This window comes from Anser cygnoides, chromosome 5 (assembly GCF_040182565.1).
Source record: "Anser cygnoides isolate HZ-2024a breed goose chromosome 5, Taihu_goose_T2T_genome, whole genome shotgun sequence".
In the NCBI taxonomy this organism is placed as follows: domain Eukaryota; kingdom Metazoa; phylum Chordata; class Aves; order Anseriformes; family Anatidae; genus Anser; species Anser cygnoides.
Window position 1 is genome coordinate 38611990 of NC_089877.1, and position 1016950 is coordinate 39628939.

Genomic DNA, 1016950 nt, shown 5'->3' on the forward strand with positions numbered 1-1016950 from the left:
GGGAGGCTTTCACCCCCCAGCCACCCTCGGCAGTTGCAGGGCTGTGCCGGCAGAGGATCACAGCAGATCACAGTTCCCATTTCACCAGACCTCGCAGGCTTCATCTCCCCGTCCCCTCCCTCCGTCTCCCTTTGGCAGGCATCCCATGCTGCAGAGCGTGCCCGCCGGTGTGCCTGGCAGCGCGGGCACCCCCTTTCTCCCAGCCTGTAGGAGCAGAGGAAGCCTTTAGGAGCTGCAGGGCAGGCGATATTTTTGGCCTGGGTCGCAGATCGATTCCTGTCCACTCTTTCCCTGCCACTTGCAGGAAAGGGTCCCCCAGCGAGGATGTAGAGAAGAGCTTTAAAAGACGCGGAGCACGGCGCTGCAGCCTCCCATGCACCAGGTAACGTGCATGAGCAAAAATCCCCTTCTGCAGCTTGTGCTTTCTGGCTGGCCGGTAGCTTATCCCCTCACCTGCCTCCTGAAACCCAGCTTGAGGCGATGCTCTTGTTACTCACTGGGTGGGAAGAGGACGGTGCAGCCAGGTTTGCACCATCCTAGAGCTGGATGGGTGGCAGAGCTACTCTGGGTGCCAGGGAACGCGGGGCCGGACCAGGCGTCACAGCCTTTTCTCTCCCCAGCCCCAGCTCCCTGAAAGTACCAACAGAGCAGAGCAGCTTTCAGGCTGCATTTTGGGCATCATTCAGCATTTTTGCCATCTTCCACTGGCTCGGTTTCATCAGCACTCCACCGGCTGGGCACGTCTCCAAGAAATACTGTATTTGCCCAAACGAGCAGCAGAGTGGAAATGTACCAGAGGGGAGTCCCCTGCCTATTTCCCCTTTTATGTTTGCCTTCAGGTCTGTTTGGCAGAGGTCTTCCCCAGCCTCCTTCACCTGCCTGTCCTTCATAGATTGTCCTTGCTGCTGATGGGACATCTCAGCTCAGATGCCCCAAACCAACAGGTGTTGGCAGAGCCATGCAAAGGGCAAAATAGGTGTTGACACAGGTTACAGGAGGGACAGACAGGTAGCCTGCTCTTTTGACCTGCTGCAGCTCTTTGCTTTCCATGGTATTGCTCATGTGTAGGCATCTGGTCTCGGTGCCCTGTTTTATAGGGCACAGCATCCTGGGGATGGAGATGCAGGAGACAGTCTGCTGCCTCTGACAGAAAATCAACCAGATGCAAACATTGCTCCCTGCAGCATCCCCTTAGCTCCCACATGCACATGTCTGTGCTGAGCTCCATTCCTGATCTGGACAAGTTGCTCCAGACTAACTCTCATCGTGGTGTAACGCAGCATTTCCATGCTCTGTCTTCCCCCCACCTGGCTGCTCAGTACTGTCCTCGGGTTGCCTCCATTGGGAGCACTCATGTCCATGTCCCATGTCTCGTTCAGGCTGCCCTGAGCTGGGCGTTGTGTTTCCAGTCCCAGCTGGTCTGGCTCTCTCTTCCCACTGGAGCAGGGGACCTGTGCCATCCCTCGGAAAGGTGGCTTGTCTGATGCACACATCCTTTCTTTGCTTTGCCATCATCTGCCTCACAAGCAAGGCTTGTTCCCCATAGCCCACTCCAATGCTTTGCCTTTTCTTCCCTTTGTGGGTCTCTCCATCAGCTTTAGCGCATAACCATAATCCTCTCCAGCATTTGTTTCACGCCTTAGCCACACACCCCTTGCTACCCACACAAACCATATACGCCTCATCCTTTACTCACCTCTTGATGCCATACACCAGTTCCACCCACAGCCCACGACATTTCTATTGCCAGCTTTGCCTTGGTTTACTGCAGATCCTCCTGCCCCAGGATATGCACTTCACACATCATCTCTGAGCATCTTCTCCCTGCACCAGCAGCAAAAAGCACGTGTGCCTTTGAGCTGCTGCCATGCAGCCACGCCAGCAAAGAAACCACCACCACCTGCCTCATGTTCCCTACTCTCAGCATCAACCCGACAAGGGAGAAATGACTGCTCAAGTCCAGCTGTATCCTCATTTCTACCCAAACCTACTGATGTTGCTGGGTGAGGGTGCAGTGAGCACCTCTCTTTAGAGAACCCCCTCTCACCCACCAGGCAGCACCCAGGCTAGGAGACAGCACTGAGGCCACGCAGAGCAGGTCACAGGCATGAACCAAGGGCTCAAAGTGCACCAAACCCCATCCATCTGCTGACCACAAGCCAGAGCCTGACGTGCTTTTACGGTGACAGCATCTCCACCTGGGAGAGGATACAAAAAAAACAGTGTTCCTCCTCAGGTAGGGACCAGAGGCTGGGACAGAGACCTGGAGAAGTTTCCATGAGGAAACCTACCCAAATATCACATTTCTTTTGGGTAGGTAGGAGCACCCAGGCTGGTTACTTGAGACAGGCCACAGGAATACGCAGCATAGCAGGGCCGCTTGCACGAGAGCTGAAATCAGCCCTTCTCATCTTTTGTGGCTGTTGGCTGACCTATTGCAGCGGCCCCAGGCACTCGGAGGGGGGAGAGATCCCAGGGCCCCTCATACACTTCAACATGCTCGTGCATGCACACTAGCCCCGATAACTTTACAGCTCTCAGAAAGGCTCACGGCTCAGCCAAACGCTTGCATCTTTCCTTAATCCTGCCAGCCCCCGTGCTCCTTGCGCATCGGTCAACGGGCAGCTGCACGTTCATTAGGGACTGCAGAGTTTGCAAACAAAGTCAGCCACATCCTTCCTATGAAACAGGTAATTGCACAGGAGAGACCTAACTCCTGAAATTAATCTCTTATTCACCAGCTGCTGACCCTGAGCAAAGTGATCCAGTATCAAAGCTGATCCCGCTTGGCCAGAGGATCTCCCGAGGTCCTTCCCAAGCCAAGCTGGCCCCTGGTTCTGCACTTGCACCCTCACGCTGCAGCTGCAGAGGACCTTGCAGGGACACGTTCATTCATCCAGAATGGGTTGTTACCCAAAGTGAAACTGCTTGCAAGGAAAATGGGTTTTACTTGCGTGCTTCTATCATTCGCAGTCTGAATGTTTCTTTGGTGGGTTTAGTTTTCCCCCCTGAAGTCCTATCTGAATATTTTCAAACCAAAATATTTAGATTTTTTTTTCCATTTTTGGCACACTTGTCCACTTACACAGGCACTGTAGCACTTAAAGTTATCCAGGAAAACCTGTAGATCTGACTGGGGAAGGGGTGAGAAGTTTGTTTTTCTGGTTGGCGACACTTGCAATTATCAACCTTTTACCATGGTTTAAGGCAGGTGAGAAACGGGAGTCAGAAAAGTGGGACGGAAAACTAAATTCTTATCCAGGTTTCCTCCCTTTCTTCTTTCTCACACCCTCAAGAAAGCATTTCTGCACGGGGCTTTGATCAGCAGCTCAAGGTTACAGTAGGTGCCCTGTATGCATGAAACACTCTTTCCAATTTAATTGAAGTAGCTGCCAATAAAAAGGCAGATCAGATAGAGACTAAGTAAGTAGCCTCAGAGGAAGGACAGAATATATATATATAATTAATTATTTTCTGTTCCTGGGTAAAATCCAGTAACCTGTTTTGCGCAGCAGGTCAAGCAGAGATCAGAATAGCCTTAAACTTTAAAATTGCCTCCTCTATTTAAGTCTCAGCAGACCGCTGCCATTTTACTGGCGATGACGGGATCCTGGGGAATGTGAAACACAACTCAGAGGGAATAAACAAAGACCAGGCTCCCCCGGGCTCGTCTAACACCCATGCTTGGTGTTTGGGGTCGGGATCTCAGTAGTCGATGTTTGGTTGCTTGTCTCTCCTTTATCCTAGCCAGAAAGGCCTTGGGGCAGTGCTCTTGACTCTTGAGGAATCCATTCCAATACCCAGCCCTTTCCACAGCCATGCCCAAACCCCATCCCAAGTGTCTCAGAGAGAAGTCATTCAGATCTGTTTCTGCAGGAGAAGCGAAAGTGAAGATAGAGCTGAGAGCAGAGATCCAGAGGCCAGCCCCCAAATCCCACCTGATACTTTCATCTAGGAGGAGTGACTGTAGCAGTCAGGAAAGCACAAGGATGAGGGCAGCATCTTTATGTGGTGTGAGGGAGGTTTCAGGCTACAGGAACTCATGAGCGTTCACACAAAACAAGGGCCTTCCTTAAGAGAAGATGGAACAAGTATTTGCAATGGCATGGGTTCACCTACCTGAATCCTGGAGGGTGGCTGCAGGCTGCCAACACCTTCTCCTGATGGTAGCTCCATAACATCTCTATGTCTCCAGGGTATGAAAAGGAGAATAAAAGGCAAAAAAACTATCTCATATTAATGAGCAAACTACCTATGTATGTCTGCATCCATCTTCCTGATACCACGGTTTTCCCTGCAGCATCAGGAGGGAGAGATTCAACCAACACTTCCATAGAGGACACCAGCGTGTCATCCCCTCTGCAAAACCCCATCAGTAGGAGAATCTGCCCCATCTTATCCCCCCTCTAAGCCTGCCAGAGAGGGAAACTCTGCAGGCTTGCAAAATAAATAGGGATGAATCCAAAGACCTCTTACTTCAGCATCAGATGCAAATGCAAACCAACCTTGCGCATTGTCCATACGGTGCCTGCTGTGAATGCACTCATTAGGGTCATCTGGTTTCAGTGGTGACAGTAGCAGAGCACGGTACAACATGTCCTTAGGCATTTTTAAATTCTATTTAAGTTTTCTTATTCATAAAGTGTTTTTTGTTGATTTTTGTTGTTGTTTTGTTTGTTTGTTTTCCTAAGTTTCCAGTTGGATTGCCTCTGGTTGTTATTGGTTTTCTCATTTGTTTGTTTTTCCTAGCAATATTTTCAGTGTTAGAGATGCACAAAGTCATTAGCATTCCTAAAAGACAGTAGCAGTTTTGAGATGTTAAAGTTGTCAGCCAAGGAGGAATTAAGTGCATTAGGGTATTTGCATACAGGACTGAGCATCCACCCCAAATCCTTCCATGGGTCAGAGCAGAGCCAGGCACGATTTCACCGTTCATTAGAGAGGTAGAGATGGAAAATGCAAATGGAGAGCTCACCTCCAACAAGAGAGGAGCCAGCCTGGGCCACAGCTTTCCGAGTCCATGTGATGTTTGATCCTATTCACCAACAAGCACCTTCAACACCTGCAGAAGTGTCAGGGTTGAAAGTGGCTCTTAAGGACTGGCTTAACCCCAAATCTGTGTTGATACAGCTGATACAAGTGACAGAAAAGCTCCCCTAGTCCTGCAACCAAAATTCATTGCTGCCTGCCCAATCCACCAACTCCAAACCACCTCTCCTCCGCTCCCAGCACTGCACTTTCCATGCTTGCACCCCTTAATACAGCACAAATCATGCCAGGATCAAGGGCGGACATAGCCACGATTCATGCTCTCCCTCTCCAGGCACGGTAACAATCAAAGCACAGCTTCAAATTTGCATTTTGCAACCCTGACTTTTGCAAAACTGTGAATCTGACCAGCAAACTTGAAAAACCTCCAACTGGTTTCACTGCCTGGAGCTATCCTGCTAGAATATCTATCCTGGCACCATCACCATCATCTGCCCTTCACCTCTCTGGTGCCTCCGATGCCAAACTTCGCAGATCCAAAGCTGGAAGCATGCAATGGTGTTACTCGATAGCCCATCTTCATGCTTATTTTAGGCAATGGAACCTTTCATGCTTTCAAAAAGGACTAATTTTATTTTTGAGAAACCTCCTGTACTTATTGGCTACTGTAAATACTCTTTTCATATGATGTTTTGAACTTACTTACAGGGCTCTGAAAATTGCAAGAAGACAGCACCTGAAATGATCTTGAAGGAATGATGACCTGTTAGTCCTGTACACCAAACATGAGGCACCCAACATGCAAGTGATTGCAGATGGAAAAAAGTTACACATCAGTAAGTACTGAATTTCATCTCTCCTCACGTAATGTTGATTCCCAATTTTTGCAGCAATCTGTTGTTCCATCACTCAGCTGTTTGCTCTGGGAGGTGTGCTCACTCCGTCTGCTTTGGACACCCCTGTTGGATTCAGTAGATCCTCCATGCATGCCCTAAAGCCAGGCTAGATGTCTTTCTGAAGACAAAGAAAGAGGCTGGGCAATTTGAGACATATCCGGGGTCTTGGTTTCAGGATATTTACCCTTAAGTGGAGGAGGCAGTCTGATTGCAAGGATGAGGCCCAAGCAGCAGGGTGAGGGCCAGGACCAGCGCCTGCAGCTGCTGTTTTGGGCCATCCCTAGAGGAGGCAAGCGAGACTCCCATCCCAGCCAAGCACCTTCAGTTTAGTAATTACACTCACACTTTGCTGCTTTCATGCTTTAAAGCGCTTACTCACAGAAATCCAATTAAATTTTCCCCTGAGGTATTTCCAGCCTCCCTCTGTTCTTCCCCTCACTCCTGAAAGCCCCAAGTCTTTCTTTGAAGGACAAAAAGTGCACATTGTTAGCATCACTAAACCACTGTCACTTCAAGTTATGAAGAGATTAAGCGCTTTCCAGCACCTTTCCGAAATTTATGATCTAAAACAAACTGCTCTGCTACAACCAAAACCCTCTGGGGACCCAATGCAAAAATCACAGGGAAATCACCCGTGGTCTGTCTTGTTAACATCATCAGGATCCTTGTAGGAGGTCCATCATTTTTAAGCAAGTGCTAAATCTAATTGATTTTGTCACTGTCAGATCCATTCTTTATTTACTTAAAAAAAAAAAAAGGCATTAGGGAAAGTGTGTTGAGCTGGCAAGAGATAGGAATAAGCCACCTCAGAGTCTTTTTCCGCAGCCGATCAGCTGCCACCTCATTATTTATAGACGCCCTGCTCTTCGGGCTTGTTTATTTCCCTTCCCCAAGGTGGTGGTGGGAGGTAAAGCTCTGACATTCAGGCCCAGGTGCCTCGGACCCTGACCTTTCCTTCAGAGAGCAGGCACATTTCAAAGAAACTTTAGACCCTGGTGTCCACCACCTCACCGGGAGCCCAATGCAGAGCTGCAAGCAAGTGGTGAGCAGAGATCTGTTAACTAGCCGGCATATACTCATAAGGACAGTCATAAAACCAGCCTATGATTATCTTATACCTGGAAAGAGAAGCAGAAGTAGTCAAGCCTCTGGTTTCGAGGCAGAACAAGCACAATGAAGATATTACGTCCAAAAGAGACTTCAGTTTTCCATCAGCTAAGCTTTCCCCAAGTTCAAATGCTGCAGGAAATAGGCATCGCAACGGTTATGGGTAGTGCTTTTCAGTCCCATCTCTCATGCAGAATCATCTGGTAAAGCAAACTGAAAAAAAGCAGCCCTGAAGCCTGCTGCAGAACAAGACAAGTAGCACATTGCTGCAGCTTCATTTGAGAGCGATCTCACACAAGCACACTCCAGGGCTTTTCCACACTCTCCACACTGGCAGAAGAATCAGTTTCTGGCTGTTCTTCCCTCCTGCCAGCTGCAGGATGGAGTCAAAACAAAATGCTGTGAGCCCTTTGCACCCCAGCAGGCCGCACAGGGCTGCTTTCACCTCAGGCGGGGACATCTTCATACCCCACACTGCTACTGCTCTGGCCTCGCTTGGAAATCACAGCTCAGCAGAGGATGTGTGGAAGGAACGAAGATGTGGCCAGACGCTGGCCATGGCTCCTCAAATTTCTGCCTCCCTGAGGAGCTGAAGCAGAGGACAGAGGGGGATGGGGGATATCAGTAGGCAACAAGGTGACAGCAAGAAGAAAGCTTTCTTGTATGGAAAAAAAAAACTTAAAGAAGTGAAGGCAGGGACCTTTCCTGCTCTAAACATTTTCAGAAAGCACAGGCAAGGGTAGTGCAGGCTATGCACTGTCCCTACATGACAGAAGTGCTATTACCTAGAAGGTCACCTCCGTAAAAGGTTTTTCATTAGATGGTTGCAGATAGGGCAGGCAGCTCACTGAAGGGCTGAGCGCCCACGCAGACAGCTACATCGGCTGCATCTCAGCCATGTGAGCAGGCTGTAGAGGATTTTTATAGCTGACTTCTCCGGTGACTTTGGTTGAAGCCTGATTTCTCAGGTCTATTAGCTGGGCAGCTGAGCTTTCTGCTTCTCCTTGCTGATGGCTCTGGAAAGCCTTCTGCATGCCACTCCACCTCTCACCCAAACACCACTCATCCCAGCCTGTCATCCCCCCCAGTAATAGGGAAAACAGCAAGACAAGAATCCCTTAAACAGAACAGGCCTAGGAAAAGCATGTTTTTCCAGCATATATCAAGCTCATTTCATCTTGTTACTCAGCCTGATGTTTCTTTTCCTCCAATTTCTGCTCAGGCAGGGAGTTGCAGGGCTTTTTGAGACCAGCTTTGCTGCAGGAATTCCTACATCAACAAAATCCTCAGAGTTACCATTGTTACAACATCTTCCTCAAATTTTATTAAATGCTTACAAAAAAAATAATCCAGGAAACGCCATGAATTTAAGCAGAAAGCAAACTGATGCAGGAGGAGAGGCTGCCCTTCCTCCAGGAGGGCAGAAGCAAATTGCAAAGTTATGTTGAGAGCCTTTGTGAGAAGAGGACAGGAATAAGACTTTAAAGAAGGGGTCAGGGGCATGCTAACACCATGAAGTATGAAGACATGGGAGAGCTCAGGAGCTGGCTTACAGAGCTGTGGCCTGGAAATCAGAGTGCCACGCTTCAGGGGCGTGTTTTCCCCACATCTACAGCAAGCCCGGACCTCTGCCAACAACTCGCGAGGATGCCATTTCACCTTGGTGGCCCCCAGCATAAGAGAAGCTGTCATTTCCCATATCTCCTGCCCACCCACAGGAGGACAACGTGCAGGTTATCAGTGTGCCTGACACCTTTGACATTCAGAAGAAAGATTTCAGTTGTTTGTTCCCTAACTTGGGGGCTCAAGCAAATCCTTTTCCGAGAGGAGGGAGATGATGCCAGCAACCAACGCTCCTCACCTGGACAAGGAGACCTCACACCCATGACAGACATGGAGAGAAGGCTCAGCTTTTTGAGACAAAGCTGCTATTGCCCCTGTTGAGGTGGAAAAGTGGCAGGAACATTGCAGCATGGCTACTTAACTGTGATTAAAGGACAATCTTAAAAAAAGGATTAAGTCAAATATAATTTGACATACACACAGATGGAAGATCTTCGAAGCAGATGTTGCAGAGGCTGTGCTGTAAACGGGGGAAAGCTTCACCCATGGGGTGACATGGGGTCCTCACCCATCAAAAGCCTTTCAAGCACCAGTTCTCACTGGGTTTCTCGTGAGCTCCCCCCTCTCTCCCAGCACCCAGCCACCAAGAGTCAGAAGTGGTTCACCATACAGCAGGAGCCTTGCCGGCTGGGCAGGACAGCAGCTCCTCCTCTTCCAGCATGTGAGAAAGAGGGAGCAGAGCCACAGCCTCCTTTCTCCATAGGGGAGCCAGATTTAACAATAACAAAAATAAAAAAAGCCAAAGAGTCATGTAGGAGGTTAAAACAGGGATTAGGTTTTGCCAGCTGATCTCGTTCCTTGCACCCAGCCGGAGGCAGCACAGGGCATTGCTCACACCCCAAGAGGAGAGTCAGGCTATACCGAGGCAGACTGACATCAGGCAGGAGAAGAGAAACATCCTTTCATTATCTTCTGTGGAGCAGAGGAAATAGTGGCGTTGAGGATTGCATCGAGCCAGGACCAAGCTCAGCTGTAAGACAAGAGAACAAAAAGTTTAAGCATACTTGTGGCAGGGCAAGAAGTAATACCCTGGGCTGTGTTTTGTCTAGCAATTGAAGGTGGCTTTCTCCCACTTGTTTTCAGAGCCCTGTGAACCACTTCGCTGCCCATACAAGCTTTTGCACTGCAGGGCAGCCAGCTGTACTACACAGCAGGGCAGGAGCTGAGCAGGGTGGCAGAGCTGCAGCCCTGAGCATCCCTGCATCCAGGGCTTGGCCGCCCCAGCTGATGCCCGGCAGAGGTCACAACTGCCCAGGCAGAGGGAAGGACACGCTCCCACCAGCCTCCTCCACCCCAGGAGGCCATTAGCAGGTTCCCTTCCAAGCCCAAAGCCAGTGGAGCACGGAGCATGTTCCTGCAGCCCCTGGCAGCCGCAGCTCCGCCCAGGACCATCTGTGGCCATATCGGGTTCCTGCAGCTCCCGGTCTGCTCCACGTGGGACAGCTGGCGCTGCCGAGGGACCCGGCACACAAATGCCTTGTCTGCCAGTGATGGATGGCTCCTCCACTCCGAGACACCCCCTTCTGATCCCAAGTTGGGGTCCCAGGGTGGGTGACCAAGAGCAGACCAGCTTAACCCTTTAAAAGCCTCTTGACTCAGTTTCCAACTCTGTTTCTTCCCAGCTCATCACAAGCCCACCCAAGCTGCTCAAGCAGTGTTTCCCCTCCGTCCCCAGGTTTTCAGCTCCGGCCTTTCTGCTGGCAAGAAAGCAAAGCTGTCTTTCCCTTCGCATTTGCTTCATTGTGCAGCCAGGGGGAAGCCGCTCACAAGCCTTGCTGGTTGCAGGATTTCTCCCTAGCGCACAAAGCTCTGAAGGAGACTCAGACAAAGCCAAGCATGACAGGAGAGGCAAACAAATTAAGAGCTGGCTTACTTCTGCTGCCTCATCACATCTCGCTGCTTCTCTATCCAAACACACAGACATGCCATGGACATTACCAACCATTAGGGCACTCTAATACCCACAGCACAGCAGGTGCCAAGCCAGAGGGATGCTGAGACAGGAGCAAGAGTGATCTTAAGAGCACAGACCACAGATTCTGAGGTCACAGGGCACAAACGAGTCTAACTTCTAACAGAGGAAGAGTTTTCCCGGTGCATGCAGACTACACCTAAGTTTCTCTACAACCTTCCCCTCCCCGCCCTGCCCCATGCCTTCCTCTGTAGGATATGGCACAGTTTGCAGCAAGACCCAGATTCTGCCCTTTTACCCTTGTGGGAAGCCACATTTTTCTGGGATGCAGCAGTCCATAGGACAAGAGCACTCGGAGCTGATTAGTTATTGGGAACTTCATCGCCCTACCTCTTTAGTATTCACAACACAATGAGCCTGAGCAGTTCAACCTTAAAATTCTGGCTCAGCAATGCTGCTAGATCACAGATCATCTTGTAATGTATGCTGTCCGTGGGACCACATTAACCTGGGATGGATGAAATCATTCCACAATCAATCCTAACATCAGGCAAGTGTACTAGTTCACGCTGCAGCAGATAAAAATGACCCAAGCAGTTTTCAATTCCTGTGCAAACAGAACCAGAATAGCATTGAATAGCAAGTACGTCCTCTCCAACTGAGGCTTTTTGGCTTTCTGATCCAGAAAAAAAACAGTGCATTCCTACAGTGCTGGGAAAAACAGCAGGTATATGATAGAGTGGGCTCTCAGTGGTTTTTTTTGGGGCCATCACACACTTGTTTCCAGGAGTAGCTCTTGGAATAGAGCAGGTCCTAATCCCAGCCTTGTGCCTAAGGCACAAAGCTGATAAGCTGCTGGGAATGCTCAACAGTTGTCACCCCAGCTCGCCCAAATCCCCTCGAGCCCCCTCGCCAAAATGCTGGGAGGTTTCTCATAGCTGCAGCTGAAATAAACGCACCAGCTGGGAGCAGCGCACCACTTGCTAGGCACTGCCCAGACCATGCCCAGCACAACTTCTGCTTTGGATGGCAGCTCACCCACGTGACACCTCTTTGGTGCTGCTCTTCCCCTTTTTTCCCCTCCCTCATTCTTTTTTTTTTTTTTTTGGAAGAGTCATCCTCCTTTCACCTCCTCCATGAACAGTTGGCAAATACACTGTCTGCTCAGTGTGGACGAGCTTCCATGAGCCCAACGGCAATGCCAGGTGCTCAAGCACAAATATCCGTTCTGCTCTTCTGAGAGCTTTATTTAGGGGTAGTTCTCCTGCACTGTGGTATCATGCTACACCCCTTGCCTCCGGATTGATGCTCGGGCTGAAATCCCACTAAGCAGAGCACATGCAATAGCCCTCTGGGCAACCCTGACATCACCCCGTCTCCTCTTCCTCGCCCCATCTCCTCTTCCTCGTTTCAGGATGCTCGGCTGCATCCAGCGCTGGGGATTAGGGGGCTCAGTGATTTATGCCTCATTTCACAGCAAAACTCAGCAACTCTACACTGAGCGAGAGCCAGGGCAGAGTCACATTTCTTTCTGGGAGCTGCCAAATAGTTGTGGCTTGGTGGTTGGTGTTCCCCAGCCTTGCTGAGGAGGAGAAAGAGGAGAACTGGGACTAGGTTTACCTTGCTGCCCCCGGCACAGGGAGTCTGCACAGGGCTCAGCAGAAAGGGATTGGTGGCAGCAGCAGAGTGCTGCTCCAGTGAGCTGGTGGCAGAAAGCTGGGAGAGCCGCTGTGCATCCTGCCATGAGCAGCAGTTTCAGCTGAAGGGGTTCTAGGTGTGATTGCCACTGGAAAGGAGACCCTGTCCAGACCACAGCCTATTTCTGTTTTGCTGGAGAATGTGTTGTACTGGGACAACAGCAGCAGTGCTCCTTAACAGAAAGGGAAAACTAGGTTTTGTCTTGAAGACTAACGAGTGCAAATAAAGGAGGCTGCCACTGAGCTTGACACAGAAAGGCAACACCAGAGCTAGCATTACGACAACGACAAGGCACTTTACCACCAGATAAGCACAGCTTTTTAAATCCTGCCTTTCGCAGGGATGCCCTTCTGCCAGCTGAAATCAAAGCTGGTATTGACTTGGCCTCAAGTGACACACGCAGTTTATGGCTGCCCTGCTGCACACAGCACCGTGTCAGAGTATTAATAGCTGGAATTTGGAAAACTATGAGACATTCCTAACTTGCACCCTTGGAAGCGTTAGCCCAGGGGTGAGCCCACATCTACCCTAAGCTTTGTGCTTCCTTCCAGGAGATGACAATGCTGATCACGGTCTCATCCTCCGTCCAGCCCGCTCCCACCCACCACCACCTCTCCCCCCCTCCCACACTCCCAAAGCCCCGCAAGGACAACCTGAGGCTCCAGCAGCTGCTGAAGAAGGCAGCCAAGAAGAACGCCGTGCTAGCTGCAGAGCAAGCCAAGTCCTTTCGGTCCAGCCTCTCCCCCGTGAACGAGGCCAGCTCTGACCTGGAGCACAATGAGAGCCTTCCCCCTACAGAGACACCCAAAGCTGCAGCTCCCGCATGTGCCAGCCTCACAGGCCACCTCTCTGTCAGGCCCGTCACCCAGCACCGCGTCCCCTCCCCGATCCGGAGGGGCAAGCCTTTTGCCCTGAAGGTCACCGAGCAGAGGCGCATCGCTGAGCACCTCAGGTTCACAACCCCGCCAGCCGAGCCCCCTCCACACAGGCCAGGTGCTCCCCAGACCCCACAGCAGCCCGGAGGCCCAGATGCCCGCCTTCCTGCCCCAGAAAACCCTTCGATACTCATTGTCCCCCAGCCTCCTCCTTCCAGCACACCCAGCAAAGAAAGGGCACCAGAGGTTACCTACATCACCAAGGTGCACACTTATTTCCGCAGCGTCAAGGCGCCCAGGGCCAAGACACCAACAAGCCAGACCCAAGCAACCACCAGCAGTGAAGAAAAAAGATCTTCTCCAGCACCTGAACCATCTCCAGGGCAGATACCTGCACCACTTGATGACAGCAAGGCCCCAGCTCCCACACCGGAGCCTCCCCTTCCTTCTGCTGTAGAGGCAGAGCCCCCTAACCACACTCCCAGGCCTGCCTCTCCTCAAGAGCCCACCACAGCCCCCTTGCCCAAACCCAGCACCTCTGATGCCCACTCCCATAAAGTTACAGCCCATGGAAGTGACACAGAAATACCCGGATCAGAGAGAGCTCCTGAATTGCCCGAGGCAAATGGTGAGAGCTTAAAACCACCAACACCCAGCACTCCCTGGAGGCCAGCACACCCAGAAACAGCAAGCCCTGCCCAAGCTGACAGCACAGGGGCCATGTCTGCAGACATGAAGGCAGAACACGTCATGCACCCTCAGCCAGACCCCAGCTTACCAAACACCAGCCCTCCCCTCAAAACAGAGCCAGCAGTAGCATCAGGGGAAGCAGCAAGACCTGGGGCTGATGGCTGGCATCGCCTTCGGAAGCACTTGATGGTGCAGCCAGAAACACCCAGCTTCCCTGAGCCTGAGCCAGAAAAGCAGGGGCAGGACGAAGGGAACAAGAAGGACAGCTCTCAAGAAGTCATCAGTCGAGACATCAGACCATTTAAATCGAGGGCCACAAGGATGTGGGATGCTATTTTATACCAGATGACAGTCAACAAGGAGAAGAAGCAGAAAACAGACGAGAAGAAAGCGCAGAAGGAAGCAAGCTTCTTCCTTCCCCGCCGCCTGCCCATCCTTCTACACAAACCACGCTTCGATGCCCGGAAACTGAGAGAGCTGGCTGCCAAACCCATGGCGAGGATCGGCACCATGTTCGAGGTGGGCCGGTATGGACCCCAAGCAGCCAAGGAGCACACCAGGAGCTTTAACCGAACAGCATCGGGGTGGTCAGTCAACTGAAGGCAAGCTGCTTGACCAGAGCCATCCTCCGGAGGTTCCTGTGGGGTGCCAAGCACAAGAGCACCTACCAGTAAAGAGAGCACCTACCGCTAGGTTTTCTGCCTGACAGAGCCTAGTATCAGGAAAAAATAAAAATAAAATAAAACCCCTCCAAGCCAGCAGCCTCACACTGAGGGTTTAAGGGTTATTCTGTACATGTACATAAGCTCAAATGCCTAACATACCACATCCACAGGTCATGAGTCAGGAAAATAAGCACACTTGGTTTAGAAAGAGACAACAACAAACACTATGCAGTAATATGTGGCAGGGAGAGGTGACACAGCAAAGAGGAGGAATTGCCTGTAGAAAAAGTCTGTTTTGGAGGATTTTAGAGGAGGAGGATGGAATCTAAATTTATTTTACTCTGCTTAAGAGCAAGAAAAATCCTAGAAACAAGAGTTGTGGTAGATGAGATGACATGAAGGAATCTGCATTGCTCCACATCTTGCCTAGGGAGTCTTAGAAACTGAACTCTAAGAGCAAACACCTCCTTAGCCTCTCTACTACAAACACTGCACCCTGCAGCAATACACTAAAGCAAGGTGGAAACACAACCCTTCACCTGAGACACAAGAAAGGGACAGCATGAAGTCTAATCCATCCTACTCTCACACAGCAGTTCCACTGCAAAAATAATTGGGCATTATCATTTCACACCCTTCTAGGTCAGTCTAGTAAGTTGCAGCACACAGAAGACCAGCTTCTTTGCAATAATCAAGTTCTACTATGTATTTTACTTTTTTTTTTTTTTAAGTACAGCTGGGTTTGGTGTTTTCATGATAATCAGCAAGAGCCTGCTTCAGCATGTGAGTATCCAAGTTGGTGTATTTAACAAGGTGCTGTTTTCTGGGGGATCCTGCTAAGCCCATGTAGTCTTGTTTTCAGGGGCCATATTATGACAGTTGCAAACTTACTGGTGCCTGATGTCCTGAAAAAGAGCTAATTAAAACAAATTCCCTGACACCAGCCATCCACAGAGACAACTGTCCTATCCAGCATTATAGCCACCCCTTTGCATCTCCATCACCACCAGGCTTATAAGCAAGAAAGCTGGTGACCAGCTATTTCTGTCTCTCAAGGGACTTTGTCATATGCTGGGATGTTCCTACACAGCTGATATAGGATTGCTATGTTTAGCCCTATAGGAAATTGGATACAGGGCTCTTGACATTCTCTTCGCATACAGAGGATATGGAGCTGAGCACAATTTCCCCAAGCCTCACTGGAAATAGACGTGGGGGGGGGGGGGAGGGGGAATAAAAGCCCTTTTTACTGCTTTGCAGACTTCCAATTTTGTGATGATGCTATCAGGAGAGCTCAGTGAAGTTTTCACTCTGCTAGTCTTATCCTCTGTTTTGTATCGTCTTCCTTATTTCAAGAGGAAAAATAGAAGAAAGCAAAAGCCCAGGTATCTAAAGCTTAGATTTCTCCTCCCTCTGACCTCCAGTTTCACAAGAAAAAGCTGAAAAGAGGTAGTTTGGAAACACCTCTGTAATCACAAGTGGATCCTAGATCAGCTTTGCAGGATAATTCGACGTGCTGCAAGACAAGATTATAGAGAAAGATTCACATAGGAACAGAAATCAAACAGACCACAGCTTAAAACACGTAAAATGCTTAACGTTAAAGGCAGATAAAGATGACCTTATCACAGTGATGAAGTGGCACCTTGCTGTAGCGCAAATAGATGGACACCTATGCACAAGTCTGCATTCAAAGGCAAAACAAACATTGATTAGAGTTGGGAGATTAACTGTATTGGGACAGAGAACACTATTTCAGAAGCAGCTATGCTTTAACCCGCTTTATCCTACAGCACCAGTGACCCAGAACAATCCAGAACAATGAGCAGCTCTCACACAAGGCAAAGAGGAGAGGCTTGTGCCCTACATCTGCTGGGCTTCCCACCAGGCTGCATCTGCAGCCCAACCTCGGTGCACAAGGATGGAGAACCTCTGCTTCTACAGGGAATTAGAGGTAGGCAAGTCTGATTCCTGAACATTTGGTCCTTCCTCCCTGAGAGAAAAGGGCCCTGCAGAGACAAACCCTGGCACAAGAGCATTGCAGACAGGAGAACAGATGCCCAGAGGCAACAGGAGATCTCCACCACCTCCTATTTCGGAGCCTTTACAGCACATCACAGCCTGAGCTGCCGTCATGAGCGAGGGAAGGGGAGCACCACTGGGCATGAAGTTCAGCGTCAATGTCAAACAGCCTCAGGCTGTTGGTAAGAGCCCAGATTGCCGCTTAGAGAAAAGCTCTTACTCGGCAGCTGGCTCAGAGGTCCCGCAGCTCAGGAGAGTAGAGGAAAAACTGTACCTGCACTCAAGTGACTAGGAAGCTGATGAGATAGTGTTGAGTGAGGGATATGCAGGTAGAACAGAAAGGTTTGGGAGCAGAAAGTCATGAGGGGATCATGCAGTAGGGAAAAAAAGGATGAACATAGTCATGGGGAAGAGAATCTGAGGAGCAGGGACCTCTCAGCACATAAAATAACCAGCTAAAAGCTCAAGAACATCAACTAGCCAAGATCCTTCAGCTGCTGCAGTCCTTTTGCTATTCATAGAGAAGAAAAAAAAAATCAAAAAACCACATTTATGCAAGTAAGCCCATAGGACAGCAGTGCTGCTCAGTGGCTGTTCAAATGGATCCTAGAGGACTTACCAAGACAGTCACCAACCTTTTAAGAAAGGCTGCTGGAAGAAAGTGAACCTGAGGGCACCTTCCTTTGAACTGCTTGCAGAAACTCAGGTGCGGCAAATAAAACCTGCCAAGATGTTGCTGTTAAAAATTGAAGCCCAGTAGGATCTACCTGGGGCATCAAAAGAGACTTCAGGAGAAAGACGACAGATCAAAGAGGAGACCTTAATGGGTTTCTGGAAGCCATGGGCAGAGAAGCAAGTAGAGGACACAAGTCCTGTGGGCTCCTTCTCCCTTATAAAGGAAAAGGTAGCTATGGGCAGGCTTGGGTTTGTACTACTGCCCACCTCAAATTGGCATTCAAGAGAGGTTCTCTTCTAAATGGGCACCACAAAAGCAGGGAAAACCACAAAAGTAGGGGAAAAAAGCAACATTCAGAAGTCAGCTCCTTGAAGAAGGAAAAAAAAATAGCAACCCCCCCGAGCAGAACTCAGAAACAAAGGTGTTTTGTAGCAGACAGTGCTATTTATAAGCTTGGCTATGAAATAAAGCTTCTTTTTCATAGTAGAAGGAAAAAATGAGCTTGTTTTCACCCCCAGCAACATCCTCTCCATTCAATGCCAGATGCTGCCTGGTTGGATCCAGCCAGTTATCACCTCCTTCTGTGCCATCCCTCCTTATTGCCACATCCCTCTACCATCATCCACTCAAGATAACACCAGGAGATCTATTACCAAACACAACATGAGCAAGAATTCCTGAGCAGCAAACACCATTTCAAGAAGTCACACATCCCAGCTCTGTCCCCCCTGCTTGCTGCACACCCAAGGACAGTCTGCTCTGTTGGTCTACCCAGCAGAGCAGATGTTCATGTCCTCCCCACCACAACCCTACCATGGGCTGGTTCCAAGAGGTCACTGAAATCATTGCAAGTTCCCCCACCCCACCCCAGTAAATAACTGGAATTAAAGCCCAGAATCATTTGAATTATTTGAATCTCAGGACTATCAGTCCCCATGCTCAGTCAGAGTGACCTCCAGCTATGTATTTCTCCTTGCAACAGAAGAGAGTGTAAATAAATCCAGCAGGGATACTCCATTTGAGCTTGCAAAGGCAAACACCTTCACCAGAACAACAAATAGCTAAGAGACTTGTTTTGCAGGTTAAACACAGGTACCCAGCTCCCTAGAAGCATCAGGAAAAATCAGAAAAAAAGCACACGCTCCTGCTGTGCTCCTTCCAGCCCAAAGCCAGGCATTTGCCCAAGAAGCAAGGCTCCAGCTGTTATTGCATTTTATCTTCCAACTTGCCCAAAGTTTAGCTGGCAGAAATAACCCAAGTGTCCCACCAAAGCAGCACCAGGAGTTGGTTGTGCAGAGCAAGGTCACACCCCACCTACCTGGTTAAGGAGTCCTCCAGGCATGCTATTGCTCTGCAGCATCGTCTATCAACACCTTCTTGTACTGGCCATGGCCTGTTGCAACAAATTTGTACTTCTTGCCAGAAGGAGTGGACTGGACAGGAGAGAAAGAAATAGCCAGAGTCAGCAGCTTTCTCCCTCAAATAACCAAAGCTAGAGGAACGTGATAGCTGTCTGTAATCCCAGAGGGCTTAGGGATCCTGGTGCTCTGCAGGGTTGGTTTCACCCATGGCAAAAGCCATTTTCATTCCCTGCACACTGGCAGCAATACAGATCCAGGAACAGACAACATACTTCCATCTTCTCTCAGGCTGGACAGTTTGAACAGCAGCTGCTTGCTGAATTTAATAGCCCTTCCCACAGAGGTACCAGTAGGCACAACACCCCAGATCCATCTACAAGTATTGATAATACTTTAGGCCTAACTGCAGATGTTTTTCTTTACTCTCAGGCCTAAAAAGCATAACAAGAGCTAAGTAACTCATGTTTGCAGTTCAATTTTAGCTTAGAAGGCTTGAGCTATCAGCCCATTGTCTAAGAAGAACAAGCCATTCAGAAGACCCGTCAGTATTACTGGTTATCGTGGATTTTTTGCCCACATTTTTGCTAGGACTGGAGCTATAAGAGCTCTTCCTAACAGTGACCTCATGCATGCAATTGCATTGATAGTTACAGGCAGCCTTTGTCTCTATGTGTCACTGTCTTCTCAGTGCTTCCAACCCAGTTAAGAGCCCTTTCCCTGCTCTGAAAAGGAAAGGACTCCTGCCCCCACACAGGTACCAACTTACCTTGATATTGGTCTCAGGTTTGGGATTGCCTTTCTGTTCCCAAAGGCTTCTTTTACTCACGATGTCCCCAGCCACGATATCCTGAGAAGATGAGGTTCTCATTACCCTCCACCACCAGTGGTGCTGGACGTGCCTGTGTTCACATCTCCAGCCCCACGTATCTGACCTCCTTTTACAGCTACAGTATCACATTGTCTGACCTACAGCAGCTGCAGCTAAAACCCAAGACTATGAAAACTTCTTCCTATTCCCTGTATATCCTGTGTTTTCCTCTCTCTCACTGTCTCCAACAAGAGCCTGGACCAGAGATCCCAGATGTTTATTTTCTTAAGTTTGTTAACTATTTAAGACATGTTAACATCAAGGCTTTTTTGGGCGGAAGGAATTTTACTCATATAAACACAGGCTTACAACCCATGTGTTACAGAACCACCCTTGCTCACAACAACCAAGAAGTAAGGTTATTAAGAGCAATCCATAATATCCATTGCATTTTCCAAATTTACAAGATTTATCATCACAGTGATAGACCCAATATTGCTCTCAACAACTGGAGTTGAGCCCTATCTCCTGCAGAATAGATGTATGGTTTCCCCCCCAGTGAATTTACCCCTATTTCAAAGGAGGGCCTCAACCAGCATCACAGAGGCTTTCCTAGCTGCACCACTGAGGAACAATTCGGCACCCTAGCAGAGTTTCTCTCCTGCACAAAGCACGACACATCCCACAGTTGCCTTACCTTACAGGCCGGGGTCTTCACAGCAGACTGAGCTGCAACCTCTCCAGTCTCCCAGAGGCTTTTCGTGCTGGCCACCATCATGCTGGTGGTGGGAAGGTCGAGAGAGGGCTGTCGGACAGGCTTTGGAGCCTTTGTGGATATCTAGAAGAGAGATGAAAAGAGATCACAACTGGGGAACTTAACAGCTCTGAGCATGTTGTTTTTTGTTTTTTCCCCTCTAATTGGAGGTTCTCAGGGATGAAGGGCTTTAAAAGGAGATGATGGTGGTTCCTGCCGGAGGCTCTCACCCCACAAACAGGGAACACGAGGAAACAAGGATAGGGCAGCTCACTAAAGAAGCTTTCATGCTCTGGAAGGAGACAGACAGGAGAAACAGCTGCTCCTATCCAAGGGGAGAAGTCTCAGTTGCCACCTCCCAGAAGGTGAGGCTGAGACACGGTGGTAGAGCTACACACTGCATGGGGGGCTCCTTGTAGGCCACGGACAGAGAGCGCAGCACCTCACCTCGATGGCTTGCGTGTACTGCTCCAGCCTGTCATCAATCTTCGACACGGGGAGGGGAGGCTGGCTCTTCTTGATGCTGTTACTGGAGAGAGGAGAAGAAGAATGAGGCGATGCCCTGGTGCCTCAGGGCGGCGGGAGGAGATGAGGGCCACGAGCAGCCTGCTCCTGCCCACCCTGGCAGCAGGGCCCTCTGGCACCCCCCAAGCAGAACAGGGACCTGCTTCACCCTGAGCCTCACACAACCCTAGAAGTACCTTTTCTTTATCGAGCGGTTCAGAGACTCGGTTCTGTCCGTAATCTAAAGGGGGAGAGAACAGACAAATATTAGGTTTCTATATGGGCCTCAGGTGGATGTAGGTCACCTTGGCTGACCGTATTTCAAACATTCCCCTTCCCTGCTCTCTCCCCCAGATTTGGGGCACTCAATCCCACATTCTCATGATGCTCAGAAACAGCAAGCATCCCTTCTCCTTACTCCCTCTGCTCGAGGACTTATCTTTCTCAGGCACTTGGTTTCCTTGCCAGGAAAGCGGGTGGCAAGCACAGAAAGAGAGGGGGAAATTGCAGTTATCACCAGCCACTGCTGCAGAAGAGGAGCCAAGCACCACAGCAGCATAGCCACGAGTGACACTAGCTCATCCATACCAGAGAAGCACACAGACAGGGCAGTTCAGCACATGGAGCCACCTGCAAGGCAACCCTTCAGGTCAGGCCATCAGGGAAGAGAGCTTTGCACAAGAGCCTCCTGTGCAAGAGCGCTTTGGCTAAGACAGGAAGGCAAGCAAACACTTCAGACACGGAATAAAGGAAAAGAGTATTGCTAAACTTCCCAGCTCTTTTGTGCCCCAGAAAACAAGAATGGAGACAATCACTTTCAAGTCAAAGGGTAGTTCTTACAGCAAGGAGCAGCAACCAGATAACAAGAAGCCAAACCCTGTATGCTGCCTGCAGGAAACATCACCTACCAAGGCAGCAGGTAAAAAGCAGCATTAAGTGCTTGCTTCAAAGATACTAGTGCTAAGTTTTAACTAACCAGAAGACATTATCACAGGAAGGACACACTTAACACCCATACCGAAGAGCTCAGCCACCAATAAATAGCACAACCCTTGCTAATAGAGATGTACCGAAGAGTCACCCTGCAGGGTTCCAGCACAGCAGCATGACAAATATCCCAGCAGCTCCTTCTGTTCAGGCTGTCCGCTTGCTGCCAGCTTGCTTCTCAGCTCAGTGCTGGAGGAATTGAAGCTTGCCTCCAAGCCACAGCTTCAAAAGATTGTCTTGCCCATCCGTCTGGGACACTGGTAGGCAAGGTGGCACCTCATGGGGCACAACAGCACCTAAATGGGCACTCAGATTCCCTTCCCATGTCTCAGCTTCTTGATCACAAGTATTTATCAGCAGGAAAAACCTGGCCAGCCCTTCCACAGAGGAGCTGTGCAGATGCAAGTCATCCACAGGTCAAAACCAAGCACCAACTTAAACACAGAGGGGCCTAGGAACAGGCTGCAGGTGACAGGAGATCTCAGCATGACAGATGAGGGAAGGCTTGTTTCCATCTAGACTATTTGTGGACCATCTCCCTCTGCCCATTCGGGCAATTCCTTGCAACAAGAGCCATGCATTTCTCTAGTTCCAATCACTTTCTAAAGGCCAGAAGAAACCACACTTGCTCACTTACCAACCTCAAAAATTCAGCTCACAAGCAGCCTGGGGCTAAATGGTGCTGGTACAAGGCTTCCACCTTGCTCCCACACACCCACTTCAGCCCTCTGAGCCCCGAACACCCCGCTATACTGCACCCCAACATCCAGCTGTCCCAGACTTGTCCCTGGCCACCACCAGCCACTGCTGGCAGGGGAGCTCCCAGCCCACTGGGAATGTTCTCATCCTATAACCAGGATCTCTGCTGAGCAACCCTATGCCAAAACACCTTCTTGGTGGTCAATCTGTGCAATTCTTAGGATTCACATAAAACTCTGCTAGCTGGGGTGTAAAGATCCTCCTTCCTTTGAAAAGATCCCAAGCTCTTATTTTTCCAAAACAGCTTTATTTTCGGCTTTGTGTATTGGTGAGCTCTGACATCGCCAATATAAAAAACAGCAACTAGATTTCTAAACCTTTCCCTGGGCTAATCCTAGCAACAGCAGTGAAGCTCAGGTCAGGAAGCTGCGTGTTTGGAGGTTGCAGAGAGAGGACTTTCAGCACGTAACAGGCACTGAAGTGCTTCTTACATTTCCCCACTGGTCCCACTCTTGGTATCCACCTAGGCCACCCCCAGCCCACTTTTCAAACCTGACATTATCACATGGCCTGCACCGAAACCCACTTTTCCTCCTCTTTTTTTTTTTTTTATTTGATTTTAAAAGGTTTCTCTGCAAACAGCAAGAATCTGATGATTGTAGATGATGAAATCTTCCACTTGCTGCTATTTACTGTTGCAAGAGGAAGTGCTCGTACAATCCTCCCTGCCCAGGAAATATTGACTAAGAAGCAAACAGCACAGATCTGAATGCCAAACTGAAAAGCAAGGATAACACCAACAGCAGGTTAATAGGCTACCCAGGCTCCCCACCACTTCCCTAAGAGCAATAATCAGCAAGCCCAGGGCTTAGAGAGACAAAAAGCCCATTGCTACAGAAACCACTTATCTGTGTCTATTGTATGTAAGAGCACACACACCAAACTGAGGATTTGTGCTAAATGCAACACAAGCCACGAGATCGATTCGAGCGGCATTAGAAATGGAAGTTTCACAAGAGCATCAATTCACATAGATGGGAACAGGGCAAGGCAAGGTGTTTCAGAGATCAGGAATCCCAGATTGCTTTAAAAGAGTTAACTTTAGAATGGTTAAGCGATATTTTCTATTTTATTGTAAGATAGGGAAATTCCAGTGCTTCAATGCTTTAAGTTTCCCTTTTTTTTTTTTAAAATGGAAATTTTATTTTCTGATTAAGTTAATGTGTTATTTTTAAAGAGGTCTGCTTTAAGCTTTGGTTATTTGTTTTACTCTGTTCCCTGGCATCCTCAATGAAGACTTAAAGATTCACACTGATTGGCAAAGCATACACAGGAAGGTACAGTTACAGCCTCCAACAGCATAAGCAGACAAAGCAGGAGGTCAACAACCAAAGATGAGGGAAACAGATGAAGTGATTTGCCCCAGCCCGTAGCAGAATTCACACCCTGTTTTGCCATAAGCCCTGGGACATTTTTCCCTGTCACTAGGTGCCAGAGGGGTCCCAAACATAGACCTTAGTGGAGCACACTGTGGTGTGGTCAGAGCACAGCTCCTCCTCCTCCAGGCTGGTGGGGCTTGGGGCCTTCTGGCGTTTTTCTGGTGCTTCTTCCTCTTCATTTCTCCTTCTCTTCTTTTCCTGAGTGCAGAAAATGAGCAAGCCAGGAAGCAAGCTGGTCAAAATGCTTAGAATGCAAAAAAATGATTTTTTTCCCACCACCCCCCGTCTCCCAGGCTTCCTGCTTTACACTAAATGAATACTCTGACACAGAAACTATGCTAACATTACCTCATTCTGGAACATCCAGGAAGAGGCTTGTGTGCATTTGAAAAAAATAAACAAATTCAGAGGACTTTTGCAGGTTCAAGGTTCCAGAATGATGCAAAAAGGGGCCCTTGCATCAGTTAAGGGTTTCTTACTACTACTGAGATAGGAGAACAGGAGTTTCTCATTTCAGGCCATCGGGAGGGAGAGCATCTGCCTTTATTCTAAATTGCAATTCTCAGGCCCCAGAAAGGCAACTTGGCAAAGACAGCTCCATCCCACATTGTGCCGGGCCAGCACCACCTACATGGGCTGGCACAGGAGCAAGGCCTGGCACAGACTAGCCAGAGGCTGCTGAGTTTCCCTCCTTGGGGATCTTCAAAGCCACGTGGACGTGGCCCTGGGCACCCTGTTGGAGCAGGGCTGGGACCAGATGGACCCAGGGGTCCCTCCCCACCTCAGCCATCCCATCAGAGCCCAGATCCTCCTGATCTCACCTCCTGCTCAACTCTCTCCTCCTCATGCTGCTCTCGGATATGTTCTTCCTCCTGGCACAGCCTCTCTTCCTCCCTAATAGCCACATTCTCCTCCTGGGTCTCCTCCAGGCTTTCCCGGTCCAGCTGGATCTGCTCCAGTTTGACCTCTGCTTCCCTCACACCGCTGTCCTCTTCTTCATACGACTGCCGCGGGGACCTAGGGGCAGGGGGAGAGGTTAAAGAAGCAACATGTTGTTACGAGCCTACAGACGCCATCAGGCGCCTTCGCAGGCAGCAGTAAATCTGTGTCAGTCCCAAACCTCAGTTTTACCCAAGCGAATAAATGACACCTCTACTCATGTCTCTACGGAGAGCCCAGCAAACCAAAGCAGTCCCAAAGCAACCAGGGGTTAAAAAAAATAAAAATAGTAAATAAAACAGTAAATCATAGCAGTTTCACGTGAGGATTCCTACAGCTCTCAGGGGCTGCAGAGAAGAGACCCAGCAGTGTTTGAGCAACCCATTTTGCCAAAGCAGAGCAGCCCACGCTGAGTGCACAGAGCCAGCAGGAGCACTTAAACCCCTGAGCCCTCACAGACACACGCCAAGGTGCTATTGCCATCTTATGGCCCCGGGCTGGAGGCCAGCTTTCTCCTCCCACCTATTTCTTAGAAAATTGCCTGGGTTGCAGGCTAGAGAGCTGGCTAGCAGGCTGCTGCCAGAGCCCAGGGTGACTCACTGCTCCTGCCTCGCTGGCCAGCGGCTCCAGCTCGGCATTTCCACCCACCTCCCTGCAGCTGGGAAGGCAGCTCGCAGAACAGCCACCTTCCAGCACTCCTCGCTGACCCCTCTGGAAAAAAGGCTGATGCGTATGCTGGCTCGCTACTGATCATCCTCCCACGACTGCACGGTCACCACCAACAAACAGGCTCTAAAGGTTTTGCAGCCCAGGCGACTAGTTTTTAGCCAAGATGCCTCAGCCAACAACAGCTCCAGCTAAAGAGCAAGCTCGTTTTAAGAATTTTATGCCACTAGACACAATACAGCATACTGGATGCTTCTTGCACAGAGCAATTTTGTATGGGAGGCAGCGAGCCTGACCCCACTGCACCACAGCAGAGGGGCATCCAGCTCTCACCCTCCTGTATGGCTGGCTAGGGCACAGATCTCCCCTGCAAAGTGGGAAACCTGACCCCAAAAGAAACTACAGGCTTGCACAAGCCCTCAGGGGATGCACAAGCTGTTTAGCTCCATCCACCAGAGAACAACCATCTCCCCTCCCTTGTTTGGGGACCAGAGCCTAAATATTCTTCAGATGGAAAAAATATGGCTTGCTCCACATTCAGTTAAGAAAAAGAGAAGGTTTGGGAAACCCCGCAGCACCACTTGACTCAGCACAGGGCATTCTGGCCAGACACACCTCCTACCTTCACTTGCACTCCAAGCCTGTCCTCAGGCAAGGCAGACGACCCAGGAGGAAAGACAAAGCAGCTGAACAGACTTTATAGGGCACAGACACCAGCTAGGAAGCCCACCTTTTACAGAGACCCCCTCCAGCCAACAGCAGCAGCCTCTCCCTAAGGACAAACTGTTTACAAGGGGGGAAAAAATAGGGAGGGGAGGGTGCAGAAAAGCAGCTGGGGCTGATTTCTCATTGCTCCCCCAGCTGTGATCATCAGCTCTGCTGGGAGGTGCTCATGGGGCTGCGGAGGGGAAGGTGCAGCTTGCAGTGTTTGGGTAAAGGAAGAGGTGATTTGTTTGCGCAGCAGTAAATATTAATATTATGCCTTTTTTTTTTTTTTTCAATCCCACGGGTAAAGAAGGGGTTGTGTCATCGCGGGACAAAGTTCCCCATAAAACCACGCTGCTGGGGCAGCTGAGTCACAGAGTTCACGTGCAGGTACACGGTGTCCAGGGCAGGAGTTAATCAGGAGCACTGCTCAGCTCAGCCAGGGGAGAGGGATGGAAGATGGATCTGGCCCTCAGCTCTTGGGCAGGGACACAAGCGTCCATCTGGGCTCTGTTTTCCACCACTGAGAGAGGAGTCGAGCACGAGGTGGGCTGGGGCCACGACACCCACTCTGCTGACATGAGCCAGGAAGCAGCAATAACTTAGAGCAGCTTTTTTAGGCTGCCTGCATTATGTTAGGGGCCGTTTCAGCCCCTGCAGCAGCTCAGGTGGCTTAGATCCGCTGTTGTCACTCCTCCAAGCCCAGGCGTCCTGGCTGGCTGCCATTGCTCGGAGCGCGAAGCTGAAGCCAAACATCCCCAAAGCCCGGGGCAGCCCCGCATCCCTTCCTCCCAGGTAGCCCAAATCACAGGCAGAGAGCATCTGTCCCCATCCCACCAATGCTCCAGCCTCCCGTCTTGGCATGTACGGCAGGACCTGGCCTTGGTCACCTCATCCTGGGGACGTTGGTGGCTCCAGCTCTGCCCTACCCACCTCTGTTTGCGCTGCTCAAGCTTCTGGGACCAGTCGCTGAACCCCTCATCCTCCTCCAGCTCTGAGGGCCCGGAGGGCTTAAAGTCATAGCTGAAACATAGCAAGGAGGAAAATCAGGATGAAAGTGACACAAAGGACCCGGCCAGCTCAGTGTGTCCAGCAGAAGCACCCTGCTGCCCGGTCTCTGGGACAGGTGAGCAGAAATAAGAGGCACAGCAAAATGAAGAAGTCTCATGGTTTTCTTCTGCACTGGAGCTCATTTGGACCAGAGGTGTTTCAGGTGTGGTTCCTGCTTGCCCTGTGCCTGCACGCGGCCCCCAGCAAAAGGAACCAGCAGGAGGCAGCCTGAGCAGAGCGCTGCGTTAGGAGGGCAGGAAAACTCAGCGTTTGGGCACAGGCTCGAGTCCTGGGCTGATCCTCACGTTCCCATAGAGCTTTGAAGCAGTCAAATGTGCTTCCAAGACGCTGGCTCCGCATCTGTGAAATACCAGTGCTGGTCCTGCCCCATCTGAAAGCGTCATGAAATAAAGGGTGAGGATGAGTGCTGCAGGCGTGGCTTTGAAACTGGGGCCCTGCCTTGCTGCACACCCAAATATCTAGGTGGGCATTCCTCAAGCTGATGATTCGGGGTTGAGCAGGGGACCACAGCCCAGCCTTGCTCCACCTCACATCCTCCCCAGCCCCTCTCTGCTGGCTGCAGTTCAAGCTATCAGCATGCTCAGCAGCCCCCCATGGGCCAGGCTGAAACCCGACTGCATCAAAAGCCGCTTTGCTCCCTGCTCAGAGGGAATGGCTCTGTGTGCTGGAGGGGAAAACTACCCCCATCTTTCCTAAATAGGAAAGGAGAGAGGAGGAAACATGTCCATCCTGCAGCCTGCTGCCCTCCGGCCCTGGGAGCGCGTTCCCAGGCTGTGATGACAGCCCTCTGCTAGCACACAGCCCCGGCCCACAGACAGACAGACAGACGGACAGATGGAGCAGCAGCCCTCTGGGGTCACACAGCTGCCAGCACCAGCTGGGCACGGGGATTGTTGGGGTTTTCCTATTTCTTTCCTTGCATTCACAACAAGAACTGCCACCCAGGTGGGGCTGCAGGGTGGGTGCCCACGTAGCAAGCATCAGCTGGAGGAGGTGGCTTCACGGGACACAGGGTGGTCACATCCCCTGGGAATGGCAAGTAGGGTGTGGAGCCCACGGATTAGTCTAAAATTCACAGATTTGAAATGCACAATAGGCATGAACAAGCCTTTATTATTACTATTATTTTCTTTGCCTTTCTGGGCTCTTAGGAGGTGTCAGGATATGCTTTGCCTTCTCCATAACCCTTGTGGCTTTAGACACGTGTCGTTAGTGGTGGGACTCAGTAGGTCAGGCTGATGATCCTGAAGGCCTTTCCCAACCCCAAAGCTCCTATGATTCTGTGATTTCTGTGAGATTCAGGAGTCAACTGACCACAGGAACTGAAGTTCTCCAAAAAACACGCAAAAAACATGCCAGGCTCACCCGGAAGGGTAGCAGGGAGTGGGCACCCAAAACTGCTGCTCAGCCCCAGCAGTTTGCTGGTTATTTCCTTTTATTTTATTTTTTAATGGGGGGAAGGGAAGAGAGCAGCGATGCAGATGGGGTGAGTCCCGGTGCGGGAAGCTCCAGGGGAAGGAGGGGACGGTGTTTATATGGGAGAGAGCGCAGATTGCCAGCAGGCTGACCCTGGCTGCCTGAGCAAGCCCAGGTGGCTGTCAGCAGCTGCAGAAGGAACCAGGGGACAGCCGGAGAGGCAGCAGCATCCTCCCCACTGACACCAAAGGTACACATGCGGCTAAGGCAGGCGCTCGGGCACTCAATTAAATTCAGGCACTGCCAGCACTTTGTGTCTGGGGCCGCTCACAGCACCCCCCAGTAAATCAGAGCATCTTATCAGCTGCTTCAAAGACCTCCACAAACTGTTTTCCAGCCCCTGTGTGAAAGGGGCCTGGGCTGGGGGGTGGGGAGAGTGAATAATAATTATTACTTTCCAGACATGTTGTTTGCTTTTAGGGCAGATCACAGTGGTTTTGCCTGCAGAACATCACTGGGTGCATTGCCATAAAAGATTTTGAAGCTTCTGTACAAGAACAACAACAACAAAAGTCCTGAATAATTTGCAAAATACCTGAGGAAAAAAAGAAAACAACAAATCTTTTCATGGGGAAAAAAAAATGTGCTTTTTTACTGGTTTCCTAGTGAAATGAAGTTGTTGCTCCTCTTTGGTGGGTGCTTTGTGATCACAAACCCTGCCCTCTTGCAGATGCTCTCCCACTGCCGGCGCAGCATCCTCGATGGAAGAGCAGGGACCCGGCCAGGGGAGGCCCTCGCCCCCAGCCCATGAGCTACCGAGGGGCTGTGCATCACACCTTCAGCCATTTGGCTTTCACTGCCCAAACTGGAAGCACGATCCTTGTTTAACCTGGGCTAAATCCCCCCAGACCTGCTCAGGAGCCCCTCCAGCCCCCAAACTGCTTCAAACAACAGATGCCCACCCCGTGGCTGGAGGGTTTTGCTGCCGGGATGTATATATGGGGGTATTTCTTACTGGTTTTCCTGCGCTGAGCCTGCGCTCTCTGAGCAGGAGCCAGTGCCGTTGAAGCCTTCCTCTGCCTGGGACCTCAGCTGCTTCTCCCGCTCCCGCCGCCGCCGCTCTCTGGCTGCTTCCTCCTCGTCTTCCACGCTCCACTGCGCCGTCAGCCTTGCCAAAACAGAGGGAAACCCATCTCAGTGCCACTGTGAGAGCTTGAACATACTGGTGATAACCCCCCAAGCTGCTCAGACACCCCTCTGTGCGGGCCAGGGGCTTCGCTGGGTGAGTGCTCCCAGCATGGCTGTGACGGTGGCCATCCCGCTGCAGCCTTTGTGCTCCTTTTCCAAGGAGAACAATTCCAGGAGCACACCAGACCCTTGGTGGAAAGGACTGGGTGCCTGGAACAGACTGGTGTGCAAGTTATGGGATGCACAGGAAGAGACAGCATCATGCCTATGGGCAGCAGCCTTGGTGCGGGGCACTGCAAAATGATGCCTGCGAGCGGCAGGTCTGTGCCGGGGCACCCACTCCTGATGCTGCTCACCCCGTCCCACTCACCCAGGTCCACAGCAGACTGGGAGGGCTATTTCCCCATGTCTGCAAGCCTGCTTGCCAAGATGCTCCTGTACAAGGTGTGCAGACGGCAGCAAGGATGGAGATCTGCAGCCTCCTGCCCGGTGCGGGCACACCAGGGGGCTGCTCTCCCTGTAGGACAAACCCATTCGGTAGGACACAATGTCAGCGATGTCAATTCGGACCGGGGCAAAAATCTAATGGAAAGGAATTTTTTTTTTTTAAAGGCCCATCTTGAGTGACTGTGGGGCATTTTCCAGCTGAGCCCAGCTCTGACAGCCTGAGCAGGGCAGCGTGATGGGGGGAACACAGTGAGGATGCCACGGTTGCCCCTCGAGAGCAGAAAACTTGCCCTTGCCTCACTCATCTTGGGTGGGGTCTTCTCCTAAATGCCATCAGGTGCCTCCGGCCACACTTTCCTCTCCCCCCCACATTGCCCCTCTCCCTCGATGGGAACAAAGAGCCCGAAGCCACCCGAGGGGCGGCCAGGTCCCCTCTGCCCCTCCTCGTCCCCCACTCATATTTATTGTTTTCCCCCCTCTGTTCCCATAGAAACCCTTGTCTGTGGGCCTGGCAGGAAGCCACCGTGTTGTTGTTTTATTTTTTTGTGTGCACGCTTTTTTTTTTTTAATATCTAAATGAAGTCATTCATTAAACTCTGCCACGATCTCCCTCCCCTGTATGACAGCTCCAGAGAGTCTCCGATTCCGAAAGGCCCTTAACCCCCTCTCGCCTGGATCGCCCCGCTTACGAGAAGCGAGGCCCACGTTTCTCCCCGAGCAAACCAGATTTTCATGCAATTCCAACTCCCCAGAAAGCTGTTGTAGGGGATTGTGGTGACCTGGGGGGGTCCCATCTGCATCACGCCAGCTTCCCACACCAGCATTGGTCTGCAGCCCTCTGCGTTTCCCACTTGGATGTGACTAATTCTCTCCCCATGACCTCACCGGCTCGCTATTCTGTCGCTGCATCTTCTGAACGGGCCAAGGACAACGCCGGGGCGACTGTTTCGGGGAGATGCAGTTTTCTGCAGGGTGGGGGAATGTCTCAGCTCCCAATGCCAAACAGCAAGCTGGCATCCGAGTGCCCACAGCCATAGGGCACGCGGCTCGGACACGAGGACACTGGGTGCTTCTCATACACTTCGGGCACAAACAAGTCCCCACCGAGCCCCTCCTTGCCCTGGGTTCAGAAATGCCAGCAAACACCTAAAACCACTTTATCAGCAGATTCAGAGCTCTCTTTTGTGCTCAAACAGGCTGGCACCAGAGCAAGGTTTAGAAAGTGATGCTCTGGGGCTCAGTGCTCAAGCCAACAAGGAGAGGGAAAGTGATTACTCCTTTCCAACTGACCTAGCAGCACAAATATTTGTTTTCAATGAAAAATAAGCAAACAAGTTAACAAACAAAACCTTGGCGAAGTGCTCACGTTCGGGTCAGCTACAGCGGTTTGCTGAGCTGCAAACTGACCGTGCCATCTCAGCTTGGACAAGCCCATGCCTTCATCAGCCCCCTCTGTGCGGAGGGGGTTGGCTGTGAAATTTCCTCTCAAAGCAAGAAGGTGGAAAGATTTCATTTCAAAACGGTTCGGTTTTCTTCACGAGGAGGCATGGTCTCCTGTTTTTTTCTCCTTGTTACACAACCATCTTTGCCATTTCTAGAAGCCATCACCCAGTGCTTCGGGAGGCCTGGACAGGCTGGCGGCGCGTAGCTCTGCTCCAGATGGCATTTCCCCAAAATTGGGCGGATATGGGAAGAACCAGGCTGATAGCTGCTGGTGGGACTAAGAGCTGCCCTTGTCATTTCACCTGACACGGGACAAGGAAACCGACAGTGCTGGGCTCACAAGGTGAATTTACAGTGTGCTCCAACCCAAGCAAACTGCCTAAGTAGAGGGGGATTTCTCTTCCTGGGCAGGCGAGGAAAGCCTGCAGACCTAGGGCCGGGCTCAAAGCACCCAGGTCCAGGTCTGGCCACACAGCCACAGCTGGCCAAACCTCTGGGATGCTCAGAGTCCTCTGCCTGGGGCTGGCTGCCCGGTTCAGATCCAGCTCTTGACCTCACCTCCCGCTGGACCCCCAGCCCAGGGAGGAGTTTTGATTCCATTCGCCCTACCAAACACCTCCTGCAGAACAGATACAGGCATCCATGCTCCACGTGGCCACTAACGCCTGCTCCAGACAAGCCAGCATCTCTAGGAAGGTCACATTTCCTCTGGGCCATTCCTCATGGGCACTCGAGGAGCTGATAATACACAGGCGAGGGAAATTTCTGGCACCAGCCGAGCTCTGTTTAAGGGAAATGCTGCAGACTCGAGGAGTCTTTTGCACGGCTCGCAGCTCAGAGGAAGTTTTGCTGGCCCCAAACCAACCTTCAGCACTAAAGCTAATTCCAGAAAGGAAAGCGAAATGCCTCCCGGAGCCTTTAGGCTTTGCAGACCTGTGCCAGAACCCAGCAACCCTCCACCAGCACACTCGACATTCCTGTCTCCTGAGCTCGCCAGGTCCCAGGCCAGGCCACTGTTGACTTTGGTGGGTGCCCCTGTCGCGCCGGCTGCCCCCGCATACCCAGGGTTCGTGGGGAAAGAGGCTTTGGGAAAGGGATTTAGGAGGAGTCATGTCCAACCCCTGACACTTCTCAAAGGGCAACTCGGCGCAAGCCCTACTGCTGCCAAGGGTAACACCACCATCACCTGCAAAAGCTGCTGTGCTTTCACCTCTGGAAATGTCCTGTGTGAGAAATAGGGCTGCATTAAGGGGAGAAGGTGCCCTGCGTCCCCCAGCAGCCATCACATCATCCTCTTCTGTTGAATTTCAAGGAAAGGGAGAGGAAGATGCAGAAACCTACGCAAGGGCCCTTTCCCTTCCCACATCATCCATTTCAGCCCCTGTTGCCCTGTCACGGGGCCAGCCACAACCTCGGTGCCCCGTGGCCCATCATGGGGAGAGGATGGCATGCTCAAAGCAAAACTACTTCACTACCATCTGGCAAACACCTACAGAAGCTGCCCACCCTTATAAAACTGAACATGGGCTAGGACTGTCCCCAGGTTCATCCTGCTGCCAGGTAGAGCTGCTGGGCTTCATTTCATATCGCATTTATCTGCGGTTTGGAAAGCATCCAGGCGTGACTGCAGGGGTCCCAAAGTGTACAGCTCACCCTTGTCACCTGAAATGGAAGAGGACACCCTCAAGAGGCTACAGAGGAGCAACACGGAGTTCAGCATCTCTGCCCTTTCCAAAGACCTAGGACCCAGGTTTATTTCCATGTACCAAGACACCTTCAGAAATCTGTCCCCAAGCCCAAGGGCTCATCCAAGGTTGCCACGAAGATGCTGGGAACTCAGCAGAGGTCCAAGCAGCATCCTGACCTCCCCTCCAAGGGGCTGCTGCTGATCACCCGCAAGCACAAGTGGCCTCTGTGACACAAGGCTCACTTTCAGGCTGGCCAAATGTCTGTGATGTGGAAATCCCCCAGTCAGATGGCAAACAGCAGTTCGGTTTCTTGATGGACATGTTTCTGGGGCTTAGAGGTAATGTGGCTTGATAGCAAAAAGGGGGTAATCATCCATCTGCCTGGGTAAGGAAGGGGGTGTGGATATCGGCACGATACGAGGGGACTGGGAAAGAAATAAAACCAGAAGCTACGATGTCACAGCCTGTAGTTTATTTCAGCCCAGTCCCGGGGGATATGGTGATTCCATCTCTGAAGGATCGCCGTGTCATCCGAAGGCAGCCCGCGACGCTGCACGAGCCTCTCCCTCCCAAACATTCATGTAATTCCTCAGCTGCATCGCTCCGGCCAGAGCCCAGGCTGCAGGGTTTGAGCAAGAGAGGGGGTGCAGCGAGGGGAGAAGAGAGGCGAAAAATGCATAGATGCTTCACCCTAAGCCTTTTTCTCATACCAAGCCTCCCCGCCCCATCCGCAGCCCCGCAGCCTCAGCGCTTCCCACTCCTGTAAATCACGGCAGGCAGCTCGGCTCCCGTCCCCGCTGACCCGCGGGAGCTGGGGTGCGGAAAGGCGTCACGCAGGGGCTGATAAGGACACGCCAAGGCATCTGAGCCGAGTAAGATACAGCCTGCGCTTTCATGAAGCAGAAATGGAAGAAAACCCTAGCCAGCATGGCAGAGACCTAGCTTCCCCTTGAAAATTAAAGCAACTCTTTTTTTTTTTTTTTCTTAAGTGAATCCGGATCTTTCCTCGCAGCAGCATACCTGTTTTCTGCCCAAAGTAAAAAATATGCAGCTACACAGCCACACGTGCCAGGTATTCCTGGCGCCACCCAGAAGGTGCAGGTGGGACCAGCCCCAGCGTGCAAGGTCCCTGGGAGGGAAAAAGCCTGCACAAAGATGGACCATACAGAAGACAGGAGCAGAAATAGATGCTGCTGTTGGAGTTACAGCATCTCATCACCAACACCCCAAACCTGGACACACAGCCACGCCACGGAGAAGCAGTGGGTCCCTCCCCTACCTATGCCACGGGCTGGGAAGCATCCCACCAGCAGCGCTCCAAGCCTGATGGAGCAAGCCTGAGGCCAGCACCTTTAATAACCCATTTTTATGTATTTTTTAATCGTTTTTAACCACAGCAGACAGACTCCCAACAACTCCTTTACAAGATGATGGATTGCACCCCCAGGACCGTGGGTCCTTAGCACACAGATATGCTGGTGCGGTAATGCATTAACATCACCGGTCTGGAATTTGGAGGCGGAGGGGGGAGAGAAAGGGCTGGGGCTGGAGCCCTCCCAGCACCCTGCGCAGGCTGCAGCGCTCAAGAGGTGTGAGAAATCGGTGCCGCGTACGACCCCGAACTGTGGCCTTTTCTCACGCTCCCTCTATCTCAGCTGCAAGGTTCGAGAAATCGCCGTCTGCCTAAAGAGGAGGAAGTCTGGGCTCTGTTTTTGGAAGGGAGAGGCACGCCAGAGGAGAAAGCAGGCTTGTCAGGGAGGGTCAGATTGGCTTACTAAGCCTGTGTATTTTTTTTGTCTCTCGATGAGGAAAGCAAGCCTCCCCAGCCTCGCTGCCTTGGCTACCTCCTCTATACACTCATGCTGCAAAGGATGGAGGATAACAATGCTTTGCCCCTGCTTGAAGCTGTGATTTCGAGCAAGATTCATACCAGGCGTGCTGCTGCTTACAGCGGGGCTGAGCCTCGAGGACCCACCGGTTCGACCACAAGGCATTTGTTGTAGGGTCCTCGGGGCGATGCGATTCCCCTGAAGCCCTGCCGCCCAGAGCAGCAGGAGGGAGTTTCCTGACGGAGCAGTGACAGGAGGCAGCAGGGAGGCCGTGGGAACGCGCTGTGCAGTTCCATGGGAGAGCTGAGGCTCAATTTGTTTATGGCTAGTGCTGATGAGTTGAGCTGCAACAGGAACCAGGGCCCTCAACAAGCCCTCAGCCTCTGCTGTGCCTTCGAGAAAAAACAACAGGTTTTGCCCCAAAACACTGATTGCAACTCTTGTTCTTAGCCAAGACACGAAAGGTGGGAGAAAGGGGGAAAAAAAGCCTTGGGAAGTGGGAAGTCTGTTGTCACACAGCACCCCAGCATCCCACCCATGGCCCTTGCTGGCCGAACCACCTGCAGATACGCATGGTGGGGCTTCACCCCACCTTCACCCCCTGCAGCTCCCCAAAAATTCCATCACCTCAAGGTCAGGCCCTAAACATCCACTTGCTTTTGGGTGAGGAGAAGCCAGAGACAAGTGAGGCACAATTGGTCTAAAAAGAAGCAAAAAGCATCAGCTGGGCTGCCAAGCTCCTCTTTCCTTCCAGAAAAGGAACATTACACCGCATGGCAGATGTGGTGCTCCTGGCAAAGCAAGCCCCAGGGCCAGGAAAAGCTGGGAAAGCATCCCCATGGTATGCAGGGGGCTGGCTCAGCCACTGCCATGGAGAGGGAAGGATCTGCTCCCCACGTCTACCCAGGGAACACAGAGGTCAACATGAGCCCAGAGAAGCTGCAATAGCCCCCATGATACCACCACCTCCCTTTCAATGAACTGTGGCCTGGCATCAACCCCCCCAAAAAAATCTCCTTCCCCTTCCAAGCGCCATCCAGCCCTTGCTCTTTCCCAAGCCCTTTGAGCTCCTCATTCCCAGCTCAGCCCCAGCCAGCTCCTTGCTCTGGAGGTCAAGCAGAAATAGACACCAGAGCAGCATCTTCCCTGCTGAGACACATCCTGGCCACCTCCAGGAGACATCACGCACGGACAGAAGGGAAAGCAAACGCCCGGATTCCCATTGCACCGAGCATTACAGTCACGACATACATGGAAATTCAAGGAGCTGAGGGTATTTTAAAGCTGCCCCACACCCAGCGTGGCTATGGGATCGTGACCATGTCCAGCACGCTGCACGCACGGAGCCCGCATCGCCCAGTTTCGGGGAGTGGCGCAGCCGCCGCTGCCGATTTACAAAGAGGCTGATTTGTGGGTTAATTAAACAGCCATCTTCTTTTGTGAAACACTTGAGACTCGATAAATAGAGGGAGAGAAATTCCGGCAGGAACTGATAATGAACTGAATGGATCGACATGACAGGCGCTGGATCCCTATCTTATTTATAGGAATTCATTAGAAGGATAAGGGGAGAACAGACCGCGATAACGAGATAGGGAGGCTTGTGTTTGTAGAGGACTTCAAAAATATAAAGTCTCTGGCAAGCACGAGGGGTTGGTGCCATTACCTTGCTACAAAGGGACAAATATTTCCCCAGGGAGGTCCCAGCAGAGAGATTACGTCTGAGGGGGGGACGTGCAGGGGAAGGAGGGAGGCAGATAGCACTGCACGGCCCATCCCTGCCAAGCACCCCCTGCAAAGCCACCCGTACCCTGTGCCTGGGAGGAACCAAGGCACAGGACGGGTTCATTTTTTTTTCCAGCCTGCCGAGAGGTGAAGGATGCTCCCAGGGTACTGTCACAGCACTTTGTCCCGCTTGGCTCTCCAGCACATCGACCCACCCCAAAGCAAGCCTCAGGGAAGGCAAGTCCCTGGTTAGCCCTGACAGACCCACGGCTCCCTGTAAGCAACACAAAAGGCATGTCCTCCCGAATTTTGGTGAGCACAGTGCAAGCCAACAGGTCACCCCAGCAAAGATGCTGGAGAGCCTCGCACCAGGCTCAGAAGGGAGCACGATGCTTGGCATGGAGGAGCGAAGGGTACATCTGGCACCGCAGGGAAATCCCTGATGCTCCAAACAGCCTTTTGTACTCATCTCCAGGTCAGCTACGCACTCCTGCACGTCAGAAGAGCTTCAGACCTATGAAGCATAACCACGCAGCCTGCGGTCACCTTGGGACAGATAAAAGCAGAGCAGGAGCACAGTCTTCACAGGGATGTGTCTTGAAGCCAGGAGCCTCGAGGCAATCACAGACTGAAGGAGCTTGCACAAGGGTACAAGCTCCCTGGACAGCTTAAGAGGGAGAAAATACAGCTGCAAGACAGGCTGTGAGCGGAGCAGAGCCTGCCTGCTCTCCTGTTGATTCCTGCGAGTGTTAGTGGAGTTATTTGGGCGTAAACAGCGGGTTAAATCCCTTGCACATCTTCACGCCCTAGCTCCTTCCTCCTCCTCTATAAACAGGACTGGAATACACAGCCCCAGAGCCAGACCTAGCCAGATGAAGCATAGAAACCCCGCTCACGACAAAAGCCATCCCAAAGTTCCTCTGGTAAAAGCCCCTGTGCGTCTCCGGGACACAAAAAAGTCCCTACTTGAAGCAGGAGGAACTCGGGGACACGGTTACAGAGGGGAAAACACCTCTGGTTGGGCTGTGCCAACTTTGGATGCCCCTTGTGCATGTACGAAGCATGCACGCCTCCCTCCTCATGCCCCTTTCGCACCCCAGGGGACAGCAGTTTCCCTGCCACCACCCCTGTGCCCAGACCAGGAGGTGGCAGGGACGGGGTGCGGTGGCTCTTGGTCCCAACCTCCCCCACACAGCAAGGAATTCACTTGGAGGGTGAGGTTCGCAGCCTGCATTACCAGGGAAATCCCAAACCGCCTGGGAACATCTGTCCCACCAGCCCCGTCTTCCACCAGCAGCAGCATGAGGGAGCCTGGAGGTGCCCAGCACGCGGGATGTGAGCCCGGCGCTCCCTAATTCCACCCTCCCCTCGCTCGGAGGCTCAGTTAAATATAAAGAAGGGAGCAGCTTTCTCCTGCCAGGGAGGGACGCAAGGGACAGCGCGAGCTGCCCCAGCACCAGCTGCTGCTGGTCTCGGGGGGGTATTTCCAGCCCCGGCTCAAAACCAGAGTGAGCGCATGAGAGGGAATCCCAGCACCAGCAGACAATGTGGCCATGCTCCTCCGCTCAGCCTGGGCTGAGAAAAGGAAAAAAAGCCAACCCTGCCATCCTCCTCCCTGCCCCGGTAAGGAAGAAAGGTTCCAAGCACTATCGCGATTAATTGAATCAAGGGCACAGCGCCAGCTCGCAGCCCCGGGAGGACCTGGCCCCTCGCAGAATTAAGAATGCACATCACACCAGGCACGGCACAATGCACATTTAGGGGGGCGGGGGGGGGGGGGGGGGGGGAAAAAAAAGCAGCCGGCTCAGGTGAGTGTCACAGCCTGGCCGCGCTTAGTTATTCCAGTTGTGTGCTCCTGGAAAAGCCATCAGTAAGTTCAGATCTGCTTTTCTCATATTGCTCGGGAAGGGGGGGGGGGGGGGGGGGGGGGGATCCATTTGCCTTCCCTCCAGCGCACCGCGAGCGGTCGGGGCTGGGGACCAAACCCAGCTGATTTCGAGGGGCGCGGAGACGGCTCCCGGCACAGGCGTCCCCTCCGCCCGCCCCGCGCCCACCCGGCCCCCCGGGCCGCGGGCAGGTGGGCGCTCACCTGATGAGGTTCTGCAGGCCCTGCTTGCTGGAGTTCCTCCTCAGGATCGCGCTGGTCATGGTGGCCAAGGCTGGCGGCTCCCCTTCCCGCAGCTCCCGCCCGGCGCCGCACGCCCTCGCTTCTCCCCCCGGCCCCGTCTTCAGGAAGTTCTGCAGCTGGTTTCCTTTTGTTTCTGCGAGCCCCCCCCGGCCCACCCCCTCTTGTCTCCTCCACCTCCACCTCCTCCTCCTCTGCCTGCTGGAAATGTCAGGGAGAAAGCTTGCCGGGAGCAGCGCTGGATGCGAGGCTGGATGCTGCCTGCGAGCGCAGCACAAAGCCCAGCGCTCCCCCCCGGGCTGCTTCCCTCTCACTTCTATCCCTCCCTCGTTCGTCTTCTCCAGCTCTTCTCCCTCCCCATTTACCCCTTTTTCCTTTTTTTTTTTCTTTTTTTTCCCCTTTTTTCATTTCCTTTTTTTCTTTTTCCTTTTTTTCCTTTTCCTTTTTTTCTTTTCATTTTTTTTCCTTTTCATTTTTTTCCTTTCCCCCCCCTTACCTCCAGCACTGCTTTCCCTATTACAAAAATTGGGAACAAAGCCAGCCTGGGTTTGTGCCCTCGGGTTGCAGCTTGCACTCAGGCAGCCCCGCTCCGTTCACATCGGGAGAAGTCTCACCTCCCCAAAGTCCCCATGTGCCCAAAGACAGACCCAGAGCCAGGTTAATGCCAGAGGGGCTTTAGCACTGGGAAACTCTGCGCCAGGGGAAGCTCTTCTCAGGAGATGAGGCTAGCAGCTGGATTTTGGGGGCTGCCATCAGGCAGCAGGGGGCACGCACCCTGCTTCTGCACTCGCCACTCCTTGCCTGCTCAAGTGACCGACTCTGCCGTGCCTCAGTTTCCCCAAGCATCAACCAGACGGAGAGCAAAAAATAACCTGGCTTGCCTTCACGAAGCACCAGCACTTCAGGAGGATAAAGAAGCACGTGAGTGGCCGGTGAAGGACTGGGAACGATGTCACCTGCCAACACCGCCTGCCCGCCTGCCAAGCCGTCAGATACAGGTGACCGCTCGCGCCTTAACGCTGCCTCATCATGGGAGCTATGTTGGAAAAAATAACAATCAGCCTTTAGTCCCTCACCTGCATCCCCTGGTCCATGTGTGACTTTGGGGGGAAGTTTCTTCTATACCAGAGCAGCGGGTACCTGGACTGCACCTACCAAGTCCCAGCCCTATGTTAGCCCCACAGGCAGCGGTGCGCATGGCACAGCCTGCCCACCTCCTCCTCCTCATGTCTGTCAGGGGGGACCCCCCTGCTCTCACCCTCACCTTCCTTCTGCTCTCAGCCCCCTCTCACCTTACTTAAACATTTCAATCACTTCTGCAGAAGTGCTTCTTGAAATGGGGAAGCTGCCCGTGAAATACACCCAGAAATCTCAATAAAAAGGAAGTGCGTTGAGCCCAGATCAGAAAGATGTGCCTCTCCTCGGCTTCATTTCGAAACAGTTCATTATTTTTTTCTGCAGGTATTTACCAAACTTCCCCTAAGCGATCACAAACCAAGTGAGCACAGACACTGATCCCGGCCTCACTCTGTGGCCCCTCTGACGCTGTCACACTGCGTTTGCTATTTCCGAGCTCGGGGCTGGGGAGACGATGCAAGAGATTCACCACAAAAGGCCTCTGTTGCTCAAAAGGAGCACGTCCCAGCCCTGCAAGTACTTACAGGGTAATTAGGTTCAAGCCAGAGGATGTTCCTCTGGGCTTCATCGCCACTGCCCCCACACTCCGAATGGCACACGCACCTCAGGGCTTTGCTTTTCAGGACAGGACCCGTCTGCTGGGAAACACCAAGAGGGAAGCAAGGAAGAGCCCCCCACATCGCAGCTGGAGGAAGAGCAGTCCCACAGCACCATCCTGCAGAACAGAGGCACTTCTGTCCCCTCTCCTCCCGCGCTCGCCGCCCAGCCCAGGTGCAGCAGCCTGCATCCCACCACACCGCCAAGAACAGCCCCAACCCCACAGCTGCACGCCTCCTTTCGCAGCAGCAAACCTCCTGGTCCCACCAGGAAGCGGGCAGGAGTGCAGCGGACACAGGAAGAAAAACAAGGAATTAATTCATCTCCTTTTTTATTACTTTTCGGTGGGGGTGCGTGGCAAGCGCTTAGGAGAACCACCACAAATCCCCGCAGCAAACCCGCACCCCAATATGGGAACTGGGATGCCCCAAGCACCCCGACAGCCGCTGACAGCCACCAGGGAGCTTCCCAGGGCTGCTCCCAGCAGCAGGGTCAGCGGAGAGGTGAGAGGCCAGGAGGGAGCAAGGCGGGCCAGGCTGCTGCGGGAAGGAGGCGGGAGTCCCCAGGAGATAGCGCCGCACCAGTTCCCGTTAATTACACAACCACTCTGCTATGTAGGGCTGGTTGCAAAATCAGTCAGAGGATAACACATGGTCTGGTGGGGGTGGAGGAAAAACTAGGAGAAAAGACTCCATTGCTAACAAAGAAATGCACCCAAAGCAGTTTTCCCCAAATACTCGGCGATGCAAAGCGGTACCAGCCAGGCCAAGCAGCAGCATGGGCTCCAACAGGCAGCCGTGCTGAGGACTGGCCCTTTGTAGGGCCAGCATGGTCCCCAGCAGCCATGCCCGTATGTCAGAGGGGGGATCCCACCCAGAGCAGACCCCCTTGCAGGAACAGCCTCTGCTGCTCCAGCGTGGGCTAAGCCCTGCCCCAGCAAGGGCGGCTTTAGGGCCTGAAACCCCGCAGCCTTCTCCCTGCCACCCAACCCTCTCTGCCCATCCTGACACCTCCCAGACCTCTTCACCATGGGCACTTTGAAACCAGCACCTGCCCAGCCTCCCAGGAGCCCCATTTCAGCGAGAAGGGGCCACCAGCTGGTGCAGACAGCCCAACAGCCTGATGGAGAGGGTTTGCCTGTGTCCCCTCCATCCCCAGTTCCCACTCGGCACGCTCCGTCAGCACTCGTTTTCGGGCAGCCAAGCGCAGAGGCCAGAACAGGCAGGCAGAGATAATCCCAAGGAAATTGGGCGTCTAGCAGCCAAGAGCAGCACATTATCTCCTTCTCAGCAGGAGCAGCCAGTTGCAAGCTCCAGAAGCGTGCTGTCAAGAGGGCCGCGCGTCTCGTCGGCACGGTTAGCTGGGGTGCTGCTATTTCTGCGGAGGGAAGAGCAGGGTCGGAGCGCTGAGGACCTGCCAGGTCTGGCGGCACTAGAAAACGCCCTGGGGTGAAGCAGGGGATGTACAGCCATGCTGAAGGTGCCACCAGAAGGCAGAGCAAGCCCTTGGAGGTGGGATCAACCTGCCCTGCCTGCACCCGCAGCCGCCCCTGGCAGCGGCACGAGGATGCTCCCGAGCCAAGGCGTGACCCCAGGGGCAGGCAGGGAGGGGATGCAGCGGGCAGGGGCTGCCCTGGCAAGGGGCTTTCTCCCAGCCCACGTACCCCAAGGGGCAGCGGGGCAGAGGAGGCAGGAGGCGCTCGGGAAGGGCTCCGCAGCAGGGCGCCTGGCCCTGGGCTCACCCCGCAGCCACATGGGGCGGCACCGCAGGCGAGAGATGTCGGGGGCTGCAGGGGGTCTGGCTCCCAAGGAGGAGCACGTATGATTGTGGGCCGAGTCCAAAGAGTCAACAAACACCATGTCAGGAGTCTGAGGAGCTTGGCTCGGGAACAATGATGACTTTCTTCCTATGACATCCAGAGAAGCAGAAACAAAAAGGAGAGAGAGCTGGAGCTGGAAGGAGCAGCCCTCATCCCTCATCCCACCGCTGCCCTCTCACCCCCATGCAGGACAGAGGAGCGACCCATCCTGTTCTGTCCCCTTGGAGCATTTTATGGGCAGATCATAAGCCCAAAATCCCACGGCTTTTCTTCATCTCCCAGTGAGAGGGGATATGGGAGCCTGCAAGCATGGTGAGAGACGGTGTGATGCTCCAGGAACAATACAAATGAGGAAAAGGAATGAGGGGGCTGAGGGAGAAGGGCACAAAAGGAAAATGAAAGATGTGTTTAAAAAGGGAGAAGGAGGGCAGCAAGCACTGGGGGTGCAAGCATGAGCCAGGGCAGCACCATTAAGAGCAGAGGTGGCCAAGCGACCATCCCATGGTGTGGCGCTGCCCTGTGCAACACAGGCACTTCTAGCAGTCACTAATCCCTGCCTTACACTGCCAGGCTGGTTCTCCTGCTAGGGTTAGCTGGGCTAAGGGATAGGAAGGAAGCCCCAAGCATCATCTGGCAATTCCCACTTCCAAGCCTCACGGGAAGACAGCTTATCCCAGCTTGCAGAAAGCCAGCATCCATCCATGCCTCCCCTGCTGGAGCCAGGCAAAAAGATGGGAGCCGCCATGGAGGGGCAGGGAAAAGTGCTGGGGTGCATCCAAAAAGCCTGAAGGCCAGCACATGCCTCCACCAAGTGGGAAAATGGTGATTAATTCTGCAGAGCCAGACCTCACACGGAGCTGAAAGGAGCCTTTCTGCCATTAAAGATGGATGGATCCAGAAAGATGGATCGGGGCAAACACAAGCTGAAGCTGTATGCAGGACCACGTCAACTGGAGAGGAAAAGAGGAGCGAGAAGTGCCAGCCTGAGCAAGGAGAAGCCCCTCAGAGCAGGGGAGCACACAGTGGATAACACACGAGCCTTTCCTCGGGCATAGCTGAGCTCGGGCCCGCTGCTGTCAGCTCCCTTACGGAAGGTAAGTGGCAACTGCAAGGAGGCGCCTGCTTTGAAACCGTTCCAGCAGCTGGTTCAATTATTGCTTCCGATTTTATTGCGGGGGGGGGGAACTTCGCCCTTCACAAATGGATGGCAGTTGTGGTTGCTTGGGATGTGTCAATAGCTCAGGGTTTGTCAATGTTAATGGCTCCAGAGCAACCTTTCGTTGGAAAGGAAACTGCTTTTGCAGCAGAAAAAAGCACATGCATGCGCATGCACCGAAGGAGAGATCATATTTTCCACCCCGTCTGGCAGGAGCTTGATAAAACAAATTGCACATAGTGTCTATTTAGCAGCAGCAAGCAACAGATACCTAGGGCTGGGAGAGGGGTTGCTTGGTAATGCAGAAAAAATCCCTAGCAAAGGGTTCGTTTGCAAAATGAGCTTGTAAGGGAAAGAACCGAAGACTTCCAGCTGATGCAAACTGGCACAGCTTCACCGCAGACAGTGGGGTGGTGCTGATGCACGCTAACCAAAACATCGGGCCTGTATTTCCGTGCAATAACAAGAGAAATCCAAATAAATCCAGCTCCAAGTGAACCAACTCTTGCACATCTCAGACCAGGTGCTCCTGGGTGGCTGCAAGCTTTCAGCCCCCCGGTGCCAGTGGGTCACCAGTCCCTGAATGGGGTTCCCTTTGGGTTCGTTAATAAATTCAGCCCACGTATTTCTCTGCCCACGTAGTCCCTGGACAGCTCTCAGACACGGGGCTGGTGTGAAGCTCCTCTGCAGCAGGGCAAATCCACGTAGCTCCATCTCCAGACGCCGCTGCTCATCCCATACAACCCAATATTGCACCGTCAGCACCAGCCCTGCCTCCATGCCAGCAGCACACCCCGCAGGTGACTGAACACAGCCGATAGCAGAAGATGCCCAGCCCGGCAGAGGATGAGGATGGGTGCTGCCAGCCACCCTGCCCGCGTGCTGCGAGCCCCCAGAGACCCCGCTGCGGACCTGCCCGTGAGAAAGGCAGCCCCGAGTGCCGAAACCTGGGATTAAGGCACTCCGGCAGCTGCCTCGCACATCTGGTGCGTGTTAGGAGAGATACATGGCAAGGAAAGCACACACGGGCGCCAAGCAGAGCTGGTTAACCCCTTGGTAGCTGAGCCTCCTCGGAGCACCCAGGCAGCCCAAGGACAGGGATACCTACTAAGCCTCAACCCAGATCTCAGCAGTGGTCCATGCTCGCTAGGTGATTTGGGAACTCAGCAATTCAGGTGCCTAAACGTATGTGCAGTGCCATCGGAGATGCCTCAAGCTGTGTAAAGCACCTGCTCAAGGCCTGGCAGGTGTCACACGGGTCCGATAAGAAACTACCTGTAGCTGGCACCCAACAGAGGGCAAATCTCATGGTTAAGGCACCTCTTTCCCTTCCCAAGCAAATGGCATCCTTCAAAGGATGCCGAAACACCTCCCCAGGGGGTCCAAAGCCTCAGTCCTGGGAGGAGCATGTCAGACTCAGGTTAAGAGAGCAGAAACCTCAGCCACAGCTATGGGAGGCCAAAGCTCAGCCCAGACTCCTGGTGCTCCTCGTGGCACGGAGGGACGTGCTTTAGTGATGCTGGACAAAGGCCGAGCAGAGCTCACCCCCTCCTGGGGTGCGGCCACAGGATGCTGGAGGGGCTGGGTGACCCCATGGCATGGCTCCAGCACCAGCCAGCAGTAGGGGGGCTGGCAAAACCTCCTGGATTGGCCCCAGGACACCCAGCCCCACAGCAAGCTGCCTCCAGAACCCACAGAGAAGGGAATCCCACAGGCTTCAGAGCCAGATTTCACCCCAAGAGTTTTTAAACTGTTTTAAAATACACAGTTGTATTTTTTGTTTGTTTGTTTTTGGCAGTCCATGCTCAGCTAACCCGCTGGCTAGCACATCCTTCAGTGGTTAAAAAAAATCAAATAAAAGCTCCTGGGCAATCCCCTATTAACACTCACACCCCTAAACCCCTAGCTTTACATTGCAAAATAGGCAAGACAAGCCAGGGTTTCCTGCAAGGAGAAAGGGGCAGCGAAGGCACCTGATACATCCCTATATTTAGAGGCAGCTCTTCATCCCTTATGCCCCTGCCAGAGAACCTACATCTAATATGGAAATGCTGCAATATTGCCCAGCTTCATTAGAGCCTCCAGCTGGAGTCTGCTGGCCCTCCCCTGTGTGTTCCCCTACTCTTCTTCACTCCGATGCTCCCAGCTGGGTCAAACTCGGAGCGGTCACCCCGTGCGGGGCTCAGCCATCCCAAACCCAAGGAATCCCATGTGCCGAGGGCTCTCCCCATATCAGCTTTCCCGGCCAACCTCCTTCCAGCCACGGGTATACTTAGCAACAAGACTCATCTTTGCAGGGACCCTCGAGACTCCTCTAAGGATCTGGAGAATTTGAGACAGCTGGGGACAGACATGGCCGAGCAAAGCCCGGGGCTTGGTGGCGCGGTGGAGCCCTTCCCTGGGTGCTGACCATACAAGGGCTGCTGAGGGCTTCCTGCAGCTCCCGGGAGGGCAGCCCCACAGGGAAGGTGGCAGGGGACTCGGGAGAAGCTGGCTTCTCATCTCTGAGCCCCTTGCTCTGCAGCTGGACCTGCTTCGTGAGCCACGCTCAGGTGGCCATGTCCTGCAGGGCAGGCTTCATGTCAGGCGCACAGCCCCGAGCCTCCCCAGAGAGCAAGGGCAGCTCATGGAAAAGTGTAACTCCAGCTGGCTTTTGGTGGTGTTACACCAGCACAAGCAAGGTTCTGCCAGCATGCCTCCAGTCACACGGGGACAAGGGGTAAACTGCATCCAGGCTGGGATTGCCTCAACAGTTATACAAGTATAAGCCTTCCCTACTGTAAATTCCTCCTCTATATACGCTGGGCAGATGTCAAGGCTCATTAAGCAAACCCAACGTCTTTTTTCCTCCCCCATATCTCCAATGTATTCATACATTGCCACCAGAAAGCCTTGGGACTGGCCTCCCTGGCAGCTCCATCCCACTGCTCCCTCCTCCAGCACTCCTCACGCTGTCTTAGGTGCACTGCCCTGACTCCATCTATCCATCCATACACTGATGGCCTTGAGAAGAGCTCCTGCCTGAGGTGAGGAGAGCAGAGAGCTGAGCTAACCACAGGCAGAGAAGAGGTAGCCCCAGGCAGCAAACACACACTTCCTTCCTCCATTTGGGGGGTGGAAATTTTGAGAGCTTGGCAAACATGTAAATAGCGCAAGCAAAAGGAGTTCAGAGCTGCACATGAAACCAGTACACAAATCAGGAGGGAAAGCGATTCTCCATTTTCTTAAACCAAAAACTACTTTTGTTCTCTATTTTTTTTCCATCCATTTAATATGTCATTAAAATTCATCTGAAGGGAAAGGGCTGCACCACCTTTAATCAACATCCATGCACACACTTTATCAGCAAGTTTCAAGAAGAGTTTCAATGCTATAAAACAGGTGCCTTCGTATCTTGTTTATCTGAAGCTCCAGGAGAAAACAGAGAAAGGAAACACCTAGCCCTGCCCCACCAGGGACTCCTGCTGCATGGCCCTGGCTGAGCCAATATACATGCACCCATTGAAGGGGCTCGGCCACCCCAAAAAGGCTCCTTCCCCTGCAAGGCAAATGAGCACTGCCTGGAATTACACCTCAGCACCCCCCAGCAGTAAAGCTTTCCCCTTTGTTTCTGCAGGCAGCCATGCACTGAGGCTCCAGCACCTTTTTGAAGCCTCCAGTCAAGCCTTCAGCCAGGGCTAATTGCTGTCAGGTGTCAGCCCAAACACTCAGTGCAGCCGTTAGCAATAGGAGATGACACACCTTTCCCCTCTCCTTGTCACTCAGGGCTGTTTTTTTCTCTCGCCGTGAAGTGTGCTGCCTTTCAGCAGCCTTGCGGAGAAATGCTAATGTGAGCTTTGAAGCTGGAGGAGAAAATCAGGCAACCCCCAAGCTCCAGGGATGCTCAGCCTGAACCTGGCTGCATCCAAATCTGAATATTTCTGTGGGATTCCTCGGCCAAGACTATCACTGCCTCCCCCTATTGCAGACAGCTGCAGTATGGTCTCTGCTGCTGGTCTTTTTCCCCTTATCCCCTATGTAAAACTGCCTGCTGTGGAGTGACCAGAGTACGAATTTTACAATCTGTTGATAAAGCAACAAAGCAGACCGGAGGAACGGGGAGATGTGTAAGCTGACAAAAGACAGCAGCCAGCCTGAAAAATGTCCAGGTTAATTCAGTTTAGAGGTGTAGTGGACACAAAAAGAAGTCAGACCGCCAAGGCAGCGCCACCTCCCAGCCCCATCCCACAGCCACGTTAGCTCCTGGTGTCACAGATCCTGAGCATGGTCCTCCAAGCGGCGGCAAAGGCAGCAGGTGAGAGAAAAAGGGGTCTGGATATCCCTCCTACGAGGGGTCTGGGCATTCCTCCTGCCTCCCATCTCCTTCCCACCAAAGTAACCCACCAGTGCACACACAGAGAGGACACATTCTGCAGCAGGGTCTGCCCCAATTCACCTTAAAGACAGGGCTGATTTCAGCTGTGGAGCACCATGCAGGCCCAGGTCTTGGAGCCAGACCCCTCGCTGAGCTTGCATGGGGCTGGAGTCCAGGTTTCCTGCTGGATCAACCCCCCCAGTGGCTTTGAAGTTCGAAGGAGATAGGTAGGACCTTTAAGAAATCTAAGGCTCTCCCTAGCTGGAGGGCCTCACCAAAGCCCTGCCAGGGCATCTGATCACCTTCATGTCCCATGGATCCTCTTCATATCGGCCCCACTATCCTTCTTTCCCCCCAACACCTCCCCTCCCAGCTCCCCATCCTCCCAGATTCATTGCCGCTGGGCTCCCCAGTCCCCAGGCTTCACCTCTCGCTCTCCTGGTGGGATTCATCTCCCACTTGGTCCTCTCCTCCTGCACCCTGGTGGCACTCCTCCGAGTCCGACATCTCCCTCCCGGCCAGCACAGTGTCCCCGGGGACGGCTAGGGGCTGGGGGCACGGCGCGCGAGGGTGCCGCCACCGCCGCCGCTTCTCTCTTCCTGCGCTGGGCAGAAGTGAGCTGTGCCGGAAACTTTGTGGGTTTAGGGGGGATGGGAGAAGGCAAATTATTATTTTTTTAAAAAAAGTTCAGATTATTTTAAGGTTTCGCCTCTGTCGGCAGCCTCGAAAGAGGGAAGCACTAAGAAAAACTGAAGGGAAAGGGAGGAGCATGGACATCCCCCCCAGCAGGGAGAAGGGCAACCCGCTGCTCCCCAGAGCCACCCCTGGTGCTGGCACGGCTCATATGGGGACATCCTGCAGCCCTGAACCGCAGCGCCCCGTGGTGCATGGGGCACCATCGTCATGACACGGAGGTGGTCTGGATTTGACACCTCTCATAGCAATAGCCTGCTCCTCTCCGGGTGCTGAGCGTCTGCTGCCCCTCCTGGGCCCTGCAGCCCTGGGGATGGCTGCTTTGCACCACCAATGCAGGCTGCATGTCCCCGGTGCCTGAGCTTAAAGCTCCTGCCCCCCATCCATCACCCCACACGGAGAGGAGCCACAGCACAGCACCACAGCCGTGAACACCGGTGCAAGGACTGACCAGAGCCACCAAGAGGCTACCAAGAAACACCCAGCACAGGGCTACCACCTCCTGACCCCCACTCGTCCCCCGCTGGGGAAGCAGCAGAAGCAGGAGGAGGTAGAGCAGGCGATGGTATCATGCTGTGGCCTCACCCGCTTCCTTCCTCTGGCGGATGGTTCCTCACCACCCCAAAATCTCCAGCCCTCTCCTCTGCCTGCCCAAGCAGTGCCCAGGCATGGCAGCTCCTGTGACAGGGCAGGCCACGGGTCAGAGGACGGAGCATAGAAGAAATGCCCCATCAGGTCCTACCCCATCACCACGAGATGGAGGCCAAGAGGAGGGTGGCAGAGGAGCATCCCGTGCTGCTGCCCACCGAGCACACCAGGCCAAGGCAGCCTCCTGCTGGAGATGAGCGTCCCCAGGGTGGTCCCACCATCACCACAGCACGGAGCCTCCCCGTCCCTAGCACGGCAGGTGACATCCCCCTCTCCCACCAAAGCTTTATTTACACCGCTGCTTCCAGACTGCAGCTCTGCACAAAACCAGGGAAACAGCACCCGGCCAGTGGGCTCGATGCGTGGCAAGGACGTGTTGGGGCCAGGAGTAGGGGAAGGTGGCCATGGCCATGGCCGTGTCAGGAGGGGGTGGAGGAGGGTGGGAACGGCAGGCGTGGAGAGAGCAGTGCTTAGGACTCGCCGGCCTCGAACATCTTCTTCCTGCCCTCCATGCCAGACTTCTCCTCGATGTTCTTCCTCCAGTCGCCCACATCGCGGAGGTCCTTCTCCTGCAGGAGGGATGGGCACATGGTGGGATGGCTCCGCGGGGTGAAATATCCCCCAAGCACAGCCCCTTCACCCTTCCGGCCATGGAAACCTCACCACAGGTTCTCTAACATTTCATCTCCCCTGGAGAACCCCATGTCAGCTAGAGGAGCCCAATTCCACCCCTTCTGTATGTCTTTTGGGGCCACATGCCACATTTTTACACTGGGAGCTGGAGGAGGAATTATGGAGCAGGAAGGACCCTCACCCCCCCACCTTGTCTATCACACAAGGAGGCGTCAGTCCCCAAAATCAGGGGCTGATGCCTGTGTGGGAGAGGGAAGGGATACCTTCTCCGTGTCCTCCTTCTTGACTTGCTTGAGGTTGGCCCGGAGGTCCATGCAGACCTTGTGCTTGGAGCCCAGCAGGGCGCGCAGCATGGCATCTGCCGACATGCGCACCCGACGCAGGGGTGGCCTCTTGAACTTGCCCCTCAGGTCAAACAGCTTCTGGCTCAAGTCCTCCAGCTGCGGGGAGGAGAAGAAGGGGCAGAGACAGCCCGGTGTGAGTTTCATGCACCGGCAAGAGGCACGGGGAGGAACGAAGGATGAGCCGGAGGCTCTGCCAAGGCAGCTGCGGGATGGCCCCGGGGGACGCTCACCTCCTTGGTAGTCTTCTGTAGCTTCACCTCTGTGTCGTACCTTTCCTCATCCACTGACTCTATCTTGGCATGCAGCTTTTTGCACAGCTCCTGGGAGGAAAAACAGAGAGGGATGTTGAGTACTAGGACATGCAGGTTGTTCGTCTCCCCAGACCTCTTCCTTCTCCTCTGTCTCTGAAAGACCCCTCTGCCTCCGAAAATCCCAAAGGCTGGAGGAGGACCAGGCCATCATTCAAGACCATCTGATCCCGGATGGTGAAGGGTGGCCTGCAGGTGTAAGGGTGAAAGAGGTGTTTACCTGAAGTTCCTGCATGGATCCTGGGAGGGACAGAGGAGGGCAATGCTCTGCCAGGTAGTTTTGCTTTTCCACTTCCTTAGCAGCTGCTTCTTTTTCTATTTCGGTGGCAGCGAGCTGGAGCATAGCACTCTGCAAAGCAGCAGGAAGGTGAGCATGGGGTTGAGGCAAAAGGGAGCTCCCCATGGCCAAACCACCTACATCTCCACGCAGTGGGGATTTAGGGGGACTTCTGAGAAGTTCAGGGGGATGCTGGCTCCAGCCTTCCCCAGCACCAGAGTCCCACTGTGCAGAAGGCTCCCTGTTAAGGGGCAGAAAAGTGCACAGGGGACCCCACGTCGTGCATCATGGCCTTTCCCAGGCAGGAGAGCGCCAAGGGGAGCTGGCTCAGGGTAGGAGATGGGACAGTCAGGACACAGCTCGCCCAGCTCAGCAGTGTCACCTACCTTCAGGTGCTGCCGCCGGGCAGTGGCTGCCCTCCTCTTTTTCTGCGGGAGGGAAAAATGATAGAAAAGAAGGTTACAGTGCGTACATTCCCCCATGAGTTTCCTTTCCCCATACAACCCCGCAGCTTGACACATATTTGGTCCCCAAACCAGCTTCATCTTCCCTGTGATACCGGGTAAGAAATACAATGCACTCTCAGCTGCATGAAACCCTCACGATTTGGTGAGCCTGGGAGAGCTCTCCTGCCTTTCTGCACCCGCGGTGCAGTAGATCAGCATCAGCAGTTCTCCTGCTCAGAGAAGAAACCGCAGCCTCGGTCCACCACGGCACTGCAGCTGTGTCCTCAGCCCTTCAGCCAGAGGAGAGCGAGCCTGCGTGTGGCCGGGGCAGGGGAAACGCACCCTGCATCCGACGTGCAGATGTGGGCGAGTAGAAAGCAGCGCTTGGGTGTCAGTCTGCTACGTACAGGAGGAAGTGGATAAGGATCTGTGGAGCGAACTGTAACCAAATCTGACAGGTTTTGCATGTACAGATGGTGCTAAGGCCCTCCTGACAGAAGCCAAGGGCTCTGCAAATAAAAGGCATCCAGTGCAGAGAGGCAATGCACCATGGACAGCAGGACCTTGCTCATAAGGTTCTGGGCATGGGCCACAGGAGATCAGAGCCCTTGAGGACTCCAAGCGCAGGCCTTATATTCCATCTGAAAAGTGCTACCTTAGCAAAGAGTGCCCTCCTGGCCTTCCCACTGGGCTTAGTGGGCAATCAGAGCACCTGCTGGACATCAGCACCGTGGCACAGGGTTTGTGTGCTGCCCTGAAATCCTCTTCTCTAGGTGAGGACAAGCTCTACCTCGTGCTGTTTTGGATGTGTGGGGAGATGGAGGATGGAGCAGCTTGCTCAGAGGAGCTATGGAGCCATGCTGGGTGACCCAGCACCTGGTCTTCATTGCTATGGCTCCTGCAGCAACCTGAGGGGAGTTTGGGGTCTAGTGCTGACTTGGAGGCAGCCTGGTGCAGGAACCCCTCCTTCTGCCATGACAAAGCCCTTGCCCTGCGTTTCCACGGCCATCCCCGGACTTCAAGGCCATCCCTGCCCCAGTGACCCCTCGGCATCCTCCTGCTGGCGGAGGAGTTGCAGCTGCCTTCCCGGTGGAGGATCTGCAAGGCAAGGGCTGCAGGGGTGAGCACTGCTGAAGGCAAAGCCCCAGCAGGATGCACTTACCTCTTCACTAGTCGGGTAGGGCAGGCAGACAAGGACAGGGAGGAAGAGAAAGGGGAGAAAAGGCAGTTAGCATCCCAATCGGAAACAAGCAGAGGAATCTTAACAAGTGTAAAAAGCTGGCAGCTGGATGAAAGTGTTTAAAGGCCAGCGACACAGTAGAGAGAGAAAACGGGAACTTACTCAGACATCTTGCTTTAGATGGTTGTGAGCCTGCAACGAAAACCAAAAAATAATTTACAATTATTCATGCTGGTGTTCGCTTTCTTGGGTTGAGAAACAAAGCAAGATTACCCGAGACAAAGAAAGAAAAAGAGGAAGGGGTTTGCTCGCATGTCCCAACTTCTCCAAATTCCCATCTCAAGGGGAACTAGGCTGAGGTTTGTAGACGAGAGGCAAGCACGTGCCAGCTCACGGCCACATTTGCACTGGGACAAATGGTGCCAGGTCAGAAAAAGAGATTGTGACAGTGAGCCCTGCAGGGGTGATTCTTCCTTGGACCCCAAGATGCCACTTTATGCAATGCAGGAAGAGGGGAAAAAACTATTTTATGTCTGCCGCTTGACTCTGTCATACAGTTCTCATCGCATAGGGCTGTAGCAAACTAAATGCAAATATTCTGAGCTTCAACCTCCCTGTCTACAAATGGGGAAAACAGCACTGCCACGCTTCATGGAGGAGACATACCCCAAAGACCATGAAGGCTTTGGGCACTGGGAATGGAGCCAGGCAGCAGCCGCAGGTGACAAGGAAGTCGGAGGATGCTGCTGCCAGCACACATATGCATTGGATGATGAAACATGCACAGATAATGGGACACAGGGCTGAGAGCTCTTGCTGAGCTGGTGAAGGTATGAACAGCTTCATCAGATGATTTTTTGTATTTGCTGGAAGTGGAAATTTTACAGGCACAACTCAGCATCTTAGGGAAGAGAGGGAAAAGCACCTTTGAACGTCGTGCTGTCATTTTTTCCCCGTAAATGCAATTGTCCCTTTCTATCAGGGCAATATTTCCTGCTTTTGTCTGCTGAGGGAAGGACGCAGGAGCACTGGCCAAGCCCAAATGAAGCTGCTCCCTTGCAGAGGGACAATCCCCCAAAACACTGCAATCTGCAGGCCTGGGAGGTGAAGCGTTAACGGGGTCGGTGCCCGAGGGAGGAGGTACAGGCTGCAGGGCCAAGCTCCCCCAGGAAACTTTATCCTGGAAAATGTGCGGGCCCATCACATTACTGGGAAGGGGCGGAGGGGGGAGAGAAAAGTGCTTCTAAAAATGGCTGGGGAGCTGCACAAGGAGCTGCAGCTGTCTCCTCAGACGGCAGCCTGGCCCCGGTGCCAGGCCCCGTGACTCGGGGAGGTCGGGGCGACGCAGGGCGACAGCCACCGCCGCAGGTGGACGAGGAGCAGGAGCTATTTTTGCCGACGTTCCTGCACCCCGCGCTGTGAGCACCAAGGACGGGAGGAGGCAACGCCAGGCTGGGCTGAAATCACCCACATGGCGCTGCCAGTCTGGATGACAGTCCATGTTTTGGGGGTCTCCCAGTGGCGAGGGTGATTTTGGGGGAGAAAAGAGCTGCACGGAGCGGAGGGGTGTGAGTGGGGATTGTTGCGGGGTGCCGCAGCCGAGGATGCTTTATCCTATGGTCCCAGGGAAGTCATTGTTAGGGGGCTTAGGGCAGAGAGCAAAACCAAGTGAGGATGAAAGCAAAAAGAAAAGGCAGCTGGGAAAGACAGAGGGAGGCTCCCCGCTGCCAGACCCTCTCCAACAGGCAGAGGACGGAGATGGCTTTGTCAGCACCCCTAATCCCCCCAGCAGGTCACCCCCCCCGGCCTTCACCTCCCCAAAACTCAGGTGAGTGAACCTGCTTCCCCATCACCCCTTGAAGAGCAAGCCGGTCAGTAAGAGACATGCAAAGCAGCTCACCCAAATCCGCAGGAGAAAGACAGAGAGCCCCGCTGGCCGGCCAGGACTGACTGGCGAGCCGAAGCAGCTGGCTGAGTAAGGAGGTATAAAAGGGCTTCTCGGGTGGCTCAGCAGAAAATCCACCTTCTCTTTAAGGGCATGGAGACCTTCTCAGACCAATGATGTGCAAGAGTCCCCGGTGCACCTCCCTTGGCCGGGGCAGGCGAGGCAGCCCCGCGGGAGAGGAGTAGCTCTGCCTGCCCTTGGGGAACGTCGCAGGAAGGAGGCTGCGGATCGTGCATCGCCCCCCCAGAAACCAACCAGTGGCAGTGTGTGGAAGAGCCATCCCTGAGGGAGCCATCCAGCACTGGCATCTTCTTTTAGACTACCACACAGGGAAATGTTTGCAGCTCCTCCCTGTGAGAAATATTTCAACACAACTACGTATTTATTTAAAAACAAAACCCAAAATCTGCTGCAGCACGTGGGGAGCAGCCTCACGCTACCAGCAAGAAAGGCAACCCCAAGTCTGCTGAGGGGCACCCCACACCCACATCTCCACGGCCCAAGCAAGAAGCAGATGGAAATGGCACTGGAAATATTCACCAGCCCCATCCAGAGCACATGTTGTCTGTGTGTGTGTGTGTAGGGGATCCCATGGAGACAAGAGCCCAAATAGCTCCTGCCCTCCTCCCACAGACCAGGCGCTCCCTCCCCTGTCAGCCAAGGGATTTTGAGCTGATTCAGACACGGTCAGGACAAATTTTCCTCTCAGACATTGTACAAATAGCAGCAAATCTGCTGCTGCAGCCTTCCTGTAGCATCACACGAGCAGTGCTGCAGGTGCTGCCAAAGAAGACCAAGTTCTTGAGATGGGGCTGGGGTCTTGCTTCGGGGTCCTGTGTGGGCAAGGATGGGTCTGCTCAGGATTAGTCCCTCAAACATGGAGAGCTAGATGGCTCGGGTAGTGAAATCGTCACAACCCTGACACGGGGCAGGAGTCTCGGTGTCACTTCGTGCTGGCCTGTAGCTGGGAGATACCTGCAAGCCCTCCTGGGGTGTCTGCTTGGCCCAGCTCAAGCCGGCTTCTCAGAAAAAAATAAAGAACAGAGACTACAGTGAGTGCATTTGGGAAACAGACAGCAGCCACCCCAAACATTCAGCAGCAGAGGTCACCCAGCGAGGCACAGCTTAGCCACTTCACTTTTCCTTCAGTACTTACTCCAGGACAGCCACGTGTGACCCTAAAAAGTTAAACCAACTCTTTATTACTCTTTCCAAAGCGTCTGCAGCCATTTTCTTCAGCTCCCCACAGAACTATGTCCTCGCCCCTGCTGGCCCACCAGACAGCAGCTCTTGGAGGAGAGATCAAAGCCAGGGGGTGATGGGTTCAAGAAGTCCCCATGCCCAAGGAGCTGGGTTGTCTCCTCTTCAGCACCCTGGCACCATCAAGTGGGCAGGGGCCATGCGGTGACTTGGCTGGCATGACACCAGGGGACATTAAGCCTTGTTTCCAAGGATGATATTGTCAGGAAAAAAAAAGAAAGAAAAAAAAAGAAAAAAACACTAGCAGCCCAACAGCAGTAGTGCTCACGGTAAAAGCTCAGCAGGATGACTGAGGAATGGGGTGGCTGACTGCCTTTTCCCCAGATCCCATCAGACCAAGGCACATAGCTCCCACCCTGCCCAGGACATCCCCTCTCCCTCTGGCGTGTCCCCAGGAGCTCCCCAAGCTCTACTTCTGCCAGCACCAGCCTCTAGGAGCTGCTGCAAAGCTAAGCCATCACCTTTGCATCCTGTGCCAGCACTGTCCTACACACACCCCAGCTACAGTTTTCTCTTTCCCCAGGAGATGGGGTTCAGGTTATTTTCCTTTTGTCTCCTCTTCTTCGGGGCTGCTGGCAAACAGCACAGCCACCGTGCCCCTTTTAGCTCCACGCCACCTTCCTTGACAGGGAGTGCTTCAGGCACACCAAGCTGGCAGTGCCAGGCTGCAGGGACATCTCCAAAGCCACCAGCAGGTCCTGATGGTGCTCCTGGATGTTCAGCGGGTACCGTGCCCTCACAAACCCGTAGGCTGCCATGAGTCCCATGCTGTGCTTGACCATCAGGTACTGGATGACACAAGTAGGACCTAAAGAGTAACCATCCCTGCAGTGGATGAGGACACGCTTCCCTTTCTCCATCGAGGCTTCGATGCACTCATTGATGTCCAGGAAGCAGGGCTGCCCTATTTCGTGATGACCCCCGTGCAGGGAAGCCCTGATGTCAACCCTGAGCCGTGGCCAGCTGTGCCTGAAGCCTGCCCGGCCACAGGTGCAGGGGATGATGCTCAGGCTGTGGTCCCTGGGCAGGGAGCTCACGTCGATGATGCTGTCGATGCCATTCGTGCACAGCGCCCGCCCGCTGTAGGCGGCGTTGAGGTTCCCCAGGTAGATGCAGTCAGTTATCCGAGCGATGATGGGTCCTGCGAAGGGGAAACATGCAGGTTCCTCTGGGTTGGGGCCAGGGTGCTCTTTGGGATTCAGGTTCTTCTTCTTCCAGCTCCCTCTCTGAGTTTTCTTGGGGCCAGCGCAGGGCAGAGGGATGGAGCCAGGCTTGGAGCCCTGTGACAGCGGTGAGAAGAGGGGGAAGCAGCTGGCAAGCTTGGCCTCAGAAGGAGAGGGTAATGGATGAGGCAGGAGAGGAGGAGGGGAGGGACCAGGTCTGAGGGCACAAGGAAGGGACACCAACACCGGGGAGCCCAAGCTGTGCGCTGGTCCTCTGCTGTCAGCCTCCTCCACCTGCAGGACAGGGAAGGACCGGTGAGAGTGCAGAAACTCAGCTCTCGGCTGCTCGAGCGAGGAGACGCGAGCAGGCATTGGGACCCCAACCCGCCCACAGATACTAGAGCCCCCGAGGGCCTTGCACGTCCCCAGTACCCAAACACCCACCCCATTGCCCCGCACAGAGGTACGGGTGTGCGGCAGGTGCCCACCTGGACCCCCAGACCACTCCTCCAGCCCTGGTATGCTGTGCTTTTGGGGCCATCCCTTCCTGCTGACGGTGACCAGCGGGGTGACTGGGGCATCCTGCCAGGCTGTGGGGCTGCAGACACCTCCTCCCCGGGCTTCTCTCCTCGTGCCTCACTGCTACACGTCATCAGGTTTGGGCAAGAGCCTGGAGGAACAGAACAAGTCAGCACAGGCACACAAGTACTGACACACAAGGGCTTTCATGAGCAGCAGCGACATCTGCCCTCTGAACCTGCCTCCAGCGATGGAGAGGACACATTGAGAGCCAAAGCGAGGGGCCCTGAGCTCAGGGCTCACTCCTCGCTGGAGCTTTTCCCACTGCCAACACGTGCACTTCGGCAGAAGGTGCCTTAGCCCCTGCCCTTGGAAAAGCCGACAGCCAACCCCTTGGACCAGCGCTAGTGTACCCAGGAGGTGATCCATCCGGCATTCCCACCGAGCCTGCCCCGGGGTAGAATTACTGCAGCGACCTGACACCTGGGCACAGTCCTCTGTGTGGCTGCACGACCTCAGACCCTGCTAGAGACCAGAGCAGGAACCAGGACGTGTCTGGAGAGCAGACCGAGACCTCCGTGTGATTAAATGAGTAAGGTTTCAGCATGCCTCTGCAACCAAAATGTTTTTCAGGCTCTCCATGCCAAAATGAGGCTGCAGAGAGAATACTTTTTTAGAGTGAAAATAATAACTTAATGAGAAGTGGCAACTGAGATCAAAAACAAAGCCGATAAAGCGCAAAGCACTTCCCTCCCCAAGGTTAGTGACTGCCCTGCATCCAGTGGCCACATCGGTTACGATCCTTTAGAAATTATCCATTTCAACCCCACCGTTGTTTTTTACATGTAGTTTTGTTACTGTTTGGTGTTTTTTATTTTTTTCCCCCAAGTACCACGTGAGCCAAGAAATCACATTTTAGAAAAACCAGTAGTGGTGAAGCCCCTCGGCGGCCTCACCCACCTGTGCAGCACTGCGGGAGAGCCATGGGAGAAGTCAGCCGCCAGGAGATGGGCCTCTGCAAGGTCCTCTGGAGGTGCTCCATGATTCGGCCTGGGGAGGGAAGGGATGAGCACAGACTGCTGAAAGACTCCGCACCCAGCTGAGTGCCCAGCTGAGCAATGCCCACCCTGCCGGCCTGCGAGAAGTCACCGGAGGCAGGCACCCACTCACCCGTGACGCCCTTCTTCTTCGGGGGGCACTTTGTGCCCTCCAGCATGACAGCCACAGAGTCTTTGTGCTGCTTCTCCAGCGGCTCCATGCTGCCAAGCCTGAAATATGGAGAAGCAGGAGGTTTGGGTTTCTTTCTGTCTGCCTACAAAGCTGAGATAGAAGGAGCTGCTGAGGAGCTGGGGTTATCTCTGCACCCCCGTTATCAGCCCTGGGGTGTTCAGGATGGAGTCATCCTGTGGTGGCAGTGCTCCTGGGGACACCTCTGTGCCATGAGCGATCCAGGAGCAACGTGAGCCCAGGCTGGGGCAGGAGTAGCCCCAGATACCAGAGCCCCAGCAGCAGGTAGTAAGAGTGGGAAAAAGAGTGGGAGTAGGGATAGGAGAAGGGGCAGGGGATAGGAGACTTAAAAAACCTTCATTATCTGCAATTTAAAAGCAAGTATTTCTGTAAGTGGGATGAGAAGGTGACAGCTTACAGAAGCCAGCAGAACAGTGATTATTCAGCACCTCTGAAGAGGTTAGTTTTATTAACACAAATATTTGCTGTCCCGGCACTCAGTCTTTTAATTCCCTTGAATGTAGAACCTTAGAGAAACCTTTGCACGTGAGCCAAGCTAGCTGTCCCCCAGAATCTGGGCGTAAAACCTTTACAGCTCACAGATCCCTTTCTTCAGATACCTGCTTGCCTCGAGGCACAAACTACAAGCCACAACAGGGTGCCGGCAGCACAGCACCCAGCTATCGGAAGCACCCGGAAGGGAAGGGGATGAGGAAACGGCAGAGGATGGGAAAAAGTGAAGGGGGTCAGGAAAAGGCTCCTTGCCCCTCTGAGAAACCAGCAGCCTCACCCACGGCAGGCCCGCTCCCCCCGCTTGCAGTCCAGCACAAAGACCCCCGCTCCTTCCTGTGCCCCCCTAGCCCTTCCCAATCCCCCTTCCCCACAGCAACCGCCCCACACGGTTTGGGACCCTGCCCTAAAACATCCCCCCACACCCAGCCCTGGGGATTTACCGTGGGCAGGGGCACAATGCCAGCGCCTGTGGGGCCGGGACCCCCGTCTCGCACCCCAGGGAGCAGCAGCAGCGGGGCAGCCTGGGAGATGTAGTTTCGGGAAGCATCCCGCTCTCGGCACTTTTATTTATTTATTTATTTTTAAATCAACTTTCTTTCCCCCTGAAACCACATAAAAAATGTACACTGTAAAAGAAAAAAAGCTACAGCCTGCATAAGGCCCTGTAAACCCAGGAGCTCTGGAGTTTCAGAAGAGGAATGCTTTGCATGGCAAAGTTTCACCATAGGATTGTGAGATAAATATTCATTAAGTAACATCATTATAAAATGTGCACACTCCTTGTGAGAGAAGCTTAGATAGTCTCCAGTGCACAAAAACTGTGAGACCAGCCAAAAAAAAATCTGAGGCTGGAGGACAGCCAGCACATAGCCAGGCTGAACGATGACAGCCCATAATCATTTTTGTCTCACGGCAGACGAATGGTGACAAGCATGTATAATGCTCAGCATTCGCCTGGTGCAGCTCTCCAGGCTGGTTTCCTGAAGCACAGGGACAAGTAATCATAAAATCACTGAGCGAGAGAATAATTCACTTGGGAGGGACTCCTGGAGGTCGCCTGCTGCAGCCCCAGCCCAGGGCAGGGCCACCAGTGGGGTTAGGTCCAGAGCGAGGTCCTGCTCAGAGCCAGGGGCAGCATCTCTTCGAGGTGTGAACATCCTCGGGGATGGAGATCCCACACCCCTCCCAAGGTTTGACCCCTCAGGGTGATTGCCCCCTCATAACTAATTTTATTTCCCTTATAATTTGGGTCCACAGCCTCCCGACCTGCCACCCCACAGGCTGAGCCTCCTGGCTTCGGATCTCTTCCTTCCTCCCCCAAACCCACCAGCAAAACCCCCTCTGCCCCGGCAGTGCAGGACCAGGCCGTTCTGCCCCGCACCCGTGCTCGTTTGTAGAGGAAGGAGACCTCGTGAGGAGGCAGAGCTCCGGCTGGGAGCACAGATGACACAGAGACCCAGATCACAGCACGTACCTGCCCTGCCCTCTAGATGCAGACACGGGAATCCAGCGCAGACACGAGCTGAGGCTGGTTTCGCTCTCACCCAACAGCGCTTCCCATTGCACCTTCCAGCAGGGCACCCTGCTCGTGAGGCTCATTTCCACACTCAGCCCCCCAAGGAACATCGCTTGGACAGGAGACGCGGGGCGGGCAGGGGGACAGCGGGCCGTGGGGACGTGCTGGTGGGGATACAAGGAGAGCGAAAAGCAACACCAGAGCTAGAAAACAGCCCTGGCAGGGCATTAAAAGCCAGAGCTGGGTGGATACTATCCCCAGCCAGGCACCTTTCCCTCTTGAGCAAACCCCTCAGCCGGCAGCTCTATACCTCCCCGAGGCTCACCTGGGGCAGCACGGAGCCTGCCCAGCTGGGTGCTCACGCCTGGGGTCCCCAGCTGTCCCAAAAATCTCCCCTAGAGCTGCTCCCTTTTGCACAGCCCCTCCTAGCTTGGTTTAAGGCTGACGGTTTAATTCACCCAGCGTCCTTTTGCAAGCATTTCTCAGGTGACTGATTTCCTCCTCCATTTCCTTAAGGGCAGCCAGCTGATGCTGTTTTCCCAGTAGAAGCCCCCCTCTCCTTGTCATAGCCATCCCAAAACAACACTGTCATCTCTCCCCTCACCACGGCCGTAGCGAAGCCCGGGTAACATTTATTAAACAGCAGACATGGCGGCTTTTTATAGTTAAGCTCAGGTCATTAATCTCTATCAAGAGCTTCCATAATCTTCTCCAGCATCACCGTATTTGCTTAACTCTCTCATAGTCACTCTGTGGAGCTGGGGATAATTGCAGATTAACCGCTTTTCAATATTAATGGCTCTTCATTAATGCTTGGGGCTCTCCCCCTTCAGAGCCCATGGCTTCCCACAGGCTGCTCAGTGCAAATTACTTTCCTTTTGTCTTTCGAGGCCACATACGGTGATACAAGCCCAAATCTCCACCGTGCTGTGGCTGCTTTGATGCAGAAGGCCAGGAGAGAGAAGGTTTTTTCCAAGCGCATTTCAGAGCAGGAGCAATCCCCTCCGGTGTGCTGGTGCTCGGGTGGGAACGGGAAGGGGTCAGGCAGTATCTGAGCCAATCTGGCTTAACTCTTCTCATCTGAAGCAAAGAGGCTCTTCCTTATTAGCTCCTTGAAATACTAATTCGGGGAGCTAGGAGGCTCCTGGGCTTTGGAGTTAGGCCAACGCAGGGAGCTTCCACCTGCAGGGGGCTCAGAGGAGTCACCCTGTCCCAGCAGGGATCTTTCCTTCCATATCCCCCGTGTATCTCAAGGCCCCACGAGGCAGGACAGGGTGGCACAAGCGGACTGTGTGAAACCCACCCTGAACTGAGATGAGGGCTGCAGCCCAGCCTTCATCAGTGTAGGGTGCTCAAAGCATGAAAGCAAGAGGACAAGGTGCACGCTCAGCACCACCCCACCCCAGCAGCACCTCCAGGTTTGGGGTTAAAACCCCATGGACTTGGCTCTGTAGGACCACATGGGGTGGATGGAGCCAGCACTGCAGCTCCATCTGCAGGGTCCATAGGGATGGTTGCTGGTGAGTCCCACCCCTGGGACACACCTCAGGGTGCACAACCCAGCACAGGCCAAAATGAGGCCAGGAAGAGGCTAAGAGTGAAGCTGTATGGACAGCTAGGGGCTGATTTTGCTGTTTCTTTTAGCCGCTTGCCAGGACACAAAGTGTACTTATCACAGAATCAGTAAAGAGTTAGTCCCATGTCTCCAATGCTTTCCTCACCAGCCCATCCTCTTCCTCTCCCCGCAAGCCTCTTAGGGTGCTTCAAGATCTTGGTCTCAGTTAAAAACACTCAAAATTTAAGTTAAAAACTTCAAAAATGCCAAGGGACTCAGTGTTTTTCCATGAGTCTTTCTGTATTTGTCCCCCTAGCCTGAGAGGGGCTGGGACAAGCTGGATCCGCATCCACACCATCCCCTCCAGCATCCCCCCGGTGCAGAGCTGCCCTGCTCTGGCATTGCCCAGGGCATGAGCTGCACCAGCAGCCAGCTCCCCTCTTGGCCAAGAAGAGCCCTCAACCCATTTGGGGCTCTCACCCCCTCTATCTGGTGGCCAGGGGCAGCTTGAGGTGGGACTTCAGCCCCAGGGCTTTGTCCACCACGTCGGCGGGCTGCAGGCTGTGCCACTGGGCCAGGGGCCGGCGGGGGTTGGCCAGCATGTCAGACCAGTGCCGCAGCTGGTTGCCCGTGGCCCGGCAGCCCAGGAAGAGTTTGCCGATGGGCTCGTTCTTGGTCACTCTGTCGTAGTCCCAGACGGAGATGACAACATCCACGTTCTGGTGGGGACAGAAGAAAGAGCATCAGTTGGACCCGCATCTGCCCAGGGACCTGCTCAGAGATAGGTGCTGCAGGGAAACCCACCTGAATCTGATTGAAAGGCACCTCAAAGACAAACACCTCATTGAAGTAAGGGGTCAAGGTGTTTTTCTTCACACTTGTTGTCTTCTTCTTCCATTTCTTCCTGTTCAGAATGAGATGCACCTTGACAAAGGGATCTGAGGAGAGAGAGGACACAGTTCCACACCAAGATCTGCAAAGCCCTGAGAGCTCTCGGTGCTATCATTAGCACCAGGTAGGGAGCCGTGAGCACGAGCAGCTCCTGCCAACCTGCCAGCCCATGGGAGTCCATCCGTTTCAGCTTCTTGGCTTCCAGTACGAGCACCGTCAGCTTGCCGGTGCTGGGGACGTAGCGCAGCGAGAAGCAGATGTCTCCCAGCTGCTCTTGCTGATGGAGACATGGGCAATGAGCGGGGGTAGCAGGCACAGGAGGTGCTCTTGAGGCGGACGAGACCCAAAGCTTTACCTCCTTAGAGGTTGGCAAGAGAAACAACAACGTGTCCCTCCCAGGGGCTTTTCCCACCAACCTCAACTTTGCTGGCCACTGCCAGGTCGCTCCACTGCTCGATGACATGCTGCAGGTTGACGCTGGCCAGTGGCAGGCGGACCTCGCCGATGGTGTCGTGCTTGGCAAAGCGGTTGAAGTCATGGATCTGCATCACCAGCGTGGACTCGGACACCTCCGCCTGGGGCAGCTGCAGGGGAGGACCCACGCAGGATGGGGTGACAGACACAATGACAGCAAAGGTATCTCCCTGCCTGGAGAGCAGCACCCATGCCCTGCTCCCGATGGGATGAAGGAACCATCATCAGCCAGGGCATCCTACCTGGAAAGTGAAGCTCTCATTGAAGACAGGGCTCAGGGTCTTGCGGTAAACCTTGGTCTCATACTTCTTCCTCATATCAGACGTCAGGTAGACGATAACATAAGGGTCAGACGTGCCCCCGTTGTCCATGGCCTTCAGATCAGTTGCTTGCTTCACGCCGACCTTCAGCTTGAAAGGAACGACGCACGAGGTCACCGCGTGGAGGAGGATGGGGACAGGTGAAAAGCAAGCAAGCGCACAGGGAAGATGTCACCACGCCATGTCAGCGTGAAAGCCAGCAGGGTAGGGACAGAAGGTACAGCAGGGATGGATGTCTGGGTCCTGATGGGCCACGGAAGTACCATGCAAGAGCCCAGCCTCACAGCAGCCCCACCTCCTGTGCGTGGAAGTTGTACTCCAGCGAGTACTGCAGCTTTCCTCGCCCCATCTGCTCCGGGCCCAGCTCCAGGTCCTCCATCTCGGGCTGGACCTGCGGCAGAGAGCAGCACAACCCTCAGGGTGGGGCCTCGAATGCCCAGGTGTGTCCCCATGCATGGATGGGACCCCCAGCTCTGTTCCCAGCCCATGGGGACCAGGCTGAGTGCTTACGTCCCCGCTGTCTGTCCAGGCACAATGCACTGTGCAGACCAAGATGCTCCAAAGATGAGGTTTAAAGGAGCCATACCCCCAGGAAATCCCATCTACAACCAGTCCCACTGCTCTGGGGACCAGGGGGAGAGACGGGCAGTGCAGGGCAAACCTCCCTGCTGGGAGGGTGGTGGGGAAGAGGGGAAAGCAGGACGCACAAGGCTGGCTGTGGTGGAGCTGCTGAGGGCATGCAGGGTGACTTTCTCCTTCTTCTTGGGCTTCTTCTTGGCACAGCAGCACCTGATGATGCAGATGAGGAAGAGGAGGAGGAGAACAGCCACCGCCAGCGCCACGGCAATGAGCGCCCATCTGGGTACTGGTGCAACGAGGCGGACAGAAGAGTTAAAACCAAACAAAAACATGCAGAGTGCATTTATATTCCCCTCCTGGTGTTACAGCATTACAAAGTTGCATTTGGGGGGCTTGACCCTAAAATTCTGAAAAGGCCCAGCGCTAGGAAGCTGCAGGTAGAGACCATGCCTGACACGGGTAACAAGGATCTCTCTTCGGCAGGTGTGGGGCTGCTCTGCAGCATGCCTGGCCATGGTGGGCTTCACACCCCTTTGGAAAAAAGGATTTGGAAGGGGGGAGAAGAAGGGATGAAACCTGGGACAGAGGCAGGGCCCCTAGGATAACACTTCTGAAGGGAGTAGGGCAAGAGCAGCCCCAGCTGTACTCACATGGGATGTGGCCAACGAAGCCACTGAGGAAGCCCGGCGGAGCCGTGGTGGCCACAGGGCTACCGGAGAGTGGGGAGGCTGTGGCCCCACTGATCCTCGATGCCTTGGCCATGGAGAAGTGCGGGTGACCTGGGGAGGCAAACAAAATGAACAGGGTGGGGATTTCCTTTCCAGAAGCACATGTGCTGCTGGTGGCGCAGAGATTTAATGAGTAAACACAATTAAAATCCTAAGATAAAGACCAGAGTAAGCATTTAGGGCTCGGCTGCTTTGGAAATGAGATGTGAAATGGAGCAGAGCAGCCTCCACAGGCAGGACAGTCTCTGCTCGAGCTGGTTTTTCATTTAATCCCCATCTCCCCTCCGTGGCCAATTCCTTTACTTCATTGCAGCCCTTCCCTCCCCTCTCGCAGGGCTCGGGGTTTGCTCCGTCGCTCGCAGCTGGTGGCCACACGATGGGTGCCAGCAGTGCCACCATGCCAGCTTGGAAACTGCGTCAGCCTGGCTGGTGCACATGGCAACGCTGACGTGCATTAAGGGCAGGCTTCACGTTTAAACCAGAACTGGTGTTGTTTTTTTATTATTATTATTTTAATTGATGGGCTCTCCTCACATGAACGTTTCATTGTAACCTAAGCTTTCTTCTCTCCCTGCTTTGGATGATGAGCAGCAGCAGGGCTGCTACGACTTGGGGTTGAAGGAGCCAGCCGAAGAGCACATCTCATGCTAGAAGCCTCCAAAGGGACCAGAAAACACTCTCCACAGCCTCCTGGAGGCCAGCCTCTAAGGAACCGTGGCCCGGGGCGTGTTCCTCCCAGTACGGTGACGAGGGCCGGCAAGTATGCATGTGTTTACCTTGGCCACACCAGCACTGCAGGGCTCCTTGCACAGGGATGCTCTTTAATTTTATTTTATTATTTTTTAAGACAATAGGGCTCTTCTGCTTGCTGGCAGAGGGGTGAAGAAGAGCTCTTTATCCCTGCTGGGGCACCGGGATGCAGGTTAAATGACTTGCCCAGGACCATCTGGGACATCAGTGTCATTGGAAACTCACGCTCAGCTCACAGCCTCCCCATCAAGTTTTAGTGGTCTTTTTCTCCTGTCCCCACATGCAGAAAGTAGCAGCAGCCTGGTGATACACCTTCGTTATTCAGGAGGCTCCAGCTTTGGGTAGTGGCAGCGTTGGCAAGCAGATGCCCACCCCGCATGGGTTGAGATGTTTCATCACGTTTTTCCCAACAGAGCCCCATGCTGTCTGGTTTCAGTCCCAGTTAAAAGGAAAAAGCTCAGCCCAGCCCTGTGAGGTGACCTAAGCCGCTGTTTTGGGGACAATTGGGACAACCCAGCCACCCCCTGGGAGCACCAAGCATTCCTGCTTCTGCAAAAGGACTTGGGGAGCCCTGCCCTTCTCCCCCATCCCATGCTGACCAGGGTCCCAAAACCAAACTTACCGCAGTGTCTCCTTCCCAGCCTCAGTCTCCCTTCCCCTCTGCTTGGGCTCCTGGTCCAGCCACGGCATGTGGCAGGGACATGCTGTGGGACAAGACGGGTCCCTGACAGGCACGGGGCTGGGGGCACAGCAGGGACGGTGACTTCCCCACGCACAGCACAGCCGAAACTGGAAAGTCTGCTTTGCCAGCCCAGGAACCGAGCTCCTCGGCCAGCCCCACCTTGCCGCTGACCCAAGCGGTGCTCACGCAGGCGAAAAGCCAGCGGGGAACTCCCTGCCCAAGCAGGAAGCACAACCTGCGCTCCTGGCTGCAGCGAGCCGCCCAGCATCGCTGCTGGGGACAAATCCAAACCTCCAGGCCAGCCTGGCAGCAGTGCCAGGACGGGGCACAGCACGAGGCTCCGTGCACTTAGTGCAAGGGGATGGGTCAGGGGTGATTTCAGCAGCATCCCCCCCTCAAACCAATCCTTGTTTCTTCCCCAGCTGTCAATTCAGCCTAAAAACTGCCTTGTCCCTGCAGATATTTAGGGCTGCTGTTGGAAGTGGGGAGCAATATCATGAGCGCCCAATGCCCAAAAGCAGCAGCACACCCAAAAAGTAAGGAGAGGCCCCAGAAACCATGCTGGGTCACCCGTCCCTCTGGATTTTCCTGAAGCCACCAAGGCATTGCCACACCCTAGAGAGGTGCTAGGGATATCCTTAGCCCCCACAACACAACCCTGCTCACAAGCACCCTGAGATCCTGCTGCATGGAGAAACATCATCTCCAGGAGCAACAGATGCTGCAGGAGCGATGCTGCAGCAAGATTTTGGAGAGGGGACACACAGATGCCAAAATACCTTTTTTCCTGAATTGGCAGACCTGGAGGATGTACAGGAGAAACATATAGAGGAAACTGAGGGGGGGGAAAGGGAACACATCCAGTAAAATTACTCAGGGAAAGGGGGTTCACACGCACATGCTGAATGCTGAGCTCATCGCCAGCACTTTCAGCTGGCTGTCTGCTGAAGTCAAGCATCTCAGAGAAAGAGCTGCATGGCAGCAGGACCCTGCTTGCAGCCTGTGATGTGGGAGGAGATCTGGTAACGCATGGCAATAACCCCAGCTTTCAGAAAAGAAAGGAAAAAGGACCCAAAATTGGTGCAGTAAAATTACAAATGTGAAGAGGCTGCCCTGTGCACACTCTTGAAGAGGTACTCCTGTATTTTTGGTCAAAAGCATGACAGCTATGCAAGCGAGGGCTAGGAAATGAGAGGTCCAGAGGCACATTTCAAATAACCCACCTACAAAAATAAACTGAATTACAGTGCTTGCAAGCAGAAGTTGAGAAAAAAAAGCTCCCCGGGAGGCCGTCCGGGGCTGATTCGGGAAATGCCGCCCAGGCTGGGCACGAAGCCAGCCCGCGGGGCTGCCTACAAATCCCAGCACGCCGGCAGCAGGGCTGAGCCCCAGCACAGCTCCTGCCTGCTTCCTGCCAGCTCCAGGGAGATATCAACAGCAGCATCTCGGGTGAAGCTGGGCAGAGGTTTGGACACCACACCGGGGAAGGGAGGCAGCGCTAGAGGTAAGTTTGGGCTTTTGTCTCTAGCAAAGCCTCGACATTCTTTCCCAGCTGGAGGTATGCGGTGCACACTCTTTGCTAAGCTGTGGGGTCCAGCAAGCATCTGCCTTAACTATTTGTGTGTATGGCATTGCGTGCATGTGTGGTGCTTGCAGGAGCTGTGTGCACATGTAGGTGTATGTGTTACATACGTGTCTGTGTAAGGGCTGTATGTAAACAACGCTTCAATTACTATAGGAAGAGAGAGGGGGGAGAATCAGGCTTGATTTGCCAGGTTTCAAGGGACAGAGCAGAAATTAAAAAGGTTGCTCTCCCTCTGCGAAGCGGATCTCGACTCCTGTCACCTCTTTCACTTTCGCTTTAAGAAAAGAGGCCCCAAAATATTGCATATTTTAAGCGCTCCTGCCTGGGTGAAATCCCTTCAGGGGAATTCTCCCTGGTCAGACAGGCTGGCAGCTGTCACCCCGAGGGCTTGGCAGGATGAGGTCCTTCCCCACGCAGGGTGCAAGTGGAAGAAGCATAGAGATACTCAGCACCTCCTAGGGGAGCAGCCCTGCTGATGGGATTTGCACCCCAGGGAGAAATGGGGGAGCACATATGCAAGAGCATGCCCCTATATAGATTATATATGAAGTCCTTTCATCCGTACCTCCAAAGGGACCACTAGATGAGTATCTGAAGTCCTCCAGCAGCAAGCATGGCAGGACAGCAAGGAGAGTGAAGTCCCCGGCAATAAGATATTTGTCAGTGAGATTTTCCCCATGCAGACCCAGACTCTTCACCCTGTATGCTCTTTCTGGTCTATGCTAGCCCAGCCTCTCACCCCATTAATCAGGCAGCACATTAAAGGGGGAACAAAGTTTTAATTCCCTTGCCATTCCCAGCACTTCCAGGCAGAGCCGTCCTTGCCTCATCTGCTCTCCAGAGAAACCCCACAGCATATTTTTAGGAGCTGTGGGATGGAAATAACCCCTGTGGGAACCCGAGCCAGCCCCATCCCACAGGCTGAATCCCGATGTCCACTTATAGCACTAACTAGTACAGAGAGATGAAGTGTACAGCAAGGTGGTTATGGAAACCACAGGACCTGGGCATGCAAAAGTGGAATTTCTTCCTTGGCTACTAGGCACAGGCAGACCATACAACTCCCCAGGACTTTGGTCTGCCTGCACATATGCCTGCGGCTTATGGCATCCTGCACCGAAGCATTCACCACACATCTCGACTTACTTAGGCCTTTTACACCCGCAAATGAGCTCCTCATGCAGTGAATTTGCTTATCCGGGGATAGGAATTCTCTATTCGGACAAAAAGTAGCAAGAATTGCAGTAAGAATGCAAGCTAGAAGCCTACCTGTAAGATCTTTTACAGGCTTTTTAGATTCACTCAATCCCCAAGCCTCATTTAGGGTACATAAAGATCTAGTTTGCTGAGAAAAAAAGTTTGCTGAGAAAAGAGCTCCACAAACTCCTTCAGAAATTCCCAAGGGAAAAATATTCTTTGGGAGGGGGGGAAAGGTGATCACTGCTTGAAAAGCCACTCTTCCATTATATTTAATTAGAACTCTCAGGCCAGGTTTTCTCACAGCAAAGCTGTTGTCAGCAGAAGCAGGCTCATTTTGTTTGGGCAGGATACTCAACCCTCTTTGCCATTTTTCTTCTCTATTCTTCCCCCTTTAGACTGGTTGTATTATAATGCATCGATTTAATTGTACATTTTCTCTTGTTTGATGCTGAAACTGGAAGATGGCAGAGCCTGAAAGCACGGTTATAAACCCCAGTGTGAAACAGGTAAGAGTTGCTTGTTTCAAAATGCAGATCCTCAGTCTCAAGTACATTTTGAAATGTCACTGTAGGAGATGACACCACAGCCTGGAACTGTGGTGGCCCAAATTGTTGGTGCCTCAGTTGCATGGACAGGACTAATGCATTTGCTCACACTTAATTTTGGAGTGGCCAAGGAGAAAGCAGCAGTTTCTACTTCATCAGTCTCTCCAGAAGAGAGATAAAGAAAGAATAAAGACACCAGGACATGCCCAGCTCAGCCCAAGCAGTTGACTACAGCTGTGCTGTGCCCACAGATGCACAAATGATGAAGCAATCCCCTCCTGTGTGGGCTGTCCTTGGAGCATATTGCGCTTACCAAACAGGTTGGGGTTTCACAACTGCTTGCTTCCATCCTCAGTGACCTGAAGATGAAGATCAAGCTTGATACCTCTCCTTCAAAGGCTCTCTGGCATCAGCAGAGCCAAGAAGCATGACGCATGGGTGATGCCTCCAATGCCCAGCCCCACTACCCCATGCTTACCCCACCACCCCAAACTCCTCCGTTGTGTTCCCCCAACCCTTCTTTTCCTCTTTCCCCTGCAGAGAGACCCCAGCAAGGCACTGGTCATTGCAGTGACCACCAGAGCCATCTTCAACCTGGAGGAGGAGCACCAGCTCTACCTGGAGAAGGGCAAGGAGGAGTACGTGAGGCATCAGCAGGCCAACCAGGACAGGCCCCTGCCACCAGGCACAGCCTTTGCCTTCATCCAGGTGAGCCCCGCACGGGGCTGGGGGCATATGTCAGCACTCACAGGGCAGGCTGAAGGCTCAGCCTTCCTGGCTGTAGGTCTCAAACCCTACCCCAGGGTGCAGGTACAACACTTCTGAGACCTGTGCTCCTCACCAGTCCCACATCTCCACCTCCTTGCTGGTGCCCTGCTCCCTGCCCTCCCAGCCGTGCTTTGCACAGGATGGCTGCTCTCCACCCCATGCTTGTCCTGCCATAGGTGGCAGCTGCAGCGCAATGTCCGCACTGCTCACATCCTCCCCCCAGCCACTAACCACAGGATTGCAGAATAACCCTCACAGTCATGCCCCTTGCAGAAGAGTCTCCTCTGTTCCTCTCAGGCAGTGCAGTATGTGAACAAGAAGATCCTGGAGAGCAACCCAGCAGAGGAGGACCTCTTTGACATCCTGCTGCTCTCCAACAACAGCCCAGAGAGCGGTGTGCGCATCATTAACAGTGCTAAGCACTACGGTAAGGGGGCACACCCCTGAGGGTGGGTATCCTCTCCCCACGGGGGCTGAGGAGCAGATAAGGCAGTGGTGGTGCATCAGGGGCAGAGACAGGGCCAGGGGAAAGCACACAAAAACCTGGGGAGGTGAAAGGGGTTCATAAAGACAAATTAGCCCTGTAACAGACTTTGCTTACATTCCCTGACCCAAAGGCCTAGAGATTTCCAAGTTCTGCTTCGTCAGTGATGAGGACTCCACGCAGTACCTGAAGTCCCATGGGGTCAAGCTCTTCCTCTCAGCTGACAGGACAGATGTCTGCAATGCCCTCCGGAGAGGTGCGTCTCCCCCTCCATCCCACCTCCCCAAGCACACCACACTTTTCCCAAGCAGCAGTGCCAGAGCTCATTCTGTCATGGGTGAGAGGGGATGAATGGCACCCTGGCCACCACTGTAGTCCTGAATCCCTCTGTCCCCACCGGTAGCCCTCAAAGAGCAGGGGTTTACAGACTGCTTCACAACGGAATGTTTTGTGTGTAAATCTGGCTGCAGCTCTGCTATGCACTTGTCCTTCCCTGCAGAACATTTAAACCTTTCTAACCCAAAATGCTGCTCCCTGGATCAGTGAGGGAGCATCATCAACTTCCAGGGCTTTGTGAGGATGCTGTGGAAACTTGCTTTCTTGGTACATGCAGTGACCTTAATGATAAATGTAAGCACATGCTTGACCTGGATTTGAGTGCATGCAGCCCCTGACAGTTCTAATGGGGTTAATCTCCTCCTTGTTAATTTGCTTGGGTATGAGCACATCAGCTGGCCAAGGTCCTTCAGGTCAGGAGCAAGCCAGCCACAGCCCAGACTTCCCTCAGCTACAAAGCCCAATCCTGAAGTCTCCCTGAAGATCATCACTGCTCTAACAAGTGTCTCATCTGGGGGCCCCAACCCATGGATGAGAGCAGGCAGGGAGCAGCTTGTAGGAAAAGACCTGTAATTAAGCCAATTACCCCAATCAAGCGGAGGTGCCAGGCCCTATTACTCACAGCACAGAGTGCTAAGTCTGGGCATTAACACCAGGCTTGGCAGAGGGACCGGGCACCAGGAGGAGTGCTGCCCATGCATTAACAACAACCCAGCAGTTCTCCTAGCAGCCCTCAGTGTCCATCCAGTCCCTGATCAGCAGCATTGCCTTGTGCTCCCCAAACAATCCAGCCTTAGAAAGGCCGGGATGACCTCCATGGAAACCCTCCTTGCTTGGAGAGCCCAACAACAGACAGTGCCTTTTCTGGAGACTTTTTTTTTTCTGGAGATATTTGTAGTGTTGGATGGGGCCGTGGAGGCATGGAGAGGAGCTGCCCATGCACAAGGTGCCCCCAGGACATGGTGGTTCCCTCATTCCCCCACCAAACCCATCTTGTTCCACCCCACAGGGGTCTCGGCAGCGCTCGTCTTCCAGCAGGAGGTGCAGGCCCCCAGCACCCCGCTGCGCGTGGCCTTCGATGGGGACGCTGTGCTCTTCTCTGACGAGACCGACCAGGTCTTCCGGGAGCAGGGCCTGGAGGGAGCGATGCAGTACGAGCGGGCGATGGAGGCCGTGCCCATGGGAGAGGTGAGCGAGGCGGCTGCAGGCCCCATGCCCACCATCAGCATCACCCCTGCTAGAGCTTTGCTGTGGGTGGCCAAAAACGCACAAATTTTTATGGGTTCCCTTTGCATTTAGCACTGCTCTGTCCCGGGGGGGCTGATCTGGAGTCCCTCCGGAGATGGACCTGGCATGCTGTCTTCTGTAAGCAAGCATCTGCTCCCAAAATTTGGGGCTATGGTTACCCAGAGTGTTCCTGTGGCCTTTTGTAGGCTGGGACAGCTTGCTGTGCCGATACCCTCTCCCAGGGGTGCTGCACCTTCTTGGTTCCCTCAGAATTAGCATGAGCACCAAAAGGCTCACCTTCCTGCTGTGCACCCCAGGGCATGTGTGTGGCCAGTACACAGCACCAGTCCCAGCACTGCCCAAACCTACACCCAACAGGCATTTCTGTGCACTGCAGAGGCCTAGAAGACCTTGAAAGGGGAAAAAGTGGATTGAACAGATGCTTCCTACCCACTCTCAAGTGTCTTGCTGTGCTTCCAGGGTCCCATGAAAGCCTTTGCCATGCACCTGGGGAAGATACACAAGAAGTTCAACCGTGAGGAGTGCCCCATCCGCACCTACCTGGTGACCGCCCGCAGCGGCCGGGACATGGGCATCCGAGCCATCAAGACACTCCGAGAATGGGGTCTGGCCATTGACGAGGCCTTCTTCATGGATGGGGCTCCCAAAGGCCCAATCCTCGCCCAGATCCAGCCCCATATTTTCTTTGATGATGGTCTTCATAACATCCAGGGGGCTCAAGATGTGGGGGTGCCCTCTGCCTGGGTCCCCTCGTGCTGCTGATGGACTAAGGACCAGCAGCTCTCAGGACTGGTCCAGCTGAAGGCCAGCTTGGTGGAATAGGAAAGACTTATTAACTTGCAGCAAGCAAACCTCAGGGAAACAGCGTGAGGGCATTGCCTGAGAGCACTGACCACCAAGCAAGACTGAATGCTTCTGAGACAAGGTCCTTTAGGCCAAAGATGTAGCTTCTCTAGGAAAGACAGACACCTCTGCTGTGACTCCAGGGACTGCCACCTACCTGTCTTGTAGGGCCTGGGGGCTTCCTTCTTCTACAAGGATAAACAAAGCTACTGCCCCACACATGTAGGGAAGGAAGCATGGAAGTAAGCACTAAAAATGCAAAGCTCAGTGGTACTTAGCCTCCAAGATTTAATCTCAGGAGCTCTGCTCAAAGCAAGCCCCCAAGACCCTGTCTTGGTGGACACACTCAGCACAGCTTCCTAAGAAGAATGACACGTCACCAAGCCCCTCATGCAGCTCTGACCAACAAATTCAGCACAAGGATAGACCCCAAAGCTGTAAAGCACCTATAAGCTTTTAGAAACCAATGAGTAGGTTGAGGAAAGAAAGCCCAAACTGTAGCCCCATATGTATTAGAGCACAAATACCCTTTTTTAGGCATTGCTCACAGAGAGTGCCCTTAGGAGGCCCAGATCTGTAGGACACAGCTCCTGGAGCAGCAGGAGATGGACCAGAGATGAGGACAAGGCTGCAAGATAGGTCCATCCAGGAGACGGATGTAGCTCTGGGGTTCCTCCAGGTGAGGGCACTAGAGGCGGCCACCTGCAGCACAAGCCATGCAGGGGGACAGGGCTCAGGGCTGCAGACCATCACCCAAACCTCTAAACAGCCCTGGGTGCCAAAGCCTGAGCTTAAATAGGGCTGAGAGTGGAGGGTGTGGGTGGGGGCCCCAGGTGAAGCTGCTCAGGGCAGATGTGGTCCTGAGCAAGCCCAGGACCACCGTCCCTACCCGGTTCAAAGCCACCCCTATGCAGGGATGCCCCTCCTCTGGCCCTTTATGACTCTGCTCCTAATTTTACCAGGCAGAAAACAGCCCCAAAACTTCACTTGGAGGTTTCTCTCCCCAGGGCTGGATGTCAGTGATTGCCACTAGAGGCCACTGTGCTGCCCTGCTGCCACCCATGCTGTGGGGGAACAGGACCATTCCCCCAAATCTAACACGTAAAAGCAGCCATGAAAAACACTCTTGTCCCCAGCCCATCCTGAAACTACAAGTTCTCTTTGCTGCATTAATTTTCCATTTTTTTAAATAAAAAAAAAAAGAAGAAGAAAAAAAAAAGAATGAAATGCAAATTTTATGGCAGAACAGAGAGAAATAATCAGATTTTTTTTAAGGTTTCATCACTCTCACCAATGCTTTTTCCCCCAATAAATAAGTAAAAGACACTTGGTGTGATTTGCTGGTGCCCCTGGTTGAGTGTGCTTGGGAAGAGGGGTGCAATATCTTGGAGCTGCTTTGCAGACATGGAGGTTTTTTATCCAGGCCTTACTGGATAGTAAGCATGTCAGGCTGGGCTTGATGCTGCTGTGAGCACAGGAAACCTTCAGTGGGTTTTGGATTAGCTCCTTGCAGAGCAAAGGCCATCAAAATCCACACACAAACCTCAGAAAATGCCAAAATCTTTAATTTAAAGCAGTTTTCCCCCCACCCCACAAAGCTCCATGCTAGCTCCCACACGCACCCACCCAGGGGATTTTCTCCACCCAGAGCACGGGACCGTGGGTGAGGCAGCTGTCCCCATCGTGGGATATGGGGTGGGTGCCGTGTTCCCATGTAGGTCCCTACTGTCCCGGTTTTGGGGCAGGTCTCGCCCCGGCAAGGGGATCTTCCAGAGGGAACCACCTCCAAAAAAAAACCTTTCTGCCAAGTCCAGGTGCTGAAATGAGATGTCTAAAAGTAGTGACATCAACAACATCAGCTCCTAATGATTTGCTAATAACGCTAAGTACCTGTCAGCCTCAGTCACTGAGCAAACATTAATTATGGGATGCTCCAAACAAGCGGGGGCAGATGTTCGTCCCACTTGTATGGAGGTCAGATATTTTGGGGCTTGGCAGCCGAGTGCCTGCATCCAGCCTGGTGGCACCTCACGGTGGGGACCTGCAGGTGGTCGCAGATATCCCGGCCACCCTGAGCTGCTCTGACCTTTGCCAATGGCCATGAGGCAATCCCTCACCCCGAGATGAAGCTACATTTAAGGCTGGCTCGGTCAATGCCTTGGGTGAGGGGGATTAGCTGAGTCAAGACGGCTGGGGACAGGAGCACGTGAGCGGTGGCAGGCCGCGAGGTGCTGAGGCAAGGGGAATGGGCCGCGTGCCTTCCTCCAGCACTGTCAGCACGGCAGGAGGGGGGTGACAAGGCAACATGTGCCCAAAATGGGGAAAAAAGGAAGGAAGCACGGGGTTCGGGGGATTGCTTCACGCAGAACCAAGTGCTGCTGCTTCAGGCTTGTCACCCTGTGGCTTTCCCTGCCCTGCTCCGAAGGTGGAGCGTCAGAAACAGCCTCCAGCAAGCACTGCTGCAGCTTAGCCACCTGTCGTGTGGGGAAACTTCTTGCTTCCATCTTACAGACACCTGCAATAAATTCATTAAAGGTTGGGACAATAACGCCATCATCATTGCTTGGGACCTTCCTTGGGTCTTGACTTTCCAAGGCATTTGCAAGGGTGCAAGGGGTGCAGAGGGGTGCAGAAGGAGGTTCCTGCACTTAATTTTGGCTGTTGCTTTCCAGCAAGTGCTTTGGCACCCCACATAGCCCCAGCCAGAGCTGCTTCATGTTACTGTCCCCCCAGTCACTGACCCGACACTGCTTGGGACACCCCTGGGACCCTAACTCTAAGCCAGCGACTCAGCTCCCTCCATGCTGATGTAGCTCCAATCAGCCACGCAAACCCCCAGAAAAGGAGAAAGCTATCAACAGCGTCTTCCACTTTTTCTTTTATTTCCACCCGTATCCCTCCCAAGCGACCCTCACCCTTCCAAGCCTCCCTCCAAAAAGGATTCCCCAAAACCAAAGGGATTTAGTGTTTTGTCACACAAAGGTGCTCTAATTGCATAACCTATGGGCTTTTAGGGGACTGACTGGGTTAGAAATTAAAGGAAATCATTAAAAATAATGCTGGTGAGAAAAATCAGAGGGATAACCCTCGTTATGCCTGCTTGGAGGCACGTCTCATTTGGGTTGGGGCTTCCTGTCTGGGGTCAGGGGGTGCCCATGCTGATTGCACCCCTGCCCGGCTCTGTCCCACGGCAGCTTTTCTCACCAGGTGCCCGCAGGGGCATTGCTCAAGGTATGCAATGCGGGCGCACGGGGTGCCCATCGCTTCCTGGCGTGGGAGGCAATGAATCGACTCCATCATTGCCGCTGCCACCCATCCCGTCAGCTGCCCGCCGGGCTTCTTGTCACCCGTACACACACGCAGCTCCTGCCAAAATAAATAAATAAAAAAAATCGGGGCGAGGCAAATACAGCGAGCTCCCTGCCCCGAGGAGAGGATGCGTCCCCATGGTGGGTGCCAGGCGTGGCCCCGGAGCTGGTGGCTGCGGGGGCGGTGGGACAGGGGTGGGGAAGGATGCTCGAGCCCCCGCGGGGGTGGAGGGGCTTTGGGCAGGGCCACGGACATGGAGGAAATGGGGACAGGAGATGCGAGGTTTGGCTGCAGCCCAGCATGGGTGAAGGCACCAGGGTCGCTCATGGGCTCGAAGACAGGCATTTCCCTAAGCATTTTGCAGCATAAAACCATTTTTTCAGGGGAAATAACTCAGGGAAGGCATGCAAAAGCTCAAGTCTCCCAGCTGTGGCCACTAGTGAACTATCTTCACCTACCACCGGGATTAGGGTTTGCAGCAAGACACCAAAGGAACAACTGCCACCCAGGCTAGCTCTGTGGCAGCCATACTTAGCATCTCCCCTGGGTCACCGCAGCCCCTGCTGGCAGCAGAAGGGTGTTAATGTGTGTGCCCTGCAGCCAAAGCAGCCCCAGCCAGTCAGCACCGATGGCACAGGGATACCCATCAGCCAGCTCCATCATGGGTGGTTCTTCCTCAGCCCTTCTCCCTCGCCTTTGTGTCAAAAAGTGAATTTTTGTGGGTTTCCCACAGGTTTAGGAGATGGCGCTGGGGACGGGCGAGGTCCTGGCACCGTGCCGGGAAAAAGTTACCATGGCTCCTCTCTGTGCTTGGGGCTGGTGAATCAGGCGCTGCTAATTAGCAGCATCCATTAACATTGGCACCCGCTGATGTGGAGGCACGGTGTTTTTAACCGTTTCGCCCCACGCCTGCCCAAAGCACAAGACCCACCCGGTCTTGCCGGTGTCACCTGTGGAGGGGACCCCGGTGCGCAGGAGCAGGCGCTCCTCCATCCCGCGCCGGGGCTGAGTCATTTGACTTGGGAATCGCAAAAGGTTGCAAAATGGTGGCCCGCTGCCAGGGGCGCGTCACCCGCCACCCACGTCCCGCGGCGGTGCCTGCACACCGCTCGCTTTCGGACGGCATCGAGAAGGGAAACGTCGCGGGGGGAGCAAAACCTTTCACATTTGCACCCCTCGTAGAGATGCTGAGTGGCACCAAAGTGACACCGGGGACAGGTGCATGTGGGTGCAGCCGTGGCAACTCTGAACCCATGGGTGCCGAGGCCTGGAGCTGGATTAAACGCCGCGGGGACACCCCAAAAAACACTTGGTGCAGCCCCAGCATCGTTGTACCCCCAGTCCACAGCCACGCGATGCAGGGCCGGGCCGGTTGGATGGGAAACGCATGCAGAGGAGCATGCGGGGCGCCAGCGCCTTTCCCCTCCAGCTCCACAGGAGGGTTTGTGCCTCTCCCACTCGTCACAAGACGCTGGGAGCGCCCCAAGGGGCTGCAGCCCAGTGCCACCCCTGTGTTGTGAGCGATCAGGATCAGGCCCTTCACCCACCCACCCCGTGACAGGCAGCAGGCCGTGGGGGGCAGGCGCGACACCTCCCGCTGCCTCGGGGCCCACGCAACAGGGACCGGGGCCACCGGGACCCTCAGCCCCAGGTCCCCAAATCCTATCCGAGCAGGGTTTGCTGAGTCACGGGTGCTGGCTCTGCTGACTCATGGTCAGCCGCTCGCCCCGGCCACGTGCCCGCGGGGCAGGAGGGAAGCGGGCCCTGGCCAGCGCCCAGGCCGGACTAACGGGACCTCGTGGCCAGGCTCGCGGGAGGATTTGCTGGGAGCAGCTTTGTTTTATTTTTGGCCCCGAGACGCCATCCTGGCCCCTTTTGTTTTCTCCAAAAGGAGCTTATGGAGTTTTTTTTGTTTGTTTGTTTGTTTTTTTTTGGGGGGGGGAGGCAATGGTGTGATTTAGTGCCCCAAAAAGTTAAGCCATCTGGGTGTGGGGCTGCGGTGGGTGCTCCTGGATGAGAAGCTTTTGGTGGCACTTGTGGCACAAACCCAAACTGGGGACGGCAGTGGTGGGGAGGGAGAGCAGGAGGGGTCCCAGGGGGGCACTTCCCAAAATCACTTCCCAAAAGTGGCACGGAGCGATGGGGGCAAGCTGGGGATGGAGCATCCGGCACAAAACCCGGGGGGGAGGCGGCGTTTTGGGGAGGAACACGCAAATTTGGGGGGTTTCCTTCTGGGTGGGTGATCCAGGGCGTGAAAGGACCCCGTGAACCCCCCTCTGAACTAAAACAACGTAAAATGAAATTAAGTAAAACAACATAAGATGAAGTAAAAAAAAGTAAAATGAAGTAAAATGAAACGGAATGAAGTAAAGCTAAACATGACAAAATGAAGTAAAACAAAGCAAAATAAATTAAAAGTAAATAAAAGCAAAATAAAATAAAAACAAATTAAAAACTAATAAATGAAAATAAAAACAAATAAATGAAAATAAATCAGAATATAATGTAAAATTAAAATATTTTAAAAAAATAAAATTAAAGCAGCCTGGAGGGATGGGCGGACCCAGTGCAAGGTGTCAGGGGGTGCTCTGTGTGCTGGGGGACGGGGGGGGGTCAGGAGCAAAAACACGGAAGGAAAATAAAAACTGGGGGAAAAAAATAGAAAAATGGGGGTAAAAAAAAAAAAAAAGAACAAAATGGGGAAAAAAAAAAAAAAAGCAGTAAAACCAAGATCAGGCCGCTCGTGACAGCCTCCCGGTGTTTATTCCCCTTTTCCGTGCGGGCTGAGTCACGGGGGGGGGGGAGCAGACAGCGAGGGGGGGGGCCGGGGCTGTGCCCCCCCCCCGTCACGTGACACGTGCGCAGCCCCTCCCCGTCAGCTGACCGGGCCCGGGGCCGCGGCTACAAAGGGGGGGGCGCGGGCGGGGTGGGGCGGGCGCCGCGGCTCTGTGAGGGGACGGCTCCGTGCTGCGGCCGCCATGGGGCCCCGCGTCCTGCTGCTGCTGCTGCTCCTCGCCGCCCTGCTGGGGCCCTGCGCCGCCCTCATACGGTGAGGGGCCGCGGGGGGCCGGGGGAAGGGGGGCTGCGAGGGGGCGGAGGGCTGCGGAGTGCTCCCGTGAGGGGGGGGCACGCGTGGGGCGGGGGGTGCTGGTTCGTGTTGGAGTGGGGTGGGGGCCCTGGTTCGTGCTGTTGTGGGATGGGAGTCGGGGTCCTGCCTGGGCTTGTGCTGGGGGATCCGAATAGTGGAGCTGGGGGCTGCTGCTATTGGGGTTTCTGCCCCCTGGGGGGTGCCCCCATTGGGGTTCCCCCCCCACGTGTATCTGGTTGTGAGTGGGGTTTTAGGGCTCCCCACCTCCCCTCTGGTTTTGGGGTGGGTGAGGGAGAGAGAGGAGAGGGCTGTAGGGGCTTGGGGGTCTCTGTGTTGTGTGTGCACCCTGCACTTGGGTGGTGTTCCCAAGGGGGCTATAGGGAGGGAGGCAGTGTGAGTGTGTAAATCCCATAATCACCCTGTTATAGAAGCCCCTGTTAACCAGCTGTCTCATCCTGCAGGATCCCCCTGACCAAATTTCCCTCTATGCGCCGTGTCCTGACTGAGGTGGGCAGTGAGATCCCTGACATGAACGCTGTCACTCAGTTCCTCAAGTTTAAGCTGGGCTTTGCTGACCTGGCTGAGCCCACACCGGAGATCCTGAAGAACTACATGGATGTGAGTACCCCAGCAGGGTGCCTGGCCTTGCCGAAAGCTGAAGGAGGGAGAGAAACTTCGTGCACAGAGCTTTATCCTCTTGCTTTGACTTGTAGGGCCACTCCAAGCCTTTTGCAGTTGCTTAACATCATTAAGAAGTTAAAAATAATAAGCTTGGTGCCATGGAGCTGCTGTGTTTGCAGCTCCTGTGACCTATTTTCTTTTCCTTTTTCCCTAATTGCTGTGTATAATGGTTGTAAGTAGGGGCCTGTGTGCTTGCTGGTGTTCCTAGCCTCTTCTGGCTGGTTTTGGCAATGCCACACTGTGCATTGTCACGTGGAGGTGTAAAATCTGTCCCCCCCATCCTCTTCTGCATGGAAAATCATCCATCCCATAATACCCAGGTAATAAAGATGAGATTTTCCCCACGGCGCAGGTGCTGCTGCCTGGGCAGGCGTCCCACGCACAGCCCTTGCCTGGGGAAAGGGAAGGTGCTGGCCCTGCTCCTTGTGCTCGTCATGTGGCTGGCCTTGTCCCCACCGGGCACCTTGCTGGGGAAGGGCTGCGAGTGTTTAACCAGCGATGTCGAAAGCCTGTTGCACCACGGCGTGGGGCTGCCGAGCCCCGTGCTGTTGGAGCTGGGATGTTTGCCTTGCACTCTGGCGTGCCGGAGATGCTCCAGGTGAGGGCTGCTGGGGAACCTTGCCAAAAATTCAGGTGCTGCCCCAGAGCATGCCCAGCAAAAATGCTGTCTCCTAAGTGTAGGAGGGATGGGAAAGCTCCCACGCCGAAGTAGGGCATCCTGAAATGTTGCTGGCAACAAAGTGAGCCTGTGACATGAGATAAGGGACTGCTGGGACCCTGCACACCCAGCAAAGCCTGAGGAGCCCTCCTAGTTAGAGAAAAGGCACAGCTACACCTTGCCCACCCCATATGTTCCCCAACAGGTCTATATATGGGATTTATGGGGCCACTGCAGCCTGGCCATGCAATGGTTTGGCCATTTTTGTTTGGCAGCAGCCTGTGAGTTTAAACATCCCGTCACTTGGAAGGGGTTTGACCTTGATGGTAGCTGTTGGTGGCGGAGTGGAAACTTGTAGCGGGTTATTTTTAGGTGGGGTGACTCCAGAGGTAGTGGAAGCAAGCGCTGGCTCCCTGTTGCGGTTAATGGCAATGGGTTATTAATTACTCAGGGAGCAACCCCAAAGGGCTAACCGTTCAGGAGGTGAGCTCCGAGCAGGCAGCTCTGATAATCCTGTCTTGGGATTTTTCCCCTTTAACTGAGTACACCCAGACAAAAACTCAGTTCCCACACACCCCAGGGGCTCACCAGCCAGCACTGAAAACCCCTGTAGCTGTGGCAGGCCCAGCTGCTTGTGACTTGCAGTTCTTCCCCCAGACTTGCCAGCACAGCAGCTTCCCGGCAAGCTTGTGCTGTTCTGGCTTTTCAACAATGCAGGTGCTTTGCCCTGGCCTCCTCCTGTCTTGTTCTTCCCTGCTGTGAACCATGTTTCTGCCTGCCCACCTTCCTATTTCTGCTGTGTCTTCATGCCCTAAAAGTGTTCCCTACAAATGCCTGTCCTGCTTCTCCCTGATTATCCTTTTCCCACCTGCTGTAATCAGATTTGAACATCTGAGGGAGCCTCCCTTATGGATCATGTCACTGCCATGGGTGAGAGGAGGACAATGTTTACGTAAGAAGCAATCCCCATTTTTGTTCCAAAAAGCTCTGGGAGACATCTGTGACTTTTCCTCTTGCTGTTACATGCTTTTGTGTTCCCTGGGAGCCTCCAAACCACCAGGACACCCACCGCCCTTGTGTGTGGGTACTGGCTGGGGCTCCTGGTGCCTGTCCCTTGCCACCGCAGCGGTTATCTCCCTAGCTCAGAGCAGCTCTGCAAGGCACGCCCTGTTATCAGTGGGCACCTCTGCTCACAGGCCCCTTTCTCTTTTTTGCAGGCCCAGTATTATGGCGAGATTGGCATCGGGACCCCTCCGCAGAAGTTCACTGTGGTCTTCGACACTGGCTCCTCCAACCTGTGGGTGCCGTCTGTGCACTGTCACCTGCTGGACATTGCCTGCTGTAAGTGGGATGGCTTATCCTTCCATGCACGATGTAGGCATCAACATCAGGACCAAAATGCAGATCCCACACCCCAATGATTAGCTGAAAGCCCCTGGCTTGCATCGTTATCATGCCTGCCTGTTGAGGGGACAGCTTGGCTAGTGCAGAGTAGCTTGTGCAGATGGTAGACCCTGCTGATCCACCTGGAGGGAGGATCTGTACTGGGAGGAGAGGTTTGAGATGGTGCCAAGCCCTCCCTGTCTCTCCGGTTCACGCCCTGTCTCCAAAAGCTTCTCTTCTCCTCTCATCATCACCCACGCACAAGCTCCAGCCTTCCTGAGCAGCCTCAGTCCTGCAGCCAGGAACCAATGAGCACTTCCACAGGTCGCAGGGTTTCTCCCCAAATTATAGACTGTTGTCCCATTGCGCAATGCTGGGGGAAAAAAAATCAGCTTCTTGCCAGATCTGATAGAAACTGTCCTAGTTTCTGTTTTATTGCTGCATGGAGCATGTGCCTACATGTTCATGGATTTTATAATTAATGAGAACCAGGTAGATGCTCTTTTCTGGGATGAGAACATCTAAGGAATCACATGCTTTCTCTCTTTTCCCCTTCTGTGGTGTTACTATGTGATAAACCTCCACAGATGCAGGTGTCAAATGTGGCTATGGCAAAGTGCCCCTTAAAAGCCCCCAGCTGTGCAGCTTAAGCAGAGTGGAGAACCCTGTGGAGCCAACAAATGTGAGCAGGAGAGGTGACCTCTGGCGGCTGTCAAGGGCAGGGAGGAAACCTGGACCTGTGCCCTCCTTGTACAGCTCTATCATGCCTTGCCAGGCCCCAAAACAGGGATATGTTAGTTTCCACCCCCTTCACAGGGACAGGCCCCCTGGGCAGGGGGAAGCCCCAGCTCTCTGAGAAAATATTTTGTGTTGTGTGCAGAAAAGCAATGACTGTATAAAAATTCTAGCTAGCCTTAGCCAAAAAAAAAAACCACAAATCCATAAACTGAAGATGTTTGTGTGTGTGGAGCAGACTGTTTGAAGCCCCCCAGCTCTCCATGGCGTTGTGGGCAGCCATGGGGACATCTGCCTCTCTGCTGCCTGATGTGCCCTGATGCACTAGCCACATATACTCCAAGCTCTTAACGTGCTGTGGCTAAATCCTATTGAAGTGCCAAATTAGATCTCCCCACCTGATCCCCAGACCTTCTCGTTGCAGACAAACCTGCTTTCTTATTGCTAAGCCTCTGCTTGTCCTGGTGCCCCAGGCGGGTTGTGGGGCTGGGTACTGAGGAGCAAAAGTTTTGTGGCTGGTGTGGGGAAGGCAAACAGCAGTGCAGGTGTTTCCAGTGTTACTTCTGGGGTTGGCTTTCACTTGTGACTGATGCTCATTTGATGTGTAAAGGAGAATTAATGCCATATGTCCATCTTTCCCACTCCCGGGCTGCAGTGCTACACCACAAGTACGATGCCTCCAAATCCAGCACCTACGTGGAGAACGGCACGGAGTTTGCCATCCACTATGGGACAGGGAGCCTCTCAGGATACCTGAGCCAGGACACGGTCACGGTGAGTAATGGCTGCATTTCTCCCAGCCGCCCCGGCCAGCTTTTGGTAAAAGCACTCAAAGCAGTTTGACTTCAATGGGTCTCACTTCTGGAGTGCCCCACTCCTATCAAGCATGCTTCAGCCCAGTGTTTTTAAGTGCTTTGAAGTGAGGAGGTGACTACAGCAAAGGCAGGCAGGGAAGGGATTAACCGGAGGGTCAGAAAAAGCAGAACTGAGCCTGAGCCATACATACAGTGTACTGCAGATGTGCTCTGGCTGTCCTCTTCTTCCTGACCCTGGAAAGTTCCCAGCCTCAGTGCATGTCAACCCTGTGGGTTGCTGGGGATGCCCACCTTGCTGCTGGCTGCTGTCAAGGCAGCAGACATCCCTGTGGGCAGCTGATGGCCACACCAAGCAGAAATGGGCTCTGCCACCGTGGAGCCAGCCCCATCCTCGTTCCACATGGAGTGGTGCTCATATGTTCAGATGTCTTGGGCGTTCTCTTTGCTGGACTGGCTGGTGGTAGCTGGTTTGCTGGTAGTTTCTTGTCTCAATTTCCTTTTCAGTGAGCGAGGCTGAACTTTCTGCCCTGTGAAGGGTGGGTACCCTGCCCGTGGGACTCTGGGTATTCCCAGGGACAAGTGAACTCAAGTGTGTCAGCTGCTGAAAGTGCATGGCATGTGCTCCAAGGTTACTTGGCGCTCCTTGCTGGGATAATAAAAGCCTGTTTGTTTAGGGTGGGGAGACCAAGCATTTTGAGTAGGCACAGAAATCTAGGTATTTCTGGTTTTGTTAGTTTCAGCTGGAAAGTGTAGGCTTACCGATTTCATACGGATTGGAGGAAAAGCATCCAAGCTAAAGAAGAGCCTGGAGCTGGGGGCAAGCAAGGAGCAAGCACTCTATAGCTTGTCCTTAGAGCAGGAAAACTTGAAGCTAGCCTTGAAACACCGGATGTGGCTCGTGTGTTGCATATGAAGTTGCCACCAGCTTGAAAGTTACCACCTTTGGTGCAGGTCCATCTCTGGGGGAGAGGATTTTTCATGGGCTCACTGAATCTTGAAAATCAGTGGGGGCTGTGAGGGAGAGCCATGGGGGCCACCAGTAGCTTTTCACGCCTGCTCTCTACCTCCTGCAGCCCTCCCAGTTTGAAACCCTTTCAGTTTCACCTTGTGCAATTTGTTTCCTGCATTCTTTGTTTAACTTAGCGAAAAACAAGACAATGGCCTTCCGCCCAAGCTTTTTCATGCCTCTTGCTGCACAAAGACATTTTGCAAGTAGCAGTAATGGTTTCTTATGCCAGCCTTATAAAACACAGGCAGAGATGTTGCCTTGGGCCCTGTGCTGCTGGCTGTTGCCAGCAGGGTTGGTGGTAGAGTGGCTGGGTGCTCTGGGACGAGGTCTGGAAGCTGCTCCTGCGGTCATGGAGCGGGGCAGCGAGGCGAACAGCAGGCTTTATTGTCCTGTGAAAGTGTGGGCTGGTTTAGGCACTTTCCGGCTTAATGCAGGGGCTGAAGTGAGTCAGAAGGAAAATTGCAGCTTTTTTTCTGTAATTATCACCCTAATGCCTGCCTGCTAATTAGCTCTCTGCTTCCCAGCAGCACAGAGGAAGGATTTTGTGCCTGAGCTTGTTAGGGGGAGTGGGGACGGCTGTCGGCAAACAGCACGGCTGGTAGCATTTGTTTTCTGTCTGGGCAGGAGCAAAAGAAACCTCTTGCATGGGTCATGGGCAGCATCACTCTTCTGGTGCAGGGGAGCAAGGTGGGTTCAGGGACCTTCAGCTTGGATGCCAAGATGTTTCCAGTGCTGGCTCCTTGCTTTCCTTTCCATAGGCAAGTTCACAGTCTGGTGGAGTTCTGAAGTGCAGACACTTTGAAACAACCTTTGGGGTTGCTGTCCAGATGGGTAGAAAGAGCTGCAGAAGCATGTGGTAGCACTGCCACCCTGCTGAAAGGCACTGCTTGGTGGGTGGCCCTGAGTCCCTCTGCCACTCAGCCCTGACTTTTGTTCAAAGATGGTGCTGAGCTCCAGCTCTGTGGAGGAGTGATGCTCCATGGCACTGCTCTGCTTGCCCGCCCACGAAGAGCAGGTCCAGTCAGACCTCTGCTGACGGGGAGTCTTGGCTGTGGTTGAAGCCCAACCTTAGGGTGTCCTTCAAGGACAGCAGAGGTAACGCCCATGGGTGCAGGAGGAGCCCTCTCCACCTCTCTTAGTGCCTCTGGGTGCCTTCACCTTCATCTGTCTTCACTGCTCACCTCATGCTTCAACTGATTAAAAACTTGTGGCCACTCTGTGTCTGGCTGAGAGCCAGCTGAGCGATGGAGACAGCAGATCTGTCATCTGGCACCAGCACTCCACTTATTATGCACTTGGATTTCAGTCCTGCTCAGGACTGAGCATGGGCAGAGTTTAAACAAGCCTGCTGAGACCTCACTGCCAGGCTGTTATTTGCCTCCCTCTTCAATTTCTCTGCATTCTTGAGGAGGACTTCAAACAAACCCAGTCTTATCGTCTATTTTCCTTCAGTGGAAGCCTTATTGAGCTTTCTGAGCTGCTGCAGGACCAGCTTTGAGTGGCTGCCCTAGGTAGAGAGTGGTCTCTCTGCATTTCAGCTTCAAGAGGCAGAACCTTTTGAAACAGCTTTTGAGATCTCTAGGACTTGTGAGCGGATGTATTACTGTGAGCTGTTCTGGACCACATCCTGCCGTGTGGCTTTAGCTATTGCAAGGCTGAATTGCCCTTTCGAAGCTGCAGATACCATTAAAGCCAGCGCTGCCTGCCTGGTCACAGGCTGTCAAACCCTGAGGGGATGTTTGTCATTTACAGGGATCGTTATCTGCCATCAGGTGGGAGAGACCAAGCTTTTCAGTCCAGCCTTGTTTACTACAGGGCCAATTGCTGGAGTCCTAGCACAGATGCTAAAATTGCCTGTGGTGAGCCAGAAGCTGGGTGGCTTTGCCAACAGGACAGCTTTCTGCAATTTCCTTCTTCCTGGGGATCTGCCCCCAGTGAGGGGGGAGAGGTGTTTCAGCTTTCCAGTGGAGAACATCAGTCCTTCTCGTGGCTGGTGACAGACACAACCTTTGCATTCACCTTGTTCTGATTACTGCTTTTGTGCCAACCTCACTTTCTGGGCTGGGTCTTCCCTTGCCATGGGAGGTCTCTGCAAGTTGGTCATCTTTCTGGAAATAAAGTAATACCCTGAGAATATTTATTATACTGGGATGGTTGTGTGTCTGGCAGAGGTGAGGAGAACTTGTGGTCCCAACTAGGTATGGATGTGGCACCCAAGGAGGTGGGACACAGATGAGTTAGAAAAAGCCCAGGTTGAGGAATGATGCAGCACAAGAGCTGCTCAAATTGGGGGGAAAGGATGCAGTAGCCAATAAGGGAAGGGCTGCAGGGAAACGTGAGGTGATACAGTGCCATCTGTGCAACGAGGAAGAGCTGCAAAATGGCATGGCCAATGCCAGGACCCAGCAGGAGGCTGGAAGGGCTGACTGAGGTGGACAGTGAGCAGAGTTCCTGCCTGTGGGGACATGCTGGACTTTGCAGGGACTCAAGGTGCCACTGGGTGACCAGAGTGGACTCTCCCCACCAAGCAGAGTGGCACCAGGATGTCTGCTTTTGATGCAAGGGCATCAGATGCAAGGGCAAAAGCATGGTGGTGTGTTGCGCTTGTGTTCAGCAAGGCCCCGTTTCCACCCTGGTCCAGTGGATCAGGTTTTTTCATGTTTCTTTTTCTGTCCCCATCTCCATGCAGCTCGGGAACTTGAAAATCAAGAACCAGATCTTCGGGGAGGCTGTGAAGCAGCCGGGCATCACCTTCATTGCTGCCAAGTTCGATGGCATCCTTGGCATGGCATTCCCCAGGATCTCTGTGGACAAGGTCACTCCTTTTTTTGATAACGTCATGCAGCAGAAGCTGATTGAGAAAAACATCTTCTCCTTCTACCTGAACAGGTACTGTTGGGTTTGGTTGTACCACATCCCATTGCCAGGACAAGCCCCACCTGTGCCAGCACTGTTGGGGAGGTGTCAGTCAGCCAGTCAGTCGTTGGAGCAGGAGGGCCAAACCCTTTTCTGTGTCAGTGTGAAGTAAGGAAAAGGAGCAGAAAAGCAGCCATTCTACTGATCAAAAAGCTGGGTAGATCTGCTACCTGATTGCTGCTTCTGATGAAGAGAGGGAGGATCTTTCCAGAGGAAATAAAAACAAAGAGGGTTGTGATCACAAGATTGCGTGCAGCTAAAGCAGCACGAGTTAGAGGGTTGAATGCAGTCCTAGCCTGCAGCCAAAATCCACAAGCAACGTGGCCTTGTCTTCTCATACAAACACTGTTGATGGGGCTGATCCTTCTTCCTGCCCTGGGAAAGCTCTGTAGTGCCTTCCCCTAGTGCTGCCCACCCCAGGGCACTCTGAGCACCCACTTCAGCCAAAAAAGTAGCAGATCTGGAGAGGGGAGGACAGAGGGCTGCTTTTGGCAGCTCCAGCGCCATCCCTCCCCTATCACCATATTTCTTCCCATCTGCTCAGCAGCAATCTTTTATCTGACAGCAACCTTGAGGATCCGTCTCTGAGGCCGCTGGCTGCAGCAGAGTTGGGCACAGTTAACCTATGCAGTGTGCTTTGGAAAATATTCCAGTTTCCCCTTCCTCACCTCAGCCTATCTCAGAGTACCTGTCCTTACACTGATACAACACAGTTCAATACCAGTTGTCTCTCTCCAACACTATGAGCACAGTACTATAAACCCCCAAATGTCCTGGTATGTATTTCAGGGACACCTGGAGGGGTTTTCCTCACCTTGCCTCTGATGTTGGTGATTTTTCGGTTTTTCTTTCAGAGACCCCACAGCTCAGCCAGGCGGCGAGCTGCTGCTTGGGGGCACTGACCCCAAATACTACAGCGGCGACTTCAGCTGGGTGAACGTCACACGCAAAGCCTACTGGCAGGTCCACATGGATGCGTAAGTCCTGTTGTGTGTGCAGACAGCCCTGCGTTCCTCATGCCTGGTGCAGGGCTGAAGGCCTCCCATGTGTTAAATGTTGCTGAGCTGCTTGCCAGCAGCTGCGGAGGAGCAGGATGAGGCCCCAGGAAGGCAGCCCTTGCCTGAAGGGCACGGCGCAGCAATCAGCATGCATTGTTGGAGGCAGGGGGAAGGGGAGCGGGCTGCCGGCCGGCGAGCCCCGCTGTCTATTCTGAGCTCTCCCACGTGATGGGAGCTGAGAAGCAGCCTGTGATCAGTGCGTGCCTCTTTCCCAAGGACTGCTGCCCTTCCTGGCGCAGGGTCTTAGTTCTCATCTTCCCCAAGCCATGCTGTGTTGGCAATGTCTGCAGAGATCAAGGCTGGAGGGCTTTATCTGTCTGCACTGCTGTGAAATGTGATGCAGGCAAGGAAGCCAAGCAGCTCCTCTCCTGCCTTTTTAATGTATGTGAATCCTTCCCTTGCCCACAACCCCCCAAGCTGTCTCAGCACCTGGTTAACCCTTTGCTTTTAGCAGTAGCACAAACTTATGAGAAGCACCAGGATTTGAGAGCCCCTAATGCATCACCCTTAGCTTGTCCGTGTGCCCATCAGCTGCGGTGCTTGCACCAGCATGCAGATAGCAGTCCCAGGGTGTCTGCAGAAACACAGTCATGTAGCAAGGCCTCTGTTTAATTGGAGGCACGGAGGGGCTGTGCACGGTAGAGAAACAAACATGCTGCATCAAAATTCTGAGCGCTCATCCTTCCCCTGGACCTTCCATAAGTATCTGGTGCAGCCTTCCATGTGTGTCCCTTCTGCCCAGGCTCAGTTTTCCCCTTTTCAGCTCTTCTTTTGCTGCCACTTTTGCTGGGACATCTCTAAGGGTTGTCTCCTCTCTGGGCATCTCTCCCTAGGGTGGATGTTGCCAATGGGCTGACTCTGTGTAAGGGGGGCTGTGAGGCCATCGTGGACACGGGCACCTCGCTCATCACCGGCCCCACCAAGGAAGTGAAGGAGCTGCAGACAGCAATTGGTGCGAAACCACTCATCAAGGGCCAGGTGAGGCTGGGGAGGGGCACAGCATGAGTCTGTGGCCATTGTGGCATCTGCAAACTCCCTGCTTTTTGGGTGTCTTGCACCCAGGTGCTTCTAGAGACACTGGTCTCCTGCTTCCCCTGGTTTCTGATCCCAGCCTGTACTCCTGGAAAAGCTCCCTGCATAGCAGGGACTCCTCTGTCCTTTGGGATGGAGATAAGACAAATAGCAGGGCCTGGGTCTTGTGAACCTTGGGAGGCTTTGGGTCACCTCTGCCACCCCTCTGGAAGGTGGGGGAGAGGGGTGCAAGTTGTGGCTGAGGCCAAGGATTCATGTTAATGAGAGTCCAGAGGCACTTTAATACAAATGCATTTGATGCAAATGACAGCCCTTCCCTGCCAAGTTTTTAACTGTCGTAGTTAATCTCCCAAGGTCGTCTCTCCTCCCTGAAATCCTGGAGGGACAGGGAGCCCCTAGGAAGGATCCTAGGGACTCAGCAGAGCTGGGAGCTGAACCTGGCATCCTATGGCTCCATCCCCACAGCCCTGAACTGTCCTTAAAACCCTCTGTCCTCTGCTTGGAGCCTGGAGTGGGAGCAGTGTGCTTGCCCTGGCTCAAGCTTTTTCTGCACCCTGAGATGAGTATTTGGGGAGGATGGGAAAGATGTGGTTCTGCCTGGGGAAGATCGTTCTGTTTCCTGAGGACTTGGGAGCTGCCATCTGAAGCCTTTGCTGTTTCTATTTCAGTATGTGATCCCCTGTGAGAAGGTGTCATCTCTGCCTGTCGTCACGCTCACGTTAGGAGGGAAGCCCTACCAGCTCACCGGAGAGCAGTATGTCTTCAAGGTGCGTCCAGGGCAAATTCTGCCAGCCTGTTCTTCTCCCCAAGGCCTAACTTTTGCCTTCTTTGCTTGGAACTAAACCAAGAAATCTAAAACCCAAAAGCAAAGCCAGAACAGGCACTTAATGGCAGGGAGGGGAAAGCATGAAAGATTGTGGTTGTGGCAGTGGCTGCTGGGTCCAGGAAACCTACGTAAGGTCCTGCAGGATCAAGATCCCCTGCATGATGCAATCTCTGCAGGGAGGAAAGAAGGGCAGGCAGTTACGGAGCTTTCTACAAACCCTCTGCCCTTTTCTGTTGAGTTCTGGTAGCATTAGGCTAGCCTTCTCACAGGGGCTACTGGTCTGGCATGTCAGCCATCAGATGATATGGGATCGACTTCTAGCGCAGAATTTCAGCAGTGTCTCGTAGATTTCACAGCTTTCACAAGCTACAGATCCTGGGCTGTGCAGCTGAAAAGCAGCTGGGGTTGGTAGGTGTTATTCCCAAGCTACTGAGGTTGGGGAGAGGTGGGGATCTTTGGCTGAAGCTCTCATTCTTCTCCCCAGGTTTCTGCACAAGGAGAGACCATCTGCCTGAGTGGGTTTTCAGGCCTGGACGTCCCACCTCCTGGTGGCCCGCTCTGGATCCTGGGGGATGTCTTCATTGGTCCCTACTACACTGTCTTTGACCGTGATAATGACTCTGTTGGCTTCGCCAAATGTGTTTAAGCGCCTGACCCCCCCCCCCACTGCCTCCACCATACACACACTTGCACACACAGGAGCTGTAGAGAAAGCTTACCAGGATTAGAAACCCAGTCAGTGGAAGAGAAAAAATTGAACTAGATTTAAAGTTATCAGGAAAATAGTCATTGTTAGTGCCCTGCTAGCTACTTTTCCCCCTCTGAGTAAGTGGTGCTGGGACATCTTGAGTTGATAATGTCAGCTGGAGTAGCCCCTCTCCTTACTGTTGTATCTCCCGGTATTTAAGATTGAGAAAAATTGTTCAGCTTTAAGAATCAATGTCTCCCAGCACTGGTCTTGCTCCTGGGGAGGCAGCTGGCTGGCCCTGCTCCTGCAGAGGAGCTGTGGGGTTTTTCACTGGGGGAGAAGGATGGAGACAGCTATCCCACATGTTAGGTTGTACTTCTGGTTTGTCACTGAAGTGGGGGAGTGGAAGGGGAAGGAGTCCCTCACCCTTCTGACAGGTGAGGAAGCAATCGCTAGACCTCTTCTCAATGAGTTGGTGCTGGCTTGGTCCTGAGAGAGCTTGTCCTGGGCTGGAGCAGTGGGGGATCATGTAGCATGCACAGGAGTTGAGTTTTGGAGCCCAGGGGCTCTGTTAGTGTGTCTTTTGTGTTGTGATGACACTAGCAAGAGCTGGGGATGTGATGCGAGCATGCCTGGCTCGAGCCTATTAGACCTAACAGGGCAGGGATTTGTAGGGGGGCTCCAGCCAATGGGACTCTTCAGGGAGTAAGAATACAAGGGGGGGGGTCACAGTAGTATTTAATAAAAGTCACTTGATTTCATGTCACTGAAAGCTCAGCTTTCTTCTGGAGGCTGAGCGAAACCACTTGACCCAAGTTCTCTTGGGTCTGGTGAATTTCTACCAGTTTTTCCTCCTTAACTTCATCTGGAGCCAGCGAGCTGAAGGTAATGTTTCCCAAAGCAGCTAAGTGATCTACAAGCTTAAATCACATGAGACTTGGAAACATTATCCTCAGTGTTTTGAACTGCCCCAGACTTGAGAGACAGTTGGCAGAGGCAGCGAGGCTTCCAGGCAGGAGGGTGCCATGGAGGCTGTGGGCTTGCATTTGCTCCTTCTTCCACTGCCCGGTTCCAAAACCCAGGGTTTAACACCCCCGTACCTGGTATGTCACTCCCATGTAACTAATAGTGAGAGCTCTGTTCATTTACCTTCTGTGCTGCAGACCAAGTGAGGTGCGTTCCTGCTTTGGAGAGGTGGGAGCTGAAGCTGCGCTCATGTTCATGCCTTCCTTCTTATGGAGATCCAAGATCTGCATGTATAGAGCGGCTTGCTTCACAGGGCTGGCATCAGTAGGCATACATTGGGTGAGCAAGGAGACAAGTAGCTGTGAAGATGATCGGGTGTCCTAAGTCACAGAGAGCAGAACAGAGCTTCACAAGGCTCCCAGTCCATGCTGAGGGAGAGAACGTAGTCATGTTGGTTTCCCAGTGCTTTGGATCAGGTCCTGAGGTTAGGGAGGTGAGAGAAAGCTGAGGGTTGCAAGAGAACCAGATCACCACAAGAGATGACCCCAGACTGGACAGAACAGCTGGTGAAATCCCCTAGCTAGGGGGACCTAGCCTGCAAATGTCCCTTGTCCCCACCTGCTGCAGCTGGTTGGTTTGGCTTTATAACCAGAGCTCATGATAACCAGAGCTCATGCTGTGGAGGGGTCTGGCATGGGCAGTAGGGACAGACCTGAGCACACTCCTAATGCATCCGTTGTCCCATGTAACCCTGGGTGTGATGTCTGCTGCTTCCAAAGCTTGCTTTCGCCTGCTCTTAGACCTGTAACCCTGGATTTGGATGCCTGAGGACATCTGTTGCAGACTGAGAACAGCGTGCTACTGGAAAAAAAAGATAGATGCTGTAAAATCTACAGCTATTCTGGCACTTCTCCAGAGAGCACACTCTTCACATTAAGTGCCCTGAGCACCTCGAGGTCCTGCTGAATAATCCCCGAGCTGCAGGATTTATCCAGCACAGTGAGATGGCATCTGGGTACCTGTTAATCAGAGCTGATGTGGTGTGGGCGGTGGGTTTGGGATGTGTTCCGCATCAGATCCCAGCGGGAAGTGCAGAATGTGCCAGCAGTCCTGGGGGGTGTGCAATGCCTCGTGCTGCCCACAGGGTAGCCTCCAGGGGAACCTGGCTCTGGGCTGGTGTCTGTCCTCAGCCACGGTGACTGCCTGAGGGAGGAGTGTGGCCCAAAACCATGCCGGGGGTGGCATATCATAGGGTAGGCTGGAGGAGCAGTTCATTTGATGCGACTGCGTTTGCTGTACAAATCATAGCCTTCACTGAGCTGGGTCTCCTCCCCTTGTTCTTTTATCTGCATTTTAAAACCAAACTGTAACTGTGTGACTTTTTTTAATCTAATTTGCTGTCAGAATTACTGTCTCATCCTAGGAAATTGAAAAGGAAATACAGTATTTTCCCCCTTAACTCAGTCTGGTCTTTCCTTGAGTAATTGGAGGGGCCAAATCCTTTCTTGATGTCAGGGGCCTGCCTCCCCAGTTCTGTTGGGTCAGTATGTCTGGTGCCTCTCTTGGGTGGACTTCTATATATCCTTTCCTTCTCTTTGACCAGGGAACATGCTGGGAGGCTGTTGGAGTTCTCTGTTTCAAAGTGATGAAAGCAGCCCAGCATCTGTAGGGTGATGTGACAACTCCACTGGCTGCTTCCCTGGTCGTCTGGGGCAGCTAGGACAAGCTCCTGCTGAGCTTGGGACAACATGTGGCCCTAAAGGGGGCAAAGCAGGAACCCAGTTTCTCATTCCAGCCTGAAACACACTAGGATGTGGAGTTCACACTCCGAGAGTCTGGGATGACAAACAGGGTTGTTTCGTGGTGTTTTTTTTTTTCAAAACACAGCAAAAATCCCTTCCTCTTGTCTGAGTGATTTTTGAGTCCTAGTGCTGCTGTATGGGATCTGGAGTCTCTAATGCAGAACGAAGGCCCCATATGCCAGGTGCAAGATAAGAGCTAATCCCTGCTCTGAAAAAAAACATCATCTACATAAGCAAGGCAGATGCAGCCAAGTACCATCCTATTTTCTGAGCGCAGATCTAAGCATGCGGAGAGCTTAACTGATTTCCTTACTGACAGTCCCAAGCCTCTATTCCCCCAGGATGCCTTAATACCCCAATCAGTCATTGTCCTATGTTAAAGGGATGGATCTAACCCCAAAGGGGCTAGCTGGGTCCCGAAAACCAATCGTGCTGTCTGCTGTTCCTCAGTAGCCCAAGGGGTGGAGATGTCACTGATAGAAATAGGAGGATGGGGATTGTGCCTATGCCTTTAATCACACCGTGAGTGTTGAATGTTGCACCTCAGCAGGAACAATCACAGGCTCGATCTTGGCCAAGAGCTGGAGAAGCCAAGAGCCAGGACTGTCCTCCTGTGCTTTTCCAGCAGGGCACACAACCCCACAGGCAGCCCGGCCTCAGCCCTGTGTTATCTTGCCCAGCCAATGCTCGGGTTTTCATCAGCCCCCCCTCGGTTACTGCAACATCCCTGCAGAAAGCCATCTCTGACAACTTGATAGCTTGCTCCCACGGGACCTGCCCTCACCGCAGACCATGAGGAAAGGAAGGATTGGGCCCCTTGTTGGTGGAGGTAATGTGCTCCTCTGGCTGGCACAGCAATTTGTTGCTTTTAGAAACTATTTTAATAACTGCGAATGACTAAGCACGTTGTTTGGGACTGGTGACTTTTCCTTTTTATGCTCTTTTTTTTGATCTGTTTATTTTTAGGTTCCTTTGGGAGGGGAAAAGGAATGCAGCACAGACTGAAACCAGAGGACAGGAGAGAGAAATCAAGGGAGAGCAGGGAGATGGGATTCACCCTCCCAGGCTGCAGACCACCTTGCTGCTGCTGAGGCTCAGCAACCCACTGAGGAATATCCTAGGGAGGGTAGGAATGAGTCCTGAGGGGCTCGATTACAGGAGAACTATTTTGGGGACAGGAAACATCTTTCTGTTGCAGAGCCCTTAAGGTGGAGGGCTTGTACATGTGAACTTTAAAGACCCATAGAAAATAGGAGCAGTGTTCAAATAATGCAGAATTATATATATATATATTTATTCTTCACATCATTTTTTTAAAGCATCCCATTCACATCAGGACATGCCACATTCCCCAGCACCACCCTGCCACCTCCTCCCACCTCCTCCAGGTCCCCTCTTTGACGTCTCCTCCTGTCCTCGCCCTCCGTCCCTGCGTGACGCTAAGAAGAGGAGCAGTACACAACGCTGGCAAGACAAATAAACAACAGGCTCATCTTCAGCTGATGCAAACCTGTTGTTTGCAGGTGGAGGAGCCGATGAGGGAGGAGGACCGGAGACACAGGTGGGGCTGTGCCCCATCCGGGCCGGCAGTCCTGCCAGTGGCGCTGCACACTTCAGGGGAAAGCCATGAATGGAATTTGAGGTTCGGGGGATCACGGAGCGAAAGGAAGCTTTGTTCCTTCCTTCTGATCAATGCTGGGAGTCACCCACACTGAGGTCCTGCCCCTTAGCCACCTGGCTTTGACCTCGCTGATGTCCCCACAGCCTTCTCCAGGCTTGACTACACCAAATAAATGCCATCCGCTGATGTTTTCCCTTCATCATTTACCTTATTTTCCAGTTCATTAGTGACTGTTAAAGACACTAATTTTCTGGGGGACCTCATGGCTCCCTGATGATCATTTTTCACCGTGCTGAAGATTGACTTTTCACTCTGGGGCCCTGAATGGTTAGCCAATACCCAGGACCTTGCAATTCATTACCATTAGGAGGGGAATTAATGGTACAATCTGAAATTCAGTGCAATCCCGCTCATTTAAAGGGTTTATCCCCAAGTTCACAGCCAGGACTGCTTCTCAGGATGTTGGCTTTCCAGCTGGTTTCTCCTCTGACACACACACACAGCAGCGTGGTGTTTAGGACCTTCTCCTTGCTTGCATGGGGCAGCAGCATCTCCTCGGGCAGTCAGCAATCTGCCTGCCAGGGGTTTCACCATTCCTCCTGGAGGAAGGATGCTTTGCACAGCTGCAGGTTGCAAAAAGCCAAGTGAATCAGTTACTATTTCTTAGCTCAGCACTTTGAGGGTAGGCTTAAAGCACTTACAGAGGATTTCCCTTTGCCTGCAGGTAATGCTCATGTAGACTTTTATTTTACCCGGCTTCTTTACAAGCCTTGCAAAATCCTGCAAAAAAAAAAAAAAATCCATTTGTAGGATTTCTCTGGGATTTCTCTGCCGCCCTTCCCTGGCACCCTAGCTGCCACCGCAAATCCACCTGCACAGGGCTGGGCTGTGGGGTGGCACGTTGTGTCCCTGTGCCACCACCACGTCCTCCCGATGTCCTGCACGCCGTCCCTGCACCACACTCGCTGCTCTCCGACACCGCATCCCCAGGGGAAGCAGCCTCAGCACCCCAGGTTTTGGCTCCTGGGACGGTTGGCAACTGGAGGCAGAAACCCTTTTGCTGATCCCGTGCCAAGCCCGGGCACGGCCAGGTCCTCCTGGGCGACTCCGGTCTTCGTGGCATCCCCACCGCCCTCCCCTAACGCGGCCACGCGCCCTGCATCCCGCAGCCAACACCATGAGGTGCTCGGTGCCTGCAGGATTTATCCCTTCTCCATCCACCCAAGGGCACGGATGGCACTTTTTGCCCCACCTCGCTTCTGCCACGCCACGTCCTCGTCGCCCTACCACATGGAGCACATTTGGGGGTGCTGCCCGTTGACCCCCCCACCCCTGCATGCCCCCCCTTGCTGGGGAGCCCCCCCGGCGCTGCCGTCCCCTCCTCCCCTGGCTCCAGCAGCGAGGAAGAGGCAGTGCTGAGCCGGATATGCTGCGGCTCCCCGCATCCCTCCCCGTGAGTATCCCTGCCTCTCCTCCCCATGCCTTCCGAGGAGACGGATGGACGGACGGACGGGTGGCGAGAGGTGGACTGCTCTCTCCTAATTGCACGGCTACAAGGGGGCTTAGAGGGGCGGGTAACCTCTTCCCACCCCCCCCCCTCCCCATTCTCTGTCCTCGTCCCCTCTTCCCCTTCTTCCTCCTCCTCTTCCTCCTCGTCTCCGGCCACGATATTCTCCAAAAGGGAGGGGGGGGGGGGGGGGGGGGGAACTGCTGGCAGGTGAAAGGGATTGGGAAACGCAACCCCATCAGGAATCCCACAGAGATGAGGGCTCAGCAAATAATAATAACAATTAATAGTAATAATAATAATAAAACCAAAGCAGGAGAGAGCGAGGGGGAGCAGGGAGGACGCGGCTGCTGTGCCGCACCGAGCCAGCTCCGCCGCACAGCCTGGCAAAGCCCCGCGGCGGCCTCCAGCAACCCGCTCCCATCCCGGCATGGGACGGGGAGCAGAAGGCCTGGACGGACGGACGGACAGACAGCCGGACAGCTGGAGGGCTGCGGGCAGGAGCGGGGGGCTGCGCGGCTGTCTGGCAACTCTCCCTGCAGCACCGCCACCCCCCCACTCTTCCCGAGCGCTTCCCCGTGCCTCGATTTGTTCCCTTCTTTCTGTGCTGCCCCGTAATTTTCCCCTCTCCCCTCACCAATTTCTCCCTTTCTGAGATGCAGCCACAGCTCTGTGGTCCCCTGCTCTCCCCTCCCCTTCCTCCTGCCCTCCCCATCCTCTCCTCTGCCCGCTCCCTCGCTCCTCTGCCCGCTCTCTCCTCCGCCACCCGCTCCCTCTCTCTGCCTCCCGCCTCCCCCCCACGTCCCCCCTTTCTGTCCCCCCCTCCGCTCTGCCCCCCGCACCCCGTCACCCCGTCTCCCCTTCCCCTCACCCCCCTTTTTCCCTCCGCCAGGGCAGAGCGCGGTGACGCCGCGGCGGCCGCCACCACGGAGAGGACGCAGGACCCCCCCCTGGGCCCCCCGTGCCCCTTCGAGGGGGCGGCCTGGCCCCCCCGGCCCCCCCAGGGTCCCCCCCAGGGCTGCTTCGCCTGCATCGCCAAGCCCCCGGCTCTCCGGCAGGCGTCCCCCGTCCTGTCCCCTTCGTCCGCCGCGCAGCTGATGGAGAGCAAGGGCTGCAAAGGGGACAGCCTGCGGCCGGCGGTCCCGTGCAAGCACTCGGTGGAGAAGAAGACCATGACCAACCCCACCACCGTCATCGAGATCTACCCCGACACCACCGAGGTCAACGACTACTATCTCTGGTCCATCTTCAACTTTGTGTACCTCAACTTCTGCTGCCTCGGCTTCATCGCCCTGGCCTATTCGCTCAAAGTGAGTGCCGAGCGCCCCGGGGAGGGGGGACGGGGAGCGGGGGGGGGAAGCGCTTTGGGATGTCCCTCACATCCCTGCCACCAACGGGAGGGGATGCTCCCTCTGGGTGCTGGGATGGGGATGTGTGTTGGAGCTGGGGGTGTTGGTTTGGGTGGGGAAGGGGTGTTTGGGCCGGCCCCAGTGTCCCCAGGGGCACCTAAAGCTGCAGGGGGCTCCCTGCAGGGGGGCTCCGCTCGTGCTGGATGTGCTCGGTCCCCTCTTGGGGGGGGTCAGAGAGCTCAGCAGGACGGGCCCCGGTCCGGCAGCATCGTGTCGTGGGGCAGGAGGGGAAGCTGCTGGCCAGCATCACCCAGCTGCCAGCAAGCGGCAGGGGGACAGGTTGGCAAAGCACAGAGTAACCCTGCCTCGTTGCTTCCTGCCCTTTCTCTTGTTAAAAAACCCCAAAAGAGGAAAGCTGCAGGGGGAGCAGCCCGGCCGGGATGTGGGATTGGGGCACCAGAGCACCCGGTGGCTATGGGAAAGGGCCCGGGGCTGCCCTGCCCTGCCCTGCCCTGCCCCAAACCACCCGAATGTGCACACAGAGCCCGGGGGCTGCGGGGCGGCCCCGCTCGTGTCAGCTCGGGGACAGCGGCTAGCTGGTGCCTGCTGGCAGCAGCACTTAGTGGGAGGCCAGCGTGCAGGGCGGCCTCGCCACAGAAACAGATCGATTCACCCCAAAGTGAGCCCAGAAGTAAGCCGGGGCTGGAGCATCGCGCCGGGACAGAGCATCGGTATGCAAAAAGTCTAGAGGGCATAAAAATCTGGTGTGAAAATAAATAACTGGTGAAAGGGAACAGAAATGGGCAAGTTTGCCCTGAATCGGGGAGAGAAAAATAGAAGATGGCTGTGGCAGGCTCTTTTGGGAAGCGGTAACTGCGGGGTGGACGTGGTGGTCCCCGCACGGACATGGCACGGAGCCGAGCTGAGCATGTAGAAGCTGTCCTGCTCTGCTCTGGGAGCTCTCCAGCGGCTGGGACTCCTTGCCAGAGGGGAAAACACCAGGAAAATGTCCCTCGGGGACACAGGTCAGAGCTGGCACATGGCAGGAGGGCTGGCGAGAGCTTGGTGCCTCTCAGGCTGCTGCGGGGCTGGGACGAAATGGGGACACGGAGGTGGCAGCAAAAGGTTTGGGCTGGGGAGCCCCTGGGGTGCTGGGGAAGGCATCGGGGACCTTCCCGTAATGCTGTCCCCACCAGGTGGGATGTTAGGGGCACTTCTCCTGAAGCCTGTTTTCATCTCTTCTGCAGCCAGCCAGGCTTTGCGGGTCCCTCTGCAGCCAGGTGCGAGGGCGGTGGGGCAGCAGCGAGCTGCACCCCAGCTCCTGGGGATTTCTGTGCTTCGTAGGGCCCGAGCAGGGTGCTGATAGGGCTTCCCCTCCCCGAGCCCTCCCTGGGACCTTCGAAGGAAGAGCCCTTGGCCAGCAAAGCCCATGTTTCCTGGTCGAGCTGCAGTCTGTACGCTGGTGGCACTGCACGGCTCCCCGGTGAGGGCTTTTCCATTTCCCTTAAATAACTCACACATCTAGAGACCTCAGGAGCGACTGCTTTTGTTATCGCAAACAGCACGCTGCCATGAACGTCACCTGCTCTTGCCAGGCTGATGCTGCTAATAAATCAGGGGCTCCTCTGTGCCCCAGGCCCCAGAGGTGTTCCAGCGGGTGCCTCAGCACGCAGCCGCCTTCCCACCTGTTTCAGCACACTCTGGAAGCAGATCAGGGAGCTTCGCTTGGGCTGTGAGGAGATCAAGGCAGCGAGAAGCTCTCGCGGCCCCTTCAGCCCGTGAAGCTGCTCTTGGAGCTTTCCTGCCACCAGGAGATGCAGGGTGGCCCGGCACAGCCCCCTGAGCTCTCCTTGCCTGCCCCTCAGCACCCTGCCTTGGGTGCTGCTGTTTGCTGCCCCCTCTTGCTGCCCGCTGACCTTCTCGAGTGGAAGCGGACCGGCAGAAATCCCCGGTGTTTATTAACCCCGAGGAGCAGGGAGTGCCTCCCAGGCGGGCTCTCAGTCCGCTCTTCAGGAGGAGCAAAGGTTTTTTGGTGGGGAGAAACTGATGGCAAGAGCCAGGTGATGGATGGCACAAGGGCGAAACGTGGGCTGGAGAGGTCCCAGGCAATCTACAGAGCAAACAAACCTGAGGGTGCCCTCCGGAGCAAGAAGCTCCTGATGCAGAGGGAAGCAGAGCCCTGCTTGGGAATGGGTTTACAGGCAAGCCAGCCTCTTCCCAAAGCATCCATCCAACCAGCTGCTGGCTGAATACTAAGCGCCAGGCTGCCTTAAATACGGCCTCTTTAGACTCGTTATCAACAAACCATTTGTCTCCTCCGGGAAGCTGACGCAGCACTTTGCACCCACCCGGCAAGCTCTCAGCTCCTAAAAATGAGAGGGGCTGAGCCTGGGAGCAGGAAAGGAGGTGGAAAGGGAGCGGGAAGCAGCAGGGATGGAAAAGGGGCCTTGCACATCGCATGCAGTGGAAGAGAGGTGGGTGGGTGCAAGCATGGAGTGGGGTTGAAGGAGCTGAGGTGAGAAGCGGGGTGGTGGGAGCCGAGGAGAGCGCTTGGAGAGGGAGGTGAAGGCAAAACTCCAAGGGGATGAAGGGCAGGGGATGCAGGTGGGAGAGCAGAGAGAAAGAGCCCTTGGGGACCAGCCTGCTGGAGGTGGAGGAAGAGAAGGTGAGCAGCAGGGAGGTGGTAGGCGAGCAGGGGTGGAGGAAAGGCCACCGCCAGCTTGTGCTGGTGACATGGAGGAGGGAAGTAGAAATTGCCAAGCTGGGTCAGAGCTAAGCTCTACCTTGGCGGTGTCTCCAGAAAGCCACCGTGCAGTGCTCTGGGGGAGCGTGCAGTGCTCTGAGGTCAGCAGGTGCAGGATAAGCATCCCAAGCCTTCTCCGAAATTAGTATTACGTGGGCCGAAATCCCCTAATAATTTCGGGCAAGGTGGTAAGGTCAAAATGACAATGAGAAAAGTAACTGTGACTAAGGAAACACCACATCTGGGCTCAGAGAGGAGGGGTTGTGACCCTGGGGACCTGTCCCCACCTTGAGAAGGGAGGAGACAGCTTCCAGGCTTTGACCACGAGCAATTTGGAGCAAGAAACACCTCTTCTTTATGCTCGTGTGCTGCAGGGGCTCTGGCACTCGTCTGGAGCTGGTAGGAGGAGCTGGTCCCACAGCAAGGGGGCCAGCAGCAGGCACCGTCCGCACCACTCCGCGGGGTTTGTCTTTGGGTTCCCCGGCGGGACGCAGAGCAAGGTTCCCCGAGGCTGCCCTGCACCACAGGGCCTGCTGCCCCAAGGCAGAGCCCCACGTCTCCCAGCATCTCCCCAGGCTTCCAGGAGGATGCGAAATCCCCAGAAATGTTCCCAAGGCGAGTCATCCCGGACACACGGCTGCCAAAAAGGGGCCGCCACGGGCTTGCTGCTGTCCCTCGGGCCATCTCCATCGCTGGAAGCACCGTCTTGAGGACTCGGTCCCTCGAAGCAGCACGGCCCAGCGGGACTGAGGGGCTCTGCTGCCCGTCCCCATGCTGGGCAAGCGGCACCAGGCTTTCAGGACAGCACTGCGGGAGGGAGGGAGAAAAAAAAAAAAAAAAAGTGGCTGAGACGTGGTCTGAATGCATCGCAGGATGTTTTCAGAAAGCTCCCGGTCGATAAAAGGCTTTCAATGTTTCTAGGAGGACTCTGGGGCTGGCTGCGGGATTTCACAGCCTGCCACCGACACCTAGCGTTCAGCTCGCTCCTGCTCCACACCAAGCGCGGGCTGTGAGAGCAGCACGGCCCTGGGGCCTCTGAGCACGCAGCGAGGCACAGCCCTGCACAGTCCTGAGGATGCTCCCACCCTGCTGCGGGAAAGGCAAAACGGGGCAAAAGGCCCTGGTCCTTCCACCCCACGGCCTCTGGGCTCCAGCTGCCGAGGGCCGGCTGCGGGTTTGGAGAGGGGCACAGAGCCCTGCTAGGAAGGCATGGACAGCACCCCTGGTCTGGGGTCTGCTGCTGGGCATCTCCATCCCCTGCCTGGTGGTGCCATCCCCTGCCTGGTGACCCCGTCCCCTGCCTGGTGACACCATCCCCTGCCTGCCAGTGCCACTGCTGCTGCCTGGCAGCCCGGAGGAGGTGTGGACACACGCAAACTCCTGACCCAGCTGGAGACCCACCCCAAGAAGAGCCCACGGGTGTCCCAGCCTGCAGGATAATTAGACAGCACCCGTGCTTTAGGGCTGGAAGTCAACAGTGGAGATGCCCCCAGCTGCAGGAGAGCTGCAGAAGGAGCTTGGTACCCCAGGGCTGCCAGCCCAGCCCTCGAGCTGTGGTCGGATCCTGCACCGGCTTTGCACGCTGGGTGCCTTGGTGCAGCAGGGGGCACCCAAACACCCCAAGACACCAGCCTTACGGCCCAGATGATGCAAGTCCCAGAGCTGCTAGGATGGCATGGCACGATGAGGAGGATGCGGCAGCACCCAGCTCTCCCTGGGGATGCACTATTATTTTTTAGTACTTTAATTCATGTATTACATAGTAGCACAATACATCTCCCAATTACTTCTCTTTTTTTTTCCTGTCTCAGGTCCGGGATAAGAAGCTCCTCAACGACTTAAACGGGGCAGTGGAAGATGCCAAGACTGCCCGGCTTTTTAACATCACCAGCTCAGCCCTCGCCACCTTCTGCATCATCCTCATCTTCATCTTCCTGCGGTACCCCCTCACTGACTACTAGCGCCAGGCCAGCAGCAGTGGCCGCCGCCAGGATGCCTCTATGCCAGAAGTGTCTGCAGTTGTTTCCTGTAGCAAGGACGCAAAAAAATAAAACAACTCCACCTTGATAAAAAAAAAAAAAAAAAGTAAACACATAAATAAAAGTTAAATGAGTTTATCAGCCCAGCTGAGCCTACTCTTCCTGGCCGTAGACAGTATTTGGGCTGTTGTAGGAAAGGGTTTCACTTGTACAGCAGTGCAGGGAGGAAGGCAGACCAAGAAAAGCTTATTTTATGGCAAATAAAGCTATGTGACGAGGGCATGCGGAGCTGAGAGCTGAGTGTGACTCGCAGCTGCAAGTATGGCCCTGGGGGTCTGTGGGGTGCAGCCGGGGCTGGGGGCATGGTTGGGGTGCGGGGTGGTAGGAGGAAAGCAACGTGCCTGAGACCCTGAGGCCAGTGGGATGGCAAGGCTCAGAGCACGTCAGGTGTGATCAGGCCGCCCACCACCCTTCCACACACCTTTTATTTTCCTTTTCTGATGCATTTCTGTTGAATTTCACCCGCCAGTTGAAATAACTTACCGTCCCCGGAGAGCGCCAAAGCCTCCAGATGAACCCCAGTGTGTTAAAGGGCAGATTTCTCCTCGGGATGGCCCAGCAGTGCTGAGAAGGAAGGCACCTTCTGGGGAAGTCACACCCCCCCCCCCCAAACCGAGTGCTGCTGTATTTCTGTAAGACGGTCAATAAAGATACCTCTGATGTCTGGTCTGCTGCGCTGACTCTTCGGGTTGTCCTCCGCTCTCCCACTCTGTGCATGAAGAGAAAGAGAAAAATGCCTCAAATGCATGGCAAGAATTGGCCTAAAACCCAAAATGTGTGGGGCAGATTTAGATGTCACCACAGGACTGAAGTGGGAGGCACCTCCTGAACTACCAAAAATCCGGGAAGCACATCACCCTCTGTGAGCCCACTCACCTCGCGGCCACCCTGCGGGTGGTATTCCGGGGAGCCAGCCCCAACTTCTCACCCTGCTCAGAACACACACAAAAAAAATAAAAAATTATATATATATAAAAAATCAGAGCTGGCAAAAATCAGGAGCAACCCAAAGGCAGCCTCTCCTGCCTTTAACCGGCGTGACAAATGGGCTGCCAGCATCTTCCCCCAACGGACTGCCTCTTTAATGAACCAGGGGGAACACTGCACTGACTCCGCAGCATTTCTGCATGCACAAACTGTCAGGGACAGACAGGGTGGACTATTATCAGCAACCCTCACGTTTATTATTTGTTGCTGGCAACACCCACCTTGTACGAGGCATCTCCGTGCCAAGGCTGAAGTGTGCTGTGGAGGGGCTGAGGTGCACAGCAACCCTGCAAATTGATCGGGCGCATCTCTATTTTATTTTATTTTATTTTATTTTATTTTATTTTATTTTATTTTATTTTATTTTATTTTATTTTATTTTATTTTATTTTATTTTATTTTATTTTCTGATTTTATTTTATTTTAATCTTTGAGGGAACAAAGGAAAGAAAAGCAGCAGCCAAATACAACAGGTACTCTCATCGCTTTTTTTTTTTCTTTTTTCCCAATTGTACAGGAAAATTCTGGAATTTCAGGGTTTGCCAAGGCTGCCACCCAACATAACAGAAGGGAGGATTTCAAGGGCTGCTTCTCTGCCTTTTCACTTCTGCCACTCACAACTTCACTGGGCGCTCTCCAGCTCGCACCTTTTTTTGGCTGCGAAGCCGCAGCCTCTGTTGCATTCAGCAGCAGGAGCGAAAACCGAGCGGAGGGGGTGGAAGAGAGGAACCGTCTTGGCTTGGGAAGCCATTTGATATCGGGAGTGATGGTCGCATTGCCACATGAAGATTTAATTGTATTCCTCCAGGAAATTTAGCTTGGCAGGTTGATGAGGATTTCTTTTTTTTTCTTTTTCTTTAGCTCCAGAGGGGGGAAACGGGAAGGCGGGGGGGGTGGGGATTATTTGCCACTAGTCAGTATCGTTAGGTGGTGTCTAAAATATTGCTCCTGGTTTGGGGCCCCCATACGTGACAGGCTTTTGGTGGGGGCTCAGGAAAGGCTGCCAAGGCTGGTGATGGGAGGAGAGGCTGAGCCTGGAGAAGAAACGGCTTCGGGGGGGACCTCGGAGCATCAGCAGAGGCTGATGGAGACACGGAGCTGAATTTTTACACATCACGAGGTCCTTCCCGGACCAACATCTGCTCTTTGTGGTCTCTGCAGACCGACGGCCCCGCCAGCAGCTCGAGGAGCTGCAGCTCCTGCCCGCCTGCAGCCGTGCTGCGGGATGCAGGCAGAGGGCCCCCGCACACCGCTCCGCCGTGGTCCCTGCTGCCCAGCACCACCAGCAAGCCGAGGAGGACAAGAAGGTGGCTTTGGGCACAGGAACCTCTCGAAATCACCTTGCGAGGCCGTGCAGAGCAGAGGGGTGTGGGTGCCCTGGCGTGTGAGCAAACACCGCCGTGCTTACGCAAGCCCCAGGCTGGGTGATGCCACCTCCGTGCGAAGGCTGCCGAGCCAGTTTGCAGGCAAATCCCAGCTGGGTTAAACTGGTTTGGATTTCCTCCCGGCAGCAAACGTGACCCCGTGGCTCTCCTACGTCTACACGGGTTGGCTGTGATAAATAGGGCAAGCTGCAGCGCGGCGCTGGCGGCTAATTCGGGTAGCGACCTCCCAGCCCGGCCCAGCAGCTCCGCGGTCCCACAGGGGGAGAGCTGCCAGCCCCCGATTTTGCATCGATACCCAAATTACAGTACAAAGGGGGGGCCTTCCCGAAGTCCCTTCACCACTGTATTTTCAAAGGTGTCTCATCGGGCCTTGCGGAGCTGCAGCCTTGCCAAGTGCCACTGGGTCCTGGTCTGGCATGGGAGCTGGGCACCGCAGCACCGCTGGAGCTGCAGACCTGCAGATGCAGGGGGAGAAGTGGGGTGCTGATGGAGCTGCCTCTGCCCCACTCTCTGTGCCGGTATTCGGGGCAGGATCGGGCTGCACAGATCCTGCGGCGCCCAGCTCGCCGCCCGGACCGGTGCGGGGAAGGAGGGGGAGGCACAGATGGCAGCAGATGCTCTCATCAGTGAAAACGATTTAAGCGACGTAGGAAACAACAACAACAAAATCCTAGCAACTGGTGAGCAGCTGAACAAAAACCTGCAGAGGGGCAGGGAAAAAGGGTCTGGAGCTGACAGAGCCCTCACCCCTGCGCTGAGCCGGGCTGGTTCATATGCAGCAAGGAGCAGTGGGAGAAGAAAGAGGGAAGACCATGCCTTGCCCCCAAGAAGCATGGGGCAAGGATCCTTTTTTAAGGCCTGGCTGTACAGAAACCAAACCGTTTAGCACCTCTCTCCTTCCCCTGGCCCCGTCCTCTCCCTCCTGCTGCCCTTAGAGGTGTGAGCGTGACCCCAGGCAGCTTCTGGCACACCAAAAAGTGAATTCCTCACTCAGCCTCGCTTTCCAGGGCAAAGCCACGTGCATGACCACAGCATTTCAGCCTGCAGGGAGAAAGGCCAGCTGTGCTAAGGGTTGTCACCGCAAAGCCTCTAGGAGAGCTAGCTGCCACCACCGGCTTTGCATCCCGCAGTGTGCTCGCTCCGTGCCCGGTACAAAGGTCCCGCTCCTCCCATCCCCTGCCTTTGACCTGTGCTCCGTGCCAAGGGAATTTACTCAATGCACGACTTTGTGCTGCTTTCCCCTTCTCCCTTTGGCAGGAACGCCTGGCAGCACAGAGCCAGGGCTGCAGAAGGAGCGCTGCTGCAGCACGAAGAGGAGCGGCACGGCGTGCAGACCCCCAGCCTCGCACTGCTGCAGTCAACCCGCTGCGCGCTCGCTGCTTCTGCTACATGCACGCGCTGCAGCTGGAAGTGCTGAGCCACGCCGGGTGTGTGCAGATATTTTTCTTCTCAGGGAAACCAAGAAAGAGAGATATGCTGTGCAGCCCTCCCTGCGAGAAACGAGGCTGCCTCGTGATGCTGCTTGGGGCTTTCTCCTGCTCACGCACTGTACAGAGCGCGGTGACACCATTTGGGGCTTTGCGGGAGGCAGGCAGCGAGCAGGGCTCCCCCAGGCAGCGCTCCTCCTCACAGGCTGCACCAATAGCCCGGCACAGAGCACCAGCCGAGAGTAAAAAATACACATATTTGTGCATTTAAAGCAATTGCAGGTTGGTGAACAAGTCTCTCCTTTTTGATGGACTCGTCGGTTTGGCAGCAGTTTCTTTCTCTCGGTTTTTAGTTTCTCACTAGGCCTGCGATGGCAATTACGGGTCTTGGAAAACGTTTTAGCAAAAACTATTACGTGTGCTAGCGCAACTTGCATTCAAACCACGTAGCTGGGATGCAATCAATCTTCAGATGCGCCTGAAATCTGGGGAAGAGGAAAAAGCAGAGTGAGGCGAAGAGGGCGAATTCTTTTTGAAGTGCTTTTTATCCGAAATAAAGCACTCCCCGTGAGCAACGAGCAACTGGCTGCAGTGTTTTTGCTCATTCCGAGCGTGCTGGGGAGGGGGGACCCGGCCCCTGGCGGTGACAATGGCTTCACATCTGGTACATGGGAGCCGGGAGCACGACGCTGCTTTGTTCTGCCCGTGTGACCATCACAGCACCATCCCAGCTCTCCCTGCTTCGTTTCCCATGTGTAACGTAGGGATGCTGAGGGTCTGGTGAGCGTGGATGAGCACCCACGAGCCCTGCCCTCGGCTGAACGCCGTGCTGATAGCACCGCAGAGAGCGGGGAGCCCTTCTCGGCATAGCCAGAACCACGACTTTCAGGTCGGACGGGGTCGGGATCTAAATCGGGTTCGCTTGAGGCTTTGAGAGTCAGGTGAAGTTTTGCAAGCCTCCCTCGCCACCTGCTCCTGGCCCCTGCAATCCTGGCAGTGGTTTAGTGCCCGTGAATCATTTGTTTTGCTTTCTCCCCCCAGCCCGGCACAGCAGCAGTGGGTGTGGGAGAGCTGCCCAGCTGTGGGCCTGAGCATCCCGTGAGAGCCACGTCCCCCCCATCCCCTGGCTGGAGGAACATCTCCCCCTCTCCTCCTGTTTGCTGCTTGCTCTGCAGGTCAGATCTCAGCGGGAGTTAGCAGCTCAACCTATCCCTTCTTTTTCCTTCTTTTGCCCCTGAAAAGGGGTCTTTCTTATTTTTTTTAGCCCACGAGTGCTCCAGAGCAGGTAGAGAAGCAAGGCCCCGTGCTAGCACAGCACCTTCCCACCAGTTATGCTACCAGGACCTAAACCCACACAGTTTAGAGGCACGTGGTGGAGTAACCCTGGTTTTGCAGAATTTTCCCCACCAACACGCTTTGGACTGATTTTTGTGCCAGCAGAAGAGAAGACAGCGAGATTTTTAGCATCACGGTGTGTCCCAGCAGCTGGGGCTCTACACCCTTGGTGCTCTACAAAAAAAAAATGACACTGTGTGTTTGGAGAGAAGAGAGTTAATTCCAAAACACCCGGCATCCGTATCAGCAGCAGGGAGGAAGGTTCCCTTGATTTCCTAAGCGCCAGCAAAGCTTCTAAACCCTAATCCCTCGCTAAGCTGGAGCTGCCGGGCCACTTCCAAGGACAAACCCCCAGCTCCGTCCTCCACCTGCACATGGGCCGCGTGGCCTCCACGTCCTGCTGAGGTGTGGGATGACGGAGGCCGGGCTGAGGCCGAAGCCTTCACACCATATCGGCCTCCATCCTCGTGCCTCCATCGGCCTCGTGTTGTGTTGGTCTCCATCGAGTCCGCCTTTGGTGGCCACCAGCGGAGTGCTGGGTGAGGCTGGCAGCGGGGACCGGAGGCCGGACCCCGAAAAAGCCTGCGGGGTGGATGTTAACACCCAGATTTCGGCAGCGGGAAGGCCGGCCTCCCTCAAAGCACCTCCACCTGCCCTCCACTTTGGGGGGTGGGGGCACCCCACCTCCGCGCACCCCCCTCAGCATCCTCTCCGCGCCTCTCCGCGCCCGCGGGGCTGCCGTCACCCTGCCCAGCTCCTCCCGCGCTGATTGGCTGCGGGTGACGTCAACGCTTTTTTTTTTCTTTTTTTTTTTCCTTTTTTTTTTTTTCCTTCCCCCCCCCCCCCCCCCCCTCCTCCCTCCCTCCCGAGGCATGACCTCATCGCCGGCGCATTCCCGGCGGCGCGGAGCGGCGCGGAGCAGCGCGGAGCTGTGCGCACCCGGTGCGCGCCCCGGTGCGGGATGCGGGCCCCGCGGCACCGCCAGCGGCCGCGCCAGCGGAAAACCCGCGGAGCGGCGCGGCTGGCCCCGCCAGGGTCAGTGCGGGCCGGGGGGGGCGGCCGGGGGGGGGGGGGGGCTCTCCATCCCCTCTGGGTGCCCGGAGGGGAAAAACGGGGAGGGGTGTTTGCGCGCAAGGAAAAAAAAATGAGGTCGGAAAGCATCGAAATGGGGAGTCTGGGGGGGTTTGGGGGGCAGCATTGTAGGGGGAGAGGGTGGGGAGGTGGGGAGGTGGGTGTCCCCAAGGGTATGGGGTGGGTGGGGAGGTGTTAGGGTGGCATGGGGTGGGAGGGGATGGGGTGGGAAGGTGTTTCTGCTTGGTGCTGGGGGGAGCGTCTGGGTTTGGGGAGGATGAAGGAGCTCGGAGGGGCACCCCGTGTCCTTGGCTTTGAAACGCGGCCGGCGTGGGTTCGGCACCGCTTCGCTGCTGCGGCTCCGAGCGACTGACGAGTTGAGCTGCCCCTTGGAAATTATCCCCTTGACCTCCCCTGATGTGCGGGGAGCAGTTGACCTTCCCCCCAAGTTATCACATAGTGATAAACGTTGGTTTCTGTGTGCAGCGCTGGTTGTTTTTACAAGATCCGTGATTATTTCCCTTATTGATAAATAAGTTCCTTCTCCTTCCTGCTCTGCCCCCCACCCCTTTCTCCTCCCCCAGAATTAAATTCCTGAGCAACAGCAAAAGCTGATGTCAGTGCTTCAGCTCACATTGGGGGAGCTCTGTGCACAGGTCAGTAATTTGCGGTTTTGGTGGAGGGAAGGACGCGGTGCGGTGCTGTTTTGTTAAGGATATTTGGATTTTCAGGGCACAGATGCGTTTGTTGTTTGCACTGCGGCGGTGTCAGCAGCTCCCCGATGGGCAGCGCAGCTCCGCATGAGCATGTGTCAAAGAGCCCGTCCCTGTCCCAAGCAGCTAGCAGGGACGAGTGACCCCCTCTAACTTGGGGTGCAAAGACAGGGACCCCTCAGGGAATGGTCGAGAAGCCTAGGGAGCAGCAGGCAATGCTGAGGATAGTGCCTGGCAGCCCAGGGGCCATGTTAACCTTGAAAGCAGCCTGCCTGTGGAGCAGTGTCTGAGGCTGGCTCGTATTGTCTGGTCCTCCGCGAGGGCGAAAGGCTCAGGGCATGGCAGAAGCGGGGCTGCAGGGAGCTTTGTTTTCCAAAGGGCTGGATGCTCTCTGGATGCTCTGGGGCTGGATGCTCGGGGGCTGGATGCTCGATGCTCGGGGGCTGGATGCTCGGGGGCTGGCGCATACAGGTTCGGCCTCTGTCAGCTGGTGGAGGGCAGCTGTGCCGGGAGGATGCTCCGCGCTGCAGAAGAGACTTTGTTGGCTTTGGCTTGCTTTGTTTTTCCTTGCGATGGCTCCCAAAGCAAAATGAGCTGCTGCAGCAAGAAAACCCACCTACCTATAGCTGGATGGATGGGGGATTTCTGGCTAGAATAGCCACGAGGGCTATGCGGATGTCTTCTCCCCGGCTGTGACGGGCACAGCCATGCTGGCAGGGTGTGTTTGGGGAGGGCTGCCCGAGCGGCTGGGACCAGAGGGGACATTTGGGGCTGCCGAGCAGCAGCTGGATGCTGGGATGCCTCTCTGCAATGGCAGAGCCTCTGAATCGCTCTTGAATTGTGCTGCTTGCATCGCTCGGAATTGGTTCGAACAGCACAAACCTGGCTGCGGGTGGTCTGCGAGCGCTGCTGCCGAGATGGCAGCGGTGCACACCAAAGGGGTTTTCACGCGGAGCTTCAGCCCACCCTGGCTTGCGGCTGTCCCTGCCTTGACGCAAGGTAAGGGAACAGGGGAGGAAGCCCTGGATCCAGCACTGCTTTTTGGAATCCAGCTTCAGCTAGGATTGGGAGACCCGAGCAAGCTGGCCGAGCTCCTCAAAAGCATTCACAGCGGGAGACTCACTGCGTGGAGATTATGGCAAATATAGCACAGGGTTTGTATGCCCTGCATGTTTTTGCTGGGTGCCAGGCACCTTGCCGAGAAAGCCACTGAGGTGCCTGCATTTGGAGAGTTTGTCCTCTAAAATTCAGCACAACGCAATTATGATTGCCCAAAAGCCTGAGAGGGCCGGGTAAGGCTTCTCATAGCGTGTGGCCCACAGAAAACCGGGGTTCCCCCTGCGACCTCCTGCCCAAAAAAACCTCCCCAAAGGGGGCTGCGGCTCAGCAGGATTTCTCCAAATGACTTCTCTCAGCACGGGGATGGATTGAACAAGGTCCTACTCCATCCATCGCTACCCCTTCTCCCTGCACCAGCTGTGTTAATCCACGTAACAAACACGGGGTATGCTAAAGGTGCCTTCCTCTTCTGCTTTGTTCCATTGCCCGTAAGTGAGGCTGCTGGTAGGGATCAGAGGTTAGTTTCTCTGTGGCGCAGCTCTGTTCAGGCTCGGATCCCAAAGCCCTGGCTGTGCGCAGGTGCAGAGCACGTTCACAGTATCTGGGATGGGAGCAGGAAAAGGAGGTGCTCCAGTGCTTGGCAGCCTTAATTTATGGCCCTGGCTTGTAGGACACCGCCGTCATCCTCAAACAGCTACAGCAAACTCAATCTGCTGGGGTGATAAAAGAAAAGCAGCTTGCAAATGCCGGCACCTCTGCCTGGCGGGGCAGCTGGAAGACCAGCCTAGGAGGTGTGGGTCCTTTTCCCCTCCGCTGTGGGATGAATGGCAGCATCTGGGAGAGCTGGCTGCGGGGACCTGCTCCCGTTCCTCTTCTCACCCTGCTCCTCTCCTTGCTGCTATGCAGAGGGAGCTCCTGCAGCCAGACCTTCAGCGCCGTCCTCACCCAGCGGGGAAAGCTGGCGAGCGCTCCTCGGCATCCTGCTGCCCTCTGGGTTTTAAAACCTGTTTTTCAAGCCTTAAAATTTCGTCTCTGAAGATACACCTGTCCCACCTGAAGCCGAGTGGGAAGGAGGCACCTGACATGCTTGGGGAAGGCAGGCGAGTGGCCTGGGATCGTCCATCAGATAAGGAGCTAAACAAGCTCTCTGCTCAAGATTTTTCTCAAGCTTGCTCGGGGAGCCCTGCGCATGCGTGGCGAGCAAGCTTACAGCACAGCCGAGGGAACGGGGGGGTTGTAAAACCCACCGTGCCAATGGGAAATGGAGGCTGAGGCTGCCCGCAGAGCCAGGCAGAGCAGGGAGAGGAGAATCCCCTGCATGGAGGGAGCCTGTGGGTGCTGCAAGGAACGCTCCCGGGGGTTTTGCTGCTGCTCAGGACCTCTGGTTTCCATCAGTGCCAAGTGGTGCTTATTTGTAGGACTGGCATTTCAGCAGATAGGTGCAGTGTGAGCCCAGGGACTGGGGGAGAACCTGGAGGTGCTCACGGGAAGCTGGTTCCCTGCATGCAGAGTCTGGTAGTGCAAGCAGTGGTGCAGGGGCTGTGCTGTATGAAATAAGCGATGTGCTTTGCACTGACTTCATTTAATTAAGAGCATACCAGCAATGTATACAGGGCTAGAAACCTTTCCTCGATTCTCTCTTTTTGTCCTATTTCTCTCATGTCTTTATTCCATGCTGCTTGGTGTGCATGGAAAGCCCTCGTGATCCCCATTCGCCCACCTTGGCGTGCATGTGCACGACTTGCCTGCATTCGTTGTAACTTTCCTTTTAAACCAAGCCTTCGGGTTTCTCAGGGCAGAGACCTTGTGTCGTTCAGGAATTTCTCTGGAGCACTTCAGGGTGCCCTCACAATTTGCAGAGAAGGTTTGCCGGGTGGCATTTCTGTAGGGTGAGTTATGGGGAGCCTCCTTTCTGAGCCTGCTGATGACTGGGAACGGGTCATTTGGTGACCAGAAGGACAAGACGACCCATTCTGGTGTTGAAGTCAGGCCTGCTTTGAGGGACAGAGGTTGGACTGGGTTTGCTCCTGAGGCCTTTTCCAACCTAAATGATGCTATGACTGTTCCGTAGCTGCCTGCCTTCCTGCTGCTCCCAGGCTGTTGTAAAATGCCTGTGGTTAGGCGGTGATGGCAAGGGGACCTGAAACGCGGCAGACCACTGCTTTGATCCCGTATGGAGATTGCAGTGACAGCACGGCCCTGGCATCCAGCCCCCATAGCCTGTCCTCCCGCGCTGCTAAAGCCGCGCTAAAGCCGCGCTTCTGCTCTGTCCCTGCCTCCCGGCCTTACTCAGCTGGCACATAGCTGCGCGGTGTGCCCACATCCACAGCTTTTCATCTGCCTGTTTTTTTTTTTTTTTTTTTTTTTTTCTTTTATATAGCAGGGGATTTAGTTCTTTGAGGAGCACTGCTGTCTAAAGCGAGCAAGCGGTAATTCAGCTGATGCAGCAGAAGCCCTGGTGGGAACAGACTGCTTATTAGGTGCTTGCAGGTATTTTTCTACAAGCAAGTCAAGCCATCCCCACGCATTAAACCTGTATCAGCTTCAATTACACACCTCCCCTTGAAACCCAGCCTCTGCTGGGTAAATCCAGGCCATCCAAACACTGAGGGTCCCTCGTTCTCCTTCTTTTGAAATGCAGCATCCCCAACCGTTTTCACCTTGCCATCAACAACCCCAGACTCCGAGCTTGTGATGGCAGCCTGGTCCTGCTCGAGCTGTATCTCGAGTGGAGTTATTCATGCCATCTCCTGCTGCTTGGCTGCGAGCCCTGCATGGGGATCAGGCGGGCGCATCCCCAGCCTCGCTTGGCACCGGCGGCTGATGAGCGGAGAGCTGGTGCCGAGAGGGTGCCAGCACTGCTGACAGGCGAGCTGGCCCATGGAAAATACATTCACTGCATGTACGTGGGGCAGGAAAGCTGAGCAGTGAATGGCCATCCCCATCTAACGCCTATCTAATGCTCAGCAGACCCTGTAGGGATGTCCCAGGTGGCACTCCGAATTATTCTGCAGGGTGCTAGAGGGACAAAGCGCCTCCAGCACGCCGAGTGAAGTTGGCTGATGGAAAAAAAGAAAAAAAAAATGAGGGGGAAAAAAAAAATGCAAATCTCTGACCGGGCAGAATCTCCCTAGACACATCCTTTTGTCGAGCATTTGCATTGTACCATTAAAAATAGATCGGTGCATTCTCCGCTTGCTTGCTGAATGCTGATGCCTGTAATTCTGTGTCATCCTCGCAATCCCTCCTGCTTTGAGCTTGGCTGCCTCTTTGTCTGGCACCTGAGCAGGGTTCATTCAGCAGTAACTGATACAGAGATAAGTGCGAGCTCCGCTGGAGTCGTGCCAGGCAGGTGGGAAGGTGAGGAGGGCTGAGCTGGTGGCACCTCGCTGGGGTCAGCCCTACGCGGGCAAGGCTGGGTGTGCTCACACACACTTACAGTCGTGGGAGCCCCACCAGTGATCAGTTGGATCTTCTGGTGTGGAAGCTGGCAGGAGGATGGGGGAGCTTTGGGTTTATGTCCTGATGCATCACTTTATTTATTTATTCATTTTGAAACTGAGAAAATCCCGTGGTACACAACGCCGTGATGCCCAGCCCAACAGGCTGGCCTGTGGGACTTCTCGCACCAGGAGCTGTAGGGGCTGCAGGGCAATGTGGTCAATAGGCTCGTGCTTGTCTGGTGTGGTGAGGATGGAGGGAGAGCTGCCAAACCCTTTGTCTGACCCCCGTGTCACCTCAGATTAAACAAACGAAACCAGCTGGTGACAAACCACAGCCCCCAGGGCAGGAGGAGGGAGTGGGGTAGGGATGCTAGCTTGGTCATTGCCTGTCCTGGGTGTCTTTTCTTGATGAAGGTAATCCTTTTCAACCCCAAGTTGGTGCTTTCTCATTGTGTCTTGACAAGACGTAGAGCCCCAGCTGACAAGTGCTAATTCATCCCAAACAATTCAGCTATTGTGTGCGTGTAGGAAATTTAGCAAGCCTTGGGCCAGGTCAGGAAAGCCTTGCAAAGCACGTGTTACCGCCCTAGTGGATGTGTCACCCCACGGAAAATCAGCATTTTGGTTGAATTTTGGGTCTCCTAAGAAGAGCCAGAGTTTCAGTGGGCACAGAGTGGCATAGCTGCTGATGTTTTGACCTGCTTCCTTGAAGAACCACAGCCCGACCCTGTCTTTCTTCCCCTCAGCATGTAGGGGTTGTGGGAAATAGTGGGAAGCCTTTCTCCAGGAAACCCAACCTGCACACAGCAGGTATTTATGGTGTCTGCTGTCCTGGGACAAGGCAGCCGGACCAGCCCTCCTGAAGCATCCAGCTGCATACCTTTCTGGGCTGCCTCGGTCTGTTCTTATTGCAAAAAGGCAAACAAGCTACTGGAGATCCCAAGATAAGCCCACGGAGCAGTCTCTGCTGGCCTTATCCAGCGGAGATGCAGCGAAGGTGGGGATATCAGGCGGTGGGGATCGAGGGCCCTTAAAGCATCACTGGGACTGGGTTCCCCTCATCCTACACCTCGTGTCCTCCGCCTTCCAGCCCGACGTGATGTGTGCCAGGCTGCTCAAAGGGGAAGGTGCTTTCGGCTCGGAGGCATGAGCCTGGCCGCCTCTCAGCTTGGCAGGAGGAGCGTGGAAATGGGATAGCTTTGGTATTAGAAAGCAGCATGCCTGGGCACTCCGTCCTCAGCATGGGCAAATGGCTGGCTGGTCAGGGATAACCTTCAGTCTTGGCTGTTGTAGGCTTTAAAATGGAAGCTTGTGCTTATGCTATGGGGGAAAAACACATAAATCATCTTAAAAGTACGAGTCTAAGAGGAGGAGATGGTGGCTTTGTCACCTAGACTCTGGCAGTTTAGCCTGCTGTGCTTCCCCATTGGCTTTTCCTGACCCAGCGGCACTCAGATCTCCAGAAATCGTTCTGGGAGCAGAACCCAAGCCCACCCAAGGTTGCTGGTACAACTTTCAGCCACGTCCTCTGATGGAGGAGCTCCTTCCTTCCAGCATCCTCCGTGCGGAGGCTGCCCCTTCCCAAAGCTGCTCTGCACGGAGGGGTTGTGCGGGGGCTCTCCTCCGGGGAGGGCCTCTTGTCCTGGGGAGAAGGCGCCCGTGGTGTGTAAGAAGTGGAGAACGGGGAAGCGAGATGAGTGTCGATGAGGCTGTGTGGTGCTGGTCTGTCCTGGGAAAGCCACTGTGGGTCTCAGAGGGTGAGAAGAGGGCAGCAGCCACGGACGGACAACCCAGTGCTGCTGTCTCGTCTTCATGCTCCTTGGGGGTCATGAAATGTCCTTCCTCCCCACCCTTTAGCTTCTCCGGGGAGAGGTGGGCAAGCAGACTTTGTGTCTGGCTTAGTGAATGTGGTTAGCGGTGTTTTTTAACCTCGTTTGGAGGAGGAGGAGGAAAAAAACACTCCATTTTCCCATCTCCAGCAGAGAAATCTTTTGTGCTGCTTTTTAAAGGGATCTTGATCAGCTGCTAAGGGATTGGCAGTGGTTACATCACTTCCAATGCGGCTACTGCAGGCACCTCACGGCTTTGTCCCGCTGCCACCCCAGGGGATCATTTGTGCTCCAAATCCCCCTCCGTGGGAGAAATCCCGCACCCCTCACTAGGAGGGAGAGGCGGCTGCGCCGTTCAGGATGCGCTGTGCGAAGCAGAAGGGCGTCGATGGGTGGGCCGAGCTTAGAAGCAGATGGGATGGAGCAAGGGGAGGCACCCCAGGGTTTCCTAAAGGCTGGTCGTGCCCCGTCCCGCTGAGCTGGAGGCACACGGAGCGAGCATCCCTCTGGGGCTGGGACAGAGCCGAAGGCACCGCGGTGGCATCGCCTCGGGCCGGAGCCGCAGCCGTTGCCTGGCAGCTGCGGGTTTCCAGGGAAACCAGAGGTGCTAACTTGTTAATGAGCCCCGCGTCCCTGATTGCTGCTGCGAAATAATAATAATTAGCCGTAGGCCCGTGATTTAGGAATCCCTCAAACGGCACGAGCCTGCCGAGGGGAGCTTGCTAAGTGCTGAAGGACTTGGAAAAAATGGGGATGGGGATGGAGAAAGGCTGGAGAGCTTGGCAGAGGTGCCACGTTTCACACTGGAAATGGGACTGAGAAGGGTTTGGGTTGGAAGGGACCTTACAGCCCACCCAGTCCCAACCCCTGCCACGGGCAGAGACACCTCCCACCAGCCCAGGCTGCCCCCAGACCCATCCAGCCTGGCCTTGGGCACCTCCAGGCACGGGGCACCCACAGCTCCTTGGGAGGTTGGTGGGCTCGCAGCTGCCTGTCCCCAGGGCATCACTGATCCCTTAGCTCTGTGCTCAGGCATGTGGGTGCTTCTTCCAGCACCCCCGTTGCCAGATTTGACCCTTCCCATGTCTTCACCTCTGTGCAGGCCGGCTCGTGGGGCAGATCGCAGCACCTCTGCATCCTCCACGAGCAGTCAGCCCTACCCTACTTCTGCTCTTCAGCTTCTTCATTTTGCAAGTTCTTCTTTGCTAGAAGCAGGTCCAGGTCTCCAAAATACCTTGGGAGATGAGCAGCAGTGCATCTGAGGTCCTTTGCTGCGTGTCCCTGCAGGCTGGGAAACACCGCTGAATTGTTGTCTGCACTGTGGCTGTTCTCCTGGAGATGTTTTTCCCTTTCCTCTTCACTTTGGTCACTTCTGCCCCTATTTATTTTGAATGGAAATGGAAAACAGCAGTGAAAAGAAGTGGGAAAGGGCTAGGAGAAGAGGAAAGCGTGGAAGAGTAGGAAGCTAGGAGCAGCTCCTGAACTGGACCACGGGTGGAGGGTAGAGATCTCCAGGACACAGCTATGAGCTTGGTGAGACGAGTAGACGCACCGGTTGGTGAGGTTTATGGTTGCTTCAGAAATGTGCTGGCCTTCCTGTTAACATCTCTGGTACAAGAGAAACCAGATCCGTGCCCATCCCATAACCACGTACCTCTGCTGGGGCCTTATGCAAGAGAAGTAATTGAGGAAGTGGCCTCCCCCTCGTGACTGCTGGGCCTGCGCAGGGCCGAGCTCCCGTGGTCCGTCCTGCCACAGGGCCAGACTCAGGTCAGGGTGTGTTTGGGGTTTTCTTCCTTCTGGCTGACCAGAAGAGGATGGAGAGGGCGTTTGCCCTTAGCCTGGCTCACAGCACCCATCTGTGCCAAGCTCCTGGTGGCACCCTTCACAAAGCACGTGTGTTCGTGGAGGTAAGAGCAGGGACAGAGTGCCGGTGGTTGCCCAGGCTGTGTGTTAGGCTCTCTGCCCATCCTTCCACCCAGCGTGGCCCCTCCTGCCTTGCTGTCCCCATTCAGCTAAGCCTTGCGCCCATCTCCCTCATTACAGGCACTCCAGGGAGAGGTGGGATTAAAGGATTATGGTAATGTTCTTCGGGAACACTCAAGAAGATTAAGATGGCTTTAATAAACTGATAAGCGAGGGACACAGCTATGCTTCTGAAACCCCAATTTAGGTCCCAGGTTAACCTTTTCCCCTGTGCTGGAGACAAGTCCCCGGTCACCGCGGTGGGGTGGCAGGAGACCTCCTACTTCGTGGTGCTCCCTGTCCGTGCCTCCTCCTTCCCAATCCCTTGGCATTTGCATTTGGGTTGGCCTACAAGGGGGTGACGTGCAAGCTTGGAAGGACCCGGTTCCTTCTCAATCTTGGGTCTACCACCAAGGTTACAGCTGCCTATGGCCACACTCTGTCGGACATCTCCCCCCCTGGGAAAGGCTCCAGGAAGGGGCGGGGGGGGGCAGCATGGGCCTGCCTTGCTCTGCATCTCCCTGCTGGAGCTGGATGTCAGAGCAGGCTCGCTTGCGTCGCCTGTCTCTGCCACGAGCTCTAACTGGCCGTGCTGGAGCAAACGGACGTCTGTGCAGTTGTTTGGGTGGCTGTTAGCGGAGGTGGGGAACCTCTTGTGCCTTCCCTGACTTCATCCCCCTGATCTGCCGGTCACCTGTCAGAACTCGGTGCGTGGAAAGCCTCTTCCAAACAGGCTTCTCCCAGACCTGTTGGGAGATCAGGGATCTTCTGGCTTTCCCAAGCCCCTCTAATTGTGTCTGACCCCCCCAAGGTTCACCCTCACTCGTTATCTGGGGAGCAGATATCCTGTTATCTTGCAGATACTGTGCGACGTGTCCGATGCATCGGATCATTCCTTCCTCCCACTTCAGCCTCTCATTCTTATCCCTCTGCCTCGGCATTATCCCCATCTTTTTGTCTGTCGCCTCCCTCTGCTCCCTTTTATTTCTTGGATGTAATTGGAAGAGCTGAGAAGAATTCGCAGCCTGGTGTCCTGATGGGGATGGGAAGCAGAAAGCGATTTGGGGAGTGGGGTGTGAAAGAAAGACGGAGGGGAAAAGCTGGCTAATTTGCATCCTTTCTGAGTGCCCTGGCTCTATAGCCAAGGTACAGCAGGGGGTCTTCTGGCAAGGCGGCAGCGACGTAATGAGGTGTGTCATATCCCAGCAGGAGCCAGCCTCGCTCCCCCTATCACCCCCTAATTAGAACTGTTTCAATTTTTAAGCCCCCCCTGGAGGAGTGCTGCAGGGAGGGGAGAGGCGAGGGGGGACCGCGAGCCGCCCGCCGTGGGGCCGGGGGCAGCGGCGCCGCCGTGCAACGGGGCTGTGAAGGACTTTGTGCCAGGAGGGGCCAGCGCTGTCGCAGCATTTAGGGGATTTTTTTTTTTCCCCTTAAGTTGAATAGATGTGCAAACAGCATGCGTGTGGTGCAGGGACATCTACCCCCTGCTTTGGGGAGCTGTCCAGGGACGTGGCGGGGCTGCTAATGCCAGGGTCGTGGGCCAGAGACCTGCGGATGCTGAAGCCCCCATCCTCATATTCTGCAGCCCTGTGTCCTTTCCCTGCGAGCTGGCTCAGTCCTCCAGGTCTGGTGATGGGGAGCAGAGGTCCCTGTCATTTCACACAGAGATATGGTGCAGTAGAAATGAGTGTTGGGCTTGGGGTAAGGACCTTTTGTTTCCTTGGTGTAAAAGTCCTCATGAGGCTGAGGCATGCAGCACCTTTCCCTGTACAAGAGGGACGGCACCAGGCACCGTGTAGCCTTGTTGCTGCAGTACCGTGCCCTCCACCGGCATCTCCGTGGCCTCCTTTGGGGCCTGCACCACAAGGGCTAACAGTGTGGGAGCTTCCAAGAACTGCTGGCTTACACTGATCAGGGTGCCTCATAAGCCTCCTCCAGTCCATAGACCAAATCCCAGTCCTGCAGAAGCCAATGAAGGTCTTTACGCTAGCCTTTTCAGGCACGGTAGTCATAGTCCTCCTAATTCAGATGCATTAAAGCTCCCATGCAACAGCTTGTGGGTTCGCTCTAAAACACCGCCTGGCAGGAACAAGAGGAGCCTGGTAATAGCCCTGCTTATTTTCTGAATGGCCGCCGCAGCATTAAAACCTAATGCCATTAAAACTGGCCTGCAATGACGTGTGCCATTAAAACATAAGGACTGCCAAAAGGTACCTGTGTGAGGAGCGGCTCTGCGGGTGCTGTGACCCAAGGGGCTTCCGAGTTGTGAGGTGCACGGGGAGGGCAAATACGGAGCAGGCATGGGTGGCTTCTCCCAGCAGAAGAGACCAGGGTCCCCTGGAGGAGCCCTGAGCCAGCAGGCTTGGGGAAAAACAGGAAAAAGGCTGCTCCCTGCCTGTTAAATCTGACATGGCTTCCAGAAGCTATTAGACAAATTCTTGGAGGAAAGCTCCACCGAGGGCTATTAAACACAAAGAGAAAACCTTTGGCCTGGGAAGCTCTTGAGCCACAGATGCGAGGACATGCCTGGGAAGTGTGTCTGCATCCTTGTGCCCTCCTGAGGTCCTCCTCAAGGACTCAGCCCCAGGTGAGCACCTGGTTTTCCTGCCACCTGACCGCCGTTTTCCCCCTTCCCTCTCCCTCCAGGTTCAGCACAATGAGTCGGCACCCTGGGCATTAGCAGCGTGAAGAGCCCGGGACAGGAGCTGCCCTGCTCGCACCTCGCCCCACCGCTGCTTCCCCTCGGGGAGACGGGTGCCGGCCCCTGCCCTGCCCTCGCGCCCCTTGCCCCCGCTCACTGCAGAGGGGACGGGCCCGGTATGGCCGGGGACAGGCTCCCACGCAAAGTGATGGATCCGAAGAAGCTGGCCAGCCTCCTGAGGAACGGGGCAGAGGGCACCCTGGTCATCGACAGCCGCTCCTTCGTGGAGTACAACTCCTGGCACGTCCTCAGCTCCGTCAACATCTGCTGCTCCAAGCTGGTCAAGAGGCGGCTCCAGCAGGACAAGGTCTCCATCACGGAGCTCATCCAGCCCGCCTCCAAGATGAAGGTACGGGGTCTGGCCCTCGCCTGTCCTTGTGGAAACCTCTCCCCCAGTAGAAAGATACAGGGTGGGGGGATGCATTTCCATCCGGCCATGCCTGGTTCATGCGACCCGCTCCTCCCTCCCTGCACCCCGTTACCTGCCGGCTTCCCTCTGGCACCCCATCCACCCCTCTGGGAGCTGGAGCACAAGCCCACAGGGCTGTCCTCGGGGACCTGCTCATTGCCCCCACCCCAGTGATGCAGGACCCCCCTCCCCAGGCCAGTCGAACAGGTATGTCAGCCTCAGGGCTTGCCCTGCACTGGCAAACAGCCCCCCAAAGCCTTCCTGGAGCTGTAAGCTTAATCCCTTGCTAAAAAGTCTTCCCCTCCCCTCTGTCATCTCTAACTCCATTCAGGGACATGTAATCCTCCTCCCTTGTGACGCCAGGAGCTCTTATCCGGTGTCATGGCATATTATCTCTCCCGGGCTCCTCTCTCTATCTCTCCTGGTTAAATAATAGAGGTGGCTCCGAGCCATGGCTGGCTGGCCGAAATAGTGCTGGGTGCCCCCGCGGTGGCTCAGGCAGGGTCCTGCCCTCTGTCAGTGACCATGGGGAGGGTGGCCTGGCCCCTCTCCTCTCCTGGCTCCCCAGGGACCCGTCACCCCATCCGCCACGCATCCCCGAAGTGTCACATCCCCTCCGCAGCACGGTTTTGGCAAGGGGACCCCCTGCCTCCCCCTGCCTCGCATTTTGGGGTGCTGCACCCCTGCGGCAACCCGCTCCTTTGCCGATGCTCTCCTGCTTTTACCATTCCCCGGCACCCCCCCCCATCCCCGTAATTTTATGGCAAAACGAGGGTAATTCAGGCGATTAATCAAATGCTGGGCCCAGCTGGAGCCATCTGCGGCGTGTCCCCCCCCCCCCGCCACCCCGCGAAGCCACCGCGGCCCGCATTGGCTGCCAGTGACATCACCCTGCCGGGATCAAGGAGCCGGGGAGGGGGGGCCCAGCCTTGCTCCAAGCTGCTCCAGCCATGCTGCGGGCTGGGCACTTCGGAGGGGATTGCGGGAAACGATTCCCCAGCGGCTTGAGCCCTTCGTCAATCCCCTGAGTGAATAAAGCAAAGAATAATCAGTTTTGGCGAGCCGGGAGCCGGCGCAGCACGGCCGCCCTCCTCCCGGCCAGGGTCACCTCTGCAGTGGCCGCCGTCACGTGGAGCAGCAGCAGCAGCAGCAGCAGCAGCACAAGCGATGCGACTTTGGGGTGGGGGGAGGAAGAGGAGGATGGGGAGCGCCAAGAGTTAACGTCAGCTGATGCAGGTCCGCCTGCAGCGCTGCAGCTCGCAGCCGCAGAGATGCCGCAGCGGGCGGCAGCGGCTCCCAAAGGATGTTCCTGCGCCAGCACAGGTGGCTCCCGCCCCTGCTCTGCCCTGCTAAAGGTTGTCCCCAACCTTCACGGTCACCTGGGGGCTGCTGGCGTCCCCGTGCAAGGAGCAGTCACCTCCTCCCGGTCCCGCGTCATTAAGCAGTGCTCCGGGTACCAAGCAGGGATGCAACGCGAACCCCACGGGTTTTTTGGGGACGCTCAGCCCAGGAATTAATTAAGCTTCAGGGTGTTCTTATGAGGTTAAGCCAATTGCCCCCGGGAAGCTGGGGGGAAAAGGAGGGGGGTCACAGCCATATCCTCAGCTGGCACAAAGCAGGGTGCTGGCTGTGGTTTGGGGTGTTCAAGCCTTTTGTGCCGCTGTCCCCATGTGGTGGGTGGCAGGAGGCTGAGCGGTGGCAGCGGGAGGACGGAGACATGGGCATATCCCCTGGGGCAAGAGGGCGGGTCAGGATCTGGGGAAAAACGTGCTGCTTTGGGCAACGTGGAGAGGGGGAGCCTTTATTTTCAGGGCTCGCCAGCGCACCTGCCAAAGGGTGATCAGCAAAGTGGTGGGGACAGGGGGGGACAGGGGCACGGCTGGCGCTAGGAGCAGATGGCAGGAAGGGTGACATCAGTGGCGCGATTGTCCAGCCCCATTATTCCTCCTGACGGGCCTCCCGCCCTCCTCCCGCTTCCTGCTCCCGGCCGGGGCTGCCGAGACAAAGGCGGCCGGGAGCACCGCGGTGCTGCCCAGAAGGAAGGGGCACTGCTGGCAGCCCACCTCAACGCGCTCCCGCCTCACTTGCATTGCCCAAAAAAACCCAGACCTGCGCATCCCGGCCCACACCAGGCACCAGTCATGTTTTGCCTGTCGCCTGGCTGGGCAGAGGGTAACGCAGGGCAGTCTTCCGCCCCAATGTGAAGGGAGGGCACCACTGGCAATCCTCCTAGGTGTGCTGCTTTGGGGTAATGCTGCGGGATAACAGCAAGTCTTGGTCAAGGACCTTTTGCTGGGAAAGAAGAAATGGGGAAAAATATATCACCTTTTCTTCTTTTGTCGCAATCTGCCTTTCATGTGCCCTGGAAATGTGGGCACAGCTAAGCCACCTCTCCCCGAGCCCTCTTGTGCACTGCATCTCCGCTGGGCACAGAGATGCTGAACTCCATCGCTGCCCATGATCCGGGCTAGGAAACTGCAGCAGTAATCCATTTTCCAACAGATTGCTTTTATTTTATTCCCAGGAATTCCAATTATTACAGCAATAGTTGCCCTCAGCACAAAAATGTGCTGTGCTACCTGCTCCATCTTTGTTTTTAAGCCTTTCTCCCGCTATCAGCTGGAATAATTCAGCTCCTTGGTGCCGTTTCAGGGGAAGAGGTTGTGGGAAATTCCTGCTTGGGGGTTTATTTTGATTTCTGGAGGGAAATGCTGAGAAGCTCACTTTTTTAAGATCTCTTTGGAAAGTCTTCCCACATCTTGACCTGTTCTCATTTCCTGAAATGCAGCTGTCTCTGGGAATGGCTACAGCAGCAGCTAGAGGCATGACAACGTTCTACTGGGGCTGTGGGGACATTTATTTATTTACTGGAGGAACCTGGCCCTGGAAGCAGCTGCCTTGCTCAAGGGATAGCCGGGGCTTAGTTCTGAGCCATGTGCCCGGCTGCTCTTGATGTTTATGGAAGCGATGTTATTTCAGTGGGGTGATTCACCGTGTTTTGAAACAAAATGTGGCTGCGATGTCCGGGGTAATTGGGAAAATAAGAATACTTCACTCTTATCTTAGCCCAGATCACCTGGAGGGCTCAGAGCACTTCACACAAGTGGCATCATCCCCGCTTAGCAGCCGGGGAGCGCGGAGCAGGCAGAGCCAACACCGGGGTGTATCAAACCACCCGGTGCCCAGGACAAAATGTCCATGGGGAGATACCTCCGGGGGGGTGATGGGCCCCCCAGCAATGTCCCATGGGCTCCCCAAGGATGCTCCTGCAAGGCTTGGGGGCAGAGACATGGGTGTCTTGGTGGGACCATAACACCTGAAGCAGAATCCTCTAGGTTGGAAAAGACTTTCAAGATCATCAAGTCCAAAGTAGCACCATCAAGGCCAGCTGTGCCTCGTGGCAAGCTGTGTGTCATCCTTTCCAAATGCTGCATCCCACCAGCAGCCCTTCAGCATCCTTCCTTTCTTGTGCAGTGGCTCATGGAGGTGTTCACAGGTGGGGCTCGGGCAGCAGAGGAGGGAAATGTTTGGGGATGGGACTTGATGATTGGACTTGGCGATGGTTGGACTTGATGATGTTGGTTGGACTTTATGATGATGGTTGGACTTGATGACGATGGTTGGACTGGATGATCTTGAAGGTCTTTTCCAACCAAGGTGTTTCTAGGGTTGGATGAAATCCCTGCTGTCCCTGCTCCATCTGACCCGTGGGACTGGGAATGCCAGCACTGCCACGTGTGATGTGCCACTAGAAAAATGAACCCTTCCCATGCAAAGTGTATTTTTCTTCAAGCCTCTCTCTCCTCTCAGCCCATTTCCGCAGCCCTTGCCCCACCGAGCAGGATATTTATTTTCTGCAGCCGGGCCACGCAAGGCCAGTGCTTGTTTGGCATTTACATTGAGTGAAACCTTATAACTTTAATAAGATGTAAACCGTGTCACACATATCTGCCGTTGCTCAGCAACCCTGCAGTAATGGCCAAAACAAAGCCTCCCCGTGCAGAGGGAACACTAAATCCTATTGTGGGATAATTCTGCTTGGCCAGAACTGTTATCTCCCCTGCTTGCCCCTCTGGCTGAGGTGCGAGCCCCTGCTCAGTCCCCTCCTTGCCTTGCTTTTGGGGAGATGCTTCAGGCTGGGTTTTCAGGACGCTGTGCCTCACTGGATGGCAGGAGCAGAGGTTTTCTTGGGATGAGATGTTCCTAAAGGTATGTCCTTGGCTGGTTCACCCCCAGGTAGCTTCCCTGGGTCACCTCTGCTTCTCGTGAGGAGTTTCACCCACGCTGAGCTACCCTTATAAAAACAGCATGGCTTATTATTAATAATGTAAAGAATATTGATGACGCTTAGAGAAACGGCCGCTGATTTTACCCAGGGCACCTTGGGCAATTCTCAATGCCTTATTTTAAAATTCCCCCATCCTTTCCTCCTCCCTCTCCTCTTGACGCTTCCTTTTCTTCCCTCCCTTCATCCCACTGACCTGCATGGCCAAACTCACTTCCCAGTGCCCCGTGAAGGCAGCAGTGACTTCCGAGGGCACGAGGCTGTCCTCAGCCCTGCGGTGAGCGGCCGCAATGACCTCAGCTAAATCCGTGCATGCTGCAGTTTTATTGGGATGTAGCTCACGTTTCAGAGCAGGGAAGCACCTGCAGCGGGGTGTCAAAGCAGCCCAGCTGCTGCTTCGCTGTGCCTTGGGCTGGATCTGCCTTGGGAAGACGTCTGCACACCTCTGGCTGCTGCGGAAACCTTCTCAAGGGATGGGGGGATTGATTCCAAGCGTTGCGTTTGTGGTTGCTTTAATATCTATAGTAACCCAAGGGTGGTGAGATAGGGCATGCAAGTGCAAGAGCAAAAGGAGGAGAGTGTCTATGAGTGGTGCTTAGCTTGAGGAGTCTCCTAACGAGGTTTCAGTCCCTGCTGATCAGGTATGCATGGGAAAGGTTGCACTGATCACCACGATGGGAGGCAGCAGCTCCAACCCTCGCATTTTAATGGGAGCACAGCACGTGGCAGGGCATTGCACCAGAAGGACTCCCTGTGCCCGCAGGGCTGGGCATTATCCAGCTGCTGGATCCCCCTGGCTTTCCAGCCACTGCCCACTTCTCCCGCAGCGTGATGGACGTGTTTGCCATCCGTCAGGCTGCTCAGTGGGTGTGCTGAGCCGTGCCTTCCCAGGGGGGGTCTTTTCTTCTCCTGCATGGACCTGCCCATCGGACAGGATGGTGGATGAGCACGGCTGATGGGATGGCTGCACAGGGTGGGGGCATGGGTGACTTCTGGATAAATAATGGCAAACCGATGGTGGGCGCTGTGCGGGAGCAGGATTTTAGGTAAGGCACTCAGATTTGCTCGCTGTTGGCATGGCTGCTGCAACTGGCGTTGGTGCTGAAATACCCATTTGTACCTGCGGGGCAGTCTCGGCCATGTAGTACCCCGACCAGTCCTCTGGCTGTGGTCGATGGAAATGCTCCATGGGCAGAAGCAAGTCCTCAGTTTCTCCAGCGCTCGTTTTTTTGCCGTTCCCTGCAGGTGGAGGCAGAGGAGCACCAGGACGTCGTGGTCTATGACCAGAGCACGCGGGACGTGACCGGCTTGGCTGCCGACAGTTTCCTCTCCATCCTCCTGGGCAAGCTGGACAGCTGTTTCCACAGCGTCTCCATCCTCACAGGTAGGAGCGGAGCTGCTCGAGGGCAGGCAGTGGTGACGATGATGGTGGTGGTGATGGTGATGATGACTGTGGTGGTGATGGTGCTGCTGCTGGCACCAGAAGTGTTGTAGGGTGATGGGCCCCGTGGTGCATCCAGACCACTTCCTACAGCTATCTGGGGCTCTGGGTTACCATTTCACTTGGTGCTTGTGCAATTATTCTGGATTTATGGTGTTGTGGCCATGCAGCGCGTGTAATGAGCACATCACCTTGAAGGGAAAGTGAAAGCTGCTTTTAATTCCCGGCAGCTGGGACAGCTGCCTGGCCGGCTGTCCACCTCCCAGCTTTGAACTGGAGCTGTGATGGGGAGAGCAGAGAAATAATGGGAATAAAGCACCCAGGTCTGACAGGGTGAGGGTTTCAAAAGCAAGCAAGGACTACTTGAAGTCACGATAAAGAGAATTAGCGTGGAGCTCTGCTGAGGCCACCGCTTGGGGAAGATGCTGTGAGCTTGCCCAAGGTCTTCGTGGCATAACCAAGGGCACAGCTTGGTGCATGATGCCGAAAAGGTGAAGGCAGACTGGGTCACCGGGATGGGTCAGAAAGCAGCCATTGCAGTGGACCTGAAAAAAAACCCACACTCTGGTGTGTTGTTAGGATGGTGTCACCGTCACTGCCACCAATGCCCAGCCCATGCAAGCAAACAAGCACCCTCATTTTTTGGCTACCATCTCCATCCTCCCCAGCCGCTGCACCAAAGACCCCCAGGCAGGAGCACATCTGCCTGCACAAGGTGCTAGGTGATGTTTTAAACCCCCCCAGTTAAAACCTGTTAACAGGTTTCTCAGCCCTTCCCTTCCACCCTGCCTTTTCCCTGCAGAAGTCCTCAAAGAGCCGCGTTCCCGGCTGGTAATTGCTGAGGTTTTGGCAAAGCATCCCCTGCTCCTTGTGCCGCGGCGTCGTGAGCCGCGCGGCCCGGAGCCTGCTAATGGGGAACACAGGCTGCTAATGCGTGGAGAGAAAAAAAAAAAAAGGGGAACTGAAATGTAGCACACTGGGTCATGGCTGCTGAGTTTTATATGGAAATCATGACTCAAAAACACTGCTGAAAGCATCCAGAGGGAGGCTGGGTGCGCTTTCTGACACACGCAGTTTCCTCCTTCCTGTAATGTGGGCAGCAGCCGGGTTATTTTTGACCCGGGTTTGCGGCGCTTGGGAGGTCTGAGGAGAGGATGTGTACACGGGGCTGGATCCCAATCCCTTGCCAGGACCCTCCCTGCCTCGCGAGCACGGTGCGCCAGCCTGGGAGGGTTTGCTGAGGACCCCAGCACCCCACCAGGGCATCAGGTCCGACCTCAACCCGACCCATCCTGGCCCAGGCACCTCATCCCGCCCAGGCTGCTCCCAGTGCCACCCTTTCTGCCCCACCCCCTCCATGGCATCAGGTGTGACGTACGTGCACATGGAGGAATCCAGAGACCTCTTCATTGCTCTGGGTCCAGTGCAAGCGGACTATGTATTTATGGGCTAACGAGCTGATCTCTGTCCCTCACTTCATACTGTGGTTTTAGACCATTATCACAAATTTTGTTGCTAAAAATCAACCTTAAGTTTGGCTTCACTCCTTTTCCGCATACAAATATTAGATCTGCTACCTACAAGCCTTCATTACCCCCACAGATGGGGTTCCCAATGCTAAAAGGTGCTGCGAACTGACTCCTGAGCATCCCCAGACCAGTGTGCCCACCCCAATCACCCTCAAAACTGAGCCATTCAGGTCCCCATCTCACATCATCCCCAGCAGGGTCAGGACCTAGGAGTCCCAACCAGCTTGCTTTAGGCGCATCGTTTTTAGTTTTTCATGCCTCAGTGTCCCCAAACTTCATGCTTGGCCCTTGCTTGTTTCTGCGCCGTTTTTCAGATGAACCTGCCCCAGAACAGTTGGTGGAGGCTGGAGGCCAGAGCCCGGGTTGCTGGGGGTGGCAGGAGCGAGGGCAGGGGCTCCTCAAGGGTTAACAACCCCGGAGCAGCAATTCCAGCGGGGGCTCGGAAGGAGGAATCTGAGTCAATTATTCCCAGTCTTGCAAATCATCATCATCTCTCCCCCCCCCCCTTTACATTTTTTTTTTTTAATCGTGTAAGTATAAATAGTGCTGCTTGCTGCCCTCCATCCGTGGGAGCAGAAAGCCTGTTGATTTATATGGTTTTCCTGACATCACATGAAGTGGTGGAAAACTGAATGGAGCCAACATTTTTCCTGCATTACGTAATGCCCCCTCCCTCCCTCCAGCCCAGCTTTGCTATTCCTTCAGGAGCCTGACTGTTCTTTAACCTTTGTTTATTTCAGCACAAACCCTTGCTTTTTTTTTTTCCTTTTTTTTTTTTTTTGCTTTGCTTTTTTTTTTTTTTTCCCTTTGCGAGCTCCCACTTTGTTTTTATTAACAGCCATTATCTGTTTATGAAGCGGCAGCAGTCTGGCTCCATCGGCCACTGATGGCTCCAGAGATGCCAGCTCTTGTGCTGGAGCCCAGCCAGAGCCGCGGCACGGTGCTGAGCTGCCGGGTGCTGAGCATCCCCAGCTCCTTGCTGAATGGCAGCAAGCAGAGCCAAATCTCCCCGGCCTCTTCCACAGCCGAGTGAAGCGGTGGGCGAGGGATGCTCCTCGGGATGATGCTGGGACCAAGCAGGGCTCTGGAGATGGTGGAGCTCTTTGCTGCGCTGCTTAGCCACGTGCAGCTACTGGTCCCAGTACGGAGCAAGGAGGAAACTGGTGGGGAGCCCTCAGCTGCTCACCTGGAGGGTGGGGGCAGTGCCGGTCCCACCGCATTGCGTGGGCTCTCTTCGGTCCAGGTTTATCCGTGCTTTATCCATGCAGTGTCGCGCACCGACCTGAAACAGGCCCCTTGCTTGCTTTCTGAGCTCCAGTCATGAGCTTTTCATCTGGCTCGGGAGCGCGTGTGAGATCATCTTCAGCCCCCCGCCCCCCTCGCCGTTTGTACCAATTCTTCAAGGAATGTTTAAATTTTCCAGCCCTGTTCTTTCTAAATTTGGAGCGGCTGTTTACTCCCAGGATTCGGAAAGAATGTAACAATATCATCAGTGAGAAATCCCTCCCAGCCCTCCGCTCTCCATCCTCCTCCCGCCAGGCTCCTTGGCCATGCTGGCCCTGGCCCAGGTCTTCTCCAGCCCAGCAGTGCCATGGCCAGGAACAGTGGTGGCGTTTGGTTTCAACCCATTGGTCTTCCCTGCTGGAGGAGGTCTCTTGAAGAACCTCTCCAGTGGAGCTAAAAGCTTGTGGGTGTCCGATTTTTGCCCAAGGTTGGGGAGATGGCTCAACTGGGAGAAGCAGTTGGAAATTGGAAATTTTGCTGTCAGGGAGACGGTGGAGTTGGGAGCACGATGGGATGAGTTATACTGGAAACTCCATCTGCTTTTTGGTGAGGTCCCTCCTCTTCCTATGGGGTAAGCCCTGCCCTCCCCAGGGAGCTGGGGAGCAGAGAGGAGAGAAGGCTCACTCCCATCATCATCATCATCATCATTATCAAGACTGAAGGACAACAGTGGCCACAGAGTTGTAACCATTCAGTGGGCTTGATCTGGAGGAGGCTGATCTCATTTGCAAACCTGGAGCAGTTATTTATGAGATTTGAGAATCGGGGAATTTCAAGGGAATCTTCCAAAGCCAGGTGACTTCAGAGCAGATGAAACAAGTAGTGAAAAAGAAAAGGGAATTTCCATTGCAAGAGCTGAGCTGCTCAGTACTGACTGGGCTCAGCGCTGGCTAGAATTACTCTAGGAACAAGGACGTGGGGGAAGATGATTAAAGAGAAAAAAAAACACACTTCTTTATTTTTTTTTTTTTTTTTTTTCTGCGTAGGGACAGTCCTGAAAAGGAGCTCGAAAAACATAGTCTAAAATCCAAAGAAAAAAAGTACCCCAAACACCCATACTTTTGAGTTTAGTTCAGATGACAAAATGTGGCAGGAGCAGCTCCCTGCTGCGGAAAGTGCTTTATTCCGTGCTAGCTGATGGATTTGGTCCTTGGGCTCCAGCAGAGCCTCTGCGGGGTACACAGGGCTGAGGATGCTCATGGAGGTGAAGTATGAGGCTGTCTGTAAATGCCCAGATACTCAGAGGGATGGACGTAGAGTGTGATCCGTGGGGGACCGCAGTGGCCGGGGCAGGGCAGGGATGCTGCGGTGCTGGCTGCCTTTGGGATGCTGCCACACCGCACTCTCGCCCTCCAGCCCCATCCCGGCAGGTACCGGAGTTCAGCCCTGGCCACCCAGCCCAGATGTGGCCCTGCATCTCTGCAGAGGAGCAAGGTGGCCTCTTCCCACCCCTCCACCATGGCCAGGAGATGTCTGCGAGGGTTTCAGCCCCAGAGGAACCAGTGGCTGCATCCCTGGGAGGGGTTAAGCCAGGTCACGTATGTGTGAGCTGATTGTATTCCAGACCTATGCTCTAAACCTCCCTGTTTAGCAACGCTGTCGTCAGACAACTTGTTTTCCCGATTCTATAATTACCCCGTGGAGCTTCCCTTCCCCCTCCCCAGCCGCGTTTTTAACAATCGGACCCAGAAAAGGCGAGCGAAACGGCACAGAGGGATGGGGCAGAGGGAGGAGATGGGGGCCGTGGAAGAGCAGCCTGCCAGTTGCCAAGGCTTCAAAAGTCATCGTGTAATTTAATTTCCCATTTCTGGAAAGCAGGAGGGAGGGAGGAAGGAAACTTCCCCAGGAGGAGATCGTGATGGGCAGGAACCCATGCCCAGTTATGATTTCCTTCCTTTGGAGAAACCTGCCTCCCCTTTTCCTGAGGCCCTGGCCTACCATGTGTGAAGGCCGGCGATCGCGATTCTGGCAAGGTCCTGGTGCTGGGTGGGGAGAGGAAACGCTGGCCACTGCCCAGAAGACCATAGGCAGGAGGGAACAGGGAGGAAGGCTCTGCCTGGGGAAAGGTGGCTGCAGGTGGCATCTCCACGTGGTTGACTACCTCCTCCTGGAAGTGCCATGCTCAGCTCCCTGGCTGGGGCTCCCAGCAGCTCTGTGCAGAAAACTGGGTCCAAACACAACCTGAAGGCATCTGCCCATGCCAAAATAACTTGTGCCTTGGGCTTCTGCAAGCCTGAGTGAGTCAGTTCCCACCGGCAACCAGAGGGGAGCAAGGGAAGGCAGATACATGCCTGTGGGCTGCTAGGGGGTCAGGTTGAGGACGACACTCCCGATTTCACCACCTGCTTCCTGCATCACCTCCCCTGCGTGGTCTGTTGATGGTTTCCACCCCAGAAGAGCTCCAAAAGCAATGGGTCAGAGCCAAACTGCCCACTGGCATAGAGGTGCCAGTGGAGATGGTAATGGAGATGGCGATGGAGATGGTGATGGAGATGGCGATGGAGATGGTGGTGGAGATGGTGATGGAAATAGTGGTGGGGATGGCAAAGGAGTTGTCGATGGGGATGATGATGGAAATGGTGATGGAGATGGCAATGGAGTTGACTTTGGAGATGGCGATGGAGTTGGCTATGGAGATGACGATGCAGTTGGCGATGGAGATGGCGATGGAGTTGGCTATGGAGATGGTGATGGTGATTGTGACAGAAATGCCTCCACTGCTGTGGCCCAGCAGTAGCAAAGGCATCTCCAGCACCGGTAGCCGTCCACGCTGCCCACCAGCATCTCACATTGCCCTCTGCATCCTCCACTGCGAGGACGGGGGTGGCATACACGGGGCCACCACCGAGAGTGGTGGCACCCTGCACACCCAGGGGAGCTGCGGCAGGAGCCGATCACCCGGTGTTGCTTTGGGGGGAACGCGGCTCCCCTCTCTCCCAGTCCTGCTGGAGCATGCTTCAAATTTTCCCCAACCTCTGCCCCACATCTGATAATCATCAAACCGTATTTGTTACAACAACAAGGCTCGTTAGGAGGCTGGCTCGTTAGGAGGCTGGCTCCGCGCGGGGTGGGAAGGCGGGTGGGGGGGAGGGGAGAGCTCTTAGTTAATGCCGATGACCTCATCTCATGTGATGTCATTCAAAGGAAAAACACTGAAGTCACTCACATATGGCTCAGCCTGGGCTTTTTCAGCCCGTAAAGCTGCAGATTTTCAAAGGCACAATGCGTGCCCCCCCGCCTCCTCCGCTTACTATAATCCTGAATGATTTTCTGGAGGCCTGGGCTCAGACCCATAAACTTGCAAGGAGCAGCGTGGAGACATATTAAGGGGTCCCACAGGTGGGAAAAGCGGGTGTAAGTAATTTTCCCCCTGTACACATGCAGAGCAGAGCACTCACCAGCCCTCACCTGCTTATGAAGTCGCCGTGCGGGGACAGACCCCAGTGCGACTGGGGAAGGCCATTCATAAATGCCTCCTCTCATACTTTTGGACGGGAGGGTGCATCTCCTCCAACCCATGCTCTTGCTCCTCCAGGACCAGGCAGATAGGTCTGGGTGGGATGGAGCCATGAGCAACCCATCGCAAGAACCTTTCACCTCCAGTTGTTGAGGCTCGAGGGTCTCCAGCTGTTTGAGACCACTCCAGGACTGGTGTCCACCGAGGGTGCCACGCTTGGTGGAGACACCACCAAGGTCTGAGGATAAGGATGAGCTGACGGTCAGGTCCCAGGCTGCGCCCTGCTCCATCTCCTGGTATACACCGGAGAAGTAGTTTTAACCTTTCTGCCTCAGTTTCCCCCTTGGTACGGAGGTGGGAGCATTTTCCTTCCTTGTGTTGGGGTTCAGAGCTGACTGCCCCCGTGGGACCATGTTGTGCCCGCAGCACGGGGAAGGGGCACAGCCATGGGGTGCCCATCACCTGCGGGGTCCCGCAGGGATGTCGAGGGGCAGCACGGCCACCCTGTTGACATGTCCCTTTTGTCACTAGCCCCAGCGCTTCCTCCTTCCAACCCCCTGTCCCCAAATTAACCCGACGGGACCTAATCCAGCGGGACGCACAGGTCCTCCCGCAGCAGCTGGGGGTGTGGGGGGGGGGGGAAGCATGGCCGCATCCTGCCGCTCTCCATCAGCCTTTCCATCGGCCAGGGCAGGAGGGAAAAGAGCTGTTGTGCCTTTAAGCAGCGAGCGAAGCATATGTCAGGCGCGCAGCCCCTGAGTTATCCTGCGTGTCTGTGTGCTGAGTAAGGAATGCGGTTGCATGCCTGACCCGTTAGCTATGAGCCGCCGTGGTGGATGGATCAGCAGGGCTGCTGCTCATGTGCTGAGCTCATTCAGGCTGGAGCGGGAGCCGCACGCGCAGGGAGCCAGCGCAGAGCAGGCAGGGGAAGGGGCAAAGCCGTCCCCCCCCCTAGCCCCACTCCCATCTTTTTAGTTTTTTTTTTTTGTGTGTGTGTTTTTTTTTTTTTCCGAAAACTGGCGCAGGGGGGAGGCTTTCAGTGCTTTGCTGCGGGGGCTGCTTTTTTGGCGAGGTGGCTTCAGGGTTTTTTTTGCCCGCCAGCTGTTGTTTTGCTAGGGCGAGAGGTGCCCCTACGAGCCGCAGCCCAGCTGCCTGGATGCCTGTGGATGTAATGCTCGCCCCGGCCGAGGACCAGTTCTGGACAGACATGCACGAGGGGCAGATGAAGCTGAAAATAAGGGTGCGGAGGATGAAGGAGAGCAGGGACATGCGAGGTTTGTCAGCCGGCCGGCTCCTTTCCTTCCGATGGGGACGGAGGGGGAAGAGGGGGGACACGCAGCCTGTCCCTGCTTCACCCGGGGGACGGAGAGTGGCCGACGGGGAGCGGAGCGCGATGGCTGGCCATACAAAGAGAGCAGGCGGCCGGCGAGCAGGGAGATGGAGGCGATCGGCGAGCGTTCGGAGGGGGCGAGAGCACGCACTTCCAGCCACGGGCGATGGGCAGGAGCCATTTGGGAGGCAGCTGGAGGCGAGCAGGATGCGGGCGCCACGTCCGGGCGCTGCGCGGTGCTGCTCCGCGGGCACCGGGGCAGGCTCTGTCCCGCGGCACCTCCTCGGCAGGGCTCACCAAGGGTGCTGCATCCTCATCCCCGGAGGAGGGCACCGGTGCGAGGGGAGCGCGCGGGGACGAGGATGGGCGAGGGCAGAGAGGTGTGCGAGGAGCAATTGAATAAAACAGCGCTGCGGCGCTGCGGCTGCCCAACGGAGCCATTTCGCTTCACTAGCGCGATTGCTGCATGCCCGGCTGCAGAGGGATTGCTTTCGGAGACGGGCTCGGCAACATTTTGCAGTGCCAGGGTGAAGGGCAAGCGGAAGAAGGAGATATTAACTGGAGCGGCTTAAAAATACGCCGAGCCTGGGATGACCTAGATTACCGAATGGTTGAATCAAGAAACTTCCCCTCCATCACCACTTAAAATGGGAGCCTGCTAAAAGTGCTTGACAGGTTTTTGTGGCACGAACCACATAACCCAGTGATGGTGTCATTAGTAATAAGTCACTCCTGGAAATGACACGTTTTCCTTTACTTAGAACGAGTAAGGCTGGTCCAAAGCAGACACAGTCACCGGAGGAAAATCAAGCCCAGCAGCTCTGGGAGCGTGTCTGTGTTTGTGTGGGTGGAGGGCTTCCTTTCTGCCTTTCTGCCATTTTTCCTTTTTTTTAAGGAAGTTCTCCACTCGTTTGGGAGCAAGGAGAGGGACAGGCAGTGGGAGCGGGCAGGGTGGGGGTCTGGGACCGGTCTGTGAGGTCACCCCAAAGCTGCTGGGGGTGACGCTTCAGGAAATGGGGAATTCACGTGAATCAGGAACAGGGCTGATTCATCGGCTCTCTCATCCCAACCGCTTGGGGAAAAAAAAAAAAGAAAAAAAAAAAAAAGGAAAAAGAAAGAAGGAGCTGGCAATGGGGGTGATGAAATTCGGTGCCAAATGAAGGGAGGGTGAAAGCAGAGCCCAGGCACAAAGGCTGAGCAGGATGGAGAGGAGGAAGCAGGGGGATGCAGTGTGAGCAGGGAGATGGATGAGCAGGGGGTGTCTCCCTCCATTGCATGGAGTTGGGTGGAAGCAGAAAAAGCTGGAGAGGGCCCTTGCTCATGGCTGGCTGGAGTAGACATAGGGGGACGTTGCAGAATTTGGCTTAGCAGTGATTAGTGCAGAAAGCCTGCTTTGCACTGACGGAGCGTGTAACAGGGAGGTAGTTTATCCCTTGCTGCAGCCAGGAGAGCATCAGCCAGGAGAGGGCGAGTTGACCAGGCTGCAGAACACCGGGATTTCACCCGGTGGGACCGCACTGGGCATCGCCAGTGGGGGAAACAGCAAGACGACAGCAGAGGGAAAACTCAGTATTTCCTAAGCATTGGGAAGCTCTGAGAAAACCCAGGAGCTTCCTGGAGTGCGGTGAGTAAGGGTGACAGTAAGCAGCATTGCATCATGCCGCCGGCGTGAGCAGGCTCCCACCCAGCATGAGAGGCAGGGAGCCGGCGTTTTGCAGAGAGGGATTTTCCCATCAGCTCTGGGGATGACGTGTGCAGTGCCTGGCCCCGCCACCACCCTTCCTTCCATTTAACCTGCCGCCAAGATGCCGGGCACAACGCGGTCAAGGGCTGGGGTTCTGCATTCCCCCCCCCAGTCCTCATCATCCCCTGCCATGCTTCGGTCCAATGAGGCACGTTAATGCATCACTTTAGGTGTACGTCCTCGCCTTCAGGAGCAGTCACAGCAGCTGAACAAAAACCACGGAGGAGAGCAGCCACCTCCGTGTCGCTCCAGAAATCCTTAATGCCCCCAGCTCTTGGAAACCCTCTCCAGAAGCCCCCTGCCCACCTCTGGGGCTGCTCAGCAGCTTAGCAGCCCGGCTGCCGAGCCGGCACGGCCGGGGGGGAGCCGGCGCCGCTGGAGCAGCCGAGACGCGTGCTGGCTCGCGTGCCCGCTGCCCCTCGCCACGTGCCGCCCTGGCAGCGGCTGCCAGCCACCGCAGGCATTTTAATGAGAGCCGGGCAGAGGCCAGCCTCTCTCAGCCTCCTCTCAGGAGGTTTAAGGGGGACAAGCTGGCGGGGGGGGGGGGGGGTGGTGGCTCCAGCATGGGGATGGCAGCATCCCTGGACTTGCTGGGTTTTTATCTGGCAGGCTCTTGGGGCTGTGCCAGGCTGCTGAGAAAGCTCCAGCACCTGCCCGGAAAGCCTCACGCAGCTTCTTAACACCCGTTGAGGGAACAACGAGGGTGGGCTATAAAGCACCTCTTTAATGGGTTTTGCAGCTCTGGCTGTGCCTGCTTCCCTCCTCCTTGCTGATGAAGGCTGGTGGCACAGCAGGGTGACGTGTCACCTCTCCCCCTTCCTTATGGGGAGCCTTCAGGCTGGCCGTGCGCACGGGAGGCTGGTGGCAAGGACATGTCCCAGAGGCTCAGTGGGGCACTGCACATGCAGAGCTTGCTCTCTGAGAGGTATTGAGAAGACTTGTGGGGCTGGGGACACTCCATGGGGCTGGGGACACTCCGTGGGGCTGGGCACCTGCAGGTGAGGGGCAATGTCTGTGGCGTTGCCCATTACATGAGCTGGATATCCCCAGAGACCACCAGAAGGTGACAGCCAAGGCAGCGGAGGGGTCCCCAGTGCCTCTCCCACCTTCTGGTCACATTCCATGTCCCAGGCAGGTCCCCAACAAATCCGGTTTCATCACTGACGTGCCCTGGGGGGAGCCTGGTGAAGGGGAGGATGGAAGTGGGAAGATGGGGTTTTCCCCCTCCTCTGTTTGCCACCAGGGACCACCTCATCCCCAGGGCTGTGCAGAGCAAGGCTGGGGGTGATGCTGCTAAGGGTTATTTCTCCAGGGGCTTTGCTGAATGAGCCCCCAAAATTTGGGGGGTTGTTTTCATCCCCCAGCCTTCCCCAGCACCTGCCTAATGCTGTTTTTTGGCTCCTTCCTTCATCTCCAGCAGGAGCATCTGCACCCAGACATCTCCCACTTGTCCTATTGTCCCTATCCCTCACCTCCACCTGACACGTGTGACTGTAGGAGACACAGAAATGCCGAGTTTTGCCAAGAAAACACTGTTTTCTTTTGCTGGGAATTGTTTTCGAAGCCCTGAGGAGCCACCAGCAGCCTGTGTGTCCGTGCTGCACTGGAAGCAGCTCCTCACCAGCAAGCCAGGCTGGAGGGGAGCATCAGGAAGGTACTGGAGACCCTTAAGCACCCACTTCACCTCTGGAAATCCTTCCTGAGCCTAATTCCCAACGTGCCCAGAGAAAGGAAGACCTCTGGGCGCTGCTGCTCTCTCCGAACAAAGCCGTGGCCCAGGCTATGGAGGGGAAAGCCCAGGTATCGGTGGGAGCCCTGCCAGGGACACTCACCGCCTTTGGGATTGTTTGGGAGAGCTGCTTCGCTTTCTAAAAATGCGAGGCATGCTGGAGCAGCCGGCGCGGGTGGGGTGAGAGCCGCGGCGAGGTTGGACCGGCGGCAGGCGCCTGACTCTAGGGTTTCCCCCAAGCAGCTGCCAGCAGCGGGGTGGTGAGCGTGGGGGAAATGAGGACAGGAGGGACGGGGGCAGGGCCCGGGGAGGTTTGCTTGGGGCCAGCAAGCCCCTGTGCCCCTGCTGGTGCTTCCCTGGGCAGAGGCGGGCGAGGGGGAGACGGCGACGCCAGCAAGCGGCAGCATGTCCTGGCCTGCTGCAGCTATGATGTCACCCCACTCCTGGCTTTGGAAGAGGGATTTGAAGCCGTAGGCAGCCCCAGGCAGCTCTTGATGGGTATGAATGAGGGCGAGAGGCTGGGGAACAGAGGAGGCACCGTTCTCAGGCTGTACGTGCACCCCGCTCCCCATGAGCACGTTGGATTTCTTTTCCAAACCCTCCACGTTGTTGTGTGCAAGTCAAATGTGCATCCCATTAGACCCCTTCCCCACCATGCAAACCTTCCTGCCCCTGCTTCCCCATCCTGCAGTCTGCCCCAGCAGCTCCACGTGTGGCAGCTCGAGCTGGGATGTCACCCAAATGTGTGTGGGGTGGTGATTTACACTCCTTGGCCACGGGGACGCGGCACAGGGGCGAGCGGTAACCGGAGCTGCACTGCACCTGCGCTGGGCCTCCTTCCTTTGCTCTGATTTAATGCCTCAATTGAGAGGTGATGTCATTTCGGAGGGAGCCAGGGAAAAGGAAGTGCTGGAGAAGATGATAAGGTGCTTTAACTCTTTGCCGCCTGGCTGGGCCAGGTTCGGATGCTGCGGCTGGTGTTAGCCACCAGGAAGACGTAAGCGAGGGAGGAAGAGGTCGGTTGGAGGACATCTTCTCCTGGGGCTGACACAGGAGCTGCTCCCCTGGAGGAGGCTGTGGCTTGCAAGATGCAAAGAGATTGTGATGGAGGATGGCATGAGCATGATTTCGTACACTGCTCTGGCCTCTCCATCACCTTCACCTCCCAAATGTGGCGGGTAGGTTGTCTGCAGGGCCAGACCCTGCCCGAGCCTGGGCGCCACAGCAGCAGCCAGGGAGGTGCTCCAGGAGGGTCAGCAGAAATGCTGCAAGGGCCTGGAGAAGGTAAACTGAGTGTGCCAAGGCTCATCTGTCTCCAAGGGGAGAGACTGAATGGAAAGGTCGTTAGTGAAGGCTTGTTAAAAGGTCTTGTTCAGCTGCAGAGATGGGCAGGGATTCCTGTGGTGCTGGATCCTGAGGCTGGGACTTTCAGAAGGATCTCACAGAGGTATCCAGGTCCCTATAACAGTTGAAGGCAGTCAAACCCCAAAGTCTTCTCTGGCCTCTGTCCAGCTGCATCTACTCACCTGTGTGACAGGGAAAACCTCTGGGGAGGCTGCCTGGGCTGATACAACCCAGGTGCTCTCCATTGCACCAAGCTGCCACCCACTGCTTGGTGTAGTACATTGGGTGAGTCTTGCTGTCACGTTCAGTAAGGTCAGACCATGAAAAACGACAAGGAAATCTGTTCAAGAAAAATTAAATTTCTCCCCTTCTGGCAAAACCTACGCCGCGTCCCCCTCTCCGTTTTTTCAGGCTTCCTTTTCTAATTAGCGCCACTGTACAAAGCAGGCCAGCATTTGGCCATTAGAAAGGCAGGAAATCTGTGAGCGGTGTCGCTGCCAGATTGCGTGAGGGTGATATTCCCAGCTCGAGTGCAATGGCCTGCAGGTCCCCATGTGGTGGTCTGCTCAGAAGTCCCAGGCTTGGGCTTGCTCAGCACAAGCTCAGCAAGTCATCCTGTCTTGGTGGGTTTTGCTATCCAAAAGTGATCCTCATTGTCCTCAAGGACTTTCTGTCTTTGTCATTTGTCTGGATGAAGTCATGAAGAGCAGGAGGTGGTACAAGACAGCCTCAAGTTGCACCAGGGGAGGTTTTAATGGGGCATGAGGAAGAAATTTTTCATGGAGAGGTTCGCCAAGCATTGGAATGGAGTGCCTATCAAAGTGGTGGAGTCCCCAGGGTAATGATGGTTGTTGGCTTTTTGCTCTGCAAAGCTCTGCTCTCGTTGTAAGGGATTATCACCATTTCACCCCCAGCCCTCTGGGTGCAGGTCCTGATGGTCCCAGCCTGGCTGCTGCAAGCTCAATGTCCCTGTTTTCTCTGCAGGAGGCTTTGCCACCTTCTCGTCCTGCTTCCCGGGGCTCTGCGAGGGGAAGCCCGCTGCCATCCTGCCGATGAGCATCTCCCAGCCGTGCTTGCCCGTGGCCAATGTCGGCCCCACGCGCATCCTGCCGCATCTCTACCTGGGCTCCCAGAAGGACGTCCTGAACAAGGTACAGCCCCACTGAGGGGACACATCTGGGAGAGGGCTCTGTTCGGGGACCCAAAAGTGGGCAACGTTTGGCCACGGGGAGAGAGAAGAACAGAGGGACGCTGCCCTTTTAACAGTGCTGGAAGGGCAGCGCTGTGATGGCATGGCAGGGAAGGAATTTTGTTTAGAGGAAAAATAGTAACAGTGAGAAGAAAGGAGAAATCATAGTTAAAATGCCACTGGGCACCTACTGCAGGCAGGAGGGAGCCAGGCAGGCGTCCTCACCCCAGGCAGGAGCAGGGAGAGGGACCGGGGCAATGGAGGGGGGTGGAAAGAGAAAGGAAGGAGAGAGAAATCATATACAGGGAGCAGAAGGAAATGAAAGAGAAAAATGCCAAGAATGTGAGCCTGGGAGCTGGGCTGGCTCCATCGAGCTGAGGTTGGGCTCTTCAGAGCCTGCTGGGGACGGCCCCACCGCGAGCTGGGGCGGGCAGGGACTGGCCACCAGAGAGCTGCAGCCGAAATATCCTGAGGAGCCAACGTTAGGCAAGAAAATTGATGGTTTCCTTTCCTCCCCAACTCCTCAGAGGGTTCTGTTCATCTTTTGGAGCCGTGTTTTCTGCCAGCTTGGCAGTGAGGTGGCCAGAAGATGCTCCGTCAATAGGCAGCAGAGCAGGGTCAAGTGCAGATGGTGACATGGGCGACGCTTCTCCTCTCCAGCATGTCGCAAGGCAGAGGTCCCAGGTGGCAGCTCCACGCACTCCCCTGACGTGTGGAAGGACTCCTTCATCCCCATATTTCTTTCCTCCTCCTGTTTAATTCTGGGTCTTCCCTGAAGTAGTGCAGGCCAGGCAGCTGGCACAGATTTTTATGTGCAATCTGACCTTGGTTATACAGATGATAAGTGATCTGATGGGAAGGGGGAGGACAGCTATGAATTTTCTGTCAGCAACACATACAGGCAAAGCTGGCGTTGCCCCAGGAGGGAAGGAACTGAGTTTGGTGTGGGTGCAGCACCCCACAAGTCAGTTCCCTGAGGGGTGGTCCGTGGGTCACCCCCTCCTTGCAATTTTTTGTCTGATCCTCATTATCTAACATCTCGCCTGTGCCATGGCATTTTATTGAGTCAAAAACAAGGGAAGTGATGGTGGCCATTGAGTGGTTGAAGCAGAAAAGTCACAGAAAACGGGTCTGGGTTCACTCCAGAGTCAGAAAGAGGGAAAAGTCAGTTCCTCCTGTGAACCAGAGAAGAGCGTGTGTTCTGAGTTATCGGTGGCTAGAGCCTGAAGTCAGTGGTTTATGTGAGCCTCTTCTGAGCCGAATTCAGCATGAGTTAGTGAAGAACTGTGAACATCTAGCAAACCTGTGAGAACTCCCGATATGTTTCTGTACGGGTCAAGAGCAAAGAAATGGGTCAACATTTGTTAACATAGGGTGCCACCGATAACTCACCCCACTCTGCTGGTGAGGTGCCTCCTCTCTCTCTGAACTGATACTTCCTGAGCTTTCAGTGAGAGTTTTCATTGGTTCTTTCTCTCATACTGGGGTGCTTGGGCTTTCCCCTCCAGGACCCTCTTCCAAGGCTCTTTGGTCATGCCAATGGGCCAAAGTAAAGATCTACTGAGTTTCATCTAAATGGGCACTGAGTGTCATCTAAATGGGCACATCCTTCTTATCCAGTCTGTGCTGAGCATCAGCCAGGTAGCATCAACGGGCTGATGCTGCTTCAGGTAGGCCAAGAAGCAGCAGGAGACACAGGGGAAAAAATATTGGGATGGGTAACAGCAGGGAGTGTGTGGAGAGACAGATATGCAGCACTCTGTGGCAGCTGAACTCAGCCAATTGTTCAATCCCCTCTTTCTCACCAGGACCTGATGACGCAGAACGGGATAAGCTATGTCCTCAATGCCAGCAACTCCTGTCCCAAGCCAGACTTCATCTGTGATAGTCACTTCATGCGCATTCCTGTCAATGACAACTACTGTGAGAAGCTGCTTCCCTGGCTGGACAAATCCATTGAATTCATTGGTGAGCTTTCATTATAATGCTTACAGACCCTTCAGTTGGCCCTCAAAACCTGGGCTTTTCTTCCGGCCTCCTCCACGGTCTTATTCCCAGCAACCCTTGTCCTTTCACACACGGGGGGTTGAGAGCTGGGAAGAGAGGCTAGAGCCATTTTGCTCACCCCATCAACACTTTTCTCTCTGTTTCCTCTGCCTTGCTCCAGACAAGGCCAAGGTGTCGAGCTGCCAGGTGATTGTGCACTGCTTGGCAGGGATCTCCCGGTCAGCCACCATTGCCATCGCCTACATCATGAAGACCATGGGTATGTCGTCAGACGATGCTTACAGGTGAGCGTTCCCTGGAGGACGGGGAGGGGTTGTGCTGGTGTGCTTCAGCCCAGGGAAGGAAAGCCATCTCAGCCCAGAAGAAGAGGGTGGGAGCTCCCTGATGTTTTGTCTTGCCTTGGCTGTGTCTTGGTGAAACCAAACCAAACCTTCCCTTCACATAGTGCATGCATGGGGGAAGGTTGGGAGCAGTAAAATGAGGTGGGGAGGAGTAAAACCCCCAGAGTCTGAGCGGTGCCAGCTTTACGCTAGATCATCCCGAGGCCCAAGGGCTAAAGGTTCCCCAAAAGTCCTTTCTTCGGGGGGTCTGGTAGAAGGTCCTGGATGATGCCCCAAAGAGACCGAGAGGGTAGGGGTGACCCGCTGAAGGACCAAACACCAACCAGGGTTGTCTGCACCTCTTGGCAGGTTCGTTAAGGACCGCCGCCCATCGATCTCACCCAACTTTAACTTCCTGGGCCAGCTCCTGGAGTACGAGAGGAGCCTGAAGCTCCTCAAGGCCCTGAAAGCCCAGGGTGACCGGGGCGAGGGAGAGACTCTGCAGGACCCAGCCGAGGTGTCCGAGGGCGGCAGGCACCCCGCACCGTCTACCTCAGAGAAGGTCGAGGAGGCACCAAGAAGCACAACCTCCGCACCCCCACCCAGTGACCCTGAGAGGCAAGGTGGGCCTCCCAAGATCTTGTCGCCCACAGCGCTGCAGCAGGGACTCAACGGCTTGCACCTCTCCTCGGAGCGCATCCAGGACACCAACCGCCTGAAACGCTCCTTCTCCCTGGACATCAAATCCGCCTACTCCCCTGGCCTGCGGCAGGACCCCCCGGGCCCTCCCAGCACCGGGGAGGCCCCCAAGCTCTGCAAGCTGGACAGCCCCTCGGGGCCAAACGGCCAGTTCTCCCCGGTGCCCGACAGCCCCGACCGGCCCAGCGGGCCCGACCTCCTGCTGGAGGCCAAGGTGAGGCAGCGGCGCAAACACCGGCACACGGCGGGCTCGCCGGCCCACGGGCTCAGCCTCAACGTCGGCACGGCCCGCAAGAGCCCTGGGACAGAGGACAGCCTCCAGCAGCCGCCGAGGCTCAGCCTTCCTGGCCCACCGCCATCCTCCAACGGCTCCTGGGGGGGCGTCCACCTGGAGTCCCCCAGCACCCCGTCCTCCGAGGGAGGCTGGTACTTTGGCACGGACTCAGCCGGTGGTGGCGGCGGTGGTGGCGGCGGTAGCACCAGCGGTGGGACGTTGTTCACCGGCGCCAGCCCATATCCCCCGTTCGGGTGCAATGGGGTGCCGGGGGGCTGCGAGATCAGACTGAGGGACAAGCAGCGGGCAGAGGCGCGGGACGGGAGGCACAGCTGGCACGAGGAGGCCGGTGCTGAGAAGCAGTTCAAGAGGAGGAGCTGCCAGATGGAGTTCGAGGAGACCATGTCCGAGGGCAGGTCCCGGGAAGAGCTGGGCAAAATAGGCAAACAGTCAAGCTTTTCGGGCAGCATGGAGATCATCGAGGTGTCCTGACACCCATCACGGGTGCTTGGAGAGCAACGGGGGGGGGGGGATATTTAAGATGGGGAGAGATGTGGGAAGGGCGGGTGGGGAGTATTTATACCCGTGTGTGCATTTTCGGGAGCGCACATGCCAAAACGAAAGCAAAGAGGAATGAATCCACAGTCAGGAAACATCATGGTGAATGCTTAGTGTCCCCCCCATGCCCATCCTGGTCCCTCTCCCCTGCCCCAGCCCCTGGGGACATCACCCTGGGCTTTTGCACATGGAGCGGTGACAGGAGAGCAGCCCTCAGAGCCCCGTGCTCAAATTTGGGGTGTAAAATTCAAGAGGGAAGGGGCAGGAATTACAATTTGGGGTCTGGAGGGTGAGCAGAGCCTGCTCCTGACTTGGGGGGGGGACGTGGTCCCATGGGGACAGGGCACAGCACCGCTCCGTCGAGGTGGGGAAGGGGCACCCCAGCCACCCCCTCCCTGCACCCCGGTGCACTAAGCATGCGCCCCCGTGTTTCTCTGGCTGAGTATCCTAAAGATGCTGCACTAGAGCAGCCCTATACATATATAAATATATATTATATATAATATAAAGAAAACACACACACACACACAAAGAAAAAAAAAGGTAAATGGTTTTACTGCGATTTTTATTGAGACGTAAATAATATTTCAATTTTTTTGTTTTGTTTTTAATTTATTGAAGCTGTTTCATTCTGGCAATGATTTGCAGACAATGTGGGGCGGTACTTTCAGCTCTATTTTTACTGTGTATGGTATTTAAATCTGAAATACGAGTTTCTAAGCAATATCTGAGGCCTGTGGCTCCTTCTATAGCTCATGTCGACGACAAAGATTTTCCCCCATTCCCTCTGGGTGCAGCGAAAAGGGGACAGAAAACTCTTCTGAGCACTTTTTCTAGAAATGAACAAGTGAACAAGCAAGCCGTAAAATCTTCTTGCAACACAAACTGAGCCAGAAAATGTCCCTTTCTGGAAGCTGCTGCTGCTTCTTCCCCTCTCCTTAGTCCCTGTTTGCTTCTCCCCATCCCCATCCCGGCCATCGTTCCCATCCCAGACATCGTTCCCATCCTGACCATCGTCCCCATCCCAGCCATCGTCCCCATCCCAGCTGCCACCCCCTTCCCTCCCCTGGGCTGCCCTTCCTGGCAGGAGAGGAAGAGGAGGGAGTCACCCGAAATGGAGGGAAGGGCACTGGGCATCCCTGGGGATGCACGGGGAAGGGGAAGGCATCCAATGCCACCGCAGCATCAGGAGGGGAGGTCACTGATGGTTGGGATTTCATGGTGGGGGTGTTTTGCCTGCTGTCCCCAGCCCTGAAACTCCTGGGCTGAGTTTTTCTCGGGGAATGTGTTTGCGGGTGCTTCCCCCCTTCCCAGCTGCCCATACCCGTGGGGAGCCAAGCCCTTGCCCCTCCAAAGCCCGACTTCAGGCTTGCTGAGAAGCTGCTTTCTGGAGCTGTAGGCACTGAGCTGCCTCTGCTGCAAAGCACATCTCTCCCTGTGGCTGTCTTTGCTTTCTCCCTTGTCTCACGCTAGTTTGCAAAGCTAATACCTCAGGGGTCTCCGTTTGTGCGTGTCCATGTCCTGTGTCATCCTTTGAGCAATTTTTCTTTTCTGCATCCACACAGTTTTTTTCTCCCTTCCCCTGGTTCCTCCTCTCGTTGTTCATTTCTCTCTCTAGATCAAGCTACACATGACAAAAACAAGCAATCTCAGGTTTAAAAGTGAACACAGCCCAGAAGCGCACGGGGCTGCAATGACGTGCAGAGGGGCAGCTCGCTCCAGCTGTCTGCTCCCCGACCTCCTCTGCCTCTGTGTGCATGTCCACAGCTGAGGTGAGCCTCCCTGGAGGCTCCTTGCTGTCCTCGGCTTGGCTTTATTTTTCCTGTTTTTTCAATGGGGCTGTGCTGGGGAGCCCCTATGTGCTCCCGCCTGGTCCCCCGAGCTCCCTTGAGAGCACACCACCATCCATCATTGACTCCAGCAAACGCCTCAAACCAGCTCAGTCTTGCTGACCTGAACCATGGAGTAAGTAGAAAGAGCGTTCCTCCTCCCGGCCGTGTGGCCACAAGTTAGCCTGATGGCTTGAGAGAATGACGATGCTGGAAAGGTAGTGCCAGGGCTTTTCAGCCTTCGCCTGCTCAGTTTTCAGCCCCTCACACCCTGCTAGTTGTTGCCTGCTCTGCCAACCTCATCCTGATGACAACCTCATCAACCTCATTTACAATCTACCCTTTCTGCCCGTCATTTGTGCTGTGTTCTCATTGGAACTTAAAAAATTTCTCCCTCCTGGCCACAAAAGGTACATGAAGTCATTCTCTGCCCATCACCTCCTGCTGCCCTGGGTGGTGGCACCTCTTCCCAAGCACAGCGGGGCTGTTGCTCGCTGCTCTGCATCGCCCAGTTCCTGCCCATCCTGTGGTCCTTGAGGGTCAGTACCAGCTCAGGTCAGACAAATTGTTGGCAGGAATCCGTTAGGTGGAGCTTTGGCCGGTGAAGGGAGGAGTAAGGGACTTCTCAAGTGATTTAATAGGAAAAGGAGGACAGGTTGGCACGGCCAGGTGGGAGGATGACAGGAGGCAGCAGCAACTCATCCCGTTAGCAGACTTGGTGTGCTACAGGAGCAAAAAAGCAGCTGGACTAAGTCAAGGAGGAAGGGGAGAGTGCTGTAGATGAGACACTGAATGTCTGCAAAGAAGCAGATATGTGATTCGCGTTTTGTCATCTCCACCCTGCCGTACCCCTGGATGCTCCTCAGCTGCGTTTGAGGCTTTAGGCACTGTGGGCTGCTCTCTCCTCAGAAACCAGAGCACAGAGAAACCTTTTAAGACTCATAGATAGATCATAGCTGCCAGGAGACATTCACCACCCACCTCTGCAGCCTTCCTTTGACGTATTTCATATTCATTCTTCCCCTTGATGCTGGGTGTGTGCGCCAGAAGCCCTCTCATGTGCAATATTTTAAGGCTGCATCCAGAAAACACCCCTTGAAGGGGCAGCTCTGCCTGATCGTCTAGTGCCAGTGCTGACCCAAAGCCATGAGGGTCACCAAGGGGCTTGCAATTAACTTCAATGTTTTTTTAAATCAGGCTCTGCCTGGTGGACCACTTTGTCCATGAACCAGAGAGTTACTGTGAGGATGGACGTGCGGGCTGGTCGCCCGCCCCATCATCTTGTGGCCAAGCCTTTTTACGGGCGCTCCACCCCGATCCGATGAGGGTGGATGCTCTTGCGGTGGCAGGAGTGAGGGCAGAGGAGAGGAAAGGTCCCTCCGGACCAACCCTCAGCTTTCCTTTAGGCTAGGAGGGACATGGCTCCCTTCCCTCCAGCCCCAGCCTGCCCCCGGGGCTGAGCTCCATGGCAGGACCCTTCCCACCCGCAGCTTGAAGGCTGAGCACAGATGGAAGGAGGGCAGAGACCAGGTCGGCAACACCGAGCCAGAGGCTTGGGTTGGAGCAGGCTCGTCCCTAGCCTCGGCAGCAGTGTCCCCAGCCCCTGCTGCCTTCCCAGCCCTTCTCTTTTTTTCTTTGGACCTTCATCCCCGTTACGTCTGCCCCTTAGGAGACTGTGCCCCACAGAACCCCCTCCCGCTGTCCTGTTCCCCCTACCACTCTTAATACTAATGATAATAAGCTATCAGTGTTGTCATTGCAATCTATGAATGATAGATTTGAGTATTTATGATTATTATTATGATTATTACGGTTATGATTCTGTACTTTTTTGCTTCTTACTCTTTGTATGTTGCTCCTTGTTTCTCTGTTGTGAATAAACGCAAGGCCCCATCACACCTTCTCTCTGCTCCCAAGCCAGAGGAGGCAAACGCTGCCCCGACAGACCCTCGTCGGAGGGTTTGGAGCAGGATGCGTCCCAAGGGTATACAGACACCCAAACCCAGGGCAGACCCATTCTCTTAACTCTTCCCTTCCCTCCCGCGGCTCCTCTCCCCCACTCTGCTGCCTGTCTGCAAGGGGCAGGAACCCGCCGGCACCAAGGACGGGGAGTTACCTGGTGAAATGGTTCAAGTGTTAGCTTCGAGGAGCATCCAGCTCACCGAGGCAGCTCCCTCCAGCTCGTGGTCCTCTCGCCTTCTTCTCTGGCTGCACCTCAAGGCTGCAGCTTCACCCGGAGGGGTGCGGGGTGTGGGTCAGAGGGTTTGCCAAGGCCCCGCTCAGCTCTGGTGCTCTGTCCCAGCAAGGTGCCCTGGGTCTTTCTGTCTCAAGTGGCCTCCCTCCGCCTGGGACTGATAAACCAGGGTGCCGCAAGCAGGCAGAGCCCAGTCCTTGTTTTTTTATCCCCATCCTTACACAGCTTAGAAATTTTGGGGTGACTGGAAGGGGAACATTGTGCCAGGAGGAGACATGAGGGGAAGGGAAGAGGAACCCCGTCTGCACCACGGTGTGAAACACGCCCTGTACCATGCGCCCCGGGAGGGTCAGCCTAGTCCCAGGGGCTTAACGCTGCCCTTCCCCAGGAGCCCAGACACCGTCTGCTGCCTCCGTCGCGACTTCGCCTCGTCGTGGGCTGGGCTCCTTCCCATCACCCCGTGCTGGACTCATCCCTGGGGCTGCTCCAAGACCATGCCAGAGCTCAGGTCTCGCCCCACTCTCCGGATCCCATGGGGAACCCCTGGGGTCCCGCTCCGGTGTCACCGTTCCTACCTCACCCGCGCTCGGGGTGGACGGGGAGGGAGCAGGAAGGTGCCCCTGCGGCTTAGCTCCCGCCAGCATCCCCACAGGATCGGGCCCTTCCCCAGAGAGCACAGCATGGGGACGGGGTCTGCATCCACTGCGGGGGTCCTGAGCAGGGAAGAGATGCTCTGGCCACCAGCCACACCACGTTCCCTCCGCCACTGTTGGTGTGACCAAAGGTGGCTCCGTTCTTCCCCCTCGGACCCAGAGAGACACCCAGCCCCTGCTCCCTCTTTATTTATTTCCAGCAGCTGCTAGCAGCAGGGCTTTTCTACCCTCTCTTTCTTTTCCTTTCTTTTTGTATTTTGGAACAGCGTGTTGTAATAAATACCCAAATAGGTGTTTTAACAGCTGGTGTCGGCCTTGGTTTATGGGGGGGCTTTTTGGGATGGGGTTGGAGGGTCCTGTTTTGGGGAGGGCGAGAGATTTTTGGCTGCATCCACCAGACCCGGTGGAGAGCTGGACACACAGCCAGACCCACACGTATTTATAGGGCCCCATGGCTGGAGCTGGATTAATTCGAAGCAGAAATAAGCGTCACGGCTGAGCGAGCAGGGGGATAAAAACTAATTGGGGCGTTTGTGGACCCACAGACAGGCGAACAACCAGGCTGAGGGTGTATAATGGTCCGTGGCTCCCACCATGCTGGCGGCACCGTTTCAGCAGAGACTCGCAAGAGCGTTTCCTCGCGTCCCCTGCCAGGAGTTTACATTGGAGGGAGGCGAAGCCGTAAGCAGGCTCCCCGCAGTGCTGGCTCCAGAAAGCTGTGGCACTCATTGAGCCACACGATTATTATTATGGAGCACAGAGGGGATACTCAGCCCCCAGCAGATGCCGAGGCTGCACCCCAGCTAGATCCCCTTGCCTCCTACGAACCCACTCCCCTCACCCCGCTGCAGCCGCTGAGCACTTTCCTCCCCCTGCCCCTCCTTGCGGTTTGCACGGCACAAACCATTACTGCAACGAGAAACCCAGGAACGTCCTTTTTCCAGCTCTCGGGCTTTTATTGACTCGGAATGGCTGCCAAGCCTATAAATAAATGTTCCTTGCACTAAATATAGCAGCCACTGGAATAGGGCTGCCGTCTATTTATTTAGCTTGTGGCCTCTTTGAAAGCTCGCCAGCCAGCGCTGCCTCTACCTTCGCTGCGTCCCACCCGGGGCTGCGGCCACCCACTGCGGGGGCATGGCTGAGTCAGCATGGGGAGAAGGGGTCACCCAAAGCCAGTGCTGTCCCCAAAGGTCCCTGCGGCTGGGATGTCCCCAGTGTGGCAGCAGAGGGTGCAGCGGACCCCCTGGCCCTTCCCATAGTGCTGGGGTTAACGGGGTGTTTGCTGGGGCTGAACCACAAGGCGTTTTCATCTCCTGGGAGGACTCAGGACCGCAGATGTGAGGACTGCTTTTGCGCTGCAGACACTGCCCCAGCAGCAGAAGGATGACACTTACCTTGGGATGCGATGATTCCCTTGCAGCCCCATGCCAGCAAAGGGGAAAAAAAACGTCACTCCCTGGAAAGCCACATTTGCTCCTGCAGCAATCCAAGACATTAATAATGCTTAGCACTTAGAGCGAGTTTTGCTAAACATGAGCTAATCCTTACAACACCCATGGGAAGGAGAAAAGTAATTATTGTTGTTGGGCTTGATTTTTCCTTTCCCATGTACCCCTGCAGATGAGGATCGGCTCTACCAGTCCCAGATTGCTCTGCAAATCAGAGGAGGATCACACTCAGCCCAGTTTTTGCAAATAGGAAACCTGGAGCAAAGACGGCAGGCTATTTGCCAGAGGCCACACAAGAAGGCAGTGTGCCTGGGGGAAGTCCCGGCCCCTAATCCCGTCCTGTCAAAGGGTCCTGGTCCCCTTGCAGGTCCTCTCCTGTGGGATGCCAGGGGGATGCTTCGTATGGCTGCTTGCCTTCCTCTCTTCCACAGTGCCACGGCACGAGGCGGTGAGACACCCTGCTCTCAGCGGCAGCAGATGCAGATAACATTCACGATGCACCACGCTGCCTGGTTTTAACCCTGGCAGAGCTGAGACGCTGCCGGGGTCCCTGCTGGGTGCAGAGGGCTTGGGTTCGGTTGGGGAGCCCCAGGTAAGAGTGGAGGTAGGCACCCAAGTGATGGGCATCACCCTACGAGGGTGACTTGCGGGCAGAAAGGGGGAGAGGAGGCAAGACAAGCTTGGGGACAGCATTGAGGTGGACTGCAGAGCCAGGCAGCTTGGGCCAGCGTCCTAGGGAACACCAGCCTGACCGGGAGAGGGGTGCAAGCTGCTTCCCACCACAAACCAAGCAGAAGGCACCCCAGCACGAGGGATGTCCCTGCCATTTGGAGGGGCCATTTTATGGACACAGGTGGCATGGGAGAAAGGAGGGGATGCTAGTGGCAGGCTAGAGCCTGCCTGGCAGGCAGAGCTAGTGGCTCTGCAGTAACAGGGGGTACCCCAAAACTGGAGATGTTTTTCAACGCCTTCATTTTGCTCCCCAGCCACGCTCTTCTCTTTGGCTGAGAGCCCTGCGCTCGGTGTCTGAGTGGAAATACCGTCTGTCAGCGGTACCCAGATGATGTCATTTAGTTTTCCAGGCTTCTGGGCTGAGCCAGCAGCTCGAGCCAGTATGACTGGATGGCCTTTATTTAGCAGGAGCCCAAGCGCAGCCGAGCCTGGGTCTCGGTGGCACCTGGCAGCGGGTTGCACCCTCCACCACGTCTCCACCGCTGATGCAACTCTGGCTGCGGCGGGGATGGCAGAGTGCCCTGAGAAGGTCGCTTTGGGGAGGCTTAGCCTGGGACCAGGGAGCTGGGCGGGTGGCAGGGGGATGCTCTGGGGAGCAGGGGGGGCACCGCTCATCCATGCTGCCCACCGGCCCCGAGACCCGACCTGCAGCAGGGTGGGAGGCGGGATGGGCACCCACCAGGCATTCTTCTCCCCCTTCAGCCGTGCCCTGCCAACCTGCAGGTCCCTCTGGGCAATGTGTGTGACCGAGGAGCTACCAGAGCCCCGGGTGTTTTATTTCCCTTGAGAAACTCCATCGGAGCGTGGCAGCATCCTCATCCCTGCATTTGCCATCTCCAGGCTGGGTTGCCGTAAACAAGCAAGCGGGCTGGCCCTGGGTGCTTTTTAGCTGGAAAGCAAATGGTTTCACCCCTCCTCCTTCCACTAACACCCCCTAACCTGCCTCTTCTCCCTCAGCAGCAGCTCCTGACAGGCGAGTGGCTAAGAATAGCCCTGCTGCTGGCTCCAGGCTGGTGCTGTTTGCTCAGTGACTCAGAGCTGGCCGGGCAGGCACTTACTCAAAGGGCCCCATTACTCATCCGTCTGCATCGCCCCAAGGATGGGGTTTGTGTCTCTCGCTCGCCTCTCCTTTAAAGATGCTTTATTTATTTCTTTTTAATCAAGCTGTCTTCTGCAAAGAGAGGTCATTACCCTGCCATGGATTTACCGCTAAATATGTTTGCCCCGATCCCAAATGCTGCAACCCCCATTTATCATGTTCCCACGCTGATGGCCCCACGGTGTTGCTCCTGCTCAGTGGCCTGCCAGGGGGAAGCTGCGTGGGCAAGAGAAAATGCCTCCCAAAAATCGCATTTTGGGGCATCCATGCTGAATGCTGGCATGGAGCTGGCCGTGCCCAAATCCAGCCAGACCCTTGGATGTTCCCATCCTGCCACAGCCCCCGTTAATTGCAGCCCTCCCTCCTCTCCGCCTCACTGTCCAGGGGATGCTGTTGTGTCTGCAGAACACCTTGGCAAATTACAACAGGCCTCCTCCGCTTCAAACAGTGGCTCCAGTGACCAGAACCGAAAAAGACACCATCTTCCCCATCTGGTTTGCTCCCCGGAGGCGCTCTCTGAGTCACAGCCAGCTGTGCTGGGAACAGAGCTGCATACTGCCCGGCTGGTGTGCGCCTGCCGTGACGTGATGGCCATCATTTTCTTCTCCTGCCGCTGTTTCACCCCCACGGTCTCCACTTTTTTTTTTCTCTCCTCCAGGCTCTAGCCCTCTCCCTACCCTATTGCTTCACGGCATCGCTCTTCCCCCGTTCCACCGTCGGGGCAGGACCTACTGCACCCACTGGCTCCTTGGCATGCGTAATAGGCTGACATTATCTCCCCGGGTCACTCCGCTTTGGAGGATTACCTCACTGAGAAAACAGGCACCGGCATGCACACTCGTGCACACCCATCTCATGCAAACAGACCCACCCGCACGGGAACAGGCAGCAGCACAGGAAGGTGCACCACAGGCCAGGCAATAAAGGGGTGAACCGGACCGGGTGAGGACTTTGTGGCCCCCATGTGCTGATGGCAGGGAGGTGGTGGCACAGGGTGGTGAAGAAAGAGGCTGCTTTAATCCACAGGTGAGAGAGAAGTGCTAAGATCTGCCCCAGCTACAGCCCTATGGCTCCGTGCAGCCCTGTTGGGTGGAGTTTGTGGTCCCCAGCATCCCTCTGCCAGGTGGGCCTGTGCAAGCAGTCTGGCTGGATTCAGGACGGGGTACCTCTCCTCACCGCCCTGCCCTCTGCACAGATGCTAAGAGCCTGATCCTGTGCTGCTAATGTGGGGAGAGCTTCTCCATCCATCCATCCATCCATCCATCCAAAATGAGCTAGCCACCCCGCAAAGCCCTGCACGGGAGAGCTGGGGACTTGTGCCCCGGTGTCCCCAGCTCTGCAGCACCAAGCCCAGCAGCTGGGGACATGGGACAGAGGGAAGCAGGACCCCAGAGCCCTCCGGGACAGCTTTCCCCAGCACCTGCCTCAAAGCTGGGCCCCGAGCGGGGTCCCAGCCGTGCCAGGAGCTGTGTCCTCACCCTGCAGAGCCCCGCAGCCCCGGCAGGGACCAGCCTGCGAGCAGCCTCTAGTGGCAGCTCCTGGCAGCTCTCAGGGTTCGTTAAACCACCAAAATTTTGTCCGTGCAACACCAGGTGATGGGAAAGGAAGTTCACCCTCATTTCGGATCCTCCAGGAGCGCTGCTCAGTGTCTCACTGTGCATGCGTCCCAGCCTGTCCCCTTCATTGTCCCCATGGGGTGGAGGGTCCCCGTTGCCTTCCAGATCCAAGCACCAGGAGCTCAGCAGTCCTCCCTGGCTCAGCCCATCATTTATGGTGTGACCCATAATGCTGCAGCTCTCAGCACCCACAGACCTGACTTCAAGGCTTGGCTTCAGCTTCATGTACATCACAAAGTCAAAGCACTGCCTCTTGCTGCGGTGTGACCAAGGGAACAGTGGGTTCAGCCCTGGGTGCTGTGAGGGGAGGGAAAAGCTGCTTCCCCCAGTGCCTTGCACCCCTCCAAAGCCAGGCAGCCAGGAATCAGCACTGAGATCTCTTAGGTAGCAGAATAACCTCTTATGGCATGGGAAATCTCCTCCTTCTGGTTATTTAATGGGGTGTTTTAAGAGCTATTTAAGAGACAGAGTTATTTAAGAGGCATGAATGTGGCCCTAAGGGACATGGTTTAGTCCTGGAACTCATCAGGTCAGGCTGATGGTTGGACTTGGTGATCTTGAAGGTCTTTTCCAACCTAACTGATTTTATGATTTTATATCAAAGTGGATTGAAAGGGAGGCAGCCAGCAAGATAACCCAGGGAACTGTAAGGAGTCATCTGGCTCACGTAACCTCTGTGCTTTCACCTGCTCCACCTCTGACAGCCGCTCAGCTGCACGTCTGACAGCACCTGGCCAAAGACCAAGCCTTGATCCCCCTCCTCACTAGAAGATTGCTCCATGTGCTGAGAAGCGATGAAAAAGGATCCTCCTGGCCCTGCACTCCGCCTTGCCACAGCCCAGGGCTGCGCCAGGCAGACCTGCTGACAGATGCAGAGACAGCATCAAGTCTTCCTCCCGCCCGGACTGCCTGCCCTTGGCTCTTGCACCCACCAAAGCTCTTAGCAATGAGCTCACTCCTCTATTATCGCTGATCCAGGAGTCTGGAGGCTCTCGGAAGTGCAGTATCGATCCCTGCATGACCCCCCAGGGCTGCAGTTTCAGGAAAGCTCTTTGCCTCTCCCTGCTCTGCCTCTCCTTTGTGGCCTCCAGGAACATGCTTCCAGGGGGAGCTTGGAGCTGGGGGCCAGGACTGTGGTGAGAAGGATGGGGGCTAAGCCTGGCCTCTGTGCTTTGGCTGTCCGTGTGCTGGGAAAAGCCACAGTGGGCATTTCACAAACTCGAAGGAAGGTGCAATCTCCCCTTCCCAGGGGGTTACGGGTGGAGGACCCCTGGTGCCCTGCACGGGACCCAGCCCCATGTGGTCTCTGCTCATCCACGGCACGGACTTTGTGAAGGCGATGTGCCCAGGGCCTCTTCTCTGTCCTCCCTCTCCCAAGCTCACAGAGGTGCTGGCGTGACTTGTGCCAGCCGGGAAGCAGGTGGCAGCAGCGTCCCTGTGCAAACTCACCTGGCGGCGCTCACAGATAAGCCAGCTCATCTGCCAGGCAGCACTCGCTTATGGTAATGGTCAACTCAGCAGCGTTCTACTGCCTCTGAAGGGAAACGCTTCTGAGGTGAGGGGGAGGCAGCAGGGCAGGGGATGCTGCTACTTCTCGTCCTACCTGGGCACTCTCCCTTGGAGAACAGACAGGGGCCCAGCCTTGCCCTGTTTGCGGGGACTTTTGCCTTGCACACAGGAGTTTTGTGAATGCTGCCAGCACTGTGCCAGAGTAAATAACCCCACTCTGCACCCCAAAGGCTGTTTCTCCCATCTGTTCAGGTCCACCTTGCACAAGCAGCCAGGTGGCACCATGAGGAACAACAAGGTGGTCAAAAGAGGCTGGTAGAGCTACAGCCAGGAACCAGGGCTCCTTGCCTTGGTATGACACAAACAGTTTGCAGCCTGGCCCCTTACCAAATGGGCTACCTCACTCCCCCCGCATCCCCAGGAAGACTTTCAGGTGCCTGGGTATGCTTCATAAATGACTAATGAGCCTTGCAAACATTAGTGCTCTGCCAGCTGCCAGAAGCAGACTGAGATCAAGCCCTCCCTTGCATCCATCAGCTCCACCCAGGAAGCAGACTTTGACAACAACCACAATAAGAAGCAGGCGGCCAAAGAAGCCCACAGTGCCCTGAGCAGGAGAGCTGTGATGCTTGCATCATGGCAAGGCGCAACTGCCCACAAGGGAGAAAACCTCCCGGGAAGGGGTGACTGTCCACGAGGGAGAAAACCTCGTACCTGGCACCAGTCACCTTCACACTGCTCCTTGAATCATAGCTGTGGTTTCTCCCTGGAGGCAGGTTTGGGCTCGCATGGGGAAGTCTCTCATTTTTGGGGTGGACTTGTAGACAACAGCCTGCGGAGTGGACAGAGGAAATCTCCATGCTCAAAACCAGAGTTTTTCCTTTAAAAATTGCTCCCACGGCTCTGGTTTGCAGATGGGATGCAGGAGCAGATGCTTGATCTTCCAGAAGGACCAACAGGTGGATTTCTGTACCCCTGTGAAGATAAACTCCAAGGACTTATTTCAGCTGATCTCACATGTACGAATGACAGCCCTAAGGCAATGACCCGTGGCATCTGCTCTAGGTGGCAATTCTCTCATGGCACCACTGGATCTCATTACATCTGAGGAACTTGCCCTGGACAAAGGGGTCTTGCCGTCATCCTACCCGCCTGCATTTCATGCACATTAGCACATAATTGCATGCGGGGGCCAGAATTTAGCTGACTCCTGGCACTTATTGCCCTCACAGCTCTGAGTCCAAGGAGGAAGAGGACAGGTCACCTTCCATTGCTGATGCTACAAACTAGACATGAAATAAACCTGACCTTCATGTACTGCATTTGCTGGAGAAATCAACACTTCCTATACATAGAAAAATCAATGAAATGTGACTTACCAAACGAATCCCTGCCGGTCTTGGCCCAGGACAAAACCACCTGCATGAAGAGGGCCTCACACAGCCACCTTCCAAACACCAAACCCTCCTCACCCCTCCCAAATCCTGAACTTCCCTCTGCCAGGCCCACCGCCCCATCTGCCCCAGCTAGAAACCGTGCTATTGCTTGAGAGCGACCCTGGCAGAAATCTTCCTCCCGCGGCTGCAGGAAGGGCTCCTGCTCTTCTGATGGCCATCAGATGGTGCCATTGAGTCTTCTGTGGAAGCCAAGCCCTGAGGAGCGCAGGTTTGCACCAGGGACCACGCTGTCTTCTTGCTCCATCTCGCCCACTTCCAAAAAAGACCAAGTGAAGAGATTTTTCTAGCATAGTAAAGCAAATGTGGCTTTTCTGTTGTTGCCAATGATGTTAGCAAGCACCCGTGTCACTGTTTTTAGTGGGTTTTGCACCAGTCTTGCAAGACAGCGTGTACTCTTGCAGCTGGACTCCAGTAATACCAGTATAGGAGCAAGTGATAGCAGTCTAGGAGCATTTCGGCCTCAGTTTCCCCAAAACAGGTGTTTGCTACTGGAAAGATTTAGAAAAGAGGAACTGAGATCAAGCCGGGCAGAAATGAAAGAGTAGCAGCGTTAGCAAAAGCTCCCTTTCTCAGCAATGTGGGATGCGGGATGTGCTCAGACAGTCCTAGAGAGCTCCTGTTCGGGGTGAGCTCCCGGCCACCTCCCCCTGCTTCTTCCCTTTTTGTTTTTAGCATGGCATACAGTACAAGGAGAGGAGGGTTGTGCATCAGGGCACGCTGCTCACAATGCTCTCATCACGTCTGACATCTCCCCTCCAGACATGGGGCCAGCATGTCCCAGGGTTCTGAATTAATAATTCTCTTTGAGGCAGGCTGTGGTTTGCAACGGCCAGAGCCTGGCACTGCCGTCCAGCTGAGGTCTTTACCTGGCATTGCAAATATGCACAGATAATAACTGATTACTGCTTTTCCTGGGTTGGCTTTGTGTTTTAATTGCGCAAGATGAGAGAGGAGAAAAATGCCAGCAAGATGAGGAAGGCTGGGGAGGAGGGCAAGGAGAAATCATTACAATTGCATTTAGTCAGTGATACACGTGGCTGCTGAGCCGGGCTGGGTGCTTTCCAAGCACGGTGGGAGACAGCTTCAATTTCACAGCATAATCTTTCCTGTGGCCTTAAAATAACTTCTCCCTGCCCCCAGGGTGTCAGAGGAGCTGAAGAGCCATGTGTGCCCCTTCCCTGAGCAGCCCCATGCTCGGCGCTGCCTTATCATCACCTGGGGGCTGCTTTGAGAACGGTCACATCACACATGTCACACTGAGGCACCGAGCTCTGGAGCAGAAAGGGAACATTTTGCAGACCTATGGTCTCCCCAGGAGGGTGGCAGGCTGGGGACAGTTGGCTGTTTGAGCTCGTCTTCAATGCCAGCAAAAGAGCAGTTTCCCTGAACCGCTCGGCAGAGATGGGACCTCGTCACTGTCGGGGCTAATTGCTCATGTGAGACGTATTTACAGAAGCAACTGTTTGTGCAGAGCAAGGCAGACAAACAGACTCCTGTTCTGCCAGGCACCCTTTGTAATCGCTGGGGGCTGGGAATCTTTCCATGCGGGCATGGGAGGCCTCATTTGTACCGCGGGCACCAATCCTGCACTGGGCTGGATGGCACTGGCAGGATGCTGAGCCCCCATCCTGACTCTCAGACCACCAGGAACGAAGGCCAGGTTCCGGCACAGGAGCTTTGCTGTCCCCACAGCTTGCAAATCTGGGGCTTCTGCAGGGATAAATCTTACCCTGCAGAAGAAGCAGGTGCAGATGGGGGGGACACAGCACCAGCCCTCGCACCGTGCTCCTTCGAGGAGCCAGAAAGTTGTCCTGTGCCTCTGCAAATAATAGCTAAGGATGCTTGCTTAAAAGCATCCAAATAACAGACTTAAATAAATTCTTCAGCCCATTCCTCTGCTGCCTGCTGGGTTTGTTTTGTTGTGTTCATGGTTTTTTGGTTGGTTGGTTGGTTGGTTTTTATGAGGTAGAGGCCTAGGGGGAATTTTGCCATGTGGGAGAGAGATGCAGCATTAGGAAAGTAATGCGATTTTTGGCAGCGTCTCCATCTTCCTGCACAACCAGTGGGGATGGGTGATCCCTGCCTTCCACTTCTGTGCACCACCTTGTCCTTGCAGGCAGCCCACAAGTGGATATTCTCCTCCCAGTATGAAAACGGATCCCCTGTTCCCCTCCTCCTGCCCCTTTCTCTGCCCTGAGACAGGCAGGTGGTTAGGATACACTTAGGGAAGAGCTTATCAGTGAGGAAAAGCAACATCACCTACAGCGAGATGTATGGGATCTGATGTGCCAATCCTGCTGCTCCTTTCCGAGTGAATATTCAATTTGGTTGATGCTGGTCGGGCTAAATGAGAGCGTGGCATGGTTTGCCCACAACGCTGTGGTAGCACCAGCACAGGGCCAAGAGGAAACCTGTGCTCATCAGGCTTACAGAGCTCTCCCCAAACCGTGGTCCAGAGCAGCCTCATGGTGGGCATCGGGATTTACCAAGCTTCATAGCTGCAATTCAAACTTTTAGCTACCATTCACTTCAACATAATTTTGTTTTCTCACAAATGGCCATTATCCCTCAGTAGGAAGAACAGTGATACCTACTTAATTTTGAGCATTCCTAAGCAATGAAGGTTTCAGAGCATTTACCATCATTTCTCACAAGACTTTTGATGTAGAGGGAAGTATTTCTTTTATTTTCCAGATGTGGAAACTGAGGCATGAGGAAGGTATTGCTCAATAATACTCAATTAGTGTGTGTGGGGGAAATAAAGCTCAGTCACCACTAGTCTCGTGCTTTAACATCCACTCATAAGTTGTTCAGTAAAAGAGGAAACATCCAATATTTCTTTTCTCCTGTGACTGGGAGATTGAGAACATTTTTATCTGGAGATTTACTCTCGTCAGCATCTCTGGAAATGCAGACACCCAAGCACAGATTTTCAGCACGCCTCCCCAGAGCTTCAGCCCTCTCTTAGGCATCTAAACACAAGCTGTGTTTCCTAGCTAGTTGGGTTCAATATACCTTTTTTTTTTTTTTTCAGTCTGGTCCTCAGCATGGTTGATAGCCTAGTTGCAAGACAATATCTAAAATGTCTTACTATTATTGGCAGCAATCAATATTTATAACCACTCACGGTGTTTATTTATGAAAAAATCAAATGTTCCAACCAAGAAGAGATGCTGTTATTAATATCCAGCATGATTAACGATCACATTGCAGGCAGGCCCACGCTGTCAGACTCATGCACTTTGCTTTTTCTAGTGGCTCTGCAGGAATTTGAACCATAACATGTTTCATGCACAGGGACAAAGACATTTTGTTCCAGGGAAGGAATATGTGGATGTTTTTGACTTAAAGAGCCAGTGCTGCATTTAGAACTTCACAAACACACCATTTTGATCCCAAGTCCATCGGTCTGTCACATCTTTCACTGAATGTGTAGTTCCTTCTGTAGCTGAAGGTCTGGATCTGAGCAGCAGATTTCCAGCCTGCTGAAGGATGCTTTGCTCCCTCTGTGTCAGGGCAGCCATCACCTTCTCTGATTCTCTTCTGCACAGCATCCCTGTGCGCTAGAAACCCTTCAGCCAGGCAAATCAATTCACATTTCTCTGCTTGCCGAGGCTTCTCAGCTGCCCAGAATAAGCTGAGCTCCCTGGGAATGATGTTGCCTCAAATCAAGAAGAGAAAAACTGATACATCAATGCTTTCTCCTGCTCCTTAACCATAACCACAGCCACACTTAGGGAGAGAAAAGGGACCGTGCAAAGCTCCTGAAACCATTTGGCTTCTTTGCTCTGTTGCTCTTGTCGAGGTATCAGCTCTGAGGCCCCTTGGCCCCACACCAAATAGTGGGATGTGGAGGAGGGACAGGTGTTTCTGATGCAATATGCCAGCAAGGGCGCAAAGTTCACTTCCACTCCTTAGTGCTCTGCAGCCTAAGTCGATGTTTGCCCACCTGTGCCTTGCGCTGTTCCTGCTGCAGGAGGCAATGTCAATAAAATCCGAGGCAGTAAAGACAGTTGCAGAGAGCCTGGTGCCTTGATTACTTCCTCAAAGCCATTTGTCCCTTGCAGCACTGCTTTATTACTGGCTGGGCAAAGAAGCCAACTGGAAAGACAATATGAATATCGGCTATATACGACAGACTTTGTCTGCACTACTATCAGATGTACTGTTTTGTACAAATCTGGTCATGAGAACTGCGTGAGGGAACAATAAGGAAGGAAACGTTCAGAGTGACTATTCCAAGGCAGCTCTCAGACACCCAGAGCCAGGTTGGGGACTGCAGGACCTCTCTTCAGGGGTTATGGGACCTAAAAGAGCTCTCTGGTAGACCGGGATAGCCCTACATCCATGCTATCCTGTAACTACCCTTCCTATCACATCTGTATGACAAGCATTGTCTCTTGTAAAGCATCTTATATTCAAGACATGCAGACTCTTGCAAGCCTGTTGCCCTGAAAAGGACCAACCTTTTGCTAAAACGTGCATAGGGTCTGGCACAAAAGAGCCCTACAGCCTGCTAGGCTTGCTATTGTCAAACAAATAAAGGCTGCAATGCATTTTTCAGAGGGTTTAGAAACAGAAGGAGAATTACAGGACAACCACTGGAGACTGCTATTGGATTGACACATCCTCTGCTCTTCAGAGATGCTGATGGAGAGATGTCTCAGCAGGGAAGAATGTGAAATAGTGGCTCTGCCAGAGGGATTTCTAAGGTTTCCAATGGCTGAGGGGAGAAGGCAAAAAGCAGTAGCTATATTGTCTGCAGTATCAACTTGACAACTGAAATTATAAAATAATCATTTTAAGAGAGATATACATAAATGCCTTGTGACACTGCAAAGTACGTTACAAAATATTAATAAAATAGCTGTCAGTTTCCTGAGTTGCTTTTGCACCAGTAATTCTCCCAGTGCCAGTTGCTGTATGTTTTTCTTGATACAATCAGGAGGAAAACAGCTAATGTGACATGACAAACTCATTGTATTAGAAGTCATCTCTGCTTTAAGATGTGTGTCATATGACTGAACACCCTACCCTGGGTACAATGCACCCCACAGTAAAATTGGATAGAGCTCATCCTTAAATGCCCTGCCAAAAGTGCTCCTAACAAAGGGCAACAAGAAAACATAATTCAAATGAGGGACATCTGTTCTCTAATGTTTGCAGATAATGACTGGATCAAGTGTCTGCATAAAGGATAATTATTTTCTGCAGATGGTTTGATCTGGTGTTTTAAACATTGTAAAAAATCTTTGTCCCAAAAACTCCGTAAAGTGTGTGGGGCTTTGCTAGTGTGAGACCTCTTTCCTGCTCTCTGGTACATTCTGTATGTGCAAGGGTAGCTAAAAGTATAAAGGATTAAAAAGTGTAGGTGTTAAAGAAAAATATTCAACCTGAACACATACAACACGTATTTTTAAGTTCTGGTCTTCTGTTTTCTTTTATATTACATTACTGGATACCCAAATAATTCTCAGTGTGAAGTTGTATTATAGGAGAGTGGCAAAATAAAACACGTATGTGCTGTGAAAAGGGATTCCCAGCAAATTTCACTGGGGAGTTCATTCCAAAATACAGTGTCACAGTATTGTTGATTCTCAAGCAGCCTCCAAAAGATGGTGCTTCCCTCAGAAACCTGGTGATCTCAAGCACGAATGAGCTTGCAGAGAGTCCTAGGATGTAACTATCAACCACCCGTAACACAGTTTTTTGGTAACAGGTGTCCAAAGCGTGTGGACACCCCCAGCAGATCTGTCCAGAGCAGGACATCCTTCCCATTTTGCAAATGGCTTGGGGGGGGGGGGGGGGGGAGCGGGACTACATTTCCCAGCGTGCCCCCGGGGGGGGCGGGCTGGAGGCAAAAAATGGAGGAGGGGGCGCTTCCGGGTTGGCGGCGGGGCGGTGCCAGCGCCGTGTGTTTACTTCCGGCCGCCCCGGTGCGCGAGTGGCGGCGCGGAGGGGACGCGGGCGCCGCGGGACGGAGCCGGAGCGCGGCCGGGAGCCAGCGCCGAGGGCGGCCCCGAGCCGCGGCCAGGCCCCGCGGGGACCTCATGAGCCGGCGGTGAGAGGGAGGCGGCGGCCCAGGGGAGCCTCCCGGGGCGGCGGGACCCAGCCATGGACTGGCTCATGGGGTGAGTGGGGCGAGGGCGAGGCGCGGGGAGGATCCCCCTCCTTTTTGGGGTACACCCCTCTTTTTTTGGGGGGGGGCACCCCCTTTGGGGACGGCCCCCTTTTGGGCACCCCATTTTGGGCACCCCCTTTGGGGAAACCCACTTTTTGGGGCACCCCCCACTTGGGACCGCTTTTGGGGGGGGGCACCCCGTTTGGGAAGCCCTTTGGGGGCACCCCCCTTTTGGGCTCCCCCTCTGGGGACAGCCTCGCCGCGCGCCCCCTCTGGACGCCCCCCGAGGAGGCTGCCAGGACGGCGGGGCGGGGAGCGGAGCGGCTGCCGGGCGGGCTGCGTGCGGTGGGGGTGGCAGCCGGGGCTGCGTCCTGCCGGGGCGCGGGGAGGGAGCGTGAGAAGGCGCCGCCGGAGCAGGGGCAGGGCGGCTTCTCCGGGGTAGCCCCGCGGAGCTTGAGGGGAGGAAGAGGTGTGGAGGAGACCTCACCTCGTCTCTCGAGTGGTTGCTGGCTGAAAGAGTGACTTTTCATCCCTTTTTCGGGGGGAGTAGGAAGGCCAGGCGTCGCGGGTCTCCCTGCTTCCTACCGGTTCAGCGATTGCCGCAGCATAAGGTTGTTTTCAGCCTAGAGGCTTGCCAAGGTTTAAGTGGCTTTCTGTGGGGAGGAAGAAGAGACCTCAGCGGAGATTAAAGCCAAATCAGAGCCACGCCAGGGGGCTCGGATGGCCTGGGATTAATGGTGCTAATTGCTTAGAGACAGGAGGTAGAAAGCACTTTGCTGCCGGTTTTAGGATTGAAAACCTCAGTACGGGAGAGGGTGGTGCAGCTGCTGAGAGTGACCCAATGCACTATCAGTGTATAAGGGAGGATAAACTTGGTTGCTGGTGACCTGTGCTTGGGTGAACTGTGAATAATTTCGCTCCAAAATTGCATGAGCAGCAAGTTTATGCTTCAGCAAAAGTAGCATTTCGGCGGAGCTCACTGCCCTTCGTTCTTTCTTTACGGTAGTTTGATCCTGTGCCCGAAAGTGGTCTTTATGGCCTAGGTTATGTGATGTGCCTGCAATAGGAGGTAAAAACCTATTTTGTCACAGTTGCTAGGCCTGGCGTGTTAGGAAGATGGTGTGTGTTGGCTCTTGCCTGCAGCTGAACACCAGTGAAAGTACGGCACTCGTTAATTACCTTCAAACGAGATGTGACCGGCTCTTGAGGCAGCAATACCAGCTAGGCTTTACTGGAAGTGCGTTCCCCCCAGTTTAATGGGGTGAGCGCTCGGTGTCAGCGGGGTAGATGTTGATGGCAGGGCTGTCCTCCGGCCCGCAGAGCAGCAGAAATGCAGCATTTGAGATGTGTGAGAGGCTCGGCATGCCGTACACCGCAGCGCTTGTGTCGCGGCCCTCTGGCCTACGCTATTTTTACGTGGTCTTAGTGAAAATATTCGTGTAAATGACGAGCTTGTTTTGCTATTTTTGATAACTAACACACGGCATAGGTGGTCTGTTTCATTTACTTTGTAAAAGTAAAAGCTGAAGTGTCAAAGGTCCGCTGCAATTACAGAGGAGTTGAACGCAGTACTTGTGCAAGACATTTGGATGACTCAAACTGTCTCAGTTACGCGGTCTACTTACTCTGTGTCAATTACATTGTAAAGCAGAAAAGAATCAAAACCGACTTGAGCCAAACTGTCAATAAAATATGTTTCCTTATGAGAAATACTGTGGGCTTCTTGAAGCTGCTGTGAAAAAATTGGCATTTATGCCGTGTTTTTTTTTTTTACCCAGAGTGGGTGGATCCATCCACGTGTGGAAAAAGGCTTGCCTGTTTTCCCCATTGTAATGGGAATGGATCCTGAGTCACTTGTACATTACGCGCTTGTTCTCAGCTATTTCCTGGTATGTTTCTTGCCTCACCAAAGCAAGTGCAGTGCTTGAGGTTTTCTCCTTTAAATCTGAGATGTATTTGTGGGGATTTTTTGCGGAGGGACATAGCAGGAAAGCAAAGCCTTGATATTTTGAAGGGGAGAGGGGAGGGAGGCCTGACAGACCTTTTCTTACCCTGCCCAAATTAGTGCTGCTGGTAGCACGTGTGTCTAAATGCAAACATCCTTCTGTTGTTTGTGGAGAAAAACTGAGGGCATTACTCTATCCTGGCTGAAGCTTGGGTCATGTTGCTCGCTCAGCCTTTCTTCAGCGAAAACTTCAACTGTTCCCGGCCCTTGCGTGGGAAGGGAAGGGCTGCAGAAAAACCTGCAGGGATCGCAGGAAAACAGGTTGCTCCCAGTAACCTCTCAGTCTGTGGCCGTTTCTTGCTGTTCCTCTGGAGAGCAAATTGCATTGGTCTGCTCCTTGGGCTTGTCACTCTCTCCTGGATGAGTATTGTCACTAACGAAGTACCTTGATCTTTATTGTTTTGTACTGCTCTGGTAACGTGCTGCTTTGTGATTACAGCTTCATGTGTGCTTGCTCACAAGAACCCTCCTTGTATGCCTCACGTTATCAGCTGGGCTTTCTTAGCATTCAGTATGAGAAACACCCTCTGTATTTTAACTGCATATTACTGACACCTTAACCTCCAAGTGCAAGTGTGTTAAATTAGGCAACAGTAACAGTTGCTTCTGTTCTAGATCTCTACCCTTCAAGCTCGTGTCACATTTATCCTATAGAAGATTTAGAGTGCGATCTGCTTTAGTCCTTGCTGGTCCTCCCCTTCGCTTGTGCCCTCTTGGGGAGGGGGAAGGGTAAGTCCTAATCATACTGCTAAGGGCAGCAGCCCAAGTGTTTCTGATTGCCTCTGAGTGCTTAATACACAAAAACGGAAGCTGGAGCTTATGAACAATGGTGAATTTATTGGGGATTAACAAACAGCTATAGGCTTACGTGGTCACACAGCAAAACTTCTCTGGGTGCTGCCTTCTGCTCGGCCAAGTGCTTCAAAATCCGGTCAAGTTGTAGGGAAGGAAGCTGAACAAGCCGAGCCGTTGGCACGTCACAGTACGTCCTCAGCTTAGCATCAAAATAAACCCCAAGTCTTCTCCGTGGTTGGTTAGTGTCTTTTACCCTTCTCCTGAGCACGGCCTTAATACTGCTGCTGAGGAAAGCCCATGGTCTCTTCAGTGCATTCTCAATTGAAAAAAAAAAAAGAGCCTTTTTTATTTTTCTACTTTTGTTGTACATAGAAAATATTTTCTAATGCAATTTAGCCTGAAAATCACTGTTGCTTAGTTGTTTTGGTCACCAGCATCTGAAAGGTCTATGTTACACTTTGAAATTCCGAAGTTTGTGTTACAAATAGCATTGATCTGCTCTTGAAGTTCACTGGAGCAACAAAGACAGGCATTGTTCCTTCAGCTATGAAACTGAAATCTCATAATTTGGTTTTAAATTTCACAATTACAAAGGAAAAGTATATTAATGGTACTAGTAAACCTGATGTGGCCTTAGTTAATCTTCAACTGTTATGTCTAATGCTATAACACGCTTTTCCTAATCAAAGAAAGATTGTGTACTGTAGTCTTTTTTTTTGAACTTTTATAACAGAGGAGAGAGGCAGGGTATTTTACTAACAATTGTCTGTTAAACATGAGACATTTTGGGCTACATCTGTACTATAACTGCAACCATGAGAACTGTAAGAGGTCAGCATAGTTGTGATGGCAAAAGAGTTTAATAGATGCATCTTAAACTGCAGAAGACACTCTCTTCCGGTTTAGGCTACTGGAAAAGCCTTCAGCATTTAGACCAGCCCTACGGAAAGGGACTGTTGGTGAAGAAAACGTGGAGGGGAGAATGATCTTGCATTTTTTGCTTTGCAAGCCAGCTTCTGTTTCAAAAAGCTGATGGCATTCCTTCTCAATCCTTACCTGAACACCTCTGAGCACAAGGCAACCTGTGCATCCTCCAGAAGTGAAATGTTGCCCCTCTGAACTCTTTAGCGCAGGTTATTTTGTGTTGTTGGTATATCACTATTTCACCTGCATCAGAGGACTGTGTTATTCTGGGATCAGAGTAAGATCTTTTGTACTCGTGGGCTGCAGTGTCCAGTGCTTTTACAGGTGGTTCTGGTACCAGTAAGTGCCAGCATCTTTATCCGTATGGCTTGGTTTCACTGTGGTACTCAGGACTTTCTGAGGTAGCTGCAGCACCTAGCAGCTTACTAAAAATAGCTGAACTTCTATTGTATAACAACTATTTTAACAGTAACTTTTTTCTTTTGGACAGCAGGGTGTCCAGCTCTGGGGGAAGGGGATTTAAGACACTAAGAAAATAAATTGTAAAGTTAGCATGCTCCCACTCCAGTGCATTATCTGTCTGCCTTTCTGTGCTTTATGGTGACTTGACAATGACCCACAGCTCCTTCCCCCTTACTTAGTGGGGAGTGGAGTAAAAGGGAAGGGGCTGTATGCAACAGGGATTTGTCCTGTCTTTGGTTTTTAAGCTGTAGCCCGTGCTACCCATGCTGTCAGCTACCCATAGTGTCATACCATTCACTGCACAGTTATCTGTTCCTCCATATGTTGTCCTGGTGACTTGGAAAGGAGGGCTTAAAAATGATTGAGGGTTATCTTTTTCTCATATCCTGGCCAAACTGCTCCCATATCTTTAGCTTTGAGCACAGTAAGAAAAGCAATGGCCTAGGAAGATCAGAAAAATGCAGATGGAAGAAGGAAGCAAACTCCTGGTGGGAATATTTGTGCCTGAAGACAGCACAAGCATCTTCAGTCTGCTCAGGTGCTCTGTCCAGCGAATGGATGCAGCTGTTTACTGAAAAATGTTTAATTCAATATAATAACGGCCTTCACACTTGCAAATTTATGTTGTCATGTCAGTCAATCCATTGCAAACGCCACAGATATGCTACCTAGTATAGCCTTCATCTCACCAGGACAGGTAACTGGGAAGTGTGTTCTGTAGAGACTGTACCGTAGCTGTGCAAATTGAATCTTTTAGAGTATGTGCTATGCTAAAGATTTTTAACAACACAAGAGAAGTTCTTTAGGTCTGCACACTGGCAGATTCTTCTTGTACAGAAGGCCTGTGTGTCATTGCATTTATTTCATTTAGGTGTAATTGTCAGGTCCCTAAAATAAAACTAGCGGATTTTCCACTCTTTTTTTGGATACAGGATTTTGCAGCATTATCCCAACAATGATTTTGAAGGGTAGAAGAAAAACAACACGAACACTGCTGTTTTGCTGTCTCCCATACTGCTTTTATGGCAGTGTCTTTAAGAAACTTCCTCATAAGGCCTTAGGACACTGTCCAGTTCAAGACACACGCCGGTGAAATATGAGTGATATTGTTATGCAGAGAAGTCCTAGCACTGAGCTGAAACAGCTGAGGACTAGAGGAGAAAAAACACACTAGTGTTGTAGTTCTGAGACAGAAAAAAAAAATCCCATATGCTAATTTACAGCTGTTAGGCTAAATCTTTGTTGTTTTTGAACGGGATGTATTAATTGTAAGGAATGAATCTTGTAGCGGGAGCAGTGAGAAATTAGGCTGTTTGCATAGCTGCTAGCTTGGCTGCTATGTAATGCAGTTGAAGCAAGAAGAGCGCTGCTGTCTGTGCCTAACAGACCTTTATATATGAAGGTAGCTGATCATTTTCATTCTAGGTACTGCTTGAAACTTCCTAATTATAGCAAATGTTGCTATAAAAAGGAAGAATGCTGGAAGTTCTTCAGCTGCTGCAGCCATGAGGAATGCTTCCCCCTTCGGTCCTCTCCAGTAAGAAGGTCTCCTGCCTTTATAAGGCAGTCTTTTCCCCTAGAAACTCTGCTGCAACCTCCCACCTATCCCAGCTGCACTGTGTAAAGCTATTCTGCTGTTCCACTGACCTCACGACAGGTGTTTCCCCTGCTTTGCATGCCCTGCAAATTCCTGGCTTTGTGGGCTGTTTTCCCTGCTTTGAAAGAGCTGAAAGTAGCTCGGAACCAGTAAAACAGACGTGTCCAGTCCCATTGGGCAGGAAATGTTCACATGTTCCTTATTTACTCCTATTTATAGGTGTAACCTCGTTACCTGTGGGATTCCAGGTTGTTTTCCCTAGATAAGTCTTAGGTCTGTCTGTGAGCAGTTCATGCTCAGCTCACTGCCAATGAGACTTCAATATTATTTCATGTACTCTTATCAGCCACGAGCCATACGTCTGCTAAACCAGTAGTTACCTGTCAAAACAACTAGCATAACATAGTCCACAGGTAAAAGAGTTTCTCTGTTAAATATTAACCTGTCAAATTCATACAGTGTATGTATAGTAGTGGAAAGGTGCTGTTTGTTTGATATCCCTGGAGACTCATATTCTTCAGTTGTAGAAGAGGCATCAGTACTGGCCAAGAGCCATTAAAACTGCTCACATCTGTTGCACCCTTATGGGTCTCTGGTTCTGAAAGGGCTTTGGTGTATTACTAAGAGTGTTGCTTTTCTGCCATGGTTATCTTTTGGTATTTGTTTTATGCTGCAGAGCCCTATTTGTGGAAGTGTCCTAGCATATTTAATTATTGAAATCTTGCATTTGTTGGAGAAAATGCCAAAGAAATCCTGCATTTTGAAACCTGTGTTACTTTAGCAAACCACAGAACTTGCATCACTTAGGCAGTTACTTGCCTTTGGTCAGTACAACGCACATAAATCCTGGTTTGATTTTGAGAGCATCCTTTTTCCAGCAAGGGTTTTATTTAGGGGGAAGAAGAATAGATCAGTCTCAAGGTTCCTAAAGTAAAATAAACAATTGACTTCCTTGGAAAAAGAGTTGAGTGTTCACAAAGGGTAGCAGTAGTTCTTCCTCATATATATCTCCATGTTACCTTCTCTGATTTTATGCTGGCATCATTATTCATGAAGGCTGGTAGGGTAAGATGCTCATCTGTCTGAAAACTAATCTGTTTTGTTTTTTTCCTCTTCCCGTTTTTCCTCTCCAGATTAGTTTTCAGCTAAATGAGTTCCTGTAGCCTGTTTGTGTAGCTGCGTGAGTAACGTTAATGGCACTAGGGAGCTGGTGGGAGCACAAACCTTTGGGAAGAAGAGGGATGCTCTTCTGGTGGCGGCAAGGCTTTAAATTAATTGAATGTAATCATGAAGTAATGTGATTATTAGTGGTAATTACTCTAAATAAGTAGTGATTTTCTGATGTATCCTTCTGCTTGAACTGTATGGAGGAACTGCAGAATATGTGAAAATGAGATGCTCTGCCTATGCTGGTGCCTTGGAGCAAGCAAGGAGCTCAGAGCTCCATCAGAGTGGCAGTCCTACGTTGGCACATTCACTTTATGGCTAAATTATAAAGACAGTGAACTGGATAGTTATATATAACTCAGCATTTATTATCTACTCCTCAGGTAGAAGAACCCCAATTTGAAGAGCACTAGCTCTCCCATGGGGTGAAGGTAGTGGAAGTTTGGGTGTCGGGCTGAATCCAGCAGTCTGCTTCAAGGCAATTTTCAGGAAGCCTGGTTCTCACACGCAGGCCTATGTAGCTTTGCCATATTTCACTGGCAGCTTCCATCTGTTACATCTACTGGATGTGGGCCCGGAGCAAGCATACTTGAAAGAGTAATAATAAGGGGCTGCAGTTTTTAGATAGCTGTGTATACAAGTTTGAACTCGGTCTTGTCAGATCTGCATATTCTGCAGTCACTGCTGACCTATTAAAGAACTTTAATGCGGTTCTCTGCTCGTGGAATGCTGTTGAAGGAATCTCGTGCATCGCTTTTAACCCATGTTCTGCCTTCTAAAAACAGGGATAAAGCTGCGAAATCTGCTTACTGGGTTCAGTTTCTAAATGCCTGCCTTAGCAGTTTTTCCACTGATCTTATTCTGCAATAAAAATGAAATTTTGCCTGTCTCCTTCAACGTAGGAAACTTTATAATGAATTATTTTGTTTTTGCAATCATGTTGTTGATAGCATTACTGAAGGCTGTTATATCAATGGGGCTACTTAAGGAAGAGCTGTTGTTTCATCACTGGCTGCTTCAGAAAGTTGCACTCTAGGAGCTTTCCTGCTCCTGAGGCTACGTGCGATAATTTAAGGTAATTTAATTTTGGAGTTAGAATGATGAGTGTAACTGTAAATGGCTGAACAGCAGAGCTATTATTTTAGCATTTGGAGGAAAAAAAATGGAAGTTCTGTCTGAAGTCATTATTTTTATTCTGTCAACCAAGAGAAACCAGTCACGGTGTGGGTTCTTCATCCAATTCACAAAACTGTTCATGACTGTGGAAAGAGGGACTACGTGGGCATTGGGCGCACTGAAAAATATGAAATGTATAAATTCTGATGCCTATAATTTGTCAAAGACCTGAAGAATGTTAGTCTTTCAACTGGAATCAAGACAGGGATGACTGTCATAGATCAAATTCTTCCTCTGAACACCGAGTACATCCATTAAGCTAAAAGGCAAGCATGCAGAAGAGTGTGTTTTTAACAACTGTCCCACGGCTTTGGGGGATAGGGCAGAGGCAGAGGGAGCCAGGCGCCTGAACTCAAGCTCTTTAGAAGTTCTGCTGCATATTTTCACTGTGCAGGTTAGAAAGGGGTGCGCTGAGAATTGTTGGCTTCGGTGGATCATTGCTGTTTCTTCTCTGTGCTGAAATGTATAGATAGCTGGCACTTTCACCTGGGAAGTTTCCTGGTTATTTATACATAGAGCACAGATTGTGTGTGAAGCAGGCTGTGTAGAGGCAGTCTTGAGATTGATTTTAAGGTTTTGTGTGCTTTTTTTTTTTGAACTCCATAATTTCACAATTTTAATCCCCCAGTATAGAATTCCTTTTGTATTGTGCCTCCTAAACCAGCAGAGAGTTGTTCAGGAAAGACTTTGTTCCGTAGAATGTATCTTAGCAGGCTATATAAAACTGGAGAGAGTTGTTTTTTTGCAACAAGGTGTTTTGTGTCTGCTTTCTGGATGAGACTACTTGGGCTCAGGTTGCAGGGTTAACTCCACGGTTTCAAGTTTGTGTCAGGTGTGATAAATAAGTAGCTCTCTTTCCAGTAAATCTTGCCTCTGATGATATGCAGGTGTTGCTGGGACTCTGGTCTGTAGCCTTCATGATTGCTGGGGCTTACAGAGTACTAGTGTGCGACTGCTTCTCATGGCTTATAAGAGGAACAAGCCCATATTGAGGGTTAGGAACTTCTGTTAGACCAGGAGATGTCCTGTGGGAAGGAAGAAGCAGCATCGGGGTATGCTTGTATTGCTTCTTTATGTTAATAGACTGTCTTGAGCAAAACCAGGTTAATGCTAAGCTCTGTGTTGGCTGGGGAAGTCTTGCCTGCTGATGTAGCAAGGACTGGTATCTTTAAGGAGCTGACCAGCCTACAGTCAGAAAGCCACAGGTGGGCTCTGCCATTGCCACTACTAAGGTCATGTAAATCTCTTCTAGGATAGCAACGAGATTACAAATTGGAGTATTCGCATGTTCTGGTTTATCTAAAATCCTCAGATATGCCTTATCCCTCCCATGTCTTAGTTTTTGTTCTGCGAGCCACCCTTTCTTGGTTTATTTGTAATCTCTGGCTGGGGTGCGTGTGCTAACCTGCAGCCCTGGCACACTTACTGGTCTCGTTGCGTCTCTTTTTTGTTTGTCAAGGCAGTGACGTTTCCTCAAACCAGCATCAACTGATCTTGAAGGTTTGAAAGAAGTTCGGCTGGTAAAAGATGAAAAGAAGCAGCAAAAATGATAGGAAAGCCTAATTGCACTTGCTGGATCTTGCCCAATTGTAGTCTTAATCTTGCAAGGCAGAGGGTTTGTTGGGTGCCCCTATGCTGCTGGCTTTTCAGGCATGAAGTATTGTTTCTTTCTGCAGTGTTCCTCTTGTGGATGGGCATGTAGCAGTAGTTCTTATTCTGCTCCTTTCTCATTTGGTTATCATGATGTTGTTGATTTTGAGCAATTTTTGAAGGCCATCCTGACATTTCAGTTATTTCTGATATATTTATTAATGTTTCTCTTTAAGTATATGATGGGCTTTTACTACAAGGTCTGGCAGAGCACAGGCTTTTGCTTAGATTCATTGGTGCTATTCAAAATGCTGCCTTGGGTTTGCATTCTGATAGCCCCAGAGTGTCTGCGGTGTGGGTTTCTCTCCTGCCCCACCCTGCTGAGTGTGGCACGAGTCGCTTGAGCCTGTTGAGGCTTGAGCAGGTGGTGTGAACTGCGATGGAAACTCCTCTTTGAAAGGGGAGATGCTCTGTTAGAGCCTGTAATGCTCTGCTAGGTATTTGGCTTCAAGCTTATAGGCAGTGTGCTTGGCTTACTTTTTAGAAGGGTGGCCTTCTGGTTTTTGCATTGCTCTGTAAGGGTATTTTTGTTGTTTTTAAAATGCTTGTGTTTCAGGCAGGATGTGCCTAGTCATCTACTGAAATGCACACAGCTGTTGCTGTATGAGGTATAACCTTCCAGGTGGGTACAATATTATTCACATGTGCACAGGCTTGCTTTTTCTCCTCATTGTTAAGAGAATCAAGGCTCTTGTTTAAGTCAAGTACATCTTGGTTTCAGGTGGAGTGAAAGCTTATTAGGTTGGCTGGTTAGGAATACTTAAAATTAATTAATCATCTTGTTAAGGGAGGCTTATTTTCTGTAGTTCTTGAAACACAGGCAGTAAAACCACTGCCTTGAAGGATGAAGTCACTTGCTGGTTTGCTTTTTCAGCAGAAATGTGAGTAGACTTTTTTTTTTAAGTAAATAGAATAAGAAACATTATTACTTAGATGTGTTAAATTCCTGTTTTCATACATTGTGTTCTAAAAAAATGGTCTCTTATTTTCCAGTTGACAAAAATGTCCTGAGAAGGAAGTATCTTTGTAACAAAACCAGCCTCAATGCAACACGTTGGTTCTACTTGTTAAGGGTGTGGTGGCTATCCTGAGTGTTTCTGAGCCAAGTCAGAAAAGTCAAATAAAAGGATGTTGAAGATTTCTTTGGGCATCGCAAATTAAGCTAGCATGGAGGTTGCTTAACTTCTGAATTACAACTTCCATGAAGGTTTTAATGTGTTTTAACAGCTACAGTTCAAATTCATTCTTTACACTTAATTTGACTTTCTGTATAGAAGAGCATTTGTACAACCAGAAACAGTAAAAAGGAAGCAAGCCTGAGAGTGCATGAGGGATATCACCAGAGTAATGGTTCACGGTGTGAAGAACAACAGCACTTGCTTTTAGAGCAAGCACATAGAATCTGAGTAAAGAGGAAGCAAATACAGGAAGAAAAGTGCTTGTGTGTATAAGGCTTTGCTAGCATGCACATCATCGCTTCTTAGATGGGTATAATAAAGGAATAGTAATGAGTTTCTATTATCACAAAGACCTTGATAGCTTTGTAAAAATGCTGCGTACAGTAGCATCGTACACAGAATCATTACCTGTAATTGAACTGTAGCACAAAACTTGGATCCTGGGAATTCATACATGCCTGGATCGCTGACCTAAAGGAGCAATTTATCGTTCCTCCAGATAAATGTCTGTGTCCAGATTTGTCACAGGTGCCCATTTTAGAATTGATGCTTGCAGCATGCTACCTGAGTTTCACAGAGTGCTGTCTGCATTGGTGTCTGGTGTGGCTCCTTAGTTGCCTGTGGCGGTGAACTTTATTGCCTTCCCTTTAATCCTAATGCCAATAGTTCCTGTCCCATGGTTTGTATATAATGCATTTGTCTAATCATGGGCTTAGTGTGCTTTTATTTTAACATGTGGATATGGTTTCAGCCTGTCGCTTTACAGACAAAGGTTCTAGTCCTAGGTGTGCCAAAAATCAATATATGCAATTTGATGGTATCACAAGTCAGGCTGAGAGATATTGCTGATCAGTCTCAAGAGCTAAGAAAGATGGAGAAGCACAGGTGTCTTGTAAATGCTGTGAGATTTGAACCTGAGGGCACCCAACCACCAAGTCAGTCAACGTGCCCTTTGTGGACTGCACAATATGTGAGAGGGGAATAAAGCTTTTATTTTTTTCCTCGAGGGCTTGATTTGATAGTGTGATGGAAAAGTAAATGTGATTGAGCTGAAGTGTGCAACTTTGTGCTGAATTGTACTCTGCTGTTTCCTTGGAAGTTAGAATTTAGTAACTGCTCTATGCTTGCTCTCATTCTTATGTTGATTGTAGAATGATTTGGGTTGGAAAGGACCTTACAGCGCATCTAATTCCAGCCCCCTGCCATGGGCAGGGACACCTCCCACCAGCCCAGGCTGCCCCCAGTCCCATCCAGCCTGGCCTTGGGCACATTCAGGGATGGGGCACCCACAGCTTCCCTGGGCAATCTGTGCCAGGGCCTCACTGCCCTCTGAGTGAAGAACTTCCTCCTAACATCCAATCTAAATCTGATAAAGTACTCTAGAAATCCAGCTGTGTGTCTGTTAAACGAGCTATGGAATAGTACGTGAGTCTTGAAGGAGGTCAGAGGCTCTCGTAATGGAGGAGCCAGGCTGCGTGTGCAAACCAAACTACCTGCAGCTTTCTGTTCCTAGCAGAGGGAAATGTGAAGGTGCAATTCTTTTTCCTTAATCCTCTTAATTCTGCTATCCGCTATTCTAAATCCCGTATTTTTTAAAAATGGTGCATGCAATGTTACTAGCTAGATGGGGGGGATAGTTAACTTTGCCTGCTTGGTATTGCTGAACAAACAAAGTAGATTCTGTATTAGCTAAAATAAGAAGGGTAATGCATCTTTGCTTTGGTGTTAGAGGCAAAATATTGCATTGTTGCAAAAGGACGTTGCCAAGATAGAGTTTCTCAGAGTCAGCGGCTGACTTTCCCCTTGTTCTTTTGCTAGCGTATGCCCAAGTATATACACTTTTTATATTGAAAAAAAAAAAAAAAAGGCAGGACCAAACAACTGTGGGAACAAGTAATCCAAACTGTATCCGTGTTTCCACTGAAATAATAATGTGGCTGCTTACAGGAACTATCCCCTGGCTCTTTTCTCTACAATCCCTGGAGACCAGTGAAGTGGGTGGAGTGCACAGGACACAAAGCAAAAGTATTGTAAGATAAACCTGTCCAAAAAGAAGCTTAATCTCCAAGGAAGACAATGGTTATCATAGAGTCACGGGCTACTCATTAACTGGGGGTTGCTAAAACAAATATTATTCTAAGGTGACAGCCATCCACAGACTTGAAACTGTTACTTTCCTTTTTAATCTCACTTTGGATTTGTTTCTCTGCACCAAGATTTTGGAGTCTAGGGGAAGAATGACAGTGTGAGTATCACAGCAGGCACTGTCTCAGACCTCTAAAGAAAGAATGAATTCTCCAATATGCTCTGGTTACAAAATCAAATCCAGAAGAACTTCAGTTTAACTAGGTTCCAAATAAATTCTTGTTCTGCTTCATCATGTGGAAAAGCAAGTTCAAAAATGGGGGGAGAATCAAGGCAGAAGTGACTTTACAAGGCAATTGACTTGGCAGCATACTTTTACAATAAAGAGCAATTTTGATGTCTTGCATAACAATAGAAGGTTGGAATACTAATGCTAGGAGGAATTCTTGTGTACAGCGCCATGTTACACTGCAGGATTTAAATTATGAGATTGAGGTAAGTAGTACAGCTCTGTAAAGATTAACGACATTAGCAAGGGTATCAGGAGCTGTACGAGCTAGGACAATACTGGTTTTTAGTCTATGCATCAAAGCTGAGCAGTCAAGAGCTGGGAAGAAATTTCTCTTGGGATATGGTGTTGGGCAATTAGCTTTGTTTTGAGAGATTTATAGAGTCTTCTGAATCGCTCCAGTGTTGGCTGTTGTCAGAAATGGAATACTGGGCTTGCGAGGCTGTTGTTTTGCATTATGTATGGTTCCGATGCAGAGGTGGATAACCAGAATGTATTGACAAAATAGCATGGTAAAGATTTATCTGTTCTTCTGTTTGCAAATACCTCCCTTCAGCTTCAACAGGAAGTTGAAATGCTTCATAAGAATCTGATCGTTACAAAGGGACAAAAAATAAAACTTCCTTTTACAATAAGTTCTCTAACGCTCATTTCTAATACCTGTTCTTTCTACAGAAATACTAAATATGTTAATTGGTGATTTGATTTTAAGTTTGAAAAACTTCAGGAGGTACAAGTGGAATGCTTTTGCTCCTCCTTTTTCAGTCTGCTTTTTTGCATTTGTACTTCCATGTTACCTCTTACAGAAAAAAAGAGATCAATTTCTTCATCTTTTTTAAGTGAATGCTCTTTGGGCTAAAGTGAACGTTGTCTGATTTATTTTTCATGAAGTCAGCCATCTCTTAAGCATGTTTCATCCTTCTGTTTATTTAGAGGCCCTGGCTTGCAGCATCTAGTTCCTAAGGATGCTGAAGTCACGCTCTTTCTGGTATTTACTGTTCCCTATTGTTGAAATGTCACCTTTGGGACCTTGGCTGTCATTAGACATATGTTAATCGTTGTACCGACTTATAATGATATTGATAATGCAGTGATAATGAGGGGAAAAAGACAAAATTGGTTCTTGGGGGGAAAAGACATGAAATTCTACAGAATGAGAAGCATCCCAGGATGCTAACATTGAATCGCTGTGGTGCTCTCCCTTTATTACTAGCTTTTTAGAGGTGAAAACACACCAGCTTTTTTCCTCATGCCAGAGAAAGAAGCAAGAATTAAGACAGAGTCTGTTTTTAACATTGGCAAGAATGGAATGTAAACACAGAAACAAGACCACTTGGATATACATATATATATGAGCTACATTATCGATCTGCTGTGTTTTTTCTAATCTGTAACTGCATGCTTTTTTATTATAGCTCTTTCTGAAAAGCACGGCCGCTTGGATTGGGGTTGTGTTTTCAGAGATGCCAGATGGTACATTGACCTTCGTCTTCCCCACTTGAATCTGTAGTGCTTCCTGAACAGTTGAAATACTTAAAGCTTGTATGCTCCTCTTGGGTATTCTGAGCTGAAGCTTTAATAAACTTCTGTCAGAATTTGAAGGGTTGAATTCAGTCTATGGTAATTTTGAGATTTTTTATTTAAGATTTCAATATAACATTAATGTTTAAGCAGAGTTTCTAATTTTAATCCTTCAGTAGGAATTACTTTAGCATCTGGAAGCATGGAACAAAAAGGTCGTGGATTGAAGGTGCTTTTCCTAAATATAATTGCCGCTTAAAATTCACTTTTAAACACTAAAGTGAATTTTCTCCCCCACAGAAGGGGAGGATCCATGGTAGAAAAGAATCATAATTGCTGTTTTTTGTCTTATTAGGTGCATGTTTTACTTTTTTTTGTGTATGTGCAAGAGAAATGTAAGCATGTGATCTAAATATACCTTGTATTTTTAAAGCTTTATGGCTAGTAACTTGCTGGTTTAGTAATTCCAGCTTTATTTTATTTATGTGGCGTTAATGCAGGAGAAAAGTCTTGTTTGGGAGACATAAATAGTATCTAAGTAGATGAAGAAAATACAATTCTGCTGGGTACTCCAAAGAGTGATTGATAACAAAGCCAGTTCAAACAGCTGATCAGCCGAACGTTACCTCTGATTTGTTGGTACCATGCTGAGGATAAATCAGGTTTGTTTAGTGGCTGGAAATGACCTTTTTGTGTTCCTTGGAACCATTTTCACTCAAGGCTTTTGAAAAACCACTGCTCTTCCTAGGCTTCGTTCTTTAGTTTTAAATCAAAATGTTGCAAAACCATTGTGTACACATTAGTGTATGCATAGGTTTTAGCTAATCCGATGCAAATTCTCCTAACTCTGTTCAAAATGTAACTGCAAAGTATGACGGTGGCCAACACTCATCTTACACTGCAGCTCTGTCCGGTGGGGTCCCTTTTTCTTAATACAGCAGAACTTGACTAGTTTAGGTATTGTATTCTCCAAAATCTCTTGGAGAAGATTAAGCGCTTTATCTTGCAATTAGATTCTTCTAAAGAATGACCTCATCATATGCCACGGGAGCAAATGAGGCTGTAGCAGCTCGTACGAGCCTGTATTATGAAAAGCTCCACGGCTTTTATAAGTGCTGCCTCTCCTTCATCCTTTTTCTTCTAGCAAGTTTAACTTCTACCAAAACAAGTCAATGAAGAAGTTGCTGATAAATTCTTTGGATAATTTGGAAAATAGTTTACATGTGGGAATGGAAGGAAAAAAAATAAAGTTGAAAATAATGCCTGCTTCCTCAGATGCACTGTGGCAGCAACATGTTTGTAACCTCCATGTCAGATTTCAGTGTGATACATTCTGTTAAAAGAAAAATAAGATTATCTGGATTTTTAGCACAGCTATGTCAAAAGAAGGGAATGTGACTTTCATCGGGGAGAACTATAGCTTTCTATTGCTCCAGTTTCTTCCTCCAGTAAGTTTACTGAGGACAACACTTTTCTCTCTACACATTGCAATATTTAAAAAGTATAACTGATATTTCTATGGGCTGTGAGCCTTTCTAAAGGCTGATCTTAAAAAGTTGATATGTCTATCTGCGTTAAATTATAGCTGAGTGTTCTTAGTGTTTTAGGTGCTGCAGTAATTAAATTTTTGTGTTAAAGTTGGTATGATTGTGCATATGCCACAGTAGCCTCTGGTTCCTTCAGTTCTCATTACCCTACCTGTGAGGGAGATATTTTTACCCCGCGTCTGACAAGCGAATACAAATTTATTGTGTGTGTCATTGTCATAGCTTCTTTGTCGAAGCTTGATATGAAGAGAACAAAAGAAGGCTAGGGACCCTAGTGAGAATGCTAGAGAGGGATTAGCAGAGCCTTGTAGCTATGGAGTTAAGCTGGGCTTCTGTTTTCACTGCCAATGACATCTTGATTTATGCATACTGGGGATGTTTTTAAACAGAGAACCAGTGGGAAATAAGGCAGTCTGCTTCTAACCCTTGTTTCCTGCGGGGCTTCTTGGCTTTGCCTTCCGGTTAGACAACAGCATCAGGAGCATACTGTTGTCATTCTTCCTCTTACTGCTGGTTGTTTGGTTTGGCAGTTATGTAAAGCTCCAGGCTTGTGCCTGCTCTCCCCTTTCCCAAATCTTCCTTGAAGATGGAAGTTGGGAATGTGCCTGCAAAAAAACCTACTGTGCACGTCCTGTTTGCAAGTGGGGGTGTCTGCTTTGCTCTTGCGCACCTGATGGAGTTGGAGGATGCTAAGGGCAGACTTGTGCATCTTCAGAAATGGCACAAGAGGTTAGCAACCAGCAAGATAATTCCATCTCAGCTATGAATGTGTAGCTCTCTAGAAGTGTTTTGTGTTATATCTAAGTTATCTCAGTTGTGGGTCTGTGTCCTGTCGTTCCCCCCGGACGCGTATTTAGAGAAAGGCAGTCCGAAAGTGGTTTGAATATTCAAGCTGTCATTATGAAAAACTCCAACCACCGATCAATTTGCACAAACACAGAGAGCAAGCAGCAGCCTGGAACAGAAATTTAAATTTCTCCCTTCCTCCTGCTTTGCTTCAGTGTTTGAAATGTGCAGAAGGCCGAGGTGAGCTGCCCAGCCGAGCTGAGAAGGGTTGGCCTTGCTACTCGGTGCACCTAACGTGAAGGCAAGGCAGCTTCCAGCACCGAGGGAGCGTTTCTGAGCAGCCTCTGCCCGGTCACCTGCTAAAACAAGGGTGTACTTTGTGATTGCAATAGCATAGCATCCCTTTGCTGACACGCTGAAAGAGGTTTCAAGTATTTCAACATCTGTTCGCTAAAAATATGTTCATGATTTTGCTTATGGGTTCAATACGAAAGCGGGATGATTGATGGAAGCGAAGTATTACAAAAGAATGGAAATAAAGTATTACAAAAGAAGGAGCTTTTAAGCTGTATTGATGGTGTTTTACTAGGAAGATGACTAGAATTAACATCTAGCCCAGTCTCAGTGGTCTCTGGTAGTAAATTGCTAATACAAGCTACTGATTAGGATCTTCCTTTTCAGCAAAACAGTATTGCTTCATCTTCTTTCGTAGACTACTGTAAAACAACCTGTTAGCCTAGTGTAGTTCCAGTGCTGATAAAAAGTAAAAAATGCTTTCATCTGTGGAAAAAGCATGCGAGCATAGAAGCTTTCCTGGCCCTAAAGTGGTCTAAAACAATAAGGTTATTTTTTGCTGAATCTAGCTGCAGTTCTGCAGTGAAGTATGGATTTCATCATTTGGCCCTTCCATGGTGTTTGTGTTGCACATTTTTAATACTTTACCTCAAATTTGTTCTGTATTGCCTGGAAGCTGTGATTTCTGTTCTGGTTGAGATATGCTGAAATTTAGATAGTATTTTTTTTCCTTCAACAGTGCTTGAGGTTGGATGTACTGAATTATATTGCGAATTTATAACGTTGCCTATTTTTTTTGCTTAACTGCCTTTTTTTTTTCTGTTAGAAGATCCTATTGAGAATATTTTCCATCATTACACGGGAGAAGTGGTGCTAATGTTTGTTTTGTCACATAATGAATAACTCTGCTTTGGAAAGTTCCTCTCCCTAATTCCCATCTTTAAAGCCTTTGTTATGGTTCTAATTAGTAGGTATTAGCATATGTATCAAAATGCAGGATGTTCAAGTACTTATTTGGAAAATTAAATGCTAGGTTTAGCTCGTCATTCTGTATCATTTGGATTTATATTGAACAAAACATTAGCATGCTGAATTATGAAAGCTATAAAATTATGGCATCAAGTCAACATCAATAAAAACCTGTCTCCTACATGGCTATTCCTCTCATAGTATCCATGAAACTGGGCAAAAAAAAAAAAAAGTAATATAACAGAGTAATATTAAAAAAAAAAAGAGTAGTATAACAGCTATTCTTCGTGACTGAGGGTGGAGGAGGTAAATGTGGAATTATCAGTGTGGAGTTGGAAGTGTGAAAACACCCAAGTGCTCCTGGGGTGTTGAGAGGGAGGAGATGGGTTCCTAGAGATGTGCTCTTCTCACTGCCCCAGCTGCCTGCTCCCCTCTATTTGGGCAGCTCACGTGCTTGAGGGCTCTCATTAGGATCCTGGGATTGATGCAGGTTACAACGGATGGGAAGAAAATAGCGTTGAGGTTTAACTGGGATGTGTTCCTGATGCAGTTCGCGGTGGTGCTGCACAAATCCCTCTGCCTGGCGGAGGGGATGGTGTCGGGGGGACCGAGTGACTGGGGTGGTGCACAAAGGGGGCTCGCCTAATGGCTGGCTGGGTTACAATTTTTCTGTTTTGTTAATATGGCCACCCTGCTTGGGTAAATAGAGTAAAAGTGCCAGGGTAATTCCTGAAGCAAAGCCGGCTTTCGGCTTGCCAGGTATCCCACTAATTGCTGCAGGTCCCATGAGGGTTTGTGGTGGTGATTTGTACGTACGTGTGTGAAATTTTTTTCTGGAACTGCTAATTAGGTTAATATGTTTTAACAGATGCTATAGCACACTTTTCATAAATGTAGTTTTTAGCTGAGATCTGGCCTTTCTAACCTGATTATCATTGTTGGAGCTGTCATTTGTATGTCAGCTTATTTTCTGCTAAAATTAGACTAGCTCTCTTTTATGTTCAAGTTGCTTTGCTACAGTAAAATGAATGCAAATCAGACACATTCTGTATCGTGTCTTTTGTGTTCCGTCACCCTCTGTGGTAACAGCCAGCAAAGAGCTCAACTCCAAGTTATGTTTCTCGTGTTAATTTTTCTGCTGGCATAACGTTTCCGAACTGGGATGTGTGTATCCTGGGAGTGGACAGGAATGGGTTCCCTTTGTGGGTAGTCAGATGCTATCTTTTGGTAAAGGACTGACTTTGATAAACAATGCGCACAGCCCATTGCTGAATGCAGCTGTTATGCACAAGATTTGGTTTATTAAATCTGTGGTTATAGAAGAATAATGGTAAATGTCCTCCCTCTCAGAGCCACAGATGGCAAATCCGTGCTGGTCTGGGGACTGAAGAGAAGTTAGGATGCGCATCACTTTCTACCTATTACCACGTGCTCCCAGCCAGGCGTTTTGTGATGTGAAAATCCAGCATGGAACTTACAAACCAAAAATGCCCTTTACTGATAGAAAATGACACAAAGTTCTTAACTAAAACCAATTATACCAGAAAGTTCTCAGTTCGCTTTCTTTGTCAGTTATGCTTTGGTTCACGTGTGACTCACTGAGGATGACTATCACTGCGTTCAACCTGAAGTTACCTAGCTGCTGTTCAGCATATATTCGCTCCTGTGACTCAGTGACTCTATTCACTCTTAAAACTTCTGGTTTGCTTGCTGTTTTTGGTAATGCTTGCTCTTGCAGGGCGCGAGAGGCAGTGTGTCGATACCCTTGTTACAGGAGCAGCCATGCAGTGCCTGGCCCCAGCGCTTTAAGGTCCCTGCGAAATGCAGCCGTGGAGGTTTATCAGCAGCAGCTGCTTTTGTGCCCTGGACGGATCCATCTCGGGTGGGGGGAGAGAGCGGGTGGCTTTTAGAGATTAGCTGGTGACAGTTTTGCCTGGGAAGTGTACCAAGCGCCAGCAGAGCTGCTGCAACAGAGATAGGAGGGGGAAAGGGACGGGTGCGAAAAACACGAGCTCTACTAATCTTTGTGTCAGAAGAAGCCTTCAGGATTTGGTTATCTGCGTGTGGGTCTAATTGCTGCCTTGATTAGAGGAGTGCCTAACACTTCCTACAGCTGTAAAGATCTGGCTGAGCTGTTACAGCCGTTTGGACGTGGAAGGCCTAGATGAGGAGTCGGAGCAGCTGTGCCCTTGCGGCGGTGAGAAGGAGGCTGTCTGGTTTATTGGATTACCTCTTGTCAGATCATGGCCATGCGTGCTTCTTAAATCCCTTGGGATATGGAGGGAGTGCCATGGAAGGGATGGCTTATTTCGGGTAAACTGATTTAGACGACAGTCCGTTTGCATCATGGCTTTTCTGCCGAGAAATGGTGGGATGCTTCATGAGAGGGTAGCATGAAATGGTCACGTCAGGTGTTGCGGTTTTTTGTGGGCAGATGCTGCGTGGCAGGTATGAGGTGGGCAGGGGGCCTCCAACAGCTTGGCTAACTTCTTCACCTGTTGTTTAACTTCAGGAGTGGTGGGGGAGTGCTCCCTTTTGCTGCTGTTCCCACTCCTGCCTCTCCACTCGTCCTTTTTCCTAAGCTGGTGCTAAGGGTTGACAGTCGGCCTTCGTTCAGCTCGCTAATTCCCTTTGTAGTAAAGGGTAACTGGGAAACCTCTCCATGGCAAAAGAGCAGTGAAAGGCTTTTGGCTTTAATTATTGGCTCTTTGAACCTTATGTTTTTGTAGAAAGTGGTACAGGTTTTGTGGGTCTTCATCTCCTGTTGTCTATTACAGAACCACTAGCTGCTCAGGCCTTGTATCAGTTCCTTAATGTATTAAGGCAAACACTTTGGTCTCCAGCTGAGCAGGAGGGACTTGAGAATAATGCCTTTCAAACGAGTACCGCATCGTGGTTGATTATCTTTGTCTTGGAAGGGACAGGTGGGCTCCTGTGCTTCAGGCTGCAGTTCTCTATGGCCTCGTGCTGTGCTTGGAGAACTTCCAGTTGCTGCACAGGGACAGACTCCTCTTCCCTGGCGAGGAAAGTCTCCTGCCTCTTGCAGTTTAGACCCTGCTGATAAAGTGCAGGCTGCTCTGAGAGGTGTGGGAATGATAGGTATTCCTCAGGACTGTAAGTTAGACATAAGTGGCAATTCAGCAAAGGTGATCTCTGCAGAGGAAAGCATGCTATGCTTGAATTGCTTGGTAGATGTAGTGTGTGTGTTGCAAATGAATAAGATCCTGTTTGCAAATACACTGTGTGGCCATGCCAGTCAGCTTTGTGTCCAGAGTTGTGCAGGTGTTACAACTGGAGCTCTTAATCTTATCTTTTAAACACAACGGGCACTTGCTTGGAACTGTTATTAAGCACGACTTGTCACCCCTTTAGAGCACAGTCATAAAAAGGTTGACTTAGGCTGTGATACCGCCGAGGGAAAGGAGGATAGCATTCTTCTGAATCAGCTCTGCCACTAGCAGAATGTTGCTGCTCGGTCAGATTATCGTCTGCAGGAGGCTGCGAGATGCCACGCCAACAATTCGTGTGACTGTACACAGTGGCTGGGGGACAAGTGCGCTGTGGGACGAGGGAAAGAAGAGTTGATGGGGACAAAGAGATCCAGGCGTGCCTTTTAATGTTTGTGGTAACAAACAGCTGTCATTTGTAGATGCTGATAATTAATAATCAGCTATGACTGAGTAGTCCTGGATGTAAACAAACTGTAGAGTTTTAGAAGCTGCTCAAAATGGGTTTGAAGATTATCGCTAATGAAGAGGTCGGTAGCATTTTGATGATTTTTTCATTTAACAAAAAAGTCATTGAAAAACTTGGAAGAAATATTTTGAACTGATCTGTGTGGATTTGAGCTCTTAGGAGCAATGTGCGCTATTCAGCTGTCTCACCTGCTTCCTAAAAAGCACGAAGGCTCACGAAGTCCTGTAGCTTAATTGCAAACTTTGCTTTCTTCTTCCTCCTCCTCCTCACCGTACAGCGCTCTGCCCGCTGTAATTTGGAACATTTTATAATGGTAATGAACTTGGCAAGGGGAGAGCCCTTTGCCTGCTGCCAAAGTAAAGCAAACAAACAAAATACGGACAACAAAAGCAGCTCCCTCCCGGTCCCTTTGCGGGCTGACCGGCGCGGCTGGCACCGCTGGCCGTGCCGCGGAGGGAAGGGAGGGATGTCCTGCCGGCCATGCCTCGCAGCTGGCCTGGAACCCGGCCACCCCAGCGGAGCAGCCAGTGCCCAGCTCTCATCTCAGCCGGGCCACTCGTGATTTAATTGGAAGCTGAGCGGACTTAAAAGGGTAGCGCACTGTAAATTCACACTGTGTTTCCAAACTTTATGCAATGGGTTGGGTCTCCCGAGGATTGGCTCTGACCTGTTGTTTGCTCAGGAGAACGTGAATTTTTCTGCCAGACAAGCCTTAGTTATCTTAACGCCTTTCCTCTTTGGGGAATCTTCTCAGAAAGGCTCAGTATCCCCATCGGAAGGGAGCACAGACAAGAGTGTCATTCTGCAGTCACCTCTTCAGACTCTTAGCTGAGTGTTGACCTTCTGTTTTCAGGGATGATGAAACGATGCTTCCCTTGTGGCAGATACCAGCTTTGTTTCTTGGGAGCATTCAGGACAGCTGATTGTACTTCCAGGTGGATTTGTATTTATAGCTGTGATACCAATACTCGCTGCTGCTATAAAATACTCAGATCCCAGTTCAGAGTTTGTGACTGCAAGTTTCTGCAAGAGTACTGCCAGCTGCGTTCACTTCTGTTTTGTGTGTGAAGATGGACTGCAGAAGGAAGGTGCTGATTTGTGCAAGAGCAGCTTCTCATTCGAGTGTGTCTCGCACATGGCTCTCAATACCACTGACTTCAATAACAGCTTTGTATCATTAATCACATCTGCAGGTAGCAAGAGAGGAGCGGCTCCCTTCCTGTAGCCTACGTATTGTTTGGTCAGTCACCATGAAGGAAGCTAAAGCACCGTAACCTTAATTAAAGGATGCAATAATGGTGCTTTGTAGTTATTTAGCAGGCAAAATCCAATGCCATTAAGGAAGTAGAACACCCTGTCCTTAATTGAGGGATATGCTAATGATGCTTTGTAGATGTTTAATAGGCAAAATTTGTGATTAGTGTCACGTATTGTTTCAGAATCTGGAGAAAGCGTACATCATGTGTTTGTGGAATTAAATAATTTTAGGAAGAAGGTGGAAAATGACATCACCTAATTCTACAGTGCTGTGAAATGCTGGCTGGTAGTTTCGTGCTTCCTGATGCTCGGTAAGAAACTGTTCCTCACAACTGGCGGAAATATAAACTGGGGCAGGGCTTCCCCCCACAGCTTAACAGCTGGGAAGACAGCGCTGTTTAGAAAAGTAAGTTCAAGTCCTGTTTCTTGTAAAATGTCAAGAATGCTATGCAAATCTGTATGTTAGAATAACAAAGCACAAATCAGTTGGTTTTGCTAGAGGTCAATGGCAGCTTAAGGCTAATGCTACCTAGACAGCCAAAGAAAGCCTTGTGAAGCAGGGATGCAGAGGGAAAGGTTAAACTCCTCCAGTATTCTTTGGCTTGCAAGATTGCACAGTGGCTTGATGTTTGCGGGGACTGCAGATTTGAAAGAAATGGAATGAGCTGGAAGCATTCCCTCGTGATTTAAAAACAAAAAAAAAAGCCAGCAACTGTTGGACCTCTCTCTTCAGTGTCTCTACCTGAGCTTGATCCAAGTTTGAGCATCACAGCATGGACCAGTTGGCAATCTCGGCATTGTACTGGGACATTTCCAGGTTGCAGATGAGTGCCTTGCAATTACAGCTGCGTTACTGTCATGCTGAAGATGAAAATGAAGAAAAGCTCTCCAAAACCAGCAGTATATAAGACATGGATGTGGTTGCTTTTCCAATATTCTCACTACAACCTGAAGTTACAAAGTTAGTTTTGATGGCCTTTTACAAACCTTCACAAGAGTGACTGTTGCATAGATCCGTTTGTTTTGCTTTTGCATAAACGTGTTTTAATTGCACAAGTTTCATGCTGGTGTTGGCTATGACTATGCTAGGTTTCTAATTTAATATGAAATGTCTTTTCATCAGTTTAACGTTGCTTTCAGATCCAGACAGGAGGATAACTTACTTGCATTGCCAGATAAATGTGTACTTGGCTGCCTGATGAAAAGCTGTATTTTTCATATTTTTCTTCTGTGTATATTTCATAATGTGGTGTTCAAAAGTCTCCAAAATGCAATTACCAAAAAGAAATTAATGCTGGATAATTATAAGAGAAATGTATTGCCTGGAGCCTCTTATTCTAATATCACCTTCCTGCTAACTACAGTTAAAAGAAAAAGATTACATTAATCACTTGAAAAGGGCAGCAATCATGTTTAGCAAACCATGTAGCTTTTTCCACTGCTCTCAGCATCCTGCTCAGTGAAGGAAAGAAGGAAACCTAAAAGCGCACTGCACGTTGTGTCGTGAGTCGCTGCGTCTTCGTTTGCCAGACTTCTTCCCAGGATTTGCAGTCATGGTGTGCTGAATCTATTGAATGATGAGCTTTAATATCTTGAGTTTAGCTGTTCTTCTTGATGATGAATCAATTCGTCTGCCGGCGTGGTTTGGAGGAACATCTGTGCCCCTACACCTTCAAGACCCCCCAATATAAACCAGCGTCCTCCTTCCCAGGCCCAATACCTGCTGGGTGAAGGATGCTTCATCCCCCAGCTTCAGGCTGGCCAGTGGAGAGCATGTGCACACGTGTATTTGAGAGGGCATAGCTTGCTTCAAAATGTCTTAGTTTTCAATAGTCTTCTATTATAAAATTTAACAATTCATTTTCCTGACAAATGAAGGGTCTGAGTTCTTGAAGCAGCTCCTCTGTGTGAATTAACTAAGTGGAGGGTATTCCAGAAGAGTATTTTCATTAGGGTTGTGTTATAAAAATCTGTAAAATGAGTAGTAACATAAAATAGGGAAGGTCTGGGTTTGGCTTTTTTTACTTCTGAAGTGCAGGTTTCTTCTTTCAGCCCTCCTCTTAAATAGCTGAGCATAACTTGTAGAGTAGGAAATGCGTGCAGGCAGGACTCCAGCAATGTGTGGTATGTCTGCTGGGGATGAAATACTGAGTAAGAGAAGGTAACAAAGTATTTTGTAGAATATTGGATAGAATTTAAGTAGTTTGTTCAGCATGATTAAAACAGCAACAACAAACTTTGTTCTTGGAAGTTCTTAAATAGCCTGAATCAGGTACAAAGCAGGTACTGTGTAGGTGGCAAAAAATGCCACACATCCTAACACGCCACACATACCAACACTAACAAGTCCTGCACTAAACCATATCACTAAGCTCTACATCTAAACATCTTTTTAAAGACCTCCAGGGATGGTGACTGAACCTTTTCCCTGGGCATCCCCTTCCAATGTCTAACAACCCTTTCCCTAAAGAATTTTTTCCTAATATCCAACCTAAACTTCCCCTGGCCCAACTTTAGCCCATTCCCCCTCGTCCTGTCACTAGGTACGTGGGAGAATAGACTAACCCTCACCTCCCTACAGCCCTCTTTAAGGTACCTGTAGAGAGCAATAAGGTTGCCCCTGAGCCTTCTCTTCTCCAGACTGAACAACCACAGTTCCCCCAGCTGCTCCTCATAAGACTTGTTTTCCAGCTTTGTTGCCCTTCTCTGGATACCCTCAAGCACCTCACTGTCCTTCGTGTAGCGGGGGGACCAAAACTGAACACAGTACTTGAGGTGTGGCCTACAGGGGGACAATCACTTCCCTAGCCCTGCTGGCCACCTTGTTTCTTATACAAGCCAGGATGCTGTTGGCCACCTGAGCACACTGCTGGCTCATATTCAGCCGACTATCAACCAATACTCCCAGGTCCTTCTCTGCCAGGCAGCTTTCTAACCACTCATCTCCCAGCCTGTAACGCTGCTTGGGGTTGTTCTGCCACAGCTGCAGGACCTGGCACTTGGCCTTGTTGAACTTCATACAGTTGGCCTCAGCCCATCGCTCAAGCCTATCCAGATCCTCCTGCAGAGCCTTCTTGAGCAGATCGACACACGCACCTAACTTGGTGTCGTCTGCAAACTTACTGAGGGTGCACTCGATCCCCTCATCCAGATCATCGATAAAGATATTAAAGAGAACTGGCCCTAGTACTGGGCCCTGGGGGACTCCACTAGTGACTGGCCTTCAATGGGATTTAACTCCATTCACCATGACTCTTCGGGCCCAGCTACCCAGCCAGTTTCTAACCCAACGAAGTGTAAGCCAGTCCAAGCCAAGAGCAGCCAGTTTCTCAAGGAGAATGCTGTGGGAAACGGTGTCAAAAGCCTTACTGAAGTCAAGGTAGACCACATCCACAGCCTTCCCCTCATCCACCAAGTGCGTCACTTGGTCATAGAAGGAGATCGGGTTAGTCAAGCAGGACCTGCCTTTCATAAACCCATGCTGACTGGGCCTGATCGCCTGGTTGCCTTGCAAGTGCTGCGTGATGACACTCTAGATAATCTGCTCCATGAGCTTCCCTGGCACTGAGGTCAAACTAACAGGACTATAGTTTCCTGGGTCTACCCACCAGCCCTTCTTGTAGATGGGCGTCACATTTGCTAGCTGCCAGTCGACTGTGACCTCCCCTGTTAGCCAGGACTGCTGATAAATGGTGGAAAGTGGCTTGGCCAGCTCCTCCGCCAGTTCGCTCAGTACCCTCGGGTGGATCCCATCCGGCCCCATTGACTTGTGTACATCTAAGTGCTGTAGCAGGTTGCCAGCCATTTCCTCATGGGTTGTGAGGGCCACATCCTGCTCCCCATCCCCTTCCACTAGCTTAGGGTACTGGGTATCCAGAGAACAACTGGTCTTGCTGCTAAAGACTGAGGCAAAGAAGGCATTAAGCACCTTAGTCTTTTCCTCATCTCTTGTCACTAAGTTTACTCCCGCATCCAGTAAAGGATGGAGATTCTCTGTAGTCCTCCTTTTTGTGTTTATAAAAATGTTTTTTGCTATCTTTAACAGCAGTAGCCAGATTGAGCTCCAGATGAGCTCCCATGTAAGCCTTAGAGATCTTCAGTAAAATTACTAATGCAAGACTTGGATATGACTATGTCCTTGAAATACTTAGTCTGTGTTTTATTAAGCTGGTAAGAAGGCTGGAACACTAGTGGCTATGATAAATCTAGATAAGGAGAGGGACAAATGAGCTTTTTTTTCCTCCCAGGATGACATTTAGATTAACATGGACCGTGGTACCAATAAATGCAGCACGCCTTTCCTGTCGGGAAAGTGATGTAAAAGTCAGCCCAGCCTGTGGTAGAATGAATGCAGAACAGGCTGAAAGTGATTTGCAGGCTCAAGAAGACCTTTACCAAGTGGCAATCTTACAGCAAATAAGTGGTCTTGTGTTGAAAACTACACCTTCTTCAAGAAACAAGCATAATTCTGTCCTCTGCGTGTTGAATTTTGTACTGTGCATCTTCCCTGCCCAGTTCAAGACCAGGCTACATGGGTTGCAGTTTATTTTCAAAGGGTCGGTGTGGGTATAGTTATCTGTATGAACTTTGCTCTTACCTATTGATTTTGAAGGAACTTTGTGAGTGCAGGTTTCTTCAAATCTTGGTTACTATATCGCTGAAAGGCAGCTTTTCCTCCCTTCTTCCCTTTCATGCTGGCAGGGTTGTGACCTTCATTCTACTAATACCGAGGAGCACGCAACCTACTCTGACCTGTATGGACATACAGACCTGTGCACCACAAGACTGTGAAACTAATTTGCCTTCTTCCAAAGCTAGAAGTGGACTCAGGTTCAGGAATAGTAACTTCTGGCTTTTGGTATTTCATGTATGAGGCCGTTCTGTATTTAGCCTTCTCTTCTACTTAGTGCATGCTGTTTTTTAATGGCGATGGTGAATCTAATTTAGATTGGCTTTGTGGTTGATGTCTTTCTGTTGGCCTGTGAAGCTGTCACTCAGTGAGCTCCTGAAAAGATTTATTTGCAAGTTGTTCCTTAGTGCTTCACTTTAAATATTTGTTCAGTAGGCACGACGTGTTTACATCTGTAAGATATGCTTGAGAACATGCAGAAGACAAAAATTACTTCCTATCAGCACTTTGTTGATGTCAACAGTTGGGTTGCTTTTCATTTGTTCTGAATTAGCTTGCTGTCCACCTGCTCTGTGTTTTACTGATCCATTCCACCCATTGGTTACTGGTAGATCTAGAGAAACTCCAGGCAAAACGGTCCTGGAGGAAGAACCAAGGCTCACCATCTGAAGTATGCTGAAACTGGCCCCGTGCTTCTCCAGCAAGCTTGTTCGATGGCTGTCCACTAAATACCTATTTATTGAGGATGGTCACACGTACCTACTCAGTGTATGTATTCATTCTCTCTCTAGCATCTGGGCTTCACAGAAATACTTTGAGCCTATTTCTGACAGATGGAGTTCAGTTAAAAAAAAATAAATTAATCAGCACAATGTGTTGAGATAATTCCAGTCTGTATTTAAACGGGGGGGGGGGGGGGGGGAAACAAAGCCTGAAGTTTATTTTGTGCAAACACTGCCTGTAGAGGGAGAAAGGCGTTCTTTTGTTCTTCTGGTTTAATAGAGGAGCAGTGAACTCAAATCTCCCAGTGACTGCTAGCAGAACACCTGAGTGATGGGTATTAACCTGCATGTACCTTTCCGGCAGCACTTCCAAAGAAGGAGCAGAAGTCAACAGACAGAACTTCTCACCTGCTAGAATCTTGCAAGTAGAATGAAAAGGATATTTTAAAGGTGGCTATTCTGTGTACAACTTGTACTCTTCAGTCTAATAGATCATTTTGCTAAGGTAATAGTTTAATTTGCAGAAGCAATACTGTACATAGTAATGAAGAATCCAAGCACTCTTTGATTCCACCTAAGAAAAAAAATAAAAAATCAGCAAACCATTGGAAGAAACAAGCTGAAATTTGTATGCTCTGCAGATGTCTCTGAGTGGGTTTCTGGAAAACTGGACTTGTACAAATGGAATCTTTTCCCTGTAATCATGAAATTGACTTTCTTGTAAGCCATCCTGTCAAAAACGCTTATTTTGATTAACTGAGTATTAAGAAATAACTGTTCTGTTGTAGCCCATGGAATAACTGATAGTGAGGAAGATGTTTTGAAACATAATGATTTCAATTCAGCTTGGCTTGTTTATTCACTAAAAAAGTAAGTAAGAGTTGGCAATAGAGGTAGTGTTGTATTTTGTTTCTAAGTTATCTGTGAAACACTACCAGGAATTTAAGATACATCTGGCATTACAATAAGCTGAATGAGTTCTGGCAGCATTTACAGTTGAAAGCTCTAAACAGTGTTTTGAGGACCCTGCTTTTCAGGGTAGATAAATCTCCTCCTCTTTGCACCACATTTTCAAGGGAGCCTCGGAAAAGGCAGTGATGCAGCAGGTTTGTCAAGGAAGTATACTTTACCATCTTGGCTGTTGTTTTTTTTTGTTTGTTTGTTTGTTTTTGCCTAGAATGTCTCCAGGCCTGAGGCAGAGGGAAGGAAATGTGACACTCCCAGGTTCTGTGGCTTCAGCTTAGATTTCCATCTAAGTTGTTACTCAGGCTTTGAGTTTCTTATCGCTGCTTTGCTGGTAACACAGTAACAATGAGCACATTTTTCACTAATAATTTTTCCACCATGGTGTGGGTGATGGCTCTCTGACAAGAATATAACAGCAAACACCTTCTTTAAAAGTTCGTTTGATGTTGCTTGTATTTAGTTATCTTCAGAAAACTTTCATTATTAGGAGGTTGGTTTTCATTTTTTAAAAAAAATGCATCTTCTCTATCAACTTCTAAATCTGCATTGCACATTAGCCTGTTAGATAACACATGATTTAAAAAAGCTGAGGGCTTCCAAGGGTGATTTCCCTCTGCTGTGGACTGCTGAATCTTCGCAAAGCTTTTTTGCAATCCCCAAGAAGGTATTTCTTTGAAAGATTCTAGTATCTAAAGAAACAGTTTTTCAGAAAGAAAATAATTTCACGCTGGGAACTTTCTTTACGTGAAATATTGCTACTGACAGGAAGGATCTGAAATATTAATCCATCTCTGCCTGACTTCTAGGTTAATTGTACTTTGCTTTTCAAACTTAGAGCCACATTTCTGCGTGCTATGTGAGAGCAGCACCTGATGTACGAGGTGCATCTCATTAGAAAGTGAGATTTCTGTGAGATCTGAGACCTTTACGGAGTGGAAACTCTTCTCTTGCCTTTTGCTTTGCCTCTCCCTGTCTTTAAGCTGCTGCCCTAAATTAATAGCCATGCAGAGCTGTACAGCTACTTAAGTTTACCAAGTTATAAATGGTATTCCTCCTAACAACCCCGGGGGGGTGAATGTGGTGGTTCCTGGACATGCACCGAGAGATGGAAAGTGTTGTGCTTTCATCTCCTTGTGGGTAGGTGTCAGCTTTGGTTTTGTAAATCAGAAACATAAACCTTAGTGCATATTTCCAAAGGAGTATTATGCAGCCCCAAGCACATGAAGAAGATGCATGTTTACACGCAGGATGTTGCTGCTTCTATCGCTAGTGTAATTCTGGAAGTGTAACGAGAAGGAGAGGAAGTGGAGGACTTCCTGCATTAGTTTTTGTGGTTGCGCGAAGGGGCTCTGTAAACTGCAGCTGAGTTACACAACCGATAAAAGTTTTGTTGGACTGAGATAACTCTTGAGATGTGAGCTAATATACCTCGTCATGCTGCATGCATCGTGGTTAAATTTGGAAGTGGTTAAAATGGAAGTTAGAAGAGCAGTTATAATGGCTGAGTATGCTGTCTGTCATCTTTTTTTTTTTTTTTCCATGGCGTACATTACTTTCCCACATATGTATTCATGGTAGGCTGTGTCCTTAAAATATGACTCACCCTTTTGGGAAAAGCTTCCTGTGTAAACCAAGTACAAGAATGCAAGTAGGTCTGTGTAAGGTGGGAGAAAGAAGGGATTAATGGGGAACCTTTAAGATGGTGATCTATTCCCCTTACAAGTCTCTGAATGAGAAAGGGATAAACGCTAAATGGGAAAGGATTCACGGGTTTGGGGAGAAGCTCAGGATGGATGTGATGTGGTGTGCTAGAGAGAATCTCAGTTACTTACTATCCTTGAAACACCCAAGCTACTTTCATGGATCTGATTTCTACATTTTGGGTTGCACTTGTGCAATGCTGTGCTAGATCGGATTTCCTGAATAGTGATTGCATTTGACTTGTACACTGTGGGTTTATAAACTGAGTTGATGAAATGTTAGTAAATGTCACTACCAAAAAAATTAGACAACTGTTAAAGTGTTAATTGTGTTTGTTCAATATTTGGTTTTACAATATCTTTGCAGTGGCTTTCATGGATATTTTTCTATTTATTCAACATAGTGTTATGAATTTCTTTGTGCACTTACAAGTTTGTCTGTGTGACTCTCCTTTAATAAAAGGCCTAGGACCTCGACAAACTTCACTGTAGGGCTGAAGGGTGATTTTGAGGCCAGTGCAAGACATTATTTAAGGTGCAAGGAGAAATAGAGACCATTTCTCTTCTGCTTCCGACCTCGGTGCTTTTGTGGGGGTGTGCTTTTGTAGCACGTACAGAGCAGGGGAAGTGCTTGCAGGTTTTGGAAAGTGCTCTTCTGTGTATGTGGATGAGAAGTACACTGTGCTGGTCAGTGAGAGCTTTGCAGAAACAGCAAAGCATGCCAGACATAATTAGCTTAGCCTCGCTGTCTGACATTGATTTTTTTGTTGTTGTTGTTGAGTGTTCATAATGGTCACTCAAATGAAATAATTGACAGAATCAAATATTCTGTAGTCATGGTAGGAAAAAAATGTGGGTGAAAATGGCTTGTTGCTGTAGGTGGTTTTTTCAGGGAAAATAGTACCTTCTGCAAATGGACTAGATTTTCCTGTAATTGTGTTAGGTGGATATCCCAGATTAAACCGGGCAAAGCAGGACAGTACAGGTTGCTGTCTTCCCAAAACCCAAGGGCTGTGTGTTTGCCTGCAGTAACAGCACTTTAACATCGCGTGACCCAAGATAACTGGGATGGGGTCCTCTGCTTTCACTGCAGACTGGCTGGATTAGGTCGTTCTCTGTTAAGGATGTAATGCTGACATTGCCAATTAGCTAGACATGAAAGATTTTATGATGAGGTAATGATCTAGTGTTTTAGATTATTGTAATAAAAAATATTAAAGTGGAGACTAAAGACAAGGATGGCAGTTGCACTGGAAATGCTCATCCAATATGAAGAAACATAAGCTGAAAACCAGCAGGAGAAGCTGAATTTGTGGAGTCCAACTGCTTTCCCGTGTGCAATCCTGCAGATAATGCAGGAGATAATTAATATAAATGCATGTTCAAAACAGTGCTTAAATTTCCAGGTGCATAGAAAGGCTGGACATTTTAACTTCTCTATATGCTTTGCAGGCCACATGTTTATTTTTTCCCTGTTGATGTCTTTCTCAACAGTGTAATGCAGAGAACCAAAACACAGATTTTTCTCTTAAGAGGCTCATTCAGGAGTTGACCCTTCCCCACAGACTATATCAGGTGGGACAACTAAGTTTGCTATTGGTTCTTCTTTGGATGGGTTTTGAGTTTTAGTTATTTTAGCTGTGAAGGTCTGGAAATTCAAAACTAGTCTGCCAGCTCAACTGCAAGTGTTATAATTCTTTGGTAGCATTGGGGGAAGACAATGTTCCAAAAAATGTTGGTCTTTTTAGGCTTCAGAAAACAATATCTCCATGGTCAGGTGGAGTGAATGTGCTAATTAGGAAGATAAATTCATATATCCCCAGTAAATTTTAAAATTTTCATCACTTTTATTGTAATTTCTATTTATTGCACCAATACCACTTTCCAAGAAAGTGGCTGAAATTATTTAGTACTTTCTGCAGAGTTTTTTTTCCTTATGAGGAACCTTATGCTAGTTGGATATTTTAAACTGTAGTGGTCAGATGTTCTCACAGTATTGCAAACAAGGGTTTGTTCTTTTTAACTGTTTAACCTCTTCTGCCAGAGTGGTGTTTGGTTCACATCTTCATCCTTTTTTTATAGCTGAGGGCTGCAGGCACAATAAGCGTAGCTGCACATTGCGTGAAGTCTCAGGCAGGGGCAGTCAGGATACTGGCAATAGAATAGTGAAGCATCTTTGGTTATTAAATAGAAAAAAAGTATGTAGGGAAATACATAGGAGAACTAGCCAGTGAGCCATGTAATCTGTCATTGCAGTCCACACTTCTAACTCCATTTTAAACATAGAGGAGAGGCTTACATGGATTAAAGGTCACGGTACGTATTGCTGTCAGAGTGCATCACTATGGCAAACTGATGCGTTTTAGTCTGTGCCCTCGGTCGCTATAGGTTGTAATTTGTATGAAAGTTGGAGACAAATATATGTTTCTTTTTGTTATTGTAGGGTGAAACAAACATGAGTTTTCTGTGGTTCCTAGCTTTCTGGCCAATTCTTGTAGTTTGAGTGAATTATCTGTCTGTTCTTGTAATAATACTGTTTGCATGTGGCGCTCTGTGCAGCCCAGCAGTCCGAGTTCAACCTTCTATTTATAAAGTTTTGCTCTTTAACTTTTCATGATGGAGAGGGCGTGCTCAAAAGTGGATTTAGAATATGCTTCTGTTCACAAACAGCTCTCTCCTGCGGGTTCCTCAGAAGGATCTTGGGAATTTAATGAATTCTTATTCCTTAGGATAGTAAATCTAATAGAACATTGGGAAGCTGTAGGTTTTAAAAATCACGCATCGGTTCCTGCTAGCCCTTTCACGCGATGGATGCTTTCCTTACGTGTGCAGACTAAGTGGTTCAGCAGGCATAATATCTCCCAGCTGAAGAAACTAAGCATCTGGCAGCTGAAGTAAGAGTGATAAAGCATGGTGAGGCTGCCAAGCAGAAAGATACCACTGTAGGGACAAAGCATGTGGCAGCACTCAGGCTTTTCAGATACATAATCTAGCTACGACGCTTCTGGTTTCTGAAAGGAAGAAATTGTTAAAACGTTCCTTACTCTACTCTTATCTCACCAATATGGACTTGCTAGGACTAGCTAGGTATGTTGGTGCTTCTACTGCTGCAGGAACAATTTGGCTGCATCTGTTTTTAAAAGTGCAATTTACATACCTCCATCCTTCCCTTGTAATAAATACTACAAAAGTTGCTTCTTTCTTTTTCAGCTTTTACACGTTCCTTCAGTTTCATTGTGGTGAGACATACCTTTCCACGGATGACGTGGTCTGTCTAGTTTTGAGTGAAGTGATTTGTACTGCAAGTCAACTAAGGCAAAAAAAAAAAAAAAGAAAAAAAAATTTGTGTGCATATGAGCATAGCCGGAGGAAAGCAGGGGGCAAAAGGAGTTGATCCTTTAAAAACCAGTAGTTTGAGTAGCCTTTTTATTGGGTTCATATGGGGGTCAGAGAGAACAGTGACTTTGAAACTCATGGATTAGATGTCATTTTTGGACTGAAGCTTTGATTTCATGACAAAGAATTATCAAAGTGTGGTTTAAACAAGGGATTTTCACATTCTAAGGATGACTGATACTTTTACTTTGGCATGCCATTTTTTAAAGTCTTTACTCTGTCAGTGTTAAGACACAAAGAGGCTTTTGACCTCCATCCATACACAGTTTTTATATTGTCAATGATTTTGGTCCTGCTCTGTGAACTATAAAAGCTAAGACAAGCTTTTATACTTTGCAGTAAACTGTTTGAGGTGGGGTGTTTTGTGTGTGTGGTTTGCTTTGGCTTTGTTTTGAATAAAGACTTTGTAGTTTCATATTAAAAACTATAGTGTGGGAAGGTAAATTGCTTCACTTTATGTGCTAGGATATATTTAATCTCCAATTGCTTTTTTTAAAAAATTAATCATAAATTTCCAGCACTCTGTCACCCTCGCAATAAAGAAGTGTGTTCTCATATTCAGCTTGGAACACCCTGTGTTTCAGTTTGTGCCCCTTGCCTCTTGTCCTGTCACTGGGCAGGACAATGTAGTTACTGCTAATATTCAGTTACTAATTATGACATATTTACTAACTCAAACTATTAAATCAATATGGATGTATGTTCTTTAAGTGTCTTGGTTTTACTACACAAAAATCTCATGACACTGTCATGACTGTTGTATTGCAGAAGATAAAGGAAAGGTTTAAATTAGTTTCTCTGGGGTTATTTTTCTACACCTCAATTTAGTTTCCTTTATTTGCTCTTACACTGTTTGAAAACAGGAACTGCATGTGCAGTGCTTTAGTACAGCGTCTCTTTGATCTCCGGAGTCCATACGTGCTGACATGGTATTGTAGTATGTAAGCTTGTAAACCTATTTGTAGCCTTCATAGCCCTCATGGGGAGGAAGAAGCAGTGTAAAAAAAAAAAAAAAAAAAAAGTGATAAAACAGAATGCTGAGTAATGTAAAGGCTTACAGAGAAGAAGAAAAAACAAGGTATGTACGTGAAACAAAACTAGAATGGTATGAAAGTTGCTATAGTTTTCACGTGCAGGGTCCTTTTTCAGCAGAGGGCAGTACTGGTTCAGTTTCTTTCCAAGTCAGGGAGATGCACGGTCATGGGGAAACACCGGCTTTTAGGAATAGCTGGATGTGGATGTTATAATTTAAGTTTGTTCCTAATAGGTGGCTGGAGAAGGCTTGGGAATAGCTTTCGGAGTACCTGTGTAAAACCAGGGTCAATGTAGTACCAGATTAAGCTCTGTTAATCATTTGTGTGTTCTTAACAGCAGGGTTGCTCCATTCTTTGGTCATTGACCCATCAGCCAGGTAACTGCAGCAGATCTGTCTGTGGCTGCCTGTTTTCCTGCTCACAGGCAGGTAAGTCCAGAGCCAGCGTATATGGTGAAAGCAAGACCTGCTCTGGACTGCTGCATGTGCTGTCTGCTGGTAGATACAGCCTGGCTGCTCTATGTCCACAGAGAGCTTTTTATTTTATTTGTAATCCTCCACTGCTTGTTTTCGTGCTGGAGTAGAATGTATTTAAGAGACTATGGTACTGCTTGGCTGATGACAAAGTAAGTGTCAAACGTTATTAATTGCAAGTCCTGTTTTTCCTCTGGAGCCCATTGGTATATCTATTATAAGCATCTTCCACAAGGTGGAGCTTTAAAGCTCTGCAGCTGGGAATTTTTCTTCTCTTTGACTAATAAACAGCAGGATGAATGGAGTTTATGAAATCTTTTAGAGCAGGTATAAAGTGACCGTTTCATTTCTTTTCAAGAAAGTGGGTGGGTTTTAGAAAAACAAAACAAAAACAGACTCAAAAGATATTTTGGGCTTGGTAACATGAGTCTCTGAAATTAATGTTATAAAAGAGGATAGGAAGGACTGGAAAAAATCGCTTCATTACTTATTTATTCTTTTGGAATTACTCTTTTCTTCCAAGCTGATTTGAGAAGTAGCAGAACTAGATAGAGAAAAGCACTAGCAAAAGACTTGCTAAATCTTCCTTTATTGGGAGGAGTGTTTTTCTTTTTTTTTTTTTTTAGACAGTCCTACCCTAAAAGAAGAGGAGGAAACTTTAGATAACAGCTATTCTGACAGATAAAAGAAAGGCAGAAAACAATTTCTTTCGGACAGCTGTCTTTTTGAGAATGAGCCGTGCGTGCATACACTTTCTCTGGAGGAGAACCTTTTTTGTTTCCCACGATACTTGGTAGAAGTTGCATCTTGCTGAATTCTGGAGAAGTGCTACCAGCATTTCAGGCTGTACTTCAGTAATCAGCTATCTTGTGCATCCCGTATTTCTTTGAGTATCCTAACTGTGTTTTACTCTGCCATCTTGTTGGAAATCCCCCGCTGTTAATTTTGCTGGAATGGAATTCATCATCTGCTCATTGTGCTGCTGTTGGTAAGACAATTTTGTACATTAACTAGCGCAGGCATGTGTGAACATGAGGTGGTACTCTGTGCAGGCAAAAGCTGGAAGAGAACTTACTGGTGGCGAGGAAGAAGCACTGGATGGGTAGCAGCAGAGAGGGAGAAACTCAAGTCTTGTGTGTCTCCTGCCTGGCTTTTCTGTCTCAAGCTAACACTTGTTATTATCAGAAAAGGCTAATAATGTACCTCTGCCGTAACTATATGACACAAAACTTGAAGCAATTTACAGAGTACTCTACAAATACTCTTTCCCTGTTGACTTTATTCAGTAAATTCCTCTGTTACTCAATATGTTTGAACCAATTGATTAGTGTTTTCTGCAGGGTCTCTGCTGTCGCTTCATGCTTGATCTGAGGAGTTGCAGATGGAAGTTGAAAAACTTTTTCTCGAAGTAAATTATTTGTGTTGTTTCTTTATCCTTTGCAGGTGGCAAGCTAGTGGGCAAGAGATAAGAAATTGGTTATGACTTCATTTGGTGTTTCAGAGAGGCTGTCTAGGTTAACAAGTAGAACCCTGAAGAACTTGGAACAGGAACTGCACGTCAGAAATCCACTTTCTCCTTTTCTAAAATTGCTACCCCCTACTTGATGGCCCTTCCATCTCCAATTTTAAGCACAGGAAATAGCATATGGCAAATGCAATGAAAAGCAGGGGTTCTTATGCCTAATTACAGTGAGTTGAGAGGCTCTCCAGACAGACCGACTACTACTGATTTAGGCTTTGTCGAGGCCGATGGCTGGACCAGTTTGTAATGCTACTGTATCTGCTGCAGATCCAAGATAAGAACTCTTCTTTAAAATTCAGTTTCCTTCAGATGCTGTCTTTAGAACTATAATTTTTTTCTTTTAGTTCCGCCTCTTATTTCTTTGAAACATCCTTGTCATGCAAATTTGTTTAAATGCCAGTCCATTGCTAGCTGATGAGATGTATCTGTTGGTATGGAAGATGTGGTAGGCAATTTGGACAGTTTTATGAAGAGCTCTGCCCTGTAATATAATGTTAGGTTAGATTTCTGAACCACAACCTCAGAATAGAAATTTAGTGTGTGTAAAAAAAAAAAAAGAAAAAAAGTAATATAAGCAGGGTGGTGGAGCGAGCTTGGAATTATGATTTTTTTGTTTTATGGGAAGTGTGGTTGTTTACAGGCAAGAATTTTTGCCCTTCCCTCCCACTGCTGCTGCCAACGTGGATGTCCAGTACTCTCAGAGTACTCCACCCCTCTTGATTTCTAGCACTAATGGCAAATTCCGTTCTTTTCTGAAAGCAATAGTAATGTCAATTACCTAAAAAATATTCCAGATACAACCTTTTGCATGATTCTTAAGTTTTGTAACAGTGAGTGGTTCTATCGCAGTCCGTTCCAAATTGCAATGGCTGTCTACAGAGTTGGATAAAGCATTACTCATTTTTCACACAGACTTACAGAAGCTGGGTGATTTTGGCAGGAAGCTTTGTGGTGACTGGAGATAATGAAGCTAAGGATACTGAAGGTATGTTTTCTAGGGATAAATATTTATTTTTTCTATTACTCAGGCCAGTGCACTATTGACAAAAATGCTTTCAGCAGACAGTTTGGAGGCATTCCTCTGTTGGTAATAGAATACAGTTGTCTTGGAGCAAAGACTTTCTTAACACTTCTTAGCCAAGCTTAATTTAAACAAACTTTGGTATGAAGATATCAAAATAGCAACCCTAAAACATGCTTCCACAGAGTGTGTGTAGAGAGGGGCTAAACATAGCATAACCAGCCTTTGGATTTGAATAGGCAGTTGGTGACTATTTAGCTGGATTTCTTTATTGTCCCTTTTCTTTGCAAGACACATATTCAGAACAGAAGGTGAAAGAACTGCTGCATAGTCACTTATTTAGCTTCAAATCAGTGTGAAAATCCCTCTGCAAATTACAAAGAGAGAAGGGTGACACAGTAAGTTTTTAGAATAATAGTGGAAGATGTGATTGGGAAGATAGATGCTGGCCATAATAAAGCCACCTGTGCCTTCAGCATCTGCTTTTTTCAAATATTCCAGTCTATAGCATTACTGCCCCATCGTCTGGATAATTATTGCCTTATTTCTCGTTTCACTGGTAGACCTAGATGCTTGTAAAACTGAGCAACTATGTAAATTTTACACTTCTGTTCCTGCTCTTGTGTGTTCTTGTCCTGGCCAGTGAAACAGCTGCTGTTAAAGCTGTACGTGTTGAACGCAAAGATAATTTGTTGAAGTGATGCAAGGAGAGTGGCCCTTACGTATGAAGTGGGAACACCCATTGCTAGGCTGATCTTAGCCTTAAAACCAGAGCCGAATACAGGTATGTGGAAGTAATGCTTAAATTCCAGTGCAGCAAACTCTTGTCTCTGCTGCTACCGTGCCAAAAATAGTTGCTGCAAAATTATTGGTCTATTCACTCACTGCTAAGGCTATTACAGCCTAGCTGTAATTGCTTGACCCAGCATGTGCACTTCCCTCCCTACTTTAAAAGCTGCACCATGTAGAATTTAAAGATAAAACAGTTGTCACTTCCATTAATCATAATACGTTTTCATTCATATTTGTTCTTTCTCTCTGTTGATGTATCCTGATATATGATTAAGCGTCTTTTCAGGTATTACTGAAGTCTTTTTGCACCCACTTTCCCTCAGTCATTTTGCTTGGCCTTCTTTATGTACTTAACTGTATTTTTTTTTCAAGCTTTTTTTTCAAAGCATGTCTAACTGCAAAAGTTTTAAAACGATTATCATCTCTCTTTTACCATTCATCTCTTTTATAATCTTAGCAAGTTTTTCAAACACATCCTGGCTAGGGAGCCAACAAGTGAAAGGTCTCTATGAAAGCTCAGCAGCATGGGCATTATCAGATGGCATGGCTTTGGATCAGATGCCACACTTCTCATGCCGTACTTGCTGGATTTGTCAGTTTTCTTTCCGTGAACAACACTGGGAAGTCTCTAGCTTTCACCTAAGTGTCTGGGTAGCAAACTGTTGACTTAAGAGAGCCCAACTTTCCTGTGGTAAGGGGATGTCAAATCACAAAGGGATGGTTTACTCCATTTATGCTGTAGGACTCTGTAGTTGATGGACTTAATTTTCTGTGATTTTAGTACCTGGCTCACTCGGCCTATTTTTTATTAGATAGCTACTATTAACTAAGGTTTGGAAGTGGTCTGTAACTGATTTCAGTTTCAAATACCATAACTTCTGTATTGAATTTTCTGTTCCTGATATTAGGTAATGTTCTAATAGGAGATACCTATTGGTTCTGGATGTATAGTTAGACTGAGAAATCACTTCTGCTGATGCTACACCTCTTATAATCAGTTGAGAAACTTTAAAAGGGAGGAGATAAAACAGGAACTTAAAACCAGTTTATCAGCTACAGCTATTAGACAGTAAATGACTGTAAATCACACAGTAGACATTTCATAAGAGCAGATAAATCCCAATTAGACAATCCCAAATGTTTTTGGGAGGAGCTATGGGTGCTATCATGTAGTTAGTATATTACCCTAATCAGCAAATAGATCACACCCCTTAAATGAAGGAGTTATCTGAGAAGTGTTTGAGTTTGAACTATCTGAAATTAGTTAAGAGTCTTTTATGTGTCTCTCTGATATCTCTTTGTCAGAGAGGATTGAATGATAAAGATTGCTTTCTAACAATGTACAAATTTTAAGGAAGATAAAAAAGTGGTATACATGATTTTTAAAAAAAAAAAGGCCAGAGTTTCTAATAGCATTAATAGCATCTGTTTTTCAAGCTGTCCCAAGTGATAGATTTTCTTCAGCATACTCCTTGTATGATTTTTGGTCAAAATGAGTCTGAAGATATCCTCACTGTGTTATGATAAATGTAAATGATAAGAGATAGAAGGAGGTAGTGTTTTTTAGCCAAAATCTTGTTCCTTAGACTTGTCATTGATTTTTAAGAGGTAGTCAATGTCTGAAGAAAAACAAGTGTGATAGTGGCATTGCAGTACATAATATTGCCTCTAGATTGTATTGATTTTTTTCTGCAGGGGAAAACAGATGTTTTTGGTTTTGTTTTCTTTAACTTTCAAAGGACAAGGCCATGTTTTGCCTAATTTTCCTATTGCTTCACAGTTTTCATCAATTTCTTTGAGATGCTGTATTTTTAAAGTTCTGTCTGAAACTGGGAAATTTTCTATGCTGGGGCAGTTCCTGTGATGTCTCCTTTCCTACTCCAACCTTAGGTGGGTTTTGTTCTGCAGCGTGTTCTTTCCCTTGCAGTTTTTTTCTTAAATTAATTTTTCTAGCCAAGAGCTACATCAGAGTCCTCTGATGACTCTAGTCTTTAAATAGGGAACTGGCTTTGCCTACTGCATTTGATTTTAGAATAGTTTATTTAAATGTATTCTAATCTATAGCATCCAGGTTTGTTTATTTGGGGTTTAAACCTTCTTAGATCTTGGAAGCATTGTTTCATTTGTATCTATAATAAGTCAGATAATGTCACGGCCTTTGATTTGTACAGAGTTAAAAGAATCCTGAGTAAATCTTACTAAAACTTTTTTTTCTTTTTGCAACCATTGTTCAGTGGAGCTTTTGCTGTACCTAAAGGATTTTTTTGGTGAGAATTTGGACACTTTCAAACAAGATTTATATAGAAGTCATTCCCTGAAGCTTGTATGTGAACGTATAGTGTCGGTCGTAACTGGAGGCATCTCTGTCAGTGGTAACGAGGTCCAGGACAGTCCATGGCAGGGGGATGATGATTTAGGCCTTGCTGAATCTGACTGCAAACTGCTGCGTTCCTATTCCATTTCAGAACACCTTCTGCAGATGACAGGGATCAAGAGGACAGAAACCTATCACCTACCTTTGTATTCTGCATCTGCTTGTCAGAATAGCGTCTGCTTTGTGTGTAGTAAAAGCAGAGACTCTGGTTGTCCATTATAGTGTTGTTTAAGGCCCCCTTCCATTGCCCTTTTATTGGCTTTCTGCAGCTTTGTAGGGAGTAGATTGTATAAAGCATGCCCCTGGAAAGCAGAGGCCGCTAAAAGGTTTAAGGCAAATTTGTTTGGGGACAAAGAGGGCATTGAGGAGAACTTGAGAGAGAGATTGAAGGGCTTCTGCAGCGCAACAGAGCCTTGTCTGTGCAAGACTCAGCCTGCCTCTAAGTTCCAGCAGGCTGCTGAGAAGCAGGCCAAGAAAAGACTCTCCAAGACCCCGTTCCCTTCATCTGAAGTCTGCCATCTGGACAGAGGATGGCTAGAGGGTTCCTGGAACATATAGAAAGGAATCTTGAGGGCTGAAAATAAATGCCAGTGGAGACAGGAAGCGTCTGAGACATAGGGTTGGAGGAGGGGAGCTGCTTAGCATGACTGCTCCATGGGTCACGGTGGTGGCGAGGAGGAGAGGGGTGAGTAAAGCCTCTGTGCGCAGGCCTTCCTCCGAGGCCTAAACCTGCCCTCCGCTCACCGCTCTGTGTGAGGGCATTTTAGTTGTTTGCTGCAGAAGTTCATCCGAGTGATTTGGACTTTTCCCTTGTAGAAAGGGGTGCGTATGTTGGTAGCCCTTGGCACACCAGGCATTTTAAGATAGAAGGGTACCAGCTCTGAGACAAGTTTTCTCTCAGCGCTGCCATGCCTGAGTTGTCACAAGGCTGTGTGTGGTGGGGTTGAGGCAGGCGATGTTCTGAGCAGACTATGCTGCTCTTGGTAATTTCTCTCACCTGGAAAAGCTAATGATCAGGGGTATTTTATTCCTTTGATGTGCTTTAATAAGTGTTATAATACTGGAGAACAGTAGCCTTCCTTTGTGGGTTATGAAGATGGTACAGTCTTTGTACTCCTCTTGGAGCAGAAATGTCAGCTAATCACATCACCCATCTTTTCTTCCTATAAGAGCCTCTTATATGTCCAGAGAAACCTTACACTGAACTTCTTTTTTGCATCACCCGTTGTGCATTTTGAAGGATAACCAGCTGAATAATGAATGTTTTTGCTCTGTGGGCTGTCCTGTAAGTATTAAGTTGAAATAAGGTAAGTTCATTTCTCAAGCTATTTCAAAGAATGTGGTCATGAAACAGCTCCTATCCTACTAGTAGGCTTCTCAGTGCCTGCCATAAGCAATCCTACACAAGATTTCTGGGCTATTATCATCTAAGGAATGGAGGTAACTGGCTCTTAGAAGGCCAAGGCACTGATTCTTGAGAAAGTTAGACTGTAAAAAACAGAGCTCTTTTCCTTCACTTAATGCTTCTGACAGAAAAAAAAAAAAAGTGTTCTCAAATAGTTAGTGTATATCCCATGTGAAGTTGGTGGTACATTTCTTATTCCTGAGCTTGCAATTGGAGTGTGCATTAAGAGGCAGCAACACTGGCCTACTTGAATTGAGCAGCAACAGAAAGTGGTTTTGATGTGAGAAAAAACATTTCCAGAGCAACTATTTTATCAGGCACATTGTAGTCGCAGCCTTCTCAGTGAGATCACCAAGGATTGTTTATGGTTTGATTGTAACTAAATGTGGTAATAAGGGCATGATATATAAGAGTAGAAGGCACGAGTTTGGAATGAGGATCCTTAAATGTCTTAGGATTGAACAGCAGTAAGCTGGATTTATAGATAACTTTTAGGGGAGTGTCTCATGTTTTTCTTTCTTCCAAGCTTCTTCCTGAATTTCATTAGTCCTTTATTAGATCATTAGCTTGCCAGAAGAGAAATTTCACTAATTTGTTGGTGTTTAAATGAGTCATCACTGATTCTTTGCTGAAAGTCTTCATTTTTTGTATTGTGACCATTTTTTTGGCTGCTGTTGCTGTAAATTACCAGCATTTTAGATTGCTGTCACTTCTGCAGCAGTAAGTTCAGAAGTTCTGTAATCCCTCTTGGCTTGTGGTGTGTGTAATTGGAGCACAGTGCAGTGTGACAAGGACCAGGCAAATCTCTCTTTGCATATGAGGAAATAGCATGGAAGTCGTTTAGTATAATTTTGAGCTAGGCTTGGAAAATATCCTGTCTTAAGGAGCTTGTTGAATTCATGGCAGTTGTTTTCACTTTTCTGTCATGACAAAAAAAAAATATGGAAAAGACCTTTTAAATTGAATGTCTTTGCACTGTCTACGGAAAGGGACAAACCAAAGCTTAAAGAGATTGTGACAATTGTTTCTATGACAATTGTTTCTAATACACTTAGCCAGTCTCTTTTCCTCTTTGAACATTTGCTGTTGTTTTTTCATGGAGTTTGTGAAATTTGTCACAAATTTCTTGTGGTACAGAATTGTAGGATTTTAAAATAGCTGCAGGTGAAGGATGGAATTTTGTATTAAAATATTCATGTAGAAATACATGCATGTGCTCTCCTTGTGGCACATGGTTGCTTTGTGCTCACCCCTAGCACGAACCATCTTTGTCATGGACTCTGCGATAAGCAGGGTTGCTGCTCGGTAGCTACAGATAAGGGAAGCAATTCTTTTGTGTGGGATTGTGGTCGACGTGCATTGGGAGTAGAAAAGATGGCCTTTAAAGTAAGCTTGTGTCAAATGTGTGTGGGGGGGAAAACTTGCAATATGTAAACTTGAAGTAATCTTGGTCAATAAAGTAGTCAGAAATGGTGACCCATATTAACAAATGTCCAAGTGTTGCAGTGACATTCCCCAAATGCAGCTGTGAATATAAAATATCACCCTTTAGGAGACTGGGGAAGATGAAAGAGAGAGATTGAAGGGATGGGGCAAGGACTCTGGCCCTGGCTTTGTGCTTGCATAATTGTTCATTGGGCATTTGCAGCTTCAGAGGTAGAGATAAGGCAACTTGCACATGATTATCCAAATTCTTTGGTATATAGTGCTGCATAACGGTGGTGTATGAGGAGGGTAAGTGCTGTCACCCTGTAACAAAGCTTTGTAAGAACTCCAACTCCTTACCTCTGGTATAGGATGAAAACTGGCTAGTGCTCTGGTAATGATTCACAAATAGCTGAAAATACTCAGTTTTTCAACACAGAAGTTTTTTGTCATTTAAATTTGAAATGAGTATGTTTATGAAGGTCAATAGCAAATGTGCAATAATATCCCTCTCTAGCTTCCACTGCTCAGAGCTGAGCTTTATCGTACATTATGGCAATGTGTTGAGGTTTTTTGATTCTAAAACAAGCAGATAATTCAATGCTGTACTAGGATGTGGGGAGCCCAGTGGTATTTATCAACAGAGTATAATTTTTCCATTGAACTAGTTGTCAGAAGGAAAAGAAATGAAACAGGAATGATCTTCTGAATGACAATCTAGATGAAGTTTTAAAATAAGAAACGGGGTTTGGGGCTGTTGGTGTGCAAGGTGATTTGTAAATAGTGTGTGGGGTTAAAGCACGATGCTCATAGGTGCTATCAGTACAAACGTGAGTAGCCTTGCTGGGAATGCAGTGGTCACTGCTATGGTGACTCTTTGGGGTCTGAATTGAATCAGAAGTAGAGGGCTGTGCTGAGCTTTTTCAGGATTTTTCTTAAGACGTTTGGAGTAGCTGGAAAAAAAGATGAGGATCTGTACGTGCTCTGTTGGAGACGGACAGATTTCCACTTAGAGCATTCCTCCTTTCATCACCTGGAGCTGAACCCAGCAGTCCTCTTTGCCTAGCTTGCTTGTCGAGGCTAGCAGAGCAAATGCCATGGCAGAGATGCTGGCATTTCACACTGAAACAGCGTAGTAGCAGTGCCAGCTCAGGTGGCAGGGGTCCATCATAGATCACTAAATTGTATGTGCTCCCAGGATTTGTGGACATTAGGGTTTTGCAACACAGAAGTTACTTTTCAATGTTACTCACAGGAAACATACCAAATCTCTCTTTTGGAGGGAAGAAAATGGTATGATAATGTAGCACGGAAAAACTGGCTCACAATCTGTATGTTCAGCAAGGCTGACTTAAAGGCTGCGGTCTAACTGTTGCGTTTTGGAACTTGAGCTGCTTGATGGTGCATGCTCAAAATATCTTTAACGTACATCTTTTTGGAGGTGTAACGTGGCTGAAAATGCAGGGAAAAGTCTTAGTTATTACACTGGTGATACCCCTTAAAAGTTGTTCTGACTACTACAGTAAACATACTGTTTAAGGTTTTGTGAATTGAATTAGAAGAGAATTAGGACAGCTTCTGTGTGTATTTTTTTTGCTTTTGCTTCTAGACATGACAGGTATAGCTGGTGATTATGCTTTTACTTATTTTTAAATGATGTGAATGCCAAGATCCAGCCATATACATTCTGTTAATTGGTCTTTTACTTTTTTTTTGAAGGTAAAGAGAGGAGATGTAGTCACAGTATATGTAAATGCTGATATTTCTTGGTGGAGAAGCTTGTTCTGTCTCCTTAAACATCTGACAGAAGTTAAGTATCAGCTGGGCAAGGGCAGTGTGGAAACGCTGCGTTAGGAGCTGCTCAGGCTTCTGCCCAACTAAACTCTTATTCAGCAAGACACTGTGCTATGTGGCCTCAAGCAATTTAATCAATTTTTATCCCTTTTCACTTTCTAAAATTGGAGAATATTCCACATTGCAGAGATGTAAATGGCTTTGCTAATGATGAGATAATTGACCTTTGAAAATCGTTTGCTAATTAGTGTAGCTTTTTATTGTATCCTGTTCACAGCAGTATAGGCAAGGCTGTGCTTATTACTGTAGTTTAATAACTTTAATTACAAAACAATAAACTAAAAAAAAAAGAGCCTAATAAATAATAGCATATAGATAATATAATAATAGATATTCCAGAATAGCATATAAGGATAATTTTTTCCCTCTTACCTTCTCTCAATTTGCTGGCCAGGCTTCCTTTTGCCCTTTTTTGACCATATCAAGAAATTCTGTTTAGAGTAGGTTTAATGACTGGCTTTTGAATTCATTCTTCTGCTAAACTATGAATGCAAACTAATAGCTCTGTTCCTGTGACCCTAACAGTGCGCTTTATAAAGCCAAGATCTAGGTTAAATCTCCAGTGTGCAAGCTGAAATCCTTATAAAAGGGCACGTGCATGGCAGGAACTGCTCACCCAGGTACTGGTCCTCATCTTCAAAGTATGTGCCTAGTCAGGTCTGTGTTTCACCCGCAGTCGTTAATGAAGCTGTGTTATAGTTGTGTTTCAGTTCCTCCATGTTTTTTTTTTTTTTTGTTTGTTTGTTTTTTTTGTTTTTTTTTTTTTTGCCAGTTCTCTCATCTAACCTGGGTCTTTGCAGGAAGCTCAGCCACTCTTAAGTTGCTGACGGCTGTTGTCCTTCTGGGCAGTGGTGCAGTAAAAGGATAAAAATTCTGGTGATAGTTTAGAATTTCTGCTTTTCCCATTAGAGTTGCTTTATCTTTTGCCAGGAAGAAGATATTTTATTCGCCAAAGAGGATTACTTTGCTTTGTTCTCCCAGATCAACTGTTGGCTACTGAAGTAGTGTGCTGTCATATCTTCAAAGACACGTAAGGTCTAGATTCTGAGACATGTGTGTAAGGATGTGATGCTGTGTTACTCAAGACTGAGGGATTGCTTTGTGTTACAGGTTTTCCTGCTGCATAAAATAGGTGGGTTACTTCTCAGGGGAAGTCTATAAAATCAGAAATGTGACCAGGCAGCAGCTGTGCAGTTTTGATGGAATTTAATGGTGACAGTAATTCTTATATTTTACCATTCTCATGTCTCAAAATAAAAAGCAAGAATCTAGTGATAAGGCTATGAATTTGTGTCCCCAACTGAGTTCCTTGGTCAATGAAATCTTTAAAGAAAGTACATGCCTGTGCACAGATGACAGAAGGGCGGCTGTTCAGAACTGACGTGTAGCTTCTGCCATGTACGAGGTGTTTTGAAAGGCACCAGGCCTAAGCAGTGAGGTTTGAATCGGGAGCTGGGGTCTTCTGAATTATGTTATTCTTTCATTTGGTGCTTGGCTGTCCATGAATCGCTTCAACTAGTAAAACTTTGTGTCTTTTCAGTTCCTGGCTGTCAGAGTGGTTCCCAAAGCATAGTTGTTGCTGTTTTACATGTTGGGAATCTGCAATGCCAAAGCTGAAGACTGTCTTTCACTGAAATCTTCTGTAAAATGTCGTTCCCCTGGAATCTGACCTCGTGTGGAAGATGAGGCAGCTTTGACCTGATTTAGATGCAGGCAGACTCTTAATTCGTGGTCTTGACCTGTATGTTGGGGAGCATAGCATTTAAAGCTCCCAGGCCTCTGAAGCTGAAACTCCAGTATTGTATCCTGGTCTTACTAGTTTTATTTCACATTCACTGCTGTGCCTTAGCTAATACGATGAAAATGCACAGTACAGATAGTACCCTGTATGTCCCTGTATGTCTTGTCCTTGGTAATGTAGAAGGACAGAAACAGCAGTGAGATTTTCATTCCCTTTCCAAACTGTTTCCTTTTATTTGCTCCACTTTTTAGCTGTTTCCTCCTGTTTTTGTCCGATCTTATGGCTGTAACAATCACTGAGGGGACCCAGGTAACAGGGATTGAACACTTTTTTCCAACGTGCTGTGTAGATCTTAGTTAATGCTCACCTCATAGAATCATAGAATATCCCGAGTTGGAAGGGACCCATAAGGATCATCAAGTCCAACTCCTGGCACCACACAGGTCTGCCCAAAAGTTTAGACCATGTGACTGAGTGCACAGTCCAATCTCTTCTTAAATTCAGACAGGCTTGGTGCAGTGACTACTTCACTGGGGAGCCTGTTCCAGTGTGCGACCACCCTCTCGGTGAAGAAACCTCTTCCTGATGTCCAGCCTAAACTTCCCCTGCCTCAGCTTCACACCGTTCCCACGGATCCTGTCACTGGTGATAACAGAGAATAGGTCAGTGCCTGCCTGTCCACTCCCTCTCGCGAGGAAGTTGTAGACTGCGATGAGGTCCCCCCTCAGCCTCCTCTTCTCCAGGCTGAACAGGCCCAATGACCTCAGCCGCTCCTCATACGTCTTACCCTCTAGGCCCTTCACCACCTTCGTCGCCCAGATATCCTCAACTATGAGGTACAGACTGTCTTGAGTGAAGTAGTCTTTCCTTTCCCTGACGGATGGATGACTAAGGTTATGCGTATGTCTACAAGGACTCTTTTTGTTGAACATTTAGGATCTTGTGAAAGTATGAATAATAGCAGCTGAAGTCCATTTTGGCTAGGACTTTGCTAGAATTGCCTAAAAAGCCAGTGTTTAAGTGATTTATGTTGCTGACTTCACCATTGACATGCGGGTTATTTTTTCACTGTGCATGTAATTTCTGAGAGGCCATTTCAGTACGTGCATTAATTTAGAAGTACAGAAGAATCTGAACACAAAGCTGCTTCTATTTGTTCTGAGGTGGTCGATTAATTCTCTTCTCTCTGAAAGTATGTCATCTAAAGCGTGTCTGATAAGTGACTCTGGTAATGCAGGATGATGTTTTTATGATCAGAATTTATTCTGCAATGCTTGGTTTTCCACTTCTCTTTTCTTTCCATACCAGTCAGTAACTGAAGGATTAGATTAAAGCTTCTGGTCATAGTTGTCTCCTGTGCTATGTGTTTGGCTTTACAGTTTTTGTGGTTTATCTTTGGTTCCCTGTTTTGGGGGAGCACATAACTCACATTTGGCCAAGGCTGAGTATGTCGCATGGTTTCAGAGGCATTCATTTGTTTAGGTTTGTGCTTGATAACCTGTTTTTCCTGAGAAAGACACAAATTCTAATCTCTGTGAGTTCTAAAGTAATGCTTTCGGTGTTTTCAGGTTTAAATGAGTTTACTGCAAGTTTGTGAGTAAGCACAAACTCAGAGCTAGACTGTTGGATTCACTTAAATAATAGCTAAATCTGAAATGTCAGTGGTGACAATGTGATTAACATTCTGCTGGTGCTGGTAGAAGCAACTTCCCTGCAGGAACCTACCTCCAGCACACAATTTAGAACAGGTATGGCCATTGTCTTTGGTATTTGATGCAGCTCAAATGCCATTCTAGATCCCGTTAGTCCACGAAGCAGCAAGGACAGTAATAAAAGAGATGAATGACTCTTTGAGGACACTGGGGAGGATGTGCAAAGCAAGTTCATAATCAAATTTAAAATGAGATTCGGAGAGAAAGGGCCTGATAATTTTGATTTGTTTCAAATAAACATTTCAGTGTCTGAGCATACAACTGTGTACATACCTGTTGTATTCACTAATCCATGTATGGCATGCGGTGTCTCTAATAAATTTTGTCCCTGTTATTTGATTGTAGTTCCTGATAACTCTTACTTATAATTGTTCTATATTCGATGAAAATTACAGCCCTTTCGTAATATTTAAAGAATTTTACTTCCTTTCCTTTGTTAAAGGATCTATGTACTAATAGTGTTACTTGTGAAATAGCAGCCGTTTGTATTGGAATTTGGGTAGTTTCCTTATTAACAAAAACAATCCAGTGTTAAACTTCTTTTAATAGAAAAATTGCTTGCAGAGTTTAGCACCTTAGTGTGAGACCACTTAGCTAAATTAAAGAGAAAAAGAAAAGGAAAGAGGTGAGGAATGCAGTAGAAAACTTACTATTTTTCTTTCTGCTTGTTTTATAGGCTTCAGGGATTCGTACGTGTCTGATCTGGTGTAGTTAATTTTAGCTAAAGCCTCTTTCTCAGAAATTTCTCTCCTGTTCTCCCTCTGTGGTGCTTCCAGACTTCTCCTGGATTGTATCATTAGCTAAATTTTGCAGCAGAGGCTTTTATACCGGCTGGGACTTCTTGGGTGGGGCGTTTGGTAAGTCACACAGTTGTTTCCTGTTCTTGGGCTGAAGGGGCAGTGCCTGCTCTAAATTACCTGCTCACGGCTTTTGCCAAGAACATCAATCTTCTCGTGCTATTTATTTTGCTCCATGAGCCTTCCTTTGAGATGGACGAGGTCTGTGGACTGATCTGAATGGGGGTCTTCATGCTCTCAAGCCATTTGCCACAGTTGTATGAATGGCTCTTGTCCCTGTGGCTGGTCTTCATGCCCATCTGCACAAAGCAGGGCAACTTTCACTCAAAAATTCATTTGGCCACGGTATTTTATGATAACCCTGTGCAAGGACCTCTCATTAACACAAACTTAGTATTAAATTCTATCAAGCTGCATCCGTTTTTAAAAACCAGGTATCATTTAAAAGGTTAAAAACAACGCAATTAAGCACCGTGCAGTCTGATACCAAACTTGCATTTCATTAACTCTTCTGGACAGCCCTTCCAAAGAGCGCTGTGTCAATGTTCATTTGCTCCAAACCTGCCTCCAGGAAACTGCCCAAAAGGGGGATCAAAGCAGGCGGCGTGCCAAAGGTTTGTGTTTCAGACAGTTTGGCACACGCTGAAAGCTTGTTCTTTCCTGTATTAAGCCATGGGCAGATGTCCATTAAGAATGATTAGGCAAAATTTATATAAAAGCCTTGTAAAATGTCTTTTTTTTTATCCTCTTACTTGAGAGGTTTTGTGTGGGCGTGTATTTTTTCTAAATTTATAAACCCTGGCTTTTGCCCTCGTCCGGTAGAGACTGCTCACCCACCCTTTTCCGTTTCCAGGCGGATTGCTTTTCTGTTATTTCAGTTCTGTAACTTTCTCCAACACTGTCCTGTTTGGCATATTATGAAGGGCTTGCAATAACCCTTTCAGTGCCACTGTCATCTTTGTCTTAATTCGGGACTGGCTGTTGTATTCACTAAAAATACAAATCTCTTCTTCGAAGTAAATTGAAGACTCCTCCTGTTATGGCTTTCTGTTTGCATGCAGGGAACGTGATGTGGCTTTCATTTGTTTATTGACCATTGTAATAGCCTCACACTGGGCTTATTCTTCAATACTAAACCAAAACCCCCACTGAAATCAGATTTCTTAACAGCTTTGGCAAAGGAGTACCTTCAGCTCTGAAGCTGAGGCAGCGCTATCTGCATGTGCAGGATGAGTTAGCAGAATTTGGGAAAAATGTTTCCAGCTATGTCTTAGAGTAAACTTCCCTGTTCTTCTTCTCTTAGTAAAGGTTGCTTACTTCTTCATTCCCTATCTAACAGCAATTGATGTTTGCTTGCTTCTCTAATAATAGTGTTTAAATTAAGCCTGAATTAGCTCAGTAGTGAAGTACAAGTGAAATGAGCCTAACTGACCCGCTGTTTGGTGCCCCGTATGATACATGAACTAATACAAAGTGTTGCAAGTGTACAGTCAGACCAGAAATGTAGACTCAAACCTGCTTCTTCTAACAATTCAGCGTTTTACCGTTTCTCTCACGAATTGATTTGGCCAGCCCTTAGGTGCAAATTGCGATGCAGGACAGCAGGAGATAAAGACGAAATATTAGGTTGGTAGGTCTTTTCCAGATGGGGTAAGTTATTCTCTTTAATAGTGGGCTGTATGCCAAATTCAAATAGAATTCCTCAAAAACATTGGGTGGGATGTGTCAAGGATACATGTATAAAATAACACTCCATGCTGTGCAAGTAACTTTAACACACATGAAAAAGCCATGACCCTGGAAAACAGGGTACATATGGGCACACTGTCTCCTCTCTTTCCTGACCAGATGTGGATAACTGAGGTTGCTACTGAGTGTTTCTTTTTTAGATGTAGAAAGATGTTTCATTCATATGCAGAACGTCTCCCAGATGAATAATTAAGCTCTGAGTGTACCGTAATCCTTTCCAAGTAGTAGCGGGCTAGCTATTCTCTTCTGTACCCAGCTTTTTATTTGACATGTACATTTCCTTATTAAATGGAGAATTTTTTCATAGTAATTGAAACAGAGGCCTTTCAATGCTGTTTGCAAAGTAGCAAGTGGCTGGGAGACGGCTGAACATGGTAAATCATCCATACTAATTTCTCTTATCTAAAGAACTGTATTTGAGCTAACTTCTAGAACAACTGGGCCAAATGGTCCAGTTGAAATTCCCCACAGAAGCAGAGCAGTAATGGGATGAATGTTTAGCCTGGGAGCAAATAATCCATGATAAGATTGATAGATGCTGCTTGGAGAAAGGAATAAAAAAGAAGTGGACTGTTAAGAATGTTTTATTTGTCAGAAGGGACCTTGAGGAGATGTGAAGATACTTTCCCTCCTCCCATATGTTTTTGCAGCAGTAATGGTGATTCAGCTTGTGTGTGTTTTCTGGAATGTGTACGTGTAGAGAGAGGGGAGAAAAGTATTACTTTAGGTGCAGCTAATTGAAAATACTGTAGGAGATAATGTGTGTAGCGTATTGCTTCACCATAGAGTGGCCAACTTCAGCAAGTTTATTGTCCTGATTTTTTATGGTGACCAAAAATAAGTTTTTTCATCTTTGTTAACCAACTGCATTTCTCCAGAAGACCTCTCTGAAGCAGGAATTCATTGTTTCTGAAGCCGTTCTGTTGGCAAGTAGACTTTTGCTGTGTTTCTGTGGTAAGTGCTTTTGTCCATGATAGCATTTTGGGATCCCAGCATCAGTGTGGCTGGCTCAGGCTCTGATTGGAGGGTTTATATTTAGTTGCTGGTTTCTTATAATAGTTTTCAGATGGAGATGTTAAAGAACACATACCCTTGTGCTGCTGTAATCCTTGAAAGAGCATGGGGGAGTGAAAAAGGAAAAAGCATTGATGTGTTTGGGCAGAAGCAGACTTTGGAAAAAACAGCAGCTACTTGCAGCAACAGAACACTGAAATTTATTTTTAAGAAATCGGGTAGCCAGTAAAAACAACATGCTCATAAAATCAGCGGGTAAATCATTTGCATTGTGCATCCAGACAGGGGCTTAAAAGGCAATAACACTGGGGAAAGGTCCCTTTTTAATTACAAAAGTTGTGATATTCCAGTTTACAAGTAGCACTCAATTGCTATTACTTAATAGTCATCGGATACCCCCTTCTGTTAACTCCTGTGTTCTGTATTGCTAGAGCACTTCCAATGCAAATTAGCATGCATCCAAAAACCAGTGGCATATAACTTTTAATTGTACTGTCAGATGCACCTTCTGAGCAGGGCATGATCTTTTCCATCCAAACCTGAAGACCCTATTCTGAGCCTGGGTTTAAAAGCCCCTCTCCAAAGGGCTTCCCCAGGAATCTTTGCTTCCAAAAAGAAAACTGAAGTTGAAGTTTTGGGTTGACTTTTAGAATTTATAAAAGATTTTAACATAATTATTTTGACTTTTTAACTTTAACTATTTTTTCTTGTCCAAATTATTAATGAAGTAAATCATCCTAGTTCTCTTTGATATGCTTCCCAGAACATGTCTCCGCTTCATCCAGCACCGGTAGGTAGGTAGCTGCCTGCAGGCGTCGAACTTCTTGGTCCTCTGCAGCCACGCTGCATCTTCGCTCCCTGGTGAGGGACAGCAGGGCCTGGCCACCATGACGTGAGGAATCAGGTCTTGGTTCCAGCCGAGACAAGGGTAGGAGCTCTGCAAAGCTGCTGGTTGGGAAGGATGTGAAGTGCAACGCTTTCCCATGATGTATGGTAAAAGCAGAGTGCTGCTACTGCTGTGGTGGTAATGCATTGCACGTCTTGGCAGTCCTGGACAGTATAATTTTTTTTTTGAGGGGGAAAAAAAAGTCTGAAGCATGCTGTAGTCTGCTTTGACTTGAGCTAGTTTGCCTCATGTGGTTACACAGCACAATTTTCTTTCTTTCTTCCATCCAGTAATAGGAGCAAATCATAGAAAGCTAGGGCTGAGTGAGACCTGTAGAGGTCACCTAGTTAATCCCCAGCTCTGGAGCGACATCATCTCAAGGGCCTGCAATAATGGAAACTCTGGATCTATTCCTGTATTTAAAAGAAAAACAACATTGTAACACTAACCTGGTTTGTTTCTTGTTTAATTCAAGTCCCTGTATGATGGATAGAGCAGGAAGAACATTTTGTTTCCTTTCTCTTATTGTTTTACATTCCTGGGAGGAGGAGTTACATTGTTTTCCTCCATTGGTTTTCTCATCTTTGGGGTGGATAAATTCCATATTGGTGCCCCTGGGCTCCAGCTAATTCTACATCTGTCTTCAACTAGGGTGCCAAGGGTTGGACCTGGTGCTCTAGATGAGGCCAGATAGATGCTGAGAATTGCTTTCTATCTTGCAAAATTAGCATGCTTGTACAGCTCAGTCTCATTGTCTTGTTAGCAAGGTATGATATTGTTGATTCCTTCTCCAAGCCTGTAATCCCTTGTAACCTTGTTTTCTGTCAGCATTTGTGATCTAATCAGTCCCTATATTGGTACGGATCAACACTCCTGCCTGTATGGTATCTGGCATCTAGAAAGAAATGGAGCACTTCTACTTTTTAGGCTGCCTTTTTTTAAAACCTGTGTTTTCAAATGACAGCTCTGAAAGGACAGCGCAAAGACAGGATCAGGATGAAAATTCACAGTTCGATAAACACAGTGTCTTGAGTCATTTGGGCAAAATCAAGTACCATTGTACTCAGGTTGGAGTTTTTTGTGCCCCTACACATTGCTTCCCCCTGTTTAGGTAGTAAATATTCAGTCTTTACATTTGGCTAGCATGTTGTTTGCCCACTATCCTAGAGTAGTTTTATCCAGGCCACAAGTGAATCATCTCAATTTTCATTTTTAAAAACATTTTTCATGCGATTTATTACTTGAGTGTTGATTTGCTCACAGCACCTGATCAATAATGACCTGGATGAATTTGTGCCCCGTGGGGTAGGTCCGTACCTCTGGCCCAGGCGTGGAGCTGCACAGCTGCTTTGTTCCCAGCTATCTGGGATCGGTAGGTGGAACAGAAAAGGGAGCGAAACAGCCTGATCGGAGACAGCGTGACCGGGTGATTTATGCAGAGCAGCCTGCCCAGGACTACACTGGGCTGCTAGAGGATATTTTTCTCTGCAGTGTTCGAGTGTGACTTCAGATGTGCTGGTTTTACCTTTCTATGGGGGGGGTGGGGGGTGGGGGAAGAGCCTTTAACCACGGGCGGTGTGTCCGTTTCCACGTGTGTAGCGTCCAGCTTGGTATTGGGGGGGGGGGGGGGGGGGGGGGAGCAGAAGGCTGAATGTTTGTTATTTAGGGCTGGCTTAGGTGCATTGTGCTGTGAAGGTAGTGATGAATACTGGAGCGATAGTCGCAGCTGGGCTTGTGAGGAGGAGGGATTTTTGTCTGAAGCTGCTCTCAGACTAATTGGAAGAGCGGCTCACCAATAAAACACAGTTTTTACGAGGTTTATTGTTGCAAAAGCAGGGTGGTTACATACCTTGTATTTAAAAAAAAAAAAAAACAAAAAAAAAAAAACACTTTTCTCCATGTCTCTGCTGCTTTTTCCTGGTGGAGATGCTGTGGGAGGTGGGCTGGGGCCGCTTTACACCTCCAGACCCTCGATGGGTTGCGGGCAGTTTCCTCTGGGCTTCCTGCTAATTGGCTCCAATGGCAGTTTCTCATTGTTCCTTGCTGATGACTCAGAGAAACAGGAAAGAGATCCCCTGATTAGCAAAAGGCACAGCCACCAAACAGGTGCCTGTATTCTGCTCCAGCAGAGGACAAACCTCCTCAGTCTGGATTTTTTCCTAAGATTCTTATCTGCAAGTATGAGGCTCAAGAGGAATGGTTCATACACGCTGAACGGGTAAGAAAAAGCCTGCATCCTCTTTTTGAATCTTCCTCATTAAAGCTGCACGAAAACGGAAGCCTTTTATTTTTCTTTCTAGTGATGGGGTCTGTGAAATAGCAACCAAGTGTTCCGCTTCAGAAATGACAAAGGATTGCAGTGTATGAAATGTGCAGCTTGTTTAGCTTGCTTTTTGTAGCTTTTGGTTAGATTTGCTATTAAAGTGTGTGTTGGGAGGGGGGCTAGGGCTGCCTGTGTGGTGATGATATGAGAGGGATCTGATCTAAGAGTGGGAGAAGCTTCTGCTCGGTAAAAGCACCAAAGCACTAGGAACTGTGTGATTCCTGAAGCGATGCCCATGGTAATTAGTTTAAGTGCTTGCCAGCAAGCAGCCCAGGCTCTTGATACAAACAAGGGCTACGCTCATTAAATGTGATGCTCCCTTGATACTGAACACAGGTGACTTTAAATTTAGTCTCTCTAGAAATCAGTTTAAGTAGCTTCAAGTACTCAAAAGCACTCTGAGATAACATTATGAGTTTTGTAGTTTTAAAAATCCGGCTTTTCTCTGCTGTTAAATCCCTTCAATAACAGAGAATATAACGTTCTTGTAAAGAACAAATTAGTTATTTCTTGTTTGAGGAATCTTAACTTTTTTGTAATAACTGAAATCAGAATTTTTAGGTGAAAATATTTTTTATAATTGCATTTGATGCTACTGATGCAGCTACTGATGCAGAAGCATGTTATGTGTTCAGATGATGCAGGCTTTATTCCTCAGCACAGCATACCTGATCCAAAGGGGACTTGTACTTCACACCGCTGTGTTAACTGTCTGGCTGGTAACCTGACAAATGAAGAACGGTGTTAGTCCTCGAGTGGCGTTTCACTTTGCTGCTTTTAACCACCCGTAATGGGTAAGCGCTGTGATAAATGCTTCATGGTGCAACTGGCTTAGTGCTTCATCCCTGAGGAGCCCAGGTATACTCCAGCGCACAGCGTGGAGCCGAGCACAGAAGTGCCTGCTGGCTGGAAACTCATCACCCCTTGCACGGCAGGTTGGCAGCCTCTGCACAAGAGATGTAGGTGTGCAAGCAGATCAGGTCAGAAATATTTGGTAGTGGTGTTCAGCTAGTCTGCACTGTTTTTGCCAGCACTGGCTTGCAGAAGGCCACTTAAAAAGGACCTTTGCTGATACGTGCTTAAATTTGATTTTTAAGAAAATAGAAGCCTGTTAGTTTTTTAATAGCAAAGTAGATGGATACTAACATTTTCTTGACTTATCCTTAACATTTTTAATAACTGTAATAATTCCACTATCTGTATACAAAGTCAAACATAATTGAAAGTTACTGTCTTGCAGTCTTTGGTTTTACGCTGTAAGCTGAGCTTGTCACTCAGTGGGGCTGAGTTTGCAGTAGATGAAGGTTAACAATATACTGGTATTTGTTAGTGTTTTGTTGTGGCGTAGGTTTTTGACCCTCTGAGAGATTATCTTAATTTAGAGAGTTACTTAATTAAAGTTGCTGAAATGCAAAATTTAGGGTATATAGTGTTTGTTCAAGGCATTTTTTAGGTTTTAGTTGCACACAGGAAGCACAGTCTTTAATTGATTTGAGGTTTATTAAAAATGGATGCATGCATGGTATAGAACCTACGGGAAATAAGTTGTGCAAGATCACCCTGTGCATCTGTTGGGCCTTGTTCTAACTTGCAAGATGCTGCATAATCATTTTAAGGAATTTCACTTGTGGCCCAGTGCATACCTGGCATTACATTTTATGGCAATCATTTAACTGGAAGCGTTGTATTACAGTGAGTGAAAACCAGTGGCACCCAAATGTTTGCATGAAAAAGAAGCTTCAACCGTGAGTTTGTGGGATACTGCAATATTATCTGATTCTAACATGCTGATGTACTTTGCTCTGTTAAACAGCAGATGCTGAGGAGTGAATTTATCTAATTAAAGAAATTCCTTTTATGTTTATCTCTTGCCTAGATAGTTTAATAATGCAAGGTAATGGAAAAAAAGAGCTTCAAATGTGTTTTCCTGTTCAGCCTCGACTTTTGGCACGTCAGCAGAAAGGCTTGTTTTGATCTTTAGATTTTTTGTTTGGGACAGCGCGTTCCTCTTGCCAGGTGGAGCGGCACCCTGTCGCGCAGGTCACGCCGGGCGAGGGGAGCTCAGTGCTTTGGAATGCTGCAGGGCCGACACGCGACGGCTGCCCCAGGTATCTGCGCACGGCAGGGGCATAGGGGCAGCGGGGCGGCTGTTTGCAATATACAGCATGAGAACCGCCAGCTTCTGTTAGTTAAGAAGGAGAAGAGCAGGTGGTTTGTACAGCCAAACGGGAGTACCTTGAAGCAATCAGATTTACCTGCAGAATGTAGGGCGAAACGTCCCGTGCATGCTGCACATCAGACAAGGGTGGTGTCGTGCTAAGCGTTTAGTAATGTTAAATCATAGAAGCTGTACATTTAATCTTCTCTATCAAATGTGACCAGGTTTGGGTTTTAATCTTCTTGTTGCTGGGAGATGTGATGCTGGTATCTTGGGTGAGGCAACCAGATGGGTGACTGGAGAAGCCCAGTTTCTGGGATGGAGGGGTTAAGTGAAAACCCTTGCATCGTTTGCAATAAAGATGCTTGCTTTTCCGTTTAATAGTATTGTCTTAGATGTCATAAGGACATCACAAGACATCATAGACCTCAAAACTGCAGACACTTGGTCCAGTTTTCAGAAAAACACAACTCTTTTAATTTTTCTTGTGGATGAGCAAGAGTCATCACAATAATTAGTCTTTTCTTTGGGTATAATTCGGTCAGGCACTGATTGCACTTTGTGAACTCACAAGAAGGATGAAGACTGCAAGGGAAGCGAAGATATTTGAAAACGTTTTCAAATCCAGTGCCAGCCAAAAGCTCCCCCTGCCTCACCTTGCTCCTATTTCATTGCACCTTGGTTGATGCTAGTGTTAGAGCTGTACGTGTGTGAATTGGAAACTCATACAAAGTCCAGACTTTCACTTAGGGGTGGTGATTTGTAGGTTTTCCTTGTGTTGCTGTCACTGGATGTGGACAAGTTTGCTTTTGCTTTTTTAAGCAGGTGATGGTTATGTGTGTTTGTGGAGAGACACCTCTGGTGGGTGAGACCACCTACACCATCTTGCTGAGACTGAAGTAGGAACCTTTACCTGCCAGCTTCTTTCTGGCAATGTTAAGTCAGCTTTGCTGTTACAAGCTAGCCTGGAGTATGCTGGTTCTATTTCTTCGCGTTGCAATATCTCTTTTTAAACAATTTCTTTTGAAGGTCATCTTAAGTTGGATGATATCCCTTTATTTGCTCGGTGCTGTGTTTATTGGCAGCGGAAAATGCACTGGTGCTATAACTATTTCAGTATGTTTTCTCTTGGCAAATGCTGTGTTTTGGTGTTTTTTTAAACTTCTGTCCTGTTCCTTTAGCATTTGGAATTGGTGGCAGCCGAAGTCTTTGCACACTGGTAAGGTGTCAGATAGCGAGTGCTGGTTATTGCCCATCTACTTCCGCTATCTCCTCTCCTAATGACTTAAGGAAGGGTGTAAATCCAAGCATGCATCTTACAAGATATGACCTCAACCCACCCGAAGCAAGTATGCAGCTTGAACATTGGTGGGGTGACCTAAGTTTAGTGTGCCTTTCAAAAGCATTATGTATGGGCCTATGCCTTCCTTCACAGGTGGGGACAGAGCTGTGTCCGTGCCAGTGTACTTTCACTCTGCCTGCAGTTTTCTGCAATTACAGAAGTGGAGAGCTCCCTTGGGCAGCTGGCAACTTGCTGACCTTGCTTTAAACATCCCAGGATACCCTGAGAAACAGTCTGCTAAGTACAGTCGCACCCGAATTGGGATTTCTGGGGGCACTGCTCTGCGATGCCTCATCACTCTGCTGATTGGCCCAGTTATTTTGGCAAGGGGCACTTGGTCTGCAATATTTTCTAAACCTCTGAAGGTTTAGAGACTTGAGAACAGCCTGAAGATGACTGTTAAGACTGTGAGCAATTATCTCTGCAACTCATGCATAGCAGCCATCCCAAACGGCTGGTAATGGAAACCAAACAGCATGTAAAAGAGGTTATTCACTGAAACAAACGTGTAGCAAAAAGTAAAATGTTTAAATGTTAATTGAATTATTTGACCTTCCCTCCTTTCCATTACCAGATTCTGTGCTGCTGAATATTGTCTGTGTGGCAGTGTTTACCTGGGATGCTTTCGGTGCAAAGGGAGCATAGCTAGATTGTGCGTTCGGAAATCTGCAGGGAGGAAGACTTGAAAATGACGTGTTTGCAGCTAGCTTCAGTGCTGTCACTGCTGAGGAGCACTTGCTCAGCTTTCTGGAAAGTTTGTGTTCAGCTTGTCATACCAGGGTCTAACTGAGAAGTCAAATAGCTTGACATCTCCCTGCCCTGTGCTGTCCTGGGTCCTTCTGAAAATGCTCGCTGAGTCCTGGTCTCCAAAAAAAGCAGACCTGGAACAGAACAGTGGAGATGCTTTTTGCCACCTTCATCTCAGGACTGTGTGTACTTGAAGGTGATTTTATGTAATCAAAGGCAGAAGTAAGCGATGTCTTGAAACAAATCCTGGTTGGACAGGGAAGAAATATTTAGGAATTCCTTAAAGATTAATGGATGTTCAACCAACTCTGATAAAATATTGTTGGCCTCAAGATCTGTTTCCTCTGCTCCGAGCCACTGATTTAAACTAATGACTCTTGATTTTGAGCCAAGCACTGAAATTGAAAAGGAATTTATTTTTCTCGTATGCTTCCCTCTTGTACTGACGCAAAACAAGCCAGGGAGAAAAAGTAGTGTCTTGCATTTCTTTTGCCCAAAAATGTAGAAACAAGAAAGAGCAAAGTAAGTCTATTTCAGAGAGCTTTTTTTTAAGGGTCATTGCAACTGCAGGAAAACCGGTATTAAAGGATGTGACAAGCAGCTCGTGAAAGCCTGTTAAAATAGTTCATCTGGCAGACAGAAGTAATACGAACACCCAAATATCTTATCTGAGGAGAAGCAGCTGTTTGAACTGTTTTACAATCCTCCCAAATTACTGCAGTTCCTACCCTTGAAAAAGGGAAAATGTAAGGGTAGTAACACAGGCTGTTATCCTTGGAAAGCATAGCAAACGTTTGTCAGCCTAAGGCCAAAAAATGTGCATTATCCACTTTGCTTTTTGTTGCACTGGCAATCCGTTTTTGGAGAGTCTTCTTTAAAATGCTTTCTGGTGTCAAACAAGCGTAAGCCGAGATGTCACGCCAGCACCGGTGACTTGAGGGGACCTCATGCTCTCTTGGTCAGCCACAGCTCTTCGTGCTCCCTTGTCGAGGAGCTCCAGGTTTGCTCTTCCATTCTCTGAAGCTGGCAGTGGTTCTTCTCGAACCGTAACGCCGAGATGACGGAGTATTCCCCACCTTCAGCGACGGGAGAGCTTTTGTAAGGATTGTGGGTACTGATTTTGTGGCAGCTGTCCTCTGGCTGCTCCGGTAGCGTTTGTCCTACAGCGCAAGATTTATGATCTCACATGTGTTTTCTTTTGGGATTTTTTTTCTTGCATGTTTGAGCAGGCGAAAGTAGTTTAAGCACTTTTATTTTCATTAACGATGTATGTGTAAAGATTTCGACTTTAGGCCTTATATGGGGAAAGTATTATAAACTCAATGCTTCTAAATAGGAGATTTCATTAGAAGTTGCACTGTGAGTCATTGTTGTTATATTAATAGAGCTATTCCCAAATATGGGTTTGGAACTGAGCCTTCTTCATGGCGAATGCTGCAGATGACTGGGGAAAATATACATTTAACTATAAAATAGTTTTTAGGTAGCCTCTCAATCAACCAGTTACTCGGATCAGTGGACCATACAGCGTAGACTGATACTGTCATGTAATTCTGAAGCTGAAACACTTGCCAGATGATATTGTAGCTGGAAAAATCTTTGTTGCTTTTATGTGGAAAAGTGATTAAGAAATAAAAAATTTCAGGCTATAACATACGAAGATGCTCATTTTAATGCTTACCCTTAACTCTGGCCTCTTCAGTTAGTTTCCTGCAGTTTGAAGCAGTTAAATCAAACAACAGCCTTTAGGACTATATATTCATTCCCATAGGTTAGCTCTGTGCAGCTAACAGCAACACCTCTGAAGAACCAGAAACATCTCCAGGATGTGTTGTGGCATGTGTGTATTCCTGATTTTTTTTTCCCCTATGGTGTGTGCGCTTACTAACTGGAAACGTCTTGCCTTTTGACATAAAACAATGCTGTGGCACAAATTCAGCGAAGCTGTCATCTCTTACACAGAATCTCACACGGTGATAAATGCTCATATTAGGATCTGAGTGCTACAAAGGGCTTGTTACAACCTTGGGCCAGGACGAGAAACAACAAAACACGTAATTGACACTTGACTTCTGTGTTTGTTTTGGTTTTTGGCACCTTCTGTGTTTTTCTGCCCTCCCTTACTCTAAACAGCCTCAGAGCGTGTAGTGTGGTCAGGGCTTATAATGAAGGCAGTATACACGCAGGGCAAGAAGTGCCTACTAAAAGTAGCCATGTAATTGATCTCTTCTACACCAGAACTATTAAGGTCCCCATTTATAGCCCCTTAATAATAATTAGAGGCTGTAAATTAACTCTAAACTTTTACACCAGTTGCTGTGAATCGCAGGTTCCGCAGTTTGAGCTGCGGCAGGCAGTTTGTTTCTGCTTCTTCCCTCTGAGATGCTGAGAACCAGAGCTTTTAACTGGAATATAGTTACGTGAGATCGTAATGGACAAATGTATTAAATATAGCCATTTTAATTGCTTTTTCAGTGAATTCAAGCTTTCCATTGCGATACAATGGGAACTTGTTTTCTTCCTTTACCAGCTGTCACCCTGTACCTACAGTAATGATGATGTAAGTTGAGGTTTCTTCCCTCATAGCTGTATGAAGGGGATTCTTGAGTATGGTCCACTCTAAAGCCAAAAAAGAAAAAGCAGAACTTGCGAATGGAAGATAAAAATCATTAACAAAGCTCCATCCTGCCAAGCATGTAAGACGAAACATCACTCATTTCATTTTGCTGCTAACTCTGCTAAAAGAAAATGTGGCTTCTTTACGATGTGTGGGAGAGAAGAGCAGCAATGCCGAAGGATGCTAAAGATAAAGAAGCATCTGCATTGGCAGGAGGGATACTAATGCCGAATGTTAGGTGGCTGACAGCTCCACGCTGGCTTTCTGTGTGTCAGGTTTATTGGCTTGTAGCTTTATTTCATGGCCATCATAAAGCTACTGCAGTACTCCAAAGAGCTAAACCTGTTCTTTTTGCAGACAAGTCTTTGCTTTCCTACTCTGTTCTAGTTACGAGTATATTCTTGGCACAGTAGTACTGTAGTTTTCTGAGGGGAATCTAAACATTTTTTTGTTATAATTTGATTTCGTAGAGCCTGTTTTGAGGGATTTTTGTAGTGGTTGATGCTCAGAGAATGCTTTGAAGAGGAACTATATTGATCACATTTAAATATTTTTATAGGGGTTAAATGATGTGCTCTGTAGTATGCTCAGTATTCTTACTGTACTTAAGTTTATGAAAAAGTCTTTTTTTGGTTCTAAAGGCTATTTGGACCTCAGCAAACAAAAAATGAGGTAGCTATTCAGCAGCTGGAACAAGTTAGATGTTTTTTACAGGTTCATTCCATCTTTGTCAAATGCAAATTGATTTCTCAGTGGTTGGAATATGGCTTTCTGAGATTGACTCCCCTCTGGGTTAGCGCTGTAAGCAGTTTGAACACAGGAAGCCTTGTGTGCAGGTAGATAACACAGCCATCCCAGTGCGTGGTGCGATGGAGTGGGGAGCCATGGCTTCAGAGGAGGACAGATGCAGACGTGAGCCATACCTCAGCTCGCACAGCTCCAAAATTACTGAGGTCTCCGGAGGTACCTGAGCACGTACTGCACTTTTACATTAACTGTGGTGCCAGAGGAGCGTTGCCCTTTGTTGGTGCTGGTTGTACTGACCCCTTATTTCATGAGGGACCTGTCTCTTTGCGTTGCAGTGTATGGTTTTAAAAAGCGCTGTTTAAAAAATGCGATTTTTCTGGGTCTGTAGCACCTCTTTAACAGAAGAGTACTATTTACTGGCTTCGTTTGTCTCCCTCCTGTCATCCATCATGGCAGGGACTGGACAGATTTACGTATCGGCTGGCTGTTGTTTTAGAGACGTCTTCATGATCTGAAAACTATCTTATAGTAGCTTCGGGTATGAAATGCCTTCTGGGAATGTCTTGAACTCTGAAACCAATGCCGATGCCGTTTGGAGGTGACCTGGGAGCCAAGAGCAGTGCAGGCAGAGCCATTCCACGCAGGACCCTGTGCCATGAGTGGTTTGTTTCTGGCAGAGCTTCTCTGCCCCGAGCTCCTGACAGTCCCCTTTCTTGGGTGAACCGACCACATGGCGTGCTCCTTCCCACTGTCTCTGCAGAGACCAGGAGATAGAGAAGAAAAGGTAGGCAGCGACGGCAAAGGACAAGGCAGGAGAGCTTGTTGGCCAGAGACTAGAAGCTGGAGAGATAGTTGAGTCTTCTTTTTGCGCTTAGAGCTACCTGGAACAGGTGGGGAGCTGGGAATTTGTGCGTGAGGGAAGGGGGACAAACTGGTGGAGGGGATGGATGCATGGACCACACTGGTGTAAGCCGGAGCTCGTGGTAGGTATGCTGTGATGGAGGAATATGTGATTTGGACATAGGTAAATTCATGTTGGAGGCATATGCTAGGGAAGAAAAACGTGATTTAAACCACTTTGAGAACTGCTGATTAATTGCAGCCTGTGCACATTGGAGCTGTTCTCAATATAGGCAGGGTAAACTGAAAGAGCTGGATACTGAGCACACTTAAATTTATTTTCTTCATTTTGCAAGATATCTGGTTTGAGATAGTAATTATATAAAACTTTTTTTTAAATCCAAATTGTGCCTCCCCGTATGATGAAAAGCTTTTAAAAAGTTCTAAACCTAGAACTAATTCAGAGTATATTACGAAAACTGATCTCATACAAACTTCTGTGTTTAAAAGTAGGGGTAGGACATCCCATGTAGAAGCAAAGGCCAACTGAGCTTTGTTCTTAGTACTTGCAGGAATTTTTTGGGTAGCTCATGCAAACACAGTGTCAACCCAGCATCTCAGGATCTTTCACTGGAGAGTCTTCTGTCTGATCCTGCCAACTCCTCTCCTGTTATTGGTTCTTAATGTAAGACCCTGGAATACATCCGACCAGTGGGAAGATCTCTCTCAGACCTTCCAGCCACCAGAAGTTAACAGCTATCAAGTAACTGACATTCCTAGAAAATCCGCATACTTTTCTGTCCTAACGATTTTCTTTCCCCCTTGAGCTAAAGACAGTATTGCTGCTCATTTATGGCTGCTGAAGTGGAGGTGTGGAACTTTCTGCATGCTCTGGGGAGCGATATTCTGCACTTGAAACAGTACAGCCTCATTTATAAAATGGGGATAAAATGTCTAGCCACTTTATAAGGAGCTTGTGAACTAATTAACTTGTACAGTTATTTAGGCAGGCATATTTCTTTGCTTTGGTTGCCTTTATGTATAGGTACATAAAGTCTCTGCAAGAGTCTAACCACCTGAAAACTTGGGTAAAAATAAATGATTTTGTACATTTATAAGCAAGTCTGCTTGAAATATAAATAAATTTGAAAACAGCAGCACCGGAGTGGGTAAACACCGGTAAGCCCAGCCATCCTGTCGCTTACCTTAGAATAATTACTGGTCTGCATTTGAAGAACAAATCTTAATGTTGCCAAACTCCACCTTTTTCCTGCCCTGTCTGTATGTGGGAGAGCCTTTATAAGAATCTATTTCCTGTTTCCCAGACGAGGGAGGGGAAAAAATGTGTTTTCTCCTTGTTCTGAAAAACAAAAGACAGGCAGTGACTCCATGCCTGCATCGGCTGCTGCTGTGGCAGCCTGAAAGCGAGCGTGCAAACAGCGGAAGGCTGCAGCCAGGTCCTCGGCTCAACCCTTGGCAAGGTGGCAGGCAGTCTGGCTCATGGGGGCTCACCCTGAGAGTTTTATGGGATAGAGAATGTACGAAAGGTGATAAAGAGCTGGAAGCATCTTTTTATTATGGCACTTCGACCTAATCTCCAAAGCATAAAAGAAATTCTTAATCTTCCTTTTTTTTTGTGGGATGTCATCTTAATCCTGCTGTTTGCAGTTTTACAGGCTGGGTTTTGTCACAGATTATTGAACTTTGAAGGTTTGACTTTTGCAAGGCCCAGAGAAGATAGCAGCGGGGAGGAGTGCTTGCTTAAGCCACTCACAAAATAGTCGTGGCCCTTTCCAAGTGCAGCACTAATCAACAGCAATAAAATGGACAGGATAAGAAGAGCAGAATGAGTTTTCTTCTGACTTAGAGCACTGGCTGCGTCTCATCTTTATGTTTTCCATGTAAGGAAAAAAATCATACTTAACATTTGCTCTCTTTGGGAGAATTCTGCAGTCGATACTGAGCAAACATGAGTAACAGAGGCATTGCGGTGCTCAGACACGTTAATTTATAGAGTAGCACGTCACTGGGTATTAGAAAGGTCTATGAATTAGTAACAGCTCCCCTAAATATTGCTCGAGGACTAAAAGCGAGGTTTGGGGCTTTTTTAGAGGGCGGTTGTGGACTTCGTAGTTCCCTTTCCTCTGTGGTGTTCCTACAAGGATCGGAGTGCATATTTGCTGCTTCTGCTCTGTCCATCAGCTTGCAGCCCGACTGTAGTGGTTCTGTAGGGAATAGGATTGAGGGAGAGTTTCTTACTGTTGCAGAGGAATTAGCAGACTGGATAAATAATTTGAACTTTTGATATTTGACATGCATTGAAAGTCTAGATAGGTTAATCATATAGGTTTTCAGCCTCGTTACTGTGACTTTCTTGATAGGAGGTAAAAAGTGTCTCCTGTGTGCATCGCATAGTTTATCGTAAGTCTGCTCTATAGTATGGTAATGTCTCTAACATAAATGGATTCAAGCTATATTACAATGCAGGTAAAATGTTGTCATTGTCTTGAAAAATAATTGCAGTTTCTGTTTTCCAGTAAGCACATTGGAGTACAGCGGTGTAATTTCAACATAGATCCATCTGTATCTGAGGGAGGCTTTTAAAACGTTTATAAACTATTTGTTTCTTTAAGCATGTTTCGTCTTGTCCTTAGGAGAGTAATGCTCTGTTCAGAATTAGGTTCAGACATAATGCTCGTGCTTGACTCTTTTTCTCTTATTGTTACCACTTGGACCACTTGGAGCGATCCTTTAGTTTCTGGCTTGTACCAAGGGTGGTGACACTTTTTGTCAGAAAACTGCAAGACTGGGAGGAGATGAGTGTCTTCTGGGAATCTGGTGTGCTTCTCCAGCTGTTCCAACACAGTGTGCTGAGCAGCTCCACTGGATTGCCCCTCTCAAGTCCAAGTCTCCTGTTTCTCCAAGTATTTTCCTATGTTCCGGAGCAGCTTTGACTTCCTCCTACAGTGATATTTAACACAACATCCTTGTAGCATGGAACAATGGATCAAGGAGCTGCGTGTAATTTTTCTCTGTTCAGTCTTATCACTCTCGTTTATAGGAACTGATGTAGTTGTACACATTGGGAATTGTTCTTTGTTTTGTTCGCAAGCACGTGTGTGGAGCTATTAGCACAGGCATGCAGTTTGACAGCACAGTGGCAAACCTCCCCTGACTTGACTTCCTATCCCTAGGTGTGTTTCTGCTGTTTGTCTACAGACCAAGCAACTGCAGTCACCCCACGGTGAGCTGGTTCCTGGGCTAGCAGGAAGCCGTCGCTGTGAAAATGCAGTTTCCAGTTGGGTTGAGCAGGAAGGAAGGAATGGGAAGCGGTTTGGCTCTAGCACCAAAAGATGCCTCGCTGGGTTTCAGAGATCCCAATGAGCATTTTGTGTTGGTAGACTACTGAAGAACACTCTTAAGAGAGGGATCAGTGATACTTTTATTGACTACATAAGCCCTATTGAAATATTAGTTTACTGTTACTGTGGTTTTAGGAATTAAAAAGTTCCATTTAAGTGTCTGAATGATGGTCTGGTAAGGTTTCTCTGTATCCATTCAGCCAATTTTTGAACAACATTGCATCTTTTGGATTCTCTAATATTTATATTTGCACATAGCAGATGTTTGTTGCTTTCATTGCAATGCAGGGCTGTTTCTGAAAGGTTGCACAAGTAGAACAAATGCCAAGCTGCTGATCTGTTTCTCATTGCCAATATGTTTTTCTTAATCAACAGTCTGCTAATAGGAGTTGTGGTACAAAAGCAGATGTGTGCTGTACGGGAGGATGATCTGGTTTCCTTTGTTGCATGGTGAGACAGCGTGGGCTTTCAAGTTCTGTTGGCAGTTGATTGTCTGGAGTGGAAATGAGCAATAAACGAAGCGGGGGAAACTGCAGCTTTTGCTCGCGGTAGAGGCTCAAGGTGTGGAAGCTGGAAACCTGTGCACGTCCTGACTCGCACGATGGCGGTCTGGTGTGCCCTTTGTTTCTCACCCACCAGGCAGCCCAGCAAGCCTTGAAGTGTGCCGAGTGTGGTGTGGGTAATGCTTTTCAGCGAGCTCAGGGATGGATATGTTTTTCTCCCAAGTTCTGCAGGTTCAGAATAGCCTTGGTCAAGTGTGACAAGGATGGTATCGAGGGAACGGGGGGCACAACTTGTTTTGGAGATTCTCTTGCTGCTGCTCGAGTGTGTTCCTTGTAAAGGGTGGCAGAACCCATCTCCTCTTTGAGCCCGAGGGGAGGATGAGGAAGGCGTTGGGACAGCAGGCAGGAAAGTGGAACTGAGCAGCTTTCCATGTTAATGGCTGTATTAGCAGATGATAAGATGCACTCATTCAAGTTTCTGGCTGGATCATCTTCCCCCCTCCCTTCTACAGAGTCCCTCGGGTCAGATAGTTTGCCTTGAATCAGTACTGCTCCTTTGCTCGAGGGTATTCAAGGACTGCAGCGGAACCAAGCAGTGATAAAGAGCTATTTCTACCTGGAAGAGGGCAGAACTTTTTTGCAATGTGCTCTCCCTTTGTTTCTTGCAACCTGATTTCCAATGATCGTGCTGCAGCTTTTTCCCCCTTCCATGACTCTGAATGAGAGAGTGAAGAAAATGGATTTATAAGAAAAAACTTTTTTTTTTTCTCCTTGAGTTTTTTAATCAAAGGTAGCACAACCCGTGTGGGGTGAGATGGTCTTAATTGTTACTAAGCTGATTAAATATTTATAAAACAAGGACTATTTTACATTTATAGCTCTTTTGTCTGGAGAATGAAAGTAAATTGACTTCATAGATTTTTCTTTGCTTGCTCAAATAATGAGTACTAGCATTTTTCCTGGTGCCTTAGGATGTAAGTATTTTCTGAATTTGTAAATGTTAGGAACTTAAACGTTTTAACCTTGCAGCATTATTAAATGAAGTAATGTTCTTTTAATCTGTTGGGGAATGAAGATCCAGATAAAGTTCTGTGTGCTTGTTCATCCCTATTAAGATTCAAAGAATAGCTTCAAATCTTTTGATCAGTCATGCTCACGTTGCCTTGAGTAGGCACTTGGATCCCTTCTAAGTTAGAAAGGCGGAAAGGAGCTGCAGTATTTAAAGATTGGAAAAAAAGATTTCTAATAATGAGGCATAAGGAGATTTATTTTTTTTTTTAAAAAAAAAGAAGGTTAAGAGGTGAATGTGATATCTAGCTAATAAAGTTTAAAAAAAAGCTATAATCTATTTGTAATTGGTAACAAAAGGATGCTAAAGATAGGATGCTTCAAATACTCAAAGGGTGTGCGTTTTAACAATGGATGTGATCAGCTATTCAAACAAATCACGGAACTGAACTGATTTTTCCTTATTGTCAGAGTAGAAGTTGAGCCCAGATGCCTTTCTGGAAGGTGTGCTTCAGCTAACGAAGCCTTAGGTTCATTACAGAGGTAAAGAGATGGAAGGCAGAGAAGAACTGGAGGCTTGTCCTGGCCCTGAAGCGTACTGATCTGGTGACTGTGGTGTACCCGAGCGTCTGGGAGCTCATTCAATGGCCCACTCTGAATTGTCCCTGCTTCCCCAAGGGCCCCTGGAAACAAGTTATGGACAGAAGATGTCCTGTCTGGGGCAGCCGCCCTGTCTTGGCTGCTATCTTCTGTGGGCTCCCAAACAGGAGGTAGGTGGCTGCACCGTCCCCTGCACGTGCAGCGTGTGCGACTTGCGCAACCCCAGTAAATCAGGCTTTTCGGGGAAGCGCCCGGCAGGTGCCCTGTGTGCTGCTGGAGGAAATGCGTGAGTCATCCGGGGAAAAGCTGGGCGTTACCTGCCTGCATCTTGTCTGTGCTCCAAATGTCTGCTGGCGGCTGTTGGCTGGGCTGTGAAGAAGACTTGAGCGTACACCTGCACTGGAAGAAAGTCAAGCGTAGTTACAGGCAAAATATATTTTTTAACCAGTATAGCTTGTTTTACTTGGACAGCTCAGAGGCATGGGTGAAGGGTGACTTTCAAAATCCTTGTGCAAAGCACAGATTTCATGGGAAGTGCTGTCTACAGTAGCAGCTGCTCTTTGCTAGCGTATTTATATTTGTATAGGCAGAATATCTTCTCGGATCAAAAAAGCACATTTTCAGTGTGAAACAATTAGAATATGTAAGCTACAAAAACCATGGTGGGGACATAACTACTTAGTTTGTCTACAAGATTACAACAGTTGAAGTCAACCCCAGGAATGGATGTGCAATGCTGATTGTACCTACCTCACAGATCTGGTCACTATTAAATTTTAAGTTGTGATAAGTATTGTGTATTTCAACTTCTCTTTTAAAGCCACTTTACAAGCCATTATCAGAGAAGATGAAGCAAAAGATGAAAGGAGCTGTGCGTTGTATGTGTGTTGCATCCATGCCAATTTATTCCTTCTTCAGCTGTCTCTTTAAAAGGTTAAAATTTTATCTGAGGTTTGGCTCCAAAAGAACTTACTGAATCCTCAAACGGCAAAGTACCATTCCTTGTTGCTTTTCTTTCAGTGTAGGAAGTTAACCATCTTTGTTTAGGGGTCTCCCTCCCCTATGCCTTCCCTCCTGTGTTGAGCAGAGCAGAAGGATTTCATGGTCTGCAGTACTGAGCATGTTTGGAAGGTCTGGGAGTAGGGGGCAATGGGCATCCATCACAGTTCAGCAGATAAATGGCAGAGCTTCACTGCCCAGTGGTGGTATTTCAAGTTCTGCACTATATTTTGCCATGCACCCAAGTTGTGATGGATGCAGATACTGCTTCAGTTAGGTGGCCTTTTATTAGGCTCTTTATAAACTTGGTCGCTGGGAAAGGCAAGCAGGAAGATACTTTGTACGAGAACTGCTGGTCAGAGGTGTGCAGGTAGTGTAGCAGTGTAGCCGTGGTCAGGCCCCAAACATACGTGACCGTTCACATGTGCAAAAAAAACAAAGCTTAATTTGTGGAGTAAAGTAACTTTATTGCTTTCAAAAGGAGCAGCAGCAACATGTTCTGAATGTTTTCTCATTAAAAGCCACAACTGTACTTTTTTATGGTAAAAGGAGGCTTCTTTTCAAAACTTGAATTTAGTTGTCCGTGTGTTCTTTATATAAACGTAGAACATGAATTGGGAAGCAAATGAAGGTTTTGTTCCACCCCGTAGAGTTAAAATGCCTTGTCCTTCTCCTCACTCCTCCCTGGCCCTTTGAAGAAGCTGCACCGTGTTGACTGTGATTTTTCAATTAGGTTAGGATCCCCACTTTTAATTTCCAGTTTAATATACCACTGGAACACAAAGGTAAGTTCTTTTGAAGCTGATAGTTTTATATGCGTATCTAACAGCCTGGATGTATGGAGAAGACTGGAACTGGATCCTTAGCAACATTCATATGCTTTTTTAGATCTAACGCTGAATGTGTAGGAGAGCAATAGTGAGCAGAATCTATATTCTACCATTTTCCAGCCAAATAAATGAAAAACTGGATTTTGAAGTATTACCAAAAGCTTGAATGTGGAGTGCAAATCCATATACCAAGGTTAGTTTATGAGGGCATAATTTCTTCTTAGCTGTTCTGTGTCGTCTTTTAATGTGCTGCTGCTCAGGTGTGGTTACCCTGAGCTGGCTGACTCTTTGATAGAGGTGTGTGCAAGGAAAATGATAGAGGGATGCATGTGTTCAGAAGAACTTTGCGTGTTTCATACTTCTGGCTGAAGTATGGAAAAGCTTGCAAGGTTTAGATGGTATCTTCAAAAATCTGCTACATTTTGTTCTTGGTGCTTCTGGGGAACTTGTGTAAACTGGAAATACATCCTGTTTCTTCCTTCGTCAGGTCTGCAGCTATTCATTTTATGAAAACAGGAGAAATTCCTGGACAGCCCCCTCTTATGAATACACATCTAGAAGTGAATTATTTTCCTGAAGTTTTAAGGATATTTTGGAATTGATGCCTGTTTTTTATTCCTGTTTTATAGTCTCACTTTCTGGAAAGTTAAGACAATGGTGGTAAAGACAAGGGAAGAATAATCGTGCAAGAAGCTAATCAGAAAAGTTACTACCTGTTTTAAAGCACTAGCAAAAATAAAGCTATTGAAATGAAAGATAACTGTTCCTTTTCTACTTTTCAAGTAAAAACAATGAGGAGACTGATGGTGCTGCCCATATGCGGGTGTGTACGTGTTTATGTAACGTGGGAAAAATTTTGTACCAAACTAAGAATAGTGGTTAAATGTTTGTCCTCTTAGTTGCATCCTAGTCATGATGCAATTCTCGGCAAGATGTACTATAATTACACAGGGAAGTTGCTATTTGCATAGTGGAACACAATGTATTTTCCTTAGTTTCCAATATTTTCTAGAACAGAATGTCAAAAGAGAAAGGTTCACATACTGTACTGGAGCGTTTGTCAGGTGCATATAACGCACCTTCAAAATGCAGAAGTAGCTCAAGGTGCAGGATGAATACATTTATTTGCTTTCACCTCCCTGATAAGAGACCTACAAAAGTACTGAAATACTTCAGGTAATGTGTATCGCTTGCATGTCAAACTTTATCTGCGTTCATTTATCTCTGCTTTAGAGAGAGAATCATGCTTTCACTCCCACCTCGGGCTTCTCAAATATCCACTAATTCCTCCGGAGTTCCCCTCTTCTGTTATTGCAAAGTGTTTCTCTCTCTCCGGTCACTTGCCTGCCCATGTATCCTAGCAGTAATGCTTCTATTTGAGGGCCTTTTCCTAGTCATAAAGCATTTTTCATCGAACATTTAAAAAAAAGTGGCTTTGCCACGTTTGTGATAATGGTATTTCTCTGTAGTGAAGTAGGAATCATTGTATTTGACATTATCACTCATTTATCCTAGTCTCTGTACTTAGGAACAAAGTCCTGAAAGCAAGTGTTTAGATAACGTATGTAAAATGAGGCATCCAACAAGTAGTTTGTAGTAATTTCTTTTTTGTGGGGTGGGGCAGTGAAACTGGGATGGAGACAGATTTAGTGACGTTCATACAGAATAGTCTTGGGAGATGCAGTAGTTTACTGTCCTGAACTTTGGTCCTGTACCTTAAATGCTCCTTCTTGTACCTTCTTGCTCCTTAAATGTACCTTCTGCTCCTGAGAGCAGGCATGGCTCATTTTCTTATTGCATTACTAAAACATGACAAATGACAATCTTGTCTAACCAGAACAGCCAAGCTCTTCTGTCAGCCATTGCTTTCGTTTGCTTCCTAGTAAATAAACATCAATTCAAGAGCTGTAAGGGATTGTGAGGGGAAAAAGGTGTAAATCTAGCTATGGAACAAATTGTAGGCAAATTGAAGATTTTTGGGCAAGACTGCACAGCTTTATATACAGCACAGCTGTTAAACAATTCATATGTGCTTAATGGTGTTATTTTTAAGCCCACGGTTTTTTTTTCCTCTCCATGCTTGGCTTAATATAGTTTTGAAATTCGGGGGTCATCTGATGCGTGTTCTACCATTTCTCTTCTTTTTCCTTGATCAGATGAAGTTTGGGTTCATAGGAGCTTCCTTTATTTTATGGTGTTTCTCTCTTGATTTAATCCATGCTTACCTCTTAACCAAGGTTTACAGCAGTGCAAGCACATGCCACCATAATAAAATGTGTCCTCTGTGATAATTCAGCCATAATTCAGAAGGCAATCTGTCGTAAGTAGACCTTTTTGTGACCTCTGTAAGTTTCCAGGAGGATTTTTTTTCTTTTTAGATTACTTTCAAATATTCTGATCCAGAAAATGATACCTCTGATAGTTTGCAGTAATTCAAGTAATTAAGTGCTTTATTATTTTTGAGTGGAGAAGTGATTATTTTCCTTATATTTTATTTTTTTGGACGTTCTTTCTTTTACTACCAGCATGATTTTGCTCAGTGGCTAGCTTGACTTGATTTTGGAGAAATGTTGTTCAAAACCAACAAACGTGATACAAAAGCGACAATCCTATGTGTACCATTTTTAATCCACCAGTTCCACATTGAACCAGTGAGTTTCCAGGATGTGGTAGTGCAGTGCCTCAACGTTGGGGGGGGGGGGGGGGGGAAGGCAGGGGCAGAAAAAAAGCTAATCTTAGTGTGCTATCCCACTGCTTCTTGTCCAGACCTGTCCTGAATTTCTATGAGGGGCTTGATCGCAAAGGTCATCAGATCACGTGAGGTTTCGTAAAGTGCTTGAGGTTTTATACCTGCCGAGTGTGGGATTCAGATCAAATGGGTAAGTGAATGCACTTAAGCCAATTGATCAGAAAGTAAAAGCATGAAAACTGACTCTGTTTTTGTAAGAAGCTTTAGAAAAATTATAGGCGGGTTATCTCGGCTCGGCAGCATGGTGTGGCCACGCCTCTGTAGGTGGACTTTGCAGGTACAGGGGAGCTCTCTGGCAGGCAGACCTGGTGGGCACAGCCAAGATCCCAGAGCATTGTGTGAGCACATCTTGTGTGCAGCACCTTGACTGTAATGAAGCATCAAGAGTTGCCCTGTAAAGCTTCATTTTTTTTTTCCAGAGAACTTGCAAATCTCTCTTTTTGCATGCCGAGAAAGAGCTGATAACTTTTCTGAGTGTCTGAAAAAGCTTAAATCAGCAGTCCGTTCGGTTTGAATCCTCAAAGGGAAGGATGTCCCTGCCTCTGCTCTCCAGATTGTTTGAAATGCAGCCTTGTCACTTCAGCAGAGGTGAGTCTGTGCTGAGCTACTCATTACAGCAGCCCTGTGTCCATCCAAGAGGCACGTGGGTGCACACACACCAACCCAACAGGTCCGGCTTCGAAGCTGGGAAGCGGCCTCTCCTCAGGGCTGAGCAACGCCAGCAGCACTTGCACAGCTGGGCTGCTGCTGGAAAGCTTTCATTTGTTTTCTAAATCTGAACTATTTCAGGTTTTAAGTTGGGTGGTTCATGGTGTGGTTTGTGTGCCAGAAGCTGTTGCCGGCCTCCTGTGGCTCTGGTCTGTGCTGGGTGTTAGGAAATCCAATTGCAGTGTTTGTGTGTCTTGAATCGTATGTAGAATGCAAACGTGCACTGGTGTGGGCGTGAACCAAGTCAGTTTGGTGACTTCTGGATTTTGTGGCCCTGCTCTTTAGAAGTAGTAGCTAAGGGATTATTTTGTAAGTGCCAGGAATTACAATGAATAGTTTCCCGTGTTTAATCTTACATAATGTAGGCTGTGTGCTTCATATTTTATAATGCATGCCTGGAGAAAAACCTCCTAGAATAAATTTCACGCTTATTTCCTGAATTGTTTTTCCCCCTATGCTGTCATCTAAATGTGACATTACCAGATAAAATCATTTGCTGTATTGAAAAGAGGCCTTTCTTAGCACCAAGATGGAGAGAAACTTGTATTTCCTTTGCGGCTCTCCGTCTGTCTGGGAAAACTCTCCGAGTTCACTCCCAGCATCTCCCCTTTTTCCTTTCCCTTGCCTTTCCCACCCAAGCACAGATAGTCCTGACCAATAACCATGCTCACACAGATAGCCTCCTTTCCTGTGCTGATTGCAACTTTTACTCCTTAGTCTAGAGTTTCGTGCCAATTTGCAATTAGGGTTTTGTTTTCCATGCCATATTTACATAAGTCCGTGAAAACAGTAGTTGTGTTGTAACACTTACAGGGAGACTTCTGTGTATGTGTAGCAAGTAGGTCCGAATATGTTAAACAGTCCCCAGGGAGAATTTGTTAGCCAAGTTTTAGAAGTTTTGCCTCTTTATATGAAGCTGGAGGTCCAGCATATTTGGGGGAGGGAAGGAGAAGAACAGGAGTCTTTCATTTTAGCTTTGCTGTATCAAATGCATATTGCACTAATGCTTCCCTGGAGTACAGCCTATTCAAACTTCAAAATCGGGGAAAGAAAATAGAAGGAAGAGTAAAATCCACGATGAAATTCTTTCTTATCTATTACAAGAAAGCAACAGTGGCTACTGTGGCATAACTTGAGCATCTCACACTTTACAGTGTGCTGTGAGCCCCCCATGAAGCCTACCTGCAGGTACTCTGTTTGACACGATTTTTGCCTCTGACTCTGCGAGTTGTGTGTGTCAAAAGGCATCCTTTTGGGCACTCGTAATGATAAATGCATTAGCTTCCCAGCTCCAGTGGCACATCTCCACTTTTTTGTGTTTTCTTCTCTCCTCCTACCCCTCTGAAAGAAAAAGAAAAGGTTTTCATCCTCACATACAGACTTTGCCCTGCTCCTTGAGCCTCAGTGTCACCTGGAGCTATCGCTAGGCTTTTGCCTAGCAAACTTCATCTCTTTGGAAGACAGTTTTGCAAGGTTTGAGCTGCCAATCTGCAAGTATTTTCCAGCTTATTGTTCCTCTATTGAGTCATGCCAAGCATACTGCTTTGCAAACTAGTAAGAGGAAAGCTCTGCCTCGTGAGGCCCCGTCATTGTGGTGTTTGCTGTTTTGGAATGAACTGCTTAACAAAGGTGTAGGGGCTGCCTCATCCGTCCCTGAAATGGGGTGCTGTGCAGTGGGGTACCTCAGCTCAGCACAGAAAGCAAAGAACACTTTTTGTTGAAAGCAGGGAAACTTTAAGCAGAATGCAGTAATCTTGGGACTTGCCCAGGGTTTGGGTTATTCACTTTTTAAAACAAATTATTGTTATAGCAGTGCTAAGTGTTCAGCGATGCTCCATGCTAAGGCCTGGACCTGCTGCATGTCCCCAGCTCCATGACAATTCACTGACTCAGAGTCCCCTTGCTACAGACGTGCCTGGAAGAGCTGCTCAGGAAACAAGTGTCCTGACTGCAGGTTTTGCAGAGTGGCCTCTGTCACTTGGGGCAGGCTAACTCAGGAGGGCTGACTGGACTGCAGGTGATAAAAATCCGCTCTGCCCTCTATTTCACATCACTTCACTGGGGAGTCTGAGTGCAAGCATCCTCACTTCATAGCTCTTGGGTACTTGCTCAGTGCAGGCAGAGTTTAATACCTCCTGCTGAGCTGCTGTTAATGCTGCTTCCTTCAACACTTTCATGTTCTTCACATCTCATCTTTGTACACTTCTTGATGAACCTGGGTTAACTTGACATTTGAGGGGATTTCAGAACAATAGATGTGCCTACACACATGCCAGAAATACAGTACCTTTGAGATCACGATTTCTCTGTTTGGTGCATACAGCAGCATTCACTTTCCTTTTTCTTCTCTCTCTTTTTAATAGAGTCATACTTCTGTTGATCCGAACCCTCCATTCTTCTCATTTTGTGCATCCTTTCTGAAATGCCATTGTATAAACTTGTAGGAGTTCCTGGTGAAGCTTTACTGATACTTTGAGGTATTTGGTGTTCTTGCTGTGACTGACTGCTTGTTTCTCAGGTTATCGATAAGTTGAGAATATCGTGTACCATTTTTCTTCTCCACCTGTTGCTGGAAAAAACCTACAGCACTGATGAGGCCGAAGGTGTTTTTTTGCAGGATGATGGTCGCTGACCTGTCATGTTACCAGAACTTTCAATAAAGCACCAGATGTAGGCATCTTGTCGCTTATAAATGTGCTTCTCTTAAGCTCACTCTCTTATGCACGAACTTTCTGACACGTGTGTGGCCATTGCTGATAAGGCTTTTATCACAGCACTCTGTGTGGTCCGGAAGAGCAATTTCTCATGCTATCATCTCAAGAGTGGAGCTGAAGGCATACCCTTGAAATCTTTTATTTTCCCCTCTGCTATGACCACCTCCAAACCACTTTTTGAAACTGAGGGGACTGATTTCAGTCTGTCTTCTGTCCAAAAATCTGTGTCTTTGCCGCCTATACAGAGTAGAGCTGCTTGTGCCATCTTTGCTGCTGTGGGAGGATTGCAGAATGGAGAGCAGATGTGATTGTGGTTTAAATATTGCTTAGCTAGAGGATAACGTGTTTTCATGGCTAATACTGAGTGGTTCCAGAGGACTGGGGATGCACTGCGAGGTAAGTGGAAAGGGTGCTTGGCCAGGTAGTGGCAGGGGCACTGAAGTTGAACATAAGGCTAATTAGCTAGCAAAACCGAAATGTTGTATGTCAGGCAGGGACACACAATAAATTGCGGTTTAATTTAAAACAGAACTTTACAGTCTGATGTTACAAGGCCTCATTTCTTACATATAGATGCTGAGTACTTCAATCACAATAATGGCTGCGATTTTTTTTGCCCCTGACATTGTTTGCTTGTCTGGGTTGATACAACTTGCTTTCTTTGCCAAACCTCTGGATGCTAGCACGCGGCCCTGCGGTGGCTGCTTTACACTTAATTTTTATGGAAGCCTAAAAGAGGCAAATAAATATATAATTGTGCAACAGCTGCTTATAAAATCGTTATATATACAAAGCATTATTCATAAAATTTCTAAATACCATTCCTTGACTTGGTTTAAGCTTTAACAAGAAGTTTGAGTGGCATTGACCACAAAGCTTTTTCTCTCTATCCTGTCCTGATAGTGTTAGGATTGGTGTAGAAAACTTTCCAGGCATGTGCAATAAGCGTATGTATTGTGTAAATGGTGGGGAATGGGGTCTGCTCTTCCCACCAAAGTGCATTGTGCCATTGATTCACCAGGGTGGGTGGTGATGGTGCTATTCTGCTTCAGCTAAAGCAGCTGCAGGTCCACTCAGAGGTACTTGCAGTAGGGTTTCCTTGATGACTTCAGTACGTGGCCCCATGGTCTTTCAAGCCCAGCAAGGATGTGTAAGAAGCACTTTGCTGCTGTTGAAACCCACTTGTTCCTAAGGTTGGACCCAGCAGTCGCTATGTGCAGGGGTGTTGAGGAAGCAAGTGAGAAAGAAGCTAGTGATGACTGTAAATAGCCCGACTATCGGGTAGCTCTAAGACACACCCTTGAGGAAATGCAGATATGCTCCCTTCAGAATATGCATGCATGGAGATCATACCAGTGGTTGTGTTCAAATAAATGCATTGCTTTTAGATAGAGTACTGCTCTTTCTGGCTGCAGCAGCTTTCAAGTAAATCCGTCTGTGTCTGCACATGTGCTCTAAATCCTTTTAAAATGTGAGAATCCGCGCTGCACGTGTTTTAAATTACTGTGTGTTGATGCCCTATAAATAAAGCATACGTGGTTAAGTTGTGCTTCCTATAATAAACTTGTTTCAGTTTTATTGTTTTGGAGCACTTAAAGTTGACTATGAGATACTGAATTGTCCCACAACTTGCAAAAAATCTAGTGATGCAGGTGAAGTGGCATGCAGTTGATCCCAAAAGGGAGTGCTGCTTGAAAGGAGGGATCCTGAGAGGTGGAGGAAGGACTATAGAATGGGTGCAGCAGGGCTGTACTGGTGAGCAGAGCAAAGTAAGCGTTGGCTTGATGCAGGAGCTAACAGAGCAGAGAAGTGGGTCACTTATCTAGGTCAAAGTGACAAGATTAACAGCTTTAAAAACTTAATTTCAGCCGATCTATTGGTCCTGATGGCAAAACATCGGTCCCTAAACTTGGGCCCCCATGCGAGGTCATTGAAGCTCCGTTTTTGGAGAGATGTGCAGCCCTCAGAGTCACGGGGAGGCCAGCTTTCCTAACAACCGTACACCGCAGAGCTGTGTTTATTTTGGTTTGACCCCTGGATTTTTCTTGAATTTACTTTGGATAGACAGAATTTCATTAGAACTTAAGCTGCTTTATGTCCCAGGCTTGTTGTTTTTAGGGTGGTTTTTTAACAAACAAAATTCTCTCTGTGCAGATCTCACTGGTGAACAAACAGAAAGAGGGCAACTTCCCTCTTGGCAGGTGTCCTTCCTGGGTTTGCCAGGACTGCTGCCCAACAGTGGGGCTGTGACAAGCCGGTGTTACTGGGGGAGAAGCCTGAGTGGGCACTGGATTTTTTGGAGATTGGGTAATCTTCTGTACAAGGCACAGGACTGCAGAGTTGGAAAGCTGAGCTCTGTTCTCCGTTCAGCTGTGGGCTTTGTGTGTGCTATCAGTGAAGTCGTTAGGACCCCGTCTTAAATGGGATGCTTGGAGGGTGGGAATAAAAATACCTCCTGCTTCACAGGGAGGTGTTGGAGGCCTGGCCGTGTGACTTGCAGTCAGCAGCACGTCAATGAGAAATACTGCTGCCTGCGTGGGTGCTTTGGGACAGAGTAGCACATATTTCTCCGAGTTGCATCATGTGGCTGTAGTTTCTTGGGTTTGTGCAAAGAGCAGCCACGCTCCTGTCTGCGCTCAGCGAGTGAGGGAGGTGCTGGCGGTGGTAGTGGTGCTGTTTGTGCTGGGTTTAACAGAGAGGAGACTCAACCTTCTGTTTACGGAGGTGCCAGTTTAGCACACGGACAGAAGAGCTTGGCCGTGTTCCCTTGGGGAACAGTGCTGTCCCGTGCAGCTGGTGTTGTGGGTGTACACAGAGTGGCAAAGCCATGGCGTGTTCGCCAAGACATCCCAGGTTGGTCTTGGCATGTCAGAATGAGCAGCACCCTCAGGGCTTCTTGTTCTAGGCGGCGTCACACCACGTCTGTTGTGTTTTTGTCACAATTTGGCTCTAAATGCCGCGTTGGCCAGCAGTGGGCACAGCTGCCTTCTAGAAAAGTCTGTGCTGGGTGGCATGGCCGAGGAGCTGGCCGCGTGGCGCCCCTCGAGTCTTTGTGCCTGCAGGTGAGGCGGTTTCGTGGTGCGAAGGCAATGTTGTGTGGTGACAGGCCTCGTGTTCGGGGACCCTGCTTCCTCACGGGCTGGCACCGAGCGCCTGCCCCTCACGCCCACCTTCACAGCCAGGTGCCTCGTGCTGGCTGCACTTAGACCCCTCCGCAGCTGATCCCCCCACAGCGGAGCTCCCCGCCCGCTCTCCAGCCCCTTCGGCCGGCGCGGAGCCGAGCCAGGCGGCCGGGCCCTTCCCTCCCCACCGCCGCCCCCTCAGCCCCAGGCTGGGCCGGGCCGGGCCGGGCGGAGGAGCCGCGGTGCCGCCCGCCCCCGGCCGCCCATTGGCGGCTCCTGGGCGGGGGCCGGGCCGGGCCCGGGGCGGAGAGCGGCGGAGAGGCCGAGCCGAGCGGAGCCGTGCCGTGCCGTGCCGAGCCCCGCCGCCGGACCATGGTCGGGGATCACTGCAGCCTCCCCGGCGAACGGCCCGTCCGAGCCCCGAGCCCCAAGGCCGGGCTGAGCTGCAAGATGGTCCTGCAGGCGGTGGGCAAGGTGCTGCGGTAAGGAGAGGGCTGGGGAGAGCCGGGGCTGGGGGCCGGGGGGGCCGGAGCCCGTCCTGCAGCTTCCCCGTGGCTCAGGGCTGGCCGGGGACTGCAGCGCCGCGACCCCAGGGAGCCTCGTCCCTGCCCCGGCTTGATTTTGGTCGTCCCCGTTCCCTGCTGCTAAATGTTTGTCAGCAGGAGCGCTAGCCCTTCCCCTGGGGCTCGCAGCTCTCCTTGCCCCCAAAAGAGTAGGGGAGCCGGTTATTGAGGCCGAGAGGAGGAGGGCACCATCCTCATCTCAAGGCGGCTTGGTGAGAGCCGCTCGGAGCTGCTCCTGACGTAACTCGCGCTTCTTTCCCTGTAGAAAACATCGCTTTAAGGAATTCAGGTTTCTTTCTCAGCTTTTAACGAGTTTAACATCCCTCCTTTCTGTATTTTTTTGGGGGGGTGGCACCATTCAATACGGTGTTACGCAGCTGGCCATATCATAAAACCCCTTGGCTGGCAGCTTGCTATTCATGCCGTGAACCTTTTGAAGTTTTTGGTAGCTGCTCTGCTGGCATCGCTCCCAGATGTAAATAGATGGGTGCCTCTGCAGGGAAGTGGTGCCAAACCTTTTGTTCAGCATCCGTGGCCGTCTATCTGTAAGTATAGGTAACTTCCTGCAGCTTAGCAGGGAAACATCGCTTTGATTTGTTCAGTGTGCATTTTTTCAAATGTATAACAAAAGCTCTTCCTGTCTCCTCCAACTGGAGGACGTGCAGAAATTGTGCAGAATTTATTTGCTTTTTTTCCCCCAAGGTTTCTTTTCTACATATGCTATAAAACTTGTGAAAGCAGGAAAAAGTTGCTGTTGTACGTGACATATTTCGGCCTCGGGAATTAATAGCAAACCTTTGTCTTGCTGAAGCTGTTACTAGACGGTAGTGATTAGTATTTTGGAGTTTTGTTTACTTTCATGTCTTTTCATGCTGGATTATCTCCATTTAGGGAGTTCTCTAGAGTTAGAAATGTGAACTCACAAAAACTTTCTTTAGATGCCGGACTGGTTCTCTTATTTCTCTTCTAGAATATACTTCAGCTGCCTCATCTGACCTCGTGTGCGTTGCTTAATTTTGCTTTTCTTCAGTTTTTGTTCTGTAAAATAAAAACTCATCATATTTTGCAAAGAGCTCAGACAGCATAAGAGCGCAGGTACTGGCTAGGAGCCCAGGTAAATACTGAGTCTAATCAAAGCTTCCTTATTGCAGAAATCAGGTGCTTAAGAAAGGGGGAGCCTAGAGATCGTGAAAGAAAACAAGTGGGACCTGGCTCAGGAAAGCTGTGGAGGGATTTCTCTGAAGGCAGACATCCACAACTGAGCTTTGTGCACTTTGTTTCTGGTAGAGAAAAGCGGGGAGCTTGAAGACGTGGCTGAATGCAGAGCTGCATTGCCAGCCTGGTAAAGAGTGTGACTAGTGTGCACTTGGTGTGGATGTTGTAGCTGTAAAGTCAGATGAATCTCGCACTTAATGTAGTGGCTGACCCTCTATTCCAGAGTAAGTGGAGGATAACGTGTATCAAGTACTGCTTCTAAGCCTGCCCTCCTGGAGCACTGAGTCTCTTGTAGTCTATGCAGACGGTGAATGAACGCTAAACTTTGGATGAAGTGATTTTTTTCTGTTTATCAGGGCTTCGGGTGACTTGGGGATGACATTAAAGGGCACCTTGCTTGTGCATAGCCAGCATTTTAGTCTTGTTTCATGGGTGAAACCGTGAACCTTCACCACTCCTTGCCCCTTCTCCACAGGCCACCAAGCACTTGTAGAACTTAACAGTGGACAAGGGATAGAGTGCCTGTCTTTTTCCCTAACTTGTCCTATATTTCTGTCTCTTTAGGGGTTTAATGGTTGTGACTTATAAAGCTCACTTGTTCCAGTGAGGTGCTTAGCCAGGATGACTTTCCTCCATGGCAAACCCATTGCACAGTAATTAAGTGAGTTGTGTGTGCCTGTAAGTAAGTTCTCTGGAAACTTTCGACATCCCTGTTGCTTTCACTAGCTGGTGGTGTAGATCCAGGCCCTCCTAGCTGCTGATGCCAAATCACGCATGTGTCGCACTCGGGGAGTAACAGTTGCCAAAGGAGAACTTGGCACTGGGAGGAAGCAAGAAGGGAAACAAAGGGATTCACGAGAAGCAGCAGCAGACTTGAGCACCTGGGAAGTGTTGAAAAGAGTGCGGGGAAAGACGACTGAACTAGAAAGGGCAAAAAACGTAACAAAAGCAACAGATGTGCTCTCAGCCTTTCTAATTAATTTTTTATGAAAGCTACTGTTAGGTTTAATACTCTTTTAAATTATTAGTGATTCAACTATGAAGAACTCTGGAGATGTTAGTATCTTTCATCACACGGGCTAGCAAACTGTATTTAACTTTTAAGGGATGGGACTGAGACTACACGCTTCTAATGATTTAAAGAAATTAAAATACCATTAGAAAAGTGTCATCTCCCCTTTTAAATTAATAGCATAGCTGAGATGAAGTTATGTGTGTTCCTCAGCCCAGTGCTTAATTAGGGCTTTCGTTTCACTTCAGATGTTTTTGAAATATGTTGATCTCATTTTTTCCCTCTCCTGTAATGAATTATATGTAATTATTCAGCCTATGGTTGGGGAGGAAGAAAAAACATGACAAAATGGATGCAATTGTTCTGTTTTTTGTTTTCTGCAAGTTGGTGGTTCTAGAGAGGCGGAAGGGGTAAAGTGAAAAAGAACAATGCAAAAAAAAAACCCGAATATTATTCTATTTTAAAAAACTAATTGTTCCAGCTTTTTGTGAAGTGGCTGATTATTGTTAGCTTCCTTGCAGTGGTGTGCTTTTTACTGACTTTGAACAGCAGAAGTGGAAGGAAAACTCAAAATTCAGCTATGTGGGAAATCTTCCCTTTTTCGTCCCTGGCTATGTGCACTCACAACTCCTCAGATCTGCGTGCTTGTGACATGTGGACATGGTTTTCGCTGCCCATGTCTGAGCCTGAGTCCTGGTTCAGACGCTCAAGTGCAGCTCAGAACTTCAGCGTTTGTGTTGTGGCACTGCAGGTCCTGCACGAATGATTTTCAGAAAATACTCATCGTGCAGCTTCATTGTCAGTGCTCATCCCTTTAAGCTTCCAGTGGAACCTAGTCCCTGTGGGATAGCTGACTAACAGTCGGTGATATGGTGTCATGGAAGAGGAATGATGAGGGCTGCAGAGTTGTGATGTCATGGTCTAATGACTTCTGATGAAGTACAGTACATTTTACATGTATACATAGTCCAGGACGAGTGTGGGAATAGGTAACTTAAACTCCTCCTCGTGAGAGAGCTTCCCTTTTTAGAGCAATGTGCAGGGATTGATTTGGAAACCAACCCAGAATCAAGGCATCCTTCCTGTGTAGATGTGCCTATTGTGGGCAGCACTAATTATGTGGAATTTTTACAGTCACTTTTCAAGAATTTGTCTTCAGTGATAGTGTGATAAGATTGCTTCCATCACAGATAAGTGGACACGTTTGTGTTGGCATCCTGGATGGTGCTATCTGTTGTTACATCCAACACTTTGAAATTAAACAAAAAAAAACCCTAAGTGTTAAGCATGTTCATGAAACAGGACACATGTGGACAGAAGCAGAGCAGGTTTACTGTGGCTGCCACTTTTCCACTGGCTCGCATGGCCCAGGACAGCTGCAGCTGGTTGTCAGTGACACTAAGGTGTATCAGCAGGGCTGAGGCAAATATTTAAAAAATAAATCCTGTTTTATCCTTTTTTAGGTTGAAATGTCTTCCAACAGTTTAGTCTGGCCTACACCATTAACAAGTAATTAGTGAGGGCTGTGTTTAGTGTTACTAATCTGATTAATGCACAAATCTGAGCAGGGTAGGGAGTAGAGAGGGAGGGGAAGGCAGCGTGCAGGGAAGGGGCTCACAGGCAAAACTATTCAGAACCACGTCAGCTATTTTTATCCTGTTCTTGTCCTTTCTCCCTCCCACAACTTTCCATTGTACCAAAATAGTTCAAAATGTTTATGGTTCAGGGCAACTGACATCAGAAACTGACCTGCTGTGCCTCACCGAATATTTCTGTAGCAGGAGATGGCTTCCTGTCAGCGGCAGCCACTGGGCTCGCGCTGAGCGGCTCAGAAAGGGCAAAAGAGCATCTCGTGCTCTGGCAAAGCGTGGCTGGGCACTAGGGGCCTTGTGGAAGCTCTGCTGTGCACAAGAAAGCACAGATGGGCTTTTGGAGATGGTTCTTTGACCCAAGTGTCCTGTCATGGTGACAGAGCAGGTCCTGACGAAGGTAGGCCCCGCGGCCTCACCAGGCCCTTCAGAGGGCCCGTCCCCCGGCGCCATGCGCAGGTAGCGAAGTCGCTGCGAAATTCGTGATGTTGTGCTTGAAAATCTGCCCCGCTACAAGCTGTAGGTACCTCTGTAGAAGGCATCTAACAGCCTCATCTCCTTCTGGAGTTTGGGACTTGAAGCTGTGTCCTGGGAGGAGGCTGTGTCTCATCAGACCTGTGTGCCAGGCACTCCTCCATTTCTTTGGAATCATTGTCACTGGTGTTTACTTCAGGAGTGTCACAATCCCGGTGCGTTTACGAAGCTTGGTAAGCCACGTACAGTGTACTAGCTTAATGAAGGAGCCAGTCTTTGTTCATTCAGAGGTATTTTACAACATCGAGCTGTATTTTGGTTGTGTGTTCTACATCCGGTGAACAGATAGCCAGAGGGAGATGACTGCTGAAATTCCTCTGTGTGTTGAAATAACCCTCTAAGGTGTCTCCAGAGCTAGTATAAGTTAGTGGAGCCTATTAACACTGAAGCTAGGCTGTTTGAACTTGTCTGAAAATGTTTATTTTCCAAGTTTATTTCTGTTTAGTGCTCCTACACTTGTTTCAATAACAAAAGTGTAGGAGATGACGGGGATTGGTTATAGCAGATGCTCCCCGGGTGAAAGGAACATTGTAGATGTCTCTAATTCCTTTTAATTTAAAAAAAAAAAAAAAAGAAAAAGAAAAGAATTGTCAGTGAGTGCAGCTGGCTGTGCTCAGAAAGACAGGTAGTGACAGAACATAACTCTTAAAACAGCTTAATACCCAAAAAAAAAAAAATCCCATCATGCCATACAAAGCTGATAGAATTAATGAAGAAAGGTACCTTGGGCTTCTTCATGGTAACTTCAATGCCAGAAAAGATATTACATGTCCTTCGTAGCTCCTCTCACATTAGCCACTTACCCAAATTTGCTGTTCAGGCCAATGTGGCCATGTATCCCAGATTCAGAACAGCAGAGGGTTACAGGGACATATGCTGACAATCAGCAGGGTGCATTTGGCAAGACAGGAGAAAGGAAATTTGTGCTGAACTAGGTCTTCCTGACTCCTCATTATACAAAGTCCTCGGTTACAACGTGACTGCCTTTTTTTATTTTCTTCAGAACTGACCTGCTCAGGGAAAAGATAGACCATCTTGACCATCTTTATGGGACAGGGGAAATTGCATTGTCTCAGTTGAAATACTTAATTTTTCTGTTGTTTTTCAACATGCAAAACCTGTCTTGTTACATCATTCAAATGCATCAAAATGAGTGTTTTTTTCCACATCTTATTTAGCAGGTGAGCTAACTGTATCTGTTAACTGACTTGAGTTACAAGCTTTCTGAAAGGGATTCATATTGATTTTTGAAGTAGGGATTTAAGTGTTGAGACTGGATCACCCAGTGATGATATTTAGCTGCTCTCTTGAGAGAGACTTCCTCCTTTATAGGAGATCATCTTTCATTTCTTCGCGGTGAGATGGCTAACGCAGCTGTGCACCAGTAGGCATGGCTACATCCCTGTGAAACCACTGTGAACTGCCCCTCGCTGCCAGGAACTGAAATGGGGCTTCTCAGGCAAGCACACAGCCTTGTTTAAAAAGGGTTAGTCATGACCACCCCTTGTTTTGAGGTGTGATGCTGGGTTAGAAAAGCTGCTGTAAAGCACGACTTCACGTTGTGTTTTGAGCAAGAAGCTTAAATACTAGTCTCTGCTTGTGTGAAGTGATTAATTTTAAGTCCCTGTGAGCAGCTAAAGGTATTGCTTGCCATTTGCACGTGCAGCCAAGGGAACGAAACTAATTCAGCACACAACCGTTCATCTAATTCTAATATTTGGTTTGGAAAATTACTAGTCTTCCTTAACCAATTCCTTGCCTGTGCTTTCAGTGCTTAATTAAAAGAATAAGCAAGCAAGCTCTTGAAGGTAATGCTACAAGTTTGAATGCATCTATATTATTGTGTTTTTTTCTGGTTGCTAATGGATCAGTATGTGTCTACACAAAACTGTTTCTTCTGAAGCTTTTCAGTCTCCCTTGGAGTATCCTGAAAAGTAATAAATTAGAGTCAGGAATCACTACTGTCTCATAAGCTAATTAACAGTGGTTGATCTAACTGTACCAGTAATTAAACTATTATCCACCCTACTATTTTTTTCAATCATTCATTCAAATATAATTTTCTTTGACCCATAATTCTGTAGAGTTTATATTTTAAATAGATTAGTCTTCCTCTGCTGTACATAAAGCAAAATTTTGATCTTCTAGGAACTATTGAAAGGACTATAGTATTGATGACAAAACTGAACAGACAGCATTGCATCATTCTTTTGCAAAGCAGTTTAAAAATTAACTAATGGTTAGATTAGTGAATGCTTTGTACATATTATTTGTTAATGAAAGCTATCGAATTACGATAATGCTTTAATTCCTTTTACCTTCAACTCTCTCCTACCTTGTGAGAGGAGACAGTTTGTATCTTCTGTGATTTTTTTTTTTTAATAAGACAATTCATATTAAGACTGAAAGGTACTGTTTTTATTGCAAAATCTCATCAGAGGTATGCCAGGAGAGGTGGGATTTCCCTGAACTAACTTTAATTTACATTTAAAGCAAAAATAGTAAGAAAAAAAGATCAATAATAGTTGTTTTTTTTTTTTTTGCAAAGCTACCATTGAGTGACTGTGACTGTGGTAACTTTTAGCAATTAAATGTTCTTTCTAATAAAAATGCTGTAGTTCACTTCAAATGTAAGAGATAAGTTTGTCAAGCTTGACAAACAGTGGATCTGAATTTCACATGGGGCTTCTTCACATTGGTATTTCTGTGCCCAACCTGTTCAATAACTAATGACTCTGTAGGTAAATGAACTCTCAACTGTGTGCCAGTACAAATGCTTTGCAAATAAGTTCATGGGTGCAGGCATGCAAAATTGCTTGTGAATCCTGAAGACAACCTATAATTTTTTCCCTGCTCTATATCAATAGACTTTATATTGTTTACCTAAGATCCTACACAAAGACTAAGATACTTGAAATAATAGTTAGGTTGCCAGCTGTGTTTCTATGTATGCTCTCACTTGTGGTGCACTAGTGCTCTTCTGGCCTAGTAAATCCTTTTACAGTTTTTTAGATGTGAAACAGTTTATCTGAAGGATTCAGCTGCTGAAATCCTGCCTACTGCGTGATTACATAGAGATGATGTTTTCAAAGGTGGAACTGTATATGTAAGGAAGTAGCAAAACAGAGGGAAGAACTTGTTTTCACTCTTCCCAACCAAAGCAGCCAACGTAGCCTTCCAATGCAAGTCACGTTTTATGCCTAAATAATCACAACTTGCCCTGTCCTGCCGGAAGTAAAAAGACAGCCCTTCAGTGTTCCTCGCCTCTGGGACTGTGCTCAGCTGCCAGCTGACATGTTGCACCACGCTGAAATGGATTTATCTGTGGAGAGCACTGACTGGGAGTGAGTATTCCCATTAACTGTTTGGGGACTGCATCACGCAGCCTGTATTGCTGCCCTTCGTACTGCACACTGTAGTTACAAAACATATCATAAAACACTTTTGTACTTGTAAGAGTTCAGAATTATTTCAGATTACAAGTACATTAGATATTACCGTGCTTTGCAGGACAGGTAAGGTGGTGAGCGAGGCTCACACCTCTAACATACCTCCTTTGTAGGTTTTATTTAGACTGTGGTGGTACCTAAAGCTAGTTAGTACTGGTAGGTGAGTATTTTTGTGGGAAAAGGGCAGAGAGGAAAGTAAAACCGTACAAAGACAAACCTGTCTGCACCCTGGTGCTCTGAGCAGAGTACGCTGTCTGCAGTTGTGTGTCTTGGGCTGTATAGCAAGAAGTCTGTGTGCTAAGGCCAGGTTGCCATGGTGAAATAATTCCTAGCTATTAAAGCACAGTTTTACCCTGAAAAGCAGCTCTGTGCAAGCTTCATTGTGAAATCCCACGTTTACGAGGTCGTGAGGTTTCCAAATCAAATTTGCTCAGTTTGGAAATAAAAAGATAGCTTTGCGATCTGCCAGCTCTACAAACTGCCTTTGGCTTGGAAGATAACAAGCAGCGTCTTCAGTGGCTCCTGTGCGCTGGTGGTGAGCTCCCTCCCTGCAAAGGTGGACCCAAGTGTACTGCATGTGCTCTCCTGGAAAGATAGCAGGGCTGCCTCGGAATGGCTGGGAGGAGTGGCTGCTGCCAGAACTTGAATTTAACCATAATGCAGAAGTCAAAATAGCTCTTATTTAAGTGTATTCCAGTGGAAGATTGCAGGAGAGAAAGTAACAACAAAAAAAACCTGCATAAGTTAATAGACATGTCTGAAAGCACACAGGTAATAGATATGTTAATTAAGTTTCCACGGTTTTACTTCAGTACGTCTTACATCCTGCAAGTTGAAAGAAAATGTAAAACCTTGAGAGGTACGGATTTTTTCATTGTTGTTGATAATTGGGTTGGTTTTACTTTTTCCTTGTTCTCGCAAACAGTTGTGCTGGCCTCCAGAATTCCAAATCATGTTGAATAAAACACAACAACAAACCTGGTAGGCCTATATTTGCCTTCTCCATAGTGTAAAAGGGTAAAGCCACCCTAAAACTTGCTTGTGTTCAAGTCTTGGTGCACATCACTTGTTCTTGTGGTTCCTTCTCACAGCTCCTGCTGTGAGAGCTTTCCCCTCTGCAGCATACAGCCTCTGAACAGCAGTAGGCTCTGGATCTCAGCTCTTCTCTGCTCTGAGCTCGGTGCTCCTCCTTCCCCCGTGTGTTTTAATTAACGAACTTCAAGCCATGCTACGGATCTCTGCCTTGGACTGAGATGTTTTCCAGTATACAGAAAAAGCTATTAATCTCCGCTGACTTTAAAAGGGTTTGAGAGAACCAATTCACATGTAAACATTTACATACGGAGCTATCTGTTTGGTGAGATGAGTCCTGTTCCTGCTGTCCAGCTGCAGTACGGGGTATATTTAGCACGCCCCTCGGAGGAGGGCAAGGAAGTGTTTGTGTTGCTATAACACAAATGGTGTTTTCCTCTAAGGGAGGCGAGGATACGGGAGCATCCTTATCTTGGGGCTGACAGCTTCGGAGCGTGTGCCTGGGAACTAAAATGAACTGCATGTTAACGAGACAAACCCCAGAGCCCGGCACTCCGGCCCCTGTTCTCAGCTGGAAAGCTTGTGAAAGGGCTGGGTGGAGATGCTGCTGGAGAGAGTCACGGCAGCAGCGACTCTCTTGTCCCTTCGTGCCCCGTGCTGGGCTCTGCTCGGGGCAGGAGGCATCGCATGGGGCAGAGCACCCCGAGTGCCACCTTCTCCAGCAGCCCTTTGCTCCCTCCTGCTCAGGTTTTGCTTTGCCTCCAGAGCTCGCCTGCAGCTGGAGAGCTAAAAACACCACCACAACGAGAAGAAACACCACCCCGAGCCTGTCATATGCTCGGGCCTCTGGCACCTCTGACGCAGTATTGTGCTCTGTAGCTTGTTCTGAGCGCTGGGTAAATTAATTGTTGCAACACTCTGACTCTGTGACCTGCTGCATCTCTTACAACAGCCCTGATCTGGCTTCACGTAGAGCTCTTGAGAATAAACATTAGGAAAGATGTGTCCTTTTACTTTCCTAATCCTCAGATTACCAAAAACCCGGCCCGTGCTAAGTCTCTTGGGAAAAGGACCTTGCTGAGTTTTCCCGTTGGCACCTCCTGGTTTGGCTACATGGGGGCTTTTTGGCACGGAGGTAGAACAACAGTTCAAAAGGAAGAACAGGGTGGTTGCTTGGGTAGGATAATTTTCTGCGTTCCTGCTGGTGTGAGTGGTTCCTTCTAACTCACGTCACGAGTAAATACTCTGCTCTTCTGCCACGTCTCGTTGGGGCTCTGCCCTCTCCCTTGCTGCCTGGGGGGGCCAGGACCAACGCAAGCAGTGCCCACCCCAAGGCCCCCGTGGAGGCAGCGGGGAGGTCAGAGGCACCCTCTCCTGGTCGGGGAGGAGTTCTGGCAGGTACACACGGAGAAGAAAGGAAGCCCTAGTGCAGTGTGCGTTACCACAAGAATGCACGCTGCGCATTTTTGCAGCATTAGCTGAGCCCTTCGCAAGCCCGGCCTTGCCTCCGTAGCCGTTCTTCCCAGAGCTGCGCTTTGGAGAAAAGGGGGGTCCTGCGGCCACCAGCACCTCCCAGGGAGTTGGTGGCTTTCAGAAGGCAAATGACACGTAGCTGCCATCGCAGGGGGGGCAGGCACCAAGTTAGCAGGGGCTGGACGGGCAGAGGAGAGAGGTGTTGGGTGGTGGGAGACCTGGGAAAGGGAAGGGAAGCCGGAGGCACAGCGTGGGCAGGTGCCCCGTGTTCCCCTCGCTTTGCCAGCAGCACCAGCTGGAGCTCGGTTTGGCCCCGCAGAAGTGTTTTGGGCTTTGTGCTGAGAAGCAGCATTATGAAATAAGGTTATGGCACTTGTCGTCCTTAACATGCCTGCCATGCCTTGGCACCGGCTGCGCAGCGCAGCATCCGGAGGCCGAGCAAAGATTCCCTTTTAAGGCAAAGAGCCACTCTGAGAATCCAGGAGAAAAAGTTTCCCTGGCATGGAGGGTACATTCTTCTTTCCTCCTCCCCTTAAGTAAACTATTAGTAACTTTGAAAAACAGAACAAAAATGAAGGAGCAGGGCCAGAAATGCTGCCCAAGACATTTTATTCGGCGCGGCCCCCTTAGAGCTGCGCCATAACCTGGCCCTGGAACTGACCCAGGGCAGGAGCTGGGAGGAACGGAGCTGGGGTCCCGGGGTCTGTCAGAGACCTGGGGCGAGAGGAAACGAGAGCGGAGATGGTCTGGAAGCGCGCAGTCTCCTTCCTATCCCCAGGCCCTGGAGAAACAGTCTGACCACAGCAATCCATGAGCAATTGTCTTGCAGGATGCAGTGGGTTTGGGCTTGCGTCCTAATACCTTGCAGTCTCCCTTCCCCTGCTGACGGTCTTTTCTTTCCCAGCCCTGAATGCGTGCATGGACGTCCAGGATTCGTGGTCTGGGCGTGCTGTCACGTGGCGTTTTCAGCTGAAGGCTTAGCGCTGGTCTTGGTTAAAACAGGACCTGTGACTGCAGAAAACTCTCCACAGGGATACTAAATCTGTATGGTTTTAGAGGAAGTCCCTCACTTTCAACTTCAGTGAAGTTCAAACAAGGCTTTTAATTGCGCCTTTTGTGCCTGCTGTACAGACAAATAAAGGCACTGAGTTCCCAGAAGGTGACTTTAAGGTGACTGCGGCCTTTAAGCCACCAGTCCTTGCGCCTCTCAGAGGGCAAAAGACTACGGACTGCTGTGGGAGGTGGGGTGGCTGGGGTAGGAAAACAGCATTTGAGAGTTTGTGGCTGGTGTGACCTGCTGCTTCGCTGCTCGTGCTGGGAGGTTGTTGCTGGGAATGACATTTTAGCTCATAAAACTGTTTCCTTCCTGCCATGAATAGGTTCTGGTGTCCCATACTTGGGCAGAGCGTTTCTGACCAGAATTTAACTGATAACTTCTTTCCGGTAAAGGGCTATGGAAAAAATAGAAGATAAGCAAAGCTGGGAGCAGTTAGCCTGCTTTTCCTTGCAAAGCTGCAGCCTTCAGGATGGCTGAGAGCTTTGTTTCTTTCCTTTCTGCAAAGGGGGAGTGCGTTAGAGGGAAAGAGCATGAGGATTCAGAGTTTTTACTTTCAGATATTTTGTTTGCTCTCCTGTTCCACACACTGACTGTGATTCCTTACCCCGAGAAGGGAAGGGGAGAGAAACTGCAGTGAAAGCCTCCAGCATGCTTTTAATTTTGAATTACAACCCCCTATTCACTGCAAGATGTAAAAACGTGAAAGTGGTCATAAGGATTGGCCTAAGAGACACCGTTAAAATGTTGGCTCGCTGCCTCACTAATTCTGCGTTGGCTTGTGTTTTAAGAAGCTAACCCCCATCCTCAGATTACCAAGAAAGTAGGTTTTGGCAAGAGTACTTTGTAATACTTCATCTGTGGAGGATGTTTTAAAACATGGTATTTCAGAAAGAAAGGAAAAAATTACAGGATGAAAATCAAAGGCAGAGATAGTTTGATACATGCAGTAATGTGGTAGTCTGGAGGAACACCTGGGCGAGGTGTGATACGGTGTCGCTGTTGGAGACTGTCATTCTCAGAAGGCTGTTTCCCATGACTGTTTTGGTCAGGAATGCAACAATTCAACCCTAAAATTTTCCTGCTTGTGAACCATATAAATTGTAAAGCATAAACTAGATTCTTGAAAATAGCCCCCTAAAGCCTTAGGTATATTTTTTTATATTTTGTAATATTCTGTGGGCATCTTGTTTTTGATCTTCCTTAAAACAAACTTTTCCTTTTGCGCTGCTTCTGTAGGCATTGCTATGAACCTCAGGCTCTCACGCTCCTCTCACCAGCACTGAATACATCAGCTAGATTGTCACACCTGAGAAATCTTCTTTTCTAAATTTGCTGGTGATTCCTGGAATTATACCAGTTAACCTTGGGTAATAAATAATAGCAGTTATTAAAAAATATTAACCACAAAGTAAGCGTCTTTGTGTTGCAAGGTTCATAATCTGTGGCAATTTTCATCCCCGCAGACTTGAGGTGCCTTGTGAGTTTTGAAGTTTGCAAGCAGGGAGAAATTCGCCACTTAAGGCCTGCTGGTCTTGCTCTGTTGATTTTCAAAGAGAAACCAGCATCGTTGGGACCTGGCTGGGACCTGAAACTGGTGCAGGATCCACAGGGCACAATGTTTTGCCTACAGCTCTGTTTCCTTGCCATTATGTTTTTTGGTAGGATACATATATATATATATAGGATATATATATGTATCCTACCAAAAACCATAATGGATATATATATATATATAGGATATATATATATATATATTACTTTTTAAAAGTCACTTCAAAGTGACTTTAAAGTCTTTCTAAAGTCACTCTCCCATGTGGTGTTTGTTTTTGGAAACAAACAAACAAAATAACCTTGGATTTGCCACATTAAAAAAAGAAGAAACTGGTGACTTGTATTTTAAAAAGAAAAACTAAATGGCCGTTCACCCCAGGGTGTAGAGAGTTGGGTGTGAAAGGTGTAGGAGATGGCGACTGAAGCCTCGTGGTTTGACCCTGAGAAGGCTGCAGTTTTCAAACTGGTGTCAGAAACTGCCCAGCTTGCTGGAGACAGCAAGATACGGTTAGAGCAGTGCTGGGCAGCTGGTTCCCTCTGGGAAAAAGGAATCCTGAATTGGTAAAGATCTTAAAATGCATGATCAGTTTAGTGAAGTTTGGCATTTCATAAACCACAGGTGTCCCATGTGTGATCAAACTTGTAATAAATGCGGCTCACATACCAAAACCGTGGACGCCTGGTACAATTCCAAAGCGATGTGAACCAAATCAGGTTAAGGAGCATGACCATGCTGTGGACGCTGTGTCCCTGACACGTCTTCAGCTAAATCAGATTGCTTCCCATGTGCTTCTTTTGAAACAAACCGTATCAGTTGTAATGGAAGCACGTCCTTAGTGTTTGTACAATGAATAAACTTTGAACCTTACAGCCAGTTTCTGGTATGAAAGGGGAATAATACTTTCCTCTTATGGTTTTAAAACTAAATACCTGGATGGTGCTTTGAAGATGCTCCAAAGAAGGTTTTTTAGACCAAGAAACTACTGGGCATCTGATCAAGAAGGAAATGAGAGAGAGAGATTAGAGGAGAATCTTGATTAACTGAGACAGGCTAACAGAGCAACCTGGGAAATTGGCATTTGTGCTCGATCTTAACGAGGCAGTTAGTCCAGGAAAAAGATCATCGTGGCCCAGCGGGCCTGTTACTCGGTGGTGTTGTCTTACACGTCTCTTTCTCCAGTGAGATCCAGGCAAGCTTCCAGCCGCTGTGTTTTCTCAGGTGAACACGAGGCTGAGTACGGGATGCAGCAGGAGCAGCAAGGAGCGTTCTCTCTGGCTGGAGCCGGTTCGTGTAACCTGTTGTTAAGACACTTCACGTGAGCAACCTCTCGTGTGCCATCTCCCATCCCTTCTCCCTCTCTGAAACTTCTTCCTGGGTGTGACTTGGCCTGTGGCATCATACTCAACCGAGTGCCTAACACCAACCACACACAAACCTATCCTGGGACTTATCTGAAGGATTAGTTCGTACTCTGGTTTACCTGTCAATGAAAGCTGCTCAGTGCTGTCTCCATAGTTTCCCTAAAGATGTCTTTTCCCTTAATTAGTAGCCAAGCACTGATAGGCAGGCTTTGGGCTAACCTTGGCAGACCTCCACCATGGTGCTGCATAGCAGTTCTTCCTCCAGCTGCTTTGGAGTTGCATTGATCTGACACATAAGTGCTAAGATACATTGAACAGAATTCTCTCTCTCTCTTTTTAAGAAAAACACAGATAAACAGGAATCAGGACTTCTGTTGGCTTCAGTAATGTTTTGAAAGATACTGCCCTTTTTGTGGTCTTGCATGACATTTAGTTACGTTTTCCAGTAAATAATCTGTAGGTGATGGATTGTGGTGTTTCCTGGACAGAACAGTAGGTCTCCACAGCTCTTGACGCTTTTCCTTTCCCTGAAAGCAGGCTGAATGAGCTGGTTTCGAACATGCTGCTTTATGAGCTGCTGTAGTCTTCGCTTACAAGGGAGTTCTGGGACACCTCAGAAACAGCAACACGTAATTTTTCATATTTGTGTGCTTCAAAATGAAAAACTGAGGAAGGCCTCTTGCATGTAAACACGGCAGCACGAAGGGAGTAACGGATGGTTCTCTTTGCGCGCTGGGAGTTGGCTCCACGTAGGTGGTGTTTTCTTACAGGCCTTTGAAACAACAGGAGTTTGGAGGGAGGGGAGAGCAGAAGCAAGGAAGCAGACTTCTGAGCTTTAGGCTTTCTGGTACTTCTGTTAATTTTGAACGTCTGAGCCTTGGTTTATCTGGAACACAGAGCTGTTACTTGTTGACTTTTCATCATACAGAATCGTGTTTCTTGAACTGTTTTCTCCATACTGCTGTATGCTCCAGCTTTGTAAGTCTATAAAGAAAATGTTTTAGTATCGACCACTATTGACAGTTTCTAACCTAAACCTACGGTTTTGCAACCCAGGCTGAGCATGATTAAATTAATACTACAAAGTCTGATTTTACAACCTGAGTCGTGCCTGAGGGAAGATGTGTGGTCCAATTTAAAACCTGGCGATGTTAAGACTGGAATTTATTTTGTTTGTACTTAAAACATTTGAGCCGTGTAATATCCCAAGCAGGTCATGAAGATCTGCTGGTAGAAACAATTTTCTGGGGTCTTGTGTTAGTCCTCAGCAGCTGCAAAAGGTTAAAAAGAAGTTTGTGCTGCAGATGATACTCGGACATTCAGGTTTCAGTGGTGTGAGTAAAACCCACTGGGTATCGGTGACAGTTGTGATTAGGGGCCTCATTGCAGGCTCAGTGATGGTATTCACGAGTCCGGCTCTTTCTTAAATCCAGGCAGAGCGTTGGGAAGCTTCTGTTTGAGGCGATCCAGTTCCAGACTGAGGCAGTTGTGGAAAGCCTTGCAGCCTGTTGAGAAGTTCCTGCATGTACTAATGTGTGGGAATGAGTAGGCTTTGTAAAAGGACCACGTATAATCAGCACATTTGTGAACTCTATCTAGCATAGAACGTTTGTTGGGTTTCTTGGAGAGAAGGTGCTGAAGGGAGGACAAGGTAAAGGTGATGCACGTGCTCTTGCTGGAAGGCCTGCCTCGGCCTCCCATGCCTGCCCTGCGTGCTTTTCCTCCAAGGCCTGGCTCCGTCACCTCCCCATCCCTCCGTGTTTGATCCCCGTCCCCTAACCCCTCCTCTCAGAAGCTGCTCTAAGCTGATGTGGTGCAGCCCTGACCCGGGGACCTTGGTTTATCCTGGAGTAAAGCAAAGATACAAACTCTGTTCTGTCCGCACTGCTTAGCACCGATAGCTTTCCTCCCCAGGTGGTTAACGCGGTTTGTCAAACCAGTCTTACATTGAAGGTATTTTCTGCCTCAGTGTTACTGAACTATAACTCTCTTTAGAGTTTCTTTTTCTCTTAAAAAATGAACTTATCCTTCAGTGTCAGAATCCTGTTCCTCCCCCCTAGATAAACGACCAAAATGGCAAACCACCCAGCTGAAAAAAAACACCACAGCCTAAGAGTATATTCTGGGTTGACCTTCGTATTGTCTGTCAAAGGCCCAATGAAGGTACGGCAGGGAGCGTGCCAGGCCTGGCTTTAGCAGCCTAGGAGTAAGGCAGCCTGTGCTTGGAATTAAGCAAATTAGTGGCCTCAAGTATTTTTGGCTAGCTCAGGGCCAAGTGCATAGTATCAACTGGATTTATGGTGTTTGCTGTCAGGGTAGGGTGGTTTCAAGTCTTAACATGGTATTCCTGCAGAAGGAAGAGGACAAACATGTTGCTTCATCTGTGATAAAGTCGGGTTACAGGCTATCCAGCAAGACTGTTCCTTCATGCCATTATGTTTTCCTTGAGTATTATCAAGTTCTGTGAAAACCTGCAGCCTCACGCCCAAGCATAAATGAAGGACACAGAATCATACCTTTAAATACCTTCAATGCCTTCCTGCAATTCTTTCATGGTCGTTTCTTTCTTATCTACAGGTCATTTTTACATGGTGAGGTTCAAAAGCAATCTTGCAAACGTAAGGGTTTGAAGACAAGAATACTTAGCTAAGAACCAGGATCTAAGACATCCCTTTGGGCACCAGCTGTGAGAATTAGTCCAGGTTGCTTCATTAAATCAACCCAAGGGACATATCTTGCCGGCTTCCTTTGAATTGAAGGGCATTCCAGTGGAAAAAGGAGATGGCAGGGAAATGTGCAAGAGAAGTAGCTACACAGTAAACTAACTGGTCTCTGTAAATACTGGTTTTAGTTTATTCTCCTACTGTATATGTAGTCTTTAAAAGGATATTCATGTCACAGGCACCCTCTTTCTAATGGTGACATTACACGTGTGGAAATGCAGCAGGACCGTCTTTTCCCTGCTGGAGAACTCTTTGCGATGGTTCCTGCGCATCTGTGGCTTGTGAATACATTGTGAGGGTGTAAGTGTGTATCGTACTGCCATCATGAAGCTTTCCTTGATTTCTCCTTGCAGATGGCCTTCCTTCCTGGTCATAAAGTCCCTCCAGTCGCAGGTTACTGCTTAGAGGGAAGTATGACAAGGCTCAACCCAAGTTCTAGGCAGTAACCAGTGGCAGTCCCGGTAACTGAGCTGTAGTAAGCTATGGCAGGCATTCCTCTCTTGTAGAAGGCAAATCAAGGTCTCTCCCTACTACTGCAGTGTTGAAGATGTGAACCATGAGTCATTCTGAAGATAGGTTTAATGTACAGATCAGTAAAGAGCCCATAAAGAGAGAAATACAAAGAATTATTCTTTCTTTGGGGAAAGCACTGACGCGTGAAACACCATTCCAGGAAAAATGTGCATCCCAACCTCATAGCAAAAATCAAGCACTTATCTTAGGGGCGCAGGTGGAAGATTTTTTGAAGTGTTCTAAGAGCCAAAATGTGAGGTCAATTTCCTTTGGATGGGATCCAGATGAGTTTCAGCAGCAAACTTAACACACTCATCTGCAAAGTTGGGCTTGTCTTGACTTCACAGACCCTTAAAAACCTGCTCTTTAACCAAGGAAATCTGGCATTAAAAAAAACCAACATCTCCTTGTGTGTATGTGATAATGCACAGTGAGTATTGCTTACTGCACGTGTCCCTCACCATGAAATACATCTTCTGTTTCTGGTTAGCTGGAATTTGTAACTAGAAGTGTATGGATTTGCAGCTGTTTGACCACACAGCCTAAAAAAGCCAAAGTGCTGACCCACTGTCCTACCTCAAATGTCCGTACTGAGCCCCCACCCCAGGAATATTGGTTGGGTACAACAAACGCTTTAGAAAATGGAGAAGAAATGTCACAATATGCTGTGGAGGTAAATGCACTTTATGGGATTCTGGAATGCCCTTTGTCGGCTTTTATAAACACAAGCAGAGGGTTATTTCATGATGCAGCTCTGCCAGTAGCTTTTTGCATTGGATTTTGCAGGATTTTCAGGGAAAAAAAAAAACTGAACTAGGATCAGATATAATGGGAGTTGAGAAAGGAGGTTATTTTGTAGTTGTCAGTGCTTCTAGCTGAAGTCACAAATGCACGCTTCCAGAAGATGTGTGGAATACCAGAGAATGTAGTGCCACAGCACCAAGGAACACTGTGGCTCTGAATAAGCAGTGCCAGCACATCGTGTGGAAAGAGCGTTTTTCCAAATGAGAGCTATCTTCTTGCAGCAGTCTGCTTTTACTGTCCCTCAAGCTCCCGTTCTGCAGGTGACAGCTACCTGTGATGCAGCAGCTTGTTGGTATACTCACATCAGAGCAGCTCCTTTGGGCACAGTGCCATGCTGCTGTCACGACTGTTCACAGGTGTACGGAGAGACTGTCACTCTCCCAAATGATTTGCAATCTAAACTTACAAAAGGACAATGGAGACGGAATGGCTCAGTCTCAAGTTTCTTAACCATTCAAAACTTTCCTAGTAACGTGAAAACAGTGACTGAATCAAATGCACTTTCTAAAAAACTATCTTTTGCTTTAATAAACAACAACAAAAAAGGTTAAGTTGATGGGAAGGAAGGCAGGAGGAGCACTATAAACAGGAATAAATATAATATAAATACAAATGTATTATAATTTTTTAAAATATAAATACAGGATTTTGTATAAACCAACTTCTTTCAGGTTTCTATAGCTGTTCATCAGCAGTAGAGGTAACCCTTCTTTTCTTTTTAATCTCTTGCAGGAAGTCCAAGGGAAAGCCAAACGGTAAAAAGCCAGCACCGGAAGAGAAGAAGCTTTACCTAGAGCCAGAATACACAAAATCCAGAATTACTGACTTCGAATTTAAGGAGCTAGTGATGTTACCACGAGAAATAGACCTCAACGAGTGGCTAGCCAGCAACAGTGAGTATTGCGATCGTATAGCTCTGAGGTTGCTGTCCACGCCCAAGAAGGCACTCATTCACTGTTTCTTTTTACTGATTTCAGTGCTTAGAAAAACACGCAATGACTATTTATGCGTACTGCATAATGCATGCCATTATACCTTGCATAGTAATTAAGCTGTCTTAACATACAAACCAGCTGTGCTCAGCAGCAGGGGATGCTTGATGCGTTTCTTCCTTCCAACTCACCCACAGTGGCACTGAGGGCATTAGGGCTTCTGATGCTCTTTTGAGGACCATTGCTTCGTCTTCGACTGCTCTGCTAAACCTGCTGGTTCAGCAGGTTTCTGACTCAAGCTATTGGCTTTCCAAAAACACTGTAAAAATGCTTCTTTAGTAAAACTTATATGCAAGGCAGTTATGCTTAAAACCAGACGTTTTGATGTCTTTTGGTTAGATTTCTGTTCTCCGTTCCTTCCAAGCTTTGGAGGAATTACTGTGAATTTAAACCATAGTCAGGCCGGAACTCGAAGAAGTGACTGAGTACTGTGACTGAATGCTGTATCTGTGCATCTCAGTTCTGACGTACGATACTTTTATGTGCTGCTGCTTCATCTGCCAGTTCTAACCTGCAGCCTCGACCCAGTCTTGTTTGTATTTTCAACAGTATGTGGTAGTAGCAAGAAAGTTCTTTAAACTGCACCAGGAAAGTTTATAGAGGCTCATTAAGAAAACTGAGGTGCCCCAGAGGAGTAGCAAAATGTTAAATATCTTAGGAGATTTTTAAAAAGTAGAATTGTACTAGTTTTCATGCTTTTTTTTTTTTTAAGATATATCATTAGGATTGTTAATGTTGTTTTGTAGCCACTGTGCATTTTATGTCTGACTTCAAAATAATGTAGCAAATCGTTTGCCTTCAGCTTGGAGTAGAGTATTCTGCTGTAAAGGTAAGGCTGATGATGACAGAGACACTTTCCAGTCTTGCTGCTTAGTGAGTAATAACAGCTGATGCATCATGGCGCTTTCATCTTAAATCAAAACAAGAGCTTTCATTCTCTGTACCTCTTTGTTTTGCAGTTCATCATTAGACTCGTTTAACTAAATCATGTTTAAATATATACGCAAGCTCCAAGACACTGAGGTCACTTCACTTGATCTATTTAAATAATTGTCTGGAGGACAAGCAGTGTTTGAAAGTACTTTACTTCTGAATTTCTTTTCCTTTGTGTTTATTTTTCAGCAACAACTTTCTTTCATCACATCAACTTACAATATAGTACAATCTCAGAATTCTGTACAGGAGAGTCGTGTCAGACCATGGCAGTGTGCAATACGTAAGTCAGTATTTACTATTACGGGCTTTCCGTGAAGTCTTGAGTGTGGCCTGGGGGAGAATTTTGGTGTTAGTTGGCACTGGGCAAGCACATCTCTTCAATCAATCAGGATGTGGAAGCTGTGTATCCTTTTCCCTCCCCTCAGTAGCGAAGTGTGGTGGCAATGTGTTTTTGTGAAGGAGTAGGAGGACCAGATCTTTGACTGTTCTGAGCTGGTTTTATAAGGTCAGATCAGAGAGGCAAATTGCCATGTGTTTAGCTTGGAGGGAGGAGAAGCAGAAAAAAGGCAAAACTGTCCTTACTGGTACCACTGCTGGGATTCCAGAGGAGGCAGGGAAGGATAAATGAATTGTGAAAACCTCAGTGGGTGCTTTTGATATCCAGAGTACTGACAGAGCACCAGGCTGCTGATGGATAACCTCGAGCCTGACGTGAGCTGCTGGCTTTCTGCCTGAGCCCCTGGGCACAGAGGGCACAAGTGGCAGCTTTGCAAAGAGCACAGAAAACGTTTTGGTTTGGCGCTCTCCCTGTGTAGGGCTTAGTGGACTTTTTAAACATTGACTAACTGTCACTTATGAAAGAAGGCTTTGTAGTTTTGCTGTACATGGTGAATATAAGAAAAAGTTACCATAAACTCCTGCTCTTGATTAGCACAGTCCAACATGATGGAAAATGAGATCCACTTGAGTATGAATAAGCCTGTTGTGTTTTTTTCTCCAGCACATGTGTTGATAGTCCCATTCTTCCCTCCTCTTGCATTTCCTGGGATTAATTTTGTTAAGATGGATTTTAAAACAGAAGACTGAGCTGTTAATGTTACAGTACATCAAACAGGCATCCTAGGAAATGTATGGAACAGAACCAGAGCTTTGTATTGTATCTAATGATAATTACTTAGTGCTTAAAAGGAATCCTTGCTTAATGTGCTAGGCTATCTAGTACACTTGAAATTAATATCAGGGGCCTTCTTTGAGAATGCTCTGAAGAATGCAAAGTGTACAGAGGATATTTTTGCATGTAAAAGTTGGAAAGATAACTGTCAGTAGAGAATTAAAGGCTGTGCTAGGGGCTTTGAAAGCAGGCTGGAACAGAAAGTAATAAATCTCTGCTGGACTCAGATTTTATCAAAAGTAGACAGTATGTCTCTAAATGAGAAATGGTGATCAGTAAAATGAGTGTTTTGTTGACTCTTGCTCCCAAGCTTTCTCATGTTTTAATTCCTGATGTAGCACTGGCTGTCCAAAGGACTAAGCTTAACTGTTGATTGGCTTGTCTGATGGGAAATGTTGGCTAAAAGGAGATGGTGAGAGGCTAGTCAGCGTTGCTCCATTCTGCTGTATTGACTCTTAAACAAGAGTTCTCTGTAAGCAGCTTGTGCTGCAGAATAAAGAAAGGAAGTGTCTGTAGGTGGCTCCAGCTGCAGTCTGTATTTTTAGTGGTGAGGACCAATAGCTGAATGTTCCTATCCTTTGTTTTGGAAAACTGAAAATTGCACTACTTGGGAATAACAGGAAACATGGCTACACTTGTGTGAAACGCTTGAAATGGTTTGTGTTTAACTAAATCAGAACAACTTCAGTTATCTTCCTGTACTTGGGGGGCTGATGACTGATTCATGTTGCATATTTCATTCTGCTGTTCATCTAACTCTATGCCTCAGTGCAGTTCAGTTTTGAAGACCCTGTTCATAATTGTGTTCTCCAAATATCTCCAATGACAATTCTGGATATTCCTTATCTTTATGTTCTGCCTTTCCTCATTCTTCTTTTTTGGAAGAGAGATGCCTAAACACGGAGAACTGCCTCAAAGATGCATGCTTGTTTATGTCCAACTGTGACTATTACAAAGCTATACGTTCCCCCTGACTTTTTAATTTTAAAATCTTGTCCTAATGAAGTAAGGTTAAATGGGTGCTTGTTGTGTAGGAGAAACACCAGTTGATGTGATTTGTCCTGCCTCTGACCTGTCTGTAGTACATGAAGAACATCACCTAAGCATTAGAGTCAGTTGCTTATTAGCCTGACAAGACAGCCCTGGTCTGACCTTCTGTGACTGTGATGTGTGTGCGTTCAGCAGCAGCAGCTACCTGTGTTAGGTTGCCACAGCATGCCAGTATTTTGGAATAAGGGTGATGTTGGCTGTTTTTTGCAGTGTTGATTTCTTTAGCTCAGTGTGAAGTTCTGCATTTGTTCCTCCTATGTGCTTTCCTTGCCCAGTTCCCCGAGGCGTGTTTTGGATCACACCCTTCTGGTCGTACCTAAGGAAGGCTTTCTGTATTTATGGCTGGGATGTTGAATTAACAATGCAGAACAGGTTGCTTGTCTAGTTCCTTTGCATTCAAACTCACTGCAAATACTCAATCCTAAGTTCAGAGGACTTACTGGCAAAATAAACACAAGTTGCAATTTAACATTCGAGGTAAGGTTTTAACATCTCAAAAGTTCCAGCCAAGTGACAAACTGCAGACAGATGCAGCTTTCAGCTCTCTGTCAGATATATGAGATAACACAGCCATCTGCACACAGTGAGAAAGAGAATTTCTGCCTAGGGTCACAAAGAGACATCTGACCAAAGCTTAGTCTCCTTGTAGGACAGATGGAAGCATTTGCTGGCAAGGTGGGATAATGCCAAGAAAAATAAGGGAATGGCCACTTATCTTTGAAATTTAGGGAGGGTCACCCAAATGTAACTTGGGAAGTCACTTAATTTTGTTCATTAATAAGTTTATCGCTTGCTGTAAAGCAGGTACTATATACATTATAGATTATTATTATTAGGCAAGCTAAGGTTCCCCACCATGGCCTGTAAACTGGTTCTCTATAGCTGACATGGGGGCAAAATTTCTAAAAAGTGCTGAAGAGAGTGGATAACTAAGAGCCTGTGTGAGTGCTGTTCACTAGGTTGAGATTACAAAACTCTCCAGGCAGAAATTAAGAAGTGATACAAATTTCTAAGCAGCCTACAGATAAGAGTGAGAAGTCTCATTTTGGTCCATTAAAACCCCTTAAGGAATAAGGAATAAATTCCTTATTACTCATTTTTTTCCCTAATCTTGCAATCTATCTCCTGTCTGTGTTATCCTTAGTGTCCCTGACTACAGAAGTTCTTTGCAACTCAAACTTGCATGTTCTGTAGTGTCTTATTCTTCAGTTCCCTGAGCTTCTACACAGTGGCTCTTTTTTCCTTTTTTTTTTTTTTCCATCTAAATGTTGTTTTGCCCCGTCAAACCATCAAAGCTATTCCAAGTTGCTGCCAAGCACTGTATTACAGCCCTTGCACTTTATACAATTTGCTATCCTTCCTTCTTCATAACCTGTCTTCTGGCATTTATAGCAGGACTGTCTCACCCTCCTTTCCAGACATCGTACCTCTAGTGCATTTGCCTCTCCCTCCTTACAGAAGCTTTTCCTATATACTAAAGTAGCCTCTGGTCTGCCATGGCTTCTCTGTGTGCAGTAACAGCTGTATGGTCCTCCTTAAACTCACCAGCACAAAACCAGAATGTTTTGTAGGGAAAGGGATAAAATATGTACACATATTAAGACATGGCACTGTGACTGACTCCATATTTGTTTTACTTTGTTATTTGTATAACAGGCTTTTCTACGTTAAACCCATTAGTAATTGTTCCCTGGGACTTAGAATGGGAGCTGCAAACTCCTTGTGCTCTCCATACTGGGAAAGTTTAAGTTGCCAAAATTTTACATATGGAATGGAATCAAAATCTGTATCATGTAAGCACTTTTCGAGAAGTGCCTTTAAGTGTCTGTCTTCATGTCCTGTTTGCTCCCCATCCCTTGCCTAATATGGGGCTGTGCTGTCACAGAGCCAGTGGTGGAATGCACTCAGACTTCTGTGCCCAGCTGAGCCCCTCGATGGCCCCAACCTGGAGATAACTCCAGCGCAGTGGGAGCTGCTCCCTGCCTGAGATGTTTGTGGCACGCCAGGGGCTCCTTCCTTTCTTTCTTCAAGACACGTGAAGACTTTGTTCACAGAGCTTGAAACACAGGGAAGACAAATGGTTCTTATCAAACAGGACAATCCCTGTAGTTATCCCCTTACTCTTAATGATTTTTCTGAATTCCCATTTTGCATAATCAGCTTAACTGTTAAGGAAAGGCAAAAGGGATGTACAGTGGGATGTTGTAGCAGATTTATTCACTTACATTTTTGTGTAAGTGAACTTGCACAGTTGCCAAATTGTTTCTTTTAACTAAAATCCAATTATCCAGATTTGGGTTTGTGCCTAAGGGCAACTCCAAACTGTTCTGTTTTGTAGCTGAGGATTTCTGCAGCATGTAGGAACTGCTGAGGAGCAGACAGTCCAGTCTGCTGCTGCTCTGGTCTTAAGACCCAAAATAAGTCAAGAGTTGCCTAGAACTGCCTTCCTCCAGCTTAACACAGGGCTAGACAAAGGAGGGACCATGGCTTGGGTTTGCACACCACGTTGTGCAATTCCCTACATGTGGATTGTATAAAGGAAGTGAGCAGCAATGAGCAGAGCCCACCCCTAAGGCCCTAAATTCTAGTGTTGATGCCTGGCATAGCTCTGCAAAGACCTTTTAACTCCTGCTGTTTCCATTCACTTACCTTTTTGTGCCCTTTTGCAGGCCGTCCTGCTACCTCCAGTAAACAATGGAGTGACCAAGCACCACATGCTGAAAATGCACTGAAAGACAAATTCTAAACCTTAGGCGTCTGCAGAACTAGTTTTCAATTGTCTTTCCTCTCTTTAAAGTCTGAGCTGACTTCTGTACTGTTTCCTCTTGTCTTCATATGGCTTGGGGCATGAACTGTTCCTTACTGTCATCGCATCACCCCCCTCAGGTCCCTGAAGAATCTTTCCGGGCAATGAAAACAAGCTGTCAATTAGAACTTTTCAGTTGCTACATACCATTTTTCTTCAGTTGCTTCAGGACTATTCTGCTGGTCAGTATACGTAAAACTCCACTTCCCAAGTGGCACCTGTCGGTCCTTCTAGTTTAACAGTCTAGTCCTGTTAGATACAGAAAAAAAACAACATTGAATCTTTATTTCCTTGCCAAAAAAAAGTGTCCAAAAGTGGCTAAACTTCCCACTGAAGAAAGAAAAATGTTATCAAGCAACTGAGAAGTCCAATACAATGGATTTCTTATCAGTCTCATAATGGCCAGCACCTGGAGCTTACACTGTTTGAAGGAAGAGTTCAGGAATTGGAACTCAGATAACTCTAATGTGACATAGATCAAAAAAAAAAAGTTTTTCAGATAAAGAAATCAGCAAAACCATTTCTTACAGTGGATAGCTGCTCTTGGTAACAGCAGTGTGCTTTCTGAGAATCACAGAATGGCTTAGGACATCCACAGCTTCTCTGGGCAGCCTGTTGCAGTGCCTCACCACCCTCAAATTAAGCATCCTTTAATTAACCATGATTTAAAGAAACAAAAAAAGAAAGGAACAAAAGTTTGAGTTCTTTTACAGCCTTCAGATTCCTCTCTCAGGTGACTGCAATAGTTATTAGGGAATGTTTCTGTTTTATTTCAGTGGCTGCAGCTGATCAAGATGATGATTACAGTTGCTTTTGAAAAGCCTCACAATATGCTAATTTTTCCTGTTCCTTTAAAATCCAACAGGATTATTCCCTGGTGGCAGTGTAAAATGTAAATTCCACTCGTTTAGGGTGTTTGGAAACAAAGGAGCAGGCTTTTGAGGCACATATAGGTAGGGATGTCCAAAAGGGCCATGAAAACATTCCCCAGATAGGATTTTGGAACAGGTTTTGTACTGTTCAAAAACACTACAAGTATCTCAGAGCACCAGCTTTGAAAAAGCTGGTGTTTTGGAGCCACCTTCTGTCTATTTAATAATACTACACTACAAGACTAATTTTTGTGTGATGATGTATGATGTTAAACATTAGAAGTTTTATCACTTTTTAAAAGGCAGCAGTGTTACAATAGTTATATAATGCCTTCCTGTACAGTTTTATGGACTGTAAACCCTCAGTCTGTCACGGATAGGTAGCTGTCACTGCCCCTCCTGGGAGACTTCAGCAGCCTTTCTGTGCTTGGTATTACTTGGCAGTGGCAAGTGATGATCTATTTCAGTAATGTTGCAGTTGTTGTTTTATATTATTTAGACACTAACCTCTTAGGAGTTGAGCTGAGGATCCGAGGTACAACATGGTGACGCTGTCGATTCTCTCCACAGACAGTACTACTGGTATGATGAGCGGGGAAAGAAGATCAAGTGCACTGCTCCTCAGTATGTTGACTTCGTCATGAGTTCTGTGCAGAAACTAGTGACAGATGAGGACGTCTTTCCAACAAAATACGGTAGGCTTACCTTTGGGCAGGTGCTTCCTGGGGCTTTTTGCAGATGCCATAAGTAAGGTGGAAGTTGGCATATATGCATTCAGCATACATATTAATACCAGACAACTTCACACTTGTTTTTCGAAGGGAGATTTTAATTTTGGTTCATTTGTACAGTAACAAAGACTTGTGCTGTTGGCATAGGAACTGGGGTGAAAGACTCCCCATCCTGTCCCCTTGGCTTACATTTCATCAGGACATCTTTTTCTTGAAGTGCTTCAAGATCGTCTAGGAAAAAGCCTGTATTCAGAGAGGAGAAAAACTGTCAGTATGTGGGTTTTTAACATGGTGCGTTGCTAGTAAAATTTAGCCTTGTTGGTTTTTTATTATATCCTTTAGAGCCCTAATGTATTAAGGGGGAAATAAATTGCATTGTCAGGAATGTGGCTAGTCTTCCTTGCCTAACAGATTGTTTAGAATCTCCTTTCCCCTCCAGAAATTAAATAAGAACATGATTTTTAAGGACTGAAAAGAAACAAAAGTAATTTTAACTCAATTTATAACTTAACAAGATAGCTACTTGCAATGCCTTTGATTAAGGGGAAAAACACAGAGACTTGTTGAGCAGAAGTTATTGTAGATAGGCTTAATCTGGACTAAAAGCATCTGGCTTCTTGAGTCCCTTCACCAGATAGCTGGGGAACTAGGATGTTACAGTATCATGCATGTTCAGCAGACAGCATTTACCTATAAAAGGAGGCAATGCCCAGTCAGTGATGTTGTTATTTTTGTTATTATTGTTTTAAATATGCTAATTCAAAAGGCAACAAGGCCTTTCATGTAAGTCACTGTGTCCAGGGTGTACTGTAGACCAGTAACATACTTCCTGTTGTGCATCACGCTTAGGATGGCAGGTTTTTCTTTTTTGCTTGCCTCAGTTTCACTTTCAGCATCACCAGCAGTGGTTGTCCAACCGTTGTCTTTTACAATGAGGGCAGAGTAATGCTCCAGCAAGAATCACAGAATTGTAGGGGTTGGAAGGGACCTCGAGACATCATCGGGTCCAACCCCCCTGCCAAAGCAGGTTCCCTAGAGCAAATTGCACAGGTAGGCAAGCATCATTTGGATCGCACCTGAGAGAAGGCAGCCAGTATTTCCTTCCATTTCTTCGGCCATTTGATAGAATTTCAATAATGAAATGAGGGAAGTCTGCCAAGTACTTTAGTTTCCATTTCGTGATCTGTTAAATGGTCTCATAACTATTATGCACTTTCAGCAGAAAGATCTGTTCCTCCTGGACAAACTAGATAAGAACCCAGAAGAACCTCTCATTATTTTTATAGCCAGTATCAAAAAAATTGTGGTTTAAAGAATGATTACATTTTCTTCCTGATTTTTGAACCATAGGGTTTAAAAGCTTAACTTTAAATGAAAACACTTAAAACCTTAGACTCTTCCCCTTACGTCTTGTAAAAAGAACATGTTGGGAAGATGATACAGGGCCCGTGAGTTGCCTGTGAAGTTACTGCCTTTGTTGCCCATGAGTTGCCTTTAAGGTGGGCTGGTTGCACTTACCCACAGCCTGGCCAGGACAAAATGCTGATGTGGAGCTCAAGGTGACCAGCTGGAACTGTCACGGTGTTTCTCTGTCTTCCTTTCAGGCAAGGAATTCCCAAACTCGTTTGAGTCCTTAGTGAAGAAGATCTGCAAGTACCTGTTCCACGTGCTGGCCCATATTTACTCCTCACACTTTAAGGAGACTTTGGCACTGGAGCTGCACGGACATTTAAACACGCTCTACACACACTTTATCCTATTCATCAGGGAGTTCAACCTGGTGGACCCTAAAGAGACCACCATCATGGACGACCTCACAGAGGTCCTCTGCAGCAGCAGTGGGAGCAGCAGTAACGGGAGCGGCAACGGGAGCAGCAACAGCGCAGGAGCACAGAACCACGTGAAAGAGAGATGAGCCCTCCTACAGGATCTAAACTAACATTAAAAACAATATTATATATTATGTGTGTATGTGTATGTATATGTTCAGATATACATACAGACATATACAGCAATGAAAGCTGAAAGAAATTATGCTGCCACCACAGGACGTGTAGTCATATGGGACTGTATGGAGCTTTGGTTTAATGCGCCACCTGGCGAGAAGTTGCACCAATTTTATTTTATTTTCTGTCCACTCCTCCTTTTACCTATTCAGATGGATGATGAGTGCTGTTTTTAGAGAAGAGCCAAGCTTGAGAGTGGGGCCACTCTTGGCTTTTTTTTGTTTTGGTTTGGTTGTTTTGGTTTTTCTTTCTTTGGTCTTGAGTGCAAGCCCTTTGTCTTTCTAGGATGGTGGTCCTGCCATTTTAAAATTATCTATTATATTATAAGAAGTGACTTTTACTTTGAAGTGGCTTAAAATGCAGATTTGTTTGTGTTTTTTTTGGGGGGGGGGGGGGAGGGGGGGTGGTTTTTTGTTTGGTTTTCCATAGACTGCCCCTTACCCCCTGCCAAAAACTCCCCGTTGAGTGCATCTTGCCCTTTGCTAGCTTGGAATGGGAAGCAACTCCTGGCTTGACTAGAGTAGCAAGTAGGGGCTTGCTACGTGCTGAGAGTGGGCATGATTCTCCAGTTGTCCCATCTACCTGGTCACAACGTGTGAACATGCAAGAGGATCCACAAGCCTTTCTGCTTATCGCTCCTACAAAATATAGGCTCTCTTCTCTGCTCCCCCCACCTCCTCTTTTCCCAGGCACATCTCTATCAATAAAAAGCGTGAGATCACTGGAGTCTAAAACTTACCATGTGAAGAGCCACCACCATTTGCTTCTGTTGAATGGAGGCCCAGGGAGGGAGGAGAAGGGTATATTGAGTCCGTCACCGCCTGTGCTAGAAAGATGGCTGTTGGCATAAAATTATATTGTTGGCTTATTTTAGTTCATCTGTTCTATAATAATAAAAACAAATCTATCAGCCATAAGTTTTGGTTTTGTGTTTGCAGCGTCAAAAGTCACTGGAATCCACCCCAAGGCTTCCCTTTCACCACTGATGCAGTTAACCTTGCTGTCAGCCAGCTTTATGAACAGTTCTGAGTCTTCCACCCTGTAATCTAGCATTTATAATCAATTTGTTGCCCTTTCTGGTATTGCTAAGAACCTCCTCCCCAGGTAAACCTGCAGACCCAAGGATAAGGGACACATGGAAAGGAGCAAATTTCCTGTCTTTACATACTTAAATATTGTAAATCTAGGGGCTCCTGGATACTTTGCAGCAAAAAGTGTATCACAGTATCTGGATCAATATTGTGTCTGGACAGCAATATTACTCTTTTTCTTACTATGTCCACTGAATTCTGGCACCCCAGATTTCCAGTTGGGAAAATGCCAAATTTTGCTTGCAATTGTGCTTCTACCCAGTCTGCAGCAAACACTCTCTGGGAATTGTTTGTTACTGCTTTTAAATCATTAGCCTGAGGTATATACATTATTAATAACTGACATGGCATGAATCCTAGAAAGGTTTCCTGATTGAGCTCTAACTGCACTGGGAATCAGTGGAAAGGGGAAAAAGAGAGCAAGCTCAAGAGCAATGAGAACAACTGCAAAGAGAATAGACAAGGAAAAGTGCAAGTACAAAAAAGCACAAGCAAGAAGGGACGAAAAAAAGAAAAAGCTCAGCTAAGAAAAAAAGTCTGTGAAGACGTACACAAAAGCAACCATAGGTAAAGGAAGAAAAAGGTGCAAGTGAGAATAAAAATCAAGACATCATAAACATGAGGAAAAAAAGAGCAGGAAAAGGGAAGTAGAGGAGCATGTGGGAGAAAACATCCCCAGCTTTGTGGGCCCAGAGTTGTCACCTGCTTGTTTCCAGATTGCAGAAGTGTTTGAGGGCACGGCTTCCCCACCACGTCCTCCTGCTGATGCTGTCAAATGCAGATGAAAATTCCCGTTCATTCTCCATTCACGCCGACCTGAGCCTTCCCATAACAATTTCCTACATCAAGGGACAAGTCTAGCATCAGCTGGTTTATCAGAAGCAAGCAGAAGCTATCAGAACAATGCCATTTGTAAGGCCCCTGTGCTACTTGCAGTGACAGCATACAGTAGAGAGAAAGGTAAGAAAGTAATAGCAAGGCCATCAACCCAAATCCAAGTATTTCTGGTCATTCATTAGCTACTTGTAAAAAAAAAAAATGCACTCACTGTCTTCATAAAAGGCCAGTTAGAAATGACACACCTGGGAAAGGCTCGAGTTGAACAAGAGGCCGTTCATCTCGCTGGAAAGACTGCCTTAGCAGTGTGTTGTGGTCTCAAACTTCAGCGTGGACGCTATCAAATGTTTGGCTGTGCCTTACCTTCCCCTAGGAGAACCGACAGGACCGAGCAGTCTGGGAACCCATGCTTGGAGGCAAAGCAGCACACGTTGGTTCAGCTACCAGCACAGCGAAGTATATTTCCTCCAGGAGAGCCAGCGGTTGGTCGTGGCAGCTGTCCTGAGTTGCGTCTGCAGACATTTGATACTCCTGAAAGTACAGAAGCTTCAGCTAACAGAGTGATCTTTTTCATATTTTACAACCAGCTTAAGAGACAGCAAATAACAAATCCTATTTTAGCGCGGCCTACCCTGTTGATTTTAGCAGTGGGAATAAGGAAAACACTGAAATAAGTGCCAACACTAACAATCTTCCTGCCAGGCGTAAATATTACTGTAAAGATCAGCCGCGAGGTGTCCAAGCATATTTCAGAGGTTACTGAATTATGGTGTAATATAACATTATTGATACACAAGTGCCACCAAGCCTGCAAAGTACAGCCTGTCGGTGAGCGTCTGTGTGTGTCGCAGTTTGCCCTGTGGCCAGACAGAGTGCGAGTACTGAGCCCGAATCCCTTGGCATTTGGAAGAGGGGTGTAGGTCTCCTAACACAGAATTGGCACATGTCTGCTTACATGTGTTTTGTAAATTGATCAAAGCTGCTACAACAGAGGCACCTAATTAGTCCACGTTCAGTCCACCCTTCTTACCCTCCCCTAGTGCTCAATGAAGTACAGCACCATTGCAGCACGGCTGCTGTGTAAAACAAGCACACAAACCAAACCGTTACACATCCTGCTAGAAGAAACCTTCCCAGCTATCCCCTTACCCCCAGCACACACCTTTTGCAGGCCTTCCCTCGTCAGACAAACTCTCAGCTGTACACCTGCCTCTGCAGTCCCTAACCAATTTTCAGGCCTAAAACCATGGTGATATGAGCTCAAGCCATCACAGGATAAAGTTTTTTTCTTAAAAACAACAATATCTCCATCTATGTTATGTAGGGTTATGTTCCCCGATGTTTGGTGTGCTGGACGCAAGAGTGAGATGCTGAAGAGCTGAGGCTGCATAAAGTAAAAGTAAAGCACAAAACACCAGCAAACTGAAACTTCTTTTTTCTTTTTGATGCAGTCACACAGCTACTTTGTGTTGTGATCAGTCTTTCTTTGAGGCTGATGTGTCCTTAACAAATCTGAGCATAAGTACTGGTAAGTAAAACCAGGACAACAGCTGCTTCGCACACAACACCTGGAGCAAACGCCAGCAGCAGGTAAGCAAGCAACAAGGTCAACAGCTCAGTGCCATAACATCAGCTGACTCTGGCCACTGGCAGCAACAGGACACGAGAACAGCACCACAAGTCTCATAGAGAGAAACAGCCACCTGCAGCACTGACCTCAAGGCAATAAACCGTAGGTATCATGGGAACAGCTTCACCCCAACCCAAAGAAAGCCCCAGAAGTGACAAGGTAGAAATTGAATCGGGTATCATCCAGCGCAACCTAGCAAAAGCATCTCTACACCCTGCTCTCTTGCCTGAGAATTGCAGAAAGTTATCGAGCCTGCGATCCCACAGAGCACTCTCATTTTATGCACAGACCAAGCACCTTTTAACCAAGAACTTAAATAAAAATTGACCTCGCATCTTACGGACCGCTCTGCACTTAGGTAGCACAGCCAAACAGTGAGAGCCAGGCACCTGCTCTGCGGGACCACTGGTGCCAGCCAGACACAGCCACAGTGAGGAGCTGCTGGAAGGGATCTGGGCCTGGTGGGGGAACGCTGTCAGGTAATGAACAGGAGACCAAGAGACTGCCAAAGAAACCAGCACACCCACAAAGGATCGGATGTTATGGGAGCTTACCCAGCATGCCGATCTCACACGGCCACGCTTTGTCAGACAAGCTCACGTCATCCTCTCACCTCTAAGGCAGCCCTTAGCTCTCTGTCTCATCTGGTAACAGAAGGGCTGGAAGCCACAGACACCCTTCTACCACCTGAACCGAGGCCAGAGACCTAGGCTGTTGGTTCACCTGGCCAAACTTACTACAGGAGGCCGATGTTCCTTGCCTGCAGCACGAGTGGCACCACCGCCCAGCTCAGAGCTACTCGTGCTGTAGCCGTACGCGGCACAGACAGCTCCTGGTACTCCGGATGGAGCTGGTGAAATGAGAACGGCAGCAACCAGCTGGCCATCCCCCCTCAGCATGCTGCTGGGGGTCCCCATTCTTTTCAGGGTAGCAGAACCCCCTGGCTGTGAGCCCAGGCAAACAGTCAGGCTTTCCCAAGGGAGGTCTGCGCATGGCTGAGAGAAAACAGGAATCGACGTGGCTGAGTGCTCAGGTGAGAGTACCCAGAGCTTTCTCTAGCTCACTAGAAAGGATTTCAGATGGGACCTGACACCAGCAGTATCCCACCCTCACTGCTCCACCAAAGGTTTCACATCTGCTAACTGTTTGCCTTGCAGCCGAAAGGCAGCCATTAGCACACCAGCTCCGATAGGAACCATTCCCTCACAAAGTGCTGCGAGGCCCCTTAACTCTTCCTCCTTTTCCTGGTCCCTGGCATAACTGAAATGCGACGGCACAACGAGCCCGGGCTAGAGGCCTTCCTGCTCAGAGCAGGGCAACCCTCCCCAGCAGCAGCTCGGGCACAGGCAGGCCAAATGCCATCTCACGAGGGACTTAGGCCTCTGTGAAACCGCCGCATCACCTGCCAGCAGTAAGGGCTAAAGGACACTTGCCCGAAGCAAGCACTGCCTCAAGGACTGCCAAAGGAAACCTGCGCAGGGAAAACCGACCAATCTTTGGCAGCAGTCACGGATTTAACCACCGCAGCAGCCCAGTGAAGCGACCTGGGGACCCAGCAGGCATCAGGCTGATTAGGACATGAACATATATGTTCACAGATATGAACAGCCCCATCAGGCCACGCAGCAGTGAGAAGTCCCCTTCTGCAGGGACTCAGGACCTTAAGGAAAGGCCAGTGCTGTTTCTTAGACTTGAAAGCTCCATTTCCAAGCATATCAGTTTTCCTTTCCCCTCCTAATTGCACTTGACTAAGCATCAAACACAAAAACCTGACATCCACAGGATTTATGCCCTAAATCAACTCAAGGAATTGTCTGTTCCCAAGCATCAAAGCTTGCGGAGCACCTCGGGTAGAAGGCCTGACTCTCATATAAATTCTGGCAAACAAAATACAGAAATTCATCCCCATTCTCTGCCTTGGCCAGCCTGGGATTTTCATTTTGCTCTCATCACGTGCTAGTACTAGATCCTTTACTGTCTGTGTCAGGACAGAGTACAGAGGCCTACAGTACGTCTGGATTTCAATGACTAAAAGTAAAGGAAATCTACTCTTTTGTAACAAATTCAGGGACACTGGTATCACAGGTAGCAAGAGTACTTATATCTGCTTATTAAAAGCATTTATTTTTATTAACAAGGAGAGCTCCGTGCTTCACTCTACTTGCAAAGGATAATGCAGAACAGAATGGGAAACTGATACCGAATAATCCGCGTTTCTTACAGTTATATGAAATCTATAGAAAAATTGTAACAGAAAGTACTATCCCGTCCTTTTCAACAAGGTTTAGTGACACCCGACAATTCTGGAAAGTAGGCTTGAATCCTTGTGGCTACAAAAAACATTTTGACAGGAGTTAAAATCAGAAGCGGAAGATAAATTGTGCTTAAGGACCAGCCGTACCTGCTGGAGCAGAACTGTGAAAGCTTTGGCTAATCTAAGAATATTTTCAAGACAGCCCAAATAATAACAACAAATGTCTTTAAATAACCAGTTTTAAAAACATTGTTAAATTGGCCTAAATCTACAGAACGGGTGCTGTGCAGTGATCGGTCCTGGCACACGAGGACTGCAGCTTGGACAGGTAGGGCTGTGCGAACCTCAGCACGGGTGTGCATCGAGACCTCAGCGAGTGCTATTCTTCACCTCTGCGAACTCATTTACTGGTACACCAGCGACACTCATGGCCTGCAGAACTGCAAAGAGCCAACATGCACCAACTGAATACGCACCGATTGACCCGAAAGGGTTTGAGCAGGCCCCTCCTTTCGCTCCCCGAAGGCTGACCCTGGGAAGTAGGTACCAGGCGGGGTAGCCAGGTGCTGCACGCTGACATTGGCAGGCATCCTGCTGCTGAACACAACTGGCTGTGTGAGGCCCAAATGCTTGAGAAGAATCAGATGGCATGTAGGGCAAAGGAGAGCCAGGCCAGCAGTTCCCAGCCGGACAGATAAGGCTCCTTCCTCATGACATTTTCACCTCGCACCCACTTGCGTTTGAGACACACAAAGTTCAAGCCTGAAGCACCAGAAGACTGCACAGCACCACCTGAACAACAAAGTTCAGCCCCTTGCAATCACAAGCTATTCTGCCACAGCTGCTGGGCATGGCGACTGGCAGCAGGTTTGTGTCCTGCACTCCCAGCCCCAAAGCCCCCACCAGGACAGGCTGCGGGTCCCCTGCGTGCCTTCAGGACTGGGCCCGTGGGCTCTGGCCTGGCCAGGAGGTGGCTGGACACCGGCACGGACCTGGGCTGAGGTTGGTGACAAGATGGCAACCCATGAGTAAAGTCAGTCTCGTGGTGTAACCACTGCTTAAAGGCGAGAGCAGGACAAATACTGCAATCCGTCAAGGAATTCTGAGTGGATTAGGAGCCCTCTGCACTTCATTATAGTCTCCCTGATGAAGGCAAAAAGCGAAACTACAGCTGGAGGAGAGAGATTAAAAAACCTATTATAACAGTTTAATTATCTGTTATTATTGGATTAACATTCATTGCTGATCCAGGTGCTCCTCAAATAAATAGCTCAGGTGGTTTATAAGAGCATTGTTTTATTTTACTGGTGAAAGACTTCTGGCCCATGAAATGAAAGCAGGAGCTTTTTTCAAAGCCCGGTATTCAAACCGAAGAAAGCTGAAGTATGCACTCCATCTGCCCAGCTTTTTTTAAATTATTTTTTTCCCTACCCTGAACTTTTGAACTGTTGGCTCCTTTCAACCAACCCTGTAAGTCTGGTGATAAAGCGATTTAAAAGTTTTTACATGTTTTGCAGAAACACACAACCGCTGGAAGGGGAGAGAGAGCCTGCAAATGAACCTTTAAATTTCCTGTGCAGGGAAATGATTGCAACCTAGGCTCCCGTGTTCCTAGATGCCACAGCGCCCACACAAGGACGCACTCATGGAAACCCCCAAACACAAAGGGACAAGTCAGAGCTCTGAATCAACCACGAGACACAGCAGTCCACACGCTCCTTACCTAGCGGAACTACTTTTAGAACTGCTACATATATATATGTATATATATATTTTTTTTTTCCTTAAATGCCTGTAGCTGGTCCCTGGTTGGGTCAATAAGCAAAAGCAAGCCCCTACATGCCAGCAACAAGATTAAAAGCTAGAGCTAGTGCATCAAACAAAATTGCTCCACTTAAACTAAGAAAATTTCTTAGATTTTCATTCTTCTCAAGTGTAAAATGCACAGGGTGGACCATCACACAAACTGAGCTGTGGGGTACTGCTTTATAAAGCAAGCCCACTTGAGTTATGAGGACCCTTCATTTAAAACTCAGAAGGGAACGCTCAAGGCACTTCTCTGAACTCCCGTGTACCACAAACCACAGAACAGCCCGAAAGGACCCTGATGCTGCCGAGGAGCTTTTCCCTCAGCAGCACCCTTTTGTTCCCTGTAGCTCACAGCTATGTCAGCAAAGCCCGGACGTTTTCCCTGGAACTGCAGGATTCTCCAGCAGCTGTATCAGCTGCTGTGCTCTGAGCTGAGCACACAGAACAGCAAAGAAGAATGAGGCAGAAGTGAGACCTGGAGCCAGAATTATTGTTTGTCTGGAGCCTGAGCTAAAGCTAGTTTAACCCCGTGAGGCCAACGGCCTTGTGCAGATGCCCATCGGCTGAAGCAACAACTATCAGTCTGTCTCTCTTGAAATATTTCTTATCAAGTTCCCTTTCTGTGTCTTACTGCCATTAACTTTGCCACATGGATTTGACCAGCCTACTCAGTCTTTTCTAAGGCATAAACCATGGAAATTGCTGGTCCTTTTTAAGCACAAGCAGTACAACAACCTTACCTCCTCCTTCCATCAAGGTTGATTTGCGCCTGCGTTGCCCAAAGGACACCTGTGGCTCCCTGTTTGGGCAGCAGCTAAGGGAAAAGCCTGTGCTGTTGCCTTCCCCGAGTCCCTTCTCTGCCCCATGGGACTGCTGGGGCACCCCCATGGTTATACCCAGGTATAGCACTGCTAGTGCCTGGAAAACCACCAGCACAGTCTGTTTTATGTTAAGTTATGAACTATTTAGCCTCTGACACCTCACCACCATCTCATGCATTTAACACGAATCTAGGGGCAGGGAAGAGAGTTGTGCTGTCTTGTTCTGAGATACCTGCTGTGCCATACAAGTACTGGCAAATAAATGCCCCCAGACTCAGTGAGTAAGGTAGCTGTTTTTTTGAATCTATATTTTGACAGAAAAATGAAGTTTAGCAGTTTAAGACCAGGATGCCAGCAAGCTACACTATGTGCCACAGATGCCTGCGCTGGGTCCAGTCCTCCTCGAAGCATTTCTGAGTTATTTCAGTGTAAGCAAAAGGACGTGCCAAAGTCCCACGTGAAGCACAGCTACATCCAAGCAGCTCCCATCAAGGTGTCTCCATCAGGAGCCAGCAACTGCAGCATTTATGCACAAAAGAAAGTATCAGGAACCCCGTACGAACTGGAGCAGAGTGCTCCCATAAGGTGATGTGCAGTCTCAGTCAGGACATCATCTGAAATATTGCTAAAAAATGTTTTTTTGCATAGCCTCAGAACATCCCTAACTAATGTAGCTCCAACAGATCCCCTGATGCATTCAATAAACTCTAGCAGAAGCATGGAAGTAATTTGTTTCAGACAGCAGAAAAATCACTATTTCATTATACTATTTATAAAAATAACAGGCCTGACTGAGCCAATTGTCATGAACAGGGTTACCCTGAAATCTAATTTCAGGTAACTCCAGCATGCCCTGGTACTGAGTCAGGAGAGCCTTGTTTCATCCGTTCTGTAAACTGGCTGCATTAGGAATGAAGGTGCTCTCAGAGGAATTATCCAGACAGAACGGACACTGCAATTTGAAGTCACTGTCTCAATCTGAATAGATTTTCAATCGTATATGAGACTTTACTGTAAATACAGATTTTTTTTTCTGACTGTATTTATTTATTTTATAATCTAAAAGTGCTCCCTGAATCAAGGCTTGCTGCTTCCCTAGATTGACCTCTCTCCTCCTGTTCCAGACAACACGGAGGGAAGTCCACGGCCATAGCAGGACTGGACCAGGGCTGCCTTCTAGTCCCACCTACGTCCCTACAAGAGATGACGCTCAGCAGGGGTGCAAAATCCACTGCAAAGAGCAGGTCAGTGAGGAGCTGAAGCATGGGAAAACAAGATTTCTCTCCTGTCCCCAGCACGTATGTCTGGAACAGGCTGCCTTGAGAGGTTTTGAGCAGGGGTGAGACCACACGGTCCCCAGTGAACCCTTCCAACCTCAGCTGTTGTGTGCTCTGCCATCCACACGCAGACCCGGCTGCACAGGCAGCGTCCCCAGGAACAGCAGCTACAGAAACACGCACCCTGACTGCAAGCGAGCTCTTCCTCCCACTAATGCTGTTGATGAGAGCTTGTGTCTTCCCTGACCTTGAAGCTGTGTTATCTGCTTTGGCTGGGAGAAGGCGATAATAGCTCCCGACAATGGAAAGAGTCAGCTCTGAGCCGGTGGAACAGGAAATCCCATTTCTCAAGCCCTTCAAAGCCTGCCAGCCTGCCTGGCACTGTTTCTCTCAGCAGCACTCAGCAAGATTACAGCACTATAAATAACCCACACAATAAGTTGTGCATTAAGGAGAAGAAAGGACTAGCCCTCGATGGGGGTTTCCCTTCCACTTGTGGCCTCAAGTGTCCCCAGGCAGTTGAACTGCTAGGGTTTTTTGTTCTCCAAATTAAGAAGGAGCTGCAGCTGTTGAAGTGGTTTTAAACAAAATAAGGAGATTAAAGGGTACAACAAAGAGCTAAGATACTTCCCAATTTTAAAACAAGTGTCTCCCTCCCCTCCCTGTTGTTTTCTATAATAAGAAACTCAGAACTAAATCTGATTCCTTACCAATCACTCTGCCCTTCTTTCACGAGCTCAGGTACAATCGTTAGCATAAAATGAAGCTGAACAATGAAGTCCTGCAGACTTGCATACAACAGACGATCCATGTGGTCATTGTGCTACAGCATGTAAGAAAACATCCAAGCCTGTTGGGTTAAAGCTTTGTCTGAACCATCAGGAAGAAAGGCTCACCTCGTAACAGTAGGCACTAGAATTAGCATGCCTGGAGGCCTTACACAGGTGTTGCTGTTTAACAAACACTGCCCTTCGCCTCTGCCTAGCGTGAACCATTAAAGCTCAGCCAGTTGTATCAGATCACTTTCATTAAAGCCAGCCTGAGTAGTGAGGAAATTTTCATGCATCACTTGCACGGCTTGGACAATTTGCATTAATGCTGTCAAACACCACTGACTTCTTTCTCAGCCCCCAAACAGACTGTACGCTGACATGTGGCGATGTGAATTACCCTCACAACTACTGCCTCAGCTGCTCATTCGATGCATATACACAATTTATTGCTTATATAGCACATGTCATGTACTGGTTCAATTAATAACAGTTCACCTTGAGCATAAATGCATTTTTCATGTATGCATTTCCTAAACAAACTTCATATGCAAGTGTGCGCAGACAAATAGGACTTGTCAACTGCTGTCTTACACACTTCCCCTGCCTTCAATTTACACTCAGAAGGTTGTTTGTTGCGGTGTTCTCCACGGAAAATCAGAGAGATAAAGGTAAAATGTAGCAAGTGTTTTAGGTACCCAGCCTGAGCTCTCAAAGAGAAACGGCGAGATGCAGAGCTCACAACCACAGCTAAACGAGGGACAGGTGTCACGGCTGCAGGCATCTTAGCAGGCAGCACCTGGGGGGGTTGGATGAAGACAACTGCCAGCACCTGGCAGCAGACCTCCACCACAGAGGCATTCCAAAATCCTCTGCTGCCTTTACTGCTTGCCTTCTAATTTAAGCTACAACAGAAAAGGGTCTTTTGCAGAGAAGAGGTTAAATGTAAACCCCTTTCACTCTAAAGCATGCTCTCTCCTATGCATTAAGGATGATAATAAAACGTCAGGTAGCTAGAGAGCGGGTTAAACATGGCCACATAAGAAGGCAGAATGAATGTGGGTAGGCCCTAAGCATGAGGCACTTTGCTTTACAAACTCATTGTTCTCTACTTATAGCTTTCAGAGACCATCATTAGCAATAAAAGGGACCATAATTACTTCTGGAGACATAAAAAGACCATACAAATTTGTGAATACTTCTGAAAACATAGAAAAAGTGAGAGAAATGTTTAAAAGCAGCATAGATCTGCTGCCACATCGCTGTTAAATCCCACTCCCCTGTATCGTGCTCTAGTCCAGCACCTCCTTCCTGCTCCAGAGCTGCGAATGCCACACAGCTAGAGCCCAGTTCTGGGTTTCTGGTGTCACAGAGCCCAAATCCTGCAGCATGTGTGAGTCCCTCCATTTTTTGATCACTGCCATCTTCTCCACTGCTGCTGCTGTGTCCCCCTTCCCCTCAGGTTTCAGCAGACCAATAAATCCCCACGTGCTAAACACTCTGTTTTTTTTCAAGGCAAGAGCTTATTTTTTGTCAATAACACAGCCCTGAAGCGCACGCTCCCGGCCACACTGCTCCCCACTGGCACAAACACCTCAGGGCCCTCCTGCGACCCCCCCCCCCCCCCCCCCCCCCCCCCCATGACACCCCAGGAGTTGCTGAGGGCTTAGACCCTCACCTCACCTTATCTTATCACTCTCACCTCACCCAGGCACCCTCTTCTTGCTGCCATATGTGCACAGGACGACCTGGAGGAGGTGCTTGTCCACCCTGTGCTGAGCAGGCTGAGGTGGCGGTGGTTCCTTGGTTCCTCAGCCTTCCGCAGCAGCCGGAGCCTTCCGGAACCCAGCCCTCAGAGGCATGGCGGCAGCCCAGGCCTAGCACCACCTCACCTCACGGCCGTGTGCTGATGCCCAGTAGCAGCCATGCTGTGTGGGTGCCCCTTTCCCTCCCCAGGCCCCGGCACCCCATCCCGTGAGCCCTCAGAGCACGGAGCTGTTCTGGAGCAGCGCTGCCAGTGCAGTGACAGGGGAGCACAAGGTGCTGGGGATGGCTGTGGCCAGAGACATCCAGAGAGGTCTTGTTCTCTCAGGCGTGTGCCACTGACCTCTGAGCCTGCAAGGCAAGCAGCCAGGCTGGGTGAACCCAGCAGTTACAAATCCAGCATTAATGAGAATACCCTGAGGCTGTGAGAGGGGCACAAGCCACCAGATGCCCAAACCGACCAGCAACACAGCCCAAGGCAACCCAGGGACGTACCTGAAAAGCTTTTTCAAATGTGTCTGACTGAGAGAGTGTTTCAGGCAGGGAGGGTGGAGAAATCCTTCCTATGCTAAATCTGGAAGCAATGTGAGAAGCTCAGGTTAGAGATGAGAACAATCATCAGTAGCAACAGTTTATGGTGCAGAGGTTTTCTTCTGGGCCAGATCTGGGGGTTTTCATTTTCCCTCAATTTGGATTCACCTTTTTCAATGCACTGCTGTGAAAACCAGACCAATGGGGCTGAACTCTGCCTGTGCACAGCGTGCTGGGCGGGGACACTAGGGCACGCTGGGTGCAGCACGTGCAGACCCCAAAACGCTAATGGGGAGATGTTAATTCCACAGCCAGGAGGATGCTGCCTCACACGCCGGCCATCTGCTTCTGCTTCCGCATAGAAAGCAGGGACATGGTACTTACCGGGTTCGATGCTGGTGTGAGGAGGTTCTTTTTCACGGACATAAACAAGACACTCAACAGCTAGTATCTTTACTGAATGAATTTATTGGTTTTTGAACTAAAGTTGCTCACAGTTATTTAACAAGGGATACATCAGATTTTTTTGTCCATTTTAAACCATTAAATAATGTCAGTTTGTGTCTGTATATGTGTGTGTGCGCGCGTGTGTGTCTTCAAAGTACAAAATAGGAAGGATAACAAGAGGTATTGCTTTCATTTATTCTTATATCTTGTGTAAGTAATCCCCTTCCTGCTTGTACCACATGGGTTTTGCTGATATAGGTATTTTTAAATTATTATTATTATTTTGTATTGAAATCCCAGCCTTTTGTAGAGGTACAATGTAACAGAAGCATCAAAATCTATACACAAGGGAAGAGAAAAGAGGGAAAAGAAGGACGGGGGTGATGGGAGGGGAGCTTGGAGGAGAAGTAGAGAGAGGGTGGAGGCAGGAAAGACAACGAAAGCAAAAGAGACTAATTTACAGCAATGTCATGCAATTAAAACTGCCCCCCTCTCCTGCACCCTTGCCTCCCCCCCTCCCCAGCCATCACCCCCTGGTGTCTGACATGCACACAGCAATACGAGAGAAAAGGTTCAGAATAGGGAAAATAAATAAATAAATAAAAACAAAAAATAAAATAAATCCCTCCCATTTGGGGGAATGGGGAAACAGGGCCAAAGTCAAATGTCTTTGCCCCACTTGTGTCTTTAAAAATTCTTTTTAATCTTCAAACCTATGTACAAGTAAAACTGGTCCAAGAAGGGGAAAAATGATGAAAAAAAACAACAACGACAACAACAACAAAAAAGAACTCATCCAACATTGTCATTAAAAAAAATAATCTTGCGATACAACATACACCCATAGGAACCCAACGAGCAGCAATCGAAGGTCATAAAAGAGCTGAACACTAATGCTAAGCCTACATTCTTAAAATCTCAGTCAAGAAGTACTTCTCACTGTGTTTTGTCTTCCACGCGTAAAACCACGTTTTTTTGTTTGTTTAACCTTTGAGCTTGGGCCAGAATAAGTTACACTTGGTCACGTAACTCTTGAGGAGGAGGAAAAAAGGCAGCAATTCTTCTTTCTCAAAGTCACAAGATGAACACTTACGGGGTTTCTGTGTCTTTTTTCGCCCTCCTCCACAAAATAAATAAGAATCAATGTTGCCTCTACACAGTTATTAAACAGAAGATATATCTAACAGCTTATTTTTTTAAATATATATATATGTATATATAAATAACCAAGACCTAGTAACTGAAACACAAAAAAGGTCCCCATCCACCCAATCCCACCCTCCTCCCCTTCAAACAAAAACAAAAAACAAACAGAAAACAAAAAACAAACAAAAACAAAACAACAAAACAAAACAAAACTTTATAAAAATATCTTGCAGTAATTTTTAAAGTTTACAGTAGCTTCGTGATTAAGTCTCCCGTTGCCCTGACTCCACCTTGTCTTGCTCAGATTAACTAAGTGCCAGTGATTTGCACACACACACACACAGGAAATAAAACCCAAGATAAGTCTCTTTTCTTCCTCCTCTTCGTCTTCTTTTTTTCTTTTCTTTTTTTTTTCTTTTTTTTTTTTTTTAGAAAAAAATCACCCAAGCCAACAAATGAAATTGGTAACTTAAAGAAATAATAATACTGATATCAATGCAGCACTAGCAACACAATTGCCTCTAAATGCAGGGTGTGGTGGAGGATCCAGCTGGTGGAAGAAGGTCCCAGCACGGTGGCACAGTGGCAGGGAGCTGACAGATGGGGAGGAAGGTGTCGAAGGAGGAACAGCAGTAGCAGCAGCGGCAACTGTGCCTGGTGGTGGGAGAGACAGTCCTTGGCAGAGTCGTGTCCCTCTTCTTTGCTACCAGAAGTTGCCTTTTCCCTAAGTTTTAATGTTTTGTTTGTATGTGTTTATTCATTTAACCCCCTCTCCCTCCTAAGTTTATTCCTTTCCCCTTCCAGCAGGTCAAAAAGCAAAATGATACAGTATAAAAAAAATAAATATTCTGTGTCTATATATATATGTATGTATGTATGTATATTTATATGAAAATATACACACACATATACATGTATATATATAAAAGAGGACAAAAGAAAAGGAAAAGGTGGTGGGGAGAAAAAGAAGGTTAAGAAAATCCTGTGATGAAGCTCCCCAGTTTTGTCTTGGTTCAACGCTTAGTTTTGAGTTGCTCCTGGCTGGTTTCTGATGAGAACGCGCTCTGGATTCACAAAACACTGCGCTCCCGCTACCCCTTCTCCTTCCCCGCACCCTCCCCTCCGGGCTGTGTTCACCTGCGCGGACAGAAGTTGCCAAGGGTAAAGGTTTCACTCCAACAATTTGCAACCTCCTTTCAGCCCAGACTGTGCAATCCCATAACTGAGCAGATCTCTCTTGTGGAGCACCAAAAAAGAAAAAAGAGAGAGAAAAAAAAAAAAAGGCGTGCATTGGGGAGGTGTTTGGGGAGAAGTGGGGGAGAAACCCACTTCCCGAAGGGAGAGGGGAGGCTGGGAACCTCAAACAGGACTGGTCCTTGGACAGTCTACATCGGTTGCCTTCCGTCAACAAGTGTCCGCAGAGCACAGAAGGTGAAGCCGTGGCTGACATGTTAACTTTTCGGGATAATTCCTGGTAGCAGAGCGGAAACAAGTGGTGTCGTCAGAAACACAGAGAGAGCATGAACAGAACAAGAAACAAACCAAAAGAAAACAAAAAAATAAAAAAAAAATCAGGAAGGAGAAAAAAGAAAAACATTCAAAAAAAGGGAGGAAAAAAAAAAACAATCAAAAAAACCACAACCCAAGATCTGTCGAACTGGGTTTGTCATCTGTGCTACCTTTTCTTTTCTTTCTTTTCTTTTCATTCTTTTGTTCGTTTGTTTTTGTGTTTGTTTCTGAGATATATATTATATATCATATATAAATATATATATGTATATATATACAGTCATTCCTTCATACAAAATTTGTCTATAGACAGTTTTGTACTGTTGTGGCAAGGTATATACATCCTTCTAGTTTAGAGGCTAGCTTGCTAAGGAATATTCTTTCATTCTTTCTTGCTTTTTTGTTTTTGATTTTTTTTTCTAAGTTATTTAATTTTTATGTGTTTATTTAAGGTTGGTCTTGTAGGCCGACTGATGAGACCATCTTTGCCTTGTCTTTGCCAGCAGGGTACTTATTGTCTCCTCTAGACCCATAGTCATTAGAACCGGAATCGCTCCGCTTGCTGTTTGCGCTATGCTTGGTTGGCGTGCCGGGGGGATGGCTCACCTGCCCGTTCTTCTCGTCTGAAAAAAGTTGTTTAATTACGTCAAAGAAGTTACTCAATGGGCTGCCTGGGTACACAAAACAGAGGAGACAAAAAAAGAAAGAAAGAAAGGAAGAAAGAAAAAAAAACAAGAGGGAAAGAGAGAAAAAGAGGAGAGAAAGAGAGAGAACAAACAAACAAATGAACAATGGGGCTTTTAACGAGAAGAACATGATGAGGAGATCCAGAGCCACGTGCGTGGGGGTGTGTGGGGGATGAAGACAATGAGCAGGAAGAGGAAGAGTGTTTAGGATGGGACACCTACAGAAATAAAGAGGCTGGGAGCACAAAGCACCTAGGTGGTAGGTCCTGGTTTTCTCCTGAGAGGGTGGGTACAGCTGTCTCACCTAGCAGGAGGACACAGTACCATGCTGAAATAGTTCAGTCTACTTGGAGTCATTTGGCCACTCCGCAATGTCAGTGAACGTAAGGCTGAGTACAGGCAAATCCCATCTTAGTGCTGCTGTTACATTTTTTTAAGGTGGTCACCAATTGATGCCTTGCTTTGCAGCCCTGCTAAGTTCTCTGGCTGCACTGGGCATTATGCTTTTCTTGCTTGCTTTCTGTTTCGTTCTGAGTATCTGCTTGCTCACCTTTCAGATATTAAGCCTGAAGTGCCTGAGTGCTCTAAGGAAGAAAATATGTGAAAAATGAGAGACGGCTGACATGACTACTTCCATCTGCATGTGTGATTTATGGCTTGTGCTTGCAAGCCTCTAAGCAAATTCACAACCTTCTTACAACAGGCACCTCAAAATGAAGATACTGAATGCTATGTAGAAGCAGACTTTTCTGGCTGTAAATATTTCTGGGACCTACTAGGGTCAAGAACTGCTTCCTCACTGTCCTGAATTTATGTTTTCGCTACAATACAGCCTCCACAACACTGACATGGCTTTCAGGGGAGCTAGGAGCCACAGAAGGATGCAGGGTTTCATGCTGGTGGAAAAGGTATCTCATTAAGCCAGCCACTGGAGCAGGCTGCAGTGTTAACATGGGTTGGGCACTGTGCACATCAGAATACAATCTTTCATGCCATTTTGAAGAGTCTCTTTGCCCGCCATTTCACCTTCTGATCAAATCCAAGATTCACTTTACCAATGCCACTTGTCACTGTGGAGTGTGATGCATCACAGACCCACCTCCAGGGGCCAAAAGGAACAGACAGACCCTGCATTGAATGCAGTGAGTCTTCTTCTAAAGCCCTTTGAATGCAGGCATCTGAGACCTCTCAATTCACAAGGCACAAATGATACGTAAGGAGCCTTCACGTGCTTGACTAACAGCTATGTGCTGGGTTTAATTATGCAGCTCCAGGGCAATTACATGCAACACCTTGACTGGTGAGAGCCAGACAGTTGACAGTCTTCATTTAATTCCTGTCTGCCGTACATCCAATGCAGTGAAAGACCCAACTGTGTCTCAGCATGAGTGGTACCAGCCCAGGAACAGTCCATGGAGGTTTCACAACACAACAGCTTGGGCTGAGGCTGTGCAGCAGGTTCTTTTCTCATGCTGGAGTGCCCACTGTAGTAGTGGCTACACCTCTGTGCCACTGTATTTTTGGACCTCCAGGCAGCAGCGGTGTGTGGTGTTTGTCTAGTCCTGTGTGAGAGGATGTGTGGAAGGTCATACCCAAGGAAAGGTTCTGTGAAGCTACTGAAGGAAATGGACCAGCTACTATCATAAAGGTAGCCCTTGTGAGGCTTTTCTAGTCCCTTTTAATTTTCCTGGACTGGGGGATTAATCCTGACCAGACATCTGAGGGGTCACAATAAATCCTCTGGACATGGATGTTGAAAGGACTGTTTCTTACCTAGCCTACACCATACAGGTGATGACTGTTTGTGATCATTAAAACCCCATTGTGCTTTTCTCAATATTGGCACTGTTGGCTCCGTTGTTCTAACAAATTCAAATCCGCTCATTTACATCCCACCTAAGTAATTTTGTTCTCCGGCTCCCAGAAGGAAACAGGCTCCTTGTTTCTGCCTTGCAGTGATGTGGCATGCTGTGAGGAGTGGGGCCTTCCTTCCCTGAGATGGCAACGTTCAGTCCAGAGCAAAGGGGTTTCTGCGTAGCAGAGAGCACCCCTTATTCACAGTTAGTGGACACTGGTGACTTAGTAATATTCTATTTCCTTTCACTTTTATTATACACACAGGCAAATCAGTTACTACAGCAGGCAAATACTGTCTCTGTGTGTTAACGTTTCTGAAGAGCTTGTTGAGCGCTGTCTTACTCTCTAATGGAAGATACTAGACAGACATCAACTGTTCTTATGCAAAGAAGGTGCAATATGTAGGATTTGTGCCCTACAAAACAGAATGTGGTACTTTTTCTTCTGCCCCATGCTAGCCAGGTAGTTGTTGCTTTCTTCTGCATGGTAACAGGCACAGAGAGAAACCAAATGGCTGGCAAATATAGTGAAGGATCACAGTCTTTCTTATCTAATTCATTCCTTGTCTTCCTGTACTTGCAGTTTTGTGTTTAACTTACTGCTGGCCCTGGTTCTCTCTGTGCATTCAATTATACCCACGCCCCAAGCAAATGGCTGTTAGTTTCTGGAAGGGTATCATTCAGCTAACAGACTGAAGCCTTAGAGACGGGCCTGAACAAACAGCCAGGCAACACATGTATCTCAGTTTCTGGCTAAGATAGGAAAAGCTATCAAACTCTCAGCCATTTCTGGGTCAGAACTCTGTAAGCTCCACCTGCCTCCTTCCACGTGCATGCAAATGCTTTGGAAAGGAGATATCTCTTCCAGATCTATGACGTCTAATTCCAATTTTTCACTAAGCCTCTCTAAAACTGTATTAGGTTTGTGGGTGCATGCTCTGCTCAGACTCTTTTCTATCTACTCAGATTCATTTCTACTTCTTTTAAGTGAATACTCTTTTTCAGAGAAAAAAAAAAAAACACTCAGCCTTGAGTGCAGGAATGTGGGCAGATCTGGCTCTTATGTGGCTTTGGACCTCTCATCTTCATAAGCAAATGGAGTCAGCAGAGAGAATGAAAAAGAGCACTGAAAAAAATGCTGGAGAGGGAAAGACTGCTAGATTGGGAGAAAAGGGGAGGGGAGTATCTCCGATTATTCAGCTGAGCAGTTTATTCAACAAGCTTAGAGGGAAAGAAGAGGGCAGAGTAAGCAGTGCTCTGCAGGACTTGGGGAAATTTTACTTTTCACGTAGACAGGAACAGCAGACAAAAGTACAACTTGCAAGAATGGAGCAATAAAACATTTAAAAAATTGTATGTAAATATCTTGTACTTGATGAGTTCTGATACAGGATTTTTAATCATCCTATTAAAATATGCAGCCCCTGTTTCATCCACCCTTTCTCCTCCCCATGCCCTACTGGCTTTCAGGTGCTTGGAGATTTACTGCAGCAAGAGTATTTAACAGTCTGCTTTTCTTTGCCTGTATCTCTACTGGATTCCTCACAATCAGCATTTTCAGGTAAAATTTTAATGGGAGGTAAGAAATCCTTAGGGATATTTAAAGAGAGCTACTGAAAAACAAAATAGGCCATTTCACTAACCCTTTCCTTTCTTTGCTTTTTGTAGTATCTGGCCTCGTAATTAAATACTTGGTAATAATACTTTCCTATCTTGCAGTCAAGAAAGAACTGATCCTACGCCAAGCACTACAGACAATCACGGCATTGATGTTATCTGCAGGGCAGCTTGTTAGCCCACTCTTGGGCTGGTCTAGATATTGGTCTTTGAATAGACAAAGAGTCCTCACATTTCTCTCTGGGGATATGTAAACACGGGGCAGCTATGCTGGAAGCATGAAAATGGTGAGTGGTGTTGCTCCTCTTAGTTCTCAGTTCCCTTTGGGCTTATACGGCCAGTAAAACAAGACCTGAAAATGCAGGCGATGATGGATTAGAATAGCTTTTTCAGCAATCTTCCACTCCTAGCATTCAGTGCAAAATATGTGACAGGCTCCTACACCTGCGAGTCCATCTGGGGGCCTCAAAGAGGCTGCCTCTCTTATTTCAGAAAGTGAGATGACATCCCATTTTCTCTGGGCAGGGATGAAGGTTTGGCTCACTGATTCTTCAAAACTTCCCTGGCATTTCATGCATCCGTAACTAAGGTCTTCTTTCCCCTTGAGAGCAAACGTTCATCAACACAGAGCAAAGAAAGCGTGAAGGGCAGCAAGGGTGAGAAACTGCAAGAAGGATCAGAGGCAGGAGGGGAGGTTCAGAGCATTAGGTTTACATCTGTTAGGAGGAGATGGATATGTGCATTTTTGAGTTAGTCCAAGGAGCTGGATGCTGCAAGATGGGGAAGGGGAATGAGTTTGAAAACAAGCACTGAAGCTTATGAAAGGGTCATGTGTTGAAGGGACACTAAAGAAACAGATTTAAGGAGAAGGTGCTGGTTTGTGGCACCTGTGTGCAGCTCTGTCATGGCCAAATATCTCAAAAGGAGTCAAAATTGTGAATGTATTTAAATACAAGAGGAACTAAAAGGAAGAAGTAAGGCTGGGAACAGACACAGAGGTAAAAGGAAGCTGGGCAGATGGCTTGTATCAGCCCTCAGAGTACTCTGTATCTCATTTGCTGTTCCTAAGAAGTCTGGTGACATTGACTTTAGCCCCAGTGGTGTCACATGAAGTTGAAGTGGCAGAGCCAGGTTAACAGAGGAAAGAGAGAAGGTGACTCACTCCCAAGCACCAGGAGTGGCACAAGGAGAGGGTGCATCTGCTCTGACCTTGCAAAGACCTTCCAAGTCCTCCAGAGGAAACTTAACAGGAGGTGGTGAACAAGCAGCTTCAGGATAACCTTGGAGGCTTCAGTCCCTGACTGGAGCCTGCTGTTTTGTAACATTTTAAGACAGCCAGATAAGGACTTGGTCTTGTTTTCATTCAAGCAAATGGCAACATTCCCATTGCCTTAGTGGAAGCAAACCCTGAGGCACTTTCTTGTCCTGTGAAACCATCTCTCTCACATCCATAACAAATTTTAATGCATTAATCCTTGTGGTGCTGACCACAAAGTTGCACAAAGCAAATATGCCATCTGTGAGATTATTATCCTGTGCCTTTCCTTTCTGTATAGCCTGACAAATTTTGAGTTTCTGCATTTTTAGCTTAGGCTTTGAGAGAAAATGAATGGAAAAACATAGGTCTCAACTGGAAACAGAGAGAGACACTTTGTCAACCTGACTTCCCATATTCCTTTTCATGTTGCTTTCACATCCTTTCTGCCTGCTTTCTGCCCTTGTTGTTGTTTTTTTTTTTTTCTTTTTTTTTCATCCCTAGCTTGCTATTCATTTCAATAGCAGCCAAGGTTTCAGTGAATAATGTAGCAAAAATCCAACTCCTTCCACATAATGCATTGAAACATTCTGTTGATGAGTGATAACCCAGTCCCTTTCAAACCCATTTGCTACTTTGACAGAATTCTAGCCCCCTTTTTTAAGACTAGACACTTTCTGTCTGTTTTCTGTTGGCAGAGTCACTTTGCCTTCAATAGCAGAAGATTTAAAATAGAGAACCCACTCCAGAAATATTTGCAATGAAAGGGATATCAGAGAGGTAAAACTGGCCTACTCCTCTTCATTTAATTACAATCTCATGTAGGGGTCTTTCTTCAGACTAAGGAGTCCCTGGCCTTGGCACTGTACAAATGCAAATCAGAAAGAGGCCTCATGGAGCTCACTCACTATCAAAGAAGATGATAAAGAAAACTTTTGCTCAACTTGTCTAAGCTAAATTGGATATATGAGGTCTCCCTCTAGACTGGAGAAGGGTGACTGAAAGGCAGTTGCGATGTCTTGCTGGAGGCCATCACACAGAACTTCCTAATCTATGAACCCATCCTACCCTACTTGAAGTGAGCTGAAGGAACTGCTGAAATCCCAAGACTGGTACTTCTCTAAAAATATAGGAAGTCAGAAAAGCTTTTCAGGAGACAAGTATGTGGTTTCATATTTGCTAGATTTTTAAACTGTCACACAACAGATTGACCAAAACAAGTTCTCCCATTTATTTTTTCCCCGGTAAGTTATATAATTGGACAGCTGTTTTGATTTTATTTTGGTTTAGGACTAGAAAATGGAGGCAGACTGACAGCCCACAGGATAACTTGAGTTTCTTAGCAGGACACCTGAACTGTAACTGGGCAAGACTACTTCCAAAGGAAAGAACAGAGCTTATTTTCCAGAGTCCTTGGATTCTGTAAAAATGCCAGCTGATAACAGTGTTTGCAGAAACAGACTGCTGGTAGGAACTACTCCACTTATCACACACTGTTAGCACAGCTGTTCATGCTACCAGCAGGTGGGAACTTTCAGTGGCTACACATCTGGGCAGATCTGAACAACCAACCTGACATTCAAATGCCCTATAACCCATCCTTGTTCCTACTCCCCTAAAACATCCCTTCTCCTGTGCAGGAGGTAGGCCCAATACTTGTGATTAGCCAGATGCATCCAGATGCCCATTCTGCCTCTGTCTCACACGTTTTTTCTCTCACTCTCTCACAGAGAAAATTCAGCCCCTCCTGTCATAGGCAATGTAACTGAGATGGGTACCTCTTGGGTGACTGAGTTAGAGGATGGTGAACACAGCCAGCAAAGACCTAAATAAATGAGGCGTATTCCCTTCCTGCTATCTTCTGCAGAGCTAAAACATGAGTAATTAATTGGAAAACAAACATGTCCATTACTGATGAGTAGCTCTGACCACTCCAGCACCACCACATATCTTTCAAAAGAGGAGACATGACGATGAAGAGGGAATCATGTTCATTTGGACAGCTGGTGGCACTGAAAGAGCAGGCAACGACAGTGCTGTGAAGAGATGCCAAATTTTCTTGTGGAATCACACTTCTGGCAAATTGGTTGGTAAAGGAGTCAGCCCAAGAATTCTTTGTATGTCTGTCCTTTTACAAAGATCTGTCTGCACAAGTGTGTGATGAGAGAGTAGGATGACAACCTATACTCACAAAGCCACAGTAGATGATAGTATTGCTGCTACCCATTCTCTTAAAGACTTCTGCTGTTTCATTTAATTTTTTGTCCATAAAAATGTCAGAAATGTATTGGCACTTAATAATATGACTTTTTTCCTTTCCTGCCAGAGGGATGTTTATGTGTGATCTTAGGAGCTTTAAGTTCTCTGACCTGTTCCTAAGGAGAGAAATGAACTGTGTATGCTGGTGAAATGTTCATTCCTCATTTCCTCTGAATCAACCCCTTCAAAATATGATTTAACTTTCAGGGGAGGCCATTGCAAATTCAGCTTAGTACAGCAAGGAAATATTCACATGGAATATTCTGAAGCACTGCCTGCCGTAAGTACTGTTATCTTAATTAAGAGAGAAGTGTGCTTTCTGCAATAGGTATTATTACAGAGAAAGAAGAAAAGATCTTGTATTGGACAGCAAAAATCTGGCCACAGTGTCAAAACAGAAACTGATATATAACAAATAGCTTAATATATCTGGATACATCTTTAGTGCCAAGTTGCCATCTTTATTGCTACCTTCTTCTACAGAGCAAAATATGAGTTATGAGTTGGAAAAGAAGTGTGTCCCAAACACAACACAAGAATGAGGAGATACGGCTACAGCGTGGAGGGAATCAAGCACCCATTTGGATAGCAAATAACTGAGAAACTTGGCTTGAACTCTTTGGAAACTCTGAATTATCTTACTTATCATGATCCACACGTTATGATTGAATATGTGATCTTTCACATATTCAGGTGAAATGAAGGTGGGTTTCTTAATTTGATCTCTCATTTGGGTGTCAATTTATATCCATATCCATCAAGAATCAGCCATGCTCAGAAAGACCGGTCGTAAGCACATTTTTCACAAATGCTGATAAAGAGAATATTGTTTTGACAACCTCGCAGTGTAGCAAAGGTGAGGATAGCCTTTGAGCTGGGAGGACAGCATGCATTTTTTTTTCTGCAGGTCTCAGCATCAGTGTTTCTGCCATCCATTATGACTTTATGAATGCAAATCATCAATCTCCTCTTCCATCAAAGATCAAAAGGCTACTCTGAAAGAAGCAGGGTTACTCTAACTGATGCTAGTATGGATCACTTCTGAGAGCACCAAATCCAGATATTTGCTGCTGTTAATAACACTACGAGTCTCTAAACTAGCACTCACTAAGTTACATGCTGTAACTGCAACCCAGAGGTGGTGTAACCAGTTTAAAACTACGAAACCTTTCCTAATTTCTCAAGTAGCTTGGGGTAATATTGACCTGGGCTTGCATCTGTATGAATCAAACTGCGTTTGCAAGAAGGTAAAGAGAAGCCTTTACTGCAAGTGTGCACAAAGGATGATGATTGGCCATAGGAGACAATGTCGGATGGCTCAGAATAGGAAGCTCTGTCAATCTCCTAAATACTGGAACCAACAGATTTGAGTGAGATACACTGAAAAGATATGGAAGGCAAGTGCATTTGCTGTGCTTCTGCTTTGGTCAGCTCATTTTGGTGATAGCCATTGGTATACACAAGGATCTGCAAGGCTTTTTGTTTAACTGAAGACAGTTTCAAACTGTGAACAGCAACAGAGTATGTTTAAGCACGACGTCTTCTGACTAGTCTTTTCTCACAGGGTTATGGTTTAAGACTCTGCAAGAAAGCATGTTTGTGCAGTGCCAAACACAATCACATGACTTGACTGGAGCTGCATTACTTACACATAATAATCTCTGATCATCACCCATGTTCTTGGAAGTGCCACTGATGTAACTGAAAACTTCCCTGAGAGTCATGAGAGATGGAAAGCAACAAGCAAAGATTGCCTTACTTGGAAATAAAACTCAGCCCCAGACAGCCACAGCAGGGAAACTGGAAAGTTTACAGGCTCCCTGGTAAGGGTTTTTCAGAAGATAACATGAAGAATGAGGCAAACTTTTCTGAGCTTTCTGCCAGCAGCCAGCACCTTGGTGAAACATGCTTACTATAGGCTACAAAAAACTACGGATTGCTGGGAAAGGGAGCTATTCAAGACTGTGTAACAGCTTTACTACTGATTCAACTGCCCAAACAAACTCTGCTCACGAATTAAAGGCTTTAAAGTCATTCAGGTTTGTGAAGACAGACTCTTTTGAACAAAGACTACTGAAATGGCATTGGGCTTCCGTGTGGTATATATCAATGGCTCCAGATCCAATGTGCTCAATCTATAATGAGATTTGTTTTGTGGCTGAAGCTTGATGGCTTTCCAGTTTGAGTATTATTTTGGTTTTATTGTTTTTATTTTTTTATGTAAAGATTCAGGAGAACCTATTAGAACTGCATTGTTAATTATACAATCTATTCTTCAATGAGATAGACATAAATACCAGATTAGATGATAGTAAACAGTTCTCTCAATCCTGCCTCAAAAGAAACAGGATCCAGCTCAGTCTTTTACAGCTGTGTTAAGTTTATAAGGTTTACTGGCAGCACATAAAATAGTAAAGCTTATTTGTCACTAAACTGATTTGGCTCTGAATATGCACAAGGGAAAGATCAGCTAAGCTGGAAGGTGTCACTTCTACAGACAATTTTCAGGTTATGGCTGCATTTTAAATGTAAAGAGCTTTTTCAAGGCAAAGTTATTCTTATAAACAGATACTAAAGACTTCATGGAAATCAGTTTAGTCTTCCTGACACTAGAAATGCCCCTTCCCCTGCTGACGTGGGTGGAAACTTAAAATATAATATTCCATCCCAATGTGCATTTCAACTTGATTATGAGCCAAATGTTTTTCTTCTCTAGTGAAATACTAAGAGTTGGCAGCAGTGTGCGCAGGTAGGACCGATACAGCAGCTCCTACGTCATTTGGACATTGGCAGGTCCTCTGACATACCTCTGCAGTTCAACAATAACTTGTTCTTCAATGCTAATGGCTAGATGCAGAATCATTTCTCAGATTGATGACTTACTAGCGTAAGATGAAATAACATTTAAAGGACTAAATAAATTTGCCTTGCTGTTAATTACAATGTTCAGTGCTTTATAGTAGGTGAAGAGATATTCCTCATTCCCACCACAGCTTTCACATGGCTGAGCCAGGCATAATGCATCTCATTTGCTCTTCCTGCTCCAGTGTTAACTCTTCCACAAATGTTTTCCTATGCTCATTCCTAAAATGTGGAGCGATGATGAGGTCAAAAAAATTCAGTGTAGTTTTTCTTACACTATTGGCTGCTACTAGATGAACGCTGTGCCAACTCCACAGAGTGCTGCCTGTCCTCAAAGTCAGAGGACAGTTGCCAATACTAGGTTAAATCCTGGCATCATTCTGCTTTACTTCCCTGATTGAATGTTGGGTGAGCTCCCCTGCACACAACATAGCTCTTCAGTCATATAGGAGGGTGGAATTCAGCACCGTGAGCATCACCACAACCTCTGTTTTTTGTGAGCACACCAACAGGAATTTGATTCAAAGGAAGCAGCTCCATTAAAGCCCAACACCTCTTCCTATCTCTTCTCTGGATCTATGTATGTACTCTGTTTGTGCTGTAGCTGCCATAAAGTAGTCTTCTTGCTGGCATTCACTTTGTCCTTTTTGTCCCTTGTTGGACGGATGCTGACACTGTGACAGCTGGAAGGCCTGCCTGAGCTGGGAGTGAACAGTAATGCTCTGTTTAGAGAGTGCAGAGTACTGACTGGTTATCCGTGTAGCTCAATTAATGTGCAAGCAATCAGCAGAATCAGCATTTCAGTATTTTTGTATGATGTGAATGCCAGATAAGGCAAGAAATAAAGGCTTGAGGGAGAACAGAAATTTGCTGTCTGATGCCTTCAAGAAGAAGCTGCAGGTCTGCCTACAAATTAAATGAGTCTTTGTGAAGAGATCAGAAATGGTGTAAACCAGAAAACTCAAATAAGAAATCATATGAGCCCTTCTCAGAGAAAAGGAAAAAAGCCTACGACCAAAGCTGCACTTTTAGGGAAAGAGATCATCTGAAATCAGGAAACGGGACAAATTCTGCTCTCAGTCACATGCACATAAACCTAATATTATCTCCACTGTGACAGCTTTCCTTCATTGTTACAAAGTGCAGAACAACTCCAGAAGAACTTCCCTCAGTATACGAAGAAATGACGCAGGAGTCACAAGTCCAGCTGGAGAGCAGTACCAGTTCAGCAATCACTTCCTCAACAGCTTGTGTTCCCTTTCACAGAGATGTCTGAATTCAGCCTAGCTACCAGAATGGAAATCTAAAGAGAACAGATTTCTCTTGTACAGAACCTTTCTATATAAGATAAAAGGAAAAAGAAAAAAAACCTCTCTTATAGTATTTGGGTATTTCCACTATTGTATTTGAAGGAGGCAGGAGAGGCACGGGTAATGAAAGAAAGAATACAGTACATGTGTGCGTAGAGGGGAGGGAAGGCAAGGGACAAGTTAGCCAAAATTCATGGAACCCCAAGCAAGTTGAGATGCAAGTTTTGCAGGAAACTCCTTTTTTTCTCATTCCTAACAAAATTCTGAACCTCTAATTGTTCACTATTTCTCCAGCTAGGAACACAATGTCCTTCCTCAAAACCAGACTGGAACTATACCAATTTATACCAGCTAACTGTCTGGCAGATAATATGCAGTGTGTCTTATGGAAGATTTAAGAGGGTCTTACCCCAAAGATACACGGGGAAGAAGGGAGTGGATGCAAAAGGGAATTAAATAACAGAGCAATCCTGTCTCAGTAAATTGCAGGAGAACAAGGGAGACAGCAGCTAGCTGGGCAGCATTCACCGAAGAACCAAGAATCAAAGGCAGCAAGTAAACAACAACAACAACAAAACAAGAAAGAAAATCACTGGCCTGAGTGACAGTGAGGGGGGAATCTGAAGTGCAACACCACACACTTGTGCTATGAAGGGGAAAGCTGTGGTGGAGCCTGTGCATCTGTGCATGGATGGGGAGGATCAGAAAAAGGGGTACGTGCTCATGTCCACCAGGTAAGTGAAAGACATTGTGGGCTGTTACGGGGTGTGCAGTCTTGAAAAGGGCGTGGGAGAGCAGGGATGGGGAAGGGGAACAGGTGGAAGGGACAGGGCGGCGTGTTATTATGTTGCTCAGCAGGGGCTGGGGAAGGAGAAAAGGCAGTAGGGAAGGAAGTTCTTACCACATTTGGAAAGTCTGCCAGTCATCAACTCCATACAGTTAGTGGTGTCTGGATCATAGAACGGAAAGAGGAGGGAGGGAGGGAGAAACATAAAAAAAGGTTTCCATACCTCTGTGCATAAAGTAGTAACTTAGCACATTATTACCTGAAGCAGGAAACATTTACGCGTCTTGGACTTCACACAACCCAGGCCAAATTCTGCCACCTGCTTTATGCCAGTGAAAACCTGGCCGTGTAACTGGGAGTGGAGCTTGCCTGTTCCTGCTGCTTGCACCCACCTCTTTATCACAGCTAGCGGGATTTCAGAGATGTGGAAATCGTTCTGCTGTTATATTAGCAATCTAAAAGCCTTGAAATACATTGCTTTCACTGGATAGCTTTGCAAGTTATCCTGCAACACCCAGAAAATGTCCAGCCAGCTATGTACATCAAAAGTTTGTGAGAGGGAGGAAATGCAGCACTGTGCTACTGGACATGGGCTAAGGTGGTTACTTACACAGCTCAGAAACATCTTTTAGATCCCAATGCTCACATCCCTAACAATTCTGCCCTTCTCATTCACATGTAGTCTCTTACTCTTCTTGCTTTCAATGGCACTATTCACAGGCAACAGAATTACTCCTGGAAAGGGTGGCAGAATCTGGCCCAGTGATATTACTGTCCACTTTGTGTATAGCTCCCCTTGCCACAGCCTCCGACTGCTTCTTAATTCAGGTGTGATAAGCAGAAGGAGCTCTACATGGGAGTTTTAATGTGGAGAGGACTAGCCCCGCTGGTCTCTTCCCTGTGAAAGCTGCTGGCAAGTGAGACCTGCTGCTGTCAGCCAGGCTGCTGCGGCACCTGGGGCCTCAGCCCATGCTCCCTCTGGAGCCAGTGGAAAACATTTACAGCACTTGGTTCGGTCTTGGGTCTCCTCTTGCCTGGCCTCTCAGTGAGCACTCAGGTATTAAAGAAATAGGCCTCTTGGAAACATGCGCACATATGCCCCAAATCCCTGCCTGCCAGGATGCTCTAATTACTCCCTGTCCGCTGAAAGTCTGCAGGAGAGAGGGCAGGACCATTTCTCAGCATGCCTCTCCACAGAAAAGTAATTTTCAAAGAGGAGGAAGGGATGCTGGATATGCCTGGGTATGCTGAACCCATGCTAGAATAGCATGGCTGTGCTTTCTGACGTGGCCAGGCCTGTGCTGCACAGATCGCCTGGGAAAGCACGGAGTAGTGCTTGGTCCAGTGATGCTGGTCAAAGCACCCGAGGAGAAGTTACATGCTCTCCACCCCAAAGGTCAGAGGCAGGCTGACAGAGCTGAATGGGAGATTAAACCCATGGAAGGTCTCTCAGAAAGGCACAAGACTGACAGAAAGAGGGGAAAAAGGAAGGAGGTGAAAGAGAAGAGAGGATTCAGGGTTTGGAACAAGGTATCAGAGGTGTCAGAGGCCAGGAGTTCACCTGTTTTTGGCTATTCTGACTGCGTGAAGGCAGACTAAGCTCCCAAAAAATACTTCTCCCCAAAGATGCCTAACAGGTTTAGGAAGTGCCTACAGGCTGTAGTACAGTGCTGATTGAGGCAACGACAAGGAGTCACAACCATGACCTCTTTTTTTCTTCTTCAGTAACTTGGAGAAGCCTGTTACCTGATGCCTTGTAGCAGCTCCTGTCCAACCCCTTGTGAGTCAACTACACCCAGCTGCAGTAACTACAGATCTACGGTGGCAGAGCTCAGAGCTGTCACCCAGCCATCAGCATAACCTCTGCTTTGAAAGAGTGCAGAAGAACAGGGAAGAAGAGCAAGGAAAGTCTCAAACAGGACTGAAAGATTGTTTCTGACTCCCACTTCCATCACCTGGAATTCTTCTCTCAAGAGTATCCAGACTGACCACACAGTCACTAGCAGTCAAGAAGCAAAATTGGTAGCACTTGGATAATGCCAGAATAGGTAAATATTATGGTTGGCTTACTAAGAGTCTCCTGAAATGAGTATTTCTCTTTCTTTGTGATTTTTTAACATAAATTAATCATGCCTTCTTAAGGTAGTACCTCAGAATATTGTCTTTTTTTCAGTCATCTGTGGTCAGCATAGCTCTTTTAAATATTTCATTTAAAGCTAATTGTGCAACAGGTCTACATAAATTAATCCTGTGATGAGAATACAAACTGACAGATCCGCAACAGAAAAAAAAGGGAGTGTAGGCTTTTTGACAATGTAACACCTTGGGATCTGTAACCCATTTTGTTCCTAAAATACTAATTTTGCAGGTTGTAGAATAGTTTTGGATGGATAGGAAAAAACACAAAGACTCTTTTGAAATATAAGACCATGGAAAAATATCAAAGGAAAACTAATAAAACTTCACAGTTTTCTTTCTTAGAACATTTATGCACAACAAAAACTACAATTTGTGTTCTCCATATTGCCAGGGCCAGTCCCAAGACCTGCACAGTAACTTATTTTTATTTCTAATGTCTTCCTAATACACAATCAGGTGTTTTTTTCCCCATTCCTAAAGGACAGCAAAAATGAGCATGCCAGAAACAGCAGTTGATACCACATCTTCGAAGAGACTAACAGAGTTAATATGCCTTCAGCTTCTCTCTTATAATGACTACTTTAATACTTCCTTCATTTCCATCAACTTGTAACATCTGCTTTAATAAATATTCTGTATGATAAAGTATTTCATAATTTTAAAGGAGAATTTTCATTCTTATTAGAAAGCCGTAGATTCTTGGCAGCAGGCTTCTGCTTACAGATAATAATCCATAACCCAGTGTCTGCAGGATCAAGGTGTTATGTGAGGTGAGTAACACCAGGGTCCAAAAGCTAAATGCTCCCCGAGAAGCATTGATGGGTCATGTAACTACATTTTTAATGTATGCTGTTTAATTTTTTAATTAAAGCAGAGTGGCAGTGCCAGAACTCAATCCTTCTGAAGATAAGGCAATTCCTTATTTCATAAGAATTGCTGGCAGTCCCTCACGCTTCAGATTTGACCGAGACTCTTTCATAAATGACACACAGTTCAGTTCATTAACAGATGACAAATGCTTTGGTTAACATAGGCCCTTCCTGATTGGAACATGAAAAGGTCAAAACGAGCTCTGAATCCATTAAAAAATCCTAGTGTTCTGCTAAATTTTCTTTCCTGAAATTATTTTTTTCAGTAATTGGTGTTTCTATTCCTCATAAATTTCACAATCAAACAGCCTGGTTTGTGATGCATCTGGTATCTCTGGGACTGCGACTTGTCCCAGCCCAGGAAATCTCACACAAACAACTGCTCTCCTGAGATCTCCAAATGCAGGGCTAGATCCCAGAAAAGCACTGAGTGTCTCCTGCCAATTGCCGATAGTTCCCAGTAACCACTTACATTAAAGGAGATGATGCCAAGGGAGATACCACTTCCTCTGGTCCAAAGCAGTTACCATTTGGGTTGGAATTTCCCCGCGTTTGGGTGCCTACTTGAAATGTACTGTTCTATAAAAAAATCTGGAGCGCTTGGACTCTTTCTTAAATGTTTTATTTCAGGACTACTCAGTTAACTTTACTGAGGTCTGTTCAATAATAATACTAAAGTTGTTTATCAAAATGCAGTGTTCTAGCAATCCAACTAGGCATTACACTGTGCCTCTTATAGGTGGGAAGCATGACAGCAAGATAAAGTGATGCCCCAGACACTACAAGAGTGGTTACAACATAAAGGATCCCACAGGAATGCAGGAAACAAGATAAAGCTAGGACCTGGACAAGCCCCAGATAAAACTGAAGGGCAGTCCAGTTCCAAACTGACAGATTCATAGTCCCATTTCACGTCTGCAGATGGAAGCTGACCTGGCAAAAGCACTTCATTTGCTCCTTACTCCCTTTTTCTGTCTTTATGATAAAATCCTTTGCACACTTGGAACCCATTTCTTACTATGATTTTTTTGTAGCTATTTAGCCAACCCACAGCTCATGTGAGCCATAAAGATGAACACCCAGAATGCACAGATCAATACTCCAGCAAAGCCTTTTGAGTCACATGAACATCTTTTTTTCTTTTTGAGACATACACCAGCACAGTAAGAGAGATCAGGTGCGTATACAGAAGACAGATGCAATCAGGAAGAATTTGCACAGCCCTGTTTTGGAGCTGCACATGGTCTCTAAACAGCTGCTTATGCTGATGAAAGGCATTTCCAGCAGTAACGCTGAGAAACTCTGAACTTCTGAGAAGCTGAGGGTTAAAATCTGACATGAAGCCAAGAAATATAGTAAAACATCAGAAAACCTATTACAAAGAAGTTATAAAGGCTATTTCAGCACTGCTGATTGCCTAAAACACAGGAAAAAAGGTAAAAAAATGGGGATATGCAGTACCCCACACTTAAAACCAAAGCCTAAAGAGGCAAGAAAATATTAAGAAAATAAAAATTGATAACCCGTGTATGATCATGGATGGCTTTTGCAAGTCCCCATTCACCAGCTGTTTCTATTACTTTTTTGTGCAATGGCACTGGAGGAAAACAGATTATAATTTAATGGAAAGGGTACCGGACTGAAATGAAGGCAAAAATATGTGTTTTTTTTTCCCCCCTCAGGAGATCCCCTTATTCTACCAAAGGGCACCAATGGATGAAGAGACAAGGCTAGCTGCTCCCATAGATCTTGTTACTCATTCTTCATCCAAGAGGGACTGTCCTTTCAGGGCATCACTGGGCACAATGGATTTTGTGATACCAGTAACAAGAACACATGGACAGCTATTCCAGCTCAGAAAAAAGGCCAAAATCAAATCACCTAGAGCTCTTTCTCCAAAAGCAGCCACACGTGGGCATGCAGGAGAGTAACAGCAGACCAAGCATATATAGAACACTTTCTCATAGCACTGCCTCATTCTCTCATCACTTACGGGTCAGGGATTTCCTGAGTTTGCTGTGGTTTTATCCATTTGGTAGTTGCCATGAAGTTTCCTCTTCCAGGGAGTCATCCAGTCTCCCTGGGAGTAGGAAGTACTCAGGGGAACATGAGCATCTCTGTAAGCTTCAAAACCTGCTTCAGCAAGTTCTACAGGTGTTACCCATTACATGAAGACACACCTTTCAGTATTTGTTTGGTATTTGGCTTCCACTAGCTTCATTTGATGGCTTCTAGTTCTTGTACTGGAAGAAAAAATGAACCATCAACGCCTATCTAATTGTTCTATACCAGTCATAAGTCCGTAGACTGGGTATTGTCTCAGCAGCTATACCACAGAGGATTTCATGTCCTGAAGCATCAAGGTAGAAAGCTGATACGTTGCACTAAATTTGACCAACTGGACAGCGGCTTTTAAAAGTATTAGATTAGCTTTTGGGATGGATTGCATTTATTTACACATTTATTCCAGTAAGGGAAGGAAGCTGTTTTCCTGCTTCACAGGATGTCAGAAGAAATAAGCACAGCCAGTCTAAGGAAGGGAAAATGGAACTGAATGCAGGGATATCCATGGGGAAGAGAGATTATAGGGTACTCAAGTATGACACAGAAACACATCTGCCTAAATCAGGTATGTATGTGTACACACTCACATAACACACACACAGATGCATGGGCAACATGACATCTACAAACACTGTTGTGAGCTGGAGGAAATGAGAAAGAGAAAAGTACGTTCTGAAACCCAGGCAAGCCGGCTTAGTGGGCTGGCCTGCTGCATAACGGATCAAAGAGGAGCCGGAGAGAGAATGACTGTCAGTGCCATATGCTTACTAGGCCTTTCTGTTCTCTTTTCTACTGTATTCACTGAATCTTGCCCTTCTGCAGGTCTCACATTACAAGCATGCACCTTTCACAGGTGGCTTTCATCATCCCACCTGTAATGGCATCTGAACTATAAGGCAGGGCAGACAACCATACAAAGGATATGTCTATGCACAATGAGCTAGGAACATCTCCAGTGCTCTGGCAAGGGAACAAACAGGCCAGAATTGCTGATCAGAGCCAGCAATATCCTCAAAGCCATGGAGGAGGAAAGTCAAAGTGAACTGTAAACTCCGTTGCAGCAGAGGACTGCCTACAGAGCATCCTCCAAACATGAACCTGAACAGGAGTCCAGCCACCACAATTCCTGTGAGGTGTTAAGGGCTGGGAATGTGGGAGAAGAAAGAAATGAAGAACTTGTCTTGTTTCTACGTAAGTAAGAAATACTGAGTCGATTTCTAGGAAGCCCCTATGCAGACCTACCCAACCACAGCCAACCAGCTAAGTAAAGTGCTGAATGTGAACTCTCTGTGATCTCTTTATCCATTTTTTTCCACTTATTCTCTCACTTTGGATGAGGATGTGAACCATGGGACCCCCCTGCTTTGAACCACGTTTTCTCTTCTGTGGTAACAATCTTTTCCCCGTACTTTCTCTCTTTTCCTTGTACTCTGCTCCAAACTAAGTTTTTCAGGTTGAATTACTTCTCTCTTTTTCAAACGACATGCATCTTACTGATCAGGACAGGTGATAGACACAGGACAGTTTGGCAGTGTGTCTCTTGTGAGCTGCCTCGCTTGTTGTTAACACTCCACGTGGAGTTTTCACTTTCTCCCTGTCTTTAAAGATCAGGCTGGGTTTTCCCTGCTAGAAAGAAATGCTCTCATGTAGCTTTAGGCAGTAGAAAGAGACTCTGCATCTGTAATATGATTTCTCCATTCCAGAACCAGAGCAAAACTGTAAGTCATACACTTCTTACAGCATGGTTTGCCCTGAATGTCTCTCTGAGCCACAGTCAGATGAATGGTTTTTATTGCTGTTATAATATGACTTTCTTATGGAGATACCCTGCTTCATGTGCAAGTGTGCAACAGGGTCCAAGTCTTTCTATATGGCCTCATTAGCTAGCACATGTTAAGGTGAAAAAGTTAAGAGAGATCATAGTATTTACCTTTTTTTTAACAGCTTTTCCCTTATCAGAGGGCAAGGGCACACTTCTTTCCCAAAGAGACAAGGGATGCTTGAACATTGTTCACGCAGCAGGGGTAATAGGAACTAGACTCGGAGGATGCTTTTCTGTTAGCTAATTGCCCTCACTCTCGATAGATCCAGCATTTCCCAAGAGAAAGGGCTGGCAGAAAATTCTGGCTGCTTTCTTGAGTTTGATTTTATTTCAGAAGTCCACAGAGCAAAAATCTGAATCAGATCTAGTTCTAATATCCTCACCTTTCCTGTTTCCTAACAGAATAACCCATGTGCTGGGCATCCTTGCAATCCAGCATGCAGAAGGTCAGACAGTGCTGGAGGGCAAAAGTAAAGTGGAAAATAATCTTTCGTGAGCTGAGCATACTTTTCTGTCACATAGTGAGCACACACTCTTCTAGCCAGAGTTATTTTATCTTCAGCTGTTAAAGCCACACTGTTAGACCAGAAGGATGTAACCCATATGTGCAATGAGCCAAGAAGACCCAGGATTTAACTGCATGATGCTATGCTGACTTCATTCTCCAATTTTGTCTTGGCTGGTTCACACTAAGGTAAAACATATAACTTAGCTCTTATGTATAATATTTATTTACTACCTTTTCAGCATCATACAATGGAAAAACTCTTCCCATTCCTCCTGCCTCTTCTTCCTGCAGCTTCCACTCTCTGCTTTGCTCCTATTTCTTCCCTGTATCTGTACATTCTTTCTGCTTCTCCATGTTTTTCCTTCCTTGAAGCACTCCCAGTATCTAAGCTTCCTTAAGTTTTCCATTTTCACCTTCTTCCTTTGTTCTATCCTCTAAAAGGACAGAATTGCTATCATTGATTTTTTTAAGTGTCACCACTAGTGTTCAGAGTGAACATTTGATACATAATGGTGAGATGAGGAGAGTTTCTGTAATATCATCTCAGGCTGCCTGGAGATTCAGATTAATGTCATTGCAAAGGGCCACACTTGTAAAGCTTTCTTTACCACTGTGAGGAATTGCAACTTATTTTAAAAATCAATAACGTAATAGCTTTTGCAGAACCTTAGTATATGATTCGTGCTACCACAGTACTGGGCCAAGAATTTGACCACACTACTGGAAACTATTAGCCACCGTCTGACCATCTGAAAATGCTGCTCTTAATAGCTAGTTAAAAGTAGCTCTCAATTTTGTTCTGGGACCCTCTGAAGCTGGAGGTTTCTAAGGCACACCTGAAGGGTCTGTACATCAGGTATCTTCTAGACTGTGTCCCTGTTCTGGGAACTTTTGGACCTTGAGAAAATCTGGAATATCTGTTGATGATGCAGCTTTTGATGGAGAAGTGGGCAAATGGCTCTTTGGGCGGGAGGAGGGCAGAAGCGGTTCAACTAGGGAATGCGCTGGGAGCACTGGAGTGGGAATGAAAGAGGGAGGGTGCAGGGAGTAGGGTGGGTGCGGGGAGTTACTGCTCTGTCTGAATAGAGCTAGGTTCTTGCTGTGATCAGAGGGATGGCATCCCTCAGCCTCCTGGTACTGAGAGGCACTTCACCTTCCTGTCCCTGCTGAAGCAAGGTGCCCAACAGTAGAAACTACTTACCTGATAACTGCTGCACTGAAGGCTGGTCATGTGTGCTTAACAACTGTGCCTGAATGGTTTCTACTACCCTCTTAAAACGACGGCTTGGACCTGTGAGGAGAGAAGAGGCATGCATGGCTGTGAGAGCAGCAGGAGCCAAATCCCCAGATAACACAGGCTGGAGGGAAAGGATCACAAACATTTTCCCTTCAGTCCTGTCCCCAAGACTGTATGGCCAGCATAGCTGAAGGCACAACTTTGAAGAACTATTATACAGCCCCCCCATGTTTACAGGGACTTTGCAGTGCTACGCTCAACAAGAAGGATGGGTTTTGGGCTCCTTTTGTAAAGACAGGCAAGTGTTTTTTTTTTTTTTTTTTTGTTAGTTACTTTTAACCCCTGTGTGGAGCACATGATGAGCCAGGAAAAAAAGGTGATTGCACATTTCTGTAAGAAAGGAATCAGTGGCTTCACAGTGCCCAGGTGAGATATTGAGACCTTTGAGTGAAACGAGGAGGCAGTACAGGGAGGTATTTCAAATCTGATGCACAGAGCAGCTATTTTTAGCACGAATTGTGGTGGTGGCAACTTCACCTCTTTGTGAATCTCTTGTCCTCCCAAGCATGTCTATCACTACCAATGCCATTCTTGTTCCCAGTATCCTCTTTTTACCCACTGTATGGATCTTTCCCCTGGAAGACCTCTCTTTGCAGGCCTCCATATCAGCAAGGACAGAGACAACTTGCACCCATGTTGCAGCTTTGCCATGGTTACCTGATAAGAGTGTGAAAGTGACAGAATAAATCCCATTCTCCTTCTGCGCCTCTCCCCCTTCTGTGTATGTTATGTCCACCTGGAACTTCACTGGCTTCTGGAAGACAGCAGGACCTCCTGTGGACTTGTATTCTGCACGGAAACTTGTCTGTGAGATGACACTGTGACTGAGGCTTGGAATCTGAAAGAGGTTGGCAGAAGATAGTAGAACCAGCTCAAAAAGGGAACAATTGCAAAGTTCAGTTTACAGCAATACGTATTTCTAGAATGTGTATGATTTGCTAGATTTGCTTCTGGACTTCAATTTGTAATATTCAGGGCATTCTTGTGAGATCAGTAAGAGTGTAGATTGCTTGGCACCACACAAGAAGGCACTGTTCCTTAAAGGAATGACCTAAATTTAAAGGATAAATACTGATGGAATATCCAGCACGCTTATAAATCCCATGCTGCACAGCTTCATACACTGAGTCCTTCTTTTCCTGCTCATCTACCAGTTTTGAGAAATGCCTTTTGCTTAGTGAGAACTGATATTAAGGGAGGGACTAGAAAAGTCAGTGAGATATAAGACTGGATATAACAACAACCTGATCAGCCTGGTCTGACCTCATAGCTGATCCTGTTTTGAGCAGGAAGTTGAACTATTGACTTCCTTACGTCATTTCCAACCTCAATTGTTTGGTGATTCTATGCTATCAAAGAAACATCGGGACAAGGAGCAGACACTTAGACAAGTGTCTGGGATATCCACAGGGACAGCATGCCTGCTATTAACTTACGCAAATCACAACTCCTATCAATATGGAAAACAATTTTGAGAAGCTTTCTGGTGTTATCCAATATCTGTATCATCAGACCTGTGGCAGAACTTCACAACTGCCTAATTTTCAAGCAGTCACTATTCACTGATCCTACTAGAATTTAACATACCCTCATATTCTATTTATTGTTTCACAAAAGACAAGATTTAAAAAAAATCCCCCCAAACACTTGGAAATCTAACTTCTATTTTTGGAGGGAAAATGACAGATGAATTCTTTGAGAAGCTTACCTTACAAACTTACTTATCAGGCTCTTACAATACATTTAATTTGAAGTTGGCTGAAAGAGGTGATTCACAGGGTTTGCACACAAATCACCACATCACACCTTGCACCACACATGTAGGGTATGCACAGGATCACTAACATAGGCAGTAACGTACACTATGCTGTACTAAACTCACAAGCATAGCTAAATACAGGGAACTGGTAGAGTAACACAGCTGCTTCAAACCAATCTGAGATAGATAACAGTGTTTGATGGATGTTACTATACTGCACTCAGTCCCTGTATGCCTGTACTGTGTATGAACAGTTAAAAGGATTACAGCTGCTTTTTGTGAAGAAATTCATTGTAGCATCATAGAGACTAAAAAGGAGAGCAATATTTTGTGGAAAATAACACCAATTCAACAAACAATAAAAGAAATTAAACCGTCTTCTTTTAATATTATTTGAAAAAAAGTCTCATTATGCTTCAAGAACCCTTGAATTGAAAAATCTGTCAAATTAGGTTTACTCTGCTGACCTTTTTCTTCACTGGTACTTTTAAATGGTGAGAATAAGGAGGTTCTGTAGGAAAAAAAAAAGGACATTTTCTCTGCTCACACAGCAGACTTTCTTAGATCGTAAATAAAGAGCATCTGTAACAACTGATACTCTGCTCACCAGAAGAAATTACCCTTCTATCTGCCATAAAGCACAGAAGAGGAGATCTGAAGTAATAAATGCAGGTGTGAGACAGGCTTTTTGTCTGATTAAAGTGGTGGAGGGCATACACAGGGAGGCCCAACCTTTTGCACAGATGGTGACTGCAAGATAAGTGTGACAAAGCAGCCAATCAATGTCTTGATACTGCATTGCCAGTGTGCTCTAATTGCACTGATATTCCAAACACTGGTAACCTGGAGAGCCCGGCAAGAAGGTTGAAAACTTTTCTCACCTTACAGAGTACTTTCTATAGCTAGAAATTTAGACAGAGTACAGTGGAGGCCTGAATGAACATGATGCATAATTTAAATGCACAGAGCATGCATTTGAAGGAGCAGAGACCTTGGTCTGACCAATGAGCAATGCCTCCAACAGGCAGTTGGGCTGACTTACCGAGAGGAAAGCGTGGACAATATCAGCCTTAATGGAGCTTAGTGGTTTGTCCTTAATGACCACAAAAATCTGTTCTTCTTTCTCCAGGTTGATGAAGTTACCAAACCAGGATTTTTTGGCAAGCCTGACGTGATGAAAAGAAAGAGACAGTTAAGAATACTGAGTACTATTTCTTAGATTTCCCAGCTAGGAAAAAAAAAAAAACCTGCAGAAAAAAGTATTGATAACACTCCAGATGTGACATTACAATAGGTGGCTCACAGAGTCAGAGAACATCCCACTCACTTAGTGAAAACTGTTAAAATAATGGTCCCGTCAGTGCAGCTCTGGCAGCAGGTGTGACCAACAATTTAAAACTAGGAGTAACTTTTCTATAAAGTCAATATACCAATTAATACTCCACACATACAATTCACATAAATCTGGGGACATATTTCTGAAATGTCTCCAAGGATCTCTCCATTTTTTTTTGTGACAATATGTGGATGCTGTTAACACAGGGATTTAAGTTCCCTCCTGCCCAGTTTCAACGCCTTTGGTGTTCTCGGACTTCGAAAGTTCCATTTTCAAAGGTGTCCTCTTGTACTGACAGTACAATCATATGATATCGCTTTTTAAAGCAAACTAGAGGTTTCACTGGGCCTCCAACCTGTCAGAAAGTAAAATCCACTCCTACCCAGAGGGCCAGCACAAACACTGTCCCATTCATTAGTCCCATTCAAAATCTGTCTAAATAATGAGCAAACTCTGGAAAAGAAAGAATTTTCAGTACTAAGAGAGAAGATACCAGCACCACAGAAAACACAGCTCAGGCTTTCCACTGATAGCAATCCAACTCCACAGCATCAGATTTCGGTTTCATCATAAAATGAAACTGCCTTTTTTCACACTGATTATGTAAGCAAATGTTTGATTTTGCTTATTGTTTTACCATTGCAGTGCACTTTGTTGAAATTCACTTTCAATTTAAACAGGCTAAAGTGAAAATAGGGCAGGTATGTTACTGAGGGAAACTACCCAGAACTTGGAGGTAGCACCTCTGAAAGTTAATGTTTTGAGGGGAGAGAAGATGCTGTCAGCCATGATATGTGGGCAAAGAATTGCTGGACCAAGCTAAGTCCAGGAAAAATTCCATTGAAATCAGCCATGTTCTAGCAGAGAAGAATTTAGCATGAAAAAGTCAGAGATGAAAAGACCTGCCTCCAAGAGAGTGCAGGTTTTTCACTCTACAGGGTATTTTATAAAGCCAAGCAATAGGCTTCCACTTTTAGGGGACATTCGCCACTCAACAGAAGAAGACAACCTACAGTTGAGGAAGAATGAGGAAGGGTAGAATGAGAAAGGGCAGAGATGAGGAGAGAAAGGAGTATGGAAACACCACAACTGGAGGACAGCTCGGTTGTGCAAATACTCATTTGTTGCCAACTATTAAGGGCAACAGAAGGTAAGAGAACAAAAAGATTCACTTGCAATTTGGTAAACCACCATTCCCCACTCAATTAAAGTGGGCTGGAAAACTGTCACTCCCTAAAATATTCATAGGCAGCTGTAATTAAGCCAGTGAGCCAAAGATTAGCATAGGGAGCAGTAAAGAGAAAGGGCCTCTCATTTAAATGGGTCGTTAAGGAGCCAGGGTTAGAGTGTGAAAGGAAATTACATACTAATTAGCTCGTGTGTCTCACACACACCATAACAACTCTGCAAGCCCCTGGAGAGCTGGGGCAATAGCTCCCTGCATGTAAAGGGTCTATGGTAATTAGTAAATTTGCACCTGGTTATCCATCTAAAATGTCTGGTTGTCTTAGGCTTGGATCTATCATACTCTGAACAGTGCTTGGCTATTGGGACTCCAGGGGCCCAGTGTATGTCACACATTCTCCTTGGAAGCTGGGCCTAGAAACAGTGTGAATATTTAACTGCAGATCTGCCATCTACTACTTTTTATATTTTTATCTTCATTAATGGTTTTGTGGGAACTTCACTTATAGATCTCTTAATGAGGGTAGGTTAAAAGAGCCCCAGAACACAGGGAGGTTTTCTGCTGTTCAGTGTGGAAACTTGGTCTGGAGTCTACAGAGTCAAGGTGGGCTCTTTTCTTTGGCAAGGTTATCCATACTAATACTGACTCTGATAGCCTGGGCCGTGCTCCAGATTGCAAATCCCTGGAATTCAGGACATAATTTTGCTGGTGTTGCATGAGATTTCATAGATGAAATATTATATAAGCAGTTGGGAGAAGTCTCACAATCGCTAGCTCTTGCTCTAGTGGGGGACTTCAACTTACCAGATGTCTGCTGGAAATACAGCAGAGAGGAAACAGTCTAGGAGGTTTCTGGAGTGTGTGGGAGATAGCTTTCTGACAGCTGGTAAGTGAGCCAACTAGGTAAGGTGCCCTGCTGGACCTTTTCTTTGTGAACAGAGAAGGACATGTGGGTGATGTGAAGGCTGGAGGCCACCTTGGGCACAGTGATCATGAATTAACAGGGGTTTTGATTCTTGGAAAAGTAAGGAGGGGGGTTAGCTTCCAGAGGGCAGACTTTGGCCTGTTTACAAAACTGGTTGGCAGAGTCCCTTGGGAGGCAGTCCTGAAGGGCAAAGGAGTCCAGGAAGGCTAGACACTTTTCAAGAAGGAAATCCTAAAGACACAGGAGCATGCTGTCTCCATGTGCTAAAAGATGGGCCAGTGGGGAAGAAGACCAGCCTGGATGAGCAGACAGTTTTGGCTAGAGCTCAGGAAAAAAAGGAAAAAAAAAAAAAAAAAAAAAAAAAAGAGTTCATGACCTTTGGAAGAAGGAGCAGGCCACTCAGGAGGCCTACAAAGATGTTGAGGCTGTGCAGGGAGGAAATTAGAAGGGCCAAGGCCCAACTTGATCTCAATCTGGCTACTGCCATTAAGGATAATAAGAAATATTTTTATAAATACATAAACAAGAAAAGGAGGACTAAGGAGAATCTCCATCCTTTATTGGACGTGGGAGGAAACAGTGATAAGATGAGGAAAAGGCTGAGGTACTTAATGCCTTCTTTGACTCAGTCTTTAGTAGTAAGACCAGATGTTCTCCGGATACCCACCCTCCTGAGCTGGTAGGTAGGGACATGGAGCAGAATGAAGCCCTCATAATCCAAGAGGAAATGATTAGGGACCTGCTACACCACTTAAATGTACACAAGTCTATGGGGCCTGATGGGATCCACCCGAGGGTACTGAGAGAGCTGGCAGAAGTGCTCACCAAGCCACTTTCCATCATTAATCAGCACTCCTGGCTAACAGGAGAGACCCAGGGAACTACAGGCCTCTCAGTCTGGCCTTGGTGCCAGGGAAGCTCATGGAGCAGATTATCTGGAGTGCCATCAGGCGGCACTTACAGGACAACCACGTGATTGGGCCCAGTCAGCATGGGGTTACGAAAGGCAGGTCCTGCTTGATGAAACTGATCTTCTGTGACAAGGTGAGACACTTAGTGGATGAGGGAAAGGCTGTGGATGTGGTCGACCTAGATTTTAGTAAAGCTTTTGACACTGTTTACCACAGCATTGTTCTGGAGAAACTGGCTGCTCATGGCTTGGATGGTTGTACGCTCCTCTGAGTAAAAAAATGGCTCGGTGGCTGGGCCCAAAGAGTCATAGTGAATGGAGTTAAATCCAGTTGGTGACTGGTCACAAGTGATGTCCCTGAGGGCTCAGTATTGGGACTAGTTCTCTTCAATATCAGTTTTCTGGACGAGGGGATGGAGTGCACCCTCATTAAGTTTGCAGACAGCACCAAGTTAGGCATGAATGTTGATCTGCTCGAGGGTAGGGGGGGTCTGCAGAGGGATCTGGACAGGCTGGACCGATGGGCCGAGGCCAACGGGATGAGGTTCAACAAGGGCAAGTGCTGGGTCCTGCACATGGGGCACAACCACCCCATGCAATGCTACAGGCTGGGGGAACAGTGGCTGGAAAACTGTCCAGTGGGAAGGGACCTGGGGGGATTGGTTGACAGCCGGCTGAATATGAGCGAGCAGTGTGCTCAGGTGGCCAAGAAGGCCAACAGTATCCTGGCTTGTATCAGAAATATCATTGCCAGCAGGACTCTGTGGGCCTCTGTGCTTTGTCTTTCTCCAAACCCTAACCCTAACCCTAGTCAGCATCCAGGTCCAACACAACCTCACTTAGGTCTCCCAGGAAATACTACTCAAAACAGAAGGCTTTTTGTGTATATCTACTTCTTTGGCAGCCCTTCCCCAGCCCCAGTCAGAAGCGTAGCCTTTGCTTTATCTTTCTCCAAACCCTAGTCCAAATCTTTTCTCCTTGAAATCGGCAGAACTAACTGTGCTTGTATACACAGGGCATAATTCCGCTGAAGAAGATGCAGTAGTTTCAGATTAAAATCACGCAATTAAGGTTTCCCTCCTGACAGGGCTTGCTAAGTGCTACTAACTTGGAATAACACAAGTATGAATTGAACATCTTCAGCATCACCTTAGAAAATCAGGCTGTAAGCAGTGAAAAAAGTACTTACAATTAAAAAGCTTTTCTTGTGATGAAAAGCCTCATAAGGGGGAGGCAGGTAAGAGACATGGGAGGGAGGCTGGGTACATAGATCACTCTAGGGAATCTAACCAGGTGTCCAGTTGATGAAAAAAGCAAATAGATTAGCATGAAAATAGAGGCTACTGCTTTATTATTTCACACTGAATTTCTTCCTGTTATAATGCTGTTCCATTTTCTACTTTTGGAGTGTCTGATTGTTTCACCTTTGGAGACCCTCACTGTTTTCCCTATCTGTCCCTGGGTGCAGGGATCTATAACCTCCAGAAGTTCACTTGCTTGGCATAAATAATAGCATTTCTTTTTCATGTGAGAAAGAATAACATTACCCAGACACGTCAAAGTTTATTACCTAAACATCAGGTTTGTTAAATGAATGGCAGTCATTAAAGAATGCTGTACCAGACCAAGGACACTCATTTTTATCACTCAAACCATGAGGTCAATAGAGCTCTTGATAAGGATATCTTATTTCTTACAGAAAAGAAGACAATATCAGGAAAAAAAAAGATATGTGGAAGTGGGCACTGAGCAACAAGACACCTACCATTAAAATAAAATCTAGTTCATTATTTTTTATGACTTTTATTATGTTTACTGGAGGGTGCAGTCCAACTGAACTCATTAATTTGGCAATTATACAGAAAAAGAAAAAAGGGCCTTAGGCTTTGACTTGCATCCAAACTGCCTCAAATGACAGACACTACTTCTGTATACCAGCTTTTAAAGGGTGAGTGGGAAGTACAGAAGGCAGTAAATTCACCGAAGAACATCTACCAACATAGAAGGGAAAGGAAGGGAAGGGACTTCATTTAGTGGCTTTTCTGCTTTAGCAGCCTTAAAAACAATTGAGATGAGAATATCACTTACTTATTCTGTAAGGATATGTTTATTTTATGAAATTCTCTCATGCCCCTTATTAGTAAATTCTCCAAAGTGCTGAAAACACAATTTATTCCACTCTTCTTCCTGGATTTCTTTTACTACCCTTTGCTATTTCCTTACTTCTCCCTCTCCCTTTCTTTATTACCCCTGTCCACTCTGCAGTATTAGAAACAGACTGCCCATCAGATACATGCCAGGTCTGGGAAAAGTTCTTAAGGCGATACCATTATCACCAATTACAAAACTTTGGGCCCACAATTTTCATCTGTGACTCATGAATATTTCACGCAAGTATCTTGACAAAAGGCCAAATTGTCTTGGTTGGCAGGGAAAGTCAATGGGCATTGGGTGCACAAACACAAGCTGTGAAAATAAAAAGGAATAATTTGGCATCTGTTGCATATATTAGGAAATGTTTGGAGCAGCACTCTCTGGCAGGGGCTTCCAAACCTGCCATGCAGTGACGCACATTTGTGCAGTGAAATGGTTGAAGCGTACACTGACTTTAAGGAATGAGTCTGGTGAATATGAAACAGCTTCTGCACCTCCCAGTGTTGCTGCCCAGAATTAATACTGCATTTACTATCCAAGCTAAAGATTCCTTGGAATCATCCTAGCAGAAGCTTCTGCATGTTATTTTGAGGATGCAAACTCTCATGTTCTAAGAAGACTTTTTATGGCTTAGTTAGTGCCATTATAAGACATCGACTATCCTCAAGAGTCATCTGCTTGAGAATCAAATGAAAGAAGAGAACAGGAAGATGTTCCAAGACTAGGAAACTCAGCATGCTGTGACTAAATGAGCTGGTTACTGGGAGACTGTTTCATCACCCACTAACCCCACTGCTATTACTGAAGTACAGATTTTATTCAGGGTCCTTAGCAGAGGGACCATTTCACATCTGCACCCACTCGTGAGATAACAGGTTACAATCAGATACTGACTCAGAGCAGAAACAGTCACCCTATGACATTCAGGCAAGGAAATGACACTGGTAGGTGGTGGAAAAGAAGTAGCGTACTGGCAATTTACTTACTCTGGGGATGATTCCGGGGTTAAATTGGACATCTCCTCTGGTGTAGGTACTGCCCATGCATGCACAGCCAAAGAGAGGGAGGAAGAAAAGAAATCAATGAATCAGTGCACCTTTCTTTTTCTGCTATTATAAAAATGAAAGAATTCTGACATTGTACCCTCTTTCATTTGCTCATTGACTCTGCAGATTAGTTCTGACATTTGAACATTGGTCATGTGTCCCTAGATCACTGTATATAAACAGGTGACGCATTTCAACCTACCCTTCCTTAAATCACTAGAAAATCTTGTGCTGGCTTCAATGGTTTCTGGTCCTGACCCAAACACCGTGCCAATCTGATTGCCTTACAACTTGTTTAATATTATTTCATGAGCCAATTCTCACACTGTATGTAATGGGCATTATCCAAAGTCTCTTTCAGTCACTGAGAGTATCAGGAATCCCTGTGGAATTTTCTAACACAAAGTAAGAGTCTGCCACACCAGGCCATTTGGATGCAGCTCAGTCACTGCTGCAACTCTCAGCAGTTCTCTGGCCAACTCTGAGATAATGTCCCTGACCATCACAGTCCAAAACCTAACTCTTCCACAGCTGTAATCCTCCTTTCTGAGAGGATCCTGTAAAAGCACAGGGCATTGGGATAGCTGCTGCTGCTATCTGAGGGTAATACATATGACTTCAGGTGCCCTTTGCCTGAATATGAAAAGCCACCTGGAGCTCGAAGAAGACAATTTTGCACATCTCAACAATCTAGAGACTCTGAAAACTGAAACAGGCCAGCAGAAATGAAAACACTCTTTGTATTAGGGCAATTTTTACACCAATTATTGAAGGAGTTAAAAAAAGCACTAACCAACATGAAAGAAGCTGCACCTCAGAAGGACAATTTCAGCCTGTTGTCACTGGACATCTTTTTGCAGCAGAAGGCTCAGCCTGTGGCTGCAAAGAGGCAGCAGAGTACAGCCATAGGGGAAATATCAGAGCTCTAGGTTTGCTGGCAAAATAAGGGGTGAGCTGAAGATAAAATTTTCTTGTGTTCTAAGAACCAAGACAGGGACAGTAAGATCTGTACTGCTAGAGTGTGAAGAGGGCTCAGGAGATGCTGTTGGAGCAGGTGCAGTGGATTTACAGAGCCTGCTGACACACGCCTTGGGCTAGGGCTGCCTGACACTATCACTCTCAATACCAATATTCAGTCCTTGCTACATTAAACTTGCAGAGCCACAGAGAGGCATCAACTTGCTGCTGAAAGGCTGCCCAAAGCAGAACCACCCTGGTACATCTGGACAGAGTACTCACCTTGCAATTTCCGGCGATGGAAGCGAGGAGACCCCAGGAAACTATTCTTGATTGAGTTGAGCCGTGTCCTCCATGGCATTCCTCCAATGCTGGGGCTGGATGGTGGTGTTGGGTTGGGTGTGCCTGCTGGGCTCTCCTTTGGCGTATGGACAGGTGTCCCCTTGGGGGTAGGGAGGGGACTTCCCCTTGGAGAGGGGTGAGGGGTGACCTGTATGATGGGGATAGATTTGGTGCTTGGGTCAGTACTAGAAGGGAGTAACCTAACAGGAGACATAGGGTTGGTCTGCAATTTAGGAACAGCCAGCTGTGGGTTAAAGCCGGCAGCAGGCGTGCGGCCCTGAGCATTCTGCACAGGGGTGTTCTGGGAAGAGGGGGTGCTGGCATTGCTGGAAGGGAGTGGGTTGGATTTAGTAGACTGGAGTGGTTTTTCGGCCAATTTGCTCTTGGATGGCAAAGTCTGCGTCTTTGGGTTGGGCTGAAGTGCTGGCTTTGGTTGGAGTACATGTCCAGGCCTGGAGGCGTTCCTACAAGCATCAGGGTCCAAGGAGACTTGGGGTCGGGGAGAGAAAGGGAGGTCGGAGGTCTGAGGGGGGATGAAGAACTTTCTGATAGGCTACGAGACAGACACAGAGTGTCCATGCACATCAAAAACAGTGAAATACGCATAGAGCGGGCGAGCAGAGAAAGGAAAGTCAGAAAAAAATCCATCCGAGTCACAAAGATGCATCATGTCACAAGGAGACACAAGAGATGGAGGTGAAGGGGTAGTGGGGGGGAGGGATTTTGCAAAGAAACGAAAACGAACAAACAAACAAACAAACAAAAAAAAAACAAAAAAAAAGACATGCAGTTAGCTGGGAACACAGCATAATCAACAACAGCAGCAGCGGCAGCAGCAAGAACAACAGTGTCATAAACAGGCTTCATCATATTAACCAACCATGTGTCAGCAAAGGAAAACAATGGAAAGAAAAGTAAAACAAAGGAAAAGTAAAAAAACAATATGAAAGAAAGTAACCAAGAAAAAAAAAGAAGAGAGAAATGCCATCTCTCTGGGATTGTTCTGATTGCCCTGCAGTGAGAGAAGCACAATGCCGTAGGGAGGTGAGGAAAGGGAAGAAGAACCACTCAAGCCACAGACAAATCGAGATGTGCCAAGAATGGGACCACCTCTTTCAGCTCAAAGTGCCCACGTGCAAACCCAGTGGAGAAATGAAACTCAAAACAGGTGTGTGATACACACGGAGTGGTAGGCAATGAACACAGGTTACTGCACACACAGGTCAGAACCTCTGTCCCTCCTCTTTATCCCTGACTCTGGTTTAATGCACACATCAGATGTAGCCACCCTTGCAGAAAGAGGGGGGGAAAGGGAGAGCGACGCCCTGTTGGCATCCACCCTCCTCCCCTGGACGGTTAAACTGTTCAGCATCTGCTCGGGGACTTCAGAGAATGCAACACCCAAAGGAAAACACGACCTCAGGTTGGTGTTTAATTTGTGAACAGCTATAGCAAGAATTTCAGACACGGCTGGAAAATTAATTTATCTGGGAAGAGATGGTATTTCCCATCAGACTTTATGCTTCTCCTGCAACATCCCTCACGCCATCGGAGGACAGCTTAGTAATCAGGATTTTTGTCATAAAGTCACAGCAATATTTGATGTTAAGTCCCAATTCTGTGGATGGGTAGGGGGAACCACTGTTTGTAAGATATGGTTTAAAAAAGAAAAAGACAATTGTAGTTCATAATCCACCAGTGAGTTATCAAAAATGGGACTATGAATGTTGTTTTTTTTCCCAAATAATAACATTTATACATGTTACAAGTGTTTTGGGAAAACCCTTCCTATGGAGTCAGCGAACAGCAATACACAGACTTGGGAGGACAGAAGCCTTTTTGAGGGATAGTGGCAAGTAAAAGTCACTTTGAAAACAAAAAGAATGTTCTTAAAAATATTGCTGTAAACACCTTAGATTACAAATACTAGCAGAGTTGTAAAAACAGAGATTACTGCTCCAGCTCTTTAGCTTTGGTCTGCATTCACATTCTGATTTTTATAAATTATTAACTATTATAAATTATTTATCACCTTTTATTATTATTATCCATTCTGAATGGACAGAAACTCTAGCTAGGCACTGTCCTGACATGCCATGTAAAGGTAACCTTGCCTCAATTGTCCGGTAAGCAAACTCACTAGTAAATTTACTTTCTGGGTTTGATGGATTAACATAATGCTGCCATATTTAGAAAATGCAGAGATGTATTTAAAGCAATGTTTAAAATGGTTTGCCCTAAAGTTTTCTAATGATTTTGAAGAGCTTAGAGTTTGGCCACTTAAAAGAAAATCACTAAATCAAAATATTTTTATTATTATTAGAATTGTAAAGATAAAATCAAGCCTCCCATTTTGGTCAGTTCTGATTACCAATGAGAAAGGAAGGGGAAAAGATAAGGGAAGTGGTTAATTTATGGAAGTCACTATCAGCACCTGACTATTAACCATTGGCAAATGACTCCAGCAGATAAACGTCAAAAACTGTTGATCGCAAATGTTTTCTTGCAATTTTTATATCATATGATGGTTTGAGAAACAAATTTGAAAGATACGAAGTCAAATTAATCTCCAACCTAATTCATTATGAATCTCTAGGGCACCCTTAATTACCACATTTCTAATAACATAACAAAGAACAAGATTAGGTCTGTCTTTGCGATGGTGCAATGGGGAACTCCGTTAGCAAGTTCTTGTGAGATTTAACAACTCTTAGTTGCTGTTGAATTCAATTGCTTATAGAACTTCACCTAAGCAGTGCATACAGTGAAATGTGTATTTGCTTTTTAAAGTATATTCTCTTTCAATAATCTAAGGTGCTATTTGAAGCATAGGTAAGGACTTAAAAAGAAATAAATGATTTTTATTCCAGCATTACCTTTTAAGCTACAAACGTGACCTGTCTTAAAATGGTTATGATCTGCTGAAAATGCCATCTGGCTGCTAAATCCCTTTGAAGACTATTTAATCAACTGCTTATTAAGTAGTAATGTTAAGATACAGCAACTATGGAACAGATCTTGTCATCCTTATTCTTTGAGATAGTCCTACTGAGATGTCAGAAACCGATCCCAAGAGATCAATTAATGGGATCAAGTCTAAGGTTTGCAGCTCTGGATGCTTATTTTGTGCACAAAACTGTTTTTGTTTGTTTTCAGTACATTCTGCAGAGGCATTAAGAGTTCTCAGACATCTGCTTCATTCCACTGCCATCCAGGAGGCCCCAGTGCAGAAACAAGGAAGGAAACGAAATGGATCTTCACTGGTTCCTGGCATGTTAAAGGCACAGGGGAAACTGCAAACATATTTAGCTAGTTGCAAAATAGAGTAACAATTGATAGGAACCCAGAATGTTTCAGAAAACAGTTCAATCAAGCAAGGAGTTGGAAGCCTTATTAGCCTGTAAACTTACACTTGACTGTGTATTCATGTGAAAGAATTACACGCATTATTCAGAAATTACGATTTAAAATATTTGGAATACCGATGGTATCTTCATATAGGTAAGAGAAGATCCATAGGTATATCCATACCCTAACATGTGGAATATATCTATGTCCAGTGGGGGATGGCACCTTCTCAGGAATTCCTGAAAAGTATGTGGAAAGCCTCCAAAGACTCTGGGTCAGACAATGAGGTACCATGGATTGTCATAGCCCTATAGACTTTGTGATAAGTTCCAGCCTTTTTGTTAGGACTGAAGTCCTGAAGTGACAAAGTCAACCTTTCCAGACACTAAGAATACTGAAGAATTTATCAAGGTAGACGCAGACCTCTGTCGCAGCACTTAGAAACTAATAACTTTGCAACAGATATACTATCAACTATGTTTGATCTGCTGAGTATCAGTATTTGGTTGACTCCAATCGAATAAGGGCCTGTATACGTATCTTATTTATAGGGTTTGAGTGTTCTCATCTTAATTAGTCAACTTCTTACCTTCCCTTTAAATTTGCTGGTCCTCAAATCCATAAAACTTATTTTGTCTTACTTTCTAATCCAAGCTACTCTGTGGAAAACTGAATCGAGTTGATTGTAGTCAGCATGGCTTGGTGCTCTACCGTGACTTGATTGAAAGTAGCTGTGAAACATTTCCTGATATATGGTCTGAAACCATGCTGTATACAGACTTTAGCTAGATATGGCAGTGTTTAGTCATAGCAATGTTATTCAATGCACTTATGAGATTGAAAAAGGACAGGGGCGCAGTGAGATCCCTGAAGTACCTCTAACAGTGCAGGGAAAATGTGTGATAAATTCTCTGCTTGGATTTGTAAATAACATTTCCCTCACCACCCATGAAAATTTACAAGCTGCCAAGGAAAAACAAAACATCCCAGCTAAGAGCCACAGCTCTGCAGCAACAGATGTCGAAAAGCATCAAGCATGTGTGAGTGAATTGGACCAACGGATCTTGAAGCAGCACCACTTACCCTTGGACTGCTGAGAGGACTGGTGGAGAGGCCAGACGATGCTCCGCTGATTGACCGAGACCTGAATGGACACAATAAAGAAAAAGGCCCTCAGAAAACTTAGACGAGTAATAACCCTGAACACCAGCCACCGCAGGCACAGGCATGAAGTGAGGAGAAGGAGGGAGGCTGTCACTGGAAAAGCACATGACTCTTTCCTCTCACTACTCTCACATTTTGCAGTTGTCCCGCCCTCAAAGCAAAACTCTTCGAAATGCTGCTTGTTCAAGGAGGATACTATAATCCCTTTTCATTGAGGGAGTTGCTACCTTCTTGGCCTTCAAGCACATGGAAACTACCACATCTGACGTGTGCAAGCTGAACTGCTGAATTCAAAAAGGACTGTCAAGATTCATGCTGGTGCTGAGGATTCTCTTCTGCGCAGTGCTGGTGGACACAGCATGAGACGTTCTCTGTCACAAGCAACACAGAAAGCCACCGTGTGTACAAGGCACAAAGGTGGGGAATTCCTTGAGATACTAAGGAAAAAATCAAATCTCCATGACCAAGATACATGATCATTTCCCATGCAATAACTTCCCACTGAACTCAAAGCTCACATTGGCCTTTCCAACTTCTCTCTGCTGGACTTCACAGCTCTGCTCTCCACTACGATTTCCTCATGTTGCATTAAACAAGCCAGGTCTTCTCTGTGGATAACTAGTTCTGCTGTTGTTGGTGACTACACTAATAACATGATAACAGCCCAGGTGCCCTCAAAAAGAGGCCAGTCAACAAAGAATAAACTGTCCTACTTGCTGACAAGGTCACCTGTACTGTAATGCTCTTATGCTCTCCCACGAAGGCCACCTATGAAAAATGTCAGCTGTGGACAACAAAACATATGAATGCGCTATGCTGAACATGCTGAAAGGGCACAAGCCAAATGCACAAACATTTCAGCAGAACAACTTTCCAGGAGGTGGGCTGCCCATTACAAAAAAAAACACCCTCTGAATGACTGTAAATGAATGAGCCCCAGAGGCAGCTGCTTTCTGTCCTTTTTAAATAGCAAGACAATGTCTGGAAGACCGAAATACCTTACAGGAGAGGACTTGGCTAAGAACCTAGCTGGCCAACCATCACTATGAAATATGTCAATTCAGCAAAACTACCAATGTTTCATCTATACTAAGAGCAGTGAAAGCAATTATGTGCCTTCAGGTAACAAATATAAAAAGCTGAAATCCTGTAGATGCTCGGAAAACAGAGTGCATGAGTGGATGTGTATTTATGTGTGTCTGTGCATGTGTGTACGCATACATATATTTATAATGGATACAGGTCAGACAGTATCAATTTATACATAACAAGATATAAAATAAATTTAGGCCATGAACTGCCTCTGTTTACTAAACTTTTAAATCTGTTAATAGAATAATAAAATAATTTTTAAAAAGTTTCTAAAATGGTGTCCCAGATGTATCCTCCTAAGTAAATTTGAGTAGCAGCATTATTAAAAAGTAAGTAAAACTGCATAAGAGGAGATATTTCCAAGGAAACAATAAGTTAAAACTGAACACAATGGTAGGTCCTATTCTCTCTGTATCCTCTGGAGAAACTACATACTGATGGCTTTTCTTCTATCTCATTTCAGTTTGTCCATCACAGCTAAGTAAAACCCAGAAGACTTGGCATGCTTTTTTTGCCAGATTAAATCTAAATCTGTGCCATGAAAATCTGGGGCACTCATTCTATGCAGAATCTCCCCCCATGTACCCTGCTGCTGTCTGCCCGTCAGAGTATAGCAGATGAATACTACAAGCTCAGTCTTGGCATTCTTTTGCACTTGATTAAACCTGAATCTGCACCATCATCATCTGGGGCAGTGATAAAGATTTAAGGAAAGTAACTTTAAGGGGAGAACCGTCTGTTCCACTTCTGATAGGCTATTTTATGTGCCTGTCCTATAACTGCAGCAGCTGAGTGCAACACAGGTGTGTCGTGTATATCAGAACTCCATTTAGTTTAAATCTTCCTTGTATGAGTCATCAGGAAAAGCTTCTTCTAAACCGTAAGTTACAAGGGGAGTCTAAAAATTACCTTGCACAAGATTTGGGAAGTATATAGGTGCCCGGAGATGCAGTTAAACACCTACTTAAGGCATTTAAGTTCCACTAGGAGATGTTCCCACCAACACTTAATTATGGTGGGAAGGTCCTCTCTGACACTCACCTGAATTCCAGGATACTTGATTAAAAGTTCCAATCTGCTATTTCCTCTTTGCAATCAGATGTGTTTCCAACAGTCCTGAATTCTCCCCTCCCAGCCCAACTGCCTCCTATTTTTTTTTTTTTACAAAAATGATCACACACATGGAGGGCAAAACAAGGCAGCTGCCCCTCCCAGCACCCAGTTCCTTATTGGAAACAATATTTGAAAAAGAGTTGCTGTGTACTGTGTTTTCATCCAGCCTAGGAGCCTGAGGTAGGGGACAGAAGAGAGAGTTAGTGTGAAATCCTCCTGGAAATGCATTCAGTATCCACATGATTGCTATCGAACAAGCTTTATTTCTGTTGCTGATTTACATGCAAAATACTTAAGAAGTAGGTCTCATAGCAAATCTTAGTTTGTCCACACTGGAAATCGTATAGAGGAGCAGTGGAAAGAGTTTAAAGAAGCACGGGTTAATTTTAAATGTTTGGGTGAAAAGAGAGTTGTACATTTTCAAAACTTTTCCCCTTTACGAGAGCATGTTGGTACGGAATGTGACAGCCAGACTGAGGAGTTCTTCCCTGCATCTTCTTCAATTTAATAAATCCCCCAGAATTTACCTTTATAAATGTGACACACTTTCCAAGCTGGCTATAAAAACTCAGAACAGTAGCAGGTTCTATACTCCAGTACAAAAATACTAACAAGCAAAAATGAGAGATTTTTCCTCCCAACAAGATCATCTTAGCTGGAAATGCTGGAACTGATTTTCAGAGGAAAAAAAAAAAAAAAAAAAAAAAAAAAGCAAACACATGCACTGCTCCTGTATCTCAGAGTCAGGTGGACAGAACTGGGACAGGGCCGAAAGAAAGTAATGAAAATGTAGCATTATGCTGAAATGTTGTGATGAAAGAACAGAGAGAATTCAAATCTGTATCCCTCTCACCAGAAAATGAAAGTTCGAAGCCCTACAGGCAGCACATTAGTATGGCAGACCCTGGATGATCTTACGTGTGGAAAAAGGAGAAAAATACGAAATCATCTTACATTTAAGACTATGAACAGAGTTTATTTAGTGGGAAATATCTATTAGTGAATAACCTCCGAGGAGTCTCTACAGGCATTAAATGTCATTCGAAGTATTAAATCTGTAATTATTCCAGTAACTTACTACTACATGCAACAAACCAAGAAACTATGAGTGTTATGTGTGACTCAGTTTAATCCGTATTTTGCTTTGCTGTACGCTTGGGCATTAACTCATTGGAAGACACCAAAAAAATGGTGAAAAAACAAGCAGAAAAGTTAATGCAGTTGCTCAGAGAAAGAGCATTGCCTCAAACACAATTGCCAGATTTAGGGAGAGACTCAAGTCCCATTCAAAGTGATATAATTGCTTTGCCAAGCATGGAGGGAAGAAATAAAAAATAAATCAGTCTTTTGGGATCTAGACCCAAGTTCTAGGAAGGAGAAGCTGTAAAGGGGGCTCTAAGCATAAAGTGGGCACTGAAATCATTGCAGGCTATTCCTCCCATCACAAAGACTCAAACAATAAGCAGGAGACATCTGAGCTATGAAAGAGAGAGGCCAAGCACTGAAAAGAAATGTGCATGTGCAGGCTGCAGTTTGTATATGTCATGACTTTATCCCTCATTCAATCTATTTGATAATTCAGTTAAAAGGTCCTTTGTTTTAAAGTGAGTTTTTACTCATTTTAGTCAGCTGCTGCCAAAGGGGAAGCCATGCAAGGCTCAATTTGTGTTAGACCAGTTGATCTCTTACTGGTGAAACTGAAGAGCTGGAATGCAGTTTCCAGACAGTTTAAGAGAAGTGCTGAGTTTCTTATGGGCTCTAAGAGGTGAAGGGCCGAAGCCTGACACTGCTGAGGTGTAGGCAGAGAGAGACACAAGGAAGAAAAGAGCAGCTGACCTGGTAACTGTAGTACACATATTGCACACACAGAGCACTTCTGTATGGCCCTTCACCCAGATCAATTTTCAAGTGCTTTAAACAGTGCATCAGCTACTACACACCAGTATGATATAAAGGACTTCCAGTCAGCATTAAACATTTGGGTCAGATTTGGCATTTGTTTCCTCTTTGAATAAGCATCTCACAGAAAATTTTCCTACAGTCAGAGGGAAGTTTGGTACCTTGCTTCAGTCCCAGCAGAACCTGCTTTCATAGCGCAGCTTTACTAGGATGCTGAATAAAGCCTTTTAGCTGGTCAAGCTGGAGCCATGCTTCCAAAAAGGGGAGCCTGCAGCATGCATGCAGCGTGCAGAAATGCATCTGACTTGTGTCCCTGGGTGAAATGCCTTAGAAATTTTGAATTGGTTTGATTCTGTGGGTAGTTTTGAAAGGCAGAGCCAAAATATCCAGCCAATTTTTGTTTGCTGAAAGCATAAATTGGGTGGCATTTGATACTCCTCTTTGCTTGTTCACTCAAGTAAAAATAAAAAGTCATAACCTATAGTTCAGGGTATGAAACCATTGCTGAATTAGTAAGCAATGGTGAGCATTCAGGCACTGTGTATTACAAAGTTTCATTGCTTTGCTCTTGAGTGTCCAAAAGATAAAACTTGTGCTTCCTTGCTCCCTGAAGTTGATCTAGGGAATAAGAACAGACTACCTCTAATGCTACTCTGTTTCACAGTCCCAACTGTGCAAATAATACCAACCTTAACATCTCTTACTGGAAATACTTATGCCTAAATCAGAAGGTCTACTCAAGGTAATAACCATTTGGAAGATTAAGCCTTTGCAAAAAGCACAGGGAAAGGACTGTGGGTATTGATAACACACCTCTTCTTCCTTCCAGTGCACACAGAGGGTGATGTTAAACTGCACCACCTCCCTTAATTGGCCAATTATACTGAATTATAACCATTCATAAATGGTTTAAAAAGAATTAATAAATAGTAAAGCATGTTACAAACATGAGAAGTAAATGTTACTGGTGCTATTTAGCCTTCTCAGTTTGTACCTTCTTGTAAGCTTTTACTGTAGTCTGTAATGATCTATTACAATGTTTTTACTAAATCATTTATTAATAAATATTCTCCTTCTGTTAAGTATTTATAAATGGAACCTTAATTCGAAGTGTGACTGCATACCTAATTGTACCTATATCCTCTTTATTGAAAATAAAGAGCTTTGAAGATATAACAGTCTCTAGGGCCATCTGTTCACCTCTTACAAAAACCTACACTAAAAAGAGAGGAAATACCCAGCATTTTTTTAATAACACAGATGGGACTCAACTTCATCTTAAAAAAAAAAAAAAAGATAAATTAGGATCAAAATTAACTGGAAGGTACCAAACAGATACGAAAAGAGCTAAATGGAGAAGGGGGGTTCATTCTCAGGTGTCCTGGTACCTGCACAGTGTCTGAGATTAGTTCTGTGTGCCCACAGACATTGAAACAGACAGACAGAGAACAAAAAAGAACCCCAAATTAAATTATATGGAGTGTGACTCCAACATAAAAGCACACAAACAGGCACAAAAGCACCAAAAATGCTTCTTCCCACATCTCTCTGCTTCTCCCTGCTGTAAAGCCTCATTCACTGACGTATATCCACCTGGATTGTATTTGTAAAATGCAAATGAAAAGTTTATCTACAAGATACAACAGGTCCCGCAACAGGAATAATCCAAAACCAGAGCTTACCCCAATGGATCAGCACTCGCCATCCTCGGAAAGGGAAAATGAAGAGAGAGGGAAGAGAGAAAGAAAAAGAGAGAGAGAGGGATGTGGAGGCAGGTGGAGAAAAGAGTAGGAAAAGCAGAGTGAAATACTGTTTGGAGAACTGCATGGTCATAATTATTGCCACAGGTACCTATGTCTTCAGAGACCAGGAACACTAGGGGGACAGTTTCATTTACTAGAAAGTAACTTTTGTCCTGCTCACAATACTGCAGACGCGTCCAACTTTGGCACTGGGGAATATGGAGAGGGACATACGAAGGCTGTAAAAAAAAAATTCCCAGCCAAATCCCAATGAGAGCAGTCAGCAGAGCAATGGGGTTCAGACTTCATGCTGCATTTCTTTTCTGACTTTGACATAAGGCACAGTTATACCAGACTGTTTTAAAGGAAATTGTTCTTTTTGTCCCCATTTTGCTCAGTGTAGTGTCCCTCTGTCCCCCAAGCTGGCCTGGTAAGAAGTACTTTTTTTGCCATGAATGAACTGTGAAACATATTGGTTATTAAAGCATGCATTTCTGAGCCAGCTTGGGAGCCCAGGGTACAAGATTGTAGCTCAAGCTGTGAATCTGCTTTCATACTGGCTTATTAGTCATGATGGTCTTATAGTCAGGAATTCAGATCAGCTAGAACATACCAGCTCAGCAACCCGGCACTTATCTCTGTGGATGCCATCTTGTGCTCCAGGATCTCATTTTTCATTTAAAATAAATTCAGTCTCTGGGTCTTAAAGGTTGCAAGGAAAATTTTTCAAATGTGAATGCAGAATAAATCAATGCTGTGCTGAAAAGAGTCTGAAACAGCAGCTCTAAAAGCAGAATGAATCTCTGGCATGTTGACTTTGATGCCTACGGACAATCAAAAACTTCAATATACTTTATTTTTTGCTGCTAATCAAAGCACTCATGGTGGAAGAGAATAGTCAGAATATTGAGTTTTTAGGGGTGCAAGTAAGCAAACTCAGGAAAGTGTCACCACTTCTTCACATTAACAAAGATTAGATTAAGAGTGAAAAAATATCGGGTGTGTTATTAAGTAAAATTATTTTAAAGTCGGATGCCCTGCTTTTTTTCCTCTCTATCTCTTTCTCTCTCTCCTTCTCTCCGTTTTCAATAACAGGCTCCCAAGCTGCCAGAGTTACCTCTGGCTGGGTGAAGAAAATCCATTCTTCACAAGACGGTCACCAACAGAAATGCTAAATTTAATATATGCCCAGTAGATTTCACAGTTTCCTGCTCAGTGCAACTAGCCATGCTTCCGGATACAAGAACATTGCAAATGCTGGGCTGGGAAACACAAGGCAGTTGTGAGAAATGTTAAAATTAAAACATAGTTAGAATAGAAAGAAAAAGCTGTTGTGCTACACATTGATAGAGAAGTGGAAAGAAGCATTATAGTAAATTCTTTTTCGTGTGTTTGAGTGACACTCCATTTGTGATTTGGCCTGGAGTGCAAATTTGGTTAAGATCTAATTCATATATATACAAATACATATGTATTGTATATATTTAGGGACAAATGCTGTCCTCAATTGTTGCAGTACAAATCTACCTACATTGATGTAACTGAGAAGAACAAATTGATACCCATTGTATATTGGAACGTGTATGTATAGTTACACAGCAAATACACCCATAATCACACATGCAGAAGATTAAAATATAAATAGAATGGGTGCAAGAAGGTTGATTCATTTTTCTTTCAAGTCATTTTCCCAACAGGGAAGGCACTTAAGAGGTTAACAAAGAGAATGGAAAGCAAATTGACAATAGGGAAAAGGAAGAGGGAAATGAGTTTTAAAAAAAATGAACAATCCCAGGACACAATAGACCCAGAAGCGCAGACATGTGCATTCCCTACAATACTGAAGCAAGTGAACTACGGAGCTGCAGCAACCCAGATACAGAAGAAGAGAAGCACTGAAAGAGGGGGTGAAAGAGAAAGTCAGAAAGAAAGAAAAAGAAAAAGAAAGGGACAGTGGCCTCAGCTACTAAGACAACCATGTGCATCTAGAGGGAAGGGACCCTTAAAGATGCAGTATTCCTTTAAAAAAAGACATCATAAAGTTGGATAATTAAACACTGGACAAAAATTTCATGGGCCACCATGATTAGCTGGCCCCATTTTGCTGGGTTTCTCTTCACTGCCTATCCCTTCCTTTCATGTGGCTGTGCACAGCTCCAGAATTTGGTTCCTCTCACTTTCCTACCACCGAAGTCCTTCATCCTAACTCTTAAAAGTGGGAGGGAGGTGAGAGAACAGTGCATGTGACCTTTCAAAAATCAGCTTGGCCTTCCAGCGAGGGGGATCCTGGGTGATCCTTGTGCACTACCCTAACTTTCACCTCCTGTACTCTGAAAAACACCACCTTCAAAAGGCAACATGAAATGCCTGGGTGTATTTATGAAATTCCCCTAGTGGTTACTGAAGGGTCATTTCCTCTGCTCCTAACACAGCCGTAACACAGCTGCCAGAGAAGTACAGAGGGACCGTGAAAGGTGCTGGTAACATCTGAAGGACCCTTCCCACACCACAGACAAAATGCAAAGGCACCTCTTTTACTGGACCTGGCTTTTAATTACTGTGGAAGAGATAATCTTTGGAATAGTTTCAGACTAAATTTTAACGCAAGAAGTGCCACGTGTTCCAAGAATGTAATTTATGTATAGGGGGAATCAGAAAGGAACATCAATTTCCATGTCTATGGTAACAGTCCAGGAAAGCCCAGACACTAAAGACTGCGTCACCTCTCCTTCATGGCTGTGAAACTCTTAGAGGCTTCTAACGGTTTGGGTGCAATGCTTGTACCTAGCTTGCCATCTTAAAAAATGTGCCTTACATATGTGAGGGACAATATCTCCTGTGGGTACACGTAGTTGGTCTTCACTGTGGCAGGTTCAAGATTTGAAACACTGCCCACAGAGGACTGTCTCAGTCTGCAGAAGGCCAAAACAGGGGCTGTCCTTACATCCTAGGAGTCTCCTGTGGCTTAAACGCCACATTTATCTTTAAGTAGAAAGGCTTACATTAAAAGGGGAAATGGAAAGAAGAATGGTTAGCTGAGTCCTCAGGTTGGTTCCTTTAAGGAATTCACTGCTTTCCCCTTTCTGAATCATATGGAATAGTCCTAAATCTCAAGCTGCTGATTTCAGATAAACTGAGTGTTTGTCCAAAATGTGTGAGGATCATCTTATAAATGAAGAATTATCCATCCAGATGCCAGCTTTTAACATTAGAGAAGAACTCTCTTCCTCTGAGACTGCAATTTTCAGAATTCCACATCCACCAACAACCTCCTCTTAAATTTCTTTTTTTGTTCATGGACTCAAACTTAAGTGAGTCCACTAACACTCCCTAAATCTGGTGGCCTGTATGTCTTCTGCTGTGCCTTTATTCACAGTTGGCAGTTACTCTTTTTGTTATTCTTCAGCATCTGTTAGACTGCTAGACTGGAATCATCCTCCAAACCCCCTCTCTTTCAATGATTTTTTCCTCTTGTGTTCTGTGATGCAGCCAGGCTGCTTAAAGAGTTTGGCTCTTACCTAGAGGCACTTAATATTTTGCTCTGTCAGTCAGGATTTCCAAAGTTTCCTACCACTGCTTTTGCTGACTCAGTTGTACTGCTGTTTCTAGTGCTGGGAATGAAGCACTCTGGCCTTTCTTAGTGTTTTATATTCCCAAAGCAGTCCTAGCAAATACATCTTCTAGCCTGGACATCCTAACTTGGGGAAGGACTGAACCAGAAGTAACGGCAGGATGACATTTTAGTGGGGAAAACAGTACAGTCACAAGCTGCATTGGGGATAGCCTCAAATGTATAGAACTATAGAAAAATATATGTAGTGTGGGACTGTAAATATCCCACCCTCTTTGTTTCTCTCTAAGGAGAGAACAGCTATGTCCCCACACAGAGAAGGTAAGTACTGCATCTTTAAGGTCTCAGCAGTGAGGTAGAGGAGAGGAACATATTGTCAGTGTTTATACCTTTCTTCTTTGTTGAATTTGGGATTGGCTTCAGAGATATCCAGGCTTTTACTGAACATTGTTTTACTATGGCAGGAACAAAGCGAGAAAACAGAGTTACTAGTGTGGACATTTATAAAAAAGAGTCACCTGAAGCAATGCTGGACACCCAGCCCCCCAACCCGTCCTCCCCTTTTAAAGTAATGCTCTGGAACCTTTCTTTTACTTTCCAACTATGGCTCAAGCCTACACACAGCTGAAGTTCGTTATCTCCACCTGACTTCTGAGGTCTAAGATGACTTCACTCAAACATACTTGTAAACCCTGCTCTTCTCTATCCAGTTGAAAACCCAAGCGCAATCTACTTCGTCACATTGTCCAGGGGATATAGAACGTGCCTGAAGGCACAGATTGCATAGCACTCGTTACTCGGACTTCTCTAGCAGATCTCAACACTAAGCATGATCTGGGAAAAGGTTCAAATTAGGCCACAGAGACTCTTAGAGGAAAAGTAATCCATTTTGTATTCTAATTTGTACGTCTATTACCACTTACTCCCAGCTCTCTTCCCTATACTCAGTGTATAGAGAAATGTCCTTCTTTATAATCTTGGGTGTGAATCCCTGAAGCTTAGAAGCAAAATTCCCTCTGCCTTGCTAAAAGGGCAGCTCTCTGTAACATGTTTCACTGGTAATATGCTTCACTGTTTCGCAGAACACTGTTTTCTAATGTTAGCTGATCTTTCATGCAAGCTATCCACTTCATTAGCCAGAAGAAAATGTATAGTTAATGAAGCCTATTTTAGAACAGTTTTTGGACTCTCACAGAAAAGCTGCTGAAAATTTCTGGCATATCCCCACAGGATTCTAGTTCCCACAGAATTCTCCCTTGTCTGTCTGATTTTGGCACAGGGGACAAATTAGCTGGTGTTAAACTACGCTCAGAACCTACCACTTTTCTTTTGACATTTCAGTGAAATACCAGATAGTCTGAGAAATGTGGATACCAGAAAAGCAGAATCAAATAAGATGCAATTATGAACACCTTTAGTTGACAACTAGTAGCGAAAACCATGAATCAACAATAGTTAGTCACCAGTTTTAGGGTGGCTGGTGTTTGTGCACATTTATTTTGTCATACACAGTCAAAGACCCAATGAAGAACACTTGGAGAGGTCAGCACAAACATTTCAAGGAGTCTGAAAGCTCAAAAAGCGGTCCTTGTGTTGAATTCCTCTCCTACACTATCCAGAACTAAATCACTAAAGGACTATGCTTTTCACCTAATACTTTGTCAGCCTGTATGACTGCCAAGACTTAAACCTCAATGGAAAGATGTGCCCTTAAACAAGCCAAGACCAGACGCTTGTAAGGACCCCATTTTATTACCAAAAGCACAGTTCATCACACAGACACATAAAACCAGAGGTTACAATCCCCTTTATACAAGAAAACATCTGTTCACTACAGGGAAAGGGAACATACGACTAAATCACAAGAAACATGGGTGTGTTCTGCCCACTGGTTAGAAGAATATCTCTGCTACCTTAAAAAAGAAGTAATGTCTGTGTCTCCAGATGATTGCACAAGTCATTTGTGTCTAAATAAGAGGCCTGTTTCCATGGTCTACCTCCCTGTTTTCCTAGTATTATAGGATAAAAGCACTGAACAGTCATCTATCCAGAACAAAAAAATGCCATTCTTAAAAAAAAGCATTCACTTCTGGGATCTAAGACCTAGTGCTGTAAAATCCACTCTCAGTGGGTCATTTAATGGAAAATAATATGCAGCTAGCCATTAAAAATCCTTCAGTCTTGGTGGAAGGCACTTGTCATTTTGTTACTGACTGCTCTGACAGATGGTGCCCCATCAGCAATGCATCGTCCCCAGACAATCCCCATGCAGTGGTGTTTGTTAATGAAGCCAGTTCACGTTATAAACGACTGTGCTGCCAGCAACACAAAATGTGCCGTCTGTGGATGTGGAATGGTATGAATTATGGAAGCTCAGACATAGAGTAAAATAACATCTTCCATTTAACCCCTTCCAAAATAAGCTCTACCAAGCTCATCATCATCAATCATGGTGTTATTACATCCCTTCCTCCACCCTTAATCACACCTTTATGTCCAGCTCTGAGCTGTGTGGTATGCATTTCCCTCTATCTCTTTTGTGCCTGGCATGTTTCACTTCTTCCTATGAGCCAAAGTCCTTCCTTACTGATACGTCGCCTGGGTATGTGCCTCCTCTGCTCTGCACTCATCTCAGATGTTTGGCTTTAAATGCTTTCTCATCTGCAGAATTGAGTGAGACATTTAAAAGCCAAAGAAATACTTTGGATAATGAGATGCAGCTTTGCTTCTTCAGCGTTTTTGAATCCAAAAGCAAAGCTGAGAGCTGGAAGAGAAGATTTCAGCTCTCAGAAAATTTCAGGATCAATCTAACACGTTCTAGGTTGGATGAACATGACTGAATCATTACCTTCGACTGTTCATCTCACCCCTTCCTATTTGTTCCGCCCAGTTGGACAGTTACTGCAAACAGCTGCAGAGTACTGCAACTCACAGGCAGCCTTGGGGTGGGGAGAAGTGATTCACCTGTCTGGCTGATTTCTGGGAGCTTCATGGCCCAGACCTCTACCGGATACCAGATTAAACACTAAGTTGAACAAGGAGTGAGCAACTGTTTGTCAGTCTTGCATTAATCCCTATCACTTTGAGGCCTATGAAGAACACTGAGAATACACCCTGCCCTAAATGCTTCCTTAGTCCAGACCTCATTAAATATCAAAGCAAACCACACACTCGAGACAGGTTTCCAACCTACAATACAATGAAAAATCTTTCTGGCAGTGTATCTCAAGGCCATGCTAGGTCTGAAGTCCTAGCAAGATCCTCAAAACCAACATTTTTTCCTCTCTATAGACTGAACTGCAACAGTTGTCAGTAAAACTTTCCAGCAGATCTAGGGGCCTCTGGACATGAAATCATTCCATGTTCTTCACACAGTTCTCAGTCAGCAAAGGGAGTTTCTGAGCAGGCACAGCAAGCTCATTTTGAGCAGATCTTAACAGCTAAACAAAAGTAATCATGTCATAAAGCTGAAACAGAAGTTACAGCATCAACAGCATACACATTTATGAAATGTTCTTTAGTACTGATTCATTTATACAAGTGTAAAACCAAATGCATGTGCTTCCCTTAGGGTAGGCATAGTGATTGAGGAAACAACTTCCATTATTCGTATAAGTGAACTTCTACAGTTCACTTATTCTCCCAGAGCATGCCTTGAGGAAACACCATGCTCCTCTGCTGTTTCTCCACAAGACTAACACTTTCTCTGAGAGAAAAGAAGTAAAATTATACTCATTTCATTGCTTTACAGACAGGTGGTAATTTATGGGGGTCAGATGCATGTTGGCTCTGACAGCACATTTTAGAGGTATCCACAGATAGGACAGGGCTTTCCAGAGTCAAGCTGTTCTAACAACATGGATCATGAGGTTCATCTCATTTAACTTCGGGTTCCTAAAAGCTAGGTACCTAATCCAAGAGAGTCATCTAGATTCCTGCTGTAGGCTATGGAGACAGAGAAGAATGACCAGAGCATAACTTATCCTAAGAGTGTTGGAACAGAGGACATATGTATCTAAGATCTTTCAAAGACCTCATCTGTCCCCACTACCTAGAGTGACAGCCTGTGCATCCAGCTCAGACTGAATCCCTATGTTCTGGACAATTAAAATGAGATGAGATGAATCTTGCCCAGAAGACAGAGCAGTTTCCTGAGAAATAGCTGCAAGCAAACAGAGCTCTTAAGCCCCTGGCAGGGCTTCTGCTCCTGTGTGCATAAGCGCTGTTGACTGCCAGATCATGTTGCAAGTGTGCTTGGAAGTTGTTATGAGTGCTGCTATGAATAGAAAAGCTCCACAGCTCCTTTGTATGTACAACATAAAAGAGGGTAACAAACCCAGGAGGGACTCTCAGCTCTTGGGTAAAGGAGAGACCCACCTCTGTCCATGTTGTGCCATTTCAATAGCTCTGCGAGCAGGGACTGGGGAGCCGCCATCTGTCACGCTGAGAACCTCCATCGACTTCCTTTCTGGCCGCCGCTTCCCATGCCTGTTCAGCATTGGGGAGTCCACACGCTTCCGGGGGGGATCTTTATGAAAAGAAAACACTGTCAGCTGAATCTGGCTGTGATTTACCTCACAAATGTTGGATCAGTCCTTTCTCAACAATCTCACTCTCACACCCCCCTACAGAGATAGGTATCTTCATGATGGGGATGAACATTTGCGGTCTCTTTTCTTCCAAATTTACAAGCATTAAGACATAAGTTGCAATCCATCTGCAGAAAAAAGGAGTATTGCTACTGTCCTGAATGTATGAGCACTGTAAAATAAAGGTACAACTATAGCACAGCCTGCACAAATTACCTTACAAAGCTGATAACAGTAATAGCAAGATGATAGCATGGGCTATAGCAGAAGCTGTTAGCCAGAGTGTATGCCATCCAGGGATTCTGCACATGCACTCAGGTTGCTAGAGCTTGCTTTCAATGTCCATGCTAGCTAAATTTAACATGACACAAGGACATAAGTAGATTCTAAATTCAGACTCACATTCTCTTCTGAAAACATATCCTTTTTTTTGCATCTTCAAGATTAGATTTCAGTTTTCCCTGCTGTGTTATATTTTCCTCCTTCAGCATTACAAATTAAACATTCTTGTCTACCTGAGATGAATCTCTGATGAGAGCTACTGAAGTTTATCTCGGAGGTCATCATACAGCTTTTACTGCAACAGTAACTGAAGTGCTTTATACTTTTTATTGTGTAACATTCCTATGATGTATGGAAGTGCTACTTTCACTCTACAGAGTGAAAACTGGGGTATAAGAATGAGATATTTAAAGGCATTTCATACCTAAAGGTGCAGACAAACATTTACTGCAGTTTTGAGAAGCACCTAAGTTGCTCTGGAAAGAGTCTTTAGATACCAAACTGCATAACAGAAAGTGGTCTAAGGTGACTTGCCAAATCTTACACACCTCCATGGTGATGCAGGGAGCCAAATGCAGACCTGCTGAGTTCTTTTATTACTAACATATCTGATAGCATGAAAACAGTAAAGAGGAAAGCAGAAAAATAAATAGGGAAAGATTTTCTTGCTTTGATTGGGCTATTTCAGTACCCTGCCTCTGTTTATAGGTGCATTTTTAATTTTAGTGGAGAGTGACCACCTGTAAGAAAAGGCATTCTTCACCTCTTCAGTCAAAAAGAGGCTCACAGTGTCCAGTCTCTAAGGCTTCTTCCTCTGCCAGGATTCCTTTGTAAAACCAATAACGCTATATTTGACAATTATATCACTACTGCCACAGTTACGTCACTACCGCCTAGTCTGGTATTATTTTCATTACCCTGACCTCCTCAGCTCCTGCCTACTTGCTTGTTTCTTCTCTCTCTTACATCATGCTTTTTAGAATATGGTTCCCTTGACGCAGGGATTATTCTTGAAACAATGAGCATGAGTAAATACAGCCCTAATGCAAACGGGCTAGTAATAACAACCGAGTGTGTTACTGTATAAGTATTATTTGTATTATAATAATAATTCGCCTGTTAAAAATGAGTTAGAATAGAAACAGTTGTATCTCACTCCATTTCAAACTACTTTCAGTAATAAAAATGTACAGTAGGAAAAAATTCAGTGCATAAAGTTAAGGAAAAAACAGTGGAAGATAAACTTAATAAAACAGTTGTATTGAGTGACTTCAGTTGCACACAGAGAAGTGGTCAATAATAAGCTAGGACAGGATTTAGACATTTCAAATTCCTGCTTCTTCAAACAAGTTCAAAGAACAAGAAAGGATCCATCCTACAGTACAAATGCTGGTATAAGAAGTGTGATTACAGACGACTAACTCACATAACCAGGATGAAATTAAGTTTGGTATCCACAAGAGAGTAAATATAAAGATTCCTAGAGGGATATGAGACATTAGAAATGAAAGGAAAAAAGTGCAGTTGAATTAAAGAAAGGAAAAAAATGAAGTAGGAAGATGACAAAAAAGAATGAAGAAAGAAGATGAAGCAAGCAGCTAAAGTCAAAAGAAAGGAGATGAGTAAGCTCAGACTGCATCACGGTTAGTTAATAATAGAGTCTAAACAAGAAGGAAAAAGGCAAGAAAAACATTATACGAGAAGATATTTTTAAAGGCAATTTCATCCATGCATGTTCAAAACAGAACACTTTAGAAAATGGCAATTCAACCAAGTGACAGTTGCAAAAGTGACAGTTAGGCCAAATATAAGGTGGACATTAAAAGAGAGCTAAAAAGGAATTTGAAGAAAAATGAGCCAAAGATTTGAACAATGTTTTGTACAGCCGTCAAAAAAAAGAAAGCTTGAAAGAAGGATAGTAGCCAGAAGGACTATAAGGGAATCAACAGAGCAATTAAAGAAGATAAGGGTATTGCTAACAAGCTAAATCATTCTTTTATATCAATCTTTGCTCAATATGTTGGAAGATACTGATTTCCAATCTGTATTTTAAACTTTCAAATAGAGGGAATAAGCAAAAGGAGCAGGTGCTGAAACACACCCATAAATTCAACAACAGCAATTCACAAAGGTTTGACGGAAAATACATCCAGAAGTTTGCATCGACGTAGTTGGTCTTCTAACAGTGGTATTTGATTCCTCTTTAAATTGGCTACAAACCTACACTATACATGGCTAAGGTTGTCAAGTACTGTACATATTTTTTAAAAAGGTCTGAATAAGAAACCACAGGGTACTGAGTCTGTCATCAATGTCAAGTCTAAAGATGCTAAAGTACACAGCCATCCTGCCATAAAGACTAAAGTGGTGGCATATAAGAACAGTTGGAGATTTTGCAGCAGCACAGGAATTAAAAATAGGAAAACCGCGAATGTGCATACTTCTGTTTTTGAGTCTCTGGAACTATTTCACATGGAAACAAAACAAAAACCCACATTCAAGTCCTGGTCTGGATGTGGTAGTTTTGGAGATGTATTTTTCCTTTCATTTCACATCAGAAAAGTGAAGCCATTCTTAAGGTTTTTTTTTTTTTTTTCTTTTTTACGGAGGAAGGCAGTATCATGTAGATAATAATCCAATTATAACAGCATTTATCTGAAAGGCAGGAAAGTTTCATCTTCTGAGTTTGGACGAGGCACTTACATCCTAATAGGGCAACTCTGGCTCAATCTCTTGTTCTCTGGTTTATTAAGAATTTCCACCACACAGAAGCCTTTTGCTCAGGGAGACATTAGTTGACATTCACATATTTTACTGAGAAATTTCTCATTTCCATGTTTTGGAAGAAAGAGGGAAAAGCAAAATATAATGAGGTGCACCTTTTTTATTTTTTTTCCCCTGGCAAGAGCTCAGGCAATACATAACTCTCACAAATGTGGTTTCTTCAACCTGCTAATATTAAATCCATTACCTTTTCTCTGCTCTTCTCTGTTTGTGCAAAGCCATTGCTAATGGCTAATGATGAGATACTCATCAGAAGCATGACTGCTCTTAATTAAACCTTGCCCCATGTTCTCAGAAATACTGCTGGGAACAGAGGAGGTGGAAACCCCCTGTGGAAGACAAAATACAACTTACAAACTCTCAAAGAATAATGCTCCAAGTCTAACATGTGTTAATGCAGCACAAAGATACATTCACTGTAGTGTTTTCCTGATGGGGAACATTTTCACTCCTTGTACAAAAAAAAAAAATAAAAAAATCAGGAGAGAAGAACAGTTCAACACATGAAAATACATGTGTAAGAGATATACATGCTGTGTTACGGTCATAGCTGTGTATTCACTTACATGCTGGATATGAACATTCTAGTCATCTTGCTTCTTTTCTTATGACAGAAGCATTTCTAAAACAAGATGGTGGTGTCTTTGCATTGCAGGACAATCTGAGTCAAAAGCTGATGAATAAAGTGTTAGAAGACAAACTGCACTGAGAAAGGGCCTTTTGACCGGAGCACCCGCAGTAGACACAACAACCCATCTTCGTCAGGATGCTTGCTAACATACTTTCTGCAGCTCCATCCAGGTAAGTGTTTAAAAAATTACTGTGTTGACTCAGAATTTCCATTTCATCCCCCACAGATGAGATTTCCCTGTAAAATTATAGGGCCTGGAGCCTGGAACTTCGATAATGTAATAATTCAGTTCAGTATTAGCAAACGTATAGTTCAATATACCACTGCCCTGTAGGCCTGGGAGATTACAGGCTTTCCAGTGAGAATGAAGAGCACTTTGCTTCTAGCCTTCAAAGTGCTGAAATACAAGATCTAAAAATCACAACACTAGTATATAAAAATGCTATTTCAGGTCATTGACAGAAGTGAGTAATGCTTTATTAGTTAAACTTTTGTCACTCTACAGAGCAAGAGTCACTTACATAGTTAGCTCCTTAGGGGAGCATTTTTCCTGTTGTCTAGATTAGTGTAGTCCTTGGTGATCAACAGCACTCTAAAATACTAACAAATAATTCTCCAGAAATAAAACATTATCACAGGAGTTTTATAAAATATGTAATCTTACTGCTATTAAGCTTTTAAAATCTTTTTAAGATAGTCTAAAAACATGGTAGTATAATGTATGTACTATAAACAGGCAAGTGATATTACTCATACTTCTAACAGTGTATGTATTTACCTACAGAAAAGAGGATGTGTACACACATAACTTTATCGGGATGTAATGCTACACAGTCTTACTAGCACAAGTCCAGAAGCAATGCTTCTGCAATACTGCATGTAGATTAGTAATTAGAAAATTCTGCCACTACATTACAATGGTCCTAAACTTCACCTACTTGCATAGAGGCAGCTTGTGGGTCCACATGGTATTTTTTATGATTTCTGGTTCAAAACCAACTTGGATGTTTCTGCACTGACACAGATTATGTCCAGAAAAATGAATCCCTGTAACCAGAAAACAGACCTGCCTGCCTCAGGCTGCAGATTCTCACTAGCGCTGTGCACTGTTTCAGTAGGAAAGTAATAGTAATGCTAGGGTTTGAGGATATTAAAAAACAAAAAGATGAAGAGGAACTACTTAAGATGTGTTTGTGATGACAGAGGTCTTATCTGTAGTACCTATTTCATTTCTAGGGGGAAGATCCTCATCTTCATGACTGGGATACCTCTCCTTCCGGTCAAGCAGAAGAAAATAAATCATTTTCTCTTGGTTTTCTCTGAAAAAAAATGAAAATATCTTTAAATTTGAAGATAAAAAAGCAACAATGTGTAAATAAACCTTTCTCATCAAACAAATAGTTACAGTTATTCTAAATAAGCTGGAAATGCCTGCCAACTAGATATATAACCCACAAAGCTTTTGAGAACCTTGCTGTCTCCAACAAGCAGCTTGTGAGAGAAGGAAATACGATTCCCACATTACGCATCTGGAACAGAGCCACAGGATAGATGAGGTAACACATCCACAAGAAGCTGGAGAGTGGCACAAGACATATTTCCTGAGCCTCTGTGTGCTCTTTCCACCACGTGTCCCTGGTAACACCTCAGGAAACACAGCAGCTCTCAGGCATAAGTTTGAAATAAGTAACAATTTGCCCACAAAGGCATATCCAACACAAATAGCAGCACCAACACCTCCCCGTCTGGACTGCAAGACCCATCTTTTTGTGAAATGACCATGCCTAGCAGCAAGGGAAGAGACAACAATATTCCTCCGCTGACACCAAGTGTTAGGAAAGTTCAGTGACCCCTTGCTCCCTCCCAGAACATCACTGGCTGCTGAGCAGCTAGAGAGTGAGACGTTGCTACAAGTCCCTCATAGCAAGAGACACAGTAAAATGATTTCCACCTTTCCCCAGGTCTGTAAGCATCCCAGCCCCTGGACACCCAACTGATATTAAGACTGAGCAAGTGCTTACTCTTCTGACAACAAGTCCTGTAAGAGTTTATTTCGGTCACGGAAGCAGCCTAACGAGTGCATGCTATCTAACACGTCTGGATCGATATCCTCCAAGGAAGGGAGAGAACGAATCTGCACCTTTCGAGGGATTGGTTGCTCTGGTTCTGGCTCATTCTTACCACCTCTGCAGAGGAAAGAAGATTAGAGAGACAAAGGGGGCAGGGAAAGAAGGAGAGAAAAGAAACATGAGTCACAAATGAACCTGTACTCTGAAACACAGCCTGCAGCAACATATGGAAATAGCTTGTTAAATCCCCACTGAGAGACCAGATCTCGCAACCAGACAGATATTCTCTTCAGAAGACACCACCATGAAGGCTGAGAATGACCAGCACCTTGTGGATTTGGGTCTTTAATGAGAAATGTCTGTGTTCAGTCAGAAAAGCAGTAGGAACTTCACTTACCAGTGCCCTCATAATGTAAGCAGCTGTTCAGCATCCTAATGCCAAACATTTCTACAACACTACGTGGTTTTAGAGATGCTGTCTCATCAGCAGGCCAGACTCAGGCTGTCGGGCTGGGAAGCGCAAGCTGAACGATTCCCCCTCAAACAACGAGCTGTGAGAACAAACCCTCGCTGCGTTTCACCAGCTCTTTACAACCAGCACTGCAACCATTTCGTACTCAGAAACTTCCAAGGTGATTTAAGAGATCTCACTGTTGAGGTATATATTTAACACACTTTAGAGGATTTTTTTTAGGAAACCAGTTTGTTTATTTATATTCCTAAATAAAACTCTGCTTCTCTTCAGAAATGCAAATTTGAAACTTCTGGCCCAAGCATGATGCCTGAGGTCAGTGGCAAACCTAGGAACATACATTAGTGGTAGAGCATATTACTCTTTGAAAGTAGTTAACACAGGCTTCCTGCACGATCCTCTCACTCTGTTGACTGGACTCAGGAAATGCAGATTATTTGTTGCAGTTAAAAGCCCTTATTGTAAGAAACATGTCAAGATGTCATGACATCTGTAACAGACCAAATGCTACATATTGCAGGCACCCTGGATAACCTTTGCTTTTGTTTAGCTGGGAAAGGAGCAACCTAGGTCAACTCTATCCACCTAAAGAGGTGGGTTTGGTGGTGGTGGTGTTTTGGTTGGAGAAACTGTCTATACGGGCCCTTCGCTATTTCTCAGTGGATGCTCTGTGTGACCTTGAGGCTTTCAAATTCTTCAGGTGAGGTCTTCCCTTTCCTTTCTGTGATGTCAATGTGTGACTATCGGGTCCAGGCTGCATTTGTTGTTTATGGGGCTGATGCCTCCTTGGAGTCTCACAGAAGTCTCTATGTCTTGTGCAATGACAACATGGTCCTGAATCTAATGGCTAAATTTGGAAATCTTGTCCAACTAAAGAAATATCTTACTCCATGAGTGCCCTGTCTTTAGGAGGTAGCTACTCTTAAAGCTGGTTATTAGTCAAAGTGTGTCAAGATTTAGCTCCCAGCAGGTAATAAGCAAAGACTAGACCATAACCTTGGCTATTAAAGCCACTGATGATATTGTCATTAAGATAAATTCTTGCAGGATGGACCTTCGGACAGCAGCTGAGATTTTGTTTTTTAATGATCTGGAGTTCATTTTTAGAAGGAACAGACTTCATTAATAATTTATTACATTAAAAACAGAGGTCCTTAAGGTAATTTAAGAGACTAAGAAGAAATTATTGTTTTGGAAAATTCCCAGAAATTTTGGGTTGCCTACTTGTTGCCCTAGCCTACAGCAGAATATCACCTGCAAGCATCTTTTACAGCTATCAGCTTGGGTGCCATTTCTAGAGAGCACAACTTGGTATCTTCTGTGCAGTGAAAAGTGGCTTTTCCTTATGCCCGGCACCTGGTCAGCCTCAGACATAGGCAGGAATATTCATACCTCCTCATCAGGTACCAGAAAAATCTGCAAGAGGTGCCTCATCATTTGGCAATGCATTCAGTGCTTTGGGAAATGAAAATCACCGGTCTGTGCTGTGATTGGCATGCCTGTATTGCCTGTTCCATTCTCAGTCTGGTAGAGAGTGACAAATTTGTTGCATTTCAACCCACATAGACATCAAACAATGTCACCCAATGAATACTGCAAATCACGTATATTTTTTAAAGGCCTGCATGAATGTAATTACTGCTTTTAAACCCTGCCTCTTTTGTGAGGAATGGTGCATACAATGGATGTGATTCCAGAACAGGGCGGACTTTTTCAGTCTCTCCATGAAATTTCCTTGTGAATCTCACTGAGATGCACATTTACATCAGAGCAAAGTGAAGCAGCACTGATACCATTCTTCTTCTGATTTTAGTAAATTTGGTACCTCCACAATTAGGGCAATAATTCAGTGTTACTGAAGTATGCATTTACCATAATAGCTAAATTTATTTGCCATCTTGCTTTAGTACAAAGAGGTGAAAACATCTGCTGTTTATTTGCTGATTGAAGATAACCTGTGCTTGAAGTAAAAATAAATGAATTAAATTAAAAAGGCTTAAAAAAACTCACTGAATTAATTTGGGTGGGAGAGTAAGAAGAACTGGAGGCTGGTGATGAAAGGTTTCTCCTTGGTTTTTCTTTTTTATAGGCTTGTGAATCATGATTTCAACTTTCAAGACCTCCTTCTCTGTCCGCTGAGACTGCAATTAAACCTTTTCCCCAGTTTTACAAAATCCTGAATATTTATTTGAAGAATTAAGTGAAATGACTTATTGGGTTCTGAGAACAACCTTCAGGTCAGCAACTTATATATGACAAAGAATAAAGATTTAACATGGGACAGTAGTGTTAAGTGAAGTAAGGAGAAAATGAAAGATGTGAGCAAAACAGCTACAGTGTGCAAACACTTGTAACCACTCCTTCTCTGTCAGCATCAGTATTTCCAGGCAAAATGAATGCAAAGAGGCTGTGAAACATTACCAGATGAAAGCAGTAGAGTTTTGGAGGTGGTAAAGTTATTCACAGACTAAATTTAGCCAAAGGAGGTTAACCTCCTTAGGTCAATCCATGGCCAGTAGAGAATGAGAGAGAGAGAGCCTTAAAAATATAGCTTTAAAAAGCTATTTTGAGCAGAAACTTTGTTTTAGGCAATCTGAACAGATTTCTGGAGGAGCCTTTCTCTCTCTTTATTGACTATAGCAGGAGTGTAGGAGGCACTTGCTTTTGCGAAACTCAGCTTATACTTATGAGAATGGCTTCAGATGCCATTTCCGTCAGGCTAAAAACCTGTTCACTGTGCCAGTCATCACAGAATCTGACCTTCATCAAGAAGTGCATGAAAACGTTCTAACGCTTATGTCTGCAAAGAAAAAAATCTTCATATTTAAAATCTAGAATAAAGTCATGAAATAACACCTGCCTAATTGTGCACGTGAGCCGGGGACAATAACCCTCTGAGGCGAAAACTTCCAGGTTAAAATCTTGAGGATGGTTACAGTAATAATAGAAGTGATCAATGACATTTAATTTTATTTCCTATTCCACTTCTGATTAAAGCACAGAGAAACTGAAGTCAGCTGATCTTACTCCATAAAGAAACAAAGGGGATCAGCTGTCCAGTCTTACAGAACCAGAATTTACTTCTGGAATTTCTAGTGCGACTTTACAGGAGGGCTACTTCAGATTTACAATTAGAGATTTTCCCCCTCAATTTCTCTTACATTTATCCATCAGAGCTGAAAAAAAACAAACCTGTAGCAAACAAGACTCAAGTCCTTCTCTGATTTTAAAAGGTGCCATGTCAGCCGGTAACTGTAGAGCGCATGAAAAAGCCACAGGCAGAGTGCTGCCACCATTTCAGGTGAACTAAGAACAAAACATGTTATTCTACAAACTGTTGAATGCCCTTGGGTCCTACTGAAGTCAGTGAAGCCAGCAAGTGAACAGTGCCCATAAGATAGATTTAGAGAAAACAAAACAAATCAAAACAAAGGTGTTTTTTCTTCCTGGTGACAGGCTTAAATATCAGTTCATATCATCCTCAAATATTTCCCAAGAGCAATGAGAGAAGGATTATGAAGGCAGGACTTTTCTTATCACCCACCCAGGGAGTGTGTAGGAACGCTGACCCCCAGAAGCAAGTATCAAAGCATAATTTCCTTATTTAATATCTGCGAAGTATTCTCCTTAGTTTGATTGGGTTATCGTGAGTACAAACAAAAAATGTTATTTACTTAGGTTTCTTTAAATACTATTAGGGCTACACAGAGTGCAAGGTCACTTTTAAAAGCTATCAATCTTCCTTACACCCAAACCACTCAACAGGCATGTACTTTTATCACAGACCTCCTGTTTCACTGTCAAGACTGCTGCTTTTAATCAAGTCACAGAACTACTCTCACATCAACAGGTTACAAGGTCAGAAGCAGCCTCTTAGCTTGCTGTGAAGCAGTAGGGATTATGAGACAGAAAATCTCTTGTTCACAGGTGCTTACTTATCAATATAATAATTTTTGTTTCTACTTGGAAAGCCAAGATGCCAAGAAGGAACAAGCAAAAGCTTTCTTGTCAAGAAGGTATTACAAGGGATTCTCTGGAGCACTTGAAGAGCAAACCAAATACGGCTGTTAGGTTGTGGGTTTTTTCAGTGGTGATGACTTGCAGATATCTTTTTAACACAACAAGTTGGTGGACTAAATGTTTTATTTCAGACAACTGTTAGTCACTGCATACATATTTCCTAGCTTGAATCTATAGAGATGAAATTATACTAGCAGCAGAGGGTAAAAAAACCCAACACATTAGATGCCTTCCCATCCTCTGCCCCTTTCTCCACCTGTGTGAAAGCTGCTTTCAAACTCCAATCTCTCTTGTCATAGATCACGAGAATACCAGCCCCCATAACATGATTAATACTGAATGCATGCAAAAGTGAATTCAAAAAGTGTTACTTACATATACCATATGTGTTTCTGAATATGTTCTAGCTGCAAAGAAAAAGAAAACAAGGAATTAACTCTGTAAAACAAAAAAGGTAACTCCATAAGACATCCTTATTCAAGGCTTGCTTGTAGTGAGGACTAAATCCACTATTCCAGAGCTGGATCTGTGCGAACAACAGGAACTTTTTACTGCATAAAGAGCATGTTCATCCTCACCCACCCCACTGTATATGAGAATATTACTCTGGACAATGGAACAACTCAGGAGCAAATCCCAGGAAAATGTGCAAGGACGAGGCTTCACCGGCAAGTGTTTTGGCCATTTAAGTTCTTCCCTTCCTAAGCCATTCCCCTTGAAAATACAACTGAAGCTAACAAACTGCTCCTATCAGTATGTGCACAATGACTGACAGTTTACAGCAAAAGTTCATTTCTGGTTTTTATTTTGGAAAGAGAGAGAGAACGAAACAGAAACAGGTTGAAATAGACAATGTACATGAACAAAATAAAATGTGGACATGTGACATGATCTTCTGTCAGGACGCATGCTTGATTAGTGTCAGGTTTATCATTAAAATCTGAAGACCAAGTGGAATTAGGTTCTATGTCAAAAAGATACTATTTATTGTTCCAGCAGCTGAACCCCAGACTGCAAATTTATTTTGCTTCCATTTTTTCTGCTTCACATGTGAACATTTTACTATGTAATGAAGGACTGACCAAAGCTCAACAGTGGCTTTGTCCACCCATGGAAGGCATATACCAGAAAATGTTACATGATGACCACAATTCCCATGAGCAGAGGGGAAAAAAATAACATCTTTTTTCCAAGAGAAACCCCAACAGCAGGGAGAACAAACTAACATTATATACTTACAGCAGAACCTTCTAATCCTGTTTTTTTGAAGCATCATCACAATAGAAAAGCACTTTTCATAGATACTCAGGGATTATTCATTATGAGAACAATATTTCTTGTATTTCCCGTTACAAACCACCTTTGTACGTGCAGAGCAATGTGCACTCTCACTGCACACAAGCTTGTGTTTGTGCAACACGCAACTGAGAGGCAGGGGAGAGCTGGAAAAAAACTCAAGCGCTAACAGCTACACAATGAAATCGCAGGCCCATTAAACTGGTCAGGAAGAACGGAGACAGCTGTCCTGCTCCTATTACTTTCCACTTCAATTCCAGAATCAGAGAGCGAAAAAGAAAAAAAAAAAAAAAAAAAGGAATGGACAAACAACAAAATCTCACAGATAGAAAGTAAGTGTTCATCACAGAGAGGAGTGAATCAGAGGCCTCTGTGCTATGGGACAACAGCTCCTTGCCTGAATGTATGGAGTTTACATGGCAAGGTTTTGGTAGCAGGGGGCTGCAGGGGTGCCTTCTGTGAGCAGAGCCCAGCAGCTGCCCCATGTTAGATAAGAGCCAGCTCCACCTGCTCCAAAGGGACCTGCCACTGGCCAGAACCCAGCCATGAGCAATGTCGTTTGTCCCTCAGTGAGAGCAGATCTAAGAAAGGGAAAAAAACTGGTGCACAACTGCAGCTAGGAGAGAGGGGTGAGAACCAGTCCTGCAGCCCCTGAGGTGAGTGCAGCAGGAGGGCAGGAGGTGCTCCAGGCACGCAGCAGCAGTTCCCCTGCGGCCTGTGGAGAGGCCCCTGGTGGAGCAGGCTGTCCCCCTGCAGCCCATGGGTCCCACACGGAGCAGATCTCCACACTGCAGCCCGTGGAGGAGCCCCCGGTGGAGCAGGTGGATGTGGCCTGGAGGAGGCTGCGGCCCATGGAGAGCCCCCGCAGGAGCAGGCTCCGGGCCGGAGCTGCAGCCCGTGGAGAGGAGCCCACGCAGGAGCAGGGGGCCTGGGGGGAGCTGCTGCCCGTGGGGGACCCATGCTGGAGCAGTTTGCTCCTGACGAATAGGCAATAAATTATACTAATCTCCCTACATTGAGTCTGTTTTGCCTGTGATTATAATTGTTGAGTGATCTCCCTGTCCTCATCTCAGCCTTTGAGCCCCCTTTTTTTTTTCCATTTCATCGCATTTTCTCCTGCTTCCCCTTTGAGGAGGGGGAGTGAGAGAACAGTTATGGTGGAGTTCAGCTGCCCAACTGGGTAACACCACACTGGGAAGCCCAGACAATCTCAGATCAGCTCTATATGAGATAATTTTAAAAGTGAGACAGGACTTGTATCAAAAACAAAGAAACAAGGAAAGCTCAGGAAACCATGACAGAAGGTGAAACCTGCATCCTGATGTCACGTCATTTCCAGTCACAGGAACTCTGGTAGTTGGACTGAAGAGACCACAGGGCCACGTGTTTTTTTTTTTTTAATTATTACTGCTCATACTGGCATTGCATTATATGACACAGAACCCCAGTCTGTGGGCCACAGCTCTGCCACAGGGAGCCCCCATCATCACAGCTCCCCCGTATCAGGCAGTCCTTTCACTCCTGCACTACTAAGAGACAGGTGGAGTATTCATGACACACTGCCGTCTCCCCTGAGCAGCTTAATTTAAGGAGATAAGGTACATATCTATGTATGTTCCCCTAACAGACTGGAGATGCAGCTCTCTTCCTCTTGCTCTGTGCAAGCCGAGGTACAGAGCCTATTAGAAGAGTCTGTTTTGTACATCTTCCACAGGACAGGCCTGTAACATTTTTAGTTATCAAGTGCACACTACTATGAGGATCTGCTAAGGACTGTGCCTCCTTTGTTTGGTAAAACCACCCTATGAGATTAACGAATGGTTGAGGTGGGAAGGGACCTCTGGAGGTCATCTGGTCCAACCCTTGCTCAAGCAGGGACACCCAGACATGAGGTCTATCTACCATATCCAGGAGGCTTTTGAAGATCTCCGAGGAGGGAGACTCCACAAGCACTCTTTAGCAACGTGTGCCAGGGCTCTGTCACTGAATAGTAAAGAGCAGCTTCCTGTGTTCAGATGGAACCTCTTGTGTTCCAGTTTGTGCCCACTGTCTCTGGTCCTGGCACTGGGCACCACTGAAAAGCGCCTGAGATGCATATCTACTCTATTTCCTATACACCACATGGAGGATTAGAGACATTAATGATTTCAGACAAGATGCAGATGATGCAGCTAAGCAATGTCCATGTCTCTTTCATGCTTGCTTCTTCTCTTGCATTTTCTGTCTCTCTGGGTCACATTTTTCTTTTGTGCCTGCGATAGGCAGAAAACAGCACTTTGTTCTTTAAGTCAGAGAGGGGGAAGAAAGGAGGGTCACCAGTTCATGTCTTAGTCACGGAACCCTTGGGCTCCTTCGGAGAAGATATGAAAGAGAAATCCCTTCTGTCCATCCTGCTGATCAATCTCCTCCAAGCTAATTATCCCATATAGCGTTTTTCTGAAAGAGAAGTCCCATAGCACCATGATATATATCTGAAGGTGTATGAGAGCTCTCATGTGGGAACAACAATGGCTGCTGTTTACCTACACATCTGCAGTTCCATCCACATCAAAATCATTGCTGTGAAGTACTCAGGGATATCCCAGATACAGAAAGTACTCTACAAAACCAATTTCTATTCTGATTCAAATGTAATTGCATTGAAATGTTATTACAAGTGTACTTGCCGCTGCCAACATCTTCATTGCTTTTTTAAAGGTAATTAATTAATGCTTTGTTGCTTTTCATCTGCATTAAAGTGACAGAAGGGTTATGGGAGGGCGATTGGTTTTGACAAGGAGAAGTCTGTATGCTTTTTACTATGCAGTGCAGGGGAGGGAGATACACAGTGAGAGCTAATCTCACTCCTCCTGCCTTCATTTAAACACAATGTTTAAATGCATTTAAGTGACGAAGGCATTTAACAGCCCTCCCCAGAGGGTTCTTCTTGCTGTTTGCACATGAGTTTGCCAAATTTAATGCCATTTTATGGAAGTTGTTAAAATGCTGCTTCCTAATATCTCCTAGCCTCCGCAGGCAATTGCCTCATGATGCCATCTCTAAAACAACAAAACATGCTCAGATCCATTGCACATGCACAGTCAGAGGACAGACTTCTGCAAACTAAAATGCTGTGATGGAAGGAGAAAGGGAATTCCTTTATCATGGTTTTACTTAAAATACTTCCAATATATATTAACCTTGTATACTGAAGTAGCATTTAGGAGCCACACTCATAGATCCACTGTGATAAAGAGCTGTATAAATTAATCAGAAAAGGAGGTCTCCTCCCCCAAGGAGCTTACGTCTGAATTCTAAGACCGGGAACAACAGATGGAGACAGACAGGCAGATGGAAAACAAGACAGTGCTGTCTACATCCTCAGCACCGATCTCAGCAGAGTGGTTGCCAAGCTAAAAAGTTCTGACCTGATGAAAAACTTTCTCGAAGTCTGTAGATATGGATGAGGGCTTCTGGGCTTGAACTCATGTCAGTTTCCAAACTTCCCTGTCCAGAAAGTGAACAGTCTCAAACCCATCTGTGCACTAAATCAATCTACACTTCAGATCCTTGTTGTTCAGTTAGAAGATCCTCTAGTCTGGGCTTTAAACCTGCTGTATGATGTCAAGATACAGGCTTTTCCTGACCAAAGGATTCAAGCTGAGCACAAACAGCAGTGGTAGAACTATTATCTTTGTCAGTAGTAGCAGCCATACGATAGCAGCCTCTAGGGACCTTGACAAGGGCAAGGCATCACTGTGCTAAGTGCACATTGTAGGAATAGGCCTTTGGCAGCCAAAAGCATACTGCCTAAAATACATCAACTGGACAATTACCTCCATTCTACAGGTGGTGAAGTGAGATAATCTGAATGATGTGATAGGCACCTTACCAAAAGACCTTCTAGAAAAATGAAGGAAGCAAGATAAGTTTTCCCTCAGTTGTTTTTTTAACATTCTTTAGATTCTGTGCTCCAAGCAATAGAGATAACGTCATCATTAGCACGCATTAGACCCCAGGAAAAAAAAAAGGAACATCAGAGAAGAGATTCTGAAAATTTGGGTAATTTAACTTGGCTAGTATTTCAGACTTAACATCTATGTGGACACTCAATGCAAGTTAAGTCATTTTATTCTGGAATAAAATGTCAGCACTGGGAACAGTAACAGTTTTATCATAATAGCTTATTCTGCAATAACTGATCTGCTCTGATCCAACTTACTACACATACACAGTTTTGACAATGCTCACCCATCTTTAACAGGAGAGTGGACCAAAAGCTCCTTACTCTCCCCTCTTTGCCTTTGTGTTTCTGCAGAAGAAAACATCAGTGGAGAATGCAAATGGATTCTACCACAGGAACTGTAATTCTCCACTGTAAAGATGCTGAATCATTGAAAACATCCAAGGAGAAAACATTCACTTTCCAAAGTGCACATAATCGAAAGGAACTGTATCCTGCAATACTGCAGGCACTGAGAGCACTCATTTTCTTCCATAAACCTTATCTAACTGAAAACTAGTTCACTTTGCCCTCCTGATACTACTTCTACTAGAAAGCTGTCCCAGAACCCCACTGATACAGCTAAAATGCGTTTTCCAATTTCCAGCCTACTTTCACATCAGGCTATTTGACATACATGTGTTTTTGTGACAGTATCTTCCTTTAGTTTAAATAAACCTCTCCTTGGTAATTACCTCTAATGCATATGAGGATGACTAGTGCATCCTCTCTCACACATCACCTGGGTACACTAAGTCGAGCTCTTTTAGACTGTTATTCAGACAAGCTCTCTCCAGTTCTGACCACCTTAGTATTCATCCTTTACACCACTGCCAGTTTGATTTAATCTTTCCTGAATACAGGTGGTCAGAAATACCACGCCCAGAAGCTAGGATCTCCTTTTGCAGCCTACTGAAAGAAAAACATGGATTCTTTTACTCAAAGTATGTTTGTACTCAAAGTATGGTAATCAAGCCCAGTAAAGGAGTGTGGTCAGGCACATCCCACTGTCTGTTCTTCAGGTTACATAACACATGGTGAGCATGAAGATTATTCCACTAAGAAATAATGAACTCTTCTTTCCATAAATGAATCATATACACTGAAAAGTAATGCCAATTTCTGAAGGCAGGAAAGGGCCAGCAACAATAATTCCGAGTACTCTCCTCTCCATTAATTGTCTCAAGCTCTACCACTGAAGCCGAATGATGACAGTTGAATGTGAATACTAGTTCTGTTTTTGTTGATCATTTTAACAGATGGACTGGGGAAGGTGTGGGTGTGCTGTGAAATGGCAATTACTGCAGGGAGGGAAATGCAGTTGGAGGAAAAGGAAAAAAAGATATAAATCAAAAAAAAAAGAAGAAACAAAGCAGAGAGAGGAAAGGAAAAATAGAAGAAAAAAATCTAGTGACCTTACATTCACTATATTTTTCTGCTGAATTCACTAGTAAGACACTGAACGAACAATCACTAATGGTAACAACTACATCTGTCCTTATTGTACCCAGGCCACAATTTTGCTCACATCTTTATATAAACATCAAATTGATTCAAGTGAGAAATTTTCCAGGAATAGAGGCTTCCAAATAAACCCATACTTATATCCTTTCTTCAGAGGACGCAGCTGAAACAGAATTCAGATCTCTCCTGGAAATAAATTCCCAGCTCCTGTGCAGTAAACAAAGAGCTCCCTTCTGCCTGGCGCTCTAAGCAACCACAACGCTAACAGCATAGAAAGGGAAGTGTGACAGCAGCAGGGACAGCAAACCAAGACCCTAAAATAATGAAAATAAGACTGCAGCTAGTAACAAAGACCAATCCTTTTTTCCTCTCATCTCTCAGCTCCTAAAGATATTTTATTTCAAATTCTTATTCACAATCTACTGGTTAGTGCTTGTCCATAACTGATCTGTTTTCTTTCTCCCTAAGGAAATAAGACCTTCTTTTTGATCAAGAAAAGGGGGAGATCACTATGGGACCTTGATTTACTTTAACGTTTTTCTCTCTTGTGTGTGTACAGTTTCTGTTGTATCGCATAATTCAAAACCTTCAGGCAATACTAAGAAATTGGATTGTTCTATAACAAAATTAAATCATAACAATTTGAAGAAGATCTAATGTCTGATGATCTGCTCACTGGCATACTCAAGCCATCTGCACTAAGATCTTTCAGAGAAAAATAAGAACATCTCATCTGTTCTGCATCATGCTGGTTTCCGGAGCAAGAGCAGCAATGTATGTATCTGGGAAGCAAAGGCAGTATGCTCGTCATTCAGGGGCTCGTCTACCCACCCCTTGCTGCCTTATTGCCTTGCTCTATCCAGTTTGTGAGGCAGGGAATACTGTTACATTCACCTCATGGAAAGGAAACTGAGGTAGAGAAGGACTTAGTGACTTTCTCAGTCACAAAAAACACCTGTCTCACTTCTCAGAGTACAGCCCTAGCCTCTGGAGAATTCTTCGCATAAAAATACTTGAAAAAATATTGTTTTCTCACTTTCTTTAAAAATATAATGAAAAAGGGCTTTTGAAGTGCCTAACATATGTATTTATTTTTCTATCAGTGCTACTCCCATACTGCAATGTGATGGTTACTGTGTTTGCAGAGGTAAGGATACCTGTAATACCATAAAGAACTTTCTACCTACGTCACCCGTGCATGACCTGGTTTCGTAAGGAACGAAATAAAAACCTGGCTGCAGCTGCCAGGTACTATTCTTAAGAGAGTTGAGAAGGGAGCTTCAGTTCACTTCTTAGCAGACAGGTGTGTGCATCCCAAAAGCACCATCACAGCTGGTGGAGACTGATGCTGTTAGCAATCTCAGCAGAGAGGCCAAGCACTGATCTGAGAGTTTATTTATAAATATTTTAGCAGACTGAAGAACCAGGAGGAGTTTTAAATTTACATTTCTTTATACATACTCCCACTCAGAATCTGTGAGCTTAGTAAATCTGTATAAAATCATCACCAGAGCCTGACAATAGGATTTACAAGGGCAATGTACCCATAAAGGCAGAAGCCTCCACTGACAAGCAGGCAATCTTGCTTTCCAAAACGATTTTAATTGCTAATTTTTTTTAATTCCCCAAAATAATTACCACAGTGTTAATGAAGGATACAATCACTACACAGTGCTCACCCTTGCAGGCTCTCTGTTGTAGTGACGGGATGTATCTGAGATGCAAAGATTCAATGATTCAATGCCAAATGCCAGGAGCTCAGCACTGCAGGTCTAATCGTGCTCAGGACCACAGGGCACGACATGGAATAGCGAACTAGAAGGTACCCACTCTGAATGCTGCCACAGGATAATGCAGAGCACATGCAGGATAGAATACAATGCAGCTGTGTGGCATGAAGCGAGAAGCCACACTTTTGTTAGAAATGTGAAAAAAAATGTACTCTGCTTAATAGCAAAGCTTCAAAGAACTGTCCTAGCAGTTTTGACCTTCAAACAATTACATCACATCCCTGACAAACTGGTGCACCTACCAGGAGAGCCAGACTACCCAGGTGGACTCCAAAATGTGCTAATGGGTCAGTAGCACTGTGTTGACATCATGAAGGAGTTAGTCTAAATGCCCACTGTGGCATATGAGGGAGAATTATGAAGCTAGAGAAGCAACACAAAGGTAATCTGGCCCCATCATTTAAAAGAGAAGGCATCAAACTTCTTCCCCAGACTCCACTAACTCCACTCATCCTTGGTTCAGGAAGAAACACACAGGACTGGCAGCAAATCAACAAGTTTCCTTAATTATACACCCGCAACTGCAACGAAGTGACCAGTGAAGCCTTGGCCACATGGCTTGCAGCAAATGCCTTCCTACCGTGAGACGTTTCGAGGCATCCACTTCAATCATCCCCCGCAAGAGGTTCTGACAGTCCGGAGGGATAAAATGTGGCATGTGGAACACTCCACGTTTCACCTTCTCCAACAGCTGCCTCAAGTTGTCGTCATCGAACGGCAGGGCACCCTGCAGGGATGTGACAGAGTTGGGGATAGGAGAGAGGAGGGCAAGGGAGTTAGTTGGAAAGGGCAAAAGGAGAAAAGCCAAGATAAACATCATGAAAGAAAGGAAAAGAGAAAATCAGCTCATAATGAAGTATTATAATAAGTGAAACAGTCTTTTTATCCACTGAAAATAAATAATTTCTTAGTGCTGCTGTGTTTTCTCCAATGCAGGAAAAAAACTGAGGACACAGTATATATTTTTTTTAACCTTTAATTAGAAAATGACTACCAGTATAAAGCATAATACAAAATATGAAATTGCCTTTCCAGGCAAATTCAGCAAAGATGCATGGATTCACTTAAATTCAGCTCAAGCTTTTGATCTGCTGGTATTCCTCCTGGGCGTACTTTCACTGCAGCAATGTTTATCGTCTCCTTATTTTTAATCTTCCCGAGACACATTTATTGCAGACATTGGAAAGGAGGTGAACAGCATTTGAGAGACTTTCAGCAAAGAACATCCTCTTTCTGACGGAGCAGTGGAATGACACAGCTGAAAGAAACCCTAACCAACTTTAGCCTTTTGGAAGCAGCAGACATTCTCCCTGGTTAATACACTTCATGCAGTTCCCATGCTGTGGTCAGGTCATCAGTTCCTATTGCTTCCCTACTGTAGCTCACTTACATGAATGGCTTGAGTTTTTTTAGCTGGAATTACATTTTGAATAGATCATCAGCTTGTCACAAAAAGCAGCAAAAGGCCTATCCTTGCTGCAAGGACAAAAAGGAAAAAAGAAGTTGAAATCTTTAGGATAACTCCACCGACTGAAGCCAATATCCTCTTATAGCAAGTCTGCACCTTCCTGGATGTTCTCACTTCCCTCTTTCACTGACTAATTCTGGTAGGTGCTGAGCTTCTTCGATTTCCAGGAAGGTTTGTAGGAAGTTGCAAGCTGTCAGCTGCTGTGATAATGAAGCTTTCAGTTGTCAGTGCTGGCACTGCTCTTACTACAGCGAGTATTGCATCTGTATAAGGAGGCCTGTGTCTGGTTTAGTGAGACCAACAGCTCCATTTACAGAAGCCTCAGAAAGCCCACCTGACGGCAACAGCTACTGGGCACTATTTACTTTTGTTTGTTCATTCAAGCAGCCATGAAGAAAGAGCCTCCCTGTCTTCTGCAACCAACCTCCTGAGTTACCTGCTTTTCTCCTAACCATTCCAGACTCACAGGAAAATCAATTCTGATAGTTCAGTACTTTGGCTAACACAATTTAATCCACGATGAAGACAGCAAGGCTGCTTTGTGGCATTTCCTGAAGGTAACAACTACAGCTCTTTTATTACTACCACCTGCTATTACAGCTTGAGACTTTTTGCAGGGTTTCTCCTGACATAATTAACTGGAGAGCTCTGCACTCTCTGTCAATAATAGACTTATTTCAGTCGTTTTGCAGGCTCATGTATATATGTAGGAACAGATGAAGATGCTTCCCAGCAACAGACAGACACCAAATCTTGACAGAGAATCCACCTGAAAAGGAAAAGGCCACTCCCACAAGTCCTAGCCATCTTGCCACCTTCTCTTGTCTTTTCTTACAAACTCAGTAAGTCATATTAAGAGCTCATTTTATACCTCTGCTTTGTCACCCATGCAAATAGTTGCTCAAGAGCAAGAGATGAACAGGGGATACTTAGTGAGACAGTTAAAACTCTTCCCTTGCAACATCACGTTAATAAATTTTAAAATTAGAAATATCAGAAAATTTTAATAACCAAAAAAGAAAAAAGAACAAAATTTGTTAAGGTGAATTAAAGCATCATACTGAGATTATTTCACGATATCTTGATTCTAACTATTTTAAAAAATTATCAGTATAATTTCTGAAACAAAAATCCTTTCTAATTTTCAAGTATTTTAAGCCAAAATTATGAACAGAATCTAACCCTGGCAGAAATTTTTATTTTCACTGAACAAATGCTTTTGTCAAAATAAAACATTTAAGTGAAGAATTAGTAACTAGGTTTACTAATAATCATAAAAGGACATCAAAATTTGGCTTCAGGGTTGTTATTTTTGTAATTGTAGATGATCGTTCCCACTATTACAAAAAAACTAATGCACATTAAATCTATTCTCACATATACTATTAATTCTGCATGTAGTAATGTCATACTTACATGAACTTATATCTGTATTTTCCTACACTTAACCATGGAAATTGATAACATGCCAAGCCTATCTGCTTTCAGCTGGACATCCAATTATTGTATGTTTGGGAGTGTTACATTACACTGCAAATCAGAATAAATTCTGCAGAGAATTGAAACTTTGATCGAAAGACGGCTAAGTTACAAGATACTACATTTTGAATACTAAGGAAAGTATTACATCTGAGCCAGATGGGAACTAATTTAAATGTTGTACTACTGGCTTAGTTTTATATTCTCAAGTGAACCAAATAAAAACTTAGCTCAATACTTGCATGAAACAAAATTGTTGCACTTAAATCTTCTCTTGACAAAGGACTGCAGTTAATGTATGCATATACCTACTGAAATGCATATATACATACAGCAGAAAAAAACAAATGCTTCCCAAACCCAGCCATGTTTTAATCCTGTGAAGGGCAACTTATTTGACATTCTCTGTGTCCTGGAGTTGTAACCCTGTGCATTCTTTTGGGTAAAAAAAAATCAGTGTGCTTTGAATGGGGCTTTTCAAAGGGCTGCAATATTACAACACAGCAAAGAACATTTATGGAGGCAAGACTTCAGCACTTGTCTATGCTCTCCCGTGCAGAGCAGCCGCATTTCAAAGAAGCAGTGAAATATTCTTCATGCTTTTCCTTTGGGACTGATGTAGAACTAAGAGGAAAGGATGCAACCGAGAGATACAAAAATAGGGGAACTAAAAAAAACGACAATCTGTACATGATGTCAATAGAATCACCATTAAATACAGCAGCATTTTGGGATTTTTCTTTTCTTTTTAAAGGATAGAGCAAGGAAGATGACTCACCACTAGCAACGCAAATAAAATGACTCCACAGCTCCAGACGTCTGCTTTCCTTCCATCGTATTTTTCTCCCTGCACAGCAACGACACAGGTTCAAAAGAGTGCTCACTAGTAAATGAATTAATTACCCTTGAAGAACACGAGAGAGGAGAATGGGAAATCCCACATTTTGGTTCAGCCACCTGCTTCCCAAGGTGGCCTTCCCAACTAGAAGGCCACAGCACAGCCCATTAATTGAATTTTATGAACATCAGTTTACAGTCTTATTTGGGTTCTGCAAGAACAGGGTCAGAAGTGGGGAGCAAGGCAGGAATGGCTGATGACTGGAACAATTTTAGAACTGGCACTTAAACAGAGTCAGAGGTGCATTAAAGACATCAAGAAGGTGTTCTCTTCCTTGGTTCTTCAGGGAGCTCATCACCAGTCACATTATTTGTGAACTCAGGTATTGGTTGGACAGTGTCCTCTGTACGCTTCTTGTTTGGCTTTATATTAATGATATGCTCCAAAAGGGTGATAGGCTTCTTTCCTGAGACCTCTCTAGTTCTGGATTCAGCTCCCCAGCATAAGAAGGACATGGACCTGTTGGAGTGAGTCCAGAGGAGGCCACAAGGATCCTCAGAGGGCTGGAGTACCTCTCCTATGGAGACAGGCTGAGGGAGCTGGGGTTGTTCAGCGTGGAGGAGAAAAGGCTCCGGGGAGGCCTTATAGCATCCTTCCAGTGCCTACAGGGGGCTACAGGGTGAATCTTGCCCACTGAAATCTGGGGTACTTATTTTAAAAGGACAAAGGAAGAGTAGGGGGAAAGGATAGTTTATATCACATAAAAGAAACCAACATCACTGACAGCCAACCCCAGTTCTTCTGCTGAAATGATAGCTACATCAGGGAAGGCAGAACATAGGGGACTGCACTCCTTGGGTGGAAAGATCAAGTTAACTGAGGCTACTGCTTTTCTGTCTGAACACATGGCACAAAGGGTACTGTGAGAACAACATGGGATCATTTCCCTCCCACGGTTGATGTGGCTTGATTCAGAGCTGAGCCAAACAACCACAACCACAGTTACATTCGCTGTCTCCCTTCCCATGCTGTCTGCTGTGGACAGATTTCTTGTAGGGAGGGTCTATCAGCACATACGCAATGAGTGACACTTTAAAATACAGGTACACTGATTTTAATCATCTTACCCGGATAACTTCAGGGCAGGCATAATGTGGTGATCTGAAACACAAAATACAGTTGAATGAGCATGCAACAGTCTGGTATTTATGAATTATTTGCATTTCCATTTTGCTTAACAATTTTTGCTTTAACAATTTTGCTTTGGATTGGCTTGCTTATACAGAAAGCAAGTGTGCAAAGCCAGCACTTTCTTTCCTTACCTTAATGAGAATACCTTTGTAAGACAAACTCTGAAAACGGTCAGCTAGCATAATGCAAAATTCTGTGGCCCTACTACGAATTTCTTAAAAGCTAGAAAGGAAGAGAAGACCAGGCATATTCTGCGATTATACAAAATTCCAGCCTTCTAACCATGTGCTTTTACTTGACCATGTATCTAACTAGAAGGAAGACATGCATTGGAAAGCCTTTTAGGAAAACAAACAAACAAACAAACATAACAATGTTTTCAGAACAAACACATGCATCCCCAAACATTTTCTTGCATTTCTTCTGCTAAGACTGCTCTCAATTACTCCAGCGGTCATTACAGCTGCCAATACATGGTTTCAACATGCATTTTTTTTCCTTAAAAAAAAAAAAAAAACACAACCAAAACAACCAAACAACAACAATAAAAAGGATAGACAGCAGTACTATTACCTAGTGAGTTAATATATTCTTGTTGCATCCTTCTACACATATATCTCTGCCTTGATTCCTGGCTGAGAATAGTTAATTACTTCAACTTGCCAGGTAATCATTTTAATTCCTAAAGATTATAGCCAGGGCTATTTATTTTTATAGCCTTCATTAAAGTAACTTGACAAGAAAAAGGGATGCAAACTGCCTGAGACCTGCGTGCCAATCTCACTATTGTTTATACTGACACCTCCCAGCAGTCCCTGAGCCTGTCTTCATTTGTGCATTTGTTTCTTGTGACAAACACAACCATGGCTGGGCAATACCTGTCTCACAAAGTAATGAGCAAAACAGAAGCACAGCTCTGTGAACCTTATCATAGGTTCACCTTCTATGGTTCTATGATTAGCATAAGCCTGCTTCAACAGGGCAGCAAACAGGGGGTAGGATGGGAGGTGTAAGGAAGGTGGTAATGTGATATAAACTTGAACAAAAATATTGTGGCAAAGAGAGTTATAGGAACAGAACCCATAGCACAGCATCCTTCAGCACAATACTGTTTAGGTGGACATGCCACCTGGGGTGTGCTGGATGAATCATTATCTCAATTTGCAAAGTGCTTCTGAGTTTTTATTTGTATACTGATGACTCCAACAAAGACATATTTCAGAATCCTTAATTACAAATGCTGCAGGATACAACCATCTTGACAGCTTTCTGTGCAAACACCCTTGAAAAGAAAAATGTAGGTGTTGTGAAGACCCCAAGATGGGTAGGTGCCCATTTATGAGTCTCTCTAACAAATGCGCTTAAAGCATTTTACTTCCCTGATGTCTCCTGGAGTGCAGTGGAACCTGCCAGGTATATTTTAAGACACCAGTGAAATTCGACTAAAGTTTAGGAAAATGGGCAGAGAAAAAGCTATAATAAATCCTTTCAACAAGTTGGATTGATTCGATCATTCAACAGCTGCACTGCAACTGCCCAGAGAGCAGAGGTTTCTGGCATAGCCACTCTAAATTCTTGCCAGCACGCACTAGCTAGATATCTGCAGCATTATCTTGGCGAACAGCTCTAAACGGGATCCTCTGGCCAGCCAGAATCCGTAGAAAACTCATTTCCATGCTGCCAATCACAGAGCAACTTCAACTGCTTTAAAGAGAAAACTCAAATTTAATCAAAAATCTATTTATCTTTCTACAGAGTCATGAATATTTCTTTGGCTCTTATCGCTAATTATTCAATATATGTGTGTCAGAGCGACATTCCCTGCCTTTTCCCCTAGGCCATCTCCTCATCTTTCAGCTACATCTCTGTGCAGCAAAAGCCACAATCTGCCCTTGATAACAAATAAGTATATTGCTCAGCAAGATCAAGAAGCAGTTGCTGCCTGCGGGTACTGCTGCAAAAAAGCTCCGATGCTGGCAGTGTTTATTTCAAGGGTGATGTTGATTTTCCCCGTCTAGCCTGCCTGGGGCAGGAAGGGCTCTCTGAGCGGTCATTCACAGCTGTGACTCTTGGACACAAGAATCTTAAAAGATCTTGGGAACCCTTAGCAAAGCATTTACGTGGGACTTTGACCAGAGGAAATAAGCCAGAGTGCATTGGTGACATCCAGGACAACCTTAAACAAGGGTCATGCATGCAGAGAGAAATGGATATATCCTTGGTGCATCTATCCTGAATCTCACCTGAAAAAATAGAAAAGTAATTTCTGATCTGTGCATAGCAAGATACGGTGATCCTACAGCAGATCTGAGACAACCAGTGCCGTATCTTCAGTGCAGATGTGATGTGCGTCTGACTTGTGCAAGCAGTTCTGACCTACTGTTTCCTTACACAGGTAAAAGAGACCTGCACTGTGCACACACAGACTGCCTGCCTGTGTATGGCTTCTGCAGCAACTGCTTTTCCAGTGAAGCAGTGGGTTGATCAGGAAGCACAGGGAGAGGTGTTCTGTATGACCTTACTCTACAGAGTGACAAGTCATCTACTGCACTTCCTGACAGTTCCCAGGTCCCATCAAAGATGAGTGTCCATGTTGGGGCCTTTGGATCCATGACTTAAGCAGATACGATTTGGGGAACAAGAAATGCTTCTCTGACTGCCATTCTTCAGACCTCACAGCTAGAGGCAGTGTTTCTTCAGAAAGGAAGAAGTCTCACTCTCTCTGTTTTCCTATGCATGAAGATACCTTGATAAAGTGGATGCAATGAAGTCCTCCTGTGTCTGGCTGGTTTTGCTGTTGCTCAGATGCTAGAGTCCCTTCTACCTCCATGTTATTCAGTATTTCCAAGCCGGCTTTCAGAAACAGAAGCCACTTGCTAGTGCAAAAGGCTGCCTGTACTTTCCCCCTGTTCTGGGTAGCAAAGGGCTGAGATGAAGGGGAACACCAGAGGAGCAGCAAAATAGATAAGCTCTTCAGGAGTTCTTCAGAAGGTTGCATGCTAGAACATCCTGAGTGGAGAAAGTAACAGCCACAGATCACACAGGAAAGTAATGCAGGGAAGAAACGGTTCCAGGAGCAGCAGGTAGTTAGGGCTGCAGTGAAGGCAGTAGCTGTAGGTAGGGCTGTAATTAAAGTGCGAGCTGTGGTTAAGGTTGAGTGCTGTTTTGCAATTACATCTTCAATTCAGACATTGAGCTCTATATGAGAAAACTCAGCATCTAGCCCTCAGCCAAGCCATCTTACAGCTGTTTACTCCCCAAGTGTAAGTAGACTTTCTGGGAATTTGCAAATCAGTTCATTAATTAATATATGAGTTCAAATTGTTAAGACTTGGATCCTTTAAGAGATCTTAATTGAAAAACTGAAACAGACCATTTTATTAAAAGGGCACAAAGATGGCAAAATTCAATATTCAAAAGCTAAGAATTGCTAAAGCTTGGTTGCTTGGTGCCATGAAGGACAACTTTGGGATAGATCCATCTGGTTGGCTTACTGGAGAATCAAACTCTCTGACCCTCTCCCGGAATCCATCTGTGAAGGCACACAAAAAGGCACCTTAAACCAAGACATTTACAACTAATCTCAATCTGCAGGTTCCCCAATTTTCAGTATAGTGAATATTTGTAAATTTAAGACTGAGATGAAAATCCTACCTAGCATTCATAGCAAGGCTTCAATGTGGTGAGCAGAAATTATAAATAGATCCATAAAATGAATGATGAGGAAAAATCAAATATTAAATAGCTGTTAAAACAAAAACAAAACAACACACCATCATCAAAACACCAAATGAGACAAAGATTTGCTGAAAAAGAACTGTACAAGCTTGTAATTAAAGGCCATATTCTAATGTGCATGAATGTTCTGGGGCCAAGTTAATTTTATACGGACAACTTAAAGAGTAGCATATCTTATCTCAGTGCTTTATTTTGCAGAATTAAAACTCTTTTAACATACCTTGGGATGTATTATAGGCAAGGCCAATATTACTCCTTATTAATAAAGTTGTCTGATATTTCCCTTCATAATCCTCATTTTAAATTGCTTATGGCTTACCATCAATTTAACGTCTCTGAGATTTTCTCTGCCGGTTGTCTGCCTCACACTGGTTTCATGTTTGTGTATGCATGTGTGCTGTGTACAAGCCAAAACATTTCCACTATTTAAATCTAATTTAAATTAAATATGTTTTCTCCCATAAAAAAAGGAAAATTTCTAGCATCCTCAAATGTAAAGGGAAAACTTAATGATTTGTTCACATTCTCTGGAAAAATGTATTCAAACATAACCAATAGAAAAGCACAGTTTGCATTTACTGATGGAATTTTTCCAGAGCATCAGGATGAAAATTCAACCAGCACTGGCAACACTTCCCAGACCAAACTTTTTATCTAAAACTGATACCCAGCTGAGTGCAAAAATAACAGGAGTTAGATCTGGGACTGAGAGCAACAGACTGGGACAATGAAGTAGGGGAAACTAGAGCTGGAATTTAGCAAAAGAGTAAAGGATCTGGGACATGGGACCAAATATGGAGCAGAAATGACTGGCAGAATTTGCTAAGAATGGAGTGGAAAACAGAGAAGGAGATGGAAATGGAGTGCTGGTAATGGAAGCTCTTGGTGAGATGGGGTAAAAATTGCTAATTCTGGCATTTTCCAAGTTTAAGAGCCTAAATTTGCAACACTAGCAGTATCTGGATGCAGGACACTTGCGTATGTTTTAGATAACATGCACACATTTGTATACACAACTATATAAAGTGGATGTGCACATTTATAAAATATGTGCAGCATCATGCCTTATCATTAAAATCAGAAGCGGTGCTTGGACACTGAGGTGTACGGCAGCTGAGTACCACACCACCCTTCTGAACTAATCTCATCACAGGTGTGGTGATCCGCCAAATACAAGGTGTACGGGAACCAGGAGCTAGATGAAATCTGTTAACATTTTTAACAAACACACAGCGCACTGGATGTTCCAAATGCCCTGAGCTCAAAGAGAGCCAATGATCAATTCTAATGAGAACAGGTGCTTTTTTGATGTATACAGACAGCCGGTGGGTCTACAAAGTGTTGCTGGGAATTGCTACGGAGAGCTGAGAGCAGAGGAATGCACGGTGCTGGTGTTGGAAGTTGCTGTTTTCTCTTCCATCATTATGCCACCGGCAGGCACAACGGCTTTCTTCTCACTCAATAAAATTAGAGGTCATAATCAGCATTGTTCTCCCACAGGCACACGGCTTTCTGGATCAGGCCAGGGTTTCCCTACGGAGACGCTGTTATGTGGGGACTGCTGCACATACACCCAGTTAATTGTGGGCCTGCCAGCAGTGGTGGCAGTCTGTGTACCAACTGCCTCTTTACAGATCAGGTCTGGTGCTACAGCAAGCTACCTTTATATTGGCTTTGTCTTAGCTCTCATTTGTTTGGGATAGAGAGATTTGGAGGCAGCACAGAGAGCAGTTCTGCTGTGGGGTTCTCCCATCTCCTGGCAGCCTGCAGCAATCTCCTTCCAGTGGGACGCAGCGTTTCACAAATGAAATGAAGAGAAGTGAGGAGATGGCAAAAATGTACTTTGTCAGCTTTCTGTAAGGAGCAATGGGGAATTAGGAAGGATCATTACAAAATCCCAAGAATTGTACCTCAACAGTATTTTCCTCAATCTTTCAGTTTAGCAATGAGCCCTCTTTGTTCAAGAAAAGAGAACAAGGCCCAGAGAATTTCCCAACCCTTCCTACTTTTCCAAGACTCCTTTAGAAATGACTGCAGTTTATGTTCAGAGCAACTTGGGCACTGCAATGACTCGTTCAGATGAAGAACTGAAGCACAAAAAGGTAATGTGTCTTGTCTAAGACCACCCTGAATGCCTGCAGCAAAGACAGAAATCAAGCTCAGATCACCTGGGTCCCAGTCCAGAGGTTTAACCGTAAGACACTCATTCTTCTTGCCTAGTGACAAGTCAGGAGGGATTGGACAGCATCTACCATTCCACAGCATTGCGAGGCAGCATGCTGGGAAGAATCACTGTGAAAAGAGATGGGGGAGTGCCCTGTTACTTGGGCATTTCAAGGACCATCTCTCCATGAGAATGCCTTGTTGTGCAGTTTCTGCAGTAAGCAGAATTATTCATACAGCTCCTCTTCCATTCAAAGGTCTAAAGACGCGTGTTTAAAACTACAGCTTGTTCCTCTGTGCTGTGTATACACAGGATTCGTGCAATACAGGATTCCAGTAATGGGGATTCATCACAAGCATGGCCTGATTTGCAGTCTCCCAGTGACAAATGATGTCAATGAAACAGCCAGTCTGTCCTTAGCTCCCTCTCCTACACAAACACAACCGGACTGAATTTTTACCACATTCTCCAGGTAGCCATTGATACTACAGAAAACCATGGTGAATGATCTAAGGAGTAGCTCCCATCAGACTGACTCTGTGGTTTGCCATTTGGCATATCTCAGGCTGCGTGAATATCTTGGTGAGGCCCGCTGAGGATCTGGGATGACCTAAAGCCTATCCAAACTTTGGACTCAGCAGTTCACTTGTGGCAGCAATGGATTTTTGACTGCACTGTAACTGCTCTGCTGTACTGACGAAGTTCCTTGCATCATGCTGCTACACCCCAGCTGATCCTCCCACTCTGCCCGACAGAAATACCTGGAGACTCCTTGCCTGACTGTCAATGCAAGTGTTACAGTTTCATCTCATTATCGGTGTTCACAGCACAGATAAAACCATTCTGGAAATTAACTTCTGGGTGCATGGAGGAACATCTCATTAAAGCTCAGTATCTCAGCCACAATTCGGTCTGTCTTGCTCCTTTTCATGCTGGCTCAAAGTACCAGCTACAAGGGGAGGTGAAATTGTTGCCTCAAAAAGCTCTGAGGTTGGTTACTCTGCTCTCCAAGGGAAAGGGAGTCATAATGGGATTGCCTTTCTTTGTGAACAGTGTGGCACACTGTTATATACTCCTCCCTTCCTTCCTCCCTTCACCCCCCAAACCAGATAGATCACAAGACACCAGTACCAGCCATGCTGGGCTCCATGCCAGGAGAATTAATGAAGTGGTGTAATAGCTCACATGGAGGCCTAGTGATTGGCACCACACTTAAAATGCATCTGCAAGGCAGGAGATCATAGTGTTGCTGCTGTGTTCTGTTTATTACAGGCACGTCTCTTCCGTTCCATTGATTTCTTTATTAGCGCGTTTTAAGGCCGCATCGTGGGGGCTGGCTCTGCTTCAAGCATGGAGGCTTGAATTCCAGCACTGCTTATGGAAAGGAAATCTCCCTTTGAGATTCTAGACCTGGATGACAGAGCCCACTGCTAACAAGAACAGGAACCCTACCGAGAGGTTCCCGGGGAGTCTGAAAAATCCTGCAGGGCAATGTGAGACTGGGTTGGGTTTTATACTTCTGTTTTTTTTTTTTTTCACGGAAGGAAGGGAGAAAATGTTCTTTAAAGAGTAGAGAGTCTTTGTGGTAACTGCAGTGAGAACTTCATTTCTTAGTCTAGACGGGAGGTTTGAAAGCAGCTGCAAGCAACAGATGTGCAGACTCATAGCTCCCTGCTTCTCATCTGCGCTGTTAAGAGGTCAAATCTTGCCTTGACACAGACAGGAAGGAACGGGTGCATCTCAGTGTTCTCATCAACCACCATTCGATCACATCATCAGCTTCAAACAATTTTGCAATCCATTATTCAAGACCTGGAAAGCAGAGCCGTACAGCTCAGGACTGAGAGGCAGTGGCTGTGCTGTGCAGGGAACCAGGACGGCTCCACGAATTGCCTAGCCTCAGGGCACAGACTGAAAAAACACAGACTGTAGCAGGCTGAGGATGGAGATGGGCTGCAGTCATCAAATTTACACTGCCAGGGGCCAAGAAGAGTAGATCTATACCAGAGGAGACGCAAAGCTGCTGGTACTGCCTGCAACTCCAGTTGCTGAGCTCACAGCTATTACAAATTCAGACGCCACGAAAAGCTGGCGTAGTGGTGCCAGGCTGCAGCAGCTCAATGCAGCTGCTGCCCTGCCACAGCTCACTGCAGCATTACAATGCACAGCCAACGTGGCATAGGGCCACGGCTGCAGGGGGGCTGTGGTCCTATGAGTGCCTGCAGTGTCCCTAGAGGTGATGGGGATCAGAGGGTATTGCCCCTCAAGAGCTAGCCCTGTCCCCAGCGAGGCACCAGGGCTTCAATTGGCTGTTGGGCTTATTGCTGGCTCCCTTGGACATTCCTAGAAAGCTCCTGCTGGCAACCAAATTAACATGGAAGTGTTTTTATACTGCCCCTGCAGTATTCCTCCAAGCAGCCTCCTTTGTATCTGCATTCATGCCCTGCTTGTAATTGCAAAGGACCCTCTGCTGCCTCCCCGTCAATCCTGGATGTGAGCCGAAATGAAGCAGAGTGGAGCACAAGCAGGAAAAGCTGCAAGCAGGCAGCCTGAACACAACACACAAATTCCATTTCAGATCCCTTAGATCCATTTTTTTTCTACCCCTCAATATTTTTAAAGCCACTTCTTAAAACAGCTACCACTACTGCTTTAATTTCCCAAACATATGTCCACTGAAAGCAAACAAGCCAGCATAGGCAGATGAGTCCAAACTTGAAAGCTTTGACTTTTATATCCACATATGACATCTACAGAAGCCTACTTTTCACTGTAAAACACTTAAAAAAAACCCCAACAACAACAAAAACCACTTCTTTTAGCTAACTTATACACTACATACATTTTATCAATTTACTAACTTCCTAGGAAATAATGAGGCACAGTGTGAGCTTGCAGGTCTTCCTCAACCCCCCTGTTATTGACAACTTTTATGTCTGGAATCCATCACTGATTATTTGCAATATGTTCTGAGACACTCACCCACAACTGGTTTCTAACAAGCTGTCCCCAACCTGCAGCGATGCCATTCCGAAGTCTGCTATCCGGATGTTGTTCTTTTCATCCAGCAGTAGGTTTTCTGGTTTTAAGTCCCTGTGGCTGCAAAGAAAGGATTAAAATGTGAGTTAAATTATCCCTGACAGCTTTTCCACTCCAAGACTTGTTTTTTTTTATCCAGTATAGCATCCAACCTATTATATTTTAATTGATTTCATTCTTTTTCTCTCCCAGATAGGAGAACACACATATCCAAGATCCAATCTTTGCAATACTCTAGACTATCTCCCAAATGCCCACTCCTGATGAATACAAGGCTTGAGACTGCACTGCCCTGATAGGAAATGAATATCTGCACCTTCCAACAATATCAAGATAATTTGAGGGAGGAACTGAGGGAAATCAGAGGAAATTTTCAGTTTGGATTTAGAGCTGATGTATTCCATCAAATGCCAACTCCTTAAGGTAGGAGTGAACATCATCAGTGTATTCTGTCAACAACAGGAAACAGGATTAGTGATATCTAGAGGAGAAAAAGCAGACTTGTTAAAGCTGCTGCAGAAAGACCCTATTAGGAATTGTTTACATAGGGATATGGCTTTGAAATCATTTCGGGCAGCTAGTTCTGATGGAGAAACCCCTTGAGCCCAGCACTGCTTATAACTGAGGGTGTCAGCACTGGGAAGGAAGAGAGAGGATTGCCTCCTTTCAAGCAAAGCTCAATTTTCTTATTATTTGGCAACATAGGAACAGCCAGGCAGCCACGCTGCTGTAACATGGTAAACATTTAAAGCAGGATGGCAACTCCTGCTTTAAATCAAAACAATTACATGTTGTCTAATTTATTAATTTCCATTACCCACAGCCAACACCACCATGCACCCGTCTGCTTCTTAGAACTCAAGTACTTTTGCACAACTGTTACGTTTACTTGATTTTATATGCACAGAGAAAAATGTACAAAATTTGTGATGATTTTGCTTTTTTTGCTTTTTATTTGCAACTCTTTGAGAGTCACAGAGATGAGAGAAGCACTTCAGGCAAGCTGGAGAAGCAGCTCTTCTCTTGTTTTTGCTTATGAGAAGGCAAAATGTCCATCTTTGATGTTTTGCTTGATAAAAGGTGCAAATCGGAGAAAACTCTTCCAAGGCAGAACAGCGAGTTCAGGTACTCAGTTTGAACACAAACCTGTTGGAAATGGCTGATTGACAACATATGTGTCAGGCAAACAACAGCCATTTGCTACAATGGTTCAGTAAAAACAGCTGCCTGCCCAGAAAGTGAACTCTGCAGAAGACCCAGCATTAGCACAGCCTAGTGCAGCGACACCAGCAGCAGAGCTCTGCCCTATCTTTATGCCATTTTCTCTTCACCTCTAATTACATCCTCTAACACTGCTCATGCACACAAGTGTAACTCTACCCCTAAACACCTGTAAAGGTGGTCAGTCTGTATCCTCTCAGAGGAACATATGGAGCATGACAATGCCTTGGAAATGATCTCTGATCTGAACAGAAGTCTGGAATGATCAGTCAGAGACAACGTGTAAATAATGCAGGCCAGCTCTATGCAAAACCAGAGCATGCTGTAATAGGACACTTGGGGAGTGTAACGGATAGAGCTAAAGGAGGCTTCCAGCAAAATAGCACATGTTCCAAACAGATACCGACCATTTACCTTATCACTGAGTCCTAGGATTGCTCTTCCCTTCCTTTTTTAAAGAGCATAAAACTTGGTCTCCAGTCTTGCATAAACATGATGAACCCTGCATGTTAATGCTGTCTTGTTAATCATGAGCAAACAATCTCGTAAATAACTAAGCGGCATGATTCAGATTTGTGAATATTTTCATCTGAAAAAGCAAAAGGTACTCTATAAAATCCTTCTTTCTCATAGAAATCAAAGTTTCAAGGTACCTGGGGACAGAAGACTCATCCACCATGCAACAGATACCAAGACAGCCATACCTACTTGACAAAAAAAGTTGGGGATGAGTGACAATGAAATGTTTCAGGACTGGGAATGACCAGTTAGCGGTCAGGAAAAGAGGCCCTGAATGCCCTCACCAAGGACAGCAGTCCTGAACAAAGGCAGTATTTGGCGACACCTGCCAAATGTGAACATGCTCCAGCCCCCGCAGTGAAAAGGACAGAAGAGCCCACCGTTCTAAGGCAAGCTTGGAAAACCAGACACTAATGAGATGGTGGTGTGTGATTTAATCTTTCCTCCAGCAGACATCCTGGTCAGCTCTCATCTTACAACTGGTTTCACTAATTGGGTGCTGGGAAGACCTCATCCGACCAGGGGGATGCACAGAAGTTCTCTGGTCTGAGTACTAGGGCCCAGTGGCAAGTAGCAATTCCCTGTAAAGTGAGCAGTGCTTGCCTGATGCTATGAAACAAGAAACCTCCCCTTAGCACAAGCTGAGTGTGTGACCTTTGCTTTGTGTGGCTTTTTAAATGGTTTTGGTTGTTTTCCAGTCTTGGTGACTGCTCCTGGCCAAACGCTGAACAGACGCATGGTGTGGATGCTGAGGGTGCTGCTGTCCACGCCTGTTAGCCTGCAAGGAGCAGCACTTGCTGATACTGTAGATGTTCATTCTATAGCAGACATCCCGCTGCCTGCCTAAAAAGACCGCAATTCTTTGCTAATCCTAAAATCGTACAGTTTTATTTAGAGAGAAGGAAGAGCATTTGAAGGAATGTCTGTTCACCATGGCTGAAGCAAGTCTCCTCAGTGCTGGTGGCCCTGCTCTTTGCCTGGTCAGCTCTCAGCCTGCTAGCCGGTAAGGTCAGTAAGAATGCCAACTAACTAATGCCAGTCATATCGACAGTTTCTTTAGGAACAAAACTAATGAAAAAATGAAGCTCCTCTAAAGTGGCAAATAATTTTTATTTTTTATTTTTGGAGAGCCACGGGAAGAGAGAGAGGATAGAGGATGCCTTCATCCACACTCCAGATGTGAAGTAAGCTCCACCTCACTGTGCTGTGCAATGCTTTGTCCTGAAGGGTCAGCCTACCTGGGCTGATGGAGCTCTTTGGGTAGAGGTCCTGGCCCACCTCACAGAGACCATTTTGAAAGCCTTACATTAGACCTCAGGATCGGTGGGACTAGGATGGTTGGATAATGTGTGTGGAAGGAAATCTGGAGTGGCATCAGCCCTTAAAATTTTGGTTTTTAGTCTCTAGACTCTCACCAAAATAAAACCAAGGAAAATTACCCTCTCTTCTCTACAGCCCACACAGCAGAGGGGAGAGCATGGACTCTGACAAGAATTGAAATGTTTCCTTCTGACTGGGCGCTGAAATACCTGAAATTGCAGCTCTCTGACCCTCCCCCTCCCTCCTTTAACACAGTCCCTACTGCCAGGCATGGATGGTGGTAAGCACAGGAACCCATGGCAGCCCTGAGCATTTTTTGTTGTGGCAGCACTCCTCTCGGGATCAGGGTGCCAATGGGACCAGGCAGTGCTTGCACATTCAACCACAGGAGAATTTTATGCCCCAGATGGAAGTTTTCTTCCAGCTGGGACATTTCCCTGCTATCTATCTTTGGACCATTTTGAATTTGAGGAGCATCTTGGGGACGGTATTGAGGCCAGGAGCCTGCACCAGAGTGGCAGAAGCAGCATCCCTGCCACTGGGAACGAGACCTCCTCTCTGCATTTGCATTTCCCATCTCTGCACTGCCAGCTTTCCAAAGGCCAGAAGGAAGGGAGAAGAACATATGGGAATAGGGAAGGTTTGTTATAATTTACCTAAGAGCCCAGCCACCCGGACGGCCTCATGCATTCATATTTGGAAAGAATTCTCTTGTGCCAAAACGAAACAAAACAAAAATCCCACTGTATGTGGTAATTACTTGGCATTACATTGGAACATTGCAGAGTAAACACCTTTAATTTGGTCCCTTTCCAGCTGATCTCTCTGGCTCTCCATGTCTTCTATGACCGCATCAACTCCTCTCTCTGCAGGTGAACAGAGGACTCGTTACCCTTTCATTGTTCTAAAGGCTCTAAAGCTGTGGGGGCTTCTGCACGTGGCTGGGAAATAAGAATAGAAGAAAGCAGCTCCTTTAGTGACAAACAGGCAAACTTTCCTCTTGAGCCCTGCATATGCTGAGAAGGCACACAAAAGGAAACGCAGCCCTGCAGGAGAAGTCAGTGTGCCCCTGACCCAGGGTGGCCACAGAGTGCCCAGAGCTCCTCGCCCAAGACAACGGAACAGGAAGAAAGCTCTACCAGCCTGCATGCAGCAGGCTTTTGAAGGGAGAGCCTGTGAGTGAAAGGGAGCCATTGAACACGCCATGACAGGGAAAGTACACACTGTCAGGCTCTCGGCATCATCCCTCTTTTACATAATGCAACAAAAGCTTTACAGTTCCCTTGCAGCACAAGATGAGGAGAGGGGGGAGAGGGAAAGAGAGATTTCTGAAAAAATGGTCCCTTGCAAATTGGCACAGATCTCAGAGGTGGTGCAGAGAAAATGAAAGGCACGCACATGCATTAATGTGTTCTAGCTTCCCACTCACACGCTGGCCAAGCTTGCTTTCTGGTCGCTCCCAGTGATGCTATTCAGCTTCCTTCACTCACCTCTCCAGTCTGTCCTCCTGCTCTGGGGATATCCCCGTAGCTGTACTGCAGGCAGTCACAGCACAGTTAAAAAAGAGAAGTAAAACAACCACTTTCTCCCCATCACCTAGAGTTGGCAGAAGATTTCTGGTATAGAGACAGATTTGAGATCTTGGATTCAAAGAAACTATGTCACTTGGCACGAGATGATGAACTAACCCCTTATTTTAAAGTGATTTTTGAGCTGAAACGTTCATATCAGTTTCCATGACGACTCGTTGTAGGTCACGGATTTCTAACTCAAGAAACCTCCTAATTGGAGTAGTTGCAGGTCATTTGTACTAATCAAATTGTTGGCTACTTTGCAAATGCTTTTCTTACTGACCCCAAACTCCCAGAAGGGCCTGACCACAGAATAATTGTTCTGCAGTATCCTCTTAAAAGTGCTTAGCACAAGCCTGATGTGATGCAAATAATTTACCAGTAATAATTAATAGTATGAGAAGAAGTATTTTTGATTTTCATGAGCAGAAAAAGCCTTTCATCTTATTTTCTCTTGCTTCTGCAAATGATATCCAAATGTGTAACTTGCATCTACCTACAGAGGAATCTTTGTTTAGAGTCATGGTTGCTATGCTCAAATTTAGTATTTTTTTCACAGAATCCTGCAGAACAAGTAAATATAGTTATAGCTAGGAAAAAGGACAACATCTATAAACATATCAGGAGACCTGAAAAAGGGCTTGAATGCCTGAAACCATCTGCTTTTTATACAATTATTTCCACTGATCTATTAAAATATATTACCCCTCCTTGAAAACCTAGCCTCAAAACATATACTCTTGTATTCCAAAGCCAGAGCCGACTGTCAGGTCTCATCACTACAAATGCACTTGCCAAAGACTGTTACCTGGTTATGCTTACAATAAGACTATGCCATTTTTGAGTTTCCAGTGGCTTACGTAAAGAAATAAACTTACAAAAATACATGTCCTCTGACTTTAGCTGAGCTGGTAATTTTGCCTGTGACATTGCAGCTGCTGTACTTGATGGTTTTTCTCCAGTTTCCTGTACAAGGAAAACATGAAAATTCCTCACTGTTTGGAGTGAGTCTCAACCATAGACCTGCAGCTCCTAGATTCAGGCAATGACTGGCAAATCTCAGCACTCAACAGCAGAAAAAGGCAGCTTTTGAATTTGATAGTCTGAAAGAAAACTTCAAAATCTAAGGGCTCAAGGACCCCAAGAAGAAATAACAGAAACCAACGTTATTAAGTTTTGTGATTTCTAACAGTTTCATATCTGGAGGCCCTGTGTCATGATTTCAAAGTGTCCAGTTGCAGTAATCTTAATTACTCAGCAGACCATCTCTGCACAACAGTATAGCACCCTCCTTCTAAAAGAAGCAAGGCAAAGCTGGAATCACTAGGAGGGTGGGACTATCTAACAGGAAAGGTTTCTCATGGCACCTGGCATTCCTCAGCTTTCTCTGCTTCTTGAAGACATTCCAGGTCTCTTCCTAAAAGCATGCTTCCTTTATTGATAGTGCTCTGCAGCTCCTGCCTGCAGTAATATACCAGAGATTTTGGCACTACCGCTGTGAAATCCTGAACTGCTATTTTATAAGGAGCCATTTCCCCTCCTGCACCAATGGGAAGAACACCAGGCGAAGCCAAACAAAGCTCTTATTCATTGCCTTAGCCCCCCAAGTCACACACCCCCATGCGTACGCAGGCACACACAGACACACTCCAGCGAGAGCCTTGTGCGTACTCAAGCAGGCACAGCCCCAGGCAATGAAAGGAGAAAAGGCTCTCATAATTGTCATTTATCAATATTCATAAAGAACCTGCCTTAACCCCCCTTGTGCATACTCGGGGAAAAAAAAAGAAAAAAAAAACACAACACAAAATGAAACCCAACCAAAATAAAAATAAAATGAAATAATAATCTTGCTGCTCATTACCGCAGGGGATTTCCTCTCAATGTCACCACTGCCCTGTGCAGTAATTGGCATTATCTGTTATCTCTGAAGCCATAATAAGGTTTGCCACGGGGCATTTTCTGTAATCATATTTTTATTTGTCAGCTTGTGAGATACAGGCACCGAATATGAGCTTGACCAAAGCACAAACCCAACGCACAAAATCCGGCCGCGGCCAATCCCGGCGTTTGGCGGTGATGTCACCCGCAGCCAATGCGGCACCCGCCAGCTCCCCCTGCCCCGCGCCCACCTCCTCCCGCGCTGCAGCATTCCCTTGCTGCACCTAACAGCCTCTTCCTGAGGAAAGCAAGAATTTGAGACCTACCCCAGTACGTGCTCCTCGACTGCTTTTTGCAGAAAATATAGGCGGTGCTCAATTAGCTGAGAGCTCTGGATGCAGGCTATGCAAAAGGGCTATTGATTTGGGGCATCCAGCTGAGACAACTTACAGGTCCTGACATAAGAGAGTAGGCGCCCAGCATTTGGTAGCCTAGGAAAAAATTATTAGCTACATCCAGAGAAAACCTCCCGAGCTAGAAAGGTCTGACACCAATGCCCAAGGGTCCCCAGGTTCCTCTGCCATTTCTTGTGCCACCTCTGAGCATGCCTGCACTGCGTGCTGCAGCACGGCACAGAGCCCTTGGAGCTCGCCGAGCTGGGAGCAGAAGCAGTGATGCTGCATCACTGAGCTCACTGATCCGCTTGCTAGCTCGGGCAAAGCACCAAGGTAACACACACACACTGTTTGCAGGATGCCACGTAATACCTTGGCACAGCACTGTTTTGTTTTCAAATGGGTGCTATGCCACCCATGGAAGCCCTTAGAGAACCCTCCAGCGGGTTACCTGAGAGCTTCCCCCCATGGCCAAATGCACCACAAAACTCCATAAGTAACTGCACCTCAGAGTGAGCTACCTCAAATCTTTGTCCCCAGTTTCCACTAAACAGAGTAACAGAAAGCTCCTGCATTTTTTCAAAGCAACATCCAAACACACTGAAGCTCCAAGTCTATTTTGCTTCTTTGTCTGAGCTGCTTGTTTGGAGACGCCTTCTCAGACACAGGTGATCTCTCTACACAGAAGCAGAAGTCTGTTATTGACGGGAGCACTGGGGAATCCTTTCTGATTCTTTGATCCAGGAATTCTGACGCATCAATACATTTTGAGCAGGGAAAGCTGAATGTGGTTACTTACTGCAGTAAAAGTAAGCCATGGATATTTCTGTGTTTTGGTAGGTAATGGAAGACAATCAGATGATGATATGGGTCTGGGGACACCAAGCTATCAATCTATCCTGCCAGTGGGTTACAGGCACCCACGTTTAGTCATTAACCAAAGCAGAAGCCTTCATTTTTCAATGTGGTCATAACTGGATAACCTGGCTGATGAGATGATTTGTCATTTCACTGCCCCACGACAGGACAAGGTCAGGCTTCATTGCTTAGGAAAGCACATTAACTTTTTTACTCACACACACATGCACACAAATACATTTATGCATGCTCTGATTTTCAAAAAGGGTTTAATGATAACTGTTCAGAATATCACCCAGAGCCTAGCATAACACAGACCACACAAGACTCAGAGTGACCGGGAGGGAAGGAGAGCTTATGATTTACTGCTAGCTTATTCAGCACTAGATGCTCGTCGAGTGGGAGTTGGCAAGGAGACGGGATTTACTTCTAAACACTACTGCCCACAATCCAATGTATTTAATAGAGGAAAATGGACTCCTCAAGAGAGACGTGCACTCTGCCTTGGAAATTCCACATCCCCTTAAACCTCCAGAAGTGCTTGTCTGTCGTGGTGACAGCCTCACCGTGATCCTTGCTCAGTTTATTAAAGTCAGACATGTCAAGAGGTACCCAACACAAGCTCAAAGGACTGGCGTGTATGTGTATATACATATGCTTTCTGAGAAACTTCTATCCCAACTGTGAATCACATTTCTCTGGCATATTCATTCGCAAGAGCAAAATTACTTTTCTTCAGTTGTAGTTAAACATATTTTGAGTGTTCTTGGATTGGGTATCTAAGTGTTAAGCCAAGTAGGTGTTTCTGTTCCCTATGTATACAAACCACTGCCCGGTCAGAATACATAAAAGGTTACACTTGTACAGCCTACGAAGGATTGCATTGATTATGAGAAGGTCATGATCCCTCAAACCAGTTGATTAGCAGGGAGGAAAAATTGTGGAATTCATAGAACAAAACTCCTCCAAGGTATCTGCCAACAGAGAAAACTTAGATCCTCTAGTCAGGGCAAACAACCTGCTCTCAGTTTCTCTGGAAATTTCTCTGGCTATTATAAACCTGCCTGTGCCAGGTAGGCATTGTCCTCAGGACGTTCCCACCCAGACCTACGTCTTTGGACCGCTGCTTCCACTAGCAGTATACTCTTCTTAATATGTCCTCTAGAAAGGCTCTTATTTCCCTTTCCATTTATTAGTAATATGCTCTCTTTCAAATTAATATTGCATGTTGACTTGAGTCGTAGACATAAAGGGAGCAGGCTAAAAGACCGAGCGAAATATTTAGGCATCCATTTTTGCTGCAGCCATTTGTGCTGCAGACATCTGGGTTGGGAGTTCTCCACACAAAACTGGGGGTACAGAAATCACTGTATGGTTACCGAGAGGTAGCCACATGGTGATTATGCAAATCCTTCTGCTGCAATATCTAACAGCAGCCCTTGGCCTCCTGGAGAGGGGAGATCTGTGGCTGGCTGTGGCTATGGAGAAGCAGCCACGCAGACATAATGTAAATGGTATCCCCCAGCCAATCTAACTGCGAGGAGCTACATTTCTCAGAAATAAGCAGGTCAGCAGCTGCACAGAAACTCCGTGCTCAGACTGATCATAACAACTTAATTTCAGTATAATTTAAATTACCTAAACTTGCTGAAGATGAAATGGAAACTAGTCCAATGTAAACCACCACCTGAATGCACAGGTTAAACCATACACGATGGATAAATCAACTGATGGAGATGGTTAACACCAATTGCAGTCAGATCAAGGAAATTCTTCCCTACTGGAAAGGAAATTAAAGGCAAAAATGACTCAAATGCCCAGAAGGGACTCAGTCAAATTTGCCAAAAGCCAGCGGGCTTCCAAAAACTGAAGGATGCCATAAAATGACTTGTCAGTATTGGTAACTGTCCCAAGTTTCTTCAGGGACTCGTTTTGAAATACTGTTTGTAATTCTCAGTTATTAGCAAGTGTCACCATGAATGATGGAAATTAAACAGCTTTTCCCTGACGGTTTTGGTTTTCCTGGTTAAAGCATTCCCTGTGAATGAATTCTCTTCCAGTGAGAAATGAAGGACAACGTACTCCATGAAAGGTCTCTCTCTCACTAGTGCAGTCTCACCGACAGCCACGTATTTAAAATATGCCAGCACTTAATGCCTTTAGAGCTTTACAACATTAGTTACTTAATAGTAAATAAAAGTGTCAAGAAATAAGATGCCTTTAACACGTGCTTTTATGAACAGGTAACACCTGCTGGAAAGGGCTGTACTCACCATATTGAATGACTATGGCAGAAGTCTAAAGCAGAGATGATTTGTCGGAAGAACTTCCTGGCTTCTTTTGGTGTCAATCTTCCCTTTTTTACAAGATAGTCGAAGAGCTCCCCACCTGACACGTGTTCTAGCACCAAATACCTAGAAAAAGACAAAGCCAGGATTTTGTAAGCAAGCTATCATACAGCCTCTCACACACAGTTATATAAACACCTCTATTTACACATGGCCAAGGAGAACACTTCTGGAAAGAACAGTAGAAAATGATTAAAAAGTTAAAATCAGGGGAGATTAATATTTTTAACACAGGTGCCCCTGCAGATTAACAGGGGTTCTGCAAACTTTAGACAAGCAAATGATTTGAAACTAATCAGGCGTTCACTGATTTGTTGGATTTGGTGTTTCGTAGTCTAGTGAGAGATAATGTGGAAGCCAAAAATGACCCAAGAAAACAGGAGGGGAAGAAGAGAATAATCAGGTATAAGCTGATGTGCTTATACCTACTGTGGAGTGAGGCTGCATACTAGGAAGGCACAGGTTCCCTAACCAAGCTGACAGTTCCTTTATAAAACAGCCTTGGCAAAGCTGTGCTCACGTACTGCTCTGTCTTACACACCTGGGAACCAGACAGATGTCAACAAACTAGAGGGAGTTCGGAAAAAAGAGGTGAATAGTTTAAATTATGAGAAAAGATCAAAAGAACTACATGTGTGCAGCCTCAATAAAGGGCTTCAGCTCTTGCTGCTGAACAGCAGTTATTTGCTGGAGCAGCTGTTCCCCCCCAACTCACATGTGAAGAACTGAGTGAATAAATGTGGCACAACAGGGGCCTAGGAGCAAGAGAGGAAAACCCCAGTCCTCACACAGCATTCTTAATAATCGAAGAGAGAAAAGTGAAATCTTTGGGAAGGAAAGCACTTGCCATGGATGGACCATCTTCCTGTTGTAAGCAGGTGTAATGAAAGGCAGCCAAGCAGAAGAAAACTTATAAAAAATAAAATAAATTTAATAAAACATATTAAAACAAATCTCTAGAGATGTTGCGTAATAGTGGAAAGGAAATAGTTTCCCTAAGGGAGTGGCACAAACACCATCAACTGAAACATTTAAAAATAAATTAGATATAATCTGGACTAAACCATAGACTTCTATTGGCAAGAGGATTGTTTGAAACCTCCATGGACTTCTTCCATCTCCACTGCTGCTCTGAGCTCTCCTGTCTCCTTGCCTGATTGCCCAGCATATACTATTCTAATACAGAATGAAAAATTATGCAGTGAGATTATTTGGTTTTATTGCTCAGGGTCTGGAATGACAATGATAAACAACAAATGATTTTTTAAAACTGAATATTCACTTCTGTTCTTTGTCTCAAGCAGCTCAGCTGGCTTTTATGCCCTTCAGCTTTGTAAGAGGGGCAGAACCACACTCCCCCTTCACTGCCTAGCTCCTCTGAAGTCAGTTTCAGGGCAGCATGGCCAGGCAGGTGATTGGAAAGGTGACTTCTGTAAGGCAATAAAGCAACGGGGCCTTCAAACCTTTGGCAGTTTGTTTGAGAGCCATCACTGGAAAACTTGCAAACAAGAATTGGAGTTTTTTTTCCAAATTTGGAGTGTGCATCTCTGTTCTTATACCAACAAGGCTCAGTGTGGTCAGCACAACAGATCGGGCTGGTCAGTATGTGCAGTATGATCCCCATCTCTCGAGGCTTTGCTGTACAGCAAAGTAGTTTTATTTCTGGTATTAATCCAACTCTTCAAATTTCAGAGGACAATGACAAAATTAATCCAGGATACTGTTTTTCTGTACCTCAAGCAATGTAATCTCTGAGGAAATCTCTGGAATGGAAGAGGGGAATAGTTCATAAACTTGGGGGCTTAATTATTCCTGTTTTCAGAGTTTCCAAAACGATGGAATAGGAGAAGGAGTACAAGCTGGTCTGAGGAAGGTAAAATTGGCTTAACAATAATGGCATTAGCCTTCAAGTTGCAGAAGTGGGACGTGAGCTCCAGTTTCAGCAGCAGCTCCTGTGCACCAGCCACATTTCATATCCCAGCCAGAAAAAGAGACAGCATTTCGTGGAGCCCCAGAGCCATCTGACAGCACTTCCCTTTCTTACACAAATGCAGCAGAGAATGCAGCAAGGGACGGGCATTAACACTGTCTTGACAGCTAGGTGAGTAGGACGGAAGCACAAAAGTGTGGACAATGAAATGAATTTCTAAAATTTTAGGGAATCATAACTATATTTTCCGCATTTTCTAACAAGATAGAAACAACTCTAAAAATATGACAGTATTGACAATTTTTCATTAAAACGAGTAAAAAAAAAAAAGAAAAATCTCGATTCAAAAATCACATTTTGAATATCTGGATTACCTTCTCTCCTGGAAGAGATAGGTACTGGCCAGACTGTCTGCTGAGTACACCCTGATAATACGGAGACCACCTTTCCTTAGCATTATGTTTTTTCAGCAAGACATTGAAACACTCAGAAGAAAGCTGACATGCAGTAGCCATGGGCACTGGGCTGTCCACAAATTCAAGTCCCAGTCCTCGCTTTCCAAATCCTAGCTAACAGACACTCTCCTACGAGTGTTTGCTATATAATTCATTCTCCCTCTCATACTAGAGACAGATTTGGCTATGTATCCCATATGGCAGACCCAAACCTGGCACAGAATCAATCCTAAAATTCTCCTTGACAGCTCCTTCTCTCACTGTGCCCAGCAGAAGCTGGATACAGCAGTGCATCTTGCCCCCAAAATTCAAACTGATAGCTGTTTTCTTTTCCTGGGAAGAATTTCATGAAGATGATTGCAGTTACAGGCATACAAAAAACCCTCTCCACTGGTTTCAAATGCATGGTTTTGGAAAATTACAGACCCAGCATTTCTGTCACCCACAGCAGGAACTGCAAAGCAATTTATTTTCATCAACTTCATCTTATTAAAAACACTCGACAAAAATGCACTGACATGTTGTACGAAAAATAAAACAAATTGAAAGACAGGGAGCATTTACAAGGTTATTCATTTCTGCTTGCCACCCAGAAGCACCAGATATAATAATGCAAGTGAACAGGGGAGAACGTCTGAAAAAGATTTGTGCCTATGACAAGTTAAGGGACATAGAGAAGCACAGCGACGATGTATCCTGATCTGACAAAGCCCCTAACGTGACAGGAGTTAGAAGGACGACAAACACATTCCCTAGTGGTCAAGTGCAAGAAATAAATGCTGCAGGGATTGTTCCACTAGTACGACGTGGTTATGTTGCATCCAGCATTTCTGAGCTCAGATTTGCAGCTGGTCACCCGTCAACCCTATTCCCTCCAGTACAACTGTGTTGTGTTTTTTTTAGGATAGCCCCCAACTAGGAGATTTTTGATTAAACAAGGACACCATTCAGCACCTGCCTCCATCTCGGTGCCAGCCAAGGTTTTGCTGGCACGTGACGGGGCACAGCAGCAGTCAGTACACACTATTTCCAAACAGGCCAGCGAGGGGGGTTTCAACATTCCCAAGTGTTGCACCAGTTCTAACCACCACCATGCAGCTTACCCAATCCCCACTAATTACTATGTATACATATTTCTGTCTCTCTCTCTATTTTTATGTGAATAACTCCATAAAGGAAAAACATACACATTCTGAAAGGCTTTCAAGCCAAACAGAAAGAGCAAATGAAAGAAAGAGCATTATGCCAGAGGCTGGAAAATAAGGCGTACAGACACAAAATCTTTCCTGAATCTGTGGCACAGAAGAGAATCCAGATCTCCTGAGTCCACACCAGTGACTAAAATCCTTTACTTGTGTAAAGTGCTATGGGATTGGAAGCATGCCAGTGCCAGCTCTTGGAGGACCTAGGAGAAGGTAAATAGCATAGAGCCTGCAGGGGAGAAAACACTAAGAAGTATTTTCCTGTGTCTCTCCTTCCCTTTTTATCTTTCCCAGATACGACATGCTCTCATCTCACTCTACTACTGTTTTTCCCATTTTTTCAGAGCAAGGGAACGAATTCTAAAAACCCAGAAGAGTTGCCAGCACTACTCTCCTATTACATTAGAAGATGAAAAGTGACTTACAGGTGAAGGAAGTGTTTTTTAAATCCTGCCTACGTAAGACTGATGGCATCAGTCTTCCCACTGTAAAAATGGAACAAGCCCTGCTCTGTAATTGCCATCGCAAGGAAGGCTCAAGGAAAGGCAAGGCTGGCAGCAGGCACCCCACCTGCAGGGATAATACAGAGAGAGGCTACATTAGGACAAAAGACTCCATAAGAGCACTTAGCTCTCACCTCTTGGATGCTCCAGGCACACACCAGCTCTTCTAATCCTTGCATTTCACATGAGACAACCGTTGTGAGCATTACCTCCTGTTCTTTACAGTCACTCAGTATCTGAGCTGGGCTTAGTCCCTGTTGTCTCTTGCCCCTTCTACCTGATGCTGTCCCCACCAGCTTCCTCTCTGCTTGCTAGGACTGGAAAAGCGAGAAACCAACAGGCTTCTGCAGCTTGATATGAAGCCTATTGCACATGGTGTTAAAAATAAATTCTCAGTCAATGATTTTCCTCACTAGATATATTCTTTAAGAGGTTGCAAAAGTTTTTTCAGGCCACAGCTTGCTTTCATAAGGACACCAAGGCACAAGGCTTGCATGGTATTTCTTCATGCCCCTGCTACAAGCCAAGACATGAAACAAAACATCTCTAGTGAAGTTTCTGAGCTTCAAGGAGACAACACTTCAGTTTTTCATGACAAAGAAGCTAAATGCTTAATGCAAAAATGGTTTCATCTGCTGGAGGGGAGCTGAGAGATTGCATGCAGCTGTGTTTTATCTATTCCCTTTGCCATCTTTCCATCTGCATCACAGCATCACCACTTCCCCAGTAAAAGCTAGTAAGTTCCTAACCTCAGATGACCCACGACATACCAAATCAGAAGCATGCACACAGCTTAGGAAAGTAATAACCCTAGACTATTTTCTTTCTTTTCTCCTTCTTTCTGTTTCACTTTATTTACTCTTTCAGAGACCCAAACAGTAAACAAACAATAACAGAAACCAAACAGTACTGCAAAGGAGGGACAATTTCTGCATGTAAAAAAGATGGAGGAGCCAAGATGAATATAGAGAAATGGCCTTAAGCCACCTTTGCATCTCTCAGATTCTGGCTGTATCAGGAACCAGCAGAGACCTCACAGCTCTCTGTCTTACAGCAGCCTCTCCATGGCTGACTATGGCTTGTTCTCCAACTTAGACTAGAAATTTAACAAAAAAAAACAAAACAAAAAAACCACCACTATACCTGTCCTCCTTATTACCCCAAATGGCCTGTATGCTGAGGATCACAAGCTACGATGGCCTATAGGCCACCAGTGACACATCATTCCTGCACCTGAAACACTTCCCTAAAAATTATTTTAGTCTTTTCCAAATCCTGTGTGTCAGTAGGACTCCTATAAGCACAGTGAATGATCCATTTTCCCCTGCGAACTATCAGTAAATATAGGATGATCAACAACATGTTTAAACATAATTCAACAAAACAAACATAATCCACCATATTTTTGGTGATATCCAACTATGCTACCTACCTGCCAGGTCTGTGAAGATTTGGGATTCCAATACCAGCAATTAAAAGACCAAAAGCTTTTGCCCCAACACTCAAAAAAAACCCCACAAAACAAAACAAAACAAAACAAACAAAAAAACCCAACAAACAACTTTGCAAAATTTTTTGTTTTCAGATAAAAAAATCAGTACAGTTTTCTTCCTTTCCTCCCAAATAAATGAAGACCTTCAAGGTCATTAAGTCCAACCATCCACCTGACCTACTAAGTCCACCACTAAACTACGTCCCTTAATGCCACATCCACACATCTGTTAAATACCTCCAGGGATAGATGGGGACTCCACCACTTCCCTGGGCAGCCTGTCCCAATGCTTGGCCACCCTCCCCATGAAGAAATTCTTCTTCATATCTGATCTAAACCTCCCCTTGTGCAACTTGAGGCTGTTAAATGTTAAAAATTCTTGTCTAATTTTAGCTAGATAACTTCTATATTGATTGATTTATCATCTTCTCTTTCATTTTGATATATTCTTGCCCTACTACTAGCAATTCAAAATACGTATAGGATCATCACTGCAATATCATTTTCTTAGCTTTCCACTTTGACCACTCCTTCCATATCTCCACTATCACCTCCTTTTGTTAAATTTCCATGCATTTGTTAAATTTCCAGGCAAATAATTCTGCGCTTTCACAACATCCCCTACTCTTGGAAGGACACCATTCTTCTTAACCACAGAGCTACGTCATTGTTTTTCTTCAGCTCATTCCTGAAGACTGTTCTTTGCCGTAATGCTTGACAACAGCTTGACTTGCCCATCATGAGGTTTCCAGCAGTTGCTTTGTGATCTGAATTCCGAGCTGACTGGTACACAGATTCTCTTTTTACCCCCTTCTTGTCCAGTGCCAGCACAGCAAGGTCTTTTTCATGATCAGATTGCCTTTGTGCTGCAACACTACAAAGACATCACTTAAAACAGCTGTGAAGACATGATGGTTTCTCCTTCCCACCTGGTGGATTATGTTACACCTTATTAAAGGATGTCTCTGCCCAGGCCTTGGGGAACTTTGAGAACTAACTCATAGTACTCCTACTGAGGCAGCAGCGCTACATGCTACCTCTAAAGCAGGGCTGCAACAAAATAAACAGGCTGGCTCTGAGCAATGCCTGGAAAAACGCTATTAAAGAAAGACCGTCTGGCACAGAAAACACCAGGATCATGCATTACCAGATATCTATGGCAGAATAATAACAACAAAAACAAACACCCCACTTATAATTTGTAGAAGATGAAAAGCTGTCTGTAAACCATTAGCAGGAATGGTGTGAAATACTAAAATTTGTGCCAGATGGGATTGCCCACAGCAGCCCATCACTATACATCCTAGTGTGGGTATGCAGTTCCTGTTTTCTCAGCCTTATAGATGAAGAAAATTTATGAGACATTCACAGCTACACAAATTAGATCCTCTGGGGCGATACAAATGTATTTATTACTATAAAAGTATTAAATGGATAGAGATCTTTTGATGAAAGCTCATACACAAGGTATTTCAGGTAAGTGTTATAAATGCTAAAATAATACAAGTAACAAGAATAGTCTCTGGTGCTCTAGGAATGGTAGTCAATTCATGCAGCTTCTTGTTTTGGTCAGGCAACAGGTTCATCAGGGCATGTGATAAGCTGCCCGTTAGGGAAGCAGTTAATATTCCATTTTTTATTGAATGGTACAATATTTACCCATATGATGCACAACCTCAATTAAACCTAAACAAGTAGGTTGGTCTTCTACATGTGCCTGAATTTAGTCACCACTGGGTGATGTTCTAGGGCTTTTACTATGCCAGAAATTAGACTGGGTATTCATGTGGGGCTGGCTAGCTTTTAAGATGCACAACTTCAGGTGTGCACTACAACGAGATGTACAACCCAGATACAATTATACAGGATAAGATACAGACAAAAAGAAGGAAAATCAGCGGAGTTCCTGCTTATTTCCTCCATGCTCAGGAGTTTACTGCTTTGTGGTACAATGCCTATGGGTAAGGAACTTTGTGAAATGACCATATGTGCCGAGATGTTCAGCTACTCTTGTCATATCCTTTAATAGATGATGATTATATGAAAATCATGAGAATAACAATATGAAGACCAGGGAACATGGCATAGATTAAGACAATCTGGAGTTGACACAGATGTCCAAGCAATTACTGAGGCCAGGGACACAAGTCAAGTAGGAATCTCCTTTATAAAAACAGATATATCTTTAGCTCTTTCCTGTCCCTACACTTCTTGGAGCCCATACATGTAAAAAGCTCTTGCTCTATTCCACAAAGATCAGCCACAGAATCATACACAAACCAAAAGAGCCACACCACAAATGTCATTTGCTAGGCACCAGCACCAATCCTGTTGAAGTGTGAACCATCTCACAGGAAACCAAAATCCCCAGCAGATGACTCATCAAAAACTAACTACTTTCAGCTAAGAGCTAGAAAACTCAACACATTTCAAAGCTGTGGTGAATCAGTAAGAGATCTGTCTGGAATGACAGACTGTCAAAGAAAAGCCTCTAGAAAAAAAAAGTCCTGGCGGTTCCTCTCCCATGCTACCACTCCGTTTGTAAAACACCCTTTCATGCATATATATGAAACAACACCTGAATAGCAGAGGAAGGGTTAAAAGCTGTCCAGCCCTGACTGACAAGCTTTAATTCTTTGACGGCTTTTTCCCTGCACTGTTTTCTATTGATTAAATAATCTCTATCAGATATTAAGCCCCTTGTTATTGGCACAGCCTATAAATTATTCAGAAGTTATATAAATTCTTATGGCGGGCATGAATTTTTAAACCCTAATTTGGCACCAGGCCAGGAACTCCTTATTTTTTATTTTTTTCCTTGCCTGCAAGAAAATGTGCACACATTAGATTTCTTTTTCCAAAAGACAAGTTTAACTGTGATCTGCTTGTTTGAGTGGAGATCGTATTGGGTTGCTAATTCTGTTTGGACATGTAGAGAGTGGGGGTTTTGGAGAGGAAAGAGAGGTAGCAGGAATTGATGCTGTTGCGCTCTGTACCTGTGACTTACTGGGGATGAAAAGTGTTTCGAGCACTGCCTTCACGGAGAGCAGTCACGCATGCCAAGGCACCACAGCATCTCCTGAATGGGCACACGAGACGGAAGAGACCGGAGGGATCCTCTGTGCAGGATGGGCTGAGTTGAGCCACCATGCGTCGGCTCACCACTGCAAGTCTGCCGGAGACCGTACACTTCTGGGGTTTATTCTTAAGTGCTGAGAGGCCTTTCCTTTAACGACAAAGGCCTGGATACACCCAAAGTTGCACACAAATTCTCTGAAGGAGAATTTCAGCCCTTAAATACACTGAGGATGTGGAACTGCATCTCCCCTTCACCGTTGCTTGTGTGAGAGAATTGCCATGCTGAGGGCCTGCTTCCCAATGCCAGGCCAAGAGGCCCAACACCACGGATGTTCACCATCTCACGTGTCAGGCAGTGAGCAGAGGACACCATCAGGCTTTTGGGCAGAGCTTATTAAGGCCGTGTTGCACAGATTGTACCTTTAACCACCACCACCCCATGCCAGGCTGGCGTCCTGCAGGCCGTGACACCATCCCGGGCTCAGCACCCGCTCCCCTTGGCCTCCCGCCAGCTCCGCGGCCCCAGGCCCACCTGCGACGCCCGGCCCCACACGCACTGGCTCTGCTCCCAACTCTGACCGCCCCCGTGCCTCTAATTCCTGGAAGTACTAAAACACCTCAGCAGCAGAAGAAAAGGGGCCAAAGTGCCTGGTTGTGAACATTTCTCTCATTTCTAACCATGGCCCAGATGGGACATCGTTTTGTCTTCCAGTCATGTTTTGTTTTCTTTCCCTGTGTCCACAGCATCTGACCCCCCATGACCAGACTACCAAGAAGCATGCCTATCAAGAAATTAATTTTCAGTGCTGAGCCCTTGGAGCCACTCCAACTTTCTGAACCCTCCTTCTGCCTTTTGACAGCTTTTCCCCACAGATGGATTGAATGCCAAAGTCCTGGGCTACCGATAACAAAAAAACAAGCAGAATCCTTTCTTCTCTTTCTTGCATTCTCTGTCACCTCACAATTAGTTTTTAACAAAAAAGGAACAGAATTATAGGAAAACCCTGCAGGAAAGGACTGGCAGCATGAATGCCTCTGCAGACAGCACTGGAGCTGTAAGTCTTTGACACCTACCGGCAGCTGGTCTTGTCTAAGCCAGAACCGTAAGCTGTGTGTGGGTAGGAGGACATTTTAATTTTGCTATCTGGCTCATTGGGAAGCACCTTCACCTCTGAAATCAGGAGGTGGCGTGTTGTGTACATTGCAACGAGGCTTGGGCACTTGCCCAGTGATAGCACGGTCCTGCTGAATGATGAGAAGGGGAACTGTTGTGCTCGGAAAAAGAGCTGATGCATGGTGCATTTCAGAGAATGGGAGACGATGCCAATATTCTGATGTCCACTCTTTCTCTCAGAACAGATTCTTCTTTAAAATGCTGATCAAGTTGAACAACAGGGAGATTAAAATAAATGTTCCGACAAAATTTGAAAAAAAATCAGAAGCGTAAAGATTTAAAAATGCCTGGATATAAATATATACATATATATCAAATAACTACATGCACCTGTGAGTAGAAATTTACTGGTATATATACAGCCATATTGATGGAAAGGGAATCGAGACATACTAGTAGAAACGTCCACAAGAAAAGGGCACAGAGTGGTCCAAGGATGTCTTTATTCTATCTCATTCGAACTCCCTGCCAAAACTCCACTAATTTAAACCGAACAGATGATGAAATGAGATTGAACGGATAATGCCAGCTCTGTCAGAACTTCTCCAGCAAAACTGTATCAATGTGACATATCTGCTTTAGAAAGGGAAGGTCCTTTCCCTCTGGACTCTATGATGGCAATTCTGTTGCATGCAAACAGTTCCTCCAACAATGGGACAATTGCTTTTATAAGACCATGAGGAAAGCTGAGTTTACTGCATAAATGTACATTATCAGAGATCTAAAAATAAAATGTAAGATTGTATCCTAGAAAAAACATTCAGTCATGCAGCTTTTTCTCCCCTTATTTAATCGTCAACGCCTGTTCATGAGAACCTCGAGCTCATTCACAGTGGTAGAGCTGTTAATAATGTATAAACTCCTCCCTTCTCTGCTACACAAAATTCCATGTTGGGCCAATTCAGGGAAGACCTTTTCTATATGTAGCACAGAGGAAAGAGGACCATCACCCCAGTTAATGTGGTTTATTTGCCACACAAAAATCATAAGACTAAAGGACTGTTTCCCCTCCACTGTGCATTAAAGAACGTGTCTAAAACTCAGCTTTGCTGTTACCTTGCTCATTCCCTTAGTTTATTTACATTTCCCTACAATTCCTGACCATCTGAACCTGGTTAGTCATAATTACCGGTGCACACTCAAATTTTGGTAGCTCATTGATCACTCCCCATTATGAATCAGCAATATAAGTTGTTAGAGTGCTCTGGACTTACCCCACACCAGCCTGCTTTACCTCACTCTCTATCTTTAAAATGGGAGGATGACCTCCCTGCCCATCCTTCCAGGCTGTTTTGTCCCTTAACATTATCTGTTGGGAGACAGGGAGGCACAGATTACCCATAGCTATTTCTAAATTACCTGTTACTGTGGGGTCCCAATCTTGCTTAAAGGCTGTCAGTGTGATCATGCAACAAATACAAGATAGAACAACTGTCTGCAATAATACTATTTTAGCCAACGTAATGTGTATCTGGTGTGGAGTATCAGCACACATACAGAGAGCTGCTGTGGAGCTGCGTTTTTCCCCTCTGTATCTAGAATTGCAGTCCACAGTCTTATGGTTAAGTATGACAACTCAAAATACAGCATATAGAGCTCAAAGTCTTAGGGCTCATAACCATCTCCATCCCTCTGACCACCTTGATAAAACCACTAACACCACCACCACCAACAAAACAAATGGAAAATGACTGCTAGGATAACACAGATATGTTAACAAATTTTTGTTATTATTTTTTGAAACTCATTTTCAGTGTTAAATAAACTGTGGAAAAAGGACTTGATTCATGGTTGCATTAGGAATCTACTCAACCAAAGCCCCTTGTCACAAATTAAATCATAAACCAAAAAGTCAAACATGATTTGTGAAATTAACATTAATCGAGGAAATACTCCCTGGTGCTGCATCGTGATTAGTCTCTGGCATCTGAAATATCACCCATAATTCACAAGCTCCTCTGAAACCATGCCACTATCATTACTGCTGAGATGGCAGGCATGATGGAAAGGTGCTGCCACAACCAGAGAGCAATCCTTCTTTCGGTGCTGGTGAGAACTAGAAGTCACAGTGTCTTATTATTTGGGAAAGTATGTGCATATGCACTTCTCATCCCACACACACTTCACCCCTCCACAGGCACTCTCTTCTAACTCTTAGTTTTATCCAAGACTATGGTTATTTCTAATTTTGAACAGGAAGGCTTGGCAACAGCTCTGCATTATGCCCTTTCTTTAAAATAGTGACTAATAAAAAATGAAATGTATTGGGAGTCACTGGCACTTTCAGGGAGTTAGTGTCTTTCAGCAGAGGGATTCAGTGCCTTAGTGCGGAGAGGCAGACAGCAGCTCTGACACAGCTCTGACGGGAGCAATGGCACAAAGATGACTTTGTGTCACTGGCAAAGCCCGATTTTGAGCCCAACATGTTTTAGAAGCCAGGAATTCCAGATACAGCTTAAAGATATGGGATGCTTCCATTTACAAGGTGATCTTCAGCAGGAAGACAACTTGTCTGCCAAGAAATGCAGTCATTTTTGGAAGTCTTGGTGTAAGACCATCCCCACTGCTCTGAGCACTAGATATTCTTTGTTTGGAGCAAAATATGCCCCAAGCCTTTCAGGGGAAAGAAGGATTGTTCAGCTCAGCTTCTGACTTCACTGGTGTTCAGAGCAACAAAAAAGCTTCAGTACCTCTATAACCCCTCTCTTCACCCCAAGTGATGATCACGGCCTTTGTCCTTCAGGTATTCCTATGTTGTCTGCACCACATGGGTATACCACACCTACCTGGAACACATCAGCTGCACGCTGGGTTAGGGCATGTGTGTGTGTGTGTGTACACCTAAAATACACAACATCCAAATAAACAAGAATCACAAAGAATACTCCTTCTCTCTTAACTGAAGAAAAGCCTGGGGCCTGATCCAACTCACACTGAAAGCAGAACACAGAGGCGTGTACTCTTACAAATGGCACCAACCCCTTCTTCTCTGGATTAAAGGACAACATCCTGGCTGTTAAGCCTCATTTCCCTTTCCTATCCCTCTCCTGCACACACAGCAGTCTGCATCACATCTGGGCCTCCGTCCTCAGCTGGGGCAAACCAGGTTTAATGGAGCCATGACCATTTGTGCCACTGAGGACAGAGCGCTCAGCATCCAGCTCAGAAAGCATCTGAGCCAGCCTCCAGCCCGTGCCTGCACGAGTGCACTCTAGCAACCCCACTTCACCACAAATGGCAGGCGCTGCCCCAGAGGAGGACAGGAAATCCAAAAGAAATTACTGCCTGCTCTACTAAGCTAACCCTTTGGCACAGAGGCCTCACTTCCTAGAACAGGAATTCATTGCTCCAGTAACAAGGCTGGCTGAAAAGTCCACGAGGGATTGTTACCTCCATTCAACACACTTTCTTTGGGTAAACAGTTATTCCCTTCTTGTGTTGTGACATTAAGGAGAGGTCACTGATGGATGGTGGTTCTTAAAAATAGTTTAATTTTTTTTAAACACTCTCTTCTACTTGCAATAACCTGTTAAAAAGCTGAAAATAACATTGAGTTCCCTACTGGTTTGCCCTTTTCCATTTGTAGAGCATTGATTTTTTTTCCTGTTGTGCCAAGATTAATGTGGCCTGTTTGTTTGACAACAGATTCAACATATCTAGTGCACTGTCAAGCTAAAATGACTCTGTCTGTGGGCAACATCCCTGCTTGGAACTGGCAATGATCTGGGAAAGAAAGGCTTTGCTAGTTAACTCTTACTGCTGAACCATGAGGAGATTTCAGTGGCCCTCAAAACCGAAATTTATTATTGATGGCAAATTTAAAACACTGCCAGCGAGAGTTAAGGGATTCAATGAAGACTATTAGACAAGGGAGGTTATCCAAAACATTCACTTAACAATCTGTTACGGTTTTGATTCCAAATGGTTCCAGATCTTACAGGTACAAACCTTCCTCTCCTCTTGGTCCTTGATAGAAAAAAATGGTTTGTTCTCTCTCCTCCATTTTAAGTAGAAAAAGAAACATCATATAAGCAAAGTACAAAGAAGAAAAGGAGAAAAGCCAAGAAGATATGGACTGTTCCTTCCTCATTCAAATATCAGATATGACATGGAGACCAGATGAGGGTGAAAACCCCTTCCCCCCCATTCTTTTGGAAGTGACACCGAGTCCAAAACCATCCTCTCCCTCCCATCCTTCATCCTTCCCTTCCCCTTTCTCTGGCAAAAGCCAGTAATACCTACAAATATTTTTTATTTTCGTAAACATCATGCAGCTTTAAAACGTGGGGATGTTCTATCAACTTCAGGATGGCTATTTCCCGCTCCACCTGGAAGAAACAAAAAGAAATACAGAAGATTAGAAGTTAGGTATTAGAACGTATTACGTATCGCCACACATTTTTTTCCCATTTATCCATTTCCCACTCCTCTACATATGCTGGGGATTCTTCGACTTATAACCATGTATAATGTTTAGCAATCAGATACTTTAAGAAAAAATAATTTATTCACCCTCAGCACTCCTTGCCCTGCAGAACAGAAAAAAAGTAAAGTTTCAGAGTTCAAAGAAAAGTCCCAAATCTACCAAAGGGAGTCAACGGCAGGAGCTAGATGAGCATCCAAAGCTGCTCCTGCCTCACAACCCAAAGCGGTGACAAATTCCCAAAGTATGGAAGCTCCAGCATGGCATTTAGAGCTCTCCTGACCTCCCACAGGCACAGGAGTGGCCACATGGCACTATTTATTGCATACTCCACTAATACAAGAAAATTCCCATTCTGAAGAACTTGACGTGTATGTAGGGGAGACAAAGAGTGGAAGAGCAATGTGATTTAATAGCTGCAGAACTGAGGCACAGAAAGAGAAAGAAAGAAAAGAAGTGACACAAAAAGTACAAGGCACAACAAGAAATTAAACCCAATTACTGGAACCTCGGTGTTCAGAGCCTTAAGCATAAGACCGTGTTTTCTCTCCATTCCCAATCTGTCTAAGCACGGCTACTTCTAAGAGTGTGTCTTTAACACTGAGTTAATAAGTTGTGACTAAGTCCCTGTAATTAGCACAAGTCTTGTTCTTACCCAAAATTCCTATCATGACTGCAATGTGGTTTGAACTTGAATTTACTAAGGGTATTCATTAGAGATGAAGTCAGTGCAATTCCTCAGCTGCTAGCAAAATTGCTCTGTGCTGCTCAAAGCCACACTGTAACCGCTCTGATTTGACCTAGGCTAACTTGAAGGGAGTGAACGTAGCACTGTGGAGACTGTAGATAACCAAAATAAACTCTGCAACAAGACACAGTCTAAGCAATGCACAGTCAGGCATGACAAATTTCCAGGAATCCAGAAATACAAGAAAATGACCTAAAGATGAAGACACGAACAACTAGGTAGGTTTTTTTTTTTTTTCCAGTCCTTTAAATAACTGATTGTCCTGAAGCTGCTATCCTAACAATCTATCCTAACAATCAAAACATGAACAAACTACAAAACCACCCATGAACACCTCCTCAGCAGGGATCAGACAAGTAATTAGGAACTTGTGCCTTAATTCTTGATGTCCTTTAATTTCCTGAGATGTCATCCTCCATTAAACCCAAACACAGCCAACTTCCCTTGAGTGCAAGTCAGATACTCGACAGGAAATCAGAAGGTGCTAGTTTTCCAGCACTGTGAAGACGACGAGGGTTTACTGGCACACTGGTTGTCACCACAGATCTCTCTTCCTTGATACCACCACACAAAAACAACAAAAGCAACTCCAGCACCACATCACACTTGAACTTCCTTGCGTATCAGGATGGAGGAAAGGGTTTTTGCACATGTATCAGTCTTATTCTTTCAAAGATATGCTGCAGACTCAAAAGCCATCTGACAAATCCACTTCCACATCTAGGATCTCTGGAAGAAGCTACTTCAAGAACTGGTGAAAAGTATATCAGGAGGCTCTAATGGATTCATGTATGTGCCTCAGCATATAAACATGTATGTACACAGGTCAGCGCTTCCACAACTGCCGTGAATTCAATGATACACAGTACCTGATGGCGACAGCTCTGTAGGCATAACTGGCTCATGACCAGCACTTAGATCAAAGCCACTTATACAGTAGGAAACCAGAGCTGGGTAGATCTCAGCTGTACAGCTACTCCACCAAAAAAACAGGAGGAGAGCTCCTTTATGTCATTTTTGTCTCCTCCTCTAAAAGACCTGCTACTCTTTTCTTCTATGAGATACGCACTGATATTTGCAGAGAGCTGTGTAAGCTGAATTTGCTTCGAGAAAGAAGAAAAACCAAACAGAAGCAGCACCCACTCCCATAACAATCCTCCAGCGGTACCGAGATTCAGACATCAGCATCATGCACCGTAACCATTCAGAAACTGAAACTCCAACAGCAAAGTTCCCTTTGGATGAGGGAGACCAGCTGTTTCAAGGGGAACGGGACCACCACACTAGCTATGGCAGTGATCATCCAACCCCGTTCTCCCTCCTGGGCATCTCCTGCTTGCAGAAGATTAAATTCCCTGCAGATTTGCTCTCTGACTGCACAGGAGACTCACTTCTGAAAACCTCTTGGTGGGTGCTGTGGTGGCACACGTTCAGACCCAGTGAGTGATGGATGGCAGCATCCAGTCAGGGCCCAGCTTGGTGGCTGTCCTACAGCAAGAGATGAGGCAGTGATTTATGACTACTGCTCAGAGAAAGGAGTTCAGTTACAGCACTGCATGGCCTGTGTTCAATAAGAGAAAATCAGACAAGAAAGCAAATACACACTTCCAACCTGCATACTTATGCAAGAAACCAACTAAAAGGAAATAGCCCGAGTTGCTTTACTTTCATTGCTTTCAGTATATGAGTATGGAAGGTCCTGCGCATATTTTTAATTTCCTGGAAACTAAATCCTGAGAGGAAATACAGTTTCAGAGGTCATAATTTCAACCTCAGGTATGCAAAAAGCATCTGGCTTGATGCGCCTGTGGCAGCGCTTCCCCACGACGTATTCAGTTCAGCCTTGTGCTGCACTCCCCAGCGCAGGCAGCAGCCTGCTTTCCACAGTCTGCTGCCTTCTCTAGCTGTAATCCAGGGATAAAACTAACCTACTATTCGTCCAAGTAGGACTTTTGCAAGTTCTTTGTGCAAGCCTTCAGGGCTTTATGAAGGGGAAGTGTTACTACTTTACTTCTCCTAGTTCAGGCTTTGGCCACTGTGTGGCAAGACAGCAGTGGCTGCACTTGAACAACAACAGATTCCCAGCTCTCCGAACAGCAATCTGATAAAGATCTTCCTCAAAGCCCTTCCAGCAGTGCCGTGCCTCTTCTCCCCTCCAAAGAACACAAAAATTCCCAAAAGGCAGCAACGGACCATGCTCATGACATGACTCCTGCAGGTGCTGTCACTGGGGGGCTCTCTTGGCTCTTATCCCCCCAGAGAAGCCAGAAATCGGTAGGGGTTGGACACCAACTGGGGGTCTCAGTAGTGGTTTTCTGCTCAGGAGGATGGAGCATCAAAGGAGAGGAATCTCCTTTATACAAAAAGGAGGCCTGAAGCAGCAAGCGGCTTTGCCTTCCTCCCCAGAGCTGTGCCAGCTGCTGGCAGGCCTTTGCTGCACAGCCCTGGCCTTGCAGGGTGCTGTCCAGCAGAGCTGGCAAGGCTGGGGGAGCAGAGAAACCCTGCAGGGGTGTTTGCCTGGATGCAGATGCAATTATCGGAAAGCAGGCCAAGCTTGGAATAGCATGTCTAGAGAGGCTCAGAGTCTGTGCTAAACAGGAAACATGGAGAAACATTTGCATAACAGTTAAAAGGGAAAGAAAAAAAGTGGAGCCCTCTGCGTCACACGAACACCAGGGCACGTGATGGGATCCCAGCGATAGCCTGGGTTGCCTCATGCCACGGCGAGTTATCGACCATGTAGCACTCCAGTGCCTTGGCGCTGGGGGAAAAGCTGTGAAAGGCAGTGCAGGGCAAACAGAGACACTCTGCTAACTTGTAACCTTGCAGGTGCCAATTAGGGGCTTTAAAAATCTATGCAGGAGGCTGATTTGACAGGATGCTCCAGTGATTCAGCTAATGACAAAGAGCAACATGAGGGCAACACAACCCTTAGAGGAATAATGCAAAGCTCCGGTTCCTCTCCTCTGCCTCTAATTCACCCTCCTTCTTCCCCCCAGAGGAACTCGCATCTCTCTGGTTTAAGCCCATCTCATCAGCACAGTTTCCTCTGACGACAAGTGCTCTGCTCCCTCGCCTTCCACACCACAGACCCACGGGGTGCTCATTCACCTACAAGGCACAGAGAGCAGGTGGAGGGAGCGTATGCCATCCTCATCGCGTGTCTCAGTGATGAAGGAAGGTTCCTCTTCTCTTGTATCCCCGTGCTCAGTAACGATTGGGTCACCCATCACCCATGCGGTGCTGTATTTGAAAAATGAGGTGGAAAGCTGTCTCACATTACCAGGCTGTATTTTACCCACCAAATCTGCCTAAGCACTAGGCATATCATTAAGAGCTGTATTTCTCAAAGACCAGCTATGCCCCAAAAGCTGGGGGACAGCTGATGACACTTCTCCTTGGATGCTTTGAAGTTCACCAGCAGCACGCCACAAAGCTCCCTCTTTCTCCAGTGACGCCGGTGACTCCTGTATTGTTCAAAAAGGTGGCCTGAGAAGGAGCTGCAGAGCTGGTGAGGAGAAAAAAGCCCTGCAGGCTGTACATTTGTTGTGTTGTTTCCCCTAATCTCAGCAAAATGGTGCGTAGCAGGAGAGGAGGCAGACTTTCATCTAAAACTCAAGCTCTCTAATGTTGACCCTGCTATGGTTTGAAGTAATTAATGAAATAATGTTCAAGACCGTCCCTCAGTTACTAGGAACTCAGTCTGGACATGAACTTTCACCAAGTTCAAAATTATTCTGACTCGAGAAGAACTTCAAAGGATGCAAAGATTTGGATGCTTATCTAACTCCTCAGGCTAGAATTCTGGCTGGAAACCTTGTACCAAAATACTTAATTTCTCCTGTGTCTGGCCTGCTGCAGAGTAATTTGCATTTCCATGATGAGAGCACGGAAAGTACAAAGTAAATCACTGTGATAGTATTTCCACCCACTTCACTGAGCTGAATTGGCAAAAACAAAGGTATGAGACATCAAGAACGTAATCTCAAGTTCTCTGTAAGGTCTGCGTTTTTGCCATACCAGAAACATCTCATGAACAGACCCCAGGATTTCATTACTTCGGTATTTTTGCTTCCATGAAGCTTGTGTGGAACTGAAAGTTAAAAATGATGAAAAAAGACTGGCTTTGGTGAAGCCCATCTAAGTCACTTTCTCACATTTTTCCATGATAACAGAATAAAAAGGCTATTCTTGAAACGAGAGAACAGCATTAAAATAGAAATAGTTTTATACAAATAACGGTAGACCTAGGGTCACTGCTGTGGGGATACCATTCTTCCAAACAAACTTAAGCCACTACAATATCTAAGCAATTCCGTGTTGTATCTGTTGCATCCTTAATTTCAATGGGAGCATAAATAGCGTGTAAGTGGAAAAAAATAGCTTTTAAATGACGAAACATTAAAATATCTTCCTCTGCAGCTCTGAATTTCGTTGATTTTTCACCGAAAGTGGCCTTTCACTACATTTATCCAAAACTTCTTCAGCATGCCATTACGGAAGCAAATGGAGAACCACAGAAGTTGGCCATCCACGGAGAGTATTTCCTGCTGCTATTGTAGCCATTAGCTTCAAATTTCTGAATATACTGAGCCAGATTCACAATGCACTGAAGTCAACAAAAGACAATAATTGACTTAAGTGGGCTTTGAAACAGACCTTCTAATGATCATTAAGTGGTATCTGGAAGAAATCTTCTATTACACAATTTTGACTAATTAAATGCTTTAGCATGAATTCAGGTTTTCTGCTAAGTACTAGTAATTATAAGAAGATTCTGTAAAAAGGGGATAAATGCGGGGGGGAAACTAGATTTAGATATCCATAGAATCAGGCAGCTAGACAATGCTGCACAAAATACAACAGACAAAATTACTGGAAAGCTGAGCAATTCTTCATTTTATTGAAAGCTCTATTATGGGCTCATTCTACCACAATTTTTGTTTGTATGTGTGCTTTTCAAAGTTATTTCCCCATAAATGAAAATGAAAATAGGTATGTATGAGAAGCGAGCGAGTTGCATACTTGATGTTAAAATTTGCATGTGCAAACTTTTACACCACAAGGCTCTGGTAGGGAAATTCATTTTCCACAAACTGCCGTTATAATAGGATGTCAGTTTCTACTTGTTTTTATTGAAACAAGTACCTTTCCCTAGTGCCTTCAAAATCGCATTGCTAGATGCTGCAGTGAATTTTGAACTTGGGCCTGAAGTCTGAGGGCACGAGACCAGCTGAAGCGGTATGGCGAGAGTTTTCATGGTGCCCTTCCTGCTGGCTTCCCCATCCCTCCACAAGACGAGAGGACACCTGGCCTGGCCAGGCCCACTGATTGCAAGCTCCTGACGTGACGGGCTTTGGAGCCTACAGGTTATCTAACCACGGCAAATCCCTCCCAGGATCTTCATGGTTTAACTCAGCAGTTACCACCCGCAGCGTTTCTTGGCACTCTGCCATAGGCTACCGAGTAAATACGGCGCTTAGCCTCATCCGCAGCGTATGCTGCTTTAAGAAGCATTGGGGCTTCATGCGAGGGACACTGATGGGACCTGACAAGGAGTGGATTTCTTCTTTCAGCACTTGAGATTATCTGCTGCCCGGTGGTACGCAGCTACCCAGTGACTGACGCGCGAGCCTCTGCCAGCAGTCAGCAGAGTGGGCCCCTTTACACCGGAGGGCAAATAGCCTCCCTGGGCCTCCTGTCACCTTCCGTGAGTGCCACATCCTGGCTGCTATCACCGGGCAGCGCGGGGGACAGGGCACAAACCAACAGCCTTTCTGCAGGGGAAAGGACCTGATATTTCACTTCCTTTTTTTTTTTTTTTTTTCCCCTCCCTTATCCTTGTTTTTAGCTTTAATGCACACTGTGCTTGCTTTCACCCAAAGCAGAATGCTTACACAGCTGTTTTTTTTTTTTCTGAAAAAAAAAAAAATACAAAACAACCCAGGTGCAGCCTGGTCGTTATGAGAAACCGACTACCCCAAACAAGAAGGCTGAGCCAAGTCTTTGTGAACAGTGATAGCTGCTGCCCCAAAGCTCTCCTTGCCACCCCAAATCCCCAAACTTAGGAACTGAAGCCTGCCCCCCACAAGCCGTGCTGTAGGCAGGACTCACCTGAAGCTTTTTTCCTGAGGGACCTACATAGTTATGCCTGTGACACAGCTCTCATGAACGCTCAGTTGCTCACTTCAGGGATGTATACACTAAAGACCCCAAGAGCAGGAAGCCTAACAGCCCCTGTGCAGGGACCCACTGCAGTTCGTTGCCCATTTTCCTCCAGAAGAAGGCAGAGCTACTCAAATGCTTTGTGGGAGGCTGCGCCCAGCTATGGAAGCACGACCACTACCCACAGAGGAGAAACAAGCTGCGAAACTGAGGGGTATGGAGAGCTCAGCCTCAAAAAATGTGAGTGCAGAGCTCCAAACAGAGCTGAGAGGGAGGGATAGAGACATTACAGATTTAGTACGTGCAGCACCGAACACAAACTGGAATGGCTGAGCCAAAGAGAGGGTGGAGGATGCAGGAGATGCTGAATCCCATAAGGGAATATGGGCAAGCACAAAAGGCTTGGTATAGCACAGCAGAGTATAATGTCCTGCCAAAAATACAGCGCAGAGCTTCTGAAAGATCGGTTGAGGCATGTGATAAGGCAGAGGGGTTCCCAAGAGCACGAAGAGCGTCCAGGAAAGGGACTGAGACAGTGAAGAGATGCCCACAGCACCACGGACTGGCTCCTTCAGGGAGTCCACCGTAAGTACGAAGAGAAATTTAGAAGGACAGTTTTGGAAAAGCTTCAAAGGATAAACTCTCCACTACTTCCTGTGTGTCTTGGCTAGCTTCTTTCTCCCTCTTTCACTTTTTCTCCATTAGTCATACTGGCCTTGTTTAGCTCTTCGGCATTGTATTACAAAAATGTCCTTTACACTTTCTCCCTAGTACTCTTCCTGAAGTAATCAATAGGATTGCTACTGTTTCCTTCTCTGAATCTTTCCTTAACGGCCATCTCTGGTTCCCTAAGAAACAAGGCAGGTAAGGAATGCTCCAGGAGAGGGCAGAATAGCTGGAGCTTTGCAGAGTCTGATGCAGAAAGCCAGACTTCAACCCTGCCCTGTGCTACTTGACAAAAAACCTGATGACATCAATCATTTCAAAGAGTGGAAAACATATAATAGGGGTTTTGTTATTCTACTACATCCCTCATTTTTGGGTGTCCTTGACTCTTAGGTGGATATTTGTATATTAGGGTCTGGTTTCAGCGGAGTTAGCAAAGTTATGGAGATGCAAATGGTAGGGAGCTAGGATGGCAGGGAGCTAGGATGGCAGGGATCTAGGAGGGATTCTCCACTGCTGACAGCCCCGCACGGCTGGCAGCAATGGAAGCAGAGGCTGAAGCAACCCACAGCTCTCCCCCTTACTTCCATTTTCTAACACGCTGCTGAAGCACAACTACACCTCCCAGAGGGGCATGGTCCCAGACAAACGGCAGCACGGATCTCATCCAGGAACTGCGAAAAGGCCAAGGGCAGCACAGCCGCACAAAGTTCATGTTTGCACTTTGCTTTGCAGTAACTAGGGAGCCTTGAGGGGCAGCCTGGCAGCAGCAGACAGAGGAGGCGACAGCCAGCTTTCTGCCAAACCGCGGCACCAGCAGCTGCGTGCTCAGGGAGGCCATGCAACCCTTCAGCCCGGCTCTTCTTGGTCAGCAGGTCTGCAGCAGCTTGTGTCACACTGCAGCGAGAACAGCCCCAGCCTGACCTGCGCCAGCTCTCCATCACCACTTCTGTCTGTCCATCCTGGCTTAGGTTTGCTGATCCCAAGAGCTATTTATTTAAGGTGTTGGAATTAGTCTGCTTTATCCTAAAATAAGCACTCCGAACACTGAGGAAGGCGCTTGTTTGGACACTGTCTCCACTGTGGTCTCTGCCTATGCATTCTCCGCATTTCCTCTGTGTAGGTTGGCTTGAAGGAGAAACAGTAAGCGAGATCCCATTCCAGGCTCTTCCTAGGATCAATCAGTCTCCTATCCATGCACTTTTCTGGAGTAAGAGAGATGTGGAACACGAATCTGGATGATAACACTGGAGAGGCATTCAGTATGCATAACCCTGGGGCAGACTTCTCAATATTTCATATTTGATATGGGTTCCTCCCAACAAATGTGGTCCCTTTAATAGGTGCTAAGGCCTCAAAAAATGGATGTATCTCTGCAAGAACATGAACCAGCACTTCATTCCCAAACATCCCTTCCCACTCATATACATATGGGATTATAACTTTCTAATGCAGACCCACCTAAACCACAAACATGTCTTTTTGTATCTTGCAAGGCAGGCCTGAACAGCATGGGAAATCAGCAGTGATCTCGAAGTATCTTCATCTCTGGGCTACCTGTCTGAATCTAGGCAGCAGCAGAGGGGCTCAAAATCTATTACCCTCAGCTCTTAGGTGACCCACAGAGCAACATGATCTTCATGGACTCAGTCCCATTCCCAGGTCAGGAGGAAACTCCTGGTGGACAGTTCGATGGAAGTTGCAAAACTCTCCCCTTCCTCCAACTCCCGCACCTCAGTGCTGAGAGTGACACAAGCTTTCCAGATGACACCAGCCCCGATGCAACAGTTTTCTGCCTGCTGCTTCTGCTTCTTCCTTTGACATCATGGAGGCAGCAGAGACAGGAACAGAGGCTGGGAGCTTGCTATTGGGTTTCAGTCTGCAAAAAGAACAGCTAATGAGGCAGAAATTGTAGTACAAAGCAAGAGGCAGAGAAGAGACGGAGAAATAAAATTGCACATTTTGCCTCAGTCTTGAGGCTGCCCGTGCTTATTCCCTGTCTCTCGTCAGGTTCAGCCTGCACCAGAAGACATTATGGCAACACTTGTACTCCCCTCAGAGAAGACAATGTCTTGCTCTGTTTTGTACAAGCAACAGAAGCTGCAGAAAATTAGTCGATTGCTGCCATCAGCATCCAGGATCTCTCACAGCTGGGAGTTAAGAGATCAAAGACAGCAATGAAGGAACATTTTGTTTCTCAGCTATTTTATCTCTGCTCTTCTCCTATCCTTCCTATCGCACACCAGCCCCTTATTGCTGGAGGTGCTGAGGACATCTTGCAGCCAATCTACATCAATATCGGGATCAAGAAACCTCTTGGCAAGGGAGGTTTGCAAACAACACTGTAAGGAGAGGCTCTTGAGCATCTCCAAACAGGTGATGAGGATAAACAAAGTCATTCCTTCTCCACAGTGTCCAAACCTCCTAGAGGTTCAAATCAGAGCTCAGACACCTTTGGGTACATCCTTATAACAGGGTCCAGTCAAACTAACTCCAGTGGTCATTAAGTCAAAGAATGAGGTTCCCCCTCTTCCCCTACAACCCCCTGCCAAACCTAAAACAAAACTGTTCACAATCAGACAGCACTAAAAGACTGGTCACGTCTTGGATCTTTACTGAATGTCCCCAAGCTCACCAAGGCAGAAATCCTTTCTTGCTGTTCAAAGGAACTCAGCACCAAACCACAGAAGGCATACCCCACCTCCAGGTTATATCTATAGCTTACAAACAGTCACGGACTAGTCTGGAACCAAAAAATCTTGATGCAAAACCTTAGAGCGTGACTTGGGAGGTAGCTCACAGCTGTCCAGGTACAGTGCCGTGCTTGTGGAGAAGGGGCAGGTAGGCATCTCAAAGTACTCTGACTGTCCCACATTCCTGGTGACATGTCCCCGAGACAATGGCTTTCTGGGTGCACACTGGTGAGCCTCCTTGAGGTACTGCTGAGACTAAGCTGAGCATGACACCTACAAGCCTTTCAGTCCCCCAGTCTTGCTCTTCAGGAAGCTCTCCTCTATGAAAATTACAAAAGGTTGTCACCTTCAGAAAAGAGAACACTGTTCTTCCTGGTTTGATACAATTAGACATAGATTATTAAAAATGGATTGAGATTACAGAAGAAAAGCGATAGGAAATACCTATAAAGTTTTCAAGCATATTCTCTGGAGTCAAATACTTTTTTTCCCACATTTTCATTATACTTTCCAATGCATTATTCAGCCTGGTTGGACTCCCAGGAGCACTTAGCTTTGGCCTACCTCTTTATCTCAAGATCTGTGGGACTTCTGCTACTAAATGAGACCAGAGTTAGGCAGCAATGAATGGCAAACTCCATCTTTTAGTTCTGTGTCTCTAGAGATGGGTCTTGCAATGCGAGGTCTGCCTTGCTATTTATGAAGATGTCTGGAACATTACTTCCCAGATCCCACTGATAACCACATTGCAGTATTTCTGAGCACTTCTGAGTCATGACACTGAACTCTTTAGCTTTACCAGACTAAACCTGAGCTGAAGACATTCCCTATCCTAAAACAGATGATCTTTAGCCACCTCTGCAGTGCTGAAAATTTCTCCCTTGAATTACCTGGGTCAACCACATTTTTATGACCAGCAGTATACTGCAATGCAGATGCACCCATCAGCACAGCATTACTGCACGGAGAGCAGGAACAGCAAAGAAACGAAGGCATTTTGAACTTGAGAAAGGTGTTGTGGATCCTGCATCTTCAGAACGGTTGTCTTTAAGTGTCGGTGCTTGCTTAAGTCTTTTCCTGTTTCTTCATATCTGCCTTATACAACACATCTAACAGAGTTCAAAGATATCTGGCTTCAGACAAAGAGCAAAGACAGGATGCAATACTTTGTTATGTCAGGGATAATGCATCGCTAAAGAAAGTGCTAATGACTAAACAATTACATAGAGGAAGCTATAGGAAAGTCCAAATGATAAGCAAATGAGCTTAATTCTATGGAAAGAATGGACCTGGCTGGACATGCTTACTCTAGCTATTACGGAAAGTGGCAAAGCAATCATTATAAAAACAGAAGAAAATTTGAAAGTCGAGGTTCACTTAAATCACACCATCTTAGGCCCATATGCATTGGGATGCTTCGGCACATAGAGCAGCATCCCACTTTCAGAAGCTAATCGAAAACCCCTTGCATTTGCCAAATACTTACAATAACACTTACACGTGCAGATTAAAAAGTGCTCACCAACAATTTGTTAAGAAAATAGCAGGCTAAATTTGAAACCAGAAATGTAAGAAATGGACAGCTGGGCTAGATCTACCCACCTACCCCCCAACTTCTCAGCATTTTCTGCCAGAGTACACATTCATCAGTCAGCTGAACCTTGTTCCCAGATGTTTGGAACATGCAAAAAACAACCTGTGAATTGGGGAGTTTTCCAAGACTCAGCAATATGGTCGCAACACAGTTTTGGAATGAAAAGGCGAGGGATGTGGTTCGTGTCATCCTCACTCAACAGAAAAGAAAACCAATTACACCTCTTTATAGGAGACATAATTAGCTCCCTTCTTTCCAATCGAGAAAGCCTTTCCCTCCATGAAAACCTTCTGCTGCCTCCCACTCAACCATGGGGCAGACAAAAACCTCCACCAAAATCCTGCTGAGGCAGATGCCACGCTGAGGAAACCCAGCAGTAACCTCAGATAGGAGGAGATGGTACCCATGCTGCTTGGCTCACGTGTCAAGTCCTGACTTACAGTAAAGTACTGCAGAGATGCTTTGTGTGCACCAAGCACAACCCTGTGAGGTTGGATGCAAAACCTCAAGGCATTTAGGGGTAGCTGATCATTACATTATTATGAGGGCGGGGATTATGCTGTATCACACCGCTACGTAACAGGGATTTGAACGGGGCTCAGAAATTTCATTTGTGCACTGTGTCCTACTCTTAAGCTGACTCCTGCACCAATGCAGCAACAATCCTTATTCACAGTCCCTCCTCAGAGCAGAAAATGTGCACTTCAGGTGAAGAATTGGCCTTCTGCACTTTGTTGCTAAACACCATAGGACAGCAGGGTAGCGCTCTTCCATTTGCTCTGTGAACTAAGGGCTTCTGCAAAGCATCCTCGCAGGGCACTCAGGAAAGCTCAGTGGACGTTTGCCCCCAGCTATCTCATATTTTATTTGCCAGAGGAACACAGTAACATGAAGAGGTTCTTTTTCTTTCCAAGGGTCCTAAAATTATTGCTGCGTGCCATTCAGCGAGAAGGGATGAAATAGCAGGTGACAATGAACCATGGTGATTTTTGGAGACCAGACCTTTTCTCTGCGGAGATCTATGTAACCATTAAATATAGTGGAGGTGATTTTCCTTATCCTAGGTCTTACTCCATCCCATGTGGACAACTAGAGGGTTATCCAGAGTTCTGTCATGCCCTTCAGTATCACTCTGCTGCCTACACATTCCTGTATTTAGGGCAAGGTAATGTCACACACCCAAACTGGAGCCTGCTTTTTGCTTTGGAGTGGCTTCCTTATGCCACCACAGAAGCCACTCAATCACACTCTGAAGTCCTAGGGATTGTGAGGGCCTTTTCCTGATTTCTGTTTTTGCATTCTTATGCTTGTGTATGTTTCTAAACCATTAATATTTTCTCTTCCATGCTACTTTATTTTCTGAGGCAGATGTGATTTTTCCTCCAGACCCTTCCCGTGTTCCCTTCATGGTGGCTGTGGATATGAACTTGGAGAAAATCTCTGACTTCCATTTCAACAGTGTTTAAAGTGCTTGCTTTAGTCTCCACCTCTATTACATAGTCTGGGGTCTACTTGTAAGCCATAGAAAGACAGTGAAGTAATGTAAGAAGGTGAAGAAAACATTGCCTTGTAACTTCTAGCAAACAAATATGAAAGAAACAGTCTGAAAGCTTGTGGTGGCCAATGTGGATGTTCCTGGTGGCCAAGCAAGTAGTGGGGACAGTTTTTATTTCTGACACATTCAACACACATCTTGCAGGGCTGCTCGTGGTGAGATGCCTTTGGACAAGTCTTCATTTACCGAAGGAGCCAGGCGCTGCTGTCCCTGTCCCCTCTGTGGGAAGTGACCTGTTTGAGAAAGCCGAGATGTCTCCACAGGGTGTAATTTAGCACTCTCCAGGCGTCCCAAGGTCCCTGAAGCACTGTTGTGTCTCTCTGATCCCTTATCTTGCTCATGATCTGCAGATGGTCAGTCACTTAAAGCCCACAGGAGAGGGGAAGGCTGCCTACCTACTGAAGGCCTGAGTCCATCAGTTCCAGCTTCAAACATGAGCAGAAGCTTTACTTCAGGAAAACACATACAGCACACAGCGCTGATACATGCTCATTAGGGAAATACGAAGCAGTTCTTTAAACAAGAAACAGAAAATGAGCAAAAGAGGAAAAAACAGAGCAAACAGCCCTCCCTTGAAAGTAGTCTGAATATTTTCAAGCACGACAACACTCCTTGCAGAGGGAAAGGGAATTTGTGGCACATCGCTGTGTCCTTTCCTTGATCTGAACCAGAATGGCTCCTCCACATCCCCTTCCATGGTCACGTGTGTGTATTCTGGCCTCTTCTAAGCTGGCCTCCGGTGGGAGCCATCACCCCTGTTCAACTCCCCAGTGGGATCTCTCTGCTGTTGATCTCCTTCAGACCTAAATCCCTGCCTTACCACACCGCCCTGTGGGCTCCTCTCTCCTGGGAGAAGCAGCTGATGCTCCCCGAGAGCCCAGGACCTCAGCGATGAGACAGGGCTGTACGAAACCACAGAGGGCTTACATGAATGAACAAGTTCGATTTTCAAATTTAGGCCAGGAGCAGCTCGCGCAGCCTAATATTTTCTCCCTCATGCTGTTTATTCAACCGAAAGGCTTTTCAGATGACCTGAGGCGATTGCCTTCATGGGTGAGTGTGCATTTTACCAGAAGCCCTGTTTGGCAGAAGGACTTTATAATAAGCACTTTAGTTCTGTTGCCCCCACTGCATGCTGCTTTTCCTGGCCCCTAGCTGTCTCCAAGTCCTACACAAACTTCCCTCTTCCAACACACAGGGACCTAGCAGACACACAGACCATGTCACTGAACAATCTGAGGCTTTATGCCTCAGCTGCTGCCTAACAGTTTATTGTACAATTGCCCTTCTGCTACATAAAACCAGGGTGCCGTTCAAGAAATGCCCTCATTCTGCTCAAAACACCACCTGGATTTTGCAGCAGTGGTCCTAAACCAGCAGAATGAGTCAGACAAGGGGTTAAAAAAGGATTTCTATTTTATTTTTACCCAGGGCTGGAGAATTCCCTTCTTCTCCTCCCCTTGTGACACCTCTTTAAATAGAGTTGCTTCTTCCAGCCCCAAGCCCACCTAAAGCCAAGGGGTCAAGCAATATTTCTCAACTCCTTTGTTCACCGGAGCAGGACGGGGGTGCGAGATAAGTCCTCGCTGAAGCCACCGCGGCAGGCTGCCGATGAAGACATCAGCACCATTAAGAGCTGCTGCCTCCTGTGCTGGCAGCTCCCTCCCAGCCGCCCCCAGAGCCCTGCGGTGCCTGAGCAGCCGCCTCTCCCCAGGGCATCCCCACTGCAGCGGGGCTGGAGCTCTGCTCCCAGTGTGCAGCCCGTCTGCTCGTTCATCACTCGGGATGCGGCTACCACCACCGCTGCAGACGCCTGAAGACTGAGGATGTTGTCTCCTCCTCGCTACGCAAGGCTTTTCTCCCTTCCCTGACTGCTTTTAAAGGGAAACATCCTTTTTTTGCGTGTGTGTTGCAACAAGGGAATGTAGGTTCTGACCTTAAAAAATGTGACAAAGGCTTGCACTGCAGTCCTCGCAGTGGCTGCAGCTGGCTCTCTGGTACAGGGATGTTCTGGCAGAGTGTGTGCCTGGGAGCAACCTGCCATGCAGAAGCCCACTGTGATCTTTGCAGAGCTGGACCAAAGACTCTGCACCAGTTTCCCCCCAGGTACAGCATGGACGCATGGAAGTGCCTGGCTGCTGGGTGAAGCACAACTGCTGTTCTCTTTCAGTCCCCGGAGTAAAAAACTATGGGAAGCAAAGAGAAGTCAGAGAATTTGCGAGGCTATTCTAACCTCCCTTTGGAGACAGGAATCTTTATCTCTGCAGGCTCTCTAATGCAGCAGAAAGACTGGGAAAGCAGGCTGTGCCATTCAAGCTACAAATAATGCAGCTGCTTGGCACAATGCAGTGTGCAATACCAAAAGGGAAGACCTCTTCCAGTAATGGCTTTTCCAAACCAAAGATCAGTCAGCAGATAGGACAGTACTGCCGAGCATCCCCAAAATGTGAGGCACGCCCCCAGTTTGCAGCTAATCAGCAGAAAAACGAGGGCGTTCCACACGACCTGATGGCACAAAGCAGATGCAGTGATGTCAGAGCTCCCAGCCCCTCTGCAACACTGACCGGGCACAAACAGCAGCAACAAACCCTCCAGTGTCACAGACAACCCTTACAATGAGGGTATTTTGTCCTGCAGGACAAACAGAGAGAATCCAGAGAGAAATGAAGAAAACTGACCGCTTTCCAAAGACCCTCAGGGTGGCTCTGATGCGCTTGGGTGCTTCTCCTGCCTTTGCACAGGGCTTTGCCCATACAGCAGCTCCACTCAAACCCAGCGAGAGAGGATTCAGTGGTTATTTGGTGGTAACTCATGCTTGCCTGTCTTCCTTCCTCTCCAGGTAAAAAAGCTCCCACAGAGCTGCTCTGGGAACAGCCAGGCACAAGGTGGTCTTTTGGGGAACAACCCTCATCCTTCTTTTGCTTCATTCCTTTGCCCTTTCCAACCAGTTTTTTTCTTCCAGAGCAGTCACATCATGAGGGCAGTGGCTCCAGTACCCTCAAGCAAATGCGAGCAGGCTGTCTTTTCTTCTAAAATGAGTTTTTTTTTTTTTTTCCCCAGAAGTGCTATTGTTACAATTTTTGTGAAAAACCATCATTGAGAAACACTAAAAAGCATTCTGCAAATACTGCTCCCAGTTGATATTTGTTTCCCCCTGGGAATTCAGGTACTGCCAGTGGGAGCTACATGAGATGCTGACCACTCCTCCCTCAGGAACACCATGAAGCAGAAGGACACGTTCCCTCTGGCAGCTCTCCTGGGTCTGGCAAAACCCCTCCAGCAGGCACGGCACCAGCAGCGGGTTGCTCTGCTCAAGGAGCACCCTGAAGGGCATGAGGTTAAGGCGCTGATACGGGACTCAGGAAGTCTGGCTTTGCTTTCCAACTCTTTTGATAGCTTTTTTTTTTTGCCCTGGATGGGTCAATTTATCTCTGCCTTATTTAGAGGATGGAGAAAATCAGACATTTGACTCTTCTCACATTTCTCCGCCCTTTTGCATGCATTGCCTGTTTAGACTGTAAATGCCTCAGGTCAGGGACGGCCCCTTGCTTTGTTTTTAAACGTGTATAGAGCACCTGGTATGCTAGGACACTGACATTGGCCTAACACGTGGGAAGACACACCCTCTGCCAAACACAGAGGGAAGATGGCATTTCCAACACCAAATGTCATTGTAACGCAACCCACAGCCTGCAGAGAACGAAGCAGCACGGTGCGAAGTCTGCGCGGGGCGAAGTCAGAGGGGGCAAAGCGCATGCTGAAAGCACGCTGCCACGGCTGAGCACTGCCTCTGGTTGGCTCCGGCGTGCTCCTCTACTGCCCTGGCTCTGAAATGGCACCGCGACAGCAGCATTTGTCCCTGTGCAGGCAGAAGTGAGCAGCCACGGCACAGGAGAACACCGTGCCTTGTACGCTAGGAGGGAGGGCAGGCGGCATTACAGGTAGACCGGTAATAGCAGAGCGAGCTTCATGCTGAAAAGCAGGAAATCTTTGTCATGACAACAGAGCTGCTCAACTCCACACCACGCGCGAGGAGCGTACAGTGAGGCAGTGCTCTGGGTCTCCTGCTCGCAGCAGGGAGGTACTGGCACCACCGCAGCACTGAGGGATGGTTTATTTTTAACAGCAGTTTCTAAAGCCGGAGCTAGTGATTTTGTTTGTTCGTCACTTTTCATTCCATCCAATGCTCTGGATGGATACCCGCTCCTTTTACAGGGTTTATTTATTTATTTATTATTGTTTCTCCTTGAAGCAGGGACTGTGAATGCTGTGATAAGTACACTGAAAGGTTCACTTAGTTTCAGCTGCAGTTTCCCTAAGTGCTTCTGTGTCCCCTGCTGAACTGCTGTTTTGTAACGCTGGAGGTGGAGCACGCTTTGGGGATATTCCACCACTCTCCTGCCTCCACCACAAACGCACTCAGCCACACCACTGAGCATCTGCCCTCTCCCCTTCCCTTCCTGCAAGAAGAGTCAAGAAAGAGGGGTGGACCCTCACCTTCGTGTCCCTTTTGCACCCGAACCATTAACTGAGCAGCTCCGTGCTTCGCTCCTGCCCCACGTCCTTCAGGGGGCACAAACACAGCTTGCTGCACTCACGAGCCACACAGCCACCGCTGCAGTGACGCCGGCGCAGGGGAGGATCTGGAGCTGCAGCTCAGTGGGCTGAGGAAGGAGCACTGCCAGTTTGTGCCCCTTCGTAACGGGCAGAGAGCACGAAGGGCAAGTGCAGCAAGGCAGGAGACCAGGGGCTGTCTAGGGAGTCGTACAGCACAAGTGCTGGGCTTTGCAGTCCGTAATAGGGTGAGTCAGACTCTGAAGTGCTGCGCTGCTATCTTGGTTACAGAGGACGCTAATTCAGCTGGTCGGGTAAAGTATGCTTCCAGGAGGCTAATAGCAGTAAGCGTAGCGAGGCCTGGGACTTCTCCAGGGCTCGCAGTTGCCCAGCCCATCACACAGAAGAAGCAGCTATGAAATGCAAGTCCATGCGAGGACCGGGATGCCAAATGTCCCACAGATCTTTGCTGGGTGGAGACAGCACCGAACTGAGCACTTCACCCAGAGCCCTTCTGCCAGCTTCACAAAAACGCGTGTGGAAACTTTTAAAAGGCTGATTTCCAAAGAGGGAGTAAAACACTGGGGCGGAATGACAGTGCTCCCTGTCCTGCTTCTTACATACCCAGCAGGATTTGAGGGGGTTCTTTACAGGTCGCAGTGCCCAACCTAAAGCCTTCTGCAAGCAACTCAGAGGACTGGGACTAACTCTGGTGGTTACCAAATCAGGTCCCTGAAGCTTTCAGACTCTCGCTAGCAGACCTGCAAACACTTTACATGGAGGGGAGATGGCAGAGGGGGGGGCTGAAGGGAAACTGGCCTTGAAGCCTGGCAGTCGCTGGTGTGTGAAGCAGAACGGACACCACTCTCCCCTCCTGGAGCTGTGCGGGCCCTGCAGGGCTGGCAGGACCAACAGCTGCTGTTTGTCAGCTAACTCAGCAGCTGTGTCTCCAGCACCACACGGACAGCGGGCACGGGAACACACGGGGTGCTGTTTTTAGGGTTATTTTGTTCAGACTGGACCTGTGCCCCAGCCCCTCGGGAGCTGACCCTCTGCCGGAGGTGGCACGGGAGCGGAGGTGAGATTCCCAGCCGAGACATCAGCGCCAAGCTGTTTTCTGAGACACTCTTTGTTGCTGGCTCTTCGCAAGCCTGCAGCCTCCGCTCCCTCCTCCCCTTCCCAAAAATAAAGCTCCATGATGTAAAAACATTCCTTTGGGGCTGGAGGTGGAAAAAGTAGGACACCACAGTTCGGAAAACGCTCAACACCGCATGAAATATTCACTATCAACTGAAACAGGTTTACCCGGAGGAGGGTATGATGAAGAGGGAACGGGGAATCAATTTCACTGTCCTATGGTTTGTTATTCTGGCTTCTTCTTCTCTTCTCCAAATAAGCTAAGCTTTTTGGAAGCTTCTGGCTGACCCAGTTCTCACTCCCTCGCTTTCCCGTCTCTCTATCCTTTCCGTTTTATGAGCAAGTCAACGTGCATCCTATAGGCATGATCCTAAAGACCGCTGCTCTCCAGAACAGGGCTAATAATGTAATAAGGCATCGGAGAGAGAAGGAGAGAGCATGTGCAGTTGGAGCAATCCATCATTTGAGCATCAGGGGGATGGGGAAGCACAGAGTGGTGCCATCAGTCCCTTTAAAGGGCTTTCCAGTTCCCTTAGCAGAACCAGCAAGAACAAACCAAAGGTTACAGGAACAGCTATTGCTCTCCTCTCTGCGCTTCAGGATCGGGAATGAAGCAGAATACTTCTCTCTGTAACCAACTACCAACTTTCTGGTACTGTTTTTTGCTAGACACAAATGACAGCAAGAAGCTTGGAAAATATGGAAAGCAGGAGAAAAGACTCTGGTGACATATCAGCCTTCAGCATTAGCATGTTATTTGCTGCAGTTACACCAGTCCAATGCAGCCCCAGCCCGAAGAAAAATTAACTTCGTGTCCCGTCTTACAGGGTGTTCAGCCTCATCGCCAGAATCACGACACCCCAGGCAAGAGCGGGGTGCTCCAACAGTGCCATGGGAGAAGGGAGAAGCTCAGGAGAGGCGAAGCAGCAGATGACATGAACTACATCTGTGGTTCTCTGGGGCCATGCCGGGATGGGGATGAAGGCAAAGCCCAAGTGCCCAGGCAGAGCCACACCGGAGGATTGTGCTGTTGTCTGCCTGGGATACAACCCCTGTGCAACCAGTATCAGTGCCCAGCAGGGACCTGACCACCCCCTCCGAGTCCTTCAGCACTCGGTGCATTCAGACAACACATAGGGGAAATCACACATTTAATTTTTTTTCCCAATGAGCCCTCACAGAGAATGGGCCTTATACAAAAAGCCAAGCTCCCATACTCTGACAGCTTCAGAAAAAGCTAGGACTGAAAGCTAATCTGCAATGAATACATTTTCCGCTCAACCAAACCCCAAATTTGTTTTATCAAACAAAGGAGCTCCTTAAATGATCACCTGCTCCAAAGGGCATTTTCCTAATGACAAAGAGCACACGTGCTAGCCGTTTCTTCCACTGCCAGCGAACACGGAGCCAGCCACCCTACCAAACAGGGACACCACAGGGAAGCTGCACCCGCCTCACTCGCCGCCTGCCACCCTCCGAGCTGGAGCCGCGCTGCTCACTCGTGCTGCACACGGGATGGGATGCAACAGCGCATCCCTCCGAGACATCCTTACCGCCTACGGGGCTTGGACAGGCATCACAGGCCCGAGCAGAGCAGGAACAAGCATGACCAGATGCCCACAGTCAGCCCCAAGTTGGCCGATGCCATAGTAAAAAGGAGGATTTGTTCATTCTTCTGAGTCTGGGCTTGTGGTTTAATTCTGGTTAAGTCAGTGCTGATGAAATTGATTTTTAAAAATATTTATCAATTATAATCCTATGATTCCTATTTTTCTAAGCCCCATTTAACATCACACTTTTTTTTTGAAGCAGGTAAGCACAAAAAACAGATGGCTCTAGCCTTACCAAGCCTGGGGAAGGAGCAGAGGCAGACCTCAGAGCAAAGGTCTGGCTAGCCCTGGGGTGCCCCAAGAGATGCAGCCGGCCCCTGCTTATGGAAACACGCCAACATGTAGAGCAACTACGGAGCGATTCTTCCCTGGCTTACCTGCCCTCAGCTTCTGGCAGCATGACAAGGCTGCCTGGCCTGGAGCATCTACCCAAAGGGCGCTCTGACTCTTGAAACTTCGCATGCTTCAGGCTTCCACTACTTGGTGTCATTTCATGATGTGGTTTTCGTTCCCTTTAAAGCTCCTGCCTCCATCATTTAACTGATTTCCCGCTCATGCTGATGGATCATTTCCTAATCGCCTCTCAGAACCTGTGCTCTCGTCACAGGCCCATGGTCAGCAGTAGGCCAGGACTTGGACTCTGATTTCTAAAAGTATTTGCAAATTCAGATCACAGAATCACAGAATTGTAGGGGTTGGAAGGGACCTCGAAAAATCATTGGGTTCAACCCCCCTGCCAAAGCAGGTTCCTTAGAGCAGGCTGCCCAGGTAGGCGTCCAGACGGGCCTTGAATATCTCCAGAGAAGGAGACTCCACAACCTCCCTGGGCAGCCTGTTCCAGTGCTCCGTCACCCTCACCATGAAGAAGTTCTTTCTCATGTTGGTGCGGAACTTCCTGTGCTCCATTTTGTGGCCATTGCCCCTTGTCCTGTCCCCACAAACCACTGAGAAGAGGTTGGCCAGATACCTCTGTCTCCCACACTTAGGATATTTGTAAACATTGGTAAGATCCCCTCTCAGTCTTCTTTTCTCCAGGCTGAACAGACCCAGGTCTCTCAGCCTTTCCTCAAAGGGGAGATGCTCCAGGCCCCATATCATCCGTGTGGCCCTCCACTGGACTCTTTCCAGGAGATCCCTGTCTTTTTTGTACCGGGGAGCCCAGAACTGGACACAGTACTCCAGGTGAGGCCTGACCAGGGCAGAGTAGAGGGGGAGGATCACCTCCCTTGAGCTGCTGGCCATGCTCCTTTTAATGCACGCCAGGATCCCATTGGCCCTCTTGGGCACCAGGGCACACTGCCGGCTCATGGTCAACCTGTCATCCACCAGGACCCCCAGGTCCTTCTCCTCAGAGCTCCTCTCCAGCAGGCCGTCCCCCAGCCTGTACTGATACGTCCGGTTGTTCCTTCCCAGGTGCAGGACTCTACACTTGCTCTTATTAAACCTCATTTGGTTTCTTCCTGCCTATCTCTCCAGCCGGTCCAGGTCTCGCTGAATGGCAGCACAGCCTTCTGGCGTGTCAGCCACTCCTCCCAGCTTTGTGTCATCGGCGTACTTGCTGAGTGCGGACACTATTCCCTCATCAAGGTCATCAATGAAGATGTTGAACAAGACCGGACCCAGCACTGACCCCTGAGGAACACTGCTAGTCACAGGTCTCCAGATGAAGACCACCTATGTGGACCCATTTTTGTATTTTTCCCAGATGTTCACTCACTTCAGGAATTCCTTACTCACCAAAACCAGCAGTGTTTTCTGCTATGTTAAGTGATGTATAGATGATTATATATATTTGTCTTTCTCTTTTATCCATAGGAACAGAAAAATCTTTCTCCATCCACTGATGGGAAGCTCCTAAATGACAATGTTAGCTCTCTTCAGACGCTTTTCTAGAGAAGTAATCATTGGAAAGAAAGGATTCTGTAATCAGAAGCAGATGACAATGCAGTGAGTGGATGGGTAACAAAAGGTAAATGTTCTCCCTAGCTGAGCTGGAGGGAGAGGACTGGCAGAGAAAACTCCCAGATGAGCTCATATTTATACCAGTGAATTATGGTGGTATTTACTAACTTGCAACGCTGTGAAATAGCTAGTTCTTTTTACTACCTGCTGCTAGTATTTGCTTTTAGGAATAAAGCCGGCCTTTATGATCTGATCACTTGCTCTTTTATTTCAATTAAAACACATAAGGAGCTTTTAAAGAGGTGCTCCCTCTGAACAAGGTCAGTTCTCTGCCATGCCCCAGAGGAACTGACACAGGAGGAGCTATGGATGGTACCCCCCTGAGAACCACCGGCTGAACAGTATCATTGTATTTGAGGAACTGCACATTTTCACTGCACTGGCAGTCACTCTTCAGGCTAGCTGGCTCACCAGGGGATTGTGTATTTGCTCTCGGTGCAATGTCAGGAACATGGGGAAGCCACATGGCCACAGCTCTATTCAAAATTACAGTGCCTGCTGGATGGAAATGAGCAAAGCCTCACTACCTGCACGAACAACTCCTCTGGTTGCTTCTGGCGGATCCTGCAAGAAAAATCAAGAACGCTCCTGGGGGTTTACAAACTGCTTAAAGAGACACTGCCTAATTCCTATATACTCTGCAGGGCTTATTAAAATCCTCCAGGAGAAAGTCACAAGCACAATTAGAGCCAGTTCCAGCAGCACACAGCTGCATCCTGTGATAAGCAGGGGATTGAGTGCATGGCAACACAATTTGACTCAGCCAGAACGGCTATCAGAGGGACTGATCATCACTACCTTCTCTTCCACTTGTAGTAGGCTGTCACTGTGCTGGCAGCAGCAAACTTCACAGGGAATAAGCACACCTGGGACAGGGCAGAATTTGGCAGGCACCTGAAACTCAGCAGATGTCAGGTGTTTTATATAGCATGCATTTTCCCTGGAAAGTCAGTCTGTTTCGATAAACATGCACTGATATAAATCGAGCCACCAACCCTCTTCTCCTCCACCCGCTAGCTGCGTTATCTGCAAAGGTCTGGCTACTTTTTCTTTAGTATTTCTGAGGAATCTCCTCTGAGAGAGGATCCACATCCTTGTGTCTCCAAGCAGGAGTCACCACCGCATGATCCTCCAGGGACAGCCCTGGTTTGCCTTCCATCACTAACAGCAGGCACGGGGGCCAAGCTGAGCTGCCTACATCATATTTTGGGCTCTGTTACCCTTCACCAGTCAAAATGCCCTATAGTCTTTTGAGCACTCGTGTAGCCTAAAACCACAAGAGTTTGGGATTCCTGGGGCAGAGACAAGAGGCTGGGAAGGAAAGGAAGAGAAGCCATCCAGGGAGCAGAAGAACAATCAGTTTTGAGGACTGTCATCTGCCCTGTCTCGTTCTGTTTACGTATTTTCGATATAAACGATACCGGATTAGTAAGTGTCTGCCAGAAATAGAGAAGGCCAGCCCCTGTGCAGCTGCCCAAGGAGAGCTCTGGAGATAAAGAGCTCAGCTATTTCTAACTGGCAAATATTGTTCTATGGGATTATTAATGCCTGCTGCAAACTTGGCTTCCAGGGGCTGCCTTCTCTGGGATCAGTGGGTGTTCACAAAGCTTCTCCCCTGCAGAAGGTGTTAACAGCACTGCTTACAAGCAACATCCCCAGTGTCTGTATTGTCATGGGGATTTCTGCAGATGGCTCACAGTCATGACTGCTGGTAATTTATTACTGCTCCCTGCTCTTCTTCCTACCCTTCCCTCTCTGCAAGCTCTTCCTTATGTTGGCCCTCTTTTCATTTAGCCGTAGCAGGCAGCCTGCAGGAAGCACTGGCAAACAGGGGAAAGGAAGAATGAGCTGGGCAGAGCACCTCAGACAGGTGCATGGCTCAGGGGCAAGCGACTGCACAGCCCCAAGTCACACACGTCAGCCCTGGATTAGATAAACTGGCAGCCAGCCGCCAAGATAAAGTGCCTGCCTCTGAATCCAGCAATGTCAATTGTCACAGTGTTACAAGGGGAGGGAGCAGGGAGAACGAGGATGGCACAAGCTGGTGAATACACGCAGGTGAACCAAACTGGACAGATAAAAAAAGAAGACAAGGACAATACATGCTAAACATACTCCACGGCAGCAAGCTCTGTCCTGCTGCCCTTGGCCAATGATTAATGTTCCTTTGGAGCACATACGGGTCTGCTCTTAATGGGACTCCCTCTGGACTGCAACTGGGAAAAATGCCACTGAGGCTGCATGGGGGAATTTGAGAGGAGTAAAATCAATCTTTTTTTGCCATTTAAATAATTTTGTTTCTGGCTGTACTTTATGCCTGAATTTCAGACTGTGCAACTTTCTTCCTCTGGACCAAGTATCACACCTCCCTCTTAGTTTACCAGAAAAATCTGAATGGTGAGAGTTGAGGAGAGGCTCAGGATGTCGATGGGAGAAGCCTGCAGGAAGAGATGATGTAGGCTGGAAAGCAGCAGCCTGGAGACATGGGCCTGAAGTCCCAGTGGGGGTCCTGATCCGGAGTCTGACGCCAGGCCGCAAGAGAAGCTGTCTGAAAGCAACCTGTGCATCTCCAGACTATGTCCTGTGTAGCTCTAGCTAACTCACCAGCTGACCAGATGTACGAGAATGTTTCAAAAGAAATAGCAGACGCAGGGGCTAAAACTTCCTCTTTTTACTTGCTTTTCTTCCTGAGATTTGCTTTTACATTCCTGTGTTTGTAGCATCTAATCCCTTCCCCTCCTCCCCTACAGAATTCAGACTGCTGAGTTCTGCTCAGCTGACCTCATAGCTTCTTGATATTCCAGCAAAATCAGGGATGCCCAAAGAAGGAAGCTCAGATCTTTAAGGAATACCCCAGAAAAGGCCTTCTCACGCAAGCTCAGCAGCCATTCTCTGAAGCCTGGTCACAGCTGTCTGCTACCTCTCACATGAACATGGCATGTGCCCGGCCTGAGACCAAACCTGAGCAGGTTTTTCCCCAGGGAGCGCTGCCATCAATTTCTGTCACCATTTTCTACGTGCACCTGGGCACCAGCTACTTGCACCAGTTGGCACTTAACCGTCATCCAAATACTTGCCATAATTCATGAGCCTGGAGCAGTGAACACCCACCTTCCTGCCATTTCTGTCTTTCCCCAGGAGAGCTCTGCTCAGACACAGCACTGAGGTTTCTGCTTTTTACCCAATTTTCCAGCTGGGTTAACTGAGGCATGCTGAGGTCAAGTGACTCGCCCAAGGCCACGCAGTCAGCTGCTCAGCCAGCACTGCATCCCAGGCGCCGCCAGTCTCGGGGACATTTGCTCCAGCCGCTGGGCCGTAAGGCTTCCCTCTGAACTGTCGGGTGGCGTGCACGATACCTACAGGCCAGAGGAATCTTCGGCTTTGGCTTCCAGCTCTACAATGCTTAGGAAGGAAGGGAAGCGAGCGGGAGGCAGTGCGGTGGGGATGTCGCAGTAATGAGGGCAGGCGCAGGTGTGGGAATTCTCATTTAGGAGACAAACAGCTGCTGGTGGTGACAGACGGTGCCTATAACTGATTAGCTTTAATAAGAATGACTTACAAGTATGCATTAGAGCCTCGGACAGGCAGAACCATGTCGCTTGCTAAAGGTGTGCCTTCCACAGCCCCCCAAAACAGCAAGCATCAATGGGAAAGCAGGTTTAGACTGTGCTGGGGACTCTTCAAATGGCTGACCTCAGCTCACAGGAAAAGCAGCTCCCACAGAGAATAGAGAGGCAGAAGCTGCACCACCCTTCACCGACGGGTTTTATTAATGACAGAGATACAGGAAGAGAAGGCTTCACAGACTGTGCTCAGAGACTTCTCCTGCCTTTTGGGAGAAGCCAAACTACATACCTTCCTCTGTTTATTTAAAATACATAGAGCAAAACATGTCAAATAAATGTGAGGACGGATTGTGACCCAAATTAAAGCCAAACCTGCTCTGCTCCAAGAGCATTGCTTGCACTTACTCTCCATGAGCCCAACAACACATTACAGGGAAGAGCCTACTCTCTCCTTAGGATCAATAACCTTGCGACACAAAACCAAGCAGAGTTTTCCTAGGGATTGTAATTGCAGCTGCAGCCCTAACCCTTACCTTCCTCTGGTTAGCACCTCCTGGTGTGCCTTCTGTGCTCCCAGGCACATGATGGAGTTGCAGTCACATGGCTGCACTTATTAGGATTTGGGAACGTGACCAGATCAGTCTTGGAAATTTATCATAGCAGGCCACTCATTCGCAATGGGTAGTGTTTATGCTCCTGCACCTTTCAATTTGCCTTTGGTTTCTTCCAGGGACTGGATTTTTCCAAAGAAGGTTTTTTTGCTCTCTAGACTTTCACGGACAGAATACATTCCCCTCACATCTACATGTCTAGTCCCTTCTCTATACAAGAAAGCGAATTTTAAAAGAAATCAGTACTATCAAATTGCTCTGCACAGGGAGTAGACTAAAGACTGTCTTTTTCTATTCAGCATGAATTTGAAAGGGTATTAAATTTTATGACAAAACCAAATTCTTGGTTCAGAAAGAGAGGTTTTACATGCAGAGCCAGTTCTGAGGTGCTGCAAGGGAAGCTCATGTTTCAATACCTATTCAAGCCAGCTTACCTATCTATACAAATCCTACAGGTAATCTCCCAAAATTTCAAGTAATCTGCCGGAGAACTATTATTCTTGCCTGCCACCATGTTCCACACTGAGGCCAGCATGTCCGTCCATATAAATCACCACCTGGTGATTAAAATCTAGACCTGAGAGCCAAGATTCTAGAAAGGTTTTGGGTTTGACCTTCAGAAAGTCACCTTGCTTCTCACTGCTTGCCTTCACCTGTACAATAGGGAACGTGACCAGTGCTAGAGGCAGTGAAGTCCGCTATGAAATATCTCCCTGCATAAAACCAGCTGCCACTGAGGTGTTAAGAGGGTGAGGCAACTAGCGCCTCCCTCTCACCTTCACTGGTCTGTTGACAGTGCTTGCTACCACATACCCACTTTTTTCTCCTGCAGCACAATCAACCCAAGTGAGCCCTGTGCCTGCACCTCAGCAACCCCCATGTGCTGTCCAGCATATCAATTTAAACCACAAGTAATGGTAAATGGACACATCTGGTGCACGTTCTCTTCTGTCACTTCTGCAGTGGAGACAGTAACGAGCAACAGGAGGATGCAAATACCTTAAACCACTGTAGCTGTTTGCTTAGTGATCTGGGCCTCAGCCCCTGGTCCTGCCTGGTGGGGACACTGCAGGGGGCTTTGGCTGTCTGCTAAGTTAGATTACCAGTAAAGTATCTGGAGATGGTTTTTCTCCCACATTCAGCCTCTCTGTCTTGAGCAGAATATCCTTAAAAAACACAAGTTGATTTAGCGCATTATGAATCTATAAAAGAAAGAGAAGAGCTAAGAAACAGAAGTTTTAAGGACATCATACCAAAGACAAATGCCCCCAGAAAGCACATGACTGCAAGACTGTAGCTCCGTCTCAGCGGCACAGCCCATGAGCTACAAGGGAAAGCTTTCAGCCCTTCCTCCTCACCTCCACCCTCCTCCTTCACACCACAAGGCTCCTTCTGCATCTCCAGTCATTATTTCACTCGATGTTGGCTGCTGAACAGTCAAAATCAACAATTAATAAGAAGGCTACGCCTGGAGGTTTAGGTCAGCAAGCTGGGACATTGGTTCTCTGGCAACAACCTGAATGTGTTAGGGCACCTCCAACTTCCCATTTACATGTGCCCTAGTCTGCTGTCTGTAACTCTGGTCCCACCCCCATTACAGGAAACTGAATTGACTGTGGAAGCGGATTCTCAGTGACATAGGTGGGAATGGGATAGTGCTGCTGCAATCAGGTGCTCTGCAACAGCCCTTCCTTCTTCACCAAGCCTGTGCATGCTCCTAGCTCCTGCTTTTTACCTTTAGTTTCAGTTAGGAGATATGTTTGAATAACCATTATTATTATGTAGGAATAAAGCAGTCAAACACTGCGAATGCCAGTGCAGAGCCTACCAGTCACCTTGCTCACAAAGTCTGTGCCCACTGCCATCTGGTCTTTCTAAGACCCTCAGGCAAAGATGTTTTCACATTGGCTGAGGGACTGCATTATTTTCTGTGCAAAGCCACTAGTTATGTGAGAAGAAGGGCATATACTGCTCATTATTTACCATGACAAACTTTTCTCTTGCCTGCTTCAAAAGTTATCATCAGCCAATGAGAGGGTAACTCGTGTAACTGAGATAACAAGGGACCTAAACCATGAACAGTGAATATAAAACAGCAACCAGTATGAATGGTTTTGCTAATAAAATATTTCTGAAAAATTAACTTCAAAAGAGTCACTTTAATACTGACAAACAAGGGATTTCATACAAACCTCAGTAAATTCACAAACTAGCACCCTGATCAGGAAATTATAAGCAGAAAGCGGACATAAATCTACTGTCAAATACATTTGAAATGAGCATCATAACCAAATTTGCTGAGGAATATTCTTCCGGGAACCTTGCATATTAGGTCTGTGGGAAAGACAACAGAGATTAAAAGGGTGTTTCCCATTTCACAGTTCTTCTATCACCAGCACAACTTAAAGCCAAGAGTATCTCTTTCCAACCTAATTACTACCGAAGGTATACTGTAAGAAAAGTAATGCATTGATCTGTATCTCACTGACTGCCAGCCAGGAGATGTGCTGTACAGAGACCTCTAACACCAGGCAGTTTATGACTGAAATGAAGATAGAAACCACAAAGGAAAATCTCTGAGGAGCAGCAGAAATGCATTTTGGTGTCGCATGACATGAAGCTGGGTGCTGCCTGGAAGGCTCCCAGGTGGATGTAAGCAGCTGCACTGAGTTACAGCCTAGCACAGCAGTGGGTGCAGATTGCACTTGTGCTGACAGAGGCAAAATAACTCCTGGAAATGAGATGCCAGCCAGTACAGGGCAAAAGGCAGATGAAGGCTCCTAAAGTGCTTCAGATTGGAAATTGCATCCTCCTCTGCTGCATGAATAATGGTCTGGCCTCCATTAGGAATCCTCTCCATTTCTATCACAGTTCTCTTGATATAAACACACTTCTTTGTTAACAACACAGACACTTCTCCTCTCCCCGATGGTCTTGGTTTACCCCTTGGTGCCAAACGGCAAAATATCTCCTGTCTGCTGACTATAAAGTCAGGTAAAAGACAGTTAGCCATAACAAAATGGAGTAGTAAACTCTGCACAAGCAGAAGCAAAAGGCTTTGGAAATTAGCTCCTCCTCATGCAAAGTGTCTAATGCTTTCACGTGAGATGCTAGCTTGAGCTAAAAGCACAGTATTTTCAGAAAAGCAGACTTTAGTTTTTAAGAAGCCTTGAAATTAAGGCAGGCAAAGTTTCAGTGCATGGTCTGCAAGCGGTGAGGCAAAGGCTGCAGAGAGTGTAAGTCAGAAGCTTGGAGTGCCTTTATTCAACTGACTGGTAATTTTTAACACCACATATTTATGCACCCAGCTATCAGGTATGTTGGTATCTCAGAAGGTTAGTTAGCCTTGAACATCTGAGGGTAAATGGCCAATTTAAGACAGCACTATGATTTGGTATTGGAGAAGAGGATTTTTAAAAGCAACTACCCCAAAACTGAACCCCCTGTCTGACCTTGTGGAGAGAGGTATACTTTCATCGGAGGTTGCTCCCCTTCTATCTCGAGAACAAATGACAGCTGACCACGTTGAAACCATTTGTTCTGGCTGAAGATGACGTGTACGTATGTACATAGGAAGAGAGGGAGCACAGGACTCTGCAGACAGACTTCCTACCCCAATATCTCTTTCACTACCAACTTGTGTGGTGAGAGGGCCTGTGCCAGGCCACAAATGCTGTTAAGAGTTGTTGTAGCACCTTTGCATCTTCTATAAAGCCCACCTGCACAAAAAGGTACACAACATGCTGCTGGATTTTTATCCCAGGCTTTGCCTTCTGCTCCTGCTCTGCAGTTCACAGTTATCATGTCAAAACCAAAGACACCAACAATTTACTACAGAGAGATTAATTTTTCTTTGTATGGGCTGATAGAAAAAGATGACTACGGCAAAGTTTCCTCTGAAAACAATTATTACAATACTTTTCCAAAGCTCCAAACTGTAGTGAAACACAGGTGTTAAAAAGAATTATTTGCTCTTAACAAGTTAAACTTTATTCAAACTTCAGAAAGAGGCCCTACGAACACTGCTTTTAGAGAAGCAGTTTTTTCAACAGAGACCAAGTAAAAAATAAGTGACAACAAACCATCAACATCATGTGTTCACTCAGCATAACCAGAATTAAATAGATCGAAAGAAATTAAAAATAAATTTCAATACTATAAATTAAAAGATGCCACAGAAGGTATGTAAATTGCATGCCACAAGGTCTTGTTTTTTGTTTACGAAGAATGTGTTTTCAGTTTGATGGAGAGGCATCATTACAGAGGGAATTTGAGGCATTTTAAACAGCAGAAGCACTCATTAAGAATTCATTTTTAACAGGAAGACTGAAAAAAAAATTAAAATTAATGAGCAGGATGAAGGGAGGGGGGACTTTGAAGATGTCAGCTTCTTGCTAAAAAAAGGCCCACTTGATATTAATCACAAGCAGTTCACATACATGCATTACCCCTAACTCCGCTGCCAGAGTCTCCAGGACTGATTCACAGCTGCTTCATGCTCGCTTTCTGGCAAAGCGCTGTGCAGCCCCTCAGCCCCGGTGGCCGTAAAGAGGAGGAAGAAATCCCCGGGCTAAGGACACGGCCCAGGCTGTTTTAAACCCAAGTGGTTCCATATTCCTGTGGTGGCATCTCCATGAAACCTTTGGGAAGAGCTACAGCTACAGGCTATACCAAAAGCTCAAACTGACTAGAGCAGTTTCTGAGCAGGGGAGCACAAGGACTTCTGCTATACCCCTACTGGGCATTTTCTGTAAATGAATGAAATTTAGCTGCAACAACTTTTAATTGGCAAATTAAAACACTATAGCACCTTCCAAGCCTCTTCAAAAATCCGTCTGGTTTAGGAACTCATAATCTGGACATCAGAGAGATTTTCTCCAACATCTGTTCCTATCTCTTTGTCTTAAAAGAGGAAAACCACCCTCCTTACAAGGAGGAAAACCACTTCAAACATACCGGTACACAAACACAGACACATATATACAAGGGCTAGACTGCTAAACTGCTGCACAGCAACACAGAAGTTGGAAATTCAACGTTGTGCAACCATCAGTTTGTTCTTCAATACCCTCACACAGTGGAATAAAGCTTTGATTATTCCTCCTGTAAAATTTTGTGTTTGTTTCTCCTGAATGCAGGTATTCTTGAGAAAGGGTTTTGTGGGGGACCCTGCTTCGGGCTTGCTATAAAAAGTGGTAATTACAGAGTTACACTGAGGAAAGACATGGGAAAGACTTTGCTCTCTGGAGAGAACCACCTCTTAGTTTAGGTAAAAAAAAAAAAAAAAAGGCAAAAAAAAAAAAAAAAGCCCTGAAGATAGATCTGGAAGAGAAGAGACTAATCCAAGCTGAACTGACACCGGCACTGGAGGGCATCCTGAACGAGTCTGAAAAGCCTGGGACAAAGAGAAGCAAAAGCATCAATGCAGAAATTACCGGAGTGGAGCAGGAATTGCATGAAGAAATCTGAGGGAATAAGTGTTTGATGTGCGTCTCACTTCACACAGAGAACGTGCCAGAATATCACTTCATGCTAAGCATCTTTCCTACTAACGTGTTCCCACAGTGTGATACTTCTCTGCATTTCAGCATCGTCGCTGTCCTCCCTGAGCTGCTTGTATTTCCTTCTGACCACGCACAACACCGTGCCTAAGAGGTGCCCTGCATGCCAGCCAAGCACAACTCTACAGAGGGACAGCAGGCTGCAAACACCATCTGGATCTGGTCCAAAGCCCACAGAAATCAGCAGAAAGACTTTTCTCAAATGCAGGGAGCTGGAGATCAGGCCGAGGTAAAGCCTGAACTCGTTCAGAGGAGCTCTAGGGAACGCTGATGCTGGTTTTAGCAGCAGCAACACAACAGGCAGTTTACAATTAGATGATTATTTCTTTTTAATATTTGTCCCTTTAAGGTTTGGCATCTTTGACAACCGTGTCTGAAAACGGGCTGAACAGACTGCATGAAAATTCTCCTTTAGGACTGAGCTGACCCAAATACACAGTTCTCCTGCTCTGAATTCCCCTACATGGCGCAGGAGACAAACTGCTCTGTTTTCCTCACTCTCTCTCTCGCTGCTTTTTTTTTTTTCCTTCCATAATGCTGCATTGCAGGACTGAATTTTCTGATTATCATGCGGTACCTTATTTTGATTTTTCCTCTCCCCAAATTAAATGACTCTGGTGCTCTCGGGACAGTCAGGAAAGATGTGTCTCCTGTTAGGAAGGGACAGATAGCACCTCTCTGGAACAGGTGAGCTACAAAGCAGATGTACAGTCAGAAATGTGGTTGCACTTCAGAGTGCTGCCAGCATGACTATATCAGACAGTGGCATGACAACATGCAGCTAAAAAAAGCCCTGACCACAGAAACCCCTACTATAGATAGAGCGACAGCACGAAAACACAAATTTCACTGGTTTAACTTGCCTTGTGTAGGCTGAGGGTAACTAGTGGGGCTGTATTCCCAGCAGCAGCGCTGCACTGGTATTGCATATGTATTTCGACAGTACAGCAGGCACAGCTTTCAAAAAAACCTCCTCTTGCTCCCCACTGTGTATTTGTAGACAATCCTGCAGAACTAAATGACACAGACAAGACTTGAGCACTTCTATCATCTCTGCAGAATAAGCACAGCCATGACAGAAGGAATAATATCTACTTTGGCTCCTCTATCAGTAAAGCTAACCAGCAAACCTTCAGTTGTAGAAGCTTTACCTTTGGGTATCTTTACCAAGTGAGTGAGCTTCTGAAACTAGCAATAGAACATCCTTTCTTTCACTTGCAAGCTTGGACATATTTGATCTACAAGCCATGGAGAGAAAACAAACAGGAAAGCCTCAAATGCAGTCATACTGCAAAACTGGCTCTTTGTGCTCCTCAGGAAACCTGCACAAGCATTTAACAACTGCAAGAACATTCAAGGTCAAAGGCTGGCTCTTTTAGGAGATGAGTTGCCTTCTAACTTTAGTGTTCAAGTCTGCAAAGCAGAGCCTGTATTGCAGATAAGATGACTGGGAGATCCCTAAATCATCAGCAAGATCTGTGAACCGTGTACATAAATAAGAGCTTTATGGAGCCCTGTGTCTGAATTTCATACACAACATCAGAACTGATGTGGGAAAGCTGATTATTGGTCTGATTCAATGGATCAGCATATGCCAGCACCAGGCCTGCTCCTGTCACTCAGCAAAGTATACGCTGCCTTTCAAGACCCCAAAGGCACGGGCAGAGAGGAAAGCACAAGTTACACTTCACTTCCACCAAGCTAGCCCTTTGCCAACTTTCACCAAAACTGCTAGAACGGACACTGCACGGGTATCTATGTGATGCTGAATGAAACTCCTCAAGTCCCATCTCAGTACATCTCGGGACCAGAGAACAGGCAGATTGCTGCGAGGTCAGAGGTTTGGTTGCTCCAAAGCGCTGGGCTGATGTGTCACAGCGGTGCAGGATGCTGCTCCTCCTGCAACTTCACCACTCCACCGAAGCAGGAATGCTCTCCTGCAATAACGTAAAGCATACCTGTAGACAGTGAGAAGCTCTGCAGATGAAAAAAACAACAATCTGGTTTTGGCATCTGTTTTGTTTTCCTATGAAAAGATATGCTGGGGTAGAGTGTGAGCCATGCTACTTGCAGTTACTCAGCAAGCAACTTGAACACGGAGCAAATTCTGGAAAAAGGGAGCCGTCTCTGGTTGGAAAACAAGGAGGGAAGGCCTGACATTGAAGGAAATGTCTTACAGGAAAGAAATGGTAATGAAGCCTCAGAAGAGCATTGTTTGACCTTTGGGCTGCGTAGTTTTCTACAGTAGTCTCAGCTGAGATGGGACTGTCATGTGCCGCTGAAGAAGGAAAAAAGGCTTCTGGGAGCCTGGTTAGTCACTCAGAGTGCTTCTGACACTGTCGTGACATGAAGAACTACTTGGGAAGTCTGATGTGTTATTGGCACAAAGAGTCAGGCGAGCGGGAAAGGATGGAACGGGAACGGTCTGTTGGTGAGTATATTGCTCATCCAGCTCGTGGTGGGAGTAGAACGAAAAGGAAAATCCCAGAAATTAGCTGTGGATGTGCTATCAGACTACAGCCAGAGTCCAGCGTGAGCCAGGGTGCAGATTTTTCCCGTTTCTCAAGGAGAAATGAATGCTGTAGCAAAGCTGCTCCAACTTGCCTGTTTTCTTGCTCTCCAAAATCAAGGCAATAATCTGTCTCAGCCTGCTTCACGCCTCTAACAGGTATGGTCTTCCCACCAGAAGCTTCAAGTTAACAAGCAGTTTACAACGCTGCAGCACAGGAGCCCTAACATGCAAGCAGAATCCACGAGCTGATGCATCAACAGAGAGAATACCAAAGAAACACGGTGCGCTCGCAGATACTCACCCCAAATTTGATGGCAGGGCTGGGGAAACACAAAAGGATGGGAAGATGAAGACACACCTAGCGTACAGTTCAGAGGCTAAACTGCTCTGGCAAGAAGAAAGTTTAGCCTTTGCCTATGATTAAGTGGTTGATTCTGCAAAGCTGGGCAGGTATCAAGAACTGGTTAATTGAGGGCAAGAGAGAGTGAGAGTACAAAGTGAAAACAGAGCAGTCAAGGGGAGAAAAACAGCTGCCACAAAGTCTGTTTTCCCTGAGGGTTTCTAGTTATCATTCGAAGATAAATACACTTTTCAACTAAGCTATTCTGTGGAGCTAATTCCCTAGGAGTGCTACTAATACTGTTGCCTGATGTGCTCAGGAGCTGATGGGTCTGTGCCTGTGTAATGTCCATTCAGCCTGTGCTAGGGCACATCCACTGTTAAACCTAATAAAAACTGAAATAATACAGCTGTGATGAAAGCACTGTATACATATCTTTACTCATCCCTCACAGCAGATGGCCAGTAGACATCCCAAAGCAAGTGCCAGACTTAACAGTGTGTATTTGTGTAACAACGTGTGTAAGAGCACAGAGGAATTAAAGGCAAGTTCCTACACAAAGAGGGACAAACCTGCCTCCTTAGGTTTTGCAGCTGTGCACAGCTGAAGGAAAACAGCCCATCTGACTAAATAATGAGATCTTTGCCACCTCCAAAGTTTGCTTCTCATGAGGCAGCCACACTCCCTCCCCAGGAATTAAATCTTTATAGATAGCAAGAGGTACAATAGGCTGGTTTCTGTGTTGCTCTGCAGTATAATTTGGCAAAGCACTGTCCACTTTACTTGTATGCTGCTTCTACAACGGCATAGTTTCTAAAGTATGCGTATGAATTTACAAACAACTGATTAAAACTTACTCTTGTTCTACTCCGTTTTCCTGATCTAACTATTTTTGTGATTGCATTGCACCAGCAGACCCCTCGGGGGAACTCAAGTCTATGGGAAGAGACAAATTTCACGAACCCACACAGTCCGTGCCCTTTGGTGCTTTGGGTGCAACATCAAGATCTCACAGAAAACTCCGCGTTTCTTCTTGCATCACTGTGGCACACACAGAGAAGGAGGTGCCCAGAAGCAAAGAACATTTAGCATAATGAGTTGGATGGGTGGTCAGCAGTTTAAACCAGCCACTTGATGTTACTGTAATGAGGTCTCAGTTTAATAGTTGTTCTGCATGCACAAAAATCCCCTCCGTCCCCAGGAAATCACTTAGAAATATAACAAATGAAAATCAAATTGTCTGTTTGAGAAGAAGGATGTTATGGTTTGGAAAATGCATATAATGGGTGCAGAAAAAATGGCCATGGATGAGTAAAAATTATTTCTCATAGCAACAGGATCAGGGAGCCTCCAAGCTTTATCTCAGGGACAGCACAGTGTAAATAAAACTCACATTAAGACCTGTAGCAAATACCTGCACTTCTGCAGAATCCAGGAGGAGTAAAATCCTCCTAGGATAACTCAAGAGCTTAGGTCAGTGTGTTTTATACGCACTTTGAGCCACAGAAGTCTTACTTGAAAATGAATGAAAATTATTTCCATGTTCGTTAGCAAAATTATGTCACATGGCACCTCTTCACAGGCAACAAATACCTGTTCTGTACGTCTCCTAAATCAGTTAGAACATTCCCATCCAGCATCAACACATTCTGATGCATATGGGAGCAACCTCGATCATTCCACTACTACATCATTAGCTTCCTGAGTCTCGTATCCAAGACTAACTCATTAAAACATATTCTTGGGAACGTGCATGGCCCATAAACCCCTGAAACACATTCTTAATTTCACTAGGCTTTAAGTATTGGCCTTAAGCTCTGGATATCTAAACATCTATACACGCATTGAATCTACCCAGACCTAACCTTTCTGCCAGGCTCTGGATCCTTCACTTCTGCTCAGGTCTCTCACTTTTCCCATTGCACTGTGTGCTGTGGGTCTAGGTATTCACAGTCCTTATCATAAGAATAATGCTAAAACTACTGACATATACTGGTTAAATATCATAACTTTTAAAATTCGTACCTGCAGATGCAAATAAAGGAGCTGATTATTTTGACTATCTATTAACAGCATTTTCTTTAGATCAGGCTGTGCTAAACTCTGCATTCATTTATTCTGAAGTTTGCAGAGCTGGTATGAAACCACTAGACATGGCAGCAGGATGCATGGCATCTTATTTCAGGTTAAGAATGCACAACAAATAGACTCTAGTTTTGCACCATTGACAAACAGGGACCTGGGCAGATGAACAGCTCTTAAGACATATGGGATTAGGAGATCGCAGCAAAAGGCTGGACTGCGGTGTGAGGACATGGTCAGCAGAGCTGCCAGACGGCTTATAACTGCAGCAGCTGCAAAGGATGATGGCTGTGGGGTATTTCTGTAGAGAGGTACATACAAGACCCTGAATAAAAACAGGAGAAGAAAACTGTATTTGCAACAGTAGCCGACAATTATAGCACCGGGGAGGAAGAAATGGAGGATGATGTGAATGGCATTGCTGGTCTAAAGATGTGTAAAAATAAGGGGAGAGAAACCAAGCATCTCTAACTGGATCTGCACCTGCAAAACAAGTGGAAGAGAAACAGAGACTGTAATGAAAAGGACAGCTGGAGAGATGATATCAGAGGATGGAGGTCAAGCCTCTGTGAGAACCAGCAATTTGAGAGACTGAGAAATGAGAGAGTCAGAAATAGAGAAGACCTCTTTAGAAGGGCAGTGAAGGTATGTCAATATGCTGGTTATTTCATCTATAGGCTGCTAGCTGTTTCTCAAAGTTTACTTACAGAACTTGCTCTATATTTAAAATTTGATTTACATCCAACACTTAAATTGCAGAATTTCGGTAATCACATCTTTCATTCCAGCCCAGTGCATTTATGAGCCCACTTCCAGTGTTCCCTCCAATGGACCACTGGGTTCTCAAGACTCCAGGCAGGCTCCAAGAAGGCATGCCTGTTGAGATGCATTTGCTCTCTTGTTGGTATTCAAGACAAGATGTGATCATTACATAGGTTCCTTTAGGATACTTAAGCCTCAGAGCCCCCTCAGCACAGCAGCCTTTGAACCAGAGTCCTAAATCCTCTTCATTCTGTTGCTGTAATGTTTACTTTCGCCTGCTGAGACCCCCACTCTTTGGATTCTACTCTGCTGATTGTTGATTCTCAGTTTTACTTATCAGCTTAGTTTCTACTGACCTTTTTCATACTGAATTTTCCTGACATGGCTCCTTCGTTCACTAGTTGTTCCTTCCATGAGGCTGAAGCATCCAGTATTGCCTCCGCAGTTCTCCAAGGACTAAGTTTTTCTTACAGCTGATATATATATATATATATATAAATTTTTATATATATATTTAATTCTTCTAAGTCTGGTCATGATATTTGGCCAATCTCTTTCAACACATCTGCACTAGGGTTCAGGTTAGACACCGGGGAAAAACAAAATCACTAGGATTGTAATGTAGCACTGGAACGGGCTATCTAGAGAGGCCAAGGAACCTCAATTCCTTAAGGTTTTCAAACCAAGACAGAGAAAGCCGTGGCTGACCTGGGCCCCTTGTTTGAGGGGGAAGATGGACTACATAAACCCTCACAAGTCCCTTCTGACCCTTATTTCTATGATTTTACACATTTCTCCAATATTTCACTCTCTCCCCTACTTAGGAACTGTAACAGTCTGGTTATCCTAGATTTCACCTTCCTTGATATCCCCTCTATTCTTCAAGCAGTATGTCATCAACTCCAGTCTGGTCCAATTTACATCATGGTCCATTTGCAGCCAAAAGGACGCACAGAGACATTGAATCATTCATATCTGCCCAAAAAATGCACTGAGATGTTGCCAGGTGGCAGGATGGCTCCATAAACTACACGTCACCTTGGTACCCAAGCAGCCAGCGGCTGTAGCCAGCACTGACCACATCCTGTGTCCTCAGGTAACTGGTAGTTTTTTCCTCAATAGTATAATAAAGCAACTTTCATCAGTGCTGTTGCTGAGCTTCTACATGTCAGCACCCTTGAAATGCATCTTTTTATTCTGCTAGACTACTAGACAGGGCCCAGGTGCCTTGTCTCTTACAGCTGCGATATTCTGGTACTACAGAGCAGTCAAATCCACAATTTGCACTGCTCTGCTGCCCAGAAGGAGTTTGGCACTCTTAGGCATCCACACACAACTAATCCTTCCTATGCTATGTACTTTAGCCATGTTCTTCTGTGACTGCTAAATTTAACTTACACCCCTCTATAAGAAATGAAAATATGACCCTAGATGACTGGGAAGACAGCTGTGTACTACTCTGCCCTGTATCCAGCAATCTTACTTATTGTTCCTAAGTAAATGTTGTTTTGTGGATTTGATAAATCAGGGATTGATTTAAGAGGTGGAAATGAGGATGAAATGAATACGTCATATCTAGAGGGTAATATGCACTCTCATGCTGCATGTGTCTTTCCTTTCTGCTTTCAGAGTGCTGCCATGGACAGCAAGGGACAACAGGAGGTTAACAAAGAACAGAAGGGATTTAGGAAGGAAATTCAGGGACAGCTGAGGGAGCAGGAGTCAAGGGAGAAAAATCATCAAAGAAAAGAGATAAGAACATTAGACTGAGGGGATTTATTTCAGGGTATTAGGAAGGAAATATAAGAATAAAAATCTCAAAAAAATGACTTTATGTTAAAGTGTTTCACAGCTGGGGGGAAATTATTCTGTCTCTATTGACATTCTAGTACTAGTTCAGCAGGTACTATCTGCTGGACCACCTCCACACACGTGAATCTAGACAGGCATACTGCCCTTTTGCCCACAGAACAATAGTCGCTCAGTTCCAGTCTGTTACAAAGATCCACGGTGACAGGTTCCTGACAGACAGCAGAACACAACTTCCAGAATGTCACAGCGTGTCATTTACTAGCAATTCTTCCATGAAAACTAGGTGTGTATTCCAAACCTGTTGAAAAACTGCTTCAGATGCAACAGGGAAAAACTAGTAACATATTCTTCATCTCCTTGTACATTTGTTGTGGCAGTTTTTGCATGTTCTGGTGGCTCTTCTTCATTTTAGATCTTCTAGCCTTGGTTACTTTGTTATATAGAGCTGTACAGAAGGGCACAGAAAGTTCTTGGGATGTAGAGAAATGAGCTAAAATACACACCCCATTAAAAGAGAGGAGCATTCCTTATGAGCAGACATGAGAAGCAACTGTGTATTCCTGTCTTTACTAAACAGTTTGCTAATATTTATTTACTATAGACAGGCCTCCATTTGATAGAGGCAGAAGATAAGGCAGGAAACCCCAAAGTAGATAAAACTACAGGGTTACACTCCATTGTGTTACCCCTTGCAACAGTGACATTTCCTTACCACTTCTCTGCTGAACGTACATTAGAGGAGGCACTTGTTGCTAGAGCTGCAAGTGACGTAAGATGTTTCTGCCTGCGGTATATGCCAGGAACCAAACCACAAACAAGTGACTGTATTTCATAGACCAGATTTCCTTCTTGAGTGTTGACAAATTCGCAACTGTCCCTCTGCCTTAGCAAAACATTCTAAAACAAGATTTTGAATGTTAATTTTAGCAGAAGCTGGAGCGTCAGTCCCAAGTTTCCAGAAAGGACTGGGAGTTTGGTTGTCTGACTTTTTCAAGTTATCACTGGATATTCTTGAAAAATCCAGCCTGCCACTGGGTTTGGCACCCCAGAATTTCTTGCCACTTTCAAAAGTCCCTATTTCTACCAGAGGCAATGCATGATAACGTAACAGAGATGTTACTGAGCAATCATTACATGCTGAGAGACCGGAACAGATGCAGAAGTTCAAGATTAAACCCACTCTTTCCTTCCCTATCGTTTGTAAAGAATTAAGGTAAAATCTCTATTATCACTCTCACAGCACAAAGCCATTGGTGCTGCCTCCTTGTGCAGCTCAGAGCACACCATGGTATATTACACCGTACAGCTCAAGAGCACCAAATGTTCTGACAAGGCTGCGATTGTGAAGAATCGACCACACCATGACTGCAATTCTGGCACTGCGTGGCAGCTGGACCACTGGAGCACAGGCGTGAGCTCTCCTAGCATTAATGCACCTGGACGATTTTCTTGGAGTTGGAGAAGAAACACCACTTTGAACTAAACGTCGGGCAGCTCCTCTCTATACGAAGCACGTGTATCCATGGGAGGACAGCAGCGGAATACAAACAAGGGTTTATTGCTGTGGGAGTGTTCTTCATGAACAAACCTGCATATTAAATGCATGCACACCATAGATGCAAAACAGTGACTTCAAAGACAGCAGTTGGTAAGAGAGAAAATGATGAAATACTTAAAAACTTACCACTAGAGAGGTTAGCAGGCTCTAAGAGCAGCAAAGCAAACCCATGGCATATTGTGTCCAGCTCCAGCTGACAGCTCTGGAACTAACAGTTAATTGTGCCGGGATTGAGCCTTTGCAGAGTTTTCCAAAATTCATGCCAACTATTTAAATAGCACAAACTGCAGGGATAGACCATGACAGGTCCAGTTTACACTTAACAAATGACCAGCAGAACTTTAATGTTGGATATAAAAATGGAGAACAAACAAAAAGAGTCCACATCCCCTAACTGACAGTGCAATGCCAGGCCTTAGCTCACAGCTGTGCTAGTTGAAATATCCCATAGATGACACATTTTATTTGGGTTGGGAAACTCTTAACAGCTATACGGAGCTAAGAAATCCTGATGCCATAAGGCACCACACAGTTGTATCAGCAAAATCTTAAGATAAACTTTGAACTAAGTCTTTGCTGAGATGGCTTGCCTGCTATAAACAGGGATGGACTATATCCCGTAAGTGCGATGGATCAGTGTATTGATGTTTATGGTGCTTATTATTCTAGATGACAGATGCAGAGTCAAACATCTGAGCCAATTCGGGTCTCAGTCAATCTACTTGAGGATTGATGTCCCATTACTGCTGGAGCTCTTCTGATGTAATTCTGGTTCTTTCCAGGAGAAAAGAAAAAATAATTGAAAGGTTTCCAGACAAGATTCTGGAATGTGAAATAAAAGCCAATGTGAAATGGAGTCTTTCCATCTGCACCCCAGAAAAACAGTTTAAGGCAGAAAAGAAAACATAGACCAACCTAAACCACACGTACTGAGTTACCCTTGGTCCTCACTGAAATAAGCGCATGCTGTGCTGCAGCACTGAGATGCCAGCATCTTCCTCCTCCTAAACTGTTGACAAACTTTTGCAGTGACACTGAGCAAACACTGGCATGACAGAGTCGTGAAAACAGGATATAGCAGTTTCTAAAAACCCGAACCTATCCTGGTATGACACATATACATATACAAACACAGTGCAATTACAGTGGTAACAGTTAAAGAGAGAGTTGAACACAAAGGGTTTTTAGAGGCTGATTACTGACAGCAGCTTCACAGGTGGATAAGGACTGGATGGCCAAGCACATCTCACCTCTGAGAGTCATTATTTTTCTACCCATGCATGATGGTTATGATCAACTAAAATCAATGGCAAAAGTATTCCTTGGTTTCAGCTAGCTCTAGCTGGGGCTTAGGAAGGACATTTATTGCTGCACGACCAAGGCAGCGCATGAGGATGTTAGACTGCCTGTGTCTGTGTGTTTGCACGCACGGGGCTGTGGATAGAATTTGTCTGGTAAAAGAGATTTAAGCCAGACAGTCACAATAAAAGTCTGTGGAATTAAAAGTAGGGTGAAAAAAATAGGACCAATTATTTTTATAGCTCGCTCAAATGCCTCAATTGATCACACTAACTTTAGAAAGCAAAAGGCACTGTGCACACTTGACAGGTTTGTTCCTGTGACAGGTACATCATGTGCTCGTGATTCCTGTTTAACTTCCTTCCTTACGAATACCTCAAACTGTGCTCCTTGTGGGTGTGGTGGAAAGTGGAGGCGGAGAATGATTCTCCTCTGAAGGAAAATACAATTATTCAACTTCTTTAACTGCTCAAACAGATGACAAGTGAACAGGCTTTCAGTGCTCCCCACCAGCTCCAGTTTAAAACAAAACACCCTGCATTATACATTCAGTAACAGATCCCTAGTCCCAAACTCCCTATAGCAGAAGGGAGCCAGGGAAAAGAGGCCCCTTTTATTTGCCTGTGGTTTTCAGATCGCAAGGTGCTTTTTTGTCTCTTTGAACTAGAAGACAGACTCTCACACGTGAAGCTGTGCTGTGCTAAATGGGTTGTTACTGGCATACGAACCAGGGCCAGAGAGGCAGGGGGAGGCTGCATTTGTGTGCTTGTGTTCCTTGATGAGTGTCAGTCATTCCTGCAGCTTGGTCACCACCTACACAGAGTCAAACACGCACGCAGACACGCACATGCTCCTCATCTCTTCTCTTCCAGTGCTGAAAGCAGACAAACGTGGGGTAATTCTCCAGGTTGAAGATGAATCAAAGCAAGGGTGAGTGTGTGCATTTATAACATAAATTTCATCCAGTGCTCAAGTAGGCTGAGCATTTCTACTTTTAATCTGTCTACCTACAGCTTCCAACTATTAGTTTCCAATAAGCTTTCTGCCCCAAGGACTGCAGTATCTTCTATTATCAAATGCCTATCATCCTTATCAGTATTTACAGACTGTGGTTAAGTTCTCTCTTAACCTTCTCATTGATTAACTAGGTAGATTGAATCCTCTGAGTGTCTCATAAAGCATGAGCTCTGATTGTTTACTTATTCCCTCACATCTTTCCTGAACTGTGCCCTATTTTAAAACATTTTCCTTGAAGAATGGACACCTCGACCAGGTTGCATTTTAGCAGTTTTAGTAACAAAACAGTGGCAGCTAATGCACGGCTTCCCACAGCAAAAGGAGAAAAGAGAAAGTAAAAAAAAAAATCACTGAACGTGAGAGAATAGAATAATGAAAGGGGCTAAAAAGGAGGCAAAAATAACTGAAAGAAAATGGAGAAGGAAGGAAAGAAAGTCAGATGAGCTAGTGAAGAAACAACCAGCTATAGAAATAGAAGCTCTTGAAGAAGCACAAGATGACAAAAAGACTGTGCACAGCCATACCTATTTACACGAGGGCTCTCCTAAGTTATCCTGACTGCTCCAAGAAGCTGACAAGCCATCCTGCTACCTGTCCCTCCATTCAACTACTCCAGGCAATAAGGGGTCTCTGATGCTGATGGCTGCATGATCCTTCCTGCCTAACAACTTAGGATTTTTGGAAGCAGAGCTCGTTGGCAGCACAGGGCAGTACAACACCCCCCGAACCCACCATCCATCATTCAAACCAGCCCCACAGGAGAGGCGCGGAAGGGAGCGGGTCGCTTTCCATCCCCCAGCCTGGAAATACCTGCCTCGCTTCAAGGCCAGAGCGGAGGATTCAGTGAGAATGAACAAAAGGCACACACACACAAAGCACACATATGGAGCTCCGGGCTCCAGTCATCAAGCCTGGGACATCTGCGTCTTTCTCAGGATGTCTGCGTGTGCAAATAATTAGGCTAAGGCCAGCTGTCCCCTTCTCACTCTTCACCCTTTATGCTCCCATTGCTTCCGCTACCATTGCCTTTCCGAAGAGTATTTCGTCAGGCAGATCACCAAAAGAGGAGGCGTTTCTTTTCGCTTATTCTGGTGAGGGATTGGTGAGGTGGTAAAGAGGAAAGCACTCCTCCGAGGACATCTTACGAGACTCCTCCACATTTCCAAGCAAGCTTTAGCCACACCAGAGGAAAGATTTGCTTTAAGTCTTAAATTCTGAAGTTATAAACTCCAAACGCTCGCGCTGGTACTGCAAATGCAACCATCAACAGCGAGGCTGCATGTTCAGGAACACTTACTGCTTTACGGCCACATTTAGCTCACGTATTCTGGGCCTAATTTCCTTCTCTCCTCGAGCAGTGATCCAGAAGTAATTCAGTGAAATTAATGAACCCTACTCAATCTCGACGCACTCCCTCTAATCCACTCACTTCTGAGGCCCTTCTCCGGGTTCATGCTGGAGTGAGCTGAAGGTCCCTTGGGAGGCAGGCCTCCAGCCCAGCGGGACGAAGAACACGCCACCGAAGACACCCAGCCAAAGCATTTACCAGCTGCGTGAAAGCAGGAGCGAGAACAAAACCAGGACTTCTGTTCTCAGCTGTGAAATTTGTAGCTTTGCCCCCAAACAGCGCTCCCAAGCAGGCTCCATCTGGGGCTGGCGAGGGAACACAGCTCCCCAGCCTGCGGTTAGCAAGGCAGGGCGCCACAAAGTGGAAAGCTCACAGGCACGCCGAGCAGCCCCATCCTCCGACAGGGCAGCGGGAGCTTGGATGATGCATTTAGTGCAGCCTGCGCTGCAGCGTGCCCACCCGTGTATCATCTCCATAGCAGCAGTTCCGTTAATTGAGACCAGCTGCTTCAACTCCAAATTCTTCTCTCCAGAAATATTGATACTACTACGTTATGATTAGAAAGCACTTTACCAAATGCCTCTCAATTTTGCACAGCTCAGATGAAGAGCAGCTGCAGAAAGAAGGGACAGTTCCCTGACTGCACAGAATAAAAGAAATGCTCGCTGCAAAAACGCTGGAGAAATGAAGGCTGTAAGTAGCAAGTCAAAATAGCATAACGATGGCAGGAGAAAGCAGCCTGCTGCATGTGCTCGTGCCTGTCATTTTAGATGTTGAAAGGACTCTGAGCAGACTTCTTCCTTATGCTCTAGGATAAATGGCCACAGCACTGTGGTTTTACAGCTCCATGCGGCAGGTGCGCGGATTTGTCAGATCCAGTTTTTCTGTCCAAGGATGGATTAAAGCAAAACCCATCAATCTGGGCCTGGCTTGGAAGAGTAGCTGTGGTCTTGACGCAGCTCCAGAGCCTGTTCTGCACAGCCCACTGGCAAAGAGTCACTGGAGCTGATAAGCGAGCGGGAAGATTTGTGAAGCAGGAATGCCACCACACCACCACAGCTTTGCTTCCCTGGAGGCTGCTCCCCTGCGGCTGCTGACTCCTTGCAGCAGGCTGTCACCTCTGCCTGGCAATGGTCACGCTGGGACTGCCGAAAGCTGAAGCATTTTTCCCCAGCAGCCAGGCTGGATTAAGCTGGCTAACAGTACAGTTCAATTCCAAATTCACTTAGAAGTCTCGAGCCCTGTCTCTGACCATCAGACACAGGGCGTTCCTGAAAAGACATCTGGTTACCGAGTTTCTGCAAGATCTGGGCTAACCACTGCAACCCCATCTGCTGTTCCAGCCTCCTTAATATGGAGAACAGAATCCTTGAAAGAGAAAATCTCACCGTGAATGGTCTGAAAATGAGGATCACGATACAACACATGGTTTCCTCCTGAGAAGGATGTTGTACAGGCTTACAGAAAACATGGCACTCTTCAGCATGCGGGTGTGCAAACAAGGGCCTAGCCATCACCTCATTACTCAGATTTCATACTACAACTGAGGTAATGCAACAAAACGAAAGCAGAGCTCACTTTGCTATGCTCCGTGATTTGCCTCCTACTCTGAAAATCAATGAGGTAAATAAAGTCTTTGATAGATACCAGCCAGAGTGTCTCTCAGCTAACATAATGCTCATGTTTTTAAAAAATATTCCTACTGTGTTGCTCTGGAAAATATTCAAAGTTTTTAGAGTCTCATTCAGATGTTACCATTTACACACTTCTTTCATTTTCATTGTGTTCCACTCATCTGGTGAATCTCCCTTTAAGGTTGCAGTTTTCTTATCTACTTCACTTTCTAATTTCTGGTCTCTACTATAACACTGTTTGAATCCACAGTGCTGCAGGAGATGGAATACTTCAATGAAATTCCACAAGGATAAGTCTGAGGCACATTACAATTGAGTATCAACTTTCAGAATCATTCTTTGAACAAATAAACTTACATTGTACACCTAGCATTCACTGTTTGCATCTTCCTTTAATCTCCTTTTTCTTTTTGCTTCTTAAGGTCGCCATACTTACTTGCGCTTGAAAACAGCTGGCAGAGACACGTACATACAAGAAATGGCAGCGTAAAGATATATGCTACATGTGCTCACAGGGAAGTTACCTCAATGATGCCTGCAGATCCATTAGTTGTTTTTGGAGGTGACAGCTTAATGGAATTCTGTTGATTGCAGTGCAGTTCTGCTCAACCCCACAAGCTGAATTTAGCCCCTCGTGTCACCAAATCACATGAATAAACTTTTATGCAAGTAGGTTTTTATTATTATTATTATTATTTTTAGGTTTCCAAGATCAGTCAATGACATTTGTGTAAGGAAATGTATATCACAAGACTAGGTAAAAAATGAATTAAGCTCTTCTGAACACTACTGTCATTGGGACAGACTCTTTGATCGCTTCCAATGCCACAGCTCTGTGGATTGTTAACAGAATTACACCAGCTTAAAAACAATTGTGGACCCCAGCACATCAGATCATAACGAACCCACGCAGAAGAGCGAGCAGTAGGAGTATACAAACAAGAGATTTACCAACCTCACTGAAATCTCTTCCCACTGACATGTGAACCCCTCTGTCTGCAACATACTGCAACCACTCTGCCCTGTTCCAGTGGTGAAACTCACGATGCCCAACACACAGCTGCCCCAGCAGAGAAGTAACAACTCTGCAGCTGACCATTAATTTTGTTCTCAAAGCACAGGAGTGCTCCCGTTTAATTTCAGCTGCCCTCGCCTCCCCCATAACTGAATTATTGTTATTATGCTCTGCATAATCCTAGTACTGACAGGGATGTTTGTTAAACGTAATTAAAGATATTAATTTTGCATGGAACAGAAGACAGCGCCAAGAACTTATTTTTTTTTAATCTCCCATTAGAAAATTACCTTCATTAGCACCGACTCGCTGAGCTTCTCTCTGTTGACAATTTTTATCGCGACCTTCTGACATGTGACACAGTGAACCCCCAACTTCACAAGCCCTGCAGGAGAAACAGCAAAACAGAAAAAAACAATTGGTTAAAGCTATCGACTGTTGAGATTTTTGCTATCTGTACATTACCCAGCAGTTGGCTATTTATATGCCAACAAATTTCCATTAGCCCCTCCTCCTGCCAGATGAAATCTTGTGAGTAATGAAGACCGTGCAGCCCACACTGCGACCACTTGGCAGTGAAGCTGCCAGCATCCTTAACACCGCTGCAATTTCTCCCATCAAAGCTGTATTGTTGCTGAAATGCTGTTCTACCGGTAAGAAGTAAACTTCTGCCAATTTAACTGCACTAGGCTGGGGGCTTCTGCCAACACCTGACATCACTGAAAGCTCAGAAATCCACCAGACTGGATGGTCAAATGGCTGCAGCGTAGACATGGTCACTACATTTCTTCCAGCCCCTTTCAAAGCTTTCAGGTTCGTAATAAAAACTTAATCAGGTACTTAATCGAGTTTTCTCCTCCTATTTTAAACTTATCCTGCTGTATAAGGTTAACACCGTGATGAACGCCACACAGGAATGGAGGAACATCAGTATGTGCTGATACAATACTAAGTTGTTCTTATTTGTTACTATTTACTATATCCTTGTTAATATCTACATCCTCACACAGGAGTGCAGCTAAATGGTTATATTTGCAAAAGGATACCAGTGTTCCCATTAGGATCAGGATGTCTGAGCTGTCAGAAATGTGGAATAAAACTCCAAGAATTAAAAGAAAGAGGTAAGTAACATAAAGTATTACCGTCTGCAGAATTTTGATCTGAATCTGCTGACTCGCATTAAAGTACATCAAGAGATCTCCCATGAGTGAGTTAAACATAGTCTCCCGAGCTCTCAACTCTATCTCCATTAACAAAATTTCTGCCCCGAAAAATTTTACTTTGCTGGCCTATTCAAGTGAGATCTGTTTGCTTCAGCTTTTACTCCCGTCAAATGTGCGCACGCAGCACACCACCTAACAGGCTGGACTCCGTCCCACTCCACACGCAATGTGCCAAGCTGGCATTTGGCTTAACTCAGTTATAACCTGAGGAAGAAATGGCACCTCCCTGGTGGCACTAAGACCTGCAGGGCTTCGCAGAGCATTTATGAGCAGTGATACTTGCAGTAAGAAAAAGTCCAGCTCAGCCTGCAGCTCCTGCGTTGGGTGCCTTTTAAGATCCTGACCTCATTCCCTGTCCCAAACGCCAAAGCCAGAAGTGTTGCTTTATCTGCAAAGTGAGCACAACAGATCTGCAGGCCAGAGAAATGACGACCACAGGACTTCACGCTTTATCTTCAAGGGATGAAACACAAAGATCACTGCCTTACTTCAAGCTGTCCCCAGAGAGGTGAACTAGAGTTTCATCAGGGGCTCTAGCAATCTCCTACAGATATTTGTTCATCTTTTTGCTGCACAGTTAATGACAGATGCTGAACAATTAAGCACGGGTTATTATGCCAAGAAATAACCTCCCAACTCACTTCCAGTCATCTCTCTTTTACGGTGCGCTCAAGTTTTCTGGATATTTCCAGTCACGTAATCCTTCAGTCTCATCTGGTTAAGTGCTGACACCCTCACTTTCAGCCATGACACAACCGAGTCACAAAAATTAAGAACGCAGCGCGCTGACAGCTCCATCTGAAACTGCGCGTGGCAATGGGCTGTCCTCTGCCTCGAGCAGCAGGGGAGCACAGCTGGGGGAAGACGCCGTGATGTCCAGCAAATCCTCACTCTTACGCCTGAATTTTGTCCACTCAGTACATTTATTTTATTACCTGTAGCACCATGGGCTCTGTGTTCACCATTCCCAGCCTCTGCAGCCTCACTTCTGCTTCTCTTTGGCTTTGCTCTGTGTTTGGACAGTGCCTGCCTGGCACGTCTTTGTTGTACGCGCACGGCCTCAACCCGTGCCTACTGCTTTCTTCCAACACAAATCACAGCTCTGCATCACGCTCTTTGCATCACTCTGAACTCCCTCCCCTTACATTGCCAAATCTTTGCAGGAGTTCTAGCTCAGTCATTTATATGCAGACTCCCAGGATATGTGACATGGTGCTGCACTGTAACATGCAGCAGACTCATTATTTTAAGAGTTCAATAAAGGTGGCGAACAGCTACTTTCTCTTCCCCCAAAGAAAACGGAACCTCACATTTCAAGACTTGATTTTAAATGTTGTTCCTCCCAAGTCAAGACATCTGTCCCACTGCACCTGGCTGATATGTAAACTACTTTTTCCTTCGTCCTCGCTGCAGCATCCTGCCATTGAGTCACTGAAGCCAAAGACACCACCAACTCCTGGGACACCATCATATCGCACAGGTGATCTTCACAGCATCCCTTCAGCTACTCACCTACCACAGAAACTGAGAAATTAAGATTAAACTGTTCTGTTTACTCTGATAATGACATAAATCAACAATCAGAAGGCCTTACACACCTCAAAAAATTACACTGATACTATCACAATGATTTTAGATTGAATTAATTCCACCAACCTCAGGAAGTCATTTCTGATTTACACCAGTGTACCAGAGAACAAAATGAGAAAACGCCTGTCAGATCTAATGCATTTTTCCTCTTTTCTTAATACATACATTAAAAAGTGAGAAAAAATATACTGTCACCATTATCTGTTTTGTGGAGATAACTCTGAGACAACCTTCTGAACAGCCCAAGACAGCACTTTTCACAGCAGTAAATTCAGTGAATGCAATTTTCGGATAAAAATAAAACCTGTTGCTCTGCTGTGCCTCCCCACCTTCCCTGCCTTTGACATCTGCATGCCACCCTACCAAAATAAAACCCTGACAGTAGACCAACTATAGGAGAATGTCCTACTACTACTAGGAGAAAATCCTAAGCGAGCTGGGGCAACGAAGGACTTGTATTCTGGACTTCAGCTTTGGTCCCGGCAATTCCAGCCTACGGAGTTACAACTCAGAGATGGCTTACAGGCATCTGACTCCTGTGAGCTCCTGATGGTCAGCATGGCTCTTTACTGGCATACAGAACATAAAACATTCACAACGTATTATATATCAGTACAATGACAGATCCTTAGAGAGAATAAGAAGCAACCACGTGAGTAAACTGCTGAGCTATTACTGAAATGGAAATAGCAGAACACATGCTCAGAAACAAGTGGCTAAGGTGCTGTTTGTAGGGCTCTGGTAGGGGCTGGTGGTCTTCCAGTTCACCTTTGGCTGCATACGCTGCTGCTAATGAGCACCTCAGGTCTACAGTGAACCCCCAGCACCAGTGTGTCAATATGTTAGGTGCTTACTTTTACAGCTTATCTGTATGTTTGGCCCGGCAGAAGTTCCTGTGTGGTCCCCAAAGGAGAAGAACCAAGGCTGCCGCTAAGAGGGCATTTCGCCTTGGCTTGGCTCAAGGCAAGGCTACCAAGGCAACAAACAGAGTTTGAACTTGTCTGCTTCAGACGCGATTAACCCTCAAATGCAGGCGAGTAATCTTCACAACTGTAAAAGCCAACTCTGGTCTGTCCTGGCAGGAAATCTGAGAAACTGGGGGAATGGAGCGCTTGCAGACGGATGTTTCCCCAGCGCCCCATGTAGCTGCCAGGCACTCGCTCCTCCTGGTGTACTGCAGCTCTGCATCCACAGGCAGCTCTGGGCACTGACACCCTGGGGCTCTCAAACGGGCTGCCACTTCTTACCAGCTGCGAACACTGGGCTGCTTTTGATCTTAGCCACTGAACTGCACCCAAACAGCTCCGTAATTTCAGGCTGGGGAGTCAAGAAGGAAAAATGAACACACTGAAAAGCAAGGGGATGCATACGCTAACACTGGCCTTTCATTTATAATTAAAAGTCACAGGTTTTAACCAACGAGCAACAGGAACTCCAGATGGCATAAGGGAAAGATGGCTTACAAGGAAGAAGAGCACAGGAAAGCTTGTGGTATGCTCCGTGTTAACAAATAATGCTCCCACAATCTTTTAGAAATGTTAAACAAAAGTAACACTTTTTTAACCATAAGGCCTGTAGTTACTTCAACAAGTGGAATAAACTATTACTTACATTTGCTATGTTTAATAAATGTGATTTTTCCATTGGCAAATGGAGGCCTTTCATTTTCATTTGAAATTAAACAAACCCAAAGCCCTATCTGGAAGTACCGGTAAATTTCTGCCATAGCGAAACCAGTCCCTGATTTCAGAAGATCCTCTGCATGTCTCCTGTCGCTTGTTCGTTTTATGACAAAGCACAGTGTCAAAAAACTTCTCCTTGAAAAAAGCAAAGCGGAAAGCCCCGGTCTGGCCGGTAGTATCTCTTTTGGCTGGATGAGCAATGAATGGAATGTCCAGAGAGAAGCATTACTCCTAACGTGAGCTAGCTAATTGCCAATTAATTCAAGTCACTGAATACCCAACAAATATTAATCTAGGCACTGCAGGACACAAGCATTTGTGGTTTACATTAGGGCTCAGACTAGTGTGGTAACAAACTATTTGAATTAAAAGAGGAACAAAAATCTTAGGCTGAACAAACCCAAGAACACTGTTTTTTAAACAGCTCAGTATGCATACACAGTTGCTGCATATGAGATTTGTACATACGATTTTTAACACAAGTAATGTGATTTATCCCCACAAATTGGAGGCTGCTGTTATAAATCTTAGAATTATTTACAGGTATGAGATACCTGAAAACTACACGCACTGATATTTGCAAGATCTGCAGACCTTCAAGGATGCCAGTTTAGAGAATCAATCCTTAAAGCAAATAAAAGCATTAAAATAACTCAAGTAAAGCATAGTAATATTAAAGTAATATTCTTGCTCCTTATTCTCAACAGCTGTCTTCTCAAATACTCTAGTTTCAAGTAGGGTTAAATCAGTTCAGTTACAGTGCCTAACTCTGCTGACTACACTGAAGTTGCTTTAGATCTACAACAGTGGAAGACGGATTAAAATGTGGCCCACAGCAACACGATTTCCATAGCCGTAAAATAAGGATAATGACACTTACTTGCCTTGCAAGAACTGTAGACGGATTAAATGATTAATCCTTACAAAGAATGCTGGAAATGAGGGGATGGGGTTTAAAATGCTATGCAAGTTTTACATATTACACCCAGGAAAATTGCATCTTAAATATAATCTGGAAAGAAAGCTCTAGATTATTTCTTAGTAATAGTTTCCATTTTACGTCCCAAGTTTTCTAGCACACTGTTTTTCTGGTTTCCTAAAACATGCATCTTATGCTCGTCTTGGCTGCACTGGAAAGAACTTTGTTACCGAGCATCCTACTTATGGAAACCAATAATTGCCCTTAATTACTCAAGTCTTCTCGTTGAGCAGATGTTTATTTTTCTATAGCAATTGTTATCTCTAATTACTGACTTTAAAATAAACAGTCTTATATCAAGTGACACACAAATTACACAGTATCAATTTATAATTGCGTGTGGGGAAAGGAGGTGCAGGGTTGTCTACAAATCTAAAAGGATGAGGATGGAGCTACCCACACTGGTAATGAAATAATTTGACCATGAGCTGTTCTACGGAGAGATTCTAGTGCTAAAAGGCTGTTCTGAGGGCTCATGCAATAACCATTTCTAAATTGAATAAACTGTAATTACAGTAGGACTAAAGCCAGAGTTCAAACGCTCAGCAGGAGCGTGGAAGGAGATGTTCATCAGTGCTGGGATTCACACGCCTCAGCTCGGAGCCCAGGGAAGCTGTGCACTGAATTGCTACAGCCCAGGTTTATTCTCCTAAGCTGCAAGCACTGCCAAACGTGTGTGGCCCAGGCAGCCCAAGGGACACGCGCCTACACTCGGAGATGGGCAAGAGCAACGCATCAGCTCAGATGTGACTGGATCCACATGCCTGATACTAGAGAACAAGAGACACATACATAGATAAACAGCAGCTCACCGGGAGCTGGTTTTACACTGTATGCCTCAGAGATTATGGTAGGATCATCCTCCGAGCTCAGCAGGATCAAAACACACAGAACCAACATCACCTCTATTGATTTTTATCTTGGTCTCTTTCTTACAATATTTCATAAATCAATACTTCTCAGAAATTCTTTGTGCCTGCTGAATATAGTGAAGAACGTGGCTGTTGAGTCCCTCTGACATGCCGCCTTTCCCATCTTGCCACACACACCCACGTGACTGAAGAGGCCCCCCAGGGGAGCAGGATACAAAGCTTGGTGGACACAGCCATGCTGCTTTTGTAAAATGCTGCTACTCATCAGCCAAACCCCAACAAACTCCTGAAGTCCTCTGGGAGCTCTCAGCAGCTTGTGATGTCCAGTGGGCTGAGCTTCTGTTTCAGCTCAAGGCTTTGTTCCCATACAAACCCAACCAAGATACTAAGCTTTGCTGCCACCAACGAGGTACGGACCTCACCTTCCTGGGCGTGTGAAAGCCTTGGGGTGGCACCCCCACCCCTGCTGACAGGGACACACATGAGTGGCTTCCTGGCTTTCAAATGAAAAAGAAAGAAAAGGAAATATATATATATATATATTATATATATTATATATATTATATATATTATATATATTATATATTATAATATTAATATTATATATAATATTTTAAATATTTATAATATATATATTAATATTATATATATATATATAAAAAATTTTTTTCCATCCCTGAGGCTGCAGACCCAGCAGCCAGAGCTGCACGTCTCCTTGCAAAGCCCTCCTTGAGGAACGCGGAGCTGCACGCCCCCCTTCAGACCTCGTTACTCATTTGTCAGGAGAAGACCAAAACTGGCCATTTTCAGGTACAGCAGGAAGCCAGAAGAGCTCTGTCTATCCTGCCTAATATATCCTTTAGGAAACATGTCACTAGAATTAGGTAACGTCTGGATAATGAGCCACGGTATCCAGTGATCCACTGAGCAGGACTGATGCACTAATAATGAGGGAACACTGCAAGAAGGGCAAGAGGAGGTGAGGAAGGAAAGACAGGAGGAGAAAGAGGGGAAAAACAGTTCCTCACGTGTGCTTTTAGCTCATGTTAATCCCATTTTCCACGCTCATTTCTCCCATCTCCTTCTCCTCACCACCCTTCCATCCTACCTCCGCTTGCCTCCTCCTGACGGCCTCCCGACCCTCCCAGCAGCCGGGCCTGTTTCAGCCAGGCTCTGTGTATATTAAGAACTTCACTAAAAAGAGGGGCTAGCAAGGAAAGCCTTTCTACAGAAGACAGAGGTTGTGCTCTTCACAAGATGAGGCTCACCGCAAAACACTTCATCTACTGCTGCAGCTTACCCTGCCCTCTGACATCCCTTATCACCCCCTGACGGGTTCCTACGGGGCTGTGCGCTGACTGTCGGTGTGCTGCGCTTCACCAGTGCCTCAAGAAGTGACGGGGCTTAGCTCTGCCTGCACCCACGCCATGAACACAGTGCCCAACGCAGGTCCTGTGTGCACGCAGCACCTCCCGCTTACCCAAATTCCCAAAGGGCTTCTTGAGGGCAGTCGGATAGGGCTCGTATGCAGCCAGGGTAGAACTAGACCGGGCAGCTCTTGCACCCTCCAGATGGTTTTACAGTGACAATTTTTCCCAACGACAACTTGCTCTGCACCCAGCAGAAGTAGGGGCTGATCTTGGATTTCCAAGTGGAGCTCCCTTGGATTTCCCTCTCTGATTTGGGACTTTCTTCCTTACTCAGCCAACAGCCTCCAAAGGAGCTGGAAAGGACTTCATTATCTTGGGAAGACTTTGAGCCAGTGAGACTTTTACACTGATGTAATTTCATTTATTTTCAGGGGGGTTCTCCCACCACACACTAACTACCCCATTATCACGTACAAGAGGTGAGTCAGGCCCAGATTTGGGTAAGAGCACAGTGGGGACATCTCATCTTCCCTGCTCTGTGTGTGGCTCCCAGATACAGAAAAAGGCCTCAGTCTTTTTCAAAATGATACTGAGACCTTCCAAGAGGGTGTGGAAGAAATACCCTTCGTAAGATTCTGATTTTTAAAGTGACTCCTACAGCCCTACACGTGGGCCTATGCAGTCCCAGTTTCAGCAAATGATTTAAGAGCTTTCTGCCCTCCGTAGTGGAGTGCGTGCATCACGCTGTATAACACTGTGAGAGCAGAGAGCTCATGACAATTGTGATGGACCGCTTTTCCCACTTCCTAAGATGTTCCTCTGTACAAAGTATAAGAAATCTAGCATATAACATTTTTTTAATTATACTGAATATGAGAAAGAAACCCCAAGCCTCTGGCTTAGGACAATGGGAAGAAAGACCACTTGAAAACTGATCTCTGGCTTAAGAAAAGGAAAGTCAAAGCAAACGGAATTAAAGGTCAGAATAATTAGACTATTATCATTTTAATGAACAGAAACAAGCATATAAAACCCCCAATTTTCAAAAGTATTTTCTTTAATGTGAGACTAATGGCTCAGGTCACAGCATGGAGCTGAAAGCATTTATCGACTTCTACACCGAGAAGAACAGGAGCTGCCTGCTCATGTAGTACAAACTTCACTACAACCAGTTCACTGCGTTCCTTACCAAGAGAGGAAAGTGGGGGGTCATATTCAATACACCTGCACAGAAAAGGCCCAAGCTCCTCATTAATTTAAGGTAAGGTTTATGAGAAACAATGTAATACCTAGAGAGAAAGCTCAGCTGTGCCTCCACAAAGAAGAAAGAAAATAAAGTGAATTTAATTTCCTTTCAAAAGAAAGGTGGCTGGATAAACACAAACATGCACACCCCAACCCACCTTCTGATACACAGCTTCATCACTTGGATATTCATACCAGAGCAGCTATGGCTAAGTATGTCCTGAAATACAGTGCAATTTCCAACTCAGGCAGGAGCCGTCGATTATAAGAGGACAGTGGCATGAGACCTGAGCTGCCAAAACACATCTTTGTGTCATGCTCCTGTTCCAGGATTTCTATGCAACAACCCCTACCTGGGTTGGTGGGAGATCCCACCGTGAGTTTCTCTCTTCTGGAAGAATTCACTGAAGGGGATGGTGAACAACGAAATCTGTACAGACTCACCTGTTTAAGCAATTTGCAGATGAGTTTGTTCATCAGCAAACTACAGCTATGCAGACCTTGCTTCCTCTAATGGTGCTGCTGCAGAGAATGAGGAAAGCTGAAAGATCTGGCTGTAGAAGAGCTCACAGCTATGCCAGATGTTTTCAACTGTTACCATGTTATACTACGACCACTAAGGCAAAACAAACCTGCAGGGATTGTTGTTCTCAAATCTACAGGGCCTGTTACTGCTCCACTTCCCGACACAGGAATGGGTTCTGCCTTTACTCAGACTGGTAATTTCTTGGTATCAGCAAACCATCCCGAAATTTCACTCCCCACAAATGCTAGTTCAAGGCCAAAGCTACAATTAAGATGGATAAACAGTGAATGAGCTGATCTAGATGTCAACAGAGAATCTCATCCCCAGGGTTTTTCCCTGATTGCTTACTATTCTGTTTCTATTTCATGGCCCCACAGAGTTAGCACGAGGTGTCAGAAGACTCAAGAAGATTCAATCCAAAAAATCAGCTTAAGCAGAAGGGCAAGCTGTAAGCCTAGATAAGTAGATAGAAACAAGCAAAAGACCAGTAAGCATCTTCTCCATACAAGCTACGAAGTCTAGGGAAAGTTAAAAAAACCCAACCCTCAGGAATGACATTCCCAGATGACGATCTGGTTCTCCCCACAAGCACACTGCTGTGAGGCCACCGACTTCCTCGGGATCCTCCAAATCCTACTGCCAGAGACGAGCCGCAGCCCTGCCAGCCCCTCCGAGAAGGCTGCACAGCACAGCTCAGGCTCAAGCAAGAGCCGCAGAGGAGCTCGCTGTTGACTCAGAGCCACTCACGCTCAGAAGAGGAGGCGGCTCACAAATAATTGAGATTGCTGTGCCTGTTCAGTGTCCCGACGTACACAGGGGATAAACACACCGAGACAATAGTGTACACTACCGGCAATAATGGCATTAGACAAATCATGGATCACTTTCTGCAAAAACACTGGCCTTAAGGGATCCTGCCTGCAAAGAAAACAGAAAATATTGTCTGGCGCTTAGGAACATTACACACTTTGGCTTTATGTTATGAGCCTCCTAAATGAGTAGGAAGTGCCATGCTATTCCTCACTTGTACTGCAGGTCAGGCCACTTACACCTCAAGGCTACGGCAAGTTGCATAGGGTAGGTGATGTGAGAGTCTCTCCGTGAGCAAGGGAATCATCATCGGTTGTACAGCATTCATCTGGCAGGGCAGGCATCCAGCAGGAACATTATTTCTCTGTGACCCTCTGTGCTCTAGATACTAAAGGCTAGAGGTTGTAGTCCAAATCTTATTATGGGAATAATTAAAAAAGAAACATAACATGGAAAGGATTGAAAAAAACTTAAAAGAGAATTGAGAACTCTAGCAAAGGACAAATGAAGGAAAGCATCAGTCTCCAAACAGAGCTGGGAAGTCTGATGCTGGTAACTCAGCTGCAAAACACTGCCCGTGGTTCAGCTGGACAGAAAAGCACAGGATGGGAAGCACTGCAAGCTGGAGTGACTTGCATAACGTCACAAAATGGTGTAACTGCACAGCCATAAACAGAGGATCTGCTTCCTGAGACCCACCACGGGTCCACAACATGTCCTTTTGAGGTAGACTATTGTAGTGGGTTTACGTGGCAAGGTTTTGGTAGCAGGGGCCCATAGGGGTGGCTTCTGTGAGAAGGATCTAGAAGCTGCCCCATGTTTGGTAAGGGCCCCACTGCTGACCAGAGCTGAGCCAATAAGTGATGTTGTTTGCGCCTCTGTGAGAGCATATTTAAGACAGGGAAAAAAACACTGTGCCACACAGCAGCTGGGAGAGTGAGAGGAGTGAGGAACAGCCTTGCAGGCGCCAAGGTCAGTGAAGAAGGAGGGGGAGAGGTGCTCCAGGCGACAGAGCAGAAGTCCCCTGCGGCCTGTGGTGAGGACCATGGTGAAGCAGGCTGTCCCTCTGCATCCCATGGAGTACCACGGTGGAGCAGGTTCCACCCTGCAGCCTGTGGAGGAGACCACGGTGGAGCAGGTGGACCTGCACCGACGGAGACTGCGGCCTGCGGAAGACCCCTGCCGGAGCAGATTCCGGGCCGGACCTGTAGCCCGTGGAGAGGAGACCACGCAGGAGCAGGTGACCTGGCAGGAGCTGCTGCCCGTAGTGGATCCAGGTTGGAGCAGTTTGCTGCTGAGGGATGGACCCCGTGGTACGGACCCATATCTGGAGCAGTTCTTGAAGAGCTGCTGCCTGTGGGCAGCCCACGCCGGATCAGTTCAGCAAGGACTGCATCCCGTGGGAGGGACCCCACAGCACAGGGGACGAGAGTGACCGAGAAGGAGTGGCAGCAAAGAAGCGCTATAGACTGACCATAACCCCCATTCCCCCGTTCCCCTGCACCGCTCGGGGGGAGGAGGTGGAAGAGGGTGGATGGGGGGGAAGGTGCTTTTGGTTTCTTTCCTTTGTTTCTCGCTTCTCTAGCTTGTTAGTAATAGGCAATAAATCTTACTATCTCCCTATGCTGAGCCTGTTTTGCCCGTCACAATAACAATAATTACTGTGCGATCTCCTCGTCCGTATCTCAACCCTTGAGCCCTTTTCATTGTATTTTCTCCCCGTTCCTCTTTGAGGAGGGGGCGTGAGAGAGCGGTTGTGGTGGAGCTCGGCCACCCACCTGAGTAAAACCACCACAACTACTGGCTACAGACAAGAGAAACACAGGCCTGAAAGCACGTCTGTAACATAATTTGAACCTTAACAACAGTACAGCGTGGAACAGATTTAACCCCCCAGACTCCAGCTGCTGGAGGCCATGTCCTAAGTTTCCTGAGGGACCATTTATACTTGCAGGTACACGACTTGTAGAGTCCTCAGCACCAGATCCCTTCCCTTCCCCAGGACAGAAGCCCCAGCAGGCTCCAGGCGGCAGAAGCACAGTCTTGCTTCTCACACAGCGTTTGTCTAAACTAAGGCCGAGCACGGTCGCAGCTGAGTACAGCAGAGCTGAGAAAGAGCAAGAGGTGCTCTCCTCTGGTCAGATTAAAGGGAATTAAGGCACATCTGTGTCCTGTGTGCTTAAACTGTCAAAAATGAAGAAGGATTCCCTCTGACGACACCATCAGCTGTAAATCCTACTAACAACTACATGAAGATGCCTGAAATAAAGAACTGAAACACCCCTGGATGCAAGGTGTCTGGCTACAGGTACCTGACACGCTGGCATAACTGTTTAAAACAAGCAGTTTTGTTCTCCTTCCTTTTATGTTTATTCCGAAATGGAACAATCACAGTTGGATAATAAACAATGGCTGTTAAGCTTTTGTATCAATTTGATGTCACTTGAATTTCCAATCCAAAGAGATGTCCATGCAAATTAACCAATAAAGAATGTGTGTCCATCTACAGCGAGTAGAAAACGGCAGTCGATCTATAATGAAAAAACTCTTTTAAAAAAGCATGCAAACAATTGCACATTAACTACATTATAGTGTCAGTGAATGGGCACTGGTAGAGAATGTCTTTCTAACCACAGAAAAAGAATACTGAATTTTGTATAAAGATGTTTTTTTTCTTTGCATATCAACATACCCAGACAGCCACCAACTTGAAAATTAACCTTTCATTAGGGAAAGAAAGAAAACCTACAAATGACAAATAAAAATGGAATCCGTAAATGAAATCAAGCTTTTGTCCTTGCTGATTTAAACAATAATAAAAAGCTGCTACTTAAATCACCTTGATTTAAATATAAATGATTTCAATTCATCAACTCTGCTCTTCCGCTAATCCTCCTCTTCACAGCCAGGAGAGCAGCCCCAGGTCAGAACCTCCCCACACAAGAGCGCTCTGCTACAGCCGAGCCTCCGCTGCATCCTTGCCACGTCTGCACTCACGTACTGGCACCTGGAGCCCTGCCTTGTGGTTCAAGGACTCGGTCCTGAGCTGCTGCCGAATGCGGGGACTCAGCTCTTGAAGACAGGGAAGTAGGGGTGTGATTGGGAAATCTAAACTCAGCTTGGTTACCTTTAAGACATAAAGAAGTGTCTAGGAAGCGGTGGAGCTACTGAGGTATACCAGGTAGAACCAACACTAATCAAGGAGCAAAGAGGTTCATATTTACACATAAATGGGAATTTGCACTCTCACCCACCTCTCTTACCCCCATATGAGCATGTTTCAAAGCATGAGGTGATATCCAAGCTGCCACAAGGGAAGTCTAACATTATGACACATTTATCACACGAATAGGATGCTGCAGAAAATAATTGGTTTCCCTAATAATTTTCAAGCCTCATAAACATATTCCAGGACAGTTTTTAAAGAGAAAATACGTAATAGAATTAACATGAATGAGAGCCCTGTGGAATTTTTATTGCTGCTCATATTGGAAGACTCAACCCCAAACCAGAAGTCTGCTCTGGTAACCGTCACGCATTCACAGCACAGGTGCTACCCCTGCCTTGGGGTAGACGGTTATGATCCAAATAGTTAAAGCTGCCAAAGGGTGCGTGTATAATCATACACCATTTATCTGCTTGAACATAAAGGCTTGAGGCACATAGAAATCGGGTAACTTGCGGAGGGTCACAGTGAAACCCTGTGGCAGAGCTGGGAACCAAGGACATACCACAATCACCTTTTAAGTCGGTGTGAGCAGGTAAAAACTGAAAGGGAGAAAAAAAGGGAAAAAAGGGCAAATTGGCCAGAACACCATCATTTCTATTAAATTTCACACAACCCCCAACTCTGCCAGAGCAGGATAAAAGGAGAATAATTCCATTTGTGTCACCAGATCCATTCCAGAGCTACAGCAGAAAAGCCGAGAGTGATAGTGGGGTCCTTCCTGTGTGATACACAAATGCATACATTTGGGGGGAGAGCTTTCAAATTTATGATCCACTAAATGAAAACGACAACAGCAAAGAAACAGCAATGGTATATTTCAGCTAGGATAAAGGATGCTGATTTCTGGAAGCGATGACAGAAGAACAGAAAAAGCAGCAAAGGAAAATCTCTCTGCTCTTCCCCGCCACTTCACTTGCTGTGCCCCAGGAAAAGGGCTGGTCCGCAGCACAGTGACAGGCAGCGTGGTTACGGTGAGCTATTCCAACGGGAAGGGTTAAGCTGCCTGTGTCAGGGAGGGGAAGGAAGACTGAGAACCATCGGGTGCCCACGGCAGAATCCCATGGGTGGCAGCAGAATGGCTGCCATGGCTCTGTTTCGGCTTGTGCAGGGCGGCCGAGCACCCTCTCAGCTCCACGCCGGGGCTGGGGTGGGTTCAGCACCGTGCAGCGTGCTGCGGGACGAGTGGGGTAATGGCGATGAGACGTGCCACGGGAGTACCGCTGGCACACGCGGGGAAGCGCAGGACAATAATCTCCCATCTGCACGATACGGCTTTGAATCCCGTCCTTTACAGCTCAATAGGTGCATCTGCTGCCCCTCTGCTAATCCTCAACAGCGTTTAAAATGCAGATCAGCGGAGATCATGCTTTTTCTCTCCCATTACAGACCACAGCCTAATAAAAGAGCTTTAATCACACAGACAATATTCTATCTCCTGCAAGGTCTGCTGCCTCATTTGCCTCTATGCCTTTGTTTGGAAACCAGATCTTTGTCAGGTGCCGGCAGCAGCAGAAAATAATTGCGCAACACAAGGTTTGAAGGCGGTCGAAGCGCTTAAAACCTTTCCCAAAACTGTGCCATTGTAATCAGGAAATTGTGACCGCAAAAGGTAAACAGCAGGGAACTCGGGGCAGGGGAACCCCCTGAGAAAATGCATCTTAAACCCCTGGATGTGTTGCAGGATTTTAAACGGAAAAAGCAGCATCAGCAGACTTGCTTACATGTCTTTGTCTCCCTAGCACTAATGCGCTACGACATCTTTTTTCCAAGTCAGAAAGTACAAGGGCTGCCGAGGAAAGCCATGACTAGTTATGTGACTGCAGGTCAAGAAATACTACTGAGTATATTTCATGCACAGCACATGTACGTGAGTATATATATATGGATGTGGAAATGCTAACCTGAAGTAACTAGCTCGTTCCAGACAATTCTGTGGCCAAATGAATGACCCAGTAAGCTGAGAAGCTGTTCTTGCTTTGACGAGAGCAAGTCATCAACATAAAAATGAGGCTGTGAGATCCACTGTAGTTAAACCCTGCTCCAGCTCAGAGTCTTCTTGGGTAGAGGTGAGCTGCCAGAGTCCTCCTTTCTGTGGTTTTTGCCACCAGTGTATTACAGAGGGAAGGGCCAGCCTGGAAGTCTCCTCAAATATGTTTACTCTTAGATTAATATTCTTCCCCAGGAACCTTCGCTCTTGCAAACAACTATACAGCATAATACAATAAATCTTGCCTCTCCCTGTATTTATACACTGCAGCAAGAAAGATAGGCAAACCAATTACTTCACGGATCAGGGTATGCCTGTCCTCTACAAATGCACAACATATAGCGGAGAGGGCGCCAAAGGAATCCTTCCTGCGTTCTTACCTTCCAAGAATTAGACACAAACATGTTCATGGCATGACAACAAATAACGTAGCACAGCACTTCCCAGCCACAGGGAGCAAGAGAAATACTGAAGGAATAAAACCACACCAGGGGCTAAAAAAAGGATGCGCTCCTTGCCATTAAAGCTTCTTGAGTCACCAGATTCCCCACGAGACCAACCGAGGACAACCCACTGCTTGCAAGACACGTGGATGCTATTTGGAGCTTGGCAAGCCCCAGACCTGCACTTGGGGAAACACCGGCTGCTCTGCAGGGACACTCCACTGCAGCACAGCCAGCTGGGCAACGCAGAGGGTCTCTGATGGCATGGTCCTGCGGGCAGCCACAGGCCAAAACCACTCCAGCAACTCCTCGCCATAAATACACACGATCTGCTCACTAATGAAGTCTGGGCAGATGCTGTGCTAGCCACTGACTTCTTAGCAGGAAACCCAGCATGTTCTGAGCTATTTCAACATCTGTACAGGAACTGTTGGAAGCAGCAGTCCCGTCCTCCGGGGCCTCTTTTATTTGAGCTCACTGGAGTCCCTAACAGTAACTCTGCTAGATTTGCTGATCAAGGACAGCCCAGCACGTGGTCCTCTTCTGCCAGTTGCCATCGCAGCAATTAAAGGGGAAAAGACTATGGGACAAGTCATTTCTGCAGTGCACAAATGCATATATTACTTGTCTCATTATGTAGACACAATGTGATTTTCAATTAGCTGTCTAACAGTATGATCGAACACAAAATACTTTAATTATGTATTTCATGGACATGCTTCAAAGGTGCTGTTTCATTCTCAAAATAATTAGCTGCATGCACAGGAAACTTAGTTCCAGAGGGCCTGTGGTGGATCTTTCTGAAGATCCAGAGAGTTATTTGAGTTTCTTGAAATGAAAAAGGCTCCAGGGGCAGGATAACCACACCTAATGTACCTGTGTTGAATTACAGGTGCACGTGCGTGTACAGTTGGGCTCCTGAAGAAACATGGAAAGTGGTCCATACCTGCCATATGATATGATGTTTCCCAACAGCCCTGATTGTGAATATTAGGTCTTGCAGGGGAGCCTTTGATGAAGCATCACAGGATATGCAGCTTTGTGTGGGAACACACCTCCCTGCAGCCTACCTGCACCGAATTCAGGAATGCAGAAGCGCAGTGGGGCTGAAGGGGGCAAAAGGTGGGGAAAGGCTGGCCCTGAACTACCGAAGCTGTGCCACAGTCGCTTCTCTCACTGAGCAGCGGTGCTGACCTACGCTAGCAGTGTCTCATCTGGTGTTTGTATAAGCAGTAGGAAATTACTACCTCCTGGTGAAAAAGGAAGAAGGTGAAGAAGGCCAGGAAGATGCTACGAAACAAGTTTTCTCCAATTAATAAAGTCTCCCAGGACCACTTACACACTGTCCCCTCCTAATGAGGGCACCCAAAGTCAGAATACAGTTCTCCTCTATTATTAACATGTGTAATTACTAGTATACAACACTACGCCTTAACAAATGGCGTTATGCAGAACATCAAACATTTATATCTGCCCTTTTGTATGTACTGGATGTAAAGCATGCAAGTTTCATAGCAAAAAATCTGTTTTGCTCACACTAGGAACCCCAGACTTCCACGTCTACTGCTGGCTAAAATATCTGAGTATTCCTAACGGAGGCCAGAGAGAAGGTTAAACTCTGGCAACGCTACACGAGCATATGTGCGTACGAATCGATTTTCTTGTTATAAATAGCAATGTCTTGAATACCCCCACCTGTCAATGATCTCCACCAAGGTGACCAGACAACATGCACCTCAACATAGCTACATTTTTTTTCTTAAACACCTCTTCTGGGCCTGATGAAAATAGTTTCAAAAGGAATTAGGAGCATTAACTGAACTGGTAAAAATGGCAAGTATAAATGTTGTCCAAGGATAATTATTGTTACTGCAACCAGAATGCCACGCGACATCTCTCTCAAGAAAACAGTCAACTTTTACACTAACTGCTCAATAACTCCATTATCTATGTCAATGTCAAGGCAGGGCTCTGACCCTTCTCGTCCTTTGTCATATGCATTTACCTCCTCCTCCATCACAGCAGTCCTGTTGGCCTTAGGAAAGAGATCCCTTGGTGGAAACGAGGCCTGACAGGAAAACAAGGCAAAGCTTCTGAAAGCACAGAGGCATCTTTTGTAATTAAGGGTTTTGGTTGTTTTTCCTGTAGGTATTTATAAGAGGTTTGTTTGTTTGTTTGTTCGTGAAGTGAAGTGAAGCTACTAAGCTTCAGGGAATCGTTTCAAAAATTGTTACTCCTTCAAATTTAGAGATTTTTCCACTGCTGAGTTCTCTGTAAATTATCACATAGGGAATGGAAGGAGGTAGCATGTAACTCCAGAACGCGTGAGATGGCCAGGGGTACCGCCCAGGCAGAAAGCTAACATTTCTCCATGCATCCCTGCTCCTTGCTAAGAGGATCAGCTGGGTGATCCTCACTGTCAGTGAAAATGTCAGTGAATCTCATTGGCACCAGGTGCCCGATTCCATCAAGGATGGGTGCATCAGTACCTAAGACACAAAGTAAAGCAAAGGAAAAAAAAAAACATTTAGCAACACAAAACTTTGGACAGAGTTGCGTGCTGTAGTTTCACATGCACTTTAATGCTACAAGCAGCAGTTCAGTCTCCTCATTGTCAATTGTGTCTTGTCCATGTAGCAGACCAGCTCACAGAACTGATGCAGGTGAAAGCTAAGCCAGGAAAAAAAAGGGGGTTAACTAGCTCAGGCCTGTACCTAAACCCAGCTCACTGAAGAATCACACAGCCTGTATCATGCTTTCCCTGCCAACATGTGCACGCACCGTGCTACATCTATTGCTCCAGAATGTCCAAATCCAACTCCTTTTTCTGTCACGAACTCCCTTTGCGTCAACACTTACTCTATTTCCAAGCCTCAAATCCCCACCCGTGACGTGGGGCAGCATTATTTCCTTCACTCTGTCTGCTCAGGGTGTACGGCGTTTAGCACAGGGCGATGAGTTGGTGCAATCTGCACCGCAACAAGTACAGCAGATCTCCAGTTCTGATGGAAAATCGCAGGGACCACTGTGCTACGATTAAGATACAACAGCAAAGGAGAGGTGACAGGTATGCTACATGATTGAAAGCTGCCGTGACTTAATGAATGTGATACCAGTTCTGCAGGACGACTGAGATGAGCTATGTCTCTCTCACGTGTTTTGTTCTAGTGCCAAATACGAGAAGGCATTTTATCAGGACTATGGCTGACAATAAATGGGACAGTGACATGTACCTTGATAAGGCACAGAACTGAAACTGCCAAGACCTATATTCCCAGACGTAAGGAAGGGGCCCTATGGGTTAAGTGCACCAGCCAGCATGGACCTAACGACCTCAACACCCCTCTGAATCAGGGCATTGGTCTTCCTACACCTTTGTTTATTCCACTGGTAACATTAACCAGCCATACAGAAACAGTAAGGATTAATGCATGCAGGTTGGTAAAAGGTTACAAGTACCTCTAAGGTGTTTTTGAAAGGCTTCTTTTCTTTCTCCTTAGAACTGAGTAGAAAAGACAGTTTGCTTATTTCCTACTTCTGATTATTCTACAGCGGCAGACACACAGAACCCATCAATCCACGCTGACCAGTCTGCACCTGTAACACGTCCACCCCAAATTCATGGTTCAGTCTTTACATAACACATCATGCTCCACACAGATTGCTGACTCACTCTGGTGTTCGGGGGCACAAACTGGGTAAGCATCCAGGTATCTTCTTGAAAAATTCAGACCTTCACTAAAACAAGTTACTCTTTCAACATCAGTCCTTGGAAATCTCAGAGGTACGGCTAGATTAAACATGGCTAAGTCAGGTCTAATCATACACATCATTCATAACTGCTTAAATTGATGGCTTGTTTGCTTTAGTGATTTCTTTTGGAAGTTGCTTCTCCAAAATGATACATCTCATAAAAAGGCAGTCAAAAGGCAGTCAGTCTGTGCTGGCTACTACGTAGGAGCATGTCTCACCAAGAGACAGAAACACGTCTTCCTCCTTTATGCTTCTGACACAGCTCTGAGTTCCCTACTAAAATAATCCAGAACCACGCTGTGCAACTTACCGACAGCAAGTGCTCTTGTTGTTTGACCTTTACCACACATCCCCCTCTTCTGCATTAGAAGCCTTTCCCCATCCTATTAGGAAATCACCAAGGACATCCTTCCCAAGCAGCACACCAGAGCTTCCAGCTATGCAATGAACGATGTACCAGGCTTCATAAACTACATATTTATGTTGGTGACACTGACAGCAGTAAAACAACTAAGCTCAAGTCAATAAACAAAAGAGACGAGACAAAAAAAAACAACAACACATGGTCGTGGTTAAAAGCATGGGAACAAGGAGAAGAGTAACTGAAGTTAGTGGAACTACTGCTGAGTTGGACCAACACTAACCAGGGAGGGCTACAAGCGCCCTTTGTAAGCAGCTGGGAAGGCTGACAGCACCCTGACGCTGCGGGACGAGTTGATAACCCATCTCCTCAGCAGAGGAAGCCACACCAAAGATTTTATCCAACTGAAAGCCAAGAGGCTAAAAGCTGCATATATCCCATTCACTTATGGAATGGGAAATCCACTTTTAGACCTGTGCTTCCTAATGCTCCGTCTACAGATTAATTTTAAGCTTATTTTGAATTAAAAAAAATCCCAAGGAAATACGTTTCAGTCTGCAGAGCAGAAAGGCATCACCAATTAATAACTGGGATCCCTTTAACGGAGACAGTCAAGCTCTAAGCTTTCTGTGAAGGATACGGAGCACATGCACACAAATAAAAAGATTATGCAGATCAAAAGCCATGAGATTATGCAAACAAACAAGACTTTACTACATTACAGTCTTCATGACAGCCACACATCATGCTAAGCCCAGCTCTCACCAAATTAAAAGACGGTTGAAGAAGGACCCATGGCTACACACACATCACACCACAGCCAACTTTGCCAACAGGGCTCTACAGGCCACTTCCCCCTAAGCAACCCAGCAAGATTTTCACCACAGCTGCAAACAGGAGGCAACAAGGGCCAAAACCTGGTATGCTCTACACCAGCATAAAGCAAGAATGACCCCAGTCACTTCAGGCAGGTTTACCTAAACTTGTACGAGAACAGCATTGAACCTGTCCAAATGGTCCATACAGTACTGTGGGTTTCCCTAATTCTTCCACGTGATTTTCATATCGAATTTATTCAATTCATAATGCTAAGAATGGCAGGCATGTGGCAAGGGTATCTTTTCTCTGTGTATCATTACCAACAGTCTTCATTTGGGGGGAGAAAAACATGGAAGAGTTACAGGCTCATCTTGACATTACTGAAGGCTCTCTGACTTCTGAGCATCCAAGTAATCCGTCCCTCCAATTTTAGGTCTGTTTAAAGTAGACAGCCTGGCTTCTTCACGATTAAAACAGGGTGAAGATCTTAACTGTCCATGCCAACTGTCTCAAGTCTGAGGTACCAAAAAGCTTTGATGACATGGCCCTAATGAAAGTAGCTGCACCTTTTTTGTAAATTGGCTTCTTAATGGGCCCCCAAGCATGTGACTGAGCCCCTAGTTTTGGGGCTGAAAGCTCTTTTGGGCATGTTTTCCCTTAGTTAAGCCAATTCTTTAGTGCGGGCTGTCATATTCACATATTTAAGAATTATGAGGGATCTTCTGCACTGACTTCAGCAGTATCTGGCCTCACTGAAGGCATGAGGTACCAGCAGTAAAGTGTCTCAGCTTGGTGGCTCTGCCTCAGATCTGTCAAAATCAGAGAGGACCACTGCGAATTTTATTTGAGGAACTGGCAGAAGCAGCACCTTGAGCGCAAGCTAGGTGAACCCAAGCCCCAGAGGACTTAGTAAATCGCTGGGCATTAAGGAATTAGATTGCCACAGAAGAGACTCAGCATGTTCTCACTTGGGCTCCCTGCTTGGATTTCAGAAACCAGAATTCACCCCCAACCCACCTGATTTTGCTGACAGAATAAACAATCCTGCACAGACACCAAATGAGGGCAGTTAACGAAAAACCACAGTTGAACTTTCATGTCTAAATGAGTTTGCTGATAGAGGTTACCCTCAAACCCAGGCCATGCCTGAACGATTCCACTACTACGAATATCATCTAATTCTCCTCCGCCAACTCTCCGACTCGCTCTGCAGCCCAGTTTAACATGCTGTTTACATCAAAAAAAGTGAAAGAAAGCAAATCGAAATCTCTGGCAGTGCCCTCCTACTTGTCAATCACCAGCAACGACTGCCAGAAATGCAAGTAACTTAGGTGAGCTCAATTTGATCTGCATATCATACCACACAAGCACTGCTGAATTTCTCTCTGCATCCAATTCAAGGAAATCGCATTGGCGGGGAACCTCCCCTTCAGGCAAACTCCGCTAAAAGACTTCAGTAGCGCTCAGCATCTTTTGGCCAATCTACCAAGCTCGATGTTTTCTGTACAGAAGTGCCTAAATAATAAAAGCGCCAGTGAACAGGCAGCAGAGGCAATTAGGAAAGCAGTTTCGTAGTGAAGAGCATGAAAAATGGCCCAAGAGTCACAAACTCCACTTTGCACGTTCTTATCCAGAGGCATTCATGCATTTCTTGGAAGGTGGTGGTGGATTTTTCTCCCCTCCCTAATGATTTTGCTTTCAACTTCCACAAATGCAGACCTGCAACACTTCCAGCCCTCCCCTCTATTCTCTGCCTCCGTCGTACTTTGGATGCTTTCAGAGCAGCTTAAAGGCTCCTTGAAGAAAAGTGGAGTGATAACGCACGCTTCGAAATCATACCAATAAATTATGGCAGTGCTGCAGACCCTGATGAAAAGAGAGAAGCAGCACACATTGCCTCAAAGTCAAATTTATTTAAGCCAATGCAGGAATAAAGATTTGCCTCTGGCAAAGAGGCAGGGCTTGCATTCCACTGCCTGCCACATTACAGGGCTAATCCATCTTTCTACAAATCTCACTGTACATACTCTACATTAAACCCAACTAATAAGCAAAGTGTGAAGCAGAAAGAAACAATTTAGTTTAGTTTCCCAGGGAGATGAATGGCCAACTGATCCATTCTCTGGATCTCACTTTCCAAACTAAAAGAGCAGCTCCAACGCCTGGAGGGAAAAAAAAAAAATCAACTCAGCAGTAGCTGTTCAAAGAGATATCTTAAAATCTCTTATGAATAAAAGCTATTTTTGTCTAAAAAGAGGATGTTCTCTATTGCCTCCCAGACTCTTCTCAAATGTGCTGACAAAGAAACCTGAATGGGTGAATGGGAGCTGCTCTCCCAGAAAGTGCCTGTAAGGACCGGAGTTTGGCAGGTGGAGATGCAAGATCAAGAAACAAGGGGGTCAAATCACACCACTGATTTCAGTCAAAGATCAGATTAAAAATTCATTCTTGTGTCTAGAAACACAAACCTGAAGTAGAGGTGACGGGTAACTGCAGATCAGCCTCCTCAGCCTCTTTCCTGCTCTGACCTGCTCTTAACAAAGATGGCCGGGGGACTCCTGGCTGCTGCTGAATAAACGTGAGCTTAACTCAACAATACGCTTACCCAAACTCCAAATCAATGGTGCTCAGAGATAAGCAGCACTTTAAATGTGCAGATTCGCTTTTCTAAAATCGAGACAAAGAAAGAGATCCATAGCTACCGATGGACAATACAATTTGTTCGAAATTACTTTTCACAATCCAGTTATTGGTAACAAAAAGATACTTTCAAATTCGCCATCTTTCTGCCAAACAGTTCAGAACATTATTAAAACAATAAATGGAAAAACATGTTCTTTCTGAAATCTATTTTTACACTTCTCTTTGCCCAGAACACACTCGTCACTGCCACTGGCTTTTCAGAAGAATGCTTTAAAGTGTCTAATTTTAAATCTTTTCTGTTATTTTTGCTTTCTACTCTTCTTGACAAGCCTAAAGGATAGCAGATGTGCAGGGAAACAGCACAAATAAAAAGCCCTATGTTGCTAATACATTGTCTGATAAAATAAAACCAATTCGGAGGGCTTTTTCCACTCTACAGCATGCAATAGCATTAACATTCTCCCAGGAAAGATGCACTTCTCTTCTAGGTCACGGAGCCATCTGACCCTAATTTGACTCCAAAAAAACAAGCCCTCCAACTCTTGACCACCTCACAGCATAGCAGTGGAACACATCTAGGTCACACAATCCTGTCTCATCCAATTTGGATGCAGTTCTTCCAAGGATATAAATTCATTAGAGACAGGTTGTAAACAAACATACACATGCAGAAGTAAAATATGCAGACAGATTCTGCCTGCTCACTTTGCATATATATGACTACTTGACCCAGAAACCAAAGGTATCACCATCCAGTCACTGGGTTAAAATCATTCACCATAACTAACTCACTCAAGAAACTGTGCCTCCCATCCACCTTACCAAATGTTACACAGCTTTTCAGCTTTTTCCTCCCATTTATTTATTGGAGAAAAAATAAATAACCAGCCTAGCCTGGCATTACGTACCAGGAATTAGTATTTTACTCCACTGGGAACCCCAATTCTGGAAGTACTGTTAAACTCTGGAAGTTTAACAGTAAGCAAGCAGTACTGACAGCATCTAATGCTGGATTATTCCTAAGATTTTTAATCATTCCAGAGAGAGTAAAAATAATTTGCACCAAGTTCTAAATATATAATACCCGAAACGGAGACAATACTGGTTAGTTGTAATTATCTTAAGAGTTAGATCCCAGCAATTCACCTCCTAGGAAAGACTAACTTATTTACCCCAATCCACTGAGCACAGCTTCCAAAATTAGGAGAAGGGCTGAGGGCAATGTCTGGACCTTTGGGCCTCTTGCAGAAAGCTCCATCTTCTTCTTTAGTGAAGAAGTAGAAAATAATGCCACGTGAGGGATCTAAAAGTATCTCTGCTTCTTCTCTTAGTCACCTGTGCCTTACCCAAGACGTAGCTGCAGAAAACACCGAGCTGTAATAAGCTGATGTCAACCACAAAAAAACATAGGTCAGATTTTCCTCTTGCAACTTCCAACCAAAAATCACTTCTCATACCTGGACAGTTGCAACTGCAAGGGTATTTTTGGATCACTGGTATTTCCATCAAGTTGCCTTTGCCAGGGCTCCCAGGGAGCCCAGATCCAAACGCTGCATCCTGCCCAACTCTGTCATGCTGAAACATCCTATGTGGGTTACTGCATTTACTGCTTTGCTATTTTCTGTCATCACTACAATGAGAGACACACTGTAATTAATTGGGCATGCACACTGCTCCCGCTCACGCTGCTGTCTAGCACAATTAATTACCTGTGCAGGGTTTGGAAAAGTTGATCATCCCACTATTCCCTGTCCCACAGAAAGCACAGCACTCAGTAAATAACTCTGAACAAATACAGGACACGCACGTTAAGGAAAAGTTCTGCTGTCCCAGACCAATTTCATTCTTGATAACAAAAAAGAAAGGAAAAAGATGAAAACCAAACATCGTAAATCTTTCTATGCTAGCTTAACAACCAAGAAACCATTTAATTGAAGCTAAACCGATGCATTTCCTTCATATATGCAGTACTTTACACATATTTCCTGTAGAAAATTCCTGAAACCCGCAATACTGACGTTTATTCAATCCAACTTGTATTTTGTTATCCAAAACAAACCACAATGCTCCACCATATGCTCAAGAAGCACGGGGAATCCTACCCTGCCAACGTGAGGCGTTCATCCGTTGTTGCAGCAAGTCCGAGACGGCACAGGATGCATCCCCATCTGCTGAGGAATTTTGCTTCAGCTAGCAAGACTAATAAATTTCCCGATCCTTTTGCCCCATCAGTTCCCTTAACGGCAGCACACAAGTAAAGCGCAGCCTGGCGAGCGCTTTCTGTCCACACAGGCAGTCGGGGCAGCAGTGGTGTATGGATGGACGAGAAGCAGCTGAGCTACCTGATGGGAAGACAATGCACGCCACAGCCTCCCTAGTCCCTGTCTGAAACAGCACTGTGATGACAGAGCCTCAGGGCCTGACATAGGGGGCAACAGCCCCCTGCAGCTCCGGCAGCTTTGGAAGCCAACTGGAAGCCAAATACCTCTTCGGGCATAAGACTGCGTGGTCAAAGCACTTTGGGAACAGGCCAGTGACTCAGCTGCGATGAAGAGGATAACTGTGGTGTTCCCTGCTCAAAGAAGGAAATCCAGACATTCATGTTGAGAACAGGGAACTCCTCCCTGTGAGCTACGGGGTGAGGGACAGTCATCTTCTTTTCCCCATGGCTGGTATAAAGATCTACAGGCATTCGAAATGCTGCTTACCTTCTAGGTGCTACATTATTTTGTAAAGAACCTCACCGTCTGTTTCACATCTTAGTTGCACATGAACAAATGGTATATATAAATAAATAAATTTAAAAATATATTTTATACATGTGTGTATAAATATATACATATGTATATATTTGCATATATGCTTATATATACAATTGCTCCATTTGTCTAAACTTACATACCACAAGACAGATTCAGACTTCTTGTTTGTAAGCCAAAAAAAGATTTTTAAAATATAAGAGAAAGTCATGAAACATGGGACAGCCCATAAGATTCAAAAGCGCTCCTCAAAATGCCATTTCTGTATGCTTTCCTAAATTTAATGAAAAATAAAATAAATGCATATTTTGCCTTTTCTTTACAGTAATTAATACACTGGGGGCTTAAGGACCTTTATTAACACTGCGGGAATTTATGTTTGTGGTAGCAGTGTTGTTCTTTTCTCCCTTCAAAAAGACGTTCACAAATCAGAGGAGAAACCCTTTGAAGTATGCGGTGGGGACTTCTGCCCACTCCTTATGCATAACTCTTCCAACAGCATCTGACCGAGCTGCAGTTTTCCCCCTGCAGCCCTCGGCAGCATGAATCTTACATCAGTCAGGCAGGGAGGAGCACGCAGCCCAGCGCCGTGCAGCCACTGGAGCAAGGGATGAGAGAGGCGATGCTCTCTGGGGGCTCGGCCACTCTGCAGCCTGCCCACAGCACAGATACCCCAAGGTAGGTTCAGCCTGTGATGTCACAGGGCTGTGACACATCACAAGCCTTTTCTTGACACAACCCACAGACACAAACTAAGCTGGCAGCAAAAAGGTGGGAAGGGGATGATTAATTTTGCCGAGCTTTCAGTTTAACTTTCATTATAAGTCACCTAGTTCAGAGACAGACGCTCTTCAAAGCTGGCTGGCATTCTACATAAGCCACTGCATCGGGGTGATTTGACTCCGTGAGCTGTCTTGCATTTCTCATGCCAGGGAGACAAAGGGGTGGCATTTATATGTATCCTCTGGATAGGAAAATCAGCATTAATGGAAGTCGTGACAGCTTCTATTTGGGGAAGAGTAGCTGCATTTGCAGAAGCAGAAGCTGCTTTCTAGAGAAATGCACCATCCTCTCCAGCTTGTGGTAGCTTCAGTGGAAACGAGATGAAGCCCCTCAGAACAAGAAAACTGGTCATTAGTGCTCACTCCTAAAAACTCAGAGGGATTCGCACAGAAGAAGGAAGTGCTGGTAAGTCTAAGAGAGCCAAAGGACCATGCTTTCCTAACCTGGGTCAGAAGGGGGTGGAGGGGGAAAGAATATTTTTGCTGTTCTGTCTACACATAGCTATCCACTTTGTCCTGATTAAATGGGACTGGGTCTTTCTCAAAGTCCAGTCCATCGACTGTTGCACATCCTTTGGGAAGTGAACTATCATCAAGTCCCTGCCCAGGCAGAGGTTGTGCTGGGACAGCCTGGAGAACAGAGAGCACAGCTACGTTAAGCTAACGTAAGCATGTGAGATGTGCACATCATGATCGAGAGAAAGCTTCAGCCTTCTCCCGCCTCCTCGTGCTTTGCTGCCTCCTAGCAAGGCCAGGGGGCCCTCTCCCACATCCTAGACACCAGCTGAACACAAACAGGGAAGAGCTCCAAAGCAGCTCCAAGGCTGAGTGGAGTTTGGATGCTTATGGATTCTCTTGACAACTTTTTTTTTTTTTTTAAAGTAGCAGCTTAGCCTACATTATTGCTGCTACAAAGCCTTTTCCACACCATGCAGAGCCCCCATCATGTGAAGACACAGCTCTTCTGCTGGCAGCACAGCTCTTTCTTCTTCCTGTGCCTCCTGCTAGCCAACAAGGTGAGCACTGTTCCTGTGCAGGCCACATGCTAAAAGGTGTTTGGATTAGCCACATCCAGATTGCACCCAAGCTAAACACAGATCTTCCCATGCCCAGGCTGGTACCTTACAGGAAAAACAGGAGCAGAAATGAACATGGATGTCAAGAAGAAGGAATGAACTCTTTGATAGAGCAGTTCCCGCGCAGCTCTTACAGCTCCTGTAGGACAGAACAGCAGCTCTCCCAAAGGGGCACTTGAAGTCTTGGATTACTATATCCTGATCAGCAATTAAGACTTGTGATCCCAAATTATTTTTTGCTTGTCCTTGGGCTATTTGGCAATGAAGTATGAAGCAGGAAGGCAGAAGCCCAGTTCTCATGAGCCAGGTTGGTGCTTCAGGGCTGAGGATAGCAGAAACTAGTTTTGACAGGTTAGCCATGCAAATATTATGCACCAGTCATTGAGCAAGTATCTCCCTGCTGCTCTCCTGTGTCACTTTCACAGAGCCTGATACACTGCGACATCCTTCATACCCACAGTTAGGCTCAACTCACTTCAATCATGCTTTAAAACAAAGAGAATTAACACCAAAATCCTAATGCACAAAATAAAAAGTTTAGAGAGGCGGAACATCTACGAGGAAATCCAGATACCCCTCACAGTAAGAACCCCAAAGCTGTCTGTCCACCCGTACTGCTGGTGGCCTCACTAACGCAGCAAGCTTTAACGTACCTTTGTGCTCTCCCACAGCCTCCCCGGCACGCGTACCTTACCTTGGCAGACGCTGGGTGCAGGTAAAATGCTGCAGAACTTCTGTGTGCTTCGGTTATGAGCAACTAGGGGTAGGGACATGAAATATCCATACATCAGCCAGCACAGCACAGCCCTACTCTTCCTTGTGAACCTCTAGGCATCACCATACTATAAATAACCTATTACAGCAGTCAATGAGAAACAGGAATGAGAAGAACAGCCTGCCACAACTAGACTAGGTCTCGTGCTGCAATTAGCCAAGCACAGTTTAAATGAAATCCTGATTAATTAACATTTGCCAGAGGACCTCACCTCTCGTTCAAAAACTGTGCTTTTCCAGCCAATGCAGAAATGGCACACCTCTTCGATGGAGGATGAAATAGGTCATTCTAGTGACATCTCCTCACAGGACAGAATGGCAGCATAGGCAACAAGAAAGCAAAAACAAAACCCCACACCCCAGAAACAAGGATTACAACGCTTCAGAACCACATCCAAAGAGCAGAGGCCACACCACAGCCTCTCTGGTTTCCACCAAAGGTCCATTTGGGTGAATCAAGCTGAAGAAGACTCATGCCTTGATTTTTCAGCACTTCTCCAGGTCCTGGGAGTTATGTTTGGGCATGTAGGTAAGAGCCTTACTTCTGCACGCCATGCACTGTGTTTCAAGCAGCGGAGGCACATGCTACTTTTGTAAGGCCAGCGCGAAGGCCTGGCTGGATGCAGTGAACTCTCTGCCCTTCCAAGGTGAGGCTGAAAGCCACGGCCACTGTTTCGCTCTGTGACGGAGGGCAGATGATCTGCCACAGCCAGAAATCAGGCAGGCTCCCTCCCTCTGTCTATTAGTGACAGACACTTAACTCCATTTCATTCAAAATGGGGCACAACCTCATCCTAGGGCTTTCTACTTTAAATGGCAGCACGCAGCTTACAGCAACGATGTCGATAGCCTCAGCCATGAGGTAGAAACATAAGGACACCGGAGCCACGGAACCTACAAACCATCACCAGCAGCAGCAGTCTTATTATTTATACTTACAGAGAAGCCAGCGTGATTCTTGTTCACAGACAAGAAATATTCTGGTAGACAAGCATGAGATAGTCTGGTAGACAAGAAAATATTTTAAACTCAGTGGTAAATTCTTCCCATCCCAACAGCTTACCTTTTCAATGGGTGTGAAAGGCTTCATAAAGAACAAAGATCTATGTCAGGTATTAGACAAGGAAAGAAAGAAGAGGGATGGGAACCAATAATTTCCAGTTACATTAACCCCCTTCTGCTTCAAAGATCTTTATTTTAAACTGTTGAGGGGTATTAGAAAGCTCCAGCTTTGTTTCCCATTACATTCTCCCTGTGTCATTGCACCTAATAACACAGAAAGCTTTAGAAATGTTTTCGCTTTCATTATTTTCTCCTACTGGATGCCTTGTTGTTTAATAACTTTATCATTGTACAGTTATTTGTATTCAGAATAATCTGTAAATCAAATTCACATGTAACAGCACAAAGTGGGGGCAGAGAAAAATAATTTTTTAGCATGGTCTGGAGTAATAACTCAGTTTAATGTGATAGAAATAGCAAACGAAAATGTAGGTTAAGTATCAGGAACCATCTCCTAGCAGCAAGATCTGCCAGACTGAAAACCAACCTCCCACAGAAAAGGAGGGATCTTTTCCGCTTGCTCTCAAACACGGACGGAGGATGGCAGTGGAGAGGACACCACAAGGCACCACGTGTGAAAGGAAGGTGACCTAAACCAGCTTCCACTTGTGTCCTCTTAAGAGTGATTTGCAGTCTGAAAGGAGGAAACCCTGTAGGGAACACGTTCTATCCCACCTCAGCTAAGTGGAGAGCCCAGCCTGCCACGCACACAGGGGCCAGAGCTTGTCACCGTGCCTGCAGAACGCAACAGCAAAGCCACCTCTAGCAGCGAACCAACACCAGCAACGCCTGGGCTGACCCTGTATTGTTTCTTATCCTGCTAACCATTTTGCTCCAGTCCTGCTCTTTAGGACTCCAGCTAGGAAGTCGGCCATGCGATGAACATGTTTAAGTTCCAGTTCAAGTTTCCTGAAATTGCAGCTGTTTAATTACTTACTCATCTTAAGTTTGCTTCTAACTTGTGTGCTGACCACAAGCTTCCTGATGGACTTTCCTGACCTGAGGCCTTTTGGCATAAGATGATGGCAGAACAAACAACTTACTGTGCATGCATATCTACATAGGTATCTAATATACATGCATGTATTAATAAATAATAAATGCATATCATTTAATATTAAATGATGCAACATTTACTTGCTGTAGCCACCACAGTCTGTGCTTTCTAATTCATGGAGAGAGGATGCCTACTAAAAAATTTTTCAAATTCTGTGGAAGTTCATTAAGTGAAAACTTAGTCTCAAATGAAGATGTGGTCATCCCACAAACACACACAAAAAAAAAAAGTACTGTGAGTGTATCTATTTATTTACATCCATCACCAGATTTTAACTAAGTGATTCCACAATAACTGAAGGAGTTTTCACCTCCATTTTGCGGGTGAGAAGACCGAGGCTCACAAAGATTAAGTGACTTACCCAAGCCCATACTGTAAAGCTAGCAACAAAGATTCATGTGTGGTTAGGAGCATATCTAATTTATTTCTAATTTTTTATTACACTCTGGAGCATAGTATTTCAGTTCTTTACAGTACTCGCAATCAATAAATCCTTGCATTTTTCCTGTCAGAAGGGACTTGCGACTTTCACCATTACAGAAGGAAGCAATGAAGACACAGAGGTATGTGCTGACTTGGCCAAAGGAAGTTACCCAGGGGAATTCACGCCGGAGGCAAGAACAGAGGCCCAGCATTTACGTCACTCTTCACGTCACTCTTTTCCTATTAAAAGTCCTTTTTTTTTTTTTTTTTTTTCCCATTCCCTTTTTCTCTCTTAAGTGGCTCTAATAATCAATGAGATTTTCCTGGAGATTCTCTCACTACATTTTTCACCAAAAAGGCATTGACACGTACAAGAATGAAACCAAATTGATAGCTGGCAAAAATGTGAAAAAGCCGTGTTGATTGGTGAGAGACCACCACCAGCAGTGGGGAGGGAGGGCATGCCATGGCCTAAATACCTCTCTCCAGGTCATCACCAGAACAAGCCTAAAGGATCGACCTCAAGATCCTTTTCTGAGTGGTTCACGTAAGCCTCTCACTTCACTTGGCCACATCCTACAGTTGGAGGGGAAATGAAATAGGGGCTACTGAGTTCTGCCTGACTCACGCACGGATGTATCACCAAGTGCTGCATGTACAATAAACCCCCTACTCCAGCTGACTCGCATTCCTACTGCTTCTGTAAGCATGGAGTACTCAGACACCAACAGGCCCAGGGAAGTCGCTGCTTACTGCAGGGTGCCTCAGAGACCTCTTCCCAGCCTCTGGGTACTAAAGTACAGGGCAAGAAAATTTGCTATGCAGAAGTAAAACTCGTCACTTTTTTTTTTAAAAAACCTTTTACTCCAGCAAATAGCTCACAGAAGACCAAACTGTTTGATGTTTTAATGTTGCAATACATATCCTACGGCACGAGCTGGATTTAAGGAACTAGCTATGGCTTTACTCAGTGCTCACAGTAATCAACTTTAAGTAACGTCACGCTGTAAAGATGGCCCAGAAATAGCATTAAGATGTGGCCAGCGGTGAGTTTTCTGAACTGCTGAGCAAGGCAGAAAGGCAGGCCTGCAGCCAGCTTCTGGAAACACCCACTGGGACCGCGATGCATCACCTTCCCAGTCCAGGGGTGGTTGGTTACCCAGCTGGCACTACAGGAACAAACCACTCTTTCGTAGTTCTCCTCTAACACATCCCCCTAGTCCTCCAAATCACCTTTTCTGAAGGGGAAAAGGCAAGAAACAGCCCGTGCTCTGCTGGCTTAACCTCGCGCCATCCAGAGCATTTCACAAAGCTGTGGGTGGCAACGCACTGAAGAGAAACCCTCAAGCAGCAGGGCAGGTTTTCAGGACCTACCGTGCTCTGTCATTTGGTCCTTCTCAGTTCTCTCAGTTAATTGTAGAATAGGTCACCTCAGCACTTGGGGTCCACGACAGGCCTGCTACCCAAAACCCCATTCCCAATTTAAAAACAACATGAGCTGAGCAGCCGCAACCCTTCATCCTCTGATGAGCTGGAACAAGGCCCCTAAGTGGCCAACAGGCAGAACTCTCCAATAGGTTTTGCAGGACAAAAAGGAGGTGAAGTAATGAGATCTTGTGGTAGACATGGACTTAGAAAAAAAAAAAAAGCTTATTAATAAATCAGTATCGGAAACAAATTGTGTGTGTCTGTTGGTACAATGGCAAATTTGAGCAGGGATGGGAATTTGAAGATTTCTCAGTCACAAGAAAAGAGTTGGTGCACTGCACTGGAAATTCTTTTCTTGGCATAAAAATTGTTAATCGCACCCTACTTTCAGGATCTGTGCATGTAAACTTTCAGCAGTGATGGGCATTTCAGTTGCTGAGGTTTCCATAAATAAGGAAAAGCAGAAAGAAGCATAACATCAACACGTTGTGCTGGTTTAACCTCCCTTTGAAACGCACCCTTTAACAAGACATTTTCTCTCCTCTCTTTTTAAGCTACAGTCAACTGGCCAAAATTCAATCACTTTCTTTTAATCACTGCCATAAGCTCTAACAATATACTTTCAGAATTACCTCTGATTGGTAGCTGCCCTCACGCAGCAAGCCTCTGCCAGTGGTTAGTTACCTGCTCTAATTGTGAACTGCAGATGAGGGGGAGATCCCAAACTCTTCCACTGCTACGGTGCCTGATGGGCTGAAGCTCATTTACGACATTAGGGTTTTCTTTGTAATGCAATATTTTTATTACACATTTCCAAACCACAAAACAATTTAACTATAAAGCTGTCATGATACAAAACCTGTATTTTTAAAATTGCTTTCTGCTGCAACCATCACATTACATTATCAAAATGGAAAAACTATTAAGACTAAATTACGCTTTACCATTTACTTGCTGCTAGTTGATTACTTATCATTTTTTCCCTCAACTTAGACAATGGAAGAAGGCAGCCACACTCATGTTTGTTACATTATATTTTAAATATAGTGCTGCATTTCCAGTTTTACAGAGAAATACTAAAATCTTCCAAATTCTTCTAATTCTGCATATTCCCTACCAATTTCCACATGCAAGAAAAAAATACGTCCAATGTTACTGCAGATTTATTTAAATTCTTACCATGAAAGATCACTCCAGTGATCACTCCATTTGGTTGTACAATTGGGTTGTCTGGTAGTGAGAAAATGGGAACAGAGCTCTGAAGCCCCAGTTCTGAAGCTGTTTGCTTTCTTTTATACTGTGGCCAAGCAGATAATTTTGTGGGGCCTCAGTTTCCCATTTACACAGGAGGGCATGTTGCTCTTTGCACCTTCCTTGCCTCTTCTCAACATGTTCACTACATAGTATCAACAAAATAACTATCCTACGTCACATTAGCATTTAAAAGCTAAAACTAGGAATTTTGCTTTCACTAAACACACTCTTCCAACATCCCAAAATAAGTAAAAAAAAAAAAAAAAAAAAAATAGAAAACACAAATACACCTTTTGGCTAAGGAAAAAAAATAAATATCCAGGACATTCAAGCGTTTGTTCTGGATTGGCTGAATGCACAGAAAGTACAGATTTAGAATTACAATGACAACTCGAGCATAACTGTAATGAAAACTGACAATAAGTAGGTGCATTCAATCCAGAAAAGATAAAAATGGCAAAGTGTGATGTAGCTAGAGAAGCATTCTGAAAGGTAACCAAGAAAATAAAATAAAGTGAAAGATTATTCTTGTTCGTAAAGAATCTATTCCAGCGAGAAATGGAACCATGACCCATGAATCCACAAGCAGTGAAGGAACCTACCAAACAAAGGTAAATGGGCTTTTGTTCCCAGCAAAGGGATCTGAGACCTGTAAACAGCAGAGTAGGAACAAAAGCTCCATATGAGCGGACTCTTTTCTCAGCCTTACAAATTTCTTATCCGAGTGCCATCTAGACGAGACATTGCTTTTCTTTTGTAACTCATAGAAACCCGAGACACTCAAAGCACAGTCTCATTCGGTCACACATCCTCTGCTCCCACACCTCCATCCCCACAGGTAGCAACCAGAGGGCAGAGCCTGGCCTCTGAGTAGCAGCCAGAGCACTTTGTCAGTACCCAGACAAGGCAGAGCTGCAAGTCTGGGAGCTGGCTGCATCAATTCTTTGACGTGAAATGCTGCTAGGTCCAACTGTTCTCCCTTTCTCCATCCGCTCCCTGCACCTCTCTATTTAATAAGAAGGTGAAAATGTTGCCAGGCTTCAATAGACGCTAAGACCTAATTCAGCAAAGCACATTGGTACAGTCCTTGTACCAAAGCTGCCTCATTTATTGAAGATCTCGAAAGTTACAGAGATGACCTACACAGAGCTAGACCATATTGTTCACAAACATCCCCCACTTTAAGATAGGTGTGCTCCACCCCGTAGACAAAGAAGGCAAGCAGAGCCAGGGTTCCCATGCACTTTTCCTCATAACCTCTTTCAGCTCAGCAGCATAGCAGCTGAAGCAACTTTCCTATCTGTGCCAAACCATGCACATGGTTACGAAAAGCCATAGCAGAGGCAGTGCCCAGGAACTGTGTGCTAATTCCTATAGGTGTGTGCAGCTGCATAGCATCATCAGGTAAAAGCAGCTTCTGAGCAAATAAATTAACAGAAAGGAAAAGGCATTTAGTTTCCTTCAGGATTACAATTCTCACACACTTTGAGTTAGTCTATCCCTTTCAAGGGAAAAAGAAAAATCACTCCAAGAAATTACCATTGCTATTTAAGAAAAACAAGTTTCTCATCTATGCATACCTCTGCTCCTTGGCAGAAAGCAAATACGGAATTTCAGCTTGAAAGGTATTGTTCTGGGAAAGTTGGAAATGACAGAGAATATAAGGCTGCTGATGAAAACGCCATCTCAACCTTAAATATAGCATTGCTACAGCAAGACTGTAATGAAATGATAAAGTGGCTGCTGGCTGAGGGGAGACAGAGGATTGAGTCAAGTAGAAAAGACAAACGTGAGCAGTCATTTCTTTGCTATTCAAAGGTTTGAAAAAAGACCAACAGCATCTTCCCCCACATGAACGAATTTCGTCCTTGTATAATAAATTTCAAAAGGGAAATGTCAATACCGCAAGTATTAACACAACTTTCAGATTACATTAAAAAAAAAAAAAAGAAGAAGAAAGGAATTAAGTACTCGCATGGTAGATTTGCGAGAGTAGGAATCAGAGATTTACTACGCACTTGCAGGCTGGATGTTGTACACTACCCATACTCACCCTTTCGGATCCAAGAACTGTTAGCATGCCAATATTAATACAGCAAAACCCAGCAGGGTATAGACACCGCCATTAGCACTGTTAGATATGCTATATGAACTAATAAAGAATTGTTGCTTTCTCCACCGAAAAGCTGCTTTTGTTCTTCACACAGCTCTGGGACCCACTTTCAAGCTTTTGTCTAATTTTTGCTCCTTCACACAGAAAACTAAAACCATTCCCAGTGCTTTGTGTGTGTATGTTAGGATTTTCTGGATCAGGGATTTTTCTGGTTTTATAATTTCTTGCATTTAGACTAGGAGTGGAAGCTGGAAAGTAGCGAAGCGAGAACTTGATGGAAACGAGAAACAACAGAGTAGGGAAACAGTGGGCACTGTTACTGAGAGCATTTGGGAGACTGCCCTCGCTTGCGAACAGCCCCAAAATATGACAATATCCCTACAGTTCTGCAGAAAAGAAGGGAGCGTGTGGTGTCAGAGCCCCTCTGCAATCTGCCCTCCCGCAGCAGTGAACTGGCATTGCAGCTGAGCCCTCAGGACCTCCCAGCACCAGCCTTTTGCCATATAAATGCCCTACGCCCATTTACTAAAAATTCCACCTAAAACACTACTGTGTTGTGCACACGGAAGCCAAATGTACCTCAGGGGGCCGACCTGCTCTAAGACGAGGGGAGACTATTTCAGGAGCCCATTTGCTGCTGATGGCACACACTTGCTGCGCTTTTCATAGGGTGCCCAGTGCCACAGTTGTACTCAGAGATCTTGCAAAGATGTATTGCTGTTGTATCCACGTGCTAGCTTGCCTTTAATCTCTTGGCATCTTTCCTGCTTTTCTCTGGAGCTGAAAAACATGTTTTTCTGCTTTGTGTATTCCTCTACTCACTTTTCAAAAGGCTTTTTCCCAGTTGGTTTCAATCACTAAAACAAGATGCTTTAAAATTTTGGATAAAGAGTCCCTTCACTACAGGTAACATTTCAGTGCCCCCCTAAGCCACCATATCAGAGGGAAGGGATCTGAAACAACATATAGCTCTGAGATTGCATGAGTAATGAAAAGAAGCAGCTGAGACATTTTATTTCAAGCAAAGCAGCAGAAAAAAATGCCTGAAAAGATGCTTTAAAATATTTTAAGGACATCTTGATCTGTCTATTTTTAGGATCCTTAAGGCAGAAGTTTTCCTACAAACGATTTAGTGTATCTTCAACTTTTAATAAATGTGATAGGTTAGTATTATAAATTAATGATGAACAGTAATGAAATGAGGGAATCGCACAGATAATGCTCAAAATCACGTAAGTAAAGATGGTAAGAAAGACTGTAGAACACTTTTCCAGTAGCATTGCTGTGGTCAAACAACCAAGGAAGCAAATGCCCATCAAGCTGAAGCTCGATGTATTTTTGTAAAAAGATTAGCTGCCATGGCTGTCCAAAATAGCAGAAGAATAACTACAGTTACTGAAATATCCCTTCCAATGCCTCGTTTTAAGCTATGATTGTGTAATGATTACAGAATCTCGTAAAAACAGTAAGTTGAAGCATAACTCCCCTTACTCTGACAGGACTGTACTTTAAAAATTCTGAAGGAATTGCAGGGATAACCAGAACTCAGGTTTAATTCTCCCCAGGTGCTGACATTCTCTCTAGGCAGGCGTTTTCTGGATTTCTGCGGGAAGTCATGAACAGAGACATCTCTGTATATCATCCATCTACCCGTCCTGCTGCACTGAGCTTCCAACAGGCTGGACCGGCATTCTTTTAGGTGAAGGACATGGCGGACATTAATTAAACCAGGTAGAAAAACTTGCCTTTGTCAGAAAAGTGCTAGGGCACCCATAATTAGTACCAGAATAAAGATTTCAAGACAGACAGACAGAAAGTCCAACCGGAAAGGGCAGGAGAATTTCCAGCCCTGCCAGCTCCATGTGCAGTCAGAGGAGAGCAGGCAGCACCAGGCTCAGGCGCAGTGCCAGGCCAGGGACAGAGCCAGTTTCTGCCGTACTTCACACCCATGCGAAGAGAAACCTGCACATAAAGGCTGCTGGTGAGATGTTCATTTGCTAATGCAACTGTTTGATGACAAAATCATTAAAATGGCCTGAAATCCAAGTCACTGGGGCATTAGGAAGCACATAGAAGCTGGGATTCACTACTATTTATGGTGATGTTGTTTAACTTGCTTGCAACATAAATCTATTTTCCATAGGCAACAAGAGCTGGGAAAACAAGGGCTGTTATTTTTAGATGTATTTGCTTGATTAAAGCAAACTGATTTTTTTCTTGTGATTTTATTTTTTTTTTCCCTCTTAGAAAAGGAAGAGAACTGAAAGCTACAGACAAAGACGACTCCTAGTCCATCACTCCTCTTGGCTAGTTATTGCAAAATCCAGCTTCCAAAATTGAGGAGCAAAAGGTCAAAACTGAAACCTTACTTTTGAACTTTCTACATCTCCAATAACTGACTCAGATGAAAGATCCAAACTCAAGCCACCAGTAACAGCTTCTGGGAGATGCAGGCAAGAGGGAGCGTGAAAAATCCAACTAAGCTCATTTTAAGACACAGTGCTTTGGGGACTATTAACACTATTGCTAATGTTTCGTCTGCTCACAGATAGGAAGTAATAGCAAAGGACGACTATTCTGTGGTAGAATAAATGAGGTAGAAACATGAAATGTTTTTTTATGAAATGTGAAATAATCAAGAAACAGGATATATTATCTCAGGCCTTGATCCCATGCAGCTTTCCTCTGGCACTCACATATCTACAACTTGAAAAGCACATTACTCTAAGATGCTCTGTTGAAATCACAAGCAAAGAACTTACAGAATCCTACAGTCATTCAGGTTGGACATGACCTCGAAGATCCTCTAGTTTAACCTTTAACCTGGTACTGACAAGTCCACCACTAAACCATGTCACTAAGTTCTACATCTACACATTTCTGGAAGACCTCCCGGGATGGTGACTCCACCACTTCCCTGGGCAGCCCATTCCAATGCCACACAACCCTTTCTGTAAAGAAATTTCTCCTAAAACCCAACCTAAACCTCCCCTGGTGCAACTTGAGGCCATTCCCCCTCATCTTCTCACTTGGTGCGTGGGTGAAAAGCCTGATCCCCACCTTGCTACAACCTCCTTTAAGGTCATTGTAAAGCACAAGTCTCCCCTGAGCCTCCTTTTCTCCAGGCTCAACAACCCCAGCTCCCTCAGCAGCTCCCCCCAAGACCTGTTCTCCAGACCCTTCACCAGCTTCGTTGCCTTTCTGTGTGCACAACAGACAAACTCGTAAAAGAATGGCAGGATTGCTCTCTTGGTTGCAATGAACCAGACTGTCTGAGTCAAACTGAATGCTGCTGTTATTCCACCACTTCAGTGCATTTACTCCACATTTGCATGAAGCCTAGTGAGTGGAGAAATAGAGGGCTGGATGGTACCGAAAGCTCCTGTCAGCAGCCTACCCTGGACCACCAGGGTGTGCAAACATGCACTTCCCGCAGCCAGCCTCCTCTCCTGGACCTCCATAACCCAGCACCCCTAGGGTTGCGTTAAGTTGGGTTTTCTGCTGTTACACAACAGTTACCAAGGGATTTCTAGTAACTGAAAAGATTGTCTTGAATGGCAACTTACACTTTTATATGCTTTCAGCAGAAAATAAGCATGACTCAGGCCCTGAAAACAAGTTACTTCCTTCAAAGAGGGGAAAACTCAATCAGAAAATGAATTGTGGAAATGAATGTTTTATCCTGCTGCTTGCCAAACCTTAAGGAATGCAATTCACCACATGGTGACTGCCAGTATGAGTGAACTTGCCATCTTAAACGAATACACAAAGGGATCACAAAGGACTCAGGTCTGAACATTACAAACACTTCTCTCTGTACCCCACTACCAGGTGTGCTGCTACGAGGGACCTTTGCTGTCGCTGAAGTTACAAAGAAGAATGGTAGTCTGCAATGAGCAAGCTGTTCTCCTGGTTAACTGAAGTTAACTTCTGTTTCAAAGGCTTTCTTTTCCTGTTTTCAGTTTGATTTTTCCTCCCCCCAAACTCACCAGCATTGCTTTATAAACCTGTAATTCTCTATTGCATTAAAACCAAGGAAGTCTATCCCTGGAAAGGTACAGACCATTACTTCTTTGTTTTCCATTAAAAGAAAATGAAACCAAACTGTGCTCATTCAACTGTGTGGAATAGGAGAGTATAAAATTAAGTCAGAAAACGCGACACCTCCTGCTTTCTATAGTTGGTGAGGTCCCTGATGCAGCTCTTTTATATTTATTATCTTTCAAATGAACTCTTGTTCTAAAGTTAGCATCTTCCTTTTTTTCCTTTTTTTTTTTTTTTTTTTTAAGTTAATATGAAGCCCTGAGGCCTCTAACCACCAGTGTTACACAACCCCTGCCTCAGACCCCAACAAGATACGGACAGAAAGTTATCTCATTTCCACTGTAGTTTAATAAAAATAAACTTGTTAAGATATACGAATAGGTACAAAATCTAGACACACCACTTGGTGGTGGCTGCAGCAGTTGACATCTTGACTAATATTGCAAAGGCAGTGCTTGGCAGATTTAATCATGATACCAGACTCAAGGGGCAACAGAGGTGTGAACAAAAGTAGTTGTGGCCATAGTTCATTCCATCAGTTAGGCTATGACCAGCTGATAGAGACGATCACAACTCTTCCTTGACCCCACTAGAAGGCTTTCATATATCATGAAATCCTGCTGTGCTGTTCTTGCAAAGAGAGCAGTTCTAGGGGAAACAATGACATTGGCTACTCTTAAACATGAGCTTCTTCCTCTGATGTTTCTAGTCCCCATTCACCTTGTTAATCTGGTGTATCCTATTACCATGTTCTTTAACAATTTAAAATAATGAAATCCTATAGCACCCTACAATTGTTTGGATTGAATTAAACCTGACATGGTAATAAGCACGATGACAAAACCAAAGGGGTAGTGACATAGCGATGTAGCGGTTCTCCTGCCCCAGCCTGCAGCATTTACCTCTCAGAAGCACACATCTGCTTTCACATAGCTCACAACTTGAAAATGTTACTGAACACACAAGGAATTGCTTTGATTTATAGTCTGTTTAAAACTGCATGTGTCAACAAAGTTACCTGAAGTGCATGTCAGTCAGGATCTGACCTACAGTGCCCATGGATACTAGGAGGAGAGTTTTCACAGACTTTAGTGAAGGCTAAAATCCTGGAAAATACTGATGTCTGCTGGAAAGTGACAAATCCATCTGGTTGCCAGAAAAAGCCATGATGCTTCAGTGCCACAGCACAGACACAGAATCAACACTTAATGAAACAGAAAAAGCGTTAGACACTACACAAGAATAGTTTTCATAAAAAGCTGGGGGCCATTCCATACATATTCAAAAGGACTTGGATAATTTATTTGACCTATGCTCCAGAACACACACAGTTGCTTCTGGTTCATCATTTATGATATATAATGGCAAAACATCTCCTCCACTCTGCAGAGCGAAATTAAAGTAGAATACACCCTACTCAAACATTCCCTTTTTTCTAACTGAGAGAGGAGAATAAACAGGAAAGTAATTAAAAACCGCTAACAAAAATAATATAAAGTACAAGCTCTATGGGGTCCAGATCACAGCCCGACTTCAAATGTAGCATTAGAAGTCCGGAGAAGGAGAGAGATCTAAAGGAAGTGCAAATATGAATAAATAAAACCAAGCACTCACCCCGCTTGCTACTTGTGCATGAGGAAGGCTACAGCTAGGCAACTTCCTGATTCACTATGGGTTGTGTACATACTCGGGGGTTAAGCCTTTGCAGTGCTCTTCCAACACATACTAATTCAGGATAGGCAGCAAATTAGGAGATGGAGCATATGATGAGCTCCTGATGTGTGACAGGGCTCTAGAGAGGCGCTGGAAAGAGGGTGCAGCAAAGCGATACAGGTCTGTATCACCACCCCGCTGCGTATCCTGCTGGTGTGTTCCTGTTCGTAACACCAGGTCACAGGATGCACCAGAGCAGCCAGAAGGTTTTGGTGCCAGGGAGCAGCATCCTTCATTCCGCAGCAACCTTAAGCCTCCCCCATACAGCCACTGCCAGCGAGGCTGCCGGCCAGGTACCAGCTCTGCCAGTGCTGGTACAGAGCAGGACATCTGGTGAGGGACGAGGAGCCACTGATCCCAAACACTCCGTGTTAAGTTATCCATCATCTTTTCCTCCCCTCTGCTCAATGGCACCAGCTTCCAAACAAAGCACTGGCCTGGGTTTTGCAGTCTATGTTGCACCCAAGGTGGCGTATGCAGCACCGAGACCCAGATTGGGAGTTTGTAAGCACTGATATACGGGGGATAAACCCTCCAGTGCATAACAGCGACAGCACCTCCTCGCTAGGTTTGTGTATTGATACCTTCCAAATTGTTGCTGTCCCTCTCGCTTCTGCTTGCTCACATTCCAGCCAGCCTCGGAATAACGGGTGCGGCTCTTAAATCATCACAGAAGCCTGAGATTAATGAAAGCCGGGAGGGAACACGAAGGAGAGGCAGAGGTGATATATTCAGGCCCACTTGTTTCACTCAGCCAACACAAAGGAGCTAGATAATATGAGTAAATCTGTCTTAAAGTCTTAATCTAATAAACTTCAACAGTCATCCAGAAAGATGAGGAACTGCTGACTAGCCTAATCGAGCAAATTCCCTAACCCTGACAGGAAAAAAATGCACCCCATCCACAGTTCACAGGCAACAGACACAGACTCGCAGAACTGCAAACAGCCCCTGTTCATTTTACCCACTGAATCTCTACACCTGCGCAACGCCTGTCACGATGAAAGGCACTAGAACTAGATTACAGAAAACAATTAAGTTTAGCAGCAATCCTACGAAGAGCTTCATTCCCACTGAACACAAAAACGAGGCCTGTGGAACTTCACTGGCTTGCTGAGGTTACGTAGGAATTTTCCAGAACATCCGGGAAGAGAAAGCAGAATCGAAACCTTTCTTTGTGTCTCTGGCCCAGTTATCTTTTAGCACAAACAGCAAGACAGAACATGCAGCCAATAAAGAATGCTGTGGGATAAGAAGAAACACCAACAAGTAAGGGAAAACAATCTGTAGTTTCCTTGCAAGAGGATGTAGCATTTCCCCCCCAAACCAATTTATATTTCCTGACACTTCCTTACAACTCTTCTTTTATGCCAAGCAGCCAGGTGAGAGAACAAAAGCAATCAGTGTATAACCAAAATACAATGCTAAAATAAACTTCCATCACAAACTAAAACCCAGAAAGCTAAAATATCCTAAAACATATTAATATGGGACATGAAATTGCAAAAGTTTGCAGAAAGCCCAACAGGAACAAAACAATATTCCGAATGATGCAAATAAACAACGCAGCTACCATTTAATACTCCAGAAGTGTTGCATGCTCTCTCATGGCACTTCCCAATGTTGTTGAGCAACCAGAAATTCTGCTTTTCAGAGAAAAGAAGTTGTGCTCATTAACAAAACCTCAGCAACTAAATCCCTGTCTTGCTGCCTTTTGTTAGACTTCCCTGGTTATTAATTGTTTGTTGCTGAGTGTCTCTCCCATGAAGCCAATTTCCATGACTGAAATCAGTAAAGCTCTGCCCGTGTCAGGGCTTACAGAAGTGCTCAGGCAGCGCGACAATTGGCTATCTTATTGAAATGTATGCAAATAGACCTTAAACAAATTAATAAAGGTCTAGACCTACACAGGTTCTTTGGAATACGCCAACTGAAATATTTATGGTTTTCTCTGCTTTTCCTCAACAGCCTTCAATTATACAATAAAACACTGAATACTTCTCATGTAAAAAAAAAATATGCTTGAAGATTGAGCAGCCGGGCCTGTATCTCTTACAATCCTCACAACTAACCAAGAATTCCAGGACACATCTCTCCTAACACAGGTAGAACAAAACCTGCCAAGATGACAGCCTGGTGACCAACTCCCTGCTCCCAGTAGTCCCCAGCTAGCAAACCTCAAGCACCCAAGCATTAACAGAAAAGGTCCACACCAATTGTTGCTTGTGCACAGGAGTATTTGTGAGCACTTCCCTGCTCTCAGTCTCACTCCTGCTTTGTTTTATAGCCCACGGATTATGTGAAGCAGAGGAAACTGAGAGCATGACACACAGCACTGTACAGGAAAACTCCCTGGCATCTCAGGTGCTTCACCTCAAGAGGAAGAGAAGCCAAAGGAGTATAATGAGTCTAAATGGACCATGGCAGTTTATAGGCCATTTTAATAATTAAATGCTGGGTGTGCTATTAGCACCTTCTCGGCATCCCCACCCACAGGTTCTTTAATCAGCCTGCATCAGGGAACTCCTGTCTCAAGGTTTGTGTTCTCACTGCGCTGTGTGGGGCACAGAGCACTGTGGGGCCCTGCAATAGGACCCCTGGGGTGGAAAGTGCAGAGCTCACCATCCCCTGCAGAAGGAAGTAAGGAAGCACACAAAAAGAGAATAGTGCCAAGCAACGCTCGCAGTCCTGACCATCCACAGCAACACAGGCACCGGCCGTGAGACGAGCGATACCTGCTGCTCTGGAGATGAAAAGGGGTTCAGACCGACATGTTTCATTACCTTCAAGGCTACCAGTGACCACTTCCCAAGGAAGAAAACCCCCGGCTTAATTAGGCTCCTCTGGTAATCTCAAAAAGGCGGCTATCCATCCTCCGCCCACCCTTCGCAGCAGACACTTGGGGCGCTTTCTGCACGGCTGACAATGAAGGTGTTTTGCTTTGATAGGCTCGCAACGCAGCAAGAAGCCATCTGCAGCCCGGGAAGACAGAGGGCAGAGCCTGATTAGCAATTCTGTGCAGGTTTCCTATCTTCCATCCCCGTTCTCCCCTCCCCCCCTTTGCACTCCCTAGGGAGACCAGTTCCATATTCAAAGCAGCCTGGGGTCTTCAAGCAGAGAAATGTGCATGATTTGTACTTGGCATTAAAGCAGGGAAAGAACTCCAAAATTACAGCAGCTGCATCCAGCCCCTGAGACGGCCCAGCACCGATAAGGGATTCAGAGGGTCGCATAATTCATTTCACCTGCAGCAGTAGCATCAGGGGAGGTTAAATGTGTCACTCCATCACAGAGAGGCAATGGGTTGGGGGAAGCCTTCATCATTCATCCTGTCAGCTCTGCACCTCCCCTCGCCTCGCAGCAGCAGGGGGAAATGGGGAAGATTTTCTATAAGCATATGAACAACACAGTGGGGGATGTGATGACCTTATGAGTTCCCCCTCCTAATTCAGGAATTAATTGTCAACACCTGCCCTGCTCTACCAACTCTGCTCCCTGCACTCCATCCTTCTCCCAGTGCAATGGGCCTGATCCTGCAGCACTTACTCCAGGATGTGAGCTCAGTGCCCTCCTGGGACCACATGTGCAAATGACACTGCAAAAAGGTCAGTGTTGCAGGATGAGATGCCCTGTCCCAATACCAAGATCCCTGTGTAACAGCGTAGGGATTTGGTTCCTGGACACGTACCTCTCTCTCATTTGGCTTCCCTAAGAAACAAAGGTATTCTCTCATTAGTTTTTACTTGTGCTGAATCCTTTTGATGATTCTTGTCAATCTGAGGATCTTTCACAACTAAAATTTTCTGAGCAGATCTTCTCTCCAGCAATTTTCCACAGAGGCCTAATGCTACTCCCTTCTTGACTGCATTCCTTGCCAGAGCTCAACCGCAAGCACTTCAGGAGAGGATGTCTATCTTCACCTACTCCAACCTACCCTTTACCTACTGCACCAGTTCACTGATACTTGCAATCGTGTACAGTAACTAACAGCTTGCCCGTGACAGCGCCTTTGGGAATGTGGTCACCTCACCTCTGGATTTTCTCTTGAGAATTCAGCTTTTGAGGGATTTCTGAGACATGTCAGCAGTCTGTGACCACTGTGCAACCAATGCAAAAGTGATACTAAACTAAAGAAAGAATAAAAGCAGCAGCTGAGCTCTAAACCCTGCCATCACAAAGATCTGTTTGGTACATAGCACAGATCACCTACCTTTAAAAAAAAAAGGGTGTTTAATTTCATAAATAACAATAAAGCATAGGTTTTCAGTAAGAAAAGACAAATATTTAGATGTTTCAATTTCTGGTATAAATAAGTGCACAGGAAAGCAGCAAGTCCTTAGAAATTAAGAGGAATATTTTCACTTAGAATAAAATTCAAACAAAGCAAAAGCAGGGAGTCAGCTGAAATAAGTGCACAATTAAATACTGTTTAAATTCAACGACTGAAACACAAAGTGTGCAAAAACAACCTTTTCCTTTCTGTTTTATCCTGGGCATACAGAGCTTTATATACAAGTATTAAGAGATATGCTTATAGCTATATCTGTACCTACAGATTCAATCTTCAGGCATTCATGAAGAGCTCATTCTGTTTCATTCCAGAAGCTACACTCTTAAGGAAAGAACTACTCCATTAGCCTCCTGCAGGAAAATTCAGCATAAAGCATTTTTTGATGTCTTGACAAAGATAAAATGCAGTCTCATTTGATGCTTTTAAATACAAAAATAACGTTTCAAGAAGTCACTTTTCATTCCTTAAGGCTACGTCTTTGACTTTTTCTCACTGTATTTTTTCCCCTGGCTTGAGCTACTAAACTCAGTAGCCGTGGGTCTTTAGCATCCTGCTCTGCTCTGCCACCGGTACTAATCCCAACACCACCGACAACTGAAGGATGAAGGGAGCGTTCATAATCAAATGCATACTGGGAAAAAGGCTTTTTTGTTTCTGCCAGCTACCTGCAGCTCACGCGCACGTACCTGTAAACAAAATGATACATCAGCAGGTCTTTAGTTCAAAGCACCCTTTATTTCTCAACTCACTTTTCACTCTTGGACTACAGAGCAGCAGGCAACCTGAGCGCGATTTCCATGCAGTGAGTTTAAAAGAGATTCAGGGAGAGATGGAGGGAGAATAAAATACCTAGCTACTCCATCCTCCAGAAGCCGTTTGAGCCGCGGGCTGGCCTGGTGCTCGGTCCTGACGCCAGCTTTGCTCACGCAGCGCCTCTGACTCACAGCTGTGAGTCATTCACTAAATCCAACGGGATTGCAACAAGGCCAATGGGAAAATGAGCTCACACCTGTTCCATGGTACATACATGCTCAGAGGTCCCAGCCTGGCAAATGATGGCTGCTGAGCCCCACTTCACAACAGGGGACAATTTCCAGTCTCTTTCAGAGCTACGCAGAGCACAGGAGAGCAGAGCTGCCGACAGCTGCGTCACAGAGAGGGGACAAGTGCATGTAGTGCCTGGAAGCCTCCCTCTGTAAGTCTTGCCTATGAGTTTTACATGGGCAAGGACCCAGCAGCATCAGACTTCAAGGCAGCTGTGGGCCAACTACAGAGAATTCAAAGGAGTACGAAAGGAATAATATATAAAGGTATTTTACTTGAATCAGAATGAAAGTTGTACCTAACCAAATCCAAAGTAGTTGATGAGCAGCAACTAGAGCATACACAGAGAAGCAAGGCTTTTCTTCTGTTAGCCATGGGAAGTCTTGAAGCACAGCATGCACAGAGTGTGACGTCCTATAGCTTCACCTCCACTGCAGGACCGACTTCATTCTCCATCAAACACCCCAAATGACAACTACCATGCTCCACCAGTACTCCCTTGACAAAGCAGAATAACTCCAAACCTGCCACCATATAGAACAACGATGGCTCCAGTTTGTTCAGGATCCCAGAAGATCGCCTGCACACCTATGTTCCCGAGCATTCCTGAAAATCCCAGAATGCTGCTGTACAGTAGCAGCAACAGCCATTGTGCGTGTCATTAAGTTCAAGCCTTCTAATTGGGATCAGGACCTCAGTCTACAAGGACTGAAACGGACAGGCCACCGATTTAAGAAGTTTAGAACTGCATCACAAAACAAACGAAAATAGAAGACTTGGATACAGGGTGAGAGGCAAGATGAAAATAAGGATAAGGTTACCCAGGTCAGCTAATCACAATCAACTGCATGTTTTATCTTCCACAAGGAGCATGAATAAATAAATACCATTAGCAATCCCTGGTCTACTGCTGAACCTAGCCATCATTAGTGAGCTGATTGCTGCCAGGCTCTAACGCAGGAGTCTGTCTTAAGGATGTCTTGAAGGAGGGGAGATGATGTCAGGTGGGCAACTGGGCATAAAGGACACTGCCACAGGCAGTGACGGCAACAAGACAGATAAACATATCCACGGCAAAAAAAAAAGGGGGGGGGGGGGAGAGGAGGGGAAAAGAGAGACAGAAGGAGGGAAAACAATGGGCTCTGGAGGTGGGAAACAGAAGCTTTAATTTGATATGGTAAAAAAGAGAGCAACTGGGAGATTCAGAGAGACTGTGACATGATCAGAGTGACAGGCAAGGACAAGGAGTTTAGCACACGCAAACCAAAGTGGGGGTGCCAGAGGTGGTAAGAGAGGCCCGAGAGAAAAAGGTTTCTGTGATTAATATGGGGTGGGAGGAAGAAAATATGGGGTGGGAAGAAAACAGAACTACAGTTTTAAAAACAAAGGCAGATTTTCAGAGTTTAGGTTTGCAGCAGAGAGAAAGAGGGAGGGAGAGAGGGAGAAGCCATTCCTCAGAGCTCAGCTCCCTGGATTTGCCTAATGATGTTCTCCAATGAGAAACACTGGGCATTTAAAAGAAGTTCCTGTGTCATGATCCCCCCACTGCCTTAAAAAGCTTTAAGAAAGGCAAAACTTTCAATCTTGAACTGGTGGCAGGCAGCTTACGAGAGCTTGCATGAGAATTATTCACCTGGGGGCATCCTCTTTGGGCACTTTCTTTGTTCAAAAATCTGAACAGCTCAATCAACAAACTTGTGAAGAACTATTTCAGCAAGTTATACATAAAGATGATGTAGTGGGAATACAAAATGCCTCTTACACAATTTCTTTTATTTATTCTATGATCTTTCAACTACATTGATGTCTTCTCATTTTAAAGTGATGGAATGTGAGTAAGAGCTAGAAGCATCAGGCAAACCTTGGTTTCTCTCCTGTAAGATGAACTTGCCAAGAAAACAGCTCCATCAGAACCCAACCCACTACGTGCACAGAAATCACAAGAACGCTGATGTTGAAGTCTGCAAAAACAGGCAGGTGCCACGGACACCTGAGAAAGACATAAAGGGGAAAATTACATGGAATAATCTCTAAAAAGATATTATTACAAGAGAGACTCCAGTGGAGTCTGACGGTTTCTGATTGCCTCTCCTGTTTTGATGGCACCTTCACTGCTTCTGCATTTTAAAACTATTTACTGTACTATTTACTGTCTGTTGTGAGTGCAGTAGAACCTTGAGTTTTAGGCTTGGTATGTTAAAACAGACCACCAGCCCTTATCAAAGGCTATAAAATTCGTCGGGAGGGGGGGTGTGAACAAAATCTATTTAAACTGGTATAGAGTAGTAGTTTGAGGCAGCATAGAACAGCATGCATTGTACTAAGGTTTCTGGAACGCAAATCACTGGCTAACAACTTTCTAACTAGTCAATCTGTTAACTGCCCAGCTCTCCAAGAACAGTTGAGCCCAATCTCTGCACAAAAGCTGCCTTCAGCCGAACCACCAGTCCTTCCCTCACCTTGCCCAAAGAGAGAAAAGCAAACTAAACACCCACAAAGGCAAAAGAAGTTCAAGAGAGGGTGACCAATGTGAGTTTTCATTTTTTCTCTCTCAGAAGCACTGCAGTTGATGCAGTTGATGAAGTGAGGCAAACTTACTGTTAACAGCTCAGTGATTTTAAGTGTCTTGCCTAGGCATGCGACTGGGACTGCTGGACAGCATCTTGTATTTATTTGTTTTTAAAACCACCTTTTTCTTCTTTCTGAAACTCATCTCTGAATGTCATGCTCACAATCATCTACGTATCCAACCATGACCATGGATCTTCTGCTCTGAGTGGTTGTTCAGCCTTCTTTAACACTGCTGATGGGGTGGCATTTAAACAAAATACTAAAAAAATATCAGTGCACACGAGCAGAGAGAGATCCTAACAAAAAAGCAACCAATTCACCCATACAACTCCAGACTACAAGCCTGTGAATATATTCCTCTTGCTTTTCTCAAGAAGGAAAGCAAATGAGAGATACTGGACAGTAATCAACCAACGATTCTAGTCCCAGCACAACTTCTTACTGTCACTGCTCTCAGGCGGCTAACCACAAACACATTTACAGGAAAACAAAGTCTACAATCTCTTTTACAGTAAAGACAACGAAGGACCCAACATGAAATTATCAGCCTCAGACTAGAGAACCACAACAGGAGGTTTTGCTTGGTTTTAGGTCTGTGGCTGATCTCAGTAAAGCACAGTCAGAGAGGTGCATGAACTAGTTAAGTGAACTGAAGCACTGCAGGGGGAAAAAGTAAGAGGCTAGAGGATAGGAGTGAAGTAATCTGATGTAACATAAATTACAGTTTAATAGTCTCAGTGTAGAATGGATAAACTGTGACACCACTACTAAGTCAAGAGGGAACCTGAAACAACGCAACAGCTGCTGGTGTGGGAAAATATTAATGTTACTCATTACAGAGACTAGACAAGACTAGACTTCTGTTTTCCATATCTTGTTGTTTGTTGTTTTTTAAAAAAAGGGGTTGCATAATGTGATTATTTACATCTCCATGTAGTAGTACCTACAATCACCAACTTTCAAGTTCTCAATGAAAAAAGCAGACAGGCAAGTCAATGGCAAAATTTCTGTGTATTGTTACAAAAGTGCCCCTTAGTTTCCAAATACAAACATCTGAGCATTTGGAAGCTTGTGACTGAACCATCAATCCCACTTGTTCCTGTAGCTTAACAAGAGCCCATGGGTTCTCATGGCAATACAGGCCATCATGGAAAGACAGCCTGCCAGCAAGTCCTCTAAAGCAGCAAAATATCGGACACTCCCTGTGTCACCTTGAGTTGCTGAACTGCTTCAGCAGCCCCAAAAATACATTGGAGTGCATGGCACAGCCTTCCATGAGTAGGACTTTGACTAGATGAATTACTGTGAGTGTATGCAGTCTCTAATTTCCCTGAATAAGTGCATGATTTGCACTACTACCCCCAAAGACAGGAAACCAAAAGGCATTTGTAGGAAGTGCAGCAGCAGTGACATCTGAAGAGGTGATTAAGTATCTTCTTGCTACACAGCAAACTCTTGTTACATAAAGATTTTAATTCTTGGCTTACCTCTAATTACAGCAAACTACAGCCCAGCAAGCATTTGGGATCAAACAGACACACACCTGACTCAAAGCTGAGAGATGTAACTCAGGATTCATCAATTCAATGGTGCAAGACCTTGGGCCTGAAGTTCTGACAAATAAGTCAAAACCATTTCTCTGCTCCTATCCCTTGTGTATCTGAACGTCAGTGTATTCTTCTTGAAGTTCTCAGAAGGGTTTTTCCTTGCTGCGTTTGGTTTATGCACACCAGTGGTTTCACTTCAAGCAGGAACCCTCCAATTTTGAGTTTAATATCATCTTCTGGTGTTCTAAAGGAGTATGTAATACAAGTATTAGTAATATCTTGCCCATATTTCACACCATTAGAAGTGCAAGCTACCAAAATTAAATGAAATCTTCAGAGATATCCCAATCACAAAACCCATTCTACCTCTTATTAGTACCTTGATACATTTGGGTAATCTACACCACTTGCTTACAGCCCTGACATAGGAGCAGGTTACAGTAGCAGTGCTGGAGTCCTGTCTCTGCTCCCTTCCGAAGGGCTGGAGGGGCCACAGCTCTGCTTGAAGGCTGACATGAAGGGGTTGTCCTTGGTCTCAGCAAGGGAACGGGTGGCAGACGTCAGGAAACAACTGCAAAAAATCCTCCCCTTCTGATAGGCCCTACGGATCTACTGACACTGCCTAATTGACAAAGCTCTTCTCACTACGGAAAGCCATAGAAGACAGTTTCTGCCTCCTCCCCACACAAATCAGAATGGGGAAACAGCAAAAAAAAATTTAAGCATTCTCCAAAACATTACTCTGAATTGCATTTCAGCTCCATTCACGCCTGCTTCAAAACCCTTATTTATTTTTCTTCCATCTCATCCTTCCTTTCCCCAAAGCCCCAGAGAACATAAAATTAAGTGTAATAAAATATCCATACCTATTAATCTAAAAGTTCTTTTTGTCTGGGATTTGGATTTTGATGAACTGAGGCCTTCCAGGACCTTCACTTTGATGCTTCCAGAAACATCAAAAGATCAGGCTTGTTATCAACATCATTAGCACGGCCTGAAGATGTTTAATACTCCAGCACATAACGAAAACGCAGCACAGAATGCCCCAATGGACTTTGCCTTGTTTTTTATTCCTTCTTTTTTAATTTTATTTTTAAATGCTTTGCATTTCTCAGTCAGAGCCCCTCGTCTCTCTCCCACCCTGCCCTATGCTCTCATTAATTCACCAGGAAAGCTTTCTGGTGCTGACCTATTCCCCCTCCCCTAAGGGAATGGGATGAACTCTTCCCTCCCATATAACGACGAAACACACAGCAGTCTTCCCACGAGCGCTTACCGCCGTACACAGAAACATCACGCATCTCTTCAGTTAGTTTGCTGAAATGAGGCAGAAGAAGTTTGGGCTTTGTTTTGTTTCAAACACCTTGTTTTTCAATACAGGTATAAATTTCAAGAAAGACTTGAAGGGAAAAATGAGGGAGAAAAAGTAGAATTTGGATTCCTCCCAAGGAAGAAGCAGCGAACCTGTGGTGCTGTGTCTTTTAATTTGGGGAAATCTGTTTCCCAGCCACATTTTAATTTAGACCAAGTAGAAAGTTAATGCAAGAATACACTGAGCTCTTCCACAGGTGTTTCTTTGATATGAAAAGCACCATCCCTAGATCAAGCCCTCAGCTGTTCAAAGCAGACACAGGTTTACAAAGATGGCTGCTTTTGTCACAAAATCTAGGGAGTGATAACAACACCTGCTTCTGCACCTTCTCCCAGGAGGCGGTGCAGTTATTTCTCCACCAATATGCAACACAAAGGAACTGCAGCATATAAATCTCCCTACAAGGCTCCATAGGACTAATGGACTTACTGTACAAGAATCCTGCAGCTAGGCTCCTCTCCCAGTCACCCTGAGGTTTCTCCACAACCAGGACAGGTGTCATGCCAAAGACTGACACCTGCTTCCCATGCCCTGCCTCTTCCCTTGGCTCTTTCAGGGCCCCGTACTTTTCCCCGTTAAATGCCAAAGCAGTGGCAACCTAACAGTTCTATTTTTTTTTTTTCCTGAAATAGCCACTTTTTGCTGAGCAGCCAGTCACTTTATGCACAAAAGCACAGGGAGAGGTCCAGTGAAATCAACCAAACTGTGTGCATTTTAATTTAAAACGCTGGCATCAGACTGAGCTTGTAGCTTGATGCTCGCTTTTGTCCTATCAGCTCTAAGAATCAAGCGATATTTTTTGAGGACTGGTCAAGCAGAGAGATTTATTCCAATACTATCAGGCTTCTTTTATTGCAGGCAACATCATTATAAAAATATCACTGCATGAAAGGATCTACCAGTGACAAAAGTGATACAGGCTAACTCACTCTGCTCTGCTGTCCTCGATGAAGCAGTTTCATGTAATCATCTGAAAGAACTAACACCTTCTGTACTCCTCTGCCATGAACAATGTTGTCCATCTGATTCTCCTCTATAAAGCTATCAAGATCTGTTTGGTTATAAGATGCACAATATTTGTGTAAGGCTGTAGCTGCTTAACGGAGGAAACTGAACTGGTCATCACATACCTAGCTGTACTTCGGAGAAGTACATCGAAGCCGGGATGAGGATGAATAGGCAAATGGATTCAAGTTCTAATTTATGGATTTTGTGGGCTGCAATCTCTCGCTGGTCTGTCTAGAAGTAGCAGTGCTACATTTACATAAACTAATGAAAGCATGACTGCCACACAGGCCCCCAACTGCATGCCCGTTACTCCACGAGCCACCATAGAGTTGGCGAGGGCATACTGGCGCTGCAAACTGTTTGCTGGCTGCACCAGTACAGCTCGGTGACAAAACCACTGAAATATCCAGGACAACCAAATGGGTTTTCCCCCATCTTTTGTTATAGTGACCTTGGATTCAAATTTGCCATAGAAAACAGCTGAAATGCATCTGGAAGGAGTGCAGAGTATATTTAAGAGAATACACATACCTTTTCCATAAAGGCATTCGGTGCTTCAGTGTGAGCACTCATTGTTGCTACAAAGCAGAAAGGCACAGACCAGTTCCATCGGGGGGCACTTTGCAGGTACAGGGAGTAGCAAATGCTGGACAGAACAGCCTGTGGAGAAACTTGCACCGGAGCTGCCTGCAGGACTCTATGCCTGACCTTGTAAAGGCCTACAGTAAATATTTCTCACTTGGAAATATCCCTCAGACAACAAAATTGAACCACAATGCTTTAAAAAGAGTACAAAAGGAAAAACGGATAGGACAGAATTTTTAAGTGAGTAGGGGAAATTATTACCGCAGAATCCATCTGTCACATGCTTTTAATAGCACAGTAGCTATGACTGGTAGCTTCCAGAAGCACTGTATTGTTACAGGTGTAGCTCTCTGATATAAATAGATCACTTTATAATGTGTCTGCACTCTGCCCTTTAAGGACTGTGTTCTTCCTACCATTTGCTACACTCAGTTTAATAGCACATTGTCCAGAATTGCTGAACAACTGGAAGACTGCCATTCGGCACTCCGCACTGATACTTTGGCTGACCGAGCGAGCAGCAGCACTGCTCTGCTGCCCAAGAGGATGGGCCAAATTCAGAGCTTTTTTAGGCTGACGTGCACGGTCTGTTGATCTCTGCAGAGTCATGTCTCTGCATCCTGGAACGTGGGTACACAGCAGATTTAAGAGCGGTGCTGGAAGACACTTAGCCATCCCAGTACCAAGCTGAATGCATCAAAAAGGGCTAAGCTGTTTGTAACAGTGGTTAAGAATACAAATGTGAGCTACAGAAAAGCATTCCTCATAACTCTCTGGCTCCATGCTCCCCACCTTTAGTGCAGCAGTGTGACCCCCTGTCAATAGGCACAAGTCAGTGGACTTGAAACATAAGCTTTATTTGTGCTTGTGTCAGTGGCCTGCAGCATCACACTTCCCCTCCATAATTCAGTTCCCTTGTCTGAGGAATGGAATTAATAGTATTTGCTTTCCATATGAAGTGCTTTGAGAGCTACCTTTTACAGCTGCTACATAAAAGCATTACTATTAAAGTAATTGTTCTGTGTATACGTAGGAACTCTGTGTGTGAAGTGCTGGAGCACATTTCTATTTCAGTAGGATACTACAAGATCCCTTGTCTCACTGGAACAGCCTTAATGAGCTACTGGAAGTAGTTCAGTACATGTTTCTGCTGCATAACTTGTCCATACATCAAACAATCTTGGAATATTTACCTTCTTTTCTCTGAACCCTCTTGGCTGCAAAGATACAAAGGCTACTCGTGTGGCTGGCAGCGTGCCAGCATGAAAATCTGGGCAGCCTAACAACTTCCTGCAAGACGTGTGAAGATAAGGTGGCATCGAGACAATGGGAGGCAAATTAAATTCCCCAAACTCAGTCCTTCTGTGAACTGGAAATTAAAGAACCACTTTCCAGATCAAAGATTTCATGGAGAAACAGAGGGCACAGGTTCCTATTTCATTCTCCATTACTGGTTGTCATAGCTTGATGAAAAGATTAAGCAGTAAGAATAGCCAAGGGTTGTTACTATATTATTCTGAAATCCTGTTGTTTGGGTTAGGCTAAAGTAGTTATTTAAAACTGCAACTACTGAGGCCTGGTACAAAACCAGAATATTTCTGTGACAATGCTGCTTTTGCATCACAGAGAGAAAATAATCTTTCTTGTTCCTATGCTCTTACACTACTTCGACACTTCAGGAAACTGAACAACAGATGCTGTAACAATTAGCAAAAATTGTGTTAGGGCAAAGCATGAACTTAGAGAATCTGGGAAGGCTATACACAGTTCCTGGTTCATTCTAAGAAATCCCAGATTAAAACAATCCAAGAGACTCTCTTGTGTTACCACATGCAAGGAACAAAGTTTCCACCTGCAGGAGACCCCTGCGGTGTTTTCACCTGAGCACCTTGTTGGCAGTGCTTTCGGATAGATTCCTAGTTCCCTGCTCCTGACATCTCACAGTGTCTTTTTGTTCATCTGCCCCACCCAAATGCACACGTGCAGGGCTACAGCCTCAAGCAGGGTACAGCGGTGGCTGCTGTGTCACCAGCAACTCACCAGGAGGGAGAAGCAGATAGCAAAGGGGAGATGGGAGGCAGCAGACATCATTAGCAGCTTCCTCCTCTGCTCACATCCATGGTGGAACTGTGTGCCTGTAAGCCAGGGAAAAGAAACAACGAGCCTTTCATTAGCATTCCCAGCCATCTGAAACCCGAAGATGTCGTTGCGAAGCCTGTCAGTACTAACCATCTGCATCTGCGCTAGGAACAAAACACACAGACATGAGAGGGGGAAACACAAATGGGATTCTTTCTGCCGGAGCCTGCGGTGGAAGGGAAGGGAGGCAGGGGCACGTCTCTCCTGTGAGACGCTTGCAAAGACTGATTCAAAGGCAGTGTGCCTGCAGATTCCCTCCCCCTGAAACAAACCTTGGGGGGATTCTTGAAGCTAAACAAAATCCATCCTTCCAAGCTGTTCAAACAGTACTAGCGGAAAGGAAGCACAAAAAATGGTGCCAAAATAAACACACAAATGAAATGGAAATTACCTCAAGGAAAGTTAACTGAAATACAAAGGCAAGAGATAAGAATTAGAGGCAGAATCACCAGCTTCAGAGGAATTACACCAGCTTAGACCAGTTGTGACAGAGGACAAAGTGTGGACAGAATGCAAAGTCAGACTGGAGTAGACTCACAGCGCGTTTCATGGGGCAGGGGAAAACATAAAACCACAGAAGTCAATTTTTTGGATAATACCTTTTTCCCCCAAGGCCTCTCTAGTTTACTCACTCCTACCTCTATGATTTATCTTTCTACTCTTCCATTTGTAAACTGGAGAATGTAATACCATAATAAAACTCCTTAAAAGCTATAGATAAAAATGCTAATACAGGAGTAAAGAATTGTTATTGTTAGTGCCGCTGTTATTGAGGATGCTGATTTACAAGCAAAACCAATCTTGTTCTTGACTCCAGTCAAGACTTTGTGCTTGGGAGCTCACCTCTAGCTATTTTTGCAGAAAACGTGATGCATCACAGTATTTGCAAACTAAGGAGAACCACAACTATGTTACAACTTATTGGAAAGAAAAACAGAGCCTAAGCAATCACCGCGATTACTATTTGAAAACACGACGAAGTTCACCACAAGCTACAGACTCGAGTCACCCATACAATCCTGTTACCATGGGATGGTGCAACACTGTCAGATTGAGCGGATTCACACAAGCATTAGCAGGATTAACATACCGGTTTATCAGCCACTACACATGCCATTCCCCATAGGACACAGAGTTCCCGTCCCTGGGATGAAGCATGGCAATTATTTAGCAGCACACAGCAATACTGCACAGCCCTTTGAGACCCAGGATCAAAGGCTCCTACATGCAGGCAGCTCTGAGGGGGGGATTCTGGCCAGGCAGAACGGATTCTCTGTGGACACTGAAGTCGGGAACTCAGAAGTTGTTACCTTTTGATGCCTATGAACACACAGCCTCAGCTCAACTCCTCATTTAAAGTCCTGGGGCTCCTGTATCAGATTGTTGTGCTGAATACGGGTAAAAAGGGCTGCCTTCTGTTTCAGAGACCCCCAAAGCAGAATTTCTTTGTTGATAGATACACTAAGCCACTACTGACCTCAACCAACCTTGTTTAAGATACAAGACTTTAAATCTGATGCTGCCTGTTCACTTAAAAAGGACCACAAAACTTATTCTAAACATTGAAGTGCCATCAGAATCCAAAGTCATCCTGCCAAGGACCTTGTTCAAGGACCACTGCCAACAAAGGGGACTGCTCAGTTTTAGTAAAACACCTTGAAAGCAAAGCATGGCTGATAGCAAAGTGAGAACCCGTTTTATGGAAATAAAATCAGCACTGCCACAAACCTGCATGGTGCACAGGATGGTCAGCTTGATTCCACCTTACCTCTCTCCTGAACACAGCCCTCTCCATGTCAGGTAGATATCTCTGCCACTCCTGTGTCCTTGTACCTAGCAGCTTCCTCCTTAAGCCCCAAGCAAAGGTGTTCCCTTCTTCAAAAGCTGAGATCCCTGTATCAGCAGCACCTAGCAGGGGAGCTCACAGAATCACTCCCTGGATGCCTTCCCACATCCCGCACTCTGGAAGGAACAGTGATGGGGAAGTGGGCAAGGCACACAAAGGGTGAGATTGGTCAAGCGAGGATGAAAGAGATGAGTGATACTGCGATGAGAGAGGTACCTCAGAGCAGCCAAGGTGAACCAGAGGGAAGAAACACAGAAGGAAGAAACCCTGAGACAAACAGGTATCAAAGGATAAGGTAGAATGTGCAAGAAGTGTGCTGGCACACTGAGGAAGAGCAGAGCTAACGTTATTACTCCAGGCTTCCTCACATTTGATATCCAGCTACTGGAAAGGAATCCATGACTGCTTCCCAGGGGTTCATGTCCAACCCTGCCTGCACAAGCAAGATACAGGCACTAATGAGGTTTTTACAGTTTAAATTATTTCTTTTAGAGCAAAATGAAGACTAGTACTTACTGGGTTACAGTGACCTCTGCTTATTGATCCAGTAACTTGAACACATTCTCAAAAAAAAAAAAAGGACCCCAACATCGCTCACTCAACTTTGCATCACTACAGCAAATGGCTTCCTGACCTGGCAAGCTAAGGTACAAATCGGTCAGTTTTGTCAGCAGAGAAGAGGCAGAATTGAAAACTCACAGAGCTTAGGGTGGTAGGAAAAACACCAGGATTAAGCCGACACTTCGTCCCAAGGTTGTGACAATAAACTGAGTACCAGTACAGGCAGATTTCAGTAGTTTAGTCTTAATGTTCAGCAACATTAGGTTCCTAGCATGCAATTAAAATTAAGCATTAAGAGTAGGGAGTTGGTTAAGATCTAGATTAGGATAGTACAGGTCTGAGTTTAAAAATGCCACTATAGTATGAAAAGTCCCCCATATGTAAAGTAAAATCTAAGATTTGCCATCAGAACAAGACAGGTTGGTGAGCCCAGGCCATCACTTTGGTTTGCAGTCTCTAAGGGTAGGATGACTGATGGCATCATTAGATGTCAGTGTTTTATTCCTCGTTTTGGGCAAGACCAAGTGCTTAGTGTTTACTCACACCCAGGGTTTGGATCTGAAAGGTAAGGTTTGAGATATATGGGATGAAGAATATCTACGTACTGCTGTTAATAGGCAGCCCCAGAGCTAGATAAGCAGTATTAACAGAATACTTTATGCTTAATTTTCAGCAACCATAAGCCCCTACTTTAGGGAAGAGTCTGCAGGAACACAAATTAAGAATAGCATTTAAGAGAGTCAAAAATACAGAGCCAGAGATATTGTTTTCTATTCTGAGATTAACAGAGGTAAACTGAGAGCATGCTAACAGGAAATGTTAGCATTTCATTCATCATCTCGAAGTAGTGCTGAGTGCCAGTGTACAAGCCCAGAATTAGGTTTGAGTTTGGAACGTCTACGAATAGGAAAGCTTGGCTCACTTCTCACTTATGCAAATTTTGCCTAACAAGCCAAGGGAAAATACCAATAGTTTGACAATCTTATTCTAAAATTAGGGGCAGCACTAGTGATCCATTGTTCAAAGCTACACATACACTACTATCTTACACAACATGGAGCAGAAGTAAGGTATGCACTCCTTACCAAAAGCTAGACATAAAGCCTGAGTTAGGTTTAGAGTCTGTGGCAACAGAAACAAGATTATGACTTCATGGTTCACAAATTACAGAATTAAGCTGAGGATGGGCATGAGATGATCTGAATGTCTTACTGTTCATGTATGTGAGCACCCGATATATACACGAGCTTAGTCTCCAGGAACAGGCATTCACATACGATCAGAGCTGGAGTTAGGTTTTGGGTTTTGCACAGGATGAAAGATGGAAATACTCCTTTTTTTTCTGCAAGGTCCAAGAGGTAAATTTTTGGGGGTCATGTTTTTGGACCTAGCTTATTTTTAAACCTAGGGCTATGGTCAGGCTTGGAACAATTTGGTCTGAAAAGCGATCACCCATCTTTGTGTGAATGCACTGTTAATAATTTTCAGGCAGCAAACAATACTTACACCATACTAAATCTTACGGTTAGGGCACACACACACTACTAAGGTTCAGTATGGAAGGATAAAAACTGGAACTACTGTTTCATTTTGAAAGGTAAGATGTAATTTGCATATTTTTAATGTTGGAGAACTGGTTGGTACATAGTTTATACTAACCACAAAGACAGGAACAGGTTATAGTATCGGGATGCAAATGTCCCAAAGTTTCCCTATGACCTGTAGAGGTAAACTGAGAGAAACTATTACTAAAATTAAGTATTTTATATTATTAATTTGGGGGCAGCTGTGGACACCTTACTTTAGGTTTTATAAACTTAGAGGTATGGACAAGACTACAAGCAATATCAAGACAGGCACGACTGTTTTTTTTTGTTTGTTTTTTTGTTTTTTGTTTAATTTGATAGATTTCTTTCACAAGATCATACAAGAGGGTTTTATTGTTGTTGTTAGAGTAAACTCAGGACCACTGTAAATTCATTTACATATCGTAATCCTGGGTTTTAGACATCAATATTTTTTCTATACATTCAAGACACGGGTTTGAATCAGGAGCAGGGGATTGATGGTCAGAGTGGAGCTTTGTTCAAGCTTTATTTTGCCCCTTACTTGAAGTTATTTTCAAATATTTCATTCTTATAGGACTGTACAGAATGATCTTCATGGTTTGTTTTTTTCCGCTCAAAAGATGCATGGAAGAGGGTAATGACAAAGGTCTCCCTCCAACTGTAAGGAATTAACAGGAGAGGTGACAAGGAAGAGTGAGATGTGGTGCCAGCAAGGACTGGAACATAGTAAAGTCGGGTACTCTGACCACTTCTTCTGCAGGTGTCCAGACACACAAATCTGCAACAACCTGCAGGAGAGCGTTACACTATTCTGACAGGCTTTGGACCTGAACGATAACTGGGGAGGTGACAACATAACAATTTTCTAATTCCTTAAAGCACCAAACTGCTTATAAACATTTGGGGGAAATAAATAAACAAACCTGATCTCTAGTCAACTTCTGAGGAGAGAGAAAATGAATGAGTAATGCTCTGTGAGTGAATGAGGTCGCACACTTTGAAACACCAATTAAAGTCTTCAAAAGCTAAAACAACGATGCTCTGCTAAGTGCTAATTCTTCTATTGAAGAGGGAGATGGCTGAGGGGGTAAGATGTTTAAATTATTAATATGACCCCATGCTAGTCTGCTTCATTGGAACAATGAGATGAATTATAGTGAGGGCAATGTTATTTTAAATTACTCTCAGCAAGGTGTGGAGCACTTACTCATTTCCCATGGGCTGATGCTTACATGTGTTCATGCACTCCCCTTATACTCCTCCTATATATATATATATATGTATTGATCTAACTCAAAACCATTTCACATATCTAGAAGAAAAAAAAGTTAATTACTGAAAGACCAGATTCACCCAAGAAAAATAATCTCTCTGCTGAAATAGCATTGTTACAAGAAGGCTGGAGCTCATAAGCCCTCAAGGCAAAGCCCTGTGTGACAGGAGACAAGGAAGAGCTATGAGGGATGGCTTGGTGAATGAGACACTGGGCTGGGATTCAGGACACCTGGGCTCAAGCCCTCTTTAGTTAGTGATTCTCTGTGTGACTTTGAACAAGTTGCTTAATTTATTACATCTTTCAGTTTCTTCTTTGTGTAACGGAGATAATGGCTTCACATCTCACAGGGTGGGGAGTAAAATCTAATGATTCAATGACTCCAAGGCAATCAGACACATTAATTACTTTAAATATTGTTCTGTCAAACAGGCTTGGAAATGCTGAACAACTCTTCCAGAAGTACTGCCCTGGGTATGCAATGCTTTGTCCGTCACAATTTCCACCAGCATGTTCTGCACTCCTTGCTGCTTCTTACTCTGTGAACAACTCTCCAAATCCCAGTAAAAGTCTTCTTGGAAGGAGAAGATGCAGGCTGAATTTCCTTAGGTTTGTATCGATGCAAGTGAAAGAGGATCAAGTCCAAATCTATTGCTATCCTGAAACACTTCGAAAGGGCACACATATACATACCTCAAAAGTATCAAACATGAAAAGACAGCAGCCACTGCTACATGTGGTACACTATGTGTCAGACTACAAACTGAGATTAAATGAGTGTATTTCCTCCTCCACTTGCTATTTAAACTATACTATACTCTGAGCAGTGAAAATAAATTACGTTAAGCACAGACTGGGTTGCATGGGATCTGTATATTCCTCTTGTGATTCTGCCACCAGGTTTCTGATCTTTCACACTTGCACTCTGCTTGCATCATCTCCCACCTTTACCACCCAGAAAGCATAAAACTATTTAAAGTATTTTGTCCTGCAAACAGGAATACACAAAGCACAAGTATTTGAACCCCACAAAAAAACCCTGACATTCAGCTTTTTCTACATCCATCATACAAGCTGACAAACCCTGATGAGCTCTCTCCTTCAGCACAGTTCCACTTGAGCCAACTCCACTTTCACAGAAACCACCTCTGCTGGCCTTACTTCTTCAAAAACCAGAAAGCAGTTACAGTAAAAGTTGGTACGACCCAGGGGAAGACAGAAAGAGCTGATAAAGCAGTATATATGTGCAGTATATATTCCCTTGGAACTACACAAACCAGAAATAATAATTTCTAAAAGAAGTGGTAACTTTTCAACTAAGCACTCAATTACAAATGCAGAAGATAGCCCATGCAAATGCAATACCACTGCCTGGGTAGGGCAATGTCAGACCTTGCACCCCCACCTCCATCCCTTCTTAGAAACATGTAATTAGGTATGTCATTGATCAGGCCCCTCAGTCGTCCCTGGAAGCATCTACAGTCTCCCAAGATGGAGAAGGTGCAATGCTGCTGCTATTCCTGTTGCTCAATGTATTTCAATACATTTTCTTTTGCTTTTCTTCAGTCTCGACTGCCAGCACATAACGAAAAGATCAAACGCAGCAGTAGACAGGCTGCAACTACAAGTTTAACAACAGCAAAAAGACAGCCCAGCTAGGAACAATCCTGCAGAGCTACTCTGCCCATCGCTTTCATACAAGCACATTTGTGTGTGCATGTGTGTACATAAAAGTGTTTTATTTTTTTCTTCCTTTTTTTTTTTTTTTAAAGCAGCTTTTTTAGCCAGCAAAGAAGTGCAAAGCCTACTTCTCTCGCCAGAATGCATATCGGCATGCTAGTGCTCCAAGCACCTTCCTTATGACACCTCTTACATTTTTAATCTCCTTTCTGGTAGTGCAGAATGGGTGTTAATGTCTGATTCACATTCTGTACATAGAACATAATGTTCCCACCACTCCTCATCTAAACCAATGGAGACCAAAGTTTTTCAACTTCTTTGAGTGTCTTTATCTGTATTTCCCTGTTCTATCACTTCTGCTTCCTTCACCTCAACCTGAAAGAAAAACCTAAAATAGCAGCCATTACCTACAGAAAACTATGATTATTTATCACTTTCCAAGTCTGGATACCAAAAATAGCAAAATGTTGAAGTATGTCTTTTAGGATTTATTTAGAAAAAATATGTTTTTCGAATCCTTGTAGTAAATTTCTTCAACCCATTCTTTCTCTCCATCATTATGTGCACTCTTAAAAACCTTGAACATCTTGAAGTATGAGGTTTCAAACTGTTATTTCACACACTCAGTGGCCCCTCTCAGACCATTATGGACCAGTCTCCCAGTCCTGAAAACAGGGGCCTGTCACTCAGCACATTTGGGACTGCATAAATTCTAAGAATAAAAGAGGAAAAGAAAAATCTGCACCGAACTATAAAGTAGTGTCAGAGAAGTGCCAAACCGTTTTATTATTTTATTTCCATTCCCTGAAATATGCAAGCATTCCAAATCGTCCCTGAAATGAGCATGGCTGCTGTGCCCATGGGGACAGCTGGGAACTGGGACGCAGCTCCCGAGCCAGCCACTTCCTTTCCACCTCCCTTAACACCACCTGTACGATAGTGAGACTCAAGCTATCTTTATAAAGTCTATCCTACTGCTTATCCTGGTTCCCCTTTTCTCCCCTTTCTCCACTCCTGCGTAGAGCTCATGGCATCATCATGGCTCATCACTGCTTTATGGGACTTGGTAAAATGGTTTCTGATACAGATTAGAAACTTACACTTAAGAAAGCTTAACAGAAATGCTCTGGGGACTTGTACCAAGGAACACCAAGCTTCTTTCTTGCACCGCCAGGTGTGAATTTTGTTCACCACAAGATTTATGGTGAAAAAAAAAGGAAGACAGTCTAGCATTATAAACAAGGTATATTTTGAAAAGATTCCTGCTTCCCCTTCTTACCCCCCCCCCTAAAAATTCATCACACATTTAGTCCTCCTCCCACTTTCCTAACACCAACTTTTTAATGCAGATGCCCTCAAGCAAATAAACTTAGGCACTTAGTTGCAATTTTGACTTGCGTAAAAAGCCATAAAAAATCTGTAGAGACTTCTGAACTGAGGGTTTCTGGCTAAAGAAGAGCTGCCTACGGCCTGCCAGATCTCCTGAGTGACTGAAACAACCACCCTAGAAAGCCCTGGCAGCGAAAACGATCAAATAATGCACTTCTGTCTGTACCTGGATCGCTCAGCGCAGGCACGGTGTGGCAGTGCGTGCAGAAAAGCCTGCTGCTCCCAGCTATGTTAGCAATGATGGAAAACTGCAGCTGGACCATGCACCTGAACGTCGCCCAAGTGCGCGTCAGTGAAGTGCGATGTGGATCCAGTAGCATGAGAGAAATTTCACTTGAAATCATCGCACACAAAGTTATTCAGCAGAACCAGCTCTCCCCCTCTGCATTAATTAATTACTACTTTCACAAGAAGCACCCTGTCTCTTTTGGGCAACAATTTTCTTAAGCAGCTAACAGTCACATTAAGTGCACCAGCTGAAAAAGGAGCATTTTACCAAACGAGCCATGAAATCCATTTCACTTTTCTGCCACTAGTATGTCAGAAACTCTACGTCGCCTTTAATAAACTTCTCCAAATGAGCATGCTGATAACTAAACAACATGACATTTCTAATAGTGAGAAGGCAGAAAACCAGAAACAATTAAATTAAGAAATGAAGGGGGAAGGGGGAAAGCAAGCTGGAAACATCTTGCTTCAAGTAAAGTCTCGTTACGTTAGGATCTCGCGCTTTCAGGGAGAAAGACTCGGAGGTCTAAGAGGGGCCACGTGCCAGATCCCCTGTCCCAGTACAATGGTTATTTTACTGAAGTGACATCCAGGTCACTGTGTTAAAATTAGTATGGTGGGTCCAGAAAAAGTAGCGTAAGAAGCAAAAATGATAAAAGTACTTGAAGATACTTCGGCCACATTGACGCTCAAAAGATGTACTTTTTTATATGAAAAAAAGAAAAAAAAGAGAAATACTGAAAAAATGGTAACAGAAAGAATGCACCATTTGTGGAACCAAAAAACTCCAAGCTGACGACTTCTCATCTTTTTAGTCACTGATACTCTGTTCCTTCATATTCTCTTTTATACCAACAAAAATACAAAAAGAAAATCTAAAAATGAAAAGAAGACAAGCAAGCCACAGAGTTTAAGTGAAACAAAATGTGTTGTTTTTTTTTTCCCCAAAAATATGAAAAGTCTCCTCCTTTTTGAAACAAATGGAACTAAAACAAAGTAGATATCTTCAGCTAGCTCATTTTTTGTCATTGCCATTTCCTGTTTTTCAATCAGCTCTAATCCTTGGCTGGAGACTTGAATGGAGCTATGTCAATTTATATTAGCTAAGGATTTGGTGCATATTAAGTATTTCCCAGCGCGATCATCTCTCTAAATAATTAAAACATTTCATGCAAATAGCTGCAGACTCTATATTTCAGTTTCTTGACTGATCCCAGCACAGCCCAAAGGGCTCCAATTTTCCTCAAACAAATGAGTTGGAACATTTATTTGTACACTGAGACTTCTAGTCCCATACCCATGGTGCCTGAATACTTCTGTACACCAGATATACCCCCTTGAAATAAAATGGGAAACACTGACTTGCAATTCATACCTTCACCTCCTTTTATAACATCACTTAAGTACTCCTCAAGCAGCCCTCTTCCTCTCGTCTAACACATCACAGCACCCCGCCGTCTAGACTAAATCTGTACAATCAACCCAAATATAAGACTGTCCTCCACAGGGCTCATTTTACCTCCCTGACATTTCAAAGTGACTTCTGTCCTGGGAAGTGAATTACAGCAGGGCAAGGGGCGTTATGGCTGGTACCTTGATTACCAGTGGACTGCAGGGATTAAAGCGTTCAGAGGTGAATTTCACTGCAAGAAGAAAAAGGGCAGGGGGAAAGCAAAAATGAATGTTTTCAATTTTGACTCTATTTTTGTTTGCTTTGACTCAGTCACGGGTTTCATTACAGCTTAGTGAATGCTGTATCTAAAAAGTTTTATATTTGGTTTAATGCTACCTCCTAACCACTGGGTATACTCACACATTCTCACCTAGAACAGAAATTTTGTCTCTGTCAAATCTGTTGAACAAATTACAAAGGGACAATCCACTGCAGATTTTTTTTTTATTATTTTATTTTACTCTATTACGCAAAATAGACTCTGGCAAACTTTTGCTGTGATGAAAGAAGAGAGCCCTCGCTTTGGGTCTGAACAGGAATGTAGAGAATGACTTAAAAATAAAATTAGCAGAAAGCCATTTTGGACATTTAGATTTCATCTCAAGCCACAGAATCTATAGAATTCTTTTTTTTTTTTTTTGACCATAGCAGCCCTGGATCCAGCCCTTTACGAGCTGGATCTTTGAAGAACATTAGATATTCAATTTGATCTATCTTAGTTGCCAGCATCTAACCTTGCTCTGTCCGTTTACCTCTCAGAAACACAGGCTGTGACAAAACAACTGCATAAATAAGAACCACAGATCAAGGAAATGGTAGCAATGAGACAGGAAAAGCTGTTCCTAAAGCGAGGCTGAAAGGATGCAAAACTAAACTGCAAGGAGAGTAAAGAAAATCACCATAAAAATGACAAGGTTGGGAGAAAAATTAACAAGTCTGTAATTTTACTTAGGAAAGAAAAAAACACAGCTGACAGCAAGTTACCAAGTATTTCTACTTCAGTTCATGCTGGTGGCAATTTATTTTCCCAGTGTGTTCCCTTGGCTTTAATAACTTGAGGTCTCAAAAGCTTTTCCTTTTCTACCCTGAGTGTCATGGCAAATTCTGGCAAACTGTCTGACCACAGGAAACTTCTAAAACAACCTCAGGACGTTCAGAAGCACAAAATAGGGGGGAGAAAGTACTTTTACAGACTCAGGCACAAATTACAGGAAGAGTAAGGACAGAAGAATGGATTTCCTTAATCCCCCCCCCACTACCCTAATGTGGAAAAAAAGACCATCAGGTGGCTCAAAACAGCATCTCCAGTCTGAAGATCCCCAATGTCTTGCTATTTAGGTAAAAGATTTGAGGCCAGAAAGGACCACTACCTACCTCATCCAATATCCTGCAAAATAACCTGCAAACTGTGATCAGGATCACAGGCTGTATCGTTTGAAAGACATCCGTCTTGATTTACGAGGGGAAAACTCCTCATCAATTTCTACCACCAATAAAATACCGTAACTGTAATAAAAATAAAAATAGCACCTTACTCCCAGTTCACGATTGCCTGCCTCTGTCTCTCCTGTCATGTCTTTGGCAAGTTCTCCAGTAAGACAGACCAAAGATAACCAACATACCTGTCTTATCTACAGCAACTGCTTTATCATAAAAACACACTAAGAACATCCCTGGCACTGCCAGGGCGTTTGGCAGAGCACGGCCCAGCACTTGCCCAGCCACAGAGCCGGTAACAACTGCCACCCAGGCCAGGCTTGTGGCAGTAAAACCTCTCTACTCTGCTTTGAAAAAAAGATTTTGAATGCTCATTTTCGAGGGAGGAAAGGGGAAAACCCAAGACTGATCAAAGACACTGCACGTTGCCTAGTCTGCTTGGGTCTACCCAACACAAATTGTAGAGTGAGAGATCCCCGGTTTTGGTTCTTCTTTGGGGATCACTACTGGGCACGCATGATGAATGAAAAACTCCTAAATGCCCACGTAATTTGCCAAAGAGAGCATTTACTTACCACACTACTGCTATAGGAATAGACAGATTGGGGGGTTTAAATCTATAAAAGGCTATTTTTACATGCATTTGTGATTAAGCTCATTTACATATGGAAATAAACGTTCAGAGCACATAAATATAAGGCATCAAGTTGGGGCCACTTTGAAAACCTGATCGTGGCATGCAATTATCTCTCTCATACACGAACTACATCATGCTGTTCAAGCACTCACCAGTAAAGTCAGTGCAGACACAGAGCTAACCCCATGGCAGAACAGCAGCACTGGATTTGCCTTTCTCCCCTCCACATAATTCCAGAGGTTTCAGAACCTTCTGGCTTTGTGCAAGGCTGCCAGAGCTTTCACAGATGCTGGCAACCAAGCCAGTGAAAAAGAAAAGGAACATTAGAAGACAGCTGTGAGAGGACACTGGCATCACTGCATATTCTTTTCCAGAGAAAAGCAATTAAGGTGCAAGAGAGAGGGATATGAAGAAAAAGGAATCGTGTGAACCATGAGTGGAAAGCAGTAAAAGGCAGAGCTGTATTTCAGAGAGAAATAAAAAGACTAGCATTCAGTGTGCAGCATCAGAAAAGCACTGTATTTTGTGGTGAAAACCAAGGAGATTAAAAGGCTGGATTCACTGGTTTGTTCCCGTCTTTGTCACTGGTATGCTTTTATCTCCAGTTTTGATCCCACTGCCCTTTTCTATCAGTAAGGGTCACAGCTTTGGCTCCACTGCTCATAGCATACCCACCTGTTCATGGATGTAAGGGCTGAATTGCAGAAGTGCTTAGTACTGCAACTCCAAATTCAGACAAGTGCTAGATGTATCCAAAAACTTCTAGGGGAAAAAAAAACACATTAAAAAAAAAAAAAAAACAGGTCTCTAATGCTTTACCTTCAGGATGTAGTAAGGATTAATTAACTAATGCCTGCAAAACATGTAGGGATTCTCAGATAAAATGCTGCACACGTCAGAAAAATAACTTAAATCGAATGTCACGTAATCACTGAATGCATTGGGGGGAAAATACCAGGCTTGCAAATTACGAAGAAACACTATGCTGGCTAAGACGAAAGAGGAAAAGCAGATAAAACGCTACAGAATTTGTTTCAGCAATGGGATGAACACAAAGCTGAGCTATAAAGCTAAAGAGCTGAAAAAAAAAAATTAGCTGTATAAAACATGGACAACATTCTGCTCAGATGTCAAAGTCCAGTGGAAATCAGAAGAATAAGACCTGTGCAGGAGCCAGGCCTTACTTCCCATCACGGCACAGCAGCAGGACAAAAGCAGGACCAGAAGAGACGTGAGCAGCACCAGCTGCCCACCGCTCCCCCCCAGCCCTGCCCCACACACCCGCACGCACCCGCACGCATAGATTGCCATCTTTCACCCGATTAATCCTCTCCCAGGACAGATTAACGCTTATCTGCTCAATATCCATCTGCTTTGTGATTTCTGTAGATTGTAACCAATCCCAAGGCCTTATCGGCGCCTCTCCCCCACAGGCAGATGGGAAAAGATGGAAATCATTGTGTTCTATTAGGCAGTGACAACAGGCAAACGCAGCTGCCTCTCTCCCTTGTTTCCTCATGCAGGCTCTGCAGCACAAAGGTTGGGGCATGGCAACACAGGCAAAGCCACCTTCTCCCTCTGCTTGCTCCCCACCTGAACGAGTTTGGAGAGGACAGCAAGAGCCAAACGTTTCTTTTGAGATTTCATACAGGAGCGCTGCTGTCTCTGCCCTGGCAAACAGATCAGAATAGATTACGGAAGCAGGAGGCAGAAAGGAAAGCCTCAAATTATTTAGGTTTAGGCACTGCAGACATCTGAGGATGCGTGGTACAGAAACCAGCAAACAGAACTGTTACAGCACGATGCTATTCTCTGACCGTCATCTCTTGTACATGAAACAACGTAGACCCATCCTCTGGACTCCCTACCTGCAGGTTTCTCTCTCCAGCTCTTCTGGGCTGCATACATCCTCTAATTCTAAGTGTGAACACAAGATATCAAGTCGTACAGTTCATTTGCAAAGCAAACATGCTTTCAGTTGTGCACGTGAGTATGGCCTTTACATTCCTACAAATGGAAGAAATTGATTTCTGCTCTTCCATGTTCCTCGCCCTTTTGTGCTGCCTCTAGGAAGAGTACAGCAACGATTTTACTTGCAGAAAGACAAAGGGGAGAAGTGAAGGGGCATAAACATTTTAAAGGAACATCATCACATGAAAAGCCAGACTTCTGTTTTAAAATCTTAGAGAAGCCCATAGCTTTTCCTGAAAGCTTGCAATCTTCCTTTGTTTCTCTTTATTCTGGGGAGTCAACACAAGTACCTTACCCGAGACCTCCACTAAAATGCTTGGCTAGGCAAGATAAATCCCACTCTAGAATAAATAATGGGATTCAAGTATCCAAACAAAATAACACACTGATCAGATTTCAGACACTGAATACTCACATCAAATTGCAATGATTTTTAATGTGCAAGCACAATAAGCAAATGCGTGCTAAACATTGTTTGGCTGCCCACTGGCAGCAGAAATTAACAGAAATATCTATAATCCCAGCACACAGACATGGAATGCTTAAAACCTACATGAATATATTCTTAGTCAGTGAACACAGTCCTGAAATCCAGTAGGATGTGTAAGCCTGAAGTCATACCTGGCATCTCTTCCTGGAAACAAGACAAGTTGCCTAATCTGACGAAGTGGTTAAACAAACCCCTACAGAGACAAAACACATATTTGTATGGGATTTATCTATGCGATTCCCAAAGCGCTTTTCAAAAGGTGAATATTGGAACTGCTTCTTCTCTCGCTGAAATGCAGTATCTTTTACGGTGAAATGTGATAGCTGTTCACTAAAATAGGCCAATACTACAAGACTGCTTAAGACACAGAGTGAAAGGCGGGGAGAAGAAATTAACAAAAACAAAAACAAAAAAATTTAAAAAGCATGATTTCCCAGCCTAGAATTCTTCCCAGAAAACTGGGTCTACCATCTCTTCTTAAATTGAATGACTCCATGAACTCTTTCCTACCTCGAAGTGGGTGAGACCTGATCTCCAGGTACACAGAAATTCAGTGGTAAATGTGCTATTTGAAGTAACAAACAAAAATCAAAGAAAAAGAACACAACAGACACTGTACACAAAGCAGACACGCACTGTCTGAAGAGGCAATACAGAACATGAGAATATCCTACATTGTTTCTAAAAATGTCTTCTAGACACATGTACAAAGCTCTTTTCCCCAAAGGTCAGCTGCATTCTGCACCCAAACAGCAAAGCCCACAAAATAGAGGAAACATTGTGTTTTTAATAATGTAGAAGGTCACCGTAAGGCAGGTCAACAATCCATTAACTCTCCTGTGACAGCCCATTGTTCCAGCTCCTTATGAAGTGAGGTGGTAGGTGGCTGATACATGGATAGGGTGTGATATTGATCTGCTCCTGTTCTAATAAATATGGACTACTCCCTGCCATTGCTAGGGTAATAGAACACCTTACAATCTTTTGTATATTTATCCTTATAATAAACATGAGGTATTATTTACTCCTTCCCCCCCCCCCCCCGAGATGAGGAAGGAGGTATTTAAGAAGCTGTATTTCACTGTTTTCCATGGAAAACAGATGCTTATATGTCTTTGACAGTCTGGGTTTTTGCGAGTAAGAGCAGAAAAATAAATACATCCCAAAATGGACCTACCGAGGACCAGGAAGTCCTACACCCCACCCGTTGGTGTGGCCTCACCTGCTTTTTACCAGCCTGTGTAGCTTGAGAATGAAATACCTGTTATCTCCTTCCAGAGACTCTCCACAACAACGGATCAAAGAAGCAAAAGGAACAACCACTAAGTGAAACAAGCCTGGAGACCTCTCTTTGCGCAGGGTCCAGGACTGGAATCCTGCAGGGGGAGGAATCTTTTTCACAAGTAATATTCATGAAGGAATCCTATGAAATCTGGCTTCAGGGTGGGGTTACCTCCCATGACATGGAAGGTACAAGGGCAAGGACAAAGGAAGTAAGATGGATGTATAAATTATTTACCATGGAAGAGAACCAAGCTAGATATTGTCTACGTGTCTAGGAAGAACTTAGCCCTAATGATAATTCTGAGGAAATCTAGGTGCCTTGTATGCTTAAAGAAGCTGCACATGGGTCTTGTCTTGATTTAGAAAAGCACTTTGGTATGCCCACTTTGTGAGTGCTGACCAACTTCTCTGAGATAAAAAAGGTGCAGCTTCTTAAAATGCCAGCCTAGAAAATAAAATACCGCCCTAATGGGAACTAAGAGACTTCATATTCCTGCCTAACATCTCCCTTCCATCAGAGTGAGGGAAAACACAGTCTCACAGCGGGGCGCTGCTGTTCTCAGATGCACAGGCATACATTATGAATGACCGATTTAAGGAGTCTCAGCAGAAGACATCTTCTACAACAAAATCACCAGGTAACCCTCCTCAACCTGTTAACATCCCCACTGTTCCCTACTTCAAAGCTTGTAAAAGAACCATAAATAAAGAGTAAATAAATTAATATTTTTTTAAAGAGTTTTTATCAAAACCTGAAAAAAAAAGCTTTGATTTAAAGATTTTCATTTAAATATTTAAAGATTTTATAGAATGGAGGAGGAATGATAAAGCTTTTACTCTTGACAAGTATTTTAAAATGATATGAAAAAGGAGATCAAGTTGAAAGAAGAAAGCCCCTTATCTTCACGTCAGTTTCGAGGCTGCAATGCTTGGCACTGGCCTGCATATTCCATTGCTTTAAGGAAACTTCCCACGTTTTCCCTAGTCCAAAAACTTAATTTCTGACTGTAGCTTTGGCATTGCTCACTTCAGGCATGTGCAGGTTACTACCTGTTACATGAAAGCACCCTGAATGATTTTGCTTGAGTTCACTGGTAAATACATCTTCTGAAAATTTTCTTCTACCCTATAGTCAAGCGTTAGTTATGGAGAATCTCAGATTCATACAGGCAAACCAGAACGCCCATATTGCCATCTGCCCAGGTTATCCTTTCATTTCATTTCATTTCAAATTTTCTGAAACATGACTGATGGATTTTTTTATCCTACTCGACCACAAGTTCCACGCTTCTGTCAATGGTCTCACTAATTAAGAGCCACAATATGTGATTTAATTTGGTCCCTTTCTAATGTTATCTTACCTTCTCGCATGCTTCATGGGGGAGGAGCTACCAGCTACAGGTTCAGATGCCCAGTGCTTTGGGTTATGCTGCGTCTAGAAAATAATCCTGTGGCAAAAGCTATTGCACATCTTCAGTGAGGCCCTTTGATCTGCTTCTCACACTGTACGTTCTCCTTGCCCTGTTAATTGACTACACTCAGGCACCGCTCATGCAGCACAACACTGCTGACACACTCGAGCTCGTCATTACAGCTTCTGGTACCTGCACAATCCATCTGCAAGGAGAACTTCAAACCTGGTAAACGCAGAGGTCAGCACCGCATGGTAGCACTGGCACCAGTGATCACGCTTGCCTTCTGCAGGAGTATCTTTCCATTCGCATGCCCCCCCTGCCCTGGCTCTATCTTGAACCATCTGGATTGCTGCATTTCTTCTTCAATGATATCTTACTCAAGCCTTGAGATAACTACTGTTCCACAAACACTTGATATCAGGCAAGACTTAATTCACGCTTTCTTGTCAAGCCTCTGCCTTTTCCGTATCCTTCATCTCCTTTCCTCACTTTTCCTCTTTTCCATACCACCTTGTGCAGCACAGCTTGCCAGTTAACACACACTGCATTCCTCCTTCTCCTCTACTCTCCAGCAAGCATCTCAAAATGTAACTGGCCTAGCAAAGACTTTAACTTCAGTAACAGCATCACACAGAGGTTGTTTATGTATTTCTATTGCCCCAACTCGTATCTTTCATCTGTCACCTCCTCGCAGCCTTTGTCCCTCTCATGCAGCCTACCATCTCTTTACACAGCGAATAACACTACATGCAAGCAACAGCACTGCTCTTTGTTCTCATTTTCAATTCACCAACGTGTGAGATGCAGTCTGGTGCGCTGCATGACTTGTCACGTCCTCCTGGTCACAAACGCATCTTGATTATTGACACTACAAACTGGGCACCTGTCAAATTGCTATAGCCATCAGATTAATATTTTCTTTTGTTCTCCAAAAAACCAAACAAGATTCTTCAGATGGCAAACTTTATACAATTACATTTCAAGTCAAGGTATTTTAGGTCTTTTAGTGAGCGTTATTTGGTGGCTTTGTCTACTGGGATCCCTACTCTTGCTGATCTCCCACTGTTCTTTTGGCATAGAAACCAAGCTATAGGCATTGGTCCATATTTCCTACTCTCTCCGAGAACGGTTTGTGCTTTTCCATCTGCTTGTCTGACTGGATGGATGTCTAGGAATAGTAATGGCTCTGACTCCTTTGCCTACATATTTTAAGGCTTCACTGGGGAGAAATGATGCCATTTTGCACTATTTGTTTCACAAGGAACTACGTCAAGGATAGGGTCAAAAATGGCAAGGCAGCAGCTGGCTAGTCTCTTCAGGAGTTTGGCTGTTCTATTTCTTCCCTCTTCTCAGAAAGTGCTGAATGAAAGATTTTTACTTCCACAAGGGAGAACCTGATAATCCCCTGGTGGGCGATGCCATCTGTCTGCTCAGGAACACATCCTTACATCAGAGATACGCAGAATGGTACGATACACCGAGTTCTGGGCTCCACAGAGCGCTCACCGCTGGGCATCCACCCCATGCGGAGCAGTCCCACTTACAGTCACTGCCTTAGCTTCTGGTAGTAAAACAATTTAAAGGATTTGAGTCTGTTCTTACTCACTGAAGTCAATGGGAGCGGTTGTAATCAACACCAGCTGAGGTTAAGGGGTAGGCAACTTCAGAGCAGATGCAGAACTGGGCCCAAAACTACAAGTCCTCATGGGGCCTGTTTGGGCAACTGCCATTCTAATACAGCTGATGGAGTGAGGGGCTGCAGCTTAGAAGAAAAGACCAGAAAAGAGGTGAGGGCAATGGGAAAGGAGGGTAATATTCTGCAACAGCAATTACTAAATCTTACTTTCCCAATGGATGTTCTCAAGTGTATGTTTAATTGATATACCTCCAGCTAGAGCACTTGCTGCTTTACTCCATCAGGATTGCTGCTTTACAGCGTTACGGGAGATGGAAAGACGAAACAGGCAGGATTCAGCACTAATGGAGTAAGTCATTCCTGTGCTCCCGCCTTTCCTTCTGTCTACAGGTGACAATATAGTCAATACAACTATTGGTTATTTTAAACATTATGTATAAAAATTTACTAAAATATAAAAAAGTATATTACAAAAACATAAACAATATGTTGTTTTTATTGACTTTCTGTTACCGTCAGTGCATGGCATGTCACCCTTAGGATGACTGGATTAACTTTCAGAGAGAAAGAAACTTTCCTTTGCCACGGAGCACTGAGCAGAGCATTGTTTAGCTCAGCCATGGGGAAGAGTAATCAATAAATAAATTAAACCAAAAATATTTACAAGAGTCTAACCACTAGAGTTTTCAAAGTACAAACTGCAGGTGAGTTTGGACCAGATAAAGGCTTCTTACATAGCTGGCAAAAGACCTGTTTAATAGTGGGCATCCTCAACAGAATCAGATAAAAGTTGAATCTGCACTGGAGTCCCTGAGCAGTGCCTCCAGGAGAAAAAGGGCTGGCTGATGACAGCACTGGAGCTGTCAGCCAGTGCCCCAGCGGCCGTGTCAGCCAACTGGAGCCCAGGAACACAGCCTACTGCAAAGCGTGACTGCTCTCAGCACTCTCTGATCACTGTGCATTGCAGTGAGATGCTAGACACGGAGGAAGCAGGCCCCGGTAAGTTTCAACCTTCAAGGACAGCGGGAGAGGGAACGGCCTGACTGTGAGGAACGGCTGCATCCAGCAGCCTTTCGAACCTCTTCGTGGTGACTAGGGAGTCCAAATCGAGGCTTTTTGTCTTCATGCTGATGACATTGAACATGAACAAATGAACGAACTTTTCCCATTGCTAATTCAAGGCAGAGATAACATGAGGCAGCAGCTTGCCCAGCCCTAAAGAAACACAAGCTTAATTTGCCATTCCTTGTGTTCCTATTTGTTCTTTATCCTAATGCTTTAAAAGCAATCACTGATAGACACTTATAGCTGGATGGCTACAATGGATGTGGTGATAATGGATGTGCCTATAAAAAAAAAAAACACGTGTTGTGGAATTGCCTGGATAACCTTGAGATCTACCAGTCAGCGAGTCCTCTCAATCAGACTGGCATCCACAATCTCACTGAAGGAAGTCCCAACACTACAGCGTGCTAACGTCTTCAAAAGTAAGATCACATTTCTGCAAAACTGGTAGGTTCACAGTCTAATGGCCAGCACAAACCTGTTTAGGCTTCAAAGTATAAGAAAGCACGTGACTTTTCCTTTTACCTTCTGAATTCCCAGAGGATTGAGACTGTTCTCCTCAGTGCTGCAGTAAGAAAGGAATGACTTCCATCAAATCAGCAGGTGGGGGCCAACAGGACTACGAGGTCAGGAAGAAGGATGAATCTTTGTTGCTCGTCTGTTGGAAGTGGCAATTAAACATGTACACCATAATACTAGATGTATCCACAAGGCTTGACTGCAAAAATGCTTTATTAGATCTAAAAAAAAGGCTTTTTGATGACTTTCTACAGCTATTGCAAATTCTGTATCCTCAGCCATTTCTTTTCCTATGGAGGCTACTAGGAAGGCTTCAGTACCAGGACAGGTTTTAGTGCTGCCCTAACTAACGCTGACTTGCAGACATTTTACTGGAAGGCCTATGGTGTTGCCTCAAAAAGTTGAAGACCTAGCAGTCGCAAGGTATATATTTGTGATAATGAACAAATGATATGTAGATAAAAGCTTGTTATCAGCTAGTAGCAATTACCACCACTATTATTTTCTAATGTCCAGAGCAGATATCAGCTGTTATTCACACAGTAGTAGGGTTGCAGTCCAAAGTTACTCCTCCCTTGCCCTTCTTTCCCCTGCAGTTACTGTATATAAAGCAGAGATATTAATAGTGCTTGTAATTATACAGCTCTAAATACATATGCAGCTGTGGATCCAATTCTGCAAGGTGCTTTGCACTGTCAAACCTCATCTAAATCTTATTTGTCTACCTTTTGGACAAATACTATGGAGTATGCTTTTACTTTATTTTTAATAATAAAATTTTTTATAATCCTTCTCCTTGAAAGAAATGTTTTCTAATTACACACACAATGGGGGGGGGAGTGGAGAAGAGAAAGGAAAGATGCAATAACTTTTCACATTAAGGTCGTGGCAACCTTGACTGCTATTTTAAGGAAAGAAATGGCATCCTATCTTCTGGAGCCTTACACATACCACAAGGCTCTATTTGCAGTTAGCTCTGAAAACCTTATGTCACCAGACACTAGTCACTGCAGCGCAGTGCTCATGCAACGCAAGATTTGCATGAGAGAAGGGAGCAGAGTGAAGGAGCGGTGACACGAAGAACAAACATCCATGTCATTTTTAAAATGTGTTCAGCAGAAATTAACTTCATTGATGTTAGCTCCAGCTCCGAGCCTGGAAAGCCCCAGCCCCTGCTGCTATGATCCGTGCTGGGTCGTCTGCCTGCGCAACAATGAAGCCAGGGGTTGATGGTGCAGACCCACGGGAAGCTAAGTGCTACTGTGTAAAATTGCTTTGCAATGCACGTGTCCTGCTCAAAGCCGCCTCTGCTCCCTGCACCTTGAGCATCAGAAGGGATTTAATTTCCCTGGGAGGGCCCATGAGAAATGAACAATACAATGTGCACAGTGGGCATAATCCTTGACTTTTGTTGACGCCACACAGAAATCCATTCTGTCTTCTTCTAATCCTTGCGCACAGCCGAAGCTTGCATGATGAAGCTGAAGGGACAGGAGCTATTTATAGCCTTTAATTTCATCCTGCATCAGTGGATTTTCAGGCAAAGGAAACAGAGCTTTTAGCTTGTTTCCCTTTTTAACCTGTTCAGCGCTCACATCTTGAAGAAGTCAAAATAGGTTTATTTCCGAGTCATTTAGTGGTTTAGGAAGATAAATATATCGAAATAGATTGAAAATGCTCACAGTTCAAACCCACTGTTTACTGACAGGACAGGAGCAATGCAGGGTTTCCCACTGCTGCCCCTACAGTTCTGCAGATGAACCGTAATGAGGGAATACACAAAGCAATCGTCGTGCTGTCGTGCTGTCGCCCACGACAGGGGCAGGCTGCCAGGAGAAGGGGGTACCCATCCCCTCTCCCCTGCTTGGTCCTCGATCCTCAGTTTCTGGTTTGCTTTCCCTTTTGCTCCTTGCTACTGTCAAGTCGATGTTTCTCCCCTGTTCCACTGGCACCATTTTCAAGGTGGTTACACCATTACAGTGGGTGAGTTTCATGCAGGTACACAAAGCAGGCAGAGCTGCCTGCATGAGATAAGAGACCTCCAGAGAGAGCAGTGCCTCCTTAAGCCCCCTAATCCACGAGCCATGCAGCACTAGCCTCTTGCAAACAATTTGGAACAGCTAAGACATTTCACGAAGTTCACGCTTCTTGTTTGCATACTGTAATTTTTACAAGCTCATTGCCTATTCAGTGGTATTTGTTGTTACTGTTGTTTCCTGTGATTTGACATTTGAAATCTAGGATGTGATCTATTTTGTTTTGTTAGGCATGAGAGAATTGGGCATAAGGACTCTTTTTCCTTGCTTTTTTTTTGTGAACACATCTCTGCTAAAAGCTGCTGCTGAACATGAATTTGTATTGCCTTTGTCGATGAGCACCCATTCCCAAACAACTCCACAGCCTAATGTATGCATGTAAAGCATATGCAGGAAGAGTATAAAAAGACAAGTTCTAATAAACATTCATGGAAGACATCAATAATTTGAAACCAGTCAGCAACAAACTAAAAGAAACACGAGGAAGAAAATGAAAAGAGGAAATATAGTTAATAAAATTACACAGTTACAGTGGTTAGAGTGTTGTTGCTAAGTCAGTGCTCCTATAAACAAGTATTGCATTCATCCCGCTGGTCACTCTACACAGCCATCGCTGGTGACACTAACGACAGGAGCTCAGGGCGCTCTCTGACACATCTGAAACCACCCTGACACTGACAGCCAAGCGGGCCAGCTGAACTAGTTCTGTAATGGTTGGCAATCCCAAATCAGTGCTGTGTCCCTGCCTGACAAATCACCAAGAGAAAGCAAACCGTAAGACAAACACAGACAGGGCAGCCACTTCTAGAGACCTGCCTTTGGGACCTCAGGTTGCACACTGTAAAGTTTTTCAAAGCTTTGTTGTGTTTCTAATTCCTCCAGCCAAGAGCATGGGAGGCAATTCTGATGTCTGAATATCAACATAACACTTTTTCCCTCCTCCCTTTGTATTTCCTCTCATCTTGATCTTCTCTTAATTTCTGAAGAGCCTCTGTAGGGGGACATACTTTAAACTTACTAAGCCAACTGACTGAGGGTAGAAGCCACTGTAGCTCCAGTAAGGTCCACAGAACTTTACCACTTTTTTTTAATCAAAGTATATTATTCAATTTCTTCCGCCCTTCTATAAGTTTTGAATCAAATCCCTTTTACCAGGGATTACAAAGCCAACCTTAGTTCCTACCCAAATGTTAATATTCACACTCGGTAAGATTTTTAAATCAGTTTATGGAAATTAAGCACCCTATGGCCATTGCTCTTCAATGAGAATTGGTACCTTACTCCCTCAGGAGCTTAAAAAATCCCAGAGGTAGTCAAATCCTTCTTTCAATTACACTAGCAAAGAAGCAGAGTTATTCAGAGGGGTCCTGCAGATATGTCACAGATGCAGTGAGATCAGATTTAATTTCCGGAGAGTGACACGTACAATATACCTTTCCTGACCTGCAACATTTGAGGAAGTATTGATCAGATTAAACTACTGGACTGGAAATAAGAATAGATTTTAAAGGGAGATGCATAGAGACATGCACACAAATATAAAGCTATATAAAAGCTACATCTCTACTGTCACTGCTATATTACATAAACAGACAGCATTTCCCCAGCAAACAGTAACCTACCTCAACATAGCTGTTGTGATGTCTAGTTAATTAGAAGCACTGAGTTTATATAAAAAAAGCTCGTGGATCTCTTCTGCCCTACCCAAATGCAGGCTGCATGCAGGTGGTTCATATGTGCTCCTCGCTCCCGACCCTCAGAAAGAGCATTTGTTTACAAACAGAATAAACAAAGCAAGGAGCCCCTTGAAGCCGCAGAAGAAAACCTGCTTTAATACAGAAGAAATCCTGGAGGGATGAACTTGCTTTGGGTGGGGCACAGGCATGAGATCAATAGGCACATATAAAGATTCCATGACCAGATTTGCAAAAATAAAAGCCATTTTTCCATGAGCTTCTCCTCTGAGCTTGTTATCAATTCTTCTGTCAAAGAACCAATGAAGTTTAGATAAAGACTTATGCTTTAATAAAGAATTTTCTCACTCCCCATCTACCTGCCCTTAATCCTGCCTTTTCTCTCCTACCCATTCTCCTAAGAGGTCATAATCTTCTAGCTGTGACATCGGTGTCTCCTCCTGCGGGGAATGGTTGGCAATATCATTAATACAGGATTATGGTCAGCACGCTGCCGTGTGCGCCAAGCAAGCACATAGATGAGGGGAAAGATCCTGAGCTGCATCTAAATGTTTGCTTCTTCTCCGTCTCCCCACTGGAATGACAGACCCCACAGGGCCACAGAATGGCTCTGCAGGAAGATGGTGCTTACCCACTGGATGAGCCATCCCACCAGGACCAATTCCACACAGGCAGCTGAAATCCTGAATGGTTTTTCCATCCCACCCCTTTTCAGAAGTAAGCTTGGGAGGTTGGGCTGGCTGTCCTTGTTGCAGGGCCTCCTGAGGGTCTGTTCCAAGTCTCTGCATGGCCTCCCCTCATCAATATCCTTATTTTCTTACCCCATATCTGCATATTGTGATACTGCATAAGTGAAACTCTGGAGGCGTAATTCTTCCAAATGCCCCGCATCTGTGACATGAACATAGTATTTATATCTGAAACAGAAGCCAGCTGAATTCAGATCCTCCTGCCACATAAAATGTATGAACATGACAAGTTTTCCTGCATTGTACATACAATTGACAAACAGGAAAAGCGTATTCCAGGCTTAGAGGTATAAATAACATGCTATACATTGGAAACTAGCCCTAAAACACATTTTCAAAAAATCAAACTGGAACAGATCCAGTTATTGGCACTGCAATTCTCTCTCTGCTCTTCTAAGAGAACTACTTCTAAAGTAGTTCTTTGCACATATAAAGGCATAACAAGAATCATCCCAGAAGAAATTTTCTGTTCTTGTCCACAGTCCTTCAAGGAATATTCTCCTTACCAGGTATTCATTTATACAGTTGGTTATGAATGAGTAATGATAGTAGCACGTAAGATACATTTGGGATATCACAGACCAAATCTTCATTAAGTGGAGAAACCTAAGTAGGCAAAACGAAAAGCAAATTCCTGCACACTCTGCTGTTCAGAATGGCTTCACGATCTATGTGCTGAGATGCTGTCTTTTTGGTCTGTTACTGTAAGCCTTTCCAACATAATGAATAATTAAAAGCAGATAGATTACATGTTATATCACAATGATGACCAGAAAACAGGGTTTGTATCACGTGCCCATTTTAATCCCCATAGCACTGCTGACCCCAGTCCCCTCCTGAGAGTTATTCCCATCTAACCTACTCCCTACAGCTTGGGACCAAAAGGAGTAATTACATCCAGCTTATAACGGCACACAGCTTAAACCAGAAGGCATCACCAATGCCATCTTCCACATGGAAAGTCGTGCTGCTGGTGTTCTCCAGCTGGGAACTGCACTTACTGACTGCACCTTCCCCGGTAAATTACACAGGGTTTCATGAGGTCATTTCTCGGGGTTTTTGCCCCGCAATAGCATGCTGCTTGGCATAGTCCAAGCATGGGAAAGTTTAATCCTAAAGGTAACACCTCTCATCAGTTGGTGGAAGTGTGATAACTTCCTGCGTGTGACCAACATTCTTTGCCATATTCTTTTCTGAAGATTCTCGCTAAAGAATAGTCAGTCCTTAGAGTTACCAGAGAAGAAGGAAAGAAAGGAAAAAAAAGAGACTTTTAGTGGAGGGGCATGTCTGTGCTCTATCTGCTGTGCAGCAGTATGCACACTATCCATAGTACAGAATTTAGCCTAAAGTCAGTTAAGTCCCCAATTAGATTGAGCAGTATCAAAGCACAATGCCAAAGAGAGAGGAATATGTTGTCAAGAGGAGAATTAGCATGACAGCACCGCCTGAAAACTATTTGCTGGAAATGGCACTTCTCTTCTCTAAAAAGCAGACATTTTATATTGTTTCTAGTGCATACCAGCTTCTCCTTGAGGGCCCCTTCCCTATTTTTTTCAGGCTATACAGGAATAAAAGTCAAAAATTTTGCAGATTGTGGAATTTCAACTATTTACAGCATACCCAATTACAGAAAAAAATGTGTATCTTGCACATCTGCCATCACTCTGCAGGCAAAAGAAAAAATCCAAGATATGCAACAAGATTCCCAGCATTTGAGTTGCAATGATGTATTTGAAACACAACATCATGGCTACAAGCAGCCCTACAGGGGCATAAACAGATGGTTTGATATTATTCTCCAGACCTTGGATTGCCAAGTGTTAATAGGGTTGTAAATCATCACTGTAAAATCAGAGATTGGAAGTGTAAATGTGTGTTTTTATTTCTCTATCAAAATGTGCATGATATATCTATATTGCTACCCATTGTATAAATACGTTCCTTTTCAAGGAGTTCATATAACGTTTTGGCTTCACAACTGGCCAGCCTCCAGTAGTCCAGAGAAGCAGCAACTGCTTGCAGTTACTAGTCAGAAGCATAAGCCACGCTGCAGAAGAAGGAGATAAGGTGCATTCAAATTCTGCTGTGCTGAACCACAATCACCTCAGCTCTCAAACTACCACGGTCCCACAAGCTACCCTCATGAAATACAGCAGAGGAAATGTTTCTCTCCACTTCTCAGAACAACAACATCTTTCTAACCCCTAAAACCTTCCCTGTTTATACAGTAGCCCAAGCTATGAGTAACCTGAGACTCCAGCCATTGTCAAAGAGCACTTGGTTAGCTTGTCTTTACCTGCTCCAAAGACCAATGGTTGTGGATCAGGCTTTGTAGATTCCATGGAGGCTGTACCCCTGCTCAGATCTGGTACTTTACTTCACTTCTTCTATAAGTTAATTCAGTCCACTGAGTCTGAGGGGTTTTAGATAGTGTTGACATTAATCTAAGGGAAGGTAATGTTTCACAATTGAATATTTTAAACTACAGACTTTTTTTTTTGTCCAAATTAGTAAAAAAAAAAAAAGTTGTTCCATGTATTATAATTTTTCATTGTGACAACAAAGTGCCTAAAAGAAGCTGATCACAAACTGAGCCAACTTTTGAAGTAGGGAGGGAAGAGAAAGCACTCTCCCTATACAGCAAGAAAAATGACAATATCTCACACAGGAAAATGAGGCCCAAATTCAGAACTCCTGTAACTGTTGACCAAGATGTCTCGAAGGTGTGTTACCTCGCCTTTTCATTCCCACTTCCTCGCCAGGAGGTGTACATGTCACCTTCCCTCCCTTCTGTCTCCACAAGGTCAGGGAGCTTTCCACCCTCCTTCCCAGGGCGATGACTCCAAAACATGCCTGTTCAGCATACTTCATCACAGAGCCTATTGATCTCTGCAGCTGTGCTCAAGTTAAAGAGCCCACAGAAATCCCATGGCTGCAGGAAGGTGCTATGGGCTGATGGCAGCCCTCTAGGAAAGTGATCTGTAGTGAGGGCTGCTCAACCAGAGGAGCACTGGCAGGAAAATATTTGCAAGTATGATTCCGGAAGGGGCTAGGAGAATCTTCCCTTAGAAAAATTTGGGCAAAGAATAACACAAAACAAAATTCATACTGTTTTTGTAGTGGCCAATTTCAAAGGGAAGAGACTAATCACACTTCAGTCAACATCTAGCTTGTCTTGGGGTTAGCCCAACAAAGAATCAGAACGCCTGTATTTCTGGTATGGGTACTGTGGCAAGCTTGGAGCACAAGCCACTGCTTTATGCCTCCAAAGAACAAAAAATGCTAACACTGTAAAGGCCAACTGCTAAGTTGCTAATGGCCAGTACTTAACTCCATTTCTTAATCAGTCAATTTGTTAGCAAATTGGTTTTTCAGAAGTATAATAACTAATCACCAAGATTTAAAATATTGGCCTTGAATGAAAGATGAAGATTTTTTTTTATTAAATCTATAAATAGACTCAAAAATTAGCCTTTTTTTTTTTTAATTCTCACTGCTATGCCAAACAAGACAACCATTTCATCTACAAGAACACTTTAATTCCATACGCAAGTCGATGGGGCCGGATGAGATCCACCCGAGGGTACTGAGCGAACTGGCGGAGGAGATGGCCAAGCCGCTTTCCATTATTTATCGTCAGTCCTGGCTATCAGGGGAGGTCCCAGTCGACTGGCAGCTAGCAAATGTGACGCCCATCTACAAGAAGGGCCGGGGGGTAGACCCAGGGAACTATAGGCCTGTTAGCTTGACCTCAGTGCCAGGGAAGCTCATGGGACAGATTATCTTGAATGTCATCACGCGGCACTTGCAGGGCAACCAGGCGATCAGGCCCAGTCAGCATGGGTTTATGAAAGGCAGGTCCTGCTTGACTAACCCGATCTCCTTCTATGACCAAGTGACGCACTTGGTGGATGAGGGGAAGGCTGTGGATGTGGTCTACCTTGACTTCAGTAAGGCTTTTGACACCGTTTCCCACAACATTCTCCTCAAGAAACTGGCTGCTCGTGGCTTGGACTGGCGTACGCTTCGCTGGGTTAAAAACTGGCTGGATGGCCGGGCCCAAAGAGTTGTGGTGAATGGAGCCAAATCCAGTTGGAGGCCGGTTACCAGTAGAGTCCCCCAGGGCTCAGTGCTGGGGCCGGTCCTCTTTAATATCTTTATCGATGACCTGGATGAGGGGATCGAGTGCACCCTCAGTAAGTTTGCAGATGACACCAAGTTAGGTGCGTGTGTCGATCTGCTCAAGAAGGCTCTGCAGGAGGATCTGGATAGGCTGGAGCGATGGGCTGAGGCCAACTGTATGAAGTTCAAGAAGGCCAAGTGCCCGGTTCTGCAGCTGGGGCACAACAACCCCAAGCAGTGTTACGGGCTGGGAGATGAGTGGTTAGAAAGCTGCCTGGCAGAGAAGGACCTGGGAGTATTGGTTGATAGTCGGCTGAATATGAGCCAGCAGTGTGCTCAGGTGGCCAAGAAGGCCAACAGCATCCTGGCTTGCATAAGAAGCAGTGTGGCCAGCAGGTCTAGGGAGGTGATTGTCCCCCTGTACTCGGCTCTGGTGAGGCCGCACCTCAAGTACTGTGTTCAGCTTTGGGCCCCTCGCTACAAGAAGGACATGGAGGTGCTCGAGCGAGTCCAGAGAGGGGCAACGAAGCTGGTGAGGGGTCTGGAGAACAAGTCTTACGAGGAGCGGCTGAGGGAGCTGGGAGTGTTCAGCCTGGAGAAGAGGAGGCTCAGGGGAGACCTCATCGCTCTCTACAGGTACCTTAAAGGAGGCTGTAGCGAGGTGGGGGTTGGTCTGTTCTCCCACGTGCCTGGTGACAGGACGAGGGGGAATGGGCTAAAGTTGCGCCAGGGGAGGTTTAGGTTGGATGTTAGGAAGAACTTCTTTACTGGAAGGGTTGTTAGGCACTGGAATGGACTGCCCAGGGAGGTGGTTGAGTCACCATCCCTGGAGGTCTTTAAAAGACGTTTAGATGTAGCCCTTAGTGATATGGTTTAGTGGAGGACTTGTTAGTGTTAGGGCTGAGGTTGGACTAGATGATCTTGGAGGTCTCTTCCAACCTAGACGATTCTGTGATTCTGTGAATTGTCTTAGCAACTAGGACAGACACCAAAATCTCCCGTCAGTACAGAACTGCTTCATTAGGACATTCAGCTAAGCAAGTACAAACAACTGCTTCGTTTGTTTGTACCTAACTTAGCCCTTGTGTTTTTCAGAAAAGCTAGATGATTGATCTCGATTAGATGCATTTACACTGTCACTTTATAACAGGAGTAAGAACAAGAAGAAGTAAGGAGAAGTTGTAAAGATGAAGGGAAACCCACAGAAGTAGCTACAAGAATCAAAGCACCAGCAAGCACCATGGTTCATTGAAATCAATGTAAGGATAAATCTGATAGAATTATTCAATGAATCAATAAAGTAACAGCTAGACAGATCTTCTGAATAAAACTTTCCAGGCCTCCATAACAATACGGCACCCTGGTTTTCAGCTTGCAGAGTAAAGGGAACAGGCAAAGAGCCAGAGGTAAGGATAAGCTTAGGTAAAGAGCAAAAAGGCAATTTGGATTTTCTCACTGTCACAACAAAAGGAAGGCTCAAACCCGATCTCTTCCAGGCATTCTCACATGGATGGCATTGGGATATTGCACAACAGCCAAGCGTATTACATTGCACTTGGAAGGGGGCCTGCTCAAGTGCACAACAGTTCTCACTCCACACATGTAAGAGCAGATTCACAATCCTTCCCCAACTGAGCACAGAAACCCTGTCCAAGTAAAACCCAAGGCTTTGACCCAGCTCGCCTAAGAATGCAAGAGGAGTCGTAGCCCCGTGTCAGGTAATCCACGTGATGCTTTCCAGGAGCAGAGCAGCAAATGCGTGAGCGCACGCGTGCCTGGCCGAGCAGACAGGCAGGCACACATGGAGACGGCTCCATCCTTGTATACGCAGTCAGAGCTCCTGCGACAGCTATGCCCATGGGTGGATCTGCTCTGCAGGTACCTCTGCAAGCAGAGAGACCTGCAGAGCCCCGTAACCTCGCTGAAACCAGGGAGTGATGCCACTGTGCAGCAGAGGGGTATTTGAATCTTACTGCACCTTTAAAGCCTGCTTGACTGAAGGGTTTTACAAGGGAGGGAATTCCTTTTCCTTCAGCTTATTTAAGTGCTCTGCAGTTACTATGGTTACTCTTAAGGCATTTGAAATCTGCCTGCATGATGCAATTGGTGAAATGACAAGGCACAAAAACTGATGTTCCTGTGAAACAGGCTGTTCTTCCAGGACAGAAAAGCAGAGGGTTGTAAACGCCCTGATCCTCTGATGCTGAGGATCTCACATTTGGCCCTCTGGCTCCACCGCAAACACTTGCAGTGCTATCACATCAGCATTGCCCCTGTCGTGCTCGCAGTGACATGGGGCACAAGTGCTTTTGTTTCAACAAAGCCCACTGTGTTGAGATCATTCCGCTGAGGCTTTAAGACAATAGAGAAATGTCATTCAAAGCGCAGGAAACAACGAGCGATTATTTATCTCATTTATCTGGCCTATCAGGCAGGGAGTAAGAAATTCTTGTTCCTTTAACAAATCATGTCATAAACTGTGAAAGAGGCTGCAAACCCTCTCCCTTCTCACTCACCCTGCTACGGTGGTACTGGAAAGGATACATTCTCCGAGCGTTTGTGCTTGCCCATTTTTCCCCCATATTTCAGATCAAAATACCACAACCAGCATTAGAACAAAAGCCCCGTTAAGCTGTAATGAGTTAATGAACGAAATATGGGAATACACAAGCAGCCACCCACCCCTCTCCAACACTGCTATTTATACAAACACCAGCACAGATATATTCAGCCCAATAAATCCTGTTATTTCAACAATTTGGAAAGTGTTGGAGTAACATTCTTTTCACGCACATTTTAATTCCCTAACCTGCCCCAGGCTGACTACTCAGTAACTTACCATTTATTCTTTATCTTTAGCCTGGTGCCATCTGTGGCAACAAAACAAGAAGGGTGGAGGGAAAAAGAAATGTTTGTTAAATAAAATCTAACCGATGGATTCAGGTAGATGTTTTCCATTATTAAAAGGAACCACTGTGTTACTTCTCCAAACTACAAGCCTGCAATACTGATTTCAATAAGCATGAGCTGAATACAAAACAGACAGTCCCGCTTCTTTTATTCAGCATCTGAGAATGAGGTTCAGAATGCCCCCTTTTTGCCCTGTAGCAGAAGATGTCAGGATGCACCTCCAGTAAGGCAGGGAATTGCCATTTTGTGCCCTGATCCTACAACACTGATGCCCCTGAGAGCTGGGCACTGACTTCCCAGGTCTTGGGATCAAGCCTTCAGGTGCCAGCTCAGTTGTTACACACCACAGAAGAAATACCAACTAAAGGCTTCTGGCAGCAAGGGATAACAAAGTTCATGGTTAGAAGCCACTCCACTTGGCCTTCTAGAGCTCCCACTTTCAGTACCACCCCTCAAGAGCTGTGTCATGTGTCAGTGCTTGCAAATCTGGAGGCAATAAGGTATCCGCAGTGTCCCCAGACATAAGAAAATTTTAGAAACAAACGAAAGACCTTCCAATGAACTCTCCAAAGAGAGATGCTTCAATGTTAAGTTAAATGTAAATAAAAATCAAGTAAAAACATCACCTCTTGGATTCAGAAGCTGCACTCCAAATAACAGGTGATCCCTTTTGACTCATTGTCTCTAGTACATGTTCTTAATTCACCAAACACCATTTCAATCTGATAATTTCAGCTTTAACAGCTCTGCTTCTTGCAAAACCTACTTTATGACATACGCATACCCCAAATTATCTCCTTATATCAGCACTGTCTGAAAGCTTTGTTTGTAAGAAGTCATTCTAGACCTCTGCACTTGTAGGACTAGGGGTACAAATTCCCTTTTTTGTAGCACCTACATCAAACAGCAGTAGCCAACCCTAAATCCACAGGCAAAAGCCTTCTGCTCCCCCAGTCTCCACAGTGCCAAGAAACATTTGTCCTATTCGGTTTCATCAGATACATATGGCTGCAAATAAGGAAAAGTAAAACACACTTCAGGCAAGCCTTGGACTGCAGATTTGGGATGGAATGACACTCCAAACTCAGCAGCAAAGCATCAACCACATCCTTAGACTCATCTCCCACTCCTAATGGTTTACAAGGCCCCGAGCCCGTTACGTGCTTAATGCAGGGATCTTCATATATACATATGCAGGTCATGTAAACGCAGGGAGGAGGGCTAAGCGGAGGGGCCCTGAACGCTTCTTCAAGCTTTTGCATAGCACGCTGTATTGTTAAGCAACAGCAGGAGTGTGAAAACCCTGGCTGTACAGCAGCTGTTCCTGTTGCAGCAGGCAGAAGATGGCTGGCTAGGCTACAGAATAAGCAGCAGGAATCCTTGCGCTGCCAGTCCAGCCCTACCTTGCAGAAAAGGAGATGAGCAGGAGCTCTCCCCGGTCCCTGTGCCCTCCAGGTTGCTGCAACGTGAAGCCTGCACTCAGCACTTCACAACCTAAGTGATTCTGCTCTGGAAGGCGGCTGGCCAAGTGGCAGCCCAGAAAGATAAAGAAATGTTCAGGGAAATCATCAGAGAATGAAACCCTGTTTCTAATAAAAAAAAAGGTATATTCAACAAATGTTAAGTTACTCTCCTGCACAAAGGGCCTCGCTGTGATTCTCTGTATTTGTATTTCCTCTGGCTTACAAGAGCTGAAGTAATTCTTTAGTGCAAAAAATAGGAATTGTACTTCCCAAAGGACCTGGAAAACCACCATTATAAACACAACTGGTACCTTTGATCGCACAAGTATTATCTACAGTGTAATCTGTCACACATTCTAGTCTATAAATCTTGCCATCCAGTCCCACAGGTTCCTCAAAACAGTGATGTTAGAGCACCAGGGGAAACGAGGAGCAGGTAGAAAAAAAAGACAGAAAAAATCCCCTCTCAAAACATACCCTAGAAGGCAATTTCAGCAGCTATCAAAAGGCCGAATTAATGGTGAGTTGATTTAGGGGAGATATTTCCAAAGGATTAGAGTCCAGCTTTCCAAAGAACTATTTGGTAATTTAAGAACTAAAGATGTCGCTCTCATAACCCAGACCAGCCGACACACTGTTATCCTTCAGATTCCGTGTTTCCTTCAGAACAGTTTTATGGCTACGGCTTCACAAAATAATGGAAAGGCCGCAGCAGTCGCTGAAAAAAATGAACCCATACAAGGTGCTGGACATTAAATGACTAATCAGCCATCAAACAGAATGCTGCAGAGGGGTTTGTACCAGTGAACCTGAATACTAATGCTATCCAGGGTGTATATACCATTCTTTTCTGTCTGCATATGGCTCTCCACCTGCACAAGTAGTGGATAACCTATCAGCAGATACTTTTCTGATGAAGCATTTAAAAAAAAGCATTGCACATTAGCAGAGTCCCCAGACTAGGAAAATAAACTATCTTGGTGTTCCATTTGCTTCTTTCTTTGTGGTTATTTTTAAAATTAAAGCAGTATTTCTCCCCACAGTCCTAGTACTTGCATCTCACATTCCACAAATCTCTTCATATGCTTCTTATGTGCTCCTTAGACTCAGTTTGTTTACTCCAGCAAAAATCCTGTTGGCACAAATGGAATTTAAATGCACATAGTGACTACAAGCTTAAGTTCATGATTAGCAAATCACTTCACTGACATTTCTGAAACGTAGAAGACCAACCTGTTGCTGTAAATTTTCTCCTTTCTCTGGAGTTTTGTCAGAAGACAGTTTGGTATTATCACCAAAATTAGAGAGCAAAGGACAGCGACCCTCTGAAAGACAGGGCCTGGATACAGCAGGGGACTGAAAATGCACCCAGTCAAAAGATTCAAGATTTTGACAATTCCATCCCTTGTTCACATCAACTTGCACAAAGGTCTCATCCTACATATAACTATGCTATGAGTATTTGCCTGTATTTCAATATCTCAGAGTCTCTCATGGAGCTGGGCCATAACATAAAGACAAGGCACTGAACACACTTCCATGCTAAAACTCTCCCACCTGCAGATGAAGGAAGAAACCTGACTGTATCTGAATTTGGAGCACTCTACTACAGCCATTTTGGTAAGACACTGAAAGCAAAAATTCTTTTCATCCCTTTCTTAGGATGCTTATAGTTACATAAGTCCTTCTGGACTAATACATATATCACAGCCAGAGATTAAAACGTACATGTATTTACATAATATACCCATGTATGTATCTGTAAGTACATTAGTTCTCTAGTATTACACCAGAAGCACAGAAAAAACGGTACAATGATGCACATAGCACCAAAGACTTTAAGAAAATGCAATAATCATGGATGAGAATCAGAGTGTTACTTAACTTTTCATCTTTTTCTCTGACCCAGAATAAAAGGGATCAATCTCTAGGCCGCCACGCACACATGTACACACATGCACGCATTTTTCCTTGCCTGTCAATAATAGAGAGATACGTCTCAAGAAAGGCTCCGACATTCCCTGACATCTTTGACAGCCACTGTCATTACAGCTTATCAGAAAGAGGACATAGTACGACACCAGTATGTTAAAATCCCTTCCTCACTTCTGCCCTTTCCTTGACATTTCTTATCGTTTGCTGCCAACAGTCTTTTACATTTTAAGATCATCACTGACACATTATTTCAGAGTAAAATTTACAACAAATTAAAAACCTTGTTCTCTTTGTCATCTATTAATTTAGAGGAGCATGAGTTCTATAAGAGCTCTACCTTACTCAAAGGTGAAGCTCCAACGATGGAAGCTACAGAGAAACTCGGGTGTATCTGTGTTTGCAGAAGCTTGAAAAGCGGTAGCAAGTGAAATAGGACTTTTCCCAGGTTCAAAGCAGAACGTTTGTTGTTTTGGTTTAAATTCTGGTTTGATTGTACTCGATCTTTTAATTCTACTGCCTTTTTCTTGGCTGGATGTAAATGAAGACCTGGAGAGGGTCCATATTTGAGGGCTCATATGTACCTTCAGTGAAAGTAAATAAACAAATGTTAATAAGCCACAAACCTGCTTAACCTTAGGCCAGTTACCATCTCCTTTTTCTTCACAGGAAGCCAAGCTACATTTGAGTTGGACTAAAAACCACTATCTGCATCATCCCACAGGCTACTTGGATGAGAACAGTTTTACCTTATCTCCAGCAGAGACAGCTACCAACTTTTTTGTTCAAGCCTGAAAATGAGGAATAGCTGACTTTTTTGGGACATGTATAAAAAAACATTAACATACCCAAAATACAGACACACAGCAAAAAAAGCAGCACTCAGACACTGGCAAGGAGTAGGTGGGAAAGTAGGCAAGGACTATGTGCAAGCATTTCTGATGGCATCACCCACATCACACACCTCACTTGCACAATGATCCATGGATCCATGAATTAGTTACAAAACTGCACTAAGACATTAGACTGAGAGTTTGACTTAGATTATCTGCTACTCAAGGATTTTAAAACTTGTTTTAAGCAATTCTAGGTCCCTTCCACTAGAAGCAGCTTAAAATTAAAAAAAAGAAACTTCTCAGGAATGGTCTGACCTATTCTATTATCCAAAAATTGCAGTGAACTAATTTTATACTTTGCTTACTATGACCCAATCAACATGAAATAAATGGACATTCCACTATGAACTCTGTGGTAGTGTAAAGTTGTGTACTTAGAAATAGGAGTGGGAGGACTTGTGAGAGTTATTTCAAATTCAGATTAGTACACACATTAAATTAAATTGGTTCTCTTAAACTGGCCCCAGGGATCTTTGCCTACCTCACATAAAATTCTCTCAGACAGGTAAGCACAGCTGTAAGCTCTCACAATGGACACATTTGCTCCACCAATGAGCAAACTAAGACATGCTGGCAGAGTAAGGTAAGGGAAACTCGTATCGACTTAAAAAAATTGCTGTAAATCTCTACTATACTTGGGCATTACAGTTCACCACAGCTTTACATAACAGAGAGGATTCAGTGAGAAAGAGATCTGCTTTCCAGTCCAGGTGTGACATACTAAAGTCAGTCCGGCACACAGAAGCACCAGTGATGAACATTTCCATTGTAAAAAAAATAATAATAAAGTTTAAAATAGCAGGATCTGGTCATTAGAACAGCATGCTAAGATGCAGAAAACTAGAGTTCAACTCACAGCTATGTCACGGACTTCCTTGGGAAGTCTGGAAAGTCATTTAATGCTTTTTTGATTACAATCAGTGGTGTTTATTTCTGTACATTTCACAGTATCTGTTTGGAAAATAAATATTTCTGCATTTAGGAAGTCCTGCAAAACAGGCTGAATCACATTTCAAGCCCTGCAGTATTAAGTTCTGAGACCAATTCCTCACCATGGGAGGTCAGCCAGGAAAGGAAGCTGTGGCTATAAAATCCATCTGCAAGTGCCCCTCTACAAAATCAGTTGCATGCTGGCTGCCCTATCAGTAAGAAAGGGACATCCTCAGATCTGCTGAACGATCCCCGGACACAATCCGTCCCTGCGGCAACACCAGGTGAAGTCTGCAGTACCAGGACCACGCACCTAGCATGGTTCTGTAGGATCTTCAGGGCTACTGTCTATCACGCAGATACACCGCTCACCGAGCAATAAGCAGTGACAAAAGCACATAATATCAACCAGCCATCCTAAAAGCATTGTTTCTCCCCAGCATATTATGGTGCAGATTACCACAAGAGAAGACGTTATTTCTCTAACCGCTGGAAACCTGCCATAGAAGCAACCCAAAGGGAATCCCAATACTCTGATTCTGCTCAAGCTTGGTTCCAGCAAGACCCGTACCTGTGAAATGCCTCCGATACCCACACAGACATTGCACTGAGTTCCGCAGGGACGTCTCTATTCTACGGGTGCTAAACAGCCAAAAGACCAAACAAGTAGGACCATAAGGAAAGGAAGTGAAGTCTCCTATGGATTTGGGTGCCAGCTGGTTTCCAACAAGCAGCAAACAAACTCAAGATTTCTGTTACAATTCTCACTCACAACAGAGCTTTTTCACTTGTATTCTCCAGTGCCTACTGAAGGTTATACCTGTGATGCTGTTTCCTCAGCAGAGCACTAAGGGCATCCCCTCTCCTCCACTACAAAGGCCATTACTTTTGTTGTCAAATTTGGATTAAAACGCCCAACAGGTCCGCAGCTGGAAGGGGTAAAAGACTGGTGGCAACCAAGGATGGTAACATTGCTGATGATCACATACACCTTGGTTCTATCGCAAAGCTAGGTTTAAGAAACTTGGAGCATTTTAGCCCACTAATCTTAACCCTTTGCACAATACCTCTGAGGTTCCCAAAGGCGGTTCAATAAACCAGACTTTAACAAAGTGCAAGTAGAAAATGGACAGCAGGGGGGAAGATGATGGAAAAGGAGACAGAATTAGTGCTCTGTACTACTTCCTGCTTCAGTATGTTAACCTTTCTCTCTGCCCTCCACTTCCCTTTAGTTACTCACCACAAAATAAGTCTTTTAATTGCTATATAACACTAAAGCCATCTTTCTCACAGATTGACTGAGAAGGCCAAGCTGGTGTCTAGGGACTGCAGGCCCTTTGGTGACAGTTTTAATTCTGGTCAGAGAAGTCAATAAATCATTCTCACAGAAGTCATTACTGACCCTGAGCAAGTCCTGGGAGAAGAGATGTAATCTCTATTCGCTACAAAATAAAGACCTGGTTTTTTTTTGGTTGGCTGTTTTTGTTTGTTTGCTTTTTGTTTTGTTTTTTCTTTTAAACTTACAGATAACAAAGAAGAAAAAAGTTTGAGAAGGGCAAGAAGTGCAAAGCCAAGCCTGCAGTGACCAAGGGGAAGAGAACATCGATAGAGTTCTGCTGCGTGTGAAGCCAGGGCTGACCCACCTGGACAGCAGGCAGCAGAGCTGTGTTGCCAGTATTTCAGAACACTGACCCAAAACTCAAGCAGGCAATCATCATACAGCCAGCCTTCTTGCATTGTCCCTGTGCATTCTGCATTTTCTTGATGATACAGGAGGTTCTATTGGTCAAATTCATTTTTTTCCTTTTCTTGAGACAATTTTTAGACAATTTTCTTTAGACAATTTTTTCTTAGAGTTTGAAAGTATTTTTTTGGAAATTAGCCATGTCATTATTATTTTGATGGAAATATGCTAATTAAGACTAGGTAAGGCATTCCTCAAAGAGTGTAAATAAATACCAGTTCATTGCACAATTTTTCTTTCTCTCCCATACAAATCCTCTTTGTGGGCTTTGGTGAAAGTGGCTGTTACACACCTCCAGCAGGCTTTATATCCACATTCACGCAGCAGATTAATATTAACTTGAGTACTTGTTTCATACGCACCTGCTACACATCTAAAGTTAATGGTCTTCAGAGGACAGGTGAAAATGAGGAACCACCAGATGAAAATGCCTTTCACGACAGCATTATTTGAAAAGCAACAGCCAGCAATTGCCTCCTACAAGCAATACACAATGTATTTGTATAAAATGCTGTGCAACATCTGTGCAATTACGTTTCAGGTTTTCTAGATTTTGCAGCAAGGATAAAACCCACTTTTCATCAACAAGTTGAGTAGTACAAGTTTCCCATGCTAAGCAAAGTATGCTTGAGATGCTATCATCTTAATATCATAAGGACAAAGCTCCTTTGGAAATACCAGCAAATAGATAAGCAATATTTAGTAACAGATGTAAACACTGTGTCCTAACATTTCATACTTGCACAGTATTTATTTTAGATGTTTGTTTAGCCAATATGAATTTTAGTACTGGCTTCACCAGAAACAAGAATAAGCTTGTTACAAAGAAAGGCCCAAAACCATGTTTCCATGATGCCAAAGTGAAAAATGAAGCAAGAAGGATGAGAACAGCATATAAGAGTGGGCTGCAAAGGACAAATGCAGCAGCTAACAGCAGTTACTGCTGTAATCCTACATTGTTTTACTTTCGGAAAAAGATTACTTCTCTACTATGCTTGGCATATCTAAAAAAATTACAATGGCGTGTCCAAGTCACAGCAGAGGTAAAGAAAGCAAACCCAACACATACACGCTTTATTATCGCTTCACTTCATCATCGACTAGAACACAAGAAAATCAATAAGAATCCTATACGAACACATCCACCATAATAAAATATGTGGCTTACATATATCAAATCCTAACAAGTGTGCTTGCATGCTCAGTGGAGAAAATCACTTCATAAAACAAGCCCAGGAGAGATCTAAAAACAAAAAAGGCATCTAAGGAAGTGACAAAACTGAATGATATATCTGAAATACAGAAAAGATAACCAGAACAACGCTTTATTAATATACCGGACTTGACAGGCCAATGTATATATCCATTATTCTGCATCTTAGTTAGCTTCATACATCCTGAGAGGAGAGCCATATGCATTTTTGTCTATGCTAGAATCAGTGAATTGAAGTGACTAGCGTCTATTCCTGCCCCTCTAATTCATCTGATTTCTTACAGAAACAGCCAACGTTAAATAGCAAAGACTACCCGTCTAGGACTCAATCATCTCCTCTGTAAGGTGAGTGCACTGCATAATGGGTCCTGCTTCAAGAACTGCCTCTGGAAGTACAGCTCCAAGGAGTTGGAAAATTTGAATAAAACCTCACTCTAGCTTTAAAGTCCTGCTATTCCAATCACTCCTCTAAGACGTGAAAAGAAGTCAGGTTCTGTTGTATGATCCAGCTTAAAAAAATATACGGAATAAAACCTAAAGTTGGCCATTAGCCACAATGGTTTTTAGTAGTTCTGATTTGCCACAGTAACAATAATTTGCTCGTTGTCCTGTACATTGTGAATTTCAATTTACCTGATGAAGGATTTCTCTGTTAAAGCCTAGTATTCTAGCTCAGGATCTCTCTCAAGTGGTTATCTATAACCTTCTCAAGATTAGGTTCTGCAAACCTCCAGCAAGCCAGCCAAAACATTAAAAAGAACTGCATGAATTGGAAAAATCACATTACCCTAGGAAAGTTAAAAATCTGTTCATGTAATCAGCAGTGTTACTGACCAGGAGAGAGTAGACCAGACATACTTTATTTGCAATTTTAAAATTTACTGTATTGTCTTCTATTTAGTTCACTTCTTCGGCACATTTAGCAACTTCTCCTGTGAAGCCAACACCACCATTTTTTTCAGTAGTGTGCATCGTTTCCTAGATATGAGAAGGACACTTGATCAAAAACTATTACCAGCAGAAGTGAGACAGAAGACATTTCAGCAAGAAAGAGATAATGAAGAAAAAGAGAAAGAATGGGCCTGAGCATTGTCATGATCAGGGCTTGCAGACTTTTCCAAGAGACCTACCATGAAAGACAAAATAATAAAAATCTAATACTCAAAAAAATGTTCTACCATTAATCTGCTCTTTACTGTTGGGTTGTTTTCCTAATCAGTTAAAACACAAATTCAAAGTGAGAGTGCCCCTTGAACGTTCACCTGTTCCAATTTCCTTGATCTTGGCTACTGCCTATTACCCACATTGCTTTTACAACATCCTTTCATTGAGCTTTCTTTTCACCGCTGTCCCGTAAGGCCAGAGACACTTCTCAAATCAATCCTCAGTGCACCTGAACCAATTTCTGAAGCTCACCATGTCAAGGGAGCAACTTTTTTGTTGTTGTTGCTGAGACCAGAGCTGGTCATATGTGTCTTTAATGCATGGCATTAAATTTCTTCTGTAATTCAGTGGCAGGCTTTAAACCCAGCACAGACACTAGCCGTAACACATCCTTGCAAAAACAGTGAGCAGGATATGAACTCGCATTACAGGTATTACAGCAGCATACATTTAACACAACAGTCCCCTTCTATTGTGAAAACAACCGTAGGGAGTCCCGGTTTCTCACAGCTAGATCCTGACATTTGGGCGTAATTCCTCACAAAGCACAGGCCTATGGACTAGTGTTGCATCACAGAAATAGGACCCGAACCCTTAATAATGGTATTTCAAGATAAAGAACAAAACCAAGTGATTTCTTGGGTTCACAGTAAGGTTTTAAGTCAGTGTCTAGCAGAATAGCTAGTGTACCCAGGAAGACGAGCTTCTTTCTCTCACCTAAGAAGGGAGAATGACATATAATTTATTAACAAATGAAGTCTAGGGAAATTCAGAAAGTGCTGCATCTCTGTGAGGATCCTCCAGGACCTGTACTGGGGACCCTCACACCTCAATTCAGGACCTCTGTCCCAAGAGGAGCAAGCCGGCAGAGGCTCAGTCCTACCCTCACAATTCTGAGGCCCCTAGGAGGGGCAGCCAGTGGTGATGATGATTTCCTCCCCAAAATATACTAAATTCTAGTTCTTTGTGGACAGTCCTGAATATGCTATTATTCATTCTCTACTTTTCCCCACCAGAAGTCATGTTTTTTTCTTTTTTTCTTTTTTTTTCATTTTTCTGTATTTACTACAACACTCTCATGAGATCAGAAAAAGTATCATTTGCCACTGTGCCATTCCTCCATTCAGTTAAGACAGAAGATGCTCTGAACTTAGAAACGGAAACTTGAAACACACAGCAGCTTTGAAGCATCTCCCCATAGATTCAGCCCTCTTAAGTGAGGGCTACTCAGCAGTAATTTCTTGTGGCCAAACCAGCACCTTTTATTATATGACATGGTATTTACAAAGTAAGTTGAGGGCTTGTAAACACGGCAAATGACTCCTGGTTGGTGCTTAAATTTTGGATGTTATTTATCAGTTACATGCCTCAAAACAGTATTTACTTAAGAACACTTGGGAACAGAATGGAAAAAGAGTTTGGGAAAGTAGAAAAACAAGGTGTCGCATTCACCTATTGCTATTATTCGCAGGTCAGTTTAGTGCAAGTAGAGTAGCTCTTCGTCTTCAAGAGCTCCAAATTATCTTTCACCATTAACAAAGAAACGAACAGTTACCAAATTACAAGCTTTCTTTCAGCTTTATATTTAGGTGAATGCTTTTAATTATATACCTGTTATGTGTGTGTGTGTGTGTGCATTTTGATATACAAATATGTATATATATTTTGATATACAAATATGTACTTATCCTGAAGCCCTCATCTACACAAAAAGAGAGAGAAATAGGCAAAGATGTAGATGGATAAAGCCTTACTTCTTTTTTATGCCTCTCTAGCACCAGGCTCAAATGCAATGGAAGCCGAGCTTCTAGAAGAAATGACTGGGATGAACAACAGTGTAACAACTGTGCCTGCACAGCAGAGCCAAGGAGAAGAGAACTGATCAGAAAGGAGCCAGTTGAGCCACTCCTCAACCCAGAAAAGGTTTTGCCTACTGTAGGAGTTCCCAGTGACATTCAGTCACCTTTTCTGGGGGTTTTCCCCTCCTTTTTTTTAAAAGGAGCTTTCAATGCTGGTCAGTCTGACCAGAGGCTTCTGCTTTGAAATAAGATCAAGAGGACACCCTCTCTGTTTCATTTTGTTCAATAGCACAGCTGGAGTCATGTTGCAGTGGTTTGTAATCCCATCACGGCACAGCACTGAAACTGACAGACAGAACCCAGAGACGTAGGGCAGGTTTTGCAGATAAAAATCTGGCACTATATGAAATGCATCTTAAAACACACCTTTGAATCAGTTTTGAACTAATGCCTTGTTTTAATTGTAAGGGAGAACATATTGATCTACCTCAAACTCAGGAAATCGTAAAAGCCTACTTCTAGTCAAATCTAAGGGTGCATCATTGTATCTCCGCTGCTGAGCACACTAATCACTACTTCCTAACCTTCACGTTTCCTTGAAGAGGCATCATTAGAACAGTCTCTACTTCCCACTTCAAAAAATGTCTCAGTTTGCAAGCAGCCAGAGAGACTACATTTTATAATTCAACTGTCCTGAGTTTTTGTAACATGTTTATTTTGGTACTTTTTACACAAATATAAGATTATTACCTCCTGCTAAGCACACTTCACTCTGCTTTCAGTAGATTAAGTCCTCTGAAGTAGGCTTATATGCACAGGGGAACTTGTGATTCTCTCCATACAGGAGAGTAGTTACAGTGGTTTGTTAGACACCTCCCTAATGCCCTGAGTTTTCTAAGCTGCAGTAAGGAGGGAATCAGTCACCATGGAGTAAGGGTGCTTCTTGCTCTTAAGAAAGCTCACGCTGCCACCAGTCACTGCCTACAGCTGTTTCCTTCCTCTGTGCTGCTGAGCTTGGCACCCAAGCAGGGTGGAAGGCTATCTGCAGCGAACGGGCAGAGACAGAGGGTAATATTGGAGTTGAAGGAGTCTGACAGCCCATGAAGGCAGGGAGAGAAATTCAGAGGATGCTTTTGGCCAGAAGTGACATAGATCCAGTGAAGAACAAAAACATCTGTTTCTTCATTCACATTCCAAGGCGCTAATTCAGCAAAGCAGGCAGACACTTCAGAATCTTGCTAGTTAGCATCATCAGTCCTTGAAGAAATCTTAGGACAAACTCAAGTTAACTTGGAAGATTTTATTTACAGGACCAGTTTTAGCTTCCACCTCTTAGGCCTCACTCCTGTTTTTAACGGCACAAAGAAGTGATGATGCTTAAAGGAGCATGTCCAGAAAAGCATCTGCAGTGCTGTTGGCTCATCTTTCTACTAGTCTGTGACACAATACCACAAATGTGAGGCGATACAAATAGCAGTAAAACCAGCGGCTAAGAAGGGGACTTCAGGAAGGAGAGTCCTGCACTCCTCACTGCAGTCACGCAGCACTAACTCCACTGCAATACATACTAGCTGATTTCACTGCAGAACTCCCACCTGCTTCCAAATGATGCCATATCCACCTCCCTGACTGTCTCATGCTGTTTCAATACTTATCAATACACTAGGATTTTAACTCACGCATTCACTCAAACATTTCTGCAAGCACTACGGTGTCGGGCAGGGTCAACATGTACAGCACTGCAATTCTGCTAACCTAGAGGAACAGGAGAGTCAAAGACAGAATATTACACTGCTCTAGTTCTTAGAAAAAAACACCAGTTCCCGAGACACCTCCTAGAAAGAAATCCTGTGGCTTTTATCATAGTTCAATATTCGTTATGCACAAAATCCTGAAGAATTCATGCTTAAAACACCACACAGCACTCCAAGGATCTGAGAATCAGAACAAGAAGGATATGCAAAACATGGCAACTTTTTTCCCCCACTCACATCCAATTACAACTAAAATAAGCAACCACAGCACGGACAAAGATTTTTTAGTAAGTAAAAAAAAAAAGTACAGAGATGAAAATATGCAATCCTTATCTACATCTACTGAAGATCTACAGGATTATTTATGAATATTTTAGTGAGCAAACATTATTCAAAGCAACATAGATGTAAGAGAATTTCACTGAAGGCCAACCCTGCAGTGCATTTCTTGCTGTGGTCTTATAAGCACACAGAAATCCATTAAACTTAATGGGGTCTGGACATAACAGCATTCTCCCATAACAAAAGGGAGGTGTGCAATTCAGGAATAATTTTGGAAGAAGTTGCATAAAACAAAGTATGGAGGGGCTGAAAATATACATCACAAAACGTAACTTTCATTTATGCAAGTGCTTTACACCTACAGTTCCATAAATGTACTTAGTGCTTTACAGAAAGTTAGTTAATTCCCCTGACTCTAGGAGCTTATGTTCCAGGTTCAATACTTCTAATACATCTTAGAAATATTAAATTTACCACAGGTCTTTTAAGAAGTAAAGAAGCCTTAGAAAGCAAGACTATAGAGCAGAACCTTGCTCTATAGCAATGATTCAAACTATAATATCCCTCTGATCTAATGCTTCTTGGCATAGCTGAAGGCACTTATATTCCAGGAAAAATACGCACTAGTTAGCACTTCACCAAGTATCTAAAAGCTCTTTAAAAATTCAATGCTGCATATGCAATAGTCCTTTTGAATGTCACCCACAACAGAAGTGTTATTGTATATGAAACAATACACGATAACTATTTAACAACACATGACATTATACAAATTATATTTTTATTTAGGAACAGGATACAGACAGGCCATTTGACAGAAATTCTGGTCAGAATTAAAAAACCCAAACTAATGGTTTGAGCCAAAATCCTCTGAAGGCTTTTCCCCACTGTCACCAATAAATCATGGGGTTTTCAAACAATGCACCAATAACTGACAAATGGGAAGTAATTTAGACGAAAAGGAGGAGGGAAAAGTAGACATCTACTGTGGAGCACTCTATCTAGCACTCAGATACTCAGCTAAGGGAGTAATTTCTGTGCCACATCGCTAAATCTATGGGGGACAGCCAACCACAAAGCAGACATTGGTCTCCAACCTTACTGCTAACAGCAGTAATAACATTATTTATTCTTGCAGCTGCTGCAGGTTAGCCTAAAAAGCGTACTTACAGTGCTAGGCACTCCGCAGGTACACATGTCGCTGGGATCTCTCCCAGAGTCTAACAGAAGACAGTCAGCAAGACAGAGCAAAGGCTGAACGCCCACAGAATGTGCACGGCAAGGGCTTGTCTGAGGAGCACGTGCATTCACTTTGAACATGACACCTAACTGCAAAGCCAAGGGAAGGCAGGAGCCTGCAACAGGGTGATCTCTTTCACATCATGCCAAAGTGGCCAGGATTGAGGAAAAAATGAAGAAGAGAAGAAAAGTTTGGAGCACATCGCCTGTGAACACAGGGCAGCAAGCGCATCAGGCAGCAGCTCTCTGCACGGCCTCCAGCCTTTGCTGTGCTGCTTTTGCAGCTGTTGGTAGCAGCTGATGTGTCTGCCTGCTTGCTCCCTGCAGGTGTTTCCTCAGGCCCCACAGACAGGCAGGGAGGGGAGGAGGCACAGCCACTGTCCTATTGCAACCTGTATGGTGGGTGTCATGGGGCTGCACATCCCACAAAGAGGGAAGAAGCTGGCGCCCAGTCCAGCCAAGCCAGTGTTTGACTCTGCTGGGAGCCTTTCATCTGGTTCCAGGCACTCCGGTCCCAAAAGAGATACTGGCACAACTTGAAGGTTATCAAAGACAGAAAACAGTACCTGCTTGGAAGGACTATTTTGCTGCTATTTACAACTAAACAAATAAGAAAGTCCACGCACGCACCTAGATATGCAGAGCTTGCCTAATAAAGAGTACATTATAAAATAGAAATACAGGAAAAACATATGCAGCAATAACAGAAAGGAATTACTACACTAAACACAATTATGAATGACAGATAAGGGAGAAAATTGTGTGACAAACAGAAACATCTAGGAAAGAAATAGCAACTCCGTAACACTCTCCACCTTAAGAGAGCAAAATTCCAATATTCAAAGTTAATAAAACCAAGTGTAGGCCAAAAAATACACTTAAATAACAAAAAAATTGTCTCAAAGTGTGCAATATACAACAATCCTCCAATGACAGTGTTGCCTGGATGATCTAAGGTAGCTTCTCTAACACGTATTTGCTGATTGCAGTTAGACTGAAGATAAGAGCATTGCAGACTATACAAATGTAATCGAATGCTGGCATTCTTAGCTTAATCTCCCCTCCCTCTTACAAATAATGCTACTGAGTAATAACCTCAGAACTTGAAGATACCTACATGCAGTAAACAGGAGCACTCAGAAATGAAAATATACTTACATTCCTTACTTCACAATTCAGATTGTAAGTCTAGAAGAGGGAACTTGGTACTACTACTATGACGTTACTTCCAGTTCATAATTTGATGTTTCCCACATAACAAACATACTGAAAGTTGGTAACGTTCCTTTAAGCAGGGCAGATTTACAAAGACAATTTATGGCATATACCCTGTAATTTACTTCAGCATCATTATATATTTCTTTTATAGCACAGCTTGATTAAATATATGGATGATTAAAAAAAGAGAAAATTAAATCAAGCTCTACAGTATAAAGGGAAATGCTAGGGAAAATTTCTCCTACCGTAACGAGATCATACCATTAATGCTCCACTGCCTGCAACTTACAAGTCATTTTCTTGCTTTATGGGATATTGTCTTTCATTCATACACAGACTCCATTATGCATTATAGATAATGTATATAGGAGACTAAATGGAAGAAATTGCAATAAGTATTTCATACAAGATAATGGAATGGATATGTGATATAAGGGAGACTCGGCATGGATGAAGAAATCCGCTTATCGGGCCCTCCACAGAATTCCAGCTATTTATGTAAAGTTTAACCATTGTTATCTGGAGAAGGGGGGTAAAGGGAAGAACTCAGAGGAACAAGGGTATTCGTTCGCTCTAGTAAGCCTGTGTGATAAACCATTACTCACATTCCCCACAACCATAATTTTCAAAGACTTACCTTTCTCCGAGACTCCGGGCTCTCTCCTGAAGTTATCCTGACAGTAAGAATGATGTGGTTGATGCCATTACTATATACTTGTGTGGAGGTACAGAGCAGGAACTGGCAACGGCAGGGTAGAATTTAACAGATACATTTACATGATGGCAAAGACATTTTACCACTACAAAATCCCCAATCCTGTTAAAGTTCCCTTTACTGTCAGCCAAGCACAATTAGGAATCCAAGTTCTACTGGGTCATAAATGAAAAAACCTTCTCTCTGGAATATACACTATTCAGCTTTTCTCATCATTGGTAAGGTTTGATCTAAATTAAACCACACTGGCTCTCCAGTCCACCAACCGATTTTAATAAGAACCGGACCAGGCTTTTGGAATTTAGCCCAATCTCACATGTTTACCTAAAACAAGAATCACTACAATTTCAAGACTGAACCTGTGTTTTTGCTCGAGTTGTTAGTCAACAAATGTTTCCCAGGCTTCTGGGCCAGATCTCTCTCTCTTCCATCACATATTCAGTCATTCCCATCATCTTTCCTAACTCAGTCTGTGAACTATGAGGGTCTGCAGTCCCGAAACAATCGGGGGGCATGAAGGGCATACCCACCTGAAGATGACAATCCTAAAGCTCTAGCCTGTTTTACCTAGCCAGAACCACTTCACCAGCAGACATCACAAGACACAGATATTCCCACTTTTCACACTTCTTCTCAGTAACATCCTGTTCCATAAGCTTCCAAAGCAGCGGCAGAAATGTGGTGGATTGCTTAGAAACTAAATTTAGCATATTGTTGTCAACAGGGCTTTACAACTTACAGAAGAATGTTCCTGAAACACTGGCTGCCAGGGTCTCTACTTCTAATCCCTGTTTTATGACCTTCACAGTTAGTAAGTCAGACACACAGCATGTTACCTTATTACCTCATCCAGTGTCCATGCCACGGGCATATCTTCTACGTAGGACTCATTCTTGCATTCACTGAGAAGTTTTGCTACTAACAGCACTGACACACAAGCCTCTTTAATTACCAGGAGCCATCCTTAGTTCTCTTTATAAACGCTGCTTAATACAGACAAGTTTAAGAAAATCACTGATGTCTGCAGTCCCTCTCTGCTTCTCCATACTCAGGTTTTCAGTGGCAATGCACTAACACAATAGACCCCAATACACCATAATAAAAAGTAATTTAAAGATATTTTCATTAATAGAACGCTCATCTGTTATTAGACGCTGAACCTCTCAAACAAGTGACAAGGGTGTCACTTAAAATCTTGTGGTAAGTGAGGAATTCAAAAAGGACAACAAAGTTTATAGCTCATATAAGAGGAAAGCTTCAAAACAAATGGCTCCCGCACTTAAAAAGAAAAAAAAAAACAACCCTCCACCGGCTTGACTGTCACCGTGGGCTCAAGTGACCATGAGCGGTGTGGTGGCAGAGAGGACCCTCAGGGAGCTACAGGGAATTCACATACATAATAAGTAACACTCTAACGTCAGAAACTCACAAAAAATGATTCCAGCTTCAAATTATATACATCCTCATTTACAAACATAGACACAGGGGAATAGATATGCATAGATGCAAAACACAGGTGTACACCTATAATTGAAAGTTAAGGAGGGATACACAGAATAAGCAAACAACCTTGAAAAATACAGGGGTAATACCACACACTGATAAATACTCCTTCTGGAATAACCAGATGCTGCATTTCATGAAAAGAAATTGCCTTAAAATTACACGCACATTAATTTTGAGTGCACCCTATACTATACTGTTTTGGTCTCAGGGTCAGAAAACCCTGACAGAGGTAGGTAAAAGAGACAGGAACCAACTGGTAAAACCTTTTTCATTTTCTAGCATGTGACTGCCCCTCTTAGAATGCCATAGCCCTTGTGGTGGCATCAAACCAACAATGTGAAGTAGGTTAACTAAATCCCTAGGGATTATTTTGCTTTCAATCTCGTTTGAAATTGTTTCAAAAAAAGAAAAAAACAACACTTAAGTACTGATACAATGAGAATTACAGGCACTGGTAAGCAGAATAGGTGCAGATACTTCCATTAACTAAAACCTACCTCTCTGAAATCTGGGTTCAGATTCGCCCCATGGTACAAGGATACAATCTTCAAAAGCACTTCAGTCGTGTTTCAGCCCCCTAGACAGTGCCCCCTTTCAAAACCTGAGCCTTTCAGAAGGCTCTTAAGCATGGGTGTAAAATGCTCCTTTGTGGATCAGTGACAAAACTGATCTCTGACACTTGTGCATGCCCCAAAGCCACGCTGGAGCTTTATTTTAAGGAGTCAGCATACTTGGAGATAATGGCCTGTAAACGTTAAGCCTAAAGGAAGGTCACAGTGTTGCATATCCAGGCTTCCTCAATTTACTAACTAGAAACAATTTTGCTCCCCCCCCTACCCCGGTACAGAGCTACTTGTAGTTCCATGCTCTGAGAGGAAGTAAGGGATATGAGGATATCAGTTAGCACAACCAGGTGCCTTTCAGGATTTCCTACATGACTTTGCATTTCTGAGCTGAGGCAATGTAAAAAAAAAAAAAAAAAGAGACTGTGTCTGTGTCAAGCAACCCTAAAGAACATTGATCTTCTCTCTTATTTAAAGGATGACAGATTTGGGGGCAAACAATTGTTCAGTTGTCCTGACTCAAATGCAGAAAAAGTTTAATGAGATCAAGTCATTTGGAAGGGGTGTGCTCAACCGATGACTCCTCAGAAATAATCAGCATACATACAGCCACCCACAGCATGCACTGGGGCTGCAGGAGCAGAGTGGAGATTACCTGCACACACACACCCACACTTACCCCTCCACTCCTTCCCCTCTCTCCACTCCAAGGTGATGAGAAGCCACTCTGAGTTTGGCATGTGAAATCTCAAGCTCCTGGTCTTACTCTAACAGGTAAGGCGCTACCTAATAGCAAAGAGGGAAAAGTGACCTGATCAGAGATGTAAAGAAACTGCCACAAACAGCCTGTGCGTTTCTGATGCTATGCCAGAGCTGTGAACAGGCCAACTTCTGTCACAAGGAAAGGAAATCGTGCCCTACAGATTTGCATCTCTCAGGAAACCGCTGCCTCGTCAAACAGTGACAGAACACAGCACTAGCAAGAATGATCTTATTTTGGAAGAAAGATCACTTATCTAACATGGCCACACAGGCCACCAAAAATAAAAGCCACAAGCAAATCCAGGACCAAAATTTCTGCTTCCTCACCAGCTGACCCGTAACGGATCATGCTTACACCCCCGTGTCGGCACCAACTTCTCCTCTTAAGTTTTGTTCACTTCACATTTGCCTTTTCTCAAGTAATTTCTTCCCCAGTCTCTGGTTTTCTCTTAGACATAGTGAAAAGCAAACTAAAATACCCTATTAATGCAGCACTAATAATCCTGAAAACCTGGTTAAAACTCCTCCATACTTTAATAAAGGACCTGTTTACCAGGCCTTTCAAAGACTGAACAGCACAGGGTGTTACACAATCTGTGAAAGGTGTGATGATTTAAAATGTGTTTACTAGCACAGGAGAAAAAACAAGACAACATCAGATTGCCAAGCCTTCGTCTTTATATATTCTGAGGTTTCTGATACAAAGAACTTCTTACTTTTCCCACTGCCAAGCACTAAAAGCTTTGGTCAGACATTTTATTCAAGACATCTCACCTTACTTTAAATAAACAAACAAACATACTGCTATACCAACAGGGCTGAAATCAAAATAGAAGGTTTTTGTGTTTATTGAGGAACAGGGGGTGGAAGCACAAAGAGAACCACTTCAGCACACTACTGAAAATGCATCAAGGCAGCAAAAACAACTGAGAACAATCCCAAAAGGCTGCAGCAAAGTTGCACTTTCTCCTACTATCTCAATTCAAAATCGCTACAACTCAGAAGGACAGCAACTCACAGACTTCCTTATTACATGATATTTACCTGCTACCACTCCCTCATCAGCCCCCATAAACCCACAAATCCCACTCAAAGCTATTTTGCATTGCGTTTCCTGAATAATTACCAAGTAGTTAGTGTTCCCATTTATTTCTGCAGTTCACACAGACCACAGTCCACGCCGGGTCATGCCTTCTGCCCATTCCCCTTCCCATAGGGCTGGTATGTTCTTCCTCCACATCTGAAGACGTTCTGATCTGACAGTCTACCTTGGCTTGCTGCACAAAAACACAGCATGCTGCAACAGCTAACCCACTCGCCAGTAATGCTACCATACTGTCCCTTCCTTAAAGAGAAAGGAAAAACATTCTAAATAAATACATACACATTACAGACCGCTCTTATGGTGTCGACATATATCACAGAGAGAGATAAAAGAATTTTAGGAGGTTTAAAATATCCCCAAAATTGCATACAGCAGTTATCTGAAATAATACAGCAGAAGATTATTCTTGCCTAAATATCATAAATACTCTTCCATTTCCTGCTATCCAGATAAACAGCTCTGTGGACGCTTTCCAAAACAATGCTTTTTAATACAGCATTTGGTTTTCATAATTCAGATTAAAAAAATAGGGATATTTTGAGACCAGTGAAATATAACTTCTGTGGGGATTTGCAGCCATTGTTTCAAAGACAGCTCTTGCAGAACTCAGTATTGACTGAGATACATTGCAAAAATACCACCAAATGTCATTATTGCCAGTAATTCATTTCTACTGGTAAGGCATCGGAAAAAAAAGCACCATTTCTACGGTATACATTACAGACTTAAGGGACTCAATGGCTTTTCACAGTCACCTATAACTGCTGTAAGCAAGCTTTTATGCAAAGGGCTGAACCTCTTGAGTCCTTCTCTAAAGCAAATCAAAGATTTTCCTCCATTCCTCCTCCACTTTCTTCAATAAAAAAAAAGTTTAAATAATCCCCCCTGCAGTCTCCTAAACATGACAGTGCAGATTACATTACACATCCCAACTCTGCTCCCCAGGGAATTGTTTTAGTAATAAATATACAATACAGAGAGTACCTGACTCCAGCAGATTTAGTCTTGATAGCAAGGCTTGAATAAAGAAGAATATAAACTTGGACAAAATAGCAAACACAGCCAAATCCTTCAGAGCAGTACTCGGTCACAGAAAACTCAGCTTTATTTGTGTGAAATGCAATTACCAGAAACTCACATGAAACCAGTTGTACTAGATAAATGCATCAGATTTCAATTTAGTCACTGAAGTCTGCATGTGTGACTGACACAGAAGTCTCACTTCTCATACGAACAGGAAGACCACAGCCAGGATCCACGTGTTGCTGGAGGAGAAGCCAAGACAAGAGAGTGGGCAGATGCAAGCAGCAGCGGCTGCATGGCCCCATCTGCCACAGCCACCCTGCATGATGGAGCTCAGATCAGGCTATACTTACGTTGCAAAGTAAATTGATGCAACAGGGATAGGCCACCAGCCTGAAGTAGGTAGTGCTACACCCAGTCAGGCATTTAGTTTCACCACCGACTAGCCAGCACCCAGAAACAACTGTCACCAACACAGGAGTGGCTTGCAGCTCTCCGCAGGATCAGGCATTGGCTCAGCCCCTTCAGGATCCCATTAAAAGTTGCAAAAGGGCTTAGTAGCGCCTCGTTTATGCCTAAATATTTTTACGTTTAGGAAGGAAATCTCTCCTGTAGTCACACCTATATGGTTATGTTTAATATTATTCTAGCTTCTAGTAATGAGCAGTGGGTAGGAACCAATGTGAACATTTACACTAAGATCATGACTTTAAACATGCACACCCTCAAGGAAAATCGGCATGTATGACATACATGTTTGGACCTCTTCTGTACACAAATTACACCAAAAGGTCAGTCGGCTTTCTACTTCAGAGAAAACCTTCAGCACAGAAAATCTTTAGCAACCTGTGCACATGCAGACTCAAACAAATCACTCCCAAACAAAATTTCCATGCCAGGCAAAGCTTACGGTTCCAGAGCCTGATCTTATAATTGGGGCCTTCAGTAAACTAAAGAGAGTGATGCCCAATTTCACAGATTGGTCATGGTGAAATACAAAAAATTTCATAGTTTTAGTCTGAAAATGAGAAGAGAAGGGATGAGAGGTTTGGTAGGTTATTTTATTTTTTAAAGTTATTCCTACACATAGTGCTGGATCTTTTTTCTGCAGATGTTTTAAGATGCAGCTGAATAGAGAAGAGAATAAAATAATCTTACGAATGCAGCAAGCACGTAACAAGGTGACTTCTCTGAGGACATAAAAATTGCCACACTAACTTAGGCCAGTGGTCCAAGTCTGACAACAGCCAGTTGATTTGCTGACCAAACCAAGAAGCTAGAAATGTGTATCCACTGTGTTCTTCTCCATCCCTCCTGTTTTTGCCTTTGTCCTGTCACCTATTATTTCAGCATCTGAACACGTTCCATCTCTTCTCTATATGTCAGCAACACAGATCTCTCTGAGACTTCAAGGATGCAACAGATGAAAGCTGCGTGTGTTTCCATTAAGAGGACAGAGGGCTAACTGATGCTGTGAACAATGCTGGTAGAAAAGCTTTAGCAAAATAGAAAGGTTTTGCAACATTTCCTAAGAACAGTTACAGGGATTTGTATAATCTTCTCTTTGAATCTGTCCACAGCCATACACGTATGTCCAGAGCCACATACACAGATCTAAAGTTTTTTTTATGTTATTCTAAGTTTTGTTATTTACAATTTGCCAGAGAACAGTAGCCACAGGCTGCCCTGTAAACCCTGCTATAACAGAGTAAGGGATCTGACCCATTAATGACTGTGGCAGGGGGAAAGAAGACCTCAGACGTGATCCATAATCCTGATGAAGCACTGGAACATATCCACCAAGTGAGAGAAACAACACTGCTTTGCTTCAGCAAAGTTTTCAATACAAATTCACCTTCCTCAAACATAGCACATATTCCTGAGATGGAAGGTAAAGGAGGCTCTCACTAACAGTGAGAGTTCTTGGGCCAAAATCACACCTTCAGCCGGAAGGCAGCCCCCTCACTCTCCTTAAAATACATCATATAAGTCGACTGCTCCGCTTGATTCCAGTACAAGCTTCTTTCCACGTGATCCAGAACCTCCCTTTGTCATACTGCTTTATGGTGTCAGTATTCTGCACTAAGAGAAGAGGCATTGATTTGAAAGCAACTGTTTTGGTAGGGCTGTTTTCATTCCGTTTGACTTTTTAGTCATGCTTTTGAAGAGGAACAATCCCAACCTCCATAGGGAGTTCTAGCATTGAAGATGCCAAGAAATAGATTTCATTTGTTTCCTGCCAAAGCATATCTGCATGCCAGGCCTTCCACAGCTGACTTGAAGCTGCAAAGACCTTTTTTCTTTGCACTCCCTTCAAAGCTTGATTGCAACTTGTAAGAGCTCAGCAGGAAGCCAGGCTCCTCCAGGCAGCTCTCAGAGACACTAGGAAAGCTGCCCACCACAACTCCGCATCAGTGGGAAACTCCTACAGTTACAGTAGCAGCAGTCACCTTTGGAGAGATCTTCATAGACAGTTTCTTTTTTTTTTAATTATTGTATGGGTTTTTATCTTTTTTTTCCTCCTATAACCAGCCAAGAACAGAAACTGTAACTCCAAAGCCTCAACAGATTAAGTCAGAAACATACAAATGGGAAGAGAATTTTTAGAAACCCTCCCTGCTTGTCTCCAAATACACAAGCTACACCTTGGAAGTCTCCAGTGGACAGCTAAATGTTTTAATACAATAATATATGCCACAGCCAAGAGCAACTGCTGATCTTCAACAAAAATCATCAACTGTATTTGGATACTTCCCAATAGTCAGAACTCCCACACTTTATTTGGACGAAGCTTGTGTATGGCATTTCTTCTTGTGTTAGAGGTAGTGGGCATTCCTACTTAACTGCAGCATCTTTCTTAATTACTTTATTCTTCCTAGATCCCCCAAGATGCCATCATATAAACTAAGCACTTACCACCTTGGGAAACTCAGACTGAATAGTTGTAGAGACAGGTGAGATGCTCAGTCGGAACACACCAAGCAGCCAGCGTTTACCTACTTTTAGGTAAAAATAAGTTATGTGAGCAGCACCATTTCCTGCAGATCTGGATTTAATGGCAGATTCTCCTGTTTCTAGAAGGAATAAGGTCACATCAGACTTTTCTGCAGCTGAGCCACGTGAAATCTCTCTCGCTTACAGATTCCCTGTTATCTAAAAAAAAAAGTTCAGCTTCCACCACAGGATTTCCCTCAAATGGAGCACTGATCTGTTTTCCACCCTCTATCCAAGATGATATTTTCAACAAAATTTTAGAAATTCAGTATTTGTGACTCTTACCTCTGTCCTCCCCATGCGACTAGCCAACATGATTGTAGCTTTAAGAGGCATGTGGAAAGCTGCATTCCTTATACTGAATCACGGGACAGTATTTCAGAGATGTCATAGAAGTACAGCAAGTCCTGGACCAGGTATTACAACTACACCAACTGACAAACAGATTGCAAATGACAGGAACAAAATGACAGGAAGGGCAATTTTGAAATCCACCAAGCTATACTGGGAAAAAGCGGCTGAAGTGCTGTTTCTATTAGGGGCGCAATAGGCATTTCCCAGATGTCACTGTCACTACAAGTTTTTGCTTACATACCACTAGGAGTCAACAAATGAACTTCATCACAGGCACAATCACCACACAGCACGATTTCAGCACCACCAGAGATCAGTGTAATCCAACACTAACACAGCTCACCCATGCTAAGGTGGCAGCGATAATCCTCAGCTGTTCCAGCCAATGGTGAGTACCAGCTACAGGTGTACACTCAGGTGCAAACCTCCAGCAGGGGCATCCTAAAATGTTACACTGACTGACAGCACCTCTCTGACACCCGTCCCTACAGCAAACAACATAACCAGATGCTGTGCTGTCAACAGAACGGTACGGCATGGTGTGTAATTACATAATGCATAAGCACACTAACAGTAAAAGTGTTCCCAAACTGTTCCTTTCAAACATTAATTTCTTCCATTTGTTAACGACACTGCACCATAATCCCTCTGCTCCATAAAACCAGGAAGCTGGCACACAGTCCTGATTTTTGAAATATCTAGGAAAACTGTGGCTCTGTAAAAGATAGAACAAGTCCATTTGAACATCAGCTTGTAGTTACTAGTGTCCACTTCGCCATCCTCACCCCCTGCCAAATATTCAAGTTTCATCCTATTGATCCCTCCCCCCATTTCTCCAGATACATATAGACTGCAAAATACAGACAAAATTTTTTTTTAAACTAGATCTCCATACACTGTCAGAAGCTGAAATAACACTCCTAACATTGAGCTCTGCACCTCAAACCTGTCCTGGGAACTCTGGACAAAACCCACACAAACTGCCATAAAAATGAAGATGAATTTCAGAATGCTGCCCTCCATTTCTCTGACTGTCAGTAACCTTTCATCTTCAATAACAAGTGAAGGAACTGGCAAAGGAAATACTAGGAAGGAGGGGGAAAAGGGAGGAAAGAAGCTTTTTACAGATGAAGAACTTCTGATGGAGCCAAAATTGAAGAAAAAATGCCTTCTTCCTGCAGACAAAAGCAGCAGTGTTGTTCAGCCACAGGTGTGATTTGCTACTCCTCAGCCTCATGACTAGTGCAAGACGCAAAACAAGAACCAGAAGGGATTTATTACCTTCTTTCTCAGATTCAGTTTCCTCCATTAGTTTCATTTTTATTTGGACTATGACACTATAGAAGCTTCAGTCGAAATCATGTATTCTTTCCTCTAGTCACTAAGAAAACAGAAGTGAGAGAAAGGAAGCTTCATTCACTTTCATTTCACAGAATGGGAGCTAAGACATGCAAAATGGGGGATGAGCCCAAGCAAACACACTTTGTAGAAGAGACAGAAACTTGAATATGGAACTCAAGAGAACCGAAAGGACCCATTTCCTACCTTGTTTCACTGCAGGAAGTAGACAAAGGTTTGAAGAAACAATAAACATATTTGTCTGTACAAGGATAGCTCCTCTGCACTAGAAAGAAATGATTTCTTTGGTTAACTTAGGCCTCTCAAAAAAACCTTTTTGTTTGGTTGGTTTCAGTTTGTTGTGCGGCTGTTATGGGTAGGAGAACAAGTAAGGAGAACATGATTAAATGCAGATCAATTTAGAAAATGGGAATTCAGCTCTTCTTAAATGATGATTGAAAATTAAGACTTTTATCCTCCCCCAATCTATGGGTGCTTCTGCAAACCTGAGGAACTGCAGTTCCATCAGAGCTATACTTTTCTTGAGTGCAAAGTTCAAGAAAGCTTTAATTGCAAATAGAGTTCAAATAAAATGATAGAGATGAGAAAGTGCATTAAGAGAAAAAAGAGCAACAAAATGCCTCCATTTCCTACCACCTCCTGTACAGCCGTTAGAGATCTCAATCGATGATACTGCACAGAGGACAACAGCTTTAAGCAATCTCCCTGGTTTCTGAGAAGCAGCCTGAAGATGGTCTCAGTTCTGTGGACACTGCTAGAACAAACGCTCAAATTGTTCAGGTGATTACTTACCCTCTTTCCCTCCCCATATGGATATTGTCCAACATCAGACCTTTTTTGAAATATAAGAATGTGTAACAATAACAAATGAATTGTTTCAGAAAACTTGCAAGGTAGGCTAAATGTTTTGGTAAAATGAAATATAGAAAGCTAATGGGGAAACAAGATTTTTATTCTAGGCTGCCTCGTCAAAAGGATGCTTCATTTTGTGGATACAACACTGCAAGGGACTAGAAAGGTGACACAACCCCAACATTTTCAATAAGCTTTAGTTCAAATCCCCACATAATGTTCCTAATTCCATCACCAATTTCTGTAGGCCTCACAAATTCAGTTTCCCCGCTTGTGAAATATGAAGTTACATGCGCTTTATCTGAATGCTATTATGAAACTAAGACTATCATTTCTAAAGTGCTTTGAGATCCTTGAGTAGAAGTTGCTATAGAAACATACCTAATGTGTTATTAATTGTGATTAAGAAACTGAAAATGCGATGAGAAAGCATTCACATACAGAGCGTGTGAATCCTTAAGGTAATCCTTACCTGAAATCAGAAACAGCAGAGAAATAAGTGAATCTCAAATACTCTTGCATGCATGTAAAATGCACGATCTGCTGCTGAGGCACTAAAATGTTGGACTGTAATAGTGAAATAAATACAGCAAACCACGCTCCTCAGGTTATATTCATCAAAAATCTAATAACCTGCCTTTTGCTCAGAAAAACCTCCCAACCACCTCACTATCACTTTTTATCAAAGTAGCCAACACTAAGAACTGTTGCAAACCCCAGTTACAGTTGTCATCTCTATATAGAAAATGTATCATTGTTAAACAGGGCTATTGTCTCTTTCATTTCAGAAAGTGGACAGACCAAAGAATTCCTAGTGCTATACTGAAGAGCAGAAATAAAAACATCCCTGTTGCCATTAATAGCTGCCAGTATATTCACAGGATGAAAAATCTCAGATTGTAACAGCATGGATAGGGTGACATTCAAGCATATTTGGCAGCAAATTCAAAATGAAGAGCGAGAGAAGCAAAGAGAAAAACACAGACGAAATTCAAAGTGTATTCAGACTTTTTTTTGTAAGGTTAAGTACTAGGCACCTGTGTTGTGATACTTGTGGAGCATTTTTTTTAATCCTCACATGAGTAATCTAACATGGGTGAGGTAGATGAGTACAACTTTCTCTTCCACCTAAGGAAGGCTGAAGCTGAGTCAGCAGGTAAAATTTTCAGTGACTATAATTTTAATTTATTAAATTCTAGGTGCGAGTGCTCAAGGGAATCAAATGGAACCTTAACAGCATATGATATGAACTCAGGTGACTGAAGATTTTGTACAATGTCACAGTAGCTTAACAGCAGAGAGAGGTATAGAACCCCAAATCTAACCTGCTGGATCCTCATTCCAGTTGTAACCTCCCTTCCTTCCTTGGCTTGGAAGCTGAAGTCCCAATTTAACTTTGAATACTTGAAATGCTAAGCAGTCAACAAACTCAGATGGTAAAATACAGATTTTTCTATTTAGATTCCTCCTAGCAACTCAGACACCAGATCACAACGAAAATCTATAAATACCAAACTAGTAACAGAACATCCAAAACAGCAGAGTTTGAATGGACATGGTCTTGCTGCTAAAGAAAACAACAGAAGACACCTCTTAATTCCAGAAAAACAGAAAAGGACCAAATAATCACTCCATTTATGCTCAACATGTGGGTTTTATGCATTTTTGGCTAACTTTTTCTGGCTTACATTACTATTCTATTAAGTTACTATTACTATTTTTGGCCAGAATTACTATTTTGTCCCCTCCCAAGTATGAAACTGTATGCAATACCCCTTAAGCACCTAAAAACTTGCAAAATGACCAGGCAATGCCAGATTTCACATAAATAACAGGTTCATGCTGACGATTATAATTTTTTGGAAGGAAAAGAGTATATTTCCACGGCTAAATATTAATTTCAGAGGCCCACACTATAGATATATTTACACAGCTGAAAACTTACAGGCTGGTTCCTGCTATCTGACTAAACATGATACTATGTAATAGTACGGGCATTCATTACATAGCTATTGCTGAACCAAACACGTTACTTTTATCTGTTATCTAATAACTGAAGCTCACTGCGTTATTTAAATTAGAAGCAAAATAGCTTTTAACAGGCCTTCATATTTACAAGAGAAATTCTCTGAATGTAACTGTAGGCATTTTCATTTTAAAAGTAACGGAAATTTGGAACAGTTTAATGTTTTATTCTTTCCCTTCATCTGGAAAGAACTTTTAAGTACGTGCATTGAAAAGTTGCACCTAATCAAATGAACTTGTACCTAACTTTTTAGTGAGTCTTGACAATGGGGTAGAAGTTTCGTAAAAACAGAGGGTCATAATTATCTGATCAATGAGGCTGACAACAAAAACTTATTAGCATCTCTGGTTCAGCCATTATAATCAAAATAAAGATTAAAAAGCTTATTTCTAATACCTACATGGCAGTTACATGTGCTGTATTACTATTAAGCTATGGAAGGGGCTTCTGCATAGCTAGAGAAGCAATGGTAATTAGCAGAATGCTTTTTTTGGTTCACTAATTAAAATAACAGTGTTCTAAAAGCTGGTGCCCCATATGGAACTGCAAAAGGTTTTCCAAGAAGTGAATAGAAAACTGGCATACAACACCCAGCATCTTTCCAAAAAGAGTTTAAATGGTGGGTTTTTTTGTGTGGTTGTTTTTGTTTTTGTTGTTTTTTTTTTTGAGCAGGGGGTGGAATGAAGAGGGGTGTTGTTTTGTTGTTTAAATTCTTTGAAGACTTCATGCATGCATGTGTATCAAAAATTATCTATTTCCTAGCTGCACTTTTTCTGTAGCAAACACCTCCTAAAGTCATTGCGTTACTGTGACCAAAACCAGGCAGAATGCAATCTTAGCTAACCCACTCCTCCAGGCAATAAGCTACAGCTATAAATCAGCTCTCTGCCCTCAGCCCTCACAGATCGATGTCACAAGCAGCTATCTAGGGAACAGCAGGGAAGCCAGGCTGGTGACCGTGTTCAAACACTCCAATGGGTTATTGAGACGTGGTATTAGGTGCCGCAGTCCAACAAATCTGTTGTATTTCTCCCCCGAACACCAGTGCTCCAGAGTAGTTCATCAGGAAAACAACAGCATGAGGCTGCTTTCATATCACCTTCCTTTAGCAGGAACTACTCAAAGGTCAGCAAGTCAGACAAGCAAAAGTTTAAAAAAAAAAAGGGAAAAAAGTTAGCAGTGCACGATGTATAGATGGGACAGAATATCAAAGCCGTCTCAAATAAATGCTCTCTAGGGCCTCTTCACAGTTTTTTTTAGACAGTTGGACACTGGCCTCTCTCACTGCTATGATCACTGGCACTTTCCTCACATATGAGCAAAATAATGAAGATTGCCTCTTCCCTTCTTTGTGTAATACAAGTATCAATTGCTCTACTTAGTCTTTCGCTCAAGTCCCACAACAAGAAGAGAAAATAACACAAGAAAATGGGACAAACATTGCATCTTATGCTGCCTGAGAGGACACAAAGTATTTGATAGCCCTATTATCATTAACTGATACAACTGTAGTTTGGTTTCATTCATAAGACACAATCCATAGCCAAATACAGTTAAGTGGGAAGGGTTTTTGTTTGTTTGTTTTTACAGGTTTCAGCTGGCTCCAGACCAGGCTCAGGGCGATGCAGATCAAGGATGCACTCCCTAATTATGGGGCATGCTGAGCACCACCTGCAAATCACTGGCTAGACTGAACCTCCTGTGATTTCAGGGCAAACAGCAGACACCGTAACCCCACAAAGCTATCTCCTATGCACAAGCCTGGTAAAAAAGCCTAGCAGAATGAAGCTATGAATCAACTTTGACTCATAAAGCATAGCTTGCACATCATAAAGATAAGGAGGAAACACTTTTGGCACGTCCCTTACTAAGGGCCCTTCCTTGTTACTAACAAAGCAGGCTGACTTAAGGAACAGTCAGGAAAACCTTACAGCATTTTGCTGCTTGGAGCGCCTCTGCAGAAGCCTGGTGAACCTCCCTGGTCCTGCAGCCGTCTTAAGGTTTATGCTCATCTTTGCTCTCATTTGGCTCAGTCCAATGCACAGGCGGTGCTGCTTAATGCTCTGCGAGAGGCTTGCAGTTCTTACTTAACAAAGCTTTCCTCCCACATGTCATATGTATTCAGGCTACAGTCTGTTTATCTAATATCTCCCTCTTTCTCTTCCCTTCTCCCCCTCCCCCTGCTTTCCACCCCCTCGTCCCCAGAAGAGAATAACCATAATGTGCCTATCGCTTGCAGAAACAGACAGCTCAGCTCCCCCTTGCCATCTGGTCATACTTTGGTCTCTCAGCTGTCGTCAACATACGAATCCCGTTGTTTTGACTAGTGGGGTCCCAAGGAACATGCAACAGTGCAGATTGCAGGGAATCAGGATGCCCTTTTCTCTCTTCCTTAAACCAAAAAGCAGCCCACGTAATTAGTGACTGAAAGAGTGTTTGTGAAACGCAATAGAAGGCACAATCCTTCCACCTTTGCTTATGTGATGGGAATTATGCCAGCCACCCCAGGCTATTCTCTAACTCAGCAAATTACAGCATTTACATATTGACTAAACTTGAAGACACATTTTGCTGCCTTCATCACCAGCAGGTGACCATCCCTTCCTGCTTACTCCTCAAACTTTCACCTCTTAAAAAAAAAAATCAAAATCAAGTTCCCACAAAAGACAAAGGTAAAAATATAAAGCCTTAAACTGTAAGAGTTTGTCTTCCAAAGAACCTGGAAGATTTTCAAAGACACCTCAAAGTTAGCACTGATCAGTAAAAGTGTGTGGGGGAAGAGGTAAAAAAAAGAAGTGTGGCTACTTAGCTTATGAAATATTGAAATTTCCACTAAACCAAAATGATTAGCATTATTTCTAGCCTGAACAACATTAGCGATTTGTGTTGATGATACAATTACAATGCCTTTTGTTTTTTTAAAAGCACCAAGAGCCAAAGTTGGTTCTTTGCCCTGTATAGTGGCACTGCAGTGGATCCAGAGAGCTCCAAACCACTCAACAGCATTACAGAACAAGCCTGACCCCTGATCTTGGCCAAATGATTGGCTTGTGCCCACTCTTTTGCCAAAATGGAGTCATTGAAATTCCTAATAAGCATCTCAGTCTTTCCACGCTGATCCTCCAGTGGGTTCATCTGAGGACTGCTGAAAGGAAGCACAACATGGAACTTCACGTTCATATTCAGAGGATGACATAACTTAGAAAAGTGCTTCGAAAGCCCCGCTCAGACTCAGTATCTCCCTACAAAGTTTGAGAGCGCGCTTTATTTTTTCATAACATGTTCAGGACAGCTCCGTGAAAACCTCCTAAGATGTGTTTCTGAATCATACTTTTCAAAACCCAGGGTTTCACGTAAACCAAGTTGCCGCTCTCCCTCTGCATCAATCAAATTATTCACCTTGTGATGTCTTATTCAATCAGGACTGTCTTGTGTTGCAACAGTACAACCTGTGCAGGTTCATTAGTTCAGCAACGGCTGTGTGTTTAAACTTCTGTTTTAAATGTTAGGTATATCACAATATATGCAAATAGAGAAAGAAAACAAAAGATAATTTTAAATTATATTCACATGAAACATTCCATTTCCTCTCATGCAACATGCGGACAGAAGGGTATCACGAAGCTTTGTCAGAGCAGCAGCCGGACAACCCAAGAGATGCAGTATTATTCGAGCCCTTTGTCCCTCACACCCATGACTACACAACCAAAGGTATTATCACAAGTAGCTCACTGTCAGCTTTCAGGATTCAAAGTGTGGTCAAAGTTCACCTTTCAACGAGTAACACTGTAAGGCTTACATCTTGCACCTGTACCGTGGCAGGTACCTGCCCACCTGAGCACAGTTCCAAAAAGCAGCAGGAGCAGCCCAGGCCTCAGCATGGCTTTGGGGGCTTTGTGATTCAAATGCTTGAGGTTCTGGGCAGGTTTATCCTGCCCAGCTCTGCAGTGCCACAGCTTTAGTCTCCAGCTCACTGACCTAGTAAGATGAAAGATGGTTTAAGGATGCCTGCAGGTTGCAGTCACAGCTCCTATAGCATGGTAGATGTACTGTACGCTGCAGAACAAACACTAAAATTTCCAGGAGTGAATAGGCCATGGAGACTACAAGTAGGCAAACAACTTTAAAATGGTCCTTTCAGACTGCTGCAATACACAGGCAGGACAACAGACATTTTATACCACTGCCCACATGGTACCTGTTTTAAAACTCAGCTCAACCTGCTGAACAACTGTCAAACACTACGAGTTAACGTGAAAATTTAAGAACGATATCAAGTATTGTCATCTCCTTCACTAACTGCAAAACACAGAACAAAACCTGCATCTTCTGAGTTCCAAATACCGCTGCCCAGGGCTGCCTGATGGCTGCTGTAGTTTAGAGCAGCCCATAGTTTTGGCTATTTCTGCCACGGATCATCCTGCAACTACAACAAGTCATGTCCTCAAGCATGCTACACATGCCGGGGCCAGTTCTGCAGCCAAAGGGCATGCCCTACTCAATATTCAGCAAGAGTCACACCTACAGGTATTTCCACACACAGACATAAAAAAACAACATATTTTTAAATGTCCTTCCTGGTACACCAAAATGACGTTTAATTGACATAAAACACATTTATTTACACTTATGTCCTTTTATACATGACATACCTCACTATAACATTTTTCAGAGTTGTTTTTTTTTTTTAAATCTATGCTGTTTTATGATTAGCTGTAAATCCCTTAGGATTTTTTGATCTAAATTAAATAAACCATAAGTCTGAGAGGAGCCCTCCGCCTCCTTACAGATAAACCAGCATGTAACCCCACTTCTTATCTGTCCAGTGCAGCAGCCTCTCCCACCCTCCCATACAATCAGAAAATATATTTCTTATCGGTACGAAGACAAGCCTCCAACAAGGCTCATCCCCTTTCAAATGTCACCATCATTCCAGTCACCTTTCTTTCTCCCTCCCCCTGCCTTGTCATTTACTAGGGCAACGTTCTCCAAGAACTACCAAAGTTGCTGTATTCCAAAATTATACATGTGGGTAGCATTTCCTCTGCTTTTAGTGGTTCCCCATTTTGTTGTCGGCACCAAATGGCAAGGCACAATAAAAAACCCTCAGTCATTCTGGCTACTGGGTTAATTTGCGGGTGGCAGAAGTAATGCAGCACAGCTAGCTCTCTTCCCATAATCTACTCATGCTAATCAAGATATTTAGGTTCACAACTCTTCATTAAGACATCCTTAAATAAGCAGCCAATTTGCCTCTCAGACTGCTTTGGTATAAACCAACATTTTACTGCAGGGGGTAGAAAACACATTTATTTCCAATGGAACTCGTAACATGAAAATTTAATATCAAAGCAATGCATGTAATTCAGAATGACTGGAAGGCTAGTCTCAAAATACACCAAGGATCAAAATGTTTAAACGAAGCTACTTTTCAGTCCTAAAAATAAGAGCAGCAAAAAATGGGCTCATCCTGCTTGGGAGAATGTGGTGCATTTGGCAAAGCACTGATGGCAACTTTGCTCCTCCAGCTGGTTGCATGACACCTGGCTCAGATGAAGTAAGTGGGAAGCAAGAGAGGATTCCAGTTCCCAGAACTACCTTTAACCACTCGGGATGACAACTCATCATAAGTTTGTGAGAACTCAGAAGACAATTTCTCACCCAGCTGTAATTTACTACAAGTAAACATGACGTGTAGGTATTATAAGACTATAATGTGTTACTTAAGTTCACTGCAACACAGCTCCCACTTTAAGATCTTATTTTTTATCCCTTAGTTCCTGCAGAGATATTCAAAAATAGTACTGATGGAAATTTAGACATCACAATGATGCATAATGGCTAGGCAGTTTGGGACACTCAAGGTTAGAAACCCTTGAAAGCTGCTGTTGACAAACAAGTTTTCCCAGAGCACTGTTCTACATTACAGCCTGCACAACCAAAGCCACAAAGCAGACTTGGCACCACATACTATTCTGCAGTGCAGGCAAGGCTTTTTCTGTTTGTTTGTTTTTAAACACACAAAAAAAGTGATACCATGCGTAGAGATCCAATTGTAAAGCTCGTTGGCAGAAAATACAAAGGTGTCAGTAATAAACTTACCACCCCCTCTGCTACACAGGTCAACATGAAGCTCAGACAAATCTCTGAAGAAATATCTCCTCCTGAATTACATTATATAGAGGCCGCTGCTTTAAAGCAAATTGCAGAAAGTGAGGACTTTGCTGCTGCACAGCTCAGATTCAGGTTTGATGAAATCCTGATATAATACAGCAACGAGCAACTTTGAAGACCTTTAGGGGACTATCAGAAATTTGCCAGTAGACCTTTAAGGACGATTCTGCAGAGTCATTCCAAACTAACAGCTAATGGCACGCTCTTTTTTCCTTTGATAGCTCTTTTATAACTAGCTGATGATAACCAACTGCTAAGAGGGAAGACTATTTTATGACTCATTAATTTTGAAATTTTTAAGATGGCTTTTGATAACAAGCAAATTGAATCCATAAACCAAGTACTATACCTCTCTTTCCCTTTCTTTTCATCGCCACTGATTTTGTCAACTATGCCATAGCTTAGAAACAACTCTGTATTATTTAACCTGACTACCCAAATGCATCATAGTTTATCACTGCTCTTATAACACGTTTTGTACCCTTTCACAAACTCAAAAGTTTTTAGAATTTTCATAAGGAAATTCAGAAGTTAAAGCTTTAGTCACTTTTGCACTGCAACTACTAGAACTAGGCTACAAACAGTATTTGTCTTTGCCAGTATCTGCCTTCTCTCTCAACATATATATCTATAAAGATATATAAACACATGTACTCCGTGTATAAATATTTCAAAGAGATGATAGGCTTTTAAGGCACTGAAGAGCAACATTAAAAGCCACTTCAAGTTTATCAGTGTTTTAACACATTCAGCTTGGAAAATGCTGGACAGTTCCTTTTGTTTGCCAGAAGCAAAGCTTTACCGCTCCCACATGGTTTTCCTGCAGCAAAAAGAAAAAATTACAGATGGGTTAATTCCTCACAATCAAGAACATTACTGGAAAATTGAAAGGTGGAGCAAATGCAGTACAATCCATCACAGTGCTAACAATCCATAAACTGCATGTAGTGTTATCTCCCCCTGCGTTTAGGTTGGTTTTAAACAAAAATAAATATACAAGTGGTATTAAATGCTAGATATACATATCTATATATATATTCAACGTGCAATGATAAACAGAAACAGAAGTCTGATTAAAGGATGCATCATCAGCGGAAAAAGGTGAGAAGTTTTCGTAACTCTGCTGGGCACTCAATAGCTGTTGCAGTTCAGAAAATTACTGGAAAATGTCAGTAACACAAAAACAGTGTTGTCAAACCACAAAAAACTGTATTGCCATAAATTTGTGCTGCTTAAGACATGTAGTTAGACAAAGAAACAGAAAAGAACTTAGCACAAATATGAAATTCGCTAGTGAATTTTTGAATACTGGAAGCTTCTGTTTAAAAATATGTGAAATAGCCCAGTCATGATGAAAGATGGTTTAAAATTGTCAGTTACTCATATTATGGAAGAATTTAGTAGAGCAGGGCATCAATATGCAAGGGTTTTTGTATGTTTTGCAAGAATGAAAATACATTTATTTTTAAATGAGTCTTTTTGGCCTCTGGCAGTACTTAATATCCATGAAGTTTAATATTCAGAGTGCATGTTTCTCAGGGTAGCAACTGCTCAGCCAGGATGAGGCTCCCCAAGAGGGCGTGTCCCAAGATGTTTATATAATATGAAAACAGTAACAATTATCATCAGATGTTTATCTCAGCTTCAGCTTAGTGCATTGATTCTAGATCTCTGATGGCTGAATAGTTAAGAATATGGGAAGTGTTCAAGAATAAGGTGGAAAATAAAGCAATGATTTACATTATCAGCCCGTGCCAGAAGCCATCTTTTACTGTGATAATCAGCTGTCCATGTTATCATTTTTCTGTGACCTTTCTATACATTGCATCAAGTTCATAGGAATTTTATTATAACCACATTACAGAGCTATGCTCTAGCCATGTTAAAAAACAGGTGTCTGAACTCTCAGTTTGTGGTATTCCCAGAACACTGAGCAACTCCTACCTCCGGAAGAGCTATCCACATCCTGTGAAGGGGAGAATTGGCCCCAGGGCTGTAATACATTTCAGTACTATCATTTCAACATGGCGTGGGCCCAGCTAGAGAGGCAAAAAAAACAGCTAGAATGGCAAAAACATAAGCAAGTCTAACTACCACTAGAAGCATGACTTGGCCTCACGTAATTTTTGTCTACGCATTTTCTTTTTCAAAACAGCTATTGCTCCTTATCCACGACATATAAAGAAAAGCAGAATCTCCCTCCTGTCTCTCCAGACTAGATAGGAGCACGGTTTGATTTCAGGAGTCTTAATGGTCTTCCTCCCTTCATCATTTAAACTGAAGTCAAAGAGAAAGTCCATCCGCCTTCCCCCAACCCTTGCCAGGGTAAGAAAAACCATCACTGCCACTGGATGATGTGGTAAGGGATTTGATTCATGACCTAGACGTAATGACACCTTTCCCAGTTGCTTCTGTGGACTTCAGACGATGGCCAACATGAGCAGGAAAGCTTTATTTTTCCCTATAGTATTTCTAAAGAAAAAAGGTGTAACAATGATGATCCCTCCTAGAGGTGTAAGAGTCAGACTGGAAGGGGTGTTCTGATCACCCCATCAGATTCCCAATGCCATGAAGTAAGAAGGAGGACTTCACAGGAATCTAAGTGGAATTTATGCAACAAAAGAGAAGGAATGGGAAAAAGAAAAAGTTCCTGTAGTAGTATAAAACTGAGAAGAAAATATTTAGATATAACTGAAGACTCCAACAGTTATTTAGCAGACATAAAGTGGGATAAGGGAACTGAAGAGCAGAACTATTCTCCTCAGAAAGTTCCTTCTGTATTAACTCTCAGCTGTGAGAGTTTGCAGGAGTTGCAAAACCCTGAAGGTCCTCATGATTCATGGCTTCAGCAAGTCTGAGTGGCTGAAGTGGTTCTGCAATTCTTCCAGAAAAAAAAAATAAGGAAAAAAAAAGTCTTGTGTGCTTCTCCAATACTTCTTTTTGTGAGCTCATTTGCTGCATGCAGCCCTTACCCTGGCTTCACGTTTCTAATTCCCCTGCCACTCATCCAGCTCCTGTGTGGCCCGGTGAGCCCAGGAAGAGTTCTCTGGAAGCAGCAGTTTTTGCATTCCTTGCGATGTCCGGAAGCCAACTCAGACACACAAAGAATTGTGTTTCAGTCAGTGAGGCTACAAGAGATCTGGATCAAGATTCTGATAAGGAGGTCACATTGGTGAGAACTCATTCCCAAGCTGAGGGAGCATAATCAGGAAAAAGGTCCACAATACAAACCTGATAAGTAACTATAATAAGACACACTGCAATCTCATGGCAAGTGAACACATTATTTATAATACCAAGCCCTTTAAGATCTTGTTTTTTCACCTTTATACTCTTAAAAATTTCTAGATAGAAAATAATATTCCTGAGCATTTGCACATAATCCAGATGTTGCTGTTCTCCACTGCTGAGTCTAAATCTTAATCCTCCATCCTGACGACACAAACATTCCCCTTCAATAATGGACTGTGATGTTAGCATGAATGAGCATGACCAGTATTAGCAAACCAGAAAAAGAGCTGTTTTAGGAAACTGAAATGCAACTTTAACGGGAACTCATCTAGCACCATAAGTAAAATTAGTATAAAAAGGTGATTATTTGCAAGACAAACCTGGTTTAACTAGAATAGCTTGACTTCACACACAAGTGATTTACCAAGTCCTGAAGTTTGTTTGCAAGGTTCTAAACTTGCTTTATATCTGATTTCTTACAGTTCTTTTTCCATATACTGACCACGATGGAGTCAAGCACCAGCACAGCCTGCAGTGTATGCTACTTAGAAGAGTCTAACAGTTATTTCCTTTCAGTAACAATTTTCCCTTTTTCTCTAGAAAGATGCATCCATTTTTATTTTCTTTCTAAACGCGACAGGGGGATAAAGAGGCTTCAGGAGCCTCAGACACAGCACTTACTGGTTTTGTGCTGTTTCACCAGAATGTTTAACTCATGGTGACATGCAGGATAGGCAAAGATCTTCTGATATGCAAGGTCATTCCTGAACCACAAATATTATTACCGAGAGCTTCGAAGTCCCTAAAATGTCATGTCAGAAGGCATCTGTCACTAGTTAATAGGAGCTATGGACTGTCATTTAAAGGTCCTATTTGTCTCCTCCCTCCTTGCAATTTCACAAAGATTAAAAAATAAAGACTCATAAATAAATCAAAACAACATACACAATACCCAGGGTGGGCAGCAGGCAAACAGACTAAGCCTTGCCTTACATAGATCCTGAAGCCAGCACTTTCAGGGGATGGGAAGCAAAACACATAGGAGGAGAAAGGAGGAGGTTGCTCATTAAATAATCATGGTTTCCAGTCTAAATTGCTAAGTAAAAGAGTCACTGCATGTTTAGCAGATGCTACTGTGTAAAACTAAATCAACTAAGATACCAGTACGTTCCTCTCTTTCTCCCTGCTCTACTTCCGAAGCAGGATTTCCACAAGCAGACAGGCAGCCACTGAACAGCTGGGCACAGTTTGCCGATTTTGCAGCAATCAGTGATCACTGAACCCATCAAGTTCTTTCCCCAAACCAGAATAATAATAATAATAATAATGCTTGCAGGGATGAAAAAACTTCCCATCTGTTCACATATTTTTACACCCCTTATACTGCAGTTTTATTTAGTTTGGGTATTTTTTGGAAGTAGAAAGAAGAACTATCTTCATAGCTTTGTATTTTCCTCTTCATTTTGCAGATATGGCAAAGGCCTCTTATTTGGTCTGTCAATTTGTTGATATTTTTGTTGAGCAAAAGACAAATCAAACGTCAGCAAATCCTGTTATATATGATGATAGGCTATGCGTCAAAAAAAAACTCCAGCTTTTATAAGACACCAGGCCTGCAGCTCTCAAAGCAGTTTGTGTAAGGAACGTAATAATCTTTTTACAGGTAACAAAACGGAAGTGTCAAAAAATAAGGCTCAGAGATAACTAAAGAAACTTCCTAATCTTGAATCCAACCCTTTGCTAACCTACCTACAAAACTCTGCAGGAAACAGCAAAGAAATTGATTTTCCTTTTAACAAAAGCAAAGAGATAGATGAACAAAACTAAGTAGCATAAAATAGTCACTTCTTCAAAATGCTACTAAATGTTTTAGGCTTTGGGAGAACCATTATTGGCTTTTGAAAAAAGTTATGTTACAAAAAAACAACAGTCAGGATACCTCCATAGCCAGCAGATTGCTACTTCTGTGTTTCCCCTATGGTAGTACCAAGCTAGATCACCAGAACTTTTAAACTACAGATCATAATACATCAGCTTTGTGGTAGCCATTCTAGATATGGCATCAGCACTTAATTCAGTTCTGAAGGGGTTAATAGGGAAATTTGATCCTTTCTGTTGCCCTAGGAAATGCAGGGTACATCCCTGATTAATGTGACAGGATGCATCAGTTCATAAAGGGTGAAGTTTACCCTTGCACAGCAGGCTAGTCTTAACAAGACTAACGTATCAGTTAAGTCCCACTAAAGCACTTAAAAAATAAAGAAACATCACAACTTGGTGGATGGACAGCATGGCTGTAGATGAAATTCAGTTTTGACAAATGCCCAATAGAAAGAATAATGTGAACCTATAACAGATATTGCTGACTCCTAAATTAACCAGAGCCATTAAAAGACTTGCTGTCACTTCAGGCAGCTTAATAAAAAATATCAACTCAATGTGCAGAGGTAACCAAAAGTGCCAAAGTGTTGAATAAGATCAAAAATTATACTTGAGAATGTGATAATGCCATTGTATAAATCATTGATACATCCTGTTGGAACACTGTCCTCAAAAAAAAAATGCACTGCAAGAATAGGTGACACTAAGAATCAAGCAGCAAAAACAATGAATGCATAAGGATTGTATCAGGGCAGAATGAAAAGATATGTTGCCAGTTTGGAAGACCTGAGTGCAAAGAGACATTATTTAATGTTAGACGAACTGAGGATGACGATAAGTATAAAGATGATAAATCAAGAATGCCTACTTTTCTGAATACAATGATACCTAGGTAAAGTAAAAGGGAACAAACAGAAAAGGAAGTATTGGAAAACAGGATTTAAGTGTTCTGCATCCTTCATTTGGGGGATTTACACAATATACAACCACAGTAAGTTGCTGCCACATAATATCAGGAGGAGTTTAAAAGATCTGAAAAACAGATGGATATTGGGAATAGATTCGTATTCCTGTATTACGAATAAAAACCAGCCAAGAGATAAGCTTTGACACATCCAGATGGAAGTCAATTATGAACTAGCAGATAGTGAGGGAAAAAAATATCTTACTATTGGTGATTCTAAAGTCATATGCTGCAACTTTTTAAACTGTCCACGGAACAAGCATCTACTACACCATACTGGAACAGGACGGACCACTGATCTGATACGAACAAGCTGTTTTATCACAACAGTCTCATTGTGCTCATCAAGAACTAAGGTGTCTAAAACTCTGTGATTGCAATGCAGAGTAGGGATAACCAAGACATTTTCAGATTAGGAAATTCAGGTATCAGTCTGAATCACAGCAATCTGAAGCCCTCCTTCTTGCTTGGATAGCAACCGCAGCGCAGGCACGCACAAAGTTGAGCTACGAGTGAAAGGCTGACATCTGGGCTTCGCAATGCCAAAGGTCCTTTTACAGTTTTGTATTTTATGCAGATGAAAACTGCGTATGTGGTTCTGTTCAGTTGTGAAACAAAAATCACTTTTCCCCTACAAGGTCTCCCTTGAAGTTCAAAGATTTTGAAAATGCAAATTTAAAGTAACTCTGACAGTACCTCTTTAACTGTGCAAGTTTCAGATTTCATGAATGTTAATACCAAATTAACACCTTCCAGGTTTTCTAAAGAAAAGGAAATAAAGTACAAAAATTATGAACCCTGATGTGGATAGAACCAAGTACAGGAAAACAACTGAGTATACCTTAAATGAAGGATAATCCTTATTTTCTCAGAGATTTAATTCCAGCAAGGAATGGAACAAGTGACCTTCCTTCCCTTACCAACTCCTGACACCAAAAGTCAGATAAAATAAACCTAGTCATATAGATTTTTATCAAGATCTCTTGAGAGAGAAAGAAGTCATTTTTGGACTAGAGGCCAAGCATAAGAATCTTAAGCCAAAAGGTCAATTTTCTAAGAGAATTGCAAGCACTTACGAATATCTTAGAACAGAGGTAATATCTAAGTTGTGGATATTATACTAACAGAGAAACACAGCTGCTATAAATTGAGATCATTTACTTTAAAAAAAAAGAAGAGAAATGTGAGGATTACAGAAAGGGTTTTCCAAAGGCAGAAACCATACATGACTATTTGCAGAACAGGTGCAAAATCGAAATCTTCAGGCACCATAACCTTTCACAGTGTATGTGGTTTTGTTTTTCTCTTAACTAGCAGTGTTTAAGAGAGAATCCAATATCTAGGCCCCTTCCTAAATTTAAAAATCTATACTCTTTGTCCTTATATAGAAGATCAAATCCATAACAAGGGTAAACCAATGCAGTGGTATGGAGCTCAAGGCCCTCGCCCAAACGATTCCAGTTGAGGATCTAGGTCATAATGCCACAGAACCTGACCCTTCCTTCGGTTATGCTGGGACTAGGCAACTCCACGGAAGCTGCCAGGATCCAGCCTCAGGCTGTTTCCAGTGTAATGCATCATCAATTTGCATTTTCTGGGCAGCTGCCTAAGCGTAGAGTAAAACCCAATAGTCTCAGAACAGTCAGGCCCTTTTGCAGCAACATAAGGGAAACACCAGTTTGCCTGCGGAGAGAAGACGACTCTGTGCTTCTTCATGAACGCACATATCCCACTTTTACAGCCTGTCATTACACCAACTACCCTTAAGTTTTTTGTAATGGTGAGTGAGCTTACAGTCAATCACACTCTGTGGTGCTGAGCATGCAACAGCAGCATGGATCAAGACCTTTCCATTCCTTTTAAAATCCAAGTCTGGATTGCTTCAGCTTGTTTTTCAATAGACCAGTTGCTTTCAAATGCTGCAGTTCGATTTTACAATGCTGTTGGCGAGGTTGGGAATCAAACTAAATCCAGATGCACCCAGCAGAGAAAGTTGCCACAGGGAAAGAGTGAAAAATCAAAGGGTGAGCAGTAAGGTGATCCTACACCACTGACCTGCTGAATGCCAGTCAAAGAATAAAGGTTTAATATAGCATCAGAGGAATTAAAAAACAACAAAAAGTTATTTTCAATATTGTCAATACTTGTTACTATGAGAAGCAGAGATGGACTTTTTGGAAGCACAAAAACAGGGAAAAAATGCTGCTGCATATGTATTGCCTCTTAGTCACCCACTTACATTTCAATTATTAAGTGCTTCTCTTCAGCAGTATGTCATTTTAAATAAACATCACAGTTGACAATAAGAGAATGTATAAGGTTGAGGTTTTTTTGGTACAGTTTAAATCAAATCTCATTTTACTAGTATTTCCATACATACCCCTTATATTAATGCTCACGTAATAAATTATTTGCTTAAGCTGTTTAGCCTACATATAATTCAGGAGCAGAAGTTACAAAATATTTTCACTTCAAACAGCTTTCTGGCAGCACCCCCTTCAGACTTGCATGTAGTGACTCTGTGGACATTATTGTCTTTCATTAAGGTCCACAGTAAGGCATTGGACTGCTCTGCTGCATCAGACTACTGTAAACCCAAAGAAACGTCAATGAAGCACTGGAGTTGCAACAGGGAATGAAAAAGAAATGTAGCGTGAACAAAAAAAATGACCCATTATTCTGGAAGAATTTATATATAAAACAAGCTCTTAACAAAAGACAAATGATGCAAATTGGATGACCAGGGAGAAATTTAGACTCACATAAAAGAGCCTGTTACGCCAAGAAGAAAAAAATACTCCAGGACAGCAATGTGTCAGCTTAAAACCTATGTTTAAGTATTGTTTTGTATATGAACTGGCTCACATTACAGAACATCCAAAACATAGTGAAATAGCATGTATATACACTACTTCACAGCAGGATAAATATTAGGATAGCAAAAGCTGCAAAGGTCATGTTACCAAACACATCCAGGAACAAAACCAGAGCCACTAAGAGGGCAGCTCCCTTTCAAATCTCAGTCTTCTGCAGGTTAGGAGATAACAGCAAATCAAAAAAAAAAGTGCTGATCGCAATGTGGAGGGCACATCCGGCTACTGATACTATAATTTTAGCTGCTTCTCTATTAAGGTTAGGGAATAGAGTCTTGGAGATTAAAGTCTTCCTAAAATGCATGTACTGCTACACTGGGATCAAACCAGAAGTCTATTGAGTTCAACACCCTCCCTCCAGCAGCAGGCATAAACCACTTGAATTCATTTTTAGGCTGGAAATAAACAAAATCTGAGTTTTCTTCTGGTAAAAGCATGTATATAGAATAATCAAGATGGGGCAAGGTGAAGGTGTTTACTATTTGAAATATGACTCGTTTTCACTTAAGTTCAATTTTCATAACTTAAGAGTTATTCAGTTATTTCTAAAGTTTTGAACTGGCATACACTTGAAGCAAAACCTTGGTCTTAAAGAAATGCAGAGAGCTGAAAGGGTTCTGAAGCGCCCTAGCACCAGCCACTTGAGTGAATTTCATCCTTGGTTTATTGTACCAGCAAACAAGACTAAAAAAATAATAATCCTCATTTTAAGCCATTACATTTTAAACATTATTCAATGATTCCATGACTTGTCAAACTGGAGGACCTAATGTCATGGGTTTTTATTATTTCATTTATTTTTTGAAAACAATGCTCAAGTTGGCAATAGTCCTGCCTCCAATAAATGATCAGCAAACCGCTACAGATATGTGTTACAATAGCATATGCTTTTAAACTACAAACAAGAAGCTTAGTAAGCAAAAATAAAATCATGTTTTGGAGACTGGGGGGTTATTCACTCAAGAAGAGCTAGTGATGCCTTGGCCTCTACTACCATTCTCCATTTTTTAAATGTTTAAAAAAATAGCCCTAAGGTGACAAAAGCTCTGAGTCTTACATTGAAAGATGATCCAAAATCCCTCCTTTACCACATCTTTTTAACTTACTAATTATTGTAAATTGGAGGGGGTGGGAATTTACTTCTAGATTTCCCCTTTCATTTCACATTAACTGTAAGAATTAAAAGTCAGAAGCTGACCCATCCCAGTAACACAGAATCTACTGTGCAAGTGAAAGTCCTCTAACCTGGACTTGGTCCTTACCTGATGCAAACTTGGCATGACAACAGAAAAACAAAAAGCACAAAAAACACACCCACAACCAACTGCATAACCAGCAAATAATTCAGATTTACACCCCCCAGATTAGCATGGCTGGAACAATACTTTCACACGGTGTATCTTATCTATTGAAAGTTGCTAGCAAGTATACCACAGGTGACCCAAAGCATTATCCAGTAGTAAGGCGACAAATTTATACCATCTTCTGTCCACAGAATGAAGTCAAAAGGCTCATTTACTAGAATAATTTACTAAAACTTAAGGTAATAAAATTTGTTTTGTATCTTAATGTTTTCTATTAGCCTTATTAAAAAAATACACATGTGCAAACAGATTCATTCAGTACATTGTTTCACTTTGTAGATATACCTTCCATAGGCCTCAGATATCACAATCAATCAAAAACCAGTGATTTTAAAACAACTAATTTTAAATGAAATTATTTGCCCTAAAACCTGAAAATGCAGAAATTATTTCTGTTCAGCCTCAGCTGTATAGAAGCTTGGGTTTTTTCCCCCCCTCTGTAAAAGACAACTTCAGGCTTTAACCATAACAGAACCATGTCTTCCTACCAAGACAGGTTATTTACACAGTAATATAGTTGCAGACACAGCATGATTTTGACATTTACTATAGTCCTCAAATGGAAACAAACCAAACGTGTCCCTGTCACAACTTCAATAATTCCAGAAAAATCTGCACAGAACTCTGGCTTACCATCTCAAAAAAATTGTAAGGAGTAACATTTACTTCATCTAGTCTCTAAACACCCATTTTAGCTTCCCAGTACATTGCTTAGTCCTTCAAAATAGGGCTTCAGTGGGACTCAAATGATAGCTGACACTCGGGCTAGCAAAAGGATAAATTTCACTTCTATCTAAGGCATTGATGAGAGGATTCTCCTTCCCTGTTAGCTGAAGTATTTTTCCAGGCAGTAACTTGCAATATAACTATCATTAACATCCATAACACAGACTTGTAAGGTCACCCCTTTAAAAAAAATAATTCTTTGATATTTCGACTTTGAAGTTCATCATCAGCCTCCTCAGAAATGCCTGCATTCCGAACAATTCAGCCAGTCTGCAGAACAACCGATTAGCCTCGCCACCCACTTCGCACCGACCTATACCCTTTTCCAGGCAATAGTTCTGCAAGCTGAAGCTTACTGAAATAGCATTTGGTAAATACCACTTAGCCAAATAAGACTGTTGCTATTATCAAGTGGGTGCATTTATTAACCTTGCTTTGCCTTTTACATTTCACTTTCAAATTTAGATGCGGGTGGTGATGAGGTGAGGACTGGAAAGGAAAGGAGAGGAGAAGATTGGGAGTGTGCAGCAGCTGAATTTCAGGCATTTTGAAAGGCTTCCCTATCAGTCTGTCAGAATTTCTGAAGATGACTTGGGAGAGGAAAAAAATAAAAAAGACACCGCCACCAGAGGGCTGTTGCCTGCAAGAAAATGAAACTGCTGCATTTTAACACTGCAATATAATTCTACTGGCTTCATAGGAGCATAAATAAAAGTGACCAAGTTATAAATCTTTTGTAACTAGAACACATAGCATCATACAAACGTAGTTTTACTCAGTGACATTTTGTTTTAGAGATCAGGGACAATGTCCCTAAGGAAAGAAGCAACAAAAGTCAGCATAGTTACAAATTGTCAAAATGGGAACATCAAAGCAATTCTTCTATTTTATTGAAGATTTAAACTGCGGCCACATAAATTTCAGCATCTACATATCAAGATTGCAATAATCAAAAGGAGAAGCTATGGAAAACAAATACAGCATGAAAAGGTATCATCACCTGGAATAAACAGGCTGTATCCTGGCCTCCTTTATCATCAGGAGACAAAAACCAAGAGAGATGCATTAAATGAAAGGAAGCTACATGCAAGAATACTAGGCAAAACTAAAAAAAAAAGAAAAAGGAAAAAAAATCACTGGGCCTAAAAAGGTAGGGTTATCCTAGGCCCTTCCATGCTGCTTTCTATTTCTTTAAAAGGTATCAATACTATCTGGCTAATCCTGTCAGTCCCCAAAGGGAAGTCAAGTATTATCTTAGTTTCACAGCAGGGCATCATGAAAAAAAAAGAAAGATAGATTAACTTGCCAGACACTCCACCCCGAGTCAATGGCAGAGCCTGTTAGGGCCAGTGACGACTACACAGTTATTGCTTCTGAGTAATCTGCATTATACTGCACAAGGACATGAACAGAGCCTGTTTTGTACAAGTGCCTCTACTGCTCTTCCCCAAGAAATCACCCAGATAGGACTTGATAGCATTTTAGCGAGCACAGGAGTACAAATCGGGATGCAATCCTTTGAGAAGTTGAGTACCTTTAATCCAATAGGAGTTGAGAGCACAGAATAATCTTTCACAGCAGATTTAGAACTCCACAGAATCAAGCACAAGGTTGGTATTTTGCACACACACAAGAAAACAACCCTGAAATGAAATCATACACAAAGTGCACAGTCCATTATGTAAACAACTCATCCACTTCCGACACAGCCACACCACGGTGATTTCTAGCTGATGCAGGGTTTGGCAGGAGAGCAAAACAAAGGCACAAATGGTACAAATGCAGTTTCAGGTAGAGATCGAGAAGCCTGGATTTCTGCACAGGGCAAGGGTCTTAGGTAGACTCATCCAACCCTCACACAGCCTTCCTTGCCCTATTTTCAGGGCTGTCTGTGCAAGGAGAGAGAGTTATTTAGTGGTGTTACTGTCAGTCCTCCCATCGTAAGGTAGACACACCCTCTGATGAAGATACTTTACTTTGCCACGTTTTCATATCCCACCAGTTCAACGAGGAGAACAATGCCTATAGCACTGGGGGTTTCTTCTCCCCTCTGGTGGACTCTTCAGAAACGTCCAGTAGAGAAGCAGACAGTTGAGCAGCAAATATGAGGTTAACTTTGCTATTCTAATCAATCTTATCATGAATGCCCAAAAAGCAGTCCACAGACCACCTGGTTCCCCAGGCACTAAGGCACCAAGAACAAGTATGGGTGAAGCTGAAAAGGTTCTCAGCTGCCACTCACCTGAATCAATGGTGATAAGGGCAATGGTGATGACAGTGTTACAGCTCAGATCTTGAAAGAGTGCCTGTATCTGCAGCATTCCCTCTGAGCAGGAAGAGCCACCTGGCAACAAGATGGTGACTGTCCCAGCCACACGAGTAGTTCAGCTGTGTCTGTCCCTAGCAAAGGTGCAGCAATGCTAAATATAAGGACATCTTCTACGTCCTGACGTATAGACTGGTCAGGTGATTTCAGTACACGTATGTGAGAGAATATTAAAGAATTACTGCTGGAAGTATTCAAACATTCGCCTACCTTTATTTGTCTTTGCTGAGCAGACAGACTTCTGCTTTAAGGACAAAGGACAGTAATGTGTAAAACGTGCCTGTATTTTCAGTTTGAATTGAATTCACTTACAGCATCATTCCACTTTGTGCTCTAATTTGTTTGAATATTCACCGCAGAGGAGATGCATTCCTAGGCTGTTCTTAACTAGAACACTGCCAGAGGTCTGCCTCTGCTATCATCAATAAGCAGCTTGCTCACGGGTCAAACTCCCCTCTCAGACAAACTTGAGTAGGGCCTTGAAGTCACTGGGGCTGCACAGATGAAACAGAGTGGGGAATTTGACTAAGTAACGTCTTCAGCACAATCAGAAAACAACCAGAAGCAAAAAAGATGCAATTTCACAAATATGAGCAATGAAGTAAACCACAGACCCAGAAGAAAAGCAGCACCAGACAAAACCTAGAAACACTAGGACAGATCTTTCTTTCTTGTTGACAATTGCTAAGTTTAAACAAGCTTTACAGATTTATAGGAGTGGGAAGTTTGGGAGAAAAGGAGAAGTGTAGATTTAACTAATTTCAAAAGCTAACGAAAAACTATTTAAGGCTGCTGCTCACAAAGCAGAAGGATCCTTAAAAGCTGTGCCACTCATGGCCATGCCTTTTCAACAATACAAATGCCCGTGTTTAATAGGGCTATGGCACTTGTGTCATTGCCAAGTTTTAATATAATACTTGGCTTTGTCTTTGGTGACCATTTTTGTACAGACAGGCATTGCAAACACACAAACAGCTCTCAGTCTTCCTCTCAGCTTTCTGCAGGAAAGGACTACTTCAAATACTGCCACTGTACCAACATGGATACACAGAGGAAATACAGCGAGGGCTCCCTTCTTCCCACCTTCCCCAGTCATCCAGCTCAGCTTGCAAACAGAAAGGAGTTCGAGCCTCCTCCCTTCCCGCTTTGCAGTGCTCCAGCAGCAGCTAGCAGGCAGAAGTCCATCTTATCAAGATAACTGGGGATTCCCCCAGCATTAGGGGATCACAATGAGCCACTTTAGAACCACTTTTTTCTCCCAGCTTTGGTGTAAGAGTTTTAACCAAGGTGAGGGGCAGTATCTGAAGAGTAGCTGTACTCCAGCAATCCCAATCTGCCATAGCAGCACCTCATGACTTTCAAAATGAAATTTAGAGAAGCAGCACTGTTTATGACAGCTTTGCTTCAGTCTGCTTTCCTAAGGAAACAAAATTTAGATGTTCAGGCTGTTTGCCTGTAATTCCTCCCATCACATCAAAATCTATTAGCCAATTTCATTGAAGTTTGAAGTCTCAAAGATTTCCTAAGTTTCGTGCTGAATGCCTGGAGAAAAAAAGATACAAACGATTGCTCCTACAAAGGAAAGACTGACTGGGATTTAATCCTTAATCTAGTCCAAGAGAAAGCAAAAAGATGGACAGCTAGCAGAGCAAGATCCAAATCAGCCACAAACACAGTTCTCATCTAGCATAAGAGAGAGGAGACTTGAGAGAGATCAGGAGGATGAGGGAACACAAGGTACAAAACTGCAAGAAACAGCTTTCCTTAGTTTCACAGTGTACTAAAAATGTTACAGTTTAGCTGTATCGGATAACACAGAATCGCAGAATAGCTGAGGTTGGGAGGAATCTCTGGAGATCATCAAATCCAACCCGCTTGGTCACAGCACAAACAGCTGGAGCAGGCTGGGCCCAGTAAGGGTTTTAGTGTCTCCAAGGATGGAGATTCCACAACCTCTCTGGACAACCTGCGACAGGTTCAACCACCCTCCCAGTTTCTTCTTTGAAAACAGAGAAGTTTCTTATAGTGTTGAGATGGAATTTCTAAACACAAAAAGACCTATCTGAGATCAGTGCCTTACCATGAAAGGGATTATATGCACGTAATGTAACACAAGTTATTCTTCCTATCAGTTCACAACCTAGAAAAGATGCATGAAAGGTGGAAATCGTACATAACAAAAACTTTCCAAGGGCACACCATGTATTAGTATTAATTTTCCAAAGATGATACAACTGTATATAATATGGGAGAAAAATCCAGAATTCACTTATTTTTTCATTCCACCATGACCATATAATTTGAAAAGACTTCAAAAAAAATCTGTTTCTTTACAGATAGGCTACGTGTCTGCTTTTGAGTATCTCTAGCAGCTCTTCTGACGGTAATCATCAACCTACTTAAATAGGACTGAAATGATCAAGGAGCTCAGTCTTGGAACACCAACATTTTTCTCAGAATTCCCTCCTAAGGCCTTCATTAATTTGCTTGAGGAGACTGCAGCTGTAGAAAAACCTAATACCCATCCAGCATCCTCTAGATTAGGAACTAGTTTATAGTTTGAAGAGGCAAGGCAACTCAAGTAAAAACAGAGATGACCAGAACTGTAAGAGGAGAACTGAGCTCAATCCTTTACCTGCTGGCAGCAAATCATCTGGATGTGACAGCCGAACTACCCATCGCTTACAACCTGAAGTTGAGAGCTTCGGAATAGAACACTGGGAGAGATGAAGAGATTCCAGGAAGGTAAAAATCTGAGTCAAATCCATTCCTTAAACGTAGGGACAAGTCACAGGTATTAAAAGAAATCCACACAGTCACTCACTGAAACTTACCCTGGACAAGTGGCAGGTAAGATGAGTTAACTCAACTCCCAGCTGACATTGAGTCAGCATAAGGCGTGAGAAATTTTGAAACATGCCACACAGTGCATATCACTCCACAAGGACCTGGAACTTGAAGTCTTCTTTTCCTACTAGTGCTTTAATTCAAATGCAATAAAATGGTAGTCTTAGAATAGTCATGATAGCCTAGCTTAACCTTTAGTAGAGCAGGATGTTGTTTAAAAAAAAAAAAGGAAATTGTCCATCAGCCTATGTTTAGCTGCAATTATGTTATGGCTCTTTCTCACCAACTATATTGTCATAGGGCTGACAAACCAACATCATGAAGCAGGGCTACGGGTACCTCATCTAGTACCAACACAGATAAACACTCGCTTTTCCAAGGAGAGCATTTGAGCAGAAATTCAGCGTCTACATTGCCAGCCACACATAAGAAAGAAAGAGAGTCAAAGAAGAGAAAAAGCTAAGGAATTCCACCACCAACCTCTGCTGGGTCGGTATGAAGACCCGGCACACTCACATGCGGTGAAAGACCAGTGCTCAACCTTCGGCAGACAAATTTGTAGGTCCAAGGGCAGCCTTCAGAGAGAAAACTAATACATTTTTGGTCCAGACCAGTTTACTTCTCCCAGAAACCAGCTCCATTATTTTGTTCCAGTCAATGGTGCTTTTAATATCTAAATGACAGGGCACTCAGCTTATGCTACATAAGGCTGAATACACAGATGAATGATGCTGCAAAAGCAGGGCTTGTTAATACATATGTAATGCAGACATTATTTAAAAAATATATACCAGGTATCACAATTTCTTTTCCCCATTAAACATATACTGCAAAAGACAGCAAATCAAAATTGCAATAGCCTGAGGATATAAAGAGAGTATGTTGTTTGCTAAGCAGACGAAGGCAGCCAGAAGAGCACTTACTAAATGAATGCCTGAAAACAGTTTTCCATCAACCTTTTTTTCAAAACAAAAATAAAAAAAAAAAGTTAAGTACTTCACTGGAAATATTATCATGTCTATACCATGCCCACATAGTGTTGCAACATTTTAAGTATATATATATATATATATACACACACACACACACAAGCATTTGCACACCCTAAGCCACTTGATTCTCATTTCCCTCGACACCCTCCAACCCCAGCATGAACCCATTTACTCTCAGTTGATGTCACAAATCTTGAGCACAGTTTTTACCAGCAATAACCTCCTTTAGCCAGTTACCAGAAAGCTATACTTTTTTTTCCCCAAAATTCCTTAATTGCCAAATCACTCATTATCAATAGGTAAACGTTAGATAAGAAAACCTAGAAGAGCCTTTTAGCAGTGGTAAGCTACAAAAGCAAGTGTCCCTTCCAGTCTAACCTCATCCCTTGTATCACTGCAAATGAAAAATATTTCTTTAAACAAGGAATTGAAAAACATTTATTTTCTTCTTATGTATGCAGTAATATTTATGCAAGGAGGCCAACAGAACAAACAGCAAAAGTTAAACACAGAAACAGACTGGCACAGAAAATTCAGCTATTAGGACAGGGCAGCTTTAGGGCTACTTCAATTTATGCCAGTTGACTATGATCTCTGTGGCCTTCAGGAAATAAATAAATAAATTTCTCAAAATATAACTGTAAGAGCTGACAAACCAAGATAAATATTCCCAATATTATATACCCAATCCAGTGCTGAGTACATCAGCTGCTTCCATCTGCCTGAAGGTTACTCTGAACTACTACAAAGACTGTCCCATTTGCAAGAGAATCTATCTGGATTTATTTATTTATTTATTTTTTAAACACCAACATTTACCATTTTGATCCATCTTGCTCTTTATTCTCAAAGCCTTCCAAACAGAACTTTAATATTAACATTTCAGCCAAACCCTTTCTAAATATATCTTGCTTCCTCTGTCCATGTCCTTGGCAATATTTTCAGTTGTTGATGCACACTTCCATTTATTAGCCTGTAAAAACTGTATCCCAAGGTCACTGTGAAATAAACAGTATATTCCCGCTTGTACAGTCCACAGGACAACAGCGATCTCCTAGGCATCTGTGTCACAAATGATGACTATGAAAAAACGCTTGCAGCAACATCAGCGTTTAACACACTTATGAAATGAACCAACATAATTTCCTCTGTTCCACCTAAATTCCATTTAGACCTAATTTCTAAAAACTCTGACTTAAAGAAATCTTAGGGGTAGACTGTTTGCTTGAATTTTATCAGAATTTTATTAGCAATAGTTCTAATGTGTAAAATAGGCACCTTTGCCTATTTATCAGGGGTTTGATGAACTTCCTAATGAAGTCAGGTCAGCTTGGCCAACTGACTTCACAGGGGCAGTTCACAGTACCTCAGCATGTGAAAAAGAGCATTCCTTGAGCATCCATTTGTGTGCCTGCTTTGACTCCACTGCTCTGGAAATCTACATCCAGACTTCCATCTCTTCTCACTCTGACTTTTCTCCTAAGGTCATAATAGGTAGTCCATGCAATATCTCTTACCTCAGAGGGCATTAATGCCGAATCTCTCATCTCTTTTCAATTTCTGTTTGAGAGCTAGATTTCTTTCACCACCTACATTTGTTCTGTATTACCTACCTCTTAATTTTGAGGGCAACATCAATATTTATTACCACCATTGCGATTATTGTTTAACTCTATAAAGCATATAACATTAAAATTTACTCCATATGTTGTATTTTATGGAGTCTTATGGTATACTGAAAAATATTGTAGTGTTGGAGAATCCAAAACATTCACTGGCTGTTCCGCTGCAATTTATAAAAACTACTGTAAAGACCTTTTCAAGAATACCATGTTTGCTCTTGTTATGGAGTCACAGGTTTTCTCGAGATCAGAAAGAATTCCCCCTCTCAACAAAGTTTACCTCTGAACATTTTTGATTTCTCCAGCCTTTCTTACTATTCCAATATAGCCCTTCCCACTGCAGTGGTGCTGACAGAGAGTAGAAAGAAAAACATTAGAACGGGGCAAAAACTCTGAGAAATCACTGCTTCCGTAGTTCCTGCTGACGTCTGGAATGCAGGTATATAAATAGTCATAAAGGCCTACTCATTTGACAGTGTATCTGAATTCTAACAACTCATTGGTGAGAAAGCTTACTGTGTTTTTACAAAGAAAAACAAACCACCAGAGCCTACTCCCATTTCATCAAGTCCATAGTGGTTTTGCTACTTAAACTGGGATAAAGACTGATGGCATGCCTCCACAAAGTTCATAGAAGGATGAAGGGTAAAAGTCCATTTTCACTGTAGTTGGCAAAAAGGAGTTTGCAGATAAAAAAGTGAAAGTCTTAAAAGGGAAGCCTGGACTTGTAAGTCCAGACAGAAAGCACAATGCTCACGGTAATACTAGTTTACTTCAGTCACAAATGCAGGCACATGGTACTTTTGAACAATCAGACCAAAGGTAACTCAAATTAAGAGCAACTACATCTCCCCAAACCCATAATCATTCCTGGAAAGTCCATTAAGTCTAAGTCACTATGATCTAATCTTCCTGGCAAGATTTCACTAGAAGTTTTTTCTTAAGACCTCTAATGCCCATAGTATTGCTTGCAACACTGGATTTCTATTATTATTATTAATTAACCGTTTAAATCCTCACAGATTATCACTGCAAAGGATGCAGACTCACTGTTTTGAAAGCAACTCTCATAAGGAAAATAAATACATGAAAACATATATAGAATATATATTTTTTAAAAAGGTGATGATTTATGATTTACACCTCTATAACTATATATTCATCTAGACAGCTAAACTGAACAAAGCTGTACCCGTTTAGAATCGTCTCTAGATCCAACACAGTGGCACAAAAAATACTATAGCACTATGGATGAAAAAGACAGACTTTGTTTAGCCCACTTACCTAAAGGAACCGGGCTTCTGAGATTGCATTGTCTACCCAACACTCCTCCAATAGATTTGAAGCTTTCAATTTCAACCAAGTATGACACACAAAAAATTAACAAATTTCAGTTTCTGACAGTGTCATGGAAACAGGTGGTTAAGGCTGTAAAGAAACATCCTGTTCAAGCCCTTGCTGAATCAAAGGCTATTAAATTTGCTAAGACTCAAATGTAACGATCTCTCTTATATAACCGAACAGCAGATTGCTCAACGCTTTGCTCATACAGATAACACATTATATAAAGAAATAGCTGAAAGTTACATGGTATACAAGTCAGAAGAGGGACCCCTACACTTTTTGCAAAGGTCAAAGTGCCATGAGTTTCCAGCAGGATTCTTTGTATTGAATGCAGGACTGAGCTTAAAATGGAATGAAAGGAACAAGACAAAATGGATCAGCAACACTGAGATTATCTTGGTAAAAAAAAAACTACAGTGAATAGGGTAACAACCACTTCGAGCCGGTCTCTTATTACTTGTAGACAGCACAGTGTTCCGGAAATCTCAACCGGACATTGATTTGGTGCCATAGCAAACAATGATGGTGAAGTCCATAAAGCAATTGTCAAATGAAAATACAAGAAAACCCTCTGAAATGCTGCAGCCTTCACGTGAAGCAGTACTTCAGTTCCTCATCTTTGACTCTAGTGAATATTTATTAATGACTGCAATCTGAATTACTATTAAGAATTTCAAGGGTGAAATAGGGGTTAATGAGGCCAGGAGAAACACACGAGCAAAAATATTTGTGGAATAAAAATAATTAAATAAGGAGAGAGGAATACAAAAGAAGCTGATTTCACACAAAATTAGCGGCAAATGGAAAACAGTCTGTCTGAGCTAAGAAAACTAAAACAGTATTTCATGTTTAGGTATGATTGGGGTTTCTTAAGGCACACTGTTTCCACGTGTGTTATCGTAACATGACACACATCTTTTTCCTCATTACTGTTAATTACAATGGAAACCTCCTACAATTAACTGTAGTAGAATGTAATTCAATGAAACTTACATAAACCAACCTTTCCCCACACACTCATATATATAGTAATAATCTTTTGCACTGAGATTTCTGTAAAATAAAATGTTTTGAGTATAATAATTCAAATTACGCTGCTGCTTCTATTCCTGTAAAACCATACAAATAGAGATTCCACGACCTATTCGTCAAGCTGCAACAAAACAAGGGAAATGCTCAGAATTCATGCTATTACAAAAGCAAACAGGCAACAGAAAACCACCTCACTAGAATACGCAAATAACGTTAAATTCTTATGCTACATTAATGAAAATAATTCTCTATCATTCCCACTCTCAGAAAAGGTGTAAGCACACACATCTTTCAGCTCTGCCCCATGCAGCCCTTTCAGGACTTCTCTGACTAAGAGGCCCTAATCCTCTATTTGTGGCATCAGTCACCCTCAGCAAGCTCGAAACACCAGCCAAGAAGGCCGCTGAGGACAAATTTTGCATACCCTATTTTGAATCCTACTCAACACTTTCAGCACCGTCTGCTACCATCAATCTGAACTAAAGGTTTTTCCACGTGGGTTTTGCCCACCCACAGACAGATGTGACCAGGTTCCACTGACGGCACAGTCACAGCTTCTGGACCTCTCTGCAGGGCCCAGTAGGCTGCTGGTGGTGAATGCTTTTTTCAGCTGTTAAGAAGGTAATCCGTGAGAACGTCATGGAGAGAGAGCTAATGGAGAGTTCTACTTACCATCAAGTTCCCCTTCCACGGTGCCCTTTCTAAGGCTGCCCTGAGCTGTGAACCCAGGCTTTTCCCCAAGACCCTCTTCTTTGGATCTCAGCAAAAGCAGGTTAGAGTGATTAACAGATTTGTGCATCAACGTATCTGGGAGCAAAGCTAAAGCTGCATAACTGATATAGTCAGAATTTTACTCAAAATAAAAATGACGACTATGAAGATCACTGTAAAATGAATAGGACATTGCAACACAACTTAAGCTTTCTTTCCATTCATCATTACATTTTGCAGGATTTTTCTCTCCTTCCCATCTCCCTAGAAATATACACATACATATGCCAAGCTATTACCTCCTAATCTTCCAGGGTTAAAATTCAAGCTCTAAAGGAATAATTACAGCCACTATTTTCAGACTTAGGCCACTGCAACCCAAATTCAAAGTTACCCACCATGACAACACAGTATGGCGAATCAGGCCCTCACACTGCGCTTGTTGTCCTCCCCCTAAAACACTGCAGGTTGCCTGCTCACCCTCCAAAACAAGCAGGAAGAAGACTAGCTACTACCACACACTGTTCATACCATTCTGCATGCTCCCAAATGTGATTAGCACAGAAAATGCGAGAAGACCAGAAGGCTTCTTTCCATATTTAGCCACGTATGTTTAACACCAAGCTAGATTTCACCTCAGTGTATTACTCTGTTGATGAAGGGCGGGTATAGCAAGGAAGACATAGGCTGACATCAGCTACTTTTAAGCTTTCTCTCCCCCCCAAGCTTCTATGACACCACGCATTGTACATTTATGTGCTCTCATGTGTGCAGGCAGCACAGACTTATCTATAAAGATCAGTTATATGGTAAAACTGCAAAAGGAAACTTTCACCCTTGTCCAGCTGGTTGAATAACTGCAGAGGCCGACAGCAGCCTCTAAATACATGCTCTCCTTCTCTCTCCACCCCCACGTCTCTAATCACTTAGGAGGAAGATAGGAAGATTAGCAGAGAGGAAAAAAATAACCAAAGCTGCAGATAACCCTTTAGGACCACAACGTCAGGCTGTAAGATTTGGAGCAAAAGGTTAATGCAGTTGTATTTTCAGGAATCTTAGACAATTGTATTTTATAGGAAAGGGAGGGGTGCTGAGAAGGTGAGAGAGAAAAGGAAATGGTGATGAAGACAAAAATGAATTTGTCATCCACAGCTGGCTCTTTGATCACCTGGAGTATCCAGGAAAAACATTACCAGCAGAAATAGGTCAGTTTTATTACCAATACACTGCAATTTTTTGGTGGAGTATTTTCATTACCATCATCAGAGCAGATTTCAGTAAGAATATAGCTGTCCAAGCAAGGGCTTATTGAGCTGTGCAAAGAATAAAGGTTGTAACCAAAACACTGTCAGAAAGCTACCTTTAGCAGCTGATACACTGAAAAGATTTGAAAAAAAAAAAAAGAAAAACAAAAATATAAATAAAAGTCACTTTCACTGGAAGACAATGTCATCTTCATCCCTGTCTCTGAACGGTTGCTATGGGGTTGTGAAGAGGAGGGGAAGGATGGGGGGAGTTATAATCAATCATCTCAGAAGAGCATTGCTTCTTACAGAGAAAGATCTGGATTTTGACTGTGTCCCTAAGAAAATTGCGGACTGCAGAGCTGCTGCCACGCAGGGCAATGAGGAAGCAGGCAGAGCAGAGGCAGCAGCTGGGGATGGAAACGCCTATTAAATCCTTTAGACAACAGATGGGCAAAGCTCGGCTGGGTTTTAAAAAAAAAAAAAAAAGAAAAACCACCACACCACAATGCATCATGTTTTATTGTCCCACCATAATGAACAACACTTAATACCCACATGCCCAAAGAAGCCCCCCTATGGCTGATTTCCCCTTTCCCTAAATTATCATCTGAAGTCTCAATCCACTTTTGGGGGTCTCCCAACGCAATGAAATTGCCAGATCCCATCGCTTATTGCACCTGTTACTAGAAAAAAGAACAACACCAAAACCAACAAAAAAAAACAGGAAAGACATTTTGGCATTTTTTAAAGGTTTTCCTTTCAATTAAAGCTCCCCTGCCCTTGAAGTGAATATGCTATCTAAGCAAGCAACAGCAAGTCCAGATCTTGAACGCATTTAGGGGATCTAATTATGTCATGTAGGGCAGAAGCACCTGCTCTCTGTTAATTCCCTCCACTCTGTTTCCTCTTTTTAATATTTCTTACCATTGTTCCATTCAGGAAAATCTGCTGGGGGCGACTTTCATAAACAAGCTTTAAGAGAAATAATTAAATAAACTCCCCTCCCCCCCTCCCTCCCACAAAAACACAGGGTAACCAGAATGAATCCTGCTACTGATCCTCTATTTTTCCTTTTATTTCAGATGCTCCCCACAAAAAACACCAGCTCATCCATCCATATTTGCTTAATGCCCATAGCAGTCAGTGCCACAGACATACTGTACATATTTCCCACCACCACCACCAACTGCACCTTAAGGACTACACCCTTTTCAATCATGATGTCATGAAATACTGCTGGTGACTCCCCCACTACCACCACCACCACCTCCTTGGTACTACAGGCTGTGAACCTTTCATTTCAATATAATTTGATTAAAAAGAAAAGACTCCTAAGTAGGGCAGCGAAGAAATTGATGTGAAATCCAGCAACAGCAGACCATCTATTTTTTCCTCTGCATGCACTCTTGCTGTCATCAGAACAACACCCATTAGCAGGAGTAATGAACATAAAGCATCCTGGGCTTTTCTTTGGTTTTTCAAAAATAAGAAATAGGAAAAAAATAAAATGAAAGCTAAAAAATTAATATTCATAAAGGATTTTTGCCTCTATTTTCTCCACTAAAACACCAAATGGGAAAACCTAAACCCTCATATAACCCATCCCCAACATCTCACTGGCTGCTACAGCACCTTCCCCCTAGTGCGGGTGCTGCTGCAAAAGAACCAACCTGTCTGTCCTTTTCCTAGGGTTTTCTCCAAACGATAGGGTCCAACATATTGTGCATGTTGAGCTCCGCTGCCTTCTTTCCCTGTTGATGTCATTTCTACCTGGATCTGTAATTCTGCAATGTGTATGTGCTGATGAGCTGGAATTTCTCTCTGCAGTTCTTTAAATTCCCACTTTGCAGCTGTGCAAGCAAAGCACTCTCTTTGCTTTAGTCCACTTGGTCGCAGATTTTTCTCTTCCTCCTCTTTCTTTTCTTTCTCTCTCACGTGTATGTTCTCTCGCAAGGTCTGTCTGGGACGCTGATGGACGAAGGAGTTATTTTACCGTTCAAAGAGGGGGATCTATGATCCAAGCCCAAGGAGCATGATGCTGGTGATCTGAGCTCCGCACGCCTTGTTCCCTCTAGGAGCTGTTCAAGGGAGAGCCAGAGCTAGAGCAGCGGAAGAGCCGGGGCCCGCAGCTCTGACTGACATTAAAAGCAGCCAATCTCTCGTCTCCCACCTCCTTCTCCCCTCCTCCTTCCACTATCTTTTCTTTGCCATCAGCAGCAGTTACTGCTTCTGCCTGCTACAGAGAATCATAATCAATGCTAACAGCAAACACCTAAGTTTATCAGGCTATTGATAAGGCACAATTAAATATAATTAAGGAGTTTTTATTATTTTAAATCACAGGCATACACATTTTTTTGAATTATACTCCACTATACAGCTGTACTTCCACAATATGGAATAAAGGCTGAGACTGTGTCAGGAAATAGGAAAGAAAAAAAAATCTAGTTTGGAAAATGAGCTTGAGAAATTCATTAATTCTGTTTGATCCTGCATCTTCCATAGGTTTTACCCTTTAAAGAAAGCATTTGGGGGAAAACGAAAAAATGATGGGGAAAAACAAGGCCAATCCTGTAGCTACTGAACTCTGTGACAGACTTGCTTTCGAATTTGATGAGAGCAAATAGACTTTAGGTCCTTAGGTGAAGAGGCCAAAAATGGCATTGCCGCTATCTTCGTTAGAAGCACATCAGAAAATCCAAGTATTAAATGAGAATAGGAAATGATTGTCAGATACACAGGTGATGCCTTCACAGACTCCATACTAGCAGCATAAGAAAACCTGCATTGTCTTTGTTGAAATACTTACACAGGTCTTTAACCCTGAAAGCTAAAAGCATTTGTTGAAATAAATAAATAAATAAAAAGTATATGCTGCAAGATAGGCACAAGCCTACTTTGTGGACTCAGGGCCATACAATTTCAGACTCCATGGCTATCAAACTGAAACCAATACCACACAGAAGTTCCATTTGTACCTTCTCTTCTCTGCTCCACTCCAGGCAGACAACTGGTCAAGATATCCTTACTGAATCACAACCGAGACACAACACACAACAAGGATTTTTCAGTCAGAGCAGAAAGCCATGACAAGCCTGTAAAAGAAAGGAAAAGTAGTGACGGAAAAAAAAAAGGGGGGGGGGGGGGGGGTATCCTTTACCTGAAATAGTCATTTCTTTCAATAAGCAACATATAATGATTATTTCATTTTTTTTTTTAAAGAGGGAAAAATATTCTGTTAATACTTAAATCTACATATAACACCTGCTAACGGAAATTGGAAGAACACTAGAAATTGGCTCTGGAGCAGTAACACAGGCAGCACAACTCCACACAACAGGTTGCAGAGTAACAAGAAGAGAATATGTGAGGAAACCAGGCCAGCAGACTGAAACCTTAAACCAGTTCCAAGGTGTCCTCCTGTTTCCCTGAAGAAATAACCCCCTCCAGTTTTGACCTTCCTCTGCTTTGTGGTTTATGGTTCATCTTTAATTACTTCCAAAGCGTGCTGTTACAGCTACCTGCTGGTAAAACCCCAGGGTGGTGCACCCCAAGCTGCCCCTATTTCTCCACGCCCCCCAGGCCTCACCTGTATGTCTGTCAGCTAATGGCTGCTGCTCTGCTGAGCGGCTTGGCTTTACCGTTCACCTACAGCAACCTCCAGCCCCCACGGGGGGGGCTTACCTCCCCTATGACCTCACTTTTGCTAAACTAGAAATTGTCCTTTCTCCAGTCTTTGATTAAATATAGCTCGTTCTCCACTTAATGCAACCCCAGCAGCTGCTCCGCCCTCACCCCCCCCAAAACCCATCACACTCCTACCCTCTCTCTCCCCTCAGAGTCCCTGCACAACGCCTCACCAACCTGACCCGTCCATCCCTCACTGAGAACGGAAGAAAAAGCACTCGGGGAAAACACCGCTGACACTGGGGTGACATTTCCCCTCACCCTGCTCACCTTCCCTCTACCCTACACCCTAGGGAGGAGGAAAGAGGGTGCAGCAGCCCTGCTGGCAGCCACAGCAACATGGCGGTGGCTTGGCCTCGCTCTTCCCGCCAAAAGTGCTGAGGTGATGGCGGCAGCATGGCGGCCCTCATCAGGGCAGTGTGGGGCTGGCTGCCAGGGCTGATGGCTAACCAGGCTCAAAACCCCCAAAATACGAAGCTTGGGCTCAAAATCCTCAAAGTATGAGGTCTGGGCTCAAAACCCCCAAAGTACGAGGCTTGAAGACATCAGGAGGGCTTCGCAACAGAGCAATCAAAAGGACTGGGCTCCTGGAAGCACTGTCGGCCACAGAAATTGAGTGTTGGAGAAAATGGAAATGCGCTGATTTTCGGACTTTTAACACTTAAAATGGTCTTTCTCCTGCTGCCCCCACTGTTAAAGGACACTACACACACAGAAAGGGGGGACTGAACATGAACGTTGCATTACATGAAAAGTTCGATTAGAGGAACACAAGCATAAATTTCAGAAAGTGGAAAAGTCAGTTTATTTGTCTGAATTAGTAAATTATCCACGCTACCATATTAGCAATGCAGGGGGTGAATATCAGTGTGGATCTTTACACTTAACAGCTTTTTAAAATTATATTTTAAAGGGCATTTAATTGGAGATTATGATGTTTGTATGTAGATAAAGCATGTCTGGGTCACGATATTAATAGAAAGATGAATAATCAGACAACGTTGTCTGTAAAAGACCCAACTTGTGTATTTTACAGTTTGCTTACATTGTGCTTTGGGGAAAATGAATTACAGTTCCCTGAATATTGCAAATCCCTACATTCTGACACAAAATATGTGCCAGTGTCATGGCTGGAATAATAATAAAAACATTTAGATGACCCTGACAAAAAGATCAGTGAGCTCAAAAAACAAACCAAAAAAACTTGTTGGTGTCATTTAGTTATTTGTTATTTTCATTCCATAAGAGTATACTGTTGTATGGCCTATTGCAACAATTTTGACCTTTCAACCTAAGCTCTTTTCAAAAAAATATTTGGACACCTCTTGATTCCTGAATAACCAAATGCTGTTTATTTCATTTGTTCGTATAGAGTAAAATCCAATTTATCTGTACCCCTTTGATCTGAAACTCACTCCTTTGAATCTAGGTTATGTCCCCCTGGTGTGAATTACTTATACAATAACTCCCTCAATTATTTGAAGCCCTGTTTATCCAAATGTTTTGATGTTCCAAAAGTATTTTGAATAAACAGGGCTTTGCTGTCATTGGATATATCAGATATCTTTGGGGATGCATACAGGATGATTTCCCCTGACCTTGTTTTGTATCATCTTGGGCTTAAATGAACGGGCAGTGTAAACTTAAGTGTACAGTTAGCATATCATCACCATCTTTATTACTTTTACTCCTGTCACCATTAGTGATTTCACTTTTATTCTCATTAAAGGCCTAAAAGTGAGAAATTTCACTCAGGAAGGACTTAACACAGATGCCAGTGAAGGTGTTGCTTGAGTAAGGAGTGAATAAAAGAAAAAAATTATCTAGAATTTTGCTCAGTTTTATCATACTTCTGAAAGAAAGTAGAGCAAAATTATTCTTCATTCATTATCATTTCTTCATATTTAGTCACTCCCATTAACACTAGCTTGTGTCTTCTGAAAGTCCTCGTGTTCATTTATTTTCTTAGGTACTTGCCATTACCTTTCTTCTTATTCCCATGAGAATCTTACGGGTCAAGGTGGATCATGAAACGATGCAAGAAACTAGATGAAACACAGGCCCATGAGGCTATTATATACAATATTTTACACTTGTTCAGTTGAACGTATTCATGGAGTTACTAAAAAGGGAAGTGTCAGGCTTCCAAGAAAAGGCATCAATAAACTTGTGTAATTAGCATAGAATGAGTCAATAGTCTTCTCCTGGTAAGAATAATTTAACAAAAACTAGGGGGTTGTTTACAATTAGGAGAGCCTAATAGCTAATACCAATGATAAAGGCACATTAACAATAAACGGTGCAATGATATTCAGCATTTGCAATGTCAAGATCCATTATCACATCGTCAATGTTCCATCCACAAACCTATGGATGCATGACACCTTTGATAAGTGGTATTGGGAATAAAATGTTTTGCATGTTAACTTGATTGCGTAGGTACATCATAAGAAACTAAGCAAGGTGTTTGCAGGACCTTTAGGCATCAGTTCTGTTGACAAACTGAAATACCTATGTTGAGAATAATGATATACAGCTGCCACATCTCCAAACAGATGCTGTCTAAAATTGAGAATCCATCCCCTTTATACTAGATATCTACCATCTTTCTAAGAAGTCTGGATAGACCCTAGGAAAAGAAAGGGATTTCAGTAATGTAAGTGTGTGGTGTTTCACATTGTTAGAATACCCTCACAACTCAGATTCTTTCTACTATCCAGGATTTGCTGGGGAAATTAAACTAGTTAACACTGGTTACTGGAAGGTAGTGCTTCCGTAAAGAAACTGGTCCACATTGCTCAGTAGAGATATATACCATGATAGCATTTAGACAGACACTTTGGAGAGTTGTTTCTTCTTGTTATTATGTATTTGGCTACTGTTATGGGGATTTTCAGCATTCTGTATATTCTAGTACCTCATGTTAAGGTTCGCCCAAAAGAACTGTTAGCTTGCCATCTACATATCATCTTTATTTCAAGCCAGATTAAGGTAAAAGTATGTAAAATGTTTAATAACAAAATAGATAGTAGTGTTACAAGGACTTAAAAGGATGCTGGAGAGAGAAAGAAGAGACGTTTATATTTAAGCTAAATACTAAATCCAAATGACTTTTTTTTGCCATTTCTTTATCTAAATGGCAACCTATTAACACTTACCTAGCATACCTAACAGTTATTTAATACTTCTGCACCTTCCATTGTCCGCAGGTTGCTTTCTCGAGAGAATCCCACAATCTGGAGAAGCGTCCTCTGTATGCTCCCACTCTATAGTCTCTCCTGGGAGATTTCAATTCAAATTCACTTGTTCTTGAGACAATCAGCAATCGTTGATAAATGTTCAAGAATCTTAAAAAGTTGTTTTTTTTTTTTTTTTTTTTAATTAAAAAAGATGAGTGAGGCAACCTTCTTGAAATCTTGCAGCTGTATGGAGCAGTTCCAGCTGCAAGGTGACTGCTCAGAAGGAAACGTAGAAACAGTAGAGCTCAGGAACCAGAGAATTTGGTGATTTGGACTCTGCTGAGTGACTGTTGAGCATGTATTAGCAGCTGTCATGAATGTTTTATTGGCACTCTAACAATATGCAGTGAACTTGTTTGATGTCAGATAACTGAATAAAACAAATTTTCAAGAGTTTAACACAGATGATTCAGTGGAGTAGTCAGTCATCATCCTAGAATATCTGCATTTCTCTGCAGAGATTTCAAGTAACCTAAGAAGTTTTGACCAGGATGAACAAGTAAAAATATTAATTCTCTAGACCACAGGGGAGTTTTTACCAGAGAAAGTAAGAGGTACAGTTTGAGTTAGACACGCACAGTAGTTTTAGCTATGTGTGCGATGTAAGATTTTGATGAAAAAGGAATCAGCAGTAACTGTACAACTTCTCAGAACTGGTATGGATGTTTCATTTGTGCACATAGGGGTATTCATGAGACAATCTAGGGAATGTATCTGTTGGGCTGACAGGAATGCGCAAATGACCTGGAGCAATTCAAGATACGGGTCTTAGAGGAAAACGTATCATGCCAGATCTACCAGTCTGAGAGAGGTGAGGCTGCTGCAGCTCTACATGCACAGGTCCAGCCATTAGCAAAGCTAAAAATGCATTTCAAGCAGACATGCACACACAAAACACACATTTACATTACACATAGATGTGCTACATATCTAAATGGCTAGCCACACAGTTCACATGGATCCCTGCCCAGTATCCAGCCTCTAGATCCCAGACTGCCCATGTACTGGCACCTGGATATGCAAGCCTCCATGGCTGCAGTCCTCCTCCAGCTGTATGCGTGTAAAATAATAAAATGAAACTGTTTTTTAAAAAGGAACTTTGATGCCCAAGATGTCAGCATTGTTTGCCTCTAGGACAGATACAAATAGGAGTGTAAGCTTTGTATTTGTCCTGGTGTTTCTGGAACTCTACATTAGGAAGTTTTTCTTGCAATATTCCCTAATTCCACACTTATGTAATGAAGGAATACTTCTAATGTCAAATTTAAGACAGCAATCTTGAATATCCAGTACATATGTATGCAGTCCTCCTTAATTTTTCTCTAAAATTATAAACTATGGAACTGAAAGTTTAATACATGCGTAGTTATCAAAGGCTCACATCCAAACAAAAGTAAAATCAGATAACCTCAAAGGGAATTTCATGAGACTGAATTTTAACCTCCAACTTTGGAGGTGGAGTGGTTTGTTAGATATTCTGTACATATGCACCCTACAGTTCTATGTTACAAATTTATTACATATGTAAAACATTCCAAAGCAACATGGCTGATACAGACATGCACACAGAATAGGGAGCCCTCGCACAGGACAGCATTAGAAAGGAATTTAGTGATAGAACAGGCTGCACTGATCATGGGCAGGGCATAGCCATACAGGTGTTAAGACTGGCCAACAACAGTTTATATGCAACTGGCCCTTTTTATCTACTTACACCTTTATTTTCCCACTCTTGCTCTTACCTAAACACCTTTCTTTCCATATCTTTGATTCTTTAAACATCCCATAACAAGTCCCCATGGCTGTAAACCCCCACTGCAACCACTTAAGTCCACAAGGTGATTGGAGAGCCCCCAATTTGTGTTTCTGCCTTCCCTTCCTTTTATCACATAACATTTTAAATGTCATTCTGTTGGGTAATAGGTGTTTTAATTACAAGAGGCACTTGGTTTCTTGGTTCCAATAGCCTGCCATTCCTACTGCAGGGAAAATTATAGAAATGACTCTTAGGCAGGAATTGTGATCCTGAGGCATGCCATACCTCTTGGAAGATATCGCATAGCTGGCATTTGACACAGAGTGGGAAATAGCAAAACACACAGATTTTAGCAATTTTGCACCCCTGGGGACTGAGAAGAGTACATTCAACCCTAGGTTCTCACAAAACGTTGAAAGGAAGAGTTAGAGGGAAATACAAGCCAGAGACTGATGGCTATGGCAAGATGATAAAAGGGTCCCTTGCTCCAGAAATACACGTTCCCAGGTATTTGGTAAAAGATGAACAAAGAGATTGATGAGATGAAGAAGTGGGGCTTTGCTTTTTGTATTCACAGCAGTCTCTCAGAAAACAAAAGGCATTACTCAAAAAAGAGTGCCAAGTTAAGCAGTAGGCAAATAGAACAAAGGAGCCAAGAACCGGAGGCCACTATGCACCAGTGGGCAGATCTATATCTATTCATCAAATTGCCACACATAGCAGTGGCAAATGCAAAAGATAAGCTTTTAAGGAAAATAGATCACAGGAGGTAGTTCCTGACTTAGGACAATAGTTGGGATGAAAACTACAAGGCAGATGTAGGTTGGCAGTAGGCAGCACACCTGACAGCTGAGTTGAGCATAAAGCAAAAGGAAGAGTTTTGTCTAGTGAAGGAAAGTAAAGAAATGAAGAACATCTGAAGGGTAAGCAGGAAATTGCTCATAAAAAGGAAAGGAACTCCAGGATTCTTGTTCCACCAATTGCACAGGCAAGATGTGAGAGGTTGTTTTGAAGATTTGCATATCTGAGGCTTACTTATTGGCACAAGTAGTTTCTTAGATTGGTCAAAACATTGGTTTTATATCACAAAAGAAGAACAACATCCTTAAAATGTATGTCCTAACTACACCAGTAATTTGTTCAGTTGGAAAAACAAAAAACTAACAGCACTCACTGAAATGCTAACACATTCCTGAGCAACTGATTTTTTTTTGGAGCCTTTCTCCTCAGTAACAAAGAAGTCCCCACACATTCATAGGGGGAGCACCATCAGTGGGATACCAGAACAATATTTAGAAGATTGGGCTATGATAATGCTGCTAACATAAAAGTATAATTAGTATTTATCAAAAACTGAAAAATCCAGCTCCAAAATCCATGAGGTTATTGAACAGAGCAGTCCAGAATACCAAATGCTGAATGACATTCTCTGCCTGCCCAAAGAGCAAGGAATTGTAGGAAGGGATTTCAAACTCTATAAATCTGTGCTTTAATAACTTTTTGAGAAAATAAAAAAGGAGAAAGGAAAGGAGAAGGGAAAGGAAAGGGAAAAGGAAGGGAGAAAAGAAAAAAAGAAAAAAAAAAAAAGGAAATGAAGTTCTGAAATTTCTGTAGAACCATTCAAGCACCAGAAGGTCACAGGTCATAGCTCCATAGGTGATGCAGATTTTCAGAGAAAAAGCCAGCCTGTTGGGAAAGCCTCTAGCAAAATAAAACAATACACAGATGAAAGTTATGAGGATGACCAAAAGGTGAACAGAAAAGTGCTTTTTAAATCCCCACTTGCTGGCGATATAAAATGCTGAAACAAAGTATAGTATTGTAGTGATTAAATGATTCAGCTGGAATAGGAAGAAAGTGTTACAAACTGGTTGACTAAACAAACTTTAGAAAGCAGGACTCTGTCCTGTTGTACAGGTTTCACTTTTGATTTACTGTATGAGCTTGGTCAAGTCACTTTGACCAGAAATTCCCAAACCGACTACTAAGTTTATGTGTCACAGACATTTGCCACCCTGCTGGCAGAGTCCCAGTTACCAAAAACTGCAAAGCCCCTGCCCTCTGAAACATTGGACCTATTTAAATTGGCTAAAGCTAGGCAGCCCAAAATTGAGATATCTAAAATCCCATTATTGCCCTTAGTTTCCTTTGCTTTATTTCCTTCATTTTCAGAAAATGTTTCTAACTTACCTACCCTATGATTTACATTGAGATCTTTGAAAGGATCGATTAAAATATAGAGACCTTGAAAAGTTTTATCGGAAATGCTTTCTCTGCATATTACTTACTCTTTTTCACCTGCCCAGAAATGGGAACAGCAAACACTCCAACAGCTGGACTGAACAGTCTTCTGAATATGGTCAGTTCTGTGCTGACCTTTTCAACAATTTTGCTGAAAAACTGGTGGGAAACTGCTCTGAAGAACGGTCCATGAAACCCTTGGGAGTAGTAGCACATGCATTAGAATGAGCGCTGCCTTCAAATTTATCCTGCCAAGGCAAAAGTTATTCTCTCAGAAAAGCAGTAAATCAGATCACCTGCTCTTTTTTCACTGTGGTTAGTAGGTCACATACACTTAAGGATAGATTGTGCCCTCTAGGCATGGGCTCGCCGCAGATACAGTACAGCATGTACTATAACAGGAGAGTCCCAGAAGGCTTTTTTTTTTTTTCCTTGCCTTTCCTACCATGATCTTCTTACATCCCCCCTTTATGTCATCCCTTTTTGAGTGTCCAGAATGTCAGAAAATGCTAGGAAAATGGCCTGGATTGATATAATGTTGTTTCTTTGAGAGCTTCTTAGGAGCAAAATTACAGATGTCATCCTTACTCTTTTTACACCTAAATAAGAGTAAAAAAGGGTCTAGCTAGTGATTCACTATTAAAACCTCCAGTAAGACCCTACAGGATTTCCACATTGTTCATCATCACCTGGGAGACTTTCCTCAGCCTTTTTTTAACACAGCCCTTGAGATGGAGCTAGTTGATTTCAGAATGGCAAATATCTAAATACAAAATGAAAAAAATATATGTCCTGGAGAAGTCCTGAAATTTTTGCTAAATCTACAGTGTTCGTTAAGGCAGGATAGGGTAGAAAAAAAATAGTCCCCAGGGCTTCCCTCATGGCAACGCTTGCATGACACTTGTTAATAAAGAAAAAGAGAATTTTGAATTCAATGTGTGTCCTCATCAGCTCATACACATAGATCCCAGTAATGTTAATGAAAATTACATAGATGTTCCAATGGGACGCGAGATCCCTGGTAGAGTTAAAAGCATCTGCAGAAAGAGGAGCACAATAATAGTGTCTGTACAATGTGTCTTCTCCCAGTGCACCAAAAGATGTTTTTAAATACCCTAACTCAACCGTAGTTTTGTGCTTTTTCAGTGATAGGAATTTTCAACCCGCAAGTTATTTCATTAGGTAACACCACCTGTATTTAAAATGTCAGACTCAACTGCATTTCCCAGTGTGGAAGCTGAATACCAGTGCCTGAAGGAAAGTTTTATAGCATCGATTAACTGCAACCATTTGTAGAACTGACAAAGAGCTGCGTAAAAGGTTTATTCTGACTTTTAGATGTGAGTATTGTGCATCATTTTTATAACATGCAAGCCAACAATGATGTACTTTGTTACTGCAGGTCAGAACAACTTCACCCCAGCAAATAAATCACAGAGATTGACATTAGCAGTCCCAGAACATACAAGGCACAGGATAAGAGAAGACACAGAAGAGGTATTTCATTGGTTTTTCCATTTATCCCACTTGTAATATGAAAAACAAAATATTCCTAAAATGAAGAACACAGAACTCACATGGAAAGAACGAATAGTGAAAGAGGCCTGAGCTGGAATGGAGGAAGAGCGTAAAATACCTGCAGTGAACTTGGATGGAAATCCTGTCGTATGTCTAAGGACCAGGTCCTGAGCAGGTATTTAAAAAATATGTCACGTAAACTAACATCAGTGGTGGTAAAGTCAAGACCTAGACTTAAAACTCTTCTCATGCTGGCTGACATTTTTAGTAAAAAGAACAATCTTTTTTTTTTTAAAAAAAAAAAAAAAAAAGTGGAATTCCCACTGCATGTATGTTGTTCATGTCAGCATTTTACAGATTATTAAATTTTATGTTATACTTTGACATAGACCTCCAAACCCAAGTAAGAGCTGTGTTTTAAGATGTGCTGGACAGACACAAGACAATCCCTCTCCCAGCAATGACTCTCCCCAGTTTACAAAGATGATACAGAGAGAGAAAATGATTTACCCATCATCACTTGAGAGGTCTACAACTGAAGCAAGATTGAAAACAGGTTTGGAGTCCCAGTTCAGCAGCCACAAGGAAGCTTTTTTTTTTCTTTTTTTTTTCTTTTTTTTTTTCTTTTCATTTTTTCCCCTGTATTTCATGCCAAAAGCCATGAAATCCTGGGACACACACAAAAAAACCACAACATAATACTTTCTGCTAAAACAGTGACTTAGTATGTGTTATAAAGTCAGTCTGATTATCAGTGATGTGAAATCAAGCTGACTGTCTCAAAGGAGGAAAGTAGAAACAAATACACTTCTAAATCAGAGGAAATCAGGAGGAAGAGTTGAAAACCAAAAGGGTCAAGATACTGTTTTTATTCTCACTATAACAAAAATATGCTAACAATAACAACAGTGTAAGATTCTTCTTACTCGTAAGCACTGTGGAGAGAGCCCTAGGTGACATAAACAGGAACAGGGACACACACAGTAAGACAAATGAGAAAAAGACATACAGAGATAGGGAAATATTTATGTCTGTAGACAAACTATACTGAATCCTACTGTTTAAGAGGTCCTTCTGCAAAATGTACCTGCTTATATAAATATAGCAGACTTCTGGCTACTTTTTGACAGCAGCGCAGCTGTGTGTATAAACCTAAGTCAGATGTTTGAGTACCAAGATCACTTAAAAAATTTCCATCCCACCTGTAAAGATTTGTGTAATTACATGTCAGAAACTTCTTGCCTTCTCATGCAGAAATCATGCTGGTAGCTCTGCCTGCATTAGTGACAGTACAGTGCATTTGAGCTATTCCTAGCTACCCATAGAACTGTGGAAAATAATGTGGCATGGTACCTTTGTGTTCTGCATTGTCTAAGCTATGGACTTGAAAACAAATATGCACATGACTAACTTCAAACATGGAATTTCATAACTGGTTCTCTTAGCTGGCCAATAATTTTGGATCTCACAGGCACACAGTAGCAAATAATTGCCTATACATTGATGCATGGTTTAAGTTCTGGAAAGCACAACACACGTTTGTGAGGTCTGTTACCTCCTCCATGTACACCAGAGGTCTTTTTTATCTTACACACCTTACTCCATTCTCCTATGCATAAAGCACCTAGTGCAAATGTACGTGACTTCCCTCTAGTGGTCAACGTGGCAAAGTCAAATCTTTCTGCTAAACACAGCTGGGGCACAGGGGTCCTCATCTCAGATTGCAGACAAGTTTTGCAGCTAATAACGTTGGGATTCACCCCCAAAATGCATTTGTCTGACAGCACTGAAGCCTGTAAGCATGTGACAAGTTCTATTACATACATGTGAGTTCTTCTAGCCTGCAGGGGTAGGATGGGTGCAGTGGAGATACATGTAATAAATAACTCTATTAAAATCCATAGAGGCCATAAGGTCCTCTTTGCTTACACCTGTGGAGCCCCCTCTAATGGCATCTTCAAAATTCTTCTGGGTCTTCTCTGTTGCTTGCTAAGGTGTTTGCACACCAGATCCCTGTGGCTGCATCTAATCATAGCTCACTGTCAATCACTGTTCAGCATTGGCAGCAGTCATTTTCTATTGTCAGTTCCAACTCCTTTAAGTATGTGTGTAATATACAGCATGGCATGAATACTGTAGGGGTCTGGAAATATACACAGACAAGCTCGGTTCTTTAGCTGGTGTAAATTAGTATCAGTACCACAGACCTCACAGCCATATTATTTGAAGTGAAAGCTTACTAAGCTTACTGTGCCTTTTCACCAAAAGAAAATCCTCTGTCCAATGAATATTTAGGCTTTTTTTAGAGCATAGCCACTGGTAAATTCACACATACTTGTTTTATTCTTTATTACTATTGTTATTATTATTATTTATTTTATTTTATTTTAACAGCACTTACCTACAGTTCCCTGAAATACTTAAATATTTAAGCATCCTCTGACCATGAATTGGTTAACTATGAGACAACAACACTACAAAAGACCTGAGCAGGGCCAGTTCAGCTTCCTTGACTGGACTAATGCCAAAGCTATATACCACTGTCTTGGTGCCGAAGCTATAAACAGCTACCTGACTGACTTAGGACTGCATCTTAAGAACAATTTGTATGCATTATTCTGCATAACTGTACATCTGGTGACAATAGAAAACATGGTGCATAAACAGGCGCAGCCAGGGTTTCAGACAATAAATTTGGGTAATCGCTGCCCTTCTCTGCATTGAAGATTTTGTGGTTCCCTGTAAGAGCCGAACTGCACTGGTACAAAACAAGCACTAACAACCTTCTAGGGCAGACAGCAAGTGAAAAGCCACTAACAAAGTGGCTGTACTGTTTTGGGGAGGAATGGGTCAAGGCCATGGGACAGAACAGCACCTGTGGGTTTTCTCACTTCCCTTCAACTTCCATTAGCTGCAAGCAACAAGATTTTAGCTTTCTCTCTCTGTCACTGTGAAGACCATGGTTTCAACTGTGCAATGCAGCCTGGTACCCACCTCTGTGAAATGGGGGGAAATATCCCTTTCAGCCTGCCAGAGGCACGGTGAGGTTGGCAACATGGGACAAAGAACCGAAATGAGAAATAGCCACTGGGAAATTACTGCAGTAGAACTGTGTTTTATGCTGTGCTATCCATTTACAGTAGGAGGAAAAGAAGGCTCTCTCCATAACATTCAGCTCATGAGTTCCAATTGCTGATGTAGGTATTTTTTATCCATAGAAATACAAATTTATGAAGAACTTGGATTGCTCTGGAACTAGAAAGTTCTGCTTACAAGGCATGCAGACATTTCCTGGAGAGTACAGTACTGCAGAAGTCAGAGTGCAGGGGGAAGACATAAAGAAGAATCTTTCTTTAAAAGCATCGTGTGGAGGTGCTGCCTTTTTTTTTTTTTTTTTCCCAAACCAAGCTCTTACTATGGATAATGAAAATTAAAGTGATACTGCATATTTCCAAAAGAAGAAATCTGTTTCTCTTAGGTGTAATGACATCTTTAGGTCAGGACAGGCAGAGGTGCAGTTAGCATATGGTGGAGAGTCTGGTGTTTGAGCTGTAGGTGGTGGTGTTGCTTTATGGGAGTTCGGGTTCGGTGAGGATGGACTACTTAAAGGGATGTAAACGGAGGCCAGTTGGGGTAGCCAAAGGATCAATTTCCTTTGGTTGCCTGAAAATAGTCACCTTCCCTCTATGCCCAGTGCACTTGCTTGCACAATGTATATGAAAAATGTGAATACGTTGAAAGTCTTACTTTTTAACAAGTCTTACTTTTTAACATGATTTACAGACAGCAGAATAGCATTTATAGCATGAGTGGAAAGATCCCAGTCAAATAATGCAAGACGTTCTCTTTATCAATACGGTGCCTAATGACAATTCTTTTTTATTATTTTGCCTTTTTTATGTAAACTGTCATTCTTCAGTTAGGAGGTGGCTTAGTCTTCAAGGCACCTTTCACAGAAGTCTTGGTTTTGGTTGCAGTCAACATATAGCAATTTGTCTTGCAGACAGCATCTAATCTAATTCCCAGGACAGACAATTGATTTGGCTGAGTTTTGCATGCTCAGGAATCCCATTGATTTAGTGTCTGTATACAAATTGAAGAATTAAACCTTACATCTCTAATCTCTCCATGAACATATACAGCCACTGTTCCCACTTAAATGAGTTTTGACTTACTGTGTGGATTAGAACCTGTCTGTAAATACATGTCTCACCTCATTTGTAACTTATTCCTGCTTATTTACCATGGCAGAAAGGAGGCAAGCACTGAGACCTCTGTTTTTGCTAGATGACAAAAAAAAAAAAAAAGGTATTTTCAGCTCCAATCCATAAACTGGTACTGAAGTGGCTTCCTTGTAGGCCGTCAAACTGACAGAGCATAGGAATATTATCGTTCTCTTCAACATAGCTGCTGCCAGTTGCCTGTCAGTAAAACTCTCCCATCCCACCATCGCTTGTGGGCAGACCCGTGGCCAACAAGTCGGTGATGAATGGGAAGAACAGCCCTACTTCTGCCCTGCGGCTGTTGATATGAAGCCTTACATGAGTTCACTTTATCCAAAATAAAACCTTTCCCAAACCAGAAACAACAAAAAAATGCAAATATACCCTGTGTGGTAGCTGAGTTCTGTTAACAGGCTGGTCACCCAGAGCACCTACTATGGATATTAAAGTGATCGTGTTTAATGTAATTCATGCAGATCAGCATTACATTACCTCAGATCAAAGTCTATTTCTTTATTACTCCTGATTAACAGGAGTTGGACCCCTAGCATGCAGAGGACTTTTTCTTCAGCCTCTGAGACTTGGCATGGGGATGCTGTCTCCCTGCAGCATTACAGACTATGGCATGGTCCATCTCTTTGCTCAACACAATAGCTTGGCCACAGGGGCATTGAGACACAGCGGGTAGAGTGTTTCCAAAGATCTGCAGATGGAGGATGTACTATGGAAAAAAAGAAGAGAAAACAGGGAATATATAGGGTATGCTAGAGTCCCTTTGTCTTTCTAGAAAGGTTGTCATGTTCACCATGCTTTTGTCTGAAGGCACCTTAAAGAGCAGCAGCATGAGAACAGACACTACTTAGACATCACTCTTGGGACAATGATTTCAGACATGGTGTTTAACCTAGGTTTTTCCTACAGCAACATGCTCTCAGGAAGCCTGCATCACTCCCATCTCTTCTGGGCAAACAGAAAAGAGAATATGAGGATATTGGTAGCTGCCAGTCTCTTAGGCTGTGGTTTTGTTTTTCTTCCCTCATGACAGTGTCCTCCTGGGAGCCACTATTCAGCTAAATCAGCATTTAAACTGCCAGTTTCTTACCCTTGTGAGTCCTCATGCCAGCTAACAGTTTTATAGGTGCTTTTGCCTGAGCAGACTGAGACATTCAGACCCCTCCTTCACTCCTTCACTTGATCTCCCCAGATGCTGACATATGCTAACTTGACTCAAGCTTGTCACTGGCCTAAATAATCATAACAATTGCTAACTTCCATTTAATGTCTTCAAAGAGGGGATTTTGGTAATTTTTTGCTATCTGAAATGTTGAAAGTAACTATATTATTTGTAAGGAAGTCCAAATCAATTCAAGTCCAAATCAAAAGAGTCACAGATGATGGATCTCTGGTAGGACCCTATTTTTAATTAATTTCACTTAATCTACTTTATAGATTTACTTGTAAGTTATAAGAAAATTCATTCAGAGCTTATGTGCTGTAAGTTCTGGGATGATACATGCAGTCTTTTTACATACTGCATAGAGGCTGAGTCCTTATTTTTTAAAATTACAATGTTTTGGAATTGTACTCAGCAGCGTATTTGCAGTTTTTCATGCAAGTAGCACTAGTTTCATCACTAAGGCTGCAAAGCCAGACAGCTTGAAGTTGGGAAGTTCCTGAGTTTAAGATGATCATAGTGCAACACAATCTCAGTTCTGAATTTTATTTTCAGGTGACTGTACTTCTTTTAGTCCAAGAGTGTTTACTTTTAGCTAACAAACGTTAATTTTATTCTCATTGCTCACTGGTTAGTAGGTCAGGTATTTACTGAATATTAAACAAATTCTTATAAAAATACAATTATTAATTTCCCTCTTGGTTTTCCTGTCCATGGCACTCATCACTATACCACGCCAGTACTTCATACGTTTTCTCCCGCAGCATTCTTGTTATTTTTATTCATTCTCCAGATGGAAATTGAGACAGAGTGATTTAGATGCAAATTGTTTATTCACTTTGTGTTGGGCGTTATAAATTAAATAGTTCTCATTGATGCTAATTTTAGCTGCAAGTTCTTAGCACATCTGATCAGATACTTAATGAGTAGGAAGTAATTAATGAACCCATGTCAAATATGTGACTTCTTATCTTGCAGCATGCTATCTGAGGTCTGTCACAGGGGCAGGGAAAGAATATGGTTTCTCAAGGTATCATTGATTACCTTAAGCATGAGGCCATCCTCTCCTCCTCTTAACATCCACTACTTACCTTCCAGCATAGGCAGCAAACAGGGGATTGTCCTCTGGAACCACGCCATGAAATTCAAACTGGCCTATATAAAAAGAATAGAAGAGTTGGTATTTAGTTGTAAAGAACTCAGAGGGATTATTTATTAAAGCCACCAAAACCAGATAGGCTCCTTAACTCCCCAGTTATTACATTTGGGGCTTCTGGTCAACAGCAAGTTGAATACGAGCCAGACTTGGCAGGCAACAAGGGTGTGCATCAGGCATAGCACTGCTCGCCAGTCGAGGGAAGGGATTGTCCTGCTCTGCTCTGTGCTGGGGCAGCCTCACCTTGAGCACTGTGTGCAGGTTTGGGCACCACAAGATCAGGAGATAAAACCTCCTCTGGACTCACTCTAATATGTCCTCGTCCACGTCCTCCTTGTGCAGGGGGCCACAGAGCTGAATGCAGGGCTCCAGGTGGGGCCTCATGAGAGCAGAGCAGAGGAGGACAATCCCCTCCCTTGCCCTGCTGCCCACGCTGCTTTTGGTGCAGCCCAGGGGACAGGAGGCTTTCTGGGCTGCAAGTGCACATTGCCAGCTCATGTTGAGCTTCACATCAAGCAGCACCTCCAAGTCCTTTTCATCAGGGCTGTTCTCAATCAAATCTCCACCCAGCATGTATTTGTGCTTGGGATTGCCCCGGCTCAGCTGCAGGATCTTGCACTTGGCCTTGTTGAACTTCACTGTTCGGACAAACACTCTCAGACATACAGTTTGTTTTTTGGGTGGTCCTTTGTGGAGCCAGGAGTTGGACTTGATGATCCTTGCGGATCCTTCAACTCAGGATGTTCTATGATTCATGTGCTGTCCAGCAGCTAGCTGTATTGCCAAAAAAGGGCCAAATGTCTGCTTGAATTTGTAGACAATAATCTCTGAAGCAAATGCATTGATTTATGCTTCATTTAGGTTTGTGCTGCCAGTGAGAACCCAGCCCAGGAATACTCAGCTCCTGACTTGCACGACACTTAAAGGACTACCGAATGCCCAGGGTGGTAACGGCTCATATTAAGGCTAACTGAGAAGAAAGGTGGAGCAGAGTTTCGGTGTTGCCATGACAATAGGAATCATAAATCAATGAAAAGTAGGAAAGATCTAAGTAAACTAAACTTAAATAAAACAAAGAAAACAAAAACCCCAAGCCCTAAATTAAAGAAACATGTGCAAAATACTGTGATGTTGGGGGGTGGGGGCTGCTTGTTTTCTTTTCCATTTTGCCTCTGAATTCACCAAGAAAGAGTTGATGAAGAAAACAACCGTGGCAAAAGCAATTGGGCATAAAATAAATGGCACTGTGCATACTCATCTGATTGATAATGGCTTATATCAAAACCTAATATTGTTTATACTCAAGTGAGATGTGGTTTAATATTCCATGCAATTTTATATGACTGTCTTTGTATTTACTTGTTTAATGAAATGTGGATCTTGAGACCTTTTGCAATGCTCCTTCTTCTGAAGAAACTCTGTGAAGTGGAAGGTGAATATGCTCAGCTATGTAATAAGATCATTTATTTATGTTTTTAATTAATTTTTTTAGTTTTTCAGAATTAGAAGTGTATTACATACCAAACATTATATGAAAGACAACATGTGGAGGTGCAAGTAGTCGTAATAAAAAGCTCTTTAGATGAAAGTAATAGACAAATATTGAGCAATTATGCAAAGCATTCAAGATCTATATAATTCATTGCATGGAGATAATACCTCCGTAGCTCTGTCTTCTTTATCAAAATACTATTATTCTGTACAGCAGTTGTCAACATTTAACTAGCTTGGATTTCTTGTAAGAGTTTTGCCATGGCTGTTCCTTTCAGGAGGAGTGATCTAGAGCCACAGAAGCTAAATGGGGATTTTTCAGGTGAAAGTGGATTGGACCCAATATTATACATAGATTGCACATTTCAATCTAAACAAGGCAAACAAAGTGTTCTGATTGCACACCCCATTCCATTTGCCCTGTTTATTATCCTCAAGGATGGTTCCTCAGTGTAGCAAGATTCAAAACTCCCTAGTGTAGGTGAAAGGAATAAAGCGAGGTTTTGATGCTCCACCATAGCTGGGCCAGTTTGGCCACCCTGCCACAAACAACGGCTGCAGAATGCCCCCAGCACCGCAGCCAATGCCCAGAAATTGTAGCAGGGCAAGCCACGAAGTTTTCTCTGGGGAGAGGGACTTAAGGGGGAGCTGAGGCAGTTGTGCCAGCCAAGGATTCATGTATATTGGGGTAGGAAATCTAAGTGCAACTGCTTTGCACCAGAAAATCAGTACTCTGCTTCTTGCCTCAAAGCCCTAAACACGTAGCAGGAATTAAATGCATATAAATTCATAAAAGCTGCTGCGTAGACTCATGCCTTCCTGTTCATTCCTATCCTATGGACTACAGATATTTATAGTTTGTAGTAAAACTGCTCTAAACAATTCCTTTTTCTTTTACAAAATATAGACTCTGTCCAGGTATCTCTAGCACTTAGCCCATCCCCGTGAAAGGCATTCTGTCTATGACCTCCTTTATTTATACTCAGAGAATTCCCACTGAAACATCCCTAGAAATCTCCGTCAGGACAGTTGCGAAGGAATCAAGAGGCAGTCCCTCTGGTAATCATATCCCATAAATTTAGGGATTTATAGATTGATCCTAGTATTTTAAACTCCATCTAGAAACCTAGTGGCAGGTGCTGCAGACCCAGGAATATTGGTATAATATTTTTGTCATGATGCTGCTTTGAAAACTGGTTGTAGACTTGTTCCTCAACTGGAGTTTCCCAGGGGCATTAAAGTAAAGCCCCATGCAAAGGGTAAAGCAGCTAAGTAATCTTGAAGTGATAGAAATAGGGATTACTCTGGCAGGGATTATCTCTGAAAGAAAGAGTCACACACTGCTCACCTGATACAGATGAAAATATGTATAATAAATCTGATTGAGAAAAGTTTTAGCATCCTTCTGTTTTACCTAAGCAGTAGAACTGAGCTGACATCTTTCCAAGCTAATGAGGCCATAGTGTAGGACGCTTTCATGACGGCTGTGCTGCACTAGAGAATCTGGCTCAGTCCTTAGCTGGCATAAATCAGCTCTGTTATCTTCTCACTAAATTGGCAAGTACTGTCATTCCCAAAGCCTCCACTAGCTTCAAGAATCAAGCTGCCATCCCTAACTTTATATGTCTGCTTCAGGACAAAATGAAAGTGCTTCTCTTAATGCCTACAAATCCCCTGTCCTCACCCTGCTCATTATTACAATGTCTTGAAATTCAGACAGAATGCTTAAGTAACTGAAGAATAATCTCCAGAGATTAAGAGATCTGCAGCAAAAACAATAGGCAAGTGATCCCTAGAGTAAGGGTTTTTGTGACTCTTCTTTTGCTTATGTAAGTCCACAGCAGCTTCACAGAAGTTACAACAGAAGAATCAAATGAGAAGATCATCCAGACCTGCAATTACTGCTATTTACATCTTGAAAAATGAGGACTTTCAAATGTAGAAGGGGAATTTGAAGGTGGATGGAAAGACTTGTATGAGTTTTCTCACATAAGGCTCTTGTTTTTCTTGTTACCTGTTGATCTGCTCTTGCATTGTTTTTTTGTTTTGTTTAGTTTTGTTTTGTTTTTTCCTCAGTGATGGGGAAGAGATTTGGGCATTAGCCTTTTTACCAGACCACTGTAAAAGCTAGAAATGATGGGCACATGCTTATAAATCTGCACAGGGGGCATAGACTCTTTTTCCCTATAAACTGAGAGCTAAACACCTGTTCAAGTTTTCATCAAGTGTTTAACATACAGCTCCAGAGATATTTGCACTATCTCTATAGACAGGCAAGGTTGCCCCTTTCTTGGCAGGCAGTTGTTTTCCTCTTGTACCAGGCTGAGCAGACACATAGGTCTTAGATTTGCTCAGGCCAGAGGTTAAATCACATTTAAACAGCTCTGCAATTATAACATTTTCTTCTCTTCCCCCTGCTCACCTTTAAGGTATGCTTCCTACAGAACCTCCTTTAGTTTCAGAATTCTGCTAATTTCTTGCTTCTGTTTTAAGCAGACCAGCCCCAAGCATCCTCCTTTCCATGACCCATTTCTTTTCTAAGCAGACAGATTTTTTTATTTTTTTTTTCCCCTGGATCTTTTCCAGTCTTCATTTGCTGTCTAGCATGGCTTTCAGTCAGTCTTCATGACAAATCCACTCTCACTGTGCTCCCAAAACCTGGCTTTTGATCCCGTGCTAAGCCATTTCACCTCCAGGCTTCCAGTCCTGTAACTTGGAAGATATGGCAATACAGCAAGCACAACTAAGAATAATCCCTGAAATGGACTAGATAATTCTCCCTCCTATTCTCCCCAAGGCAAACACATTGACATTTTGAGTTAAGTTATATTCTGACTGTATATAAAAAAACCCGAAGCTCACCTATAAAGTTTGCAGTGGCAAGCATTATGAGTCTCTCAGAGGGCAAAAACTGCGGCTGAACTTGGTCCTACTGCTAAAAATTCATAGTCAGTTTTTCTGGGTAATGGCAGGGAAATCATTCTTCCGCTACATAACCAAATTTTAACTGCACTCGGGCATTCTGAGGAAAGCTATTAATCTTGGACCTGATCCATCTTGTGCTAGTGTAAATCAGAAAGAAGTCCTCTGAAGTCAGAGGAGTTACAAAAACGCATTAAAAAAAAAAAAAAGTTTTATTATTACTGAGGCCAGGAGCCCTGTTATGAAAATAAGGGCTAAGTGCCTCCACACATTTGGTATTTCTAAACTTGCTAACATGAGGAGTGATGAGATCTAGCAGGCAAAGCCCAGAAATAAGAGCTGGGAGGCCTTGACTCTGTTCCTTGCTCTGACAGTGACTTATTAGGTGACAATGAGGAGATCATTTCACTTCCATAAGCCAACATTTCCCCTTTCACCTTTGGTCTTGCTGGTCTGTAAATTCTTTGGTCTCAATGGGACTTTGTAAGTATTCTCATAATATACATAATAACAAACTCATCCCTGCAAAGAAAATTAAATGGAGCTTACGTGCACTGGAGTTACTTTAGAGAAATAACGTATCAAGGCATTGTTTATTAGGACTGGGATTACATAACTCTGTAGAAATAAGGCTGGTTTGTTACCCCAAGACTCATTTATCACCACCAGTCACAATGGTTTCTTAAAATGACAAGAGATCAGTCTATCTAACTTGCAATTAGGGATAAAAAAAATGCTTGACAAAAAGATTTGACCTTAATTTAAAAAATTAACACCGTGGCAAAAAGCAAACGAAGTGCATTTTCAGTTTAATTAAAATGCCACAATTACAACGTAAATAATTATGTTTTATTAATCATCAGCATTCAAGCTTGAGACTGCAGTGATACTAAAGATAATTAAGTTGCTGGTGCTGAGTATGGTGCCTTAATAATTACATAGTAGTTAATACAGAATGCTAACTAAAACTGGGAAGTTCTGCATAGCAATTATGTTATCTAAGGCTGCTAATTACTCATGTTAATTTAGAATTACTTTAGTTTCCTGTGTAGACTAGGCTTGCTAAGCTGCAAGTCCCCATTGTCACTTCTGTCAGATGCAACAGAACTGGGGCTCTCTCGCTTTCCGTTGAAGTGTTCACACCATGTTTCACATCATCGAAGTGTGTACAGGAGACAGAACCTTGCGTTGTGCCTGTTGTTAGTTGTCTGGGATGGGATGGGGACTTACCAGCAGGTTCGTAGCTTGGGATGCTAAATTGTTGTGAGGACCTTCTGATTGTTCATGTCAAGGCAGAGTCCACTTTTTAAAGTTGTTCTCGTTAGTTCTAATTTCCAGATGGAAAAAGAAGGTTATTTTAAGGAGCATGATGAGAATGATGACATGAAACTAAGCTGAGCCAGGGATAGACCAGAGACAATATAAAATCATAGTTAATTCCTGCATAAACTCATAATATTGAGGACTGTGTTTTAAGGTCTGGCCTCCTGAGTCAGGATATGGGAAGGAGCTGTGAAGCCTGAAATGCTGAATCAGTTGAGCTGAGTGTAGTATAAAGTAGACATTGCAAATAGCTTGAGTGCACAAGGTCTCAAAGGTAAAAAGGAACTGAGAAAATATACTGCAAAGGAAAGTGAACTGGTCAAAAGGCCCCATTTGTCGATTTAAAATTCTCCAGAAATGTGGAAATGCAATGGAGGAAGATTAATGAGTGCTTTTCCTGTTTCTGCGAAGGAAGAAGAGAACTAGGGAGAAGTTTTAATCAGGCAGTTAAAAAATATATGTAAAGGAAGTACACCGAATTGGGTTTTAATTGGTCTCTGGCAAATAAGTCAACTTCTAATTTTGCAAGCTCAGTCCCTGGGAAAGAATCAGATTATGGTGGGGAACTAGAATTAAAAAAATAAAATAAAATCCAAGAGAAGCTGGTAGAGGTGCAAAAGCAAAGCCTGGATAGAGAGCTTGGGATGCGGCTGGGAGAAGCGGCTGGGGCAGTGGAAGAACGGGACTTCAGTCCATGCTGGATGAGGGGACAGAGCTGGGTTGCGCAGGAGGAGGAGCAGAGCAAACCCATGGTTGCTGGGACATCTGTTGGCACATGCCAGCACAGGGAGCAATCACAGCAGAAAGTGGCTGGGAGTCAGTAAGCTGATGTGCCCATCTCCTGTTACCACCCCGTGACAGGGTGGCCGTCCCCCAGTTAGGGGACAGGAATCCCAGGACAGGGGATAGGAATCAAGATTTTACGGTAACGCAATGGCAGCGTCAAAAGCTTTAAACCTTGATCTTCTGTTTTTTTAAAAACAAATTTATATTCCATGTTGACTGCCTCCTTCTAGTGTGAGAATAAGTTTCTAACATGTTACTCTGAGCTTGTTTGAAAAGGCACTGTGGCTGTGGGGAATCTCCAGAGACGATGGAACAAAAGAATGCCTCTCTCTCTTCACTCAGCCTTCAAGCATGAAGGAGCTATTTTTAATATCACAAATCAATGCATATGGGGAAACAGATCCTCTCGGCAATGGAGTGTCAGCAGCATCTGAGAGAAAGATGCAGAGAAGCAGGGCTAGCGACTCTAAGGGATCTCCAATATGGCATCACCCACCAGTCTTGATTGGACTATTAGCTATCTCTAATGTTTTGCTGCCCTTGGTAGCCCTATAGACAGGGCTGGCCTCCCAAAGAAGTTAAGTGCAGCAGAAGGGATCAGTGCTGCTCTTTCTCTCAAAACCCTTCCTTCACAGCTCAGAGTCCTGCTTATCAGCTGTTGAAGGTGTGGCTGCTTTAACTTACCTTTATTCCTTGGTGACTTTATTAGATTTTGATCTAGATCAGAAGTTCATAATTTGTGTTTTCATAAAACATCTGAGTGAGGACCAAAGTCTGCTCTGATCACTTCTATGTGGTATAATTCAAAAGCATTGCATCCGAATGTATGAAATTAGTTCCATGTAGGGCATATTAACTTTAGTTTAGGACCTCATAATCATTATGAACTTTGGAGTCCATGTCAGAAATCATCAGCACTGCGAAACCATATTTTTTGTCTTCCTCAGAAAGCTACCTGAGTGGAGATGTGAAACTTAATCCTGCCATTATGTTTGCAGATTTGTCTCTGGACTTGTTTTTTCACAGAAGCAAAATTATTTTTTCAAGGAGCAAACACTACTCAGAGAGACTGACTTCTGTTTGCTGTGGACCATCCCAGATCTGTGTAACTTTTCCTGAGTACCCATAACCCCAGAGGCATCGAGACCACTCTTTCAAGCTGCTCAGTAATTATTAAGGCCCCGGTTTTACCGAACATGCAGATAAAAAGCCTGAAAAAGTCACTTACATTGTCCTCTTGATCTGGTTTCACTCCAGTGTTCTGTCAAAACTAGGGTGAAGTAAAGCACCCTACATTCTCATAGATACAGAAAGCACTCCTTGTACTCATTAATTTCCCTTGCAGTATCACAAAGCATTTTGTAAACATAAGCTAATTACATCACCCCGGGAAGATGGCCCTTCTCTGGACTCGCTCGAGCACGTCCATGTCCTTTCTGTAGCGAGGGGCCCAAAACTGGACACAGTACTCGAGGTGCGGCCTCACCAGAGCCGAGTACAGGGGCACAATCACTTCCCTCGACCTGCTGGCCACACTGCTTCTTATACAGGCCAGGATGCCGTTGGCCTTCTTGGCCACCTGAGCACACTGCTGGCTCATATTCAGCCGACTATCCACCAATACTCCCAGGTCCTTCTCGGCCAGGCAGCTTTCCAGCCACTCATCTCCCAGCCTGTAGCTCTGCTTGGGGTTGTTGCAGCCCAGGTGCAGGACCCGGCACTTGGCCTTGTTGAACTTCATGCAGTTGACCTCAGCCCATCGCTCCAGCCTATCCAGATCCTCCTGCAGAGCCTTCCTGCCCTCGAGCAGATCGACACACGCACTTAGCTTGGTGTCATCTGCAAACTTACTGAGGGTGCACTGGACGCCCTCATCCAGATCATCGATAAAGATATTAAAGAGGACCGGCCCCAGTACCGAGCCCTGGGGGACTCCACTAGTGACCGGCCTCCAACCAGATTTGACTCCATTCACCACAACTCTCTGGGCCCGGCCATCCAGCCAGTTTCTAACCCAGCGAAGCGTACGCCAGTCCAAGCCACGAGCAGCCAGTTTCTTGAGGAGAATGTTGTGGGGAACGGTGTCAAAAGCCTTACTGAGGTCAAGGTAGACCACGTCCACAGCCTTTCCCTCATCCACGAAGCGCGTCACTTGGTCATAGAAGGAGATCAGGTTCGTCAAGCAGGACCTGCCTTTCATAAACCCATGCTGACTGGGCCTGATCGCCTGCTTGCCCTGCAAGTGCCGCGTGATGACCCTCAAGATAATCTGCTCCATGAGCTTCCCCGGCACTGAGGTCAAACTGACAGGCCTATAGTTCCCCGGGTCTGCCCTCCGGCCCTTCTTATAGATGGGCGTCACATTGGCTAGCCGCCAGTCAACCGGGACCTCCCCCGATAGCCAGGACTGCCGATAAATGATGGAAAGCGGCTCGGCCAGCTCCTCCGCCAGTTCTCGCAGTACCCTCGGGTGGATCCCATCAGGCCCCATCGACTTGCGCACATCCAAGCTCCGTAGCAGGTCGCCAACCATTTCCTCATGGATAGCGAAGGCCACATCCTGCTCCCCATCCCCTTCCACCAGCTCAGGGCACTGGGTGTCCGGAGAACAACCGGTATTGCCGCTAAAGACTGAGGCAAAGGCGGCATTAAGCACCTCAGCCTTTTCCTCATCCTTAGTAACTAGGTTTCCCCTCGCATCCAGTAAAGGATGGAGATTCTCCCTAGTCCTCCGTTTCGCGTTGATGTATTTGTAAAAGGATTTTTTGTTGTCTTTAACGGCAGTAGCCAGATTGAGCTCCAGATGAGCTTTGGCCTTTCTAATTTTCTCCCTGCACAGCCTCGCTACATCCTTGTAGTCCTCCTCAGTGGCCCGCCCTTTTTTCCAAAGATTATAAACCCTCTTTTTTCTGCTAAGCTCCAGCCGCAACTCTCTGTTGAGCCAGGCCGGTCTTCTTCCACGCCGGCTCATCTTTGGGCACGTGGGGACGGACCGCTCCTGTGCCATCACGATTTCCTTCTTGAGGAGCGCCCAGCCTTCCTGGACTCCTCTGCCCTTCAGAACCGCCTCCCAAGGGACTCGGCCAACCAGCGTCCTGAGCAGCTCAAAGTCAGCCCTCCGGAAGTCCAAGACAGCAGTTTTACTGGTCCCCTTCCTGGCCTCGCCAAGAATAGAGAACTCTACCATTTCGTGGTCACTCTGCCCCAGACAGCTTCCGACCACCACATCTCCCACCAGTCCTTCTCTGTTTGTGAAGAGAAGGTCTAGCGGGGCACCACCCCTGGTAGGTTCACTGACCAGCTGCGTCAGGAAGCTATCTCCCACGCTCTCCAGAAACCTCCTAGACTGCTTTCTCTGTGCCGTGTTGTGTTTCCAGGATATGTCCGGGAAGTTGAAGATATCTCAACTGCAGATTCACAAACAAGGAAACCAAGGCCCAGAAGACCTAAGTAAATCAATTATGAGGAAGTTTCTGGTTAAAACAAAGACTAGACTAGAAATCTTTACCAAGTTCCTCATGCTCTAATTGCTGGGCTACAATTGTGAAGGGATTCTCCCCCACAGCACTGCTGCTTTACAACAGCTCTCCTAACTATCTGCTGCAGCCCATCAGGTCCCTGTCTGAGCTTGGTTATTTTCATTGTCTGGTGCAGTGTCAGCAGATGTAGTTCATGTCTGTGTTCTGCATGTACAAGCAGGAGGGTCTGCTTTAGGAAATGCACCCATCCATTGCTAGCTGCATGTGTACCACCATGGATATCAGCACTTCGGTCCAGGAAATTTTGAAGTAAGTGACTTAGAAAGCAGCCCCTGCATGGGAGCTCTGTCCAGAAATTTAGAATGCAAAACATTCCAAGGGCTGAACTGCCCTCATAGATAAACCATTTCCAAGTGCCTTTCATGTACCACAGAGTAAGAGCAATTAGCACGCTTCCGCTGACGTGCAGCAAGGTCATGCCCAGCTTGTTTCTGTATCTTCGGCTCAGAGCACACATCGGGCCATTTTAGAAATTTGGGCTTTTGTCTGAAGACAGGTCAGCCTGCATCTGCTTCCCCTTCAAATCTCCCCCAAAGTACAGACATCTGGACTTTTTCAAAGACATGGAAGGAAAATTTGGCATCCAGCTCCAAATGTTTCTCAAAATCTTCCCCACAAACCCTTAGAAACACGGACCCTTGTGCTCACGCTGTTCTCCATGTGCTGAAATCAGTGGAATTACACCACTGTAAGACAGAAGTAAGGGGAGGAAATGGCCCCGTGAGAGGCCCTTCTGGATAGCAATGGTGAAAATGAAGCCGTTAATCATCATATTGCATGGTGATGAGGCTCGGCTGCCAGGCTAATAAATACTCTGATCCAGTGTGGTATGGATGCGCAGCCAGATGTGTTCTTGTCTGCAGAGGCAGCAGAGGGATTTCAAGGTCTACAGTGGGTCTGCTGGAGACAGAGGAATTATTAACACTGCTAGCAATTTGAATAGTCAAATTGATGAGGGGCTCAGGGAAAATGTCAGTAAATTAGAAATCATTAGAGGCATTTTGAAAAGCACTAAGGTTGAGAATTTTGTTAAAGGACGTGTTTGTTACAAAGACGACTGAACCCTGTTAGAAATGAAAAGACATTTTATAATATCACTTGACTGAAAGAACAAGGGCATACATGTGTCTGTAAGTTGCCACACACACACACACACTGGCAAGCTTTTAAAAGAGCGAAGTTTCAGAAAACAAAATGAGGGCAAGAATTTGAACAGGATGGGGAGTTGAAACAGAAGCTTTTAATTGCTTCCTGATTGCTTGGGTCAAGTGTTGAATATGATAAAAGGGAAAGCAGAACAACATGATTTTCTGTTTGATTCTCGCTCCTGCTGTTCTCTGAATGGATATGGTGACGCACCAGGGAGGGGGAAGAGATGGGAGAGAGAAGAGAAGGAAATGGCTTCTCAAGACTTTCTACTTTTGTGCATGAAAAGTTGAAATATTGTAATTTTTATTTTTTTTTACCATAATCAGCAGTAATCATCCACCTCTATAATGTTTTGTAACCTCTTGATTAGCACAAACTTTATTTGATGCTTATCAGTCCAAAGCAAAGGGAACATGAAATTAACTTAGGGTCAAATCTTGGTTTCCCTCCTTTACCAGCTTCCTTTTGACATATGTAGTAATATTGTTGAATAAGGAATGAGTTTAAACTATGTATTTCCATGTTATTCAACACAACATTTTTCTTTTGAGCATTTTACTTTAGCCAACCCAAACCTGAATACTCCCTTAAATACAGCAGGCTCTGGTGTAACTGTCTGGCCTTTCAACTTTCTTTCAAATAGAAAATTAGAATTTCGGACTTCTGATCGTGTAATTCCAGTAGATGAACTGATGTTGAATGTAGATATTTCTTTTCCAGTTTTGTGACAAGTCACACTGGTCCAAGGAGCATTTCCCTTCCGTTTTGAAAGCTGAACATTTTTATCCTCCTCAAATGGGAATATTCCCACATTGTTGTCTACAGGAGTTTGTCTTTCTCTCCTGCATCTGTATACAACACAGGCAGGGAGGCTGCACATCTGAAACAGCCACAGGGAGTCCTCAGGAGGCATCCTGAAGCCATGTGAGGAGTCATCAGCAGGGATTTTTCGGTGATGATCTCTTGCCAAAATCTCCCATGCGTTTTATGAAGCCGGTGGAGTGCTGCTTTAGTGAGCCTTAGCTGCGATGAACAAATCCTGTATGGGTTAAAATAAGTTGGGACGTCGCCTCCTGTCCTCCCAACTAGGCTTTTCTTCCATAGAAATTCACTGCACATCTCTGAATCCCCTTCTCTCTCCCCACACTCTTTTTTGTGAGGCATGTATAAAGGGACGTTGTTCAAAGATATTTTAATAAAAGTGACTCAGAGCTGCTGTATGTTCCAAACTTATTAAAAACAATAATGATTTTGCACACTGAAAATGAGGCTGGCAAGTTCAAACTTTACAATGCAAAACGTGACAATCTTCCTTGTCCCTATTGCCTTCTCTCCACTGCGAGGTTAGTGGACAGTCCCATTCAAGAGGGCAGTTTTTGAGGCATTTAAAAAGGTCAGTTTTTTGAGGCCAGCTGGAGTTGGGTTATTGATACATACGATATCCCTACAGGGATCTAATTTGCAACATGGGGCTTTGTAATTTCATGCTAGAACAGCATAAAATGGAAGAATAACTCATCCAGAAGGAGAGGATTATGTAACAGTAGTAAAGGAGAATTTGCACAGACAGTAAAGATCCTTTGGAAAGTCATGTTGCTGGTTCTGCAGTGCCATACACTCGCTAATTGGTTTCTAACAACAGGGAGATACATTACCAGCAAGCAGAAAAAAAGAAGGGAAGAAAATAGCTTGGTATTAATACAGCTCACCTTTGAAACTCACTCAGACAAAACTATATTGCAGCTGAATAAAATCCTCCGGTATTGCCCAGGCTCCAACTAATGAATGCCTGCATTTCCTTCTCCTTTCCTTTTCTTTCCCATGGTGTTACTGACTGTGACAAAAACAGGATCTTTGGTGTCATTGGAGTGCTTCAGCCACCGACAATGCAGAATGAGACGTTTGGCGCAGGGATGCACACAGCCTGTTACAGGTCATGTCAGACAGAAGCAGTACGTGCGCTGAGAGGCACAACACGCTGCATCGAGGATTTGGTGTGGAAGTACGCCGAGTTAATGGAAGCTGCAGGCTCTGCCCTGGAAATGACACTTGCCAGCAAGAGCAGAAGAACTGCTGACATGCAGAAAAAACTTTGAAGGTTGATGAGCTGGATTCGGAAACCTCATTAATTATTCCAACACACAGATGCTCTAAAGGTGCTGCAGATCTTCACTGGAGAGTAGGGTAGACAGCATTACGCAGCCCACTTTGCTTGCCCTGGAACTGGAGCACCAGAGGATGGGGATGATGTGAAAGTAGCAATGACAGTGCTGTAGACAGCTAGTCTAGGCTGCTCCTAATTTTAAAATAGCGACAGTAGACGTACAAATAAAAAAAAAATAGTGTAGGTGTGGGGCAGCTTTAGTTTATTTAGGGGTTGCTGTAGGCCATGGATCAGTCCAGAATCTGAGTGGAATCTAACTGAAAGACAGAGAAAACAAGATCAAACAGGTAGAACTGCAGAGTAGAGATCTGGATAAAAATCAACGAACAACTGAAGGCAGAGATCATGGGAATGTCCTGCTGGATTTCTGCATGCTGGGATAGTAACAAGTATAAAGGGAAAGATATAGCAGCAGTGAGGAATATGCTTGAAAATGAGAGGCAAACTGGTGTTGAAGGAGAAGATGTATAAGCAAGAAAAGCTCCGAGTCCACCAGTTAAGGAACGTATTAGAAGAATTTGACAAGCTCAGGAAAGTTCAGAGAAATTGCATTGTGCAGATGAAAGGCAGACTAGAAGAATATGCTGAGAAAGCTGCATTTTTGGTGGTAGTGAATGAAAACAGATCCCAGGCATGCTTTTCTTTACGGCAAGAGTCTGCTGAAGCCAAACTTCTGGAGGACTTGCTCCCTTTGGTTAAAAAAACAAAAATTCTTCTGTTGCCTTTGGAGCATCATAATGCTCCTGCTGTTAGTAGCAGCTTGCTTTGGAGTTCTCGGTTTCTGTTTTATCATGAGCAACATTCCAGTACTGTTTAGTGGCCATACATTTGATACACTGATGGAAGTGTTGTACCCGTACTTAAGTTTTAAATGTGCAGGACTATTACTATTTTAAGAATAGTTACAAAGGCACTGCAGAGTTGTCCACATTGATTTAATAATCTCCTCTTCCATGCCTTCATGCATAAATTCACTCATTTTTTTTAGAATTTAAGGAAAATTTAGGTTCTGACCATAGGTATTTTTGAATGAAATTGTTACTGTGAATATATTTTACAGTATCTAGCTGCATGCAGTAAAAACTCAACAGAGGATTCTCTGCCTCAAGCAAAGGAGACAAAAAAATTGCACTTTGTGCTAATCTGACTGAAAGTAGGAATATGCAATACTTGATCCTGGAATTTGCTTCCCTACTAGAGTGCCATCTTCCAAGTTTTTTCAGCAGTGGGTCACATTGCAGAATATATCTTTTCTCTGGACTTTGAGGAAGAGCATGGAAGAATGTCAAGATGTAGGAGAGATCCATGTGTTAGTTTAGGTTGGTTATGAAGGGCTTTCATTAGTGGGCATTAATTCAGACAGTGCGTATTTATGTTTAGCTAAAACCTTTTGTTTGTACATCTAGAGACAATAGGAACAGAGGAACTTTTTAAATACAAATAAATAAATAAATGCCACTTTGTGGATGGAAAATTAAATCCTAAAGACCAACATGGCAGCTGGCCAACTGGTAATCATGCTGAGCCTTCAGAATTATCCCTGACATTTATGTACAAAGCTAGTAGACGAACCTTGCCAGGCAGGAGCTAGCAAACAAGCAGTACGCTGAACAAATATGATACTGGGAAAAAACAAAAACCACCACCACTACCACCACCAAAACACCTTTGTCAGCGAAGCGAAAGCTGTGATTCCAGGACATCATTTTTGCTAGTGATATATGCAGCAGCTTGCAGCAGTAGCAGTGAAGAAAAATTCCAGAGATGAAAAGGCTAGAACAACCCCTTAATCTCCTTCGTGCCTGTCCTGTGTGACAAGAAAGTCTCCCTTTGAAATGAGAAGAGATACAGCCTAGAAGAGGAAAGTTTGAGCATAAAGAGATTGGGCAACACTCTGAGGTAAGGTGAAGTCAGAACAAAGAGGGTTTCTATTTAAGATGCTGAACTGTGACTCAAAGGAACTAAATTTTCTTCCTGCAACCTTCCTCCTTTTCCTCTGGCAACTCACTTAATCTCTCTGTATCTCAGTTCCCCAACTGAATAATGAGGGAGTAATATTAAAGAGTGTCTCTTTTGATACTTGAGAGCATTTATTTTTTGTTATTATTATTTTTTTGAAACTTGAATCATTTTACAGAACCAAGGGAGGGGATGATAGGGTGTACAGTTAAAAGAGCAGAGCAGAGGCAGGGAATATCCCCTTGCAAAAAAAGGAGCAGTAACAAAAGGCTGAGGGTAGGAATCTGTTAGCCTGGATCAACGTCATCAGTCAGAACAGTTTATGTACACACAAAAAGGCCAGCTTTAGTCAGAGAAAAAGCCTGGTGCAATTAGGACCCAATCTAGAGACCTTGAAGTAATAATGTAATTGCATAATACTAATAGTAAGAGATGAACTGCCTCTGTGGGGGCACCTGCGCCAAGGTAGTCTGAACTGGCATTTCACTGACAACTGCAGCAATGCAAAGCTAGATTGATATTATTTAATTTTTCTTGTCCACTTCCACAGGGAAAGCCATGAGGAAAACAAATGTTTGTTGGGGACAAAGGGAAAAAGGAAACATGGCCACCAAGAAAGGGTTCCAGAACTGGGTAGGGTTACTGGAGGTAACTCTGCAACGGGGTGGACAGCTGTGTTGCTGTAAATTTTCAAGAGATCTTCTCAACCAGCTTCAGCTGCCGTCCTGTATGCGTAACACACCCAAAATCTGATGGTGGCATATATAAAACTTAAGAGGCTTCTGTAGGAGCTGATGGCAGCGTTACAGTTTGCATATGTATTTTCAGTATAAAATCGTTGCTTCACATAACACATAAATATGTGATGAATTCTGCAGAGAGGAAACATCTCCCTGTTTTTGATAAATTGTTTCAATAACACTATTTACAGGTGACACAAAAATAAGGTTTATCTGTTAAGCTAGGGTTAAAGAACCAGAATGAGCCAAAAAATAACATATGCAGCACTGTCCTTTCTACACTTGGCAGTCTTTATGAATGATATGTAGAAGGCTCAGATAATCCTATGATGTTTCTGTCTTTTCTGTCTTTATTTTAGGGGGAAAATAATATATGCTTGGTTATAACAAAAAAAGCAAAGTTGTATTTTTAATTCACACTTTTTTTATGCTCTGAATGTAGTTGTACGGCTGAATTCCTGCAGGGGAAATCTGTGCAATTACAGTAGGTGACAACACCTTTCCATTGAAGATACCATATGTACCAGAAGGTGCTACACAATGCTATAAGCAGCAAAGAAGCTGAGCAGGAAATGACTTGAAACAGGTATGTAAGCATATGTGTTACACAGATATATTTGTGTGTTATACAGACTTCTCCTGTATTTACAATTCATTATAAGTTTAGTTAAACCTATATTTAAAGCAGCAACACGTTGATTTTAAACATTAATTTTCTTTGTCTGAAAATTTTACGTACAATGGTGAAAACTAGCTTTTCTTGCCTGCCTTATTTCATTTGCACTCTGATTGAGTTTGTTACTTTTCTGGCATTTGTTCTTTCCAGGTGCGTTCTTGCATACAATTTGAGGTGTACATGAGGTCTCATGAGGGTTCACATGCACACCCACTTTTACAGAGATTCTAACTGGAAGAGCACTGTATGTTAAGGAGTTAGTGATCTGTCATAGCTTACCTGAGAAGGTGCAGGCCTGTGCTGTCCTGTCCTGTCCATACACATTGGTATCTGAGTCCGTGTTGCGCTGCATGTGCACTTTGGCAGCAGGAAAAACTTAGCCTGCTAATTGTACTGAAGAAGCCCTTTGGCAGCTCCCATTTGGCACCAGTGATTACACCACCTGCATATCCTGTATTTATCTTTTAGTGAAGCAATGTGTTTACATACAAATGTCCATTTGTTTGACAGTAGAAATGATGAAAATAGCTATTTTATTCTAAGAAAATTCTGGAAAAGCTCAGGAAAATCATACCAAAACGCCAGTGACCTTCTTCATGGATGGGGTCTGCAACATATACCAAGTCCTGACTGGAGATCATCCTCCAATGGTGCACAATCCAGAGTTTCCTGGCCTTTGAAGGCATATACTGTTATCTATAGTATCTTCTTTTTCCTTATAGTGTTGTCAGCTGCAATAAATTGAATTCTAGTTAATAGCTCTCAGAGAATCACTCACTGAGTGACTTTCATACTGGGGTCTTAAGAAAATACTTCCATTGCTCTAACTTTCTCCCATCTGCTAAATGATGGAAAGAATGAAGTACACTCTCTAAATATCTGGTCTGTAATTTCTCTCTGTAAATTGCACTATGGATATTATGTCCTGCAGTAAATGCTCGAGACCTTGAGCACACTCTCACCTTTTGTGCATGTTTATTGACATAGAGTCCTTCCCCTAAGGGTGCCAAATTGTAACATATGGCAGGTGTGGTAATATCCCCATCTTTGGGAGTGAAGAGGATGTGTGATGAGATCCAACTTACTTTCCAAGATCACATAGCCTACGGAAACTGAACTTAGATCTTCAGCAAGTCTAATAAGATGAGTATTGCTTTTGTGTTTAAAGCAATTAGCTCTAAACAAAAGACCAGTACCTCATTAGAAGTCTCCCTTGTACAAAGAAAGTAAGTTTCTTCTTTCAGATAGTTGCGTGACTGAACACTGAGGTGACACCTCATATGATGACACCTAATGATCAGTGAACAGAAATAGGAATCCAGAACTTCTTGATATATTTATCTACAGATGTAGGCTCATCCAGTCCAGATGTTTGAGACCAGTGAAGCTTTGGCTGACCCAGATTCTTCTTTTCCTCAGGCCTGCCTCTGGTACCATAACAGCTTTGAGGCTGTTGGAAGAAACTTGCTAAAAAATTGCAAAATATGCATTTTTAGCAGTGTTGCACTCCCGCAGCTCCTACTGATTTCCCATGAGGCTGAGGTAAGTCAGTTTTGCAGAGATGCTCCAGACCCTCTGTATATATTGGTGCTGACTTCAAAGGAGGCTGAGGATCTGACACTAGAGAAACAAGAACAAATACATATAAGAATCCTTCCACTGCAGGCACAAAGCCTGCAGCGCAACTTACTGTGCAACTTACCTGTCTCCCATAAATTGTCACATTCAGCAAGAAAGAACCTGGAGGAAAGATGGAAATAGTACATCAAGCCATTGTATCATTTGAAAATAATCTTTTCCAAAGGGAATATTGGCTAGGGACTTTTTTAAGAAGATGGAACTTCACAGCTGACAAATGTACCTAATATGTCAATGTAGTAATGAAGTTAGTTCTGCACCGTTTGGAAAACAGCAAATTTCCTTGCAAGGTTTGTGATTAAACATCTATCAGAAAATAATGATTTCTTTGCAGGCACTTAGGCACAAAATATAAAGACAAAAAGGGAGAGCCAACCAGAGAAAGAACCTGCTAAATATCACTATTGAAAGCCACCATTAGAGTCTTCTTAATATTCACTGTTCATTATAAAAACTAGTATCTATAAAACTGAAGTACCCAATGGGAGAAAGTATGACATTTAACTTGCAGAATGCCTTCTCCCTTCAATTCTTTTTCTCACACAAAACTGATGCTTATTTTGTAAAGAACAGTTCAGGAGAGGAGAAAGGTAGCATATTGATTTGGATGTGTATCTTGTTATTGAGGAGGAGCGACAGATTAGCTGAATTACAAAAGAGAAAAACTGTATTTTGCTGCATATAAGCAAAGATTTCTATAATGAGTTTGAGTAAGTACGAGAGCAGTATTGACTTGCATGGGGATGGAGTGGGAGAGAAAGGATTTCTGCCCACTGTGATGAGCATGGGGAACTAACTGTACCTTTCAGAAGCCCTTGCCTGAACCTGCTGGAAAGGTTTTTTATGTTGAACAGAGATTCACATTTGCACTGCTTGAATGTACACAAAATATTAGAACAAATGGGAAACAGAGAACAAATCGAGTATGAAATATTTTGAAGAAATCTGAACAAACAATGTTTTGAAGGAAGTTGTTGCTTCTTCCTGCATCATTTCACTCTTATTTTTCATTGTTTCTCTCTGTCCTTCTCCTAATTTACATTCCGATGAGGAAAAAAACCAAAAAACAATACCTTCCCCTTTCTACATATATATTTTCTTTTCTGAGAAACCCTTTCAAAAAGAGAAAAAATGAAACAAATGCATGGAAAATGGTGCAACATGTAGACAGGATTTCTACTGTAATGTCTACTTACTGACTGGCATGGTGGTAGATACAAACTTGGGTATAACAACCCAAAAGGCTGTATGCCCTTCTGTGATTCTAGAATGCAAAAATCTAAGTGCCTTAGTCTGTATTTTCAAATAAAGGCTTCCAAAGTCTGTCTTTTTAAAAATGAGGCAGCAGGAATTCCCTTATCTGAGAAATAAACTAGATAAAAATGATAATCTGCGTCAATAAAAAAAAAAAAAAGATTTCATTTGGTAGACTTCTCCTTAGAGAAGAGACCAGCTTCTTTTTAAATAAACAAGCATGTTGATTTATTCATAATTACTGTGGATAGATATTTTTGCCAATCAAACATAACAGGTATGCATTGTAGAACAACTCCATAAGGAGTTGAGAGGATGCAATTCATTAAAAACAAACAGGTCACTGCATTTAGGCAAGAATAATGAACTGCAAAAACAAAAGGTGAGGAAGGACAAGCTAAGTAACAGCATGGCAGAAAAAGATTTGGATGTTAACATACATCATAGGCTGAATGGGAGTAAACAATGTCATGCAGCTGTGAAAAAAAAAAGCAAACACTTACTGCAATTTTTAGCCAGTGGTATCACCTACAAAACATCTAGCAATTCTTCAGCTCTCCTTCAAGATGCTTATGCCCCAGCTGGGATGCTATGTCCAATCTGGGGTACTTTAAGGAAGGTATGATCCTATTGGGGAAAAACAAACAAACAATCAAACAAACAAAAACAACAGAGGAAGACACCAGTGATTACCAAGCTTCATGGAAGTATAATTGTAAGTAAAGGCTAAAGGAATCGTCCTAAGTTTAGACTAAGCTTAGTCTGAACGGCTGAACATCAGAGAAAAGAAAACTAAGAGGTAAAACAATAGCAGTCTTCAAATACATAAAAAGTAATTTCAGTGAGAGGAACAAACTGCTTTCTGTGTCCTCTTCATTTTGCTTTCATAACTGTTTGCTCATCACTTTTGAAGTACTGCTTGGAAATCAACGTTACCCAAATAATACTAAGTATAGTCTTTGCACTACTACCATTTTCCTGGTGCATTATAAATACACTTAAGAAATACAATTTGGGAAAGGCAAGGCAGAACGGGAAAAAAATCTTTTCCATGATTGCAGATTGCTCTCCTCCTCTAAAGCAGCTGCTGTCAGAAATTGTTTTCAACAAACCTTCGCCTCACCTCTGTGCTGAATGAGCTTACAGAAAAAGCTGGCACGAGCTTGATTTGAAATGAAATAACTCCCATTTTAGAGTGGACTGTGTGATGAAGATGTAGTTATAAAATAAATAATGATTCAGCTCTAACTTTCAATTTTGTCCTTATTAAGTTGCTCAACCAGGTGTTGAAGCCAATAGAATTTGCTTTTTCCCCTGTTGGAAAGCTATTTTGAGTGCAGCGTGACTGAAGAACAGCCACTTATTAGCTGCTCGGCAGTGCTTTCGGCTTTTCTGCTAGAATCCCCCGCAATTGCTCAAACAACACTTTTGCCAATACTCATCTAGCTCAATCAGTACCTATAACACTGGGGTATGAAATTATGCGGTGGTTGCGGTGGTGGTAAATTGCCTGCTGTTTAACATCTCTGTTTCATGGCCTGGTACTGGGAGGGATGCAATGCTGATTTTGAGCTTCAGTTTGTATTTAATTCTTTCTCTCTTCACTCTATCCACTTGAATTCCCCTGTAGTTTCAGTGCAGTATGCATCCTGGCAGAAATTCCTGAATAATGTTGCAGAGTTGCCATGGTTTGTGCTGGAGCTATCTTTCCTTCAGTGATGAGTGATGTAATCCTTCTGCATCCCAACTGGACTGTGAGGATTAATTAAAGTTTGCAATGCGCTGTGAGTTCCTCACATGCTACTGAAGTGGAAATTATTGTTTGTTACAGCCAGTTTGAATGCCATCTGGGATTTCCATGTTAGTGTTGCAGCTCTGTTGTGCGTCACCAGGCTGGAGCTGGTACCATGAACGAAAGACTAGCACTGCACTCTGTTGTTGTGTATTTGGTGCTGTGTTCAGAGCCTACTTAAGGACAAATACTTCCTGAGAAGCTGAACTCAGGACACTGGCACTCCATGGGCTTTTCTGTAGATTAAAGCCTGCAACATCCCCTTCCTTTTGCTGTACGCCCACTCAGCTATGAGCTGGATCCACACAACAGCAGATCCCTTCGACCTTCTCCACCACCACCCTTGCCAGCTTTGAGAGACTGTGCAAGAAATGACGGAGGAACTGGGCTCTGCACTTTGCAAGAGATGCTTTCTCCCATGCAACAGAATTGTACCTTTCTGTTGCATCTAAATCCCTCAGGGACACGGCAGAAGGGACTGATCTTAACCGAAACACAAGCACAGCGATTCCGCAATATTCTTGTATGCTTTTAACACCTACAGAAATGAACCTAAAACTTGCTTTGCTAATTTGCAGGGCCAAATGAATGTCTGTGTACTAAACAGCACAGCCATGATTTGTTACTCTGCTTTTATTATCCAGCTTTAGTTCAGCTCAGAGCGCGTTTTAAAACACACCCGTGTGCCTTCAGTCTTTGCAAGCCCCAACAAACAAACCAGGTTTAAATGAATGCGGGAACTCCCCCGGTATCCTGACAGATGCTCATTATTGACAGAGAAAATGACATAAAATGTAACCACCCAGTTTGCTTCTGAGGATTCCCTGCAAAAGATGAGCTAACAGTTTGAAATTCACTTCCTAGATGAAAGAGTCTCTTTTGTTTCTTACACAAATAAACTGGGAGGATTGGCTTTCCAAAAAGGGTGCTATTAAAGAGGTACAAATATAGAACTGTCACCACGCTATTATTGTTAATATTATCACATAACTTAGCATAACTTGGCAGATTTCAATCTTACAGTTAAGACCCCACTGCTTAATGCTAAATAAACACTTGCCAAAAGTTAGATGCTGTCCCAATGAGCTTCCTGTGCCCTCCATCCCCCATAGCATCAGACTCTTCAGCCTTTGTAGTGTCCTCTCTGGTTTTGTGAACAAGCACCAAATGGAATTGGCAGGAATTTTGCAGCAGTGGTTCTTCATTGAGGACATTACAACAAATCTGTCAAAAGCAAAGTTAAATAGAAAAATGTAGGAGACAAAACAGAGGGACAAAGCAAAAGAGGGGATGGAGAGGAGCAAAAGCGGTAGATGAACGTAGGAAAGAACAGACAGGACGAAGGAAAAAAAAAAGGCAGATTTGGGGAGAAGAAATTAGAGGAGAGACATGAGAAGAACTGAAAAGGACAGAGAAGGAACTGGGAATGAAAATGAAAGAATGACACAGGAGAAACTGGCATTAAAATTTTTATTATGAGATAAGTGTAATTTATTGTCATTAGAGCTCCTTTAATTACCTTTCAACCTTTTTTTTAATGATGCCCATATGTTGCTTGTAACAGGGTTTTATGACTTTTGTTCTCCCACCTTTCCCATGGCTTACATTCCTACTTTAATTACTAGATTGACATCAGATGCCTTGCCTAATGTTTTTGCACCAGTGCTTCTATTCGTGGTGATGCTGCACTTGGGGAAGCAAAAACACCTGCCTCTCCTGGTCGAAGGCTACTTGCTGTTCTTGAGGATCTCCACTAGATGGCAAAGCCGATATTTTTGTGGAGTTTCCAGGCCACCTTTAGATAATAATTCACCCTAGGGGGAGTAGTAACAACAGATCCTTTACTGCATGGATTAAACATGGTGATTAAAAATCACTGAGTAGATTCTATGTGGAAAAACGTGTATTTCCTGGGAATAATAACAAAACAGGAAAAACGTGTATTTCCTGGGAATAATAACAAAACAGGAAAATAAAAGATTCAGTTACAAAATGGTAATGCTATTGGGAAAGCACAATGTTCACTCTTTTCTCTGCAAATCTCTATACGAGCAATGCAAATCTCAAAACTCTTTGAGATAGTATTACTACTTTTCCAGTTGAAATAAAATTTTATGGAGAAAATAATGTTTTCTCATGTTCAATCTTTGAAATTTTTGTGGCTAGCCCAGGCCTCCTCAGTCTGAATGTAATCCAAGGTAAGTAGGTAAACCAGAGGCAGTTACAGTAAGATATAATCTCTTAGTCTGTGTAATTACATACATAAGAAGTACAATGAGGTTTGCTGTCAATTTTTTCCCTCCAACATGCCTTTATGACAAAGATTGTAATTGTGAAGACAATCGCTGATTTTCTTCCCTTACCTCTGTGAAGTTTACGTACCATTTTAACCACGCTGCTTCAAGAAACTGATTTCATCACTGAAACTTGGTTGCACATACATAATTATACAGTATGAAGAAATGCAAAGAAGCAAATCAACCAAAAGAGGCTATATCTAGATGGCATTTGTAATAAATCAATATATCACTACACAGACTTTGTACACACAGGCCACATACCTGACATTATAAGACACTCAACGTTCTTTATCGCTCAATTTTACATTGTACTGCTCTTTCATGTAGTGCAATATATCTGCTGAAGGACCTACAGGAGGAAAAAGGCAATAAAACATTGCCTTTAGCTTCCTCCAAGAAATTGGCCTCGTCTGTGCCCAAAAAAAGCCTGTATCAAGAAATTGTTTAGCAACTATTAAAAAAAAAAAAAAGGTGAATTTACCCTTCTTTTTTACGAACAAAATCATTTATTTTTTAGAACAAAATGATTTCTTTCAGATTTGGCTTCTTTTCTATCAGCAGGAGGAAGGGAAGGATTATTTACTTCTTCAATAGTTCTGTAGGTTGACCCAAATTTTACTTCCAACTGTTGACAGTGATGACAAGGAATATTAGAGCCTTTCTCTACTGATGCCTGGTTGAGCTACATCTGGCATCAACTATATTTGTTCAATGGCTCCCAATCAATTATATCCTGTAGTACTCATTTTTCTGAGTATCAAGACAAGTAAAAAGATGAGGCTGTTCCCACTCCATGTAGATGAGATGGTAGCATGAAAAAAGTCAGCACTATATTTGGAGTGTTCCTAATTGCACTGTTCTATTTCCAGCTGCCGAAATCTGCACTAGAATTTTAATTAAGGGCTAAATTCATGCAGCAGATCCTGACAACAGGAAACAGTTATGTTATTTAAATAGGCTTTGCAACGATCAGATTTCATCTCCCAAAGCAGCACTCAGATGAATATTAAAGCCACTTTTGTTCTTCTGGAAAGAACTGCTATCACACACACAGAGCCGAAGGAGGTCACATCCTCGGCTGAGGAAAAGCCATTAAAGCTGGGGCAGCTCTCCAGACGATGACTAAGGTTTAAAACAAGATAAAAAAAAAAAATAATAAAGCTGCCTTCTTGCACACAAACGGCCGGGAGTACTCCCACACGAGGCAGACGCACGCCGTGGGAGCGGGGAACTTCCCTCAGGGCGCCCCCACAGCCACAAAGCCGGAAGCCGCGCCGTCTGCGCCCACAAAATGGCGGCCGCGAGGCCCCGTCTCCAGCTCCGCGGCGCCCCCAAATGGCGGCCGGCAGCGCGCCGCGCTGCGGAGGCCGCAGCGCCGAAGTGCGCATGCGCGCGGCCGGCTCATCTTCCCCATCCTTTCCCTGCCGCTGAGCGAGCGCATGCGTACACGAGGCTGGGGCGTTGCGTTCCTTCCAACCCGGCCGGTGGCTTTGTTTTGTGCGCATGCGCGCGGGGCGGCACTGGAAAGGGCCAGAAGGGGCGGGACTCGGTCAGGTGACACGGGAGCCTTGTGCTGGGGCCGTTGGAGCCGTAACGGTCGGGCCCGGGCCTGAGGGAGGTGCTATGGCCACCACCGTCAGCACCCAGCGGGGCCCGGTGAGTGCCGCCCGGGGCCTGCCCCGGCGCCTTCCCTTCCCCAGCCCCCAGCGGAGGGCAGAGAGGAGTCCCCGGCCTTCTCCTGGCCGCCGCCGTGCGTCCTGCCCGGCGGAGAGGCTGCGGGAACGGGGGGGGTTCTGGGGGCGCGCTGCTTTCGGGCTGGGCAGGCTCAGGCAGCCGTCTGTGAAAGCTGTGGGGTGAAACGTGCTGAAAGGGGCGCCTGGTGGTGGTGTGCAGCCGCGGGGGGAAAGCAACTGAGCAGTCCGGTCTAACAGTCTTAACAGTCTTGGGAGCTCGTGCTCAGGGTTAATGGGGAGTGTTTAATTGCATGGCGACGCTCTGGAATCATCTTCCCTTATGCTAGGATGTTTTGTGGTGTGGTGTGTAAGTTTGGTGGTATAACATCTTTCTGCATATGCATTATTTTTCTCTGGAAGGGTCTGGTAGTAATGGGCAGTATGATGTTGCTCTGCAGGTGAAGTAAGATTTTTTTTTTCTTGATTAATTTACATTTCTGTTCTTCATTTCTTTCAAACGGCTGCTTTCTTTGCTTTGCTGAGAGACCAGAGGACTGCATTATTAAATTACTAATCTTGAAAAGCTGAATCTCTGTCTGTTATTATCTTATGGTAGTAATGCTATTTGATCCTCAATTTAATTCATTAAAATGCCTTACTTGTCAGATCTTTAAGAATGGATTCCTTTTTCAGTTGGTTTTAATCATAGTTCTGTTGTTGGGATAAAAGTTTTCAATGAGGAATTACGGTAAAAAGCGTGAATTAAGACTTCTGCTATCTCTTGATTATATTGTGAAAAGATAACAGCTGATAAATTAGGTATTGTCTATCCTCAAAGGCTTGGTGTTTGGGAGTTTATTGCTTGATTAAACCAAGTACTATTCTTTCAATATGTGACAGATTTTATTAAATATAGAGACAAGTGACATAACAGAGTTTATTTCTAGGTATCCCTTAGCTGATGTTTGGAAATGGCTGGGGAGATGGAAGGGAACTGGTACTTGAAGAGGATTCACAGGGACTAGTAGCAAACAGTGGTGATGTGGCTGAAGCTGGACAGCAGGCCTGGCTGCAGTCCTGACCTGCTGAGAGGTGACACTGTGTAGGTGCTCTCTGGAATGGAGAGGCATTTCTTTCCAAGAGAAGTTTTACTTGCATGGGGTGCTAAACACCTTGTTGATATTCAGTACAGTACTTTAATCTCTGCTTATTTTAGCTTGTTGAAATCCTCTTGGGTTGAGAAGGCTTTAGTGAGAACTTTCTTGGACTTGTCTATAATCTCACAGTTTGAAGATCGTAGTTTCTTAGGTTTTATTAAGTGTTTTAAAGGAAGTGCATCTCAACATCTAGGATGTTATACTGGATGTCGTGTCTTACAATTACGCAGGTAGTCCTATAGAATCTCTTGGCAGTATTTTGTTACTTAGAATTGATCTAGACCTGACAGGTAGAAAGGTGTATGTGGGTTTATCTTGTACAGCGCTGGCTTTCTCTTTTTTTCTCATGTACTCCACACATTGTGCATGCTTTTCTTCTTTGTCTTAAGCACTTCAGAGATTTGAATGATTTCAAATGAATGATTATATTATACAGTATTGAAAAACTCCCATTAATAGATGAGAATGCTGATCCAGTACGTAACACGCCTTTCTTAATTTTCTCTAGAGCAGAAGATAGAATTCTGCTTGTTTCTATGTATATAACTGCATTACAAATGAATAGCCACTAAATGGTGCTAAAGGATAGAGAAACATTTTTTCTTCAGTGCTGCAGAGAGCAGTTCTCATGTCTCTTTCAGTTTGAACAGGCAAGAAAATACTCAAGGTTGTTCTAGTTCCATGCAGATAAGAAAACAAAGTATGCTGCTATACTGTATGCCAATCTTGTTTTTATACCTATGCTTTCTAGTTTGTGACTATGCTTCTTTGATGAGGAATTAAAAATTCTGATTGACCTTGAGTTTTTTATATGAAAGAGAACTGGAATTCTGTCTGCTAATGGTAGATACTCTGCTAGAATATAGATTTATGGTCACAGTGATAGGAGATTAGTATGAATTCATGTTGTGTGGTATTCCTGAGAACAAAACAGCTTTTGAAATCTAAACTACAGCTGAATACAGAAGGGCTGCTAAATGATACCTTTTCCAGGTTAGGGGTATTGCTAAACAGTCTGGTCAGGCTTCAGGTTGAGTCTCAAGTCTGAGACATCAAGACCTCGTATTTGTGATATGTCAGTTAGCCTAGCACAGCCAAAATGGATGACTCTGATTATTCATAATGCTGGCAAGTGCCAGATCCTCCAAAATTTAGATCAAGTGCCAAGCTAGGCTACTTAGATTTCTGGTCCTACAGTTTCCCTAATAATCACTGCTTTCATGATTGGAAATTTTCTAATGAGCAGCTTGTATGTGCGATTACCTCTCTTTTCTTGTTCTAATACTGCAATTTAACTACATAAGCCTTGTCATCTCTAATTTTACTTGGTTTTGTTTTGAAATGTAGCTCAAGAATGCAGTAAACACTTCTTGAATTTGAGATGTCTGTAGACGTTAATTTTATCTTCACTTTGTAACTCTTGTTTGAATATGACAGTTCCTGCCATATTTAGCCTTCAAATCACAAAAGATTCCCATTTTGCAAATTTCTTCTTCCCTGAAACCACATCAGTCTTTTTCTTTGTTAATGGCTGTACTTTTGCTCTGTGGAATGTATTTTGCAGATCTTTCAATGTTAACGTCCTGGACAAATTTAGATGTGCTGGGAAAAGCCAGTAGCAATAGCTTGTGGCAAAATGCTCAGTCAGGACTAAATATAGTTGGTATACTTGGCAGAAAGGGAAAAATACTGTGAAGGTGACTACTGTAGATTCGTAAAGTGCTTACAGGTAGACATATGGAAGCAAAGGAAGTAAGTAAGTAGATGAGTCTTTCAGTTAAAAAGAAAGGATTGTGAGAATGAGGTAAGAAATGTCTGGTAATTTTGTTGAAAAAATAGAAAGTGAAATTTGCTCCTACCTGTGGCTGTCCCTGTATCTCCCCCTCACCCCCAAAACTTCCCCTGTTCCAGCTGGACAACTGAATTCTCTCTTCTTGCCCTGTATCTACAAAGAGAACCTGGCTCCATTTTTCTCAGCTCCTCATAGTTACTGGAAAGCTCCTAAGAGATACATCTGAAGATTCCTCTGCTCTAGACAAATGGTCTGCCTTTCCTCACAAGTCCTGTGCTACAGCCATTTCTGTGGGCCCAAACTGGATGCACTATTCCAGATGTGGTCTAACCAGTTGTGAATAAAGGGAAACAACTGCTTTCCACAGTTTACTGGCTAGACTTCTGTTGATGCAGTGTAGTATGCTGCTTGGTTTCGTTCTGGGAATGCACTGCTCATTCACCTTTCACTTTGCACTTCCATGGGTTTCCCCCTGCTACCCTGCCAGTTGTTCTTTAGGCTGTACCAGTGCCAGGGATTTTCCTGTCCAAAGTGCAGGACTTTATGCTTGTTGTTGAATTTCATGGGTTTCCGGCCAGTATATCTCTCAGACACTGTGGTTCTTGGCTATGTCTTCAAACATACCACCATTCTCCTCCAAATTTAGCATCATCCTCAAAAACTGACAAACATACACCCTGTCCTCATCTCTGGTCACTGAAAAGAAAAAATAAAAACATTAGGCACACATGTTAGGTCTCAGACCCGTGCCTGTTAGGTACACACCTCTGAGAAACTTTGCTTTTAACCCACTTCCAGTGTCATTGACCACTGAACTTCAACTCCTGAGCTCTGTAATCCGGGCAGTTTTTCCTCTGTCCAGTGGTCAACCCACGTGTGGATTGTAATAACTGAGCTTTGATACTGAGATGTGGTTGGTGACCTTTTTGAAAGTCTTTTGTGAAAATCAAGGTAAACAAACCTACTGTTCTCTACTTATTCACAGGTCTACTAATTTTATCATAGAAAGCAGTCAGGTTCAATTAGGCATTTTGTACCCTTGGTAAATGTTGACTATTCCTTGTACCCTCTTTCATGAGCCTGGACATGGCTCTCAGAAGGACTCCTCGCTCTGTGAATTTCCTGGCAAGCGGAGTAAAACTGACTTGCATGTTGTTTCACACATCATCCTTTCTGCCCTTTTCAAAGATGGGTGCGACATTTGTCTTTCTACAGTTATGGGGGACAACTCCTAATCTCCATGACCTTTCAAAAATGATAGAGAGCAGCCTTGAAAAATAGCATCAGCTAGCTCTTTCAGCACCTTTGGATGCATCCAATATGGTCCCAATTTTTTTCTTCAGCATGCAAAACATAGAATAGTTCAAAATTCTCTTATTCACTCGGTTCTTCTTCTTTCTTAAAAACAGTGAAACCATTTAAAGATAAATGTGTAGAACTTTTTTGAGTAGTTAAGGTGTTTTATAGCTCTTTAGCATGAAACTTCTCTGAAACCTACTATCAGAACTTCTGGTGTTATTTGCAAGTGTAGAAACCTTAATTACATTTCTCCAAAGGTATCGTGGTTCCCAAAGTCAGAGCATTTGTGCTTGTCCTTGGGCCGTGTTGCCTTTCCCTCCATTATGGAGGAAATCGCATTATCAGTTAGAGAGCCAGGTAAGGTGCCTGATGACTTCCCCTCCTCTTTCCTTTACCTCCAACCCTTATTGCATTTTCTTTTGTTCGGCCCTCTGTGGTAGCTTACTTAACAGTGGCATTGGTGCCACCTAATCTTGCATGAGAAATGAGAGTGAGAAGGAACAGGAGGATGAAACTGACTGCCCAGTCCTGTGTTAGGCTGCACAGCTGTGGAGCACCACACTGCCTTTGGTTTGAAGGAGTGGGTTGAGATGGGTTTTTTTCACCTGCAACATTTCACTGTAAAGATCCTCAAAACAAGATGTTACATGGCTTTAGTAGACAGAAGGGGCAATATTTTTGTCTAGATAACTCATTTTTGATAGTAATGCTGTCAGTGAAGCTTATTAAGAAGTGATTACTAGGTAGGCTTATTTTTATGAAGGCCTGCTAAATGTCTGTCTTCAGAATTTAGTTTTGTCATGACGCTGTCATATTTGTCTTGCTTGAAAAGTGAATCTAGTACAATTCAGATTGGAATATTTTATTCTGCAATTAATGGTAGAGTGGAGTTGAATTTCACATTCTTCTTTAAATGTTACAATAGTAGAGGGAAGTGTGTGTGTTTTTAAATTGGATATCGAGCAGGATACAAGCTTGTTTCTTATGCTCACCTTGCTTTAAAAGTAAACTGTGGTCGAACTCAGGTTATGCAATTATTTTTGATTGGGATTTGGAGGTGGCAATTACTTCTAAATACTTTGAAGGGGAAAATTTCTGTTTTCTCTACAGATAAAGATTGTATACTATTGGTTTGTCTCCATCTATATGGAATCAACTGATAACCAGCATGAGAACTTACTGATTAATGTATTTTCCTCGATGAGCATCTCTGCTGGGTGCTTATGGAATGTAGCACTAGGACTTCTGTATCAGATCTCATTCAGAGCTGAGAATTTAAGATGGGAGTGTATATATCACCTGTTTCCCACTATTTCTCTTGAGGGGTTTGCCACTCAGATCTTTTAAGAATTTAATTACACTATCGGTTTTCAGTTTCTGGCTATGTCTGTTCTACAGTTTTAGGATAAGAGTGTAGCTTTGTATGAGATAGCTGAATGGCCTAACAGCAGCTTAGATGCTGTGAGAAAGCTTTGGTCTCCCTTACAGATTTTGCCTTGTCTCTTTTGGGCCTCAGTGCAGAGCCTGGTTTATGTGTTTAACTTTGGAGCAGTATCTGGGTGACCTTAATAATAAAAAGTTATAGTGTTTTTTCACTTGTCTGACCATCATGAATGAATAAAGTTTTCCAATGTCCACATTAAGACAGTTGTACCAAATAAAATAAAATTCTGAGAAGCTGGCAGAGGCAGCTAGAACATATGGCAGTGTAATTCCAGAGCTGCAGCCACCACTTCTGGCTAGAGGAAATCTTTATGATGCATGTTTTTAAAGATGCTAAAAATTCCAGATTTGAAACTTTCTGGATGTTGTCGAGGATTGGAGGGGACCTGCTATGTTGCAAATGCCATTCACTGCCTTTCTAATTCTGGTGCTGTTTCAAAACTTTCCTAAATGGACTATGTTTCCTTTAAAATAGTGTTTTTTGTTTTGTTTTTTTTTTAAATAATGTATATTCTAATAAGAAGGCTGCTACAGGACCTGTCTTATTTCCAACCTAACTTAAATAAGCTTTCTTTCAAGATTAGCACAGTATTTTAGCTCAGTCTTCTGCCTCTTTCTACCCGTTTCCCCCCTCACTTCTTAAAATTTAAGCTACTGGTTGCTGTCTTGGTAGAAGTAACTTATGCTCTTCTGGCTTGATTTCTTAAAGCGGTCAATTTTTTTGGCTATCCAGGAAGGATTGTTAGTGTGCCCGATTCAGTCCAAATTATTGTCTTCCAGGTCGGCTACCAGAATTTTACACTATGTAGCAAATGAGGCCTCACATATATACTGTGGCATTCATTTGAGAAGAAATGAATGTCCTAGAAATCAGCGTTAGCCTGTTTTTATCATGATAGTCATTATTCAAGCATCAATAAAGCAAATGTTTGATTGGTGAATAAAAATATTTTATGGGTAAACATATTAGAGACTGCAAAGGCTGATGAAAGCTCAGCTATCAGCTGAGGATTCATTAGTTTACATACTGGTTGATCATACCATTAGAGTGCTACTAAATAACCAATAAAGTTTTCTGCAAATAGCTTATTTAATAGCTTTTAATTTATTTATGGAGTTATTTTCTTCAGGAAGCAAGCTATTATGAGGAATCCAAATGTCAAACTTGCGTCGTTGTGAGAAGATAACGTATGAGGTGCATACTCTCTGTAAGGAATATTTTTTGTAGTTCTCTGTTCTCTCCTTTGAGAGCTATTTCCAGCACTGCCACAATGCCTAGGTAATGCCTTCAGCAAAGTGGTGCTCCATGAAAAAGGAATTTGTTGTTTTAACAAAGTAGGAGTCTAATAAACACGAGCAAAGCATTCACTTCTAAATCAGTGTTCTTAATGTATACTGTCAATTAACTATTTTTAAAGTTCCCTTTAAAATGTTCACCTTCTGTAACAATTGCTTTTTCATTGTAAGATTTTAAGACATGGGTAAGCAAAACTGATTCTCTTCCCTCCCTCGTTAATAGCCTGGCAGCAGGCATTCAGTATTCTTCCTTGGCTGCTTTGATAAACTTCCTTTCTGGCATGTAACACCTACTGTTGCCAGGATCCCTGAGGCTCTTGAACAGAAATGGTGTCTCTTGCCAAATCGCATTTCATATGACTGTTGCTATCTCAAAGATGCAATCCCGGCATGCAAGCGTTGTCTAATCTTCAGAAGCTATGTCCTCAGGGCTTTTTAACTTCCTAAAATATATTGTTCTGTGGGCATGCGTTTGCCAGATACGCAATTGAGTAATCTTGTCTGGGATAGTAACATAAGAGATTACACTTTCTTTTGTCTTGATGCAGTGGACAGTTTTGTATTAAATATGTAAACATCTCTAGAGTCAACAGAAATGAGCTTAATTATGAGTTTCCTATGCTGCTTATTACATTATACTCTCTATTTTAGTGTGGTGATCCATCTGAGTGTGTTGGTGGTAGTGTTCACTGAGCATTTAAAACCTAGAAACAAGCAGAGTTGTTGAACTGACAAGTAACAGGTAGAAACTTAGTTATACCATAAACATACCATATACTTTCTTATACCATAAACATTACATAAATTAAATGGTGACTGCTGATTCACATTACCACGTGTGACAGAGTTCCCCTCAAACTTTTCTACGTAAGATTTTTCATCATTGTGCATTTCTGTGGTAAGCCAAATTTGGAATTCCTCCGTTATTTTGAGTATGGTGGGATTCTATCCCAAAAATTGACAAAGTTAGTTGCAGGCTGCGTGTAACATTTGAAGAGGATTAGGACATCTTTCTGTTAAAGGATTTGATTTATAGGAAATGTCTTTGTGATCTGTCTTGAGGATGAGTATGAAGATGACCCTTTCAAATAGTGCGTTGCGCCATGTATTTTGGAAAGATTTATGCAGCAGTTGCATCTGCTGCGGGTGTGTGTAAAAATACTGGAAACTTCATTGAGCAGTAGCTTGCATTAATGGTAATGAAAGCATATTGGACTTTATCACCTCTATTTCAGTGCTCTTTCATACTGAAAGGGTACCATCTTGTCACGGGAATGATCAGCTAGAGCAAGCAATGGATAAGTGAAAGAACTGGGTGGCATCAGATGTAATGTGTGAATGGGATGTAAGACTTGGTAGATCTGACCTTTGTGTGGACTAGTTAAATGGCTTGCTGTAGAGCAGCCTGGGTTCTGTATATCCAACTCTTTTTTTTTCCAGAGGCTTATACTGGAAATTAGTATTTTTGAAAGAGAGCATGAGTACATTTGTCATGTGAGTTGGCAGTTCTGTCATTTAACTAGTTCTTTGTTTATGCTGTCAAAACAGAGTAAAGTGCTGCTGAATGTTTTTGCTATGCTTTTGATATTTTTTTCGTTCTTTCCCATTGTTCATAATGAAAGTAGAAGACAAGTTTAAAGATGATTCTTTTTTTCTTTTTTAAGGTATATGTTGGTGAGCTTCCTCAAGATTTTCTTCGCATTACTCCAACCCAGCAGCAACAGCAAATCCAACTGGATGCCCAAGCAGCTCAACAGCTACAGTATGGAGGACCAATGGGTACAGTAGGCAGACTCAGCATTACTGTGGTACAGGTATAAATCATACCATCTTTGTGAAACAAACTTTAATCCTTTTCTGTCAATGGCCATAAAAGACTGTTGGAGTTTGAGTTACTAAATTACTTTTGTATAGGAAGTGAGTTCTTAACATTTTTTCTATCTTCATGTTTCTGTATGTCAGTGCTTTTTTCAATTTTTTCTTATCTGTGTCATGCGTGGCACAGCAATTTCCTATAAAGCTTGTTACTATAACAGATAATAAAATTGTTTTTCTTAAAGTGAACAGATTTTTTTCTAAGAACTTCACTTAAGAAGATTTCCTGTAGAAACACTCAGTATTGGAAGGCATTAGCAATTTCGAGTCTATTGTAGGAAATTGCAGTTGGCTTATGTATTTTTCCTTAAGTGGCTGCATTGTTCCATCCCTGCTTTCTTTAAGACCTTTTGCTGCTTTTTTTCCAGTACTTTATGCAGGTTTCCTTATTAATTATGAGTATAGTCCTGGCTTTTTATTTTCTGCTTCCTTTTTTCCGTTGTTATCCCTCTTCTGATCTCTTGGCAGTACTTTATTGCTGCCTTCATTATAAGATTTCAGTTTTTACAAATGTTCTATCTTAACACAATTCTGTAATATCTACATTAGCATACCAGAAGTCCCTCACATGAACTTAATGCGCCTCATCTATTTACAAGTGCTGTTTTCATGTCATTTTCTAAAAGTATACCAAAGATATGTTTAGCCTCAAATTTTAGCGTGAAGACTGGTATAGTGTGAGTATGGTTACAGCTTTAATAGTGAGGTGAGGTCCTTACTGGGGAGGAAAACCACAGGATCTCACAGGAGAAGAGGCGTCATTCCTCCCTTTCTATCTATATCTTTCAGTGGTCAGTTTCTTCCTTCGCAACCTATGCAAGAAAAACCCAAGCAGCCAACAGCTAGTCAGTCTCACCTCTTTGCCTGGAGAGATCATGGAGTAGATCCTCCTGGAAACTATGCTAAGGCATGTGGAAAGTAAGGAGGTGATTGGTGACAGCCAACATGGCTTCACTAATGGCAGATTGTATGGTGTCCCAAAACTGTCTGTGCCTGCCTGGGAATTTATGCAAGATTGCTGCAGTAATCTTGGCTGTGTATTAAGGCATGTGGTACTCTGGATAGGAGACTTACCATGGCATAGTTAACCTGTGGAGCACGAAGTTGAAGTATTTTGTATTTATTTACATACCTGTTGATTAGGTATATGCACTGATTCTGCTACTAATAAACTGGGGAGAGATCAGAAAAGTTTTTTTTGGAAGGTATGTACAGCTTTTTTTCTTGAAGATACACAGGAATAGTGATGAGTTTATTTAAGCACAATTGATTATATACTCATAATCTGTCAGTCTAGTAATTTAAATACTCTGTTTTCTTTTGGTAACACTTTATGGTAAGCTTTTTAATCTCTGGACTTCAGAGTCGAGAGAGAAGAATGATTTGGGTGCTAACTTTCCTACTTTAATTGCAAAGCCCAAACTTACAAGAAACAGTGTGAGATACTTCTCACCGGTGCTAATATGTGAATTACTGAACTAGTGTGTGCCCTGAAGGAGTAAAGGGCCTTCCAGGATGGAGCTACACCTGTTGTGACTAAATCTGTTGCCAGTCTCAACTGTTTGAACTCCTTAAATCTCCTGCTGGTGGGAGACATAGGCACCACTTCGTCACTTTTCTTTCTGTAAAAAAAGAAAGGCTGTTTCATACAAGCCAGAAACGTGTCAAATTTTGATTTCTACTTTGGTGCATTTATGCAGCAGTACTCAGTGTTGTCTTTAGGACTGTTATCAACTTGTTTTTTTTTCTGTTCCTCTGTTACAGCAAGAGTAAGTTGGCTATCTTCTGATTATATACTGCATCTGTCTTTATAGTAGCATAAAACTTAATTTGTCCACTGAACTAAGTAATATCAATTGCACACATCCGATTATTTTTTATCTCTGAAAAGAATAAATAACTAGATTTTACCTGAATTGAATTGATTTTGTGAAGAAAACCTTGTGATATTCTCAAAGCTATTGTATTTCTGTATTTCATCGTTTAAAAGTACTTCAGGTGAAGAGGATAGGTTACCTATCAGATGAAGCTTGTAACTGCATATTGGATTGCAGAAACCAAGGCAAAAATTGAACTCTTCTTTCCTTATAATTGTGCATCTGTTGTTTTTTATTAAGTAACTTAAACATCTTCACCATAAGTGTTTTCTACAGCAGACAGTTTGAAACGAGAATCTCTTTCTAAAGATTCTCTTAAAGACTATCCCCTGTTGGCATTACAATTCATTGTTGTCCTTTTTGTCCTCTGATTCTCTTTGTGAAGTAATAATAATTACTTCACAAGTTCATGTAAACATTATGCACTTAGAGGTTCTTTTCTCTTTCAGGCAAAATTGGCAAAGAACTATGGAATGACCCGCATGGATCCATATTGTCGAATACGTCTGGGGTATGCTGTGTATGAAACCCCCACAGCACATAATGGAGCCAAGAACCCCCGCTGGAACAAAGTTATTCAGTGCACTGTTCCCCCGGGTGTGGATTCTTTTTACCTAGAGATATTTGATGAGGTCAGAATGAGTGTATTTTCTCTTCTTCATCCCCTGTTTGGGCTGAGGTTTGGGTAGAATCTTGGAAGGTAGGATTGAGTTAGCAAAGGCCGTTTCTTAGCTGTGCTCTCTGGGAAATGATGCAGATTTCTCAGAATCCCAAGATCAGCAATGCGTAAGGCTTTGCTCTGCCCCAACAATGTCACAGCTTGGTAGCTGATAAGGGGTAGCTGAATATTAGCAGGGCTTCCTGCAAAGAAGGAGAAGCAAGAGAGTCTGAGGAGTGTCTTTTAAGTTCCTTTTCACCAGCAAAATGCTCTGTAGCCTTATATTCTGTAATGTTCCTATTAAATAGCATGTTTATACAATGCTGGTTTAGTCAAATTTCTCATTTTTATTCTAACCCAGGAAGAGCTTATATGCAAGCTCATAAATGCTAATAAAGCAGTCATTATATATAATGCGTAGTCACTGGAATTTATTAGCAGAAACATAACTTAGATCTGGGAATGAAATTCAGGCCAGTATGGTAGGCATGTAGGCTCTTGCATATGTTTTACTTAACACACAGTGTTAATAAATTCCTACCTTGTGAACAGTTTGATTTTTCTTAGAGATTAACTACATCTGATTAACAGCTCAGTTAGGTAATCTGCTCTACAAAGGTTACCTAGAAGAGTAGTACTACCTTGAATTCTAGTATGTTCTTCTGCTAGATGTTGTTATTGGCAGCAGGGAATATGTGCCGCCTCCTCAGTTGTTCCAGTTCAGGGTATTGACTTTGACTTAGCACAGATGTGCCTTCTCAGATAATCTAAGAGGCTATGACTTGGTTGAAGTTTGTTTCATTGCTGTAACAGGGGTGGCACATCAGTCCTTCTATCTGCTCTTGAATCACTGGAGTTCACAGCCTATTTTAACAGTGTAAGCAGGAGCTGATTCTTACTTAGTAGTGTACTGACTGCTCACCAGTGATTGTCATTTACAGATACAGGCCTGTTTACATACCTTCTGCATTCTGGCTGATTAATCAGATGGAGACTTGAAATACTATGTAAAATATTTCTGTATCTGTTGTTTGTTTTACGTCAATTCAGGCAAGGAAAAAAAAGGTTTTGATGCTGTTTCTCACAGTATCCTTCTGGAGAAAATGTCCAGCATAGAGCTAGACAAATACATAATACAGTGGGCAAACAATTGGCTGATGGGTCAGACTAAAAGGGTTCTAGTAAATGGGGTTACATCAGGCTGGTGGCCAGTCGCTAGTGGGATTCTCCAGGGCTCTATTTTGGGGCCATATCTCTTCAGTGTTTTTAGAAATGATCTGGACACCTGGCTTAAATGCATACTAAGTTTGCAAGTGATACTAAATTAGGGGGAACTACTGACTCCCTCAAGGGTAGAGAGGCCTTGCAGAGAGATCTTGACAGACTAGAGCACTGGGCAATCACCAACCATAGGAAGTTCAACAAGAGTAAATGCCAGATTCTGCACCTGGGACAGGGCAACCCTAGCTATATGTACAGATGGGGGATGAGAGGCTGGAGAGCAGCCCCACAGAAAGGGATCTGGGGGTTCTGGTCAGCAGCAAGTTGAATACAAGCCAGCAGGGTGCCTTGGCAGCCAACAAGGCCAACCGCACCCTGGGGTGTATCAGGCACAGCACTGCTCACTGATTGAAGGAAGGGATTGTCCCGCTCTACTCTGGGGTGGCCCTCACCTCGAGCACTGTGTGTGGGTTTGGGCACCACAATATCAGAAGGAGATAAAATCATTAGAGTGTACAGAGGAGCACCACAAAGATAGTGGTAGGTCTAGGGGAGGGGAAGACACATGAGGAACAGTTGAGGTCAATTGGTTTGTTCAGCCTAGAGAAGAAGAGACTGAGAGGAGACCTCACAGTGGTCTGTGCTGTGACATTCTATATATAACATGTACAGATAGATAGCAGTAAGGTAACATGGAGTGACATGATGTGACTAAATTCCCACAGACTATGCTGATGTTAGTAAGTTGTACTTCTAAAAGTGTTGTGCTGCAGATTTTTAATTTTTACATGTTAAATACCTGCTATTGATCTGTCATCCATAAGAAAGCAATCCATCGTTCATAAGAACACAAAACTCCCTTCATCCCAACTGGAAAGGAGATGGTTAAAACACTTACTCTTTAGTAATTTCCTACTCTTACTCTTTTAGTAATTTACCTACTCTTTCAATAGGTATTTATAGAATAATAGAATAATTTCAAAAGTAATAATAAAACTGCCAAAATATAATAGCATAAAACTGAAGAATCAAGAATCAGTAGTCAAGAATCAACTTCAGATTTATTTTCTTTTCCTTTCAGCGAGCCTTTTCAATGGATGACCGCATTGCTTGGACACACATTACAATTCCCGAGTCTCTGAAACAAGGGAATGTGGAGGATGAATGGTATAGCCTGAGTGGAAGGCAGGGTGATGACAAAGAAGGAATGATTAATCTGGTGATGTCATACACGGTAAGATGAGTTAGGGGTGAGAAGAAGAGGGATTACAGAAGGGGGTATTTGATGTTAAAGTAGAAGTATTTCCATTGTATCTTACTATTTTTTTTTGTGTGCATGTGTTAGTGTTTAAAATAATTATACTTACCTTTGGGAAGAGCAGACAAAAATACTAGTTAAGGCAGTACTTCCTTGGTGAGGCAGTAGATGAATACTTACTTGGTTTTGTAATTATTAAAACATTCAGATAATTTCTGTGTTCCTGCCCTTAAATACTTAGAAAGACATGTCAATTTAAAAGGAAAACTAAGGACAGCTCTTCTGTCTTCCTGGAAGGTTTGAATGCTCTTTCTGATGACTGCAATTTTTACTTCCATTCTTGTTCATTTGGTCTTGAACTATTAACTTACTGTTATCCATTTAATAGCTTCTGGGCTGTTCTCTAGCCTGTCATCTTTGGCATAAGTAGTTGTTGGATAGCATGGTAACCCCTGAATGCTTCCTACTATGCTTGCACATAATCAGAAGTTCCAGGTTGCTGCTGAGTGCACAAGAGCAAACAGGTGCTGTTCAAGATTCACATTTGGCCCCAGAGCTAAACAGTTTTTCCCTTCACCCGTAGGATAAAGGATTTTTTTATGAACCTTTAAAACTGTCTGCAAGTGAATGTGCTACACAGAGAATCTAACCTGCTCATATCGTCCAGGATCAAAGTGAACAGGAATTGTGGTAGTAAAAGGGGATATACTTGAACTGATACTTTATTTGAAGTACTGGTTTACCTCAAAAATTGATTTGAACTAGTACTTGCTTCTAGAAGCAGTATATCACTCTTAATAAAATTCAGTTTTGCTTTGTTTTCATTTGATGAATACAGTATATGCTTTATTCTTGTGAAATAAGAAAACTGATAGAGCCATTTTTAAAACTTGCTTCAGGAATAAATTTTCAGTGGCCAGTTTTATCAAGCTGCTGTGAAAGGATAGTTTGATATGATGTGCTTATGCTGAGTTACACTCAAATCAGTTGTAAATTAAAATGACTGTAGTTGAGTTAATTTGCTAGAGAATTTGCTTTCTATAGATTAGGTAGGCCTTATTACAGTCATACTGAAAGTCTGTATTTCATAGTCAGTATCACAGTATAGCTTTTAACAAATGCCGTTTTAATTGCTGTTCTAGTCATGTTGCCCGCCCCTCCCCCCTGGAGTTGTTCTATTATCTGTTGTGCTTTTTTTTGTCAAGTCTTTGCCAGCAGCCATGATGATGCAGCCCCAGCCAGTGGTCCTGATGCCTACTGTATACCAGCAAGGAGTGGGATATGTGCCTATAGCAGGTATGTTTTTTTCCTTGAAGACTCTTAAAACTTCCAGATAAAAGGTTTTACAGAGATAGGTACCAAACTTCTGTTGTTTTTCAGGATGTAAGGGGAAGCTATAAATGACTTTGCCCATTTTTCCATGGTATTTTTTTGAGAGAAAAGCAAGTGAATTAAGTGTAGGTCTGATTTCAGTCTTGTACCTTGTTTAAGAGAGCTGCATAAGTTTATTGCTGTTTTAATCCATTTAGCCAAAGTCAGAACAAGCAGCTTGAAGGCTACTCTTTCTGCATATATAATTTAGATTTATTGGTCATTGCATATCTAAGTATCTGGCAGGCCACACTGTAATACATTGTGTGCTTTTAAATGCTGGCAATCCAGGTGAGAAACCGCTCAGGCTTCAGAAAGTGTGCCAAATGATTTCTGCTGTCAGAACTGCAGCTTAAATAGACTATGAAGGGATGGTCCTTTCTGTGGTCCTTGAAGTTACTCTGTTGGAAACTTGCTACACAGCACATGAGCTCTGTAGCATTCTGAGTGAGAAATGTTAGGGAGCTTTGAGATGTGGAAATATGTCAAGGCAAGCTAAAGCAGATGTCAGTTGTCTTGGTCTGTGCAAAATAAGTTGTGGACTTGTATAGAAAAATGTTACCTTCAGGTTTTGTAATTTTGCTGTCAGAGATGAGAAGCTTAAAGTATATAAATAACCATGTGGTTGCCTTACCTAGGTAACAGGTAAGTAAAGTTCATTTTTTTCTGTTTTACTTAGGGCTCTTAAAAGATCCAGTTTGTACATGAATTCAGCAGGATACATACTTCTTAGGGAAAACAATCTTGTAATCAACATATTTAGAGTTTCTTTTCATACATTTATATGAATGAGTGATGGTGTATGGGACACAGATCTGACACAACATATTTTTCTCTTCTAGAGTCAATCCCTGATTAGGGAGAATGAAGTTTAAATTCAAAAGCAAACTTCCACAATAGAAGATGTGTAACTTAAGGAATAATACTTCCTGTTTCATTTTCAGAGTTAAATTAAAGCAAAACATGGAAAGGTTTTGCTATATGCTTTGCTCCCTGATGTAAAACATGCAATATGCTCCATTTAATGTGTTTTCATTGCTATAGTTTAATTCTCAGGAGTTAAGTCCTTCTTGGCCAATAGTATAAATTAGTGTGTGTATCCTGTAGTATGCTTCTGTCGTGGTAAGCCAGACTTCTGCGTAGCATTTCTGTGTTTGAATTAGATGCTGCATCTTTTTACTTTTAGCTTCATCCCATCCCTATACACTGAAACAGTTAGTGAACTTCAAACTTAGTATCTTGTGTGTGATTAAATGAAAATTAATTGCTGGGGTGGTACCTATAGTAATACAATAGAACTATAGAATTTCTTTAACAGATCAAACCAACAATATTAACATAGCAAAATTACTGGGCTAGTCAGACTGTGATCAGTGAAAATGAAGCAGAGACCAGTTTCAGATATAACTGAAACTGGACATCCAGCTGAAGAGGTAGAACTGAAACTCAACCCACAGAGTTGAAAAACAAGTACAGTGGTGTATCTTGGTGTTCTGTAAATTTGTGTTGGCCTTGACTATTTTCAGGTATACTTCATTAAATTGTCTTGGACAAGTGAACAAGCAACTTATGTTTAGTGCATGTGATTGATAAAAGGTCAGGTGTTACATATGAATGTTATCTTTATGTAGCAGTCTTATCGATGTGTATGTTGGAGTATTTCCCTTCTTCAAAGATGCAGCATATTTGTTTTAGTTACTGTTATGATAACCTTTATTAAAAATTCTTCCTGATTCTGTATCTTGTATTTTTAAAACATTGTGAAGTCCCATCACTCCGTTAGAACTTTTCTTTGTTCTGAGAAAACTTGAATGTACTTCCTTAATTTCATAAATGTCAAACTAACTTATTATAAGCCATCCTTGGTCTAGTTAGATTTTCTGTATTTTTGATAAAAAAATTTGAATATGATTGTGCTTTTTGTTTGCTGTTCCAGAATTTCTGTGGGCACCATGAAAATTTCTCAAAGCACTGAGTTTTTAAAGCTTTTGCCTGTTCGCTAATCTAATGACTCACTCATAATTATAAATTTTAATATAAATACAAAAATTAATAAAGGTAATTTCAAATGATAAATGGAACTGACAGCACATCTTGGAAGACATGAAGTATTGTCACAGTGTTTTCTGTGTATTAAACTAGATGTTCCCCCTGGATTCTGTAAACTCTTTCAGGAAGATATTTGTATCCGTGTAAACAACTGGCCTCTGACAAGCTGAATTGACTGTATCTTCTGGGGAAGCTCTTGGTATACTTTCTTTGGAATATTGTACAGGGATTTCTCTCTTTTTAAGATTGATTACTTAAAGAAGGGCAGTGGTAGGACATCAGTATATTCCACAGGAATATATTTACCTTCCCATCTTTTCAGTTCCATTTCTTAGCCTGTCCACTTAAATGAGCATAGTCAATAAGCAAATTCTATTTGTTTCCTTGAGAAAAGTGGAAGAGCATTGCTGAAGGTAGCCTATTACATCTGAAATGGAGAGGATTCTGTTGGTGGGCAAGACAGAATATAAATCTTGTCTAAGATGAAAAATAGATTCAGTGGGTGGACTGCAATGCTTATCCAGAACAGTGTAACACTGATTTGTGGAAATTGTCCAAAATTATTGAGCTTTACAGTGAGATGGTGTTAAGTCAAATTTAGCTGTGTCATGAAGGCCAAACTTTTTTTTTCTGCGGGTAACAGAATATTCTGTTCAGAACTTAGCATACGTGATAACTAGTCTTCTAATTAAAGTGAAAGCAACTGATTTTACTTACGCTCCTCTCTATCATACAGACGGAGGTGAATAGTAGCGGCAAGCAGTTAGACACTGTGGTAAGCAGATAAGGCTTGAAATGCTAGCACAAGTAATGTGTTGGTCATTTCCCCACGTTTTATGGTAGGGATGAGATCGTGGTGAAAGCAGAAATGACCTTGGAATATTCTTGTATGGTGTTAATTCATTTTTAAAATTTTCAAAATGAAAAACTCTGATGCTAGTTGCTACAAGCTATAGTTGTCATGGATGGTATCTCTGGGATGGGTTTGGGAAAACTTGAACTTCTGTTTTAACCTTCTGAAAGTTGGCTTTCTCTATACTCTTCCAGTTGCCTTTTCTAAAGTTTAGTGGATTTAGCACTGTAGAATACATAGTGGCATGCTGGTTGCTTACAGTCCAAGCTGATCTGTGATAGGATGTGAAAGGCAGTAAGCTGAGCGAAGTTGGTTCAATGAACCTGTATTTCTGATCTTTTCTTTTTTCCCATGAGATACATAGGAAATGTCTGCACGTGACTTAAAAACACCTGCATAAGAAGTAGGTTTAAAAAAAGTTCAGAGTCCAGCATATCAGTTCCATTGAGGTAAACTTGTACCTCTATGTAAATTACACCTTTAGGTGTCAGTATTGGGTTTCATGTGTTAGCTTATGATGGTGTTGATATGTTAGAACACCATGGATGTATGTTGTCCTTTTTGGACTATAAAATATAATCCTTGCTAAAACACCTATTAGCTTATTTTGATTTTCTGTTCCCTCTAATTGCTATTTCTATAAAAATAGCACACTGAGAAGCTTGCTCAGAGTGCTGAAGCAAATTAGTTGTAGGACTTGAATCCCTAGCAGCATTTTGTTTTTGATATTAGGTAATTTAGTTTTTATGCAGTTACCGCAGTTTATCCAACTTTCACATTTAGAAACTGAATGGTTTTTCTTTTAAAAATAGATTAATATTTCTTTCCTGTGTCTTATTCTTTTCCCCTGTCCCTTCATTTCCACCTATCTATAGGGCTTGAGTACTTTGCTTTGGGTAAGTTTCCAAGCTCTTTTCTCACTCCCATCCTCATTGACCTGAGTCTTTGCATGAATTCATGTAGACAGCTTTATTTACGTTACAGCAGACTGTATCACAAGGTATTGCCACTTGGATGTCACAATAGAATAACTTAATGCATCTCGAAATTGTTAAAGCCCTTCTAATCTGTGGGAAATTCCTTAGTCTTCTACTCAGCATCAAGCTATAAGGCTTAAAGCAAGTGGTGATGGTGTTGATGGATAAGTTGTGATGATTCTTCTGGAATTCTTTGATGCCAGTGAGCTATTTTAAGTGACAGTACTGGTTTCCTGGAAGACAAACTTTAATCTTGCAGTTGTTCTGCTACTGAGAGATCTGGGAGAAGGAGGTAATGTCATGACTTCTTGTAAACTTGGAAATGAAGAACTCAGCTCTGCAATAACATTCTGACAAGACAGCCTGTCAATTACCTCCTGTTACTCTTCAAATGAGCTTTTTTTCCCAAAAAACAGTAACACTTTTTCATTAGTATGCACCTTTCATACACATCTATTTTAGATTCATGTGAAGTTAAGCATTTGATATGATTTTGAATAAACTCTAAAGGTGAATTATGTTACAGAAAATCAAATTTTCTTCAGTTAGGCTTGCTGTACTATGACACATTTGACTTTGAATTGTGCAAAGATATTGTGACATCCTTCAATACAAGCACTGGTGTTCAATCAAGTATGTTCAGAAAATTCTAGAACTATGTCTTGTGAAATATAACGTCATTTCTTGATGCTCTGAATTTCAGAAGAATGCTGTAAACATAACTGGTGTGGCTATTGCAGCGTATTTAGTTTCATCAGAGCAGTGGAATTGTAAAAATTCTGTGTCCATACTGTTCATTTTACCTGGCAGGTTGTGAATAAGCACTTTATGGATGGCACTTTATGGATGCCATCATCTTTTTTTTAGTTTTAGAACTGTTTTTTCTGAAGCAATTATCATTAAGTCATGCTTGAATATGATTTAAAAAAAAAAAAAAGTGGTGCTGATTTCTTTAAATTAAAGAACTTGTTCTGAGGAGGTTCCTGAGAGTTTATTTTGGAAGGATCTGTGCATGGGGCAGTAATAATGAATTATTACATGGAGTACTTGACTGAACAACAAAATAAGTATGTAATGCCTTGTGTGCAGGTGGAAAAAGTTTACCTTGTTAAGGCTTTGATGCTTCATTGCTGCTTGTAGCAACTGACTTGCTGCTATACATACTCATTTCATTTATTGGGATGCCATTGCTTATGCCAGCATGTTTGCCATTGCCATTTCACTGAACTAGAAAACAGCGCTCCATTCTTCTGATTTATAAAACTTAGTCCCTGAGAGCAACCCAGGAGCATTGGGTTCCATTTATAGAGGATGCTAATGTGGGTTAGTTTGTCTTCCACTGTTAGTGGAATGAGCTGCTTAATATGTAAGGCAGCTTTTTACTGAACATTGAAAAATCTGAAGTTTATTTTAACTATTGTCTGATAATTGTGTATGTATGTATGTTAAATTATGTAGTGTCTAAGTTTAAGTCTTGCTTGCTATTTTGTAAATCAGTAATGGTGGATGCTTTTAGTCTGGTAGGGAAAACAATAGAGAAGGGGGGGAAAAAGGCAAGCTACTATTCAAATTGGTAATTATATGGCTTGAATGTTGAGCTTCATGAAAAGTAAGCACTTATCATGGTAAATATTTATTAAGTATCACTGTGGTTCTTACATTTGTATATAGTGTGAATGTAGAGAACATTAAATAATTATATTAATATATAAGAGCTGAGGAAAATGGAGTTTTAAAATTGTTAATGTAGATCAATACTGAGGAGACATCTTGTTTCTAAATTCAAGTGTTCAGACTGAAAATAGTTGGTTGTCTGTGCAGATGTTTGGCCTCACAATTATTTTGCTTTGATAAAAGCAGTAAGAAAATTGTGCGACCTTCATGTTTTTTGACAAGACACTGAAACTTTATTTGTAAGCTATAGGATGCTGTGGTAGTTGAGAATTGAACTTGATGTTTCATCTGGGTTAATGCTTTAAACAGGCCTTTTTTATGGACAGTTCTTACGCAAGCTGATAGTTGGATAATCTTTGCGTGCTGATGACTTACTGGAGAAAATTAGGAAGCTGAGGTTAAAAGTAAAGCATAACTCGTACTGCTCTGTTCTTTCAGGTACTTTTCAACTTTATTTTTGAGGCCACACATCTTTGTTCACATTTTGTATATGCCTAGATTGTTTGTAGGAATAGTGAGGAGAGAGTTGAGTGTTGAAGCTACAGAAGAGGAAACCTGAAGTGCTGTTGGATGTGGTTGAGTAAAGAGCTGTATTCGTAGCTTTGGTGAGGACTACTGTGTGGATTGCCTCTGAGGTACTACCATGGTCTGATTTGCCAGATGTTCAGACAATCTCACAGTGCTAAACAGAATCCCAGGGACCATGGCTGAAACAACATATGAAGCTCTAGAGCCAAAGCATAGGTTGTTGTGGAAGAAAGTATAGATATCCTTGGTAGGGGTGTGATGCATATGGCTGGGCAAAGATGTGGTTCCAGTGTGTGGGTAATAAAATTAGAGTGAGAGGGGGCTTGTACTTAGTTGCCAGTGTGAATCTTTTCAAATAGATGCAGCCTGTACCCTAGACTTAAAGCATCTAGGTTCCTTTTTTGACTTCTAATAAAGCTTGAGAAGATTACAAGAGGAATTTTTAAGTCAGAGAAGACTGATTAGTATGGAGACACTTTACAATTCAGTAATGCACCCCTGTATCAAGTTGGATAGGAAGGAAGTCCAAACTGAAGAAAGCACGTTGAGTAAAATCACAATTGCAATACACAGTCAAACTATATTCAATTACAGTGTATTGTCAACCAGAGTTGATTCAGATGTGTTTAGCTGATCCAACCTAGAGTTTACAAGTAATTAATAAGATGATCAGTAAGAAAATGCAGGTAAGATAACATTTACCGGGTATTGTTTTTTATGTTTTTTGGGGAGAACCAAATGTCATATGTAATCTATTACTTGATGTAGTTTTGCTTCTAGATAAGTGGAGGATAGCAAACTGAAATTTATTGGGAAACAGTTGTGGGGTAAATGTTTTCATGATAAACCCTGAGCTAATTAAAACCTATGAAGATCAGAAGTCTTTGATTTAGAAACAACAACAAAAACCACTTAGGTAAACTCTAGGAGGAGTTGACATGGTTGCGTAGGAAAAGCACATAGCTTGCAAATTGTGAGTCTGTGTGTAGGTCAGGATGATGTGGTCTCTGTATGTCGTGTTGTCAGCAGCATTGTTGACAATGTCATTTGCTAAAGATTCTTGTACTAAGATATCATATGGAAGGAGTAAAGGTTCTTTTCTGGTTTAGTAGCTGTTTTGAAAATCTGCTGAACAAATGAAAATAAGCAGCAAGCGATCCTGTAATGGGAGGGAGGCTGTTAGTGGGGTGTATCGTATTTTTAAAGATGTAATCAAGAGAAGGGGGCTAATAGATAACTTGTCAAAACAAAAACTCTTAGTTTTCTAAGTCTTTGACTGCAGTAGGTTGCTGAAAAATCTCATGTTACTAAGTAAATGGGACATAGTGACATACTTTAACATTATAATATTATGTGTAAAGATTAAAAATAAGTGGTAAAAATAAAATACTTGGTGGTGCTTTTTTGTTTGACTGTTGCTACATATACAGATCTTTGAATTACTGTGGACTACTCCATGAAAATATCAGATGAATAGTGGTCAGAAAAGTGGATAAAATGTTTGAAAGGGAGTAGAGAGCAAATGTGAAGACTTCATTGTGCTGAGTTATGAATTGGTGCCATGTTTGCATCTAGATGCAGGTAGTTCTTCTTGCCCTATTTTAAAAACAATATGGCAGAACTGAAGTAGTGCATAAAAATGCGGGACTAAGATAATCAGGGCTGGCTTTTAGTGAAATAGGTTATTTTCAGAAATTATAAAATCCTCTAAATGTACTACTATTACTTGGTTTCAGTTCTATAAAAACAAGTGGTAGTTTTTCAGCAACAGATCTAGTCTGAATTAGTGGTAGAACTTGTCAAGTGATGAAAAGGGCCTTTTGTCTAGTAATTCTTTTTAATCAGAATTCAAAACCCCATTTTCTAAAACTGTCTTTCTAAACCAACAGTACTTTTATTTCACACAGCAATAAAGTCCATTAAAAACGTCACATGAATTTTGCACTCTGGCAGAGGGACAGGGAAAACAGTGTGTACCCCTATGGGCATAAGAGGGATTTCTTTTTTGCTACTTTGTGATTTTGCAGGCTGGACTAGATGGAACTTTTAACCAGGAAAAAACATTTGCTTAAGATTTGTTTCCAAATATGGTCCAGTCTCTTTGTGGACCTAACTTCCTTTTTAATGCAACAGAGAATTGCATTCATTGAATGTCTACTTATCAGTCATGTATAATGCTGAAGTAAAAATACCTTGTTCATCGCACCATAGGACCTAAATATGTTTAGGGTTTGGTTAGTGATTCATGTATAAACCTGGTTAATACAGGTTGTATCTAATTCTGAGCTGTACCTGTTGTCATATTGCTTTTGGAACATAACTTGGACAGAGGTCCAGTTCTAGAAAAATGTGTTCTGATTGCAATCCCTTTTCCAGAGTAGATTAAAAAAAAATAAATGCTGAAGTTGGTGGGTTAGTGGGGAGGGATGAGCCACTTTCTTCTTCAGAATCATTTATTTTCCTCACATGCTTGTGTTGTGGTTTTTTCTGTGTGCAGGGATGCCTGCAGTCTGCAATCCAGACATGATACCTGTGGCAATACCACCTCCTGCAGTCAACCCTCAGCACCTGTGTAACGAAGAGGACCTGAAGTCTATCCAGGACATGTTTCCCAACATGGACAGAGAAGTTATCCGCTCGGTGTTAGAAGCTCAGAGAGGGAACAAGAACGCAGCTATCAACTCCTTGCTTCAGATGGCTGAAGAATCATAGATCCCCACTTCCTGCATTCTCCCTGCCCTCAATGCCACTTATTTTTACTTGCCAAGCCAGGGATTTAGCTAGAGGAAGAATTTCCTAACAGTTTTCTGTTAGTGCATCCTATGTGAAAGATTATACCCCTTTTCCTCCTTGGACATTTGGATCTTTTCACCTTCTTTCTCTATCTGTACATACTCAGTTTAGTGTATGTCCTACAATACAGCATTGAAGCATCTTCACTATCAGCTGTGCCCTGTGTGGCTATATTCTGATGGGGGATAGGAAGTAATGCTGCTTTTTTTCCTTTCTCTCCCCCTTTTCAAAAACTTGTTCTTAAAAAGTAACTCTATGCAGTACAGGATTTACTACTGTTCGTTAGATTGAAAAAAAAAAAATGCTTTTCCATTGAAGGGTTTGCTTTTTAAACATAACTAATTTGTTCAAGTATTTAGGTTTAATCAAGCAACCTGTTTCTGCCAGAAATTAAAAGAAAGGCCTTTTCCTTGTCCTATGGTAGTTAGTTATTGCTGTGATACATTCAACTGTTTCTGATTGATAGAAGTTTTTTGCTTTTAATAAGCTAAATGTTTAGGTTACACTGTTGGTATTTGTAATGAGCATCTTTGATATAGTCATCAAGCACCAAAGCAGTATGTTATCTGGTGTGTATTTTGGGGCTTTATCCTGCAATATAGTATGGTCATGTATCTGTAAAATCTTAACAGGTAACTTTCCAACTTAGTCTGTACTGCTGTAGCAGAGAACAGGACAGAACCCTAATGTACTCCCACTGCGAATTGCACTCTTACTACTACTACTTCTGCGTTCCTGTGGCTGTTCAAAAGGATGAGTGCAGAAGGAAAGATTTTGTACCTGGGAAATTAATGGAGCCGTAAAGAACTACTTAAGGTATTGTCATTTATTTAAAAAAAAAAAAACAAAAAACAAAAAAAACAAAACAAAAAAAAAAAAAACAAAAAAAAACTATGATCTGGTCATAAGGCTTCTTTTTATGTTTCAGCAAAGTTATCATATATTGTATTAGGAAAAACTATTACATTTTTTCATGTAACTTGAAATCAGAAGCATGAAAAATAGCTTCAGAATCTTTGAATGGCATTATGAGTTGCCCAGTGACTTACTAATTATGGTTGCTCTAATCACAGAATGGCTGAGGTTGGAAGGGACCTCTGGAGGTCATCTGGTCCAACCCAGTTTATTATGATTTGATGCAGATGAAAATAAATTCTTTGTGGGAGACAATGTAACATATCTGAATTAGTCTGATCCTCCGAGGAGGTTAGAGGTCGCTTGTATTTATTATTAGTGTTAATTTTTCAGATAACAGTTCATCTTGGAACTGCAGAATCTTACAGAACTCACCAGTTAGACTTGTTGGTTAAATTTCTGCAGTGTCTGTGTAGATGGTAAAATAATGCACTTTAAGTAGTATGCACCAGTTTTTTTTCCAGTGATGTGCAATGTTGCTGTTTTATCTTTTTAATGTTTGTGTTCAAATACTTTCTATGATAGCCATACTCTTATATTTTCAAGAGTTTGAATGAATGTACATTTGAAATCCAGGCTCTTGAGTGATTCATGAGAACTTTAAAGCCAGGTTTGGAATAGGGAAAAGGGACCCTTATTCTCTTCTTCCCCATACTTTGTTGCGTGTCCCATACTTAAAGTATTCTTTTTCATATCTGCTGAAAAGCTGATTTTTCCCAACTTACATTTAAGAAGCCTTTTGGTAGCACTGATGGTAGAGTATGAATATTTATTTTTTTATGATTAAAAATGATACTGAAACTTTTAAAATATAGTACCAAAAATCATCCCAGTTCCTGATCTTTTAAAGCTGTCTTTTCATAATGTACAATTTTATGTTTTATTACAAATCCCTTACGGTCTTAAATTTACCGTTGAGAGCCTAAATGTCTTTATACATCTTCCCATTGTCTTTCCAATAATGAGATTCAAAGCTGCAATTTCTTTGTGCTTTAGTAGTAGAGTCACCACATCTTGTTTTTCTAAACTAAAACGGGTGTTCATCAAGAAACTAGTCTTGTACCTTCTCTGCAATCACTGTAAATTTTGTGGTTGAATAGGTGTGGAGGCGTTTGGTCTTTATCTTCATAGCACAGAGACTTGTGACATCGTTAATCAAGAGGGTAAATCTTGGTAAAGATCTAATGCTTAGCTGTCTCCAGGAAGAGTCCCTTGTTCTAACTTACTCAGCGTGAATTGATAGGGATGGAACAATTCAGGGAAAATGTATATATTTAAATTTTTATATTAAAATGTTGGGATCTGCTATAACAGCTTTTTATAAAAGCAAGCAGTAGTGGTTCAACTTAATGGCTGGTAAATTGTACTGCGTCCTATTACAGCTCTATTTCAAGCAGAGAATAAACACTTTTCAGTTCTAACAATCAGGAGAGATAAGTGAGAATGTTAGCTGGACTTACTCATGTACAATGTTCCAGGCCTCTGAGCGAGCTGTAGGTCCTGTTCTTAGTTCTTTTTGTTGGTATTTGGTGGCTTGTTTTATGCAACTGTTACGCAAAACAGGGTTGGTATGAGTTGAAGATGGGGCACGTAGGAGTGGTATGGCCAGTAGAGGGATTTCTGCATGTTAAACTACACTTAAATATTCTGGGGATTTGTCTTGATTTAATTGAACATTATAGCTGAAATTCCAATTTCAAGATCTTTTACTCTTTAAAAACAGAACAAAATACTGTTCGTGAACCTGCTTGGCTTTTTCACATATCCTTTCAGTCAAACTGCTTGTCGTCAGGTTTGAATTGGAGAGAGATCAAAAAAGGCAGGGAGTTGGTTTTTCTGGGGTCTGTGAAGTGAAGGCATTGGAACCAAAAGTCTGTTTCTTGATGTAGATAAATTGTCGCTCATTATGATTGTAGCTTTTGATGAAATGCGAGTGGGATAATACTGTTTGACACTGCTCTTCTGCTCAACAGCTTCAAGCAGCTTGGAGCCAAAGCCAGATGTAAGACTGGCGTCTGCTAAAAGTTAACACTTTTAGTACTAGTTTGAGTACTGCCAAGAGCCTGAACTTGCTAAAGATAGGAACATTTTTTGTCTAGCTAGATCCTTGCTGCTTTCTTGTCTACTGCTGTTTGCATCTGCTGATGGTACTGAATGTTTTTTCTCCTTACAAATGTTATTGCTTGTTTGGTTGATCTGTAATACTGTACAGAGGATGTTTTTTTGCTGTAATAATTCTGAAGACGTTGTTTCTCTCTGTATTGAGGTCCAGTGTCCAAATATGTTTCTTGCACTCTAGAATACAATAACTTTTTCATTCTAATTTAATAAATGTATCATCTAAATGAAACTGTGTTATGTCTCTTCTGGAGAACGCCAGAAGTTGGGTATCTGTAGACTGATACAGAATTCACTAAGTATTAATTACTGTCTTTGATATTGTGTCAAATGTTTGTTAAGAAGCTACACTTATGTTCTTAATGTGATCATCAGGTGTGACTAGCACAGTAAATGCTCAGAAGTATTTTAAGCACTTCCAGGTATATACCTGTTTCTAACTCCTCTAGGTGCTACTCCAGAAAATGTTATGCTATTGCAGGTGTAGAGGGCAGAATGAGGGTGTAGTGGGGTTGCAGTGTGCAAAGGATGGAGTTGGGGGAGGAAGGGAGGACGGTTGTGTGTGGGGTTGGAGGAAGTACTGCGCAGTGTGAAGGGAATGAGAATTCTCTAGGTAAGAGTGGTGTCCTGGTGAAGAGGTACAGAACAAACCTTGTTATGTGCAATTTTAGCTACAACATGAACTGGCTTTGTGCTAGTATTTAATAAATGAATGAATTTCAAAGATGTTTTCTTAGTAACTAATTCGAAATGAAATCGAGTTCAAATTGTGCTTTCTTGTAACCATTGAGTGGCAGTGCCTATCCTGATTTGTGTTCTGAAGCTTACCGTTTGCTCTCACGTTTCTCCAGCACGCTGTGAGAGATGAGGAAAGTGTGAATTAATTTATGTAAGCAAATGTTGGCTTTCCTGTGATTGCTAAAACATCTATTTAACATGTTAGTATTTATTAGCATTTTAATTTCAATGCTAATCAACCAGTGATGGTATTTGGGGGTGTAAGAAGAAATCAGTGTATTTTGAATTCTTGAAACATGTAAGTATATCAGTGAAAACAGGGCCTCTAGGAAGAAATGCAAATACGAGTTTTTTTTTGTTTGCTTTTTTTTTTTTGGAGTAAGCAGGAGAAATAAGCCTTATTAGCAGTCTTCTCTGCTGCTGTTTTAAGTTGTAGCCTACTGGAGATTTCAGCCTTCTTTCCCAGGTCTTCAGGAATCTTGTTCAGAAACCCAAGTTGAACTATTTCCATACTACTGTTTGTATACATCAGAAGGTTTTTTTTTTTTTACTATTTGCCAAAATGCAGAATTAATTTTGTAAGGAAAACAGGCTGTACTTGATAGTACACAACTTTTGAAGAAAAAGCTGCATATAAATTTCAATAGTGAAGTTGTAGAAGCAAGTAGATTGAAATAGATCTTCGCTACATCTGTATTTCCATGTGTGGGAGAACCATGAAAATACTGCTGTTCGAAATATTTGAAGAATTCATTTAGAACATACTTTTGAAGTATTCAGTGTAATAATCTGGAATATGAAGCAGACTGAGGAACCTTTTTAATTGTAATGCATTCTTCATTGGAAGTGAATGAGGGATGATTGAATTTACTTTAAATATATTTCCAATTATAAAATAAGTTTATTGTATCTTTTAACTCACTGTGCTGTTTAGCTTCCGTGTCTGTGCTGTCCATGTTTCTTTTTGGATTAGTTTCAGTAGTTTGGCTCTTGGTCATGGTTTTCCCCCCTACAATGTACAATTTCTGTAATGGTACTCAGCTTAATGTGAGGGATTCAGGTTAATATGAAATGCTTAATTCACTTTTTATTTTAAAACATAAAAAGAAATGAAGCACTAAGTAATTTTTAAAGAGATGCTACAACACATGCTTTAGAGCCAGCTCACAAAATGGAATACCCTTTATAAACACTATTTATTCTGTTCTTTATCAAAACAGTGTGAAATAAGCTTGCTTATTATCACTAGATTCTTTTTTTAAATTTAATCTTGTGCAAGTAAGCTAGCAACAATTTCAGTTTAGTTTAGGGTTTGATTACTTCATTTAATAAAAATTTACAGAATGAAAATACTGGTCTGCTGTAGGTGTGTTCAAACTCGAACAACAGACTGATTACAAAAGTTTTTATCAGTCTGCCTCATGTTTTTTGATCACACAATGATTGCTTTTTTGCAGATAGTGAGAGGCATTGAAGAACAGAAAGACGAATCAGATATGCAGTTCTGGCACTGCAGTATCACTACTGAAGAAAGTATAAAACTTAAAAGGCTATGACAGCATGGTTTTAATGGCATGGAATTTTGTAGTAAGTTCTAAATTCTTTCTAACTTAAATGGTGCCAGAAAATATGGAGAAACTTGTAAACAAGTGGGGTGGGGGTATTGCTATTTTTCATCTTTTACTTCAAGAGTTACAGTGAAGTGTTGAAAAATGTTTATTTTTTACTAGTACTTCTAATTATTTTTAACGTTATGAAGAAAATTACTACTTGAGTTATTTTTACAAAGTGTAAATTCGAATTTAATTGAATACCATTAAAATCTCTAATTGGTTAGAAAGGGCACATTTGTGTACAGTTTAGATACTGTAAGAACTTAAAATAGGTGAGACTGAGAAATTCTATGCAGATGATAATCTGATTGCAAGGGATTTCTCATGTCCTGTTTCACCTCACTTTTGAGGTATGGTACCAAGAGTAGGCTGTCTCAGCTCTCCATGAATATACTTGCATCTTCAAGTACATATCAGTATATTTTCTTGGAAAAACACAGTCTAATTAGAGAAGGAAAATGGATTTCAGTATTGTGTGCTGGCACCTTCTTTTGTAAAGAGATGTGTATGCAGCCAAGAAATAGTAATGCTTCCAACAAGTCTGAGAAGTATTTAAGAAGCAACTTTCTTATAGCAATTGAGTAGCAAATCTACTCAGTTTAGTCATGAGAATAAGGCTGCAGTACCTAAGCTTGTTAGTATTACTTGAACTGAATCAGCACTTTCAGGGGTGAGGTACTTAACAATGTAAACAACATTTTCTGTCTTTTTCCTTAAATGCGGGGTTTGATTCAAAGCAGCCTGGTATCAAAGGGATATTTTCACAAAACTTACTGTTTCGGATCAGGCCCTTTTTCATTGCAGATCATGTGGTAAGCACTGCTGCATGAGAAACTTTAGGTTATTGTTAGATTTTTCAAGTGTTTAACCATCAACTACGTATTCTTAATTGGTAATTAACCACATATAGAAAGCTGTAATATATATCCTTTTGGATATTTCATTTTCATTTGAGCCCTAACAGGAATAAGGCTGGCAGTCAGTCCAACCTATGTACTACTGCTGGCAGAAACTGATACTGAGATCATTGCATAGAAAATAACCCTGTGAGGTACATGCCTTGTGTCCGTTTTTATAATACTGGTAAGAGAAAGTTGCAAAATGAGATTTATTTTTTTCACAGCTCTAATTAAAAATCAGCATATGGCCTGTAGCATGAGGTTTAAAAATTTGTGTGGGGGCATCAAAATAACCTGAAACTGAAACAGACTTTTCATCCTATATTTACCATAATGAAGTATACTGATGTTTCATGTAAACTTAGCACGGAAAAGCATTTGCCTACGTTAGGAAATAGATAAGTAATTTCTCTAGTTAACTAACTATGGTGGACTTGTGCATTAGGGAAGGTCATGTGGTAATATGCATATATGGTGAAACTACCCAGTTAGTGCAATTTACTGATGTGGCAATGTTCTGACATTTAAACAAATCCGTGGAGTGTATTGAGAATTTAAGTGTGTCCCATTAGCAACTAATTCAAAGGTTTTATTGTCTGATCTCACATTAGAACTGGGCAAATATAAGTGCTTGGTAAAAGTCAGTGTATTTGTGGAACTGTAGTACGTACTTACACATAAGACACTTGCAAGTTTCAAAGGACCATCCATAATATAGAGCCAGAGTTCATAACTGGGAGAACAGAACTTAGTTATCATCGAATTGAACTGGATGAGATATTTGCACAGCATTCATTTACAAGGCCCTTTGCCTTCCACATTGATTTACTTACACTTGCTCTAGGCTTTCCAAAAGAGAAACTACTGACAACGATCAGTCAGATGGAGGACTAGAAAATAGCCAAATAGATTAAAAGTAATTTTAAAAGATTCTATGAAATTGAATTGATGCTGTAAACTGGGAACAGCTCCCAATTATGGTGAATTTTCCTGTTTCTCAATTCTTCTCCAAGTCCCAAGCAAACTTTGAAGAAAGTGTGTGCATAATCTGGGAATATCAAGAGGAGAAATTTCCCTTAAAAAATATGAGAAACTGTATTTTAAGGACATCAGAGAAAATTCAGTGGTTTCCAGCATTTTCCAAAGGACTGGTGTTAAAGTACAAAAAAAAAAAACCACAAAACACCACACCTGAACTACAATCATATTTTCTGACCTGTCAATTATGGTGTTATTTCTTTTCCATGAATGTGGTACATGCCCATTGAGGATCTCATTTGATATCTAGCTTTGAGGAATAACCTCTACATCTTCCCTAGTTTACACTGAATTAAAATATTTTTAACTGCTACTATTACTGATCTCTCTGATGGATGAAGATGCTCTATGAAGGTTAATATCTCCAGTAGAATTAAGGAAATAGGTCCTGTGTTAGTTCTCCTTAGAAAAGTAAATGACCATTAGAGGGCAGTTTAAGACTCGAACTTGAACGTCCTATTAATGTGCTAACACAGTACTTCAGTTCAGGAAAACCAGCAGCCCAGGAAAAGTTAGGGAAGCTTTGTAAACTGTGAACGTGGTACTAAACACTTGAAGTATAGGGATTAGGGTGGTGGAGAGGAAGGGGAAATGCACCCAAATTTCACTGGTTTCAATTTCACTGGTTTCAGTCTGAACTCAAAGGCAACTTCAGAAGTGTTTAGATTTTGTTTTTATGTTACTGTCACTGGGATTTTGAGTTCTGCACCCAGTGACCTGTGAACTCTGCAGGCATTGATTTGCCCAACCCAAATTTCGATTACTAGCTCAGCATTATAATGCCAGGTTTCACATGGCCGGTGTATGTGAATGCCTCTTACGCAGCAAGCCCTCCCATGGCAGGTGTGCTGGTTATGCATGCCACCACAGTTCTGGATCCCAGCAGGCTCACTCTGTTCCTGTCATGGTATGCCCAAAGCTCTAAATACTGCGGGAGCCAGAGATATGGGAAGCTGCACTGAAGCTGTCAAACTGCTTGACCCACCAGTCACTCTTCTGATGTCTTCTCACAGTGATACCTGGGGTTCATGGTCTGAGAATGCAGTGGTGAAATTGTGGAACAGACAGAGCATGGCTGGTCTGGCTCCAGCCTGTGTTCCCAATGACAAGTGGCTTTATCAGAGATCGGAGAAGGCACAGGAAGTACTGTTTGCTCTGCTGTCATAGGTAGTAACCCTGCTTGAAGCCTGTGTTCTTGCTGTGGGTCTGGCAAACTCTGTACTTGTGATACGGAGTTCAATGCTAAAATGTAAAGCCTCCCTCTGGATAATCCCAATATGAGATCAGGTCCTGCCTGTGAAGGCCAATAGAGAGGGTGCTACTGATTTCATTCAGGGATTGAATTTCACTTCTAAATAAACATGTATAAAATGTGTAATTATTTGATCAATCAGTTCCTCCTTTGTTTTTCAGCCAAGCCTTCAGGTCAGATATCAGGCTTTGTGTTATAACAGATACTGGTATGGTAAATGCTCCAAACAGTTCAGGAAACGTGATGAACTACTGTGGGAAAATGCAGCCATATTTCTCTCTAGTGTAAATCCATTCAAAAACTGTTAGATAATACAGGAAACTGAGATTACACGCATCTGATCTTATAAAACCAACAAAAAAAAAACAACACAGAACTCTGTCATTAACTTCCCATCATTTAGATAGTGAACACAAGTATCAAAGTCACCACTCATGCATTTGAAAAATGCTGAAAGTTTTATTGATCAAATAAGAGACAAAATGAACAGCAAAAGTCTTTTCTCTGTCACTGTGTGATGTCTGTCAAGAGCATTACATCCATGAAAATGCTATCCAATAAAACTTTCTCTAGTCACAAGAGTGAAGTGCAATGTAGCTACACTGTTTTCTGGTTTTGTTTTTAGAGCCCTTTTAGTCTTTTCGTAGAACGTCAGTTTTGTGATCTGTGATGGCACTGATACATACTGGCCTATTTGCATAATGTACAGCAAGATATTTTACATGGTCATTTATTTTTCACCTTCAAAACGGTATCACTTAAATAAAAAAATTAACTCTTTGTTTTTACAAAAAAAAGGTAAGATAAAAGAAAAGATAAACTGAAATAGTATCAGTTAAAGAAGGAGTGCAGGTTATTTTCAGGAAAATGTGATTCTAGCTTCCCTAGGCTCTCTGTTTTCTTTTTGCAATGATCATGTCAGTTTTTCACTGATTTTTGATTGGTAACCATCTATTTGAGAGATCTGTGAAGTGCACGCATTCATACACTGGCACTGTTCCACATAGACATAGTTATAATTTATGCTTGTTCCATTTTGGCAAGTCAGGGTCACCTCTCTTGTTTGGCTGCTGAACTCCTGGCAGCAACTACACTCATGTTGCATCTGGTTTGCTTCAAGAGAATACCTGTATTTTGCCAGAAAAAGAAGGCATATATTCTCATTAAAAATCAACACCCAGGAACCCCGTAGTGACTTTTTTTTCACACATACCCCCCTCCCTTACCATCCTATGACTGTGATTTTAGTAACTTATATTTTCAATAGTGAAACTGTTCTTTAATTGAGTCTGATTCTACTCAATGAAATTGTGAACATGTGAACTTTGTTGCTATTCTGTGATTAAGTTAACAGAAACCACACTATAAATGACTCTAAAGAGATGCTAAATTATTTTTTTGGAACTTACACAGAGGAGCCAGGACACGTCCCTTCACAATAGGCCAGCTCAACAGGTTCAGAAGATTCACAGTCTTCATGTCGGATCACAGTTTTTGTGCTGTAAGCTTTGCAGTTCGTAGCTTCAGAAGAACAGGAAAAAATAAACAGATGCTTCAAACCTCCAGTTTAGAACTACATGCTTAAACAACTTCACTGTGCGTGAGGTCTTATTATTGAGAATATATGTACAGTATGCAACAGTAGGGGATACTGTGTAATGTGTTTAGGGATTTCAAGTTATTCTTTGATCTCAGCTGTACAGTGTATTTGGAAGATTGTGCTGAGGCTTGAGCATCGGTGGCTTGAGTTGTGGTATTCAATATTGGCAAGCATTTGCTTTTTCCTTTTGAAGAAACCGAAACAAAGGGTCTTGATAAATAGAATAAGTGAAAACTGGAGGAGTGATGAATCCTTCCTTCCACCTGAATATGGACAGAAGTTGAATATAGCTGTTTAGAAGTAGAAAACATGAACACAGTATTACTTACGTTTACATATCTTGCAGCAGCCGTCAGGAGTAGTCTCTGCTTCATCCTTTGCAGAAGTAAAGAAAGGATTTGTGTTAAAGCATGGATGACAACCAGGAGTATGAATACAAGTTAGCATTACTAATACTGGGAAGAAGGCTCCTCTGTGATGAACAAAATGAAACCATGGGTGTCTTACTGGCTGAGTCCCCACCACAAAAGTCTTGAATCCTTGTAGGCTCACGTAAAAATACTAAGCTTCTCTCAATAGTATTGTTACAGCAAGATTAATTTCATTCTGCAACTTTAATGAAAGTGATTTTTTGCATTCTTTCTTGCTTCCCTGCCCCCCTTGAGCTTTTAAGCTGCATTTGATAGATGAAGAATTGATTAAAACTTACAGTATCACACTCTGTTGGATCGAATTCAGGGCACACTTTTTTAGTTTGGACTGTAACATATTGATCTTCAATTTTTTCACATTTGTAGTAGCTGCAGAGATCAAGTGGCAGAATCTCATCAACCTATGATTTTAAGAGAAAAAAAAATCCATTGAGATCAAGTATAGCGTGGTTACTTCAAAAATGTCTGGCTAATTAAGGTCTCACACTTCAATCAAAGATGCATCTGAGATGCATCTGAAGTTCTTTCAAGCCGCAAATGGGAAAAGCCAAATTTTGCAAACTGGCTTGCTTGAAAGCTGAAATCCTACATCTGAATGGTTACCATTACCCAGTTAATCGCAAATATCAAGAATTTCTTTTTCCAAGTGAGTCTTCAGAAAACTCTGTAGTTCTCAGAATGATTTCAATGTTAAATTGATTCTTACTAGGAAGGAACACATTGATTGAGATATGAAATTGAATAGAATACTTACGCTGAGCACCTGAATAGTGTTGTTACTTAGTTTGATTGTGCAAGCTACTTCAACACACTTCCCACAGCAGTCTCCGTCCTCAATCTTATATTCATGACCCTACTCGTATAGAGATGAAAGAGAAAGTATGTTGAGTTGGTGGTGGCTAATTCTAGTCTTACTGTAATTGAGGGCTGATGAGACATCCTAGAGAATCAGAACTCACCAGTGGGCAAGATGTTTCACATTGCACTGGTTCACACTGCACAATATTTTTACTAGTCACTGGATCTTCCTCAGAACTGCAGGCACATTTCTTACAGGAATCAATTGCTATGGTCGTTCCAGGCTGGAAGAGAGAGGGGATGGGAACAACAATAAAATCTAAACAGTGTCCTTATAGTTTATCAGCAGGGTTGAAAGCATTGTTGTGTACTATTAATGGCTGCTGAAATGGAAATGTGAGTTTCTCAATTGTCTTTGAACATAGAATTGTTTGACTTTATGCTTTACGAGAAAACATTAGGAGGAATCTAAACAAAGTGATATGAAAAAGTAACTAATAAAATGCAGGTATGACCAGTTTGTACGACCTCAGTATTTTACCAGCTTTTCAATGCTCTGTTTAAGATTTTTTTCTCATGTAAGACATTTTCAGAGGTTATAAAACAATTATAACTTACAAATGGAGATTAAAATAATTGGAGATACATAAGCAGTGATACAAATTCACAGGTGGATTTTAGTCTTTTTAAAATGTGTCCCCATAAGGCTGTGGTGCTGCTGTTTAAATTTTGAAAAAGATTTAGGTACCAATTTCAGCAAAATATTTATGTATCAATTAAAACAAAAATCCTGGCTTTATTTTTGAAGGTTTTCAGTGCTTATTTCAAATAACAGCTGAGCTCAGGTGATGCATTAGGTCCTCTGCAAAAAAAAAAAAAAAAAAAAGGAAAAAAAAATCCACAACTAGGAGAAGACTTTTTTAAAAAAAGTAGGTCACTAAAAATGACACACTCTTGTTTTACACTCCCTCTCGAGGAACTCTTCTGGGACAGTTTTGGTTTTGACATTAGAAGAAGAAAAAAAACACATTCAGTTTAGGGTTAGAGATGGAATGACATGAATTGGGAAAAGAATTTTCTCAAGGGCTTTTGTGGTGGAAAGGGTGTACATTTCAGTTCTGTTAATAGGGCATTGTAAGTATCATTCTCACCATATACATTGTGCCATTAACCACACAGATGTTGGGTATTCGTTCTGAAAAACAACAAAAAATCCAAAGTAAACTTAAGTTGTGAGATTTTCAGAGAAGTCAAGATGTTATCAAGGTTTGTTAAAAACGCAGAGATTATGGAAAACTTGAATTCAAGCCCTGTGTGGTTAGACCTCATTTTTACAGTATAGCTAGATATTAAAATAATAACCACATCTGTTAATTAGATAGAAGAATTGAGCAGAAATAGCATCAAACTGGAGCTATATGTGAAAAATCCCCTTCTTGCCCTGGGTTTACTTCAAATTAAAGTAGTTTCCTCTTTGAACCCTCTAAGTCCAGTAGTCTTCAAAGATGCCTTTGTTATTGATACTACTCAGAATGAAGCTTGGTTGGAAAATCAAGTGGAAAAGTGGTATTTCTTACTGTAGTAATATAGTAACGTGGCAGATTCCATTCATAGCTTTCACAGAATTACTTCAAGCCTTGCAGTTCCTTTTTGATCTCCCTACTTCAGGCTTAATTTATGGTTATCTTTTGGTTTTGATTCATTTATAAAAAATATACATATATAAACATATATATACATTGAATTGTTAAATTTTCATCAGTGTTCTACAATAGCATGTGTAATTATGTTTTTTTGTACTTCAGTTATTGATGGTGATTCACTTTGTTGCTTCGTGTTACCTACTTTAGCAGTTAAATATAAAGCTGTCTGCTGGCTCATCCTTATGTTTATTCATCTTTGTTTAGATGTAGTTAGGCCAATATTAATGTGCTTCAATATTACACTAATAACATAAAATACATTAATAACCTTAATAGCCAGATACAGAGAGACTTGAGGTACATCAAATACTTGAAGGGTCAGAGTGTTATCCTGCTCTTCCACCCGCTCCAATTCTCAGCAGACTTCATTGAAAATAATGTTTTGTTTTAAGATGAACTTTTAATGCATATTTAGCAAAAAATTGATGTGTGTTCACTGAGTGAGAACAATTTAAGGAAGGTTTTGCTGTTACCGTGATATATATAGAACCTGCTTAGAACCTGCTTAGTGTTGTTTCCCACAGTGTGTAGCTTGGTGTGTGCATATGTATTTTTAATACTTACTGCATTCAAATTCAGGACAACATGGGTCTTTTGATGGTAAAACAGGTGTGGAAACAAATCCTATTTCACAAATTAGTGTCTGAGCTGTTTGGCATGGGAGTGGCTGACATTGCACAGTAGAAGTGAGTGGGTCACAGACACAGTCCTGGCATTCACTTGTCCATTTCTCTCCAGGCTGAAAATACATAAATCATTTATTCTTAAGTGCTCTTTCACCCTAATTATTCTGGGTCAACCTGCATTAGACTCTCAAGATTGGTAAGGATTTCAGATGAGAAATTTGTTAGCATATAATTTTGAGAACAATCACGGAATTATCTCTTCTCTGTAGAAGGAAGGCCATTCTAACATTTTCATAGCAGGTCTACTTATTGCCATGACATTTGAATCTTTTATTTTAAAAAGTCTCTGCCATGATATTAATGAGCTTTTCCATCTCCAGGGGATTTAAAAGCCTAATGGTACTAGTTTTAAGTGCTATAAGGCCATTTGTAACATGACCACCTTTGTTACTGAAATACACGCAAGATGATTCGAATTGGCTAATAGAAGACAGACACTGGGCAGTTTTTGCAAAGGTCATATATTAGAAAAAATAACAGTAACCACCTTTCGTGGAGGACTGACATCAGTACAGTTTCTTTCTGCTGCAGTTGTGAGGGATGTTGCTGTGGTTGGTGAGACAGAAGAAAATATGTGTTCTGTGGATGAGGAGGCTTGTGTTGTTGTTTCTGAGGACTCTGAAGTTAAAGGAGTTGTTGGAGGACATGGCCCTTGAAATGGGGCAATTTCGCATTCATTGCTGCAAAGCGCATAAAAATTACATCCAGCCCTATCTGTTCTGTTGTATACAACTTCCCCTGTAGAGAAAAGATGAAGGAGAAATTAAAAGACTAATGAAAAGACTTTGGAAAAAAAAAAGTGAAAATATGAAGTAAATAGTGAATAATATATCTATTAAAAGATCTATGTTTGGATGATTTTGAGTAGTTGTCTGTAACAGAATACACTATTAAGGATTCATATTGCTTTAGAAAATTTTTACAACCATAAAGTAAGAAACTCACCAGGAGAAAAAAAATCACCAAAGACGTGACAAAAACATGGAGTTGGTCTGCTTAATGTAACAATTGTACTTGCTTCTGTTGTGAAAGCTGTGGTGAGGGAAGAACTGAAGATCGCAGAAGTGCTTGTTGTTATGTGGCTTGACTGTGAGGTACCAGATGTAGATACTGTTAAGCACAAAACATAGTTTAGTTCACAGCACAGGTTTTGGTTCAAATAATTCCAACATAGTGCAGGGGACTGTTCAACATTCAGGCAACTAAAGGCAACATTTGGTTGCATTCCACTATTTGATCCACTTTTGTTAAATGGAGATCAGGGATGTCTTACAACTCTACACCAGGTATCATCTGGATTTTGTAAATGTTAAAATCTTCGGCTCGAATATTTTCAGAAGTTTCAGACTCATCACTGTCACAACTGTGAGAAAAATCTCAATAATTTTTTCAGACATGTTCTTCTGTGAAGCTATTGTATTTGCAGTTGCAATGGCGAGTGTCCTACAAGCAGGAGCACACAGTAAAAGTATACCATAACTTTATATTCCGTATTATCCAACGCTTGATTCCTCATGTTTCCCCTGACTCAGGATAAGTATTATCAAACCATGGAATCCACTCAAAGATTTAACACAGCTACAAGTAGCAAAGGGAGTAATGGAATAAAAAATGGTTTCTGTGTTAAAAGAAGCATGGATGACTGTGGAAAAAGTAACAGAAGATCATAGAATCATAGAATGGCTCAGGTTGGAAGGGACCATAAAGATCATCTAACTCTAAACCCCTGCCATAGGCAGGGATGCCACCCACTAGATCAGGTTGGCTATCCAGCCTGGCCTTGAGCACCTCCAGGGATGGAGCATCCACAGTTTCTCTGTGCAGCCTGTGCCAGTGCCTCACCATCCTTACAGTGAAGAATGTCCTCCTAATGTCTAATTTAAATCTATCCTCTTTCAGTTTAAAACTATTCCCCCTTGTCCTATCATTATCACCTGGGAGTATTGGTTGATAGTCGGCTGTGTCCTGGTTCCAGTTAGGACAGAGTTAATTTTCCCTCATAGTAGCTGGTAGGGTGCTATGTTTTGGATTAGGATGAGAAGAGCGCTGATAACATGCTGATGTTTTAATTGTTGCAGAGCAGTGTTTACACCAGGCCAAGGACTTTTCGGCTTCTGAGCCAGCAGTGTGCCCAGGTGGCCAAGAAGGCCAACAGCATCCTGGCCTGTATAAGAAGCAGTGTGGCCAGCAGGTCTAGGGAAGTGATTGTGCCCCTGTACTCGGCTCTGGTGAGGCCGCACCTTGAGTACTGTGTTCAGTTTTGGGCCCCTCGCTACAGGAAGGACATGGACGTGCTCGAGCGAGTCCAGAGAAGGGCGACCAAGCTGGTGAGGGGTCTGGAGAACAAGTCTTACGAGGAGCGGCTGAGGGAGCTGGGCTTGTTCAGCCTGGAGAAGAGGAGGCTCAGGGGCGACCTTATCGCTCTCTACAGTTACCTTAAAGGAGGCTGTAGAGAGGTGGGGGTTGGTCTGTTCTCCCACGTGCCTGGTGACAGGACGAGGGGGAATGGGTGAAAGTTGCGACAGGGGAGTTTTAGGTTGGATGTTAGGAAGTACTTCTTTACCGAAAGGGTTATTAAGCATTGGAACGGGCTGCCCAGGGAGGTGGTGGAGTCACCATCCCTGGAGGTCTTTAAAAGACGTTTAGATGTAGAGCTTAGAGATATGGTTTAGTGGAGTACTTAGTGTTAGGTCGGAGGTTGGACTCGATGATCTTGAGGTCTCTTCCAACCTAGAAATCTGTGATACTGTGATACTGTGATTATCTACCTGAGTGAAGAGTCCTTCTCCAACCTTTTTATAAGACCCCTTTTAAGTACTCAAAGGCCGTGATGAGGTCTCCCCAGAGCCTTCTCTTCTCCAGGCTGAACATCCCCAGCTCTCTCAGCATCTCTTTATAGGAGAGGTACCCCAGCCCTCTGATCATTTTTGTGGCCCTCCTCTGGACTCACTCTAAGAGGTCTCATCTTTCTTGTGCTGGGGGCCCCAAACCTGGATGCAGTATTCCAGGCAGGGCCTCATGAGGGCAGAGTACAGGGGAACAATCATCTTCCTGGACCTGCTGGTCACAACTCTTTTGATGTAGCCCAGGACTCAGTTGGGCTTCTGGACTCCAAACACAAGCTGCTGGTTCATGGCAAGACTTTTGACCACCAGAACCATCAAGTCCCTGTCTGGATTCTGCTCTCAATGAGTTCGTCCCCCAGTCTGTAATCCTGTCTGGGATAGACCCAACCCAGAAGCAGCACGTTGAACTAGGTGATAAAGACAGCAATGCTCTTATAACAGTGTAACTGCTTCCAAACATAAGAGAGATTGACAATGACATACCTGGGCTACCAGTGGTGGTAAACCTAGTGGGAAATATAGAGGTGGTGGTACTTTGGCTGGTAGAAGAAACAGAAGTTGGAAGAATAACTGTAGTCCCTGTCTTCCATGGAATCGTTGTGTTGGGGAGGGTAGAGGCAGTACTGCCTGATGATGGAGTCTGGGTAGCCACAGTGGATGTTTCCACCGGAATGGATGTTGTGGAGGACGTTGGTGTGGTAATGATGGTGGTTTTGGGCTCTGTCACAAGAGTAGAGGACTTGGCGGTGCTGGCACTGCTTGGGGCTGTGAAAGTGGTTGTGCTCTGTGCCGGAGAGGTGGAGGTCCTGCTGATCACCATGGTGCTGGTGGTGGTCGTCATCGTTGACTGGGGAAGGGTAGAGGCAGTAGTGCTGGTAGGTGAGGTGGGCGCTGTGGATGTGCTGATGATGGTCGTGCCCCGTGTTGGAGGGATACTGGTCTTGAGCACAACCGTGGTGCCAGCACTGGTTGGCGTTGTCGGCTCGGGTAGAGTAGAGGAAGGAGTGGGTGGTGCGGGAGTCTGGGTTGTCTCAGTGGACGTTTCTGCAGGAGTGGGCGTAGTTGAGGAGCTTGGCGTGGTGCTTGGTGTTGTCTCGCAGTGGTTGCGGTCACAGCACAGCACACTGACCTGGTAGTTGAAGCACATGGGGTACTTGCTGATCTGATCCTTGTTTCTGCACACAAGGCCTTTTTCGACGCTGCACTGCAGTACCTGGCCCAGGCTCTCCAGGCTCCTGTTGGGGTAGTTTTCAGCACGGCAGTTGATGTCCAGTGGATTGATGCACACATCAAATCCAGCAGCTCGGATATTTTCAAGCGTCTCTATGTCTCCATCGTCGCTACCGGGGGCTGGGTAGTCCACGTCAAACCACTGTGTCCAGGCACAGCGTTCGTGGCAGATGCCCGTGGTGGCGGAGGTGCTGGCGGTACTGGTGCTGGTGGGTGAGGTGGGCGCTGTTGGTATGACGGTGGTGGTGCCTTTTGTCACAGGGGGAGAGGTCTTGATGGTGCTGGCACTGCTGGTAGGTGTGCTGACGGTGGTGGTCGTGCCTTCTGTCAGAGGGGTGGAGGCCTTGGCGGTGCTGGCACTGCTGGTAGATGCAATGGGCTCTGTTGGTGTGCTGATGATGGTGGTTGTGGACTCTGTCACAGGGGGAGAGGTCTTGATGGTGGTGGCACTGCTTGTAGGCACGATGGGCTCTGTTGGTGTGGTGATGATGATGGTGGTTGTGGGCTCTGTCACAGGGGTGGAGGCCTTGGCGGTGCTGGCACTGCTTGGGGCTGTGAATGTGGTTGTGCTCTGTGCCGGAGAGGTGGAGGTCCTGCTGATCACCGTGGTGCTGGTGGTGGTCGTCATCGTTGACTGGGGAAGGGTAGAGGAAGTAGTGGGTGATGCTGGAGTAGGTGTTGCCGCAGTGGACGTTTCAACCGGAATGGATGTTGTGGAGGACGTTGTGGTCGTTCCTGCAGTGGTCGTGGGTCTGCTTTTACTGCTGGTGGGTGAGGTGGGCGCTGTGGATGTGCTGATGATGGTCGTGCCCCGTGTTGGAGGGATACTGGTCTTGAGCACAACCGTGGTGCCAGCACTGGTTGGCGTTGTCGGCTCGGGTAGAGTAGAGGAAGGAGTGGGTGGTGCGGGAGTCTGGGTTGTCTCAGTGGACGTTTCTGCAGGAGTGGGCGTAGTTGAGGAGCTTGGCGTGGTGCTTGGTGTTGTCTCGCAGTGGTTGCGGTCACAGCACAGCACACTGACCTGGTAGTTGAAGCACATGGGGTACTTGCTGATCTGATCCTTGTTTCTGCACACAAGGCCTTTTTCGACGCTGCACTGCAGTACCTGGCCCAGGCTCTCCAGGCTCCTGTTGGGGTAGTTTTCAGCACGGCAGTTGATGTCCAGTGGATTGATGCACACATCAAATCCAGCAGCTCGGATATTTTCAAGCGTCTCTATGTCTCCATCGTCGCTACCGGGGGCTGGGTAGTCCACGTCAAACCACTGTGTCCAGGCACAGCGTTCGTGGCAGATGCCCGTGGTGGCGGAGGTGCTGGCGGTACTGGTGCTGGTGGGTGAGGTGGGCGCTGTTGGTATGACGGTGGTGGTGCCTTTTGTCACAGGGGGAGAGGTCTTGATGGTGCTGGCACTGCTGGTAGGTGTGCTGACGGTGGTGGTCGTGCCTTCTGTCAGAGGGGTGGAGGCCTTGGCGGTGCTGGCACTGCTGGTAGATGCAATGGGCTCTGTTGGTGTGCTGATGATGGTGGTTGTGGACTCTGTCACAGGGGGAGAGGTCTTGATGGTGGTGGCACTGCTTGTAGGCACGATGGGCTCTGTTGGTGTGGTGATGATGATGGTGGTTGTGGGCTCTGTCACAGGGGTGGAGGCCTTGGCGGTGCTGGCACTGCTTGGGGCTGTGAATGTGGTTGTGCTCTGTGCCGGAGAGGTGGAGGTCCTGCTGATCACCGTGGTGCTGGTGGTGGTCGTCATCGTTGACTGGGGAAGGGTAGAGGAAGTAGTGGGTGATGCTGGAGTAGGTGTTGCCGCAGTGGACGTTTCAACCGGAATGGATGTTGTGGAGGACGTTGTGGTCGTTCCTGCAGTGGTCGTGGGTCTGCTTTTACTGCTGGTGGGTGAGGTGGGCGCTGTGGATGTGCTGATGATGGTCGTGCCCCGTGTTGGAGGGATACTGGTCTTGAGCACAACCGTGGTGCCAGCACTGGTTGGCGTTGTCGGCTCGGGTAGAGTAGAGGAAGGAGTGGGTGGTGCGGGAGTCTGGGTTGTCTCAGTGGACGTTTCTGCAGGAGTGGGCGTAGTTGAGGAGCTTGGCGTGGTGCTTGGTGTTGTCTCGCAGTGGTTGCGGTCACAGCACAGCACACTGACCTGGTAGTTGAAGCACATGGGGTACTTGCTGATCTGATCCTTGTTTCTGCACACAAGGCCTTTTTCGACGCTGCACTGCAGTACCTGGCCCAGGCTCTCCAGGCTCCTGTTGGGGTAGTTTTCAGCACGGCAGTTGATGTCCAGTGGATTGATGCACACATCAAATCCAGCAGCTCGGATATTTTCAAGCGTCTCTATGTCTCCATCGTCGCTACCGGGGGCTGGGTAGTCCACGTCAAACCACTGTGTCCAGGCACAGCGTTCGTGGCAGATGCCCGTGGTGGCGGAGGTGCTGGCGGTACTGGTGCTGGTGGGTGAGGTGGGCGCTGTTGGTATGACGGTGGTGGTGCCTTTTGTCACAGGGGGAGAGGTCTTGATGGTGCTGGCACTGCTGGTAGGTGTGCTGACGGTGGTGGTCGTGCCTTCTGTCAGAGGGGTGGAGGCCTTGGCGGTGCTGGCACTGCTGGTAGATGCAATGGGCTCTGTTGGTGTGCTGATGATGGTGGTTGTGGACTCTGTCACAGGGGGAGAGGTCTTGATGGTGGTGGCACTGCTTGTAGGCACGATGGGCTCTGTTGGTGTGGTGATGATGATGGTGGTTGTGGGCTCTGTCACAGGGGTGGAGGCCTTGGCGGTGCTGGCACTGCTTGGGGCTGTGAATGTGGTTGTGCTCTGTGCCGGAGAGGTGGAGGTCCTGCTGATCACCGTGGTGCTGGTGGTGGTCGTCATCGTTGACTGGGGAAGGGTAGAGGAAGTAGTGGGTGATGCTGGAGTAGGTGTTGCCGCAGTGGACGTTTCAACCGGAATGGATGTTGTGGAGGACGTTGTGGTCGTTCCTGCAGTGGTCGTGGGTCTGCTTTTACTGCTGGTGGGTGAGGTGGGCGCTGTGGATGTGCTGATGATGGTCGTGCCCCGTGTTGGAGGGATACTGGTCTTGAGCACAACCGTGGTGCCAGCACTGGTTGGCGTTGTCGGCTCGGGTAGAGTAGAGGAAGGAGTGGGTGGTGCGGGAGTCTGGGTTGTCTCAGTGGACGTTTCTGCAGGAGTGGGCGTAGTTGAGGAGCTTGGCGTGGTGCTTGGTGTTGTCTCGCAGTGGTTGCGGTCACAGCACAGCACACTGACCTGGTAGTTGAAGCACATGGGGTACTTGCTGATCTGATCCTTGTTTCTGCACACAAGGCCTTTTTCGACGCTGCACTGCAGTACCTGGCCCAGGCTCTCCAGGCTCCTGTTGGGGTAGTTTTCAGCACGGCAGTTGATGTCCAGTGGATTGATGCACACATCAAATCCAGCAGCTCGGATATTTTCAAGCGTCTCTATGTCTCCATCGTCGCTACCGGGGGCTGGGTAGTCCACGTCAAACCACTGTGTCCAGGCACAGCGTTCGTGGCAGATGCCCGTGGTGGCGGAGGTGCTGGCGGTACTGGTGCTGGTGGGTGAGGTGGGCGCTGTTGGTATGACGGTGGTGGTGCCTTTTGTCACAGGGGGAGAGGTCTTGATGGTGCTGGCACTGCTGGTAGGTGTGCTGACGGTGGTGGTCGTGCCTTCTGTCAGAGGGGTGGAGGCCTTGGCGGTGCTGGCACTGCTGGTAGATGCAATGGGCTCTGTTGGTGTGCTGATGATGGTGGTTGTGGACTCTGTCACAGGGGGAGAGGTCTTGATGGTGGTGGCACTGCTTGTAGGCACGATGGGCTCTGTTGGTGTGGTGATGATGATGGTGGTTGTGGGCTCTGTCACAGGGGTGGAGGCCTTGGCGGTGCTGGCACTGCTTGGGGCTGTGAATGTGGTTGTGCTCTGTGCCGGAGAGGTGGAGGTCCTGCTGATCACCGTGGTGCTGGTGGTGGTCGTCATTGTTGACTGGGGAAGGGTAGAGGAAGTAGTGGGTGATGCTGGAGTAGGTGTTGCCGCAGTGGACGTTTCAACCGGAATGGATGTTGTGGAGGACGTTGTGGTCGTTCCTGCAGTGGTCGTGGGTCTGCTTTTACTGCTGGTGGGTGAGGTGGGCGCTGTGGATGTGCTGATGATGGTCGTGCCCCGTGTTGGAGGGATACTGGTCTTGAGCACAACCGTGGTGCCAGCACTGGTTGGCGTTGTCGGCTCGGGTAGAGTAGAGGAAGGAGTGGGTGGTGCGGGAGTCTGGGTTGTCTCAGTGGACGTTTCTGCAGGAGTGGGCGTAGTTGAGGAGCTTGGCGTGGTGCTTGGTGTTGTCTCGCAGTGGTTGCGGTCACAGCACAGCACACTGACCTGGTAGTTGAAGCACATGGGGTACTTGCTGATCTGATCCTTGTTTCTGCACACAAGGCCTTTTTCGACGCTGCACTGCAGTACCTGGCCCAGGCTCTCCAGGCTCCTGTTGGGGTAGTTTTCAGCACGGCAGTTGATGTCCAGTGGATTGATGCACACATCAAATCCAGCAGCTCGGATATTTTCAAGCGTCTCTATGTCTCCATCGTCGCTACCGGGGGCTGGGTAGTCCACGTCAAACCACTGTGTCCAGGCACAGCGTTCGTGGCAGATGCCCGTGGTGGCGGAGGTGCTGGCGGTACTGGTGCTGGTGGGTGAGGTGGGCGCTGTTGGTATGACGGTGGTGGTGCCTTTTGTCACAGGGGGAGAGGTCTTGATGGTGCTGGCACTGCTGGTAGGTGTGCTGACGGTGGTGGTCGTGCCTTCTGTCAGAGGGGTGGAGGCCTTGGCGGTGCTGGCACTGCTGGTAGATGCAATGGGCTCTGTTGGTGTGCTGATGATGGTGGTTGTGGACTCTGTCACAGGGGGAGAGGTCTTGATGGTGGTGGCACTGCTTGTAGGCACGATGGGCTCTGTTGGTGTGGTGATGATGATGGTGGTTGTGGGCTCTGTCACAGGGGTGGAGGCCTTGGCGGTGCTGGCACTGCTTGGGGCTGTGAATGTGGTTGTGCTCTGTGCCGGAGAGGTGGAGGTCCTGCTGATCACCGTGGTGCTGGTGGTGGTCGTCATCGTTGACTGGGGAAGGGTAGAGGAAGTAGTGGGTGATGCTGGAGTAGGTGTTGCCGCAGTGGACGTTTCAACCGGAATGGATGTTGTGGAGGACGTTGTGGTCGTTCCTGCAGTGGTCGTGGGTCTGCTTTTACTGCTGGTGGGTGAGGTGGGCGCTGTGGATGTGCTGATGATGGTCGTGCCCCGTGTTGGAGGGATACTGGTCTTGAGCACAACCGTGGTGCCAGCACTGGTTGGCGTTGTCGGCTCGGGTAGAGTAGAGGAAGGAGTGGGTGGTGCGGGAGTCTGGGTTGTCTCAGTGGACGTTTCTGCAGGAGTGGGCGTAGTTGAGGAGCTTGGCGTGGTGCTTGGTGTTGTCTCGCAGTGGTTGCGGTCACAGCACAGCACACTGACCTGGTAGTTGAAGCACATGGGGTACTTGCTGATCTGATCCTTGTTTCTGCACACAAGGCCTTTTTCGACGCTGCACTGCAGTACCTGGCCCAGGCTCTCCAGGCTCCTGTTGGGGTAGTTTTCAGCACGGCAGTTGATGTCCAGTGGATTGATGCACACATCAAATCCAGCAGCTCGGATATTTTCAAGCGTCTCTATGTCTCCATCGTCGCTACCGGGGGCTGGGTAGTCCACGTCAAACCACTGTGTCCAGGCACAGCGTTCGTGGCAGATGCCCGTGGTGGCGGAGGTGCTGGCGGTACTGGTGCTGGTGGGTGAGGTGGGCGCTGTTGGTATGACGGTGGTGGTGCCTTTTGTCACAGGGGGAGAGGTCTTGATGGTGCTGGCACTGCTGGTAGGTGTGCTGACGGTGGTGGTCGTGCCTTCTGTCAGAGGGGTGGAGGCCTTGGCGGTGCTGGCACTGCTGGTAGATGCAATGGGCTCTGTTGGTGTGCTGATGATGGTGGTTGTGGACTCTGTCACAGGGGGAGAGGTCTTGATGGTGGTGGCACTGCTTGTAGGCACGATGGGCTCTGTTGGTGTGGTGATGATGATGGTGGTTGTGGGCTCTGTCACAGGGGTGGAGGCCTTGGCGGTGCTGGCACTGCTTGGGGCTGTGAATGTGGTTGTGCTCTGTGCCGGAGAGGTGGAGGTCCTGCTGATCACCGTGGTGCTGGTGGTGGTCGTCATCGTTGACTGGGGAAGGGTAGAGGAAGTAGTGGGTGATGCTGGAGTAGGTGTTGCCGCAGTGGACGTTTCAACCGGAATGGATGTTGTGGAGGACGTTGTGGTCGTTCCTGCAGTGGTCGTGGGTCTGCTTTTACTGCTGGTGGGTGAGGTGGGCGCTGTGGATGTGCTGATGATGGTCGTGCCCCGTGTTGGAGGGATACTGGTCTTGAGCACAACCGTGGTGCCAGCACTGGTTGGCGTTGTCAGCTCGGGTAGAGTAGAGGAAGGAGTGGGTGGTGTGGGAGTCTGGGTTGTCTCAGTGGACGTTTCTGCAGGAGTGGGCGTAGTTGAGGAGCTTGGCGTGGTGCTTGGTGTTGTCTCGCAGTGGTTGCGGTCACAGCACAGCACACTGACCTGGTAGTTGAAGCACATGGGGTACTTGCTGATCTGATCCTTGTTTCTGCACACAAGGCCTTTTTCGACGCTGCACTGCAGTACCTGGCCCAGGCTCTCCAGGCTCCTGTTGGGGTAGTTTTCAGCACGGCAGTTGATGTCCAGTGGATTGATGCACACATCAAATCCAGCAGCTCGGATATTTTCAAGCGTCTCTATGTCTCCATCGTCGCTACCGGGGGCTGGGTAGTCCACGTCAAACCACTGTGTCCAGGCACAGCGTTCGTGGCAGATGCCCGTGGTGGCGGAGGTGCTGGCGGTACTGGTGCTGGTGGGTGAGGTGGGCGCTGTTGGTATGACGGTGGTGGTGCCTTTTGTCACAGGGGGAGAGGTCTTGATGGTGCTGGCACTGCTGGTAGGTGTGCTGACGGTGGTGGTCGTGCCTTCTGTCAGAGGGGTGGAGGCCTTGGCGGTGCTGGCACTGCTGGTAGATGCAATGGGCTCTGTTGGTGTGCTGATGATGGTGGTTGTGGACTCTGTCACAGGGGGAGAGGTCTTGATGGTGGTGGCACTGCTTGTAGGCACGATGGGCTCTGTTGGTGTGGTGATGATGATGGTGGTTGTGGGCTCTGTCACAGGGGTGGAGGCCTTGGCGGTGCTGGCACTGCTTGGGGCTGTGAATGTGGTTGTGCTCTGTGCCGGAGAGGTGGAGGTCCTGCTGATCACCGTGGTGCTGGTGGTGGTCGTCATCGTTGACTGGGGAAGGGTAGAGGAAGTAGTGGGTGATGCTGGAGTAGGTGTTGCCGCAGTGGACGTTTCAACCGGAATGGATGTTGTGGAGGACGTTGTGGTCGTTCCTGCAGTGGTCGTGGGTCTGCTTTTACTGCTGGTGGGTGAGGTGGGCGCTGTGGATGTGCTGATGATGGTCGTGCCCCGTGTTGGAGGGATACTGGTCTTGAGCACAACCGTGGTGCCAGCACTGGTTGGCGTTGTCGGCTCGGGTAGAGTAGAGGAAGGAGTGGGTGGTGCGGGAGTCTGGGTTGTCTCAGTGGACGTTTCTGCAGGAGTGGGCGTAGTTGAGGAGCTTGGCGTGGTGCTTGGTGTTGTCTCGCAGTGGTTGCGGTCACAGCACAGCACACTGACCTGGTAGTTGAAGCACATGGGGTACTTGCTGATCTGATCCTTGTTTCTGCACACAAGGCCTTTTTCGACGCTGCACTGCAGTACCTGGCCCAGGCTCTCCAGGCTCCTGTTGGGGTAGTTTTCAGCACGGCAGTTGATGTCCAGTGGATTGATGCACACATCAAATCCAGCAGCTCGGATATTTTCAAGCGTCTCTATGTCTCCATCGTCGCTACCGGGGGCTGGGTAGTCCACGTCAAACCACTGTGTCCAGGCACAGCGTTCGTGGCAGATGCCCGTGGTGGCGGAGGTGCTGGCGGTACTGGTGCTGGTGGGTGAGGTGGGCGCTGTTGGTATGACGGTGGTGGTGCCTTTTGTCACAGGGGGAGAGGTCTTGATGGTGCTGGCACTGCTGGTAGGTGTGCTGACGGTGGTGGTCGTGCCTTCTGTCAGAGGGGTGGAGGCCTTGGCGGTGCTGGCACTGCTGGTAGATGCAATGGGCTCTGTTGGTGTGCTGATGATGGTGGTTGTGGACTCTGTCACAGGGGGAGAGGTCTTGATGGTGGTGGCACTGCTTGTAGGCACGATGGGCTCTGTTGGTGTGGTGATGATGATGGTGGTTGTGGGCTCTGTCACAGGGGTGGAGGCCTTGGCGGTGCTGGCACTGCTTGGGGCTGTGAATGTGGTTGTGCTCTGTGCCGGAGAGGTGGAGGTCCTGCTGATCACCGTGGTGCTGGTGGTGGTCGTCATCGTTGACTGGGGAAGGGTAGAGGAAGTAGTGGGTGATGCTGGAGTAGGTGTTGCCGCAGTGGACGTTTCAACCGGAATGGATGTTGTGGAGGACGTTGTGGTCGTTCCTGCAGTGGTCGTGGGTCTGCTTTTACTGCTGGTGGGTGAGGTGGGCGCTGTGGATGTGCTGATGATGGTCGTGCCCCGTGTTGGAGGGATACTGGTCTTGAGCACAACCGTGGTGCCAGCACTGGTTGGCGTTGTCGGCTCGGGTAGAGTAGAGGAAGGAGTGGGTGGTGCGGGAGTCTGGGTTGTCTCAGTGGACGTTTCTGCAGGAGTGGGCGTAGTTGAGGAGCTTGGCGTGGTGCTTGGTGTTGTCTCGCAGTGGTTGCGGTCACAGCACAGCACACTGACCTGGTAGTTGAAGCACATGGGGTACTTGCTGATCTGATCCTTGTTTCTGCACACAAGGCCTTTTTCGACGCTGCACTGCAGTACCTGGCCCAGGCTCTCCAGGCTCCTGTTGGGGTAGTTTTCAGCACGGCAGTTGATGTCCAGTGGATTGATGCACACATCAAATCCAGCAGCTCGGATATTTTCAAGCGTCTCTATGTCTCCATCGTCGCTACCGGGGGCTGGGTAGTCCACGTCAAACCACTGTGTCCAGGCACAGCGTTCGTGGCAGATGCCCGTGGTGGCGGAGGTGCTGGCGGTACTGGTGCTGGTGGGTGAGGTGGGCGCTGTTGGTATGACGGTGGTGGTGCCTTTTGTCACAGGGGGAGAGGTCTTGATGGTGCTGGCACTGCTGGTAGGTGTGCTGACGGTGGTGGTCGTGCCTTCTGTCAGAGGGGTGGAGGCCTTGGCGGTGCTGGCACTGCTGGTAGATGCAATGGGCTCTGTTGGTGTGCTGATGATGGTGGTTGTGGACTCTGTCACAGGGGGAGAGGTCTTGATGGTGGTGGCACTGCTTGTAGGCACGATGGGCTCTGTTGGTGTGGTGATGATGATGGTGGTTGTGGGCTCTGTCACAGGGGTGGAGGCCTTGGCGGTGCTGGCACTGCTTGGGGCTGTGAATGTGGTTGTGCTCTGTGCCGGAGAGGTGGAGGTCCTGCTGATCACCGTGGTGCTGGTGGTGGTCGTCATCGTTGACTGGGGAAGGGTAGAGGAAGTAGTGGGTGATGCTGGAGTAGGTGTTGCCGCAGTGGACGTTTCAACCGGAATGGATGTTGTGGAGGACGTTGTGGTCGTTCCTGCAGTGGTCGTGGGTCTGCTTTTACTGCTGGTGGGTGAGGTGGGCGCTGTGGATGTGCTGATGATGGTCGTGCCCCGTGTTGGAGGGATACTGGTCTTGAGCACAACCGTGGTGCCAGCACTGGTTGGCGTTGTCGGCTCGGGTAGAGTAGAGGAAGGAGTGGGTGGTGCGGGAGTCTGGGTTGTCTCAGTGGACGTTTCTGCAGGAGTGGGCGTAGTTGAGGAGCTTGGCGTGGTGCTTGGTGTTGTCTCGCAGTGGTTGCGGTCACAGCACAGCACACTGACCTGGTAGTTGAAGCACATGGGGTACTTGCTGATCTGATCCTTGTTTCTGCACACAAGGCCTTTTTCGACGCTGCACTGCAGTACCTGGCCCAGGCTCTCCAGGCTCCTGTTGGGGTAGTTTTCAGCACGGCAGTTGATGTCCAGTGGATTGATGCACACATCAAATCCAGCAGCTCGGATATTTTCAAGCGTCTCTATGTCTCCATCGTCGCTACCGGGGGCTGGGTAGTCCACGTCAAACCACTGTGTCCAGGCACAGCGTTCGTGGCAGATGCCCGTGGTGGCGGAGGTGCTGGCGGTACTGGTGCTGGTGGGTGAGGTGGGCGCTGTTGGTATGACGGTGGTGGTGCCTTTTGTCACAGGGGGAGAGGTCTTGATGGTGCTGGCACTGCTGGTAGGTGTGCTGACGGTGGTGGTCGTGCCTTCTGTCAGAGGGGTGGAGGCCTTGGCGGTGCTGGCACTGCTGGTAGATGCAATGGGCTCTGTTGGTGTGCTGATGATGGTGGTTGTGGACTCTGTCACAGGGGGAGAGGTCTTGATGGTGGTGGCACTGCTTGTAGGCACGATGGGCTCTGTTGGTGTGGTGATGATGATGGTGGTTGTGGGCTCTGTCACAGGGGTGGAGGCCTTGGCGGTGCTGGCACTGCTTGGGGCTGTGAATGTGGTTGTGCTCTGTGCCGGAGAGGTGGAGGTCCTGCTGATCACCGTGGTGCTGGTGGTGGTCGTCATCGTTGACTGGGGAAGGGTAGAGGAAGTAGTGGGTGATGCTGGAGTAGGTGTTGCCGCAGTGGACGTTTCAACCGGAATGGATGTTGTGGAGGACGTTGTGGTCGTTCCTGCAGTGGTCGTGGGTCTGCTTTTACTGCTGGTGGGTGAGGTGGGCGCTGTGGATGTGCTGATGATGGTCGTGCCCCGTGTTGGAGGGATACTGGTCTTGAGCACAACCGTGGTGCCAGCACTGGTTGGCGTTGTCGGCTCGGGTAGAGTAGAGGAAGGAGTGGGTGGTGCGGGAGTCTGGGTTGTCTCAGTGGACGTTTCTGCAGGAGTGGGCGTAGTTGAGGAGCTTGGCGTGGTGCTTGGTGTTGTCTCGCAGTGGTTGCGGTCACAGCACAGCACACTGACCTGGTAGTTGAAGCACATGGGGTACTTGCTGATCTGATCCTTGTTTCTGCACACAAGGCCTTTTTCGACGCTGCACTGCAGTACCTGGCCCAGGCTCTCCAGGCTCCTGTTGGGGTAGTTTTCAGCACGGCAGTTGATGTCCAGTGGATTGATGCACACATCAAATCCAGCAGCTCGGATATTTTCAAACGTCTCTATGTCTCCATCGTCGCTACCGGAGGCTGGGTAGTCCACGTCAAACCACTGTGTCCAGGCACAGCGCTCGTGGCAGATGCCCGTGGTGGCGGAGGTGCTGGCGGTACTGGTGCTGGTGGGTGAGGTGGGCGCTGTTGGTATGACGGTGGTGGTGCCTTTTGTCACAGGGGGAGAGGTCTTGATGGTGCTGGCACTGCTGGTAGGTGTGCTGACGGTGGTGGTCGTGCCTTCTGTCAGAGGGGTGGAGGCCTTGGCGGTGCTGGCACTGCTGGTAGATGCAATGGGCTCTGTTGGTGTGGCGATGATGGCGGTTGTGCCTTTTGTGACAGAGGGAGACGTCTTGATGGTAGTGGCACTACTGCTAGTTGTGGTGGATTGTTTTGGTGTGGTTGTGCTTTCTGTTATCTCTGTGACGTTTGGTGTTAATGTTGTTACATCTGTTTTTTGAGCTTCTGTTTGTTTTCCTGTAGTTGGTGGTTGTGTCTTTGTCTGTATTGTAAATGGTGTTTCTATAGCAGTAGTTGTTTGTATTTCTGAACATGGTTTATAACTACAGCATAGTATTCTGATGTTGTAGTTATAGCATTGCTTAGATTCTTGGTCTTTGTTATTGCATATCAATCCTCTGGTTTGACTGCATTCTATTATTTGATCAAGATATTCTATTCCTATATCTGGGTGTTCTTCTGCTCTGCATTGAACTCCGCTTGGGTTTTTACAAACGCTGTATCCGTTCTTTTTTAGACTTTCAAAATTTTCATAGTCTCCACTGTCCTCTCCGGTTTTAGGCTGTGTGCTATCATACCATTCTGACCATTCACATACATTCTTCACACATACAGTTGTCACTGGTGTTGTGGTTGTGATTTCTGTAATTAAAAGGAAGAAATATAAGTCTTGTTTTCTGTTACTAAAGTGACAGTAATTATTTATTTTCATATATTTTACTGTTTTACGTAATAGTATATATGTTCATATAGTATTTTAATTTTAATAAACTTTCTTTGACAGCCTTTAGTTTCATTTCTAAGGTAGGTTTCTATCTCATCTCTGTATTTTTTTCTAGTTGTATTTAATCTGACATTAAAAAATTGTATTTAAATATAGTTAATGTAACATGCGTTATGTGGAATGTTGATAGATAAGATAATGTGATCTCATGCCTGTTACAATAGAAGTAAGAGGATTTTTTATTTTTCATACTATTATCTCTAGTTATTTATGCTTAGCTACATAACTACACATAATGTAAAATATTTTTACCGGTTAATGACTTTTCTACTTATTTTAGTATTATAACATGTCACATATTTGTAAACTGCCAATATAAACTAATAGTTTAGCTTCATATAATAGTTTATAGTAGTTTATACAGTTGAAATAATAAACATATGAAAAATATTTAGGATATAATTTAATATATACATAGTTTCTTCTTACTTTAATAACATTTCTTGTCATATTCTTAACATTATGAAAATAAGCATATGGAATATGTACCACTTTCTCCATATCAATGTTACATCTGCTTAACAGAAGACTTATATTTAATTGTACAGTTCTTGTGGTAGTATTGTATAATTTTCTTGAAATATTTCTCAATTTTTCACAATTAGATGGCCAGTACAATGAGTTAACTGCAGGAATAATGTAGAAGTGCATTGCAGGAATACGATATTGTTAAAGATTAACAATTAGGAATGGTTTCAAAGAATGGTTTTAAATAATTTGAGTATACGTTCAAACTGAATTTCTTATTTTCATTTTGCGCTAATATGGTCGGTAATTTTTAAAATGGTTCTAACTGTCTTTTGTGTGTTCAGACTTTGTTTTAGAATTGCTCTTTTTTATTTGCAGGGAAGTGAGGAGATTCTCCAGAGTGCAATAACTAATAAGCTCTGTTATTTTTCCACTGGAAAAAACATGGTGAAACAGTGGAGACTGACTTTGTAAGAAATGCTATACATTTCTACATCCTTGATTATGGTCTAAAAAGCATCTGATGCTGGTCAGCTGAATTGGTTGAACTGGAAATTCTTCCAGAAGAAGTCAATAGTTTCAAGTAAAAGTGTGTGTCATTAACTGATGAAAAGGATCTGCCTTTCAGGCAAGTTTTAATCCCTTCCAGAGATTTTTCAGTTATTTTAAAGAGTATTGATGCATACCTGAAGCAGTAGTTGTGGGCTGACTTGTAGAAAATGTAAATGGGGTTGTTGTTGAGATGCCACATCTAAAGATACTTCTGTTTATTGTTCCATTGACATCGCACGTTGCACTGAAACACCATCCCGTTCCATCTGTGGTGTTGTAGATGAGTTCGTTGTATTTATATGTGTTCCCTTCATAAATGCAGTTACATGCTGTAATTCAGAAGGTTTTTGTCAGTCATCTATGAAAAGATAATATCTAGTACTTCATTTTCTTATTAATACTTAATAGCTGTCTTACCTTTATCATCAAACTTGCACTGTAAACCTTCTAATGTGCATTCACTGAAATAAAAAATAGAAAAAAAAACACATATCTTTTTTATTATGACCTGATTTTATTACTGTCATCTTTCTGCCAGATACTGGCATCAAGTATCAAGGATTGAACAATTGTGAATGAGAACTTGGTTGATTCAGTTACTCGGATTCAAATGGGCATGTTGCCTAAATTCCAGCTAATTAGTAACTGCTTGTTCCAGGCCTTATTTTTACACAGGCATCATAAAACTTTCACGACTCCTGTCATGAAACAGAAACATGCAATTTTCCATTACTGATTTGTTCATTTTTCCTTGTGCATAATTAGGCTGATATGTTAAGCCTTACCATAATTGACATTCATCACGTCTATATATCTTCCCATCTTCATTATCATAACAGTCACAGAGACTGACGCACTTCATCTGATCCTCATGAAAATACGGCTTGTCTGGTGGGCAGTTAGGGTAGCAGCCTGAAGCAAGGAAAGAGCACATATAAGGTAGAAAACGTGCAAATGAGATACAGTCAGGAAAAGTTTTATTTGTTCAGAACGTGTTTGCAGGTCTTGTTTTTAATAGTCACAATTTTTGCTAATTATTTTTTCCAACAATCCTAAAAAATAATGCAGAGAACTAATATTAGCACAGCCCACAAGGACTTAGCCCCAGAGATGTTTTTAGCTCCATTTTCCAGGCTTTGTCTTCCTTCATGTGAATGCAATGTTGTTGAAGAGAATTAAATGGTGGAAAAACAGCTGATAGAGAAAATAGACTCCATTAAAGACAATTAAAAAAATATAATTAAATACACCCACTTAAGAGTACTTGCAGCTCTTTTTACCTTCTAAACCTGGCAAGTTATGGAGGCATTTTCCGCTTGGGTTCCTACAGGTCTTCATACAGGAGGCTCCACAAGGTTTATAGTGCCATTCACATTCCCCTTGTTGATTATAGTAATCACAGAACAGTGCTAAGGAGAAACAGAAATTTGGATGTGTTCAGAAAAGAACGACCTCTTTTGATTCATGTCTGTTCATCAGATCCCTGATATGCTGCTTGAACAGTCTTGAAAACAGACTTGAAAACCACGAATAGGTGAAAGTGTGAGCATCGTAACAGTGCAAAAAGTCTACACAGTAAGATTATAAGGCATGTACATGAGATACCCAGAGTGTGTGTTCAAGCATATAAGCAAGGCATGACTGTGTATTTACACTCTCAGGAACAGTGTATATAAGATAAAACTCACGACAGATTGATGGGGTTCTCCAGGCTATGCAGACACCAACTTCACTACATGCTTGAGCATAGGCAGCTACTGCTGTACAGAAGCAATCACAGTCTCCTCCAGAGTCACAGGCACAAGCATCTGTCACACATGCCTGGTAATATTTTGCTGGTTCAACCTGTTATAAAAAAGAAGAGTTATATTATACATCCTGTCTTCTAAATTCTTTCTTAGTTTTGCTAGACTAGTTTTCTTAAAATTGTAGCATCTCAGAAGGAAGACCTACATCAGTAATTTCTTTTTATGTTTATATACACTGTTAAATACCAAAGGTAATGCCAGATAATATATCCAAATCATCTATTGACACAGGTTTAGACATCTAGACTTGTGTTCCAATGAAAGATTAGATTCATGTTCCCAAGCAGTATTAGGCAGCCCCCCTTGAAAATGGTCTCTAGCAGTGGAAAGAACTAAGGTAATACGAAGAGCACAGAGTTATTCTGCATTGTTGATATGTACTAAGTGTCAGTTAAGGCTATGCTGATCATAGAATCACAGAATCATAGAATCATTAAGGTTGGAAAAGACCTCCAAGATCATCTGGTCCAACTGTCCCCCTACCACCAAATATCACCCACTAAACCATGTCCCTAAATACCACGTCCAACCTTTCCTTAAACATTCTCAGGGACGGTGACTCCACCACCTCCCTGAGCAACCTATTCCAATATGCCTGACTACTCTTTCTGAGAAGAAATTTCTCCTAATTTCCAATCTGAACCTCCCCTGATGCAACTTGAGGCCATTCCCTCTAGTCCTATCACTAGTTATCTGCAAGAAGAGGCTGAACCCCATCTCCCCACACCTTCCTTTCAGGTAATTGCAGAGAGCAATAAGGTCTCCCCTGAGCCTCCTTTTCTCCAGACTAAACAACCCCAGTTCCCTCAGCCGCTCCCACAGGACTTGTGTTCCAGACCCTTCACCAGATTTGTAGTCCTTCTCTGGACATGCTCCAAGGCCTCAATGTCCTTCTTGTACTGAGGGGCCCAAAACTGAACACAGTACTCGAGGTGCGGCCTCACCAGAGTTGAATACAGGGGGACGATCACCTCTCTGGTCCTGCTGGGTACACTATTCCTGATACAAGCCAGGATGCCATTGGCCTTCTTGGCCACCTGGGCACGCTGCTGGCTCATGTTCAGGCAAGCATTGACCAACACCCCCAGATACTTTTCCTCTGCACAGCTTTCCAGCCACTCTGATGCTTCAATACTACCCCAAAATGTTGTTATTGCATTGAGCTTGTGTTCTGTACATGGTACATGACTTTTATTCAAGTCACACCACAGGAAATCCACAGTAATTCTGAAATTCTTCTTTCCCGATAACTGAAGGAATAAATATTCTTTTCCAAGTCAATATTATTTCCTATGAACTCAATGGCCTATTACTTTTTACAATTAGGGGCTATAAATCTGTCCCATTGAGCAAGATTCAGACTGAAGTTTTTCAGACACAATTTGAAATGAAATATGCTGGCTAAGGAATGAGGTATGTTTGGCAGAATTTTTGAGGATAGCCTTCTTTTTAGCTTCAGTAATGCACATACTTAGTCTTCACAGAGTAAACACCTGCAATGGTAATACCTGAGAGTGACAGGCAGCAAAGACATTGCTGTTGATGAGGCTACACTGCTTTTCTGACCAGGACTTTCGATAAGGGTTGGTAGAACATGGGTCCTTTATGATGTTAGCATCAGGACATGTAGAAGATACTTTCCAGCTGTTTCCAAACTCTAGGACATTCTCTACTACAGACAGACTCCTTGTAGTAAAGTCATTTATGCCGTTGCCATCATAATTTCCACAGAGGCCACAGATCTGGCCCTGCAAAAGGAAATAAAATAATGATGATTGTGAGAAAACTTGAAGCAAAATCTGAAACTGAAAGAACACCTGAAATTCAGCTCTTAGAGTGGTGCCATTCTATTCTAACTTTCCCGAACCTTCTCATCCTTTGAAGATACAGGTTTAGATATTTTGGAAAAACAGCCATCTCTTTCCTCAGCAACAGAACATGACCACTAAGGCTAGAAACTACTATTGACTTTTCTTCTTTTAAATCTGAAAAATACTGGCTTGGTCATTTTCTCCTACCATCTTTGATGTACATCTTTAACAAGGAAATGAGGACTCAACTGATGACACAGCTGACTACACTTTTAATTTATGCCTCGTTTTATCCAATAAATGTATGTATAAAAGACAGTCTTACAGAGCTATCATAAATACTACCAGTCCAGCCATGTAACCTACTAATTGAGTCTGTACTGTTATGACTGCAGACAGGTGGAAAAAGAAATGACATTTTCCGTGCACATCCAGAAGTAGCTCTCATTCCAAATTTATGGGTATGTAACATAGTGATAGGCTACAATGGATCCTATGATTTCTCTATGAATCTAAGGTGCATACTTTCCATATTGCTACTGTTCCTATAATATGCCAGTGGGCTAGGCAGCAAAAGAACCTATGGTACTAAAATGAACTTTTGTACCTAGTTCTAAATTGCACTTAGATTTGTGTACACATAATTGAAATGTCACTGTGGTATTCAGTCAGATAGCATATTCCTAATCTATGACAGTTTTTAGTTCTTACATACCATAAGCTATAAGAGCGAGCATGACAACAGGAATATATTTTCCTTATCACCAGTTCAGATACATGCTTGAAAAATCCATGATAGAGTTTTACAAAAGGCTTTCACTCATAATATTTTACTTCCTTGTTCTTGAAGTACAATAATTTGATTTGTGTATCACTGTGTACTGGAAACAATGGATTACTTCCAAGATCAAGACTACTCAGTTGATTTCTACACATGTAGCTATGTAATTTTAATTAGGTCTGATAGTCTTTACTGAGGTTCACTGGGTAATTTTAATGAAGTCAAGTCTGCAAAAGCAGTTTGCCAGCTCAAGTTCTGTCAGGCCAAATAGGCACTATACACTGTCTTAGTAGATCCAAACAGCAGCAAGATGCTGCAATGGCTTCCTAAGATACCAGAGGAATGTAAAACAACATATGATGTATGTCCCGTAGGAATGTGAGAGACATCGCCTGTTCTTGGGATCTTGGTTAGGTCTCACCAAAATTCACACCCAGTACAAATCTACACTTAAACTGCCATTGAATTGCTAGTTCCACACCTTAAAATCAGGGCTGAGCTTGATGAAGATGCTGGTTTTCTTGTCCCACATGAGAATCAGTCCGCTGGTGGTCTCAATTACCAAGTACATACCCATATAGCGGACTGTGTATGGCACCTCACCATCTTGTCCTCTCTTTACCACACTGACATGCTCCTCACCAAGTATCAGTTCGTAGCTCTGAAACAGGAGAAAAAGGTGATTAGAAATGAATCCAATAGCTACAGCTGTGCTATTAAGTATGTTTTCCCACTTTTAAGAGTACTAAAAGCAGTTTCAATAATGAAAATTAATAATACAAATGCAATAAATCTAAATGATATGGTTCAAATCTCAGGTTCCGTAAATGGTGGTAAAAATGTATTTTAAATGGTGTAGATTGAAAAAGGGTTTCTCGGTAGTCATGGGTGAAATATATTGCGCAGAATAAAAGAATATTCTGACATGATAGGCCAGATTTCTGCTAAAGACGGTTTTCCTGTAGAGATGTGTTTTGCCCAAGGGTAGTATAAGATAGCTTTGTAAGGGTTGGAAGTGGAAAAGACAGAAAGCTAGGAAGTTCTACCAAATATTTCACCTGATTTTGATTTAAGCTTAATTTACAAGTTGACTTGCTTTTTAAAACATTTTCTCCAACTTCTTTGCAGCGATGGCTATTTGACTTCTCCTAAGTCTTACACAGATACAGAACAAAACTGGTCTGTATGCAGTACCTACTTACCTCTAGGAAAACTTTGATAGATTTTGAGCAAGTTGTCCCAGTGTTGCCACAGGGAATATTTTCAGTGACAACCCGGAAGGTCCCATTGACTGTGCCACTCTTCCCACAGTGGTCCTGGGTAGAGAATAAAATTTAAGAATGTATCATTGCTGTAGACAGGATCAAGACTACATTACATTTTGTTATTGCGATTATCAGTACCTGGACTAGTGTATATTCACAGTTTCCATTGAAGCTGAATCTTTTGTCATCAAAGGTGATATAATGCCCATCTCCATAAACAGCACAAGTACCCAGACATTGATCTTCGGTGCATTCCCACATCCTATCCTTGCACACGCTAGGAATGAGAATTAAGCATTTTAATAGTAAAACAACTCACTGTTCTGTGTAGACGTCCTTAAAACTTGGTATTTGTTTGTCACCTGATCCCTTGTAAATGTTATATTTATTCTGCAGTTAAAATAGTCTTTTACATTTCTCATGTGAAGAATTAAAGCAAAGTTCTGTTCTGCTATTCTGAACTCATGATCTGCAGAATAGGATAATACTTAATGACACTGCAGTCCCAAAGATTTCCTTCTGTTCTGTGTTTTGGCCATCTGCCTACAACAGAAGAAAACTTGCTAATACTACTGAATCCAAAATTAAATGATCCATCAGTTGATGAAATGCATAGTCCAAATCTTTCCTCACTGCTGAACTACTTAAGATCTTTTAAAAGACAAATGGAACAAGATGATGGAACCAGGAATGCCACTTCCCAGGAAATACTCACCAGGTATTACAGTCAACGATGATCTTTTCCCCAGGCTGATACATGGCTTCGTTGTGAATACATGGACATTCCTCTTCAGGAATACAACCACCCTTCCCATCTAACACAAGCCCAGATGGGCACACACAGCCAGATATACACTGTGTGCTATACTGGAAAAGTCAGGAGGAAGATATAATTTCAGAATGAAATAATTACAATAGACAAAAGAAGATTAAATTATTATACAATGTCTTTGTATTGCCTTATTTCTGCCCAGCTTAAATAAGAGAGGACAATGAAGTACTAATAGGCCTCTAGAACAAAGAGGAAGTTATTAGCCATTGATTTAATAGAATATAAATCTGTTAAATGTTTTATTTATTCTACTCCTGATTGCTGTGTTGGAGTGTGTGTGAAATTTGAAACATATTCAAATCTTACGTCTTGCTCTTGTTTGCTGAAGAAGACTTACACTTTGTAAAGGGTGAACTGTGATTGAATGAATGGAGCTTCAGAAAGAAAATAAGTAAATTTTGTTTGTTTGTTTGGGTGAGTTACATTGAAAACTGATTTATCAGATTTGTGGTACTTCTTTACAAAATGTAATATGGCTATCATATACCTCAATGGAGTGATAATTATATATAATTAGGAGTGCAAGAAATTCACAATTGCATCGTGGTATGGGAAAGAATGATTGCTCCTGGCCATCTTACAGCAGGTAATTTTCTCCTAAATCAGTAAAACATGTGGCAAAGCCCTTGATATTTTTACTACTAACTACTGTTATATGCAGTAGCTGGAGAAAGTTTGACACTGATCTTAAAATTTAAATTGGATGTTACTTTATTACATTTTGGTCTAAGGATCCTGTTGTTAATGCTTCATAACAAGGTTCGGGGATTTTACTATAAGAACAAAGTATCTGTGTTGTAAATTCACACTAGAAGAGTTAGATCAGCAATGATTGTAGCACCAAGGCCAGGGACAAAACCTGGAAGTGCCATTTCATCCTGCCGTGACATACTTACACACTTCATATCCAGAGTCTGGCAACTTTTTTGACATTCTGCACCAGTTGTTCCTGCAGTGGTGTTTGTGCAGTCAAAGTAGACCATGGGAGATTTACAAACTAGAGGAAGGAAAAAAAATGAGAGCAATAAGAAATGGCATGGGGTTTAACCCACAGCAGTAGCTGTAAAAAAAAAACATCTAGAAATTCTTGGAATTTTCACATTTCAGTTAGTAGGGACTGCTGTCCCTATTCAATCTGCTAAATAGGAATCCAATTGTAGATTCACTTCAGAGCACTGAATTCTCAGAACTTCCCACGGTATTTCAGAAAAAAATATCTTTTAGAGCAACATGATTTACCATGAATCTAGGTTCACTTCTGCCTTTTACAATAACTGCTGCACTATAACTATAAAAGAAAGACTTCTATTATTTAAAAATCCATTAAGAAGTATCAATTGTATCAATTATTTCTGTCCAAAACCTGGCACAGAAAAAAGACAAGTGGAAGATTTTTTATTTTTATTTTTTACCTGGAATTGGATCAGGTGCTCCAATGCAATCCAGTCTTCCCTGTGTGCAGGTGCTGTAAGAAAGGGAAAAATATTTTTTTTTCCTCTCAACCATGTATTGAGACTGAGAGCTACTTCTATCTTGACAAATTTCAGTACTTTCTAAGGAATACATTGAATTCAAGAATGCTATTTTGCAATCCTGGGAAAGAATTTCTCTCAACACCACTACCAATGGTGCTTTTATATGATATCCATTACTGCTTAAAAGGAAAAATCATAGCTTAAAATGGGTGTATGTCTCTGCTTGTTGCTTACTTTCTCATTAGATCTCCCGTTGCTGGTTCTGTCATGTATTTTATGCTTGATAAATCACGGAATTAAATAAAAAATACACCTAAATACAATTGCTTTATCAATCTGGATGTATGCAGCATTCTTAAATGTTGAGAAAAAAAAAGTTTATGAGAGCACTGTATTGAATCTCAGGCAGGGTGAGGCCAATTTAAATGCAGCATATTTTAATGAGAAAATACATATACTATTGCTTGAGTGCTTTGCAAAAGCTCCCCTTACCATACAAGCCCATTGTCATGGACAGCTTCTCCAAGTGGTATGGGAGATCCTCTGTAGTAACAGGGGCATTCATTAGAAGGCACACATTTGCCACTTTCATCCATGTAGGTTCCATTTATGCAGGTGCAGCCATCAAGCGGGACAAACTTAATGTTGCATGTGACATCAGGCTCACTCAGAGAGCGACAAGTGGGTTGACAAGAATCGATGTTATAACTGTAACTTAGGGATTTGGGACATGAGGTGGTGTATTTTGCTTGAGAGAGTTAGAAAAAAAATAAAGAATAGGTTTGTTAATTACAGATGCCAATTTTTGGTGGGAAGAAACAAACAGTAGGCAGTAAAAATAACAGGTAAACAATACTGTACACCTCTGCCTATGTTGTATCTTTCATATAAATGTATTTTTGAACACTTCCAGAGTTAGACCTGAAAAGCTACTGTACATGTGGAGTAATCCAAGTAATGTATGCAATAAAGAAAATATTTTTTTCAAGTGAAATTTGGAAAGACACCTCCATTTGACATTGCTGTTCATTGCTGAGACTTTTAAACTTCTGATGTATGAGCCAAGATGTCTCCCTGAATGTCTTCTGGTATGCTGAAAACAGACCTACTGGATCAGTGGAACCTGGCTTGAAGACATCTTTAATTTTCCAGTCTTCTGGTTAGTATTACTAATGCTGTTATTCCAATATGTCATATTTATCTCTACGACAACTTGTGATACATAAAGCTACAGTTAGATTCAAAGTTGTGCAGAAACTGGTGAAGGCACATCATTGACAACAGTCTCTTTCCTAGGAGAGCTGTCTCCCATCTATTTATACTTACTCTTGCTAGTAATGGATTGATTCTAAGGTAACAGCAGAGAGTTACTTCCAGGAGTGCATTTAACAAAATCCCTTCCTCAACACTTACCATGTTTGCCTAGAAATCACAATAAAGCAATCTTTGATCAACAGTTTTTATTGATAGGTGCTCTTAAGAAAGGGAATAGTGTTAAGTACTTACAACAGACATCAGACCTCCATCCACTTATCTGGATTCCTCTTGCAGCACAAGCTCTCACATAGGAAGAAAGGGCTGCGCACAGACAATCCTCACTGTTTTGACAGTTACATGTGTCAAACATGCAGTTCTAGGAATGAACAGAAAAATAAAGTCTCATTTGCATGACTGTCAATCTAAAAAAAAAAAAGTTATCTATCTGGTTTCATGCACAAATACTTCCTCAGATATGCTCAGTCACACTAACATTCAATTGCTTTCCAATCATTATCTAAGTTTCCTGGCTGGAGAGAATGAAGCTAATGGAAATACAATTGATGTTTAAAGTTATTATTGGGAAATAGTAGTTTTAAAGTCTGTTACATATTTAACAGCTTCATCTGAACCCATATTTATGAATATGCAGCACAATATCATACAAAGCTCTATTTACATTATGCAGTCTAGACACCATTTCATCAGCATCAATATCTCGATTCATAGTGAGAAGAAGGATTGGCAATACACTGACAACAGAATGGTGATAATTAGGCACTGAGCTTTCTGTGCCAAGTAGTTATTAATGAGATATGAGATTGGTGAGATAATTCACTGTAATATTCAAATAAGCATTTGATATGCCTTTATATAAATTTCCTACTATATGTGTAAGTCCATCCAGGCATAAATAGCTGCCTTTGCATTTACAAGCAGGTCAGGGTGACAAAGCCAAGCCTGACAATTGAAATAAGGTAATGTTACAACATAAAACAGAGACACATTGAAATGAAGAAGAGCAGTGCAGAAATGAAAATGCAGGCATTGCATAAGACCAAGAGAGACATGTCTGTGACAGTGTCTTCCTGGTAGCTAGTTGTAATGATCCTATTTCTATAGTTTCTAAGGAGGAAAACAGCCTAACAAACTACCGTGTGGTAAGTAGAAGGATTCACTGCATAGTGACAATCAGCAAAAGGTCCTTCTCTGTCAGTTAGTAGTCCACACCAATGCTGAGCATATTTTTCTGTGAAAAGAACAAACGGTGCAAATGCTCATTACTCTTTGTATTTCATCACTGACAAAAACCCACTGCCCAGGTTTGTGAAAACAGTTCTGAAGTTACATCAAAACTCTCCTCCTATTTTTTTTTTTCACTCAGCTTGTGGACTAAGGTTACTAAAACCAAAGGTGCATTGAAATGGAGTTGCTGAAGAACTTGAATTAAGCAATTTCCAAAGATGCTCCTGTGATCCACTCCTCTGACACACTTATGTTTCCAGGACTCTTCCTTTACCTCATTACCTATCCCTTTTGTTTTCACTGTGAATATTCTGATTTCTGATTTTCAACAAATATACAAGTCTTCATTCTCTTATCTTCTCTTTCTAACAGATGTGTTTTCATTAGTGATGAGGAAAAATAACCTAAAAAAAATCTAGAATGAAAAAAAAAAAGAGAAAACAATGTTAAGAAGTATTTACCATTATCAATGCTGAGTGCGCAAGGGTTCTCAAAACTGCTCTGGATATTAGGGCATGAAGCCTGAGTTTTCCATGTATTAGCAAATGCTGCTGCTGTTCCTTCAACTACTCCACTCATGGCCTTGAAGTCATCAGTTTGGACATTATTGAAATTTCCACAGAGACCTGTTGAAAAACAGTGAAAAGTTTATACTGTCTGTACTAGACAAAAGACATTAAGCAAGATGTTCTTAAATTTCATTCTTAAATTTCATTCACTTACCACAGGTTTGGTCTTTGAACTGAGGATCAATTCTAATGAACACTTGCATGATGGGTGTGATTTGGATTTCAAGCTGGAGACCAAAATTTGTCTGCATGATGATGAAGAATGATGAAGGTCTGAAGATGGTGACATTGGCTATAAAAGAAAAACGGAATGCTCATTTTCTGGATGAGGCTAAATGAAAGAAACAGTGCATGATTATACAATTCTTATTGAATTTCTATTGCAATTGTTGCAAATTCCTAGGTAAAATAAATACAATCTTTTCAAAAATTATTCAGAGATATAAATCAAAATGTACAGTTAAGAATATGCTAGTAGCTACCAAGTTGTTAACTTTATTCACTGTCTCAATATTAAGCATTTGGGGATTATTCTTGAGAGAATAAGAAGGAAAAGCTGTATGGCATGGCATTACCAAACAAAACAAACAAACAAAAAACCACACACACAAAAAGAAAATGGAACAAAAAAACACACACACACACAAAAATAATCTGTTTTTGTTCCTAAGCATACTTCGGGCCCTCACTCCACTGGACAGGGAAAATAAGCAGGATCTGGAAGTCAGAGGTATCAGGTAGTATCATTAGTTTTTGAGACATCAAAAATCAAATTTATATCTGAGTTGTGGGAGTACAGCGTTAAGTTAAAACAAACAAACAAAAAACAACAGTAAGTAATCAGCTGTCTTTCATGTTCTGTTTTGGGCAGTGAGAATGAAGTAAACTTTATAGAGACCAAAATCAGTAGAGTGTAAAAATGGTTTACTTCTATTTGAACTCTCGCCTATGCTTGTACTGTCTCACTTTTATTTCTGACACCGAACTTCACAATTCTACTTTAAAAGCACTTGCACAACTCAGAAAATATCCCAAAGAGAACCAAGGTTAGAGCATGCAGGTTCTGAACAACTCCCAGTCCTCTCATCTTCTGTTGTTTAAGACAATGAGCAGGTGTAGAGTTGAAGTTCTGAGCTTATCACTCATACGCTGTTAGAGGAAAAAAAATACCTGCTGAGATGGGCAGCTGGGTGTAGATCAAGTTCACAAACACGCCACCGTCAGGTTTGACCACAATGAGCTGTTAAGGAAGAGGAATAAGAACCAGCCAGGTGAAGGATTTCTATAGTCCAAAGAGTAATAATAATTATGACTCCAGTGATATTAATTAAAGAACTTTTAGTTAAAGGGGATAGTTTTTGTGATTTCACCCCCTGTTCTACTTTGTACACTTTACTATTTTCCCTGCCAAAACAGAATTGCTTTTAAAGAGTCTTTCTCAACTCATCAGTGAATTTCATCATTTGGTTTCTATGAACACAACTTTGTGATGAATTACACCCCTTACTGTTGTACTTGTAGCTTGTAACCTGCAAGCTCATATTTTTTCATCTGATTGGCAGAGAAAAGTGTGTTTTTTCCTGCTTTTTAATGAACTTCCAGAAAGGCAGATTTACTACTTATTTCATTTTGATAATAAAATAAATTTATTTTCACTTAATTAAAAAGTAATGTACTTATTCCATATGTTGAGAGAGAAATGCAGTTCCCTGACTAAGACCTAGCTTCTTTGCTGTCTACATTTTTAATAGCTGTTTCTCATGCTTATTTTGCATTCTTACAGTTTGTCCTTTATTCATGCTGAGGGCCACTGTCTTTAAGCATGTTTCAGTGTCTGTCAGGCCACACTTGCGTAGTTCTGCCAGGATGGTGAATGTTTCATCTTCACAGTGCTGAGAAAAAGAAGTCAACTGTTATTTAAGGAAAGGCTAAATACAGAAGCTTTCCCTGTCAAATTCTCTCTCAACTCTGAAAAAAATATTTCTGTTTCTGGATTCTCCCGAATACTAAGCCTGCTTTGGCCTAAAATTCAGTTTTGCCTTTTGTAATGTTTAGGAACCAAAAAAGAATTTGAATCTCTTTCTGCATTTAATTGATAATATCCATATTCAGAGTTTTTACTCATGCTTAATTCTAAAGTTTAATTCAATTACACTGTATCTCTCATCCTTCTGGAGATGGTACCAAGCTAGACAAAAATTTCAGACAAAATATTTTTCAGGAAAACAGCAATAAAGATTGATGTTTTTTGAACTGAATTGTGCAAATAGGAAAAAAAGAAAGCAAAGAAGAAGCACAAGAAGCCCGCAAAGATCAAACCATTTCACTTGCACATTGCTGTAATGAAATGTTTTGGTTATAAATAACTTTTAATTTCTCTATTACTTTCGATTCATCTTTAGAACGGTTCAAAACCTAAATGAAACATATCAGTCGACTTGAACTGATTTTTTTGTATTTGAACTCCCTAGAAATGAATGAAAAATGTTAGTCTTATTTATTAAAGATTATTTTCCTTTTATTTCTCTGAACTGTTAGTGTAAATTTTCAGACTTGGCATACAATTTGGCCCAATGCCATAAAATACAGTAACAGGGTAAAATTATGCAACCCAGTAAGAGAGCTGGATTAATCACACTGAAGAATGTAGATTAACCAATAACTTAAAAATCAGTGCTCTTCAGCAATTGTTATATCACAGAATTGGAAACTCTCTGGAAACCACCATATACTGTTGCATGACATCATAATAGTTAACTAACAATAAAGTAATTTGAATGGCAGCATATGTTCCTGTAAGCATCTGGTTAAGTGAGAAGAAATTCAATGTATATATGCCAAACGAGGTAAGTTTCCAAAGTGTTGATTGAGATCACCTTTCCTTTCTACAAATGTATAAGGCTTTATCATCAAGTAATATCTCATTCCCACCTTAGAAAGGACATACATGCAGTCTCCATGGACATCATACTGTTTTTGATCGTATGTGGAAATGTGTGAGCCTCCCTCTACTGAACATATTCCTGGGCATGACATGTCTGTGCAACTCCATTGGCCTCCGTTACACGTACTGGAAGAGAAACGATAAAATTAGCTGAAATCAGTAATAGCAGTCCAGAGTGAAAGGAACTACAATGACATTAGGTTCAGCTATTTTAGTACTATTTTTCCTTCAATCTATAGATTAAATACACAGTAAGTCCAGGTTTAAGGACAGTAAGTCCAGGTTTATTCACAAAATATTGTGAATATGTGATGTAAAGCTTTAAAAGGAGTAACAGGTGAACTCTATAGCAACAAGTACTGGATGCATAATTGCTTGTCTTTTGCAACTAACATAAAGCACAATACCAAATTAAAACATTTTCTGTTTTGTTTTATAAATATGTCAGAAACAGAAATGTAGCCCCAAATCTACTCCTGATACAGAGCATATGAGTTTTCTGAGGTAACATGCTACTGAGCAGGTACTGGAACAAAAATTGTGAAACTGAGGTTGTTACTATCACCTCTTGTTTTCTGCAGAGAAAATAAATATTTGCAAATACATAAATTACTGCAACTTCATTCCCCTTAGAGAAGCCCAAATGTTTGAACAAAATAAACAAAGAGGAAGTACTTTAATTCACTGGTGAGAAATCTAAACATTGTAAATCCTTACTTTGATCACCTTGATGTTGAGTGCAAAGATAGTTAAGGTTGTTGCTAAATAAAACAAAGAGTGTTCTTTAGGGTTATTTTGGAAGTGTAGTGGTCAGTTAAATACACAGATCAATTACCGATGATGTAATTGCAAATAGTAAACCATTAAACTCATTAAATATATTAGAGGAAATAGTAAGTTTAAAAAAAGAAAAAAAAAAAAAAAAGAAAAGGTTACCAGGAATGGCACTGGTCTGAAAAAGAAGTTCCTGGAGTGTAGGTTTTGTCATTGTAAATACAAGAGCACTGTTGACGGGAGATGCAGCCAGAATTGTTTATGTCATCAAACACAGTTCCTTAAATTAAAAAAAAAAAAAATAATCAGTTGAAGAGATATTTCCTATGTTTGGGGAAAATATTTTTGTTTGTTTGCTTGTCAGTAATCCTAAATAATGTTTTGGAGACAGAGTTCCAGCTGTTGTGAATGGTCATGCCAATGCTGAGGACAGTAGAACTATGCAGACCAAAGGATTCAACCTTTGTATTCTTAAATTCCACCTGTTTTGAAAGAGGGAGTTACTATAGTACAGGTGGTGTGTTGAGAGATTAGTCTTGTTGTGTTTGCTGTTCTGCTTTCCTGCTTTCTAAATATTGCACGTGTACTGGCAATCAATTCAGATGTCTTTCCTCAGTTGATAAATGATAAATGCTTGTCACTTGCAGCTATGAAAAATGTAAATATAGGAGCTCTAAGCTCCATGGAACTTGCCCAAATCCTGTAGGTAGGCTGTTGTTTTTGAGGTCAAAGACGTGAGTATATAAGAACTTGCCTGGGGGGCAGAAACAGCCATCCATACAGTGCTCTTCACAAAACTGAGATCGTTCAGGATTGGTGCATGTGTCAGTGCAGGGGGAGCTGCACTCCAAGTACTCCATGTTGTAAGGACACGTCTTGGCTGAAATGTTAAAGAAAGAGAGATTTTTTCTTTCAGTCAAAAGTACTACTTGTTCACTGTATATGAAAAATATATGTGTGTGTGTGTTCATTTACATTTTTTCAGCTAGATGTAAAACCACACTGAACTGCAGATCCATCCCCACCTCTCAAAATTTGAATCCATGATCCAGATCCATGTTTTACAGTTGAGATTTGCTTTTCATGACTGTGTCTAAAGACTTAACTGGTCTGAACTGGGGACACAATTACTGGATTTCCAGGGACACCAAGATAATGACCCCAGACAGCTAGCGAGGTTTCTGTTGAAGGCACCTTTTTCAAGAATACCTGTATTGCTAGGGAAATGTAAGACTCAAGTTCCTAAGGCTTTATTATATTTGGATTTTTAAGATACCATTGGAAGGGCAAATAGTACACTAGGGGATTTTATTTTGGAACAAACATTGGTGACAGTATCAACAGCTGCACCCCATAATGGTCTGTGTTTAATTCAGTGCAAACAGTGGTGCAAACTACCAAGCAACAAGAGGTAAATAAGTGCTTAACCAGACAAACACCTGTGAAGACTCAATCAGTTAATTAATGAGGGTAAAACATGCTGTAGCCACCACGAGAAAAGGAGAGAAACAGGAATGTAAGCAAATGACCTTTCTTCTTTCCCCTTTATTTGCTTCTTTTATTGTTCCAGTTAATTCAATAGCACTTCAACTCTGAGTAAGTGTATCCATTTAAGTGTGTTTAAACCAGTTTGCATTAAAACCCTTAGTTCTTTTTCCGAAGTCTTCTTGCTGGAGCTTGTATATCAGAACCCTCTGGAGAATAGTCTTGAATTGCTTGTAATTTCCCGTGCATCTTTAGCATCATTTGAGAACATATTGTTTTTTATTTGTTGAGCATAAAGTAAGTCTATCTCCAGTGATACTTACAGCACAGTTTTGAGGTTCTCCAGTTCAGAGGTTCCCCACCAGCATGAGCGCACTGTCGGGAGTATTCGGCAAAGGTGTCACAGATACACGAAGCATTTTTTGACTCTTCAGAGCGGCACAAATCTTCTTGGCAAGCCATAATGTACTCACTAACATCAACTAGATCATTACATTCTGCAAATGAAGAGCTGGTCAATGTTTTCTGGCATATGTCATCCTTGGGAGGAAAAAAAAAAAACTTTCAGAAAATAGAAAGGAGCAGATTTTTTTAGCATTGCTAAACTGGTAAACTATTCTTTAATAGAATTTCATTTCCCTCTTTACTTTCTGTTGTCCTTACGTCTTTTCCTATTGAGCGCTCTGAAGCTGTAGAAGGGTACAGATAAATTTGAAAGAAAAATAAACGAATAATCAAAAAGATCCTTACAAAAGTGTCTGTGCAATTATCTGGCAGGGAAGTAGTGGGATCTTCACAGTTTTCTGTTGGCCCATTCATTTTCTGCATATTCCCAAACTGTAAGACTGTCATTTTCATATCTGTGTGAAAGAAGTTTAATAATGAGGGGTTTTATTATCATTATTATTTGTTTGTTTGTTTAATTATCTTTTTCTCCTGTCAAGAATTTGGTTCAAAACTGGCCAAGGCAGCCAGCCTTAAGTCTTTTTCCTTTGATCATCATCCCTTCCAAAATAAACACTGACATCACTGTCTCAATATACCTCGCACAGCACCCTGGAAAAAAGAAAAACATTAGAAAACAATTCTCAGCCTATTACATATAGATGCAAACTAAGATTTTTACTGGAAAATAACAAACTATGATTCTATGAAACTATTTTCAGATAATATTGAGACCATGTAGGGAAGAGAGAAAATAATTAAAACAGGGATGTGGACAATGGGAAATGCTGAGGTATGAGGTTTAGGAAAAGACTCAAACTGAGAATGAACAAAATAATAGAGAGAAGATCATATACAGATTATGCAAATCAGGTGGCAAACATGGATGTAACTTGTGGAATGGCATTACATATTCAAGATTGTGATGTTGTGCCTAATAGGCTCATTAATTGTAAACCAGAAACTATTTCCTGGGCTTTTCAAATCAGAATCAATATGTTATTATTAGAAGCATTTCTAATTTTAAGAGAGAAATGAAGCAATAAATGTACTGACTAGACAATATAACTACCTTTTATTTTATTAGATATCTTTCTATATTTATTTATGTTATTAGTGAGAATCTGGCTTATCTTTATGGGGTTAGCTGATTAGGTAAATAAAACCATATCATACAAGAAATAAGCAGTCTGTTGTTAGCACAAGTATTATATTTACACTTTAAGTATTAAATGACGTTATCTGATCTCAGTAATATATATTTTGGAACAGAGATTGAATCATAACCTCTGGCTAAATCCTTTAACATGATAGGAAAGAGGAATGATGATGATGTTAGAGCTAAAAGAATGCAAAATACATGTTGGAGACCAGAAACCATGTTTTTTGTTATTTGGAAGACTTACTGTTAGAATAGAACTCATTGTAAATTGGAATGCCATTGAAGTCTCCACAAAGCCCACAGGTCTGATTAGCATATTTCTCATGCAGTTCCAGCTAAAATGATAGGCATTAAGTTGATAGAAGTTAGTATACACATTCTAAAATATATTCAAGATCACTGAAATCACCTGCATCTGCTGCCCTTAAAAATTTTTCATCAGAGCTATGTAAATTTATTTAGCAATCTAATTTAAACCTGGGGGATAGAATGAAGAGCTTGCTTGGACTGGATTTAGAACATATTCCAAGCTACTGATGCAGACATAAGTTTTCATTGCAATATCTAAGGAGCTCTTAGCCTTTTTCTCTCTATTTATTCTTCAGAAAGAAAATCAAATCCACAATGAAGAGAGAGAAATTCTGCTCAAAATTATATTTGAAGAGGTAAGTAGGACCTGTAATGATGCTAATATGTTAATGATATAATGTAAGTGGTTTTTCACCCCATTTTAAGCAGAAGTCTATCAATGAGAAGTAAATCCACATAATTTTCTTTAGGCCTACCTAGATGCAAATCTGTCTTTATTAAAGAAGAATTGCTCAACAGTATGAGATGAGAAGGCAATAATAAACACCAAACAGGTAGGGATTAGCTTAATCAAAGGCATGCTCTTTGGGCTTTGAAGGTGTAGACAGGTCCAGGAGCTGTTCTTACCAGAATACTGTCATCTTCATTCCACATAAATATAACACCCATTTTGCTGACAACTTTCACATAAATGCTGCTTCTCTCTATTGTAATTCCAGCCTGGCTGTATGGCAGTTGAACTCTAGAAACAGGCAGAAGGAATACTAAATATTTTCTGATCCAGATGTTTGATAAAGAGAAAAAGAAATGGCTTGTGTGATCCAGCATCTATAAAGATTCAACTATAATTCAGCTGTGTTGAAAGAAAAGCAATTAAAAAATAAAATGGTCCAACACCATCAAATGTGGATTTGAATTTTGACCCAACTTCCCAGGATTTTTCATCCAGATTTTGTTTTTGAGTTAGTCTTCAAAGAAGTGATTGATTTACTATGAGTGGAATTAACAGCAACTTATTCATTATTTCTATGGGTAAAATTGTCAGATTTATTGAAGAATGCATATTTTTTTCCCCAGAATACAAGAAAGTACTTGGCCAGTTAGAAAAAAATACGTATCTGTGTTTACCAAACAAGTGTTATGAATAAACTTACCTGTTGCTATCGACCATGACAACATCCTTTGTTAGCTCAATGGCTACACCTTCAAGTTTCATGGTAATACGGCTGATTGTTGGAGTATTTTCTACCACCGTACGTCTCATCTGGATGTTGAAATCCTCATAGGGAGTGCTGCAATGGGATGCAAAAACATAATTGCAGAGCCCAGGGAAGTAGAAGATGTCTCCATCAAAGGTCTTGAAGTGGAAGTTGCCCCATGTGCTGCACACGTGGCCATTGTGAGCAGGGTTGGAAGCTGTGAATTTAAAATTAGCTGTAAAAAATGACTTAAAATTCCCAGTCTTATTGTGGCGAATCAACTTGTCCAAGGCTTCATTTTGTCATTGAATATTTTTCCCCTGCCCACCTCCTTAGTTATTTTCTGTCCATCTATGCATTATAAAACTAGTCACTATGTGTTCATTCTTATTCATTCTCGGTCTGCTATTCATCATATATACCCCTATAAATGGTCTTAGTTATGTACAGGTATTTAATTGTCCGTATTTAATCTGATATAACAGTTCAACATTACACTGTTTCTTAACCATCCTCTTTCTTCTCTTATGACCCCATGACTACCTTTACTAGTGCATTTCCCTGTTTGTATTAAGTTCCTCTGTCTATTTCCTCTAAAACTGAATACCCATTGGATACATTTAATTTCCTTTACTTACGTGTTATTATTGGATTTGTCAGCATTGTCTGGATGATGTTGACCTTAGATGAAACTGTAGCAGAAACTAGAAAAAAAATAAGAAAGAACACCAAAGCTAGTATAACAATACCAAAACTTGCATCTAAAACTGACCTAGAACGGAAAGACTAGCAAGTTAATACGACAGATCCAATGAAATAATGTTAAGCCTGGCGTTGTTTCACATGGGCCTTGGATCATATTAAAATTCAAAATCAGGACAGTTAAATAATAACTTGCTTTCAGCTGTCATGATCTGCATTTTCTACCTCATAGTTTTGACCCTTTTATGAAACTCTGTATTGTATTAGGAGAGGCAGAAAGTCACAGCTCTGAATATTGCAGTGTTTCAGACACACTGACCAATACAAAGGGTTAAGCTCTACTAAATTAGCCTGTTGCTAGTACAGAAGCACAGCTGTCTTCTAATTATACCTCCTCTGTCTGAGGAGGAAATAAAATTTTTGATTATACTTCACTCTCTATTATTTTTCTGTTAAGAGAGTGGAAACCCTTAGAAAAGACTACAAATCCATTGTACAGGATGATCACTAGTCATTATATAGCAAAAATCAATGAAGCTGGGTTACCATCTTGATTTCTCATCAACCACTGACTGTATATCTTGCCAAAGTAGTCTCAATTCCTGTGTATAAGGAACCAAATATCCTGCATGTATATTCCACTTTGGTTTTATATATACAAATTCATGCACATCTGCATGTGTTACACTCTCTATGAACATACATCTATTTTCTTATTCACCTGTTATTATGCAAATATAGCCATACTGCATGTTTAGTAATAGGTATCTAATAAAGACATTACAGTTCTTCTACACAGTGGCTTTCTAAAACATTTATCTTTAATTTACATCACTAGCAATTTGCTAAAGAGGTTTTTAGGCATTTTTATTGCTTAGTAGAGATGTGCCAAATAAATACAAATACACATGCACACAGTATAAACCAACGTACTGTTTTGTTCCTGCTGAACAACCTCAGTGTAGATACTTTCTGTTTCCTGCTGGATTTCAGTCTGAGCTCCTGTGAAGAAATAGTAAAAAGCATTTTAAGTACAATGTCCTATATCTGAACTTTTTAAGTTAAGCATTTAGATAGGATCAAAGGACCCAGATACATCTCCGTAAGATAGAGGGGAGAGTCCTTTGTAACATGAGAAAAAATGAATCTGACCCAAAGAGGAAGTAAAATGTAATTAGAGAAAGAGACTTTCTATTACAAATCCATTGAGTTTGAAATCCAAATAACCTTTCATATATATCTGCTTTTTTTTTTTTTCCCTTAAAACTCAGTACAAGGAATTGTAATGACTGGATCACAGCCCTTATTTCACTGCTGCACTAAATCTCACTAATATGTGAAAATTGTAGCAAGAATTCACAAAATACAAGAGAGTCATTTATTAAAATTGCTGTGTAGAATTTACATAATTTTAAGAAAAAGCACAGAACTGGTTAAAAAAAAAAAAAGGGATTTAGTGCTAGATCAAGTGATGGCTGCAGATACTTCAGTAGTTTCTTTAGTGCCTAAGCACAGGGCTTTTGCCTTTGGAGGCAATCCGAAGCCTCAGTCAGTGATCTAGATTTGCATGACAGCAGGATGCAATAAGGCACCCCTGACTGATGTGCATACACACTGAGCAGTAATCCAGGAGAAGTAAGCAGAACACTAAACCCAGTCTTACTCCACATGTTTTAAGCATCACTGCTTGACGAAAGGCTGCATGAGGACTGCCCATCTGTTCAAGAGCCTGCAGGGCGCCATAGTCAGTGTGTGCAAGAATGAGACACTCTCATACTTCTCTTCTAAAACACAACTGCTAAAGGAGATATTTCCTCACTGTTTTATACAACAGCCTGGCAGTTTAAGCATTCACCCAAAGAGCAGGAAACCTGGTCCTGTCCCTCTCTCACTCTGAAATGGCTCAAATTCGTGGCTTCTCTGGAGAAAACCTTAAGCATCGGGCTGTAAGTCTATCTGATTAAGGATTCTTGCTAACCAACCTGAAGCTGAGACATGGTGCTGAAAAGAGTGGGATGATGGCAAAGGTGGGAAAAGCAGGACATGTGGCCACATGATTAAGGCACTCAGCTACATCTAAACTGTCTTACTCGTGCTCTGCCTCATGGATTATTTTTGTATCTCTAGTTAAATGGGTACTGGCTCAACTACATGAACTGTCCTCCAGATGAGTTCTCCTCTCTATTCTGTCTCCACGAGTTTTGAATTCCTTGCCATGCATGGCTCAACTGGAAGAGGATATACTGGCAAGGAATTTTGGGAGATGACAAATCAACACTTTCATGATTAGAAAACAAAAAAAACCAAACACCTGATCCTTGTCTCTAAGTGGTTTGGTGCTCTAAGCTCTTGGTTTTTATAAGTAAATATGGCAGGCATTTCCCGTTTAAGAACAATGGCTACAACTTTATCTTGCAAAGGAATCGATCCTCCCAGAATGTAAAAACCATGCTAAGAACATGTTGACTAACACTTACCTATAACATGCCAAGTCTTAATCTTCAGAGGACTTAGGCTATGAAATGACTAATAGCTGAATCCTGATCGGGATTATGTGAATGAGCACTCTTGGTGTCTAGAGAATTTGTCAGTTGAAGAGGAGCTGGCTGTGTAATTTAATTACATCGCCTTTCTGCTCATACAATAGATGGGGAGAGTCCACAGACTCAGAACTGGATTTGTAACACCCATCTTACCAAATAGGGAAGGATTTCTAATGTAAATGGTGTCCCTGCCCACCATGTAAGCAGACAGAGTACTTGATCCCAGAGCCGAAGGATGCCTGCCTGAAGGGATTAAATACCCCACTCCAAAAGAGGACCCCAAGAGACTGTTGGCTTTGGAGGAGAGGGTTCTGGGCAGCCTCACCATCTTTAGAAGTTGTCCTAGTATCTACAAAAGTTTATTCTCAGACCTAAGCTTTTGTTCTTTCCTCATTTATCTTTCTGAGTGACCACTAGTGACGTACAAAGAAGTAACTTTATGTTTTTTCCACTTCCTCTTTGTCTTTCAGTATCACAGATGATATGATTATGTAAATACATTCATATCATTACAATTGTTGAGAAAATCTAAAAAATGCCTCTGTAAGTCTCAATAATAGGCCAGAATTTCCTCTCACGCAACACCTAGGAACTTCAGCAGGTATAAAATCATCCTGACTTCATGTGAGAGCCAACCTATATTGTGAATGTTTTTTTTTTTCTACTGTGAGAACCTTCGTAACAGAGCAAAACAGTATATACACATATTTTGGTCTGTTAATTTTTCTCAAGGAAATAACATGGTCTTTTGTTTATTTAGCAGATATAGTTTTCAAAGAAATTCTAGCTGCATTGGTTTATCTAGCAATTGCACAATGCCACATTGTTGACCATTATAAAAATAAGTGCCTCTCACTTCCAAGAATATGAAAGATAATTTAGTCTTTGATTATTTGGAAACTGAGCAAATCATTAGGAATATTTCTGGATGCACCTTGCCAGGCCTATATCCATCTGCCGATCCAAATACACAATTCCCCTTACAATCAATTCATAAAACTTGGAATTTGACCTAGAATATAAAGTCAGGCACAAAATGTTTGTGAAGACAGCATGGAATTAGGTCAATATTCTGTAGTCAGTCAGGACATCTGAAAATATTTTTCACAGAGTGAGATTTGAATGAAGAGGAGTTCACTGGACTTGGTCTAACCACTATTCATTTATCAAAGCAATTTGTCAGGTTAGCATTGCACCTTACAAATAACTTGCTTGTTCAGCGAAGGGCTGAGGATGATATGGCTGATGTTGTATAACGCTAAAAGTGTAAGCTTACACTCGAAGTGACTGTTGTATTTTTTGCTTAAATCAACTTACCACGTTTATCAACTTATACGTGTTTATTTCATAAATATGAAGTAGCCAAAATTATATTTGCACTTGTCAATGTTTTTAAAATGATATGAAATATAAATTCAGAGGCAATCTGAAGATTTTAAAACGTTAACTGACAGGGCAGTAATTACTGTACACGAATGGAATTGACTGAACAAGCTTGTACTCATGCAAGTAATTTCTATTTGAGTGGTCTGATTAACTGAACAGGACTTAATAAAATCTGACAAGATCAGCCCTGATTAATGTAATATTATCAGGAGAAAAAAAAATCCACACACACAAAATGATGGATTGCATACATCAGATAAACCTCCCAGTCCTGCTCATACTCAAAACCAACAATTTACATAAATGTCACACCTAATGTACTACCAATGTACAATCATTACTGAAAATCATTGCCACATGAATATACCCTTCCAGTCTCTTTTGCAAAAGGAGCTGCAAGAAATCTTGAGGAATCTGATACTAGCTCCTAGTTGGTGGAAAAGAATGACCAGTGGTCTGGTCTAGCAATGGGGAAATGTAGTGTTTTAAATTGCATAAAAAGAACATAACATTCATAATCAATCTCACTACAAAATACAAAAGAAATAAAATGCTTTTGTAAGGCATAGGCAGTACTGAACAACTGGCACTTGAATGAATGGACATGAATAATGGTTCTTTTTGGTTTGCTCTGCAAGACTACCTTCCAAATGTAGTTATATTCAGTGGCTTGAGGGAACATTAAACTAATCAGCCCAGTTAATAGGCAGACACTAAATATTTAATGAAAGTAACATACAAAGAAGTCTCATTTAAGTGCAACCATTTTTTAAGTGAAAAAACAAAATGAGTTTAGTTGCTTAAAATATATTAATACATCTAAAAAACAGCAACAGAAAAAAACCCAACTCCTTACCTGTCTGATGGATACAGCAAACTGCTAACAGAAAAGCCCATTCTGTTACCCGTATCCTCCTGCCAAACCCCATCTTGAGTGGAGTCTGGCACAAGGATGCTGGGTCTAAGGTTGGTCAGGAGGAGTAGTTCACCTGTGTTCTCTCAGTCTTATATAGCAGGTGACTTTGGCTTCAGTCCCAGATTGATTCAGAGAATCTAGAAAGGTGGGGTTTGGGGGATTTTAGCAAATGAACAGGTAAACAGAGGATGCTCTTCCTTCCTCCGCAACTGGCCAATGGTATTTGCATTTTGGGAGGAGTATATAGATATACGTATGTATATTTTGTTAAGGTTCAGTCTAATAAAGAAACATAACATGACTGCAAATAAAACACAACTCATCCTCCACAAAAAAAACAGGTCCTGGAACAAATAGAGTTTGATGTTGCTTTAGTTATGCAGATGGTATGTAAGTAACTATTCTAAGTTTTTCAATAGTGACAGGCAGCTCCTGGGCAAAACAAAACAAAACAACAAACTGCTGATTTCTGAAGTCAGAGAAAGTGTGGAGTATTTTAAGTTGGGGAACCCAGCATTAGGGAGTCACTCTGTGTCTTTGGGGGCAGCTAATCTTGTAAAAAGAACAAATAACCTTGAAGGGTCCTGCATGATCTCAGAGTCACAATGCATGTATGCCATGAAAAGCCCTGTGTAGCACTGACAAGCATTAGGCAGCTATCTAATGAACAATAAGGCAGCTTTAGCTGGACTGTATCCTATATTTGTTAGAGACATGTTCAGACCTTGCCATCTGCTTCTGAATTGTCTGCAGAGTCTAATTTTGCCTTCTTGTAGAAAATAGCAGGAGTAATTTCAGACAGTCAGCCAGCTTCACCACAGCTTCATAGGACAGAAAAGTTAGAATGATAATGGCCTGCGATCACATTATTTCAGTACCTTTCCTGTGCAATTCCATTCATATCCATGGAGTCATGAGGCCTACACATTAGAGAAACAAGCAATGAATCAGTCCTATAAGGGTTAAATAAATCCTTAAATATTTAACAGTAAATATTTAACACATTTTTTTCCCTGATCATTGATTTTTTGCAGTTCTACTGGGTTATCATTTCATAAGCATGAATGAATGTATACTTCACAAAACAGACAGGATTGCTGTTTCATGTCCCCTTCTCTTTTTAGCTTGACATTAAAGATAGTTTAAAGATAAGTTGCTCAGGGCAGATTTTTCTCTCTTTCCGAAGTCAATAGATCTTACTTTAACTTGGTTAAACATGGACAAAATGTTCAAAGTTAGCAATACAATTCTTTTAAAACTGCTGTTTGGCAAAAACAATGCAGAGTCCAGCACTTCGTGTGCACATAACATTTGCCCTCAGTTCATCTTCATCTTCAGCCTCCTGCTGGTCTATAAGAATGAAGGTAGCTGCTGCTCAGTGGGGAATTTAGCAACAGGCACCTGGGAGATGTAATAGGGGTGGCTGAGCTACAGGAGAATTAAGCAGCTAACAAAAACATCATGCATACTAGGATATATAGAGATTGCAGAAAGGACTTTCTTTGAATAAAATGGGGCAGTATTACATTCTGCATGTCTGGCAAGATTTGGTTCAGCAATCTTTACTGATGTTTGTCATTTCTGCTGAAGAAGAAGACAAAGTTGGGAAGTTTACTAATTGTAAAATGTGATCTCAATTGGATGCCTAATTCCTCTGGGCTCTTACTGAAATCCTAACCTGTGATTATAAATTCATAAACAGTTCCTAAAAGAATAGGGGAATATAATCACATATCCCATTCAGGTGTTACTCAACTGACTTGTGTCAATTTCTTGTCAGTTCATTTACAGTCCATATTTCCACTTTTGTTTCGAACTAAATATAGTGGATCCTCACCCACTCAGTATTATAAAATAAACCAAAAAGAGTACCTTTATAGAGTGTTTTCTGGACTTTCGGATTGAAATCAGTGGTAGCTTATTGTGGCAATGTTAGGGTACTTAAGTCAACATATTAGCCTGCTATAGTATGGAACATGTTCCCTATCGAAATATCCAGGATGTTTAATGAAGTTACATCTTCATAATCAGCAGTAAGCTGTTTACACACCCTGGATCTATATCTTCATGCTTCAGCAGACCAGGAGAAAAGAAAAGACTGGATTTCCTGCCCATACAACATTGTTTTATTCTGTGCCAGTACTCATAATGAAAGTAAATTCATCTGTACATACAGAAGGCAAATGATATCTTATTTACATGACCAGTTAGATGTATTAAATAAATATACACCAGTCTCACTTAAGAAATTAAACAAGCTACCCATCATACTAGGCTTTCAGCAGCTACTGTGCATATACCTGTAGCAATGGGCTACATGTGGTGCTCAAAAGTAGCAGAGCTTTTCTTCTGCCAAACTTGATGTCCCATGCATAGCTGAGCAGTGGATCCCCTTCTTTTAAATTTCTGAGAGTTAATTACAAAAATTATTCCAGTAAAGCAGACTCTGCAACTGCTTCAGAAAGCAGAGAATTCCAACCGTTAGGCAACTAATCAGAGCCAAGAATGAGAAAAAAAAATGGAAATCGTTTCTTTCTTCACATGGGGTATAACAGAGCAAGGGATTAGAGGTAAAGGGAGGTATTTTCTGAGGGTGGAATTAGTGCTTCTGATACTCATCTGGGGATAGTGAAGAGGGTGTCCATACCTAGGATGACTTGGTATGTCAGTGGAGTCGAGGCTGGTTTTGTCTTCTGCTCTGTCTCTTTTGCTCAATTCCTTGCTAAGCAGAGAAAGAACAGCTATCCAGTTCTTTCTTCTTCTCAGACAGTTTTTAGTTTTCACTCACTGTAACTCTGTGTGACTAGAACAATGCATGTCAACCTTAAATACGCAGCCTCACTAAGCATTTACTGAGCACGTTGTATGGCTGTTCTGAGAGTTGTCCCAGTTGTATCTGTAGATGTTCTTCAAAAGATGTTGCTCAAATCTTCTAATGAAAATTTTATGTAGTTTGGAATTGTTATGATTGCTACTGCTCACACTGATTTTTTCTGTTCTACAAGGAGTAGTGACTTTCAAATGGTGTTCCCATGTTCAGCTTATCCACCCATATAGGCTCTTTCTCTCCCACCCTCTCTACCACAAGGAGTGGGTGAAATTGATAATAACAAAAGAGGTATAGAAGAAATTTGGGTGACTCCAAGAGATAGCTAATGAAACTCTGAACGTTATCAGGTTATGTGATTGGACTGATTGCTGGGGAAATCTTATCTGGAGATGAACTTGACATTGTTACAAAAAACAGAAGGGTTTAAGTAAAGGTGTTTATCGGTAACATGGGCAGGTGCTCCAAGTGGTTCCTGTAGATTAAAGAACAAGCAGTTGGAGGACTTTGGAGTCCCCCCAATGGTATGGTGAAAAGAACCTAATCATGCAGGTAGGGTGGAGCAAGTTCACCTCTCCAGTTGTGTAAGGGGAAAGAAACCCCAGAAGTAAGTTTTGAAGTATTTTAATAATAGAAACTTAAGCAGCTGTATTTACTGTTAATGTATACCAGGAATCCATTTAGAGACCACAGTTTTCGTGTTGCCTGGCACTAAAACAAAGCACTTTTGTTTGCAGAAATAAATGTTTAGGGAGGTGTTAAAAGCATTTTTGTTTCTTTCCTGCATTTTTTTTGTCTGTTTTTCTCAGTTTTTAATGCTATGTAAAACCCAGAAACTTGTGACATATCAGTGTCAAATAGCATGGACATTAATGTAGAATAGATCTGTAAAGTTGCTATAGACTAGCTCTTTTTATAGGAGGTTAACGGAGATGAATTACAACAGCCAAGGATCTGGATGACAATATTTTTTATTTTAAATGTCTACGAAAAAACTATACCAGTGGATTGGTCAATGACAGCAGCTTTTGTAACAAGAAATCCAAAATAATGTGTTTTTTGACTCATAATTCTGAAAATGGATATAATTTCCAATTTTACCTTTTCATCTTGGTTTCTTGCATAAAAGTGGGGACAAAAAAAATAAGACATTGATTATACTAATTTAATGTAAATATTTCAAATGCCAGATAAAATGTGGATATCATATGAACACTGCAGCCTGAAAATAGACCATATAATTACAAGAGCGGCAAGCATTCAGAAGTTAGGAAGGGGTAGCATTAAGGCAATTACTGAAACCAGAATTCATCTTCCTTCTGTGTTCAAAATGGAACTCCATTAGGTGTTGAGAACTACCTCCTCCCAAGCATGACAAACCAGATGAATCAGGGACCTGGGTAACTCTTCATTGTGCCCCAGATCTGTAGAGTCCTTGTTTACCATATGAACTGGGAAAATGAGTGAACAGCTGTGCTGTTCAGAAGTTGAGAATACTTATTGTGATGTGGAAAGCAATGTAAAGTAATGACAAACACTCTGAAATTAATGTAAAGCAAGTCGGCATTAACTTAAGCGGAGGACCATCACACTCTTCCCACCTATCTCTGTAGAGAGGTTATCTGTTCTCCCTGGCTTGTGCTGCTCATGGTCTTCCCACCTTTCTCTCATTTTTTCCTCAAACATTTTTTCTTTCCAACAGCTTACAGGTGACTCACTTGGGTTTTGCTTACCAGCCCTACCCAGGGGTTCATTCTCACTCTCCACCCTTTTTCCAATACCCTGTTAACTTCCCCCTACTGAATATATGCACTGCCACTGTGGAAGACTACAATGTACTCTGATCATGGGCTCATTTCCCTGGATCTTGGAACAGATGATGCAGTCTGTTGCCAGCTTAGTATAACATGTCACACCACCTGAGAAATCTCAGTGAGGTTTCTCCATGAAAAACAAAGCTGCATGCAGCTTCACAGTGAAAGGCATGTGGAGAGGGTTAAACTCTTACGATGGATAGCAGATGAGCTGTGTATTGTATATGGTTATTATCATTTCTTAGTTTCATAGTTACAATAGTTTTAGCAATGATTACAAAGGTACTATGAAAAGTGGAAGAAAATCTCTGGCTGTGGAGATTAGATCATTGAAATAGAAAACCAGTGATAGAACAGTGGTGAAGGTTAGAAGAAATGAAGTAACTTGCCTCATTTCTCAGTGACAGTAGTCATAGTTTCAGAATGATACCTTAAGTGCACAGTTGTGCTCTCTTCCCTTTTTTTTTTGCGTGTATTTTAAAGGATTTGGAAGAGAAGCTTGCAATAGGTATCTCATACTGTTGACAGACAAAGAAGAGCAGCTGAGCTGTCACTTTGCTCATCTTAACTAAGGGGAAAGAAAGATGCAATGAAAGAAATGAAACTCATGACTAATACCTTGGCAACAACAGCTTCTGCGCATATCAGACTGCATTAATATGTGCTCGTTCACCTTGTGGTTTTCACATGTAATAGCTCTTCTTAAGTACACGGTTTGCTTGACGTCTGTGTGGTCAGTATTTAACCCAGGTGAGCTCAACACCTTCCTCAATCCCTTGGGTTTTAATGCTGTGAGTACTCAGCTGTACTGGATGAATCATTTTATTGCCTAATCTCGATCCTCCAAAAACATCTGGATAAGCTTTGAATAGCTTTGCAGCCAGAAAGCTGCTGCACCTTCTCTTATCTCAGTATTTTTGATTGTTGTGTGGTATTTTTTTAAAGCAGAAAAATGTATATAGGTATGTGCTGAATCATTCTTACAAGGTTGAATATCTCTAGGCTCTTCATGCACTTAATTCAGCTGAAAGCATAACTTTTCCATTGCACATACCATCTAAAAACTCACCTGGTAGATTTTTTTTCTTCAGTTTGCAGTATACTTGGTTCTCACAGTGTTAGACTGGTGCTGTTTGTAGCTTCCATTTGGTTTGTCTGGATGGATTGCAGTTTTGCTTTCCTCTTCTGCATAGTACTGATGATGTCTTTCTGGACAATATCACTGACGGTTTATTATCTGTTTGGCATTCACTGTCCTGTATCTTATTGAGCTTTTTCCTTGTCTGCACACATTTTCTTCATTTCATAAAATGCTTATTCAGTGGGACAGTAAAGACTCAAATGAGCTAAATCTGATCTTTTGAATCACTGATGGTGACTTAGACAAAGTTTATTTTTCCGTTGTTTTTCTTCACGAGCTTTGGCATTTCTCCTGCCCCAGCAATTGCATGTGACCCCTCACTCTTTTCACTTTTTTTTTTTTTTTTCCAAAGCACTCTCATGCTTTCATTAACATCTCTTTGTCATCTTCAGAATCTGCTGTTGAATACATTTTGGTGTATTTTTCCTTCTGTCATGAGGCTTTTTCAGTGCTGCCTGATGAGTCATTTCTGCATCTGCTCCACAAAAAGTTGTTCAGATGTGGGTGTGCTCATTAGTGCTGCACATAGCTCAACCCGTGATAGACTAAATTTATGCCAATATTGACAGGTTACCCTAAGTTCAGTCTGAAGACTGTATGCACGGACCAGGTTATAATTTCGACTCTTGTCTGCAGTGCTGACTGAGTTTAGTGGCTCAGATGAACTTCTGCATAAGAAGTTAAGCTTATCATCCCTTATCTCCTCATCTGCCCTATTCTTCAGATTGATGAAAGTTACCTGGTATCTGTCCTAAGCAAACACCAGTGCAACAATTCTGTTTTCAGTTCAGGGCTCTTCTGCTCCGTCTTTCCCTCTCTACCACCCATGCAGAGTAGACGACAAACCTCCAAGTCGAGAAAAGTCTTATACACACTAACTCCTGAAAGAGCTTGATTTGCAAATAAAAGCACAATATAGGTAGTCTAGTTGTGGGCTACCAAGTCTGTTTTGGGATGACTGACGCTAATGGTCAGCGGAGATGACCACAGGCACTGCTGTCCTTCGTGACATCATGTTCTATACCATTAGTTAAGGTGGGGTTCCCAAGAGGTTCAAACCCACCTAAAGCACAGCTGCTGCTACCTCCTGTTCCTCAGCACTGGCTACACATGTTCACCCCCTCCCTCCAAAATTTTGTTGCTCTTTTGTGCAAGGTTATCCATCATGAATTCAAATATTTTCTAAAGTTTTGACAATCATAAGGATTTTTTTTTTTTTTTTTCTGGCTTGCGGCCTATTATTTTTCCAAATTCTGGGTTATATACACTGAAGAACACACCTAACATGACGTATTTGTGGCATGAAAATTTTTGGAGGGATCTTCTATGATTTCATACAAGCCCTTGTTGTTTTCTCAGAGCAAATCTAGATGTTACAGGAGCACTTGTAAGCCTTTTCCCCCATCTAGTAATTCTGTTTCATTCTTCCTTTTTCTTACACATTCCTACCTCAATTTCAGATCTCTTAAATATTAGAAAAATCACCAGGAGATTGTTAAGTGCGCTTCTTTCTGCTCAGGGACAGGGAATCAGTGTTCTAGTTTAATTCTTTATATATATATATATATATTTGATCTTTCATCAAATGCTTCCTAAAAGTAGGATTTTCCAAAACTCTAGGCATTGTCCTGTACATAAGTCATCAAAAGGGCTGCTGTATCCTTGGAGGAGTGGGGCTGTGAGCCATGTAGCTGTGGTGATATTATCCGGTGGCAATGCTCTCCATATGCTATCCGTGAAAACAGCCTGGTGGTGAGTACAGACCATGCTCTCTGATTATGCTGTAGCCAGCAAGCAGAATAAGAGAAGCAAAAAATGGATGTAAATTTGGCATTATTTCTCTTGCCCCAACCTAACTGCACAAAGGAGCTAGGCAGATATAAGAGTAACCGAGCTTCTGCGTTCTGTGGACTGCAACAGCATCCTTTATATTAAAACCAAGCAAAGTGCTGCCTGTCAACTCAGGATGTTTCCCTGACTGCACAGTTTGACTGGTCCCTCTTTCAGGGAAAGGTTCCAGAGTAACAGAATTGTATTACTTATTGGATTTTTTATTTTTTACTTTTTTACTGCTGAGGTGAGTTTTAATTTTTGTTCTTTCCTTGCAAACAGAAAGAACATGCAAAGCAATTTGCACTTGGTTTAAATTAATTGCCATTCAGCATATGGTATTTAAGGGCAGTCAAAGCAGAATGTTGTTGGATCTCATGCAATCAGGCTTTGCTTTGGGAGAGGCTGCAAGTTACCCATTCTATTTATTGTTTGCATGTCATAACCTTTCAGTGCATGTTTGTATATGCATGCTGTTTTGCTAGTTTACCATAAGGAATACATTGCAAATGCTGAGAAGTGCTGTAATAGAGTTTGTTTCTCCACTTCTAGTTTCAAATTCCCAAAGAGAATTTGAATTGAACCAGGCTCCATTTATTCTTATCTCTGTGGCACACATCAGTAAAAAAAGGAGTCTCCAGATCTTTAACAATTACACCTCATCCAAACTTGACTGTATTTTAGGACTACATTCAGTAATGGTGCTGACTGATTTGTATAAACATTGCAGTGTAACGCCTACTCTTGAAGATTTTTGCACATAATGAGCAAGATTCTTATCTCACTTACATTCCTGTATGTCACAGCAAAGGGTACTCAGGTACCCTGCTTAAAGATAAGAAGCTTGAGAATCAGATTACATGCAGATAGTGTGCTATTAAAGTGGCTTAGTGAAGACAAGATGCTGGTCTGAGATCCTGAAGGTCCGTATCCTAATAAGTGTCCAACACAGGTTCTTTATGAAACTCATGTCGCTGCAAATAGGATCTCTCCAAATTTTTTGGTTAAAGTAAGAAGTGCTTGGGTCCCATGGAGGAAGGGTAGAATTTAACATGGAAATCAATCATAAGGAATAAAAGTGTCGCTGCTGTTTCATTGCTGAACTTGCTGGTTCTCTGTCAGGAAACAGCAGGCAGTGTTGTGAAGGGCTACACACTGCTACGGATTTTCTCTACCACTCGACTTTTTCTTTGCTGATGCATTTCTATAGAATCATAGAATGATTTGGATTGTAAGGGAACTTAAAGATCACCTATTTCCAACCCCTCTGCCATGGGCAGGGACACCTTCCACTAGATGAGGTCGCTTAAAGCCCCATCCAGCCTGGCCTTGGACACTTCCAGGGTTGGGGCATCCACAGCTTCTCTGGACAGACTGTTCCAATGCCTCACTACTCTCACAGTAAAGAGTTTCTTCTGGATATTTAATCTAAACCTACCCTTTTTCAGTTTAAAACCATTACCCCTTGTCCTATCATTACAAGCTCTTGTAAAATGTCTCTCTCCATCTTTCTTGTAGGCCCACTTTAAGTACTGGGATCATTGCAGGAATCTGCAGAGTCTGTGGTCTCCTACAGAAGTGGCTGTGGCAATATGCTGAGAGCCAGGAGTCCTTGGATTTCTTTTCACCTTTACAATTTCCTTGCAGAACACCACTGGGTTAAGATTCCTCTGTGTCTGATATCCCATTTATCTTCAGCCTGGCTAATATGATTTGATTATAAATACCTCAAGAAGGAACTAACAAATTCTACATTTACATACTAGTGTGACAGGAATGTGAAAATGGTTGCTAATGGATTGTATTTTATTTTATTTTTTTAAATAAGGCAATAGCTAGTTAAAAATACTAATCTTTTTCCCCAGATTTTGCTCTGGTGTGTAGGAATGGCCTCTTCCACCTGCAGTGACTTCATTACATCTTGGCACTAGAAGCAAATTATAGTATCTTTCAGACTGTTCTAATCTGGGCAAAGGAAAAAATATCAAAGTAATATTTAATGTTTTAAGCACAAACTTGTCCAACTCTAGTACTTTTTAGGTGTGCTTTATATATTTGAGATAAACTGAACTATTGTCTGTTCCTGTTCAAGTCAATAAGAAGTTTTACCATTGTATTCAGTTTGAACATAATCATTTCAACAGTGAGGGAATCTTTTGAGACTTTTGTGTGTAATAAAATGTATTGTTAGATTAACATCAGACACCTTAATTGTGAAGACAATGGTGGTCTCAACCATAGAGCATGCTGTACTTACACAATGGACAATCCAGTGGGTTTTTCCATTTTGCATTATTTTGCTCCTAACAGAAGCAATATCCTGAATATAACAAGATAAGTACAAGCAGGGCTTTAGGAAAGAGTTCCAGTTTGACCACTCGTGAAAGAACGGAATGAGCTCATTCTGTACGTCAGAGACATTAGCTGTATCCAAGAAGACATCTGGCTGTAGAATTATTTGCTAGGATATCTGTGGATCAAAACTATATAAAAGTTCTGAATGGAACAAAACATTTGGTGTGTTATATTTTGAAACCAAGGAGAACAGAATGGAGGGTCAGGAAACTCTCATGGTTATTCTTTTGGGCGTATCTGCTAATCCGTCACTATTTTAGCTAATATTTGCTCATAAAGAGAAAGGAATGTAAGTGCATTTACAGATGTAATTTATTCAGTTTTAAACAAAAACGTATTTTAAAAATCAATGGCTCTTGAATTTTAATATAGGGAAGTTGTTCCTGTAGGCTGAGGCAGGAACTTTTTCTAAACTGATTTTGCGAAGAATACTTTGGGAAAAGAACTGTGTTCAGAAAAAAATATTTTTTTTCTGTGGTCCAGAGATTGCAAAAATGAAAGTCATGACAAAAATATATGAAAATCATTATTTTTTAAAAATTACAATAATTTGCTAAAATATAAGAACTTGCATTTACAGTGATTAACCTTAGAGATCCTCTATTCTTCACAGTCTGGTAAGAATTTGGTCTCTGTAGAACATTATTCACTTCCCACTGAAGAGACTTCAGTGGAAGCTCATACAAATTTTATTAATTCTTTAGTAATGTACACTTTGCTGGTGATTGCATCCCTTCACAGACTGGCTTACTATGTGGGCAAAATGATTCCTATCCCAAGGCAATGTATAACGCAGACTCCTGGAACCTGAATGACTGCATATCTACTGATACGAACTCTTGAACCATTGGTTACCCATTAGCTAGAACATGACCGACTAGTTTTGATTTGTTCCTGAATTTGTCTTATGAAAGCTTTACCTTATAGCACTGCCAGATGTGATTAAATCATTTTCCATGCTAAGACCCTCTTTCCAATTGCTATGGCTTTGTCAATCTTTAATTGTTTAGTTGATATTTTACAGGCTTTTTATATACTTGCATCAAATATTTTTGGAAGAGGAAGGTGGAAATATTTCAGTCAGAATGGTCCAGCTGTTCAGAACGAGACAAGAGAACAAATTGCTTGGTGTATCATTTAACACGTCAAGGTGTTGCAGGATATGGGAATCTGGGAGGATCTTGCTTCTATTTAAAAAGTATATCCTGTCAACTACATTTGCAAAGCAAAACACCGCTTCATTGGAATTTATCGGAATTCAAGTTGTTCATACAAGTTTTGATGCCATCCTAAGGTGTTATTTTTTTAGCTCAAAAAGATCCTGATATTTCTATTGTGTGGTAAAGCATTTACTGAATGCCAAATCAAACTCTTAACCTTTCTGTAATTCAGCTGAAAAGTAAACTAGATACTAGGAAACAGAATCAAGCCTTTCTGATAAATACCTGTTTGCTTTGTTAATGTGTAATTTTTATTTTTCCCAGAACTAATGTAAAGAATGTAGGTAAGTGGTTGCTGGTTTTACCCAACATGAGAACTACTTTCACCCTCTTCCTTTACCATAAGAATAACCACAGCAGATGAGAGGAAGCGTTCATCCAACCCAATACCCTATCTGTGGCAGTGGCCAACACTGGATGTCAAGGAGAAAGAACTGAGCAAGCACAAAGTGATTAACCCCCATAAATCCCACCCTACTCCACAACTATGTAGGTCAGAGTATCCTGCCTTTGGTTTGAATATCTCTATGGCTTTTTCTTTTGTTGTTTTTTTTTTGTTTTGTTATTACTTTTAAGTCAAAAGGGGATATAGATCATGGTTCCAGTCAATCTGGTAAAGAAGCAAGCTTAAAATTGGAGTTAAATACCTCAAAGACTGACCAATTTCATTCTCTTCATGACATTTTGTGGCAGATTAGCTGTTTCCAGCAAATGAGCTTCCTCTTCACTGTCTCTTTTCCTTTTGCCTTTTGCTGTTGCTGCTGCCGTCAGCACCAGGCTACAAGAGTGACAGCTTCCTCTTACAGAAGCCAATGGGAGATGAAAAGTGGAGCACTGACTGAAACAGAGGGGAGAGAAAAAATGTGGGACTGGGGGATCATAAAGGGAGAACACCTACGAAGAATGAATGAGGAGACAGAATGCAGAGAGGTGCTAGAGAGAAATGGGTATGTACAAGTGAGGAAGATGAGAATGAGTATGAGGTAGCAAGTGAAAAAATTAATGGGATAATATAGCTATTTGTACCTCTAACTTAAACACAACTAAAGATACTGGCTGGTCTTTGTGACTGAAAGAGTTAAACATCTTGGTATAAGTAATTCCCTTCTGTGCTGTTCTGTGCAAGCCATGGAAAGGACGTCATGCTATTGAATTTTATTTGTCTTGGAGGTGGTGCACGGACATCCTTGTATCTCGGAGTCTCCTTTAAATGACATTGCTTTCTGGAGTTTAAGAAAAGTTTCTGTCCCTAGCCAGCTTTGATCTCTCCCTGGCTTGTGGCTAATGTACTAAAACTAGCAGAGCAGGGGCCACATTATTACAGAAATAACTAGCAAATTCTCATTTTCAGGTATTTGTCTGTTTCCTTTAAGCTTCATAAATAGCATATGTAACCTTAGCTGCCTATTACTGTTCTTTCTTTCCTCTCTTCCGTGTCTTTATATTACCTTTTATCTCTAAGAATTCTCATATTTTGTGTTTGTACAGCACAGCAGAGCATAATGGTATGCCATTCTACTACAAGCACTACCATGGCTTAATAAATATCTAGATAAATAATAACAGGACAATGCAGAGATAAGTAAGCAAAATGAAACTCTAATCTAGTTTGGCAAAGCATGTATGGGAATGTTTCAAAGAACTGATTCAGAGCATAGTTTATTATTTTGTCTAGCACAGGAAAATCCTGGTCTGTGTGAGTAGGATTCTTAACTGTTAGGGCAACACGATGCCAAAGCAAGCTTTTAGTTTATTCTGAAACTCGTATGTTCTTACACTACCTTTCTGAATAAGTATGTGGAATTGAATTGGGTATTAGGTGTAATCTGACATTGCAGACACAAGTAATCCCAGTTGTTTTAACAGAGCTATTCATGAGCTTAGAGTTTAACAAACTCTCAAGAAGTTTGCTGAGTTTGCACCTAAGAACCAATACCCCACGGACCCCAAATGGGAATGTTCTTAATGCAAGAGAATCAGAAAACTAGAAAAAGGCAACACCCAGTGGAGGGGAAGGGAGAAAGGAAAAAACTCAGAGAGAAAAGAGTAGACTTACCCTTTCACTGCTACTCATTCCCTTCTATAAAGGAATGTTGCTTAATGTGTTGCATGATTTTTACAGAAATATTTCAAACAAAACTTCCAGTTTTTGTACTGTATTCCTGTATCCTTCAAATGGCTATCCAACTGAATGTCTTGATGGCTTATATTCTGATCTCTTCATTAGAAAGTACATTTTTGATGAGGATTTACTTTAGCTACTAGCGATTATTTTACAAGGTTCTAATCTGTCAGCATGTACATTGTTTTGGAGCTGAGCCAAGACCACACCTCATGAACATCTTTAGGCACAAGGCTGAAGGTAACACAACTCATCTACAATGCCAGTCTCTGTCTAACTGTTTGCTCTGTATGGATTCAGTTTGTGTGACGCTTGATAAACATCTAAGCCTTCGTCAAAATGAATAGGAGATTTATTAGCAGGGCTAAAATGACAACTACCCTCAACCTTTGCAGAACTCAAGGGCAAAGCAGTTTTTCCAGTTAGAAGGAGCACTATGTCTGCTACCAGCAGCTAATGATGTCACAAGCATGGGTAGACTCGGAGGATCCTGAACGAACCTATAATCAAATCAGATTCGGTGAAATAAGCAACTACCACTGTCCCAGCCACCCCAACGTTAATACCAGAGGGACCAATTCTTTCTGCTGGGAGCAATTCCTTAAGAGGCAGGAGCATTGTAAGAAAGTGTTTACAGATAATATGCTGACTGCTTGTTTACAATTTGTTTGCAAGGTTGTTGCATATATGTGTGCTACATGTTACATGCAATGTACAGACGTATAAATGTAACACTACAGTATGCTCTACTGGAAACAAATAGATACCCTTGCATCACTACAGCCTGTGGGAGTGAGTTCTACAAATCCCTTTTTACATCTATCAACATATCTATATCACAGTAGCAATACTAACTGCTTAGAGTGTCTATAGTGACATAGAAGTATGTGGAAGAAGCAAGCATTTAAACACATTGCTAAAATATTGCAAGACTTTTCTTCAAGTGTCAACGATGCAAGTATTTTCATGATGCTAACTTTGGGCCAAATTTTGTCCTGACTGCACAAATCCAGTCCTCTTGGCTTCAGCTAAATTGGCTAGGAGAATAGGATTTGGCTTTGTTACATCCACTTACGTAGGCACGTCTAATAACTCTCTGATGGCAAAATAATTAGTTGTCTTTTTAGAAGCTGTCTGAAGGCTTTGTGTGCTGAAAATTTTGCCTAATTTTTCTAATTTATACCATCTAAATCAATAAAGCATGTTATTTCCACCTACAAATCTTATGGTACATATGACCTTCACTGGAGAGAGAGAAGGCTTTATAGATGACCAGGGAGGTAAACGTCCCCCTGCACTTGGATCTGGTGAGGCCACAAGTCTGAGTCCTGTGTTCAGTTTTGGGCCTCTCAGTACAAGAAGGACATTGAGGCCCTGGAGCATGTCCAGAGAAGGACTACAAATCTGGTGAAGGGTCTGGAACACAAGTCCTGTGAGGAGCGACTGAGGGAACTGGGGTTGTTTAGTCTGGAGAAGAGGAGGCTCAGGGGAAACCTTATTGCTCTCTACAACTACCTGACAGAAAGGTGTGGGGAGATGGGGTTCGGCCTCTTCTTGCAGATAACTAGTGATAGGACTAGAGGGAATGGCCTCAAGTTGCGCCAGAGGAGGTTCAGGTTGGAAACTAGGAGAAATTTCTTCTCAGGAAGAGTAGTCAGGCATATTGGAATGGGTTGCCCAGGGAGGTGGTGGAGTCACCATCCCTGGGAATGTGTAAGGAAAGGTTGGATTTGGTACTTAGGGACTTGGCTTAGTGGGTGATATTGGTGGTAGGGGGGACTGTTGGAACAGATGATTTTGGAGGTCTTTTCTAACCTTAATGATCCTATGATTTCAGAGAAGCAATGATAAAAGTAGCTCCAAACTGATTACTGGAAGGAACAGGAAAAAAAATGGTTGAAATAACAAATTTAAAGAGACAACAAATGTACATTCTTTTTGTAGATCCTTTTACCTTTGGCATCCTTGTGCACTAATCAAAGAAAGTATTCTTAATGTGAGAGCTTATATATATATATGTATGCATATCAATGCAGATTGCCTAAAACAGATGAAGTATCTGAGGTGCATCCTAGATTACACACAAGTATTTGGGAGAAAGGAGCAAAATAATCTGTAGCCTCAAGCAAACAGCCTTTTGCTATTGTATTGTACTGAAGCTGAACTTTGTCAAGATAGACCACTCATCCTCTGTGTAACTGCTGATAGGTGAATAAATCAAATGCACAGCTGTTAAACTTCATATGCAGATCCAAAAGCAGACAGCTATATTTACCAGAGGCAAAAAATATGGTTTCAGCTTCTTTTGAAAAGTGAAAGCTTATGGATTTAGAGTATATTTTAAAAAATTATGTGTAAAATATCTATTTGGAAACTTTAAGAAAACAAACGTTATTAAACAGAATGAAACAGTCAATAGCCATGTCATGTAACACAAGAAATGCAATATATAATCATCTGTACAAATATGCATTAAGCTGCACGATACAATGGATATTAAAAATAAAACAAAGAATAAATAACAAGAAAATAATAGCCTCAAGAAATACAAGAAAGGGTAGAATTGCTATTTTAGTAATGTGGCAAATATGCTGTCCTGGCATATGTTCTGGCGTTTCCTTGAAAGCTACCTGTTGATCTTGACAGCCATCGCTTTTGTAGTCAGGAGGCCTGTGTTCATTTGTATGACACATGAAATTCTCGGCGGTGCCAGAAAAACAGTTTGGCACACCTTATGGAGAGGAACATGTACAACTCCGATCCTTCCCTATATTGTCTGTTGTCTAAACTGACAGAAACCTCAGCCTTGCCTGAAGGCCCTGTCAGCAGAGCAGAAATGGGCACCAGACAGAGGCAGTGGGGCACCTGTGAAGGCACACAGGTATCTGTAAAGTGCAATACCAATGAAACTTTCTGCAGGGAGTGTTGGGGGACACTTTGTCACCTGTGCTTTCTACCTGTCACATTTAATCTCCCTGCAGTGCTGGGGTAGCAGGTTACCTTGCCACAATGAATTAGCTTGTGCTGAGGCATTTTGGGTGGAAAGACTGCGATTTCGTTTGTGGTTCCTGCTTGCATGAGGGAATGGGTTTCACCCTGAACTCCTGTCAGGAAAAAAAAAAAAAAAAAAAAAAGAAAAGAAAAAAAGAAAAAAAAGAACAATGAAACAACGAAAAGAAATACTAATACTAATAATAATAATGGTAATAATAATAATAGTAATAATAATAATAATAGACCAAGACCAAGGCCCCCTTCAAGCACAATTTTGGTTGCTGCTCCAGAAGCAGAAATACAAGAAATACAGCAGACATACTACACAAGTCCTCTCAGAAGAGGTTTCCCAATAAGGCAGGAGTACCTCTGTTTGTACATACCTTGCTGCCTTTCTCCTGAAGAAGCAGGAACAATGTTGAATTGCCATCTCCAGAGCTGAAGGCGCCCCGCGTGTGTGACGCAGGGCCCTGCCGCAGCAGTGCCTGTCACCCCTCAGTGCTGTGTGCTGAGGCAAAGTATGCATGCCAGTCCCCAGCAAGGGCTGTGCTGTCCACAGGAGGTCTGGTGATGCTTTGCTTTCAGGCAGACATCATCTCTGAGGTGTCGCTTAAGCTCGATGCTGGCCAGGACGAAGCACGGCCTGCCTCAGCCACTCTGCTCCCAGCTACAGCAGAGCAAAGCCTTTCCTGCAGTCAGGGCCTGTCAGCCTGAGGAGACCCCGCAGCTTTAAGAGGGTGTACCCAAAGGCCACCTGAGGAAGGGGTCCTGTCTCTGCTGTGTTTCTGAGTATTTCCCGTCACTGCTACATGAGGTCACTCCTGGAGCTTGGTGAGTTTTGGGTTAGGCCCTGGGAATGACAAAACCTCCTTTTGCCAGGCTGCTCATGGCTCCTGCAGTGCTGCTTATTTCCATCATTATCTTGAGCTGTTTGTGGCAGCTCTGGTCATGTTTTAAGCACATAAAGCTTTCTGAAGGTAGTGGATTGTTGTTCTCTCTCCTCCCTCCCAAATTGCTCTTACATCATGGACAAACGTGGTGTATTCAACTAAATTTGTTTCATCCCCTTCTGTTCCCTCGTAGACCTTGTAAAAATGGTTTTCAAAGAGCTGTGCAGGGCTTGATTCTTTGTTATTTAATAGCATTTGGGACTAAATTATTTGTAAAAAAAATATTTTCAGTGCATTACATTAATTCTACCTTTGATATAAGCTTTTTAAAAACAGTCCTCAGATTAAAGCAATTTGTTACCAGACAGCTTTATTATGTGCAGTTTCTAAATGCTTTTCCTGCCAAGGCCGCCGGATCAGATTAATCTCACATTGCTTAAAGTGAATTGTCCGCTTGAATAACTAAACCTGCCTTTAAAAAGATGGTCACTTCTTTATTGTTGCTATTGTAAACATAAGAAAGATAATAATCCTCATGCTGTATGTAGTTTGATTCCCAGAATGCAAGGTCTTGTCCACCGGGGCACCTGGGGGTCCCAAAGAGGGTCACCAGGGGTTGTCCGCCCAAGCATCTGGGTCACGCCGGGGGTCACCGGGGGTTGTCCACTGGGGCACCCAAGGGTCACCGGGGGGTGTCCACTGGGGCACCCATGGGCTCACAGGGCGTCACCGAGGGCAAGAGTCAAGGCGCCCGTGGCCCCAACAGGGGTTGCCGGGGTGGTGTCCACCAGGGCACCCGGGGGTCGCCGGGGGGTGTCCACCCGTGCACACAGGGGACCCAACGGGGGTCACCGGGGGGTATCTGCCGGGGTGCCCCGAGTCACAAAGGGGGTCACCGGGGGGTGTCCGCCGGGGCACCCGTTGGCTCACAGGCAGTCACCGGGGGTGAGAGTCAGGGCGCCGGGGTCCCAACTTGATTCTCCTTTCATGTGTGTTAGCAGACTTGTGGAATAATGCCCGTGTGACTATACCAGAATGAGTGAATCAAGATAGAAGAAAGTCTCTGTCTGTGTATGGTCGTTGACGAACTGATGCGCAGCTAAGCACCACCATGCCACTCTCTTTCTCCCCCTCCTCTAAGGGCAGGGGTAGAAAATACGATGGAAAAAAGCTCATGGGTTGAGATATGGAAAGGGAGATCACTCATCAGTTACTGTCACAGTCAAAACAGACTCAGCATAAGGGAGATTAATGTAATTTATTGCATATTGATAATAGATTAGAGCAATGAGAACTAAAAGCAAACTTAAAACACCTTCCCCTCAGCCACCCTCTTCTTCCTCTGCACACTGAGTGGCATAGGGGAATGGTGTTGGAGTCAGTCCATAATGCTTCACCTCTGCTGCTCCTTCATCCTTACTCTCCACTCCTTCCTAAACTGATTTTATGTGGGCTTTTCCCACAGACTGCGGTTCTTCAAGAACTGCTCCAATATGGGTCTATAGCACAGGGTGCAGTCCTTCAAGGACACGCTGTTCCCGCGTGGGTCCCAAACAGGCAGCAGCTCCTGACAGAACTCCTGCTCCATCCTAGGCTCCTCCACAAGCTGCAGCGTGGAGATCTGCTCCATGTGGGACCCATGGGCTGCAGGGGGACAGCCTGCTCCACCAGGGGCCTCTCCACAGGCCGCAGGGGAACTGCTGCTGCATGCCTGGAGCACCTCCTGCCCCTTCTTCTTCAGTGACCTTGCTGTCTGCAGGGTTGTTTCTCTCACATTTTCCCACCTCTGTTTCCCAGCTGCTGTTGTGCGGCATTTTTTCCCTTTCCTCAATATGCTTTCACAGAGGTGCTGTCAATGTCACTCCTTGGCTCAGCTGTGGCAAGCTGCAGGTCTCTTTTGAAGTTAGCTGGAACTGGCTCTTATTTAACTCTTCTCACAGAGGCCACCGCTGCAGCCCGCCTATTACCAAAACCTTGCCCTGTAAGCCCAGTACACTATGGTAGCTATAGTCTATTTATTTCTAATCCTTGTGTCTTGCTCAAATGCATTTCCTCAATTGGGTAAGTGAGTGTACTTACTAATACATTTGGGATGTTCAGTCATTTTTCATTAGGAATGGATGGACTGTAAAAAAGTCTCTGTAGTTTCCTGAAAGTCTCAGAGATTAGTCATAGTGCATATTTGTATTTTACTATGAGGTAAATTGACATCCTGCTAATATATCCACTGTAGTGCAATGCTGACAGGTTTTTCTGTCTATTGCAGTGCGGGTTAGCTTTGATGACGTTTTGGTTTATGATTGTTGATTTGTATGAATTTCTGTTTCAGGAGTGCAAAAATGTCTTCTTTGATATTGATGCAGAACAGCTTTTGAGCTTTGTGACGTTCGCAGGCGTTCAGCAGACTTCAGCTATTCTTTACTTTATCCCTGCAGTGTACTCTGAGCCTGGAGAGCTGAAAAGAGGCAAATTAGAGTAGTTCATGTAGCCTTTTAATCAGCTGAAGTCTTCCTTGCATTAGGTAAGTTCCTGACTTGATGATTTAAATCAATTTTATAGTGTAGTTTTATCTCAGTAAAAGTTACCGGAATTTTATTATAAACAAAGATTAGGTCCCGATTTTGCGCAAATAAGTCCGTACATTTAACATAAAAAGGCAATCTATAAGATCAAGTACTCCTGTGAGGTGCACTGTTTAATTATGTTCACCCTGCTACCTGGCTTTTTTTTTTGTGGATCTTCAAAGGAACCACAGAGTATAAGTTTCCCCTCTTTTCCAGGATGTGATTCAACAGTGACTATGCAGATTTTACAAGGACATGACTGAGGCTTTAGTCTCCCACTGCTGTGGAAGACCTTCCTTGTACGGCTCACTTCTTCCACTTGTGGAAAGGCACATGTGAACCTGTGCTGTCTGATGACTGACTGAAAAGCCTATGCTTTTTGGTGGCACTCCTCCTTTTCCCTTAAGCCCACTGTTCCTTTCACAAAGATGGAGACATAGATGAATTCTTCAGAAAAGAGTTTAAGAGCAGATCTAATAAATGAATGGTAAATTAATATGGTAAGAGGTTATTCTTTGTTTGTGTAAAAAGCCAGATTTTCTGAAGTCTCTGCTAAATGGTTGTATTCTGCTGCGAAGCTTGCTCAGAGATGCATTTTCTCCAGGACCTCTAGCTTGTTAGGTTGGAACAAAGTTACAGGCTTTTCTTTTATTTCTGGTTACCAATTGCTCTGAATTAACAGACTGTGTGTATGAAGCCTCTGGTGCCTGCCACACAGCTAAGCATTTCAGACTGAAGATAAAAGATAACTGGGAGGTAGGATTGTTGATGAGTTTGTCCTCTAAATCATTTTCCTGGTCTTTGTACACACAAATATATATAAAAATAAATATAGTATCTATCATACTGTAGTATACATTTACAATAACAATTTTTTTTCTTTTATAAAAGCCTAAAGTATATTAGAGAACTGAGAATGGTTTATGTTGAAAAACTGCTTCTGATGCAATCTCAGCTGAGACTGAAAGACTGTTTGTTGAAATATTAGTCATTAAAATCCTGTCTAGGATTATTGAGGGATGGATTATATTGAACCCAGAGCTTTCTTGCTAAAGGGAAAGGTTTTTTAGATGTCTTGGTTAAATCAAGTGTACTGTGACAACTTCTCTATTATGAATGCTAAGTAACACAGCACCTTGCCACAAGGTATGTGGTTCAGTATTTTTTGTTATCTTCAGTCAACACAATTTCTGTGCAATTATAATGCTCATTTCCTGTAAAATAACAGATATCTGAACAATGGACCTAGATTTTTGTTAGAAATAATACATAAAGCACAAAAGCATTAATAACAGGGCAAGTGATAAAATTGCATCAGGTAGAATAATTTTCCAGAAAGCAGAGCAATGACCAACTAATGCAAATAAGGTTAGTTCTGTTATGGCAAGACATCATTCCATGATGGTGTTTATTACACCTTTTTGGCAAATTCTATATCATCTACTGTCATATTTTGTATGCCACTTCTCATATTGTGCCTGTGCTGCAATTGGCAGGCATATGACTCAGCAGATGTGACATGGAGCAATGCGATAAAGCTCAGCTTTGGCCCACCCCACCCCTAAAGGTTAGCTAAAGTGGAACGAGAGGTATTAACTGGCTTATTGCTGAGGCAGGGATCCTCTGCGGAGTCCACATCTGATATTCTTCAGAGCTTAAGCCAGGTTCCAAATATGATATGGAATCAGGCTCTTCTCAAATGTCTCATATGTCCTCCCCTCTAGACCTGCCACCATCTTTGTGGCCCTCCTTTGGACTCTCTAATAGTTTTATCTTCTTCTGATACTGTGGTGCCCAAACCTACATGCAGTGTTCAAGTTGAGGCCGCCTCAACGCAGAGCAGAGCGGGACAATCCCTTCCCTCAATCAGCGAGCAGTGCTGTGCCTGATACACCCCAGGGTGCGGTTGGCCTTGTTGGCTGCCAAGGCACTCTGCTGGCTTGTATTCAACTTGCTGCTGACCAGAACCCCCAGATTCCCTTGTGTGGGGCTGCTCTCCAGCCTCTTGTCCCCCATCTGTACGTACAGCCAGGGTTGCCCTGTCCCAAATGCAGAATCCGGCACTTGCTCTTGTTGAACTTCCTATGGTTGGTGATTGCCCAGTGCTCTAGTCTGCCAAGATCTGTCTGCAAGGCTTCTCTACCCTTGAGGGAGTCAGTAGTTCCCCCTAATTTAGTATCATTTGCAAACTTACTTAGTGTGCATTTGAGTCATGTGTCCAGATCTCTTGGATTGTGCAATAAACAATCCTAAGTCTTTAGGACTAAGCTGTTTCCAGAATGTAATATGACTTAAAAGCTGGCTGTCATGTACTTTTACAGTCAAATAAAGTACTTGAAGTGGGACTCTAGGTGGTAAATATGAGTAGACTCAGAATTTCATATATTACTCATTGTTAAAAAGTGTAGTTGAAAAGTGACTCTTAGTGATTAGTTATTTATACTACTGAGTTTTAAAATGGTGTGTAGAAAAGTGGGAAAAAAGCTGGTCATGCAATAGTTAGGCCATGTAACAAAAGTCCTGAACAGGGAGGAAATTATGAATCCCCAGGGAAGGACCTCTGATGGCCAGTATTGAACTTAGACACAAAGCTTTTGAATGTTTTTTATACAGATAGAATAAATTCTGTGATTTGTGTTTCAAAGATGACCAGATAAGGGAAAAAAAATAAAAATAGTGACATAAGTCTTGGGACATTGTTTAGAATGGATGCCTGTAGATTCAAGAGATAATTAAGACCAAAATTTATCTTGATGATTGGAAACCAAAGCAATAGTTATTATGTGGCATACTTCAAAGCGCTTTGAAAGAAATCCTATTGAAAGAACACCTTTTCATTTAGGCTTTGTAAACTGTGAGCCTAGAGCCATCTAGTGTTAAGGTAATATACATTAATTATCTACAGTAATAAAGTTCAGTGTGACCTGCACAGTATTCTGACTTGTGTCAGTAAAGGGCTACCAAGCCAATCACTTTCTTCCACGTAATTGTTTATTGACTTTAATATTTATGTATAGTTTACAAAATTAGTAATTAATTTATGAGAGGTGTAACTGATCACATCCATCCCAGTTTTTAGGAGGGAGTCATTGATTTACTTTGGAGCTATTACCTCACGTGTCAGCAATATTTCAGAGCAAAGACAGCTTCTATGTAAAGGAAAATTTAGGAAGCCTGTAATGCTGGGAAGCAAAAAAGGCTGAAGACAGGAAAAAAAAGTTTTGTGAAAAGCCAAAAACCACAGTGAAGTAACAATTTGTCAGCAGGAAATTGGGAGGAATTAGGGCAGATTGTTGCCAGGAGGAAGTAAGTTACTGGTCATCCTCACAGACAACCAAGTGCTCACCTCTGAATGGGCAAGTATACGGGTAGTTCCTGTTCTGTAAAGAAAAACAGGTGAGAAAAGCAGCCTAAGCAGGGTATCTGCAGAAATCCTATGTTGTTACCCAATTAATCCTGATACAACTACGAAAGAAATGTTACTGAGTTGTCCAAACTGTAAGTTAGGAAAAAGCTCATCACCCTTAATTTTTACTGTTCCCTCTACTGGGCCTAGAGGAGTCATTTTTAAATTGTGTAAAACTTGTCATTATACAATGATCAGTCAGATCTGTGGTAGCTGGTTCAAAGTATAGCTGCATGGTAACTTGCCAGAACGTGTAAATTTGCAGCAGTGCAATTTCAGGGTTGTTTGAGATTTATGTCAGTTTCAGTGGGCACTAAAATATGAGATTGACTAGTTTAGAGGACTTTAGGTAGTTTCAGTCAGTAAGATAAAGAACTTTCAGAGTTATAAAATATGTACAGACCCAAAATATGGTTGCTTACTGAAAGCTCACTAATTGATAGCATCAGAAGTGATATGCTTGGAACACTTTCAGTATCTGCTTTTGAGTGTCTTTCATTCAAAGCAGTATCAAAGCTCTACAGGGGGTTAGGTACCACAGCCCAGACTGACTTTTGACTTGGAGATCAAAAGTGTCTTGTGGACAACATGAAAATAGGGGGAGTGGCTGACTCTCCAGAGGGCCACAGAGCCATCCAGAGGGACTTAGACAGGCTGGAGAAGACGGTGGACAAGAATATTAAGAAGTGCAACCAGGAGAATTGCATGGTCCTGTACATGGGGAGGAACAACTCCAGGCACCAGCACATGCTCCGGGCCACCCAGCTGGAAAGCAGCTCAGCCAAAAAGGACCTGGGGGTCCTGGTAGACACCAAGTTTAACATGAACCAGCAGTATGTCCTTGCCACTAAGAAGGCTGATGGTATTCTTGGCTGGTTAGGAAGAATATCACTAGCAGGTTGAGGGAGGTGATCCTTCCCCTCTGCCTAGCACTGGTGAGGCCACACCTGGAATACTGAGTCCAGTTCTGGGTCTCCCAGTACAACACAGACATCGACATACTGAAAAGAATCCAGCACAAGGCCACCAAGATGACCAAAGGCCTGGAGCTCCTCTCCCGTGAGGAGAGGCTGGGAGAGCTGGGCCTGCTCAGCCTGGGGAAGAGGCGGCTTAGAGGGATCTCATCGTTGTCTGTCAGTACCTGAGGGGACGGAGCCAGGCTCCTGTCAGTGGTGCCCAGTGCCAGGACCAGAGGCAATAGGCACAAACTGGTACACAAGGGTTTTCATCTGAACATATGAAGCACTTCTGTGCTCTGCAGATGCCTGAGCACTGGCACAGGTTGCCCAGAGAGGTTGTGGGTCTTGAGCTGCATGGGCATGGTCATGGGCAATCTCCTCTAGGTGTTCCTACTAGAGTAGGGGGGTTGGACCAGATGACCTCCAGAGGTCCCTTCCTACCTCAACTATTCTGTGATTCTGTGGACCTATTGAGGTATGGATGTAGTAGAGTGGGAAGCAAATATCTTTTAGGGTCAGCAATGCTCATGTGAGTGATTCAGAGAAAAGACAGAGGACACATGCTGTAAAATGCTTAAAATTTATTAATCATCATTCCTTTTTTCATAAAGAACAAAAATAAAACAATATTCCAACACAAAATGGAAGAAGAAAATACACCACACCCAGATAACATGACTAAGACTAAGAAATGGGGTAACATTAATTCTGAAATAAATGGCCCAATAAATCAATTTTCCAAAAACAAAATAAATAGCAATGGTACAACTTTTAAAAAGCTTCCTAGGAAAGAATTTACATATATTATTATTATTATTATTGTTCACAAAAATCCTTCATATGCCCCTGTTGGCAATATATATATATATATATACTTCTTCTGTAAACAGTTAACCACAAACAAAAAAAAAATTCCAAATTTTCATACAGTTAATATGCTGATGGTGTTATGTAAACAAAGAGTAGTATGCAGCAGCTTCTTATGACAGGCTTTCTATCTTTCAGTCTTTCTTCCTTTCCGTCTGTCTGTCTTTCTTTCTCACAAGCATAGATAGGGAAAATGCCCTATAAATTGTTTATAATATTGAATTTTACAGTTTTGAGAAGGTATGGCTTTTCGCAAACTAAATTTTCCATAATGCAAAAAAAGAAAAAGAAAGAAAAAGAGAGGTACAGTTTTCTTCCTTTTTTTTTTTTTTGGATCTGTCTCAGTAAACTGGAATGAAGATGTTACAAAATAAGTCAGTCTACCTCAATGGAAATCTTAGATATTGTCAAGCGATTGCAGAATGCAATGACCAGCAAAACTTTTTTTTCGTATGCAGTAAAGTTTATTTTATGCCTATACAGTGTATATTAATTATGTGACCATAGGAAAGCGTCAAGCCAGAAAAGAATGTTGACATTGTGTAAATGTAAGCTCTCAGTCTTATGGTATAGTGCTTTCCAGAAGACATACAAACTAGCAACAAATGTCAAAATGATCTTACACTGTACCTCTCAAGATGTCAAAGAAAAGACATGAAAACCAGTATGAGATACAATGGTAATGAAAACTGAAATAATGTAGACAGATATATTGAGCTTGTATGCAGAAAATATCGTCTGTTTGTCCAAAATTTTAGCTGCTTTTGTTACTTTTTTTTTTTTTCCAAAGGTTTGTTTTAGTCTATGTTCAACTCTTGTTTGGCTTCTCTTTAGTTCTAATTTTAGACATTTCCTTTTTCTTGAGAGGTCTTTGCCTCATATATTGCCTGTTTGCTGTTGTTGGTTGACAATGTCTTGGGGAACGCACTCAGCACCCACACAGCTGCATTGCTCCACGTAGGTGTATGAGTGATCAAGGTGGGTTCCATCACTGCACATCAGAGTCACCTTTCTTATGCTAGTCTGGACTTCCTGACAACATGAGCATTTATGTTCCATCATGTTTGCCTCTTGAGAATATCTGATTGGAAAACCAACAGAAGAGAAAGATTCAGAGATGATGTGAGACATCGATTCCCCTTTCACCCATTACTAAGTATAACCAATTGTTGTGTGTTTACACGTGAGGATATGGCTTGATATTACTATTCTTAGAGGATTTTGGTGACATAGAAGTTGCTCCTCATTTTAAAAATGGATGAATCTAGCTTTTTATCCTAATCCAATGGAAAGTGTGTCAGGGGGTTGGAACTAGATGATCTTTAAATGTCCCTTCCAACCCAAACAGTTCTATGATTCTGTGATTCATTAAGACACAGAAAAAGTGAATGAAATAATCCAGATCATATATCAAGCCAGTCCAAAATGAGAGACTAGTACGAAACAAATAACCTTACTTTTACGTGGGCAAGATCGTAATTCAGGTCTGTTCACTATCACATTGAACAGGCTGTTAAGACCTGGTGAGTCTTGAGGTAATAAAGCTAATATAGCATCGTGTCTGTTAAAAATTCTAGTTAGCACAACGGGAACAGTTGATGGCTGGGTGGGTTTTGGACATACTAGAAAATAACTAGAAATTTGCTTTATGTCACTGTTTTAGCAAATAAAAGACAGGAGACCACAATTGTCTGTTATACCACTTACCGTGAGTAAGCATCACAGCTGCCTTCACAGTATGTCATCTCAACAGGTGCAGGAGATACACATCCGCGGTGCTTGATGACAGTAGTGGTATTGTGCTTCTTACAACCTGTTTTTGCCACAAACCAAGAGAAAATATTTTAAAATATATGTCCATGTAGATAGATATCTGTATATGATAGGCAATTCGTAGAAGAAAACTGAGATGGATGGAGCTGAAATAGAAAATTAGGTCACAATGCATTTCTCCTTTAATTGCTTATAGCTAAATGATGGCTTTTTTTCTTTTTTTTCTTCTTGTTTTAGCAACAAATAGAAAACTACTTTTCCCTTATGCAGCATTGGCGCAGAATGTAGAAATCAAGAACAGTGCTGTGGCAACTGCTCGATGCACACCCACCTTCCAGGACCATCTTCGCTTTCTTCCTTAAAGAGAATGTATCTGTGGAAATTGGAGAATAGACAGAGTCCTCTCCATCTCATTAAGAGGCTCATATATAACAGTAAGGGATGGGAAAGTTCTCCATATCCATGTTTTCAAAAGCCCTAAAATGTGTGCTGGAAACATTCTGTCCCTTACCATCTTTCTCACCCCAGGGCAAGACAGTTGTCCCAGACTTGGTCTGTTCACCTCTTCTGTCTTTGCATGTACTGTGTAAGTTGGACTAATACACCTAATAAGGTACATATGGTGCTTCTACTCAAAATTATCATTACTTACCTGTCGGTACTATCGAGCACTCTCTACAGCATCCATCATCTGATAGCTTGATGGTATTCTTGAGTGAGAAAACAGAAAAAGGTAACTTACATTTCCTATCTGCATATTAATAGCGAGACTTTCCCTGCTTCCTAGGTTTCTCTAGTGCCAGAAAGTTCTTTGTATTGACATGGAATCTAATTTCAAGCAGGGCTCACTACTACATATAGTACATACATATAACTACTACTAAAACTGAATATTGAGTTGTTTGCAGGCAGACATTGGGGAAGACTGTAATTACTTTGCTATCATCAGAATTCAGTAGTAAAATTTCAAAATAAAGCTTGTAGCACATGTAGGATATTTTGAAGGACCGAAGTCTGTGCAGATGAAGGATTATGTCAGACAGAGTAACACAGTTAATGAAATACTGAATCCCCAGATGTCTCGGGCTGGTTCTGATCTACCATGACCTGTATTAAATTGACTAATGTTGTGAACCGAAATAGCTTGTTTTCCTTCGCCTTTGCAGTCAGTGGCTGAATTCTAAAAAATAGATTGAAAGCCTAAATAATTTAGGAAAAAAAATCCCATTATTTTCTGTTAAGATTCTTGCTCCTAGTCCCTTGGCACTTTTAGGAATCCAAAACATTATGCTGTGATCTTTCTGATTCAGTAAGGATATATGGACCTTTTGAATATCAATTTGCTTTTTAGAAGTTAAATTTGATGGGGACCAGATTCACAGAGGATAAAATTGTGATGCTTCTTCTAGGTATTTTCACTGGACATCATGATCCTGCTATCACTGGTGCTAACCACTGCAATCTTTTCAATCAAACATGAGAACAGGTAAAAGAGTACTTACTGGATCACAGTCATCAGCGTTAAAGTAGGGACAGGTTTTCTTTACGATGACTGTAATGAACTGTCCGTTGTGTTTTTCACATGTGTAGGCTGTACAGTTATTACCAGGCTGATTCCAGTATTCTCCAATCTGAAAGTAATTAAATTAGATAAAGGTGAATAAAAATCTTCTTGCATAAAAATGAAACAACCCGCCCCTCCCAAACAACCAGTGTTCTGTCATTGCTGTGTATTGCAATGTGATTATTTTGAATAATGTCCTTGAATTGCAGCTGATGGTTACTTGTCATATTATCATACTGCCGTAAGTCTTCTTCATTAACCAAGCGAAGAGGCTGTATTTTTATCTAGATATGATAATGTTTTTTTGTATGCATGGGAAAAGTATGTGGACTCATCTGGAAAGACTAATTTGTGTTGTGAGAATTTATGGCATGACATAATCCCATGCAGATACATGGCAGAATTTCTGCTCTTTTCATTGACTTACTCTGTCCCGAAGCTCTCAGCTACCTCGAGACTCACTGTTTGGAGCAGAATCTGCCTCCACAGACAGAAAAACAAAAGTATCCTTTGAGCGAAATCTGTGTTGCCTTTTCAGAGCTGAAGGCAAATAAGGTAACCCACTGCTTTCACATATATATATATATTTGATTTTGAGTTCTGAAAGCCACTGTTCAGTATCACGGTTGCTTACAGAAGCCTCAGCCTCATGGCTGAGGTGCTGTTCAAGCCATGTGAGACAGTTCATCCCATCTGAATAAGCATTAGTCTAACATGAGAAAAAGCCTGGGAAGTGAATGTGATAGAGACAAGGAAAGAGTGGAAAGGCTAACAGTTCACCAAAAGTGAACTGAAACAGGGTTAGTTACCTTGAGCACGTGTGTAGTGTTGTCTCCCATGTTCACTATACAGGCCTCTGCCTTGCATGTGCCGCAGCACTTTCCAGGTTCCACTGTATACTTATATCCCTGGTTTAAAAGAAAGAGAGAGGAAATGCCATTGAGCGAGGACACTGACCATGTTTGCAGCTACTTGAACTGAGTGTGGTAGGAATTACTGACTGCGAAATAGTACTCACCATTGGGCAGTAGGTGTCACAGATAACAGGCTGGCACTTGACAGCAACCTGCTGAAGGCTTGAGTAAGAGGATTCAGAGCAGGTGCAGGTTTCACAGGGGCCTGATGGTATCACAGCTCCAGGCTGGGAAAAGTCAGAAGAAAAATCATTATTAGTGAAAGCAAGTTGCGTTCTGTACGTACATCACAGACCAAAGCTGAACTGTGCGTATGGGCTAAACTATCCTTAAATACTTTTATTTTAATTTACCATTTTGTTTGTTTAATTTAAGCAGAGTTTCTGTTGTTGGTAATATCCATGCTTCTCATTTTCTAAGTAAATTCTACTAATATATAAAGTAGAGCAGAAAATGTTCTTGCTTGTAGGAAGGGTGTTGATATGCTGGCCTCAATTAGTAATGTTTTATCACAGGCCTTCCTGCCAAATGTGGTCTATGATAGTGATCTCAAAAATGTTGCATTGTGAACCTATGTAAAGTTGTATTTTATTGAGTTACTCTTTGTACTTACTGCATAGTAGGTTTCATTGACTACACAGCCATGTCCTGGAAAGAAGGAAGAAAGAGTGTCATAGAGGTACAAAATTTAAGAAGCAGAAGTATATGAAGAAACTGCTGCTTTGTTGGCCCCATATAATATCACTGATAACTTGCGTCTTTCTCTTTCAAGGTTTTTGTATTCATAGCTCTGAGTAACACATTGAAAAAAGTACATGGTACTTACTGCATTCAAAGGTAGGACAGCATTTTCCAGGCTGTGTTACTGTGATTATTTCCTGTCCCTCTAAGCACTGGTGTGTGGCCTCAGGGCAGAGGCTGGTATTACAGTCTGTATAATGTAAAAAAGATAGAAAATAGTGAACTCAGAATTTTTAAACAAAAGCAAGTTTGTTTTTTATGAACTTCAGAAGTTTTCCAATGAGGCAGATACGATGTTGTAGATAAAAATTTACACAGACTAGTTTAATGGCTATTTCAGTATATTTGCCCAGCTATTTTTAAAGTGAACGGCCTTTCTATAACCTTTGCAAAACAAAGCATTCGCTGAGAAGAATAGAGCAGTGATTGCTGGAAAGACATATTTCTAAAGAGAAATCTGTGCTGACTGGAAAATCTGATGACTCTCCAGAGGCTCAGAAACTCTCTTGAACAATTTTTAAAAATTCAAGAGATCTTTTAAGGTAAGATAAACAGTTTATGCTGGTCTTTGAAAAAGAAGAGGTTTTGAATAGCTTTTGGATATTGTTTCAGGTGGTGGCAGCGTTAAAGTTTTGTTTTTTTTTTTCCTTCCAAAAGTCAAATTGCAGATTTACAGTTACTTTTCTGTGTCTATCTAGGTAAAATCTATTCATCTTTATTTTTGTTCTCTTCTGGCATCTAGTAAATACTTTGCAAGAAAATCTTAAGAAAGAGTTATGAGATTAATGCAAAGTATAAAAAAAAGAGAAATTACTGCTGTAGTTCCCCCAAATGAATATAGTATATTTCCCATTATAAAGAACTGAGACAGTACTTACAGCACTCAGTCCTGGTACAGCATGGATCTTCTGGTATCTGTATCTGAACAGGCACGTAACCTGGTTCGTAACAAGCTTTTTGCTGTGGCATAGAACAAACATGTTTTGTACACTGCACTCTGAGAGTGTATCTGTCACAGACACATTCCTGGCAATTTGTTGTCCATTTTTCTCCTGGCTGTATGAAAAAAAAAAAAAAAGTAAGTTCAAAACAAAATCAATTTATTTGTTTCTATTTCTCTTAGTCATGGATACAGTGATACCTAATAACATCAGCCTTTTCATGGTTCTAGTATTTTGATAAGAAACGCTCAAACTGAATCTAATTAAGAGAAGATCCTGGAGGCCACTAAGGTTCTCAGCATGTTCGCATGTTCACACAGCTTACAATTTCTATTTACTAGTAGTGTTAGTCCGAGGGATACAGGGATCTAAAGGAGAAGGAATTGAACTCTGCATGCATTTTTGAATAAGAAACTATCATATGACATATTCATTTACACATTAGATTACAGAGATAAATTTCTATAATTTGTATGCGGTTGAGGAACTAAGAATGCAGTCAGCATTATCAGCAACAGGTAAAGTTTGTTACCCATCTGCAACTTTGTCTCTAGTTACTTTAATAGACCAAATTTGAGGAAATAAAAGAAGCAGATGGCCAAAGTTCCACTAATACCATCTGTCTGTTTTCCCTTTTTTTGTGAGGTGATGGTTATTGAAAGAATATCCCATTATTTGCTGTTTAATTTCTTAGGAAGTAATGTGGTTTCTGCTTTCACACTCAGAATTATTTTTTTTTAAGATTGAAGGGGAACAAATGTTTGAAAAAACCCGAAAGTCTCTCCAAACTTAAGCATAACTTTGTTCTTGTGAAACCTCAAAAGTCCTCTTGCTTCACCTGTCTGTACTTTATAAATCAAGTTGATAGTGATACTCACCCCTCTGTATACTCCATTTGGTTCCCTACAAGCTGAAAAAAAAAAAAAAAGGAATGGAGATTTATACTACTGAAAAGTGACAAAATTAATAAGTTTGTGCAGTTTCAAATAGAAATACTATGAAGATAAATCTAACAAGAAAATGAATATGCAGACTAGTTCTTATGAAATATAAATGACAGAATTCTTCCATCTTGCCAAGTCTCATGTAAGTAAAGATGGAGAAAAGGTGGTATTGTTTATTATTCTATTTTAGATGGGAGATCAGAGGAGCTTAAATAAATCGAATTGCCCATGAACTGACCATGTAAAAGATGGCAGTAGAACTCAGGCCTCATAACCACCAATCCAGACCTCTATTTATTCCCCAAACCAGTTACAGAGTACTTACAACATTCAGAAACACAGATGCTGCTGTCTTCACTCAGGAGTGTTGTTCCTTCAGGACAGAAACATCCTTCAGTTACTCCATAGCCAGGATGGTCCACAGAGCTAGAGTGGGTGGAATGTATGTATTTGAATATCATGGTTTTTTTCACTAGAGCTGGAGAAAGAGGCATGTACAGAAGGTCGCCATGCCAGATAAAAAGGAGACAAAGTAATTTACTTTTCCAAAGTGCAACAGCAAGTGCATTTTCATAGAGCTGACTGATATATATAAATCTTGAATAAAGTATGCAAATTCATGAGATGTTTAATTATGAAATAGTTCAATTTAGTAAGGGAAGTAGGTAGGTAAAAGTAGAAAAAAGACAAAGAGAAGCAGTTGGTTTTTTTGGTCTTTCCATACCTTGGCTCACAGGTAGCAGGATTAATGGACCCACATGGCTTGTATTCCATGTTTGCTGGACAGTTGTATGCTGTATGGGAAAAAAGGACAAAAGATGAAGAATTGAAAGGGGATCTAATGGTAGATAGTAGGTAAAAAATTGATAGTAGATCATCTTGCAGCCAAAGTGACTCTGGCATTGCTGCCTTCATCTGGGGCTTTTGTCAATAAGGACTTTTTGTAGGTAAAATATGATAGTCAATTGTAAGATGCATGATGTGCTTACTGAATAAAACACTAATTATTACTGTTTTACACACACATTTTTGAGTTCTGCAATACTTACGGCAGATGTTGTTTGTCTTTCCTCTCCAGTCAATGCAGACACCTCTAGAACCACACTCTGTAGCATATATCTCCAGACTGGAACACTGCATGGATTCTTCAGTCATGCGACACCCATCAAAAACGCATCCTTTGAAAAATGGTTCTGGGGGTATCACATCATGGCATTTTGCAAAAACTCTGCAGACAGAAAAGAAACCAAAAGCCTTTAATGTTAACAAGTCATTATATACAAACAGTTAAGTGTAAAAATGGCCACTAATGTGGGACATAGACTCAGGAAGGGAAAGGCTAGGAAGTTGGAATCTCTACTTTTTTCTAAAGAGGCTAATAGTTATTGTGTGTATGTAAGTGTACATAACTTCTCATCAGCCTGACGTCAGAAATTTCATGAAGAAGGCAATTGCATCAGATAGATGAAAAAAGGATGCTAAGAGTATCCAAGAGATAGAAAAATTGCACATAGAATAGCTCATAACTTATTAGACACTACAGTGAGTGTGCAGACAATGGCCTTTATAAATGACACAGTTGAAATAAAACTTGCCAGAGCTCACACACGCATAGGAAATACTGCAGGAAACAGACCTTTGTTGGTGTTGGATCTCCGTATTGCACCTAGCGTATACAAAGACTGAAAGACACTTTGGCTGAGATGTTTCTACCTGCTTTGTTATCCTCATTGGTAACCAAGTTCGTTACCTTTTGGACTAATGGCTCACTTCAATTTTAAAGTTCAGTCCTTACTTTAATAGTGAGACTAAGAGTGAGTAAACATACTCTGAAAAGCAGAGGGAGAAATGCTTGTGATAGCAACCCAGGAATTAAGTACTTCAGTGCTGGCTGTCTCCCTCATTTTCTGATTTCACCTCTCCTTGCTCAGCTATCTTTGGGTGCATGTCCTAAAAGGAGAGGAGGTTTTTTTCAGAGGCACTTTACTATATATTTCCTGACATTAGGATGAGGTTTTCAGCTATAATTACATGGTAGGGCTACATTTCTTACTCGTTTTATAGGATACTGAGACATTTCTGTCTGGAAAGAGCAAATTCATTCATTTTTTTTTTCTTACTTGCTCAGGATAATCTTGCAGAGTTCAGGAACTTTACACTGAGGCCTTGGTGGAGGTGTGGTTATGAGTGTTGGTGGTGGTACTCCATGGCATGGTGTGTTGTTACCAACAAGCCAGTGATGAGCCATTTGGGGACAGGAAGAAATGATCTTACCACTTGGCAAGCGGCATTCATCTGCTTTGTTATTTGTACATGTTCCTGGAAGATATCAGAGACAAGCTATATAAGCGTCATACACCACATCTGTGATATGTGATGATGATGATCTACATCATCACACATTATTGTGCTGGTGTCAAGTTTAGATGTGATGCGCTCATGAAATGTGTAAGGTGTCCTGCTTCACAAGGACTGCTTTCTTTACATCATATGAGCTTTAATTTAGTTAACAAACCCCAAACCCAAATCCCAAATCAAAAAGCAGGTTGCTGAAATAATAAACGTTTGGTCTTACAGAAGACGAAGACCAGAACTGTTCTTGATTCTATCTTACTACTATTCAAAATATTTCTGTCTATCATGATCCTTCATAGGCAGAGTGGGTGAGATTAACTACCAGAGGATGGGGAAAATACCATTAATATATCTATCTTACCACATTGTCCTTCAGTATTGTTGCCAAATTTGCTGTACGGAAGTTTCACGGAGAAAATCAGCCCACTAAAGGTGATGGTTGCACCAATTTCTGGTATTTCAACAATCATATTGATGCCAAGTGTGGAGAAATAAATGCCATCCTTTTTAAAGCCTGGTTGGACAATCTTTTTGTTGAAGTACATCTGAATGCAGAGTTAAAAAAAAAAAAGCACAACTTCACAATAAGCACTGCTTCTGTCTGTTTTCAATAATGCATTTTATAATCTTCATAATCATGCTTAACTCGGTATTGTTGCGCATCATATCCAATCCCTTTTGCATTTCAGTAACAACATATAACGCATTAATTTCTCAGCTTGTATTGCTAAGTTGATATACTGTGACAAAATAACCTAAGTGACTTCTAAGTACTGTGTTTGTGCAGGTTGTGTGCTAATGTACAGCATTCTAAACTCAAGTATTTTGTTTGTATCCTTCATAATTTTGTTTCATGTAAATATTCTTCATATAAAAAATGACTGGTAGTTTTCTTTAGCTACAGAAATATTCCTGCCGTTATTGTGTAATAACTTTGCTGCAAAATCACACCATCCCTATACTACATGTTGTGTGGCATTGGAAGAGTTGTATGAACTCAAAATGAAGTCAAATGTCCCCATTGCCAATTTTACCTAGTGATCATGTTTATTCTTTAATCTAACCTGTTCCATTTGTAGTCTGTGTTTTATAAGAGGTGGACATACTCATTTAATAACTTTTTGTCAGGAATTATTCTGCAACTTTCTTTGAATTGAATTGAAATAAAGTCAGAGTTAGAACAGTCAGTTACTGTTCTCTTTCACTGGGAATCACTGGACTGATTATTTCAGCTTGACTTTCTGGTTGTAAGTAAGGAGAGGTTTGCCTGGCTCAGAAGAGGGAGAGTACATATTAAGACAAACTAATCATCTCACCTCTTTCTGTTCTCTAACCACCTAATAAATCCACCAGTGTAACACTGGGACTGACTTCTGGTTTTCATTGGCTGTCAACACTGAGTTAGGATCTTAAAATGAAGTGACACCCCTGGTCTCCCCTCTTCTTCAGCTATACCACTCTTCCCAGCAAGGGATCAGAGAAGGAATCATGTTATAGCTTTGTTTGGTGCCTGAAGTTCTCCATGCAAAGAAAGCAATTCCTAGTCAGCCAGCCACTATGGGATACATACCAGTCTGACCATGAGAGAAGAATGATGCTTGCAATTTGCATTTGTGTTTATTCATAATGTGTTTGCTTACATAAGTGAAAGGCACAGTGCATTAGTTTTTAGGAAACATGGATCAAGTAGCAGTGTAAGCATTCTTTCTGTCTTCAGCTGTATTAATCTGTTTCCTAGTGTCATTTATATACATGCAAATACACATGTAATGTATTCATACCTGCGTAGTGCTAAGCTGTTTGTGACACTAAGTTTGAAGAAATTAGTATAATCATTTTTTAAACTAATGATTTCTTCTGCCCTTGTCACCTCTGTGATCTGATACTCTTAACAGGCTATATTTCAAATGAAAATCAGTAAGGCCTATGGACCTTATTTGTCTTTTTCAAAAATACAGAAATAATTAAAAAAAATATTTTACCACATTCGTCATCACACCATTCATGAGTTCACGGGTCAGCACCACTTCTGCAGATTTGTAGAAAATAATAATTGATTTGGGACAGGAAAGTCCATCTTTTGAATCGCAGTAATAATTGTCAATGTAAACACGGAAGTTGTCGTATTTAGGTACAATCTGTTTCACCAGGACATAAGTGCAGTTTTCAAGGAAAGTGTAGTAGGTTCCATCAAAAGTAATATAATGAGGATCACCCCATCCACTGCACACACCTGGTGGAGAGAAAATATTTAGAGGATTAACATGAAAGTTAATGCAGAAGAAAGAATTTAGGCAATGAAGTGAATATACTACAATTTCAAGAGCAAACTTAGGAAAACAAACTCCCTATATATTCTGTGCAAAGTTTTGCTTATTTCCAAAAATGTAATTCCTTAATCTACTGATACTTACATTGACACTCGTAGTGGTAACAGCAGCGATTTTCATCAGGTACCAGTATTGGTGGATATTTGTTTGCACAGCTAATTTCCTTTACAGGTGGGCAGATTGTTTGGACTACTTTTATTTTGTTGTCTCCCTCACAGATGATTTCTGTACAGTTGGATAATTTGTATCTCTGGCCAGGCTGCAAAATAAACAACAATTGCTATCACGGGAATTTGCAAACAGGTATGAATTTTACTCATATTTGTAGTTCAATTGTGTAACGTTTCCAGTGACAGTGTTGTTGGAAAGCAAATGAATATATAAGTTCCTTCTTTTGAATTTGTAGTACTAATGGTTTAAGATGTTGACCAGAGGTATTCATTCTTCTGACCGCGGTATGGAGAATCGGAAATTGCTTTGCTTTCCAAATCTGGAACAAGAACTGAAATGAAAATCTTCACTGGCAGCAGAAGGTTTACAGTGTTCTGCACAATTCAATTTTTTTATACTAGAAGGAGGTAAAGCCTTAATTCCAGCTATTCATTCTGCATTAGGAGCTCTTCTGAGAGTTTGTGAGATATTTTTTAAGTTAAGGGAACTGATATCCTTTGAACTGGATAAGTATACATGTATATGCATACTGTACTTCACTATCAGCACAGACAATCACCATTAAAAAAAAAAAAGTACTGGTAAGAGGATAGGAGAACAGAAACAGTTACAAATTTCCATGGTAGATTAGATTTTTCCATTTAATCAAGAGGGAAAATACACAAGAAAATTTGCTCTTCTGTTTCACTAAGAAGGTTTGTTACTTATGCAATGCAGTGCATCGAAAAGCATTTTTTGCTATCACTGAAATCATAAGAAAAAAAGTACATTTTTCTTAGTTTGCAATATATATATATATAAAGTAGGCACATAAAAATTTTATGTTGTATATTGTCCATCACTAGCAACAGTTATTCTGACAATCTGGATGTGTAAGTTTTAAAGACTGCTGACAGTTCTTTTGTGGTATCAAACTACCACCAATGTTATTTCAGCAATCATAATATAACACAGGAACTACATACCTGTAGGGGAGGGTAAGTACTAGAAACACAACCTGAAGGAGGGTATGGAGCTGATGTTGTTACAGTAGGTGTCTGAGGGGAAGTAGTAGTTACAGGAGTAGTAACATTACAAGGTCCGGTGTATCGTTCAACTGAACATGCTTGACTGCAAATGGCATAAAATCTACATCCATCACTGTCCATTCTGTTATAAATCACATCACCTGAAGAAAGAAAGAAAATGCAGTCAGAAAGAGACAGAAAATAATAAAAAATCAAAATTTAACAAGGCATTACATTTCCAGGTGTCCTGGTTTCATCTGGGACAGAGTTAATATTTTTCATAGCAGCAGGTATGGTGCTGTGTTTTGTATTTAGGATGAAAATAATGGTGACAAAACACTGACGTTTTAGTTGTGGCTGAGCAGTGCTGACACCAACTATAGGACTTTGCAGCTACTCAGGCTGCCCTGCCAACGAAGAGACTGGGGGTGTAAAAGAAGGTGAGAGTGGACACCACAAGGCATCATGCTGTACAATAGAACTGGAAGAGTAGGCCAGGGGGCCTCTATTGCTGGGGAATGGAATGGGCATTGCTCTAATGGTGTTGAGCTGTTCGACTGTGTGTATGTTGCTCTGTTTACTCTTTCTATCATGGTTGACATTTTTCTTGTTTTTCTTTCATAAAGACATATGAACATGAAAAAATGAAAAACGTAAAGACAATGAAAAATATAGTGACAAATGAAGGAAATACGTAAAAAAAAAATAAAAAAAAGAGAAAATTTACCAGGTGAATAAACGTCATCTCCTATTTTGCAGAAACATGGTGTAGACGTAGGAATAGAAGTAGTATAACTGGTGGTTTCTGATGCCGTAGAGATGGTTGAAGGGGCACGGGATGGCGTGGTGGACTGTGGGCAGTAGTAGTTAGGGGTGCAGCAGAGGACGCGGATCTTGTAGTTGAAGCACATCTTGAATTTACCGGGCTGGTCTTCATTCCTGCATACCAGTCCAAAGTGGACATCGCACTGTACAACCTGCCCGATGTTTTCGATGGAAATCTCGGGGTAGTCCTCCGCCTGGCACTGGATTTGTTTGGGCTGGTGACAGACTTCCTTCCCGGCAGCCCGGATGTGCTGGTAGGTTTCGAAGTCTCCCTGGTTTGGTCCCGAGGCGGGGAAGTCAACGTCGAACCATTCCGTCCAGGAGCACAGTTCAGGTTGACAAGTGGTAGTAGATTCCGTGCGGTAAGTGGTGCTGGTTGAGGGGATGACCGTAGGTGTTGTCGTGAAGGTGCTGGTGCTGGTAGAGCTTATTGGTGTTGATTGTGAGGAGGTGGGCGCTGTGGAGGTGGAGTAGCTGGTGGAGGTGGAGGTCGTGACCGTGGTGGGTGATGTGATGGTGCTTGAGATGATGGTGCTGGTGGGGCTGGTGGTAGGTGAGGTGGTGGGTGGGCAGTTGGAGTTAGGGATGCAGCAGAGGACGCGGATCTTGTAGTTGAGGCACATCTTGAATTTACCGGGCTGGTCTTCGTTCTTGCACACTAGTCCAAAGTGGACGTCACACTGTACAACCTGCCCGATGTTTTCGATGGAAATCTCGGGGTAGTCCTCCGCCTGACACTGGATTTGTTTGGGCTGTTGACAGACTTCCTTCCCGGCAGCCCGGATGTGCTGGTAGGTTTCGAAGTCTCCCTGGTTTGGTCCCGAGGCGGGGAAGTCAACGTCGAACCATTCCGTCCAGGAGCAAAATTCAGGTTGACAGGTGGTAGTGGCTTCCGTGCGGTAAGTGGTGCTGGTTGAGGGGATGACAGTAGGCGTCGGCGTGAAGGTGCTGGTGCTGGTAGAGCTTATTGGTGTTGATTGTGAGGAGGTGGGTGCTGTGGAGGTGGAGTAGCTAGTAGAGGTGGAGGTCGTGACCGTGGTGGGTGATGTGACGGTGCTTGAGATGATGGTGCTGGTGGGGCTGGTGGTAGGTGAGGTGGTGGGTGGGCAGTTGGAGTTAGGGATGCAGCAGAGGACACGGATCTTGTAGTTGAGGCACATCTTGAATTTACCGGGCTGGTCTTCGTTCTTGCACACCAGTCCAAAGTGGACGTCACACTGTACAACCTGCCCGATGTTTTCGATGGAAATCTCGGGGTAGTCCTCCGCCTGGCACTGGATTTGTTTGGGCTGGTGACAGACTTCCTTCCCGGCAGCCCGGATGTGCTGGTAGGTTTCGAAGTCTCCCTGGTTTGGTCCCGAGGCGGGGAAGTCAACGTCGAACCATTCCGTCCAGGAGCACAGTTCAGGTTGACAAGTGGTAGTAGATTCCGTGCGGTAAGTGGTGCTGGTTGAGGGGATGACCGTAGGCGTCGGCGTGAAGGTGCTGGTGCTGGTAGAGCTTATTGGTGTTGATTGTGAGGAGGTGGGTGCTGTGGTGGTGGAGTAGCTAGTAGAGGTGGAGGTCGTGACCGTGGTGGGTGATGTGACGGTGCTTGGGATGATGGTGCTGGTGGGGCTGGTGGTAGGTGAGGTGGTGGGTGGGCATTTGGAGTTAGGGATGCAGCAGAGGACGCGGATCTTGTAGTTGAGGCACATCTTGAATCGGCCGGGCTGGTCTTCGTTCTTGCACACCAGTCCAAAGTGGACGTCACACTGTACAACCTGCCCGATGTTTTCGATGGAAATCTCGGGGTAGTCCTCCGCCTGGCACTGGATTTGTTTGGGCTGGTGACAGACTTCCTTCCCGGCAGCCCGGATGTGCTGGTAGGTTTCGAAGTCTCCCTGGTTTGGTCCCGAGGCGGGGAAGTCAACATCGAACCATTCCGTCCAGGAGCAAAATTCAGGTTGACAGATGGTAGTGGATTCCGTGCGGTAAGTCGTGGTGGTTGAGGGGATGACAGTAGGTGTCGGCGTGAAGGTGCTGGTGCTGGTAGAGCTTATTGGTGTTGATTGTGAGGAGGTGGGCACTGTTGAGGTGGAGTAGCTAGTAGAGGTGGAGGTCGTGACCGTGGTGGGTGATGTGACGGTGCTTGGGATGATGGTGCTGGTGGGGCTGGTGGTAGGTGAGGTGGTGGGTGGGCATTTGGAGTTAGGGATGCAGCAGAGGACGCGGATCTTGTAGTTGAGGCACATCTTGAATCGGCCGGGCTGGTCTTCATTCTTGCACACCAGTCCAAAGTGGACGTCACACTGTACAACCTGCCCGATGTTTTCGATGGAAATCTCGGGGTAGTCCTCCGCCTGGCACTGGATTTGTTTGGGCTGGTGACAGACTTCCTTCCCGGCAGCCCGGATGTGCTGGTAGGTTTCGAAGTCTCCCTGGTTTGGTCCCGAGGCGGGGAAGTCAACGTCGAACCATTCCGTCCAGGTGCACAGTTCAGGTTGACAGATGGTAGTGGATTCCGTGCGGTAAGTCGTGGTGGTTGAGGGGATGACAGTAGGCGTCGGCGTGAAGGTGCTGGTGCTGGTAGAGCTTATTGGTGTTGATTGTGAGGAGGTGGGCGCTGTGGTGGTGGAGTAGCTGGTGGAGGTGGAGGTTGTGACCGTGGTGGGTGATGTGACGGTGCTTGGGATGATGGTGCTGGTGGGGCTGGTGGTAGGTGAGGTGGTGGGTGGGCATTTGGAGTTAGGGATGCAGCAGAGGACGCGGATCTTGTAGTTGAGGCACATCTTGAATCGGCCGGGCTGGTCTTCGTTCTTGCACACCAGTCCAAAGTGGACGTCACACTGTACAACCTGCCCGATGTTTTCGATGGAAATCTCGGGGTAGTCCTCCGCCTGGCACTGGATTTGTTTGGGCTGGTGACAGACTTCCTTCCCGGCAGCCCGGATGTGCTGGTAGGTTTCGAAGTCTCCCTGGTTTGGTCCCGAGGCGGGGAAGTCAACGTCGAACCATTCCGTCCAGGTGCACAGTTCAGGTTGACAGATGGTAGTGGATTCCGTGCGGTAAGTCGTGGTGGTTGAGGGGATGACAGTAGGCGTCGGCGTGAAGGTGCTGGTGCTGGTAGAGCTTATTGGTGTTGATTGTGAGGAGGTGGGCGCTGTGGTGGTGGAGTAGCTGGTGGAGGTGGAGGTTGTGACCGTGGTGGGTGATGTGACGGTGCTTGGGATGATGGTGCTGGTGGGGCTGGTGGTAGGTGAGGTGGTGGGTGGGCATTTGGAGTTAGGGATGCAGCAGAGGACGCGGATCTTGTAGTTGAGGCACATCTTGAATCGGCCGGGCTGGTCTTCGTTCTTGCACACCAGTCCAAAGTGGACGTCACACTGTACAACCTGCCCGATGTTTTCGATGGAAATCTCGGGGTAGTCCTCCGCCTGGCACTGGATTTGTTTGGGCTGGTGACAGACTTCCTTCCCGGCAGCCCGGATGTGCTGGTAGGTTTCGAAGTCTCCCTGGTTTGGTCCCGAGGCGGGGAAGTCAACGTCGAACCATTCCGTCCAGGAGCAAAATTCAGGTTGACAGGTGGTAGTGGCTTCCGTGCGGTAAGTGGTGCTGGTTGAGGGGATGACAGTAGGCGTCGGCGTGAAGGTGCTGGTGCTGGTAGAGCTTATTGGTGTTGATTGTGAGGAGGTGGGTGCTGTGGAGGTGGAGTAGCTAGTAGAGGTGGAGGTCGTGACCGTGGTGGGTGATGTGACGGTGCTTGGGATGATGGTGCTGGTGGGGCTGGTGGTAGGTGAGGTGGTGGGTGGGCAGTTGGAGTTAGGGATGCAGCAGAGGACGCGGATCTTGTAGTTGAGGCACATCTTGAATCGGCCGGGCTGGTCTTCGTTCTTGCACACCAGTCCAAAGTGGACGTCACACTGTACAACCTGCCCGATGTTTTCGATGGAAATCTCGGGGTAGTCCTCCGCCTGGCACTGGATTTGTTTGGGCTGGTGACAGACTTCCTTCCCGGCAGCCCGGATGTGCTGGTAGGTTTTGAAGTCTCCCTGGTTTGGTCCCGAGGCGGGGAAGTCAACGTCGAACCATTCCGTCCAGGAGCACAGTTCAGGTTGACAGATGGTAGTGGATTCCGTGCGGTAAGTGGTGCTGGTTGAGGGGATGACAGTAGGTGTCAGCGTGAAGGTGCTGGTGCTGGTAGAGCTTATTGGTGTTGATTGTGAGGAGGTGGGTGCTGTGGTGGTGGAGTAGCTAGTAGAGGTGGAGGTCGTGACCGTGGTGGGTGATGTGACGGTGCTTGGGATGATGGTGCTGGTGGGGCTGGTGGTAGGTGAGGTGGTGGGTGGGCATTTGGAGTTAGGGATGCAGCAGAGGACGCGGATCTTGTAGTTGAGGCACATCTTGAATCGGCCGGGCTGGTCTTCGTTCTTGCACACCAGTCCAAAGTGGACGTCACACTGTACAACCTGCCCGATGTTTTCGATGGAAATCTCGGGGTAGTCCTCCGCCTGGCACTGGATTTGTTTGGGCTGGTGACAGACTTCCTTCCCGGCAGCCCGGATGTGCTGGTAGGTTTCGAAGTCTCCCTGGTTTGGTCCCGAGGCGGGGAAGTCAACGTCGAACCATTCCGTCCAGGAGCACAGTTCAGGTTGACAGATGGTAGTGGATTCCGTGCGGTAAGTGGTGCTGGTTGAGGGGATGACAGTAGGCGTCGGCGTGAAGGTGCTGGTGCTGGTAGAGCTTATTGGTGTTGATTGTGAGGAGGTGGGCGCTGTGGTGGTGGAGTAGCTGGTGGAGGTGGAGGTCGTGACCGTGGTGGGTGATGTGATGGTGCTTGGGATGATGGTGCTGGTGGGGCTGGTGGTAGGTGAGGTGGTGGGTGGGCAGTTGGAGTTAGGGATGCAGCAGAGGACGCGGATCTTGTAGTTGAGGCACATCTTGAATCGGCCGGGCTGGTCTTCGTTCTTGCACACCAGTCCAAAGTGGACGTCACACTGTACAACCTGCCCGATGTTTTCGATGGAAATCTCGGGGTAGTCCTCCGCCTGGCACTGGATTTGTTTGGGCTGGTGACAGACTTCCTTCCCGGCAGCCCGGATGTGCTGGTAGGTTTCGAAGTCTCCCTGGTTTGGTCCCGAGGCGGGGAAGTCAACGTCGAACCATTCCGTCCAGGTGCACAGTTCAGGTTGACAGATGGTAGTGGATTCCGTGCGGTAAGTCGTGGTGGTTGAGGGGATGACAGTAGGCGTCGGCGTGAAGGTGCTGGTGCTGGTAGAGCTTATTGGTGTTGATTGTGAGGAGGTGGGCGCTGTGGTGGTGGAGTAGCTGGTGGAGGTGGAGGTTGTGACCGTGGTGGGTGATGTGACGGTGCTTGGGATGATGGTGCTGGTGGGGCTGGTGGTAGGTGAGGTGGTGGGTGGGCATTTGGAGTTAGGGATGCAGCAGAGGACGCGGATCTTGTAGTTGAGGCACATCTTGAATCGGCCGGGCTGGTCTTCGTTCTTGCACACCAGTCCAAAGTGGACGTCACACTGTACAACCTGCCCGATGTTTTCGATGGAAATCTCGGGGTAGTCCTCCGCCTGGCACTGGATTTGTTTGGGCTGTTGACAGACTTCCTTCCCGGCAGCCCGGATGTGCTGGTAGGTTTCGAAGTCTCCCTGGTTTGGTCCCGAGGCGGGGAAGTCAACGTCGAACCATTCCGTCCAGGAGCACAGTTCAGGTTGACAGATGGTAGTGGATTCTGTGCGGTAAGTCTTGGTGGTTGAGGGGATGACAGTAGGCGTCGGCGTGAAGGTGCTGGTGCTGGTAGAGCTTATTGGTGTTGATTGTGAGGAGGTGGGCGCTGTTGAGGTGGAGTAGCTAGTAGAGGTGGAGGTCGTGACCGTGGTGGGTGATGTGACGGTGCTTGAGATGATGGTGCTGGTGGGGCTGGTGGTAGGTGAGGTGGTGGGTGGGCATTTGGAGTTAGGGATGCAGCAGAGGACGCGGATCTTGTAGTTGAGGCACATCTTGAATCGGCCAGGCTGGTCTTCGTTCTTGCACACCAGTCCAAAGTGGACGTCACACTGTACAACCTGCCCGATGTTTTCGATGGAAATCTCGGGGTAGTCCTCCGCCTGGCACTGGATTTGTTTGGGCTGGTGACAGACTTCCTTCCCGGCAGCCCGGATGTGCTGGTAGGTTTCGAAGTCTCCCTGGTTTGGTCCCGAGGCGGGGAAGTCAACGTCGAACCATTCCGTCCAGGAGCACAGTTCAGGTTGACAGATGGTAGTGGATTCCGTGCGGTAAGTCGTGGTGGTTGAGGGGATGACAGTAGGCGTCGGCGTGAAGGTGCTGGTGCTGGTAGAGCTTATTGGTGTTGATTGTGAGGAGGTGGGCGCTGTGGTGGTGGAGTAGCTGGTGGAGGTGGAGGTCGTGACCGTGGTGGGTGATGTGACGGTGCTTGGGATGATGGTGCTGGTGGGGCTGGTGGTAGGTGAGGTGGTGGGTGGGCATTTGGAGTTAGGGATGCAGCAGAGGACGCGGATCTTGTAGTTGAGGCACATCTTGAATCGGCCGGGCTGGTCTTCGTTCTTGCACACCAGTCCAAAGTGGACGTCACACTGTACAACCTGCCCGATGTTTTCGATGGAAATCTCGGGGTAGTCCTCCGCCTGGCACTGGATTTGTTTGGGCTGGTGACAGACTTCCTTCCCGGCAGCCCGGATGTGCTGGTAGGTTTCGAAGTCTCCCTGGTTTGGTCCCGAGGCGGGGAAGTCAACGTCGAACCATTCCGTCCAGGAGCACAGTTCAGGTTGACAAGTGGTAGTGGCTTCCGTGCGGTAAGTGGTGCTGGTTGAGGGGATGACAGTAGGGGTCGGCGTGAAGGTGCTGGTGCTGGTAGAGCTTATTGGTGTTGATTGTGAGGAGGTGGGTGCTGTGGAGGTGGAGTAGCTAGTAGAGGTGGAGGTCGTGACCGTGGTGGGTGATGTGACGGTGCTTGGGATGATGGTGCTGGTGGGGCTGGTGGTAGGTGAGGTGGTGGGTGGGCATTTGGAGTTAGGGATGCAGCAGAGGACGCGGATCTTGTAGTTGAGGCACATCTTGAATCGGCCGGGCTGGTCTTCGTTCTTGCACACCAGTCCAAAGTGGACGTCACACTGTACAACCTGCCCGATGTTTTCGATGGAAATCTCGGGGTAGTCCTCCGCCTGGCACTGGATTTGTTTGGGCTGGTGACAGACTTCCTTCCCGGCAGCCCGGATGTGCTGGTAGGTTTCGAAGTCTCCCTGGTTTGGTCCCGAGGCGGGGAAGTCAACGTCGAACCATTCCGTCCAGGTGCACAGTTCAGGTTGACAGATGGTAGTGGATTCCGTGCGGTAAGTCGTGGTGGTTGAGGGGATGACAGTAGGCGTCGGCGTGAAGGTGCTGGTGCTGGTAGAGCTTATTGGTGTTGATTGTGAGGAGGTGGGCGCTGTGGTGGTGGAGTAGCTGGTGGAGGTGGAGGTCGTGACCGTGGTGGGTGATGTGACGGTGCTTGGGATGATGGTGCTGGTGGGGCTGGTGGTAGGTGAGGTGGTGGGTGGGCATTTGGAGTTAGGGATGCAGCAGAGGACGCGGATCTTGTAGTTGAGGCACATCTTGAATCGGCCGGGCTGGTCTTCGTTCTTGCACACCAGTCCAAAGTGGACGTCACACTGTACAACCTGCCCGATGTTTTCGATGGAAATCTCGGGGTAGTCCTCCGCCTGGCACTGGATTTGTTTGGGCTGGCGACAGACTTCCTTCCCGGCAGCCCGGATGTGCTGGTAGGTTTCGAAGTCTCCCTGGTTTGGTCCCGAGGCGGGGAAGTCAACGTCGAACCATTCCGTCCAGGTGCACAGTTCAGGTTGACAGATGGTAGTGGATTCCGTGCGGTAAGTCGTGGTGGTTGAGGGGATGACAGTAGGCGTCGGCGTGAAGGTGCTGGTGCTGGTAGAGCTTATTGGTGTTGATTGTGAGGAGGTGGGCGCTGTGGTGGTGGAGTAGCTGGTGGAGGTGGAGGTCGTGACCGTGGTGGGTGATGTGACGGTGCTTGGGATGATGGTGCTGGTGGGGCTGGTGGTAGGTGAGGTGGTGGGTGGGCAGTTGGAGTTAGGGATGCAGCAGAGGACGCGGATCTTGTAGTTGAGGCACATCTTGAATCGGCCGGGCTGGTCTTCGTTCTTGCACACCAGTCCAAAGTGGACGTCACACTGTACAACCTGCCCGATGTTTTCGATGGAAATCTCGGGGTAGTCCTCCGCCTGGCACTGGATTTGTTTGGGCTGGTGACAGACTTCCTTCCCGGCAGCCCGGATGTGCTGGTAGGTTTCGAAGTCTCCCTGGTTTGGTCCCGAGGCGGGGAAGTCAACGTCGAACCATTCCGTCCAGGAGCACAGTTCAGGTTGACAAGTGGTAGTGGCTTCCGTGCGGTAAGTGGTGCTGGTTGAGGGGATGACAGTAGGGGTCGGCGTGAAGGTGCTGGTGCTGGTAGAGCTTATTGGTGTTGATTGTGAGGAGGTGGGTGCTGTGGAGGTGGAGTAGCTAGTAGAGGTGGAGGTCGTGACCGTGGTGGGTGATGTGACGGTGCTTGGGATGATGGTGCTGGTGGGGCTGGTGGTAGGTGAGGTGGTGGGTGGGCATTTGGAGTTAGGGATGCAGCAGAGGACGCGGATCTTGTAGTTGAGGCACATCTTGAATCGGCCGGGCTGGTCTTCGTTCTTGCACACCAGTCCAAAGTGGACGTCACACTGTACAACCTGCCCGATGTTTTCGATGGAAATCTCGGGGTAGTCCTCCGCCTGGCACTGGATTTGTTTGGGCTGGTGACAGACTTCCTTCCCGGCAGCCCGGATGTGCTGGTAGGTTTCGAAGTCTCCCTGGTTTGGTCCCGAGGCGGGGAAGTCAACATCGAACCATTCCGTCCAGGAGCACAGTTCAGGTTGACAAGTGGTAGTGGCTTCCGTGCGGTAAGTGGTGCTGGTTGAGGGGATGACAGTAGGCGTCGGCGTGAAGGTGCTGGTGCTGGTAGAGCTTATTGGTGTTGATTGTGAGGAGGTGGGTGCTGTGGAGGTGGAGTAGCTAGTAGAGGTGGAGGTCGTGACCGTGGTGGGTGATGTGACGGTGCTTGGGATGATGGTGCTGGTGGGGCTGGTGGTAGGTGAGGTGGTGGGTGGGCATTTGGAGTTAGGGATGCAGCAGAGGACGCGGATCTTGTAGTTGAGGCACATCTTGAATCGGCCGGGCTGGTCTTCGTTCTTGCACACCAGTCCAAAGTGGACGTCACACTGTACAACCTGCCCGATGTTTTCGATGGAAATCTCGGGGTAGTCCTCCGCCTGGCACTGGATTTGTTTGGGCTGGTGACAGACTTCCTTCCCGGCAGCCCGGATGTGCTGGTAGGTTTCGAAGTCTCCCTGGTTTGGTCCCGAGGCGGGGAAGTCAACGTCGAACCATTCCGTCCAGGAGCACAGTTCAGGTTGACAAGTGGTAGTGGCTTCCGTGCGGTAAGTGGTGCTGGTTGAGGGGATGACAGTAGGGGTCGGCGTGAAGGTGCTGGTGCTGGTAGAGCTTATTGGTGTTGATTGTGAGGAGGTGGGCGCTGTGGTGGTGGAGTAGCTGGTGGAGGTGGAGGTTGTGACCGTGGTGGGTGATGTGACGGTGCTTGGGATGATGGTGCTGGTGGGGCTGGTGGTAGGTGAGGTGGTGGGTGGGCAGATGGAGTTAGGGATGCAGCAGAGGACGCGGATCTTGTAGTTGAGGCACATCTTGAATCGGCCGGGCTGGTCTTCGTTCTTGCACACCAGTCCAAAGTGGACGTCACACTGTACAACCTGCCCGATGTTTTCGATGGAAATCTCGGGGTAGTCCTCCGCCTGGCACTGGATTTGTTTGGGCTGGTGACAGACTTCCTTCCCGGCAGCCCGGATGTGCTGGTAGGTTTCGAAGTCTCCCTGGTTTGGTCCCGAGGCGGGGAAGTCAACGTCGAACCATTCCGTCCAGGAGCACAGTTCAGGTTGACAGATGGTAGTGGATTCTGTGCGGTAAGTCGTGGTGGTTGAGGGGATGACCGTAGGGGTCGGCGTGAAGGTGCTGGTGCTGGTAGAGCTTATTGGTGTTGTTTGTGAGGAGGTGGGCGCTCTGGAGGTGGAGGTCGTGATCGTGGTTGGTAATGTGGTATATGTGGTCTTTTTTTCTGTTTGTGTTTGTGTTGTTGGTGTTGATGTAGTTTTGCCATGAATATGTTCTGTTTCTGGTGGTATTGTTGATGCAGTGGTTGTTTGATGTTTGGTGTGAAATTCTGGTGGCTTTTCTGTAGTTGATATTTCCATGTGTTGTGTAGTTAGAGTTGTAGAATATGTCGTTGTTGACTCTTGTGTGGTTGAATATGGCGTTTGAGTTGTTTTGCATGGTACTGTTATGTTTCTACAGCATTTAAATCTTATTTCATAGTTATAGCAAATTGGTGGTAGCTGGTCTTTATTGTAGCATGTTAATCCTTCTTCAGTGTTGCATGTAATGTGTTGCTCCAGAAGAGGATACGGTGTGTCAGGGAACCTTACTGCTCTGCATTCCACAGCCTTTCTGTTAGCACAGACTTTGTATCCATGTTTTATAATGTTCTCAACTGTATCAAAATCTCCATCATTATATCCAGATTCTGGATAACTAACGTCATACCATATTGACCAGTCACATTCCTCTTTTATGCAACCAGGAGCTGTTGAAGGAGTTGTGGTGATTGGTGTCGTCGTTTCCGTTGTGGTTGTTGTTATTTCTTTAGTAACTGAAGGTGTGAATGTTGAAGTTTCAGAAGTTGTAGGAACTGTTGATGGTGTACTGGCAGAAGTTTCTATTGATAGAGTAGGTGTCACTCTTGTTGTTAGACAGTGGCTGTAGTCATCACAACAGAGTACTTTTATCTGATAGTTAAGACATATATGCAGTTCTCCTTTTTGATCCTCATTTCTGCAGATAAGTCCAAATGATACATTGCAATGAACAACCTGGCCAATTTCTTCAATGGATTTATGTGGGTATTTTTCTGCTCTGCACTGTATTTTTTCAGGATGTCTGCAGATTGCTTTTCCAGCTGATCTAATGTCATGGTAAGTTTCATAATCTCCTTTGTTCTGCAAAGTCGGGAAATGGACATCATACCATTGGGACCATTTGCACTTTGGTTGGCAAGGCATTGTACTGGTTATGGGCTCAGTGGAAGTACTTGTTGTTTCCAGAGATGTTTCTGAAGGAGTACTTGTTCTGATAATTGGACTTGTTTTTTCTGTGCTTGTAGCTGAAGTTGTGACACTGGTACTTGCTGTTGTGGTTGTCATTTCTGGAATTGGGATATGTGTGGTCGGTGTTGAAGTCTCATAAGATGTTGTGATGAAAGGTGTGGAAGAGCATGGTACAAAAACACAACATAAGATTCTGATTTCGTAATTGTAGCACATTGTTGAAATTTGATCTTTGTTGTAACATATAAGTCCAGACGTTGTACTGCATTCTACTCTTTGGCCAAGGTCTTTCAGTGGTATGTTAGGAAATTTCTCTGCTCTGCACTGAACAGCCTTTGGAGCTCTACAGACTTCATAACCTTTAGCTCTCAAATCATCAAACGTTTCAAAATCTCCACCATCGAATCCAGGTATTAGTAGACTTCCATCATACCATTCTGACCACTGACAGACTTCATGAACGCATACTGATGTTGTTGGTGATGATGTAACTGAAAGAGTAAAAGAAAATACCATGAAACTTAGAATGAAAATTTCAATATCTCAATGCCATTATCTGAGTAGTCCACTTAGTACTGTAATTACACATACCATGTACCCTACCAGGAATTCTAGACAAAGTAATCATTTGGTAATTTAATAGGAAACATAATGAGTCATCTATTCACTCAGTAAAGATTATTCCGGGTATAGAAATAGTTACAATTAGAGATAATAAATCTCATACTGTTTCCTTATTGTTTGCCATGAAAACAAATGAAATAATAGTATCAAAGCAGTGTGCAGTGGCTTCCATTTTATTGTTTTGGAAGTTATTTTATTTTCTATATTTATTTGTTTGTATTAATTTGATTGCTAAATATTGACTGAAAACAAATGCCAATAAAAAATGAAATTTAGTGGTTATATTGTAGCTATATTTTACTCACTAATGAATAGAATAAGCTCTTAGAGGCTATAAAGTATGTACCTGTGGAAGTAGTGGCAGGTGGCGTGGTGCTGAATTGAAATGGTGTGGGTGATGCTGAGATTGGACAGTCATACACAACCCTTTGCAGTGTTCCATTGGGACCACAGATTGCAACAATACACCCTCCTATGCCATCTGTAGTATTGTAGATCACGTCCTTATAGTTATATGTCTGTCCTTCATAAATGCAGACACATTCTGTAAATCAAAAGAGGATGTTATTCCTTGGTATCTGACACACAGAGTAGAGTGCTTTCAGTGTATCCTTCCAAGATGAAAACAACTTTGTCAACATACCATGTTCATCATATTTGCATTTTTTGCCATGGTTTGTGCATTCACTGGAAAAGAGGAAAAAGGATATGATGAATGTGAATATATTAGTTAAAAATAGCACTGTGTTCTTCTTGATAGAAGGCTTAGCAGGACTTTCCCAACCTGTATAGCTATATTCAGCAGTTCTTACAGAATTTATAGGAATACTTTCTGATTTTTGGAAATATGCAAGTGCCACTGGAATAACAGAAACAAGCTCAAAATAATGAAGATTAGTTGTCTACTAACTTCTAAATAATTATTTAGGCATATCTTAATATAAGTGCTAAGATTATTGCTGTAACTATTATTATTTTAATTTGTTTTTACTTAATAATGATAATAATAATTTACAAATACTTCAGTAAGAATTCAGAATAAGTAGTAAATTAATCTCTCTACAATAAAATGTTTCATCATTATGCTTCTGGGAACAGAAGAAAATTAAACACTACTCAGCAGCCTATGACTGGCCTAGTTCTGGTTAGCAAACAAATAACTGAGTGCGTGAAGAATTAAGTTATGCAAATTTCAACTCAACGTTTAAAAATCTTTTCTAATCCTACCATGATTGACAATTCTGCGTTGAAGGCATCTGCATTCCTGGCTTGTAATGTTTTCCATTTTCATAGCAACCACAATTAGAAACACAAGTCATGGTTTCTTCATCAAAATAGGGCTTATTCTTTGGACAGTGTGGATAACAGCCTGCAATAAAAACAAGAGTTGTGTTGACACTAGGCTTTCCCAAACAGAAGTAACTCTATACTCTGTCAATATCTGATCTCTTGAAATTATCCCAGTAATATAGTATATATTCCAGTAATATAGAAAGTGGAATTTCATCCTCCCATTACGGCTATTGCATTGATTACACATTAAGCTTTGAAGCATTTTTTCTTCATCTTCACTTCAAACAAGTGCATGATTAATTAGGGGTTAATTAGGGATTAATTAGGGAGTTAGACATTAATTAGAAAATCTCATAATTTCTAATATAAACATTTCATACACTGAGCAATATAAATTTTGTTCATCATAGTCCATTTTATCTTTTTATAAATAGAATGAGATATAATTATATTATAATCATATCTCATATATTATATGAGATATTATATATTATAATATTATATATTATATATTATAATATTATATATGATATAATATAATATAATATAATATAATATAATATAATATATATTATAATAATAATAATTTTATATAATTATAATCATTATATTATATATATTATATATATAATATATTATATATATTATATATATAATATATATTATATATATTATATATATATATAATATATAATATATATATATATAATATATATTATATATATTATATATATTATACTGCATGAAGTTCAACAAGGCCAAGTGCCGGGTCCTGCACCTGGGCTGCAACAACCCCAAGCAGAGCTACAGGCTGGGAGATGAGTGGCTGGAAAGCTGCCTGGCCGAGAAGGACCTGGGAGTATTGGTGGATAGTCGGCTGAATATGAGCCAGCAGTGTGCTCAGGTGGCCAAGAAGGCCAACGGCATCCTGGCCTGTATAAGAAGCAGTGTGGCCAGCAGGTCGAGGGAAGTGATTGTGCCCCTGTACTCGGCTCTGGTGAGGCCGCACCTCGAGTACTGTGTTCAGTTTTGGGCCCCTCGCTACAGGAAGGACATGGACGTGCTCGAGCGAGTCCAGAGAAGGGCGACCAAGCTGGTGAGGGGTCTGGAGAACAAGTCTTACGAGGAGCGGCTGAGGGAGCTGGGCTTGTTCAGCCTGGAGAAGAGGAGGCTCAGGGGCGACCTCATCGCTCTCTACAGTTACCCGAAAGGAGGCTGTAGAGAGGTGGGGGTTGGTCTATTCTCCCACGTGCCTAGTGACAGGACGAGGGGGAATGGGCTAAAGTTGCGACAGGGGAGTTTTAGGTTGGATGTTAGGAAGTACTTCTTTACCGAACGGGTTATTAAGCATTGGAACGGGCTGCCCAGGGAGGTGGTGGAGTCACCATCCCTGGAGGTCTTTAAAAGACGTTTAGATGTAGAGCTTAGGGATATGGTTTAGTGGAGTACTTAGTGTTAGGTCGGAGGTTGGACTCGATGATCTTGAGGTCTCTTCCAACCTAGAGAAATCTGTGAATCTGTGAATATATATATATTATATATATATATATATTATATATATATATATTATTATATATATATATTATATATATAATAATATATTATATCTCATATATTATGTATATGAGATTATAATTATATTATATAATTATGTTTACCTTCCAAACCTCTCAACTCATGAAGGCATTTCCCACTTGGATTATTGCATGTCTTCATACAAGGGGCTCCACATGGCTTGTAGTGCCACTCACATTCCCCTTGTGGATTGTAGTAATCACAGAACAGAGCTAGAGGAAAGAGAAATGACAGAAAAAGACCTTTAATTTTTATTGCTCCAAGGTCTTTCATTACTATAATTTTCCTGGGTAAAAATCCCATGTCATCAACATAAACATGTAAGTGGTGAACAGTATGTCGTCTCATTTAATACTATTTTTAATACTATTTTTAATACTGTTTAATACTATTGTTATACTACCACATTTTGATACCAATAATGCTATAAAGCATCAAACACTTAGACATTAAGCACGAAAAAACAATTGATTAAATCACAAATATTAGCTGAAATCCACTAGTATTTATTTATAGTGTATTTGATGTAAACAGCTAGGAGTATAATATGATACTTTAGTTTGCCACTTCTCTATTATGACTGACAATTAAATAAGACACTAATAACACCACCAGTAAAGTTACTAGCACGTGATTTCTTTTTAAGTAATGATCATTTTCCAATGATTTACTCAAGCAATGCCTCTTATAAATACAATGTAATCCTCCTTTCTTTCTTTTCCCTCCTTGTTTTTTTTTGTTTGTTTTTTCTCTATTTTCTTTCTCTCTAGACCCGTTCAAAAAGTCATGGAGTGAGACTTACGACAAATGGATGGGGTTCTCCATGAAATGCAGATGTCCAGCTCATTGCATGCTTGAGCATAGGCAGCTACTGCTGTACAGAAACATTCACAGTCTCCTCCAGTGTCGCAAGCACATGCATCATCCACACATGCTTGATAATATTCATTTGGTTCAACCTGTTGGAGAAAACCTTTGAATTGGATTTCTTGCACTTGCCCACTTTGAAAAGGCATTTCCTGTCCTAAAAATGCTGAGGAAATACCTGAAACTGGCAACTCTATATGTGTGAGAAAGATAAGAAATGAAGAAATTGTGAGAATATTTTGAAAAATCAAGAGAAATATGTAGAATACAGCTATTAGGAGTAAATCATAACTGTAGGAACTACTTGATGTTAAAGACATTAGAAGAAAGAGTACTGTTACATTACTACACGGTAGCACATAATCATAGATATCAGGTGGCTGATATTGATATTAATAGAAAATGATGCCATTAAAAATTAAACATTTCTTGAGATTTATCAGTGATTGTCCCTTCTATAGCACAAACAAACAAACAAACCCTATGAATTTCTGTACTGCACTGGTTACGGCAAGAGCTGAGGAAATTGAAGTGAAAATCCTTTCTATGCAGTCTCCCTGGAACTTGGTCTCACTTCACTTTATCAGGCGTGACATAGTCCAAATCCTAGTGCATTTTCAGCTACTCTGCATAAAAATGTATGTAATCTCCGTCTTGAGAATTTCAGACTGAAGCTGTACCATACCTGGGAGTGACACTTTGCAAATACTTCACTGGTAATGATGCTGCATTGTTTCTGTGCCCAGGATTTCCTGTATGGGTTTGCAGTACATGGATCCTTGGTTTGATTGGCATTTGGGCAAGTAGAAGACACTTTCCAGCTATTAGCAAACTCCAGCACATTTCCTACCACAGACTGGCTGCGGGTAGTGAAGTCATTGTTTCCATTGCCATCATAGTTTCCACAAAGGCCACAGACATGTCCCTGCATGGGGATAAACAAAATATCAATGATCAGTAAGGTACAGTTTCTCAGTATCTGTGAGTAACATGCCTCAGGATGAATTTTATTTAAGATGATGTGGGCTTCTTCTGCAAAAGCCTTGGACATTCTCATAAAACATCTTTTATGAAGAGAGGTACCCCTAACTTGTTAGGAAGGATAGGGAAAGAAGCAGAGTAGAGCTGTGGGTTTTGTTCTTAATATCATAGCTTAGTATTGAGATAGTTTTATCTAATCCTGAATGTACCTCTTCAGTGAGGATTTTTCATGAAGGAATTATTGATATAGCTGCTGTTATGCTATTGTTGAATAACATAATTTATGGAAAAATGTGTATACAGAATCTAAGTCAATACTATAAGGATAACAATAGGCAATCACTGCTCTTTCAGTGTTCCAGTTGCAGCCTAAATTTCCTTTTTTTCCTGTGAGAGATAGCATGAATATGGATCAGAAATTGTTGGCTTCAGGTTTTGGATTTTAAAATGTACCTGAAAGCTGGGGCTAAGTTTGATGAATATACTGGTTTTCTTGTCCCACATGAGTATCAAGCCAACAGTAGTGTCAACAACCAGGTAGATGCCCATGGAACGGATTTGGAATGGCATTTCTCCTCCAGGTGTTCTCTGGATGACATCAGAACGTCCATCGCTGAGTACCAGTTCATAGTTCTGGGACAGAAAAACAAAAAGAGACCAATTCAAAAAGTCACCTTTTGGTTTCCAGTTTTTTATATATTACCAGTAACTGTTATTGAAATAATAAATCTATTATCATCAAAATGGCTCTATTCAAAAAACCCATGTTAATCTATTTCTCTTTAGAATTCCCTCCTTTGCTTTCCCTAGCAGAGAGCAGAATTGTTTGGCAGTGACCAAGAAACTGTAGTAACATTTTTACAGTCCTGCAGGACACTTTTATGATGGAGTCTATCTGGGACAACCTGTTTCATCCTTCCAGCATGTTAGGCTTGGATTACAACTTACTGAAGAGCACGCTTACCCCCAGGAAAACTTTAATAGACTTAGAGCAGGTGGTTCCTGTAGTGCCACATGGAATGTTCTCAGTGATGACTCTGAAGGTTCCCTGATCCAAGCCTTTTTTGCCACAGTAGTTCTGAAACAGGGGAATGATATTCAGTGTTAATGATGCTCTGTGCTCATATGTAAAATGCAAGGTACTTTGGCAGTGCAAAAATCTGGGAAGGACTCTGTTACCTGGATCAGAACATATTCACAGTCTCCTTCAAAATCAAAGCGTTTGCCATCAAAGGTCATGTAATGCCCATCTCCATAAACTGAACAGGTTTCCAGGCAAGGTTCCTCAGAGCAGTGCCACTTTCTGTTTCTACATGTGCTGTATAAGACGAAAAGGACTTTAAATGTAAAAAAAAAAATAAAATAATAGACACGCACATAACATACCTGTACATGTATTTCTGTATGCACATTCATGTTTTTTAATTTCGATGTGTTAAGCCCATAGTGAAAAAATAAGGTTTATTTATTCTCAGAAATACAGCGTAGACATAGACAGAGTCTTTAGGATTTACCCAAAGACTGTTACTTCTTGATGCCATGAATAATTTGGGTTAGAAAAAATTTGAATGTTCCACATTTCTAAATCTTGTTGGATATATTGAAATGTAGGGATGGCCTGAGAGGATAAAAAGCTTTATCGACTGTAACAAATATGACAGCATCTAAAACCACATTGCTCTTCCGATCACATGCAATTTCTGTGCTGTGTGCCACTGCAAAAACAGGTGGAACTTGCTTTTTAGGTACTAAGTAGATAAGATTCTTTCCTATAAATCTTGATACTGCTAGAGTGATAAGCTGTAATTCACCTAGACTTAAACTATCCCCTTCCAGGTGCTTGAAAATCATGTTTCAAAATTATTTACAAGTTGTAATTCTTACCAGTTGTTACAGCCAACTCTGATTGATTCTCCTGGACTGTAGGAATCCCCGTTGTGAACACATGGACACTCTTCAGGAGCTATACAACCACCTTTGCCATCTAATACGTAATTATGAGGACATACACAGCCAGAGACACAGTGGGTTTTGTACTGTAAGGAACACATAGAAAACAAGACTTGAAACATTGCCCTGATGGAAGAGTCCATCTACAGCTGGTAAGTGTAAAAGTGATCTAGATAAATATGCTTTCAACTGGATGTAAAGAGTCTGTACTTACACACTCCATGTCTAGAGTCTGACAGCTCTTCTGGCACTCTGCTCCTGCCACACCTGCAGTGGCATTGCCACAGTCAACATAGACCATGGGAGATGCACAGACTGGAAGACAGAAAAGCCATGAGAAATGTGAGATGAACCATGTATTTATATCTTTGTGTTTCTTTAAAAACTGGAAAAAAAAATCCTTTGTGAAATGTATGAACTTTAATAGAATGCATTTGACAAGAAAGAGAAACATGTTGTTTTGAAGTCACAGTCATCTTCTCATCTTTTTTTTTTTTTATGCTTTTGCTTGGACTGCTCATAGAAGCTACTGTTTAGTTAGCTTTATGAAACACTTCTTTCAACAAAAAACAACCTCCCCAAAAAAGAAAGCCACACAAGAAAACAAAGATATTATTTTATTCTATATGTTTGAGGTGACTGGCTTTTAGTCCTTTTATTTTATATAAAAAAATGTAAAATATGGTTGTTTTTCTCCTCGCATTTGGTGAGGTGACCAAATGTTCTTTTCCCCTTGGTAATCCAGGAGATTATAATTTGTTTCTGCCATTTGAAAGTGAAAAGTGCTTCTTTACAGTTAGGGAATGTCATTACAGAAATCATCTGTTCATTTTCCTGTTTGATTTCAGATTTGCAAAGTTTGCAACATTATGACAAAAAGAGATAACTGGAAAGGGTGAAGATGGAAAAGGAGAATTAAATCTTAAGTGGTATGTTACCTGGCTGTGGTTTTTCTCCAATGCAGCTCAGCTTTCCATAGGTGCAAGTGCTATAAAAGAGAGAATGGAGTTATGTTTGCTTCTCTTGTTAAGTTTCAACTTGTTTCCTAGTGAATTTGAAATAGTGAAAAAAACTGTGATAAAATGGAGAAGACATACCCTTTGTCAGAATAGCCTGTACTATTAAAAATTATTTTACATTAGAGCAGACCAATATACGATTATGTTCTATATAAGGACAGGTGTGCTCTGTCCACTTGCCTGATTAAAAGTTTTCCTTCAGAATATTCCAGATTCCACTCATAATGTTAATCCTAATAGGATTATCAAGTTTGTAGTATCTTTCACTGTGAAACAAGTCTTTTATGGTCATAGATGTGAAATTGTTTGGCATAGAGTATGTGGGTGAGAGTTTGGCTGTTAGCCAAGGCTAACTCACCACAGTATGGTTTGTTCTACTGCTTTCTAAGTACAATTTTCCAAACATATATAGCCCTTACAGTTTTTAAGAATTTCTAGTTTTCTGTGTTGAAATTATTGGGCAGAGAAATACATTTGATTTGAATAGATTGCAAGAGCTATATATGGTTTCATGATTGCCCATATCCAGTCTCATTCTTTTGTTCACAAAACTTACCAGACAATGCCATTATCATGAATGACTTCCCCAGGAGACAGAGGCATTCCTTTGTAGTAACAAGGACAGCTAGAAGCAGGCACACATTTGCCACTTTCATCCATGTAGGTTCCATTTATGCAGGTGCAGCCATCAACTGGGACAAACTTGATGTTGCATGTGACATCAGGCTCACTCAGAGAGCGACAAGTGGGTTGACAGGAATCAATATTGTAAGTGTACTTCAGGGATTTCGGACACGTGTTGGTGTATTTCGCTTGAGAGAGTAAAATAAGGTGAGTTATGTTTGTAGTTAATTTAAGGATCAATGTAGGCATAAATGCAATATTTGAGGTAAAGTACATATGATAAAAGTGGCATTGTATATAGACATGCTTTTCTGATGTGTGAATACTGCGATTATTTTTTACTGTTAAAGCAAAATATATAAATGTATCCCCTATAAATGTATCAAAAATACAAATATTTTGTCCAGGTAAAAAAAGGAAAAAAGCTCAGTTATATTATTAAATCGTGTGTTTTTTCTTCATTGGTATTTTTATATTTTATGTGAATGTAAATTGAGAAACACTCTAGTTATTTTATTGCTATTACAAGAGTATTGAATTCCATGTTGCTTCTTCTAATTCTGAGCAAGTAATCTAAGAAAGCCTATTTTTTATATTTCACCCTGCTTACTGCTTCGCTTTTATGGCATTCCTCTCCTCCCCAAATTCTTGAAAGTGAATGCTATACTTAAGAAACAATTGAACACAATTTACTCTGGGAATTCCGTATATCCTGAAAGCTCATTTGTGGAGCCTTCTGGATGATCATTTTCAAGAGGCAAGGGGATGTAAAACTTACTGCAGACTTTGTTCCTCCATCCATTGAGGAGAACTCCTTTCACAGCACAGGCTCTGACGTAGCTGGAGAGGGCAGCACACATGCAGTCCTCAGTGTTCTCACAGTTACATGTGTCAAACATGCAGTTCTAGGGACAGAGGATGACATACGATCATCAGATTGTCATTTCAGAGCCATGGCTCTTTATACTTTTTAGAGTGTCATGTTCATTAGAGCTAAAAGCAAGTGAAGTTCATATATGTAAGTAAGCATATGCTCATTTTTCATTTGAAGATTTCCTTGAGTCCTTTCAGAAAAGATTCTTTTCAAGGAGAGATAGTAATCAGAGGACCAGAGTTTGAGTCCTTTCAGAAAAGATTCTTTTCAAGGAGAGATAGTAATCAGAGGACCAGAGTTTAAACTTATTTTGCCTTTTGGTTGTTCTTTACTTTTGCAAGTGGTGGTAGCTTTCCCAGCTACTTCCAATTTCTAGCCACAGTGCCATGGTTACTTAGTGGGACAAGCAGAGGTTATTTGCACCTGACTTTTAGTACTTTTATTTGAAGCTTGGGCGCTTTGCATCAGAGGAACAAAGAAAACAAGAAGTCACTTAATCTGTTACTGTGCCAAGTAAGGCCACAATAATGTGGCCATTCCAAAGGATTTGTTAAACATACTCTTACAGATATCCAAGATCCCCAAGAAGTTCCAGAGCTTCATCATTTTGAATTCCTGGAACATTTTTTTTCCCACAATCTCTTTGCTGCTTTGTGCATGCATTTATTGCCTTGTCCTTGGATATATGCAAAAGTAGATGCCTCCTGAGAGCAACTATGCGAAGTACTAGTTAAGCTCCTGACTAAAGCTTTCCTTATATCTCAGGAAAGGAGGCTTCTTCCTTTGATCTAATAAGGAATCCAGACTGTCCAAGCTCCTAGGTTAGGCATTTAGCAGCAGGAAAATGCCTGTAAGTTTATCCTCCTTTGAATGGAAAGAAAGATACCTTTAAAAAGAAGTAAGTATTATGATGTGTAATGGGCTTCAGGCTTCAAAAGAATTGTAATGAATGCACCTCCACCTGATTGGCAAGTTGTTCTCTCAGGTGTTAGAATCAGAAGTCCAAGTCTTATTCTTCCAAACATGAAAAAGTTAAAACCAAGTACCTTCTGGTAAACTTCTGGATTCACTGTTGAGTGACATTCAGCAAAAGGTCCCGTGGTATCAGAGAGCAGTCCACACCAGTGCTGAGCGTACTTGTCTGTGAATTTAAAATATACAAATTTGTATTGCACTTCATTGTCTAAATTCTTGGTTTTGTGTAACAATACTTCCTACGGGGAAATTGCAGAGGCTTAACTTAATAGAATTCAGCTCTTTTTTTTTTTTTTCCTGGAAATTGAACAGTATTTCACTTTGTCTACACAGAAATAAGAATTCTTCATAAACTGAATGCTCTCAATTCATGGTAGTTGTCATGGAATAAACTAATACATCCTTAGATGTATTGTGGATGCTCAAATCTTAACTATTATTTCATTGCTTGAAATTCTTAACAGCCTGACAGCTATGAAGTCATGAACTGTAAGACTGGTTCGTATTTTGACAGTGGAAAGACCACACTGAGGTCATCCAGCCTTCAGTGGGGCTAAGCTCAGCTTTCTTCCTATATGACAATCAGAGCTTTCAAGGAATGTATTCCTTCTATGCTAAATGGTTCTGGTTCCCCTTAAGTAAACTTGCAGAAACAACACTTGCTTTCTTTAGCCAAAGGAATATTTTTGAAGATCCAAAATATTGTATTAGTTATTATTTATTAATTGAAGATTTCTTGTGTCTACTGAGGAAAATAGTGTGCATTTGCAAAGGGTCCACCGTTATTTTGGCTAAATGATTTGTGGCTGATCAGCTTATTTCTTCTTCCTATCTTAAAAGAGAACAGAAGAGTTTGCGATATAGTGAGCTTACCATTTTCTATGCTGAGGGTACAGGGGTTCTCAAAGGTGATTTTGGCATCAGGACAATCAGCCCGTGTTTTCCAAGTATTGCCAAAGGCAGCTGAAGTACCCTCTATTACACCACTGGTGGTTTTGAAGTCATCAGTCTGGACATCATTGAAATTTCCACAGAGACCTAGAAGGAAGCAGATGGGTCAGATGGAAGCAGATTGAACCTACAGAATCAAGTGTACAGATGAAGGCAGTTGTAAGATCACTTACCACAGGTCTGCCCTTTATGTGATGGGTCTAAGTTTATAAAAAGTTGCATGAGAGGGGTAAGCTGGATCTGTAGCTGAAGACCAAAGGTTGTTTGTAAAACGATGAAGAATGATGATGGTCTGAAGATGGTGACATTTGCTGGGGACAATGAACATAAGAGTTATAATTTTATCTAAGATGAACAATTGAAACTACTGTTCATTACATAGGAGGATTGTACAGCTGTGTGTGATCCTAATTGTTGAAGAACTATATATATATATATCTCAATAAAGATTTCAAATCCAGCACTAAAGTGGACTGTCTTTACCTTAAAAAAAAATGTAAAAAACTCCACCTTCCATCAGCTGTTTTGAAATAAGGGGAAAAACATACACTTCTGTGACTATTTAAAAGACCACCTTTGCTTGATGAAAATTCTTTAGGATGATTTAGTGGTAGCCTCTAACCTCCAACTATTCTGTCATTTATGCTTTCTGTTCAGGTGCAGCAGTTATCTGAGGTTTGGTGGCAGAGAAAATCTCCAGTGATGAATGTACATCATACAAAGAGACACAGGGGATGCAGGAGAACTAAACAACTTGGGAAATTGAATTCCTGTTCCAAATCAGAATTTTTATTTCTACTCTTATGGCAATATTTGGATCTGGAAGTGTCCAATGATACTATTTGTCTGAACTGCATCTCCATTTGATCAGATCTTACTAAAATCAGACCATAATTTTGCTAAAATTAGAGCAGAGTTGATTAGGTAAACCCTCTTTATTTAAAAAGGAGAGGCTATACTCTGAGTACCTTGGGTTTGCTGTAGTGTAAGCAAAGGCAGAATTTGGCAGCAGATGAAGAAATACAATATTTTAAATTCAAAGACAAACATCAGAGGAGTCTTCCAAAGGAACTTACCTGCAGAGAAGGGCAGCTGTGTGTAGATCATATTCACAAATACGCTGCCAGAAGGCTGGATCACAATGTTCTGTCCACAAGAGGGAATGATTATCAAACATGCTTAGGAAAGGTAAAATACTTTCCAAATGTTGTATATCTAGTATCATTAAAGATAGAGGAAGGAAAATGGTGTGTGGGGAGGAAAGGCTCAGGGTCTGGTGATATTCTGATTCCCTTACTACTTCAGTGATTTTTATTATAGAGGTCCATTAACTGCACCCCCCCACACACCCACACCCAAAAAGAAAGAAAGAAAGAAAGAAAGAAAGAAAGAAAGAAAGAAAGAAAGAAAGAAAGAAAGAAAGAAAGAAAGAACAACAACCACCAAACAAATAAAACCCTGAAGATAACTAAATGACAGAAAACTGTCAGGATCTTGACTTCCAATATACCTACTTTATTCTTTTCTTTTTTCTTTGATTAATGTTCAAATGAGATAAAATAAAAATCAGTGCAGATTTCCTGTCTGTGCTGTTATGTGTCATTTGCATACAACTTGCCTTTTAAGTTTTGTAAACATCCCTCCAGAATGCTAGGTATTTGCATTTGCTACTTACAGTTTGTCCTCCACTTAGGCTGATGGCTACACCCTTGAGGCATGTCTCAGTGTCAGTCAGGCCACATTTGTGGATGTCTCCCAGGACAGTGAAATCATTGCTGTCACAGAGCTAGAAGAAGAAAACAAAAAAAGTCTATTGTACTAGAAAGGATCACACTCACATGGTGTTCTTATTAAAGTGAGTCTTTTAAAATGTTGATTATTCCTTTTCTTCTCATTTCTTGCATATCCATATTTAGTCAGCAAAGTAATCTGATGTTCTTGTACGTCACACAGTGTAAGCTATCAATTACTGCTGACGTTCAGTGGCAAGTTAGACATGTTAAACCGAACATTAAAACTTCAGAATGTTTAGGTAGTACTGGTTTAATCTGCTAGAGAAGAAGCAAGTGTGTCTTTCTTGCTCATTGGTTATGGTGTTTACCTGGGAAAGGAAAAAAATTGCTTCCGATCTTTTCTGCACCGAATAGATTATCAAAAAGCCTGGCCATTTGGACATTCTTTTAACAAGTAGGAAACATGCATTTAAATATCCTCTCACAGGAGAAAATTGAGCTAAGATCACCATTCATTGAGCTACCGAATAAAGGCAAACTGCATTTTTTCTCTTGATTCTGATTTTTCACAGACTGTGTTCTGTGAGCTATATTCAAAGTGTGCCTAATGAACAAAACATTACAGGGAAACAGAAAGAAAGCTATGGATCTGAACTTGTCTTATCATTTTCTTGACATTAACAAGACTAAATTGAGAACAGCAGAAGTGCAGAATTACAGCCGTGTAGAAATTTAATGTTAAAATTGTGGGCTTTTAAACCTTTTCTGTCCAGGTTTAAGGTTTTCCTGTACCTCCAAAGGTATGCACCCATTGTTGATCCAGCTTGTGATTCTCATTGAAAATCATCATAGATTTAATCTAGTTTATTTCTAAATTACCTTATTCTAGTTCATTTCTGAGTTTTTATGGTTCTCTTTCCTGGTAACATTCAGCCTGAGCTCTTTGAGAACAGGTTTTATTTAATATGAAGATTTTATGAGATTTTTTTTTTTTTTTTGACATTGCTCACCCGATACAAATCAACAGCAAAAAAACATAGCATTCTGAAATTTGCAATTTGTAGTCATTACTTTAGACATACCTACTTAGAATTCAGTCCCTACTAATCTTAGAAGTCCAGTAGATTTATTATTTTTTTAATCAATTTTTGATGCTTTAGAATACATGTATGACTTACTAACTTTTGCTTTTAAATTCTAAAGTCTTATATTTTTACTGGGAAAGACTGTTTGGAAGGTTGATCATCTTAATGAAATATCTCCTCCCATGAATTCTGTGTAATAATTTCAACCTGTATACTGTTAATCAAATAAGCCACTTAACTATACGAACTGTGACAAAAAGAACAGTACCAATGGAGGATATGAGCATTTTTCAGAAAGAAATAGTTACAGAGCACCAGACAGGGAATATTGCATTTAAAAATTAATGGGAAGCATTGTTTCATGGAACCTGAACATGGAACTCAGTGCAATTCTTAAGCATTGATCAAAGTACACGAGAATACTATAATATATTTATTTAATATAAAAGTAACAGAAAGCCCGCTGGAATCTATTTAAGGCTCCATGTTGTTCCTTTAAATTTCAGAAAATTGATGTGATTACTAGTAGTTTAAATCAAACATATTTAATAAAAGCATTTTCCTTTAGCATATTGCTTTAGCAAAGAATGTGACTGATTTTTTACCTTGGTTAGGACATAGCTACAGTCTCCGAAGAAGGAATAATATTTTTCATCAAATGTTGAGATGTGGGAACCTCCTTCAATACTGCAAGTTCCAGGACACGACTGGGTGACGCAAGCCCATTCACCTCCAGCACAGGTACTGAAATGAAGAAGGCATTCTGTAACCTTGGGTAGTGCAAGTATAAATGAAATAAGAGACAATAAGGGCAGCTAATGCCTTAATTTTCCTCTTGAAGGAAAAGAATGCTTACAAAGAAGCCACATTTCTTTGAAATCTCAGAATAAGTATCAAAAAGTCACATTTATATTGATGATATTTTTTATATAATGCTTTTGATTTCCAGTCCCTGGACAAAATCCAGTCCTTTTGAATCAGGTATCCATTCTGCTGCATATGAAGGATTGCCCCTCATCTCCATTAGCATGACTTTAGCTTCAGATGTGTTATGTGTTTCTTGAAAAGTAGTTTGTGGTTTTTGCATTCATCAACATACAGATAGGTGCATTTGCATATACATATGCAGTGAGACTTAAGTAATTATAGTGAAATTGAAAAAATATACATCATATCTGCCAAACACGCCTCTCAAACATGATGTCCCAGTCTGCATGATGCAGCATGTTCCTGAATATCATAGCCCTCGACTCCAGTATTTACACGACTGCCCCAGTGTTACGCTGTAGTGCTGCAAAGGATGAACACAGCAATTCACATTTCTGTCTGGCTTTTCAGTCTCCAATATGTGAATTTGATTGTCTCCTTTAGGTGATTATTCCTGAAACTGGAACACTTATATCTTAACTTAAATTTCTTTTTCTATTTGTGAGGAGAAAACACAGATATAAAAATCTTCCAAAAAATATAATCAAAGAAGTTCAGTTAGTAAATAGTTCTTCGTATATTTTTAAGGAGCAATTAGGCATTTTTCCCTGTCTCCAAAATGTCCAGGTAATGCACCTAAAAAAGAAATATGAGAAAGGGAATATTTTACCATGATCTGCATTTAGATGAGAAGGAGGTACCAGGAGCATAAGTTTCACCTTCATAGGTACAGTGACATTCCTTACGGGGAATACAGCCAGCACCATTAATGTCATCAAATACCATTCCTAGGGAAAGAAATAGTCTGTTACTCATTTTGTGCACTGCAGAACCTACTTCTGTACACATATCTGTCAGATGCATTAAAGCATCTTGCATTTCTCCTGCGTTACATGGAAAATGGAAAGCCACTTCCTTATTTTAAGGAAGGATGCCAGCCACATAGGGATTGAAGGAATTATATTCCATTAAAGCCTATCTAAAATCTTCGGGTGATCAAAAGGGACTTCTAGGGAAATACCTTTTTGTTGTGAGCTTCGTTAGATTGCAATTAGGATTAAAAATACTAGATAGCAAGATGGAATAGATGAACCTTTTGTAAGACTGCCTGGTGACATGTTTTCACAGTACATGTATATATGTCCAAAGGCAGAGGATTATCTAAGAGGAGTCAATGATACTATATAAACAAGTGATGGTGAATTCTGTGAGACAACATGGAAGATGGGCAGATTTGCAATGGGAGAAGATCATACCGTACTGTCACTCACAACAGCAACAATTCTCAGCCACAGAAATAAGTATGCACAAAGCAAACATATTTGTATCATTCATCTGGCACTGATACTCAGTTCTCAGATGTAAGTCTGTGAAACACTAGATTTTATAAACTGCCTGGTCATCTCTCTACTCCTTGTTGTTTAGATACATAGGACATGGAAGGGTGTGGTAATGTGGGGAACCAGACACAACTTTGCTAACACCAGGGCAGAATGCAATTAAATGTTACACACTCTCTATTATGGAGTATGGATGCTGAGAACAGGAAACTTCATCTTATCATTAGTAGTGACGTATCTTATACGCAGTTCAGTCGTTACATACATGTGTCAGGCACATGTTCGAAAGGGTGTTTTTATTAACCTGGATATAAATAGTGCATGTATGTCAAGGAAGAAGCATAGTTATTACTATGATGCTATGATAATAACAATGATATGGCAAGAATGATAGAGTAGGAAAGTTTTGATGGTTGTGACTATGAGAAAAGGGTATAAAGTAACTTGCCTGGAGGACAGATGCAACCATCTGTACAATGATCTTCACAAAGTGCAGATCTTTCGGGGTTGCTGCAGGTATCAGAGCAGGGGGAGCCACATTCCTGGTGTTGCATGTTGAAGGGACATGATTTGGCTGAAAGTAGAAAGAGTAGTATAATGCTGACTTTTCCTTTGAAATGTTGAGAAAACAGTATTTACTATCTAGGATGTTTTCCGTCAAGATACAACGGAGAGCAACCAAGTGGAAGGTGCAAGATTTTAGATCTTCTGAAATATACTGAAAACCTTCAGTAATGCAATATCCCAAAAGTCTTGAATATGCTCAGAATAAAGCCAATTTCATGAAAATTACATCCACTTTTAAATGGCTGTCTTCTTCGGGAAAAAAAAAAATCACATATTTGAAGTTTACTAGATATAAGTAGGGAACATAACTGAAAGGCTTTCCCAGAGATACTTACGGCACAATTCTGAGGTTCTCCAGTTCAGAGGCTGTCCACCAGCATGAGCACACTGCCGTGAGTATTCAGCAAAGGTGTTGCACATGCAGAAGTCAGCCATAGAGGTATCACAGTGGCATAAGTCTTGTATGCAAGTTTCAATGTAGTCCTGAACATCCACAAGTACATTACAGCTTGTGAATGCTTCACTGGTTAATACTGTCTCACAGATAGAAGCCTGGAAGGGAAAACAGTGAAAGTAAAACAATTGTGTTTAGAAAATGTGAAAATGATTATTTCATTTAAGGCATGTAGTAAAACAAGGTCCTTCTGGTCCAAAAACCTGTCCAGCAGTAACCATAATCAGATGTGAATTCATATAATTTTTTAGCCTTCACTTTAGCAAAGAATTAAAAAAATAGTTTTGGAAACATTTTCCTTCCAGACCCATGGCTGGGTTATATTCATGCTGTACTTTTTCCTATCCTGGCAGATATTCTCCAAAGAGAGAAAGGGATAATATATGCTGAACTGGAAAAACAAATTCTGAAAGAGAGATTCTTACAAATTCACTTGAGCAGTTCTTCAGAACAGCAGGAGGAATAGGGTCATCACACTGCTCTGTGGGTCCATCTATCTTCTGCCTATTTCCAAACTGAACGGCAGTCAGTTTTGTATCTGTACAAAACAGTCAAAGTATTAGAATAATATTTACTGCTTTACTGGCTTCTGCATGGAGGTATTTTCTTTTGTGACACTACCCATTAAAAGCAGATATGCAAAGACAAAAGGAGACGAAGCAGGTATATAAAGGACTGGAGACTAACTGTTGAAAAAAGAAGTCAGTTACATGTGGCAGGTTTTAAAAGATGTAACAGTGATGGAAGCAGCCTAATGCATCCGAAAGCCCTGACTCTGTTACTTAAGTATTAAAACTGACGTCATAAAAATATATACTGAAAAAAGTATCCCTGGTTTTGCAGTTAATACAACCCACAACCTCTGTGACTCTGTAAGGCTAAAACAAAGAAAAACAAAGTGCCAATACTTAATAATGCTTTTTATTACTTACTCTGTGAAATAAACTCGTTATTGGTTGGAATTCCATTGAAGTCCCCACACAGTCCGCAAGTTTGATTGGTGTATTTCTTATCTAGTTCCACCTAAAAGAAATGAGGAAAGCAAGTTTAGGTTCACAGCAACATCAGCCCTGGTGGTTAGAAACACAGCCTACACCGATATTCCTTACGTACTCAAAGTTTGACATATGTGTGATGTGCAGGCTGTGAGGTGTGGTAGGCACCATTGGGAAGGTCAATGACCACCAAGAAAAGCTTAGTCTTAGTCTAGCACTGGGACTGTGAACATCAGAGCATTGCCAGGTCTGGAATCTGGGATTAGTCCATTGTGATGTGGGGACTTTATAATATGGGGGCATATTGACTCTGAGCAGAACTCACTGGAAAAAAAAAATAATAAAGGAAAACTAGGAGAAGACTGGAATATAGTCCAGTACACTAAAAACTAGTACAGACCCCTAAGTAACTAATGTCTGCCTGACTGATTAAGATTGCAAAGATGTCAATGGACTATTTTCAAAATACAGCCTAACTGCCATGGTTTGGATGTTTTCTTACCAGGAGGGCATCCTCTTCATTCCAAAGGAAGGTCAGTCCTAACTTGGCAGAAACTTTTAGATAGCTGTTGCTTCTCTCTACCAAGACTCCCATATGGTTGTAGGGCATCTGAACCCTGGGGAAAGATCACTAGAATTCAGTGGGGGTAGGGACAGAATATCCACATTGATACCCATTCTCACTCTTTTTGAGTGAGAATTTGAGTGAGAATTCTTTTTTTGCACTCTTCAACATGCGAAGATGAGAAAATTAGTCAGTGCAATAACTAAATGCAAACTATACACATTTGTAACATTTTGGCTGTTTCGATTGCTTCTTTGTGCACAAATGGATCAGCCTTGTTTTCCGTGTTGGAAAAGCCTGTTGGATCAGCCTTGCTTTCCCTGTTCCTTTTGGCTATTTCTGTTAGTTGTGTTTTGGTAGGTAAAATGTTGGCATGTCTTCAGTTATATTGTTCAAAAAAGTTCTGGGAAGTTCTGTTTTGCAGGCAGTATGCTTCAGGATATTACTATTTATTCCTTAAAGCTCTTGATAATAAAGAGATACTCTTCGTGCTTTCTGTGGCATGAGTGCCATTCACAAAGATGTACTCCAGATAGCCTTTCTACTAGCTTGCCACATATAGCTGCTGTAATACACATATCATTGTGGCATACCTGTCCAAATATTTACCCAAACTTTTGGACAAGTTTCACACCCTTTGCCAAAATCAATGCTATCATTACTACATAGATAGGAAGTTCCCAGACTAGCTTGTTTAAAATGAGCCCAGGTGCAAGCTGCAGTTGCAGTGTGCTTAACTGCACAGTCTTCAGAGCAAGGACAAGAGCAGTCAGAAATTCCTCGCAGGGCTCCTGTTCTGGTAAATTTAATGGGAAGTAGAAACTTAAAGGGTGTAAAAGCCTAACACTTTGACTAAATCCAACTTATACATTTGATTGTATATATGTTTATACATATATGTTTATACATATATGTTTATACTAGAGGGGGGCAGCATCTGGGTTATAGCTCATCTGAATAAAATGGACACAAGAATAATCTGTAGAAATGACAGCTCACTGTCAGGCCCTCTTATTTTTGTTGGTGCCTCAGGAAGGACATGAGTCCTACAGCTGCGTGGGAGCAATATGAGATGAGATGAAAGAAACGGATGCTTGCTCAAAGAGCCTTCTGAGATCAAGGGCAGTCATGGCAATTTCAGTTCATAGCAGAAGATATGAACATACTGTTGGCCATTGACCAGGACAGATGTGCGGGTCAGTTCAACCACTGCTCCTTCCAGCTTCATGATGACGTGGGTGATCATGGTAGCATTTTCCACCATTGTACGCCTAATCTGGATGTTGAAATCCTCATAGGCAGATTTGCAGTTGGATGCAAAGATGTAATTGCAGACCCCAGGGAAATAAAAGATGTCCCCGTCGAAGTTCTTGAAGTGGAAGTTACCCCATGTGCTGCACACACGGCCATTGTGAGAGGGGTTGCCAGCTGTGGATTCAAAATGAGCCATAAGAATTTTCTGCAATTTGTCATAGATACCCTCCTCTTAAGTTGCCTAGATAAGGTATCTCATCAATGTTTTGAGCACATTATCATTTCCCTTTCTTTACAGGAAATAGTGTGCATGATTTATCCACGTATTACATATGTGCTTTTTTTTTTTTCAGCCTCATCATATTAACAATATACAAGCTGAGCATCAAGCCACATATAGATTATCATTATTTGATGAACTGACTACTTTTCTTGTTCATTTTTTATTTTATGAGGCTAAAGTATCTAACACAATTTACCAATCTGTTCAGTTCACTCCATATTCTTTCTACCTGTTTGATCAACAAATACGTATCTGAGCCACGACATTTGTTGAACTTACCCTTAACTTTCAGTGTGTTTTGAAGAGGTGGAATGATTGTCAATCCATGGGATTTAGTACCCAGTGGAAGACCTATGAGGAGAAAAACGATCAAGTTTAATCTCATAAGAAGTCCTAAAATGTGGCTAGAGGTTGCTTAGTTTCTTTAGTGATTAATATTTCATAGTACTAGTTACTCCCTGGGGAGAATTTCCACAAGGATTTATTGATGTATTTTAAACAGTGCTTTGTGTTCTGTCTTTCCATGTGTCTTTCCACTAACAGCCAAATCCCAAAGACCATCCTCTTTGGCTGTAGTTCTTTTTTCCATTATTTGTTCAAGACTCCCATCTGATGCAGGCCCTGCTGATCTGAACTCAAAAGTAGCAATCTAATCCTTAGACTGCTGTGTTGTAATAGAGGTGGGGAAAAAACAATGCTAATGTCTTTGTCCGAACCTCTGCCCGTCAGTACACTTAGAAAGTTACAGAAGAATCTTAGAGGATAAGAAACCACAGCTTTTTTTTTTTTCCTTTTTTCCTTTTTTTTCCCTGAAGCTTGTATCTTTCTCTGTGCTGAGTCATGCAACTTTGCACAACCAACTGCAAGCAGATTTTTTTTTAGAAAATGCCATTGAAAGTCTGCAAAACTTTAATCGTGTACTTTTTGTGGAAAGACTTCTATTTGTAGGTTACAGCCCTAAATTTTCTATGTCCAAATCCAATGTTTTCTCTTGAGATCCAGCTATGAAGGGGAGCGAATACTTAGAAAACCTGCTATGTATTTTCTTTACATGAGAGTTTGAGGACTTGCTGCAGTTTTTTTCTTTGAAAGTATCAAAATTGAAAGTATCAAAATGTCATTCAATGACTTCCAAACTGTAGACTGTGGAATATCAGCCATTGACTTCTCCATTTAGATCAAAACATATCAATAAGACAAATACGTGTTTTAGGAAGACAATTTGGTTAAGTCTTGATGTAAGAATTTGAAGTGTAAACACACATACTACCTTACTTGACAATCTGTTCCAATAATTAAATGCACACTTCTTAAATAATTTGAGGTATACTTCCAGTTTGGGTGTACCACTGTTTTAATTGCCAGCTAGTGACTTCACAAATTGCAGTTTGCATTGCAGGCTAAATGATTAATTATTTTAGCCTTTCATCAGTAATATACCAGTAGGCGTTTTATCCTTCCACACTTTTTTTGCTGTGTACTATTAGTGTGTTACAGTATGTGTCATAAAACTGTTTTTTATACATGATTATTTAGTGCTTAATCATTCTAATGTTTAAGGTAGTTACAGTTCTGTTATTCTCACTTGTGCGTGATGTGATCATATTTACACAGAATAAAAAATGTATGTTTTATTACCTACTATCAGGTATCTTGATGATACGTATGTATACACACTCCCTTCTGAAAATACGCTTGTAGATAGATGGTATGTACCTTTCGTGAAGTTAAAGATTAGATAACTGTATCACATCAGTAGACCAGATCTACTGGGCTGGATCTCAGAGGAATTTCTCACTGAGACTTGGATGTATCGTACACAGATTTTCTCTCTCTCTTTATATATATATTTTGTAAAAGGAATGGATGTTCTAGGAATATTCTTCCTTATCAGTTTAATTTGGGGCAAAATATTAGAAACATCTCAGAAAAAAATTACTTACTGTTTTTTCTCTGCAGTAAGGATAGAGAATCATAGTTTGATTGTGATTGTTGTGCTTCGCCCCGGACTTGAACTGTATAAAGAGGAGTAGAAGAGGAAAATGTAAATGTTTAATTTGTATGAGTTCCTTCATCATTTTTTCCATTATATTTGTTTAAACTTGCAAAGTCAGTATATCAAAAATTGGCAAAGCTATGTTCATATACTGAAGGTCAGACTTACATCAGAACTTGTGCTACATGCAACCATGATGGCCATATACCACTTCTTGAGCTATTTGTTTTTTCAGTAGGCTAACAAATTATTGAAAGGAAGCCATTAAAAATGTGCCAGTGAGAATATGAGCATATCCTTATTCTGTTTTTGTCATAATAGCCCCTGGATGCTCTCATATACTTTTTAGACAGAAGAACCCCTTTTTTAACTAGAGGAGTGATCTCTGTCCTCTCTTATGGAAAACCAAAGTTACTCTTTATTTTATGGTTTCATGCACTTTTTATAATAAACAGCAGAAGAAAAATAAACCCACAAGTCACACAGAAAGAAATAGGCCTTTCCAATAGATACATTCCTGATTTTGCCCCAAAGCAAAACTTTCTGTTTCCAGTGGTGAAATCATTTTTCTGTCCATTCCACTTCAGCTTCAGAATAGGAATACACACAAAATCTGCAGGGCCAAGGAGGGCTTTTAATGCACTGCTTGTTGAGAGTTCATCAGATACAGGGCGGGTTGCAGGGGAGGCCATGCCAGCTGGAGAAAACCCAGATGACTGGCTGACTGTCTGCTGCGTCCCACAGGGCAGTCCATGGGTGGCACCGCTAGAGGAGCTAATGCTGAAATTAGTGCTGCAGGGAGCTCCATAAATCCCTTTCTTCTTGCACCAGCTGGACATCTGCAGCTGGCTTTGGAAGGACACATTGTGCCCCTTCTGGAGATGTGAACCATTCGGTGCTTCTGAGTTCCTCTCCTATCTATTCTCAGAGAGTTATTTGCTTCTTTTTTCATGTGTGATATGGCTTCAACACTATGCCTGGTGCCACATTCATCCCAGATTCCCATTCCATTACCATTCCATTGCATGGTATGATAATGCTACAGCTAGCCTTCTGATGAACTGCTCTTAGCACTATTTTTTATCATAAGTTAGTGTGGAATTATCTGGAAGTAGGAAAAAATAACTCAAATGGATCTGCATCTGAGATCAAAACACACTAAAAACTAATATTTCTGTCACCTTAAACCTTAAGGGAAATAAACAGGAGGAATATGAGTAACAAAAACCTTTCTACCCATCTGTGAGAATTAAGTGTCCTTTTATAATGCTTAAGGCAGATCCATTTATTTTCACTCCCTCAATAAACAAGCCTGTGCTCTAAGCTTTTGTAGAATCTCATGTGTGAGGACGAATTAACTTTTAAAATCTGATGTCTGACATTTGTCAGGCAAAATACTTAGTGTATCATGAGCTGATAAAACGAAACAAAAAAATCTTTAATAATGCAACTCCACTAGTTTGATCATTCTTAAATGTATTTTTGCCACTTTTGGCTTGTGCTTTTACACATGCTGTACTTTCAAATGTGGACATCAAAAACCAAATGCCAATCTTGAGGCACAGTGTTAGAAATAAGAATTATTCCTGATTTCAAATGGAGAAAATACATTAAGAGCATCAAGTAGGTTATGAAGTTTGAAAATAATTATTTTCCTCTTCTTAGGAAAGAAAGTATTTGTAACAGAAAATAAAATCTTGCATAAAGGTAAAAGGTTCATTAGCTCCACAAAGCCGAGAAAAAAGGTTTCAAACTCTGACGCAGGCAATAAATTCTTTGAAACTGTAAAAATGCCAAGCAAATAAATCCTCCTACCTTTGATCTGTATGAAGGCAAGTGCTAGTATTGATATCCATAGTGGTATTCGCGTCCCACTACCTGTGCCCATCTTCTGGAAGTCCGGTAGAAACTACCGAACAACCTGCCTCTGAGAAAATACCTGTCTGCTCCTGAGTTTTATATAGTGAGAGAGCAAGTTTTGGCTCAGTTCCCAGATTGTTTCACAAGGTTCTTAAAAGGTGGGGCTTCAGACGTTTTACTTTTCCTTTGCAGGTGTACAGGTAAATAGAGGATGCTCTGACTTTCCTAAGGTATTTGCACTCTAGGAGGAGTCTTCTTTCTACAAGTCCTTAAGATGAAATGTCAAGAGGTGAGCAGGAAGAATTTTTGCTCAGAATTAGTCCTCCAAAATTGTTAATATTACGGGATAAATATAATCTAAGGGACTTTTGAGTAACTTGTGAGTGGGACCTTGGAATGAATGGCTTCACATGTTTTTAGTTTCCTCCTTATAGTTAAAGATAGCAACTTCTCAAAACAAATAAACAAACAAAAAAAAACACAAAGAAACAAACAAAAACAAACAAACACCAAACACAAAAAAGGAAGCTCCATCTGACACATTTTTAATGAGTTTGCACCTGTGTATGTGGCTACTTTGCCTGTGAAAATGGAAAAGATCAAAGGCCATCTAAGGTAATATGGACCCTTCCTTGAAGGTTCCTTTCTTTTCATATGTGCAATTTTAGTGCTAGATCAGCAGTTTCCCTTCTGAGTGAACATGGTTTCACCACAACGACTAAAACTGATTCTATCTACAATTAATATGTATATATAAACTTAATTTACAGGAATGTCCTTTGGAATGTTCATTATCTTGAGCAATGAGAGTGAATGATGTTTTGTGAACATGGTAAAATATTAATTTAAAGATATATTGCTATAATGAATTAAACTTTTAAAGTGTTTTACCCTGGGCTGTATGGAAACAGTCTTTCAGAAGAAGGATGAATTGAAAGTTCTTGCAAAGCAGTAAGTACTAAGATAATTTCCGTATTCATTGAGAACAGGACAAGATGTAATTAGATGTAAAACCAGGAAAGACTTTTAGGTTAGACAATGAGGACAAAGAAAATCTTTTTACGGGTATGGTGAAGTACTTATATAGGTTGCCTGAGAACACTGTTGAAGTTCCATCACTGGTGGTTTTCAAGAACAGGTTAGACAGACACCTGCCTGAGGACGGTGTAAGTGCAGCTGATAGTGCCCTGAGGCAGGGGAATGGACTAAATGGCCATTTTAGATTCCTGTGAACTCAATTTTCTATGATTTTTCTGAAAATAACTAAATAAAATCAGAAGCGTTGTCTGCTTTCAGTTGTGCGTACCTCTGACAACTTTACTGACATACAAATCAACGTAGAATTAACATTAGTATTATCTGAATGAGGAAAAGAAGGTGACTACAAGATAGTTGTATGTAAAGAAATATACGCAGTGCAAAATTAAGGTAAATGTGACCATTTTGGTTATTATCAAGGTACCAAGATGAAGAGCTGAAAACGAAAAATGTTAACAGAGGTAACTGGTGCGCAGGTAAAGTCATGATGAAAGAGGTAAGGTAAACTCAGCTGGGTAACACACGTAAGTTTATTAAGTGATTCTGATGAAGTAATGCAACTTCATGCTAGTGAGAGGAAAATATGCCTTATGAATCATTACATTGCTTACCACTGAAAAATCAATTCATATCAACAGTTGCTATGCTGTGGTTTCAAATACACAAGTTAACATTTCCTGCACGGTCAGGGAAGTACCGTGACCTCTCAAAGGTCCCAGATTGGTCACTGCTGATGATTCCCTTTGTATGGCCATCATAAATTAGGCTGAAACAAGTTTACACTTAAATTTAACTCCTTTGACCTTTAAGGCACCATCAAAAGTGGTTCCATATGTCTGCATTTTTTTGTTGAAAGTCTCAAATCTCTTATATGTCATGGATCATAGTATTCTTACACTCCTAAATGGTTACTTCATTGATTAATCCTTTTGCCAAGTTAACTCATTACCTTGTATTGAGTCTTTTCAGAAATGATTATGAAATATATCAAAATACATGAGACGTGAAAATAATTTCCAAATATTTATGATAATTTAATTTTGTAGTATTACAAATTATTCATAGAAATTCTTCCTCTTTAAGTTTTATTTCATCTCCATTCACTCAAGAGACCTACACAGGCAACATAGAAGAGAATTTTTTTAATTGGTTTGGGGCAACATGTCCAGATTTGTATAATTGTTTATGATCAAATCTGTGTACAGTCAACTGCATAAGCAGAAGTGTTAATAGCTAAGGATAATTTATTGATGCATGTTATTGTTTTTTATCAGAAAAAATGAAACATCCTGACAACGACAGCTTCTCTTTCTTTTTCACAGGATCATATCCCTACTCTGCATCTGCAGTATTCAGTTGAACAAGAACATTTCAGTAGAAGAGTTGCTTGCACTTTCAGATCCATTCTTTTTAATCCTGTATGATCAAATATTCCACAGTAATGATGTTACTCATGCATCTTACTTAGGATTTCTGAATCTGATTCTTCAAAAGAAAAAATGAGACCATCGTATCTTATTTTCATACATCCTCTCTATTGAATGCAAATAAAATTTCCTAGCAAATTTGGCTAGCTTTGTGGTACACTAATGATTTAAATCAGTGTCTCCATTTTTATTCTAACAGATGGAATGATTCACTCATAGTTAGATGCAGGTCATAAGGGATTTCTTGCTAATATCTAATCTAAATCTATGCACTTTTATTATAAAACTAGAATGCCATGTCATCTGGTAGATTTTGTGCCACTGATCACAACACTTTGAGCCTGGCTGTTGAGCCACATATCAACGAACCTTTTTGTCCACTTATCCAGTGCAAATCTCATCAGTTTGAGGAAACTATAGGAGCCTTAGTCCAAAGAGCTGAAGAAAAGGAGACAGCATTTTTCTATAAATATGGGGTCAGACTGGAAGAAGAGTTTTTATTTACTTAATTTCTTTGCCTTTGATAAAACATATGAAGGCTGGAATACCTAAAATTGGAATAGCTTCATTTTAGAGGGAAGGACGAAATCATTCGTGATTGATAGAAACTGTGGTACTTCCTCTGTGCTAGCTCTAAAATGCAAGAGATCATCAACAATGATCTGTCTGCTGGACTCTTTTCTGTCTGGCCATTAGCCCAGCGCTGAGGTTGAGTTCTTGCTCCAGAATCAGTGCTGGGACATGGGGCTTTGCATTCAGCTGAAGAACGATTCCAACTGTCCCTGATTTTTTAATCTGCACAGATTCGAGCACAAGCTTTAATCAGAAAATATCCAAGGGAATGTAAGGCTACTGATCAGTTTCTACTCCAAAGTTGTACATTAACTTTTCAGGTCTTATTCTCTTAATTATATGATGATGAACTGCATTTCAAACAGTTGCAGTAGATATTTTATAGTATGATATGATATGGTCTATCTAAAGTAAAGCTATAGTTAAAGACTACAATAGGGATAAAATTCTTTTGTGTCCTTTGCTAGATCTTAGTAAAACATGGTGTCACTGATCCATTCATTTGCTTCCAAATGCTTAGATAAAACTCAGTGGATTGAAAATTGGATGTTAATAGCTGAGATTTGAAACCCCATTTCATTAACATGAGTAGTTCTCCTATATAACATTGCAAACTTTTCAGTACAGTTGCTGTCTTTGGGTGTGCACATTCTAAAGGACCAAGCACATAATACTCTGATATTCACTACAGCCTCTGTGCTTTAGTGTAAAATAGATAATGCATAATATGAATAATTTCTATTTCTGTTTCTATTTCTATTATCTGTCCATTTCAAAGGTTGCAGTGTCATTTAGAAGAACCCAAGCAAAGTGGAACAAGTGAAATCAGGCATTGAAAGCTGTCTAGCTGCAACTTAAGACACTAGTTTACACCAGCATAACAAGAAAGTAAAACACACTGAGTATCTCTCATTTTATTTACCAGATTTCCTTTGGGAAGAAATTCAGCCACAGAAAATCTTACAGTTCTGTATTAGGAAATTCCTCCTATTCAAGGCTAGTAAAAAGACAGCATTTTTAAGTATCGTATTTCAAATATACCCACGCTCTTATAGTAACAAAACTTTTCTTGTGAAAGATCTGAAATGCCATGACTGATGTTGACTGTCAAGTGGACAATAACGTTAGTGTTAGCACAGTAATGTGACATTACCACAAGTTCACAGAGTAACCTTGTTGGTAACTGGTAGAGGTGTTTTTCCTGCAATAAAACATTCAGAGGTTGAATAGTATTGTTTTAGCCCCAGCCTTCCTTCACACCTTCTCTGTAAGTCCAGTGCCTAATTTCAGGTTGTCCCAGGATTTTTATATATAGAATAACCCTTCTAGTGACTGACTGCTTCTGGCAACTGGCTCTTCACGTCAGCTCTACCTGCAGTTGATGCTGCTTTGCTTTCTTCCCTTCCTCTTTTCTTCTTCTTCCAATATCTTCCTTTATTTCCAAAAGGGAAAGAGATGTTTTTCAGGAGCTTGGGACCTTCAGACTGGATATTAGGTAAAATTTCTTTACTGAGAGGGTGGCTAAACACTGGAACAGGCTTCCTAGCGAGATCTTTGATGCCCCATGCTTGTCAGTGTTCAAGAAGCATTTGGACATCCTCAATGATATGCTTTAACTTTTGGTTAGCCCTGAAGTGGTCAGGCTTTTGGACCTGATGATCCCAATTCCATTCTATGCTTCTCCACGGCAAACAGCTTAGCACTTGTGTTTCTTGCTTTCAATATAGTTGTGATGAAATGCAGAAATGCTTTTTTAAAAAAGGCAAAGACCAAAAAAATACGTTATTTCTTTTCTGCAGAGACAAAGCACTTAGTTCCTTTTGTGGGCTTCTGTTCTAAAACCAAGCCCCATTTATTGGCCTGGCTTGTTCCTTGAATCCACAATGCTGTTGAGAGTTCATATTCAGTCTTTTATGGCAGGTTTTCCATGCAGATGCCAAGAGTGCAGTTTAACAATTGTCTTTTACAATAGTTGTGGAAATTCTTGAGGAATTCTGTTAGGGCTGTTATTTAGCACGTTAGTATGGTATCAAGCCATTTGGATACCTCAGGAAATCTCTCACAGGCTATTTGTAGGTTGTTTGCAGGCATTTTTGGTGTTGCCTACCAGCTGTCCAACAGCATGGAAGGTAGAGGATCCAAGACACTCTTTAGATTGTTTTTTGAAGCTTGTGTAGCTGTGGTCTGAGATTGCAAAAATCACTTGTTCAAAATCAGAAAATGCCACAATTTAGATTGCTTGTACAGTTCTCTGTTGGGCAAGTGAATTGTGATCCAATCTTAATTTTTGTGATAAAATGTGCATTATGTAATGGCAAATGACTTTTCCAGAAGACCCTCACACAGTTGAATCTCTATAGTTGTCACTTCCTGGTTAAGGAACAGCAATGCTGTACTTTGTTTATACTTATGCAGTACAGGAACAAATCTTGTTTACTGGTTTCTGTTCACACCTTTCTCTGCTAACAGAATAAATTGTTTCCTCAAATAGGATTCTGTAGTGCTATCACTGTAGCAACTGATTGCTTCACAAATTATTATTACCAAAATTACAGCAAATGAAGAAATACATCTAAATTCCGGCCGATTGTACTACTAAGTTTGGGTGCACAGTTGAAGTGAGTGCTCAGTACTTCTACACATTCAGCATTTCATCCTGATCACTCAGCTCATTCAGCTGATCATCAAGAAAATGAAGAATACACAGTTAAAAATTGTGATTATAATTTGATACAAATCTTTTAGCCAGTGTCACAAATGAAGTTCATGGTACACAAACAGCTTGATGATGTTGTCCTTTCTCTTTTCAGCATTTCCCTCACTCAGTTGCTTCAAATTTAAATTCTGCAATAAAGAAACAAAGCAGGAAATCTTACGGGCAATATTTTCCTTTTGTACTTAAGCTTACTTCTTTACCAGAAAAATCCTGCAATGCACTGAGTAAGAGAAGATTCTGTAGAAAAAAAAAATAACATGCATCCTGCACCATGGAGGGTATGAACGCAGGTGCCAGAGTAATGTTGCTATGTCACCTGAATGTATCCAGGATATCTCTGTGTATAAAGAGGATAAACACTTAATCCTCTTTATAACTTGTAAACACAGACACTACAACTGTGCATAGTGATGTTTGCTATTGATAAATTGAAATATGCATGTACACACACATATTTGAGGACATATTTACATTGTGCAGTGGTGCATGTTGCAGACATCCTTCTGCTAACATCAGCCAAGATAAATTTATAATACAAAATAGTGATATGAAGTTGTGGCTAAAAGAATTTGCCTTTCTCTGAGGCACTGATACTGCAGCATCATGCTTGGGATCTGAGCTGATACTTCTAAGCAGGACTATATGCTTGTAGCAGCACTGCCAAAAGCCTGCTGAAAGCTGGACTCTGTTATGAAGCAACGTTGTGTCCAAAAAGTCAAAAATCAATCTTCAGAAGCAATTGTTACTGTATGCACACTCAATAGAAATAGAGAAATAAATAGCACAACTATTTCAAGAGAAATAAATGGAATAACTAGTGCAAAAGTAAGTCGGTGAAATCGAGTGCTGAACTGAGTAGCACTATACCCTCAAGGGGACAATAGTGATACACAACCTCAAAAAAGTCTACGCATTGGAATGCTTTGGTGGACATCATTCTGCTTAATGACACTCTAATATGTTTCTAATGCTAGAAAGAACAGACTATGTAGGAAGTGGATATATAGATACATATGTCATTACCATTCTATATACTTACATATGCACAATCCATGTTGATACATAGAATTATACAACTGCTTCCCCAAATACTAAGGTTTCCCACTTCCTTTGAACTGTTCAGATTTCATACCTTCTGTGAGATGCTTACTCTCCTGCACTCATAACAATTCCTCCTTTCTTTTACTCCCTAATAGGTTATTTTGGCAGCAGGATGTTAGGAAAATCTCAGAAAGCGAGACTGCATTTGTTGCTATTTGTCACTGGATCGTCAGTAACAATATTGAGCTAGCAGCGTATTTGTAGGCTTGTTTGGCTTATTTTGTTGGCTTCACTTTAATTTTTTCTTGGGGGTGTGAGAGATATCTGAGTGTCTAGCCCTATGACATCTTTGCAGTATATCAGAAAGTGAGTCAATCTGTGTGGCGACATCTGCGTGCCACGTTTGTTCCTCAACAGCCAACATTTCCAGGCAATGAGAGATTGGTCTGTGGACAACAGTCACGCTCACAACATGCTCTCATCCATCCTTGAATCCGGGTTCACGCTCCCTACACCAGGTGCATGCAGTGCACCAAGTGAAATAGAAACCCCGCAGAGAACAGCGGGATCTGATCATGTAATTGGAGGTTGTGTAATACCATGTACACACAAAGATGGCACATTATGGCTTCAGATAGCCTGCAGCCATTATTCATATAGGCAATACTTTCTCAGTGAGTCTGAGTAAGTTAAGGAAAACTTCTCATGAGAAATCCTTATGTCTCTGGGCTCTGTGTTGTAACTTATCATAGACTGTGGTTTTTTGATATATTCGCAAAATACGCATCACGGAGGTGACTAATTGGTGTGCATATTTTGCTAAGGCAAGCTGTCAGCATGCTTATCGTTTTGGAATGTCAAAGTATGATATAAAACAAAAATGCTGTCAAACTTGAGCAGCTAGACTTGTACAGCATTGAACATTAAATACGTCAGTGGATGAATTGTCTGCTGACCTTTTTTATAGTCTTTTTTTGGTTTTATTGTTCAGAAAACTATGAAAATCCTTATCTGCTTTGATTTGTTGCTGCAGGCAACTGAAAGTAGTGTTCCATACTAATCTTTTGCAAAACAGAACAGCACTGAGTGAAATTGCTTCCTGTGACCTGAAATGCCTGCCAAAATTATGGATGAGTAGACGATTATGCTCTTTTCTATTCTCATAATCAGGCAAACTTAATCAATGGCAGCTCGACTGTCAAGCAGTCTTCATAGGATTATGATGGTGTAAGCTGGTAGTAATTACTATAGCCATTGTCTAGTTTTGACGGAGTATATCTTCAAACTCTGCAGCTCCTTTGGATGCTAAAAGTATTTCTGACTGAATGAAAGCAGAGTCTGTATTACTGGTAATAAAGTGAACTGAGAAAACCCACATAGACTTCAGAGCTGAAGAGCCTGGTGAGCTGCTGATTAGGAAATTAAGAGTGAATTACAAATTTTTTATAGTTGCCCTAGAAATCAAAATAACAATATTTCTAGATTCCCTGGACAGTGCCAAATTCACCTAGTTTTCATAAGACAATACTTAATTTCTAGAGGATAGATTTGCCTTTTCATTTTATACTCCAGGTTCTCAAACACTTGATTTTCTTCCATATCTCATCTGTCTGTTGATACAGTAGCCATTGTGGTACAGTGAAATATGTGGAATTTTTTTTGTCTATTTTATCTTCCTGATACTTTTGTCCTATATTGTTATCTTAAGACTGTGTGTAGTTCATTCTGATACATGCTTGTGGAGTGGAGCCATTATACAGCTACAGAACAGAAGAGCTATGATTCTTTTTGTATGATATGACAAAGCACATTTATCTCATGTTTATATTGCCCCACAGCTAACTTTAGGGAAACATCCCTCTATCAGTTGTTCATGTGCCCTCAGTATTTTTTTTCCTTCTTCTTACAGTATGGTATATGATAGAACAACTGTAATTTGTTCTAGAATGTATTTAACTTCACTGCAATATAGTATTTTTGTATGTTTCAATTTTATGACTGAAAGAACAGTAGATGCTGCTTAATGGTGAAAACACCGAGCTCTGTTGCTGACTAATTTAAAGTAATTCTGTGGAAGCAATTTTTTGATTGTTGACTCAAACTAAGCTCAACGCTATTATCATTCCCCATCTTAATAAAATAGTAATGTTGCTACTATGCTTCTGGAAATCTTTCTGGATAGTGCAAATTTAAAATGCTGTATTAGAGTGAATAAGACATGCAATAATGAATCAAATTCAGATCTTAACTGACAATACCTTATAGTTTCTATGCAGTGGGTATCAAAGAGTTCTGAAGAAAGCTTGTCTACAGTGGAATTTATTAGGAATTCACGGAAATGACTTCAGTAAAAGGCTGACTTTTTTTGGAAACTGAAAGTGAATTAGATTCTTTTATAAATTTTATCACAGATTAATATTGACACAAAGGGTTGTCTTCCGTTATTAGCTTTATCAACGCAATAACATTTTTGATAGAGAAAAAGAGGAGTCATATTTTCTGTCTTTATGAGTGAGAAAAAATAAGTTAGTCTCCTACAATCCCCAGAATAAAAAAAAAAAAAAGAAAATATTGCTGTATGTTTCATAGTAGACAATGAGCTCTTAAGCTTTCTGAAACAATCACAATCCAGAAAGCTGTCCATCTTCATATTCTTTTTTCTGTCCAACACGAAGAGAAACAGGAAAAGTAAGTTTGCTTTTATGGTGTGGATCCTGCAGTTTTGGAACTCCCTTGTATGCTCATTTGTTCTCTCTGAATCATTCATGCAAACAGGTGGGGAGCACTTTCTTTTCTTACAGTTTTTGGATTGAATTCAAGACTCCAGGAAACTCAAGTCTTCCGTGCTGGTGTACTTTCAAAGTAGCTCAGCATAGCTCAGTGGAACTGCGCAGAAGTAAACCTGAAGCATGTGAGTTGCATGCTCTTCCAATGATATTCAAAACTACTTCTAATACATTTCAAGACTCAAAGATTTAAAGCAATCAGAGATCATTGTGATCATTTTTGTTGAAGCAGATGACGTCTTTAATCAGACTACACTCTCATGCACTTTTTATCCTGTATGTTTTTCATGTAAATTACCAGTTTATATTTGATTTAGGGCAAATCATTTAGACCACTGTCCTCTCTTGACTCAGAGATTCCCGATGACAGAGAATTGTCTCCAAAACACAGTCTTATTTTTCTAAGGGAAGAGTTGAAGGGAGGAAGCATATACACATCAGTAAATGAAGCGTTGCCCAGCTGAGTGCTACTTAGGCAGTTTGACAAAGACTGATCTCAAAATTTGGCTAAAATAGGTTTGACAGCCTTGTTTTTCACAGAACTTTTCAGCTCCCAGGACCTCAGTCCAGTTTTATCCTGCACCAAGTGAAGGTAGGTCAGATCAAGACAAAATAGTGCCTGTAGGTGAAAATAGGGAGAAAAGCCACTCACTGTGTTGGGAGTCATTTTGGTTGCACGTAACCAGATGTATTTTGACCATGTTGGCAAAAGACTTAAATGATTTTGTGTTTTGTCTTACAATTTGTAAAACACTTAATCCAATAGATAATGACTATGCTATTTATGTACATACATCAAGCTAGAATCCTGATTTGAAGCAGCTTGTCATGGCTCACATAAATTCATTGCATTTGCACTGATTATACAGTAGCTGAGGAAATTCAAGGTGTTTTCTTTCTGTGATCACTACCACAGATATTATCTGAACTTATAAATATTAACAGGAGTTCATAATGCAAATTCTGTACACTTTCAGAACAACGATGTTAAAATACCCTAGATTGTCAGGTAGTAGAAACAGATTTCATTGTGTCTGACCTATAAAATCTGCTACTCAATTAAACTTTATCCACTGAACAATTCCTTTGCAGATATTCACAAAACTTCCCATGTTGTTCTCAAAGCAAAAAGTGAAACCTTTGCTCAGCTTGCCCTAAAGTCTACTGGAAGTAATGATTATGTCTTTTTTGTGCAACCCATTAAACCTAGTGGTCCTGGGAGATGACCCACCTTGGTAATATCAATCTGCTTTGACAGTCTACTTTTCTATGAGAGAACCAAGGGGAAAATTCCATGGGCTTGTAATGAGTCTTTTTAACTTCTTAACTACAACAGGTGGTTTTTTTTTGTCTGTTTGTTTATTTTTTGTTGGTGGTTGTATTTTATTTTATTTTTTTATTTTTTTTAGTGGGAGGGGAGTGGTTGTGTGTTAAATAAAAACAGATTTGCAGAGTTGGCTTCTTGCTTAGAAGTTTAAAAATTAGAGGCACTGAAAATATATCTGTGCTGGTTCACACCCTGGAAAATAAAGGGTTAGGGTAGAGACATGTGAGAAACCTGGTCAGAGCCAGAATTGTAAATGAATAGGTAAATATATTGGTCTAAGGACACTTCCCTTATGTAAAGAGCAATGACTGTTTTACACTTTACAGTTCCAACATATAAGATTAGCCAGGAAAAATCCCATTAAAATCTTAAATACACAACAAGCCCTAGCTACTGTCTAGGGCAATGCATAACAAAGCTCAGTATTTAATAACCCAGGATGGCAGGTTAAATGCTAAGAGAGGGTGGAGGCTAGAGCTTATGGCACTGATGAATATTTTAAGTGCCCACACTCTGGGTGCACAAGTTCAATTTCTCTTCAATTTGACATACCTGAAAACAAGGCACTTAGATCTCAAAGCCACATTTTGTAGTGTGAAAGCTGTGTTTGTTGAAATGCTGGAAGTCTGAAACAATGCTTTTGTTGGCAGCCTTCTTGACACATGCTGATTTAAACCAGGGAAGAAATGGTGTGATAGTCTGTTTTGGAGAAACAGCTCCAGATAAAGATCTCCTCTGCATTGCTTTTTCTCTTTGTCCCTGAAAACACAAAGGATAAGCTACACTTGATGGAAGTGCTGCCTCAGAATATGCCCTGGCAGGCGTTCTGAGAATTTTCTGGTGTCCCCCTCATGGGAATTTTGGGGGAGAGGTGAAGAAAAGTGGAAGGAAGTATCCTGTAGACTGGCAATGTTGCATCTTAAGCTCTGGCCATGATCACAAAAGAGATTTGTGTGTGGCATACTGTTTCTTGAGGGTACCGCAGCACTGGTTAAGATGAGCTAAAAGAGCACCTTCTGGAAATGCAATTGAGAGGGCCAAACTGATCTGAAAGTGTTATGAACAGGCCTTTTTGTTCATGTGTCTCTACCATAACCTGCAAGTTGTAATTAATAATGTATATATGCAGTTATCCAGCCTACTGGCAATTGCTCCTCATGTCCCCAGCGCTCTGGGTCTCATTAATATATCCTTGACTGCTTTATTTGAGGATAACCATAAGTCTGATCGTGATTTCGGACACTCTACTGTTGCCAGCAGGAAATGTAATCATAGTAAGAACCACTGGTAGTTACAGGTTGAAGTCTAATTTGGTAGTTTTTCTAACAAGGATGAAGCTGCAGTATAAATTCCTGGTAGCTTGCATCCATTAGATTGTGTGGTAGTGCTTTGGAAGCATAAGAGTCTCAAATTTATTCAGTGGTAAACAAGGAATAACTGAATGGAACTTAATATGATGCTGTTTTACTAACATGCTAACTGTAAATTATAGCTAACTGTATGCCACTTTCCTGGCTGTTTTTTGGTACCTATTTCCTCTGAATTTCCTACGTTCCTTCCACCAACCACAAATCAACAGTTCAAATAATTTTTATGATCTGGTCTTAATTTTAGATATTTTTTCAGCTTATCTGGATAATTTTGATGCCAATTCTCTTTTTTTTTTTTTTTTACCAGTGTACCTGTTTACTGTCCAAGGTTGGTATCATCAAGAAATACCATTATCCAAATCATGAAGAAAACACTGAATGGAACTATGTCCAGAACAGATACTAATTTATAAGTTTGTACAAAGAGCTATAATGATTTGATATCAAAAATGAAAATTAGTTCTATACTTCTAAGATAAGCATTCTGGCTTTACATATAACTATGTAAATTTGCAGATACATTTAATAGTTGTGTTATTAGTAATACTTTATTACTAATATATTCTTAGTAACTCATAAATTTTCCATATTATTTTAATACATAATGAATTTACAGAGTTCCGGTCTTAGCAATTTCCCATTCTGTTAGTTATTAGTGGAAAATCTGCTCTTTGACTACATCAGCATTTTACATTGGAGTGAAGGGGAGATTCTTATCATGACAGTATCGTAAAAGAAAATATTTAGTAAGTAAACAGATATAGAGAATGCACAGTACTGCCAAAAAGTTGTTCTCTGTGGTGCCAAAACACTAAAGAAATAACTTTGAGCCAAGTATCTGTGAAAACAAAGACCCATCTATTCAAACCATCATCTAGAAGAACAGTAACAATAGCAAAGAATACCATTTGTTGGTTGGTTTCCATCCAAAAGTGTATGTTTAATTTTAAGCTGTGCTGTGTAGACAAGAAGCTGAAAGGAAATTTCTAATTTTCTGGAAGAAAATAAGCACAGAACACCCACTTCATTTTACCCCAAATAAATACCACACCTCCTCTTAATAGTAACCATATAGCCCATAAACATACAGGTTCCAAATCTGAAATTCTTCAGCTAAAATTTCACTGGTGTGAAGTACTACAACGTCAAATGCATTTGTTTCTGCTATTATTGCCAAAATAAAATTAAAAAATAAAAAAATAAAAATAAAATAAAATACAATAAAATAAAATAAAATTAAATTAAATTAAATAAGTTTTACTTGAAGGAATTTCCTAGTAAATCTAATGCAAATAGAAGAATCATTTATTCCTGGAGGTTAAATATACTGGGCTGAATATAAGAGTCAGCCAGTGTATATGCAGAACTTGCCAATTTACATTTGGCTTCTTTTATGTGATACGAAAGACAAATGATATTGTCTCTGTCACAGGTACTTGGAAAAAAATCTTGAACATCACTATGAACTTCTTTCTTGGCTGACTAAATGTGGAGCAACACACCTGAAAGATGTTCTGGTTGATAGCTAAGAAGTGGTGCAGCAAAGGTAAGGAAATAAACAGAGCCCATGGAAATCTGTCTTGCCACTGCATGTGCCCCATGTAATTCTCTTTGTAATTACATTCACTTGCAGATCAACACCTTTCACTCAGGAAATTTAAGTCTATTTTGAATCAAAATACAGTAGTCAGGGTAAGACCTGGTATTGAGACATTGTTCAAGCATCCAGGGATGAAGTTAGGAAAGCTAAAGTCCAAATGGAATTGAATCTGGCCAGGAATGCAAAAGACAACAAGAAGGGCTTCTTTAAGATATTGGTGACAAAAGGAAGACTAGGGAAAATGTGGGCCTATTGCTGAATGACTTTATTACACAGGACATGGAAAAGGCTGAGGTACTGAATTCTTTCTTTTCCTCCATCTTTACTAGGAAGACTAGTCCTCGGGAATCCTAAGTCCTAGAAACCAGGGGGAAGAGCGGGACCAAGGAAGATATGTTCTCATCAGAAGACGATCAGGTTGTGTGGTTATTCTGTCTTGGTTTTCAGTAAAATCTACTGTTGAAACAATAGAATATATTGGTCCTGTAGTTAATTATATCAGACATCTGTGTAAGTATCCCAAGACTTCTGACTGAAGCTGAGCTGTTTGAAATCATGACTACCTGGAGTGTGCATGTTCCTGTTGACAATATTATGCATTTTCATTATGTGGGAAAGTAATCCTTTAAATTCAGAAAATACTCTTGTGCCGTCCCAGTGAAATTCAGTGCAAATCAAGCCTTGTTCATAGACCCATTTTCTACCTGTTTGGCTGATGAGTGTGGAGTATGTCTCCTAGCAGGGATACATGGAGATATCACGACTCTTTACAACTGGGGAAAGTCAGAGCCTCTCTTTAGCTGCTTTTCTGTACTGGCAGTGAGTGAAGTAGGGATTCAAGGAGCGAAGCTTGTGTGAATAGAATGGTGATGAGGGTGGTTTGGATGAACATGCTCTTTCTATTCAAAAAAGGTAATTTTTCTAGTTAGTAGGCTCGGAAAATGAGGGAGGAGGGTTTTGACACTTCTCACCATAACGCATTTCATTTTCAAATACCATTTACAAAGGGAATTCTGCATTCTCATAAACTTAATGATTGATAGTCATGGCTAGACGTGCTTATTCCAACAATTGTTTGTTTCAATGTACAGCTGCCAGGTTGCCTATTTCTATCCAACATCTTTAGGAATTATAGAGTCTTTGTCTACTTGTATCCCACGTGCCTGGTGATAGGACGAGGGGGAATGGGCTAAAGTTGCACCAGGGGAGGTTTAGGTTGGATATTAGGAAGAACTTCTTTACTGAAAGGGTTGTTAGGCATTGGAATAGGCTGCCCAGGGAAGTGGTTGAGTCACCATCCCTGGAGATCTTTAAAAGACATTTAGATGTAGAACTTAGTGATATGGTTTAGTGGAGGACTTGTTAGTGTTAAGTCAGAGGTTGGACTAGGTGATCTTGGAGGTCTCTTCCAACCTAGATGATTCTGTGATTCTGTGTTTAAGTCTCTCTATTTGTTCAAGGTCCCAGCTTGGAAATGGCTTTTCATTTGTACAGAAAATAATGCCCACCTAACCATGGAAAAATTCTAGTTTGGATTACTGATTACTGGGAAAACAGAGAAAAGTGGTGCTTTCCTTTCCACATTATAATGCCATCTAGGGATTATATAAAACAGTCATGTTTATTCCTGTTTTGAGAGGGAAACAGGATTCACCAGTAAAATCCAACTAGAAGCAAATAGAGGAGCCCAGTGGAGATTTCCAAGGCAAAAGATGAATTGCCTGAAAGTGCTGCATCACTACACTAAAGGATAGAGATGATGAGTAGTTAGTGCTTGCAGTGAGGCACCTCAGTCTCTTGCAGCACATAGCAACCAGCAGTGCAAAAGTTTGGAAGGAGAGTTTTGGTATCCCAGAGGCTGAAGCAAATAAGAAGGGCTGCCAGGAGGCGTATCAGTCATGCAGATCTCTTGCTGGAGGAGGAGAAAATCACCTTTGTCTCAAACAAGACGGAGGGAAAACACAAAACTTTAGGGAAAAGGAAGTTATCACATCTTATTTTTCATTTGAATGCGAGGGATGGAAGTGTTTTATCTGCAGGGCTCTTAGTTCCTGTTTTCATCTTCTGTTTGACTCTTAGCTAGCTGAATCAAGGAAGGCAGTGCCATGGACTAGCCAACACTGGATTTTTCTGCCACCTTAGGCCCTCTGGCTCCTTTGCAAAACTGTTTCCTGTGACATTTGGTAATCTCATTTAATATCCTGGTAACCAGCCTTCCAGAGGTATCTGACCACTCTGCAGATAGCAAGGCAAGAGGCTGTTTGAGACAGAAACCTTTGAAAAGCTTGGGTCTCTGGAACCATTTCAGCCTCTGCTGAATATTTGTAGAGAGTGACTTCGAGGAACTCCTGCTGACAATGTTTAATTTGGTTTATAACTGTGTAAGCATGTAGCCTTTAAAAATAAGATAAAGGTATTTATAACTTAGATAAGTCATTTGGAAAGACTGAAAAAGCCTCCTTTAAAGGAAAATATATATATATATCAAAAAAACCAAACCCCTAAAGCAATTCAAACTAGGACTTGAAGTACAGTTCAGCTTAACTTGCATGTTAGACCTGGCCAAGTAACTGTTGGCCAGTTCAGGTTTGTTGTGAATGGACATAAATCCATTGACTTTGTTTTACAAGCACATAGAACTAGTTTTACATTTAGCCTACTTTGTAACAGGGAATGATTATTATATCAGCATACAGACAATTGTTAAACTATTCAAAGAATTATAATATTTCCTTTAACCCAAATTCAGTGAATGCAACACCTGCCTATAAAAAAAATGTATTTCTTATATGATCTTCCTAAACTGGGGATCACATTGGACACCTAAGCAAGGGCAAAGGTTGTTCTACATTTTGGTCTCATACTTAGGCCTTTGAAATATTTAAGGCTAAACCAGGATTCTGGCAGAACTTTTCTTGCTGTCTATCCATGAAAAGCAAATTTAAGCCAATGAGAGTATCTCTAAACCTGTGACAGTCCTGCGATCTGGTAATACTGTTCTGGTATAAATTGTCCCTAAACCCCTGAAATTTGACATAAATAGTTTCTAAATTAATATTTACATCAAATATCATAGGAAGCCACTGTCTGGAAGCACTTGCCTAGAAAATTTCTGTGCTGTTACCAAAAACTGCTACCATTTATGGAGACGAATTCTTAAGTATTGTAAACCAGCCCTACTTACTCAAATCTAGCTCTACCGATTTAATTAAATTATGAGTCTAGTCCATGGAGTACTGTAACAGAGGTGCACACAACCCCTACAGCTAGCCTTTAGAAGAGATGCTAAAGTAGGGTTCTCTGCCATACATTGTGACAATTAATTTGAATCGCCCCCAGGACATTACATTGAATGTACCCTGGAACATTAACACTGAAATACTGATTTACGTCTTCTCAAAGCCTGAGCAAGTTTGGATCTAGGTCCCACTCTTTTCTCTTACCACTGGTTACAGATTGGGCTTTGCTTTCTCCAATTTTATGTCAGGCAGTCTGTTGCTTTAAAATACATAGCTCAGATTATATGTCTAGAAAAAGTGAAGTGTTGGGAATTCAGGAAAGATGGCACACTACAGGAACGATGAATCGAGAAATACAGGAGGGGAAGGAGCCAGGTACACTACAGCCAGTCTTGGAGTACCTTGCTGTGGAAGGAGGTACAAAGAGATGAGCAGATAGAAAGCAGCTGAACTGCTGTCTTTATCTATCTATCTATCTATCTATCTATCTATCTATCTATCTATCTATCTATCTATTTCAGTACAAAAGTCTGCTCTGCTAGACATGTAATTATTAGACAAAAGATTCCTCTCTGCCACAAAAGTCTCACAACCAAAGAGCAAAACAACAGACAGCAAAGTAGGCTGTGGGTGGCACGTAAGTAATAGCGTACAGGAAACCAGATAGCGGTCTTGGAAATAAGTGCAAATGCCAGAATGCATTGAAGTAGGGTATAGTGCAGCTGTTCCCTGGAATATACACAGAGAATTCTTTGAGTAAATATTAGCAAAGAATTACCACAGATGTTTATCCAGGGCCAATGAAAATGGACATGTGTGTGAAATCAGCTGATCTACTCAGCCACTACACTGTTCTCTGGAAAGAGCAAGTGCGAGACCGAAATGCTGAAACACCCTGCCTCAGCCTGTTCCGCCAGGCTCACAGAATTGCATAAGACACTCATAAAAGGAGAAATTCATGAAACTGCATGCAAAATGAGAATACCCTGCAGGAAAAACATCTGCCCCCACTGAGCATTTACCTCCAAGAACCAAAAGTTCTGGTTTTAGGGAGGTTTTTATGATTCATTTATAAATCTCAGTGAATTATTAATGCATTAGCAGGGTGGTATAACTCCAAATGATTTTTTTGCCCTTCACAAGTATACATCTTCATATTTTGCAAAATTACAGATCTTTTGCTAGCAATCAACTACATTTCTTACCTACCTGAGGTTATTATTCAGCTAGTTGCTTCCTGGAAACTAGGCATAAGTATTGCATATTACATTTGTGTGTTCTTTTGTGGAGTCCACTTTGAAAGCATATTTCTCATTAGAAAGAAAAAAAAAAGATATTTCACAATAATGTACACAGAGCAATGTTTAGAATTCTCAATATATAATGTACATTACAAATGTTACAGTCAAGAACTGTCACGTATCTAAGCTTATCTACTCTCTACCTTTCTTCCCCTGTTTTCCTTCCTGGCCCCCAGATCACATCACGGTATCTTCAGGCAACACTTTTCATTCCCCCTTCTAGTCTGGAATTTTTGTGACAGTAACTCTTGACAGAGTCTTAGCACAGCTAACTTTAGTTTGAATCCTGCATTCAGCTCTGTCAGACACAATGACTTTGTTTACCAGTAACCAGTCAGCTGTCATAATAACATTTGACAGTAAAGACTATTTATGAGAACAGCTTATAAAGAAATAATTCACATCCACCTTTATACACAGATAAAGTCAGAGGTCACCAATTAACCATCTGGGATCCTTATTTGTCTCAGTGGCTTCTGGAAATAAAGTTATACCAATTGTAGGTTTAAAGAACAGTCCCTGCTCCATGTCAGCCCAAGGTCTTTGTCCTCCTATTAGTTCTGTGCATGTATGGATGGGTGGTGGATCATATGCAGATCTCTGGAAGGAAGCAGAGCATCTCCAAGTACTTCATACCATTGGAAATTTACAGTAATTACACCTCGTTAATGCTTCATGGAATGAAAAGATGCATAAAACTTAACAGATATAACACGTTCCCATTTAACTATGTCTGAAGTCCCTGAGTCTTCCAGCCAGCAGTTCCCCTAAAATTCAGATTCAAAACTCAAAGCTACTGGATAATACAGTTTTACCTTTTCAAGGGTGCCAGGTTGTGCTGTGTTTCTGTACTCACCTTGCAGAGGAACAGAGGCAACACTTTAGCCTGTTGCCTGGGACAATATCTGGTGATGGATTCCTGCTGGTTGTGGAACTCACCCATAGCAGCTCCTTGTCTGGGCCTGCTCTTTGGATTTTGTGTGTATAGCCAGGAAGAAGGGATATCAGCATCACCAGCAGCAGGAAAGGAAAAAGCAGAAAAAATCTTGAAGCATGCAGGCCCTCCACTGAGCAGTTGTTGTTGCTGATTTACTAAAATATGGCCAGAGGATTTTGGCACAGCTAGTGTGATTTTCTGGAACTCTGAAAAGATGCTGACTACCAGCTATAGTTATTGCACCTGATTTGGGGGAATAAGCTGATTATTTGCTCATTTGCATATCAGAATAGCAGCCAAAACTAGAAGAAATATTAAGCCATGGCAGTATGGACACTTCATAGATAATTGTAGGATGTGGTATATGCTCCCAACATGTAGAATAAAGGTGCCAAAATAGGTTACTATGGCTCTGCATACTTTATATCCTAATAGCATATTTGTTAGCATACAGAGGCCTAACATCTTTTACTAATACCTGTTCTTTAGAAAACAGATAGACCATTTTTAATAGCTAATAAAACAAAAGCAAATTCATTTACTCTTCCTTTCTATACACTAATGCATTAGAAGATAGAGCTCATGTTCTCTATCTTGCCAATACAAATGCCAGTGATATATGGAAACGTAAAGAGAGTAGTACTTTCATTTAAAAAGAACACAAGAAAGATGGGACTTACAAGGAAAAGGGAAATAAAACAATTGTCATTTGTTGAGAAAATACCAAGCAGCAAGTTGCCTGGCTTAAAATATATTAGAAAACAGAAATTCATACATTTTTAAAGAAAAAATATGGACAGAGGAAAGAAAAATTTGTTATCCTCTGTTCACCTCTGCAATACTTTTCCCTTAAAGCTCTGTTCATTTTAACGTAGGAACCACTGTTGTAAGAAAATTTGTACAGTGAGTAGAAAATGTGATGTAAAAATCACCTGTCCACTGGATATGTAACAAAGACATGTAAGGGGTGTCAAATAAACAACTTCAGTACATTCTTCTTCATCTCTTTTCAGATCTTTATGAAAATGGGAAAAAAAGTCATTTTTCTTGGTTTTTTTTTTCTTTTCACATCCATTGTAGTAATTTCCTTTTTTTTTTTTTAAGTGAATTATCATTTACTCAAAGAAAACCATTTTTTACTTTAAATTGAATTCAATGGGATATCCTTTTACTATCATATTATGTACTATATCTACAAAAGTAAAAGAAGTATATTTTTTTCCTGATGTGATCTATTTTTTGTCTTTTGACCATGTCTCTGAGATGATGTTCCTACAATATGTCTGTGGTAAATCACCAGAGTGAGAAAAGAGCATTAGATCTTTCAAGTGAATGTAGTCAAATTTATCTTACACGCTCTGTGATCTGATAACAGCAAATTTAACATGCAAACCTTTGCAGAGACATATACATGCAGGTAATTTATTTATTTCTAGACTAGAACAAATATTGTCAGAAGAAACACCATACTTGTGGGTAATGCCCCACTACACTGATGACAGACCGGTGTCCTAACTAGAGCTTGTGTGTGAACGTACAAGGCTTAGCTCCATATTTCCAGCAGTGTAATGAGTTTTTTTTTCCTCTTACATTAAAATTGATTGAGTCAAAGGAACAGCACTGAGCTGCCTGAATCAAACATCAGAAGTTACTTCTGAATGCTCTTGTAATGATGTTTACTACAGAAATGGTAATTTCAGGTGCCCTGAATGTGTACTGCACATTCCAGTCAGATTTTAGGTGGCCCAAATATCCTCCTGGGGGTTCTCTCTCCATTCTTAATACAGCAGGACCAAGAAGCCTTAAATCCAGTTGCTGTATTTAGAAGGCTGTTACGTGTCTTTAGATCTCTAGGTTTTTCACATCCTGCATGTAATGTCTGATTCCATTTTGGGTAAAATTAAGTAAGTTAGGTGTGAGAAGTATTTTTAGACCAATGTAAACCAGAATGCATGTGAAATCCCTTCTGTAAACTACTTTTTGGAAAATCATCCATCCAGTTATATAGCTGTTAGAGTTTTTGACATGATATCTATACCAAAAACATCCTACATTTTGGAATGACTATCATCACATCTTTTTTTTTCTATATAGAGAGAAGTTTAAGAATGTAGCAAGTAGTCTTTTTGTAATCACAATTATCTAAAGACACATGTAGGGCAAAGTTTGTAGGGAAAGATGGAAAATGGATAAAAATTCTTAAGCTGGATAATTCTCTCTTTAGCTGGGAGAAGATTGGATACCTGCAGCTTCCTAAGTTGCGTATAATAACTTTCTGCTTCCACTCTGATTCTTTAACCCAGAGGTCCAAACAGAAAAAAAGGATATTGAGTCTGAGATGTATCATAGAAATTCAACAGAGGGAAAGCTTCAACATCAGCACCAGCAAACAAAGACATTACAGGTCGATTTCCTCAGACCCTGTGCTGTCCACCCACCCTCCACCCCCAAACTTTTTTTCATACAGATTTGGGGTGAACATTTCCTCCAAGCACCTTTTACTTTTTTTCTTTTTTTGATCAGAAAGGTAAATCTGGGTTTAATCCATCTCTAATTATGTTCGATAACTTGCCATGGATAAGCTACAACTGTACATTTTGTGAGAAAGGTGGACCAGCATTTCTATCTGTTTGCACCCAAAGGCTTGTGTCCTCCTGATACCCTTGGCTGAGGACTGCTAAAGGAAGTCTGTGAAGGAAAGTCTTCTCTTATCGCTTGGCATTTCAGACTTGCTAATCTGATTTCAAAGTAAAATTGTTTATAGGAGTTCCTGGTTCAGATCCTCTTCCTTGCTGAAGTTGATGTCAAAGCATGCACAACATCAGTAACTGGATGAGCAAGTCAAGCTTGCTGCATTCAGACCCAGATATGCTAACAATTTACTGATTTAGTAGTTAATAACTAAATAACAACCCATGCAAAGTTAAGAAAATCTGGCTTCCTCCTAGTCTGATGCCAAAGAACAAGTCCAGGTGACGTCCAAACTCTGTGGAAATGATTGTATTTACCTGATGCCCTGATGGCTAGATGAGCAGATAAAAAAACTGTGTTTTCTCCCTTCCAACTCCCCATCCCTTTACTTCCCATTGCTTCTCAAGCAGTTTTGAGTGTGCCATACAGTGTGTCTCTTGCAGCATGGTCTGACTGGGCAAGTGATATGGTAAAAGAGAAGGATATCACAGGCTATTCAGCCTTTTCTAGGTAGCAAGGCCGAAGTACCATCAGTAGTAGTCTTCACTTGGACGCATCAGAGAAAGTACCTGTTAGGCAAAACTGTGTTGAGAGGGAAGAATCTAAACTGTACACTTCAAAGGACCAAATGGTTATAGTTAGAGCTATGTGTTGATAAGGCCACACCTTGGACAGAATAGTCAACATTTTCCAGATGTTTAATTTGTGCCCCAAATCAAGTGTCCAGTTCAGTTTTTAAAAGTCTATATTCCTGACAACACACAATATGTATTACAGAAAATACACACTTGTGGTTACAAAAAGAAGATAAAGCTTTGACGAGTGCTTCACCTGTTTGTGTTTTTTTTTCTTTTTTCTTTTCTAAGCAGCTAAATAAAATCATCTCATTAAAGCATTGTTTTTAAAGACTTGTTCAAGAGAGAGAGGCCTTGAGAAAATCAATTATAGGACTCTTACTTATTTTTATTTACTCTGAAGTGGTAAGGTGAAGCCTGTAGGGATTCTATCCAAGCAGTCACTAAGAATTTTTATGTTGATGCCGCTGGGGATCCCCATCAGCAGACAGCTCCAATCACTCAGGGTTAACAGGGAGGTGGAAATCTTTTGGGAGACCACAGGGCTCTATTCCACATGGCTGTTTGCAGCACTCAGAGCCCCTGGGGTCAGTTGGTCAGCATGTCTGTGCTCATGGCCATTGGCAAGCTATATTCCTTCCTGGTAAAGCTGACTGTACATCAGTTCCCTGCAGAAAAAGTACATGTGACCCCGGAGGTGGGCCTTTTGCATCCTGTTGGCACAGTCCACAATCAGGGCTGTTTCAATTTGGCTCCTTTCCCTTGGAGAGACGAGGAGCAGCTGTGCAGGAAATAAGCAATGCCCACACCACCGAATGCTTCCTCCTGCACAAACAAATGGTGAGCTGCACAGCTTGGGTAAAGGCATGAACAGTAGGGCTGGAGTCAATTCTACTCATGTGCATGGCCACATGACACCAAATGAGGGCTGCCACAACTTGTGGGCAGCCTGGAGACGTCCCATAGCTGAGGTCTAGCCTCCACTGCTGCCAGTTTTGCAGAGGTCTGTGAATGGCAACTTGACATGTCCATCTCTTGGGCAGCAGCCCCACAGAGCAAGTAAAAAAGGGGCTGCTTTTCTTTCATGAAAACTTCAAGAGGTTTATTTTTCAGAGTTGGTTCCAGTTTTCTACCAAAATAGCAAAAAAAATTAGTTGCTGAAAAGTTTTAACCTTTAATTCCATTATAAAAAGCTTTTAATCCCTTTTCCACAGGTTATTCTAAAATGAGCTGTATGTGAGGTTGTTCCTTTATCTCTTCTTTCATTTGCCACTACAGTTTATCAGAACTTTCAAAAAGGAAAATGAAAATCCTTTTGTGCCACATCATTATTCCAACACAGAGCGAGAAGGTAATGGGATATAAACCCAAAATTACAGAAGAAATGTAAGTAAAAGAACCTCTCTCATCTTATTATAATTGTCTTAAAGAGGGAAAGAAGGGTTTGGAGATAGGGAAAGGAAAGAAAAGAAGTCAAAGGAGGAAATAAAAATCTGATCATCTGAAATATACAAAAGAATATTTTCTGAGCATGCTTGAAGGAATTGAAGTATGTTGGACTTCAGTATAAAACAATTTCAAATGTCTATGTCTGTGCATCTGTTTATATATGTATTGAACTGTAGAGATGACTATTTAAAAAGTAAAGTATTTGCTTTTAGAAAATACTTTATCCAATGTGTGAGAAGCCTGGTTTTAGCTGTGTGATAATTACAAAGGAGAGTGAAATTAGTCTGTGGACATACACGCCATGCTGCGCCTTCACAGCTGAAGGCATCATCTAAACAATCTCTGTGGCCAAGGCTAGTTTCCTCTGGAGCAGACTGGCCATATTCATGTTGGGAAGCTCTTGACCTGGATTTCCTCTGGGCGCCTTGTGAGGTTTCTGTGGCCCTAAGACATATTAATTCTCTGTTTGGTTTGGGCCTTTCTCAGTCTAAAATGCACAAATCAATGAGAGGAGAGCCAAACAGCTGAGCTGTGAATCTCAGGCGTGGTACTAGGAGATCTGACGATTCAAGTCCTAGTTGGATAATGCTAAAGAAGCATGTAGAGCACAGAGAGCTGGTCTTAACATGGGCACCTCCATTCCGTCTTGGGAGGGAAACTCCCAAAGGGAAGTATCCCTCTAATCCAAGTTTCACCCTGGGTGGAGTTAGTTTCTGAAAAGAGTCTGGGAGTAAACTGGCATACATGCAGTGTGAGCAAGTGATCAAAACCATGTCTCGGGAGTGAATATGAGGGTGTAGAAACTCAATTAGGTTTATTGTGAATGAAGACCTAACTAACATCTAACTTCTCATATTCACGGCACCAGGGATTTGGACAAATTAGACTTAAAATAATTTTTCAGCATTAACTTTGTTTCTTTGTTTCTGCACTGACTTCTCTGGTAAACTGCCCACAGGCCAATTTTTGTTTGCCCGCAGAGCCCTATTAGTCTTGGGGCTGAACTGCAGTTAAGGACTTTTCAAAGCCAAGGGTGGATTTTGTCCAGGTAACAAACACACTGAGCCATTAAAAGCAGTCTTCTTTAAATTAATAAGTATCTCTCTACCTGGAAATCCCCATTTCTCTTTGGTCAAAGTATGAGCAAATATTTGAAGCAACACGGAAATGAAATCCTACAGATTTTTTATGGCAACTTGTTGCTCTGAGCAAAAACATAGCATTCATTAGTAATGAAACATATGCTTCCTTACTTGTAAAAGGTTGGGTAGTTTTCATTAAATGCATGAGACACAAGGTAGCATATGAGATTGGTTTTGTGAGATTCAATTTGCTTTACAGCACACATACCAGTGGATTTTTCTAGTAGCTGTAGATATGTTAGAACATGCCAACTCAGTAATGCAGCAGTTTTCAAAATACCAGGTCACACACAGCTTCTCCTCTACTGAGACATTAGCTTTCTTCTTTTGTTTCTTAGCTTGAGTTCTCTTCTTTAATTTACCTGCAAGTTGAAAATAAGCATTCTGGGGACAAAATTATTTTAGAATTTTATAAAATTATTTAGAATTAAATAGAAACAGTGTGGTTGAACTATTTTTTACTTATCTGATTTGGGATATTTTGCACCAGGATGTTGAATTTGTTAGACCACTATAACATCTCCTATGAACCTAACACTTTAGGTTTTCATTTACACCAAACAACAGAAAAAGATACTCCAAATTCTTCTTATTCCCCTGTAATATTAATGTGAAAACATCAGGCTTAAAGAATGAATATTATTGGTGTAAGAGAAGGGAAAGCTATTACTTGTCAACTTGCTTTCAATCAATAATTGTAATTTCATTTTTTTTAATTTTATTGATTTAGATTTAATTTATTTATGTTTTCATGTGGTGATTACAATAGACTATGGATACTGTTGAAGTTCTGTCAGGGATTACAGAAGAGGTTTCCCACAGTGTAAAGGGAGTGGACTTGTATTTACCATGAGAATTCAAACTCAGCAGATTGTCAGCACCAAGCCATTTTTCCCTGATATAAATGCCCAAGTCAAAGTGGATTTCAGAGCCCATGGAAACTCACTGGAAGGTATTAGGAGCTTGTACAGAAGTTAGAAGGTAGGATTCTTCCTCTTGCTGCACCCTCTAGGTGCCATAAAAGTATAAATATTAAGCAGCAACAATTTATATTTATTATGGATCTTAGCAATATGTTAGGAGGTCATCAAATGTTACTATTCTGAAAAAAAGGTATTGCCTTTTTCATTCTTCAAGAATGTTCCTTTATAATCTTTGGCAAATAAATTAAATAAAAATACCTCCTGAGATATCTATTTAACTATCTATACTTGTGAGCCAAACCAAAAATACTTTGGGCTCAGAATACAATAAGTCAATATAGGTTGCCTTTGTCTACACCTCTTGAAAACAGGAGCACTAATTTTCCATGGGCTCTGTCAATGCTGGGTCAGAATATACTGGATAAGTATGGATGACACACCATTTTATGGTTATAAATGATTCATATAAGTGATGCATTGTGTTACATTTTTCCTTTGTGATTTTGTATGTTCTTGTGTCTTCTTTTCCAAATAGGGCTGAAAATGCAACCTGTTATCACTCTGGAAAATTAATTGGCTTATTAGAAGGGAGTTGTTACTTGAAATTGAGACCAAATGCTTTCTCTCTTGGCACTTCATTATCTTTTTACATGTGGGAGCACTGGAGACTCCCAGCCACAGCCTGATTTTAAACACCTTTCCTGAGACCCTGGAAGTAGGATTCAGTTGCCTGAATGCAGTGCCACTGAATATGGCCTTGTGACCCTTCAAATAGTCTAAGATGGCTGGGAGGCATCAACAAGGAACTTGTACCCTTGTACAGCAGTAGCCACAGGCAATAGGACATCCTTGCAGAGGGCACTGGGTGTTTGTGTTCATGTAGTTGTATCCTACTCCTGCTGCTTCTAGGGGAGAATAGCAGAAATCTGAGTTTGGTATTGTAAATGTTACCCTGGAGGAGCTTGCTTGCCTCCATTGGCCTTAGAGAGCACCTGTTCTTCCAACTCAGGTGGTTGAGTTGCAGCTCTGGAGACAAATTTTGTGACTATTCACTGTTGCTGTGGAGCTGACCACTTGAGAGAAGACAACAAACTTAGAACTTCCTGATGGCTACTGCTGTGAAACCAAGCCAACCACAGCATTGCCTTAGATCACTTTGGCTCATTTGTCCCTCTGTCCCATTGACAGTGGGAGAAGAATTCAAACCTCTGGAATGAGGAGGTGAAAGAGGGATTGAATGGGTTGTTTGCTTTTGTCTTATTTTAGTATCACCTGTATTAATTTACCACTGCAAGGGTTATTAAGCCAGGCTGTGTGACTTCCAGTCAAGCAATGAGCTCAAAATCTGCCTGAAACTCTCTAAAAATAGAGAACTTTCTTGCCTGTCATCTTTATGCCAGCATTTCTTCCCTGCTGGCATAAAGATGCTATCATAGTAATCTGCTGATTGAGTACCTCTCTCAAGTTCTTAAGATTAGCAGTGTAATCTTCTGCATACAGTTGGAGGAACATCATTAAAAATGTGAGCACCAATGGGGTGGCCTTGGAAACCTGGAAATTAGGTTATTGTATATGACCATATAGAGTTGCCTTTCTGTGCGGCTGTTGGCAAAGTAGTGGAAAGAAGACATTTGCCCTAATAGGAAGCTATTGGACTATGGCATAGGTTTCACTGTACCGTGTAGTAGTCAGGAGATGGTAGATGACAGTCAATGGAATTAAGGCTCAGAGTTGCCTAAGGAAAATAAGACTTTGCATTTCAGTATTAGTTCTTTACGCAGGATAAACCTGCGTAATGTGAGATTATCCAATTCTTATTTGGAAAATATATCATTGGTTTATATCTCAATTACACCAACGAGGTGAACTAACCTTCTTTTAAATTTACTACTGCACTGGTCTTTAGTATGATGTACTTAACTGGTGATACAATTAACTTCTTTCCATATGCATACATCATGAAATGGAATTGATTTGCAACCTTCCTTAGGTGGCATTATAAGGACAGTGGAGCTGTCAAATTCCCTCTCTCTCTCTCTCTCTCTCTTTTTTTTTTTTACTACTATATTTGCATAATTTTATGTTAAAAAGCATTTTAAAGGGCTTAAAAGTGAAACAAGACATTTCTAATATACACACAGGATGTTTTAATCAACTGAAGGATTTTGTTTTTTGTTTAAAAAATAGTTTCAGAAATAAAATTATTTGCATGTTGCAGTTGGCTCTCAATTTGCATCTGGTAACTGACTCTTGTAACATACCAGCAAATCAAAGTTCCATTCACCACCTTGGAAATGTGGAAATTAGGTCATTGCACATGACCATATAAAGAGTTACCTTTCTGTGAGGCTGTTGGCAATGTTGTAGGTTGAAGGCAGTTGCCCTAATAGGAAGCCAATGGACTACAGCATAGTTTGCACCGTACCAGGCAGCAGTCAGAAGTTGGTAAATGACAGTCAATGGAACTAAGGCTCAGAGGTGCATTGTTTTTTCTGTCTTAAAGCATTAGTAGCTAGATGACAGCACTAGTATGCAAGGTGGATTATTTATTTACTTATATATTTGAGTGGATTTTACTAGGATCCTTGTAACTATTGGCTGAATGCCTTGGTTTTGTTAATGGACTCAGTTTCCCAGTGTCTTCATAAGGAAAAGAAGTGAACTTCCATTTTAATTAATAGATAAAAACAAACAAACAAACAAACAAACAAAAACCCACTAGTAAAACACCAAAGAGTTAGACACCTAAGAACTGTAGTAAATCAAAGCAAAAGACTTGCCAGAAGTTCTACAAGAATTCAGGTACAAAAGCAGATGTTACTTCAGTCAGATCTCTAATATAAGTCCAGTGCTGACCAGTAGCAATTACGGAGATACAATTTCAGTTAAAATGTGATATACTTTGTTCACAGTATTCATTTTTCCTCACCTAAACTGGGTGAGTTTGTTGCCAGCTTATCCACACAAAGCTCAGTATTCAGAGAACAAATTCAGCATAGCTAAATCAAAATCTCAGCTGAGGCTATGCACCAGTTGAAAATCAGTAGAACTAGAGTTGCTTATTAGAAATTAGACCATGGTCTCAAAATGTCACACTGCCTTGCCAAGGAAGCAATATCAAATTGTGATTAGCAGAATTACTCTGAACAGTAGCCATAGTTTAAAACGGGGTTAAAACACCTTTTTATGAAGGGCGAAGAGGGCCACAGCATTCACCAGTTACTTTTAAGTAAACTGCACCTACAATACCTTTAGAGTCTATAATGCATAGCATCGCCTTTGTGCTAGATATCCTATTGACTCTGTGTGACTCATATTTTATGACCTCACCAAGGAGATAACACCTTCATTTGATAAAAGGCTACATCAATTAAGAAAAGCTCTGCTGTCTGATAACCTGATTAAGAGCTGAGTACTCAGGGTGGTGTTGTGGGACCTTTCATTTCTAATCACATCTGGCTTCTTGTTGAGCAGCTTTGTGGAATTATCCAACCTTTGGCAAACTTGCGTATGAAAGATGCTTATTGCACCCAAAGATAATTTGTTCTTTATTTGTTCACTTTTCTGCAAGGTGGAGCCCATCTGCTTATAGGGATCAGTTTTCTAAAGACTGGGTATCAGAAGGTTCTTTTTCCATTGGAGGTTCTTTTTCCACTTGAGTACCCTTAGGCCTTTTCTATTTTTAGAAGTCAAAAAAGGAGAAAAAAAACTAGCACAGAAAATTGAGTTTTAAGAACACAGATTCATGTTTTTATATTATCTGACCAGAAATGTCAGTAATTCGAACAAAATATGAGAAAAAAAAATCCAAAATCCAGAAGTGGAAGTAAGGTTTTCATTGTTTATGTGATTCAGTAACTGTAGATTGTAAAATCCATTGGTTATTCTCACAATAAGGCCAAACCCTTCCCTATGTGAAACTCGTCACACACCACTATCAGAAAGTAATGGAAAATTTGATACATATTGTGAGACATGCTATTAAGGTTTATGTTCCCTTTTCCAAGGGTGGAAACATCTGTGGAGAAAATGCCTTGTAGTCTACTTCATCGTTTGGTTTTCCTTCTTTTGTTGCTCCCCTTCAGATGTCTAATCTTTGGATCTGTGTTGAACTTCTGCTAACATGACCCTTAACAAAGCACCTGTGTAGGAAAGAGATGTGTCCCTTTTTTCTGTTTCAGTTTAAACAAGAAAAACTTCTGATAGCACTAGTGTAGATAGCAGAGAGGTTTTGCTCCTTGGTAACCTGCAGTGTTTTGTGATGGCAGCAAGACCTCCAGGCAGCTCTGGATGCCATTGGTGGAGCACTGGGACTCAGGATAAGCCAGTCTCCACCCTGTCTGAAAACACGTGGGCAAAACAGAGAGCACCATGCTACTGCTTCTTTCTTTTTTTTTTTTTTTTTTTTTTTTTAAGGTTCAAACCCATCTGTTTCAAATCTGTTTCTGAGCTTGCTTTTGCTCTTAGGGTGGCTGCGGTTTTATTTGGTCAGCTGAGATGCAGTTTAGAGAGTTTTTCCTCTGATAGCGACCTTGTTCAACTATTTTATAAGCAAATAGACAGCATCCCCCCTCTTAGTCAAAGACTTTGTCCAGCTGAGCCCCTCCCAGTACCTCCCCATTTCAATCCAAGTCCCTGTGTCCTTTCTTAGAGAAAGTGTGGATCAGGTCACGTCCTTTGTTCAAATCAGAGCTTTCTTTTTTCTCTCTGGTCCTTTTCATATTTTCATATTTTCTGAACCACAGATGTGGTTCCAAGAATCAATGTTTAGGTGGAAGATACCTGCAGACATCCAACACTAGTATAGCTTCTTGCACAAAATCTGCCTTAGTTGACTCACCTGAGCAGAAAAGCAGTTGTTTACAGACATGTAACAGTTATAACTATGATGCAATAATCTTTAAATATTCTGTGTTCATACATCAATCACATCTGAGTAAATGTTTGAACAGTTCATAATTTTACAAGTTTATGCTGTCTTCAGAATAATTTATATGAGAGCCTGAAGGCGGAAAATCAGATACTGCTAACAGGCCTCAAAGGAAGAGTGTACCAAAAGAGTTTTTGCAGGTTCTGGACAGCATGCAGCCAGGTGCAAACTACAGTATAAGTAGATCAGTGTTAGAGAAGGACAAGATGGGCTCCCAGACCTATTTTAGAAATCCTTGCTTCATCAGTGACTTGTTATGGTATGCTGTTTGTCTAACTGCGAAAGTTGAAGGAACATGTCCCCCTGTACAGTGATATAGGTAATGTTTTAGCTTAAGAACATTTTCAGCAGTAAAATATATAAAAAATGCTCTAAAGAATGAACTGTCTTTCTCCAAGGAATAATGTATAAAGAATCCGTAGGTCTTCGTGCTGTCAGGTAGCAATGGTGAGCAAATGAAGAAAGACTTTCTATTATCTTCTCCAAAACAGAAGAAAAGTGAGTTTGATGCAGAAAGAGATGAGCATGCCTGCAGTAGTGGAGTCACTGAGGTTCTGGGTATTGCAATTCCAAATACAACAAGCCTGTAGCAAGATGCTATTTTGTTACATGCAGACAGAAACCAGGAAAAGCAATACATTTTACACCACAATTAAGCACAGCATGGCAAGCACAACTCCGGAGATGCTGAAGATTCCCAACTAGAGGAAAAGATTGCTGGAGGGATGGAGTTCAGGTTTACAAGAAAATTTACCATAGCCTGCAAAACAAAATGAAACAAAATGAGCAAAAAAACAAGGACAGCTGAACTGTGCAGGGATAGGATGAAAAAAAAACTCTTGCCATTCCTGGCAGAAGTGAAGACCGAGGTGTGAATAACAGTGTGAATAGCAGATTATAAGAGAATATTGTAAGCACAGGGCATATTATTCCCCTGGGATATCTCAGTCATGCCCAACAATAAACAGTTTAGAAACTTCCTGGGACATAAAAAGCAGCAACAAGGTAAACCCTCAGATACTTATACACATGGATAAGACACCCCCTGAGCCTTCTCTTCTGAGGCTGAGCAGTTCCAGCCTCTTCTCATATGAGAGATGCTCCAGTCCCTTAATCAACTGTGTGGCCTCACCTCTGTGGCCTTTTGCTGGACTTGCTCCAATGGCTCTGGACGCCTCTCATAGGGGGTAGCTCAGGGTTGGACACAGCACTCTAGATGCACTTCACCAGTGCTGAGTAGAGGGGAGGGATCACCTCCCTTACCCTGCTGGCAACACTTCTCCTAATGCAGCCTGGGGGGCTGATAAACCAGAAAATGTGCTGGCAGCATGTGGATAGGTGGGGCGATGTACAATAAAAATGTTCTGAGACAGTGGGCAAATGCAGATCAGTAATCAAAAGCTAATGAGATAGCTCACAAGGGGTTTATTACCCCTGCTGGATGGGAGTACCACCCAATACTGAGCAGAAGCATAACAGAAACTGGAATCAAACTCAGGATATCAACATAAGATCTGAGGCACAAGTACTGTAATGATGGACCCCACCCAGACTTGTACCAGGATGCAAGGACATATGGCAAGGAGACAGTCCGATGAAGTTATGACCAGACATCTTTGAGATTATATTAATTACATGATTATATTATATCATATCTAGATATGGAGATTCTGGGTCAAGAGTCAGCAGGAGAACACCTGAAGAGCAGCACAAAAGATCTGTTGGAGGGACAGCACATCAGGGCATAGGCAATCCAGAAGGTTCCTGGAATACATCGATGACAACTTCCTTCTCCATGTGATAGAGGAGCCAGCGAGGATGCTATACCTCATTCCCACCTTGTACTAGACCTATGCTAGACCTCCTTCTCACCAGCAAGGACGGACTGGTGAGGAATGTGAATCTTAAGGGTGGCCTTGGCTTCACTGACCATGAAATGGTGCAGTTTAGCATCCTAAGGACAGCAAGGAGGCATAACAGGAAGCTTGCTACTCTGTACTTTGGGAGAGCAGACTGTGGCCTCCAGGGATCTGCTAAGTAGAGTACGATGGGACAAAGCCCTGGAGGGAAGAGGGGCCCAAGAAAGCTGCTTAATATTCAAGGATCACCTCCTCCAAGCTCAGGAGCAATGTGTCCCAACAAAGAGGAAGTTGGGCAAAAACACCAGGAGACCTGAATGGATGAACAAGGAGATCCTGGCCCAACTCAAGTAGAAAAAGGAGGCCTACAGAGGGTGAAAGCAAGGACAGATAGCTTGTGAGGGATACAGAGGCATTGTCTGAGCAGACAGGGATGAGGTTAGGAAAGCTAAAGCCCTGTTAGAATTAAATTTAGCCAGAGACATCAAGGGCAACAAAAACGGCTTCTATAGGTATGTTAGTGCTAAAAGGAACACTAGGGAAACTGTGGGCTCTCTCCGGAAGGAAATGGGAGACCTGGTCACCCAGGACATAAATAGTTCCTATTTTGCAAGAAGTAAACACCAGAGAAGAGTCGGGTCAGAACCTTGTTATCAAACAGATGAGGGCAGTGTACATTTATGTTCAAAATAGAGAACTGAGGCCATGTTTGTTGGTTCTGGAATTAAGCAGTAAGGAAAATGCTTATTCAAAACTAGAGGATGGGAGCCCAACAGTTTTTGAGATCTTTATAAATTATGCACACACCATTCTTGTCCTGCAGCTTGGTTCCTCCTACAAGTGCTTTTATTTTATTTATTTTTTCCCATGGAGTTATTTGACAGATATGGAAATGTTAAACCCTGTGAACATTCAAAAAATGACTTTATTTTCTTACCTTACTGAATACTAGCCAGCTTGTGCCTGCAGAAACCTTGTCTTCCAGAAGCAGCACTGAGTATGCCAAGACAAGTGCTCTGCTTTACTAAGGGCAATTGCCAAAGCATTGTCAGAGAAAAGAAACATTCCTGGTCAGTCGAATCACTCCAAACTTTATCATCAGGAGGTAGTAGAAGAGATTCCCTTTTTAAGTAATGACCTCTTCATTATGGAAAATGTTTTATACAGTAATAATATGCTTCTTGATGTGAATATTTGTTTGTCTGTCCCCCAGAACATTTTCTGGAACTTTGGCTGATTTCAATCAAACTTGGCAGATGGCTAGTGTCTCAAAGACACTACATTTCTGTAAGGGTAGAGAAAGTAGTCAGCCAAATAAAAGAAAGTAACTCCATTAGGAAATCTCTGTTAAACACATTCCACTGTAGGAGAAGCTTCAATGTGAAGTTATCCCTTATTGCACGCAGAATCAACACAAGAGTTTAACATCAAAATGTTTATCTGCTGGAAATCAATTTAATTTTCTCACACCTGAAAACCTAAAGGGTGCATTTTGTGGTGGTTAGGAAGATGTATACACTGACTGCAAGTTGGTGCATCCATAACAGCTTGGATGGATGATATAAGTGTGATTCAATTAAAATTCAATTTAGTGTAACTCACTTAAAGATTCAGGAGACCAAGAAGACAGAAAACCCTAGGAAACCAGACCCTATTAAGTCTGATGCCTGTGTAACTACTTTTTGGGCTCTTTTTTTTTTTTCTTTTTTTTTTTTTTTCCACTGGAATGAAATGAATCCACTATGGATTCATCACTTATTATTCAATACAATTCTGAAAGCATTGAATAAGCTTGTCTTTTAGCCCTTGTTTGAAAGCTGTACTTTCTTATGTAAACACTTATTTTCAGCAGCTGTGAGTCATGAAGGCACTTCAGCTCCCCTGTCCTTTCTTCCCCATCCTTCCTTATCTCCCAGACTGAGATTGTCCTGTTTGTCTCACCTAGCTCTTGTGCTCTGATATGCCATCTGTATACACCAGGATAATGGTCTTGCTTGTTTGTGACTTTGACCTTCACTCACCTTCCTACTTTTAGGTCTTTCTTCTTGGTATTTATATCAAACCACTATTTCTGCTTTATAAATTCAGCCTGAAATTTGAATTTTTCTTTTGTTTGGCATAAATATAAATTCTTAACTCTTATTTTCAAATTTGTTTCCTCAGTATTCAGTTAGTTCTTCTGTAGCTTTCTCTTTAGGTTGCAATGTATGTAGGAGGTTATTGTGAGAGAGACAAGACTTTAGGGATCCCAACTTGAGGTTCTGCTGCCTTTACTGGTATCGTATCCCAGGAAGCTTTTTCCAGGTGCGTCCATGGATATATTTACCGTGGCATTCACTCAAACGAAACGGAATGGGTTGCCCAGGGAAGTGACAATAATCGTCGTCCCTGGGGGTGTTCAAGGAAAGGTTGGATGTGGTGCTTAGGGACATGGTTTATTGGGTGACATTGGTAGTAGGGTGATGCTTGGACCAGATGATCTTGAAGGTCTTTTCCAACCTTAAAGGTTCTATGATTCAATCAAAAACCTGCCCAACATAGTGCTGTACACAAAAGCTTTGCATTTTGTCTCCCTGCAAGCAGGGGTCTTACTACCTTGCTGAAATTACACATAGCCGTCTTCTGGACAGTATTTTGGATTTATCGCATGGTCAAAGCCCAGTCCCAAAGGTGACTTCCTGCCAATCTTCAGCATTGTACAAGAAATAGACCTCTTTCATGTGTAACCACCTGAGAGTTCAGTCATACTGACCACAGCTTTCAGGATGCAGGGACTGCTCTGTCATCCTCATAGCGCACAGGAATGACTTTACAGAGTGTTGGAAAATTGGGTTTGAATTTGTGTGAGTGGACAGGTGCTACTATCTTAGTCAAATGCTGGATGAGGAATGGGAAGGATTCTGGTGTTTCTGTTGGAGAATCAAGTGGAAAAGGCAGCAAAGAGACATGCCTCTCACAGACCCTGGAGAAACTGGGAAGCAGGCTGAGGAATTTTAGCTCTTCATTTGACGGTGTTTTGGCTTGTGTTGTTCCTGGTGTGACAACCACATTTTCCCCTTTCCTCCCCTCTCTTCGATCTACAAGCAAAGGTGAAAGAAAATTTGTTCATGAATGATTTCTCCAAGTGCTATGTGAGGGTCAGTCCTTCTGGTGGATTCGTCAAGCAATGTGACATACCATATTTCAGCACTTGAGTTAATGGCCTATGTCCTGGGGGAGGAACGGGGGGGCATGGGTGGAGGGGGGAGCTGTTTGTGTTACCAGCTCTGTAAATTTTACCACAGACCCTGTGTGGCATGGGAATTCAGATTCTCTTCCTGGTTCTGTGAAGTTATGCATTTGTAAATGCCACCACAGTGAGTCCTTCAGCAGTTGAGAAGGAAATGTCTGGCTGACCATCAGTCACAACAAAAAGGTTTGCTGGTTCAGTGAGGTGAATAATGATGAAAACTCCCTTGACTTTAGTGCAGTAGTGGAGCACATGGTCTGAAAGATCAACAGCCTGTGGCATTAGCAGCTGGGAAGGGGCAAATGGGGAATGAACAAGGTTTGTTGTTCCTTCTGCTTTCTGAGAACACAGGGAAGGAGAAAAGTGTGTCAGGGACCAAGTAACTGAGAACAAGTGGGACAAATTCAGAGGCAGATTAAAAAAAAATAAGGAAGCTGTTTCAAAACTGGTCCAAACTGAAGAGAGCAGAACTAGAAGCAAATGATTCATGTGTTTCAATTTCCCAGAGCAGCTTCAAAATTCTGAAGGGTTTATAGTTTCATAGGGCGAGGCAAAGGTCCTTCTGCTCATTTCGCTTGGGTCTCTCAGAGAAAACATTAAAATGTTTATAAAAATGGACCATAGCTTTGGCAAAAATAGGTGGACTTAGAATAAATCTAAAAACTTAGAATAAATGTTTGCATCCATTTTACCTATTTCTTATTTTTTCTAGGCTATGGTCTTTGTGGGGAATTTTTTTCTGAAAATGGGATTGAGAAAGGTAAGTTAGAAGCCCGGCTTTCTGAAAAATGACCTTCCGGTTATCAAAAAATAGGAAAATTAATAGTGAAGTGAGTTTCAATGCGATATCAAATAACATCTTTCTTTTGCTGGTAGGAGGAAGGTGGCTAATACGTTTTTCTTCTTAGCATAATGAAGCCCATGACTCTATTTATCTTACTGACTTATACATAGCTGATGCCTTCATTCCCCTGTATTTCATATAACTGTGACTCACTTATTAAATAATAACCTCATTTATATCATTTCTCTCAATCTTCTATTTTATCTATATATTTAGCTAAGGAGGCAACATTTCATACAAGTTACCAAACAGAAAACATGTTCAACAGATGAAGATTGCAAAAATTACATGAGAGAAGTAAACACGAGAAACATATATATATGAAACATATATATAAAATGGTTTTTGATCTCCAGCCTGCCTAGGCAGATGCAACTCTGTAACTCTTATCCAGTTTACCCTTTTCTGCTACAGTGAAATAATTTTTTTTTTTTGCTTCTTTTCTGCTACAGTGAAATAAAATTGTTTGGTACATGGGAATTTTGGAGATCCTTGTCTGCTTATCTGACTTATCTACATCATTTTCTGTCAAAAAGGCAAGAAAAAATAGGCATGCCTTGAAGCAGGCATCCGAACTATGGATAACAGGCCATATCTGCAATTGTTGTCAGCAACCCTTGCTCTTTCAGTTTTACTAGACTTACTTTGAGTTTTGGCTAGTGGAGGATCCAGTCCATTAAAACATTTCATTGAGATATGCTCCATGTCAAAGTTTAACTCCCCACTGAGAGTTTTTGTAAGGACTTGCTGCTGATGGAGTAAATGTATAACAGGAAAGTACTTCTTTCCTTTTCCTGGTTCTAGTTTTTTTTATTTTTGAGACTGTTTAGGTAAGTTCCAATCAAAAATGTGAGATAAAGATACAGAATCTTTATATGCATCTTAGCAATTGCACAAACTGACTAAAGAGAAAGTCTGTGACGCTGAGACAAGCAGGGGAGCAACTCTGCCATCTATCTCTCCAGTCAAATGTGCTCCCAAAGCAGTGCTGACATACAGAAAAGTATGTTAAAATATTACTGAGTTACAGATATGTGGAAAAAGACCACATTTCTGTTGGAATTTGGGAATATTAGCACATCCTGGAAGATAAGTTGGGAGCTGGGTTTTTAGGTATGTATAGGGGAAAAGGAAAAATCTGAGCAAGGTTTTCTACAGAACATCCAAAAACGTGAAAATATAAAGAAGCTGGCTTTTCTGCTAAGAGTTTTCCTTTCTCCTGATTTTTTATTTTTTTTTCTCTCTCTGTCTGGATAGATTTGGACCTGTATATAGTAAGCTATATGGAGAGGTAAAGCTTCTATTTGCATACTATTTTAATTTCAGTTTGTATGCCTTTGATTTGTATGTTTTAAGGGAATGGATTATGAAAGGGAATACTTTTAGTCATTCAGGTTTCTACATTAGACATTGTTGAGAGTTAAAGAAAACCACTAGTGTCTTAAGGAACAAGAAACCCGAAAATCTAAACCTGAAGTCATCCTCAGTGCTCACAGACAGAGATGTCCTCCTTCACAGGAATACAGCCTTCTGCTGCTCTTCTCTCCTACCCACACTCTGGCCTACCAGGACTTTCTTCCTTCTCTGCACATTTCGTCTCTCAGGGCTATAAAATAGCATTTCCCCTTGGAATATGAGGAAGGGGCTATAGCAAACTCCCAAGTACAGTCTTCTCAGCTGCTGGCAATCCAAGAAGACCTTCTGTGGTTTCTTGGAATTGCTGCCATGCATTTACAGTAGGAAAACACCAGGGACACTTTTGCAAGGGAATGCGTCAGACTAACTCTGGCAGCCAAAGCTGCAAATCCCGTAAGTTGCATTTGGCAATGGCTGGCTAAGTAGTGGTTTCCAACGAAAGTGCGAGAAACCTGACAACAGACAGTGAAGCAACAGCTCACCAGTAAGAGGAATGTATTCCTGTCCCTCCTCAAGCAATGAAGCTGGAAGGTTTGTATTACACCATCTTCAGTAGCTGTCTACTGGCCAGAGAGATCTGATAGCCACGGTGTGTGGGGCTGGGGGCTGGGGAGCTTTGTTTACTGCTGTCGATGTGATGTTTCCTGATGACTCTTCACTGATGTCGATGTAGCTGTGACATAGCTGAGCTATGTAAAGGAGCTTTGCTGATACTCCAAATCAAGGAAAATACTATCCAAAGGAGCAGTAGAGGCATAGGGAGTGGCAAGCTTGAGGCAGGGATTGGTATTTCTGGTGGAATTCATGGCGGTGAGTGAGGAAGGATGAAGACAGAGCAGGCTGTGTACAATTGTGACTGTTTTGTCTTTGTGCAGAAGCCTTTGTTAAAGCCTTTGTTAAAACCTTTTTAAAATGATAACCCGATCTTTGCATGTCTTCTGACCCTTATTTTCCTCTGGAGACAAAGTTGCTCATATCCTTTTGTACTCCGGACATAGGAGGTTGGGCAGTGAAAACACTAAAATGATTCAAACCATAACAGGTGAGCACCTCTGATGAACCAAGGGGATCCTTGATATTTTACCCTGGGGCTAGACTGCGTTAGCTTTGTTGATCTCAGAAATAATTCTACTACTGTAATGTAATGAAACCTCTAGATTGAGAGAAATGCTCCATCTGTAAGTAAACATGTTGGGTCAAAAGCATAAATGTGCTACTGTTCACGTAAGTGGTGTTATATCAGTTTGCTTAAGTGCTGACTCTTAACTTACAGGGCTGAATTTACCATATGATACACTCAACTTCGAGAAACTGCTTGTAGCTGTAAATAAACATTTCTGATGTAGACTGATAAGTCTCAAAGCCACAAAACCATTTTTGTTTGCCATTTAAGAATCAGTGGCCTGAAGAAAAAGTAGATAAGGAAACATATTTGTTCTTTACAAACAGCTTCTTTTTATGTTTGGTAGTTCACGCAGATTTGAGATAAACACCAGATAAACAAGGATGGTTTCTAATTCTTGCTACATAGCACCCAAGAAAGGGAAACAATGCCTTCAAGGTTTTGTGTTGCCTTTTTAACTGTTATTTCTTTCAGAATGGCATTTTTTAGGCAGTTCTCAGGACAGAAATGTGAATTGTTCCTTCTTTCTGGAGCTGAAGGGCCAGCAGTAATTGAATTGTGCTGCAGTCCCTCATCATGGGGGCAGGTGCCTCTATGTAGAAAGTCTGGCAGCTGAACAATACTGCATACTTTCTGTACTCCATCACAGCATGATAAATTTCTCTCCCTTTCCTATTCCTCTTATGTAGCCCTCTTGCTCACATGAAAAGATCTCTTCTTCAGAGTCATCACCTTATCTCTGTATTACCACTTTCTGTCCTGCATTTCAAGGATGGGTACAATGTCTACAAACATTAGATTCATGGGAAGAATGCAAGCAGTCCTGTTAAAATGCAGGAATTATTAACACCTGACAAAAATACATATGGGGTGGTAGTCTGTCACATAATTTACAACAAATCCTGCTCCTTTCATATTCTAGAGTCCATACAGAAAGGAATTAATTTCTGATCACTACAGGGGATATTCAATAATAAAGAGTCTTTCCTATACAACTTAGTGAGTCGGAATTAAAATTGGAACAGGAGTGTACCATGTATCCATGCCCATTTTATAAATACTCAAAAATTAAGAAGTGAATACTAAATACTTGGAAGATATACAAGATATGCTTGTCATAAATATGAAGTTATAAACATGTACACCTTACTAGAGAAAATACTGTTATTGTACATAAACTAGGTACTTTTTTAATGAGCAATCAGAGAATATCAGAAACAACCTAAGCCATGATGATTTTTGTTATGTATTGTGTATTTTTTTTTCCATGGCTTTATTTTCATTTATTCATATTGGCTGACAAGTGCAATATAAATCAGTAAATAGGTAGTACACTTATGCAGCACTCAATGGTGTACACCCAGTAGTACTCAGCTTACATTCAGCACACTCACTGTCGAGTCTTCTACACTCTCCATGCCTTGCATGAATCACTGAACAAACTGACATCCCATTTCCTGAAGGCATGTCTACTCTGCTGTCACTCCACCAACAATGAAATTCAGACATACCACAAAACCAATGTTAAAAGAGTGTAAATTAGATTGTACTGCTGCAGCTGATTTCTAAAAGTATCCAGATTTTTTGCATAAGACAAAATCTCTAAGGATACATGCCATCATGTTAGGTTGGATTCCTTTTACCTAACCTGAATGTGCTGAAGATAGAACTCTGGCCTTATGGTTCATACAGATCTTCCTTTGTCTGTAGAAAGAGATGGGCTCCTCTAGAAGATGATTCCTTTCCCTTGGGGTGACTAGGATAGGTGAGTTGAGGCGTCTGTGTGATCTTACATGCCCAAATTTAATAACCTCAAAGTCTAGTGAAAAGAGCCTCATGCAATGTGGTTGCTCAGTGTTTATACCCTGTTACTGTATACTCACACATCCTTCCAAATCAGGGCTAAACCAGTTTTTCATGTGACATGAGAGCCCACTTAGGGTCTGTGTCCCCAGTGAAGGTCCTAACACAATTCTACAAAGAACAAAGTCACTGTTGTGGACATCATCTGACGTGACATGGAACATACATAATGAGTGCTGAAATTAGCAGCCTGTATCAGGCTTTTCAATACATCAGTGTGTGAAGGTAGATGGCAGTCAGCTGGTCATATAGAGGTATTTATTCACTATATTAAAGCTTTTAACTCTAATGGCCATAGAACTGTGCAAATAGAAACCAATTAGTGTTTGAGTGGTTTTGCTAAAGGCTGCATAATTGCTCGAACAGACAAGAGGGTATGAACACTGAACATGAGACTAAAATAAGTATATTATGGTTTACCTTAATATAAGGACAGTCACATGGCTACCTTTAAAGGAAAAAAATATGAGCAATTAATCTTGTAGTACATTCATGTGGTAAGACTGAAATCTTTATAAATTATGCAGTAAAGGTATTTAGCACCAAATATCCTTTTAAGTCAAGCAGTATTTTTCAAAACATTTACACAGTTAGTATTTGACATAAAGTTTCAAGTGATATTGATAATAGAAAAGTGATGTAATTATAACGTTAACCAATAAAATAAGGGGTATAAAATACAGAACCAATGCAAGTACTTTAAAACATATTAGATTTTTTTTTAAATAATCAAATAACTCTTCTTTCCAACATCTGCTCTTCTTGCTTCACGTAAGAAAAAATCTTTGTGAGTATGAGAAAAAAAACTGTTGTGATATGATGTTATTACTAAAAGCTCCTAGACTATTAGAATTGTTTAAAATAGTTCCTAATGTACTGTAATAAATACTGAAAATGATAGATTTTTTTTTTAATAGCTTTTTAACTAACCTGTCATTACTGAATATTCTATGCATGTATTTCTGTATCTTTGCATTTAAATAGTTTGAATAGTTTTAGAGACTTATTTACTTCTGTAATTTTTACTCCACATTTTCCATGTCAGAAATCTTTGATTTTTGTTAAAGTTGAGTATTCCTGATATTCCTAATGTCCAATATGTCTCGACACTCTGGTTATGAATTTGCACTTTAACAAATGTTTTTGTGGGTTTTCATGACTGCTGTCTTCATGTGTGTGCAGGTAAAATGCATAACTTTAAACGTTTAACAAGTACCTCTTAAGTCTGTGTTTTGACAGGCTCATGATCAAGAAATCCAATACATAAACAAACTCTGCTCCCTTTCAAAGGAAATAGTATAGTGTATTGTTTTCATGTAAACCTGAAACCCTTTGGAAAGATCCATCTGTGCCAGAGAACTGGCTGGGGGAGCCTCACTTTTAACAAAGCCCCATGCTGAAGAACCCAAATTTGCTAAGTGAAAATAGCTCTCTCCAGTATCATTTTAACTGAGTAACTGTGGCATCCTGGGAATATACTAGTATTTTGAAAACACTATATGCTATCTCACGAATTAAAGTTTTCTTTGAATTTCCACCTTTTCCTTTTTTTTTTTTTTTTCCCCTTTTGATCCAGTTTGGTCTAAAACCCCTTCTTTCTTCTCTATCAGCATTAACGGTCACACTAAATCACTGGGCTGATGCTGAATTATTTTTTTGTAGAGCTTAGATGTATAAATATCTGTATATATATCTGTAACTAGGTATATAGTAGATACTAATTTAATATATTTGTGTTTGGTGATAGCTGAAGGCAAATATTCATAGTTTAGTTATATTTGCTGAAAAGTGAAGACAGCAAAGTAGTAAAGACGTGAACAGTATTATTGTAGGTTATTGTATAGCGTACCTATACTTGGAAGAAAATGTAGACCTGGTATGGTCACATTCAATGTCTATATTCTGATCCTTTCCCTGCAGTTCTCCTTTTTTGGTGTTATTTTTAGACTTGGATCATTCAAGAAATACAGCCATGCTGTCCATGTGCTCATTTCCTCTGTTTACTTATTGCTGTATGGGAGTCCAAGAAAAACTTTGATTGCTGTTTCAATAGTGACCACCAACTTTTGGTGAGATGCACTCTTAATGTCAGAAAAGTGGCCACTTGTAATGCTCAAAATGCTTTCATGGCTCTAAAAAAAAAAAAAAAAAATCACTTAGCAATTACACAAGGATTTGTTTATGTCTTAGAAGAAAGGTTGTTATGTATTGACAAGAAAAGCCTATCCCTTATTTTGTATTAAATGTACTCTAACACCCCAGCAGTAAACGCATCTTTAGTCAATATGGTCAGTGCCTCTGCATATCTTCATCCTTGAGTCTTGCTAAAATTCTTCAAAGTCACAAATCAAGATAAGGATAACAGGCTTTTAAAACCATTTTCCCGATCCCCCCTTCTCCTCTCTCCTAAAGCCGATCATTGAAAGTCTGCAAATCAGGTTAGAGCAATTGCAGCTCATTCCCCAGAAAGTTGTAAGATACTGAGGCAATCGCTCCTGGAAAATGCATAGCAAGACCGCAATACCTAGTCAAGATTTTACAGGCTTATATCCACTACGCATTTGAAAGGGATTGTTCAGCGAGGTCAACTCCAGGAGCTCTTCGTCTGTGTCCCTTCTTAAAGCATCAAAAAATTGTTGCAAGTTTTTACTCTAAAACTGTCATGGGATGCGTAGGATTAATCGCTCTTTTTGTATGCTAAAGAGCTAGGAAGCATTGGCAGGCTAAAATTGTAACTTTTTTTTTTTTAAACAACCCAAATATGTCTAATTCCCTTGCTATTTGAACAGTCCCAGGTGGCAGAAAACAATGTGGTATCATCTTGCAGCTCCCCATGGACCCTTTTACATCTTTGAAATGAGTAAGGGACTGAAGGCAGTTGAGGATGGGCTGAAAGGAGTGCAGTCTTTGGTCCTTGTAGTTGGGCCTGTTTTGTTTCTGTGTCACACAGGACTAAAGGGGATGCTAGGAGAGAAATGCCACGTTAGAGAGATTTGTTTTGCTCCAACACAGAGTCAGTGTACAAGGACTGTTTGAAACAGATGAACCTACCTGTTAGGTGCTGCCAAGTATGTGACCTAGCTGTGCTGTCATCTTTTGCTGGGGAGTCTCTCCTTCGAAGGTTTCCTTCCCTCTCCAGCTTTTTACACCATTCCTTGGTGCTGCAAGGCAACTGATCCTGGGGGGAGGGGGAATCTTGCTGGGTGATTGCGATCTTCCAAGTGAAGGGACTCTTTGTATAGGTGTGTGAAGTTCATTGCCCAGGAGTGTATAAAGAGTCAGCGTGGGAAGAAACCTTGGGCTCCCTCCTTGCCCAGGTACAGCAACAAACCTCTCATTGCTATCTTGCCTCATTACTCCTCAGACACCGTAGTCTTCTCTCCCCTGCTGTTCTATGTGATGGCTGCAGGACTGCTGAGAAAACTGCATCAGCACCACAGGTCACTGCTCGGTATAGGTCACTCCTTCTTGGCTCTGCTGTGGGGTCTGTCAGAGAACATGGACTGTCGAGTACCACAGGGCCTTTCTGGAGATTCAGCTGTGCTAAATGCAGTTTTGCATCTCTACCTTTAAGGTCTTTTTCTACCCCAGGTTACGGTGCTTCACTTCACAGATGTATGGAACTTGGGAACAGAAGGAGGAACAGAAAAGCAGATTATCGGACAAATGTACATTTAAGTGAGTATAAAGACCTGCTGCTTCCATGTGGCTATTGAATAAAACCTCTCTCTTTTCTTCTTGCCTTATTCTGTGAGCTCAACCCTCGTTACCCATCAGAGAAGCCACAAACTAATCACCAGTCATGCAGACCTGCATGAAACCTGACCTGGTAAAAATAAAAACAGCTCACTGGACATGTTTTTCTCCTCATAGACTTTACTAAATTGTAGTTGTATCCCTCCAAGTGGACAATATATTTTGGTTATTTGTTGTTCTTCAGGCTTGCTTTGTCTGCACATAGAAGTCATATACTTTTACCAGAATAAAATATCTAACATGGATGTAATTTGAGTGATGTCTAGAGTTTATTTCTACACTATGGGGAACCACTTGCAATAGAGTGTTATACCTCTATACTGCTATAGTCATGGTCACACTAAGGGCTGTACTGGTGCAGGAGTAAAAAATCATGCCTTTTGAGAAGGTGGCCAATCATTTTTCCTAATTGAAATGATGAATATTTCTCTACACGAGCTTGCCCACAAGTAAGATGAACCAATGTACTATTAAAAAGGCAAATGATTTTAAATACTTACGAATAATGGATTTTCACTTATCTAGAGGTTGCAGCTTATTTCACATGGGTAATCACCCATCTGGCACGTATTTTCCCCTCACCTTTCAACACTTGAGATGGGCACTGGTTTGATTTTTGTTGTATTTATAATATTTATCTTTTATTGGGGGAACATATTTCACATAATCCAAGGTTGATCTTTCTTAAAAATCTGTTCTGCACTACACCATCATGTGGTCCATGTTTCAGTTCCTATGTTTGCATGTATGATGTGCATTACAGACTTTCAGATATTCCTAAAAAAATTTACTAGTAGAGTTATTTAATACAGGGCATTTAAAAATAGATCTGTGTTATTTCAAACCGTATCTGTCAGATTCAGACCTGGTGATCCGTTAAGCTATGTGTGCAGATGAGAGATATTGTTCCTTTTGCTCCTCTGACTGTGCATGCCACTCAAAGTCACATACAGCGATTCTCCTTTTGACAAAGTATTTACCCCATTGACTCAATGGTACCAGGAGAGTACAGGTACTGTACCCATGCATGAAGAAACAAAACCATGAGGTAAAAGTTGCCTCAAAAAAGGCAGGGGGTAGATGTGTAGATCCTTATCTTTTGTAACCACAACAAACCTCACTACATTGTATTGCATATTTTTACGTTAACAAAATTGAATGAAAGGGGACTACGTACAGGAGCACCTCCCAGTAGATCTGCAACAAGGATAACAGTTTACACATATGGCTGCTATTTCTAGAATGTGATTGATTAGACAAAAGAAAAAAAAAAAAGTGGACTTCATCTTGCCCCCTGTTGGATGTCTACAATGGTTGCACAGGATGTCTTTGTTTCTCTTTGTAGTGACTGGACAGAAACAGGCTCTTTTATAGTACTATTCAAGCAATATAATTCATAACAATATTGAAAGAAGGTCAGATGAACTGTATCATAAAAGTTGCAGGCTCAGGACTCATGGAAAAGAGGTTGTGTAAAGGAATGCAGTACAGCTAGCCCTTCTCAAATATTGTACCATCTCACTACACTTTTGACTATTTCCCATACACTTTGAGAAAATCGAATTACCTGAAAACACAGTTAAAGAAACAGTGAGAACATTTATATGCAATTATCTAGTTTATTCTGATGATGATTTATTTCTCTTTTTCATGATTAATAGTCTGCAGTAAAAAAATATTAGTTTCATAAGTTTAGTTCCACCCTTCACTTCAGCAGTGTTTGTGGGCATAGTTTTATCTGCTTGTATCTTTTACTGATCATGGAAGGTCTTTATCACATTTCTAAGATTATTTTCAAAGGTGCTCAAATTTCCATTTTCTCACACAAATGTCAGTGTTTTCTCCACAGCACCAGCCTTTCTTGAACTTGTTTCAGCCTGCTGGATTTCAGTTAGATGTTGAGAAGCGTTGATTGAAACTGACAGCAAAGAGAACTTCCTCTAATATAGATAATACTGCAGTATTCATGAACTTCAGCAAAAATGTTTCATCTTCCTGATGCATGGCTAGCAGGTTGTCTGTGCATAGATGTAGATGGACTGCCTGCTAACTCATTTTGGTTTGGTTATATGCTAAAAGCATTGATCAATAAATAGCTGTATGGCCAAGGAATGAACAATGTACCGAAGTCAATGGAAATATGCACAGTAATGTCACTGGCTTTTAGAGCATGTCCCACTTGAGGAAGTAAAGCTCAGTCTCTCATGTTTGGGCCAGCAACAAGTAGGCAACTGAAAGTTTATTGTGAAAACAGGTCAACACAACTGCAAAGAAGGTCACATTCAGTTAGTTCACTGGCACGTTACTTTGATGTGAGAGAAAAAAATATAAAGGATTTTCCAAATTGTTCAAAACATTACTTACTGTGTGTGACTAACAAATAAATAAGGCAATTATAGGAGGAATTTGCTGCAGCAAACCATGAACTGGTTGCTGTAAGAAATTTCCAAATTAATATTAAATTGTCCTTCTGGATGGAAATCTGATGGGATGTCACTGTAAATCAAAAGCACTCAGAACTGTACTAGACATGAACCAAAACCTGTTGAGCCACTTTAGTACAGTCACGCAACTCTCATTTACAGTATCTCATCTGTGATTAGATTATGGTACGTGAATATTTCCATGAACCTTGCTGTCCAGGTAAAAACAGAGAACCAACAGCAAGGTATAAGTAAATATCCCTAGAAATTAAAGGACAGTGTATATTGGTCAAAGTGAGTGCCAGTAGCAGAATTTAGTGAAAGGTCTTCAGACAGAAGTATTGGGCATGTTGCTCTTTTCTCTTTTGGTCTCTCTGAAGTTTAATCACTGAAGATAGTGGGATAACACTTGATATTTTCAAGATGATCTCTACATTCCTAAATATACTTATACTGTACCAGTAATACTTCAAAAATTTAGAGCAGAACTCCAAACTAATTTGCCACATAGAATTGCTTCGCTATTTTTGTTATTGTTGGTGATTTTCCAGTAGAGCTAAAAATACCATGAATCTTGACTATTCAACAACAACAAAAAAATACTGGGCAAACAAGGCAGAAGTGGCCCTTGGCTCATTTGAATAGCACCTTTTAGAGACCCTTAATAGGTGACATAAATGATTCAGTGACTCATTCAGCTTTTATCCCAGCGTTGGACATTGTTCCCATCTATCATGCGTATCACTAGAAGATGATGTTTTGCATAAAGAACAATTTTACAGATCAAAATTTAAGATTACACATAAATTCAGTGAAGGAGAAGTTACTAATCTCATGGAGGTCTGATTCCAGTTTGGAGTAAATTTTATGTCTGTGAAACTTGCCAACTATTTTCAACTAAACATAGTGCTATTATTATCTTCTACTCTGCAGTTTTTCCTCTGTGCTCTGCATTTCTACAAATAGAAATCACAAATCTACACAACATTCTTAAAAAAACTTGTGAAGCTGAGCATTAAAGGATGAAAGGCCCTGAATTAAGGTGAGATAGTGTCATTATTGGACATGTGTATGTACTTGGAGTGTAGAAAATGCTGCAGGTTGGACAGTAGAAACACTTATTCCAGTAGTTTTCATTCTGTTTCTGGTCCTTTTTTTTTTTTTTTTTTTTTTTCCTGTAGAAATTATCACTTGGAAAAGGTTTTCTGGAGGAAGACAATAAATTGCTGCTTTCCCTAAAGCTTAACCACTGCAAACAGTGAGGTGAAAGAATATACTCAGTGAAGAATCTGTCCTCATCTGTTCTTACCTAGTTTTGCATAATTCTCCTATGTCACTAAAGGTATTGTAGAAGTTACATTGTCCTTAATGCTAGCCTTGGGCCCATATCTGCCTTGCATCTCAACCTGAAGATGTTTTACTTGACCCCTAACAGCCTGACCATGGAGGGAGGTCTGTTCACCTCCACGTAGCAGGCTGACGCTGATGCTGACTTGCCAGCTAGCCCCTCTCTGCAGAGTGTTGGGAGTTCACCCATGTGCAGATCTTAACGCAGAAAGCTGATGGACAGGAATTGCATAATTCCTTGTTCCTGGCTTCTGACCTGTCAGCATACCATCTCTCTTATTCTGCATGGAGTAGAGAGATACATGGAGGAGAAGCAAGTTCCTGCAGAGACATTCCTCGCAGGGATGGAGACCACATGGCAAGAGGATGCCCCTTTGGCACCATAAAACCTTTGGCAGGAATCTTGGTGCTGACTCAAGAAAAGCACATGGTGTGCACGGGTTCAGTGCAGGATACAGGACCTCATGTAAATGGAGGAAGGTGGCTGGTGGAAGGCAAAACAAACCAACTCTTATCAGTACAACAATATCAGCACAGATACCTTCTAAGTGATCTTCATTCTTTGGCAAATGTGGAAAGCATGTGAATTGAAGCCAACTTCCGATCTACTTCCAAAATAAGACCAAATAGTTCTGACACACAGAACACTTCTAGTACTGTGTATATAAATTGGTGCATGCATCCTTTAAAGCACACAGCAAGAGTGACCGAACTCTTTGTGAGCAAGTTAGACAGATCTTTTCAAATAGGTTGCAGATGCAGTATCATACTGTTCTCAGTGGCACAAAATGAGTGAATTTGGCCAGCAGAGGCTCCCAGGTCTGACAGGGACTGGGACTGCTGGAAGCCATGTTACAAAGAAAGCTGTAGTCAAAGCTGATGATGGTAGTTACAAGACCCCTTTTGAATATGATAGGCTTTTAATGAAGAAAACAACCAGTTTCTTTTCTGTTCTCTTTTCTCTCTCTCTCAAAAAGGGAAGGTATATAGTGGGGAAATCTTATAGACTTTGCCAATCTTTTCCAGCATTTCTTGCTTTTAACTCCTGCGCTCCCTGAATGCCTCTTATTCTAGGCTCAAACTATGCATGTGACAGTTCTGGCTTATGTCTTGATTTTCAAAGGGAATTAGTCAGGGTTTTCAAATGTCTGTTCATATAATTGCTGACACAAAGTTAAAAATAGTATTCCTAAAAATAAAAAATTTACATTTAGATAGTACCTCTCACAGAATCACAGAATGGTTGAGACAAGAAGGTACCTCTGTATCCATCTGGTACAACCTCTGGTCCAGCAGGGCCACGCAGAGCTGGCTGGCCAGGATCACATCCAGGTGGCTTTTGAAGATCTCCAAGGAGGGAGACTCTACAAGCTGTCTGGACAACCTGTGCCCATGCTTGTGCACCCGCACAGTACAAAAGAGCTTCCTATGTTCAGATGAAAACTGTTGTGTTACAGTTAGTGCCCATTGCCTCTGGTCCTGGCACTGGGCACCACTGACAAGAGGCTGGCTCTATCTTTTTTACATTCTCCCTTCAGGTTCTTATAGACATTGATAAGATCCTCCTGAGCCGCCTCTTCTCCAGGCTGACCAGGCCCAGCTCTCCCAGCTTCTTCTCACAGGAGAGGTGCTCCAAGCCCTCCATCATCTTGTGGCCCTCTACTGGACTCTTCCCAGTATGTCCAGATTTGTCTTGTACTGAGGGCCCCAGAACTGGACATAGTACTCCAGGTACATCCTCACCAGTGCTGAGCAGAGGGGAAGGATCACCTCCTTTGTTCTGCTGGTGATACTTAACAGGTTGGTCAGGTATGACATCTCCATGGTCAAGCCATGCTGACTACTCTTTATGATTTGCTTCTTCACGTGCCTGGAAATGGTTTCCAGGATTAGCTGTCCCATCACCTTACCAGGGACAGAGGTGAGGCTGACTGGTCTGTAGTTCCCTGGGCCCTCCTTCTTGCCCTTTTTGAATATAGGAGTGGTATTTGCTTTCCTCCAGTCTTTGGGAAGTTCTTCCAGTTGCCATGATCAAGCAAAGAGTATAGAGAGTGGCCTTGCAATCACCTCTGCCAGTTCCCTCAGCACTTGTGGGTGCATCCTATCAGAGCCCATGTACTTGTGAATGTCCAGTCTGCTCAAGTGTTCCCTGACCTGATTCTTTTCCACCAAAGACACATCTTCCTTGCCCAGGTCATTCAGCCTAGCCTCTGGACCTGGGATTCCTTTCATCAAAAAGGATCACCAAAGTGATTCACCAGTATTACATGCATGCAAGAAAGCATCATCACACAAACAGCAAAATGAAGCCAGAGAAATGCATCAGATAATTTCTCATTCCTTGGGTAGAAATATGCATAGATTTAAACTGCATGCCACAGGCCTCCCAGGAGTTTGCATCTGTCTAAAATTTCATAGCAGGGGAGATATCATAAAAGGCAAATGCCATAATGGTATGTAGAGGAAAGTAAAAGCTTAAAGGACATATTAACTGCTCATGTCCTCATCAAGCTTAACCATCTGTATTTAGCCAGTGTTACTGTTGCAAATAAGTTTGTGCCTTATCAGATTGACCACAGAGGTTAATTAAACTCCTTTCTGGATCTGATATTTTTCTAAGAACATGTAGCACATGCTTTGTAGAGACTAGTCAGTTTGCCACAAGTAATGCTGTTATACACAGCGAAAGAGAAATCATTCAGGGCACAGTGAAAACCTATCAAAAGTCTGTCAGGAAAAGACGGAAGAGGTTATAGTTGCATGAAATTTCCTCATGTGAAGGAGAATATATGCTTAAAGCCAGGCTTGGCATCACTCGCTATTTCACAAGCCTCAAAGTCCTCTGGTGCCTGTCATAAAGAGAGGATGTAAATCTCGGCTTTCCATTAAGTGCAGTGGACATCTGCAGGGTTTGACATAGATCCTCTGACTTGTTCTCTGGTTGGTACTTTTTCCATGGTAATCTATATTAATTCCTATAGTAATTGTTCAGTGATTATATTGATCTTCACAAATTACTAAGTTCTCTTCATCGTGTGTAGGATAAACCTGAGCTAAATTGTTTCTATGTAGTTGTATGCATATTAGAGGGATTTTAACAAGTCAACGTGCAATACAAATACTAGCTTTAAAGATTTGTACTTGTTGGAAAACATGTTCAGAGATGATGCACACATACCAGGTTCCTCCTAACCAAGGAATGGCTACAGAATAGCTTTAAGCATTACTGCTCTCTCTGATGTCCCTGCATTAGGTCCAGACATACCAGAATATTGTGGAGGACTATCACATAAGTCATAATTACAAATAATGTTGGATAAATGATAAAGGTATCATGTCAAGTTAAATGAATGCATTTTTAAGGCAAAAAGTACTATTTTTCCATTAGAAATCATAATCCATTTCTGGACTTTAGCAGTTACCATTTCAGAAAATCTAGTAGGAGTTTAGAGCAAATGTTGCACATAGTAGTAGTATGTTATCATTTCATCCCAAACCACTGTGAAAATACAGAATACTAAAGGCAAAATGTCTTAAAGCTTGTGAACTGGAGTTAATCTGTAAAATATTAATTAAAATGTCATTGAAGGATTTTTCCCTTAGAAAGTAAAAAAAAAAAAAAAAAAAAAAGGAAATATTTTGAAAGACTGTGACAAAGAAAATGATACTTTTAATCAGGAAAAAATGTTTCAGCAAGGTAAAAATACAACTTTTAGTGGCTTTAACTTACATTAATTTTGCTTACATTTTATGTTTTGGGACATAAAATATATTATAATAATAAATTATATCAGTATAAACAATACGTGGATTGTATTTAAAATTAAGAAAAAACATGTTTATGGTTGTATGTTTATATATAGGGCATTTAAATAAACTTAAACTGCAATACTGTAACAAATAAACTGAAAACTGAGGGAAAAAAACTTTTTTCCCTTTTACCATGCTGAAAGTCTCATTTTAAACCAATGTGGGTGTTGGATATCTCTTGGTTTGGTTTTACCATTGAAATCCAATCAGTGAACTAACCAGCTATGTCACTTATAAACTTCCATGGCTCAGGACTAGTTGACAAATGACAAATTGCTGAAGAAGAGTTCTGTCCATTTGTCAAGGAACACTGACAGATTAAGACATAATGCCTCTTTATCCAAGACTGTGTGGACAGTTTTTTGCACAGACAGCTTTGTTACTGATTTCTTTTTATGACAAGCAAACAGTGCTTTAAAAAAAGGGATTTAATAAGATATATAGGAAAGCCTACCTTCTGGTTTCCTGAAAGTGTCAACACTGCTAAATCCTTCTCTTATATACACTTTGTTATACTCTTAAATGGCACTTGTCTAATCTTTGCTATTCACATAACCTGATAAGGAACTATTGAGGCATGTAACTTGTTATAAATGCTTTATCTTTTTTTTTTCCACTTGTAATCTTCTTATGCTACCATCAGATAGACTCTGAAACTTATTTATTAGTTCTACTTGAGTTTTCTGTTTGCTCTAACATAACAATCTATTCCTGTTGGAAACATAGGAACTTCTTACATGGTTGTCAGGTGTCCAAGAAGCCCAATGGAAATACCCAGACACTTAGCAGTTTTCCAAATGTGGTATTTTTCTGACATAATTAAGGTCATCTTTATTTATTGATTGATTATCAGGTAAGCTACCACAAGTTCAGCCAAATCAACACCACTTTCCTATATCTGAATGAAATCTGCAGACTACCTCCAGTCATACTGAAATTTAACCTTTTAAGATTTTGTTAAATTCAGCACTCTTTAGCATCTGCAGGATTAAGAATTTCACATGTAGAATTAACCCATTCATTTCACACTGCCTTAGGGTAGCACTGCTCCAGCAGATTTTGTAGTACTTTAACTTTTGGAGTGATACATCCTCTTTAATTTAAAATAAAACAAGATCCTGCCTTTTAGATAACAAAAAGGAGAGATCCTTTGAGTAATTTATTTATTTATTTATTTCTGCTCTGTTATCAGGGTTTTGCTGTTCTACCCTCCCCATCTCGTTGCAGCACACTTTGTGAACTTGCTAGTCCTGCTCTGTAGTGGTGCTTTGACAGCTCCAAGACAAACTGAGATTGGTTTGGGGTAAGGGGCAACTTAGGTTAATGGTTTCATTATAAGTATTTCGAAAAGCATTTGGAATGAAATGCATAACGATTTCCTGAGAAATAAGCACCTCAGTTCTCTATAGCTAGCTAATCTGTCACTGTTAAGCCATTGATATTACTGGCTTTCAAAGTCCCCTGATAACTCACATTTAGCTGTAAACCAGATTGTTTTGAATATGGAGAAGAGAAGCTGTAAACATATAAAATAAATGACTCCTGGCCATTCCAGTGGTGTAACATTTTTGTCAGGAGCCTGTTTATACCAGACTTTTAAGTATCCTGACCAAAAAAATGTATGATTTATGGTACCTTTACCCTGAGAGCTGTCACGTAAGTAGCCACAATGAAGCAAATGCTATGTTGTACGTTTTAACTACTTAGGCTACTGGGCAGGTTTCCCTGGGGGCAAAGTAACCTCACTAACCTACAACTGATCACGTTTCCTTCACTTCCCCTTTCCTAGAGCATGTGCCTGATTGATTTTGGTATAACAGCTGCTCATTCTCCCTACTCTTATTCATCTCCAGCCCTGCTTGCTCTGAAGTAATTCCTGCAGGAATAGGCAAGGATTTCTTCCTGGAAGAAGTATTCCATGGTGAACTCCATATTCCTCTTCATGCTCCTAGACTCTTCAAGCTTGTATCAGTAGGATTTCCAACCTTGATCTGCTGCTGCAAAACAGAGTCCTGGCCTTAAATGTCCATCTGATGAACATTGATGTACTCCCCATTGGCAGAACATTTGTGATCTTAAAAATTAAGGAGATACCTCATAGGAAAATAATTCTATACAGGGACATTCACCACTAAGAAAAACCTGGTCCTTACAGTTCAGTAATTTCTCCCTTGTTCCTCTCCAATCCCTACGCAAAACCAGGATGGGGGATGGGAGGGGTCCATCTTCATGAGGAATCGGGGAAATATATAGGATAATGAAGGGACCAGAAGTAGTACTGCTGACCATACTAAACCTCCATGTCCCTGGCTGGTTCAAACATCTGATTAGGTCTAAATTGAACAGTCTAAATCATCCCCTTGGGGTTACCCCAGCTATGCTTCATTTAGCCAGCCAAAGCAGACTTTTTAGCATAGACTTGAACAAGTTTATGTTTAAATGGGTAACAGTGTCCAAAAAAGGGGAATCTCCTGGTCTGAGTACAGATATGCAAATATAAAACACATTGTTTCATTACTGTGGAAATTTTACCTGCCTATTCCCTTTTATTAACCTATGACTTAATCTCCTCCCCTACCCCCAAAGGGAAGTCATTAACATTCATCAATGCACATTTAGTTTTGCGTAACAAATAATGATCATATAAAAATATAGGAATGTTTGCTTAAGCTGTACTTAATCAGGGTCTTTCTAATCTAAGAAACAAACAAAGTTGAAGAAAGAAGTGTTCTGAATTTGTCTGAAGAAACAACAAAATCCTAACATATAAAGATCGTGGGTTAATAGTATTGTTCTCTGAGCCTAATAGTAACCATACCCTATATAATTATATCCCAGAATTCACAGGAAAACCTAATCCATAAAGAATGGTTTCATTTTCCTGGGTCCTGCTAAGTCACTCATAAATTTTGTTGAAGGTTGGTAGACAGGTAGAGGTCAAAAGCAGGCCCAAAAATCCAGCAACTCAGTAGCTGGGAACTGTACTTTGAAAAGGATTAGCCTTCATTAAGTGACACTTCATCTTTATAAAGCAGCATGAAATATGGTATGAAGATCCCCAGTGTCCTGATAACACTGACAAAGGATTCCAGTAAGTGCAAGCTTGCTGTGATAGATGGGATTAAGGGAGAGAGCTGAGAGAGAAAAATCACAGTGCAAACTTCTTCATGGAAAAAAAGTAAGTTGGATGAACTGATGCTAATAAAGGTGGAGAGCCCTGACACTGCAAAAATAAATATTCTTTATAATTTGTTTTAGTCATATTTTAGGAAAGTTCCTATGTATTTACTACTGCTACCACTGTTTACTAGCAGAGGCTGATAAGAATAAATGCGGTGATATGAAGCATAATGGGTGGCCCACTTTGCTGCTGAGTTATTCGCACTGTGCTGCTGAAGAAGGCCCTTTGATTTCCTGCTTGCCTGGCACAGGCCTTTCTTCCTGACACCCTGTGTTACACATAGCTACAGCCCTATTTTAGAGCACTTTGTGTCAGCTGATAAACAAGATTGCCAGAGGCAGTGAAATGAGGATGACAGGTGGATCCAAACCCAGCTGTAGTCAATGAAGATCTTTCCATTGACTTCTCTGCCCTTGAGATATAATGTTTTGTATTAAATGAACTCCTACACTCAGGAAGATAAAACCATCCCAAGATACTGATATACGGTGTTTCCTGGAAGCTCACGTCTGCTGGCTTGAGCTTGCGTCCATGAAATGTTACTGATCACAAGAATATGCTTGACAAGGGTGACACTGTGATTGTGTGGCTTTGTGGGACAAAGAGATGGGAATTAGTGACTGCTGTCAGAAGTCAAAGTAGTACTTAACTTGATATTTGCTGACAGCACAACTGACCTCTAGTTTCCCAAAGTTATGGAAAATTTCCATGATCATGAAGTAACTCCAATGTTTATGCTGTTTTCCCAATCTTTAGTGAGAGCCTGTAATCTCCAAAAAGCCCTGTCTCAGGATTTGTTGTGTTTATTGCTGTGTTTATTCTGTTTGAGTTTTGTCAGGAGCTCCTTGCTCATCCATGCAGATCTTCTGCCCCCTTTGCTTGTCTTCTTACTCATAGAGATACATTGATCTTGAACTTGGAGGAAGTGATGCTTGAATGCTGACACATTCTCATGGATCCCCCATCCTTCTAGGGCTCTAACCCATGGGATTCTTCCATGTAGGTCCCAAAGTGTTCCTGACACTCAGAAAATTTGTATTCGTGTAAAGTCACATTGAACTAGGGAGGAATCCTTGAGGTCTGCAGCTGTGAACTACTGCCTAAGACCTGAAAGCTAGGAGTTTCTTTCAAGCTTAAACATTATAAAGTTATTTACAATAGATGTTTTCTTCTGTTTTACATGGCTATGATCCAGTATGCATTTTTTTGGATGGTCCCTTCCTAATCTCCATCAAGCAAACTTGTGCTCCTGCTCTTCTTCTTAGGCACCTGTCTCAGGTAAACCTAGGAGCAGATGGAGCAAGGATCTACGTGGTATTGTACATCAGGCTCCACAAAATTCATGACCGAAGTTGGTCTTATGCCAGCCTACAATTATGCAGGGTAGGTCAAGCAGCAGGTTGTATTTTCTCATTAAATGAATTTATACCACTGTTCCCATGGAGCCAAACTGCTGAGTACCTTCATGAATAATTTAAGTCTTTAGAAATCATCTTAGTGACCTTAGGAAGAAACAATCATCTAAGAAAAGACAAGGCATGCTGTGGGAGAGGAAAAAAAAAAAAAAAAAAAAAGACCAAAAATGAGATCTACTGGTCAAAAAGTAGGTAAACAGACTGTCATGTATTGTTTGGTACTGGCGAGTCTGTGTATCACTGTTCCTGGAGGAATTTCTTCCAGCTGCACTAATTTTCTTTTCTAAAGATAAATTTATTTTTGAAGATAGTTATTCATAACAGATGATGCTGTCTTGACAAACCTGATAACATCTTTCTTAGAAGAGGAATTTAACACAATGTTAATACAATGGATAGATATTTTTAGTGATTCACTGTTAAGATTTATTTATTTTTTTTTTAATGTGTAATACAAGATGCTTTGGTTACACTTCTAAATATTCTTCCCTTTCATCTCCTACTGTCCTTCTCCATTGTTAGCAGAGCAAGAAGAAAAAGGCTTACATATATCCATCCAGCACATTTCCAGCACCATTTGCAGCCCTGCAACTCTGATCACAGTTGTTGAACAGCACAGCTCTGATCACAAGTGTTAAACCATATGATATATTGGGAGAAAGAATAAACAATTTGGTAAGTTTCAGCTTACTTGAAGTTGTTTGGAGTACATTACTATTTTTTTTTATTTTTTTATTTTTTTCTAAGTATGAGCAGACCCTGTACCAATCCCAACTGCCTATAACAGGAAAAGCTTTTAATTTCCTTTCTGTGTACGAACCATTAATTCAGAACACAATGCCTCAATTCTTAACATCTCTCCCTCTTCTCAAGTTGCTTGTTGCCATTTACTCTTCATTAACTCTTCCAGCTCTGTAAGTGCAGTAAACTTGGAGCTACAACATCTCTGCTGTGAGCATGGACTGCGAGGCCACGTGCTGTTCATGCGTTTGCATCACAAGCACATGGTATGGGAAAGAATGAGCAGAGGAATGAAGATAAACGGTGGGGGAGGCAATTCAAAAAGAGCTTTAAGGCCTGCAATGTGTAGAAAAATGCCGTCCTTCTATTTTCTCTTTAAGGGCAGCTGTGAAATAAGGAAGGGTCCCATATATGTAAAATCACAGAGCAGAATTTGAACATCTTCAAAGTTTGCTTTTGGTTTGAGAATCTGGTTTGAAAAACACCTGAAATCCTAGTTTGTTTTGGGAGAACGGGTTCTGTCCTTAGGCATAAGGAACTGCATGTACACACAGAAGGCCTCTGCTTATTTAGTAACTGAAGATAGCGAGTTGTAAACACAAATCTAATTGCTCTCACTTACAGCTTTATGAGTTGTAAATCTCCTTAATTTTCCTAGAGAGAAATCCCAGCTGTTGCAAAGGAAGATTATTTAGCTCATTCCAGACTCCTTATTCTACTGCAAAGATAAAAGTGACCCAAACAACAGGAATGGCCACTGGAGACTGGTAATTTGGGAGGATCTCATATCATATAAGTGTAACCATATGAAATGAGTTGGGAAGGGCACTGCACCCTGAGGAGCCTTTTACCTGCAGCATAGTTTTGAACATCCTTGAACTGGCCTGTTTACACCAAAGATAGACAGGTCCCAGCTAGAGCAAGATCTTTATTCAAGGAGTATATTTTTGTATCTGTTTCACTTTAGGACTTCATTCCACTGGTTTCACATAGTCTTTTTCAACTGAGGACCAGCAAGTGCTGTTTTTAGCTTTTTTTCTCTTTTATATTATATTTCAGCAACTCTGTTCTTTTTGCCCTTGCTTTCCTTTGAAGGGGGGGGGGGGGGGGGGGGGGGGGGGGGGGGGGGAGTACTACAGGCCAATAGTAACTCTGGTTATAAGCTGCTGGTGTTCTTGGCAATGAATGCAGGGAGACTGGAAAATGATTTTACCAACGGAATTTCCTCAATACCTTTAGCATTAGACACAATGGAGAGAACATGACTTTGACGTAATAAATCCACTAGGATATTTGCTTACGGCCAGCCCTCCATGACTCGAACATACCACAATCAGGAGGGTATGGGGTAGAAGCACAGTAATATGACTTTTTAAAGGAAAAATGTTTTGTTGTTGTTTTTCTTTTCTTCTGAAATATAGAAAGCTTTAGGCTCTTTAAAGGCAATAGGTTGACAAACTAAGGATTTTTCATTATTAGGTCAGGCATTGTCCATCAAACACTTGATACTTCTGATACAGTATCAGCAAAAAAGGAAAGCAACTTCCTGGTACTGTGCTTTGAGGTAACAGGACTGCATGTTGTGACCCTTTAAAGAACTGAGAAATTTCTTTGTAGATGTAACAGGACTGGTTTTATTTTTGTCTTAGACCTGTCTTTACCTCCTCCTACTAACTCCTGCTTCTTGCACTAATTAGCAAAGGAGTGGCAGCTACGCTGGATTTGAAAGAGACCAGGCATAGGGAACTATCAGTTAGTGACTGGTCCAAAACAAGACTGCATGACGACTAAAAGGTAATGGCAGCCAGTTTTCACTTACTTTCCTAAAAATGGCTAGAGTTTGGAGCAGTGGAATTTTCCTAAAGCAGAACTAAAATTTTCAGATGGGTGGTAGCAGTCTTAGACAATACTGAGTGCCAGAGGGTACAGAGAAAGGAAAGGAGTAAATTATTGTTGTCCAGAAGCCTGTTTCTGACTACAAACACAGGTAAGGTCAAATATGATTTATTTGGAGGTGAGAGAGTCTGACTTTCTGAAAAGCTGAAAGACTTCAGCTGTTTCACAGCAATTTCTTATCTACAGGCCCCTTAACTAGGGGACCTACAAAGTACCAAAAATGCAGGAGTGGGGGGATAGGGGAGGTGAGGAAGACTCCGTGCAGATGCATGCTGTGAAGTTGGTGGCCTAATGTACTTTGATGAAGGGTAGAAATTACCTACAGGACTAGACGAAGGTCAGGACTCTAGGCAATGGCTTGTATTGCTTGTACCTGGGGCTACCAGCAACTAATCCATGGTCTGGAAGGAGGTTCTTGGATAATAGGGATCATCTTGTAGCTGCTGCTTCCCTTCCACCCACCCCAGACACTCCCACGATTTGCCCATGAGGCAGTTGGGATAAAGGAATTGCTCTCATAGGGTGCTCCCAGCTGGTGAGGAAAAGGAGAATGGGTAGTGCATACAGACTTCCAAAATATCACTACCAAAGCTCCCTCCGCCCCCTCACCATGTCGCTTTTTGTGCTGTTTAAAGAGGAAATGTGTTGACAAGTCTTAGCAACGTCTGACTCAGATTGCCATAAATTCAGAGCACCCATTGGGCTGGAGATCCTGCAAAGCAGATGGTGACGCTGGGGGTGGTGATGAAAAAGCAGCACTGCGACTATTTCACTTCTTCTGAGAGTGGAGCCATGCCAAGGACATGTAATTGAGGGACAAAGGAAAAAGCTAGCTTTAAAATCCCCATCTACCTGGGGAAGCTTAGAGCCAAATGGGCTCAGTGTATGGCCCAAATGCATCAGGCCGGGGACTATCCCCTTCTGTGATAGACACACACAAGCAAAACACTGTTCTACCTTTTTTTTTTTTTTTCCTGCAGTAAATTAAAAATATTTGTCATGAGCAGTGGAGTGAAAAATGTTATCACTGCCTTTAAAAAGACCGTAGGACATGGAACAGAAAGGGTTTTCCCCTTGGCTCACATGTACCAGGAGCAGTATGCAACCCTATTTTGTAAGCACAGTCTTCTAGCACTGAAAAAAAAAAAAAAAAAGTTAACGGCAAAAAAAGGGAGAGCCAGGAATGTATTATACAGGAATGGTTCTAGCCAAAGTAAGCAAAATCCAAACATCCCACACTTCCCAAATTATCTTCCTTTCCTGCTTAATGCACTGTAAATGAAATTCAGTTGGACTTTGCCATTATTGAGGACTGGATTTAATCACATTCAAATTGTACATAGATAGGAATTGATGATAAAGTAATATTGTTTGAACAAATAGCTCACTTCCTTTGCAGTAACTATTGTTAACATATTGATAATGATAATCGTGTGCTGCATTTATAATAGAGCCTTTCTTCACCAAGAATCCTAACGCTCATGTGAAATAAACTGATTGTACTGTACATATGCTATCTTAACTGAAAACATATCCAACATCACAGCTCTTCCTGTAAACCATTCTTTAAAACACAAGAAGGTTAACTTTCCTACCAAATCATTGCATTTTCAATACCTTTTTTATTGTTAAACATGCCTCTGCTCATTCCTCTATAAAGCTTATAAAATGTTTTCCACAAAAATAAAGCTGCAGGAAATCTGTAGTTTTAGGCATTCTTCCCAAGGGAAGGCCACATTTATTTTCAGTGTTGGAGCCATTTCTTTTAAGTTTGTTTTTCTTTGATTTTCATAAAAACAAGACAAAACTCAGTGGTGCAAAAAGACTGCTCATTGAACAATATTATTATTTCAATGCTTCCATTCAGCCATAATTGTTGACACTTTGGGTGTGCAGAAAACATGAGGTAAGACTTCATTGCCCAGTCTTGAATGAAATAGGAAGGTGTATGCTTTTTTTTGCTCAAGAAAGCTATCTGAGGTTAGTCCTGGGAAAAAGAACCTAAGTAGCTCATGCTGCTTAATGCCATTAGACTATAGGTCTTGGTGATTTAGACTAGGCATCTCAATTGGAAAAAAAAATAAAAAATAAATTAAAAAAAATCTCTACATCTGTATGTAGATGAAAAAATAAATGTCTTAAATCTAATTCAGGGGGCTCTAAGCCCACAGCTGTGGGCTAAGTAACTCGTTCATTAATTTACAAATAATCTTTGGCTTTCTTGATTCAATAAACTTGGACAGGCTTGCAAAACTCTTAGTTATGTTTAGGTCCACAGGGACAGTCACACCAGAAACCAAAATATATGGATAGCTGTGTTTTTCTTTAAATTCAGAAGTAAAACGTTTCTGCAAAAAAAACTTAATATGAATGGTTCCTCTTCCTCTTGCTGCTCAAGTTTTTAAAGAAGGATGCTTTGGAGGAGTTAGAAACTGGACAATGAAATCCTTTGCACCAGATATGACATTTCTTAGCTATTGTAAATTGAGACTGACCCATCATTGCCATTGCTGCTGAAACATCTCTGAGTGATAGAGATATGTGTATACAGAACCTGTGGCACTTTCTTAGGTAAATATTGAATAGTTAAAAGAATGAGGGAAAGGTGGTGTTGGCCAAATCATTTTGTGCAAGGTTGATATAATGAGCTTTCTTTACCAACTAGGTGTACTAACAGTATAAACCATAGGAATGCCCTGCCTGTGAATCCACAGACTGACAACACAGCCATTTGCCATTTAGAACAACAAGAAGCAAATGCTTTGGTTACAGAAACTGAATCTACAGGGCTAATATGGGTAAACAAAATGGAATCATGCATTCTGGAATATATCCAGGAATCCAGGTTGTTAACAAAAAATGCCATAAATACTGTAATGTCCAACAAGTAAGGAAGAACTGTTACTCCTGTCAGAGATGCAATATTATTCACAGAAGGAATACGGAGACTTAGCAGCAGCAGATATGTGTCTTTTGTTTCAACTGTTATCAACTCTTGTGGGAGCTCTTTATAGAAAAGTTGGGGGGTTCATTTTTAATGCTTTATAGGGCCAATAGCACAGCCCTTGTCCTCCATCCCTTCCTGCCTCTTTTGAGCATCTCGTGCTAGAACTTGCATTTATTCCTTTTGTGACCCTGTTTGCACAGAATAGGCATAGATTTATAGATTAAGGTAATTCAGAAAAATGTTTTCTGGAGCTGGAAAGAGTGTCCTATTCTGAACTAGCTTTGTCCACAGACCACTCTTTAGTTGCAGATAAGAGCAATCACCCAGGAAGCCAATCACTGACAAGCAGCACAATTTGAATTCTTGCACACACCCTTAATCCAAATTCATTTCCGTGAGAAGATAAGCCTTCAGTAAGTTCACTAATCAACCAGTATAAGTTTAGAAAGCAGAACAGGAGGTGCAGTTTCACTACTCAGTTTATTTTCCAGGATTTACATTTTAATTTAAGACAAAGGTAAAATGAGTGAAGTACTCCCATACTAGTTTCCATCAGAAACATGTATCTTTTAACAAGACAGCATTTGCTCATTTGCTGCTAAACACAGTCAGGAAAAAAAAAAAAGCAAAACATTGAGACCCAACACATAAAATGTTCTCAAAATTATAAGCAACCATTGATAGGGACAAGATGAATACAAATGAAAGAAAAAAAAAACAGAGGAACCTCACTAGGCAGCAGCTTTTCCAGAGACATTGGTACTTTATTGTATAGCCAAACCATTCAGGATATTGGTTGATATGTAATATATCTAACAACCTTACAGGCAAACTCTTCTGCAGTTATCCTAACATTTGGCTCTGCAGAGACTCACCAGTGGTAGGCCGTCAAAATAAACTCAATTATTCTAGAGGTATGAGGAATCTTTAGTAAGATGACCATGAGAAAACATGGAGGCAGCTAGTTTTAGCCCATCACGTAGGAATTCTGTTGTACATGAACTTTTCCAGATTGTGAAACTGAGGTACAGTTCAAAAGAGAGGACATAGTTTCATTGTCTCTGCAATGAAGTTGCCTCCTTAGGTCTGAGTCATTCTCACAGGAAAAGAGCTGTCCACATCTATCAAACCTGGGTTTGTCTCATTACTGCTCTATTAGCAACCCCAATAAGCGCACGAAAATTCTTTTGCATCAATACCATTGTGCAGCATTGGCCCTTGTCATCTTTCACTGTATGTGTTTTGAGTGACAGGCAACAGGACTTCAGTCCCATGAAGATCATCTGATGCTCCCCAGATAGCTTCTGTTATGTATACTGACATTGCAAATGTATTAAACTCCTAATTTGTTCGCCTTTGACATAGAGCTCACTCGCACATGGTGAAGAAGACTCAGGACTGGACATGGATAGGAAGAATTAAGTCTCTAGTGCTTTTTTAAGGCATTCAAAAGCACTTGCTCTGTTAGAGAACATAAATGTTTTGTCTGGTAGCACTTTGTCCTGTTTTCAGAAATGCAACGACTTAAATTGTAGCTGCTTCCTTATAATTAACTGAGCACAAAAGCCAAACCCATGGAAATTGTACAGTAAACACTACTGCTTACTGGCATAGTGGAAAGAACAATGAGGGCACAGCCTCCCATGTTAAAACCTAAGAACAACACAATATACTGTATTTTGGGGTGATTCCATTGTGCTGGTATACTTGATTTAGGAAGAAATAGAAGTTTTTGCCAACACAGAAACAAATTCACCCGTACCATTATGTTTGGGCCCCTTTTCAGCTCTCCCATGTACAGTGTTTGCTGAAGTCTGCCTGAACAGTTAAGCAGGAGGTTAGCTGTGCTGCAGCAGACATGTGAAAAGTAATTTAATGACTTATTTTATCTACTGAATGCAGGTTTTGAAAAGCAAACATTGTCCAGTGCAAAACACCATCAGTGGCACATAGCAGTTTGCTTCAATAGTGTTTGCCTTTAGGAACTCCCAAAGCATGTTAGAATACACCTGGAGTAACATTTGGTCACACAGGCTATACTATCTTGAAAATAATAATAATATTAACAAGGCCAAGCTAGGATGAAGGAGATACAGTCACCTTTTTTTGCAGTACGAGCACCCAAGAGAGCCTCTGATTTCATGACAGTGAATTTCAAACAACACGTGAACCATGGAATGGAGACAGTCTTACAAGCCTCCACATCTTCTTGCCAGGCCCAGCAAAAAAGGCCAGGTCACTTGATTTAACTTCAGGCCTTGAAATCTGCAGGTTATTGGTGAAGAACGGGTCACAGATAAGATAAGGCGACACTCAGTGACGTTGCTTCAATTAGAATAGAAAATGTAAAGCTAGTACTAAAAAAAAAAAAAAAAAAAAAACCAGAATAGGAGCTGGGTAAGGAATGCTAACTCAGGACGTAAGCTGTGTTAAATGTTCAGTTTGGCAAAGGTCCTGGACATGCCGTTGCTGCCATGATTTATGTCAAATCATATATTGAAGGCAAGAGGATGAAGTTTAACTTGGCTGTCTGGCTAGAACAGTCAGGAACATGTTGTTCAAACAAGCAAGATAGACTTTAACGTGTACTAAAAGCATCAACATGGCCCTCTTGACTTGGGCCACTAAAACTCTTGTCTACAAGTGAAATTTTTTAAGAACCTTGAAATGGAAGCAAACTCTCAGGTCATCAGATCCCCTTCTGGCATCCAGGAGGAATGGTAGGTAATCTCTCAAAAATGTGTTGATCTCCACCTTACGCCCTATAGATTTCTTGCCTTTGCCATTCCCTAAGAAAAATTGTTTCTGATCCTTTAACTTGCGATGGCTTACAAACTGTATCTGATTTCCAGATTAAGAAAAAGGAAAAAGAAAAGCAAACGCCTTTGCAAAAGCTGTTGATTATTCCACCCTCCTCATGTTGACTTTCTGGGTGTAGATGGTGTGTGCACCAAAATATGCAAATTGGCTCAATGTCCTTTACCTAAAAAAAGCTCTGTCAGCACCAGATGTTTTTGGTTCTCAAGAAACATTTGTATTTACAGTCATAAGGATTATGGTTGTACGTGGGAATTACAAGAACTAGAAAAATAGGATGCATAAAATAAGAGGATTGGTATGCAGTCACATGGATATATCACTGATGAATCTAATGCTTTACTGTAAACAAAAGACTAAATGTCTCTTTACACAGTTGTTTTGTTTTATTTTGGCCTCACTAAATCTCTATTGACTTGAATTAATTTTTTCCTGGCTTATGTTGGCCTAAATAAAAACAGAAGTGCAACCAGTAACATCTGCAATTAAAATACAACATCATTTCAAGTGGACCTTAAGGGAAAATCAATCAGCAGTATTTAGTATTTTCTCCCTGCATGAATTTGATATGCTAAAATTGATGCAAAGTAATCCACAATAAGATGTTCCATAACTAATTACATAAATATATCGAGAGAATGCCATTAGTAATGTGACTTCATTAGACCCTGGTGCAAGCAAAAGGAAAAATATAATCTAGTAGGAAAACAGAAATTATATCTAAAAGAATGAAAAAGTATTTAAGAATATTTTAGTGTATCTATAATGATTGCAAATAAAATTCCCATCACTCTAAATATTATGATATCAAAAGAAATGGAAGGTCTTCAAGCGCTTTATCTTCAGGACTGATTTAAAAAAATTTTTTTTCCTCCATGTTTCCCTTAAATCGAAAATTAATTTCCAGTAAATCACAAAAATGTTTACTTGGGACTGACACATGGTCAAATTATATCATCTTTTCTTAAGATTTCACTTCCATGGATGCAGTTCTATCTGTTCCTCTATCAAAACATGAGAATGCATCTTGGTACTTCTTGTAAGTGTAATAAAAACTTATGGCTTTTAATTTGCTCTGTTAATTGTGTTGTTATAGATGTGGCCTCTTGATTTTGTAAAGGAGAGAATACCAGAATGAATGAACTGGCAATTTACAAAGTTTCATTTCTGGAATGCCAACAATCCTCCTGGTACAATTTAAGAGCCAGAGTACAAATAATATTATGAATATAGCAATATAATAATCTAATCTAAGTCAAACAGGTTTTTAAAAAATCACTTCTGGAATTTTTTTCACCTTGGCTGTTTGTCACATTTAAAAATACTGCAAATGGTTCAGATCAAGGTTGTTTTCTGACACAGTGCCAGGATTTGTGTAAAATCAACCGAACAAGATGCCTTGCTGAGGACTAGTGGTGAGCTCAGGAGTAACAATGCCATTGAAGGAGAAAGACGGATTGCCAAGGGGGCTATGTTTCCGTGATGCAATTGTGCATTAAAAATTTTAATACTAGAAATGAATACAACTCATGGTTACTAATGTTTTGTGGGAAAAAAGACTGAGGTGTGACTCTGCAAAAAGACTGACACCAGCTGCAAGCTAATCAGCTGCAAACAATGGCATGCCTTGGTGTGGAGAGAAAGCAAGAAGGGAGGTTTGGGGATGGTGAGAGGCACTGAAATGGTTTCCTCTGCCTAACAGGGATGCAGAGTACTGCCAGGCCAAGCACCAGTCTTTGTGTTGATTCAAAATAAAAGCCTCCAAAGTAACCATTACTGATTTTCGGTTTGGTGAAAATAGGTTCTGTTTGTTGCACACTCTGCTAAAGTATGTCTCTGTAGTGAAGGATACTTGTTGCAGGCTGGAGCGGACCCTCTCCAGGATGGGGAGATAATTCCTTCCCTGACAGTAATGGCACAGGCTTAGCTGGGAGAAGATTTGGGCGGGCAAACGGAGCTAGAGTGGGTGTGAGACATATGGGATGAGCCTGCAATGGGAGTACAGGTAGGGAGAAGAGGAGCAGGGGCCTTCTGCAGCCAGGAGCCGACCCAAAGCCAGACTTCAGAGGTGAAAGGCGAGAATGCGGCTTCCCAGGGACCCTGAGGAGACCTGGCAACCACAGCAGGGGCCTGGGGGAAAGGACCCACTCTTCACCAACACAGCTGAAAGGGGACCTATTTAGTCCAACCTTTGAAAATCAGCATGGCCCAATGGCTCTGCAGTTCCTCTTCTGAGAGCCACCCTCTTGCAAATTATTATTTTGTACTCTAGTGGGTCTAGACTGGAAGTATCTGGTATTTTTTTGGCATGGGAGAGCCCTTTTTGCTTTAAAAACATTCCACTTCAGTGAACTGGCTGGGGATCTTGTCACACCATGTTTCTGTCACATCATAACACTGCTTTCCACGTCAGCTTATACCAAATGACAGGCTCAGAGAGAGAAAGGACTTTCCTCATTCTGAGATTCTGCTGGTACAGGCTTATATTTCCCTCTAAAAGACGGTACTGAACCATTTCCATCTATAGTGTGGACTGAACACATAATGAATTTGTATTTCCTTCAAAGCAAGCTGTGCAGATGAAGCAGGACCTGCTAGTCCAGTCAGGATCCATTAGCAACAAAGATTACATATTTCAATGTTCGCTCTGTTGTTTTGACTGCAGGAACAAGGAGAAACAGTTCTTAATTACTAATAATCCTTTGCATGCATTATTGACGGACTATTTTGTTCAAATAGTTGGAGCTTGCAGTTTTTAAAGTGTTCCATGTACAAAGTATTCATCTTTTCTAGTGGAAATTAAAAACTTTGTTATTATTTTGTTAAGAGAATCTTTCTTGTGCAAGGTAGAACATTTCACAAGGGAAATAAAAACTAAGAATGTAGTTTGTTTTTAATCCTCTAAAAAATGCTGCTTTATATATACATATAAATGTTCCTGAATTATCCCAGATTTATATGCTAGAAGCTAGGAAGAGAATCAGGTCCAGAGATATTAAAAACTGGAGAATTCAAAGGGATTCGGTACCAGGGAAATGTAACTATATTTTGGAACCCCCCAGTATCTAGCAGCAAGAAAGACGTTACAGAGTGATGTGGGACTGTTCATCAAATAAAATAGACTTATTTCATTAGGATTTTTGGAGAACAGACTATTTTGTTGTCATAAGTGTCATGGTATCCCAGGATAAATATCAGCTAGGTTGATCTAAGACAGTGGTAATAGCACTGATCTCTCTGGTAACCAGTGACAGGACTCAAGGGAATGGCACAAAGCTGCAACAGGTGAGGTTCAGGCTGGATAGCAGGAAAAGATTCTTCAATGAGAGTGTGGTTAGGGACCGGAACAGGCTCCTCAGGACAGTGGTCATGGCACTGAGCCTGCCAGAGTTCAAGAAGTGTTTGGACAATGCTCTCAGATTCTGTGATTCAACGATACTCATGTCCATGATGCAAAGAAAGTACTTGCACTGAGTCTTACTCTGAAGTGAAAAATCACCATCAACTGCAAGCTACTTAATTCCTTAGTTATTATTAAAAACACATCGGACAAGTTGAGCACTCTCTTGAGCTCTGAAAGCAAAATATGAGACCTCTGGGAAACACTTTACTTTTTATTTTTTTCTTCAGCTGTTTTCCACTCATTGAGCTTGAGGGAGGGAAAGGTGAATTAATAGGCATAGCTCCTGTTTCTGCCAGAAATCTTTGTATGACCAGTAATTGAATACCTAATTATCCAATTATGAAAGTGTAGATGAAGGGTGAGAATGTGCCTGAAACTGCTTTTCAGTTTAGGAAGGCTTAAAGGTGTATTATTACAAGCTAGTCTAAGCAGCACAACACAGGCTGCACAAATGTCACCCAATGAACAACTTGTTACTGGAAATGCACAGCTGTCTTCAGGAAAATGTCCAACCCCATTCATTTGGCAATGGAGAAGAACACACCCACAGTGATACCACAGGGCTGATCTGGTTCTCGGTAAGTGGTCTTTAGATGGGCACTTCACCATACAGAACAAGTGTTGCAGACTACAGAAATTCTTTGAAGGATTGCCAAGTCTACTTACTGACTGAGGAAGGGTGTGATGAATGTAGCAGTTCCTGAAAATTTTCCTGGGGTAACGCCAAAGAAAACTGGATTTATAGGACATACCACACACCCAGAAAAACATTCTGTGCCTTAGCCTGAAATGATTGCATCTGAAAATCTGAAAAAGCTGGAGAACATCATCAAAAGCAAACAAATTGGAACTTGGAACTGGGAGAGCTAGAAGTAAGTTGGAGTACTTGGGGAAGTAAAGGTATCTGCTGCAGCCCTTGAGAGAAACTGATCTAGGGGAAAAGATAATTTCAGACCATAAAGCAGCAGTGTTAGCAATGATTTACTGGCTACATGGCACTGGGCTAACCTTTTGTTTGTAGAACAATGCTCACTGAGGGTCAGATTAAACTCTGTTTTTTAGCCAGGTTTATAGGATATTACAGGAAATCAATAGGTTAATACAGAAAAATATCTGGATACACAGAGGAGGGAAGACAAGAAGCTGTAAAGGTGTGGCAAAGGACTTGCCTTGTGGCTGTCTTAGAACAGCAGTGTAGGGAAAGGTAGTGATTTGGAAAAAAAATGCTTCAGAGCTGGAACACAAGAGGGTTGATGGACTTCTTCACTGACCTTCAGAAATTTAAGCTGGATCTAACTGACACAAAACACAGGAGTAGAAGCAAACTCCCTGTCTGTCAAGTTAGCCCCATTTTAAGCTCTTTTTGATTTGCAGGAGTAATGCTAAGAGACACTGGAGTAGTGTTTCAAAACGTCACTCTCTCTCTGACAAGGCTGAGAATGAGGTTAGATGATATGGACCACTTTTTTTTTTTTTTTTTTTAAAGGGAGTAAAAGCAAGCACTACAAATGTTAAAGGTAAGTGAGATGGTGCCCACCCCAAAGAACATACTGAAAATAATGAAGCTGGTCTCAGCATCGTTCTTGTTAAACATCAGGGTGAAAGAATCTTTCACTAAAAGTCCTGAAGATGGTTGAGCTGTTCAAGGCAGGGCATAGGGGTTGCAGAATTTGAGGTAAATTTCTGGCACTTCTCATTAGGAATATATAAAATTGGCACTGGGGATCAACTTCTTACATTGCTTTAGAGAATTTGGACAAGGTAGGTCTGTACTTACACCTTAGTCTGCCTATGAAGTCAAGAGAGTTAGGTAGGAATCCAAGAGGGTTAGGTAGGAATCAGTCCAGAAGACAGTTGAGCTCTTAGGTGAAGTGCATATCTATTTTCAGTATATACACAAAGTTCACAGTGCTTCAAGTCCCAGTTTTGATTCATATTTATTTTGCCTGAAGGTAGATGGGATGAACTAAAGCATAGCTACCCCATCTTTCTTCTACCCAGTCATATCAATGGGAGACTTCACTGGATTTTATTTTCAGGAGGATCAGTAATTAAATAATTTCCTTTCCTACAAGAAGTATATTTTTAAAACACACCTTCACAGAAAGCAAGCTGAGTGAAATAATATAATCCATAAACAGAGAGCTCAACCTAAATGTACAGGAAGCCACCAGACCGATTCCCTTTGAATTAAAAAAAAAAAATCATTAAACTGTCCTAGAGGCTACTGATGAAAAGTGGGTCTTCACATCTAGATAAAAATAAAGTGTGTAAAAAATTAGAACGTTGTAGTTTCATGATCAAGCCTTGGCCTGCTTTTGACACTAAGCCAGTTGCCTGGGCACACCCTCAGTGGTGTTACTTTCCTAAGATAGGAATTGGTGTTGTCAAAGAATTAAATGGATGTGAGAATGGCCTTCTACAATGTAAACTGAGACTTAAAACCCATTGTTGCCCTAAAGATATTGAATAATCAGATCCTTTGAAGTGTAAAAACCAGAAAGATTTTCACAACCGATACTTTTGTCTTGGTGTCTTTGGCATATTGTCACACTTTCTCTTGTAAAGGATGTTTGGGATGCCTGACAGAAGCAAGTATACCCCTTCAGGTTTTTAAATGACGTGTTATACACTCATGCAAAAAGTTTTATGAACTGAAATGTTACAATTGCATAAAAGAAACAGGGCCCTACCCTTATCCTTATCTGGGATCAGAAAGGAAATATAAACAAGGCCAAGAACGTGCATGTGAGCACACAAACCTGTAGAAGAGTCACAGCTCTCAGACCACCCAATGCTTGGTCTTCCCCTTACCTGCAAGATAATCTCTTATTTGTCACATTATTTTCTTTTCTGGCTCATTACTAATCATGTAACTTTCACGAATGATACTTAGACAAGTTTTTCCACCTTCACATTGCAACTTTCTCATTCTAATTGTTAAGCTAGCACACTGAAACAAAATAGGTGCTGCATTCTTTTAAACAATCCCTTCTGTATTAGAGGGCATGTACAGTTCATAGACTTTGTTTTCAGCTCAAGATTGTAGATACCAGAATAGATTGATATCGGTGCAGCACACTGCAGATAAAGCTAGAGGTCTGATTCCACAGCCAGGGGATCCACTCTAAGAAAAAGTGTGGAAAAGGACAAAAGGACAGTCTCTCTCCCCAAATAAAAATTCAGAGCAAACTTCTAAAGTTCTCCTCTTTGCAAACACCAATAATCATTAACAAAAGCCCAACAAAAATTTAGCCAAACTACGTCAAAGTAGTATTGGGAATTGAGCTTTCCAAGCCATAAACTAATAGGCAAGTATTCAGAGCTCATGTTGTAGTGGCAACCCAGCTCAGTGCACACCAGTGACATGATAATGTGTCTTCAGACTTGTTTACCTGACACAGCGCAGTATCTCTGGCAAATATTTATTTTAGTAATATGGGGCAGTTCTTCCTGGTGTGTTTTCTCAGAACTGCTCAGCATATGGAGTACCATCATCTCATGATAAGAACAGAATGGCTACAAGCTGAAACCAGTTGAGCCCCGGCCTGACTGGCTCATCTGAAGGCTGGTTCTCCTGGGGCTACCCTAGTAAAGTGGATGCTGATGCAAAGAATTCACACGGAAGGGAAGAAACAGTACTTGGAGCAATGCCAGTGATTTTTCTTGTGTTATGCCAGGAAAGCGTTTGATGTTCAGACTGGTCAGTAGCTGGAAGAGATGCCCTGGGGCTACAGATGAGTGTTAGAGCATGCACACATTAGAAACAACCACACAGCAGCTCCAGCAGGATCATGCCCAAGTTGAGTGATCACAGGGATAAAACAACATTCAACCCACTGATTGTATTTGACCCATTGGCTGTCTATGAGCTGAGGAAGCTGAAAGTTTGCATTAAAGCGACTTTGTCTTGCTGGCTGCATCTCATCTAACTAGGACTCTGCATCTATGAACAGAAGATGAACACATTCAGTTCAACACCTGGCCACTGGAGCTGGAAATAGTACAGCACAGGGTGGTTAGATACCAGACTGAGTAAATGAAGAATCAGGCATAATCAGGAGTGGAGAAGGGGAATGTGGGGTTTCACGTGATCAACAGCCGTCTGTAGATGGCAATAAGCTGTTGGTTCCAGCTCTAAGCTAAAATAATTTCACTTGCCTGTAAAGCAAAATGCATGCCAAAAATGAACAGAAAAGTATACCTTCAAATCAATTCCATTCTCAAATTCCACATAAAGTCTCATCACCAGTAAAAACACAGGAGAGTGGACTTTTAAGTGTACCTCATAAGATTAGATCATGTTTTATTGCCCTTCTCCCACCTGATGAGAAAGCAGATACAGAAAAGATTTCCACTAGTATTCTAGCTAAGCCATCCTATTGAGAATGATTGATTTGCAGGGTTTACTGGAGTTTGTATCTGACTACTTAAGAGCCTGTTTACTCTTCTGATGACGAAAGCACTCAAGAATGATTTCCTCCCCCTCAGGGAAAGGCAAGGAGGAAAGGAACGAATGTCCTTCTTTCTTGCTGCTGCTCTTTGCATTGCAAAAATCAGGCATGCACTTGATTTGTATCAGTAAGAATATTTTCTGAGCTAATGTGAAATTTGTACGTGAGCCTCAATGTCAAACAACTGCAACGCACGCCTTCCACGGGAATTGCATTACACTGACAGTTATCTGAATTATTTGGGGATTCCTATCATTTATAATCAAGCAAACTGGTCCAGTGACCAGGGCAGAGGCTGGGAATGGGAGAGTTAGCTGTAATTCATCAGCAACACAAACATCTTGTTGAATTTTATTGCCCATGTTTCCCAAAGATTTCTGCACTTCACTGTTGCCATTGCAACTGCTTACTCCCACTGTAATTGTTAGGAACACTCAGTCTCTCTTATTATTTTTAAATAAATAAAATAAAAACAAAGGATGATATTCACCTCCTCTGTCTTCAGCTGTCTAAGCTGCCTATCCTGGATCTCAAAATACCCAGTGCTGAGAAACTGATACCTTCACAAGGGCTCTTACGCACCAGTCTAGGCTGAGACAAACTATTCCAGAAAGGGGCTGGAGAACTGATATGTTAAAATGAGCTGAGCTCCACAGAAATATGATAGGGACTGTGCTACTGCATCACAGTGATGACCCAATAAGCATAGGCCTATCAGATAAGAGTGAAGAAAAATGTGTATCTTTCAACTCCTATGCCTATTCAAAGTCAAGTATTCGAGCAATTTTAAGATCAGTAATACCATAATGAAACAGTACACGTGTAAGTAACCTGACATCAACTACAATGATTTATTATGAAAAAGAATTAAATGAGAGACTACTTGGAACTCAATAGCTGCAGCATTTTAAAATGGAAAGCTAAAGGTTAGCACACTTAATAGCTACTCTGTCAGTTCAAAAGTATTCCCTCTAAAACATTTCCCCAAAGTCTCTACTTGGCAGGTTGTAGGACACTGCACTCACAGCCCTTAGTTCTCATTCAGGTCACAAAAAGACCAAGTTGTTCAAGCAGCAAAAACATCTGTCTTCCCTGCATACTCTGAAGGTATTGCTGAGCTTTTTTGACCCCTGTCCACTTAAGATACTGTCACAAACACTATGTCCCATTGAACATGCTAGCTGGGAGTTAATTGTTTGTGACATAAATCAGTCACGTAACAAGATGTGGATCTGAACATCAGTCTATCACGAGACACACAGGTCCAAGTTTGATGTTGGTAAATTACAAAACCCACCAGAGATAAAGACTCACTATAAGGGTGTGAATGTGTTCATTTTCTAGCATGCATTTAAGGCACATTTTTACACTCCTGCTGTAGTGCTTACAGCACAGAAGGAGAAAAGCACATTGCTTTGCTCCAGTGACCCAGATTGTCAGCAGAAATAGGTGCAGAACCACTGGGGAGAAGAACAAGGTGCCCCTGAGCTGAGTCCTGCCTCTCTGACTGAACCACACCTGTGGAAGCGATTGCTGTTTCCCTTCTGAGGGAAATGAGCTGAAGCACGTAGTTGTGGTTTTATAATGCACAGTTCCATCAGGAAGGACTTTTGAAAGGCATCGTCTGTCTCTGGAGTGCCTTGTAATAACCTTGGTTTATACACCAATATGGGATTAAAGAAATTAACCTCCTTGCCCCTTTAGCAGCATCACTGAAACAAGAGAACAGGTCCTCTTTGAAATGCAGTTTATTCTACAAACATTTAGAGCAAAATCCTCAGCTAATTTCCATAACTGCATATAATACCAGAAGGAAAAAAGCACAGGAGAGAAGTATGGTCACTTCAAGGTTAGTCACAGCTGCTTTCTAAACTACTCACTTGCTAGGGAAGCGTTAAATGGGAGCTGAAATGTCTCCTTTGTCTCATGTTCTCCTCTTTGGGCATTTGGTTTCCATACATCCACATTCATCTACATGCACATATGTGAATTCGATTGTCTTATGCTCAGAGCAAACCAGATCCACCTTCACTGTGTGACTCCTTTTTTCATGGCAGCAAATGCATTTGTGTTCCATTTCATTGGCCTCAAAGGAATACCTATAGAAATGAGATTTGCACATGAGTCCACCACCTGTTTTCTTCCCTATGTGATCTGTATTCGCTCCTCCAAATAGGGGTACAACTAATGAAGAAAAAACAAGATTTCCGACTTGTTTTTCTGCTTATTCATAATGGTCTTTCCTCAGGATGCTACTACCTATGCAGGGCCAGATCCTCTGAGATCAGTGAGGAAAATCCCAATAAATTTGGTGGGTTTTGGATTAAGGACATTCTGACAACACAGAAATGAACAATTCACGCAGAGACCAAAGAGCAGGAAGAAACTCCATCAACCCCCAGAGCTGTTCGTAAATACACACAAGGACAGGAAGCTAATACATTTAGATGGTCTCTTTGCAGAGGGACCTATTATCCTAAGATAAGGCATTCCCATCACGCTAAAGGCATTTCATCACATTGACAACTGCTGCTGTTCTCACACCCAGTTTCCCAATCAGATCCTTTTAAACAAGAACCCAGGAAGACCAGACACAGGTGAGGACAGAGAGGTTTCCTACTTACACAGAATAGGTACTGCATGTCCCTTCGCAGAAGGGCATTGGGACCGGAGCAGCAGACTTACAGTTGTTGTGAACAATATACTGCTCTTTCACATTGCGTTTGCATTTATGTGGCAGGTCAACACCTGTGTGGGAGAATATTTCTGTTACACTTCTTCAGACTGGGGAGCAAAAGAAGTTTTGAAAGACACCTGCTGGGAAGCCAAGAGCAGATCATCTTACTGAAACCACTTGTAGTTTAAATGCATAACAAAACAAATACACACACACCACACACAAGTAATAAATAAATAAGGAGAGTGCAAATAGGCACTAATTCAGCAAAAACAACTCCCCACTTGTCTAGATACTTTTCTGTTCAGGGACTGGCTCAAATGAAGACATGTATAAGTTCATGTAAAGGTACTGCTGAACTAAGACCAAAAGGATATATTAAAAACAACAACAAAAACACCTTAAGTGCTATGAATGGTATTTGTTAACATTTGTGACTGTAACAACCTACAGTTTCTGGGTGGATGATATAGAAGAAAACCAATTTTTTCCCATATAACTTTCAAATGGAAAAATACAGAACATAATTCCTACAAATTCTCTCCCTGGAAGTATAGTTCAAACTAACAGTATTTCAGTCTTTTAAAAATGCAGAAAGAAGAAAAATTTTTTAGTGTACCCCTTGGAAGAACAAAGCAATTTTTGAGCCTTGGCTGTAAGGTACAAAACTGCTGTGCTGATACATGAACATAGCCTTCTGGTCTGTCGAAGTTCTTGGTGCATGCAGAAGAAGGGCTACAAGTAGTGGAGAACCTAGCAGTATTTTAGTAGGGAATCAATGATTTAACACACTCACATGTCTTACAACAGCCGTCTGAAGTCACGTCAACTGTCCCCTATATAGAAAGCAAAGAACCAGAGAAGTTTAGATACTCTAGTCTAGAGTACGTATATTGCTAAGCAACTAGTAGCAACACAGAGGGTTCAGATACATACCCTCATCTCTAACCAACACACTAATTCCTCTTCAGACTTGTTTGTGTACCAGTTGTATACAAAACAGCTTTAAAAATATCCAGTAGGGACTGAATATTCTTACAACTATATCCACTCATAAGCCAGGGGGGATGTTCTGTAATGTATGCCTGATGTGATGTAGATCCTGCTGAAGCCAGCACAAAAGCCAACTCCAAAACCAGACAATGACACATGCTCCTGGAATTGAACAACCTGCAAAGCCCTTTCTGGAAGCTACTGGAAACCACTGGTCACTGAAAAGCCTGTCACTAATGCTCCCCGTTGCTCATTCATCTACCACTTACTTGCTTAGCGATGGACCCCATAGTAGAAGAGACTATGTTCAGTGGTTCCCCGACAGGTCCATTTTAAGTCATCATTTGTTCAATTGCATTTTGTAACACTGGTGTTTCTTAAGTAATGAAAAATCCCACTGTGCCATTGCCCCAGCGCTCCTCTATTTCAAGTTCCAGTGTCTTACTTCACAAGAAGTAAAATATGTGGATTTCTTAGAAAGTATAACTTTTGTTATACCTCCATGGGACATTCCATTCAGGGCTGAAAAAGCACATTTCTTTCACACAAGGATGACCAACTCAGAAAGGTCAAGAAACACTGACATGACTCATTCAAAACAGTATAGAAGCCTCCCAGAGCACTGGCAGGGCTCATTTCAGACAGCTTTTTTTTTTTCTGGTGCTAAAATACTTACTGGGACACAGTTTGATTCCTCAAATGGCAAGCAGACCTTTACTGTACTAGTCAAGGAAAACAGCCCCCCGGATTCAGTGCACATGTACTGAGTACAGTTATCATACGGTGCTTTATAACTTTTTCCAACCTAAAAAAAACCGACAAAAAATAAATTGCAATATAATATAACAATATAAATAGAACAATGCAATAGTAATACAGTCTATGAACTGGCAGAGGGGCTGGGATGTTCATATTATCCTGGAATTCACATCTACTGAGCTCACCCATGTCCTGGTGGCAGAATGAGTATAGAGGTAGGAGCAGAAATGCTAAGAGACACTACGAAGTACAGAAGATGGGTCTGTTAATAGAGGTGGGATAGAATCTCACAGGTTGGAAGAGACCTCCAAGATCACCTAGTCCAACCTCTGACCTAACACTTAACAAGTCCTCCACTAAACCATATCACTAAGCTCTACATCTAAATGTCTTTTAAAGACCTCCAGGGATGGTGACTGAACCATTTCCCTGGGCAGCCCATTCCAATGCCTAACAACCCTTTCAGTAAAGAAGTTCTTCCTAATATCCAACCTAAACCTCCCCTGGTGCAACTTTAGCCCATTCCCCCTCGTCCTATCGCCGGGCATGTGGGAGAATAGACCAACCCCCACCTCGCCACAGCCTCCTTTAAAGGTACCTATGGAGCATGATAAGGTCACCCCTGAGCCTCCTCTTCTCCAGGCTGAACAAGCCCAGCTCCCTCAGCCGCTCCTCGTAAGACTTGTTCTCCAGACCCCTCACCAGCTTCGTTGCCGTTCTCTGGACATGCTCAAGTACCTCCATGTCCTTCTTGTAGCGAGGGGCCCAAAACTGAACACAGTACTCGAGGTGCGGCCTCACCAGAACCAAGTACAGGGGCACAATCACTTCCCTAGACCTGCTGGCCACACTGCTTCTTATACAGGCCAGGATGCTGTTGGCCTTCCTGGCCACCTGAGCACACTGCTGGCTCACATTCAGCCGACTATCAACCAATACCCCCAAGTCCTTCTCTGCCATGCAGCTTTCCAATCACTCATCTCCCAGCCTGTAGCGCTGCTTATATGCAAAAGAAAAAATTCTTCTACAGCTTTTGAAGTTTTTTAATAGATGGAAGAAAAGTAAAAACTATGAAAGAGGAAAATACTCTTCCTAATAGAGGTTAATGGATAAATGCAAAGTATCTTTGTGGTAACCACCTTTTAAGTGGAAGCATAAAAATTATATATTGGCACAGAAGAAGCTAGCTTGCAAGATTTATCAAGGAACAAAAGGATGAAATAGAAAAGATGCCGAGCTCAGGAGCTACCAGAGAATAGCACATAAGAAAATAGCCACCGGGTGAGATGGCAGCATTAACTATTCACAGCAATAGCAGGCTGTAATAAAAGCAAACAGCTAGCCTGAGGTTCAGTTCACATCTACACAACACTATGCTGAGGAGACGTGGTGTATTACCTGGGTGTTACCAAGGTGAACTACACTGCAGCAGCTATAACACTTTCGATTTTTGCCCCAGCAAATTCAGAACCAGTGTTAGTACAGCTATATCAGCTTGCTCAAACTATTTAGCTTTGTGTTTCCAGGGCAAGATAAATGACATTTCTTCCAGTATCAGAGCAGTGTAATGTGAAGCCAGCTCACATATCTCTGCAAGAGCAGTGTTTTGCAACGTCACCATCCCCTACAAATTCTTTCCCTGTGCTGCATGTCACGAAGAGAGGGTGACATGATTTCCATTCCTGCCAGAGATGCATAATTTTCAACACAGCAGTGTCTGCAAGTCTGCAAGATGCACACAGCAAGGAGCAGCCATATAAAACTTAACACTTACTTTGGAAATAGAGACATTTTAAGACCTCCTAAGGGTCTTCCCAGCTTCAAAATGTATGACACTGATTTCAAAAGATGTTGAGGTCTTTTGGATAATTCAGCTTTCCATGCAGAACAAAGGAGCACTCACCTCGATGGTGACATTGCCAAACGGAAAATTTGCCACACAAGCCACTTGCTGGCATTGGCTGCAGCACTGACCCTCCTGTTCCACGTAGCGGAAACCCTGTGGGAATAAGGTCACCATTTAGCAATATTACCTGCAGTCCTGTTCATGAAACACTGTAAGATCAAAGCCACACTGGAGGTGGCAGTGGAAATGAGCCAACCTTCTGGTTTTATTTCTGTTGCCGTTAGAAACCTGTTGGAATCACTTTAAGCCTGACAATTAAAGCTGATGATTTCTTTCCCATATTGAAGTTACTTCTGGGTCACTTCAGTTACCATATACACCCTGCTATTTGCTGCTCTTCTTTGTGCTAACACACAAGTTAGAACAAATAAATTAATTCATCAGGTGATTACTTAAAAATCTACTACCGCCACTTGGTCTGATACTGTTATTCACTAGAACTGTCACTGTCAGACACATGAAGATAGTGCATCAATTATTTCCTTCCCTGTGTTTTAGGTATCCAGCGGTCTTTCTATGGATCTGTCCTGCTTCAAGATAAAGGTTAGTGGTTTTAGGGATTTTTAGGATTGGTAGTGGATCTAGCCTTTTCTGGGTGAGAATGGAACAGAAACCTTTCTTTGCTTGCATTCAGTAATAGACTGAGCAGTTTGTGCACAGACTCTCAGCTCACAAGTACCAAGCAGTGCCTGGAAACTCAAAACAACTGTGCGGTTTCCTTATAATCTTAATTTTGGAGCTGAAAACACCACCAACAGAACAACATAAACATCATCTTTCAGCAGTCAGACTTCTCTCTAACAGGTTTGTAATCACTTCCCTTCAGGGCATCTCTCGAAGGGTGACCTGTTAAATTGGTAGAGCAAAAATGGCCAGCATCCTAAAGAGGACCTAACGGAAGATTATATCCTGCTATCTTTTACCAAGGCAGCAGTTTTACTGCCACGGTTCTACCATGCGTCCTGCAACAGCCATTGTTTGTGGTGGGGGAGGCTGAGTGCGTGGCACTGACCTGCTGGCAGGTGGTTTGGCATTTCACTGGAACACACTGGATGCGGTTGGTTTGCGTCACAGCATCCTGTTCATCTGTGCACACACAGTCCTCGCAGGAGCTCTTAGGCACCACTGCCCCAGGCTGAAAAGATAAAGAAAAGCAGAGAGGAAACAGGTAACAGCAAGAAATCGGTGGGTTCTAGAATAAACATATGTCCCCTGGACTATCAAACATGAATGATTATGCTCAGGATTTATTTTTGGCAGAACTTCCTGAAATGAATACCTCCAGATCTGACTTCAGACCTGACACTTCTCAGTATCACAAAATGAATATGAGGTTGACATATTCAAGTGCATTGATGACATGACATGAGTTATGTTATCTTATAAACTCCAAACTTCAATTTTTCCTCAGTTTGACCTAGTAATTAATCTTACAACATCCAATGAGTTTTAAAATTTGTATTCAGTCACAATTCTGACTTCTAGACTCTGAAACACAGGTAAGATCTCATTTAGTAAGCAAGCTACTGGTCTCTAGCATTACCTAGTCATTAATATTTCCAGCAACACATTAGACTGCTGGCAGGAATAAAATAATGTACACTTTAATTCTGCTTTTTTCTTAAGTGTTGACAATAAGTTCAGACAATTCTGATTCAGGCTGCATCAACCTGTGGAAAGAAGTGTCTGGAAGACCTACCTTGAATTCAACTCCTTCAGAAACACATACACCTTTTGGTACTGTAAGAAAAATAAAATGAAAAGGAGGTGCTAGGAATGATGTAACCAGTTACTGTACTCATCTCTAAATTTTCAGTGATTTAGAGAAGACAAAGAGTAGAACTGAGTTTATTTGCTAGCCTTCATAGCCTGCACAAGAGGGAAAAACATGCTGTTAAATTGTTATTCTGAAGCCTACATTTAACATCTGCTCAGATGTTGTGCATGAAGTGTGGGGTAATTCTATATCCTGGTATCTTACATATGGCAAAAACAATGTACCTCATGTAGTTACCCATGCTTGAAATTAGCTGAGCTTTTCTTTATTGTTAACCACCTTGCTGGTCACTGAGAAAATGGGAAGTTGGGTCAGGTGTGCAATTCCAGAAATAGTTTGACAGCAGAACTTTTGTATGGCTTCAATGTAATAGAAATGCAGTATTCGATCAATAACTTACATCCCAGGAGCTCATTGAATATTAGTTACACCACTTACTCCACCTCCATAAAATTTTAAAGGCTGGGAAGGAAAGGGAGAGGCTACTTCTTGTGATATTGACTCATTTAGAAAAACTGAAATAGTTGAAGGGATAAATAAAATTTCTTAAGGAAACATGGTACTTACTACAGGAGAAAATAGGACAACAACCATCCTCAGATATTGCTACCACGGGTTGGAAACCTAAGTCACATGCTGTTTTGTTGATAACACAGGTTTTTATATCACATTCTGCAATAGACAATGGAGATAAAGTAAGCCAAATCATCCTGTCCAGCATTTTTTCTTGCAGACCAAAGTTTGAACATCCAAGAAATAGGGAAGACGTAAATGATTCTTGAACCAAACAGTTTTGGAGGTTGGGACACGTACAAATAAAGTTTCTCATAGCTTGCCCTTTTATAAAGGTCTTCCCTGGGCACGCAGTTCTGGCCCTTGTTCCTCTTTCTCTTCCCCCACTAGATGTCATTGCTAAACTAAACACATAAACATACTCACCTCAGAGAAAAAAGGAAATGACAGAGAAAAAGAATTGGGGTAAAAGCAAATGAGAATGAAAACAAAACAAACAAACAAAAAAAATGGAAGAAGCAGTGGATGAGGGCCAGAGACATAAAGGTAGGAAGGTGCAAGCTACAGCACCCTGTCAGTGCTCACTGCTCCCTCAAGGCACCCAAAGGAGCCCAATGTATGGAAGCACGAAGGGATGAGGAAGAGAAAAACATCCTACCACTGCCAGGATCCCGTCCTTCATCCTCCTATGGGTACTAGAAATGGCCAGGGTCTGAGCAGACTAAGGAGGAGGTCCTGTGCTGTTGCAGGCATTTGGGACTGGGAGGATGCACACTGAATGGTGAGGGCAAACAAATATATACAGAAGCTACACATGAGGCCTTAAGAGAGACAGGAAAGTCCATCCTTCCATATTGGATGAACCTATGTGCAAGGATCACCCCAGCATCTCAGAAGGGACAAAAGCCAGAGGATCCTGTGAACTACCTAGTGGTCCCAATGATTCATGTGGCATTTTCCAACTTAAATATCAAGTGGAACATGGCTCTAGTTTAGAATAGAAGCTGAACCAGAGGAGGTCTCTTCTGACAGCAAGAATAAATGACTAATCTAGTGTTTATTTGAATCTGGTACCTGTTGTGTATTTTTTTTTTTTTTAATTTCACTTGAGGATCATCATGAGGCAAATGATGCCACATGATGCCATGTGAATCGTCTACATACCACAGACTGTCTCTGTGCAGCATGGATCATCCAGACGTGGTTTTATTTTGCGTACAAAGCCCTCTTTAGTGCAATTGATAGGTGGAGATTTAGCACAAGGGCGGGGGAAGCAAGAGATATTCAAGGTCACTTCATCACAAGCACAGTATTGACAGTCATGCTCCCAAGCTTCTCTAGGCTGTGAAAACAAAAGAAATAGTTGTTCAGAGAGCAAAATCTAGAAGTATTAGATTAATGAATGCCTACCACAAAGCAGCAAAGGGCCAGATTGTCCTATTTCATTATGTTGGAAAAAATCAAAGTTCAAATCCCAGAGGGCAGAGAAGAAAAAATCCTGCCACCTTCCTTTGTAGGTTTACATGTTTCCAGAACAGGAAACTTGCTACTTCTCCAGAAAAGTGCTTCCCACTAACTGCTAATTTTATTTCCATATCTCTATTAATGAAGTCCTGGAGTTACTAAAATCTGCTCTTTCCTTCCCCACTGTCAACACCGTTCACTAGTATTTAAGCTTAGAATTCAAAGAAACTCATGCAATCATTTTTACCATAGGTCACAGCACCCAGCTATAGTATAAAGTTAACATTTTCCTTTTTCCTACCTGTTTCACTGATCCATCTTGTGCAGTGCAACCTATAAAACAAATTACAGATTCCTTTAGTGATAACTGACCTGGGGAAACAACAGAAGTGAGAGTACAGGAATAAAAGGCACCTGAGAAATGGACACAAAAAGAAAGATCCAGAGTGCAAAGTCACAAGTTGTGTATCCAAAATATTTCAATATCCTCCTCCTAAATATGCTTTGTTCTTTCAAAAGTTCCGTTTTTTGTGTGAAAGTAGGGGGAAACGGTCAATCAGAAACATTTCCAGCCTAGCTAGAAATGTTCAGTATGAAGGTCTCCCCTATTTCCTTTTTACATTTCTTACCACAGACAGAAACACAAATGCCATCATGATCGTTCAGCAGAGTTTTTCCATCAGGGCAGTAGCATCCCTCAACAAACACCGGTGTGTTATTTTGGGAGTGGAGGATGTCCGTAATGATTTCTCTACACAATTAGAAGAATATAAACAGAAATGAATGAGAGGCAGAATTGTGCCTGTGGGAAGCAGACACCTAATACGCAAGGAAATGCCAACTTCCAGCCTTTCTTGGCACATTTCAAATGCTGGACCTTTGCCTTAGGACATAACCCACCTGCTGAAGCAAGTGTTTCTTTTTGCTTCTCCACATGGCTTGTAGACCTGATCCCGAGCACAGCTGGCCTCTATAGAGCAATAGAGAACATTGGTTAGAAAGCCTGGGCCTACTCATACCCTCCGTCACACGACGGACATACAGCATGCACTAGCTCAGGCTGCCCCCACGGACAGCACAGCCCAGGCTCCGGCCCAACAAGGGGTCCCCACATCTTCAGCAAGAGGAGTTTAATGGATTCGGCAAGGTGCTTGCACCAGTACCAAGTGTTTACCCAGGTCCCCCGAGCAGGATAAAGCAGGCAGAGAGAAGCTGTGCATTGCCATCTAGTGACGGAGCTGCAGCTGACACAAAGGGGAGAAACGTGGCTAATGTCCCAACCCACTCCTCTGCAGGAAAGACCACGGGTCTGTTTCCCACTCGTTTTGCACCATTTCTGAACTACAACTCTTTTGATTAGTTCCTGTATTTCTCAGGCCCAGAGCAGCTTAGGAAAGATTGAAGGCTGACGATGCAGAGGGACAGAAACAGGTGTGTGGGTGAGGAAAGAACAGACCAGAGCTACTTCACCACTAGAAGGTCTTTCTCTTTCCCAGGCTTACCACACTGCCCATTCGCCTGCCTCCTCCAGTCCACACAGACCCCGTGGAGCCCACACAAGGCTGCGTACGTCTGCATGCTCTGGCACTCGGTGCTGGGGTGCTGGTCCGAGCACCCGCTGGCCACGCAGGCCTCGTAGTAGGGCTGCGGGGGAACCACGCTGTGGCACTCGGTCAGGTTCCTTCTCAAAGCAAGGAAACAGATATGGCATTTTGCTTCCTTGGGCTACTTCCAAGGAAGAATTCAACTCAGAGCCAATCCCCACCCAGAGAAAGCCTTAAGACACAACTACAAATTGCTCCAATAAGCAATACGCCTACATGTGTAACCAAACCGATCCCCACCCAGAGAGAGCCTCAAGGTAAAGATACAACTACAAGTTGCCCCAATAGACAATACACCCACACAGCTTAATTAAGGAAGCTTTACCTCCCATTCTTTACAATGCTTTGAAACAAAGCAATTTTACATCGGACTGAGACCTGCAAAGGAGAGTCTCCTGCACGGCTCACAGCTGTAGTTCTATATACTGACATTTTAATGTCAACATTGTTGACAATCCTATTTTAAACCACAAAATTATTTTAAAAACAGACACACACGCTGGCTATATTCTGACTCTGTTCCTATTCATCCCCAAAGCATTCAGATACTGAATTATAGCTAGTTCCAACTTAAGTTCTCCAGAAATGACAAGCAGAGCCAGTGTCAAGTAGCAGGCACTATTAAGGGAGGACTGATTTTGATCTGCAAAACTCAGGAACATTCACACGTCAATTCACTGCTCACTTTTTCAGGGTACACTAGAATTCACATTTTCATTGTGACCCATAAGCAGGTCACCCAAGCCCTGCAGTTAAGCACAAAATTATCTCATTTGTCTCTTTTGGGAGCTGTCTTACCAGATGATTTTACACAGATCAGAAGGCTCACAATGCTGATGATTTCCAGTCTCAGCCAGTTCTGAGACACCTGAATTACAGTATCTGTTGGTAGGATCTGGGACTTTCCAATCTAATGCCATCTCTTTGAAGGACTCAATGACCTCACCATTCCTTTTCATAGCATCATCAACCTTCTGGTTGGTGCACGTACCTGGTAGCAATATAAAAGCAAAGTGACAGTTGAAGGACAGTTGATGCTGATAAAACTGCTTTTACGTAAAACAGCAATACCTGGAAGGCAGTTCTTCTTGTGAGAAAGTAACACACATGGTCCTGGATGAGTTCACAAGAACTTTGTAGGAGAAGGCTAGAAGAAATAGTTTGCCAGTTACTCATGAAAACCAGAGCTGAGGTCTTGGCTAATGCATTTCTCACGACAGCTAAGGAAACTGAGATGGTTCTCTCTAACACAGGGCTCTCCAGATTCCGTATCTTCCCATAGTGAGTAAGTATGATCATATGATCAAGAGGGAGATTTAGAGAAAGCTTGTCTCCATCCACCAGCAAATGTGGACAGAATGAAAGGGGGTAACTCAAAGCTGTATCTTCTGACAGTGCCTTTTCACCAATTAGGGACAATTTTGTTAAAAGTTGTGAAACTTAAAAAATCACTGGAGTTGCAAAAGTTTAGAGATGTTTACAAGCGGACAAACGAAAGGAGGAGGAAAATGTATTGCATTCTTTACTGCCAGCTGATGAGCACACTCACCACACAGTCCCATGGTATTGTTATAAAACTTTCCAAAAGGGAGTTTTATGTAAAACGCAAGTCGACTGTAGGAGACATAAACTTCTAATTCAGGTATTTCAACTATGACGTAAAGACCAGAACTGGTTATCGTGACACCATTCGTGGAAATATCCGGAAAAACTTTCTTGCCATTAAATAAAATCTAGAAAGAAGAGAAGCAAAAGGTCTCTATGGACATTTTTCTGTTGAGTAAGATACATAGCTTGTGTCTGGCAAGTAGAGCACAAATTCAGCTCTCAGGTGCACCAAATGAAGTCTGACAAAGGCAATCATTTAGGCAGTTCCCAGTGCTTCCTTTTTAATATGTTCTAACTTATATTTGACTACTTCCATCAGGAAGAAAAACACATCCTTCAGTTATGTGACAATTTTCCAAGTTTTTAGAATATACTTTTTTTTTTCTGCTGACACTAAGCAAAAAGATAGAGCTAGGAATGTAACTGCATTTCCTACCCATGCCATTTGTGACGAGCTTCGTCCTTTGTCATGGCAGGGCATTTGACAGTAGAGTAATACAGCTACAGCAAAATAGTTATGAGGAGTGATTTTAACAAAATACTTTACCAAGTTTGTTTCTTTTCCATGTTGCATTGCTTGTGTCAGAATAACAACAGAATTTGAATAAAAAATGAGGAGGGACATTGAACAAATTGCTCCATCAGTGGCACCACAGTAGTAGTTGTCTATGTGAATCCAGAAGTTGTGAGAGTTGGGATGAATTAGCTGCACAAGGACGTATGTGCAGTTTTCTTTAAAATGATAATATGTTCCATCAAAAGTCACATAATGCTCATTTCCCCATCCGCTGCAAATACCTGGAAGACAGAGTGGCACACTTCGAGTTCGACTTCTCAGCTTCAAGCTGATTTTAACTTTTATAATCTCTTTCAATGAGAGCTGAAATGACCAGTTTGATGAAGAAAACATAGCTTAGCAAGGACTCTTATCTGCTCTTAATATCCAACATTTTAGGTGGGAATTCTGCTCCATTACATCCTACTGAATCAATACAAAGGTAATACAGATGTTGATCACACCGATTTATCTTGCTTGAGGCTGGGCTGAGCATAACAAATTTCAGGAATTCACCTGCCGCAGTACTTACACTGACACTCAAAGACTTCACAGCAGCCAGTTTCATCATAGTGTTTCATGAATGGGAAACCATTCACACAGAGTTTCAGTTGCTGAGGAGGGCAAGTCACACTGGACAGTTTAATATTATTTCCTTCTCCCAGGCAAGTGGCAATCTGGCAGTTTCCAAAATTCCATGATTCGTTAAACTATTGGCAGATTGAAAGAGAGCAGGAGAGGAACACAGCAAAGTAATATAACAAAGGTTTTAAAACCACGCACAACTACCACCCTCCATTCATGTTCCTGTTTGGTATGGCGTTATTTGCTATCTACTCTTTCTCTGTCAGATAATATGAAAAGTATTGCAATCGACAGAGCTTTGACATTTTGTTCTGTTCTGCAACATTTTGTGCAGGTCTCAGCATTAATGGCCTGACCACTTGTGATGGCGGTTCACAGACAGGTGGGGTTTCCTAGCCTTTCTTCAGCTCATGTGGCTCTGCCTGCCTCCAGCCTGTTAGATTTTTCACTGAACAGCATAATCTTCAATTTATTCCCTAAATTATTTGAGGGCTTCTGCTATATTTCTCAATCACCTAGTTCAGCCACAACTACAGGCCAGCTGCAGCGGTGCTGACCAGCATCAGAGGAATCTGCATGTGGAGAATGCCAAATCTTGGCTGGAGGCAACACTGTAAAGAACCACACCTTCTTTCCAGTCTCTCACCTTTCTAGGAGGAATAAGCCCAAGACAATCGCTCACAGGAGCCAACGTGGTAACGGGAACTAGGCTTGTTGCACTGGGAGCAGCTGTCAGTGGACAGTCTTCAGAGTCTGGATCACAGATGTTGAGTGCCTCAGTTTGACCAACTTTACACTCTGCCCAGATTAATTCAATCTGACATGACGCGTTGCAAATAGAGTAAGCACAATGACCCGATATATTCATTGGCAGAGAAATATTTTCTCCTGCAAGGCCAAAACCCAACAATCAGCACTGAATTGCCTATGAAAGTGGTAAATGTTTGCTGTGAACTCTTAAAGGCTATGCATCACAGATCAATCACATACTCAGCCCTACATTTAACTGGGCCTGACTGCACCTGATGGCCACCTTCAGCTGTGACTGTCTGCAACTGCTTGAATCTAACAACTGAACCAGGGCTCAATTCATCCAAATGGCAAAGCCTGAGGGAGGGCCACAGGTGGCAAATCTGCAGTTCTTCTGCAGATTCTTCATTGAGTACACTTGTGGGAATTGAAAATGAGTCCAAGAGGAGAGAATACCACATATATCACTAAGCATATCTGGTCTTCACAAAGACCATGAGATAAATGGTTCAGGAGCTACTAAGATGAAAAAGAGCCTTCTCTATCTTTGGAATATGAATGTGGATTACAAACCTATGTTTGGGATTTGTGAGTCAGGGTTTGTGCTGGAGTACAATGAAGTTAGCATCTGCTCTAAACTTCCTTACACCAGGGATATCCAAACCAGGACAATGTCACAGGGTACGTGAGAACTGTAATTTTTAAGGTGTTAGTTACACTTCAAAGACATAACAATTCCATGTGTAATTGCAGTAGACAGAATCAGCACTTGCTGGAGCACATTTATCTAACATAACATCTTCTCACATCAACAGTGCAGAAAAAAAGAAATTGCTTGGTTTCTCACCCATTTGTAGCAATTGTCCATTGTCAGTGCAGAAGCAGGGAGTGGTTAGCATTGATGATGGTGGTGCAGATGTTACAGGTTGCATATGTGGTTCTGCAGGAAAGGAAGTCTATTAATGACCAGATCTTTGCTACTCTACATTCAAGCCCTACGATGTCTATTACATTCTCTATGTTTAGAAGAACAAAATCATTTTCCACCTCCATCACATTCTGTACTGGTACACAATAAAAACACCCTCTCTATATACTTATAACCCCCATATACACACACTATATGCTACTAGAATAATACACACGCTCTTCTAAGTGTGTGTATCTGGTATTTTTATATAGAATAAAATAAAACTCCCTTCCACTGTCTCTTAATTTGATTCCAAATTAAGGTCTTATTGAACTTCCTAATCCTGTATGACTTCACCTGACTTTGGAGAGGTGACTTCCAGTGGCACACCGTTTTGTCTTTTAATGTCTAGTTGTGAAGCATCTGTTGGTTTAAATACAGACAGATTATTCAGTCATTTAATGAAGCCACTCTATACTCTGCTTTGAATAATCCTTTCTTTCTTAGCTATTACCACATAACACCTGGAATGAAACATGTAAACACAGGAAGCACACAGGCTCACCATCAGGTCTTTAACTCTTCCACTCACTTGAGTAGAGAAGATAGCTTTTAGTTCTGCTTGCCTCACTTTGTATAATTTGCTACTGCAGGATAATACACTTTTTTTTCAGCCAATTTTTTTTTTTTTTTTTGCTATAATCATGGCACAACTTCATCTTTTCATCTTTTTGCTTCCTATTTTCTGTTTATACATGTCCCCTTCAAACTGCAACTTCTCTTTTGTGAGGAGAATAAATCACCAGGTAGTTTTATTTTCTTGTTCCAGTGATCCCCTTGAGACTGGCTTCTCCAATGTAGAAACCAGTACAGTAAGAACAATATGAGAAGGAGAAAAACAAGGTTTATGAATTATGAAATTTTGAGACTAACCACACCAGACTAATTGTGGAAGGCCCAAAGATATCGTATAAGCTCTACTGAAAAATGGCTGAAACCCTCTATTCTATCCTTACCCCACTGACAGTAAGCAGCTATAAAATTACACTTTTAGTGCGCACCATGAAACCTACAAGCTCTGGCCCCTCCTTCCTGAAACATGAACTGCCTTAAATCTGTGCTTGGCATGGACATGGAGGTAGGAGTAGTCTTTTTCAGAGACAGAGGAATCTTGTTACCATTACAGACTTGATAAAATCACCACCAAACCTTGTAAAAATAGTACCTTGTGCTGGTGCAGATGGTGTGTTGCAAGGGATGAATGTTTTGATGATCTCTCCGTTAGGACCACAGACAGCATTACCACACCCGACCTCATCTGTTTGGCTGTATATAGTGTCATTTAAGGCGTAAGTCTTCCCGTTGTAGCAACAGAGGCAATCTGAGGCAACAAAAGAGCAAATGCCACCATACCAAGAGACACTCATTATATAAATATAAATGAAAAGAAAATCAAACTCTGGATTTACCATTCTGTAGTTCATATAAGCAAAAGTGAATTATCTGACTGGAAAACATTCTCAGTTTCTACTTAAGAAGTTGCATTGAGAGTCTACCTCATTTATTTAAAGTGAGTTGGATTTTTCTTGTTGCTGTGCTTCTTGGAGTCAGCTTGCATAGAGGAATTACTGGCTGCTGAAAGCAGAACTGGCGCTGTCCTCACCCAGCCTAGAGCATGGGAGCATTCCCTCTTGGCAGGGAATACGACTGGGATTACTGCCTTGATAAGTGATAAAACACTGACACATTTGTACTGCTCTGACTCCACCTATTGAACTAGCTAGCAACATGCCTGCAGCAACATGTGATGTCTGGTCGTTTCAAGTCTTATCATCACTCAGTGAAAGGTATTCAAATGTTACCTTCAGAGTCTTCGGTACACAGTTTCTCTTCAGGATTGCTGAAGATAAAGAGGAGAGGAGTTGTTTTATTGTCTTGAATATGTGGAATAGTATCTGTCAGCATATGGTATTTACTTTTACAAAGAAGCCTGCTCCTTAAGGTTTTAACCATTGTTGTCACTGCCATAATTTCCTATGAACATAAACCACACATTGCCTACCTTGCCCTCTCTAATCCTATTATTACCTCTCTTACCATCGACTGACCTACCATGAAGTGCAGCTGGGGAGGGAGACGCACTCCCTGTTTTCCTCATCAAAATATGGCTTGTCAGGACTACACTCCGGGTAGCAGCCTGGAAAGTTAAAAGTAAATGAATCAAGTTTGTTCTGCTTTACTTGAATCTGAGGCAATCACATGCAGATTTGATCCAAAAATTAATATGATCCTGTATGAAAGTTCTCGGTTTTGCCAATTATTTTTCCATGTCCTCTTTTCCCCTTTCATCTGGAAGTTGTAATTAACTCTGTTTGTCAACAGGTAATTAATTACTCTTTGCAAATTTAAGCTGAATGACCTTGTATCTCTGCCCAGGCATATTCTGCTATGAATGGTACTATTGCATGGGAAATAAGTCCCAGAAGAGACGTGGTCAATGAGCTCCTAGGGCAAAAGAGGCAGTCTTTGAAGGTAAGACAACAACCTTGATGCTTAAGGCATTTAAAATCAGACTGTATCTTCAACTCATATCAACTGTATCAAGATCAAGCAAGAATTACCTTCTAAACTATACAGCAAGTTCCCACATTTTCCATGTGGGTTCCTGCAGGTCTTTAGACAAGGTGCTCCACAGGGTTTATAGAACCACTCGTGTTTGTTAGGTGGATTGTAATAATCACAGAACACAGCTGGAACAGAAAAAAGAAGAAACATCCACGTCTCAGACGCTGGGAAGGGTTCATTTTCTAATTCTCACAAACAAGAGCTTATTAAGTCACAGACATGCAGAGATGTCAGAATTCTGCTCTTCTTCCTTTCTCATGCGCCTGAACACATAGAACAACATTTTTCTGCGTGCATTTTCAATGCAATACTTACGGCAAATGGCAGGTGTTCTCCAGTCGATACAGACACCAGCTTTGCTACAGCTTCTCGAATAAGCAGCCACTGAGGTACAAAAGCACTCACAGTCTCCCACACTGTCACAGCCACAGAAGTCAGAAATACAAGATTCATAATACGGTATTGGATTCACCTATCAAAATACCAACAGATCTGTTATCACAGATGTACCTCCTGCACCATGTTTTAATGAGAGAAAGGGCTCTGAATTTCTGCCACCCACTGGCAGTTTATTTGGCAGAACTGTTTGTGACAGTCTGGGATTGTCATGGAGGAGCTAGGACATTTTGCAAGAGTTGTTTTTGTATGTTCATCTATCTGGTAGACTTGGACCTTAAATCTTCTCATTCTTATTTGTGTGCTGGCATTTACGTCCAAGTGTCTTTCCAGTGTAATTTCTGCAGGACTAAACTACCTTGATTTGGGTTAGCACATCCATATAGTGTGTGCATTTTCTAATTGACAGATAGTGACTGATTATAAAATGAAATCCTATTTCCACTGAATTTCACATCTCTTTATTTAGGTTTATTTATTTTATTTATTTATATAGGTGCTTTAACCTGTGTCAACATGAGCTAACCAAGAAAAATAAGCCAAATTTGCTCTTTAAATGGCTTATTAAAATGCACCAAGTCTTTGCATAGACATTCTCATTACGAATTAGTAGTCCTGTTAGTGTTAGTAGAATTAGTAGTCCTGTTCCTGTTTAGATTAATTCAATGTGTCTAAAATAAAGTAAATAATTCATTTCTTTAGATAATTTGAATAAACTTTCCCAAGGATCCCCATACAAACAGCCCTGTATTAAGTTATCTCTAGATTTTACAAACAGATATCTAGCTTTTTATTTCTGGTGGCCAACTATTATCCCCTTTGTCTTTGGTTACTCAAAACAAGTTACTGCTGTTTCCTCAGTACTGTGCAACAGGATTTAACTGGCATAGCAGTAAAGAGAGGTTTTGAGAGAAGTAGGCCTTGTACTCAAGAATGACATGTAATAGCCTTTAATAATAACAACTTGCGCACAAACATGCTGTATAATAGCAACAAGTGCCAAGTGTGAAACCAATAAGGATGAGAGAACAGGATTACCTTACTGTGGCAGGCTTCAAAGACATTACTCTTAATGATGCTGCAGTGCTTCTGCCCCAGGACAGACTTGAAAGGCTGATCAGCACACAGGTCCGTCATGTTTATATTTGAGCAGGTGCTTGTTATTTTCCAGCTGTTTCCAAACTCCTGGATGCTCATCTCCACAGACTGCCCTCTGGTTGTGAAGTCGTTCCTTGAGCGGCCATCAAAGTCCCCACAAAGGCCACAGACTTTTCCCTGAGTAATTTGCATAGGCACAGTAAGTGGTTTCATTATTTTAAGTGCAGCCCACTAGCTGACAGAAAAACTACAGAACAAGCCAAGAAAAAATAGCTGCAAATTTCTAAACAGCCATCAAAATATGTCTTAGAAGAAGCTGGATTTCAAGTGACAAGATCGCTCTTTTAGACCCTCCAGTACTGCAAAGAGCCTGTCCTTACTTCTAGCGCCAAGTATTTTGGAGCAGTCCATACCAACTGAATGGTGAAATAAAACAAAGCATGGCCCTCTTGCTGCTTCTGCTCCACTGGACTGAACACTTTTCCAAGCCCTGCTTTTCAAACTGGGGCTTCAGTTCTGGATGCAGGAGTTTGAGCTGGAAATCATAACTCTCAGTCTGTGAGGCACATACCTGGAAAGATGGTGCCACATGAACAACAACTGTAGTCTTCTGGTCCCACATGAAGTTCATCCCTTGAGTCGTTTCAATCACAATATAGCCTCCTCTGAGATCCACCTTATAATTCTTCTCAGCTCCTGTATCAGTGGCTATCTCCTGAATTCTTCCTTCCAAGAGCCTGATTTCACTGCTCTGCAAGGAACAAATACATCGCACAGAAGGAAACCAAGTAGAAAACTTAGTGTAACGGCACTGGTATTCTGTCTCTTGTCCTTCATCTCATTTTTCTATAGTCCTTGCACTATGTCTTGGCCTACTCCAAGACACATGAGCCATGGACAAGACCCAGTGAGTTCAATGGGAAACATCTGCCCATGCATGACAAGTCTTACTTCATGGCCACATAAATTGTCCTTATTCTAGATGAAATCTGTTTTGCTGGCACAGAAGCTCCTGAGTGCATGGTCAATTGGGCATGCTAGAATGCCCCTTGTCACACCACTTTGTTTCACCCTACCCTCACCCCCCAGTCCAGGAGAAACATCTTTGCTCTTTTGTGTTTGCTTTGGGGAAATGCTAAACCTGAGCTGGAAGGAAGAAACTCTTCCCTCCGTAGTTAACATCTGCCCTGTGCATGAACCATGGCATAGAAATATGCAACATCCTCCTCTAAAAAATTTATTTTCCACCATTAATGTCACAGAAACACAGGTGCGTGCACACACACACACAGAGTGCTGTTAACTCCCTGTATCAGCCCACTTGTCTGCAGAAGTGTCCAATGCCAATTATCTACACCTTAGCTGGGCTGTCTCTCTCTGCTTTCTGGCTGTTTGACTACCATAGGTACCCTCTAGCAACAACTGAGTTGGAATATAAGGACAAATTACACCAACTGCTGCAAAATCAAGACTACATCTCCTCAGCTGTGACTGAATCCAGACAAACCTCAAAAATCAGAGTGATCTTTAGAGAGCAGATGGAGAGTGACTTCCCACAGGCATTGTTCTGAATTACAATTCGGAAGGTGCCAGCATCCATGTTATTGGGGCAGAAGTCCTTTGAAAAATAGATAATATTTTATCAGAGCTTTTTATGTAACTAGTCCAGTCTTAAACATTTTCAGGAGCTCTAAATGAATACTGTATCAGCCTGATTTCTGATATTTTGTCACGTGTTCATTCACCAAACCTCTGGGCATTTTAGAAGAATGTGGTGGTAGCTGAACTGCTCATACTTGACAAGAAATTTCACAGAGAAAAGCTTAAGTAAAAAACGAGCTTGTCATAGCACCAGTCATGCACAGCCAAAAAGCTATCTTCTTTTTTTTTTTTTTTTTAAGTATTAGCAAAACCAATTGTAATTTGGAGATGAAGCGTCTCGTTCAGTACTGTCTCATTACACACAATAATTACACTTGAGTTGAGGCCTATACAGTATCTTTTACATGCTTAAGACACAAAAAACAACTGTCACTCTTGAATGACCAAGAGAAACTTTTAGTTTTCAGCACCGTACCAATCCCTTCCCTTCGCAGACGCTGGAATTACACCAGTCCACCCCAGGAGTTAATCATTTAGGATCACACAGTGCCCTCTTGTGTCATGTCTGAGGGTTAATTGCTTTGCTTTTGTATGGAAAATCTCACTGTGTCTGCTCTGGGTAGAAGAGGAGAGGGGTTAAACTCAGATCATCAGCATTGACTGTTTTGCATGGGGTAGCCTTTTAATTACTCACACTGAACCCTACAGGGTAAGCTGTGGGTAGCAAAATGAAAAACGTGATACCTGAGCTAGGATATAGTCACAGTCTCCCAGGAAATCAAACTTCTCCCCATCAAAGGTCATGTAGTGCCCATTGCCGTACACGGTGCAGGTTCCCTTGCAGGGACTGTCCGTGCAGTTCCACTGCCTTTTGTTACACGTGCTGCGAGGTGAATAAGATAAGGTTCACAATCTTTGTACGAAGCATTTTTTTTTTCCTTAACCCCCAAACAGGGGCAGAATAATTGAAAGGTTAATCTTTTGCAGTGCTCTGAGGCCATGCCATATAATGGATTGCTAATTACAAAATTTGTGTTTTCTACCAAGACATACTTGAACTTTCTGTATTTTGATTTTATTTTTTGCCCTTCAAATATCACTTAAATCATTAAGGCCTGGCAGCAGACAATGGGGATTTAGGACCTAAGCTCAGGAAGAACTAGATATTTCAAACATATCTGAATATTAATCCATGAGGTATCACGTGGCCAGTTCTGCTCCTGACTATGGTGTTATGTACCAGCATTATCCTCCATCCTACCCTGGCAAACTGCAGCTCAGGGACACCATTAGACAGAAAATTCTAGTTATTCCCTCGGCACAGATACTCTCTGATTTTTCCTCCCCCATATGTGTTCTGTCCTCCTAAGAAAACAAAGACCTCATTGCAGTAAAACCTCGTAATGGCCTCTGTGATATCAACAACTGCTTATCAGGGTTTGGCCTCACATGCTAAATTTGCTTGTACCAGCGGTGATCAAACCACGATCCCTGGCTGTTGTTTTCTGCGCCTCCACCTGGCAGGACTACACCACCTCATCCTCGCTAAATAACAGGTAAGGATCCAAGGAATCTTACCCACCATGATCAGCAACACCTGTGAAGACTAGAGCACCATTACACCAGGAATTGCAACAACTGGAGCTTCAAGTTGCTAGAAGATCACTGCAGTTCCTCCCTCCCCTAAATTCATACTTTTTCTGGGGTTGAGCTGAGTCCTACAGACATAGACTCAGTTCTTCCTTGCACAATAACCAGCCCCAAACCAGCCTGAATAAGGCTGGGATTTCTAAAGCTGGTGTGGAAACAGTTTGTGGAAGGCGATGGGAATTCTTTGACATTTGGTACTTATTCTCCCCAAATACAGGCTCCTGCAGTGTGATGCAGAGAGGAAAAGTTTCCCTTTTTATTTTTACTAGATGCCTGATGGCTCTAGTGATGAAGTAAAGGGCTTCAGAACACATTCTGCCCCATGAGATACACTGACTATTTTTAACAACCTTTGTTATAAAACAAAACTCCCTGGTATAACATACCATGTGTTGCAGTCAACTTGGATCGTTTCCCCGGGTTTATAAAAGTGTCCTCCATGGACACACGGGCACTGGTCTTTGGGAATACAACCTCCACTGCCATCCAGTACCAGCCCATCAGGACACATGCAGCCAGAGACGCATTCTGTGACATACTGCGTATATAAAGATATGATACAAGGCAATATGGTAATGCACAGAACGTACAGGGAGCCTACAGAGGTGTTAGCACTGTATGCCAAACTTTTAAATAGGGTTTTAAAAAAAAAACAAAATACAGTTGTAAATTAGTAACAATCAAGCTGCAAGCGTCACAGCTAGGTGGGTAGCTACAGCTGCTGCGTTATCAGTAAACTGGTTGGTCTGTGAATAGCATCAGCGTTTGTTAAGGACAATCATACATGCACAATCATGTCGTCCCACGCTCCTGCTAGGAGGTGAAGTCCTTACACAGTGCATGTCTTGCGTCTTACAACTTTTCTGACACTCTGATCCAATTGCACCAGGACCCGCGGAGCTGCAGTTGAAGTAGTACATAGGAGCAGGGCAATCTATAGGGGGAAGAAACCATTTTATACAGGTCATTTAGTGAAAGTGATAAGGACGCCATCAACCACTATGCAACAGAGCAGAGCACTTCAGAGCTCAGACACGTTGCAGCATGTGTCTCTCATTTACAGTTTCCATTAGCTTTTACTTCTGTCCACCAGCAGGATAGGAGAAGGCAGATGACCTCTAAGCTCTGGGAAATATCTTCATCTTTTGAAAAGTTCAGCAAGTCTGGTGACATTTTTACAAAGTCAACTGTTATTGATAACTGACACATTACAGAGAGAAGGCAAAAAATGTGCAGAATACCAAAATATAGAAAGCAAGAGATACACAGAAAAACATTATAAGTACTAGCTGATACCATAAAGCCATTATTTAATGAAATCTCACCTTTTACCAGGACAGTTTCTCCAATGCAGTCTAATCTTCCTTGAATGCATTTGCTAAAGAGATTCCATAAAACGAAAGACATCAGCTCTTTGCACTTTTCTCTCTCACTAGAGAGAAAGCCTCTGCAAAGCTTTGCTAGTCACACAAATAACAAATTCCCATCAAAATGGATATTTGGTAAAGCTATCAGGCTCACAGACATGAACTGCCATCCCCAGAAGGAAGATTAAGACCTAACGATTAAATCCTCTTTCTTCATCTGCCACTATTTTATTGCATGTTTTCCCTAAATCAAGTCTTTCCTAAGCATTTATTGTATTCTTATTTTATTTATTTTTATTATCTCTGTGATGAAACTAATACTTTCTTAAAGAAGAGACCTCTTAAATTACTAAATGAATCTGTGTTTACAAAGCAGTCTAGAATCCTCAGAGGAAAATCTGAGAGTTGGAAGAGAGTGAACACATAGACATCTGAAAATAAAAATACATGGCAAAATTCAGCCTTCCACTGGTATTTGTTTGCATTGCTACCCTCAGCTGCCTGAAAATGAGAAAAAGACAGTTGTTTTGCACTGGAGATGCAAGATAATTATATTATTTTGGGTATTTTCCCCAAAATTCTCTCTTTCATGTTTACAAACTAAGATTTTGATTTTTTTCCCCTTGGCCATTTTCATTTTTTTAGTCTGCAGGATGTGCTGGGGGGTGGTTTTGACTCTTTTTTCGTCTGAAAGCCAGAAACTCCAATCTCAAAGCCCCTATCTTGCTCCCATTGTATACGGATTTTTTTTTTTTTTTTTACACCACAATGAACTTTGCATAGAGATAGATCGCAAACATGACTAATTTACATGTTTTCATCTTTTTGTTTGCTAGCAGGAACATAAGATCTTAACCTTCACTGTGGCTGCACTACCTGACAGGGGAACATGTGCTTTGGTATGATCAAGCAGAAATTTGTCATTGCTACAGTAAGAAGACCCCATTCAGGGATTAGAGCAGGGAATTCCCTGGTGAGCCCTGACATCCCCCCAGGTATTCGGCCTTTGCATCATCAGAGCAGCTTACCACAGCAGTTTGTCTTCTTGGAAGGAGTTGCCAGGCTGAACAATCTTGCCTTTGTAGTAGCAGGGACAGTCATCTGGAGTGACACATTCCTCCTCGTCATTGAGGTAGGTCCCTTCAGGGCAACTGCAGCCCTCCATAGGAACGATCTGAACTTTACACAGCGGATCGGGTTCATCCAGTGAGTGGCAAGACTGGTTACAGTACTTCACGCTATAGTTATAAACCATAGTCTCAGGACACTCCTCAGAGGGATCTTTGCAAGAGAAATAAAATGGATGTATGGCCTTCTCTGTGCAATCATCATTCGTACTGTTAATGCAGCATTCTGAAAGTTGGCAGCCATAAATATACTTTTTCCTAACTAGCAGACTTTGACTACCAGTGGCCTGGGGGAAGTCTGATCACATAAAACTGAACTAGGTCAGATTGGATACTGAAATACGCAACAGGGTGTATCTTAACTGAATAAGGGAACCGGTATAATTTTGTCATTTGTAAAATTTGCCATACTATCTTATATCATGAACTGAAACCTGTAACTTCTCGCTTCCCCATGTAGTTAAAAATGGATCTTCTCTCCTTAACTAATGATTTCTTTGGATGGGAATAATTTAAGAAATACATTTAAGAAAAACATTTTATAGGGTTAAGTTTTGACAATAAGTGGGCAGTGCTAGGGAACTCTGCTAAGTATTTGATGTCACCAAAGAAAACAGGTTTGAATTCTCACAGATGTCTTGAGGAAAACTCATGTTACCATCTGAAGGGGGGGGGGGGTTTGCTTATGGGGAATTGCACTAATCATCTTTGCAGCAACGCTATCACCATATCAGCAATAGGCTCCATGCTTAAACAAAGCTCTGTATGGTTTTCCAGTCCATGACCATTGTACACTTTCTTAGATTAGTTAGCGTGCTAGGTTTGTGTACACATTGAAAACCACCACCACCTCCACCAACAAAAAACAGTTGGTTTCCTGGTCTCAGCTGGAGCAGACACGATATCCCATGTGCAAAATAGGGTCTGCAGGCCGTATTTTCCTACTTCATAGAGGTGCGATGAGGATGTAGCAAATGGTATTTATGTCACAATAGGCCAAATAAGAAAAATAATAAAGATTTTCAATACAAATTTATATCACAGTCCACCTGACATACCAGAAGATTTACCTGAATTGGTGCTTCAATTATTAGTTATTTTTTAAAATAATAATGTGTTTACTTCTCTTTATATTCACAGAGGGGAAAAAGGTCAATTTTGGTAAAGCGAGGTCTGGTAAGAAAAAGGTTATTTCGTTATAGTACCCATGGTCACAGATTGGTAATCTTAGATTATATGTACATCAAAACTGGAGGCATGAGTGCAGAGCACATGAGCATACCAAAAATAGCTTAAAGCTAGCTCACACACAGAGAAGCAGGAAAACAGTGCCATGACTTAGAAGAGGCTATTGACCCCCTTAACTAGTAATTCAACTAATGGTTTATGATTCCACTAAAGATCGTTGTATATGCAGACTGCCATCAGTTAGCTAGCAGGATTTCCTTTTTCTTACACTGAGTTGTATGTACTGTAAGCACCGCTTTACAATATAACCTGCCTTGGAGGCTGCCTGCAGCGTGGCACATCTGGACACAGCTGCAGGAGATGAAAGAACCTTTAAAACCACTGCAAGGGGACAGACACTGCGAGTGGCTGTTCTGGCCCATTTACTCTTTCACTCATTAATAGCACAACCCTCAGTCTTATCGCAGGCATGTTCCCAAAAGATTATTTCTTCTTTCATATGGCCTAAAAATGATTGTGCTGATTAAGCCATTAGCATTTTTCCCCAAGGTTACTGCACTGTTTATGTCAATATTGTGTCATAAGTCCACAGATTTCAGACTAAACCATGCTGCAAACCAGTCTTGATTTGGCATGAAATATGTCAGTAATTCTATATTGACAGCAAAGCTTTCAATAGATAGAGACTGTCTAGTGCATAAACTTGCGTGACTCTAGGATAATACACTGTAGACTACACTGTGTTCCCTTATAATTATTTCAGCACAGGTTTGTTAAATTGTTCTTACTGTGATCTTAAATGCCTTCTACAAAGCAGTGCATGACTTGGGTTGTCTCTATTAAAAATTCCAGCTAGCTTCTAAGTCAGGTAATTGAATAGATCATAGCTGTATCAAAGTCGCATAAAAATCATTCGTTATGTTTTATGTTCAGATATATTATTATTCAGAAAACCCATACATTTATTTTCACGTTGAAATAGGCAAAACTCATTTGAACTATCTGATCATTAATGGAAAAATGGAAAAACTTCAAAGTAAAATTCAGAATCTGAGATTCGGGAGATTTATTCTCAGCTCTGATAGTATCTCATAATAAGTTCTGGTAGTGCCAAAAATACACATTTTTGTGGACTCCTAATCCAGGATTTACTGGCAATGTATATACCCAAATATAAACTTATGTTCCAAGAAACTTACTTATTTGTTAAATGGTCCTGAGCTGAAAATACCTTTAAACACTTCAACATTCTCAGAAACCAGTGACATAAATTTATTAAAAGTCATTACTGTTTTATTATAACATGGAAAAATGCAATTAATGAGAATAATGCCCAGTATATGACCAATGTCTGAGACAGAAGGGCTGAGAAGAGCTGTTGAAAATCTTTCAGAATTTACATACATAGGGAGGCCCAAAAATTAAAAACTAACGTTAACTGCAACTATGTGTTGTGATTTGGTTAATACACCTTACACTCTTCTTCTTTGTGCTCTGAATTCACACAAGGAGCATGCTTCCTAAGAGCCTCTTCACGAAGCGGACACGAGCTGATTTTAGCAGGCAGAGGTTTTTTATAGAGCATATGCTTATTCTGTTTTTCAAAGATCTACAACCTTGACTGAGCTCAAAAGCCCTGGGCTGCCACAGAGTGCAGTCTCCTGAAGCTGTTCCCCAGATCCCTACCCAAGATGTTATAGGATGCTTACCACAGATCCCCTGTCTCCACCCCTTCAGGGACATGCCGGCCACAGCACAATCTCTGGAGTAGGTAGAGAGCACACTACACAGTGCAACTTCACTCTTCTCAGCGTTACAGGTGTCATACATGCATTTCTAGGGGACAGAAAAGGGCACAGGTGTAATCATGCCTAGCTCACAGAACAAAGAAACATTCAGCAATCCAAAAAATATTCAACCAATATATTTTCAGAAAAGTATTACTACCAATGAAGTTTAATTTGAAACATCTCTACAAGAAAATGTATGCTAATGAATTGCTATGCAAATTGGAGAAATAGGAAATCCATTACAGCCATGTAACTGCAATGATGGTATGTCTAGCACTCATAAAAGATGAATAATAAGAGTGATGATGGCACCTATAGCTCATTAAAGCACTGACAAATGTCTATACCAGCCTCCCATGATGATGTACAGTTTAGGACTTGTCAAAAAACAGCATCTGAAAATATACAGAACTGAAAGTACTACACAGCGATGACTGGTGTTTGTGTCCCTGTCTAGTGTGCAGGTAAGATGCAGCCTATGAAATGACAGGTGCATAAGAGAAGATGATTTAACAGTGAATCATATGTATTGATGTCTAAAGAAATAGTACTAATAGGGACAAAGGGCATGTAAAGCTCAAGTTCTTTTAATTGGGTGTCTGGGCAGCACCCAGATACAGCCAGCCACTTAACAGCAATATGGTCATACTGCACAGATGGCACTTTGTCCTGCCACCGCTGGTGTTGTGGAAAGTGCTTCCACTAATCATGGTTTAAAGCCCTGAGATCAGCAGGAGTAACAAACATATCCATAGAAAATTAAATAATAATAATAAAAGAAGGTTATTATTTTTCTTCAATTGTGAATTAAATTCCTATTTTACATGTAGTTAACATGAATTTTCAAGCAGACATTTTTAAAGGAAAATTTGGGTGGCACAAAGGATAAGCCATAATTTTAAAGGTACCTGAAACACATTAAATTTCATGCAAAATTTCAGGCTCAAATATTTTCTCAGTAAGTTGTATCTCATACAGACCCTACTTGAATTTTCCGCAGTTTTTGCAGAACCTGCTTTACTATTCACAGAAATGCAGTAACTTGCTTGCTCAGTCAACTTCATCAACAACATTATACAGCTGAACACCAGGAGTACTCGTGGAGTACTTCATGCATTCTAAATACAAAGAGCAAAATGTCTCCTCAGTAATAAATGGGTTATAAACAATGTATGTTCTCCCGCTAGATGTGACTTTAAAAGCAAATCAGAGGGAATCCATGGAGTATGAAACCTCTCAGTTTGATTCCCGACAGAAACACTGATTTAGCTTTTTAAAGACTGAACAGTTTTCAAAAACAGCAAACCTTATTTTGCCCGTTTTGCTTCTGGATCATGCAATGGAACTGTCAGTGACAGCAGGGATGCTCATTGAAAACAAGTCACTTAATATTTCAAGCAAGCAAACAGCAAGCAAAAAGTCCCACCATATCTTGCACAAACTCTCATTTTGTTATTTTTCTCATCAACATCAGTGAATCTATTTCCAAACCGGCGTTACTAAAACTTATTTCACTCCTGAAGACCAGACCTCCTTCGTGGCAGGATCAGCCTCTGGACAAGAATAAGCCCCTGATTTAGACCAGTGCCTTACCTTGATGTACACAGCAGGGTCTACAACAGAATGGCAAGCAGCAAACACACTGCTGGTATTAGACAGAAGAGCACACCAGTGTTGGGCAAATTTTTCTGAATGGGGAAAAAAAAATAGCACCCACAGTCACTTAAACCACACCACTATGTGAATTAATATTCTTATCAGGTATCACACAGACCTAGAGTGTCCTGAAGCGTTCAAATGATGCTGGAAGGAAATAGTGGGCATAAACATGGTGATAAGCATAATTGGATGGGTAAACTGTCATCTTCCTGAAAGAAAAAAAAGTTTCCTCCTTCCAAGTACTAACACTGTTACTGTGACTGGATTTGCAGAACATTAGAAAAAAATCCCCATTTTCATTGCTTTTTCATGGTTCTTCATGAAATATAGTCAAGCAATAACACAAAGCATATAATATTTAGTGGGCTTTTATTATATATGGTAATACCTAGGAGACTACCCTCTAAATCTTCTATATAGTCAAACCTAGTCAAAATGAGAAGCTGGACAGGGCACCTAGTACAGAAGTGCCTACTGTAGTCAGTAGTTTTGATAACTTATTCCTATTGACTTCAGCACAGCTGTAACAACCTAGATGGGATAAAGATCTGGCCCAGATATTGACAACCAATTATGCTCTGCCTTAAGCCTAAATTGTTCTCATTGATGTTGTGTGTGCTTTTCAAGCCATCAGAGAAGGCGTTGGCTCTTTCTCCAGAGGTGTCTTTTTTTTTTTTTTAAAAAAAAAAGACAAGCTGTCACCTTAGTGACTTGCAAAAAACAATGTGTTCTCTCTCATAACAGTCTCAAAGGCAGTAGTGTTTGATGTCTACGAGCTTTCTAAAGCTTTTTCAGTTATTCATCATGGGAAAATTGTTTAGCACTGATAGTCCAGGGATGAAAAGCGTGCTACCTTTATCCACACTGTTTGAACAAGGATCTTCAAAGCTGTCCTCAACATCAAAACAGCTGGCTCTAGTTTTCCAAGAGTTACCAAAAGCAGAAGCTGAATCTTCCACAGCTCCAGTGGCCGTTCTGAAATCATCAGTCTGGATGTTATTGAAATTGCCACAAAGACCTTGAGTGGGTGGCAGGGAAGAAAAGAAGAAAAAGAAGAAATCACGACTGGAAAAAAGAATGACTTCAAGATAAATACCCTTAGATCTATAAAGGTGCTTGCCTGAAAGTAGCTCATTTTCCTGAAGTTCCCACAAATCAGACAGCATACTTACTGCCTTTAGTCCATTATTATTTTCTGCCTTACAAGTAGTACTTAGTGATAGCACAGAGATTGGAGGCTGCTTAAATGTGCTTCATTAAACACCGTCAGACGGAGAGTTCTCTTCCCCAAGATTTATAATCAGAGGAAATGGCAAAAGCAAAACAAAATGCATTGGAGAGATGGGATATTATCCCAATACGTAGATAGGAAGCATTAGCACAAAAAGCTTAAGTGATGCTAATGGAAGATAGGTGACAAAACCAAGTTCATAACTTGCATCTCATAAGTCTCTGATGATGGCCTGCTTTTACAGATAGAGTCTAAAAGATCTGCACACACTGAATATCACAGAGCTTATCTTACTTTCTTCAGCAAATTGAAGGCTTTGGCCAATCCTTTGTTCCAGGAAGGCTGTAGATTTAATCAAGGGTTCTAACATACCAAAGCCAATATAAAATGAAATAATTTATTTACTTAAACTGATAGACAAGCAGCTACAACTTGATTTAAGAGCAAACTGAAAGAATGTGATATGTCCTACCAGATGTGCGATTCTGAAAAGAATGATCAACCGTTATGGAGAGCTGCATCACAGGTTTCATTTGCACTCGAATCTGTACTCCAATTGAGCTCAAGATTTTGATAAAAAATGTAGAGGGTCTGAAGATGGTGATGCCATCTAAAGAGGAAAAAAAGAGAAATGAAAATGTATGCATGTACCTGCAAATCTTTACAAAGCTCAGTAAACAGGAATTCCCTTTTACCAGTGCATTCTGTGCACACAGGAATCCCCAGGGACTCCGAGACCTTGTATCCACCTAGGTCAAAGGGATCTGACAAGGGGCAGGGTCTGGCTCTTCAGAGAAAGGAGCAGGAATCTGTCTTTAAATAGATGCAGGCTAGTCTGAGAACAATGTGAAGAAGGACACTTACCTTTCCTTACTGGCAGCTTCACAATGAAATTGTTCATGTAGATATTTCCACAGGAACATATTTTTATTGTCTGCAGGGGAAAAAGCAAAAAGCCCATAGTAATGAATGCATATGGCACAAGACAGACAGCACAACCTCACAAGCTTCCATAAACATTAACAAGTTATGTCTTCAGAACATGATTACCTTTGAGTTCAATATAACTCAGTGTCTGGATACCATACACTGCCACAGAATAAATCTGTACACTGTAACAAACCAAAAAAACATCTCCATAGACAACAACCTTGACTAAGTCCTCTTGCTTACTTAAGAGGTTAGTTATCTTTTGGAGAATTGCACTCAAGAAGTTTCATGTAGGTTCAGATCTATCTCATTGGAAATGTAACACATCCAAAATGAGAGCTACCTGACTCAAACTTCCTCATAGAGACATGGCTCTATCCCTCATAGACATAGACGTGACTCCTCCCATGGATAGAGACAGGCACCTCCAGAAGCCACCTCATATATTAGGTGGACTGACTTGTCCTTTGAAGTTCCCTATCTTCCTTTGCTAACTATAGAAGGAGGTTAAGATGCTGAGTTTCCTAACCCAGCTAGGACTACACCAGTTAGATACCATTTAGACATAATGAATCCAGGCCTTAGGGATACTATTTATGCACTCCTAAATATACACAGGCTTATTCTAAGTCTGTTCCCATTGAATTCAGTTTGAATCATGGCATAATATTCAGTAGGAGAAATCTCAGGCCTTCATTTGGGAAATTCTACTACTTCACTCATTGCATTAGGGAAAACCTCAGGACTCAAAGCTGCTATAAAAATACAAGGGTCTTACAGAAACCTACATCTATCAAAAATAAAGAAATGAAAAACTTTAAAGTCACGGAAAAGACAGGGAAAGCCAACAAGGATAATTTTGAACCATCTGCCTCTAAAGAAAATGGAAAAAATGGAATCCAAAAGGAGTGGAAAGTAAATAACTCTTGTAGAACAAAACTAATAAACACATGCACTATATCATCTGCTGATATTAATCCTGCAGTGTCAGGACTGCAACTGATCCAAATGAGTCCACAGTATTAGAGAAACCCCATCTTTGAACCTAAATAGAAGTGACAGATTATGTGTCACTAGCTAAGGCAAGTTACTTACAGTTCTTCCTAGTGTGACAATTACATTCTTTAAGCAAGTCATTGTCTTTGACGTCCCACACTGAACAATCTCTCCAATCACCACAAATGTGTCATCAGTGTTCTGAAAAGAGGTGAAAGGGGTGTACAGATATTGTTAGCATGCTATAGGAAGGGAGCTGGAAGGGAAAAAACGTGTCTCTGAAAGGCTAAAATGTAATAATGAAAGAAGTGGTGCATATAATCTCTAACTGCAGCTTTATTTCATTGCCAAAACCAAGAATGATCACTGCCTTTCCCCTCTTTTTTTTTTTCCATCAACCTGTGCAGATCATGTACTTGCAGTCACATGGTAGTCAATCTTTGTGAAGTAATCATCTCATCCACTTACTTTTGACAGTCACACATGAAGAAAGCTTCAGAAGAATGCTTTAATCTACACTAATAAATTGAATAAGCAAATGAATTCGCTAAAAAAAGATGTAAAACTGTGTTGAAGTTGCAAAAGCTTGACGCTTAACACCACAGTTGACTTGCAGTCCATTGCAAATGGAAAAATTTGTGTGATTTAAGGTTAAGCATGTGTTGAAGTGCTTTGTTGGATTGAGGTCATTTAATCAAATGAAGTTATATCAAGCTCCAGCACAGCTTAATGCTTCATGCTAGTCTAGAGATTCAGGAGTGAAATGGGAGATTGTTCATACCTTAGCTAAGACATAATGGCAGTTACCATGAAAATTGAACCTCTTATTATCAAACGTAGTTATATGGAATCCTCCATCTATATTGCAACTTCCAGAACAAGGCAGAGAGATACAGCTCCAGTGGCCTCCTTTGCAAGTACTGTACAAAATCCAAAAACGGAGTAATTAGAATAAATATACTTTAAAGGAGCAAAGACTGAGATCTGTATCAGATCGGACCCTCTTTCTCTGTCTTACTAGCTGCTCGTTATTCATCTGCTTATTAAATCCAAGCAGGAGGAAGATTCTATACTAGGCCCTTAGAGTATAAAAGTTGAATGCCTATTGATTGGAGTTAACTGCACTAGGCTTCAAACTAAATCCCTCAGAGACACTGAGTTGGTCAAGAAAGAAATATTCTAGGGCCTGAATTGGTTACTTAACTTTTTAAAATAAAGAATCTCTTTGAGCAGGATCTTGCAACATTTTATGTTATTGATGCAACCATTCAGCAAGTTGCTGATGTGACTTCTCAGCAGCTTACTGTGGAGGACCTGAGTTAATGAGCTGTGTTAGTTCTTAGAGCTGTGCACACAACAGGAGAACAGCCAGGCAATGTCAGCTTGGGCTTTGTGAAGAGTAAGCAAGGATGTGGCTATATGGGAATCACCCAAATCCCATCAAGTTCATTTCCTCAAAACTGCAGGTTCTGAAGAGTATTTCCTGCATTTGAGGACAACATAGAAAATACTTGATCCAAAGGGGTTTGCAGAATATCCGCTCTATCCAACCATGCGCCACAGTGTAATCTACTGCTCCCTACAGAAAAGATTATTCCTAAGGTTAAGAAAATGTACTGTATTTCAGAAGCACAAAAATACATAGAATTGTTCATTCACAGGATAGATATCAGAGTAAGAAACATCTCTTTTGAAAAGAACATACCCAAGGTCTTATCACATTTCACTATTGCAGAGTAGAGATGGGTTCAAACTACAAGTTTTGCTCAAAATCAAATCATTCTCAAGGATCAGGACTTTTGAGATCCAAGCCTTGGAACAGCCCTTTATAGATCTAGAGATGGCTGGAAAATTACTCATTAACATGGTATGACCCTCTGCTCCACTTTAGTGGCCAATGCTTCTAAACTAACCAGCAAAGCAACTTATTTTTCTGCATTATAGTAACTTGGGCTCAATAATTGCTGGCAATTCTAAGATAAGGTGATAGCTATGTGAGGCTGAGGGCTGCCTCAAAGTTTTTCTGAAGGCTGTTGCAATTCAGACCCCAGTTTTTGTATTAAAGCCATAATTCCTTAAGACATTAGGAACAGCAAAAAGGAGAAAAGAACAGAATGAAAGTCATCAATGCTTTGCAATAATTGCCTCTTCCTTGTTAGTGCAATCAAGTTCACAACAGTACCAGTTTTGGCAAGGAGTAAAGTAAGTCCCTCCAGATGGGTAGACTTTGCCTTGAAACATACAGGGGCAGCTGTCTCTGGGGACACATTTTTTGCCACCGAGGTCATCAAGGATGGTTCCTGTTTAGACATATTAGCTAGTTAATATTCTTCAGGTGAGTCTGGGAAACACCACGAAGGAAGATCAGAATAAGCAAAAAACTCTGGAGGATTCAGCATTTCTGTAAACGATTGGGGTATATTTTACTGAAAAAAACACACCAGGCCCTCTCAGGTGTTAATTGATGAGAAGCGTTTTTTACTAGACCTCAAATAAAAGCAACACAGCAATACAAAAACAAAAGAGTATCTCTGCATGTCACTGTAATCCTACACCATGAGCAGGATTGTCAAATGCCAGACCATAAGCATATGAGCTGGTTTTCATCCATTGCTAATAGTGCATCTAACAAATCAGAACTCAAATTCTTCATGTGCAAGATTGCTCAAGCATGTACCCGCCAATGCATTTATTTTACATGTGACTTAACCTACAGTCATAGCTATCATCCCATAGGCTAGATATACACCTAGACTTGTAACAAGGAGGTATCTCACCAGACATCCTCAGCTGCATTTCTACTGTCTGGAGAACCTCTTTCCTTTTTCTACATCTGTACCTTTTTTTCAGCCTAGTCTTTAGGAAAACATCCTTTCTCTCCCCTTCTCCATTGTTATGATCTTGGATCTTTAGAGATCTGACTCTTCCAAGAAGGAAGTTGCTTAATTATGCTAGAAGAAACAGTTTGTTCACTGCTTTTAGTGTAAAATCATGAAGAAAAAAATTGCCACTAACTGAAAAGGAGCAATATTCCTCTTTGTCCCTTGATGTGCGTGACCAATTGGAAGAAGTAGATGCCTTACCAGGAGGACAGAAACAGCCATCTGTACATGGGGCTTTGCAAATCTTGCTTCTTTCTGGGTCAGCACAAGTATCAGCACAGGAATTTCCACATTCCATGTACTCCATGTTGTTTGGGCATTCCTGATCTGCAAGACCAAATGAAAATGTGGTATGTTACTGTTATAAGTGCTCTAAAATCTTTGCATCACTGCCCAACTCCTTCCTCCTTTCCCCCATATCTTGGTTGGGGAACTCTCTATCCGGATGTATCATATTGTAATAACTTATTTTTGCCTCAAACATCAGTCATCTGGCATTAGTCTTCTATCCCAATTCACAACAGCTGTTTGGAAGAACTACCTGTAGCCTTCCCCCCGAATTTATAGTGATTTCCTGCCCAATAGCTGCAACTACTGAGTGAGGACCATTTAAGAACAAATGTGTTAAACTTCTCAGTGACTTCTTTGGACTAGACATCAAAATTTAAAACAAGATTAGTTATAAATTAACTGTGCGTGGTAAAATTCAAAAAAGAACTGGGAAAAAAAATAGCCATAATGAGGAGGGGTAAGAAATCCTAATATAAGTTCTAATTAAGGAGCAAAATCAAGTTAAATTTGTAGAAGCTTTTCCATTAACAATGTTTCTGTCAAAAGTACTTTTACAGACTAATTCACTGTAGTTAACAGAGCTCCTATCTTTGCTCTACTGGGATCAGGGTTTGTACATATATGTCTAACCTGAAAGAGATCTCCAGAGCAATAGTTACTTACAGCAAAGTTCTTTGGTTCTCCATTTCCCTGGGTCTCCCTTGCTGAGGACACAGTCTCGAGAGTATTGGTTTAAAGTGCTGCATATGCAGCTGGAAACCAAATCAGTGTGAGAAGAATTAACCATACAGCTGCACATATCCTCAGTGCAGGTAGCTACATAATCATCAAAAGCAACCACTTTGGGGCAGTTTCCAAAATGGGAGAGAAGTTTCTTGCACATTTTTTTCTAAAAAAAAAAAAAAAAAGGAGGAAGAAGAAAAAAAGCAATAATTGACATTTTACCAACTTTCAGGTTTTTGGACGTGCATCCTAATTTCTGATGACACAAGTTCATGGTCACATTGAACTCCAGAGGCCATACAGGTATAATTTTCTGTTATGAGGTTCTTTTTCTTGGACTGGAAGCTATCATAAAATTGCATATTTTCCCATGATCTATTTCATTAACATTACAAATAGGATATTCCTTCAACTATAAGATAACATTTTGCCAAGATTCATGGTGGACTCCTGACAAAATCAGTTCACTGCATGCTCTGTAAACAACCTTTGTTTCATACAGTCCCTCAAGGACTGTAGTTCAGGAGGGTTTATACTCCTTAGCCACACATACTTACATATTTACTGCATCTATCATCTTCCCTCCTAGGATGCCTTCCAGTGTGATCATCTGGACTCACATCAGCACACTTTTCAGATGGATCCTCAACTTTGTGAAAGTTCCCAAACTGCCTCGGGTGCATTTGATATCCTGCAAAATCCCCAGGTGCATCTGAGTGACTGTCTGCAATCCTTTAGATCAGCTATTTTGCTATAAATATGCACTTCATTTTGGGGCTGTAAGGCCCAAAGCATGGTCTTTACCAAATGCCTCAGCTTAACCACAGCATTCATAATATAAAAAATAACAGCCTGGCATAATATCTGCTGGGCTAGAACCAGGCATTTGGCGCACTTGTATCAAGAACTGCTGGCAGTCTGGGCAGTAATAATCACATGAAATTCTTGACCTTTCTATTGCACGTCATCACTTTCAGAGTTCAGTTTGTTATGGGTGCATTTGGACTTACAGAATTCTGTATTTGCATGTGTAATGGCCATACAGTTTAGTTTTCATTCTACTATCACAGCCTGAAGTGCAGCCTTAGGTGCATATGCTCCTAATCATCTGTGAACTTACTACTTTTCAAAGGCTAGACAAGATGGGAAGAGAGGCACACAATATATGTATTACACTAGTTATAGGGATACACTTGACCAAGGCATTACCAGATAGATCCTAGATCTGAGAAATTTTTCTGACAAACAGAAGTTTGAAATATAAATATTTCAACCAGAAATATTGGATTCCAGTGGATATTGGTTCCAGTGGAACCAGAAGCATAAAAGAAGAGCCTTGCTTTACTTAGAGCAACGCTTTGCAACAGAAAACAGTTTCCTCAGAAAATTTTGAACTGGCTCTAGGTTTTACCAATTGCGGTTGTGAAGTAAAGGGCAGAAACATGACTAAGATGTGCCCAAAAAGCTTAATATCAAGTATGACAATGAACTCCAAATCTACCACTACAAGTGGTATATTTAATCAAATCTCTCAGTTCTTTCTGAAGGGGTGAGGTAGATGACAGTATTTTTCTGGTGACCTAAAAAGTCTAGGTATTACATGAATTGATGGTATTACAATTTTGGCTTTAGTCCTGCATTAAGTACCCTGGGATGCAGGTTTCTCTCCGCTCACACACCCTGCTGCAGGACGGTAGTCTCATCTGTTTGCTGTGCTGGCGTTTCCAGCCCAGTGTAATATCTGAAGGTGTCAGTGGATGGCACCGCAGTTTCTGTAAAGATGCTCAGTGAAACCTGTCTGGGTCAGTCATGGCACTTTCATTTCATTTCAGAGCCAAAACTAATCACACTTGATACCCAACTGTAAAATGATGAAAATGGAAGGACAGAAAGTGCAGTCATGGCTCATTTGAGACTACAAGTTCCTTAAAGTTTGGTACTATCAGTCGGAAACCTGGCAATGTTGCTACATGACAACGTTGCTACATGACAACTGGGCAATTAAACTGGGTCGATGAGGTTTGAGAGACTTGCAAGTTTGCAAAGAGCAGAGGATCCCAAATCATTCCACAACCTCTTAAGTTGCACCTCCCATCTACAGAAACGTTGGGGTATTTCAGGACATCTGTCAGGAAAACTGTAACCCCGCTCAGAGGAAACAAAATTCAAGTTTCATGCCATATATTAACACACTCCTGTTCTCTGTGGAACACACTGCATTCATGGCCTACCGTCCAAAATCAAATCATTCTTCTTATTGCCATCATAGTTCCCACAGAGACCACAAATTTTCTCTTTATATGTTTCTTCCAGGTCCAGCTAAGAAACAAAAGCAGAGAGGAAACCTAGAGTTTAAAGGCTTTTTCCCCCCCCATCATCAGTACGTTACCAGATGGTTCACTATAAAAAAAGCACACTGGCAGAAATGCTTATTACCTGTTTTTAGAAGTCCCCTTTTCAGTTACAAACCCACCACAAAACCTACTGGCAGACAGACTGAATTCAGATGAGATGATGATTTTCCAACAATTGACATTCCTACCTATTAAATAGCTAACTGCAGTATTCTGAGTACTGGACTAATCCTTGGACCAGGGTCTCCCAGTAGAGAGTACTGGGCAGATAACTGTTCCCTGATGCTGGAAGATGTGAAGAATCAGCTTCTGGTCAGCTTTTAGCAGTATCTATTATTTTTTTTTTCTAGCTCATAGGCTAAATGGAAAACTTCATAGCATTGCTATGGGTGGGTCTGCCCAGCATAACTTGTTCTGCCCATACACAGAGGCAATAGAGAGCCAGGTTAACACATTACAGCCTTGCTAGATAGAACTATTGCACTTAATCACTCCCAATTGCTTGGAGAGTAACAGTGGCATGACTCAGGTCCACTTACAAAAGGCAGTGCTTTTCCTACAGGCATGTCACCCTAAAACTGTGTCTGCTGCACAGGTGATTACAGGTGATGCCTGTAATACTTCAAGTATTAACTAGTACAGAGGGAGGGGGAAGCAAATACTTCGTTAAATCAGAATTTGAATTACAACTTGATTGCTTCCTGATATATTTCCCCCCCCCCCTGTGTTCACCTTCTACCCTCTTTCTCTCTTTGGCCTGCTAAACATGACATACAACTTCCATTTATTTAATCTCAGTCCTGATTGTGGAGGATAAATGCTCACACCCAAAAGTGTAAATACACTACCACTGCAGAAGGTATTTTGGGGTGAATGTACAGAGGGAAACTTCCCCATAACAATGCCCTGGAATGAGAGAGGCCAAGGTCTGCACTGACCCCACAGATTAGTTTCCCACACGCGATGTGAATTGAGAAAGAGGGTAACTAAACAAGTCAGAGCTGGGGGCACTAGCTGTACTTCTGCCAGTGACCCATGCAGGAAGCAGATAACTGTAGAGATGCTATCTGCAGGGTTAACAGTAGCAGCTTTTGTCATGTAAAATTGCTTGGGGAGGCCTGGGTGTTGCAGCTGTACTGCCCTGCCCCATGAAACAATTAACTAGTGTGGTATGTCCCCATCAGTTTATGGGCACAGTGGTACCTCCCCCCCTCTGCCACCCCTCAGTATTCAACACTGTGCCTGCATCCAGCTCTGCTTTTCATCATTGATGAGGTTCACCAAGAGAAAAACAACTAACTGGCTGTTCATACTAGGAGAGTGTCAGCCCAGTTCCACTTGAGTGTCAGACCCAGCTTGGAAGTGACTTGGAAGTAAGCACAGGTGTCCTCAATCAGGATGCTCTTCAAGCTGAAGGGCACAGGGATCCTGGAAATTAGAGGGAACAAAACAGATAGCATTGGAAAAATAAATAAATAAAATCCTCTCAGAAATATAGAGAAGAAGAACTAGAGTCAAAAGGAGGCATATATGCCATGGAGATATTCTTTTCAAGGTCAGCCTTCATCCTCATTAATGCATTAATTTAGGTCTATCACCTTGTCCACTGTGACATTCTAATAATCTTAATCCACAACACAATGTATTTTGGTTATGAACATGTCAATAGCAAGTTAGCCAGTCTACCTATAACAATGCAGCACTGCTTGTCTACTTGAACTGAGGCCCTAATTCAAAGCGTTATAAGGAACAAGATCACAATACTGGGATATTGCTCCCCATTTGAGGATACCACAGGTTATCATAATCTCTCCAGGATTTTCCTTGGTATTTTGAAGTCACAAATGCATTTTGGTCTGTTCTGCTTCCAATGTACTGATGTGACTCAGAGCCATGTTACTTTTTGATTTAACTAAGGCTATTATTATTCACTTTCCTAACCACCCCCCCAAAACAAACAAACAAAATATAAAATATATACACACACATATATATAAATCAGAAAATGGTTTGAAGACAGAAGATTTCTTGTCCCTTTGATTTGGGAGATACATCTGGTGATGTTACTGTGTATTTGGCTGTTTCTGGATGGCTATCAATAGAAGACAGCCCATAATGTTTGTGATTTTTCTCTCCAACAAAACTGTGAGTGTTCTTCCCAGAGACAAAGCCTGCCTCAGCCCTTCATACCTATATGCTGGGAGCAGGACACTACACTTCTCATGAAGGCTGCCCTTATGAATACACCCAGCTTTCATTACTGTTGCACGTTGACTGTTTATTCATGGAATATTTTTAACTTTCTGCTTGCACTTTGCTTTCAGGTTTATTCCAGATTGGAATTAAAGGTGTGGATTTTGACTTTGAAAATTCTGGCCTTTGCATAGAAGACCCCAAGGCAAGCTGTGATCTGCAAAGGAGTGTCATTTCTAGACTAATCTATCTGGGAACAGCAAACTGCTTCTAAAAGGACCATCTGTTTCTGAGTAGCAACAGCACTAAGGTTAGTGTCACAGAAATAACGTTTTGAGAAAAAAAAATGAGTTACTACAAAATCTGTTCTATAAAGTGTTGATTTTATCCTCAATCCCACCAAATGCAAGCAACATTAAGGAAACCTACACCTTATGTTTTGTTCCAAACAAATTGCCTTTTCTAGCAGCATTGCTGTTGAACCCTAGGAATTGTAGTTTACTTGCTTCTTGCCATCTCCACCACTACAGGATGGACTCTTCACAATACCCTCTTCAACATGCTATGAATAGATCGTACGCAGCTGTTTGCACCTCCACATGGCAGGACTCCTTTCTAGACAGACCACTGATTGCTAACACCTAGCAATAAATTGACAACACGAGAAAATAGCCATACAGTCATTACTTACTGGTTTCCATTCACTGTGATGCCAGTCTCCTTCACCTCCAGGATCACCCCATCAATGGTGACCGTGAAGTAGATAAGGTGACTATTTTTGCCACTACGCCTGATTTGGATGTTGAAGTCCTGGTAGCTGTCATTGCAGTGAGAAGCAAAGACGTACGTGCAGGTTCCAGGAAAAGTGAACTTAACATGGTCAAACGTATGAAAGTGGAAATTGCCCCAGGTGGCACATTCGCTCCTACCAACAGTAGAGACCTGGACTAAAGAAAGATTCAGAGAGGGAGGTTAATGAGTCGTCTTTCATGAGGTTTTTGTTGAAAAATTAGAGATTTTTGAATGCAAAAATGTAACCCCCTGGAAGATACCAGCTTGTAGAAATGAGATTCATCTCAATTTCTTTAGAAGTCCATTTCAGAGAAACCTCCGATATGATCAGACAAACCCAGGCTCCTTTGAAGTTAACAGTGAGAAGCAGAAGAAGCTTAGCTTCCCTATCTTAGATATCCAGCTAGGAGGGAGATGAAACCTGCTGCAAGGCTGCCTGTTTCTCTCTGTTGTCTACAAAGGTTGCTGAGAGGTGCCTTCTTAGATGGAGACATAAATCTACATTCTAGATATCTAAAGCGAAATGAGGGCAATCACATCCTGGCTGCCTAAATGTTATTTCTGCCTTGGAACTCCTACCCCTTAACACAGACAAGAGCTTTGTTCTTGAGATCCTTCCAGAGGCCACCAGGCTTTTCAGCAAAATGACAGCCACAGCTGAGGCCGCCACCAGCTTCAGCAGTCAGCCCAGGGCTACTTGTTTTTCATTTCAAACAAACTTGTGCCTTGGAGCTGAGTTGTACCTCTGTCAACAGTGTTGCTAGATACTTTAAGTGCATTTAAGACATCACTTTAGAAAGTAGTTTTCATACCACTGAGATGCATAAAGCCAACATGAAATCAAAAGAAAGCTACACCTTGAATTAAATAAGACATGCTTGCTACATTATGATTTTGGAATCTCTTCTGGGCCCGTCTGAAAGAATGGCAAGCAAAAATGAGCAGATTTGTTTGCATTGTTGATGCATCACGTTTATGAATAACAACATGGCAACTTCCTTCATAGATCAAATCAAAACCAGTTATTAGTATACTCAGTGAACTCTAAAATCTTATGAGATATTCATACCTAAGAAATAGCAGGGGAGCACAGAAAAGAAATCTAATCTTGTTAAAAACATGCAACAGAAACTCAAGTGACAAAGTTCTCACAAAAACAGCTGTTTAAAAGGATTGTAATTTACATAGGTGTTTGCAGCGCTGAAGTGGAATAGGGTAATTTAGCACATTTTTACACAATAATGAGGGAAAATTAGAAAGTTTGGTTTCTTCTTGGGAGTGGATTTCTAGAATTTCTAGTACAGCAATAACAGTCATATCAATTGTTTGTATATTAAGTGATTAGGAAAAGTATAAGACATTCAGAACCAAACCAGGAGGTAACGGTGCAAGAGACCACAGAAGTGTGGTTACTTCTAATGCAGTATTTCATACTGGTCAATCAAGTTTAGCAGGCATTATGCTGACACACTTCTATTAAAGATGTATGCAAAATGTGTAAAAAAAAAAAAAAGGGGGGGGGTAACTTTTTTTTTTTTGGATGCAAACTGCATGCAGAAACTCTGCTTTTTAACATGAGTTGCTTAAGACATAAAGCAATTGATAAACTACACAGTGGTGGGAAAAAACAACAGAACAACAGTAACACTGAAATGGCTTAAATTAAAGATGAAAAAGCAAATGTTAGTTTTTGGCATATCTTGTGAATATATGTTTTCATTTGATAACTCTAGTTGTCACCTATGGAGATCAATATGCAAGCAAATAACCTTAGATTTTTTTTTTCTTACCTATCTGAACTGGTTCTTTGCCCTTGCAACAACTCCAAATTAGGCAGAAGATCCAAAACAACCTCCCATTTTTAATTTCCATCTTGCCATGGAGTGGTAACTTGAAAATCCTTCCAGGGAAGTGTGTTTTTCTTGGCTTATAGGCAGATTTTTATAGTCCAGGAATTTGGCATGAGAACAAAACATTGATGGCGGGGTCCCTGAAAGGTGGAGCTTCATTCATTTTCCTTTCAGTTGTTCATGTTTAGCACCCAACAATGTTCTGTCTTTTGGAAAAGACAATTATCTATTTCTCTTCTTCATGTGGGGATGGAGAGCTGTCATTTTCTTAGCCCCTTTCTTTAAAATATATATTTCCCTCCCTACACTGTTGCCTTTTCTTTAGGCAAAAATCACTTTTCATTTTCATAGCATCTGATTAGTAACAAGCAATCGTTGCCCTCTTTGTACAGCTTTTCTCTGGTTTGCACATCAGCACAGTTCCCCAGCTCAAGGAGAAACATTTGTTGCCTCTGCTGGCTTGATGTTTTTTTCCGAATGGCCAAGCAAAAAATATCTTAAGGTCAAGCATAACATGGTTATAAAGAGTCATAACCATCAAAAATCCAGAGGGCTCAGTCATGGTCTGACCTATGTCCTTCTGTAGGACAGTTCTTAGATATGCCGTCACAGGTGTTTGATGTCGGTTATTTTAGGGTCTTCTTTAGAGATTTACCTGCTGTCTTGGCACAAGCTGACCTTCAACTTGTCCGTGCTGTGGGGAAATAATTTCTGTCAAAGAGGAAGCCCCTCACCCAGCCTGGGCAAATCAGGCAAACATGCGTAACAGCTGTTCCCACACATTCAGCTGCTCCATGCCCCTTCGGGAATACATTAATACCAGAATGATTCCCAGCAGAAAGTGAGCACATGGCTTGAAGTGCACTTAGGTTTCATCCTTGTTGCAAGTCCTTAGGCCAAGGTAGTCCATGGACTTGCTGGGGAAAACAGGTGCCCTTTTATCTGGTTGGCAGACAGTGAACCAGCCTTGAGGACTGTGTCTTGCTCACCGCTTTACCAAGCTTCCTGGCATATGCAGAGTTAAGTATCCTAAAGCTGGCCCCCTGATTGTTTCAGCTGTTCCTCTTAAATGTTTCTGAGCCACTTTCTAAGTGGCTTACAGAGGTGCAGGCACAAATGTCTGCCAGGTGATTTGTGGCTGCCGCTGCTCTTTAAGAAAACCCCGCACCAGCAAGCAAGAACATTGTGCAGCACATGAAACATGAGTTCACGTTACCCCTTTTCCACTGCCTGTGCCCCATTAATTCCATTGTCAGTCGCATTTGAGGCAGGGCACTATTGGAAGGTAAAGTCTGTTCTTGAAGCCCTGCCATTTTGGCTAGGGTACAAACTGACAGGCTGTACGGCACTGGTGCAGGAAGCAGTAGATATCTGCTTTTTTTTCCTTTTAATCACAATGCATATTTCCCCGCTCTTCTCCACCCACACAGTTACAACATAAGACTGCAGAATACCTAGTAGATAACCCAAACTGTGACAACAGGACCTTGTAGATACCAGGATGACCTGAAATCCTACACAGTGCAATAGTAACCCTCAAAGTCAGCAGACTCCCATAGTAAATTTCAGGTTGAACTTTTGATTGATGGAGCCTCCTCATTCAGACCACAGAACAGTGATAATTGTAGGTGTGGCAAAGGGTTTTGAAACCAAGGAGGAAAATCACATAGGGCAGTAGCCCACAGCCACTGACATAGAAAGGAGAGTGTTGTTAAAGCTAATGGTAGAAAGCTGAAACCTGTTAGTTTGCTCAAATCAAGGCTAGTTTCAAAATCCAAGGGCAGAACTCTGTTGAGATATGGTCCTTTTTATTTTTATAATTGCTGTCCTCTTCCTTTCCAATTCCCACACAGGTAATCAAGGCGTATAGTTCATTCACATAGATATGAGAGCAGAAAGAAGAACAAGAACCCAGCAATCTAATTCCTGACCCTAGAACAAAATTGCTTCATCCCCCAGGGGTACCATGAAAGGGACAGGAACAACATATGAAATACTCACCAAAGATAGCATTCAGATTGGAGTGGTCCTTATATGACAAGGACACGTCGAGACTTACCATCACAACTCCCAGCCCCTTGTCTCCTACACGTGGTTCAGGGGCATGCCAGAGTGTGCAGGAGGGATGAGCTAAAGCATGATTTCCCCCTGCAAGCCTCAATCAGCACATATGGTCCTAGGAGGAACATTAACAGCACACATTAGAATTGTGTCCAAGGGACAGACAGAATAAAACAAATAACTCATTGCATCACCATTCATTTCTGCTCCATTCAGCACAGAAAGTAACATCAGCCATCTGGAAGCCTCTGCTAAGAGGATGTGAGCCCTTTTCTTGCTGCTGAGGGACACAGCAGACCCAGTCCTCCTGCTCTGCACCATTTTCTTACCTCTGCTTGTCTGCTCCATCACCTTTGCTGCTGCTTTCCTATCTCTCCGGGAGCAGAGATCCTGCTAGTGACTAACCAGGGCTGCTGCTTCTGGCTTCTCTGCTGAGAATGTGGGCTACACTCCTTGGAAATCTTTGGATACCCCAATCCCCTGCAATGATTTCAGGGCTACTGACAGGTGGAGGATATTTGCATTCAAATTAAGTCTTTATAGTCAAGTGTGGCAACACTGAGGGTTTCAGAAGGCATATATGGCAGCTTTTTTTTTTTTTTTTTTTGAAGGAAATTCAGTCCAACACGTACTTTGTGAATACATTGATCCATTACTACTGAATTACTGCTATGACAGCTACGCAAGGTATAATTAATGCCCCTAGAGTGACACACCAGGATTAATAACTCTTCCCTTTATTGGGCCCTCTAGCTCAAGAGGCCTTCACTCTGCTGCAGCTGTACTATCAAAAAGAACAATTCCTCCTGGCCCCTTTACAGCCCATTTCATGGATCATTTGCCATTAAAGGGTATGTGATTTTAGTAAATACAATTGGTAAATATTAACTCAACTTCTTTATCGCCACTGACTCACTGGAGATAAACCATCATGAAGGTAACGTAATACACCAGTGACTCACATCCCATATTTTTTGATACAAACTTGGTAAAGCGGCACTCAAACTGGGGGCATCTTGGGGATTAATACCATTCACACCCAATTACCATACCGAATCCAAGTGCCGGTACGGTTCTGCGTGGAAATCCTCTCATATTCCCCTTCATTTCAGGCAAACGTAACAGTAATATATCTTACAATGTGTATGCACAATGAAATTGTGTTTTACCAGCACTGCCTAGATAGTAACTACAGAAATGCTGTTTACTTCATTAAGAAGGTGAAGCTAGCTAGGAAAACAATTACTTAGGAATTGATATCAAGCCCTCTTGCACTGATAATCCACGTGATAACATCTGAAATTAATTTGGCAAAATATTTTACGTAACTGATGGTTACAACACTGTATTACACACTTAATTGCCAGAAGAATTCAACATGGATTGTTTTTATTGGTATAATCCCATTGAATTTAGGAAATTTACTTCAAAGATTTGTTTGGTCCATCAAGTTTGCATCCACCACACAGTTTGAAATGACTGGCAGCATAAGGTGATCTGTAGCAGGCAGAAGAACAGCGACTGGGTCTCTGTCATTAATTGTATATTAAAATACATGAAGAATGCCTTTGATATTTTAATTTTGATAGGAGATGGTTGGGTGTTTTCTTACATTTTTACCTTAGAACAAACATAAAGCTCCTTAACCTCTCATCTTGCCATAGGGTTCCTTGACCTTTCCTGAACTAATTAAAGGCATCAGTTACTCCCGTTTGCAAGGAATCAGTTCACTTGTTCTTTTTTTGTGTGTGTGTTTTCAAGAAGATGTAGATCTTTCAAAATCCGCATACAGGAGTAATGACACGGCTGATTGGTGTTTGTGCACACAGGTCTCATTGACCTACTGGCACTTCAGAAAGACTCCCTGCACAGAAAGCCATCTCCTCAGGGGGTTGGGCCCTTGGTCTTTCTCTACCTTAAAGATTATTTTTTTTTAACAGCCTTCCTGATGGAAAACATGGAGTAGCAGAACAAAGAGAACCCCAGGCCCATTTGGGGAATGATATGAATATTCTGCTTTTAAGACTTGGAGCTTCATAGCTCCCCCACCCTTTAAAAGCAATTAATTCTTTCATGGATGACAAGACAGTTCAAAAAAGGCCACTGCATACCTAGTACTGATGTCTGTATAACTCTGAAATTACATGAAGTTATACATGCAGTAACCATTTCCACAATGACTGAAAGTTACTACAAGCCAAAAGAAAGGCGGAGATTAACTGCTTTGGTATGGTTTGGCTGTATTGCTTCTTCTTCAAGTGAAGACTAGCATTTATGTCCTTCTTCTCAGCCTTCAAAGCAAATGAGGAGGTTTTATCTGCCAAACATATCATGTAATATAACCAGGAATAAATTTCCAGGATGATTCTTAAAAGCTACCCGTTGTCTACTAGTGTTTTATATAAATGTGCATACATGAACTACATAAAGAATTTACAGAACATTTTAAGGGCTACAGACCCTTCTTCAGCTTAAACTGCACCCTACAGAAATCATTTGTGTTGAAGGGAAATTGCTTAACACTGGAAGATCTGTGATTTCCTGGAACTAAGGAAGCTTGGTAGCAGTTGGGAGAACCCAGTTCTTTGTCAAATTTGGAGAAGAGGCTAGCCAAAAGCATAGTAGAATGAGACACACAGTATTTTCTGTCTTTAAATCAGCCTGCAACAGAAGTGCATTCCAAAATGGAAGTTGTTGCACTGAAGCAATATCAAAAATACATAATGAGTTCTAATATGTTTTGTGAGTTTTCTCAAAGTTTAAGTCTTGGAATAAGGAAAAAAGATACATGTGATGTTTTTCACCATTCTAGAGACAAGTTTGTGAAAGGAATTCAAGCATATTTACATATGAATGCTGAAAAACTGAACCATTAAAAAAGTCCAGTTTAAACACATAAGATTTTGAAAGGGTAATGAAAAAAAAAAAAACCCACCACCACCAACAACAACAAAAACCAACGTATAATGACTTTCTACATTAGTGATGGGAATATGGCTTATATAGCCTGGTTGGAAGTTAATCTGTGAGGTGGCCACTTAAGAGCACAGAGGTTTACAGTAGCCTGAAAAGACTGAGTTAATTTAGGAAATTTGGCTGAAGAAGAGGGCTGCTTAACTAGAAGAACTTGTTCTCCATTAAAATACCCCCACCACCCAAAGCTGCTGCTGGGAGATGAAATACAAGAAATTGTACATCAAAGCTACAGTTATTTAAATAAATTTTAGCTTTTGTGAGACATAAAGTTCACAATAATTTCTCTTCCTGTGATTTTTGAGTTTTTCAGTCTATTTCTGCTTCCTCTCTTTTCACAGTATCTGGGTTTGCTCTGTTACACAAGTTCAAACAGTGTACAACAAACACCATAACTACATGATTATTTACTCAGGGCTTTGCCTTTGCTGAAGTCCTTTGATTGGGACTTATGTGCAGAGTTGCATGTGCTTAGTTCAGTGAAGTGTGGTTTAGCAAAGTACAGTCCAACGGTAAACATATGGAAAATTCTATCTTGCCCTTCCTCTCCTACAGCAAAAAATTATAATGTTGTAATATGGAATTACAGCATTAAACAGGATACCTATCAGATCAGAAATCCCCATCTTGTATTCTTTTGTGGAAGGTTGTTCCTGGTGTGCATGGGGCTTCTCCCCCTCCTTCTGAATCCCATCCACCTCACCTCAGATAACAGTAGTGATTTTTTCCATATTGCTAACAAGCATTTGCCTTTTTGCCCTTGGTGTTCTTGAAACAGTCATCCAGTAAAATGGTTCATAAAGCAACTGTGTTCACTTTATCTGGAAATCTTCTGAGAACTCATTTTTATATCCAGATGAAAGTTCTTACTGTATTACTGTAGAGCCGTATGAACAGCACCGAGTTTCCAGTACCTCTCCAAATAGTAAGAAAGAAACTGTCTGGTATTCAGGATACCTCGGGGAAGACTACAGCTGGTAACAAAACCCATACACTTCCACAAACAAGGTGCACACTGCAATTACCATGCTTCTAGGGAAGCATGTAACCTACTGTAAGGAAGACTCAGGGTGCATCTCAGGGAATACTTCTGTGTAAACCCCCTACCCCAGCCCCAAACAGTCTACAAAGCAAATGGGCAATGAGCTTTTCTTTTAGGAGGAGTGGAGGTTCCCAGTGCTCTTTACTAGTGTGGCAATGGCACCCTCTCTGAGCTGTAGGCAACCCACTCAGGTTTTCTCCAGCGTTCAGCGGTGGTCTCCTGCGCTGGGTCTATGCTGTGAGGAGCACGTTTTAAGACAACAGCTGCCTGGAAAGGATTTGCTCAAGCTTCTGATCACCTTGGAGGAGCCTCCATCTGAGGAAGGGACTCAAAATTCACGCCTCCAGCAACCAAGGCAATGCTACGGGTAAATTGTAGCTCCAGCCTGTACTTGGGATACAGGCAGAAAGTCTAGGAAGAGAACACGGGACTCAGGTATGGAGACATGCCAGAGTTCCAGCCAACCTGTCGCCCAGATGAACTCTGCTGGAGCTCTTGCTACTGTTTCCTTCTTGCTGGGCCCTGGGGGACTGCAAAATTCCTGGAGGACAGCCCATTCTCATCCAGCACCAATACATTTTGTGAAGTTGTCAGCACCCCTTTAGGTCTTGGCTGGAAAGCAATGGGATCAGAAGATTCCACCATCTTTTCTGCAGCCCCGAAAGGGCTTACATAGCCTTGTCTGAGATTTCTCAGTTACTCTCCTGGGTTTTCCAAATGAGACCGCGCTTGTAACCTGCAGACACAACAGTTCCTGCTTAAGAAACCAAATGCTCCATGGGCTCAGGCAGGACAGGTCTCCATTTGCTTTCAAGAACATTGTGGGAAAGAGCAAAAGTGCTGCTCATTGCCACTACTGCTCTCTTTGAAAGGATACAGAAATAAAACTTATTTTTTCCCTGAGAGGCTATTTGAGGATTTATCCACTAGAAAAAGTTCAGACTGTTCAAAATTCAATTTTGTCACCCAGTCCCAATGGAAACACAGGTATGCAAAGTTCTGAGGTGACTGAATGTGCAGAAAAGGGTGGAGGTTTGACACGTACAGTTTGTCCTGGAACTGCCAAGCACTTGTAAGTAAGAATTCTCTGACAGTGCCTGGTTGGGAACCAACTTGCTTATAGGCAGCACTGACAGCACTGACCAGCAGAAAAACTGAAGGGGCTGCTATAATCCAGAGCACTGTAAGGAACACCATGCTTTGCATGCATGTTGACTCCCATCAAAATAATTTCTTTTAATGCTTACTGAAAGCATACAAGCATCTGTGGGGAAATAGCAACATTCACTATTCTCAGAGGTAAAACTCTACCTGGCAAAGTACAAATTCCCTTTTGTAGGCAGATGGCTTTTTTTTTTTTTTTTTTTTGGCTCTGAAGTAATTTTACATTCTTAGCCTTAGACTGCCCTGTAGTGGCAAAGCCAAAATTTGCAGCGTTACTAACTACACAGGATCTTTTAACTTTTGTATTTTCAAGTAGTTTGCCTGTCACTAGGAGGGATGGAAAGAGCCCATGCAGATTACAAAACAGAAATGAAAAAAATGAAGTCTGGGACATTTTAGTCTCCAGTGTAAATATAGCATGCAGCAAAAAGCCACTAATGACTTGGAATTTTTTATCCTTTTCATAGGAAACAAGGCAAAAGTGATCACACCATGTATCTGCTCATTTCCAGAAGTGATTCCAGCCAAATTTAACCACAAAAAATGAAAATCTTAAAGACAGCTAATGACCAACAGATTTTAAAACTAGCGGTCTTTAAAAACAACTCAAAGAAAAGTAGGGTTGTCAGCACAGAGGTTGTTACACAACAAAGAAACCACCAGAGAGACTGACCTGGTAAATGCTCCAGGAGAAAAGTCTCAGTCACATCTCACATTGCACCTAGAGAAATCCTTAGAACCCTGTACTGAAATAGAAACCAGGCTTCCATAGCGCTGGCACTTGCTACATAGAGCGGCTAAAATTTTCTTCATAGATCAGCTATCTTTCCCCCACCACAGAAATGAGCTCTCTAAAGGTAGTATTTTGAAGACACCAAATTTCTGATGTTTCATTTTCTGTACATCCCTACTGGTCCCTGCCTTTTAAGCTGCAACACATAGCAGCACCAAACGGTGACACCAATTCTACAACTTTAGGTACCTAAGATGCTTGCATTCAGATTGATGGTGCAAGAAGAGGCCTCAGAAGGGTAAGACAATTACTGTTCATTAACAGAAGCAAAAATAATGCCAAATACAATTTCTGCATACAGCAGCAGGTGTGTGTTACTCTAATTGTACTTCAGGTATCTTCAAGAGAGCTGTCCATCTCTCAGCTAATCTCCTTCAACTACCTTTGCAGTGACATCAGATAAACAGGCACTTTGGAGTGCAATTCAACTAATCTCCTTTGGCATGAGTTGAATGAATGTTGAAAATGGCTATTGCACTCCATTTCCTGTAGAAAAACCTAGGACTACTAGCTCAGATATGGACATCTTTTTTGTGAAGCTTGAAATTTGAAGACCTCCTACTATAGGTATACATCTAGCATACATGTAGATGAGATGTATATGGTATACATCTAGCATACATCTGAGGGATATATACACTAGCTATACATCCCTCAGAGTTCAAACAATGTGAATAAACTTCATATCCTCACAGCTGATGGACTGCTTAGTGAAAAGACATAACAGTGATGAACTGAGACTGTTCTAATTCACACGCAGCCCTACTAAAATGAGACTGGTGCTGAACTAGAATGAAAGTTTCTCAGAGTTATCTGAATCGTTTTATGATGCATTATTCACCTTCAGCTTTGCTCTGGCAGGCAGAATAAATTTTTGCCCCACCTTACATGTTGGCTCCTCCAGACGGAACCTTCTAATATTTCAGTTTTTTGGGAGCTACAAAGAAATACCCAAAGTATTTGGGAAATACATCAACTCACTTCCTATAACTTGAAAAAAAAAATCCTTCTCTGTTAAAGTTCAGGCTCATCTAGATAGCACATGAATAAGCACAAACCCCATGTTGTTTGAAATGCATTTTTAATCATTCAGAGAAAATAAGCTGATTATAAAACAATCCAGAGGGCTATGCACTTAGGAGAAAGTTCACTGTACTTTTGTACACAAATAAATAGAGTACTGTTAAAAATAGTCAGAGAATGCATAGAATATAGTAACTGGGAAAAGCAAAGTTTAAAAGTAGTCAAGGAAGATGAGAGCAGTGCAGAGTCCCTTTGAATGCAGTTAGGTTTCTTCGCATTCATTTTGTTGTTAAACTGATGGCCCTTCCGATACAGTTGGAGTGCTCTCGTGATTTTCTTCTATGCTCAGAGGCTCACTGGACTGTGGGATGTTGCAATGAGTGTCCTGGCAGCTGCAGCTTTCCACGTATACATACTTATGTTGAATCGAGCGCCCAGACGGGCATTTCAGTTCCACTTCCCTCGTGCTAGTTTTTGCTTCCCTGCAGCAGGAACAGCTGTGCTCCAAAGAATTGGCCTCAATAGAGTATCTGTTAAGGTGGAGAAAGGCAACATTACTTTGTGCTAGAAGCCAGTGTACATAGGAAAGAGTGAAGTTAGATATAGAACTCTGTGAGAAGTTTAGTATAATATGTAAAAAAGCCATATTAAGGCTAATGAATACTGCTAAGTTCATCTGACAGAGCAGTGGTTATAACAATATGCTTTTAAAATTCATTCCATTTAGCTGAGATTTTCTGGTTAAATAAAAAATAAAAAATTGAATCTAGATCCTACTAAAAAAACACAGTAAGTTCTAGGAGCTCAGCTTCCTTGTATTCCTCTCACCATCCCAGCACTGGTGGATGTTAAATACACCAGATCAAAGAATGATGGATGATAAATACCCCAGACCAAACAATTAAAGGCAGATGCAGCCCTGAGCTGAGTAAGAAAACTATATAGATATGTGGCTACAATGCCATCTACAATGGCATCACATCAAACAACAGGCTACAAGAGCTACACTTGTATCAAATAAATCACAGTGTGTATTCCAAACCAGAGTTAACAGGAAGATGAACCAGCAGCTCCTTCTGTTGCTATCTCACAATAAGGTAACCTTGCAACCTTGTGTTCATCAGCTTCCCAAACACCATTCCTAACCTGCAGAACCTGTCATTATCAGCCTATAAATTGTGTCAAGAGCCATCTTTTTCTTATGTTTGTGTACAGAGGCAACCACAGCAGGACACTAAGACCATGAGGTATTTCAAAATACTAATAATCCCTCTGGCTAACTGGGGCTTAATCTTAAACTAAAGACGAGGTTAATCTCATGTAAGGTGCCCTGTGGTATACTCAGTGATAGACAGCAAATAACATTTACTTTGGGGAGTTAGAATTATATATTTTTAATGTGTTTTAATAGCTTAATACCAGGTGTCACACCAGCCACTTTCTTATAGCTACTAACACCACCCACAAGGCATTTGTTTTCTCACTTCGTTACTGTATAAAAATCATTCATGTTTGAAACTTCCTTTAAAAGACAGATGTGTATTTCATTTTATATGTTAATTCTTGAGAACCACTTTTCGACTTATGAACATCAGGTTTGGCTGCTCTCTGGGCTCATTCACATTACAAGAAATAATCCATGTTCTCTTGTGATGACTTCTGTCCAAGATGGTCTGACAAAAATGACAGACAAGCCATCTCTTAATGAATGAACAAACCTTATCATAGCATAAATCCCAATGCAATCCAATACCCTTTTCTGTTTTGCATTAAAATTAATCAGCTCTTCAGTTGTCCATGATTTTGTGCCCATGAGTTTGAGAGCTGATAGTTTCAGGTCTAGCATTCTCTAGTCTACCTATGTATTGTTCCTTTTATGCAAATAATGTCAGTGACAGAATTCAAATCTCATTGTCCAATCAGTTTACTTACAGTGAGAAAGTTCCACATGTTCCTTCACATTCAGTCATGACAACCCTCTCCACAGAACGGCAGTTCTTATAGACAATAAAGTCTTCCCTTTCACGGACAGAGCACGGTGTGGGACTATCCAGAGGTATACCTAAGGGGAAAGATCAGAGCATACGTTCAGTGAAATAGCTCCATAAGTTCCCTGCAGTTCAGCGCACTTGGCTTAGCTAGTGCACTGAAAAATTGTCTTAAGTGGTCTTTCTGCTTCAGTTTAAACTTTCCCAGAGAGATTGGGCACTGAATGCTTGGAATAACAAACATAAAGACAAAAGTATCTATTCAAATACTAACATATCAGCCTCCATGATATGGGCTAATATAAGAAGAAAATTAATTATCTGTTTTGTTGATTCAGGTATGCTGACATACTTACAGGTTTTGCAACAACCGTTAGGTAAGAATGTAATAGTTCCCTAAAAGAACAAAAAAGACAGGAAAATAGTATTATTTTCATTCCCTGTATTAAAGAGGCTTTTAGGCAAATAACTGAGGAGAGAAATTCTCCACTGGCTGGAAATTAGTAGCTAAAACTCTAGCATCTGAATAAACAGAATTGTCTATACCAGACTTGAAATCTATCAATTTACAGATGACCATAGAAATACAGGTTATGATTTAAAGGAAATCTACAGTTATCATCATGCATTTCTAACTCAAAAACAGTCCCAGAAAAACATTTTATCAGAGACTTCTATATTTGAATGGTGCATGGTGTTACTGGCAGCCTACTGTCTGAACAGCTGTGATATTCAAGAAAACATGGCTCTTTTTCAGACAGGACCCCACACAAAGCAATCAGCAAGGACTTTTATCTCAGAGCTGACCAGTTTTTTTTTTGGCTACTGACGGAGAGATGCTAGCAACAAGCTTTAAACTGTAAGCCAGGTATCTTATTTTATACACTCTGTAGGTTTGTACATGGATGCAGTGAAAACCTGTGCCCTTGGGACAGAGAAAATTTGGAGAACAATCATCAAAATTTAATGTGACTTTTGTTGCTAGTTAGGTGGCTGCACTAAACTGAAGTAATTTATACATTAAGTAGAGGGTGAGTTTTCCACATTAACTTACAGGTTTGCAGCTCTCCGCATTGAATGCTGGACAGGTAATCTCAGATGTGGAAGAGATAAGCTGGTTGTGGAGACTTGTACAACTATAAATGGTGCAGTTGTCATAAGGATCTTTTACAAACTCTCCAGGCTGCAAGTGAAATACAAAATGTAATAAGAAAAGCTGAAGGGAGCTCAGGCAGAAATTTTCGTCTTCTGACAACGACTTTCATATTGTTTCCCACTCAATTATTTTTAGGTTAGCAGCCATTTTCAATACTGATTTTTGTGTGTATTGCAGTATGCCACAAGTGGAGAGAATCTTCAGTTGTCCATGGGATTTCCCTTGGAAGAGAAATAAACCTCTAAAGCATTTAGAGCACATTAGCGATATTAACAGTCATTCATGCCAATGGATTTTGCCTAGGGAAAACTAAATAGGGGCAATAAAGTTGTTTCATATGCAGGCTTTCCTAGCATTCTTCAGTACACAGAAATTAAATAATATAGAAAAGCTCAAGCTTCTAGATATCACAAGAAATCCTTTGCTATTGTATTACTGACTTGTCATTTCAGAAAAAGCCTTCCAGAAAATTTGATTTTGTGAATCCTTCTTTCAGGACAAAAAAAAAAAAAAAAAAAAAAAAAAGGTAGGTAAGCTTTCCTTTAGGTGAGCTGCTGACCTTTCAGATATAAAGTTACACTAAGCCTTATCTCTGCCAAGGGGATGTTCACTCTCTGAAATGGGGAAGTTTACAGATTTGGTAGAAATGTAAGATGTAGAACATACTTACACTCAATATGAGGTTGGAACTGTGTGATGCATGTATAATACACTTAGTCTGCACACATTTTCCACAACATTCACCTTTCACTGATTGCCGTTCATATCCCTAGATATTAAAATGAAATAAAAGTGAGAGCTCTGATAGATGCATTGAGGAGAAATAAGTGAAAACACACTAACCTGTGAATTGATTATGCTTAGAAGTTTACTCTAGAATTTTGCCTTTCTGTGCCTGAATATCACTGACTCCACAAAACACAAGTAATAAAAGTAGGCTATAGATGGAATCAATTAAAGCACTATAATAAATATGCCTAATAGCTAAATATCATTCCACTAAGTGCTCTACAGAAATTTGTTAGCTAATCCTCCCAACACGAACTGAATACTGTTCACTACATTGCCAAGCTACATCCAGTAGACTGCTCAAGGACAGTCTGTTTCCAAGCCAGAGCTGGATTCTGGATTTCTGCTCCCTATCCTTCAATTATGCAACAAATTGGTCACAGTATTTTTCATGTACGTGTGTATTTTAGTTTTGTTTGTTTGTTTAAGTGTGTCACTTACAGGTTCACAATATGTGTCACATGGAACGTGTTCACAGGAGATGACATTCAGTTGAGTGCTGATGTTAACTTCATTAGTGCAGAAGCAATTCTGACACTTATCAACAAAGACTGAGGAATTAGGCTGTAAATTTAAAGAAACAAAGGTTCATGTATTAATGAGATATGATGTGTGACAGACATTTCTTAATTCCCAGAAGCCTTTAAACGAAGCAATGGAATAGGAATCCATCATAAACACTACTGGATAGGTATTTAGCTAGCTGGTTATGACAACATCATCAATATTGAACTTAATTTAGTATGTGTCTTCATTGAAGTCCTACACAGCAATGATGAACTCAGATATTAAAAGCAGAGAAGTCAACATATACAATAAATCAATTACTAGACTCAAAAGAACTTGTTGGGAATCTAAGTCCATTCAGAATAACCCTTCTTTACAAATCTTTTCATTTCTGAAAGCAGAGTCTTAAAACTGAAATAAAGTGCTGACCGTAAGTGTGAACTGACTTTTAAAAATGTATACACACTTTACTCTAAAACCATATCCCTCTCCGGTTCTGACATTTAGAAACAATTCTTCAGTCTCTCACACATGGCAACATTTTCAGAAAATTTTTAAACTATGCTGAGCTGATAAATCCCTGACAGGAATCTGAAATTTTCTAAAATATTCTTTCTACTGGATAAAGCTCCTCCTAGCACCTCAGTTAAAGTATGCTAATTGGTCTTTCAAGCATTTTCAGAAGACTTTTGAAACAGGAACTTACCAAGAACTCAGCATTCTGATGTACACAAACCCTCTTGGGAACTGTTAACAAGGAAGGAGTTAGGCGGTTACATCAGGGAAAAAAAGGTCTTTACCCCACTCTAGTCACACTCATTTCTTCCACAATGAATCACAATGCTTATGTTCAAATACATTGGTTATTTTCCATTTCTAGTAGCAGATAAGGCTTATATAAAGTAAAAAAAACCTAATACTTCACATGCAAAAAGGGAGGAAGATTTGGCCCAATATACGTAGTCCAGTTCATAGCCAAGAATGTTCACCTGACAGTTACAAGAAGTTGCCTGTTTCAATTACTAAGAATAAAACGGACTTTGTAAAGCTATCTTCTTTTGGGCACACTAACAGGGACATTTTTCTAGGTTAAACTGAGACCACAATCTCAGTTAGTTCTGTAGCTTTTCTTACAGGTACTTACAACCAGGAAAGCTGCACTTGAACTACCAGAGCTCTATATGATTTTGCAGCTGTTTGTCATAACTATGGCAGTAATAACCAATGTTAATAGTAACCAATTCATGCAATCCAACTGGGTTATTAGCTCTTTCAATATTACATACAGTCTCATTAAGCCTGATACTAAATTATGTAATAATTATATAATATATAATGTTATTCATTGTAATATATTTCCAGAGTACTTACCACACTCGTACACAGGACAGCACTGATCACTGGGAATATGAGAATAAACTTCAAATCCCAGTGTACACTTGGGGGGTTCAGTTGTGCACAAGCTTGTATTGCATTCTGAAAAAAAAAAAAAAAAAAAGAGAAACACAAAATATATTAAATCACGGCTAGGAAGAGGCATCTCTCAGACTCCCACCTGAGCACTTAAGATAGACTTTCCACTGCTAGGGAATATTCCAGATCCTGCCCAAAGAAAAAAAATTGCAGAAAAGGGACACATTTTTCCTAGTGACTCCAGGCACTGGATGGGGGGGGCCTACACTAGTTTATAAAACTTCTGGTATGTAATAATCAAGTATAAGAAAAGTACCACATTTTTTTTGCAGAGAAACAGTGAACAATTGTTACTGTCCCAGATCGTAGGCAACTGCTGCAAAATGAAAACCTTACAGCCACACAGAATTCTATGATCTGCATTTTACTTTAATATGGGATTCTGAACTCAAGAACTGTAGATTCAGTTATGCTGAAACCCAGAATCATAAATTCTGTTATGCTGAGTCACTGCAATATTAAAACCCATTTTCCCTAACACTGGACAAACTGATTTTAAAAAGCATGATATTATTTTGTGACTCCCTATTGCAGGTCTCTGGTGCTAAACTAGTTTACGTTCTCTTTTCAGTTCATAAAGGGTAGAGAAAGGCTAGAAACAAAAGTAAAAACTCACTACAGGTGACAATGGGGCAGCAGGAGTCTTCAGGATTGACTTCATTGACCTCGTAGAAGCCGTTTCCATTACAACTCCGCTTATTTTGACTGGGACATTTGTGAGGCTCACATATAATGCCACTTCCACCTTCCAGGCAAATACAGTCCTGACAGTCTGCTGTAAACCTTTCCCCAAACTGTCATTAAAGAAAATAATGTGAGTGACTGCATGGTTACCAATTAAAAAGAACAGAAGTAAAAGCAGGAATGAGAGGCTGGGAAATGACAAAACAGAGAACATTTTTTTCTCCCCATCCCAAACCTCTTCTTGAAATATAGAAGCAAACGTACCTCTCTTGGTATCATATCCAATCCAACACAGCCTGTGAAAATATCAAAATAAATTTCCATTACCACTTATATAACAGTAGATATCTCCACTATATGTTGTGTGAATACTGCATAGTCAGATCTATGTTGTATGCATCAAAAGGACATAACAAAAAGGAAATCAACATGCATCCAATTGAAGTGGTAAAACTCACCGCAAGTGTTTACACAGACATCCACACCAGAGTCATACAGCATTGTACCATTAGGACAGAAACAGCCTTCCACTTGTTTAACTGCAGTTTCATTCTGCTGACTGTATGAGACAAAATGTTCAGAGGAACACCATTACTGTCACAGGCATGCAGAGGAAGGTTAAGCTGGATAACCATTAATTGAAAATAACAGGGCAATTAACCTGCAGACTTGCGATTCAGGGCTTTTTCATGTTTGGTTTAGCCAAATAAAAAGTACAGGCACCCAGATTTAGGATCAAGAGAACAGTGGTAACAAATAGGATAGTCAGCTAAAGACAGGACAGGAGGCTGTTTGACTTCTCTCATCCACTTATCCTTTAGGTATGACTGAACAGTTATATGAGATCTAACAGTGAAGGAACTCTTTACCTTGATTTGCAGGTTATCTCTTTACTAGGACCACATGCTCTATATTCTTTATGTTTGGGACATTCATAAGCTGGAATAGGAAAATAAAAAAGAGGAACAGCTCAGGAAAAATATCATAGAAAAAACCCATGACCTTATGCCAAGAAATTAAACACTAGTCATTTTCCTATGTATCTTTGACAATCTTGAGAAGCATAGAGATTAAATAGTTACCAGACTCATGTCTCTGAGTGGGATTACTTTATACTATTTAGCCAGAGGTACAGCACCATACTTTAAATTTAAGGAGATAAAGCCAGGAGTCTATATCCTGAATACAACTTTTTCATAATTTGGGTCTCTTTTGTATAAGTTCTCAAAGAGGAGTGTATTCCTATCCTCCCATCCTCTTCTGATTACACTAAATACATGAAAGATCTGCTACTGCCTGTAAAATACACAGTTGACTCTGCTAAAAATAAAAAAATAAAAAAATCTACTAATACAGATGTTTCTGATACAGTAACTGGATGCATATTTTTGCAGACTCATTTATCATTTCCATTTATAAAAATGTTACCTGACAATTACTTGAGGAAAGCAGCTATTGTAATTTATTGGTATCTTCATTGCTCAGAAAGCAATATGGCATCATTTGGACGTTATCATAGAATCACAGAATGGTTTGAGTTGGAGGGACCCCTGAAGATCATCTAGTCCAGCTCCCTGCCATGCTCCCTAGCATAGGCTTTTCCCATGGTTCAAACTGAAATAGCTGAAATAGTTATACAAGCTTCCCTAACAGTCCATGATAAAACAGCTAAATACTTACAGCAAACACCATTGGTATGACTTCTCCAGTCAATGCAGACATTTTGATCAGCGCAGATGGCAGCATAGATCTGCAGACTTGAGCATTCCAGGTCTAAGCTGGGAAGTGCACAACTATCAAAAACACAGGCTGCATAGAACCTATCAGGGTTAACAACTGCATGGCACTTCTCGAACACCCTAGAAATAGAAACATGCATCGTTATTAGTTATTGAATAAACCATGAATTCTCCAGTGTGCTTAGCATATTATAATGTGGCAACAGTGACACTTGAGGAGGTGTGAACAAGGACTATTACTGAGAGATTTCTACTAAGAGCACTCGACTAGATTGTAACCTATCAACATATTTTAAAGAATTCTCCCCTCATCTACAAAACACCCAGGCACCACTATTTTCTGTCCAGGAGCTACATGATTATTATCAACTGTAGCCAGGGACTACTTTTCGAACTAGATTTTATTCAAACTATTTTTAATTCTGGCCAGGTTCCAAAAATGAAGATCTCTTTCTTCAGTTGGTCTCTGCTGCTAAGTAAGAATAGGAAAAGGCCAGAGCATAGGACAATGAGAGCAGAAAGCACAGAAGAAAGTGAGAACATCAAGAAAGGCTAAAGTAGCAGTCAGACGGTTGGGAGTAAGCTGTATCAGCAAAGAATGACATCTAGAAACAGCAAAAGAAATGGAAGAAACCTACAGAGCTGCTAGATGGAAGTAGCCACTAAATGGAAGAATAGATGGAAGAACAGTTAGAAACATTTTGTATTGAGAAACGAACCCCAGAATTGCCACTTAACTTAAAGATCAAATTCTTATAAGCACCAGAGGACTATTGGAATATCTACCTTCCCAAAATAAGCTTGCAGATGGAAGATTCTTTGCAAGGCTGTCCTGTGGTTGTGCCAGGTGATTTTGTAGGAATTAGGCCTGGAGAGCATTGTGGTTTGGAGGGATCAACAACTTGCCAATGATCTGCCATGGTTTCACAGTTTTCTGCAATGTTTCCATTTGGTAACCTGCAGTCATCTGCTGTGTTGTTATTGCAAGTACCTAAAATGGGTAGGGAGAGAAAGAATTCACTCACAGATTTGTTATCAAATGCCACTCATCTCTCTGGCACTGCTGTCATTTACTTGTTTGAGGTTTTCTGAGAGTATAAAAACCATAACAGCAAGACTTACCACACTGTCCTTGAGTGTTGTTGCCAAACAGGCTGTAGGGCATTCTGATAGAAAAGGACAAGCCATTGTAGGACACATTCATTTTAAGCTCAGGAATTTCCACTACACGATTTATGCCTGACTCATAGATGCTCACTCCAAATTTTTTATAAGGCAAAGCCACTGTCTGTTTGTTTACAGTCACCTGATAAATAAAACAGAAAAGAGACACATATTTCATTTGATTTTAGAAAACAATCAACTGTTCATTACTTAGCATTGGAGATGCAAATGTAAAGGCAAATAATGTGCATTTAGTTTATAACAATTGTCCCTGTCTTTCCTTTTACATTACTGAAAAGTCAAACTTACTTTCTTGAAGCCAAAGAAAAGGCCTATCAGCCACTAATAAACTAGACTACAGTTTGGAGTTTAGACCAGCAAACACTCTATAGATTTGTTAGAATGACTGTGGCATGGAGGACACCCTGTACAAGTACAATATAAAATTCTCCTAAATTCTGAGTGCACAAAGTTTTATCCTTCTTGGAACCATCAAAATCACCAAAATAAAAGGAACATGTTTGCAGCGAATTTTTAAGGAAATAATTATAAGGAAATTGCAGGAAAGCACTAAGCCAAAATCTGTATTATTTATTTAAAGATTTTCCTTGATATACCTATAAAATTAACACTGATAGTTTTACTCAGCAACAACTGACTTAATTGCTTTAGAGAAAAAAAAGAAGTCTATAAGTTGGAATTTTTCTATAATTTCACAGATTTTTTCAATAATTTCAAGAATCACAGAATGGCCGATGTTGGAAGAGACCTCTGGAGTCATCTGGTCCAACTCTCTAGCTCAGACAGGGCCACCTGCTTGTCCAGAATCATGTCCAAGCAGCTTTTGAATAGCTCCAAAGAGAGAGCTTTGCCTAATGCAGTCCATGATACCATTAACCTTTTTAGTGGCAAGGGCACATTTGCTGCAACCTAATTTGTAATATTCCCACACAGTAACATTCAAAACAAACACACAAACAAATCAACCCCACAAAAGCCTAAAAAAAATTCAGTTGTCACCCAATTTTGAATTCCCAAAGTTGGGACATGATGTTTACCAATTAGATAAACACACAGGAGCCCCTCTGAAAAATGAAAAAGGTGACACCAATCTAAGATAGTAAGGATCATTTCTTAAATGCTTAAGCCAGTACTTTAATTGCTATGTCTAGTTTATGTTGTATCCTCCCATTCAACATTCTTTTTCTTTCTTACATCAATGTCAACTGTAAATTAATTTATTTTATACCGTTAACTCTTAGCTATTCATCCATGTTTATGTATTTAGGAGAGATAAGACACTGCAAATATTTATTATAAAAAAGGGATAAAAAAGAATTTGTAGAATATTTTTCCAGTATTCAGATTCAGAAAAGCAGTCCTTCCCTGCAGTCCTAATTTATAATCCACAGATTCTATTTTTATTTTTTTCCTAACAATGTAAAATTATCAGATTCATACTTTATAAATAGTTCAGTCAAGAAATCAAAGGTAATATTCTCCAATACCTCTACTTGTAGGGTATTTGGTTTTACTGTTGCTATGCGCACTTCCTGAGTCTCATGTCTCACAATGAGCGTTCGTGGACATGAGACTACATCCCGTGCATCACAATGGTAGTTATCAATGTAGACACCAAAGTTGTCGACTGTTTTATTAATCTCTTCCACAAGAACATATGTGCAATTCCCTTGATAGCTGTAGTACAATCCATCAAAAGTCATGTAGTGTGGGTCTCCCCAGCCAGTGCAGTAGCCTGTAAAAACATAAAGCTAGGTTAGCTTCTTATGGTAACATACAGAATCTGATCAAACTACAAAAAAAAATATCTGTAGGTGTGGGATTCACCTCATTTAACTTTAAGCATTTAAATATTTAGAGTGCATCTGCCAATGCATAACCTCATTTCTAAAACTCATCAATAATAGAAAAACAAAACAACAACAACAACAACAAAAAAACAGACTTTCAGGGCACAGTATATCTGACATTTCTGAAAAACAACTGAGAATAGGATTAATCGTGCCCTAGAAGTACCTTTACAGATCACCTCAACAAGTAACTTATATGCAGACCTCTAGCCTGTAGATGTCAGCATCTGGACATTTAAATTCTACCATAGGAGACCAATTTGTTCTACTAACAGAACAGTGATGTTGAAATAATGGCAACCAAATTAAGTAAAAACCACTCGTTAAGTAAAAAGGATCAATGTAGCACTCTAAAAGAGACCAGTACTGGAAGTCTGAGGGCCATATCTTGCACAACACTTAGCCCTTGATAAACACTGCTGTTCTTTACACTAGTATTGTTCACACAGGAGAAAAAAATATTTCATAAAATATATACTTACAATCACACTCCCAATGCCAACAGCATTGATCGTCATCAAGGACTTGCACAGGAGCAAGACCATTGGCACATGTGGGTTTAGGAGGTGGCTCACAGATGACTGGAAACAGCTGGACTGTATTGTTTTCTACACATACTGCCATAGTGCAGTTACACGGCCACCATGACTCACCTGGCTGTATTTGGAAAAAGAGAGAACGAGAGAGAGAGAAGCCTTATGAAGCAGTCAGAGTGAGTCAGATGGGTAACATTTATACTGGAATACTTTTTGCAGAGTTTTAAAACACCTTATGTTTATTGACAGATTTTTTTCCAGCAGAAGTCTGAAATTGGGAAGGAAGAGCAGCATTCAGCACCATCAAGATCTGCAAGATAACCTAGCTTTATTGAAAGCTGCTGAGTGAAAGGCATTGATTAGGAATCAAGCCAGTAACCAAAAAGCAGAATTGCCTTTTGCAGTTTCAGTTGTCTAAAAGTATGATGTCTTATCTAATTTCAATACCTAGGCTTCCCTCCAACAGTTAAAGACAAGTATGCTCAATCACCTTCCATGAATGCTTAGAACAGATTAACAGCTGAAGCTACAATGAACACCAGCAATTTGGGGAGTAATGTCTAAGGCGACTATAAGCATGCATTGTGAGTGTTAAGTATTTTTTCTAACTTGGACCATTTTGCAGCCACTAATTCTTTTTATCCCAGCAAAACTAGATGGTTTCAAAAAACTTAGAATTGGAGTGAAAATTCATAAGCATTTGAAAGTGGTGATCTTCACAGTTAGCTCTTGAAATCAGACTATGACCAAAAATAACTGCAGAATAATTCCAAACACTGACTAGTTCAATCCAATGTTTTCTTGTTGGGTGGTTGCACTGTAATCACAGCAAACAACGTGGACATATTCAAAACCAGAAATAAGAAAAGAAAGTGTAGCAAGACTTAGTCCTTAGTTACCTCCTCAGAAAAGCTTTTCTACAATAAGGATAAAGATTGATCTGTACTCTACCTCCTTGAATGAAGAAAGCCTTTTAAAAACTATTGTTGAAGAGCTAATACCAGTATACTTGTTAAAAAAACAAACAAAATTCATTGGAAGTAATGTTGGTACCCCCTCCAAAAAAAAACCACAACAGAATGAACAGATACCTCATTTTCTATCCAGATGAATATTTACACACTATGATAATAACATTGTAATTATGTACCTAGACACCTTTGAAAGAACAATGATATAAATCAGAAAATGAAATCTACTAACCGCATATGTTTCATTAGGTGAAATGGTACAATTTGCGCCAGGACTGGGAGTTGAACTTGAAGTACTGAGTGTAGTAACTGTGCTGTATGTGGAACTTCCGGGAACAGTGACTGCACTTGATGCTGGAGTAGTGCCAAAAGTACTAGTTGAACCAGGGGGAACAATTGCAGATGTGGTAATGGTGGTTGAAGTGACATTGGTAAAAGGAATAGAGGTTGTTCCTGAAGTAGTGGTAAAAGATTTGGTGGGAGTTGTTCCTGAAGTAGTGACTTCTGATGGGGTTGTTGATACAGAAGAAGGTGAGGTACTGATAGACGGAGTTGACAATGGGGAAGATGATCCCAAGGTTGGCGTGCTAAAAGGGATGGTAGGCGATGATGTCGAAGGAAAGCCAGTCCCGGTGCTAGTTTCCTCAGTGCTACTTGATGCTGTTACAGTAGTAATAACATGAGAAGTAGTTCCTGAGAAAACACAGTGGTTTACAGAAAGATGGAAACACGACTTTTGGTATTAAAACCTATACATTCTAGAGAGTTAAAAAATGGAATAGAAATAAAAGCAAAGGAAATTTAGATACCAAAAAAGAAGAAAAAACTATTTCAAAGACCGAGGCTGCAAGAATCTCCGCAGAACCCTGAGGCTACAGGAAACACAACAGCTTATGCTCAGAACACCTGCATCCTCCTAATCTCTCCGTAGCAAGCCCTGGAATGCCTGGAACCACAGAGCGGGACTCCATGCGAGACTTGGCCCACAAAAGCAGAGCACCTGCTTGAGCAATATCTGCGCTAGACCTCAGCCAGCCCTTTTGAAACTACTCCCCCACGTATTGCCATGGCGGGATAGGAAACTCGGGCTCACTATGCTGCTTTATCCTTCTCTCGTGAGCACGCTAGTTCTCGCTCTGGGCCTCAATGCCAGAACTGCTTTTCGTTTGCACTGTTAGAAACTGTTGAGGGCACACTGAGGCCTGCCTCAGAACCGGCTACCTCTGTGCTAGTACAGCGAGACGTGAAGATACGCGTAGGAGAGAGAGGAGCACTGCATACACCAGAAGAGCACAGGGCTAATGCAGCACAAGAAAAGGAAGAAAGTTGGCAAAAGCTGCGTCCCAACAGCGCCTGGAAACACAGTGACACAGAAGACAAGCCCCCCTGCCCTCGCATACACCGCTTCCCGCTCACGACGTTCTCTCCAGCTGAAGGATGAGGCCCCGCAGCAGCAAACGCAAGACTTCCACTCCGATCCCTATCTGACTAAGCCTGCCGGAGGCCCCAGGCTGGAACAACCTCCACAGAGCACTGCAGCGTTGGGAAACACCAGAGCTTCTGCCCAGGACACCTGCACCCTCCTCACCTCCACACAGCCAGCCTCAGGCCGAGCGCAGGGCACCAGCGCTTTTTGGGAAGGCTCAATAACTCCTGCCAGCCCTCGTCCCACACAGAAAGCGCACACAAGTCGAGGTGCTCACAGACCTTCATTTCTCCCCCCACAAGGAAACACGTGTCCCCATGGCCAGACAATTACCTTCGCTTGTCGAGGACGGAGGTGACAGGGAGGTGGTGTGTGTCGGTGTGGGCGTGGATGCGCTGGTAGTAGTCAGGGTAGTCGGGGACGTGGTCGTTGGAGGAGTAACAGGCGTTGTCCCCGGGGTGCTGCTGCTGGAGGGCGTCGTGCCACTGGTGGTACTGCTGGGACCTGTCGTTGAGATTGGTGGGAGAGTCGTGGTCGACACAGGGACAGTCGTGGTACCGGGGGGAGTGGGGCCTGTCGTCGATATTGGCGGGCGAGTGGTGGTCGACACAGTTTCAACAGATGTGGTGCCGGGGGGAGTGGTTCCTGAGAAAACACAGTGCTTTATTGCAAACCGGCAAATGGCGCTTGGCATTAACCTCCGTGGCTTTCCAGCAACCTCATGAAACGCCATCAACCTGAGCAGAGGAAGTGCCGACAGGAATAAAGCAGAACCAGCTCTCCTCGTGGCACTTGCAGAAGAACATGGGGATCACAGACAAAATCTCCTACAGCTTGCACGGCAGACAGATGCCAACACTTCCGCAGGGACCAACGCTGCATGCAACAGCTCTCTGGAGTCTGAAAACTCTATACTGCACAGAAGAGCTCAGCAGTCCCAAATCCAGCCCAATTCACGGACATCACCAGACACCTCTTTGCTTCCTTCCCTATCGCTCTCACCCTGTAAGCCATGGACAGATCCCCGCTCCCTGTGCGTGAAATCACGGGGCATGTTCACTCCAGAAGCCCATCCCCTCTGCGAGACTTGGCTCATCTGAACCTCAGTAGCTGCTTGAGCAATATCTGCGCTAGACCTCAGCCAGCCCTTTTGAAACTACTCCCCCACGTATTGCCATGGCGGGATAGGAAACTTGGGCTCACTATGCTGCTTCATCCTTCTCTCGTGAGCACGCTAGTTCTCGCTGTGGGCCTCAATGCCAGAACTGCTTTTCGTTTGCACTGTTAGAAACTGTTGAGGACACACTGAGGCCTGCCTCAGAACCGGCTACCTCTGTGCTAGTACAGCGAGACGTGAAGATACGCGTAGGAGAGAGAGGAGCACTGCATACACCAGAAGAGCACAGGGCTAATGCAGCACAAGAAAAGGAAGAAAGTTGGCAAAAGCTGCGTCCCAACAGCGCCTGGAAACACAGTGACACAGAAGACAAGCCCCCCTCCCCTCGCATACACCGCTTCCCGCTCACGACGTTCTATCCAGCTGAAGGATGAGGCCCCGCAGCAGCAAACGCAAGACTTCCACTCCGATCCGTATCTGACTAAGCCGGCCGGAGGCCCCAGGCTGGAACAACCTCCACAGAGCACTGCAGCGTTGGGAAACACCAGAGCTTCTGCCCAGGACCCCTGCACCCTCCTCACCTCCACACAGCCAGCCTCAGGTCGAGCGCTGGGCACCAGCGCTTTTTGGGAAGGTTCAATAACTCCTGCCAGCCCTCGTCCCACACAGAAAGCGCACACAAGTCGAGGTGCTCACAGACCTTCATTTCTCCCCCCACAAGGAAACACGTGTCCCCATGGCCAGACAATTACCTTCGCTTGTCGAGGACGGAGGTGACAGGGAGGTGGTGTGTGTCGGTGTGGGCGTGGATGCGCTGGTAGTAGTCAGGGTAGTCGGGGACGTGGTCGTTGGAGGAGTAACAGGCGTTGTCCCCGGGGTGCTGCTGCTGGAGGGCGTCGTGCCACTGGTGGTACTGCTGGGACCTGTCGTTGAGATTGGTGGGAGAGTCGTGGTCGACACAGGGACAGTCGTGGTACCGGGGGGAGTGGGGCCTGTCGTCGATATTGGTGGGCGAGTGGTGGTCGACACAGTTTCAACAGATGTGGTGCCGGGGGGAGTGGTTCCTGAGAAAACACAGTGCTTTATTGCAAACCGGCAAATGGCGCTTGGCATTAACCTCCGTGGCTTTCCAGCAACCTCATGAAACGCCATCAACCTGACCAGAGGAAGTGTCGACAGGAATAAAGCAGAACCAGCTCTCCTCGTGGCACTTGCAGAAGAACGTGGGGATCACAGACAAAATCTCCTACAGCTTGCACGGCAGACAGATGCCAACACTTCCGCAGGGACCAACGCTGCATGCAACAGCTCTCTGGAGTCTGAAAACTCTATACTGCACAGAAGAGCTCAGCAGTCCCAAATCCAGCCCAATTCACGGACATCACCAGACACCTCTTTGCTTCCTTCCCTATCGCTCTCACCCTGTAAGCCATGGACAGATCCCCGCTCCCTGTGCGTGAAATCACGGGGCATGTTCACTCCAGAAGCCCATCCCCTCTGCGAGACTTGGCTCATCTGAACCTCAGTAGCTGCTTGAGCAATATCTGCGCTAGACCTCAGCCAGCCCTTTTGAAACTACTCCCCCACGTATTGCCATGGCGGGATAGGAAACTTGGGCTCACTATGCTGCTTCATCCTTCTCTCGTGAGCACGCTAGTTCTCGCTGTGGGCCTCAATGCCAGAACTGCTTTTCGTTTGCACTGTTAGAAACTGTTGAGGACACACTGAGGCCTGCCTCAGAACCGGCTACCTCTGTGCTAGTACAGCGAGACGTGAAGATACGCGTAGGAGAGAGAGGAGCACTGCATACACCAGAAGAGCACAGGGCTAATGCAGCACAAGAAAAGGAAGAAAGTTGGCAAAAGCTGCGTCCCAACAGCGCCTGGAAACACAGTGAGACAGAAGACAAGCCCCCCTCCCCTCGCATACACCGCTTCCCGCTCACGACGTTCTCTCCAGCTGAAGGATGAGGCCCCGCAGCAGCAAACGCAAGACTTCCACTCCGATCCGTATCTGACTAAGCCGGCCGGAGGCCCCAGGCTGGAACAACCTCCACAGAGCACTGCAGCGTTGGGAAACACCAGAGCTTCTGCCCAGGACCCCTGCACCCTCCTCACCTCCACACAGCCAGCCTCAGGTCGAGCGCTGGGCACCAGCGCTTTTTGGGAAGGCTCAATAACTCCTGCCAGCCCTCGTCCCACACAGAAAGCGCACACAAGTCGAGGTGCTCACAGACCTTCATTTCTCCCCCCACAAGGAAACACGTGTCCCCATGGCCAGACAATTACCTTCGCTTGTCGAGGACGGAGGTGACAGGGAGGTGGTGTGTGTCGGTGTGGGCGTGGATGCGCTGGTAGTAGTCAGGGTAGTCGGGGACGTGGTCGTTGGAGGAGTAACAGGCGTTGTCCCCGGGGTGCTGCTGCTGGAGGGCGTCGTGCCACTGGTGGTACTGCTGGGACCTGTCGTTGAGATTGGTGGGAGAGTCGTGGTCGACACAGGGACAGTCGTGGTACCGGGGGGAGTGGGGCCTGTCGTCGATATTGGCGGGCGAGTGGTGGTCGACACAGTTTCAACAGATGTGGTGCCGGGGGGAGTGGTTCCTGAGAAAACACAGTGCTTTATTGCAAACCGGCAAATGGCGCTTGGCATTAACCTCCGTGGCTTTCCAGCAACCTCATGAAACGCCATCAACCTGACCAGAGGAAGTGTCGACAGGAATAAAGCAGAACCAGCTCTCCTCGTGGCACTTGCAGAAGAACGTGGGGATCACAGACAAAATCTCCTACAGCTTGCACGGCAGACAGATGCCAACACTTCCGCAGGGACCAACGCTGCATGCAACAGCTCTCTGGAGTCTGAAAACTCTATACTGCACAGAAGAGCTCAGCAGTCCCAAATCCAGCCCAATTCACGGACATCACCAGACACCTCTTTGCTTCCTTCCCTATCGCTCTCACCCTGTAAGCCATGGACAGATCCCCGCTCCCTGTGCGTGAAATCACGGGGCATGTTCACTCCAGAAGCCCATCCCCTCTGCGAGACTTGGCTCATCTGAACCTCAGTAGCTGCTTGAGCAATATCTGCGCTAGACCTCAGCCAGCCCTTTTGAAACTACTCCCCCACGTATTGCCATGGCGGGATAGGAAACTCGGGCTCACTATGCTGCTTCATCCTTCTCTCGTGAGCACGCTAGTTCTCGCTGTGGGCCTCAATGCCAGAACTGCTTTTCGTTTGCACTGTTAGAAAACTGTTGAGGACACACTGAGGCCTGCCTCAGAACCGGCTACCTCTGTGCTAGTACAGCGAGACGTGAAGATACGCGTAGGAGAGAGAGGAGCACTGCATACACCAGAAGAGCACAGGGCTAATGCAGCACAAGAAAAGGAAGAAAGTTGGCAAAAGCTGCGTCCCAACAGCGCCTGGAAACACAGTGACACAGAAGACAAGCCCCCCTCCCCTCGCATACACCGCTTCCCGCTCACGACGTTCTATCCAGCTGAAGGATGAGGCCCCGCAGCAGCAAACGCAAGACTTCCACTCCGATCCGTATCTGACTAAGCCGGCCGGAGGCCCCAGGCTGGAACAACCTCCACAGAGCACTGCAGCGTTGGGAAACACCAGAGCTTCTGCCCAGGACCCCTGCACCCTCCTCACCTCCACACAGCCAGCCTCAGGTCGAGCGCTGGGCACCAGCGCTTTTTCGGGAAGGTTCAATAACTCCTGCCAGCCCTCGTCCCACACAGAAAGCGCACACAAGTCGAGGTGCTCACAGACCTTCATTTCTCCCCCCACAAGGAAACACGTGTCCCCATGGCCAGACAATTACCTTCGCTTGTCGAGGACGGAGGTGACAGGGAGGTGGTGTGTGTCGGTGTGGGCGTGGATGCGCTGGTAGTAGTCAGGGTAGTCGGGGACGTGGTCGTTGGAGGAGTAACAGGCGTTGTCCCCGGGGTGCTGCTGCTGGAGGGCGTCGTGCCACTGGTGGTACTGCTGGGACCTGTCGTTGAGATTGGTGGGAGAGTCGTGGTCGACACAGGGACAGTCGTGGTACCGGGGGGAGTGGGGCCTGTCGTCGATATTGGTGGGCGAGTGGTGGTCGACACAGTTTCAACAGATGTGGTGCCGGGGGGAGTGGTTCCTGAGAAAACACAGTGCTTTATTGCAAACCGGCAAATGGCGCTTGGCATTAACCTCCGTGGCTTTCCAGCAACCTCATGAAACGCCATCAACCTGACCAGAGGAAGTGTCGACAGGAATAAAGCAGAACCAGCTCTCCTCGTGGCACTTGCAGAAGAACGTGGGGATCACAGACAAAATCTCCTACAGCTTGCACGGCAGACAGATGCCAACACTTCCGCAGGGACCAACGCTGCATGCAACAGCTCTCTGGAGTCTGAAAACTCTATACTGCACAGAAGAGCTCAGCAGTCCCAAATCCAGCCCAATTCACGGACATCACCAGACACCTCTTTGCTTCCTTCCCTATCGCTCTCACCCTGTAAGCCATGGACAGATCCCCGCTCCCTGTGCGTGAAATCACGGGGCATGTTCACTCCAGAAGCCCATCCCCTCTGCGAGACTTGGCTCATCTGAACCTCAGTAGCTGCTTGAGCAATATCTGCGCTAGACCTCAGCCAGCCCTTTTGAAACTACTCCCCCACGTATTGCCATGGCGGGATAGGAAACTCGGGCTCACTATGCTGCTTCATCCTTCTCTCGTGAGCACGCTACTTCTCGCTGTGGGCCTCAATGCCAGAACTGATTTCGTTTGCACTGTTAGAAAACTGTTGAGGACACACTGAGGCCTGCCTCAGAACCGGCTACCTCTGTGCTAGTACAGCGAGAAGTGAAGATACGCGTAGGAGAGAGAGGAGCACTGCATACACCAGAAGAGCACAGGGCTAATGCAGCACAAGAAAAGGAAGAAAGTTGGCAAAAGCTGCGTATCCCAACAGCGCCTGGAAACACAGTGACACAAAAGACAAGCCCCCCTCCCCTCGCATACACCGCTTCCCGCTCACGACGTTCTATCCAGCTGAAGGATGAGGCCCCGCAGCAGCAAACGCAAGACTTCCACTCCGATCCGTATCTGACTAAGCCGGCCGGAGGCCCCAGGCTGGAACAACCTCCACAGAGCACTGCAGCGTTGGGAAACACCAGAGCTTCTGCCCAGGACCCCTGCACCCTCCTCACCTCCACACAGCCAGCCTCAGGTCGAGCGCTGGGCACCAGCGCTTTTCGGGAAGGCTCAATAACTCCTGCCAGCCCTCGTCCCACACAGAAAGTGCACACAAGTCGAGGTGCTCACAGACCTTCATTTCTCCCCCCACAAGGAAACACGTGTCCCCATGGCCAGACAATTACCTTCGCTTGTCGAGGACGGAGGTGACAGGGAGGTGGTGTGTGTCGGTGTGGGCGTGGATGCGCTGGTAGTAGTCAGGGTAGTCGGGGACGTGGTCGTTGGAGGAGTAACAGGCGTTGTCCCCGGGGTGCTGCTGCTGGAGGGCGTCGTGCCACTGGTGGTACTGCTGGGACCTGTCGTTGAGATTGGTGGGAGAGTCGTGGTCGACACAGGGACAGTCGTGGTACCGGGGGGAGTGGGGCCTGTCGTCGATATTGGCGGGCGAGTGGTGGTCGACACAGTTTCAACAGATGTGGTGCCGGGGGGAGTGGTTCCTGAGAAAACACAGTGCTTTATTGCAAACCGGCAAATGGCGCTTGGCATTAACCTCCGTGGCTTTCCAGCAACCTCATGAAACGCCATCAACCTGAGCAGAGGAAGTGTCGACAGGAATACAGCAGATCCAGCTCTCCTCGTGGCACTTACATAAGAACATGGGGATCACAGACAAAATCTCCTACAGCTTGCACGGCAGACAGATGCCAACACTTCCGCAGGGACCAACGCTGCATGCAACAGCTCTCTGGAGTCTGAAAACTCTATACTGCACAGAAGAGCTCAGCAGTCCCAAATCCAGCCCAATTCACGGACATCACCAGACGCCTCTTTGCTTCCTTCCCTATCGCTCTCACCCTGTAAGCCATGGACAGATCCCCGCTCCCTGTGCGTGAAATCACGGGGCATGTTCACTCCAGAAGCCCATCCCCTCTGCGAGACTTGGCTCATCTGAACCTCAGTAGCTGCTTGAGCAATATCTGCGCTAGACCTCAGCCAGCCCTTTTGAAACTACTCCCCCACGTATTGCCATGGCGGGATAGGAAACTCGGGCTCACTATGCTGCTTCATCCTTCTCTCGTGAGCACGCTAGTTCTCGCTGTGGGCCTCAATGCCAGAACTGCTTTTCGTTTGCACTGTTAGAAACTGTTGAGGACACACTGAGGCCTGCCTCAGAACCGGCTACCTCTGTGCTAGTACAGCGAGACGTGAAGATACGCGTAGGAGAGAGAGGAGCACTGCATACACCAGAAGAGCACAGGGCTAATGCAGCACAAGAAAAGGAAGAAAGTTGGCAAAAGCTGCGTCCCAACAGCGCCTGGAAACACAGTGAGACAGAAGACAAGCCCCCCTCCCCTCGCATACACCGCTTCCCGCTCACGACGTTCTATCCAGCTGAAGGATGAGGCCCCGCAGCAGCAAACGCAAGACTTCCACTCCGATCCGTATCTGACTAAGCCGGCCGGAGGCCCCAGGCTGGAACAACCTCCACAGAGCACTGCAGCGTTGGGAAACACCAGAGCTTCTGCCCAGGACCCCTGCACCCTCCTCACCTCCACACAGCCAGCCTCAGGTCGAGCGCTGGGCACCAGCGCTTTTCGGGAAGGCTCAATAACTCCTGCCAGCCCTCGTCCCACACAGAAAGCGCACACAAGTCGAGGTGCTCACAGACCTTCATTTCTCCCCCCACAAGGAAACACGTGTCCCCATGGCCAGACAATTACCTTCGCTTGTCGAGGACGGAGGTGACAGGGAGGTGGTGTGTGTCGGTGTGGGCGTGGATGCGCTGGTAGTAGTCAGGGTAGTCGGGGACGTGGTCGTTGGAGGAGTAACAGGCGTTGTCCCCGGGGTGCTGCTGCTGGAGGGCGTCGTGCCACTGGTGGTACTGCTGGGACCTGTCGTTGAGATTGGTGGGAGAGTCGTGGTCGACACAGGGACAGTCGTGGTACCGGGGGGAGTGGGGCCTGTCGTCGATATTGGTGGGCGAGTGGTGGTCGACACAGTTTCAACAGATGTGGTGCCGGGGGGAGTGGTTCCTGAGAAAACACAGTGCTTTATTGCAAACCGGCAAATGGCGCTTGGCATTAACCTCCGTGGCTTTCCAGCAACCTCATGAAACGCCATCAACCTGACCAGAGGAAGTGTCGACAGGAATAAAGCAGAACCAGCTCTCCTCGTGGCACTTGCAGAAGAACGTGGGGATCACAGACAAAATCTCCTACAGCTTGCACGGCAGACAGATGCCAACACTTCCGCAGGGACCAACGCTGCATGCAACAGCTCTCTGGAGTCTGAAAACTCTATACTGCACAGAAGAGCTCAGCAGTCCCAAATCCAGCCCAATTCACGGACATCACCAGACACCTCTTTGCTTCCTTCCCTATCGCTCTCACCCTGTAAGCCATGGACAGATCCCCGCTCCCTGTGCGTGAAATCACGGGGCATGTTCACTCCAGAAGCCCATCCCCTCTGCGAGACTTGGCTCATCTGAACCTCAGTAGCTGCTTGAGCAATATCTGCGCTAGACCTCAGCCAGCCCTTTTGAAACTACTCCCCCACGTATTGCCATGGCGGGATAGGAAACTCGGGCTCACTATGCTGCTTCATCCTTCTCTCGTGAGCACGCTAGTTCTCGCTGTGGGCCTCAATGCCAGAACTGCTTTTCGTTTGCACTGTTAGAAACTGTTGAGGACACACTGAGGCCTGCCTCAGAACCGGCTACCTCTGTGCTAGTACAGCGAGACGTGAAGATACGCGTAGGAGAGAGAGGAACACTGCATACACCAGAAGAGCACAGGGCTAATGCAGCACAAGAAAAGGAAGAAAGTTGGCAAAAGCTGCGTCCCAACAGCGCCTGGAAACACAGTGACACAGAAGACAAGCCCCCCTCCCCTCGCATACACCGCTTCCCGCTCACGACGTTCTATCCAGCTGAAGGATGAGGCCCCGCAGCAGCAAACGCAAGACTTCCACTCCGATCCGTATCTGACTAAGCCGGCCGGAGGCCCCAGGCTGGAACAACCTCCACAGAGCACTGCAGCGTTGGGAAACACCAGAGCTTCTGCCCAGGACCCCTGCACCCTCCTCACCTCCACACAGCCAGCCTCAGGTCGAGCGCTGGGCACCAGCGCTTTTTGGGAAGGCTCAATAACTCCTGCCAGCCCTCGTCCCACACAGAAAGCGCACACAAGTCGAGGTGCTCACAGACCTTCATTTCTCCCCCCACAAGGAAACACGTGTCCCCATGGCCAGACAATTACCTTCGCTTGTCGAGGACGGAGGTGACAGGGAGGTGGTGTGTGTCGGCGTGGGCGTGGATGCGCTGGTAGTAGTCAGGGTAGTCGGGGACGTGGTCGTTGGAGGAGTAACAGGCGTTGTCCCCGGGGTGCTGCTGCTGGAGGGCGTCGTGCCACTGGTGGTACTGCTGGGACCTGTCGTTGAGATTGGTGGGAGAGTCGTGGTCGACACAGGGACAGTCGTGGTACCGGGGGGAGTGGGGCCTGTCGTCGATATTGGTGGGCGAGTGGTGGTCGACACAGTTTCAACAGATGTGGTGCCGGGGGGAGTGGTTCCTGAGAAAACACAGTGCTTTATTGCAAACCGGCAAATGGCGCTTGGCATTAACCTCCGTGGCTTTCCAGCAACCTCATGAAACGCCATCAACCTGACCAGAGGAAGTGTCGACAGGAATAAAGCAGAACCAGCTCTCCTCGTGGCACTTGCAGAAGAACATGGGGATCACAGACAAAATCTCCTACAGCTTGCACGGCAGACAGATGCCAACACTTCCCCAGGGACCAACGCTGCATGCAACAGCTCTCTGGAGTCTGAAAACTCTATATTGCACAGAAGAGCTCAGCAGTCCCAAATCCAGCCCAATTCACGGACATCACCAGCCACCTCTTTGCTTCCTTCCCTATCACTCTCACCCTGTAAGCCATGGACAGATCCCCGATCCCTGTGCGTGAAATCACGGGGCATGGTCACTCCAGAAGCCCATCCCCTCTGCGAGACTTGGCTCATCTGAACCTCAGTAGCTGCTTGAGCAATATCTGCGCTAGACCTCAGCCAGCCCTTTTGAAACTACTCCCCCACGTATTGCCATGGCGGGATAGGAAACTTGGGCTCACTATGCTGCTTCATCCTTCTCTCGTGAGCACGCTAGTTCTCGCTGTGGGCCTCAATGCCAGAACTGCTTTTCGTTTGCACTGTTAGAAACTGTTGAGGACACACTGAGGCCTGCCTCAGAACCGGCTACCTCTGTGCTAGTACAGCGAGACGTGAAGATACGCGTAGGAGAGAGAGGAGCACTGCATACACCAGAAGAGCACAGGGCTAATGCAGCACAAGAAAAGGAAGAAAGTTGGCAAAAGCTGCGTCCCAACAGCGCCTGGAAACACAGTGACACAGAAGACAAGCCCCCCTCCCCTCGCATACACCGCTTCCCGCTCACGACGTTCTATCCAGCTGAAGGATGAGGCCCCGCAGCAGCAAACGCAAGACTTCCACTCCGATCCATATCTGACTAAGCCGGCCGGAGGCCCCAGGCTGGAACAACCTCCACAGAGCACTGCAGCGTTGGGAAACACCAGAGCTTCTGCCCAGGACACCTGCACCCTCCTCACCTCCACACAGCCAGCCTCAGGTCGAGCGCTGGGCACCAGCGCTTTTTGGGAAGGCTCAATAACTCCTGCCAGCCCTCGTCCCACACAGAAAGCGCACACAAGTCGAGGTGCTCACAGACCTTCATTTCTCCCCCCACAAGGAAACACGTGTCCCCATGGCCAGACAATTACCTTCGCTTGTCGAGGACGGAGGTGACAGGGAGGTGGTGTGTGTCGGCGTGGGCGTGGATGCGCTGGTAGTAGTCAGGGTAGTCGGGGACGTGGTCGTTGGAGGAGTAACAGGCGTTGTCCCCGGGGTGCTGCTGCTGGAGGGCGTCGTGCCACTGGTGGTACTGCTGGGACCTGTCGTTGAGATTGGTGGGAGAGTCGTGGTCGACACAGGGACAGTCGTGGTACCGGGGGGAGTGGGGCCTGTCGTCGATATTGGTGGGCGAGTGGTGGTCGACACAGTTTCAACAGATGTGGTGCCGGGGGGAGTGGTTCCTGAGAAAACACAGTGCTTTATTGCAAACCGGCAAATGGCGCTTGGCATTAACCTCCGTGGCTTTCCAGCAACCTCATGAAACGCCATCAACCTGAGCACAGGAAGTGCCGACAGGAATAAAGCAGAACCAGCTCTCCTCGTGGCACTTGCAGAAGAACGTGGGGATCACAGACAAAATCTCCTACAGCTTGCACGGCAGACAGATGCCAACACTTCCGCAGGGACCAACGCTGCATGCAACAGCTCTCTGGAGTCTGAAAATTCTATACTGCACAGAAGAGCTCAGCAGTCCCAAATCCAGCCCAATTCACGGACATCACCAGACACCTCTTTGCTTCCTTCCCTATCGCTCTCACCCTGTAAGCCATGGACAGATCCCCGCTCCCTGTGCGTGAAATCACGGGGCATGTTCACTCCAGAAGCCCATCCCCTCTGCGAGACTTGGCTCATCTGAACCTCAGTAGCTGCTTGAGCAATATCTGCGCTAGACCTCAGCCAGCCCTTTTGAAACTACTCCCCCATGTATTGCCATGGCGGGATAGGAAACTCGGGCTCACTATGCTGCTTCATCCTTCTCTCGTGAGCACGCTAGTTCTCGCTGTGGGCCTCAATGCCAGAACTGCTTTTCGTTTGCACTGTTAGAAACTGTTGAGGACACACTGAGGCCTGCCTCAGAACCGGCTACCTCTGTGCTAGTACAGCGAGACGTGAAGATACGCGTAGGAGAGAGAGGAGCACTGCATACACCAGAAGAGCACAGGGCTAATGCAGCACAAGAAAAGGAAGAAAGTTGGCAAAAGCTGCGTCCCAACAGCGCCTGGAAACACAGTGACACAGAAGACAAGCCCCCCTCCCCTCGCATACACCGCTTCCCGCTCACGACGTTCTCTCCAGCTGAAGGATGATGCCCCGCAGCAGCAAACGCAAGACTTCCACTCCGATCCGTATCTGACTAAGCCGGCCGGAGGCCCCAGGCTGGAACAACCTCCACAGAGCACTGCAGCGTTGGGAAACACCAGAGCTTCTGCCCAGGACACCTGCACCCTCCTCACCTCCACACAGCCAGCCTCAGGTCGAGCGCTGGGCACCAGCGCTTTTTCGGGAAGGCTCAATAACTCCTGCCAGCCCTCGTCCCACACAGAAAGCGCACACAAGTCGAGGTGCTCACAGACCTTCATTTCTCCCCCCACAAGGAAACACGTGTCCCCATGGCCAGACAATTACCTTCGCTTGTCGAGGACGGAGGTGACAGGGAGGTGGTGTGTGTCGGCGTGGGCGTGGATGCGCTGGTAGTAGTCAGGGTAGTCGGGGACGTGGTCGTTGGAGGAGTAACAGGCGTTGTCCCCGGGGTGCTGCTGCTGGAGGGCGTCGTGCCACTGGTGGTACTGCTGGGACCTGTCGTTGAGATTGGTGGGAGAGTCGTGGTCGACACAGGGACAGTCGTGGTACCGGGGGGAGTGGGGCCTGTCGTCGATATTGGTGGGCGAGTGGTGGTCGACACAGTTTCAACAGATGTGGTGCCGGGGGGAGTGGTTCCTGAGAAAACACAGTGCTTTATTGCAAACCGGCAAATGGCGCTTGGCATTAACCTCCGTGGCTTTCCAGCAACCTCATGAAACGCCATCAACCTGAGCACAGGAAGTGCCGACAGGAATAAAGCAGAACCAGCTCTCCTCGTGGCACTTGCAGAAGAACATGGGGATCACAGACAAAATCTCCTACAGCTTGCACAGCAGACAGATGCCAACACTTCCCCAGGGACCAACGCTGCATGCAACAGCTCTCTGGAGTCTGAAAACTCTATATTGCACAGAAGAGCTCAGCAGTCCCAAATCCAGCCCAATTCACGGACATCACCAGCCACCTCTTTGCTTCCTTCCCTATCGCTCTCACCCTGTAAGCCATGGACAGATCCCCGATCCCTGTGCGTGAAATCACGGGGCATGGTCACTCCAGAAGCCCATCCCCTCTGCAAGACTTGGCTCATCTGAACCTCAGTAGCTGCTTGAGCAATATCTGCGCTAGACCTCAGCCAGCCCTTTTGAAACTACTCCCCCACGTATTGCCATGGCGGGATAGGAAACTCGGGCTCACTATGCTGCTTCATCCTTCTCTCGTGAGCACGCTAGTTCTCGCTCTGGGCCTCAATGCCAGAACTGCTTTTCGTTTGCACTGTTAGAAACTGTTGAGAACACACTGAGGCCTGCCTCAGAACCGGCTACCTCTGTGCTAGTACAGCGAGACGTGAAGATACGCGTAGGAGAGAGAGGAGCACTGCATACACCAGAAGAGCACAGGGCTAATGCAGCACAAGAAAAGGAAGAAAGTTGGCAAAAGCTGCGTCCCAACAGCGCCTGGAAACACAGTGACACAGAAGACAAGCCCCCCTCCCCTCGCATACACCGCTTCCCGCTCACGACGTTCTATCCAGCTGAAGGATGAGGCCCCGCAGCAGCAAACGCAAGACTTCCACTCCGATCCATATCTGACTAAGCCGGCCGGAGGCCCCAGGCTGGAACAACCTCCACAGAGCACTGCAGCGTTGGGAAACACCAGAGCTTCTGCCCGGGACCCCTGCACCCTCCTCACCTCCACACAGCCAGCCTCAGGCCGAGCGCTGGGCACCAGCGCTTTTCGGGAAGGCTCAATAACTCCTGCCAGCCCTCATCCCACACAGAAAGCGCACACAAGTCGAGGTGCTCACAGACCTTCATTTCTCCCCCCACAAGGAAACACGTGTCCCCATGGCCAGACAATTACCTTCGCTTGTCGAGGACGGAGGTGACAGGGAGGTGGTGTGTGTCGGTGTGGGCGTGGATGCGCTGGTAGTAGTCAGGGTAGTCGGGGACGTGGTCGTTGGAGGAGTAACAGGCGTTGTCCCCGGGGTGCTGCTGCTGGAGGGCGTCGTGCCACTGGTGGTACTGCTGGGACCTGTCGTTGAGATTGGTGGGAGAGTCGTGGTCGACACAGGGACAGTCGTGGTACCGGGGGGAGTGGGGCCTGTCGTCGATATTGGCGGGCGAGTGGTGGTCGACACAGTTTCAACAGATGTGGTGCCAGGGGGAGTGGTTCCTGAGAAAACACAGTGCTTTATTGCAAACCGGCAAATGGCGCTTGGCATTAACCTCCGTGGCTTTCCAGCAACCTCATGAAACGCCATCAACCTGAGCACAGGAAGTGCCGACAGGAATAAAGCAGAACCAGCTCTCCTCGTGGCACTTGCAGAAGAACATGGGGATCACAGACAAAATCTCCTACAGCTTGCACGGCAGACAGATGCCAACACTTCCGCAGGGACCAACGCTGCATGCAACAGCTCTCTGGAGTCTGAAAACTCTATACTGCACAGAAGAACTCAGCAGTCCCAAATCCAGCCCAATTCACGGACATCACCAGACACCTCTTTGCTTCCTTCCCTATCGCTCTCACCCTGTAATCCATGGACAGATCCCCGATCCCTGTGCGTGAAATCACGGGGCATGGTCACTCCAGAAGCCCACCCCTCTGCGAGACTTGGCTCATCTGAACCTCAGTAGCTGCTTGAGCAATATCTGCGCTAGACCTCAGCCAGCCCTTTTGAAACTACTCCCCCACGTATTGCCATGGCGGGATAGGAAACTCGGGCTCACTATGCTGCTTCATCCTTCTCTCGTGAGCACGCTAGTTCTCGCTCTGGGCCTCAATGCCAGAACTGATTTCGTTTGCACTGTTAGAAACTGTTGAGGACACACTGAGGCCTGCCTCAGAACCGGCTACCTCTGTGCTAGTACAGCGAGAAGTGAAGATACGCATAGGAGAGAGAGGAGCACTGCATACACCAGAAGAGCACAGGGCTAATGCAGCACAAGAAAAGGAAGAAAGTTGGCAAAAGCTGCGTCCCAACAGCGCCTGGAAACACAGTGACACAGAAGACAAGCCCCCCTCCCCTCGCATACACCGCTTCCCGCTCACGACGTTCTCTCCAGCTGAAGGATGAGGCCCCGCAGAAGCAAACGCAAGACTTCCACTCCGATCCCTATCTGACTAAGCCGGCCAGAGGCCCCAGGCTGGAACAACCTCCACAGAGCACTGCAGCGTTGGGAAACACCAGAGCTTCTGCCCAGGACACCTGCACCCTCCTCACCTCCACACAGCCAGCCTCAGGCCGAGCGCTGGGCACCAGCGCTTTTCGGGAAGGCTCAATAACTCCTGCCAGCCCTCGTCCCACACAGAAAGCGCACACAAATCGAGGTGCTCACAGACCTTCATTTCTCACCCCACAAGGAAACACGTGTCCCCATGGCCAGACAATTACCTTCGCTTGTCGAGGACGGAGGTGACAGGGAGGTGGTGTGTGTCGGTGTGGGCGTGGATGCACTGGTAGTAGTCAGGGTAGTCGGGGACGTGGTCGTTGGAGGAGTAACAGGCGTTGTCCCCGGGGTGCTGCTGCTGGAGGGCGTCGTGCCACTGGTGGTACTGCTGGGACCTGTCGTTGAGATTGGTGGGAGAGTCGTGGTCGACACAGGGACAGTCGTGGTACCGGGGGGAGTGGGGCCTGTCGTCGATATTGGCGGGCGAGTGGTGGTCGACACAGTTTCAACAGATGTGGTGCCGGGGGGAGTGGTTCCTGAGAAAACACAGTGCTTTACTGCAAACCGGCAAATGGCGCTTGGCATTAACCTCCGTGGCTTTCCAGCAACCTCATGAAACGCCATCAACCTGAGCAGAGGAAGTGTCGACAGGAATAAAGCAGAACCAGCTCTCCTCGTGGCACTTGCAGAAGAACATGGGGATCACAGACAAAATCTCCTACAGCTTGCACAGCAGACAGATGCCAACACTTCCGCAGGGACCAACGCTGCATGCAACAGCTCTCTGGAGTCTGAAAACTCTATATTGCACAGAAGAGCTCAGCAGTCCCAAATCCAGCCCAATTCACGGACATCACCAGCCACCTCTTTGCTTCCTTCCCTATCGCTCTCACCCTGTAAGCCATGGACAGATCCCCGCTCCCTGTGCGTGAAATCACGGGGCATGGTCACTCCAGAAGCCCATCCCCTCTGCGAGACTTGGCTCATCTGAACCTCAGTAGCTGCTTGAGCAATATCTGCGCTAGACCTCAGCCAGCCCTTTTGAAACTACTCCCCCACGTATTGCCATGGCGGGATAGGAAACTCGGGCTCACAATGCTGCTTCATCCTTCTCTCGTGAGCACGCTAGTTCTCGCTGTGGGCCTCAATGCCAGAACTGCTTTTCGTTTGCACTGTTAGAAACTGTTGAGGACACACTGAGGCCTGCCTCAGAACCGGCTACCTCTGTGCTAGTACAGCGAGACGTGAAGATACGCGTAGGAGAGAGAGGAGCACTGCATACACCAGAAGAGCACAGGGCTAATGCAGCACAAGAAAAGGAAGAAAGTTGGCAAAAGCTGCATCCCAACAGCGCCTGGAAACACAGTGACACAGAAGACAAGCCCCCCTCCCCTCGCATACACCGCTTCCCGCTCACGACGTTCTCTCCAGCTGAAGGATGATGCCCCGCAGAAGCAAACGCAAGACTTCCACTCCGATCCGTATCTGACTAAGCCGGCCGGAGGCCCCAGGCTGGAACAACCTCCACAGAGCACTGCAGCGTTGGGAAACACCAGAGCTTCTGCCCAGGACCCCTGCACCCTCCTCACCTCCACACAGCCAGCCTCAGGCCGAGCGCTGGGCACCAGCGCTTTTCGGGAAGGCTCAATAACTCCTGCCAGCCCTCGTCCCACACAGAAAGCGCACACAAGTCGAGGTGCTCACAGACCTTCATTTCTCCCCCCACAAGGAAACACGTGTCCCCATGGCCAGACAATTACCTTCGCTTGTCGAGGACGGAGGTGACAGGGAGGTGGTGTGTGTCGGTGTGGGCGTGGATGCGCTGGTAGTAGTCAGGGTAGTCGGGGACGTGGTCGTTGGAGGAGTAACAGGCGTTGTCCCCGGGGTGCTGCTGCTGGAGGGCGTCGTGCCACTGGTGGTACTGCTGGGACCTGTCGTTGAGATTGGTGGGAGAGTCGTGGTCGACACAGGGACAGTCGTGGTACCGGGGGGAGTGGGGCCTGTCGTCGATATTGGCGGGCGAGTGGTGGTCGACACAGTTTCAACAGATGTGGTGCCGGGGGGAGTGGTTCCTGAGAAAACACAGTGCTTTATTGCAAACCGGCAAATGGCGCTTGGCATTAACCTCCGTGGCTTTCCAGCAACCTCATGAAACGCCATCAACCTGAGCAGAGGAAGTGTCGACAGGAATAAAGCAGAAACAGCTCTCCTCGTGGCACTTGCAGAAGAACATGGGGATCACAGACAAAATCTCCTACAGCTTGCACGGCAGACAGATGCCAACACTTCCGCAGGGACCAACGCTGCATGCAACAGCTCTCTGGAGTCTGAAAACTCTATACTGCACAGAAGAGCTCAGCAGTCCCAAATCCAGCCCAATTCACGGACATCACCAGCCACCTCTTTGCTTCCTTCCCTATCGCTCTCACCCTGTAAGCCATGGACAGATCCCCGATCCCTGTGCGTGAAATCACGAGGCATGGTCACTCCAGAAGCCCATCCCCTCTGCGAGACTTGGCTCATCTGAACCTCAGTAGCTGCTTGAGCAATATCTGCGCTAGACCTCAGCCAGCCCTTTTGAAACTACTCCCCCATGTATTGCCATGGCGGGATAGGAAACTCGGGCTCACTATGCTGCTTCATCCTTCTCTCGTGAGCACGCTAGTTCTCGCTCTGGGCCTCAATGCCAGAACTGATTTCGTTTGCACTGTTAGAAACTGTTGAGGACACACTGAGGCCTGCCTCAGAACCGGCTACCTCTGTGCTAGTACAGCGAGACGTGAAGATACGCGTAGGAGAGAGAGGAGCACTGCATACACCAGAAGAGCACAGGGCTAATGCAGCACAAGAAAAGGAAGAAAGTTGGCAAAAGCTGCGTCCCAACAGCGCCTGGAAACACAGTGACACAGAAGACAAGCCCCCCTCCCCTCGCATACACCGCTTCCCGCTCACGACGTTCTCTCCAGCTGAAGGATGAGGCCCCGCAGAAGCAAACGCAAGACTTCCACTCCGATCCCTATCTGACTAAGCCGGCCGGATGCCCCAGGCTGGAACAACCTCCGCAGAGCACTGCAGCGTTGGGAAACACCAGAGCTTCTGCCCAGGACCCCTGCACCCTCCTCACCTCCACACAGCCAGCCTCAGGCCGAGCGCTGGGCACCAGCGCTTTTCGGGAAGGCTCAATAACTCCTGCCAGCCCTCATCGCACAAAGAAAGCACACACAAGTCGAGGTGCTCACAGACCTTCATTTCTCCCCCCACAAGGAAACACGTGTCCCCATGGCCAGACAATTACCTTCGCTTGTCGAGGACGGAGGTGACAGGGAGGTGGTGTGTGTCGGCGTGGGCGTGGATGCGCTGGTAGTAGTCAGGGTAGTCGGGGACGTGGTCGTTGGAGGAGTAACAGACGTTGTCCCCGGGGTGCTGCTGCTGGAGGGCGTCGTGCCACTGGTGGTACTGCTGGGACCTGTTGTTGAGACTGTCGCGCGAGTGGTTGTTGTCGTGGTTGTAGTGAAAGGAGTGCTCGTTGTGCTTGAATGGGTTACTTCTGTGGTTGTGGAGTGGATGGTTGTCGTGGTAGTGGATGTAGTAGTTGTAGTACACCACGGAGGTAGTTCGGGAACACAGCAGACTTTGATCTGATAATTGACGCAGACTGGCATTGGAATCATGCCTCCTGGCTTCTGATCCTCATTTTTACAGAGGAGCCCTGTGTTAACGTTACATTCCACTTTTTGCCCTAAATCTGAAATGGGAATGTCAGGCCATTTCTCTGCTCTGCATGAAATATTCTCAACCTTCGCACAGTTCCATGGAGGCCTATTTATCTGAATCGTCTCAAAGGTCTCATCATCACCACCGTTTGGGCCATATTGTGGGTAACTCTCATCGATCCAGTCAGTCCAGGTGCAGCCCTCTGGAGGGAGTGTGCAGGGTTCTAATGGGGAACAGCAACAAAAGCATACAATTAGAAAGAGGAAGGAAAGAATCACTTCAGACAGGTTTAGACAGATCTAATGGTCAGGCATAGCAGCATATATTGGACGTAAGGGCTGCCACAGAGTCTGAACACAGAGTCTAGCAAAAGGTGGGCTGCCATCTGAAGCCTTCTGCAGAATCCTGCCAGAGAATATCTGCCTTCTCACAGCCACACCTACACTTCAGTGGCAGGAAAGGCCACAGAGAAAATGCAAGAGAGGAAAGGGAAGAAAGTAGAAAAGTTGCACCCAAACAACACCAAAAGGGAGAGTAGGAAAAGAAAAAAAGCCCCTCTTCAATGGAAAAACAGGCATCAAAACAGAGTGGATATTTGTGTATCACTAAAAACAGTTGTCGATGTGGTGCTCGTGATGGAGGACATTGTGCCACTGGTGGTACTGCAGGGACCTAGAGTGGTGGTCGATATAGGGACAGTTGTGGTACTGGGGTGAGTGGGGCCTGTCGTTGATATTGGCGGGAGAGTGGTGGTTGACACAGTTTCAACAGGTGTGGTGCCATTGGGAGTGGTTCCTGAGAAAACACAGTGCTTTATTGCAAACCGGCAAATGGCGCTTGGCATTAACCTCCGTGGCTTTCCAGCAACCTCATGAAACGCCATCAACCTGAGCACAGGAAGTGCCGACAGGAACAAAGCAAAACCAGCTCTCCTCGTGGCACTTGCAGAAGAACATGGGGATCACAGACAAAATCTCCTACAGCTTGCACAGCAGACAGATGCCAACACTTCCGCAGGGACCAACGCTGCATGCAACAGCTCTCTGGAGTCTGAAAACTCTATACTGCACAGAAGAGCTCAGCAGTCCCAAATCCAGCCCAATTCACGGACATCACCAGACACCTCTTTGCATCCTTCCCTATCGCTCTCACCCTATAAGCCATGGACAGATCCCCGATCCCTGTGCGTGAAATCACGGGGCATGGTCACTCCAGAAGCCCATCCCCTCTGCGAGACTTGGCTCATCTGAACCTCAGTAGCTGCTTGAGCAATATCTGCGCTAGACCTCAGCCAGCCCTTTTGAAACTACTCCCCCACGTATTGCCATGGCGGGATAGGAAACTCGGGCTCACTATGCTGCTTCATCCTTCTCTCGTGAGCACGCTAGTTCTCGCTCTGGGCCTCAATGCCAGAACTGCTTTTCGTTTGCACTGTTAGAAACTGTTGAGGACACACTGAGGCCTGCCTCAGAACTGGCTACCTCTGTGCTAGTGCAGCAAGACGTGAAGATACGCGTAGGAGAGAGAGGAGCACTGCATACACCAGAAGAGCACAGGGCTAATGCAGCACAAGAAAGGGAAGAAAGTTGGCAAAAGCTGCGTCCCAACAGCGCCTGGAAACACAGTGACACAAAAGATAAGCCCCCCTCCCCTCGCATACACCGCTTCCCGCTCATGACGTTCTCTCCAGCTGAAGGATGAGGCCCCGCAGAAGCAAACGCAAGACTTCCACTCCGATCCGTATCTGACTAAGCCGGTCGGAGGTCCCACGCTGGAACAACCTCCGCAGAGCACTGCAGCGTTGGGAAACACCAGAGCTTCTGCCCAGGACCCCTGCACCCTCCTCACCTCCACACAGCCAGCCTCAGGCCGAGCGCTGGGCACCAGCGCTTTTCGGGAAGGCTCAATAACTCCTGCCAGCCCTCATCCCACACAGAAAGCGCACACAAGTCGAGGTGCTCACAGACCTTCATTTCTCCCCCCACAAGGAAACACGTGTCCCCATGGCCAGACAATTACCTTCGCTTGTCGAGGACGGAGGTGACAGGGAGGTGGTGTGTGTCGGTGTGGGCGTGGATGCGCTGGTAGTAGTCAGGGTAGTCGGGGACGTGGTCGTTGGAGGAGTAACAGGCGTTGTCCCCGGGGTGCTGCTGCTGGAGGGCGTCGTGCCACTGGTGGTACTGCTGGGACCTGTCGTTGAGATTGGTGGGAGAGTCGTGGTCGACACAGGGACAGTCGTGGTACCGGGGGGAGTGGGGCCTGTCGTCGATATTGGCGGGCGAGTGGTGGTCGACACAGTTTCAACAGATGTGGTGCTGGGGGGAGTGGTTCCTGAGAAAACACAGTGCTTTATTGCAAACCGGCAAATGGCGCTTGGCATTAACCTCCGTGGCTTTCCAGCAACCTCATGAAACACCATGAACCTGAGCAGAGGAAGTGTCGACAGGAATAAAGCAGAACCAGCTCTCCTCGTGGCACTTGCAGAAGAACATGGGGATCACAGACAAAATCTCCTACAGCTTGCACGGCAGACAGATGCCAACACTTCCGCAGGGACCAACGCTGCATGCAACAGCTCTCTGGAGTCTGAAAACTCTATATTGCACAGAAGAGCTCAGCAGTCCCAAATCCAGCCCAATTCACGGACATCACCAGCCACCTCTTTGCTTCCTTCCCTATCGCTCTCACCCTGTAAGCCATGGACAGATCCCCGCTCCCTGTGCGTGAAATCACGGGGCATGTTCACTCCAGAAGCCCATCCCCTCTGCGAGACTTGGCTCATCTGAACCTCAGTAGCTGCTTGAGCAATATCTGCGCTAGACCTCAGCCAGCCCTTTTGAAACTACTCCCCCACGTATTGCCATGGCGGGATAGGAAACTCGGGCTCACTATGCTGCTTCATCCTTCTCTCGTGAGCACGCTAGTTCTCGCTCTGGGCCTCAATGCCAGAACTGCTTTTCGTTTGCACTGTTAGAAACTGTTGAGGACACACTGAGGCCTGCCTCAGAACCAGCTACCTCTGTGCTAGTACAGCGAGACGTGAAGATACGCGTAGGAGAGAGAGGAACACTGCATACACCAGAAGAGCACAGGGCTAATGCAGCACAAGAAAAGGAAGAAAGTTGGCAAAAGCTGCGTCCCAACAGCACCTGGAAACACAGTGACACAGAAGACAAGCCCCCCTCCCCTCGCATACACCGCTTCCCGCTCACGACGTTCTCTCCAGCTGAAGGATGAGGCCCCGCAGCAGCAAACGCAAGACTTCCACTCCGATCCCTATCTGACTAAGCCGGCCGGAGGTCCCACGCTGGAACAACCTCCACAGGGCCCTGCGGCGTTGGGAAACACCAGAGCTTCTGCCCAGGACCCCTGCTCCCTCCTCACCTCCACACAGCCAGCCTCAGGCCGAGCGCTGGGCACCAGCGCTTTTCGGGAAGGCTCAATAACTCCTGCCAGCCCTCGTCCCACACAGAAAGCGCACACAAGTCGAGGTGCTCACAGACCTTCATTTCTCCCCCCACAAGGAAACACGCTTCCCCATGGCCAGACAATTACCTTCGCTTGTCGAGGACGGAGGTGACAGGGAGGTGGTGTGTGTCGGCGTGGGCGTGGATGCGCTGGTAGTAGTCAGGGTAGTCGGGGACGTGGTCGTTGGAGGAGTAACAGGCGTTGTCCCCGGGGTGCTGCTGCTGGAGGGCGTCGTGCCACTGGTGGTACTGCTGGGACCTGTCGTTGAGATTGGTGGGAGAGTCATGGTCGACACAGGGACAGTCGTGGTACTGGGGGGAGTGGGGCCTGTCGTCGATATTGGCGGGCGAGTGGTGGTTGACACAGTTTCAACAGATGTGGTGCCGGGGGGAGTGGTTCCTGAGAAAACACAGTGCTTTATTGCAAACCGGCAAATGGCGCTTGGCATTAACCTCCGTAGCTTTCCAGCAACCTCATGAAACGCCATCAACCTGAGCAGAGGAAGTGCCGACAGGAATAAAGCAGAACTAGCTCTCCTCGTGGCTCTTGCAGAAGAACATGGGGATCACAGACAAAATCTCCTACAGCTTGCACGGCAGACAGATGCCAACACTTCCCCAGGGACCAACGCTGCATGCAACAGCTCTCTGGAGTCTGAAAACTCTATACTGCACAGAAGAGCTCAGCAGTCCCAAATCCAGCCCAATTCACGGACATCACCAGCCACCTCTTTGCTTCCTTCCCTATCGCTCTCACCCTGTAAGCCATGGACAGATGCCTGCTCCCTACACGTGAAATCAAGGGGCATGTTCACTCTAGAAGCCCTTCCGCTCTGCAGGACTTGGCTCATCGGAAGCTGAGTAGCTGCCTGAGCAATATCTGCGCTAGACCTCAGCCAGCCCTTTTGAAACTACTCCCCCACGTATTGCCATGGCGGGATAGGAAACTCGGGCTCACTATGCTGCTTCATCCTTCTCTCGTGAGCACGCTAGTTCTCGCTCTGGGCCTCAATGCCAGAACTGCTTTTCGTTTGCACTGTTAGAAACTGTTGAGGACACACTGAGGCCTGCCTCAGAACCGGCTACCTCTGTGCTAGTACAGCGAGACGTGAAGATACGCGTAGAAGAGAGAGGAGCACTGCATACACCAGAAGAGCACAGGGCTAATGCAGCACAAGAAAAGGAAGAAAGTTGGCAAAAGCTGCGTCCCAACAGCGCCTGGAAACACAGTGACACAGAAGACAAGCCCCCCTCCCCTCGCATACACCGCTTCCCGCTCACGACGTTCTCTCCAGCTGAAGGATGAGGCCCCGCAGCAGCAAACGCAAGACTTCCACTCCGATCCCTATCTGACTAAGCCGGCCGGAGGCCCCAGGCTGGAACAACCTCCACAGAGCACTGCAGCGTTGGGAAACACCAGAGCTTCTGCCCAGAACCCCTGCACCCTCCTCACCTCCACACAGCCAGCCTCAGGCCGAGCGCTGGGCACCAGCGCTTTTCGGGAAGGCTCAATAACTCCTGCCAGCCCTCATCCCACACAGAAAGCGCACACAAGTCGAGGTGCTCACAGACCTTCATTTCTCCCCCCACAAGGAAACACGTGTCCCCATGGCCAGACAATTACCTTCGCTTGTCGAGGACGGAGGTGACAGGGAGGTGGTGTGTGTCGGTGTGGGCGTGGATGCGCTGCTAGTAGTCAGGGTAGTCGGGGACGTGGTCGTTGGAGGAGTAACAGGTGTTGTCCCCGGGGTGCTGCTGCTGGAGGGCGTCGTGCCACTGGTGGTACTGCTGGGACCTGTCGTTGAGATTGGTGGGAGAGTCGTGGTCGACACAGGGACAGTCGTGGTACCGGGGGGAGTGGGGCCTGTCGTCGATATTGGCGGGCGAGTGGTGGTCGACACAGTTTCAACAGATGTGGTGCTGGGGGGAGTGGTTCCTGAGAAAACACAGTGCTTTATTGCAAACCGGCAAATGGCGCTTGGCATTAACCTCCGTGGCTTTCCAGCAACCTCATGAAACACCATGAACCTGAGCAGAGGAAGTGTCGACAGGAATAAAGCAGAACCAGCTCTCCTCGTGGCACTTGCAGAAGAACATGGGGATCACAGACAAAATCTCCTACAGCTTGCACGGCAGACAGATGCCAACACTTCCGCAGGGACCAACGCTGCATGCAACAGCTCTCTGGAGTCTGAAAACTCTATATTGCACAGAAGAGCTCAGCAGTCCCAAATCCAGCCCAATTCACGGACATCACCAGACACCTCTTTGCTTCCTTCCCTATCGCTCTCACCCTGTAAGCCATGGACAGATCCCCGCTCCCTGTGCGTGAAATCACGGGGCATGTTCACTCCAGAAGCCCATCCCCTCTGCGAGACTTGGCTCATCTGAACCTCAGTAGCTGCTTGAGCAATATCTGCGCTAGACCTCAGCCAGCCCTTTTGAAACTACTCCCCCACGTATTGCCATGGCGGGATAGGAAACTCGGGCTCACTATGCTGCTTCATCCTTCTCTCGTGAGCACGCTAGTTCTCGCTCTGGGCCTCAATGCCAGAACTGCTTTTCGTTTGCACTGTTAGAAACTGTTGAGGACACACTGAGGCCTGCCTCAGAACCAGCTACCTCTGTGCTAGTACAGCGAGACGTGAAGATACGCGTAGGAGAGAGAGGAGCACTGCATACACCAGAAGAGCACAGGGCTAATGCAGCACAAGAAAAGGAAGAAAGTTGGCAAAAGCTGCGTCCCAACAGCACCTGGAAACACAGTGACACAGAAGACAAGCCCCCCTCCCCTCGCATACACCGCTTCCCGCTCACGACGTTCTCTCCAGCTGAAGGATGAGGCCCCGCAGCAGCAAACGCAAGACTTCCACTCCGATCCCTATCTGACTAAGCCGGCCGGAGGTCCCACGCTGGAACAACCTCCACAGGGCCCTGCGGCGTTGGGAAACACCAGAGCTTCTGCCCAGGACCCCTGCTCCCTCCTCACCTCCACACAGCCAGCCTCAGGCCGAGCGCTGGGCACCAGCGCTTTTCGGGAAGGCTCAATAACTCCTGCCAGCCCTCATCCCACACAGAAAGCGCACACAAGTCGAGGTGCTCACAGACCTTCATTTCTCCCCCCACAAGGAAACACGCTTCCCCATGGCCAGACAATTACCTTCGCTTGTCGAGGACGGAGGTGACAGGGAGGTGGTGTGTGTCGGCGTGGGCGTGGATGCGCTGGTAGTAGTCAGGGTAGTCGGGGACGTGGTCGTTGGAGGAGTAACAGGCGTTGTCCCCGGGGTGCTGCTGCTGGAGGGCGTCGTGCCACTGGTGGTACTGCTGGGACCTGTCGTTGAGATTGGTGGGAGAGTCGTGGTCGACACAGGGACAGTCGTGGTACTGGGGGGAGTGGGGCCTGTCGTCGATATTGGCGGGCGAGTGGTGGTTGACACAGTTTCAACAGATGTGGTGCCGGGGGGAGTGGTTCCTGAGAAAACACAGTGCTTTATTGCAAACCGGCAAATGGCGCTTGGCATTAACCTCCGTAGCTTTCCAGCAACCTCATGAAACGCCATCAACCTGAGCAGAGGAAGTGCCGACAGGAATAAAGCAGAACTAGCTCTCCTCGTGGCTCTTGCAGAAGAACATGGGGATCACAGACAAAATCTCCTACAGCTTGCACGGCAGACAGATGCCAACACTTCCCCAGGGACCAACGCTGCATGCAACAGCTCTCTGGAGTCTGAAAACTCTATACTGCACAGAAGAGCTCAGCAGTCCCAAATCCAGCCCAATTCACGGACATCACCAGCCACCTCTTTGCTTCCTTCCCTATCGCTCTCACCCTGTAAGCCATGGACAGATGCCTGCTCCCTACACGTGAAATCAAGGGGCATGTTCACTCTAGAAGCCCTTCCGCTCTGCAGGACTTGGCTCATCGGAAGCTGAGTAGCTGCCTGAGCAATATCTGCGCTAGACCTCAGCCAGCCCTTTTGAAACTACTCCCCCACGTATTGCCATGGCGGGATAGGAAACTCGGGCTCACTATGCTGCTTCATCCTTCTCTCGTGAGCACGCTAGTTCTCGCTCTGGGCCTCAATGCCAGAACTGCTTTTCGTTTGCACTGTTAGAAACTGTTGAGGACACACTGAGGCCTGCCTCAGAACCGGCTACCTCTGTGCTAGTACAGCGAGACGTGAAGATACGCGTAGGAGAGAGAGGAGCACTGCATACACCAGAAGAGCACAGGGCTAATGCAGCACAAGAAAAGGAAGAAAGTTGGCAAAAGCTGCGTCCCAACAGCGCCTGGAAACACAGTGACACAGAAGACAAGCCCCCCTCCCCTCGCATACACCGCTTCCCGCTCACGACGTTCCCTCCAGCTGAAGGATGAGGCCCCGCAGCAGCAAACGCAAGACTTCCACTCCGAACCCTATCTGACTAAGCCGGCCGGAGGACCCACGCTGGAACAACCTCCACAGAGCACTGCAGTGTTGGGAAACACCAGAGCTTCTGCCCAGGACCCCTGCTCCCTCCTCACCTCCACACAGCCAGCCTCAGGCCGAGCGCTGGGCACCAGCGCTTTTCGGGAAGGCTCAATAACTCCTGCCAGCCCTCATCCCACACAGAAAGCGCACACAAGTCGAGGTGCTCACAGACCTTCATTTCTCCCCCCACAAGGAAACACGTGTCCCCATGGCCAGACAATTACCTTCGCTTGTCGAGGACGGAGGTGATAGGGAGGTGGTGTGTGTCGGCGTGGGCGTGGATGCGCTGGTAGTAGTCAGGGTAGTCGGGGACGTGGTCGTTGGAGGAGTAACAGGCGTTGTCCCCGGGGTGCTGCTGCTGGAGGGCGTCGTGCCACTGGTGGTACTGCTGGGACCTGTCGTTGAGATTGGTGGGAGAGTCGTGGTCGACACAGGGACAGTCGTGGTACTGGGGGGAGTGGGGCCTGTCGTCGATATTGGCGGGCGAGTGGTGGTTGACACAGTTTCAACAGATGTGGTGCCGGGGGGAGTGGTTCCTGAGAAAACACAGTGCTTTATTGCAAACCAGCAAATGGCGCTTGGCATTAACCTCCGTAGCTTTCCAGCAACCTCATGAAACGCCATCAACCTGAGCAGAGGAAGTGCCGACAGGAATAAAGCAGAACTAGCTCTCCTCGTGGCTCTTGCAGAAGAACATGGGGATCACAGACAAAATCTCCTACAGCTTGCACGGCAGACAGATGCCAACACTTCCCCAGGGACCAACGCTGCATGCAACAGCTCTCTGGAGTCTGAAAACTCTATACTGCACAGAAGAGCTCAGCAGTCCCAAATCCAGCCCAATTCACGGACATCACCAGCCACCTCTTTGCTTCCTTCCCTATCGCTCTCACCCTGTAAGCCATGGACAGATGCCTGCTCCCTACACGTGAAATCAAGGGGCATGTTCACTCTAGAAGCCCTTCCGCTCTGCAGGACTTGGCTCATCGGAAGCTGAGTAGCTGCCTGAGCAATATCTGCGCTAGACCTCAGCCAGCCCTTTTGAAACTACTCCCCCACGTATTGCCATGGCGGGATAGGAAACTCGGGCTCACTATGCTGCTTCATCCTTCTCTCGTGAGCACGCTAGTTCTCGCTCTGGGCCTCAATGCCAGAACTGCTTTTCGTTTGCACTGTTAGAAACTGTTGAGGACACACTGAGGCCTGCCTCAGAACCGGCTACCTCTGTGCTAGTACAGCGAGACGTGAAGATACGCGTAGGAGAGAGAGGAGCACTGCATACACCAGAAGAGCACAGGGCTAATGCAGCACAAGAAAAGGAAGAAAGTTGGCAAAAGCCACATCCCAACAGCGCCTGGAAACACAGTGACACAAAAGACAAGCCCCCCTCCCCTCGCATACACCGCTTCCCGCTCACGACTCCAGCTGAAGGATGAGGCCCCGCAGCAGCAAACGCAAGACTTCCACTCCGATCCCTATCTGACTAAGCCGGCCACCCACCTCTGTGCTGGAACAACCATCCACAGGGCTAATGCAGCACAAGAAAAGGAAGAAAGTTGGCAAAAGCTGCGTCCCAACAGCGCCTGGAAACACAGTGACACAGAAGACAAGCCCCCCTCCCCTCGCATACACCGCTTCCCGCTCACGACGTTCCCTCCAGCTGAAGGATGAGGCCCCGCAGCAGCAAACGCAAGACTTCCACTCCGAACCCTATCTGACTAAGCCGGCCGGAGGACCCACGCTGGAACAACCTCCACAGAGCACTGCAGTGTTGGGAAACACCAGAGCTTCTGCCCAGGACCCCTGCTCCCTCCTCACCTCCACACAGCCAGCCTCAGGCCGAGCGCTGGGCACCAGCGCTTTTCGGGAAGGCTCAATAACTCCTGCCAGCCCTCATCCCACACAGAAAGCGCACACAAGTCGAGGTGCTCACAGACCTTCATTTCTCCCCCTACAAGGAAACACGTGTCCCCATGGCCAGACAATTACCTTCGCTTGTCGAGGACGGAGGTGATAGGGAGGTGGTGTGTGTCGGCGTGGGCGTGGATGCGCTGGTAGTAGTCAGGGTAGTCGGGGACGTGGTCGTTGGAGGAGTAACAGGCGTTGTCCCCGGGGTGCTGCTGCTGGAGGGCGTCGTGCCACTGGTGGTACTGCTGGGACCTGTCGTTGAGATTGGTGGGAGAGTCGTGGTCGACACAGGGACAGTCGTGGTACCGGGGGGAGTGGGGCCTGTCGTCGATATTGGCGGGCGAGTGGTGGTTGACACAGTTTCAACAGATGTGGTGCCGGGGGGAGTGGTTCCTGAGAAAACACAGTGCTTTATTGCAAACCGGCAAATGGCGCTTGGCATTAACCTCCGTGGCTTTCCAGCAACCTCATGAAACGCCATCAACCTGAGCAGAGGAAGTGCCGACAGGAATAAAGCAGAACTAGCTCTCCTCGTGGCTCTTGCAGAAGAACATGGGGATCACAGACAAAATCTCCTACAGCTTGCACGGCAGACAGATGCCAACACTTCCGCAGGGACCAACGCTGCATGCAACAGCTCTCTGGAGTCTAAAAACTCTATACTGCACAGAAGAGCTCAGCAGTCCCAAATCCAGCCCAATTCACGGACATCATCAGCCACCTCTTTGCTTCCTTCCCTATCGCTCTCACCCTGTAAGCCATGGACAGATCCCCGCTCCCTGTGCATGAAATCACGGGGCATGTTCACTCTAGAAGCCCATCCCCTCTGCGAGACTTGGCTCATCTGAAGCTGAGTAGCTGCCTGAGCAATATCTGCGCTAGACCTCAGCCAGCCCTTTTGAAACTACTCCCCCACATATTGCCGTGGCAGAATAGGAAACTCGGGCTCACTATGCTGCTTCATCCTTCTCTCGTGAGCACGCTACTTCTCGCTCTGGGCCTCAATGCCAGAACTGCTCTTCGTTTGCACTGTTAGAAACTGTTGAGGACACACTGAGGCCTGCCTCAGAACCGGCTACCTCTGTGCTAGTACAGCGAGACGTGAAGATACGCGTAGGAGAGAGAGGAGCACTGCATACACCAGAAGAGCACAGGGCTAATGCAGCACAAGAAAAGGGAAGAAAGTTGGCAAAAGCCACGTCCCAACAGCGCCTGGAAACACAGTGACACAAAAGACAAGCCCCCCTCCCCTCGCATACACCGCTTCCCGCTCACGACGTTCTCTCCAGCTGAAGGATGAGGCCCCGCAGCAGCAAACGCAAGACTTCCACTCCGATCCCTATCTGACTAAGCCGGCCGGAGGCCCCAGGCTCGAACAACCTCCGCAGGGCCCTGCGGCATTGGGAAACACCAGAGCTTCTGCCCAGGACCCCTGCACCCTCCTCACCTCCACACAGCAAGCCTCAGGCCGAGCGCTGGGCACCAGCGCTTTTCAGGAAGGCTCAATAACTCCTGCCAGCCCTCCTCCCACACAGAAAGCGCACACAAGTCGAGGTGCTCACAGACCTTCATTTCTCCCCCTACAAGGAAACACGTGTCCCCATGGCCAGACAATTACCTTCGCTTGTCGAGGACGGAGGTGACAGGGAGGTGGTGTGTGTCGGTGTGGGCGTGGATGCGCTGGTAGTAGTCAGGGTAGTCGGGGACGTGGTCGTTGGAGGAGTAACAGGCGTTGTCCCCGGGGTGCTGCTGCTGGAGGGCGTTGTGCCACTGGTGGTACTGCTGGGACCTGTTGTTGAGACTGTCGCGCGAGTGGTTGTTGTCGTGGTTGTAGTGAAAGGAGTGCTCGTTGTGCTTGAATGGGTTACTTCTGTGGTTGTGGAGTGGATGGTTGTTGTGGTAGTGGATGTAGTAGTTGTAGTACACCACGGAGGTAGTTCGGGAACACAGCAGACTTTGATCTGATAATTGACGCAGACTGGCATTGGAATCATGCCTCCTGGCTTCTGATCCTCATTTTTACAGAGGAGCCCTGTGTTAACGTTACATTCCACCTTTTGCCCTAAATCTGAAATGGGAATGTCAGGCCATTTCTCTGCTCTGCATGAAATATTCTCAACCTTTGCACAGTTCCATGGAGGCCTATTTATCTGAATCGTCTCAAAGGTCTCATCATCACCACCGTTTGGGCCATATTGTGGGTAACTCTCATCGATCCAGTCAGTCCAGGTGCAGCCCTCTGGAGGGAGTGTGCAGGGTTCTAATGGGGAACAGCAACAAAAGCAAACAATTAGAAAGAGGAAGGAAAGAATCACTTCAGACAGGTTTAGACAGATCTAATGGTCAGGCATAGCAGCATATATTGGACGTAAGGGCTGCCACAGAGTCTGAACCCTAGCAAAAGGTGGGCTGCCATCTGAAGCCTTCTGCAGAATCCTGCCAGAGAATATCTGCCTTCTCACAGCCACACCTACACTTCAGTGGCAGGAAAGGCCACAGAGAAAATGCAAGAGAGGAAAGGGAAGAAAGTAGAAAAGTTGCACCCAAACAACACCAAAAGGGAGAGTAGGAAAAGAAAAAAAGCCCCTCTTCAATGGAAAAACAGGCATCAAAACAGAGTCGATATTTGTGTATCACTAAAAACAGTTGTCGATGTGGTGCTCGTGATGGAGGACATTGTGCCACTGGTGGTACTGCAGGGACCTAGAGTGGTGGTCGATATAGGGACAGTTGTGGTACTGGGGTGAGTGGGGCCTGTCGTTGATATTGGCGGGAGAGTGGTGGTTGACACAGTTTCAACAGGTGTGGTGCCATTGGGAGTGGTTCCTGAGAAAACACACTGCTCTATTGCAAACCGGCAAATGGCGCTTGGCATTAACCTCCGTGGCTTTCCAGCAACCTCATGAAACGCCATCAACCTGAGCAGAGGAAATGTCAACAGGAATAAAGCAGAACTAGCTCTCCTTGTGGCTCTTGCAGAAGAACATGGGGATCACAGACAAAATCTCCTACAGCTTGCACGGCAGACAGATGCCAACACTTCCCCAGGGACCAACACTGCATGCAACAGCTCTCTGGAGTCTAAAAACTCTATACTGCACAGAAGAGCTCAGCAGTCCCAAATCCAGCCCAATTCACGGAGATCATCAGCCGCCTCTTTGCTTCCTTCCCTATCCCTCTCACCCTGTAAGCCATGGACAGATCCCCGCTCCCTGTGCGTGAAATCAAGGGGCATGTTCACTCTAGAAGCCCTTCCGCTCTGCGGGACTTGGCTCATCGGAAGCTGAGCAGCTGCCTGAGCAATATCTGCGCTAGACCTCAGCCAGCCCTTTTGAAACTACTCCCCCACATATTGCCATGGCGGGATAGGAAACTCGGGCTCACTATGCTGCTTCATCCTTCTCTCGTGAGGACGCTAGTTCTCGCTCTGGGCCTCAATGCCAGAAATGCTTTTCGTTTGCACTGTTAGAAACTCTTGAGGACACACTGAGGCCTGCCTCAGAACTGGCTACCTCTGTGCAAGTACAGTGAGAAGTGAAGATACGTGTAGGAGAGAGAGGAGCACTGCATACACCAGAAGAGCACAGGGCTAATGCAGCACAAGAAAAGGAAGAAAGTTGGCAAAAGCCACGTCCCAACAGCGCCTGGAAACACAGTGACACAAAAGATAAGCCCCCCTCCCCTCGCATACACCGCTTCCCGCTCACGACGTTCCCTCCAGCTGAAGGATGAGGCCCCGCAGCAGCAAACGCAAGACTTCCACTCCGATCCCTATCTGACTAAGCCGGCCGGAGGCCCCAGGCTGGAACAACCTCCGCAGAGCACTGCAGTGTTGGGAAACACCAGAGCTTCTGCCCAGGACCCCTGCACCCTCCTCACCTCCACACAGCCAGCCTCAGGCCGAGCGCTGGGCACCAGCGCTTTTCGGGAAGGCTCAATAACTCCTGCCAGCCCTCCTCCCACACAGAAAGCGCACACAAGTCGAGGTGCTCACAGACCTTCATTTCTCCCCCCACAAGGAAACACGTGTCCCCATGGCCAGACAATTACCTTCGCTTGTTGAGGACGGAGGTGACAGGGAGGTGGTGTGTGTCGGTGTGGGCGTGGATGCGCTGGTAGTAGTCAGGGTAGTCGGGGACGTGGTCGTTGGAGGAGTAACAGGCGTTGTCCCCGGGGTGCTGCTGCTGGAGGGCGTTGTGCCACTGGTGGTACTGCTGGGACCTGTCGTTGAGACCGGCGGGCGAGTTGGTGTCCACAGAGTTGTAGTCGAAGTAGTGCTCCTTGTTGTGGACACTGTTGTTGGCGTACCAGTGCTGTATTCTGTACTTGGAATGCAGATCTGGTCCTCGATGCAGCAAATTCTAATCTCGTAATTATGGCAGTATTTAGTATCACTGTTTACCTGATCTTTATTATTGCAGATGAGCCCTGTGTTAACATTACATTCCACTTTCTGCCCTAAATCTTCAATGGATGTGTCCGGCTTGTCCGTTGCTCTGCATGAGATATTCTCAGCTTTTAGGCATTCCCAGGATGTATTGTACTTCTTGATATTTTCAAAGGTTTCGTAGTCCCCACTGTTTACATCAGAATTGTTTGGCTTACTCACGTCGAACCAGTCTGTCCATATGCAGTCACAATATAGTACTGGGAGACATCAGAAAGAAGAACCATTAGGAACAGCAGGGACAGAAACAGCATACTCATGAGCGGTGCAATGGTCCTCCACTGCACACAAGGGTGCACCTTGGTCATTGCCACTCACCTACACCCTCCCCCCGCAAATCAGTACACAGGCACTGTCAAGCCAGATTTGCTTCCCCTCATAATAAGGGCAAGGTGCTGTTTGGGGCTTTTCATGGCAAGAAACTGGCGTAAGGGAAAAACATTAAGTAGAACAGGACCAAACAGGGACTGTCAGAACTCTCACACCTTCTCTTCCCTATCACAGCGCCTGTTTTATCTCAAGGCAAAACACAGGACCACAAAGTGAGAAGGCATAGGACACACAGTGCTGCCAAAATGTCAGGCTGGTTCCCAGCAGTGTGAGGAATGGTCATAGGAACTCTGACAGAATCTGTCTGCCCAGAGTCTTGGTTTGTAGCAAGTGTCTAGTGATGGTCTAAAGCCTTTCCCCAAACCTACCAGTTAAAACCTGCCTTCCTAGAGCTAGAACTGCAGGTGAGTGGCAGCAACAACCACAAAGTCAATGCAGGAGAATTAAGGGAATAAAGTCTGAAAAGCCATGCCCCAACAGTGGTTGAAATGATAGTGCCACAAAAAACAACCCCCCTGCCATTGCACACCACACATCCTGCTGTGTATGTCCTCTTCAGCTGAAGTATGAAGCCCAATAGCAGCAAAAGCCAGACATTTCATCAGCACAGTAGCTGCCTAAGCTGGGCAGAAGCACCATGAAAAAAATATCCTTATGCTCAAGATAATCAAAGAATTGGAACTGAGATGCAGAAATATGTTGTGCACTCTTACTTCTAAATGGAGAGCTTAGTACCCTAGAGCTCAGGAGCCTTTTGTGGTTTTTTTTTTTTTTTTTTTTTTTGAAATCTACATCAACAGCTTTCTTCAAAGCACCACAGTGAAGACATATGTTAAGTTGCCAATAGACCTTTTCCCCCATACTAAGGCAACATGTGACACACAGAGCAGAGAATTACTTGGTAGTGTAGTTGGAGGAGGCTGGGTTTGAGTTCTTATTGTTGGTGGGACCATGCTTGTAATAGTTGGAGTGGGTACTGATGTGCCAGGAACTGTTGTCGTTGTCCCCAGGGTGCTGGTGGTGCTCAAGGGCGGCATGCTGGTGGTTGCACTGGTGGGAGACTCTGATGGAGTTGGTGTGGGAGTAGTGGTTGGTACTGGGAGATATTAACAAGAGGAACAATTATAAACAGCAGGGACAGAGACAGTAGGTAAAGATGAAAGCAGATGCATGGGTGGGACAGAAGATTTACTGAACAGAAGGTAGGACTTTGCCACAAACCTACAGTAGTCAGCTCAGTCTTACTGCAACAAAGGTCTATATCACTAGTCTTTCCTTTCTGACTCCAGAATGCAGACTAGGGCCAAATCAGTACACAGACATGATTGAGACACCCCTTAACTAGTGAAGACAGTTGGGATGTTGCTCTGGTCAGCTTCTCACTAGATGAAATAAACCCCCCAGTGAGTAAGACATGAGGAGGAGAAAGGCCTTGTGGTTCTTCCCACCTTTGCCTTATCACTCTGAACACCTCGCTATCTCAGAGATATCTCAGTGAGAGCTAAGAGGGGAAGGTGTAGTCAGGGAAGGAAGTATGCACAGGGATATGTTCCTGTCTGAACTTCATGTCACCTCCCTGTGGTGCAACAGCAGCCTGAGTAAGAGGTTCAGAGAAGTACTAGTGAGTCTCAATAGCCAAAGGCCACAGCTCACAGCAAGTGACAACTGGCAGGGTGATAAAATTCCGTGAAGGCTTCCAAGGCAATCCTTCCTTCCTAGACCTACAACCACAGTCAAGTATCAGTATTGACAGAAAGAAAGCAGGAGAAGGGGAAGAAATTCTGCACAGCCCCACACAGATAATGCTTAAAAGGATAGTACTCCAAATCAAGGTCTATTCTAATCTCACACAATGGGTCCTTCTGAGAATGTTCTCTCCAGTGGAAGGATACAGCTCAAAACCAGCAAAGTAAGATTTCGTGCCAGCTCAGTATCTGTCACAGAGATGGCATGCCTTAAGTAGCTGACAACCCGCTATTTATCCTATGGCAAGGCAAGAAAAGAGAGTATTGGTCTGCTAAATACCTGTGGAGGCCGAAGTTACTGGGCTGGTAACTGATGGCGTGGTTTGGCTTATGGTGGCTGGAGTGGTTATTGGTGGGCTGGTAGTTGATTTTGTTGGCAGGGTTGTAGTACTTGTGGGTATTGTTGTTCTGATGGTGACTGGGCTTGTAGTTGGAGTATCACAAGAAATTTCCTGCCACTCACAACAGTTTACTCTGATTTCATAATTATAGCAAAGACGCCAGATACTTGTGTCTTGCTCCTCATTTTTACAGATGAGTCCATATGTAACATTACACTCCACTTTCTGGCCAAGTTGCTCTAAGCTTAAATCAGGCTTATTTTTAGCCCTGCATTCAATGTTTTCAGGAAGGTCACATATTTCATGTCCATGTTTATTTATTTCATAATAGGTTTCATAGTCACCACCACCTTCTTCAGGTTTACTGACATCAAACCACTGAGACCAATCACAGATAAATCCAAGGCATGGAGCTGCAAGAAAAGACAGAGGTTCAGCATCTGAGCTCACAGAGGAAATTCTGAGTAGGTTCACTTTGTATTCTACTCCATTAATGACTGAAGTGATGCATTGCAATTTGTCATTTTTGCAAGACAAAAGAATTCTAAAACTGGTTCAATGTTACCAGTTTCTTCAACAGGAAGCTTTGCATAAAAATAAAACCACCAACCTGGAGGCTTTCAAGGTCTTTCTTCTTAATATACTTGTCACATTTTTACAATGTCAGGTCTTTAAAAACATATATTTTTTGGTTTTAAAACCAAATGTTTTTAAAATGTATTTCTGTAGTAGTCATCTTCAACTTACTAATCCTTTAGAAGTTCCTTTGACATTTTATAGTAACATTTTTTTTTATTTAAAACTTACTTGTAGTTCCTGAAGTTGTAACTGAAATAGAAAAAAAAAAATACTTCATCATCTGCAAGTTTTAGAAAAACATATAATACTAGTTTTAAATATTCTAATTACGATTTTTTGCTGTGACTACTGAGACAATTTCTATTATCTCAGCAGGATACTGAAAGGAAGGAATCCTGTACATTTATAGTCACAATTTCTTCCACAAAATGTAAATCAACTCAAAGTGTTAAAAATCTTTCTTAGTGCAGTGTGATAAAACTATTCTTAAGTATTGTTCTAGCTGTGTCAACTATGGTAAGCAACTATGATAAGTATGATACTTGCACATTCTATCTTTAAAATATTTTCCTTAAAGAAAGTAATTTATAGATGTGGATCTCTGTTGAAGATTTACCTATGGTTGTAATTGTAGTTGTACCAGTGCTGGTTATAATGGTTGAAGTTGAAGAAGGTGTCGAAGGTGTTGTAAGTGTCGAAGTAGTTGATGGACAAAGAAAAACATCTCCAGGAACTACAGATCCATTTTCTGCACAAATATATATTGTGCATATGTCGCCATCCGGTATTACTGCCACAGACTGTCCCACTTCATATCTTGTTCCATTGATGACACAAGGACATGCTGCAAGAAAGAGCTTTTTTATGCAATTTTTCTACTAATGCTTCAGAAGACAAAGGCAAAATATTTATGGACCTGCCAAGGATACAAATAAGCATTTAAATGCTGTGTCATGCACACTCATCTCATAGCTATACCTAAAGGTTAGATCTAATGTACTGACTTATCTTTACGTTTAGAGCAATGTTAAAACATATCTAACAAAGCCCTATATAAAGTGACTTGGAAGGACAGACTTACAAACCAGGCTTAAAAATACATTGAGAGAAACTGCAACTTAGGTTTAGTATCTGACACTTTTTAATAATACTACATGGTCTGAAAGTGCAAACTCTTGTAGTGAAATACATTAGTTTGGATATGGGGCATGGGAAGAAAGAATACACAGACATGAGAAAAAGATTGAACAACAAGTACTAACAGCAAGGTTCAGCAAAAGTGTTGCCCAGATTTCTTTGGCCACAACTTTCACTTGCACTGGAAAGAATTATTCCAAATCAGTACAAAGCCTTTGTAGAGACAGACATAGCAGTTCTATGCATTTTTTTCTTCCTGTTTTTCTAAAAACAAACAGACATTATTTACCTGGGATTGGTGCACAATCAATGGATCCTGAGGGGCCACAGACACTAAAAGCAAAAATTTCAAAAATTAAAATGTTACATATCTTTTATGGAGCTCTGCTAGCAGACCAAGAATTCAGAAGTGTACAAATTTATTACTTAGTCTTCATTCATACTACTGGATATTTTTCCGTATAACATTTTCCAATATTGCCCATCATTATTTCATTCCAACTAAGTCATTACTTGCATTCTTTAAGTGCAACATCTTAAGCTATCATAAACAGCTTTATGTTAAAAGTTGCAATATGGAAGTAATAAAAGACATTCTTCTGAGTGGTAAATGTTCAGCTAGATCGGTGGTTTTTTTTTGGTTTTTATTTTTTTGTCTCTGGTCATCACGTGGAGTCATAGATGGCAATTCTACCATTAATAAGGTTCTAGGAATGAGCAGTTAAGACTCAGCTACCTCCTGCAGGGCTAGTACAGCTCATTTCAGATTACAATAACTTTGAAATCCTAGTCTTAAATGAGAATGCAAGGCAAACTAGCCCCTCTCTTCCCAAAGAGCCATGAAAACCAAAAGGTTGTTCTAGAGACACAGCCAGGCTTCATGTCACTGTATCACTAATGGCACTTCTAAGAGTATATTTAAAGGTTGTTTGTTTGTTTGTTTGTTTTACTAATAGACCTATTGGAAAGACACTATCAACTTGAAATCTGTATTATTATGGGTCTGTAAAATTATGGATGAAAAATTTTGAATCTGTATATATTGGAAGTGCAGCATTTCTTAAGTTTATGTCTCATCTAGAATAAATGGCATTGTTACTCTGACCTGTATTGATAAATGTTAGAATATATCACTTCTTCAGGTGAAGTTGTATCTCTGCTTATTAAAATACATGCTTGAGGCCCAGTAAAGTAAATGAGGTGCTCAGCATACATAAATTATTTCCTGAATTATTGCAAATATTTTTGCATTTTTACACACCACTTTGTACAGTTCTCTTCTGTAGGTATTTCTTCGCCAGGGCGAACAGGACTACCATTGACATAACACCAACATTCATCTGAAGTCACACATTCCTTTGTCTCTTCATTATAAATGGGTGTCTTCTCAGGGCATCTGGGATAGCAACCTGTTGATGACAAGTAGCACAGAAAACAGGGTGAAGAAAAGTATAAAAAGTTAATTCAGTAACAGGATATCTTCTGAAGGTAAATGATTCTTGCTGAATCAGGCATAGTGAAAGGCCTTGCAGAGAGATCTGGACAGATCAGAGAGCTGGGCAATGACCAACCGCATGAAGTTTAACAAGAGCAAGTGCTGGGTCCTGCACCTGGGACGGGGCAACCCTGGCTATACGTACAGACTCAGCGATGAGACGCTGGAGAGCAGCCCCGCAGAGAGGGATCTGGGGGTTGTGGTTGACAGCAAGCTGAATATGAGCCAGCAGTGTGCCCTGGCAGCCAGGAGGGCCAACCGTATCCTGGGGTGCATTAAGCACAGCACCGCTAGTCGGTCGAGGGAAGGGATTGTCCCGCTCTACTCTGCGCTGGTGCGGCCTCACCTCGAGTACTGTGTGCAGTTCTGGGCACCACAGTACAAAAAGGACATTAAACTGTTGGAGAGTGTCCAGAGGAGGGCTACGAAGATGGTGAAGGGCCTAGAGGGGAAGATGTATGAGGAGTGGCTGAGGTCACTTGGCCTGTTCAGCCTGGAAAAAAAGGAGGCTGAGGGGAGACCTCATCACGGTCTACAGCTTCCTCATGAGGGGGAGTGGAGGGGCAGGCGCCGACCTACTCTTTTTAGTGACCAGTGATAGGACCCGCGGGAATGGTGTCAAGCTGTGAGGGGGAGGTTCAGGCTAGATATCAGGAAGAGGTTCTTCACTGAGAGGGTTATCGTGCACTGGAACAGGCTCCTCAGTGAAGTAGTCACTGCATCAAGCCTGTCGGAGTTGAAGAAGTGTTTGGACTGTGCACTTAGTCACATGGTCTGAATTTTTGGGTAGACCTGTGTGGTGCCAGGAGTTGGACTCGATGATCCTTGTGGGTCCCTTCCAACTCAGGATATTCTATGATTCTATGAAATCAAAAATTCCCAATTCAAATGAATCCTTGGACAATTAGACTCTCCAAAAGACTTAAAATTTAATCAATTTTCATTTATAATACTAAGGTGAGGAGAACTAAAGAAGAGTCTACTCATGAAAACCAGGGAAGTGTATTTTTTCCTAGTTCAAAATATCAGAGAAACCCTTATATTCTATGGGTAGCTAGTAATTTTAAGACAAAGAAACATACTGATTTTTCTACAGATATTAAAATGTCATCACTATCTCAAATAATACTTTGGGGAAAAATATGGAAGTGGATTCAATAATGAACAGGTTTTTACTACATTTATTGGAATACTAGGTCTTATTTATGTGCCCTTAATAGACCAGGCATCTCTACCCCAAGCAGATCATTTATCTGCATTTTTTTGTATTCTCAGCCAGTGACACAAACCCCACCTGCAAGGGGTTAATTATCTGTCAATCCCCATTGCATTTCTCATGTAAATACACTTTAAAAATTATGTTCTGCTTCCAAATAAACTCTCATAAAATTCAAGTCATGGTTACACAAAGACCCCCTTACACTATTTCACACTGCAACACTGTACTAAAAATGTTCTAACAGAAATAAGTCTGCCCTACTTTTAGTAATCTAAGACAATCCATTCCAAACTATAGGGTCAATTTTCTTTTTATATTTTATTTTTGATTTTGCTTTTTTCAATTTTGTACCGTCAGTTCAAGGAGTAAAATAACAAAGCCAAAATCTGGGCATTTCTTTGCAACACCTAAACTGGAGATAACTGCTTCCAGTTCAGACCAAAAAGACAGTTTGGACAAAAAGATGCCCGTTTTCTCCTCCTTTATGATCCAGTAAAACAGAAAATACTTGTAACCTCATTCACATTTTTGGATCATTGCAGTTTCCATAACATGAAATCCTTTCCAGTTATCAAGCATATAACTTGACAGTTATCAAGTTGTATCATAGTTATCAAGCAATGATAAGATTAAAAAAATAAAAAAAATAACTATCAGTAACTTGCTTCTTTATCATGTAAAAAGCTTTCCATTTCTTGAAACGTTCTTAGAATGTTGTTAAAAATAATAATGGTGTAATAATTTTACATGTTTCAGGATATTATCCAAGCAGAGACTTAGTTTTGTAATTAACATCCACTGGTGTTAATAAATAATAAATTACATTACATGAAATATTTACATGTGACTGGAGACACAAATTCAACATAACATATTTAGGAATATCTTGTCAAGATGAGTGACTTATCCATAGTTGTTAAACATACTTGGATGAAGTTTTATGAAATAGAAGACCAAAATTGCAAGGAATTTATTACCTTCCAGGTATGGTACTGAAAAATTGGTGCTGACATTATTAATCATCCTGCAGGTCATGACATCACTGCCACAAGGCTCATAGTGCCATTCACACACGTCACGAGGGTTATAGTAGTCACAAAATATTGCTGATGAGAAAAAAAAGAAAGTTGATTAAAAATACAGTTGCCAAAATGCAGCTCAGCCCATATGTTTAAAGGTAAAAGCTAAATGAATCTACAAGTTAAGCTAGCAAAATTTCTCTTAAGGTATGGGTCCTGGATTTTCTTCTACTACGCATAAACACAGGATACCCTCAAAATTTGGGGTCAAAACTCTGAGGCATAAGATTTTGATATTAAACACTTAAGCTGAGGGTGAAAATGTTTGATTCAAACCACACAAAAAAGTAAGAATTTGTATTTATTTAAATTTAAAATGAAGGGTGAAGTTCTGATTTTTTTTTCCCTAGCTACTAGCAAGCTTCAAAAGTCTCCTGCAGTATATATTCAAAACAGTTCTACTTGGCGTATCACATAGACAGTCACCTCCAGCAGACCATGAACAAGCATATGAGACATTATGAATACAACTTAAATGGAATTCAGCTTAGTTGACTATGGACAGAGGTAGGAGCTTTCATAAACCTAGAAATAAGAGCTAACTGAAATTTACAAGTTCTTACACTTGGAAACCTAAACTAGTCTTAATTCTGAATCAGAATGAATTTTTACAATTCAAAAATTTAACATTTCTGGCACTTTTTTGAGAGGGGAATATGAATTTAAATGTTATTTTACACATAATGGTAAGAGCATTAGCACCGCTAGTGGACACTGCTTAATACAGTCAATACTGATTAAGTTCATGTACACAGGGGTACTTCTATGTACTTTTGTTAAAACCAAATTCTGAGTTATTTGCAAAAAGGAACAAGAAGAAAGGAAACAGGACTTGGAGTTCACCAATTATCAAGCAAAATGGAAGGATCACTTGACACCTAGCCTTAAAACTATCCCACCTCCCCCCACCCCCCCCCCCCAAAAAAAAAAAAAAGCTAGGCTAGATAAAAGATAATTGATATACACAAATTTACTAGTTCTATTTGTTCCCTTATGTGCTGTGAAAATAAATCACTCTGCACAGCCAGCACAACCCTGCAGAGGACAGTATTACAGTATTCATAGTTTATTTAATAGGCTTTCTGACAGCAGACAGAAAGACACGGTTGTGTTTAGCTATTACTCACGACATATATCAGGAGTTCTCCAGAAAACACAGGCCTGAGCCTTGGTACATTCTTGAGCATATGCAGCAACTGCAGAACAGAAGCAATCGCAGTCTCCACCACTGTCACAAGAGCAGGCATCATGAACACAAGCATCATAGAAAGGAGTTGGGTTCACCTGTTGGAGAAAGGAATGTTACCCCAGTTCATATCCAAACTAATAAGCTTGAGATACCTCTTGAGATCTGGGAACTGAGCTGGGCAGGAATGAGGCTGTTTCTAAGAATTACCAAACATTATAGGCTAGAAACTGCTTAATGTATTTTGTATAAAAATGGACTTAAAGTAATATAGCACCTTCATAAATTCTTAGGATTAAAAAAATAAAAGTCTTTTGCAGTGCTCACATCTTCTGAGTTCCATTCTATTGCCCTCAATAATGAGTTGGATTAATGCCAGTGAAGTTGGTGTTTTGTTTTTTTTTTTTTTTCAGCAAGCTTTGCCAGCCAAGTTGTGACCAACCTCAAAAAGGCTGCACTCAACAGGAAATACAAAGCAAAGAATTTTGTGTTTGCCAGATTTGGAGTTTATCTCATCACACATTTCTATGTTTTTGCCTGGGACCAGAAGAGGAGAAACCTGGATTGGATTTTAGCTCCTGAAGGGATCAATATAGAAGCTAAGGCTAGTTGAACTGTGCTAACACCTCTAGCTGAACTGAAGACTTAGCTGAACATCAGTCTACTTAACTCTCTTCATTCATTTCTGATATCTCACTGTTCCTACAGTAACAGATGCACTGTGCAATCCCATCACTTACTGCTCTCTACAAACCTTGGAGTGACAAATTTTGAAGACATCACCCAGGATGAGGCTGCATTCTTTCTCTGCCCAGGACTTGCGATGTGGTTTCAAATCACAGGGCTTAACCTCTTCTGTGACATCTGGACACACAGAAGACTGTTTCCAGGAATTCCCAAATGTCAGAGCATTAGTCTCCTGCAGCCCACTCCTGGTTGTAAAATCATTGTTAGACTTGTCATCAAAGTTGCCACACAGACCGCACACTTTGCCCTGGAAAAGGAAATGAACATACCCACAGCTTTTAACTATACCATGGAAGTGAGAAGCAGACTCACATAAAGTAAGAACAAAACATTGACATTAAAAAGGACAATTGATTCTCCCTGTAAATGATGTATTTTCACCTTTACTTCCAACTCATTTGTACAGAAATTAAACTTTCATTTGTCTGTGTACTCAGCAAACTACTCAGCTGCCAAGTCTTCCCTCTTTTAAAACCAATTATATCCACCGTATCTCCATGCCTGCGTCCCTTCATCCCACTTCTAACACTGAAGAGTGGCTAAGCTTCTTTCAGCTGAGAAGAATGAATTTATTTTCCATTCTTCTCAATTTATTGTAATTCAGTTGAATGAATATTATTAATGTAAACCTGAGAGAACTGAATTCAGCTCAAAACTATTTTTTTCATTAAAAGCATCTGATGTACTTAGCATCATTTCTTTATCCATGAAACAAAAAAGCCAGGCACTCATTTTTCTTGAAAGAAAAAAAATTAGCAACCTACCCACAGCAGTGAAATTTAGGTAGTGATATATATACTAAGGTATATCAGACCCATGAAGAATTATGATCCTGTTACTTAACCCTGCACCTCCTCATTCAGCCCAGTGAAGTTAGTACTCTGTAATTCAGCGCCCTGATTTTCAGAAATCTGAACCATCTCCTGACATTGCACAGGGAGTGTGGTTTTGACTTGGAGCTGAGATTCTATGCAGGTTTCCAAGTTCATATAAAGTCAATTAACATCCCCTAAAATACTCTGGATGAGTGTCTCTTAACATTCGCAAACTCTGAATGTCTTAGACACTTAGCTTTATTGCAATCGTATGCTATGCATCCTCTGTGATGCACGTTAATGGACTGTAAGAAACCTTGCACCCCTGCAAGCTGTGATAGTAATAACATAAGCTAATCATTCATGTGTAGAAGATACAGGATTAAATTCAGAGTCAGAATAAAAGATTATCCATGTTTTCTTATCTCATCTATTCATACTACTATTTCAGAAAAAGACAGAGAGATCCTAACTTTGTAATCAGGGGTCAGCTTGATGAAAACTGTGGTCTTCTTATCCCAGATAAGCATCACACCATTGCTAGCCTCAATAACGAGGTAGAGGCCTACAGTCTTGTTCCAGTAATACACATCATCACCAACATCTCGCTGAATTTCTTTATAATCTTTGTTCTCCAACTTCAGCTCAGTTTTCTGAAAGTTAAAAAGATGAGAAATATTATAAAACTTTATAAAACTTTATAAAACTTTACTGATGAGATGAAATATTAGACATTTGTGACAGTACATCTTAGTCTGAAACTAAGAACTCAAAGTCTGTTGGATGACTTTCCAGGATGACAGAACGTGGTGTAGCACCTTTGCTTGAGATAACTAGAACAGACTTCAGTACCTAAGAATCTATACCTTCACACATTTAATAGGGTCTCTAACCTTTATTTATTATAGCTGTCTTTAGTGGCTAGATGTGGCTTTGTATCTGTATATATTCAGAGCATTATTTTTTTTGAAATACTTGAATATTGATATACACTCATGAATATCACTACTCACCCCCAGAAACATTTTAATAGCCTTTGAGCAGGTGACACCTGTAGTTCCACAAGGGACGTTCTCTGTGATGATACTGAACGAGCCAACAGAATTTTTGTCACCACAATAATCCTATGGGAAAAGGAATAAATGAGCATAAGAAAATTGAGTAGGATATTTAATTTTTATTTCAATCTAATAATAATTGCAAACACTTAAATCTCCACAATGTATAAATTGTTCCTACTGCTTCATATATAAGATCCTACATACCTATATTTTTACAGATGCACTAACAAATACATTTTATGTATACAGAAATGTATGTGTATATGTTTGGGCATACATATAGTATGCAGAGTCTCATGTTTGACAGAACCTGGGAAACAAGTTGTGCAATGAAACAAAACAAGCAATTATCTTTAAATAAAAATATTTTTGTTTTGTAAACTCAGGATTTTCACTTATTTCAGATTATGATGATGAGCTGTTAGCTCTCACTATAAACTAGTCCTTTTACATACAATTTATGTACACTGTATCAAAAGAAAACATTCACACAGTTTGCCTGTGCTAAAAATACAGAATTTATCATGGCATAATCTGCAAACATCTCAAGAATAGTGATGACAGCCAATAAGAAATGGCAAAACCGAAAAGGAAATTAGATCTTCAAGGCAATTGGAAGGCACTGCAAGATGCCAGTTCAGTGCAGATGAGCATTACCTGAGTAGCCACGTATTCACAACTCCCATCAAAGTCATAGAATTTTCCATCAAATGTGATATAGTGGCCACTGCCATAGATCATACAAGTCCCATAGCACGCTGTTTCAGTGCAGCTCCAGACTCCTTTCTGACAGGTACTAGAAGAGAGCAGAAAAGTTGACTTTTCAGATCTCACCAACAGTGTGCTCTTTGGAAAACTGCAGAACAAACCAAGCAGCTACCTGATACAATTTCATAATACCCACTTTGGTTTTACTGAGTGTCTTAAGTCTCAGCTTCAATAGTTTAGCCTGTTTTTAAGTTTATAACGTTTTTCAGCTCTGACTAGCTACTTTTTTTAGATCGGTTAGTAATTATGCCTAAAAAATGAGTGCACTTCCCCTATAAGAGATGCCTACTGAAAACAGAAGCAGCTAGTTACCCCAATATTTTCAGTACAACCTTTGTTTCCTCAGACAGCAAAAAGCGTGCCAGAAAATAAAGACTATATACTTGCAGCTATCATAGCTACTATAGTACTTAAGCCTAGATATGACTTTTAATTTAACACGTGGAATATATTCTAGAAGAAAACACAGAATAATAACTTACCAGGTATTGCAGTCCACTGCTATGCTCCGTCCATGATTATACCACTCATTGTTATGAAAACATGGGCAGTCTTCTTCCTTAACGCAGCCCCCTCGGCCGTCATCAAACAAACCTTCAGGACACACACAGCCTGAGACACACTCTGCTTGGTACTAGGGAATAGAAGGAGAAATTGCTACCTTATTAAAAAGTATTAAATTTTTCTCCACTTTTTTTCTTCACTTCACTCTGGTACAAACAAGCCTCACATTCATTTGTTTTTTAAGGTTTTTCTTTCTAGGTTCCTAACATTTTTCATTCTTTTTTTTGATTGTCTGAGAACCTGAATTGGATTTGCTTGGGAGGTACATCTCTACAGAACACTTAGTGAAAACAAAACTGAGAGGCTAAACAAGAGTAGAATCACCATTACTTTGGCAACAGATTAAAATCATTGGGGAAAAATAAAGAAAGATAAATAAGAAAGGGAAACAAAAATTTTTAGTTACAATTACTTTCTCTGAAATACAGGTTGCACTGTGTCATTTATAAAATAGAGAATAAAGAAGATGACATGGAGAAAAATTAAGCACATACATGATCGGTTTGAGGAGTACCACAGCGAAGTTGTATAGGCGTTTGTGAAGACCAGTTCGGGGAGGTGTTGCAGTCAAAGTAGGTTTTGTTAGAAGGGCATTCTGTTATACCTGAAAGGTACATTTTTGGTTTAGGTTAACTGAGAAAAGGCAAAACAAGTGCGTGTGAAGGGTGGTAGTCACTGAGACAGAAACCCCAAGGAATGTCCATCCTTATGAAAAAAAGAGACTCAGTGAAGACAGAACAAAGTGAAAATGTGTAAGTCTTTTCCAGAAAAAGAAAAAAACAACAAGCAAAATAAATAGAGAATTCAAGTTGAAAGTACATTGTGGGGCTAGGAGGCTTGGATTGTTTGTTTTTGGTTTTGTTACTTTATAGAATGCCACTTACTTTTCATTCTCATGTACACTGAAGTACACTGGACCTTTGCATTTCGGCAAACACTAGGAAAGAAGTGAAATAAGACAAATTCAGAAAAATGTAATTTCAGTATCTTTAATTTAAATTTAAGGATTTTAAAATAAAGAAGAAAGTATGTATCACAGACATCCTGAATAATTTCTACTAATATTCCAAGGTAAACTCTATTGAGGTGCACTTATGAATATTCACTTGGTGAAACGGTGTGTGGAGATTTTAGTCATAATGCACAGAAATATTATGTTTTAAGGAATTAATGTTAATCTATTAATCCTTAATACTATGCTTCATAATAACTCAGTAAAGAGATAGTAATGATCATTTAAATCAAAGCATACACAATAAATTTTCATGCCCATTCATGTAATATGCTGTAAATCTGTTGGCCTGTACACTTCTTCTCCCAGTTCAGTCCTCTTTGGGAGAGAAGGAAGTATTTCAGAGTTTGCACTTATGTTTGCAGCAAACAGTTGTCAGAGTGTTCATGATAAAAAATACTAGACCTGTGAAAACTGCTTTCAAAAGCCTATGGTATACCAAATACCTATCAAGGGGACCTTCCTCCAATGGAAAACATGAGCAATCAGTTTCTGACAGAAAAGAAAATAACAAAACATAATAGCTGGCCTTTTATTACCTTATTTTTTCCCTTTGTTTAACAAAATCCTAATGACAGTGCAGCTTCAGGGGCTCATTACTTGTGAAGGCTGGTACTCACAACTCCAAACAAAGCTGTACCTCTCACTTATTAAAGAATTACATTGCAACAGGACAATATTTTGCTCAGCATGACGATAGTGTGAAACATTATAAATGTTCATCAAAGCACCATTAGTAGCCTAATGGCTTACACTTAATAACTAAATTTAAAAAGGGCTTTTATCCCCATGAATGAGAAGCCACAATAAAACATACCAACGCTCTCCATCTTTTATGACATATTCCCCTGGTTCCAGGTATGACCCCTTGTAATAACACGGGCATTTGGAAACAGGCACACATGTATCCTGGTTATCCAAGTATGTATTATCTGGGCAGCCACAGCCATCCACAGGAGCAAAGTCTTGCAAGCAGTGCTTTTCACCATCAGCAATGGAACGACAGGTTTGCTGACACATTGTAAGATTGTAAAGGAAGATTTGATTTCCTGGGCAGGCAGACAGTTCACCAGCTGGAAGGAAAATAGCAGACTGATATACAACAAATGCAGGATAGACAATTTAATCTTCATGTTTCTATTTTGGTTTCTTTGGCTGTGCAGCAAGTAATGGTAAAAATACTCCCTTAGATTTTACTAAACTGAAAAATATCATAACTCATAAGAATGCAAGCCTAACTTTGTTTATCAGTTGAAAATTTCATTTTAACTGCTACTAATAGTTGGTACTTTCATACCCATATGTTTCACATACAGATAACCAGGGAGAGAACATGTTTTAACAAACTCCTATTCCCAACAATACTGTACTGTTGATTAAAAAGGATAGACAATGATAAACAAAGACACTGATAGGCAAAGACAACGTAAAAGCCATGATGGCTGGGACTCCCTTAGTCAAAGATGGAAATAGCATTATTTAAAGTGGGGAAAGAAGGTGAAAGTGAAAAATACTGCCTTCTGAGTTTGAAATGTGTGTCATAAACAAATGAGGTCTAAAGAACATAGCATAAATTAGTTAACACTATAAGCATTGTCTATTTTAATTCCATTAGTCATTTCTAAAATACTCCACATCTCTTAACATTAAGATCATTGACAACTAAACTCAGAGAAAACCTACTCATTTCTGGTGGCTAATTAATTTCATGGGGATTACAGTTCCACTACTTACTGCAGATGCTTTGTCTCCAGCCTCCCAGTATGATCCCTTTGAAAGCACAGGCTCTTGAGTAAGAGGACAGGGCAGCACACAAGCATTCTTCATTGTCCTTGCAGAGGCAGGTGTCATATTTACATCTCTGAAGAAGGAATGAAGGGGTCAATACGCCCATAGGCGAACAATTAGCTATTCCAACTCAGTTGCTATTAAATATCCTGCACCCTTTCTCTCATGTCATTTTTATTAATTCCCATGATCTACAAACAATAGAAGGAATGGACAAAGCTCAGAGACTGAAAGTGCTGCTTCATTTCATCCAGAATAAAAATGTTTGTATGCTTATCCTAACCTAAGCAAAGCCTCTTGAATCTTTAAAAAGCAGCCAGCTTCCTAACAACACCTTCCATAAAGGATTTTGATACCACTCTTTTTTGGTTACAACTTAGAAAGCCAGAGATCCACAACTACAAAAAATCATAATGGCAAATTAACCAGATTAATGAAGATCTTCACAAAATTTGAGCTCAGATTGAGTTCCAAGTATATGTGAAGACTTAGGAATTTCTTCTTTTTTGCTCAGATAACCTTCACTTACACTTCTGTATATACCTGCATCTGTTGAATTTTCTTTCCAGTTCAGAAATCCAATCCGCTAAAATGTACATTAAATACAAACCATAAATAAAAAAGAAGAATAAAGTTACCTTTTTCTAAAGGAGCACACCATGAGAATCTTGTTATAGAAAATACTTTGAATACAAGCTATGCTGCCTCGGTTAATCACTACAAAAACTTCACCAGCTCTTACGGCCAAGCCATTCAGTAATGTCTAAAACATTTGAGCAACGATGTCTGTACCATCCACCTGAAATAAAGCGCTACTAAAAAGAGTGCAAGATTGCAATACCTTATAGTATTCTGAAGGATCAATGATTGAGTGACATCTTGCAAAAGGACCCTCTGAGTTTTTCAGCAAAGAACACCAATGCTCAGCATAATTTGCTGAAAAAAAAAAAAAAGGAGGAAAATGACATTACATAATCATATTCATTACATTCACTTATCTTCCTCGTGCTGTCACATCAATAAATCCAATGCAACAATATAAACACTCTGGGGAGTGGAGAAACTACACGCAGTCACTGCAGATGTATTTCTGTTCTATGATTCAGTTATCTAGCAGTAGACACACAATCATAAAATCAAAAATCTTACTGCTGCAAGTTTTCTACATAGAATCATGACAGCCCTTTCCATTTGGGGACCGTAAAGCTAAGTTGAACATAATAAGAAATAATACTAGGAATTATGCGATGCCTTTGCAGGTAATATAAATTAATGTCATTGCTTCCCTGTCTTCCAGCTCAGGATTCCTCTCCAACTCTCCTTAAACTTTCATTCCAATTTGTTGTGAAATCAGTGCTGTTATGTATTCATACTTGCAGAAATGAATGATTAATTTAACGGTCCTCTAAAACAGATGAACATCACAGTGCAACTCCTACATGCCTGCTGCAGTAATACACAGCAAAGGCTGCTCTTCCTGGCAGGAGGCAACCATCCGACTTATTAGTGTGCTTACCACTTTCAATGCTGAGACTGCAGGGATCTTCCAGCCTCTCTGCCTGGTCTGCACAGATTGACTGAGCTTTCCATGTGTTAGCAAAGGCAGATCCTGTAGCTTCTACCAATCCACTGGTTGTTTTAAAGTCATCACCTTCCATTCCATTAAAATTTCCACAAAGACCTATTGAAAAAGGAAACATTTTCCCTAATTATTACTCATTCTCATTCTGAAAGGTCAAAGGGACAACCAATCTCAAACACTGGAGACAGAAACTCATACAGCTGATTCTTCTACCTCAGTATTAATGCATACTTGTAAGTACTCAAAATTTAGGAACCCTGTTTTAAATGTTAAATCTCTGAGAAGAATAATCTTCTTAAAGATATCTCTGCCTCAGGAGATCACCCCCAAAATCTGTATTTTTAAATGCTTTTTGGTGAAATTAAAACCACAAAGTCTACTAAGAGCCTGGTTTGGTGGATAGTTTGAAATTAAACTGAATAAAGAAATAAGGAATATTCTAAGAAACTTTCATTCACTGGCACAGAAATGATAAGTGAAATTCAATATGAAATAATAACATATTTCTAGTTTGCTTGAATCAATTCTTTTCTAGTATTCTGGTTTCTGTCTTTAGTCTTCTGAATTCAATAAATAGCATGACAGGACAAGGGGTAGCAGTTTTAAACTCAAAAATGGTTTAAACTAAAAGAGAGTAGATTCAGACTGGATATTAGGAAGAAATTCTTCATTATGAGGGTGGTGAGGCACTGGAAGAGGATGCCCAGAGAAGCTGTGGATGCCCCATCCCTGCAGGTGTCTAAGGCCAGGCTGGATGGGGCTTTGGGCAAGCTGATCTATTGGGAGGTGTCCCTGCCTGTCACAGGGGGGTTGCAACTAAGTGATTTTTAAGGCCCCTTTCAACCCAAACCATTCTACAATTCTATGATTTACCACCCATGTAAAGAATATATGACTCTTCAGCTGTGGAACAGCATAGCTTTGCTTCCCATTTGAGTGGACACTCACCTTGAAGATTTTCTTGGACTGATTGATCGACAGTCACAAACAGCTGCATGATTGGAAACAACTGGATCTGCAGCTGAAGCCCAAAAGAAGTTCGTACAATGAGGTAGTAGGAAGACGGCTTGAAAACTGAGAAGCTGGCTGAAAAACAAAACATGAACTGTGTAGTAAATACATCGGTTGCTGAAACAAACATTTCTTATTAGCTTCTGAGATATTGTTTGTCATAAAAACTCCAGAGAACAGGATCAGAATATTTTTTTTTCCTCTAAAGATCATTGGTCAGCTAGACACAATAGACTTACTAACTTAACGAGTTAATTACCTAAAATGACTCGGCCCTAAGATCAGAACCAAATTCAGATTTTCTGCAAGGCAGATTCAATACAAACTCATTTATGATGAGCAATCTGAAAAGGAAGAGATTTTTTGAGAAAATATTATCCCAGCACTGCTGTGTGCACTGAGTAATGGATGTGTCTCTACAAGAGATACACAGCTATATACTGCTTCTAATAAAATCTTAGATACTCTTTCCTGAGCAAAATATGGGAAAGATATAGACCAGTGGTCCTTCCAGTCAAATTCTCTCATAAGCTGTTGCTGCATACTTCTGGAAAGGAAATTAAAGCTGCATAATATGCAATATTATAAACCCTATAACATGCTATATATAACAAGCCCCTGCAACACGCGATACTATCCAAGAGAATGTCGTTTTTTAGCTAGCGATCAACTTATGCCCTGATCCAGTGGGATAACAATGCTTTGCCCTATTTTAAAAACTGCACACACAATAATATTAACAAAATAAAACCACTTAATTCTAAATGTTGTTTTAGTCGTAAGGTACTTGAAAAAAAAGGCTCTGGATTTTCTTATATTTTACATGGACAATATAACATAATCAAGCCATTATAGAAAACCCAGAAGAATTATGTATAAAATCAGCATAGTAGAGGAACTGGGCTCCCTATTTCCTGATACATAATTTCTTATAGCAAATCAATTATTATATGCTCTATTTATCTATTTAATCCATTTATTAGATGGTCTACTTTATTGCCTAGAACAGTTTTATTTCTCTAAACCTTCAGCTAGACACTGTAATTGTTTTAAAATAAACATTCACAACTGTCTCCTCCCATGAATGCTTGTCCTTTCAGATAAAGAATTACTTCCTTGCAAGTATTTTATCATCTGCAGATAGGCTGGTAAATAAGAAGCAACACATACTGTGTCAGTGTGCTGCCTGAGCATATCTGAAAGGGAGTGATAAAGAGAAGTTCTACATTGCTTTCAGAAGTTACTCCAGGACATCACAGCTGCTGTTTGATAATTACATCCCACCAGAAGTTAGGGTCCTAAATTAGGTCATCTGAGTCAGTCTCTGGAAGTGTCTATGTCCACTGATTATATAAAAATATTTTGGTGTCTCAAGTGAGCTAGGAAGATAAAAGGACACTACATAGCACATCTCTCTTTCCTGCCTTGGTTGACCATAAAATATGGCAGTTATCTTGTGCCAGGCTTTCTTTCCACAGACAAAAGGGCATGGGGAAGTGGTGGGGTGGGGTCCACATGCCTGAGCCTTACGACGACTGAGAGCTAGGACATTCCAACATCACATACCCAGACTTTGAAAGTGCTAAACGCTGCTTTGTAAGTAAATTAATTATATACTTTAAGTTTAAGCCCTGACAATTCCTCTTCCCAAGTTACATGCCAAAATATATTCAAGCTGTATGAAGAAAGGGACATTTTTTTTAGTCATTCTCTGCATACATATTGAATCTGTCCATGAAATTTTCAGTGACAATGATCAAATCACATTCACCTCAAAATCATTCAGAACACATTCAGTTCTTTTTTCAACATTTGAACATATTTCACATGCCTCTCTCCAACTTTTGTCTCTGAAAAAATACATTCCTACATGAGAGGTCAGCTGTGTGACAACACTTAAGGCTGTATCCCTTACCTGATACATGAGGCACATTCACTGTCATCTCATTCAGTAACACGCTGCCATCTGATTTGAAAACCACCACCTGTACAAAAGCAAATAGGATCAATGAGGTTCCAGGTACTAAGAGGAACACAAATTGATAAAAAATAACTTTATATGAGGGGAGAGAGAAGAGCCAACATTTTGCACATTTAGACCGTGGCTAGAACTTAAAATTTAGGACAGGAAGAATCTGTCTTAAAATTAAAGTGGAAGTGGGCCTGTATAATATGAGCAAAGTTTGGTCTTGCTATTCAGTGTTTCAATTACACTTGCCTACAACAATTCATGGCAGTAACAAAAAGAGTTGGTTATTGCTCCACAGTATAGGAAATATGCTAATTTTCAAAACATTCAGGAGAACCCACTCAACACTTACATTTTTTTTGGCATCTACTAACAGCACAACAGTCTTCAAACAGGTCTGCCCATCTGTGGAGCCACAGGGAGCCAGCTCTGCCAGGAGGGCATGAGTATCATTTACAGTACCCTACAATGACAGGGAAATAAATGTCCAATCAAACATCTCACATACAAGATGATTTCCAAAACAATGACTAAACTCATCAGTCACAATAACAATTGCTGTAGAACTTAGTGCTAAAACTGAGGTTTTATAGCTATCTCCATAAGAGAACACTTTCAGAAAAACAAACAACAACAACAACAAAAAACAACAGTGGTATGGTTTCTAGTTCAACAAGATCTTTGTCATTCTCTGGAAAAACAGGCACTAGATACTTTAGGGATAAATGAATGAAATAGCTGCCAAGCTCTTTTCCCTAGCTGGTTTTGACACTCAAACACAGAAACAGCTATAAAGATCTGGCTGAGACATTTTAATCCTGACAACTGCCAATTTTTTGCAGTATACCTATCCAGGTAGTCAGCATGCTGCTTTGATTTTTTTTTTTTAACACATGAAGGACTCCGTTGGGTAATGACAGCATATGTAGTCTGCTAAGTAAGCCACCCATTGCAGCAAGGGCCCGAGTCCTCCCATGGGGCTGTTATAGCCCATCCTGAAATCGTCACTCTTTTAGCATTTCTTCTTCCCTAATCCCATAAAAGTGGAATAAAAGAAAAATTTACAGCTGTTACATAAGTGCGCAAACACTTACTTGCCTTTACTCTATGAGAGTAAAGCCTTACAGTACACAGTACCTTGGCCAACACATAGTAACAGTCTCCATGGAAGGTGTATTTCTTCCCATCAAAGGTAGTGATATGGGAACCTCCTTCCACTGAACACGTGCCTGGACAGGGTAAATCTTTGCATGTCCATCTGCCTGAATCACAGGTGCTATAAATAGAGAAATAAATAATCCAGAGATGCATGTTGGTATTATAGCAGCTGAGAGCACTGAAAGCATCTGTATAGCTAGCAAACGGCAACACATCCCCAGGTGTTTTAAAACTGTTTATTTGACCATTTCCTTAAGATTTCCCCCTCTCATAAACTATAGATACAAGACAACTTTTCAGAAAACTGGCCGTATAGACAGTCAACATATACATAAGTTCAGAATGTTTTCAGGAATTTTACAACTAAGTGGAATATTGAAAAGGACAGACCCACATACAATCATTTGAAAAAAGGTGTATAACCATGATCCTTACCATTCTTCACATTCATTGGTAATGGTTTCTCCAGGGGAATACCCCTTTCCATGGAGTCTGCAGTGGCACTGGCTAACAGGTATGCAGCCTTTTTCAGTAATATCATCATACACAGTTCCTGTAAAGCACAACAGTAAACAAACCATTACAGCTCCTTCTGAAATGAGCAATTTCCACAAAGAAGAAAATCTGAGAGGGGGGACATTCTCAACTTGGCACAGAAAACAGAGGCTGAGGTAAGCAAAACTGAAGAAAAGTGTTTCTAATTTTTTGTAATCTAAGAGCTATGGAAAACACTTTCATCCAGCTTTGAAAATCTTAGCCTAGCCATTTGCACAACTATACACAAATGAAAAGATTAATAAAAATATAAAATAACAATCTCAAAATTTTACCTCTTCAGCTTTTCAGACCTTCTGGCATACAACCTATACTGTCATAGTAATCTTTTTTCTAAATTTGACAATAAGTCCTAGAATTTAACTCAAAATAATGAGTTGCAATAATAATTTTAAGATACAATTTGATGACATTTAATATTTTAATTATACCTCCTTTGCTAGAGTTCCTAGTTTTGTTCTTGTTTTGCTTTCTAATACAAAGATAAGTAAAAATAATACAGATGCATGCGCATACAGGAACTAGAAATACACTTGCCTTCAGGACAGAAACAACCATCCATGTAGTGCTCCTCACAAAGGCTGCTGATCTCCAAGTGTGAGCAAGTATCCATGCAGGGTGAGCCACTTTCTCTATAGATCATGTTGCCAGGACAGGTCTTGGCTGAAAAAATGAGAAAGACACCATCAGTTATTTGAGTGAGAAGTCCATCATTCCTCGAAAAAATACAGATCATATGACCCACTCCCCTCAAGCTGGTGGTGTCCCAAGACAGCCTCCATTTTGCAAAGCATGTTTAATGTTTGTTTCTGAATTGCTATCCCTGCCTTTTTTATTTTCTCCCTTCAGTCTTGAATAAATCAAGTTATCTCACTCACCTACAGTATCAGATCTTGAGCTTTTTAAGGGGAACAGAATTTCTATTTGCTGAAAATGATTTCTTTATAATCAAGGTAATAGAAGAAGAAAACAGCAAAACCATAGCATTTAGTTTATTGCACTACTGGTATGCAATTCATTGTGTATGGCTATAACTTTGTAAAGGAGAAATTAATTTAAATATTTCACAGCGCTACATTCATGAGACATTTGTTTTTGTAAAATTGATATAGCTGCTTACGGCAAAAGGACTGTGTCCTCCATTCACCCGGCCGGCCACCTGCGTGCGAACACTGACGAGAATACTCCGAGATGGTGCTGCAGAGGCAGAAGGAGTCCTCATTTCCATTACATGCACACTTGTCCTGCATGCAGGCTTGGATGTACATTTCCAAATTAAGGCGTGACTGACAGTCATCAAATGCAGAGGAGGTCAGCAGCCTCTCACACTCATCACGCTAAGGAGGAAGAGTAAAATTATTTAAGAGATTTGTAAGCACCTGACCTCCTAGACACTTCCTTTCCTGGTCATAAAAACTGTATTCTCCTGAACAGCAACAATTACTCAAGCAAGGAAGAAGAAACCATTTGCCCTGGAATGGCTGAAATCTTCCCATCTCCTCGTGCACAAACACTCCATAGTGCCAGGATGTCTCCATGTGCCTATGAAACCAAAGGTCACAAGTAGGATTACTCACATGTTCATTACAGCTTGGAAGAGCCAGAGTTTCATCGGGGTCTTCACATTTGTCATTGGGTTTGCTGATCTTCTGTAAATTCCCATATGTAATTGCATTGTAGCTTGCCACTGTGAGAAAAAATTAACAAGAGGTTTTGCTAAGACCAAAAAATTGACAACAAGGAACATCTGATTCCTGTGACTCTACTGATTAAGAAAAGCAGTTACTATAATACAAACTAGGTCTGTCAAATGCGGATCTCTGTTCTGAATTATCTCTGTTTGAAGTGTACTTAAAAATTTAAACAGGTAACAAGAAAAGAAGACCAGCAGAGAAGAGAAAAAGATGATGAACCTGGAATAAAGCAGGCGTAGACTAGGAATGCAGCACTGGAATACAATGCTTACTCTTAGACAAACACAGAGATATCAGAGGTAAAATTTGCTCTCTTGTGATGCTCCTATACACAATGCTTATGAGCCTATCTTTTGGGATAACTGTCAGTGTGGTATGATGACTCACCTCCACTGATAAACTCATTGTAGATTGGAATTCCATTGTAATCCCCGCAAAGACCACAGGTCTGGTTGCTAAACTTGCTGTCCAGCTCCACCTAGGTAATGGAAAGAAAAGGGGGAAACAGAAAAGAATTACATTTTTTTTTCCCTATATACATAAAATTTAAGTCTTGCTGGAAATTAGGTAAATTGATGATAGCGGTCCTTTACAAGGCAAATAAAGGAAAATGCAGATCAGACTGTGGGGTGTTACAGTAAAAACTTCAGCTATTTCTCAGAAAGCTCCCGTTCCCTTTCTTTTGACTAGTAAGATCATCTGCATGCCATACTACTACTTCTGTCACATTGCAGAGAAAGGAACTTTACCTTTTTAAAATAAGGTACACTAAGAGCCAGTTGGATGAGTCAGCCTAACACTGTAGCTCTGTTCAGTCCATCAAATTCTACTTCTGTTCAGTCTATAGTAGTCTGTTAAACTCAGGAAATGCTAGATAAAAAGAAATTGATTATACATACCATCAGTGCATCTTCCTGATTCCATATCAGAATCAGGCCTAACTTGGCATAAACCTTGGTGTAAATGTCACTGCTCTCAATAAGCAAACCAGAGCTGTAGTAAGGTGTTTTGACTCTAGGAAAAAAAATCACAGACTTTGAATTAGTACAGAAACATAAAGGGTGGTGTGAATATCTGTGATAAGCCAAATACCCTAATGAATGGAGAAATCAGCCTCTAGGGAAACCATGGCCTCAGGCCTGTCAGTGTTCAAGAGGCATTTGGATACTGCCTTAATGTTATGCTTTAATTTTTGGTTAGCCCTGAAGTGATCAAGCTGTTGGACTTGATGACCTTTGAAGGTCCCTTCCAACTGAACTATTCTATTTTATTCTATTCTATATTTGATATTTCTATCTATCTGATTCTAGCTGCACAGGATGCCTGGTTTTAATGAGGCATAAAAATCTCCTTCGCTGACACTTGACAAGAAAACTCATTGCCCTTAAGTTGTAAAGCAACTTCAGTGGCAAAAGGCTCCTCGAAAGCATAGGTTCTTTAATTAAAAAAGAAAAAAAACAGGCAAAAAAAAATCCAGATTTCTTCAACATCATTGTGGTATTAATAGAGAATATTCAAATGCTCACTAATCATTTACTTTTACCAAAGAAATAACAGCATAAATAGAAGTTTCTCTGTTTAAAAACTCTGGCAACCATTTCAGAAAGAATGAATGTTCTTTTGAATGGATTTTCCACTTCAAGAGATAATTCAAAAAACATAGGCAGGTATGGGGACTGACAACAAATTGTTAGAAAAATGTGTAGAGAAGGAAGCATGTTAAGAGAAATTCAGTAGTTAGTTTCAGTAGTCAGTCCAGTAGTTTTCAGTTGGCAGAACCAAGCTTATTAATGGTGACAGTAATGCATGTTAATGTGACATAGGATATTTTGCACAAGGCTGGGTATAGAAGGTTTTTGTCTGATAAGGAATCAATTCATGGGACATCTCTCCTATTTGTGTATATCTGTCTTACGGTGCACTATGGAACAAGTCACACCGCTGAAATTCATCTGGCAATAAAGGGATTGTGGCAAGCAGCCTCATCCTATAAAATTGAAAAGACTGAGTCTGTTCAAACAAAAGGAGTGTACACTGGAGTCCAGTCAAAATAACCTGTACATTTTCTACAGACTTGCCAGTGGTAATTGTTATCTATTAGGATTTATATGTCTATGAATGTCTCTACTTAACTAGTGTCTTGACAGGGAGAATTTTATCTCCTTATCTCCTGTCGCTGGGATCTTTCCAACTGTTTACCTCAGGTATTTTTAATACGGCCATATGACTCACACATCTAAATACTAGGCAGGAACTCAGAGGCCATTATTTCTACTTCTGGCTGCATTGTTTGTCCTTCACAATGAAGCCTTACTTGATCATATTTTTAGAGAGGATTATAAAACATTGGGCAGCTTTTCACCTCTTAGATATCACAGCGTGGAATATTCCTATTTCTTCTAATACTATAACATTCAATTAAGCAGTGGATCAGGCACCAAAAGGCAAATTCATAGATTTATCTGCTTTGCAGGTTTCACTTCAGTGGTGTGAAATGGTATTGTATATGGAAATGGATCATACCCATTTAAAGAGCAATATGGGAAATTAAGTTCTACAAAAACTAAATCCTGCATGCAGCAAAAACCTGTTCTACAAGCCTCTGTTCATAAAGGATCTATTGTTTTATGAACAATACTTGAGATAAAAAGAGGCCTGGTTCAAGAAAAACAATTTTTAAAGGATTTCTAAACATGTTTTTCATGGAGTTCTTTATAAGACCTGAGTACACGGTGAGGGGCTTTTTCAGTTTGGGGCAAGAACGCATTTTGTGTAACTTCATGTTATTTTGTTATGCATTCTGGTATGATCCCTGGAGAACAGAACGCTATTTTCTATCTTTGAACAGATTTTTATCACAGTAAAGCCCCTCCCCAAAGCAACTTTTATGCTGGATTTTCAATGGCTTTTTTGGCTCATAGAAATGTTTTTAGCTATTAACTTAAGAGGTATACAGACAGATGTGTAAAGAATTTATCTTGCTTTTAGCTTCCCAGCAGTATTACACTAAAGGTACTTACATCCGCCCATCCACCACAGTCAGTTTTGGTTGGAGGTACACCGTGAAATCCTTGATTGTTAATAGAATATACTGGATCTCAGGGTGGTTATTGCTGTTCAGACCACGCTGAATGTGGACAGAGAACTCCTTGTAAGTCTCTTGGCAGTCAGAAACAAAATTATACTCGCAAATGCCAGGAAATTGATAGATGTCTCCATCAAAAGTTTTGAAGTGGTTGTTTCCCCAAGTGCTGCAGACATAGTGTCCATGATTTCTTGTCCTTCCTGTTAAGTTATGAAAAAGTAGTAGTCAGGAAAAAAGTGAAATGAAGGAACTAGAGTCAAGAGAAGGCAAGTGCTGCAGTATACAGTAGAAGCCATTTGCAATTAAATGCATGGTGACTCCATATCTCAAGCCTAATCAAGTATCTGCCTATTAAGCAGAAGAGACGTGAATATCTGATGAAAAACAAGACATTAACAAATATTGCTGGGACCTGGGTATATATTGCAGTCCTCACTGAGGTGAAGGAATCTGCGAGGTGGGGAAACTTAACCCTCTGACCACTAACAAGTGGTCATAAGTACAATAAGTACAAGTGGTGCATAAGTACAATAGAGGTTGCTTCGCCAAATATATGAATTTATTCTGAATCACAGTGATATATTAGTAGTATTTAGTATTTCTAAGAGTTATTTCCTTCCCCGGTGCAACATGCACTAGAAAGGAAACAGTTAAGAAGTCAAGCAAGTGCCACTACTATTCTGGAGGACAAATAGGTAAAATCTGTGCATAGCAGGAGTTTTTAAAGAATTATTCATTTTCCTAACTGAAATAGTGATTTCTATTACCACAGAGAGCTCTGCAGAAGATAGGGTAGAGAATAACTGTGGCAGTAGCAGCCAAGAAAAAGAAAAAGAAAAAATATAAAGCTGATGCTCTGAAATTTATTCCATTTCCAGCCATGGTAAATCTCAAGATGCTGCAGATTAGAGGTGAGCATAGAAGCTGAGCATACTTGGGCAGTTTGACAAGAGCACACTTGCCACTCACCTCCACAGGGTTTTCTTGCAGTGTTTAATCTGAGAAAGCAGAACTACCATGGGGACCTCAAAGTTACTGTACTTTGATGGTATCGATCATACCAGATGCATCCAGCCATGATGGTACTAACCAAGCTGGTATGCTTCTCTCCCCAAAATGAAGGCTACACAGAGATTTGCCCACAGCTCACAACTAGGATCCAAAATGCAAGGTAGCGCTTTCCTCCTATTGCTAAACTCAAGACACAGCAAACCAAGATCAATATCCCAAACTCAAACACTGCACAAAATTAATCACCTTTCTCTAAAATAATTATCAGTACGAGCATTCAATTTCAACACTTTAAAGTTGATAACATATAGAGTAAATTGGAGTTTGTAGAGAAGGATTATTCATGTCCTGAATGACAAAATGAGCTTTGTCCAATGTCAGTATGCTCACTTCTGAAGAAAGCATTTATGTTGTTCCAAAGTAACCATGTAATGCACGATCATATGCTTTCTTCATTGTGTAACAACGAACCAAACGAAATTCTGTAATTTCTTTCTGTCAAGTAGTTGTAATGCCTAAGAAACTCTCAACACATGGAAAGAAAAGTAATACTGAAAATATTTTCCAAGCACTTCATATGAGAGATTAATGCTGTAGATATAGGCTCCAACCTCTCCGAAGAGAACAGTATCTACCTATGTTGGGCTGAGCCATGCAGCCTAGTATTTGAAAGTTAAAGAAATTCAAGACACCTTAAAACTCCATTGTGATATTTAAATACACTACCTCCTTCTACCTTTGCAGTAATATTTTAATTCTCTCCTCTCTCTTTTCCAGGAAGTGATCTACCACCATATCATTTCCAGAGCTTACCTTTTCTTATTTCATTTGTGTTGGAAAGAGCCAGCCAGAGCATAAAGAGGCTGGCAATTCTTAGCCCCATGGCGGCTAAGGTGGGTGAACTGTGAACTCCACTGAAAACTTTTCTTTATATAATATCCACTGATGCAATTGATTCTATCACAGGGGAGGAGATGCAAAGGGAGGAGGAAAGAGGAGGGGTAAAAAAAATAGGTGTGATATTTACAGAAGATAAGAAGTAAACAGACAGGTATTTTTCACTGTAAATGAAAGAATTTAGTATACAGGAAATGGCATAATATTGATTCATTAATCATTAAGTTTTTTATTGCTCTATTTCTTTCTCCTACAGGATGCTATGCTTTTAAATCCTTCTAATGCTCACGCCAAGTTTAACCTTCAGTAACTCCTATAACAAACAGTGAATTTTGGAGTGGCGGAGAAAGGAAATCCCTTGAATGAAGTTTAAAGTGAGATATCCTTAAACAACAGCTTCAAAGCCAAAGGACTTCCATTTTTCACCATCACATAGAATGATTTCCGTAAATATGAAATATGTCTTCTGAAGCTCCTATTAGACAACTGTAACCCTTATAAATAAAAATAATACCTTTATAAAAAAACCTTTATAAGGTTTATAAGGTTTATATTAAACCCTTTATATATATATGATATATATATATATCATATATATATATATACACCTTTATAAAACCCTTAAAAATTATGACACACTATGCATGGTAAAATTATTTTGCAGACAATTGTTGGACTTTTGTTGGATTTTTAGAGCTTTGGGATGCATCCAAAACAATATACAGCCCATATGTCATCATATTGTGCCCCAAACATAATTTAAAATGGGTAAAAAGAAAAGTTAAAGAAATTCACAGTACAAGAGATGCTCTACTGAGCATTTCTGCAATGCAACAGTAAGTCCATCAAAAATTGGCAAAGTACCTCACAAAATATTAAGCTTTAGGAAAAAAAAAAAAAGGAAAAATGGGAAAACATTACAGTCTATACTGAATAAAATTTCATGTTTGTTTTCAGACAGAATCCCCCTGAACAGTTCATTCTTGCTTACCTTCTACACGAAGGATAAATATCCAGTGTACTGTCCCATGTCAGATCCAACAAAAAGCTATAGGCTCAGCTTTGCTTTGTGCAGAGAAAGATGTAGAGGATCCTTGGGAGAAGAAAAAAGCAGAAGACAGAAGCAGGAACCAGTGCAGAACGCTGCTTCAGAAATAAAAGATTTCACATGCACTGTACTTTGCTCTGAAAAATTCCTCAGGGGAGACGTTTCTGCAACTCTCTTCAGAAGACATAACACAGGTTCCTTGAGGTACAATATATTTATTTCATCAGAAATTTTAAACATAGTTGCTTCAGAGCACTAAAAGTTTACTTCTTACAGCTCCCACGCCAGGCTCAATTTTCTTGTCATAAGTTTCTCATTGCAGTGTCGTGAAATCTCTAATCCTCTTAATTGTTCAGAGTGTTCCTTACTTTCATTGCTCAAATTACAACTAAGTAGAACTTCTATATTTTGTAAAACACAAGGAAACTCTTCACTTATCCCTTTTGGCTTCTCAAGTCAAGTAGAAACACCCCTTTGTCATGGAAGCATGGTTTTTAGCTATTGTTTCCTTTTATTTACAATTTTTGACACACAGACAGCCTAGACTCATGCCTAACATCTTACTGTTTTCCCTCAAAAGATCTCAGGCATTCTGCTTTTCCTATCTGAGGATGCAGATTTGCACTTCTCTCACCCATACACAGGGTATCATTCACTTAACAGGCCTAACTGAATTTTAGTAGCTACCCTTCCCTCCTGTGGGAGCCTATCACTAGAAGAACATAGAATTGATTTTCCCTCATGGAAAATAAAAATAAATGCAGCAATAGCCAGTTAGAATAAAATTTTCAAAGAAAAAAGAAGTAACCCTATAGAGATTTCTCCTTGATGGTTATTTTAGCCGGTCTAACTTCCTATGCCACCTCAGAGGCATCCTCTGTCTTGGAATTTTCTTTCTTTTATGCCACCGACGTTCTCAATTCAGAAATGTTTTCTAAAAGTACTTAGGAGATTCCTGAAGGACTTTATTCTCAGCTTTTCTTTTCCAGATAAACTCCTGTCTGGAATTGATGTTGTCCCAGATAAAAAAAGGTCTCAATGACTAAATTCATATACAGTCTAGCAACTTTAACAGAAACTCCACATACACAGCAGAGTTGACCTTTTTTACATTAAATTGGGTGTATAAACTGCAAACTTGCATATTTGCCTTTCAAGTTTCTTTGCCACGAAAATTCCTGATGTGGAACCTGCCTCATTTATTTGCTACGACTGTGAAAGGTAATCATCTTTCACCTAAAGATGCACCATCCTTCAATTCAATATGCTGGTGTTTTTTTCCTCCTGTGCATGGTGACAGATGCACTTTTCTTTGGGTTGTATGGAGAGGTCAAACTCCCTGAAGAGCTGCTCTGAGCCAAGCACTACTGGATTTTAGTGACTGATTTTCTCTGCTTGAACTCTCACCTGTCTGTACAGGAGGCATGATCCCATTTTGGGCTACACAGTATACAGATAAAACAACACTACTTCCCTTCTCCAATCTTTTATTCTCAGCGTGAACAACAACTTCTCATTGCCCCTCCTTTTGACACACACAGGAAGCAGTGGCTCATTGTGACATCCCAACCTGGAGAATAAAGGAATGCTTTTTGAACCGAGACCACTCTTACAGAATTTGTACCTAGGCCAGCACAGCTATGACAATCTAAGAATTGAGTACAGCTCCTTATTTTCATAATTCATAAGCATCCATACTTTTGCTAGCATTGGGAAGTGAGCTAAACTATACCATCTCTGTTTCCTTATTGTCAGAAAGGTAACGCTCCTGTCTACCAGCTGCTTTATATGCCTCTCAGAAATAACAATATTTGAGATACACAATCATAGCTTGTTTTATGTCATGATCAACTAACTTGCTTTACGCATTTTAATCCAGATGAATCTTATTGGTAATGCACAGATAAAGTGCATCCATATTTTACTATAAATTGTTTGACAATCTAAAGTAATCAAACCATTTTAGAACGGAGATAACTCTGGTCTACCAGTAGCATCTTTGCTTAAAGCTTATCTGGGTTCTCTACTGCTAAGCCACATTTTATTGCCTCACAGCTGAGTTGACCTGTCTGTAAAATTTTGTGCTGTTCCTTGCTTCTGGTCATCTTAATCAGAAGTCATCTTTCCTCTTTCCAGTACCAGCTGTTCACCTGCCTTTAATGCCAATGATATTTCTTATAATTCAGCATTGCAGTCCAGTTCTCTCCCATTAGGGACACAACAACTGAGAACATACAGTAATCCTACCTGGACAAAAGCCACTAATGCAAGTGGCATCACCAGAACAAGTTATGAGCAGTGGTCTTTTCATATTTAGGTCCCACTCCCGAGCCTCAACACAAATAGTTTCTTAAAAGTTCCTCAAGTCCATGAATAGAAATGCAAGTTTCCATGATCTTCCCCAATATGCCTGAACTAGGAGCCCCAACACCAGTGCCCCAATAGCAACAATAGCAACAGGCAACAATCAAAATCAAAGTTTAAAAAAAACTCCAGTGCTGAAGCAAAGGGGAAGGATCATGTCCCTTTTCCTGCTAGCAATACTCTGCCTCTGCCTAATGCAGCCTGTTAGCCTTCTTAGAGGCAAGGACTCACTGCTGGCTCATGTTTATGTTCATTACAACTACATCTGGTCACTGAAATTTGTTCCGTATTTGGTTTTGCATTTCTGACTTGCTGCCCATCCCAGGCTGCCAAGCATCGTCCCATCAGTGAGGTTACCCTGCAGGAGCAGTCACGGGAGTTCGTTCTGCCACTCTCCCATTTGCCAGCATTTACAAGAGCACACGAGGGCTTCCACATGCCCATCCAACTGCACAACATACACTGTACTCCATTTGTCTCAAGCACAGAGATGGTTTATCCGAATTACCTGTCAGCCATCCTGAAACAGCAAAATACAGGCAGAGTATGAATTAAGAGATGCCTGACAAGCAAACACAGTTCTTCCTTGACCGAGGCACCAGCAAGTACTCTATAGTGCACCTTGACAAAAGGAAAACAGAAAAGCAGCAGAATGCTGAATAGTGGGTGAAAAAGAGAGTTAAAGTGATGAAGCAGAAGGATGCATTTCATTTTGATATATATGTTGTCAACAGATTAACCTAGAATTATGAACATGAAATGGCCTGTCTTTATATGGAGGTATAATTGTTATAAAATCACTGTAGATATTTTTTTTTTTTGCATGTTACTAAATAATTAAAAATAAATGGCAAAAACGTGCCTGTAATCAACTTTCTAACCTCTCAGACATTCTAATGGGGAGATCACTAGTTACAATTTTTACAAACAACTTTAAAGCACAGAATGCCCACTTAAAGATACTCAACTAACAGTCAGACTTCTATGTCAAAAGAGCAAAGGAGATGTTACAAAACAACACATACCTTTGACTGATCCTAGCTTCCTTCTGTGACCTCATATCACGTAATTAGTTCTTTTAATTTTATCCTAGGCTATTTAATGTCTGGTTGGACTAATTGCTGCACTACCACTCATTTACTCACTGCGACCTTGAGCAAGCCTTTGGTTCTTGGCATCCTTTTATTCAAACAAATATAATTGTGCAAGGTATCTACTGATGCTAGCTGGAATATAATATTTTCACATGCCCTTCCCTAAATGGCTTTGCATAGAAATTTTAAGATTAGCATCTACTTTCCACTCATAATACTTCCTTCTTCTAGTCAGTAGCCCATAGTCTATTTGAGACAGAGGTTGCAAAACTTTTCCTTCTCTTCCAATTAGGTACAAACTGGGATAAATGTGTGACACAATTACTGGGGACTAGGAGCAGAAGTAGTAAGTAATAACCTCAACTAGTAAACTTTCCTGCTAACAGTTCCTTTCTAGAAAAAGGTATGTCTGGGAGAAGTCTCAGCGTGACAGCTTCTATAGCAATACACATGGAAAAATAACTGAGCATTCAAAAAATATTAGAATGGTTCTCCTTTGCTTGAGCATGAGTGGGATTTACTATAGGGAACTGGACACAGTGCCAAGAAAGGATGACTTAGAAAGGCCATAAAGCTAATCACACTCATCATTCCCTTCACCCTGGCAAATTTTGTCTCAGTGGAGTGGGATTTTTCCAAACCTTTTATTCTCTATCTAGGAAACACTGGAAAGAAAAATGGTAGCAAAATATGCATTTTTTTTTTCCTTCCATCCTCTTAAGAAGTGTGTTTTTTTTTTCATCCTGAAAATGCAACTTGCTAAGAAGCTGGGAAATGTTCTATGCAAAGCATGTGCACCTAAACCTGCATACTCTGAATGGAGTCTGCAACTTGCATTAAGGAGATGTTAGGAGCTTGAACATGAAACAAAGTGAGCAGATAAAATTTAATATCAAATACCTGAGCTATACAAAAAATATACAGGCCATGGTATGACTGTGGTGATGGTTTCACAGGAAGCTATGGAAACTTGAGTTCACCTGCATGAAACTTGCATTTCAGCTAAAAATTTGTAGTCTTCCTCCTCCCACTACCACGTATTACAATCCAGCTGGTACAATATACTACACTTGCCATAGCTACAGTAAACTTTAACTTCATCTGTTATATAAGCAAGCAGTTACATAATTTATAGCACCTTCTATTGCGTGTCAGGGGAAAAACTACGTCAAATGCAAGAATATATCTGATTCATATCCAAGTCTTCCAGCTGCCATGCACATTTTTTAATAATGTTACTTTATAATTAACTTTTGAATAATCAGAAAGGCAATAGTGTGAATAACAGAGTACAGTATCATGGAAACATGGTGAATATACAGGTATACATTGAAGAACACTGCGAGCTGCTGCCTCCCACGCAGCAAATGAAGGAGATGTTAGGCAACCTAACATTTTCCTTCACAGACATCCACAATATTTTGCCCTGTTTGTATTTATTTTGCATGCATTTGCAGAATTTAAATTGGATCACAGTATGTGTCTCCACAAAACTCCTGTCCCAATATTTACAGCTGCAGAATTAAACACCCAGACAGAGACACGGAGCAACAGAAGTACTTAGGCGATCTAGAGGATGGACTCAAAATCAGATTTACATTGCCAGCATCCTGAACAAGTTGCTGCCTGACAAATCCCCCCTCACCCCCGCCAAAAAAAAAAAAAAAAAAGTGTCTAAGTTCTAGCTTGTTCCTGTCAACCATGGCTAATAGCTTCATAGACATGAGCTTCTTCATGAACACAACATTTCTTTACTGAGTGGGTGATGGAGCCCTGGCACAGGCTGCCCAGAGGCTGTGAGGGCTCCTCCTTGGAGATCTCCAAAAGCCACCTGGACGTGGGCCTGGGCACCCTGCTCTGGGTGGCCCTGCTGGAGCGGGGCCGGGACCAGATGGACCCAGAGCTCCCTCCCCACTTCCTGTGGTTTTGTGACAGCTGCTTCATGAGTGTCAAGGAACAGAGCCATTTCTTCAAAGCAATGTCAGAGGAGAACCCTTCTTTCATCCTACAGCTCAACTGAGTACTCATTCAGAAAAGAATGACGTACCTAAATCTGTACTGGGGACACCTACTCACATCTCCTGTGAGAATACCTATATCCCTGGGCTCTAAGGCTCCCTCCTACTTTTGAAACTGCTTTGCACAGAATGTGTAAGAGTTTCATTGTTCTGAAGACCAGGAAAGCAGGAGTGAGGATAACTACAAGGCAGAAAGTAGAGGGACTTGCCCATGAGTAGAGGGAAGAGGGTTTTGGCCTCAGTTTATCCAAACATTTGGTATAAAATACTGGTCACGTCCTGGGAATAGCAACTTTGGTATGGATCAGATTGTTTAATATCATTTACAAAGATGTTTCTGAGTTTATGCAAAGAGAAAGATTAAACAAAAATACTTAAATTTGTATCTTGACCTAAACAGTAAGACTTATTCGAATACACCACAGCAGACTGTTGTTGATGCACTGTGATATGTGTAAGAGAATGTGCAAATAACAAACTGAATGTAAATAAATCAAAATCAGCTTTCTCTGCCCAGTTTGTAAAACAGTTATTTTTGGCAATGTTTCCGTATGTTAGAAGCATTACAGCGAAAAGTATTTCATAACAACTCAGTAAGAGATGTTTGCTGTAAGCAAATAGCTTAATAAAAATGCTAAATCAAAAGCAGGTCCAGAAGATAGATGATAATATCTTTTGTGTACTTTTCCAAGACAGAGCAAAGTTCAGAATAGTACCTCATCAATATCACTTTAAGCTTTGCTGTAGTCGAGCAAACCTACAATTAGATAAAAATCTTCTTCATTTTTCTGGATGTGGTGGGATAATCCTGGCTGGCTACCAGACACCCACCCAGCAGCTCTCTCACTCCCCCTCTTTAGAGGGGCAAGGGGAGGAAATAGTATGAAAAAGCTCGTGGGTTTAAAAGAAAGACACAGTAATAAAGACACGAATTACTGTCATAGGCAAAACAGACTTGACAAAAAAATATATATATTTATTGCGAATTAAAAAGTAAGAGTAGGATGGTGAGAAACGAAGACAGAAACTAAAAACAACTTCCCACACCACCCACCTTCTTTCCAGGCTCAATTTCCTTCCTTCATTCCTGACTTTTCTACCTCCTCCCTAACCCTGAGCAGCATAGGTGGGTTGGAGAATGAGGAATGGTGGTCAGCTCCTCTCCGACAGTCCTTCCTCCTCACAGTTTTCCCCTGCTTCAGCACAGGTCCTTCCCAGAAGCAGCATTCCTTTGCAACCTGCTCCAGTGCGGAACTTCCACAGGCTCGAGCAAAACCTGCTCAAGCGTGGCCTCCTCTCCACAGGTCACAGTTCTTGTCAGGAGCCTGCTCCAGCATGGTTACTTCCCACGGGCTGCAGTTTCCTTCAGAACATAGCCACTTGCTCAGGTATGGGGTTCTCGATGGGCTGCTGCAGTGCGGATATCTGCTCTGAGGTGGTCTTCTCCACAGGTTGCTCCACCATGGTCATCTCCATGAGCTGCAGAGGAGTGTCTGCTCAGCACCTGGAGTACCTCCTCCCTTTCTGTCTTCTCTGGTCTCGGGGTCTGCAGTATTGTTTCTCATACATTTTCTCCTCACTTCTCTCTCACACACATCACTGCATAACATTTTACTCTTTCTGAAATATATTTTCACACAGGTACCACCAAATTCACTGACGGGCTCAGCTGCGGCTTGTGGTGGGTCTGTTGTGGGTAGTTGTCTCCACTACCAAAACCTTGCCATATAAACATCTCTTTACCAGCTCAGAGAGCCACAGGTTTCAAAAAGGATCTTTTTTTTTTTCCAGAATCTTAGACCAGACTGAACATAATTGTCTACAAACTAAGAATGCAATCAGACTTTTACTCTTCAGGTATTGAATCCAAGCGCTAGCATTGTCTGACAACAGCAGAACATTCTTCTGTACTTACCCATCATTCAGAAGTTGTTTAAAACAAGAACAAATGATAAAAAACAGTCAGACCTTAAGGCAGATTTGACAGTTACCTTGAACAAAGCGTTCAAGGTAACTTTGGATGCCATGGAAACAGAAAAACTAAGACACATGAACATGAGCTCTTGAAGACTATTTTAATAAAACAACATGTATATCATACTTCTGTCATGTGAAAAAAAAATCTGGTAATGTCGTGCATTTTGATGTAAACTTTTCCCCTTTTTTTTTCTCCAAGAAATTTGTGGGAATCTAGATATGTCAAAAAAAAAACATCTGTTCTCAATTCTTTATTCTCCTAAACTCTTCACTTTCATTGTCATTACAGGGGAATTCAATGAATTTGGAAAGGGTGGTTCATCTCATCCCAAGACAGGATGCATAAACAAGATCGGCATGAACAGTGCAGACAGTAATTTTGAACTAAGAGAATTTGGTTTTCCAAAGTTAAACAATATTTGTATAATCCTCTATATTATCTTGAATCCTGCTATATAAATCAAGCTATAACAAGCTGGTAAACAAAGTGAACATGGAAGTAATTGATGCTTAACTTATGGCATTTACCTTTATTGTAAGCTTTCTAATTGACTAAGAAGGTGTATCCTCTTTGTGTGAATCCTGAGAAACTACCATACAACCTGGTAACTCCCATTTTACAAAGTGAAATTAAAAACTATAAAAGTAGACTGATGAGAACAGAAGATTAGTGTGTATTACTGAGTCACTGAGTGTACGCAAGTTAGGTATGCACAGTCTACATGAGTCTTAGGAAGAAGCTTTCTTATTTGATTAGCTGGAAGGGAAGACGACAAAAGACAGATCGTGATACATAGTGAAAATGAACAAAAAGATTTCAGTTTCTAACTTTTTATACAATCTGTAAACATGTATTTGTATTTAATACAAATCAAAGAACAAGACAGATATGTCAGAATAATGATTGTCTAAGTATTGTCATTGGACAGGAAAATGCACTGGATTTTAGTTCCTACAAAGTTGTCTTTGCTACCATTCATCTTCTCACAAAATCTCACAGATAATTCATGTCTGGACCTGCCTGAAATACAAACATCACTAAAAATATGAGCCAAAAATTGCAAAAGAGCAATAACAAAAATTAAACAAAACAAGAAAAAAGTGAGAGCGTGAGGAAAGAAAAAAAAAAATAGTCTGGTCAGCACTATATAATACCATGAAGCACACAGCACTGAAGTTGGATTTCTCAGGAACTTTTCTCTTGATTCCAGGGAAAACCTAGTGAAGACATTCAAATGATCCTGAACATTGCTAGTTGCAGACATATTTCCGGAGACACAGCCTGATCTTGCTGTACCTGCCCAGATCTACCACTATTTAGTTTGCATATGTTCTTTTATAATGTAAGTCATGCAGTATAAGAAAAGGCAGATAGATCTATAATACCTAGAAGCCTATACCTCTATGTATATGCTATATACCTGCTTCAGGAATTTGACAAAGTATCCTCATTCTGTTTCAGGTTTATGGCTCATCCTCATGAGATGTCAATTTTTCAGCTACTAAAACAGAAATAGTTTTGAGGCAGAGTCATTTTTATCTATATCAGCAACATGTCTTTTCACAGACAACTTTTTTTTTTTTGTCTGGGTAGATTAAAAAATTCTACTATGTAGCACATTTTCAATGCTATTAATTTATTTTTTCTCTAGATTTCAGGAAGCAGGGTGGTTTGGTTTGATTTTTTTTTTTTTTTTGGCACATGAACATCAGCTAGGAACAATATTTTCAATAAGGCAGAGACTGGCAGAGCTGCAGTGTTAGGTATCTGACTACCAAATATAGAGCTGTGTTTGTAATGCCAATGAGCTCTATATGGGGACTTGTCCACTGTAGGTAGGAATGGAGATACGAGATGCTGTAATAACGCTTTAATGTAAATAATTCAACACCTATAGGATTAGTAAAGCCATTAATACCAAATGTAACAAACTGCCAAGGCTAGATGGCATTCCTTAAATGTTCTAAAGAAGCTCAAGTATAAAGCTGCTAAAATTCAATAAAAGCTCTTACATGGACAAGCTCAAGCTCACATAGAAGAGCCTGTTCTCTCCTGGATTAGCAACCTTCTTATGAGATTTATATAAACTGTAGGAAATTTCACAATGGACAGAAATAAATGATGGGTTTCATCAAGCTTTAAGAGAGAATTGTGAAGGTACACAGTTTGTTAAAATCCCAGATTATCTAGGATAGACAAAAATAAACTGAAAGAGAACTGAAGAATTATCCTGCAACATTGAGAAGGAAAAAATGACAGATAAAAATCAGTGACTACTTGTGTAAAGCAATGCATGCAACAAAAGAATTCCAGTTTGCCCATACTGTCTTCCTATCTTCTGTGTGTGCGTGGATGCCTGTGCACATGCAGGCACAATATTAGTTATCACCTCTCAAGAAAAAGATCAGAAAACCAACATGACAAATATCAGGAAAATATCATCTAAGTGACCAGTGACAGTCAAAATGTTAATAGAATGATCATTCTAATCAGTCCATCCCAAAAAGCATATCTTAAAACTAGAAAAAGTAGAGAAGGAAAAGAAGAGTCAGGATGGGCTACATTCCCAAAAGTGACAAAAAAGTTGCCATGTAACATTCCAGCTATGATACGTGAACTGCTTGTAAGAACACTGAATGGACTGAATAGCTATGGCTGCTTGTCTTCTTCTACACCATTTTTTCCCTTGCTAAGTGTATATGTTATATATTATTAACTGCCAGTGAGTATGGGTTACACCATTAAAAGGCAATGAGCTAGATAATGGTGAGATCTACTAATGTTCTGATAGTCAGTTCTAAAACCACAGTATTTGTCTTTAAAGATTGTTTTCTTAAAGAAATTTAAGACAGAATAAATTCAGCTCAGTGTAGCACACAGCAGGCTAGTAGAGAGAAGTGTATTTTATCCCTTGTCATGCATTTGACACAGAAATACTAATTCACCATGTAACAGCACCAGGACAAGAAATGCACTAAACAATGTATTTAAAATGGGCAAGAGAAAAGCACTGAGCTTTAGAAAAATCTTATTATGTGCCTGACTTGCTCACCATGAACGACAGTATCTCCTGTTGAATACTCCTGAGATGCTTAAATGATGGCTCTGTCCTGAAAGGTATCATAAAAGCTTAGCAAATTCCTCAGACTTGCTCTTGCATTTGTGACACCGCATTTATTCACATAGCTTTTTGCCTCTGCTGGCCATGGACAGCCAACATTAACAACAATGTATGAGTCACAGATGAATTCTGCAGCCTGACCAAAACAGAAATGTCCATTCAGTCAACGCTAGTTATGACTGCAAAAAAAACTGACCAAGATGACAGATAAATGCAATGGCCCATGACAGCCTTTAAAAAACTTTTAGAATTCATGACACGATTTGGGGGAAGACTGTAAGGACATGTAAAAGAAAAATTAAGAGTGATTTGAACATGAATGAAATACGAATGGAAATGTATGTGTGTTTAAGCAGTGGAAGAAGCAGTAGAACAATGATAATGAAGAACGCTGTTCCCAAGACACTACTCCCAAGCATAAAGCAGAAAAGCATTGTTTACTTCAAGAAAAAAGGCCTGCACTCTGCCAAGACCACAGCAGAGGTTATCATCGAAGATGCAGCATCCTACTCTCAGGAGGCTGACAATGAAGCAGCAACATGTTACATAGACCACTAATTTTCCTGCTAGTTTATCAAGAAAACTGGCTAAAGACATAATCCAAATGAAGAAAAACAGACAATGAACATTAATCAGATGTAAGATTTAGGAAAGATGAAAGCAGCCATATTCTATGGAAAGGATCACATCTTAACAGCCAATGATGCCAAAAGGCTATAGAGATCTGTCCAAAGCAATTTGTCATTGGCAAAATTGCCAATCAAGAAGAAATCCAGAAATGCAACAGGGACTGGACAGCAGTGTCTCTTGTCTACTTTGCACACCTGGTCCAACCTGACCACACTTAGTTTCCCAAGCTTAATGCTTGTAACTTTGTAAGTGTGTGAAGTGAAATGAGTGAAATTCAGAAGAATATTAATATAAGAGGATAAAATAAACTCATTCAGAGATTTTATAGATAAGTACAGCCTGTCTTTTCCATAAGATACTACATTTTATTGTATAAAATTTCCTGCGGAGTGATTAAAAACCAATTTGTGGAGCAAGCTGAGTTAAGAAGACCATTATTATACCTGCAACTCTGAAGCAGAAAGAACACACAGGCATGCATATGCTTCATATTCTTTATTCACTTCCTGAAGCTGAACTACACCTTCAGATTCAACTTTGAGTTTCTTATGCTCACTGTGTTCTCAAACTTGGAACAGATTTCCTAGGATAAACATTTGAACTCCTGACTTGTGGTGCTAAGGAAGAAACTAAACAAAACACCAGTGAAAAGACCGCTAGTGTAGTTCCCTTTGGGCCTCTTTATAGTCCTGAAAAATCAATACCATCTTTCCCTTCAGATAAAGAGGTCATGAATGCTGCTGCAATTCACCTTACTTGCTGGCAGCTCTGATTTACAGGAGAGACGTACTGTCGACTATCAAGAGGAGGGAGCAAAAATCAAGCAGATTTGTGCCTGGCAGATCTATCTGACCATACAGTACTGATCATCCATGGGAAGTACAGCCAGCACCATATCAATGGCATTATTTTTTTTTCTTTTATTCCTAATGATTTGAATATTCTGGTTGGTTTTGTTCCGCATTCCCGGCTTTGGGCCCTGCCCATGGTGCTGAAAAGAAAATCCCGCCCAGGCAAATGTGTTCTGCAAGTTTCTGTACTGCAGGAATCGAACACAAGCTCCTCACCGATGGAGGTGTGGGACTGAAATCTCAACTGGAGTAAAACAGTAAAGTTCATTGGACCTACACCATTCCACACCACGTTGCACTCAAAGGCTTTAAGAATGTGTGACTAGTCTCTAGACAGTATTCTTTCTGAAGGAAGGTTTGAGAGGGACGCACTGCCACTTGCACATGAAGAACCACAAATTGCAAGAATCCAGGCAATCTAACACTCTTTAAATATTCTGCCTCGGCCATTTCAATTTATGCAATTCCCACAGCCTTTCTATGAATGCGGTGAGGTATACAAGCACCCTAACAAGGTAATATAATAATTAGGACAGTCTTATTTCACAAATGATTTTTGATAGGTATTCCTTTCATCAAGACTTCTCTTCAGCAATGCAGCATACAGCATTGTAATGTCTGCAGCACAGGCATGCAGTCTGACTGGATTTTCTCATAAAAAAAAAAACAAACAACATACACACACACAAAAAAAACCACTGCCATGAAGTATTGGTTATGCAGGAGAGACATTCAGAAGTCATGCGCAGGATGAAAGAGGACTACGCAAGTAATAATTAACCTTTCCTTTCTATGCTCAAAAAAGTAGGAAATAGTTGATCACGAGTAGAAATGGGCTGGCTTGAGAGGTCACAGAGTAAGATAAACAGTCTACAGAAAGTATGTTTATTTAGTAATTCATTTTCAAAAATCATTGAAAAGGTTGTGGGCCTTTTTTTGGGGGGGAGGGGTGCTGTGGGAGGATGTTGCAGGTATATGTTATCAAGAGTTCATTTCCCCATCTTTGGAAAAAAAAGCATATTAGCAGCAGTGCCAGTACTTTTGAATATGTAACTGCTGTGCACATACATTACTAAGCAAACACGTACTCTCGGTCATATCCACTTTCTCGCTTCTGATTCCTTCCTCCATTTCTGCCTTTTCCTATGCTGCATGTATAATCAAAAGCACATGAACGTAGTCCTAACACATAACCAGCATCTTACATAAAGTAGGATCTGATTCTGTGCCTGCTGTTAGCACCATGACTTCTGCTCATTTCTAGATTTCACTCTTTGACGAAAAAGTGCTGAACTCCTCTTTGTGGTTATCAAAAAAAAATTCATTATGTAGGAAGAAAAAGACGCAGCAATATTTAGCACTTTCTGGCAAGACTGGACTTGTGAAATAAATGCCCCTATTTGCCCCGTAATAAACACATGTGCTTGAGGCCACCAACCAGTCCTCTCAATCTGAGTGCTTGACAGCTTATTCCTGTCTCTTCCTTTGCAGTGAGGCTTTATGTAATTAGCATGTACCTTGGTAGCCTTCTTTTACAAGTTTCATTTCTTAGACAAGACTTGCCACTTCACCTCTACTTACCTACTTAGTAAATGTACCCTTTTTACAAACGAAGCTGCTTATGTACACAACAGTTTTATAGACACTAGTGCTAGTTCCTTCTTACGTCAAAAGTTAATTCAAGCTATTGAAAAAAAAACCACAAATAAATGTAACATTAAACAAAAGTCAATATAAAACTGTACTTAATCGGTCATATACATATTGTTTTTTTCATATCAAGAATACTGACATTGATTGAAAGATATTGGCCAATTAATTTGAATGCAGAGACACACTTCTTTTTATTGCCTCTGTTTTTTTATGCAAACATGCTTGCTTTCTGAAATATACTTTTTGTTTCCTTAATTTTAGCTGCAAATGACTCAAGTGTTGACATTTGCAGGAGTTTCCACTGTATGGTTTCCTTATTTCTGAATTCCAGAAATAATTTACATTCCACTTCTTGGCACGTTTAGGCTTTCAGACAGTGTGAGCAAGTGTTAAATTTCCCTTACAAATCTACAGTTCCAATTTTTCCTTAATCATCCTGGTATATTCAATCATTATGTCCTTTCTAGATATATGGCCTGCTCTAGGATGTAATAAGCATACAAATTTTGACAGTAGCTGTAGTAACATATATTGTTGATAACAGTATTACAACAGATTGTTAAGAACAATAATATTCTTCAGCAAAAAGAGAAGAATATATGATATTGATGACTGAACTAAAACAGGATGGCAATTTTTTGGAAAAAAAACTTGTAATAATTATATATGCATTTCTATGCATATGCATGTATAGTCCCTTCAAATTTGGAACCATTAGCACCACAAATATCCTATCACATTATACTGATTTCAGTTTTTTAAAGCAACAACTGAGATGGAATTAGAGCTGAGGGGTAATAATAGAACATGTCTTTACTACTTGGCCTTTTCCGTTTATATAGCATCTTAAAGACACAGCAAAAGAACAGTAGCTCAAATGCACTTCAAACTGCATGCACACCCCATTTAAAAAGAAATCATAGCAAGTATGGCAACTCTTGTAGTGATTGCACAAAAAGCAAGCATGATTGGAGAAAAGGTTAAAAGATGAGTACCTAGAAAGGTTGCGCATAAGAGGCATAGGTATGAAGCCTGAAACAGATATCATGGTTAGCACAGTTCTGTCACTGTAGACCACTAATCTTTTTAATAATTGTTAATGAGATTTAGAGCCTTTTTATATCTTGGACAGAAATTCAAAACCAACTTAGATAATAGTGCTGAGGTTAAATCATTCCAGCTTTACTACACTGCATAGGAATGTGCTATTTTCTTCCTAGCTTCTGTACACAGGTATTTGTCTGACTTAAATCATAATCAAATGCAGTAGTATTTCAGATATTTTTCATTACTGCCAGCGGTCACTCTGCATCAGAAAACTATAATTAGAAAGGATGAAGAAGCATAAACTGCTCCTGACTATATTATATCAACTCTGTGGTTACATTAAATTATTTAAGCACCCAGTTGTAGCAATTTAGTCTATTCCTTAATAATATTGGTGGCTGGGGGACTGTTGGACCAGATGACCTTGGAGGTCTTTTCCAATCCTAATAGTTCTATGATTCACACAGTTGCACGCATTAATTTTCAAAAAAATTAAAAATTAGAAAATAATTACTAACTGTGCACAGAGCATGTTCTTCCAGTTCCACAAGTACAGCTTGCTGCTTGTACAGTTACAAAATCAAACACCACAACTCTGTCCTTCGCAAAGTATTTCTGCCTTCCAGAATTGAACTTCGATAAGCTGCACTAGCATACAGCTCAACAGGTGAATGATATTTTATTCACTGTAACACACGTACACACTTTCAATCTATTGGACAAAACACCTATTTTTCATTGATTGGATTCTCAATCAAAAGATAAGGCTATTAACAGTCGTCAAACTCTTTGTGGAATGAAGCATCTCTGAAATCATATCACTTGGTGCAGGAAAAACTCAAGCTCTGGGGGAGAACACCAAAAAGAAACTGACAGTTTTCAAGAAGCAGGTTTCAGTTCTCAGAACACTGCAGCAATACTGAGATAGTGAAAACGAAAACTCTCTTTGCCATGGGGTGAAAACAACGTTCACATTGAAGTAGCTGCCTGGCCCAAGATTAACAGCTAGTAAAGAAAGTCATTATTTAATCTCTGCCCAGTTTCTTAAGGGACCAAGCAATAAATCTTCCAAGTGTTCTGAAGAACCACCAACAGCTGTTTGCCACAGATGATAAAAATATAATGACTGTGACACTGCCTACAATGGAGTTTGCACCCGTCTCCATGTTTGTGACGAGATTTATGGCAAGTTCCTGGTGCAAGGGACGGGAGTTCCGGTTTTGTAAACAATGCCCTCCTTATAACTATATGAATACAGGACTCTACTTATCATTTCCTAAAAAAAATCAGCTTTTGCTGTACCATGAATTAGACAGTTGTCACACACAGTAACATAGTGTATCTATGCCATCTTTCCATGTAACGGGGCATGTCAATGCATTTTGAACAGGACTCCAGGTTAAAATGCCACACATTCAGTTGCACAGAGTATCTTGTTAGCTGAGTGAGGTGACTGCTAAAACGGGGATTGAAAGCAAGACTAAGAACAGAACTTGAAAATGTGAAAAAAACAGTATTATTTAGTACACGTTCCTAAATTTAGGCTGTATTGTACAATATAGGGTCCACTTAAAGATGTTATTCAATATATTTAAGTGCTTAAGTATATTTTATTTTCTAACATTTTAATCTATGTGCCCCATTGATGTTAAACTCATTCCTAAGTTTACGGGAGGTTTGCCATTATTTTTTAATGAACACTTTGTCACTACTGGGGACAGACTTAGAGCAAAACTTTAAAAGTACTTTAAATCTTTGAGTTCAATGTTGAAGTTAATAGCATTCATACAGAGGTACCTTTCCCATTCTAAGTATGAATTCATGAATTCTAGAGCAACTAATACCATTGAATAAAAATGAATTTTGGTATATTCCAAGTATTCTGGAAAAACAAAACAAACCTTATTTTTGTAGAAGAAACTATTTTGCTTAAGTTTAAATGCGCACTGCATTTTATTTGGATGTACCTAAGGCAGTTTAGCTGCTGTGGCCATGGCTGACAGCTGAAACTTCATAAAAGATTCAGGATGAATACAGCAAGAGAAGAAAATTGGAAATGTAAGGCCATGTAAGGAGCTGTGGTAGAAATATCCCTAACAAACACACGGAATATTTTGGAACTCCTCATAGCTTTTATGAAAAAGAGTAAGCATCTGCCATTTGGAGGAGGATCAATTTTTGTCATCAAAAAGGTTCTCTTGACAAGCCATACACGTCACCACTTTTTAAAAAAAGCTGTGATTGCCAACTTCAAAACACTCTTTTACAGAATTCAGCTTCGGATAGAATAACAGAGAATTAAAGTCCTGAGTGTTCATATGCAGTGTAACTAACACCACCACATCTCCAAAAAAGAAAAATAAAAAAATAGGGGGGGGGGGGGAGCTAAGTAAATCTTAGCTTCAGCAGGAGTGAAATGTTATACACAAGTATTTATATTACAAGAGACAATACATAAACATAGATATTTGTGCACAGCATTTAGTTTCTGCTGAGGCTAAATAACTGTAAGGAAGTCAGCTTGTAAATTTGTATTTCTGTACATATATATTTACATACACACACACACTCCCCCCACATGCACAGATATGTGCACATACACACCCCCCACACATGCAACTCTGGTCATGAAGATACACTCTCAACACTTATTTTTAAGTCTTCTCAGGCTGCAGCAGACCTACGACATCAGCCCAGCGTTTTCAGAGTCAGTGTTGGCCTGAGTCCGACTATGCCCAGGCAGGAGGAGTTAGGTGTGTTCAGAGCATGCCGAACATACCAGTCTCGTCTGGGAGTTTAAATGCAAGGTCACTTAGTTCCTGGATTTATAGTACAAAGGCAGGAGTTGGGACAGCTTACAGAAAAGTCACTGATTATGAAGCATGTACATTAACACATCGTTAGATATGGGGTCAGTTCTGCTGGATATCTCAAGCACAACACAGCATTTTAGGCAGGACTTGTCAGACTGACATCTTTTAGAAGCCTGTGTGCTATTTTAGAGTTCATCCTCAACCTTCTAATACCATTTTATAACATCACAACAAACCTCTGCAGAGGTATCACTGGGCTGCAGTTCACCATATAAGCTCCCTAGGTACAATATTCCAACAATTGCAGCATTTCCAATGAAGAGAATAAATCTATTTGCTGGCCTGCCAAGAAGAACCATTTCTAACGCTGCACTGAAGTGATAACCAGTCCCCACACTGTTTTAGCAAAGTACACGATAATAAGGATGCCGTAACTGGAGTAGTGTCTCTAAACATATGCAACGAGTCCACACATATATATATATATATATATGTTCTGCTGATATCAGTTATGGGCTCACTTCTAAAAGACACAAGGAATAGTACTCAAGTTCTAGGTAAAGCAGACTGGCTAACTCATAATAGACTTGTTTAAACAACATAAACAAAATTGATAGCATGATCCACGAGGTATGCCTTTCAAGGGCAAAATAGAAAAAAAATGCAGCCAAAAGCTTAGGCACATAACCTGGCTTGAAACAAAACAAAATACAGGAAGATATGGAATAAGATTTATCTGTCATTCATTCATATTAAGATACTTCGGGTGTTTCCCACAAGAGTCTGTCTTCAAAAAATTAATATGGGGAATTTGCACAATGAGCTTCTAGTTCTTAACCTCACTGATGTTATTGCTACTCTAATAGGTATTACCACAGTTTAAACCTGGAAAGATCCCATCTACATGCACACACAAAAACTAGTCTCCATTAGACTTCCCATTGAGGTCACATATCTTTCAGTAAATTCATAGTAAGTGTCAAGAAGCGTAACTTTGCATGAATGGGAAAACACACTGAACAAGGCTGAGTGAAAACCACCAATACAAAACAGCTGTGCCCCAGTCGAGAAGGTGAGAAAATAGAAAATAAGAGTAACCTTAAAATAATCACAGGAAAATAAGAGTACTGTCTATGTAAGTTTTTCAATTGCAGTAACTGTCCTGTAATTGAATTGTCAGTCTAACATACTGAAAACACATTGAGCCAAACTACAGAAAGATCACGGATAGGGTTTTTAATCATTGTTTTTGTCTGCCTTCATTTTCCTCAAGTCCCCAGTACTCAGACTTAACATAGCTGCAGAACAACTGACTCTCCAAAATATGGAGAAAAAAGATGACTTGGACTTAAATAAAAGAGGCCTTAATGTAAAATTATGTTACAGAAAGGGACAGAAAAGTCTGCCTAGGACAGATCATCAAGCTTCTTGTTAGCCTCTCCCTCTAACTCGTTCCTTTTTTGTTCACCTCACCCCACTTATTCATCCCCCCCCCAAATTAACCTTACATGCTTTAACTTCCTGCTTAAACTCTGA

The 1016950-nt window shown here is 44.1% G+C and overlaps 16 protein-coding genes and 8 long non-coding RNA genes across 59 annotated transcripts; 10 read left to right on the plus strand and 14 right to left on the minus strand.

The window, feature by feature from the left end:
• Positions 1 to 221: 221 nt before the first annotated feature.
• Positions 222 to 14559, plus strand: PRR33 (proline rich 33). The gene is made up of 3 exons (XM_066997934.1): positions 222 to 382; positions 5698 to 5825; positions 12777 to 14559. Exons 2-3 carry the CDS (start codon positions 5805 to 5807, stop codon positions 14388 to 14390), a joined length of 1635 nt encoding a protein of 544 aa, XP_066854035.1. The 5' UTR covers positions 222 to 382; positions 5698 to 5804; the 3' UTR covers positions 14391 to 14559.
• LSP1 (lymphocyte specific protein 1) lies at positions 8285 to 48630 on the minus strand. Of its 5 annotated transcripts, none has more exons than XM_048066590.2 (11): positions 48438 to 48630; positions 29518 to 29670; positions 26949 to 27038; positions 24527 to 24722; positions 23781 to 23903; positions 20778 to 20821; positions 20524 to 20605; positions 20020 to 20160; positions 19281 to 19361; positions 18472 to 18586; positions 8285 to 9585 (listed from the first exon to the last, which is right to left on the minus strand). In XM_048066590.2, the coding sequence occupies exons 1-10, from the start codon at positions 48515 to 48517 to the stop codon at positions 18497 to 18499; spliced, it is 1080 nt and encodes a 359-aa protein (XP_047922547.2). In that variant the 5' UTR covers positions 48518 to 48630; the 3' UTR covers positions 8285 to 9585; positions 18472 to 18496. The 5 variants fall into 5 exon arrangements, with proteins under 5 accessions (XP_047922547.2, XP_066854037.1, XP_047922548.2 ...); XM_066997936.1 differs by lacking the exon at positions 48438 to 48630 and adding an exon at positions 40688 to 40820; XM_048066591.2 differs by lacking the exon at positions 48438 to 48630 and adding an exon at positions 38912 to 39242.
• On the plus strand, positions 38594 to 47314 carry LOC106042613 (uncharacterized). 2 transcript variants are annotated; one of them, XR_010831809.1, is made up of 4 exons: positions 38594 to 38692; positions 39781 to 40611; positions 40708 to 43594; positions 44299 to 47314. It is a non-coding gene; the product is annotated as an uncharacterized lncRNA (long non-coding RNA). The 2 variants fall into 2 exon arrangements; XR_010831808.1 differs by lacking the exon at positions 44299 to 47314 and having other exon boundaries at positions 40693 to 40825.
• Positions 48631 to 49622: 992 nt separating the features above from the next.
• TNNI2 (troponin I2, fast skeletal type) lies at positions 49623 to 51457 on the minus strand. Its single transcript, XM_013191603.3, has 5 exons — positions 51300 to 51457; positions 50857 to 50985; positions 50559 to 50648; positions 50248 to 50424; positions 49623 to 49920 (listed from the first exon to the last, which is right to left on the minus strand). The coding sequence occupies exons 1-5, from the start codon at positions 51432 to 51434 to the stop codon at positions 49822 to 49824; spliced, it is 630 nt and encodes a 209-aa protein (XP_013047057.2). The 5' UTR covers positions 51435 to 51457; the 3' UTR covers positions 49623 to 49821.
• A 3385-nt stretch (positions 51458 to 54842) lies between these two features.
• LOC106042583 (uncharacterized) lies at positions 54843 to 62057 on the minus strand. 3 transcript variants are annotated; one of them, XM_066997935.1, is made up of 6 exons: positions 61008 to 62057; positions 60641 to 60846; positions 58597 to 58694; positions 58387 to 58476; positions 57396 to 57577; positions 54843 to 57024 (listed from the first exon to the last, which is right to left on the minus strand). In XM_066997935.1, exons 2-6 carry the CDS (start codon positions 60790 to 60792, stop codon positions 56347 to 56349), a joined length of 1200 nt encoding a protein of 399 aa, XP_066854036.1. In that variant the 5' UTR covers positions 60793 to 60846; positions 61008 to 62057; the 3' UTR covers positions 54843 to 56346. The 3 variants fall into 3 exon arrangements, with proteins under 3 accessions (XP_066854036.1, XP_047922536.2, XP_047922537.2); XM_048066579.2 differs by lacking the exon at positions 61008 to 62057 and having other exon boundaries at positions 54843 to 57201; positions 60641 to 60941; XM_048066580.2 differs by lacking the exons at positions 60641 to 60846; positions 61008 to 62057 and adding an exon at positions 59607 to 59750 and having other exon boundaries at positions 54843 to 57201.
• A 127-nt stretch (positions 62058 to 62184) lies between these two features.
• SYT8 (synaptotagmin 8) lies at positions 62185 to 67063 on the minus strand. Its single transcript, XM_013191606.3, has 9 exons — positions 66602 to 67063; positions 65152 to 65280; positions 64630 to 64787; positions 64218 to 64313; positions 63845 to 64012; positions 63545 to 63712; positions 63288 to 63405; positions 63042 to 63175; positions 62185 to 62956 (listed from the first exon to the last, which is right to left on the minus strand). Exons 1-9 carry the CDS (start codon positions 67047 to 67049, stop codon positions 62723 to 62725), a joined length of 1653 nt encoding a protein of 550 aa, XP_013047060.3. The 5' UTR covers positions 67050 to 67063; the 3' UTR covers positions 62185 to 62722.
• Positions 67064 to 67730: 667 nt separating this feature from the next.
• LOC106042626 (cytosolic 5'-nucleotidase 1A-like) lies at positions 67731 to 74298 on the plus strand. 2 transcript variants are annotated; one of them, XM_013191662.3, is made up of 7 exons: positions 67731 to 68165; positions 69842 to 69952; positions 70532 to 70699; positions 71057 to 71186; positions 71377 to 71499; positions 72589 to 72767; positions 73287 to 74298. In XM_013191662.3, the coding sequence occupies exons 2-7, from the start codon at positions 69908 to 69910 to the stop codon at positions 73587 to 73589; spliced, it is 948 nt and encodes a 315-aa protein (XP_013047116.2). In that variant the 5' UTR covers positions 67731 to 68165; positions 69842 to 69907; the 3' UTR covers positions 73590 to 74298. The 2 variants fall into 2 exon arrangements, with proteins under 2 accessions (XP_013047116.2, XP_013047115.2); XM_013191661.3 differs by having other exon boundaries at positions 67961 to 68165; positions 69908 to 69952.
• Positions 72601 to 74356, minus strand: LOC136790925 (uncharacterized). The gene is made up of 3 exons (XR_010831810.1): positions 74219 to 74356; positions 73257 to 73313; positions 72601 to 72713 (listed from the first exon to the last, which is right to left on the minus strand). It is a non-coding gene; the product is annotated as an uncharacterized lncRNA (long non-coding RNA).
• A 5509-nt stretch (positions 74357 to 79865) lies between these two features.
• Positions 79866 to 94293, plus strand: CTSD (cathepsin D). Its single transcript, XM_066997939.1, has 9 exons — positions 79866 to 80028; positions 80529 to 80685; positions 82624 to 82747; positions 84180 to 84298; positions 88038 to 88237; positions 89119 to 89241; positions 90156 to 90300; positions 91023 to 91121; positions 91665 to 94293. Exons 1-9 carry the CDS (start codon positions 79958 to 79960, stop codon positions 91824 to 91826), a joined length of 1200 nt encoding a protein of 399 aa, XP_066854040.1. The 5' UTR covers positions 79866 to 79957; the 3' UTR covers positions 91827 to 94293.
• Positions 94294 to 97685: 3392 nt separating this feature from the next.
• Positions 97686 to 104563, plus strand: IFITM10 (interferon induced transmembrane protein 10). The gene is made up of 3 exons (XM_013191564.3): positions 97686 to 97780; positions 98657 to 99074; positions 103668 to 104563. Exons 1-3 carry the CDS (start codon positions 97755 to 97757, stop codon positions 103815 to 103817), a joined length of 594 nt encoding a protein of 197 aa, XP_013047018.3. The 5' UTR covers positions 97686 to 97754; the 3' UTR covers positions 103818 to 104563.
• Positions 104564 to 109908: 5345 nt separating this feature from the next.
• On the plus strand, positions 109909 to 149134 carry DUSP8 (dual specificity phosphatase 8). 4 transcript variants are annotated; one of them, XM_066997940.1, is made up of 7 exons: positions 109909 to 110064; positions 121756 to 122159; positions 127750 to 127888; positions 141347 to 141513; positions 143360 to 143519; positions 143719 to 143842; positions 144248 to 149134. In XM_066997940.1, exons 2-7 carry the CDS (start codon positions 121929 to 121931, stop codon positions 145341 to 145343), a joined length of 1917 nt encoding a protein of 638 aa, XP_066854041.1. In that variant the 5' UTR covers positions 109909 to 110064; positions 121756 to 121928; the 3' UTR covers positions 145344 to 149134. The 4 variants fall into 4 exon arrangements, with proteins under 4 accessions (XP_066854041.1, XP_013047126.1, XP_047922616.1 ...); XM_013191672.3 differs by lacking the exon at positions 109909 to 110064 and adding an exon at positions 110685 to 110756; XM_048066659.2 differs by lacking the exons at positions 109909 to 110064; positions 121756 to 122159 and adding an exon at positions 126280 to 126428.
• A 14797-nt stretch (positions 149135 to 163931) lies between these two features.
• Positions 163932 to 276408, plus strand: MOB2 (MOB kinase activator 2). Of its 9 annotated transcripts, none has more exons than XM_048066558.2 (5): positions 163932 to 164080; positions 265660 to 265820; positions 267042 to 267135; positions 273325 to 273449; positions 275090 to 276408. In XM_048066558.2, exons 1-5 carry the CDS (start codon positions 164064 to 164066, stop codon positions 275398 to 275400), a joined length of 708 nt encoding a protein of 235 aa, XP_047922515.1. In that variant the 5' UTR covers positions 163932 to 164063; the 3' UTR covers positions 275401 to 276408. The 9 variants fall into 9 exon arrangements, with proteins under 9 accessions (XP_047922515.1, XP_066854052.1, XP_013047072.1 ...); XM_066997951.1 differs by lacking the exon at positions 163932 to 164080 and adding an exon at positions 174709 to 174727; XM_013191618.3 differs by lacking the exon at positions 163932 to 164080 and adding an exon at positions 201328 to 201377.
• Positions 271380 to 275143, minus strand: LOC136790926 (uncharacterized). Of its 2 annotated transcripts, XR_010831813.1 has the most exons (4): positions 275004 to 275143; positions 274562 to 274731; positions 273262 to 273728; positions 271380 to 272131 (listed from the first exon to the last, which is right to left on the minus strand). It is a non-coding gene; the product is annotated as an uncharacterized lncRNA (long non-coding RNA). The 2 variants fall into 2 exon arrangements; XR_010831814.1 differs by lacking the exon at positions 274562 to 274731 and having other exon boundaries at positions 275004 to 275142.
• A 12319-nt stretch (positions 276409 to 288727) lies between the features above and the next one.
• On the minus strand, positions 288728 to 597537 carry BRSK2 (BR serine/threonine kinase 2). 8 transcript variants are annotated; one of them, XM_066997941.1, is made up of 24 exons: positions 597073 to 597294; positions 596462 to 596578; positions 595154 to 595719; positions 447010 to 447104; positions 398738 to 398823; positions 384587 to 384727; positions 374492 to 374608; positions 365544 to 365577; positions 364357 to 364425; positions 361212 to 361358; positions 352475 to 352506; positions 347560 to 347724; positions 346760 to 346857; positions 341630 to 341780; positions 337642 to 337707; positions 333622 to 333645; positions 327755 to 327815; positions 323264 to 323876; positions 321965 to 322013; positions 315510 to 315633; positions 313366 to 313546; positions 312613 to 312702; positions 304124 to 304171; positions 288728 to 292048 (listed from the first exon to the last, which is right to left on the minus strand). In XM_066997941.1, exons 3-24 carry the CDS (start codon positions 595245 to 595247, stop codon positions 291825 to 291827), a joined length of 2709 nt encoding a protein of 902 aa, XP_066854042.1. In that variant the 5' UTR covers positions 595248 to 595719; positions 596462 to 596578; positions 597073 to 597294; the 3' UTR covers positions 288728 to 291824. The 8 variants fall into 8 exon arrangements, with proteins under 8 accessions (XP_066854042.1, XP_066854044.1, XP_066854043.1 ...); XM_066997943.1 differs by lacking the exons at positions 333622 to 333645; positions 597073 to 597294 and adding an exon at positions 597441 to 597537 and having other exon boundaries at positions 323264 to 323471; XM_066997942.1 differs by lacking the exons at positions 333622 to 333645; positions 597073 to 597294 and adding an exon at positions 597441 to 597537.
• On the minus strand, positions 568443 to 577893 carry LOC125183113 (uncharacterized). Its single transcript, XR_007164313.2, has 3 exons — positions 577625 to 577893; positions 572268 to 572362; positions 568443 to 571143 (listed from the first exon to the last, which is right to left on the minus strand). It is a non-coding gene; the product is annotated as an uncharacterized lncRNA (long non-coding RNA).
• A 9649-nt stretch (positions 597538 to 607186) lies between the features above and the next one.
• LOC106042577 (uncharacterized) lies at positions 607187 to 637706 on the minus strand. 3 transcript variants are annotated; one of them, XR_010831819.1, is made up of 7 exons: positions 636472 to 637706; positions 634971 to 635134; positions 632622 to 632745; positions 630929 to 630966; positions 629506 to 630846; positions 612413 to 612476; positions 607187 to 610868 (listed from the first exon to the last, which is right to left on the minus strand). It is a non-coding gene; the product is annotated as an uncharacterized lncRNA (long non-coding RNA). The 3 variants fall into 3 exon arrangements; XR_010831820.1 differs by lacking the exon at positions 636472 to 637706 and having other exon boundaries at positions 629506 to 629957; positions 630423 to 630846; positions 634971 to 635701; XR_010831818.1 differs by lacking the exon at positions 636472 to 637706 and having other exon boundaries at positions 634971 to 635701.
• LOC125183114 (uncharacterized) lies at positions 627355 to 633977 on the plus strand. The gene is made up of 4 exons (XR_007164315.2): positions 627355 to 627750; positions 628993 to 629136; positions 630646 to 630768; positions 633749 to 633977. It is a non-coding gene; the product is annotated as an uncharacterized lncRNA (long non-coding RNA).
• Positions 637707 to 637708: 2 nt separating the features above from the next.
• On the plus strand, positions 637709 to 693706 carry TOLLIP (toll interacting protein). Of its 4 annotated transcripts, XR_010831815.1 has the most exons (9): positions 637709 to 637866; positions 646535 to 646684; positions 649072 to 649254; positions 651583 to 651735; positions 652965 to 653055; positions 656908 to 656928; positions 661709 to 662820; positions 667233 to 667362; positions 693043 to 693706. XR_010831815.1 is itself a non-coding variant. In XM_013191656.3 (7 exons), the coding sequence occupies exons 1-7, from the start codon at positions 637714 to 637716 to the stop codon at positions 661921 to 661923; spliced, it is 966 nt and encodes a 321-aa protein (XP_013047110.2). In that variant the 5' UTR covers positions 637709 to 637713; the 3' UTR covers positions 661924 to 665269. The 4 variants fall into 4 exon arrangements, 2 of the variants coding, with proteins under 2 accessions (XP_013047110.2, XP_013047111.2); XR_010831816.1 differs by lacking the exon at positions 667233 to 667362; XM_013191656.3 differs by lacking the exons at positions 667233 to 667362; positions 693043 to 693706 and having other exon boundaries at positions 661709 to 665269.
• Positions 671479 to 718136, minus strand: LOC106042585 (mucin-5AC-like). The gene is made up of 40 exons (XM_066997589.1): positions 718064 to 718136; positions 714212 to 714280; positions 713215 to 713280; positions 712532 to 712868; positions 712005 to 712119; positions 711313 to 711403; positions 710213 to 710322; positions 709786 to 710002; positions 708732 to 708857; positions 708140 to 708257; positions 707191 to 707329; positions 706041 to 706151; positions 705430 to 705499; positions 704414 to 704551; positions 704152 to 704316; positions 703600 to 703694; positions 702695 to 702821; positions 701681 to 701936; positions 701126 to 701178; positions 700610 to 700710; positions 699597 to 699748; positions 699020 to 699158; positions 698819 to 698932; positions 698098 to 698277; positions 696533 to 696772; positions 694905 to 695061; positions 694497 to 694625; positions 694002 to 694128; positions 693634 to 693677; positions 679125 to 692054; positions 676741 to 676905; positions 676283 to 676533; positions 675674 to 675848; positions 674558 to 674601; positions 673568 to 673690; positions 673363 to 673461; positions 672887 to 673009; positions 672507 to 672738; positions 671987 to 672098; positions 671479 to 671704 (listed from the first exon to the last, which is right to left on the minus strand). Exons 1-40 carry the CDS (start codon positions 718134 to 718136, stop codon positions 671491 to 671493), a joined length of 18327 nt encoding a protein of 6108 aa, XP_066853690.1. The 3' UTR covers positions 671479 to 671490.
• Positions 718137 to 735782: 17646 nt separating this feature from the next.
• LOC136790927 (uncharacterized) lies at positions 735783 to 738372 on the plus strand. Its single transcript, XR_010831817.1, has 3 exons — positions 735783 to 736261; positions 737646 to 737837; positions 738097 to 738372. It is a non-coding gene; the product is annotated as an uncharacterized lncRNA (long non-coding RNA).
• A 5002-nt stretch (positions 738373 to 743374) lies between these two features.
• On the minus strand, positions 743375 to 792762 carry MUC5AC (mucin 5AC, oligomeric mucus/gel-forming). Its single transcript, XM_066997590.1, is given in 51 exon segments — positions 743375 to 744193; positions 744820 to 744925; positions 745538 to 745595; positions 746388 to 746516; positions 747259 to 747357; positions 747468 to 747590; positions 747977 to 748011; positions 748190 to 748294; positions 748983 to 749160; positions 749924 to 749955; positions 750315 to 750415; positions 750714 to 750783; positions 751039 to 751217; positions 752110 to 752308; positions 752706 to 752889; positions 754327 to 754577; positions 754759 to 754933; positions 755811 to 756013; positions 756580 to 757245; positions 757248 to 757254; positions 757256 to 768393; positions 768873 to 769070; positions 769170 to 769213; positions 769754 to 769895; positions 771478 to 771606; positions 772197 to 772353; positions 772947 to 773186; positions 773696 to 773875; positions 774207 to 774320; positions 774422 to 774560; positions 775127 to 775278; positions 775407 to 775507; positions 776131 to 776180; positions 776768 to 777023; positions 777614 to 777740; positions 778756 to 778850; positions 779558 to 779722; positions 779809 to 779946; positions 780712 to 780781; positions 781311 to 781421; positions 783059 to 783197; positions 784051 to 784168; positions 785169 to 785294; positions 785623 to 785839; positions 786167 to 786279; positions 786674 to 786764; positions 787239 to 787353; positions 788468 to 788729; positions 789118 to 789189; positions 790782 to 790853; positions 792650 to 792762. Coding segments are annotated over 51 exon segments (18249 nt in total). The 5' UTR covers positions 792723 to 792762; the 3' UTR covers positions 743375 to 743988.
• Positions 792763 to 868013: 75251 nt separating this feature from the next.
• LOC106042636 (mucin-5B) lies at positions 868014 to 911485 on the minus strand. Of its 3 annotated transcripts, XM_066997952.1 has the most exons (48): positions 911070 to 911485; positions 909179 to 909434; positions 907608 to 907722; positions 906172 to 906259; positions 904498 to 904631; positions 903881 to 904106; positions 903128 to 903253; positions 902227 to 902344; positions 900826 to 900964; positions 900144 to 900245; positions 898983 to 899052; positions 898591 to 898728; positions 897741 to 897905; positions 896822 to 896916; positions 895148 to 895274; positions 892152 to 892404; positions 891082 to 891134; positions 890590 to 890690; positions 890143 to 890294; positions 888851 to 888989; positions 888012 to 888122; positions 887076 to 887255; positions 886445 to 886681; positions 885326 to 885482; positions 885007 to 885135; positions 884498 to 884582; positions 884248 to 884285; positions 883611 to 883766; positions 882743 to 882808; positions 882323 to 882415; positions 881372 to 881613; positions 880673 to 880850; positions 880132 to 880382; positions 879526 to 879709; positions 878775 to 878967; positions 877875 to 878053; positions 877273 to 877342; positions 877002 to 877123; positions 876674 to 876705; positions 876073 to 876250; positions 874963 to 875067; positions 874318 to 874358; positions 873631 to 873753; positions 872616 to 872711; positions 870630 to 870758; positions 869757 to 869796; positions 868908 to 869031; positions 868014 to 868382 (listed from the first exon to the last, which is right to left on the minus strand). In XM_066997952.1, exons 1-48 carry the CDS (start codon positions 911149 to 911151, stop codon positions 868208 to 868210), a joined length of 6393 nt encoding a protein of 2130 aa, XP_066854053.1. In that variant the 5' UTR covers positions 911152 to 911485; the 3' UTR covers positions 868014 to 868207. The 3 variants fall into 3 exon arrangements, with proteins under 3 accessions (XP_066854053.1, XP_066854054.1, XP_066854055.1); XM_066997953.1 differs by lacking the exon at positions 882743 to 882808; XM_066997954.1 differs by lacking the exons at positions 909179 to 909434; positions 911070 to 911485 and having other exon boundaries at positions 907595 to 907680.
• Positions 911486 to 911521: 36 nt separating this feature from the next.
• LOC136790928 (uncharacterized) lies at positions 911522 to 913867 on the minus strand. Of its 2 annotated transcripts, none has more exons than XR_010831821.1 (3): positions 913520 to 913867; positions 913131 to 913305; positions 911522 to 911823 (listed from the first exon to the last, which is right to left on the minus strand). It is a non-coding gene; the product is annotated as an uncharacterized lncRNA (long non-coding RNA). The 2 variants fall into 2 exon arrangements; XR_010831822.1 differs by having other exon boundaries at positions 913189 to 913305; positions 913520 to 913862.
• Positions 913868 to 920226: 6359 nt separating this feature from the next.
• On the minus strand, positions 920227 to 996783 carry MUC2 (mucin 2, oligomeric mucus/gel-forming). The gene is given in 70 exon segments (XM_066997591.1): positions 920227 to 920504; positions 920507 to 920715; positions 922118 to 922247; positions 922530 to 922569; positions 923228 to 923356; positions 924000 to 924098; positions 924560 to 924682; positions 925332 to 925372; positions 925997 to 926101; positions 926715 to 926892; positions 927047 to 927078; positions 927241 to 927341; positions 927652 to 927721; positions 928463 to 928641; positions 929308 to 929512; positions 929644 to 929827; positions 931194 to 931441; positions 932039 to 932213; positions 933296 to 933756; positions 934823 to 935226; positions 936359 to 936598; positions 937895 to 938065; positions 939433 to 939672; positions 940971 to 941141; positions 942507 to 942746; positions 944043 to 944282; positions 945579 to 945818; positions 947116 to 947355; positions 948652 to 948822; positions 950186 to 950356; positions 951679 to 952033; positions 953257 to 953898; positions 955695 to 955934; positions 957231 to 957470; positions 960303 to 960568; positions 961865 to 962104; positions 963630 to 963843; positions 965141 to 965782; positions 967573 to 968169; positions 969198 to 969395; positions 970325 to 970798; positions 971193 to 971213; positions 971581 to 971808; positions 972391 to 972434; positions 973363 to 973510; positions 975793 to 975921; positions 977022 to 977178; positions 977835 to 978074; positions 979116 to 979295; positions 979656 to 979766; positions 980361 to 980499; positions 980954 to 981105; positions 981530 to 981639; positions 981920 to 981972; positions 982865 to 983120; positions 983782 to 983908; positions 984677 to 984771; positions 985352 to 985516; positions 986366 to 986503; positions 988344 to 988413; positions 988750 to 988860; positions 989535 to 989673; positions 989991 to 990108; positions 990648 to 990773; positions 991231 to 991447; positions 991688 to 991797; positions 992192 to 992282; positions 992704 to 992818; positions 994825 to 995089; positions 996714 to 996783. Coding segments are annotated over 70 exon segments (13311 nt in total). The 3' UTR covers positions 920227 to 920463.
• Positions 996784 to 1016950: the final 20167 nt, after the last annotated feature.

Excerpts from the sequence above, each read along its gene's own strand:
- LOC106042626 (XM_013191662.3), top strand. The coding sequence starts at position 69,908 with ATGGCAGAGCCTGAAAGCACGGTTATAAACCCCAGTGTGAAACAG. Across the intron at positions 69,953-70,531 it reads TAAACCCCAGTGTGAAACAG|AGAGACCCCAGCAAGGCACT; the intron begins GTAAGAGTTGCT and ends TTTCCCCTGCAG. Across the intron at positions 71,187-71,376 it reads TAACAGTGCTAAGCACTACG|GCCTAGAGATTTCCAAGTTC; the intron begins GTAAGGGGGCAC and ends CCTGACCCAAAG.
- LOC106042585 (XM_066997589.1), bottom strand. The coding sequence starts at position 718,136 with ATGGGGTTTGGCAGGAGGATACGGGTAACAGAATGGGCTTTTCTGTTA. Across the intron at positions 696,773-698,097 it reads AGCTCAGCCCTGATTTTAAG|GGCCAGATCTGTGGCCTCTG; the intron begins GTGTGGAACTAG and ends TTCCTTTTGCAG. Across the intron at positions 672,739-672,886 it reads ATCCAACAGAGTGTGATACT|TATTTTTACGTGAGCCTACA; the intron begins GTAAGTTTTAAT and ends AGAGAAGCTTAG.
- PRR33 (XM_066997934.1), top strand. The coding sequence starts at position 5,805 with ATGGAAAAAAGTTACACATCA. Across the intron at positions 5,826-12,776 it reads TGGAAAAAAGTTACACATCA|GAGATGACAATGCTGATCAC; the intron begins GTAAGTACTGAA and ends GCTTCCTTCCAG.
- IFITM10 (XM_013191564.3), top strand. The coding sequence starts at position 97,755 with ATGGACGGACGGACGGGTGGCGAGAG. Across the intron at positions 97,781-98,656 it reads GGACGGACGGGTGGCGAGAG|GGCAGAGCGCGGTGACGCCG; the intron begins GTGGACTGCTCT and ends TCCCTCCGCCAG. Across the intron at positions 99,075-103,667 it reads CCCTGGCCTATTCGCTCAAA|GTCCGGGATAAGAAGCTCCT; the intron begins GTGAGTGCCGAG and ends TTCCTGTCTCAG.
- CTSD (XM_066997939.1), top strand. The coding sequence starts at position 79,958 with ATGGGGCCCCGCGTCCTGCTGCTGCTGCTGCTCCTCGCCGCCCTGCTG. Across the intron at positions 80,029-80,528 it reads CCCTGCGCCGCCCTCATACG|GATCCCCCTGACCAAATTTC; the intron begins GTGAGGGGCCGC and ends CTCATCCTGCAG. Across the intron at positions 90,301-91,022 it reads AACCACTCATCAAGGGCCAG|TATGTGATCCCCTGTGAGAA; the intron begins GTGAGGCTGGGG and ends TTTCTATTTCAG.
- MOB2 (XM_048066557.2), top strand. The coding sequence starts at position 246,423 with ATGGTCGGGGATCACTGCAGCCTCCCCGGCGAACGGCCCGTCCGAGCC. Across the intron at positions 267,136-273,324 it reads ACCATGGCAGTGTGCAATAC|ACAGTACTACTGGTATGATG; the intron begins GTAAGTCAGTAT and ends TTCTCTCCACAG. Across the intron at positions 273,450-275,089 it reads CGTCTTTCCAACAAAATACG|GCAAGGAATTCCCAAACTCG; the intron begins GTAGGCTTACCT and ends TCTTCCTTTCAG.
- TOLLIP (XM_013191656.3), top strand. The coding sequence starts at position 637,714 with ATGCGCGCGGGGCGGCACTGGAAAGGGCCAGAAGGGGCGGGACTCGGT. Across the intron at positions 637,867-646,534 it reads TCAGCACCCAGCGGGGCCCG|GTATATGTTGGTGAGCTTCC; the intron begins GTGAGTGCCGCC and ends TTCTTTTTTAAG. Across the intron at positions 649,255-651,582 it reads ACCTAGAGATATTTGATGAG|CGAGCCTTTTCAATGGATGA; the intron begins GTCAGAATGAGT and ends TTTTCCTTTCAG.
- TNNI2 (XM_013191603.3), bottom strand. The coding sequence starts at position 51,434 with ATGTGTCAAGCTGCGGGGTTGTATGGGGAAAGGAAACTCATGGGGGAA. Across the intron at positions 50,649-50,856 it reads GATCCATGCAGGAACTTCAG|GAGCTGTGCAAAAAGCTGCA; the intron begins GTAAACACCTCT and ends TTTTCCTCCCAG. Across the intron at positions 50,425-50,558 it reads TACAGAAGACTACCAAGGAG|CTGGAGGACTTGAGCCAGAA; the intron begins GTGAGCGTCCCC and ends TCCTCCCCGCAG.
- SYT8 (XM_013191606.3), bottom strand. The coding sequence starts at position 67,049 with ATGCTGCTGAAATCACCCCTGACCCATCCCCTTGCACTAAGTGCACGG. Across the intron at positions 63,713-63,844 it reads ATGAGAGCTTCACTTTCCAG|CTGCCCCAGGCGGAGGTGTC; the intron begins GTAGGATGCCCT and ends CCTCCCCTGCAG. Across the intron at positions 63,176-63,287 it reads GGACTCCCATGGGCTGGCAG|ATCCCTTTGTCAAGGTGCAT; the intron begins GTTGGCAGGAGC and ends CTCTCTCCTCAG.
- LOC106042583 (XM_048066579.2), bottom strand. The coding sequence starts at position 60,792 with ATGTTCCTTGGGGGGCTGAGTGTGGAAATGAGCCTCACGAGCAGGGTG. Across the intron at positions 58,477-58,596 it reads GAAGAAGAAGGGCGTCACGG|GCCGAATCATGGAGCACCTC; the intron begins GTGAGTGGGTGC and ends TTCCCTCCCCAG. Across the intron at positions 57,578-58,386 it reads TCTCCCGCAGTGCTGCACAG|GCTCTTGCCCAAACCTGATG; the intron begins GTGGGTGAGGCC and ends CTGTTCCTCCAG.
- DUSP8 (XM_066997940.1), top strand. The coding sequence starts at position 121,929 with ATGGCCGGGGACAGGCTCCCACGCAAAGTGATGGATCCGAAGAAGCTG. Across the intron at positions 127,889-141,346 it reads CAGCGTCTCCATCCTCACAG|GAGGCTTTGCCACCTTCTCG; the intron begins GTAGGAGCGGAG and ends TTTTCTCTGCAG. Across the intron at positions 143,520-143,718 it reads CAAATCCATTGAATTCATTG|ACAAGGCCAAGGTGTCGAGC; the intron begins GTGAGCTTTCAT and ends GCCTTGCTCCAG.
- LSP1 (XM_048066590.2), bottom strand. The coding sequence starts at position 48,517 with ATGTCGGACTCGGAGGAGTGCCACCAGGGTGCAGGAGGAGAGGACCAA. Across the intron at positions 23,904-24,526 it reads AGGAGAGAGTTGAGCAGGAG|GAAAAGAAGAGAAGGAGAAA; the intron begins GTGAGATCAGGA and ends TTCTGCACTCAG. Across the intron at positions 20,161-20,523 it reads AGTACACGCAAGCCATCGAG|ATATCCACAAAGGCTCCAAA; the intron begins GTGAGGTGCTGC and ends TCTCTCTTCTAG.
- BRSK2 (XM_066997941.1), bottom strand. The coding sequence starts at position 595,247 with ATGACATCAACAGGGAAAGAAGGCAGCGGAGCTCAACATGCACAATAT. Across the intron at positions 337,708-341,629 it reads ATGGCACAACATGGACAGAG|TAAAACAATGTTCAGTAAAA; the intron begins GTGGGTCTCTCC and ends TTCCTGCCATAG. Across the intron at positions 292,049-304,123 it reads TGGCAGACTTTCCAAATGTG|GCAGCCCATTGAGTAACTTC; the intron begins GTAAGAACTTCC and ends TTGTGTACCCAG.
- LOC106042636 (XM_066997952.1), bottom strand. The coding sequence starts at position 911,151 with ATGGAAATTAAAAATGGGAGGTTGTTTTGGATCTTCTGCCTAATTTGG. Across the intron at positions 890,295-890,589 it reads AGACGCAAGACATGCACTGT|TATGTCACAGAATGCGTCTC; the intron begins GTAAGGACTTCA and ends TTATATACGCAG. Across the intron at positions 879,710-880,131 it reads ATGGAAAAGAAACAAACTTG|ATTTTATTTAATGGCAAGAA; the intron begins GTAAAGTATTTT and ends TCTTCTTTCTAG.